Here is a 1076366-nt window from a genome sequence, read left to right on the forward strand (position 1 = left end):
GTCTTGAAGGCTGGCTTGATTTAGAAGGGGGCCAGGGAGGGAGATTCTGGGCAAGAACAGCAGGTGCAGAAACACAGAGACTTCAAGTAGCTTGGAAAACAGATGCAAGGACAGGGTGCTACTTAGGATAAGAGAGAGACAAGGCTGGATAAGTCAGGTGCAGCAGGACTGAAGGAGGCTTACCACACCAGACAAAGCAATCTGGCCTCGATGCAGTTCACAATAGAAAACCTGTAGATTCTTCAACTAGGAGAGTAGCGTGGAGAAAAAGGGGGGAAGGTGTTTTGGGAAAGTCAGTCCAGCAGTAACCAGTTAACAAACATTATTTTTTAGTGTCTTTTCCCGCAGAAAATTCCCCCACTGCAAGGATTCAGAAAAGAAAGAAGAAAAAAAAAAGGGCTTCCCTGGTGGCGCACTGGTTGAGAATCTGCCTGCCAATGCAGGGGACACGGGTTCGAGCCCTGGTCTGGGAGGATCCCACATGCCGCGGAGCAACTGGGCCTGTGAGCCACAACTACTGAGCCTGCGCGTCTGGAGCCTGTGCTCCGCAACAAGAGAGGCCGCGACAGTGAGAGGCCCGCGCACCTCAATGAAGAGTGGCCCCCACTTGCCGTAACTAGAGAAAGCCCTCGCACGAAACGAAGACCCAACACAGCCAAAATAAATTAATTAATTAATTTAAAAAAAAAAAAAAAGGCTTACCACCAAGAAATGATCTACCTGATGGATTGAAGGGGTACAGAAATGTCTAATAGAAATATGATGCATGCGACATATGTACTTTCAATTATTCTAGTAGCCACTTTAAAGATAGAAAAAGGAACAGGTGACATTAATTTTAATAGTACATTTTATTTATTCTAGTGTATCCAAAATACTATCATTTCAACATGTGAGTAATTTAAAAAATTATTAGTGAGATATTTTTACATTCTCTTTTTCCTATTGTCTTCAAAATCCAGTGTGTATTCTACACTTACAGCTCCTTTCAACTTGAACTAGCTGCCCTTCAGGGGTTCAGTGGCCACATGTGGCTGGTGGCTATGTGATTGAACAGCCCTGCTCTAGCTGGTGAGCCCAGAGGCATGAAAAATCTAACTTCAGGTTGATTGCCTTTTACAGATGTAGTAAGAAGAACAGAAAAGAAAAGAAGAGACTGGTACCAAAAACAACTTTGCGTTCACTTATCAACATTTATTAAACAACTTTTATTTAGTTCTCTGATCATCAGACGCTTACAGTCTGTCTAGGGTGAGAGACAAACATGTGAATAGAAGAATGAAGAACCACATTGTAGTCTGCAGCAAATCTGAAGTGCCCTGGAAGCCAAAGGAGCAGAACAGCCGTAGAGGAATTGGAAGAACTGGGGAAGGCTTCACCAAGTACATGAGGCTTAAACTTGGTTTTAACAGATGTAGAAGTTTTCAAGTGAATAGGGGTAGAGAGGAGGAAAGGGGACAGTTCGAAACAAAATATATATGTACTTCTGAAAGTGCACCGTCTGTGCTGGAAGCAGTGGGCCTGGGAGGGACAGGAACCTAGCATGTGAATGCAGGAAACATCAAGGTGAAGAAGATGATCCAGGAGGTTAAGAGCTTTGCAACCAAACGACATAGTTGGAATTTTTCCTTCTGGGCATACAGAGCCTCCAGAGGCATTTACACTGAGACCTGATTAGCTTTGTTTTCTGTAACGACAGTGGCAAGCTGGAGAACGTGGATGGGGGAAAACGTTATCTGGACAACAGATTACAGACCTGGTTGCAAAAACAGTCCAAAGAAGATATGCTGAGCCTATTTTGAGCCAGTAGCATAGAGTTTGGGAGAGACAGAATCAAATGGTGTTTTAAAATTAGAAGCAGCAAGATTTGGGAGCTGTTTGTAGGGGTCGAGAGGAAGGAGGTGAGAAAAACACTGAGGTTTCTAAGTTGGGAGACAGGTACACGGTAATGCCACTAAGCCAGCTCAAAATAGAAGGGACAGTACAGATTTGGGGTCGGAGGAGAAAAGTTATTTGCTTGAGGACGTGTTCAGTTTAAGGTGTCCCTAGGTCTGATGGGACTCCACATAGCTACTTCTAGAGCTCTGTCTAAAGAGAAGCTGGCCCTGGTCATTGGGCGTCATCTGCATTTAAATGGTAGTAGGAGCCATAGGGTAGATGAGATTCCTTGGGAGAAAGAGTGTAGACAAAAGAATTCTGGGACTGCCCTTGTGGAGCAGTGTTTAAGAATCTACGTGCCAATGCAGGGGACACAGGTTCGATCCCTACTCCGGGAAGATCCCACATGCCGCGGAGTAAGTAAGCCTATGCGCCACAACTACTGAGTCTGCGCTCTAGAGCCCGCGAGCCACAACTACTGAGCCCACGAGCCACAACTACTGGAGCCCACGCTCCGCAGCAAGAGAAGCCACCGCAATGAGAAGCCCGCGCACCGCAAGGAAGAGTAGCCCCCGCTCGCCGCAACTGGAGAAAGTCCGCACGCAGCAACGAAGACCCAACACAGCCAAAAATAAATAAATAAAAAATAAATAAATTTATTAAAAAAAAAGAGTCCCAAGGACAAAACGCTGGGGATGGCCAGCTAAATGAGTGGACAGAGAACAGTGAACCGTTGAAGAGAGAGGTGAAGTGTGGCCAGGAAGAGAACCAGAGGCCATCGGAGGAGGGGATTCTGAGAAGTAAGGGTGCACACGAATGCCAGCTGCTCCGGAAAAGTCACTTATTTCAGTTTCAGGCAACACACACAGCATGTAGTCGCAGGTCTGTACCGTTCACTGTTTTCCTGCATAACTGGCCGTTAGCCAGGAACAAGAGAAGAGAAATGGTCTGCTGAGGCTCCCCAGGGGACTGTTTCAACAAACTGTTGAGGTAGGAGTAGAGATGGTTAGAAGGGAAAAGAAAGGAGAAGAAGATGTAGGTACATGGGTAGGAAGCAGTGCTAGCATGAATCGTGGAGGGTGCAGGAAGGGAGGTGTCCGGGCTGCGTGTGGGAGCAGCCGAGTGACCACAGGCTCCTTGGGGCCAGAGGTGATCAGGTGTCCTTAGGAAATGGATGCTGACAGCTGAAGAGGACAGTGTCTATGACAGCTCTCAGGGAGAAGCAGAACTGGTACTGATGGGGTCTAGGATGTCACGGTGTCTGTGGATGCTTGGTGGCTGGGCAGTGAGGTTGAAGGTTTGTTTCTGCAGGTCCTTAGAGAGGGGAGGTCCCTTTCAGCTCTAAAATTCTGTTTCCAGTTGGAGGAAAAAGATGAGGAACAATCTAGAGAGTCTGAACACGATGGAGCCAGTGTTCCACAGTAAAAGAGGGGGAGTGAATCTGGCTGGAGCGACATGGACGAGAGGGAGCCACGTGCGAGGTGCGGGTGGAGTGTCTGCTAAGAGCCGTGAGGATGGGGATAAGAGTAGGAAGAGCCGCTGGGCACCGATAATCCCCACACCAACCCTGGCGGTAAATCTTACCATCTCACTGTTCGTACTGGGAAACGTCAGCCAGGATGGGCGAATTCACGCCGAGCAATAAATAACCCCCAAATCCTAATGACTGCAAACAACATGGTGATGCCACGTGTGACTTGGGTTGGTGGGGACCGTGCTTCTCACTCAGGGACCAGACGACTCTGTCATCTTTCAGGGAAAAGGCAAGACGGCGACTGTCTTACAGGCTTCTCCCCAGGAATGACATGTCTGCTCCCACTCTCAACTCACTGGCCAAAGCAAGTGCGTGACCCCCTCCTAATCCTAGGGGGACCAACAGTGCAAGCCTACCATGCACCTAGAAGAAAAAATGGAATTCTCACCAACCAGCCCAGAAAATGAGGCTCAGAGATGTTGAGTACTTTGTTGAAAGTTGCCTAGCTATTAAGTAGCATAACTGGCATTTGTGTTCCAGTCCTTTCTGGCATTAAGGCCCTGCTCTCTTCATAAGCTGTGCAACCCACTCCCCTACCCGCCCCCCAGGATGGAAACCAGTAGAACAAAGTTAGATCCAGCAACGATGAGAGTTAAAGAGAGGCCAAGTGTACTGAGGCCAGAGGAACACACACACACACACACACACACACACGCACACGCACACACACGGCGATACATAAACAAACACAACATAGACACCCACAAAGAGAGGAAACCCAGGAAAGACCCGCATTTTATTTTTGTTTTCTTTCCAGCGTTACATCAGTTACATCAGCATGTCTGTGGTTCCTGTAATCGCCCACCTGCTGGGTGGCGGTGCACTCTCCATCGACGTGTAGGGGCCAGTGGACTCTCCTCGGTGCGCGGAGTGTGGTCTGTGCTGCAAGTGTGTGACTTCCAGATGCTTCTCCCCACCCGCCTCCAGAAGGGAGTTGTTTCCAAAGGTGCGGGATTGAGCGAGTGTCTATTACACAAGAACCTACAACATCGCACTGCTCAAGGTGGGAAAACACAATTTCCAAATTCTTCTTTTTTTAATTGAAGTGTAGTTGATTTACAATGTTGTGTTAGTTTCAGGTGTACAGCAAAGTGACTCGGTTATACATATATATTGATATATATATATATATATATATATATATTCTTTTTCAGATTCTTTTCCCTTATAGGTTATTACAAGATACTGAGTAGAGTTCCCTGTGCCAGACAGTAGGTCCTTGCTTTTATCTATTTTATGTATAGTAGTGTGTATCTGTTCATCCCAAACTCCTAATTTATCCCACCTAATTTCCCCCTTTGGTAATCATAAGATTAAGAAATATAACTTTTTTTTTAAGTTTTTAAAAAAATATTTTATGTATGTATTTATTTATTTTGGCTGCGCCGGGTCTTAGTTGCAGCACACAGGATCTTTTAGTTACGGCATGCGGGCGCTTAGTTGTGGCACGTATGTGGGATCTAGTTCCCCAACCCGGGATCGAACCCAGACCCCCTACATTGGGAGCTTGCAGTCTTACCCACTGGACCACCAGGGAAGTCCCAAGAAACATAACTTTTTAAGAAACTTGAGAAAAAGGGAATCTGATACACAAAAACATGTCTACATTACTCTTAATTCACTTCCAGCCCTGATCAAGTTTTACTGAGTGTTTTCCCTTTTCCCCACTTAATATTAGATTTTACAGAGTTTCTGCATCTCAACTTAGGAAGAACAATTTTAAGTAATCAGAAATGCATGGTCAACTTCAAGATTTAAAACAATCACAATAACAACAGCAAAGCTGGTCTGGGATGGGCTGTAGTCAGGTACTCTGCTTTCACACACTTGGCCTTGGCAGTAATATAACACAACCCAACCAGGCCTGTTATTTGAGGGAAGACTCAAAGATAAGTGAATAAAGGCAATGTCATCTTGTTAAGCAGGAGACACAAACACAAGTCGAAAGCTGTGTGTTCCGCCTTTGTTAAGGTGTGCTGGGCATTTATTGGTTTTGCCCTCCCAGAATCCAGCCCCACCTCTGCGAGGAGAAGTGCCCCGATTTTCCTTGGGGGAACTATCCCCTTCCGCTATTTGTTTTTAAAATAAATTTATTTATTTTATTTATTTATTTATTTTTGACTGCACTGGGTCTTCAATGCTGCACACGCGCTTTTCTCTAGTTGTGATGAGCGGGGGCTACTCTTCGTTGCGGTACACGGGCTTCTCATTGCGGTAGCTTCTCTTGCGAAGCACGGGCTCTAGGCACATGGGCTTCAGTAGTTGTGGCTCACAGGCTCAGTAGTTGTGGCTCACAGGCTCAGTAGTTGTGGCTCGTGGGCTCTAGAGCGCAGGCTCAGTAGTTGTGGCACACGGGCTCAGTAGTTGTGGCTCGTGGGCTCTAGAGCGCAGGCTCAGTAGTTGTGGCACACGGGCTTAGCTGCTCCGCAGCATGTGGGATCTTCCCGGACCAGGGCTCGAACCCGTGTCCCCTGCATTGGCAGGCGGATTCTTAACCACTGTGCCACCAGGGAAGCCCTCCCCTTCCGCTCCTGAATCCAGTTTTGAAGGAGGGGCTGTCAGCCAAGGTCCCTGTACCTCCCGAGGGCATGTGACCAAATTAGGCCATTCAGATACTTTCCTCTTATAAGCTGAGCTGGAGAGGAGTACCCCAACGATAGAGACAGCTGGGGATGGATCACCCCTGCGGAGGTCTGTTCACCTGTTTGATCCTGCTTCCTGCATCCTCACAGCTGCGGAACCCCTGTCCTTTCTGGAGACTGGCTCTGTAGCTTTCCTGTGGATTCCTTGACTGCCCCAGTAAGTCTGCCAATGCGTTCCTCTTTTGTTTGTTAGATATAAAAAGTCAAACTAAAACTGATTTATGTGGAGCACCAAAATTATTGATAATGAGCCATGTACCATTTGGTGGAAATGGAGGGGGCGTGTCCTTGGAGAACTCAGCTTCTTTTCCTAGCCTTTATTTTTTTTTTTTAATTTTTATTTTATATTGGAGTATACTTGATCAACAATGTTGCGGGGACTTCCCTGGCGGTCCAGTGGCTAAGCCTCCGTGCTCCCAGTGCAGGGGGCCCGGATTTAATCCCTGGTCAGGGAACTAGATCACACATGCCGCAACTAAGTGTTTGCATACTGCAACTAAAGATCCCACACATGGCAACGAAGATCCCCTGTGCTGCAACTAAGACCCAGCGCAGCCAAATAAATAAATATTAAAAAAAAAAAAAAATGTTGTGATAGTTTCAGTGTACAGCAAAGTGATTCATTTATACATATACATGTATCTATTCTTTTTCAAATTCTTTTCCCGTTTAGGTTATTGCAGATTATTGAGCCGAGTTCCCTGTGCTATACAGTAGGTCCTTGTTGGTTACCTATTTTAAATATAGTAGTGTGTATATGTCAATCCCAAACTACTAATCTATCCCTCCCCCACCCCCCAGTCTTTAAAGGAACCCATTCCTTTTCTTCCAGCCCTTTGAGGTTTGGTAACCTTGGTGGAGTGAAACATTTTATACATGAAATTTTCTGTCATTCTCATTTTTTACCTTCTTACCAAAATGATGTGTATAATCTCAGTAATTTAAAACTAAAAGTAGCATCATTTTTTAGGACAAAGGGAAAGGAAATAGGCATAGGTTTATTTTTAATTGTCTTAAAATATTATTTATCCTTTACCACCTTAGGAGAGGCAGAAATTTCTTAGGACACAAGATGCACTGAGCATAAAAGAAAAAAAATTGAAAATCTGAGTTCATTAAAATTTAGAAGTTCTGCTCTTCAAAGACACCATTAAGAAAATGAAAAGGCATTGTACACATTAAACTTACACAATGTTTAAGGTAAACATTGCATGTCGAGTTATATTTCAAAAAGAGCTGGAAAAAAGGAAATATAAAATTTGAAAAATATATTTTAAAAAAGGAAATAAAGAGGCAAGCTATAGATTTGGAGAAATACAAAGAAATACATGAGAAATACACGAGAAATACAAAGAAATACATGATATTCTCTCTTATTTAGAGAATATATAAGAAACTCCTGCAAATCAATAGTAAAATGACAAACAATCCATTAAAAATGGCAGAAGACTTAAAGAGATGTGTCAAAAAGAAGATACATGAATGACCAATAAACATATGAAAAAGTGTTCACATCACTAGTCATTAACGGAATGTAAATAAGTAGGTTGTGAAGCAAGTGGTCCTGTATTGCTGGTGGGAGTATGGGATGTTATAGCCATTTTTTAAAACTATTTGTCAGATAAACATATACTTCTCCTGTGACCCAGCAATTTCACTCCAAGAGAAATGAAAAAATATATTTGCTAAACGACTTTCATAAGAATGTTCATAAAGCTTAATTTATGATACCCACACCTGGAAACAACATACATGTCCCTAAACAAGGGACTGGATAAACAAATAATAGTATATTTATGCAATGGAATACTACTCAGCAATTAAAAGGAACAAACTACTGTGCACAAAACATGGGTGAATCTCAAAAACTGAATGCAGTATAAATGAGCCCGACACAGAGGGTAAAACTGTATGATTCCATTTTTAAAAAAAATAAATTTATTTATTTAATTATTTATTTTTGGCTGCGTTGGGTCTTCGTTGCTGTGCGTGGGCTTTCTCTAGTTGCGGTGAGCGGGGGCTACTCTTGGTTGAGGTGCACGGGCTTCTCATTGCGGTGGCTTCTCTTGTTGCAGAGCACAGGCTCTAGGTGCGCAAGCTCAGTAGTTGTGGCTCACGGGTTTTGTTGCTCCGTGGCATGTGGGATCTTCCCGGACCAGGGCTCGAACCCGTGTCCCCTGCATTGGCAGGCGGATTCTTAACCACTGCGCCACCAGGGAAGTCCCTGTATGATTCCATTTATTTGAAGTTCTAGATCAGACAAAATGAATATAGGGCCATAGAAATCAGAACCATAGTTGTCTGGGGAGGGAGCGGGGTAGGGTGCACAGGTGGAGATTTCTGGGCTGATGTAAATGCTTTGGATCTTAATCAGGTGGTGTATGTAGTTATATACACAGGTGTTGTCAACACTCATTCAACTATATCCCTAAGAGCTCTACATGTCATTATACATAAATTATATCTCAATAGAAAGAATATTGAAAAAAGGGTATTGGGGGACTTTATACCATACGGAGCATAATTTGGTTTCATTTGTTCCCATTATTCTTGATTCTGTGCTGAGAATTTCCCCCTCTCCTTCCTTGAAACTCTGCTCTCAGCACTTCTACTCTGAGGAATTAGCACAAAGGTCCTACCCTGGCTCGTGGCCAGAGCTACAGACCTTGAAAGCCACTCCTGAAGGGCTCAGAGAATTTTCCAGGGTCTCTTTTCCATCACCCTCTTCAAACCTTTCATCTCCTCTGGAGCCCTAGCTTCCATCCAATCAGCTCCCACCCAGAATTTACATCTCGGCCTCACATTTTGCACTGGGAGCTCCTCTGACTGTTTGCTCAGCTCAATAGATGCCAAAACAACCTTTCCTTCTCTCCACGGTGCTGCCTCTCGGGCACCTCCCTGTTCCCCCCCCCACCCCAGGTGCAGGTGTGGGCGAGCTGCCCTACCCCCTCACCCAACCCAGACCCCCCAGACTCTGCAACCCAGCGGCCGTGGCTGGCTTCTCGGAAGAGGGGACCCTCCGTGGACTTCAGGCCTCTCCCACCAGCTGCGTTCTACATCTCCAAGTGCCCACTGACCATGTCCACTGGGAGAGCCTGGCCGCGTGCAGAAATCTGTGTCTTCAAATTCGGGCCCTGCCTTCCGCCTCCCTGCCTCTGAACTGGCATCTCCACGAGCCCAGCCACCTGACTTCAGACCTCAGAGTCCCCTTTGATCCATCCCAGGTAAATGAAATGTCCAATAAATGACCTATGCACTTCATTTCTTTTTAAAAATGTCTCCTGTGATTTGGTTCATCAGCTACTCACACTCAGATGGGCCTCTTCGTTTCCATTCTTTCCCTGATTCACCCAATGCCATTTTCTTAGACTCTGTAGATGTCACATCAAAGGGCAGGGTCATCACCTTTTCATCAGCTCCAGGCAGATAACGTAGCCGAAAAGACCAAAAGTGCCCAAGGTACCAGCAGTACCTGAGCATCCTTTCTTCCATCCATCCATTCATTATTCACTCATTCCACAAAACTATTTTGAGCACGAACTATACACTAGCCACTAGAGACATAGCCCCGAGTAAAAAAGATACGCTTTCTGTTCCTAAGTACCTCACAGTCTAGTGGAGAAGACAGACAGTAATCAAATAATCACACAAATAATGCTATGAAGGAAAGGAGCATAGTGCTATGAGGGCATGAAAAAGGGAGATTTGGCCCCGTCATGTAAATCTCCAAGCAAAGAGAGAACCGAGCTGACAACTAAAAGGTTAATAGGCACACATTCGCAGCAACATGGGTGGACCCAGAGATGATCGTACTCAGTGAAGGAAGTCGAACAGAGAGAGACAAATACCATGCGATGTCACTTATACGTAGAATCTAAAATAGGACACAAATGAACTTATCTATGAAACAGAAAACAGACTCACAGACTAGAGAACAGACTTGCGGTTGCCAAGGGGGAGGGGGTTGTGGGAGGGAGGGACTGGGGGTTTGGGGTTAGCGGATGTAAGCTAGTATCTATAGGATGCACAAACAACAAGGTCCTACTGTAGAGCACAGGGAACTCTATTCAACACCCTGTGATAAACCACAATGGAAAGGAATATTTGAAAAGAGAATGTATGCATGTATAACTGAGTCACTTTGCTGTGCAGCAGAAATCGGCAGATCATTGTAAATCAACTCTACTTGAATAAAATAAATTTTTAGTAAAGATTAATAGGGTGTCTGTGTTGGGGAGGGGTTGGAAACATGTAACAGCCATTGTTCCAGGAAGTAACAAAAGACATGTGGAGAGTATGAGACCATAAGTGGCAGCACGGTGACAGGCAAGGCTGGGGAACCAGCCAGGGAGCCTTGGGGGTGGTCACGAAAGTGCAGGACTCAGGGCTCCGGCCACGGGGGAGCAGAGCTGACTGACGACGTGAGCCGTTGCTCTTCCCGACCCACCACTGTGGTCACCGAGGCCAGGCTTCCCCCGGCTGCTGCCCTGGACAGAGGAGGCGAGGACGCCACTGTGAGCCCCTCTTCCTGCCTGGTCCTCCCTCCTCACCCCGCTCTGTCGGGGGGTTAGCCGCGCACCCCACCTTCCCTATCACCCTCCCCTTTACTCTCCACAGGCATCCTCCCCAGTAAACATCTTTCGCGTCTGATCCCATCTCCGCAGCTGCTTCTTGGAGAGCTCAAATTGACACAGCCTTTCTGGCCGCGACTGTCATCTCAGTCCTCATCCCAAGAGCTATAGGAAGGTATTGGAGTGTTTCAAACCCAGGACTGACGTGATCGGATTTATGCCCGAGAAGCAGCCATTCCTGGCAGCAGGGCAGGGAGCAGCCCGGAGGCAGGGGGGGCCGTCAGGCATCCTTGGCGGAGGTCTGGATGGGACAGTGATGACTGGTGGTTATGGAGATGGTCAGCGGTGGGTGGACTGGGAAGCATTGGGAAGGTGAAACCAACGAGACCTAGCAGCGGACACCAGGGGCAGGAAGGGATCAAGAAGGACCCTGAAGGGAATATGTTCTGGAGATGTAACATGCAACATTATGAGATTCTAGCTAAGGATACTGTGTTGTCTCTTTGAAATTTGCTAAGCGGGTAGAACTTCAATGCCATCAGCACAAAAACGAAAAGAGAGGAAGAGAGAAATTGGGAACTACGTGAGGTGATGGATAGGTTAATTAGATTATGGTGCATATTTCACAATGTATACATATAGCAAATCATCTAGTTGGACCCGTAAGTATATACAGTTTTACATTGTTAATTATATCTCAAAGCTGGGGCGACGGGGAGAATGACCGAGATTTCTGCCTTGTGCAGCTGGATTCATGGTACTGTCCTGAGGAACCTATAACGGTGCCGTAGGTCTAAAGGAGTTCTCACCGGGCATACGACTTGTGCTTCACTCTTGCTACGACCTCTGCCCGAGACTCCTCCCAGCCTTCTGTCTGGCTGAGTTCACCCGTCTTTCAGGCTCTTTCCAGCTGTCACTCGTTCTTTCGTTTTATTCTCTCGGCCTGTAACGCTCCCCCTTCCCCTCCTACAGTCCTACAGCGACATCGAATCCGCATCTGGGTTTCCCCATGAAGCCTCCTTAGGTGGCGCCTGCCTTCATGGTGCTCAGCCCTCAAAGGAGAGGCCTGCAAATGCATTTCGGTCCTAGCCTCTAACCTGAAAAATTAAGGAAGACACATCTGTGAAAACAAGAGGTCAGGGTTCCTGTGCTCTCTTGCCTCAGCCCGTAAAACTGTGTCAGGTCATGTAGCTGAGTGACACTGATGGCGATGGGCCCAATTTCCAGCAGCGAGAAAGACTCGTGTCCCTACACAGCAGACACAAGGTAACGCCATGGTTGGGGAAAGTCGTTTGACAAGCTAGCCGCCAAACAAGTGCTTCTTGGTATGTGATTTTTAAAATAAAAATAGATATGCTCCCAATCAACTTACAGTACCAATTAGTCCCTTGTCAAATCTCATAAATGGCTAGTCGACCTCATTTTAGAAAAGGCCAGCTCTTCTGTGGGAAACTCATGGCAAGAAAAAGACAAAAATAAGTTTACTCCACCAAGCTATTTTCACGCGGGCTCCTGGTGAGATAGCAGGCATCTCAGGGATGCACGCAACATAGAATTTTCTTCAGACGAACCTGAAGCTCTAATCAGCCAGATCCTGTTGTACAGTAAACTAAGCCCAAATACGAGCAGGGCGTTTGCAAAGAGCTTTAACTCTTTCAAGTCTGCTGACCACAAAATAAATTTCCTGGAACAGCCAGTATGGTTAGACTGAGCTGAGTAGAGAGAGAGAGAGAGAGAGAGAGAGAGAGAGAGAGAGAGAGAGAGAAACATTCCTAGTTAGAGCGGTCATTTGGGAAAATCTAAATGTGCTTCCAAATGACCTATTTACATTTAAATAGTTTGGAGGTGACAGAAACAGCTTATTATATCTGTCAGGGACCCTCAGCCTGTTTTCAGCCTGTGTTTCCTCCTGCACTGATTAATTAATTCATCTATCATGCAATACCTGAATCTTTGCCTTTCTTCCCTGCTAAGAAATTCTCAGAACAGAAAATAAGTTCATAAAGGTAATTTCCTGTGAGGTTAGCCTTAGTGTTTTTTCACCTTCCAAGAATAATTTTGTTTTTATGCACAATGGTCTTAGTAACTAAGATTCAAATAGGTCAGTGGGTCACATTTTTCTGTGTCTGTTAAAAAGGGGGGGGGGGGAAGGAGCGACAGGCAGAGAAATGGAATATGATTAAATTTAGCTTAATTTTAGAAATATTTTAATTGCAATGAAATTTAATGAGGAATCTTCAGGTAGTTACATAAAATTACAAAAAAAGTTGAAAACAACCTAAATGCCCCACAATAGGTAAATGGATAAATCACGTGTGACAGAGCAACACAAGGGGCAATCATATAAATATTAAAATGATTTTTATGAAGAATTTATATAACACGTAACTATATGATCACAATTGCATTCTAATTCATTTGCTAGGAAAAAATCTGTAAGAAAACATATCAAAATGATAACAGTAGTAAGCTCTGAAAGAAGGACCTGTGAGTAATCTTTTTCTCTATGTGACAAAATTTTCAAATTTTCAACAAAGAGTATATGCCAATTTTATAATTTGGAAAATTCTACTTTTACAAACAAAAATACATTTTTAAAATTCACATTTTATAGATCATTTACTAAAACTAAATGTAATGACTATAGTACCTAGAAGGCTTTACAGTTTACACCACACTTTTACGTTGATTCTCTGTCATCTACAGCAGCTGAGACCCTAGCACACCACGGATTTCATAGCGAGTCAAGCTAATTGTATTCCACTTTTTACAACATGATATGAAACCCAGCAAACGTTTTGGCAGAAATAAGATAATTCCCAAATGTAATTTTATGACTGGCCGTAAAATGAATAGTATAGCTGTAGTAAAAAAAAAAAAAAAAAAAAACCTTACAGAAATTATCATATTGAAAGTATTTTAAAGCCCTTGGACAAAGTGCTCCATTCCTTTACTGATTCCCCACATGACATTTTAAACCTTTAAAACTCTCCCTGGCGCCAGCACTCAGAATCCACCCTGCTTCTATTCCCCCACGAGCCCCATTTTCTTGCCTCTAACTTTTCAGAAGGAAAAAAAGAAACCAAGTATATGAGGCCTGGACTCCCTCATCATCCCATCCTCATACCCAGGTTCAGCGACATGATTTGTAGGATTCAATACAAAATGAAAATGCAGGGCCCCTAATTTTAGAAAGCAAGAAAAGAAGTGCAGTTACAGGCACTAAAATATAAAGCTTTCTCCTTTAAAAATATTTTATGAATGACAATATATATTAGGAGTAATAGTGACAGGTGAATAAAAACATAAACTTAAATTGAGAAAAATAATATCTTTGGTATCATAATTGTGTATAATACAATACATGACAATATTTTATTAATGTGACTTTCTAATCACAAGATTATTCTGGCTCACTTTTCTACAAGTTCATTTATTAGGCTGGCACAAGTTTTACTTTCAGCAGCTTCATTTTTCTTTTTTTGAATTTTCTTTTATTTTTTATACAGCAGGTTCTTATTAGTCATCCATTTTATACATATCAGTGTATCCATGTCAATCCCAATTGCCCAATTCATCACACCACCACCACCACCCCCCACCGCTTTCCCCCCTTGGTGTCCATACGTTTGTTCTCTACATCTGTGTCTCTGTTTCTGCCCTCAGCAGCTTCATTTTCAATTGATATAATTGAAAGCAACATCAGTTGCTCTTTTCAAATGCAAGACTGCAAATAATTTTTGCTAATTCTTCATTTTGAGAAGGATCCTTCTGCTGATGCAACTATTAGCTCTTAAGAGCATTTTAACAGATGGTCAATAGGCACATGAAAAGATGCTCAACATCACTAATTATTAGAAAAATGCAAAGCAAAACTACAATGAGGTATCACCTCATACCAGTCAGAATGGCCATCATCAAAAAATCTACAAACAACAAATGCTAGAGAGGGTGTGGAGAAAAGGGAACCCTCTTGCGCTGTTGGTGGGAACATAAGTTGATACAGTCACTATGGAGAACAGTATGGAGATTCCTCAGAAAACTAAAAACAGAATTACCATACGATCCAACAATCCCACTCCTGGGCATATATCCAGACAAAACTATAATTAAAAAAGCTACATGCACCCCTATGTTCATAGCAGCACTATTCACAATAGCCAAGACATGGAAACAAGAAGATGTGGTACATATATACAACAGAATACTACTCAGCCTTAAAAAAGAATGAAATAGGGCTTCCCTGGTGGCACAGTGGTTGAGAATCTGCCTGCGAACGCAGGGGACACGGGTTCGAGCCCTGGTCTGGGAAGATCCCACATGCCGCAGAGCAGCTGGGCCCGTGAGCCACAATTACTGAGCCTGCGCGTCTGGAGCCTGTGCTCTGCAACAAGAGAGGCCGCGACAGTGAGAGGCCCGTGCACCGCGATGAAGAGTGGCCCCCGCTCGCCGCAACTAGAGAAAGCCCTCGCACAGAAACGAAGACCTAACACACCCAAAAATAAATAAATTAATTAATTTTTTTAAAAAAGAATGAAATAATGCCATTTGCAGCAACATGGATGGACCTAGGGATTATCATACTAAGTGAAGTAAGTCAGAAAGAGAAAGACAAATACCATATGATATCACTTATAGGTGGAATCTAAAATATGACACAAATGAACTTATCTACAAAACAGAAACAGACTCATGGACATAGAGAACTGACTTGTGGTTGCCAAGGGGGAGGGTGTTGGGGGAGGGATGGATTGGGAGGCTGGGGTGAGCAGATGTGAGCTTTTACATATAGAATGGATAGACAACAAGGTCCTACTGTACAGCACAGGGAACTCTATTCAATATCCTGTGATAAACCATAATGGAAAAGAATATAAAAAAAGAATGTGTGTATATATATATATATATATATATATATATATATATATATATATGTATGTATATATATGACTGAATCACTTTGCTGTACAGCAGTAATTAACACAACATTGTCAATCAACTATACCTCAATTAAAAAAAGAGTATTTTATAAGCTATGACAACATTGAGATAAATTTCTGACAAATTATTTTGAAATGTAAATTTTAGTACATCTAGAGCTGGTGATTCTTGTGGGACAATTTTTCTAAAAAGTTTTAACCCTTCATACAAATCAGTTCTGTGTTAAGTCTGAATTTAATTGTAAATGTAAATTTATACCATGGAAATGTGCTTGGCAGCGCTGCAGTAGTTTTCAAAGCCAGAAATTCCGAACTCTTAGAAATATTCTAATAACTCCCCAATATGCTTTAATGCAAATCAGTGGATTGCTGCTGCCTGTCATGTCTGTGGGCTTGAACTTGAGTGTGTGCACACGGCCGCCAGGCATACCTTCTCTGTTCATGTGCGTGCTTCACGGTCCTGTTGGACTCCACACACGAGACGCAAGTTCAAAGAGAACATTATTAAGAATTTGACTAATGAGAACCTACCGTACAGCACAGGGAACTCTACCCAGTGCTCTGTGGTGACCTAAATGGGAAGGAAATCCAAAAAAAGAGGGGATATATATATACGTATAGCTGATTCACTTTGCTGTACAGCAGAAACTAACACAACATTGTAAAGCAACCATACTCCAGTAGAAATTAATAATAAAAATCAATCAATCAATCAATCCAGCAACGATGTGGTCTAATATTCTGACTTTGGAAAAGCAAAATCTCTTCTCTATTCTCACTACAAATGGCTTTGAAATCAAAATTAAAAATCTGAATATTAATGATTCTTCCAAACATAAAAAAAGAAAATAAAAAAAAAAGAATTTGAAAGTGGACAAGCCTAGGGCTCCTGGAGAGAGTGAGGCTGGCCCCTGCACAGTCGCAGGCCCCGGAAGCTGGCCCTGCTCACACCTCCACGTTTACTGTCTCCGTCCAGCCTTCCTTCCTCCCTAATCCCAGCAGAAGCAACCTGTCTTCTGTCCAGCTCTTCTTCCTCTCTCCCGTTACTGAAAGACTTTCTCCATTAGGCATCTCTTTTCTCTCCAGCACTTTTAAATTTAATTTTTTCAAATATTTAAATTTAATTTAAATAAATTTAAATATTTTAAATTTAAATATTGTTCTTTGCTGAGACCCCCTAGATGCCTGTGAGCATGCTCAAATCTCCCCATCTCCAAACAGCTCTGTGGAGAAATACACGCCCATATTTCTCCTTCTCTGCAGGTACCGGAGCACTGGACCGAGATCGGTGTTTTGGTCTTCTGACCTTTGCCTTGATCTTCTGACCTTTGCCTTGATCTGCCATCAGATTTCTGCACTCACAACTTCACCAAAGTTTGTTGCGACCAAGGCCACCAAATGCTTCTTGACTGCCATAAAAAACCCCTTTAATCTTTCTGATGGACTGAATGTTGTCTCCCACAAATTCTTATGTTCCAGCTGCACCCCCCAACGGGATGGTGTTCAGAGGCGGGGCCTTTGGGAGGTGACTGGGTTTCGATGATGGGGTTAGAGCTCTCCTAAGAAGCAGCAGAGAAACCAGAGCTCGCTTGCACTCTGTCTCTGTCTGTCTCTGCCATGTGAGGACAAATGGAGAAGGCAACTGTTTGCAGGCCAGTAGGAGGTCTCTCATCAGGAACCAAGTCTGCCAGCACCTTGATCTCGGCCTTCCCAGACTCCAGAACGGACAGGACTAGATGTCTGTTGACAAAGCCCCCGGTCCGTGGTGTTAGTTACAGCAGCCTGAGCTGACTGAGATACCCCTGGCCTTATTGATGATCACTCCCCTTCTGGAAGGTCCTCCCCTAATTTCCGAGACACCACCCCACCTTGGTTCTCATCTCCCCTCCAGCCCTCTGACCCCCCAGGGGCTCCTTCCCTCCACACGTCCCTCATCTCACCTGGGAGGGTTTTTCTTCTCCCTTAGGCACTACTGCTGGGCAATCCCAGCACTCAGGCCGGAACAAAGGGGTGTGTGTTCAAGTAACTCCTCAGCCCACACCTCAGCCCAAGCCTCTCTCCAGACCTCCCGACCCATAAAATGCACAACTTCCTGGCCGTCTTCAGCGGGGTGTCCCTGGACCTGGAACAGTCTGCCCGCTAGAAACTCATCGTCCCTGCTCCACGCTTCCCACTCCTGCCCCATCCGCCATCCAAACCCACCCACAGCAGGAAACTGAATCGCCCGGACTCCCCTTTCCCCAGGCTCAATGCTGCACCTAATCGATGCTGTATTTCGCCAGTTTCTTGGCTTTATCTTCTTTTTCTCTGTTTCGCAGGGCCTGCCTTACTCTGGGCCCTGGTCCTCCTTTTGCCCGACCCCTGTTCCAGGTGTGTGTCCTGCCTTCCTTACATTACACTTTGCTGTCAGAGTGATTTTTCCAACACACATCTGCCTACATCTCCCCTACTGACGACCTTTCAAGGACGCCTCATTGCATGCAAAACTCAGTTCACACTCCCTCGCTAATAACAGGAGGCCTTCCATGGTCTGGCCGCTGTGCGTTTCTCCAGCCTCGTCCTGTACATTCTGTGCTCTGGCTGTGTTGAACTCCTAGCGGTCCTCCAAATAGGTCTCTTTATTCTTTCCCACTTTTATCTTCTTTTGCTTAGAAAGCTTCTCCGTGTTCCCTTACACCCTTATTTTCCTCCATACGCTTAGGGCTTATCAAATAGCGTATCACAGACCAACAGGGCATGAGATAGGAAGCCACGCACTTTGGGGCAGTCAGGGAAGATCCGGGGGTGGCCCAGGATGGTAGAGATGGGCAGGTTTTCTAACACATCGGATGTGAGACGTGAGACGGAGAGCAGTCAAGGATGACTTGAGGCTTCTGGCCTGACAACTGGGAAGGTGGAGCCGCCATCAACCCTGGCTGAGGAAGCCTGGATGGTCCGGGATAGGCCAAATCTGAGATGCAATTAGACACTCCAGCGGGATGGGGAGTAGGAAGTTATAGATAAGCTTGGAATTCAGAAGACAGACCTGGGTCCAAGACAAAATCTGGGAGTCAGAAGCATTTGATGCCAAAAGGCTGAATCAGATCACCGAGGGAATGAGTGGAGGTTAAAAAGGAGAAGTTCAAGGCCTGAGCTCTCTGATGTACAGAAGGAACGGCCAGTGAGGTAGAAGAAAATCAGAAAACTCCAACGTCCTGGAAGTCGAGTGAAGACAAGGATGAGATAAGATGAAACCCCTGATAGATGGAGTGAAATGGGGACTGAGAATAAATCATTAGACGTTGCAGGATGGAATTAGTGGGTGGTAAGGGAAGACTGAGTAGAGAGAGCTCCAGAGAAAATGTGAGCAAAGGACTTGGCCGCAGTGAATGCAGGGCAACTCTTTTAAGATTTTTTTTTTTTTTTTTCTACACAGGGAAAGAGAGAAAGCACAGCAGTGGAGGCAGTTGGATAAAAAATGGTGTTTATTAAGATGGGAGGAAGTACAGCATGTATTGTATAATGAAAGAAAAGAAGAGAAGGAAAATGAAAGGCGGGGGCTGACACAGGAGCGGAGTGAGGGCCAGTGAGGGGTTGCAGGGGCCGAGTGAAGGCTGGCCGGGACTCGGGCACCAGAGGAAATAAGCTGAAGCTGGAAGGCGGCGGCTGGAAAGTGGAGGGCTTGAAACGGAAGTTCCGGCGGCGCGGCAGTTTCATGTAAATGTTACCACGTACATGACGACCCCCGGTATCTAGGGTCTGGGGTATCACGGGGGTCAGCGGAGGAAAAGACCGCCGGACCAGAGGAGAGCAAGGACTGGGAGGCCAGAGCCTCGGAAGGGTGCTGGAGTCTCTGCCTTTCGTGGAAGGACTCGCTGGGGACAGCGTGACGGTGACCCGGGCGCTGAAACCTCCCCTCAGAACATCTCTCTCCCACTTTCCCAGGGGATTGTTTCTCAGGCTGGCAGCTCCGCCTCCCGCGTGAGCTCAGCAGGTGGCTCGCTTCTCGCTGCCCCGCGAACAGGAAAGCCGCCTGGAGAGGACCTGCAGGCCCCCGCGCCCCGCGCCGCGCCCTCCGCCCGCCCTTGCGCTGGCACGAAGACCAGCGCGCCGCTCCCCGAGGCAGCCTTTGCACGTGGCGCCGGACCCGCCCTCGCGCTCCCGGCCTCCTCCCCGCCCTACGGCCGCCGCGAACTCCTCCGCTCAGAACTCCAGGCCGTCCTGGCATCACCGCGCCCTCCTCCTCACCGCCACCCTCTCCGCATTCACCCACGCCCGGACTCAACCCAAAAAGTACTGGCCGTGGTCTCATCCACGTGTTCAAACCCAGCCCGCCTAGAACTGAGTCTCCCGGCGGCGTTTGATAGAGCGCATCGCACCCACAGTCTCCAAACACCTTCTTCGCTTGACTTCTGGGATGTACCGCTCCCGTGGGCTTTTCCCCACGGACCCTCTAGACGCAGCCCTTAGACGGCTCCTTTCCGCCATCATCCTCATTTCTGTGGTGACCTCACCTGGTGCATGACTTAAGTATCATCTCTAGGCCTACGACTTGCAAACTTGTACCCCATCTGCCTCCTCCCCTTGGACTGCCTGCTACACATCTCCACTGGGGGTTCTAGTAGACGCCTCAAACTCAGTTATGTCCACAGTGGAACCCTGATTCTCTGCCCCCCAAACCTGCTCATGCTCCAACACCCCCTCGATGGGTAAGTGGCACCTCCATTCACCCAGATGCTCAGGGTCAAACGCCGGACTCATCCTGGATTCCCTTCTTTCTCTCACACCCAGTTTACCAGCAAACCAGGCCAACGTTACCTTGGGAATATATCACGTATCTGACCTTTCCTCAGCACCTTCACCCCGTCACTCCAGACCAGTGCTCTCCAATAGAAAGATAATGCGAGCCTCAGGTATATTTCTACATTTTCTAGCAGTCATATAAAGAAGCTAAAAAAGAAGCAAGTGATCACAAATGTGGAAAACAAACTTATGGTTACCAGGAGGGAAGGGAGAAGGGATAAATTGGGAGATTGGGATTGACATACACACACTGCTATATATAAAATAGATAACTAATAAGAACCTACTGTATAGCACAGGGAAGTCTACTCAATACTCTGTTATGGCCTATATGGAAAAAAATCTAAAATTGGGTGGATATATGTATATGTATGGCTGAGTCACTTTGCTGTACCGCAGAAACTAACACAACATTATAAATCAACTATATGATGACAAAAATTTAAAAGATAAAAAAATAAAAAATGGAAAAGTAGAAAACTCATTTTTGCAATACATATCAACACGATAAAAAAAGAAGCAAATGAAATCAATTTTATTTATATATTTTATTTAACCATACATATCCAAATTTTTATCATTTCAACGCGTAATAAATATAAACATTATGAAAGAGATACTTTACATCATTTTTCAGCTGTCTTCCAGATCGCACATGTATTTTATGCTTAAAGCACATCTCACTTTGGACTAACCATAGTTCAGGCGCTCAGTCGCTACATGTAACGCGTGGCTGCCCTATTGAACGGTGCGTCATCTCCCATCTGGATGCACTGGTTGTATTTTAATTGGTCTCCCAGCTTACATCACGCCTCTCCTCCACTGCCTTCCCACAGGTATTCTCCCCTTATCAGCAACGAGAACGATCCTTTAAAAATGTAAGCAAGGTCACGTCCGTGGCCTGCCGGGAACCCTCCAGTGAGTTCCATCGCACTTAAGAATAACGTCCAAATGCATCATCATTGCTTTAAAGCCCCGCATGATCTGACCTCCTTCCGGGCCCCTCCTTGGGATCTTCTCTCCTACCACAGACCCCTCGTCACTCTTTGCCACCCCGCTGGCCCCCTGACTGTTCTTCAGACATAACCACGCATACTCTCCCCACCCGGGACTTTCACTTGCTGTTCTTCTGCTTGGAATTCTTTTCCCTCAGACCTTTCAGGGTTTACTCCCTCTTTTCATTCAGATCTCTGCTCAGATCAGCCCCAAAGTGGGGCTTCCCCAAAACAGAACCTCTACCACTGGGCCTTCCTCCCTTGATTTAGGTTTCTTCCCGGCACTTGACCCTGATGGTCAGCACGACCTGACCTTGGTTTATGTATTTATTTGTTTGCTTAGTTAAGTCCACACATTAGAATATAATCCCCAGGAGAACACGGACCAGGCTCTATTCGCTACATTCTGACTCGTTTATCTGAATTACAAGTAAGTACTCCATCAATATCTATTGAATGAAGAGTTGAATTGAGAAAGAAAGACACAAAGTGGCACCCTGACATTCAGAGCTCTCCTGACACGGTTGGGCTGTGTTATATTCCAATCAGGCAAAAAGCATCTCAGAGAGCACCAGCCTCAGGCAAGCTTACTCTGAGATCACGATGAAATGGGACAAGTAAGTCCACTTCATAATTTTGTCTAAGGACAGACATAAGCAAGATCAGTGAGCTGCCCCCAAATGCCCCTCTCCTGGACAAAGTGCGTGACTGCTTCTTTACAAATGACAACTTTATCCTCCTTCTAGCCTGCCCTCCTTATAAAGACTTGAGCTACCCAATCACACAACTGTCTTGCTTTCCGACAGGAACCAGTCTAGAGCGAAACCCCTTGTCCCCGTCCTTAGACCGTCCCCCGCATCACTCAACCAAGGCGCTATACATTCTCTCTGACACTCTCTTACTGAGAAACCCCGTGATTCTCCATGGCATATGGCCCCGCTCACTGCCATGAGTCACAAGCTCAACTTATTTCAACTTCAGCTGTGTTCCTGGTGGTCTTTGGTGGTGGGTGTTGACAGAAGGACGGAATGATTGAACCTTTGCATTTGGAAATTATAGATGATCATTATTCTTTTACATTATTCTATTTTTTTCCCTGTATTTTCCAATGTTTCTGTAAAAAAACAAGTAGTATTTTGGAATCAGGAGAATTTGAACACATTCAATTTTAAAATAACAGCTAGTATATCAGAGGCATACCTTCTTAATAGATAGGAGATCTGCTTTTAAAGCCAACTATGACACTTCCTAGCTGAATAAACTTGGGAAATTTATTTAGCCTTTTTGGATCTCACTGCTAAAAGGCAGGAACTATCTTTGAGATCCCTCATGGCTCTAAGAGCTTTAATTAAAATTCTTCCAAAGTAACTGTATTTAACTTGACACGGCGATATTCAGGAGTGAGGCAGTGAGATGAGCGCTAAAATACAATCATGTGCCAGTGTCTTCTACTTACTTTTCTTTGCATGATATTGGACATATTACTATTATTATTATTGTAAAATCTGAGCTTTTTATTTTTTAAAATTAATTAATTAATTAATTTAATTTACTTTTGGCTGCATTGGGTCTTTGTTGCTGCACGGGCTTTCTCTAGTTGCGGCGAGTGGGGGCTACTCTTCGTTGCGGTGCGCAGGCTTTTCATCGCAGTGGCTTCTCTTGTTGTGGAGCACGGACTCTAAGTGCGCCGCGGGCTTCAGTAGTTGTGGCTCGCGGGCTCTAGAGCTCAGACTCAGTAGTTGTGGCGAACGGGCTTAGTCGCTCCGTGGCATGTGGGATCTTCCCGGACCAGGGCTCAAACCCGTGTTCCCTGCATTGGCAGGTGGATTCTTAACCACTGCGCCACCAGGGAAGTCCCTGGACATATTATTTGATCAATATTTTTTGAAGTATAGTTGATTTACAATGTTGTGTTAATTTCTGCTGTACTGCAAAGTGATTCAGTTATACATATATATACATTCTTTTTTTATATTCTTTTCCATTATGGTTTGTCATAGGACATTGAATGTAGTTCCCTGGGCTGTACAGTAGGACCTTGTGGTCTTCTGTACATAAAAGCTCACATCTGCTGAACCCAGCCTCCCGCTCCATCCCTCCCCCACCCCCTCCCCCTTGGCAACCACCAGTTTGTTCTCTCTCTTGGACAAATTATTTTACTAACTCGACTTCTTTATCCTTACCTGTAATGGATAAGTTGTAACGTTCCCCCTTATATGGAGATTTCTGGGTGTCATTTTGTAAATACGTGTGTTTGGTGGAGTATCAGGCATGTTCACGCACCATCTCTGCTCAGCGGCATAGCTATGGGAGCCCAAGATGCTGCAGACACGAAGCTGCCCTTCCCTTAAGAGTCTCAAGCTAGCGGGTGAGCGGGAGATGTCAACGGATGGTTGGAACATTGCATGATGCCCTCACTAAGAGATACACTTCCCAGACACAGGAGACGTTACGTGTTGGGAGTAGGGGGAAAGGTCTTCCAGAAGAAGAGTCACTGAGAATGTGAGGAAGGGTGAGGAAAAGCAGACCTCGCTGGAGGAGGGCGTTCCAAGCATGACAAAACCTTCACCAACATGAAACAGCACGTCGGGTTCAAGGAGACACAAGCCAATTTGTGTTAGTGGAGTGGGGTGAGGGAAGCATTAGGAGGTCAGATTGGAACCCTTAGGTGGTTTAGTCCACATTCCAGCTCAACGCAGGGATTTCTTCTAGACTCTCCGGCTGCACTTTCCAAGGTGGTCCCCTCTACCCTCATAGGACTGTTTACAATTACTTACAACAAAATGATTCAGTCCCTCAGTCACACCAGTCTGTTTCTAGGGCTCTTGCCCCTGTGATAGGGGCTCGGGGCTCGGCAGGATGGACCTAGCACGTTTCCACCCTGCACAAGTCTCCTTCCATTAGAAGGCGCTGCTCCCAGTGCGCCTGACACACGTCCCTTCATCTTTTTTTTTTTTTTTTTTTTTATTTATTTTTGGCTGCGTTGGGTCTCCATTGCTGCGCACGGGCTTTCTCTAGTTGCGGCGAGCAGAGGCTACTCTTTGTTGCAGTGCGCAGGCTTCTCATTGTCATGGCTTCTCTTGCTGCGGAGCACGGGCTCTAGGCGCACAGGCTTCAGTAGTTGTGGCTCACAGGCTCTAGAGTGCAGGCTCAGTAGTTGTGGCGCACGGGCTCAGTAGTTGTGGCTCGCGGGCTGTAGAGCACAGGCTCAGTAGTTGTGGCACACGGGCTTAGTTGCTCCGTGGCATGTGGTATCTTCCCGGACCAGGGCTCGAACCTGTGTCCCCTGCATTGGCAGGAGGATTCTTAACCACTGTGCCACCAGGGAAGCCCCAGATGTCCCTTCATCTTGCACCTCAGTGTTGGGAACCGGCTACTCTCCAAGACAGCACTTTCCATTTTCAGAGAGATCTACTTGCGAAAACATAATTTTAGATAATTTACCCCATAACGTGCCTCCCTCTGATTTCTGCATAGGGACCCTAGTTCTGTGGATGAACAGAACCCAAGTTTACACTTTCTTCCACTTGGTGGCTCCCTGTCTAAGTTCAGACTATTGTCCTGTGTCCCTGTCTTGTTCTCTTCCTCAGGCTAATCCTCCCAGTGTCTTCTGTGCTTCCTCCCGTGGCTGTTTCCAGATTCTTCCTGTTCTGGAGGCCCTCCTCCATATCCCTCCTAGATGGTGTTCCCCCAAATTGAGCTCTTTATCTCGGTGTGGTTTGATCAGCAGAAAACAGAACTACTACTTTCCTGTGCTCCGAGTGCTTTATTTCCATAAATGGAACCTAAGTTTATTTTGCCTTTTGGGTTTTTTTAAGCATCTATCATTCTGTGGTGCGTATTAAGCTCATCAGCCACTAATATCCAGTCCCCGCTTTCTTTTTAACACAAGTTCCTTTTCTAGTAAGTCTTCCTGAGCCTGCATCACAAAAGAAACATCTTTTTTTTTTTTTTTTGAAACATCTCTTTTTAAACTTCTGTTTAATTTATTGTTGCTGATGAAATTCTGTTATAGGAACAGCAGAGAAGTGAGAAAACTCAGAAAGGTCAAAAATAATTAAGACATATCTTATGATTTATTATTCAAGCTGTCTCATAAAAATATTAAATCGGATATAAAAGAAAATATAAAAAAGACAAATGATAACCTTCGGCATAAAATGGTAATAAAATTACCATTTGAAAATGGGCTTTTTCTTTCCACTAAATGACTTTTAGACCGTTCTTAATGCGTGTGCTGAATTATTAAGCAATACCTTTTGCCATACTAATACCTCGGTAATGCATAACAGCTTTGGGTCCTCTTTGGAGACACGGGTGTGTGTGTGTGAGTGCCCACCTGCCAACTGCACGGGAAGGCACACGTGTGTCCCCCTTCCTGCCTCTGAGCGAGGCCCTCGGGAACCAGCCGGGCCGGCTCTGATCCACCCGCAGTCCTTATCTGATGGAGGAAAACTTCCCTTCATTCCTCTCCTTCGGGCTCATGTGTGGAAAGGGCCTTCCCGGCCATTAATCTGGGTTCTGAGTTATTAACATTGCCTTTTGATCCCCACTCATCTTTACCCGCCTTTGAAATGGCAATTTCCCCAAAGCAAGATGGCGTGGGAGGTTTGCCACGACAGCTGTGAGTCTCTGAGGTCACCGTCCTTTCTGTTCCTCTGATCTTAGCCTGAGTGTTTCCGCCCCGCGGCCCTGAAGTCACCTCGCACGTGTCAGGACAGTTTCAGCTTACACACGTCAGTGAGCAGCTGTCCCCACGTGTTCTGAGCCAGCCGGGCCACGGTGGCTATCTTCCTGACTCCAGAAAGCTGACAGCTGAGTATCGGGCTATTCCTTTTTGGGGGTGTTTTCAATGTGACCTACACATCACTGAGTAGTGACGTGATAAATAACCCTTTAGACGTGATCAGTCTCTCCTTATCCATCCCTCACTGGTTCCCTGCAACCCCCAGGAGACCAGTGGGGCAGAAGTAACCGCCCCCCATTCTGTAGGAGGAATCTTAGATTACAGGAGACAAGGTGAATTGCTCAGGATCACACGGAAAGGAAGCGGTCAGCCAGGATTCAAACAGCCTGAAACAAACAGCAAGGGACTTTCTACTCCACCTCGATGCCTTCTCTGCGTTGAGGAAGGGGGCGTTCCTCTAAAACTTTCCCACGGGCTTCAAGATGCTGGCCTTTGCAGACGATTCACTTCATCTTGGAAAGAAATAACCAGACTTACCCTATGGTACATTCTGATATCCAAACCTCTGGCGACAAAATTAAACACGTGGTTTACAAAATACGCAGCAGTACCTAAGTCTCAAATCACATGAACAACCATTTTCTAATGGTCATACCTCAATTCACAGTGGATTCCTGAAGATTCTCTACTGAACGGCGTAATGCATAATGATGATATAATAGAATTTTGGGTCTGGAAGGGATTTTCATCTTTTAAGCCTTTTAAAATGGGCTCTTTTTAATTGAAAAGGTAATACATGCATATACGGTAAGAATTCAAATACAGTAAGAAGGTATATGCCTTCTTATTTACGGGTATACCTGTATACTTTCTTAGCTCATTTGCATTTTCTTACCCTATTTCAATATATGAAAAAAAAACCCCATTTTTAACATCTCCTCCCCTCGAGCTCCGTTCCCCACTCCTCCTCCGCAGAGCAATGACAGACACCCCGCAGCCCACCCCGAGGCCCTCCAGGCACAGACCATGACCGCAGACAGGAGCGAGCGAGCTGCACACACTGTCCTGTGTCCTGCGTTTTTCACTTAACAGTATATCCTGGAGGCTGTCACTTAGCAGGGCATCATCTTCCAGAGCTACACAGTAGTCCACACTACAGTTCATTCAACCAGTCCTAATGACAAAAGTTCGGGGTAGCGGACTATATTCAGCCTTTTGCTATTATACAATAACACAGTCATAACCTTACATACATCTTAAATAAAGGCGGAATTGCTGGGCTAATGTGCATACATTTTCAGTGGACCCTTTTATCATTGTAACGTCACCTTCTTTGTCTAGTTTAATGGTTTTTTTCTAAAAATTCGATCTTGTCTGATAATAGTATTGGGGTCTCTATTTTCTTTTTGTGTGAATTTGTTTGATATATCTTTGACCATTCTTTTACTTTCAAATTGAGTCACTTTTTTAATGTGTGTGTCCTATTCGGTGCTTATTTTTAGGTTTTGCTTTGTAATCTAAATTGATTTTTTTTTTAATTTATTTATTTACTTATTTATTTATTTTTGGCTGTGTTGGGTCTTCGTTGCGGTGCACGGGCTTCTCATTGTGGTGGCTTCTCTTGTTGCGGAGCACCAGCTCTAGGCACGTGGGCTTCAGTAGTTGTGGCTCGCGGGCTCTAGAGCGCAGGTTCAGTAGTTGTGGTGCACGGGCCTAGTTTCCCTGCTGCATGTGGGATCTTCCCAGACCAGGGCTTGAACCCATGTCCCCTGCATTGGCAGGCGGATTCTTAACCACCATGCCACCAGGGAACTCCAAAATTGATATTTTTATCCTTTAATAAGCGAGTCTATCCATTTTACTTTAGTTCTATCATCCAATTTTATTATGTTTTCAGTTTTTACTGCTTCATGTTTTACTTGGTTGCTTCTCAAAAATCTTCTCCCAAAAAGAAACTTAGGAAAGATAACAAGAAACTAATGACATTGATCATAATGATACATGGAACTTGGGTGGGAACAAAGTTGAAAGAATAAGAGAAGGAGCAACACTTTTCTGGGTATAACATGTATAGTTTTTATTCTGGAAACATAAAAGTTTTAAATATTCAAAACTAAAATTACATCAGTAAGGATGTAGATACAACTCTAAAACTGAATATAAACAGAAACAAATTAACCTTGTTGTATTTCAAATCAACATCATAACTTCAGAGAAAAATATAAATGAATCCAGGTAATTTTGAACACAGTCTTTTACCCTCAGTGTAAAAATAAAAAAGAAATGCCAACAGATCTTAAACTCTGTAATTGGTTGGAAATTTCAGTATTTAAAAAATTTTTCACTTTAATAAACACATATTTTTTAAAAACACAGCTTAAGATATAATTCACGACCATACAATTTACCCTTTAATGTAAACAATTAAATGGTGTTCAGTATAGTCACAGAGTTGTACAACCATCATCAGAATTAATTTAGAACATTACCATCGCCCCAAGAAGAGACCCATTAGCAAACACTCCTCATTCTCCCCACCACCCCAATCTCCCTTCTAGCCTTAAACACTGATGTTTGTCTCTGTAGATTTTATTCTGGACATTTCATATAAATGGAACTCTACATGTGACCTTCTGTTACTGGCTTCTTTCTTGTAGGATAGTGTTTTCAGGGCTCATCCATGCTGTAGCAGGTATCAGTATTTCTGTATATACCACAGTATATCTATCCATTCATCAAATTGGACATTTGGGTTGCTACCACTTTTGGGGGCAGTTGTGCCCACTATTTAAATTGTTAAATAGAAGTGGTGAGAGCAGATATCCTTATTTGTTCATGATTTTTCACCATTAATTCTGGGCCAAGTATTGAAGTGGATCCCTGAATCTCAGACCTCCCTACCCATCATGTCAAATGCAGCTCATTTTTTAGTAAGATCTGCTTCATATACAGATCAATAAGAAAAAGACACCTCAACAGAAATAAAATGAAAGACTGGGCAAAAGACATGGAGAAAAAAAACCAAAACAAAACAAAATAAAAAGTGATAAACATAGAAATGCTCTACCTGCCTAGAAATCAGTTAAGAGCAAACCAAAGTGCCATGCTTGCTAGCCTAATTAGCAGAAATCTAAAATATAACAATTATGTTATGAAGAATGCTGCTATGGCTATTTATTTAGAGGTTTTTGTGTGACATGCTTTCATTTCAGTTGCTGGGTCATACGGTAATTATGTTAAACTGTTTACTATTTTGAGGAACATTTTTTCAAAGCAGCTCCACCGTTGTACATTCCTACAGCAGTGTATGAGGGTGGCAATTTCTCCACATCCTCGTCAACACTTGCTATTGTCTACTTTTTATTATAGCCATCACAGTATATGTGAAGTGGCATCTCACTGTGGTTTTGATTTGCATTTCCGTAATGGTCAATGATGTCGAGCATCTCTCTACATCCTCATTGGTCATTTGTATATGTTCTTTGGAGAAATGTGCATTAAGATCCTTTGCCTATTTGTATTTTTATTATTATTATTGTAAATTTTTTTTAACAGTGATTTTTATTTTTTTAAATTAATTAATCTATTTATTTATTATTATTGGCTGCTTTGGGTCTTCATTGCTGCACGTGGGCTTTCTCTAGTTGCATCGAGCGGGGGCTACTCTTCGTTGCGGTGCGTGGGCTTCTCATTGTGGTGGCTTCTCTCGTTGCGGAGCACAGGCTCTAGGCGTGCAGGCTTCAGTAGTTGTGGCACACGGGCTCAGTAGTTGTGGCACACGGGCTTAGTTGCTCCACGGCATGTGTGATCTTCCTAGACCAGGGTTCCCTGTATTTTTATTATTGAGTTAAGTTGTTCTTTATATATTTTGGACATAAGTCCTTTGCTAGGTATATACATTCCGAATATTTTTTCCCATTACTTTCATGATGTTTTACTTTGAAACACAAAAGTTTTAAATTTTGATGAAGTCCAGCTTTTCTTTTCGTGTCATATCTAAGAAACCATTCATTGCCTAACCCAAGGTTGTGAAGATGTACTCCTAGGCTTTATTCTAAGAGCTTAATGGTTTTAGCTCTTACATTTAGGTCTGTGATCAATTTTGAGTTAATTTTTTGTATACATTATAAGGAACAGGTACAACTTTATTCTTTCACATGTGGATATCCAGTCGTCCCAGCACCGTTTCTTGAAAAGATGATTCTTTCTCCACTGAATTGTCTTGCTATCATTGTCAGAAATCAGTTGACCGTGTGAGGGTTATTTCTGAACTCTCAATTCTATCCCTTTGATCTATATGTCTCTCCTTATGCCAGTACCACAGTCTTGATCACTGCAGCTTTTAGTAAGTTTTGAAGTCAGGAAGCATGGATAGTCCAACTTTGTTTTGTCTTATTTTTAGTTGCTTTGGCTTGTCTGGGTCTCTTGCATTTCCACTGGGATTTTGCAATCAGCTTGTCAACTTATTAAAAAAAGACAGTTTGAGAGAGTTTGTATTGAACCTATAGATCAATTTGGGGAGTACTGCCACACTGAAAGCATTAAGTCTTCCAGTGCATGAATGGGGATGTCTTTCCATTTGTTGAGGTCTTTCTTAGTTTCTATCAACAATGTTTTGCAGTTCTCAGAGCAGTTTTCACTTCCTTTCAAAAATTTATTCGTAAGTACTCTATTCTCTTTGATGCTATTGTAAATAAAATTGTTTCCTTGATGTCATTTTGGTTTGTTCATTGCTAAGATAAAAATACAATTGATTTTTGTATATTGATCCTGTAGCCTTCAACCTTGCTGAACTTGTTCATTAGTTCTCATAGTTTTTTAATAGATTCCTTCAGATTTTCCATGTACATGATCATATCATCAGCAAACAGAGGTAACTCTATGTCTTACTTTCCAAGTTGGATGACTTTTATCTCTTTTACTTGCTTAGTTGCCCTGTCTAAAACTTCCAGGGCGATGCAGAATAGAAGGGGCAGAGCTGACATGCTGGTCTTATTCCTGATCTTAGGGGGAAAGCATTCAGTCTTTGACCATGAGTATGATGTTAGCTGCGGGTTTTCAGAGATTAATGCTAAAGTATTAGGGATAACAGGCATCGTATCTGTAATTTACCCTCTCAAAGGGTACAGAAAGTGCAATAGTGATATGTGTGTGTGCGTGCACTTATGGGGAAAGAGAGAGATAGCAGAGAGTGAATATGATAAGGTCACTGTGGTACAATGTTAACACTGGGGAGTTCTAGAGAGCCACTCCTTTCAGTCTGTTTTTCCTGAGCCCTTCTTTCCAAATGAAAGAAATTACTGGGTGCCATTTTATCCATCTAGAGATGTAAACCATGGGTTTGACAGCCATATCCTTGGTCTAATCCTTGCTGCAAACTTAGTACTTCTCTTATTTTCATCTTTTATTATTTGCAGTTGAGTAGCAGCTGCCTCTCTCAATGCTACAAGTTCTGAATTTCTGGATTGTCTATTCCCTTTTCTTCCTGCTTATGAATTAGTCAGTTGTCTCTGAACCCATCTATTTTGTGGTAATTTGTGAAACGTGGCAAATATTAACCAATCCCTTCCCCTAAAATCGCAAGTCCAGAGACACAGCATCTGCCTTCCGAGTTCTCCGAGGCAACAGTGTATTTTGCCACAGCATAACACAGATCACCATTTATCCTCAAAATGTTTCCATCTGGCCAGTGGGAGACCTTTGTTTTGAAGCTGGCTCCTGTGCTCTTCTGTTTATTAGTCTTTGAACACAGCCTTACTTTCTGACAAAACTAGATTTTCCAGGCTCGTCTTGTTCTTTCCCTGTCCCAGCCTATTCCCTAAGAATAATTCCTTGCTCAGGCTTAGAAAAATAACATATAACATACACACACATATATATGAATATATACAACATTTAAAAATCTATCCAAGCTGGCTTGAGAGCATTACATATGCATACATATGTATATTGCTAGTAGGGAGAATTATCATATGGATTCCTTTTTGTAATTCTAAGAAAATGTGTACAAACCAAGTAATAGTAACAGTCTATTTTTATTTTTATAAATTTAGCATATCCTGTTTTCAAGCTAATGTTACCACTCTTACAAACTGAGATTTAATTCTGCTTGGAGTTAATGAATGTGTTGGTTTGGACTGGTAATTTGCTGTTCAAATTTGAGATCCTTCAAAACATATTAACCAACTCTAGTGAAAGCATAGTTTCCAAACTGTGTGCAGAAACAGCAAGGCATTCTTCGTATCAGTTCTGCAGATAAATAAATATGTCAAGCTTTCATTTGGAAAGGGCTATTTCACAATTACAGGAAAAATTCCATAAACTAGAACGCAGGCCAATGTCCGAAAGCCCCCTGGGATGTGCACGGGCCAGCAGCTTCCTGGTGGACAAGTCTTCCCCGCCTGGTAGAGGTCAGCCCTCTGACCTGGCCATGGACCCCTGAGGAAGGACGGCTGAGGGGAGGGAGGCTGCTTTGGTGGGTTGTGCCCCTTTATCCTCTCGCTGGAGGGTGGGAGACCGCCGAGATCCTGGGCTTCCCATGCTCACCCTCTCTGAGCCAGGTGCCAAGTTCTACGATCCTTCTACATCAGGTTACTTAGACAGTCCACCTCGATCAGAAATCTCATCCTCCAAGGACGTGATGAGCCTGGGCTCCTGGCTGCAGGAACCGGAGGGAGGACGCACGTGTCGCGCCCGTTCGCCTTCAGTCACAGCTGCTTCGCAAGCGCCTCTGGGGCGGAGAGCTTCCTGACATCGTCAGGATGAATACAAACGATTTAATCAGCTAACGGTCCTCGTGGGCTTTGGCTGTCTCGGGTGTGTCACGCACGGGCAGGGTCCTGTTCTGAGTTCCGACGAGAGCTGGGTTGCCCCTGGGGAGGGAGGGCAGGCAGCCGCGGGCCGGGCCACAGGGCGAGCTCCCCACCATCCCGCACCTGTGCCGCCCCCTCCAGCCTGCGCCCGGGGCAGCGCGTGGCGCCTGCGACGCGGACGAGGTGGAGGTTCCCGGGGACGTTGAGCACGAGCGCCGAGGGCCTCCGTGCGCGCGCGCCAGGGAGAGTCCGTCCACCTTCACGGTCACCACTTCAGGACGGGCGGCCGTCGTGGGGAAGCTCGAACGTGCTGTCCCAACCGCAGCGTCTCAGGCCACCCCGCGACCCTCCCCAGTCCCGGTCCTTCCTCCCTTGGGATGGCCGCCCCGAGGCTGAAGGGAGGAGTGGAAAGGTTTGCCACCGCTCAGTCACCGTCAAAGTCACCAGGGTGAACGAGGGCTGGTCCTCCACTCTCACCAGCGACCTGTTCTCAAGAATGCGAACCACACGTGGGTTGGCAGCGATGACATTTTCTAAAATTTTTATTGGAGTGCGGTTGCTTTACAATGGTGTGTTAGCTTCTGCTGTATGACAAGGTGGGTGGGCTCTACGTATCCATATGTCCCCTCGTTTTTGGATTTCCTTGCCGTTCAGGTCACCACAGAGCGCTGAGTAGAGTTCCCTGTGCTGTACAGCAGGTTCTCATTAGTTGTCTATTTTATATACAGTCGTGTGTATGTGTCAGTCCCAATTTCCCAGTTCATCCTACCCGCCCCGCCCCCCGCCGCCCCGCTGGGTATCCGTAAGTTTGTTCTCTACATCTGTGTCTCTGTTTCTGCTTCGCAAATAAGTTCATCTGTACCATTTTTTCTAGATTCCACATAAAAGCAATGGCATTTTTTAGAGTGGCTTCATGTGATTTTCACTGAATATTCTGTATACTGACTCTTCACCCTGTTAACAACTTGTTTTGACCTAACAAAATGTAACGAGTACCAGGCTTTTTGTTTTTGTTTTGCTTAGTAGTAATGACAGTTAAATAGATAAAGGAAAATGGATGGTTTCATTAAAAAAATCACCAAAATGTAATTTAGTTTGTATCCATACTTTTAAAACCAAGAAGTAACGGATAAACTAGATGGAAATGACATGTAACTAGGCCACTAGACTGTCGATGCCTGTGCTTCCCGGCATTAGAGTGACACACGCTCCCAGCCTTTCTGAGGGTGATGGGTGTGCGGGGGGTGAATTCAGGCTGACGGCCACCGCTGCTGCTGCAAAGGGCGGCGGAGGTGCTGACAGTGTCACCCAGATGCTGAAGGCCAGGACAGCAGACTCAGGCAGAGAACGCTGTGCTTGAGGGCCTCCCTTTAAAGTCCTCTAAGCAGTTAAGAAAGCAAGTAGGGGCTTCCCTGGTGGTGCAGTGGTTGAGAATCTGCCTGCCAATGCAGGGGACACAGGTTCGAGCCCTGGTCTGGGAGAATCCCACATGCCGCAGAGCAACTGGGCCCGTGAGCCACAGCTACTGAGTCTGCGCGTCTGGAGCCTGTGCTCCGCAACAAGAGAGGCCGCGACAGCGAGAGGCCCGCGCACCGCGATGAAGAGTGGCCCCCCCTTGCCGCAACTGGAGAAAGCCCTCGCACAGAAACGAAGACCCAACACAGCCAAAAATAAATAAATAAATAAATTTTAAAAAAAAAGATGATACATTAATACCCATTTAAAAATAAAAAAGCAAGTAGCTTTCCTGAGAAGTTTGAAATGGAGGTTAGCAACTCATTTCTAAAGTTAAGAAGGTATCTGCTTGACTATCAGTTTCACCTATGCCATGTTTTAATCTTTGAAATGGCTACATGTGGATGAAAAGATTACATTAACGATCTACCATTGACTCTTCCAATAAAACAAATTCAAACCGGACACCTGCTCTTCCAAGTTAGTGACATTTGAAAGTTAGTTTCAAGAGCGGCAATGGGGTTGGGGTGGGAGGAGGTCCTGGGCACCGACTGGGGGGTGAGGACACCTCAGTCCCGGCCCCGGAGCGTGTGAGCAGCGGGGCGACCTCAGCCCGGGCTCTCACTAGGCTCTGCACCTCTGCTGACAAGGCTGCACCCGAGATCAGCTCCGCGCACTTTCCAGATGACAGCCTGTGGTTGGGATCTAACAGCTGTGATTCCAAGATAAGCATCTTACCTTCACCCACACCCTTCCTCAGACCCAGAGTCCCATTCCTAAGAGAGGCCATCTGCGCCTTGCTGGTTCCACCTGCGACAGCAGACTCAAGGCACTGCTCTCAGTTCAACAGAATCCGGCATCGTCCTCTGGTTCCCACCGGCCTCCTTGACATTTTAATAGGTTATGGCTGATAAAGCTTTAGAGGAATGAGTCAGTGAATCAGTCATTTTCCCTGGGCTGCTACAGGTGTAATTCAGGCAATGGATCACAAACACGCACAGCCCTGAAGAAAAATTTCATCTATGTGAAATTTTATAACTATAAAATAGACTTCCTCTTTGTAAAATGATCCTGCATTCAGATGGCTAAAACCGCCTTAATGATTTCTACTAAGGGAAGGTGCAGGGCAGTTTCCTACAGCCATACCTTCTCATTGTTTTAAAGGAAAACTTTTTTAAAGTATTCAATAAATCGAGTGGTTTAGCAATTTTATTGATAACTAGTTGTATTATCAAATATAACTAAAATGCTTTTACATAATATTTTTATGATTTTATAAATATAGTTTGCCCGATGTACCTTATTTCTTGGATTTTTTTTTCCCTCTGTGCCACTGGGTGAAGATGCTTTGATTAGAGAACAGTGTACAGAGGTTTCCATTTTGTCTCTGAGTGGGAGGTTGCTATTTATGCTATTTTAAAAACTGCAGATTTTAGTTTTTAAACTAAGGAAAAATCAGAGGGGTGATATCTCAAATGAACTTGAGCAGAAATGGGGCATTTCTGTGATTTTTATGTAACTGGAAGAAAAAAAATCCAGCCTCCCATATTCTCAACCCCTAGGGGCTGACTCTGAGGAATGTTTTTCTACCCCTCCCCTGCTGCTTTTATAGCGTCTGGCAGGGGAACGGGTTCTTCCTACACGTTTTATATAGGATGTATTAAAGAAAAATGGTCACTGCAACATGTTTTATTACTAAGCCTGCCGACCAGGAGGAGGTGGCACCTTTGACCAGGAAGTGACCTTGGTTTTTTTTGGTCTATGTGTACAGAAGCCATAAAAGTTTCGAACGGCAAAATCAAAGGAGAGTACTCTAAAGGTAGAACACCGGCAACCGTGGTCAGTGAGTGAGAGAATGAAGCACCTGGAGAGAAGCAGCAGCCGGTGGAAGGAAGTGGCGGGAGGTGGGGACGGCCCGGGGAGCGCTGAGAACGCGCCCGTCCAGTGCGAGGGTCCGGACCGCCCCCGGCTCCCCGGCACTCGAGGGCGGCGTCTCCACGTCCCCCCCACCCCGGCCCCCCGCCCCGGAAACGCAAGCACAGCCCTCTCCCGTGGGAGGGTGCAGTGGGGCTGTGCAAGTGTCCTGAGCTGTGTGAGTGTCTAGATGCGCACAGCCTAGGCAGTCGGGCAGAGCCTCTGGTCCTCAGCCGCCTGATGCCCAGGACAGTCCGCGTGCCGCCGGCTCGCCGGGCCTAGTCCAAGGCCGCTGGCTCCTCCTTCGCACCAGGTCGGTACAGGTACCTCGTGCTCTTCTTACGGGTGAAATGTGTTTCCCCAAAATGACACGGTGACGTCCTAACCCCTGGTACCTCAGAATGTGCGCTTATTTGGAAAAAAGGTGTCATCTGTCCAGATGAGGTCGTCCCGGAGGAGGGTGGGCCCCTAATCCAACATGACTGGTGTCCTTACAAGGAGATGGCCTTGTGAAACCAGAGACACACAAGGAGAGCGCTAGGTGACCACGAAGGCAGAGGCTGGAGTCGTGAACCTGCGAGGCAAGGGCCGCCAAGGGCTGCCGGCGTGCCAGCAGCAGCTGGGAAGAGGGTGGCTCTGCTGACACCTGGACTTCAGGCTTCCAGCCTGCATAACTGTGAGAGCATAAATCCTACAGTGTTCCCAGCTTACCCTCCCCCGTCCCCACCCTCATCAAAAAAAAAAAAAAAAATCCTATTGTTGTAAGCCAGTTTGTGCTGCTTGCTGTGGCCGCCCGAGGAGACAAATGCGGCTTTGCAGCCTGTGGGCGCGGTATCCTCCCTGCATCCCCCCGGGAGTTTCCTCCGGCCGCAGCGTGGGGCTGGGCGCGGGGATGTACTAACGGAAGCCAAAGCCTGCGCGCTCCTCCCCTCTCCTTCAGCGGTGGTCGGGTCGAGTGCCCCTCCCAGAGCCGAAAAAGACCCTAAGAACACAATCCTGGCCTCGCCTTACTAGGCTGGCGAGGCCACCACAATGCAGGGAAACCGAAACCTGAGAACAAAGCCCAGCGGATGTGTTCCTGGGCAACGGATGACGTCAGCGTGCCGCCGCTCCCCGTCCCGGGCCCTCCCGACCGCAGCGTCAGGCACCCGCGCCCGCGGGAGAGGCCGGCTCGAGCCGGAGGGCTAAGGTCGCCGAGGAGCAGGAGGTCGGCGCTCCCCGGCCGCGCCCTCAGCGTCCCCCAGGGGGGCGCGGGCGGGCTGCGAGCCACAGCAGCGAGGACGCCTCCGCGCCGAGGGCTCAGCCCCACAGGACGCTGGACACCCGCCCCCTGCCGGGCGCGCCCGCGCGAGAGGGACGCATTCGCTGGGTTACAGTCACATTCCAGGGCAGACGGGGGGCTACCCTGAACGACGCGTGCTGAGGTTTGGAAACGGAGCCTCGCGTAAGGAACACAACAGCCCCAAAGACTTCAACTGCCACTTTCCCAAAGGAAAAGAGATGGAAATATACTACATAATCAAAGAGAACTGGACCCATAATAATGATTTTCCTGAATGTAAGCGATGATGAAACTTTTTAATGTATTTTCTAAAATCTGTGACATCATCGTCCGTGGTCTGTAAGAGCAGGCTATAAAACAGAGAACCAATGGGCTATCATCGCGCTTACAACAGGATGTTTAAACCATGTTACGTCTAAAATAAATATCTTGAAGCGAATATAAGCACAATCTTCCTATACTGCAGGTGAAACAAAACCTTAAAAGAACAAGACCATTTTTTTGGTTTGCAGTCAAGATCAATTGTTTCTTTCTCAGAAAAGATGTATTTAAAAACATCCATCGATTTTTTGCTACCCTAGCCCTGGGCTCGTGCCTCCTTCACACTGATACCCCCGTGTCACCCCCCCAGCTAGACTGCCTGCTCAGCCAGGGACCCATTCTCTGAAATCCTCTGAAACCTGCTTAACTCCTCTATATAAAAACTACACATTCAGTCTGAAGTTGTCTGCCATAAAATATCTCAGATGGGAGAAAAAGTATAAGTGGATAATGAAACAAAATTAATAACTGCTGATAAATATCAATAACTGTTAAACTTGGGCGATGGGTACATGGGGGACACATTGTATTATTCTTTCTACTTTTGTGTATTTTGAAAACTTCCATAATAAGAGCTTAAGCAATAATAACAAAGATGACATGTCTGGTCACTTTCCACAGGGGACTGCTTAATGCCCAGTGGCAATGAATGCGTGAAAAGTAAGTAACACCGGGACTTCCCTGGTGGCGCAGTGGTTAAGAATCCGCCTGCCAATGAAGGTAACATGGGTTCGAGCCCTGGTCCTGGAAGATCCCACATGCAGTGGAGCAACTAAGCCCGTGCGCCACAACTACTGAGCCTGTGCTCTAGAGCCCACAAGCCACAACTACTGAGCCCACATGCCACAACTACTGCAGGCCGTGTGCCTAGAGCCCGTGCTCTGCAACAAGAGAAGCCACCGCAATGAGAAGCCCACGCACTGCAACGAAGAGTAGCCCCCACTCGCTGCAGCTAGAGAAAAGCCCGCGTGCAGCAACGAAGACCCAACACAGCCAAAAATAAATAAGTAAATTTTAAAAAGTAATGAACACCTTCTAATGAGCTACACATGCTAACTCGCCCCTTAATACCTTTAACTGTGACCAGTAAGGACCCTGAGGGCCTTTGGGAGTGACTCGAATGTGAGGAGTATCGGAGAGTGTAGTGGGGAAAGACTGGGGAAAAGCAAATTTCAGGAGAGGGCTTAAATTAAACCATGATATGTAGGTCTTGAACTGGTTCTGAGTGTGCCCTGAAAGATTTATCTAGTATGTCCATTTTGAAGAAAAACGGGAACTATCTTGCATTTCAATGACTGAAACAGCTATGACATTTCACGCCTAAGCATCTTTTTTAGTGACCCGACCCGAGTGGTGACAAGGCCTGCCTGATGCCTGCAGTGGGGCTGGCAGGTGGGGCGGAGGGGCCTGGCAGGCCGTCCTCGGCAGCTCACCCCTCACTGCTGATCATCCAAGCCAGCCTGCTCGGTGCCAGGGGAGGAGCTTCGCTTTGGCAGAGCGTCTGAAAATGTCAACGTTATTCTTGTCTGAAACTCTTCTTGCCTTTTACATTTTAATTACTGTAAATTTTGGAAAGTATCTGAACGTGGTAAAGAGTTTTGTTCTGTTATTTTGGCACTTGCTGAAGCCAATCCCCATTTCTAGTAATTCTCTTTAGATTTCCTCAATAAAGATTAAATGTAAATAATGTGGGCAGTTTAAGTGAATTTAATGGTTCTAAAAAGTACGTGGGGTCAGCCTTACATAGACTGAAGTTCTTGGTTCATTTGCAGAACATGAGGGCAATGCCTTGTGGCTCAGCTTACATCCTTATAAAAATTATGCTAAGACCAGGACCAGTCTCAGACGTTTTGTGACCAAGCTTGTTTCTGGGTTAAAGCCTCCCAGCCCTCCTCCTGTCTCCCCTTGGGCTGCACCCTGGCTCAACCTGCCCCACTTCGTCTTCCTTAACCGCCGCCTACCTTTTCTAATCCCATGCCCCTGCAACCCAAGTGGAACATTTTGCTACATGTCTCTTATCAACATTAGAAACCTCAGAAGATTCCAAATCTTTTAGTATTTTGGGTGGTTTAAAGAAAAATGCATTACTCTTTAATAAATAAATTCCTAAAAGAATTTGGGGCATTTTTATAGCAATTTAAGGTTGATTTAGGATTATTTTATCTCACCTGAGGGACCCAACTAGCCCAATTCTAGAATACCGGGCCAGGAAACTTATTACAGGGGACATTGTGAGAAGGAAACAATCCCAGCTTCTGGGCACTGAATGAGACCAGGCTGCAGGTGTTGAAGGAAGGTCAGTCCAGCAGGCTTGACAATGCACACAAAAATGTCACAATAAATAGGTGTAGTTCACACACATGCGGTCCCACAGGAAAAGAGACTCGCCATAAAGTAGCAGGAGTGGTATCATGTGCAGACAGAACATGGCAAGAGGGAACCTGCGAGCAGGAACTAAACTTAGTTGTCGATCACTAGGGAGGTGGCACAGGGAAGAACGCCTGCAAGGTAGTAGGGCTTCGTTTCTCCTAAGAAAGACAGGGCAACAGCTTGGCAAAGCAGGTCTGAGAGGAATTTTGTGCACAAATAATGAAGACAAGGATCCACTTAATCCAACCGCAAGGTCTTAAAAGCAGCCTAGTCATCGCTCCTGAGAGTCAAGGCCAATGCCCAGTAACAGCAGCTCGAATACTGTTAACAGTTCCCTGTTGCTGCGTGAGACATTACCGCAAACCCCGTGGCTTAAAACAACAAACACTACCCACAGCTTCCTTGGGTCCGGAGTCTGAGTACTGGGTAGCTGGGTCCTCTGTTCAGGGTCTCACCAGGCTGAAATCAAGGTGTCAGCTGGAGCTGGGATCTCATCTGAGGCTCAGAATCTGCTTCCAATCTCATTCATGTGGTTCGCAGAATTCAGAGGCTTGTGGTTTTAAGAAGACTGAGGTTCTTGTTTTCTCGTTGGCTGTCAGCAGGGGACCACTTTCAGCTCCTGAAAGCTGCCTTCAGGACCTAGCCAATGGCACTTTCACAACAGAGCATCTTACTTCTTCAAATCCAGCAGGAGAACCTTCCTCCAGTTGGCCACAGTGGATTCTTACAAAGGTAACTTGAGCCCCAGAATGACTATTCCATCATCGCTGCCATATAATGTAACCTAATCAAGGGAATGACTATCTCATCATATTCACATGCACACCAGGGAGAGGGAATCTCGGGGGCCATTGTGGAGTTCTGCTGGATGATTCAAAACTAAGCCTACGTTTGTTGAGTGTTTATTAAATGCCCAGCACCATGCTGCAATTGGGGGTACAAAACTGAATGAAATAAATCAGGAATATAAGACAGGGAAGCCCACAGACTAATGGAGGACGCAGAATTGAAAATTAATTCTAAAACAAGTTAGTATGTCTGTGATAGTTGAATGTGGAAATGACACAGAAAAGATAGTCAAGGAAGTGAGGTATAGCTTGATAGGTGTTTTCTAGGCAGACAGTAAAGAAGAGGGCATTTCAGGCAGAAGGCATGTTTATCCACCAACACATGGAGGCGATGAAAAGCCTGTCTAAGAGGCTGTGAGTAGTGGGGCTTGACTGGGAAGGAGGGGCCTGAACAGATGTAAAGGGGCAGAACAGGAAGGACACGGAACTTAAGACTTCATCAGGGCAGGAACCACCAAGGAACGTGTGAAGGGATATGAGTACATTAAAGTCACAGAGACCAAGTTATACAAAGATAAAAAATTGACGCCACAAAAATAAGAAAAATTTCAACATAAACAAGCACAAGTGAAAAGCAAAAGTCTCATACAAACTGATAACAAAAGACCAATATCCAACAGAAAATGAGCAAAAGAAAAAGCAATTAATAGAAGATACAAAAGGCTGATAAACAGAGACGAGTGTTTAACATCACTTGTGATTAAGAAAGTGAAGATTCAAATAGTGAAACATCATTTTCACTACGAAATTGTTAGGATAACAGATACAAAAAACATGTATATTTACTTAGATTATTGAAGGACAATACATCAAAGGGTAACAAGCAGGTGTAGAGGTTTTTTTTTTTTTTTAAGGGAAGAGCTGGATCTTATAGCTACTTTATTTATTTATTTATTTGGCTGTGTTGGGTCTTTGTTTCTGCGCAAGGGCTTTCTCCAGTTGTGGCAAGCGGGGGCCACTCTTCATCACGGTGCGCGGGCCTCTCACTATCGCGGCCTCTCCCGTTGCGGAGCACAGGCTCCAGACGCGCAGGCTCAGTAGTTGTGGTGCACGGGCTTAGCTGCTCCGCGGCACATGGGATCTTCCCAGACCAGGGCTCGAACCCGTGTCCCCTGCATTAGCAGGCAGATTCTCAACCACTGTGCCACCAGGGAAGCCCAGGTGTAGAGGTTTTATACACAATTTTTGTTTTCTTCTTTATACTGTTTTCTAAATTTCCCCAGTGAACTTGTACAAATCCTTAAAATAGTACCTAATATATTCATTTATGTCAAGAAAGAGAGCATCTAATGAGAAACCGCAGTGCCTGTCCACCCAACTCGCCTCCAGAGGCAACTCCTTTCAGCTCTTCTGGTATGCACTGCTCCAGGGGGTTTACATGTATTCATTCACTCATTTAATCTTCTCAACTGTCCTATGAGGTGGAACTAGTATTATCTCCAATTTACACATAAGGATACTGAAGCACAGAGAAGTTAAATAACTTACCCAAGGTCACATAAGCTATTAAGTAGTGGAGCTGGGATTTGAACCCAAGTAATCTGGCTCCAGAGTTAAAGATTTTCTGCTGTTACTGTGGCCTTACCAAACTATAATGCATTACTGAACTCACATTTAAAATGTCACTATTACCTAGCACATGGCAATAAAATCATTAAAAAAAAAAGTTGTTTTATTTACATTTGTATCTTATAAGCAACTGATTAACTTAAACTGAAACATGATAAATAAAAGTTTGCAGCTCTAATCATCACTTAAATACCCCAATACATTTAAATTAAAATTAATGTGCTAATATTTCCTCTTTCCTGATTTATAGCAGCATATTTTCTTCCAAAGCTATCATATATATTTTTAAACACATTATAGAAATTAGATGACTTAAAGGATATACAGAAAGAAAATAATCAAAAATAAGTTAATTCAGGTGTACACAATCAGAAAAAGATACTGAAGTTAACGAATATGTGGCTTAAAAATCAATACAGCGTCCTTTTCGTTCCCAATCTCCATATCGGGTAGGTTCTGGGCCCCTGGGTCCACCTCTTTCTTTGGTAACAGGATTAACATCATCTGGAAATTCTGAAGAAAGACAGAGATGTAAAAAAAAGCAGTCAGTGGAGATGGGAAAAGCATTATGGTCAATTCTGCAGATGAGGTTGCAGAGCTGACAGTTAACAGGATGCATGCTACTGAAGAGGCTACTACTATGCAGTCCTTAAACAAACTCTCCCCAGAGAGCGGTTCCTCTCCCCACCCTGAGAAATCACCTTAGCATCCAATCTTCATATCCAATCTACTTTATTTCCGGCATTAGTGACAGAATTCTCAGAGGACTCTCAGGCCCTCATCTGAGGAGTGGCTGGGTTAGAACAGAAGGAAAGGGGTGCAGAGAATACAGAGTACAAATCCATAGGGTTTGGAAGGTTTTGAAACAAGATTACTTTGATTCAATGCCTTATTTTTCTTAACAGCAAAGTGGGGACAACAATCATACCTGCCTTACTATCTTGAGAAATAAAAAAATGCATGTAAAAGGTCTAGCACATAAGAATGCTCAATTAATTTTAGCTATGAGTATTAATTTTCCTCATCATACGGTTTTGGCTTCAGCAACTGGTTCCCTGAAACTGCCATTTATGGGCATAACAGCTGTTATTATTGTTAATAATAACAGTGTATGTATGTTCATAATAGGAATATCTGTTTTGAGTCAGGCCCAATTCTGAGGACTTTATACATATTAATTCATTTAACCCTCATAATAATCCTTTGGGATAGGAACAATTACTGTTTCCATTTTTTTTTTTAATTTATTTATTTATTTTGGCTGTGTTGGGTCTTCGTTTCTGTGTGAGGGCTTTCTCCAGTTGCGGTGAGCGGGGGCCACTCTTCATCGCAGTGCGCGGGCCTCTCACTGTCGCGGCCTCTCCCATTGCAGAGCACAGGCTCCAGACGCGCAGGCTCAGTAGTTGTGGCTCACGGGCTTAGTTGCTCCGCGGCATGTGGGATCTTCCCAGACCAGGGCTCGAACCCGTGTCCCCTGCATTAGCAGGCAGATTCTCAACCACTGCGCCACCAGGGAAGCCCTTGTTTCCATTTTATAGGTGAGGAAGATGAGACTAAGTGATGAAACTGAGTTTGAATTCACACATTCTGGCTGCAGTCTTGCTCTTAGCACATACACTGTACTGATCTGTACACAGGAAGATCAGGAGAGGAACCAGCTATTAGAAAGAATTCCAATTCTTAAACAATGTCTAATCACTCATTCATTTTCTTTGAAGTATAGGTGATTTACAATATTGTATTAGTTTCAGGTGTACAGCATAGTGATTCAGTTATTTTTACAGATTATACTCCAGTAAAAGTTATTACAAGATAAAGGCAATAATTCCCTGGGCTATATATCATTGTTGCCTCTCCAATTTATACACAGTAGTTTGTATCTCTTAATCCCATACCCCTATCTTGGCCCCCCCCTTCCCTCTCCCCACTGGGAACCACTAGTTAGTTTTCTATACTGTGAGTCTGTTACTGTTTTGCTATATACACTGTTTGTTTTATTTTTTAGGTTCCACATGTAAGTGATGAGTATTTGTCTTTCTCTGATTTTTTCACTAAGCATAATATTCTCGAGGTCCATCCACATTGTTGCAAATGGCAGATTTCATTCTTTTTAATGGCTGAGTAATATTCCATTTTGTGTGTGTTTGTGTGTGTGTGTGTATCTTCTTTATCCATTCATCTGCTGGTCACTTGCTTCCATATCTTGGCTATTGTAAACAATACTGCTATGAACGCTGGGGCGCACGTATCTCTTCAAATTAGTGTTTTCATTTTCTTTGGATATATACATAGTAGTGGAATTGCTGGGTCATATGGTAGTTCTATTTTCAGTTTTCTGAGGAACCTCCATAATGTTTTCTATATTAGATGCACCAATTTACACTCCCACCAACAGTGTAGGAGGGTTCCCTTTTCTCCACACCCTCTCTAGCATTTATTATTTGTTGACTTTTTGATGATGGCCATTCTGACCAGTCTGAGGTGGTAACCCATGGTAGTTCTGATTTGAAATTCTCTAATAATTAGTGACGTTGAGCATTTTTTCACGTGCCTGTTGGCCATCTGTATGTCTTCTTTAGAAAAATGTCTATTCAGGTCCTCTGCCCATTTTCTGATTGGATTGTTTTTTTATATTGAGTTGTATGAGCTGTTTATATATTTTGGATATTAACCCTGTGTTGGCCGTATCGTTTGCAAATATTTTCTCTCATTCACAGGTTGTCTTTTCATTTTGTCCACAGTTCCTTAGCTGTGCAAAAGTTTTTAAGTTTAATTAGGTCCCATCTGTTTATTTCTTTTGCCTTAGGAGATAGATCCAAAAAAATATTGCTACAATTTATGTCAAAGAGTGTTCTGCCTATGTTCTCTTCTATGAGTTTTATGGCTTCAGGTCTTACATTTAGATATTTAGTCCATTGAGTTTATTTTTGTATATGGTGTGAGGAAATGTTCTAATCTCATTCTTTTACATGTAGCTGTCCAGTTTTCCCAGCACAGCTTATTGAAGAGATTGTCTTCTTCCATTGTATATTCTTACCTCCTTTGTTGTAGATTAATTGACCAAAGGTTCATGGGTTTATTTCTGGGATCTCTATTCTGTTCCATTAATCTATGTGTATGTTTCTGTGCTGGTACCATGCTGTTTTGATTACTGTAGCTTTGTAGTATAGTCTGAAGTTTGGGTGCTTGACACCTCCAGATTTGTTCTTTTTCCTCCAGACTGTTTTGGCAATTTGGGGCCTTTTGTGGTTCGATATGAATGTTAGGATTATTTGTTCTAGTTTTGTGAAAAATGTCATGAGTATTTTGATAGGGATTGCATTTAATCTGTACATTGCTTTTAGTGGCCATTTTAACAATATTAATTCTTCCAATCCAAGAGCACAGGATATCCTTCCATTTCTTTTATCATCTTCTATTTCCTTCATCATTGTTTCATAGTTTTCAGAGTATAGGTCTTTCACCTTTAAGTTTTAGGTATTGTATTCTTTTTGGTGTGATTTTAATGGGGATTGTTTTTTTTACTTTATCTTTCTGATAGTTCATTATTAGTGTATGTAAAGGAAACATTTCTCTATATTAATCTTGTATTCTGCAATTTTACAGAATTCATTTATTAGTGCTAATAGTTTTTTGGTGGAGACGTTAGGGTTTTCTATATATAGTGTCATGGATCTGCAAATAGTGACAGTTTTACTTCTTCCCTTCACATTTGCATACCTATTTATCTTCCTTGTCTGATTGCTGTGGCTAGAACTTCCAATACTATGTTAAATAGAAGGGGCAAAAAGTGGGCATCCCTGTCTAGTTCCTGAGTTAGAAGAAAGGCTTTCAACTTTTACTGTTGAATATGATGTTAGCTGTGGATTTGTCATAAATTGCCTTTATTATGTTGAGATATGTTCCCTCTATACCCACTTCGGTGAGAGTTTTATAATGAATGGATAATGAATTTTGTCAGATGGTTTTTCTGCATCTATTGAGATGATCACTTGGTTTTTATCCTTCCTTTTGTTAATGTGGTGTATCACATTAATTGATTTGCAAATACTGAACAATCTTTGTGTCCCTGGAATAAATCCAAATTGATCATCGTATATAATCCTTTTAATATATTTTTGGATTCAGTTTGCTAATATTCTGTTGAGGATTTTAGAATCTATATTCATCAATGATATTGACCTGTAATTTTCTTTTTTTATAGTATATTTGTGTGGTTTTGGTATCAGGGTAATTATTGGTGGCCTTGTAAAATGAGTTTGAGAGTGTTCCGTCCTCTTCAATTTTTTGGAATAGTTTGAGACGGTTAGGTATTAGCTCTTTATATGTTTGGTAGAATTCTCCTTTGAAGCTGTCTGGTCCTGGACTTTTGTTTGCTGGGAGTTTTTAAATTACAGATTCAATTTTACTACTAGTGATCAGTCTGTTCAAGTTGTCTACTTCTTCTTGATTCAGTCTTCACAGGTTGTATGTTTCCAGAAATTTATCCATTTCTTCTAGGTTGTCCAATTCATTGACATATAACTGTTAGTAGTGTTCTCTTATGATTTTTTGTATCTCTGTGGTTTCTGTTGTTACTTCTCCTCTTTCATTTCTTATTTTATTTGGGTCTTCTCTCTTTTCTTCTCGGTGATCCTTGCTAAATGTTTACCAATTTTGTGCATCTTTTCAAAAAACCAGCTCTTGGTTTCATTGATCTTTTCTATTGTTTTGTTGATTTCTATTTTATTTCCCCTCTGATCTTTATTTCCTTCCTATCGCTGACTTTGGGCTTTGTTCTTCTTTTTCTAATCCTTCTAAGTGGCAGGTTAGGTTGTTAATTTTTCTTTCTTGAGAAAGGCCTGTACTGCTATAAACTTGCTTCTTAGAACTACTTTTGCTGCACCCCATAGATTTTGGAGTGTTGCATTTCCCTTTTCTTTGGTCTTAAGGTATTTTCTGATTTCCTCTTTGATTTCTTCATTCACCCACTGGTTTTTTAGTAGCATGTTGTTTTAGTCTCTAAGTATTTGTCCTTTTCCCATTTTTCTTTCTGTAATTCATTTCTAGTTTCATACTGCTACGGTCAGAAAAAATGCTTGATATGCTTTCTATCTTCTCACATTTTTTGAGACTTGTTTTACGGCCTAGCATGTGATCTATCCTGGAGAATGTTCCATGTGCACTTGAATATAATGTATATTCTGCTGTTTTTGGATGTAATGTTCTGTACATATCTGTTAAGTCCAAGAGGTCTGTTGTGTCATTTAAGACCAGTGTTGCCTTATTGATTTTCTGTCTGGATGATTTGCCCATTAATGTAAGTGTGGTGTTCAAGTGCCCTACTATTATTGTGAATTTCTCCCTTTTTGTCTGTTAGTATTTGCTTTATATATTTAGGTGCTCCTGTATCAAGTATTTATGTTAATGATAACATCCTCTTCTTGTATTGATCCCTTTATCATTATATAATGCCCTTCTCTGTTTTCTGTTACAGTCTTTGTTTAAAGTCTACTTTATCTGATATGAGTATTGCTACCCCCACTTTCTTGTCATTTCTGTTTGCATGAAATAACTTTTTCCATCTCCTCACTTTGTCTGTGTCTTTAGCTCTGAAGTGAGTCTCTTGTAGGCAGCAAATAGAAGGGCCTCATCACCCTATGTCTTTTGATTCGAATATTTAGTCCTTTGACATTTAAAGTAATTTTTTTTTTAATATGGCCTTTATTATGTTGAGGTAGGTTCCCTCTATGCCCACTTTCTGGAGAGTTTTTATCATAAATCGGTGTTGAATTTTGTCAAAAGCTTTTTCTGCATCAATTGAGATGATCATATGGTTTTTCTTCTTCAATTTGTTAATATGGTGTATCACATTGATTGATTTGCGTATATTGAAGAATCCTTGCATCCCTGGGATAAATCCCACTTGATCATGGTGTATGATCCTTTTAATGTGTTGTTGGATTCTGTTTGCTAGTATTTTGTTGAGGATTTTTGCATCTATATTCATCAGTGATATTGGTCTGTATTTTTCTTTCTTTGTAGTGTCTTTGTCTGCTTTTGGTATCAGGGTGATGGTGGCCTCATAGAATGAGTTTGGGAGTGTTCCTTCCTCTGCAATTCTTTGGAAGAGTTTGAGAAGGATAGGTGTTAGCTCTTCTCTAAATGTTTGATAAAATTCACCTGTGAAGCCATCTAGTCCTGGACTTTTGTTTATTGGAAGATTTTTAATCACAGTTTCAATTTCATTGCTTGTGATTGGTCTGTTCATATTTTCTGTTTCTTCCTGGTTTAGTCTTGGAAGGTTATACCTTTCTAAGAATTTGTCCATTTCTTCCAGGTTGTCCATTTTATTGGCATAAAGTTGCTTGTAGTAGTCTCTTAGGATGCTTTGTATTTCTGCAGTGTCTGTTGTAACTTCTCCTTTTTCATTTCTGATTTTATTGATTTGAGTCCTCTCCCTCTTTTTCTTGATGAGTCTGGCTAATGGCTTATCAATTTTGTTTATCTTCTCAAAGAACCAGCTTTTAGTTTTATTGATCTTTGCTATTGTTTTCTTTGTTTCTATTTCATTTATTTCTGCTCTGATCTTTATGATTTCTTTCCTTCTGCTAACTTTGGGTTTTCTTTGTTCTTCTTTCTCTAGTTTCTTTAGGTGTAAGGTTAGATTGTTTACTTGAGATTTTTCTTGTTTCTTTAGGTAGGCTTGTATAGCTATAAACTTCCCTCTTAGAACTGCTTTTGCTGCATCCCATAGGTTTTGGGTCGTCGTGTTTTCATTGTCATTTGTCTCTAGGTATTTTTTGATTTCCTCTTTGATTTCTTCAGTGATCTCTTGGTTATTTAGTAACGTATTGTTTAGCCTCCATGTGTTTGTCTTTTTTACGTTTTTTTCCCTGTAATTCATTTCTAATCTCATAGCATTGTGGTCAGAAAAGATGCTTGATATGATTTCCATTTTCTTAAATTTACTGAGGCTTGATTTGTGACCCAAGATGTGATCTATCCTGGAGAATGTTCCGTGCGCACTTGAGAAGAACGTGTAATCTGTTGTTTTTGGATGGAATGTCCTATAAATATCAATTAAATCTATCTGGTCTATTGTGTCATTTAAAGCTTCTGTTTCCTTATTTATTTTCATTTTGGATGATCTGTCCATTGGTGTAAGTGAGGTGTTAAAGTCCCCCACTATTATTGTGTTACTGTCGATTTCCTCTTTTATGGCTGTTAGCAGTTGCCTTATGTATTGAGGTGCTCCTATGTTGGGTGCATATATATTTATAATTGTTATATCTTCTTCTTGGATTGATCCCTTGATCATTATGTAGTGTCCTTCTTTGTCTCTTGTAACATTCTTTACTTTAAAGTCTATTTTATCTGATATGAGTATAGCTACTCCAGCTTTCTTTTGATTTCCATTTGCATGGAATATCTTTTTCCATCCCCTCACTTTCAGTCTGTATGTGTCCCTAGGTCTAAAGTGGGTCTCTTGTAGACAGCATATATATGGGTCTTGTTTTTGTATCCATTCAGCAAGCCTGTGTCTTTTGGTTGGAGCATTTAATCCATTCACGTTTAAGGTAATTATCGATATGTATGTTCCTATGACCATTTTCTTAATTGTTTTGGGTTTGTTTTTGTAGGTCCTTTTCTTCTCTTGTGTTTCCCACTTAGAGAAGTTCCTTTAGCATTTGTTGTAGAGCTGGTTTGGTGGTGCTGAATTCTCTTAGCTTTTGCTTGTCTGTAAAGCTTTTGATTTCTCCATCAAATCTAAATGAGATCCTTGCCAGGTAGAGTAATCTTGGTTGTAGGTTCTTCCCTTTCATCACTTTAAGTATATCATGCCACTCCCTTCTGGCTTGTAGAGTTTCTGCTGAGAAATCAGCTGTTAACCTTATGGGAGTTCCCTTGTATGTTATTTGTCGTTTTTCCCTTGCTGCTTTCAATAATTTTTCTTTGTCTTTAATTTTTGCCACTTTGATTACTATGTGTCTCAGCGTGTTTCTCCTTGGGTTTATCCTGTATGGGACTCTCTGCGCTTCCTGGACTTGGGTGGCTATTTCCTTTCCCATGTTAGGGAAGTTTTCGACTATAATCTCTTCAAATATTTTCTCTGGCCCTTTCTCTCTCTCTTCTCCTTCTGGGACCCCTATAATGTGAATGTTGTTGCGTTTAATGTTGTCCCAGAGGTCTCTTAGGCTGTCTTCATTTCTTCTCATTCTTTTTTCTTTAGTCTGTTCCACAGCAGTGAATTCCACCATTCTGTCTTCCAGGTCACTTATCCGTTCTTCTGCCTCAGTTATTCTGCTATTGATTCCTTCTAGTGTAGTTTTCATTTCAGTTATTGTATTGGTCATCTCTGTTTGTTTGTTCTTTAATTCTTCTAGGTCTTTGTTAATCATTTCTTGCATCTTCTCAATCTTTGCCTCCATTCTTATTCCGAGGTCCTGGATCATCTTCACTATCATTATTCTGAATTCTTTTTCTGGAAGGTTGCCTATCTCCACTTCATTTAGTTGTTTTTCTGGGGTTTTTTCTTGTTCCTTCATCTGATATATAGCCCTCTGCCTTTTCATCTTGTCTATCTTTCTGTAACTGTGGGTTTTGGTCCACAGGCTGCAGGATTGTAGTTTTTCTTGCTTCTGCTGTCTGTCCTCTGGTGGTTGAGGCTATCTAAGAGGCTTGATGGGAGGCTCTGGTGGTGGGTAGAGCTGACTGTTGCTGTCTAAAGTAATTATTGATAGGTATGTACTTAATGCCATTTTATTATATGTTTACTGGTTGTTTTTCTAGTTCTTTGTTCATTTCTTCTCTTGTGGTTTGATGATTTTCTTTAGTAGTATGCTTGTATTCTTTTTAGTTTTATCTACTGTAGTTTTGATTTGTGATTACCATGGGATTCATATATGTTGACATTTAACTATATCTACTTGTTTTGAACTGATAGTCGTTTAAGTTCAGATGCATTTGAAAAGATCTACGTTTTTTACGCCCCTCCCCTACATTGTTTTTGATGTCATAGTTTAGATCTTTATGTTTATCTCTTAACTATTTATTGTAGTTATAGTTGCTTCTACGATTTTTTTTTTAAGTTCATCTCTTTCTTTTTAATTCCTTGCCAAATAGTCAGTAATAACCAACAGATACTATTAAGGTTCTGTTTTCCAGCCCTTCCCTTACAGCTACAAGTTCATTAGGTATGTGGGGTCTATGTCCCAGGTCACTGCAGGCAACAGTTAACCAAATGCTTTTACAATTTTTTGTTTTTAATCTTTGTACTGGCTTATTTAAGTGGTTGATCTTCAGTCCTTACTATATATTTGCCTTTCCTATCAGGATTTCCCCGTCCCTACAGCTTACTTCTTTTCCACTCAGAGAAGTCCCTTCAACATTTCTTTTAGGGTAAGTTTAGTATTGATGAACTCTTAGCTTTTGCTTATCTGAGACGCCCTTTATCACTCCTTCTATTTTAACAATAATCTTGCTGAGTAGAGTACCCTAGGTTGCAGGTTTTCCCTTTCGGGACTTTGAATATATCATGCTGCTCCCTTCTGGCCTGTAAAGTGTCTGCAGAGAAATCAGGTGACAGACTTATAGGAATTCCCTTGTGTATGACGCTTTGTTTTTCTCTTGCTGCCTTCAGAATTCTAACTTTTGCCACTTTAATAATGATATGTCTTGGTGTGCATCTGTTTGAGTTCATCTTGTTTGGACGCTCTTCCTGTACCTCGATATCTGTTCCTTTCTTCAGACTGTGGAAGTTTTCAGTCACAATTTCCTCAAATACATTTTCAATTCCCTTCTCTCTCTCTCTCCTCCTTCTGGGCCCCTTATATGATATCCCAGAGATCTCTTAGACTGTTTTCATTTTTAAAAACTGCCTTTCTTTTTGCTGTTCTGATGGGGTGATGTGCATTATTCTATCTTCCAGATCACTTATGTGTTCTTCTGTGTCACTTAGCCGGCTATTCATTCCTTCTAGTGTGTTTTTTACTTCAACTATTGAATTCTTTATTTCTGATTGGGTCTTTTTTATATTTTCTAGTTCCTTGTTAAAAACATTGCTGTGTAGACATTATTTTTTTCCCTAATTCAGTTTACATTCTTATAACCAATGCTTTGAATTCTTTATCTAGTCAACTGTTTCATTAGTAGTTTTTTCAGGGGTTTTCTATGGCTCTTTCAATTGAGAGAAGTTCCTCTGCCTTTTCATTTTGCTTAACTTTTCCTGCCTCTGTGAATTTAGGTGAAAGTTACCTTGAAGGAGTGTTCTTATGTAGGAGTGTCCCTATACAGACCGCGTGTGCCCAATGCCTTTTGTGGCAGAACTGAATTTGACATGGACGCAAATCATGTCTTTGCTCAGTGTGTGTTGATAGCTATCTCCTTGGTAGGAGGTGGGCCTGCTGGTGGAGGGGCTAGAGCTGGAGGCGGGTGTGGGGCAGGACTTCCCCTCTGCCAGGTGGCTGTCACTGCCCTATCAGGGGTGGGGTCTGATCCCAGGTTGCTGGAGCAGAAGCCCTGAGGGTCAGGCATGAGCTGGCTCTGTTCCCTTTAAGTGGGTCTCTTCCTCTCTCCTTGCCCCAGAGCAGGAAGTGCTGAAGTGAGTGGGGCCTATGTGGGCTCTCCGCTCATGTCAGCCTCAGACAGAGGTCTGAGCTGTCTCTGATTCACTGCCTGTTCAGGTGCACATACTTGTTTCCCATGCTCCACTCAGGTGCAGCCTCGGTACAAGTCCACTTTGACCCACTCAGCTGATCACTGCCCCCAGCCCCTGTCACCTCCATCTGGCTGTGGAGCCACACTGCAGAGCTGCAGGGGCCCGTGTGGACTCTCAGCGTGTACCAGGAGTGAGCTGTGGCAGGCCGGCTGCTGTCAGAGGTCTGGGCTGCTTCTGCTGTGCCACTTGAGTTAAGTGCTGACAATGGCTGCCGCTACCCCTCCCAGGCTCCACCCTGGGACTGGGCCACCTCTGCGTCCCACGGCTGAGTCTTCTTCCTGGTAGTGGCTGCCCCAGAATGGAATGAGTGGGACCAGAGAGTTGGCTTGGCTTGGGGCTGGGGTGCATGATGAGGCAGCCGCAGGACTTGGCAGCTGCTGGAGCAGACCTCTCTCTGCACTGCCTTTGGGCCAAGCCTGCGTGCGCCCTCCTCACAAGCGGAGTCCAGGTGTCCCTCTGCCCTCCTGGTAGTCCCAGTTGCCCTCCAACCAGCCAAGGGGGCTCGTCTCCCCTGTGGAGGATGCCAGGACTAGGGCACCCAATCTGTGGTTCTCAGCACTCACTGCCCATGGTGGGTCTCCGCCATGTATTCTCCCTTTTCTTCTGAGTCCCCTCCCAGGGGCACAGGTCCTGATCTGATCACTTTTCTTCCCTTCCTACCCAATTATGTGCGGATATTTTTTACAGTCTTGGTTGTACCAGGGTCTTTCTGCTAGTTTCCAGTGAAATTGTTCCATATGTAGATGTATTTTAATGTGTTTGTGGGGGGAGGTGAGCTCCACATCCTCTTACTCCACCATCTTGATCAATCTCTCCAAACTGCGTCTCTTTAGAAAACTAAACGAACATCACCAAAATCATGTCGGCAAAAGAAAGCAGACACGGAATTTACCTTGAAAAATTTCAAACATTTATTCATTTCAAAATTCTATCTCCACTGTGAATAAACTGTCCCCACCCTCATTATTATTCTGTTTCTAAAGGACTCCTTGCTTTGACTTCCTCTGAAAGCCTCTCTAGCGGAAGCTTTTCTTCTCCCATATCTCTGGGGCTCACTGGTGTCTCAGTCAGCTTGGGCTACCATAACAAAATACCAGAAACTGGGTGGTTTAAACAACAGAAATTAATTTTCTTACAGTTCTGGAGGCTGGGAGTCTGAGATCAGGGTGCCAGCACGGTTGGGCTCTGGTGAGGACTCTTCCTGGCTCGCAGATGGTCCCTTCTCATTGTGTCCTCATGTGGCAGGGAGAAAAAGACAGCAAGGCCTCTGCTGTCCCTTCTTATAAGAGTACTAATTCCATCATGGGGCCCCACCCTCATGACCTCACTTAAACCTAATTATCTCCCAAAGGCCTTCAACTCCAAATACCATCACACTGGGGGTTAAGGCTTCAACATACGGATTTTAGGGGCACAATTCAACCCGCAGCAGGAGGGAAGAAGGAGAGGGTCAAGATGTCCCTGCTGCTCCCAGCCTCTTGTTCTGCCACCGCACCTCTACAGCCCTTCCTCTTCTGAATTCCAAACTTCAACTCTCCAGTGCTTTTCTCCAGTCTCGTAAGAAACTCAAAGACTCTTCTATCGTCTTGGGCAGGTAGTTTCATTTCTCTTCCCATTGTCCTTAATATCAACATCCACATTAAGAACATCACATACTGGGGCCACAAATGTTCTCAATCCTCTTTCCTAGCAATCTTTATCTCCATTTCTGCCATCCATTTGGGTTTTATTATTTCTTGCATATGTTCCTTCTCCAAATCCCACACTCTTGAGCTCTCTTCTTTCTGACCACAACCTCCTATCCATCCCTACATCGTCCTCTTCCTCATGTGTGTTTAACCTAATCTTCACCCTCATTATATCCTGTAGTTTTCTAAAACTTTTTATTCCCACTACTTCAACCCTGAATCATGCTGAGTCTCATTCTAGACAAATGCAATATTTCTAATTCATCTCTGTTTTCTGACTCTCATGGCTCCAGCCTAACCCGCACAGAATGCTGAATTAATATTTCTAAAACAGAATCCCACCTCCATACCCTATTAAGGGAAAGAAGCCAGACACAAATGACTAGGTACTGTATGATTTAATTCAGTTAAAATCCTAAAAAAAGGCAAAACTATAGTGACAGAGAAGAGATCAATGGTTGCCATGGGGATGTGAAAATGAGACTAAATATAAAGAGGCATGGGCTTCCCTGGTGGCACAGTGGTTAAGAATCCGCCTGCCAATGCTGGGGACACGGGTTCAAGCCCTGGTCCGGGAAGATCCCACATGCCACAGAGCAACTAAGCCCGTGTACCACAACTACTGAGCCTGCGCTCTAGAGCCCATGAGCCACAACTACTGAGCCCACGTGCCACAACTACTGAGGCTGCACGCCTAGAGCCCATGCTCCGCAAGAAGAGAAGCCACCGCAATGAGAAGCCCGCGCACCGCAACGAAGAGTAGCCCTTGCTCGCTGCAACTAGAGAAAGCCCGCACACAGCAACGCAGACCCAACGCAGCCAAGAATGAATGAATGAATGAATGCATAAATAAATAAATTAATTAATTTTTAAAAAGAGGCATGGGAAGTCTTTGAGAGATAGAACTGTGTTATACTTTGTGTTGGTTACATGACTGTACTCATTTGTTAAAACTCACTGAACTGTTCACTTAAAATGGGTGAATTTAAAAATGGGTAAATTTTATTACATGCAGATTATACTTTAAGAAAGCCCATTAAACAATCTCCATCTGAGAACTTTCAGTGTTTTCCTCACTGTACACTGCAAAAAGCCCATATACTTCAGGCCCTCTCAGATTTGAAATGAATCTATTTTTCTGGCCTTATTTTCCATTAATCCACTATACACACTTTACGCACTGGCTAAGTCTTGCATGTGTCAAGTTCCCAGCCTCTTTCTTTCTGATCATTTCTTTCTCTCTTTTTTGGAAACATCTCCCCACAACTCCTTATCTACTCATTACAATTTCATTGATCCTTTAAACCCCAACTCAAATGTTCTCTCTTTTGTCTACCTCTCTCTAACCTCTTTCTGTGTATCTCTCACATCATTTACCACACAATGTCCTGTTCATAGTTATGCAGGCATTCCATTTTCCTTTCCTTACTCATCTTTGCATCAAACAGGGTGCTTAGCTGCAAACAAGCACATCATCTTAGTAACAAAAACTACTCTCTGCAAAGGTAACCTATAATTTTTTTCTTAGAATGAAGTATGTAGTAGAGTCAGGGAGACTACATTAGAAGGAAGACAACAAAGAAGAATTACAGACTTGTTAGGAGACCAACAGAACTAGAGACAGCTTGAATTTAGGCTTTATTAATAGGATGGATAAAAGGAGATGAATTTGAGAGATAAGAAGGTAGAACCAACAAGACTTGGTTAGTGATTGGATCCAGGAAACAGGAAGAGGCAGGAGTGAAGGATTATCCCCAGATTTCAGGCTTGGATGACTTGGTAGGTGGGGTAGACTGGGAATTCAAAAGGAAGAGGATTGGGGTAGGGCTGGTGGGAGGGAACAATGAGAAAAGGATGAGTTTAGTTTTAGACGTAATAATTTGAGATGTACCTGGAATATGCAAACAAAGATGTTGCAGTTGTAGATAGGAGCAGCTCAGGAGAGAGGTCTGACTAGAGGTATAAATGTGTGAATCATCAACACATACGTGATATTTCAGATAATCTCAGGAAGATATGAGCTCTCCTAGGAATGCTTAGGGGGCTCAGGACAAAGGCTTGGCATATACATACATTTGAGAGTTGGGCAGATGCAGAGGAGCTTAAAAAAGAGCCCAGGAAGAAATGATTGAAGAAATAGGATGAGAAACTGAAGAAAGCATAACCGAAACCAAAACAGAAGATTTCCAGAAACAGTAGTTAATACTGTCAAAGCCTGTGGATAGTTCAGATAAAATGAGGATTGCAAAGCATCTGCTGGATTTGGTAATGTATCTTCAACAAAAACTTCAGTAACTTGAAAATTAAGATGGATGCCTAGCCTTGTGTCAGATAGATGATTACCTTTTGAAATATGCTTTCCTTTTTCTTTGTATTAAATATATATAATATTTATCATTTTAACCATTTATAAGTGTACAATTCAATGGCATTAAATAGTCACAATGCTGTGTAACCATTACACTATACCCCAAACTTTTTCATCATCTCAAGTGTAAACTCTGTACCCATTAAATAAAAACTTTCCCTTTCCCCTTCCCTCTAGACCTTGATGACCTCTAATCTACCTTCTATCTCTATGAATTTGCCTACTCTGGGTACCTGATATAGGTGGTATCATATAATGTTTCTCCTTCTGTGACTGTCTTATTTCACTAAGCATAATATTTCAAGGTCCATCCATGTTGTAGCATATATCAAAATGCCATTCCTTTTTATGACTGAACAGTACTTCACTGTGTGTACATATCACACTTTGTTTATCCATTCATCCATCAGTTGTTTCTATCTTTTGGTTACTGTGAATAAAGCATGGCTGTGCAGATATCTGTTCAAGTCTCTGATTTCAATTATTTTGGATTTATACCTAGAAGTAGAATTGCTAGGTCACATGGTAGTTCTATATTTTACTTTTTGGGAAATTGCCAAACTGTTTTCCATAGCAGTTGCATCATTTTACATTCCCTCCAGAAACACGTGTGGTTCCAATTCCTCCATGTTGTCACCATCACTTGTTATTTTCCAGTTTTTCTTAAGTTACAGACATTTGAGTTGGTGTGAAGTGGTGTGTCACCATGGTTTTGATTTGTATTTCCTTAATGATTAGTGACATTGAGCATCTTTTCAAATGCCTGTTGGTCGTTTGTATATCTTCTTTGAAGAAATGTCTGAGTCCTTTGCCCATTTTTGAATTGGGTTGTTTTTGTTGTTGTTGAATTGTAGTTCTTTATGTATTCTGGATATTAATTCTTTTCAAATATATGATTTACAAATACCTTCCCCCATTCTGTAGGTTATTTTTCTGATTTTCTTGATAATGTTCTCAGATGAACAAAATTTCTTAATTTTGTTGATGTCTTATTTATCTATTTTTATGTTTGTTGCTTGTGTTTTTGGTGTCATATGCATGAAATCATTGTCAAATCCAGGGACATGAAGAGTCTGCCCAATTTTCTTCTAAGAGTTTTATAGTCTTCCCTCTTAAGTTTAGGTCTTTGACATATTTAGAGTTAGTTTTCGAATATGGTGTAAGGTAAGGGGTCCAATTTCATTCTTTTACATGTGGATATCCAGTTTTCTCAGCACCACTTATTGAAAAGACTGTCCTTTTCCCCATTGAATGGTATTGGCAACCATGTCAAAAATCAATTAAGCATATACGTGAGTGTTTATTTCTGAGACTGCTGCTTTTGTGTGAGACATTTTAAGGAAATATTTCCTCTCAGATTTTTATGCTTAGCTAAAATCTTGGAAGAAAAATTTTACCTCTAGATTCATGGCAACTTTTTAAAAGCCTCCATCACCTTGGCTGGTTGATCTGGTTATTAGATTGGGCTTGGTAGAGTGCTATAATCTGAAATATTTAATGAATGAGCAAAACCCAAAAGCTTTTATATTCTAGGAAGAATTCCAGACACAGGTCCCTGTATCCTCTACTGGTATCTTCTTGCCTAGGATGCTTCACTTCATAGATGGGTTAGTGCTCACGAGACTGGAAAAACCAGACAAGCAGGGCAGCCTTGCCAAAGTTTCAGACTGGTATGTTTACATTTATGCTGTATGAAATGCTATTTTTTGAATAGCTAATATTTGCACATTTTCCACAATCCAAAGGTACAAAAGGATACAGCATGAAAATAAAGTAGTACTTAAAAAAAAAAAGCTTTAAGACATGAACCAAATTTTATATATACTGAATACAAAATAATGTTTAGTCTATCATCTCTCCTCCCCCCACAAAACCTCTTTATTCTCCAAAACGTCCCCTTCTCTTTCCCCAGCCATGTGATTACAGTGAGAACAACCACATTTTCACCTGTGACCCAGGCCACTGGCCACTGGTTGATTTAGCTGTGGACATCTGATCCAAGGTAGGCCAATGAGCTCTCTTCTTAAGGAATTTGAAATCAGGACTAAGAAATTGTATTTTCAATCTTGTTGTTCTCCTGAACTGAGTAGCTGCTGGGAGCAGTTACTTTCTGCCCAGTTGACTCAGAAGGGAGTATGGAGACAGAAAACAATGAAGAGTAGGTACCAAAGACAAGAGAAGGAAGAACACCCTGGTTTCCATACAGTGTTTAGTCCTGAGGTCCCAGTCTTCTTCTAAAGCCCAGCAGCACTACTGTCCTAGGGAGCCTCACTTGTTCCCTGTACCTTAATAACAACATACCCTACCTTCTGCTTAAGTCTGTTCAAGTAGGTTTCTGTTATTTGCATCTGAATTCATATATTTTGCCATGAGAATAATGGGGTGTAATAAATAAATTAATCAAACATAATCAATCACTGCCAGGGGCCTGGAAATCTTTTTTTAACCCATACATATTGATAGTCAATTCAGTAAGTCCCCTACATACGAACCTTCACGCTGCAAACTTTCAAAGATACGAACGTGCATTCCATCAACATCACGCGTGAGTGAAATTGCAGCTTGCCCTCTGTCTCCCATTGCTGACGATCCTTCAGCTCTACCATCTCCCACCTCCTCTCCCTCCTCCAGTCAGTATCTCTTCTTGCCTGTTCACTCGATGCCAGCCCGTGTGCCAGCTGTTGTACTGTACTACTGTACTTTTCAAGGGACCGTACTGTAAGATTAAAAATGTTTTGTTTTTTGTGTTTCTTTGTTTTTTATGTATTATTTGTGCGAAAAGTATTATAAACCTATTACAGTACAGTACGATATAGCCGACTGTGTTAGTTGGGTACCTAGGCTAACTCTGTTGGACTTACAAACAAATTGGACTTACGAATGCGCTCTTGGAACAGAACTTGTTTATATATAGTGGACTTACTGTATGGTAATTTTATTCATTGTTGAAATATTCTTTATTACTGTCAATGAAGAATTATAAACAATAACATGCTTCCGTCCTTTCATTTGCTTCTCAATGACTGAAACACTTTCTTTGAGACCAAAAATTACGAGAGGAGCTTTACTCTACTCACTTGTCAGTGGTTCTTTCTCTAAATTGGAGTCTTCTGGTGCATCAAAACGACCTTCTGGTAACTTTGGCTTCTTAAGGGGTTGTTTGATGGGTTCGGATTTTTCTTCTTGAGAACTTATTTTCCTCAAAGAATGACACAGAATGGGTGATCCTAGCAGAGTGAAGACAGTGAAAAAATAGGAGCTGTTCATTTATTCTACTTCAAAATGTAATACTTTTATTTACTTGTGTTAAGCTTACACATTCACATTTATCAAAATTAAAAAGTACAGAAGGACAAAGTGACAACCCTTCCCTCTGCCCCTATCTTTCAGACGGCCAGTTCTCTTCCCTGGAGGCAACCAATGCTATCAGTTTGAAAAGAAGAGCTTTGAAATGAATTAGTTAACCACTATCAAAATTGCAAAAACAGATATAAAATACGGATTCCTGGGACTTCCCTGGTGGCGCAGTTGTTAAGAATCTGCCTGCTAATGCAGGGGACACAAGTTCAAGACCTGGTCCAGGAAGATCCCACATGCCACAGAACAACTAAGCCCGTGTGCCACAACTACTAAGCCTGCGCTCTACAGACCACGCACCACAACTACTGAGCCCACGCACCACAACTACTGAAGCCTGCGGGCCTAGAGCCTGTGCTCCGCAACAAGAGAAGCCACCACGATGAGAAGCCCATGCACCATAACAAAGAGTAGCCCCCGCTCGCTGCAACAAGAGAAAGCCTGCACACAGCAACGAAGACTCAACGAGGCCAAAAGTAAATAAAATAAATTTATTTTTTAAAATTTAAATAAATTAATTAAATTAAATTAAATACGGATTCCTGTCTGAAGCAATGCCAAAAATACCAGGAATCAGATCATTAAGAGTAACTCAGTAGTAGGAACTTTTCAATGACAATATTTAGTATTTAAATCTCTATAAGTCACAAGGCACTGTATTTAGTATTTTTATATTTAAATCCTAATCATGGCCCTCTTTTTCTGCCAATTAAACATCTTAAAATGTGTTGGGCACCTGCAATGTATAAATGATCTCACTTTCTAGGTTACAATGAGAAAGGTAAGCTTTCAGTATTATGAAAGTTATCCAACCCTTGTTGAGATAATGTTCAATAAGGGCAAAACCACTCTGAAAAATGACCTCAGGGTTGGGGTCTTCAACTTCCTGAAGGAATGGCTTTAGAGGTAGACAGAGGTACGTACCAGTTCTGGTCACACCACTGTGGCAGGCACAGTAATGGCCCCCAAAGAGGGTGAGAACCTAATATCTGGAAACTATGTGCAGGCTAGGTCACATGGTGAAGGAGAATTAGGTAAGAGATGGAACTGAGGTTGCTGATCAGATGACCCTGAACTAGGTAGACTGTCCTGGATTATCTGGGTGGGTCCACTGTCATCACAGGGGTCCTTCAAAGGGGAAGAGAGAACTGGAAGAGAGAACCAGAGAGGTGGCAGTGAGAGACAGACTTGATGATGTTGCTGGCTCTAAAGATGGAGGAAAGGGCCACCAAGTCCAGGAACTTGGGCAGCCTCTGGAAGTTGGAAAAGGGAGGAAACAGATTCTCCCTTAGAGTACCCAGAAGAAACACAACCCTAACACCTTGGTTTCAGCACAAAGAGACCCATTTCAGACTTCTCACCTCCAGAACTGTAAGGATTTTTAAGCCACTAAGTTTGTGGTAATTTGTTACACCAGCAATAAGAAACTAAAACAAATACGTACTAGTTGTTTGACCTTTGTCAAGTTATTTACCCTTTCTAAATCCATTTCTTCCCCTCTAAATTGAATATAACAGTATCTATCTCATGAGGTTACTAAATAGATTAAACAGGACAATTCATGCAAAGCACTTAGCATAGTGACAGACTGTATCTATTATTATTATTATAGAATTATCTGGAAGCTCCTGATAGCATTACATGTAGTTAGAATTTTCTTTCACTACATGTATTTTATTCATATTCCAACAATGACTACATCACCCTACCCCCCCGCTTTAAAAAATTATATATATATATACACACACATGCACATACACACACGCAAATATATATGCACAAGTATTTGTTTGTATGTATATATGTCTCTGTGTATATATATACACCCTCCACAGCCAATTTGGAATTTACATAAGACTTGTTTGTAAGATTACATAAAGTTAACATTACATACAAACTGCATTAACAATTTCAAAATAGTACATCAGGCTGTTAATCTGCACGTCCACTGCATATATCTCCGTGTCTGGCAACATTGCTGATTGTCTGAATGTCCAATTGTAATGCAAATTAGTCTTTGGCCAACAAAATTCAAGGATTAAGAAAATAAATATACAACTGAATGTATTAATAAAGCTACAACGACTTACAGAATTAATATAGACTTCTCCCATCTAAATACTCACTTACATAAAATACTTCACATTTATGATACTAATTGGCTGAGAAGAATCTGTGAATCAATAAAAATTTCTATACATATTAAAATAAAAACACTTACCTAAAGTTTTAATGTATTTATTGAGTTAGACTACAGACCATTTTGCCTTCAAACTTCCACTACAATATTTAAGGGCATATTTTACTTTTAATTATGTCCTCATAATAATACTTAGTTAAGCATTTGCTAAAAATCAAAAGAGAAAAACCTGCAACAATAACATCTTGTAAGGCGGCATTTATTTTTATTAAGAAACTATATGGGGGCTTCCCTGGTGGCGCAGTGGTCAAGAATCCTCCTGCAAATGCTGGGGGCATGGGTTTGAGCACAGAATCAGGAAGATCCCACATGCTGTGGAGCAACTAAGCCCGTGAACCACAGCTACTAAGCCTGTGGTCTAGAGCCCGCGAGCCAAAACTACTGAGCCCGCATGCCTCAACTACTGAAGCCCGAATGCCTAGAGCCCGTGCTCTGCAACAAAAGAAGCCACCGCAATGAGAAGCCCGTACACCGCAACGAAGAGTAGCCCCCGCTCGCAGCAACTAGAGAAAGCCTGCGCGCAGCAACGAAGACCCAACATAGCCAAAAGTAAAAATAAATAAATTTATTAAAAAAAAAATTATATGGGTAACAGAAATATGAGTTTCTGATTGTACTAATATATTTCATATAATAATCTGTTCTTGGTTTTTGTGGTTGACTATTTAGAAAAATATTATATTGAAAATGTTGGTGAATATAAACCATGCACAACTGAAAGACATTCTCGGTCCCAAATCACAGGGTTTGTATCAGTCATTTGCTATCCGAAATACAGGATTCTGTAGAAGTTGACAATATTATATCCCAATTTAGCAACTTCAGCCAGCCTCCACAATAGGAACTTCTATCCATCATATGGTGTCCAACTTTCTATTCATCAACAAATCTATTAGCAATTTGTAAAGTGTTAAAGGTTGTTTGCTAAGTCATGACAGTTTAGTAATAATTAATACAGATATACAGAAAGGAGAATTTAACAAATAGATTCTAAATGTGGACCGATTTTACATCTACTCTGGCTAATGAGTAGTTTCTGCTTTGGTTACTAATTAAATCTATTTTACTGTACTTTAAATAACTTACTTTGGGGCTTCCCTGGTGGCGCAGTGGTTGAGAATCTGCCTGCCGATGCAGGGGACATGGGTTCGAGCCCTGGTCTGGGAAGATCCCACATGCCGCGGAGCAACTAGGCCCGTGAGCCACAACTACTGAGCCTGTGCGTCTGGAGCCTGTGCTCCGCAACAAGAGAGGCCACGATAGTGAGAGGGCCGCGCACCGCAGTGAAGAGTGGCCCCCGCTTGCCGCAACTGGAGAAAGCCCTCGCACAGAAACGAAGACCCAACACAGCCAAAAATAATAAATAAATAAATAACTTACTTTGAAGCCTAAAATTCAGCAAATATTTAATAGATACCAGTAGCCATTGCTACTGTGCACTCAGCCCTGACTCAACACAATTAAATTCGTAATTTTTCTTTTAGGTTTGGCTGTTTTAGCAAGTTAAAAAAAAAAATCCCTGTATTGGAAACTTGAAATGATATTCAGTGTAAAAAGTAACCTTGGTATGTTTCAAATCTGTAGAAATTTGTAAGCATTTATGAAAAATCAGGAAAATGGCACAAAATCCCTGGCTGTCAATTATAATGTAGACAAAATCTGACGCTAAAAATTTTGCTTCTTAACTGATGCAGATATATGAACTGTAAATAAAAAAAGTAATTTTATGTTTTAGTTGCTTCCTGTGTGCCAGGCACTGTGCTAGGGGCTGAAAATATGTCAGCTTATTTAAACCTCACAATAAACTGATGAGATGTGTATAACTGTATTTTACAGTAATTCTGTTCAGTATGAACACAGTCATTTTTGGAAAAGTGACATTAGGCAGATTTGGTAGAGACTGCTAAGTGCCACAAGTAGCCACTTTCCCTTCTTCCACTGAGTTCTAGGACGCCCACTCCTACCTGGCTTGTGATCAAGCTGAGCACCAGGCCACTCGCTTAGAGATCACATTTCCCAGCCTTCCCTGCAGCCACGAAGCCACGTGTCCAAGTTGACCAGTGGGCTGCAGCTACAAATGACGTGTGCAAATTTTAGATCGCCTCAATTTTGCAACAAACCAACTGCCCTAGATTTCTTTTTCCATTCCTTCAGGTTGTAATGTGGACATGGCAGTGACCCAGCTGTAACCTTGTGGATGAGGACAAAACCCAGGGCCAAGTGATACTTAAAATATTTAACAACTTGTATGATATAGACACTGCTCAATTATAATATATGTCCAACCAATCAGAACTGACACAGGCTGAAATAACTAGTAAAACACTACTAGCATGTATGGGTTGACTATTGGTGCTGCTTTACAGATGGTGAAGTAACAAGATGAAAAGATCCTGATTCCTGTCCCATCGGCAGGGCTGTCAGAGCAGCTAGGCCCTCTCCTTAAGTAATACAATGGAGGAGTAGAAAACGCAAACTAAGGGCACTACAGTCACACTTGGGTCCCAGTGCCAGCCATACCACTTAATAGCAATATGATGCAAAGAAGGTTTCTATATCTCACTGAGTGTGTTTTCCAATCTGAAAAATGGGGATATATCTCCTACCTTGTAGAGTAGTTCAGAGAAATGAAGCAATGCATATGTCTTCATGTGCACACATTGAGTGTATTAATAACTTGAGCCTAACTGTGGGACACAGAAGTCAACGTGCACAAGGGTTTTGAGTAAAGAACAGAAACGTGAGTGTACCTTGGGGAAAGAAAGAAGAGTAGCAAAGTATAAGTTTGAGAAACTGGTCCCTCAGTCTGGCTTTGGGCAGTTCTGAAGGAACTTTATCTACATAAAGAAGGGTAACAAGGAAAAGCCGAAAGACCAGTTTTCTCAAAGGACTCTGAGACCATGGAACCATAAACAGAACTATTTTTGTAGTTAGGTAAGCGTGTGCCAAAATGCAGAGGAAAAGAATTTCCCTCATTTCTGCACAGTACAAGATCAGATGGGATGCTGCGCTCCTTTTGAGAAACAGGGAAATGCACCATAAAGCCCATGTCTTCTTTTTCAAGGGGTGGTTTGGCCTTATCCAGAGCCTATTCAGAACTGTGTTTACAAGTACATTATAGGCAAGAAGATGACATTCTAAAAGAACTAATATAAGCAAAGGAAAAAGAGTGAATCACCACTAAAAAATAAAAACAACTTTTCAAAACTTCTGTTGTGGCAATTTGATAGAGATGTCAAAACCCTATAGCCCTAAAACATCTAAAAAGGTAAAAAAAAAAAATATACAAAACACTTCTAAATCAGAGGAAGAACCTTTAAGGAAGTAAATAATGATAAACTGTCAAAGCAGTCCTGTAAGATAAACAAACACTTAAGCTGCTACATAACCTGTGTCTTTCTCCCCTAGAACTTACACTACAGAGCTCTCAGGACAGCAGGGAGAGCACTGTCTTATGAGTCTGAGCAAAACAAAAAGCCTATTAGAGGCCATAACTCAGGGAGGCTCACACACTGAACAAAGAGTGATTTGAAAGATTTTTAAATGTGCACATAAACCACCTGGGGAATATCTTGTTAAAGTACAGATTCTGAGTAGGTCTGGTAGGACCTGAGATTCTGCATTTTAACAAGCTACAAGGTGATGCTCGAGTTGCTGATCCAAAGAGCAAGGAACTAGAAGACAACATCTAGTCAACAAAGAGAAAAGTTAAGGAAGAAAAAGTGTCCATCTCAACCTTCATTCTGACTGGAGATGTAAAAAAGAAAAACCCTTCTGATATTTTGAAGCCACTAGTTGACCACACCTGTGTTTATGCCTGATTACACACTATCCACATGGTCCAAAGACACATGGGAGCATCTCACTATAAAGTGGATCCAAGTCTAAAGTTGAAGTGCTGTCAGACACATGGCAAAAGCAGAAGCAAATCCTCTGAGGACAAATACTCTCTCAACCCATGTCTTATGGAAGTCTTGCAGAGAGAATCCCAGTAAAACATTCAAGGAAACAAGCTACCATAAGCAAGATCATAAAGATCTATATACTGAAATAACTGAAATCAGAAATAACCACTTAATGTGTTTAAGGAAATAAAAAAGCAGCCAAAGAGAAAAAGGAGTAAGAGACTGTGAACACTGACTAGGCCAACATTAAAAAAACACACAAAGAAATTTAGAAAGATAACAATTTAAATTTAAAGCTCAATAAAAGGGCTAAATAGCAGAATACATACAGTTGAGAAGAGAATCTGTGACCTGGAATAAAGTTCTAAAGAAATTATACCTGAAAAAGCATAGAGACAAAGAGATGAAAATAATAAAAAAGATGTCAAAATATTTGGAGGATAAAATGAGATCTAACAAATGTTTTTTTAACCATAGTTCCAGAAGGAGATAATGGAAAGACCAGGAGATGTCCAACAGACAGGAATCTTCGGATGTAGAAAGCACAGAGAATTGCAAGTAAAAAAACAAAAAAAAAAAAACAGAGAAGCAAGAAGAACTACAATTCTGCATCTTGTGGAAGGAAAACCACATAACAGAAGACAGACAAAATGAAAAGGCAGAAGACTTTGTACGAGATGAAGGAACAAGATAAAACCCCAGGAAAACAGCTAAATGAAGGGGAGATAGGTAACCTTCCAGAAAAAGAATTCAGAATAATGATAGTGAAGATGATCCAGGACCTTGGAAAAACAATGGAGGCAAAGATCGAGAAGATGCGAGAAATGTTTAACAAAAACCTAGAAGAATTAAAGAACAAACAAACAGAGATGAACAATACAATAACTGAAATGAAAAATACACTAGAAGGCATCAATAGCAGAATAACTGAGGCAGAAAAACGGATAAGTGACCTGGAAGACAGAATGGTGGAATTCACTGCCACGGAACAGAGTAAAGAAAAAAGAATGAAAAGAAATGAAGACAGCCTAAGAGACCTCTGGGACAATATTAAATGCAACAACATTTGCATTACAGGGGTCCCAGAAGGAGAACAGAGAGAGAAAGGACCCAAGAAAATACCTGAAGAGATTATAGTCAAAAACTTCTCTAACATGGGAAAGGAAATAGCCACCCAAGTCCAGGAAGCACAGAGAGTCCCAGACGTGACAAACCCAAGGAGAAACATGCTGAGACACACAGTACTCAAATTGACAAAAATTAAAGACAAAGAAAAATTATTGAAAGCAACAAGGGAAAAACGACAAATAACATACAAGGGAGTTCCCATAAGGTTAACAGCTGATTTCTCAGCAGAAAGTCTACAAGCCAGAAGGCAGTGGCATGATATATTTAAAGTGATGAAAGGGAAGAACCTACAATCAAGATTACTCTACCCGGCAAGGATCTCATTCAGATTCTACAGAGAAATAAAAAGCTTTACAGACAAGCAAAAGCTAAAAGAATTCAGCATCACCAAACCAGCTCTACAACAAATGCTAAACGAATTTCTCTAAGTGGGAAACACAAGAGAAGAAAAGGACCTACAAAAACAAACCCATAACATTTAAGAAAATGCTAATAGGAACATACATATCGATAATTACCTTAAACATGAATGGATTAAATGCTCCAAACAAAAACACAGGCTTGCTGAATGGATATAAAAACAAGACCCACATATACGCTGTCTACAAGAGACCCACTTCAGATCTAGGGACACATACAGACTGAAAGTGAGGGGATGGAAAAAAATATTCCATGCAAATGGAAATCAAAAGAAAGCTGGAGTAGAAATACTCATAGCAGATAAAATAGACTTTAAAATAAAGAATGTTACAAGAGACAAGGAAGGACACTACATAATGATCAAGGGATCAATCCAAGAAGATACAAAAATTATAAATATATACGCACACAACACAGAACCACCTCAATACATAAGGCAACTGCTAACAGCTCCAAAAGAGGAAATCGACAGTAACACAATAATAGTGGGGGACTTTAACACCTCACCTACACCAATGGACAGATCATCCAGAATGAAAATAAATAAGGAAACACAAGCTTTAAATGACACAATACCAGATATAGATTTAATTGATATTTATAGGACATTCCATCCAAAAACAGCAGATTACACTTTCTTCTAAAGTGCGCACGGAACATTCTCCAGGATAGATCACATCTTGGGTCACAAATCAAGCCTCGGTAAATTTAAGAAAATTGAAATTATGTGAAGCATCTTTTCCGACCACAACACTATGAGATTAGAAATCAATTACAGGGAAAAACACATAAAAAACACAAACACATGGAGGCGAAACAAATATGTTATTAAATAACCAAGAAATCACTAAAGAAATCAAAGAGGAAATCAAAAAATACCTAGAGACAAATGACAACGAAAACACGATGATCCAAAACCTGTGGGGTGCAGCAAAAGCAGTTCTAAGAGGGAAGTTTACAGCAATACAAGCCTACCTCAGGAAACAAGAAACATCTCAAATAAACAATCTAACCTTACAACTAAAGGAACTAGAGAAAGAAGAACAAACAAAACCCAAAGTTAGTAGAAGGAAAGAAATCATAAAGATCAGAGCGGAAATAAATGAAACAGAAGTAAAGAAAACAACAGCAAAGATCAATAAAACTAAAAGCTGGTTCCTTGAGAAGATAAACAAAATTAATAAACCTTTAGACACACTCATCAAGAAAAAAGGGAGAGGACTCAAATCAATAAAATCAGAAATGAAAAAGGAGAAGTTACAACAGACACCGCAGAAATACAAAGCATGCTAAGAGACTATACTACAAGCAACTCTATGCCAATTAAATGGACAACCTGGAAGAAATGGACAAATTCTTAGAAACGTATAACCTTCCAAGACTGAACCAGGAAGAAATACAAAATATGAACAGACAAATCACAAGTAATGAAATTGAAACTGTGATTAAAAATCTTCCAACAAACAAAAGTCCAGGACCAGATGGCTTCCCAGGTGAGTTCTATCAAACATTTAGAGACGAGCTAACACCCAACCTTCTCAAACTCTTCCAAACAAATGCAGAGGAAGGAACACTCCCAAACTCATTCTATGAGGCCACCATCACCCTTATACCAAAAGCAGACAAAGATACTACTAAAAAAGAAAATTACAGACCAATATCACAGATGAATATAGATGCAAAAATCCTAAACAAAATACTAGCAAACAGAATCCAACAACACATTAAAAGGATCATACACCATGATCAAGTGGGATTTATCCCAGGGATACAAGGATTCTTCAATATATACAAATCAATCAATGTGATATACCGTATTAACAAATTGAGAATAAAAACCATATGATCATCTCAATAAATGCAGAAAAACCTTTTGAAAAAATTCAACACCTACTTATGATAAAAAACCCTCCAAAAAGTGGGCATAGAGGGAATCTACCTCAACATAATAAAAGCCATATATGACAAACCCACAGCAAATATCATTCTCAATGGTGAAAAACTGAAAGCATTTCCTCTAAGATCAGGAACAAGACAAGGATTTCCATTCTCGCCACTAATATTCAACATAGTTTTGGAAGTCCTAGCCACGGCAATCAGAGAAGAAAAAGAAATAAAAGGAATACAAACTGGAAAAGAAGAAGTAAAACTGTCACTGTTTACAGATGACATGATACTATACATAGAGAATCCTAAAGATGTCACCAGAAAACTACTAGAGCTAATCAATGAATTTGGTAAAGCTGCAGGATACAAATTTAATGCATAGAAATCTCTTGCATTCCTATACACCAAGAACGAAAGATCAGAAAGAGAAATTAAGGAAACAATCCCAATCACCACTGCAACAAAAAGAATAAAATACCTAGGAATAAACCTACCTAAGGAGGTAAAAGACCTGTACTCAGAAAACTATAAGACAGTGATGAAAGAAATCAAAGTTGACACAGATGGAGAGATATGCCATGTTCTTGGATTGAAAGAATCAATATTGTGAAAATGACTATACTACCCAAGCAATCTACAGATTCAATGCAATCCCTATCAAATTACCAGTGGCATTTTTTACAGAACTGGAACCAAAAATCTTAAAATTTGTATGGAGACACAAAAGACCCCAATAGCCAAAGCAGTCTTGAGGGAAAAAAACTGGAGCTGGAGGAATCAGACTTCCTGACTTCAGACTATACTACAAAGCTACAGTAATCAAGACAATATAGTACTAGCACAAAAACAGAAATATAGATCAATGGAACAGGATAGAAAGCCCAGAGATAAACCTACGCACCTATGGTCAACTAATCTATGACAAAGGGGGCAAGGATATACAATGGAGAAAAGACAGTCTCTTCAATAGTGGTTCTGGGAAAACTGGACAGCCAAATGTAAAGGCATGAAAATAGAACACTCCCCAATACCATACACAAAAATAAACTCAAAATGGATTAAAGACCTAAATGTAAGGTGAGACACTATAAAACTCTTAGAATGGAAGAAAATATTTGCAAATGAATCAACGGACAAAGGATTAATCTCCAAAATATATAAACAGCTCATGCAGTTCAATATTAAAGAAACAAACAACCCAATCAAAAAATGGGCACAAGACCTAAATAGACATTTCTCCAAAGAAGATGTACAGATGGCCAAGAAGCACATGAAAAGCTGCTCAACATCACTAATTATTAGAGAAATGCAAATCAAAACTACAATGAGATATCACCGCACACCAGTTAGAATGGGCATCATCAGAAAATCTACAAACAACAAATGCTGGAGAGGGTGTGGAGAAAAGGGAACCCTCTTGCACTGTTGGTGGGAATGTAAATTGATAGAGCCACTATGGAGAACAGTATGGAGGTTCCTTAAAAAACTAAAAATAGAATTACCATATGACTCAGCAATCCCACTACTGGGCATATACCCAGAGAAAACCATAATTCAAAAAGACACATGCACCCCAATGTTCACTGCAGCACTATTTACAATAGCCAGGTCATGGAAGCAACCTATATGCCCATCGACAGACAAATGGAGAAAGAAGCTGTGGTACATATATACAATGGAATATTACTCAGGCATAAAAGGGAATGAAATTGGGTGATTTGTAGAGACGTGGATGGATCTAGAGACTGTCATACAGAGTGAAGTAAGTCGGAAAGAGAAAAACAAGTATCGTACATTAACGCATATATGTGGAACCTAGAAAAATGGTACAGATGAACCGGTTTGCAGGGCATAGAGACACAGATGTAGAGAACAAACGTATGGACACCAAGGGGGGAAAGTGGCGGGGGTGGTGGTGGTGGTGGGATGAATCGGGAGATTGGGATTGACATATATACACTAATACGTATAAAATAGATAACTAATAAGAACCTGCTGTATCAAAAATAAATAAAATTATATTAAAAAGAAAAACAAAAAAACACGTGGACACAAAGTAAAATGAAGAACCCAATATTAAAGGAAGATCTAAAAAAGCAGTCAGATAAAAGACATATTACTAGTAAAGGAGCAAAAATTAGACAGATGACTTCCCAATAGCTATAATGAAAGCCAGAAGAGATAGAGCTGTGAGAAAATGATGCAGCGATTGAAACCACCTTTCAAGAACAAGAGAGAAATAAAACAAACCATATTTTCAGATTAAAAATAAAATATATATTTTTAAAAAACCACAGAACTTTATCACAAGACTGTCACCAAAGGGAACTTCTAAACAATGTACTTTAAGAAACTGATCCAAGGAATTCCCTGGTGGCGCAGTGGTTGAGAATCCACCTGCCAATGCAGGGGACACAGGTTAGAGCTCTGGTCCGGGAAGATCCCAGATGCCGCAGAGCAACTAAGCCCGTGCGCCACAACTACTGAACCTGCACTCTAGAGCCCATGCGCCTAGAGCCCGTGCTCTGCAACAAGAGAAGCCACCGCAATGAGAAGCCTGGGCACCACAATGAAGAGAAGCCCCCGCTTGATGCAACAAGAGGAAGCCCGCACGCAGCAACGAAGACCCAACACAGCCAAAAATAAATAAATAAATAAATAAATAAATTTTAAAAGTTGTTAAAAGAGTAAATCCTAAGAGTTCTCATCGCAAAGAAAATAAATTTATAAAAAGAAACTGATCAAGAAGTAAAGTGTGAGATAAAATAGACGATAAAAGTTTTACATGTTGACTGTATAAAAGTTTAATAGCAATATTGATTTGTGTTACTACACAATTCCACCCTAACATACACACAAGAAAACACACACACACACACACACACACACACACACACACACACACACACCCTTAAAAGGCTGAATAACAGAGGTGGAGGGTGAGTGAATTGAAAGCATTTTTAAGCTTTGTACTGTTTAGGAGGAGAATAAAGATATTAATTAACTTTCGACTTCCTTAAGCATGCATTTAGATTTCAAGGGTAACCAATAAAAAGCAGTGTGTATCTTCCAAAGCAGTGTGTGTCTTCATTTTTTCCCTTTTTTTTCCAGCAGAAGAAAAAAATGAAAAAAGCAAACACTGAATTCAAAGTATGACAAATAGAAGGTGCGAAAAATAAAGATGGTAGAAATAAAGCCAATTTTATCAGTAACTATAACTGTAAATGGATTGAACTCTCCAGTTAAAAGGTATGCTGTCTGACTTCAAAATATAGCCATATGCTGTTTATATGAAGAGAACCATTACCATGGTTCAAAAAAAAAAAATGGAGCAATGTTACGGATGGAAGGTTTGTGCCCAACAACCCCCCCCCCAAATTCATATGCTGAAATTCTAACCCCTGATGTGGTGATATTAGGAGGTGGGGCCTTTGGAAGGCAAGTAGATCATGAGGGTGGAGCCCTCATGGTGGATTAGTGCCCTTATAAGAAAGGCTATGAGAGCTTGCAGGGGCCGTCTGCTCTCTGCCACATGAGGATACAAGAAGAAGACAGCCACCTGCGAACCAGAAAGCAGGCTCACGCCAGAGACCAGATGTGCTGGCACCTTGATCTTGGACTTTCCAGCCTCCAGATCTGTGAAAAACAAATGTTTGATGTTTAAGCCGCCCAGTCTATGGTACTTTGTTATTGCAGCCTGAGCTAAGACATGTGAGATGCACCATTTCCACATCTTCTGAAAAAAAGAGGAACCCACAGAAAATGGAAAGAAAATAACAACAATAAGAGAAAAAATAATAACATAAATAAAAGACATAAAACTAAGAGGATCAACAAAACCAAAAGTTGGTTCTCTTAAAAGACTAAAACTACTGTGAAGTCTTTGGTAAAGCAAATATGAAAATGACAACAACAAAAACAAAAACACCCAAAAAAACCAAGAGAAGGAAAAATAAATAATAGGAGTAAAAGAGGAGTACATAGCTACATAGAACAAAAGTTTTTTCAAAACCCCAAACCAGGAACTTTATGCCTATATATTTAAAGTATACAAAATGAACAATTTTCTCAAAAAATTTAACTTATCAAAACTGACTTAAGAAGAGAGAATCTGAAAAATACCACAATAATCATTACAAAAATAACCAATAATTTAAAATCTTCCCCAAAGAAAAGGGCAGGTCTAGACAGTTTTGCATGCAAATTGTAGCAAACACTCAAGGAATGGAATATTTCAATCTTAAAAAAAAAAAAATCTAATATAGAAGAGAAAAGGATGAGAAGACTCTTGAATTCAGTAAGAGGCTAGAATAACTTTAATTTCAAAACCAGAAAAGGAAATTGGAAGACAGGAAAATTACAGGCCAACTTCTAAACAAAATATTAGCATACCAAACCCAACATTATATTAATAATATAATCAACCTGATCAATTTGAATATTTTCTAGAAATACAAGAGTGATTCAGCACTAGAAAAATTTATAATTCACCAACCCACCATATTAAAGGAGAAAAATGAATTAACAAACAAGATGAAGAAAAATGAATTAGTAAATTTCAAGATTTATTCTGTCTTAAAAAAACAGACAACTACATAAACAAAAAAACCCCCAAATCCTTCTAGAAATGGCAAGGGACTTCGTTAACCTAATAAAGGGCACATCTACAGCTAATATTACATGATGAAATATGAACATATTCCCTTTACAATTATGAACAAGTATGCCTATCACCACTTCTAGTCAACATGGTACTGGAATCTGAGCAAGGACAGAAAAACAAGAGAAAAGAAAAAGATATAAAGATTGGAAAGGGAGAACTAGACTTTCATTATTTGCAGGCAATATTTGTGTCTACCTAGCACCGGCCCCACCAAAATCTGCAAATAAATTATTTAAATTAATAAAGTAATTTAGCCAGGTTACTGGACACAGAATCAATAAATAAGTCAACTGTGTTTCTATACATAAGCAGCAATCAGAAAATGATAATCTTAAAAAATATCGAGCAGTTGTAACCAAATCCCAACAGGAACTTTTTTTTTTTTTTTAAGAATTTTATATGGAAAGCAGATATCCAACAATAGCCAAGACACTTCTGAAAAACAAGATGAAAGGACTTACCCTACTAAATATCAAGAGTTGTTACAAAGGTATGGTTATTAAGATAGGTGTTACATCACAGGAACAGACAAATAGATCAATGGAACTGAAGAGAGCCAAGAAATAAACCCGCGTGCATATGCATATGTAAACTTGATTTATGACAGCTGCGTTACATCAGGGGGGAAAGGTCCAATATATGGACCTGGGACAACTGGTTATTGACATGGGAAGAAAGTGAAATTGGTTTCCTGCCTCACACCATACATGAAAATCAATTCCTGGTAAAATAAAGGCTTAAATATAAAAAGCCAAACTATAGACATTTGAGGAGAAAATACAGAAGAATATCTCTACGACCTTAGGGTAGGGAAGGCTTTAAGAAAGACCACAGAGCACAGACAATACACAAAAGGATCACGACAAGATTATAATAAAATTATGAATACCTGTTTGTCAAAAGACACCTTTCCTTTGAATCTGTGTGATTGTATAATCAGATCCATTATTTTATTCTGTCTACTGCTGAAGATGATTTTAAAAAAAAAAGACACCATAAGAGTAACAAAAGCAGCCCACAAACTGAGCTTGAGCTTGTATGGCTGTTAGCATAAGTGAGGCCATCTTGGGCCCATATAGGCTTTCTGTTGACCCTACCCAGGACTGTACTGCGAAGTAAATCACTCTCTGTTGTCAAGGGCTTAGCAGTTAATCGACATTGTTTAATAATCATTCGGATCAGGTCGCCTCTATACTCTGTTAGTCCCCAGACAATGAGGAAAATCTTCGCTGACATATTCCGGGTACGCACAAGACCAGTTACCCACTCATAAATCTTAGGAACGCACTTCCTGTTTCCAAGCACATACCTCCATAGTCTAGGTCAACTATAAAACTGTCCCAATGACCCCCTTAGCGGTTTGGAGTGCGGCTGTTAATTCTTCCTGATGGTTGTCTGCCTGCTCTCAGCCTTTACAGGTAAGTTACCCTATGATAAACTGATTCACCGATTGTATGAACCTGCCTGCCGTGTTTTTCAGTCTCAAGATGCCTTCTCAGCTCAGTAAGCACTTTTTATTCCCTCCGTCCTCAGACAGAGCTATTTGCCATTTACATAAGTAAAAAAGGTATAGTGGTCAAATACACGTAAAGAATATAAATAAGAAAGACAACCAACCCAATAAGAAAATGAAGAGATATTTCATCAAAAAAAGCGAAAAACTTTGGAAAAGATGTTTAACTTCTCTAATCAGAGAAATGCAAAATCGTAATGAAATACCATTTCAACACCCTATAGGCAGACAAAAATTAAATTTTCTGATGCTATCCAATGTTGGCAAGTACGTGGAGCAACAGGAACTCTAATACTGCCGGTAGAAGTATAAATTGCCAGTAGGAATGGAAAATGCCTCTACAGCTTGGCACCATATTGTAAAAGTGAACAGGCCTATGCCACGTATTCCAGGAATTCAACCCCTTGTGCAAGTACACCTACAATGTACACAAGATGTGTAGCAGTCAATCCTGGTGCTTCTAGAGTTACACAATGTCCACTGAGAAGGGGAAAGGAAAAACTTATGATACACTCTCACAACTGAATGAATAATTAATTACAGCATCACATACCAACATGGATGAATCTCAAACCTGTTAGCTGAAAAAAGCAAGTAAAATAAATACAAATGGCATGAAGCCCTTTCTATAAAGATCAAAAGCTTGCAGTTACACTACTGCATCAGGAAGCAGGTAGCAGGTAGCCGCTTGGCAATGGAAATATTCTATTTCTTAAACTGGAGAATGGATTCATAAACGTTGGCTTTGCTTCATAACTCACATGTGTTATGTAAATTTTTGGTATGAAACACTTCATTCTTAAGCTTTGAACATTAGTGAAAAAGGGATATTGAATGAACACACAACGGAGCTTTACACAGTTATTACCTCGAGGTTTGGATAGTATGGGACTTTTACTTTATACATTATTCATTTCTGGATCATCTAAAATTTTTACAACTAACAGGTAGTCTGGGGAGAGATGATTACAGAAAGGAAAACAAACTTTATAGGAATCTAGGGCCCATCAGGAGGAGGGGCGGAATTGTCTTCAATTTAACACAATTTCTCCAGGATGTCCTAAATTAAAACTAGGCTTAGCATACTCTGTGGGTTAAGGCTGTAATATTTTGAGAAAATTTTCCAGCAAAAATGGGTTTTACAAAAGATTGGTTTTTACTGAAAGCATGCATACTTTCCCAGGAACAATTCCTGGCTTCACCTAATTTTTATTATACTTATTTGCCTTCGGCCCACTTTTCCAAAATTCTGCACTTTTCCACTTTTAGTACTGTAGACTGGCAGAGATCCTTTTCGCTGTAAATAAACTAAATAAGTAAATGATGACTCCACTGCCGCAGGGCCCGCTTTTCCACACTCTCCACGCGCACCACATGCCGCGCGCCCTGAGAACCCCCCAGGACCCAGGACCCAGGACGCCCGCCCCGCTTCGTGGCCATCGCGGTGGCCGCCGGGAAGCAGGCGTCCGGCCAGCGGGGCCCAGCGACTGTCCAGCTCCGGTCCCGCCCTGAGCTCGGGCGGGAAGGACCTGCCGGGGACGAGCGCGGTGGCCGAGCCGGACACGAAGGCTAGGCAGGCCCGGGGTCCCCGAGCCCGCGACACGCCGCTGCCCCGCCGGACGCGTTTCGCGCGGCACCCGGGCCTTCGCGACCCCGCCCGCGACCTCGGCCCCGGGGCCTGGCGCCTTACTTGCCGCTCTCCACGCTGTGGCCGGTATGTGGCCCAGCAACGAGGCGAAGCCCAGCACGACCATGACGCCACCTCCCGCGGCGTCCGCAACAGCCGCGTCTTCCCGGCACGCCCCGCGGGAGGGGCGGGGCCCTCCGCGGGTGGGCGGGGCCTGTGTGGGGCCTGAGGCGGGGCATCCGCGGGGCGGGCCGGGCATCCGCGGGGCGGGCGGGGCATCCGCGGGGCGGGCGGGGCATCCGCGGGGCGGGCGGGGCCTCCGTAGCCAGCGCTGGGAATCCGCGCTCCCGCACCTGGCTGTCTGCAGGAAAAAGTGGAGCGGCTCGGCCTTCTAATGAAGAACAACCCAAACTACCCTGAACCTCGTGTTGATGAAAACCTCAAATCATGGCTGAAGTCGGATGAGGGAATGCTTCCGTTTGTTCCTCTCAATCTGAGGCGAAGGTCTCTTGGAAGCTCGCTGTTCCAGTCCACAAATAGCGGGCACCTTCTACTCTTCTGCCTGTGCAATAGGCTTCTTTCCCCTCAGTTCCCCGTCTTTATTTTTTTACATTGCTGCTTGTTCAGGGAACTCTGACCCACTGACCGGGTGGCCTGGAAGATGAGGTTTGGGTGCAGCGCAGAGCAGGAGGCTCTCATCTGCTCCAGCTGCTGGGAAGGAGCGCTGCGCGTCCGCCCTCCGGTTCCAGCGGCTCCTGCCGTGCTCGGAGCACGTGTGGCAGGTCAGGAGGCTTCACGGGACCTGTGGAAAGTCTACGCAGAATCACAGTGGAGTACTTCGGGTTTTTGTTTGTTTTCTTCTTCCTTCACTCCTTCCTTTCTTTTTTAGGAAAATTCTTGGCCAGCTCTCGGGCCCTGGTGATGTCTGACCGAGTAATATCAGGTGGCTATACAATTTGAGTTTCTCATCACGAACCGGAGTCATCTGGTCCCCCTAGATAAGGACTCCTTTCACCAGGAGGCAGTGGTATATTCGGAACGCGGCCAGAGCCAAAACCCAAGCAGTTTTCATTAGCAGGTAGCTCGGTAGCTTACATACACACTTTTCACCCTTAGTTCATATCTACAGCTTAGTGATGAGTTCCTTGTGACCAGCTGACAGAGGAAAAACTTCAAAGCTGGATTACAGAGGGCTTTGCTCGATATACTGACCAGCTGCCAAATGACTGCTTTGGCATTTTGAGCTGCATTTAACAGAGGCCCTCGAGGAACAGCAGAGAGAAAAAAGATCCTCCCAGAGGGCAGAACTTTATCTTATACTCTTTGTCTGGAAGGAGATATACCTTGAGATGAAGATCTACATCAGTTCATGGGCACTGAAATCAAGTGGTCAGGGACTGGGAAGATGTAAAGGTTTTGGAATAGGTTTTTTTGGAATTAGGACCTCTCCAAATGACCCCAAAGCATGAGAACACCTGGGTCCCATTGAGTGCTCAAAAGAAGGCTCCCATGGCAAAAGGGCTCTTAATCAGAACAAGATTACTGCACGTTATCTACTGCTGTCTAACATATTATACCAACATTTTGGGGCTTAAAACAATAAACATCTATTCTCTCGCAGTTTTTGTGCGTCCGAAATCCAGGATCCAGGGTGCCTCTGGCTCTAGGTGTTAAATGAGGTTGCAGTCAAGCTGTGAGCCGGGGCTCCTGTCTCGCATGGAGGCTTGACTAGGGGAAGATCAGCTTCCGAGCTCACGCACATGATTATTGGCAGGATTTAATTCCCTGTGGCTTTTGGACTGAAAGCCTCCCTCAGTTCCATGCTGCGTGGGCTTCTCCAAAGGTCATTTCACAACGTGGCAGCTGGGTGTCCACGGAATGAACAAGCAGGAGAACAAGGGAGACTGCTCGAGATGGAAGCCACAGTCCTTCTGTAATCTAACCTCAGAGGTGACAGCCCATCACTTTGGCTGAACTGTGTCATTAGAAGTGAATGAATTAGCAGATCCAGCCCACCTCAACGGGAGGGGGTTACACCGGGGGTGAATGCCAGCAGGTGGGGATCACTGAAGGGCGTTTTAGAGGCTGCTGACCACCATGACCATTCTGCAGGCATCGCTTAGCCTCCTCCCCTCTCCCCAGCTGTGCTTGCTCAGTGCCCCCCCCTAACAAGGGAGCCACGGTGGCATGGAGACGTGCATGTGTTAACACAGTTTCCCCACTGCCAAGACTGATGGGCTAGCACCACTACTGGCAGTGACCAACCCGATCGATCCCTGATACAATATGGAATAGCCTGGTGGCAGCTTTGCTTACAAGGGACTCTACTATAATGAGGGAGATAGCAATTTGTTCTATAGGAATAGACAATTATTCTGGGCTTGGATGGCTTTCCCTGACTTAGGCTTCTTTTAACGCTTCACCTGTGGACTCACTGAACACCTCACATTCCATACACTTTATGTATCATCCAATACAAAACTGTTTCCTGTGGATACGGATGCCTGTGGGATAAACCAGTCTCATCACGTATCCCATCAGATCAGAAGCAGCTGGTCTTGTAGGACAGCCCTGTTAAAGGTTTACTCTTGGAACGAGGTGAGAAAATGCTTTGGGATGCTGCCCTAAAGGATTTGGCATACACTCCAAATGAGTTAACAGTGTTCAGTGATAGCTCTTCTGTTGACAGAATAACAGGCTCCAGAGAGTAACAGAGGGATTGACATCTTGTTGTGACGTCTCACACCCTGCCCGTGTATTTTGCTTTCCATTATGGAGAGAAACAGTCTGCCATGGGTCCCATGCAGATTATTGCTGAGTATCGCAACTGTAACTCATTGCCTGATCCTGGGCAGTTTCTGTAGCTGGTCATATGGGCATCTAAGTAGGTCAAGGCAACCACAGCATTGCTACCATTTAACTGCTGCTCTCCTGGGGGAAAGAACTGGCTTGTGTGCTGCTTGTTCAAAAATGGCTTGGCCCTTGGCTCTGGATTCTTCTCCTGTAATGCAATCCAAACTGCTTGGCCCTGGTCCTGCATCGCGTGTACACGCCTCACTTGGCCCTCGGCATCAGCGTGGGAAATGAGGCTCTAGGAGCTGGTGTGAACGTGCTGACAGCTTGGCCACGACTTTGCTGTAATAAGGTCCCCTGTCTCCACGCGTCCATGAAACCGCAGCACGCGAGACAAGTAGATACAATCTCAGACCCTGCGCTGCTCGCCATCCGTCTGCACGATTCCCGCTTCTGCTGGTATGCTAATTGTTGTACCCAGAGTGGGGTATAAGGGGATAGATAGTGTTTTCTCTGAATTGGAAGTTGGGATTGCCTCCTGGCCATTTGTAGCTCATGTCCCTAGGTAAGGAGTTAGAAAAAGTGGTTAAGGTGCTAGCTGTGGCGATGGGCCCTGATGACCACGGGGGAAAAGGGAGTGGGGAGAGGACTCCTTCTAGAACTTGGGGGACCTCGTCTCCTGGAATAACCTCTCACACCATGTTGAATTGTAAACGTTAAGCAAAGACTATTGCAACCATATAGAGGCAAGGCCACCCAAGCCTCAGATCCTTGGGTCACCCAAAAGGTAAAGAAATCTGATTGGCTGAGGCGCTGGTTGAGCACAATAAAACAGGGAATAAGTGGCACTGGTGACAGGTCATAGCCATCTAGCTTAATGGCCAGTGGCAGAACTCAGGGCTCTATTTACCACAGTTTCGTTTTGGTTTGAAATCAGAGAGCTTTGGGACATGAAACACACTGCTCCCTACATCCTACCCTGGAGATTCTGCTTCAGTTGGTCTGTCCTGGGGCCCTGAAGTTCATCAAGGAAACTTGCAAAGCACTGCTCTAGCTGTAGTTTCTTCCTCACTGGCTCATGCGTGTGCTTATGTAGTTAATAATTTCTTTTCTCTCCTGGTATATTGGCGGGGCGGGTGATGAAGTCACAGTTTTGTCTGTGGGCTGCACACCACTGAGGCAAGATCATTACAAAACCAGATGAGAAATGGACATAACACTGAAATCCTGGACCTGAAACTGGATGGGGGATAATAGCAGTATGTCAGGACGAAGCATTTAAAATATGTGTGAATATGGTTATTTGTGACGTTGGAAAGGCAAAGAGATGGACTGTATTAGACCTCTGATGTGTTTTTCTATTTGGTGCTCAGTCATCAAACCCATTCCACAGGTTTAGTGAATTCTGGCAGGAGAAACAGTCCCATCTTCTGCTGGGGAAGCTGACGAAGTCCGATATACTCACTGTCTTGGGTGCCTGACAGCCTGGGTGCTGGCACGAGACTAAGCCCGTCAGTCGTATGATCTCACCAGACTCTGAATCTGGAATGAGTGATGCAAGTAAGTGGATGTCTGGGATCCAGTTTTCAGAGGCATCCCTGCTGGCAGAAACATACACGAACCTCCAGCTCCCCTGGAGTTGGAACTTGCCTATAATTTTGGTCATAGTCTAGCTTCCTCGGTTTCTACCAGTCTTCCAAGAGTGGTTCTCCAGCCTCTCCGTCAATTCTGTGAGCTACCTATATTCTTCCAATAAATTCTTTTTCTGCTTAAGTTAATCCCAATGGTTTCTGTTGTCTGCAACCCAGAATTCTTACTGGTATACACTTCAGTGAGGTTTATTCTCTAAGAGTCAGTTACGATCACTGCCCCTCTCCCTCAGAATCCCACCCCACCCCTGCACTCTGAATTTGGAGGTGAACAGCATATGACAGTTTCCCTGGTAAATCAGAAGTTAAATCTGTTGGACTTGAAACCATAATCACTGATGTGCTTTTAAAACTATTAAAACAACCAACAACCAATCAACCTACTATGATCATAAGAGCAGTCTTCCCTTAAAAAGAATGATATGATTATGAATAAGAATGAATACTTTGATAAATCTGAAAGATTATTCAAACTTAGAATAAGTTGAACTTCTTTTTTTAGTTAAAAAAAAGAAATAAAAAGAAATAAAAGAAAAAAAGTATTGTATTTCAAACTCAGGACCAAGGAATGTGAAGATGAAAAATGTGTATAGCAAAAATAAAAATATACCTCTAGTATTCTGAAAATAAGCAAGTGTTTTAGCTGTTCCTCCAGATAGTCATTTGTTCATTTATTAGCAGCAGAGGCAACAACACAACGCTAAAAATAAACATGCATCAATTGTACAATACACACTTACAAAAGCCTATCTATCCTTAGTGCATTATTTTTTCACAAGTAAAACAAGAAAGGAAAATAGTGAATTTAATGCTATTCAGCACCTTGAATAAAGTCAAAAGACTTTACATCTCCATATATCAAAACATTTGCATCTGTATCACCAAACATGTAAAGTTAATTATTTTGTTCCATTTGAAACATGAATTATTTTATTTACATTACTCTTTAGTTCAACAAATTTTAACAATATTTAAAAATTATCTAAATTCATAAAAGTAGTTCATAAATTTCAACATTTAATTATTATGTACACACAAGGAAGTCCATGAAAAAAGTTAAAGAAATGTAGTCAGAAAGTTCAAGCAACTTCCAAATTTAGCAAAATTCCAACCAAATCAAGGCAGAGGGCATTCAAACATTCAAAAATCTCTAGATGCTGCTAAAATGAACATGAAAAGTTCCAGTAATAAAAGTCAATATGAGAAATAATGTTGAAATCACCAGTAGAAAATATATTTTAATAGGCATGACATATGTTTACTAGCAACAGTAATAATGATTCTTTTATAGAAAATGTTCATAACGTTGTCATATATGAACTACCCGATTTGAGAGGGCAAAAGAGTTGATTTCAAAAAATATATTTTAGCAGCCACAATTTTATTTCCAGTTAAAACATAGTAAAATGTTAAAAGTAAAATTTATGATTAACTAAATAATACCCCAATACTAGAAAATTTAAAATCCCATGCTATTCTAGCAATAATGGCCTCTAATACGATGTGTCTGATGTGAGGATTGTGGAAAGCCAATAATAAACAATCAGACATACATATGGGCTTAGAGTTTCACTGAAATACTTATGTAGCAAAATATATGAAAAAGTAATAGAAAAGTAAAAAGATAAAATTAAAAAAATATTGCACAGCCACATTACCTAGAAAGTAAAGTTGATGTTTAAAAAGCTCTAAACATGGATGATATAAATTATCTTCCATATAAAAAGGTATAAATATTTCTTAGAACTTATCAGCATCTACAGTTTAATATAATACATTATCTGAATCACTGTTGAATGAGGTAATTGTCAAGTCTCTACCAATGCATTTAATCCTAATGGAAATATTTGAGGGCGGCAACCAGAAAGAATTTCTCTAAAAATATTTCCGAATCCAGAACAGCTATATGTGCAGCTCTCCCAATGAGTGAATCAGCTGTATTCGGCAATGCATTGATGACATTATATCGGACCAAGTTACAATCCTTGCTTTGCAGAACCGGGCGAAGCAAGTTGTGGATCATTTCTGAATAGATCTGTCCTATGGAACAAATAGAAAAAAGGAAAATCGGTTCACAAGAAGAACTGAAAAAAATTCTATGCCAATTTTTATATAATTTATAAAATTTAGTTACATTATTTCCGTTTAAAGCAGAAAATTGTCTTTTAAAAGGTTTTTTTTAAAATATCACTTGAATATCACTTTTGAGACTGTTTTAGAGAAAATATAATCACATTATTTATCTAGTCAAGTAAAATAAATTTATCATACATTATTCTTGCCAACTTGATATTTTTAATTAAAAGCAATGAATATAACAGAGCAAATAGTTTTCTTCAACCTTAAGTCAATTATGACTCATTATGAAAGTAAAGGAGCCATGCTGAGATATTCTGATAAAACAAAATTTAAAACTTGAGTCAAGAGCAAATACTTTAAAAAAGTTTCCATGGCAGCCAACGTTATTCCACATATTTCCAAATTATCTTGAGAAAGAAGAGCAACTTCCCATGAGAAGAACAATGTGAGTTTGGCTCAAAGGTCAAACTGAGATTTTTTTTTTTTTTTTTTTTGCCTGCAGGTTTATTTAATGCTTGGTTTTGCTTTTAATTTCAAAGTTGTGCTCTTCTCTCCCTCTTTTTGGTTAATTCTTACAATGGATTTATTGAGGGCATGCAAAGCATAAAAGGTAAAGGTTACATACATATACACATACAAGCACAAACTGCCTTAAAAGTGGCAAAACAGTTTTTAATGCTCATGCATTACTATATTACTAACAGATGATATGCTAACACATATCCATCAAACGTGAATTTTAGGGAGGCAGGTATTAAATTTCAGGGGAGAGGCAGGATGTAGCCTTGAGGAATGATGAGAAGCGAATAATATACAGAAGCATAATTAGAGAAAGCAGAGAGGTGTTTAAAAGAGGGATCAATATCATTTAGATTTCATAAAAAACGGTTTTTAGAAATTTACTTCTTTTTTTAATTGAAGTATAGTTGATTTACAATATTATATTAGTTTCAGGTGTACAAACATATTGATTCAATATTTTTATAGATTATACTCCATTTAAAGTTATTATAAAATATTGGCTCTATTCCCTGTGCTGTACGATATATCCTTGTAGCTTATTTATTTTACGCATAGTAGTTTGTATCTCTTCTTTTCTTAAAATTTTATTTATTTTTGGCCGCGTTGGGTCTTTGTTGCTGTAAGCGGGCTTTCTCTAGTTGTGGTGAGCAGGGGCTACTCTTCAATGCGGTGCGTGAGCTTCTCATGTTGTGGAGCACAGGCTCTAGGCACGAGGGCTTCAATAGTTGTGGTGCATGGGCTCAGTAGCTGTGGCTTGCGGGCTCTAGAGCACAGGCTTAGTAGTTGTGACACACGGGCTTAGTTGCTCTGCGGCACGCGGGATCTTCCCGGACCAGGGATCGAACCCATGTCCCCTGCATTGGCAGGTGGATTCTTAACCACTGCGCCACCAGGGAAGTGCCAGTAGTTTGTATCCCTTAATCTCCTATCTCTATCTTGCCCCTCCCCCATCCCTCTTCCCACTGGGAACCACTAGTTTGTTCTCTGTATCTGTGAGTCTGTTTCTGTTTCATTATATTTGTTCGTTTGTTTTATTTTTTAGATTCCACCTATAAGGGATATCATACAGTATTTGTCTTTCTCTGTCTGACTTATTTCACTAAGCATAATGCCCTCCAGGTCCATCTATGTTGCTGCAAATGGCAATATTCCATTCTCTTTTATGGCTGAGTAGTATTCCATTATGTAGATACACATCTTTGTCCATTCATCAGTTGATGGACACTCAGGTTGCTCTGATGTCTTGGCTACTATAAACAACGCTGCTATGAATACTGGAGTGCACATAAGTTTTGGAATTAGTATTTTCTTTGGCTATATGCCCAGAAGTGGAATTGCTGGATCATATGGTAGTTCTATAATGTTTAAAATTTTTGGAAACTCCATACTGTTTGCCACAATGGCTGCACCAGTTTACATTCCCACTACAAATGTACGAGGGTTCCCTTTTCTCCACATTCTCACCAGTATCTGTTATTGTGATCTTGATTTGCATTTCCCTGATAATTAGTGATGTTGAGCAGCTTTTCATGTGCCTGCTAGCCTCTGTATGTCTTCTTTAGAAAAATGTCTATTTAGGTCTTCCGCCCATTTTATAATCTGTTTGTTCTTTTTTTGATGTTGAGTTGCATGAACTGTTTACATATTTTGGCTTACTGGTCGTATCATCTGCAAATATTTTCTCCCATTCAGTAGGTTGTCTTTTTGTTTTGTTGATGGTTTCCTCTGCTTTGCTGTGCAAAAGCTTTCACACTGAAAACTTTATTTAGGTCCCATTTGTTTATTTTTGCTTTTGTTTCCATTGCCTGAGGAGCCAGATGCAAATATTCCTATGACTTATGCCAAAGAGTGTTCTGCCTATGTTTTCTTGTAAGAGTTTTATGGCTTCTGGTCTTACATTTAGATCTTTAATACATTTTGAGTCTAATTTTTTTATATGGTGTGAGAAAATGTTCTAATTTCATCTTTTTACATGTAGTTGTCCAGTTTCCCCAGCAGCACTTATTGAAGAGACTATCTTTTCCCCATTGCGTGTTTTTCCCTCTTTTGTCATCGATTAATTGCCCATAGGTGTGTGGGTTTATTTCTGGGGTCTTTATTCTGTTCCATTGATCTATGTGGCTGTTTCTGTGCCAGTACCATGCTGTTTTGATGACTGCAGTTTTATAGTATAGTCTGAAGTCAGGGAGTGTGATTGTCCAGATTTCTTCTTTTTTTCTCAAGATTGCTTTGGCTATTTGGGATCTTTTTTGGTTCCATATAAATTTTAAGATTATTTGTTCTAGTTCTGTGAAAAATGCCATTGGTATATTGATAAGGATTGCTCTGAACCTGTAAATTGCCTTGGGGAGTATGGACATTTTAACAATATTAATTTTTCCAGTCCATGAACATGGATATCTTTTCATTTCTTTGTATCCTCTTCAATTTCCTTCATCAATGTTTCATGGTTTTCAGAGTATAGGTCTTTCACCTCCTTGGTTAAGTTTATTCCCTAGGTATCTTATCGTTTTTGATGCGATTTTAAACAGGATTCTTTTTTTGCTTTCTCTTTATCATAGTTCATTATTAGTACATAGAAAAGCAAATAGTATCATGCCATCTGCAAACAGTGACAGTTTTACTTCTCCCCTTCCAATTTGGATGACTTTTATTTATCTTTCTGTCTGATTGCTGTGGGTAGGACTTCCAATGCTATTTGAATAAAAGTAATGATAGTGCACATCCTTGGTTTGTTCCTGATCTTAGAGGAAATGCTTTCAGCTTTTCACCGTTGAGTATGAAGTTAGCTATGGGTTTGTCATAAATGGCCTTTATTATATTGAGGTAGGTTCCCTCTATACCCACTGTGATGAGAGTTTTTATCATGAATGGATGTTGAATTTTGTCAAATGCTCTTTCGGCATCTATTTTTAAAAAAATATTTATTTTTATTTATTTGGCTGTGCTGGGTCTTAGTTACGGCATGCGGGATCTTCAGTTGCAGCATGTGGGATCTTTAGTTGCAGCATGCAAACTCTTAGTTGTGGCCATGTGGGATCTAGTTCCCTCACCAGGGATCAAACCAGGCCCCCTGCATTGGGAGCGTGGAATCTTAGCCACTGGACCACCTGGGAAGTCCCTTTCAGCATCTATTGAGATGATCATGTGATTTTTATCCTTTGTTTTGTTAGTGTGGTGTATCACATCAACTGATTTGCAGATACTGAACCATCCTTGCATCCCTGGGATAAATCCCACTTTTGGTGTATGATCCCTTTAATGCGTTGTTGAGTTTGGTTTGCTAATATTTTGTTGAGGATTTTTGCTTCTATGTTCATCAATGATACTGGCTTATAATTTTCTTTTTTTGTGGTGCCTTTGTTTGGTTTTGGTATCAGGGTGATGCTGGCATTGTAGAATAATGTAAGTCTTTCATCATCTTCAATTTTTTAGAATAGTTTGAGGATAGCTGTTATCTCTCTTCAAATTTTTGGTAGAATTCACCAGTGAATCTGTGTGGTCCTGCACTTTTGTTTGTTGGGAGGGGTTTTTTTTTTCTGATTAAATTTCATTACTGGTAATCATATGTTCATATTTTCTATTTCTCCCTGATTCAGTCTATGGAGATTTTACATTTCTAGAAATGTATTAATTTCTTCTAGGTTGTCCATTTTATTTATTTATTTATTTATTTGTTTATTTTTCATAATTGACCTTTTATTTTAAAAAATTACAGGGAGCAATTTCCAGAATCTTATTTTATAAAAGTACTGCCTATATCAAACATTTTATATCACTATTAATTCCACTGAAGAGCTGCCTTTTTTTTTAAGGTACTAATTCCAATTGATGGGATACATGCCCTTAAAATAGAAAGTTTCCATTTATTCAAATGTCAAAATTAAGATTATTGAGAAGTTTATTGCTTTATGGCTGGGCAAGATGCTACTAGCACATTTTAGGTAAATAATATTCTTTGTTAAAAACTATGAGGTCATTCTGTTTAAAACTTTCAGGATAATTCACAGAAAATAGATATATTTATTCAAATTATACATTGAAGGGCTGAGATATTAGCTATAGACATTTATATGTGAAGCAGATCTTTAAAGAAGACACACAAACAGGTCTGTCTTGGTATAATATATATAACTGAAATTAATAAAACCTGGAAGACCAATATTATTACACTATGTTCTGTTAAGATCTTAAAAAAAAAATCCCACATTTAGTAGTCCATTTGTGCTTAAAATACTCATAAGCATGAGAAGCTTTAAGGAAAAAAACACCTCTATACATGATGATGAAAAGAAAGTAATCAATGTTTTGAAACTGCACTGTTATTTAAAACACTTTCCTAAATTCAGACCCTCCTTTGCAGCCGGCACAATTTTTCAGGTCTCATTGGCAACCTGGGGAGGCCCCTCTAGTATTCGTGAAGTAAAGAAGGTGGTGATAAAAGACCAAGCTGCTGCCATTAATCCAGGCCTTTAAATTGCACTGGCATCTTCACCTGCATCTTCTCCACTCTCATCTTCAAGCCCATCATCCATAAGAAGCTCCATTTCTTCAAGTTCTAGATTGTTTGCATTCTGCACATCATTGTTGACTTGGGCATTATTGTTGGGAGCCTGTTGCTGACCTCCTTCTTGCCTAAAAGGAAACCATCCAGCTCGGTGTAAATAAACCAGTAGCATGGCTCCCATTACCATGATGAAGCGACTAAAAGAGGAATAGCAGTACACGATGCTAGGGGGCACGGCGGCCCGTGAGGACGTGCACATCCAGCCTAGCCGGTCTCCACTGAAGTCTTCTTCGTTCAGCACTGGACCTCCCTGTGCGTTCCTCTGAACATTCGCATCCATGGGTCGATTTTCTTGGGCCACTAGGTTTGGAGCCGGTGAGGGTTCTTCTCCAGGAACATGTGCCACATTTAGAGGCTGTGAAGCAGCAGGCTGGGCTGGACTGGCATTTGATGTGGCCTGAGCTGAAACTGCGGCTTGATATTGCGTATCATACTGATGCGTATACATCTGTTGCCACCACAGCATCTGCAGTGGACTGAAAGCGGGATACCCTGGGAGTCCAGCCGGAACAGCCTGCCCAGGAAGCTGGTTGTCTACATTTCCTTGCATTACATATGGGAACTGATGACTAGTCATCTCTTATGATACTTGTATTTTTGTGGCATCAGACATTGTAACTATTCCTCTTTCATTTCTTGATGAGTCCGCTTGCTGCCATCTTTGACTAAAAGTAAAGTACAGCCAAACATGCAGCATGACCATTACTGCAACCACCAATCCCAATCAACCAGAGGAAGTTAAAGCATGGATTACTTTTGAGGCAATAAAATGGAGAAGCATTGGTAATTAGATGAAAAAAGGATTTCAAAAGAACAACTACTGTGTCATTGGCCAAAACATCTTACACAGCAAAAGAAAAAGAAAGGAAGAAAAATGGAGGAAGGATAGCTGTTACTATCAGCGGGTGTAAAAGGAAGTCGAAGGAAAGAGAGGACAACAAAAAGAAGGGAGAAGACAACTGCAAGAAAACTTTGGGAGAAACTCATGTGTAGACGTAGCTCTTTGAAATACTTCTAATTTACTTTGTTACCTGACTGTTTGTCCTTTAAAGCTGTCTTGCACATTTCAATGCGGGCAGAATGATAAGGAACGTAGCGATCCTGCAGAGAGCCCACCAGTACAACATTTTTGAAATAGTGAAGCCCTGTGAAGAAAAAATACTGAGTTACAGTGCAATAATTAACCAGATTTGAAATAACTTATTAGCATCATATTAAGTGACCATAAACTTTATTTCCTTGGTAGTACTAAGTTTATGCCTTTTTAAATAACCGATGAATTCTTTCTCCAAATTTCTATACATTCTCTACCAAAATCCCCAGCTTCCTTATATGTAGTTTATGTGCTGATATGAGAAATGTGTGTTTGCACTGAGTGAGAGCAAGGATTGTGGTCTGGGGGTTAGGGGGAGACTGGATATGGTGAGCTAAAAATTCTATAACAAGTGTTTCATGACGCTTTTATTTTCCAAAGGATATTCATCAATATTTAGGATTACTCCCCAAAGAAACATATATTCTTCCAAAAAAACAAACAAAACACCCTATTTAAATCCTTTAAAGCTGACTTTTTACTTTAAGTTTTCATTTGACTCTTGCCTAATATTACTTATATTTTCTCCTTATTTAAGCATGATGTCAAGAGGATAAACACTTTGATTTTTCGTTTTTTTCCAACGAATTTTTGTGATCCATCCAACAGACTTTTGTCAGGTCTATTTTAATTTTTTTTTATTTTTCAGTAAACTACGTGAATTTAGGACTTGTGTCCTTGGGATACTTTGCTAAATAACTTATTTAAGTACTGAAACCACATTCTTGACCTCTTTAATACCAGTAATGTTCTAATTACAGTAATGTACTCTTTGGCTCAGACTAGTATATACAAAATCAAAATTTTATATGATAATTAAATAAGATACAAATCAATAATGGTGACACATTAGAATTGGGTGTGTAGTACAGAGAGTTTTGTTCTGGAATGTTCCAGAATAAAACTTTGATACTTTATGGGCACTGAAATTCAGACTCTTAGAGACAGGCCAATTGTGGGGACTACTGTGAATCCAGAACATAGGAAGCCTTGGTAGAAGCTCCCTGTTTTCCTTGGAACTTAAGGAACCTAATGATGGGAAGAGTTTAGACTGACACACAGCCAGGTGAAACAGTATATACCCTCTGTGTCAAATATAAGGTATCCCTCCTTTTCCCAATGAGAAGATACTACTTTGTGGCCACTTGAATATATAAAATTCTAGAGATATAAGTGAAATAACAGAATGTCTATAACAGGAATTAACTCAGTTGAACAAACATGTTTAAAATATTTTAGAAAGATTAAGAAAAATTGATTTTTTTCCCCTTCATTTTCACATTTCACGGGACAAATTCATCCCCTTTTGGCATCACTTGATGACAGTCTTCATTGGTGCTACTTTGGGAAACGTCCGTGTGTCCTAGAGCAGAGGTCTCTGAACTGGTATACACTTACCCCCGGGGGTAATTTAAGACTCTCCATGGTGTGGATGGGTATTTACAGCTTTAAGAAAATTGATTTCCAGATCCCAACTTCCATAAGAGCACTTTTCTACAAATGACTTTTCCTTCTCCTACTTTACAAGAGAAAGACATTTCTCCAATCTATACCAGATCTTCTTATGGTATATGGCCCTGGGGTATAAAATCTCTGGGAGAACCAAGCAAAATATGAACGAGATGGTCTCGTCCACTGGCCTTCGGGCTAGCGCTTCACTCAGCCCAAGGTGACTCATTCTCGGTTGAAAAGTTACCTCTAACTTGGGAAAGTTAACACGATTTCCCCATCTATAGAATGAGACAGTTTAACTGGAAAAGTTTCTAAATATTTTAGTTATTTTTCAGGATTGCCAAGAAAAAGATTAAAGTAAATGTTCAATATTTTTCTGGACTGCATAATTACATGGCTTACATATGAACGAACATTGTAATGGTAACTTTCACCTTCATTATCTTAGTCTTCCTGATATTTTTGGCTGCTCATTTTTTTTTCTGAAAAATTTGACGAGTTTTAAAGCAGTTCATCTTGACTCATCTCTGGTTACTTTCTGGAACTGGCAAAGAGAGCGGTTCTGAACTGGTGGCTTTGCACGCCAGGGAACACTTAGCAGTGTCTGGAGACAAGGCCGCTTCTCACGAGCAGGGGGCGGGGCGTGTGAGGTGCTGAGGGGTGCGTGCTCCTGGCGTTTGGCGGGTAGAGGCCAGGGACGCCGCTAGATATCCTACAACGCACAGGACAGACCCTGACGACAGAGAACACCCAGCCCAGAACGTCGAAGTGCTGAGGCTGAGAAACCCTGTGCTTTCTAAATGGACATAGTCTACTCAATGTTAAACTGTTCTTATTTTTACTCATTTATTTTAAATACATTTGAAAGAATTTGCTTCCTAAAATAATGTAAGCTGATGCTGATGCTTTCCTACACTTTCAGAAACAAAATACAAATGTTAATTACAAATCAAGTGATACCTATAATTAAACACCTCTGTAATCTGCTGGAAGAAAAGATTATCTTGTACCACAGTAGCACAGCAGGAGACTTCTTTAATTGTTATATTTTGTTTGTCAGAATTCAACAGCTGGTAAAGAGATTCTAAGCAGATGTTTTTAGGAAGATCTTAAAATAAGGATATTTTGTTCTTGAAATTCCAACAATGGGTAGATTGTTCTTTGGCTCTTTTTGAGCCCTCATAGTGGAATACAGGAGAGCCCCTGGGCCTTCTCTCTATGTAATCTTGACTACTCAGCACTGCTGTCACCTCATCTAGATACAGTATACTGTTTACCTTCCACATTGCTCTAGGTTCCTTCATCTTTCTCTCCCTTGATATTCAATGAGGACATGCTAGCATGCTGCAACTATATTGTGTAACTTATTGATACATTTTATCAGCAATCTGTAGGATGCTATAGGTTTTTTAGTTGAAACCTGCTATAAAAGTTAATCATTGTTATCATATGATATTGCTTATATGTGGCATCTAAAAAAAAGGGTACAAATGAACTTATCTACAAAGCAGAAATAGAGTTACAGATGTAGAAAACAAACTTATGGTTACTGGGGGGAAAGGGGAGGAGGGATAAATTGGAAGATTGGGATTGACATATACACACTACTATGTATAAAATAGATAACTAATAAGGACCTACTGTATAGCACAGGGAACACTACTCAATACTCTGTAATGGCCTATATGGGAAAAGAATCTAAAAAAAAGAGTGGATATATGTATATGTGTAACTGATTCACTTTGGTGTACACCTGAAACTAACACAACACTGTAAATCAACTAGACTGCAATAAAAATTTTAAAAAATTTAATCATTGTTTACAATTGTAATGCCTTAATCAAAAAAGATAATTTCCTTTTAAATGTAACATTTCTGTAGCCCTCTACAATATCTATTGTGTTCACAAAACAACAAAGGCAATTCACACTTAATAAATACCTGAATTTTACAAAAAGATAACATTTCTTAATTGCTTTAGAAATCACTCAAATTATTTTAGGCTTTTAAATGCTTCCTTAATTTTAATATAATGAATAGCTTTCGATTAAGGAACGCTATTAACCAATGATATGTTGCAGCGAAAAAGACTGTTTCAAAATGAAGACCCACAGGGGAGGCTTTGCTTAAATAAACAAGGGAAGAGGGTAGAAGGCTGGATTTTGCTTTAGACAGGTGATTTTACGCTTTCTCAAAAGAAGAGGAAATTGGCCATTCAGAAGAAACAGAAGCAATAATTGGATCAGGGCATCAAAGACTTTATAGCTTTAGCAGAGTAAAATATAAAAGAACAGTTATCTCTAGGGCTCCTGATTGTTTAAAAATACCTGAGAATAGCACACTGGCTACGTAAATTGGTTAAGTAAACACTGCTCTATGTTTTCCTGTTTTATTTACTTATGTTTTTGACGTGAACCCATATATTTCTACTTTGTGAATAAAGAATTTTATATATATATACAGGTGTAGCAGTTTCCTAGGAATTGACTACTCATTTCTCATAATTCTTTAGATGATAAAAGAAAAAGAACGGATAAAAACATAGCTCAGAGAGACGTGTTCCAGCTCCCATGACAATATTATAATTTTAAAATCAATTAATGAATATTTGTTAATATTTAAAACTACAATTAGGAAAGCCTTCTCAAGTTCTTGAAAGTACACATCACTGGCTTAACACGACCTGGTCTGACCACGCACGATGGCTGTGGTACTAGTTTCTGGAGTGAGGCGGTGTCCGGCCACTCTGGGCATCTGTGTCCTCACCTGCAAAGTGGGGCAACGGGGCTCCTACTTCATAAGGTTAAACACACCCACATGTATGACATGCCTGGGTGGCACCTGGAATACGGTATGTGCCTTGTGTGTTGACTATTATTTATTTCTATATTTTAGTATTATTTAATGTACTAGTTATTATTAGAAAACACAGTATGCTTTCACGCTATGTTCCATAATAATACTAATTCAATTCAGGTGTATACTAATAAATTCATTTCTTGCTACAAGTAGAAATCTTAAAACACAAAAACAATTTTAGTAAGTCATTTGAACAATTTTTATAGCTAGTAATATTGACAGTTCTGCTAAAAAAAAAAACTCCTAAAATAGATTTATGATGTTAATGTGAAAGCAAATTTCTATAATCTATAATACTAATACTATTTTAGTTCAGGCACCTCTTCATTTAGAGCTATTTTTACCAACTAATATTTACTGAGTTTAGTGCTATTCAGACCATAATCATTTTACATGAATTATCTCATTCAACCTTTAATGGTCTTGTGAGGAAGATACTATTATTCCCATTTTACCAATGAAGAAACGGAATTACTTAATATTTAGATCAAGTAACCTTTGTCAGTGTTTCAGCTAAAACTAGTATCTATGTGTGCCTTCAAAGTTTGTCTCTTAAACAGTGCTACACTGGTACAACCAGGGGGGGAGATGAAAGTCCTGCCACGCATTAAAAGGCAAATAATAAATTAACAACTTGTAAGGAAAAGTTTTAACTAATCCTTAAAAAATAACTCAAGTACAAGAGACCTACTCATATCTACTAATAATTATAAACTTAGTGATACAAGTATCTGTTCAGTTGGGAAATGCCATGAATTACAGAATCTTTACAGTAAAAGTTTATAGTTATGCTTTCTTTAGTGTTTTTATTTTCTTATGTTGCTATTAGCACTACTGCTAACTAAATCTCACTTTGGAAAATGCAGTGTAAATACACAGGCCCCAGGGAGTACTGACATTCGGCTTTGCCTTTCATACATTTCCTATCCTGGCAGCAGCACCGGTACAAACTCCACAGCTACACACAGTGCTACACACGCAGCTACACACGGTGCTACACACGCAGCTACGCACGGTGCTACACACGCAGCTGCGCACGGTGCTACACACGCAGCTACACACGGTGATACACACGCAGCTACGCGCGGTGCTATACACGCAGCTACGCGCGGTGCTATACACGCAGCTACGCGCGGTGCTATACACGCAGCTACACGCGGTGCTATACACGCAGCTACACACGGTGCTACACACGCAGCTACACACAGTGGTTCTAGTCAGGGTCAGTTTCTCTCACATGAGAACTATGTGATGCATTTGATTTTGTAGGAATATCTTGTGGTTTTGTGAATCAAGTATGTATTTCTGTGTACTGTAAATACCTTACTGTTGTCACTTTGTACCCTTAGAAACAAAATCCCAAAACTCCACCTACAAAAGAACTCTTCTTTCACTGATTCTAATAACAGACGACACATGAAATAACCATTCCCCATTCTCTTTCTCATATTGACAGCAGTATTTAAGGCAGAATCTTGAAAAGGTTAAAACAAGACTCAAATGAAGTGGGCTGTATTCAATGACTAAATCTGTCTAGTGTTCGTATCCAATGTTTCAAAAGCAGGATGGAAGACGTGGTGAGAGGAATGAAGATGAAAAACGGATTTAAAAGGCCAGGGCTTAAGTTTACAAGTTCAAGCTTCTTCAGCCTTCACCAAATATATGGGTTTGATTTTCAGCTTACCGTACAATATTTGACCTGCTTTTGGGTACCGAACATAACATTGAAAAGATCACTCATTGATTCAATGGGTTGACAGCGAACACCTACTAGGAAGAACTACGGTAAATGCTGAGGGTACGTGGGAGGGTGGGAAAGGGCTGTCATGACAGATCCCGCTTAAGGAAAAAAGGTTGAGATACATAAAAATGACTGACATGAGATAAGCTATAATGACTATGATAAAAGAGGTTCATATACAATGTTACAGCAGTTCAGAGATGACATTAACAATCTTGGGATGTGGTATGCAAAGAAAAGAAGTGGGGTCAATCAAGGATGACACTGAGGTGTTTCAAACCAAGCAATCTAGAGGACAGAGTAACATTTAGAAAAGGTCAAAAAAAGAGGTAGCAAAAGAAGAAACTATCCACTTTAGACACATTTAGTTTGAAATATAAGCACAGATATGCAGCAGGCAAACGAGGAGGGAAATGCAGTACTGCGGTCAGTCCTGAGACGCGAGATTTGGGATATGAAGGCATGTGCTGGTACTCTGACAGCAGAGGAGCACCGCATCAGACAGGGCATCAGGGAAAGCTCCGGAGAGCAGGTGGTGCTGCAGTGTCATTTTAGAAGACGAAGAGAATCAGTGCTACAAAGACGGGCAGACGCACGGGGAGGAATGGTGGCAGAAGCAGCGTGGTGAAGGCGAGGAAGCACAAACACGTGAGGCGTGGCTACAGCGAAGGATGCCGCGTGCAGAGGAGGATACGGAGCCCGTGAAAGGACCAGGAGCCACGGATTATACAGGATTTGATGCCCTAAGCCTCGGACTCTACACCTCATCCTGAAAACTATAAGGTACTCTGGAGGATGTTTGAACAGGACCAATACGGTCTGATTTAATTTTTAGAAAACCATTTCATCCAATGAGGAAGTGAGACAGAGAAGGGGGCGTACAGGAGGCAGGGTAACCAGTCTGGAGGCCACAGCGATAATGTAAGTGAAAGTGATGAAGGCTGGACTGAGGCAGTCACAGAGGAAGGAAAGGGAGGCTCCACCAGCTGCCAAGCAGGCCGGCGTTTCAGGGCTTGGTAACTCAGCAGATGTGGGGAAAGGGAGAAAGAGGAGTCAAGAAGAACTTCTCAGTTTCTGCCGGGGTAGATGCAGAGAGGTCAATGTGAGGGGAAAGAGGAGGTGTCTGAACACACCGCACTGGAGGCACCCATGAGACATCTACGTAAATATACTCTGCAGGCAGCTGCACACACAGGTCTAGGTGTGCTGATGCTTGTAGGCCAACAGAAGGAAGTAGGAAAGTCCTTGCTTGACGGCCTTGACTTTCGCAGATAGAACAGGAAACAGAGCCATTTGTGGAAGTGCAGGCAGCAGTGGTAGTTTAAGCCTGAGGAAAAGAGGTGGGAAGCTTTGAAGGGAATGAGTAGGAAGCTACTGAGAGGTAACCAGACAGGGAGGCCACGGATCTACAGCAGTAGTGATGTGCACGCCTGTGTGTCCTTTGTGGCAGAGCTCAACAGGCTAGGTGAAGGAGCGGTAGGACAGGTTTGCTAGTTGGCTAGATAGAAAGCAAAGGGTGACAGTGTATGAATGATGAAAGTGATAATTCACAGAGTCTGAGACGGGTCAGGAAGGGATGAAACCCTGAGGCACACAGTCATCTTAAGAAGATGGAGTAGGGATCTTAACTGAGTCTAGAAAGCAGGCGAGAATAAGGGAGTGAGAGAGAAAGGACAGGCTACTACAGTGACAAAGTGGAATACTGGTTGAAATTTCTGGGTGGAGTGTAGCCATGGGTAAGGGTTCACAGTGGAGTGGAATGGAAGGTTACCAGAGTTGAGAAAGGCTCTGTAATGCTTGGTGAATCATCTAAAGGGTCGGCTCATCAAATTACCAAAAAAGACGCCAGGATTAAGTATATTAAGATTCAAGAAAAATATCTTTTCTGGGCTTCCCTGGTGGCGGAGTGGTTAAGAATCCGCCTGCCAATGCAGGGGACGTGGGTTCGAGCCCTGGTCCGGGAAGATCCCACATGCCGCAGAGCAACTAAGCCCGTGTGCCACAACTACTGAGCCTGTGCTCTAGAGCCTGTGAGCCACAACTACTGAGCCCACGTGCCACAACTACTGAAGCCCGTGCACCTAGAGCCCGTGCTCCACAACAAGAGAAGCCACCGCAATGAGAAGCCCACACACCGCAACAAAGAGTAGCCCCTGCTCGCACAACTAGAGAAAGCCTGCGAGCGGCAACGAAGATCCAATGCAGCCAAAAGTAAAATAAATAAAATAAATAAAAAAAAAAATCGTACAATTAAAAAAAAAAAAAGAAATATATCTTTTCCTAAGCATAACTGTGTAATAAATATTTGTCAATGCACTCGTCAAAGTTCTCACTGAAGATGCAAGGAGGGCCCAGGAGAGCATTATGCTGAAGAAGACAAGAAGGCTGCGGCTCAAAGGAAGCAGTCTCACGTGGCGGTGGAGCAGTCACGACCGGGAGGGATGGAAAGCAAGAAGACGGGCTCCCGCTCTAGGTGGGCCTCAGTAACCGAGGAATCTAGAAATCCAGCTGCTTCTATGGCAGGCCTGTGTGGTCTGGACTGCTGCCTTTTGTTTTTTGGTAAATAAAGTTTTTTTGAACTGCAGCCACACTCACTAGCTCATGTGTTGTCTATAGCTGTTTTGGGGCTACAGTGGTATGTTGAGTGGTTACAGCTGAGACCCTATGGCCCACAAGCCAAAATGTTTACTATCCAGCCCTTCAGCAAAAAAGCGTGCCACCCTCCGCTCCACAGCCGGGGGAGCGGGCAGGCAGGGGCGGGCTGGGCACTAGCCCGCTTTCCGTGATGGCTCCACTTTCAGCAGGAAGCGGAGATCACATTCCTCGAGGAAGGTACAGACGAGGGAAGTCTGTTCTCCTCAAGCGGAGACCTCAGAGGACACAGTGGAAAGAATGTGCCGGGAATCTGTGGGTGTGAGGATGAGTCCGGGAGAGCGGAAAGGTCCCAGGTGAGGTCACTTACAGAGCGTGAGACCGAATGGCCAAGGACCAGCTGGGGACTTCCAGGAGTGAAAGCTTAGAATACACATGCAGGATGGGGAATATATTTAATAACTGGTTGAGTAACAAGATCCATCCAGTGGCAAGAATTTGAAGAAGGAATAACTACTAATAGTTTCGTTTCTGACACTTTCCAGAAATGCTTATAATAAGAAAGTAAAACAAAAATGTGGCCGTTTAAAACAAAGGCTGAGGACTGGGGTTGGGGGCAGCTAGAAAGACGGGAGGCCTAGGACATGCAGAGGCCTAGTTCAAAAACTTAACTTAGAGCTGGTATGAATTATAAATGCCAAATTGTTTAGGATAACTTCAAAGTAGCTGTGCAGCTCACAAAAAATAAATACAATCATGTAAAAAGAAATTAAACCATGTTATCAATTGCTTAGTTTTAACTGTGAGTCTATTTCACTATTAAGAAATAACAACCGACTGATAGTTTTTTAATCACCAGAAAGACATGTTGATAACTGATTTGTTAAAGGTTTATTTTAAAAAAGGTTTTCAAGTGAGTGTTTTCAAAACTGTTTCTATATACTTACCGGCTTTATTACTAAGCTTGTATAAGAAAGTCTGGCGAGGGTCTGAATGATCTCGACATGTCAGTTGCAAAAGAGAACCTGATTTTTTCCATTTCTGCATAAACCACAGACCTAGAGAGTTATAAATGGTATGTGATATGTGAGAGTTATAAACCGGAAATATATAGTACCATATGCCAACGTTATTTATTTTAATATATATATTTCACTTCAAAATATATCTCCCAAATTAGCATTTTGTTGGTGAATAAAAAATATATTTGCAAAATATTTCCATTTTCCGATAACAAATATAAACATACAGACACACAGAGGTTAACGATGGGTTAACGGTGGTTGACAGAGGGCTTGTTATTTATTTCTACCTCATTAGGTAATGAAATAGGTAATGGTCTATGAAGAACACATTTGGGAAAATTATACCTTTAGATATACTTGTTCAAATTATAATGAAGCAGAGGGGGAGAAAACTTTAAACACAGTAGTAGATCCACATGCCTGAGCACGGAGCCTTTACAGACAATCACAGGTCAGTCATGGGAGACTAACTGGATAAGGACCAACTCTAAGGATGAGCAACTGGGTAATGTTTTCTAGTAACAGCTGAATATAATTTAAGTGTCATATTTAACTGTATTTCTTTATCTTATCAGTTACCCGTATTTAAATGCATCTTCCCCTTAAGTGAAACCTCAATCACTCTGGAGCTGGTTTTCAAGACTGTAGACTATTCATTTCTACTTTTGTTGATTCTATTACTGAGGTGAACAGGGGAGGAAAAGAGGGAAAAAACCCTTTAACTGATTAAAGCTGCCAACTGGAAGTCTATCTGGGGAAAAGTTTAGTGAAGAAATTCAAAGTACTGCATCCGATTCATACTGGGTTCTATTTTGTACTATTTATGGATCTCATTTTTCTCATGCCCTCTTTTTGAAACTGTAAAAATCTACAACTAGCTAGATTTTGAATACCACCATTTGAAATGGGATACAAAGGAAAATGGTATGGTTTATTTGTCAATGAAAGAAGTAGAAGAGAAAATGGAAATAAGAGTTTCAAGGCTCAATGAAAAAAGTCAGAATGAAATCTAATTCTTACAATGGGAATCAATTGACTAAACTATAAAAGCCATTTTAAAATTCTAAAGGAAAAACAAAGCCAAATAAAGGGCAAATCAAGTATCAGATCCTTCTTAATGAGAATATTTATTCTAATCAAAATTGGGGTCTTAATTTTTACTTTACTTCCTTTTAAAAGTTTAGAATTTATTTTCTCATAATATCCCTTTATCACTATCAAACCAAAATCAGAGTTAACGTTCTATATAAAATATTTTATAACTTTAAAATGTATTAAGCGTATTTATTTGTTATCTGTTCAACTAAGGGAACAACAAAATAGCCTGTTTATAAGACTAACATTTACTGAAAATATTTTAACCGTTTAATGATAAAAAGGGAAAAAAATGCTCTTGTTACTTGACAAATATCTCAGTATGACATCATTTTCTGAAATGAGTTTTGTCAGCTTATTTCATGTGCATGACAAAATAGAAAAATAGATACACCTTTTGTTTCATGAAATTCCAAGTACATGACAAATCTGCTCTAAAATAAACACCAGAAAATATTAAATTTGTATTTAAATCTTCTCTCCACGCCATAATTTTTGTACTGGACAATAAAACTTCTTACCTGTATTAACAAGAGCACTGCTGTTGTAGAGTGTACCAAGGTGAGGTCCAGAGAGCGACAGAAAGGTATGAAGTTTGTCAAGGTAATACTGAAACCGTGGCCTTGTAAGCACTGAACGGATTATTAAATTGCCCAACGAATGTCCAATAAAGCTATAAGAGAAACAAAATGACATTTCCCCTATAGTATTAGTTTTAAAAACAAAATAAAAGCTGCTATCACTATACACAGATGTGAAATATTAAGAATTTAAAATGTTCTAATATGTTTTAAAACTATGGTTTGATACTCTGAAATGACATAGCTTACATTTTGAAGCAAAAAATGTGAGAATGTAGCAGAAAATTCCTATTATTATAGTTTATATACTTGCTCTATAGAAATAAGATATTACTTATCAGAAAATTTTTACTCCTAGTTCATAATTGCTTAGAAAGAAATACATTTTAAAAGCGTTAATATATTGACTAGATGATAAATTTGCATCTTTAGGTACACACACCAATTATTTACCTGTTAAGTCATGATTTAAAACAAAATAATGAAGTTATACGTATAAGCATGATTTAGGAGACATTATATCCCCATTTCTCTTATTCTCTGGTCCACACTCCAAGGTGGGGAATTCTCTAAGTACTTTCAAGCCACAGGAAAAAAAAACGTGCACTTTCTGACTGTAAGTCTAAAATTATACCAAAAGAATAACTAATACTCATAAAGCATTTCACCTTTATTAAAGAATAGTTTAAATCAAAAGAGCCTTTTTGCCTACCATTATTTTACGATAGTATATGAATCCCTCGGGACAATTAACAGTGAAAGAAGAAAGCCTGAAAGCTGTCTTAAAAGTGGTTTACAGATATAACTAGTTTACAGACATAACTAGTTTACAGATATAACTAGTGAGAAGCTGCAAACTTCCTGAAGCTGTGAAGTAAAGTTTGATAACGAACAGTCCTCAATCAACCAAATCAAGCTTTTGGATAATGGTTGATTATAACTGACCATCTAATCTAAAAGAGGGTATACTTTCATGGATGAATAAAAGAACTGAAACAACAGACTTATTTTCTCATCATAAAATAACAAATTAATAAAAGGAATACAAGATGACTACAGAAAATTTAGTAAACTGATGAAGAATCCATAAATGAAGAGAATGACTAGAACAAGAAAACACTCTCTCTCCACCCTCCACATACTTGCATCTCCCACCATATTTTAACAGAAATCTGTTTTTAAACAGGGACTTTAAATGAAAACCTGCTCTCTCTGTTCTTTGTCGCTACTCTGTACTTCGAAGTGGAAGCAAACTCTACAAAAGCCTAGAGTATAAAGAGCCAGCTTCTTCCTCTAACCCAGCTGGGATGTGAAACTCATCAGTTTACTCTACTCTTTTTGAGGCAGGAAGATTAGTTTTGACTTTTTCTTTAATTCTTACCGGACTAGAAGAAACAAATGCTTTTCTCTCCCCCATGTCTATTCACAACATCTGTGATTAAATAATAAGACATATTGATTTGATCATCATCTCCTGCTTGTGGAAAGCTGCAAGAAATTTCACCACCTTAAAAAGAAACCCTACGTTCTTTTTTTTTTAAAATAAATTTATTTATTTATTTATTTTTGGCCACGTTGGGTCTTCGTTGTTGCGCGCAAGCTTTCTCTAGTTGCGGCGAGCGGGGGCTACTCTTTGTTGCGGTGCGCGGGCTTCTCATTGCGGTGGCTTCTCTTGTTGCGGAGCACGGGCTCTAGGCACGCAGGCTTCAGTAGTTGTGGCACGCGGGCTTGATAGTTGTGGCTCGTGGGCTCTAGAGCGCAGGCTCAGTAGTTGTGGTGCACGGGCTTAGCTGCTCCGCGGCATGTGGGATCCTCCCGGACCAGGGTTCGAACCCGTGTCCACTGCATTGGCAGGCGGATTCTTAACCACTGAGCCACCAGGGAAGTCCAACCCTACATTCTTTACCTATCACCGCCCCCCGCACCATCTCCCCTCTCCCCCAGCCCTAAACAGTCACTGATCTACCTCTATCTCTATAATTTTGCCAATTCTGGACAATTTATATAAACAGAATTATATAATATGTGGTCTTTCCCTAAAATCTTTTTATTTTTATTCTCTTTAAATTAGAATTGCGGTATCCTCTATTTCAGAACAGGACAACAAAATTACCAGAAATTCTGTGTGATTTTTCTATAATTCATAAAGATATAAAAACAATTTATGTAATATTATAAAAGTTACCTTATTTTTGAGACTGTTAGACTATATATCTGAATATATTGTATTATCTCGTCCAGAAGGCGATCAGTCATGCTATCAAAATCAGCAAAAGTATCATTCTAAACAAAAGCGAAATCGATACATTATATACTGAATATGTGTAGTTACATAAAACACTGAATATAAACATTATTTTTAATTTAGGTATTGACAATATGGTTAAAGACCAGTGGTTTTTAAAGAAGTTAGTGAATGTAATATTCATTATATTAAAATGAACAAGTAGCGAATTTCTAGGGAAAAAAAAGGCTCACTGTTCTTAACACTTCACTTAGATAATCGTTTAGTCCACTATCAACACTGAACATAAGGTTATTTATAATGGTTTAATTAAAATATTTGCACAGAATGTGAAATTCTAGGAATTTTGCACATGTAAAAAGCTCATAAATCAAACTGTAAATCACTTCTACTTCCTTAGGCTACGCATTAATTGTTAAACTTCATAGAAATCAGAAAAATTATTTCTACTACTACAGGCATTTTGTAGTCAGCATATATTTAGGTAGAAACTGGTAGAAAAATGTGTGCTTCCACTGAAAACACAGCTATCTGTACCTGATTTCTCTCAGACATAAGAAAATCAATTCTTTCCCCAGGCAGTCCAAGTTCAATGTAAGTTTTTACTAACCGGAGATCTGCACTGTTACCTAGAAAATGGAGAAAATGAAAGTTATACCTAAGGGACGAGATAAAGCAAAAGGTACAACGTGCACCCTCATACTCTGTTACGCTTCTTGGGGACAAGCGTAGGCCTATGCCAGCTGTGAAGAGACAAGGCCCTGGGAACCAGAATCCTCAGTGTCTACTTCACAGCGGATTTCCATCAGCTGGCAATGGCCTCCAACAGCCTATCTCTTCAGAGGTCTGGTCGCATTGATGCTCTCTCGCCACCGCCCCCCCACCACCCCAGCAGTGTGTCTGTCTCCCTCCCTATAACATGGGAGAGTGTGTTCCTTGAAGATTTCAAAGAGGAATTTACCAGAGATTCTACTGGGCCAAGAAGCCTTTCTTGGAGGATAATTCTTTGAAAATTTTATTAGTGGGGAGAAAGAGGTTAGTATTAGAGATATTTTATTTCTTAAGAGTCACGGTTTTGTTTTTCTTAAAGAAAAATCTCCAATTTCATAAGCATTTCCTAGCTCAGACCTGTGTTTAGCATTTTTATAATCCATAAAATCTTCTGTCAATTTGTTGCTACAGAATCACCTTATAACACAGTAATACTCTGCTAATCCAGAGATATTTGGTGTCTTCTAACACAGTTCCTAACCAAGAAAAATAGGCTGCTGAGTAACCAAAACAGCTGTCACAAAACCACAGCAGTAAAACAAGGTATTAAGAATTTAAGTTATACCCTGATTAATCAGTGAATCTTTAATTCTTAGGTATTGATTTTTCTTGTCCATAAGGTTTAAAGCAGCAAGCTAAAAGGGAAGCAGAAAGATGATCAAAGGGAGACAAAATGATTGCCATGAGGTGACAGCTGACAAAAATAATAAAAAGAGAGAAGACAGAAGAATCCGAAGTTAAAATAAATAAAATGTTGGCATGTGGATGTCAACTCCATGGAAAATTTACTTTACGAAGAAATCTAATATTATACTCAGCAAAATTAAGCACGTCTCTGTTTTAGAGAGTATTTAAGATTTAATTAATATCAGCAATTTAGAAATCTTTTTTCAGGTCAAAGATTAAATAAAACTAAATGCGATCTACTAGGAAAAGAAAAGATTGAGTCGCTACGGGTTACATGCACAGACGTTACATACCGTCCAGGCCGTGCACACAGACGATGAGATGGACTCCGTGCTCGGAACGGTCCTCCTCCTCCTCCTCCACACAAAAATAGGGTACTGAGGATGCCAGGAGAGGAACATCGCTGTACATGAACCCAGGGAGCTTAAGGTGCTCCAATTCTTCTTTCGCCTGAAGGAAGCTGAAGCAAAAAAGTGTAAAAGACACTCGTTACTAAGTATTATATTCAGTTTTTAGAACCAAAAAGATAATGTGCTGCATTTAGAGAACTGCAGAAGAGGAAACCCAGAAATATTTGATTTTAAAATAATGAAAATATGTGGGCTCACCTAAATGATTTAGAAATCAGAGTAATTTTTTTTTACTATTTTTTAGTACATATTCTGATCAAATACAATGAGTATTTAAAGCCTGACATCACTTAAAATTATTCTTTTAAACTTGAAATCCACTAAGAAAACACTGGGAACGGAGTTATGCTTTCTACTGCATTTTATACTGTATGCATAGAAAGGACGGGAGAAGTACTGCACAGAGGACAGTCTGATGCCGATCCTGTGATCAAATCTTACCCTCTTTGCTCCTTTTTAATCTTACATGAAAGGAAAAGAAGGAGATATTCTACACAGTGTAGCAGTGAGAATGGCAGGTATAGTATGTAGTAGATGAGGTGATTTGTATTTTTCTCTAAAAATACCCATAAGAAGGAGCAGAACTAAGAGGGGGATGTGATTAAGTAAAATTGGTGGCATACACTCATCTACTGATAGAACAAGTGACATATCTAATTAACCTGGGGACTGAGAACACCAAAAATTATTAACTATCGTCACATCAGATCACTTGGACTGATAAAAGTAAAACTCCGAGAAGCAGATGAACACTAAACTGAGCGGCACACACTGGGTGGAGAATACAGACCACTGCCTTCACTAATGACTCAGAAGAGTCTCAGGTGCCCAGGAGGCGGTGCAACCTTCAGCTTCCTAGCACGTTACAAGTCTTCAGTGGGCTGTTCTCACCTTGCTGGGTTCACTAGCTGTAGGCACCACGGATCTTACTTATGTGTATACATCAGAATGATCTGGGAACTTAAAAAACCTACAGTGGATACGCCCAGACATTTTATTCCAGGGATTATAATTCCATCTGGAATAAGGTAGTAGAAAACCAGTGCCATGCTAGTAAACCTATGTCATGCTCAAAATTTTCTGGATTTTTTTTTACTGGTCCACGAAATCCCAATTCTGGAAACACTGACTTAGCTGAGGCAGTCTAAGTCTGGTAGGCTTTAGGAAGTTTCTAGCAATTATCTAATATTGTCCTTATTTGCTAGATATAAAGCCTAACTTTTGTCTGGGAGTTAACCAGGGGAGAGATGAGGTGTTGATGGGAAAAAAAGGGTTTTAACTTCAATTATTCCATACTTCTACCATAAAGCTACCAATGGAAAATTTGTATCAGGCAAGTCGAGCCTACAGAATAGGACAATCACACAGGGAACTGCAGGTCTGTCTGTCAAAGAGCGTACTGAGTTCACTGCTCCATTTCAGACAGCTAATCGAAGAAGCACTTTCTGTATGACAGAAACCAGAGAATGTGAAATAGGTATGTTACCAGAGAAGTATACATATATGTCCTCTCTCTCTCTCTTTAGTAGCACGTGCTATTGTGCTCCATTACTTACGCTTGTATTTGAGGTTTTGGTGAATTTTCATACCAGGACAGTGATGAGGTGAAGTTGTAAGAAGCGCTGCTTGGCTGCTTTGTAATGGCATCACATTTACTCTTAGAAGAATACTTAACACTACAAGGAGACTCTCGTGGTGCAGACGGGAAGGACAGACAGCCGGAAGCACAGACAGTAGGCATAGTTACACCATCCCTCAGAAAGTCACTGCTAATCTTTTCAGATTTGATCAATCTTTCTTCTGCCGGGGCACCTCGGTCTGTACAGTGAGCATCTACTGTCCCATCCAGGGCTGAGTCACCTGTCTCCTCATAATACCCATTTTGAACCATCTGTTGGTCCTGCTCTTCTTCCTCCTCATCTTTACCCTGTTCCTGCTGAACATTACTAATTTCTTTTTCAGAAGTCTCCTTCTGAGGGCTAACTGAATTGCTGTAGCTAACAGCACACGTGTCAGAAGTATCTGTACTGCTTTGACAGCCAAAATAATTTTCCACAAGCCCTTGCTTTACCATATCAGGACTGGCTGAAAAAGGGTCACCTGTACCCAGGTGAGTTTCGTCTTTAACTGTAGGGGCTTCTGAATACATCTGTTTGAGATTTAACGCATCGCTATTTTTTCTTTTCACAGTTCTATCTTCACTGACGTCTGTCCTGGTAGAAATGGAATCTGAAACGACGCAAGGGGTGCCTGAACAAACCAGTCCTGAACTTAACGGAACTGCGGCCCCTGCAGGGTCACTAGATTTATCAGGACTCTGGGAGTCTTTACACACAGTGTCCGAGTTAGGTTTGGAGCTGCAACTACTTTTCACATCACCGGAAGTACCTTCATCTGAAAAAACAAATTGTAAAGGGTCTTTAGTGCTTGAATTTAAGGAATGTATTGCTATCGTTTCATTGTCCAAATGCCCTGAAAACACGACACTCTGCTGTTGCAAGAGAATACTTGACTTTTTCCTATCGTCACATTTTGGCACATCAATCGTTCCTAGATTCAACACGGCTCTGCTATCGCTTAGGTGGCATTCAGGCACAACAGATTTCTTAGGGTTTTCATCAGGTGAAAGCTCATCGTCAGAAGGCAGAGAGTTTATGGACGTTAAGGATGACTGGATCTCACTGAAAGCACTTGTGCTCTCAGTACAGTGGCTGCCTAGTGAAAACTTTACATTATGATCCGGCTTCATCAAAAGCTGAGGAAATAACCTTTCGTTATTGTAAAGACCTTGCCCTTGTACAGTTTCAAAGACTAGGTCAGGGTTTGGATGTGTTGCAACAGAGCTTGGTTCACTTTCCACACCTGAATCTGAGAACCGAGATGAGGCACACGTGGCACTAATATCTGGTAACTTAATTGAGTCTGCACTCACTACAACATGATACTCTCTTGTAGAAGAAGCAGGTTGATTACTTCTTAGCTTAGCTAATGATTCTCCAACAGAAGGACACTTTGCTTCCTGCAAAGCTTCCTTTTCAAGTGTTACTTCTATAGATTTAGATTTACCGTTAGATTCTAAGGACTCAAAGTTGGGCAGTTGTAAACTATCCACAAATATTTCATCTTGTCGAAGCTCTGTCCAAGGTCCTATTTTAACAGTTATTTTCTCTCCACTGAAAGGGTCTTTATTAGAGGGCTTTACTTCAATTGTCCTAACTCCCGAAGTGGGGGCAGTTTGATGATCATGGCAATCATCTGATGAACTTCTGGATGCCACACTGTGTTCCACTTGTGCAATTTCACTATCGTCCTGGGAGATATCAAGTTTACCTGAAATGGACAAATTTGCACAAAGATTTAGGCTGCCAGAGTTCAAAGGATCAAACAGGTCTGGTTGCATATTTTCAATATCTGGAGACTTTTGTTCAGTTCTCTCTGTATTAGCTGGCAAATAGCTAGCTTCCTTTTGACTTGTCTGTCTGATGTAGGTCTTTAGGTCAAAATTATATCCACTTATTGTGGTGTCCAGACCTTCCTTCTGACTATGTGAAGGATTGCCTTCAGAGCTTTTAAAGAGATCATTTGATGCTGTACTTTTCAAACATTTGTAGCCTACCAAAACCACAGAATCCTTAGAGCTCTGTTTTATTAATTTTTTTGTGTTTTCAGGTTTCATTGTTTTCATGAGCTTAGTAACCTTAACCTTGGATTTATTTGATTCTTCACTCTTTCCTTTTAGAGACTTTGTTAGCTGCTTTTCACCTTCTGTAGACCAAAAACTGGAGGCCCCAGCAGGTCTGACTTTCAACTCTGGGCTGGAAAGTCCAGCTAGAGAGCTTTCTTCAGTCTCACATTTATCCATTCTACTGGACTCTGATCTCTGAAGACTCTGAATTCCCATCCAGGGTGCATCTAAGTCTTTTATCCAAAGAAAAAGAAATTCAGGTTTAAAACGAGGTATAAGAACTCATATGATTAAGACTACTTTCTCTGACTATAACTTTCTAATATCCTCAAAAATAAATAAAACTGGAGGGGGGAAGACAGCCCCACATTAAGGAATGGCTTTATGTATATTAGACAGAATGTACTGAAAACGACACACACACAGCTTACATATTTTAGTTAGATTACACTTACCTTCAGTAACTGCATCTAAATACCTGTCTTCAAAGATCACAGGTAACGAATTGAGATCTCCATCTAATTCACTGCACTCAACAGGCAGGGGTGGGAGAGAGCTGCAGAAGGCAGTGTTTTTGAGAGCGGTGCACATCTGGAGGTGACTCTGAGCACTGGAACACACGTCTTACGTCAGACTGCAATCTAGACAACCACACCGATTTCACCGCATCGTCTCTCCGCGACCACCCCTCCTCAAGACACCCTCCTTACGAAAGAGCGCCTTGGTCAGAGATAAAAACTGGTACGATGAAAATTATGGTTTGTGGACAAAAATTACTGACTTATAAAATTACGGTTTACTGATAAATTATTTAATTTCTATTATACTCTTCTATACTTTTAAATGTTATTTCAAAGTGAGTCATCTGTGCTTAATGTCTGAACATCCTAATAAGCTGAGAATAGCATAGAGGAGAAAGACCAAAAGCTCAAATGCCTGCTAACGATTTGATGATAATGTTGAAAAAAAAAGTTAACACGTACTGATGAATACAATTAACAGCTATTTTAAGAAGGGTATATAACTTTCTAATGCAAAATAGTTTTTTTAAAAAAACTTTCTTACGGAAAATTTGAAACAAATCAAAGTACACAGAACAGCACCATAAGCCCCATCAGCAAACGTTTTCCCTTCTTGCTTTGTCCGTACCTCCACTCACTGCCTACCCACACACCCTATGATTATTTACAGTTGTCTGTTGCGGCATATACTTCACATGCACTGAAACAGACAAATCTTGGCTGCACGATTCTGACAAACGGACACGCGATACAGAACATGTTCCACCTGTCCAGAGAGTACTCTCACGTCTTTCCAGGCAAACTCCCAGACCAAGTCGACACCAAGACAACCATTCTTCTGACTTTCTTCACCTTAGTCTTACGTGTTCCAGAACTTCATATAAACAGAGTCGTATATTCTTTACTCTTTTATGTCTGACTTCTTTCACTCAACATAATGTCCTCAAAATATTCTTTAAAGCCAAAGAAAACCAGATCTAAATGTACTCAGTAGGGAAAGTGGAAGGCATCTACTCAGGATATTTGAATTGTAAATCTCCTACATGACAGCAGGAAGTGCCAGTCAGACTCCCTGCGAAAATACGTAATACATAATGATAAATGTAAGAGAGTCTGACCTGTGAAGATAAAAATACAGCAAGATGGCCCAGTGGAAGGCTGGGGCCAGGGACTCCCAGGGGTGGGGCAGGTCTGTGTGGGGAGGGGTAGCGGCGCAGTGCGCTTCTTTATGTAAGGGCGTGGTCTTTAGTGAAGTAATGCGTAAGATTAAATGCAATTTGACTAAACAGGAGCTTTCTAAACGTCAAATTCTCCTAACTTCTTTCATTGCAAATATTGTATATTCTGTCACTGATAAATTCTGAGATGATATCTTAGGTAAAAGGAAGTAGAATCATTTAAATTTTGGATTTATGCTACTCACTGAAGTTCCTGGTATGCAATGGCAGCTTCTCTTGGATGTTCAAAACAAAAGAATGCCTCAGAAAACCTGCGCACCTGGAAAATTCCAAAAGGGAGTATGAATAACATGGCACATTTAAAAAGTCAATCAGGAAATGGGTGGCAGGGAAAGAAACCCCCTGTGAGAAGTACTCTCCCTCCTCAGGGTCGCCAAAGCACTGTATTTTGGTACTTACTGCAAGAGTTAAAAGAAAGAACAGAATGTAGGTAAGAAATTTCGTTTTACGTTATGGATCCACCATTCATCCTCCTTGAAGATGGGGATTCTGTGTGTCCTATTTACCACGACATCCCCACACCAAGAACAGCGCCCAGCGCACAGAAGAATGGTGGGACCAGCTAGCGCTCCCCGCTGCTGGGTGCCAGGCATCCCAGTACGCACCAGCTGAGCTGACGGTGGACCCCCTGGCTCTGTGACCTTCGGCATTTCACCTTGGAGCCCCGATGACTCTTTTTCAATCACACTTAATACTTATTCTTCATAGGGGGTTATTGCAAAGAATAAACAAGATAATGTATTTGATAGCAGTTTTTAATCTGGAAAGTGTCTATAAATATAAGCTATTACAATTACCATTGTAGCATTCACCACGTTTTTTCTTAAAATAACTGTATATGTGAATTGTCCCCCCTCCTAATGTGTAATGTTCTTTAGAGCAGGAACTGTGTTTTGGATGATCTTTGCCATCCCCCCAAAATATGCCTTGGTATGTTACAGAAGCAAGTACTTGGTAAATACTGGTCAAATCTAGTTGAATATTTCTTCCATCATATTTGTATTCTGACCCTTTCATTTCTAACTATGCAGGAAAAGGCTTTGTCAGCTACTGGAGCAACTGAAGCAACAGTAAGGGGATGGAAAAGATATTTTGTTTGAAGGGTACGTGGAGGAGAGAGAAATGATATTACATCTTGGAATTATATTACACCTAAGATTTCTTTCTAAAGGGAAATACAACTTAGGGGTCTTTGGTTTTAAATGTACAATGAGAGGCTTCCCTGGTGGCGCAGTGGTTAAGAATCCACCTGCCAACGCAGGGGACACGGGTTCGAGCCCTGGTCCAGGAAGATCCCACATGCCGTGGAATGGCTAAGCCCTCGCACCACAACTACTGAGCCTGCGCTCTGGAGCCCATGAGCCACAACTACTGAAGCCCACGCCACAACTACTGAAGCCCACACGGCCTAGAGCCCTCGCGCTGCAACTACTGAGCCCACACGCCACAACCACTGAAGTCCTCACGCCTAGAGCCCGTGCTCCACAATAAGAGAAGCCACCGCAATGAGATGCCCGCTCACCGCAACGAAGAGTAGCTCCCGCTCACCACCACTAGAGAAAGCCTGCGGGCAGCAGCAAAGACCTAATGTAGTCCCCCCCAAAAAAATACATATTCAAAAAAAGAGTCAAATGTTTTAAAAGCCAAATGCAGAAAATTATGTATTGTACGCTCCCCCTTTTATTTTAAAAAAGAGAGGAGAGGCTGGTGGTGATGGGGTTCTGGACATGCTACCCCAAATTATGGCACCTTGGCACATAGAATATCTTAAGGTGAAGAAATTTAAGAAAAGGAAGAGCAGGAAAGTTACGCTGACCTCCTCACCAACCCTTCTCCCCTAAAACAGGTCATAAAACCCTCATGTGAGAGGTGCCCTCACTATACCCAGAGGAATGGAACGTCCATTCCTATCTTCCAAAACAAAGGAATGCCAAGAAGACGCCTACAAACAGGCCTTGCTAATAAATTCCCTCGGTTTACTACAATTACTTCATACTCCTTAACCTATCATATTCCTCCATGAACTGTCAACTCTTCATCAAGCCTATCATAAAATACTCAGGTCTGTTTCTTTGGGTCTTCATTTCCTTACGAAGGCTACCTTGTCACATAAAACTTATATTAAACAAATTTGTACACTTCTCAGGGCTTCCCTGGTGGCTCAGTGGTTAAGAATCCGCCTGCCAATGCAGGGGACATGGGTTCCAGCTCTGGTCCGGGAAGACCCCACCTGCTGCGGAGCAACTGAGCCCGTGTGCCACAACTACTGAGCCTGTGCTCTAGCGCCCGCGAGCCACAACTGCTGAGCCCACATGCCACAACTACTGAAGCCCGCGCACCTAGAGCCCGTGCTCCGCAACAAGAGAAGCCACCACAAGGAGAAGCCCGTGCACCGCAACGAAGAGTAGCCCCCACTCACCGCAAATAGAGAAAGCCCGCGTGCAGCAATGAAGACCCAATGCAGCCAAAAAAAAAAAAAAAAAAAAAAAAAAGTACAGTGAATTGGAGAAACGTTTTATAGGTCATCAAGTTATAGCCAGTTGAGTTACTGACTTCCTAAGCTTGTCTCCCTGAGTTGGTGAGACTGGGTCTTCAGAGGGACAAGTTGACAGGTGGCAACAAAACGTCTGTGGGAAGGATGCAACTGTCTTCACCTTCAAATGCTGCTGACGGCCCCTTCTTCCTCTCCAACACTAAGGGAGACATGAGGAAAACTTATCTGCCTGCCTGCCTGTCTGTCTGTCTGTTAGAGGTATTTTCCCCGAGGGCTGTAAAGTGTAAAGAAATGCAGCCTGAAGTCATCCGGATTCCTGCAGCTGCAGCTGGGCCTGCCTCCCCGCCTTCCCTGATCCCTACAATAAGAACCGTCATTTCTGGACAGCAGCCTCCCTACCAGGCTCCGGGCTAAGCACTTTAGTTTCATTCTTTGATTTGAACCATATAAAAACCCTATGAAGTGGATATATGTTCATTTAACAAGTGAGGCAAGACAACATAGCTGGGCCGTGATACACATGGGATTCAAACAAAGACTTGAGAAAAGTGTCAAGACTTGTGCTCCAACCACTGACCCCTTCCCTTCTGCATTAAGACTCCCTGTTATCATAAAGTCTTTCCTTTCCTCTCTGCTCCCAGACGAGGTTCTCTGTCTGAACTTTCTCCTGCCCTGATTTCCGGGCAGTGGCAACCCGTGAGGAAGAAGGCTGGCAACAGCACTGTGAGGCCATAACTAAGGCATCACTGCCACCTGATGGCAGCACAGCTTAATTCTGGGCAAAAGGCATGCATAGAAAAAAATGTCAAATTTACAAATTCAAACTCAGGATATGAGTAACAGATATTAATACTTTGGTATATATATATATATCTGTAAGACAAGTTTTGAGTATGTACCTTAATTTTAAAAAATCCACTTATTTGGCAATATCAACTATTCAAAATTTAACTAGGACGTTAAAAAAAAAAGGCTTTAAGGGTTCAAAATGGGTGTTTATACTGCTTTAAAGAGTTAAATGTTCCTTTATCTATGTTCACCCTAATATGTTGTTTAAATTGCTAAACAATGCTTACTATAATAATTTTAATAAGTCGTCATTAATATAACTAAATTTATTATAATTTAATATATTAATCACATATTATTATAATATTGACTATAATAATTTTATACATGCTCATCCAGGTTACATTCTAATCTGTAGTGCAGAGTCTAAATATGTGATATATTATCTATATTGCCTTGAAGAAAGAAGGCACCTCACAAATGTTCACTGAACAAATGTTTCCTTTTTTGAATTTTTGAATTTTATTTTATTTTTTTATACACCAGCCTCTTATTAGTTATCCGTTTTATACCTATTAGTGTATACATGTCAATCCCAATCTCACAATTCATCCCACACCCCCGCCCCGCCACCTTCCCTGCTTGGTGTACATACATTTGTTCTCTGCACCTGTGTTTCTATTTCTGCCCTGCGAACTGGTTCATCTGTACCATTTTTCTAGATTCCACATATATGTGTTAATGTACGATATTTGTTTTTCTCTTTCTGACTTACTTCACTCTGTATGGCAGTCTCTACATCCATCCACGGCTCTGCAAATGGCACTATTTCATTCCCTTTTATGGCTGGGTAATATTCCATTGTATATATATGTACCACATGTTCTTTATCCATTCGTCTGTCCATGGGCATTTAGCTTGCTTCCATGACCTGGCTATTGTAAATAGTGCTGCAATGAACATTGGGGTGCATGTGTCTTTTTGAATTATGGTTTTCTCTGGGTATATGCCCAGTAGTGGGAATGCTGAGTCATATGGTAATTATATTTTTAGTTTTTTAAAGAACCTCCATATTGTTCTCCATAGTGGCTGTATCAATTTACATTCCCACCAACAGTGCGAGAGGGTTCCTTTGTCTCCACACCCTCTCCAGCATCTGTCGTCTGTAGATTTTCTGATGATGCCCATTCTAACTGGTGTGAGGTGATACCTCATTGTAGTTTTGATTTGCATTTCTCTAATAATTAGTGATGTTGAGCAGCTTTTCATGTGCTTCTTGGCCATCTGTATGTCTTTTTTGGAGAAATGTCTATTTAGGTCTTCTGCCCATTTTTGGACTGGGTTGTTTGGTTTTTTTAATATTGAGCTGCATGAGCCGTTTATATATTCTGGAGATTAATCCTTTGGTGATTTGTTTGCAAATATTTTCTCCCGTTCTGAGGGTTGTCTTTTCGTCTTGTTTGTAGTTTCCTTTGCTTTGTAAAAGTTTTTAAGTTTCATTAGGTCCCATTTGTTTATTTTTGTTTTTACTTCCATTACTCTAGGAGGTGGATCAAAAAAGATCTTGCTGTGATTTATGTTAAAGAGTGTTCTTCCTATGTTTTCCTCTGAGAGTTTAATAGTGTCCAGTCTTACATTTAGGTCTTTAATCCATTTTGAGTTTATTTTTGTGTACGGTGTTAGGGAGTGTTCTAATTTCATTCTTTTACATGTAGCTGTCCAGTGTTCCCAGCACCACTTACTGAAGAGACTGTCTTTTCTCCATTGTATATCCTTGCCTCTTTTGTCATAGATTAGTTGACCATAGGTGCGTGGGTTTATCTCTGGGCTTTCTATCCTGTTCCATTGATCTATATTTCTGTTTTTGTGCCAGTACCAAACTGTCTTGATTACTGAAGCTTTGTAATATAGTCTGAAGTCAGGGAGCCTGATTCCTCCAGCTCCATTTTTCGTTCTCAAGATTGCTTTGGCTATTCGGGGTCTTTTGTGTCTCCATACAAATTGTGAAATTTTTTGTTCTAGTTCTGTGAAAAATGCCAGTGGTAGTTTGATAGGGATTGAATTGAATCTGTAGATTGCTTTGGGTCATAGAGTCATTTTCACAATGTTGATTCTTCCAATCCAAGAACATGGTATACCTCTCCATCTGTTTGTATCATCTTTAATTTCTTTCATCAGTATCTTATAGTTTTCTGCATACAGGTCTTTTGTCTCCCTAGGTAGGTTTCTTCCTAGGTATTTTATTCTTTTTGTTGCAATGGTAAATGGGAGTGTTTCTTTAATTTCTCTTTCAGATTTTTCATCATTAGTGTATAGGAATGTAAGAGATTTCTGTGCATTAATTTTGTATCCTGCAACTTTACCAAATTCAATGATTAGCTCTAGTAGCTTTCTGGTGGCATCTTTAGGATTCTCTATGTATAGTATCATGTCATCTGCAAAGAGCGACAGTTTTACTTCCTCTTTTCCAATTTGTATTCCTTTTATTTCTTTTTCTTCTCTGGTTGCCACGGCTAGGACTCCCAAAACTATGTTGAGTAACAGTGGCGAGAGTGGACATCCCTGTCTTGTTCCTGATCTTAGAGGAAATGCTTTCAGTTTTTCACCATTGAGAATGATGTTTACTGTGGGTTTGTTGTATATGGCCTTTATTATGTTGAGGTAGGTTCCCTCTATGCCCACTTTCTGGAGATTTTTTATCATAAATGGGTGTTGAATTTTGTGAAAAGCTTTTTCTGCTACTACTGAGATGATCATATGGTTTTTATTCTTCACTTTGTTAATATGGTGTATCACATTGATTGATTTGCATATATTGAAGAATCCTTACACCCCTAGGATAAATCCCACTTGATCATGGTGTATGATCCTTTTAATGTGTTGTTGGATTCTGTTTGCTAGTATTTTGCTGAGGATTTTTGCATCTATATTCATCAGTGATATTGGTCTGTAATTTTCTTTTTTTATAGTTATCTTTGTCTGGTTTTGGTATCAGGGTGATGGTGGCCTCATAGAGGCCTCATAGAATGAGTTTGGGAGTGTTCCTCCCTCTGCTATATTTTGGAAGAGTTTGAGAAGGATGGGTGTTAGCTATTCTCTAAATGTTTGATAGAATTCACCTGTGAAGCCATCTGGTCCTGGACTTTTGTTTGTTGGAAGATTTTTAATCACAGTTTCAATTTCATTACTTGTGATTGGTCTGTGCATATTTTCTCTTTCTTCCTGGTTCAGTCTTGGAAGGTTATACCTTTCTAAGAATTTGTCCATTTCTTCTAGGTTGTCCATTTTATTGGCATAGAGTTGTCTGTAGTAGTCTCTTAGGATGCTTTGTATTTCTGCGGTGTCTGTTGTAACTTCTCCTTTTTCATTTCTAATTTTATTAATTTGAGTCCTCTCCCTCTTTTTCTTGATGAGTCTGGCTGATGGTTTATAAATTTTGTTTATCTTCTCAAAGAACCAGCTTTTAGTTTTATCCATCTTTGCTATTGTTTTCTTTGCTTCTATTTCATTTATTTCTGCTCTGATCTTTATGATTTCTTTCCTTCTACTAACTTTGGGTTTTTTTTTGTTCTTCTTTCTCTAGTTCCTTTAGGTGTAAGGTTAGATTGTTTATTTGAGATTTTTCTTGTTTCCTGAGGTAGGCCTGTATTGCTATAAACTTCCCTCTTAGAACTGCTTTTGCTGCATCCCATAGGCTTTGGATCGTCGTGTTTTCGTTGTCATTTGTCTCTAGGTATTGTTTGATTTCCTCAGTGATCTCTTGGTTATTTAGTAATGTATTGTTTAGCCTCCATGTGTTTGTGTTTTTTACGTTTTTTTCTCTGTAATGATTTCTAATCTCATAGCGTTGTGGTCGGAAAAGATGCTTCATATGATTTCAATTTTCTTAAATTTACTGAGGCTTGATTTGTGACCCAAGATGTGATCTATCCTAGAGAATGTTCCATGCGCACTTGAGAAGAATGTGTAATCTGCTGTTTTCGGATGGAATGTCCTATAAATATCAATTAAATCTATCTGGTCTATTGTGTCATTTAAAGCTTCTGTTTCCTTATTTATTTTCATTATGGATGATCTGTCCATTGGTGTAAGTGAGGTGTTAAAGTCCCCCAGTATTATTGTGTTACTGTCGATTTCCTCTTTTAGAGCTGTTAGCAGTTGCCTTATGTATTGAGGTGCTCCTATGTTGGGTGCATATATATTTATAGTTGTTACATCTTCTTCTTGGATTGATCCCTTGATCATTAGGTAGTGTCCTTCCTTGTCTCTTGTAACATTTGTTATTTTAAAGTCTATTTTATCTGATATGAGTATTGCTACTTCAGCTTTCTTTTGATTTCCATTTGCATGGAATATCTTTTTCCATCCCCTCACTTTCAGTCTGTATGTGTCCCTAGGTCTGAAGTGGGTCTCTTGTAGACAGCATATATATGGGTCTTGTTTTTGTATCCATTCAGTGAGCCTGTGTCTTTTGGTTGGGGCATTTAATCCATTTACATTTAAGGTAATTATCAATATGTATGTTCCTATTATCATTTTCTTAATTGTTATGGGTTTGTTTTTGTAGGTCCTTTTCTTCTCCTGTGTTTCCCACTTAGAGAAGTTCCTTAGCATTTGTTGTAGAGCTGGTTTGGTGGTGCTGAATTCTCTTAGCTTTTGCTTCCTCTGTAAAGCTTTTGATTTCTCCATCGAATCTGAATGAGATGCTTGCCGGGTAGAGTAATCTTGGTTGTAGGTTCTTCCCTTTCATCACTTTAAATATATCATGCCACTCCCTTCTGGCTTGTAGAGTTTCTGCTGAGAAATCAGCTGTTAACCTTATGGGAGTTCCCTTGTATGTTATTTGTTGTTTTTCCCTTGTTGCTTTCAATAATTTTTCTTTGTCATTAATTTTTGTCAATTTGATTACTATGTGTCTCAGTGTGTTTCTCCTTGGGTTTATCACGCCTGGGACTCTCTGCGCTTCCTAGACTTGGGTGGCTATTTCCTTTCCCATGTTAGGGAAGTTTTAGACTATAATATCTTCAAGTATTTTCTCAGGTCCTTGCTCTCTCTCTTCTCCTTCTGAGACCCCTATAATGCAAATGTTGTTGCATTTAATGTTGTCCCAGAGGTCTCTTAGGCTGTCTTCATTTCTTTTCATTCTTTTTTCTTTATTCTGTTCCACAGCAGTGAATTCCACCATTCTGTCTTCTGGGTCACTTATCCGTTCTTCTGCCTCAGTTATTCTGCTATTGATTTCTTCTAGTGTATTTTTCATTTCAGTTATTGTATTGTTCATCTCTGTTTGTTTGTCCTTTAATTCTTCTAGGTGTTTGTTCTTTAATTCTTCTAGGTCTTTGTTAAATATTTCTCACATCTTCTTGATCTTTGCCTCCATTCTTTTTCCGAGGTCCTGGATCATCTTCACTATCATTATTCTGAATTCTTTATTTGGAAGGTTGCCTATCTACACTTCATTTAGTTGTTTTTCTGGGGTTTTATTGTTCCTTCATGTGGTACATTGCCCTCTGACTTTTCATCTTGTCTGTCTTTCTGTGAATGTGGTTTTTGTTCCACAGGCTGCAGGATTGTAGTTCTTCTTGCTTCTGCTGTCTGCCCTCTGGTGGATGAGGCTATCTGAACAAATGTTCTTTAAGTTCTTTTTATACAAACCTGATTTATGCTTACTATTAGATACAACTCCTACTGGTTTAAGTTATTTGGTTTCTTAATCCACAGTACATTTTAAAGAGCAAATGAAACCAAGGGAAAAGGAGAATTAGAGTATACATAGCATATATAGGCATTAAATATACATAAGTATACTAGGCAAAGGAAATGAGAACTTGATGCTGAAACAAAAAGGCCCCCCTTAAAGAAAACCTAGACCATTCCCATAAAAAGCAGACAAAATAAGTAAAAAATTAATATAACTTGGGCCTCTCTAATGGAGGATCTACTGTCCAGACATTTTGAGAGCACAGGACACCAGTGTACTATTAAAGCAGAACACATTACACAAGATTCATAATGATAACTAAGTCACTTTGAAAGGGTTAAATTAGGTTCCATATACTCTGCTTCAGAAGGTAAGCAACCATGAAGCACACTAGAAAGTTTTCTTTAATAGACTAAGTTTTTCAGAGCAGTTTTAGGTTTAGAGAAAAATTGATCAGAAAGTATAGGGAGTTCCAATTATACCCCAAGCCCCCAAGTTTCTCCTATTATTTACGTCTTGTATTACTGTGATGCCTTTGTTATAACTGATGAACCAATATTGACACATTATTATTAACTAAAGTCCATCGTTTACATTAAGGTTCACCCTTGTTGTTGTGAATTGTATGGGCTTTGACAAATGTATAGTGACACGTATCCACCATTACGATATCATAGAGAACAGTTTTACTGCCCTAAAAATCTCCTGTGCTCCACCCACTAGACTCTCCCCCAATCCCCCTGAGCCCCTGGCGACCACTGATTATTTATTTATAGTTTTTCCTTTTCCAGAATGTGATAGAATTGGAATCATATAGTAGGTAATTCTTCAGACTGGCTTCTTTCATTTAGCAGTGATATACTTTTAAGGTTTCTCTATGTCTTTTCATGGTTTGATAGCTTATTTCTTTTTATTACTGAAAAATATTCCATTGTGTAAATATACAACAGTTTGTTTAACCACTCACCTGATGAAGGACATCTAAGTTTTGGCAATTATAAAAAAAAGTTGCTATAAATATCTGAGGGCAGGTTTTTGTGTAGACCTAAGTTTTTAACTAATTTGAGTAAATACCAAAGAGCATGTTAGCTGGATTATTATGTAAGAGTATGTTTAGATTTATATGAAACTGTCAAACTGTCTTCCAAAGTGGTTGTATCATTTTGCATTCCCAACAGCAATGAATGAGAATTCCTGTTGCTCCACATCTTCACCAATATTTAGTGCTGTCAGAGTTTTCAGTTTTAGTCATTCTTACAGGTGTGCACGGTATCTCACTGTTGCTTTAACTTGCAAATCCCTAATAATGTATAAGTTGGGTATTTTCCTTCCCCCAAGTGAAAGGCTATATAGAGGGCCTGAGCTGGGTCCCCCAGGTCAGCTGGACTCTAGAAAGACAGTTTCTGAGGAGGAAGGTCTTGTTAAGAAGGACAGAATGCTCTGGATGTATTTACAAATGGCTATTTCCCCCTCTCCCTGCATGAGGGGATTACTCTGATTTGAAGTATGTGAACCTGGTAGGGTTCCTGGAGCTAAAACCCACAGAAGTGTGGGTGTCCCCTAAGACTGGGCCCTCCTGGAGTTATTAACTCAAGCTTGTTCACACTGAGCCTCCAGAAATTCATCAATTACAGTTTAAGTTTTGCTCTCCTGGTACTGGCTCCTGGTGACTTCCGTTCATGGGTTGGTTTCTGCTTTGGTAAGATGTGATTCTCTGTAACTGGCTAGCCATCTCTCCAGTTTGGGGGTCAGGAGTTTATCCTGTGGCCTCAGTTCTCTAATGGACCTAAAAAGATGTGTGGATATTTGGATTGTTCAGCTCTTTTCTTGCTGTTAGAAAGGGAGTGATGAAGTCCAAGCCTCTTAAAGCTGGATCAGAAGCCAGAAGTCTAGCAAGTACTTTCAAGCCACAAGTATAAACTGGCCAATGACTGGGAGAAGCTGGTCGTAACGAATGAAGAGATGAGGAACCTTAGCAGAAAAATGAAACTATCGAAAAAAGAAAAGAACCAAAGGCAAATTTTGTAAGTAAAAAGTATATATCTGAAATGAAAATTTTATGAGACAAGATTTAGAGCAGATTAGACACTATAGAAATGAGTTAGTGAATTCAAAGATGGAACAACAGAAATTATTCACACTGAAGAGCACAGAGAAAAACTACTAAGAAACAAAAGAATATCAAATAGTGTAACATAAGTGAAATCAGAGTGCCAGAGAGAGAGAGTAGAGGGGAAAACTGGGGCAGAAAAATTCTGTAGGTATAATGGCTAAGATTTTGATAAAAATATCACCCTGCAGATCTGAGGATCTCGGCAAATCATGAGATAAATAAACATAAAGATAAATACCAAGAAAATATATAAATATATATTTAGATAAATATAAAGAAAATATATAAACTACAAGCAAGATAAATATAAAGAAAACTACAACAAGGCACATCAGAGTCAAATTGCTGCAAACCAAAGATAAAGAGAAAATTATAACAGCAGCTGGAGGGAAACAACAATATAAATGACAACTGATTTCTCATCTGAGATTATGGAGGATGGATGATAAAGGTATGTCTTTAAAATACTGATACAGGAAAAAAAAGTTAATCCAGTATATTGATTAAACAACAACCGTATCAATCAACTTGACCTAATTTATTTATTTTTGGCTGTGCCATGCACCTTATGGCATCTTAGTTCCCTGACCAGGCACTGAACCCAGGCCACTGCAGTGAAAGCGCCAAGTCCTAACCACTGGACTGCCAGGGAGTTCCCAACTGTAAATATATATGTACCCAACACCGGAACACATGAATATATTAAGCAAATACCAACAGATCTAAAGGGAGAAATAGAAAGCGACACAGTAAGTCCCCTACATACGAATGAGTTCTGTTCCAAGAGTGTGTTCGGAAGGCCAATTTGTTCATAAGTCCAACAAGGTTAGTCTAGGTAACCAACTAACACAATCAGGTATATGGTACTGTACTATAATAGGTTTATAGTACTTTTCACACAAATAATACATAAAAAACAAACACAAAAAATAAAGAAAACATTTTTGATCTTACAGTACAGTACCTTGAAAAGTACAGTAGTACAGTACAACAGCTGGTGCTCCTTAGCAGTACCAGCTACATCACCGCTGCTTTTCCACTTGCTTCCGGACATCCTACGCTTGAAATAAAGATACTATACTACTGTATTCTATACAGTACAGTACAGTAAAATACACAAAAGCACAACCACCTGTAGAGGATGCACGCACGTGACAACGTAGCCAGACATGTGAACTAACTTACGTGATTGGACACGCAAACGTGTGTTCGCATCTTTCAAAGTTCACAACTTGAAGATTCGTACGTAGGGGACTTACTGTACTCATTAAAATGCTCTAACATCACTTTTTTAAAACTTACCCTCAAAGTATGGTGCTCTTGTGCTAGTAATAGTCTTAGCTCTTCATGTAGTGTTATAACTTCCAGAAACTGTCCCCATAAAGCCATTAGAAGTGAGCAAAGTTGTGCGAGATTCATATTTATAAGTTCTGCCAGTTCATCAGGATTCTCTATTTTCTGAAATGACAAGGAAAAAAACCTTTACTGCTCTCTGAGAATTACCATAACACATCTATATATATTACTGAGAATATTAATACAAAGGCAAATTTTTAGTTTTAAGAAGTGTGTGTGTGTGCGCTTGCATGTGTGTGTGTGTGCGCTTGCATGTGTGTGTAGCGAGAGACCAACTGACCCATGGCTTTTTTCTATCTGATAGTTACTACAGCACTTTTCGACCATTTAACCAATATTTCAATACCGGAGGTATCTTGTTACTGAAATAACATCATAGTCTAAAGTTACAAATCAGGATTCTATAGAACATGATCAAATTCAAACACTAAAATACTGGGAATTTTAAACACAATGTACAAATCATGATGAAAGTTATAAAAATTTTGAAAGATGATGAAATATTAAAATCTGATTTTTTTCCCCATCAGCTAAGTAAAGTACTTAAAAGATCCGTAACTCCTCGGAAAGGACTGAGACACTCTCTAAAGTACGGCTTTGCCCTCACACCTGTGCTCCTAGATTTTATTTTGCTTGCGGGAATCCTTTCATAGAGCTGTCGAACACTTCTTTCCTTCTCTTTTCTAACAATTCACTCACCCAGTATTTACTGGGCACATTTTACATGCTAGGGCCTACATTCTACAGACACCAAGATTAATATGAAAAGTTTGCAGTCTAATGAGGAAAGAAAAGTGGGTAAACGATTATAATATATACTATTATGAGTGTTCTAATAGTGGTATTAAATTATCCCATTTATTTAAATATTCACCTAAACTGATGATGGAAGTTAAGAGTACTGAATGAGATGCAGAATATTCTAAAAGGCATTTGGTTTTCTTGAATTGATAAAATAAGAACTTCTAAACAAAGCATAACAAAGGACTATAAATCAGAACGATGTTTCTCTTTGGTCAAGCATTTTTATCACGAGGACAGGCTTTTCTTCAATCCACTGAGGCAACAGTCAGTCTTCAGGGAGGTAGTATCTTGATGCAAAAATCTGTCTTTAATTACTAGTAACACTAAGAAATCTACTTTAAATACATACATGGGTGCTGATCTCATTTTCCTACTGTAAAGACGGAAGAAGTCGTCTGCTCAGATCGAAGCTGAGAGCCATTCCCACCTACACACCAATGATGGCCTCATTTACGGCTCTGGATCACATCTCCCTGAGCTCTAGATCCAGCATCTACTGGATGACTGTACTTGGACAGGTCAATGTGTCCCAAACTGCACTGCACCCTCCCTTTCTAAAAACAAACAAAACCCCCAAATGTTGCTTATCACATATGACCCTCTTTCTCTCAGTTTGTATTGGCTTCTTTTTGAAGTCTTCAATCCAGCAGGCTTTTCTTCCCCAACCCAAACCAAGCTTCCATTTATCTTCTTAACTAAGAGAACACTTAAAACAAAAACTCAGCAACATTAGCAAGAAAGGAAGGGATCGTGTCTTATTCACTTTTGTGACCCTGGTTACCGGTACACAGTAGTCACTCAATAAATACTTACTGGACGAATAAATGAACGAATGAATAAGGAATTACAGGCCTCAGATAAGGAAAAAGCTCCCAGAATACAAGGACAAACTCAGAAAACGCTGACTAATTCCAGAATTCTGGAATGGAAGCTAATAGAGTCAACAGATGATAAGTACTGATTCATCAACATACACAGAAATTCTACAGAGGTGTTCTGCCCCAGGAAATGGTCTATAAATGTTATTAGAAATGAAGCTAACAAGTTTTTCATGTCTCCTAAGGACACACAAAAGACTAAAATGTACTATAAAGAAGCTGTAACCTGCCGTATTGTTTCAAGAATGATTTTAATGGAGTTAGGAAAAGAAGACTAGAATAAGTATTTGACAGTAATTAAATAGCACTACGTAAGGCAAGCAATGCTACACCTAGTATAATCTACACACAAGTAGAACTAATTCTCCTCCAGAGAGCAAGGCTATCTAGATACCTTGTATTTATTAATGGTATTTCTCAGGGATCATGGCACCAAGGTTCTGAGAAAGGACTTTTAGTATTTTCATTATTGGGAAAAGCATCCCTTCAGGTATAAACAAATTACTCTTTTGGTTTATATAACTCTTTACAGTAAGTGTCAAAATATAAATAATAATCATTTCTTTTTTATATTAAAAAGGAAGTCAGAATTAAGTTTGACAAGATCTTTTATATGTATAAATGTAGGAATAATAAGACCTTACATTTATATATTTTTTTCAAATAACATTCATTATTTTGTCCTATTCATAGCATTCACTGACCTTGCTTGATTACAAAATGGTGCTTACTTTAATAGACTTGGAAAATGGGGGAAAGCAAAAAAGAAAAAAATAAAGTTCATTTTAGTTTTTAGTCTTCAATTTTTTTCAGTTATAGAGAGGAAAAAACCAGAATCATATATAGCTTTATGCCATTTTCACTGGATAACACAGTATGAGCATTTCCCTACATCATCAAACATTTGTTGAAAGCAACATTTTTAAGGTTGTACAACTTTTTTAGATTATGAGTGTCCCATGATTTCTTTAACCATTGTCCTACTGTTGGGGATTTATTTAGGTTAATGTTTTACAATATTATAAATTACACTACATATGAATCTCTGATTGTTTATTTGGTGTAAATTGAGAAGAAATACTCTTTTTGGCTTTGGATACATACTGCCAAACTAATCTCTGAGAAAGATCTACGAGGTACGAGAATCTGTATCTCACCGCATCTCAATAAGGATTACGTTGTTATCAAAAAATCACAGCTAGGTTAAAAATGATGTCAGAATATTTAAATTTTTGTTTCTTTGATAATTAAATATTTTTCATATACTTATTAGCAGTTTTTGTAATTCGGTGTCTAACCTATACTAATATGAAAAATGGGGAATAACAGGTTTTCTTATTGATTTGTAAGACCTCTTTAAATATTATTCCACCTCTTGTGTATTCTATCTGCTGTTAAAGTTTACCCTAGTTTACGTTAAATTTTATGATGTCCATTTAAATACTGAAATTAAATACGAGTACATAAAAATTTATTAGTAATATTTGAATACATATGTATTATTTTTTAACACTTAGTACAGATGGATATAGAGTAAAGAATAAAACTTTTCCTTCACAGCCCCATCCTTCATGCTATTGTTTTCTGTATTTTTGTTAACAGTTTGAAATGTATATGTATGTGTGTACATATATCCTTTCAAATATTTTATATGTAATCTAATCACACAAATATGATCAAATACATACAGAGCTTTTTTTAACATATAAAAATCATACTCATATTTTTCCAACTTATTTTTTCTTTTTTCTTTTTTTTCTTTTAAAGATTTTTGACGTGGACCATTTTTTTTAAAGTCTTTATTGAATTTGTTACAACACTGTTTCTGTTTTACATTTTGGTTTTTTGGCCCTGAGGCATGTGGGATCTTAGCTCCCGGATCAGGGATCGAACCCAAACACCCCGTATTGGAAGGCGAAGTCTTAACCACTGGACTGCCAGGGAAGTCCCTATTTTTTCAATTAATATATCCTAGAGAGCGTTTCAGCATGAAAACAGTACCTTGCATCATAGTTGAATATATATATCTTGAATTAAAGAATCCATGTCAATGCATAGAGGCTTGCCTAATCCTTTCAAATGGCTACATGGGAATTGATAATTCTTTATGTCTGTTGAAATGTATTAGCACTTCTGCAGGACAGATTCCTAAATAAAAACTGTTTTGTGGCAGAGCATGTGTTTTTAATAGATGTTTTCAGAATAGACTGATGAAGTGACCTAAAAAAAATGTACCAATTTCTACCCTCACCAACAGCATAGGCAGATACTAGTTTCCCTACACCCTTATCAACAATGCAGATTAGCAGTCACTTTCATTTTTGCAAATTTCATGGTCAAAAACCCTTTTATTGTTTAAATCTGCATTTCCCTGGTTTTCAGTAAGACTTAGTGTCACCTATGTAGCTAAATTGTTCTGCTAAGAACTGCGTTTTGTACATTGCCTCTATGCATATCCCTTTTTCCCAGGGGGTGTTTTGAAACTGATACATAGGACCTCTTTATATATTGTGAGTATTAATCATTTGCCACTTTTAAGTATTGTAAATATTTTCTTCCAGTTTATTGCTTCCTTTCAACCTTATTTATATTTTATTTTGTTTTAAAGAAGTTTCAAATCATCAATACCTTATTTTGTCTTTTACTATTACTCTGAAAAAGTTATTTCATATCCTAAGATCAGATTGTTTATATATACACGAATATGTAAATTTATCTTCCAAATTTTTCCGGACATTTAACTCCTCAAGTTCATTTAGAATTTGCTTCTATAGTATGGTATTTTACCACACCATTTATGTAACCCAATGTTTGCGATATTTTATCATATATTCAATTCTTAAACATATTTAGTGGCTGTTTCAGTGCTATTTAGTTTCATTGATTTGTCTTTCTAGTCTTTTAGAGAAGTCCTACTCTATTTCCATAACTCTAGTTTTATATATATGTATGTTAGCATCCACTTGGGCAAGTCCCTCTATATTATTATTATTCAAAAGTTTTTCTTAGTCATCCTTACCTTTCTTTAAGTGATTTTTAACATAAGTTTAAAGTTTCCAACAGGATTTTGATATAGACACATTAATATTATTAACTTGAGAAAAACTGGATCTTTCAGAGATCATTCACCTTTCCGTCTGGGAGTATCATAATGTTTATTCATCCAAACTTCCTTTAATATGTCAGTGAAACACTGTAGATTTTTTTTTCCATATTAATCGCAAACATCTTATTAAGATTATTTCTAAGCATATATAATTCTTTGGGGCAACTATTATAATGACATTAGTGATTTTTTTAAAGAAAACACTTATCTTACTTGAACCGTGGGGAAAGCCTCTAGGATAGTACACAAAATTGTCTACCCTGCCTATGTATAATTTTACAAGGAGAAGGTAAATACCTTTTTCAAAGGGGTCAAGTCCTCATTTAAATTTACATACAGAAATACAACCCGAAGTCAATATATTTTTGTTTGATTCATGTCTCCGATTTCTTCCATTAACATAGCTAAACAAGAGTAAAATACATAGGGATCCTAAAATAGTCAAAACATTTAGTTCCATGGGGAAGAAAAAGGAAAAATAAAAATCTGTTCAATTTAGTTGCAAGAATGAGCTAGTGGAAAAATGGTCTGAGACAAACTGATCTCTTGAAATAAACTTTCATTTCTAAACAATATCACTTTACAAAAATATGTAAGTTTAAGTAATGCTTAAAAAAATTTTTCCAGAAATTCTTTGAGTGAACTAATAAGAGAAAAAGGACACTTCTGATCAGTTAATTGTCTTTGCTATTTCATTTATATGCACAATAATATACATTTTAAAGATAATTTAACTTCACGTTCAAGTCAAATGTTGTTTGATCAACTAAGTTGTGTTTCTACCTAGATCAACAATTTTATCTTTGCATTTTAGAAAGGATAAAAAATTAATATTTTCTTCAATAAAATACTTAGAAAACAGAATCCACTCAAATAACTTGGTAACGTGAATTTTAAAAATGCAAGTACCTTGACTTCTTCACATAATTCAGTAAGTCGCGCTTCCACATCCATTTCCTCTGAAAGGAGTAAAGAGTAATTGGAGGAAGTATCTCAATGTTAGCTCTGTAAACTGTTTTTGAAATTATAGAAATAAATTAAATTACCTTTAAAAAACCAGAAGGTTGCAAAATATCCGGACTATATTAAATGAATCAAATTTCAATGTTATATATTTTTCTAAACACATTAATCATGCAGGTAATGTGATAATTAGTAAATTCTATGTACTGATTACAGGCATACCTCGAAAATATTGCAGTTCGGTTCCAGACCACTGCAAAAGAGTGAAAACTGCAATAAAGCTAATTACATGAATTTTCTGGTTTCCCAGTGCATATAAAAGTTACATTTACACTATACTGTAGTCTATTAAGTGTGCAATAGCATTATGTCTAAAAAAACCATGTACATATCTTAATTTAAAAATATTTTATTGCTAAAAAAATGCCAACCATCATCTGAGCCTTCAGTGAGCTGTAATCTTTTTGCAATAGTAACATAAAAAATCACTGATCACAGATCACCATAATAAAATAATGATAATAATGAAAAAGCTTGAAATATTGACAGAACTACCAAAATGTGATACAGAGACACAAAGTGAGCAAATGCTGTTGGGAAAAATGCTGCCAACAGACTTGCTTGCCGTAGGGTTGCCATAAATCTTCAATTTGTGGAAAACACAGTATCCGTGAAGCGCAATAAAGTGAGGTATGCCTGTATTAAGTAGCAGGTTTCTGTTCTCATAAGAGGCTAACACTGTCACGGAACTACTGACTATATACCTCAAGTAACTTGCACAACTGCATCACAGAAAAGATAAAACATACAACTAAGGTTTTATTGCATTTCACACATTATAAATTCCAGTGATCTTAGTATTTTGTATTACATATGTACACGCTTCACTTTTTACAAAAGCTTCGCTTTTTACAGTAGCTACAGTTCAAGTCAAAATAATTTTTATAACCAAAACATATATAAAGCATGCCTGGAATATAAGCTGTTTAATGAAAATGAATGACAAAATCCTTTTCGACAAAAAGTAAGTTTATATTTTAGTTTAATAAATTCAGTTTTCTATCAGACAGTCTAAAACCGAGGCAATTTTTTCCCATATAATCCTGACTTATTTAATGTATGCTACAACCATTTACAAAGGGGGGTGCAGATTAATTTACAATCAAAATGGTAATATTTACAAAGGAGTACAGAAACTAACAGAATAGAAGACTTATTAGTTACTTTTTGCAGGGAAGACATTTCGCTAAAGCCTGAAATATCATGTTTAGATATACTCAGTTTTTCTTCAGAAATCAAACTAAAATGAGTTCTCCTAAGAGAACTCTAACAGCATAGGGTCAGCACACAACATTTCATAATCTTGTTGCTGTAAGGGAGTTTAACTGATCATTCTCACACAAAAGCAAGAATACATTCTGTGACATCCCTGAATTCATTCACCAGCTCACTGTCTCGTAAGGTACACTGAATGTTTACTACTTGATAAAAAGAATGATAAGCATTCAAATTTGATAAAATAAGCAGTTACACTGATGTGCTGAACACAACCAAGCTATGATGGGAACAACACTCTGTTGGTAATTAAAACCAGGAGGACACACAAATGTTTTGTAATTCACAAAATATATAAATAACCCACTGATAACTAAAGAAAGCTGCTGAGATTTCAAAAATCATTTCACCGTCAGGTAAATCAGTGGCTTCTAAGGTTAGGTTTTCCAAAAACAAAAGAAAATATCTGGCAGACCCTGTATTAAAATCATAACTTCCATATGCCAACATCTGTTTTCACATCACTCATGATGTTTTCCTTTGATAGAAGAAAATCAGCAAAATTGGTCTTACTGGTTACATATCCTACCTATGAATTTTTAGAAAATGAAAATAAACTTTCTAGAGTTTGATACTCTTTTCTCATCTTTACATACAAGAGCCTAAGTGCAGAAACTGGTCCATTTGCATTATGGTTTGTGAGAGCTACTTCAATGCAAACACCTTCAGGGATGCTTAAATGCAAAACTTAACTTCAAAACCTTTGAGTTGAAATGATTTCAACATCATTTAGGATTTTAACTGAGCTTAATTAATTTTTCTTTTAAAAATGCCTATATATCTATTTATACAATTTTATAGAAATGTATACAGGTTATTTTCTTACAATTTTTCTTTTCGGAAGCGCCATGCGGTGGGATCTCAGTTCCCTAACCAGGGACTGAACCCGGGCCATGGCAGCGAAAGCCTGGAATACTAACCACTAGGCCACCAGGGAACTCCCTACAAACTTTTTTTTAACTTGGCTCCTCCTGCTAATCGAAGGTGGCAGCTTAGAACACATCCTTCCATATTTTCAAATATATACATATATGAGAGCTGGAGTCACTGTTTTACAAAAATGGGTGTATTTTACAAACCTGCTGCAATTTGCTTTTTTTTCTCTCAGCAGTACTCCATGTAAATGGGATATGCAGCCCTAAAGCACTTTTTTCAAATGGCTGCATAATATCCCTTGGTGTGGGTACCTCAAAGTCCATTCTTTGCTGAATGATGGGCATTTATCTTTGTTTTCAGTGTTTTGCCACTAAGAATACTGTGATCAACATGCGTGTACATATACCGTTACATACGAGTACTCCTTTCCGTGCTACAGATGAACAAAAATGGAGTTGCTAGGTCAAAAGGTAAATGTATCTTAAATTTATCTTCTAAATCTATCCACCCTCTCATCTACTCATTCATTCAACAGATATTCATAGTTCAGATAATGCCAATACACTGCTAGGAGTTAAGGATAAAAGATATCTCAAAAAAAGTGTTATTTAACTAACTTCACTATGTTTTAGTTTTGAATCAAGTCTTTTCCCACCCAATCAAATACTGGGCCCTTCTTTATATAGGCCTTATTATATGAGCAGCGTTTTTAAAAATTATTTAGCATGCTCACATCTAAATTGATAGGCTGACAATACAATAGTTAATGAGAAGTATATTTTTATTGCTAAAAAGAACACCAAAACATGTCATAAACGACCATAATTTCACACCATGAATTCTTTAATTTTATAATTAAGTTACTTAATGAGAATACAAAATTATATTCTAAAATAATGATCATAAATAAATCTTCAACCTTTCTTTTTTCCTTCCTGATAAGAAGATAAGTTTCTCGCTTCAGAGTTTTAGTGAAAACTGACCCAATTTAAGTATTTCTGGGCTAGTTTTCATTTGAGAAATGTGGAGAAAGATTTTGGCTCCTTAATTTCCTTTTGTCCATACTTCTGAAAACTGAGAAACAAATGCTGTGATCTAATTTTATTTTTTATTTCTACAGCTTTTCGTAACTTTCAAAAAAAATGTAATAGTGATGGTCTATTCAACGCCAAGTAAAAACTTTCAATATACTTATGGAAAGATAATAAATTAAGTACTATTGCTGTTCAAGAACAAAAGTCTATAACATATAGGGAAATATATCAATAAAATAATGAGATCACAATATTTCCTTTCAAATGTGTAACATATCTGGATAGTGGTGACTTGATATTACTGTATTTTGCTTTTTAAACTTAGAACAATAAAAAATAAATACAAATTGACTCAAAAAACAAAGCCAGATACTAAAGATGCTTCTCTCTTTAATTCTATAATGCATGAAATTAGCTTCGGTTTTTAAACCACATTTTATTATCCTTAGCCCTACCCAAAGACAAACTGACTTTGAACAAATTTAGGCATTACCATTAAACCAACAAATTCTGGCAATGAACATGGTTTCCAAAAAGTGCTCTTTGTAGGAACTCTAAAATGAGTATGTTAAAAGCCAAAGAAATCTTTGCATTTAACATTTCCAGTTTTAAATAAAAACTTCAACATTAAAATTAATTACAAATTAACCAAAGCTTATCTACAAACCAAATTGATTCTAATAGTAAGTTCTTAAATAAGGGTGGTAGGAACATACAATATTAAGAAATACATATTTATGAAATTTGACACTAATTTAAAGCAAAGTTTCCTGCTAATTAAAAGGGATTGTTTACTTAACCTATTTGTAAACATACCTAGACAGGTGTCTTTCTGGGTTGGTGGCTGTTTTCTTCTGAGAAGGCGCTCATAAAGGACCTGCATGTTGGCCTTGGCTAGTTACAAGGATTGCACACAGCACTAGTTACTATACTCCTTTTACAATAAAATTTATTAGAATTTTCCAATTTGTTATTAATAGTTTTAGTATTGATCCGATAGTGCAGTTAGATTAGAACACTAAAGCAAAATCTTTCAGTTAGTTAATTAGCTTATTAGAATTACAAATGATGTACATTCACGTTTATGTTACTTTGTTCTTTTTTCTATTTAAGTGTATGTGCCACTCAACATTTCATAATCCAATATTATTTTTATGTTTTAATTTCTTAAACTCAGAATTTTAGAGTTGGCAGGGGTCTCAGAGGTCAGCGAGGTCAACCCCCTGCCTTTACAAGTGTAGAGACCGGGTCCCCAAAAGGTTACATGACTTGATAAAGCCTAGATTCCAGAATTCCTGACACCCATTTTCAGTAAGAGTTCCTTGCACCAAACCAATATTTAACTGTACGTCATCAAAAAAATGTACATCATTCATCTACGAGAAAAGAAAAAGACACAAGCAGAACAGAATTCAAGGCATTAATTTTAAAAAGGGAATAGAGTTTAGATACACTCCTCACACCATGGTGGAATTTAAGACTTTTAAATATATACATATTTGAAAACTCCAGAAAAGTGCTAAATAGTAGAAGGAAATAGAATACATCCTCTAATCAAGAACTACTTTACAAACTTACTAAAACTGGTGAATATAATGATGTTTAGTCAACAGTGTTTTACAGAAATATTATCTAGTGCCTACAATCTAATTTTGCTAGGATAAAAATAAACAATGTTAATAGTTCAGAATATGCAATAGCTTTATTTTGAATAGTTAATAATATTTTTAGGTGTTTTCCTAGAATATGCATTCAAGAATAAACTAAAATTCACAATAAATAGAAAATATAAATAATGAAAAGTTTAAGAATAACACAAAGTATCACTGATAAATATTTACTGAAGATGAATCTTGAATTTAAAAATCCCTAGGAAACTACTATAAAGTATGTGCTGATGTCTATGTACTTTTCAATTATCAACAAAAACTGTATTGTGCTATTTCATTCATTCATCCATTCAACAAATATGTTTTGAGTAAACACCATGTGTAAGGTACTAATAATTTTATTCTACCACTACTATTTGCTTATTTGAAACTGAAGTCTAGGGGTTTGCTTTAGAATTTTATTTTCTGATAAAATATTTTAAGCAAATAATTTGGAATAAAATTGATATTCATTTAGTAACTGACTCCTGAAATTAAACATAAGGGCTCTTTTAATTATGATATTTTCTACATTATATTCATAAGCCCAAAGTAATATATATGTGCCATAAAAGCCATCCTTACCCCAAAGTAAAAACCTTATAAATAAATGAATTATCATACTGAAGTTAGATAAATTAGCGCTAATACTGTCTAAGCTATTTGAAATAAATCTTTGCCTTTGAAAAGAGATGCTTGTTTCCTTTAAACATTATTTCCTTTTGTACAGAAATATTTTTTTATAAGTTAAAATGTGGTTCAAGTGTTTTTCCATTCGGAAACATTACACGTGAAAACTCTTTGAAAATTCCGTGCACGCAGCATGGACAGGCCCACCTCACACAGGGCTCTCTGTACTAACCCACAAGAACCCCACCCAGCTGTGGGAGTCTCTCCTGTCTCTCTCAGTGCTGAACTGACTCCTTATTAAGGGAACGGGGATGTCAAAGCTCTTGAAAGACCTAGAAGAGGCCTGCTCTTTCCTCAGCACTTTGCTCAGCCCGAAGGAATTCCTCCGTTAACCAGTTTTCCTCGTGGAGCTTCCTCACACCTTCTGCTTTCTGGATGCCCTCCTCTTTCCTTCCTGATGCATTCAGCACATCTGGACCCCTTCAATCCTCCTGCCCTTAGAATGGAAACCAGTTTGCATAAACAGTCCCAGTTACTTACAGGTAGTAAGTGACAGCAATGGTGCACACATGCACATGCAGTCCTGAGCACTACACGATGATGCCTCCACGAATTCAACATCCAAACTACTAACAGATTCTCCTATAGAAATGCTATTACATGTGGTTTCTGTGTCATACCACTACTTCTCAGTAACACGGTATCGCCCTTCATTAACATTATGGTTTAATAGTTTTGTGGTCTGACCACTAAACCTAAATTAACCAAAATTTATCATATAATTCTCCTAAGAAAATGTGTTTGAATCCCAAAGAACCAAATTAAAAAATACATGAAGCATTATTTTTCCATTAATTGAGGATTAGTGATAGCTTAAATTAGTTCTATTCTACAAACAATTCTTTCATTTTCAAAAAAGAACATTTTTAAAAGTTTACATTTGAGGCAGTGGTCTCTTAAAGGATTTTCCTAAGGGAAATGGAAGATTCTAAGTACATGAAACAGCAAGGAAAAAGAATATTCCAGAGAACAGTAATCAAAAGGTTTCCGTACTACCATTTTTGACTTGAGGAAGAATACATGAGCAAAAAAGAACAAACATTTTCCTACTGCTTGTAAAACTGGGGATACATTGGGATCCTTGAATTAAGCATTCTAAATAGTCAACTGAATGATATCTGTTTCTAGTCAAGTCAGGAAAGTGTGCACTGAACTGACTGATAATGAAATTAATCCAACCCGTGGGAGCATCTGCTGACAGGCAGCGGTACAACAGCCAGCCTGTTCTCACAGCTGAACCTCAGTGAGGTACAGATCACTTCCTTACAATTCTTTTGTATCTCAAAATAGGCAGTTATAAAAACGGGCTAATTAGTCTCAAACCCAAGAATTATTTTCAGTAACTTGACTATTTTTGATAGTGCATCAATATTGTTAAAAGACTGAGATCCTTGAGGAACAAAGAAATAAATAAGAACAGTGATTAATTTCAGTAAAATTTAAAAAGTAATTTCTGATTTATTCAAGTATGTAATGATGAAAATAATTTATTCTAAAGAGATAATTAAAATGTGCTTTTTATGATGAGCTTATAAAACTTTTATAAGTAAAAGCTTATAAAACTTTCATAAAATGTCTGAATAAAAACATTTTTGCAAATCTCAATAATTTATCTTCTGTGAAGTGATATATGTATTTTGCAAACTACAAGTGGTATACAAAATCAAGGCAATATGATTTTTTATTATGTATTACAATATACATGCAGATATTAATGTTGGACAAAAACCGAAGACTGGTTTTTTAAAATTATTTTTTAAATTTTCAGAATGTTAAAAGTGAGTAATGTTATTATTTTCTGAAATGAAATAAAAGAAATAAGATCTGATATCACTTAAAACCAAACATATTTAAAAAAACGGTCCCAAGTACCTACAATCTGCTGAGACTGTTAAATATTTGGAAGTATGGATTTAATTTATCTTACCTAATCTATCTAATTTCTCTTCCCTATCTAGTAATTCTATGGATAATTACATTTGTTTTCTAGTAAGCTTTCTGCTTGTATTCTAAGAGAAGTAGTAATACTGACATACTGCTTAAAAAAAATCTATCAAAAGACTCATTTCAAACTTAGCACCAAGAAATTATTTCTCAATATCATACAGTTTTTTTAATTTCAGAAAGTAATTATCAAAGATTGAAAAAGATGGAGTTGAGAGAGAAGTAAAAGTGAAGCACATAAACCTAGTTTTAGTATAGAAACTATGGCCAAGCTGATAACTAGCAATATGAGAATGAAGAGAGTGCCTTGAACTAAAGCAGAGGTCTGACTACTTTCAACATACCCAGTTCTAGTTTCTGACAAGAGGGAAGCTCTTCCGTTACCGTAATGAAGTAGCTGTGCAGCCCCTTGAAGGCCAGCAGGAGGGTGGCGCAGAGGGTGTAATGGAAACGGTAGGCGTGACGCAGGAAGGAGTCTGCAATGACGAAGCTGAAGCCCTAAACAAGGAGTCGATTTGGGACACACTGTTAGTAACCAAGAGTCTAAAAATAGCACACTTGAAGCTTAGAAAAATAAAGGATTTACAAGTCACAGTTAATTCTAAACCGGATAAGAAATCTAGCAACATCTTAGGGAGTTGTTCTCGTTCACACAAGTAATTTAAACACAAGAAACTTCGACTGAGTGGTACTCCACTTTTGTAGTCTGAGCCCCCTTTTCTTTCAGGGGAGTAATGGCTGTACTCATACTGCTGCAAGCTGGGTCTCAACTCTGGCAGTGACTCTTTACAAGCACCTTTGCAATGATTCTACCAGTTGTGTGAAGGGAACAGGGGGAGACAGTAAGTAATAAGTTAAAAAAGGCCCCGGCTGTCAAAGATCTCTATCCATTAAGTCTTGTAAAATCTTGAAGTATCAGGTTCGTTTTCAAAAAAACAACTGGAACCAACCAATCTGTTAAGATCATATTTAATTAGATATGTAAGTTGTTGAGCTCAAATAATTAACAAAAGAACGATCACATTCACAAACATAACAGTTAAAACAAATTTCATTCAAAGTAAGAAAGAAAAGAGGATTTATAAACATATCAGTTCTTACGTCTGGTGATAACTGTTTTGTGTAGTTAATACCAAAGACCACACTTTCAAGAGTAGGAATCACAGAATCTTTGTTTTGTGCTGGTGCATTTCTGTTTAACCAAGTAGTCTTCACAGGGCGAGGAAAGCTGGAGGAACAAGCATCACATTATTACTGTCAAAAGCGTCTATTTATAGTGTTAAGTTAAATGTCTACAAAAGAAAGTCTTAGAGGGACAGAATAAAAAGCAAGGGCTTTGCAAGGCCTTGATTTCTAAACTCTTCTTAAAGTAACTTTACAATTTTTCCTTTAAGAATTTGAGGTGAAGTACTGGCTAACTATAAGAAGGCGAAAGCATTTGACTGGTTGGCAGCCTGGCAAAAGGGAAAAGACAGGAAAGTAAATCAAAGGTACCATAAGCAGAGAGCAGCCTTCATGTGCAAAATGAATTTGCTTTGCAAAAATGAAATATCTAGACCCTGGCAACGAGGGTGTCGCAAGCCATTGGTAAATACCACTTGCTATGAAGTGTTTCTTAAAATTGAGTCAAAGAAGCTGTACCTAAAAAAATCAAATATAAGAAACAAGTTATGCAAAAAACAAGCAAAGAAAAATCCTCACCTCAGTTACTTTAAATAATTGATTTAATGCCTATAGTTGGGTTGATCATAGAAATTGTTTTATATAAATATAATATTTAGGGACTTCCCTGGTGGCGCAGTGGTTAAGAATCTGCCTGCCAATGCAGGGGACACGGGTTCGAGCCCTGGTCTGGGAAGATCGCACATGCCACAGAGCAACTAAGCCCGTGCGCCACAACTACTGAGCCTGCGCTCTAGAGCCCGCGAGCCACAACTACTGAGCCCACGCGCCACAACTACTGAAGCCCGCATGTCTAGAGCCCGTGCTCTGCAACAAGAGAAGCCACCACGATGAGAAGCCCGCTCACCACAATGAAGAGTAGCCCCCGCTCACCACGACTAGAGAAAGCCCGAGCACGGCAACGAAGACCCAACACAGCCAAAAATAAAAATAAATAAATTAAAATAATAATAATTATGTTTAAAAATGTAATACTGTAAACTAAAAATTTTTTTCATTTAGTTTAGAGGACTAAAAAGTCCAGCTATAACAAAACTTCAGGAGAAACCCTGCATTTATAGAAGCATAAACAGTGAGGAACACTACCGTTAACAGGACCCCTCTACCAGCGTGCCACCAGCAAAAAGCTTTCCTTCCCCTTGCCTTGCTTTCCTTCCCAACCCTCTCCTTTACAGGCAAAGAAGGGCACAGCTCTAGCAGCAAGAGAGGGGACATCAGAGCCCAGGGCAGTGACAGAAAGAGCAGCAACCCCAGTTGTCACAGGCGCCTCAGTCTCTTCTCCAATCGCCAACCAGAGCCAACAGCTAGTCCTCTTGGCTTCTGATTCTGAGCCAAAAATGTCCTCTCCTTGCAGTGAACGGTCTCTAGGAGATGAGCCGCCTCTCCCCACCAGTCTGTGCAAGAGCTGCAGTACGGCAGGAGGAATCGCACACTGAGTCACCAGGATGAGCTCTCCGTACTCAGCGATTAGAGAGCGGCACTGATAACCCGTTAACCCGAGCTAACCGCTAGGGACCGTTCGCGCATTTCTTCCGAAAAGAAACAAAGCCATTGTTATAAAGAAAAAGGAATGCTAGAAATAGCTTCGTTAGGGATTCTTAATGAAATCACAAAACTAAGAAATTCGGAAAACTACAGGAATGTATTTTATAAACAGATTAAAAACTTTTAGCATTAAAACCTAACAGGCTATTCATATAAAAGTAATATTGTATACTACTTATTCGAAAGTTATATTTCAAAAAAACATACTTTCCTGTCAAAGAAGTTTCATTGAGTTATTATGCTGTTAAGTATTAATTTATTTAATCAACATCTAAAATTGTTTTGAATAAGTTTATAATAAAATTATATATAATCATAGGAACACTTTCCTGTTTACAAAAGTTATAGCAACTGAGAACAAGCTCTCAAAGGTCTAACAGGAAAGACAAAAATGGCAAAACAAGTAGCTCCAGATCTTACTACAGAATAAGGAAGGCAAAGCAGGCCACCAGGAGAAACAGACGTCTTCCTGGCCCCATGCTCTAAAGACATCACAGGACAACACAGGGGAAGTAGGGCTCACAATTTTTACAGCAACGTAAAGACATGCAACAGGCTGTTACTTGGGGAAAGTATGTTAAATTGTCTTGGTTTTCTACAAACTCTGAAGTAGGTAATTCTACAAAATCACCTACTTAGTTTTCTGATAAGTCAGTTTAACATCATAACCCTTAAGCATCATCCCTAACATCAGTTGCTGGAATAAAATTTGCATCAGAAATCGTAAAGTAGTTCAGAAGTCAAGTCAATTTGGAGCCTTTTCACATAAGTTACTGATTTAAAAGTGTCTATCTGTTACCCATGCCACAAGCATGATGTCTTACTGTAAGAACTAAAGAGCCTGAACTGTATTCTTACATTAATGAAAGACAACCCGTCTCCCCATGGAAATGAGCAGAAAAAACAATTATCCCAATGAATTTATCATGATCCAGAATATTATGTACCTTTAGGCTAACATGATATAGTTTAAAATGGCTTATTTAGTAAAGATCCATAAAATTGGTTAATAACTTAGGAAACAAGAATTACTGTATAGATTTAAGAAGATAAATTAGTCTAGAGAAAAGACAAAAAAACTATGAAAAAATGAATACACTTTCCCAGAGAATGAATAGTTACAGTCAGCATTGCATAAAAACAGAAGTGCAGACTAAACAGTGCTGTATGGTTATTTCCATATTGCATTACTTTTCTTGGTCAGTTTATTTGACAAAGAATGCTCCATATTTTTGTAATAAAAAAGTCATCAATCTAATGTTCCCATGCTCTTATATTTTATTAATACTTTAGTATAAAAATGAAAGTATTTATTAAATAAGTGTGACTTTAGAAATTCCTATTTCAGTTACCTTTATCAAAGTATATGTTTTCATTATAAAAATAAAGGACACTATGTAATTAAGGAGCAGGGAAGTGGTTACACTTACCTTATTAGTGGCTGGTGTAGAGCAACCAATGACGCATGGACTGTCACAGACACAACAGAAAGGTGGAAGTAATCAAACATGACATTGACATGGTGATGGAGGCCTCTTTGGAGGCTAAAGTGCAGCTTCAGTGTTCGGCTGCTTATTAGCTGCAAGGCGTTCAGATCATCTGCCCTGTAAAAAGCAACACATTTGCTTATTAGTACGAAAATTTCGTAAAGGCCAACATTTTGTAGCATAGTTTAAACTATCAAAACCTTTAATTACTTAATTATTTTTTAAAAACAGAATGAGAATAATTTTTAAAGCATCACATTTGCATTAGACAGCAATATGAAATCTAACAATAAGAAAATAACCAGATCTTACTTCTAGTTTTCTAACTGTACTTACAGTTTCCATGTTAATGGACTGTTTTTCACTAATGCCCCTACAAAACGAGTCCTTTTTGATACTTTAGGAAATACTCTCATCTTAAAATTTTACTCCATAGGGAATACTGTTTATAATAAAGTTGCAGTACAGTGTAGGTCAAATCCTATTGTGATAAATCCCAAAAGGTGTTTAAAATTGTTTTTATGGTACAAAATTTTGTTATTAAGTGTTGCTCAAAAATAAGCAAGTATCAATAATTGGTATATATTTTATTACAGATATTTAATCTGTCATTAGATTTACACATACAAAAATTGAAACAATGCCATGAAAATATGTCCAAATATGTATCTATTTTTAACCAATACGTACATTATAATTACCTACAGCTAATTAACTATTTACTCATTTCAGCTTACTCCACTTACAGAATTGACTTGGTTTAAAAAAGAATCCCTCAAGGAATTCCCTGCAATAAACAAGTATCACAGAGGACCAGTAGCCACCACGTAAAACATTCTTATTCCTCCGTGGTAGTAAAGAGGACATCTCACAAGCAGACCTTGAGAAACGTAACTGCTTAGACGTTTATCCCACACGTAGTCTGAATTTATATACAATTTTCAAGAAGTATTTCTACAGGTACATTTGAAATGAAGAAAAATCCCACGAAAGTAAAATAGTAAAATGGATCTCTGATTCTTGTTTTACATGAATACAAGCACAGTTTGTCCCTAAAATGTATGACTGTATGTCCAGATGTGTGGACAAGTTCAGGGTAGCCAGTCCTAAAACTTCTTCATGGACTGTGGAAACAACTGTTAAGTCTAAGAGTCATCAGTCTGGATAACTCTCTGAGTATCAAGAGAGTCCCACCTGAAGGTGGCATCACTCATGCCACCAAGAAAGATAAGCCAGTGATGCACTGGAACAGAGCTCGGTTGTGTTTAAATGCCTTAAGGCAGTGGTATTGTATTAACCGTGCAATTTCTAGAGTCTAGGAAATTGTTTCATGTTTCTTCAAGTCGTCTGACTTTGCTACCTGGAGCTCATGGAATCAGCATGGGCACAAAAAAGTACGCCTAACCATTCCCATGAGACTCTCCCAGAAGGGAGAAGGAGTCCAAAGTAAAGAAGGGGGTAGGCTGGGTTCTAAGAAGAAAATGGGGACTCTAATACAGATAGATAACAGTCATGAGTAACTTAAGATTTTTAATTGTTTGATTAGCCTACTTACGAATAATCTCCATCTGTGAAGTGCAGATCCAAGGATAACAGAAAATTCATTTCCTCAAGGGTTTCTTCAATCTGAAGACAAATTATACTATGAGCTGCCTTTTGAATATTTTATAGAAAGTTAGAAATATGCCTTGAGGCTTTACAAAAAATATTTATCTAAATATATATGAAGAAATGTTTACCTTTTTTTCATCCAACAACATTTTAACCTTGAAGATCATGACGTCATTTAAAACAACTTCCTCATTTTTATATAGAATTTGAAATGTTTTACTGCAAATCAGAGAATCATGAACTGAAGCTGGAAAGGCTAAAGTCATACCTAAAACAGATAAGATATGTAATTGACAGGTAAAAGGAAAAATACAATACAACCATACTTTTACTTTACTATACATTTGATTATATTACTCCAATGCCATTATTTTATATAGCAGTATTAGAACATTTCTGAAAGTTTGTTACTTACTATGATAAAAAATGAATAAATATGGCTTCCCTGGTGGCGCAGGGGTTAAGAATCCGCCTGCCAATGCCGGGGACACAGGCTCGAGCCCTGGTCCGGGAAGATCCCACATGCCGCGGAGCAACTAAGCCCGTGCGCCACAACTACTGAGTCTGCGCTCTAGAGCCCACGAGGCACAACTAATGGGCCCATATGCCACAACTACTGAAGCCTGTGAGCCTAGAGCCCGTGCTCCGCATCAAGGGAAGCCACCACAACGAGAAGCCCGCGCACAGCAACGAAGACCCAATGCAGCCAAAAGTAAATAAATAAACAAATAAATTTTTTAAAAAATTTGTTAAAAAATATGAGTAAATAAGTACCTTATAACCATTACAGAACTCTTATACAACTTAATCTGAGAAGGTAAATGAGAAATCTCAAGGTAGATATTTTCAGAGTGAACAGTTGATCTGTATACCACAGAAGAAAGCAATTTAGTTTTCCATAGCTGCCTAGTGAAGAATCTGGTTGGCTTTTGTCCTGCTTGCTGGGAAGCAACTTCTAAACTCTTGGAATAAAGAATTTGGTTGGCTTTTGTCCCTAATTCCTGAGAGTTAGCCTCTAAATCCTTAGAATTTCCCAATGACAGGAGTGTCTCTGTTATTCATGGTGGCCCAGATAGTTTACGGTAAGGTGACGACTCAGGACGGGGGCTGGCCACACCAGTGAGACCAACCATGTGACTGGAAAGTTGGGGTTTTGAGCCACATGCTGTAAGCCCAACCTTCAGGGCAGGGAAGGGGGCTGGAGACTGAGCCATGTGGGTGATGATTCAATCAATCGCGTCTACGTAATGAAACACCAATAAAAACTCTGGACACTGAAGCTTGGGGTAGCTTCTCTGGTTGGTAATACTCTCTACATTGTCACACATAGATTTTTCTGGGTGGGTAATGCATCCTGACCCCCTGGGGGGATAACAACGGACCTCACAAATCTGGGACCCTCCCAGGCCTGGCGCTGGGCATCTGCTCTTTTGGATGGCTCTGATTTGTATCCCTTTGCTATAATAAAACTTTAATAATAAGTGGAGTGCTCTCCTGGGTTCTGTGAGTTGTTCTCGTGAATTACTGAACCTGAGGGGGTAATGAGTAACTCCCAATTTGTAGCCGTGTGATCAGAAGCAAGGGTAGCCTATGGATCCTCAAGTTGCAGCTGGTGTCTGAGGTGAGAGCGGTATCACGGAAAACTGTGTCCTTTACCTGCAAAGTGTGGTCCACCTCTGGGTTGTTGGGTGTCAGGTCATCCCAACAGCCCACTTGCTGTCTTATTACTCAACCCTCCAGAAATAACATGATGAGAAAAGGAGTCAAAGAACCGGGAGATGTTTAATCTGGAGACAATGCACAGAGGGCCTCTCCGTGGGCAGGGAGCCCACAGTGAGACACCAGAGTCCACCTGGAGTGAGGAGGGCGTCCCTGCTGGGGTGGCCTGAGGTCCGAGCCTGTGCAGGTGCCGAGGGCAATCCAGGCAGAACAAGGTACTGGGAGCCCGAGCAGGATGAGGGGGCAACTGCGTGGGAGAGGACCTTAGGCTGGGGGGGAGGAGGGGGTCCTGGCAGAGGGGCAGCCTGGTACAGGGTGCAGGAGTCCCAAAAGGAGGACAGAAACCCCTCTCGGGGGTGCAGGTGGGTGCGGGCAGCGGAGCCCGAGTGAGGGGAGGAGAACGTCCCTGCAGGAGGAGCTCCTGGCGGGAGGGCTGAGCAAGTCCGGGGTGGGGTGAGGAGGGTGTCACACAGGGACGGGGGCTGCAGGAGGTGCTGAAGCCCGAGAGGTGGACGGGTGCATCATGAGGGAGGGAGGCAGTGACAGGAGCTGCTTATGGAAGGGGCTGATCGAGTGAGAAAACACACCAATGGTCAGGAGGGCCAGGTACCCTACTGAAACCTTTCAGGGAAAGCAGGTCCACAGATGGAAAGGGGATACAAATATAAAACGAGTCCTGCGGTTTTGGACTAAACTGGACTAAAATGAGAAATACTCATGTGAACTCGTGGTTTTTACTGCATGTTTAAATAAAGAAAAACAGGTGTGAAAACAGATGTAAATGTGTTCATGTATGTGTAAGTATATATGTATATACACGTACTCACTAGCTCGGTCCACTCACAGGGCCTGAGAACACAGCCCCCGGTACCGGTTTCTAATACAATGCTCCACGAAGAAGAACCAAGGCTGTGCAGAAATGGTTGACTCCAGAGCTGGGGCACACACAGGACAAGATCCATCTGGACCATCTTTTCATACCAGAAAGCAAGTAAGTGCCAGGAGAACGAGGGGACACATCAAAAGGACAGAGAAGCCAGCTTGAAGAGGTTTCCCTGGTCACAGCGGGGATAAACTGAGCGCCAAAGTAAATGACGACAGAAATGGATTAACATGCACTGAATAATACAGAAATTCATAAATCCACACTGATATAAATACATACATACATACCAGAAGTTTGAAGGGAAAAAGAGTGACTTTACAGTGAAGTCTGACAGAGACTTAAATGATCAAGCTAACATCACATTAATGGGACACACAGAAGTCATGTGCCACCTGGTAAGACATATGAGGTGAGTACAGCATTGCTCCTGAGACAGTCGTGTCACACACCACGAGGAAATCACAGACCAATGAGAACTGAAGGACATTCTACAAACCATCAGGGTTACAGTCTTCGAAGGCGTTACAGTCATGAGACTCAAGGACAGACCGAGGAACTATTCCAGAATGAAGGGGACTGAAGAGGCATAGCACTGATTACGAGGCATGATTCTGAACTGACCATTTGCTGCAAAGGACTCTATGGGGAAAACTAGCAAAACTTCAATGGGTCTGAGGATAAAGCGGCAGTAATGTATCGATGTTAGCTTTCTAATTTGATGATTTCATTGGGTTATGTAGGACAATACACTTGTTTGGAGGAAATACCCACTAAAGTGTTTGGGGATGATGGAGCATCGTGTTGGCAAATTACTCTTAAACAGTCCAGGAAAAAAGTTCTTTGTATCGTACTTACAACTTTTCCCTTCACGCATATATGAAGGGAAATCAAGTATCAGAAACTGAACTTCTGTATATTACAGAGAAGAGGAAGAAATTTTCCTTAATGGAAAGTAAATTTTTAATGCACCCAGATAATGCAAACTTAGAATCTGCCGCCTCAGAGAGCGCCAGTAAGGCTGCAGCTCTTCCGCGGGGCTGCTTCTCTTCCACGCTCCTCCCCCCACCCGGCCCGCAGCTCCTGTGCTGCCCGCGAGTGCCTGCAGACATCCTCCGTGTCTCCTCTCTGCAGCCACCTCCACCACCTTTGAATGCCACGTCGTCACACAGTACCCTTGGCACCTTGCTCGTGTCTGCAGTCCCTACAGAGCCCTGGAAGCCCTTACTTCTTGAAGGCTGTATCTCTCTTTTTTTTTTTTTTTTTAATTTTATTTATTTATTTATTTATGTATTTATTTATTTATGGCTGTGTTGGGTCTTTGTTTCTGTGCGAGGGCTTTCTCTAGTTGCGGCAAGTGGGGGCCACTCTTCATCACGGTGCGCGGGCCTCTCACCATCGTGGCCTCTCTTGTTGCGGAGCACAGGCTCCAGACGCGCAGGCTCAGTAGTTGTGGCTCACGGGCCCAGTTGCTCCGCGGCATGTGGGATCCTCCCAGACCAGGGCTCGAACCCGTGTGTCCTGCATTGGCAGGCAGATTCTCAACCACTGCGCCAGCAGGGAAGCCCCGAAGGCTGTATCTCTTAATTCAAGGTTACTTCCTCCCAAACGACTGCAGTCATCACTGTGGGTGAGAAACCTCCCCGATTCCTTCCCTCCCCGACCTCAGGGCTCTTGCCTTGCAGCCCTCCTGGCTCCCACTCCTGCGTCGTCCCCTAGACTTTTACATGGCCAATGACCGCGATCCCTCTGTAACTTAAATTCCAATCGACATCACCTCACACGCCCGCCTTTCTTTCCAGTTCATTCTCTCTAAGACCACCAGTTCAACAATCCTTTGACCCCACTGGATCCTACTCCCCTTCATCGCCCCCTGCTTCCCCTCAAGTCCCCACTTCCCTCCTTACCCACCTTAACCTCCACGGTTCATGTTATCACTCACCCTTGCACACGTCCTGTTAAGGACACATACTACTCTTGCTTTGTCATATTTGCCCGGAGAAATCTCAACCTTTGTAAACCTAACTCTCTGCCTCATCCATACTTGTGTCCACAAGGTGAATGGAGCTGGGAAGAATACACAGCTCTTCTGATGGACCAGACTTCAAATCCACGATCACTAAGCTTAAACAGGCCCTCAGTGCTGCCGAGCAATCACACTAGGTTTTCTGAATCCATTCCCGCTCCACATTCCTAGATCACTATTTCATAGGTTATTTTCTCTGCTCAAACCTAGCCTTCAGTCTCAACTGAGCAGTTTGGTTCTTATTTCATAAGAAGATAAACATAACCAGGTTACTTGGCTCCCTGCACATCTCACTCTCCTGGCTTTTCCCCCACTGCGCAGGCCATGCCCTTTTAATCATTTTCTTTGCTGTGTTTTTCTTATCCAAGAGGAAGCATACCATAGTACGGTTTTTTTGGTTTTTGTTTTTAAATTTATTTTATTTTTGGCTGCATTTGGTCTTCATTGCTGTGTACGGGCTTTCTCTAGTTGTGGCGAGTGGGGGCTACTCTTCGTTGCAGTGCGCAGGCTTCTCATTGCGGTGGCTTCTCTTGTTGCGGAGCACAGGCTCTAGGCGCGCGGGCTTCAGTAGTTGTGGCATGTGGGCTCAGTAGTTGTGGCGCACGGGCTTAGTTGCTCCGTAGCATGTGGGATCTTCCCGGACCAGGGCTCGAACCCGTGTCCCCTGCACTGGCAGGCAGATTCTTAACCACTGCACCACCAGGGAAGCCCAGCATAGTGGTTAAGGACAGATTCTGGTTGAAATTCAGGCTCTGCCACTTATTAGCCCAAATTCAATCTTTTTGTTTGTTTTTTTTTAAACAGGGTCACAGATTTATTTATTTATTTTTGGCTGCGTTGGGTCTTCGTTGCTGCGTGCGGGCTTTCTCTAGTTGTGGCGAGCGGGGGCTACTCTTCGTTGCGGTGCACGGGATTCTCCTTGTGGTGGCTTCTCTTGTTGTGGAGCGTGGGCGCTAGGTGTGTGGGCTTCAGTAGTTGTGGTGCACGGGCTCAGTAGTTGTTGTGGCTTGTGGGCTCTAGAGTGCAGGCTCAGTAGTTGTGGTGCACAGGCTCAGTAGTTGTGGTGCACAGGCTTAGTTGCTCCGCGGCACGTGGGATCTTCCCGGACCAGGGCTCGAACTTGTGTCTCCTGCATTGGCAGGCAGATTCTTAACCACTGTGCCACCAGGGAAACCCCCAAATTCAATCTTTATTAACCTTTCTGTCTTCTATGCCCCACGTCCAGTCCTTAGCAAATCCCATAAGCTCTACCTACAAACTACGCATACCCAGTATTTACTGACTGAGAGTGATAGAAATGCTCTAACAGAAACAAAGAACACTGCAGTTAGGAGTGCCCAAAACAGGATTCTAAAGCACGTGATAAGAAACTGTTCACAAAACAAATTATCCTAAATTGCTTCGCAAGGACAATAATTAACCTGCTGTGAGAGTCACCTATGCCCTCAATTAACATCAATATTTAAAGCTTTTAAAAAGATGTACCAATGACTTAAAGAAAATAAACTTATCAAGTTTTATTCCAAACCAGAAGCCAAGGGCAAAAGCTGTGCAAGTTCCTCCCAGTCGTTCATTCACTCATCCAGTCAACAAATATTTACTGAATAGCTATTACAACAGCTATTATTATAACAGATAGTCTATAAATAAGCACATCATAGACACTTTCTAGGTGTTAGAGATAAAGAGTAAAATTAAAGAGATAAAAATCTCTGACCTTTTGGAGCTTACATACTAATGGGAAGGGTGATAAAGACAGTAAATAAGAAAAATGATACAGTATGTCTGAAGGTAATAAGTGCTACGGAGAAAGATAAAGAGGAAAGAGGGTGAGAAAGGTAGTGGTTTTAAACAGAAAAGGCAGGCAATGCTTCATTGAGAAGGGGACCTCTCAGCAAGGACCAGATCCCCACGTCCTCTCCCTGCTACAGACCTCCTTCACCTGAGGAGTCTGGAGGTTTGTTCCCCAGAGAGGACAGAACAGAGGCCCTCTGAACGGGAAGTCACTTGGCAAAGCTGAGAGCACGAAGGTATAAGCAGAGGCGTTCTGAACCCTGAACGCCGAGGTGCACAGAGCGCTTCCTCTACTGGGTTCCCAGAAGGCTGGCAGTTAAAGAGTCTTACTCTCCAGGAAGGAAACAGGCTAGAGCCTTCTCTGGCATTTCAAGAACTGCAAGGAGCGTAAGATCTAACCCTATTTGCAAGCCAATAAGCTAGCTGGCCACAGGGTCATGGATGCTGGCAAGAGACACGAGACTCTGGGGTGAGAGTTTCAAGTTCACCTCAGTTGCCCTTGTTCTCACTCGCCCAAGTCACATGGGGTGACACAGGTGGATACCACGCATGCATAGGGTTTGGGTCACAGTTGAAGAACTCTAAGCTTAGGAAACCTTGATCTTTTTTAAGGGGGTATAAGAAAACCTGTCTAACCTTTGAACTGGAGGGAGACCTTATCTCTGTCATACTGGACAGTAAACAAATCACCTTCTGCTCCAGACAGAGACACTACCTACACCTCCCAAAGCTCCTCACTACAGCAACATCCTTAAAAAGATGGTCTGCAACAAAAGCCTTTCAGTGTCCTTGCTCACAAGATGTACGGAAACTGAGAAACCATGGAGAGCTACTTTCAACAACATGTAGGGTAAAATCTCAGCTTCTTCACAGTTCTTGACATAGGGAATCTGACCAGGCCAAAATATCTATAATAGATCTGTTATGTAAATCTATTTTATTAGGTAAGATCTCAGATACCGACTTCACAGATTCCTAGCAATCAGCTCACCAACATCACCATAATGTGACACTCAAAGACACAAGTCCCATGTGTGCTCTCCGAATGTCCAATCAGCCTCCTTTCAGTCACGTGCAGATAACTGAGGACTATCAGACACCTGAAGAAAGCTTCTAACATGCAAGTTAGAAACCAAAACAGAGAAAAAGCAACTTGTAGAGAGAAATAAAACTTAAAAATCTATCAGTATTGTTCTCAGAGAAAAAAAATCTCATTCAAGAAATAAGAAAATGTTGCTATAACTGGGGGGGTGGGGGAAGGATGGATTGGGAGTTTGCAATTAGCGCATGCAAACTAGTATATATAGGATAGATAAACAACAAGGTCCTACTGTATAGCACACGGAACTATATTCAATATCCTGTGATAAACCATAATGGAAAAGAATATAAAAAAGAATGTATATATGTGTATAGCTGAGTCACCTTGCTGTACAGCAGAAATTAACACAACATTGTAAATCAACTATACTTCAATACAATAAATTTTTTAAAGGGGAAATGTTGCTATAACAAAGGAACAGTCACAGAACAAAAGAGCACTTGAATTTTAAAAGAAAAAATGGAATGAGATGGAGTAAGGAAAAGGAGGGGAGAGAGGAAGGAGAAAGAGAGATAGACAAAAAAAGGGAGAAAGAAAAGCAAAAAGCTCAAAAAAGTGGTTACAGCTGAAGAAATAACCTAGTCAATACAGCAAAAAGGCATAAATGGAAAAAAAGGAGAGGAAAAAACTAAAAATTAAGAGAACCAGTGAAGATGGTCCACCATCTAAATGACAGAAGTTCCATAAAGAAAGAACAGAGAAGACAGATGGGAGAAAATGATTAACAAACTAAGAAAATTTCCCAGAACTGAACTGCTTCCAGAGGAAAAGGGCCCAATGAGTACTGAGAGACCAGAGGTACATCATCATGTGCCATTAGGGCAGCCGAAACAAAGAGAAGATTCTACAAGATTCTTGAAAGGGGAAAAGGATCACATATAAAGAACTAGCAACCAGAAAAGCTTTGAAACTCTCAACAGCAATGCTGCAACCCAAAAGCCAATGGAGCAATACTCTCAAAATTCTGAAGGAAAGAGTTCCAACCTAGAATACCATACTTAGCTAAACAAATGTAAGAGCAGAATAAAGACATTTTTAGACACTAAAGGTTTTAGACATATTTATTTCCTACACCACTTTTCCCAACAAGATAATGGAGAATAGGCTCCACCAAAATGAGAGAGTAAACCAAGAGACAAAATAGGTGTTAGGAAACAAGATCTAATGCACAAGGAAGGTAGAGGGAATCCCTAGGAAGACGTGAAGGAAGATTCCAAAGAGGTCCTCTGTCTTAGATACAGAGATGACTGATCAAGATTGGATCAGTGTGCTCAACAGACAGCTATGCTGAGGTCTATCATCTGAAAGATCTGTGCTGCCATGGTGCCATTTTTTAACCTAAGGACAGATTAAAAGCTTGGCCAGATTCCTTTCAGCACGTGATTTGTTTGACGGTGGACTAAGAAAGTTTCTGCCCTAGGGCCTAGATCATATGAGGGCAGTCTTTTCCCCTCACAGAGGTTTTCTGCTTTGCCCTACTCCTAAGAGTTGAAGGAAGGAAAACTGAACAGTAAGTGTAGATGCAAACCAGCCTATTCCACACGTTGGCTATCTAATACTCCACCACGCCGTGACCTTGGCAGGAGCCCTGGATGTGTGAGTTCACACAGTATTCCATCACACTACAACCTTGGCAGGAGCCCTGGATGTGTGAATTCACACAATATTCCATCACACTATGGCCTGGAAGTGTGGATTCACACAAGTCACTCCTGACCTTGCCCATTAACTCCCCTAAGGGATCCTGAACCCTTTCAGTGCACAGAAGCACACCATAACCCAGGGACTGCTCAGCTTTCTCATGGGAGCAGCTTTCCCTCACAGCTGGGCTTGTGCTTGCTACTCAGTTTTCCCAAACTCAACCAGACACCTCCTTGGCATATACTCATAGGTAATGAAACTATAAGCAAAACAAAAGAATGATTAACACAAAAGTCAGGAGGGTTACACAGGGTGCTTTTATGGTACTAATAATATTCCGTCTCTTAAATGAAGGGTTGGGTACCTGGGTGTTTATGTTATCACTTAATAAAATAATGTTTTACATTATCTTCAAAAATGTCTGATACATTTCACAATAAAATTTTAAATGCTTATTGCATTATCTATGTCATGCATTGTTCTAAGCTAAGTAGACCAGACTAAACCAAAACAAACCAAAAAAACACTTTCCTTGCCCTCATCTAATTCTGTAAATTCCATCTGCACTAAGTGTGACAGAGAAGGACAGAGTGCTGTGGCATCTCATAAGATGAGGGTGAACTTCGTCTGCAGAGTCAGGAAAGGCTTTGGTGACAATATAGCATTTGAGTTGAAATACCATGTTAAAGTTAGTCAAAAGAATACAGAAGGGAGGAGAATTTCAGGAGGAAGGAGCAGAAACTTCTTGTTAGCAACTGCTAACAGCTATAAAAGAGGAAATCGACAGTAACACAATAATAGTGGGGGACTTTAACACCTCACTTACACCAATGGACAGATCATCCAAAATGAAAATAAATAACGAAACAGAAGCTTTAAATGACACAATAGACCAGATACATTTAATTGATATTTATAGGACATTCCATCCAAAAACAGCAGATTACACTTTCTTCTCAAGTGTGCATGGAACATTCTCCAGGAAAGATCACATCTTGGGTCACAAATCAAGCCTCAGTAAATTTAAGAAAACTGAAATCTTATCAAGCATCTTTTCTGACCACAACGCTATGAGATTAGAAATGAATTACAGGGAAAAAAACGTAAAAAACACAAACACATGGAAGCTAAACAATACATTACTAAATAACCAAGAGATCACTGAAGAAATCAAAGAGGAAATCAAAAATACCTAGAGGCAAATGACAATGAAAACACGACGATCCAAAACCTATGGGATGCAGCAAAAGCAGTTCCAAGAGGGAAGTTTATAGCTATACAAGCCTACCTCAGGAAACAAGAAAAATCTCAAAAAAACAATCTGACCTTACGCCTAAAGGAACTAGAGAAAGAAGACAAACAAAACCCAAAGTTAGCAGAAGGAAAGAAACCATAAAGATCAGGGCAGAAATAAATGAAATAGAAACAAAGAAAACAATAGCAAAGATCAATAAAACTAAAAGCTGGTTCTTTGAGAAGATAAACAAAATTTATAAACCATCAGCCAGACTCATCAAGAAAAAGAGGGAGAGGACTCAAATCAATAAAATTAGAAATGAAAAAGGAGAAGTTACAACAGACACCGCAGAAATACAAAGCATTCTAAGAGACTACTATAAGCAACTCTATGCCAATAAAATGGACAACCTGGAAGAAATGGACAAATTCTTAGAAGGATATAACCTTCCAAGACTGAACCAGGAAGAAATAGAAAATATGCACAGACCAATCACAAGTAATGAAATTGAAACTGTGATTAAAAATCTTCCAACAAACGAAAGTCCAGGACCAGATGGCTTCACAGGTGAATTCTATCAAACATTTAGAGAAGAGCTAACACCCATCCTTCTCAAACTCTTCCAAAACATTGTGGAGGAAGGAACACTCCCAAACTCATTCTATGAGGCCACCATCACCCTGATACTAAAACCAGATAAAGATACTACAAAAAAAGAAAATTACAGACCAATATCACTTATGAACATAGATGCAAAAATCCTCAACAAAATACTAGCAAACAGAATCCAACAACACATTAAAAGGATCATACACCATGATCAAGTGGGATTTATCCCAGGGATGCAAGGATTCTTCAATATACGCAAATCAATCAATGTGATACACCATATTAATAAAATTGAAGAATAAAAAGCATATGATCATCTCAATAGATGCAGAAAAAGCTTTTGACAAAAGTCAACACCCATTTATGATAAAAACTGTACAGAAAGTGGGCATAGAGGGAACCTACCTCAACATAATAAAGGCCATATATGACAAACCCCCAGCAAACACCATTCTCAACCATGAAAAACTGAAAGCATTTCCTCTAAGATCAGGAACAAGACAGGGATGTCCACTCTTGCCACTATTATTCAACATAGTTTTGGAAGTCCTAGCCATGGCAATCAGAGAAGAAAAAGAAATAAAAGGAATAAAAATTGGAAAAGAAGAAGTAAAACTCACTGTTTGCAGGTGACATGATACAATACATAGAGAATCCTAAAAATGCCACCAGAAAACTACTAGAGCTAATCATTGAATTTGGTAAAGTTGCAGGATACAAAATTAATGCACAGAAATCTCTTGCATTCCTATACACTAATGACGAAAAATCTGAAAGAGAAATTAAGGAAACACTCACATTTACCATTGCAACAAAAAGAATAAAACACCTAGGAAGAAACCTACCTAGGGAGACAAAAGACCTGTATGCAGAAAACTATAAGACACTGATGAAAGAAATTAAAGATGATACAAACAGATGGAGAGATATACCATGTTCTTGGATTGGAAGAATCAATATTGTGAAAATGACTATACTACCCAAAGCAATCTACAGATTCAATGCAATCCCTATCAAATTACCAATGGCATTTTTTACGGAGCTAGAACAAAAAATCTTAAAATTTGTATGGAGACACAAAAGACCCCAAATGGACAAAGCAGTCTTGAGGGAAAAAAATGGAGCGGGAGGAATCAGACTCCCTGACTTCAGACTATATTACAAAGCTACAGTAATCAAGACAATATGGTACTGGCATAAAAACAGAAACATAGATCAATGGAACAAGATAGAAAACCCAGAGATAAACCCACACACTTATGGTCAGCTAATCCATGACAAAGGAGGCAAGGATATACAATGGAGAAAAGACAGTCTCTTCAATAAGTGGTGCTGGGAAAACTGGACAGCTACATGTAAAAGAATGAAATTAGAACACTCCCTAACACCGTACACAAAAATAAACTCAAAATGGATTAGAGACCTAAATGTAAGACTGGACACTATAAGACTCTTAGAGGAAAACATAGGAAGAACACTCTTTGACATAAATCACAGCAAGATCTTTTTTGATCCACCTCCTAGAGTAATGGAAATAAAAACAAAAATAAACAAATGGGACCTAATGAAACTTCAAAGCTTTTGCACAGCAAAGGAAACCATAAACAAGATGAAAAGAAAACCCTCAGAATGGGAGAAAATATTTGCAAATGAATCAACAAAGGATTAATCTCCAAAATGTATAAACAGTTCATGCAGCTCAATATTAAAAATACAAGCAACCCAATCAAAAAATACACAGAAGACCTAAATAGACATTTCTCCAAAGAAGATGTACAGATGGCCAAGAAGCACATGAAAAGCTGCTCAACATCACTAATTATTAGAGAAATGCAAATCAAAACTACAATGAGGTATCACCTCACACCAGTCTGAATGGGCATCATCAGAAAATCTACAGACAACAAATGCTGGAGAGGGTGTGGAGAAAAGGGAACCCTCTTGCACTGCTGGTGGGAATGTAAATTGATACAGCCACTATGGAGAACAATATGGAGTTTCCTTAAAAAACTAAAAATAGAATTACCATATGATCCAGCAATCCCACTACTGGGCATATACCCAGAGAAAACCATAATTCAAAAAGACACATGCACCCCAATTTCATTGCAGCACTGTTTACAATAGCCAGGTCATGGAAGCAACCTAAATGCCCATCAACAGACGAATGGATAAAGAAGACGTGGTACATATACACAATGGAATATTACTCAGCCATAAAAAGGAATGAAATTGGGTCATTTGTTGAGACGTGGATGGATCTAGAGACTGTCATACAGAGTGAAGTAAGTCAGAAAGAGAAAAACAAATATCGTACATTAACGCATGTATGTGGAACCTAGAAAAACGGTACAGATGAACCGGTTTGCAGGGCAGAAGTTGAGACACAGATGTAGAGAACAAATGTATGGACACCAAGGGGGGAAGTGGTGGGGGGTGGTGGTGGGATGAATTGGGCGATTGGGATTGACATGTATACACTGACATGTATAAAATTGATGACTAATAATAACCTGCTGTATAAAAAAATAAATAAAATAAAATTCAAAAATTAAAAAAAAAAAAGAAACTTCATTTATTTTTTACTTCATATGGTATTAGGTACAAGGTCAGCACTTGCGGAGAAACTGGAACTCGTGTGCACCATTGGTGGGAATGTAAAATGATGTAGCTACCATGGAAAGCAGTATGGAGGTTCCTCAAAAAATTAAAAATAGAACTACCATATGATCCAGCAATCCCACGTCTGGGTATTTATACAAAAGATTTGCAAACAGGGTCTTGAAGAGATATATCTGCACTGCACTGTTCATGGAAGCATAAATGTCCATCAACGGATGAATGGATAAAGAAAATGAGATAGAAGATGGAATATTTTCAGCCTTAAAAGAGAAGGAAATCCTGTCATACGCTACCACATGGATGAACCATGAGGACGTACGCTAAGTGCAACAGGCCAGACGAATGCTGCGTGATTCTACCTACACGAGGGATCTCGGATCGCCACTCACGGAAGCGGTAAGTACAAGAGTGGTTGCCAGGGCCCGGGAGCTGCGGTAAATGAGGAGTTCTCGGTACACCGTGTGCAATGTACAGAGTTTGTCAAACAACAATGTGCATACAGTCAGCGATACTTAACACTTAAAAGTTTGTTAACAGGGGAAATTTCATGTTATGTGTTTTTTACCAAAAAAAACCAAAAAACAATGAGTGCTTTACTCTGGAGTGTTAGTAACCCATGGCAATTTACTTAAGAGAGAAGCCTTGAGGTTTTTCGTCCTAAGGTTAACATTAATTTCCTGACATTCTGCACTTGGGCCTGGGGTGCCCAGCTGACCTGATTACAGACCTTTAATTTACCCGTTTTCAGGCCCGCCTCTCACTTTCCTTCATCTGCTATTCCCATCTGCACGCTTGCAGGGAAAGTGTCCCGAAAAGGTAGTTCAGCTCTTACTTCTGTTTTCTGTCCTTCAAAATTCACTGAAATATTTTTGTTATTCCTTCTTACACTCCTCCATTGCTATTACCGAGGAGTCTTGGAAACAAGAAGACCCAGACATATGCGTGTACTCAGTTTATTGTCTTGAGTCGGAAAGCCTCCCTGCTTTTTAACACTTATATGATGATAACCTCCGCCCATGAGGTTAGGAACCACATAAACATGTTTCATTGCTTTGATTTACGAGTGAGGACCGTGTCTTACACACAATAGGCACTCAGCAAGTAGCTATTGAAGAAATGAACTTTCATCTAACTTCTTAATTTAGTGCCCTATTTCCTTGTTGAAATGACTCTATTTTCACTTTGCCTATCAGTCATCTGCTAACCCAAACATCAAACCTACACTTTGAGAGACTTGTGATAGAGGCCTACAAATACTTCCATTAAATCATGATAATTTAGATTTTATTCCTATCACCATCTTTCTGCATTTCCATTTCTTTTGATTAAACAGCTAGCATTGGTATCTCTCATTTATTCTGTGAACAAGTGAGCATTCATTCAACCATAACTTGCCGCTAAAATATCGAGAACTAAGAGATATGAACATAAATAAGAACACTGCCCTTGTTTTCAGAGTTCCCAGTCTAGTTTGGATAGAAACATTCAAGCAAATAATTGCAGTACAATGTGATAATCTCCTAATTCCCTATTTCCGGAGGCCAAAGCAAATGGCACTGTCTCTTCAGCCAGGTAAAAAGACAACAAATGGCAGTGACAGAAGGAAGCCGCTGAATCTAGGGAAAGGAAGTGGAGGCTTGTGATGCCAAATGGACTCAAGTTTCATAATCTATGCAAGAGTTTATTGCAAGAGCTAACTTTCTGGTGAGTTTTCCATTCACAGTTGTTGAAATTATTCAGTTCCTGATAACAGTAATGGATTAGTGACATAATATGAATTGTCTCTAGCTACATATTTCTTTAAACTTTCCTCATTTTTACAGGCAGTTTTCTTTAATGATTCTTGTTGTCTGTTTATATTAGAATTCCACTTCTGAATTGGAAAAAATGTGTTAAGATGCTAAGAGCTGAAAGAAGTCTATAGAAAGCGCTGTGACAACATGGCAGAGGAAACTTCTCAGTGCCTATGGGAGGCATCTACGGGCTAACAAAGGAGACAATGAGGGGAGGAATGTGCACAGAATTGGAGGGAGGTTAGAGCCCAGCGAATTTGTTCCAGAGAATCCACAGGGACAACAGTGGGAGATAAAGTCAGACATGTAGGATGGGGGTCAAGTCATGAAAAATCTTCACAATTCAGAAAAATCTATCACAACATTTCAGTGTCTGTCAAAGGAAGGCCCTGAAAGGTTGGTGTCTGGGCAGAGCTTAAGGAAACAACTAACAGGGGAGAAAGAGATGGTTCTTTTAGCAGCACTGCAAAATACTGACGCTTCTTTACAAGTGGCCAGTTAGCCACTGCCAAGGCAAAGCACCTGGGTCAACTCTTCCTGATACCTAGCCCCGATTTCCAGACTTCCCTTTTTCATTTTGTTTTATTTATTTTTTAATTAATTAATTAATTAATTTTAATTTATGGCTGCATTGGGTCTTCGTTGCTGCATGCAGGCTTTCTCTAGTTGCGGCGAGGGGTAGCTACTCTTCGTTGCGTGCGCGGGCTTCTCATTGCAGTGGCTTCTCTTGTTGCGGAGCACAGGCCCTAGGCATGTGGGCTTCAGCAGTTGTGGCTCACGGGCTCTAGAGCGCAGGCTCAGTAGTTGTGGCACATGGGCTTAGTTGCTCTGCGGCACGTGGGATCTTCCCGGACCAGGGCTTGAACCCGTGTCCCCTGCATTGGCAGGTGGGTTCTTAACCACTGTGCCACCAGGGAAACCCCCTTTTTCTTTTAACCACTACCACCTGTATAAAAGCACTGGGTGGTGGTAGGTAGAAAAAAGAATGCAATACATATATGCACAAGGAATCTTACCCAGAATAGACAGCCTTAGAAAAACCCTGGTCAAACACAAATAACTGGAAATTTCCTTTTGGTTCAACCAGGTTTGATTTCTTATTAGTCCAAATGTTTATCTAGTTGTGAAGCTTTTATCAAAGTGGAGAATATACTTTTTTAGTAATAAGACTTTCCCCGCATATTATTGCTTGAATTTTGGGCAGTTTCTCTTTCTTTCTCCCCATAAACAGCAGTCTTACAGAACTAAACAGATTTTTTTTTTCCAAAGAGGACACTAAAATGGCCAACAGTCACATAAAAAGATGCTCAGCAAGGCTAATCATCAGGGAAATGCAAAACAAACCCACAATTACCTGTCACCTCACACCTGTCAGAATGGCCATCCTCAAGAAGAAAAGAGACAACAGTGCTGGCAAGGATGTGGAGAAAAGGGAACCCTCACACGATGTTGGTGGGAGTGTAAGTTGGTCTGACCACTGTGGAAAACAATATGGAGGTTCCTCAAAAAAGTAGAAATAGATCTGCCATACGATCCAGCAATTCCACTTCTGGGTATATACCCAAAGGCAACGGAAATGGGATTTTGAAGAGATATATGCACTCCGGTGTTTACTGCAGCATCATTCACAATACCCAAAACGTGGAAACAATCTCAATGCCCATCAACAGATGAAAGGATAAAAAAGATGTGGTGTATACATACACAATGGAATACTATTCGGCCACAAGAAAGGAGGACATCCTGCCATTTGTGACAACATGGATGGATCTTGAGCACATTACGCTAAGTGAAGTAAGTTAGAGAAAGACAGTATGTATGATATCATTATATGTGGAATCCTAAAAAAAAGTCAAACTCATAACGAACAGAGAGTAAAATAAGAACAATCTTATCTTCCCACCCCCCCCATCCCCTGGTATGGGGGGGGTGGGAGGATAACACTGATGTAGCTTAAGGGTACGAGTTTGCAATGAGTATAGTATAAATAAGTCATAGAGATCTAATGCATAGCATAATGAATAAAGACAACAATACTGTACTATAATTAGGTAATGTGATAAATATCACTACAATGGCAATCACAGTACAATATACAAATGTATCAAAGCAATACATTGTTCACAATGTTAAATTTATACAGTGTTACATTATTCAATAAAAATGTCAAATTTATTCAATAAAAAAGGAAAAATAGCTGACTTTTAATTACTACTTATCACTTATTTATTGCTTCTCACTACTACTACTAGCTACCATCTATAGAGCACTTACTATGTGCCAGGCATTGAGCTTTACGTATATTGTTATTAATCCTTTAGGCAATCTTATAGGGCAGGGATCAATATATCCATTTTATAGATACCAAGCCTCTGATAACGTAACTAAGTTGTCCAGGAAATAAATGCCACTTCTGTTTGCTGCGAAGCCTGTGCTTGGTCTTCTATGCCACACTGATAAACTAGCTCAAAGACATACCTGCAGTTCACTCTTACACTTACTACAGAGCCCCACACCGGAGGGGGAGAGCTGTCTCACTGAGGAAGAAAGACCCAGAGGAGGCGCTGAAGAGGGCAGACCATATCAATCAGCTCTCCTGTGTACGAGCAAGGCCAACCCTTAAACACGGAGAAGGGAGAGGCACACAAATGGCTCCAGCAGCTCCCTCTTCCGGGACCGCCTCTCCTTACATGAGCAGGTGCTGAGATCCTAGAGGTCACCTTATTCCAGCTCTTTAACATCTGCGGCAGTTAAGATAGAACGGGAAGCCAGGACAAAGTACCCAATATTTACTGAGCGCTACACCGGGCCTCTTGACCCAATTTTCTCATTTAGTTTTCAAAAAACACACTGTAAAACAGGGATTATTTCCATTTCACTGGTTAGGAAAGGCTCAGAGAAACTGAATAATTTGTTTAAGACCATAAAGCTAGCAAACAGCAGAACAAGACTTGAAACTAGTTATGTCTAAATTCAAATACTCTGTGCAGATTAAGCTAGCTTTATACGAATAGAAATGGAAGCCCAGGTCCCCAGCTTTCTGTAATAAGTTATAAAGTCCAGGGACTTTTCTGAGGTCTCTTCCTCCCTTCGGTTTTCCCCTCTTGCCCTTGGTCATCCTGGTTCATGCTTCTTGTCCAAGAAATGGTTTCATTGATTTTTAAAAAAAATTTTAGATTTACTATTAACATGAGATATTATGTGCTTAATTACTATGTTGCATAAAAGAAATTATATAAATCACAGGAAAACATCCAATTAATAATATAAGTTTCAGCTCTTTACAACATTAAATGGTTCACAAATGGCACAGTAAATGAGTCAAACTTGACTGCTTCTTATTCTTTCTTGTATTACTAGAAGCCCAATAACAATATCCTACATGTATACGGCCCTTTACAGTTTGCTGTGAACTTTCACTTATTGTAAAGCAGGTTACGCATTTCACAGATGAGAAACTGAAGCTCGCAGAGGTTACGTGAGTTTTCCAAGGTAACATAAAGGGAAGCTGGTATCCTGATTCCAAGGAACTACTTTGTTAACCACAACAAAGCTGCACCTTTGACTCTACAACTACTGAAATACCTAAGATATACCTATAGCTATCTCGATTTCATAGGTGACCCAGATCAATAACCAAAACGGGAACTAGATTTGCCTTGTCTGGCCAGAAACTTAAGATTCTCCTTCTTTATGTTGAATAGTCATTTCAATTTTATAAACCCTTTCCCTCTTGTGTTACCATGAAAATGTAAATGCTGTTTACTTGTTTTCAACATTTGGAATAAACCCATAGACAAAAACCACAAGATTTAACTACAGTTATAAATCCGAATATGAATGTTAGCAATCTTGATAATATAAAACAAAGGGTATGTCCAACAGGTTGGGAAGTGGAGGGAAAGAAAAAATTTGAAAAAAGAGGTAAGATTGTTTATATCCTTACTTTAGAAAATGAGGGGTCTGTCATATGTGCTGAAATAAGAAACAGAGCTTTAAATATTTCATTTGAAGCTCCGGTAATGATCAAAGAGAAATGTGAGAATAATGGTATCTCTTAAAAAATAGGGGGAGAGGGAGGAAGTGGTGTGACATAAATTGTCACAGGACGTGGAATGTCCATGTAGGGGAAACCATCAGGACTACAGAAACAGTTAAAAGCGGATGCATCCAGAGAAGGAGCTATGGTTTTCACTACTAATCTTTCTGGATTAATGGATCTTTTAACTCTTTGCTGGTATTATTTGCATAAAAATATTTTTTTCACAGAAAAGGGACGGATAGATACAAAAAATCAAATAAAACAGTAAACGCTTCTTTTTAAAAACTACTATCGCTATTAGAAATGGCGAGTTGTTACTTTTTATCAAAATTGTACATAGTCTTCTAACATTTCAAACTGGGGCCAGCTTCCCAGAACCGGCAATGACTTCTCTGTTGTAGAAATCTCTGAATGCACTGTTATTATTTCGTTTTCAACAGCCCCATAAATACTCACTGTCTCTCATGACTGATGTTATTATAAGATGATAGCTATGTCCTGGCTCAAGCCTCTCACTGTCAGCACAATCTTGTGCTGGAAATAATTTAAACATGTTGCAATAAGCTGTATAACACCATCTGATTCCCAAACCATCTAACCTGTCTACTGCAACTGACAGACAAAAATCATCACTTTTTTCTCTTCTTCTTAAAAGTTTTCCAGAAATATACACACAGTGTAGGATATATGGTAAAATATAGAGCTGGAAAGAAAAGGTCTTGAGATGGAAACACAAATCTAAATTAGAAGAAAAATAGGGTATGTAACAAAAAGTAGAGAGAAAATTCAAGCCCTTGGAAGGAAACGTGAACTGTTAAGGAACAGAAGCGAAAAGAGACTTAACCATATTTATGTTGTTAGCAAGGATGAGTCTAGAAATCAGTGATATATATTTATTAAAACAAAGTCAGCCAAATACATAGGAGTAATTTCTGGAGGCAGAAAAATTTTGGAAGGATACTTTTTCCTAACAAATTTACTAATACTAAAAAGGTACACATACTCCAGGAACTCTTAAATATCATTTTAAAATGAAACAAGTCTTGGGGGAGGAAAAACATAAAAAAAGAAAAGAACCAATACCTCTTAGATTGGAATAAACTGGCTGCCTTTCTTTGCTCTTTGTTTTTCAGATTGCTGGTGAGGAAACTCATCTGAACATTATTTTGGATCTACTATACCTGTGAGCCTGTAGTAAGTCATGACGTTCCATCAACCATTATTCTCTATAATTTTCATACAAACTTAAACATTCAACACCATAGGCTATTCTGGGGTATACTGGCAGGAAATACAATTGGGATGCCAGATTTACATTCCCAGGGAGGTTTCAGACGATGGTTCAGAAGCTGTGGAACATGACACACATAAAAGGTAACCAAGCTGGGGATGGTCTTGGGCGGGAAAAGCAGCACATCTCACAGTTCATTCAGGGCCACTGCATTTGTAAAAGTGTTGATATCTTTGTGTACCATAGCTCTGATGAGCACAGATGCAAAAATCCTCAACAAAATACTAGCAAACCAAATTCAAGAGCACATTAAAAGGAGCATACACTATGATCAAGATGATCAAGTGGGATTTATCCCTGGGATGCAAGGATGGTTTGACATATGCAAATCAATAAACGTGATATACCACATTAACGAAATGAAGAAAAATGAAGGATAAAATGAAGGATAAGAATGAAGGATAAAAATCATATGATCATCTCAACAGATGCAGAAAAATAATTTGACAAAACTCAACATACTTTCATGATAAAAACTCTCAATAAATTAGGTACAGAAGGAATGTACCTCAACATAATAAAGGTCATTTATGACAAGCCCACAGCTAACAAATCCTCAGTGGTAAAAAGTTCAAAGTGTTCCTCTCAAGTCAGGAACAAGAAAAGGATGCCCACTCTTACCACTCCTGTTCACCACAGTACTAGAAGTCCTAGCCACAACAAACTGGCAAAAAAAGGAAATTAAAGGCATCCAAATAGGAAGAATTAAAGGAATTTACTTCTTTAGTTAAAGAATTTAAAGGAAGAATTAAAATCATCTCTGTATGCAGATGACATGATCTTATACATAAAAACCCTAAAGTCTCCACCAAAAAGCTGTTAGAATTAATCAATGAACTTAATAAAGTTGCAGGACACAGAATCAACATATAAAAATCAGTTGCATTTCTATACACTAACAATGGACTACCTGAAAGAGAAATCAAGAAGAAAATCCCATTTACAATAGCATCAAAAGCAATAAAATACTTAGGAATAAATTTAACCAGAGGAGATGAAAGACCTGTACACTGAAAACTGTAAGACACTGAGGAAAGAAACTGAAGAAGACACAAATAAATGGAAAGATAACCTGTGTTCTTGGATTGGAAGAATGAATATTGCTAAAATATCCATACTACCTGAAGTGATCTACAAATTTAATATAATCTCTATCAAAATTCCAATGGTATTTTTCACAGAAATAGAAAAAATTATCCTAAAATTTGTATGAGACCACAAAAGTTCCTGAATAGCCAGAGCAATCTTGAGAATGAAAGAACAAAGCTGGAGGCATCACACTTCTTGGTTTCAAACTATATTGCAAGGCTATAGTAATCAAAACAGTATGGTATTGGCATAAAAACAGGCACATAGATCAACGGCACAAAAAAGAGAGCCCAGAAATCAGCCCACCACATATGGTCAACTAATACCTGACAAGGCACCAAGAACACATAATAAGGAGAAGAAAGTCTCTTCGAAAAGTGGTGCTGGGAAAACTGGACATTCACATGCAAAAGATTCAAACTGAACCCCTATTTTATATCACTCACAAAAATTAACTCAAAATGGATTAGACTTAAATTTGAGACCTGAAACCACAAAGCTCCTAGAAGAAAACAAAGGGGAAAAGCTCCTTGACATTGGTCTTGGCAACGATTATTTGGATTTGATACCAAAGCAAAGGCAAAAATAAACAGGTGGGACTACATTAAACTACAAGGCTTCTGCACAGCAGAGGACACCACCAACAAAAGAAAAAGCAACCTACTGACTGGGAGAAAATATTTGCCAATCATATATCTGATAGGGGATAATATCCAAAATATATAAAGAACCAAACAACTCAACAGCAAAAAAACAATCTGATTTTAGAATAGGCAGAGGAACCAAATAGACATTTTTTGGCAAAGAAGACATACAAATGGCCAACGGGTACATGAAACGGTGCTCAACATCACTAATCATCAGGGAAACGCAAATCAAAAGCACAAAGAGATATCACTTCACATCTGTCAGAATAGCTATTATCAAAATGTCAAGAGATAACAAATGTTGGCCAGGATGTGGAAAAAAGGGAACACTTGCGCACTGTTGGGGAGAATGTAAATTGGTGCAGTCACTATGGCAAACAGTATGGAGGAGCCTCAAAAAATTGAAAATAGAACTTCCAAATGATCCAGCAATCCCACTCCTGGATATATATTTGAAAGAAATGAAATCAGTATCTAAAAGAAAATTCTGCACTCCCATTTTCATTGCAGCATCATTCACAATAGCCAAGAAGTGGAAATAACCCAAGTGTCTGTCAGTGGATGAATGGATAAAGAAAATGCAGTGTTTCTTTAATTAATGGAATTACTATTCAGCCATAAAAAAGATGGAAATCCTGTCATTCGCAGCAACATGGATGAACCTGGAGGGCATTAAGCTGCATGAAGTAAGTCAGACACAGAAAGACAAATACTGGATGTTATCACTTACATGTGGAAACAAAACAAAAAAGTCAGTTTCATAGAAACAGACAGTAGAATGGTAGTTGCCAGGGGCTGGGGTGTGGGAGAAATGGGGAGATGTAGGTCAAAGGGTACAAACTTTTAGTTATAAGAAAAATAAGTTCTGCAGATCTAATGCACAGCATGATGACTATAGTTAGTAATAAAGTACTGTATACTTGAAATCTGTTAAGAATAAATCTTAAGACTTCTTTCCCACAAACACACAAAACAACTAACTATGTGAAGTGATAGATGTGCTAATTATCTTGACCATGGCAATTTTTTCACATTGTATCTGTATAACAAATCACATATGTATATGTACTGTACAATGTATGTGTATAACAAATCACATTGTACACTTTAAATATATAAAATGATATTTGTCAATTATTCCTCTATAAAGCTGAAAATATATATAAATAAAAAGGTGGTCCAGAAAAAAGAAGTTTTTCTAGAGTATTTTCCAACTGGCAACTTTAGGAGATACAACAGAGCAGGACATTTAGTCTGCTGATTAAGGAAGGTCAAAAAGGCAGTACCAATCTGTCCTGTAACATTAGTTGTTTTAACCTGTTTCCTAGAAAGTAGACTTACAAAAGACCTATTGACAATAAATGTATACTCCAACATGTACACCAGGCCAAGAAGAAAATTAATTTTGAAAAGAAAAAAGGTACATATTTTTGGTCATAAGCAATAGGCCTCCCTGAGCATTTTGACAGTCTTCAGAAAGAGTAAACTCTCCATTACGTACAATTCATTAAACTTTAACATTAACCAGCATTTTGGTATCCATAGTACGCTAAGAAAGATAATCCTCAACACTTCAAATTCCCAGAATATATTTTTAAATTTCAAAAATGAACTGAACTGTGTTCAACATAGCTTTAATGTTAGGTATACTTATTATTTTATGATGCTTTGAAAACTAGTAATTCATATTAGAAATACATGATAACTCTCTAGTACGTTTCATTAACCATTTCGTTTTCTAACTGCTTAGACTGAAACAGAGTATACTGTATCAGGAAAGCTGAAAAAATGCCCAATGATTATGTCAGGGCCACCAGTTTTGGCTCCAATCCTTTAATGCTGGTGTGTCTCCTCAGAATATGAGTAATAAAAGAGCTGCTATAACATGTCTATTTTATGCTTTCTGGCCCTTTGTTTTCTAATTAGAGTAATCAACCAGAAAAAAAAAAAGTGGTTGAAAAATATTCTCAAAACGCATACTATAAAACTTTATCATAAAACACCTTTGTGATCATATGTCAAATTATGTGTCCACATTCACTGTGTATTTGTTAGAATTATATATTACATGATATAAATGATACCACCCCCACTTATGTTTGGTTTCATGGAAATTTCACATACTTTCTTTTATTCACTCATCGTAAGAAACCTAAGAGGGAGACAAGGAACCTATAATCAAGCCTGTTTTCCTGAGGCCTCAAATATATTTTTTATAAGAGGTATGAGAATGATGCTCTTTGGCATCTTATATTTGTAATTAAAAGATAAAAATAATTATGAAAAGTTATTATTGGTCATTATAATGTTGCTTCACAATTTTTTAAAAAGTTGACAATATTCCTTGGCTTACCTGCTGCATGTAACAAACTAGCTTCTACTCTGTGGGGAACTCTTGGTGGGATTTTCATAGATGCACGAATCTGGTAAAAACTAAAACAAAAGAGACAAAGAAGTCACTTCAAAACATTTAAAAATATGCAATGCTGCAATTTCTATATATCTATATGTATTAAAAAATAAAGTTGGTCTGCTTCTATCAGTCTCCCACAGTATTTACTGCTGGTGGAAAACAGTGTATCAGATCCACACACAGATCAAATACTAGCATGGCATAAAACCCAAAGGGAAACAGGCGTGTGTAAAGACAGACGAGAGAAACAATCTTACTTTAAATGAAAGAATGCATAGCAACCATAGGAGTTACTAACGGTTCTAAGAGTTTCACTGCTTTATTTGATTTATTCATTTTTTTCTTTTAAAAGATAATAAATTATTCTTAAGCATAATTTTGAGAAAATACAGGATTAATAGTAGATGGTTTTTAAAAAATTAGTTTCATACTATAAGATATGTATTTGGTTTAAAGAGTTCAGTATTTTTTCGAGGTCATAACTATTCTGTTTAGTTTATGCACTTTTACTTGCTTATTTATTCTACAAAATTAAGAAAAAATATATATTAAAAAAAATCTACCAGTCATTAACAATATCAGTTTAAACAGAAAAAATTATGAGATAAAAGTATTATAATATGCTTGTGTTTTAACATCATTACACTACTAGTTTGTGTAATGGAGGATACATGTATCTTTGTACACACACACACACACACACACACACATACACACACACACAGGGTTACTAAAAGCTAAATGAAGATTGTAAATCAGGGATGACTTTAGATGGACCCTAGGGAGCTGAATATTTAGTCTTTATTTTTCTTTAATAATTTCCTAGATGATAGTTTAAATATTACATTTGTACATAATACAAAGATTAAAATATATAAATATATTACTATTATTTCTAGGAAGGTGTGGCCTTGAAGAGAACATATGGTCAGATCACAAAGCCCGAATTAAAGAGTGAATGAAACAGTAGCCAATTAAATTTAGAACCTTTAAAATCACAATTTGGCCTTAAAGAGACATGGCAAAACTCCACAGAGATAGATGCTTAGTTGAGATTAGGATGAGGTCACCTTGAAGACGTGAGATGACTGAGAGGAAAAATCAAAGTGGAAACAGTAGGAGCCTTGGGACCAAAGAAGAGCAAAGTTTTAATTTTAATTAAAGATTAAGTGAAATATTGCTATTTTAAAATATTCAGGTATGTGGTATAAGAGCTTAAGAATAAGCAACTGATAGACATTTCATTTTAAACTTCTTAAGCACAGGAACTATGTCCTATTTATAAGTGTACACCCTCAACCCTAATATAATGATTTGCACACATAAATTCAGAGACATTTAAACAACACTCTGCATTTACTGTATACTGTTAGAGTATCCTAATTTAAAATTCCCTGAATTTAAATGTGCATGTGGGACTTCCTTGGTGGCGCAGTGGTTAAGAATCCGCCTGCCAATGCAGGGGACACGGGTTCAATCTCTGGTCTGGGAAGATCCCACATGCCGCGGAGCACCTAAGCCCGTGTGCCACAACTACTGAGCCTGCACTCTAGAGCCCACGAGCCACAACTACTGAGCCCGCATGCCACAACTACTGCAGCCCACGTGCCTAGAGCCTGTGCTCTGCAACAAGAGAAGCCACTGCAATTAGAAGCCCACGCACTGCAACAAAGAGTAGCCCCCGCTTGCTGCAACTAGAGAAAGCCCCTGTGCAGCAACAAAGACCCAATGAAGCCAAAAATAAATAAATGAAAAAAAAAGTGCCTAAAACATACGGTTCAACTCATTAAAAATAAATAAATGTGCGTGTGTATACATACACATACACGTACCATTAATTCACGACTTATTGAGGACCCACCTATGTGTTAGCCACTGGGCTAAGTTCTAGAGATACAGGAAAGACAAACCACTGGAAGTGATTACCTACATTATTTTAAGCGATGTTCACTTTGCATTTATAAAAGCAGTCTATTATGACTGTAAATATATTTTTTAATTAAAATTAATGGTACTTTAAAGGTATAAATCTTCAAAAATGAACGAAACTTTCAAATGTGCATATGTTAACTTTTTTTACGTAAAATATCATATAAGAGATAAAATTTTAAAAGCAAAGGATAAAATATTTCCTTTTCTAAGGGCTGTGGTGAGCTAGGTTATTCAGAACAACTTCTTGCTAAAAAAACAACTAAAACAGCCAAATAAAGTATAAAAATATATCTTTGTAAAATTATTGAAGAGGTAACAAAATAGTATGGAATTATCAAACAAAATCAGTCAGGTAGACAACGCAGTGAAGTTGCTTTTGTCCTGCAGGCATCTGCCGATCCATTCTGACAAACCTTACTTTCGGCTTTAAACGCCTGGGTTATATTCCTAATATATAAAGAGCATCTAAAAATTGAGAAGAAAAAGGCCAATTAACCTAAAAAAATGAAAAAGAAAATTAATAAACAGTTCACCAAAAAAGAACTGCAAATGTCTCTTAAATACATGAAAAAATTTTCAATCTTATAATTTTAAAAACTGCAAATTAAAACTATAATGAGCTATCCTTTCTCATCTGTCACATCGAAAGAAAACCAGCAGTTTGACAAAATACTCTGCTGGTGAGACTCTGGGCAAAAAGGAATTCTTCCGTACTGCTGGTGAGGTAAAATTGTGCAACGCCATATGGAGGGGAATTTAGCAATAAGGAGCAAAAACACATAGACATTTACTCTTCGACCTAGCATCCCACTTTTAAGACTATTTCCCAAAGATACTTTAGCAAAAATATTCAATGAGGTAGCACGAGGCTATTCACTGCAGCCTTAACTGCAACAGGAAAACTCAAGAAAAAAGCAAAATGTCCATCATTAAGGGATTGGCTGAATAAACTACGGTGCAACTATACAATGCAGTACCACATGGCTATAAAAAGTAATCTTTTATATATATATTTTAGTATATCTATATCTACATTTACATATATATATTTAGTATATCTCTACATACTGCAAAGGAGTGATCTCTAAGATACATTTTTTACCAACAAAAGCAAGCATGGAACATGTGTACTATGCTACCTTTGTGTAAGAAGAAAGGATATGATTATATATATTTTTTGCCTTTTAAAAAAAGTAATAAGGGGGCTTCCCTGGTGGTGCAGTGGTTGAGAGTCTGCCTGCCAATGCAGGGAACACGGGTTCAAGCCCTGGTCTGGGAAGATCCCACATGCCGCGGAGCAACTAGGCCCGTGAGCCACAATTACTGAGCCTGCGCATCTGGAGCCTGTGCTCCGTAACAAGAGAGGCCGCGATAGTGAGAGGCCCGCGCACCGCGATGAAGAGTGGTCCCCACTTGCCGCAACTAGAGAAAGCCCTCGCACAGAAACGAAGACCCAACACAGCAATAAATAAATTAAGTAAATAAAAAAAAAAGTAATAAAAGGGAAGGATATACACAAAACTAATAAAAAATAAAATGGTTACCTATACGTGGGGGAATGGGGTCAGGAGAAGGGACAGAGATGAAAACAAGGCCTCTCTCAATGTATGTACTTCAGAGTTTTGATTTTGGAACCACAAAATATTTTTATATAATAACAAAATAAATTAAATTTAAAAAAAGCAATCCCCTAAACCACCCTAAAACAACTGAACTTAATGTGTACCTTCTTAACTGCAATTTCACAAAGTTCTTTCAAGTGATTTTTAAAACATAGTACTTTAAGGGCCTATTCCTCATGGGATATATCCTACAATAAAAGAGAACCCCAAAGAAGTTTTAAACAACATTTATAGTCTTGTTGGTGGTGCTACTATTATTTTGAAATTATCGTAGACATATTTGCACACACATGAATAAAGCAAGTTAAGTAATCATGTTATTAGGAACCAAGATTTTCAGTGTAAATGAAAAGAGATACAAATATAAAATTAAAAAAGTAAAATCCTTGTAATCTAAAATTAGAATAGGAAAATAGTAAAAATTTATCATGTATTTTTCTTTAAAAAAATGTATTTTCTATCTCTGTCAACTGAGAAGGCCTAGAAGCAATGACTCAATAAAAATGTGTATCTTTAACACGTATATTACGATCTCTAAACACTATTTCCTACTAAAAGGAACTAGAGCCCGTTGGCTGATTCCAAATCTAGAGCAGGGAATATACTAGAATCTAGAAAAGCTAGTCACAGTAGGAAACACGGAAGCTCTCAAATACTGCTTGTATCACTCCATGAGAAGTTCACAGAAATCAACCTACAAGGCTCTCTCTGAACATCAAGAAGACTAATGATGCAGAATTACCATCAGATACATTAAAAATCCATGAGTTCATATTGGTATAGGCATAACTTGTTTTTATCACACTTTATTCCAAGGTATTGGGGTGGCCAAAAGGTTCGTTCTGTTTTTTCCCATAAGATGGCTCTAGTAGCCCTTGGTTGTCTTTAACTTCATTCAAAACAATTTTATTAGATTGTATGTGACAGCTGTCATATCAGCATGCATTTAAAAAAAGACTTATCAAAATTGGTGAATTTTTGTGCAGCCTTTTTAATATTGAAGATGGAAGAAAAAAAGCAACATTTTCAGCATATTGTGCTTTATTATTTCAAGAAAGGTAAAAACGCAACTGAAACGCACAAAAAGATTTGTGCAGTGTATGGAGAAGGTGCTGTGACTGATAGAATGTATCAAAAGTGGTTTGAGAAGTTTCGTGCTGGAGATTTCTCGCTGGATGATGCTCCATGATCAGGTAGACCAGTTGAAGTTGATAGCGATCAAATCGAGACATTAATTGAGAACAATCAACATTATACCACGCGGGAGATAGCCGACATACTCAAAATATCCAAATCAATTGTTGAAAATCATTTGCACCAGCGTGGTTATGTTAATCGCTTTGACGTTTGGGTTCCATATAAGTTAAGCGAAAAAAACCTTCTTGACCATATTTCCCCATGCGATTCTCTACTTAAATGTAATGAAAATGTTCCGTTTTTAAAACATATTGTGATGGGCGATGAAAAGTGGATACTGTACAACAATGTGGCATGGAAGAGATCATGGGGCAAGCGAAATGAACCACCACCAATCACACCAAAGGCCAGTCTTCATCCAAAGAAGGTGATGTTGTGTATATGGTGGGATTGGAAGGGGTTCCTTCCGGAAAACCAAACGATTAATTCCAACAAGTGCTGCTCCCAATTAGACCAAGTGAAAGCAGCACTTGATGAAAAGCGTCCAGAATTAGTCAACAGAAAACGCATAATCTTCCATCAGGATAACACAAGACCGCATGTTTCTTTGATGACCAGGCAAAAACTGTTACAGCTTGGCTGGGAAGTTCTGATTCATCCACTGTATTCACCAGACATTGAACCTTCAGATTTCCATTTATTTTGGTCTTTACAGAATTCTCTTAATGGAAAAAATTTCAATTCCCTGGAAGACTGTAAAAGGCATCTAGAACAGTTCTTTGCTCAAAAAGATAAAAAGTTTTGGGAAGATGGAATTATGAAGTTGCCTGATAGATGGCAGAAGAGAGTGGAACAAAACGGTGAATGTGTTGCTCAATAGAGTTCTTGGTGAAAATGAAAAATTTGTCTTTTATTTTTACTTAAAAACCGAAGGCACTTTTTGGCTAACCCGATATTTTGTTTTTTTACAAGTTGAAGGTTTCTAGCAACCCTGTGTCAAGCAAGTCTACTGGCATGATTTTCTCAATAGCATTCGCTCACTTCATGTCTCAGTGTCACATTTTGGTAATTCTCACAGTATTTCAAACTTTTTCATTATTATTACATGCGTTACAGTAATCTGCGATCAGTGATCTTTGATGCTACTCTTGTAATTGTTTTGGGGCGCCACAAACCACTCATATAAGACAGTGAACTTAATAAATGTTGTGTGTGTTCTGACCGCTCTACCGACCAGCCATTCCCCCATCTCTCTCCCTCTCCTCGGGCCTCCCCATTCTCTGAGACACACGATATTGAAATTAGGCCAATTAATAAACCTACAATGGCTTCTGAGTGCTCAAGTTAAAGGAAGAATTGGTTGTTTCTCACTTTAAATCAAAAGCTAGAAACGATTAAGCTTAGTAAGGAAGGCATGTTCAAAGCTGAGGCAGAAAACTAGGCCTCTTGTGCCAAACAGGTAGCCACATCGTGGATGTAAAGGGAAAGCCCTGAAGGAAATTAAAAGTGCTGCTCCAGTGAACACACGAATGATAAGAAAGCAGAACGACCTTATTGCTGATATGGAGAAAGTTTCAACGGTCTGGAGAGAAGATCAAACCAGCCACAACATTCCCTTAAGCCAAAGCCTCATCCAGAGCAAAGCCTAACCTCCCTTCAATTCTCTGAAGGCTGAGAGAGGTGAGGAGGCTGCAGAAGGAATGTCTGAAGCTAGCAGAGGCTGGTCCATGAGGTCGAAGGAAAGGAGCCGTCTCCATAACAACAAAGTGCAAGGTGAAGCAGCAAGTGATGCTGTAGAAGCTGCAGCAAGTTATCCAGAAGATCTAGCTAAGATAATTCATGAAGGTGGCTGCACTGAACAACAGGTTTTCAATGTAGGCAAAATAGTGTTCTATTAGAAGATGCCATCTAGGACTTTCATATCTAGAGAGAAGTCAATGCCGGGCTTCAAAGTTTCAAAGGACAGGATGACTCTCTTGTTAGGGAGGATGCAGCTGGTGACTTAGCTTGAAGCCAATGCTCATTCACCATTCTGAAAATCCAGGGCTAAATCTCCTCTGCCGGTGCTCTCTAAATGGAACAACAAAGCCTGGATGACAGTACATCTGTTTACAACATGGCTTACTGAATATTTTAAGCCCGCTGTTGAGACCTACTGCTCAGGAAAAAAAATTCCTTTGAAAATGTGACTGCTCATTGACAATGCACGTGGTCACCCAAGAGCTCTGCTGGAGATGGACAATGAGATTCATGTTGTTTTCATGCCTGGTAATATAACATCTATTCTGCCGCCCACGGATCAAGGAGTAATTTCCACTCCCAAGTCTTATCATTTAAGAAATACATTTCATAAGGCTATAGCTTCCAGAGACAGTGACTCCTCTGGTCGATCTGGGCACAGTCAATTGAAAACCTTCCAGAAAGAATTCATCATTCTAGATGCCATTAAGAATATTCATGATTCACGGGAAGAGGTCCAAATATCAACATTAAAAGGGGTTCAGAAGAAGTTGACTCCAACCCTCCTGGATGACTTGGAGGGACTCACTCGTCAGTGGAGGAAGTCACTGCAGATGTGGTGGAAACAGCAGGAGAACAAGAACTAGAAGTGGAGCCTGAGATGTGACTGGATTGCAGCAACCTCATGACAAAACTTGAATGGATGAGGAGCTGCTTCTTATGGATGAGCAGAGAAAGTGGTTTCTTGAGATGGACTCTACTGTTGGGGAAGATGCTGTGAAGACTGTTGAAATGACAGCAAAGGATTTAGAATATTAAACTTAGTTGATATAGCAGGGACAGGGTTTGAAAGGATTAACTCCCATTTTGAAAGAAGTTCTACTGTGTATAAAATGATACCAAACAGTGCTGCATGCTACAGAGAAATGGTTCGTGAAAGGAAGAGCCAATCAATGCAGCAAACTTCATTGTCTTATTTTGTCACATTACCACCCCTACCTTCAGCAATCACCGTCCTGATCACTCAGCAGCCATCAACACTGAAGCAAGACCCTCCACCAGCCAAAAGATTACAACTCACTGAAGGCTCACATGATGGTTGGCATTTTTTAGTGATAAAGTATTTTTAAATTAAGGTATGTGCATTTTTTTTTAGACAAAATCCTATTGCAGGGCTTCCCTGGTGGCGCAGTGGTTGGGAGTCTGCCTGTCAATGCAGGGGACACGGGTTCGAGCCCTGGTCTGGGAGGATCCCGCGTGCCGCAGAGCGGCTGGGCCCGTGAGCCACAGCTGCTGGGCCTGTGCGTCTGGAGCCTGTGCTCCGCAACGGGAGAGGCCGCGATAGTGAGAGGCCCGCGCACCGCGATGAGGAGTGGCCCCCGCTTGCCGCAACTGGAGGGGGCCCTCGCACAGAGGCGAAGACCCAACACAGCCAAAAATAAATAAATTAATTAATTAATAAAATCCTATTGCACATTTACTTTTTTAGGTGTAAACATAACTTTTACATGCTCTGGGAAACCAAAAAATTCCTGTGAATTTATTTATTGTGATATTCGCTTTATCGCAATGGTCTGGAACTGAACTCATAATATATCCGAGATATATCTGTACTAAATAAAAACTGATGATATTTGAAAGATGCTAGAGCAACAACACAATATTCTGAAAACTAGTAAATAAGGAAAAGAAGAAAACATTTGCCATGTCTTTCCTGTATAAACTGTATTTCAGAGTAACCAAGTAGTTAATGAGGCAAAATTCTTCTTCACAGAATTATAGCTAATAAATGCAGAAGGAATAATAGAATATCACCATTTTGTAAGCCCTAGTAAAATAAAATAATGACTCTGGACAAAAGTTATGAATAGGTACTATCAACTAAGTGATGGGGAACTTTATAATGGATGCAGCAGATTGACAATACCTGAGTCAATCTCATGAAAAGAGGCAGACATTTTATGTCCCCAAATATAAGGTAACAGGAAGGACACAGCATCAGCTATGAAGGACTCGTCTCAAAAACTATCAGAATTTAATCAAGCTTTTGGATCAAACTAGCAATTACAAATTTAAAAAGAAATCTAAGAGACATAACACCCAAATACAACCTGTAAATTTTGGAGGGATACTGATTCAAACAAACAAACTATAAAAACACATTTATAAGATGACTGAAGAAATGAGAACACTGTTTTATTTGATGCCAAGAAATTATTTTAAACATTTCTTTAAGTGCAATAATGGTTTTGCAGATTTTTAAAAACAAAAGTCTTCCTGTATTAGAGATACTAAAAAAAGATTGGGGAGGAGGGTAATAGGTGAAATAAGGAGAAAAAACTTTGATAATTGTTGGCTAGATTATAGGTATATATGTGTTTACTATACTTTCAAATGTTTTAAACTTTTCTTTAAAGAAACAAAAAGTGGGTCCTGGATTGGTATTTCCCAAAAGGCCAGACACAAGGAAAATCTCTCTCAAAGAATAAACCTGAAGATCTTGGCAGAAATCAGAACATGAAAAAAAAAAAAAAAATAAGAGATGCACAGGGAGAAAAAAAGAAGAGGGTACATAGAAAGCACAAAATATAAGATAATGAATATAAACACAAATATATCAGCAATTACATTAAATATAAATGGACCAAATGCTCCAGTTAAAAGACAAAGAGTGCCCTAGAGAATGAAAAAGATAAATCCCACTGTACGTTGTCTACAATAGAAAAATTGAAAATACAAGGATAGAGAAAGTCTGCAAATAAAAGAATGGTAAAAGGTACACTTTGAAAATTTTAACCAAAAGAAAGCTGATGTCACAATATTAATATTAGACAAAACAGAGTTAAAAGCAAACAGCATTATTAGCATACAGAAGTCTTTTCATAATGATAAAAGCTTCAATTCACCAAATTAGCACTTTTAATTTGTAGGCATCTGTTCTCAAAACATGGGGTATGTCTGTTATAAACAGAAAATTATTGGATTTAAAATCCCAAAGTCTGCCTTTAAACCGGAAAACTTAAAACTATTTGAGTTTTATGGTCACAATAATTTTAAATGTTTGCACTTGTCATCTTGTTCTATATTTTTTGTTTTTGATGTTGCTTACTTTTTCCATTCCTTCATTTGCTATGTCGACTCTGGTTAACTTGCTTTTTTTTTGTAATAACCACATATAATCTCTAATTCCATTAGAAAGCAAATAAGTTTTTCAAAAACATTAGTATATAGGTATAGGTTTTTACAGAAAGACATTTTTTTAAATTTTGCTTTACATTTATGTAAGATGCAGAATTTAACAATTACTTCCCCCACTGTCATTCTCCTTTTCCATATTTTATTAATAAATCTGGAGAATCAACTCACTCATCTGTTTGAAATGAACAGTTTTTAAAAACGCTAAGATTTAATTTTGTAAATATATTTATTTTGACTTATTTCTATCATTTCAATAAGTTTCAAAGCTAATCTCCTATTACAACTTCCTTAATTTAGAGTTCTAAATTTTTACTCCCTTTCCTGTTGTTCAAGAACATATCACAAATAATTTATTCAAAAAGAGTAAGTAAAGAGTATATTTTCTAAGACTCTGTATTTTCTTAGAATATCTTCCTACTGTTACAAAAGACAGACTACTTGGGTCACTACATCTTCCCTGCAAAGCTCCGAAGAGGCTGTGGCGTTATTGTAGGATCATGAGTAATTTTAGGAAAAAAGCTTCAGAGCAGATTCTTATTTCCTTTTAGGGAAAATCTTTTGAAACTGGATACTTAACAGAACTCTTTAATTTTTGAAATATAAACTTTTTACCCCAATATGTTAACTTTTAAAATCCATTCTTTAATTTTGTCAAGAAAACAATGAGCTCACTTGCTGTCTCAAAAAGTCTTTATTAAGATCAGGAAAGATCTATTCTTATTGTTTATTATCTAGCCGAATTTACTGGTTACCTCTTTGAGAGCATCTTGTTATTTACAGGTGGAACTCTCATAAAATCCATACAGATAGTCCCTGGGTTAAGTAATATTTGACCCATAAATAAATTCCTCTTCACGCAAATTGTTCCTTAAATTACATATTTGCATTATTATGGAAACACATTATTGTACACTTTGTTAATGAGTACACAAATTCATAAGTTTCATGTTTCTCTTCCCACTGGTGTTTGCATTGCCTTGAAGTCACGTCATTTATGCTTTGATCTCTTTTCACAGTTCCTAATTTGATTTCTTGTATTTATTTATACTTCAAACACAGATGCGTTCAAGGCCAGTACTGGCTAACTGTTGGTATACTCAGTCAGTATCAGCTCCATCACTGACTGTTATGCTCCATCATTATGATCCTTCAAAGGATGCAGACATCCTATCTCACACAGGCCACAAATGGCAGACCTATACTATGGCATCGATTTCTAAAAATGAGGTAGGACACAATAATGAGAGAAATCCAAAGATTTAGAAGTAGTCTAATAATTGATGTAAATTGCTGTGAGAAAACTAACTTTTCTGACTACAGAGAATGGTTGATTCATTTAAACCTGAGAAAGTGATGAACTTCTTAGATAGTATTCTCAGTTCTTATACCTTACTGAAGAAACAGACAATTTTAGATAGTTTTGAAGGCCTTGAAGAAAACTTGAGGTGGTTTCCTGTGAGTCCAATCAGCACCACTTAATCAGAAGTCCTCAATTTGTGAACTTTATACAACATATACACAACATTATAGACAAGGGATCATTTTTTCCAAGGTTGTAATCAATGTCAATAATCCAAAAAATCAGCATGAAATTTTCTGACTCTGTTGGCTGACAATCATTTTTAAATCAAACTGTCAACTTCCCATGAGTTTAACAACCTGAGAATCATAAATGGAAGGGATTTAAGATTGTTTTGTTCAGAGCCTTTAAAGACTGTGGTATGGAACCTGGTTTCTAGGGTTCTACAGGCCTTTCCTAAGAGGATTTCAGCTCCACGGTTTTGTGATGTTACTGAAACCTAAGAAAACAATTTCTAAGTCCATATCCTTGATCTTCTTTATTTCCAAATCATAATACATTATTCACCTTGCAGTAGTATAGCTTATGACAAGGGAATGGTGCTAGGACTGACTGGGGAAAGCAGTTGTAGCTACAGGTATGTAATTAAACTGTTTTATGGGAAACCACATGCGAAAGAAAATAAAAAATAACAAAGTACTACTATCATCGTTTCAACTTGCACCCCATGGCCGTTTCCCTCATTACTTGTTTTATTATCAGCAGTATGCTGGATTGCTGACTGTCCCAAACACACCTGGAAACAAATCAAACTGATAACATTTCACTTGCTTTACAAAAGAATGTTAAAACATACAACACTTTGCCCAAGTTCCCACACTTTCTAAATATTTGAGAATACCTAACGTTAGTCCATTTGCTTCCTTCTGAAATGAATTAAAACTCAACTCCATTCTAGAAGCCATTCACTGATATTCTAAAGCTGTGTTCTTTAAACTGTGGTACGTACACTGGCGCATCTCTGTGACATGTTACCAACCTGCAGTGAAATAAAGCAAACCGACTCCATCTCAGAACACACTGTTTTAGCTAGTCTTTTTTTTTTTTCTTCCTAGCAAGAGTTTCTCACTGAAGAAAGCAGTGCATTAATCTACATTCTGGCAAAAGTGCCTCACCTCTTCTTGAATTAGTAACAAACTGTATGCAGATGAGTACTCAATAGCAACATCCAGAATTCCAGAAAAAGATGTTCTCATAATTTTGCAATGGTCTCCAAAGAGAGGAAATTTCCCCTCCAGTTTAATACCTAACTGAAATTGCTACAGCTTCGATTTAATACCACTCTCTTATCCTTTATGCTGTTGAGAACATGTGTTTAAATAACATTTTTCCCTGTATATTTAAAAGGCGATCTCTCCTCCCCCTTTGGAGCCCTCTTGATAAACGAATTTTGAATAGAGTCAATTGGGAAGTCCACCAACTTGTAATCATGTACTTCTAGTATAATAAACAACTCAAAACAAGTTAGTTACACTGAGTTCTTATATCTCTCATTTATATAAGACATACGCCCACATACCATTTAATAACATCAAATTTATAATCAATGCTGTAGAGTCTCAATTTTCTTTTCAGAGTTTACAATCTACCATACTTAAAAAAAGACAGAATAGGTTAAAATGAAAATACAGCTAGTTTTTCTTTCGATTGTTAGTATCTGGGCCATTGGTTTACCATTAAGGAAAAACAGTGTAATTATAGTAAAAACAGACCTACTCAGATGCCACATGTTCTCTCTCTTCTGCGCCTGCCGACAGCTTAGGCCCTACCTAGTCGGTTCCTTACCGTGTAACAACAACGGTGGCAAAATTAAACACTACACACTGTGGGCGCGCAGGACAAGGACCATCACCAAATGTGCACGAGAAGCGCTTCCTCAAACTCCACCTCCATTTAGTTCTCGCTGGGCTATGACTCTAGTGCTGTTCAGTAAGATATTTATTGATGTTATTTTAAAAACACTGAAGTAAAATACTGCACAGGACTACAGGCAGACCTCGTTTTATTACACTTCACTTTATTACACCTCGCACATAATGTGTTTCTTTACAAACTGAAGGTCTGTGGCAACCCTGTGCGGAGCAAGCCTATCGGTGCTATTTTCCCCAGCAGCATTTGCTCACTTCGTGTCTCTGCGTCACAGTTTGGTAATTTTTGCAATATTTCATTTTCACTGTTATTATGTTTGCTATGGTGATCTATGATTGGTGCTCTTTGACGTTACGGTTGCATTTTCTAGCATTAAAGTATTTTTTACTTAAGGTATGTACATTGTGTTTTTAGACGTAATGCTATTGCACACTCAACAGACTACAGTTTAGTACAAACATCACTTTTATATGCACTGAGCAACCAAAAACTTCATGTGACTCTACTGCAATACGCACTTTACTGCAGTGGTCAGGAGCTGAACGTGCAGTCTCTCTGCGTTCTGCCTGCATTTCATTACTTGAATTTGTAAGTTTCTCATCTCAGTCTCCTAAAAAGTCATTTCATAAATCAGAAAATAAATTGGAAAAGATACATTCTATTTCCTAACATTTAAATATAAATTTAGATAAATTTATCTGTGTATCTATCAAAGCCGACAGTTATTTAACGTAACAGCCAAACACAAGCTCTAAATTAACTTGCTTATGGCAAAGGTAGTAAAGACCCAACAAGAAGCATAAAGAAAAGGTTTAAAAGGCAGGAACTGATAAATCAGAATAGAAAAGAGTAACTTATATCCTTGAAAATATTCTTACAAATAAACAAGTCAAGCAATATATCTAAAGACAATGAGCCTCTAATTATTAGATTTTAGAAAGATCAGTAACATAACAATATTGTTCAAAAGTCCTCAATGGATGTGGAAACTAGATTGCAGAATAACAGAAAATTAATGAAAGCAGCAATCATAAGTGCTATGTTTACGACGGCTGACAATAAAATGGAACAACAGTTCACTTAGTCCTCATCTCCAGTTCCAAACCTCCAATTATTTATGAACTATCTCCACTTGGTATCTTACCTCAAACTCAACATATGGAAATGAACCAATTCTGAGTCCCACACCATGGCCCCCCTTCAACTTCATTGCTTATTTCAATATCACTAATATTGTCCAAGTCAGTGTGATTCGAAACTTCGGCATTATCTTTTCAAATTTCTTCTCTTTAAAAATTCTAAATTTGCAAAGGTAGAACAGTGCACCCATATCCCACTGCCCATTTTTCACCTGTGAAAAAGATTTTGCCATATTTGATTCACATATTCATTTTTTTCTTTGCTCAGCTATTTCTAGGTAATCCTAGAGATCACGTAAATCCACCCTCCACACACGTATTTTTTATGCTTTTTCTGTCTCTGCACCATCCTCCACACGGAGTCACTCATTAAATCCTACTCTTTATTCCCCAAAATACCTCACAGAATAACAAAAACCAAAAGATGCTAAAGTGTGTGGCAGACTGACTTTAAAATGTCCTCAATTTCTTCCTCCACCCCTGTATCCACACTCTCGCAATGAGACTCCCGTTAAGATGTGGAGTGTAGCTCCCCACCCCTTGAATCCGGGCTGGCCTTATGGCTTGTTTTGGGCTGTACAATGTGGAGGAGATAAGAGTGAGCTAGTTCCAAGCCTAGGTCTTAAAACGTCTTCTTGTACAGTTTCCTTCTCTCTCTTTGGATCCCTGCCTCCTCTATGACAATAAGCTGGAGGATGAGAGATGATAAAGCAGAGCTGGGTGCACCCAGGTGGGGCCATTCTGCACGAGGTAGCACCCTGCCAGCTGACTGTGAATTCGTGAGCCCAGCCAAGATGAAGCAGGCCAGCCCAGATCAGCAGAACCTTTCAGCTGATCCACAGATCTGTGAGCAAAAATAAATGCTTACTGCTGTGATGCACTGAGGCTTTGTGTTTGTCGTCAGCTGCATTACTGTGGCAATAAATAACTAATACGAAAATGGGTACTAACGAAACTTAAAATATGTGGCACTGACTTTGGGACCGAAGTAACGGTTAGCTACAATTACAGAGGCAAGAAAAATAATGCAGAAACTACAGGAGACTGAAAAAACAGTGACCCATGTTTTGTAGTGATAAACTTTTGGTCAGTATGCTTTCAAACAATAACTTAGAAGAAGATAGACACTGTACCTAAGAAACTTTTGGACTCGAGCAAGCTAATTTCCTGGCAGAATGTTGGAAACGTCACCTGGTTGCTCCTAGCAAGGGTAGTAAGGTTTTGCAAGAAAGAGATGAGCTAAAGAAAGACCTGATCATTTCACAAGCAGAATTTAGAGGAACCAAGACTTCCTGGGGAGGAAAATAAAACTGCTTACAAAGATCTAATAAAGGGAGTGGCTGTAAATCCCTTTCTTAGATCTCCAAAGGAGTTAAGGGCAGTGTCTAAGTAGACATTCTCAGCTTGACAAAAAGGCTTTTAGGAAGTTAAAGGGCGTGATCCCACAGAATTCTTACCTCCAAATAGTAGTGATTCATTGAGAGAGTAGTCACGTCTCAAGAAACAATTGTGGGTGTGGGTTTCAGAGCATGGAATGGACTATATCAGACATACAGAATCCCCATAAAGTTTTACACTGAGTTTCACTGGCCAGAGAGCCACCAGCCCAGACCTGGCCTGGCCTTGTAACTTGCTTAGGCAGCAGAATGCAGTGAGGAAACAAGTGTGCCAATACAAGGGATCCTGCCACTTCTGCTCTCTTTCTTGGCCTCCTGCCTCCGTCATGAGAACAAGCCCAGGCTGTCCTGAGAGACCACGTGGAGCAGAGCAGAGCACAGCTGTCTGTTTTTTTCAACAAGATGGCAGAGCCAAGACAGACAGACGAACAACAGAAGATTTCTCTCACCCAACCCCGTCGGTCACAGCCCCACCGCTACCACTGCCAGCACAGGAATTCAGGTTTGTATCTTGAGACATCGTGAGCGCCTCCCCACTGCTCCCTGCGCCTCTATTTCTTCTACACGACCCTCCATCCAATATCACCATGCTCTTCATCATGTCAGTAAGTGCTGATTGTAATAACAGTGACAATTTCATCCCTGCTTGGAAACCATCAATGGCTACCCAAATCCCTCCAGACATCAAAAGCCCTTCACACACATAACCTCTCCTCTCTTTACTATCTTTCCACAACTCTACTAGAGAATATCCAACCTCCTACTACTCTTTAAAATAACCTGTTCATCCCTGTTTCCGAGACTTGATTCATGATGCACTCTCCTACTAAGAGGGTCTTTCACCTTATCCTCTTCCTATCAATCTTATCCATACCTTGATCCTATTCCTCCATTATGCTTTTCCTAATGTACGAGCCCAGAAAGATATCTTCCTCTTCTGATTCCCGGAGCACTTTCTATATATACTTTTTGAGGAGTCAACATTTTGTGTTCCTACAACATTTTGTGTTTTGTGTATATATGTTTTATTTTCCCCACACACTGTTAGCTTTGAAAAAGCAGAAATTAGATCTTAAACATTTTCATTAAAATCCTCTCAATGCTCAGTACAAATTCATAAACACATGTTAAATATACCCAGCATTATCATTAAATCCATGTGAATATACTCAAATATATATTTAGAAATAAAATTTCTGAGAAAATAGTTGAACATAGCTCATTGTTTTCCTTATATATGGTGGAACAAAAATATGTAATTAAATTTAAATGAAAACTGTACAATTTATCTTATGCAAAATATATAATTTTCACATTAAAATACAAACCCTCTCTGAAATAAATCCACATTGTAGAACTTGTTTAGCTCCACGGAGAATTCTACCATTGCTTGAACTTCAGTCATTTTTAATTTATACTCAGAAGACAAATCTGGTAACAGCACCTTGGTTAAAGAAGGGAAAAAAAAAATCATGAGAAGCACAATAAAAATGCCAACTTACAAAATCACTAATATTAAACATATTTCAGAGTATGAAACATAGGCAGGAAATAAAAATGAAGCTAATTAATTCAGTGCTCCTAAGTTAGCCTGACTCAACTATATAGCACCAGAATCTATACTCACTAAACATACTTACTAATGAAATACTTACTAACTAGCACTACTCTAGAAGATACGCCCTGTTAGAATGCATTTTCTAAGATTTGTTTCCCTTCGTGACAACTATGTGATAATAAATAATATAGCAAATTGCTAAAAGTAAGTTCTGACTTTATCATAGATAAAACAGTAACTTTTGAAGAAAATATTAAGCTACCTAATTATTCTCTTCTAGTTCTACATTGCATATAAAGGCAACTTCAGAGTCAAAATAAAAGAATTAACAGTCTTTAATTCCCATTTAAATTCATGAAGCTTTTTCTCTGTCAGGTGAAGTTCTTAACTGACTGTTCATTTTTAAATTCAAAAAAAAATTTTCCCTCATTACAAAAGCCTAAAGTGTTCATTTTCAAGAGGTTAAAAAAAATAGACAAGCAAAATAAATAAATAAATATTCACAATTCTATCCATTGAAATACATACTTTGGTATATATTCTTCATACGTGTGTACATTTGTACAATTTCTATAAAAGTAGGATCAAACTACATGTACATTTTATAACCTGTTTTACTTTTTTGATGAACACCTAGTTAATAACTTTCATACTGTGAATGTTATAATTTAAGCAATCTCCTGCTGTTGGGTATTTCAGTGGTTTCCATCTTCACACTATTTCAAAAAAGCATTATTACAATTATCCTTATCAGTGACACGTGCTTTAAAAAGCAGTTTGGAGTAAGAGAGTGTTGAAAGACAATTCTGAGAGTCTTGTGTTTCTGCATGTCTTGCAAGCAGAGGCACTGACTGCCTTTATTCCGTCCGGACTATTTTTCAAGGACATATGTTTAGCAAACAGTCGTAGGAGTCAGAGACAGTGTCTCACGCTGGAATTAAGGGCAGCTCTGTTTACTGCGCCATGTAATAAAGTCTCCCCTGAGGCACAAGCCAGCAGGCTCATTGCCCGTCATAAAAGATCTGGGTTCCTCGGTTCAGGGGTCCCCTCCATAGCTCAACCTACTCTTACGCAGGGGGCCTCATACTCTAGCCACCGCTATTGCCATGCCTATAAACTATCATTTTCTCTGATCCAGGAATCTCATGTCTCCTGCCCACATCCATGGCGCTGCAGCAGGCTAACTTGTTACTTTGCACGTGGGATAAATTCTCAGACCCTTCAGTTCTTAAAATAGTTCTTCATAGAAATCTGGCAAATATTTTGATCTATTATGAATTAAATGCCATATTCTTACCTCTGCTGATCAAAACTTCATTTTAATATCATTAAATAACCAATGTTGTACTTCCAGTTACTGATTCTTGCTAAAAAAATATTGTTCCCCCTATGAGAAAGAAAAAATAACATCTCAAACAAAATAGCAGACATAAAAATGTCCATTTTCAGGAAACCTATGCTTCGTTAGTTACTTAGTATTTTCAATTTATCTAAAAGATCCATATCCTCCATAAGGCTTAGGAATAAGTTTTAGAGATGTTTTCATTCACAGTTTCACATATAAATATTAACTATTATATCTTTGTTATGATTCACTTGTATATACTTCAAAGTACAATAATAAAGGAGTGCTTTCTGAGTCCAGTGATTCAGAAACAATCTTCATGAATACCCAAAACAGTATAAGCTTATTAATTTTTAAGATGTAAATTCACCATTTTAAATTATGTAATTCCGGAGTAATGTTCCATTGTATATATGTACCACATCTTCTTTATCCATTCCTCTGTCGATGGACATTTAGGTTGCTTCCACGTACTGGCTATTGTAAATAGTGTTGCTATGAACACTGGGGTGCATATATCTTTCTGAATTATGGTTTTCTCTGGGTATATGCCCAGTAGTGGGATTGCTGGGTCATAAAAGGAACAAAATTGGGTCATTTTTAGAGATGTGGATGGAGACTGTCATACAGAGTGAAGTAAGTCAGAAAGAGAAAAACAAATATCGTATATTAATGCATACACGTGGAACCTAGAAAAATGGTATAGATGAACCTATTTGCAAAACAGAAATAGAGACACAGACGTAGAGAACAAATGTATGGACACCAAGGGTAGAAAGGCGGGGGTGGGAGGAATTGGGAGATTGGGATTGACACATATACACTATTGATACTATGTATAAAATAGATAACTAATGAGAACCTACTGTATAGCACAGGGAACTCTTCTTAATGCGCTGTGGTGACCTAAATGGGAAGGAAGTCCGAAAGGGAGGGGATGGATATATATATATATATATATATATATATATATATATATATATATATATATAGTTGATTCATTTTGCTGTACAGTAGAAACTAACACAACATTGTAAAGCAACTATACTCCTATAAAAATTAATTTTAAAAATGTGTATTTCCCTTGGTGGAGTGATTTCTGAAACTTCACACACACACACAGATATGTGAAACGTGTGTGTATATATATATATACACACGTATGCTATGAGCTATTTAAAATATTTTGACGAAAAAGGTTGCCTGGATATGCTATGGATAGTTTTTTCACACTCCAAATATTTATTGCTTAAATTTTAAAAAAGTCTTTCGCCCTTGGTATAATTATTTAGGTACTAAAAATGTTAAAGACCACATTCTCTCTTCTTCATACATTTTTTTTCTTCTTTCCATCATACAGATATAGACTTTACCACGTTCCATAATTGTTATTTTAAACCTTAATAATCACATCAAAAGATTTTTACAGTAACTATTCCTAAGGAGATCAAAACGATACTACCTTTATATAAGATATGCCCCATCTCATGGAAGTAGCCTCTTCTCTAAGACAGCTTCTCCTGTACATATATTCTTGTGTGCAGGGTTCAGATCATGTTCCAGCCCTGTGACTCAAGTTTGCTTAGGTCTCTATGCCTTAACTTACTCAGATATAAAACAGGTATTCATTCATTCAAACATTTATTGAACATTTACTATAAGCTAGGAAATGCAAGAGATCCAGGCATAGCTAAGTTCCCAACACCTCAAAGCGCTCACTAGCCACCAGGAAGAGATAAATATACATAAGTACAGCACAATGGTTAAAACAAGGCTGAGGATCTGAGCCCAGATCCAACATTCTGGTAGTTACCCCTCTAGTGTCTTCATTTCCTTCATGGAATATAGCATCCCTACCACCTAAATTAGTAGGCCTGTTATCTAGGGAAGAAATAAACTTTTTTCTCATTTAAGCCATTTTACTTTTGGATCCCTTTACAGCAGCCTTTTCCTTAACCCAGAAATTAATACCAAAATTAAGAGTACTGCCACAACAAAATCCTAAAATATGTGGCACTGGCTAAGTCACTGGGTAGCAGGCAACAGGGAAACATACTACTAGGATAATGGTGACCTGGTTATAATGGAGCAAAACATTCCATAAACTGTTGCCTACCCTAACTTACAGAACTTGGTGCCCATAAAAAACCCAGAACTTCAGGGAAAGTAGGTGAAAAGAACCACAATATTTGTGTGTGTCAGTGGTTCTTTGCTGCATTTACTCAGGCAAGAACTGGCCAGTTTGCAAGGTAAGATGGAAGGAAATATAGAGATGTGGGTCCTTAGTACCCGCATTATCAGGAGATAAGATTATTAGTACTTTTCTCAAAGACTTCTATTAAGACTTTATTTTTCAAAACAAACAAATTTGTATTGGTGCATAGTTGATTTACAATGTTGTATTAGCTTCAGGTGTACAGCAAAGTGATTCAGTTACATATACATATTCTTTTTCAGACTCTTTTCCGTTATACTTTATTAAAAGACATTGAACATAATAGTTCCCTGTGCTATACAATAGGCCCTTGCTGTTTATCTATTTTATATATAGCAGTTTTTGTATCTCCTAATCCCAACCTCCTAATTTATCCCTCCCCCCTCTTTCCCCTTTGGTAACCATAAATTTGTTTTCTATGTCTGTGAGCCTATTTCTGTTTCGTAAATAAGTTCACTTGTAACATTGCTTTTAGATTCCACATATAAGTGATACCATATGATATTTTTCTTCCTCTGTCTCACTTACTTCATTTAACATGATAATCTCCAGGTCCATCCATGTTGCTGCAAATGGCATTATTTCATTCATTTTTTATGGCTGAGTAGTATTTCATTGTATATACGTACCACATCTTCTTTATCCATTCATCTGTCAATGGATATTTAGGTCATTTCCATATCTTGGCTATTGTAAACAGTGCTACGATGAATATAGGGGTACATGTACCTTTTCAAATGATGGTTTTCTCCAGATATATTCCCAGGAGTGGGACTGCTGGATCATATGGTAATTCTATTTTTAGTTTTCTGAGGAACCTCCATACTGTTTTCCATAGTGGCTGCATCAACTTACATTCCCACCAACAGTTAGGAGGGTTCCCTTTTCTCCACACCCTCTCCAGCATTTGTTATTTGCAGATTTTTAATGATGGTCGTTCTGGCCAGTACAAGGTGGTACCTCATTGAGGTTTTGATTTGCATTTCTCTAATAATTGGCAATGTTGAGCATCTTTTCATGTGTCTATTGGCCATCTGCATGTCTTGTTTGGAGCAATGTCTACTTAGGTCTTCTGCCCATTTTTCGATTGAGTTGTTTGTTTTTCTGTTGTTGAGTTGTATGAGCTGTATATTTTGGAAATTAAGCCCTTGTCAGTTGCATCATTTGGAAATATTTTCTCCCATTTTGTAGGTTGCCTTTTCTTTTTTTTTTTTTTTTATGGTTTCCTTTACTGTGCAGAAACTTGTTAAGTTTGATTAGGTCCCATTTATTTATTTTTGCTTTTATTTCCATTACTCTAGGAGATGGATCCAAAAAAATATTGCTATGATTTATGTCAAAGAGTGTTCTGCCTACGTTTTCCTCTAGGAGTTTTATAGCATTCAGTCTTACATTTAGGTCTTTAATCCTAAATGTATATGGTGTTAGAGAATGTTCCAATTTCATTTTTTTTACATGCAGTTGTCCAGTTTTCACAGCACCACTTATTAAAGAGACTGTCTTTTCTCCCCTGTATATTCTTCCCTCTTTTGTCATAGATGAATTGACCATAAGAGTGTGGGTTTATTTATGGGCTTTCTATCCTGTTCCATCAATCTATGTGTCTGTTTTTGTGCCAATACCATACTGTTTTGATTACTGTAGCTCTGTAGTATAGTATGAAGTCAGGGAGTGTGATTCTTCCAGCTCTGCTCTTCTTTCTCAAGATTGTTTTGGATATTTGGGGTCTTTTGTGTTTCCATACAAGTCTTAAAATTTTTTGTTCTAGAGAACCCTAAAGATGCTACCAGAAAACTATTAGAGCTCATCAATAAATTCGGTAAAGTTGCAGGATACAAAATTAATATACAGAAGTCTGTTGCATTTCTACAGACTAACAATTAACTATCAGAAAGAGAAATTAAGGAAACAATCCCATTTACCATCACTTCAAATAGAATAAAATGCCTAGGAATAAACCTACCTAATTGGCAAAAGATCTGCACTCTGGAAACTATAAGATGCTGACAAAAGAAACTGAAGTCAACACAAACAGATGGAAAGATACACCTTGTTCTTGGATTGGACGAATCAATATTGTCAAAATAACCACACTACCCAAGGCAATCTACAGATTTAATGCAATCCCTATCAAATTACCAATGGCATTTTTCGCAGAACTTTTAAGACTTCTTGATGAAACGAAAGAATCTAGCGCTGTGGCTAAGATTATATTTTAGGCTGCTGCCATCCCACTCCCCCAATGCCTGCTGTTTCAGATGGCTTCAAGACAGTGGCCATTAGAATGAGATAAAGTGGTCAGCACACAGAGAGCAGTAAATAAGGCAGGCTTAAGAACTACACCAGGAAACAATTTTGGTATAGTCACTGGCACCAGAACGGAATGGAGACAAACATAAAAGACTCCTACTATATTTTTGAGAGAACTGTATTTGTCAGAGAAATTATAAGCTAACCTACAAACACCTGTGACCATGTCACTTGCAGGATAGCAAGCCTGCAGTAGCAGGAAACTGACTATGAAAGCTATATACCCTCCAAAGTTGGGAAATTTTCAATACCAACTTCAGATGTGGTCATGGAGGTTAACATAAGGAAGAAACACCCAGACAGCAAAGTCAGGGGTCATAGTGCAATGAATATAGGCATTCTTACCAGAAAGCAGAACTAAGGATAATAGATGCTACACCATTACTGCCCAGCATTACTCTCAACCAGAGACCTCTATGTGTCTCTCATTGTTTACTTACCCAAATGGAAAATTTTATTATTCTTTTCCTGTTTCTGATCCACCATGATATGTTCAGTGTATGTGGGAGGGGTAAGGGAGGAACAAATAACTGTTTTGTCTACAGGTCACTGGACTTGCGGATCTGACAGGAAGTACTGATCCCTTAGTTGGATTAGTGCAACGAGAGGACTGCACCTGGGTTGTCTCCTTTGGGGAAGGGAGCTGGAGTGTTTTCAATAGGTAGGATGAAGGATACACATGGATATTTGGTGCCGAACTGCAAGACTGTGGTCAACTACTTGTCACTTCTGTTTTCCTCTTCCTCACTGCTGAATGGTCACCCAGCCGGAGACTACGTCCCCGAACCACCCTTGAGGCAAGCGTGGCCAATCGATCCTTTCTGTGGACCGCAAACTGAAGTAATATATGCAATGTCTGCCTCATTTGTTTAAAAGGAAATTCTTTGCCCTGGACTTCATTGCTTCCCTTTTTTACAGGCCAGAATACCTTCTTAATAGTGACCCAGTATTGACCACACAGATTAGGACAAAACCTGAAGAATGGTAAACAGAAAGATGGAAAGATTCTGGATTCCTGAATGGTTTCATAGAGCACAGATGTCGAACTTATCTAGGCTGTTCAGACTTTTATGTCTTATAACTCTTTATTACAGCAACTGTACCTAACCTATACCCTAAGTAATACATCCCCCCTCCAGGCTATTTTCAAAGAGGAAGACAGATGATCCTTTATATTATATATTACATATATTAATTAATAGTTATGTTATATAATTATATACAGTAATAATATAAAATGCTATATAATGACATATATTATTTGAAAATAATTCAAATTGTCTCTCTTTGTTCTGATTCAAACCCCCGACGGCTTCCCACCACATTCAGCAGTAGTGCCTTACAATGGATTGTATGACAACCTTATAGAATCTAGATCTTCCATCACTTCTCTGTTCTCATCTCCTACCAGTCTGCCCACTCCAGTCACATGGTTTCCTTGCTATTCCCCACACACACCAAAGAGATTCCTGCTTCAGGGCATTTGCAGTGGTTCCCTGGAACACTCTTCCCTCCAGAATATCCAAATGACTCACTCTACTCCTCCTAGTCTTGATTCAAACGTTAACTTCTCAAATAGGCTTTTCTGAGCCACACCCTCTAAAACAGGACTCTCTCTCCTGACACACCCTATCTCTTTCCTCCTTTATTGTTTCTCCTCAGCACTAATCTCCATTTAACAAACCAAAGATTCTACTTAGTAGTCTTCATTCTTTCTCCCCAGTAAAATGTAAGCTTCATGAAGGCAGGAAATTCTGACTACTCTGTTCACAGCTGTACCCCACTGCCTGCCACACGGCAGGCACTTAATTTAAGCTTTTAAGGAACACTTAATAAATTAGCTTTAAGTATTCCATAAATATTAACTACTAGTATTTTTCTATTTAAACCCAACCGACTTGAAAGGAATCATTACACTGATGTATTGAAAACAGTCTTGCACGAATAAACTTTTATGATAAAATTCCTTTACCAGTATAAGTCCAAGATCTGTTAGCAATTTCCTTCACTTTTCCTCTCACATCCTGCTGTGCTTTTTGTTCTTTTGTTGATGCCTAATTTTCCTCAATTCATCCCTTTTTACTGATTATTCCCTAAGTAGAAACATATGTGTACAGATATATACAGAGTAATACTGATAAATCTATTTTTCATTCCCCCCCAAAAAACAAAAAAGAATTATTTTTATTTTTATATGTTGGTAGAAGAAAAAAATTCAAAGGAGAAGAAACTAAAGGAAAAGAAGAGTAGGCAAAAAAGAAAGGAAAGAAAAATTCAGAGCGCTCTCAGAGTCCAGGAGGATCTGTGGGACCCTCTCCTCATAAACCGCTCTTCCCCATTACAGGGAGTAACTGCTACTAAGGTCCACACAATCCTTGCTGGCCCAGCACCATCAGAGGCTTCTAAATTTCCAAGTAGATATTGAAAATGTTTTCCCTAAAGGTTTTCACCTAAATTTCTCCTAAATTTTAGATGTTGCCAGCTAGTTAAAAAACAAACACAGACAGAACAAAACCTGTGTAGTGAAAATCAAATTCCTCTACAGGAAAAATTCATTCAAAGTTTGCAATGTCTCTGACTTCCACAGATTCTTATGCCACTCAGTTCATGAGGTAAAGAATCTTTCATGAAACAGGGAAATCCTGGCCTGTCCTCTCTCAAGGAGGAAAGAAATTGAAGAGAGGAAGCCTTTCCTTTTACCCAGACGTGCCTGGGAGACTCTCCACTGCCAGGAACTCCCTGCACCACTGGAAGCTGTGAGCTTCACGGCCTCTTGCACAGTCTGCTAGACAGCTCATATCTGTCACTTTCATCTGCGCCTCTGAAGCTATGGGAACCCTGGCTTACCTGAGACTGTCCACTCTGCTCTCCTGGCCTTGGCAAAGTAGCCTAAACAGAATAACTTGAGAGGTCTGTTCAAGAAGAGTCCCTGCCTGGGCCATTTCCTAGGTCCCTAAGAAAGAACTGAGCTGTGTAAACTACAAACCTCAATCCAAAGATGCCACAGGGGAACCTCAAACAGGAACTGCCCCTGACACTAAGTGAGAAACTTACGCAGAAAGGCTCTTAGGTCTGAAGAGGGATTTCTCTGACAGTCAAACCCGACAATCCCCTGTAACATCTCAGGGAAAGGCAGCCCATTCCCAGAGGAACGCGGTCACCTGTCAGACCGGAAGACGGCCTTGGCCCTCAAGAGTCGCTACATCCCACATGGCAGCCAGCAGCCACAATGGCTACTGAACAACAGAAATGCGACTAGTGTGACCAAGAAACTGAATTTAAAATTTTTAGTTCGTTTACATTTACATCCAAACACTGAAGCAGTGTAGACATTTTTTTCATTAAACATAACTTTATTGTTTTCATAGGGCTGTATTTTACTTTAACTGTTAAAGATGAGTGTACTGAGATATACTGTGAATGTAAAGCACACACTGGGTTTCAAAGACTTAGTACAGAAAAAGAATGTAAATATCTCATTAATATGTTTTTTATATTGATCACATCTTGAAATAATATTTTGGATAAATTTTTATTTAATAAATTTTGGATTAAATAAAATATACTATACAAATTAATTTTATCAGTTTGTTTTTATTTTCTTAAATGTAGCTCCTAGGACATGTTTAATTACACGTATCTCACATATTTCTCCTGGATCTTAGTCTAGGAATGCCAAGCCAACTCCTTAATCACTAGAGTGCACAGTAACTGCCCCAGAAACAGTGCTGGGTGCATAAGCACTGTGCCTAGCTTCTAAGACCAGGGATTCTCACACCCATCGGATCAGCTGAGACCTCCGGTATCCGCAAAGAGGAGTCCAGGTGTGGATACCTGGAAAAATGTGGGAAATGCTCCTGTACCACCAATACCCATCCTGAAACAATAGCTAAACATTTTGAGCTCAGTCTGAACTCCTGAGTGTTTCAGAAACCTAAAAGAGGACACAGAAATATCTGAAACTAAGAGGCACAGTTAGTTCAGAGGTTCCTTAAAAAAGACTAGAGACCACAGGCGATGATGAGATCCTTTCTCAGAAATCAAAGAGCTAACAGTCTTGACTCTTGAACTATGAGCCCAAAATAGATGTTCTGAGGATATTCTTTCTCCTAAGGCCGAGGGTAAAGAAGCTGAACAAATTGGAGATTCCAGACACTCCCTTTGTCAACCTAAGAAATAAAGGCACCACTTTTATCAATTATGGCGCCAATGGCTCCAGCTTTTGAATTTCATTCCCAAGTCAGCAGCCATGGGACAAATGGGTTCAGAGCCTGTAATACTGACCGTCCAAATAATGATGCCCAATTGTATGCAGATGTTAGGTACAAAAGATACCACATAAGATAAAAAATACCTATGGACCAACTTACCCTTAGAAAGGCTCCATGTTGGCAATCAGTACATCATTTCTCAATGAATAAAGCACATTCACTTTTTCTTCTAGCTTTAGAAAAAAAAAATCACTGATTCTTCAGATGAACACTAGATAATGTAGTAAACTTGCACTGAGGGGCCATAGTGTACAAAAATCTATACATCTTTAAATGTTCACACTCAATGCAGTGAGATGCTCACATTATGATAGACACTTAGGAAGTGATACCAAATGAAGGAACATCAAATTCAAGCCCAACCAGATGGGGGACTCACTCTATGACAGATATCTGGGGACTGAGACCGACATTTGGGATCTGGGCCCAGTGAAGGGAAGGGCATCAAACACGTACAGTTAAATTCAAGTTTGTTAAATAGGAATACGATGGGAACAAAGAAGTCCTCTAGATCTAGAAGGAGGCTAACTCAATCCATTTAATACTAGTCAATTTTGAGTCCATTTTTTTGGGCCTTCTCCCATGAATACACAGGAAGCCCCAAAGAGGGGCACCCCAAGAAGCCTTCAGAATGCTGTTCTCATAACCTTGCGAATAATACAAGATTCCTGTAACACTCAAGTTCTGTAGCAAACCAAGGAGAGTAGGAAGATGCGTCTCTTGGCGAAAGTACGCTCAGCCGCCACCTTTCCTAAGGACCACTCACCTAGGGCCCAGCAGAACTCCAGTCCGCAAGGGTCCGGCCCTCACAGTCTTTGAGCTAATCTTGACCAAGTCAAACCAGACAGCCATAAACTGAGAACAGCCAGCCAGTGACGTCTGTACTAGTCTTGCACCTCTCACCCTGCTTTCTGGTGTAATTCTGGCCACCTAAGCCGGTTAAGTCTGCATTGCTTGGTTCAGTCTAAATATCTGGCCTATGCTCTTGTTTCTTGATTTACATTCAGGTCCTTTTAGGACTGGCTGAGGCCTCGACACCCTGCCCAGCTCTGGAAGCTCCCTATTTCAGGGGCTAAGCATGCTATGTCCCTGGATTATACCCTACTCTAAAACAGCCAAGCCACCCGGCACTCTCTTGACTCTGAGGATCACCACCACTCAGATGGCGTCTAACCTTCTTTTCGCCTCCACGATTATTTGCACACACAACACCCTTTCATCAGTGACATCTCTCATCTTAAAAGGTGATTATCAACGAAGATGAGCTTAAGAGACTCGCTAGAGTAAAGGGGACACGTAAAGTGAGGGAAATCACCGGTCTAGAACCTTTTGCTGCTACGCATCACTCATCAAATCGAACTCCTGGGCTTCCCTGGTGGCGCAGTGGTTGAGAATCTGCCTACTAATGCAGGGGACACGGGTTCGAGCCCTGGTCTGGGAAGATCCCACATGCTGCGGAGCAACTGGGCCCGTGAGCCACAACTGCTGAGCCTGCGCGTCTGGAGCCTGTGCTCCGCAACAAGAGAGGCCGCGAGAGTGAGAGGCCCGTGCACCGTGATGAAGAGTGGCCCCTGCTTGCCGCAACTAGAGAAAGCCCTCGCATGAAACAAAGACCCAACACAGCTAAAAATAAATAAATAAATAATGTAGCTATTAATTTAAAAAAACGAACTCCTGAGGGCCACATACCGTACTGCACTAATTATAGAAATATTTAAGAAGAGAATAGAGTACTAAGTTCTTCTCTTCTGGGGAGAGGGTAAGAGGGAAATCCTCCAAAGGAAAGATAAGCAGAATAGCTTGATAGACAAATTATATTTTAAAAAGCTATACGTTTCCCTGTTGATACCAAATATAGACCAAATGGCAATATCAAATACAAACCAAATATGAACACTCAAAACTTTTTGGATTACTTACTCTTATACCAGTAGCTTTTATTACTGCAGCTAATTCTCATAAAAATCTGAAAGCACTATTATTACTCCATTTTACAGGTGAAGAAACTAAGGAGCAAAAAGTTTACATAACTTATCCAAGGTCACACAGGTAGAAAATAATGAAAAGAGGACAAATACCTCAAAAGTGTCAAACTTCATGGCCTATATTTAAACTTGTATAATTCTAAAGTCCACACCTTGTTTTAGGAAATAGATTCAGTAGTCATCAAGCCATGAGATAAATATGCCCCTACTACAAGAAAACCTGAAATCAGAACGCAATATTGATGAAAAAATTACACTTGATAAATTAACTATATTCAATTTTCCATGTAATTAACATTATTCCCTAATCATGAAATCTTCAAATTCCTCACATCCACAAATACAAAATCTGAAGTTTAAAGGCATTGCTATCTTCTGATTTCTTAAAAATTTGGGTTTAAACAGTTGTGTCTAATAAAAGAGAAATATATTATTATTACTCATCTTAGAACTGACACTTAGATTAAGAAGCACTCTCAGAACATTGTTAATTTTGGATAACTGTATTAATATGATAGAAAATCCATAGAAAAAATAATTTTTAAACATAATGTAGAAAGAACGTTAGTAACTTCTGAGAGTATTTCGATGATTGACTTACTACATGAATGAAGTAAAGAAACTGAGAAACAACTTTTCTTGCTCATTATGGGACACTTGGTAAAAGATACTTTTGACATTACATGGAAAATCGGATTTAATTTATTAAGAGCAGTTCATATAAACTTTTCAGTTGTATATGCCACAAAACAAACCTGCCAGTAACATAATAGAGAACGCCTTTGAATATATCATGTATATATCTTAAAAATCCCAGAATAGCCCAAAGTACCAAAACTAGTTACTCCTTTTAACATAAAGAGAAATTCAGAAAGAACCACAATCATTATCTATTACCTAGTTCAGGGATCTGCCCAACATTCTGAAAATATTTCATCTTACTAGTTATCTCAACAGAGAACAAAACTCAGAACGAGAACAGAAAGTACAATCCTCTCTCTGAAAAATATTCCAAGAAACTAACAATGTTTTCTTAACAGCTTCTGCTTTCTTGCTTTCTTCAGTATACCGTTAACTTTGGTAACAGATCCAGGTAACCTGGATTCTAATTCAGACTCTCTAAGCCTCAGTTTTCTCAAATGGAAGTAATATTTATAATTCCTAAGTCAAAAGGACCTGACACTTTTATATTTCCATTAAGAAAAAAGAGGTTGTTATTAAATTTAGCACATCACTGATAACCAAGTATGAACCTGTTAAAAGTGGCAATCTTTGAAAATAAAATGGTAAAACTCACTGTGAAGTCGTTTCACTCTATTTCCCTGAAAAATCTAGACCTACCAAACAACTTGTGCTCTCCAATTTTTCTGAAAATCCCCTGGGCCCATTAGAACACTTTTTTCTGTATTACCACTCTGCTTCTTACTCACATTCATTTCTAAACCTTCTTCCTGACAACTCAAGCAAAAAAAAAAAAACGATACACTACTCACTTCAGATCTACATACTCCCATCTCCATCCATTTATTTAAACACACAATGAACATATCACAAAACTCACTTTTAAGCAGTTTTTTCTTACTTACTTTTAAAGCAGTTTTTTGATACTTTGAATCAAAGCAAAGGAAATCCTTGCCCTTTCTATCCCCTAAAGAACCTCCACTCTCAAGGGTCTACATCACAGCAAAGATAAAATATAAGACAACAGAAATTTATGGAAGTAACCAAAATCCTGTTAACTTTACTTTTTCAGTTTATGTAAATGTAACTTTACATTTTCAGCAAACATACTGAATGCCGCAGTGGCTGTTTCACTGCATATGAACATTAAACTAGTCCACAGTTCATGGCACATGCTACTAAACTTTTCACATAAGTCTGAAATCTAAAAAAAACATCTAAGTTGCAGTGATCTGGGATTTAAGCATTCAATTATACTCTTACGACATAGTCTAAAAGAGATAAAAATTAAGAGTCTATATTGCAGTTTTTGCCTGTGGTGGCCCTAAGCATGTTTAAATGATGAGGGCTTACTTTGCTTTTGGAAGATTAGTGGGTAGCCAGCCACCTGTTTACCCACGTATTACAGGGAGACACACCCGAGGTATAGAGGTTAAGCGACTTCTACAGACTAATGCCATGACTCATCATAAGAGTGTAGATCTTCTGATTTCTAGCCCTGTGCCCACTGTCCGCCATGAATCTTTATTTTAATTTCTAAGAGCACAGAATCAACTCACTATAAATACCAACAGGAATTTGTAAGAATTTATTTTAATGAATAGCTACCTAGAAATAGAAAGACTTGCCTTTGAAAGATGGGAAGACTTCCTTCTGAAGCAGCACTTATCTCTATTTGCATTGGAAAAATCATTTCTAAAATCTTAAAAGCTGAGGAGTTTATCACCGCCTACCATACACAATAACTGCTGGTTCTTCCAAAAGAGATGTGGTTTCACCACCTCAGACCCTAAACAGTGTCTCCTTCTACTTTTACCTCTCATACACCTTCAAATAAGGAACGACACATTTTTGTCTTGGTGCTTCCCTTCTGTACAACAGAAACAGAAAAATTTAATTCCTACCTGACATAGACAACGTAAGGAAGAATTTACTGTTTGTGGACTGCTTTGAGATGCCAGAATGAAATACATAATGCAGTTGCTGTTAGGCCCTAGAATAAACGCAAACTTCACTGAGAGTGACTGCTTCCGCAGATGCCTTCAAAATAAGATCCTACAACATCGTTTACACAGAGAGGTTTTTTGTAAGCCAAATCTTGATCACCATGGAGGAAAAAACCTCCACAACTGTTTAGAAAGTTCTTTTACCCAATTCAAAAAGTTAGTACTTCTGTCCCCACATGTTTCTCCTTTAGTAAGGACACTAATTCTGTAAGTTAGTAAAAACTATGCATTTATTACAGAGACCATCACAAAAACGATGCAATCAGTTGCAATAGCAAATGTATAAAATATCAAATTAATAACTAATTTTATTTTTTTTTAATTTGTTAAATTTCATTTAAGACTAGCTCTTGGACAACTGTATTTCCCGGAGGACAATAAAATCTCCAAATGTTAACCTTATGTTTGGAAGTCAGCCTTTATATTTTCATCAGCTCTGTCCTCAAGTGGCTTTTCTTGACATGTCAGGCAAACACAATTCTTAAAAATTAAAGCTTCTATCAGTAAGTGTAACAGGTTATTGCTACTGTCACTCTTTTGATGATACTTCCAGTCAGCGAAGAAAGAAAAGGAAGAGATTTTATTAAATTGTCAACTGAACTAAGTATACTGAGTGGATACCTGCTTTAGGTAGAAAGTAAAAGAGACTAGAACTCTTCAGAGATTTCATAAGAAGTAAAACGGATTGGCATTAAGAGCCTCGACCTATGCAAACAGAAAAAAGAAAAAGTTTTAGAGAAAAAAAAGATCAAGATTAGAGAGTAGAGAGGGGATCAGGATGGAGAAAGACTGGAGGACAGGGGCCGTCAGGCGGAGGCGATGCAGTAGGGACCGAGAGGGAAGGATTCAGGCAGCGAGAGGGGCGTAGAACGAACTCCAGCACGGAGCGATGCCAAAGCCAAACACGCCGTCGGAAACTCACACAAGAGAGAGAAGGTGAAGCACCGAAGGGGGTTAATGGGAAAAGCAGAGAGCCAAGGAGCAATGACAGAGGCGGCGGAGTAGGAAGCCTGGCCGGTGAGGGAAGAGCCGGCCCAGGGATGCACGGGGGGAGGGGGAGAGAGAAGTCCAGGCGCGCAAGGGGTACCCGCCTCCCACGGGGGACCACCGGGGATGAAGAGCGGATCCGCGAGGGGGGCACGGGCGGGAGCGAGGCGCGAGGATGGGCAGAGGGCGAAGGGCAGTTGGGGGCGCAGGGGGGCGGGCAGGAGGAGTGAGGGGCGGGGGCCGAGGCCGGGGGGCCGGGGGCACGGGGTGGGGGGGGGGCAGGAGTGAGGGCACGGGCGACAGCGGCTCCGCACCCCGAGCGCGTCCGCACCGCCGTCCCCGCCGACCTTCAGCCGCCCGGCGCCGGCTCCCACCCGAGCGGCCGGTGAGGGCCGGAGCGGCGAGGGAGGACCGGGCGCAGAGGAGGCCGCTTCCCGCCGGGCCCGCGGGAAGGACAAGGAGGGGGTCGCGGGGGTCGCGAGCTGGGACGGGAGGACGTCGGCGGCTCACCTCTCGCCCGGCTCGGCCTCCGTCGCCGCCCGTCGGACGAAGGAGCCCGTGGTGTCGCTGCAAGAAGGCGGCCCCGCCCGGGTCAGCACCATCCCGCCGCGGGCCCCTCACATCGCCATCGTAGCCCCGCAACCTCCGCCGCGGAGGAGCCGGCTCGTCAACGCCGCCAGACGAGCGGCCCAGCGCGGCCAGCGAGCATGCGCAGTCGCCCGGTCCCGAGGGAGCCCGGCCGGCTGCGCTACCTGGGAGCCACAGGTCCCGCCGCGCGGCCCCGCCCCCGTCCGGCCTCCCCTCTCCAAGCGAGGCTCCGCCCCCCCGGCCTGCGCCCCGCCCCCCGCGCACTCCGAGCGCCCCGGCAGCCGCTCCAGCTCCAGAGCCGACTGAGATTTCGAGAGCTCTGTCCGCCCTATTGGGCTCCCGCTCCCAAGCTCCCGCGAGAACGGGAGGTTTGCGTCAATAAAAAGCGCGAGCGCTTTGGAAGTGCCCGGCTGCGGGTATGAGGAGGGTGAGTGCCTTGGGGTTGGCACTCAGCGGCGGGCGAGGAGAGGGAATGCGGGGACTTGAGTTGTATTTCTCACAGCGTCCTTCGTTCTTCTGTCTTCCTCACCTCCTTCCTGCGGTCCGGGATGAAGAGTCCGGTCCCCGCGCTGCTCACTCTGCGCAGCAGGAAGGGAAGGGACAGCTGCCGTTGGAGAGTCGGTTGCTGCATTTGAGGGGGGGAGGTGTCCGTGTTGCTATGGTTACTGATCGGTTACTGATGCCCAGAAGGGCTGGAGGGCGAAGTGAATGTACCTCTTAGGTTCCATGAACGGAGCCCGTGAAGGATAATCCTTCAGTGATCTACTTCACTCACCCCAGTTTATGAACCTAACCAGAAGAACCTTTTGTGGTGCGGAAAGCTCAGTGTATTACAAAAGCAAAGGTGAAAAGAAGGAAGTTGGGGCTGCGGCGGGTGTTTTACAACTGAGGGGAGTGGATAGTGGTGAGGGTGTATAACAATATGAGTGTGCTTAATAGCGCTGAACTGCACTTTTAAAAGTGCTTAAAATGGGGGCGGGGGAGAGATAAATTAGGAGTTTGGGATTAGCATATACACACTACTATATATATAAAACAGATAAACAATAAGGACCTACTGTATAGCACAGGGAATTATACTCAATATTTTATAATAACCTGTAAAGGAAAAGAATCTGAAAAAGATATATATATAAATCTGAATCACTTTGCTACGCACCTGAAACTAACACAACATTATAAGTCAACCATACTTCAACAAAAAAAATAAAAGTTATTAAAATGGTAAATTTTATGTATACCTTACCACAATAAAAATGAATTGGAAAGAAAATGCTTTGTGCACTGATTTGGGAATAAAACCGATGCCTTGTAGCTTAGACCAGCAGTCCCCAACCTTTTTGGCACCAGGGACCAGTTTCCTGGAAGACAATTTTTCCACGGACGGGGGGGGGATGGTTTCGGGATGATTCAAGTGCATTAAATTTATTGTTCACTTTATTTCTATTATTACATTGTAATATATAATGCAATAATTATACAGCTCACCATAATGCAGAATCAGTGGGAGCCCTGAGCTTGTTTTCCTGCAACTAGATGGTCCCATCTGGGGGTGATGGGGACAGTGACACCCGACGTGTGTTGCTTATGTCCAGTCTACTCCGTAAGATGCAGCTTAATTGTCACTTGCCACTCGCAGATGGGGTTTTGATATGAGTCTGCAAGCAATTGATTTATTATGGTCTCTGCAGTCAGACCTCTCTGCTAATGATAACCTGTATTTGCAGCCACTCCCCAGCGCTAGCATCACCGCCTCAGCTCCACCTCAGATCATCAGGCGTTAGATTCTGATAAGGAGCGTGCATCCTAGATCGCTCGAATGCGCAGTTCACGGTAGGGTTCGAGCTCCTATGAGAATCTAATGCCACCGCTGATCTGACAGGAGGCGGAGCTCAGGCGGTAATGCGAGCCATGGGGAGCGGCTGTAAATACAGACAAAGCTTCACTTGCCGGCCGGCTGCTCACCTCCTGCTGTGCGGCCTGGTTACTAACAGGCCACTGACCGGTGCCAGTCTGTGGCCCAAGAGTTGGGGACCCCTGGCCTAGACCATTTGGGGGACAGGTTTTGAATATAATTTAACCTCTGGTATTTCTTTGTGTTACTATGTCTTGTTAACATGACTGTAAGTGCCTCATTACCCTACAATAACCAGTATATTAACATTTGCATGAATGGCTTGCTTTCCTGGTTCCTAATCTCTGTCTTTTTAAAAAATGGCCAAATAGCATTTTACTATCCTTACACGTAAAGGTTTTTTTGTTTTGCGATTTGAATTGTAGCCTTACAACTGAAGGCCTTTTCCTATTTTTTTTTCTTTTTTTTTTAGCTCTGGCTCTCTTAGGAAAATGTCCTAAATATCCAATAGTTTGCAGTTCCATATCTATGTCTTCCCTAAAATTCACCCTGTGCCAAGATTCCTTCCCTATTAATGTATTCTTTTTGTTCAAATCACATTTTTAAAACATCTATGTGCCACAGAGTATACTAATCTTGGAGGATACCAACATGAATAAAACAGAACTTGGGTGGAGTGTTTACATAACTGCCTTATGATGTGATGTGTGTAGTGCAGAGATGTGTGCACAGGGAACTACTGGAGCTCAGAAGAGGATTAATCCAATTTAGGTTGGGAGAGGTCATGAGTCAAGAAAGACTTCCAGGAGGAAATGATTCCAGAGAGTTAATGCAGTGGAATATATGTGTGTTTGGGGGTGGGGAGAGGGGAGGAGGAATAGAAGGGGAAAAGATCGCTTGAACAAAACCACGCAACGAGAAACTGATCTTTGCACAGAACTAAGACTAAGCAATTTGATGCCACAATTTGAGGGTGTCACGCTAGAGAACCAGGCAAAGATCAGATCATGGTGAGCCTTTGAAGGATTTCAAGGAAAGATCAATTTAGTATTTTTTCATTACCTAATCAATGTATGCCAAGCACTGTGCTAGTTACTAGGGTACAGGAGGTTTAAGAGTCACTCCTAACTCTCAGGGAGTTTACAATCTAGTAAGGGGAGACAGGCACCTCAAAAGTCAAAAAGTTGTACCAAGGAGTTAAAATTGGGGTAGGCAGAAGGTTGGTTGGGAGTCCAGAAAAGGAGCTCCCTTCTAACTAACCTAGAGGTTTAGACAAGACTTCCTGGAAATGATTTGTCAATAGAAGAATACAGAATACTCTCTTAAAATTAGAAAAACTATGATATCTCCTGACATACAGACCATTAGAGTGCAGAATGCGTTGATCTAGGCGTCAGTTTACCTGGTTCAAGTTCTAGATCTGCAGTACACTGTGTAGTCTGAAGAGTCTGTGTAATCTGTGTAATCCTACATTCTCTAGGTCTCACTTTCTCTCATAACAAGAGAATCAGATTATATGGTATCTAAAGTCTTTTAGAAAATTTGTGACTCTAAATTTACTTCCCATTTATCTCCCAAGGTTTTGAGTCAGCCTCTATGCTGCTAATTAACATTTTTGTGTCACACTTAACACACTTAACATTTAAACTAAGTTTTATGTTATATGTGTCATTTTATATCCAAGCCATGCATGCTCAAAGGATGCAAAGTTGGAATCCTTTCTATCCTGTGGTTTACTATCTATGGTTTACATGATTTCACTTTGGCATAGAATGTATTTGAATCTTTACTAAACCCTTCTAACTGTAGTGTTCTCTTAACTGGAGTATTCCTTCTGGGGCAGTCACTCTTGTCTCCATGTAAAATATAGATTTAATCATTTGCAGACATTTGGGAAAGTGCCCACAGTACTCAAGGTAAGTTTTTTAAAGGTTATATAATCTTAACAAATATGAGATGGGGCAAAAAAAAAGTTTCATTACAGGACTTCCTTCATGGTTTAGTAACAACTACAAACCAGAAGGACAAATGTATTACTTCACAACTTAATGTCATAACATTATTTCATGACTTAATAGCCATGGTCTTTCTGGAGGAATCACAATATAAAACTCAATTACCAAGTTTTTCTTCCCTGTAATGTAATAGCAAACCCTCAAAAAAAAAATGTTTTCTTCCTTCCTTTCTTTCTCTCTTTCTTTCTTTCTTTCTTTCTCTCTCTCTCTCTTTCTTTCTTTCTTTCTTTCTTTCTTTCTTTCTTTCTTTCTTTCTCTCTCTCTCCCTTCCTTCCTTCCTTCCTTCCTTCCTTCCTTCCTTCCTTTCTTTCTTTCTTTCTTTCTTTCTTTCTTTCTTTCTTTCTTTCTTTCTTTCTTTCTTTCTTTCTTTCTTTCCTTTCTTTCTTTCTTTCTTTCTTTCTTTCTCTCTTTCTTTTTTAAACTGATAATGTTGGATGCTTCTGAGAGGGAAACTTGGAGAGCTGGGCTTTTGGTGAGGGGAGGGAAAGAAGACTTTATATAGTATATTCTTCTAAGTTCAAAGCTAGCAAATGTATTAAAGAAAAAAATGTTTGAATCTATGTTAAATGATACAGTTTTTTAAATGTACACAGACTTTAATGATGATATTACAGAAAAGAAAACCTTGATAGCTACATAATCGACTAAAATACAAACAAGTGTTTGCTGTACAGTGTGAAAGGGGTAAACAGTGACTCCTTGGTTGGTTGCAGCTCCGATTATCTGGATTTCCTAAAGACAGAGTGTCTGCTTGGATCACTCAGAGAGAATCTGTCAGACAGAAGGTGTTTCCCCCACCACCATCCCACTGAATAATTCCTGTGAAGTATAATTATCTAGCATCATGTGACAGTAATGAAATGATTTCTGAATTATTCTCTTCCTCATATGCTAGAAACGTAACATGATTTTTAAAACGATAATATTTATACTAGTTGCCATTTGATCTGTGATAGCAAACATATTAGGGCAACTACCTCACTCTTCTAATGACTCACACATTTTTATCTCAAGTCCTGATCCTTAACTCCAGTCACAAAACTTCTTTCTGCTTCATATCAGGCCCTGTCACTGAGGTATCCTGTCGACTCCTGTTACTCAACACATCCCAGACTCACCCTGCTCTCCTTTCCCCATCACACACAGCTCCATCTCCCTACCAACCTTCTAGTGTCTGTTAATGACCCTCCTCCCCTCCCATTTACCTAAGCCCGGAACCTCACAGCTGTATTTGCAACTTTATGGATTGAACACATAATCAAAAAATCAAAACAGTTTTCTAATATCTGTGACCTTATACCTTTGCATAACTTTCTTGTCTAGCTTCCTGATCTGTAAGTTGGGTATCATAATAAGAAGCTGCTTCACGAGAATGTTGTGAAATTATTACAAAGATCTTTTACAAAAAAAAAAAAAAAGTATACATTTCTGATTATTCCTGGCACTGGCAGGAATAATGAGAAGTCATGGAAGATTAAGAGATGAATCGAACTTATAATGTGCCCATAATTAGTGTTTAATTTCCTCTTGATAAGCAACAGATACAATTCTAAACTCCTATGTCAATTTGCAGACCATAGAGAATGCAAAATTAACTTCATATGTTTAAAATGTCTTCAGTGGAAAACTCTTCTTTCCACTTCTTAGTTTCTGCATTGGGAACATTGATGGGAACGCAATAGAAAGAAAAAAAAAACTACAATAAAATCATTTTTCTGTATTATAGTTGTCATTATGTTTTATTTTTTTCTTGGGTAACTACCAAATTTATTTATCCTTAGGTTTATTTGAAATGTGTAACAGTTGCCAAATTTGTCTCGGGTATTGAAAATAAAAGCTTCTTTGTATTAGGAAATATGAATTTCATTCATTATTTCCATTGTTTTTAAAAGCTACCACTATTTTCGAATTATTCGGAAAAAAAAGTACTTTAAAGTGATCTGGGAGATGGGAAAATAGTTAGCTTTTGGGTGATTCTATTTGTAGAAACTCCTTTAAGAGAACATATGCCTTTGTACTTACTTTTACAAGTTAAGGAAAAATGTTCTTGGCAGTTGCTTTTCTTTTTTCTTGCTTTATCACCATGTAGAATGTAGGAATTAAAAGCTGACAGAGGATTTTATTGTTACTCCTGTAAAAAATATCTTCTACTAATTTTTCGCTGGTTTAAAATGATCGTATAAATAGTATATTGTCAAGATTGAAATTTGTAGATGAAAATTTTACAAGTGCTAAAGCAAAACTTTATTAGGTTGTAAAAATAGTTTATTGAGATACAGTTGACAAAAACTGCACTTATTTACCATGTACAATTTGGTACGTTGATGCCTGTAAAATCATCACCATAATCAAGATAATGAACATATTCACGAGCATGAAAAGTTTCCCTGAGCCTCTTTGTAACCCTATATCCTGTCCCGTTCCCTACCCACACCTATCCCTAGGCAAGCACCAAACTACTTTATTTCACTATAGGATAGATTTCATTTTCTAGAATTTTATATGAATGGAATCAATCATACAATGCCCACTCTTTTGTCTGACTTCTTTCACTCAGCACAATTATTTTGAGATTCATCCATGTTGTTGCACATACCAATAATTCACTCCTTTTTACCATTCAGTAGTGGTCCGCTGGATTAGTCAGCTCTGGCTGCCATAACAAAACACCATAGACTGGGTGGCTTAGACAACAGAAGTTGAATTCCTACAGTTCTGGAGGCTGGGAAGTCCAAGATCAAGGTGCTGGCCTGTTTAGTTCTTGGTGAGAGCTTTGTTCTTGGCTTGCAGAAGGCTGCCTTCTTGTTGTGTCCTTACATGGTGGAGAGAGAAAGAGGGATTTCTTCCTCTTCATACAAGACCACCAATCCTATTGGATTAGGGTCCCACCCTTTTGACCTCATTTAACCTTAAATACCTCCTAAAAGTCCTGTCTCCAAATACAGTCTTGCTGGGGGTTAAGGGCATCAATGTATGAACTGGTGGTGGTGGTGGTGTGATCCAGTTTTGGACTATTACAAACAAAGCTGCAATGAATGTTTTTACATGTACTTGTATGGACATATATCAATACTTTCATTTCTCTTGGATAATACCCAGGAATGGAATGAATGGGTCATATGGTAGGTGTATGTTTAATTTTTAAAGAAACTGTCAAACTGTTTTCCCACTGATTGTACTAATTTACATTTCCACAAGCAGTGTTTGAAAGTTTCAGTTACTTTACATCCTCCTCAACATGGTATGGTCAATCTTTTTAATGCTAGTATCCTAATAAGTATATAATGATATCTTACTGGTTTTAATGTACATTTCTCTAATAACTAATGTCTGGAGGGAGCATTTTTGTCATGAGTTTTTTTGTCATCATGTAACTTTGGTGAAGTGTTTGTTTAAATCTTTCACACATTATGTTATAGGTTGTTTTCTTGTTATTGATTTCTGAGAGTTCTTTATATACTCTGGATATACTGTACATTCTTTACATTCTTTTTTTTTTTTTTTTTTTTTTGCTAAGCAAGCAAATAGTATGTTTAATGTATTTATGCCAAATCTGAACTCTTGGTTTTATGTATTCATTTTCTTATTACTTTCTAACATATTAATTTCTATCATTATTTTTTAATTAATTAATTTTTAAAACATCTTTATTAGAGTATAATTGCTTTACAATGGTGTGTCAGTTTTACTGGACATTCTTTAACAGACAAGTGATTTGCAAATATTTTCTCTGAGTCTGTGACTTGTCTTTGCATTCTCAACAATATCTTTTGAAGAGCAAAAGCTTTAAGTTTTGACAGCCTATTTTATCAATTTTTTTCTTTTGTGAATTGTGTATTTGGTGTCATAACTAGTAAGTTTTTCTCTGATTCGAGGTCACAAAGATTTTCTCCTATGTTTTGTTATAAAAGTTTTAACATTTAAATCTAAAATCCACTTTGAGTTGTTATATATGGTATGAGATATGGATTGACGTTCTCTTTTTATTTTTTGCATGTAATAATCCATTTGTTCCAGCACCATTTGTTGAAAAGACTATTCTTTTTTTTTGTTCCAATGTTGCATTTTATTTTATTTTATTTTATTTTTTTAAACATCTTTATTGGAGTATAATTGCTTTAAAATGGTGTGTTAGTTTCTGTATAACAAAGTGAATCAGCTATATGTATACATATATTCCCACATGTCCTCCCTCTTGTGTCTCCCTCCCACCCTCCTTATCCCACCCCTCTAGGTCATCACAAAGCACCAAGCTGATCTCCCTGTGTTATGTGGATGCTTCCCACTAGCTATCGATTTTACATTTGGTAGTGTATGTATGACCATGCCACTCTCTCACTTCGTCCCAGCTTACCCTTCCCCCTCCCTGTGTCCTCAAGTCCATTCTCTACATCTGCCTCTTTATTCCTGTCCTGCCCCTAGGTTCTTCTGAACCATTTTTTTTAGATTCCATGTATATATGTTAGCATACAGTATTTGTTTTTCTCTTTCTGACTTACTTCACTCTGTATGACAGTCTCTAGGTCCATCCACCTCACTACAAATAACTCAATTTCGTTTCTTTTTATGGCTGAGTAATATTCCATTGTATATATGTGCCACATTTTCTTTATCCATTCATCTGTCAATGGACACTTAGGTTGTTTCCATGTCCTGGCTATTGTAAATAGAGCTGCAATGAACACTGTGGTACTTGACTTGAAAAGACTATTCTTTATCCATGGAATTGCCTTCACACCTTTGTTGAAAAATTGTGTTGATATATGTATGTCTATTTCTGAACTCTGTTCTTATTCTAGTTTCTTAATTGAAAATGTATAATTTGAGAACTTTTTTTCTTTTCTGTATAGGTGTTTAGTAGTATGATTTTTTCCCCTTAAATACCACCTTAGCTTTTTCCCACAAATTTTGAGCTTGTTTGTTTTCATTTTCATTCTGTTAAAAATACTTTCTAATCTCTCATTTCATTCCATCTTTAACCCATGGGATATTTAGAAGTATAGTATTTAGTTTCAAATATTTGAGGGTATTTTAGAGATATTTCACTTATTTATAATTTTATGCCATTGTGGCCAGAAAACATACTTTGTATGACTTGAATCCTTTTAAATTTATTGATACTTTAAAATGGTCTAGAATATAAACTATTTTAATAAATATTCTGTGGACACCTGAAAAGAATGTGTGTTCTCCTCTTATTGGGTGGACCATACTAGATATGCTATTTATGTTAAGTTAACTGATAGTATTGTTCCAATCTATATCTTACTGGTTTTCTATCCACTTGTTCTATCAATTATTGAGAACTGGGTGTTGAAATTTCTGATTATAATTGTGGGTTTGCTATTTATGCTTGTGGTTTTATCAGCTTTTGCTTAATTCATTTTGAAGCTCTTATTAAGTGCATATGTATTTAGGATCATTAGGTTCTCACAATGAATTTATCCCTTTATCATTAATAAATGGTCCTCAGTTTCCTTGGTGATTTTTTTGCTCTGAAGTCTATTTTGTCTTGTATGAATATAACCACTCCAACTTTTTTTTTTTTTTGGCTGCGTTGGGTCTTCGTTGCTACATGCGGGCTTTCTATAGTTGTGGTGAGCGGGGGCTACTCTTCATTGTGGTGCAAGGACTTCTCATTGTGGTGGCTTCTCTTGTTGTGGAGCAGGGGCTCTAGGCACTTGGGCTTCAGTAGTTGTGGCTCATGGGCTCTAGAGCGCAGGCTCAGTAGTTGTGGCATGTGGGCTTAGTTGTCATGTGGCATGTGGAATCTTCCCAGACCAGGGCTCGAACCCATGTCCCGTGCATTGGCAGGCGGATTCTTAACCACTGCGCTACCAGAGAAGTCCCAACCACTCCAACTTTTTTTTTTTTAAATAGATTTTATTTATTTTATTTATTTATTTACTGGCTGTGTTGGGTCTTCATTGCTGCATGCGGGCTTTCTCTAGTTGTGGTGAGCGGGGGCTACTCTTCGTTGCGGTGTGTGGGCTTCGCATTGCGGTGGCTTCACTTGTTGCAGAGCACAGGCTCTAGGTGCGCAGGCTTCAGTAGTTGTGGCACATGGGCTCAGTAGTTGTGGCTCGCGAGCTCTAGAGCACAGGCTCAGTAGTTGTGGTGCAGGGGCTTAGTTGCTCTGCGGCATGTGAGATCTTCCTGGACCAGGGTTCGAACCCGTGTCCCCTGCATTGGCAGGCGGATTCTTAACCACTGCGCCACCAGGGAATCCCCACTCCAACTTTTAATTCGTGTTACCATGGTATATCATTTTTTATCCTTTTACTTTTTAACATATTTGTGTGTTTATATTTAAAGTGGGTTTCTTGAAGGTATCATTTAGATATGTTTTTGTTTTTTATCCAAACTGACAATCTGCCTTTCAATAAGCGTGTTTAGATCATTTGCATTTTGTGTCAGTACTGATACTGTTAGGTTTAAATCTACCATTTTGCTATTTGTTTTCAATTGTGCCATTTGTTCTTTGTCTCAGTCTTCTTTTTTCTTATTTTGCATTAATTTTTAAAAATAATTCTATTGTACCTCCTTTGTTGGATTAATAGCTGTCACTCTTTGTTCCGGTATTTAGAGGTTACTTTAAGGTTTATCATATACATTTTAAACTTATTACCATCTACTTTCGAGTGATATTACACTATTTATATGTACTATAAAAACTTTACAACAGTATAATTTCTTTCTCCCCTCCCAGCCTTTGTGCTATTGTCACACATGTTACTTCTACATGTTACAAACCTCACAATGTATTGTTATTATTTTTGCTGTATACAGTCAAATATTTTTAAAATAAATTTAAATAGAGACGCTCTTTTGTATTTACTCACAGAGTCATCATGCCTAGTGCTCTTTTTGCCTTTGTACTGATTCAGATTTTCATCTGGTATCATTTTGCTCTTGACTGAGATTCTTCCTTTAACATTCTTTATAGTGCAGGTGTGTTGGTGATGAATACTTTCTGCTTCTGTATGTCTGAAAATGTCTTTACCTCACCTTTTTGTTTTGTTTTGTTTTTAGGTTCACCTTTGTTTTTTAAAGATATTTTCACAGGGTACAGAATTCTAGACTGACATTTTTTTCTGTCAGTGTTTTAAAGACACTGCTCCACTATCTTCTCACTTGCTTCTTTCCAACAAGAAATCTGTGGTTATACTCATCTTTGTTCCTAGCTGTGTAATGTGCCCTTTTTTCTCTGTTTTTGAGATCTTTTCTTCATTCCTTGTTTTAAACAATTTAAACAACAGATGTGTCCTCGTGTGCTTTTCTTCATATTTTTCATGCTTGAGGTTTATTGTGTTCGTGGATCTATGGGTTTATATTTTTCATCATATTTTGGAATACTTTTGGCCTTTATTTATTCAAGCATACCTCTCTATCCTTCTTTCCTTTGGGAGCTACAGTTGCATATATATTAATTAACATAGAGCAGTCCTACAACTTATTTATGCTTTATATAGTCAATTATTTTTAAAATAGTTTTTTCTTTAGTTTTTTTTTTCCTCTCGAGTTTCATTTTGGACAGTTTTTATTGCTGTGTCTTAAAGTTCACTCATACTTCCTTCTGCATGTTTACTCTGTTGTTAATCCTATCCAGTGTAATTTTCTTTTTTTTTTTCTTTTTTTTAAATTTTATTTTATTTTTATTTTTTATCCAGTGTAATTTTCATCTCACATTGTGGTTCCCCCTTTAGAACAGGGGTATCAGACTAAGACTCTGGCATAATCAGCCCATGGCCTTTTATATATAGTCTATGAATTTAGGAATGGTTTTCACATTAAAAAAAAATTTTTTTTAATATATGACAAAAACTTTAAGAGCCCTACAAAGCCAAAATTATTTACTATCTGGCCTCTACCCTGTGACTTCTACCTGCCATAGCGTCCTCAACTCCTGCTCTATCTCCTCAACTCAGTAGCTCACCAGGCTTTGCCTGCATTCCCCTCCCTGATCCACACTCTGGGTACTCTCTCCATGCAGTAAGTTAGAGCAGTACTAGGGCTCATTTCCTTTGTTTCCTGTCTCTCGGGGATTATTGCCTGATATCCTTTTTTTGAAAACCATTATTTCTTTTCTATGAAAAACATTCTTTTAGTTGCTTTATACAGGAAATGGTGGGTGGCCAGAGGAGTAGTAAATCCAGTCCTTGGTACTCCATTCTGGCCTGAGCAGATGTTCATTAGATTTTTCTTAAACACCTTTCACAAGTTAGAACTTACCTACCTTTCCAACTTAGCCTTTATCTTAGCTAAACTGGTCATATTTCAATCTTGGCACTTGGGTTCACTTTCTTACCCCTGCCTGAGATTCCTTCCACCTTTTCTAGATGCTGTACTATACAACTGCTATGGTAGAATGTCTGTGTCCTCTCCAAAATTTATATGTTGAAATCCAACCCCGAAGGTGATGGTATTAGGAGGTGGGGACTTTGGGAGGTGCTTAGATCATGTGGGCTCTGCCCTCATGAATAAGATTAGTGCCCTTATAAAAGTAGCCCAAGAAAGCTCCCTTGTCCCTTCTGCTATGAGAGGGCACAGTGAAAAGATGCCATCAATGAACCAGGAAGTGGGCCCTCACCAGATGTCAAATCTGATGGTGACTTAATCTGGGACTTCCACCGTCTAGAACTACGAGAAATAATTTTATGTTGTTTATAAGTCACCCAGTTTATGGTATTTTGTTATAACAGCACAAACAGACTAAGACAAGGACCTAGGGTTTTCTAGTCTCTTAGTAAAATAAGGGGAACCGGTTTCCCAGGTAATTTTTACTTTAGATTTTCCTTACCATACCATTAACATAGGAAAGTAGAAGGGATTAAAGATTGAAGACACTCTTTCTGAAACTCTTTTTTCCCAAAGATACTTCCATAAAGTAGAAAAGGTTTGAACCAAGGTTTGAGCCAGCCTATGTCTTAATGCAGAAAATATTTACTATTTAGCTTTGTCCAGGGAGGACTGTTCCTCTACCTCTTGATATGGAAGGATGGGAAGACTATTATTGCACTAGTAATCCGGAAAACTGGATTCCAGCTCTCGTGCTGTCACTAATGGTGTGAATCTGGACAAGCCACGTAACCAGCCTGGCCCTGGGTGATCTCTTCGTATTGTGAGCGGGATACTAATATCACAGTCTCCATTGGTCTGCGTTTCTCCTGCAGAAGTAGCCTTGTCAGCTCTATTCAGCTTGGTGCTTCCATTCTTTTTGTTATGCCTTTGATGTTTTCTCGGGATATCTCATTAAGCAGGAGGGCAATTAATAGTTAGATTTGGGACCTATTTTGATCTGCTCCATGATTTACAGGCCCTCACTTTGGAATCTGAATTTTTGGGGGCTAAAGTGATTGTATTTATGGGGTAATCACAAACACTTCATATGTAGTGTCCTGGCACAGGAAGATATTAATCTTCCATTGAGTTTTACCTGACTTAAAATGTTCCTTTAAGGTAGAGAACATGTCTTGTTCTTCTTTCTTTCTGGCACAGTGACTTACACAAAGCAGGCTTCAGTGAATGTTGTGCTTTTTTTTTTTTTAATTTTTAAAAATTAAAAAAAATTTTTTTTTAGTTTTTTGGCCACTCCCCACAGCATGCGGGATCTTAGTTCCCTGATGAGGGATCAAACCAGTGCCCCCTGCATTAGAAGCATGGAGTCTTAACCACTGGATCACCAGGGAAGTCCCATGTTGTGCTTTATATATATGCTATCACATACTTTATCTCATTCATGAAACAACTCATTAAGAAAGCGTACTAGGATAATACTTAATTTAAAATTCTGGGCCTCTGAAAAAATTTGAAATAGAACTCACCTATTTTTTTTTTTTTTAAAGATTTCCATTTATTAGCACTGTGACACACGGTGCAAAGAATCTTCACATGTTGCTTTTTATAGCAAAGGTAGTATATTGTTATTCTTCCAACTCAACAAACAGTATATACTCTTTAGTGAATTATAACTACCTAGAATAGTGGGTGGGCCTCTTCCGGAAGAGCAGGCTACTCTTCTGACAGGAGATCACGAGCCAGGCAGGCTGGGCAAGTGCTCTGCTCCTTAAGCCACTGCTTGAAGCACCCTTTGTGAAACTTGTGCCCACATTTCAGCACATGTACATTTTTGGATTTGAATACTTCTGGGCATATTTCACAGGAATTTGCACCAAACACCCCGACGTGATAAACCTTCTTCGCTCTTTTAACCTTAATGTCTAGGGCGGTCCTCATCTCGAATACTCCATTTCGGGAACCACTTCCTGCCGCGCGTGACCCAAGGGAAAGGAGGGCACCCCGCCCCTCCGTCTGGGGTCCCGCCCTCAGAACTCACCTATTTTTAATCCTTAAAGAGTTAATATTTTATTTTTAGATTTGCTAGACACAGCACAATGCTAGGGCAATAAAGGTAGTCCTGCCTGAAATCAGCTAATGAATCCTTTGTAAACAAATGAATAGTTTGCCTTTCTTACATGTAGGCAGAGAGCATAAAATTTTTAATTGATGATTTATTTTTCTATTTTATTTATGGCTGTGTTGGGTCTTTGTTTCTGTGCGAGGGCTTTCTCCAGTTGCGGCAAGCAGGGGCCACTCTTCATCGCGGTGTGCGGGCCTCTCACTATCGCGGCCTCTCTTGTTGTGGAACACAGGCTCCAGATGCACAGGCTCAGTAATTGTGGCTCACCAGATGCACAGGCTCAGTAATTGTGGCTCACGGGCTTAGTTGCTCCGTGGCATGTGGGATCTTCCCAGACCAGGGCTCGAACCCGTGTCCCCTGCATTGGCAGGCAGATTCTCAACCACTGCGCCACCAGGGAAGCCCTTAGTTGATGATTTTTAAGTTTGATGAAGATACTGTTATTTAGCCCATCTTCTCCTTTATCTCCACAAGGCAAATAAAAGAGCTTTGACATTCCTGAGCTGATATGTTCAAGGTCCCTTGAGTCTTTTGTCTAAAACTGTATTTATTTCACTGATAATCACAAGGCCCCAAACTGGCCCTTCTTCTTTTCCTTCATCTATCTCTTTTTCTTTTTCCTTTTTTCAGTTTACTCTGAACGTCTGCAGCTTTCAGTTGATGCCCCTTCAAGCCATGCTCCACATCCCCCAGTGACTTTTCTAAATGCAAATTTCATTGTTATCAAGCTTGCGATTAAAATTCTTTGGTAGCTCTCCAGGGTCAAGCGCAGATTTCTCAGCAAGGCTTCTAAAGTCTGAATCAGGGGTGGAAATAATACTGGCAGAAGGAGCAAAAGCATGCCTGGGGCAAATGGAGTCAGAGGGAGTGTTTACGTAATGCTGCTTTAGGCGGCTTTTCCAGAGATAAGAATTACCACTTGTCACCCAGTAAAGATCCAGTTGTTGTTTAGACATGAGCTTTGCGTTTGTTTGTTCTTTGTTCTCTTCAGCAGGAAGATTCCTTTATAATGGTGAAAGAACCAAAACAATAGGATGAGGATGGAAGACAAAATTAGTTGTATAGGGCTTCCCTGGTGGCGCAGTGGTTGAGAGTCTGCTTGCCAATGCAGGGGACATGGGTTCGAGCCCTGGTGTGGGAGGATCCCACATGCCGCGGAGCAACTAGGCCCGCAACTAGGCCCGTGAGCCACAACTACTGAGCCTGCGCGTCTGGAGCCTGTGCTCCGCAACAAGAGAGGCTGCGATAGTGAGAGGCCCGCACACCGCGATGAAGAGTGGCCCCCGCTCGCCGCAACTAGAGAAAGCCCTCGCACAGAAACAAAGACCCAACACAGCCAAAAATAAATATAAAAATAAATAAAAAAGGAAACTAATTATAAAAAAAATAAAATAAATAAATCTGGAAAAAAAGTCTGATACTATTTAAAAAAAAATTAGTTGTATATAAGAAGCAGGACCCCTTTTTTATGTAGTGATGTGGGCGTGTGTGTATTTAGGGAAGGAAGACAGGAAGATAATTTATCATTTTTGTTCATAGGTGTCTGGACTCTTAGGCAACATCCTTACCAGACGGAGAAGACCATCACTTGGAGATCCTTGATCCTGAGTTGGATAGAGTGACTGAATGGGATTTTGGACTGTTTCTCTTGTGAAGGGGTAAATAGTCTGTGTGGGAAGAGGAGTGGAAGACTATGTGATGCCCAGGAGGATAGACTCAGGTGAGGCACCACTTCCATAGTAGAAGCAACCATGTGACTAAGTTCTATTAGCAGGATATTAGTGGAAGTGATGGGCACCACTTCCTGACCCAACCCATATCAAAAGTTTCCCATTTGTGATTTTCTCCCTCTCCCTGTCTGCTGGTTGGACGTCAGTTCTCAGGGTAGCCTTAGGGGTCACGTACTAAAGGTGACAGAGGCCCTTAGTGACCACGTGGACAGTACATCACACGTTACCCTCCTTAGGCCACACTCTCCTCATCTCCTTGACACTGCCACTGGCTGGACCTCCTAGGAATAAGGAATAAACATATGTTATTAAACTGCAGAGATTTCAGGGTGTATCTGTTGTAGCCAATAGTGCTCCCTTAACTAATACAATAGAAAATATTTTTTATCAAATTTGAGAAATATCCATCTACTCTTAGTTTACTGTGGGTGTTTAAAAAATCAAGACTTGGTGTTAGATTTATTAGGTACGCTTTTGATGTCTATTTAAGTTTTCTCCTTTGACCTATAGATGCCATGTGTTGTATGTCTAGCCACCTATGTTCAACTTTCCTTCCACTCCATGAGAGTAAAATCTCCTTGGTGGGGCTTGATTTTTCTTTTAATATATTTTTGAGTTTCATTTGGCAGAATTTTATTTAACGTTTTCTCCATCTGTATTGATAAAGGATATTGTGTTGAATATTTTCTCCTTTTTTCTCTCTCTTACTGTCTCCCTTCTTCCTCTGTGCCCCTCCCTCCTTTCCTTTGCATTTCTCATTTATGGGTATCAGGTTTCTACTAAATTTGTAAAATAAATTTAGAAGCCTTTTTAAAAAAGTGTATTATACCACATGGGATTTTAGAAGAATTTATCGCTAAAATAATCTGGCCCTAGAGTCTTTTCATATTTTCCCAGAAAAATTTACTTAAGATAGGCTTTAGCTCACAGCTTTACTTTTTATTATTTTTGATAATGCCTGTGAGCCCAGGCACATGGTCACCCAGGGCATCATCAAGGTGAAAATAATGGCCAGAAGTTCTGCCAGATGGGTAGTGATCTGTCTTTTATAAATATATTTCCATGTAAAATATTTCACACTTATATAAAAATATAGAGAGAAGTACAAAGAATGCCTGAGACTTCACAACCCATCTTTGTCAAATCTGAATCCTTTTTTTTTCCTTTGTGACTTTCAGTGGTTTGGTTTGTGGTTACCATGAGGTTTTTGTATTGCCGTCCATATGTATACGTGATTGTTTTAAATTGCATCTCTCTTTTTTTTTTTAATTAATTAATTAATTAATTTATGGCTGTGTTGGTTCTTCGTTTCTGTGCGAGGGCTTTCTCTAGTTGTGGCAAGCGGGGGCCACCCTTCATCGCGGTGCGCGGGCCTCTATCGTGGCCTCTCTTGTTGCGGAGCACAGGCTCCAGACGCGCAGGCTCAGTAGTTGTGGCTCACGGGCCCAGTTGCTCCGCGGCACGTGGGATCTTCCCAGACCAGGGCTCGAACCCATGTCCCCTGCATTGGCAGGCAGATTCTCAACCACTGCACCACCAGGGAAACCCCTAACTTGCATCTCTTAATTTCAAATGCATTTTAAAAACCCTGCATTTGTACTCTCCTTCCCTCACAATTACTGTTTTTGATATCATATTGTACATCTCATTGTTTTGTGTACCCCTTAACTGCTTATGGTGGATACAGATGATTTTACTACTTATGCCTGTTAACCTCTCTACTAGCTTTGTATGTGGATGATTTCCTACCTTTACTATATGTTTGCCTTTACCGGTGAGCTTTTTCACTTTGTAATTTCCTTGTTTCTAGTTGTAGCCTTTTCTTTTTCACCTAGAGAAGTTCCTTTAACATTTGTTGTAAAGCTGGTTTGGTGGTGCTGAACTCTTTTAGCTTTTGCTTGTCTGTAAAGCTTTTGTTTGAACTGAATCTTGAGGCTGCCTATATTATGAATTTTACCCACATTTTGTTAGTGTTATTTCTCATTGTCATAGAACGTTTACTTTGAAACGTCATTTTGTGATTTTTTTTTAATGGTAAAATTTTTATATCAAAATAAGTTATTATATATATAATACAAATTCATTGTAAGCTTAGATGTGCAGGATACGTGCTAGTCATGTTAGTTTTATTTAATCAGTTACTATACAGGCAATATAATATACTTGTCAGTAGTTCTGGGTCTTAGAAACAAACAAAACTTTGCTTTAAATGTTGGCTCAGCTATGGAACTCTGGGCAAGTCACTGTCCCAAGTTTTTCATCTGTAAAATGGTGAAACGATGGCAACTTTCTGGACGTGTCGTGAGCTTTGTTGGTAGCAAAAGTATGCACGGTGTTTGGTTCAGCACCTACTGCCCAGGAAGTATTGAATACAAAATCAACTCATCGGATTTCAGGAGAACTTTTTCATACAGACGATTAAACTTCCCATATGTCTTTACATTTAGGAAGTTAAGTGCTGTTTATGGTGTTGTACGAATTACGAGCATCCTCAGGTCCCAAGCAGGTGAGCGCTGATTGCATTTGCTCTGATGGCGAAGGGAAGGTGCCCAGTCTGCTGTGCCCCCTCACACCCTCTTCCTCCTTCCTCCCTACAGCTCTTCCTCTGGATCAGGTGTTGTGTCTGGCTGAAGGGAGAGGTGTCCCTGGAGCTGTCTCGCTTGGCACTGTCACACCATATGCTGCCATAAGGAAAACATACCAGGGAGTCTAGTCTTTGCTCGGAGTGGGAAGAAAGGCAGATGCTCCCAGTACTGCCTTTCTTCCAGGCAGAGGAGGAACTTCTCAGGTTTCCGTCCCACTGAATCACAGACTCTCACTTCCCATCCCCACTTCCACACTCCCTAAGTTAAGATGCTGCTCCGTGCTTTATGGTAACGGCTCACAGCCTCATCAGAGCTGAGGTGAACAAATGCTTACTGACCTCTTATCCCAAAGAAGGCAATGTTGTTTAAAAGAAAACAAAAATAATTCTGTTGACAATGCACCTTTCCGTCTGTTAGCCACGGAGCTCGTGTCGAGATGGACAACTTTCCGGGACATTCAGCCTGCAGCCACAGTGCTCAGGAAAGATGACTGGTTTACTGAAATATGAATATAAAAACACCTGACTCACCAAATTACTTCCTGGAATAGTTAGCTGGGTGGAGGCTCACCAAGTTAATAACTAAACCCAACCCTCAAGTCTATTGGCAAAGGGCATGTTTAAGTTTAATGACTCTGTATCCACCCAGAGAGATAAAGGAGACTTTGATATCCTGTGTGGTTGGCTGCGGAGAGGGGCATGACTCATTAGGCACCTGGGACGCTGAAGGAGTGACCTGTACTGGAAATATTTTGAAAGGTGAGTCGACGTACTAGCCCAGTCCTTCAGAGACTGCCCCGCACCAAGCCTGAGGCAGCTGATGATTCAAGAAATAGGACTTAAAAAAAAGAGAAAATCTTGTGCAACAGAAACATAGGGCAGAGCAAATGATCTCTGCGTTATGAACGTGTGAGTAGTCAAAAGTTATGCTGGCTTGCATATGATCCAGCGATCCCACTCCCGAGCATATATCCAGACAAAACTCTAATTCAAAACGATACATGCACCCCAATGTTCATAGCAGCACTTTTATAATAGCCAAGACATGGATGCAACCTAAGTGTCCATCGAGAGATAAATGGATAAAGAAGATGTGGGGTATACACACAATGGACTATTACTCAGCCATAAGAAAGAATGAAATAATGCCATTTGCAGCAGCATGGATGGACTTAGAGATGATCATACTAAGTGAAGTAAGCTAGACAGAGAAAAAACAAATATCATATGATATCACTTATACGTGGAATCTAAAATATGACACAGGGGTTTCCCTGGTGGTGCAGTGGTTAAGAATCGGCCTGCCTATGCAGGGGACACGGGTTTGAGCCCTGGTCTGGGAAGATCCCACACGCTGCAGAGCAACTAAGCCCGTGTGCCACAACCACTGAGTCTGAGCTCTAGAGCCCACGAGCCACAACTACTGAGCCCATGAGCCACAACTACTGAAGCCCACATGCCTAGAGCCTGTGCTCTGCAATAAGAGAAGCCACTGCAATGAGAAGCTTGCACACCACAACGAAGAGTAGCCCCTACTCACCGCAACTAGAGAAAGCCCACATGCAGCAACAAAGACCCAACACAGCCCAAAATAAATAAATAAAAATGAAAATAATTAAATTAAAAAAAAATAAAGTAAAATGTGATATAAATGAACTTATCTACGAAAGTAAAACAGACTCAAACATAGAGAACAGACTGTGGTTGCCAAGGGCAGGGGAGGGATGGATTGGGAGTTTGGTAACAGCAGATGCAAACTAGTATATATAGAATGGATAAACAACACGTCCTACGGTATAGCACAGGGACCTGTATTCAATATCCTGTAATAAGCCATAATGGAAAAGAATATGAAAAAGAATATATATATGTATAACTGAATCACTTTGCTGTACAGCAGAAATTAACACAGCATTGTAAATCAAGTGTACTTCAATAAAATAAAATTTTTAAAAAGTGTTATGCTGGCTTAGAAAAAGAAAACTTCCACAACTTAAAAAATTTCCTATATAACTATACTGTTAAATAACCCAAGGTATGTGAAGCATACAGCCCAGTGTCTGGCTGGCATATAGTGTCACTCAATCTGTTTCTTCCCTTAATCTCTGATCTTTTTTTAATTTTATTTTTTGAAGAGTAAGAGTACTTTAAGATGATATCTATATTGTCTGATGTAAGTTCATATTTATAAGGTATTAATTTGTGTCTAAAGCCTAGCTCTCTCATTGGTTTCACTGTTAATAATAATGAAACATGACTGCAAATTGAGTCATCTGTATCAAAATTTTGCCATATGGTTCAGAAATTATTTGAGAAATCATTTTGGAATGAAGACTGTTAGCTCACTTTGGTATACTTGCTATGGTTTTGCCAAAAAAAAAAAAAAAAACCCAGTTATGTACATATAGCCAGAATATGAATTTGGAAATATCACTGGTAACTCTGGGTAGTTACTCATTTTTGAATATTAAACTACCAGGGTGACATTTTAAATTTGGAACAAATCTTTCTAGTTCTTTCCCTGAGAAAATAAACAATGCTTTGAAGTGTTAGTAAATTAGAGCACCTTTTCAGCTGTTCCACAATAAATTATTCCACAGGCTAGAAAAAAAATGATTCCACAAGTACTATTAAAAGTCACTGTATTCTACAAGGTCCTACTGTATAGCACTCTACTTAATATTTTGTAATAACCTATAAGGGAAAAGAATCTGAAAAAGAAAAAATATATATATACGTATATAACTGAATCACTTTGCTGTACACCTGAAACTAACACAACATTGTAATATCAACTATACTTCAATTAAAAAAAATAAATAAGTGACAAAAAAGTCCCTGTATTCTGAATAGGGTGACAAACACTGTCACACATAAAACCAGACATATACAAGGAATGAGCAATCTGAAATATTTGAATGCCTGTTTTCCAACTCTACCTAGTCACCTACTTCATATTTCTTTAATATATGCCTATAATACTTCTGTGTATTTAAGACTTCATTAAACCTAAGTGTATGAGATAACTTCGAAATAACGTTTTTGTCAATAACATAACATTTAATCATATATCATAATCATGTACCTCTCACTTAGTGATATTTTACTAAAGTCAAGCTTTTCTTTCCTAGAATATGCTAATTTTGTTCTCTTCTAGAACAAAATATCGGGAAAAAAATCACGAGGGTTTCCTTGACTGAGTATATGTAGGATTTTGATGGGCTGGATTCTAACTCTTTTTTGAGAATTCACTTTCCTATTTCAACTCTCCCCTTCCCCACACCCCTCTGCTCCAACACACACCCTCTGGGGCAAGTTTCACTGCAACAGATACAACCTTGTTGGGCCAGTCTGTCTACAGACAGGATGTAACTTGTAGGAAGGAGAAGCACTGGTGTCCCAGAAAGATTAAGGCTGCCAGCTGAGGGGCCAGCCTGCTTCTTCCCTTTGCTTTGCTACCCAGTGTGTGCGTTCTTGCAGAAGTGGACCACTGTCACCCAGGAGCACGAGAAGCTGTGACCCGTGCCAGGCAGTTTGTAAGGAAGAGAGGAGAATCCAGGATGCGGGACAATGCAAGGGCAGGACATGCTTCCACAAGGAGGAGAAAAGAGCCAGAAAGGGCGGTTTGAAGACCTGAGAAATTTGGCAACTTCTTACCTAGGGCCAGTGTGTGTGTGTGTGTGTGTGTGTGTGTGTGTGTGTATACAGGAAGGAACTAGCATTGCAAAATATCCCCAAGTACTACTGGCGAGCCTCCCTCTCTTGAAAAAACAACAATAAAAAACAAACCACTTTGAATCCTTTCATAACAGGAAATAACACACTGGAAACTGGAGAATTGTGATGTGAAAAAATCCAAGAACTTAGAACAATAGAGGTTAAATAATTTATTAAAATAGTTTGTATAATAGAAGTTGAGAATAAATAGAAAGGGAGTTTTGGGCACCCAATTGAGTTTGCTAGGCATCAGATAAAGTAGTGAAAGCAACTGAGAGCCAACCATTTGCCAGGTTTTCAGAAGTACTCATAGATTTTCAGTACTCTCATCTCCAAATATAATTGTAACCTAAATTGCCTTTGCAATGGAACTTTCTTAAATTCAAATAATAGTAGTAAGGAACTGACAAAGGATTGATTGCATAGGTTTCAGAAAAACAAGTGCTGGTAATTAGGAAAACCTAACTAGTAAGGAGGAATGGGTTCCTATAGAATAAAAAAGGCATGTTTCATATTTCACTTTTGTCAAATCAGAGTGAGTTTCTCCCCCGATAATGAGTAGAGATGCCACATATGTGATAAGTTATTGGAGAGCCATTGGTTTTTTGTGATATGATATCCACTTAGAACACAATTCCAAAAATCATTTACACCCACATCTAACCCAGGTGATCAACAGCAAGAGGCTCCCAGAAGTCATCACATGCCACACAAACAGCACCACGGTGTTGAGGACTAAGCATCTTTCCCCATCATTTCTAACTAAGTTATTATCTTCCCAGTCTAGCTCTTTTCAGGACCTGTATTTCCCTTTTCTTCTTCGAGACATACGAACACCTCTGTTGTCTTATCACGAACTCTTTCCCAGCGTGGCCTTTCACTGTTTTTCATTGACCTGATTTGTTTTCAGATACAACGTCAAATAAGGGAGGAAATGAGGAGAAAGGACCTGAAGGGGTGCTTCAGTTTTGGGGTTCTCCCTGGTCGGCAGCCCGCTGCCGCCTCCTGAGCTAGTTAGTGGACGTGGATCTGAAACTGGTGTCCAGAGGCAGCTCTTCCTTCACGTACTCATTGTTGAGAGTTTGTTTATTCTGCAGAATTTGCCTTATAAGTTTGTTAATAAAATGCACCTTACTTTTACTCGCATTAATCCACTTATCGCTAATCTTTATTCTCACTTTTTTTCGTTTCCCTCAGTTTGATTCATTATCCTTCAACAAATTGTCTTAACACCTCATTCACTGACCCATTTCTTTAACATATTTTTTTGTATTGACAACTGACTCCTTGGAAAGAAGGAAAGTAACGGTTCTATTGATTAGGGAGCTTTACTGTCAATCTTATGCCCTAATGTTGTTTTGTGAATGATGTTTAAGGTATTTAATAAATTGTATATTTGAAATGATCATTGAAGAGATTTCCTAATTTCACTCCAACCAATTTACAACAAACTACTGAATGCTGAAGGTGAACGGAAATGAGCTTGTCTGCATAAACAACTTGAAATAATTATTTCTAAGATGTCTTTTTATGCTGTGTAGTGAGCTTTCTGGGAGTTTTAAACCATTCAGGTGTAGGGTCAAAAATCCTCCAGACATTTATACTAAGTATGAAAACCCAGGTATGAGACTGAAGTTTCTATGACTAAGCCTTGTACTTTATATAGCACGTTTTACTATCAGTTTTGGAATCTTTTAGAGTAACCAAAAGGATATTAAAACAATAATCTTTCCTTTCCCAATAACTAGCTTCCATGTTAATCAGCATATTCAAGCTTCCTTCTCATTAGTTTTAAAAAATTCTAGGAAATACTTTTCATTGTATGCTATGAGTGATTTTACTAAATGATTAAAATCCTTTCAATAGACAATAGGAATGTGAGGCAGGATACAGGTATTTTGTATCCTAAGCCAATACTACAGTGCCAGGTAAATCTTGAAATGGACTTCAGTTATTTTATACTTTGTTTTATGGTAAAAGTAGCCATGTAACAAATTTTGCATGCCACATCTTACCTCAAATTCTCCATCCTGGATCTTGTTTCTACATTCAGAACACTGGAAAAATTGCTGAGAAAAAACCTTGGCAAAAAATTTTTTTACTTGCAATACTATAGTTCATACTTTTCATTCCGTATCTGCTGGGTCCTCGATGAGGCTTTTTTTTGTTTGTTTGTTTGTTTTTGAGAAGGGACACCTCTGGCCACCCTCCTGTCATTAACTGATCCTAACCCTCGGTCCTGCACTGACTTCCTGTATTTGGCTACAGGTGGCCTTGCTCTTACTTCATAGACAAAATCGAAGCACCAGATGGGAACTCTCTTCAGCTTTACCAACTACAGTCTACAAACTTATCTGCTCCCACACACATCCTTACAGTTTTCTTTCTCTCTCGTGGGAGGAGTGTCCTCCTTTTGACAGAGGCTAACCATTGATCGGTGCTCCTGAACACAGGCTCTCCAAAGCCCTGGTGGCTTTGCTCCAACTATCCCCCTGGTCCCTTGTCACAGACCTTAGCCCTCTGCCCAGTCCCTAAGTGAGGATATTCAGCAGTTCAACCCTCACCCGCTTCCTTCTCTCCTGTGTGAATCACAAAGGAGATCTTACCCACTCCCCTGGCTTCAAGCTCACACTAAAGATGTCTGCATCTGCCCCCAGCCCTGTCTGCTCTCCTGAGAGCTCCAGGTGCTGCCCGCGGAACAGCTCTGTCCAAAGATGCTTCCATCACAAAATGTTCAAAATGAATCCATAATTGGGGACATTTTTTATAATCTTCTCTTCTGTATTCTCCTTGATAATGAATGGGGCTCTGACTGTCCAGTCTTGAAGCCTAGGAATTACCTTTGTTTCTCCCTTCTCTCTCTGACTCTCCACCTTCAGAAAACAACCAAGCTCAGGGGCTTTCCTGGTGGCGCAGTGGTTGAGAATCTGCCTGCCAATGCAGGGGACACGGGTTCGAGCCCTGGTCTGGGAAGATCCCACATGCCGCGGAGCAACTAGGCCTGTGCGCCACAACTACTGAGCCTGCGCATCTGGAGCCTGTGCTCCGCAACAAGAGAGGCCACGATAGTGAGAGGCCCGCGCACCGCGATGAAGAGTGGCCCCCGCTTGCTGCAACTACAGAAAGCCCTCGCACAGAAACGAAGACCCAACAAAGCCATAAATAAATAAATAAAATTTTTTAAAAACCCCAAAAAACAAATAGAATCAAAAGTAACTTTAAAAAAAAAAAAGAAAGAAAATTACGAAGCTCTGTTGGATTTAGTAATAATTAATAGTGCTTCGTATGGACTGGGCATTTTTCCAAGAGGATGAAGTGCATCATCTCAGTCTTCAGTCTCACTGTGTTATGTGGGTGGCTATTACTATCACCATTTTAAAGGTAAGACAGCTGAGGCACAGAGAGGCTAAATAATTTGTCAGGACATGGGGTAATAGGGTAGGGCTGGGGTCTAACTACAGAGCCAGCCTTTCAACAGCCATGATCTGCTGTCTTCCAACATGTCAGGATCCTCAATATCCTGAATTCATTTCCTCCTATTCTGTCTTGTCTCAGCTGATTTTGTTCATGTGCTTTCTTATTTCTTGCCTGTGTAACTTACTACAACTTCCCTCCCCAAATCCATTTTCTGGGATCTGTCTGATTAATCAGTCCTAGTCAGATTTTCTGGGGTGTTGGCTGAGCTATGTCTTTATAATCTATGGATTTGAATCTTTATTTCAGAAACATTTATTCAGTTATACATTTGATTTTCCCCCCTATATCGTGTGCTCTTTTCTTCTAGGATAGCGATTATTTGTATGTTGTCCCTACTTGCCATCTTCTTTCTTATTTTATCTCTTTGTTCTTTGTCGTTTCATTTTGTGATTTCCTCAAGCCTATTCTCTCTGTACCTGACTATGCCTTTATTCATATCTATTTTACTTTTTGTTGGGTCTAATGGGAGGTTCACATCTGTTAACAGTTTCGTTTTATTCTTCTATTCATTCCTGAGCTCCATAAACTCAATTTTCATCTCCTGTTCTCTCTTCATCTCTTTTTTGATCACCTGTTAGTTTTTCAGGCTCATTTTTTCAGGAAGGGAAACTTGCTTTTAGTTTCTTTGAATATTGGGAGAACTATTCGTTTGAAATTGACCTATTTTGCTAGGAAGGGTCCTGAAATTCTGTATTCTTCATTTGACTTTTGTTTGTTTCTTTCCTCCCGATTTTCCCTCAGTATCTATGTTTCCATCGGGGAAATGGATGTTTCAGAAAGAATGAAGGATAAAAACAGGTGAAAGTTTCTGAAATGAAAAAATAAGTGTATACAACAAACTTTGAGAGAGCATTTTATAAATTGCTCAATCTTTCCCCTTTAACATACCAAGGGCTAAACCAGGATGACCTAGAACACAGATTTCTCATGGAGTTTAAGAAGGATACCCCTTCAGCCAATGGTAGTCAAAACCTTTGTAATATATAAGCGGGAGGCCTGCTTTCCCACAGTAGAAGGAAGATATGATATAGGAAATGTCTGAGAAAAAGTTACCTGTGTTCCAGCAAGGAAAGGAGGAGAGAGAAGCCAGGGAGGGAAGAGATTCAGGAAGCATGTGTCCTAACTTTGCACTGATTACTCGAGGATAACAACGAGGGTGAAGGGGTGGAGGGCTCTCGCTTCTGTTTCCCGCTTGGGATTCTGAGAGGAGCTTACCTCAGACTCTGCTGCAGAAATCTGGGGCACGGCCACAGCAATGCAGATACAGCACAGTCACGTTTTTAGAGGCTCTTAAGTTGTGTTTCCCTGTTGTCTTAGTTTGTGGCCCTTCAGAGGCAGAGCCAAGGAAAGGATTTGGGAACGGGAGGATTTATTTGGGATGTGTTCCCAGGAAACACCAGTAGGTTAGTGGAGAAGTTAAACTTAAAGGAAGAAAGCCAATAAGGGTGCAGTGCTGGAATAACCCACAGTCCTTCTCCTGTGTGTTTCCTTCACTCCTCACAACGAACACTTCACTCTGACACTTCTGGTCACCAAAAGCGTGGGGTCCTTTCCATGCACAAGCAATTCTCCGGGCACCAGCTGGGTGTCTTACAATTTAACTGAATTCTGACGTTGTCTAATGGGGATGGTGTCAGATCCCCCAGTCCCACGAGACTGCCCCCAGCCCTCTTCAGGTGCCAATCACAAGGAGCAGATCCTGGGACTTCCCTGGCGGTCTGGTGGTTAGGATTCCGCGCTTCCACTGCTGGGGGCATGGGTTCAATCCTTGGTCGGGAAACTAAGATCCCACGTGCCACACGGTGTGGCCAAAACAAAACAAAACTAAACAAAACAACTTCCTGGCTCTACCATTTCTGGGCTGTATGACCTTGGGAAAGTTACTTAAGTTCTGTGTGCCTCAGTTGTCTCATTTGTAAGATACAATAATATTACCTACCTCAAAAGATTGTTTTGAGGATTAATTATATATGTTAATTAATACAGGTAAAATATATGATCACACCAGTGCCTGGCAAGAAGGAAGCACTATATAATTTATTTGTATATACGTAATGTTATTTGCTTTTTTATTTGAACTTCCAGCCTCACAGTTTTACCTTCTCCAAGTCACAGTGAGTTTTCCCCATACTAAATATGTGATGTATATATATTTAAAGGTCTGGCGGAATTAGAGGTAATTATAGGTAATCTTTCAAAAAAATAAAACAAGGAGCAGGTCCACCACTTCTTTCTGATGTGGCTGCCAGTCGGGGGATCCCATGACCCCCGCCTCGGGTTCCATTAACTTGCTAGAGCAGCTCACAGAACTGAGGGAACCACGTATGTTTACCAGTTTAAAGGATGCGATAAAAGATACAGGTGAGCAGCCAAATAAAGGGATACTTGGGAGCGTCCCGAGCATAGGACGTCTGTCCCCTTGGAGGTGGGCTGCCTTGCCCACACCCCACTCCGTGGATGTGTTCACCAACCTGCAAGCCCCCCAAACCCCCTACTGTTGGGATTTTTATGGAGGCTTCATCAGGTAGCCATGACCGATCAGCAAGTCCATTTTCAGCCCTTCTCCCTTCTCGAGAGAATGCGGCGATACGGCTGAAATTCCAAGCTTCTGATCATGGCTTGTTCTCTCTGGTGACCAGCCCCCATCCAGGAGCCATCCAGGGGCTCGCTCAGCGTTGCCTCATTGGGACAAAAGACACTCTTGTCACCCAGGAAATTACAAGGGTTTCAGGAGCCCTATGTCACGAACCAGAGTCAAAGACCAAATATTAGAGCAAACAATGCTCCTGGCGCTCTTATCACTTAGGAAATTACGAGGGTTTCAGGAACTCTGTGCCAGGAACCAGGGGCAGAGGCCAATACAGTAAGTCCCCTACAGACGAACCATCGAGTCGCGAACTTTCATAGATGCGAACGTGCAGTTGTGTGTCCAATCGCGAAAGTTAGTTCATGTGTCTGGTGTATATTGTCACGTGCGTGTATCCGCTACAAGTGGTTGTGCTTTTGTGTACTTTACAGTACTGTATAGAGTACAGTAGTACAGTATCTTTATTTCAAGCCCAGGATTTCCGGAAGCAAGCGTAAAAGCAGCAGTGACGGAGCTGGTACTGTACTGTACTTTTCAAGGTACTGTACTGTAAGATTAAAAATGTTTATTTTTTGTGTTTGTCTGTTTCTTGTGTATTATTTGTGTGAAAAGTATTATAAACCTATTACAGTACAGTACTATATAGCTGATTGTGTTAGTTGGGTACCTAAGCTAAATGAGTTGGATTTACGAACAAATTGGACCCATGAACGTGTTCTCAGAACGGAACTCAATCGTATGTAGGGGACGTGCACTACATAGATTTTCTATTATTTCACAGGTGTGCTGTCACACAAGTTGCCACGTGGGCAGTTGGGGTCTAACCCTGCGGGGGACTCTGGAGAGTATGTGAGAGCACATATCTCAGGTGACTCCACACCAGAGGCTAAGGAGCTGGGGTCTTTATCCACTGTCTCCCAGACAGTCAATGGTTTGGGGCTGTTCCCGAAGCACCTTAATTGCCTGGCATTTCCAGCCTGTCATGTGTTCGTGAGTAGCCACTGGTGGCCAGAGAAAGTCTTCAGCCAAGAAACCAAGTTGGCCAGTGGAGTCAGACTGGCGTCCATGGAAAGTGCAAGCGTGAGGGGATGTTGGCTGGACCCTGGTCGCATCTCATACACCTGGTCTTTTCATCCCCAGGTGCAAGGGTGCTGACTCCACGTGACATCCTGATGGTAAGGCTCTGTGACACCTAAGCCAAGGTAGAGAGGGGGCCAAGCGGAGACTGGGGGACCTGCAGCCAGAAGGGACTGAGAGGAGGGCTGTGTCAGCACCGCCTGAGCCACAAAACAGAAGCAGGAACTTCAAAGCCAAGCAGGCTCCCACCAGAGTGCAGTTATGCTGAACATATGTGGTTTCTTTATTTCCATCTATAACAAGTCTGGTCTTATTTGAAGCCTCCAGCTTCTGATTAGTAGGAAAAATATTCCCCTTTCAAGTCTATTACATTTAAAACTTACTCTGGTCCTAAAGCTGAACAGTCCTTTCAGGTAAAGTTCAGTCCACGGAAGATATGCTCTGGCTGCCAGGTCCCTTCCCTCCCCATATCTGCCACCTGCGACGCCTCCACAGGTGAAGTCGGGCACCTGGAGAGAGGGATGCACCTTCCTTGGCCTCTCACGGTGGAAGAGTCAGGGTCCTCAGGTGTGACATCCTCTGTGTGCTCTGGTCTCCAGGTGTCATACTTTACGTCATGTAAGGTTTGGCTCAAATTTCTTTTATTTAGCCACCATCCCACTTATAGTCATTCTTTACATTTTACATCTGTCACCGGCTCGCTGTCTCATCCCTCTTCTCTGGGAAAAAGGCTCCTGTCTGCTACATAAGTGGTCCTGTGAGCCCATCAGTGGGTCTTGCCCGCTGGTCACGGGGATTACCAATCTAAGAAATGGGCTTGCACCCCAGGCTGCCCAGTCATAGCTCTGGTTAGGATTTTTCAGTCTGGAGCTGAGACGTTGGAAGGAAGTGAATCTGGAATTACAGACAACAGTGTCCCTTCCTCAGAGGAGAAGCTGCTCTGGGAGAGCAAGGCTGGCAGTCACTGCGGCGCAGAAATGAGAGCGAGAGGGAAAGTCCTGATGGCATTAAAATTCCCGCTTGCTGTCACACCCAAGACTAACCCTACCTCCGCCCTTTCTATAGACTGGTTATGTGAGCCTTAGTCACTTCTCAGGGTTTGCGTCCAATGCTTGTAACCAAGAGAATCTGCAAGGGAAAGTTACTACTGCTGTGTTGCTTGTAACTGAGTGAGTGGGCATGAAAGGCAAATTCAGACATTTAAGAACGCAAACGTGTACAACCACTTTGGAAAAACAATTTGGCATTATCTGCTCGAATTAAAGATACGAATACCTATGATCTAGGAATTCCACTGCCAGATATTCATTAGTGAGAAATTTGCACAAGGGAAAAAGCATGTCTAAGAATGTTTATAGCATCATTTTTGGTAACAGAAAAAACCCTCAAACTGGAAACAGTCCAAATACCTTTTATATGAATTTAAGAATGAGTACTTTCTGGTATATACTCATAGAATTGAATATAGAACATTGAAAATGAAGTACAGATACATTTGTCAACATGATCAATCTAAAACAATGTAATGCTGAATAAAGAAAATTTCTTGAAGAACGCTGCTACATGACTGCATTTATTTATTGCTTAAAAACATGTCAAACTAAACAACATGCATAATTACATGTACCACATACATGTGGTAAAATCGCAGAGAAAAGCGTGGAGTGATACTCACGAAATTCAAAATAGTGTTTGCCTCTCATGGGGGAGAAAGGGAACAGAGATTTTGATTATGTTCTATTTCATAAGTTGTGTGGTGGGTACTTGGGTGTTTGTTTCATTATTAGTTTTTAAACTGTACATATAAATTGTACTCTCTTGTTTGTATGACATACTTCACTAAAGTAATTCCAGAGAATTAATTTTGAAGTAGCATGTTAATAAGTTAGGTCCATTTTCTGCCTTCAGATATTAAATCACAGGAAATTAAAAACATTTTAAGAATTCAGTTTCGTGGAAGCGGTTGTCACCAACTCTGATACCAAATTGTTTTTAAGTTTTTAAGTATTCTGTAACTTAAAACAGCACACACGGGTACACCATCCAAAGCCGTCTTTTCTAGGTGTCAAAACTGTGCAAATCAATTCAAATAATGAAATGATAAACCACAGCCATTGACTATAATTTCATCCTCTAACGTCTTAGTTAAAGTTTTAGTTTAGTTCCTGGCTAATCACACCTAAAACAAAATAAATGCAGGAATATTTTTTTAGGTGGCAAAATGAAACCTTTGCCCTTGTAAAACTCAGACAATTACTTATCTTCTCCTTTAGGACATACATTATTTCTCCATATTTGGTTGGGAACTATGCAAACTATGGCTGAAAACGTGGTTGGAAGAAGCAAACATGACTATTGTACTATCATCAGCACTAAACTTGTAAGTCCTATGGAATTAGATGGGCTCTATATTTAGTGTTGAATGGGTCCTGGCAACCTCCCATCAAGTACCTTGCAATTAAACATCCCAACACCTCCCGCGTGTGAGTCGTCTGGGCCGGTACACAGACAAATGTTTACACGAACCCGCGGCACAGCTGGATTCTGTAATCTTAGCAGTCACGTGGAAAGGCAACCCAGCACCTATACTAGGAACCTCCGGTACCTCCCTCGGGCTTCTGAAAAATCTTTGAAAAAATTTAGTGTGAAATATAACATATATATACAGAAACAGATAGAACACAAAAAGAGCCTTAAAAGTTTTAAAGGGAACTGCGATGTAACCACCTCCCAGGTCAAGAAATAGAACACGGCCAGCACCCCAGAAGCCCCCGAGTGCCTTTCCTCATGGCAACGCCCTCACCCTGTACTCTTTAGTGGGAACGACTATCCTGGTGTTTTTGTTAATTCCTTGCTTTGCTTTCTAGCTCTGCCTCCTGACCATGCCTTCCCAAGCAATATATTTTGGGTTGTGGCTGTTTTTGTTCAGCATTACTTCCTTTGTTTGACATTATATTCCATGAGCTCCATTCGTGTTATTATACACAGGAGCTCTCTTAAAACTCCTAAATCTTTCTAATATCCTCTATCTGCCGTGCATTGTAATTTGTACAGCACTCTAGTGATGGGAGGGATCAATAATTCTACTCTGGTATGTTTGTAATTGTAATCTCCCTGGCCCTCCCACCACATAATAATATTTTTAAGAATTATAACATTTATTGAGTGTCTACCGTGTGCCAGGACTGCGTGAAGCACTGTTCAAATAATATTGCTATATTCTTGATAATTCTGCATAGTGTGTAGGTTTAACATACTGTTTTTACAGATAAGAAACTGAAATTCAGAAAGATAAGTAAGTTCGGGCCTTTCTGAGATTTTGTTACCAGGAGCACAAATTTTGTTTTTATTTATTTTTAAATTTAATTTAATTTTTCAATTGAAATATATATATACTTTTCATATATATATATATATATATATATACATATATATATATACTTTTTCAGATTCTTTTCCCTTATAGATTATTAAAAAATATTGAGTCTAGTTCCCTGTGCTATACAGTAAGTCTTTGTTGGTTATCTATCTTATATATACTAGTGTGTATATGTTAATCCCAAACTCCTAATTTATCCATCCCCCCCTTTCCACTTTGGTAAGCATAAGTTTGTTTTCTATGTCCGTGAGTCTATTTCTGTTTTGGAAATAAGTTCATTTGTGTCCTATTTTAGATTCCACATATACGTGATATCATATGATATTTGTCTTTCTCTGACTTACTTCACTTAGTATGATAAACTCTAGGTCCATCCATGTTGCTGCAGATGGCATTATTTCATTCTTTTTTATGGCTGAGTAATACTGGAGAGCTACATGTAAAATTATGAAATTAGAACAATCTCTAACACCATATACAAAAATAAACTCAAAATGGATTGTTTTTATTTTTATTTTTTACGAGTTTATTCACGTTGAGTCCGTGAGTGAACTTGCCATTTCAGAGGGCTCTCTGTCTGTCTCACCAAGACCTTGGCACTTGGCCTTAATGTTCTGTTGGTGCCTGCATCATCTGTCCTCCCCTTAAGGTGACAGCCTTTCTCCTGCTATCGTCACAGAGGTAACTTCCTTCTGGTCCACGGCACCCGCAGAGAACTGTCTGTGAATGTCCCTCCTTGGAAGCCCTAGAGAGGTGACTGCCCCTGCCCTGGGGACCTAGGAGGAGGGCAGTCTAGCCAGGCGGGGAGTCGAGGTGAAGGGCCCAGAGCTGAGAGTGAGGCTACATCAGTTCTTCCCTTGGCCGTCGTTAGTCCTCATCCAGGTATGTGACCTCAGGGAAGCCCTTTAACCTCCCTGGGACTCAGGTTCATCACGTGTAAGTGAGGGGGCTTGGTCAGTAAGTTTCACACTGGAGCTCAAGGATCATCCTGAGTTCTGTTTCAGTTGCAGATTTGGGGAACTCAGGAGAACTTTCCGGCTTGGGGATCCATAGGTTGAACAAGCTCCCCATGTGATTCTGTCGCGCACCCAAAGTGGGAGTCAACAAAGGAAGGAATGGCCCAAGTCTCCTCTGATTTTAAAATTCTGGGTTAGAATTTGAACTTTTGGTACCTTAGTATCTTTCCTCAGAGCCGACTGCCTACTTATTTCAAAGAGCTCTGTTTTGCTTTTGTTAATAAAAATAAACACAAAGCCATTAAAATTTAAGGTGCTAAATAAATACCGGCTATCCTGGCTCTGAGTGAACAATAATACACGAGGGTATTTGTCATCAGAACAGCTTGGGACTGTTTGGTGTTCATAAACTGAATAAAAAAATGACTGCCCCAGTGAAACTGTATCCATATCATTAAGAGCGATTAACACAGTGTAGCAGGAAATACAGCTCGCCTCTCTGGAGGACACATCCTCATCGATATGATTGCCGACAAGGAAGATACAGAGTGCCACGCAGTCGTATGAGGAAAACCAAGTAGTTTAGACTTGCAAAACAACTTTCAAGTCAGCTTATTTAATTATAAAATATGCTAAATATATCACCCAACAGATTGGAGACAGGCTGCTGGCTTATTTTCACTTTGATATTGCATTTCTTAGATATTTTTCAAATTTTTGTGTGACTATTTGGGGGAAAAATTTCCTTATTTAATACTTTTGGGGGGTTATTCCTTATATTCTGAGGAACTGGAGTCACCCAGTTAATTGCTCTCATTTGGAGGATTCACTTTTTCACTGGGGATAACCAACCTGAGGTATTGTCAGAGGTCTGCCTTTTCCCACCCCACATGCTCTGCAGTGATTCTCAGACCCACACCTGAGGCAAGTGGTGCATCCATCTGTGAGAAGACTCACAAGCCAGGGATTCTCAGGCAGGGGCGGTAGCCCCCAAGGGAAGTGATAACAGAATCTCTAGGAGTGTGGGTAATTTCAAAAAGCTCCCCATGTATTTTTCTCTAGTGCTTCAATTGCAAAGCTGGGACCAAAACCTGTCATATAGCAATTGTTCACATATTCAGCAGAAAGCTGTAAACCTTGAATCCAGGAGCTGCTATGTTACTGTAAAAACAAGACATTACTGTTTGAAGTAAATAGGAAACTTCAATATCAAAAGCATGTAAAGACATGTTCATGAATGATAGTTGTCAAAAGTGTCTATTTACTGATCTTGACCTTCATAGAGACATTATTATTTATTTCCCTAACCATTTTCCCCTTCTCTTCTTTCTAGCCCACCTGTAAGGTAAAATAGACAAAATTGTTTAGTAATTATTTTCACTTCCTCTTCTTCCTCATTTTTCATAGAAGTCTTGGAGATTAACTTGACCTTGAAGGACAGGTGGGGTTGATTACCTGAGAGAAGGCAGATGGTGAACCAGTCAGCCTAATGGCTTGGCATGTAGAACAGTGAGAAGTCCATCTCGGCTGAAGCAGGTGGGAGGTGGTTATAGGATGGAAAGGATGAGGATGACCTATCCTGGTCAAACATCAAATGTCAGGCTGAAGAGGGTATAAGAAAGAATGAGGAACCACTGAAGTGTTTGTGGGTCTTTTCTGGTGTGCAGAGATAAACTTTATTATTTATTTGTTTACTTTTTATTGAGATACAATTGACATGGAACTTTATATTAGTTTCAGGTGTACAACATCATGATTTGTATATATTGTGAAATGATTATTGCAGTAAGTCAAGTACATCCATCAACTCACATAGTTACAGATTTACGTGTGTGTGATGAGAACTTTTTTTTTTTTAATTAATTAATTTATTTATTTTTTATTTTTTTTTGGCTGTGTTGGGTCTTCGTCTCTGTGCAAGGGCTTTCTCCAGTTACAGCGAGCGGGGGCCACTCTTCATCGCGGTGCACGGGCCTCTCACTATCGTGGCCTCTCTTGTTGCGGAGCACAGGCTCCAGACGCGCAGGCTCAGTAGCTGTGGCTCACGGGCCTAGTTGCTCCGCGGCACGTGGGATCTTCCCAGACCAGGGCTCGAACCCGTGTCCCCTGCATTGGCAGGCGGATTCCTAACCACTGCGCCACCAGGGAAGCCCAGTAAGAACTTTTAAGATCTCTCCCACTGGAGTTTTTTGAATGGACAATCACATGAGGTAACTGACATTCTAGATTAATCTGGCATTCTATTCATTTGACTCTTTCCTCACACTGCCAAATTCTAATTTATATTCTAAATGATCAACTTCTAGGACTTTGCATGTCACCTACAGCAAATCCCAAAGTTACAGCTTTGCCCACACAGCTCTCCTGAACCACAGACCTGTGTTTCCATTGCCTTCTGGACCTCTCCACTTGAATGACTCACAACCATTTCAAAATCAACATGTTCAAAACCGAACTCAATATATCCCCCTCCGGAACCTGCTTGTCCATTTCCCTTCCCTATCTCAGTTAACGATCTTGCTGTCTAATTATTTGACTAAGCTAAAGCTACCCACGCTTCTCTATTAATATTCACGTGTGGTTCGTTTTGTGTTGTCTTGCTGGTTCTGCTTCCATTCTGTACCCATCGCCCTCACCTTTGTTCAGGCCCATGTCCTTTCCTGTGGGGACTCTTCCTCATACATCCCAGTACATCCGATTTCTCTCCTGTCCAGTCTATCCTCCACACCATCACCAGAGACATTTTCTAAAACAGCTGTATATTCCTCTGTATTCCAGTTCTGCTCACAGATAGCTTCCATTCTCCCTGGCCTTAGGAGAGAATCCAAACGTCTCATTACGGCATTTGGGGGATAATCTGACCCCAAACAACTTTTCCAGACAGATCTCAACATGGCTCAAATGCTCAGTCTCTGCTTAGTGGATGTTAAACAACTATGTGAACACAATGCTCCCTTTCCTGCCCCTGTGGTTTTGCATATTTCATTCTTTCAGCTTTCCTCCTGAATTCTTCACCTAGAAAACTCCTATTCTCTCATCAAAGGACAACTCAAATCACCCCACCATTTATGCCGAACTTCTCAGGGCAGCATTGCCAGGGGTTCAGAGTCTGTTCCTCAGTTTAGCAAGACACACAAACCTGAAATTTTCTAAGCATTCAGATTCAAGAGGATTGATTCACATCAGTTAGACTCATGGCATTCACTAAATTGTAACTTTGAACCGATTTATTGATCTACAACGAAAAACATAGCTATCAGGCAAATTGTAAAGTTCATGATCACTAGTGTGGGAACTCTAGTAGTTAGTAAACTATGCATCAGGTTGTTAGTGGAACATGGAATCAGGATAAGGAGATTAAGGTGGGTGATCCTAGCATCTGTTGCCGTCAAGCCAAGAGAGTCTGTTGTATCCCTCTGTGTTATAAGGATGTCTGTGCCCTGCAACGGACTGAATGTGAAAACAGCCAACGTGTTGCTTCTCTGGGATAATTCTAGAGACAGACTACAGAAGCCATTGCTCCCTTTGCTAGACTGCAGAGACACTATGTCCCCTTTGCCCCACATCCTTTCTCCACAGCCATGAACATTGGATAGTTTAGCTGTGATAATAAAGGAGTCACTGTGGTTGCAAAGTCTCTGATAGATCCTCCTGCCTGTCCCCCACTCAGGAACTTCCAAGAACGCTTACTTGGGTTCATGCATAAACACTGGTCACCCCTCTGTGCCATAATCAGCTATAGCCTTCAGACCTTGATGTTCCCAAAGAAGAACAGCTCTAATTTGGAATTCTGCCGCCCATGCGCTGATGGATTGCATATCTCCTACCCAATGACTCTAGCCACCATCCTTTCCTGCCTGAAGTATAACGTCTTCAAGGTCTCCCTTCGTCCAGGCTTGTCCTCCCATAATCTACTTTCCACAGAGCAGCCAGAGTAATTGTCCCAAATCACGTCTGATCACCTCACTCCTTTGCTCAAAACCTTCTACTGGCTTCTCACCTCACTCAGAGAAAGGCTTTGTCTTCTGTTCTCCTCTGCCTGGGCGACTCTGCTCCAGCCATGCTGGCCTCCTGGCTCTGTGGACACAGCGGGCGCACCCCCACCTCGGACATTTACACCTGCTCTTCCCTCGCCTGGTATTTCTCCTTCACTGATGCCCTCTTGGCCCACCCTGATCACTATAAATCAGCAACCCTCTTCCCCATCTCCCTTTCCTGCTCTATTTTTCTTCTTGGCACTAATACCATTGAATCCGTTATGCATTTATTTATTTTTCTATTATGTGTGTCTTGTCACTGGATGATAAACTCTGCAAGGGCTGAGGTTGGGTCTCTTTTGTTCTCTGCTGCATCCCCACGGGAACCTGGACGGTGTAGGGTCTGCTGCGTAGTGGGTGTTCCGTAAACATTTGTTGTGTAAATGAATCCAAAGTCTTCGCCTTCATTCTTTTCATGGAAATGCAGATATTTAAAAGTAATCATAGGACAGGTATTTGTCTTTATGTCTTTTTTTAGCGGGAAAACCTGCTAAGGTAGGAGAGAAAGTGTTTCTCTTTGGTTCTTTTATGTACCTACATATATAAAGCATAGATAAATAAAGAGAGAGAGAGAGAGAGAGAGTTGCAGGAATTGGCTCCTGTGATTGTAGGAGCCGGCAAGTCCAAAGCTGCAGGGTGGGCTGGAAACCCAGGCAAGAGCTGGTGCTGCAGCTTGGGTCTCAAGACAGACTGCAGACAGAATTACGTCTGCTTTTGGGGAACCTCAGTCTGTCTTCTCGTGGCCTTCAACTGGTCACATGAGGCCCACACACAACCAGAGGATAAATGGCTTAACTCTTAAGTCTACTGATTTAAATGTGAATATCAAAAAATACCTTCTCAGCAATGTCCAGACTGGCACCGGACCAAATATCTGGGTGCCACGGCCTAGCCAAATTAGCACATAAAATTAACCATCACAGTTCCTCAGTCCTGGTTTTTCAGGCTCCTGTGTTGATGGGGATCTACTGAGGGACAGAACCATTATTTATGCAGCGAAATGTTGCTGGTAGTTTGTGTTGAACTTTGTGGTTGCTTTTAATTTTCTGTTTCAGCAGGAAAGTTATTAGTTTACTAACTTACTAGTTTATTAATTACTAACTTGTCCCTACCTTAGCTTACCCAATCCTTTCTGATCAGTAGCTCATTCAAGATCCTATAGCAATGAATTCTTAACTCAGAGAGTCTTAAAAACCTATTTTGATACAGATTACTTTTTGAAAGCTTAGACTTTTAAAGTCCACATAAATAAAACTTTAGGTTTAAAAAACACATTTAAAATTATTGCACCAAAAGCTATCTGAGGTTTAAAAACAACAACCAAAAAAGCATTTTGGACATGATTTGAAAGCAAAATTTGATTTTATATTCTGCTATTTGGTTTCTGAGTCTTCAATAATATACTTTTATTTTCTGAAATACTGTTCATCTCATCATTATTTTTGAAAACAGCTTTTATCTGAGCAGTTATTGGTTGATTATCAGCTCTTTTGATTATAGCCTTGAGGATCCCAGGGTCATGGGTTCAGTTCTGACACAGTGCAGTTAGCCAGCCCTACTTGCTTTGGAAGCTGCAGTGCCTCCTAGGTGTCTCTGCCATTGTGCACATGTGTGGTTTGGGGTCCATGGGGCAGTCTAAAAGAACACAGTGTGCAAAGCTGATATTAATAATGAAAAGTCAATTGGAAGTTCATCACCCTATTTACAGTGGTTCAGTGGTGTACACAAAAGCACATCGAATAAAAGAGTACATTTAAAAATTTGGTGTCTTCAATTATTTATTTGTGTTTTCTTCCCCTCAAAAACAGAAAAAAAGAATTCCAAAGGAAATTTCTTTTTATATTTCTCCTCCTAGACATTCTGAAGATTTCCCTAACATTTTGTGTATTTTTTCAGAGTGACCTTTGATTTTCTCATGAAAATCATAATCAGATTTTCCTGCTGAACACCTTCAATAAGGTTGGCAAGATGTCTGTAAGGTACATGGAAAAAGTGTGACTTCATCTTGTGCTTCTAGAACATTTTTAGATTAGCTCATGCTTTTGGAAAACTTTGAGATATCTGACACACAAGTAAGTACATTTCTCACTATTCTTTTTTCTTATCTTTTCTTTTTTAAAAAAAGAATGGTTTGAAATTGTGATTCGTATTCTGATAAATGGTTGGGGAAATTTTTGGTGTAAGGTTAGAAATTTCAGTTATGTATTGAATAACTTCAGGTGGTTTGAAAGGATTAAGTGATGACAAGGTGGATAATGATTTCATATTTGATAACAGTGATGTTTAGAACAGATCATCTGCCATTTGTTGTTTCCTGTTTGTCCACTGCTGACTTACTGCAGTAGGCTTTCAGGGTTTGAAGTGAGGGTTCCTTATCATTACTACCACTGCAGCTAAGCTCTCACCAACTTTCTTTCTTTTTTTTTGAATTTTATTTTATTTTATTTTTATACAGCAGGTTCTTATTAGTTACCCATTTTATACATATTAGTGTATATATGTCAACCACCAACTTTCTGACAGGCACATCTTTTTAGATTTTAACAAGATCAGTGAGAAAGAGCTCAGACAGCCCATCTTTTGTTGAGAACGTAAACTGTCCTGGAACCTAGCATTCTCTATTGATGCGGCTTGCCCATGATACATCTTATTCCTCCCCAATTCAGTGAAACAGTGGACGATGGGGACCTGCAGATGTTTTGCGTCAGAATTTGGTTGCATGGGTATGTTAGCATTTAGTGGCGATTTCCATAGATTACGGGTTGGTAAACAGGGCAGCATCACACCCTTGTCTTTTGCAACTATTTTCACATTAGCACAGTTTATCTTTTTTTATATAATTAATTTATTCATTTATTTTTGGCTGCACTGGGTCTTCGTTGCTGCATGCAGGCTTTCTCTAGTTGCGGCGAGCGGGGTTATTCGCTGCGGTGCATGGGTTTCTCATCATGGTGGCTTCTCTTGTTGCGGAGCAGGGGCTCTAGGCGTGCAGGCTTCAGTAGTTGTGGCACTTGGGCTCAGTAGTTGTGGCTCACGGGCTTAGTTGCTCTGCTGCATGAAGAACAGTTTCTTATGATGTAGTTTTTCCTTCTTTTTTTTTCCTTTTCAAGCCTTTCTTCATATTTTCCTCAAGCAGTTAAAAGTATGTTTAATTATATAAGCAATTCATGCATATACTCTTGTTGTAAAAAACAAACTCAGATGCTATAGCTAAAGCCCAAGTTCCCTCCGACAACTCCTGTCCCCTGAAGGCTTCCCCAGAGGCAATCACTGCTCTCATCGGTGGGTGTGTCTTTTTGCAGCTCTTTCTTTATGAATGTGTATACATATATGTGTAGAATATATAATACTTGGGAATATAGTCTGTGTGGGAATATACAGCTAAAAATACATCATATTCTCCTTGTTTCTATTTTAGATCTTTTGGTGCCCCGAATATTTATTATTTGAGTTTTGCTACACTTGGTGAAATTTATCTGTGGACACACATTGCAGACTTCCTTTTCCTTATCAGGTTCCCACACATTTAGAGTGCTAGCCCTTCACGTTTTCTTCTTATTTTGGCCCCATGATAGAGCAGAACGTGATAACGTGCTTGTAACTCTCATATACAAAATCTTATCACCCAACATATTCTAATCTCAACTAGCAAGTGAGGGCTGGATCAAATCAAGTTGGCCAGAAGAAATGCCTTCTCTTGCGGTTTTTACTGTTAGTTTGGTGGCCGTCACAGAAGTTTTAAGTGGCCTGGAATATCTGTTAGGGTTTCTGAAAAAGGGAGATGTAATTTCTAACCTTCTTCCCTTTCTCAGAGCCACCTAGGGTTTTAGGACGTTGGCGGCCTGAAGCTGTCTTGAAAGAGTCATACTGAGACAGAATTATTGTTTCACTGAAATGGAAAAGACAGGTCAGTTGTCAACAGTATCCCCCCGTGGCCACCCTACAGCCAGGCCTTGCAGTAGATTTGTTCTTAATAAAAGTTAAATAAAGCCCAGTAGATGTAAATGGCATCATATTTTAAATGGAGCAGAGAACTGTCTCAGCCTGGAATTATGGTTGCAAGATACCCACCCAAAGGATTGAACTTCTCAAATTCCGAGTCTGCATGCTCTCTTTTTTTTTTTTTTTTTTGGAAGTGCTCAATGAATATTTATTGAATGAACACATACAAAGCAGGTAAAACAGTATCCAGCGTACAGTAAGTCCTCAATAAATGTTAGCTGCGTTTTGTTTTTTTTTAAACATCTTTATTGGAGTATAATTGCTTTACAATGGTGTGTTAGTTTCTGCTTTATAACAAAGTGAATCAGTTATACATATGCATATGTTCCCATATCTCTTCCCTCTTGTGTCTCCCTCCCTCCCACCCTCCCTATCCCACCCCTCTAGGTGGTCACAAAGCACAGAGCTGATCTCCCTGTGCTATGCGGCTGCTTCCCACTAGCTATCTATTTTACGTTTGGTAGTGTATATATGTCCATGCCACTCTCTCACTTTGTCCCAGCTTACCCTTCCCCCTCCCCGTATCCTCAAGTCCATTCTCTAGTAGGTCTGTGTCTTTATTCCCGTCTTACCCCTAGGTTCTTCATGACCTTTTTTTTTTTTCTTAGAGTCCATATATATGTGTTAGCATACGGTATTTGTTTTTCTCTTTCTGACCACTCTATGACATAAATCACAGCAAGATCCTTTTTGACCCACCTCCTACAGAAATGGAAATAAAAACAAATAAAAACAAATGGGACCTAATGAAACTTAAAAGCTTTTGCACAGCAAAGGAAACCATAAACAAGACAAAAAGACAACCCTCAGAATGGGAGAAAATATTTGCAAACAAAGCAACTGACAAAGGATTAATCTCCAAGATTTACAAGCAGCTCATGCAGCTCAATATCAAAAAAACAAACAAACCAATCCAAAACTGGGCAGAAGACCTAAATAGACATTTCTCCAAAGAAGATATACAGATTGCCAACAAACACATGAAAGAATGCTCAACATCATTAATCATTAGAGAAATACAAATCAAAACTACAATGAGATATCATCTCACACCCGTCAGAATGGCCATCATCAAAAAATCTAGAAACAATAAATGCTGGAGAGGGTGTGGAGAAAAGGGAACCCTCTTGCACTGTTGGTGGGAATGTAAATTGATACAGCCACTATGGAGAACAGTATGGAGGTTCTTAAAAAAACGAAAAATAGAACTACCATACAACCCAGCAATCCCACTACTGGGCATATACCCTGAGAAAACCATAATTCAAAGAGTCATGTACCACAATGTTCATTGCAGCTCTATTTACAATAACCAGGACATGCAAGCAACCTAAGTGTCCATCATTGGATGAATGGATAAAGAAGATGTGGCACATATATACAATGGAATATTACTCAGCCAGAAAAAGAAACGAAATGGAGGTATTTGTAGTGAGGTGGATGGACCTAGAGTCTGTCATACAGAGTGAGGTAAGTCTGCATGCTCTCTTAATTCTGCTTTTCGGTGTGCCACTTTCTCCTGCCTTCATACTGGTCTCACCTCCCCCGCTCCCCAGCCCCACCCTTGCCCCAGCCTGCTACCTCCAGTTTCCACTCCCCTAGAGCTACAGAAGTCACTGGGCTCTGTCTTTGTTCTGTCAACCCTTTGGCCTGCCAATAACTTAGCCAGCCCTGGGCAATCTCGGCCCAATCACCTGCGGTCTTGGGGGAAGGGAATGAAATTACATGGTACAAGCATGGCCATCTAGGCTGGCTCCTTGGGTGGGATTACAGGTAAGATTAGTTTGTAGAGACAAAGGCTGAGGATGGGGTAGGTACCCCCAGACATGTTGGCCACTAGGAGTACACACAGTTATTGAAAGGAAAAGCCCTTCAGTGAATATGGCAAAATAGTTCATTCTTTTCATTTTTCATGGAACAATGTTCTATACCTAGAATCACATGGTGTGATTAGAATTGTTGGAATGCACAATCGGATGTGTGGTGATGGTAACATTCTCCAGAGGAGGAAAGAGAGGAACAGAGTTTTTCTTTAAATTTCAATTCTGTTAAGAAATTTACTTTTTTTTCTCTTGTCTTACAAAAATACAAGTATGAATTATGTTTTACAATTCGAGACTTTGTTTCATGAATGAATAACTCTTTTCTTTCTGTTACCTGTACAGGTGAAACTTCAACAAGATCTTCTGGTTCTACCTCTAAACTATGCCCTGAATCTGACCACTTCTACCATATCCACTGGCCATGCTATTTCTTTGCTTTTAATCCTGTGAGGTACACTCACTGCCATTAGACTGATACCCACACTTCTTACCACAGCTGACAAGAGCCTGCACTACCCCATGGCAACCTATTTCCAGACTTCACCTCCTACCATGCGTTCCCATCTGCTGTGTCCCATCCCCTGAGCCGTCTACATCTTCCTGCAGCCGCTAAGCTTCCTCTCATCTCCATGTGCTTTCACTTGCTTTGTTTGCTCCTTATGCCTGGAGCCCTCTCTTCCCAGATCTTGGCATGGTTGGCACCCTCTCGTCTTTTTTGGCAAATGTCGTCTTCACATAGAGACCTTTTCCGACTCTCTGAGCCAAAGTAGCCCTTCTTCCTTCTAACTCTTCATTTCATCATCCTTTTGAATTTTCTTTAGAGCTTTTTTTCACCATCAGAAATGAGCTTATTTTATTTTTAGTTGCTTGTATTTCTTATCTGTATCTATCCACTGGAAGGAAGGTCCACGAGTGCAGGAATTTTGTATTGTTTATGGATGTATCTTTAGTGCCGGGGATAACATGTAGAGTATAATCGTCACTCTCTGTAAGTATCTGCTGAATGAGTGAATAAAAGGAAGAATAAATGAATAAATTTTGTCATGTTTCACATTCTATTATGTTTCTTATAGTTATATTTGTATTACAGTATTGGTCGGAGCATACATTTTGAACTAAAAAGTTTTATGTGTCCCTGGGCCTCCTCAGTGTTAACCACTATAAATCTAAGTCCTGTCTATATGTCTAGAGACACGTGTATTAAATGTTCATTGGGAAATTTAACACAATCACTGCTATCTCCAAAGGACACAATAAAGAGGCCAGCAAATTGTCCTTGGAGTCAGACAGATCTAGATTTGAATCCAAGTCCAGTAGCTTACTAACTTTGCCACCGTAGGCCAGTGGCTTAACATATGTAAAAATGCCTGGTCCAATGCTCAGTATTGGATGGTAATTGTCCTCATCACATTGTACACCATTTTTTATTGAGTAAGTTCATAAGGCATTTTGTCTGTCATCTGCAGTTGCTACTAGCAGATTGGGGTCAAGTTTGAGAAATAGCGCTTGTAAGAAATAAAAATAAAATTTCAAGCGAACTTAAAGTCAGGTGCTGTTTCAATATAGGTAGTCTTCTAAACAAGTTTCTTTATAGTAACACCTTTCTCAAGAGGCAAAATAAATAGATACAAGTAAGAATTTAGTGAATTTAACAATGTCATGTCTTATACAATTTGAAAATTTTATAATTTGTAAGTAAAATGTGCAAAGTCAAAATGAAGGAAGAGATACATAAATTGGTTTTTGAAAATAGAAAATGGCAAAGATGTTTGTATGTTTATTCATTAATTTGTCAAAAAATTTGAGGGTCTTTTGAGGCTAGGCATGGTGCTATGTTGAAATCACAGGTTCACTTGAAATGTATAAATGAATAACCTTTGTCTGAGCCTCAGTAAAGCATCTGGAGCAATATATCTTAATTTTGCTTTCAAACACATACAAATTATTTAAGATATAATATGTTACTTGGACCAGGACAGTTCAACAATTGGGCAATAATAGTCTCTTCAACAGATGGTGCTGAGACAACGGGATATTCACATGCAAAAGAACGAAGTTGGGCTCATACTTCACACATATAAAAGTTCATTCAAAATGGGTCATCAACTTAATGTAAGACCTACACGACCAAACTCTTAGAGAAAACATAGGAGTAAATCTCTGTGACTTTGAGTTAGACAATGGCCTCTTAGATATGACACCAAAAGCAAAAGTGACAAAAGAAAAAATAGAAAATTAAACCACATTAAAAAAAAAAACTTTTGTGCTGCAACGGGTGCCATTAAGAAAGTGAAAAGACAACCCTCAGTATGGAGAAAATATTTGCAAACTATATAACAGATAAGGGACAAATATCCAGAATATATAAAGAACTGATAGAACTCAATAATAAAAAGGCAAATAATCCGATTACAAATAGGCAAAGAATTTGAATAGAGATTTCTCTAAAGAAAATACATAATTGGCCTATAAACACATGAAAAGATGCTTAACATCATTAGGCACTAGGGGAACACAACAAAAGTCACAACGAAATACCACTTCACAGACTCTGGGATGGCCATAAGCAAACAAACAAACAAACAGCCTCTAGAAAATAGCACTTGGAATATTTGTGTATTGCTAGTGGGAATATAAAACGGTGCAGCCACTGTGGAAAACACTTTGGCATTTCCTCAGAAGGTTAAACGTAGAATTATATAATCCAGGAATTCCACCCCTAGGTATAAACCCCCAAATTTGAAAACATAGACTCAAACAGATAGTTGTATACCAATGTTCATAGCAGCATTATTCAGAAGAGCCAAAAGGTGGAAACAACCCAATGTCCATCAACTGATGAATGGATAAAGAAAATGTGCTATGTATTATTGTTATATAATATTATCAATGCAGTATATAAAATATTTTATATTTTCAGTCATAAATAGAAAAGAATGAAGTTCTGATAGCTGCTACAACATGGATGAACCTTGAAAACATTATGCTACATTTATGAAGCCAGTCTCAAAAGACCACATATTGTGTGATTCCATGTATATGAAATATCCAGAACAGGCAAATCCATGGAAACATGAAGTAGATTCATGCTTGCTGAGTGGGGGATGGCAGAGAGGATGTGTATTGACAGCCCATGGGTACAGGGTTTCTTTTAAGGGAGACAAAATTCTCTTAAATTAGATTATGGTGATGGCTGTGTAACTTTGTGACTATACTGGAAAATATTGAATTATACAGGATAAATGGTTGAATTGTATGGTATGTGAGTTTTATCTAAATAAGCTGTTAAAAAATGTTGTTTGGAGTGAAAATTACCATTGGGATTTATAAATAAGGAGCTACACTTAAAGACATTTAAGTTGTTCAATATGCCACCAGATGGCTTCAATTTAAATTCAACTGATTTACTAATCTGTAAGTGTATGTTCCTAATAGTTGGCAGATATATTTTCATCTGAGTTCATTCCAAAGTGGGTAGAGGGGAGAACCATAGGCTTTAACCTCTGTAGTTCTCGCTTATTGCTATTCTGTTGTAATATTTATCATAGTTAAAAATAGACAAATTTTAGGGGAAATATTTTTCTCTTTCACCACCAATTTTTTTCACTTGTCCTCTGTGTGCCAGATTGTAAAATTCTAGTACTCTAAATGTTCATATGGGAAAACTGAATCCGGTATAAGAAAGACTCCTTATTCATTCCTTGATTCTTTGACCCAAAGTATTATAAACACCTTTTCTCTATGCCTACCATTACTATAGGGAATTTTATTTTTATTTTTGAAGAGGTGATAGAATATTCTTTTATTTTGACTAAATTTAGCCAGTTGGAATTATTTTATTTTATTTTATTTTACACACTATATTTTACTTTTTAATTCAATGGATGTATAACAGTTTTTTTCAAAATATAACTTAAAAGTTAAATTTTTTATTTAAAAAAGCATATGCTTCACTATAGTATGGAAAGTTACAAACTGGTAAATGATAAAAAAATAAAATTCAAATCCCAATCAGAAAATTACAATGAACATTAACCATTAATAAAAGCTACCATTTATTGAGCATTTATTATGTGCCAGGTACTGTGTTAATCTCTTTATCTACATAGGTTAATTTAATTCTTAAAACTGCTTTATGAAGTAGCTATCATTTTCACTTCTAACAGATAAGGAAGCATTCAGAAGTGAATTAAACTTCACATTTGAATCAAAAACTAAAAGTGTATACTCTTCTTATCAAATTTAACTCTATTAGTGGTTTTTTTGTAACATCTTTATTGGAGTATAATTGCTTTACAATGGTGTGTTAGTTTCTGCTTTATAACAAAGTGAATCAGCTATACGTATACATACATCCCCATATCTCCTCCCCCTTGCGTCTCCCTCCCTCCCACCCTCCCTATCCCACCCCTCTAGGTGGTCACAAAGCACCGAGCTGATCTCCCTGTGCTATGTGGCTGCTTCCCACTAGCTATCTATTTTACATTTGGTAGTATATATAAGTCCATGCCACTCTCTCACTTCGTCCCAGCTTATCTTTCCCCCTCCCTGTGTCCTTAAGTCCATTCTCTACATCTGCATCTTTCTTCCTGTCCTGCTCCTAGATTCTTCAGAACCTTTTATTTTTTTTTTTTAGATTCCATATATATGTGTTAGCATACAGTATTTGTTTTTCTCTTTCTGACTTACTTCACTCTGTATGACAGACTCTAGGCCCATCCACCTCACTACAAATACCTCCATTTCGTTTCTTTTTATGGCTGAGTAATATTCCACTGTATATATGTGCCACATCTTCTTTATCCATTCATCTGCTGATGGACACTTAGGTTGCTTCCATGTCCTGGCTATTGTAAATAGTGCTGCAATGAACAATGTGGTACATGACTCTTTTTGAATTATGGTTTTCTCAGGGTATATGCCCAGTAGTGGGATTGCTGGGTCGTATGGTAGTTCTATTTCTTGTTTTTTGAGGAACCTCCACACTGTTCTCCATAGTGGCTGTATCAATTTACATTCCCACCAACAGTGCAAGAGAGTTCCCTTTTCTCCACACCCTCTCCAGCATTTATTCTTTGTAGATTTTTTGATGATGGCCATTCTGATGGGTGTGAGGTGATACCTCATTGTAGTTTTGATTTGCATTTCTCTAATGATTAGTGATGTTGAGCATTGTTTTATGTGCTTGTTGGCAATCTGTATATCTTCTTTGGAGAAATGTCTATTTAGGTCTTCTGCCCAGTTTTGGATTGGTTTGTTTGTTTTTTTGATATTGAGCTGCATGAGCTGCTTGTAAATCTTGGAGATTAATCCTTTGTCAGTTGCTTCATTTGCAAATATTTTCTCCCATTCTGAGGGTTGTCTTTTTGTCTTGTTTATGGTTTCCTTTGCTGTGCAAAAGCTTTTAAGTTTCATTAGGTCCCATTTGTTTATTTTTGTTTTTATTTCCATTTCTGTAGGAGGTGGGTCAAAAAGGATCTTACTGTGATTTATGTCATAGAGTGTTCTGTCTATGTTTTCCTCTAAGAGTTTTATAATATCTGGCCTTACAATTAGGTCTTTAATCCATTTTGAGTTTATTTTTGCGTATGGTGTTAGGGAGTGTTCTAATTTCATTCTTTTACATGTAACTGTCCAGTTTTCCCAGCACCACTTATTGGAGAGGCTGTCTTTTCTCCATTATATATTTTTGTCTCCTTTATCAAAAATAAGGTGACCATATGTGTGTGGGTTTATCTCTGGGTTTTCTATCCTGTTCCATTGATCTATATATTTCTGTTTTTGTGCTAGTACCATACTGTCTTGATTGCTGTGGCTTTGTAGTATAGTCTGAAGTCCAGGAGCCTGGACTTTGATAGTTTGATAGGGATTGCATTGAATCTGCAGATTGCTTTGGGTAGTATAGTCATTTTCACAATGTTGATTCTTCCAATCCAAGAACATGGTATATCTCTCCATCTGTTTGTATCATCTTTAATTTATTTCATCAATGTCTTATAGTTTTTTTGCATACAGGTCTTTGGTCTCCCTAGGTAGGGTCTTTTGTCTCCCTAGGTATTTTATTCTTTTTGTTGCAGTGGTAAATGGGAGTGTTTCCTTAATTTCTCTTTCAGATTTTTCATCATTAGTGTATAGGAATGCAAGAGATTTCTGTGCATTAATTTTGTATCCTGCTACTTTACCAAATTCATTGATTAGCTCTAGAAGTCTTCTGGTAACATCTTTAGGATTCTCTATGTATAGTATCATGTCATCTGCAAACAGTGACAGCTTTACTTCTTCTTTTCCCATGTGGATTCCTTTTATTTCTTTTTCTCCTCAGATTGCTGTGGCTAAAACTTCCAAAACTATGTTGAGTAAGAGTTGTGAGAGTGAACAACCTTGTCTTGTTCCTGATCTTAGAGGACATGTTTTCAGTTTTTCACCATTGAGAACAATGTTGGCTGTGGGTTTGTCATATAAGGCCTTTATTATGTTGAGGTAAGTTCCCTCTATGCCTACTTTCTGGAGGGTTTTTATTGTAAATTGGTGTTGAATTTTGTCGAAAGCTTTTTCTGAATATATTGAGATGATCATACGGTTTTTCTCCTTCAATTTGTTAATATGGTTTATCACAGTGATTGATTTGTGTATATTGAAGATTCCTTGCATCCCTGGGATAAACTCCACTTGATCACGGTGTATGATCCTTTTAATGTGCTGTTGGAGTCTGTTTGCTAGTATTTTGTTGAGGATTTTTGCATCTATGTTCATCAGTGATATTAGCCTGTACTTTTCTTTCTTTGTGACATCTTTGTGTGGTTTTGGTATCAGGGTGATGGTGGCCTCGTAGAATGAGTTTGGGAGTGTTCTTCCTTCTGCTATATTTTGGAAGAGTTTGAGAAAGATAAGTATTAGGTCTCCTCTAAATGTTTGATAGAATTCGCCTGTGAAGCCATCTGGTCCTGGGCTTTTGTTTGTTGGAAGATTTTTAATCACAGTCTCAATTTCAGTGCTTGTGATTGGTCTGTTCATATTTTCTATTTCTTCCTGGTTCAGTCTTGGAAAGTTGTGTTTTTCTAAGAATTTGTCCAATTCTTCCAGGTTGTCCATTTTATTGGCATATAGTTGCTTGTAGTAATCTCTCATGATCCTTTGCATTTCTGCAGTGTCAGTTGTTACTTCTTCTTTTTCATTTCTAATTCTATTGATTTAAGTCTTCTCCCTTTTTTTCTTGATGAGTCTGGCTAATGGTTTATCAATTTTGTTTATCTTCTCAAAGAACCAGCTTTTAGTTTTATTGATCTTTGCTATTGTTTCCTTCATTTCTTTTTCATTTATTTCTATTCTGATCTTTATTATTTGTTTCCTTCTGCTAATTTTTGGGTTTTTTTGTTCTTCTTTCTCTAATTGCTTTAGGTGTAAGTTTAGGTTGTTTATTTGAGACGTTTCTTGTTTCTTGAGGTAGGATTGTATTGCTATAAACGTCCCTCTTAGAACTGCTTTTGCTGCATACCATAGGTTTTGGGTCATCGTGTTTTCATTGTCATTTGTTTCTAGGTATTTTTTGATTTCCTCTTTGATTTCTTCAGTGATCTCTCGGTTATTTAGTAGTGTATTGTTTACCCTCCATGTGTTTGTATTTTTTACAGTTTTTTTTCCTGTAATTGATATTTAGTCTCAGAGTGTTGGGGTCAGAAAAGATACTTGATATGATTTCAATTTTCTTAAATTTACCAAGGCTTGATTTGTGACCCAAGATAGGATCTATCCTGGAGAATGTTCCATGAGCACTTGAGAAGAAAATGTATTCTGTTTTTTTTGGATGGAATGTCCTATAAATATCAATTAAGTCCACCTAGTTTAATGTATCATTTAAAGCTTGTGTTTCCTTATTTATTTTCATTTTGGATGTTCTTTCCATTGGTGAAAGTGGGGTGTTAAAGTCCCCTACGATGATTGTGTTACTCTTGATTTCCCCTTTTATGGCTGTTAGCATTAGCCTTATGTACTGAGGTGCTTCTATGTTGGATGCATAAATTTTTACAATTGTTATATCTTCTTCTTGGATTGATCCCTTGATCATTATGTAGTGTCCTTTGTCTTTTGTAATAGTCTTTCTTTTAAAGTCTATTTTGTCTGATATGAGAATTGCTACTCCAGCTCTCTTTTGATTTCCATTTGCATGGAATATCTTTTTCCATCCCCTCACTTTCAGTTTGTATGTGTCCCTAGGTCCAAAGTGGGTCTCTTGTAGACAGCATATATAGGGGCCTTGTTTTTGTATCCATTCAGCCAGTCTATGTCTTTTGGTTGGAGCATTTAATCCATTTACATTTAAGGTAGTTATCAATATGTATGTTCCTATTACCATTTTCTTAATTGTTTTGGGTTTGTTATTGTAGGTCTTTTCCTTCTCTTGTGTTTCCTGTCTAGACAAGTTCCTTTAGCATTTGTTGTAATGCTGGTTTGGTGTGTGTTGAATTCTCTTAGTTTTTGCTTGTCTGTAAAGGTTTTAATTTCTCCGTTGAATCTGAATGAGATTCTTGCTGGGTAGAGTGCTCTTGGTTGTAGGTATTTCTCTTCTATCACTTTAAATATGTCTTGCCACTCCCTTCTGTCTTGCAGAGTTTCTGCTGAAAGATCAGTTGTTAACCTTATGGGGATTCCCTTGTATGTTATTTGTTGCTTTTCCCTTGCTGCTTTTAATATTTTTTCTTTGTATTTAAATTTTGATAGTTTGAGTAAAAAGTGTCTTGGCGTGTTTCTCCTTGGATTTATCCTCTATGGGACTCTCTGAGCTTCCTGGACTTGATTAACTATTTCCTTTCCCATATTAGGGAAGTTTTCAACTATAATCTCTTCAAATATTTTCTCAGTCCATTTCTTTTTCTCTTCTTCCTTTGGGACCCCTGTAATTCAAATGTTGGTGCATTTAATGTTGTCCCAGAGGTCTCTGAGACTGTCCTCAATTCTTTTCATTCCTTTTTCTTTATTCTGCTCTGCAGTAATTTCCACTATTTTATCTTCCAGGTCACTTATCCATTCTTCTGCTTCAGTTATCCTGCTATTGATTCCTTCTAGAGAATTTTTAATTTCATTTATTGTGTTGTTCATCATTGTTTGTTTGCTCTTTAATTCTTCTAGGTCCTTGTTAAACGTTTCTTGTATTTTCTCCATTCTATTTCCAAGAGTTTGGATTATCTTTGCTATCATTACTCTGAATTCTTTTTCAGGTAGACTGCCTATTTCCTCTTCATTTTTTTTGTCTCATGGGTTTTTACCTTGCTCTTTCATCTGCTGTGTGTTTCTCTGTCTTCTCATTTTGCTTAACTTACTGTGTTTGGGGTCTGCTTTCCGCAGGCTGCCGGTTCGTAGTTCCTGTTGTTTTGGGTGCCTGTACCCAGTGGGTGAGGTTGGGTCAGTGGGTTTTGTAGGCTTCCTGGTGGTGGGAACTGGTGCCTGTGTTCTGGTGGATGAGGCTGGATCTTGTCTTTCTGGTGGGCAGGACCGCATCTGGTGGTGTGTTTTGGGGTGTCTGTGACTTTATTATGATTTTAGGCAGCTCCCTGCTAATGGGTGGGGGCAGTGTTCCTGTGTGGCTAGTTGTTTGGCATAGGGTGTCCAGCACTGTAGCTTGCTGGTCGTTGACTGGAGCTGGGTCTTAGCATTGAGATGGAGATCTCTGGAGAGCTTTCGCCGTTTGATATTATGTGGAGCCGGGAGGTCTCTGGTGGACCAATGTCCTGAACTCAGCTCTCCCACCTCAGAGGCACAGGCCTGACACTTGGCTGGAGCACCAAGGCCCTGTCAGCCACACGGCTCAGAAGAAAAGGGAGAAAAAAATAAATAAAGAAAAAAAAATAAAATAAAGTTATTAAGATAAAAAAATGAAAAAAATTATTAAAAATAAAAAAAGTAAAAAGTAAAACAAAAAACAAATGGGCAGACAGAACCCTTGGACAAATGGTAAAAGGAAAGCTATACAGGTAACATCACACAAAGAAGCATACACATACACACTCAGAAAAAGAGAAAAAGGAAGAAAATATATATATTTTTTGGGAAGTCTGAGGTCTTCTGCCAGCATTCAGTAGGTGTTCTGTAGGAGTTGTTCCACATGTAGATGTATTTCTGATGTATATGTGGGGAGGAAGGTGATCTCCACGTCTTATTCCTCTGCCATCTTGAAGGTCCATCTCTCCCATAGGGTTTTGTGTTTTGTTTTGTTTAAACTGCTTTCAGACCAAAGCTGAGTCTCCAAGTCTCTGCCATCTAGTGACAATATTGAAGAAATACTGGTTTCCTACACAGCTCTGAGTGCACAGACTTTGGTAGATGTCCAAGAACTGTTAAGAACCATCGGCAAACTAATGACTAATCTTTATGTTTACCCTTTAGTTCAAAGTACTGAGCTAATGTTTGCACAAAATTTTTATGACTTTATCAGTCTTTTATTTTTTGATGTTAACTGCCTTCAGTACAAAACCTGGGACTTCAAGACATACTAATTTATTACTAGTTTCTAACCACTTACTTATAATTGAGGCAGACTAAGTTTTACAAAGACATTTCTATTTGCACTGTAAACAGAAGATAATTGAAGAATTTGTTAATTTTTGTCAGTTTTTAACTACGTTCTAGTTAATTTCTTAAGTTCTGATATATATATATACATATTAAATGTGGGTTATGTTCACTATTTTAGATTAAGCTTTAATTGATTGAATATATTTCCCCACATGTGATAGTGATGGATCTCTATATCATGGGTTATTTGTAGGATGTTTGTCAGGTTAAAAGTCAAAAATAGGATGTCTCATTCCTTAGGATATGTAAAATTCAGTGCTGGTAATGTCTTTATTGGCAACATTATAGTGAAGCTTTTAAAAAGCCATTTTATACTAAGTATATTTTATTACTCATGATAAGATATGCTTACTTCAGAGTGGACTGCTCTTATAAAATTGGTGGCATAAAGTTTGATTTAGATCAGCTAATTTTATTCAATGACAGAAAAATACTTCTTTATTAAAAGTGGAAAATGCCCAAGATTAGTTTAAAAAGTAAAATAAAGTACAATTATTTAAAATAGAAATGAGGCAATTTGTTTACACTGTGGACTCATTTTAGTTCATTTCTGGGTAAATGTTAACTTTTTTAAGGAAAATCACGTCAGACATGTAAGTAGCACATTCAGTAATAACCTGGGTAAGGATTTTAATAAATCCTGCTTCCAGATACTCAGCTGTAGCATTTTATATTCAAATGAACTCAAATCTCCTTATTATGGATGAACTTAGAGAGGATAAGCTTAGAACTTAATCCTCAATAGATTTTCCTGTTTGGAACTGACACTGGCATACTGCGAATCTTTCCACCTCTTTAGAAAATAGAACAATTAGCATGTGCGTGTGTTTGTAAATTATAAAGTTGTTCCTTTGTAATGGGGTTGAACAGGGGAGGGGATGCAGAGGCTAGTGAAAACCACATGACTAGTGCATCATTTTTCTGCCCAAATGCCATTGAGTGGTTCGCGATATGTACATGAACCAAAACCCTATTGTCTTGGTTTGTGTACACATTTGCCTGTTCTTTGGGTCTGATTAACCATCATTTTTCTAGTGCTGATGAATTTCCAGCAGAAGTGTGCTGGATATGCATATGGGAAGAAAAACTTTAATTTTCCCTGAAAGCTCTACACAATTTGTCCCTGAAAGACTGAATCTTATACTCTTGTCATTCGAGTGCCAGGGCCAGACAACCAGCTAAATGATTAACTCCAGCCCAGAAATCTATAAATAAAGTTTGTGAAAAGAGAGAGAATGAACAATGCAGGGTGGAGAGAAAACGTAGCATAGGTCTTGTAATGGAAATCTACAAATTCCATTGAGGCTGCTGTTTGAAAATCTGTAAGGCAATGGCTTTCCCCAAGACTGAATATACGAGAAAAGAAGCAGATGTCCTTGAACTGTCTCTTTGAAGATGCTCATTATTAATACAGAAGAAGACGAAATTCAGGAAAGGACTGAGTGTCAACAGAGATGTTATGAAAGAAGCCAGGAGAGGTAGTTGTCTGTGAAGCCAGAGGACAAAGTGGGAAGAGCTGCCAACAGTTCAGAGGAACATGCAGAAGTCAGAGGGGAAAGAACGGATTTTGGGTGACCTTGGATTCCGGTCCAAAGGATGGGGCCGCTGGAGTCAGTACCACTTGGCGACAGGAGGGGGCAGCAGAGGGCCGCAGGGTGGCCTGGTTGAATCAAAGTCAATTCAAGAGCCAGGAATGCAGGGAGAAGCTGGGAGGAGGGCGTGGTAGCTACAGAAGCGCCAGCTGGTCTGGCTAAGTAATGAAGCCTGCAGGGGGCGCTCCTGCACGATCCCCTAGCCCTAGAAGACCTTTCCTTAAGGACCTTTCAAATACCCACTTTCGTGTGGTTGCAAACGCGTAGCCCAGGTCCTAAGAGACGCCAGGCTGTAGTGCTTTGCCTGGAGCCTGTTCGTCACATTTAGCCACATTAGGGGCACAAGGCCAGCAGTGATATTAACTGTGGCTGGTGTGTCACCACGCTTCCCTATGGCCCCTCATGGCTCGGGACTGTCCTCAGGTGTCACACTTGACCTTGATTTCTGCCTGACGGACACTGAACTCCATCTGCCTGATCACAGCTTGATTTCCGTGCTGTTCATTTCAGGACAATGTAAGTACTTCAAGAGCAGTGGAAACCCTGTAACTTCCATGGAGACCGTTTGAAACTTTGTAAGGGGGTGATTTCCCAACTCTATTTTGGCTGACGTTTTGGTCACTCTGGTTCCCGGAGTGTGATGGTCACACCACGGTGGGGACCGAGGTCAAGTTCAAGTTCGTGAGCCAAGGTCAGGAGGAGCCGCTAGTGCTCTTGTGCCAGGAAGGCAGGGTTTAGCCTCTTTCTATTCTTCTAGGAAGCGCAGCACTTGCTAGCGAGATAGATGCACTATTTGACTATCTGCCACGAATGGGCAGCCCTGGCTCAACCACTGACTGAAGCCAAGGAGGTTGGTAGCCCTGCAGGTGGTGGTTGGCTGGCTGTGGATGGATTCAGGAGGGGCTTGTTGAGGTCTACCCGTAGTGCTGTGTTTGAACCAGTTTGTCCTGGCTCCTGAGACCGACTGTCAGCATCTCAGTTACATCCCACTGGTAGCTTGAAACTGCCCATGAAGGGAATAGTCACAACACAGAAGTCGGAAGACTTTGCAGATGAGCCTCCTGCCTTCTCGCCCTGAATGCTGGTGCTTAAACAGTTGTCAGCACCCCACTGCCCAGGCGCCAGACTCAAGGCTGGTCCTCGTGCTGGTCCAGGCAGGGATGATGGGATCGCGGCGCCCCTGTCAGGTCTTCTCTACTTTGTTTCTTATTAGACTCTCCAAAGCTGCTCAGTGTTATAAACCACGGAAGTGAAAGATTACCTTTTTCTCACCTACCCTCTAACCTTGCAGGCACGGATGGTTTTTTCTGAACACCCCAGTGTGAGTGTGAGGCCAAATTGTTTGGATCAGGTCACAGAGCTGTGCTGTGCATCGCAGAGGCAACCTCAAAGCTGGGACCAACAAACAAGGATGCCGTTTAGTTAACCTGGGTTAGACAGATGCCTCCCATCCCCCAGCCCCTGCAAACCTGAGTTTCTTTGCAAAATAAAGAGGCTTGGTCTAGCAAACTCTAATTATCCCTGCTCTTGCATTCTGAATTACAAATCTAATTTTCTTTTGCAATGTCGCAAAAGTATCAATATACTTTGGGTTATCAGTCATCATCTCTAAATTATTTTCCCCAAACCTCTATTTGTACTAAAGCACTTTTCATTCTCCCAAACACGCTGTGTCAGATCTCTGGCCTTTGTATTTAATGTTCTTTCTGGAATGTCCTGCCTTCCTGTCTGTCCACCTGACAGCATCCTGCTCCTCTTTAAAGGGTCAGCTCGTGTGTGCCCACCACTGTAAGGCCCTCCACGGCTCTCAGAACACTTCGGCACCCCGTTTTGCTGTTTCTCAGGGTCCCGACAGCGCTCTCCCTGGCACAGCTGGAGGATGCGTAGGAAACCTGGCGGCAGGTGCGGGTCCTTCAGGGTCTGTCTCTATCGGTCCCTCTCCTGTGTTATCCTCTTGAGTTCATTTGCTCTGTTTAGATTGGCTGAACTTTGGATTCAGCTACTGCTTGATCTTCACCTCTCTGCCCAGCACCCCCCTTCAGATTTGATGGCATCCCTTTTGTTCCTGACCCCAAGGGCCATTTCTGGTATTCCACATCCATACCTTGTTCCAATTCCTGAAATTCCAAGCCTGGCCACAGATCTAATTCCCTGCCCGCCTGAGCAGGGAGCTGTGAGGAGAGCTTGGAAATTCTTTAGGGAAGAAACTGTTCTTTCACTTATGCGTCCTCAGTACCTATCGTCATGTCTGGAACATGGAAGTGCTCAGTGAATGTTTATTGAATGAATACGCGAACGAATACGGTGAGGAGAACTGACCTAGCAGAAGATCCTACTTAGGATGCAGACTTGGTCTCACTTCTTGCATGTCATGTTTGGATTTTGCCCTCTAGACTGGTGGTTCTCAACCTTTTTCAGGGCCTCTAGGAGGATGTGAAAAAACTGGATATCTTTACCAGCAAAATAACGCACAGCATACAAAAGTTAGCACAGAATTTCAGTGCCTTCAAAAATCCCTTTGAAGCCCATCCATGAGTGCCACAAAATAGCCCCTGTAACACACAATGGGGAGGCACTGTAAGTTTTTAGGTCTGGAAAGACGAGATGAAGATGATTCAAGGAAGTGTTCAGGGTGGATAGAAAGCTGGGAACTGGAGAGCTGGAGGGTGTGGGTATAAGGTGAGGAGGGGCTGAGACAGAGTGCGACGCCCTGCGGATGAGGAAGGAGACGCAGGAAAGGAAGAACAGAGGGGCTCTACTATCACTTGTATGGAGAAACCCGATAACAATGATTCTGTGCTCTTGCAAAAAGATCCTTAAAGATGAGATCCCAATTGACACAATAACCATCCCTTGTATTTAAAGAGTGATACTGGCACACGTGAAATAAATTAGTATTTCCAGATCTGTTGACTCATTTGTTGGGAGCAGTAGGTTTGCGTGCCCGATTATCCGCTGACTTGGACACTGTTGGTTTAGGAACTTAGTGGGAGAGAGCAGAAATAGAAGGGAGGGGTATCAGACAACTTTCCAGAATTTTAGAACTGACAACCCTCCCTCCCTCCCTTTCTTCCTGTCTCTTTAATATAAAGGAGAACACACTTTTCTGTAAATTACATTTTTTCCAACCATTTAAAAAAAATGAAATGTACCTTTTTCTTATGTTTGGTGTTCAATTCAAACAGGATGTCTGCCTGTAAAACCTGTGAATAACGGTCTTGTGCTTCCATTGAATCCGGTTGGTAAACTCTCTCCTATCCCTGCAGCTCCCCATCTAAATGTATGATATATTGCTAGTGGCCATGGCGCATGAGTGACCACCCGAAAATTCATGAAGAGCATGTAAGATTTAGAAGACATCAGGCTTAGAGTGAATTAAGACTAGGTATTAAGTGTAGTCTGCAGGGATGAAGCTAAATACATTTAAGTAAGTGAGAGAAGATTAACACAAGCTCAGTCCTTTGGAAATTCCTTATGTGTCTATCAGAAGATGGGAGAAAGTGATCCATTTTGCTATTATTAGGTTTTCTGCAACTTTACTTTCCCTTCTAATTTCTTTGTTTCTTCTCCCATCTCACTTTCCTTTGCTCCAGTCTTTGAGCAAACATTCCTTCCAAGACTTATCTCTTCCTTGGTGTCTTGAATCTCAGTCTTTCATTTCTCTTCATGAAGACTGGTCCCTCCGTTTCCTCCTGTCTTCTTTTTTTTTTTTTTAAATAGATTTTATTTATTTATTTACTTATTTATTGGCTGCATTGAGTCTTCCATTGCTGTGTGCAGGCTTTCTCTAGTTGCGGCGAGCGGGGGCTACTCTTTGTTGCGGTGTGAGGGCTTCCCATTGTGGTGGCTTCTCTTGTTGTGGAGCACAGGCTCTAGGCACGCAGGCTTCAGTAGTTGTGGCACACGGGCTTCAGTAGTTGTGCCTCGCGTGCTCTAGAGCGCAGGCTCAGTAGTTGTGGCACACGGACTTAGTTGCACTGCAGCATGTGGGATCTTCCCAGACCAGGGCTCGAACCCGTGGTCCCCTGTATTGGCAGGCGGATTCTTAACCACTGCACCACCAGGGAAGGCCCCCCTCCTGTCTTCTTTACGTCGCCAGTGTCTCTCTTTCTTGGCTCCTTCTCGCTTGGGTACAAACAAGCTCCAATGGGCTCCAACGGGCTCCAATGGGCTCACTATCTTTTCATGCAGTCACCCTCTCTTTCTCCTTCTTTGTTTGGGTCAGAGGCAGTGTAACCTACTCTTTTTGCCCCACCTCCCAGTCTATCTTTGCATTAATCAGGATGCAGGAGAGGTTATGCTGTGATAACAAATATGTGAGAACTCTCCGTGGCTTTAGCAAAACAGAGATAGGCATCCGTCCACAGCACAGTCTGATGCAGGCTGGGCAGGTGCGTCTCTCCCAGTCTCTCCCGAGTCTAACCCAGAGATCTCAGTTACAACCAGCTCCACGGGGCCGTATTAGTGTCCGGGGCTTTGCTTTCAGCCACAGCCAAGGGAGAGAGCACACGTGTGGAAGAGACCCTTGATTATACCTGTCCAGGCTGGCAGAGACACCTCCATTCTCCTTAGGTTCTGCTGGTGAGAACTCGTCATGGTCCTGATGCACAAGGGCTGGGAAACCTTGAGCAGCACACGGATATTCCATGAGTGCTGACGGGCATGGCGTACCCCCAGTTCCTCAACGCCATGTTTCTGTTACACGTCTTTGAAGGAGAGAAAAAAGCAGATCACAACCTGGGTACATGCCATGACCCTCAGGCTGCACCTGGCAGTGCTTTGGAAGGTGAGGTCGTGAGTACTAAATTGAATATATGATTGAAAATTTATTTTATTGAAGTATAGTAGATTTACAATGTTGTGTTAATTTCTGCTGTACAGCAAAGTGATTCACCTTTGCATATATACACATTTTTCTTCATATTCTTTTCCATTATGGTTTATCACAGGATATTGAATATAGTTCCCTGTCCTATAAGATTTGAACTTTTAAACTGGCCTACACTGGACTGGATGTTTTAATATTCAAAGTCACCAGAAAGCTATGGGTTCTGCCTGAGATGTTATTAAGAGTCAGGAAAGAAAGATTTGACAAAGTATATTTGAAAACAATGACCGGGAAAAAATAAACTGGTTAATGTTTGTACCATACTGGGTTCAAGACTGTCCAATATAAAACCTGTGTTTGGTTTGGAGAATAATGTCATCAGATATAAATAAAACTATGCAATGCTTTATTATTAAATGTGGGCTACATAAAGAAACCAAAAGCTAATAAAGACATTCTTTTGTTTTTGAATAAGCTTAAACAATGACTTTGCATAAGTTTAGATAACAGAAAAGGGAATTTAATCACATTTTAAATTAAATTCAAAGATACATCCTCTAAAAATAATTGAAGTTTGCTGAATGCCTTTCTACAAAGAGTGATGTGACACTCTCATAATTAGATTAATGTGTTTAATTCCCCTGGAGTATTGCAGAGGGTGCGAATCAGCCCTAATCACAAAGTATATCCCATTTAAACAAAGCAAATGCCCTTTAATGTCTTTGCAATGACCTTTGTGTGGAATTTTCAAATTCTCATAAATTCTTGTACATGTTCTTAACTTCTAGGGATTTTGGCATGAATTATGATTCAAAGATAGAGTTTGATTAATAATGTCTATGTCCATGCATAATTAAAAAGATCTCTTCCTTTAGAGAAAAAAGTTCTTGAGTTCTGAAGAAAATGTCTCAGATAATGTTCAGAGGGCTGGGATGTGCCTGACACGTAATCCCAGTCTTCTTGCTTCCTAAGCCATCCCACTGCAACTGCTTTGTCTTTAAAGACCTCCAGAGAAACATGTTAACATCACACAGGTCAACCATCCTCTGGTCACAACTAAACCTGTCCATTATTGATTATACTGAACACTCTTTATTATAAGTTTCTTAAAGCCAAGCCTATTGTGTTCTTACAATTTTGCTTATTACTTATTTGTGTGAATTCTTTATACATGAATATTTTCAAGTCCCTTTGCCTTCTGGAGGACACAGCCTTTATTTGTTATGAAACAATAAATTGTTGGAATATAAAATAATGTTGTGATTGGAAAGATACTTATCACGTGATTTTAAAATTGAAAGAACCCTACCAGGATATCTATGGCACCACCTAATTTTACAGAGTCTAAAGAACTCTGCAAGTTCACTTGGCTAGTGGCAGAGCTGGGACTCAACTGATTTTCAAGCCTGTGCTTTGTGCCTTATGTAATAACTTTCTCATTGTGTATAGCTCTTTATGTACATAGAGGGGGTAGAAAGGCTGATTTAGGGTCTAAGCAAGCAAGATTAATAGCAATAACTAAAAAGTACTATGGACAAATTGCCAACCCTTTTGGCACCAGGGACCAGTTTCATGGAAGACAATTTTTTCACGGGCTGTGGGTGGAGGGATGGTTTTGGGATGATTCAAGCACATTACCTTTATTGTGCACTTTATTTCTATTATTATTATATCAGCTCCACCTCGGATCATCAGGCATTAGATCCCGGGGGTTGGGGCCCCCTGGGAGAGTATAGAAAAATAAAATCCGTATTATTGTTTGTAGTTGTACACTAAGTTATTTGATTATTTAATAATACCTTTCTAACCCACTAAATTGTAAGCACCAAGACAGCAACAATTACATTTTAAATTATATTTTGATGACAGACGTATAGTTGTCCTTTTTAAAAGAGATATTTAATTTGCCAACTTACAATTTCTCTTTAAGTATTTTCTCTAATATTATATGAGCAGTTCTACAGATAATTTCCAAGGTCTGAATTTCATGAATTTTATGAACGTTTCTTTTTCATACAGTCATCCTTTAACGTAATTGCTGAACTTTATATATGTTTCTAAATGTCATCAGAAAAGCCACATTTTAGTGCTCTCTTGAATTTTTGACATTGTTCTGAAGGGTCTTTTCATTGCAATACTTGTTAATTGCATCACTTTAAAGTAGATGAGTGGATCAATGAGACATCTTCCAAACTGAGCGTGAGTACTGATGAAACGGACAGTTGATGTCTTTCATTGATGGTTCGTTCAACCTGCATCTGGTACGCTTCTGAGTCTAAGAGATAACTGAAAGTGTCACTGTAAATAGGCTATAGGGCTTTTTTCCCCCTTGATTTGCTTTTAGTTCATTTAAATAATAAAAATACATTAATATATTCTTAAAGGAAAGTTACATAAAATAGCAGTTACAGAGCAAAAACTGAAGTTCTTCCTTAATAATTGTCTTAGTCAGCTCAGGTTGCCATAACAAAATACCATAGACTTCACAACAGAAGTTTATTTTCTCACAGTTCTGGAGGCTGAAGTTCTGAGATCAGGGTGCCAGCACGGCCGGGTTCTAGTGAGAGCTTTCTTCCTGGCTTGTAGGTGGCCGCCTTCTTGCTTTGTGCTCACAGGCTGGACACAGAGAGCAAGCTCTTTGGTGTCTGTACTTGAAGGACACTAATCCCATCAAGAGGGCCCCACCCTCATGACCTCATCTAAACCCAACTACCTTTGAAGGCCTCATCTCCAAATACTATCACAACAGGGGTTAGGGCCTCAGTGTATGAATTTTGGTGGGGGGGGGTGGGTACACAATTCAGTCCATAGCAATAATATTGATAAACATTGGTGTAGTGCTTGCTAATTTATATAATGTGCCAAGATCTGTCCTGAGCAGCATTTGCACACATATACACATTTTACAGATGAGGAAACTGAGGGATCTAGAGAAAACATGCAGCTAGTAAGTGACAGAGCCAGGACTCGATTTAGGAGATGTGACCAAAAGTTCCATGCCCTTAAACTCTACTTTATAAGATTCTCTCAGCCCTCAATCTTTCCAGATAAACCTTCTTAGAGGTAACACTGCCTGCCAGTGGTGTGAATTCTTCTAAGCCCATTATGGACTGTTTTGGGCTCTGTGTTTTGGTCACTGAGTTCATCAGGAGACTGATACTGTAGCACGTGGCATATAGAACATGACAGGCTGAGCCTGCTGAACCACTCTTCTCCCAGCATCTGCCCATTTCGCGTACCTCACTGACGTATATGAGGCCTGCAGATTCCAACTGAGCAGCTCTCCATCAAGGAAGCCTCCCTAATTTCCCATCCCTTTTATTCTAGAGGAAAGAAACGAGATCCAGAGAGGCAAACTGATTTCCATGAGGCTGCCTAGCTGTTTGGTATCAGAGCTAGGACAGGAATTCATGCCTCTGGATCTTGCTGAGAGCTCTCCTCCAACACACCACTTTGATTTTCTGGAACTCAAACTCACCACCTAAGACCCAGGGGAGAAATTCACAAGAGTACTACTGTCTTGTGATTTTGCTAATTTTGGAGAAGTACATTTTAGATCTTGAATCTTTAAACCAATTCTTCCAAAAAGCAGCAGCAAAATAATAGAGACCATTCTAGCTTTCAGCAAAAGGCACAAAACAAATTTTTGAAATCACTTCTGTGAAAGACAAGGTCATTTAAAATGATTTTTGGAGTTTAAGTTCCTTGAAGGTATGGAGGCACTATACTATTAGAAAAGCAGAGAGGATCATATTCTTTTTTTTTTTTTTTGGATCATATTCTTATAATAAGTTAAATCTGACTGTGTAAGTGAATGTGTATTAGTTGCCTATTATTACCAGCATATTATCACAAACTCAGCAGTTTAAAATAGAACAGAGTTATTATTTTACAGTTACGTAGGTCTGAAGCCTGGAAGGCTCAGCTGGTTTCCCTGCTATGGGTGCCACAGGCTGAAATCGAGGTGCCAGTCAGCCTAGGATGTTACCTGGAGGGAGAATCCACTTCCACACTCATTTGGGTCTTTGGCAGAATTCAGCTCCATGTGGTACAGCACTGAGTTCCTCATTTCCAAGCTGGTTGTTGGCTAATGGTTGTTCTCTGCTCCTGGAGGCTGCCTGCATCCCTGGCTTGTGGCCTCTTTCTCCATCCTTAAAGCAGCAATGTGGTCCAATCTGCATCTCTGGCTAGTGGGCCTCTTTCTCCATCCTTAAAGCAGCAATGGTGGTCCAGGCCTTCTCATACTTATTCCCTGTGACTTCTCCTTTTGCCTCATCTTTCCTGCCTTCTTTTCTGCTGCATCTCTGATTAACTCTTCCATTTTCTTCTCCTACTTTTAAGCATTTTGCTTGATAATATATTGGCCCCAGCTGAATAAACCGGAATACTATGGCTATTTTAATGTCCATAACCAGGATCACACTGACAAAGTGATTATGCCTCCCATTTTGCCACATAGAGTAACATTGTCCTGGGAACACTACAGAGTGTGAACACTACACCCCTACAGAGTGTAACCCCATATCTCTTATCAAGTCACAGATGGGAATAAGAGAGGAGAGATGGAAACTGCAGAGGACCCAGCTCCTGGGAGCCAAAGGAAGAAGTGGGGATGCATCCAGCATCGTATGGACCACCAGTGTCACAGCAACCACAGAGGCGCAGGCTGGAGGCTGGGGGTACTGAGCAGCTACTCAGCATCCTGACAAACCCAGAAAAGCCCTTCTGGTTTGAACCAGGAAGGCAAACTTAGGCAGCCAGGTAGCCCAAGTAGAAAAAAATAATGCCTGTATCTTTAGTCATCACGAACAATTCTGATCAGGAGTCAGACAGTGTGAGAGCAGAGAAATAGGTTGGCTTCACAGCCCAACACTGAACTCTGCTATGTTATGGTAACCCAGTATATTGATTTGTCTCCATGGTAAGGGTCCAGGCATGCTTGTCTCATCTTGCAGACATTCTCACGAGTGTGGGAGTAGGGATGGGTCATAAACCAATAGCATCAAATTCCCTGAAACCATCTACTGGGAGAACTCCTGTTAGGGTGTCCGATAGAAGCTTACCTGGTTAGAACACAGAGCCATAACAGGTAACACCATTTATCAGAGCAACAGTATGGTAGTTGTATATTTATTTTTTCTGCAGTAGACTCATTCATCTGGGTCACATGAATCACACTACCTCTGACCTGGCAGCTCAATAGCCGATATCCACGAGTAACTCATATTAAGATAGGCTCTGGTACTAAAACAAGAGACTTCTTAATCCCGGAAGAGTGTGCAGGAATCTTTTTAAGGACTTTGCCATCTCCATCTGCTTAATTTAAATTACATAGCCAGTGTGATGTTTAAACTGTCTTGTAGTAGAAAATTAATCAAAGAACCTCATTCCTGTCAGTTTGCTTTTCTGTGGCGTTGGCTCCAAGCACAGAAGTGTGATGAGATACCATATTTAGCTTAGCACTTAAATCAAGGCTACAGGCTCTCTTAAGTATATATAGTGACTTTAGTGAGTTAATACTCCTTTCCCTGCCCTGATGGCTTGCTTTCTAAATGGGATTGTTTCCAAATCCCTTACATAGGGGGAAAGAAAAGCAATTTAAAATTTGAAACAAGCCAGAATCAAGTACTTCACACAATGCGTTTAATCATGACACTAAATCTTAAATTAAAAAAAATTTTCCAATTATCAAGAATTTGGACTTGGGCCACAGTAATTACTGAAAGGTTTCTTTTCTTTTTTGTTTTTAGTGGTGAAATAAAGACTGTGGTGTGGTAATCAAGTTATGCAGGTGTGTGTGTGGGAGCTTATTGGCCATTTTTCTTATTTATGTTTTTCTTAAATGATGTAGTCCCTAATACTTATATATGCTTGTACTTACTTTTGGAATACTGTATTTGAACTCCATCCCAGAACACCATTTAGTCTTACGTGGAAGTAACTTTTCTTCACTGGGCCATGATCACCTGAGACAGTGTGGTTTGGGGTTAGGGAGTGGGAGAGACTCTATCTTTTTTGCTTACCTAAATGTATGGCCATTGATTTTTCAGGGGATCTTTCCTCAGATGAGCCCATGCCACCCCCTTCTACTGACCATGTGAATGTTCTCTGTGAATGAGCCTTTGTTTGGGGGTGGAAATTGATGAAAGGGTTGTATTTTCTGTCCAAATTGATGCCTAGTGAAGTAGAGACACATCTGTGGATGCAGGAAGCCGAGGCAGAGGAGGCCTTGGGAATATAGTTACCCCCAAATCAGCAACATCCTGGGGAAGGCTTTGGGCAGAGCAGGGCAGTTTCAGCTGGAACTCAGGGAGTGGAGAGATCCCATTCACCATCTGCATTACTCATGTTAACACAATAAAGTGTTTACATGTCACTGTCAGAATGGTGATCATCAGACCCTGGTGTAAGTTACAAGTTCAGATCAATAGAAGCATCGTGCCTGCGAAAGGACACAGCACAGATGTGATCCTTGTTTCCTGATAGTCAGCTTGAGACGCTATAATCCAATCTGGGAGGACTTGGAAAATCAGACTCACATCATCTTCCTGCTGCCTCTAAATTGAATTCCAACCCCCATACCTTTGTCCTCTTACTCCAATATGTACTTGAAAATTACCCAAAGCCAGATTACCTTGTCTGCCAGAGGCGGAGTCTGAATTACAGCTGACTGCTCATTCAGGGGGCAGCCACGGCCAAGGATAACCACGAGTTGTCATGCCTTTGACATCGCATTGGCAATTTCGCAAACTGTGATTAGTAGAGTACAAAATATTCCAGGAAATCTGCAGTCCCAACACTGAAGGTTTGTTGTGTCTTTAGGATCTGTGAGCACACACATGGGAGCAAGGGGTCTGCTACCTGTTTGCTTTTAGGCAACTGTACGGTCAAAGTCGTCCTAAATATAAAGTTGCTAATTTCTCACTGAAAGAAAGGCTTTTTGCTTCTTGCCCTGACCTACTTAGACTTTACCAAGGAGGCTGCCGGACAAACAAGAACTTTCCTTGTCTGCTGTCGCGATGCCAGAAAAATGATGAGAAGGGCACACCAGGTCCGTTTATAAAGGTAAAACTGTTTTAAGGCACGACTTGCAGCATTCCTACCCAGATTTTCCAGACTTCACATAGTTCTGAAACATTTGAAGAAACGCTTTTTAAAAATGTGTTAACAATTTCTCTAAATTCTTAAATTTTAGCTGTTTTATCATTTGGTACTGTAGTTAAGATATAAATAGAGAGAGTTGACGTGTGTGGGAGTTACTGGTTTATTTGAACATCATGTTAAGAAATCTTTTGAGGTGTGCAAAGTCGTGGCTATAAATATGTTGTTTTTAGAGCTGGGAATGTCATTGATGGGTGCTGCACATCTTGAAATAATTTGAAACAGGATTCCCTGAAGTGATATATTTCTTCTACCTACCTTTCCTGTGCTACCAGGTACTGAAAATAAGGAAAGAGTAACACCATACTAGGAAAGACGAAGGGAATACATATTTTATACATATACATATATATAATAGACATATTATATATAATATAGAATATACATATATAAAATATATAATATAAATATATATAATAAAAATATATATAATATACATTTTTCCTCTGCTAATGAGGCTGCAACTATGAAAAAGAAAAGTTGGCAGACTGTGTTGAGATGAATCTCATGTGTCTTTTGAATCTTGGTGGAATCATTCCAGCTTTAAAGTCTTACATTTGACGATGGACAAATTTGATTTAGCTCCCTGTTATTGGCTCACCCAGTATAAATCATTATAACTTCACCCTGTTTTCTCCAGTATTTTCTACAAGTTATAAAAATCTCTTATTAGAATATGACTTCAATCATAATTGAATAATAACATCTGACACGTATTGAGTGCTTCCATGTGGTGGGCGTGTGCAAAGCACTTTAATGCATTATCTCATTTAATCCTCAGAACAACCCCATGAAGGAGTATTATTAACCCTGTTTTGCAGATGAAATTATTCATGTACTGCGAGGTTAGGTAACTTGACCATAAGGCTAGAAAATTGTCAAATTGTGATATAATAATAACTGTTGGTAATCTCAAACTCCTAATCTCTCTCTCCCTGCCCCCATTCTCTTTGGTAACCGTAAGTTTGCTTTCTATGTCTGTGAGTCTATTTCTGTTTTGTAAATAAGGTCATTTGTATCATTTTTTGGAATGACTTTGGGATTAATATATACACTCTACTATACATAAAATAGATAACCAACAAGGACCTACTGTATAGCACAGGGAACTATACAAAATATCTTGTAATAAGTTATAAGGGAAAATAATCTGAAAAAGAATATGTGTGTGTGTGTGTAACTGAATCACTTTGCTGTACACCTGAAACTAACACAACATTGTAAATCAACTATACTTCAATAAAAATAAACTAAAAGAACGCAGTTGCTAAGATTTATGTAGCATGTCGTGTAACACACTGAATCATCACGTCAACCCAACAATGGGGGAGAGAAAAGTAACAAAATAAATAGTGAAGCCAGAGTTTGAACCTTGTCAGTATGACTCCAACTCGGAATATTAACTATGACTATTAAGATATAAAAGTGTGTTGTCCATTATGGTTGCCACTAGGCACATGTCACAATTCAAATTTAAATTAACATTTTTTTAAAAGTTCAGCTTTGCAGTCATACTAGCCCCATTCAAGTGCCCAATAGCCGTATGTGGCCGCAGCTACCATCCTGGACCGCACTGCTTACAGCTTCCTTCCATCACTGCAGAAAATTCCCTGGAACAGTGCTTCTCTACAGACTGTATACCAGTGTTTTCCTGATGGAATCTGAGTCCAATAACGTGAACTCCAGGAAGAGATTTGGAAAACACTTAAGTTTTACTGCCAACACGTGAGCATATCATCATTTGGGGTAGATTCATTTAATTGATGGATCGTTTAATTAATTTTATGTTTATTCTTTTTATCATAAATTCCATATGGGAAAAATTTCCCATCTTGTCCCTAAATCCTGGAAATTTTGGATCCTTATTTCAGACCTGTGACTCTCTTCCCATGGGCTACATAGCTCCTAATAATTTTCCATTTGGGAATATGAAGTGGTTAAAATATTTTCAAGGAGACAATAGGTGCAAGAGAGTATTAAAATTTCACTCTAAAAATTGGAGTTCTTCCAATAGATAAATTTACAGTTTCCTTTGCAAAGAAGAATGAAGCTGTTTAAATGAACCCTTTTCCCCACACTGCATTCTGCTTAGTCATTTGAAACATACCTTTTCTTTTCTGAATGGTGTACATAGCTCTATTTTAATGCTGCTTCAAGAGTAAAATAATCAAGAAGAAATGTTCTTACTTTGAATATGTTTGAATTTTTATGGATATCCAAGTTGGTTCTTCTCTCTTCATTTTTTGACTTGAAAATGAGACAATGCAGCTTACTGCCTAAATACTGGCTGGGTACCTGTTGGATTTGTTCCAGTTTATAGCAGTGCTCTGAATGATAATTTCAGAATTGACTGGATGCATTTCAGATGGAGACCTGTTTCTATGGCAACATGTGGGATTTACAGACTGAAAGACTATTCCAAATAGCATTAACTAAAATTGCATATGCCTGAGATGTCTCCTCCTTCCCTAGAAAGCTCATTAAAGGAAAAAAAAAAAAAAAAAAAAGATAGAGCAGGCTGAACCCAATTATCCAGTCACCTATAGGTTGTCCATCCTACCCAGCCCTAGAAATAAGCAATTTCGCGGCCAGTATGTGCTCTGTGAGAGGAGAGGGTTCCTTATCAGGGCAGTGCTTGAGTGCCAGTACCAGCGAGGTAAGGAAGCTGTCAGTGGTAGGATACTTGTGGGATCATCTTGCTGGGGGCATGAGCTAGGCACATAAGTCAGAGGTGATTCTAAGAGCTGGGGCTGGGAGACAGTAGTTCAGACACCAGAGCAAAAACAAGGACTAGATTCGATATGGAGAAACCACTGGGGAACAAAAAGAAAAACATGGGACAATTTGGGACTGGGGTGGTGGATGCAGTTTCTGAGGAAGATGGTGCTGTGCTGAGCAGGTAGAAGTAGTGTCTCTGTGTGGAGGAAGGTCAAGTCTGTTTACTCTCCAGTATAATAGGTACGTCTCCCTCCAAGACAAGCTCTGCCAGGCTGACTGCCCATTCTAAAAGATTGGGGCTTCCTAAGCTCTCCTGCAACAAGCTCCACTCCACGTGCAGACATCACCTTGCCTTCACATCCCCTGTGGGAACTGGAGTTCAGGGCCCTGATACAAATGCTGATCCTCTGGCTACAGCTATGAACAGTAAACTGTCCTTTGCCTCTGACCCAGGAATCTCGTGTCTTCTGCCAGCATCTGTGACTACATGGCAGCCTGTCTTGTTAGCTTGCAAGGAGGGTAGAATTTTAGACCCTTGACAGGTCTCAGCAGTCAGTATGGTTTGGAAATGCTCTTCATCATCTTCAGCTTGAGCCCTGAAGTACTTTAAAAGATACTACTGTCACCTAAGGCATCAACAAACAGGGCTTCAGCCTCTCCATGCTCTCCTCACTGTAGGGGCTGCTGGAGGGGAAGAGCCCTTGAGTCTTGGGACTAGGTCTCTGGCATCTCTTGCTGCCCTGTTTCCCAATGTCTCTAGCATAAAGGATGGAGAGATATAATCTCTAGTTGCACACATGTATCAATAACTGGCTTTTGTATTTAATAATGGTGCCTAGTTTTAATCTTTTTTGTCATGTTTGTACATTTATGTGGGATCACTATATAGTCATTTTGTCGTTTTGTTTAGATTGCATAATTTTTGTCATCAGTGGCCACTATCGTCTCACATGGATACTGACACCTACTTAGAATTGGGTTTGAGTTTTTCCAGGTTTCCTTAGATTTGGCTGCTGTGAACTACCATGTCATACATGTTATATGACTTGCCTGGGTGTGACACTTTGTTTGATGAGTCCCTCCTAGGAGATTGCTATGACACAGCTAATATTCAGGATGCGGAGAAGGTATTGGGTTGGCCAAAACGTTTGTTCGGGTTTTTCCATAAGATGTTACGGAAAAACCCGAACAAACGTTTTGGCCAACCCAATATTTATGTGACAACTGAGAAAGACCAGAATTTAAAGTCAAATCTCTCTAAGTAACTGGAAAGAAACATTGTTACATTCTAAAATTATTTCCTGTTTTGTACTCTTGCAGAGGATCAAAAAATAGATGTGACACACAGTTTGCTGCTGGCAGATTATAAGATGCTTTTGGGAATCTTTCAACCTGGTTTTGGCTTGTTTTGCTACTGGTGAGAATTCCGAAACACCTGATCCAGAATTTTTCCAGATCATCTCCCCTACCTCACGTCAGTACAGCTTCACACAATGTCGAGTTTCTGGGGGAAAAAAGATGTGTGTAAAGATTTCTGCAAAATGGAAACTGTAAAAGGCAACTTCCCCACTCAACAATTAGCTTGAGAATTATTTCAGTTCTCTCCACAATTCTAATGGCATTGTCAATTAACTTGTCCATTTGTGCTCAATCTTGCCTTGCTAATGTCTAGTGATTGGTGCAGAAAAGAGCGGAGCATAGGTAAATAGGAAACATGACCTGGAATTTATAATTACACATGTGTACTGGCTTGCACTGAATTTGTATTTGGAAACAGTGTCAAGCTTTTAACCTTTGATTTGAGTTTTTGTGCAAAAGCATTATTTACTTATTTTAGGGGTCTCTCTCTTTTTTTGGCTAAATTTGTAGCACTAATCAGAATGTCCATCTGTTTTTCATGAGTTTAGTGACTAAGCTTGCATGTTACTTTTTTCCCACTGATGATGAAACAGAATATAACCAAAGAAGGAAGTCACCTGCATATTTATCAGGCAATACGATAAATATAAAATTTTCCTCTACATGGTTGGCTGTTAAAAAAATACAACCATTAAACTTTCAGGAGTTTACAGGTATTACAACTATAAAATTTGATTTGCTTTTATTTCAGATTATTCTTTTCCATTTATTCCTCTGATAGTGCAGATGAAGCAGTTATAAGAATTTTTTTTAAAGAAAATCTGGCAACACTATTAGATTATGCTAAATCCATACTGTACCTAATTTAAAGTAAAAGGAACTAAATCTTTTTCTCCCACTCTTGATTCTCTTATGTTCCTCATTAGCTGGTTAAAGAGTTCCCAGCCCGGACTCTTCCCACTCACAAATAGGAAGAGGGAGAAGCGAGAGGGAAGAGATATGGGGATATATGTATACGTATAGCTGATTCACTTTGTTATACAGCAGAAACTAACATACCATTGTAAAGCAACTATACTCCAATAAAGATGTTAAAAAAAAAAAAGATGCTGTGAGAGCCTGTCTTGGTCAGTTTAAACTGCAATAACAAGTTACCACAGACCGGGTGGTTTACAAACAATAGAAATATATTCCTTACCATTCTGGAGGCTGGGAAGTCCAAGGTCAAGGTGCCAGGAGATTCGATGTCTGGTGAGAACCTAATTCCTGCTTCACGGACTGTAGTCTTCTTGCTGTGACCTCACGTGGTGCAAGAGGCCAGGGAGCTCTCTGGTCCTCTCATTCACGGGCACCATCCCTACTGTGAGGGCTCCACGCTCATGACTGATCCCCTCCCAAAGGCCCCACCGCCTAATACCATCACGTCAGGGATTAAGATTTCAACTTGTGAATTGTGGGCGACAGGGGAGGCCCAAAAATTGAGTCCATGGCAGAATCCATTTAATTTACACATGAAGTCTGAAGGGAGCCACCTTTGCTGCCTGCACATCCTACATTAGATTAGAGAGTATCTAATCCAGAGAGGCTACGTTATATCCGTTCTGCTCTATCATGGCCAGTTGGTAAAAGCTTGAAGTACCTGAGTCCATTTTTGATAGAGTATAACATTTTGATGGGCTCTCATTTCCATGCCAACATAAAGGCTCTACAGTGTTTCCTCAGTAAAAGATCTCTTAAAAAATGATCCAAACATACTTATTTATAAAACAGAAATAGACTCATGGACATAGAAAACAAACTTATGGTTACCAAAGGGGAAAGGGGGTGGGAGAGATAAATTAGGAGTTTGGAATTAACAGATACACACTACTATATATAAAATTGATAAAAAACAAGGGGCTACTGTATAACACAGGGCACTATATTCAATATCTTGTATAACCTATAATGGAAAAGAATCTGAAGAAGAATACATACATATAAATGTGTGTGTGTGTATATATATATATTTATTTATCTATAAAACTGAACCACTTTGCTGTATACTTGAAAGTAAGACAACATTGTAAATGAACTACACCTCAAAAAAAAGATCTTTACGGAAAGTGCTGAAATGTGCTATGTTCAAGATTTCTCAGAGAAAAAGATACCCTAAAGATGGATGGAAATGGTATCCTAAAGACATTTTATTAAACTTTTCCAGATGTCAGAGGTGTTTGGTAAACCACAATACTGGAGACTTTGGAAATTATTGAGACCCAGACAATGTTAGGTCTGGTTGCTGATTCTGCCACTTGTAAATTGAGTTGTCTGACCACAGTTAAGAGTATTTTAATTTTTTTAAGCTGCTGGGCAACCTTAAGATGGTATAACATAGGAGCACACATTAAAAGAAATTAATTAAAGATCAGCACCAGAAAGTCTGCCTCTCTGCCATTCTATTGAGAGATTCACATGGGGACCCTGCCATGGGCCATCAGACATCATCGAGACACACTCTCATTATCACTGATGGGTGTCAGCTCCCTTCCTCTACGTGTAGCTACTAGAAGCACATCTCCTTTGGTTTGTGCTTTTCCAAAGATCCATTGTAAGGAGGCAGATAATAGGACTGACATATAGGGAAAATTAGGAGTATAAAGGAATGTCAAGAAAAAGACAGCAGACATGAATTGCTTTAGGAATATCTTTGCAATTATGTTGGTCCAAAAATATGTGCTGATTTACATCAGCACATGTTTAAATATATGCTGAGAACAAATACGCACAACTAAGATGTAAATTATAAATCAGCAGTTTTTTTGCCCCTTTTAGACAGTTCTTATATAGCAACTTTATGATCCTATCCTTCCTTGTAAACATATAGGATAAATTAAAATACAAAAATTTAAGCAACAAATCATATTTGTGCTAGACATTATTATTCACTCTAAGGAGAAATAATCAGGAACAAAATATTTCATACATATGAATAGAAAATCCTTTTTTGCCTAAGGTCATGGTATTTATTTGAATACTTGGGAGGATATTATCAAGAAGCTTATGAATTTGACTTTGGGCGATTTGTAATCCATCAATTAGCTTCGGGTTGTCTTGTTTATGCCTCACATTTGATTGAATTCATAAAGAGTCTGATATTTTGTTTGTCATTTCCACTCTTCCTCCATGTTTTATTTCTTAGTTTTGCTTTAGCTCTTATGAAATCTTCTCTATGTTGTTCTTCAAATGTATTATTGGTGATGGGCTTCTGCCCTACTGGTACCACCAGTGTGGTCTTGGTCAGCTCACTTATTTATCAGAGCCTCTATTTCTTTATATTCTAATATTGGGGTAAGGACAATTATCCTCCACATTGTTGGCAGGATTCCAGATAACACATACAGAGCATGGTGGCAGGTCCCATGTGGCGAGGGGGCGTGGGGAGGGGGCTGGTGGGTCAGTCGACCCTCTTCCGCAGGTACTGCTGACCGTTCTCAGGAGGGAACAGCTGGCCCCAAGGATGGCTCCGACAGCTCAAAGTCCATTCTGGGCTGGATTCTGATTCTGGTTGTTTTTAGGGTAACCAATCATCCTGATCTGCTTAGGATTGGGGTGGGAGGGTGGTTCCCAGGACTCCAGGTTTTCTAAAACCAGGAGAGTCCTGCGCAAACTGGGATGAGTTGGTCACCCTAGATTTTTGGTTTATATATTATTGAGGATGAACTGTGGATTCTTTGCAAAGACAATGTGCGTGTGTGTGACATGAACCTGAGCCTAGAAGTTTCGTAAGACAAAGAGCCACTCACACTGAGGGTCAGGAGAATCGTGTTTCACTGCCCTCTGTGAGTTGCAGGAAAAAAGTTCTTGCCCCTTGAGGAAAGGGTCTCAATCTAATTGCCTAACTTGAAAATGAAACCAACCAGGAATGAACTGAGGAGAGACCACGGCTGCGGCTGTTTGTAGTTAAAACTCTGAAGCACGGTTTCTCGCAGTTTCTGCCCTCTACATTGGGGTTCACTTCTTCAGTTTTCACGAGTAACTGAGAGGTGACAAGTTCTGTTATTTTAAATATGAACAGACTGTATTTAGAGCACCTGAATATTGCTCTATTCCAGACTTGTAAACTAGGGATTGAAGCAAGGAATGGCTCTCCACATCCCAAAGCTTGCATATATCCTGACGTTCAGACCCAGAGTTTTACAATCTCTTTGACTAGATGATTTTTTAAAAGTGCCACGTCTTCTAATTACTTTCAGCAGAATACGCTTCTTTGCTTTCTTGGATCAAAGTCATATTAATATGGAAACATTCCCTCCCAAATGACTTTGCTGTCTCATTAGCAAGTTTAGAGATGTCACATGCAGCTGGTGTAAAGATAACTAGGTCAAATTTCTTGGTTAGTCCCCTGAGCAGCCCTGGAGGTGATGTTTTAGTTTAATATTTCTGTGCATGTTTGTAGTAAAGAAGAGATAATTTGGTGAAGAGCTTTGACTGTCACCTCAGATGTAATCTTATCTTAATTAAAAAGAAACTAGATCTAGAATGTATTTCAAGATCCAATGAGGATACATAGATGTGCAACCACCCCTAAAACTTTTAGGTTTTTGGACTGGCTCTATAGCAGTTGTTCCCAACCTGATTACATGTTAGAATCATTGGGAGTGGGCGTGGAGGATGTGAGGGGATGGGGAGAGGGATTTAAGAAAATACTGATGCCCAGGCAATTAAATCCATCCCAAACAATTAAATCTGAACCTCTGAACAATTAAGTCTGATCTACCCAGATCTGCTTGAGTAGATCCAAGCACCGGAATTTTTAAAAAGGTCTGTAAGTCATTTTAATATACTGTTTCACACAGCTATAATGTCTCTAATGGATCAAAAATTCAGAGGACAAATAGGTCCAGAATTTCAGGCATTGTGTGACAGCTTTTTAAAAAATCCTTTATTTTAATCGAAGTATAGTTGATTTACAATATTGTGTTAATTTCTGCTGTACAGTTAAGTGTTTCAGTTTATATATATATATATATATATATACATTCTTTTTTATCGAGTAGAACCAGCATTCTGTTTAAGGGGGTTCTCTTTTCACTCTTGTCCTGGGACCCCTCTCACCTGCACTTCTGGAAGAAGTGGGAAGCAGATCACACTTACAACCTCCCCATCTTTTGTGAATGTGCTGAACGCAGGTCCACACAGGCCAGTGCATGGATTCAGGCTGATACTTACCTTTCTTCCTCGCCCATGACTGTCTTCTTCCCCGCCAAAGCCCTACAGGACCTGCATTGAACTTGGGAGGAAGTGATCCCCATGAATGGACCTAGGAGTTCAGGCTTCCTCCCTTGAAATTTTAATGTATAACAGTGAGGAAACCAAGGGGAACCGTTTTCATAGGAGGAAGAGAAGCATGAACTTCAGGGATGGGTTGGCTAAGAGGGAAGGAGAAGAAAGAAAGGAATATCAAAATATAGGAAAAATGGCATTTTTGCTTTCTCTTCCCTAGAAAAACAACAATATCAGCAACAACCACAAACTTAAAAAAATCAATACATTGAAGGAAAGTTACGTTAAGATTGAATGTAAAAGACTGCAATTTACTTTATAACTCAGCTTATGAAAATGACAAAGAAACAAAAATGACAGTATGCTCAGATTATTACTCAGATATCTGGGTGATGTTACAGGGGAAAGTTGTGAATCCCCAACATAAGACAGTGAGAGCCAATGGCAGGACATATCTGCCATCTGGCCAGCTGGCCCCAGAAGAAGATGCCTATATCCTAGGTCCTTAAGTAGTGGTGGTGGGAGATGGGATAATGGAAGGGGAAGGAAAAAGAATTAAAGCACATACTAAAGGTACTGAAGAACAGCAACACAGGGTAGTTAGCGTGTGGAAAGCTAAATTTGAGACATTATTAACAAGGGTCTGGGTTTGGTTGGGTTTAATTTTGTTCCCTTTAAAAGCCACACACACACACACACACACACACACACACATGCCTCAGGTGCAGACGGTGGGGGGAAAGGAGAAATAAGGGACCGTTCCTACCCTCAGGATGCTAACTCTTTTATTGGAAAGCTTATTTTTACAGAGAAGACATAAGGACAAATTTAAAGACAATATTAATCACTAATATGATTGTCCATTAAAAATTTATTTATTTATTTATTTATTTTTGGCTTCATTGGGTCTTTGTTGCTGCATGCGGGCTTTTCTCTAGTTGTGGCGAGTGGGGGCTACTCTTCATTGCGGTGTGCGGGCTTCTCATTGCAGTGGCTTCTCCTGTTGCGGAGCACGGGCTCTAGGCGTGCGGGCTTCAGTAGTTGTGGCATGGGAGCTCAGTAGTTGTGGCTCGTGGGCTCTAGAGCGCAGGCTCAGTAGCTGTGGTGCACGGGCTTAGTTGCTCCGCGGCATGTGGGATCTTCCTGGACCAGGGATCGAACCGGTGTCCCCTGCATTGGCAGGTAGATTCTTAAGCACTGCACCACCAGGGAAGCCATGATTGCCCATTTTGGTATGGTTTAGTTTTCTGATTACAAAGATGATAATACCTATGGTAGAGAAGTTAGGAGTTAAAAAATGTGGAAAGGACAATACCGATCATCCCTAATCCCCGAGCAGTCCCTCCTTTGAGCTCAGATAGCATCTTTGCTCTCCGTCTGGGTGCTGGCTCCCTCTTCTCAGCCCACAAATGTGGTCAAACTCTCCTCATCCCTCCAGTGGGCATAACTGCGCCTACCACTCTCGGTTGCTGTGTGATTAAATGAATCACTATAGATGAAATGCTTAGAAGAGTGCCCAGATAAAATTGCTATTTTAAAGTTATGATTTAAAAAAGAAACAAACAAGAAACCTGTCTGGTAGATCCTGTCCTCCGGGAACCAATGTCCCTGTTTTCCCATCCTTGGTTCCCTGACTCTGTCGGCACCATTCTCTTCCCCCCACGGTGATCAGGCTTCTGCTGGAGGTGGTGCGAACTCACCCTTAAGCTTTCCCAGAAGAGCTGAGTCTCCAGGGTCGCCTCCACTCCCACCCCCAGCATCCAGCTGCCTTACTGCAATGGTCGATCCAATGCCACGTCTGGTCCTTTTCACCTTTTCTGGAAGTAGAAACCCAGTATTTGGAAACAGATTTCACACTCTGCCATCTCCTGCAGAGTTTACCCGTGGACATCTAGGCTTAAACCTCTCCATCTGCCTTTCTACACAGACCTAACACATTCCCAGTAAGCTCTTTCTTTGCGGGATTTATCACCATCTGCTTGTACTGACACCATCACTGTTTCTCTGTCCTTCCTGCCAGACAGGTGACAGTGACCCACTGTGTTTACTTTTGGATCTCAAGAGCCTGTTTCATGGATATTTGTCAAATTGAGTGGAAGTCATGGGGTATTGCTTAGGGAACTTACTATCTGCTACTCTGTAAGGGTATGTATGTCTTCACTTCTCTGCTACATTTTAAGGTTTTTGAGAGTTGGGAGTTTGCCTTCTTCAGTTGTGATTACTATGTAAAACTGTGGTCCTGCACATCATAGGTACTCCCTAAATACTTCCGAAACAATAATTACCTTTGTAGGTTACTTGACACTTTATAAAGCTCTCTCACATGGATGAGCTTGGGTCTCACAGTGAACTTCTAAGGGGGTCCCCACTGGACAGAAAAGGAAACCAGCTCGGTGGTTTTAAGACCAGTGAAAGGGACTTCCCAGTAGTTAAGAATTTCCCTGCCAATGCAGGGGACACAGGTTGGAGCCCTGGTCCAGGAAGATCCCACATGCTGTGGAGCAACTAAGCCCCTGCGCCACAACTACTGAGCCTGTGCTCTAGAGCACGCAAGCCATAACTACTGAAGCCTGTGTGCCACAACTACTGAAGCCTGCACACCTAGAGCCTGTGCTCTGCAACAAGAGAAGCCACCACAATGAGAAACCCATACATCGCAATGAAGAGTAGCCCCCACTTGCCGCAGCTAGAGAAAGCCCACACGCAGCAACAAAGACCCAATGCAGCCAAAAATAAATAAATAAATAAATAAAAATAAATTTTAAAAAAGACCAATTAACGACACCACTGGCGGAACAAGGGGGGCTCAAGGCCAAGTCTCCTGATTTTAGATGTCCCTGCCTTCTCCACTATAACCTCCTGCCTGGGGAATGGAATGTGACATCAGTCCATGCAAATAGCTTTCCCCAAGAGCAATCAGAATGCAGAACACAGAAACAACCTAAATGTCCATCAACAGAGGAATGGATAAAGAAGATGTGGTACATATATAGAATGGAATACTACTCAGTCATGAAAAAAGAATGAAATAATGCCATTTGCAGCAACATGGATGCAGCAAGAAATTATCATACTAAGTGAAGTAAGCCAGAAAGAGAAAGACAAATACCATATGATAATACTTATATGTGGAATCTAAAATGTGACACAAATTAACCTATCTATGAAACAGAAACAGAGTCACAGACATAGAGAATAGAATTGTGGTTGCCAAGTGGGGGCGGGTGGGAAGGGATGGATTGGGAATTGGAGTGAGCAGATGTAAACTATTATATATAGAATGGATAAACAATAAGGTCCTACTGTATAGCACTGGCAACTGTGTTCAATATCCTATGATAAACTCTAATGGAAAGGAATATTAAAAAAGAATGTATATATATATGTCTATATATGTATATATGTAAAGCTGAATCATTCTGCTGCAAGCAGAAAGTAACACAATATGGTGAATCAACTATACTTCAATTTAAAAAACCCTCGAGGAGACCTTCAAGATGGTGGAAGAGTAAGACGTGGAGATCACCTTCCTCCCCACAAATACATCAGAAATACACCTACATGTGGAACAACTCCTACAGAACACCTACTGAATGCTGGCAGAAGAACTCAGACCTCCCAAAGGCAAGAAACTCCCCATGTACCTGGGTAGGGCAAAAGAAAAAAGAAAAACCAGAGACAAAAAATAGGGACGGGACCTGCACCAGTGGGAGGAAGCTGTGAAGGAGGAAAGGTGTCCACACACTAGGAGCCCCTTTGTGGGCAGAGACTGCGTGTGGCGGAGGGGGGAAGCTTCGGAGCCACGGAGGAGAGCGCAGCCACAGGGGTGCGGAGGGCAAAGCGGAGAGATTCCTGCACGGAGGCTCGGCGCCGAGCAGCACTCACCAGCCCAAGAGGCTTGTCTGCTCACCCGCCGGGGCGGGCGGGGCTGGGAGCTGAGGCTCGAGCTTCGGTCGGATCGGAGGGAGAGGACTGGGGTTGGCGGCGTGAACACAGCCTGAAGGGGGTTAGAGCACCACAGCTAGCCGGGAGGGAGTCCAGGAAAAAGTCTGGACCTGCCGAAGAGGCAAGAGACTTTTTCTTGCCTCTTTGTTTCGCGGCGCGCAAGGAGAGGGGATTCAGAGCGCCGCCTAAATGAGCTCCAGAGACGGGCGCGAGCCGCGACCATCAGCGCGGACCCCAGAGACGGGCAGAAGACGCTAAGGCTGCTGCTGCCGCCACCAAGAAGCCTGTGTGTGAGCCCAGGTCACTCTCCACACCGCCCCTCCCGGGAGCCTGTGCAGCCCGCCACTGCCAGGGTCCCGTGATCCGGGGACAACTTCCCCGGGAGAACGCATGGCACGCCTCGGGCTGGTGCAACGTCACGACGCCTCTGACGCCACAGGCTCGCCCCGCCTCCTCCGTACCGCTCCCTCCCCCCGGCCTGAGTGAGCCAGAGCCCCCGAATCAGCTGCTCCTTTAACCCCATCCTGTGTGAGCGAAGAACAGACGCCCTCAGGCAACCTACATGCAGAGGCGGGTCCAAATCCAAAGCTGAACTCCGGGAGCTGTGTGAACAAAGAAGAGAAAGGGAAATTTCTCCCAGCAGCCTCAGGAGCAGAGGAGTAAAACTCCACAGTCAGGACTTCCCTGGTGGTCCAGTGGTTAAGACTCCATGCTTCCAATGCAGGGGGCACGGGTTCAATCCCTGGTTGGGGAAGTTCTGCATGCTGCATAGCACGGCCAAAAACAAACAAACAAACAAAAAACAAAACTCCACAATCAACCTGATGTACCCTGCATCTGTGGAATACCTGAATAGACAACGAATCATCCCAAATTGAGGCGGTGGACTTTGGGAGCAACGATATATATATATTTTTCCTTTTTCTCTTTTTCCGTCTGGATGACAGGGTCTTGGTGCTCCGGCCGGATGTCAGGCCTGTGCCTCTGAGGTAGGAGAGCCAAGCTCAGGACATTGGTCCACAAGAGACCTCCCAGTTCCATGTAATATCAAATGGCAAAAATCTCCCAGAGCTCTCCATCTCATGCCAAGACCCAGCTCCACTCAGCAACCACCAAGCTCCAGTGCTGGACACCCTACGCCCAACAACTAGGAAGACAGGAAAACAACCCCACTGACTAGCAGAAAGGCTGCCTAAGATCATAATAAGGTCACAGACACCACAAAACACACCACCAGATACGGAACTGCCCGCCAGAAAGACTAGATCCAGCCTCACCCACCGGAATACAGGCCCTAGTCCCCTCCACAAAGAAGCCTACACAACCCACTGAACCATCCTTATCCACTGGGGGCAGACAACAAAAACAATGGGAACTACGAACCTGCAGCCTGCGAAAAGGAGACTCCAAACACAGTAAGTCAAGCAAAATGAGAAGACAGAGAAACACACACCAGATGAAGGAGCAGGGTTAAAACACACCAGACCTAACAAATGAGGAGGAAATAGGCAGTCTACCTGAAAAAGAATTCAGAGTAATGATAATAAAGATGATCCAAAATCTTGGAAATAGAATGGAGAAAATACAAGAAATGTTTAACAAGGACCTAGAAGAACTAAAGAGCAAACAAACAATGATGAACAACACAATAAATGAAATTAAAAATTCTCTAGAAGGAATCCATAGCAGAATAACTGAGGCAGAAGAACGGATAAGTGACCTAGAAGATAAAATAATGGAAATAAGTACTGCAGAGCAGAATAAAGAAAAAGGAATGAAAAGAATTGAAGACAGTCTCAAAGACCTCTGGGACAACATTAAATGCACCAACATTCGAATTACAGGGGTCCCAGAAGAAAAGAAAAAGAAAGGGACTGAGAAAATATTTGAAGAGATTATAGTTGAAAACTTCCTTAATATGGGAAAGGAAATAGTTAATCAAGTCCAGGAAGCTCAGAGAGTCCCATAGAGGATAAATCCAAGGAGAAACATGCCAAGACACTTTTTAATCAAACTATCAAAATTTAAATACAAAGAAAAAATATTAAAAGCAGCAAGGGAAAAGCAACAAATAACATACAAGGGAATCCCCATAAGGTTAACAGCTGATCTTTCAGCAGAAACTCTGCAAGCCAGAAGGGAGTGGCAAGACATATTTAAAGTGATGAAAGAGAAATACCTACAACCAAGATTACTCTACCCAGCAAGGATCTCATTAAGATTCGATGGAGAAATTAAAACCTTTACAGACAAGCAAAAGCTAAGAGAATTCAACACCACCAAACGAGCTTTACAACAAATGCTAAAGGAACTTGTCTAGGCAGGAAACACAAGAGAAGGAAAAGACCTACAATAACAAACCCAAAACAATTAAGAAAATGGTAATAGGAACATACATATCAACAATTACCTTAAATGTAAATAGATTAAATACTCCAACCAAAAGACATAGACTGGCTGAATGGATACAAAAGCAAGACCCATATATATGCTGTCTACAAGAGACCCACTTCACACCTATGGGCACAAACAGACTGAAAGTGAGGGGATGGAAAAAGATACTCCATGCAAATGGAAATCAAAAGAGAACTGGAGTAGCAATTCTCATATCAGACAAAATAGACTTTAAAACAAAGACTATTACAAGAGACAAAGAAGGACACTACGTAATGATCAAGGGATCAATCCAAGAAGAAGAAATAACAATTGTAAATATTTATGCACCCAACATAGGATTACCTCAATACATAAGACAAATGCTAACAGCCATAAAAGGGGAAATCGACAGTAACACAATCATCGTAGGGAACTTTAACACCCCACTTTCACAGATCATCCAAAATGAAAATAAATAAGGAAACACAAGCTTTAAATGATACATTAAACTAGGTGGACTTAATTGATATTTATAGGACAGTCCATACAAAACCAAGAGAATACACTTTCTTCTCAAGTGCTCATGGAACATTCTCCAGGATAGATCCTATCTTGGGTCACAAATCAAGCCTTGGTAAATTTAAGAAAACTGAAATTGTATAAAGTATCTTTTCCGACCACAATGCTATGAGACTAGATATCAATTACAGGAAAAAAATCTGTAAAAAATACAAACATATGAAGGCTAAACAATACACTACTTAATAACCAAGAGATCACTGAAGAAATCAAAGAGGAAATCAAAAAATACCTAGAAACAAATGACAATGAAAACACAATGACCCAAAACCTATGGTATGCAGCAAAAGCAGTTCTAAGAGGGAAGTTTACAGCAATACAATCCTACCTCAAGAAACAAGAAACATCTCAAATAAACAACCTAAACTTACCTAAAGCAATTAGAGAAAGAAGAACAAAAAACCCCCAAAGTTAGCAGAGGAAAGAAATCATAAAGACCAGATCAGAAATAAATGAAAAATAAATGAAGGAAACAATAGCAAAGATCAATAAAACTAAAACTGGTTCTTTGAGAAGATAAACAAAATTGATAAACCATTAGCCAGACTCACCAAGAATAAAAGGAAGAAGTCTCAAATCAATAGAATTAGTAATGAAAAAGAAGTAACAACTGACACTGCAGAAATACAAAGGATCATGAGAGATAACTACAGGCAACTATATGCCAATAAAATGGACAACCTGGAAGGAATGGACACATTCTTAGAAAAGCACAACCTTCCGAGACTGAACCAGGAAGAAATAGAAAATATAAACAGACCAATCACAAACACTGAAATTGAAACTTTGATTAAAAATCTTCCAACAAACAAAAGCCCAGGACCACATGGCTTCACAGGCGAATCCTATCAAACATTTAGAGAAGACCTGACACTTATCCTTCTCAAACTCTTCCAAAATATAGCAGAGAGAGGAACACTCCCAAACTCATTCTACGAGGCCACCATCACCCTGATACCAAAACCAGGCAAAGATGTCACAAAGAAAGAAAACTACAGGCCAATATCACTGATGAACATAGATGCTAAAATCCTCAACAAAATACTAGCAAACAGACTCCAACAGCACATTAAAAGGATCATACACCATGATCAAGTGGGGTTTATCCCAGGAATGTAAGGATTCTTCAATATATGCAAATCAACCTATGTGATACACCATATTAAAAAATTGAAGGAGAAAAACCATATGATCATCTCAATAGATGCAGAAAAAGCTTTCGACAAAATTCGACACCAGTTTATGATAAAAACCCTCCAGGAAGTAGGCATAGAGGGAACTTACCTCAAAATAATAAAGGCCATATACGACAAACCCACAGTCAACATTGTCCTCAATGGTGAAAAACTGAAACCATTTCCACTAAGATCAGGAAGAAGACAAGTTTGCCCACCCTCACCAGTATTATTCAACATTGTTTTGGAAGTTTTAGCCACAGCAATTAGAGAAGAAAAAGAAATAAAAGGAATCCACATTGAAAAAGAAGAAGTAAAGCTGTTTGCAGATGACATGATACTATACATAGAGAATCCTAAAGATGCTACCAGAAGACTACTAGAGTAATCAATGAATTTGGTAAAGTAGCAGGATACAAAATTAATGCACAGAAATCTCTTGCATCCCTATACACTAATGATGAAAAATCAGAAAGAGAAATTAAGGAAACACTCCCATTTACCACTGCAACAAAAAGAATAAAATACCTAGGAATAAACCTACCTAAGGAGACAAAAGACCTGTATGCAGAAAACTATAAGACACTGATGAAAGAAATTAAAGATGATACAAACAGATGGAGAGATATACCATGTTCTTGGATTGGAAGAATCAACATTGTGAAAATGACTATACTACCCAAAGCAATCTACAGATTCAGTGCAATCCCTATCAAACTACCACTGGCATTTTTCACAGAACTAGAACAAAAAATTTCACAATTTGTATGGAAACACAAAAGACCCCGAATAGCCAAAGCAATCTTGAGAAAGAAAAACAGAGCTGTAGGAATCAGGCTACCGGACTTCAGACTATGCTACAAAACCACAGCAATCAAGACAGTATGGTACTGGCACAAAAACAGAAATATAGATCAATGGAACAGGATAGAAAGACCAGAGATAAAGCCAGACACATATGGTCACCTTATCTTTGATAAAGGAGGCAAGAATATCCAGTGGAGAAAAGACAGCCTCTTCGATAAGTGGTGCTGGGAAAACTGGACAGCTACATGTAAAAGAATGAAATTAGAACACTCCCTAACACCATATACAATAATAAACTGAAAATGGATTAAAGACCTAAATGTAAGGCCAGACACTATAAAACTCTTAGAAGAAAACATAGGCAGATCACTCTATGACATACATCACAGCAAGATCCTTTTTGACCTACCTCCTACAGAAATGGAAATAAAAACAAAAATAAACAAATGGGACCTAATGAAACTTAAAAGCTTTTGCACAGCAAAGGAAACCATAAACAAGACCAAAAGACAACCCTCAGAATGGGAGAAAATATTTGCAAACAAAGCAACTGACAAAGGATTAATCTCCAAAATTTACAAACAGCTCATGCAACTCAATATCAAAAAAACAAACAACCCAATCCAAAAATGGGCAGAAGACCTAAATAGACATTTCTCCAAAGAAGACATACAGATTGCCAACAAACACATGAAAGAATGCTCAACATCATTAATCATTAGAGAAATGCAAATCAAAACTAAAATGAGGTATCACTTCACACCAGTCAGAATGGCCATCATCAAAAAATCTACAAACAATAAATGCTGGAGAGGGTGTGGAGGAAAGGGAACCCTCTTGCACTGTTGGTGGGAATGTAAATTGATACAACCACTATGGAGAACAGTATGGAGGTTCCTTAAAAAACTAAAAATAGAACTACCATACAACCCAGCAATCCCACTACTGGTCATATACCCTGAGAAAAGCATAATTCAAAAAGATTCAGGTACCACAGTGTTCATTGCAGCTCTATTTACAATAGCCAGGACATGGAAGCAACGTACGTGTCCATTGACAGATGAATGGATAAAGAAGATGTGGCACATATATACAGTGGAATATTACTCAGCCATAAAAAGAAACGAAGTTGAGTTATTTGTAATGAGTTGGATGGACCTAGTCTGTCATGCAGAATGAAGTAAGTCAGAAGAGAAAAACAAATACCGTATGATAACACATATATATGGAATCTAAAAAAAAAAAAAGGTTATGATGAACCTGGGGCAGAACGGGAATAAAGACGCAGACCTACTAGAGAATGGACTTGAGGACACGGGAAGGGGGAAGGGTAAGCTGGAACAAAGTGATAGAGTGGCATGGACATATATACACTACCAAATGTAGAATAGATAGCTAGTAGAAAGCAGCCGCATAGCACAGGGAGATCAGCTCAGTGCTTTGTGACCACCTAGAGGGGTTGGATAGGGAGGATGGGAGGCAAGGAGATGCAAGAGGGAAGAGGTATGGGGATATATGTACATGTATAGCTGATTCACTTTGTTATGAAGCAGAAACTAACACACCATTGTAAAGCAATTATACTCCATAAACATTAAAAGAAAAAAAAGATAAAAATAAAAAACCCTCAAAAAAAAAAAAAAGAATGCAGAACACCTGGCTGGAGGTTCAGGGTGGGAGGAGCTTCGTGGAGGGGGTGGGGCTTGCAGGGAAGGGCTGGGAAGGGTGCCGTAGAAGGGCGCTCAGAGGAAGGCTATAGTCCCCGAAGGGAAAAATCTTGTATTAAGATTACTTTCACTATTTCTCATTTGAGAAAACAGTGGTACTTAGGCTTGGCAGGAAACATTTATTTTTAAAGGAAACGCATGAATGGCAAGTATACAAGTTACAGCTGAATTTGTTGCCAGTGTGACTCTGGACACAGAACGATAGAAATGAATATGGTGGGCCTTGTGGGCAACACAGCAAAACCCTGAGGCTTTTTATAATCTTTCAATTTCTTTTAAAAAACCCCTCTTTTTACCGTTATTTATAGTCCAGTGAGGGTCAACTAACTTCGTGGATTTTCTTTTAAAATAACGTCTCACAATAACACACCAAGGATCTATCATTTAGCCTCTGGATATAACATCAAAGTTATTTATATCTTGCCATCTGTGTTTATAGTGTGTATTTATGGACAACTTTATTATGGCACAAATCTATAGCCAAATGACATTTCCCAGTATTGTACCAAGAGACAGATTCCTGTGATTCTTGAATAATGTTTTGCACATTCTTCTGGCTTTCAGCAGTATCCTGTCAGATGACAAAGCTTATAAGAGCATCTACAGTGATGAAAGCCTGGTGGGGCTGCAGTTTCTCCACATCTGCTCCTGAAACCAACGCTCTGTAGCAAGTTCTGCTTGGAGAGGCCAATAATTCTAGGTCATTTATTCTTTTGTTGCTTCTTTATTATTTCGTTCTACTTGACTGAATAGGTTTTAGGAAATCCGCCATGGGCATGCTTATTTCCATTTGGGTTGCTCCGGCTGCACTCTGCCTTTACCCCGTCTCTCGTTTGAGCTTCACTCCAGAGCTTATTTCACCATTCAGAGCACCTTCAATTTCAGATCTTTTCCCTGCACACAGCACATCTCCCGTTCTTGGCTGTGTGCCTTCACTCTTGCAGGCTGAAGCCATCGCTTAGTATGTACCCAGGATTCTTTTGGACTGTTATTTTTGAAAGTAATGTAGATCGTTATTTACTGATTTGCTTTCCCCCAAGGAAATGAAAGCATTGCTAACTGGTTATGCCATCGACCCTTCCTAGTCCCTGACTTAAGGCAGGCTTCGTAGTCTAGTACTGATATTAAAGTGAAAAAATAAGTTGTAATTTAAGTGGTAGCAAATAACTTGTGTGTCCTAGTGAAGACATCATGCCTCCTTTACCCTTGCTCCTGGCATCAGGCACCTGATATTCCTTTTTTCTTGATGAAATTCTCAAACTGAGAAGCCTTTGCAGACAACAAAAAGTTTCTCCTGGAACTGTGCCACCCTACCATTGAAACTCTTACTTCTACCTTTTCCATGGCAGCAAATGGATTGCTGATTTGTTTTCCAGTGACAAAATGTGAATGTGATAGGCAGCCTAACAGAAGACAGTAATAAACATTGTTAGGGACCTTATCTATTTATTTACCAAGTGTGGTTTAATGACTAGTTTTCTCAACCCCTGGGTTCATAATGACACACAAATAATATTTTCAAAAAGTGAAGTCATGCCTTTGACATAATTAAGTACATGCCTCGCATCATGATGCCTCTGGGGTTTTGTTCTCCTTATTCCAACTGCCTTGTCACCCTTTCTGCCCTTCTCTGCCTGTAAAATCTGATTCGTTCCTCAAGGTCATGTTAAAATGTCACTTCCTCTGTGAAATGCTCTTGAATCTTTCTAGACAGTATCAGTTAGTTTTACCTTTCTGTCTCTAGAACACTTTGTGGTTCTATTTATTTTTATTCAGGGGTCCTTTTAGGCCAAAGCGTGCTTCACAGTTTTGGGATGTGTGTGTGTGTGTGTGTGTGTGTGTGTGTATGTGTGTGTGTGCCCTTCTTCCTTGAGGGCCGATAAAGTGTTATTTGGCTCTGAAAACTTCCTTAGTACCCAGCACTGTGCTTTAAATATGGTGTTGCTTGAAGTTCTGAGTGCTGAAGAATATACGAACGCTGGCTGCAGTAGGTCATAAAGGAAGAGAGATTATAAATAATCGAGGTCCCTAACCTGTGAGAGTTTAAAATTTGAGACAAATTTTGATATGAATAGAACCACATGAAAATATAGAAAAGACCTTTACTACTACTTTTTGTAGTTTTTAGCAAAGCACCAGTGATGTAAACCTTTGGTCTCAGCTCACTCAATTAGGGAACCAAGTTGGTGACCTGTACAAGGGCAAATTTTATCAGTTCTTGAAGGAGTTCTTAGCTTGGGGGTTATTTATTCATTTTAAAAATTTCCAATATAGACTATATTTCTACTTTTTAAAATGTGAACAAATGATGGAAACAGGGAAATAATTATACTACCCTGTAAGCTTGGGGGTTTATGAAATTATAGGAAGAACATTGGCTTTGGTGTCAGATAAACCAAACTTAGGTTTGGCGTGCCCTCTGTGTCCCTTAGCAAGTTTTCTAACACCTTTGAGCCTCACTCACCTCCCCTATAAAATGGCAGTGAGTTGTGTAGATTGAAGGGGATGACGTCTTTTTAAAGCATGAAGCAGTTCCTGGCATGGTAGAGGGATCCCTTCTCCCATATCCTCCTTATTTTGCACCTCTAGAAAAAGCCCCGGAAGCCTGGGAGAAGCCCTTGGTCCAGACAGACGGGGATGACACCAGTGGTCCCGATCCTGAACTTCTGTCAGCATCTCTGTACTCCCTGCCCATCAGTCCACTCCTCCTGGTCCATTCTGGGCAGACGGCTGCCTGGAATCACTGTGCTAATGCCAGAGCCCTTTCAGCTTGCGGGGGCTCTAAGGTCAGCCCTTAAGGACAAAGACTCTTTATCACCTGCCCATGTGTCAGTTGCCATTGCTATTCCTGGCATCAGTCATGGCTTCAGGGATATTTGAAATGCAGGAATGGCAGGAGGCATGGCTCCCCTGCGGTGGCCCTGCTGCCTCTGGAATGCCTGCCACACCTCTGCTGCTTTGTGGTTAGTCAGTTGGTTGTGAGTTTATGGTCCCACATGACTTTGGGTGAGAAAAGGAATGTCTTTCTAAAACCATGAGCTGCTGGAAGAATCTGCCCCAGTTACTCAATGGTCTTTTCTGTACAGTTGTTCTTTAGAGGTTACAGCAGTTAGAATTAAAAGGTGTAATCTTGACTGCAGGGCTAACTTCTTACACCTGGGCTTTGCTTTCTATTCTGTACATGTCACATCACTGCATTTAAATTTGGGGAAAGAAAATGCTACGTTCTTTGTGACATGTATTTACAGAGGTTATGAAACTATGTAGAATATGATCACAACTTGCGCATAGAAAAGGAACTGGAAAAAATATCCTAAAATGGTAACAGTGAGTTGTCTCACTGAGTGATTTTTTCTTTTTCTTTCTCTATGTCTATATTTTCTACTTTTCTATAATGATCACATATTACTTCTAAAATGAAGAAACTGATTATATACAGATATAGATATATATGTATATAGTAAGCAGCAGTTTCATTGTTGTATCTGTTCCAGATTCAGTCAATAGACTTGGGTACCTCCATTGTCACCATGAACTTAGGCAGCTCTCTTCCATCATCACCAGGAAAACAGGATGGTCACATCTATCTTGTTGGCTTGTTGTGAGATACAAAGGAGATTATGATGATAGATGTTCTTGAAGAACCACACAGCATTATGAAAGAGAAGGTTTTATTGAAGCTGAACTGAGCTTACAAGGCTTATTAAGGGCAGTTTTGTAGGAGGAAGAATCATAAAAGTGTAGCAAACAGCCAAAGATGTGAGTATGGCAGGGAGGAGGGGGCTTCCGATTGGTTTACTTTGATAGCTGTAGGTGGGTTTTCCAGTAGTTGTATATTGCCTGGGAGTTTTCAGCTTCTAGCACAACCGTACAACCCACACAGGGAAAGCTTTTCTAAGGAGATCTCAATTAGCCACAGCTTGCCCCAGCAGAGTGGGACTGAGTGGGAGAATTATGTTTAAGAGAGTGAGTTACAGTAACAAAAACATTTGTAGCTGAAATTTATTGAGTTCCAGACACCATGTTAAACTCTGGTTTAACCCTTAAAATATACCTATAAGGTGGATGCTTTTATTATTCATATCGACACATGAGGAAACTGAGTCACAGGGAGATTAGCGAACTATTCTGGGTTTCCCAGCTGGAAGGGGGTAGTGCTGAGTTGAACCTAACTAGTTTGGTTTCAGAGCCCATACTCTTAACCTTGGGGATGGCCTGCTTAGTTGTAAGGCTCAGTTTGGTGGTGGTGAGGGAGACAGAGTGGATGGCTTACCTCTTGGGGCAGAGTTAAATTTAATTGTGCATTTAATGTCTTTCTCCTTCAAAAGACTTTCAGAACAATCAGAGTGCATTGTATTTGCGCATTTATTCTGATAGCAACACCCAAATGGAATCAATTATAATACTCCAATATATACATATGGGAATAACCATGAATGGAATATTTGCATAAAATCAAAGTTGTCTACTTAAAGACTGGAAATCAGATTCTAGTCCGATGCCTTAGCTTAGGTTTCAAATTTCAGGATTACACTGCCATCTAGTGCAGACAAAACATTTCCCCAGAGTGTGGAAGCTAGTGAATCCATATAAAATTTCTTGGGATGCAACATTAAACAATGTTTATGTAAGGCTTCTTTCATAAAAGAGAAAGAACAATTCAGAATCAAGGATCTTTCTATATATACTGATAAAGGGTAACATGGAATTCAGGAACGCACTTTCTAGTTTTTGGTTGATAGTTGATAATAGTACAGAAGGGAAGGCTTGGGTTCCTGTACTTCATTTAATTTCAAGTACATTTCTTTAATACATATCCAGTAAGGAAATTAGTACAGTTGGTTTTTTTTTTTCATGATCATGAAAGTTCCTGTAGGTCTTATGAGTTCAACTGATAATTATTTTAAAAATTTATCCTGCAAACACTTATTAAATGCTACAGTCAATAGCAGCTGTAAAAAGGAGGGGTAGCTTAATGGAGCTGAAACCATTACTTTTACGAGCAGCCTTTCTTGACGAGTAGTACCAGCGGCACCCGGGAGCTTGCTAGAAATGTAAATTCTCAGGCCCACCTGAAATCTTCTGAATCAGAAACTCTGGTGGGTGGAGCCCTTGATGTGTTTTTAACAAGCCATCCAGGTGGTTCTGGTGTAGCTTTGGGAACAACTGTTAGAAAAGATTACAGTATGTAGAAAAACATGCTGAGGTACCAGAATGTGGAGTTTCTTGGAAGTAGAAAAAGAGGCTCAGGACACGTATCAGCTGCTACAAACTGAAGATCCACAAGGCAGCAGATGCAGCAATATGTGTTGGAAGCCCACATATGGTGGAGGAGAATTGATTTTTCTCTTTCTTGGGGAAAGGGAAATTCTCATATTTTAGAGAAAACAAAAGTAACACATTGAAAGGCTTGGGGTAGGGATGGGGTTTATGTTAAATAACACATTGTTGTATTAATGGTCTATGGCAAAGACACATTTATCTGTGAGTGATTTCAGAGAGAAATGGCTGTCATCATGGGGCTCTATTTGCTTGCTATATATGATTAGGCTACAAGTATAGAACCAAAATAAGCAGATTCAAACTAGAGCTTTGATTATGGTGAAATTTCTTTACAGTAAAAACTGAACCCAATGCAAAACTGTGGGAGTCCTAGTTTTAGCAACTCTCTGATTGTTAATCAGCCTCTCAGCCAGATTTCTATGATGAATTTCAGGCCCTTGCTGTGTCTGATTTGTGGCATCCTCACACAACTGATATGTGCCCTTAGGCATTTTGGGTCTTTTATTTTTAAAGACAAGAGAGACGGAAGAAAACTTAAGCCTAGATACTATTAGGAAGCTAGTTTTTAAAGTGCCTCTTTGTTTTACTCTATAATGTAATTAATAATGGGAGTCGTGGCATCTTTAATTAATGTTATAAGTTAATGGGAACTTCAAAAGAATACTTTCTAAAAAATATAGTCGTGTTAAAAGCAAGGAACTTGTTCTACCACTCATGAGTTTTATGGGGCATCTCAACTATTGTGCCCCGTACTGGGAAATAAGAAGAAAGCTACCTCTTGCCATTTCTAGTGCAGCTGTATTCTAACCCAATGTTTTTCAAACCATGGGTTGCAACCCATTAGGTGGTCCTGAAATCAATCTATTGAGTTGATCACATCACTAAAAAAATGTAATAGAATAAAACAGAAAACAGAGTGCACCACACTTACATGGGTAAGTACTATTTTCTGAAACTTTCGTTTCAGTTGTATGTATGCATATTTATCAAATCCATTCAATCCATCTTTCCAGAAATGCCAGAACCATCTTTCTGAAGACATCTGAAAAGTCATTCTTGGCCTCAAACTCTTCACTCATTTGCTTAACAGCCAGAATGAAGTCCAAACTCTTTCAAAGATTTTCAAGATCCCCTACTCATCTCCTTCCCCATGGTCCTTCTACCTGTCATTTTAAAAGAATCACCATCTACTCAGTTACTCAAACTTCTACTTCCCCACCAAGTCCTTTTCTAATGTTCTGCCCATCAGTCTTACCTCCTCCTTCTCATCTTGTCTGAGTTAAAATTTACCATCTCAGATAAGCCTTCTCTGACAGCTCAGTCTAGATCAGCCTCTAAACCCACCCCTTCCCTTCCTCTAGCACACTTTACCCTTTTTTGTATTTTTTTAAAATAATAGTTCCAACTGAAATTATCCTGTTTCTTCTTATAAACGTATTTAGTATCTGTCTCCCCAGAAACATGTAAGCTCCATGGGGCAGGGACCTGGTCTTGCTCTGCCATATTTATGTGCTGAGATCCATTCAGGGCTCATGGTAGAAAAGTCACCAATAAGTACTTACCAAGTGAAAGAGTTCCAGAGCTAAACTTATGGTTCCTGAAGTATACTCCTCTACCTTTTTGTCATGGTATCTGTTGTTTCTTCTGCCCCAAATGCACTGTACCTGTTTGTTCTCTTGGTAGGCATCTATTCATCCTTTAAGATTTCACTTCCTTGAGACTTCCTGGTTCAAGATGGTGGTGTAGGGAGATCCTGAGTTCACCTCCTCCATCAGATGCAACAAATCAACAACTATACATGGAATAGTTTCCTCTAAAAAAGACCTGAAGACTGGATGAACAGAGCCTCCACAATAAGGGATAAAAGGGCAGCATGGAGATGGGTAGGAGGAGCAGAGACACAGTGTCTCACACACACACAAAACCCCACTCCAGGAACAGTGATCCAAAATTGAGAAGTATTTAAGAAAACGTGGAATTTTCCCATAAGGAGTGAAGGCTTTGTATTCCACATCAGGAACCCCAACCCTTAGGTCCTGTACAGGAGAGATGAAGCCCCCAAATGCCTGGGTTTGCAAAATAATGGGGATTATGTCCAGGAAAACCATAGTACCGTAGGGGAAGAAGAATCCACTCTTAAAGGGCTCCTGCACAGACTCAGTCACCCTGGGATCCAGAGCAGAAAACACCAGCTTGAAAACTTCCTGGACCATATGTGAGGGAGACCCACTTACTAATCTTAAGGCATGAGCTGGAGAGACAGGGACCTGCTGGGACTCTCCCTGGGACAGACACACAGGTGAGTACCATTTTGTGATCTTATTCTACCTTACTAATGCCAATGCTGGTGGGAGCCACTTTGTAACTCTCCCTCTAATGTGCTAGTGTTGGGAGGTGTACCCTGCTGAGAGCCCCACCCATCCCCATGCCACAGCTGCATGTCACAGCTGAGCTAGATGAGAGCACCCCCCCTTACCCATGCCACAGTAAGTGGGCATGCCCAGACCACACCGGGGATGCCCCTTGGGCACCCAGCTCTGGTGGCCAGGGGAGACTGTGCTTCTGGGCCCCATGGGGCATCTCCTACCCAGGGCCACTCCTTCAAGATTGGGAGAAGTAGCTGATTTGCCTAATACATAAAAACAAGCACAGAGAGTCAGGCAAAATGAGGAGATAGAGGAATAAGTTTTGAATGAAAGAACAAGACAAAACCGCAGAAAAAGATCTTAATAACATGGAGATCAGCAATCCACCTGATAAAGAATTCTAAGTATTGGTCATAGGGATACTCACTGAACTTGGGAGAAGAATCGATGATCATAGTGAGAATTTCAACAAAGAGACAGAAAATATAAGAAAGTACCAAACAGCAGTTACAGAGCAGAAGAATACAAAAACTGAACTGAAAAAATACACTAGAGGGATTCAACAGCAGACTGAATAAAGCAGAAGAATGGACCAGTGAGCTGGAAGACAGAGTAATGGAACTCACTTAGAGCAGCAAAAAGAAAAAAAGAATTTTAAAAAGTAAAGATACCTTAAGGGAACTTTGGGACAACATCAGGCAGAAATAGCATTCACATTTTAGTGGTCCCAAATGGAAAAGAGAAAGAGGGCCATAAAACTTCCTTGAAGAAAAAATGGCTGAAAACCTCCCTAATCTTGGGAAGGAACCAGACATCAAGGCCCCGGAACCCCAGAGATTTCCAAACAAGTTGAACCCACAGAGATCCACACTAAGACACATTATAATGAAAATGATATAAGTTAAAGAGAGAATCTTAAAAGCAGCAAAAGAAAAATACCTTGTTATGTACAAGGGAAACCCCATAAGACTATTATCAGCAGATTTTTCAGCAGAAACTTTGAAGGCCAAAATGGAGTGACATGACATATTCAAAGTGTCCAAAGGAAAAAAAACCTTTAACCAAGAATTCTCTACCTGGCAAGTTATCATTCAGAATTAAAGGAGAGATTAAAAGTTTTCCAGATCAGCAAAAGCTAAAGAAGTTCATCACCACTAAACCGGTCTTACGAAAAATGTTATACATACATATGCACCCAATGTTATGCATATATATGCACCCAATATAGGAACACCAAAATAGATAAAATGAAAATTAATGAACCTAAAGGAAGAAATTGAAAGCACTACAATAATACTAGGGGACTTTAACACCCCACTTACATCAATGAATAGAGATCATCTAGACAGAAAATCAATGAGGAAACTTTTGCCTTAAACAACACATTAAATCAGATGGACTTAATAGGTATACACAGAACATTCCATCCCAAAGCAGCAGAATACACATTCTTCTCAAGTACATATGGACCATTTTCCAGGACAGATCACATGTTAGGTCACAAAAGAAGTCTCAATAAATTCAAGAAAATTGATCAAGCATCTCTTCTGACCACTATGGTATAAAACTAGAAATCAATTACAAGAAGAAAACTGGGGGAAAAAATGTGGAGATTAAACATGTTATTGAATAACCAATGGGTCATTGAAGAAATCAAAGGAGAAATTAAAAAATACCTAGAGGAAAATGAAAACAGAAATATGACATACCAGAATCTATGGGATGCAGCATAAGTGGTTCTAAGAGGGAAGCTCATAGCAATGCAGGCCTATCTCAGGAAACAAGGAAAGATCTCATATAAACAATCTAACTTTACACTTAAAGGATCTAGGAAAAGAACAAATGAAGCCCAAAGTTAGTAGAAGGAAGGAAATAATAAAGATCACAGCAGAAGTAAATGAAATAGAGACTAAAAAGACAGTAGAAAAGGTCAATAAAGCTAAAAGCTGGTTCTTTGAGATGATAAACAAAATTGGCAAACCTTTAGCTAGACAAATTAATAAAAAAGAGAGACTCCTCAAATAAAATCAGAAGTGAAAGATGAGAAGTTACAACTGATACCACAGAAATAGAAAGGAACATAAGAGACTACTATAAACAATTATAAGACAACAAATTGGACAATCTAGAAGAAATGGATAAATTCCTAGAAATGTACAATCTGCCAAGATTGCATCATGAAGAAAAATAAATTGGAATAAACTGATTACTAGTAAGTACATTGAATCAGTAATCAAAAATCTTCCAGTAAACCAAAGTCCAGGACCAAATGTCTTCACTGGTGAATTCTACCAAACATTCAAAGAAGACTTAATACCTATCCTTCTCAAATTCTTCCAAAAAATTGAAGAGGAGAGAATGCTTCCAAACTCATTTTATGAGGTCAGCATTACCCTGATACCAAAACCAGACAAGGATACCACAAAAAAAGAAAATTACAGGCTAATATCCTTGATGAATATAGATGCACATATTGTTGACAAAATATTAGCAAGTCAAATTCAACAATACACTAAAAGGATCATACATCATGATCAAGTGGCATGCAAAGATGGTTCAACATTTGCAAATCAGTCAACATGACATACCATATTAACAAAGCAAGGGATAAAAATCATACTGTCATCTCAGTAGATGCAGAAAAAATATTTGTCAGAATCCTACATCCATTTATGATAAAAACACTCAACAAAGTGGGTATGGAGGGAACATACCTCAACATACAATAAAAGCTATATATTACAAACCCACAGCTAACATGCTCAATGGTGAAAGCTGAAAGCTTTTCCACTAAGATCAAGAACAAGACAAGGATGCATACTCTTGCCACTTTTATTTAACATAGTATCAGTAGCCTTATTTAGGCAAACAAAAAAGCATCCTAACTGGAAAGGAAGAAGTAAAACCATCACTATTTGCAGATGACATGATACTATATATGGAAAATCCTAAATACTTCACTGAAAAACTGTTAGAACTAATAAATGAAGTCAGTAAAATTGCAGGACGCAAAATCAATATACAGAAATCTGTGGAGTTTCTATACACTAATAACAAGGTATCAGAAAAATAAATCAAGAAAGCAATTCCATTTACAGTTCAATCAAAAACAAACAAACAAAAAATACCTAGGGAGAAATTTAACCAAGGAGGTGAAAGACCTACACACTGAAAACTATAGGACTCTGATGAAAGAAATTGAAGAAGACACAAATAAATGGAAATATATTTCATGCCTATGAATTGGAAGAATTTATATTGTGAAAATATCCATACCACCCAAAGCAATCTACAAAGTCAATGCAATCCCCATTAAGATTCCAATGGCATTTTTCACAGGACTAGAACAAATAATTATAAAATTTGTACGGAGCCACAAAAGATCCCCAAAAGCCAAAGCAATCTTGAGAATAAGAATAAAATTGGCGTTATCATGCTCCTTGATTTTAGATTTTACTACACAGATATAGTAATCAAAGAGTATGATATTGGCATTAAATATATGGACACATATATGTACAGTTAATTTATGACAGAGGATCCAAGGACATAAAATGGAGAAAGGACAGTCTCTTAAATAAATGGTGTTGAGAAAACTGGGCAACAACATGCAAAGAATGAAACTGGACCCCTGTCTTACACCACACACAAAAATTACCTCAAAATGGATTAAAGATTTGAATGTAAGACCTGAAACCATAAAATTCCGAGAAGAAGACACAGGTGGTAAGCTCCTTGACATCAGACTTAGTGATGTTTTTGTGGATCTGACTCCAAAAGCAAAGGAAACAAAAGCAAAAGTAAACAAATGGGACTCTGTCAAACAAAAAAGCTTCTGCACAGTGAAGGAATCCATCATCAAAATTAAAAGGTAACTTACTGAATGGAAGAAGATATTTGCAAATCAAATATCTGATAAGGGCTTAATATACAAAATATATCAGGATCTCATAGAACTCAACAATAAAAACCCAAACAACCTGATTAAAAAATAGGCAGAGGATCTGAAGAGACGTTTTTCAAAGAATACATACAAATGGCCAACAGACACATGAACAGATATCCAGCATCACTAATTATTAGGGAGATGCATATCAAAACCACAATGAAATATCACCTCGCACCTGTTAGAATGGCTGTTCTCAAAGACAAGAAGTAACAAGTGTTGGCAAGGATGTGGAGAAACGGGAATCCTCTAATACTGTTGGTGGGACTATAAATTGGTGGAGCCACTAATTCAAAAATATATATGTACCCTTATGTTTGTTGCAGCATTATTTACAATAGTCAAGATATGAAAATAACCCATGGCCATCAATGGATGGATGGATAAAGAAGATGTGATATATATATTCCATTGTATATATATATATATATATATACACACACACACACACACAGAAGGAAAAAGACAAATACTGTACAGTTTTACTCATATGTGGAATCTAAAACAAACAAAGAAACAAACAAATGAACAAAGAAAACAGAACAAAAACGAACTCATAGATACAGAGACCAAATTAGTGGTTACCAACAGGGTAGGGGGTTCGGGGGTCAGCCAAATGGGTGAAGGATCAATTGTGTGGTGACGGATGGTAGCTAGACCTTCAGTGTTGATCATTTTGTAGTGTGTACAGATGCCAAATTATAAAGCTGTGCACCTGAAACTTCTATAATGTTACATGCCAATTTTACTTCAATTAAAAAAAAAAGTTTTTTAAATGAAAAATTTCCCAGTGCTCCTGGACTGAGTTCATACTTGTTTTCAGTGATGCTGCAGCCTCTTTCACTTGCTGTTTTGCAGTCATTTTTGTATGGGATTCCCCACTGGGCCATGAGCTTCCTCAGGGCAACGTTGTGTTTATTCATGCTTTTTGTCTCTTCAAATCCTAGCCCTTGGTAGCAGTGGCATATACTTGGGGTACATAGTGCTTCAAGAAGTGTCTGTTGGATACATGAAAGAATGCTCAACATCATTAATTATTAGAGAAATGCAAATCAAAACTACAATGAGATATCATCTCACACCCGTCAGAATGGCCATCATCAAAAAATCTAGAAACAATAAATGCTGGAGAGGGTGTGGAGGAAAGGGAACACTCTTGCACTGTTGGTGGGAATGTAAATTGATACAGCCACTATGGAGAACAGTATGGAGGTTCCTTAAAAAACTACAAATAGAACTACCATATGACCCAGCAATCCCCCTACTGGGCATATACCCTGAGAAAACCATAGTTCAAAAAGAGTCATGTACCAAAATATTCATTGCAGCTCTATTTACAATAGCCAGGACATGGAAGCAACCTAAATGTCCATCGACAGATGAACGGATAAAGAAGATGTGCCACATATATACAATGGAATATTACTCAGCCATAAAAAGAAATGAAATGGAGGTATTTGTAATGAGGTGGATGGAGTTAGAGTCTGTCATACAGAGTGAAGTAAGTCAGAAAGAGAAAAACAAATACAGTATGCTAACACATATATACGGAATCTAAGGAAAAAAAAAAAAAAAAGGCCATGAAGAACCTAGTGGCAAGACGGGAATAAAGACACAGACCTACTAGAGAATGGACTTGAGGATATGGGGAGGGGGTGGGGTGAGATGTGACAGGGTAAGAGAGTGTCATGGACATATATACACTACCAAATGTAAAATAGATAGCTAGTGGGAAGCAGCCGCATAGCACAGGGAGATCAGCTCGGTGCTTTGTGACCACCTAGAGGGGTGGGATGGGGAGGGTGGTAGGGAGGGAGATGCAAGAGGGAAGAGATATGGGAACATATTGTATATGTATAACTGATTCACTTTGTTATAAAGCAGAAGCTAACACACCATTGTAAGGCAATTATACTTCAATAAAGATGTTAAAAAAAAAAAAAGAAGTGTCTGTTGAATGACTGAGTAAACTGAGTAAAAGAAAGCAGATGATCAAGGCAGCTGATTATTTATGATGATGTTCCCTGATTTAAACTGTAAATAAATAAAATTCTGGGTTTATAGAAAGGAAAATATTAGTGTATATGTATGTTGTGTAGAGGACAGTGTGTCTGGGGTGGGGGAGGGAGTAAAGAAGGGTAAAAACACAGTTACTCTGTATCAAATACTTTTATTTACAAAATGGATCATTTAAAATATCAAGCTGTCAATGCATTGACAGTCTGATATGATTGACCAGATTTCATTTCCACATGGTTTTTCAGGGTCAGAACTGTTAAGTAAGGTGAGGGAACAGAGTTAATGATAAAAAATCTTGTGTGCCTATGATTTTAGGATGCAGCCTGACCCAGACAGGAACAGCTTGGGGTTTGCACTGTTCCCTGTGAGACTCTAATGTCATATTAGGAAATTTGATTAAGAGAAAATGGGGGTGGGAGGAGGAGAAAACCTGTCCTAAATATGTGTGTGAGATAAAAATATCTTGTTTTCTCTGGATTTACATTCTTCCTTAATAGAGTTATTGCTTGCTCTTCACCACCTTAAATAAAACTGCCAAGCTGGAAAGAAGCCAAACTACTTATAAACAAACCCATTTTCTTCTCTGTTCTTTTATTAAAGTCTCCCCCACACTTGTCTTCAGATCCTAGCTGTAGAGGATTCTTCAAAGTGGGAGGAGGGGGGGAAGGCAAAAGCAGAGGTGAGATCTCTAAAACACTTAACAAAAGGATTTCTTGACCACTTAATTCCATAGGGAAATCTGCCTCTTCTTTCCCAGAGTATTAATATTAGAGGATCTGTATTGCGAATAGAGAACTTCAGTGGAGAGGGTCCCTTTGGAAAAGGCCCTTTTCCCTGTGGAGCTAGGGCTGGCTTACCCTGTGTGATTTCAGGTTGTCAGGAGGTCCCCAGCTGCACAATTTCTCCTCTGATGTCCTACCAGTAGAAAGGGTCAGTTCTTTGGGCTAATAAGCTGCTCCATTTATGTAAGCTAAGCCCTGGCTGACTTATAAGAATAAGCTAAGACCCTCTGTAATTCTGTGACTCAGCCACAATTGCTGCCCTAGGAAACTGCAACTTTGATAGATGGAAGAAGAATGACAGGGCCGTGTGGAAAGCCCCAGACAACGTGAGGAAATGGATGTCCCAACGCCGGGGGGGAGACAGGAGTCCAACAGATAGGTCATGAACAGAAAAGCGATGGGGGGCAAATGGACAGTGGAATTTGCCTAGCTCTCAACTTGTCAGGCCAAACCCTCCAGCGAGCTGAGAGAGACAGAAGAGGAAAGGATTTTTTTTTTTCTGGGGTGGGGGGAGCACCAAACAAAACATAAGAAGCAACACTGCTTATTTTGCAGTGAAATAGAAAGTTTAATTAATTTAAAAATTAAAGAAACGTCAAGGAAGCAAAACAACTTCATGCTAGATACCATGGACTTATTAGGATCATTGGATCCTCCGACCCTGAAAGTCCTTTGATTTTGGGCTGGACCATCCTGAGTGGGTGGCATGGGAGCTTGCTCTCAAGCTGCTCAAGTTCTGGGAGAGGGTGGGTATGTGTGACACGGGGCTGATACAAATCTCTTTCTCCAGGTCTCTGCTCCTTGTAACTGGAACTCAACTTGTTTTTAGAGCATAATATGCTGCTGATTTCCAAAGATATTCTGCTCAGCTCTGGTGCTGTAACTATAGAGTTTAAGAAGAAATAAGACCTGGGCTTGATGTTACATTTTATCAAGATTTCCAGCCATCAAGTACAGAGAGCTTGCGTGTATTGAGTAAATTAGCTGTGCAACTTTGAAGTTACAAGTTACTTCATTTTCTGTGCCCCAGTTATCTCATTTCTAGAATAGAGATAATTTTAGTCTTACCTTACAGTGAAATGAGAATTAAATGTTATCAGGCGTCAAGTACTTTCAATAGAGGGGCACACATGGTGAAGTGTTAGCTACAATGGCAATGATTATGGGGAATAAGGATGGTTTTCCAAAGCCAGGTGTGAGGCTCTGCTATTTTGTTTGACTCTTTAACAATTGTTTGGGGTAACTATGTTCAACTTGTATTGCAGTTAAGGCAACTAAGTTACAGACAGATTAACTACTTTGCCTGAGGACAACAGCTGAAGAGCTTCAGAACAAACTGGGATTCAAACCTAGGTTGGCTGGGCCCCAGGGCCCCTGTGAATTCCCACATCCCTGCCTTCCAGGGAGCCCCTCTTTCCCCCTGTCCTCCAAAAGCTTGCAGTGTATTCCTAGAGCAGTTCTCAAAGCTTCCACTGTATTCCTATAGCAGCTTGCCTGGATTTTTCTGGTGAATTTCTCCACATCCTGATTTTTTTTTTTTTTTTATTTTCAGCAAACGTTCCCTTGCTAGTCCCTCCTTCAGTGTAACCTTGTTAGCTTTGTGGACACACCCCTGGCTAGGCCTGGCCTTACAGGGTGGCCTCTTCCCACCCCTTCCCTCTGCTTTGGCTTAAAGTGTCACCAGATGCCTCTGGTTCACTCCCTTTGCTTTAAGCCCTCACAGGGGGCAGGAGGGACCAAGGCTGGCCTGGGGTGGCACTGAAGGGGTCCTGGGGGAGCACTGACTCCCCACAACCCCTTCTTCATTGGGACTGTTGGCAACAAAGGAAAAGCAGTTGGGAAAATGAAGAACTTCTGGTAAGACCTTGACGCAGAAAAGAGTGATGGGGAGACGGGGCTGGGGACCCTTGGAACCCAAGGTCTGTGTTTTTGCAGTGGTGGTAGGAGGGGAGGAGGGGAGGGCAGAGGGGAGAACAGACAGACAGAGAGATAGATGACAGAGTGAGACAGAAAAGAGCAAAAATGAGAGACAGGAGAGAGACAGAGAAAGAGGGAGAAAGAGACAGCAACCCAAATGGAGATGCAGAAAAAGGAAGATAAACGAAAACAGAGACAAGGATATGGGTGTAGAAATAGTGAGACAGGTAGGTATGGAGAGAGTGAGACAGAAATGTGAGAACTCATTAAATCTCTTAATCGGATTTAATAAAGAAAATGGAAAAAGTAAACTAGACTGAGGGCCGGTCACCTGCATTCATCAGGTGTGCCATATTTAAAATAGTGAAGTAGTCCCCACGTGGAGGGACTCCTATTTGAGTCATTTTTCTTCTCTCCTCTTCAGGAAAATCCCAGCTCTCTTCTTTGTATGCAGCTTTGTGGGACCTTGGGCATCCGCAACTGTCAAGCGTCGCCCAAGTAAGGACCACAGTTTCTAGATTTCAAAATGTTCCTCGTTCTGGAAAGGATCAAGCAGGGCTGTGGCTGAGTGAGGCATCCAGGGCCCTTCACACCCTCCTTCTTCACCCCTGCCTTGGCCGTGGGTGTGCTGTATAGCTTGTTTTCCGTGCTCAGTGTTACATATGGAAAAGTGCTGGCTGTGATTGCAGCTGGGCAGGAAACCTAATCTGTATGCTCCAGTGCCTTGCCCAGCGCCTACCTGGCTCAGATGGTGATTGGTAATGATGGATGGATAGATGGATGGAAGCCAATAATCTGGGGTCAGGGGACATATAAAGAGTACGTTTGATGTACTGAAATGGCCAGGCCAAAGCTGTGTAACTGGAATATGCTTTTTCTGAAATCTAGGACGTGTCTGTCACCAGGTGAGGCGCAGCAGGGCACCGGGGTTGGAGAGTTACAAGAAGCCTTCTGTGTTGTTGAAAAAACTGTCCCCCCCTTACAACCTTTCACTTGTGTAAGGAGCACTTCATTCTAGGATGTCTCATCCTTCTTGTGATTGAGGGTTTAATTCTCACAATTCTTTTCTTCTTGTTACTCTTCCTTATTCTAAGATGCTGGTAATAGTCTAGTTGGGATGCTTATTTGATCTCTTAGAATAAATTTATGAAATTAAGTGCATCCTCTATATTTTGTTTAGGGTTAATGAATCCTAAGACATCCTCAACTTGACAAAGATTCTTAAGAACTTCACTTTTCAGAAGTCCCATTGAACTGGCTCTGGATTCTCTTAGGATTTCTAAAATTCGTGGTGTTAAAGGAATATCTTCTAGCCCAAACCACCAGAAGTTTTCCAAACAGTTTTCTGACACTGTGCCGTTCAGAACATCATGCAGCTCTGGTTCCAAAAAGAACAAATTCTGAACTTCCCCAAAGGGAACATTTTCCCAACACAAATTATTAAAGCAACTTTGTGCCTTGCCTCACTTCCAGGATGGGTTGAAGATGAATAAATTATAATCATAGAGTCACACAGTTAAAGCCAAATACACTACTTGTAAGTAAATATAGCATAGTTTAGTATGTTTAGTATAACTTTGTACTTTAAACAGTTGCTCAGCTCATTATTATTGATATATCCCCATGATCCCTGTAGGGGTTGAGGTAGGATGACATGTTATCTCTCTTGCAGGGTTCCCTGTTAATTCAAATTCTAATGGTGAAAATGAACTCTGTCCAAAGGTCAGGATTGGACAAGATGATTTACCAGGTGAGTATCAGTGTATCCTATTGGCAATGCATGTTTTCTATAAACCTACCTGATACATCTTTTATTTGGGAAGGTTGTGGAAAGGAATGAAACCAATCTAATTTTAGACTTTTATTTTGTGTTCTCTTTCTGTAGGGTTTGACTTGATTTCTCAGTTCCAGATAGACAAAGCAGCATCCAGAAGAACTATCCAGAGGGTAGTGGGATCAACTGCATTACAAGTAGCTTACAAACTGGGAGATCAGGTAGACTTCAGGATTCCAACCAGGTAACGTAAAAATAATACTTGATCTAATTATCTGCCTCAAGCGCAACTTAAAAAATGAAAATCTAATCAGTGTTGAGAGTCTTCTCCTGCTCAGTGTTTCTTGGATCATGATTTTATTTAAAGATGAAGGAATTTATTTACCTACCTACCTTTAGTACCTGAATATGTGAATGCTCTTCATGTTTTCAGTGTGTAATTTACTTTCCATTCCAGGAAAAAAGGATCACTGAGACTATTATACATTGATTCAGGACATGTTCTTATTACTTTGCTCTCTGTTTTTCTAAAATTTGTCTGGTTTTGCCTGAAAGGACCCTCTGTGAAAAGTGCCAGAGGTTAAGCATAAATTTTTTTTAAACATCTTTATTGGAGTATAATTGCTTTAGAATGGTGTGTTAGTTTCTGCTTTATAACAAAGTGAATCAGCTATACGTATACATATACCCCCATATCTCCTCGCTCTTGCAGCTCCCCATAAATTTAACTAGAAACCGCTAAGTGGATAAAAGGCTCACGATGGCGCTGTTCAAGCATCCTGGTGCTGAAATAGATCCACACATCTAGTGCTTGGCTCCTGGCAGGGACCAAACAAAAGCAAAACTAGAATAATGATAACAGAAACAATGGTAGTGATAATACTTTAAAAATCCTGCATCTCCTTCTCTGGGACTAAGCCTTTTCTTCTTTAAATTATTATAACTGAGGTGGTTTAGTGCATGTGTAAGTTTTGAATCATGCCATTGTTAGGAATGAGCTTCAGGGTTTTCAGTTTTATATCGCCTAAAAACCTTAAATGTGATGATGGTGATGATGATTGAATGTTTTAGGGCACTGTAAAAAATGTAATTAAGATTCCTTTGGTATATGAATGAGAAAATTAGGGCTTTGATAGAAATTAAGATGTAAAGGTAAATAATGATTTATAAGAGCAGTAAAAGGATATCATGAAATTCTAAATGTTTATAATAATGAAATTTTGTTAAAATTAGAATATTCTGATATAGTGCCAGATTGCAGATAGAAATTCATGTTTTGAACATACTATATTTTATAAAACAAAATAGTGTACTGTATAAGCTCTTTTTATAGATTTACTAATTAACATCTTCATTACAATTTTGTGGTGGGGACATTATTATCCACATTTCATGGAGGAGAAAACTGAGGCCAGAAAGTTTGTTACCTGCATAAGGCCACAGGGTTAGGAGGTGCTGGGAGGATTGAAACCCAGGCAGAATCATTTCCGAAGCTGTGCTTCTAACCACTATCCCATACTGACCCTGGAAACCAGTCACATTTGGAAAGATTAAAAGCATGATAGCAGCCATTGACTTTTTTCTTATATTTTCTTTTCATGTGCTAGATGTGTTCTTAAATAAGCTTTAGAATACTTTGGTTTTTCTTTCTTCAGTAAAATAATTAAACATGACACAAGACCCTCAAGGTTGACCTTTCTTCTCTATAATTTAAGGTACAATCTGGACTGTCATTAACTCTAAGTTCAGAGGTTGATAAACTTGAGGCCATGAAGTCTTCCTACCTCCTGCTCATCTTCGTTGTTGTTTTTCTCTAAGTGCCTAGAGTGATCACGAAATAGTTTTCACAGGTAAAAATGTCACAGGGCATTTTTACCAATGTCCCGTATTTTCTGTCTCCTTGACTCCTTGCTCCCGCAAAGACTAAAGGCTCTTGCTTTACTGGCAAGGCTTATTAAGATATGAAGAAAGAAGGAGGAAGGAATAGAAGAAGAGAGTAGCAGAAAGAAATAAAAAAGGAAGGAGGAGAGCCAGAGGGCTGAGATAGGTGGAGTCCCTTGGGCAAGCTGCTTAGACTGTCTTTGATTCTGTTCCCTCAGTTTAAAATTAGGAATAATAATAATGATGCCATTGGTTTGCCATGAAGAGAAAATGTTAATACACGGAGATGACGAATAGAGCCTGGTACATGGGTATTGGTGAAATGTTTATTGTAAGTAGTGGAGAGCACTGAAGAGAGAAGTGAAGATGGGGGTGTTTTCACCTTAGTGGATTCTTTCTTTTCGAGCTGCCCTCCAAGTCCTATTCACTCAAGAAAGGCAGGGACCAGAACTGCTCTCAAACCATGCATGCAGTAGACTGTCTTGGTTTTTAAGGGAATCTGTGCAGGAGAATATAGGCTCCGAAGGAGTGAAAGAAACTATTAGCAGGATCTTTCTGGGAGGGAGATTATGGCATATGGAGCTAATGTGATAGTCACGATTCATCCTTATTTATGTTTTCAATTTTTAAAAAATATTAGGAGCCACATAATTTTGGTGCTTTATATTCTTTTTTTTAGGCATAAGAGTGCCACAATCTCAACTTGTACTTCAAATATATTGTGTCTGTTTGCAGTAACAACCCTTAGCTTTTCTTTGGGTTAAGGTCATAAACAAATGTTCCAAGGTTGAAAGATTTCTTATCTTTTATTCAAACCCTATGGTTCTCCTTTTAAGGTATTCTGTGCAGATTGTAACATAATGAAATAAATCGTTTATAGATTCAGCTTCTTTTAAATTATGTATCCTGTCAAGTTTACTTATCGATGTGTAGAGCATAGTTGCCAGAAAAGAATCTCAGTTGTTCAAAAAAGAAAATGGGACTGACTGTTCTATAAATTAAACTTATGAGGACTTTTAAATGGCCTTAGGTGTACACAAATAAACAGACACACATGTATATTTTATTAATTTGAACACTAAAAGGAATTTTCTCTTCTCACCATGTTTTTCCTCTTACCATTCTCCTCTTCCCTCTTAGTGCATTAACCTAGTTCGAAAGATTAATAGCATGATAATCCTGATGACATTTGTATAGACACACAAACACATATTATACTCATATATATGGAGAAAGAGAGATGGGTGCTCTTGGCTTCCCCACATGTTTATCATGAATTATTCTTCCAGCAACCTCAACCACCTACCATTTTAAAAAAGTTTTTGGCATTACATGACCAAGTCAGAAGTAAATGAAGACGTTTTGTCATATCCTACCTTCAACATAATCACTTTGTTCACTTAGCAGGAGAGATTGGATGAAGCACAAATTGGGAGAGATCCCTCTGTTAACCTCATAATGTCTTTGCAAAGGAGTCATGAGAAGTTACTGTGACTTCTAGGATCAAAACACCTAGACTTGTTTTTCCTAGAGACTGATGAAATTCTGCAGCCTTGCTCAGTACATCTTTAAACAAATATATAGGTGACACAGATAAGTTTTTTATTTTTTAAATTTTTTAATTATTATTATTTTTTACACAGATAGGTTTTTAAAAGCCTAGAAAATTAATGCTTTAAGGAAGAGAAGATAAAATATTAGGGTTATCTTCCTTCTTGGAAAAACTCACACCTCAACAATAACTATCTTGGGCTCCCCCTAAAACTCTTTAAGTATCTAGTTAAATTCAGGTCATTGATTGGAAAGAATAATCAAAAAATTTATAATTTAAATGGACACTTGCCAAATTTCACCACTGAATAAAACTTTGAAGTTATCTCCTAGCTCCAAATTAATCAAGGTTGGTTAAATGAGATGTATAAACTTCCATAAGGTTTTACAATTACACAGTAGGCAATATCTTTTTTTTCACTGTTTACAATTACTATTTTGTTGAACATTTACATTATTTCCGATTTTTTGTTATTACAAATGATGCAATACATGTTTTGTAAATAAAGCTGTTTCACCATTTTGTGATTACTTTCTTAAGTTTCCAAAATGAAAAGTATTGGATCAAAGGGCATGAATATTTTAAGGATTGTGTATGGATCTAGTATTATCAATACTAACATATCAATATTAATTTAAAGTAGGCAACGTCTTATACTGTCATTAGTGACCCTTAGTTTCTTCTTTAGAAGAACTTCTGGAATAGGTGTAATGTGAGAAATCTAAAGTCAAAGGAAATATGACAAACAGAATCTATATTAAAAACAAATATCAAAATAGATATGCTAGACATCCTTTTTCTGGGAAAATAGGATAGTAAATAGTTCTTGCATACGTTCTTTTCTTCTTTAGTTCCAAACTGAATCTTCTAAAATGTACATATTTAAACCTCCTGTACACTTGACAGACATAAAATATATTTAGCAAATTGAAAGCTTTGCAATAAGAATAATAAACATCACCAGCAATCAGTTAAAAATATGAACTGAAAATTGAATTCACCCAGTGTTATAAATAAGAACTAAAATCATATTAGAAAATAATGGCTAAAGAAGTACTTGGATGATAAAAGAATACTCAGATGAAGCTTTCACATTTTTGTTATTTTTATAAAACTAACAAAGCAATGACATTTGTTGACATAGTTGACAGCTAACTATGACAGCTAAACATTTGGGGCTGAGGAAATTTTTGGTTTAGAACTTTTCGACCCCAACAATATATTTTAATGTAACGGGCACAGTGCATATGCTAATACAATGAATTTTTATGTTATTCATATTAGTTTGTAACAAATTAAACCAGTATCCACTTAGCTATTTCTTCTTGCCTTTTCTTCTTTACACAAGAAGAGGGCTATAAAACAGGAGTTTGACCTGAAGGAAGGTTATTTGGGACTTTGGATCCTGGTCCATAACTGTTCAAACAAAATTAATTGACATCTAGTTTTCCTAGGATTTCTCCTTTGCTTAGGAATTTTTCTATGCTTATAAGGAGGAAGGTAGAAGGAAACGACCTTCAAGCCCTTGAAGGTAAAGATGTAACGGTGATGTTTACATTTACTATGTCCTGATTTTTTAAAGTTCGGTCTTCAGCTTTTAGCCTCTTGGCTTCAACAGAAGACCCAGGTAGCTGGTGCAGCTCCAGATGGCTACCTCCACAGAGATGGGGGATGCAGGAGGGACAATGAAGTCTTATGCAGCCATTTAGAGCAGTAAAGGAAGTTGCCATGATACAGATTTAACTCGCAGATTGGGGAACAACTGGGTTGGAGTGGAGAATTAATAACTGGTCACCTTTCCCTTGTCACATGTCCAGTGACAAGCAACCAGCTGCTACTTTAACACACTCTGAAGTCCTTGGAAAAGACAGACACGCTCAGCGTGAAGGGGCTTCTCATGTCTGCAAGTGACCGATTCTCAAAATACTTATGAGTCTAGGTTATACTTGGGGAGGGGAAAATCCAAGCAATTATGGAAATTACAAAAAATCCTAACATATTACGTTAAAATAAAATGTCAAGAACCTGCTTTAATTAAAGGGTGTCCTAAATTGGTAGAGCTGATTTGGATTCCAAATGATCTCTTCTCTCATTTGTGGAAGAATGTTGCCCAGAACTTTGCAAGAATGTGGTTTTGGTGGAATGTGTATTTTGAGGTGGAATTGCTGAATAGCAGCTCTTTAGGTAGCATAAATAGTAATACTGTTGGGATTATGTGACATTTGGGAACACTCCTTAGCTATGAGGGAGGGTTTTTTTTTAATGTGTATTTTAAGATGAAACATTAATGTACACGAATGAACTTCAGTGAAGGTCTTTATGAACAGTCATGAAAGAACAACTTGTACATGGTTTTTCACACTGGAGCCTTTCTGTAGGTCTAGAATCTAAAACAGCATAATTAGGAATTATGGTAATATGCTTGGGTACAGAAAACAAGGTTTATATTTACTGTCTTAAAATTTTACTCAGGCAATTATATCCCAGTGGGCTGCCTGAAGAATACTCCTTTCTAACCACTTTTCGGATGACTGGAAGCACACTTGAAAAGAACTGGAGCATTTGGCAGATTCAAGATTCCTCGGGGAAGGAGCAAGTTGGCATGAAGATTAATGGCCAAACAAAATCTGTTGTATTTTCATACAAGGGACTGGACGGAAGTCTCCAAACTGTTACCTTTTCGAATTTGCCCTCCTTGTTTGATTCCCAGTGGCATAAGATCATGATTGGCGTGGAAAGGAGCAGTGCAACTCTTTTTGTTGACTGCAACAGGATCGAGTCCTTACCTATAAAGCCAAGAGGCCAAATCGATGTCGATGGCTTTGCTGTGCTGGGAAAACTTGTGGATAATCCTCAAGTTTCTGTTCCGGTAAGTATACAACCGTACACTGTGGGAGATTAAAACAAACCCAGATTGGTAAAAATTAATACCTCAGACATCTTTAAAAATCATCCGAATATCTTAAACAATGGACAGTTATTCATCTTTAAAAGTCATTCAAGCAGTTTTGCAAAACGCCTTCAGTGTCTCTTTTGAGCAGAACACTTGCCAGATGGAATGGGGAATCAGAGCAAGTTGAGTAGATGGTTCCTCATCCTGAGGAGCTTGAGGTCTACTTGGGAGATGCTACATGCCCACCTGGAGCACCCAGAATCCTTTGAGGCAACTTGAAAGAAACCCATACTTGTGTGGTACATATTGCTTATAAATAACCAATGAGCATATTCAAAGTAAGGTTAAGATGAGTGGTGGATTCAGTTAGTCAAGAATTCCATGTTTCTCAGAAGCAATGAAACCTTGAAATGGAAGGATTTGAATCGGTAAAAAGAGGAGAAAGTATATTCTAGCTGAGAGAAAGAGCATTAAAGGAAAAAGAAGTAAGAGAGTAAGTAGGCACATTCAAAGATCTGGAGCCTGGCTGCTTTGGACGAAATGTGTATGTGAAAATGTGAGTGCGTGTGTGTGTGTGGGGGGGGTGAGGGCAGGTGAGAGGCAAGGTTAGGAAGCTGTATGGTATCTAACCCACAAGAATGAAAATCATGTAGACGGCACAATATTTCTTTATTTAGAAGTAGGTCTCGCATGACATATTATGAAAGTAAAGGATTTTAGAGCTCTGTTCGTGATTTTGCTGTAGAGACCCAATGATATAAAGGTAAGGAATTATATGATGACACAATAATTGTGTCAACTAGTACCATATAGTTCTATCATTTTGAATCGTTAAACTTTCACTGAGCTATCCTTTAAAAGGATATTTCATAATATTGTTACGGGAATTTAAAAACTATATCTTACAGGGCAAGTGATCTGTTAGAAAAAACAAAAGAATTTAGAGCTCAATAAATAAACTATTGATTTCCCCCCCCCCACTTCTGTCTCTCGTACAGAGCTGTTAAATTGTAGTCACAGAACTCATATCATGGAGTGTAGCAGAGGTGACACAATGAGTTTGAATGGTTCCTGTGCACTCGTCCAAAGAAAGAAAGGTTATCGGGCATCTCAGTAATGGAATTGTTCAAATAACTTATTTTCAAGGGAAGAAGTGTGGTTAGTGTGAAGGATAGCGTGAAATTTCTATATTCTGTGATGGACAGGAAGCAATTTGTAACTGCCACATTACTGCTCTGACTTGTAGACACTTGAGAAAGTATGTGTCCAAATAATGAGTTATCACACCTCAAGTGGCTGGGTTAGAAAACCAGTGGGACCATCGTTGTGCCATCTTGAAATTTTGTGCAGCAAGATCTTTGCAATGGCACTGGGGTGGCTTTCAGACAACACAACCTCTGCCATGTCTGTGTCACTTCTGGACCATAGGTGAGGGAAGGAGACCTTAGGGTATGTCCTCACTGTGATGAATCTTGGTCAAGTACTTGTATAATGGATTTACTAACTCATTGCTCTTGAAAAACTTTTCAAGTCATTATAATTCTGAATTCTGCATGCTAAGATGTTATTAAGTTGACTGATGGCCAAAGCAGTAAAGTCTCAGTATTACTTCGTTATATTATAGTCTAGCCAATCATGTTACAGCTGACTGTAGGTTGTCTGCCAAGTGTAGTCTCACATCACAGTGGAGACCAGTTGGGACCAGTTATCTTTGATTTTATTCTGCCGTGTGCAGGAATGCAACTAAGGTGCCGGCAGCTGGTGTTACATTTCACTTTTGTTCCACCAAGGAGCTTTTCAAAGTCAGCACACTGTCCATGTTAAAAGTATTTGGAACAGGCATGAATGATTTTTTTCTTTTGTACTGAATTCTGACTCTACCACAAGGAAACACAAAAGAGACTTGAGTCTAACATGTCATTAAAGTTCCGTATTTGATGATGTGGTTGGCAGTGGTAACAATCACTAAAATAGATCAAGGTTATAGGTCCAAAAATATTCCACTTACGTCCAAGGACAGACTGTGACAATGTCAAACTCAAACTTGTCACCAAAACATATTCCTCAATTATTACCCTGTATAAGACAAAGAAGTAGAAAACTCTATGTAATTAAATCCCATTTATGCTTTTTTAGCATCTTAATACCCCTAATATACCAATGTAAAGTTTAAAAAATACTTTTATTCCCATTAACTTACTTTATCCTTTCAACAATTTCATAAGAGAGCAAACACGGATTGGATTATCTCTATTTTTCAGTTGAAGACATGGCTTCACGTAGGTTTCTTGGCTTGTAAGAAGCAGTGTTAGGCATAAAATTTCTAATCTACCTCATTTTGTCTATGCCAACTAACTTTCCTTTGAGAAAAATAGAAACATATGTAATAACCACATATATTTTCTTATAAAGGATCTCATCATTCTCATTTTGGAAGGTATTTGTGATTTGCGTAGATTTTTCAGAATTTACTTTGCAGGACAAATAAAATAAATTTTTTTAAAAGAAGGAAAACTGTGCAGTATAAAACATGTCCTCAGACATTGGTCCTACTTGTTATTCATTTAGTGAGATTTTGTTTTTGTTTTTGTTTTTTATTTACTTTTTGGCTGCACTGCAAGGCACGTGGGATCTTAGTTCCCCAGCCAGGGATCAAACCCGTACCCCCTGCATTGGGAGGGCAGAGTCTTAACCACCAGACAGCCAGGGAAGTCCCTAGTGAGCTTTCAGTTTTTGCCTCTATACTGGGTGTACAGAATTAAACAAGTCACAGTTCCTGGCAGGGTGAGTGGTTGAGATAAGTAAACGATGACAATATAACACGATAAGGACCAGGAAAGTGGAGGGAGGCACAGGGAAAAGGCTCCTCACTCAGATGGGGGCAGGGAGGCATGGGAGTGAAGTCCAAGGAGGTTTCCTGTGGGAGGTGGCCTTTGAGAGGAATCCTAGGGGGAGAGGAGAGTTACCCAGGAGAAGATAAAGTCCAGTGTTCTAGGAAAAGGAACTCTCATGTGGGAATTCCCATGTCTGTGAATTCTTCCCTTTTCTAGCTTTATTAGTTTTCTGACACTGCTCCTTACTTTTCTAGACTAAGAATAGTCAAGTACTCATACAAGTCCCCAGACGAACCCAAATGCCCACGAGTTGTCCCTACGCCTTTGTTTTTATTTCGTGGCCTATGATCTCACTTTGGCTGAAATCTCAAGTTGCCATCAATTACTGAAGTGACTGTCTCTTGGAAGACTTACAGAGTGGTGAACAGTGGAATCTGTGTATTCTGAGTGGTAGAAGACGTATACTGATAGGGCACTTTTCTCTTGATTTGGAGACAGCAAGTATTCAGTATTACTTGTGAGAAATTTTAGATTAAAATGAAATGTGCTGCTAGCATGAAAGCGACAAGTAACAGTGTATTTTTCTATTTTTCTTCATGAAATCAGATTCATTCTAATCTTTGACACTCCACATTAATTAAATACTTTTTTCAGGATCAGCACTTGCTTTTCTTTAGTAAAGCAAACACCCCTTATAAAGGTATAAACAGATGTCAAAAGGTAACCCTAGGAACTGCATAATAAGGATGCAGTGGAAAACAACATTTGATGGCGCACTAACACTAAGAGACTCATTTATATTGTGCTTGTTTGTGATTTCTCCCGATCTAGCTCATCTTTTGTCTCTTTCCCTTTTCTAAATTGGAAAAGGAAACCAATTTCAAGAGGTTTACATAAGACTTGCAGAACAGCTGCTCCCATGTTGTGCAACTCAAACACCTTCACATCATTCGTGGTTATATAGTGGGCTCAGAGTATTTATATTTTCCCCAAAGTACTGCTCTAATACATAGCTTGATTTCAAAGCAATAAATTCCATATTTTCTATTTGCCTTTGTGCCCGTATTTTAGGCTGGTGCCATTTATTCCACAGCAAAGCTCAATTTCTTGGCAGTATACCATAAAAACGTTATTTTATGGCAGGTTCTTTATTGTTTGCTGGCAACGTGGTTGCCCAGGAGAGTTATTTGGTACAGCTCCATTAGAAAACAAAGTTAGCCCTTCCACCTTTTCAGGGATGTACACTAGGGGTTTGGGCTTGTTTGAGGGAGGATGAAAGCATATATGGCTTTACAAATACATGATTCAAGCCCTTTATCTTTTTTTTTACATTTGAATTTTGTTTTATTTTATATTTTTATACAGCAGGTTCTTATTAGTTATCCATTTTATATGTATTAGTGTATACATGTCAATCCCAATCTCCCAATTCATCCCACCACCGCCACCCCCGCTTTCCCCCCTTGATGTCCATACATTTGTTCTCTACATCTGTCTCTATTTCTGCCTTGTAAACTGGTTCATCTGTACCATTTTTCTAGATTCCACATATATGTGTTAATATACGATATTTGTTTTTCTCTTTCTGACTTACTTCACTCTGTATGACAGTCTCTAGGTCCATCCATGTCTCTACAAATGACCCAATTTCATTCCTTTTTATGGCTGAGTAATATTCCATTGTATATATGTACTGCATCTTCTTTATCCGTTTCTCTGTCAATTAGCATTTAGGTTGCTTCCATGTCCTGGCTATTGTAAACAGTGCTGCAATGAACATTGGGGTGCATGTGTCTTTTTGAATTATGGTTTTCTCTGGGTATATGCCCAGTAGTGGGATTGCTGGGTCATACGGTAATTCTATTTTTAGTTTTTTAAGGAACCTCCATACTGTTCTCCACAGTGACTGTATCAATTTACATTCCCACCAACAGTGCAAGAGGAAAACCCTTTATCTTTTTACCTATGCATATTCTGAATAAACCAAGGCAGAACATGATTAATCAGACAGATATAATGCTTTTAAAAATTATATTTCAACTGTGTTGCTCTATGTTATTTTTGTTAAATTCAGAGAAAATGTGAGAGCAAATATTATAGAAAGAACCAGCAAAACCCAGGATGGAGAAGTTATGTCTTTCTCTCTATCCCACAGAATTAAGTCATACTAACTTCCCAGTGTACAAAGAAAGTTTCATGAATGATAACGGGAAAGATAAATTATGAGGTTGTGATTAATATTATTTTGGGTATTTGAGAAATATTATAGGAAAGTTATGTTTTCAGTGATTTAAGAAATGCATATCTACTGTGCAAAATATCTAAACTATTGTTTGCTTATTACGTTGCTTTTGACAAGTGCTTTTTACAAATACTCTTTCACTTGGAAGTATTAAATAAATATGAAAGAAATGGTAGTGTTATCTGTACATATCCATAGAAAATACTTTTTATAACACTTTGGCGTGATCTGATCAGGTTATTTTTGAACGTTGACTGTCAGTCTTTCAGAGATAAAACCCAGCATGCTACATCTGCTGGATCTTGCACTAGGTGGCAATAAAACAAGAAGAGCACAGAAAATAGAGCTGCTCTCACAGGAGGAGCCATGATGGGGGAAGGTGCTAAGGACAACCAGAGTGAAAACTAAATGATGGCCAAACTTGCTTTTAATGGAAAATTGAATGTACGAAAACTTTTATTGGCCTCAGCTGTGCCCAGACTGTTGCAATGGAAAAAAAAAATCATTGTTATTAGTATTCTATTTTTCCTAAAATGTATACAGACTAAGATCATAAAGAAATCTTTGTTTTGTAGACTGGATGACTAGAAAGCAAGAGATTCATTCAGTGGCATTTTTCCTTCTCTTCACGTTAATTTCTGTATGGTTAGTTTCTTTGGTTACAACATGGTGTCCATAGAATCATGGGCTTTCAGAGCTATAGGAACTTACGTCTATGTAGTTCCAACCTCTCAGTTTATACATGAAGAAATTAAAGCCCAGACAGGGGAAGGGGCTTGCCCTAAGTTGTAATCAAACAAGAAGACAAATACTATCAATACTTTCTTCATTATATTTCTTATCCATTTCTATGTATTCATTTATTAACACTCAGTAACTATTTACTAAACATCTGCTAAGTTATAGGCAGAAATTAAAACTGCAATGGGGCTTACATTCCTTCTAGGGAGAGGCGATGGACACAGATGAGTAAATGAATACGTTTATAGTATGCCAGGTGGTCATAACTGCTGTAGAGAAAAAAGAAGACAATTGGAGTGCCTGGAAAGAGAGCCTCCTTGAGAAAAAAAAAACCCAAAAACATGAAGGAGTCGGGGGAATTAGCACGTATATACTATCTGGCGGAGGAGGATTCCACATAGAGAGAGTGAGTTAAAGGGACTGTGTTAGTGTTGTCGGCTGTCTTTGAGGAAAGCATGGAGACCAGTGTAGCTGGGATGAGACGGAGAGAAGCAGGCTCTGAGGCTGGAGAGGGACCATGATGTGAAGGTGAGAGACACTGTCAGCACGCTGGCTTTCCTGCCATGTGTGAGATAGAAAGCTATCAGATAGTTGGGCTAGATAAACAACATGCTCTCTTCTTCTTAAAGCATCTCTTTGGCTGAGTTTTGACAGTATATTGGAGGGAGAGATAAGGACAGAGCATTTAGGAGCATCTTAAGAGGAGATCTTTTTTTTTTTTGGAAGTATAGTTGACTTGCAATATTGCATTAGTTTCAGGTGTACAGTGTAATGATGATTCAGTCTTTTTTCAGATTATATTCCATTATAGGTTATTGTAAGATATTGGGTATAGTTCCCTGTGCTGTACAGTAAATCCTTGTTGCTTATCTATTTTATGCATAGTAGTTTGCATCTGTTAATCCCATACTCCTAATTTGTGCCTCCTTTCCTCCTTCTCCCCTTTGGTAATCATAAGTTTGTTTTCTATGTCTTTGAGTCTGTTTCTGTTCTGTATATAGCTTCATTTGTATTATTTTTTAGATTCCACATAAGAGTTATGTCATATAATATATATTTGTCTGTCTCTGTCTGGCTAACTTCAGTTAGTATGACAATCTCTAGGTCCATCCATGTTGCTGCAAATGGCAAAATTTCATTTTTTTAAAGACTGAGTGATATTCCATTGTATATATGTACCATATCTTCTTTGTCTAGTCATCTGTTGATGGACATTTAGGTTGCTTCCATGTCTTGGCTATTGTAAATAGTGCTGCTAGGAACATTGGGGTGCATGTGTTTTTTCAAATTAGGGTTTTCATTTTTTTCTGGATATATACCCAGGAGTGGGATTGCTGGATCATATGGTAGGTTTTATTTTTGTTTTTTAAAGGAAACTCCATACTGTTTTCCTTAGTGGCTGCATCAGTTTACATTCCCACCAACAGTGTAGGAGGGTTCCCTTTTCTCCACACCCTCTCCAGCATATATTACTTGTAGACTTTTTGATTGGTAGCCATTCTGACCAGTGTGAGGTGATAGCTCATTGTAGTTTTGATTTGCATTTCCTCTAATAATTAGTGATATTGAGCTTCTTTTCATGTGCTTATTGGCCATCTGTATGTCTTCTTTGGAAATATGCCTGTTTAGGTCTTCTGCCCATTTTTCAATTGCATTGTTTGTTTTTTCCATACTGTATTGAGTTATATGAACTGTTTGTATATTTTGGATATCAATCCCTTGTCATTTGCATTCTTTGACAATGTTGTTTCCCATTCTGTAGGTTGTCTTTTTGTTTTGTTGATGGTTTCCTTTGCTATACAAAAGGTTTTAAGTTTGATTAGGTCCCATTTGTTTATTTTTGCTTTTATTTCTTTTGCCTTGGGAGACTGTTCTAAGAAAATAGTGTTATGGTTTATGTCAAAGAATGTTTTGCTTATGTTCTTTTCTAGGAGCTTCATGGTATCATGCCTTATATTTAGGTCTTTAAGCCATTCTGAGTCTATTTTTGTGTATGGTGTGAGGGTGTGTCCTAATTTCACTGATTTACATGTAGCTGTCCAGCTTCCCCGGCACCACTTGTTGAAGAGACTGTCTTTTCTCCACTGCATATTCCTGCTTTCCTTGTCATAGATTAATTGACCATTAATTGGTTTATTTCTGGACTCTCTATCCTGTTCCATTGATCTATGTGTCTTTTTTTGTGCTGATACTGTACCACATTGTTTTGATTACTGTAGCTTTGTAGTATAGTCTGAAGTCTGGACGGGTTATATCTCCAACTTTGTTCTTTTATCTCAAGACTGACTTGGCAATTCTGTGTCTTTTATGGTTCCATATAAATTTTAGGATTATTTGTTTTAGTGCTGTGAAAAACGTGATGGGTATTTTGATAGGGATTGCATTAAATATGTAGATTGCTTTGGGTATTATGACCATTTTAACAATATTAATTCTCCCAATCCAAGATCATGGGATGTCTTTCCATTTCTTTGTATCATCTTCAGTTTCCTTCATCAATGTTTTATAGTTTTCAGAGTATAGATCTTTCACCTTCTTGGTTAAGTTTATTCTTAGGTATTTTATTCTTTCGATGCAATTTTAAACAGGATTTTTTTTCTCTTTCTGATATTTCATTATTAGTGTAAGGAAACACAACAGATTTCTGTATATTAATCTTGTATCCTGCTACATTGCTGAATTCATTTATTAGTTCTAATAGTTTTGTGTAGAGACTTTACGGTTCTCTATACAGAGTATCATGTCCTCTGCAAATAGTGACAGTTTTACCTCTTCCCTTCCAAATTAGATACGCTTTATTTCTTTTTCTTGTTTGATTGCTGTGGCTAGGACTTACAATACTATGTTGAATAAAAGTGGTGAGAGTGGACATCCTTGTCCTGCTCCTGAATTTAGCAGGAAGGCTTTCAGTTTTTCACTGTTGAGTATTATGGTGGCTGTGGTTTGTCATAAATGCCCTTTATTATGTTGAGATATATTCCCTCTATACCCAGCTTGGTGAGCATTTTTATCATGAATGGATGCTGAATTTTGTCAAATGCTTTTTCTGCATCTGTTGAGATGATTGTGTGATTTTTATCCTTTGTTTTCTTAATGTAGTGTATCACATTGATTGATTTGTGTATGTTGAACCATCCTTGTGACACTGGAATGACTCCAACTTGATCATGGTGTCTGATTCTTTTTATGTATTATTGGATTTGGTTTGTTAATATTTTGTTGAGGATTTTTGCATCTATATTCATCAAAGATATTGGCCTGTAATTTTATTTTTTCGTAGTATCTTTGTCTGGTTTTGGTATCAGGGTGATGGTGGCCTCATAGAATGAATTTGGGAGTGTTCCCTCCTCTTCAATTTTTGGGAATATTTTGAGAAGGATAGATATAATTCTTCTTTGTATGTTTGGTAGAATTCCCCAGTGAAGACATCTGGTCCTGGACTTTTGTTTGTAAGGATTTTTAAAAAATTACAGATTCTATTTCACTTCTAGTGATCAGTTTGTTCAAATTATCTGTTTCTTCTTGACCTGGTCTTGTCAGTCTGTATGTTTCTGGAAACTTGTTCATTTATTCTAGGTTCAATTTGTTGGTGTTATTGTCACCTCTTCTCTTCAGAACTCTATCCTTCAACCTCCCCATCTCTGCTTATGAAAACCTTAAATGCCTTCAGGTCCCTCCTTATGTATTCCATGTTATATGATCCCCTTGTTGATGACCTTAGCCAGAAATATATCTTTCTCATCTCAACCACTGTCGTATTTATTTTCAAAAACACTTTTCAGCTTAGATACTGTCCTATACACTAAACATTTTTGTGTCTTCCATACTATCTTTCTTGAAGCACATGAATGTGCTATATAAAGATATGCTGACTTAAAACATGAGTAAATGACTAGTTGCCAGTCTGCTAACTCCAAGTCCACTGCTTTCCCCTTTCACCATTCTGCCTCTGCCTTTGGTGTGATTTGGATGAGTGTTGCCCACTCATATTTAACCACATTCTTAGCACTAAGTCTGGAACTGCATGGCCTAGTCTACACAAAGTTAGGGGAATTTCTGATTTTGTTGCAGCTCAGAGCCTCCTGCTCAGCAACCAGGAAGCTTCACCTAGAGGAGGTCCCTTATGATGGTAGAAAACAACATATCATCATAAACTGAAAAGAAGCATGAGATCTGTGAATTCAAGTATTTCTTTAAATCTTTGTTGCTACAGACTAGACTAAAAGCTTAATGAATCACCTCTCCTATTAAAGAATTTATCTTTGAAGAGCTAGTTTTTAAGCAATGTATATAAAATTTAATCATAATTCAGTTTGCAAAAAATTAAGCCTTGTGCCATTCTCCTTAATATAGAGTCAAGTTCCATAGTTTGTCATTAAAATTCTCTCTCGGAGGAAAAGGTAGTTGTCTGCGATTAGTTTTTGTTTAGTTCTTCTGAATGGCTTAAGTACCTTATTAATATTTGTCAATAACCTAGCAAAGTAAGTAGAAATGTCTAGCCCTATTAAAAGAGTAGAGAGTTGGGGCCAAAATTCCTTGGTTTAATGTGTTGTCAGCTGGACCCTACTCTAGCTTAGGGGATAGAATTATACCTTAGAGTCCTATTGAAAAGAATTGGATAATGATGAATCTAGGCAGATGTAAGACAACTTACACTCACACAACTCAGTTTGCCTTGAAACAATGCAGAGGTATTTTACGTTGAGAAATATGGATTGTCCTAGGGCCTTTTATGTTCTGCTTAACAGATTAAAAAAAACTTTTTAGTTTTTATTTCTCTACTTGTATTTTTTTTTTCGTGTCATATACTGTAAACCCATTATGGGGAGGAGAATATCTGGTTCCTGTAGAATATTTCCTTAGTCCTTGGCTTATATTGGAACTTGAAAAATGTTTGCTGATGGACTAAATTAAAACATTAGTCACATATGTTTTGTCCATGGGTATTCAAAGTGAAGAATGATTCTTTCATCTCTATGAAAATGAGAGATGTGTGGAAATCAGCATTTTAGATGTATAATGAGAGTGACTTTTACCAGGGAACTCTGCCAATCTTCCTTCAAAATAATTAGCATGGAAATTGGAATTCATATTGTAAGCCCCCAAAAGGTTGTTGTATAGATGATTATTAGTGCATAGGTGGTGTTTATGTGGAAGCACAGATGTGTTCAGAAACCTCTGATCTGGGTGACACTCTGTCACAACCCAGCCTGTATTCACAGGTGAATTCCATTCCATTCCCCCTTATCCTGCACCACAACTGCATCGTGCGTACTTACGCAGGTGTTCCCGTTTATCCAGACAGAATTACATTTTTGAGAAAATAGCTTAATGAATTACTTTGCATTTGCAATAAGTAACTTTAATGAACTATCTAAATAAAGGATATAGGTTTCCTGGTTAGCCATATAATTAAAATTTCTCAAGGCGGTTAAGGTATGAATTATTTTTGAGAATCAAAGAATCACCCACATACAATGCATGCCTAGTTTGATATCAATTCACAAATGACTTAGTGAATAACATTGTATGAGTGGTCTCTTTTATTTTGAGAGTTAGGGAGGGGGAGACACTTTTTCTTATTCTGGTAAAACTTTTATCTGGTCATTGAGGAAAAAAAATCACATTTCCTATGTGATATTTTGTCATACACATGAATATGTAACTGCATATAGAAACAGCTGCCAGTTTTGGGAGGAACAGTAGAAATTTTGCTTCTGGATCTGTTTCTATAACAAGCATGCAAGTAGGGTAAGTTTTGAATTCTTATGAAAATGTATTAGTCTAGTTCTGAAGTTTTCTAGTATATGTAGGAAGTAAGTTTATGCAGTTTTAATTTCTAGGTCTGTCTTCTTTTCTATTCATCTTTAATACAAATGTTCAATCACCACATGAGTGGGTTACCTGCTTAGAAAATCATGATTCATTCTGGAGAGATGTTGCGTTCTCCAAGGAGGCTGACTGAGATAGCAGAGAAAGTCCTTATTTTAGAGTCAGGAACATTTGGAATGCCAGCTCTGACGTTTACTAGCTGTGTGACCTGGCAAATGATTTAACCCCTCTGAGCCCCTTTACCCATGTGTGACTGGCCTCCAAGAGATGTTGGGGGCATGCCAGGTATTTAGTAGTCATTAAGGAAAAGGTTGTTCCATTCTTTCATCTTCCTTTTACAATTTCCTCTGCAGGTTGGAACAGAACCAAGATAAAATCCCTCCCAAGCAAACAAGACTATTCTGATGAAAAACAAAGTGTTTGATTAAAGTGATTTCCTTAGCTGCAAGCTATTGTGTGGTTTGGAAAGCAGTTCTTTTGTAGGATGTCAATATGCTGTTGTTAAATAATTCACACCAAGAACACACAGATCAGCATAGTTTTCATACAATTTGTAGATAACTTTCCATCCTAAAATATGTCTTGATTTAGCTGCTCACTTTCTTTTCATCCCACTTAATTCGTTTTTCCAGTGTCCACATTTTCTGGAGAAAAGGCATAGTAGGGTTGAGGGAAACAAGAAAAATGGAGCAAGAGGAGAATTCCAGGGCAGTTAGCATCATGTGAGAAGGGGCACCAATGCAGGAATGTCAAAACTTGATGTCTTATTTTCACCCCTTTATAAAATGTAAAACCTCCTTTTGGTTAACTTTCCCTTCCTCTGTGGGGAGAAGGAAAGGACTTCATCTTTCATTCCTTCCAACTTTGATCTTCCATCCAGTAACTTCAACTCTGGATGCTTCTGTAACAATGGGAAAAATGTGTCTAACTTAATTCTAGATCCAGTAGATGGAGTCATTTTGGCAGGAGGCATGGAGTGCAAATCACCATTGGATGAAAGAAAAGAGATTACCTTATGTTAAGTTACCTTATATTTAAATGACATTATGTTTAGATTTGGGAACTGGACATTTGCATAATGCCAGGAGAATCAACTGATCAAGAAACATGGATCCAAATAGAAATGCCTGGCAAGGAACTTCCCCATTGAAGAGGGGCCAGAGTGGCACGTGGTGGCACACCTTTTTTTTTTTTTTTTTTTAACCTTCTCACCTGAGGCTTTCAGATTCAGACCTGGCCACTCTTCCTTCATTCTATTTCTCTCCTGTTCAGCTCTTCTTTCTCCCTTAACACCTGCTAAAAGGTAAGAAGTTGTCAAGACACACCTGACTTTCAATTGTCTAGGAATATTATATCTCTTCAACCAATGAATTAGTTAAACTGAAATATTTTTTATTATCTTGTTTTTTCCTGAGTCCTAAATTTCTCTCATTCCCTCCACTTCCAGACCTTCCTATTTCCATTTTAAGCTGTGACACTCTGTGGCAAATGTCTAGCACGCATACTCTCCCAGGACCCAATTTTCCTTTCTCTACTTTATTCCTGGTGCCGCCTCTTTTGCCGCCTCTGTTTCTAATCTTTTCCCGTGTGAAGTGTTAGTGCATATGTCCTCTGGGATCCCATCCAGACTCTGACACTTATTGGCTTGTGCCTAGGACAGTTTCCTGTTCTCTCTGAGACTCATTTCAACAGAATCTACCTCTTGAACGTTGTGGTGAGGACAGAGAAAGTCAGTGCCAGTGGTGGGTTTCCTGCCTAGGGCTGTGCTGGAGCAATGCAGAGCTAAAGTCAACTACATCCAATGATAGGAGGAAAGTGGGGAGGGTTTGCAGCCCGTTTCCATTGGAAAAAAATGGTATTCAGGAACAAGAGTCCTGGTCCGCTGAGATCAACCAGTTCAAGCTGGTGACCAGACACTTAACAATTGGACCACACTTACAAACTCATCTCCTTTTTAAACGACCCGCTTCTGTGCTCCAAAAAGACCTGAACTGGCTGCTGTCTTTCCCCAGTTTGAACTTCAGTGGTTGCTGATCCACTGTGACCCGCTGCGACCCAGGAGAGAAACTTGCCACGAGCTGCCAACCAGGGTAACCGTGAGTCCCTGGACCACCTGCAAAGGCCACTTCCACCCAGCGTAGCTCCCGCCACCTCCACAAAATCCCCCCTCCCCACTCTCTTTCCCTAAAGAATCCAGGCTTTGCAGCCCAGACCAGATAGACAGTAAGGAAGCCCCGGTCCCACCCACAGCTGGGCGGGTAGAAACCACCTTGGGGCGGGGGTGTCTGTTTCTACCTTGGGTGGCTTACGACCCACCCCCCCCCCCTCCTCCCCTCGCAAACATCTCCGCAAGAACACTGCCGGTCGCAGCCCTCAGTGGCACGCAGGCCATCGCCTTGGCTCCTAGGACAGCAGGATGCCGCCCTGGGGCGGGAGGGGCGCGGGCAGAACCGGCCTGAGCGGCCGCGGGGAAGGGGTTAAAAGGGACTGTTGTCATTCTATCCGTCCTCCCGGCCCCGCAAGCTCTCCTCCAATCCCCAGGACCCTCTCCGGGGCCACTCGCAAACAGGAGGAACTTACGCCTCTCTGTCTGGGGGCGCTCTTTGTGGGGACAAGGGCCACCGTGCGCGCGTGGAGGGCGGGCCCGGGGATCAGCGGCGCGCGGCGGGGATGGCCTGGACGGCGCGGGCCCGCGGGGCCCTCGGGCTGGGACTGCTGCTGTCGGGGCTCTGCCTGTGCGCGGCTCAAGTAAGTTGCGCGCGGGTTTAGGGGGACGCCTTCCCACTGTCTCCCCATCTTTTCTTCTCCAGCCCAGCCAGATCACCGACCTGGTAAGTCAGGGGGCGCAGCCGTCGGGGGAGCCGCGGGGAAGGTGCCGAGCATCCCGTGGGCTGCCGGGCCCCGCGCATCCTGCGGCGAGCACGGTGGGAGGCGGGGGCCCTAGGTGACCCCTACGGTCCCGGTCCCGGAAAGGGCGCCCCCTCGCCCACCGGGCCCCCATACTGCAGGCTCAGGCGGTGGAGGCCGGCGGAGGCTGGAGGCCGGGGTTTAATTTTCAGCCTGACTGCTCCTCCCTCGTTCCCCTCCCCCCTCCTCCCTTCCCCTCTCCTCCCCTTCCCCTCCCCTTCCCCTCCCCTCCCCCTCCCCTCCCCTCCCCTCTCCCTCCCCTCCCCTCCCCTCTCCTCCCCTTCCCCTCCCCTCCCCCTCCCCTCCCCTCCCCTCTCCTCACCTTCCCCTCCCCTCTCCTCATCTTCCCCTCCCCATTCCCCTCCCCCTCTCCTCCACCTCCCCTCCCCCCTCCTGGCGCGGTCCAGGGCAGCCCGGCGGGAGTAGGCGGGGTTCCAGCAAACTTTGCATCCCTCCCGCTGTGCCCGCGGGTCGGGGTGGACCCGCGGCCCGGACTCGCCTCGAAATTTCGTCAGCTTCCCGAAGGCTCGGCGTCTTCTCCCTCCGCCCAGGACAGGACCCCGCGGGGGCAGGGGAGCCAGAGCCGTTTGAGGTTTCACTTACAAAGACCCCATTGTAACCTGTCTGGTCCCCGGAGTTTAGAAAAACCAAGGTTTCCTTGATGAAAGAAGCTTTTTTCTTTCTTTCTTTTTTCAAATTTAGAAGAGAGAGAGAGAGAGAGAAAAAAAATCTCCCATTCCCTAAGCAAGGTGTGCAAACTATTTCAGAGGCCAGCCTTCCCTCTAACACCATCAAAGCTGAGCTGCTTGCAGCCGATAAAAGGGGTCACCCCCTAGGGTCAGCCTGAAATTTGGGGTGTTTCTGAAGCGAGGTGCCCAGACCTCCTGCAAGAGGATCGCTGCAGGCGGATCTGAAAGGAGGCCAGGCGCTCGCTGGGTCTCACCGCTTCTCCGCCCCATCCTCCCTTGTCTGTCCCTGAGAGGATTCCCCCAGCTTTCTCCTGAGCACAGGAAGGTCTACAGAATGACACTGTGGTTGATCTGGGCGGGCGCGCCTCCGCTCCCACCTGTTCAACTTTGGCCAAAACACTGACCCGCAATCACCGATTAAATCGAGGTGTTTATTCAGTGACCACCATCTTCAAGATCGAGTCCCTCGAGGAAGAGGCCCCCTCTTCCTCACAAGCCCCCTTCGGTTGAGTGCTCTGTAGACGTGAGGACTCCACCCTGGGGGCCTGGGTTGTGCTCTAACCTCACCGTCAGCCTCATTGGGAACCTTGAGGAGGGGAAGAAGTCCCCTTGGAAGTTCGATCCCCGCGTGTTATGCTGGGTTCAAACCCCGGCCTCTGCAGGGCAGTGTCTTTACCGGGCCGCGCCGGGGGCCTCGGGCCCTGGCGCCCAGTTTCGCGTCGTTGCCCCACGTGCTCCACTAACCCGTGTGCGCTCTCTTGTCAGAGGGGCCCCCCGGGTGAGCAAGGTCCTCCGGGGCCGCCGGGCCCCCCTGGAGTCCCGGGCATCGACGGCATCGACGTAAGTGTCACCTTCCCCCAGCGGCTCGGGTGGGTTCTTTGAGAGCGCCCGGAGCCCCCCACCCAAAGGCGGGATGCCTGGGAATTTCGGAGGGAGGAGGTCACGTGTCCTGTGGCCCCGGTTGGTCACGGACCAGCACCGTTTAGCCCGTCCCCGTCCCCGATTCGTGAGGGGTTCTCCCGGAGGGGTCCCCAGCGCCCCCCTCTCACGGACTGCTCTCCCTTTCCTCCCGTCCTCCAGGGTGACCGAGGTCCGAAGGGTCCCCCGGGCCCCCCGGTAAGTGGATCAGCGCCTTGGCCCTCCACTTCCTTCCTTCCTTCCGACGTGGTCTGCAGCCACGTGCGTCAGAAGAGTTTCAACTTTGCCCCCTTTTCTCTCCTTTTTTCTCTCCCTGCCTCGCGCCCTCCCTGCCCAGGGCCCCTCGGGAGAGCCGGGAAAGCCGGGAGCTCCGGGCAAGCCTGGCACGCCGGGCGCAGACGTGAGTAGTGGGAACTGGGGGCGCGCAGCCGGGCCCAAGGCGTGTGTGCGTGTGTGCGTGTAGAGAGGCGCAGGCTGCAGGGGTGGGGGTGGCCGTGGTCCCAGCTGCAGCAGGGCTGTGGCCCTGAACTTGGCCTTGCGCGCGGGCTTGGCACGGACGGACGTGGCCGTTTCTGCGCACGGGTCTGCGGGGGTGGAGGCTCCGCGCAGCTCCCTGGGGAGAGCACGCAGCGCTGGCATTTCCTGCTCTCGGAAAACATAGGTGGGTACCGGTTCCTGCCTCTAACGTCCACTCCCCTGCTCACCCGGTGCCGGGGAGGAGGGATCCGACTGGCCTCTGCAGGGGCTTCCCAGCAAGCCGTCTCTGCCCTTGTCTTCCGGCACCCCCTAAGTGCATTTAGAAAGAGAACCTGCAGGGGAAGGTTCTTGAGGTTCTCCTCCTAAATCCCAAGGAAGAGAGAAGAGAAAGATGCTCTCGAGGGGAGGGTCTGAAGTGGGTGGGGATGGGCGGGAGCAGGGCTGGGGCAGGGAACTGGTCAGTACGCGTGGCACAGGAAATTCGAAACTAGCCCTCTCTCTTTCCACGGGTGTTTTCTTGGCTGACATCACTCCCAGAAATAAGCTGACTAGGGTTGCTTGAAGACCGGGAACCAGCAACCTCTCCCCAACCTACCCACCAGCACACCTGCCTTCCCCCCATCGGAAGGACTCTCAGATGCTGTGTGATAAACCTAACACTAAGTAACATTTCTTCAGAGTAAAAGGACTTCAGGCCTCTCGGCTTCTCTGTCCGTACACTGGACTAATATTTATTGAGGTCTCACTGCAGGCCACTCCTTGACTTTGCCGCTGGATACGAAGTGAAGTAAGATCCAGCACCTGCTCTCAGAGAACAGACAGGGCTGGGTCCCTCAAGTTATCCTTCAAGTTACCATTTCATGTGGTTTCCCCGAACTAAGGACTTTTCTAAATCAAAAAAAGCACCCGAAAACCTATGATTATAGATTCCGAGAACTTTTGACTGGAGTTTAAGACAGAGCCTTCATTTTGAGAAAAAGAAAAACCAAACAGCTAGATGTTAGTGGTTATTAAGATGTGCTTTCTTTATCAAGATTAGCATAATGAAAATATTTGTCTTTGCTATTCATTGCCTTAGGAGATATTGACTTTGTTTTATGCTTCAAGGGCCCTAGTTTGAACTTTCTATGTATGCAAAGTGGCAGTGCATGAGGTTCCCAGGGACTAATATTTGGATAATATGAAGTGAATATCAGCCTAATATTAGTATAATACAAACTGAAATTATATAACTTGTTGGCTATCAAGCTTTTCTTTGAAACTCCGTGAATTACTTATGACACATTATAACAAAAAAGTCTGATAAATACAAGGCCACTAAGTAAACCAGTAGCCCAATATATGTTGGATTTATTTCTGCATTCCTTTGAAACGTGGACCTTGTTTTATGTGAAAAGAAAATTGATGATTAAATGACTATCATTATTATTGATTTTTGTGGTGGTTGAAGCATAAACCAATGACCTGAAGTCTTGTCTCACTATTGAGTTGCCATAATTTCAGACAGAGGACTAGAATTATCTGTGTCCCAATTTCATGGTGCTTTTGTAGCAGGCGCAACAAATTCTTCTTTACCTGTAAAGAAGAGTAAAGACAATGCCTGGTTTTGCTTTAAAGTAATTTCCACACTTAAACAGAAACTTGGGATAAATAAAAGTTCTTCAAAATCTTCAGAAGTACAATGTAAATAACACTTACAAATAGTTTTTTTTTCTTTGTCTATAGTTGCAGTACCACAGTGCAGATTTCCAAATCAGATTTCCAAAGTTAAAAAGTGTAAAATAGTAAGGTTTCTTATATCATAGAACTTTGACCCTGGAAGGTCCTCAGGGAGAAACTGATGAGGGCATTGAATCAATCTTCTGGGATTGCAAAGGAAAGCAAGAGAAAAAGAAAAAGAGAAAGGAAGAAGAGATAAAGTAAGAAATTCGTGTATGTGCCAGTATTTTGGGCATTTTTAGAACTGAGCAAAAAATTAACTATACTAATTTGCATTTGAGTAGAACTTTTTTTTCAAATGCAGTCACAAACATTATTTCCTTTAACTTTACAATAAGCTGGAAAGTAGGTTTGGCTAATATTATTCTTCACAGATAAGGACACTGAATAATTATGAGGACGAGTAGTTTCCCCAGGGGCCCAGAGTTATTCAGTGGCTAAGATGGTGAAAGAAACCACATTTCTTGATTTTTAGAGTCACTTTCTTTCCAGATAGCTTTGCCTCATGCAGATATGAATTGAGGTTCTTAAATAGATGAATATTTGGAGAAAATAGGGAGAAAAAGAATGATAGTGAATTTTTGTTATCTGAATTACCAACCAAGAAATATGATATTAAAAATTCAATGGATAGTGAAAATATTTTGATATTTTATAATTACTTGTAAATATTGGTATAAATTTCATGTTCACCAAATTTTGAAATGGAGCCACATGCAACTTCCAAGATCCTGACCTGAAAAGTTTTTTATTCCACTCTTTTGACACATTTGACATTTTAAACAGACCTTTTACCCTAAATTGAGAATAGACCTTGAGACTAATGAAATACTAGAAACTGGATCAGAGTTTGCTGTTTGTCTCTGGGCTTGAGAGCTAAGTAAGTGGGAAAGCGTAAGTTGTCTTTCTTGGTAGGTGAACCTAAGTGCAGTGGTGGGACCTGAACCCTCCAACCTTGGTTCATTGCAAAGCTGTATTTTTTGGTAATGTTAACAAATGGTTAATCAGATGGTGTTTGGAAGGATCTGAAAGGAACATGGCTTAAAGGTAATTATCCTGAATCAAGTGGATTTTTGACAGAAAATGTAAACGAGTCATGGCAGCTAGTCTTGTAGGGTTATGTGTTGGGTCTCTTGAGCTGAGTGGTTGGAATGTTGGAAGGAAATTACTGTTGATGGCTGGTGTGCTCTGCCAGGCAGTAGCAGGCAATTTCAGAACACAGTTGGCTTTAATATCATCACCCCATATAGAACTTTATCTTCATAAGCATTCATATGAAAGCAATTCTTTCTGCCACTGGCGATATTTTCCTCTAGTCATTTCTTTGACAAATAAGAATGATTGCAAGTTGGAGTTGTATGCGTGCATCTGTAAATGTAAATTGTAGGAGATTTATGTACATACATATAAAATCCCTCCTTTCCTGCTAAGACTTTAGTAAGTTGATTCTTTCCCCTTATAGACATGTAAAATTAAAGAGGTCAGAGCTTGGTTGGAAGCTCTGCTCCCAAAGGACAACTGTGCTGTTATCATTCATCACTTACATTCTTACAGGCACTTTTGCTGTGGCATGCTTAGTGAGCTCTGTAAAGTAGTATTTTGTTTTTCATTCGTATAGCATCCATCTCAGATACAGAGAAGAGGAATTAGCATGAAGTACAGGAATTAGAGTTAAGCCATGCTACTTTTTACAGGAAAGAGGTTAGAACATCCTCTGAATGTATACAACTATCATCCCTGATAGATGTTATATGATTAGGATAGTGAGTCATAAAGAAACTACTCTGAAAGGTCAGTGTAAGTGGAAATAGGCAGCAAAAAAAATGTGAGGGGGGCCGTGAAGCACAGTGCCTGTGGTTAATACGTAGATTTTTTTGCTTGTTTATTTGCAGAACCCCTTCTGAATGAGGTTTTAAGCTCCCAGAGGGCAGGAGACATCACTTCATGTGAACTCTTCATTAGCATCTAGTGTAGTCTGACCACACAATAATGCTGATAATAAGAACAGCTAACATTAACTCAGTGTCTGCTCTGTTGTAAACACTCTGTGTGTAATATCCCGGTGAATGTTCAAAATTACCATATGAGTTAGATATTATTATACCTATTTTACAGATTAGGAAACTGAGGCTGCATACAGTTGAGCAACTTGCCCATGGTTGCACAGGAATTAAGTGCCAGAGTCGGGAGTTGAACCAAAAGTAAAGATGATGTGGAAGGACAGGTGTGAAATCCCTCCACCCAACAGGCTAACCCAAATTAGTTTATTCAGTAGTCGTGTACTGAGTGTGTGTTAGATGTCGGGACAATGTGCTAGGGTTGTAATGGATGCAGTCCTGTCCTCATGGAGCTTATGCTTTTCTACATGGCTAGTTCTTAAAAGACTTCACTGGATCATTGGACACCAGAATGTATTTTCATTAATTCAAAGAGCCTCCTAGTGATTAGACATAGTTTATCATGTCTTATGGAAGACGGTATAAATAAGAAGTGACTGGAAGCAGCCTCCAGGGCATCCAGCCATTCTGCTTCCTTATTATGGAGCTGAAGTTCTACCGTATACAGTAGCTACTGTCCTCCAACCTTGTCAGTTATTTCAATCACTGAGTGAAGATGGTTAGCTGGCTGTGTGTGTGGGAATTGACCAGGATTGGTCTTGGAGGGTATATGCATAGAGTGGACATTAGACGCCCCATTCGTCAGACATGCCCTGAGGTTTATAAAACCCATGTGCCATATGTGTTACCAGAGTACCCCTGCAGGAATGGTTTGTTTGCTGAAATACAAAAGCCAGCGTTCCGTTACCATAGGTGCTCAGCAACTAAGATGCTGGGGCCTGTTCCCAAGTTACAGCGTTACAGTTATACTGGGGAGATTGAAAATCTAAGTCTGTCAGAAACTCTTCCGTGTGTGTTTAATAACTTTATTCTTTGCTAAATTTCCAGTAGTTAACATTTTCAACTCATTCTTTTCTACTTCCTTTGATTCACTCTTTGGAGTTATGAGGGAAATTAATTGATGTAGAGGAATGTAAAAGTGGTGATCAGTGAAATAGTTTTCTATATAAGCTACATGACTGCATTTTCTTGATATTTATGCAGACTATGACAGATTAAATATAGATTTTGGTGATTATTTTTAAGTAGGGCTTTCATATTTTCAAGGAATCCATCCCTCAATTAATATCATTTTAGTCTTTTTCAAAATCTTGATAATGTATAGGTTTTATAAGGTATTTATATTGTATATGCATGCATATATGTATATGTACATATATGTCTGTATATATCTATAGCTACACATACACATATTTGTCTTTAGCAAGGTGTTCCCTTCAAGATTACATTATAAATGACAACATCTGAAAGTAAAGAAAAAATTAAAAAGATAAAAATGCGTCTTTACCTGACGTGGAAATTTGGATGTACATGTAGTGTTATCATGCTTTGACATCTATTAAGTCAATTACTGTGAAACACATTTATAACCATCATATGTAAAGCTAAAGCAGTTATTAAAGCATCACTTCCAAACATTGCCATTTTCCCTACTAATTTTCAGTAACTGACTTAAATTCTGCATAGTGAGTGGCACACGTGAAAATGTATACTTAATAATTAGCTGTTTTACTAAGGCAGATAACCTAGAAACATACATGTTCTCAAGTGATTCATCTTTAAAAGTTAATGTATTCCCTAAGCAGTCGTCTTTGCTAAGATGACTAGAGAGCTTTAGACGGCTCTAAGGCAATAATGAGATTGATTAGTTTTAATTACTATTGAAGGAACATTTTAACTCTCAAGACGTTATTCAGAAGCTACAGAGAGGGCTTCCCTGGTGGCGCAGTGGTTGAGAATCTGCCTGCCAATGCAGGGGACACGGGTTCGAGCCCTGGTCTGGGAAGAGCCCACATGCCGCGGAGCAACTAGGCCCGTGAGCCACAACTACTGAGCCTGCGCGTCTGGAGCCTGTGCTCCGCAACAAGAGAGGCCGCGACAGTGAGAGGCCCGCGCACCGCGATGAAGAGTGGTCCCCCGCTCGCCGCAAATAGAGAGAAAGCTCTCGCACAGAAACGAAGACCCAACACAGCCAAAAATAAATAAATAATAATTAAAAAATAAAAAGCTACAGAGGCATACAGTATTTTTGTTTTATAAACAAAGTAAAGGAGGTACATAAATATGGCTAAATGGCAGAGCCAAGACCTGTTGTCCTATCAGATTTACCTATTAGAACACTGTAACTATTATTTTGCATTTTTCAAAGCAGAGACAAAAGTACTAAATTATTGAACCCTGTGATAAACAATGCGTTTAGCAGGAAGTTAGGAATAGGATAGAATTTATCAACAGAAAGTAACTAACAGGCTGATCTTAAACATTAGCTTTGAGAAAGAATATGCAAAGGTATTTCTTTACAAATATTTGTACCATACATAGGTAACCATCCTGTATATAATTAATAAATTAAGTAAAATTATCCACTTAGTGGTTTGTGTAAGGATGCTGTATTAGTTCTAACACCATCTTGCTTTATTAGGGATTAACAGGACCTAATGGATCTCCTGGCTCTGTTGGACCGAGAGGACAGAAAGTAAGTTAGCCACCTGGTATTAATTGCTGGTATTAATTAAGTGTGGAAGCATAATTTCATTGTGGTGTTTCCAAATCAACTAACAGATTAGTTGTGAAGTAGCTGAAATACACTTGTTCAACTAAAATCGTGTTTCAGTTGAATAAAATTACATCCGAAACACCAGGATGGAGTGTTGTAATGATCTCAATATTTACGCAGTTTGCATACTTACGTATTCATTCTACTAAAAGCTAAGTACAATGGAGCTATTTTTATTTTTAGGGGGAACCTGGCGTGCCGGGACCTCGTGGATTTCCAGTAAGTAAATGTAAAGTGACGTGGTTGATAATCTCCTATCTTTAGGTAAAATTCTGCCACTGTGAAATTTTTCAATGTAGTTTTCTACATAATACACATCACAAAGGAGTTAATGACTTATCTGCTATGATAAGCATTCTGACTATGAGTAGAGCAATTTTAGAGCTATTTGAATGTATGGTGTAAAATACATACATCTGTTTGCAGGTGGCTTTTCCCAATAGACATCTCCCTCTCTGTCCCCACTGATGGAAAATGTTTCTTGCATAACAACAGCAAATCTAAGTATTCAGTGTTTAGACCTGGGCATCACCCCACTTTCTTCACAACTGGTTTTATCTCTAATGAAATATTGGCTGTCAGATATGTCAGATATCATCACCCACCTGGTTCCCTGGCAAGTCTTTTTCTACATTGCACAATCTGGCAGACTTGTGTTATTTCAGTCTACAAGAGAACTGGCTTCTCAGGCTGCTATCTTTTTTTCTATTTTGCTCTTCATTCCTCTTTTGTTCTTGTCATGAATCTGTATTTTTCCTCCTTGTTTTCTATTCTCACTGTTTTCTTTGCCTTATTTCAGTGTCTGTCAACTTTTCCATTGTAAGTCTATTTGCAGAAGTGAATATCTTGCTGGCCTTTCTCCCATATTTTCAGCTCAGAGCTCAACATCTTATAGAGATGCTTTTTTTTTTTAGATTTAGTGAAATTTATCAAACCACTAGTTCTCTGATAATGAAATAACTTATTGATTACTTCGGTATTGCCAAGCAGAACATTTATTCCCCAAATTGATCCACATATTAAAATGTTCAAATAGAAGTAATTTTTCAAAGAATGGCTTAAAAAAGTCCCACTTATCATTGAAACATACTGGTCATGTGAAATTCATGCTTGTTGTGGCTGCCTAAATAATTAGAAATAATAATATCATTATCAGAGGATGTACACTGATTCCACTGGGTGCTTCATATAAGGATATTTTAGAAAAGGAGCTCTGGAAGTATAAGCTATCAGGAATACGGTATCAGAGACAGTTATGAATACAAGGGATTCAAGCCAACAGAGGAGAGGAAACCCAAGGCCGGGAGACTGACCCTGGAAAGCATAGAGAGAATAGGAGCTCTAGGTAGCTGATGCTCAGTTTTATTAGGTTCAACAAGCGTAGAATTAGAGCTTCTTATGTACTAGGCCCTGTGCTTGGAACTGAGGTTGCGAGGCTGCAGAAGGCGTGGTTTCAACCCTTGATTACACGCAGTTCAGCGTTGCTCAAGAGATAGAAAATGTAAAGGAGCGTGAGATGGGGTTACCAGCTCTAAAATAAAATTCAGTATACTAAATTAGGATCCATTGGAGGTTATTTCATGAGTGACACCGTTTCATTTTCAGTATCTCCTGGATTTGGGGTCTGGACATATAGCCCTACCTGTCAAAGGGTGTGTTTCTAAACCCTTTTCTTCTCCCCCGCCTCTCTGTGCTAAAGGGAGAGAACTTTAGGAAGTTCTCTCCTAAATTAGGGAGAGGAAGTTTGGGGAACTTCCAAATATCACATTATAAACTTTAAAGCAGTATTGTATTGCTATTAGTGTAGGTTTCTTATAAAACACGACAAGTGATACCACTTATATGCAGAATTTAAAACATGATACAAGTGAACTCATTTACAGAACAGAAATAGGCCCACAGACATAGAAAACAAACTTATGGTTACTAAAGGGGGAAGAGGGGGAGGGATAAATTAGGAGTTTGGGATTAACGTATACAAACCACTAGATACAAAATAGAAAATCAACAAGGACCTACTGTATAGCACAGGGAACTATATGCATCATCTTGTAATAACCTACAATGGAAAAGAATATGAAAAAGTCTGGTTGTGCCTCTTTGTGAGTAATGGTATTTTGGTTTTCTTTAAAAAAAGTTTGGAGAAAATATTACTGGTTAGCTTAGACATCAAAAGAATATTTGAGGAGCTGAAACAAATTTCTTCCTTTAGAAATAGAGCTGTGTTTGCTTTTCTTTACCCAGTCCTTTCTGTAGAATGAACATCTTATGTTTATTTAGTGATAAACTTTATTGTTTATTTTTGAACTGAGTTATTTCTGCATCCGTATTTACACTAAGTATGGGTCACGTACCGTAACAACTTTTATTTTAATCTTTTAGGGCCGTGGTATTCCTGGACCTCCTGTAAGTATTATCTCTTGGTTTGTTTTACATAGTCTACAAAAATGGCCCATTTCTCAGATCCCAGCCCTAGGCTCCAGCTAACACTGTACCCAGTGGTGTTTATAGTGTCCTACCTGAATGATCTTAGGGGGCTACTATGACAGCACCCCTATTCTGCTAAAAGTATTTTATTAATTTAAGGAATTTCTGTTAATTTAATTAATTTCTATTTAAGTAATTAAAATTTGGTCAAATGGGTCATCTCGTTGGAAACCAAAGCTAGCACAGATACGTAATTCTAAGTCAGTTTATCGTATTTGATATCACTTGTCATAGATTGTAAAAACATCCGTAAATCACCGTGTCTCTTTAATTTGTTGACTGCAGGGTCCTCCTGGGGGAGCAGGGCTCCCCGGAGAGCTTGGCCGTGTTGGACCGATTGTGAGTACACACACACACAGCGCATTGATAGACATTTGCTGATTTAACTGAAGATGTTACTAGGGAAGGCACATTGCCCTAACTGTATGCTTCCCCCTTCAAATCCAGGAAATGGCAGATGAATTTCATTCCAGTTTATAGTATTGACAAGGACCAGGGTAATAATGCTCCCTCGTTTTTGTAGAGTGATTTAAATTTTTTCCCCGAAGTTTTCAGCTAAACTTTTCTTCCCAACTTCTAGAATTAGTGATCAAGTCGAGAAGTGTCACCTTCGTTTTACAGACTCTCAGCCAGGATTGGGGTCCAGTGTCTTTTGTATTAGTCTCTCTGCAGGAAATGAAGTGAACAGTCTAAAATTACTACCAGGTACACTTATGTTAGGATCATGAAATCATAATCGAACTGACAGAACTTAACTTTAGTCAGTAAAGAGCTGAACTTCGTGGAAGAAATTGCTGGTAATGTGTTTGATGTTAATATTCAATAAATATTCAAAAAAAGTTGAATCATTGATGTTATCTGAATGATAGGTAATAGTAAATCCATTGAGAGTCTGTAGGTGCTACTGTTTGAAAAATTTATTTAGTGAATGATGAATGAATATGAAATGATTGTAAAATTGATTGTCAGATGCTTTTGACTTCTTATGATAGAACATTAGGAAGGAAAAGTTGTGCCAGGAGTGAACTCTGGATATTAAGTCTAACTGGAATCCATTTTCATCTGAATGAATGGCATATTTGAATTTAGCCATCTTGATCTTCTGTCCCAATTGCAAGAGTGTGAAGTGACAGACTGAGTGACAGCTTCTGGGTGAAGAGCCCCAGGGGTCGCTGGCCCTGCAGAGGTGACGACCTTCCCTGCTGCAGCTTCAGGCAGGCGCAAGCCTTCCTTGCTGCTGTTAGCGGGACGGCACTAGCAGTATTGGCTGTTCTGGTTCCCCTGAAAATCAACTAGAAAAACACGTAGTGTTTCCAGTTTGTTTGCAGAGTAGATAAAGTGATCATCCTATAGAGAAGAACTGGCTTTTTTCCCCAAGTCTCCCTCTGCCTTGTCTTATTACTTTGGTGAGACCGGAACTCCTTTATTCTTCTGGTTTTGTGGAGGTAATTGGATTGTGGGTCCCCTATCGATTTTGGTGGCAGGTCCATGCAGGCTGAGCTCTGCAGGGCTTCTAGGAATGCCAGTTTCTCATGCCTCACCAGTTTTATGTGCTACGTTTTGACATGTGTATAACCACTGTGTCACAATTTTCAAATAACTTAGGGTGACCCTGGGAGAAGAGGACCACCGGGCCCCCCTGGTCCCCCGGGACCCAGCGTAAGTTATTTGCAGCTTGAATTTCTCTGCGTCTGAGAGTTGGGATTAAAGAAACCTAAGAACCAAAAATGGAAGTACCTTTAAATCAAGTCATTGTCCTAAAATTCCAGAATGACTATGATTTTTTCACTTATTCAGAGCTGGTCTTTTTAGGCCAGAATAGTAGAGAAATCACAAGAATTTAAAAGATGGTTCTCACAGGGAATGGTTTACTCATTGTATTTGAAGTGCTTTGAGGGTTGTGATTTCTCAAATGTTCAAAACTTGGACATATAAAAGGAACGTTTTCAAAGGAACTAGTTTTTACAAAGGATTTACACAGTTAAGTACTTTTTAAAATGCGGTTAATTAGGAGATTATCCTTATTTTTAATTTATGATTTAGAGTTCTCCATATTTTCTATTCTCTCATTTTATTTCCCTTCAATCCCCTGAAAGAAATAATCTACTGCAATTTAGGTTTCTCCAAATAGAATAGGCCAAGTCAAGTTTTTAGAATGTTAACATATTATATGCTATTTATTCCTTATAGGTTATTGAACAAATACATTGACTGTATTTTTGTCCAATGAACTTTCTGTTATTAGTAGTTTGAATGAAAATGTTTCACTATATTCTTAACTTTAGTATTTTCTTTACTTTAGGGAACAATTGGCTTTCATGATGGAGATCCATTGGTAAGACGTTTTCCTTTGAACAAAGTACAGTTTAGGTCAAAGACCAGGAATTCTCTTTAAAAGGTGCATTCTCTTTAAAATGACCTCACTGGAATATGCTGTATTTCTGTCTTTTACTTTACTCAGATAGCAGAGCAGTCGGCCGGACTGGTGACCTGGTCACTTGTGTACACTCAGAAAAACCATTTTTCATTATAGAAATATCTTTTTTTCCATAATCTTTTTACTTTATGACTAAGACATGCTTTTTTTTTTTTTAATTGAGGGGAGAATTTCTTAAATTTATTTATTTATTTATTTTTGGCCGTGTTGGTTCTTCGTTTCTGTGCGAGGGCTTTCTCTAGTTGCGGCAAGTGGGGGCCACTCTTCATCGCGGTGCGCGGGCCTCTCACTGTCGCGGCCTCTCTTGTTGCGGAGCACAGGCTCCAGACGCGCAGGCTCAGTAGTTGTGGCTCATGGGTCTAGTTGCTCCGCAGCGTGTGGGATCCTCCCAGACCAGGGCTCGAACCCATGCCCCCTGCATCAGCAGGCAGATTCTCAACCACTGCACCACCAGGGAAGCCCTAAGACATGTTTTTTTACCAGAGCACTGCAATGTTAGAAGATAGAAGTCAAATAATCCTGAGACTTGTTTTACTTGCAGACTGATATTCAAGCGATGTAGGGAAACTGCACTAAATGCAATTTTGGTCCATTTGTTGGGGGGACGTGACCCTCAGGACAGAGCTGTTGGAGTGGGGGGCAGGTGGGAGGGGACAAAGGTCAGGTCTTGGGACAGTGGCCTGTCTGCAATCATTTTATTTCTTTAACAAGTTAAATCTGAAGTAAATATGGCAATATAGTAACATTCATTAAATCTGGATGGCGGATACATGAGGAAAGGGTTTGTTATGTTCTCTGTACTTTTCTGTAAGCTAGGAATATTTTCGAGTTTAAAAATAAAAGAATAAAAAAGGAAAGGGGGTAGTCAGAGTTATTTAATGAATGTAATTGAATTGGGGTTCTGTAGCTGGAATCCTAAAAGATGTACCCTTTTGTCATAAAGTAGAAGCTCTGGTTTACTGTCTCTCTGTCTCTCTGGCAGTGTCCCCATTCCTGTCCACCGGGTCGCTCTGGATATCCAGGCCTGCCAGGCATGAGGGTAAGAGAATAATTTCCATACTGGATTCTGTTTTCAAGAGTATTATCCACAGGAAAAGTAGAGCCTTTCCTTGAAGCACTGGCCTTTCTGGTGCGGAGTGCCCACTTTGACGGATTAGGCAAGTCTGTGTCGCTTATTCTGTGGTCTTATACAGTCCTGGAGATTCCCGCTGGTACCCTGACAGACACAGATGCTTGATTATTCAGTGCTGTTCAGGGAAGAAATACCAGTGAAATGTATTGGACGGAGGGGCCCTACAACACCAAATGAAGGTTCAGAAGTTTGCTCCAGTGATGAGAGATGCGGGCCAGGGACCGTACACATAATGTACGTGAAACTGTTTTAGTTAAAAAGAATTGGAAAAACTGCAAAATAGAGAAGAAAAGAGACTTTCCAAAAGTGTTTTTCTCTCACTCTGCCATCATAACTACTTCAAAATTGCCCATAAAAATAAGAGAATAAATACCAAAAGCTGGGGTTAAATAGCTTTCTCTCTCTAGTCCAGACCAGGGAAGTTCTGCCAAAGACCTGAAAGGCTCCGAGGCCCTGGGTTTCCCACTGTGGTTTTCGTGGAGGTTAGTTTTGGTGGGTTCCCATAACTGCAGAAGACTTGGGCCTGGCTTGGTGTCTTGTTTTTCACAGAGACTTGCACCCTTGGTACAAGAAAGGTTCTGAGGGCGGAAGCTCTGACAGACTTAATTTCAGAATGTTTATTTGCCTCATGTCCCTGACCCAAAGCACACATATGCTTAGAACAGGTGGCTTGACAGTGAAAGATGGGGATTTCTGTTCATGCTCTGCAACCTTCACAGACTGCTGCTTATAGCTTGTCACCTGCACTTAAACTCTGTACAAGAAGAGGCAGAAAGTCGTGCATCTGGGGAAGCCCTTCTGCTTCCAGGAAGGAGACGGGCACAGAGGAAGCAGAGGGTTTTCAGGGGCGCCTCCAGAGAGCAGGGAGTAGCCCGCTGGGTGGGTCAGCCATCACCTCTGGAGAGCGAGTTACTGATGCTGGAGAAGACTTCATGCCCTTCGCCCAACTGTGGGAGGGAGCTGAGGGGGGAGGGTTAGGGACCAGCTGGCAGTGAGTCATTGCCCAGTGGCTGAACTAGGTAACGGGGTGTTTGCTATTCTCGAAGAGTGTTTGTCTATTAACTGAAACTGATATTTATTATATACTGTGGTCATGTAGCCCACATGGTGTTATCAAGGTCTTCTAAGGCTGTCATTTCTCTGACATCACCTTTCTCTTAGCAGCACATGGACATAGATTTGGGGGGAGCAAGGTCATTTTATGAGCCTTCTGACCACTTTCTGTGCCAAACTCAACATATCTGTTTGTTTGTCTATTTATTTGTTTCTGTACTTACGTACTTTTGCATTTGTTAGGGTCATAAAGGGGCTAAAGGAGAGATTGGTGAACCTGGAAGACAAGGTCACAAGGTAAGGACAATGAATATTTAGTGGGAAAATTGTGATTAGGAGGTTGTGATCACTTTCATTATAAAGAATTATAAGGAATAATCAAAGCATACTATTTTATCCTTCCTTTTCCAGTGATGATTAACAAGTTCTAAGTTGATGCGTCAATATTCTGATTAAGCATCATATTCTAACATTGTTCAGTTACAGAAGAATAGAACAAAGAAAGCGCCATACACTTTCATTCTTTCCTGTATTGCTACCCCTTGCTTTCCTTTTCAAATCAGTCACACTCAGCTCTTTTCCTTGATGGTTTTGATAGTCAAATGTTATTCTAGCCGGTTGTTCCACTCCACTAAACAAAATTTTATGACAGGAGTAAAATTTTATGACAAGTGTTGCTGAGACTAGCAAACCGGGAAGTTGGAAATTGGCTCATAGCTTCTCATCTTAAGTTCTGAAATAATGTATCTGTTTGTTTCTGACCTCATTTCAGTGTAACTTAGATTTTGAGTAATCTGGAAGTTAGCAATTGGCACTTATATTATTTTCTGGGTAGAAACTGAAATCCACAGCACAACTTGCATTGGGGCTGGCATGTCCTGCAGAAAAACCAAGGCTGAAATTTAAAGCAAGGTGACCTATTTGCTTTTTCTTTTCATCCACTAGGATGAAATCGCTTTAGAGTAACTAAGAATTTGACTTCTTGTACGGTAGAATTTTAGTTCCGGTTAACTCCATAATATTTTACAAAGTCAAACTGTTCTTATCAATGCGGGTCTTCTAGACTTTGTTGAATATGTCCTTCTACACCTTTATTGGGTGGCGGAAGTCTTTTTCTTTAGAAGTTAAGAGCTTGAGAGGCAATTTATTAATACCTTCAGGCAGGCATTAATATTCCTTTTTTTTTTGGCCGTGCCGCAGGGCTTGCAGGATCTTATTGCCCCAGCCAGGGATTGAACCTGGGCCCTCGGCAGTGAAAGCACGGAGTCCTAACCACTGGACCGCCAGGGAATTCCCAGGCATTAATATTCTTGAACTCCTTAGGTAAAGCTGTTGAACAATCTCAGATAATGAGGATAAATAAGCCAATTTCCTGTACCTTATTACAGTGTGAAAATTCATTTTGAAAGTCTTTTATTACTTAGGCTCTGAATAGTTAAGGTATTTTATTTATCTGGCATATAACAGCTGGGTTCTTGATGTCAAACTGGAGAAAATAGAAAAAAAAAATTAAGTACTTTGGAAATTTCTCTGTGTGCTCATTCCTCCATTGAATTTTTCAATTTGTAATTTAAAAAAACCAACAAATATTTATTAAGTACCCACTATGTGCCAGAGTTTATTCTAAGCGCTAAGGGCGCAGAAATGAAAAAATGTCCAATATGGCTAAATTAAGTATGACATATCCATATAATAGAATATCATCTAACCACAAAAACAAGTGTGTAGGAATATTAAATCACACCAGATATTCAGGAGGTAATACGTATAATAAAGCAGATTTAGTAGACTTCTGCTATTTTTGATGCCCTGCATCCCTTTCTCTTTTTTTGGGTGACCTCTTTTCTTTGGGGAGCTTCCACTTCCCCATCCCATGGGATTTGGGAATGGACCTGTCATTCAGAGTGTCTCTCCACTCTCCCATGCAACTAGCATTTTTGAGACCTATACAAGTTAGTTATCTGGACTTTCAAATTTGGTTTGGTCTTCATTGGGGAACCTGCAAATTTTTTGGTGTGTTAGGTAACTGGCCAAAATTTTCATTAAAAGTTGTTGAAAATTCCTTTAATTTATTTCACATGTTTATGTCACTTAAAACTTTCAGTGGTGTCTTTGAAAATCGACCTATGAAGATAAGATAGCTCCTTGAACAATGAAACTTGAAAGGGCTAATAGATGCTTTTAACTGTAAACGGAAAGCAGAAAGATGAAGAATTATGAGACTAGGGGCCTGAAGTTTGCTTTCAGATTCACAGTTCTGCCTTGAGTTTACTCTACAAATTAATTAATGAAGATTTAAAAAATTGTTTATAAAGATAAGAATGAATAGTCAAAAATCTTTCAGTAAAACGGTAATAAATTGCTATTCCTAAATTTGTCATTTAGCTTTGTGGTTATTGATTAGTTATTGTGTGCTATTCATCTGCTGGTGAAATATTTCAGTCAAATACATTACTCCAAGGTTTACCAAGAATCTATGGGAAAATACCCCAAAACCTGCTAATGAAAAATTACAATCACTGTTGTTTTGTACTTACATGGGGAAATACAAGTAGTATTTAATCATACACATGTGTTGATTATCCGCTCCAAAGCTAGCTTATTCACTGGCTTTCCTATCAGGACCACCTCCCTCCACTGTCAATCTTATGTTCTGATGGAATGTAATCTGAATGTAATTATGAGACAAAGATCCACTAATAAGACTCTCAGAGTTCATTCAAAAATCAAGTGTAAATTATTTAGGTATAGCCTAGTTCTTTGCATTAGATGCCCAAATGTTCTATATTAATACTTCTACTAAATTTTTTGTATTTCTTTGTGGGTGTGTGTGTATGTGTGTGTTTGTGTGAAAAAATCTCTATGTATAAAGTATAGCATGTGGAGTAAGAAAATGGGTGAATTGAAACATGTAATAAACAATAGAACTGGATTTTAATCTACCATTATGAACAAATATCAAAAACTAAGAATGTTTCTCATGATGAACTTCATAATTTAAGTTATTCATTACCATAGAAGATGTAGAACAGTATATCTATTGTGAAAAGTAAAACCTTTGTCAGAGAGAAAATAACTTTTTTCCCAGAGTCCGTAAAGTAATCTTTCTGTAAGAAACAGTAGTTGGATTTCTGTTTAGAATATCCTAACATTTTAAAGTATATCAGAGATTATAAAATTAATATCGAAAAGTTAAACCAATAATTAGTTAAAAAACATAATGGAAGAAGATTCCATTGGCAATAGCCACCAGGTAGTCAAAATACTTTAGAACAAACTTAAGAAGTATTCAACAAAATGAAAAGAACAAAACTTTATTGCTGGAAAGAAAAAGAAAATGTTTTGACTAAATATGAAGATACACTGAGTTCCGAGATGGAAAGACTCAGTATTGTGAAGATTCTAACTCTCTCTATATAATCTATTAATTTAATGAAGTCCTAATACAAAGCAAGCAGTGTTTTGGTGAAGATCCGCCCAACAATTCCAAAGTTCATGTGGAAGGGTAAACATTTAAGAAAATCTGAAAATAAGAGTAACTATAAATGAAAAATAAAGGTAAAGGAATTCTCCCAACCTGAGATTAAAATGTATTATAGAATTTTGATAATTAAAATGTTGTGGTATTGACAACATCATACAGCAGACCAGTATAGCTGAATAGGAAGGAAGTCCAGAAACAAGTATATTTATCAATTTAACATACATTAAAGATGAATTTTTCAACCTGGATGGAGAGAATCTATTATTCAATAAACGATATTGGATAGAGTGCCAATTATCAGGAAAAAAAAAAGATTTCTACTTTATATTTACATAAAAATAAATTACTGATAATTAAAAATTTCTATGTAAGAAATTATAAAATTACTAGAAGAAAAATATAGATGAATATTTATATATTTTGGAGGGGGCAGAGAAGGCTTTTCTGAGCAACATCAAAGGTAGAAGCCATGGAAGAAAAGACAGATTTAAATTTAAGTACAATTAAAAAAAATAAACTGTACATGGTACAAAAACTGTAATGAAAAAGTTAAAATGAAAATCATAATTAAAAATATTATAGTTTAAGGAAAAGTTTGCATAGTGTGATCACACTTTCTTAATAATACACCCACAACACACATACTTAGAACATGAATGCATACACTCCCTCTCTCTCTCTCTCTCTCTCTCTCCCCCTCTTCCTCTTTCCCTCCCCTCCTCTCTCTCTCTTTAGAAAAGCTTTGAAAGGATAGCATCCAAAATGTTACTGGTGTTTATAGTGGAAAGGTGGGATTTGGGTGACTTTATTTATATACATCTCTGTATTTTCTGAATGTTCTGCAATTAATATGGACTACTCATATAAAATAATTTAAGAAAGTATAGTAGACTAATTCAGGAGATGCCAGATGAACTTACCACGTGCCGAGTTAGACCGAGCCCATTTCAGTGTCCATTTGCTGGAATAGCATTTGATGCCCTTCTCTCTGTGGTTTTTCAGGGTGAAGAAGGAGACCAGGGCGAACTAGGAGAGGTTGGAGCTCAAGGACCTCCGGTGAAGTATTTTTAGAAACATATTTAACTATGTTGCCGGACCCTGGTGGTCTTTGGAGGCTATCATTACTGCTTGCTGAACTTCTGGGGTTTGGGAGAGGATATGCCAAAATATTTCTGTAAAATTCACGGTTTTTCATTTTCTAAATATACAGCATCTGTCAAGGAACGCAAGATTTGTAAAAAGTATGCTTTTTGGAACACTTATGCACGAGCTCGGGAGACAATACGTGTCATTCTCATGTCTCTGCTATTGACACAAATATTTCTGGAATTCTTTTTTGAATTACCTTCAGAGTCAGAAAATAAGCCCCACAAGAATGAGCAGCTTTAATCTGATTTGGCCAGATCTCACTTTGTGTCCTGAGCTGGATCACCCGCCCATGTGTATTTCAGGGATTCCTAACTGATCTACAGAGAACTGGGACTGACCTGGATGCAAAACAAACAGTTGGCCATGGAGATGCCCCCTTTTTCTCCAGTGAGACCACAGGGAAATGACTGGCCTAGAGCTACTTTATCCTAAGCCATTGCGAACAGTCAGCAAGTTGCCCCGAAGTGGCTCCCCCGCTTTCCTGATGGGGCGTCTGCCCACTACTGCTCCCCAGAGGGCATCTCTACAGCATCTGCTTCTGGAGCCCTGCCTCTGTGGGTCCAGACAGTCAAGCATGACAACATTCAGTGTTGAAGGGGGTCCTAGGATCGACACCCTGCACCCTCATTTTGAGGATTACCCACTCCTGTGCCTGAGAAGGGAGGAGATGGGTTCCTCCTGCCCCAGATTGGAATTCAGAATGCCTTTTCTCGTAGAAACGGTGTAACGTAGAGTGATGGCAAGTGAATGACGGAGACCCCAGCTACACTTATAGGAAGGAGCTTTTGTGGGCTGCCTGGGGACCTCTTGCCTTGGATGGCACACACCGGTGGGGAAAGATTAGTCCAAGGTTTAAAATCACGATCATGTGACCCGTAACCAAGTTACAAACCGTGAAGGAGGCAAAAGTGGCAGTGTGTTCTGTGTGAGTTAAAAGTCAAATGCTTTATCGTCATTCTTTGATGCTCATGATACTTACTTTTTTGCCATCAGTCATTGTTCCGATTCCAGATTTGTGTAAGTCTTCAGAATTTTTAAAAAGGGTTTTAACCATCAGAAGAATTCCTTTTGGATTTTTCTTCTAAACCAGGAAAGTTTGTGTGCAATACAATGTCACTTTTTCTCGGTGTTACCTTTGGTTATGATAACATCCTTCTTCTGGATCAGCTTTTGTGAGGACATCAAAGAATGTGTGCTTCAACTAGAAGAATTTACTTCTCTTTTTTTACATTTCCAGGGAGCTCAAGGTTTGAGAGGCATTACTGGCATAGCTGGAGCCAAAGGGGAAAAAGTAAGATCATGATGGTGATGACACACTACCAAACTGCATCAATGTTCAAGTTTTGGGCCACTTCAAATATCTTCTTATGTTTAACAACATCACTTTTTATTTCTTATTGGGTGCTTTGTAGATGTTTGGTTGGGTTCTTACTTTCTGTTATAAACGTAGACGATAGAAATGAGTCATACACAGGACACTTGTTATTGTTATATATTTTAAATTCTTTTGGGTAAATAGGAGTAAGCAGGGCTGTTATGTCTAATCTCTTTCCTTTATCAGTAGTTGACACTGATAACACTGACACAGTACCTGGAGTGCCTGAAAAGGCAGGAGGATGGAGGGGCGGAGCTGAGAAGGATGAGGCATTGCCCTTAGTGGGGAGGGGGAGGGCAGGGCAGGGATTGCTTGTCTGAGTGAATAGAAGAAGCAATAACAACGCAAGCTTGAACGTTCATGATGAGCTCAGAAATATTTTTCTTGCTGTGTGTGTGTGTGTGTGTGTGTGTGTGTGTGTATGTATGAGTGGAGGGGGTGTGTCTAGCTTCTCTCAGATGTTAAGGAAGTGGTCAGCGCTTTTTAGAAAGTTTGTTAGGAAAGCCCATTTGTAGGCTCCAGAAAATTAAAAACGGGGCTCTTTGCCCACCACCCCTCCAGACCCTCGCCTTATCCTCTGCAGAACCTCTGAGGCTAATTCATGTTGTTCTGCACAGAAGCACAGAGTCTTTCATTAGCAACCAGACAGGGATAACGGGCACATTGTAGGTGCTCAGTAAATGAAATTCAACCTTTTAAAAAAAGAGATGCACATTTTTGTGGATCGAAGGAATTGCTTCATGAATAATTCCATCAATTTCATTTTTTTCAGCCGCTTTCTCTGTCTCTCTAGGTTCTCTCACTATGCCTGTCTCCCTCTTCTGTTTCCTATAGAATTCTATGTTTCTTTTCTAAAAACACTGTCTTTTTAAAAACATATTTTGCATTTCTGTATTCATGTTTCCTTAAGTAACATTCTGTGTGTACTCTTCTGTTATTAAATGATAAATCCCATTTATTTTGAAGTTGCTGATACCCAGGCCTTTGCTTTTTCTGGGTTTAAATCACTTCCTGAAATATGTGATCCTCACTTTGAAACCAATTACTGTTCTTGATAGGCTCTTTATTTGAGGCATTTTGCTACTTGGTAGTTTTCAAAATTTCTCATTTCCTCTGATTTTTGTCAAATTGTTTTCAATAAAAAGAAAAAAGCTCTTCTGGTGAATTCAGACCTGCGGAGTGGTTACCTAGTAACAGCAGTTTGGGTCTGAGCTGGTGCTGAACAGCAATGAGAGAGAGAGAGAGAGAGAGAGAAAGGGAGAGAGAGAGGGGGGCAGCAGGCAAGCCATTTCTATAACTCGAAGGCTGGCTCTGCTTCCACCAGGCAACGTGAGTGATGAATTCAAGGGCTTTTTCAGGTCTCCCAAACCTCTTCTTCACTGGTGGACGGAGAATGCCTTCTGCTGTATTCTAGTTGTAGGGATCAAAGACTTTCAAGGCTCTGTGGTGCCTCTGCTTCTTTCTTTGATTCTACCCATGTCTGAACCTTCTAGCAAAGGTTTTCTAATTTTTAATTCTTACTGCAGGCACCGTCCACCTGGTTTTCTTGGCCTGACATCTACCCAATACCCTTTTGACTGTTTTCCATTTCTTTTATCATCTCCTCCTCTCAAGCCTGTTCGTTAGGAGACGGCTTGTTCACTTCAGGTGCCCGTCTGCCTTCTTGTTCACCTGGTAGATGAGAAAAAGTTTTAAACAGGGGGGGTGTGTCTTGTCATGCAGCATATGTAGAGAGCACTAAAAACCCCATATTTTTGTTTTCAAATCACATTTTGATTCTTATAATGAAAATAGGGAGGCGATATGTACAATAGCTAACAAAGACAGAGATAGTTTCATGATGTATAAAGCTCTGTAGTTTTTAGCCGTCATCACTCAGCAGGGTAAATCTGTTGTGGAGAAAATAGATCAATTACTTTACACATACTGAACCTACCATCTATCCAGGATGGAAGAGGGGATGCTTCAATCCTTATTACAATTCGTCCCTCTGAATCACGTGGCTGGACTCCTGATTCTAGGTCTGGGTGGGGATCTCGAGTCCCAGAAATCCCTCCCACTGGTGTGGGGGCTGTGGCGTCCACAGCAGCTACTGTTTGGGTGGCCCCTTGGTCTTCACCATCAATGAATTCCTGTAGAGATCCTGAGAACCCTGGAGTGTGATGACCAAACCTTTTCCAATAGGCTTGCCAAGTTCTCTAAACAGGTAGCTCATATCAGCAATCAGGAACGGACGCAGTGTTTGTTAACTTAAAATATTCAGGGTGGTAGCAAAGATTGGGTGTAGGTACTTTTGGTGGGATGAGAGAATGTAAACCAGTGTTTTAACATCTGAGGTTTCTGATTAAATACTCCTCGGGTTCATTGATGAAGAGAGTATATATTACAAAACACAAAACCTCTTTTTTATCTGGCTATTGAAGTTCTTTAGAAAGACTGGTGTGCCTTTTAGCATACATGGCTGATCTCAAGTTCATTTCTTTGTCTCGTTTATTTCCAGGGCGCTCGGGGCTTAGATGGAGAACCTGGGCCGCAAGGTCTCCCTGGTGCACCTGTGAGTAGTTTTCCTTTCATGGGATCCACTGATAGATTTTTTAGCAATGATCAATGATAGATTTTTTTGCTATATGTATGTGTGTGTGTGCAAGTGTCTTTACATGTGAATAAAGTGGAAAAATGGGCAATAATTTCTATATTTATTTAAAATTTTAAAATTAAGACAAGCATCTCTTTTTTGTATGGAGAAGTGTTCTTCTGACTTGATATGTGTTTTGTTTTTCTCATAAGTATAGTCAAATTGTTAAGTTTTTATGCTTGCTGTGTTTTCCTTTTGCTTTGGTTGCTAGGATGCTTAAAGTCACAGAAACTCTCTCACTTTAAGTTCTTGGGTAGTTCTGTCCTTTTTCTCTCCTATGATTTCTGATCTCATTATTTGATATTCTGACGGCCATGTGCACACGTGTCCTTATTGTGGACTGCCTCACACCTGTTTTGGAAGTAAATAAACCAAAAAGCTGTTCATTAATATCTCTCATACCACATTGAAAAGAAGAAAAGGTATAAGTAAAATAGAATTTCCAACTATCAAGGTCCAGTGGGAAGGACAGAATGTAACTGAAGGATAACATTTTAAGATCAAGCTCCAGAACACGTGGTGGAGGTAATGCACCAAGTGGACCTGAGAGGAAGGAGGGCCTGCAAAGCCGTGCTGGGAGGGAAGGGCAGCGAGCACAGGTGGGGAGGGCAGGGAACACAAGTGGGGAGGGCAGCGAGCACAGGTGGGGAGGGCAGGGAGCACAGGTGGGGAGAAGCCCTGTTGGGGTGATGGGAGTGTGTGCTGCCTTAGGGCTGGCACGGCCTGGGTGGAGAGCTCCTTTTGAGAAGATGAACTTGAATAGATAAGGTAGAAGCACGTTATGGAAAGTGTTTAATGCCCATCTGGGTGATCCGAAGTGATCCAGTGGCAACAGGAAGCCATCTGAGGTTTTAGAGCAGTTAAGCAATTCAACAAAAGCTATATTTTAGGAAGACACCTCTTCTCATCTATTACCACCTGTACCGTATATCAACATTAGCTGGGTAATTCTGACAGAAATCATTATTATTGACTGGGGGAGTAAGTAATATGGAGAAAAGGTTGGCAGCTCATCTAAACCTCAACCCACCATGATAGTCAATGAGGCTAGAGAATGTGTAGACATAGTTACTGATGTCAAGGTTACCTGCAGTGTGGACCTTAATTTTATTATACCTATTCATCCAAAGAGCACAGAAGCATTATGCCTTTACAGTGAAATCAATAGACATGTAAGTCTCAATTATCCTTATGGTAATATCAATTTTTAGGACAATATAATTTTTATAAAAAGATTTCTTGAGGCATCCATGATAGAGCAAAGCCATTGGGATGAAAGAACAATAGTAAGGTAACGTAGATGGTGTTTTATAATTTCAAAAGTCTATCAATAAGTTACTTTTGCTTACATAAACTCAATTTTATTTTCATACAGGGTGATCAAGGGCAGCGAGGACCTCTAGGAGAAACAGGTCCCAAGGGAGACAGAGTGAGTTCGAATTCGTGTTAATCACTGCGAGCATGGAGGTTGTGCTGATCTCTTTGATGTGACCTAAGTACACGTGGTAATTCATTGTGTCTTGTCTGTCTTCTCCCTTCTACCCTGCAGGGGACTCAGGGTTCTCGAGGAATTCCTGGTCTCCCTGGGCCCAAGGGCGACACGGTACGTCCTGAGCTGTAGTCATCAAGCCCATTTTTCAAAGTGATTATTGTAATAAAACTTTAGAAAGTGATGAAGGGAAGAAGCATGTGTTTCTAAGAGACAGTGTGTTTCTTTGTGCGTCTTTAGGGCTTGCCAGGTGTGGATGGCCGGGACGGGATACCTGGAATGCCGGGAGCAAAGGTAGCTGTGTGATTTAGTCTAAAGATGGTGAAGTCGTCCCTGCCAGGGACCCGCCAGGCACAGGGTTTCCATTACTACGTCACTGGGACATTTATTGAGCTGGTTTTGGCTTTTTTTCCTCCTTTTAATTTTTTAATCAAGTGTCAATTCAGGATAATTATTAGAAGTCAGAAAGAGAAAGACAAATACCATATGACATCAATTACAAGTGGAATCTAAAACATGTCACAAATGAACCTATCTGCAAAACGCAAAACAGACTCACAGACATAGAGAACAGACTTGTGGTTGCCAAGGGGGAGGAGTTTGGGGAGGGACGGATTGGGAGGTTGGGATTAGCAAATGCAAACTATTATATATAGGATGGATAAACAACAAGGTCCTACTGTATAGCACAGGGAACTATATTCAATATCCTGGGATAAACCATAATGGAAAAGAATAATGAAAAGAATGTATCTATGCGTATAACTGAGTCACTTTGCTGTACAGCAGAAATTAACACAACATTCTAAATCAACCACACTTCAAAAAAATTTTTTATTAGAATAGAATGTTTGTTTGCTTGGTTTCAGAAAGTCAGTAAAATTGCCCCATTGATGAAAGTAAGCAGAAGGAAATTATGTATTTTGATTGCATTTCTGTCCTAAGTCCTATCCCATCTCCCCGCCCTGAACTGGGTCATGCTATAAAAGTGCACGTAAGGTCAGCTGTGCGGAGAGTCCTTTTGCTTAGAAGGTCTTGGTCTTTCCTTTTCTTAAAAGAAGGACAGCAGTTCATACAGATTCAATGAAAATTTTTTTCAGGGTGAACTAGGGAAACCTGGACCTCCTGGTGAAGCAGGGTTGCAGGGGTTACCTGTAAGTATTTGAATATTTAAATGCTGATTGGTTTATATACATATTTTGAAGATATGCACTTGGGGGAGAAACATGTTTTGTATGTAATTTAATAAGTTCTGGAGAAGAAATGATGCTTTAATTTTTACAGTTTTACATTTACATTTTTGTACTTTTTCTCTGAATACCTAGTTATTTCTCTGATAACCACACTAAGCTTTAACTTTATATTTTGCACCCCTCCTCTCTCTTTCGTTCACTAAATCTTCCTTATATCGTTTCACTAACCCTGAGCTGTGGTCCAGGCTTTATACTTCCTCCTACTTTTAACCAGTTCTGAAGCTCTTGTACCAGGGTTGAGCCATAAGAGGTTGAGAGTATGTTCAGGGAACAATATGAGATAATAAGATTTCATTTTTTGATCGTGTGCTATTTTGAATTATTCAAATTGGTGTTTTCCTGCATTAATGTGGCTGGAAGTTCATGTGGGTTATACCACGTGTATTCTTGGCTCTTTGGAGGCAATTATTTCAAGTTAAAAGGGATACTTGGTAATGATGAGGACTGCCCTTGGTTTATTATGATATCTGACACTTTAAAATAATCAGAGAAATCAGGCCTCCCAGTAGCACCAAATCTTAGACCCAGCATTCTTCTGCCATTCTCTTTTTCTATTTAAGGCTTAGAGTTTTTGATAGGTCCTTGTTTTGTATTCCATACATGAAATCATGCCAGGAAGAGCTCCTGTTGATCTGAAAATAGGATTCTAATTTGGAAGTTCATCCTTGAAAAGTAACTTTAGTTTAGAGCTAGAATTTGCTGTAAGGGTGTTCAGACATAACAAGCCAGTTACAGTAAAGTTGCCTTCTACACTGTGGGTAGGTCTATAACTGTTCAAATTGGGGAACTAGGAAGAATCTCCCTCTAAAGCTTTGAGGTTGTCACGATGTCCCCAGCCCCTCGGCAGTATGCAGTGGGCTTGGCATCTCACGGATTCTCAGAGGAGGTGATTAAACCTAAGTTCTGTGTGCATTCTTTCAGGGGATACCTGGAATTCCTGGCGCAAAGGGTGTTGCCGGTGAAAAGGTAAAAGATGAAAACTTTGTAATTAATATTTTTCTCTATTTCTTTATTATTTACTAATATATTTTATTTATCATTTTATATATTTCCAACCTGCCTTTTATTTTATGTTTGACCTTAAGGAGAAATCAAAAAGGCCTTAAGGCTTCAGAAACTAATCTCTTTCCCAGCTGCAGAAATAGTACTTTGACGAAGTGTTGCTGATCGAACTTCCTTCTTGAAAGAGTCATCCTTTGCCAGTGTAAAACAGAGAAAGTTTTATTGCTCTTCACGATTTACTATGAGGACGATATTAAGCCATAGAAATTGTCAGTGCATATTATTAAGATGATTTACCTTAAACTAAAAGATATTAAGCATTTTGTTCACATAATGATCAGTTTTAAGTGCTTATATTCTAGCACTTAAGAACAATAGTTGAAAGAAAAAATTAAAGGGCTAAAATATAGCTTTACTTTAAATAAAATAGATAAACTGTGAATAATGTAGAAATTGATTACTATTAGATTACATGGCTCCAGCCCTCCGATCATAGTGGCTCATGGAGTCGAGCAGAGATGTTCGCTAGTAAGTGGACCATGGACAACTGATGGTGGGGTGGGATCCCAGACACCTGCTTTCCCTGGAGCTTGCTGGCGCATCCCTTATTTCCTCATGTTGGCATGATCTTTTACAATTTTAATGGTGTCAATGTCAGGTATCAATAAAAAGGCTCAAAGAAGTGTATTGGAGGCGGAAATGATGAAGAAAGACATATATAATTAATACTGTAAAGAAAGAAAAATCCTCTGTTATTCTTGTCTGTCTAAAGACCTTCGTTTTTGGACATCTGACCTTCGCTTTTAAACATTTTTGACATCTTTATTATGCCTCTGGTAGTGACAAAACAGTATCCTAACCTAAATCTAAAGAACTTTGATGTACCCACCAAGAAAGAGAGTTTACATCTCAATGTAAAATCAGGAAAGTAATGCTATTTAAGTGTAAGAAATACCCAGTCTGGGTAAGACAGGTTGATTATTATGCTTATTTACTGCCTGAATTACTCTAAATATTGTATTTTACCTTCAGGGTAACACAGGTGCTCCAGGGAAGCCCGGGCAACTGGGGAATTCAGGCAAACCGGTAAGTTGCCATAGGTTACCTTTTCATACCTTGTAACCTGTTGTAATCACTAAGCAAAGGATTAGGGAGTTTAACTTTTTCTTTACCTGCCTTCCTCATAACAGGGCCGCCAGGGGCCGCCAGGAGAGGTGGGACCCCGAGGACCTCGGGGCCTCCCTGTGAGTATTCCTTTTCTGTAGACCCCTCCCAACGTGCCTTCCCCGGGCTTTGCTGGGTCTTCCTTCCCTCCTCTCCCTCCCTCCCTCCCTCCCTTCTTTCCTTCCTTCCTTCCTTTATTCATTCATCCATTAACTCATCCAGGAATGCCTTCTGATGTTTTAACATGTGATAATCCAGATAAACAATGGAACAGGAATGCTACTTAGATATACAATATGCTTTTTTTCCCCCTAGAAAGTGGAAACAAAAATGAAGTATTTAAAAAAAAAACATGATGACCATTTCTGCTCTCATCCCATGATGAAGGAAATATTTTAGTGTGATTAAAAAAAAAACTCTATTGAGGTATAATTCACATATGATGTAATTCACCCATTTAAAGTATACAATCCACTGAGTTTTAGTACATTTGCAGAATTGTGCAACCATCGCCACAGTCCACTTTAAAACATTTTCATCACCTCAAAAAGAAACTCTAGATCCACTTGCAATTCCCTCTCAAACCTAGGAAACCACTCATCCACTTTCTATAGATTTGCCCATTCTGGAAATTTCATATAAATGGAATCATGCAGTATGTGGATTTTTTAATGATTGGCTTCTCTCGCTTAGCATAATGTTTCAAGGTTCTTCTATGCTGTACCATGTTCCAGTACTTCATTCCTTTTTACTGCCAAATAGTATTCAATTGTATGGACATACCACATTTTATTCATCCATTCATCCATCGATGGGCATGGGGGTTGTTTCCACTTTTTGGCCATTATGATTAATGCTGCTGTGGACATTTTTCTACAAGTTTTTGTGTTGACTTGTTTCATTTCTCTTGAGTACATACCTACGAGGGGAATTGCTGGGTCATGTGATAACTCTATTTTAATCTTTTGAGAACCTGCCAGACTTCTTTTAGTGTGAATTTGTAAATGTGTCTATTTTGCAGCAAATATAGCTATGTATATTTTCTCACTAGATACATTTTAACCCTTAGCGAGAAACTGATTTGGAAACGAAACATGATGCACTCAAATTTAACTTTAAAAAATTCTCCCTGGTCTTGATTTTAAGTTCTTATTTTCAAAGCCTGCTGGGTAACACAAAGAACTCCAAGTGAGAACACAGAAACGTTCCCAAATATTGTTACTTTATAAAGAGCATCTCTTGAGTATGTTGAGTGAGGATTTTCACGCTTCAGAAAAGTGAAATATCCCAGGTATCTTGCTATATGAGAGCGGAGAGTGGAGTTTTTCCACTTCTCACAGATGTTCGTCAGCTGACCTCTACCAGGCGGTGTCCAGACGTTTCTCTGCAGCCAGTGAAACTAGCTGCTCCTCACGCCTCACTTATCCTTTTCTTCTCTCTTGCTGGGAGGCTGTGAATTTCTAATTAAAATACTTTCCCTCCATTGACTGTCAAAGCAGTGAGGTCATAGCTGGATCATATTTCTAAAGCATCAGAAAGACTGAACGGTGTGGAGGAAGGGCGCTGGAGCTTTGAGAAAACTGACTATTTCATCGCGTGCTCACGTTATAGGGCAGAAAGCGGTCCAGTTGTAGGTCCCCCTGCTGATGGCAGGACCACGCACGGAACACAAGCCGCCCGGGTGGACCGGGCTCGGCCCATCCCCAGCTCAGGGCTCGAGGCCGGCCTTCGGAAGCGAGGGCGTGGGGTGGAGGCGGTGTTGCCTTCGCTCACGGGACGGAGGCGGATCCGAGGAAGTTATGCTGCACAGGGTTTTGAGCCTGATTCCGGTTTTGCTTGTTCAGTTTCTGTTAAGCGTCCACATTCTTCCCACTGTTGCCGACATTGCGGAGCACGGGCTCCAGACGCGCAGGCTCAGTAGTTGTGGCTCGCGGGCCTAGTTGCTCTGCGGCATGTGGGATCTTCCCAGACCAGGGCTCGAACCCGTGTCCCCTTCATTGGCAGGCAGGCAGATTCTCAACCACTGCGCCACCACGGAAGCCCCTACCACCTCCTCTTTAAAGCCTCCTGTCTGACTCTTCTTTCTAAGCCCACCTCCACCCCCTGGCTCAGGTGGTTCACTGCCGCTTGATTATTGCAGTCGCTTCCTGATTTGCCTTCCCTGCCCCCATCTTTCCTTCTACTGCGGCTCGCAACAAGGTTCTCTTGGTACTTCGGCTGGGATATCTCTCCGTTCTCCAGGACTCTTGCACATCGCAGGGTGTCCTGCATCTAGAACTCCAGCCGTGTCCCCGCAGTCCTGGTGACAAACGTAAATGCCTGGGGAACGGTAGGGCTCCAAGTCTGCACGTGCCTCCATATTGGTCTTTGCAAAGTACAGCATCCAGCATCATTTCTCTTCTTCATTTAAAAATCTCCAGTGGATTTCCATGGACAATAAAGGAAAGTCTGAAATCCTAAACTGTCTGTTTATCCCCTAGTTTTACTTCCCATTTCTGCCTTGCTCAGAGCCTGTGTTCCAGCCAAGCTAGACTTCATGCTAATTCCCAAACACTCTCTGAACTTCTCAGCCTGCCTGTTTTCTCTGTGATGCCCTGCATCACAGGAGGAGATGGCTTTTTCCTCTATTTCTCTGACTGGGCATCCCATGTGCCCTCCTAGATACAATTGAAGTGTTAATTCTGCAATGGAACCATCTGTGATGACGCCCTACCCCCGGATAGAAGTGATCTCTCCTTATTCTGAACCTGTAACCCTTGGTCCCTTTTTGCCCTGTGGTGTGGAAACTGCAGGAAGTCAGGAACATGTCTGATCCACGTTTGTGTTCCCTACATCTCTTTCCTCGGGGCCTGCCCTAAGGTCGTGCTCAATAAATATTCCTTGAAATGCATTGGATGGGAGGTACAGTAAATCCTTCTGTGCTGCTTCCGTTCATAATTGACTTCTCACTTACTGCAGTAAGGTCATGCTCAATAAATATTCCTTGAAATGCATTGGATGGGAGGTACAGTAAATCTTGCTACGCTGCTTCTGTTCATAATTGAGTTCTCACCTACTATAAATTTTTCAGAAGAGTATCATGAGTGGTTATAAATATTATAGTTCTGGATCAGAGTTTTTACACCAAACGTACTTACTGAAAGATACATTTGTTCTTTCATTTTACATCATTAAATTCATTTTCTTGGTAAATTCACACACTGTCACCTATTCCCCACAAGTTTGATCAGTTTTTCCTGCAAATCTTAAATTGAGAAGCTGAGTAGAAGGAATGAAACCTATTTCTAATGTGTCCTGTGAAAGAATCAAGGTTAACTGAAGTCTGTCTTTGAAATTAAAGTTCTCTTCTCCCCTTTCCTCACCATTGTTCCATCAACTTTCGCCAATGCCACGGCAAAAAATATTGGAGTTTTGGCATATCTAGGGATTACAAATAAGCACGTATCTTTTCCACTTGGCTTGTGCTTCCGGCTTTCTCTGTCACATTCACCTGGGTTTACACATGCGTCTGGGTGACTCCTGGTTTAGAGCCAGCAGGTGGCTGGGGCCTCTGATTGGGTCCTACCTTGTAGTGGCTCCTGGTCCATCTTCCTCTTCCAGGCTTCTCAGAACTTGCCAGGGCTTTTGTTGAGTGGGTTGTGTTTGCTCTGCTCTCGTGATTTCGACTGGGATGAGTGCCACACAGATCTACCCCCAGTTTTCTGAAGACTATACACTCGTGGAGTGTGGAAGCCTGTCTCCTCTCTCTTGAAGTCTTCTACCCTGACCCCATCGCCAACAGCTTCAACACAGAGGTCCACATGGTGTGCTGTTGAGTGACCTAAGCTGCCTTCCTACCCCACCAGACTCTGGAATATTCTCCCTGTCAACACTTCGTGAAGCAGCTGTGATGGTTATAGTGTAAACAGATTGTCCTCTGCTTCTTTGTGAGGGGATATTTAAACCTACGCTGGAGAGAAATACAAAATACACAATGTTGTAAAATTGAATAAATCTTAAAAAATATTTCTGTGGCAAGCCTAAAAATTATCCCTGTAGTAGGACTAATATGATCTGCCAATGTTAATATGAAAATGGGTTTGTAAAAGCAGCAATCTTTAGCAATCATAACTCATCTTCTGGGTTGAACATCCTTTTTGCCAGAAAGAGGCATTTAGTGTGTACTACAGACTGAGTATAGAGATTTATAATTTCCCAGTTCTGAAACTGGCAAGGTACTAAGGATAATGTTCGTTCTTCAGCTACTTAGCATTTTGGGTTATCAGGCAAATACAACAACCATCACAATCTAGAGCACAGTGGAGTAAAATCCATTTTTTTGGTAAAATAATTATGACAACCCAAGTATAATAAAATGCATTTTTTGGTGGTATTTTAGAAGTCTAATAGTTCCATTTTGAAAGGGAGACTTCCATATTGAAGTATATGTATTTATTAAAATGAGTTTTACAAAATAGCTCCTAGAATTTGTTTATAAAAAAGTCTCCTTCTTAGTGATCTGACAGAAACTTGAGAAATGAGGACTAGAGACTTGTTTTTTCCAAGCATAACTCATGCTTTTAAAGAAATTTGGAAGATTTGAAGCGAAAAGAACATTTAATGGAACATTTGATTAAAAACCATCATTTTGACTGATGTCTTTATTCCTTGGATAAACATAAATAACTAGCACATCTGCGGTGCCTACTATGAGCTGGATGTTGTTCTAAGTACTTCATGTATCTATTCAGTCCTCCCAAAAGCCCATTTTACAGATGAGGAGACTGAGGCACAGAGGGGTTGAGTTGCCTGTCTGGAGTCAGCTGGTGCATGGCAGAGCTGGACTTCAGACCTGGCCTTGGGGTTCAGTGTCCAGGTCCCCATCTTTACCCTCTAATGCCTCCAAAGTCAAGGTTCCGCTGGATGTTTTTATTTGAAGTTAGCTTGGCAAATTCTAACAGCACAAAACACATTTAGCAAATTTTAATATTTATGGAGCTTTCGCAGTGAGCATTTAACAAGAATCTAAGTAAAGCTGGTGAAGACAAGAATCTAAGTAAAGCTGGTGATTCTGTAAGTCTTACCCCAGACCTACAGAATCAGGACCTGGGGGAGAGGGGTGGAATGCGGAGGGGAATGGGGAGGTGGGGTGGTGAAGACACCAGTGAAATATATTTCTAAAACCTACTCAGGGGATTCTGATGCACAGCCAGGGTTTGGAATCACTGGTAGAGGGTCTGCATCTTTTCTTTTTTCTTTAAGCCTTGATTGGCTTCTTAGATAGGGATGAATTGGAAGATGTGTCTTAACATGTTGGAGATAAATAAGATGGCACAGAGCACCCAAGAGAAAAATAGAGCATTTTCTTATGGTCTTCACATTTTCAGTGGTAGGATGTTGCCTTTTTTTCTGGTTCCTTCCGATTCTCTTGTTAAAACCCATAACTTCTGTCAAGAAGTTTGTAAATATCAGCCATGGGACAGAAGATCCATTTCCCCACCAGCCTCCCTGGCCCACATCTGAGAATGTGGTTTCACCACAGCTGTTGAAACAGAAGAGATTTATCATTTTTTTAGCACTCTTGTTGTTACCAGGTTAGGGTGAATTGCTCCCTGCAGGATGTATTTAGTTTAACCTGTGTTTTTTTAGAGATTACTATTTATATCTCAATTGCTCATGTTCATCTTAGTTACAGGCGAAATTAAAGAACTTAGAGGAAGAATATGCATGTTTCTAGAACACATAGAAATCATAAGAATGGCCATGAGAAAATCTTGCCCTAACTTTTTTTTTTTTGGTAGCTGTTTGGTCATTGTGAAAATAAACATTACCTTTTTGTACAGTGGGATGATTTCTATAGAAATACCTAAGTTCAGAATAGCCAAGGATTTATAAGCTAGACGTGAAATAAAAATGAGGACCCACACTCTGTCTATTTGTGCAGGGACAGAAAAGTGAATGCCCGTAATTTCACCCATCCCTCCCCTGGTCCTACGTGTGTTGCCCTGTCACGGCTATAGGTCAGCAGAGCAGGCTGGCTAGACTGGGTTCTGAGCCATTCGTAGGTATTACCAAGGGCTGCCGGGGCTTGGAAAAGACTTCTGAACTAAATAATAAGAACTCATGAAAGACAGAGAAAATAAGATTCCAGCAGAGAAAATCTTTGTCTTTGACTGAAAAGATAATTAATCTCTCCAAAAGTAAATGAAAGGTTATACAGTCCTTTCTTTTCATTTAGCCTTTTGGTTTGTGGAAGAGGAAAAGAGTATATTAATCATCTTTGTTTTGGATAAGATGGCATAATGGTTCATTTATTTAGAAATGAATATGTGGAGTTGTATCGAGAACTTTGCTTTCCCCTTCTGACACCATTAATTATGTTCCCCACCAATGACTGTTAATCGTTCTGTGAATTAAAGTCATTTTATCTCAATGACATTTAGGATCTCAGTCAGGATGCAGTTCAGAAATAATTTGAAAATGCCAGCAGAGCAGATGTACTGAAGAAAATCTATCTTGAACTTTGAAGTGCTGGGTCAGTTTAATGGGGTGAAACCCAATCTTTATGTATAGAGACGCATAGAAGAATCTATCGTAGTGGCTGGTTTTCACCTGACTTATCAATATATCCTTCTAACATCCGTCCTCATGGGGCACTGCTTCTGGCTTCCAAGCTGCTCACAAGGGTTACGTACCAATGTATTATTCAAACTCATGCATTAGACAGAACATTTGTATAAAAGTTTCTGAAAAGCATTTAAGAGTATTTTGTTTAAATCACCTATAAGTCATATGAAATAACTGCCATGAAATTATAGCTAGAGACTTGTAATTTGGCATACATTTCTCAGTCCTTTAGAGCAACTGAAAATGCAGAAGGTTTATAGATCTTGACATTTTGTTCTTTTTATAGATGAATGAATAACATATGGGTCAGATCAGGATAATCTTATCAGAAGCACTTATAAATATTAAACATTAATATGAAGTTGTCATGTCATTTTAAGGAAAAACAAACTCAAAAGGCTACCTTCATTTTGTGTACACCATCCAGGAAATGTGATTATTTATCCAGCAACCTCAGTGTTCAGCTTAGTTGAACTTGCGTTAGAAATGAAACAAGCTTTTGTCAGACTGCATACAAGTGTATGAAGTTCTCAGAGAAAGAAATTGAAGAGTTCATGGTGTTTCCTTTTCTCCAAGGGCTTAGAGTTTCAAATAAAAAATTGATATTGGCTCACAAAATGAAATTAGAGTGTTGCTTTTGGTGTATCTACATTATAAATTGTACGTTCCAAAGGCTATTTAATCTTTTAAGACATGCTTAAAATGAGTAGAACAAAGAATTTTCCAGAAACTTTATAAATTTCTACTGTTTATGTCTTTTTGAAGCTACAGTAGTAATTTGAAGGCCAACATCTCTGTCCTGTGTCTTTTTCACTCTCTCGAGGTTCAAGATCATTTGCCAGATACTGCTTTAAAATGTACTGTAGACCTGAAATTTACTCTGTGTGTTACATTACATTTATGTGGAATTCAAAATTTTACTATACCTATACCTCAAGAACATGTAGTCTAAATGAGAGGATAAAGCATGTACACAAGTCACCATAATCTAATTTGGATGGTGAAGTCGATGCTGAAAATTCCTAATTGCCATTTCTTGTAGATGTATCAGGTATGATGTCCATCGAACAGTCTGTATTCACAACAAACAGCATTAGGACTGTTAGAACTCAGGATGAACACTGAGGAGGCTGCAGGCATTTAATATAAAGGTCTCTGCCTTCAGTTGAAGATGGGGAGAATACTTTGGTGACCTTTATATTTAGACAAAAACCTAGTTAGCATGTTACTTCATTGTGATTAAACATTTGCATTTCGGCAAACTGTCTGGTTGACGATCATGTTTGTGTGTTTCTAGGGCAGTAGAGGTGAACAAGGACCAGTAGGACCCCCAGGACTACCAGGTAAACTGGTAAGTAATATTTCTAGTCCCTGGCCATTTATTTGCTTCATACGAAACACAATAAAATTTTTTAAAAGAAGCAAGGAGAGAAAAATAATTTACAAAGGGTAATTGAATCACCCTTACTTGATTTCTATTCCTATGTGAATGTGTGAAAATGTAAATGAGGAATTTCAAATTAAATCTAGGAGACCCTTAAAGGGTATTTTAATCAGCGTGGTTCGTAGCATTTATTGGAAAACTGGGAGAGATACAAAGTGCTACATTTGGCTCCTGGTTGTTCTTGGACTTGGAGAGCAAGTGCGTGAATGCCGCCTTTTACTTCTCCAGCCGTGCTTGTTTACACAGCCAGCGAGGCGGGAACTCAGCTCAAAGAGCCCACTGTTGGGAAGGGGTGCTAGCCTTGGAGCTGGGGACCTCGGAGGTGGGATGGAGTCGGGGGGGGGACTGGCTCTCTTCTCCTGGGAGTTGGGAGAGTGACAAATTTGAGAAGCAGAGTTAAACCAACACAGCACATTTATTCTAGACAGGAGTCCACACGCCCAAGGTTGCGTCTGGCTTATGTGCTTTCAATGTTGCGGTAGCAGTGGCTCTGGGGACTCTGTGTTTGTCTTTCAGGGTTCTCTCGGCAGCCCTGGCCTCCCCGGCTTGCCTGGCCCCCCTGGACTTCCTGGAATGAAAGGTGACAGGGTAAGATACCTAGCTGTCCAGAAAGTTCCTTATTTGGAAGGGTGATTTCTACTATGTTGAGAAACCAAGGTCGCTTTTGGCCCAATGGAGAATTTTTCTAGAAATTACCATAGAGAGCTATCAAGAAAGATATCTTAAATTACTGAGAGTTGAGATTAAGAAACAAAAAAAAAATCTATTAATATAGTAATTTATCAGAAGGGAAAAATAAAAGCTGAGTAAAGTAAAAATTTCAGCTGTAATCACACCTCCTATTTAGTTCTAAACTTCCAGTCCTACTAGTTACATTTGACATGGATGTGATCAGAGGACACTTCAGGTTGCCAGTGATGTTTTTGGACAATTGTCAGTTTCTCCAGGTCTGACCTGACTCTTGCTAGGTGGTGAGGCGATGGGGATTATTCAAACTTGTTCCTATTCACCAGCCCAATAAGGGGAGTTGGTTCGTTTGAAATTATATAGTTAAAAACCTCAAAACACTGAAAAAGTATATTTTATTCATTACAGGGTGTAGTTGGTGAACCTGGTCCAAAGGGTGAACAGGTAGGTGCCACGTGTGAAATGCAGCGCTTAATGTGCATTAATGTGCTTTACCAGCAGGGGGCACTGGCTGATCTGCGGTGTGGGTAAAACGTGGAGGCTCAATGTACTTCATAGTGAGTGAAACGCAGGGTTTAATTTGGTCTGTAGCCTTATCTACCATTTTAATAAGCCGGAGCGAATGATGGCTCTGCCTTCAAGAATACACATGGTCCTTCCTTTGAAGAGAATGGCCCTGTCTCTCTTACGCAACAGATGGGTTTACTCCAGTCTGATGAGGCCTTCCATAGCCGCATCATAATGTTTTGTTTTTTCTTTACCAAGACCTTAGCAAATAAACAATGCATGTGAATTAGAGTTAGTCCTTGCCCTGGTGTGTTTTTTTTGTTTTTGTTTTTTTCAACTGTAAGAGCCCTTTTTAAGTATTACCTAATTATAAAATTGCTGGATATAGTCATTAATCCTTAACTTTAGCAGAAAGTCAACTTCACCTTCTGGCTTTTCTCTGGGCTGTTTTCTGGGTTAGACAAGCCCCTGACAGCTAGATAGGAAAAACCACTGAGATCATTTCGTATTTCTGCATGATCTTGGGGGGCACCGCAGGGACTTTTGAATGCTTCTCAATGTTGACTGGTTAAAATTGAGCCAAGGAACTAAGAATTTTAAAAATGTGACTTTTAATTTTTAGGGTGCCTCTGGTGAAGAGGGAGAACTGGGAGAAAGGGGTGAACTCGTAAGACACTTTTTTTTTCTGGTTATTGATGGAGACTCACTGATTTTGAACTGTATTAGAAACATACGTACTTTTTCTTTTCTCTGACCTTGCTATCCTTGCTGACTTCTTTAAAGGTAATACGTTTCTTACATAAGCTAAAAAACAACCCCCGAGAATCGCACCCAAGATCAAGTAAAGTGGAGGGGAAACACGCCAACATTGATAGACGTGGCCTTAAGTGTTGGGAGGACAAAGCGTTCCTTTTGGAGGGCATGTTTTCTTGTGGTTTTCCATCTAGACATTCAAGGTGATTCTTATATGGCTGTAGACAAGTCTATGAAAAGTGCCCATCACGGAAACAAAATTAAAGCTTTATTATAGTTTGTATTATAGGTTATTGTAGTTAGAGAGTTGAGGGTCCCAGGTTTGACCGTGGGTATTCTCCACGGCCTTTTGGAGTCTAAGACCCTCCAAAGAAGTGATTCCAACTCCAGGGGAGGCTTCTGCTAAATCTCCAGGAAGGCGGGGAGGAGGAGAGCAAGTCATCACCTCCGCAGCACTGCTAGGTCTGCTGGCTTATCCTTATGGTTATGAGACAATCTAACAAGACCTCGTGTGGAAACTTATGCTTGGTCCCTTGGGGGGGGTGTGACAGAATTCTCAGAAAATAGTTTCAGAGAGCTTTTAGTACAGGAGAAAATGCTGATAATGTTTTATTCAGAGTTTTAGGATTTTAGTTAACATCCGAATGAGGCAAAGCTTCCTAACTATTAAGTAAATTAGAAAAAGGGTGATTTCAATTTTATTTTCTGTTGAAACTGTTCATTTTATAAGCTAAGAGGATGTTTTATTTTTTAATTTATTTATTTTTAAATTTTTGTTTCTTTATTTTTGGCCGCACTGCGCAGCTTGTGGGATCTTAGCTCCCCTACAAGGGATCGAACCCGTGCCCCCTGCATTGGAAACGTGGAGTCTTAACCACTGGACCTCCAGGGAGGTCCTTAAGGGGACGTTTTAAGTCATCCTGTTTTGTAGTGGACATGCACTGATGTGCTAAGATGAGCTGAATTCATACCTAGAACTAGTGGTGGGAGATAGTCAAGGTTTTTTTTTAAGCATAAGAGCATGCATATTTGGTTTGATAGACTTTTGGGGATGAGTTTAAAAATATTGTTAGAGTTTCAGAAATGAAGTCATCTGGTTTAAATGTCTATTATGTTTTATAACAGCATGCTAGCTTAATGTCTTTTGACTTGCACATTTCAGTTCTCCACACCTAGCATTTTAAATCTGAATGCAGCCTTGGAGAGCTGTGATTCAACCCTATTATTTAACAGACAAGTTAGCCAAAGGCTGGGAGGTTACCAAGTTTACACTGGGTCCTGAAGTTAAGTAGCAGAGCTGGGACCAGAATCCAAATTGTGAATCTAATTTTTTTCTGTGGTGTCATGGTTCTTCTGTTCATGGTTTTCTATTGAGTTTGGCAGCATGATAACCTTTTTAGAGTTTTTAGTAAACATTGTTCTAATATAATTTTGTTTTATTCATTTAGGGAGATATAGGATTACCTGGCCCAAAGGGATCTGTAAGTATAATGAACAGTAACGGTATAAAAAATAAAAATATGAATAAAGCTATAGAAAATGCAATGCTCTGCTTTATGAAATCATTCTAGAAAATTCAATTCTAAAAGGACTTGCCTTTAAGGGAATTAACATCTACATTTATTCTTTAAGTAGTGGATTAGTCCAAAGAAAAAACCTCACAACATTGTAAATGGATCTGCCTTTTGACCTAATCACTCTAAAGGAAGTTTTGTTTTTTTTTTTTCATATTATAAGTGGCTCACTGAATATACGTCGTAATTTCTTCCACAAATGGGTTATTTTATAAGAACTGACTTGTGCTTTGCAGTGACAAGAACATGAGTGAATTTCATTGTCAGTCATAGCATTGCAAATATTTCAGTAATTTTCTTAATCTTCTGTGTGTTCTCGTTGGGGAAGTAAGATACAGGCACGATACCTAAGAAAATACAGATAATTATTAGAGCGAGAAAATAACCATCTCATTCAATTTATCATTTTACAGAAACTAAACTGCTGTCCTTAGAGATTAGATGTATTCAGAATGATAGAATCAATTAATAGCAAATCTAGAATGGCTTGCTAATCTGAAAGGACCGCACATCTAATAAAATAAGAAATTTAAGATAATACAAGCAGAAAGCAGGAAGCTCAGACTTCAATCTCAAGTGCATCTATCACCAGCTTCCATTAATCTCCAAGTCTTCTTGTTTCTGGAATCCCCGCCCCCGACTTCTCTCTGTCCTGGTCCAACGTGTTATCCTCGTGACAGCCAATGCCATCTAGATGAAAAGATAAACCCCACTATCCATTCCTCCTCTGCTTAAAACCCTTTAAGAATAACATTTTAGAGAATAATTCAGACTCTTAGCAAATGCATACAAAGCCTTCGATGAAGTGGTCCGACCTCTCTGGAAAGTCATCTGTCTGTGGTTCTTTTTACTTGGCATATGCTGATTAATGCCTTGTGGTCTTCTAGTCCAGGACACTCTTTCTCTTTCCTTAGAATAGTACCTCCTACCTAAGCTTTTAGCGCCATCCTCAGCTCAGCTTTTTCCGGGAGGACCCACCCAGCCTTGGTTACACTACCCTGCCCTGGGCTCTTCACGCAGCACTGAGATGGAAACTATTATATTATATTATCTTACCTGTTTACACACTGCCTCTAAACACCACGTGACAGTCTCAAGCTTCAAATAACATCTTTATGCCTAAGAATCTTTGACAGAAATCGTTTAGGATCGAGAACAATGTAAAGAGTAAACCTTGATAGAATTTGGTAATGGAAATCCTCCTTCACTGTCTAGAAATAATCAGTAATGTTCCAAGGTGAGAATTCAAGTTATAAAAGAAAAAAGTGGATGAACAATGCAGGTGTGAAAATGAGTTAATTTCATTTAAATTTGGATATAATACTAGGAATGAGCTCTTGATTCATTACCTCCCTTCCTACCCCTGTCTTTCCTGACATTACCCAAGTAATACAGGTGAAATTGAAGTGCACCGTCCCAGAATCAGGGGAAAAGAGTTACTAACAGAAAAGCTTTTCCTTTTCTCAGTGATTTCAGCAAGACAAAGCTGGTAAGTGGGTGAGGTCTGCACTCTGGTTTCTACATCAGCGTATCCCTCCTCAAGTGAGGAATTCTTTCCCAAAGACCCAGGGCCCTTGTGATGTCCTGGTCACGTTGGCCCTTGATCTCTTCATCAAAAATGCCCTGCTCCTTGTTCTAGCAAAATTTCAGATGTTGCCAGCAAGGTAATACACTCTGATTTGGCCTCCTTTGTTTTCCGCCAGCTCTTTTAGCACATTCTGAATTCATTTTGGCTTCTCCTCCGGGTTTTTTAGAAGTTGCTATGGTCTTGCATACCAGTCACCCAACAGTTCCCCAGCCTTCGTTCCATAACACATCCTTAGCTTTCCCCCTTGACCCTGACTCTGGAAACCTTTTAAGCCATAATTTCTTCATAGAGGCAATTTTGACAGATTGACTTAGATGAATATCAATTTTTTTTTGTATAAAGAGAGATTGGAAGAAACACACTCCGTGAGCTTTCTTTAGATGTGTCTAGTGAAAGCCTTGCATCATCACCTTTATTCCTTCAGTTTAAAACATGTGAGCTTTTGAACAAGTTGGCTTTTCCTAGATAAATGTTGCATATGGAAAAGAAGCAGGATCGAGCTGCTTTATGAACATTCAGATCTTGAGCAGTGGTGTTCCCTCCATGTCTCCTGTGCTTTTATCTTCTCGTTTTTATTCTGAAAACAACAGTCCACTGAAACTACTTTGCCACAAATTCCACCAGAGGTAGTTTAAGAAAAAGTGAATTAATTTAGTCTCTCTTTAAAGCAGTTTTTGTAGATGAGGACTTTAAAGATGCTTTTAGTGGTCTGCTTTCAGAAGAAAAATTTAATTGGTATATGCTTTTGTGCTAAGGAAATAATTGGTTTATTTTTAACATCTTTAATGTTTAGATTTTTAACTTCCTCAATACTTAGATAAATTGTGGACTCACTCTTTTTGTCCTGGCATTTTAAATGCACTGATTAAGTTTTATGTTAGTATTTTATAATTCCTGGATACATCTGGCTTCTTCAAACTCTCCAAAGAATGTTATAAAGGCTAAATAACTTATGTTCTTGGAAATATCTTTATTTTATGCTTTCTGTATTGGTGATGGAGAATGTGACATGTCTTGTGAACTCAGTGGCCTTTTTGTGGCCAGAAAAAGTTAACCTGTTTTATTAAAAATTAACGTGCTCTTAGAAGTGACTTCAAGTGTGAAGAATGTGGTTTTAAAATATATTATTCCCATTAACATTTTGAAATAATAACTATACCCCAAAGAAAGATCTTTAAAACGTTTACTTGAGCTGGAATTCTAAGAGATTGGAGAGCTGCTGTGTGGCATTACGTGCGTTTACCTTGAGGCTTTGTAAGCTCTCAGCAAACACGTCTTGGGAGACAGAGCGTAAGTAAACCCGCAGTTTCATGGCAGCGCTTGTATTAACGTGAAGCAGACGCATTCCTTGCGTCTAGCCTGGACTTACAGCGTGCCCTTGTGTTCCAGGCAGGTAACCCCGGGGAGCCTGGCTTGAGGGGACCCGAAGGAAGCCGGGGGCTTCCTGGGGAGGAAGGACCGCGAGGACCACCTGGCCCGCGAGGCGTGCAGGGAGAACAGGGCGCCACCGGCCTGCCCGGGATCCAGGGCCCTCCCGTGAGTGCTGGGCAGCCCCTGGGGTTTCCCTTTGGAGATGACATCCCACGGCAGGGGGCGCGGGGGTAGGACCAGACCTCAGCGGCTCAGCAGCATGGGGCCAGCTCTTCTGGTTCCAGCCATCTGGTCCCTTGCCCAGCCTGTCGGTTTACCATTGAACAATGTCCCCTTTGTGGTTCCATGTACAAGCTGGCTTTTGTCTCTTCTGTCCCAGGGCAGGGCACCAACGGACCAGCACATTAAGCAGGTCTGCATGAGAGTCATACGAGGTAAATAAATCATCGCCGCTTGGCTTTTTGCGTGTTTTAAAGGCGGGGGATTTTGAATAACAGTAATTTCACGTCTGTTCTAGTTAATCGGTATATGCGTTTGTGCTAAGGAAATAATTGGTTTCTTTTTAACATCTTTAATGTTTAGATTTTTAACTTCCTCAATACTTAGATAAACTATGGACTCAATCTTTTTGTTCTGGCGTTTTAAATGCATTGATTTAGTTTTATGTTAGTATTTTATAATTCCTGGATACATCTGGCTTCTTCAAACTCTCCAAAGAATGTTATAAAGGCTAAATAACTTAGGTTCTTGGAAATATCTTTATTTTATGCTTTCTATATTGGTGATATAGAACGTGACATGTCTTTTGAACTCAGTGGTTCGCCATGTGCAATAGCTTATAGCCTCAAGGAAAAATATTACCTTTCTGGGCTCGCCTGGATTTTTTTTGCCAGTGGGGTTAATTTACGAGAAAGCATGCACACACACACACACACACACAGATACAGACACTTTTTTTCCCCCTTTGGAACACAAATTCTGAGGCTCTTTCCCCTCTTAATATCCTACCACTTGGTGTGTACCTGGCACTGACCTAGGCTCTCTCTATAGATTACATGAGAAGTAACTGGCAGACTTCTGCCCAGAAGAAGCCTGTGGAGATTGCTATTTATTATTTGATTCTGGTTGGAACCAATTCTATCATGAAGAAACACTCATCTTTTGTGTGTTCAGGAGGTAGTATAATTTGTCTAGTAGAATCATAGAGTTTTTCAGAATGAAATGGTCCCCTCTATATTTGAAAATCAATATCGCAGACATCTTATCTTGAAAGGATATTTCCATTTTAAACATTAAGTGTTGAGAAAATTATGACTTTATGTTAACTCTTACTTAAATAAGGTCAACTTAGGATACTTGCATTTGAACAATTTAAAAATCTTGTTGAGAAATGTGTTTCCAATTCATTTTCTCCTTCACACCCTAAATTAAAAAAAAAAATTACACTAAAATATTTCCCCTATTTTAATGGGAAAATGTTCTTGTTCTCCATGGTTTTAGTGGATGTTTCTTAATCTATTTAATGCTTCCTGAAAGAGCCTACACAGTTATGAATTTTTAAGACAGGCAGTGACCATTCCTAAGAAGCAGGCTTTCTTTAATGTCTGGTGTCTCTTCCAAGCACGGAAAAACTTTTGAGAAGGAGAATTAATAGAAAGTCATGAATCCTGAGGGTATTTCATATTACTTAATATCTCCAAGCTAAAAACGTGAGCCTAGGTCTCAAATGGTATCTCAGTACTAATTCTGGACAATGTCCTTGCATTTGAGAAGCTTCTGAATGTCCACTTCTTCCTGTGTTGAGAAACTCACTTCCTTTTCGTCCTGGCTTTTCAAGTAACCAGCCAGGTTCAGGTGACACACTTATCTCTTTGGACACCGCTCAGCCCTGAAGTTTAACGTCTTTGATCCCCTTGTCTCACAGCAGCAGGACCAGATCCATCCAGGCAGGGCTGAACAAAGCAGCACCAGTGAAACTTCCTGGCAGAAAGCCCGTGGAAATGACCCAGCTTTATTCAGGCCTCACCAGCAGTTTTGAAGCTCTGGTGACACATTTAGAAAAAAGGCACTTGAAATAGTTCTTTTTTCGTTCGAATCACTTTCATGTTTCTGACTTCCCTGGACTGTTTTGTTTATTATCTCTTAGAGCATTTTGCTGAGATGGCTGCAAGTCTCAAGCGTCCAGACTCCGGAGCCTCGGGCCTCCCCGGGCGGCCTGGCCCCCCTGGTCCCCCAGGCCCCCCTGGAGAGAACGGTTTCCCAGGCCAGATGGGACTTCGAGGCCTCCCGGGCATGAAGGGCCCCCCCGGGGCTCTTGGTTTGAGGGGAGCGAAAGGTAAGGCATTTTGTTCACATGGAACCAGGAACACACACTGGCTTTTTTCAGATGAATTCACTTGTCCTAAAGGGCCAGGTATCTATGAGACAAGAAGATGGATTGTTCTCTTCTACTGTGGTGATGGTAAAGATTAGAGAACTATCGTTTGATATTTTCTTGACCTTGGTGTGTGACGACAGTAGACCCAATACCAGAATTAAGGTCTCTTGACTTTTGGTACTGATCTTTTACAGTTACACTGCTTTAATCGTAGTTCAAGATAAACTTTACAGGATCTGGTAAAGGATCTTTAAAGTTTTGTTTGTTTGTTTGTTTTTTTTTGAGACCTTAATATCATTGTAGAGCTCTTCTAAGACGGCAACTGGCCCTCGAATGTTTGTATCTGTTACTTCAAGTAACAAAATTTGTTAGGACATCAGAAAAATCACAGCGTGAGTCAAAGCCGCCTCCCTCTTCTTTTAAAGAGTGACACTGGATATCAGTTTTGTTGGTTTTTTAAAAATTTTCGGCTCTGAGGTACAACTTTATTCCTTATTTAACATGTGAGAGGGTGTGAGGGAGTTTGTTTCTTCTCCTTTTATTTAAAGCAAGTTAAGCCCTGGAAACCAGCATTTTGTAGGAAAGCGGGATTGTGAGTGTGTTAGGTATTCTGCAGAATTTGCAGAAGAACTGGCTGCCTCTGATGATGTTTGCTAGATGATGTGAGTATGTCAGCACGGGGGCCGGTGGGCCTGGGATAATCGACAGAAGGGACTAAAAGTGCAGCGTTTCTGCATCATGATGAGCGACTGACAGCTCTCTGCGGGAACTTCAGAAAAACGTGGCATCAGAAACAAGAGAGGGACTTTGGTTTCTTAGGCAGTGGTGCTCCAATTAGGGATAAATATTATGGTGCTAATGGTCAGAGGTCAAGAAAGATGCCTTTCTGGATCTGTAGTGAATGGCTGATGTGTTTGGCTCACGACACCCTCAGCTGGAACAGTGCTGTTAATTACTTTTTTTGTTTGTTTAGGCATGTGCAGAGATGCGTGTTAAAAAAAAACAAAATGAGCCCTAATTGGGGCCTCTTGTAAACCTGGCACGATTTCCATGTTTTTGGAGGCTGGACAGAATCATACGGAGAGAGCTCCAAGTTCACCTTAAAGAGAACTGGACCTCTTCTCTGAAAGAACCCCTCAGCCATTCATTCATCTTGGTCCTGCTTTGAGCTCGCGCTCAGGAATCCATAGCGGAGGTGCTCTCCCCGTGGTCGGGCTCCGCTCGCTCCATAAACCAGTCTAGGGAGCTCCATGCTGTGGGCGGACTGCTGGCTGGGCTAGCCCTGTGCTGCCCCAGCCCACGGATGCCTCCTCTGCCTTGGTGAGTTCACTGAAGTGGAACTGAAGTACAGCGGTTCCGAAAGAGTGGTCCCTGCATCACCAGAGACCCCCTGAGTCAGCAACTCCGGAGAGGGGCCCACAGGGGAAATGCCCAAGTGCAGGGTGGTCCTTACCCGACAGGCAAGCTCCCGCCTTCCCAGGGAAGGACCACCTTGTAGGGCCAAGAGGATCACAGCCCTGTTTTCTCTGGCCAAAAGGAAGTCTCCATATTTGGGGCCGATCTTCACTTTGAGTGAGTAGGAGCCCGCTCCTGAGGCCCCATCTTATTTCCTAAGACAGGAAAACGTCTGTGCACTTGCTCTACCAGGAGAGCCTGCCAAGGGCTGCCTTCTCCAGCCTGGGCTCCGCGCAGGACTGACCCGAGGAGCTTTAAACGCTGCTCGTGTCTGGGTCCCGTTCCCAGAGATTTTGATTGACTTGGTCTAGGCCCCAGGCTTTGAAAATATTCCCCAGGTTATCTGAACAAGCAGTCAGGGCTGAGAAGCTCTGGAAACAAAGGTGACATGATCTGGACACTTTCCGGGAAGCTGGGAATCGCAGCGTGGAATTGTGTCTGGGTTGGGCTGGGTTGGCTCCAGCAGTGAACCTCATTTTGAAGGGAAGAAAAATATATTTCTATATTTGGAACCTGGGAAATGTCTCCGGCACGAAGTTCATTCATCAAGCAGAGTTCGATGTTACAAGGGACTTCCTCCTATTTTTTTCTGCAGTGTTTATGACATAGCCTGTAATCTAGAAGTGAGATAGTTCTTTTCTTTTTGCTAAAGAACTTTCTCGCCCCGCCCTCCTCCATACCTTTCTTGGCATTGGGTTCCTTTAAAGCAGCATCTCCACTGAGTTCTACTTCTTAAGATTTGGGGTGTGGGCAGAAAGGAATAATCAGATTTTCTGTTTCAGTCAATGCTGTCATACATTTGGAGCTGTATGGTTTTAGGTAATTGGACTTGACCTTTCTTGTCCACCACATACATTAGCAGTCCTACTTAGTAGAAAACACATAGTGTTCTACTACCCAAAGGTAGGAAAACAAATTTTCCTTGAGAATAAACACTCCACCATTTGAAACCTAACTGTTCCACCAATCAGAGAAGAGACGTGTTTCATTGTCACCTGTTGCTTTTTTGTTTTCATGCTTAACAAAGAAGGGATGGTGGAAGTCTTGGTTTGCCATAGAGTTGCTTTGAGGGTCTTTTTCCAGAGAAATTCCTATGTAGATAAGTTTTATTAAAACAAATAAGTTTTACTAAAGCTTTTAACAGTTCAGACTATGTCTTAATCAAATCACTGTTTTCTTCCTAAAAAAGTTACTTTGAAAAACACAGTGGAACATTTTTAACAGGAGCTAGTAGAAAAAAGCCTCAGACCGTACTGAAAGCTTCCATCATGTTTGTGTATTTTTTTGGTTTTCATCGACATGTTTTGCACACTTTTACACAAATGCATTAGAGCTGTGTGTTCATTTCATGTGATGCTTGAGCAGAAACACGAGAGGCATCTGACTGGCCCTGGGTCCACTTTACTTAGGATTAAGGCAGTCTTTCATGTCATCAATATTCTTTTTAAATGTCATGGTTTGTTAATTTTAAGTCCCTTTGAGGAGGGCTGTGTGTATTTTTAGATCTTTTAGAGGGGGTCAAGCAGACGTGTCCCTGTGTTAACGAAGGCTTGGGAAGGTACACCGGGCATATCTGAGACTCACCTTTTCCAGTATTAATCTGCTCACCTGGAGGTGAAGCATCAATTATAGCTTCCAAATAGATGAAATCGATAGCAATTTTGGAGCAAAGAGAATTTCTCTAGTTTCCCCAACTCTGTTCGTAAAGGGCTATTTTTTGATTCAAACTGTCTATTTCCTTCATACCTTATGCAAAGCTTATTTTACAAGCTTCTTATATGTCTTTTCTGACAATAGGCTAACAAAGGTGGACTTTAGTTCCCTGAGCCAGGTTTCCTATGTCTTGAAGGAAGACGTGACCAGTGTTTGAAGAAGTAGATTAACCCTGGGGGTTAGCAGAGCCGACACACAGCAGCTACTGCAGGTTGCAGTGTGGCTCTGTCCCGGGGCTCGTCGAAAATGTGTTTTCCCATGACTGACCACCAAAAACCAGTTTCAAAGCTAAGACAGGGGTCTTTTTTTTTAATTTGGAGAAAATGTTATTCTATATATCATACAGTGCTGTTTATTATTGTCACCATGCTGTCTGTATTCCCTTTATTCTGCAGTGTCCAAATATGTTGGCAATCCCATCCAATGAATTTTTACTTTCAGATCTTGTGTTTTTCAGTTCTAGAATTACCATTTTTTTCCTTAAGAGTTTTCATATCTCTCCGGAAATCTCACATCACTTCGCCCATTATTTCCATCTTTTCCTATAAGTTTGGTAACATATATTGATATATAAAATAGTCCTTTTAAAGAGACCGTGGTCTTACTCCTCGCAAACAACATTTTGAAGTTGGTGCGGCTTCACGCTAGAGCGTGCTTAACTGTCACGATCGCTGTGAAAGTTGCATTTTAATTTATAATCTTCATCTCGTGTCTTCAGAAAATGTGGCACATTCTCACTGCCAGCCTCAGAAATTACGAGATGACATATTTAAATTGCTAAGTTAACAAGAGAGCTTAAGCTGTTGTTAGTTTTAAAAATGCTAATTGTCATATCTTCCTAATACAGTAAGGCCATATTGATGGTGAGTGTAAGAAACAATTAGTTTATGTATGAGTTCAAGCTGAGCTGTACATCCTTTCACAGTATTTATAAAATTTAAATTGTTTTCAAAATGTAGTTGATTCACCATAAAAATGTTCACACAAGGACATTCACAGCTAAAGTTCAAGTATGGTAACTTTTAAACATTCATGTCACAATTAGAGACTTTTGACTATTTGACAAATGCGCAGATAGTTGTACAGATGTTCTTCCTATTTTTGTTGTGCACGTGACTTTGTTTTTTAAATGGTAACAAACCTGTCGATATTCAATGAGGTTGGGCGAATATGTGGAAAAAGTGATTATGTATAGAATTTGTTGCAAAATGCTATTGCATCTTGTAACAATGTAGTAAAATAATAATATACTACTATACTAATGGGATGGTAGAACTTGTCTTGTACTAGGAGCAGCATATGTCATTTAGGACCAGTTAACTAAGGTATTAGGTCATCTTGTTAATGAGGCCAAGTTTCTAAGTTTGGTCTCTGCAGGGCCAGGATAATTCATGTAACTTTGTTCTGTGGCTGCCGAATCCCCGAATTCAATCGACCGTCTTGCAAACGCACATGGTTGGTTGCAATCCAGAGTACATTCCCTATAAATAATGAGAAGTGAAATGGAGCCACTGATGACAGCACACTTTAAATTTTGAAGCTTCATTAATTTATTTTTTGTGATACTAAATTTACATTGTTCAAGAAATTAAAATGTCTAAAAAGTTATTTAGTGAAGAGTGTCTCTGCCGCCCCTGTCTCCCATCTGACTGGTTTCCTTTATCCTTCTCATTAGGGAATCGCTATTATTAGTTTCCTACATACCCTTACCAGTAATGCTATAAAGGATCTATGAATATATTTATTTTCCCTACATCCTTTTAACAACAAATCATGCTGTCCTTTAGTAAGTGATCTGGGCCTTGCTTTGTTCACTTAACAATGTCTTGGGGATCATTTCAAAGACCTTCTTGGTTCTTCTTCACCTGTGCATAGTATTCTGCTCTGTGGAAGTACCGTAGTGTATTTAACCCTTTAATGGATATTTAGATTGTTTTCAATCTTCTGTTCAATTTTTTTTTCATGTTGGATTTGCATATTTCTGATTAAACTTATTCCTAGTTATTTAGTAAGTTAGTTGCTATTACAAATGGGATCTGTTTTCATGTTGGATCTGCATATTTCTGATTAAACTTATTTTCCTAGTTATTTGATAATTTCGTTGCTATTACAAGTGGGATCTTTGTTCACTACATCTTATCACTGATTGTTGTTTGTATATATGAAAATGATTGATTTCCATGTATTTTGTACCTTGCTACTTTACTGAATTCTCTTATTGCTTTTAGTAGATTTTGAGTTGATTTTCTAGGGTTTAAGATAAGCAGTCATATCATCTGAAACTAGGGATGGCTCAAACCAAATAATAAATAATAATGATAAAGTGGGCATCTTTGTAATGTTCTGGCTATAATGAAGCTGCTCTTTGTGTCTCCTGTTAAGCATTATGCCAGCTTCAGGGCTGAGATAGATATACTTTATCATGTTAAGGAAATAGCCTGAGTCTTTTTTTATTGACTGTTGTATCAGGGATGCATGTTTAATTGTCAAATATCTTTTCCAGCATCTACATGTATGATCATTTGATTTTTTTCCCCCTTAGATCTCTTAATATAATTAACTTGATTTTTGCCTTGCTACATACTTACTACGACCTACATTGTGGCAACTTCCTACTTTTTGGTTTCTGAATGTAGGCTTTGCTTTAAGTTTAAAAATATGGAACTTTATTTTTATAGACATATAGAACAATAACATTTCTCTAATGAAACGCAGGTGACATGGGGGAAAGAGGTGATCGTGGCCCTCCAGGAAGAGGTCCCAAAGGTTTGCCCGGGGCTTCAGGTCTCCCAGGTAAGAATGGGCAGGATGGGGTGGGACCTTGGTAGCGAGTGGTTGGTCTGAATTGGATCACATTTTACAGATTTGCTCTTCGTTTACCTGTGCTTATTATGTGATGTGCAATAATGGCTGGCGGCCATCTTTCAGGACCAACTTCAATGAAGAGTTAAATAGTCTGTAAATCAAGTCTGTATTCTTTGAGAGAAAATACATGTCAGGGCTTGAAATATTACTTTCTTGAATAAATACTTTAAAAAATAGTGTCAAGGTCCAACCACAATGCACTCGTTATAAAATTCTAAATGAATGGGGTCCTGTCCACTTCTAGCCCAGTTGAGAGTTCCCTCTTTTCTTTTAAACCAAAAAGTCAGAGCAGCAGGAAAACGAGTGCAGGTCTTCAGCGATTCGTGACGCACGGGGAGTAACTGACATTTTATTCTAAAAGCTTCTCCTTCAGGCATGCAGACCCTCCAGAGGCCCACATCCCCAAATAAATAAACCTGAACATTCCTACTCACGAAAGTCATGCCCAAGGACGCATCCCAGCTGGGTCGACCGAGGTGACAAAGTGGCCTCTGTGTGAGAGCCCGGGTCCTCTCACTGGCCGTCTGTTCTCTTTACACACTGGCTGCTCTGTGGCCGGAGTCCAGACTGCCGCACGCTGGGAATGTCTGCCAGGTCGAACCACAGAAGCAGCCTCGCGGGCAGAAAGCCAGTTCAGTTGAAGAGCGTGAATGGCCTGCAGTCTCCCAGCAAACGCTCTGATCACTGCTGGGCCAGGGCTCAGGAAGGGCCCCAAAGCTTCCGGGAGACCAGTCCGGGGAGGGGGGGGGCTTGTGCAGGGGGGTGGCCCACACTCCCACAGTGGATTTGGAAAACTTGGTTGAGGGAAATCTAGCAAAAGAAATGATCGTTTTCTAATTCTGCCGGAGGCTTACATAGCCAATTGTGGCTATAATTGTAGCCTGAAGCATCATTGCTTTCTAATTATCCATTGCATTGCTCCTGGGTTTGGCTTTCTCATTTAAAAGAATTTTTAAAAAATACGAATACATTTGGAGATAGCTCTAACACTGCCTTTCTAAAACGGTGATTCACGGGCTGTCGAGATGTTTTCACAAACTGATGAATTTTTGTGATTGGAAAAGGAAGCCTTTATGATTGGAAAAGGAGAGAAAATCTGGTTGGAGTTCAATGGGACCAAGATGAGAAGATTTTAGTAAACAATAAAGCCTGGATTCATTGATGGATGTTTAGAAGAGAGAAAAGGAAAATAGAATTTACCGAGTGCTCTTCTCCTTTATCAATGGTAGGAATAGGAGGTTTGAAAGCTGATAAAATATCGTCATTACCATTTACTTAGTTATCTATGTATTTATAGGAGAGACTAACAATTTCTCCTTTGAGCATTTGGTTGACAAATAACAGTTCTTGGATCAGCAACTTGCACTATTAGCACGATTTTCCTTTATCAAAAATATATGATCATTTCTGGTGATTCATTTTTAAAAAAATCTGTTGATAAACCCCATTCTGAGTTTAAAAATGGGAAGATTGAGAAAGACCAGCTTGGATTTGTGCAGTGTCCCGGGCTGCCACGAGGGGGCGCGTTATTCCTCATCTCGGGCTTGCCTGGTGCTCCTGGGCCCTTGCTCTGCCCCAGGGGGCTCCACGGGTGGTTTTGCTTTTTAGCACACCTGTCATCTGTGCGGACGAGTGGTAAGGTAGGGCAAGGCATCTCTGGCATCTCTGCCTGGCCCTCATTGCATTTCCCTTATGACAATGGTTCAGTTTGTTGCAGCTGGTCTTGGAATTAACACTTAAATCTGATTTCTTAAAAAGCTTCGTGGGCTTCCCAATTCAGGGCCCTGAAACCTGCCCTTTTCCGTTTCCTTTCTGCCGTTTGCCAGCCCTTGCCCCTCCCTTCCTGGTACCACTTGGAAATTTGGTCTTTCTTTTTCTGTGCTTTTGTTACATTTTCATTGAGAGGATATTTGACATTATTTAGTGAAAAATCGGAGTTACAGATTATTCTTGAAAAAATTAAAGCTAGCTTTCTGAAGCGTGCAATTTCCTCGGTGCTTTACTGCGCAGGCTCAAAGGGTCCATATTTATCAGTCTCCTTGAGGCACCAGCTGACCTGGGGCTTTGGGTCAGCTCACATCCCCTTGTCTACGCCTAAACGTACTCAGATGACAGTTTCCCAAATCCATCAAGTCCCTGAACAAGAGCTTTTAGGGCCATTCCGCCTCTAAAGTGAGTCCTCTGAAAGTGGACTCTTGGGAGTTTGGGTTCCATAAATCAGACATCTGGGCTCAAGTCCTGACTGTCACTTACTAGCTTTATGACATCGGGCAAGTTCTTGACTGCCCAGTGCCTGTTTCCCCACTTACGAAAGAGTGATAATAGTCAATAATCACATCTCCCGGAGAGCCTAATTCTGAGAATTAAAGAAAAATCAATCCATGTAGAGTGCTTAGGACAGTTTCTGGCTCTAGTGGGTGCTCAAGAAATGTTAGTTACTGGTACTATTATTAACGTAACAAATGCACTTTTGCGTTTTGAGGTAGATGAAGGTCCGAGGTGGACCCTAGTTCAGTCCCTGTGGCTTTTCCCCTGGCTCTCAGTAAGAAGGTGTTACTCTTCTGTCAGTCGGCACCACCTCTGACACCTCGGACCTTCCCTCCGTGAAATCTACTTCAACTCCAAATCACAAATGCAAAGTGCTGGGTCACAGTAAATCATGTCATTAGTTCATTATCCACTGAGAGGCTGGGCCATTTTTCATTTCCCCCGTAGAGCTTGGAATGTGATTAGGAATGTGATTTCTGGTCTCTCACAAACATGACCTTACGAGGACTTCAGGACCTGGGGGTCCTTCACCAGGGCTGTGTTCAGGAACTTGTCCGAAACCTTCTAGGTAAATATACGTCTTATGTAAAGGAAGGAGCCTGCAGAACAGGATATTCTGTGACCCCCTTTGTTGTCCCGATTGTTGGATTTGGGATTCGAATCCTCCTGAATGGAAAGAAGATCCTTTGGTCATTCTTGGTGCTAACACATCTGATATCCTTGAAAAAAGGTAATTAATACCTTCATGATCTATCAGTTGTCAGGATTGCTTTATTCTTTCTGGACTGTTTTAGTTCTCGGTCTCCCCTCCTTCTCTCAGCTTGTTCAGTGTTAAGTATTATGTGCCCTTTGGGTTTGTGATGGTACATCGCCTAATACGGACCACGGGTTATTATTATGACCAGGACGTGGACTGTCATTTTGGCCGTAGTGCTCTGTTGTCTAAATGTAGACCTAAATCACCTAGCTTGCTTCTCGCCTGCAGCCAGAAGCAGGCAGGGCAGATGTGTAAGAAGGATGGGCTCCGGAACCGGGCTGCCCTGGGGTAGGCTCTGCTGTGTCTCTCATTCTCAGCTCTGCCACCTCTGTGTGCGTCAGCTTCTCCCCTGCACATGGGGGGTTACACCCCTGCCTGCCCTATGGACTCTTCTAGGAGGGTCTGTGGATGTGTTAATACAGGGAAAGCACTTAGGTTAGTGCCTGGCTTATGGCAAACATTCTGCCATTTTAGCTCATGACTATTATTATTATTTTTCTTCCTTTTGTATTTGAAGAAATACAGACTCACAAAGGTCACAGGCCCTGACAAAGGTCTCCCAGGTAGTAAGTGACAGAGACCATGGTTCACATGTGCAGGTTCACGTCGTGGACAAAATGATGGGCTGGTGGTCCGGGTGTGTGCTGAGTCTATCTCGCCATCCTGGCACCTAACTTCGGCACGATCCCCTTTCTGCCTCTCTCGTGGAGCTGTGGGGACCACATTGAGCGAGACCCCTGGGACCTTAGACCCCCGTCCCTGCCCCTACCTCCCGTCTCCTAGCAGAGGCCTTCGGTGGGTTGTTTGATGCGGCTCTCTCATCACCAGTAACTTTCTGCCTGCCTGGTCCACTGGGGACTAGTTCCTTGGCACTCTGGAGATTTGAAGAAAAGATATTTGCGAGTGGGTCTCGACTTCCTCTTTGTGCATCTCAACGCACTGGGGGAAGGAGGAAGCTAAGTGACGGTCGTGTGTGAATGTGACCCTGAGGTTAGAGCTGACTCATGGTCATCATGCCAGGTTTCTTGTGCAAAATTTGCAGATAGGTGAGATTCACTTGTGAATACTGAGTGGAAAAAGTCCCCAAGCGCGAGGGGCACACCTGTTTTAGGCTTATGTGCAGCAGTAGTCATTTGTCCTCTATTTCCACTGCTGTCCCGTTTCCACTATTTTATTCGGTCGTGGGCATCTTACATAAACAGGCCACTTTACACACCACATCCTTAAACACATGTGCTTTGTCAAGCACCACAAAAGTTAGCTCGGTACGAGGTGAGAAATGTAAGAGATTCCCTATTTAATGCTGAAAACTATTTCCAGGTTTTGTTTTGTTTTTAAAACCTGCCATGTACAGCCCCTTTTATTTCGTAGCAGGTATTATTTATTAGGTCCCAAAGAATGTTCCAGCCAGGATGCGCCTCTGTCAGTGTAACACGACTGCCCTCTCCTGTCAGCTCAGAGAATGGCACAGACATTCATTTTTTAAAAAAAAATCATGAAAAGTTTGGCAATAACATTTTACAGGTCCTTGAAATTTCAGAAAACTGTGTAATCATTAGGCAGTTAGTGTAGCTAACACACGCATGAGGTGGGCAAAGCAGAATGAGAACACTTCAGATCTGTGCTTTCTCTTCCTCATAAGAGTTGAAAAGTGGTTTATAAATATTTGCTAATGCAGCTGCTGGACTTCCTGAATGACTTGGTGTCACCCCCAAATTTGGCTCCCACATAATAGTCTTAGAGAGCCTTGGAGGGTAAATGCCCAGGGTCAGGGCTCACCAGAAACTCATAAGCTGTTATGGGAAGGCTGGTTTTTTTCTCTGGCCATTTTTACAGGGTGAAACCTCAGAAAAATAGCTTTAGTCACTTGTGATAGTTAGAGTTGCAGAAGAATCGTTAGTAATGCTTGGCTATTGTGTCTCTTTCTGCCTCTCAGTCAATTCAGGCTCAGTGAATTAAACCACACACTCACACACACATACACTCATGCATGCACCTTGTCAGAATTAGCAAATCAGTGGGTGTGGAAGCACAGTTAGGATGGAGTAGGGGTCCAGGGCCCGCATTTCTAACTCCAGCGCTTTCTAGCCCCGTGACTGTGTGACTCTGGACGTGATTTCACCTTCATTCTCTCAGTTTACACACCAGGGGAGTGGGATCGCCAGTGAGTGGCACAGGGTAAAGGGAATGCTGGGGGGATGAGGATGACTTACCCAGCGGTCCAAAGGGCAACTTGCTGTGTTTGCCAGAGGAAGACTTGGACTCGACGTGCTTTTCTTAGAATAAATCCAGGGCAGACAGGACGGTTTCATCCACTCTTTCCTTGGAGGATGAGCAGGAATCTGGAATAAACTCAGTCATTGAAAACACCCTCTCCTGGATTGTGTTAAAATGGGGGAACTCAACTTGAAAAAAAGTTTTCCTTCTGCTTTTTCATATTGCTTGTGTAGTAGAAAATAAACTCCCTGAAATTTTAGGTCTTAGGCAGGAGGCTGGCGTTACACGGGTTAAAAAAGTAAATTAGTGGCTAAAAATTGAGAGCTGTTTATTTAAAAACTCAGCTTCTGAGTTGCCCTTGAAATGACCAGAGGTCTGGCAGCCCTGGCCCGTGTTCGCCGTGGCAGCGGGGACATGCTGGCGTCCACTCTCCAGGTCACCGCATGCCTCAGCCCTTCCTGCTGTCTCCATAACCCTGCTGTGTTACAGCTTCCATTACGTCTGTGGTCTCCCGTGAAGACAGAGGGCGAATTTCTTTACTACATCAGGAGTCAGCAAACTTTTTGGGTAAAGGACCATATTTTTTGAGCTCTGCAGGCCAGGTGGCTTCTGTTACCGCCCACACCTGTGCCCTTGTAGTGCCAAAGCAGCTGGGGCAACATGGAAACTAATGGCCATGCTGTGTTCTGATGACACTGCTTACAACACAGGAGCTGGCTCATGGGCTGCGGTTTGCCCATCCCAACCTACACTCCCTGCCCCTGTGGTCACTGCGTGTGCCACCTCTCCTTTGGGCGTTTTCTCCTCCTAATCTTGATTTGATTTTTGTTAAGGCATCCTGGTATGTCTCAGTGGGAGCTCTGCTGATAGGGTGCATGAAAATCAGCTTTTAAATGCATTTATATCTGACCTATCTTTTTAATCCTTAAAAGATCAACTTAACCTTCAACTGTCCCAGCGCCAGGAGATCTGAACAGGCTCTGCTAAAGGCACGGTTCTGCTGAAGCCTTGTTGATGGGTGCTGTGGATTAGGGAGAGACTTTCTCAGGTGCCTTGTCTTGAGAGGGAAACGCAGAATCATCTGCTTCATCACAACTTATTACGGTCAAATGAAAGCTCATGGGATAAATGAAGGGAAATTACATACATCTGCTCGTCTACAGCCTTGAGATGTATAGAACCAAAGATAATTATTCTCTGAAAACTTAGTAATGTTTTGTCCTGTAATGTTGCTTTGTGTAGATCTAATTGTAAATAAAGCAGGAAAAATGAGGTGTTATATCTAAAGCAGGATCTCTAACCTAGTTTCCTTCTAAAAGTATGTGGGCTATATAATAAGACAGCTTAATAAGACCAGATCACTGTAATGAGACCAACAAAAAGCACATGTAATAAGACCACTAAAATAGGAAAAGAAAACTAAAAACCACCAAGAAAGAAGGAAAGGAAGTAAACCTAAGTAAATATATAGTTGAACATATAGATTTGGTTTTCAACTTTTTGGTTGAACAGCCATGTTAAAACAGTTGACACGAATGAGGATCTGTGTAAGACCGTATTATCCTGGCACAGACGGTTCCTTTTAGACGGCTGTCTTATTGCCACCTTTGCAGTAATAGTATGACAGCGCTGCTGGTGTGATGAAGTAAACATTCAGCAGAAATGTCTCTCGGTTACGGGAGCCGTGCCTCACTGGTTCGTGGGTGAACCAAACAACCTCTGGACTTGACGAAAGAAAGCGACGCCCCCAAGAAACCTAGGACACCATGTAGTTCCTGTTGGGGTAAAGCCCCTGATGAGAGGAATTTCCAGGAGCTTTGCGGGGTGCATTGCACAGTCTTCTAAGAGACATGAATCAGTAACATTCTAATAGTCATTTATTGGGTGCATTCAGGCTCGGAATTTAATTATCAGGCAGGCATCATCCGTCCTGTAGAGGAAGAGACGGGGAGGTGAGTGCCTTGCTGATGTCACCTGACTCATAAATGGCAGAGCTAGAACTTCCAGCCACCTGTCTGCATCTTCCCACCACCGAGCTGTACCTCTCCCTGCCTGGAAATTGAGGACCCACTAGAAATAAGGGCAGCTGCTAGCAGAGTGCTATTCAAAGAAACCCAACATGAGCCACATGAGTTGAGTGTATAATTTTAAATCTGCTAGTAGCCACGTTAGAAAAGTCCAAAGAATCAGGTGAAATTCATTTTAATAATATTTAATATGTATATCTATAGTATGATTTAATAATTATTTAACCCACTGTGTCCAAAATATTATAATTTCATCGTGTAATAAGTCCAAAAGTTATTAATGAATTATTAAAAAATCGAAGTCCAGATGTGTTTGGCACTTCCGGTTCATCTCCGATTTGACATGGCCACGTTCCCAGGCTCGGTAGGTGTCTGTGTAGAGAGGCTACCATACTGTGCAGTTCAGCTCCTCTGATGGAAATAGGGGTGAGAGAGGTGAGGTCTCCTAATACTTTTAATTTTGAAGCAACCCAACTGCAATGAGGGAATTTTATGATATCATCATCACCATCATCATCTGCTTTAATGATCCTCTGTCATTTCTAAAAGCGTTTGTTAAGGGCCTCTGTACACGCTGCCGGGCGGTGGGCAGGGTGGAGGGTCCAGTGCCCTCTGCGTCTCTAGCCGTGAGGGGACCCCTGCTCACATGTGCATCTTCTGTGTGTTTCAGGTGACCCAGGTCCCGCCAGCTACGGGAGGAATGGCCGGGATGGTGAGCGAGGCCCCCCAGGGGTGGCAGGCATCCCTGGCGTACCCGGCCCCCCGGGACCTCCTGGCCCTCCTGGTTTCTGCGAGCCAGCCTCCTGCACCTTACAGGCTGGGCAGCGGGCATTGAATAGCAAAGGTCCAGATCAATCAAAGGCTTAGTGCAGCACGGCTGTCTGCACAAACCATGCCTGGCGAAGGGGTTGGAGGAGAAACACCCCCAGAAGCCAGGGCACAGGTGACGGTGCATTACTTTCAATGTTATTCTATTGATAGAAGTCCCACTTGACCATCAGGTTTAGAACAATGGTGCTATTCAATAAATCCTCTTTCCTCTTCCTTGGAGTGAAGCCACAGAGTCAACAATCAAGCAAACAAACAAATAAAACCTTCCCTTGAAGTGAACTGACAATCCCATCCCCAGGATCTTGAACTTCCGTGTGCTATCCGTGTGTGTTATGTCATGGGCCCCTGAGCCAATAAACAAAAACAGCTGTTTGGTTTACCTCAGTTGCAGTAGTTATTTTCATTTTTTATGGCGAGCTTGTTCTCAGATGACAGTTTCAGCTCTGTGATTACCAGACTAGTTGTGAAGAAACCCCACTACCGTCAATAGAGCTGGTGCTCAAAATCCCCATCACTGGGCTCTCGGGAGGGCCGGGGATGCTGGGAGTGGTTTCTGTGGTGCACGTGTGGGTTCTCGCATCAGCTTGAATTTTTGTTGAACTGTACTGTATCCCAAACCCGCTACTATTTCGGGCTCTTCTGTGTGAAAGCAAAGAAGGAATCTTAATATCCTGCCATTCATAAGTTTTATTGATGAGATTATTTATTTTAAAGGTTTGAGGTAATGTCTCTGGTTGTACCAAAGAAGCAATAAATACGGTTTCTTGATCTCTTGCCATGTTTTCTTATAGTCATGTTCAATGAAAAAAAGTCACTGAGATTAGATACTTAAAACTTTCCTCATTTCTGTAGGCGTATGTTTATAATGTTAGTGATTTATTCTACAGAGAAATTAAAAAGCCCTGACTGTTCCCCAGAGGGTGTTGTTTTGTGACAGAGTTCTTTGTATGTATGTGTTTGGTGGGGGACTGGGGGGAGATGGGGAGGGCTTCATGGACCTTTTTGAAATGAAATGAAAACTATGAACCTATACCCCAGAAGAATGCACAAATGCATATACGCAAATCTGTTTGCATGCTATGTCAGAGAGTTCACGGGGCCCCTAAGCCTAGCCTTGTTTGGTTTCTAGGAGTGGAACCACTGACTTCATTTCAATGGTGCATTAGCGCCCTCCTATTTAGAACTTCACTGATGCAAAAATGATTTGTGTTTTGCCGTGTCTCTTATAAAGGCAGCTCAGCTGAAGCACTGTATTCTTATCAATAAGATAGGTATTGCCTGACCACTCAGGCACTTTATTACTCCTTACATAATCACATTGGCCTGCTGTTTTATCAACAACATCTATGTTAACTATTGATCAGACTTAATATATTCATTTTATGTCACAGTGCGTACAACTGACTTGCCCCAGGCCATAGCACTGTGCTCCAAACAGCCAATATCTTTTTAGTTTATGGAACTCAATTCTCTCACGTCAAGGGGAGTGAGCCCCAGTAGGATTTTTGATGCCATTTTTTTTCCTCGGGTGTACTTTCTCTACATTTAAAAACTTTAGCCCGATTCGTTTGGTGAAATCAATCATTATATAGTCTGCACTTGGGATTCTTTAAAACTGCTCACGGCATCTAGTTCTGTGCTTCTGGTATGGACTGTGTTTAAGGGAAATAATTCCAACTTGGCTGCAATAGATCAGGGCCATTTACACCCTGGGAAGGATGGCCTTCCTTCTTGGGGAAGAGAGAATCTTTGGAAACAGAGACACCTGTCATAACTACTTTAAATTGCTTTCATATGAATGGCAAACCTTTTCAGGTACTGTGGCATATAATCAAATAAATGCAAAGAAACTGCCTTGTCTTTTCACCAAGGTGGTTTTATTTTAACTGGAGTAACATAGTCAAATACAACAAAAGAAAAATTAGATAACCAAATAAATACGTTTCTCAGTTCTATACTTTCAGATTCATAAGAAAATTTAAAAAAAATAAAATTTCAAAGAAAAGTTGAATCAACTGTTTTCCAAACTTGATATACAAAAGGCGGTACAGCAAGCTTCACAGATACAGCAAGACTGGAAACAACCACTTACAGGGAGATTGGGCAAAATAAGCACATTCCAAATGGTGGGAAACAATCCACTGTAAATCCAGTTCGGTCAAATAGTTTACAGAAGCAGTAAATACTTGACTGAGAAATTGCAAAGAAAAGCATCTCACAAATCCTCTCCATGAAAAAGTTGATGAATACTGAATTAGACCAAATCTCTCTCTCTAGCAAAACAGAAATCTTCAAAACCTTTGGGATATTTTTCAAAGTTGGATGAAGTGTCAGAGTTGCTGAGAAGAGTGTGTGAATAATTGCAGGTGGTTAGAAAACGGGCATGTCACTTACTCAAGGGCAAATGATTTATTTCCAGTCAGTGCTTCTATGGCATCGTGATCTGATTTTCATCCCAAAGATCTGACAGGTTGGTTAAAAACTATGGACGTCACTTCCCAGGGTGACGGAGCACATCAATTGCCTGGCATAGTTTGGGATAATTGACTTTGTCTAGCAGAAGAGTATGAATGAGTAGTCACATCAGTTTCATGATAGATGTGATTATTTATGGACACTTAATACTTCAAGCTGACTAAACGAATATTGCTATTCTTAAACATCATAAATAAAATCTGATTTACTTGCAGCCTGAAATAAGCTGAATGTAAATCCCTGCTTTAGAAGATCACCTCTGATTGTAGTATTTAATTTTTTGGCTATTACAGCCTCTCTGATATCCAACATGTCTGGGTTTAAAAATAGATCAATATAGGGGGAAGATCACTAGAAATACATAAAATCACACCAAATATCAAGAAAATTGGTTTTAAACATTTTCTGGAGGCCCTGGCAAAAGGTGTGAAAAAGCAATATTAAGGAAAAAAAATACTAGCCAACTAGTAATCCTGCTGTTTACAAACAGGGAATGGACATAAATTATTTAAAATATCTTTTTAGAAGAAGAACATTTGTGTTCAATAAATATAGGTCAAGGCTCTTTGTTTTTTTCCTAGAGTAAAATAGATACTTTTCAGTGGTGTACTGAGTCTTTGTTAGTGAGCTTGTGATCTAGGACATGGCAGTATTCACGCATATGGCTCGGTAAATATTAAATCAAAATTGGTTTACCATAAGAATGTATGACTATAAATACACATGCCCCAATGCTCTTTAAATGATTAACTAGAGGAACTGTAATGTATTTGTTAGATCTGGTTATCAGAAAGAGGATGCTGAGTGATCCTATTTTTAATCGTAATAAATGGGAATCCATGCTAACTTTCCCCTTAACAATGCCTTCACATCTTGCCCTTGACGCCAAGTTTTCTAAGAATACCCAGAGAGAGAACAAATGATGGAAATTGGCTCCAAGAAACTAACTTTTTTTAAGATTTATTTGAAATTGTCTCTGACCTCCAAGTTGAAAATTCTCGTATGAAAAGATTTGAAAATATCTTAGAGATATCTTAGCACACCGTTAATTTATATACTATGTCATAAGGGGACCTGAGGATCAGGACAGTTAAGAACTACATAAATCGTTTCCCAGTCTAGGCGGACATCTAAATCCACTGGCATGTTTTCATGTGATTCATTTCAGTTACGGAAACATGCTGTGTATTTAACCTTTTGTCGCCTATTGGCCTGTCACTCATGATGGAAGAGCTTATGTTTATGAGAAAAGTTAACTGTGACATTTCTTGTCTTGCTCAAGCCCACGTGATTTACTGAGGAGATCACTTTGTGGGACAAAAGTCACAAAGGCCTGGCTACTACTCTCTGACCTTTATTTCTGCTTTTAATTCTCATCCGAAATCATTAGACCAAGCTTTTTATGAGCTGCCCTGGAGATGGACTATAAACTTAATTATTACGACCTAAGCATTGATTCATGTGACAAACATAAGTGTTTGCCACCAGCATGGTGTCGAGCCAAACCCTGCAACAGGCCCATTTGCAGGTTCCTCGGGCATCCGTGTGGCTTACACGGGGCATGTGAGTGCTTCTGCAGCTGCCCTGTGGTTGAGACCCATCAGAATGACGGAAATGTGAGCCTTCAGCCAAAGAAGAGATGCTGTTAACAACGGCACCTCGGAATTCCCCGATTTAGGGTCAAATCCTTTGTTGCTGAGATAAGGGACAAGCTCATTATGCATCATGAACATACAGGACTCTAGGCCTCAAAGCATTCTATCCACGTGGGATCTAGCATAAAACTAGCGCCATTCCACTTCACATCAGTATGTTGAATTAAAGAGATTGATGAGGTAAGACACAGAACAAACAAAGTGGGCAAAGAATGCATCCTAAATCTTATCTTAAAAATAAATAGTTATAAAATATGCCATAAAACAATCTGAATTTAAATACATTAATACACTGAAAAATATTTTTCCCTAAAATGTACTTTAAATAATACAGTCAGATAAAAAGTTGTCATGTAATTAGCATCTTTATACCCATATGCTTATAATCGTCAAGCGACACACACCCTTCTGATAAACTCAAAGCTTACTGAACTACCCCCAAGTTTAGTGAAATCTCCTACTTTATTAGTATTCTCTTTTGACAGATTCATGAAGCAGGTAGGTAACTCTTTGAGCTGTAACCTGTATCACTCACTGCTGGCTCTGAACACGACATTTTTTCCATTTAGGTTTTCTTAGACTTAGCTTGGTTTTATAAGCCTGCCTTATCTTCGAGGTAAATTTTTGCTATTCTGGGTCTGCTTCTCTGGATGAGTTTTCTGTGTTCACCTGGTTCTTCATTCAATTTAACGAGCCTGACCAGTTACCCTGGCATGATTTGGCTGAGTGAAATGTTTGGGTTACAGCTCCAGCTATACCGCACAATAAAACTGAAGTTATCAATTTGTCTTGTTTCCTGAGACTGCTAGTAGTTAAACACATTTAACGTCATTAATGCTACCTTTACCAGGCAACTAATGAATGAATACAATTCAATGGGCTAAGTTGCTTTGAAGTAATAGGCATAAAAGACACAAATTCAATTCTGTCTGCATCTCCCCCTCTTGGAAGGCTGCGTAACCCGTGAGAGAGAGAGAGGGGTATAAAAAGGGGTCTGACCCTCCACACTAGAGTATTGGGAAAGAACACGGGAAGCAGTGACAATAAACACTTGTGTGTCTTAAGAAGGTGGACACGGACAAATGTGAAAAATAATTTAAAAACGAGAGCAATGAACAAACCTGCAAAACTATTCTGAGACTTCACTGGAAAAAACGTAAGCATATAACTTAACCTGGAGGTTCTCAGTATCAGGATATTATTACTAGTGTTAGGAAAATTTAAATGGTATTTTGAAAAATAGTGTTCCTTATCTTACTTTTGTAAATAGTGATACATTTCTAGAAAAATATAATTATACAAATCTAATTATAAAATTTTAAGTACTTTGAACAATATGGAGATTTGGACATTGTCTAATTCTGTAAATGGTCTACTTCTTGTGATAAGCCAAATTCTATTTGCCAAAAGAGACTTTCTATTCTGTTTAGAAGGTAAGATGATTCCTCAAGGGTTTTCATGTTAATCACTAAAACATGAGGGTAGTGTACAAACTAAAGTTACAAATAGTAAATCTGCAAGTTAACTAGGCATATAAATCCCCTGACGAAATAAAATTGAAACAGCCAACAAATCAAGGGTTATTGTGCCTGCTTCATAAAGATACTTAAAATGAAGAAAAATATAAATTAACAAAACAAGATAACAAAACACAAATTAATAAGAAATTATTTACAAAAGTAAAAAAGAATAAGTGCAAAAGCAAAGGTTCTGATTGAGTTGTTGCCCACTAAACTGTTTCTAGATTTGTATTTCTGCAAGTCTGTTCAGTTCTTCTGATACAAATTGCCTTAAACACCATCTTGTGGACAAAAGGAGGTATATCACAGGTTCTTAACAGATGAGAAAGACTGCAGAAAAGCTAAATCTCATTTAACTCCTAAAACATATTCATAAAAAATTATTTTATAACCCAAACATCAAATGGCATCTTTTACAGATAACATATCTTAAGATAATTACTGAAGTTCTATAATAAACGTGACTACAATTTTAAAGTTTCAACAATGTCATGAAACATAGAAATAAGCATATGGGATTATCAATACTTCAAAGTCATTAATTAAATTACTTTGATCATAAGGTGAAAAATTTCAAAGGTTAAGACTGGCTGTGTTTCTGTTATGGTTATGAAAAAATGGTTAATATCTTCAGTAGGAAAGAACAATGAACAAACTCATGAATTATTCTTCCTTTTTCCTTTAGGCTCTAAAGGCCATAAATATTAATTGAAGTCATATCTTGTTCTTTGCATAGAAGGATTTCTATCTGACAGTGTTAACTGATCTTGGTATAAAATGTTAGACTGGAAATCAAACATACTTATATAGGGCAAACACAATTTTAATTTTTAATAGCCATCATGGCCAAAATTATTTTGTACTTAAACACTTATGTTGTCTGGAGTCCAAACAAGAGATAATTCAGGAAATGTGGTCATTCTTCTTCCCTGCTGTGGACATTACTGACGTCTGTGTGAAAGTAAACGAAGGTTTTGGAATGGAAAAAACAAAAACAATACAAGAGAATTGGCAACCACCCAGCCAGTTAGGGGAAATTTTCACACCCGACTTTGGGGCCTTAATTATCCACTTTCTTTTTGTTAGAAGAATCAGGCAACCGCCAAATCTCCGCTTTATTTGGTGTTGTGTTAGCTGGACTCAGGTTTTCTTGCTGCTTTTGGCCGCATCTCGTGTACAGAGATGAGACGGTGGACACACAGGCGGCTGAGCAGAGGCTCCCTCCACGTGACACAGCCTGTTCCCCTGGTTACGCCCCAGGTAGACTGAGTCACGTGTGTCGGTGGTTAAAAAACAGCCTGTGTCGTTGTGACAGCTCTACTTTGTAATATGCACCAACTCCTCAAACCAGCTGAATAAGTCCAGATTCTTGAAACAGGAATAAACCAGCCCGGCCTTAATGGAATTTAGAACAAGAAAGGTTCCTAAATATACCATTTGTAAGAAAGGATACATTACATTTTCTCTGGAATTAAAATAAGCAGAATTGATAAAACAAGAAAGTGAGCCGAGTCTTCTTATGTCTGTGAAGGGATCGACTCAAAGAAAACAAAAATACATTGATCACCACTAGCAAAAAAGTTCATGAAAACAGTAAAATGCTAAAATAAATACTTCCGGATTAGCAAAGAGGCAAAAGGATAACCAAACTATTAACTAATTTGAAAAAATAATCTCTGAAAACATATAAAATGTTGAGCTTTATGACAAATTCAAGTAAATTAATGAGTGGCACAGGAGTTGTAAAGCTTTCAGAAAATTCAACAAATTAAAGTTCCACAAATTAAAAGCTCAAGATATACACATAGCACCAGATTTTAGATCTCTGTACATTTTGGGGGGGTGGAAATAAATGATAATTTTACTAAGAAAATGTGTATGTATATTCTGATTGTGTTAAGTCTAGAACACAGCACCATTGTAGGTATTGCACAGGAACGAAAATGAAGAAGAAAATCAATTTAAAGTTAGCAACACTTGAAATAAATAAAATGACCTTGGAAAAGAAAATAAATAAACTTGGAAGTGAAATATACAGCATCGTTCCACATGAAATAATGAAAAGGTTGCATGTGCGCACGGCCATGTAGACAGTACCTGACCAGCAGTTCATCCGTCTACAGTGAAACCCAGTTCAAACCCTGGGTGCATCTGAACAAAGCCGCCTTCATGTAGCAACGCTCCCCACAAGACCTGGCTCGCAGCTTTTCCCAACTTGCCCCGCGGCCTCGGGATGGGGTGCCTGCAGCGGGAGGGCTCCGGGGGCTTGCTCTCAGCATCCCTGGGACCCACCACTTAGATTCCAGCAATTTCCTCATGCTCGGTGTCCTAGGAAATCCACCGTTTTCAACCAACAGCTTCTCAAAGTAATGTAGAGCCAGGCAATAGAAGAACCGTTTAGCCATGTGGTTGGCAATCACATCTTTTCGTTCCTGGTCAGAGGACGTGGTCTGGGAAGCGCCTGTTTCCCTGAAGTGCGTGGACTCTTTGGTCTCGGCGCTGGTTGCATGTTGGGTCTCGTGGCTTTCCTTCTCTGCCCTGCACCTCCTGCTGCAGCTTCTGAGAAACGTCATTCTCCATCAGAGCTTCTGGGCTTGGCAATATGCATCTGCTGACACCACACATTCATCTCCTAGGTCAAGGGGGTTTCTTTTCCAGTCGCTACGAGTCCCATCCTTTGTTCTGATGGCTGGTTCTTAAACTCTGAGAGTGATGAGGTCAGAAGGATAATGGACACAGGGGCCCAAAGACCTTGCGAGGCCCTTTAAGCTTCGAAAGTACCGAAGACAGCTTGGTGCCTTCACCACCAGATACCTCCTAGGGAAGACAGCTTCCTGTTTCCCAAATGAGAAACTCAGTGAAGGGGCCACAGTGCTGGCTGGGCTTTGACTTCTTTCCTCCCTTCTTATGCAGGACATACTCATGCCGGTGGGATTGCTTTGAATGGAGCTCATTACACAGAATCGACAAAATCATTTCAGCAGTTGGCTATGGTAGGATTTTGGGCTCCCTGATAAAACAGCCGCCTGGGTTTTCTTCCAAAATATAAGTTATGAAGTGAAAGTCTTATGGCCTATCTATTTCTCTGCATAAGTAGAATGGATACAGGATGGTATAAGAATTCTTAAGCTATAAAAAGCAGTCAAAAAACATTCAGCAGGAGCAATGCACTATATCAAAAAAGATGATGAGATTTTTAGCAATGATAGGAAATTTAAACACCAAGAAAACTTCCAGATAAGTCTGAAACTTTAAAATTCAGAAATCAAAGGCCAAATACAAGTCGATGAGATTATAAAACGTACATCACCATCAGTCTGCTAAATCACAAGATGTCATTTCCTCTTGAGGAAGAACTAATGATATGATTTGCTTGCATATTTCATAGAGAATTCTGAATAAAAATCATCATAATGGTGAAACTAGACATATGGAATGAATTTGGAAAAATTCTAAAAAGGCTGATATCACCATTACTATAGGAATAGGATTCCAATTTTTGCTTTTAATGTCTGGCCTACATCAAAAAAAAAAGTCACCCATGAATCATGAGGGTCTGACAGTACTAAGAAAGCTCCAACAGCGAGGAGGGATGGCTGGGAATCAAGTCTTCCTCAGGTATGGTTATTTCCCACCTGTCTGCTGACGGGCGTGAGAGACGGGATGCAGGCAGTCTCCTGGGTTACACCTTCCACTGGGTCCTGGGGGGCCCTGGGGCCCTGGGGCACCTGGTAAGCCTGGCAGGCCCGGAGCTAATGAAATAAAAGACCCCATCAGAACACGGGTCAACACGTGGCTCTTCCTCCCTCCCTCCAAGCAATGTGGGTCACTCAGTGTCACCTGCAGCGATACCTAAGGGCCATCGGGGAGCAGGCATGGCTCCTATTTTGGGAGGTTTGCTCATGTTGTGAAGATAATATCACTATTACCTGAGGTCCCTGGAAGACCTGGGCTCCCTGGAAGCCCCATTCCCGGTTCCCCTCTTTCTCCCTTCTGTCCTCGGTAGCCTAAGTGAGAGATATACAAAAAGAGAGACAAAAAAGTAAGCGTGTTCTCTGGCAACAGACTGATATACATTCAGGAAATATTTTGAGGTGTATATTGAAAATCCACCCAGTGGAATATCTTCACACATTTATATCTGAAAACTATGTTACAGAGGTTCAATACAATCCTAGAACCCAGACAGAACAGTGGAGTGAACGCTAAATAGATACATATTCAAGTTTAAAATATCACCAGGATTTCTTTTATGTAAGTGACTTTCATTTAACAAACGTGAACGGTAAGGAGAAATGTTTGGACTTAGGGTCATTTGAAAGCACACTTTCAAATCTATATTTAAACATTTCTGCAGTAAAATAACATTTACCACCTGAGGTATATTTAATAGTTCAACCCAGCTCCCGCTATTACAGACACCTCGTTAAGGTGGCTCTCAAGTCATCTCAGTGAGGGCTTAAGATCATAGGCTAAAAAAATGAGGAAGAAAGAAAAATAAGTGAAGATACATGAACTTCCGATTAACAAGAGGGTTAACAACACTGAACACAATTCCAAATGAACAACGTAGGTGCTAAAAGCTACATGTTTAAACTCAGTTCTCAGTTTTCAACATAATGCAAAATATATTATTCCACATGGATTTCAGTGCATATGGTATCACAAAACAAGAAACAATAATTTGTGTATTTGTATAATAAGGTAACATTTACACTTCTCCTGTCAAATGTAACAACTTGTTTGTACAAATCTCTCATATCATTAGGTTAATACGGACCCACTATTAACAGATAAAGATGTTGAAGTGCACAAAGCACATGAGAACTTTCTACTCTTAACTTTCCTAATAAGGTCCCAAGCTCATTCCTTATGAAGGCTCCCCAAAAGCCTTAGGGTCTTATTTATTTATTTTTGGCTGTGTTGGGTCTTCGTTGCTGCGCACGGGCTTTCTCTAGTTGCGGCGAGCGGGGGCTACTCTTCATTGCAGTGCGTGGGCTTCTCATTGCGGTGACTTCTCTTGTTGCGGAGCACGGGCTCTAGGTGCGCGGGCTTCAGTAGTTGTGGCACGTGGGCTCAGTAGTTGTGACTCACGGGCTCTAGAGTGCAGACTCAGTAGTTGTGGCACGTGGGCTTCAGTAGTTGTGGCGCATGGGCTTAGCTGCTCCGCGGCATGTGGGATCTTCCTGGACCAGGGATCAAACCCGTGTCCCCTGCACTGGCAGGCGGATTCTTTACCACTGAGCCACCAGGGAAGTCCAGGGTCTTATTATTATTATTTTTTTAACATCTTTATTGGAGTATAATTGCTTTACAATGGTGTGTTAGTTTCTGCTTTATAACAAAGTGAATCAGCTATACATAATTTTTTTCACAGCAATACTTCAGATAGGAATGTTAATAAGGTCAATAACAACTTCTCCATTTTCTAGAATTAAGCTTTTCACCCCCTTAGGGTAGGCCTCTCTTGAAATTTGGAAAAGATTAAAAGGCTGGTCTAGCTTCAAACAGACATGTGTTTTCTTGGCCCCTAGGTGCAGGATGAGAGTTTGATATCAGTGTAACTTATGTAGGAAAAAATACAAAACAACAGCAGTGCCCTAATCCAAAGCATCTAGAGATTCTCATCATTGAAGAACTGTGCTTGCTGGAGTTTTTAAGGTGTTAGACTTTATTTCCATTTCAACACAAGGGATTTACTCCTAAAGTTGTAAATCAGTGCATTTACATGCATGCTGAAAAAATGAGGTCAGAAAAAGAGTGTTACTGGCATTTGGGAGGATGACTTTTCATGTGGGACCTTACAAGCTGTCTGCAAGCCTTCCACATTGTCTGGCCTGCTTGTTCTGGCCCGCTAATTGGCCACTGAACCCTTCACCATACGGACACACATATGCCTCCCATTTCCTAAGGCCCCTACTGCTAACAAATCTGAAGGGTCAAATCTGTATCAGCCACGTCAACTACTCTGTGGGCCACTGGCTTATACATAACAGGTGGTTTCTTCCATTACAAACCAATAACAGCTGAACTTTAGAAGTTCAAAAGTAAGAACCATCATTCCCAATACCACCCCTCCAAAATTGATGTGGGATAGAATGGCTGGATCTGTTTTCTCCTAGTAACCCCACATCCACTTGGTGTGCAGGGTTTTTTCTAAAATGGATAAGGCTTTCAAGTATGGTACCTATTCTTGAGGATTTTCACAGAGGTGGAAAATCAGCACGTGTTTGGAAGAAGTTTAAATCAAGTTCTTTCAAGGTTCCTGATCAAGGTGAACTAGAAAACCCTGAGCTCACCTCTTCCCACGGACACACCAGAACTACAAGTACAAATGAAACAACTATCTCTGAGAATGACCTTAAGATAGCAGAACAGATTTTCCACAGTGGAACATATACAGAAAAGGCTAGATCAAGATGGGTAGGAGGGGCAGAGAAGTGGTCTAGTTAGCACCTACTGCCCTGCCGTGCTGACCCACAGGGGGAGGGATATCACAACTGTGAAGGTCCCCCCGAGGAGCGAGGGGTCCAACAGAGCCCATGTCAGGCTCGCCAGCCTGGGGGACCTGCACTGGGGAGACAAGTCCCCATACATCTGGCTTTGAAAACCAGCAGGGCTTACATCCAGGAGAGCCCGAGGGCTGTGGGAAACCAAGACTCCACTCTTGAGGGGCTCACGCACAAACTCACTTGCTTTGAGTCCCAGCACAGAGGCAGCAGCTTGAAAAGCACCTGGGTTGTCTGAGAAAAGTGATTCATTGGCTAATTTTAGAGCATGTGCCAGAGGGGCAGGATCTAGTGGAAAGTTCTCCGAGTACAGCAGTGCTGGTGGGCGCCATTTTTTCTCTCCTTCCGCCTACTTGGCCAGGTGGTCATGGGCAGCATTCTGTCACTACCCATCCGCCTAGCTAACACGGTGCACCCCACCCCAGCACGCCTCTGGGGAGCTGCCCTGCCCAACCTGCCTGCCCCGGCCAGCACCTCCAAAGTTGCTCCTGTCCCACCCAGTGGGCAGCCCTGGATGGCGCTGGTTTCCCCCAAAGCAACTCCCACTCTTGGGGGCTGGGAATGAAGGACACCAAGGAAAGCGCTCCTCCCAGCGCACAGTGGGAAGGCAATGATCAGAAACCCACAGGATGGTTAAAATCTAAAACTGTCTGGAAATGCTTTTGAATTAAAAAAAAGGCATCAACAATTGCCCTTTGGGGAATTTAGGAAAAATGCAAACGAGGTGACCCAACTCAGAATCATATTGGCATCTATTCTCACTGCAAGAAGATCAGGTGCTGAAGGAGGGTCCACACGTTTCATTATCAGAGTCTTGGTAGGAGCAGTACCTCCCCTTTTCAAGTTGGATTGTTAACTTCTAATACAGGCATACCTGGTTTCATTGCACTTCACAGATACTGAATTTTTTACAAATTGACGGTTTGTAGCAACCCTGTGTCAGGCAAGTCTATTGGTGCCATATTTCAAATTTTTTCACGATTATTATATTTGTTAGGGTTCTATCAAATGGAACAACAAAGGCTGGATAACAGCACATCTGTTTACAACATGGTTTACTGAGTATTTTAAGCGCACTGCTGAGACCTATTGCGCAGAAAAAAAGATTCCTTCCAAACTATTACTGCTCACTGACAACGTGCCTAGTCACCCAAGAGATCTGACAGAAATGTTCAACAAGATTCGTGTTGTTTTCACGCCTGCTAACACTACATCCATTCTGCAGCCCATGGATCAAGGAGTCATTTTGACTTTCAAGTCTTATTATTTAGAAAATACATTCTGTAAGGCTATAGCAGCACTAGGTAGTGATTCATATGATGGATCTAGGAAGAGTCTACTGTAAACCTTCCAGAAAGGATTCACTATCCTAGATGCCAATAAGAACATTCGTGATTCATGGGGAGAGGTCAAAATATCAACGTTAACAGGAGTTTGGAAGAAGTTGATTCCAACCCTCATGGATGACTTGGAGGGGTTCAGACTTCAGTGGGGGAAAGCTTTTCCCCCTGTGGTGGAAACAGCAGGAGAACCAGAACTAGAAGTGGAGGTTAAAGATGTGACTGAATTGCTGCAACCTCACGATAAAACTTTCAACAGATGAGGAGTTGCTTCTTATGGCTGAGCAGGGAAAGTGGTTTCTTGAGACGGAATCCACTCCTGGGGAAGAAGCTGTGAAGATTGTTGAAATGACAACAGAGGACTTAGAATATGACATAAACTTAGATAAAAAAGCAGCAGCAGATTTGAGAGGACTGACTCCAACTTTGAAAGAAATTCTACTGTGGGTAAAACGCTATCGAACAGCATCGCGTGCTACAGAGAAACTGTTTGTGAAAGGAAGAGTCAGTCGGTGCGGCAAACTTCTTTGTTGTCTTATTTTAAGAAATTGCTACAGGCACCCAGCCTTCAGCAGCCAGTACCCTGATGAGTCAGCAGCCCTCAGCATGGAGGCAAGACCTGCAAAAAGATCGCGACGCACTGAAGGCTCAGATGATGGTTAGCAGTTTTCAGCGATGAAGTCATTTTTAATTACATTGTTCTTTTTAGACATAAAACTACTGCATGCTTAACAGACTACAGAATAGCGCAGGCATAACTTTCATATGCACTGAGAAACCAGAAAATTCTCGTGACTCGCTTTACTGCAATGTTTGCTTTATGGCGGTGGCCTGGGACCAACCCCGCAATATCTCCGAGGTGTGCCTGTAGTCTCACGTCGATTTCTCATTGCTCTCTACATGTCTCCTGCTTCTCAGGTAAGCGTAGGAATCTTTATGAAACCCCTTTAAACTTGTGTCCTTCCCTAAAGATTAAGATAATAAAGGACTCATTCCATAGTGCATGTTTCAAACCAAACCACTTCATTTCAAATGAAAATGGATTTCTTTCCTGAAAAATACTGAAAAAAAAAAAGTCCCTTTTAGAAATTTCTGAAGAGCCACCATCAAACAGAACTTGTGAGTGCGCAGAACACACGGCGTCACGTTCAGGGCCCTCATTCCGTTTCCCTTTCTGTGCTGGGCTTCTCACTGCAGCCTTTCCTCAAACTCAGTCACGCTGTGTCAGGAAGAGGACTGATTCAGCCAACAGCGCCTAAGGTTTCATGGTCACTAGGGTAACTGTATGTTTTTAATCATCCCTCATGGAAAGGGTAACAGTTTTATATGCATATTTTTTCCTTTTGGAGAAAACTTTTAAATCGAGCAGAGCAAAGCTTTGAAGTTACATGCATAACTGCATCTTCTGAGCACTTCATATCTGTCTGTCTACCAGAGAAAAACCCTTCAGTTCCTGTCAACTGCTGGCGAGGCACCAAAAATCGACCAGCAGGCCTTTTCTTTTCTACAGTAAGATTTCCTGGTGTCTTTAGACAGGATTATCAATACAGCATGACTACAGGCAAATAGTGCTTAAAAACGAATCCCATATTTCACGAGTTTTATTTTTTGGCTGCATTTCTGGCATGTAACAAATCCTGAAAAGGAGATATGCAAACGTTGAGGAGACACCTGAGTTATAATCAAGATATGTCTGTTGTCAGAACCCTCTGGTGGGACAAGAGTTTTGTTAAGTTTACTAAACGTTCTTTTTAAAAACGTTGGAAATCATATGGGGAAGTCTTTCAAATTATATATACAATGGAATGTTACTCAGCCATAAAAAAGAATGAAATAATGCCATTTGCAGCAACATGGTCAGACCTAGAGATGATCATACTAAGTGAAGTAAGTCAGACAGAGAAAGACAAATACCGTATGATATCACTTATTTGTGGAATCTAAAAAAAAAATGATACAAATGAACTTATTTACAAAACAGAAATAGACTCACAGACATAGAAAACAAACCTATGGTTACCAAAGGGGAAAGGCTGGGGGAGGGATAAATCAGGAGCTTGGGATGAACAAACACACACTACTACATACAAGATAGATAACCAGCAAGGTCCTACTGTATAGCACAGGGAACTCTACTCAATATTCTGTGATAACCTATATGAGAAGGTTTGCTGCGTACTCACTTTGTACACTCAGGTGTACTTACTTTGCTGTACACCTGAAACTAACACAACATTGTAAATCAACTATACTTCAACGTAAAAGAAGAGAGAAAAAACCCCTTAAAAAAAGAACTGGATCCGAAGCCCCGTCAGGAGTGGAAACAGTAGATAAGGTCTCCTCGGCAGCACAGCAGATAAAATCCATAGAAATCTTTTGCGGAAGTGAAGGCCAATGAGTGGTGAACAGAGGTCTTGTTTCCAAAAGCTGCACGAACACTGCTGACCTGGCATGACCTCTGCCCGAGAGCCTTCCAGATGGGCCTTCCGGATGGGCCTTCCCTGCATGGGAGGGAGCCCAAGACAGGGGTTTGTGTGGACAGGTGACTCTAGTTCCAGAAGGACTTTCCTTGCTATCCGGACCATGCATTGCTCTTGCCCCCTTAGATGGCCACTGTGTGAAGCATCTGTCCAAGATCTTTCTCCTACTGGTATTGACAGTCCTGGTTCTTCACATGGTTTAAGGCATCAAACATCTTCAGATGGGCTATCAAGGTCTTCCTTCCCGTCTCCTATACTCTGAATTCACAACAGACCCAACTAGCAGAAGATGGTAATTAACCACCCTTTACACAATGGTACACACACAAGGCTACACCTGATTCTACACTTGCTTCCAATTCCCTGCCAAACCTCTCTGGGATCTAAGAGAAATTAGGTAGAAAAGACAGTTCAGGTAAACTAGAGTGATTCACTGCCGCTGTTTTACACTGTGCTAGCTAAACCAGAAGCCTTGTCAGTCTCAGTGGGAAGTTAGGATCCTAACAAACCCCACGACCGGGGAAAGCTGTGCCTCTTTCAGGGGAGGGAGGACACGGCAATCACCTTCGGGCCCTCCCTACAGAAAATAGAGAAGCCGTAGGAAGGAAAGTGAACTAGTGAAAGGAAAATAACTCTCCGCATATATAGTATTTCCAACTATATTCCTATGTGATATTGGTGTTAACTTTCTCTTTTCTCCTTTATCCATTCATCTGTCGATGGACACTTAGGTTGCTTCCATGTCTTGGCTACTGTAAATAGTGCTGTTATGAACACTGGGGTGCATGCTCTTTCCAAATTAGCATTTCTGTCTTTCTCCTTTACACAAGCTTTTGATTATTCCAAGGAGAGCCCTTGAGTTCCTCTATAATAACACATGAAAAGCAGTGTCTCTGGCCTTACCTCTCACAGTACGTACTCATTGGATCTAATGCTTCCTTGTCAGAGAGGTGAATCTTCCAAACCAGGGTCCCCTTGGCCCCTCTGCTGATTGCCAATCACATTTCTAGAAAATGCTCTTGCCAGTGGAATTTAGCCAAGCTACGTTTAAGATCGTGTGTCTTGTCAAGTTATCATAAGTGGAGCAAATTTTTTTTTGCCAATTTAAGTCTTGCTTTGAAAAATTTAGAAACAATGTGAGAAATTTTTTTTTTTTTTTTAAATTCAGAAGTTACCATCCACAACTTTTGCAGAAGAAGAAAAAGGATTCTAAAATTTCTCAAAAATATATTTCGGACCCAAATCACTAATTATAGTAGCAGGTCTTAAGACTTTTTCCTCAGTTTCTTTAAGATACTAAGATTCTTGTTGTCTACTTACATCAATAGCGAGGCATAAACAACTAGATATTTCCAGATAATAATGATAAATAAGCACATTATTGCTGTTATTATCATAATAAGTATTGTTATTAAATACATTTAGATTAGCAGATAATTATCAGTCAGGTTTAAACTGGAATGAATAATAGTTAAAAATTTATTTCTAGAATATCAAATATTAACAAGATATCCTATTTTAAATCATTATATATGCATATGTATATATAAATTTATAAAATACATACCAAGTATATATATTATATATAATCTAATATACATACTTTTAATGTATATTAATATATATAATTTTTGCCTTAACTGTGATTAGCATGTTATAAATACTGAGAGTTAAAGAGTTGGTAAACAAATATTGTCTTCAAAGACGTACCTTGGGGCCCAGGGTCTCCTGGTGGCCCAGGTAACCCATCCTTTCCTGGTGGACCAGGCCTCCCATGAGCTTGAGCAGCCAGCATTGCTGCTGGTAGCTTGAGCTGGGACAGGAACACAGCCATCCTCTCTTCATTGATGAAAGGGAAAATAACATGCATGTTATGGGAATACTTTTTATGTCAAAAGTTTTCAAATATTTTTACATAAAATTCAACAAAAAAATTACTTGGTTTTCAATTTAAGCACATCTAATTTACCAACTGGTCTGATCGTGGAGAAATTTTTTTGATTGTTCAAGTAAAACAGATTGTACAAAGTTGTTTGAAATATGGATACAGATGAGTTGTGTTGATCAGAGGATTGAGAACCTTCGGTGCTTCAGAGATGTCACCAATCTGGCAGACAATACCCTAGAGCAGGGGTCCATGGCCCGTTAGGAACTGGGCACACAGCAGGAGGTGAGCGGGGGGCGAGCAAGCGAAGCTTCGTCTGTATTTACAGCCACTCCCCATGGCTCGCACTACCGCCTGAGCTCCGCCTCCTGTCAGATCAGTGGGGGCATTAAATTCTCATAGGAGCGCAAACCCTACTGTGAACTGCACATTCCAGCGATCTAGGATGCACGCTCCTTATCAGAATCTAACGCCTGATGATCTGAGGTGGAGCTGAGGCGGTGATGCTGGCGCTGGGGAGTGGCTGCAAATACAATTATCATTAGCAGAGAGGCTTGACTGCACAGAGACCATAATAAATCAACTGCTTGCAGACTCATATCAAAACCCGATCTGCGAGTGGCAAGTGACAATTAAGCTGCATCTTACGGAGTAGACTGGACATAAGCAACACACGTCGGGTGTCACTGTCCCCATCACCCCCAGATGGGACCATCTAGTTGCAGGAAAACAAGCTCAGGGCTCCCACTGATTCTGCATTATGGTGAGCTGTATAATTATTTCATTATATATTACAGTGTAATACTAATAGAAATAAAGTGCACAATAAATGTAATGCACTTGAATCATCCTGAAACAACCCCTGTCCCCAGTCTGTGGAAAAACTGGCTTCCACAAAACCGGTCCCTGGTGCCAAAATGTTTGGGGACCACTGTCCTAGAGCCTAATTAACCTCTGGTAATGACTTGTGGAGAGAATTCAGGTTCATATTAAAAAATGGTTGTTATAATACATTTAAGCCACTTTCCAGCAATGTTGTGAATGTGCGTGTGGTGGTTTAAAATACGTTGACAAGGTCTTTGACACTCCCTTCCAAATGGAATTAGGTGGAGCCTAATCCCGCTATTCTGGAGTGTGGGCTGAACTTCCTTTCACTTCTAATGAATAGAAAAAAGGCAAGTGGGGACACTAAGTCCTAAAAGCCTCGTGGCTTCCTGGCTGCTTTCTCTCTTAGATTCTCATTCTGGGGGAAGCCAGCTGCCACGTCGTGAGGGCATGAAGAGACCCACATGGGGGTGAACTGAAGCCACCAGCCAACAGCCACGTGAGTGAGCCCGGAGGTGGATCCTCCCGCCCCAGCTGAGCCCTCAGAGGACGTCAGCTCTGGCTGACACCCTGAAAGCAACTTCATGACAGATGCCAAGACAGAACCACACAAGTAAGTGACCCTTTAAGTCCCTGACCCACAGAAAACGCACGATAATAAACACTGTTGTTTTAAGCCACTGAAGTTTTGAGATATTTTCTTATGCAGCAATAGATAACTCATATGGTATGTGACACTTTATATCCTTGAACAAAACTGCATTATTGATAGAGAGGTTTATTTATTGAAAAGATGGTCACTGGCTTCATATTCATTATGATTTCATGGCACTGTTTAATTTCTATACTGGGCTAATACTTTGTCAAAAACTAACTTATGCTTTTTAAAGAAAATGTTCTATTATACACCCTCAATATTATTCTTTTTTGGTTTGATTTCCAGTTAGTTCCATCATTCAGCCAAGGTTTTAGTAGGAAGGATGTCTCATTTGGCCAAAGGGACAAACGCAGCATTGGTGCCGAGGAGCACGTGCCCAGGGAATGCCAACTGCAGACCGAGTGAAAGCAGCAAAGTCTCTGTACATTTCTGTGAACCTCAAGAAAACGCTGAAACTAAGAACACACAAGTTACAGGAAGCTGACAAACTATCCAGAACATTTAAAAATCTTTTGTCAGTGTTGAGTGATGTGACCTTTATGAACTGAATACGTCCTAAATCTTCTCAAGGACACATCAATGTCATCTGCCCTTTGTTCATCCACCAGGCTGCCTGGAGCCCAAACCTGTTCATCTGGGTCCTAAAGAGAAAGTCCAGGGAGGGGAGGCGGGACTGTGTAAGAGTGCTACCTCGGGTGAGCTCGGCTGTCTGGCCGTGAGCGTGTCCTACAGGGTATACCAAATGTCAGTGCTTAGGGTCAACAAAAATGTGACTCTACATCGTAGGACATTGGTGCATTAATAACTTATAACATTTAAAGGGTCTGGAAAATGAACACCAAAAAATGTAAATATGAAAATACAAATAAAAATTTCCACACTAAAATTCCTAAACAAGCCATATTATTAACTAAATTAAACATTCTCTATAAGCAGGGCTTTGGGCCTTTAACATTTTCTGCATTAAGTGCTCTTGTTCAGAAATCATGGAGAATTACTCAGCCAAAAGAAGAAACAAAATTGAGTTATTTGTAGTGAGGTGGATGGACCTAGAGTCTGTCACACAGAGTGAAGTAAGTCAGAAAGAGAAAAACAAATATCGTATGCTAACACATATATATGGAATCTAGAAAAAAAAATGGTTCTGGAGAACCTAGAGGCAGGACAGGAATAAAGAGGCAGATGTAAAGAATGGACTTGAGGAAAGGGGGAGGGGGAAGGGTAAGCTGGGACGAACTGAGAGAGTGGCATGGACATATATACACTACCAAATGTAAAATAGATAGCTAGTGGGAAGCAGCCACATAGCACAGGGAGATCAGCTCTGTGCTTTGTGACCACCTAGAGGGGTGGGATAGGGAGGGTGGGAGGGAGGGAGATGCAAGAGGGAAGAGATATGGGAACATATGTATATGTATAACTGATTCACTTTGTTATAAAGCAGAAACTAACACACCATTGTAAAGCAATTATACTCCAATAAAGATGTTAAAAAAAAAAAGAAATCATGGAGAGAGCAGAGAGAGATGATCATTTCAATATTCAATAAGAACTATTATCCATGTTTTTATAAGCGCCGTGCACTATAAAGATTAACTGCCAATAAGCTTTATTTTATGACTAGAAATCTGTTATATAATTATTCTCAGAAGTACTTTTTTGAATAATCAAATCCATGGTTACACTTATTATTGTAGAATTCTTGGCTATTAATCCCACATAGACCATTGTTCAGTTAAATTTCATCTCAAAAGCATTTTCAATATTTTGCCACTATATGGAATTAATTTTGGTAGTCATTAATGCAAATTCACCCAAAGTCCATGATAAATACAATGTATCATTGGATTCTGTATTTAAACTTGCTTGTTTTGTTTATATCTTACAGAGCTCATATTTAACAAATCTAATATATACGTAACTAGATTTAAGATAGAAAACTGGAGGAAGGCATATCCTTGCCATGACAAAAAAAATTAACCACATTTTTTTCCTTTCACATATTTTCTTTAAAAAGCAAATTCAAATGATTTCACTTGTAAAACTAACAATTTTTCAAAGATATAGCTAGTGAGTAGTAAGAAATGACCCTTTCATGTGAAAAATTCAGCATAGGTTTGGTGCAGACAAATCTTCTAGAAAAATGTTTTACTGATTAAATTAGTGTTTATTTTGCAACTAAGAACCAAATGACAGTAACATATTAGAATCTATAGCTGCCAGTTAGAAAAAACAAGGGCCAGATCATATAGACCTTGTAAAGAATTACCTCAATTTTCTCCAGTCTCTTCGCTCAGTTTAATTCATTTAGTTGAACTTTAAAGACACTTTTCGCTTAAACAGGATGTGTGTGCTTTACAAATTTTTGATAAAGAGCAAATGACTACTGAGTAAAACCTATTTTTCAATGGGCTTTCAATAAAAATTTTGTTTAAAAAAACGTAGGTCCCTACACTGTTTAGGAAATAAAACCAAAATTCTTTTCAAATAGAATCATTAAGGGAAAAGCCCCAACGAACGTGGAGTTTAAGCTGTAATTAACACAAGGGTAATCACCCTACACTCACATTCTGAAATCACAAAGCAAGCCGAATGGAAACATGCCAGTACCCACAGGACCAGAATCTCTGATGCGGACTGATTGACAAAGATGATGAAGACCAATGAGGGTCTGATGAGTCATCCCTAAGAGCGACATTAAGTCACCGGCTTTCCAGTAAAACTTCTTATTACCTGACTTTCCACCTGGGGCATGTTTGGTTGATATTAATACATTTGTTCCCAGTAACAACAGATAAATTTGCAATTAATATATATAGTTTTGCAAATCATCACATTGAATCTAGATAGAATATCTTTATATTACATCGTAAACTGGGTGTTTTATAAAAAAATATGAAATTCAGTGATCACAGTCTGAAACTTTGCGTATTATTTGTTGTTTTGCACTTAAAAGATAGATATATATTTCAGTACAATTTTTCTTAATTTGAAGCATACCTCTTTGAATATCTTCAATGTCTAAACACAAATATTCATAGCACTAGTTTTTCCTCTTTAATGTAGGAATTGAATTTATAAGTAATTTGCTTTGGGTGCTTTTAAATATTTTTAGCAAAACAGAAAGTTCTTTTAAATAATTACTTCTAGCTGTAAATTATCTAGCTTTAAGATACACTCAAAAACAGTTATTTAGCACAGCGTAATTACCTCCTCTGAACCATACTCCAATGCTCTATAATTTTAAATAATATGTTTCTGAGCTGGTAAATAAATTGTAAAGACTTGTATTCCTAATTGCATTTCCTCTGTTTTCAGGGATCTTTGGTCAATTAAACTGTTTTTGGCTATGCTTTCTAATGAGGCAGGAAATTGAAGAGTTTGGATAGGAGCTTGCATAAACCAAACTCACATAGGCCATCTGCCAAGGCAAACCCATAGCAGTCATTCTAGCAAATGACACCAATGGCTGGCCTCCCTTGGAGAATGGGCTTGTTAATGTCATGCAGACATTAATATTAATGTGATAAAGTACCTTATATGGAGAAGGAAGGATGTCATCTGGCCCATGTCTACCTTCTATTTCACAGAATTTATAAATATTTTCAAAGAGAGAAATTCACTTTTTTCTCCTAATGTCCATTCAAATGTTTAATTGCCCATTTTCTTGGTATAGTTTCAACTTATTTCCTTTTGTTACACCCTTATGGAAAACAGAGAGTAGTTAATGAGTATTTCCCTTGGGAAATCAGTCATCTACTTGATAATATTGTTACCTCTTAGCCTTCAGGTTAAATAACTTTTACTCATAGGCTTGGTAATCTGTTCTGTAAATCACTTTTTGGTTCCACTGTTCTGGGGTTTTTCCATACATCTCTTAAATGTGGAAGCAAACATTAGATACAGTTATCTCTTAATAGGCAAAAATATTAGAAGAGTAATTTCCTTTCATGTCTTGAGAATGATTTTCTAGTTTCATTTTAACTGTTAATTCAACAGCATCTTTGGTGGCTTCATATTCATTCTGTGGCACATCATGGTCCAAGGGTTGTTATTGCTACATTTAACTCTGGCTCAATTCTTTGTCACCTTTGTTGCTTTGAAATGTTATTATGTGTAAAGATGGTAGATTGAACACATGCATCTGCTTTAACTCTTTCCTGAATCACTGCAAAACAACGGTAAGTTACTTTTAAAGGCATAAAACCACAAGAATGGGAGAATGTGAAAGGAGACGACATTAACCTTTGGAAGCTGAGAACCAGATGGCAGAGTGTGGATGACTTAGCGGACTCAAGAAAACCAAATCTTTACACCAGGAGCTGAGAAACAGCCTGTGTTAAATCACAAAATCCTTAAAACGTTCAGGAGTTACATCTGGAAGTGGGGCTAAAGGAGGGGAACTAAAATAAGGGGGACTGGATGAAAGCCTGTTTAAGAAATGATCTTAGAAATCCCTTTCTCTGCTCTGTGCAGCTGGCTATTTGCCCCTTCCTAATCCCGGCAAAAGGCGGCAGGTTTATTATCTGAAAAGTGTAAATAGACCGTCTCTGCACTGGGGACCCCAGACTGTGTTGAGACTCAGGCTTCCCTACTGAAAACAAGGAGAAGAAATGGGCATTGCCTTCTTGGAGCTGAGGCCACCACTGCCCTATCCTCCTACCTTGCTCCCCAAATGCTGGCAACCTGGCAGGAAATGCAAGTGTTTCCTTTGGGGAATCTGACCAGAATACAAGGAAAGACTTCAAGACAGTGAAGTTGAGGGTCCCTTAATTAAAAACAAACAAACAAAAACAAAAAAACCAGCCAGATTACCCTACAGTAAAGCTCGTGATTGGCAAGGCCACCATTCACTCCTAACTTTCCAGCAGTTTTTTAGAACCCATGCTTTTGTATGAGCAGATGATTGGCACCGAGGAAACCCTCTAAGCTGAATGATAGACCCAAACAAACAGAAAGAAGCAGATTGGAAGAGATAGAGACGATGATGTGGAAACTATTTTTAAAAACTATCTACGTCTCCAATTACGTGTATCTATGAGAAGACTGTACATATACAAATATGTGTATACAAATATATATATAAATTAATATCTTCATTGTAGAGATGTTGCAGCCTGGAAACAAGAGGACAGGATAATATATATTCATACATGTTCACACATATGTGGATGAAATTATGTATGAAAAATGGAGAAAGCATAGGTGAGGGGCTTTCCTGGCCCTGGCAATCTAGAGGCAGAAGCATTGCTCAGGGACACAGCCCCAGTCCCACTGTCCTCCCACAGACGTGGGTATGGCCTTGTCGCTTCCAAGTTTGTCTCAAGAACCCAGAGGGCCAGACGTTTGTCCACATGCCTGCCCAGGTTGGTAAATCCTGCCTGCAGGGTGATATAAATCCCCAAATATGATAGGGTGGTGGGTGTCACAGCAAGAATTAATCTTCTCAGATCTGGCAAGACCCTCATTTGTATGGGCAGCGCCACTGGCAGCTGCAGAGCCCTCATAAAACAGAAAGGGGCTAAGCTGAGACACACAGCTTCTGTCCCCTTTCTGTGTGGCCACCTCGCGTGCACAAGGATTTGACCTCTTGGCCAATCAAATCAAGAATCTAACGCAACTTTAGATTGGGTGTACGTCTGTGCATTGGATCTGCCAGAAACCCAGACCTGGGATGGGTGGAGAGCCATCGTCTTCCACCATGCTGGGTTTGGGACGGGGCGTCAGGATGCTGAAAGAGGGCTCGGTGGCCTGGGGGACAGTCCAAAGTGTGAGATCTGTGGCAGTGCTATGTCAGTGGGGTCACCTGGGAATCCCCAAAGGGGTTGGAAACCTCCATGAGGAGGGCCTGAGCTTTGGGGCCTGGTCTAGGGCTTTGCTAGGGTCTGGATGTGGGGGGTGATGACGCGGGGGAGCAGGACTCCCCTGAGCCCCGCGGACGACCCACGGCTGCTGAGCCGAGAGAACCTCTCTCGAGGCTGAGGACGTGCAGGGCTGAGGGGAGCAGAGGTGATGGGCTGCCACGGCCACAGCTCTCTGTGAAATGGTCCAGCCAGAGAGAGGCAGACAGGGGCTGCTTCACTGGAGCCCTTAACTGTTTTAACATGTGAGAATTCATCTTGGCGTTTACGGAGAAAGCTTTCTGAAAAGAACTGTGACCTTGGAGCTCTAAGATTTGCGAAAATGGAGGACTTTGTTTTTCTTTTTTATAAATGGTGTTGAGGCAATGGAAAAGGTGGCTTTGAAGTGGAAGATGACATGAACTGAACTGAAATAATCTTGGGACAAATGAACTAAAGGTGACATGAACTGAACTGAAATAATCTTGGGACAAATGAACTAAAGCGCCGAATAACTAAATTCTGGGTTCCAGGTACAACTTTGTTCGGGAGAAGACAGTTTTGTAGGGCTGGGGCCAACAGAGATAAAAAGAGGGGGGGGGGAATCCCATTTGGAGTCTCAGAGTCTGGAAGTCTCAGGAAAAAATTTGCTTTGGGGCCACTTGAGAATATTGTCTTGACGCCAAGACATCTGGGGCCTCTGCGGGGGGCACTGACCACTCTACTGGGCCTCACCAGGCTGGGAGCGACTGGGAGAGGGGGTGGGACAGATGGGTGGCGAGTGGCCCAGCTTCCGTGACCTCTGTCCTCAGGAGGCCGACAGCCCTTCCTGGGAGGACCCTCCCGGAGGCCTGAGAGGGCGGTGTGGAGGTGGCCATATCTCCTCCCCTGCTGGGCAGGCCACCAGGGCTCTGCCTTTATCCAGCGTCCCCAGGACTTGCAACACAGATACCTCCTGTATCTCCGCACATCACATTTTTCTGAGAGTGCTTGGCTATATTTTCTGACCTCCTTAACCAGCCTTTAAAACTTAGACTAATTAACTACGGAACTATTTACTCTGTGTTTTTATGTAAAGTATTTTAAGAAACTGAAGCTCAACGTTAAAGCTGCCTGAGATAAGAGATGATAAAAGGAGATTCTAAAATGTAAGGGCAAAATTAAAATTACAAAGAGAAAACTGGTAGCTCAAAAAAAAAAAAAGAGCAGACAATTGTATTAATAAACTATCATGTCAGAGCAAGGTAAAGATACTTCGCAGAGATCAATGTGAAGTGAAATCAACAGCATGAATTCATGACCTTTGAAAAAACATTTTTTTCTATTTTGTCACTGAAGCTACCAAAAGTCCCTGGGCTAATCTGTTCTCTCTCTAGTGCTCACTTGAAATAAGATAATGTGCACTCAAGCACCGAGATTTTGGTCTCTAAATCTAACTACTGCTTAAAATATTCAGGGCTTCCTGGAGAGAGGCTAACTCCATGTTGGAAGTGAAAGATTTAAGAGGAAATTAGGGCATCTTGTAATCTTACTGCTTGCAAAATTCAACAACGCATTTTTAGCTTAGCAAAGGAAGGATGCTTTGCAAAAGAAGCGCGAACCACGAGCCAATGTAGGTTTATTTTCTCAAGACAAATAATTCCCACCTTATAAGCTCACAGTTGAGGGTCGTGATCTTGATTTTAGCAACTCATTTGATTAAATCATGTAATATCCTTGTGACTACATAAAGAAATGTCGAGTGGATTTTAAGACAACTATGTGGATTCAGAACTCGCTAATGCCATAGATTAATAGATGATTTACGAATGAGCAGGAGAAATGCAATGGCATTTAGACCTAACCCTCCTTAGTCAACATTTTGAGCAACAATTAGAATGATGACATGCCTAGGAAATTTAGAGATGACACAAAGTTATGAGGGTCAGACAACCTGCCCTACGAGACAAGATTCCAAAAGATATTTTCAGGTGAGAATGATGTTTGAACACCAATCACTTGAAATTGAATAAGAAGAAACGTAAAACCACACACTTAACGTTGTAAAAATGAACGCAGTGCATAATGAGAAACCCCTGATTTTTAAAAGTTCGTATAAGGAACATAGAGGGTTGTTAGTTAATTGAAAACTCAAAATGAATCAACAGTGTGATATGGAGACTTTTTTTTTAAGGAATGCTATCTTAGGCTGCATTATTAAAGTATCTACATCAGGCGTTAGAAAACTCTCTCTGCAAAGGGTCACATAGTAAATATTTAAGGATTTACAGGCTATACGGTCCCTGTCACATACTCAATCCTCCTGTGCAGCATGAAAGCAACCAGAGAAAATACATAAAGGAAGGAGTAGGACTGCACTCCAACGAAACTTTATTTGTGGACACAGATTTGAACTTCTGACCATTTCATGTGTCATGCAATATTATTTTGATTTTAAAAAAACATTTAGAAATGAATCCTCTCCCCTCACCTTGCCCCCACAAAAAGGAAAAATGATTCTTAGCTTGTAGGATATACAAAATCAGAGGGCAGGTAGACCGGGCTGGTGGCTATGGTCCGCTGGCCCTGGTCTAGATCAAAAGATGCTGTCTTCTGCCCTGGTCACAATACTCGTGGGGAAGGAAGGCCGTTCATAAATGAAGTGTTTCTCCAGGGCGATGAGGTGGGGGAGCTGGGCACACTCACTCCACAGAGGAGAAAACTAAGGAGGGGTACTGTGGATGCGGAACAACATGAAGGGCTGTCATGTGAACGAGGAGGACGCCTGCCTTGTGCTGGTCAGCAGACCAGGAACGAAGAGAGAAGTCACAGGGGGGCAAACTTAGGTTCGTGTGAGCAAGAAGCTTCTATGTGAGCTGCCCCATCACATAGCTGGTCACTTCCTAAGGCTGCAGCTGCACTACCATCTTTGGAGAACATTGCTGGAGGAACTCCCTACAGCTGAGGGGAGGGGGGAAGCGGGGAAAACTTCAGAAATGTGTATTAAGCAAATCTCACCTTCAAAAATCCTCAGAACCTCTTGATTAATATACTTCTTTATTTCTTCAAATGAAACCACATCAGCCTAAAGAGGGAAAAAAAGGCCTGTTAATGCAGAACCTAGCACAAGTGAATAAAGAACAGAAATGTTGGGTTGGCGTGCATGCTTGAAACATCTGTAGAGATCCATCAATCAAGCAAAATACTTTTGGCAATTGACCCCGTTAGGCAATAAATATCTTTTGTTTTGATCAAATGCTGGGAAGAAGTGCATAACTACAGTGCTTTAAAAGCTGTGGGCCAGCACCATAACCAGTGATGTGAACATACTTCCTGTTAGATTTCACATGATTAGGAAAGACATTTCCTATTACTTCATTTTCTGAAGTAATTTGAACCAGTGTTATGATGGGACCACTCCAGGCACATTTTTAACCTGTAACTAATCCGTGGACACTGGTAAAGTCAATATCTAACTGATTTTATTATGTATCTTTAAAGGAACAGAACTCCAAGTATGCTGAGAGATTCTTTAACATGTTTTGTTCATGGGATAAAACTTACTAAGTTTTACCCATTTCATGGTTAAGTTTATTTGTAATCTGCGCATTGTAAGCATACTTGTATTAAGCAATTTTCTTTCCTTAATAGAAAATGCTGCGGGATCTGGTAAAGCGGAGTAGGTAAATGACGCCAGTTGAATTTTTAACCCCTTGACAAATAAATCTACATGAATTCGACAAAGAACCTAACATTTATAATGGTATCTCACATTTATAGCAGTAACGTTTTACTATAATACCTTGACATTTTTAAAAGGGAGCTATTATTTTTCATGATGGTTAGGGTTTCAAAGTATGCTGTTACTCTTCTTTGTATTTGGTGGTTACTATCTGGGGGTTATATGTGTGGCATTAAAGACAATATGATGGGTTCATAAAGTGATGACTTCTGTGGGACAGAACAGTTCCAGTTTCAGTATTTTATGTTCACTGTTTATGGGGCAAATGAACTTGAATGAATGCATCTAATACCACATACTGACACAGCACTGAGAGTTCACTGTACAGGATTTATTCAAGCAGAGTGTAGGAAGAGTGGGTAAACTAAAGAATATGGTGGGAATGCCCAATTCGGCCCAGTCTCTGGAATTGGCTGATTATCTGAGGACGGCACGTCCTTAACCCCCTGGCCTCACGCTAGGACTTCCCTTTCTTCCTGATGTGGATATTTTCAGATTCAGTTCCTCTGTGGAATGGCCATCCACCAGCCTCCTGAGGATGTTCATAAAGACATGGGCTTCCTTAGCCAAACACTCTTTCTTGGCCTAACAGGTTTCCACGTCAAAGCACCATACAGGGCAGATTTGTTGTTCTGATAGTCAACAAAATGGAGTGTTAACACGAAGCAGACGTGTGTTTTCTGTGTAGTGTAAGGGGACATTATGGATAGTATTGAAGAGTGTGGCCTTGGAGTCGGTCAGGCCTGGGTCTGACCCACTAGATAACTGTGACGTTGGACAGGTCCGCACTCGGCTTCTGCATTCGTCAAGGCAGATGGACAGGCCACCTGTCGTCCCAGGTTAGTTGTGAGGATCTATTGAGGGATGTTTAGTGAGTACGAAGCGGGGGAGCCCACACATAACTTGAAATAAATGACAGCTATTGCCACCCTTGTAGAAGCCAGCTTAGGTTCATTATATTAATCTTGAAAGGTTTAAGACTGCTCTTGTTGTAAAAGGGACACGTGGTCAGTCCCAGTCACAAGTTCTCGGCCCACTTACCGGGGAGCCGGGGAGGCCGGGGTGGCCTGGAAGGCCTTGGTGCCCCGGGGATCCAGGGGAGCCCTTATTTCCTGGGGGCCCCATAGGGCCTATGTCCCCCTTTATGCCTGGAAGGCCGGGTTTTCCACGTTCACCTTGTGGGCCTCGGTCTCCTGGAATTCCCTGATCACCCTGTTAAGGAAAAAAATGAGTAAGAATGATCTCTTCTAGAACCACGTTAGCTGTGGTTAAAAGCAGAGGTTCTGGATTCATACCGGCACGTGCTAGGTGTGAGGCCTGGGGTAAGGGAATCGAACCCGCTCCACCCTGCTTCCTCTCCCTAAAGTGGGGTTACTAGGAGAATCCACTGAATAGGCGATGCTAAGAAGTGAGTTAACTCAGGTAAAGTGCCTAGAACAAGCCGACACGTGGAAAGCACTCAGTACAAAGTTAGTGACGATGTGACTTGTACCCGGGTGCCAGTCTAGAACGATGACACTTTTGAAAGTCAACAGCGGCTGTCACTTCAGGCCTGGGTCTCCTTTTCAATAACGAAGGAAGATGGTTAAGAAGATTTCATCACTGAAAGTTTTCACTCGGAGAAGCTTCAGGACACTCAAAATCTCTCCTAAATCATGTGTTTTTCCTTTTTTCTGCTTCTTCCTGTGTGTTTGATCTTTAATAGTTTCTATGAGTTGGTTTCTGTGCTCGTGTTTTACATGCACACACGTGTATGTGTGTGTGTGAATGTGTGCGTGCACAGTGGGTCTTAAAGACTCAGGAAGGTGAGAAAGGGAGCCTTTGGGAAGGTTCAAAGTAGGTGACTGGGGTGAAGAGTCATCACTGAGGTCATTTATTCAATAATGTAAATAAACTATAAGAGAATTCATTGATTACGATGCCATAATAAATTAGATGTGCCTGAATCTGAGAAGAAGTTTCTTTAATGTAGACTTTGATCCTGCAAGGTGTCTACTACTGTATGTGTTTGTGCATGAGAGTATGAAAGAGGGATGCGGGGGAGAGAGAGAGAGAGGGAGGGAGAATATGAATGAAAGAATACGTGTGTGCGTCTTAGCAGGTGTTTCAGTACCATATTTCAAATATTCATTTCCACAGTTCCAGGAGTTGATGACCACACTGAATATGAAAGAATGGTGCATGGACCTGCCCGGTATTTCACTGTATTATTCTTTTATTTGTGACTATTCTGCAGAAGTCCAGACTCTATTTCTCCTGATTTAAAAAATAATAAAAATGAATGAACAATTACAAAGATCTATTTGACCATAAATGAAGAGATATAGAAAGAAGCCATGCAGAAAGAAGAAAAACAGCTGGACCTAATTTCAATTCTACTGTCTTGGTTATAAAAATATGTCTCATACAAGTATATCAACCCAGCTTGCATTTGCAGAAATATCAGAGATGACTGAGATTTAAAAAAAAAAGAAATAAAAGAACTACTAGCACACTTTGAGCATGTGCAAAATAAACACGATTAAAATTATTTATAGTTTAGGCACACGGATGTTCATTATAGTAAGGTTTTTTATCATGAAAATTAGAAAGAACCTAAATACCCAGGAAAAGGGGGCAGGGTATTTTCCAAATACCTTGGAAAAGGTATATCCAAACAGTGGAATAACATATAGCCACTAAAATGTCCATGTGGATCTAGATTTACTGACATGGAAAGATGGTCGTCATATATTAGGTGTAAGAATTCACTTACGAAACAGTACGAACCAATTTTTTGAAAAGTATATATTCACTTGTACTGATGCATTAAGCAAACGTGTATATGATGTATAACAGTGAGATGGAAATACGTCCAAAATATCAATAGTGCTTATCTCTGTGTAGTGGGATAGGGTAGACTTTTTTTTCGTTTTTCTTTATATTATCTCTATTTTTGTGTTTCCTTCAGTTAGCATGGATTATTTGGGTAATAATAAGTAAACTAGGCACCAGGACACAAGAACGTGTGTGCACATGCACACACACACACACACACACACATACACACACAGACAAGCCCTCGCTAGGACCCCTCTGAATAACAATGCTCAGGGAACCTGTTGCCATGGAATGGATCCAATTCTAGCAGAAAATGCTAAGGTTCCTTAGAGAAAAGAATGGGAAGCTGCAACAATGACATCAACAACCAAAACAATGAAAATAAAAGCATACGCCATAACCGGCATTACTAGTAGCTCTACATGTTCATTTCCCCTTTGTCCTTCTCTTCCTCCTCGCCACCCCCCTTACTCAGCCTAGTATTATTCCCCCAGCTCAGGGGGTCTTGACAACACCTCTGCTCCCAGGGAGGCATTTGGAGTTGCAAGGAGACATTTCTGGAGGGAGGTTGGTTGTACAGGGTCTAGTGGGTAGAGGCCAGGGATGCTGTTAAACATCCTACAAAGCACAGGACAGGCACCTGTGACAAAGAATTATCTGCCCCAGATAGTAAGAGTGCGGAGGTGGAGAAACCCTACTTCAGGTAAAGAACACACGGGTGACGGTTACAGTAGGGACATGTGTCTGAGACAGGAGGCTGATAGAAGCTTTCCAAACTGGAACAGCAAACCAGACTTAGTTGTGAATAAAGGCAAACCAGGTAGGGGTATTTGCCATACGTCCTGCTGCTGTTTCCCTGAATGGTCCCATTTTACGCCTGGCAGAGACCTTGGATCACATACACCCTAGCCTTTTCATATGCAGAGATTTCGAGGGTGTCTACAAACGTAACTGTGTAACTCAAATGAGGGGGCAGTTGTGGAGACAGACTTAAATAACAATCACAGTAGAAATGTACATACCCGTTCTCCTTTGGGGCCTCTCTCTCCAGGCTTACCCATGATGCCCTGAAAAACAAATGTCAGCACTAAAAATCACTGTGTGCCAAGATTTTTCATCAAGCTGCTGGATCAGGAACTCTGGCAGGTAATCTGGATGTAGTTTTGCATTAGAACATTTATTTTCAATAGTATTTTCCATACCTGCACACCTGGTAATCCATCTTTCCCATTTATTCCCTGTAAAGATAAAAAATGATCAATAGTTCTCATTCTGCATTAACAGACATAATTAAATGCAACAAAAGGGTAAAGTTTCAAGGACTTTATCATATTTCTACTGAGATTTTGGTGAGGCAGTGTGGTGAAATGGAAAACAAAATCGATAGAGTCAGCCCCAAGTTTAAATTCTGACTCTGTCACTTGCAAGTTCCATTTACTTCAGGCAATTTACTTAACCTTAATAGCGTCAGCTTCTCCACTTATAAAGTCAGGATAAAATAATGGCGTTCAAACTAAGGATTTAGGGAAATAACAGAAAATGCCTAGCTCACTGTAAATAGTCAACAGAGTTATTTTCCTTACTGATTCCATTAGGTACATTCTGAGAAATAAGAAGGTTCCCCATGGCACTGGTTGGCTGGTGTATGGTATTTATTGTTCCCGTCTAACAATTTTCCTACCAAAGAGAGTCATTCTCAGTAAATGGTCTCCGTTGCTGCTTGAGAAATCTCATAACATGGCCAGAGCCAGATGCCACTATGAAATAGACTGTCAGCCAGAGAACGATTGTTATTTTTCAGTTAGAAAATATGAAAGGATAGTGAGAAATCTGTAATCATGTTTTCTGAGAGTATTAAGTAGTGGCTTTTTCTTAGTAAATTGGAAGTTTCCCGAACTTTACAAGGCAGTTCTGGAGGTGGGAATAAAGCCCAGTTCTGCTTGCAGATTTATAAGCCTGGGAGAACCACTGACCGGGAGGTGTAAGAAGGGAAAGCACCTGGGGTCACATCAAATACTGAGAGTGAGACAGCAGGTACGTCTCTGAGATTTGATTTGAAGAGGGAGATCAAGGTGAGGAAATGATTTCTTAGCCAGCAGGCAGGTGCATGGACTTGCTCCTCTGAAAAGCCTGGGAGACTCTGATTGTGCTGGAGTGCAGTCCGCAAGGATGGATCTGCAGAAAAGCCTGTGTTTTCACTGCTGTAAATCACACTAACACCTGCCACAGTTGGGAACCCAACCAGAGTCCCCCGGCCTTCCTGAACAGCCTGGGAATTATCTAGAGCACTTTAACTAAGACCACGTTGCCCAAAGCATCAGGTTCAAAGGATTTATGTCATCCAGAAACACAAGCAAAAAAAGGATAAAGCTGATGAAGGAGAGGATGTGAAAGAAACAACTGTGTTACTTGAATAAAAGAGGATAAATCTGGTGTAAAAATATAATTCGTGTTTTTGGTAACAATACAAGAAAACGAATAAACCTATAGATAATTTTTTGTCCCTTGTAATTCATCAGTGACTCTCATGTGTGTTCTCTTTTCTAGGAAGGTGTTACTAACTTGTTCTCCATGGCAGGGGGTGGGGGGTGAGTTCTGCTTTCAGAATTTTTTACAAAAGCCTCAGTGGATTTACCTCTATCCCCCTCGTCTCACTTATCTGCAAGAACCCTATGCTTTTTTCTAACTCAGAAAGTATGACCAGCTTTCCCTTTGCAGCACACCTGCGTCTGAGCAGCTGACTGTGGGTGAAGAAGAAGGGTTACCCTCGCTCAGGCGTTCTGATCTACACGTATGGCAGCAGCTCCCAAGCAGCCCCTCTGCATCACCAGCCATCCTTCTGTATTTCCTGACTTGACTCCTTCTTTCCAGAAGTATTTGCACATATTTTCCTGTCTCACGAAACCTCCAGCATCACCACCCCACTCCTCATGGTCAACTGATGACTTCCGTGCTTCACTGAGAAAATGACAGCAGAGGACCCGCTCACATCCCCGCCGCCAGAGCCACGCACCTGTGCGCATGCGTACATCCCCGCCGCCAGAGCCACGCACCTGTGCGCATGCGTACTCGGACTTCCGCCCGCCCCCTCCCCGTGAGAAGGATGCTCTGCCCTGTTCCTTGTTAACACCAGTTTCCACTTGGGAGTCTTCTCTCCTTACTCTAAGTCCACTCTCTTGTATCTTCAAATGTCCCCTCTCAACGGGGTCATTCTTATCAAGATCCTACCGTGATGTACTCTCCCCGCAATGAGGTCCACATTTCCAAACCTGGGGGAGGATTGTCAGCTCCTTTGTTACTTTACTGTATGTTTTCCTCTTGTTTCTCTTAAATACTTACCTCCCTCCACATCCAGGAAACCGCCTTCGCCTGGTTTTCTTCACATCTCACTGGCTGCAGCTTCTCAGTCTTTCTGCCATATCCTCTCCTAACAGCCCTGTTCTCTTCCCAATTCTCGGTGACCCCGCTGCATCCAGGCTCAGGTTGAAATACCCGCATCAGTCTCTCCAGCCCTGGCCTCTCCATTAATTCCAGATGCACACGTACACTGCTTACTTGACTAGAAATCCACTTGGATGTCGACTAGTGCTTCAACATGAAGCTTTACAACAGAGAACTCAAGTTTTTCCTCCCAAACCCACCCGTCTCACCAAACATACCACCCTGACCCAGTTGCTCAGACCCCAAACCACAGCTTTGACTGGTCTCTTCCTCACACTCTACATCTGTCTGGTCCATCAGCAAGTGTTGCTGGCTCCCCCTTCAGCGCATGTCCTAAATCTCCTCTTCCCACCATCTGTATTGCTCATGGGGATCACGGCGACGCTTCAAAGTTCTGCTCCCCACGCTCTGCCCTCCGCGCAGCACCCAGAGTATTCCTTAAGATGCAGTCATTTTCCTTCCCTGCTACAGATGCTCCAGTGGGTCTCCATCGGACTTCACATGAAACCCACCCTCCATTCCTGGCTTAGAAGTTCCTCGTGGTCTGCCACTGCCTGCCTCTCCCTCCGTATCTTTGCCACTCTCCTTTAGCTCAGCTCACTCCTGCCTTCATGCCTTCTTCCCTTCCTTCAACACAGCAGGCTCTACTAGCCATTCCTTTTTCTTGGAACAAGGTCCCCCTGCCCCCCGCCCTCCTGATCTCCCCATGGCTTGAGCTCTCCCGTCATGCAGGGTTTGCTCAAGGGGTGGGCCTTTATGGACGGCCCTATTTAAGTTCTACTCTAGGGCTTCACCCTGCTCAGATCATCTTCTCCCTGAAATTGTGTGTGTCTATTTGTTTGTTGTCTGTATCCCTGTACTAGAATGTAAATCCGATGAGCTGAAAGCTCCCAGTGCTTGGCAAGTAGTAGGCGCTCAAGAAGTATTTGCTCAATGAACAGACTGCTCTTTGCATAATCCCCTGGGAACTGGATGGCAAGCATTTGTGAGTGGCTTACAGGGGCTGGGATAGGGAGCTGGTAAAAAGGAGGGAGGGGAGGTAGGGAATGAGACCAATATTAATGGGGCGTCTCCCACGGCAGGCACTGGACGTCTTACCATATGTCACGTTGCTTAAGTGACTCACAAACCCTTTGAGTCGTAACTCAAACCCAGATCTTCCTGACTCTAAGTTGCATACACGTCCCGTGTGTTCATGTTGCCTTCTCTGGGGAGGCTGTGGCCAGGGAATGCCCTTACCCTGTGGCTTCACAGATTCTGAGCAGCCTCCTGAACTCTGCACCGCGCGGTCACCTTCAGCCCCCCTTCTCCTAACAGCGTCCCCTTCCCACCCACCCCACGGCGCAGAAACAAGCAAAAGGAGCAGAGACTTCTATAAGAAGCACACCCGAGAGTGAGGTATGTCTATTCCTCTTTATATCCCCTCCCTCGGGGCCCAGCACATCCTTAGCAAACGGCAGGGATGACCTGAGAATATGTGGAATTGAACTGAATTAGTAGGAATGGTTGTTACAGTGTCACATCAGTATTATATATCAGTAGCCAAGAGCTCTTTTAGGACAGGAGGGGATGATGTATTTGACAGCAGTGATTTATGACCGTGTAAGAACAAGGCCCACAGGTAAAGGAGGGGATCTGATACAAGAGCTTCTTTCCTCTCTAGCTTAACACACAGGTGTTACATCTGCGAGTCTTCATATTTCAGGATGTGACAGGCCATTTCATGTTTTAGCTCTGCTGAGAACATTAGACCTGAGAAATAATGAGTCTAATTTCCTGACATTTAAAACAAAAGACCTCACTGTTCTCACTGTGGTTTAAGACATAGAGATACTCACAGGGAGCTGGGCCCTCAGTGAGAACCACACGCCCAAAGCCATTTGCAGACCTGCTCTTACTTACTTGGAAACTACTTATTCCAATCTCAGACTTCCCGAAGAGAGAGGTAAGGAGGCAACGCTTAGAACATTTCTTAAACTGGCAAACAACAGATAAAGGACTTACGGGCTTTCCTGCGGGTCCTTCTGGTCCAGGGAATCCTATGTCTCCAACAGGCCCTCTCTCACCCTGTAGACGTGGCCACAGACAAACGTTAGCTGCCAAGAAGAGCTTCAAAACTGCACGCAGTACAACACAAGGAAAACAGCTAAGTAAGGAATGGGCAACTGACCTGTTCTCCTGGGATTCCTGGAGGGCCTGGGGCTCCGGGTTTCCCCTGGGAAGTCAAGCCAAGGGGAGATGTTAGGAGCCAGATTACTGAATAAGGCCATGCGCTTCCCTACCCCACCTGAGCGTTTACCACCCATGCTGCAGGTGTGGCTCTACACCGACCTGGCATCCCTACCGGCCAGAGTCCCGGGGACCACACTACGCTGGGCAGATGGGAGGGCGGTCCCTCAGTGCACATATGGGTGTGTGGTACGGCAGGGAGGATAAGCATTTTGAAAATATTAAGCAGTGTATCTTCATTTCTGGAAATCCCTCTTGATGGGCAGATCTTCTTTACTTTAGGGGGAAGGAGGGCATGGTGGGTCAAAGAAGTCCTTCCTAGATTGGGATTTTCACAAGAAGGTTTTTCAGTTCATAGGGAGATAGCCTGAAAAGAAGCATGGTTGATTTGAAAGGCCGTTTTGTTGAAAGGAGGGGACAAGGTTAGTGTGACCCAGCCTACCACAGCCTGGAGGACTGCGGACAGAGAAACCGTGGGCGAGAGAGACCACAGGAGGGATGAGAGAGGAAGACAGACCAGCAGAGACGGCAGTGGATATGAGCCCAGGCGTCCAGGCCAGGCCTAAGGATCCTGCCTTTGAGAAGGAGCCGCCGCCTGCACCTTGAACCTCATGCGGCTGGAGATGCAGGTGTGGGACTGAGACCATGGAAGTCCCGGTAGGTTGCAAGGGAATGGAGAGGGAGGCCCTTTCCCCCACTTGCCGCATGGAACTCTGGGAGCAGACCGCCTGGCAGGCCAGCTACAGCTGAGGACCGAAGCGAGGCAGACACAAGGCCCCGGGATGGCATCCGGGCTCCCACCGCCCGCGTGCAGCAGGAGCGCCTGGAATCCCACGGACCTGAGTTGGGGGATGTGTTAGGGCTGAGAAAGCCAGTGTCCCAAAGGGTCTTGGCATGGACTCGGGTGCAGGGTGCTTGGGCCTGGAGCTCCAGACGAAGATCCCGAAGGCCGGGCGGTGCTGGCAGGGACCTCGGAGGCCCTGGGGAGGGCATGCTGCCCTCTCTGCCCACACGCCGTCCTGGGAGGGAGGGGAGGAAGAGCCCTGGGGAAGGCCCTGGAGGGCCCGAGTACACTAGGGAGGAAACAGACAGCTCTGTTCCAGGAAGAGCAGGACCGGGCCGCTGGGCTCTCAGCAGAGGCCTGTGATGTGCTCAGCAGGTAGACACATCCCTGCTTCAACCAGAACCATCACCTTAGAAGTTTTTTATTGTGGTGAAACATACATAACGTGAAATCTACCATTTTAAGCATTTTATGTGTACAATTCAGTGGCATGAAGTACACTCACACTGCTGTGTAACTGTCACTATTTCCAGAATCTTTGAACTATTTCATTTTCCGAGCCACAGTAAGGTCCAGTTATAAAAAAGAGAGTTGCACTTTTAACTACCCAGTTGTATAGTTGCAGCGTGCAAAATTTTTACCCTTCCCTATTTCTGTCATTGTCAGTTAATCTTCTTAATGATGAGATAGGAAAGCTGCTTTCTGGGAAATGTATTACATCTTAGACATCCCAACAAGTGGCAGGTTAGCCTCTAATTTCAATCATGCTGCATCCTTCAAAATCTCCTTGGAATTCTTCATTTGGATCGTCTTTTGATCCTGTCACTTGTTTTTTCAATACTTTCAATGGTTGCTAGTATTTTTTCTTTGAAGGTAGACTCAGTTTAGGGTAACGGCTGAAAGTAATTTATAGTCCTGCCAGAGTGAGCGCTGTGGGGCATTACACTTCATTATAAGGTGGAAACAAAAACAGGCTGTGAAGGCACCCTGAGAGGCAGGTTGCAGGGGACTCAGGGCAATTCCACAAACAGCTGCAAGTATGTTGCTAGGAGCGGTAGTGAGCAGGGGAAGGCGGGGAGGAGGGGGATAAGCGTGAGACAGTTTTCAAGAAGAACGCTTTCGTGTACCAAAAATTCTGCAGTGCTTGCTAAAGAAAATATTTTCATGTTACTTTTACAGTCACACTAATACTTCACTTGATCTAAAGCAGCGAATTAAGGGGATATCCTTCATACAGGATGCTTTGCTATGGAGTGTGGATGGGTTTTTATTTTTTGTTGTTAGATTTAGCAACTAAATAGAGTCAAGTAGAGGGGCTACCCTCCTTCTGAAGGATGGGGGTGCTGGGGGGTGGTAGGAGGGTCTGGATGGTGCTGGGGGAGATGGTAGGGCCCTTTCTTACCTTCCTCACGTTCCTGTGGCTGAAGCACACGGTTTCCGTTGACTTTCCTACCCTGGCCCACCCCGCAGGGGCACCTAGCGAGGATAAGTGGGCTTTTATTCATCAAGCCTGACCACAAAGTTTTAATTAGAGCCTCATGAATGAAGATCAGAATGATCCCTAGGGCTCAGAGAAATGATTTTAACCTTTCCTGGAGCACTTCCTATTCATGTGGAAAGACCTTGATGAGATTAAAACATTGACATCAGAGAGCAACAAAAATGATTGAGAGGCTGGAAGGGCTAGTTTACGAGGAAACATTAGCAGCAATAAAGCTCTGCTAATAACACCTGGCTGAGGGAAAACTCAGGCAGATGGCAGCTTAATAAGAAGGTCCTGAAGCACATGCCTGAGGATGAGAACTTTGCCTTTTGAGGATCAAGAAACCTTGAACTATGACAGGAATAGAGAAACCCAATAAGCTTCTCAGAGCTGTGCTATCTTAATGCATCGACACAGGTAACTGGGCTTCCCCTTCCCATGTGAAAGTGAGTTGAGGAGAAAAAAACGAAAAAAATTTAAAAGATGAAAATAAAGAAAGGAGCATTCTTGAGGTGGGAGAGGGACGGATGGTTCTGCTTTTTAAACCGGAGGCTTAAGGAGTCACTGCGCGCTCTCAGCCCTTCTGACGGTCGGTGCCCGTGAAACCAACGTGAGAGAATCTGGACTCACCGAGATTCCCGCCACTCCAGGGGGACCTGCCGGGCCTCGATCTCCCTGGAAAAAATGTACTATTTATAATGATATCTATAAAATCTCCACCGATGAAATTAATGCTCAAATAATAATTTGGATTTGGTAAAGCTTCTCTTTGGAACTTATAAATGTTACCCGTATCAGCTGGGTGAAGCTAGAGGCCAGATGGGAAAAGAACAAAATGAAAACTGCAGCCAATGGAACCTACTAAAGTTCTCTCTCTCTCTCTTTCTCTTTTTTTTCCCCCATAAAACCAAAGCAAATAACAATCTTAATGAAAACGAGCATTCATGGTATCATTTCTGTGACCTATTCTTTGAAACAGAACCCCATACATACTTACAGGTAAAATCAGTCAATAGTTTTATTCCACATATTCAAAAGTAATTCATTACCAATACTTAAAAGCTAAGCACACTGAATGCCTTCTAAAAAGCTTTCGCTGTACTTGTCTCATTGGATGTAGGTTAGAATAAATGTGTTTGGAACTGGGGATTTTGTAGCTTCTCCTCTTTAGGCCAATAAGAAGAGCCCTGGAATTGCTCTGAACAGTGGACTGACTCAACCCTTTTTCCAAAGGCAATGTAGTATTTTAGATAAAGCCGACAAAGATAAAAATACTTCTGATTATATATGGGGTAATAAAATGGCAATTTTTGTTGAGCAGAATCTACATTGAAAAACTTCCTAAGTTCCCTAAGGGACATAAAAGAAGACTTGATTAAATGGAGACAGATGTTTTGTTCTTGGAGGGCATGACAGTGCTATAAAGGTGTCATTGCCACCCAAACTAATATATAAATTAATGCAATTTTTACAAATTGCAGCTTGATCAAATGATATTAAAGTTCACTTGGGATAATAAATATATTCGAGGATAAGAGAAAAAATAAAAGAATAATAAAGAGGTTAGCAATATCATATTTCAACATACAATAAAGCTATAATAATTGAAATAATGGAATACTGGCCCACGATTAAGCAGTATATCAATGCAATATAACAGAAACCTCAGAAACAAATTGACATTTATAATAGAATTTTAGTAAAGAAAGGGTTGTATTATTCAACAAATAGTGCTAATAATTGAATAATTTCATTGAAAAAGTCTGATTCCCTTCTTTGCATTATACTCCATATAAATTCCATATAGACTATATAAAAATAAAATGAATTAATAAGAACTAGAAGAAAATCAAATCATATTATCTGATTTTGCTTGAGAATGAGAACGAAAGTCATTTCGTGCATAAAAGCAAAATAAGAAATCATAAAGGAAAACAGTTTCACATTTGACCACATAAAAGTTATATTTACATATAGAATAAGATTAAACATAAAAAAGAAAGACAAGGACCAACCAGGATAAAGCCTCCACCATATAAGATAGAAGTAGTATCTTTAATATATAAAGTATAGCTACAGTCAAAAAAAAAAAATAGTAGAAAAATGGGTAAAGGATGTAAACAGGGAATCCTTGTCAGTTCCACTCTGCACTTTTTTAATTACAGGATTTTTACCCTGGAAATGAATATAATGGAGTTTTTCATTCAATGGAAACATTTGGATATCTGATAAAGGTGAATGTTAAGACGGCTCCTCTCTGATAAGGTGGTCCTTCCAACAATCGGGTCTCACAGTTCTTTGAACCACTCTCCCCTAGTGGAATAGCCTCTTATTTCCATAGTTATACCTGAGACCTTGTCAAAAACAATAACTATATCCCTCCATAACCTCCACTGCATGCATTCCAACCTTGGACCACCATCTTCCATCATTCTAAATCACTCCCTTGAGTACCTTGAACCCCCAAAACTTTTGATGTCACCAAGACCTCTAATCCATCCATGATACAAATTTTTCATTATCCTTCATTGCCTAGATGGCCCCTCCTCCTTATTTATCTAGTTTAAATTCCACGGTCACTTGTTATAATCACTCCCTTGTGTATACTATTGGCTTCCTGGCTCATTCTTGCTTCTTGCACTCACTTGTCAAAACCGGAGCCTTGTTTAAATCCAGCTCCCCTCCTGTTCTGTGCCTTTGCCTGAGCGTATGAACATGGTACATAATCTCACTTTTCATGACCATGAACCTCTAGGGCAGCGGTCCCCAACCTTTTTGGCACCAGGGACCGGTTTCGTGGAAGACAATTTTTCCACAGACCGGGGTGGGGGAAGGGGGATGGTTTCGGGATGATTTGAGTGTGTTACATTTATTGTGCACTTTATTTCTATTATTATTACATTGTAATATATAATGAAATAATTATACAGCTCACCATAATGCAGACAGGAGGCGGAGCTCAGGCGGTACTACGAGCCATGGGGAGCGGCTGTAAATACAGACGAAGCTTCACTCGCTCGCCTGCCGCTCACCTCCTGCTGTGCGGCCCAGTTCCTAACAGGCCACGGACCAGCCGAGGCCCGGGGGTTGGGGACCCCTGCTCTAGGAGGTTCTGCTCAGCCATCACACTCTGTGGTCCCTGGATTTTCCCTCTCTCTGAGAAGACCTTCTCCTTAAATCTCCAACCTCTTCTCCCTACCACACTCTCAGATGATGACCTTGACTCCTCCATCTCTGAGAAAACTGAAGCAATCAGAAAAGAACCTCTATAGACTCCAACCAATTCATGTGCCCACATACCAGCATCTGTACCCCTATTCTCTGATTTCCCAACGGTTACCATAGATGAACTATCCATGCTTCTCTCTGAAGACAAACCCTGCATTTATGCTCTAGGTCCCCTTCCCTCTTAGCTATTTAAGGATGTCATTCCAGCAATTCTCCCCTCTCCTCCTATCTCGTCATCCTCCTTCCCTTTCTTCAGCACAGTAACAGTCTGCTACTTCTGTGGTCTTAAAGTTCATTTTAGCAAACCTTGCCTATCTCCTCCAGCAGCTGCTGGCCCATTTCTTTACTTTCCTTTGCAGCAAAACTCCTTAAGCACTGTTTAAACTGTATTTGCTGTCTCTAAATCTTTCTTTGTCTTAAACCCATTCAAGTCCAGCAATTGCTCCTACCAGCACAGTGAAACAGTAATCATTCCTCTGGTAATACATGACCTCTATATTGCTGAATCCAATGTCAGTACTTCGCTGTCCTACTTGACCCAATCCTACTTGACCTATCTGTAGGATTTGAGACAGATTTTCACTCTCTCTTCTTGCTACGTGACCTTTGCTTGATTTCCAGGAAGCCAACATTTCCTCCATTTCCCTGGTCACTCCTCCTCAGTCTCCCTTGCTCATTCTCCCTTTTCTTCCTGATCTTAATGTTGGAGGGCCTCGGGGCTCAGTCCTTGACCCTCTTCCATTTTTTTGAGTGACTAAACAACATTCTTTTTGTTTTTAAATTTTTGTTTTTTAAATTAATTTTTATTGGAGTATAGTTGATTGATCCTCTTCTCTTTTAAAAAAATCTACTGTCATTCTCTTGGTGATCTTATCCAGCCTTCCGACTTTCAGATAGCATCTATATGCTTAGACAAGCAATCTGTATCTCCACTTAGACTCTTTTTTAAAAAATTTTATTTATTTATTTATTTATTTATTTATTTATTTATTTATTTATTTTTGGCTGTGTTGGGTCCTCGTTTCTGTGTGAAGGCTTTCTCTAGTTGCGGCAAGCGGGGGCCACTCTTCATCGCGGTGCGCGGGCCTCTCACTATGGCGGCCTCTCTTGTTGCGGAGCACAGGCTCCAGATGTGCAGGCTCAGCAATTGTGGCTCACGGGCCTAGTTGCTCCGCAGCATGTGGGATCTTCACAGGCCAGGGCTCGAACCCGTGTCCCCTGCATTGGCAGGCAGATTCTCAACCACTGCGCCACCAGGGAAGCCCTAGACTCTTTATTATTATTATTATTATTTTTTATTTTTTGGCTGCACCATGCAGCATGCAGGATCTTAGTTCCCCGACCAGGGATCGAACCCATGCCCTCTGCAGTGGAAGTGTGGATTCGTAACCACTGGACTGCCAGGGAATTCCCTTAGACTCTTTTTTAAACTCCATACTTTTATATTGTACCGCCTACTCAATACCCCCACTTTGCTGTCTAATAGATATTCCCAAACTCAGTCCCATGTCCAAAATCATACTCCGGATCACTGTGTATCTGTAGCTGTCCTCATTTCTGTTGATGACGCCCTGCCATGCCAGTTGCTCAGGTCAACACCATGGAGCCGCCCTTGACTCTTCTCTCAGACCCACATCCCATCAGCCCTGTCGCATTGCCTTCGCAGCACGTCCATAACCTATCTGCTCCTCACGACCGCCACCGTTTCTGCTCTCATCTGAGCCGACATCACTCCCCCATCTACAGGAATAGTGTCTTCCCTGCCCCATCCTCACTCAACAGCTGCGGGCCCCATCACTCTACTACTCAGAAACCACCGCTGGCTCCGTATTCACTCAGAGTGAAGGGTAAAGTCCTTACGATGGCTGGTGAGCCTCCTTATTAATTAGTGCTTCTCAAACTACCTGTGGGGAAGGGGCAGTTTATTTACTTATTTATTTTCTAATGCGTCATGAGCCAAGGTGAGTCTACTGGTCGCATGTTTGGATATCATGACCACGTCAAAAGTCAGGTTGCCAGACAAGTTGTTTAAATGCTTGGTCTCCATCTCTGTGCTTACCTTGCCCCGGAACCCATAACGAGTGCAGACTGGCACTGGTCCTCCACTGGCCAGTGACAAGCACTGACCTCAACATGGCAGGGCTGCTCCTAACCGCCACCTCACCTCTCTGACCTCATTGCCTACCATACCCTCTCGCTCACTCCCCGGGTCTCCTTGGATGTACCAGGAATGCTCTGTCTCAGGGCATTTAGACCTGCTGCTTTTTCTTCTTTTAAAAAATTTTTTTTTAGTTGTATATATTTAAGGTGTACAACATGATGATTTGATATACGTATACATTGTGAAATGATCACCGCAATCAAACTAATTCACATCCCCATCACCTCACACAGGTCACTGTGTGTGTGTGTGTGTGTGTGTGTGTGTGGTGAAAACGCTTAACAAATTTCAAGCGTACAGTTTAGCACGGTTACCTAGTGTCACCTTGCTATACACTACATCTCTAGAACTTACTCATCTTGCCTGGAACATTCTTCGTTCTGGCTTGGCTAACTGCCCCCCACCTCTTCCAAGTCTTTGCTCAGTTCTTGCTTTCTCAGACCACCCGATTTAAAATGATACCCTTCCCTTCCACACTCCTGATGCCCTTAACCTGCCTCTACTTTTTCATTCCACAGCACTTACCAACGGTATTATTTAGTTATTTGTGTTTATTCTCTTAGTTTCTGTATCCCCTTCTTAGAACATAATTTTTGTCTCTTTTGTTCCCTTATACATCCCCAAACCTAAAACAGTTCCTGGTCCAACAGTAGGTGCTCCATAAACATTTTTGAATGTTCAATCAGTGATCACACGTCTAACCCTGCACTTACCTTTATACCAGGAAATCCTTCTAATCCTGGCAACCCCATCGCACCAGGTTCTCCCTGTTAAATATGAACATAAGAACACAGAAGCAACGGTCAAAAGGTTTCTTAAGCATTGATTTCAAAAGCAAAGATATTTTTTGCCTAAAAAATACTCCCTCAAACATCAATTGGTAATTTAGCAAGTAAATAGTATGCTCTATTTTCAAGCATCTGTATTCTTGCATTTGATATCTGGAAACAGTTTGAAAATAAAGCTATTCCCTGAAGAAGTATGAGTATCTTTTCTAATTGATTGTTTTTATCCTGATGAAGAATCTGCTCTGAATGAATCCCTCTAGTCAGTGATAACTCCAATTTCAATAAGAATTAGAAGGAAAGACTGGGTTTTAATAAACTTTGCCAATTTATAAGGTACCTAAGCCCTCTAGATTATCAGAAAACAAGACTAAAGTCTTTAAGAGTGCATGAAGATGGAGCTCTCAAAGCAAAGTTTATCATCCCTCAATATGTCCTGGAGCTGGACATGAACTGTGGATGCTTCAGAGGACAGCCCAGGAGCAGTTATTTATGATGGCTCACTGAGAGGAGACAGATAAGCATTTCTGCTAAAAAAAAAATCTGTTACATATGCTGGTGTCTGGTCCCAGCTGACTGGAGCCTGTAGGTCCTCAAGGAACCCCTTTAGAAAGGTCAGGGTGAAGGAAGCTGCCAACTTTGAACAATAAACATTAGGGGTTTTAAATTAAGAGAAATAAAGTGGGTAGTTTTTGATACCTCCTTGTTAATGAATTAATGTTAACTGCAAATATTTTCTTAAGACACTGGATGTTTTCAACATAATCACATAGAAAAGGTAGCTTCCCAAGGTCATTCCCTGTAAATGTATTTTTGCATGCCTCATTCTAATCTGCTTCAAAAGTATTACCAACACTCTAACTTCCATTATGATTTATGATATTGTCCTTATCATGGGATGCTTAATGAGGAAGCATATCATTTGAGACTTTCTTTGCTTCAAAAGCCTTTTTAAACAACTACCAATATGTAACCTGTCAATCAGAAAAAAAAGATGTTCAGATTCTATTCTGCATGAAGCTCTGTAATAGAGGCTCTGGGTTATCGACAAAGGAAATAAGCTCTTTGATTCTCTTTGTTTATATTCTCAACTAACCTTAGGACAGAGGAATTGGCTGGACAGTGCTCAGCCAATCAATCAATATTTGTTTGAAAGTAGCTAATAATAAATATTTAATTGAAAGCCAATTATAAATTGAATACCAAGGGAATGAAATGGAGTGCCTCAGAAGATAATAAATTCAATTAAGGGTAATTTTTATCTGTAAAGTTTCACTGAGAAGATTAGAAACAGTGGTGCAGATCTGGTGTCCTGGGATTTGAAGGATGCTGGAAGAGTATATCTCCGCCACACCTACCCTGATGGGACTTTTCCATTTTCTGCTCTGTGACCTGTGACTCCACCATTCCTGGCTTATCTATCTCTATGCTATGAGGTAGTATTTCTCTATTCGGGGCAACTGGTAGGAAATGAGCTGCCCGGTGGTGGTGACATGGAGCCCAAAGGAATAATCTAAAGTTTTATCTAAGATAAACCTGAAGGTTTACTCGGTAGTTAATTTCATGATTCCACATTTCTGTTTTTGTGCTTCACCCACTTAATTCATGTCTCTAAAAGCAAGGAACGTCGTCCACTTAGTTTTTATACTTTATTCTTTGTTGCAGCTAAAAAACTTTGAAGCCTAATCTCTCCAAATTCTACTCAATGCTGTCTACATTTCTGTTGCCACGCACTTTCCAATCCAAGTGAATTATAATTTATCCTTTATTATAATACTTTTTAAAAAGGTTTCTCGCCTTAATCTACAGTTACTAACTTAAAAACTTGGGTGTTCCAGAAAAGTCGGTGAGAAGCCTATGTGTCCCTGAATGATTCAGAGGGGATGTTTGTTTGTGTGAGTATGAGAAGGAAAGACCAGGAGGAAATTTTTATCAATAAGATGAAAGAAGATTGAAATTGGAATGAAGGATATGCGGGTGGAGGTGAAAGCATTAAAAAACGTTACAGATAAAGGAAGCACAGCATGAGTAATGAAACAACGGAAACTTCTAAATGACATATTTGGGGTTCGGAAAATGCTACAAACTGGGCATTTCATAGGGGAAAACAAATTGGCTTTTAATATATATTGCCCAATAACAAAAAATAAGCTCTTTCATGCATCTCCTTTGAACACCTATTTAGACGTAAAAAGATTGCTTTTTATGGCTCTTCTTTTGCTTGTTTAAAATTTATTCATCTAGTTTTACCAAACTCCACTGTAATGAAAGGGCCTGCAATTTCTTCCCACGGCAATGGAAGGTGGTTTGAAAGTTTATTTCATTTTCAGCTACATCTGAGTTTCAAGTATATACCCAAAGGTTAAAGGACACAGAAATGAAATAGGAAGGACAGGACACATGCCTGAAAAGGACATGACAGGAAAATCTGCCAAGGAATAAAGGGAATCGAATTGCATCTGGCAGAACTTTTACAGTGCCGCTCCATGGCTGAGAAGGATGCTTAACAATCCTCATCCTTCGGAAGAGGCTGGAGCACAGGATCTCTTCCCAGGCTGAGGGTGAACCTCCTGAAACATCGCTCCTAATAAGCAGGGTTCTGACAGCGCACCACATCGCCTCCAGAACAACCGCCTAAGACAGTCAAAGCAAATAAACCGTCCCTGTCTTGTTGTAGTTGTCGGTGGGGGAGATGGCAGACCTATTAAGGAATTTCTTTCCAATAAATAGTTTTCTCCCATGATCTACTTAACATGGAATCAATCATCAAAATAGTCCTATTGGAAGAAAGTGTCCTATTTCTCAGGAGCTTTATATGCACCTTCCTCCAGCCCAGGGTGATTTTTAAAATCGCACTGACGGAAGAGCGTCAAGGGCAGGGACACATCAGGACCGAGGCATCCTGAAATGAGGAGGTGCCCACTTCCTCCATTTAACCAATGGACATCTCAGAAGGCAGGCATATCTCCTGAAGGTCTTCTTTCAAACGCGAATAAAGATTTATTTTCTAAATGACACAAAACATGGGAATATACATACCACCGGGCCAGGATCACCTTTGGGGCCCTGTAAGAAAAATATGAGAAATCATCTTGAAAATAACGACCAAAGCAAAATTATAAACTATGAAGAATTTTTATCCAATTTGCTTTAATACACATAAAAATATCTGCAACGTTTGTTTTGCTATGGTTTGGGTTTGAAGCATAATAAGATGAGGAAATATAACTTGATGGAAATCCCATGACGGTGATTGCTTGGACATTGATTTAGTTCTCAGATTTCCAAAAAGTGACACCACTCCACAGAATGCTGTTTTCCTTTATTTTGACTGTGTACATTTCCCCAATGTTATTAGAATTGGTTTATTTCCTCCTGCAGAAAATTTTGTTTATATTTGTAACACGTACTTTTCAGTGAACTTAGGAGGTCTTTGTGTGTGTGTGTGTGAGGCTGCTCAGCTAAAATACGCTTGGTGATAAACAACTGTACTCACAGGGGGGCCAGGTGGCCCTGGGTAACTGGGAGCATTCACACCTCCCTTCAAAAGAAAAAGACAAAGGTGAGAAGAATTTGTAGTAACCCATAACCGGAAAGTGATTTGACGTAATTAGAAAAATAGATACCTGGATTTTATATAAACTGCTCATTCCGTTTCCTTCATTGAATGGTACACCCTTAGAAAAGAAATGACACATGGAGTTATCCTTTGAAGTTAACAGTGAGCATCTCTACCTTTTGTTGTTTCACCAAATGATATTTTTCCTACTCTGCTATAGAAACTGAGTTTCATGTTATTGGTAAAAATTATAATGTTCCCATTTTTGGTTTTTCTAAAGCAAATGTAGAAGAAAAAACCAGAAGGCATCTGAGCTCCACCTGGAGCACACGCACACACTTTTGGCGGGGCTGGGATGAATGTGCCGGCTTGACAGATGAGACACTAATGCATTCAGAGGAAAGTATTATTTGCTCATTAAAATTCAGTTTCTGAATTGCCAACTTATGCTAACTGTTTACAGCCTGCTGACCTGCAGGCCATAACACAGGAGTGCTGATGAAGATGTGAATAGGGAACAATTTGGCTACTGAAAGGTAATTTTTTTCCACACTCTCTTCATACTAAATAGAAAATTAAGGGAAATGGGGGAGATGATGTCACTCACAACCCTGTGTGGATGTTTCTACAAAAACATATTCTTTAGAACAAGAGGGAACGGGAACTTCCTAATAAATTGACCTGTGAATGCAAAGCCCCAGAGTAACTAACACTTAAAGAGAACTAATCTGAGAGGCTTTCAAAATCATACATTTTGGCATTCAGGAAAAATTTGCATATGAAAATTTTAGTTAGGATCTTCTAGCCTTCTTTTTAAAAATTCCCATAGAATCATAACCTGCGTTTTCCTTTATTGTGATTTCCACGTTTCAGCTGCAAAACTGAAGAGCCATCATTGCCGTTTTTGGACCACGGTGGTCAGTGGTGCTCAGGGCGCGTGATCTGCGTGCATCTTCCAAACACTTGTGAAGGAAGGAAAAATGCTCTGTTCATGTATTCCTTCAGTATTGCACTCGTTCATTTGACAACTGCTGAATGTCTACTGTATTTAGTCCTGGAGGGGGAAGGATACTTTTGTCTGAGATTTCCAGGGCCGCAGCGGGGTGCTTCACAGAAAAGACAACACTTAACTTGTTTTGAAGAATAAACAGTTTTGGAGAACCGGGGTGGGGGGCAAGGGAGATTTCTTAAGTCCATCGTAAAACAGAGGTCCCTTTTGGGAGCTCATGTTGTATTTTGCTGTTCTGTCCACTGGGGAGGGAGGGTATTTTAGTGGTTGAGCCTCAGATGCTGCCTGCCCTGCTTCCTTGCCAAGGGAGAAGGTAAGTAAAACAAAACCGAAGAGCATGTTCAGGGAAACAGGGTGCCAGTGTATTCACTGATGTGCACACACGTGCGATCGCACGCAGACTAGCGATGTATCTTTGTTGTCTTTAGCATCTCAGGAAACTCTCATCAGTGAAGAAAGCTGCGATGTGAAACTGCATAGCAGCCATACCCTTCCTTTCTCTTGTTTTTAGGTGAGGATGGTACTTAAGGTGAGGACTTGGGCCATTTCAGGGCGTTACTCAGTTTTCCTGGATGTCTCCCTTGCATATAGGAAGCACACATGTTGTTAAACTTCTGATTGTTTTTCTCCGAAAAAAACAAAGTCACGGATGAATTCTGCCCCTTGCGGGGGAGTCTGGCTTCTTCACCTCTCCCTCTGAGGCAGGTGGGAAAGAACGCTTGGCTGGGCGGACGCTGTGATGCTGTTTGAGCGAGACCCCACTGGAGGGCAGACTTGCTCCGGAGAGACGCCCTTGTCCTCCCCAGGCTCCCGACAAGGTGCACGTCTGTCTCAATCCCTAGCACGAAAGCAGCGGCGGCCCTTGTACGTTTCATTCACTAGGTGCCATATAAATAGAATTTCCTTTTGCATCTCGGGCATCATGGATGGTAATGAATACACACAGCACAACACAATTTTTCTACCAGCTCACATTGCCGGAAGGGATGTCTTTTTACAGCCCCTCTCTTTTCTGTGAATGAGGCTCACTGAGGTTAAATGACTTTCCCAGGGTCCCCCAGGCAGGAAGTGGAGAGTAGGGGTGCACACCTACCCGAACTGAGTCCACAGCAGGGAGGCCCACAGTCTGCAAATCCGAGCAGTGTGCCTCAGGGCTGAGCTAATGCGGGAATCAGGGCTCCCCTAAGCCACCCTGGCTGTCATTCGCATGTATACATAAAACTCAGATGACTTTTATCCTTGAGAATATCTAAATGTAGTCTGACCTCTGAGTCATAAAAGCTTTTTTTTGATTTCAACTATAGGACATTCTGAAAAAGCCAGACATATAGAGATAGTAAAAAGACCAACAGTTTCTAGCGGCTTGAGGGACGGGGAGGTGAGCAATAGACAAGTGTATCACAGGACATTTTTAGGGCAGTGAAACTGTTCTGTATGGTACCGTAATGGTGGATACATGAGATTATGCACTTATCAAAACTAATGGACCATACAACTGAAAAAGTAAACCCCAAGGTCAACTATACAGTTTAGTTAATAATAATGTATCAATATCAGTTTCTCAACTGTAAAAAATTCTACTCTAAGAAAGAAATTATATTACCTGGATAGTTAATGTGACAAATAATATTTCTCAACATATACATCATAATAATAAGTTTGTTATACATGCCACTGAAAAATCATTATATCAGAGTTAGAAGGATCTTTATACATATATTTTTGGTTTTTAAGCTGAGATAGAATTCACATACTATAAAGTTTATACTTTTAATAAGAGTACAATTCCACACTAATGTAAGATATTAATGATGAGGGAAACTGCGTGTGTGTGGCAGGACCATATGGGAACTCTTTGTATTTTCTGTGAAATTTTCCTGCAAACATAAAAAATCATCCAAAAAAAAAATAAAGCCTATTTAAAAAAACAACAATAAAAAAACAAACATAAAAAGTAAAATCCTTTTTTTTTTTTCTTTTCCATTATGGTTTATTACAGGATTGGGACTATAATTCCCTGTGCTATACAATAGGACCTTGTTGTTTACACAAGTCTTAAGTAGATGCATGAATTTATGTTTTAAACCTGAAACAACTCACAGGTGGTCCAGGTGGTCCGGGTCTCCCAGGGGGTCCCTCGCTGCCCTGCAAGGGGGTACACAGACCAACATCAATGGCTTAGACATTTCTGCTCCAGGTTTGTGAACCCAACCGCGCTTGCTCAGAGAGCCACATTCTGAAGTCAATATGACTTGTCATTTTGTTCACCCTTGCAAAGTCTTATTCAGCGGGGCTTTTCCCTTCCCCTGGGGAATTAACATTACTAGACCACGGGAAAGGTAAATGCCTTTTCCCACAGGCATTCGGATCCTCACGCTGTGAGCGCCAGGGATGAAGCTTATTTTTAGACGTAACCAGACAAGCAGCTGACCAGGTCCTGGACTTCGAGTGCAGCTGGGGGAACTCTCCCCACATGGAAGTGCAGAGCACACTTCCTGAAGGCTGGGGCAGCTCAGGAACACGGCTCTTTGGGTCAGACCCTCGCTCCTAGCCTCACCTCCACCACCTTCATCTTCTGGGAACCAGAGAGGGCATCCACATGCTTTGACTAAAGTAGAAAATCACAACCTGTGTGTGTCTGCAGGAGGAAAACCTTCTTTCACATCCTAAGTGAATATCAGGCATGCCCCACTGAGCAGAGGTGACCGTGGTACAACACTGTATGAGGGAAATGTTCTTTACAATGTAAACAGCCTCAGACATTCTGCTTCCAGGCAAAGCATACTGAAAATGAAATGTGTGAGAAATGCATTCAAGTTGAAACTTGAAAAATGGGATTTCATCTATATTTTGATAAAACATAGGATGCTTATTGGTCCATGATAAACAGAGGTATGATACTCCTTTTGGTGCCTTTAACCAGTTTTTCCTGTAACTGCTTTTTTTTTTTTTTAGAATAATAGCCTCATAAAATCTTTTGAGTCCCTCAATATCAGGGGCGATGGCAAGAAATGGTTAATTAAAAAAGAATCCAGAGAGAGTAAAATTCCTACTTTAAAATGCCCAAGAATTTTGAGGGATTTTAGTCTATTTTCATAAATTTGATGAAGGATTTCATTCCAATCTCCCCATTTTTTCAGTAACCAAAGAATCATAGAAACCTTTTGATTGTATCTTTATCAATAAAAACCAACTGTAAAAAAACAAACAAAACAAAACAAACAAACAAAAAAAAGCCAACTGTAAAGTTTTTCTTGCAATGTATTTGCCTGAGAAGGAGTGACCATGAGTATACTGTATCTTTTCCCAAACTGCTCTGATGGCGGCTCTCTCTCTAAGACACATGGGGCTCTGCTGGCAGTGTCCTTCAGAGAATTATGTCATGGTTCTCATAAACTGTGAGAGGACAACAAACAAGGAAAATATGCACCTACTGAAAGGACTTTTTTTTTTCTGGCACAATTAATAGTCATATTTTCATTCTTGATTGTGCCCCAAAGCTCATCTCAGTGTGGAATTCCCATTAACTTCAAAAGGCAAATCTCTGACTGAATAATTTCCATCGAGAACAGATCAAAAAGGCTGGTGGAGTTGGGCAAGCTCCCCGGGATGCTATCAGAAAAACTGTGCTGAGACTGTCCAGAATAAGCACGTTGTTGCCTTTCAGTTTGGGGGGATCCCTTTGCTCCTCGATGCCATTATGCCCCATTGTGGTCATTTTGGGGTAGAAGCCACTTGAGTGGCTCACATGGACTCCGGATTCTTAAATTTCTCTCATCCAAAGAGTTAGTCCGTGTGACTCATGTGCTGGCTCTATCACACTGTGGGTGACACTTTAGATCCTAAATTGGGTAACTGTGTGATCTTCCTGCTGGGACTCCTCTTTTGCTGGTTCTCCCTGCTGACCACAGCAACCCAGCTGTCCTGTCAACCGGACTCCCCAGGAAGCAAGCTGTGCTGGTTCTTTCGCGGATCTCCCCTACGACCCTCTAAGGACAGAACTTGCAGATTTTCTCAGCAAGCACGTCATTTACTGGAATCCTGGTTCTGAGAGCTAGCCTGCTGTCGGGAGCCTTGGCACCTGCAGCTGGACTTCCAGATACAAACTACCTTCCTGCGCCTCATCAGGAGGTGACCCTCACCCATCCTTCCCCACGGTGGATGCCCAGGACCCTGAGTTCAGCTTGGACGTTTGCTGTGTGGCACCCATGTGCTATCCATCCTCTTCCCTGGGAACATATCTCTTGTCTTCAGACCAATTTGGGGACCTATGTCTTTCCAAGCCCACTTCCCTGACATCACTCCTATAATACTTTGAGGCTTTGCTTGATTTTATGGATTTCTCTGTAAGTAGGCTCAACTTGCCCCTACCCCAAGCCCCAATTTGGACAGTAAGTGAGGCTTTCCCTCTGTACCTTGTCACCCTTTGTTCCCGAGGGACCAGGATGTCCCGTTCTTCCCAACAAGCCCTGTAAAACACAAAACTAAGTTTGTTACAGAAACAACAACTAAACTGCCAAGGGTACTGGAAGTTGGTTGCTCAAATTGATACATTTTGAAGGTCATTTGATCCTAACTAAATCAGTCTTATAAGCTTATATTTCTTCAGGCTGATACAGCAGCTGTATCCTGCTGATAAGCCCTTGGAAGGATAAAATTTGTATTTGTGGTCGCTTTTTCACCTTGGCCAACCACATTTAATGACCTTAACTGGAACCTTTTAATACATTTAAGAATTTAGCCTTGCTGTTTAAATGGCAATTTACATAGCATTATGCCTTCCTAAATGAGCTATAATTTTGGTAGTGATCAACATTTTAAATACTTCACAGAGCAGAATTAACAAGGTGAGTTATGCGATCTGCATTTTACCAATGGAAAATAAAATTTAGTTTAAGATCTTCTTTGAGAATAGAGTTAGCTATCATTTCCATGGCTCCTTTCACAACTCTTTCTCTTAACTTTTAATTTTAGTGTACAATTTAGAGCCAGGTTTGTTCTATATAACTGTGGTGAAAGCATAAAGGGTAAAATTTTCATTATGGCAAACCCATGATTCAAAACATGAAAGAACACGATTACATTCCTACATACCATTTGCCTAGGCACTCTAAGAAGGAAAGAGTTGGAAAAATTGAGGCTTGAGTAGGGTTGCTAGATTTAGCAAATAAAAATACAATATTTGGGACAAACATGCTATGAAAGTATTTATTTACATGAAATTCAAATTGAGCCTCATATCCTGTATTTTAACTGGCAACCCTAGATTTGAGTTCTGCTTTAATGAGCAGCTGGGTTTAGCAGGTGGGAAAGAAAAAAGATTGTTTTAAGCAAACAGGGTAACTGAAGACAAAAAGGCCCTGATGCTGTGTTTGAGAGAGACAGCAGAAAAAAGTGCCGACTAAAGTAGAGCGTATTTTAAGTCAGAAACAGGAATAAAAGTAAATTGAACCTGATAATCCTTGACCCGTTTTTTTTTTTTCTGTCTAGAGAATAAATTCTTAGTTTATGGTGCTTAAAAATGTAAGGGTGTAACCATCTGAATATCTCTCCCTAAGGTTAATGTCAGAAAAATTATAGCTAAAAAAGATAACGCTCCTCTACATCCAACGTCTATTCAAATAGACTTGCTTCATCACAGACTGCTTTCTGGTCTGGTAGAATTTTCATGACAAGTCTCCACAACCCCGAGCAGCCTTAAGGAATACTAACAAAAATCTGAGATGTTGGATGCTACTTTCCCCAGCAATAGCTGCATAATCCACACAGAGGAACAGAGAACAAAAAGCAATAAAGAATGTTAGTTCACTTTGCATCATACCAGCAGATATGAAGTGTGAGTGAAACCATTTTAGCAAATACTTACAGGGGGTCCAGTCGGGCCAGGAGCACCTGGAAGGCCCGGAACGCCTTGAAGACCCTAAAAGAGATAGTTCCTACCGTAAAATCTGTTATATCATTGGAAACAAAGCATTTTAGTTCATCAAATATTTTGACGATTGAAAACTACCCATCTTTGTTGGCTAATCAAGAAACACATTTGTCATCTGCAAACACCCGTTTTCTAAGAGTAAGGATGGCGGGCTAAAATGCCACGACATGGAATTTGTTACAAACATAATTTAATGTGTTGGTGATTCATAGAACACTTCTGATCTCACAGAGCCCCTCCATCGACAATAGCATCTTTGAGAAGCCGGCACTGCTAAAGCATGAAAATACAAATTTCAGATGAGCAGAATGCCATCGAAGAAATACACGGTTACACTAATGCTTCTTTCAGCTGGTGGGAACAACGGCCTCTGTTTTATGATACAGTATTTAATTCAGTCGGCCAGTTCATTATAAGAAATACCGCTCATCGGCGAAGTGAAATTTAGAACCCTTTAATGGCTTAAGCGTAAAAGTAAAGGGATAGCCTCTCAGGCCCCGCCTAAGATTTGTAGCGTCATGCTAATTATACTGGATACATTTATATATTCAAGGAAGAATTGGTAAGGTTAACTGATAACTCGTGTAATTAATTTGTTCCTTTACCAAGTAAGTCAGCAACAGAATATTAGCTAAATAAGTTACATAAAATCCATAATATGTTTTGCAACTGTTAAAATCATGTTTCAAAAGCTATTGAATAACAAAGAAAAGGAAACGTTACAAAATGTTACATAGAGTAGGGTCCAAATTATTAAAAAATTAGAAAATGCACTTCATAAAATATGAGACTGATAGAGGCTCATAATGCCTTATCTGGAAACTTTAGTGCCAGGTGTGTTTCAGGGTTCTGAAGTTTCATATTTGTTTCAAAGGGAACACAGTCTCATATTGGATACTACATAACACTCCCATGTCACCTGAGGCAGCACCTGCTAATAAACACACAAATATTTCTATAGCAAAACACATGATAGTCTCACCAAGTGGGATAAATAGACTAGCTCCATATGACTTCAGGTCACATTTTGCTGCCAAATAAATTTGCTGCAAACTTGGGAAAAATTTCCCGGGTTTTCAGAGGCATTTGAACTTTGGAATTGTGGATGAGGGGTTGTGGACAATAATATGACTTTTACCAACAGTGGGAGAAGTACAAATAGGAATAACTTTTGTCTTTTTAGTGCTTTTGTGTATTTCTCAAATTTTCTATAAGGAACTCAGATGACTTCTACAATGGGAAAAATATACTTTTAAATACCCATTTATTATTTAAGATAACCATATGACGTGTCAAGTTCTATTTTGAACAGTTCCACTTTTTCAGGATTGAAATTTCTTTACTGAGTAATCCTTTTATAGTGCCAAAGCATTCATCGTTATAATAAATTCCTTTACCCTTTACTGAGATGAAATATGCATTTTATACATATTATAAATATCAGGTGAAGTGACCATGGTAAAATTGCTACATAGTTATCTATGGGAGCTCTAGAGGATCAAAGTTCTACAGGATCAAGATTCTTTGCATCAATGGGATTAAGGACCAAGCTCTGCCAGGTCTGTCCATCTAATGCCTAATGGGATCATATATTCCTTAAGGTTTTTCCATGTGACGGGAGGTGAAGAAATGCTGGAAAGGCTCTCCTTGAATGTGCCGAAATTCCTCATGTAACAAGAGCCTTGGGTAAAATCTTATGTATACTTGTGTTAATGTGGACATATACTTTCTTCAAGATGGTATCATCCTCACTGGCAATGCTCAGTGTGTGTGTGCATGCACGCATGTGCCCATGTGCAGTTGTGGGCGGTACACATTGGCATGTTGTATTGACTCTTTTTATTCCCCCACCATTAACTTGTTTACGGGGTTATAAGTGGAAAGGAAACAAATTTCCTTTGGGAATGGATCTCTAAATGTCTGGAGATTATAAATGCTATGCCACAAATTGCTTTATCTCAAAACACCCACATTTCCATAAAATTCTCTCTGTATGTACGTGTATAAGATATGTGTGTTCATATGTATTCTTTTTTTTTTTTGCTACTTTTAGTCTCAACACTGAATCAGTCTAGAGATGCTGAGTGAGTCTTTAGGTAGTCCAGTTTATAAGCTTGGGACTCATTAACCTTTGATGACCACATTAAACTTTAAAGTAAACCTCAGTCCATAAATAAAAAAAAAAATTATTCTCAGCCATCTTTCTCTGAACAAGCTGAAATTCTGTAGTAAGGGTAAAAGTTACTATGGATGTATAAAGGGCAAGCAGGTAATTTTACAAGACAAGAAGGTCATTAAAGAAGACAAATACATATTAAAGAGTAGAACAGTCAATTTAGCATATTGTACCAAACTAAAATACAAATTAAAATTTACTGCATAGTCAAGGATCATTAGAGCTCAGTTCTTTCCCTATTCTGATATTTTGATTTTGCAAGTCCTACCTCAGTTGCTACCAAGAATATTTATTTTTCCATTGCTACAACTTATGGCTGACAATATTTTTCATGTCCTGTTTATCAATTATTGTTCTAAAATATTGTAGAAAGACCTGTATTCCAAGCAAGAATTCCCTCTGACTATGAGAGGTAAGTCTGTGTTCTATCAGCATCTGCTAATTTGCTACCTTGCGTTGTGAAATAACATCTGCAAAAACCGTTGAGGATAATGTCACTTTTGTAAGAGCAATAAACCGAAAGGCAACTCCTCTCTTTAAGTTCCCAAATGGATTAAATCGACCATTGGATAATTACTAAATAATAATTGGGAATTCCTCAAAGAGACAGGGTGTCCTTCTGCATCTTTTCCACTAAGGGTAGAACAGACATCTTAGATTTTGTATGATTAGATATTATATGCATATTAAAATAGTATAGTTTATTGGCCAGCTGGAAATACCTATGTTCTTGGGCAAAGTTTCATTCACTTAAACAAATTAACAAATTAAAATTTCAGGGAGTATCTGAGTCCAAGTAGAAGACAAGATAATATTCAATATTTCCCACCTGCCTGAGAGGGACAAGCTGCATTGCCCCGTTACCCAACAAAGGCCCAACTGAGCTAGTATGTTACTTCAGGTTTATTCATACTATTCATGTGATGTGAAGAAACAGTGAAGAATCTCCTTCTGAACCAGCTGGAATTGTCTATCTAAGTGTCTTGTGCAAAGTCTGTGTACGCTGTGTTAAAGAGTCAACAAGGTGTACTTAAGGAAAAGCACACTAAAATAGTGAAGGAATTAAGGAGGGATTTCAGTTCACCAGGAGTGCTAAGGATTCTGAAGAATCAATAAAAGTTAACTTCTAATAAATTTAATTTAGAGTCACTTATGAAAAAACCTGAATTCCAATTATTTCCTGATCTTTTTGTTATTACATTCTCAATTGCCTTTAAAGCCTACTTCTTGAGTCTAGGCAGTTAAAAGCTGTTAGACTATTAAAATCAGACACCGTGCTTGTACTTTAGTGCAACCTTCTGTGGCGCATGAAGATGCAAAAGCTCAATAACTCTTCCTGATTTAGAAAATAAGATGCCTTTACTGTTTTATTTACAGATGAAAATAAATGTTGTATTTCTTTGCTCTTCAATTTTTAACTTGGAAAAAAACCAAGCCAGTCCTCACAGTTTTCTTGAATAGAATCCATGTTAATTAAAAACAATAACACGATGATAATTTATAATGTGAAATATATAACTCCAACTCAAAAAACAGATCTACTTTACATCCTTTTGATTTTCTGCACTAACATCAAGGTTAATATATGCCAGATGGCTTACTTACTTTCATTAAGGATTATTAGTATCAAAACTGTTTAACAAGAATTCATCATCCTAATTGCTTTTCCTAAGCGTTAGTGTAAATTATGCAGGAAAGAATGCTATCCTGAGCATCAGTGCGGCTGAGAGTCAGAAAATTATGCCACCGTCTCAAGAGCACATTTGACTTTGAACCTTAGTGGGAGGGTGGGCAGCTGATTTGAACCAGTCCAAGCAGACCCGTTTGAGAGTTTTTTTTTTTTCTTCCTCCCAAGAGTTTGAAAGTTGAGCAGAGATACAAACAAACCAAGGTCACTGAAACTGAGTCACGTTACAGCGGCGGCCCAGGGAAGTTCTGCTGAGCTCTGGAGCTGCCCTATCCCTAGGCTGGCTGCTGACTATCCCTTCAATTCTATGAGCTACTTTGGGACTCTTTTCAGTACATCTCCTTTTCCTCTTTCTCCTTGCTTTTATCTTGAGAGAGCTGGACTTGTTACCTGCTATGAGAAAACAGAAACGTAGTAACTGATATGTTAACTTTGCATTTGAATTCCCTTGTCTCAAAAACTGGATCCCTGGGGATAAGCATCCACGTATTATTTAAAATGTGTTAACGTTTGGAAAAAACCTGTCTTCGTTTCTATTTGTTTAGCATCAAACAGGAGATATAGGAAAACTGATGTCCTTTTGTTGTGTCACATGGAAAGAATCAACAGTAGGGCTGCGTGATCAGAGAAGAGCCTTTTACCTCATTGCCTTTCTCCCCAGGTATCCCGGGGTAGCCTCGTTCTCCTTTGCTCCCCTAGAGACACAATACGTTTAGTTAGTACACTCAGTCATTTTGTCATCTTTTGGGAAAATGAACGTATCTCTTCTCAGGACACTTGGGGCATGTCATTTGGACAGAATCGGGGGAAAAAAATAAATGACATCTGCAAATGGCTTTTACACCACTTTTCCAAAATATTTTTAGAAAAAGGACTGTATTTTAAAATGTATTTCTTTTTTTTTACCCTGAATTAAAGGTTGCACAGAGGAGAGACTTCCTTACCTTTGGTCCCTCTCTGCCTGGGACTCCTGGAGGACCCCGTGGCCCTACATCGCCCTAGAGGACAGAGCAGTCACAGCTGAGAGAAGGCACCATGTGTCACGTCCAGGGTCCACCAACACTTAGCCCCCTTCTTACCTTCCGGGCTACAGAATCAAACTGTCCAGGCTCACCAGTGCCTGCTTCTTCTCCTTTGTTGCTTTTCAGCCCAGGGACACTGGCTTGGCAGTTGCCACAGAAGTTCTAATGAAGATAGAGATAAGGTCACTGGAGATTCATTATTCATTGATTGGATTTGAACTTCTATTTGAACTTTTGTGAGAGTTGAGTGATAGCCATGGCTATGTCACTCTACTTTCAGAAACTTAATTTATTCAATTTGAAAGACTACTTTTGGGGAGGCAAAAACTATTTTAAAAGATAAACTCATAAGTCAAGAACACAGAGTTTCAATTGCTTAGCAGCATGTTTAAAAAGGGAGGTGGCAATAAAGTTTGGAATAACCAGCAAGATTACAGAGCTCATAAAACCAATAGCATAAATCATAAGAAAGAAAGAAAGAAAGAAAGAAAGAAAGAAAGAAAGAAAGAAAGAAAGAAAGAAAGAAAGAAAGAAAGAAAGGAAGAAAGAAAGAAAGCTGTGAAGAAAGGATTTCCCCTTTTGAGAGCCCAATCAGTTGGAGAACCCTAAACACAGCTTACTAACCTTTTATTTGTTAGGGGAAATACTCATGTGGGAAACAATTATTTGAGTGACTGGGACTTGACTTCTAAGTCAAATCCAAGTGCAGATAGGAAATATAAGTGGAATCACCTTTCCATCGCCTTCTCTGTAATCTTTAGCTGATCTGCAAAGGCTTCAATTTAGGTATCTGAGCTCACAAGATAAACTTCCTATCACATAAAGCCTACAGAGGCTTATTTTTAAATAAACTGTTATAAAAATATGATCAGGAAAGGCATAAAATAGGGATGACTGAGTGGGGGAGACAGCTTAAATTTAACAATTGACCAAAGGTAGGACAATCTAAGCCTCAATTCTTCCATCCTTTTAACCAAAGGGAAGAATCTTTAAACATGAAGAGGGACAGGAAGCTTGCATTGATGGGAAGCTGGCAAGAAAGCCCATGAAGCTCAATATTTTTGACCCAGTGTATATCAGCACAAGTTTGATTTCCAAACATATGCTCAATGGAAGACTAATTTTGTATGATATTGAAAAGGTTCTGAGGCAATTTGCCTAAAAAATACTGGGTCGGAACAGTTCTCTTTATGGTTGCCCTTCTTAGAGCTGGAATACATGAGAAGGAGTTGGAATGTGCAAAGTTTCCCAAACTAATTTTACCACTAGGATCATTACACTGAGCTAATGTGCTGGTACAGGGGTTAAGAAACACATACATAATTGTAGAACCACCCCTACTAAATCTGAAAAACTGTGAAGGTAGAGACGCTTGAGGACTTCAGAGAAACAAAACGCTTTCCATATTTCAAAAAGTATAAAGAATGTCTACTGTATCTGTAGATGTTATAACATGGCATATCAATATATAGTAACATTTTAGAATGGATTATTCAATTGATTGTTTTTTTTACTGAAGTATAGTTGATTCACAATGTTGTGTTAATTTTAGGTAAATGGCAAAGTGATTCAGTTATACATATATATATATCTTTTTTTCAGATCCTTTTCCCTTATAGGTTATTGCAAAATATTGAGCATAGTTCCCTGTGCTACAGTAGGTCTTTGTTGGTTATCTATTGCATACAGTAGTGTTCATATGTTAATCCCAAACTCCTAATTTATCCCTTCCCCCATTTCCCCTTTGGTTAGCATAAGTTTGTTTTCCATGTCTGTGGGTCTATTTCTACTTTGTATATAAGTAACATTTTAGGATGGATTATTCAATTGATTTTTATTGAAGTATAGTTGATTTACAATGTTGTGGTAGTTTCATGATTGTTTTAATAAAACATAAAAAATGGAAATAACTACAAGTCAATAGGATTTTCTAGAGTCATTTCAAACTGACCTCATCTTCTTTAGGTTAGGGTTACTAGAATGGTAAATGAAGGAAAAGTGGATTTCATTAAGGTTCTTAAAAAATATCTTTTAAGATTTTTCTCACGGAGAGGATAAAGACGCATCAATTATTAGCTAATGCACAGTCTCGTTCAAAGAAGGACTGATACACAGATTAACCTGGAGGAAGGTCTTTGAAGGTATACATCATTCGGGCTGGGAAATACGTCAGTTCTTTTCAACACTTTATTCAAACACAGTTTTTGAAAACAGAAAGCAGGACGATCAAGTCCGCTAAAGACTTTAAGACAGAGTGGGGCAGTTAATGTATTGGGTGACAGGATTAGGATTAAAGTTCCCATATGCTTTGGGGAACTACATGCTTCTCTTCTATTGAATACAGCTTGCTGGGACTGTCAGTCAAGGGTCCTGCCCACCTCTTGCCAACTGGCTCCCCTGAGACTCAGAACCTCCATGAGGTGATGCTGGGTCTGGACCGCGGCACGGGCATTTATTAAGGGAATGCTGCCCTGGTGAAACTGTTGACTACCATGTCTGAGGCCATCAGAGCCCTGGTTCTTTCCCCTGTCAGAGCTTGTTTACAGTCTTTTTGTCTGTAGTGGGAGCTGCCCCACATCCTATCAGGATAGTCAATAAATTTTTTTGATCCTTAAAGAATCCTAACTGTTCCGGAATGATATAACTCCTACAGTCCTGCCATTTCCAACATCACTGCCCTCGTAAAGAACATGAGACTGACTGTCTGAGGACCTGCACTCCTGTGTTAATGTCGCACTTACTGGCTGTGTGACTCTGAGCAAGGTACTTAAATTAACTCCTCAGAATTTAGGTCTCTCGTGTACAGAATGGGAAACTCCACAGCCTGAACTCATAGGATTCTTGTGCAGATTAAGTGAGATGATATAAGTAAAGCAGTGTGTTGCCTGGCATGTAATCATAACTCAATAAACGTAAGATCCTCCTGAAGCCCCCATAAATACTATTTTCTGACTTATGAGAAAATGTTGGCTTTTGAAAGTCTTAAAACCCCCCTCTATATATTTATATTTATATCTACATTTACATTTATATTCATATACTATTCTCAAAACCTTTATCACCTGACAAATATATTTACTAGAACTCTAGCCTTGTGAATTCAATTCAACAAATATTCCTGCCTGCCTACTATTGAGTAAGTCGTTGCAGGAACCATTGGGCTAAATGCTGGGAATATAAAATAGATCACATATATACACACACATAGCTCGTGTGTGTGTGTGTACAAACATACTGTCCATTCATACACTGACAGATACGACACATGAGGTGTGAGTGGAATATAAAGGGACAGACTTTCATTTGGGTTCAGTCTCAGCATTCCACAAAGAAACATGCAAATACACAACCTCCAGGTGTCCCATTATCAACCTCCCTCCATCTGTTTTTACAAATAAAATAGAGGAAAGTATTAGAGAAAAAAAATGGTAGCAAGATGAATTCCCTGTGAGGTGGATAATAGGTAGAGATCACTTTTATTTAACAGCGTCACAGGTGTTAGGGCCATTGTCAGCTATGGAATTTTGTAACTCACTTTGTAAAATCCCACGACATGAAAACTCAGCCTTGCAAGCTAGCTGTTTATTGAGCAGTATTGCTTTCCACCCTGGACTGGCCAGGGCAGATACCGTGAGAAGGATTGGGTTTCACAGTGATGAGCCTGGGTGGGTAAACACCATTAAGAGAAAGCTATCGCTCCAGAGAGAGAACGTCTGCGCACGGGTGTTAATGACACCATTCCTCTCCCGCAGCTCATCCCGGAACTACCACCCTCCTCCCCTGCTCCCCCTGCCCCTCCACACCCAAAATCAGAGGCTGGTAAAGAAGAGAGTGGGGAATGAGTATAAGGGGCACTAGACATATACAGACACGTGTTCTTTTTTCTGTCTGAAAGATGTTCTGCCATTAAGAAATTGAATTTTAATTCAGGCTAAGCAATTAACTCAAATTCTGGTAAAGATTTCCTTTCTGATTTTTCCCGGAAATTAACACATAATTTCTTACATAGCCAGAGTACCTTGAACAAGGCCCCAATGTCTCCCAAGAGAGGAAGTGCAATCTGTGGATAAGGAGAAAAAAAATTCAAAATACGTGTATTTATACATATACAGGCACACAATACAATACAAACATAATAAATGTAGATATTTTCCCTCAAAACACCAGGCCAGCTGAGATTTGTCACCATGGTGACAAATGGTGGGGCTTAGAAGAGCCTCACCATCAGGATGGTTGGCCAACATGATGTTTCCTATCCAGAAACAGACAAAGGACTCGGGCAGTGCTTTGGCCTCTGTCTTAAAGCGTCCTTTCAGAGAGACACCGTAAACCCCAGTAATGCTTTAAAGGTTCCCAGTCAATACACATACACACATGATTCACTCAGCGAGGGAGTTAAAAGGCCAAGATATGCCTCTGCATGTAACTTATAATGGCACATGAGGCTCAAACGGTGTAGGAGGATTTGTGAGACTCAGAACCGAGAGGCCAGATTTGGGTTTTATTTTACAAAATTCTTAATACAATGTCATATACCATATGGCTTCTTAAATTATAACTGCCGATTTGGAGGCTATTTAAAGGGATTTCACTGTCACTCAAAGCAAGGTTTAACCTAAAATAAAACTTTGGAACACCCATTTAGTGCCTAAACCTGTTCTGAAAAGCCTACTCAAGCCAGTTTTGTAATTTAACCATTTCAGCATTCTTAAAGCCACAGAATCAATAGATATGTATCATATTGTGGGAAACGTACCTGCAAGCTTTCATTTAGAAAAATGAAGTTCATTTAGTCACTAGCATTAGAAAGAATAGAATCTGTGGCTATGTATTTTAACTCAATTTTCCATGGGATTGAGACATTATACACCAAGGTTCAGCTTGGGGCAAAAATTATACAACTGAATTATACCCTCAGGAAATAAGTATTCATCACACACACAAAAATGCTGATGTAGCTTGAATTTTTTTCCCCCTCTACAAAAAAATGGGGATAAACAAAATCACTAAGCAGTCACTGAGCATTCTAATTAGTTTGGACAGCAAAACTTGCTTGGTAGGCTGTTTGGCTTCTGGGTGCATTAAGGATACATAAATCAGGCACAGTCTGTCAACATACCGGGTCACCTGGGGGGCCTGGCAGACCCGGCTTTCCATCCCTCCCAGGAGCTCCCTGAAAACAGAAGCAGCATGTTCAAATCTTTGCACCTCGGCACAGGTTCAGATTAAAACAGGTGCGGGGGAGAGGGGAAGTAGGTAAAAACTGTCCTTACATCATTCCCTGGGGTCCCTGGAGCTCCTGGCAATCCAGGGAGACCTCGAGGACCCTGGAAAAGGGGGAAAATAGTTACTTATAAGGATAGTCTTTTAGTAATTGCCCCCATTCCCCCCGCCCCAGTCAGCAAGATGGATTTGCTGTGCCAGATAACTTGGTTAAGTAGCTTACCTGAATCCCTGGCTCTCCAGCTGGGCCTTGGGAGCCCTGCATAGAAGGAGATTCAGCGATCAGAATTCTGCTGGGAATGTCCATAGTTTACCCAAGTGGGATAAAGGGCCAAGTACTGTAATTTACATAGTGGGCAACAGGGCTTGCCACCCTGCACACACTGAAAGCTCTCTGCAAAGCTGGCCAAGAGTTCTGGGTGGCAGGTGAACGCCTGACCAGACGCAGTGCTGGAAGCGCCACCGTAACTGTGTTCAGACGCCTGGGCCGCCCCCGAGCCCGCCATCGGTCCCTGCCCACTCACGGGCGCACAAACAACACGCCCAAGTTCTGTCTGCTAGACGCTGGCCGGCCACAGGGTAACCGGCTTGGGGCTTCCTTTCCTTCCTGCTTTTTACTGGGAGTCATTTCTCTGAAGAAATTGCCAGAACCAGTGTTCAGTGATGGGAACTGGAAATAAAACTTCAGTTATTCTTTTCTATGTTAAAAAACTGGAATTTGGGGTAACTAAAATGAGGCTGGGAGATTATCAGTGAACCTAATGATGACAGATCCATCCCTATCTCATGACCATGGACCCCTGGATGAGGAACTGACTGACCACCTGGGTGAGTGAAGAGCTGGGGTCTCAGCACCTGACTTCACTACCTGCCTTTTCCCTTCTTACTTTTAAATAAATATTCATATTGTCAAAGCTACCTTTTTGCTTCCTTTCTATTTATACGGTGCCCTTAAGTTATTTTTGGTTTGTTGGTTTATTTTTCGCTTCAACCTCCTTCACTCCCCTAATAATTTCCTGACCTACTTTTTTACTTTGTTTAATCTCCCATCTCCAGTGGTCTTTATATTCTCACCCTGGAAAATCAAACACCACACACAATATAACCATTCACTATTTACATCTTCTTTTACCTCTCACGATAATTTCATTTCAAGGCAAATCCCCAAATTAATGTCTTTAGGATACCCATCTATTTCACTTTTCTTGTCCCAAAATCTTCTATCTTTTTTCATAGTAAATAAAAAGTTTTATCTCTTGCTGCTATTTAGTCCACAAGTACGCATACAATGGTCATTATTATCATTATTACCCTTATAGCTAAAACACGTCAAAAAACTTTCTATTATTTGTCTTAACTATCAAAAACTATCTCTATTCTCTCTTCTCTAAGATATTACATAGAGATTTTTGATATCATCTCATTTACAGGCACTCCATTCACTTTAAAAGTAAGTTTTCATTTTATTCTAATTAAAAACAAACAGTAATATATAATAACCTAATATTGGGCATTCTCATAATCTTACATTCATTTGTACTTTTAAATGTATAGAATGGAGGAATAAAGTGTTAAATAACTTATTCTAATTCAAAATCAGTGTATGTGTGATTAGCATCTGTAAGTCAATAAGCAGTGGGTACCTTCTGTGCTTAGGATATAACCACAATGCCCATTAATTCTTGCTCTCTGACTAGCATTTTCTGTATCTCCTCTGACCATTTCACTCTTTTCTCCGTATTCAAATTTGTTGCTGGATTTTATCTCACAACATTGGGTCAACAGGGTTTCAAAAACTTGATCGAATTTCACTTACAGTTCGGCCAGGAATTCCTATCCCTGGGGGGCCTTTGTCACCCGGGGAGCCGTGGATACCTGGCAGCCCTCTTTCTCCCTGTGCAATTAGATGTTTCTGTTAGTGTGAGGCTCAAGGGACATGGATTTTCCAGTTATATTTCGTTAATTAGTAATTCTTTAAAAATTATCTATGATATGTTTACCTTTGGCCCTCGAGGACCAGGTGCTCCAGGATTTCCATCTGATCCCTAAAAGAAAAAAGAAGAGAAAAGGAAGTGAATACATTTCTTTTCCTAAAAAGTTTAATTACATCTTAGAAGTCATAACTCAAAAATATTTCATTGCTCTTCATCTTTTTTGAATAAACCTTTTCTGTAAAACAGTAAGGAAGAGGGAACACAAATTTCACTAGGCTATAGATTTTGTATAGCTACTTTAAAATATGAGATGTTTTCATCTTTAAAATGAGGCATCTGATATTGAGAACTATTTATTACTATTCATATAAAAGGTCAAAGGGGATGAGAAAAAAAGGCAGATGAAACAGGCATATGGGTTGGATTTTCCAGCTATCCAGTTTTCTATGTCCTGGGATTAGCCCAGGCCACAAGGACATTTTTTAAAGATGACCACCTATGGCTATATATGCAGAGCCTCTAGAAGGGAAATTTCAGGCAGTTCTTCTGTTTTAAGATATTGTCCAAGGAAGGTTTATGGTTTAAAACTAGCATACCTTACTAGGCTTCATAGATCCCTAAATGTCCCTGCAGAAGCTTCAGGGGCGCCTATGAATCTCCCAAAATTGTATGAAAAATGGTGCGTGTATGTGCATTTTCTTCAGATGAGAGCCCTTTGCTTGCATCAAATTTCCAAAAAGATTAGACCTCTGATCTAAAGAATAAGATGAATACTTCTTTTTCTGCAGACCTAAACATTCCTATGCCTGTGATCTGAAACTGGGAACACACAAACAGTAATTAATCAACTTTCAAAGGAAATATTAGTAAAAGGATTGGTACTTACTGGTTCCCCTGGCAGGCTTTTTCCTGGAGGACCAGCCTCACCTTTTGGACCTGGAAGTCCAGGAGGGCCTATCATCCCACCTGGGTCTCCCTGAGGAAACAAGGTAAGATTCTCACTTCATCACTCAGGTTCATGGTGGGACGTGTAGAGGCAGCAGTTTCCATAGTATTAAGTTGTCATCAGAGCCAGTCACACTGCATTCTCTCACCCATTCACTCACTCATTCCACGATATGTACTGAGCGTCCAATCCACACGGACCCTATTCTGTTACCTTAAGTGCACCTAGATCTTGTGGTGAGCTATGTTACAGCAGGTTTACAGTATCGTGAAATGTATGTATGTGTATAAATAGATATGCGAAAAATATACAAATCTATTCATATAGTTCTTTAGATGACCTTTATGTTTTCTTTAAGCTAGTCCCAAGTAATGGTTCAGTACTAAATAAAATACTATTTCCATGTAGACATCAAGAAACAGGTCCTGAGAGATTGAGACTTCTTAGGTCTATACCTGAGTTGTGAGCTGAGCCTGAAACAGGTTTTTTGAGTCCTGAGATCTTCATCTCTAAGGCAGTTCATTTTGTCACATTGCATTTTCAGTGCTGGAACCCGGGCTGCCACAGTGTCCAGGGATGCCACTCATGCCATAGTTTATGCAAACATCAATCCCCTGCACAATCCCAGCTGCCCTGTCCTGTCCTTTCACTCCCTCAGTGTCCTTATGACCCTCTGTCTCTTCCTCCTACCCAGCTACTTAATATACAAAGTGAGTGAAACGGAAGCTATACCTTTTCTCCCTTAATGCCTTGTTTTCCTGGGATACCGTGTTCTCCTGGCAATCCCTAGAAAATTCAGAATAAAAGGGAGAGAGCAATTAGAAAATCTCTTATTGTAATAACATTTCTATCTGTGAGTCTTTGTCAGGAGAACAGAATTGTAACCTGTAAACTACATGGGAATATGTTGATTTTGGTCTGCTGGAGAGAGAAAAACCTTAATGAAAATATGTGGCTTGTTGTTTCAAGTGAGGTAACCTGAATGTAATGAGAAAGAAACTAAATAAGGGAGACCTGAACTAAATGCCCCATCCATATTACTGCCAAAAGGCATGGAAGAATGGCTGTTGGTGGCATCACACTATGACTCAGAAAGACAATGGGGTAAATAGAAAATATGCTTTTACTATGATTTGGCAAGAAAGGCTCTTTTATTTTATTCTCTATTTTAGCTCTAGCCACTATCACTTAACGTCATTTCTTGGGCATCTTGTGGCTCCACCTGTGCCACCAGCATTTTGTTTCTTTTTGTAAGATCTCTCCATTAGGTACACCTGCAATGGTTCACTAAATGGCTTGGGGGTGTAACAAAAAGACTTGCTTCATGAACTGAATGTTCAAAGTACCAAGTGACCAAACGTGCTGAAAGATGAACCCCTGGAGGCTCAGTCAGGGAGCATGGAGAACAGAGCAAGATGTCATGGGGCTGCTCCCAAGGTGATGGGAAAAGGAGAGATTCTAACAGTTGCATGGAGGGTACTCAAATCATGGCCAGATAGAGATCAGTGTCAAGAAGTGATGGTCAAGCATTTTTCTCATTTTGCTCAAGTGAAGATTCATAGTGAGGTTTTGGCTCCCAAGATGTCAGAAGTCTAGGGAGATTGTCCAAGGGACACAAAGCTGACATGGGGGAATGGATAGGAAAGGGCATTTATTCAATCAAAAAACAGAAGATTACACATTCTTTTCAAGTGCACATGGAACGTTCTCCAGGATAGACCACATGCTAGGCCACAAAACAAGTCTCAACAAATATAAGAGAACAGAAATTATATCAAGCATTTTTTTCCAACCAAAATGGTATGAAAGTAGAAATCAATTACAGGAAATAAAATTGGATAAACACAAAATTGTGGAGATTAAACAACATGTTACTAAAAAAACCAATGTGTAAATGAAGAAATCAAGAAGAAATCAGAAACAACCTCAAGACAAATGAAAATGGAAACACAACTTTCCAAAATCTATGGGATACAGCAAAAGCAGTTCTAAGTTTATGGTGGTATAGGCCTAACTCAACAAACAAGAAAAAATCTCAAATAAACAACCTACCCTCCCATGTAAAGGAATTAGAAAAAGAAGAACAAACAAAACTGAAAGTCTGAAGAAGGAAGGAAATGACAAAGATCAGAGAGGAAATATTAAATAAAATGAAGACCTCAAACCCCCCAAACAATAGATAAGATCAATGAAACAAAGAGCTATGTTTTTTGAAAAGATAAACAAAATTGATAAGCCTTTAGTGAGAGCTCATCAAGAAAAAAAGAGAGAGGACACACATAAACCAAATAAGAGATGAAAGAGGAAAAATGACAACCATTACCACAGAGATATAAAAAATCATAAAAGAATACTACAGTTATATGCCAAAAAATTGGACAACGTAGAAGAAGTGGACAAATTTCTAGAAACATAAAACCTTCCAACACTGAATCAGAAAGTAATAGACAATCTGAACAGGCTGGTGACTAGTAGTGAAATTAAATTTGCAATTAAAAAAAAACCTACAGCAAGCAAAAGTCCAGGACTGGAGAGCTTCACAGGTGAATTCTACCAAACATATAATGAAGAGCTAATGCCTTTCCTCCTCAAACTATTCCAAAAAGTTGAAGAGAAGGGAACACGCCCGAATTCATTCTATAGGACCACCATTACTCTGATACCAAAACCAGACAAAGGCATTACAAAAAAAGAAAATTACAGGCCAATATCTCTGATGAATATAGATGCAAAAATCCTCAACAAAATGTTAGCAAACCGAATTCAAGAATTTATAAAAGGGATCATACACCACAATCAAGTGGTATTTATTCCAGGGAGGTAAGGATGGTTCAATATCTGCGAATCAATCTATGTGATGCACCACATTTACAAAAGGAGGGGTAAAAATTATGATAATGTCAACACATGCAGAAAAAGCACTTCACAAACTTAAACATCCACTCATGATAAATACTCATCCAAGTTGGTACAGAGAGAACATATCTCAACATCATAAACACCATTTATGACAAACTCAAAGCTAACATCATACTCAGTGGTAAAAAGCTGAAAGCCTTTCCTCTAAAATCAGGAAGAAAATGTGTATGCCCACTCTCACCAGTTCTATTTAACATAGTATTGGAAGTCCTAGCCACAGCAACCAGATAAGAGAAAGAAATAAAAGGCATCCAAATTGGAAGGAAAGAAGTAAAACTGTCACTATTTGCAGATGCCATGATACTATATATAGAAAGCTGTAAAGTCTCCACTAAAAAACTATTAGATGTAATAAATGAATTCAGTAAAGTTGCAGGGTATGAGATTAATATACAGGAATCTGTTGCTTTCCTATACACTAATAATGAAACTATCCAAAAGAGAAAGCAAAAAAATAATCCCATATAAAATTGAATGAAAAATAATAAAATACCTAGGAATAAACTTAACCAACGAGGTGAAAAATCTATAGTCTAAAAACTATAAAACACTGATGAAGGAAATTGAAGAAGATATAAAGAAATGGAAAGATACCCTGTGTTCATGGATTGAAAGGATTAATACTGTTAAAATGTCCATACAACCCAAAGCAATCTAAAGATTTAATGCATTGCCCAAGACATTTTTCACAGAACTAGGATAAATAATCCTAAAATTTATATGGGACCACAAAAGACATCACATTGCCAAAGCAATCTTGAGAAAAAAGAACAAAGCTGGAGATATCACACTCTCCGACTTCAGATTATATTACAAAGCTACAGTAATCAAAACAGTATGGTACTGGCACAAAAACAGAGACATAGCTCAATGGAACCGAATAGATAGCTCAGAAATAAACCAATTATCGGTCAATTAACCTACGGCAAAGAAAGCAAGAATATACAGTGGAGAAAAGACAATCTCTTCAATAAGTGGTGCTGGGAAAACTAGACAGCTACATGCAAAACAATAAGTTAGAACATTTTCTCACACCATATACAAAAAATAAACTCAAACTGAATTAAAGACCTAAAGGTATGACCTGAAACCATAAAACTCCTAAAAGAAAAAATAGGCAGAACACTCTTTGACATAAACTGTAGCAATATATTTGGATCTGTTTCCTAAGGCAAAGGGAACAAAAGCAAAAATAAACAAATGGGGCCTAATTAAACTTAAAAGCTTTTGCACAGCAAGGGAAACCATTGACAAAATGAAAAGACAATCTACTGGATAGGAGGAAATATTTGCAAATGATATGACTGATAAAGAATTAATATCAAAAACATATAAACAGCTCATAAAACTCAATATTAAGAAAAACAAACAACCTGATTTAAGAAATGGGCAGAAGACCTGAATAGACATTTTCCCAAAGACATACAGATGGCCAACAAGCACATGAAAAGATGCTCAACATCGTTAATCATCAGGGAAATGCAAATTGAAACCACAATGAGGTATCACCTCACACCTGTCGGAATGGCTATCATCAAAAATTCTACAAATAACAAGTGTTGGAAAGGATGTGGCAAAAAAGGAACCCTAGTGCACTGTTGGTGGGAATGTAAGTTGTTGCAGCCACTAGAGAAATCATTATGGAGGTTCCTCAAAAAACTAAAAATAGAGTTACCTAGTGATCCAGCAATCCCATGCTTGGTTATATGTTCAAAGGAAATGAAAACAGTAATTCAAAAAGATACATGCACCCTAATGTTCTTAGCAGCATTATTTATAGTTGCCAAGATATGGAAGCAACCTAAGTGTCCATCAATAGATGAATGGATAAAGAAGATGTCATATACATACACAATGGAATGCTACTCAGCCATAAGAAGGAATGAAATTCTGCCATTTGCAACAGTGTGGATGGACCTAGAGGGTACTGTGTTTTATGAAATATGACAGATGGAGAAAGACAAATATTGTATGTTATCACATATATGTGGAATCTAAAAAATAAAACAAATGATTGAATATAACAATATATAACAGACACACAGATATAGAGAACAAACTAGTGGTTACCAGTGGGGGAAAGGGAAGCGGGGAGGAGATAGGGGTAAGGGAATTAAGAAGTGCAAACTACTGCGTACAGAATAAATAAGCAAGTAGGATACATTGTACAACACAGGAAAAATAGCCATTATTTTGTAATAACTTTAAATGGTATATAATCTATAAAAATATTGAATTACCATAATGTACACCTGAAACTAATATAATATTGTAAATCAACTACTTCAATTAAAAAAAGAAAAAAGTACATTTAAACGGTGTGAGGGTGTGTGTTTGTGTGTGTGTGTGTGTGTGTGTGTGTGTGTGAGAGAGAGAGAGAGAAAGAGAATTGTGAGCCCAGTAAAGCTAGATTTAATGCAACCTGAGGACCTTTCTCCAATTGCATTATATAAGTATTTTCAGCCAAAAGACTTGCCCTTTTTGGAGAATGTTGCAAGAATACAACAACAGAAGCTTTGGAAGTATCTTACTCGGATGGAGAATTGAACCAAAAGCCATGTATAATGATGTATAATGGAAATGCTAACTTGGGTTTCAAAGACTGATTTGTTAGGCTAATATTCAAAAGGCCCTTGCACGACTATATGAAGATACTAATATTCTCAGTAGCCCCTGACATTAGGTGTGCTCAGTTTTGTTGGGAGAGATGACCCATGCCTTTGGAAAATGTAGTATAACTCAGTCACACGAACAGATGCTGATGTTCTTTAAAACATGTTTTAGTCTCAATTTAATTTCCAAATATCAAAGACACATGCATCTACTATACATACAGTATCTCCTGGTGGTCCTCTGGGTCCCATAGGGCCTGCGGGTCCTTGCTGACCCTAAATAGAAGGTGATATGTACTTTAATTTGATAAAAATTGGATTGTACCTGAATACATGTAAAACATGGTGTGACCTTTATCTATAGAAAGATCGACTTTCCACCATCCAGCCTCCTCTATATAACACTGAAATGTGCTTTGGGCCTACAAAGATAGTTTCAAGATGTTGTCATTTAAATGAGTCCGTTCTCACCAGTAGGTGAGGCCTGGATAACTTGCCTTACCCACTGGTGGGGGCATATCACACGGATCTCTCCAGCACCTCCCAACAGCTGGTCTTCTTTGGGACGCTCCTGTAGAGTCCTGCATGGGCAACTCAAACACTTCTGGGCTGCATAATTTTGGCTTAGGAAATTGAATCCTGAATCCTGTTCTCTTTGAGAATACAGCTCAGAGTCATAGATGTGGCTCACACTGTTTACTCTTAAAGCTTTTAGGATGCTATTGTGAATATGGTCTGAAAAGAGCTTAAAAATCCCATTGTGATCCATAAGGCACAGTTACCATGTATGTAATAAATGCGGCCCGTGTGGGGATTGGGGACATCACCATGGAAACATGATAAAGTCTCTGAGCACATTTGTGACGAAAATGAGTGGTCCATCAGAGTTCCTTGTTTTATACAGAAATGGCTATAACTGCAAAATAATATCCTCATTCGTCTCAGTTATTTCTTATATACCTTTAGTCCTGGGCTTCCTATTACACCAGGGGGACTAGAATCTCCAGGCTCGCCCTAAACATATGGGTGGGAAGGAAAGTGAAATGGTTACTTTAATTTTTCACAATCTCATTATGCTGGAGATGCAAGAGAAGGGTGTCAGGGGATTACCTTTATTCCCTGTGATCCTGTTATTCCGGGTTCTCCCTGTAAATGAAATAAGGACCATATGTGTAATGTTTAAATACGGATGGAGAAGAGCATCTCTAATGCTGCAATTCATCTACTTCCCCACTAGCTGACATACAATAAAGGGGAAAATTATGGAAGTCATGATGAAGTCAAGGAGGGTTCATTCTAAAATATGATTTAAAATAATTATTGCTAATACGTAAACAATAATTTCCTATTTTTCTTTCTTCTCAGTAACAGTTTTTTCCCCAATGTCACTTTTGACACTTTAACCATCATGGTCCATTAGCGGTCACAGAGTTCCCTACTTAGCTGACATTGTTATAATTTGCCACCCGTTCATCTTGTATCTCAGCGAACTAAAACTGCAGATGAGGGCGAAAAAGAAAGAGTAGAGTTTAAGTTGATATGTCATGGAGATTCTACTTTCAGGTGTATATTTAATGGAACAAAAAAACACACAAAAATTAAGGTTACACAAAAGAGGACAATATTAGCTACAATGAGTTCGCTTTTCTTATTTTCCATGACTTATCATTAATCCTTTCTTGTTTGAGAAATCCAATTTGTATCATTAACAAAATTTTTGGAAAAAATCTGGATCTTACATATTAATTTTGTATTTTAAATATCCTTAGTGTATACCTTTCATCACGTTCATGTCCAGTCACAAATAGTAATGGGTTAAAGAAAATATACACCACCCAAAGCCAATGTTGAAGTGTCATCACATGATAACACTTAACAAGGTTTAAAATTTCTCATTTATCAAAATAAAAGAGTCAAAATTCACAGAGGAAAAAGTAAAATGCTCAGGGAGCTGACCTTATCAAATGTATTAGACTCCAAAGTAAACATACTAGAAATCAGAGAGAAAGAAATCAATGAAGTAGAAAACCCAAGACAGTGATAAAACATCTACTTACTCTATCTCCCTTTTCACCTTTTGTAAAGGGTTCCCCCTAGGAAAATGGGTGGAAAACAGAATCATTTATAAACACTTGTAGAAATAATCTCTCCAAACCTGGATGTGGGTAAATCCTGAAGGCCAAACTCAGACTCCATTGCAAACATGCAGTGATACAGAATGTCACATTGTCTGCCTATGCAGCTTAGAAGGACCATATGAAAATGAATTAAAAACCTTTCATATTTCCAAATGAACAGTAAGTTAATCATTTCAATGTTATTTTGAGAATCCTGAGTGGTTGACAAATTACAATGCTGTCCAAGGCCAAAGCTTCCTCTTGCATGGTTCACATAGAAGATGGTCTCTCTCTCACACACACACACACACACACACACACACACACAAACACACACACACATCCAATCAGAGGCAGAATGAAGGTGAAGATGCCAGAGTGATCAGTGGAAGGACATTCATTTGAATTTTTCCAGTTACTTAAGTTGGTGCTTAAAAATACAGAGTTTAAATTAGTGTTTAAAAATGCAAAATCATTATTTTAAAAATACTTTACTAAATTTCATTTTTCTTTTAATGAAAATGGCTTGAAGCAGTTAATTACTGGGTGAATAACAGTACACGTCTGTGGAACTGATACTAGCTCTTGTTGGGTCTAGGTATGAAGGTCTGGGGAGAGACAGAAGCTTTGAAGGAATGCCCCTTATTCAGTAACACTCTCTCTGTTGTCACTGTGTTATTAACACCACAACCCATCCTTAACACACACACACACACACACACACAGGGAGGCTTCCCCTTATTAACTTCTGTTCTTGAAGGTACGTATCATGGTGTCATTTAACCTTCACTACAGGGCTGTGAGGGAGGTATTGTCCCATTTCAGGAATGAGGAAAGAGATTCAGAAAGTTTCTGAGTAACTGAGTTACTTCCCCTAAAACAGCATTCACCCATTGTATGTTCCCTTGTTTATCTTGCTTATAAACTCTGTGAATGTAGAGATATAATTCATCTTGACTATCATAGCATCTCTGGGGTACACTATTGGTGTCAAACAAAAGTTTATTAAATTAGGGAATTTAAAGTTTTACAGGTATAACAACAATAGCTGACATTTATTGAATAAAACACTTCCACCTGTGTTAATCACTTTATATACGTTAACACAGTTAACCTCTTGTGTCAACAGGGCAGGTACTATGAGTACACTCATTTACAGAGGGGGCATCTGAGGCCCAGAGAAATTAAGTCATTTCCCCAAGGTCACATAATCAGTGAGAGGTCATTGAGGATTTAAACCCAGGCAGCCTGACTTCAATCCCAGGCTCTGCTTGTTCAGTCTGTTTGATTTTATTTGAAATGTAATTGATTTATCATTTGAATGGAGTGAATGGGCAATAAGATGGATACCATACATTTTTAGTAATTTAGTAATTTTAGTAATTTTCTTTTGCATCTGAAAGTCAAGGGCAAGTGTGAGAACCACTATGGTAGGTAGTGCTGTTCTCAAAGGTCCTCTTAGGGACTTGACCTTCAGGTCACTATCGGGAGGGGAGTGGTTACTGAGCAAGCCTCGTGTCCCATGGCCTGGGGACTGTGGGCCCCCATCCTCTCCCTGGTGTTTCCAAGCTCCCTGCAGTCACGTGAGGCCAGGCTGCTAGTCCTGACCACGAAATGTGTGCAGAAGTGATGCGTGTCCCCTGAAGGAGCCCATTCATCGTCCCCCAGTCCCGCTTCCCTGGCAGTGGTGGCTGAGAAGGTTGCATCTATCAGATGGCGTAGCTCCCGGGTGCTAATCAGCCTGGTGACGGGTTACTGAGGGTCGTGTGCAGCAGGACACCCACTCCTCCCAACCACGCTGGGCAGGCAGCCTGAGCAAGAGAGAACCTTTCTTGGGTTAAAACCATAGATATTTCAGGGCTAATTTGTTACGTGGCATAACCTACCTACTCTGACTAATATGACCCATATCTATCCAACATCATTACGTCTCTTATTATTGGATAATTTCTATATATTAGATTAGGGCTTTATATTTTTGCTTTTAGGCTTAATTCTAAAAATCAATTTGATTTTTAAGATAGGAGATGAAGTTAATTAGATGTGAGCAATGGGCAACATTGCTTTTGTAACTGCTTGTTTCTGATTATAGCACATTGCTTATCTAGAACCTCTGTCAAGCCACACTGACTAAAGTAACTGCTTGTAAAAGAAAAAAGAACCAAAATCAGGAGCCTGGTTATCTAGAGACCTGATATTTCATCCTAGTTCCAATGGCTACTATCTGGGGCAAGTCACTGACATTTTAGAGCCTCTTTTTCCTTATCTATAAAATCCTGGGGTTCAACTAGACGATATTTTAGCTCTGCTGTCTAACCTAGTCATGTTCTAAATTTCCTGTAACGGGGAACAAACTGCCATTTTAAAGTACCATTCAGGCTCCAAATTCGGATTTGGATGAAGACTATTCTTCTGTTTGGGCCTTCTGGTTATTATGCAAAGGTAAGTCCAGATCCTGTTCTGTATTAGAAAGGTTGAGATCACAAAGAGCTAAACTGCTTGGCTAATAATGTAAAATTTGTGTTTTTTCCTGTGGGGGGGTGAGGAGAAAGGCAGGCAAAGATGTGTAAGGGGTGTGGGATAATTCAGGGATTAAGAGGGAACTGACAAGGAGAAGAACTGAGAGGAAAAGAAGCTGGTTTCTCCTGGGTAAGGTAGATGGGGCTAAAGGTAGTCTCAGGGGGTTGGGTCTTGGTGGCAGGATGGAGAACCACAGGGAAACCCTTAGGAACTGTGACATCCTCCAGCGCTTGCTACTCAAAGCATGGTCTAGGGACCCACAGCAGGAGCATGGCCTGGGACTTTGAGAAATACAGCCACTCAGGCTGAAAGCAGCTCTTTTGTCCCTTTCCTGTTTGCCCATCTCTGTTCCCTTCTAAACTTAAAAGAACCTAAATATAAAAATGAGATCACTAAGCAGTTGAAACTAACTCCTGACTTGTGCTCTCCTGAATGCACCCCATGCCTTGTCTAACCTGTTGATTCTTTTCGTAGATGAAAAGAAGTAAGAATGAAGAATTAAGCAGTTAAAAAATGACTAACCCTCTACCTCCAACAGCCCCCTTAGCAATCCTGCAGGCAGATCACGCGGGCAAGATAACATCTGAAGAAAGAGTCAGCCAGTCTGCATGCAATGGAGAAAGATGCAGAACCCAACCTCCTGCCTCAATGATTCACTGAGGTTCTTCCCCCATTTTTCCCTCTAAAAACAGTCATGGCTGAGCAGAATCTTTGGAGTTGGTCTCTTGACACAAGTCCACCATCTTCCCAGATGGCTGGCTTTTCTGATTAAAGCATCTTTCCTTTCTACTGACATTTGCCTCTCGAATTATTGGCCTTATGAGCCATCAGCAGCTGAATGTGGGTTCGGTAAAAAGCCCCAGCCAGACCTGCTGAACTAGGATTAGCATTTCAAAATGATCTTCAGGTAATTTAAGTTCACACTTAGTATGAGAAGCACTGCTCTAACCCATTCAGATTTCTCTCTTCTGCTCTACAAGTCCCAGCTATCCCAGTAGAACTGTAGTAAATCTTAGGGACTGGTCTGTTATGGGTCACGTGGCAATTAGGAGAAGGTGAGTGTCAGTGTTCCAGCACGGAGGGGAGACAGTGGGGACCCAGAGAGGTAGGTAAGAGGTGGAAGATGTGCCCGCAAGTGTGGTGTATCACGAGTGAGTGGGCAGATGGACGGGGCAGCAGACACCGGGCTGGATTTGTGGGACACGTGGACACATGAGATTTCCCAGAGAGTCCCAGGAAGGGCTGTTACTGGCCTGGATGGAATACTAAGGGCAAGCATGATTCCTGAAGTAGGAGAACTTCGGGGTACATGAGTGACAGCACTGATTCTAAAGCTGTCTGAAAAATGACTGTCATTGCCAAAGATGCTTCATTTTTAAAAAAATTAATTATTTTTGGCTGCCATTGGGTCTTCGTTGTTGCGCACGGGCTTTCTCTAGTTGCGGCGAGTGGGGGCTACTCTTAGTTGTGGTGCACGGGCCTCTCGTTGCAGTGGCCTCTCTTGTTGCGGAGCACGGGCTCTAGGTGCACGGGCTCAGTAGTTGTGGCACGTGGGCTTCAGTAGTTGTGGCTCACGGGCTCTAGAGCGCAGGCTCAGTAGTTGTGGCGCATGGGCTTAGTTGCTCTGTGGCATGTGGGATCTTTCTGGACCAGGGCTCGAACCCATATCCCCTGCATTGGCAGGTGGATTCTTAACCACTGTGCCACCCGGGAAGCCCAAAGATGCTTTTATTATTCATTTTAGCTATTATGTTTAGTTATAGCATGGCAGCTTAGTGATTTTTAAACCCTGGGTTCTGGAATCTGCCTACCTAGGAGTGATTCATGGTTTCAATACTTCCTAGCTGTGTGAACTTACAGAAGTTACTTAACCTCTGTGCCTCAGTTTCCTCATCTGAAGAATGGGGGTGATTTTTTAAAAAATGAACTGTGAGGTAATAAATGTAAAAAACTTAGTACCTTGACTAAAGTACATGCTCAAATATCTGATCTATTGTTCCCTATGGCAGGGGCAACCAAGGTGCATGGAATTGGGGCTGATTAAGAAATATATTTTTAATTCTATCTTTTGGATATTCTTCCTCTGCTCTCAAAGCTAAAATACTTACAGATTCTCCTTTTTCACCTTTAGGGCCAATAGAGCCTGGAAATCCTGGTGGTCCAATTTCACCCTTTCAAGAAAAAGCAGAAGAAAGTTTTTGCAGGAGGCCAGGTGAGTCCTGTTGTGACTGTCAGGGTCAGAGCATTGCCTGTGCCCTTTCTAACCACGGAAATTATCTATTATCCCCCTAGAGGCAATGTGAAGTTCTGAATCCAGTTAGGCTATTCGCATAATAATGTGTTTGTCAGTGCTCCACGATGCCTTTAGGTCTTTTAGAAGTCCATAATATTCATTAGGATCTTTAAAATTAATGTGAAACCAAAGTCAATTATCTTTCAAGGAAAGAACACTTAGAGGGAAAAAATTATAATTTCACTCTACTGTATTTTGTTTTTGCAAAAAACAAAAAAAGAATTTTTTGTGGTTTTAAAAACATGAGATAATTTAACTGACACAATAATCCAGACTCATTTTATTTCAGACACTTCTTTCTTTTTTCAGGTTGGGGGAGGTGGAGGGGTGAGGAGTCACAGGAAGAAAAAGGCATCTCTCCACTGTTTCCAGCACTTATATCACCACTTAAATGGACAAAGAAGGCATTCTTGTTGATGTGGGGACGTAGCAACTTAGAAATGCCTAAGTGGTTCTGGTCAAGAATCTTGAGAAGGGATTTGTATGTGACATATAAAGGGAATTTTGAGAAAATAAAATTTTAGAAATAATACTTGTGGCAAGGAAACATATCGTTAATTAGATTTCAGGGATGTCCCAGCATTGTGCTTCCATTTAAGTGTTAACCAACATTCCCGAATACCAGACAGTTGTTAAATTAAATGCAGCCACTAGAAGTTATGTAATGTTGGTTATTTTCCAATCTCAGGAGCATTTTTGCAAAACAGTGTTCACCATTGCATTTCCAAGTATATGCCTTTTTTACCCATCTTGTCTTTTCTTTTATTTTGAAAAAAATACAAAACACATGAAGTTGAATATGTCAAACCTCCATGGACCACACACCCAAGATGGAAGAAAGAAAAAAAATTTATAATAGAAGAAGTTTCAAATTCTCTCTCTCTTCCTGTCCCAGAGAGAGTCACTGTCACGAATTTAGTACTTATGTTTTCAGTCTATATTTTTGCACTTTTACTGCATATGTGGAACCATAAATAATATGTTATTTTGGATATTTAAAAAATATTCTATAGAAGCCATTGTTTGATCTTGTATATAATATTGTGACTTTTTTCCCCACTCAATGTGGTTTTTAATATCCATCCTCTATTAATAGATATATTTAGATCTAGCTCATTCATTGAACCCTCAGATAGCGTTCTATTGTGTTAATGTATCGGGGTTCATCTAAGCCCTACTGATGGGTATTTGGTTGCCTCTAGCTTTTCTCTATTATAAACAAGGCTGCAATGAACATCTTTTTACCTGTCCTCTCTGTGGATATGTTTATGTGTTTATTTTGAATCCTCAAACAACAATCTACCCAAAGGATTTCAAGTACTAGTTTATTACAGCCCTAAAACATTGTTTTATTTCTACATTTCTATCCTAATCAGTATCTTGTGATTTTAGACTAGAGGAAGAGGGAGCCTGTCATATATAACGGACAGACAAAGCCATGTTTTTATTAAGGAGGTGTCTAGATTTGTGGAATATATTTTGTAAATGTAATCTTGATTTTGTTAATACAAGTATTTTCCTTTATAGTGTACCATCCAAACATATAATGTGCCATCAGTTTTGCACTTACCATATTGAAGGAGAAGCCATTTTTTTCTACAGATATTGAATTCTATCCATAGTACAAAGAGGAAGAAATTGGTGGAAACATTTAAGGGGCTGATTGATGTTGGTTTGAAAGAATACATAAATAATTGGCCTTGTACAAGTGTTAGGCTGTACAGGGTGACCTTCCTATTACCCATTTGATAGGTGCTAAAAGCCCCAGTGCATAGGTGTGATAGGAAAACCTATGCCTAGTAGGTTGCACAAAGTAAATGTAGAAATCAAGGAAAGGGTCTAGAAATTACTGTAAAAGTCACATCTGCTCAACACCAAAGGTAAGGGGAGGGGAATATACTTGGAGGAAGAGTAACTATGTTCACAGCTGCTAAGTATTTGAACCAATGTATACAGGTCTCCATTGAAATGCAGAGGAAGGACCCAACAGAGGCTTTGGTCCACCTCTGATTGGTATGAAGGGGTGTCCGGGCTTGGAGGAAATCTTAGGGATCAGTTCCCTTACATAAAATTCTACAGACAAAAGCATTTCACACTTGAAGCACAGACACGTATGTTGTTTTTCATAGTTAGAATGGGTGTTCAGTGATTTATCACTGTGGCTATGAGCTGAAAGACAAGTGACGAATTTACTTAGCTTCAGGAAAGGCTGTCATTTAATTTGACACCTTGGATGCTATTTGAAAGGTCTGGTGGTGTTGAGCCTCCATCTTTTCCCTCTGACAACTGCCCTAAAAGACACCGCTAATTTCTCAGGAGTCCTTAGATATTCTGTCACCTATTCCACCGTCTCTATAAGGGAGCAGTTCTCCCCGACTGACCTGCAAACACAGCACCATCCATCCCCTCACCAGATCCCATCAGTCTCAGGTCGTCATTTCAGTCCTGGTAGACTGGTCACTTGGATATCATGGTCTCCATCGCCATTTATCATTAAAAGCCGGTAGTGTTCCTTGGTGTTTCTTCCTGTATCCCAGTGTTCTTGATACAGGATTTGGCTGCTAACCTAGGAGTGATTTGTGTGTTCATCCTACTGCTGTTTGCATCTGTTCTGGTGCTTCACTGGAAGGCAGGGTTCCAAATGGTAGGCTGGTTTTGTGATTCTACTCTGCCAGCCAGTGTGTTGAGAAGTGATGTATGATACAGCAATAAGTCAGTTATGGGTTGAAATTGTACTTCTGGTTCAATCTTTTATTCTACAAGATAAATTGAGTCTCAGCATTATGGCGGGAGAAGCAAAGATGATCAAGACCGGGTGTTAAGGATGGTAACAACTAAGTATTAATATCAAAAAGAGACAAACGATACCTTATGAGAATAAAGAAAGTTTGGAGTGGATGGATAGGAAAGAGCAAAGCATTAGTGAGGGCTTAATATGTGTCAGGTATTGTGCTTTGGGCAAGTTCATCTCATCTCATTTGATTTCAATCCTGCCATCAATTCTCTGTGTAGATGTGACTGTGTCCATTTCACAAATGAGAAAACTGACGCTCAGAGAAATAAAGTGTCTTTCCCAAGGAGACAGAGTTGTTAATGGCACAATCAACTTTTGATACCAAAGCCCAGGATCTTTTTAGCACTCAATGGTTCTCCACCCTGGCTGCCAGGTAGAATCACCTGAAGCTCTTTTAAATAATAGCAATATGGACCACCACCAACGCCCCCCGCCCCCAACTCCACTGCCGCCCCAGATCAACCATATACATGGGCTCTGCCCCACACCAGAGTCTCTGGAGATGGAACCTGAGCACTTGTACTATCTAAAAGCCCTCAGGGGATTCCAACGTGCAGCCGGAGCTCTGAACCACCAGCGTCCACCACAGGTTCAAGCAAAGATCTGAAAGAGCAGCTTGAAGGGGCTTTAAATTCTCACTACAGTGACCCATGAGCAGCATTATAATTTTAAGAACAAAAGCATAGATTCAGCCCAGGTACTAAGTGAGTGTGTATAGGTAGAGGTGATTCTACTCTTCTAGCAAATGTGGTGCTTATGTTTCTGAGTTTATCCTATGCATTATTTACTGGCAGAGTCTTTCTCCTTTTAATTAGAATTCTTACAAATCATTTCCTATGGGCATTTATATCAGGTTCTCTGTAGACTCTTCTAGGTTATTTCTTTGGGCAGGAAGAGGGAACAGTCATGCCACTGGCTTTTTCTAATTCCACTTAAGATTCTGAAGCAATTAGAAAAGATTTTGAGCCATAGAAAGGGTCTTTAGAGTTTGAAATACACCTGTTTGACAGAATCAAATTTCTCATCATTGAGGTCTTAAGAATTCCTAAGTAACATATGTTTCCTAATGAACATAGCAAAACTGGGGCCAGCTGTTTTGTTTCAAGAAATGAATCATCATTTAAATACTTTAAAAGTGCCACAACTCTCTTTGCTCAGCTGTCCTAAGTGACAAGCTTTGTGGCTTTCTTTTTTTTTCTCCTTAGTCTGCATGTGTCCAGCAGTAATTGCTTAAAATATAATGTGTTCCTTATGGTGGTGTAGGAATTCCATAAGCTATCTGGTTACAGGAAATAATGCTAATGTACTAGCAGTACAATCCAAGACACATAAATGACATTATTGCTGTATAATCAATTTCTGGGATGCCTTTTTAAGAATGTCAAGGTTTTATTTGTTTACTTATCTGCAGGAAATTTCATTTTCAATGGTCAATCTATAAGAAGCCCCTACTTTCTGTTGAGACTATCTTTTAGCAGTTTTTTCTGGTGACGGAGGTATGATCTTGTGAATAGATTGGCTGCACTGATTTATAAGGCACAGAAGTCATATTTTCTTGGATTCATGTCGAAATACCCTGCCCTCAATCATGAGAATTTTTACTGGGTGAATGAATGAAGAGAGAACCCCCAGGCCATGTTCCCGCAGAGTATTTCCAACCTACTTGCCTCTGTCTGTGGATTTAGTGTGCATTTTTTCCCCTCTTTTTTAATTGAAGTATAGTTGACTTACAATGTTGTTAGTTTCAGGTGTACAGCAAAGTGATTAGATTTTACATACATATATATCTATTTTTTCCGATTCTTTTCCCTTATAGGTTATTACAAAATATTGAGTATCATTCCTGCATTTTTTTTTCTTGACAATGGCACGTTCCCACTGAATCCAAGGTCATCCCAACTGCAGGATCGAACAGGAGTGAAACATCTTTTCGACCAGGCAAGGGCATTTGTCATTTTCACAGCTAATATAATTAAACCCGTGAATGACGATGATGAGAAGGCAGTGCGAATTCGTCAGTATTTTAATTGTAAAGCTGTTTTGAAATAATTATTTGGTTAAACCGAGCCTGTACGTGATAAAACCCCACCCAAAAATGCTCCCATGACAGCTTATGTTTGGACACTTAAGAAAACACAAAAATAGTGAGCCTCAGGCATCGTGTCAAAGGGTCTTTCAGATTGTTTTTGCTGTCTGCATGGATCCGTGAAACATCTAATTAAAAACCGAAACGTGTGTCCTAATTTCATTTACCTGTGACAGCTATTTCCCCTCGATGTGGACGTGTTTGGTCCCTTCCTGTAGGCAGCTACTCAGGGCCTTCTCTTGGAGGCCAGGGAGGCTCGTGCCCACCGCAGGCTGACTTGGAGCCCGCGGGGCAGTGGGGCTGCCCTGACGTGTGAATGGGTGAGTTGGTGTAAGATGTTTTTACTCACTTCGCAAATTTGATTACCTTCTCTCCTTTCGGGCCACCAGCTCCATGCTCACCAAGGTTTCCCTAGGTAAACATAAAACAAATAAAAAGACAAAAATCCACTTATTTTTAATACATTCAGTCCCTAATTAAACATAGAAATAGTGAGATAACAGCACAGTAACAGCTTTTTATGGATATCAATTTAATCCCGTTTGCCTCTCTCACGTTCTGTCAAATATTCCTGAAAAGCTCTAACTATTGAGACCCTACCTATCCTTGTTGTGACATCCCCCCAGGAGGTGACGCTGGAGAAATACAAGTCTCCAGGGGTGAATTAGCAACACTTCAAATTAACGCCCAGCAGCCTCACTCGGTGCCCATCCACTCCACCGATAGGACTGTCTAACGCTAGCAGTGATATCCTTGTTGCTCAGTGTAATGGACATTCCATTCACTGCCCTCTTGGCTGCACTTGGCACGTCGTGACTTGTATCCCACACATTCTCCTGTTTCCTCCTGTCTTCTGACCTCTCCTCCCACACCATCTCCTAAATGGTCAAGGTTGGACCTCCTCAGGACTGGGTCCAGCTCTCTTGTTGTGACTCAACGTTTTGTCCCAGGTGCTCTTATCTACCCCACGGCTTAGGCATCATCTACACCAAGAAAGACAAATTTGTAAACCCAGCACACATCTCCCTTCTGGGTTTTGGCCCCTATATCTAATTTTCTACTTGCCATATCACTTGTGAATTCTAGAAGAGATTTATATTCGACAAGTTCAAAACTGAATTAAAAAATACAACAAATACAGGCAATATAAGTGAGAAAGATGAGAATAGCACATTGTTAACATTTGTTAGTCCAGAAGGGGGAGAATGATAATTAACTTCTTCCTAATATATCTCTGCAGTTTGACTTGTTAAAATGAGTGGTAGTTTCATTTTATAATTGAAAAAAATCAAGGAAAGAAAGTCTGAATTCATCCTCTCCCGTCTGTAGAGCTCTTTCTTCTTCCATCTGGGTGTCGTTGTTAACTCTGCCCTCCTCTATTCCTGGAGGACAATGTCATCCGGTCTGGTCGCCTCTGTCCCCAAATCTCTTCTCTCCACTCTACTCGCCTTCACTGGGAAGGCCACCATCAAATCTCACCAGGATCATTGCAATGGCTCCCTCATTGGCCCTATAATCCACTCTTGCTCTCCTCCCCACCATACGTTCTCTATAGAAGGTCGGAGAGTGATCTTTAAATGATATTCTGACCTCCTTCCTTCAAAACCTTAGCAGAGTCATATTAAGGTCTTCTCTCAGCTCTTCAAATGGACCGAGATCCTTCCCGTCCCTCCCTGTAGTTCCCCAACCTGTCCTCACCTCTTTGTCTGGTTAGAAACCTCTCAACCCTCAGGGCTCAGCTATTGAGATAAAATGCTTCCTGTGGGTCTCCAGCCAGGTTCCCCTCATACCTTCCCACTGGACATGGTGTTTCTCCTTCATAATACTGACATTTAAAATGTTGTGTTTGTTTAAAAATTCTTGCACCTCTTGCATTGGCATGTAAGGTCCATGATGGCCTGGAACGGAATGGCCGCCCCATGCCTAGTGCCCTACCTAACGTATAGGAAGCACTCAACAAGTATTTGTTGAATAAATAAGCCAATGATTCTGACTTACATGTTTTTTTCCCATTAACATTTTTTTTTAAATTAAAAATACATATGTTGGTAGAGAAAATTCAAAGTACAGAAATGTTTAAACAACAAAAATACACAGAGGCACTGGTTCAGATCACTGTTGCTACAGTTTAACATTTTAAATGTGCCTCCATGTTACTCATGCTACTCCAATTAAAAATAAATAGTTTATAACTGCTGTTATTACTGGTCTTGTGATATTCTCTCATTTTTCCTACTTAACTTTGATCCGAGATGTCTAACTTGAAAATAAAAATGGTCGTCTCAAAATCCCGAGCTATAAATTATTACAGGGACATATTTGAAAATGAGGTATAACACTCCAAGACTGCTCATTGCAAGAATGAGTAGTAGAAAATGGTAGGTTGTTTGAAAGCAATCTGCACAGAAACACAGAAACTCTAGGAATTTCCTGAAAATACTACCACCTGGGCCTGGAGCCAATGACTGTGCACAACCCGTCAGAGTCTCTGCCTAGCTCTGCTTATGCTGTGACGTGTGGGGAAGATGGAACGTGCTTGGTAGGAAACACAAGTTGTCCAGAGGTGGTCTTTGGATTGGGAGGCCCCATGCTCTTGGCTTGCAGAGCAGAAGAGCACCCAAAGTACATTTGTTGAGAGCATCTCGCAGTGTAGCACCTTGGTTTAGGTTCCCCTCCTCCTCTGAACCCTGGCAATCTAAAGGGCATCAGAGATGCTTCAGGGATGAAGAAATGCCTCTGCAGCACCGAGTCATATTATTCTATCCATATGCTCTATTGTTCTAAAATCTTGATTTTTCTGGAGGCTTTCCGATCCAGAGAAACAACATGGTATTTACTGCCTAGCAGAGTGCCATATGTTTGCTTCACTCCATAGCTAGGTCAGGAAACTCATCTAATCAAGGACCCACAGTGGCCTCTGTAGGTGTTCTCCACTCTTGGGCTAACAGTACTCAACGCAGAGGCAAACTGGAACTTCAGCTGCATTTATTTGTTGACAGGTGAGATTCTCCTTTCTGCTTTCTCCAAGTTAATTGTACCAGATAATTGCTTGGCTCTACAGATATAATGAGACATCGTCCTTGTGTTTCTGGAACCCACGGTTCTGCCTCAGATGTTATTCTAATTTTAAGAGGTCATTTTGTGCCTTGCTGCCATGTTATTTGAATGGTTCTCGTAAACCTTTTGAGTAGCTATAACAGTTGTACCCTCTTGAGTGTGTTTGTTGAAGAGCTTCTGTGGTGCAGTGGTGAGGGTTGTTGTGTGTACTACTCAGCCTGCACATTTCAGGAATTCCGGGGAGATCAAGGTGGCAGAGTAGGAGGATGCTGAGCTCACCTCCCCCCACGAACACACTGGTAATACATCCACGTGTGGAGCAACTCTCACTGAAAACAAACTGGAGACTGACAGCGAGACTCTTATACAATCAAGGCTGTAAGAAGGATCCACACGAAATCTGGTAGGAAGGGAAGAGAAGCGATCAGGTGGGGACTTGCGCCCAGAGCGGGGGACACAGAAGAGAAGGGGGATTACACGGCCTCAGAGACCCTCCCTGGGAAGCAAGTGGTTTGAACCACATTTTGGGTGCCCCAGCCCTGGGGTCTGACATCAGGAGGAAGAGTCCCCTTAGCTGGTTTGCAAACCAGTGGCCCTGACAGCGGGCCTGTAAGAAACCTAGAGTCTGCTTGTGAAGCGTGTGCACACACCCGCTTACTCCCAAAACAAGGCGGAGGAAGCAGATGAGAACTACCCAGGACTCTGGCTGGTGACCTGCGGCCATGCCTGCAGGTTCCCCAGCCCAAGCTGAGCACCTGGACCAGCCCGCTGGCTCTGTGGTGCAGCTCCACACTAGAGCAAGGACTGCCACAGCCAAGGGGGGTGCACAGTTGTGGGGCGATGGAGCTGCCTTAGATCTGGCACAGCATCTGAGTGGGGGGACAGTGGCCATTGCTGTCACCCCTGGAGGCAACAGACTGGGGGCTGCCCAGAACTCTAATGGTGCCAGGAACACCACAGCCCGCACCTCGACCCACACTGAGCAACCACTCCAGGCCCTCTTGCTCCAACACTGCTCCCCTCTGGGGCAAGGGTGGTGGTGGTGGAAGAGGGGAAAGCACACTCTTAGAGGGAACAGAGCCGTCTCAGACCTGACCCTCGCGGCTTCTGCTCCAGCAACCGGGAAACTGCCCCCACTCCCCAGTGGGGCGGTGATGGTCACTAAGCAGAGGAGAAGCCCCGAATCACACCTGGCTCTAGCTCTAGACCCTCCATCTCCAGCCCCACTTCCTACCAAGGTGGGAGCGGCCAGCACACCCTGGAGGAAGACGTGCCTCAGGCTCAGGTTGGATCCAGCTCTCCCCGCAAAGCCACTGGGCACATGCAGACTGTAGAGGGAAGCTCCCACAAAAGGACACCCCTTCAAGACCATATAGGTAACTGGTTCACCTAACAGAGAAAGTTAGCAAAATGAGAAGACAGAGGACTTTGGTTCAAATGAAACAAAAGAAAACCCCTGAAAAGACAAGTAATTAAATAGAAATAAGTAATTTATCAGCTAAAGAGTTCAAAGCATTAGTAATAAGAATAATAACTGAATTAGAGAAAAGAATAGATGAACACAGTGAGAATTTTAACAAGGAACTAGAAAATATAAAAAAGAATGAGTCAGAACTGAAGAATACAATAAATGAGTAAAAAAGAAACACACTAGAAAGAATGAACAGCAGACTAGGTGATACAGAAGAACATATAAGTAATCTGGAAGACAGACTATGAAAATCATCTAATCAGAGCAGCAAAAAGAAAAATAAATTCTAAAAAGTGAGAACAGTTTAAGGGACCTCTGAGACAACATCAAGCATACCAACATTCATATTATAGGGAACACAGAAGGAAAAGAGAGAGAGAAAGTAGTAAAAAAATGTATTTGATGAAATTATGGCTGAAAAATTCCCAAACATGAAGAAGGAAAAAATATCCAGATACAGGAAGCATAGAGGGTCCCAAACAGGGTGAACCCAAATAGACACACACCAAGACATATCATAATTAAAATGGCAAAAGTTAAAGAGAGAATTCTAAAGGTAGCAAGAGAAAAACAAAGAATCATATACAAGGCAACCCCCATAAGGCTATCAACTGATTTTACTGCAGAAACTTTGCAGGCCAAAAGGGAAAGTGCTGAAAGTGAAAAACCTATAATCTAGAATAATCTACCCAGCAAGGTTATCATTTAGAATTGAAGGAGAGATAAAGAACTTCTCAGATAAGAAAAAATTTTAAAAGTTCATCAATACTAAACTTACCCTAAAAGAAATGTTAAAGGGTCATCTCTAGGTGGAAAGGAAAAGGCTACAGTAAGAAGGAAGAATCTACAGGAAAGGAAAAATCCCACCAGTAAAGATAAATATATAGTAATGGCTGTGAATCAACAACTTAAATAAGCTAGTACAAAGATTAAAAGAAAAGAATTGTAAAATCAACTACAATAAACAGTGAAGGGATAAACATGAAGATGGAAAATATGACCTTAAAAACACAAAATGTGGGGGGAGAATAAAAAATGTAGATCTTTTAGAATGTGACTGAACTTAAATGACTCTCAGTTTAAAACAAGTAGAAATAGTTATCGGTCAACATATATGTAACAACAAATCAAAAACCTAAAATAGATACACAAAAAACTAGAGAGAAAGGAACACAAGCATACCACTAAAGAAAATAATCAAACCACAAGGGAAGAAACTACAATAACAAAAGAACAGAGAAGAATTACAAAAACAACCAGAAAACAAGTAACAAAACAGCAGTAAGTACATACCTGTTAGTTCACTTTAAATGTCAATGGACTAAATGTTCCAATAAGAAGAAATAGGGTGGCTGATTGGATAAATAAAACAAGACCCATCTATATAATGTTTACAAGAGACTCACTTCAAACTGAAAGTGAGGGGATGGAAAAAGATATTTCATGCACATAGAAGTGACAAGAAAGTGGGGGTAGCAATACTCCTACTAGACAAAATAGACTTTAAAACAAAGTCAATAACAAAAGACAAAGAAGGGCATTATATAATGATGAATGGATCAATGCAAGAAGAGGATACTATACTCGTTAACATATATGCACCCAATACAGAAGCACCTAAACATATAAAGCAAATATTAACAGATAGGAAGGGAGAAAATGACAGTACAGTAAGTCCCCTACATATGAATGAGTTCTGTTCCAAGAGCATATTTGTAAATCCAGTTTGTTTGTAAGTCCAACAAAGTTAGCCTAGGTGCCCAACTAGCACAATCGGCTATATACCACTGCTTTTACGCTTGTTTCCGGACATGCTGGGCTTGAAATAAAGATACTGTACTATTGTACCCTATACAATACTGAACAGTAAAGTACACAAAAGCTCAACCACTCGTAGAGGATGCATGCACATGACAACGTATGCCAGACATGTGAACTAACTTACCTGATCAGACATGCGAAGGCACGTTTGCATCTTTGAAAGTGCACAACTTGAAGGTTCGTATATAGGGGACTTGCTGTACAGTAATAGTAGGGGACTTTAACACCCCACTTACTTCAATGGACAGATCATCCAGAAAGGAAATCAATAAGGAAACAGTAGTCTTGAATGACACACTAGACTAGTTGGACTTAATAGATATCTATAAGACATTCCATCCAAAAAGAGCAAAAGAAACATTCTTTTCAAGTGCACATGGAATGTTCTTTGGGATAGATCACATGCTAGGCCACAAAACAAGTTTGAGTAAATTTAACAGGATAGAAAATATATCAAGCATTTATTCCAACCACAATGGTATGAGACTAGAATCAATTATAGGAAGAAAAATGGGAAAAACACAAACGTGTGGAGACTAAACAACATGTTACTAAAAAATCAATGCATCAATGCTGAAATCAAAGAGGAAATCAGAAAATTCCTTGAGACAAAAAAATAAATAAAATAAAAACACAACTTTCCAAAATCTATAGGATGTAGTAAAAGCAGTCCTAAGAGGGAAGTTCATAGTGATACAGGCTTACCTCAAGAAACAAACAAACAAAAAAACTTCAAATAAAAAACCTAACTTCTCATCTAAAGGAATGATAAAAAGAAAAACAGCAGAAGGGAGGAAATAATAAATATCATAGAGGAAATAAATAAATAGAGACAAAAAATAGAAAAGATCAATGAAACCAAGAGCTGGTTGTTTTAAAAGATAAACAAAGTTGATAAGCCTTTAGTGAGGCTCATCAAGAAAAAAAGAGAGAGGACCCAAATAAAATAAGAAATGAAAGAGGAGAAATAAAAACTGATACCACAGAGATACAAAACATTTTACGATAATACTACAAACAGTTATAGGCCAACAAATTGGACAACCTAGAAGAGATGGACAAATTTCTAGTAAAATACAATCTTCCAAGACTGAATAAGGAAGAAATAGACAAAATGAACAGATCAATCACTAGTAGCAAAACTGAATTTGTAATTAAAAAAAAAAGCTCCAAGCAAACAAAAGTCCAGGACCAGATAGATTCACAGGGGAATTCTACCAAACATATTAAGAAGAGCTAATACCTATCCTTCTCAAACTATTCCAAAAATTTGAAGAGGAGGGGACACTCCCAAATTCATTCTACAAGGTCACCATTACTCTGATGCCAAAACCAGATGAAGAAACTACAAAAAAAGAAAATATCTCTGATGGACATAGATGCAAAAATCCTCAACAAAATATCAGTAAACTGAATTCAACAATATATAAAAGGGATCACACACTATGATCAAGTGGGATTTATTCCAGGGATGTAAGGATGGTTCAATACCTACAAATCAACCAATGTGATACACCACACTAACAAAAGGAAGGATAAAAATCACAGGGTAATCTCAATAGACACAGAAAAAGCATTTGACAAAATTCAACATCCATTCATGATAAAAATTCTCATCAAAGTTGGTGTAGAGGAAACATATCTCGACATAATAAATGACATTTATGACAAACCTATAGCTAACATCTCATTCATCAGTGAAAACCTGAAAGCCTTTCCTCTAAAATCAGGAAGAAAACGTGTATGCCCGTTTTTGCACTTCTATTTAATATAGTATTGGAAGTCCTAGCCACAGTAATCAGATATGAAAAAAGAAATAAAAGGCACCCAAATGGGAAGGAAAGAAGTAAAACTGTCACTTTTGGCAGATGACTTGATACTATATATAGAAAATCTCAAAGTCTCCATCAAAAAACTATTAGAACTAATAAACAAATTCAGTAAAGTTGCAGGATGTGAGATAAACATACAAAAATCTGTTGCTCTTCTATACACTAATAATGAACTATCTGAAAGAGAAAGCAAGAAAACAATCCCATTTAAAGTCAAATCAAAAAGAATAAAATACCTAGGTATAAACTTAACTGAGAAGGTGAAGGATCCATGCTCTGAAAACTCTAAAACAATAATTCAGGAAATGAAGATGATACACAGAAATGGAAAGATATCCCATATTCATGGACTGGAAGAATTAATATTGTTAAAATGGCCACACAACCCAAAGCAATCTACAGATTTAATGCAACCTCTATCAAAATATCGATTACAGTTTTTCACAGAACTAGAACAGATAATCCTAAAATTTACATGGAACCATGAAAGACTCTGAATAGCCAAAGTCATTTTGAGAAAGAAGAACAAAGCTGGAGGTACTACAAGCCAAGGAGCCACCAGGAGCTGGGAGTGAGGCCTGGAATACACCCCTCCCGGCAGCTCCAGAGACAGCGTGGCCCTGTCAACACCTCCGGAGCTGTGAGATAACACATTTCTGGGGGTTAAGCCACTCAGTTTGCTTCAATACAGTAGCCCTAGTCAGTTAAATAGAACATGTGGCCTAAGAGGGCTGTGCTCACTTGGAAAGGAGGCCCAAGGCTGGCACTAAGTCCAGCTTCTCAGGTCCTCGCAGGAACACATCTCACCAGCTCCGAGTGTGGTGGGCCACAGAGGGGAGGGGCCGGGCCCAGGTGAGTTTCAGTTTCTCTGCAATACTGCTAAAATCCAAAAATCCGTACGTCTGTGCCTAAATCCATGATGTTTTCCAAAGCTAGTGGATCCTGGGGCACTGGGAGGGGGAGATAGGAAGTTAGGACTTAAATTTTATTTCTAAATCTTCCAGGCCCAGAAGGGTTGCCTCCAGTGTTTCCAAGGAGGCCTTCACTTTCTGTGCTATCTTTGGGTTCAACTCACTGCTTGGAAAGACCTTGAGTATTTGATTCTGGAGAAATGTTTTCTGTCCTTTCTAGTCTGTGCGTATGAAAATGAAGTTGTGGTTTGATACCTGAAAGGAAAAACAGATGATTTTGCTAGCAAATTGGTTTTTTTGGATCAACAGTTTGGAGAAGTGAACACTGGAATTGGTTGCAGGGAGACACAGCATCAATCTCCAACAGATGAGACTGATTTCTCTGCAAATTGCACGGAGGGTGGTGATGTTAAGATAACCAACTACACATTTTCCATGTGGATCTTTAAAAACCAATATAGAATGTAAAACCTGCAAGTACCTGGCCTCCACAGAGAATGCATTTTCTTTTTCCCTTTCCCATCTAGATTGTTGTAAGGAGCTCTGGATCTGACGGCTTTAGCAGGTGACAGAACCTATCAAATTTTTATTAAAATCCCCAGAGCTGGAGACAATGCAGAGCAGGTTGCTGGATCGTGAGCAGATTTTCCTTGAGGGGAAGAATATGCTCAGCCTTGCTGCTTCTTTGCAACCAGTCTTGCAGAATGGGAGCAGCGCTGTGCAAATTATTTGTGTGATGGAGAGGGGAATCTACCTTTCATTCTTTGCATCCTCGAGTGGGCGTGCAAAATACGTAGAAACATACTTATATAACTGTCTTGACCTCCCTCCTTAGTCTCTCTTTTCCTCACTTCCTTTTTTTTCTTCCCCAATTCTCTTTTTGATTTGTGCTGTGAGAGGAGAGGGCTTCTTAGGCCTGAGCTTCTTCCTCTGATGACAAGGAAAATTGTAGGTGAAAACAATCAACTCTTGTACAGGGGCCAAAGGCAATTCCTTTGCCTTTGAGGATTCCTGGGATGAGGGAATGAGCCAGGAGCTCTTTCAGGCGAGGAAGGGGAGGGGAGGTGTATGAGTGGTCGGCCACTCATTCTCCCAGGCGCGGCTGCTTCCGTAGAACCCAGGCTGCGGGACGGCTGAGCTGCTGCGAGCTGAGGTGCTGAGGCCCAGGACTCAAGTGCAGACATTACATAAATCAATGCCAGTTTAAACGGGGAGATTATTTTAACCTTGGAATGTCACTTTGTATGTTTCAATACATGGTCCATTATTTACTCTCCAGGAAAGTCTCACTCAGGGCCTCCCTTCGCTCTGTGCTTATTCGCGACAGCCAGACATGTTCATCAGGCATGCGATGAACTGCAAATTGAAACAAGCTCAGTATCCCAAAGCGGTGGGGGTGGCCTGCTGGGGACATGGCCAAGTGCAAACAGGCATCTTGTTCACCATGGCACACTTGGCCCTTTCTTTTGTGAAGCCGAGGGTGAAGAGGTGGCGGTTACAACCCAGAAAGGTGCTCAGTGTAGGTGCTGAGAAGGTGGGCCCTACCTCCATCCGTCCATCCTGGTGGGACCTCCCTGGAACAGCCCTAACTATTCTCAGAAGGAAACAGAGTCAAGTATTTGGAAAGTTACCTTCCATTAATTCCCAGGCGGGTCTAAAGCCTTCTGATGTTAACTGGTAACGGTGTTTCATTTGGGGAAGAGACGCTATGGTCGCCCCTCTTTACCCAGCTGTGCTCCAATTCTGAAGTCACCTTCTGAGCACAGGTGGACTAAACACCTGTGAGCCTCAGCCCTGTAGTAACAATGGTAGTAACAATAGCTGGAGTTCTTTTAGGTGAGTCAACAGCTAAATTCAGAGAACTGGTTTGCTGTTAGCAAGACTCTCCACTCACCTTCTCCGGTCAGCCTCATTTTGGGGGAAATAAAACCTTAAAGGAAAAAATTTATGTTCTCAACCTCAGATTCTAAAATATAAATGCGCTATATATCTTCATTTAAGGGAAAACTGACTCGTTGGCAAGATAAACTATATACAGAAGTAGCGTTGAGAGACTTGTAAAGAGATGAGCATGAAACGTTTTGCAAAGGATGCAAATATCTAAGTAGCTGAGTAGCGACTTGGTAAATTTTATACCAAGGGTGGTAGTAATACACAGTGTTCTTTAAGTTTTTTTTAGCTGACACTGTTATATCAGAGCCAACTCATTCTCATTATTTTGAAGCATTTATAGGAGATCCTATTTTGTACCAGTAGATGTCATTACAGAAATGCAGTGTATTTTAATTGAGTAATTTTAGATATGCTTCTCTTACTTTTTTTCATGTGGGCCAAGCCTTATGGTTGTGAAAAAGCTAGTACAGAGAGATCTATACAGAAAATGTTTACTAAAGGATCATAAAATATACCTCATACATTCCTGCTAATACAATATTCCATGGAAATTCTAAGGAAATGAGAAAAGTTAAGATAGGATTATGCAGGAAGTGGAAGAGACTTTCCACACTTTTGATTTTAAATTTATCAGCCACAAACGATCCACGTCTTCATGCTGAACTTAATCTGATGGAAGAATTGGGATTTCGAATTAATTAGCTTGTCATTTTCTGTGCACCTGCTGCCTTCAAGGCCTCTGCTGGCACAGGCACAGGGTGTTTCTTTGGGTTTTTAAACAGAGGAAAAACAGTAGCCAGAGGAATCTACAGAAAGGGAGACCAAGAACACAGGACAGACATAAAGGGGAGTTTCTCCAAATTTGCAGCTTATCAGTGATAAACTATGATGTAATAAGGGATCCGAGTCAGTGGCCAGAATGCCCCCCACAAAGCGATCAGACCCCAAATATGTGCTGAATGGTGAGCCAACCAATGGTCTCACTTAGGTCTCTGAGTCACACTCGGTTGCCCACACCCATTCTTCTCTGTCTTCTGTGCTTCCTTGTAGAATTGGGGGCAAAACTGTCTTGCCTTTTGGCTGTCAGATCTTTCCATGTCATATTCCATCCAACCCAATGGTAATTAAAAATCTTGGTGAAGTTAAAGTGGCTCCTTCCTGAAAGGTGGGAGACTTCAGTCTTGACCCATAGTATGTAAACCTTTGCTTGAGATTTAAGTGTAGCAACTGTTAGTTTGGTAAGAAATCTATCACCTGTTGCACTACCCAGAGCTCTAAGGTAGCAAATCATCTCTTTCTGCCCTCAGGGAAACCACATATATGACGCTATCAATGGTGAAACATGTCTTTTACGTTAATTTTTTGCATGAAATTTTGCAAACTTTGAAATAAACTTTTTAAAAGTAAAGATAGGGACCTCCCTGGTGGCACAGTGCTTAAGCATCCACCTGCCAAAGCAGGGGACACGGGTTCGAGCCCTGGTCCGGGAGGATCCCACATGCCACGGAGCAACTAAGCCCGTGCGCTACAACTACTGAGCCTGCACGCCTAGAGCCCGTGCTCCGCAACAAGAGAAGCCACCACAATGAGAAGCCCGTGCACCGCAACAAAGAGAAGCCCCCGCTCGCCACAACTAGAGAAAGCCCGTGCTCAGCAACGAAGACCCAACCCAGCCAAAAATAAATAAAGATAAAATCCTGGTTTTGTAAAAAGATGCTGATCAAAATAGTTTTTTGGAAACATATTTTCATTACGGAAAGATGTTAAGTATATGTGATTATGTTTCAAAGTCTGAGCAATTAGCAATTAAGTTTATTTTATTTTTCAAAAACACCATCACATAAAATCTCTGTCTACATGATGTGAGTGAAAGAAGCCATACCTTGTGATAATATCCATCAGGAGTCTGTTGCATTCCTTGTATTCCAGGAGGTCCCTGTATTAGAAACAAATCAAAGACATACGTAAACGTTTACCAAAACAATGTGTATTTAAATAATGTATCTAAGAACTCTTAAAATCTCACAGGTAAGAAGAAGGGAGTGTCTGTTCGGTCAAGTATTCTAATTAACAGAGAATCACATGGACATTAACTTATCTGGTTCTTAAACGTATTTCTAGGTTAAATCCTGCATGGATCCAAAGAAAGGTCCTAACTGGGAACACGTAACATTTTACTAAAAGGTCGGCCATCAGCATATTCCTTATTAAAAGGAATCTTACCCATAAAACTCCTCAAGGGAAGAGGCTGAAGAGCTTCAGTTTATGTTTGACACTTCTTATAGGGCTTTTATCAATGAATTATGGAAATGTATGCCCACGTGTTATTACCTTAAAAAATAAGGGAAAAATATTTTTTTGCTATTGCTTTACTTTTTTGAATTAGTTGGGTGAAAATGGGCTTCCCACGGACTTTCAGGCCAGAAAAAGATATCTGCTATATAACCTTGGGCTTAAGACATTTAAATACATGTAGTTTTCAGATGATGTGGAAATATTCATGAAGCACTACGCTGAGCTTTGGGTGGGTAGGAAGGAAGTAAAGACATTTGTCTGTCCCTAAAACTTCCAGGAAGAGAGGAAGAGAAGCGTTCTCTGAGTTTTTCAGGGATTAAATTTTGGGGAAAGGGGTGTAAGAAAATGCAAAGATTAACATGATTTTAATTTAGGTAGTTCAGGCCAAAATAGATTCAGCTATCTCAGAAAAGAGACTGCATATTTCATCCGCACCTCTAAAGCTCCTAGGAAGAGAGAAATGTTACAGAAGCAAAGTTCTCAGAAGATAAGACACTGAAAGATCATGATTCAGCCAACCAAAGTCACTATTATACAAAGATTATTATTTTTAAAAGGGAACGAAAGCTTTGGAAAGTGAAGAAACATTTTAAGGAACATCTGCTAGCTGCACTCACTGACATAGGTAACACCTTAGGTTATCCTGAAAAGATTAATGTTGGTCAACATTTATGACGGGTGTTTCTTAGAACGGCCTGTGACAGAAGATCTGACATGAAGGCTTTACTTTGTGCCATTAAATGTTGAGGACAGCAAGATGTAGTGATGGATGATGGAAGGAGGCTGACATAACTCGTGAGAAAATAATAGGCCTTGTGAGGAACGGAGCTGGCTGTGGTTGGAAAGACAAACGACGCTGTTACCTTGCTGGAATCAAAACAGAGCTAATGTCAGAAAAGAATTCTCAAGGCGCTATGTATTTTTCAGGTTCTTTTTCCATCAGCCAGCTTTGTGTGACGTATTCCAGGTCAGGTAGTTGAAGCGAAGAGGAAAGCAATTACTGAGTTGGGGGTTGTTTCACAAAGTTTCCGGCCAAGAAGGTGCAAGTTAGGAGCTCATTCTTGAAACTCAGGAGACATGAGACTCCATACACATTGATCCTTCTGCAACTATTTTTAACAAGGCAAGGAGAAATCTTAGATACCGTATGTAGTAGCGTCAAAGGTAGCTTAGGGGTATCTGCATAGCAGGCATTGGGTGAATGGTGAATGTGTATTGATCATAAGGTCAATTAGATCAAAGACTAGTGATGTGGTAGGTACATTTAGCTTCAGACACATTTGTCTTAGCTAAAAGGGAAAGGCTTAACAAGTGGGGCTCCTGAATACAGCAGATCAATTAACAACGTCTGTCAACTAGAGCAGAAGGATCCATCAAATAACCATGGCACACATATAGGTAGTGTGTATTGTGAGCCAGGCATTACACCGAGGGTTTCAAATAGACTAACTCATTTCATCTCTACGATGACACCATGAGGTATGTACCATCATTATTTCCAATTCAAAGATACAGAAAAATGAGCGTTTGAAATGGTTAACTGGCCCAAGGTCACACCCCTGGTAAGCGGCAGGGCTAATATTTAATGAAGGCAGCCTGGCCCCAAACTCACTTCTTATTTGCTCAACTCTTGTAACTTAAAAGCAGATTCTCAGCCTAAAATAACTTTTGCAGGAATTTTTAAAATTATGCTTATGGAAAGGAAAACTGTCCCAGTATCCTGCTCCTGTTAGTGACAGATACCACGGCTTTGCCCTATTTGTGTTGGATAGGGAGACACAGGATGCCCGAGTTAACGGGATAAGTAGACAATTACACAACAGCTTTAAAATGCTCATGAGCTCCCGGGAGACACACCTGTTCATAACCCAACTGTGCTCGCGTGTAATTACTGGAGTGGTCCATCAGCCTGGCGTGGGGAGAGACCCTGATGTAGTTTCCTACTGCAAACAACCATGCCTGGTGTGATGAAGGGAATTATTAAAGATACATTCAACTTGGGAACATATATGCTCGGTAATAGTTTAAAGCATTTAAAAAGGGGTTTTTTTTGTTGGTTTTTTTTTTTTTTGGCTAAAATCTTGCTAGAGGTGGAAGACAGAGAAATATCCTGTCTGCCACAAGCGTCATCAGATGCTAGTGTGAAAATGATCAACTGTTTGCATTATCAGCTCCTTAGATTTCAGTTTGGGCTACAGATTCCCAACGTTTAAAGGATGGGAAGAGTTCTGTGTTAAAGCTTCTTCGGTCCTGGTCTTGGCCGCACTTTCACTTTTCAGCCAGTTCATGCAGCATGCGGAGCTCAAAGAATCCACTTTTGCCTTTTTTCCCTTCCCTGGTCTTTGCTGCGAACTCCCTGTGCCCGTCAGGGCTGGGCCTTTGGGTCAGCTTTAGCACACCCTTGACGTTCTGAATCAAGGTCTCCATGGCTCCTCAGCCACTCTGCTCCCTCTCTGGCCCTCCCTCCTGAACTGTCTTCCTTCCTCCCTCTTCTCTGACAGCATCCTTCAGCTCTCCATAACTGCTGACTGAGCCTCCGTGCGCCATTTGGGTACCACTCATCTCCACGCACCAACACTCTTCATTAGGAGCTCTCTCATTAGGGGCTCCTTTCAGGACTCACAAATACATATTTTCAGGTTGTACTCAACTGCCTCTGGCCCCGTGGGTTTCCAATTAACTTTGCTAACCACCTTTGAAATACCACAAACCTCTATGAAGAAAGTTGCACTAATCAACTTTTTCCAAAACATGCTAAAAAACAGCTTTGCTATAAGAAGAGATAGAAAGTTTGTTATTGAAAAGTCATTTGGGCTAATTTTCAAGAAATATTTCTAACTTTCTAATGGCTAGTAGAAAAGGCAAAGATCGGTAATTATTTTTCTGATATTAAAAAAATTATTAGGAAGCCTAACCTCATTCATAGGAATGGTAAGATGAGGCATATTTCAATAGTACAGTACTTGCTGGGAAGGTTAATGTAAGAATGAGTTTTTCTCTTATACATATATTCTATCTATAACATTATATATAAATTAGTGAAGCACATTTATACTGATTTATGGTGGTTTGAGTACACGTCTACCTTTCCAGTTGGAATGAAAACTCCTTGAAGACAGGAGTTTCAATCTTTTTTATCTTATCATAACATATAGTACCCCCATCCCAGTATTTGCTGAATTCAATAGAATCTTTTGCAAGAAAAATTTTGAGGGTATAGCCAATTTCTTGCTTGTTCGTTTTGATTTCAGTTAGGAATGGTAGCAAACTGAGCAGGGGTCTTGCTGCTTCCAAACTCACAGAAGACAGGGCCAACAGATGTAGATTAATCTAAGAATCTGGCTAACTAACTGAAAACAAAGCTGCAGTGAGCTCCAGCTAAGTAGAAAAGAGCTTATGGATGGATTTTTGACCAGAATTACAACATGGAAAGTTGTCTCCAATTCTGAGAGAAAAATCAATAAGTACTCTTTAGAAAATATTGGGGAAATCAATTTCTTTTTCTTTTAAACACAGATCCTTTTATTTATCTTAAATATTGGCTGTAAATGAATTTTTTCATTGTCTCTTGAGATTTAATTAACTTAAACAGTTGTAATTTTAGAATAGATTGTTTTTCAGAGAATGTTTCTGCTACAAATTTTTAGTGGCTAAGGAGATACCAGCACTCCAACCTCTCCCCCCCAAAATTGCTGAAAACTCTCAAATTGCAAAATATGATTTCTGAAGCAAGGAGGGGATTCATTAAGTGTTTATACTATGGTTATATTTCAACACAGAGAGCTCAAGTTCTCCTTTACGGGATTACAGTGGGGATGTGGGCCAGATAGCACATATTAGGTGAAATTTAAGGTTCCTGGGAAGGGGCTCTTATTTCTGAAAATGTCTCACCCACCTTCTGGTTTATGCCTGCCTAAAACTTCATAAAGAAAGACTGGTTTATTTGGTGTTGGGTTTTATCACCAGCTCGAAAGCAAGTGTTCTTGGGAGATGTAATACTAATGTTTCATATTCATACAGCTCAGCATAATTCTAAATACGTTTTCACTTATATTTTCTTAGATGGCAGGGTAATGTGACTGCAAAACACATCATCTTATTTGATTCTCATAAAGACTATGTGAGATGGGTATGATTATGTTCTCCATCTGACAGGGAAAAACTGATAGATTTACCCCCAAATCATGCAATAAACAAATGGTAGAACCAAGTATAAGAGTTGTTCCACTTGAATATATTCTTATGGACCATTCAGTAAGTATTTCCTGAGAGCAAGTTGGATGGGACAAAAAAGGGGAGGAGTAATGGGATGTTATATGGCAGGTGGGACAGGAGAAGACAGCACCGAGGGAGGAGAGGGTACAGAAAAGGGGGGAGTGCAGATCCTGAAGACTGTGGCTTCGCAGCCCCCCAGGCCTTTGGCACTCACTTTCTGGCATGAGGCTCTGAGAAGTGTAGTTAAGTCTTAAGATGAACTTTGATTGTAAAAAGTGGGACTCAGAGGAAAAAGCTATAGGACGATGCTAATCAAAGAACTTGGAAAGGTATCAACACTTTTGCTTTAGAAATGGGAGGTTCTGGATTAAATCCTGGGAAAGAAAATAAAACATAATGAGCAGGTGGCAGAGAATGATAAAACGGGGTAATGATAATAATATTAATAAATAACAATAGTAACACTTGGAACGTAGTAACCGTGTGGCAGGTACATATGTTATTGCATTTTACTTTTACAGCAACCCAGTGAGGTAGGCATTATCCTTATGTTACTTATAACAAAAAGTTTACTATCTTACTCAAGGTCATACAACCAGCAGACAACAGCTAGATTTCAATCCAAGTTGGCCTGACGCTATAGCTTTGATATTTTAACTCTTTCCTTTATCTGCCTCACAGTGAGAGGGATGACAGATAGAGAAGAAAAAAAAAAAAATCAATCATCTTAGAGCTGTTTAAAAACACCAAGTAGGGCATTCAAGGGTAAAAGATGGCAGATCTATTAATGAGAGACAAAATCTACAAGGGCCGAGCACAGGGAGCTCTGGGACACAGTGTAGATGCACTTTTTCAAAGACTGGGCAAGAAGAGATCAAGAGGAAAGTGACCAGAATGGGAGGAGGGTGAGGATAAGAGAGAGGAACCACAGGCAGATACAAGAAATGTGAAAATCAAGGAGGGCTTGGATTAGAGAGAGGTGAGAGGGAGACTTCTGATAGGGAAAAGGAAAGAAGTTGGCAATCTTGATCAGCATCTTAAGTAACTTTTGAAGTTCAAATGGTAACAAATGAGGGATAGAGTCTTGGCATTTATGAGATGGTAGAAGAAAAACAAACACAAAAATGGTCAGAGTTGGTGGGAAAAAGACTAGAAACAAGAGAGTAAGATTGCTTAGGGATCATTTTGATAGGCTGAAATTCCTACGAGCATGAAATTGCAGTGGATGAACAGTCATGGGAAAGTAGTCACACTTAGTAAGAAGATGAAATACCCTTCAAACAAAACTACAGTTGTGCCATTGTGTTCTTGTGGAAGAGAGATTTGTGTATTGCCATGTGGGATCTGAAGGATTTAAGTGATACAGCAATACACTGGTTCAAGCATTGGTCAAGGGCATCTTCTGGGGACTTCCCCTAAAAAAGGTAAGAGCAGTTTCGTTAGAAGCCAGCAGCCAACGTTTATTCTTGGTGAATCTCTGGAAATTCTGAGAGCAGCAGTGATCTTCTCTTGTCTCAGCCAGGTCCCCCTTGCCCCACCCCAGTGGCATATACCTGCACTATACTTTGAAAGATCAGTAGCTCCTAAGTGTCTCCGTCTGAGATATTGCCAGCAACCCTGGTTCAGAAGTTCAGAAGCAGCGCGATTAACAGGTGAAGGATTGCAGCGAAGGCAGCTTCTGGGTCCTGAATGAGAATTTTTCACATCTGCCACTTTGGACATTTTTCAAATGCATCCCTCTGTGTATTCCAGAAGTGCTCACTTGAGCTGGGCTTGTCTCTTCTGGCCTGCACACTGAGCTGTGTAATTGAGGGAACTCAAGCAGAGGCAGTTTATGGTTGTATGAATAAGCAAAATACTCAATATGTGACCTGATTGTTTTGCAAAATTCCACAGCGCCCGGTTTCACTTGTCATTTTGGAACAGGAGTGGGAGGGTGAGGCTGTGACAGCGAATGCATTCAATGGGTGTAATTAATCCATTTCATAAAAGCAGACTTTCTAAATTATGCTGTGAAGCTCAGAAGTTTTTAACACTTTACTTTCCAAGGGAGAAAAAAAAAATCATTTTTAAAGGAGCTTATTTTCCCTGATACCATGAAACAAATCCATCTAATTGGTGATAAAGCCCATTGCATTCTTGACAGAGTGCCTTGCTGGGACACTGATGACTGATTTCCATGGTATGAGAGTTAGAAAGAAATGATCCCTCCCCTAATGCTGTGATTCTGCGTATCCATCCATAAAATGTTTCATACTCATTTCCCCTCAGTATGTCCTGCAAAAGCAAAAACGTTATGTGTCAGTTTCCTGTAACATAAGGAGCAACAGGAATCTCAAGAGGGGCTTGCCTCCCCACAGAAGCCACATCACTGACGCTGCGTGAGGCAATTAAAGCCACCGGGGCATGAGAACCAGTAAGGATGGAGATGGTGAAACAAAGGATCTGTATCCAGCGGCATCGCCCAAAGTTCACCATCAACAGAAACCATACCTGGGGAACAGCTGAGCCTGCACCCCCCTGTCTGACCTCAGGAATCTCTCAATACACCTCTCAAACCTGAAGGGAGGCTGGCTTACACAGCCTGCAGCTATCAATGCTTTGAGATTCCACTTATGTAACTGATAATATTCACTCTCTTTAAAAGTGTTGGTACATGTCAATCCCAAACTCCCTAACTATCCTTTCCCCCCGCCATTTCCGCCGCCCACCCCTGTAACCACAAATTCTTCTCTACGTCTGTGCTCAACAGGATGTAACAACCTAAATGGGAAAAGAATCTGAAAAAGAATAGATACATGTATGTGTATAACTGAATCACTTTGCTGTACACCTGAAACTAACACAACATTGTTAATCAACTATGCTCCAATATAAAATAAGAACGTTTAGAAAAACAAGTGTTGGTAGGATGACAGCGCTTCCTATGCACAGAAAATGTGATTCCCAGGCAAACCGCAGAGACTTCAGACAGCCAGGCTGATGGCACTGGCTTACACGCTGCCAAGTTACGTAGAGGCCAAGGGCATGCGCACAACTCGAATGGCTGGGGACATTCTGGACAGCTCTGGACAAAAGCAAAGTGAGGTTTTCTTTTGTGGTGATTGGAGCCTCCACTTTCCACTCAAACGTCTGACATCAAGGTTTCTTTCTGATCTGTAGGTCATACTCATGATAAATCTGCAAATGACATTTCTTGGCTCAACTGAACCGCACGGTTACAGAGGGTACACTCAGGGAAGTTCTGGAAAAAAACACTGAATGATTTCATTTTTAAAACACTTTGCCCCATTCTACAAAGGATTTCAGGCAAAAGAGAAGACGCTGACGCTCTAGGCCAGTGAAGAAGTAATTAGTGATATTAACCTCAGCCCATCCCACAGGATGCTTTTCCTGTTTTGTCAAAGAAATCTGGAATATTTCAAGCATGCTGGAAAGTATAGAATATAATATGATAAATCCCCATGAATCCGCAATCCAACGCTGTCAAGTCCTAACCTTCGGCCATATTTACTTTAGATCTCTTTACTTTTTACTGAAATTACAGATATAACTGAAGCTCCTTTGAGTCTCACTTTCTACAGAATTTCCTCTCATGTTTCAGGTCCCCCGGATCACCCGGATCATGCTGAAAACTTGTTGCTTCTCTACTCACATAACTTCTTTTAGTCTCTCCTTTGATGGAAACAATTTCCTACCAGGTTGTAGCTGCTGTGAAGAGAAAACTGACTGAATAGATTTAGCTAAGCCCCTTACTTCTGGAGGCCCAGACTTTTCTTATTTTTAAAATGGAGATAATCTTTTCTTGCCTGTTTCACAGAGTTATACCGCGGTAAAATGAAATGCCGTATGGAGATACTTTTGTAAACGATATCATCAAATACAAATTATACGATTATTTAGGAAACAAGTCTCCCTTTTTGAATATTTCTCAAAGGCCGATCAGATTTATCAAAACCTTACTGTTTACCTCCCACAAAGAAACAGTATTTAATCTATGCACTGGCCCAATAACAAGTTTGGTGACCATATATCAAGGATTTCAAATATTCTGTCCCATCGTTGCTATACACAACGTCTGTCATTCAGAAGTCTTAATAGTTGGTTTCAATAACATGACCCAAAATGAAGAAAAGGAGTCAATGGCTGTAAGAACATAAAATCCTTTTCTTCCCAAGTGTATCTATAATTAGTAAAAAAACTCAGGCATTCAGAAAGTGGCTAATAATGTCTCACTGCTGCTGCTCATTGGGAGAAAAAAGAGAGAAGTAATTAGGGAGTGGAACCCAAGTGCTGGTTTTCACATTCTCCACCTGAGACCCCAGCTGCCTCACATGCATGTCTACGGATTCTGTGGCCACACAAGGTGACACTGGAATGTTACTAATGTTGGCAACAGCTGTTTTGTCTGGGACCATGGCCCCAGTGGGGGACGAGTGGCAATAAAAATGATTAACTGGCCAGGCCTCTATTTTATAGGTCTTAGGTATCTTTATTTTTAACTCTGAGGAAGTCATCTTATTTTTATTATGAATAAAATTACTATTCCCATTGACACAGATAAATGGTTAGGTTCTTTTCCTCCAAAGATATCAGTACAGTACATGGCCTTTATCCGTTAATAGACCAAAGAGACTAAAGTTCTTTGCTGAAAGGAAAACTGAGAAACAGAAAACCCTGATCAAGTCAAGGCTTGTAGACGGATGTTCAGACTATGAACTGGATTCCCACTGAGACATGATGGTCCTCAAAATGCATATAGTCACACAGAGTATTTTAGCAAGAAGTCAAATGTTTTAATTGGACATTTTTGTCATCCACTTTATTGAGCAGTCCAAAATGTGTCTGGGGGACTAACTTCCCTTAGGGGTGGGCCTTGCTAACATTAACTTTGCACCGTGGGTCCTCAGTGCAGAGGAAATAAGGCTGGAGATGAAGACGGAAAAGGTGGGGATAGTGATGGATAACAGGGCACAGATGTGGGAAGGCATTAGTTCCACGGTGTTTCCAGAGCATAGACTTTCATGGTTATAACTGCTCATCTCAACCTGCAGCCTATCAGAAAGGAAGCCTCAGGTGTAGCTGTGGGGAAGAGAGAATGACTTGTATGTGATGAGATTCTCCATCTCCAAGGAAAAACATGGTGTCCCCTGGATTCAGGCTGGGCTGAAGTGAAATGGGCAACTGTCAAAGCTTTGTCTGTTTCCTTGTTTTCTCAGCAAACAAGTCTGTTTCCTGTCCATGCAAAGACTAGAAATGATATGCTACAACGATGTTGCCTTCAGAATTATCATTAGGAATAATCATCTCATCACATCAAAATAAAAATCTAACCACTTGAGATAAAAACACAGACAAAGACCTAGAAAAGGGAGATGTGACCAGTTGATTATTTTCCTTGCCACTTATTCTCCCCCCCGGCTCCCCAATTCCACTCTCATAAGGCTAAGCCACTCAGCTCCAAAGCCTCCTCTGGCACTGTTCTTCTCCTAGCTCCTTTCTGTTTACTGAACCCAGCAACCTCTCTCCCACCTCAGGCCCTTTGCAGTTCCTGATCTTTCTGGTTGGAAAGTTCTTGCTCTGGGCCTCACATGGCTGGCTCCTTCTCAAGTAACGTCACCTAGATGCTCAGAGATGCCACCTGGACCACCTTAACTAGGGCAACAACTCTTCCTCCCAAACCACTCTCACGCTACCCAGTTTATTCCCCTGCAGCACTGCATATTAAGCTGAAATTGTTTTGTCTGCCTATGGAATTGCCTCTTCACCATCGGTCCCTCACCCCACACACACACGATAGAGTGTAAGTTACTGAAGGTAGAGACCTTAGCTTTAATTTGTCTGTTTGTTTGTTTTTTTTTTTATAAACCACTGTATACTCAAGGCTTGTAATAGTCATTAACACATGCTAGGTGATCGAGGTAAGTATGTGTTGGATAAATGAATTCAATTTCACATCCTAAATTCACTCTTTTAACCATGTACCCTGCTCTGTAACCATAACCTTCAGGACTGAGCAATGACATGCATTAAAGGTGAAAGAAGTTCTACACTGAAATTAAAATGAAAATGGAAACAACACGTTTGTGTATGTTTTAAATCTTATGGTTGCTTTAGAAAAGAAGCGTAAATTCCATCAGAGTCAGCTCCCACAAAAACTCACGCTGCAGAGTTTTATCAGCGTGTTACAATAAGTCAGCATTTTAGAGGAAGCTAAGGGCTTTCACTTCTAGAGGGCAGCCAATTGACATTGAAATTGACTATTGATGAGCTAGTATTTGTATTTAAAATACAGGATAAGCATAAGATGCAACAAAATACTGAAAATAAACGTTGAAAATCATGTAGATTTATAATTAAGCCTCAAACACTGAACAATCTCCAGACCCTGGACAGCCTCCCGAGGGCTGAAGAGTGTCATTCTTCTCCTAGAGCTTTTCCAGTGGGAACAGTAGAGGGAGCTCCTGCTCCACATTACAAATTAGGTGAATTTCTGTGACACATGTGAGCCCACTGCCCGATTCTCTTACTGCAGTAATGAAACAGTGCACAAAAACAATGCCAGAGGAAAAAAAAAAAAAGAAAGGAAATCAAGGGCCCTGCCTGCAACAGAAAGGAATAATAACACATTTTCCAATTAATGTGGTTTTTAATAAACACGTTTACAGTGATGATGAATGAGAAGTGAAGCAAGTGTCAAACGGGTGGGCGAAGACATGCCGCCTTTAATGGCTCATTAGTTAAACTCTCCTGTTCCGCCTCATTGCCAGCTGCTCTGCTCTCCCTTCTAAAGGAATGAAAACCTGGAATACTCTGAAATAAACTAAGGCATTTCAAGTCTCGAGACTCTCGAAGCCTCATCATCCTAACACAAGGCCACTATTTTCCATTCCTTTATGCCACTCAGATAACTGGAAGGCTTGAAAGACAAAGAAATTTTTACTGGAGAGTGAGTGAGAGAATAAAGGTGGGTTTAGCGGTCCGTTCCTGGGTCTCAAGTCTACAACCCCTACTTATACTTGTGTGATCTTGGGCAAGTTACTCGACGTTTCTAAGCATCCTTTACCCTATTATAAAATGAGCATCATTTCTACTTCTCATGATAGTTGTGAGGATTACATAATGCGCTGGCAGTGGAGCACCGAACACAGAGCTAGTGCTGTAATCATCTCTCCCGGTCCATTTCTCTCTCTTTGGAATCTGTTTCCTCAGGAGTTACTGCTATTTCCTTCCCCAGGGAGAGGCTTAATGCTCTCGTGCTTCCTCTCTGAAAACTGCTCTCAATCATAATCTTAGGGGCTTCCCTGGTGGCGCAGTGGTTAAGAATCTGCCTGCCAATGCAGGGGACACAGGTTTGAGCCCTGGTCGGGGAAGATCCCACATGCCGTGGAGCAACTAAGCCCGTGTGCCACAACTACTGAGCCTGCACTCTAGAGACCACGAGCCACAACTACTGAGCCCGTGAGCCACAACTGCTGAGCCCGTGTGCCTAAAGCCCATGCTCTGCAATGAGAAGCCACTGCAATGAGAAGCCCATGCACCACAACGAAGTGTAGCCCCTGCTCACTGCAACTAGAGAAAGCCCGCGTGCAGCAATGAAGACCCAACGCAGCCAAAAATAAATAAATAAATAAATAATTTAAAAAATCATAATCTTAGTGTATTTGCAGGTATCATCAGTCCAAGACATTGTTACCTAATGGTTTCCCTCCAATGAAGAATATTCATTCAAAACAAGATGACAGAAGTTACTTGGGGGAATTTGGGAGCTTTTCCCTTTGTATAGGTAAGATCAGCTCTGCTTATTAACAGGAAATTGGACCAATAGTTTATAAAAAGTGCGTTCATCATGAAGGGTTGTGGTCAGCTCTGTGGACCAGTTAGTTGCCCCTCAATTACCAGCATCTCAATAAGAATAATCTTATGTATGCAGATTACATGTGTCTAAGTTTCAACTAAACCTTCCTCAAAGAGAGGAAAAATTGCTATTAAGTTTGGGAAGCTAAATTGGAGTAATATATATGACTTTGATGAAACATTAATTCATAAAGAAAATCTAATAACATTAGTTCAAAGATCTACTTTTAGTAAATATTCCTTTATTAGAGTCTTTCCCCTAGAGAATGTACTCTCTCAGGGTGAAAAAGATTGTCCTTCCACACACACAAAGTTGTGGGAAATTATTCTTTGTAAACAACTAATCTTTTTGGTACAAATGTTTCTTAAGAAAGTGAGGAAAGACAAATTTGGCTTCAGGACAAACAATCACAAATAGAATGGTTGGTTAAAATGTTTTAATTATTTGAGTTGCTTCAGGCCATTAAAGATTTCTTTCTTCTATTTTTTTAAAATCGTCACTGACACTCCCCTGAAGAACAATACTACTTTTGATGTAGGGAACATCTCTGAAGCCCTGAAGGGGAGAACATTTTCTTGAAGAAACTGAGCAAAGTATGCTGTTATCAAAGGATCCATGCATCCTAAAAACTCCTATTCCTTGGTTCTTTTCAGACAATCCCACCAGTCAGAGTAAATCAATAAAAAAATTTTCCCTTAGCTTTTCTGAAGGCTAATTGCTCAAACATAATATAATAAAATTATATGCTATACTATTCACTCATTTGAGGGACGTTATGTATTATTTAATTATTGCTTGATAAGAGAGAAAATTACTATTTTTTTATAGTTCACACTGTCATAAGACATTCTAACACATGCTTTAGGAATCTCAGGCGCCAGCCAGTAGGGTGAGTCAGACACCTTCTCCCAATCTCAGTCGGAAGGATCTTGGTGCCTACCAACCTTTCCTTCTTTCTCTTGTTACCTTCCTTCCTGTTGTGAAGGGGGGAGGGCTCATCTCACATAAGGTACAAAGTGGAAGAAGACAAATAAAAAACAACAACATTTTGATCTAAAAATGCCCACAAGTAAAGGGGGACGCCTCTTAAGCTCTACGTCAGTTGTAATAAAATACAAATGACTAGTAAATACTATGATAGCTGTAATGGATCTCACTCTCTCTCAGCAATCCAACTACTGTGCCACTAGAGAGACCTATCAGGAAATCTGGCCCTGGGACTCTCCACTCAGAGCTCTTCACAGATTGTCCTGGCTTCTCGGGACATGTGGAGCTCACAGCAGTTCTGCCAGGGTGCTGCCCGGGCTGGACCCGACGTGTCAGTGCTGTGGTCAGAGCTGTCTGGCCGCCGCCTGCCCTACTCCCCGGGGCTCAGCACTCATGCTTTTGTTCAGGCTGCTTTCCTCTGTCAGCAGCTCCTAGCTTGCTCTCTCCTTCCCCTCTATTTGCTTTACTGGACAGACCTTCTCAAATTTTACAGAAACAGCTTTATTGAGGTATAAGGGAGACACAAAGAACTGCACGTATTTAATGTGTACAATGTGATGAGTTTGGACAGATGCAAACACCTGTGATCTCATCACCACAACCAAGGTAACTGACATACCCAGCACCTCCCAGACTTTCCTTGTGTCCCTTAGTGTGTGTGTGGGGGGGGGGGGGGGGGGGTAAGAACACCTAACATGAAATCTACCCTCTTAACAGGTTTTGAAATGCACAATACTGTATGGTTACCTACAGGTACGATGTTGTAGGGCAGATCTCTGGGGTGTAATCATCCTGCCTAACTGAAACTTTATACCCGTGGAATAACACTCCCCAGTACTCCCGTCCCTATGTGTTCTCTGCTTCCATAAGTCTGACCATTTTAGAAATCTCATAAAGTGGAGACATGCAGTCTTTGTCTTTCGGTGAACTGGCTTATTTCACTCAGCATAACGTCCTCCGGGCTCAGCCACGTGTCATGAGGAGCAGGAATTCCTCCTTGTTTCTAAGGCTCAAACTTTATGCTTCAGTTGTCAATTCCAGAAGAAAACCACCCTGGCATTATCTTTTCTAAGTATTCTTCCTCTTCCAGAAAATTCACATTTTCTGTGAGTTAAACTTAAATACTTGAAGGGCAAGGGCCACATCGTATTCATTTTTGCAAGTCTAGCTCCCAACACTGTTAGGCACATAGTAGGCCTTAAATAAATGTTTAATCGTTTGTGAAACTATTAAATGATGTGAATTAGGAGCAGGCTGATTTTTGTATAAGCTCATTTTCTTAAAATGTTAGTTAACATGATCTTGAAAGGACTGACTTTGAAGAACTCTGTTCATTTCTAACCATTTGGGAAATAACAGTCCTCTTGCTAAAGTACATTATGTTTAGGGAAATTAAACATGAAGGTGGCATAGAAGAATGTGGGGAGCCAGGTATTTCACCTTTCTTTTCAATGCTTCCCTTAACTAACTCCTGTAAGAATGACAAGGACTTTTTGCAGTATGGTGGTATGCATGTCATCTATTATGTGAATAACTTAAAAAAATACAAAAGCTGATGAAAAATGTACCCCAAGATAGAGTTTTGATAATACTTGTATCAGACAAAAGATATTTAATCCACTAGAGGAGTTATCCCAGAATCAAAAAGACAATGAGTTTCTGTAAACCACAATTCTTATACAAAAATGAGCTGATGATATAGTCTAATACTTCTTTTTAAACAAGAGCTGACCTATGAATAAAAACCTTTTCTTTTTTGCATAGAATTTCCCCCTTTTTTGTGTAGTCTAACAAATTGGTATTTTATTATATTACAAAATAAACCACTTTTCTTTTAAATACCGTGTACTCAGGATTTAATGAACACTGTGTATCAGACCCATAGCTGAGTTTAAATTCTAAATCTAATACTTGAAATAAAATAAGTACCTCTCTCCCCCAAACACTCTGGCAATCCAAACCTGTGGAATTGAATATTATAAACTCTTTCATATGGTCGCATATTTCTTAATCTTCTAAATTCTTCAGTAAACTCATTTGATCTATAGCTGAGGACTCATTCCAGGATGGGGTGTAATCCTCTTCTCTCCCAGACATTTGGCAAGCCTGTCATAAAGGCCTTCATCATTCAAATTCCTCCTCTGAGACAACAATTATCTTGTCTTGAAAGCAGCATCATGCATTTAGAAAACTATGTGAAAGTCTAATCTTGCCTGTTAGCTTGTACCAGCTTTTCTTGTTTATAGCACGAGACAGTTACCAAAAATCCTACAATGAGTTCTCTCTTTTGCCAGAAAATTTGGGATAAAAATCAACAGAGCTGATTCCTTTAAAGACTGGATTCCGGGATGCCCAATTTATGCCATTTCCCCCCCAGTTGTTTCATAACCAGTATCAACTGACACCAGTACATTGCTAAGAGAACAATTTACTTGAACGGCTAAATGGATGAAATGAAATCATTGACAGAGCAGCAATCTTGTTCACCATTGGCATGTGGCCACACCCTAAGTGATTCCTAAGGGGCTCAGTCTAGAGCCCTCTAGTGGTGGTGCAGGTGGCTCTGGCCTTTAAAAAGTCACTTATTTTCCCGTCTTCATTTTCTCATCTCTGAAGTATATTCATCTGTTGACTCATTCATTAAATAATTAATAATTACATGCTACATGCCAGAAACTGTGCTAGACAATGATGATAAAATAGAGGTTCAAAAAATATTCACAGGGCAGTGGTCAGAAAGACAAGGAAAATAAGAGTCACAAAACAATGTGCTGTGTCTGCAGGAGGCATAAGCTCACAGGATTGCGGAGAATGACACCTCTCGTGCTGTGCTGAGAGCACCGGCAAGGGCTTCGTGGGAGACTTGGGGTCTGCGCTGCGTCCTGCAGGTGCGGGAGCTCACCTGGGCCTTGGGGAGAACATTTGCAACGTGCGGCATTTTGAGATCGTAACGGAAGATGACACTACAGGTTGCAAAAGAAGAAAGGGCACAGAGGATAGACAAAGACAGGAAAAGGACAAACTTTGAAGGGACTAGAATGGCTGTAGAAGATATGAAATCCATATGGAAGGAAAGGGAAGTTATTAAAGAGTTTTCAACCAAAGAGCTACATGATCAGAGTTATGATTTAGAAATATTACCCCACTTGTAGAAGGTAGAGGCAATGAGACAGCTGGGAGAAGGCTACAAAAATATAGATACAAATTGACAAGGGCCTAAATAAGGTGGTGGCATGAGGAATGAGAGCTAATGGGAAGTAGAATTGACATGATTTAGGAACTATTTGGATGTGGAGGATGAGAGAGAGGGAAAAAAAAATCTAGGATCATTTTTAGAGTTTAGTTTTGGACAGGCTATGTTTGTAGTACACATGAGACCTCCAAGTGGAGATACTGAGCAGGCCGTGGGGTGTAGGAGCCTGGAACTCAGGAGGAATGTCTGGGTGGAAAGAGATGACTGGGATTCTTTAAACCATACAACGTATAAATAAGGGAAGGGGGAACTGCTTTACGGAAGGAGACAAAAAGGATGGCCTCAAAGGTAGGAGAAAACGATCAGCATTAATGAACCAAGAGAATAGAGAGTTTCCAGGATAGAACAGTCAACAGCGTCAGTTCCTATACAGCAGTTAAATAAGGTGAAGCCTGAAAGGCACTCAGGGAATCTCGTGACTCAGAGATATTGGTGATCATAGAGAATGCAGGGCCGGCGGAGTAGCTTGGACATAAACCAGACTCTAGTGGGTTGAAGAGTTAGCACAACCACCAGAAATGGCACACTTCCTCTAGAAGCCTGGGATAAAGGATGAGATCAGCTACTTGGCTACACGACCTTTACGGCTCTCTTTAGCAACACTATTCTATGAAATTCTACTAGCAAAATAGCTGTGTCAAGAAAAGGAGGCATGCTTCCCCGGATGTCTGACTGACCACCAGCCTGGATGTTAAGAAATTGAGGAGATGGGGCTCAGGTGGGTTCAGCACAGGATTCGCTGATCTGGGACTCGGGTTGGGGCGCCCATGCAGGCAGTACACTTGCTCCTGTCCAGGAATGAAGGGGGCAGGAGGGGGAGCCGGCCACCAGCCTCCCTGATCTCTTGGTTGGTGGTGGTGGGAGGTGTAGGGAGAACAACCATGTTAAACAGTGGAAAGATGGAAATGATTATCTACAGGGGATTCAGATAACCTTTAGATGAACACGCAGCAGTACAGAGGGACTCTGATGAAATACCCTACTGTTTACTCACAGGCGGTCCTGGAGGCCCTGGTTTTCCTGGAGGCCCTGGTTTTCCTCGTCTTCCCTAGAAACCAAAGAGAAACAGACAATAGCTACTGTGATTACATTTTATTTTAAGATGAGACAACATTAAATGGCGATTTTAAAGACTAAAAATTAACGAAAAGTTAAAAAACAATTCCAAGTCCACATGACCTTTAAAGACCTGTGAAGTCTAAAAGCTATGAGACAATTTTTAGCAGCCAAGATGAGAAAAATAGTGCCTGGAATGAACAAACTGTGACTCTTATTAGCAGCCCTTTAAAGGCTGTCTACTTTGGTACTCTAGCGAAGTGATATAAAGTATCTGAAAGATGGGCTAAGATGGGCATTTTATCTGATAATTCAGTGGGTTCAGGTGCAATAATAAATGCATTTATCATCTTAAATTGGTATTTCTCAAAGAGTGATCTGAATTCCAATTTTATAGGAGTTTCCTGAGAGTGCTATCAGGTATTAAAAATACATTTTTCTGGGCTCCATCCTGGACTTTACTGGTTTAGAATCTCTGGGGAAGGGATCCATGAATCCACATTTTAAAAACCCCTTCAGGTAACACTCATACTCACTAAAGTTTGCAAAGCACTTCCGTAAGCCATATTATAATTATATATGTTGTGAAAAGCACATTAACTAGCTCTTTTCTTCCCTCTGGATGATTAAGCTGTTTTATAAGTGAACTAAAATGTTCACTCCTTGCTTATTAATCTTCATTATTGTAAGTGAATGTTAACTCCCCAAGTTCACAACTAGCTAAATTCCAATTGCAAGAGCCAGAATGACATTTCTAAGTACCTGTGTATCTGTATCATTTAAAAAACATTTATTTATTATACATTTATTTTCTTAATTATTTTTTTCCTTTATCATAGAAGGAAGCAAGCCTAGGTACGGATAGCACACATTTTGAATGAGAAGCATTTCTGAGCAGGTTTTCTAATTCTATTTCATTGTTACTAATAACTTTATTTTATTACCATATTGGTAGTATGTTAATACATATTAAGGCTAGTTGTTACTTAAAAAGTAAAAGTATTAGGTTGATCTTTCAACTCTTTTTGGGGAGAATTGTAAGCATAAACACGGAAAGGCCCATTTCACTGACGGATTTTCTTGCTCTGAAAGAGTCAGGCAATTTTCGCTTGATCTTTCTGGTCTTCATCTAGGCTTGGAGTGGGGTAGGAAATACAATACCCACTGAAGCAGCAGAGTAAGGTTTGGAAGGTAGGTAAGCAAATGCGACACTGTGATTGGGTGGGAAATGCTTCCATTAATTGCTGAAGGCAAGTTAAGTACATACTATCAAGGACTCTATATAAAAATAGCAGCTGTATTCATAAAATATCCTGGCTAACATCTACAGAACAGATTTTTTTTTAATTTCATTAAAACCAGAAATATAATTAGTAGTATTTTCATGTACCTTGTGTTTTAGAGATCTGAACATTGGATTTCCTTTGGGGGGTTGTAAGATTGGAATGAATATATAATTTAATATTCTGTATACTGAATAAAAGTTACACACATGGACATAATTTTCTTGTTTTGCAGTTTACACATTCTGAAAATCAATATATTGGGTCTTTTAGTAAATGCAAGTCAATCGGCCCCTGAGGATTAATCAATGATAAAACGTTTACTTGCAAAGTGGAAGCACCGTGATTTATTCATTTACAAGAGCACAAAGAAACAAAATCAGTGACATTGGAGCAGGTGATTGGTTCTTTCTTTTAGGTTGAGGTAAGTTAAAACCATAGGATAAACTTTGTGTGCAGTCTCCTTTCCTTAAAGGAGACGTATATATTGATTTGGGCAGGAAGTGGAGAAAATGAGGTTATTCATCAACTTTTATCACAAGAGTTAATGTTTAAGATAAACTAAGTCTCAGATATTGTAACATAACATTGTCATGTCTTAACGTGAGGAGAAGAAGCATTCATGATTCAGTGTGGTACGGGCAAGCTTCCAAATTCTTGCACATCAGTGCTGACTTACATCATCGTTCAAAGCCTTGCGACTGTCAAGAGTGTACGGATGTGTCTCTGGAAGAGCACAGGGGAACGCTGATTGTCTTTATGCCTCCTTGCTAACAGTAGACATGCAGGTAGGATGTTTCTGAGGATCGTCAAATTATTGGAACATACTGTACACAGATTAACTTCAGCCAGCACGTATTTTCAGTTTAAATGTGTTTTCTAGGCTTGAATTTCTAGTAACATCCTGAAGCAGATTTGAATACTTTTTTCTTTCTCAGCTTTATTGAGATATAATTGGCATGTAATATTGTGTAAGTTTCATGTCTGACAAGTGATGCCTTCATACACTTATATGTTAGGAATAAAGTTAGTGAATACCTCCATCAGCCTACATAATTACCATTTGTGTGTGTGTGTGTTGAGAACATTTAAACTCTACTCTCTCAGCAACTTTCAAGTATAAACACAATATTGTTAACTACAGTCACCATTAGATCCCCAAACTTATTCATCTTCTAACTGGAAGTCTGTGCACTTTGACCGGCATCTCCTCATTTCCCGCTTCCTCAGCCTTTGGCAGCCAACATTGTCTCTGCTTCGATGAATTAGGCTTTTTTAGATTCCATATTCTGGGGCTGGGGCTGTGCCTGAGAGGGCCATGGAATACCCTCCTGACGTCGATACAGGGACTGTTTTTGCGTGTTTGTTTCCACTTCTGTCTCCTCTTATTTCAGGCCCTTCATTCTAGACCCACTGTAAAGTGAAAGAAAAAGTGGGCACTCGGATGTGGGTTGGGATGAAAATCCCAGCAAATAACAGATAAATGCTGAGCTGGGTGCGGCCTTCCTGGCTAGGATGCCTGGTCCCAGGTGGCCGTTTGTTCAGAAGCAGCTCTGATCAGTTGGAGTCTGGCTGAACCTCCAAATGGATGGTTTCAGCAGCATTACAATTGGGCTAATCCAATACTTTTCTGAAAATTGGAGTATGAAGCCTAAAATGCAGGTTTACCGTATCAGGTTGCCCTGGAAACCTCAAAGTGCTCAACATGTACGTTTCCTGTCTGGCAACAGTGTAAAGGTTATCAGACAGCAGTTTAGGTATTTGTCTAATGATTTAAGCCCAGTGGTGCTCTAACCCGATCACACATCAGCATCCTCGGGAGACCTAGCTGAAACAGACTGCTGTCTCCACTTCCAGAGTTTCTGACTCAGCAGGTCCGGGGTGGGACCTGAGAACTCACATTTATAACAAGTTCCCAGCAATACTAATGCTACTGGCCTTGAGACCACACTGTGAGAACTCCTGTTCTAAACCTCAACCTCTTATTTCATATTTAAAGTCAGGCAATCTTGCATAGCCCTTTATCTTGTAAACCTTGTAGCTCAGAACAAAAGATCTGGGTTGGTTTTGTGACTGCGTGGAACTTTAATAATAAAAACCCCATTGTCAACTTCAGGACCACCTGGATCAGAATCCCAGCCTTTTCTTTTATGGAAGGTTCTTGTGTCAAGATGTCCTTGCTGTAAAATTGGTACCTACACTTTGAAGCCTGTTTGTTAAGAATTAAAAAAGAGATCATGTGTAAAATTCCTACCACGCACACACCCATTAGGATGGCTAGTTTCAAAAAACAAAATAAGCGTTGGTGAGGATCTGGAGAAACTGGAATGCTTGAGCACTGCTGGCGAGATTGTAAAATGGAGCAACTGCTATGGAAAACACTGCACAGATTTTTAAAAGAATGAAAAGTAGAACTACCATGTGATCCAGAAATCCCACTTCTGGGTCTATATCCGAAGGAATTGAAAACAGGGTCGTGAAGAGATATCTGCACACCTAGGTTCATAAGCAGCACTATTCAGAATAGCCAAGAGGTAGAACCAATCCAAACGTCCATTAACAGATGAGTGGATAAACAAAATGTGGTACATACAATGAAATATTATTCAGTTTTGAAAAGGAAGGACATTCTGATACATGCTACAACATGGATAAACCTTGATGACATCATGCTAATTGAAATAGGCACAGTGAAATAAGTCAGTAGAAGACAAATACCGTATGATTTCACTTATATGAGGTACTTAGAGGAGCCAAATTTATAGAAACAGAAGGTAGAATGGTGGTGGCCAGGGGCTGGGGGGCGGGGGATAGGGGAAGTTATTTAATGGGAACAGAGTTTTAGTTTTACAAGATGAAAAAGTTCTGGAGATCTTTTCACAACAATGCGACTATACTTAACACTAACGAACTGTACACTTGAAAATGGTTAAGATGGTAAATTTTATGCTATGTGTTTTTCTCCACAATTAAAAACAACAACAACACTCCTACTATAATTTCTGACACAGTGGGAAAATAAATGTTAGTTCCTTTTCTCCCTGCCCTTCTACCATCCTTTATCCAATTATCCATTTAAAAATGTTTGATAATATATCAAGAAAACCTTCTAAAATCTGTGTTGTGCATCAGTTAAAAAAGCGTAACCAACTGTCAACCTTGCAGAGGGGATTTTTTCATCTAAAGCAACAATCAAGATGCCCATTAAGAGTAGAAATAGAAAAAGTAAATTGTAGATTACAGTGGGATACTATATAACAATGGAAATGAATGGAATACAACTACATGCAACAATATGGTTAAATTGTGTAAACACAACGTTGATCAGTTTATATAAGGAATAAAAGCAGGCACTACTAAGCTAAGCTGTTAGACGTTGCAATAGGTCACCGATGTGGGAGTGGGGAGCGACGGAGAGCATCAGACTAAGATGCTGATGTTCTGTTTCTTGAACTGTGTGCAGGTTACAAGGGTGTTCTTGATTTGTGAAAAATCAACAAGTGGCCTCCTTAGGATACATACATTTTTCTGAATGTTTGTTATACTTCAATAAAAATTTAAAAAAAAAATGAAACCAGGAGATTTCCACAATGGAATGATTTTATTTGAATTATCAAATGACTTCATCCATCTGCATTTGCTGTGTACAAGACCACAGAGGGTCAATACTGTCAGGAAGGAAAAAAAAAAACAAAACCCAGGCCTATTTAAATAAATGACATCTACAAATTTTCAACAGTAAAAATAACCTGATGCTTCCAGGATGACTTGCAGTATGAGAGCACATGTATCTTAAATTAGCCACTTGATTTATAAACACTTGACCATCCAGGAGCATTAAGAAGGGAAGAATGCAAATAATGGACGACTGGTACTTATCTGACAGATGGTTTTTGTTGTTGATGAGGATGAGGATGAGGAGGACAAGTTACAGTAGTAATCGGACTGAAATAAAGGGTGGTATGCAGACCCCAAGCCCACAGAGGAGACACGTGTGTAAGTAATCTCTCTAAACTGCCAGGTCTTCTAATGCAGCTGGCTCCTCTCCAGAATTCCCCTGTTCCCATGTGTGTATTTAGCACAGTCTTAGGCATCAACTCAGCCTGAACAAGGTACCGAGGAAATGCTGAGGAAGAGGAGACAGGGCCTTGACGGGCACCCACAACTGTGAAGTAGGTGTTAATTACACAGGAAAACATTACAGACCATCTGGGAAGTTTAGTTTTCTTTTTTTACATTGTGAACGGAAATAAGATTAATGACTGATGTAAAAAGGTAGCACATTTTGAAATCAACGATATGTGAAAAAACGGGAATGGAATACTTACATGAGGAATGCATAACGTCTTAAGTGAATTTTATTTCTTAACATCTTTAAAAATACATCTAAGACAGCAATGAGGCTAGTCATGATGGTCTCCTTATTTCAGGGATCAGACAAGTGGCTCTTGTAAGGACACGGGAAGAGGATGCAATTCAGCATGAACAAAGAATGTGAAATAGGTTTAGAGCTAAGGAAAGATGAATCCATATTGGACGCTATTTCCAATATTGCTTTTCTCATTTAGGTTGGGATCTTAAAATTTCTAAATCATGTCACAATTTCCCCATCTCTCTGTTCCCTTCCTTTTTTTCCCTTTGGATGGACGCTACCAGTAACTAATGAGGCTTTTCAAAACAAGTTAGAAATGTGACAATATTAACTAAACCCCCTCAGCTATAATTGAATAAATGATAATCTGAATAAATGATAAAACTTCATCGAAACATTGGACTGGGCCAGATGGTCTGGTCTGTGATCAGCATGGTCTACTGTCACTGTTTAGCATTCCTATGAAGTTACCATGGTGGCACCAATTTGGTCATGAAGATAAGTATAGTTAAGGTCTGACCTCTTAAGTCCCTTCTTATTGGATGAACCCCAAATCAAATTTTCCTTGTGTGCCCCAAGCCGTGCATGTACCAAGAAACATAAAAGTCTATGACAAATGATTATTAAAATGGTTACCATTGATCAAATGCTTGCCACGGGCCAAGCACTGAGTGCTAAGCATGGACTTACATTATTTCATTTAATCTGCTCAAAACTACTGTGAGTGAGTGATACTGTTCCCATTTTACAGAGAACGAAAGATTAAACATCTAGCTCCAAATCACTCTGCTCTTAATTGGTGGGGCTAAAATTTAAACCCTAGTGTGTCTGATCTTAAAACCCATAATCCTCAGGATTAAGGTTTCCTTGGGGGGGGCATATCCTGGTCATTCACGATTTCAGTTACTTTGCTGCTCTAATTGTTGAGTTTCTCTTGTTTTCTCACCACCAGGCCAGATTTTTAAATGTCCCATCACCTTACGACTTTGTCCTTGGGAATTCAGGTCTTCCTAGTTCTCACCTGCTCCCCTGATGGCTGCTTGCCTTTGCCTTGTGTCAGCAGGACAACCACAACCTTCCACTTAGACTGGACTCCTGACTGTCTTGCCAAACCAATTCTCTCTGTCCCAATCGCGGGCTCCAATTTCTACGCCTGCCATTGCCGATCTCAGCCAAGGCACTTGGCTTATCTCGGCTCACGGGTGGGGCACGGTAGGGCGTGGCTTAGCTGCTTCCTGACCATCTGTGATACATTTTAACATCTTTGTGCGGCAGCGAGAGGGTGGATGTTCCCTCCGTATTTGGAAGTTCGCAGCGGGACGCTTGCAGGCTGGAGGAGGAGAATCGGGCTTGGACTCTGCCTTCCTTGTCCGAGAACTATGCCCATGCCCTGGGGTCCCCATCTCCAAGCACTCCTAAGGCCTCAAGCATCTTTCATTTTTATTAAGGAAACTGTTACACTTTTAGACTTAGAGAGTAGATGAAATCAACACGTAGAGGGACAAATAATGCACATAAACTGCTCGTGTCTTATTTAAAAGAAATGTTAACATGAAAACAATGTGATGAGGCTCCTCAACAAATTTCAGACGGGTCGGAGCCTGAGCCAGTGTAGAAGAAGGGGTTCAGCCTTACCAGTCAGCACTGGAGCAAAGAAATCATTAATGACATTTCATATCCTGATTTCAATGAAGGTAAATTTATAGAAGTGCATTTTCAGCATTTTTGAGCCACGTACTTTAACATATGAAATGTACCCTCAAGGGGTGGAATTTTGGAACTGCAGTTTCACTGAGAAGGACTGAATTGAGCAGCACCAAATAAATTCATAGGAACACATTTTGCAGCTATTCAGTAACTGCCCGTAAACAAAGAGAATTCCCAAGGATCCGGAAGATGCAAGTATGAAGGTCACCCAATTTTGATACAGAAGAATTTTCAGGGCATAATTCTCAATCCAACAACTTAAATTTAATGGATTAAATTGCATTTGGATATTTAAATGCCAACTTCAAACCCTATCAAAGAAATGAGTAAATTTATTCGGCAGAAATGTACTGTCTGTGTTTTACATACTGTTCTAGGGGAAAATATATGAACGACTAAGGCCTGGATCTTGCTTTCAGGGCAGAAGAGGAGGGACAGCTATTCACAACAGCTATTTGGAGAGTGCTGTTCATTTGGCTGCAGGTAAATCAGGAGTTCCGGGGAGGGAAGGTGAGAATTAAGTTGCTTCCCAAACCTTTCAATAACTCTCTCAGCCTTTCATTTGACAGGGGAAGTGGTGGGGAGTTGGTCACCGGGATGGGATGGGAGGGAAATGTGGGTGGAGAAAGCCATCTGCACCCCCTTGGCAATGAGATGGGGTGCTAGACCCTGAAGAGTCCCCTCAAACAGGGACAGCTTCCCTTGACACTTGTGCCCCCATACACATGTGTGTCCTCTTTGGTCCTTTTGTCCTCTGATACTTATTGCCAACCTTTCAAGCAACTGGGCTTGGAAGGCATTTCCCAGCCTGCCACTCCTTGTGCTTTCATGATGGACTTAAGTATTGGGACTCTGTATTGATGACCTTCAAAAACTGAATGCTTGTGGACATGCCATTATGTAAATACTGGGTATGTTTTTTCTTGACTTGAATACTCTTTTCATTTCCTTAAACCTGACACCCAAGGTCACTTGCCAGTGTGACTGGGTAAGAGGAACTCTTTGAGTCTGAACTCTTCCAGCTGCTTTCCCACAGTCTCTTTCTCCTTCAGCTCCGACCTTTTCCCAGAATAAGGTTAGGGTGTCTTGGGAAAGCTGGTACCTCAGTTGGCCCTGCCAGCCCCAGCTGTGGGTCATTTGCTGGATTCTTTTTATGTTCTCCTTTGACTTCTCAGTCCACTTTAGAGAAGTATCCTTCAGGCAGAAACCGCAGCTACATCTTATCCCGAGCATCCTGCTACATAGTACGTACATCCATCCATCCATATACAGATATCCATAAAGCCTAACCAACACCTACTCACAGGACTGACCTTCCTACGTACTTGCCCCAGGCCCCAGCGAGTGACTGTCCTTGTCAAAGGGGTGGTGAGGGGCCTGGGTCCCTCTGCTGGTTTCCCTGGTAACCGATGAGCCCACCTGACGTCAACTCCCCTATAACTGGCAACCGCTCCAGGACCTTGCTTCAGACGTGTAAGCACCCCCGTCCATGAAACCACTGATGTCTTCTGTTGCTGACTCCGGGCTCTTTCTTCGGTCTTAAAGCTGGGCAAGTGCAGGCCTTCTCGGCCTGCAGCCCAACAACCTACCATCTCTTCACTGTGTTTTTGTAGAATATATTTCCCATTCTCAGCTGGCATGTGCCCAGATTCCTTCATTAATTCATTCAACAAACATTTAATGAGTCCTTACTGTGGGCCAGATCCTTCTCTGTGCTCTGGAAATACCTTGAATCCATTCTGTCCTCATAGAGCTTATATTCTAGTGGGGACACTGATAGTAATAGAAAACACCTGGTCCCTTCTCTCTGCCAGACACCGTTCAAAGCAATTTACATCTATGTATTCATTATATCTTCAAAGTCCTCGTAATATCTTTGCAGTATCTCTGTTTTACAGATGAGTCAACTGAGTAATGGAGCAGCTTGCCTGAGGTCACACGTCCAGTTAAGCAGCAGAGCTGGGACTTGAATTCAGGTAACTTGGCTATGTCATCCCTGATCATCCCCACCCTGTTATACTGAGTGCGTATCTGATAACTACACGAGTAGAGATATAAATTCTGGATAGCAAAAAGAATCATAAAAAGTAAAGCAGGGTAAAGGGATACAGAGTTAGATAGGGTGGTGTGCCGTTTCAGATAGAAAAATCAGGGGAGGTCTCAGCAGACACCTGAACCAAGTGAGTCCGTGGGCCATGCAAGGGCTGAGAAAGGGCATCCAGCAGAGGGAACAGTGAGAACAAAGCCCTGGGTGGCTGGAGAAGAGCAAGCCGTGGATGGGCGGCAGGCAGGGCAGATTAGCTGAGCCTTGAAGACTGTGGTGAGGGCTCTGCGTTTTCTTCCTTTGATTGTGCTGGGAAACCACTGGGAGTTGTCGTAAAGGGGCCACATCATGAGGTTGACCTAAACACTTGCCTGTGTAGATTAACAGCCACTAGGGTAAAACTGCTACAAACTGATCATGTAATTCAGAGGCTCAACAGAACTGACTGTAGGTTATCTGATTTAGGTCGCTTACGGGAACATTTCCTTCCATTTGTGCAGATAACCAGGAGTTGATTATCTGTATAGCATCTTGTGATGGTTAAGTTTATGTGGCGCCCAGATATTTGGCCAAACAGTTTTCTGAGTGTTTCTGTAAAGGTGGTTTTTGGATGAGATTAGCATTTAGATGGTGGGCTCTGAGCGAAGCAGGCTGCCCTCGATAAGGTGTGTGGGTCTCACCAATCGGTCCAAGGCCTGAATGGAACAAAGATTGACCTCCCCAAGGCAAGAAGGAACTCTGCCAGCAGACGGCCTTTGGACTTGAACTGCAACTCTTCACTGGGTCTCCAGCCTGCCAGACTACTCTACAGATTTTGGATTTACTGAGACTCTACAACTGTGTGAGCCAATTCTCTCTGTCTCTGTCTCTGTCTCTCTGTATATACATCCTGATGCTTTCATTTCATTTTTCTGGAGAACCCTGACTAATACCCATTTCCATTTACAAGTACGAAGTATTTTTTACCTTCCTTTAACATCTTATGTTACTGAACATAATATCTATTATTCTCTGATATTTACCCAGTCCACTGTTTTCGACTGAAAAAAAGATATAAGGAAATGAGATCTATTTCATCCTTCACTGTGAACAATGGTTTTCAAATAGAGAATGCTGCATTGTTTAAATAATCCTGCAAGACTTATATAAAGATATTAATAATTTAATGAACTTGTACTCAAGGGAAAAAAATGTTCTTGAAACATGTCAGGATGAATTTTCAAGGGAAAAACCTAATTAGCAGTGTCTGAAGTGTATGTCATCACATTTAGAAAACAAGGACTGTAGACAGAATGGTGAGTTAGACTTTAAAGATTTAACTACTCCCGTTAATATGTATGATTAATGAGCAGTCTGTCAGTTGGTTGGCCTCACTAAAGCAAAAGACCTTGCAGGGGGAAAAAAAGGATGTTTAAATTAATGTACACAGAAATATGCAAATGCAGTTTATAATCTTTTTTATATTATGATTAATTAATAACTTTAGAGTCTTTACTGCAAAAGGATGCCATAGCTTGAACATCTTTTAAAATATAGAATCAAAGCTATAAAGATGTCTGAAAGTAACAGATGGCCACAGGTCCCAGTGACTTTACAAATGAGAACTCTGGGAAGCTAATGAAAGCAAAAACACTCTCAATGTTAGATCATGGCTGACAAATCAAAAGCTGGGGAAAAAAGTATAAATTGAAGTAGTTATGTCATTATCTTTTCCTTACATATAATAAAGTATTTTTACCTGATGATTATTTGGAGAAAATCATATTGAAGAAACAAGAGTTAAGTCCATTTAAAGGAGAGAACATAGGAGGTGGGGTCTATTTGATGTCAAGATCTTCAGAGGCAAAGAGAAAATCCAATCATGTGTGTAAATGATTCTAAACATAAAATTATTTGGTAATAGTTGCACGTTCATTTGGATGTGTGGGTTTCTGAAGACAGAACATTAATTTAAATCCTTCAGAAACACTGGTAACTAAAACTACAAGAGCTAATGTTGAAAGCAATCAAAATTACAGATCTGTTTGGTACCAAAATGAGAAATCAACTTCCAGAAGAACATAAATGAGTGGGAAATGCAGTAAACAGATAACCTTGCATCAATGATAAGCATTGCTGCATTTATTAAGTGCTTACTATATGCTGAATATTGGAGATTAAAGAGAAAATTAGACACAGATCCTACCTTTGAAGGTTTGGGGGGCTTTTAGTCTAGTATTAATTTCTCTTCTTTCCTCTCTACCAGATTTTCTCCACACAGAAAATTAAGGCTGCTTAAAGACATTCAAGAAAAGAGAACAGTAGCTCATAACTATTTTCAAGAGCTGGAGGTTGCATTAAACTTGGCCAAAACTGATATTTCTATTTTGGCATACTTTAATTATGTGGTGTACTTGCCCATGGTCATGCTTTTTCTATACAAAGGTAGAGGTGAATATAGATTTTAACTCATATATTTATGACAAAATAATTGATCATTGATTAACAATAAAAACAGAATGGAAAAGTGCGCTGTACTAAGAAGGGAGAGACCTGGCCATTAGTACTGTCTCTTGTATTTATCAGCTAAGCAAACCTGAGCCAGTTATATCATCTCTCAGCCTTAACCATTTATATATATATTTTAAAAAAGTACTAAAAACATACCTGCCTAAAAACAATGGGCTGGAATATATGAGCACCTGAGAAATATTTACTTTAAGAGAAATACCAAAGTTTGAAAAGAGCTTTCTATAATCTTTCCCCATAAACTTTCTTGAAGGCAGAGGGATGGTGCCTGGCATCAAGCAAGTTCTCCATCGGTGCCCACCCGTCCTTCTGGACAGAAGGTTCCAAGTTTTCCCGGAGAGGTTACACTGCATGGGGACACGGGGAAGGTGGTCCAACACATTCAGATATAGAGCTAGTGGATCAATTACATTTTTGGCAAATACCAAGGAAAAATATATCCCAAATACTCATTTTGAAATGTAGTACTTTGAGGCTACCCTTCTGGCCTAAACCAAAACTTTACGTAGAATGTGCTGTCTGATACTAATATTTCAGCCTGGCTGACTCATGGGTAAGATATGTCTGCAGAAATGTTTTTCAAATAGTAATAATATTCAGCCATCAGCTAGCCTGTTCTCTTCTCTGAACATTGGTCAGAATTGGCAGGATGGCCAGTAGGGTTAGAACTGAAATTTTCAAATGTAAATAATATTTTGCCTAAAAATGTGGTATCCATAGCTTTGGCCTCAGTCTTTGAATGAAATTAATATTCTAGACTTTACAAAGGACAAACTAGGGCCCTTACTAAGAGCAAAAGCCCAGCTCCTCGCCACGGCCTGCAGGGCTCTGCTACACATCCGCTGCTCTCACACCCATCCAGCCACACAGCTTCCTGCAGCTCCTTGGACTTTCCACCTCAGGCCTTGGCACTGTCTGCTTCCCCCAGATTTCCACAGAGCTGGTCCGTCACCTCTTAGATCTTTGCTCCCAGGTCATCCTTGCAACATGGCTTTCTCTGACCTCCTCACAACACTCCCTAACCCCTTCCCCTGCCTTCTTATTCTCAGTTGCATGTATCACCGCCAACCATTCTAAGACATTTATTTTGTTACTGTCTGTCTTTGTAATAGATTGTAAGCACCATGAGGGTAGAGGTTTTTGTCTATTGCAGGGGTTGGCCAAGTTTTCCTGTAAAGGGTAAAAGAGTAAATATTTCAGTCTGGCAAAATACTCTGTTGTTGGAGAATAGTCATAGACAATATGTAAGCAAATGAGAATGGATGTGATGCAATAAAACTTTATTTACAAAAACACATGGACCAGATTTGGCCTAAGGGCCATCATTTGCTGAGTCCCAGTCTATTGTTTTCATTGGCTATCTCCAGTGGCTACAATAATGCCTGGCAAATCGTAGGTGCTCAAGAAATATTTGTTCTGATTTTTGGCCTGAGCTAACAATTAAAATGGAATTAAGTGTAACGCTTTGAAAAGGTACCAGGCAAATGAACAGCCTGTACTAATGAGGAAAACAGTGTGATCTCATTCATTACTGTACTTTTAGACAAGGATCAACACCAAAACTGTGGGATTAATTATGTCTTAAAAGTCTTTAGGATCTGGTGATGTTTTTAATCGTTATTTTTGTTAGTGTTGTTGTAGAGAACACAAGACAAAAATTTCATTAGTACTTTGAAATTATTTTGCTGAAAAATTTTTTCAAATGCAGGTCTATAAAAAGAGTAACATAACAAATCATTATTTTCCCACAGCACAGAATTAACAACTGGTAGTATTTTGCAATATTTTCTTCAAGTCTTTTTAAAAGTAAATAAAATGTTACAGATTAAATGGGAGTCCTTTCTTCTAGGCTTGTTTCCCTCACTCCTCCTGAGGTGTAACTACTCTCATGAATTGGATGTCACCCTTCTGGTTCATGTACTCAATAAACACACACACACACACACACACACACACACACACACATATACACATACACATATACACACATATATTTACATATATGAATAACTAAGTACTGCCCAGTATTTTGAAAGTTGTAAAAATTATTTTTTGTATGCATCCTTTAACAAATTTTTCTGTACTCAATATTATGTTTTTAAGATCTATCCTTGTCGGGAATGTTTGAGTGTGTGTGTGTGTGTGTGTGTGTGTGTGTGTGTGTGTAGATAACATTTCCAAATAAAAATATTTCCAAAGTAGCAAAATACAGAAGTACAAAAAATGTAATGCTATTTATTTTATTATAAGGCATTCTCCATTGCTCTTTTCAGGTTTTCTGTATTGGGCTTTAGTGTTGCTGAAGTCTTTCACCCAAGAAAAGAACCAATGGCCCAAGGAATCCAGGAATTTAGCACCATTTCATTTTTCTCTCGTGGAAAACCTTTATCCTGTAAAATGTCAATTCAGTTATTAACATATGATCAGTGTTTCGATAGCGTAACTCACTTCCAATATTTCAATTTATGCAGCTAAATTTTAAAACACCTAGTTGGGGATAAAAGACTTCTGGTTACACAAAACATTACTGGTCTCTGTAACAACACGATAATGGCAAATATTTTTAAAATGGAGTTTAACATGTAAACTGAGCAAGCCGAAATTAAATCTGGGTCTACTGATCCCAGGTATCAGTTTCTTAGAGCTTTGAAACAGAGTATCCATTTTCAATAACCTAGATATATGGTGACCTTAAAAAAGCCTTCTGTCATATTTCATAACATTAGGGAATGGGAGGAGAAAGAATGAAGAATCCTTTTGAAACATCTGCAGTCCATAAAGCACTTCAAAAAATACTCTGTTGACCTATGTTATAAATAGTTTAGCCCTGCTATGCTGCTTGGTAGTATGGCGTCTGTATAACAAAGAACCTCTCACAACTGTTCTAGAATACCAAATATTTGGGGGGACCCATTATAGTGAAAATGTATTCATCTAGCACTTTATTAAATGGAAAAGTCTACTGAATGGCACTTCTAGCTCCCACACAATAGTGCTGACTTTGATGACCCAGAAGATGGGCCATCAGTGGCTGATCCAGTGCTTTTGTGCAAATGAGAAAAAGGCACCCTTCCTCCTGGTGGCTGCAGCCCTACACTGGACACACAGTTGGTTAGTGGGTCACAGGCTGGATTTCAGCCCCTAAACACCTGGTGACTGGTTGCCTTTCTTCAGGGCAAAACTATGCTAGGTGACAAATCCACAAAAGTCTCTGGGATTCTAAAAGAACCACTAATTGGTTTCCGTGGCTTTAGTGCTAGTGGATTTTGTTATGCTCAAAGACTTGGAAATTAATATCGTAAGTATGATATCATAAAGAGTGGTCATTGGGCCCTTGTTGTGTGATAGGCCCTGAACTGGTTGTTTACACATATATTTTTCTAATCATCATTTTGGGATAGACATCATTAGCATCATTTCTGTTGTGTAACTGAAGAGACAGAGGCTCAGAGAAGGTGGGTAGCATTCCCTGGGTCACAGAGCCAGGGTTTACCCAGGAATCTGCATCACTCCAGAACTTGTGACCTCCAAGGGATTTCACTGATGGGGTGATGCAGAGTTTAACATTTTATTAATACAACGTTCAAGGAACCAGATCCCCATACGAGACATTAACCAATCAAATGATAAATGGCCCTCCTGCCATTGGCTGGGTTTGTGGGTGGCCTTGACTACCACCACCCAGGCCACTCTACAGCAGGAGAAGCATCTCCCCCACCAGCTAACATTCACGTGCACGAGTTGTAGTCAGGGAGAGCAGGAAAGGTGAAGGGGTTGGGAGGGAGTGAATCAAGGCAGCCGCAGACTGAGGAGGGCTGGGCAGAGAAAACAGGCAGAATAGCTTCTGACATCACCCATTTTCCTCAAGATTGGTTAAACTGTTTTGTATATTCTGTTGTATTTGTCTAATTCTTAAAAAAAACAAAAACAAAAACTGATTGTGATCCATTAAGCCAATTTCTGACCTGCTAACGGATCAAGACACAAAGTCTGAAACACGGCTATTGTGGGACCAGGGTTTGGCAACAGACTTCTGTTAGGACCTGACTCTAAAAATTTTTTGCTCTGTGATCCTGAACAAATCACTTTAACTTCTTTAAGCCTCATGTCCTCATCTGAAAAGTGGAGAGAATAATCCTTAATACAGGAGGATGCTGTGAGTAACCGGGGTAATACAGAGTTACCATACATATTATTTTTATTGCTACAATAGTGCATATATTATTGTTATCACTATAATATAGCACCAACAACTGATGAGATGGTCCCAAGCCTGGCAGTTTTGTGATCAAGTCAGCTTTAGCCATGTCAAAATTAGGCATCATCTTACCCAAAGAAAGTTGGTCAGCGTGAGCCTAATCTGGGCATGAAAGTTAGTTCTCTTCACAGACCCTTACTGGGCTACCTTCAACTGTATCTTCTTGTTTGCCTATCTATACACCTATATCCATCATATTGTGTAAAATGGATGTTCAGATCTTAAAAAGGTAAGTCAGACTATTGGTCACACTTTACCCATTAACTTCCATGTTATCTTCCTCCCTGGGAGAAAACCAAGAGTGAGAGAGGAAGGCACTTTCCTCTTAGAATGGCTTCTCAGAGACTCCATTTACAAAAAGACTCCATTTACAAAGTCACTTTTCCCCCCACTAGTTGTCTTGACCTGCACAGAGATTCCAGGAGGACTAATTTAGGCATCAGGAATAAAGCAGAGCAGGCGGTAAAACACATTACCCTTCCGTACTTTATATACAATACAGCTGCTAGCATAACTGCATAGCTGAGAACTCAATGCATATTTTCATAGTTAATTCCTAGAGTTGACCTGGCTAAATGCACATTTCTCGTAATTATTACAAGGCTAAACTATTTTTACAAGCTTAATTAGCATTACTTAAATAAAATAAATACTCTCTGCTGGTAACAAAGTGTTTGTTATTATAGTTTTCGCCTGTAGTCAGTGTAACTCACTAAGTCACTGGTTCTCTAACTCCGTGGTGGAGGACTGGTTTTTAAATTTTCAATTTGTTGTAGACTGGTACTTTTATAAACTACAATAAAACTGAATTACTAGGAAAAAAGAGATAAGACCATACAGAGTATAAGTCCTAATGTTTACTATTGGATTCAATAGACATAAAATTACACTTTAATAAATATCAAACTAACAATGGAGGGGAAAAGGAACAAAGTACAAAACTGTACAAACTGTTGAAAGTGAGTATATATGCTGATAAAAAAAGATTCACTGTTATACTTGGAACTTTTTGTTGTTTTGCAGTTATAATAAAACAAAAAGTTATGAGTGAAATAGTGATTCCACATATTAAATGTCTATATACACTCTCTGAACAAATAAACACTATTATATCAGTATTTAAAGTTTTTAATGTAAAAAAATGAGCTTGCTTCTTGCTTGTTAACATATCTAACCTAGGTTGAATTGACAACAATGCTACTTATGTAAGTCACCCCTTTTCCCACAGGATCTTTGACACTGAAGAATTGTAATAGGGAAGGGCAAATCTGACTCCATATTGGCTTTGTCTCTTTTTCTTTAACCTTTGTATTCTATTGCTTTGGCTACAAATTAAGAATGTTGCCTACATAGCCTGCAATATACAGGATAGCCCAATCTCAAGGCTCTGACCTTTAAAGGTTGCAGATCAGAGAATAACATTTGTCTTGTTGGAGGTTTATGGGAACACTATGACCAGACTTCCGTGGGCAGCTACAAGAACAAAGAATTCTTGCACCAAGAAGTTTACAGCAACCAACCATACCTCTCCACCCCTTTAATTATGAAAAAAAGCCTGAATTCTAACTTGGGGAAGATGGTTCTTTGGGACATTAGTCCACCATCCTCTCAGTCTGCTGGCTTTCTGAATAAAGTCTCTATTCTTTGCCCCAACAACTCGTCTCTCGATTTACTGGCCTGTTGTGCAGTGAGCAGTGTGGGCTTGGGCTCAGTAACACTTGTTGTGCACAACTTTTATCTATACTGCTTCATTTTTTGTTTGAATGACTTTCAGTATAGAAATCAGTTTAACACAGGTATGTTGAAAGGAATGGACTAAGACCTTTCAAACTGGCTTCAGCAAACTCAGAAGAAAATCAAAATCATAACTTCTTTGATAATTGTTGTCAAACTATGGGAATATATTGTAACAATCTGTAGAAACTTCAGTTTTTACTCTTCAAATTTTTTTGGCCATTGGAAAACAAATTGCATTCTTTCTTTACATGGAAGTATTGATATTATTAAAAATACTGAAGATATGAGACAAAAAACACATCTGTCTGTCAAACTGTCCAAATTACATTTTTAAAAAGGTGAGAAGAAACTGGTTTCTTTTTTTTTTTTTTCTCCCAATTTCCCCCATCTCACAGTCCCTGGTAATCACCATTCTAGTCTCTGTTTCTATGAGTGTGACTGTTTTAAATTCCACATATAAGTGATATATGGTATTTGTCTTTCTCTCTCTGACTTATTTCACTTAGCATAATACCCTTAAGCCCATCCATGTTCCCAAACAGCAGAATTTCCTTCTTTCTCAAGGCTGAATAATATTCTATTGTATGTGTGATATATCTATATCTATAAAATATCTTCTTCATGCATTAATTCATTGAAGGACACTTGGATTATTTCCAAGTCTTGGCTATTGTGAATAGTGCTGCAGAAACATGGGGTGCGTATATCTCTTTGAGATCCTGTTTTCATTTCCTTTGGATATATATCCAGAAGTGGAATTGCTGGATCATAGGGCACTTTTACTTTTAATTCTTTTTGAGGAACCTCCATTCTGTTCTCCATAGCGGCTGCACCACTTTACATTCCCACCACAAGTGAACCAGGGTTTCCATTTCTCCACATCCCTTCCAACACTTGTTATCCCCTGTCTTTTGATAATAGCCATTCTAACAGGTGTGATGTGATATATCATTTTGGTTTTGGTTTTGATTTGCATTTCCCTGGTAATTAGTGATTAGTTTCTTAACTTGCAGAAACAGTGATTTGATTCCCTAATTTTAACATTCCTAAGTTTTTCTCCTTGATAACCATCAAAGTACCTCACTATGCAATAATTGTTGTTTTGACCATTTTCCACATTATCTCAAAAATTTTAAATCTCACATTTGGCGTATTAATCTTTACAAATTCACAATTTTTACCGTGTCATTAAGCCTATTGTGTAGTTCAGTTGACATTCCTTTGCTAGCAAGACTTTCTCGATGAAGGAAGCAGAGTGTTGGTTTACATTCTGGTGTAAGCTCCCTAATCTGGAAAACTGCTCCAGAATGGTTCCCTACCGTTGCAGCTTCACCATCAGAACATATTCCTGTACAAAAATTGAACTCCAAACCATGTTTGTTGACAATGTTTTCGCATAGTTCAATGACTATGTTCATAGGTTTGTTTTTTTTTTAACAGCTCACTGTTAGCTATATTTGTGGGCAAAGAAGCAGAAGAAAAAAATTCTTCCTAATATTACTATCATCTACAATTGCACATTCACCAAAAGAATTGCAACACGGGCATTACCTGTGCATTTGTCAAGAGGCAGCAAAAATGTTTTGCTAGTTTTGTTTGCTCTTTGAGTTGGTATTAGCTTGGTTTTCAAATATGTCAAGCAATGGAATCACTGCCACATATTCATTCAGTATTTCCAAGCAAGTATGTTTGATGTCATCTTTCACTAGTGCCTTCGTAATTGCATGTTTATTTTCCAGCCTCAGAAATCTAAAGTAGTACTTTAAAAGACATCTCCAAAACACTAAGGTTTAAATATGAGTTACTGAACTTTGCTTCCGTTGCCTTTTAAGTCAGTGTTCATGCTTTCAAAATTGTTTTGGTTTTGAATTTATTTATGTTTCCTGTGTAAATGTTGCTTATGTCTTGATGATTTCACTGCTTCATTAGCCAGTCCACGTCTGCACAGAACATGCAGTGATTTAATACTTCACCTTCAATTAGCTGAACTCAGTATATCAGTGATCATACTTCCTAGTAAAACTAGTATCAATCCTTTTGGTCTTCGTTTATTTGCAATCACTTCCATGGACATCAGGTAGTTTGTTTCTACTGAAAACATATGTCCAAAAAATCCCATGAAGCTTGTTTTGCCATTAGTTCATTAGGGTTAAAAAGGAATAATATAAATTTTACTTCCCTAACTTAATTTAAAGTTAAAATAATAAAGACTTATAATAGAAAGCAAATGATTTGGGTTTCTCAGATTTTTGTGGATTATAATTGACGAGCTAACCTTAAAATGCCTCGTCTTGTAGGGTGACCCTACTGTGCATGACTTGTAGGCAGCTAGCACCCTTATGACTCTGTGTGTTTGTTCAACACACCAACTCATCCATAGCCTGCTCTACTGGATAAGTCCAACAATCACATGCTTGTTAAATTGTTATAAAAGTTTCTAAACACATATTTTCAATTTCTGTGCTTATCATGGTCCAGTAACACTTTGAGCACCACATTTGAGTAGCATCGTATTACACAGCATTCATGGTTTATTAATGGTTATCTCTTTTATAAGGACAACTTTTTCAATTCTTCTACTTTCTTTTAGGTCCTTTTAACTAGGTGGACAGTAGTCTATGCTTTAAAAGAAAGCAAACACAAGGCTAGTTTTGAGGAAAATACAGATAAGGTAGGGTCTATTTTATCTAACTTTGTCTCTTTTCCTCCTTCTCTATCACACAGGTCTCCCAGGGATGCTGTAGGCACATGGTCCATGACAGTCTTTGTTTCATTGGCTGACTCTTCCCCACCTAATTAATCATCTGTCTTAGTGTTGGTTTAGCTCATTACAGCGTCTCTAGAAAGTGATGATGCTGACATTTTTGTAACAGAATCAAATTGAGGTTGATTAAGTGAAACAATTCTAAGTCACAGAATATTTTCCAAGAGTGTTCTAATTTGGTTTTTCAGGGGAAGACTTTCAAAATCTGAACATGAATGGTAATAAGATCTGAGAAAGTTTCATAGATTTGTTCAACTTTGTAATTATGCTATTGCTAGAAAATGTGTCTAATTGTTGGAAATGATGTGGCAGAAAAAGAAAGCAAATAAACTGTTTTTGAGAAAACTCATTATAGGTAATTAGATTTAAAATTGAATAGCAAGATATAAAGAAGGAGTATGGAGGTGAAGCATAAGGAAGATAATTAGGAATGTTGTAAGTCTTAAGAAGAAAAGATTTAAAATAAAGCCTCATCTCACTAAATGATGTGGGGGAATTCACCTATTTCATTTTTTTTGGTTTGTTTTAGTTTTTCTTATACAGACATTATCTAATAAAAGTATATTAGACACACTCCTGTCATGCAATTTTGACAAAATAAAAGAGAAAGGGAGTAGGGCACCATTTTCAATATTAAATTAGAAGCATAACTTCTTTTGAATTAGTAATTTTTATGCCATCTCTTGTTTTACCTTGGAGAGGTTTTATCACTATGGCAACAACTGCAGAGAAATACACCATATTCATTTTCATCAGCTCCGAATGAAAAAGATTTTAAGCCCATAGAAAGTTAGCAGGATAGTATACAAAAATTTATAGGTATAACCACAGGATTTATTGATAAAAAGACACAGGCAGAACTACTTATATGGTAAACCATACCCTTGACATTTCCTAGATTGGGAATTATACTTAATTAGCATGCTTCAGAAATTTTATATCATTTGCAAAAAAAAAAAGAATGGCAGTTTCCAGAATGTGTCCAGAGATATAAAAAGTGAAAATTGCCAAAAGCAATAAAAATAAGAACAATTTAATTTTGGCAATATTTTACTCTGACATCATTTACCTTATATCAATAAAACAAAGTTTTCCAAGAAGTTAGGATTGTATTCTAGCAAAATGGATTTATAAAACAAAATAAATGAATTCAGACAAATAGCTGATAACAGAAATGTTCTCTTAAGATACCACTGGTAATTTACAAAGGAAAAGAGGCATGGATAGGAGTAAAACGAGGTGCCTGCATTTCACCAGCTGCTTGAGGGATCCAGCAAAACTCTGAAATTACAATAGACCTTTTTTTCTCCTAATGCCCTGCCCACCCGGCACCTATTTTAGTTCGGCTTCCTCTAACTTCTATATTTCTCTCTGCTTTTACTTGACTGAATTGGGCTTGCTGTTCATGGAAGAAGGAAGTAGTAGGTGTAAATCTCTGTGGCCTGAAAACAATGAACAGTCTTGAGACCCTTGCCTCTTATACACAGCAGAAGTCTCATGAAATTATATCTACACTGGAAAATCCTTTCTGTAAGAGACACATAATGCCTTGATTCCTACTTGGCCCACAAAGTGAGTGTCCACGCCCCTCCTCTCTTCCCATATGTTCTCATCTTGTGTCTTATCTTTCAACCTCCTCTGGTACTTCTGGATTGCTTATTACTATAAGTAATAATCTATGTTGCTTGCAACTTCAGTTTCTCCCTATTTATTGACTTCCTTGCCTCAGTTTGCAAATGTACTCAATTAAAAAAAATCTTTTTCTTGACCTCTCCAAATGTGATCTTACACCATCTCTCTTTACAGCTCAGCTGCTGAAAAGAATAGTCCCTAATCCTGTGGACAAAGAAAGTCATCTCTATTGCAATAAACAACAAATGTTGCCCTCCATCAAGCAATCAGCCACTGTAGCCCTGAGGGGAATTCAGGATAGAGAAAAACAGGAAACATTCTGTATTGGATACTGGCCATAGGTAGTTAAGATGCATACCTTAAAAGTAATTTCAATGAGCCCAGATTTTTGCATCTTCCTATACACAGAAAAGCCCTAAAATCATTAGCTTGAGATGTCTGTTTTTTGTAATTAGCAGTAATCTTTTGATGTTGGACTACATTATTTTTTTCAGCAAAAACTCCTACATAGCTTGATTCCTCCCTTACCTCTTTGGAGCAGATCCTCAGAGCTATCTGAGAGGCTGTGTCCCAGGCTGTAGTCCTTAGTAAGGTCACCCCAAAAAACATAACTCGCAAGTTTTAGGTTGTGTGTTTTTTTCAGTCGACACCTCCCCACCCTGACTTTCTCAATACCTACTACACTCCCAAGACCTGTGAAAAGTCATGCCTATGTTTTCACAGCACAGCCAGTCTTAGAAACCAGCCTCATCCAAGGGCACCAATGGCTTTTCCTCAGCCCTCATCCGCCCTGATGCGTTGGAAGCAGTTCCCATCAGGTGACCATCTCCAGTCTCCTTCAAGACTTTCCTTTAGTTCTATTTCTCTTATACTTTTAACTCTCTCATTCACCTAACCACCTGTTCTTACATATAGGCTTACCCTAATTTCAAAGTCTACCCTCAGTTCTTTCCTCCCTACAGTCTCCCCCTTGGTCATCCTACCCACTCTGATGGCTTCATTTATCACCCACACATTGATGACTTTCTAACAGTAAACTTTGTCCTTTTTCTTATGATCTTGATTCAAGTTTTAACGGGCTGGTGCATTTCCATTTTCAGAGCCTTTCTGCAGCTCTAATGTTTTAGGCTTCAAACTGACTCATCTCCAAAAGAACGTTTTCCTCCAGCGTTTTCTACTTTGGTCTACCACCATTTCAGATTTGGTACTTCAGTAAACACTTTGATGCATAAATCCATTGACTTGTTTTTTGCTCATTCTCTCTCCTTGATGTCTGTCCCACCTGGTCATATTACTTGTTTTTACAAGCATGATCTGAGTTTAGCCTTTTATTACTTATTGATTAGACTAAAAGAATAGTTCTATCCTCTTCTCAGAATTGCTGGTTTTGATATTATGTTTATGTGCAGATGATTTCCTACCTATATTTTATGTGTGCCTTTACTAGTGAGCTTTTCCATTCGTAATTTTCTTGTTTCTAGTAGTGGCCTTTTCTTTTCCACTTAGAGAAGTTCCTTTAGCATTTGCTGCAAAGCTGGTCTGGTGGCGCTGAATTCTCTTAGCTCTTGCTTGTCTGTAAAGCTTTGGATTTCTCCATCAAATCTGAATGAGAGCCTTGCTGGGTAGAGTATTCTTGGTTGTAGGTTCTTCCCTCTCACCACTTTAAATATATCATGCCACTCCCTTCTGGCCTGCAGTTTCTGCTGAGAAATCAGCTGATAATCTTATGGGAGTTCCCTTGTATGTTAGGGTTAGGGTTAGGGTTAGGGCTAGGGCTAGGGCTAGGGTTAGGGTTAGGGTTGTTACTTTTCCCTTGTTGCTTTTAATACTTTGTCTTTAATTTTTGTCAGTTTGATTACTATGTGTCTCGGCACATTCCTCCTTGGGTTTATCCTGCCTAGGACTCTCAGTGCTTCCTGGACTTGGGTGACGGTTTCCTTTCCCATGTTAGGTAAGTTTTCAGCTATTATCTCTTCAAATATTTTCTCAGGTCCTTTCTCTCTCTTTTCTCCTTCTGGGACCCCTATAATGCAAATGTTGTTGTGTTTAATGTTGTCCCAGAGGTCTCTTAGACTGTCTTCATTTCTTTTCATTCTTTTTTTCTTTATTCTGTTCCACAGCAGTGAATTCCACCATTCTGTCTTCCAGGTCACTTATCCGTTCTTCTGCTTAGTTACTCTGCTATTGATTCCTTCTAGTGTATTTTTTATTTCCGCTATTGTATTGTTCATCTCTGTTCATTTGATCTTTAGTTCTTCTCGGTCTTTGTTAAACATTTCTTGCATCTTCTTGATCTGTGCCTCCATTCTTTTTCTGAGATCTTGGATCATCTTCACTATCATTATTCTGAATTCTTTTTCAGGTAGGTTGCCTATCTCCACTTCACTTAGTTGTTCTTCTGGGGTTTTATCTTGTTCCTTCATTTGGAACATATTCCTCTGCTGTCTCATTTTGTCTAACTTTCTGTGATTGCAGTTTTCATTCCACGGGCTGCAGGATTGTAGTTCTTCTTGCTTCTGCTGTCTGCCCTCTGGTGGATGAGGCTATCTAAGAGGCTTGTGCAGGCTTCCTGGTGGGAGGGATGTGTTCCTGCACAATGGTGGGTGGAGCTGGGTCCTGTCTCTGTGGTGGGCAGGGCCATGCTCAGGAAGACTTTAAGCAGCCTGTCTGCTGGTGGGTGGGCTGTGTTCCTGTCCTGTTGGTTGTTTGGCCTGAGGTGACCCAGCACTGGAGCCTATGGGCTGTTGGGTGGGGCCAGGTCTTGTGGAGGAAATGGTAGCCTCCAGGAGGGCTCATGCCAACGAGTCCTCCTCAGAATTACCACCACCAGTGTCTTTGTCCCCACAGTGAGCCACAGCCACCCCCTGCCTCTGCAGGAGACCCTCCAATACTAAGTCTGGCCCAGTCTCTTATGAGGTCACTGCTTTTTCCCCTGGGTCTTGGTACACACAGGACCTTGTGTACACCCTCCAAGAGTAGAGTTGCTTTTCCCCCCATCCTGTGGAATTCCTGCAATCAAACCCAGCTGGCCTTCAAAGCTAGATTCTCTGGGGGCTGCTCCTCCCATTGCTAGACTCCCAGGCTGGGAAGCCTGATGTGGGACTCAGAACTTTCACTCCTGTGGGAGAACTTCTGTGGTATAATTATTTTCCAGTTTGTGGGTTGCCCACTGGTGGGTACAGGATTTGATTTTATCGTGGGTATGCCCCTCCTACTGTCTCACTGTGGCTTCTTCTTTGTCTTTGGAAGTAGGGTATCTTTTTTGGTTGGTTCCAGTGTGGGGTTTTTTTGTCGATGGTTGTTCAGCAGTTAGTTGTGATTCTGGTGTTTTTGTAAGAAGGGGTGAGCTCATATCCTTCTACTCTGCCATCTTGCTAGCCAATCCCAAGACAGTTCTTTATGAAACATTAGGCATGTCCTTTTCTGCCCCTTTTCCTTCGTGCTTCATCTAGTTTCATTTGCTCTTAAGGTGTAGCGTAGAGGCCTTGCACATGGTGCTTCAGACCAGAGTTCCTAGTGCAAAATGGTGGTGCCTGGCACCTCAGCTCAGCCTAAAGGAACAGTTCTATCATCTGTTTCAACATAAAACACACACTCTCTCTCTGTCTCCAGGTCTCTGTCTCTCTCACTCTAGTGGTAGGTCACTATTACAAAAGTTTTCATCATGTCTTCATTTCTGCTTGAAAGCCCTTGAGGACTCTGCACTGGTGATGAGTATGGTCTTTTATTTCACCTCTGGTGCAGGTGCTGTTGGAGTCAGGCTTGGTGTCCAGCTGCCATGGGTGTCAGCTGCTAATGGCTTCTGCCTGTGCCTTTCCTAGAGGTTTGCTTCACTCTATAGAAGCTGACTTGCCTGGAGATACCTGAGAAGTTACTGCCCATTTCCCCACCTTGTGTGGTTGGTGGGTATCAAAACATGGCCCCTAACCCCAGCATAGGACAGATTCTGTGGTGCTCCAGAGTGCCTCGTGAGATAATGCTGAGACTAGACTTGTGAAACCCCATTTTTGCCTTCACTTTTCCTTTTCCTGCTTTCCTCACTCTCTTATAGATTTCTTCTGAAAATCACATGCACAGGAATCCCATCTTAGATGCTGCTTTTGGGGAAACCTGACCTAAGCCACCTTCCATGGTACCTCAACACAAAACAGGCACTCAGACGTTTCCTGAGTAAATAAATAGACTCTCAGGTCTCTCAGGTTTTTGTTCAAGTGTAGCTGCTTCCCTCAATATAGGTCTTTCCCCTTATTTTCATCTTTTTCCTACTTTTTATTAATTATCTCTTGTCTTCTCCTCTTAGTGTACAGATTTTGGTTTGATTGGATTTTTAAGACCCTCAAATTCTTCTGAAGATAAACTATGAACACAATTGAATAAGTGCACAATTGAAATGTTTAATTTAAATTTAAACACAATTTAAATGTATGCTATTGAAATGTTTCTGCAAAAAATTTGGAACATTGTAGAAACACATGGTCAATGGGGAGTTGAAGTGACAACCTTCAGTATGGCAGAAAAGTGTAAATGTTTCCTTCAATGGCATTTAGCTCTTTTCATTATATTTCTAGGGTTAGTTTTATTAAGATATTATTATTATTGAATAAAAATATATTATCATTATTATTGAATGTGTATAAATTATATGTTTATAATATCAAATTGTATGTACAATCAAGGCACTAAATATATTTTTAGATATTCTTTTTCATTATCTCATAGACACACTGTAAACATCTCTGATGATACAAATACAAATAACAATCCTTGTTCAAGGTGTGCACTGTTTAGTGATTTTAGAACCGCAAGTCACAAAGAACACAGTATAGCGGTCCCAGCATATGTTGTATGTAGTTATGAATTTGAAAAGCACAATGATAACACCTACATAGATATATACACATAATGTATGTATATGTTTGTGCTGAACATATTAAAAGTGTCAAATGTATCTACAACAATTCATGAAAAAATCCAATTAAAAGTTTACTGCTTTTAAAAGTAGGGTCTAAGCTATTTCTGCAGAGTTCAAGAGCTACTCTGAATACAACTGTTTCAAGAAATTTAGAAATGAGTACTGTGTAGTCTACTTACATCCCATAAAAGAGAAATTTCCAACTTTTCTTAGGACTGTTACACCACATTTATTTTGCTATAGCTCTGCTCTCCCCCGAGAATTGAAATATAACATATTGAAAAAAACTAAAGTGCCATAAAGTTAAACTTACTTTGAGAATTCCGTACTATCATCTAAGATAACTGAAAATACTACGGAATTTTACAAAGATGAGGTCTTGTATTATTTATTAGGAACATAATTTGCTGACTTTCAAGTCATTAGGCCATAAAAATGTTTCATGTTCCAAATGTTTTGCATTTTTGAAAACGCGTAAGTTTGTATTTCCCAAATTAATTAATAACTTGTGATTAATTCTTGGTTTTGGCCGCCACCCACATATATATTCACTGTGTCTCAAATGGATAATTTACTTTGTACTTGACATTTCCAATGGTAAATGTACCAAATAGCTGCTAAGGGGTTCAGTGTGATGTTCTGAAGAAAGATACTGATGCGGGAGCATTAGCATGTCGCCACCCTGGCAGAAAGTGCCTCCTCCTTTTCCATTCTCTTTGAGTGTTTCTGTGGCTGAGCAGGTAATACTTATAAGACTCCTTCAGAGAACACTGGTCGCCAGAGTCCATTCAAAGTTCTTCTGGCTTAATCCTATAATATAACTGAGGGCTAAATTGTGATGAAACAGATTAGAATCTTGAGTGATTTGCCTGCAGTCACAAATTAATCTGACCCTACAGCTGGAAAAGAGCAACTGTGACTTCACTGACCAGGCAGTGCAGGTTCCCAATTCCTGCTGCAAGATAAGCAGGACTCAAGGGCAGAATGTGCAGGTTTTACAATGTGTGGAGACCACGAAAGGACCAACTATACCTATCTACATTTGTCCCTCATTACGTGTGGCCTTAACTAGAGAAATAAAGTGGTTTTGGTTAAATTCTCAACATGCAAATCTGGATTTTGGCATGAGGCCACCAAACCAACAGTGGGTGCTTCTTACACAGAATAGTTAAAGAGGTTAATAGCCCTGCAGACTTGGAGAACTGCTAAATATTTCTGACCCTCAGTTTCCTTAACTGGTGGACTGGAATATCACAACGGCCTCCTTTCAGCTCTAAAATGTGACAATTTGATGTCCCTGAAATGGGCCCGCTCCCCAGACCCATTCATCTGAAGTGGCTCCCAGTCTCTCTGGAACTCAGTTTCTGAGTGCCTCCACAGTTTGGAGAAGTCCCCATGAGATGGTGATCTTCTTCCACAGCAGAGACCAGCTCTTGGGTGTAATCGCATAAATAAATAAGCCTTTTAGAGCAGGATCCTTTTTGGAACATATAAAACATTTCCTCTTTACTAATCCAAATAACAGAGGTAGCTTATAAAGCCATGTTGCTACAATACAAATAGTGTCATTTGATCCTTCATTTAAACGAATAAGAACCTCAGCTCGCTGTGGTTTAATGATCTATGTATGTATTACTGGAACAAAACCACTGCTTACAATCTCGTTCTTGCTGCAGGCTCCCCAGGGCACTTGTGTCTTCTGCTTCAAGGGCACTGCAGGGACTCCCTAATTAGAGTGAAGTTCACCACAGTGGACCACAGGCTCACTGTCATTAACCAGCTGTGATATTTAACTTTATCTAAGGGGTGGCCTGGTCTCACTAAGACAGGGTTACGTCTCTGCTGTGTCTCTTTTTTACCTGATTCTAATTAGACTGAGCTACAAGTTGTCTCCCAACAGCTTGTTCCGCTGATTTATCTTTCCTACCAGTCCTAGTATGAGGCAAAAGTGGGGGATTCTTTTCCTGGCCACACAACTATTCCCTTGGAGACATCTGCTTGACATTAATATATATTAGCCTCTTTTCCTTCTTCCTGCCTACTCCATTGCTGCAGCAACTCTATTTGAGGCTGTTTTGGAGACACCCAGCTAGAGTGGGCAGGAGTACCTGGGTGGCAGGATACTAGGAGAAAACGGTGAAGTACAAATTTTCAGATAAAACAGGCCAATGTCATTCCTTAAAATCTTTCTCAAAGTTCTCTGAAATTCTGATTCTATATCTTGAAGAACATCTAACGGACAAGAACTCCAAAATGTTATTAAGAAATCTCACAAATGTTAAGTCATACCTTATTATGTGAAGGAGTTGATAGTGAAGTCACGTGCTTAATAAGAAATCACATGCTGTTGGGGGCCTCATCAGTTACGACAAGCACAAGAAGTTAATATGCAAAGTATTGAATGATATACTATTGCTCCGAGAAATGTATCACATGACAAAGGGACGAAGACTATGCAATTTTTACATTCTATGCTGATTTCTCACCTAATCTCTGAAATAGGGACTAATGTGATGGAAGACATAACTGACTTTATATTTACTTATTTATACACATATACAACATATAGCGCCCAGAGCACATAAGAACTGAATAAAGTCAGATGACAAATGTGCGTGATTCATATATGTGATATATAATATCACAGATACTTACAATGTTTGAAAGCTTTATATTCCTAGTAGAAATGGTACCTCATATGACGAGAGTAAGAATGCAAAATAAACTGTCACTGGGGAGGAGATCAAGATGGCAGAGTAGGAAGACATAGAACTCACCTCCCCCGACAGACACATCAAAAATACATCTACATGTGGAATAATTCTCACTGAAAACTAACTGGAAACTGGCAGAAAGACTCCTGTACAACCAAGGCTGTGAGAAAGAGCCACACAGAATTGGTCAGGAATGGAAGAGAAGTGTTCAGGTCGGGATCTGTGCCCGGAGGGGTGACACAGAAGAGGACGGGGATTACACAGCTGGAGACCCTCCCTGGGGAGTGAGTGGTGAGAGCTGTAGACCGACTGCCCCAGTCTTGGTGTCCCACGAAGGGGAGACAAGTCCCCTTGGCTGGCTGGAGGGCAGTGGGAAGCCCGGACTCTGCTCAGGAGGAGTGCATACATGCCTGCTTGCTCCCGAAGCAGGGTGCAGAGGGTGAATTGAAAACGCATGGGTGGCTGCCCAGTTTCCCATGACTGCCCCAGCTTGCATGCCCAGAGAGAGCCAAGTGAAAGCTCCAGCCCCACGTGCTTCATGACACAGATCCACACCAGTGTGAGGGCTTGGCTGTGAGGCACAGAAGTGGCTCAGACCCGAAGTGACCTCTGAGTGGGACAGAGGCCACCATCATCAAGCACCTGCACCAGCAGGGCATCAGAAGTAGTCTGGGTCTCTGACCACGGGGGGACCACCAAAGACCCCACCACGACCCATGCTGAGTGCCCACCCCAGGCCCTCTTGCTCCAACACCGCTCCCCTCTGGGGTGGGGATGCCAGTGCTGGGGCGGGAGAGCACACACTTGAAGGGAACAGAGCCAACTCAGACCCAAACCTCAGGGCTTCTGCTCCAGCAACTTGAGACCTGACCCACCCCTGTAGGGCAGCGATGGCCACTGAGCAGAGTGGAAGCACAGGCTCAAATCTGGTTCTGGCTCCAGCCCCTCCAGCTCTAGTGCCTCGTCCTACCAATCTGATGGCTGTCAGCACACCCTCAGGAAAGATGTGACTTCTGTTCACATCAATCCAGCAATCCCACCAAAGCCACAAAGTACATGAAGATTGTATAGGGACACTCTCACATAAGGGCATCCCTTCAAGACCACCATAGGTAACTGTTTCATCTAATTTCATAGAGACAGACAAAGTTAAGCAAAATGAGAAGATAGAGGAATTTGTCTCAATTGAACGAGGAAGAGAAGACTCCTAAAAAAAAGAAATAATGAAACAGAAATAAAAAACTTACCAGATAAAGAATTAAAAGAATTAGTAGTAAAAATGCTAACTGAATTAGAGAAAATAAGGGGTGAACACAGTTAAAATTTTAACAAGGAACTAGAAAATATAATAAAGAATCAGACAGAAGCAAATAATTCAATAACTGAAATGAAAAACACACTAGAAGGAATGAATAGCAGATTAGGTGATGTGGAAGAGCACGTAAGTGATCTAGAAGACAGAATAATGAACATCACCCAAATAGAAGAGCAAAAAGAAACAAGAATTTTAAAAAGAACAGTTTAAGAGAGCTATGGGACAATATCAAGCATACTAACATTCACATTATAGGGGTCCCAGAAGAAGAGAGAGAGAAAAGGGGGTCAAAAATATATTTGCTGACATGATAGCTGAAAACTTCCCAAAGCTGAAGAAGGAACAGAGATTTTTAGGCACAGGAAGCACAGAGAGGCCCTAACAAGATGAATCCAGAGACCCACACCAAGGTATACAATTAAAATGGCAAAAGTTAAAGATAAAGAGAATTTTAAAGGCAACAAGAAAGAAACAAAGAGTCACAGGGAACAACCATAAGGCTATCAGTTGATTTTTCTGCAGAAACTTTTCAGACAAGAAGGGAGTTTCATGATATACTTAAAGTTCTGAAACAGAAAAACCTACAATCTAGGATACCCTACCCAGCAAGGTTATTATTCAGAATTAAATGAGAGATAAAGAACTTCTCAGACGAGCAAAAAAATCTAAAAAAGTTCATCAATACTAAACTGACCCTACAAGAAATGTTAAAGGGTCTGCTCTAAGTGGAAAAGAAAAGACTACAACAAAAAGTGAGAATTTAGAAGAAAGGAAAAATTTCACTAGTAAAGACAAATATATGGTAAAGGCTATGGATCAACCACTTAAATAAACAAGTATGAAGATTAAAAGACAAAAATTGTAAAATCAACTGTAGCTAACAAACAGTTAAGGGATAGACATTAAGATGTAAAATATGACACAAAAAACACAAAACATGGGAAAGAGGAGTAAAAAATGTCATTAGAATGTGTTTAAACTTAAATGTTTATCAGTTTAAAATAAGGAGATACAGTTATAGGTCAACATATGTGAACCACATGGTGACCACAAATCAAGAACCTACAACATATAATTTCAATATATTCTATGGAATTATATAGTATAGGCAATATTTTAAAATACTTGAAATAGTAATTAGGGTAATTTTTGTAAAACGAACCTTTAGCAGTTTATTGCACAAGTATATGCATGCAAACTGTCAGAATCAGAAGTGTGTCTACAGTTTTATCATTAAATTTTTTTCATGCCTCCAAAAGTCCATTTTGCAAGTGTGTTAACACTGGGTATGTTGTGGCATATGTTAAATAATGTTGATATATAAATTAATAAAGGAAAAAGCTTATAATTAAAAAAAAAAAGAACCTACAACAGACCCATGCTCTGAGCCCTGCAGCCTGCACCCTGCGCCCTGTGCCAGGCCCAAGCCCCCCACCTGCCACCATTTCTTTGTCTGTACCCACCGCAGCTCTGGGGAGGCAAACCCCAGATCCCCAGAGCACCCGCTTTCCCACCCTCATATCCTAACGAGGACCGGGATGGGGAGGAAGGTGCAAGGGAAACCCTCATCATCTCTACCCTGGGTGAGAAATCCTTTGAAACCAGCTAGGAGGAGCTGCCCACAGCTAAGTCAAGGGAGCATCCTCTCTGCCCTCCTTGCCCTCCAACCCTCCAGGGAAGACCCGGGGTGAGGAATCCCTGGGGAAAACACTGAAAGGCGCTGCCTACAGCAACTGAACTTTGGGAAGGACCATCCCTACTCTCCCTTTTCCTCCAGGGAAAGACTGAGGGTTAAAAATCCCATGAAACAAACAAACCAAAAAAAGGGACCTACAATAGATACACAAAAACTAGAAAGAAAGGAACACAAGCATACCACTAAAGAAAATTATCAAACCACAACAGAAAAAACTAAAAGAAGAAGAAAAGAACAGAGAGAACTACAAAAACAACGAGAAAACAAATAACAGAATGGCAATAAGTACATACCTATCAATAGGCACTTTAAATGTCAATGCACTAAATGATCCAGTAAAGTCATAGGGTGGCTGGTTAGATGAAAAACAAGACCCATCTATATGGTGCTTACAAGAGACTTACTTCAGAGCTAAAAACATACAGACTGAAAATGAGGTGATGGAAAAAGATATTTCATGAAAATGGAAATGACAAGAAAGTGAGGATAGCAATACTCATATCAGATAAAATAGACTTTAAAGCAAAGTCTATAACAAAAGACAATAAGGATATTATATAATGATAAATGGACCAATACAAGAAGAGGATATCACATTTGTTAATGTATAGGCAACCAAAACAGGAGCACTTAAATATATAAAGCAAATATTAACTGACATAAAGGGAGACATTGACAAAAATACAATAATAGTAAAGGACTTTAATACCCTACTTATATCAATGGACAGATCATCCAGACAGAAAGTCAATAAGGCAGCCATGGTCCACAACAGACCAAATGGATTTATAGATATCTAGAGGACATCCCATCCAAAATCAGAAGAGTACACATTCTTCTCAAGTGCACATGAAACTTCTCTAGGATAGATCACATGCTAGGCTACAAAACAAATCTAAATACATTTAAAGGACAGAAATTATGACAAGCATATTTTTGTGACCACAATGGTGTGAAACTAGAAATCAATTACAGGAAGAAAAATTGGAGAAGCACAAACAAGTGGAGACTAAACAACATGCTACTAAGAAAAACCAGTGGGTCAATGAAGAAATCAAAAAGGAAATCAGAAAATACCTCAAGGCAAATGAAAATGGAAACACAACACTCCAAAATCTATGGGATGAAATACAGGCCTACCTCAAGAAATAAGGAAAGCCTCAAATAAACAACCTAATCCACCATCTAAAGGAATTAGAAAAAGAAGAACAAACTTCTTCCCAAAGTCAGAAGAAGGATGGAAATAATAAAGATCAAACAGGAAATAAATAAAATAGAGACCAACAATCAATAGAAAAGATCTAAGAGACCAAGAGCTGTTTTTTTTCTTTTAAAATAAGCAAAATTAATAAAACTTTAACAAGGCTCATCAAAAAGAAAGAGAGAAGACTCAAATAAATGAAATAAGAAATAAAAGAAGAGAAATAACAACTGATATCATAGAGACACAAAAAATCTTGAGAATACTACAAACAGTTATGTGCCAACAAATTGGTCAACCTAGAAGAAATGGACAAATCTCTAGAAACATATAACCTTCAAAGACTGAATAAGGAAGAAATAGACAATGTGAACAGACTGATCACTAGTAGTGAGATTGAATTTGTAATACAAAAATCTCCCAGCAAACAGAAGTCCAGGACTGGATGGCTTCACATGGGAATTCTACCAAACATACAAAGAAGAGCTAATACCTACCTTTCTCCAACTATTGCAAAAAACTGAAGAGGAGGGAACACTCCCAGATTCATTCTATGAGCCCACCATTACTCTGATATCAAAACCAGACAAAGACACTACAAAAAAAGAAAATAACATGCCAATATCTGTGATGACTATAGATGCAAAAATCCTGAACAAAATATTAGCAAACCAATTCCACAATATATAAAAAGAATCACTATGAATACTATACACTATGCTCAAGTGTGATTTATTCTAAGGGAGCAAGGATAGTTCAATACCCACAAATCAATGTGATACACCACATTAACAAATTGAAGAATAAAAATCACATGTTGGTTTCAATAGATGCAGGGAAAGATACCAAGAAATGGAAAGATATTCCATGTTCTTTAACTGGAAGAATTAATACTGTTTAAATGTCCATACTACCCAAAACAATCTACAGATTTAATGTGATCCCTATCAAAATATCAAAAATGTGACATTTTCCACAGAATTAGAACAAATAATCCTAAACTTTATATGGACCCACAAAAGACCCCTAATTGACAAAGCAATTTTGAGGAAAAAGAACAAAGCTGGAGGTACCACACTCCCTGACTTCACTCTCTACTATAAAGCTACAGTCATCAAAACAGTATGGTACTGGCACAAAAACAAACACATAGATCAATGGAACAGAATAGAGAGCCCAGAAATAAACCCCACACACTTATGGTCAATTAATCAATGACAATGGAGGCAAGACTATGCAATGGATAAAAGACTGTCTTTCCAATAAGTGTTGCTGGGAAAACTGGACAGCTACATGTAAAAGAATGACATCAGAACATTTTCTCATACCATACACAAAATTAAGCTCAAAATGTTATTAAAGACCTAAATGTAAGCCTGGAGACCATAAAACTTCTGGAAGAGAACAGCAGAATACTCTTTTGACATCAATTATAGCAATATTTTCTGGATCTATCTCCTAAGGCAAAGGAAACAAAAGCAAAAATAAACAAATTGGACCTAATTAAACTTAAAAGCTTTTGCACATCAAATAAAACCATCGACAAAACAAAAAGACAACCTACTGAATGGGAGAAAATATTTGCAAATGATATGACTGATAAGGGGTTAATATCCAAAATATAAATACAGCTCATACAACTAAATATCAAAAAAATCCAAACAACCTGAATAGATATTTTTCTAAACAAGGCATATGGATGGCCAACAGGCACATGAAAAGATGCTCAACATTATAGTCATTGCAGAAATGCAAATCAAATAAATATCACCTCACACCTGTGAGAATAGTTATCATCTAAAAGATCACAAATAATAAATGTTGGTGAGGATGTGGAGAAAAGGGAGCCCTTGTACACTGTTGGTGGAAATGTAGATTGGTGCAGCCACTGTGGAAAATAGTATGGAGGTTCCTCAAAAAACCAAAAATAGAACTACCATGTGATCCTACAATTCCATTCCTGGGTATACATCCAAAGAAAATGAAAACACTAATTTGAAGAGATACATGCACCCCAATGTTCATAGCAGCATTATCTACAATAATCGAGATATGGAAGCAACCTAAGCGTCCATCAACAGATGAATAGATAAAGAAGGTGTGGTATATATATACATTGGAATTACCGAGGAATAAAAATGAATGAAATTCTGCCATTTGCAGCAACATAGATGGGCCTAGAGATTATTATGCTTAGTGAAATAAGTCGGACAGAGAAAGACAAATATTGTATGTTACCACTCATATGTGGAATCTAAAAAATAAAACAAATGAACGAATATAACAAAACAGAAATAGACTCACAGGTATAGAGAACAAACTAGTGGTTACCAGTGGGGAGAGGGATGGAGGCACCACAAGATTGGGGTAGGGGATTAAGGGATACAAACTATAATGTATAAAATAATAAGCAACAAGGATATGTTGTACAGCACAGGGGAATATAGCCATATTTTGTAATAACTTAAATGGAGTACAATCTATAAAAATATCAAATCACTATATCGTACACCTGAAACTGATATAATATTGTAAATCAACTACACTTCAATAAAAAAAAAACCAACATATGATTATATCATAGAAATTATACCACAGTATACTTTTCTCACTAAGTGGTTAATTTAACTCAGTGTTTTCTCAATTATGTAATATTGACCTTTTATAAGTGTTATTTTTAATAGTCTTATAGATAAACTGTGGATAACTAGATAATCCTAAATGATAAGTGAGTTTCTAGAAAGAAAGCCAAATAAAGGCAAAGCTGGCAATATCAGGTACTGAAAAAATAGTAACAGTTCCCCAAAGTCAGGTACAGTACTCTGCATACAGGAGTCAGGTATGGAGATTTGATGATTTCTGTCCTCTGAGTCTCATGTTGGTTTTGCACATTCATGAAAGGCGCTGGGGGAAAGCAGCATAGCTCTCTGGACCTGAACAGGGTACACACTTTCCCAGTTTCCCATCTAAATGGCAGATGGTGCTAAAGATGGATGGTATCTCTCCGAAACTCTCTAATCCTTAAGAAGAAATCCTCAGGAAATATCACAGGAAGTAAGTGGAAAAAGATGTCATCTGAATGCCAGGGAGTTTAAGACGTGCAATAAACACAAACCACTAGTTACAGAATGCAAAACCTCTAAGTTGCTATTTACAACATGTGTGTTTACATATTTATACATGGAGCCCAAGCAAAAAAGATGCTTTCCCTCCATATTTATGTTCTACATGGGACCAGGGTTAAAACTATTATTTAAAATAATGTGTCGACTTTTTTCTCTTAGCAATACTAATCCTTGGTACAAGGATACCAGGCATTGATTTGGGGACTGAGCAGAATTATGGATACACTCACTATGCATTCTAAAGGGCACTGTTGGTTTCAACACATAAAGATAAGAAGACAATCTTATATTCTCCTCTCACCTTAATGTGCAACTAACCAAATTACGTCCTGAAACTGAAAGTTCATCATTATCCATTCTTTATAAGTCTCCTCTCCCATGTTCAAGCACATGTAAAATAGTGGAATTACAACTACAGAAAACCATAGTGGTTTCTACCAGGCCCTGAACTCACTTCATTGAAACTCTGAGGTCATTCTACAGCTCTGAAGTCAGCACCCTCCAAGTAAGAAGAGATGCTTGTTTTTACCACACTGCGAGGCAGTTCTGACCTGCTTTACTGGCTTTGTGTGTGTTCTATTTAAGCTGCCACTGGTCATGGTGAGGCCATAATGGCATAATTTCACTTGAAAAATACGTCAAGCCCCATAAAAACAATTCAGCTTAAGGAAAATTTTACTTGGATGAGTCCTGTGGTGTGTGTTGATTTCACAGAAGCAGTGATTTTGACGTCCTTTTTCCTAAGGAGATGGATGTAACTCACTAATTATGAGAACATAATTTATGTTACTTGTGTTGCCTTAGGTAATGCATATAAACCAGCTCAGAAACAAACAAGCCAAAAGAAGAACAAGTTGTTTTTCCATGAATGCCTTAGTGAATTTATACATGATCAGCACAAATTTGTTCACAAAACAAACACTAAGGTCTTAGGTACTCCACAATGAGGACACTCATCTCTGCTTCTTCAAGGAAAACGACTTAATCTACTCAACATTTCCAAACTTGTTAATATACTTAAGTTTATTGTGAAACTGGATAAACATTGGGCTTCATAAAGCTTCTGGGGCATTAGAACATGAGCATGGACATCCAGATAAAGTAAGAATTCAAGTAACAGTTAAATAAAATGAGTTCAACGGAGTGGTAGTTAAAGCAGTCATTTTACTTTCAGTACTTTTTCTTGACCAATTAGACATTCTCTTTAATCAAGTCCTAATACTCTGAGTTCACATACTTACTTTCCCGTCTGCACACAGCTTCAGATCAGCAGGCTGCAGGTAAGAATCATGACAACAGCTAACCCCTACCTGGCACGCTCCTTACAACAACTCTGCCAGGTAGGTAGGGGTTATTAGAATCTCCATCTTCTAAGTGAGGAAACTGAGGGGCAGAGAGGCTGAGGAACTTGCCCAAGATCACAAAGCTAAGAGGTGGTGAGGCTGGGGTTTAAATCCAGGTGATCTGAATTGCCTCCATATTATCCCCTATGTTGCTTATACACTGAGAAGCCAGCAGACACATGGCCTGCCCTGTCCTCTGTGCCTTTGCAGGACTGACCATCAGACTCCCCCCTCGTGAAGGAAATATGACTCAGTTCCTTTGCCATCAAGTCTGGGCTGGTGTGAAGGACACACCCTGATGGGACACACCCTAAGTAGGGTGAGTTCTCCATGCTGTTTAGGACACAAGGAACCCTGACCCCAGACGCAGGCTTCAGGGTGGCTTGGAGCAAGCACTTCAAGGGAGAGTAAAAAAAGTAGAATCTGCACAAAAATGTTAAAATGAGGCAATTAAATGGATGGCTGCTTGGAAGGAATAAAAATGAAAAAAAAAAAAGGACAAGCACAGGCAGAGAAGCTAAACTGACATAGCAGCACTATTTACAATAGCCAGTACATGGAAGCAACCTAAATATTCATCAACAGAGGAATGGATAAAGAAGATGTGGCACATATATACAATGGAATATTACTCAACCATTAAAAGGAATGAAATTGCATCATTTGTAGAGACGTGAATGGACCTAGAGAGTGTCATACAGAGTGAAGTAAGTCAGAAAGAGAAAGACAAGTATTGTATTTAAAGGCATACATGTGGTATCTAGAAAAATGGTATACATGAACTTATTTGCAAAGCAGAAATAAAGACACAGACATAGAGAAAAAAATGTACGGATACCAAGGGGGAGGTGGGAGGAATTGGGAGATCGGGATTGACACATATACACTATTGATACTATGTATAAAATAGATAACTAATGATAACATACTGTATAGCACAGGGAACTCTACTTAATGCACTGTGGTGACCTAAATGGGAAGGAAATCCAAAAAGGAGGGGATATATGTATATGTATAGCTGATTCATTTTGCTGTACAGCAGAAACTAACACAACATTGTAAAGCAACTATACTCCAATAAAAATTAATTAAAATAAAAGACACGGGGTGGCTTGTAAGGCATTTAAAACATAAAATTTCTATTCAGGATCAAAATTAGGGTCCAGCAACAAAGAATGCAAGAGTGTGGTGTCATCTTGGTCCAGCCTAACAAACTTCTGTTCGGGGCAGTCACTAGCTGATTCACCAATAAATGTTCTTTCAGAGACCCAGAGGGACTTTAACAAAAGGCCCTGAGATTGTTCAGACATGCACTTTAATGTGACTATAAAGGAGAAATCCAAGGTTACATTAAAATGATACTTATTTTTTATGTTTTGGGTATTAGGGATATTAGGAAATCCTATAAGGAATCTACATCTTCGAGGGGATTTTTATAAATGCCAGTTCTTTTGAGATGTTTCATGTAAACTTCCACGAACATGGTCAGCCGTCTGAAATACTCCACTTTTCATTAAGACACCTTCTTGGGCTCACATCCAATTCCCGTCCTTCTCTTTCTCCCAGATTCCCCATTGCTGCCTCTCCTTCCTCACAATTCACCCCCTAATTCCCTCACATCTTTTCTTGCAATTTTTGTTTCTAATGCTCTCCCATTTATTTATTCAACTAAAACTTCTCTCTCAGCTGGTACCAATTCCAGCCACCTCTCCTTTTATCCAGTATCTCTCCTCCAAATTTGTTCCAAATTTTAATGCTGTTGAACCCTCCATGCATCTTGGAACGCTCTTCTGTTGACTTCCTGGCCCTGCAGTATACCGGTCCTCCTCCTGGTCCTCCTCTGCCATCATGGGCTGGACATCCTCTTGGTGTCCAGGCAGGTGGTCCCCATGCTGCTTTCCCTTACTGCTCCCTGACACACTCTCACCTGCGGCTCAGGGTCAATATTCAACATTAGCTGAATTTTTAAAATTGTGTTAATCTATAAAGGATGTGAGATCCCAAAATATGCCAGTCAAATGTTTCACTTGTAGGACTTCCAAAAGATAACAAATGGAAAAAACAATGGCATATAAGAGATTCAAATAAGAAATAAGGAGGTTAAGAAAAAAAAAAGGCCACAAATCTCAGATATATATCACCACAAAACATTGTTATGGCTAACAGCAGCTTTTAAGTACAAGAAGCATACTACTACTATGTTTTATTAAATGAACACTTATCTAAAATTTAGTAGCTTACAAGACAATAAAGAGAATAAAGTCAACTAATGAAAATTTCAAACAGAATTTTGGTGTGGTACTTGGGAAAAAATAATGTTCTTATCGTGCTTATAGAAAACTCTACACAAAGGGTTAAAGAGAAAATTTTTTTATATTTATATTTATTTAAGCCTTAATACAAGAACAGTGGTATTATTAGTAGTATTATTAACATTTTCTATAATGTTTGGTATGCTTACATTTGACAATTATGTTTGAAACTCACTGTAATTGAGAGATATTAGTAGAATACAGGCTAGCCTCTATTTAATCATTGAGGAAAACCAACAAATCAATGATTTCTTCTACTTTCCTTAAAGACATTATGCCTAGGAGTAAGGTGCATAAACTTGCACATATTTTATATTTCATTTCAATAAACTTAGTGATAGTCAATTCATTCCTGATCAAACACATGTAATCAAAATATGAGTTTTCTTGACAATGGGTCAATAGAAAAGAATTTTAAATTCCTAGATTTTTCTGTTGTTTTCTATTGCAAAGTTCAGTGAAATGAAAAGTTACAGGTCTTAGCTTTCAGTGTGTGTTGTCTGTGTGTATGCACACACACACATGCATATACATGTACATTTGCATGTCCAAAAGAGCTGAGTGCTGCCTAACTCTTGAGCAGAGAAGAAATGGTGGCACTAAGATGGGTCTAAATGTAAATATGTAAGAATGTTTTTTTCTTTAATCTGCTTCACTTTTAAGTAACTGAAAAAGCAGAATAAATCTCTGAGTACATTTGGAAATAATCATTTGTAAATATGTATAACATCAATAATACCTGATCTAAATGCTCTCCTCTATAAATATGGCATTTGTGAAAGAGCAGTAGTAATAATGATAAACCTTGCCTAACATTATCTACAAAATTCTATTACATTCCTTAGTTTCTGACACTGTTACTCGTTGATAAGTTAGAATAAAAGTAATATAAAATTATCTGAACTATACATATTTATAAATGGAGTAAATTTGCATAATATAGCGGTTGAACTTTACAATTTGAATACGTTCCTCCAAAATTATCATGAAGACTACATAAGTTTAATTTATTCTTTAATTCACCTTCTTCTGAAATGTAAGCTTCGCTAGGGTACAATTTCAATTTGAAGCATTACTATTTTCAAAGAGCCTCATCTGAATATTCTTCATTTCATCTAGTCTGACAAAGACTCTCATAATTATCTTACAAGCCAAATTAAGAAATGTGGGTTGGAAGGAGGGAGAGTTCGAATGTATTTGTACATGACTTGTATCATGTCACACGAATATCAATGGTAGACAAGATGGCAGCTTTGCTGGTGTTACTCAGAGTTTTCAGGCCCTGTTCTGCTCAGGATTTATTAGTGATATGAATGAAGACTCAGCGGGTAGGCTTATCAAAATTTAAGGTGATGTAAATCTGGGAGCTATTTAACTGGAAAAAAACACAATAGAATGGTATTAGAAACTAAAATCCAGAAGATGAAATTTAACTATCACAAGGGTCAATTCCTACTCTGTGATAAAGAAAGGCAACTGCACAATCGCAGGATGGATGAAGATCTGACTGGGAAGAAGTTTTCATTAAAATAAAGGAGGAGGCACCTTGAATTGACCACATGTCAGTACAAGTCAGAAGTACAAGTTCCTTGTATGCTTAAAATTTCTTAAGGGAGATGATCTCATGTTAAACGTTCTTACCACACAAAATTAAAAAAAAAAAAAAGCTCTGCCACAGGGGGAAGAATTCAAACATACTGCCTAGCTTCACCCACCTGACTCCATAATTTCCATCTCAAACCACCTAGGGTTATTTTTGGAGTTGAAATTAAAAATCTATTTATCATTGTACTTTACTGAGTTATTGTTGACAATTAAAATTTTATATATTTAAGGTATACAACTTGATCTGATATACTTACGCATTGTGAAAGTCACTACAGTCAAGCTAATTAACATATCCATCCCCTCACAAATAGTTACTTTTTTTGTGGTGGAAACACTTAAGATCTACCCTTTTAGCCAATTTCAAGTATACAACACAATATTAACTACAGTCTCATTGTTGTACATTAAGTCCCCAGAACTTATCCATCTTGTATAACTAAAAATCGTATCCCCTGACTGACATCTTCTCTTACCCCCTTCTCTACCCAGCCTCCAGTAACCACCAGTCTACTCTCTGTGTCTATGGATTTTACATTCTCAGATTCCACATGCAAAGGCGTATTTGTATTTCTGTGTCTGGCTTCTTTTGTGTAGCATAAAGTCCTCCAGGTTCCTCCATGTTATCGCAAGTGGCAAGATCTCCTTCTTTATTAAGGCTGAATAATATTCTACTGTGTGTGTGTGTGTGTGTGTGTATGTGTGTGTGTGTGTGTGTAATCACATTTTCTTTATCCATTCATCTGTCAATAGACCTTTAGGTTGTTTCCATATCATGGGAGTATGCATATCTCTTCGAAATACTGATTTCCTCCCTCTAGATATACACCCAGAAGTGGGATTGCTGGGTCGTAAGGTAGTTCTATTTTTACTTTTTTGGAAGAACCTCCATACTCTTTTCCACACTGGCTGTACCAGTTTACATTCCCACCAACAGTGCACGAGGGTTCCCTATTCCCCACACCCTGGCCAACACTTCGTAACTCTTGTCTTTCTGATACTAGCCATTCTAGCTGGTGTGAGGTGATAGCTCACTGTGGTTTTGATTTGCATTTCCTTGATGATTAGCTACCTTTTCATATACCTGTTGTCCATGTGTATGTCTTCTTTTGAGAAGTGTCTATTCAGCTCCTTTGCCCATTTTTAAATGGGGTTATTGGTTTGTTTTGCTATTGAGTTGCATGAGTTCCTTATATATTTTGGATATTAACTAGGGAGTATAATTTATCACTCAGTTTCCAGGAAGGGATAGTTACTAGAAGGAAAATGTTCCCTGGATGCTGCAGACAGAAATTAATTCAGAAACATGGTCCTAGATACAACAGACATCTTGGTCATTACTGTGAGAAAATAGAATAAGAAGCTTGGAAATTAACTTCACATGATCATTTCGTCTAGTCCTCTGCCCCCAGTGGGTGAAAACGCTTAAGGCAGCCTCAAAAACACAGATCTAGGGAAGTAATCGTCTATGGTTCCCCAAGACTATTTAAAACATTGATCACGTGGATTAATGAACACTTGGATAGAGAGGGGCTGGAAAGGTAAAAGGGGAAACTATAATTGTACACATAGGTGTTGAGACTAGAACCCAAATGTGACTATTTTGTAAATACTTTTAAAATATCAGCATAGTCCACTTACTAGCAAAGTGTTCGAGCTCAGTTTTCTCTGTGAGGGCTATCGTAGAACCTACTTCACAGAGCTATTGTGAGAAATAAATGAAATATGAATCATTTAGCACATGTAGGTAGCTGATAAATGTTAGCTATTATTCACAAGATTTTCCCTTTTATTTTCTTAGCCATCAAAACTTATTAAGCCTTTTTTTGTTCACTGAAATAGCCACTGGGGATAAAAACTGGACATAGAAGTGTTCTAACTGAGAAAACTTAGACATCATCTAGTCTAGTGGGCAGAACTGGGAATAATAAATTTAAATGACTGAAAAGAGATTTGGGGTCAATAGACTGGGACAGTAAAAGAGAACATGAGATCCAAAGCCAGAAGCCCCAAATTCAAGTCCTGGCTCGACTTTTTAGTAGTTCTATGACTTTAGGCAAGTCATCTACACTCTGTGAGTCACAGAACTCTCATCCATAAGGTAACAAAAGTTCAAAATACTACTCATATAAGAAAGCACACATAAAATGTTTGGAGACTTCAACATGATTTGAAAACAGTTAATAACAACTAACGACAAGAATGGGGTGCCCCCTTGCAGAAAGTGTTCATGCAGAGCTGACCAATTATCTGTCACTGCAGGGGGTCCTTTTAGGGGGAGCCAGTAAGCCTAACTGCCCTGGAAGGTGATTGCTATACTCCCACGGCAAGTACAAAGTACCCACATACTACATACTTTATCTCAAAGGCAGGAAAGTAACTACAAAGAGTCACGAATGTCAGCAATTTAATTTGGCTAAAGAATGTAGTTGATATCCACAGTCTTTACAGAATTCATGAACAGGCTAGAACTCCACAAATATAACCCATCAAACTTAACTCTGCAAAGATGAGCTTAACTCAAAAACCCCAAAATAGGACCAACGTGCTCCAGATCAAATTATGGTTAATTCATTTCACCCAAATTATATCTCCACATTTGTGCTGCCAATCTGGAAACTATATAGAATTTTCTGGATTGTAAAAGCGCTGTCAAAATCTCAAATCTCAAATTTCGGCTTTCAGGTAGTTGATATTCTCCTCGTGCCCATCTGCTTGCTGTATTTTGATTTTATTTTTATAAGTGTTCAGAAATAAGTAACCCCTGAGTTAGTAATGCATGCCAGTTGTTCTGTGTTTACTTACCCTCTGACCCTCTTTTCCAGGTGGACCTTGGGGGCCTTGGATCCCCAGGGAGCCCTAGGAGGAAAAAGAACACATATTAATTGATTGTTTCAAGTATACCTGCTTTGCAGAGAATGTTGTGAAAATTAATACCTATTTTATTGATTATAGAAAACTTTTAAAGTGATTCGAACTCTTCCAAGCCTAGGCTACCTAATACATTAATAATGATGAACTGTCCTTCGACTGGTTTATCTTTGGAGTTAACACCAGAAAAGAAAAAAAAGGTGATTCCTAACCACGTGTGAGGCTCAGTGTTCACCCCCAGTGGCGACTCCCATATGATTGGAACCATGTTTTATCAAACTGCCATCAATAAATGGTAACAATATTTGCAGGCAGAAAGAAATGCTGCTTCATATATTTAAACTCTATAAATGCAATGGTATTTTTGGTTGAGAGTGGCTCTGTGACTATCCGCTAAGAGAACACCTAGTTATGACGTTGGCTTCAACATTCATCTACTCCTAACATTTAATTTTTAGCATCATAGACATTATTTAATACTTACCCATAACATTGTCAAGTGGTAGAAAAAATAACCTTTTTTTTTTTCAATTATACAAAAGGCCCAGGATATCCCAGGTGCACGAATCTGAAAGTCAGTCTCCTGGTTCTCACAGACAGTTACTATTACACAGGAATTCTCACTCAGCATGAAAATCAAAATGATGACACTGCTGATTTTAAAGTCTCCGTCATTGACTGCTAGTTGTTACCTCTCTGAAAGCTTCTTAGTCTCCCCTGCTGCTTCCTCTTTCCCTATTCAACCTTTCAGTCTGAGGGTTTAGGCCCGTTTCTTCCCAGTCTATACTCTCCCACCATGGTCTCATGTACCATCAACTTTGGATTCTCCAGGCCAATGATGCCAAGATTTATAACTCAGTTTATCTCTGAGTTGCAGGTCCACACATCCAACTGCCTGCCTGACACGCCCACTCCGCTCTCTCACCAGCACTTGAATTTAGCACAGTGACACCACATCTAGGACCCTCCCACCAAAACCGGGTCCTCTTCCAGCACCCCCCAACTCCGTAAACCCACGCACCATCCTGCTAGGGCTCCTGCCAGGAATCTATAACTAGTCCTCCATGCCTGCCTCTCTCACTTCTCTTTCACATCCAGTCCCCAAGTCCAATTGCTGTAGCTCCACAGTAGATTTGGATCCATCTATTATCTCACTTCATCCTTCAGCTCCATCACCCTTCTTGCTTGCTCATCTATGAGAGTCTCCTTGGTGACACTAGACATGGCCCCCTCCATCCTACACAGAACAGCCAAACCTGAAAACCCAGCCTGACCTCCTCCGGTTGTCCACGTGAAGAGATGAATGCCTTGTTTCATCAGTCGTAGGGTGCCTTGTACTTGTTCTTTAAAGTACTTATCATAAGTCTATTTAAAAGATTATTCAGGTAATGATTCACTAGGCTCTAAGGACAACAGGTAGAATCAGTGTCTTATTCAACACTAGATGCCTGTTAATGTCTGAGTGAAAAAAAAATCATAATGGGAAATCAATTCACTGTAAAAAAAAAAAAAAAAAAAAGCTTTTTGGTAAAGCCAGTACTGTTCAAAGGGTTTTAAAAATATGTATGGTTCAAGATGGTGGAAGAGTAAGACATGGAGATCACCTTCCGCCCCACAGATACATCAGAACTACATCTACATGTGGAACAACTCCTACAGAACACCTACTGAACGCTGGTAGAAGACGGCAGATCTCCCAAAAGTCAAGAAGCTACCCACGTACCTGCGTAGGGCAGAAGAAAAAAGAAAAAACAGAGACAGAAGAATAGGAACGGGACCTGCACCAGTGGGACGGAGATGTGAAGGAGGAAAGGTTTCCACACACTAGGAAGCCCCTAAGCGAGCGGAGACTGCGGGTGGAGGAGGGGGGAAGCTTCGGAGCCACGGAGGAGAGTGCAGCCACGGGGGTGCGGAGGGCAAAGCAGAGAGATTCCCGCACGGAGGCTCGGCGCCGACCAGCACTCACCAGCCCGAGAGGCTTGTCTGCTCACCCGCCGGGGCGGGCGAGGGCTGGGAGCTGAGGCTCGGGCTTCGGTCGGATCCCAGGGAGAGGAATGGGGTTGGCTGCGTAAACACAGCCTGAAGGGACTAGCGCACCACAGCTAGCTGGGAGGGAGTACGGGGAAAAGTCAGGAGGTGCCTAAGAGGCAAGAGACTTTTACTCCCCTCTTTGTTTCCTGGGGCGTGAGGAGAGGAGATTAAGACCGCCGCTTAAAGGAGCTCCAGAGACGGGCGTGAGCCGCGGCTATCAGCGCGGACCCCAGAGATGGGCATGAGACGCTAAGGCTGCTGCTGCCGCCACCAAGAAGCCTGTATGTGAGCACAGGTCACTCTCCACACCGCCCCTCCCGGGAGCCTGTGCAGCCCGCCATGGCCAGGCTCCCGTGATCCGGGGACAACTTACCCGGGAGAACGCACAGCGCGCCTCGGGCTGGTGCAACGTCACGATGCCTCTGCCGCCACAGGCTCGTCCCGCATCCGTACCCCTCCCTCCCCCCGTCCTGAGTGAGCCAGAGCCCCCGAAGCAGCTGCTCCTTTAACCCCGTCCTGTCTGAGCAAAGGACAGACGCCCTCAGGCAACCTACACGCAGAGGCGGGTCCAGATACAAAGCTGAACTCTGGGAGCTGTGTGAACAAAGAAGAGAAAGGGAAATTTCTCCCAGCAGTCTCAGGAGCAGCGGATTAAATCTCCACAGTCAACCTGACGTACCTGCATCTGTGGAATACCTGAACAGACAACGAATCATCCCAAATTGAGGAGGTGGACTTTGGGAGCAATGATACATATATTTTTTTCCCTTTTTCTATTTTTGTGTGTATGTGTATGCTTCTCTGTGTGATTTGTCTGTATAGCTTTGCTTTTACCATTTGTCCTCGGGTTCTGTCTGTCCCTTTGTTTTTGTTTTTTTTTAGTATACTTATTAGTGCTTGTTATCATAGGTGGATTTGTCTTTTGGTTTGGTTGCACTCTTCTTTCTTTTTTTATTACTTAAAAATTTTTTTTAATAATTATTTTTTATTTTCTATTTCAATAAATATTTTATTCTATTTTCTTCTTTCTTTCTTTTTTTTCTCCCTTTTATTCTGAGCCGTGTGGATGACAAGCTCTTGGTACTTCAGCCAGGCGTAAGGGCTGTGCCTCTGAGGTGGGAGAGCCAAGTTGAGGACATTGGTCCACAAGAGACCTCCCAGCTCCACGTAATATCAAATGGCAAAAATCTCCCAGAGCTCTCCATCTCAACGCCAAGACCCAGCTCCACTCAACGACCACCAAGCTCCAGTGCTGGACACCCTATACCAAACAACTAGCAAGACAGGAACACAACCCCACCGATTAGCACAGAGGCTGCCAAAAATCATAATAAGGTCACAGACACCCCAAAACACACCACCAGACGTGGACCTGCCCACCAGAAAGACAAGATCCAGCCTCATCCACCAGAACACAGGCACTAATCCCCTCCACCAGGAAGCCTACACAACTCACTGAACCAATCTTAGTCACTGGGGGCAGACACCAAAAACAACGGGAACTATGAACCTGCAGCCTGCGAAAAGGAGACCCCAAAAACAGTAAGTTAAGCAAAATGAGAAGACAGAGAAACACACACCAGATGAAGAAGCAAGGTAAAAACTCACCAGACCTAACAAATGAAGAGGAAATAGGCAGTCTATCTGAAAAAGTATTCAGAATAATGATAGTAAAGATGATGCAAAATCTTGGAAATAGAATGGAGAAAATAAAAGAAACATTTAACAAGGACCTAGGAGAACGTAAGAGCAAACAAACAGTGATGAACAACACAATAAATGAAATTTAAAATTCTCTAGAAGGGGTCAATAGCAGAATAACTGAGGCAGAAGAACGGATAAGTGACCTGGAAGATAAAATAGTGAAAATAACCACGGCAGAGTAGAATAAAGGAAAAAAATGAAAAGAATTGAGGACAGTCTCAGAGACCTCTGGGACAACATTAAATGCACAAACATTCGAATTATAGGGGTCCTAGAAGAAGAAGAGAAAAAGAAAGGGACTGAGAAAATATTTGAAGAGATTATGATTGAAAACTTCCCTAATATGGAAAAGGAAATAGTTAATCAAGTTCAGGAAGCACAGAAAGTCCCATACAGGATAAATCCAAGGAGAAACATGCCAAGACACATATTAGACAAACTATCAAAAATTAAATACAAAGAAAAAATATTAAAAGCAGCAAGGGAAAAACAACAAATAACGTACAAGGGACTCCCCATAAGGTTAACAGCTGATCTTTCAGCAGAAACTCTGCAAGCCAGAAGGGAGTGGCAGGACATATTTAAAGTGATGAAGGGGAAAAACCTATAACCAAGATTACTCTACACAGCAAGGATCTCATTCAGATGTGACGGAGAAATTAAAACCTTTATAGACAAGCAAAAGCTAAGAGAATTCAGCACCACCAAACCACCTTTACAACAAATGCTAAAGGAACTTCTCTAGGCAGGAAACACAAGAGAAGGAAAAGACCTACAATAACAAACCCAAAACAATTAAGAAGATGGTAATAGGAACATACATATCAATAATTACCTTAAATGTAAATGGATTAAATGCTCCAACCAAAAGATATAAACTGGCTGAATGGATACAAAAACAAGACCCGTATATATGCTGTCTACAAGACACCCACTTCAGACCTAGGAACACATACAGACTGAAAGTAAGGGGATGGAAAAAGATATTCCATGCAAATGGAAATCAAAAGAAAGCTGGAGTAGCAATTCTCATATCAGACACAATAGACTTTAAAACAAAGACTATTACAAGAGACAAAGAAGGACACTACATAATGATCAAGGGATCAATCCAAGAAGATATAACAATTGTAAATATTTATGGACCCAACACAGGAGCACCTTAATACGTAAGGCAAATGCTAACAGCCATAAAGGGGAAATTGACAGTGACACCATCATAGTAGGGGACTTTAACACCCCACTTTCACCAATGGACAGATCATCCAAAATGAAAATAAATAAGGAAACACAAGCTTTAAATGACACATTAAACAAGATAGACTTGATATTTATAGGACATTCCATCCAAAAACAACAGAATACACTTTCTTCTCAAGTGCTCATGGAACATTCTCCAGGATAGATCATATCTTGGATCACAAATCAAGCCTTGGTAAATCTAAGAAAATTGAAATCATACCAAGTATCTTTTCCAACCACAACACTATGAGACTAGATATCAATTACAGGAAAAAATCTGTAAAAAATACAAACACATGGAAGCTAAACAATAAACTACTTACTAACCAGGAGATCACTGAAGAAATCAAAGAGGAAATCAAAAAATACCTAGAAACAAATGACAATGAAAACACAACGACTCAAAACCTGTGGGATGCAGCAAAAGAAGTTCTAAGAGCGAAGTTTATAGCAATACAATCCTACCTTAAGAAACAAGAAACATCTCAAATAAACAACCTAACCTTACATCTAAAGCAATTAGATAAAGAAGAACAAAAAAACCCCAAAGTTACCAGAAGGAAAGAAATCATAAAGATCACATCAGAAATAAATGAAAAAGAAATGAAGGAAACGATAGCAAAGATCAATAAAACTAAAAATTGGTTCTTTGAGAAGATAAACAAAATTGATAAACCACTAGCCAGACTCATCAAGAAAAAAAGGGAGAAGACTCAAATCCATAGAATTAGAAATGAAAAAGGAGAAGTGACAACTGACACTGCAGAAATACAAAGGATCATAGGAGATTACTACAAGCAACTATATGCCAATAAATTGGACAACCTGAAAGAAATGGACAAATTCTTAGAAATGCACAACCTTCTGAGACTGAACCAGGAAGAAACAGAAAATATGAACAGAACAATCACAAGCACTGAAATTGAAACTGTGATTAAAAATCTTCCAACAAACAAAAGCCCAGGACCAGATGGCTTCACAGGCGAATTCTATCAAACATTTAGAGAAGGGCTAACACCTATCCTTCTCAAACTCTTCCAAAACATAGCAGAGGGAGGAACACTCCCAAACTCCTTCTACGAGGCCACCATCACCCTGATACCAAAACCAGACAAAGATACTACAAGAAAAGAAAATTACAGGCCAATATCACTGATGAACATAGATGCAAAAATCCTCAACAAAATACTAGCAAACAGAATCCAACAGCACATTAAAAGGATCATACACCATGATCAAGTGGAGTTTACCCCAGGAGTGCAAGGATTCTTCAATATACGCAAATCAAACAATGTGATACACCATATTAACAAATTGAAGGAGAAAAACCATATGATCATCTCAATAGATGCAGAGAAAGCTTTCAACAAAATTCAACACCCATTTATGATAAAAACCCTCCTGAAAGTAGGCACAGAGGGAACTTACCTCAACATAATAATGGTCATATATGACAAACCCACAGCCAACATCATTCTCAATGGTGAAAAACTGAAACCATTTCCTCTAACATCAGGAACAAGACAAGGTTGTCCATTCTCACCACTATTATTCAACATAGTTTTGGAAGCTTTAGCAACAGCAATCAGAGAAGAAAAAGAAATAAAAGGAATCCAAATCGGAAAAGAAGAAGTAAAGCTGTCACTGTTTGCAGATGACATGATACTATACATAGAGAATCCTAAAGATGCCACCAGAAAACTACTAGAGCTAATCAATGAATTTGGTAAAGTAGCAGGATACAAAATTAATGCACAGAAATCTCTTGCATTCCTATACACTAATGATGAAAAATCTGAAAGTGAAATTAAGAAAACACTCCCATTTACCACTGCAACAAAAAGAATAAAACATCTAGGAATAAACCAACCTAAGGAGAAAAAAGACCTGTATGCAGAAAATTATAAGACACTGAGGAGAGAAATTAAAGATGATACAAATAGGTGGAGAAATATACCATGTTTCTGGATTGGAAGAATCAACATTGTGAAAATGACTATACTACCCAAAGCAATCTGCAGATTCAATGCAATCCCTATCAAACTACCACTGGCATTTTTCACAGAACTAGAACAAAAAATTTGAAATTTGTATGGAAACACAAAAGACCCCGAAGAGCCAAAGCAATCTTGAGAAAGAAAAACGGAGCTGGAGCAATCAGGCTCCTGGACTTCAGACTATACTACAAAGCTACAGTAATCAAGACAGTATGGTACTGGCACAAAAACAGAAATATAGATCAATGGGACAGGATAGAAAGCCCAGAGATAAACCCACGCACATATGGTTCCCTTATATTTGATAAGGGAGGCAAGAATATACAGTGGAGAAGAGACAGCCTCTTCAATAAGTGGTGCTGGGAAAACGGGACAGCTACATGTAAAAGAATGAAATCAGAACACTCCCTAACACCATACGCAAAAATAATCTCAAAATGGATTAAAGACCTAAATGAAAGGCAGACACTATTAAACTCTTAGAGGAAAACATAGGCACTCCATGACATAAATCACAGCAAGATCCTTTTTGACCCACCTCCTAGAGAAATGGAAATAAAAACAAAAATAAACAAATGGGACCTAATGAAACTTAAAAACATTTGTACAGCAAAGGAAACCATAAACAAGACGAAAAGACAACCCTCAGAATGGGAGAAAATATTTGCAAATGAAGCAACTGGCAAAGGATTAATCTCCAGAATTTACAAGCAGCTCATGCAGCTCAATATCAAAAAACAAACAACCCAATCCAAAAATGGGCAGAAGACCTAAATAGACATTTCTCCAAAGAAGATATACAGATTGCCAACAAACACATGAAAGAATGCTCAACATCATTTATCATTAGAGAAATGCAAATCAGAACTACAATGAGATATCATCTCACACCCATCAGAATGGCCATCATCAAAAAATGTAGAAACAATAAATGCTAGAGAGGGTGTGGAGAAAAGGGAACACTCTTGCACTTTTGGTTGGAATGTAAATTGATACAGCCACTATGGAGAACAGTATGGAGGTTCCTTAAAAAACTAAAAGTAGAACTACCATACGACCCAGCAATCCCACTACTGGGCATATACCCTGAGAAAACCATAATTCACAAAGAGTCATGTACCACAATGTTCATTGCAGCTCTATTTACAATAGTCAGGACATGGAATCAACCTAAGTGTCCACCGACAGATGAATGGATAAAGAAGATGTGGCACATATATACAATGGAATATTACTCAGCCATAAAAAGAAACGAAACGGAGGTATTTGTAGTGAGGTGGATGGACCTAGAGTCTGTCATACAGCGTGAATTAAGTCAGAAAGAGAAAAACAAATACTGTATGCTAACACATATATATGGAATCTAAAAAAAAAAAAAAAAAGTCATGAACAACCTAGGGGCAAGACAGGAATAAAGCCGCAGACCTACTAGAGAATGGACTTGAGGATATGGGGAGGGGGAAGGGTAAACTGGGACAAAGTGAGAGAGTGGCATGGACATATATACACTACCAAATGTAAAATAGATAGCTAGTGGGAAGTAGCCGCATAACACAGGGAGATCAGCTCGGTGCTTTGTGACCACCTAGAGGGGTGGGATAGGGAGGATGGGAGGGAGGGAGACACAAGAGGGAAGAGATATGGGGATATATGTATATGTATAACTGATTCACTTTGTTATAAAGCAGAAACTAACACACCATTGTAAAGCAATTATACTCCAATAAAGATGTTAAAAAAAACATGTATGGTTAACCTATTATATATTAAATGCCTTAAACGCTTTGGAATATGAGAAATCTATTCAAACATATCTGAATTCACCTTCATTCCAGGAGAAACATTCTCTTATTATCTAATTTTTAAAAATTAGGATTCATTTTTATAATGTGACTGTTTCCTTTAAAGTCATGACTACCTTTAAACTAAAACACCAGGTGTGCTTGTGATGACCTATAATTATTTATTATGTATACATTTTTTGGTGTTTTATAGAAACTAAATTTTCATAAATGTCATAACATTAAGTTCACTATCTAATTTTATTTAGAATAGATTAAAAGGTTATAGATATATTTTAATTTTTCACTCAGATAGCTTTCCTTTGATTATAATTGTCAGAATTTAGTGTAAATTACTATAAGTAATTTTGAAAAAGCATTAGTACAAAAAATCCTGGATGTATCACCCATCCTCAGTGTTCCCCAAATCTTTCTGAGTCTTCCTCCACAAAATATTCATAAAATATATGTATTTATTAATTTCTTTTACCTATTTTTGGAACACTTTAATGTTATAGGGGCATGTAGAACCTATGTTTTATTGATTTAAGCAGGAATAAAAACCAGGGAATGAAAAAGGTGATCAGTTATGTTTGTTTTTACCAAAAACACCCAGCAAATGGTATATAACCAAGGAAAGTTGGCTAATTAGGCCAACTTTAGGATGGTAAATTCCTAACGTGTATAAGAAAATCAAATTTTGAAATCCAAATACACCAAATATCAATTACAAGGTAATTACAGGGAGTTGTGTCATTTCTTATAAGATTGACACAATCTTGGCTCCAGATAAAACTCTTCCGCTTTACCCTTAGGAAACTATTTTCATTTCATGAATAGTCAAACTTATACGTAACATTTATGATATCCATCCAAATGTTGACAGCTCTTTCAGTGTTTTTAATCATGAGCTACTAAAACATACACACACCAAACATTCATCAAGGGAGTACAATTAATTCTGAGCCACATGTAATCAAAATTCCATTCCCTTTACTAGTTGGCGAAATTATATAGCAAAAGCCTACATAAGACGATAATATTAAACTTGATTTGGAATGTATTTGATGGATTCAAAAAAATTTATGAGAACCTTTTGTGTGAAAAGTCCAAAAGTAAGATACGATACACTCACACACATAAACCCACTAATATGCCTCCTGTACGGTCATGATTCTGAATAATTCTCCCCCACCCCTTACTTTTGCTAAGTCTGGGACCCAGAAAGGAATTTGATGAAAAAGTGGGATTAGAGTCTGCCTGCCAATGCAGGCGACACGGGTTCGTGCCCCGGTCCGGGAGGATCCCACATGCCGCGGAGCGGCTAGGCCCCTGAGCCACAACTACTGAGCCTGCGCATCTGGAGCCTGTGCTCCGCAACGGGAGAGGCCGTGACAGTGAGAGGCCCACGCACCGCGATGAAGAGTGGCCCCCACTCGCCGCAACTGGAGAAAGCCCTTGCACAGAGACGAAGACCCAACGCAGCCAAAAATAAATAAATAAAGTAATTAATTAATTAAAAAAAAAACTGGGATTATTCTTAATCTCCAATGGATTATTCACTATTTGAATTATCCATGACCAGGTTTTAATCCTAGCTATATTACATTAATATTCAGAATATTTTTGATCTGACTTTATTGAATATTACTAGTTGACATTTACAAAGAACAATGATATCAATATTGTCATTAGTAAAACATAGGTCATCCAACTGTGGAAAAATCATATTTTTTCCCAGAAATAAGAAATTAAAATTTGGGGATGATACATTATTTACAATTCTCCAGCTAACTACTCCTTGCATTTAGTAAAGTCAAACAATGGATTAACCTACCACTTAGCATAAAAATTGTAGATATACCTAGGCTGATGCTCCTCAAATTAAACTTGGGTAGAGCCCAGCATTTGTGTCAGAACTCTTCCCGTAATTCCTTCCTACTCTGACCTTGTAAATGCCATGTTTGTGCTTTACTCATCCTCTCAGTTGATTATGAGTTCTAGAGAACAAAGAATCATTTTTTCCTATCCTTTACCACACTTACGGAAGAGACTCAATAAGTACTTACAAAGCTGGATCATAAGGAACTAAACGGAGATAGAATAACACTGAGCGGTGGTAGTGGTAGGAAAAGGTTTCTGGTCTACATGTGATTATATTTATTTTCAATACTTGGCCTTGGACTTAAATACCACATTGGAGGACTTTCAATTTTGTCTGTATTTCTCATCTAAAGTGATCATTCCACTCTCTGATTTCTAAGAGTAAAATTGCCTTACAGTTCATTGAAGAATTAATCATCTACTCTTATTGTAATACAGAAGAGTTTGTTCTGATTCTTGATCTGGATTTTGGTATCATGGTTGTGTTCAATTGCTCTGATTCTTGATCTATATGTTGGTAAAGTGGATATATTCAATTTGTAAAAACTCCTTTGAACTACAAATTGTGATACATACTTTTCTGTATATATGTTATATTTCAATAAAGAAAAAAATCCTAAAGCCTGTGAAAGCTCAAATTAAAAACAATCATCTACCATTTTTGACATCATCTCCATTATGGAACCTATTTAAATCTTTGACAATTATTTGATGTTTTACAGGTTTATACCATTTTTCTAGTTGGAGAATCATATTTAAGTATCTTTGTGCACATGACATCTTTGCATAATCTGTGCATTATTTTCTTCTTCAGTTTAATGTGGTGAAGAACAATGCCTATCCATTTTTTTCTTCTTTTTCCATCTACTTAGGCTGCTATGAAAATTACTCTAAATTGTTTTATTACTAAAATTTCACAAACATGAAGATTTATTGCTTTTCTGAAAGAGAAGCTTAAGAATGTACTTAGGATATTCACGATGTAAACATCTGCATACGTCTATACAAGCATTCATTTTTGAATCCTGGACATTAAAAACGTTGACAAGGAAAGGAATTCCTAAGGCTGTTACCCCTTTTAGCTAGGATTAAAATATGCAAAAAGTAGTCCCAGCCAGCTAAACCATTTTAAGTCCCAGTGGATCGCTATTACAGTGTGTTACACTGCACATAGCTCTCTCTGGACAATCTGCTGATTGTTTAAGACAGGCGAGAGCTTATCATCATGGAAGCCCATGTAAATATTTAACTGAGACATTACTTAGAATTAACTGGTTCAGAGCAAAGTTTTGAAGTGTCTAACCAATACAGCAGATGTTTATAGAGTTAATAGGGTAGATTAATTGCATTTGAACACATTTTCATTTGTGAAATGAAGGCAAGATATATTCATAACTTCTCAGTCAAAGAAAGGAGCTGAAGTAAAAGATGGAAGTTTCATTTTAAAGTATCCTTTGTACTCCCTTGCCAGGAATATTGCAGAACATATGATCCCTAAAACCCACTTCAGCAAAAATGTTATGCAAGTAAGTGTATTTTAAGTGTTATGATTATTGCTTTAGAATATGCTTCATAGGCTTGAAACATAAGATTAAGCAGAATCTGCATAAATTCTTAGAATACCACTAGAGCATTTTCTGTGTTTCAAATAGCGTGTAGAAAATTAAGACGGAAAACAGAGTTTTTCTGTCTTTATAGAAAATTTCATGCATTTAACATGAGAACAATTCGAACAAATTTTATAAGTTGGAGGTATCAGAACAAAATACAAAAAACAAATAAGTAAAAATATCACATATAGTCCACAGTCATGGGAAGTGATTTTCATGTTAGCTCTGAGAAGCGGCATTTAAGAATATTTATGATGAGAAATTAAAGGAGTGACCAGTTTTATGCTATTTCACAGAATTGTCAGGATGCAAGAAATAATTTCCCTTAGGATGTGTAAGTATTTGGAAAAGAAATTCTATGTTATACATAAAAAGCCTATCATTTTATCATAAGCAGTTGTCATTACACACTAAGAAATAGATGTTTTTGAAATAAAAAACAGTAGAATCTCTTCTATACACTAAAAAAGCCCTTGCAAACCTTTGCAGTAACACTGACAAGAGAAGGATAAGAAGAGCTGTCACCAGAAAGAAAACTCTATGAAATATTTGTGTAGACAGGAATGTTTCAATCATTCTCAGTTACAGTAAACAAGTTCCATAATTGGATGGACAATTTTATCTTACTTTCAACAATTTAAAAAATAGAGGTCATTCGTATTGCTTTCAAAACTTAACAATTTCATTCAAAAGCTCTGGCAGTATTTTAGACATGAGACATAATGAATTATGATTGTTCCTTGTGGTTGCAGGGATAAATTTTAATACTAATCTTTTTCTATGTTTTCTGAACTCCGAAATCACATTTCTTTTTATTATATAGATTCTGAAATAACGTGTTCTCAGTCACCACTGATTTAACCAATAAAACTAGAAATATTATAAATTAAATAATGGAACACAGTCTGTGACTCTAGAATGCTGTGGGACATCCGTAAGTCCCACAGTTTCCTCTAACAATGACTTTTCCTCCTATGATGAGGCATTCCACTTCACAAATTATATATATCCTCAGTTTTGTTCCTCTTTGCATCTTATATAGCAAAATGGACTGCATTTAGTAGGTGTTGAATGGACGAATGGCTGCTAAGATTCTGATTCTTTACACTTCTCCTGGTACTTCTGCTGTAGTGAGAATATTAATTGCCATAGCTACAGAAATTCCAGTTTAGAAACCTATATTCTTCATCCACAAATCCCACTTGATACCAAAATAATCCAAGTTATTTAAAATTCTTATGTGGTAGTACTGCAGAATAGATGCTACACTTCTATCTGGAGGAGTCTGCCCTTCATCAGAAGAAGAAATATAAGCTTCTGTCTTTAACTTATCTCACACTGTTGAGGATTAAGTACTTACTTTTTTAAAAAAACAACATGAACTGCAGTGGTTAAAGTATCTATGTAAACCATTAATTACAAAGAAATAGATCCAATCAAATTATTTAAAATGCTTATATCACCTAAAAAATGTAGTTTCTTATTTGGCAATTATTCTTGACTCATTTTCATTTATTTGTCATAAGTAATTTCATATTTGCAATTATTCTTGACTATGAAAATCTTTACGTAGATTTGCTTTATGTTGGCCCTAACTTAATAAATGAAATAGTTTGATTTCAGTTAACTCAAGGCTCTGTTGACAAGTAAAGAATCTTTGGGCCACGGTCTGTCAAATCCATTTGTATCATCTCTCTTAATGATTTATGTGAGGGAGAATATGATTGTTTCAGTTTTAATGATTAGTCTGATCATCATAACAATCTGTATTTTGGATTGGCTTTGCCATAGGTCAGTGGAATATGGTTCCACTGCAGAAAGAGGGATAATCTATACATAGGTTGTCTTTATACCTCTTCCACTGTCTTCTGAATGACAGAGGTGTAATTCCAAATGTAACAGCATCAATAATGTTTGCATTTGGGCTATGCAACATAAATAACCAGACTGAAGAAAACAAGCTAGTAAACTTAGGATTAAAATGTAAATCGGTACAGAGATATTCACACACCACATGAGAGACCTAGGTATTTAATCAGATAACTGAAGATGGTTTATACAATATCATGTTAAGTGAGTGGCAATTGAGTAAGGTGGTGAAAACCAAACTTCCAAGAGGGGAAAATGCTCCATATGGTAATAAAGAATTTTTTTTAAATATTAAAAATATATATTGAAGACTTTTCACTTTTTAACCTCTTTCTACTGGCCTCTTTCTACGTCAGAAGTATCCATTTTCCTCAGGAAGATTAAGATAATAATAGCAAAAGTGTAAAGAAAATGGAAGAGTCAACACAGACACAGACAGGGGGCTGGAAATTAGGCTCTGTTAACAGAAGAGTGTTTCTAAATGTCAAATACCTTATCACCGTATATTGGGAGATGTTCCCATAGATCATAAAGTTTAACTATGAATCACATGGCACAGAGGAAGGAGTAAATGCAAGGATAATTCTAACCCAACCGGAAAGGGAATGGAAAAAACGTTCCTCCCCTCTGTTTCCCTGAATGAAGAATTTCGGGAGAAGAATGGTGAATTAATCAGATACTAGAATTCTTGCTTTCTCTAGAATTCATAAGGCATTAGATTTCTCAGGAGCAACACTGATGCTAAAAGACAATGATGCGAAACCATCATAATTCTGATGGAAAGAGTTTTGAACCTAGAATTCTATACCAAGACAAGCTACCAATCAAGTGTGAGAGTAGAATAGAAACATTTTTGTATTTATTTATTTATTTTATTTTTTATTTTTTTGTTGGAAAGGAACCCTTGCTTTGTTTTGGATGCTGGCAACCAGGGATGGGGGTGGAGGTGGCGGATGCCTGTCCAAAGGGCAACTCCCCCCCCCCATCCCACTCCTGTGACAATCCGGGGATAAGAGCTTTTATAGGTGAAGGGAGGGGGCTACATGCAGAACAGCACAGTCAGCTCTGACAGTCACCTTGAAATTGGTCATCAGCGGTCTGACTAGTGTCATCTTGATTGTTATAAGTACAATTAATCTTCAGTTCCAGGGTTGGTTTGTTTCCATTGAATTTTATTTTATTTATTTTTTATACAGCAGGTTCTCATTAGTTATCTATTTTATACATATTAGTGTATAGATGTCAATCCCAATCTCCCAGTTCATCCCGACACCAACATCCCCCTCCCCGCCACTTTCCCCCTTGGTGTCCATACATTTGTTCTCTATATCTGTGTCTCTATTTCTGCCCTGCAAACCGATTCATCTGTACCTTTTTTCTAGGTTCCATATATATGCGTTAATATGCGATATTTGTTTTTCTCTTTCTTACTTCACTCTATGACAGTCTCTAGATCCATCCACGTCTCTACAAATGACCCAATTCTGTTCCTTTTTATGGCTGAGTAATATTCCATTGTATATATGTACCACCTCTTCTTTACCCATTCGTCTGTCGATGGGCATTTAGGTTGCTTCCATGACCTGGCTATTGTAAATACTGCTGCAATGAACATTGCGGTGCATGTGTCTTTTTAAATTATGGTTTTCTCTGGGTATATGCCCAGTAGTGGGATTGCTGAGTCATATGGTAATTCTATTTTTAGTTTTATAAGGAACCTCCATACTGTTCTCCATAGTGGCTGTATCAATTTACATTCCCACCAACAGTGCAAGAGGGTTCCCTTCTCTCCACACCCTCTCCAATATTTGTTGTTTGTAGATTTTCTGATGATGCTCATTCTAACTGGTGTGAGGTGATACCTCATTGTAGTTTTGATTTGCATTTCTCTAATAATTAGTGATGTTGAGCATCTTTTCACGTGCTTCGTGGCCGTCTGTATGTCTTCTTTGGAGAAATGTCTATTTAGGTCTGCCCATTTTTGGATTGGGTTGTTTGTTTTTTTAATATTGAGCTGCATGAGCTGCTTGTAGATCTGGGAGATTAATCCTTTGTCAGTTGCTTCATTTGCAAATATTTTCTCCCATTCTGAGGGTTGTCTTTTCGTCTTGTTTGTAGTTTCCTTTGCTTTGCAAAAACTTTTAAGTTTCATTAGGTCCCATTTGTTTATTTTTGTTTTTATTTCCATTACTCTAGGGGTGGATCTAAAAAAATCTTGCTGTGATTTATGTCAAAGAGTGTTCTTCCTATGTTTTCCTCTAAGAGTTTTATAGTGTCCAGTCTTACATTTAGGCCTCCAATCCATTTTGAGTTTATTTTTGTGTATGGTGTTGGGGAGTGTTCTAATTTCATTGTTTTACATGTAGCTGTCCAGTTTTCCCAGCACCACTTATTGAAGAGACTGTCTTTTCTCCATTGTGTATACTTGCCTTAGTTGACCATAGGTGTGTGGGTTTATCTCTGGGCTTTCTATTCTGTTCCATTGATCTATATTTCTGTTTTTGTGCCAGTACCATATTGTCTTGATTACTGTACCTTTGCAGTATAGTCTGAAGTCAGGGAGTCTGATTCCGCCAGCTCTGTTTTTTTCCCTCAAGACTGCTTTGGCTATACAGGGTCTTTTATGTCTCCATACAAATTTTAAGATTTTTTTGCTCTAGTTCTGTAAAAAATGCCACTAGTAATTTAATAGGGATTGCATTGAATCTGTAGATTGCTTTGGGTAGTATACTCATTTTCACAATATTGATTCTTCCAATCCAAGAACATGGTATATCTCTCTATCTGTTTGTGTCATCTTTGATTTCTGTCATCAGTGTCTTATAGTTTTCTGAGTACAGGTCTTTTACCTCCTTAGGTAGGTTTATTCCTAGGTATTTTATACTTTTTGTTGCAATTGTGAATGGGATTGCTTCCTTAGCTTCTTTTTCTGATCTTTCATTGTTACTGTATAGGAATGCAAGAGATTTCTGTGCATTAATTTTGTATCCTGCTACTTTACCAAATTCATTGATTAGATCTAGTAGTTTTCTGGTGGCATCTTTAGGATTCTCTGTGTATTGTATCATGTCATCTGCAAACAGTGACAGTTTTACTTCTTCTTTTCCAATTTATATTCCTTTTATTTCTTTTTCTTCTCTGATGGCCGTGGCTAGGACTTCCAAAACTATGTTGAATAATAGTGGTGAGAGTGGACATCCTTGTCTTGTTCCTGATCTTAGAGGAAATGCTATAAGTTTTTCACCATTGAGAATGATGTTTGCTGTGGGTTTGTCATATATGGCCTTTATTATGTTGAGGTGGTTCCCTCTATGCCCACTTTCTGGAGAGTTTTTATCATACATGGGTGTTGAATTTCGTCAAAAGCTTTTTCTGCATCTATTGAGATGATCATATGGTTTTTATTCTTCAGTTTAATATGGTGTATCACATTGATTGATTTGCATATATTGAAGAATCCTTGCATCCCTGGGATAAATCCCACTTGATTATGGTGTATGAGCCTTTTAATGTGTTGTTGGATTCTGTTTGCTAGTATTTTGTTGAGGATTTTTGCATCTATATTCATCAGTGAAATTGGTTTCTAATTTTCTTTTACGTAGTATCTTTGTCTGGTTTTGGTATCAGGGTGATGGTGGCCTCAAAGAATGAGTTTGGGAGTGCTCCTTCCTCTGCAATTTTTTGGAAGAGTTTGAGAAGAATGGGTGTTAGCTCTTCTCTAAGTGTTTGATATAATTCACCTGTGAAGCCATCTGGTCCTGGACTTTTGTTTGTTGGAAGATTTTTAATCACAGTTTCAATTTCATTACTTGTGATTGGCCAGTTCATATTTTCTATTTCTTCCTGGTTCAGTCTAGGAAGGTTACACCTTTCTAAGAATTTGTCCATTTCTTCCAGGTTGTCCATTTTATTGGCATAGAGTTGCTTGCACTGGTCTCTTAGGTTGCTTTGTATTTCTGCGGTGTCCATTGTATCTTCTCCTTTTTCATTTCTAATTTTATTGATTTGAGTCCTCTCCTTCTTTTTCTTGATGAGTCTGGCTAATGGTTTATCAATTTTGTTTATCTTCCCAAAGAATCAGCTTTTAGTTTTATTGATCTTTGCTATTGCTTTCTTTGTTTTTATTTCATTTATTTCTGCTCTGATCTTTATGATTTCCTTCCTTCTACTAACTTAGGGTTTTGTTTGTTCTCCTTTTTCTAGTCCCTTTAGGTGTAAAATTAGATTGAGATTTTTCTTTTTTCTTGAGGTAGGCTTGTACTGCTATAAACTTCCCTCTTAGAACTGCTTTTGCTGCATCCCATAGGTTTTGGATCGTCGTGTTTCCATTGTCATTTGTCTCTAGGTATTTTTTGATTTCCTCTTTGATTTCTTCAGTGATCTCTTGGTTATTTAGTAACGTATTGTTTAGCCTCCATGTGTTTGTGCTTTTTATGTTTTTTCCCCCGTAATTCATTTCTAATCTCATAGCGTTGTGGTGAGAAAAGATGCTTGATATGATTTCAATTTTCTTAAATTTACTGAGGCTTGATTTGTGACCCAAGATGTGATCTATCCTGGAGAATGTTCCATGCGCACTTGAGAAGAAAGTGTAATCTGCTGTTTTTGGATGGAATGTCCTATAAATATCAATTAAATCTATCTGGTCTATTGTGTCATTTAAAGCTTCTGTTTCCTTATTAATTTTCTGTTTGGATGATCTGTCCATTGGTGTAAGTGAGGTGTTAAAGTCCCCCACTATTATTGTGTTACTGTCGATTTCCTCTTTTATAGCTGTTAGCAGTTGCCTTATGTATTGAGGTGCTCCTATGTTGGGTGCATATATATTTATAATTGTTATATCTTCTTCTTGGATTGATCCCTTGATCAATATGTAGTGTTCTTCCTTGTCTCTTGTAACATTCTTTATTTTAAAGTCATTTTATCTGATATGAGTATAGCTACTCCAGCTTTCTTTTGATTTCCATTTGCATGGAATATCTTTTTCCATCCCCTCACTTTCAGTCTGTATGTGTCCCTAGGTCTGAAGTGGGTCTCTTGTAGACAGCATATATATGGGTCTTGTTTTTGTATCCATTCAGCAAGCCTGTGTCTTTTGGTTGGAGCATTTAATCCATTTACGTTTAAGGTAATTATTGATATGTATGTTCCTACGACCATTTTCTTAATTGTTTTGGGTTTGTTTTTGTAGGTCCTTTTCTTCTCTTGTGTTTCCCACTTAGAGAAGTTCCTTTAGCATTTGTTGTAGAGCTGGTTTGGTGGTGCTGAATTCTCTTAGCTTTTGCTTGTCTCTAAAGCTTTTGATTTCTCCGTCAAATCTGAATGAGATCCTTGCTGGGTAGAGTAATCTTGGTTGTAGGTTCTTCCCTTTCATCACTTTAAGTATATCATGCCACTCCCTTCTGGCTTGTAGAGTTTCTGCTGAGAAATCAGCTGTTACCCTTATGGGAGTTCCCTTGTATGTTATTTGTTGTTTTTCCCTTGCTACTTTCAATAAGTTTTCTTTGTCTTTAATTTTTGCCAATTTGATTACTATGTGTCTCGGCGTGTTTCTCCTTGCATTTATCCTGTATGGGACTCACTGCGCTTCCTGGACTTGGGTGGCTATTTCCTTTCCCATGTTAGGGAAGTTTTCGACTATAATCTCTTCAAATATTTTCTCTGGTCCTTTCTCTCTCTCTTCTCCTTCTGGGACCCCTATAATGCGAATGTTGTTGCATTTAATGTCATCCCAGAGGTGTCTTAGGCTGTCTTCATTTCTTTTCATTCTTTTTTCTTTAGTCTGTTCTGCAGCAGTGAACTCCACCATTCTGTCTTCCAGGTCACTTATCCGTTCTTCTGCCTCAGTTATTCTGCTATTGATTCCTTCTAGTGTAGTTTTCATTTCAGTTATTGTATTGTTCATCTCTGTTTGTTTGTTCTTTAATTCTTCTAGGTCTTTGTTAAACATTTCTTGCATCTTCTCGATCTTTTCCTCCATTCTTATTCCGAGGTCCTGGATCATCTTCATTATCATTATTCTGAATTCTTTTTCTGGAAGGTTGCCTATCTCCACTTCATTTAATTGTTTTTCTGGGGTTTTATCTTGTTCCTTCATCTGGTATATAGCCCTCTGCCTTTTCATCTTGTCTTTCTGTGAATGTGGTTTTTGTTCCACAGGCTGCAGGATTGTAGTTTTTCTTGCTTCTGCTGTCTGCTCTCTGGCGGTTGAGGCTATCTAAGAGGCTTGATGGGAGGCTCTGGTGGTGGGCAGAGCTGACTGTTGCTGTGGTGGTCAGAGCTCAGTAAAACTTTAATCCACTTGACTGTTGATGGGTGGGGCTGGGTTCCCTCCCTGTTGGCTGTTTTGCCTGAGGCAACCCAACACTGGAGCCTACCTGGGCTCTTTGGTGGGGCTAATAACAGACTCTGGGAGGGTTCATGCCAAGGAGTACTTCCCAGAACTTCTGCTGCCAGTGTCCTTGTCCCCAGGGTGAAACAGAGCCACCCCCCGCCTCTGCAGGAGACCTTCCAACACTAGCAGGTAGGTCTGGTTCAGTCTCCCCTGGGGTCACTGCTCCTTCCCCTGGGTCCTGATGCACACACTATTTTGTGTGCACCCTCCAAGAGTGGGGTCTCTGTTTCCCTCAGTCCTGTCGAAGTCCTGCAATCAATTCCCACTTGGCTTCAAAGTCTGATTCTCTATGAATTCCTCCTCCCATTGCCGGACCCCCAGGTTGGGAAGCCTGACATGGGGCTCAGAACCTTCACTCCAGTGGGTGGACTTCTGTGGTATAAGTGTTCGCCAGTCTGTGAGTCACCCACCCACCAGTTATGGGATTTGATTTTACTCTGATTGCGCCCCTCCCACCATCTCATTGTGGCTTCTCCTTTGTCTTTGGATGTGGGGTATCTTTTTTGGTGCGTTCCAGTGTCTTCCTGTCGATGATTGTCCAGCAGCTAGTTGTGATTCTGGTGTTCTCGCAAGAGGGAGTGAGAGCACGTCCTTCCACTCCGCCATCTTGGTTCCTCTCTACCACTATTTTTTTTGTGGTAAGAATTTTTAACATGAGGTCTACCTTCTTAACAAATTTTTAATTGCACAATATAGTATTGTTAACTGTAAGCATAAAGTTTTCCAGCAGACCTTTAGACCTTATTAATCCTTTATAACAGAAACTTTATAGTTTTTACAACAGCTCCCTAATTTCCCCTACCCCCAGCTCCTGGCAATCACTATTCTACTTTCTGTTTCTATAAGCTTGACTATTTTAGATACAAGTGGAATCATGCAGTATTTGTTCTTTTGTGACTGGCTTATCTGACCTAGTTAATGTCCTTCAGGTTCATTCATGTTGTTGCATAGGGCAGAGTTTCCTTCTTTTTTTAAGGCTGAATAATATTCCATTTTATAAATACACCACATTTTTTATCCATGTATCCATCAATGGACATTTAGGTTGTTTTCATATCTTGATAATTTTGTCACAGACATATGAAAAGATCCTTAACATCATCAATCATCAGGGAAATGCAGGTCAAAACCACAATGAGATATCACCTCATACCTGTTAGAATGACTACTGTTTAAAAAAAATAACAAGTGTTAGCAAAAATGTAGAAAAATTGGAACCCTTGTACACTGTTGGTGGGAATGTAAAATGGTGCAGCTGCTATGAAAAACAGTATAAAGGTTACTAGAAAAATTAGAAATAGAATTATCATACGATCCAGAAATCCTGCTACTGAGTATATATCCAAAAGAATTGAGAGCATTGTCAATCTTGCAAGTGAAAACTAGTATCTCAGAGCCATTTTAGTTTACATTTATTATAAGTGAATTTACATGTCTTTTAATATGTTTAAGAGTGGTCTTATTCTTTCTTTTCTATGAACTCTGTTCACATCCTTTCTTTAATCATCACTTTGTCTTTAGATTCAACTTTGTACTTATTGATGGCAAAACAAAGGAGTGGCCTTTACAGATTAAACAAGCCTTGTTATTTCTGCAGAACACTTGAAAAATACCAGGGTGGTTGCTTTAATATTGAATGGTTAATTCTTAATTCGCAAAATCAGTGAGAACTCCCTGGGAATTAAGAATTAACTATATGGTGCATTTTAGTAATTTGTGCACTAATGGGTAAAGTAGTTGCATTGTCTGTTTATCGGTTTTTTTGTGAATGTTAAGTGACAAAATGTGTGCTAGCAGTTTTTATATTGACAAAAAAGACTTATCCTTGAAAAATATTAGAATCCTGAGACTTATTTAAATACATTTGAGAGCTAACTGTTTCTGTGGAAATTATACTGCAATTCAATGGACGAATCAGTCTATATATAAATACTGTTTAAAACACAACCTTTTGGAAACGGGGTCCAACACTTACCTTACTTAATCACATTTATTTTATAGCCTGAATTAATTAAGGCTGTGTCAGTGTAACTCCAATTCAGTGTAAGCCACATCGAGATTAGTTGTGATGTGTCACATAAACCCCCCAGGATGTTGTTCCCGTGCCACTTTTTAATCTTCTGGGTTAGTAACATGATGTGTCTTCTAAATAACCAGATTGTGATGCTATCAAAGCCAGGAACAAACCCCTTAATTTACAAGCTACCAATCAAACACTAGAAAGTTGGCATGAAAGTTAATTATAATTAATGTTTTCTTAATATTTCAATGAAATGGAGCACGCAAAAAGTTATTTTCAAGCTTCTGATAAAGAGTAACTAGTGTATCAAGTGAACAAATCAAGATAATTTTAGAGTCAATTCACTAATATAAAGCTGTAACAAGCCAACAATAGTAAGTAAAAGGACAAGGTGAACAGGATAGAAAAAGACTCTCCTGTTTGCACAGAACCAAAAGGCAGATGCACTAGTGCAACATTTCAGCATCATTTCAACAAACCCTTCGATGACCTCCACACACTCACAATCATAAATTAGGAAGAGTACCTGCTACTGCACCAGGAATTCCACTAGCCACTTTAAGTGATTTTATTTAATTCTAACAACTCTAAGAAATATAATTTCGCCCTTTTATAGATGAGAAAAACAAACTTCCTAGAGATAACACTGCAAATAAGTGAGGGACCTGAGCTCTAAACTTAAGTACGTCTGACCCCAAAACCCTATTCTACTTCGAATATATTCTACTTCTACTTCCAAAGAATTATTTGGAGCATAAGATTTATTTGAATACACATAATCTTAATCCATGAATTGTGTTTCAGGTCAATCGTATCATATTTAAGACCCGCAACATTTTTGATATATGAAGATATTAAACTTTCCAGAATATATTATACTGGGAAACTGAGAGTGGTTGTGAAACAGGATGGCATGCTATTAAAAAACGGAATGAAAAGCCAACAGCACAGACTGAAGGGAAGTTAAGAACAGCAAAGCCCCAAAAGGCATCTGAGGATTAGAACTGGTCAGAAACTGGAGGAGGCAGCTGTACAGTTAGCAGTGCTGTGGTAAATAAAAGAGCAATCATCTGCCAGGACTTGTCTAAAAAGAGATGCAATACACCAGGGCTGGTTGTTGGAGAAAACTCTCCATGAAGCTTGCGCATTTCTGCTTGTGTTGTGAGTGAGGCGCTAACCACTCTGTGTTCTGAACTACCTTTTCACCCTTCGGAAAGTGACCTAGAGAATTCACATTTAATTCTGGCTCAGCTACCTAGATACTCTTGTTGGCTTGATGTGGCTCTAGATCAGAAAGATAATGGCCACTTGGTTTAGGACACTGATCACTCAGCACCCTTATGACAGCCCACCCAGCTAAAGTGACACACACAATGGGTCTCTGTAAGTTTTATTAAAAATGTGTGTGTCCTGACTGATGTACCAGGATTGATCCTTCAAGTCAAGGGGAAAGGTCAGTTCAGAAACTTGGGAACATCATCTGGTCTCCTAAGATAGACTTGGATGCTTCAGAGGATTTGCTAAGCTGGTTGGGTGTGGGATTCTGGGGAACATGGTTGAGATCAACACTACAGGTTGGCCTCATCTACTTGCTTGGAGTCCTGTTAATAGTAGCCCTTGTTAAATGCTACCTGAGACAGATTGAAAGTTTGGTCCCAGCCTCTTTTGGTGAGGCCAATCCGAGAGGTTGATTGAGTGGCACACTCATAGGAAATTTGCCAGAAGCTCAGACAGTAGAGCAAGAGGGGTGGCTGTTTTTGGGAGACTATGGGTCTTCCCATGGGTCTTGCATGTTTCTGTGTATCTTGTGAGGGAAGTACTAATTGCCCTTTCATTCTGAACTATCTTTTTAAGGATGTTTGTATAGGAAAGCCCTTCCTCTGGGGCAAAGGGCCAGTTTTCTTGCAGTCCATTACAGAGGATTTGGATTCCCTAAGCTTGAGTTCTCCATTGTGACAGAAACCCGCTGCATGTGCAGCACCTACTCCTGAGGCCTGGCTGCAAGGACAGCCCACGCAAACACGAAGCTTATGCTGCCTGATGCCATGAGCGATGATACCTTTGTCTCTGACCCAGGAGTCTCATTTCTACTGCCAGGACCCATGAAACTGTTACCTTGCAAGTAGGGTAAAATTTCATACCTTTCATAGTTCTTGAGACTGGCAAGTCAAACCCTTTCTCCACACTGAGGATATATCTGATTTAACTAAACTACTCTTCATATTTAGCCTGTATCCTTTTAAAATAATGTGACAAAATAGGATTTAAAGAAAAACATTATTAAAGGGATAGATAGTAGATCACATGTAGCTAAACAAATGAGAATCCCTTAGGAAATGTAAAAGAGGACATAATAGAATTCTGGAGTGGGAAATGACCTTTAAAATCCCTAAATATTAGTAAGTGACATGTCCAAGGTAAAATAAACAAACAAGTAAATAATTAAACAAAAATAGTTGCACCTTTCAGGATAGATTAGGGTTTCTAGGTCCCACATCCCGTGTTTCTTTACTTCTCAAAAGCTGACTTTAATAATGGATTAGAATATATAAAGCTTCTGTTCATGTCTGCAGTATAGTAAACAGAAGGTAGGATTCTTCAACTAAGGCGATAATTCCAGTTGCCCACAAACAACGTGTTTCTCAAACTGAATTAAAAAAAAAAAAAAATCAGGGACAATAAGTGATATCAGAACCGCCATTCTGAAATTGAAAAATTTCAGCATGGGAGAAGGAGAATCCCTGCCCTAAAGTAATTAGCTTCGGCTGGAAAGAGAGAATCTACTCTCTTCATTACGATGTTCAAGTTGGTGATTTTATATTTTCCTATAGATATTTTAACTGTAGGATTTGGTGGTATTTTGTTTTCATAATATGTCTGTCAATGAAAAATATTTGTTTCCTCTACCTATGAAGAGGAAATATTTATTGGGTCCCTACACTGCACCAAGTACTTTTAGTCTCTGGGGCTACAGCTGTATATAAGTTAGACAAGGCTCTGTCCTCATGGAGGTTATACTAGAGGTAAAAAAGAAAATAGTTCAATTCAGTTTACATTTACTAGTTTTACTAGTTTTCTCAAGATGAAAGAATTCTACCCATAAAGACGAATATACAAAAGTTCTCTCTGAACATTTCTCAGCAAGTACTTCATAAAGGCCTCATTCCCATTGATGTTCATTCCTATCGATATTTTTGCAACTGAATAGTAATATAATAGCGATAAGAATACCTGCTAAAAGTTAAATAGTACTTACTGAGAGCCAGTCATTATTCAAAAGATTTTACATGTACCATTTAATCTAATCATCACTACAGCACTATGCAACAAGAAATATTATCTCATTTTTAGAGGATGAAACTAGGGCACAGAAAATTCAAGTAACATGGTGAGGTTCAAAGCCACTGAGTCTGGATCCAGGGTCTGCATAACTCTTAAGCTATCATGGATTTTTGGTTTGCTAAAACCAATGGAATGGTTAATTGTAATGACTATAACTCAAATCCTTTTAGAGAACAATCATCTTAAAATACCACTTTATAGATCAATATAAGGTTTCTACCAAATTTTTTTTTTTAATGTTTAAACAGAGTAGAATTGAATTAAACTAATTTCTGTGTAGATTTATGACTTAAGTACGTTTTTCTGCATATAATTTTTCAAGTCTTACCCATTTTATAATTTTCTAATGGCATTTGAGATACATTTTAAGGTATTTTTCTAGGTTGCTGAGCATCTCAACTTGAAATAAAATAGCTCTTTCCTAACAGTCCTAAATTGCCAGTGTATAGCACTTTTAGGAAAGAAAGTTTTACTGTTGAGTTTTAAAATGCATAATTTAGAATTTTGGTGAAAACAACTTGAAATGTCTTTTGAAACAGAAGCAAACTATAAACAGAAGGGCAGAAGGAGCTATTCTCAAACCATTCATCTAATGAAAAATACATAAATCACCTCCTTGTCAAATGAGCTGATGGTAGGTTTTTCCAAAACATAAATCTTCTCTGAGGCTAAACATAAATCTTTCTAGGGCCTTAAGCATCAACTCCCCTACATTTCTGCACAGAGTCAATAAAAATGGATTTATAGTATAGAAACACCCTCTATTTTAATCAACTAATTTATTTATGTAAGTCTTTTGCCTACAAATTTAAAAAAGCATTAATTTAAAAAAATATTTCAACTGCCTTCTTTCTACTGATCCACTAGTACCCTAAAAATCCCAATATTGTCCTGGAGCACCAGTTTCAGAAAGTTAACAAGAATTAAATATGAATTATGTAACTTTACTAGATTAATATTATTAATTCAAATTCAGGCAATCCATAGAAAGACCATATAAATAACAGATTTTGAAATGTAAGGAATTCAAAATAATCTTAAATTGAATTGCCTGTCAATTACTATGCTACAGTACATATTTTAATAGGTAAATATAAATATGTATAATTCATAAATGCTATAGAACATGTATTTATTCTGATAAGAACAGAAAGAGAAATTATGTTCTATGGGCATTTAACAAGAATTTTTCTACTTCATTCACCTAAAAAGAAATAGTTATAGTTCCTTAGCAATTTTAATAAGAAAGCATCATTTAGTAGTTGAGGCTGTGATTTAAATGTATTCAAAGTAAATAACTGTTTAAATTACAGCATGAGAATTCTAGTAAAAAAATGATTTTCTCTGAAATAATGTTTTTGTGTAGGGCCAACAGAACTACTGTTCTGTTGTGTACCAATACTTGTACACTATTTGTATATTAATTGCAAACGATCAGTTTATAAAATGATCAGCTTTAACCATCTGGTTGCTTTTTCTTAAACCAAATAGGTCCCAAGAAGGCAGTGACAATGAGTATTTCTGTGTCCCCAGATATCTAGTGTCTGATAAATAATTAGCATTCGAATAAGTAAAAGTAGGTAAAAGGGAAGGAGAAGCTAGGGAAGGGACCATGTCATCTACTGAACTGATTTTGTATCTTGTACACACTAATTTAGAAAAAAGCCTTATTTCAACACTCCTCTTAGGTGAATACTATATGATCTCTTGTGCATTAGGGCCATCTGTTAATTTGTATCATTTGATCTATAAATGACCAGCTGAGATTGTCTCTCAGTTACTTTTGGTATTTAAGGTAGTTTTTATAGGGTGAAGTCTGTGCCCCCACCCCCGTCTGTGCCTATAACTCACATAAGCTGGATTTATCTGGGCCCCAGGACTGCACTTAAAGTATCATTTAGTGAGCATGCCTAAGACACTTCTGCTGTTGATTGACTTAACCTTTGGCTTCTGTGTAAACATTTGGTGCCATCTGGGTGAGAATTTAATGACTCTCCAAAGAGACATGGCCAGGGCCACACAGGCATTTTCCTGGGAACTAAAATAAGTGGATACATTGAAGTAGCACTGTTGCACCTTCCTTCACCTGTCGCTTCTGACATGAGGTGCAAAGGCCAGAAGAGCAAAGAAGGAAGGAGACAGAGGTGTCAGCTGACTGCCTCATTTCAGTAACAGTCGCTGCCTTGCTTCTGGAGCTTCAGCAAAACTTTACTGAAAAAACAGTAGTATATTATCTAGTGGAGGAGAAGTTGGTAATAGTAAGAATATAAAACATACACAACAATTTTAGAAAGTTATATATAAAGACGTACTACATTTACACAAAATTAAGATTTTAACAACAAATGACAAAGAATAAAGACAATGTACTTATTATACCTGCATATTTAAATGTAAGGGTTTATATCTAATATTTAAATGTAAAGAAAATGCTAATGTAAAATGTCATAATTCAAATAACGTGAATAAACCATAAAATACCTACCTTTAATAGAGGATTATTAGGTCAAAATCTTGGTGATTTCAGAATAATTTATCAGAATCTATTTTTAACATAAATTTGCATTATGCTCTTAGAATAAACTGTATTTTGATCAAACAAGTTTGGATGTTATTATAATAAGTTTTCCTTATTCAGTGTTGGTTTTAACTCACATAAATACATATCTTCTTTGTAAGTTATAAATACCAACAGAAGAGACATTACAAATTCATCAGTAACTCACTTTTTTCCCCAGATTTATTGGGATATAATTGACATATCACATTGTGTAAGTTTAAGGTGCACAACTTGATGATTTGAGATGCGTATATATAGTGAAATGATTACCGCAATAAGGTTAGTTAATAGCTCCATCATCTCACATAGACACACTTCTTTTGCACGTGTGGTGATAACATTTAAGATCTAGTCTTTTACCAACTTTCAGGTATATAATACAGCACTGTTAACTAGAGTCACCATGCTGTATATTAGATCTCCAGAACTTATTCATCATAAAACTAGAAGTTTGTACATTTTGACCAGCATTTCCCTATTTCCCCCACCCTCCACCCCTCCCAACCACTATTCTACTATCTGTTCCTATGAATTCAGCTTTTTTATCTTCTGCATACAAGTGGGAACACGTAGTATTTGTCCTTCTGACTTATTTCATTTAGTATGATGCCCTGAAGGACCATCCATACTGTCACAAGTGACAGGATTTCCTTCTTTTTATGGCTGAATAATTGTGTGTGTGTGTGTGTGTGTGTGTGTGTGTGTGTGTGTGTGTGTGTATCTCCATGTTCTTTATCCATTCATCCCTTGATGGACACTTGTTAGGTTGTTTCCATGTCCTGGCTATTGTGAATAGTGCTGCAATGAGCATGGAAATGCAGATATTCCTTTGAAATACAGATGACCCTTTAACAACACAGGGGTTAGGAGTGCAGTCAAATATCTGTGTATAACTTTACAGCCGACCCTCAGTATCCATGGTTCCATATCCTTGGATTCTACCAACCATGGCTCGTATAGTAAATTCACATATAAATGGGAATTCATGCAATTCAAACCTGGGGTTATTCAAGGGTCAACTGTACTGACTGCATTTCTTTGGGATATATACTCAGAATTTGGATTGCTAAATCATATGGTAGTCTTATTTTTAATTTTTTAAGGATCCTCCATACTGTTTTCCATAGAGGCTGCACCAATTTACATTCCAACCAACAGGGCACAGGGCTCCCTTTTCTCCACATCCTCACCAACACTTATCTCTTGTCTTTTTGATAATAGTCCTTCTGACAGGGGTGAGGTGATATCTCATTGTGGTTTTGATTTGCATTTCCCTGATGACTGGTAATGTTGAACATCTTTTCATGTACCTGTAGGCCAAATGAATGTCTTCTTTGGGAAAATATCTATTCAGGTCCTTTGCTCATTTCAAAATGTGATGAATTTGGGCTTTTTGCTGTTGAGTTAAATGAGTTCCTAATATATTTTGTATATTAACCCTTTGTCAGATATACAGTTGTAAATACTTCTCCCATTCCATAGTTGCCTTTTCATTTTGTCGACTGTTTCTGTTGCTGTACAGAAACTTTCGAGTTTGATGTAGTCCCACATTTTTATTTTTGCTTTTGTTGCTGTACTTATGGAGTCATAGCTAAAAATTCATTGCCAAGACCAATGTCAAGTAGATTTTCCTTATGTTTTCTTCAAGGAGTTTTAGTTTCAGCTCTTACATTTAAGTCTTTAAATCATTTCAAGTTAATTTTTGTGAGTGGTGTAAGATAGGGGTTCAATTCAGTCTTTGGCATGTGATTATCCAGTTTTCCTCCAAATCATTTATTGAAGAGACTGTATTTCTCCAATGAGTGTTGTTGGCTCCCTCATCAAATATTAGTTGACTGTATATGCATGGATTTATTTCTGGGCTCCCAGTTATGTTCCAGCGGTGTATGTGTCTATTTTTGTGACAGTACCATACTGTTTTGATTAATACAACTTTGTAATATAGTTAGAGGTCAAGAAGAGTGATGCCTCCAGCTTTGTTCTTCCTTATCAGGATTGCTTTGGCTCTTTAGGGTCTTTCATGATTTCGTAAGAATGTTAGGATTTTTTTTCTATTTCTGTAAAAAAATGCCATTAGAATCTTGATAGGGATTGCACTGAATCTATAGATGGCTTTGGGTAGTATGAACATTTTAACAATATTATTTCTTCCAATCCATGAACACAGCATATATTTCTATTTGTTTGTGTTTTCTTCCAGGTCTTTCACCAAAGTCTTGTAGTTTTCACTGCACATATCTTCTTCCTTCCTTGGTTAAATGTATTCCTAAAATGTTATTGTTGTTGTTGATGCTATTGTGAATGGGATTGATTTCTTTATTTCTTTTTCAGGTATTTTGTTAGTGTATAGAAATGAAACTGATTTCTGTGTGTTGATTTTGTATCCTGCAGCTTTACTGAATTTGTTGATTATTCCTAACAGTTTTTTGGTGGAGTCTTTAAAATTTTCTATATGTAAGATCTTGACATCTGCAAATAAAGACAATTTTACTTTTTCCTTTCTGATTTGAATGCATTTTATTTCTTTTTTCTTCCCTAATTTCTCTGGTTAAGACTTCCAGTACTATGTTGAATAAGAGTGGGAAGAGTGGGCACACTTGTCTTGTTCCTGATCTTAGAGGAAAAGCTTTCAACCTTCCACTGTTGAGTATGATGTTTGCTCTGGGCTTGTCATACATGTCCTTTATTATGTTGAGGTATGTTCATTCTATAGCCAATTTGTTGAGAGTTTTTATCATGAAAGGTTGTTGAATTGTATCAAATGCTTTTTCTGTATCTATTGAGATGATCATATGATTTTTATCTTTCATTTTATTAATGTGGTATATCACACTATTTGATTTTTGTATGTTGAAACATTCTTGCATTTCAGGGATCACAGTGTATAATCCTTTTAATATGATGTTGAATTCGATTTGCTAGTATTTTTTTGAAATTTTTTTCATTTATAATCATCCGGGATATTGGTCTGGAGTTTTCTTATAGTGTCCCTATCTGGCTTTGGTATCAGGGTAATGCTTGCTTCATGTTATGAGTTTGGAAGTGTTTCCTCCTCTTAAATTTTTTGGAACAGTTTGAGAAAGAGTGGCATTAAATCTTTAAATGTCTGGTATAATTCACCAGTGAAATATCTGGTCCTGGACTTTTCTTTATTGAGAGGTTTTTTTTATTACTGATACAATTTTTTCACTCATTATTAGTCCATTCAAATTTTCTATTTCTTCATGATTCAGTTTTGGTAGGAATTTATCCATTTCTTCTAGGCTGTCTGATTTGTTGGTGTATAATTATTCATAGTAGTCTCTTATGATCCTTTGTATTTCTATTATTTGTAATGTCTCCTCTTTTATTTCTGATTTTATTTATTTAGTCTTTTCTCTTTTTTCTTAGTTAGTCTAGCTAAAAGTTTGTCAAAACCAGCTCTTAGTTTAATTGATCTTTTATATTGTTTTTCTGGTCTCCATTTCATTTATCCCTGCTCTGATCATTGTTATTTTTTTGATTCTGCTAACTTTGGACCTTGTTTGTTCTTCCTTTCCTAGTACATTTAGGTGTAAAGTTAGGTTGTTTATTTGAGATCTTTCTTTTTTCTTAATGTAGGCATTTATAGCTATAAACATCCCTCTTAGAATTGCCTTTGCTGCATCCCATAAGTTTTGGTATGTTTTGTTTACATTTTCATTTGTTTTAAGATATCTTATTTCCCTTTTAAGTTTTGACCCATGGCTGTTCAGGAGTGTGATGCTTAATTTCCACATATTTTTTAATTTTCCAGCTTTTCTATTTTTATTGATTTTAGTTTCAGACTGTTTTTTCTCCATTGTATATTCTTGCCTCCTTTGTTGTAGATTGACTGTAGGTGTGTGGTTTTATTTCTGGGTTCTTTATTCTATTCCATTTGCCTATATGTCTGCTTTTGTGCCAATACCACGATGTTTTGATTACTGAAGCTTTGTAGTATTATCTGAAGTCTGGGAGGCTTATGCCTCCAGTTTTATTATTTTTCCTCAGGATTGCTTTGGCAATTCTGGGTCTTTTGTGGCTCCATGAAAAATGTCATGGGTAATTTGATAGGGATTGCATTAAATTCGTATATTGCTTTGGGTACTATGGCCATCTTAACAATACTAATTCATTCAATCCAAGAGAAATGGATATCTTTCCATTTCTTTGAATCATCTTCAATTTCCTTTATCAGTGTCTTATAGCTTTCACTGTATAGGTCTTTCACCTCCTTAGTTAGGTTTATATCTAAATATTTTATTTTATTTTTTTGATGTGATTTTAAATGGGATTTTTTTTTTTACTTTTTCTGGTATTTCATTGTTAGCGTAAAGAAATGCAATATATTTCTGTATATTAATCTTGTATCCTGCAACCTTGCTGAATTCTTTTATTAATTCTAACAGTTTTTGTGTGAAGTCTTTAGGGTTTTCTATATAGAGTATCATGTCATCTGCATATAATGACAATTTAATCTCTTCCCTTCCAACTTGGATACCTTTATTTCTTTTTCTTGTCTGACTGCTGTGGCTAAGTCTTCCAATTCTATGTTGAATAGAAGTAGTAAGAGTGGGCATCCTTGCTTGTTCCAGAAATCAACAGGAAGGGTTTCAGCTTTTCACCAATAAGTATTAAGTTGGCTATGGGTTTGTCATAAATGGCTCTTATTATGTTGAGATATGTTCCCTCTATACCCACTTTGGTGAGAGTTTTTATCATGAATGAATGTTGAATTTTATCAAATGCTTTTTCTGTGTCTATTGAGATGATCATGTGGTTTTTGTCTTCTCTTTTGTTGATGTGATGTAATGCACTGGTTGATTTGAGTATGTTGAACCATCCTTGTGACCCTGGAATGAATCCAACTTGATCATGGTGTATGATCCTTTTCATGTACTGTTAGATTCAGTTTGCTAATATTCTGTTGAGGATTTTTGCATCTATATTCATCAAGGATATTCCTCTATAATTTTCGTTTTTTGCAGTGTCTTTCTCTAATTTTGGTTTCAGGGTGATAATGGCTTCATAGAATGACTTTGGGAGTGGTCCCTCATCTTCATTCTTTTGGAATAGTTTATGAAGCATAGATATAAATTCTTATTTGTATATTTGATAGAATTCCCCAGTGAGCCATCTGGTCCTGGGCTTTTGTTTACAGGGAGGTTTTTTGTTTTGTTTTTTTAATTACAGATTCTATTTCACTTCTAGTAATCAGTCTGTTCAAATGATCTGTTTCTTCTTGACTCAGTTTTGACAGGCTATATGTTTCTAGAAACTTGTTCATTTCTTCCAGGTTGTCTACAATGTTGGCATACAACTGTTCATAGTATTCTCTTATGATGTTTTGTATTTCTGTGGTATTGGTAGTTATCCCTCCTCTTTCATTTCTCATTTTGTTTACTTGGGTCCTCTCTCTTTCCTTCTTGGTGAACCTGGCTAGAGGTTTGTCGATTTTATTTATCCTTTCAAAAAACCAGCTCTTGGTTTTATTGATCTTTTCTATTGTTTTTTATCTCAATTTTATTTATTTCCCCTCTGATCTTTATTATTTCCTTCCTTCTGCTGATTTTGGGTTTTCTTTGTTCTTCTTTTTCTAATTCTTTTAGGTGATAAGTTAGGTTGTTTATTTGATGTTTTTCTTGTTTCTTGAAGAGGGCCTGTATCACTATGAACTTCCCTATTAGAACTGCCTTTGCTGCATCCCATAGATTTTTTTTTTAACATCTTTATTGGAGTATAATTGCTTTACAATGGTGTGTTAGTTTCTGCTTTATAACAAAGTGAATCAGTTATACATATACATTTGTCCCCATCCCATAGATTTTAGTAAGGCTACGTTTTCATTGTTGTTTGTCTCAAAGTATTTTCTGATTTCCTCTTTGATTTTATCATTGACCCACTGGTTTTTTAATAGCATGATTCATTAGTCTCCATGCCGTGTTTTTTTTTCCTGTTTTTCTTTCTGTGGTTGATTTCTAGTTTCTTACCATTGTGGTGAGAAAAGATGCTTGAAATAACTTCTATCCTCTTAAATGTGTTGAGGCTTGTTTTGTGTCTTAGTATGTGGTCTATCCTAGAGAATGTTCCATGCGCGTTTGAAAAGAATGTGTATTCTGGGGTTTTTGGATGTAGTTTCCTGTAGATATCAATTAAGTCCAACTGTTCTATTGTGTCATTTAGGATCTCTGTTGCCTTACTGATTTCCTGTATGGAAGATTGGTCCATTGATGTCAGTGTGGTGTTAAAGTATCCCACTATTATTGTATTCCTGTCAATTTCTCCTTTTATGTCTGTTAGTATTTGTTTTATACATTTAGATGCTCCTATATTGGGTGCATATATGTTAATGAGTATAATATCTTCTTCTTGTATTGACCCCCTTATCAATATCTAATGCCATTCTTTGTCCTTTGTTATAGACTTTGTTTTAAAGTCTATTTTGTCTGATATGAGTATTGCTACCCCTGCTTTTTTGTTGTTTTCATTTGCATGAAATACCTTTTTCCACCCCCTGGCTTTCAATCTATGTGTGTCTTTCACCCTAAAGTGAGTCTTTTGTAGCAGCATATTATAGATTCTTGTGTTTTTTTAATCCAATCTGCCACTCAATGTCTTTTAATTGGAGCATTTAGTCCATTGAAATTTAAAGCAATTATTGATAAGATGTATTTATTACCATTTTAAACCTTATTTTCCAGCTGATTTTGTAGTTCTTCTTTGTTCCTTTCTTTTTGGTTTTCCTTTTGTGGTTTGATGGTTTTCTTTTGTATTATGCTTGAGTTCCTTTCTTTTTGGTTTTTGTGAATCTGTTGTATGTTTTTGATTTGTGGTTACTCTGGTTTTCAAGTATTTTAACCCAGAACTCTATCTACTTGCTTTAGACGGATAGTCATGTAAGTTCAGACACATTCTAAAAAATATACACATTTTTTTTACTCCCCTCTTCTGCATTTTGTGATTTTGATGTCCTATTTCACATCTTCATATTGAGTTTTTTGCTGTTAACTGTAGTTATAATTGCTTTAACAACACTTTTTTATTGTTTTTTAATCTTTGCACTGGCTTATTTAAGTGATGTTTAATCATTTTATATATTGGCTTTTCCTACTGTGTTTTTCCCTTTCCTATAGATTCTTGCTTCTTTTCTATTTAGAGTAGATCTTTCAATATTTCTTTTAGGTTAGCTTTAGTATTTCTGTATTCTTTTAGTTTCTGTCGGAGAAATTATTTGTTTCTCCTTCTATTTTAAATGATAATATTGCTGGGTAGAGTATCCTAGGTTGCAGGTTTTCCCCTTTCAGGACTTTGAATATATATTGCCACTCCCTTCTGGCCTGCAAAGTTTCTGTGGAGAAATCAGCCTATGAGGGTTCCCTTGTAACTGACTCTTTGTTTTTCTCTTGCTGACTTTAGAATCCTCTCTTTAACTTTTGCCATTTTAATTATGATATGTCTTGATGTGGGTCTGTTTGGGTTTATCTTGTTCAGAACCCTCTGTGCTCCCTGTACCTGAATGTCTCTTTCTTTATTTAGGTTTGGGAAGTGTTCAGCCATAATTTCTTAAAATACATTTTTGATCCCTTTCTCTCTTTTTTTTTTCCTTCTGGAACTCTTATTATGTGTAGGTTAGCACACTTTATATAATCCCATAGATCTCGTATGTTTCTTTCATTTTTAAAATATTTATTTATTTATTTTTGGCTGCATTGGGTATTCGTTGCTGTGCGTGGGCTTTCTCTAGTTGCGGTGAGTGGGGGCTACTCTTCATTGTGGTGTGTGGGCTTCTCATTGCAGTGGCTTCTCTTGTTGTGGAGCACGGGCTCTAGGCACACGGGTTTCAGTAGTTGTGGCATGTGGGCTCAGTAGTTGTGCCTTGTGGGCTCTAGAGCACAGGCTCAGTAGTTGTGGCGCAGGGGCTTAGCTGCTCCACAGCATGTAGGATCTTCCCGGACCAGGGCTCGAGCCCATGTCCCCTGCATTGGCAGGTGGATTCTGAACCACTGCGCCACCAGGGAAGCCTTCATTTGTTTTTTCATTTGTCTTTCTGTCTGCTGTTCTGATTGGGTGATTTCCATTATTCTATCTTCCAAATCACTAATTTGTTCTTCTGCATTATTCAGTCTGCTTTTAGCTCATTTTTTATCTCAGCAATTGAGTTGTCTAATTTTGATTGTTTCTTCTTTATAGTTTCTAGTTCCTTGTTACAGTGATCTGCATTTCTATTGAAAATCTTTCTTAATTCCTTTAGCATTTTAATTACCTCCTTTTTGAACTCAGGGGTCTAGTAGACTAAAGAGGTATGTTTCATTAATTGTTTTTTAGGGGATTTCACTTGTTCTTTTTATTGAGAGTAGTTCCTCTGTTTCTTCATTTTACTTATATTTCTCTGACTCTATGAAGTTAGGAGAAACAGTTATCTACTGTGGTCTTGGAGGGCTGTTTTTATGTGGGAGCATCCCTTTGTAGACTATGTAAGTCTAATATTTTTGCTGTGAGAGCTGTTTTCATAATGGATGCCTGCCACATCTTTCCTCAGAGTGTGCTGGCTGTTATCCCCTTGATAGAGGGTATGACTGGTGTTGTGGTGTCCAGTTCCTGCCCTGCATGTTGGGCGGGGCCTCCTCTTTGCTCCGTGGCTGTCACAACCCTGTTGAGGGTGGGGTCTGCTCCCCAGTTGTTTCAGTAGAAGCCCTGAAGGTTGGGTTTGATAAGGCTCTGTTGCCCTTAAGTGTGTGCTCTGTCCCAAGGAGGTGAGTGCTGAAGCAAGAGAGGCCCATGTGGTCACAGTGAACCTATGCACCACCTACTCAGGCGTCCACGGTTCTGCTCAGAAGCAGCCCAAGGTCACATCCCTTTCTCTGTTGTGTTTGTCCCTGACCTAGTGTAAGGCTGGCCCTGGGGATCAGGGCATTGTAGCTGCAGGAACTGAAGTGGTGTGCTGCCACCTGAGACCTAGGCCTCCTCTGTGGTAAGGCTCTCCCAGGGCCTCTCCCCCTAGATGCCAGCTCCAAGCTTTGTGTGAGGTGGGTGGAACTGGAGCACCCCTGCTGGGAAAGGAACCTCTGCACACTTCTCACCAGGGCCTGTCCGCTGGAGATGTGCGATTCTGTGGACATTGCCCCCCACTGGTGTGCACACCAATGAAGTCTGCTTCTGCAGGACCCACCTCCCACCTGCCCCCACTGTGGGAGTGCTGATTATGGGCTCAGGTGTCAGCGCCTGCCCCACAGTGTGTGCACGCACAAAGCCCACCAATGGAGCAGTGTCCCACATGGGCATGCTAATAGTGGGGTCCCTATGGTGGGCCCACACCCTACCATGTGTGCACTAACAACAGGCTCTGAGGTTAGGCCTGGACTGCACTCCAGGCCCTGGGGGCTGTCTACGCATAGCTAGACCGAGTCCTCTCCCAGGGTTCGTCCACAGAAGCCCAAGTTTCAGCTCCCACCTACTCTGTGTACTGGCAGCCCCACCCAAAGTGCGTTTCAGGCTGGGAAGTGGGTGAGGTGGCAGCCATCAGTGCCAGTCTCTCTGTGCCCTGAGTGCTAACAAGCCAGCACACACACACTCTTCGTGGGCAGAGTGCAGGCCCCTCCGGCTCCTCTATCTGTCCCGGTGGACCTCCCAGCTAGTGAAGGCTTTCCAAGGGCGAGGGGCTGCCCATGCGGGCCTTTCCTCTTCCACAACTCCCTCCCAGGGGCACCGGTCCTGTCCCAATGCCTTTCTTTTTTTGTCCTACCCAGTTATGCGGGAATCTTTCTTTCAGCTTTGGCTGTATAAGAGATCTTCCGCTAGCTTTCAGTTGGTTTTCTGTGAGGACTGTTCCACATGTAGATGTATTTTTGATGTGTTTGTGGGGAGAGGTGAGCTCCACGTCCTCCTAATCTGCCATCTTGACCTCCTACTTTAGCGTCTCGCTCATATCTTTAGATAAGTGTAAAAATCAGCTTGTACTCCTTTGGTGTCTGCCAGCTGAATATTGTAAACAGACATCTACAAGGTGCTACCTGGCAGAAAGATGTCAGCTGTCACTAAAAATCCACAAGATAGATATAGTCCAATATAATATTCTGGCTGAGGGGTCAAATTTGCTTATCGGGTGAAATGATACAGATAGAGATTGCATTTTGGTCTTCAAACACAAGTTGAAAACGACTAGGTAATCAGATAACTACGTGGAATGATTGAGCACATAACTCAGTTGAAGAAAAGCAAGCATGTGATTTAAATAAAATGAGCAGGCTTAACTCGAAATCACTGCCAAATAATTTAAGAAATAAACTCCACAAATTATAAAAAATTGAATAATAAGCATTTAAAGTCTTCTCTCAAATAAATAGTTTTTATTTCCGTCTTGAAAATCAAAGCTTCAAGCAGAGAATTCCACTGTAAATTGAACGTGGATAGTCCTAAGAAAGTCATTTGTTTGGTTCCTTAGATTTTCCATTTATGAAGAAATATTTGCCCTTCAGGTGAGCATTGCAAAGATTATCTGTGTAAGACATTATTAACATAGTGTTCAGAATGACATTTTCAAGTACAAAGATAAATAGGAATGTTATCAAAGTCACACAGCCTTTGAGAGTCCTGTGCTGCTCCGCTGGAAGACCCCCATCCAGATGCTAGAAGACTTCTTTATACCTAACCTATGATCACGACAGGTTTCGGAAAACTGATGATTTAAATTCTTAATTTATGTCATTAGATGATAGCAACATAAAATTCAAGAGACCTCAGGCTACACATGATCTTATGTAAAAGCCTTTCCTCTTTTCCATTAGGCTTAGTGTCATTCTCAGACCAAATCTTTAAGTTAAATGAGAAACCCTAATGGACGACGAAGAAAATCAGTAACAGCAAATTGTATCCAAATATAAAAGCATTACATACTTATGATTAAATGTTTAATAAATGATGAACCATTTAATTGAGAACAATCCCATTATGCACACATTATAAACTTTTCTCATAAATCTGTTTCTGTAATACTGCCATTTTATCATGTGCAAATCTTAGAAGCAACTCACATAGGAAAAAACAAGAGTCTTGAACAGGTTTTGGAGAATGTAACAGTTTAAATAGGTAGCTATATTTATACATTGGGTGATTATAATTTTGTTCTTTTACAGTTTTTAGAGTAAATAGAACTGTCTCTGCTTCCATTAACTTTAAATGTCATGTTAAGGATGTATAATCAAACTTTTAAGGGGCAAAATTATGAACCATATGGAGGGTGGAGAAAATTGCTTAGGTTAGGTACTGCTTCCAGGCTTTTCTAGAACTACTCGCATGACCTCGGGTTAAGCCCTTCAGTGTTGTGGGCAGATGTCCCATCTTTAAAATCTGGAGGTTTGCCTAGATCTACTCAAGTCACTTTCAGTTCTCAAAATATCCAGTGGCTTAAATTCTGGTTTAATCATGATGTAATGTGAATAATAAACAGGATAACGTATTTCAGTTTTGAATTTTGACTTCAAGAACACTTACAGTTAAGGCTGGCGGTCCTGGAGGTCCCATATCTCCCTAAAATAGATGAAAGAAAAGCTGCAATTACCAATAGTCCCTTTTTGCTCATGTTATTTATAAATTTTCTGAATGGATCGAAGCAATATCTAGATAAATCTGGAAGAAAAGTAGAATTTTACCTTGATAAAGGTCTCTGCACAATGAAAAACTGATCATGTGCTTTTAGTTCTCATGATATAAATATCGCCTTGTGCATCCCCATGCTTTCTGCAGTGGCAGAACTTGTTTTGAAAAGCTAAAATAATCTAGTTTCCATCCTTTTGTCTACTAATCCAAAATTAGAAAGAATATCTCTTCAAATATGGTTGCTTGCCAATGGAGCAGCTGGGAATTGTCACAACGACAGATTATACTTCTGACAAAGTTAGCATGGGGATCTGCAGAAATAATAAGTGGGTCTCCCCACTTCATGCCTTCCAGCTGCAAGCAGCAGTCCCACTGCCTCTTTTAAAGCTTTGCTGAACTGGCCTTGCACTTGCCAACAACTGTATGAGGCTTTGCCTATATTCACGTGTTTTTAAATACTAACATTGCTTTGCTGACCTATGTGAATACAAATTACCAGGTGGATATATTGACAAACTATTCAAAGTCTAAAAAATACGGTTAATCTAAAAGTTTATCATTTTCCAATTTATAAATATGTCACCTATATGCTTTATTGTATCAGCATCCCTATTTATTTCATGAGAACTCTTAGTTATTAAGATCAAGCATCACTGGGAAAAGCAAGATAGGGGTAAAGGATTAAGAAGTACAAACTACTATGCATGAAATAAATAAGCTACAAGGATATACTCTTCAGCACAGGGAATATAGCCAATATTTTACAATAACTTTAAATGGAGTATAATCTATAAAAATTTTGAATCACTATGCTGTACACCTGAAACTAATATAATATTGTAAATTAACTATACCTCAATAAAAAAATTTAAGGTTTTTTAAAAGGTAAGTCTTAGAATGTTAAATTTGACAGACTCTTAGGGACCCTCCATCTTATCAAAACCCCTCATTTTGCAGACAAATAAATCGAATCCCAGAGTGCCGTTGGTGAATTGAATAAAGTCATTGCTTAAAAAAAAGTCAAGCATCACTGCCATAATCCCCCTTCAAATGGACATTGTGGAACCAACACCATGTGGCATGGGGCACTGGCACGCTGTATTCTCGTGTTGGGAGTATCTCTATGACGTTCTCTTTTTGCATCTAACATAATCACCTCAAAAGTGAGGACTTAGCCTTGTGTAATCATTATTTTGGGAACAACTGAATAAAAATAACCGATAGCTGTTAAAGAACATTGAGGTAGCTTAAATCAGTCATTGGGGACCAATTTGCAAAGTCAATTTTAATGTAGAGGTAAATATTGAAGATAGACAAAGATTTCTAAATGTGTTGAGAATGGAGAACAAAATACAGTGCAAACCATCTACACGTACAACTGTCATCAAACGAGTATCATCCAAGGACCTTACTCAAAACAACTTTTGCTTTCACTATCTCATAATTTTCTTTTCAAGGTCGCTGCCAATAGGCCACTATAAAATGACATATGAGAAAAGGTGTTAGGAAATGGGGCATTTAGATTAAGACTGAGATGCACAGTCAGTCTCCTTCCCCCCAAAGGCCGCCTGCTTCACCATCGTGGTAGCAGCTCAGTGCTACTGGCAAAGGTCCCCAGTACAGGACATGGCTGCTAATTTGGTGACGCAATACTTAATGCAGTTAAGCAAGGGAGAGAAAAGGGAAATCTTATAAAAACAGATTAATGTCGATTAGCAATTGTGCATTTAGTCTCCTCAAACTAATTAAATGAACCAAAAGGCTTTTCTTCTTGTTCAGATGCTTTTAACATAACAGCCTTTGGTTAATTTTAACAAAATTAACTTATGGCAGTTAAACAGTATCAATGAAAAGTCACTTCATAGGTTCTCAGGGTTTGCTTAAGAAAAGATTGGCACTTTCCTGGGTGAATACGGTACCTTTTCTCCTTTTGGGCCAGGTGGACCATGACGACCCACGTCACCTTTCAAACCCTGCGCAAAGAACACAGCTAATGTGATTTCTATATACAGTTCACAGAAAGCTTCAATTTCTAACAAGTCATTAGTTGCAAAATAAATCATAATTTACTGAACTCCCAAATCCCATTCTTCAGTGTGTAGTACAGAAAAACTGGCTCTAAAATGATATACAACATCTGTGCTGTGGTGGGTACAGATACATTAAATCAGTGTGAGGCCGCAATACTGCATATTTGTGCAACTTTGCTTCCTGCTAAAATCACATTAATTCACCATCTGGGGGAACATGATTTAGATCTATATGAGCTTCTAAGTATCCACTTCGGCTTAAATTTGTAGATGTTATAAATACCGCTGATTTAGCATTGATTTGGCCTTTATAAAGCTTGCCCCCAAAATTCAAGATTTAAATCAAAAACATTTTTTCGTCTCTATCGAGAAATCTAATTGTGGGGGTAAAAGGGATGAAGGATGTATTCTTTTCCCATCCCTCACAAAGCTGGAGCTAAAATGCAATCTCTCTCCTGTTTTAAAGTCTGGTTTAGTTCTCTAACTCCTATTTCTTTTTTTACCTGGATTTATAAAGCTATCAAATAAAACTACATAAGACATAGACAGCATATCAGATAAATATATTCATGAGTCTTCTGGACTCTTGGGTGTTTTAGTAGGTATTTGGTTGATCCGATTCAGAAATGACAGCTGTCAGGAACACCACAATAGATTTCACTGGAGGAGATCAGTGCTACAGCTGAATGTATTCACAGTGTAAACAGAAGGAAAGTTAGATAGACACATCCCGACTGTATGGTAAATAGGAAAAAATATCTTTTCTCATCCTTAATTTAACACATTGGGTGAGGGAAGAACAATAATGGAAAAAAGAAATATTCTGAAGCCACAGAATGCACAGTAAATCCGAGCATCTTACTGTTCCTAGCTGAGGCATCCCACTCTTACTACTCTGACATTTTGTAGTGAATAAACAATGCCAAATGCCATCACTTGTAGCTACTCAATGTAGAAGCTGAGGCTGAATTTAAAGGAACAAAAGTAAACGAGATATTTAAAATAATCTTGTTACAAAGGATATGTGAAAACTGTAGCCTTATACTTTAAGAAAAAAAATTTAATGGGTGAAAACATCTATTCAATCATTGGTTAAAATAAACACCTTTGTGGTGCATAAACAACTTCGTGGATAAAATTCATAGCTATGTTTCTTCCATCATTACCTCCAGGTATTTATAGAACAAGGATGAGTGAAAAATTAAATCATATTTGAGATGTGATATTCTCTTTATTATTTGAAATACCCATTCTTTCCCAAATCAAGCAACACATACTCTATTTATACATGCCTCTGGAGTAAAACTTGGCATCAACATATTCTAAACACTTGTGGAAAGAAAACGGCTATTTCTGTGATTACGGTTTATTCTTAGTTCGCTCATGCATTTATTCAGTAGACATTTACTGGATACCCTCTGTGCAGTCACCCCTACAGTTGTCAGATCTGTACTGCCCGATAGGTGGCCCTGGGCCTCATGTAGCTTTTCACCCTTGAAACGTGGCTAGTCTGAATGGAAATGTGCCGTGAGTGTGCAATATCATCGGGTTTTCGATATTTGGTACAAAAAAGAATGTACAGTAGCTCATTAATAATTTTTCTGTTGATTATATATTGAAAAGATAACATTGTGGATATGGGATTAAATAAGATATATTATTAAAATTAGTTTCACCTGTTTCTTTTTACTTTTTAAAATGTGGCTATAAGAAAGTATAGTATATTTACCTTTGTCTTGAAATTGTAATATTAAATTTTAAAATATAATATATTATACTTTATTTGTATTAGAGAGTGTTATTGAGAGACACAAAAAAGAACAGCAAGTTGACAAAGACTCCCTCCTTAACGAAACTTGAGCCAGGCCTCAACTTCAGGCCCATCCTGTCTGTCCTTGGCTTGTTTGGCCCAGTTTTAGCAAGAATCTTGTTAAGTCACTTTAGAAAGAATTCCCCAGCCTTGATATCTGATCAAGTCCCTCATCCCCCTCTTTGATGCATAAGTCTTTGGTGTGCCTTTCGCAAGAAGCCTGTTAAGGCAGTTTAGAAAAAATCCCCCAGCCTTGATGTCTGCTCTTAGTAATATTCCATTTGCTGACCACATCGCTCTACTCCTTTGCTACAAATCCCCACTAATCCTTGTTGTATTCAGAGTCGAGCCCAATCTCTCCTCCCTATTTCAATACTCATATTGCAATAATCTTGAATAAAAAATCTTCTTTACCATTTTAACAAGTATCATAATAATTTTTTCGATAACGAAGTCAGGATTCCTGTCCCAATGGAATTCACGTTATAGAGGAGGGTGACTGACGATGAACAGGTCCACGGGCTGAATGCGATGAGTGCGGGGCAGAGGCTGCTATTTCAGTGGGGGTAGTGGCTGGAAACGGCCTCGGGGTGGAGGGGATGTTTGTTTCACAGGATCCAGTCATGCAGTGATCCTGGAAAAAAGTGTTGGGGCAGGCGGAGGGACGGATGGGTGAGGCAACAGCAAGCACAAAAGCCCTCCAGGTGGAAGGAGTGTCATGAGCAGGTAAGGAGGTAAAGAGCAGGCGATGAGGTCAAGGTTAGTCCAGGGTCACAGCACATAGAAAACTGCAGGCCATGGAGAGAAGGGTGGGTTTTGTTCTAAGTGCAAGGGGAAGTCACTTAGGGTTTTAGCCTAGAAATGGCATGATTTGACTGTGTTTCCAAAAAAAGATAGTTTTGGCTACAACATGAAAGTAGATTGTACACAGCAAGAGCAGAAGCAGAAAAGGAGTTCTCACAGCTTTTCAGGCAAGAGAGCAAGAAGGCTGAGGGTGGGGATGGACTTGCAAAAACGCTGGAGGTAGGGCCAGGGAAACGGAGGTACCAAGGCTGATGTGTACTTGGCTTAAGTGACTGGCTATTCCACTCACTAACCACATCTTTCTATTCTTTGGCCATAAGTCCCCACTCACCCTTGTATTCAGAGTTCAGCCAAATCTCTCTTCCCTATTGCAATAATCATATTGTGATAATCTTCAATTAAAAGCCTTCTTTACCATTTTAAAAAACCCTCAGAACAGGAGAAAATATTTGCAAATGAAGCAGCTGACAAAGGATTAATCTCCAAAATTTACAAGCAGCTCATGCAACTCAATATCAAAAAAACAAACAACCCAATCAAAAAATGGGCAGAAGACCTAAATAGACATTTCTCCAAAGAAGATATACAGATTGCCAACAAACACATGAAAGGATGCTCAACATCACTAATTATTAGAGAAATGCAAATCAAAACTACAGTGAGGTATCACCTCACACCAGTCAGAATGGCCATCATCAAAAAATCTACAAACAATAAATGCTGCAGAGGGTGTGGAGAAAAGGGAACCCTCTTGCACTGTTGGTGGGAATGTAAACTGATACAGCCATTATGGAGAACAGTATGGAGGTTCCTTAAAAAACTAAAAACAGAACTACCATACAACCCAGCAATCCCACTCCTGGGCATATACTCTGAGAAAACCATACTTCAAAAGGAGTCATGTACCACAATGTTCATTGCAGCTCTATTGACAATAGCCAGGACATGGAAGCAACCTAAGTGTCCACCAACAGATGAAAGGATAAAGAAGATGTGGCACATATATACAATGGAATATTACTCAGCCATAAAAAGAAACGAAACTGAGTTATTTGTAGTGAGGTGGATGGACCTAGAGTCTGTCACACAGAGCGAAGTCAGAAAGAGGAAAACAAATACCATATGCTAACACATATATACGGAATCTAAAAAAAAAAAAAAAAAGGTTCTGAAGAACATAGGGGCAGGACAGGAATAAAGACGCAAACGTAGAGAATGGAATTGAGGACACGGGGAGGGGGAAGGGTAAGCTGGGACCGAAGTGAGAGAGTGGCATGGACATATATACACTGCCAAATGTAAAGTAGATAGCTAGTGGGAAGCAGCCACATAGCACAGGGAGATCAGCTCACTGCTTTGTGACCACCTAGAGGGGTGGGATAGGGAGGGTGGGAGGGAGACGCAAGAGGGAGGAGATATGGGGATATGTGTATATTTATAGCTGATTCACTTTGTTATAAAGCAGAAACTAACACACCATTGTAAAGCAATTATACTCCAATAAAGATATTAAAAACAAAAAGCCTTCTTTACCATTTTAACAACTGTCAGAGTGCCATTTACTGCTGAGAAATTTACTAAAAAGGGGTATTTGCTCTTCTTGCTGGTAGAACATCATCCAGAGAAAAAACAAACATGAAGAAAGAAATGGCGGAGAAAGACACCAACTTTCTATTTACGCAACAAATATTATGGAACATCTACATACATGCAAGACTGAACCCGGTACTCCTACGAACAGATAAGTAGGAAGTCATTGTTTTATTTATTTATTTATTTACTTTTTGAATTTTTGAATTTTATTTTTTTATACACATCAGTGTATACATGTCAATCCCAATTTGCCAATTCATCCCACCACCAGCCCCCCCTCCCCACTTTCCCCCCTTGGTATCCATACGTTTGTTCTCTACATCTGTGTCTCAATTTCTGCTCTGAAAACCGGTTCATCTGTACCACTTTTCTAGGTTCCACATATATGCGCTAATATACGATATTTGTTCTTCTCTTTCTGACTTACTTTACTCTGTATGACAGCCTCTAGATCCATCCACGTCTCAACAAATGACCCAATTTCGTCCCTTTTTATGGCAGAGTAATATTCCATTGTATACATGTACCACATCTTCTTTATCCATTCATCTGTCAATGGGCATTTAGGTTGCTTCCATGACCTGGCTATTGTAAATAGTGCTGCAATGAACATTGTGGTACATGACTCCTTTTGAATTATGGTTTTCTCTGGGTATATGCCCAGGAGTGGGATTGCTGGATCATATGATAATTTTATTTTTAGTTTTTTAAGGAACCTCCATACTGTTCTCCATAGTGGCTGTATCAATGTACATTCCCACCAACAGTGCAAGAGGGTTCCCTTTTCTCCACACCCTCTCCAGCATTTGTTGTTTGTAGATTTTTTAATGATGGCCATTCTGACTGGTGTGAAGTGATACCTCATTGTAGTTTTGATTTGCATTTCTCTAATAATTAGTGATGTTGAGCAGCTTTTCATGTGCTTCTTGGCCATCTGTATGTCTTCTTCGGAGAAATGTCTATTTAGGTCTTCTGCCCAGTTTTGGATTGCGTTGTTTGTTTTTTTTAATATTGAGGTGCATGAGCTGTTTATATATTTTGGAGATTAATCCTTTGTCCGTTGATTCATCTGCAAATATTTTCTCCCATTCTGAGGGTTGTCTTTTCATCTTGTTTATGGTTTACTTCGCTGTGCAAAAGCTTTGAAGTTTCATTAGGTCCCATTTACTTTTGTTTTTATTTCCATTACTCTAGGAGGTGGATCAAAAAATATCTTGCTGTGATTTATGTCAAAGAGCGTTCTTCCTATGTTTTCCTCTAAGAGTTTTATAGTGTCCGGTCTTACATTTAGGTCTCTAATCCATTTTGAGTCTATTTTTGTGTATGGTGTTAGGGAGTGTTCTAATTTAATTGTTTTACATGTAGCTGTCCAGTTTCCCCAGCACCACTTATTGAAGAGACTGTCTTTTCTCCATTGTATATCCTTGCCTCCTTTGTCATAGATTAGCTGACCATAGGTATGTGGGTTTATCTCTGGGCTTTCTATCTTGTTCCATTGACCTATATTTCTGTTTTTGTGCCAGTACCTTATTGTCTTGATTACTGTAGCTTTGTAGTATAGTCTGAAGTCAGGGAGTCTGATTCCTCCAGCTCCACTTTTTTCCCTCAAGACAGCTTTGGCTATCTGGGGTCTTTTGTGTTTCCATACAAATTTTTAGATTTTTTATTGTAGCTCTGTAAAAAATGCCATTGGTAAATTGACAGGGATTGCACTGAAACTGTAGATTGCTTTGGGTAGTATAGTCATTTTCACAATATTGATTCTTCCAATCGAAGAACATGGTATATCTCTCCATCCATTGGTATCATCTTTAATTTCTTTCATCGGTGTCTTATAATTTTCTGCATACAGGTCTTTTGTCTCCCTAGGTAGGTTTATTCTAGGTATTTTATTCTTTTTATTGCAATGGTAAATGGTAGTGTTTCCTTAATTTCTCTTTCAGATTTTTCATCATTAGTATATAGGAATGCAAGAGATTTCTGTGCATTAATGTTATATCCTGTAACTTTACCAAATTCATTGATTAGCTCTAGTAGTTTTTTGGTGGCATCTTTAGGATTCTCTATGTAGAGTATCATGTCATCTGCAAACAGTGACAGTTTTACTTCTTCTTTTCCAATTTGTATTCCTTTTATTTCTTTTTCTTCTCTGATTGCCATGGCTAGGACTTCCAAAACTATGTTGAATAATAGTGGTGAGAGTGGACATCCTTGTCTTGTTCCTGATCTTTGAGGAAATGCTTTCAGCTTTTCACCATTGAGAATGATGTTTGCTATGGGTTTGCTATGGCCTTTATTATGTTGAGGTAGGTTCCCTCTATGCCCACTTTCTGCAGAGTTTTTATCATAAATGGATGTTGAATTTTGTCAGAAGCTTTTTCTGCATCTATTGAGATGATCATATGGTTTTTCTTCTTCAGTTTGTTAATATGCTTTATCACATTGATTGATTTACGTATATTGAAGAATCCTTGCATCCCTGGGATAAATCCCACTTGATCATGGTGTATGATCCTTTTAATGTGTTGTTGGATTCTGTTTGCTAGTATTTTGTTGAGGACTTTTGCATCTATATTCATGAGTGATATTGGCCTGTAATTTTCTTTTTTTGTAGTATCTTTGTCTGGTTTTGGTATCAGGGTAATGGTGGCCTCACAGAATGAGTTTGGGAGTGTTCCTTCCTCCCCAGTTTTTTGGAAGCGTTTGAGAAGGATGGGTGTTAGCTCTTCTCTAAATGGTTGATAGAATACACCTGTGTAGCCATCTGGTCCTGGACCTTTGTTTGTTGGAAGATTTTTAATCACAGTTTCAATTTCATTATTTGTGATTGGTCTGTTCATATTTTCTATTTCTCCTGGTTCAATCTTGGAAGGTTATACCTTTCTACAAATTTGTCCATTTCTTCCAGGTTGTCCATTTTATTGGCATAGAGTTGCTTGTAGTAGTCTCTTAGGATGCTCTGCATTTCTGCGGTGTCTGTTGTAACTTCTCTGTTTTCATTTCTAATTTTATTGATTTGAGTCCTCTCCCTCTTTTTCTTGATGAGTCTAGCTAAAGGTTTATCAATATTATCTTCTCAAAAAACCAGTTTTTAGTTTTATTGACCTTTGCTATTGTCTTCTTTGTTTCTATTTCATTTACTTCTGCTCTGATCTTTATGATTCTTTTCCTTCTGCTAACTTTGGGTTTTGTTTGTTCTACTTTCTCTAGTTCCTTTAGGTGTAAGGTTAGATTGTTTATTTGAGATTTTTCCTGTTTCTTGAGGTAGGCTTGTATAGCTATAAACTTCCCTCTTAGAACTGCTTTTGCTGCATCCCATAGGTTTTGGATCGTCGTGTTTTCATTGTCATTTGTCTCTAGGTATTTTCTGATTTCCTCTTTGATTTCTTCAGTGATCTCTTGGTTATTTAGTAACGTAGTGTTTAGCCTCCATGTGTTTGTGTTTTTTACGTTTTTTTCCCTGTAATTGATTTCTAATCTCATAGTGTTGTGGTCGGAAAAGATGCTTGATATAATTTCAATTTTCTTAAATTTACTGAGGCTCGATTTGTGACCCAAGATGTGATCTATCCTGGAGAATGTTCTGTGTGCACTTGAGAAGAAAGTGTAATCTGCTGTTTTTGGATGGAATGTCCTATAAATATCAATTAAACATACCTGGTCTACTGTGTCATTTAAAGCTTGTGTTTCCTCATTTTCATTATGGATGATCTGTCCATTGGTGTGAGGTGTTAAAGTCCCCCACTATTATTGTGTTACTGTCGATTTCCTCTTTTATAGCTGTTAGCAGTTGCCTTATGTATTGAGGTGCTCCTATGTCGTGTGCATATATATTTATAATTGTTATATCTTCTTCTTGGATTGATCCTTTGATCATTCTGTAGTGTCCTTCCTTGTCTCTTGTAACATTCTTTATTTTAAAGTCTATTTTATCTGATATGAGTGTAGCTGCGCCAGCTTTCTTTTGATTTCCATTTGCATGGAATATCTTTTTCCATCCCCTCACTTTCAGTCTGTATGTGTCCCTAGTTCTGAAGTGGGTCTCCTGTAGACAGCATATATATGGGTCTTGTTTTTGAGTCCATTCAGCAAGCCTGTGTCTTTTGGTTGGAGCATTTAATCCATTCACGTTTACGGCAATTATCGATATGTATGTTCCTGTGACCATTTTCTTAATTGTTTTGGGTTTGTTTTTGTAGGTCCTTTTCTTCTCTTGTGTTTCCTACTTAGAGAAGTTTCTTTGGCATTTGTTGTAGAGCTGGTTTGGTGGTGCTGAATTCTCTTAGCTTTTGCTTGTCTGTAAAGCTTTTGATTTCTCCATTGAATATGAATGAGATCCTTGTCGGGTAGAGTAATCTTGGTTGTAGGGTCTTCCCTTTCATCACTTTAAGTATATCATGCCACTCCCTTCTGGCTTGTAGAGTTTCTGCTGAGAAATCAGCTGTTAACCTTATGGGAGTTCCCTTGTATGTTATTTGTTGTTTTTCCCTTTCTGCTTTCAATAATTCTTCTTTGTCTTTAATTTTTGCCAATTTGATTACTATGTGTCTCGGCATGTTTCTCCTTGGGTTTATCGTGTATGGGACTCTCTATGCTTCCTGGACTTGGGTGGCTATTTCCTTTCCCATGTTAGGGAAGTTTTCGAATATAACCTCTTCAAATATTTTCTCTGGTTCTTTCTCTCTCTCATCTCCTTCTGGGACCCCTATAATGCGAATGTTGCTGCGTTTAATGTTGTCCCAGAGGTGTCTTAGGCTGTCTTCATTTCTTTTCATTCTTTTTTCTTTATTCTGTTCAGCAGCAGTGAATTTCACCATTCTGTCTTCCAGGTCACTTATCCGTTCTTCTGCCTCAGTTATTCTGCTATTGATTCCTTCTAGTGTATTTTTCATTTCAGTTATTGTATTGTTCATCTCTGTTTGTTTGTTCCTTAATTCTTCTAGGTTTTTGTTAAACATTTCTTTCATCTTCTTGATCTTTGTCTCCATTTTTTTCCCGAGGTCCTGGATCATCTTCACTATCATTATTCTTTATTCTTTTTCTGTAAGATTCCCTATCTTCACTTCATTTAGTTGTTTTTCTGGGGTTTTATCTTGTTCCTTTATCTGGTACATAGCCCTGTGACTTTTCATTTTGTCTATCTTTCTGTGAATGTGGCTTTTGTTCCACAGGCTGCAGGACTGTAGTTCTTCTTGCTTCTACTGTCTGCCCTCTGGTGGATGAGGCTAAGAGGCTTCTGCAAGTTTCCTGATGTGAGGGACTAGTGGTGGGTAGAGCTGGCTGTTGCTCTGGTGGGTAGCGCTCAGTAAAACTTTAATCCGCTTGACTGCTGATGGGTGGGGCTGGGTTCCCTCCCTATTGGTTGTTTGGCCTGAGGCAACCCAACACTGGAGCCTACCTGGGCTCTTTGGTGGGGCTAATGACAGACTCTGGGAGGGCTCACGCCAAGGAGTACTTCCCAGAACTTCTGCTGCCAGTGTCCTTGTCCCCATGGTGAGCCACAGCCACCCCCCGCCTCTGCAGGAGATCCTCCAACACTAGCAGGTAGGTCTGGTTCAGTCTCCCCTGGGGTCACTGCTCCTTCCCCTGGGTCCTGATGCATACACTACTTTGTGTGTGCCCTCCAAGAGTGGAGTCTCTGTTTCCCCCAGTCCTGTCAAAGTCCTGCAATCAAATCCCACTAGCCTTCCATCTCTGGGAATTCCTCCTCCCATTGCCAGGCCCCCAGGTTGGGAAGCCTGATGTGGGGCTCAGAACATTCACTTCAGTGGGTGGACTTCTGTCGTATAAGTGTTCTCCAGTCTGTGAGTCACCCACCCAGCAGTTATGGGATTTGATTTTATTGTAATTGCGCCCCTCCTACCGTCTCATTGTGGCTTCTCCTTTGTCTTTGGACGTGGGGTATCTGTTTTGGTGAGTTCCAGTGTCTTCCTGTCAATGACTGTTCAGCAGTTAGTTGTGATTCTGGTGTTCTCAGAAGAGGGAGTGAGAGCATGTCCTTCTACTCCACCATCTTGGTTCAGGCTCAGTAATCGGAAGTCATTGTTTTTAATAATGGCAGGGACCGTGAAACACAACATTTGGGAAAATGGTTAACTCTACAGTGCGCATGGCGTTAGGTTGAGCTCTGGGTAGATCGGTGTTCCAGTTACTTCTATAATTCATAATCATCATATATGTGACATGCCACGAAAATATTATTTGAAGCATAAAATAATACATTAAAAACTTTAACCTTCCTGCCTGACAAACTAACCCTAACTGCACCTTCTGGAGTAGGGACTTACTTGCTGTTGTGTCAGCTAACTATCCCTGGTTTAATCAACTGTTCGGGGAGGAGGTGGTGTAATAAAGCAACCAGCTGCAGGCATGACGGGAGCAGTGAGGACTATGATAGACATGTGCACAGCAGGCATGACAGAAGCAGGTCTCGGAAACGCCTCATTCTCCTGGATGTGCTCAGGACCTCAGACACGTGGAGTTCAGGACAGTCAGGAAAGGACTTGTGCATTATCATGGGTGCGTTATTTAAGCTTCCCTATACAATAGGTATAAATAATAGTTGTCTTAATGGAAACAACCTAAATGTCCATCAACAGAGGTATGGATAAAGAAGATGTGGTACATGTATACAATGGGATATTACTCAGCCATAAAAAAGAATGAAATAATGCCATCTGCAGCTACATGGATGGACCTAGAGATTATCATACTAGGTGAAGTAAACCAGACAAAGACAAACATCATATGATAGTGCTCCTATGTGGAATCTAAAATATGATGCAAATGAACCTATCTATGAAACAGAATCACGGACACAGAGAACAGACTGGTGGTTGTCAATGGGGAGGGGTTTGGGGCAGGGAGGGAATGGGAGGTTGGGGTTAGCAGATGTAAGCTTTTATATATAGAACAGATAAAAAACAAGGTCGTACTGTATAGCACAGGGAACTATATTCAATACCCTATGATAAACCATATGGAAAAGAATATATATAAAAAAGATTGTGTGTATATATATATATATATGTATAACTGAATCAATTTGTTGTATAGCAGTAATTAACACAACATTGTAAATCAACTATACTTCAACAAAAGAAGAAAGTAATAGCTGTCTTGAAGAGTTGTTCTGAGATTCATATGTTGTAAAATTACTTAGCACAGAGTAGACACTTAATAAATGTTGCTTTTACTTTTCAAGCCCAAGTCTAAGGGATAGTTAATTGTTCTGTCCAGTTCTGTACTCAGTTTGATGGATATGTAACAACTGTGCTTTAACTCACATACAATAAAATGCAATTGGGAAGTACTGCACTCATCGAGCTTCTACTTTTATTGGCCATTGACATGGGACAATGGAGCTCATGTCCTCCTGTGATCAAGTACTATGTTGTTAAGGCCATGGCAACATAATAGGCTCCGAGAAGTAGATCAGTAATGCTTTCCTCAAGTGCAATTTTTCTCCTCGTGTGACATTAGTGTTGCTATCAATGGATATTGAGTACTGGGGAGAAAAAGACACAGCACTCACCATAAGTGAGTGAGAATAAAATGGAACAGACTCTGAATTTAATACTGAATAAGATGGGCATCTATTATTAAGGTTCTTAATAAAATTTGTGTATATAAAGATGCTCAAAAGCACAGAAGTGGGCTCTGTATGTTATGAGAGACAGGCACTCTTTATCCAAATGCAAAATGAACTTATTTACAAACCAGAAACAGACTCACAGCCATAGAAAACAAACTTACAGTTACCAAAGGGCAAGGGGGGAAGTGATAAATTAGAAGTTTGGGATTAAAATATACCCCCACTAAATATGAAATAGATAGCCAACAAGGACCTACTGTATAGCACAGGAAACTATACTCAATATCTTGTAATAACCTATAATGGAAATGAATCTAGAAAAGAATATATATATATATATATATATATATATATATATATTTATGGCTCACTTTGCTGTACACCTAAAACTAACACAACATTGTAAATCAACTATATCTCAATAAAAATTTTTAAAAATGCAAGCTGAAAGCTGAAGGACAGTATCACAACTAAAATTATAAAAGCAGGTAGACCATGAATTAATTTTTATTGGATGACCTACTTACTGGTGGTATGTAGCATCTTTAAACATCATTTGATACAAGGTAATGTTATTTGTTAAAATTTTTAACCCAACTATTCATTATTTTCCCCATCTTCCACCCACTGCATCTTGTTCCCTAGCAATGGCACCAGCTGTCGCCAGCCGATATCGCACCTTTGTGATTCCAGTATTTTTGTATTCAGTATACAGATTGCATTGGTGTAAGGAGATTAACGTGACCATTTTAGAAACATCAGATGCTGTAATTCTGATAAGAGTTGTTTGAAAGACAATAACAAAGATGCAAAGAGAAGACTAAACTAAATAATTGAAATCTACTTTTCCAAGATTACATAACCCCACAAAAAATAAATAAAAAGATCTATCTATCTACCTATCTCTATATTAGAGAAAATGTGCTTTATTTAAGTTTCTAATAATAGCAAATGTTTATATAGCTCTTACTGTATGCAAGGCACCGATCTAAATGCTTTATGTATGATGACCCCTTTAATCATAAAAAAAAAAGACTATGAGTTAGTGCTACTAATATTATCATCCTATTGTGCAGATGAAGAAACAGGCACGGAGACAATAAATAATGTACTAATTAGTACGCCAGCTGGGTAGTGGCAGAGCTGGGATTTGAGCCCAGGTGGTCTGGCTTTGAAGATCATGTTAACAACTTTCTAAGATTCCCCCTCAAGTCTGTTTTAAGGTGCCATTGTTGAATGCATCTCACAGTAGGTCACAGTCAAAATCACTTAATTACAAACTAGAATATGTGAAGCTGAGGTCTTATATTTCGAAGGCTAAATTCTAGTAACTCAAAGTTTTGAAAATTTCAATATATATTTGTTACGCATTATTTAAACTATTAGGGAAATACGAGCATGTATAGTCCAATACCCCAGTACCTTGAAGATCAATCAAAGTTTACACACACACACACACACACACGGATGCACTTAGAAAGATATCAGAACATTTTTTTTTTTGTCCTAATGACGAAGAGCTGCTACTGGTGATTAGTTGGTGAGCCTCAAGGACACTATGCATTCTGCTCTTGCACGATAGTCCCACGTGGCAAAGAACCATCATGACCAAAATGCCAAGAGTGTCCCATTAAGAAAGCTGAACTGGCATACTTCCCTTTAAAGGAGGTTTACATTGTCTGAAGTGAGCTTGTCCACTTTGCGGGAAAGCTGGCACAGATGAAATTATTAAAAGATACATTTACATCAAGATATATTTAATATACAAGAATAAAGACTATAAAAAGGCTTTGAATCTGTTTCACAGGAATATTAAATTCTTCCAATTTTCTCTGACTTGGAAAGTAGCTGTCATGACCTGGCCCACTAAGGTTATTCACTTTGCATTCCAACAGAATGTTCCTGAAGTTAAAATGTCCATCATGGCTTGACTTCAATGCAAACTGAGATAGCTATTATAATGCCCTTCATTCCCTAAGAATGTGTACCTGTTCTTATTGAAAGGCAGAGCAAACTGTCATAAATGCTGAATGATTTTGGTTCGTGGAGTCAGTTTATTTTACCATTGAAAAATAGACAATGAGAAATGCGGCATGACTTAGTGGGAAAATTAAGAGACTTTTCAGTCAAACAAGGGATAAAGGCTGATTTTACCATTTTCTAAAAGAAAATTTCTTAATTTCATAAGCTCTTATTTCTTGCCTCTAAAAATAGGGATGCTATCACCCCTTGCACCTTCTACCCCATAAAGTTGGGGTAAAGACTGAATTTCAAATTCCTCATGAAAACAGTTTTTTGGACTATGGCACAATATTAAAACTACCACCGATGGAATAAATAACAGAGCATGTGATTCTTTACCCCTAGTAAGAGTAGAGGGGTAAAAAGAGAACTTTCATTACTTTTTCTTATTTCTCCTTAGTCATGACCTCTGAATACCTTTGGCAAAATTAAGGGAAGGAATATTAATTAAGTAACCAAATGAGAAAACTTAATGTGCTTTGTCACGCTTTATAATGTACCTAATGAGCTATACGAGACAGTGATGGTGCTAAAGGAATAACACACCCGTGGATGGGGGGGTGTGAAGGACTCTTCCCAGACCCTTGTCAAAGAGGAAAGGTCACACTACCCACTAGGCTGGGGGCTTTCTCAGCAAGATGGTCTTTAGATCTGGGCAAGTAGAAGGCACTCATATCTATGTGTGTACAACTGATTAATTCTAAAAAGCCAAATCGCCTTACTTTAAGATACCGTAAGAAAAGTTTTCAAATCTTTAAGTTAATGTGACTATATTTCAGGTTCCAACCCCTCAAATCTCCTTCCAGTTTTATTCGAGTGTTTGGATAAATCCTTTCTCTATTTCAATTCTAACACTATCTTAATGAACTTCTAAAAATCCTTGTTTTGGGACTTCCCTGGTGGTCCAGTGGTTGAGAATCCGTGCTTCCACTGCAGGGGGCACGGGTTCGATCCCTGGTTGGGGAACTAGGATCCCGCATGCCGCGAGGCGTGGCCAATAAAATAAAATAAAATAAAAATCCCTGTTTTGCTCCTGTATCTCGGGGAGCGGCATACATGCAGCTTGGTTATCTTTTGCAACGCTGTAGTTGATCTCTCTCAACACTCCTACATTTATCATGAGATAATATCCTTCCTGTAATGAATGGTCAAAACCTTGGGCTATTTTTGAGTTTTCACTGCAATCAAGCACCAAATTGCATGTATTTTACCTCTGCAATATCACTGTGCACTCCCTTTCACCTCTGTTTTCCTAGTTTAGGTTCTAATTACTTATATTTTAGACTATTATAATAATCTCTCAAGTTTTAACATGAAAATTTAGCAACTAATTATTGAGAACTTACTCCAAACATCTACTAAGTACTAGCAACTGCAAGAAATGGTCTTTGCTCTCATAAAGAGTATGATAGGAAGAACAAAAGCACAGGCAAAGGCCTCAATTCTGTGCATTTTGCAGAACATGCTGTGAAAGGACTCTTCCTTTAAACACAACACAAACCGCATCACCCCACACCCCCAGCCAGAGGAGGAAAGGCGAACACTTTCACACAGAGCACTGACCATGCCTGGGCTCCAGCTGTATCCCCATCGTGTTTTCCCTACATTGCCTTACATGCAGCTGAAAGTACAAACACCTGAATGAATGCTTCAAGTTTCATCATGCTTTTCAAGACTGTAATCCTAATTAATCTTAGTAATCTCTTTGTATTAAATGATAGGGCATTGCAGTGATGGGGACTTTAGAATCTATTCTAAGGCTGTCACCTTACAGACTCTGAGAAGTGATTTTCTCAACTAGTGACAGAACTGGGACATACACTGGGCTCTGACTTCCCACGACACCAGGATCTCCCGTGACAGGGTCGGGGGAGGGGGGGGGAATTAGATGCTCTATTAAGTGTACGGGCCAATGGTTAGGACATTCAGCATCCTGATGTACTGTAAGGAGGCAAGAAAATGCAGAGACTCCCTTAGCTCCAACCACTGGTGCTAGCTCCCGGTCTCTGGTGGAGAAAAATCCCTTCGAAGAAGACAGAAACAAGAAGGATGCCATATTAAAGATGTGAATGGGGCTTCTTAGGAAGTAAGAGAGTAAAGCTGCGGGGGGCTAGAGCCTCAAGCCCACGGTAATTAGTAGAGTTAACTCCTGGGATGTTTCTCTCCCGCTCCCAGTATCCCTCTTATTTGTCCACAGGCCCCAGGGACAGTTCAGCCTCCCTTCCCACTGTGTGCAACCATCTACTGCAGACCAGATGGATTTCATAGCACCTCTAGGGCATTAGGGAACTGGATCTAGCTTCCTTATTCTTTTATCCAGAAAGTAAGTAGTATGGTCCTTCAGAACCTTTCTGAAACACTTTTATGCAAATGAATAAGGGAACTGTGAGAAAAAATAATTTTCATTGTGGATACCTGCCTTAGTAAAGTTAGTATATCTACAGTAAATGGTGCATCTGATGTCCTGAAGGGGGAGTAATCTACATTTAGAGGGAAGCCCAGATTTGGTCTGTCCTCCGAACTCCATCATAAGAACCCAAGTGAAGCTCCGGGGGGACAGCTGTCCTGGGTGGGGGGCGGGGGTAGGGTGCAGGGGAGGACTCAGGGATGTTCCCTGGGACAGAGAGAGGAGCCCTGAGGTTGGGGAATAGGTGCAATGGAGGGGAGCGACACAGATACACATGGTTCCCTCCCTTCTTCCCTTCTCATCACTGAGATCAACCTCTGCAGACCCCTCAGGAGATGGAGATTGGGGGTAAGATGAAAAGTAACCTGGGTAAGAACACAGGTCACAGCAGAACACAGGCAAGAAGAAAAAAGACAGAGAAAGGAAGATAGAAGAAATGCAAGCCAGAAATAGCAAGGAAGAAAGGGCTGTGAAGGATGAGTACACGTAAGAGGCATCTAAAGCCAGGGAACTACCTGGTCGTTACGAGACTAAAAATACTGGCGCCGCATGTGTCCTTCAGCCGTTTCCTAAGAAGGTCCTCATTTTTCTTTAGCACCAGAAGCTGGCCAAGGACCACATAGCTCCCCCTACCCGGTCTGTTTCATGCTCTTTGGCCCTCTTTTGGGCAGGATAGTCACTGTCTCTGTAAAGCTTTTTAAATCAATAAAGTCAGTGGCCTTTAAAAAAAAAAAATACTGGGGCTCCACTGAGCCACGTAAAAAACGACCTTGATTCTTGACTTCGCAATGACTGTGGCTAGTTCTTCCAAGCATAGTCAAGTCTCAATAGCATTAGATAGTTAGCATATTTCAGCAGCAAAATGTTAACACAATGTTAGAAAAAAGAAAGTTAGGCTTACATCTTGCCCATTAACTCCGGCCAAACCTGGATCTCCTTTTTCTCCTTGTGCACCCTAGAAAGAAACAATTTATACAATGAAAAATGTTACATCTGAAAACCTTTACTAAGAAAAAACAAGGGAATTGCTGTTGTTTGGGTATTTATAATGACATGATTACTTCGCTAATCCCTTGAAGGAAACATTTATTAAAAAACAATTCTGAGTCCTAAAACTGAAGAGAAGTTTAAAGGTTCAAAAAAAGCTGCATGGAAATGATAATGATTAAAGAGTATAAATAGAACAAGGATTATTTATTTTTTTCTATAAGCAACAAAGAATTTCCTGGAGGGCAATTTGGCAATATATATCAAGGGTCTTAAATCTGCTCATGTCATTGGGCCCAGTGATTTTGCTGCTAAGAATGTATCCTAAGGAAATAATAAGAGATGAAAAGTTTTAGGCAGTAAGATGTAGAGTGCAATGCTATTTATAGTAGTAAAAAGAGAAACATACTAAATGTCTAATAATAGGGAACTGGGTAGATAAATTATGGTATATAGATACAGTGGAATAAGCTGCAACCATTAAAATCATGTTTATGAATTTTATTTTATACTATAGGAAAGCTCTCACAATATAAAAAAGATACAAGTATTTGATTACCAAATTTAGTGAATAAATGTTAATATCTATTTTTATTACTGTAAAGTTATAAATGTTCAAAATGGCCACTAATACCATTGTTGATGACACATCTCATAGCTGCATATATTTTTGTCTGATTACTATCTGAAAGGTATATACTTTTATTGGTACACCCTGCATAGCTATAGTATAATTCAAAAAATTTTTTAAAAATGCTTGTCTACCTGAACATCCACCTACCTACCTGTGTATAAACCTACCTATGGGTCTTAGAAACGCTATTGGAAGAAAACAAATCAGAAAAATAAAAATAAATAATCTATGCATGCTGTGACTATGGATGATTTTATTTCCTTCAGTATACTCTTCAGTGTTTTTCAATTTTTAAACAATAAACATGTATTATTTGTATAATTTGTAAAGTGTTTAAATATAAAAGAATATATTATGTGTAGAAAGAACTCATTCAAGTTCCAAGTGCATCACACATCACTCTGCGTGTGTATAGTAGTAATAGTAGTGGTAGTAGTTATCTCTGCTTTGTGCCACTAGGGTGATTTTATTCCCTTCTTTATATATTCCTTTGCTCTTCATTTTTTAAGGCAATAAACATTAATATTTTTATTTGCAAAAAAGGAAAAGCAAGCACCTCCTGGGCCAAGATGGTGGAGTAGGAACCTGAGCTCACCTCCTCTCCTGGGTACAACAAATTTACAACTATTTATAGAGCACCTACCAATGAAGACTAGCAGAAGGGATCTTATACAACTAAAGAGATAAAGAAGGAACCACAACAAGACAGGTAGGAGGGGTGGGGACCCAGACCCATACCCCTGGGTAAGTGACCCACAAATGGGAGAATAATTACAATTGCAGAGATTCTCCCCAAGGAGCAAGGGGTCTGGGCCCCACATTGGGGTCCCCAGCCTGGTGGTCCTGCACTGGGAAGACGAGCCCCAGAACATTTGGCTTTGAAGGCCAGTGGGGATCACTTTGGGGAGAGCCATGGGGGCTGTGGGAAATAGAGACTCCACCCTTAAAAGGTGCACACAAAATCTCACATGATCTGGGACCCAGGACAGAAGCAGTAACTTGAAAGGACCCTGGGTCAGACCCACCTGCTGATCTTGAAGAGTCTCCCAGAGGAGAAGGAGGCAAGTGGAGCTCACCCTGGGGACACAGACACCGGCAGCAGCCATTTGCGGGAGCTCATTCTACCGTGTTGACACTGGCACTGGGAAGCCCAATTGTGGAATCCTCCTTCTAGCTTATCAGCCCCAGGACCCAGACCCACACTGGCTCAACAGCCTGTAGGTGCCAGTGCTGGGACGTCTCAGGACAAGCAACTAACTGGGTGGGGGCAAAGCTCACCAGCAAGCAGGCTGCCTTAAGACCCCCTGAGTCCACAGCTGCCCCTGGACACATCCCTGCCCACCAGAGGGCTGAAGATCCAGCTCCACACACCAGTGTGCAGGCACTAGACCTGGGACTCCCAGGGCCCTGAAGCCAGAGACGTGGGGCCTGGCCCCGCCTACCAGCCAGCCTGCTCTAGCTTCAGGACCAGCCTCACTCACCAGTGGGCAGACACCAGTTACAGGACACCCTGGGATCCAACCCCACTCACCAGCAGGCCAACGCCAGCTGTGAGACACCATGGGCCACTCAGCCAGCTGCCCCAGGATCTGACCCCACTCACCAGCAGGCTGAAACAAGCTTCAGGACACCCCAGACCCTAAAGCCAGCTGTGTCAGGAATTGGCCCACTCTGGGACGCCTGGGCTCTGCACCTAGAGACCCCAAGACCTGGCTCTGCCTGCCAGTGGGCAAGACAAGGGTCTGGGATTAAGAGATACAAACTACTATGGGTAAAATAGAAAAGCAACAAGAATATAGTGTACAGTACAGGGAAATATAGCTATTGTTTTGTAATAACTTTAAGGAGAATATAATCTGTAAAAATACTGAATCACTATGTTGTACACCTGAAACTAATATAATATTGTAAATCAACTATACTTCAATTAACAAAAAGGAAAGCTGGGGTGGCAATAATTTTTCAGACAAAATAGACTTCAAAGCTATAAACAAGAGACAAAGAAGGACATTACTTAATGATCAAGGGATCAATCAAAGAAGATATAACAATTGTAAATATATATGAACTCAACATAGGAACACCTATACACATAAAACAAATATTAACAGACACAAAGGGAGAATTGTAACTAACACAATAATAGTAGGGGACATTAACACCCACTTACATCCATGGGCAGATCACCCAGACAGAAAATCAATGAGGAAACATGGGTCTTAAATGACACATTAGATCAGATGAATTAAACAGATATATACAGGACATTCCATTCACCAAAAAAATGAATACACATTATTTTCAAGTGCACATAGAACATTCTACAGAATAAATCACATTCTAGGCCACAAGTCTCAATAATTTTAAGAAGATTGAAATTATATCAAGCATCTTTTCTGACGACAATAGTCTGAGACTAGAAATTAACTACAAGAAAAAAATACAAAGAAACCACAGACATGTAGAAGCGAAACAATATGCTACTAAACAACCAATGAATCACTGAAGAAATCAAAGAAGAAATGAAAAGATATATGGCGACAAATGAAAATGAAAACACAACAATCCAAAAATCTATGGGATGCAGCAAAAGCAGTTCTAATGGGGAAGTTTATAGTGATACAAGCGTACCTCAAGAAACAAGAAAAAGCTTAAATAAACAACCTAACCTTATACCTAAAGGAACTGGAAAAAGAAAAATGACCAAAATCCAAAATTAGTAGAAGGAAATAAATCATAAAGATCAGAGGAGAAATAAATGAAATAGAAACTAAAAAACAATAGAAAATATCAATGAAATAAGAGCTGGATCTTTGAAAAGATAAACAAAATTGATAAACCTTTGGCCAGACTCATAAAAAAAAAAAAAAAGAGGGAGGGTCTAAATCAATAAAATCAGAAATGGAAAAGGAGAAGTTACAACCAACACCACAGAAATACAAAGGATCATAAAAGATTACTATGAACAACTATATGCCAATAAAATGGAAAACCTAGAAGAAATGGACAAATTCCAAGAAATGTATAATCTCCCAAGACTGAACCTGGAAGAAATAGAAAATATGAACAGACCAATTACCAGTAATGTAATTGAATCAGTAACAAAACAAAACAAAACTCAAGTCCAGGACCAAATGTCTTCACAGGTGAATGCTACCAAGCATTTAGAGAAGAGTTAACATCTATCCTTCTCAAACTATTCCAAAAACTTGTAGAGGAAGGAATGCTTCCGAACTCATTCTATAAAGCTAGCATCACCAGATAAAGATATCACAAAAAAGAAAGAAAACTACAGGCCAAAATCACTAATGCAAAAATCCTCAACAAAATATTAGCAAACTGAATCCAACCATAGATCAAAAGGATCATACATCATGATCAAGTGGGATTTATCCCAGATGCATGGATGGCTCAGTATTTGCAAACCAGTGTGACACACCACATTAACAAATTGAAGAACAGAAATCATATAATCATCTCAATAGATGCAGAAAAAACTTTTCAAATTCAACATCCATTTATGACAAAAACTCTCCACAGAGTGGGAATAGAGGGAACGTACCTCAACATAATGAAGGCCATATATAATAGGCCCACAGCTCAAATCATACTCAACAGTGAAAAGTTGAAAACATTTCCTCTAAGATCAGGAAAAAGCCAAGGATGTCTTCTATCACGACGTTTATTCAAGTAGTATCGGAAGTCCTACCCACAGCAATCAAGACAGAAAAAGAAATAAAATCATCCGAATTGGAAAGGAAGAAGTAAAACTGTCACTGTTTGCACATGACCTGATACTATACGTAGAAAACCCTAAAGACACCACCAAAAAACTACTAGATCTCATCAATGAATTCAGTAAAATTTCAGGATACAAAATTAATACACAGAAATCTGTTGCATGTCTATACACTAACAATGAACTATCAGAAAAAGAAATTAAGGAAACAATCTCATTTACAGTTGCATCAGAAAGACTAGAATACCTAGGAATAAATATAACTAAGGAGGTAAAAGACCTGTACTCTGAAAACTATAAGACACTGATGAAAGAAATTGAAGATGACACAAAGAGATGGAAAGATATACCATGTTCATGGATTGGTAAAGTTAATATTGTTAAAATGACCATACTACCCCAGACAATCTACAGATTCAATGCAATCCCTATCAAAATACCCAGGATATTTTTCACAGAACTAGAACACCTAACCCCCAAATTCATATGGAATTAGAAAAGACCCCAAATTGCCAAAGAAAGCTTCCAAAAAAAAAAAAAAGCTACACATATCACATTCCCTGACTTCAGGCTATACTACAAAGCTACAGTAATCAAAACAGCATGGCAATGGCACAAAAACAGACACATAGATCAATGGAACAGGACAAAAATCCCAGAAACAAACCCACTAACCTATAGTCAATTTATCTATGACAAAGGAGGCAGGAATATACAATGGAGAAAAAACAGTCTTTTCAATAAGTGGTGCTGGGAAACCTGGACAGTTATTGTATGTGTAAAAGAATAAAGTTAGAACATTTTCTCACACCGTATAGAAAAATAAACTCAAAATGGATTAAAGACCTAAATGTAAGTCCGGAAACCATAGAACTCCTAGAAGAAAACATAGGCAGATCACTGACATAAATAATAGCAATATCTGTATGGATCTGTCTCCTAAGGCAAAGGAAACAAAAGCAAGAGTAAACTAATTGGAACTAATTAAACTTAAAAACTTTTACACAGCAACAAAAACAAAAAAACAACATAATGAGTGGGAGAAAATATTTGCAAATGATATGACTGATAAGGAGTTAATATCCAAAATACAAAAACAGTTCATATAACTCAATATCAAATAAAAAAACAACCCAATTAAAAAATGGACAGAAGACCTGAATAGACATTTTTCCAAAGAAGACATACAGATGGCTGACAGGCAATGAAAAGATGTTCAACACTGTAATCATTAGAGAAATGCAAATCAAAACCACAATGAGATATCACCTCACACCTGTGAGAAGAGCTATCATCAGAAAGACCACAAATAATAAATGTTGGCGAGGATGTGGAGAGAAGGGAGCCCTTGTACACTGTTGTTGGGAATGTAAATTGGTGCAGCCACTGTGAAAAACAGTGGCTGTATGTAGGTTCCTCAAAAAACTGAAAATAGAACTACCATATGACCCAGCAATTCCACTCCTGGGCATATATCTAAAGAAAACAAAAACACTAATTTGAAAAGATGCATGCACCCCAATGTTCACAGCATTATTTGCAATAGCTGAGATATGGAAGCAACCTAAGTGTCCATGAACAGATGAACAGATATAGAAGATGTGGTGTACACACACACACACACACACACACACACACACACACACAGGAATACTACTCAGCCATAAAAAAGAATGTCATTTTGCCATTTGCAGCAATATGGAGAGGTCTGGAGGGCATTATACTTAGTTAAATAAGTCAGATGAAAGACAAATACTCTATGTTATCACCTATATGTGGAATATAAAAATATAAAACGAATGAATATAACAAAACAGAACTAGAAAACAAACTAGTGGTTATCAGTGGAGAGAGAGAAGAAGTTAGGGCACCATAGGGCTATGGGACTAAGAGGTACCAACTGCTATGTATAGAACAAATTAACTACAAAGATATATTATACAGCACAGGGATATATAGCCATTATTTTGTAATAACTTTAAATGGAGTATAATCTATAAAACTATTGAATCACTTTGCTGTACACCTGAAACTAACATAATACTATAAATCAATTATACTTCAATAAAAAGAAAAAAAGAAAAGCAAGCACCTGATTTTAAGAGATAATATTTTAAATATTTTACAAGTAGAAATACACATGTACAGTCCCAATTAAATGCCAGCAGCACAAACCACCCCAAAATGTGCCACTTTGGCATGTGGACTGCATTGAACTAAAGGCAATTAAGCCCCATAAGACACAGGAACAGCTTTTTTCCCTCTCCCTTAACTGCCTAAAAGAATTTAATAGGGGGCTTGGCCCAGAAACAGAACCATTACCAGAGATAACGTTGTATCTAAAGAATTGTCTACATGACAGGCAAACATCTGATTACCACACATATGCCCTTCTCATCCTTCCGTGAGTGGTCTTCCTCCCCTTCCAAGCCTGGCCCATCCCACTCCTTAGGTCCGATGGCAGATAAGCCTCAACTGCCGGACTGCCTTTGGGTGTCATATATTTATGGGGCTCTGGTACTAAAACTTTCTTTTTCTCCTGTTAGTCTATCGTATGTCAATTTAATTATTAGACCAGTCAAAGAACCTAGAAGGGAAGAAGGGAAGAAAAGTTTTCTACCCTTACGCAATCATCTAAGAGTATGCATTATTACCATATTGAAAACACAGGAAATGAAGTAAAAATAATTTGATTACTTGCAATACAAGAAATACATATAATGTATAGGATAAACAAAAGGCCACACAAACACATTCAGTGCAACACATTCAAGACATAATGAGACTGAAGACGTTAAACTGGAAACGGAGGGTAAGGAGATGCTGCAGAGCTGGGCTCTCCAGGCTCGTAGCCGCTGGCCACACATGGCTATTTAATAAAATTTAAAATTCAGTTTTTCAGTTTCCCTAGCCACATTTCAAGTGCTCAGTAGTGCCGACTATACTGGACTGTGTAGGATGGAATATTTACATCACCACAGAAAATTCCACTGGAATGTACTAATCCAGAGAGGGGCATATATGACAGAAAGCAAAATAGAAATTAAGAGGTTCAGAAATACCCAGAAGAAAATATCTAGTAAGGGGATCCAAAACAACACAGTGTCTAGATATCTATATAAAATGTATTCCGCACAAGTTAATAGAATAAACTGAATTTTTTGACACAAGAAGACAAATATAATTCCATAGATATCATCATTGACTTTCAGAATGTAACTAAAAATGAATACAGTCTTTATTCAAAATTAATGGTTCTCATAGAAAGCATAAGCAACTCTAAATATTAAAGAGATATGTGCCTACAAGGAAACCTGCAACTTGTCGGTTATAAAAGTTAAATAATAGTTAACAACAATAATATAGAGAACAGAGCTGATGGTCTGATGGGGTTTATGCGGCATGGCAAGGGCACAAGAAATGTGGCAGATGGCTAAAGAAGAAACATGCCGCTTCAAATTGATCAGTGGCAAAAATCTGCAATCAATTTTAAAAAGTATTACTTTTAATATAAGAAGTAGGGGCCATGGTGATCAAATAAGGTTCATTAAAAAAAAGTCATTTACTTTATTATTAACACTGTCACCAACCCTTCTATAATGTTTACTATGTGCCAAGCACTGCTTTAAGCATCCTGCAATTCTCTGACAATCTGGGGTAAAGATACGATTATTACCCTCATTTTACAGATAAGGGGACTGAAGACAGAGAGGTTAAGTAACTTGCCCAATGTCACACAACTTAAAGGGGGCAGGATCCTGATTCAACCCAGGCACTATGGCTCCACAATCTGTGCTCTAAAACTATTAAGCTCATTTGTTTTTAAAACAGACTGGGGATAAGCAAAAATACAATGTAGAAATCTGGTTTTCTGCAAATCAGGAGGCAAAGTCTCTGACAATGCCCCTCAGGGTAGGAAACAAGTATCAGCCAGGTACTATCACTATTGATGAGCCTGTAACTGGCATAGGACCTCTCAATCAATATCTCTCTCTCTCTTTCTCTCTCTCTCTCCCTCTCTCCTCTCTCCGATCAAGATCTCTTACTCTTGGCATCATTGACAATTCTTCCTTGCAAGGGCTCTCCTGTACATTATAGGATGTTTAGCATCATCCTGGCCTCTATTCACTAAAGGCCAGTAGCCAGCCTCTCTTGCACCCTACCTACCTGCAGTCTTAACAAATAAAATATCTCCAGATATTAAAATATCTCCAGATATTGCCCAACTTCCCATAGAGGGCAAAACTGTCTTCAGCTGAGAGCCACTGATATATATTATGAACATTTCATTTCATATTCATGATATGAAATGTTAGACTGAAACAATATGCTATATAAACACCATGGACTTTATTAGGAGTAAGTGCAATCTTGCATTAAAGTGAATTCTGGATGGGTTAGATAGCCCACTTAAAACTAAAAATGTTAAAGGAGCAGAAGAAAATATAAGTGAAACATAGCTTAGAACTCATGGTGAGTAAGGTGTCTCTAAGTACAGAAACAAAAAAGAGAAATTCATAAAAAATAATATATTTGACAAAATACTAATTATAAACTTGTAAGGCAAAAATATAAACTAAACTAAAGGGCAAGTGACAAAATGGGAAAAAAAGCATCATATGGTGGCTTAATGGTTAACATCATTAATACACAGAGGTTTTATCATTCGTAAGAAAAAGAATAATATACTAACTGGTAATTGAGCAAAGGACACATCAGGCAATTACCCACAAGGAATACAAAAGAAATGCTAGATGACAATTACTAATATTTTAACTAGTATTAATTCATCAGGTTATATACTGGGACAAGGTGAGCTCTAAAGCTTTGTTATTGTAAATTCTATCATTCTTTGAAAGCAGTGGGAGTTCTATATCCAGACAGAAAAAAAAAAGATATTCAAGCATTGCATACTTAATAAATCTCAAACAAAAGAAAGCTGACAATAGTAACCAGTTGTTCCTTTTTTCTCCATTGAGAAGAAAATGAGTGAAAACAAAACTACAGCATTAATAAGCCAGAATTAAAGAAAATTTATTTGACATCAGAAGTTGTTAGAGTGTAGCTGCATTTAGATTGTTTCTCAGTGTTTGGATAAATTCAAATGCAGAAGATTCAAAAACAAAACCAGTAAAACATCTCTGGAGATTTCTTTGAAAATACAGTCATTCTAGTCTGACAAAACTTAAATGCAATCCCAACCAAAGGAAAGAGGATAAATGGAAATCAGATTACATTTAACATTTTTCCCATACCCATTCTTTGATGAAGCTATTTTCAAAACTACACCAAAATTTATGAAATAATGCCATTTGCAGCAACATGGATGGACCTAGATTATCATATTAAGTGAAGTAAGTCAGACAGAGAAAGACAAATATCATATGGTATCACTTATACGTGGAATTTTAAAAAATGATACAAATGAACTTATTTATAAAACAGAAACAGACTTACAGACATAGAAAACAAACTTACGGTTACCAGAGGGGATAGCAGGGGTGGGTACGGGGAATAGATAAATTAGGAGTTTGGGATTAACATATACACACTATTATGCATAAAACAGATAAACAACAGGGACCTACTGTATAGCACAGGGAACTATATTCAATGTCTTGTAATAACCTATGATGGAAAAGAATCTGAAAAAGAATGTATATGTAACTGAATCACTTTACTGTACACCTGAAGCTAACACAATACTGTAAATTAACTATACTTCATTAAAAAATGGTTTAAAAAAACCATACCAAAATTTAATATCCTTCAAAACAAAATCACAGTGCCTTGGTATGCAAAATATTGTGTTCAGGTAAGTAGTGGAACTCTTTTACAGAGTTTGGATTAATCTATTATTATCCACAATGCAGGTAGTTATTAACATTACTGATATTTCAATAGATAGTAGCAATAATACACTGGCTTCTATTCTGTGTGCTTTACTATAGGCCAGGCTCTGTGCCGAGCACTTTACATAGAAAGGGCTCCTGTTACTTGTAGCAGTAACTCTGCAAGTTGCATGTTCTCATCCCCTTTTACTGATGATAAATCAGTAGCTCAGAGGACATATGTAACTTTCACACAACCAAAGAACTCCTCCTACTATCCCAAGTTATTTGCTGTTACTTTGACCTCATAGGGACTTTCCTTCACTTGGTGTAATTTACCTTGTACCACATGCCCTAGGCTCAACTCTCAAGCTGAAGCTGTGTTCAGTTCCTAAGGACTCTTAGACACTGTCAACATCTAAGGGGGTGGGGGGAATTTAAGAGCCCTTGAAGCAGCCCTCCACCAAAGGGTAACTGGAGTTGGATTAATGTGCCAGCCTCCTGTCCTGTAGAGAGACAACTGTAAAGCACATTCTACAGGGTTCCTCAGGGATCCCCAGCACGTCTCAGCCTCAGCTGCCTACAATGATAAGCAGCTAAAAATGTGCCTTTTTTAATTAGCTTTTCCCCATCCCCTTACTCCTGCTTCTTGAGACCCCTGTTAAATAAACCACCTGCTTCTAAGTCAGGAGAACCCAAGTGAAAAAAGTGTCCATCAGACCCCAGTGTCTTCGTTTCTGTCTGCATTCTTACTTCATCCACTCTTTCACCACTACTCTGAACACACTTGTTCTTCTGTCTCTCTGACGGAGCCAACCTCAAGGAGTCCAACTGTCCACCTCTTATTCCTCAGCTGCTGACCAGTCCTAGAGAAAGTCACACAACTGGGCCGATAAGTGCCATTATAGAATCGCGATCACTAACCTCATTCTAGGTCCTTACACTACCCTGTTTCCTTCAAACCCTCGGTATTAAGACTGCTGCTCTTACCCTCGGGTGAGCATGGTTCCCACGGAGAAAACAGATGCTGTCACACAAACCTTCCCTTAATGCCTTGAAATCTCCGAATTCACTTACATCGATACCGTCCTTTCCTCTATTGTAAAGCATGGAAGAATTGTTTCATCCTCTGTTCCATCCCCCTGCTCCTGCTGAAAGAGGTTGTTGAATCTTCTACTAAAACAAAACCTCTCACTTTCCTCTCCTGTTGGTCTCTGCTTCATCTGCTCCTTCCATTTTCAGATAAGCTTTGGAAACAGGCTCTGATACTTCTTGTCTGCATTCTGTTACTTCTCACTCACTTTGCAGGCCACTCCAGATTGACTTGGACCCTCCCTGTTGCTCAAAAACCGCTCATGCCAAGGTCTCAGGTGACCATCAGATGCCGTACAGTCTTTTTTCTCCTTTGACCCATCGGTAGCATTTGATATCTTTTTGACCAAACCCTCCTAGAAATAACTGCTTGCTGAGACACTATATTTGTTTGGTTTTTATTCTACCTCAGTAGCCACATTTCCTCATTTTCTTTTTTTGCTGCATCGTCTAAATGTTGCTCTTCCACAGGGATCTGCAGAAAACAGCTTCTTCTGTCTTCCTTTTCAGCAGACTTTCCCGGTATCATCTCTACTTTTATAGCTAGAGTCACCATCTATATGCTGATGAGCCCCAAATTTCTACTTCCAACCTAAGTATCTTCTTAACAGATTTATTAAGGTATAATTTATACACCATAATATTGACATGTTCAGTTCACTGAATTTTAGTAAACTTATATAGTTGTGCCATCACCACCACAATTCAGGATTAAGATACCCTCACCTGGAAAAGTTCCCTTGTATCCATTTGTAGTCAGTTGCCCATCACAGCTACAGCCCAGACAACCACTGATGTGCTTTTTGTCTATATTTTTGCTTCTTTTCTAGAAATTTCATATAAATAGAATACAATATGCAGGTTTTTTATTTTTTGGTGTGGCTTCTTTGACACAGCATAATTCTGTTGCTACATGGATAAGTAGCTCATTTCTTATTTCTGAGTAGTGTTCTTTGTATGCATATATCTCATTTTGTTTATCCACTCAGCAGTTTCCCATTGTTAGCTATTCTAAATAATTCTGCTATGGACAATGGCATAAACATCTTTGTGTGGACACGGTTTTTATTTCTCTTGGGTAAATACCTAGAAGTGTAATAGCCAGGTCACATGGTTAAGTGTATGTGTAACTGTTTAGGAAACTTCCAAACCAATTTCCAAAGTGCCTGTATCATTTGCCATTCCCAGCCTCACTGTAAAGGTGTCAAATTACTACTACTCCTCACCAGTAGTTGGTATTGTCAGTCTTTTTAATTACAGCCATTCTAGTCAGTGCATAGAGTTATCTCATTGTGGTTTTCACTTGCATTATCTTAATAATTAATGATTTTTTTATGTGCTAATTAGCCATTCACATATCTTCTTCAATGAAGTATCCATTCAAATATTTTGCCCATTTTTAATGTTTGCCTGTCTTGTTACTGCGTTTTAAAAGTTCTTTGACTGTTACACATGCAAGTCATTTATCAGATACAATTCGCAAATACTTGCTCCCAGGATGTGGTTTGGCTTTTTATTTTTGTCAAGGCATTTTTAAATTTAAAAAATTTTAACACCTTTATTGAGGTATAATTAACATACTGCACATATTTAATGTGTGCAATCTGATAAGTTTTGACGTATGTATACAGCCATGAAACCATCACAACAATTAACATACATTTGTATGGTCTTTTAAAACCTGTTTTTTGTTTTTGCATTTCGTTAGTGACTATGTTGAGCATTCTTTCATGTGTTTATTTGTGATCCTTATTTTTTGAGTGGTCTATTCAAATCATTTATTCATTCTAAAATTTGGATTGTTTAGTGTTATTTATATTTTTTGGATAAAAGCCCTTTATCTTATATGTAATTTGCAAAGATTTTCTCCAGTGTGTGGCTTGTCTTTTCATTCTCTGAGCAGAGTCTAAGAGACAGTTTTAATTTTGATAAACTCTAATGTAACAACTTTATCTCTTAGGGATTGGACTTACAGTGTCATATCCAAGAAATTATAAATAAACTTATTTATAAATAAATGGATAAATATAACAGATAACATGGAAGATATGGATTGAAATTCTTCCTTTTTGACATGAATATCTAATTGTTCCAAAAGTTTTGATGAAAAAACTATCCATTATCTGCTGAATTGTTTTTGTACCTGTGTTGAAAATAAGTTGTACATATATATGTGGGGTTATTTTTGGATTCTGTACTTTTCCATTGGTCTATTTGTTGGTCATTACACTAACATTACACTTTCTTAATTATTTTATCATAAATGTTGAAACCAGGTAGTTTTAGCCATTCAGGTTTTTTTTTTTTTTCCATTGGCTATACCAGTCATTTGTATTTCTGTATGACTTTTAGATCATGTTTAATGTAATTATCAATAATTACATCCTTCTACCCTGTACATGTATTTTATGTTTCATATAACATAACCTTGAACAGCACAGGTTTGAACTGCCTGGGTCCACTTATACGCAATTTTTTTTCAATTGTAAATATGTACAATACTACAAAATCTGTGGTTGGTTGAATCTGTGATTGAGGAACTGCAGATACAGAAGGCTGACTATAAATTTATACCAGAATTTTCAACTGCACAGAGAGTCGGCACCCTTAACCCCTAGAGTTGTTCAAGGGTCAACTCTGTGTGTGTATCAGTGTAAACCTTTAATAAAATAAACTTAATATGGGGACTCTCTGATTTGTGTTATTATCTGCTCTATTGAAATGGAGATAAATCTACTCAATATAGGAGATCAGAAACAATTAAAACACACTTCTTTTGTGAATTGTTAAGGCTCAAAGGTTTCAAATAAATGTTCAATATAATTAATTTTTCAGTTATTTAAACCGTTAAAATATCTTGTTTTCCATTCACTAGTAAGAATCAATAAGTTAAGAAATACCATTTTAAGCAAAACCCCTTTGCCTAAATGTTGTAAATTTGAAAATTAAAAGAATACACCTGTAGTATTCACTTGACTCTTGAACAACGAGGGGGTTAGGGGCACTGATCCTCTGAGCAGTGGGAAATCCACGTATAACTTCGAGTTGGCTCCCCATATTTGCTGTTCCTCCATATCTAAGTTTCCGCCTCCATGGATTCAACCAACCACAGATGGCGTAGTACTGTAGTATTTACTGTTGAAAAACTCCGCAAGTAAGTGGACCCACACAGTTCAAGGGTCAACTGCACTACTAACTTACATATATATGGATTAGTTAATGAAAGGCAGTTACAAAAAAGAACTTTTCTTTTCCAAATAAGAAATTCTTTTCTAACTTAAAGCTATTTGTGACTTACCGTCTTAATATAGCTTACAATCAGTACTAATTTAGTGCTTTGTTATTAGGGAAAATGAGAATGATAAAGATGTGACTGATTATGTCTCTAGCAGCTAAATATATACTAAGAAACGTGATAGATTCTCAGAAACTGCCAAGCCAGAGCTTAATGTTCCAATTGTGATCTAGTGAAGTGAGTCTGGTGCTAGGAAACAGGAGGCCTGAGTCTAATTACACGTGTCTCTACAGCTGTGTAAAGTCTTTACCATTATTGGCTTTTGGATTTTTAACTAGGAAAAGCAAATAACTTCTAAACCTACCTGAATACTACTGTTTCAATGCTGAGATGAAAGAATGTATATGTAAAGTGTTACATTATGAATTACATTCCCAAGATTCTTTTAAAATAATGACTTCCTGAGGCTCTAAGAATGAATAGAGATAAAGGCTGAGACAACTTCGCATTCAGAGACAAGTGCCCCTGCTTTTCAAAGTCTCAAAAAGAGTCTGTCTTGATAAACTTATTTGTTACGCCACAAATTGTTCAAAAGTCTTTTATCTAAATGGATAGGAGCCAAGATTACTCACCTAACTGCATGTGTCACATAAACCTAATTATGTTATCTCTCCAAGGAGGAGAAAGAACTTAATCTAACAAAATAACTTTTATAAAATCAGCTTATATCAATATCCTTTAATAACTAAAAATGCAGATCTATTGATAATTATATTGTAAATTTAATTTGGTTCATATTTCATATAAGAAGAGCAAATCCTCTTTCAAGAAACACTCTCACTGATGTATCACAAACCATTTCCAAGGTCTAGTTGACGGTCCACTACTTCAAATAATTTTAAACACAAAATGTTAATATAATTAAAGAATCTAGATGGTCCTTGGAGTTCAAAATAGCAAGAAGTGGTCTATGCTTTGATTTACTAACAAAACAATGGCATAATTCTGGTTAAACAAACACATGGTTTTACACAAGCTTAAGTCATCCATTATTAAGTTTCCTTAGCTGTGGCTGCCCAGTTAACTGGCTAATTGCTATGGTAGGAAAGTCACCCAACTGACATTTGTATGAGGTCTAAATTCAAGACTCTCTTCTTGAAAGCTGTATCTTTGGAAAATCCACTATTAGGCAGTGGTGTTTTATGTTTGCTAATGTAGCCTCTGAACTTCCAAGTTTCTTAGAAATGGATTCTGTGGTACAGGGACAAAGGAAGCATTCAAAGAACTGTTGTCGTGACTTCTACAGATACTAACATATGATAGTAAACTAAAGCATCTGTAGAAATGGTCCCAGTGTACCATGATGACAAGATGGTATGCCACAGCCCACCCTTCCCACTGTGCCTAAAATTGTGGTGACTACATTAGGAATGACCATTAAGAAGACACAAGTTACTCTCATATTGACTGATGGGGGTTGAGGGGGAGGGGAAGGGGGAATATGAATGAATTTGATTATAAAGAGGAGAGAGGCACATACCTCCCTCCCTTGGTGATGTGACATACCAAGAGGTGCATCCTTGGGGAAGCCAGGCATGAGGTGATGTGTGAGCAGGTGGATAGAGCATGGGCAGGACATGAGGATGGGTGGGATGGGAGACGGGCTCAAACTGAACGGCCTTGTCGCAGATGCCCATGGGCGGAGGCACACAGTGGGTCTCCCACAAATGTCTCCCAAATGAAGTATCATCAGGAAGAACTCTGAGTAAAATAATGGCATTTTAAATGACAGTCTCTAAAACTGATTTGGAATTCAAGTAGAATGAATTCTCAAAACTGCCACATCATCTGTGTGTTAGCATGAAAATTTCCAAATTACAGCAATGTCTGCAATAATGTTACAGGCCTTTTCAAAATTCTACATTTCATTTCATTTTGCTGATGAAGAAAAGAGTTGAAACTTTACACTCATCTGGGAGAGACAGCTCAGTCCATTGCAGCTGCTTCCTGAGAATCCAGTGAGAATGACAGATCTACAAGGAAACACTCTACAGTCATCACAGGCAAATCTCAACCAGACCAATGAATCACTGCTCCCATGGCTGTCTCTAACCTGCTCTTGGTCTGACTAGGATACAACCCTTCTTTGCTTGTTTTGGAAGTAGATCTTCTATAAACTTTTCTAGGAAGTCTCACTTAACTGGAGTTAGCAAGACATAAAGAGCAAAGAACTAAACATCAGCAAAATTATAACCTTTCTGAGCTTGTTTCCTTATCAACAAACAGCCAAATAATATCTTCTGTCTCTTGGCATGATGTTGAGCTGCTGCCTGCAAAAGGTGCTTACAAACTGCCAGTAAATGTTACTTAGTTTTCTTAAAATCTAAACATATAATAAATTAATGTAAACTTATGAAACTGATACTTATACTGTTGTTATATAAGAGAATATCCCTATTCTTAGAAAATACACAAGCAAATATTTAGAGTTAAGAGGCCATGATTTAAGTAACGTATTCTCAAATCATATGAAAAAAGTTATATGTAAATATTATATAATATAAATATGTATAATATACAAATATGTATGTAATGTATAAATATATAATATAAAACACATAATCTATTACCTATATATTATATGTAATGTATTATGTATATTATTATGTAATATAATATATATGCTATTAAATATGATGTTATATATATTTTATAGAGATATATATTATATGTATATTTTATAGATAGGTAGGTAGGTAGATAGATATGAAGAGAGAGAGAGAGAGAGGAAGAGAACACAAATGATCTACCATTTCAGGTGAAAGATATATGGGTGTTTTCTGTACTATTTTTTTTATAATTTTGCTGATATTTTATAAAGTTTGTGGTTTAATTTTACTCATTGAATCTTGACTGAAGAAAGCACATCCAATAATACACACAAGATCAGAAAACTACTTGATTCTCAAATCCCACAGTACGCAAGATTATTCCCATTAAATTCTTGAAGGGTTACATAACTTTAAGTCTACTTAAAAAAAGCAACATTACGTAATCAAACAAATTGACTTCATCAGGTCCTATGCAAGGCCTTCTTCCAAGCACTGGGGATGTGAAGACTGAACGCTGCCGTCTGGGGAAACCAGCCTCTGATGACTGGCAAAGACCCTACAACTTTGAGGCTACAGGGCTTCAGTGGTGAGGTGAGTGCTGTAAGCAGATGTGGGCAGGAAGCCTTCAGGCTGGAGGTAAAAACTAAGGCCCTGCAGCATGGTTAGGACTTAAGTCATACGCAGGAGCATGGAACATGTTATCCATGGAAGCTGTCAAAGATGCCTGATTCACATCAGAGGGAATAGGAGGCTAACTGGAGAGGTTCCTACTGACCACGAAGAGGACAATTTGAGAAGCAATAAGGGTAACTACAATGGAAGAAAAACAGGTTCACAAAACTGACAAAAAACAAACAAAATAAAACATAAGTGGTAACCACTGTAAGATACTAGAGAATCAACTCATTATTTTGAAAACTGGTATATAAATGGAAAGAATCAAGCATTTAGCAGGACTTTCCTATGTGAACCATACCACTGAGTAATCAGAGAGCAGATGAGGGGAGGTTCTTCCCTATAGAAATATTCCAGCCAATAAATGTAGAGGGGATGAGGAAATTAAAATATTACCATTTTGCAACCCTAAATGAATTAATGGGCGTAGGTACTATCAATGGCTGCTATCATCACAAAAAGAGAGATTTCTGGACATTAGGTCCCTTCTGATAGACGAATACCACACCACTTATGAAGTGATCGTGCCCAGAACGGCATACCTAAGGCTTATCTAACTCCCCATTTGAAGGGAACACAGAGGAGAGAGGAACATATTAAATTACACCACGAAGATGTAATCAAATCCACACTGGCAAACCCTTCGGTACAAACAGCCCTACTTCCTTAACAAATAATATAATGAAATCAAACAAAATAACAGAGAGATAGAGGGGAAATTACAGATGAACACACCTAAAAGCACAGCAACCAACTGTGAATGTGTGAGCCTTTATTTGGATCCTGACTAAAGCAAAATGTTAAAAAAAAAAGTTCCGATTGTTATACCATTCTTGAAATCTGAACACCATATGATTACCTAATGACGTCAAGAAGTTATTGTTTAACATTTTAAGTGTGCAATTAGTATAGTGGTTACGTTTTTAAAAAGTTCTTCTTATTTGGAGACACGTACTGAACTGTTCATAGATGAAGCATAGGGATCACTCCCACAATAACACGGACGAGGTCGAGTGGAGACAAGATCGGCTGGGCGTCAAAGCCAGCTATGCACACGTAGGGATTCACAAGCCTCCTTTATTGACGTTTGTGTTTGTTTGAAATTGTCCTTAATAATTCCTTTAATATGCCTGAGTACTAGTTCTTTATTTTACCTGAAGATAAGTGAAGTGTATTTTTCATGCCCACAATTATAGAGATAAGTTATATACACATATTCATTATTAAACTTTCTGATACCTATATAAGAATTTGCTTAAAGGGTAAAGCCCTAGAAATGAAGAAAACAGTTACTCATTCACAATCGGTGTCTAGCATTTATATAACATCTTACATGCATGAGACACTATTCTCAGAGCCTTAACTTCAAGTAAATAAACTTCACCACAGCACCATGCGTTAGATACTATTGTTTTCCCCATTTTCTAGATGAGGAAACTGAGGTAGAGAAAGAGTATCTTGACACACCAATAAGTGGGAGAGCCAGGGTTTGAACCCCAGCAGTTTCATTCCAGGGCTCAGGCTCTTCAACTTTAGTCTGTATTTAACTCTGTCCCTAATTCCTGGGCAAGTTCTCATGTTTTAGGCACAGTCTAGATCAAAAGAAATGAGGGGAGGCTATTCCAGAACAAGGAAAAGGTAGAAGTAAAGGCACAAATCTGAAGGACCAGCAAGTTACTTGGTTTCAGTGAAGCACAGGATTCTGCACAAGAGCAATGCTATGAAAAGAAGTCGGCCGACAGGGAGGATTAAGTGTGAAGGACCCTGATGGGTAAGTTAGGGAGCGAGGACGCCCTCATGTAGCCATGGCGGAGGCACTGGCTCCTTTTGAGCAGAAGATGGGCACTGGACTTTTTGGAGATGAACGGAGCGAGGCCTGTAGGACACATTTTGGGGAGGGGAGAGGTTAGAGGTAGGATTCAGTTAGGAGGCTATACCAGCAGTCTAGCAAGAGCGAGGAGGGCTGGAACTCGGGACAACGGCACGGGAATGAACAAGCAGGGCAGCTACAAGAACTGAGATACAACCGAAGCAAGAGTAATAAGAGTTAACAAAAACTACAGGTTTGGGCCTACGCAAAGCTCGGGAGGATGGTGAGGTCATCACCACACGCAGAAAAGAGCAAGTGCAGGAAGAGGAGGAGACGGCAGAGGAAAGAGGGAAGGGGATGGGTTTCATTTGAGACACTGACATCCAGGAGGACAGGTCTCGGGGAGTTTGGAAAGTGAAGCAAACTCCAGGAGAGAACTCAGGTGCAGGACACAGGTTTGGGAACCATCCTCCCGAGGGGTGATGGCTGAACTGACGACAAATTGAGTCTGCTGAGGGGGAGAGGAGGTAGGCTGGTTTGAATCTCCAGCAGTGTTGTGAGTCTCTTAACACATGGGTTTTTTTCCTTCAGTTGTTTTTATTGAATGCATCTTTAAATTATATAGTGTTTTACAATTTTCAGAAGTTTCACACATATGATATCATATAATTCCATGATAATAATTTTTCCTCCCCCTATCGTGCCCCTCCACCTTTCCCTCTCCCCACTGGTAACCACTAGTTTGTTCTCTACATCTGTGAGTCTGCTTCTTTTTTGTTTTATTCACTAGTTTGTTGTATTTTTTAGATTCCATATAAGTGAAATCATACAGTATTTGTCTTTCTCTGTCTGATAATACCCTCCAAGTCCATCCATGTTGCTGCAAATGGCAAAATTTCATTGTTTTTTATGGCTGAAACCATTCCATTGTGTGTGTGTGTGTTTGTGTGTGTGTGTGTGTGTGTGTATTAATTACATCTTCTTTATCCATTCATCTATTGAGGGACACTGAGATTGTCTCCATAACACATATATTTTAAAAAATTCCTCCAAAACATCTAGCACAGAACTAAGCAAACTCTCTTGTCTGATTCATGAGGAGATATAAGAGGTGCTAGGAGTCTTCTCATAATCAGAGTTCTGATCTCCCAAATGATCCCAGTACAGCATTTATTTATCGGTAGTGAGGATGGTTTTTTCCTTACTGTCTCATCTGGGAACAAACTAACAGGGAAAGGCCAAATCCCAAAAGCAAACTTGTAGTGGAGGACTAGGAAGCCTTTCCAAATCATTCAGACAACACAACTCTACTCTAGACTGAGGATCTAGATCTTTATCTTCCGGCCTTTATTACTCAAAAACTGATCATGTCAGGATTCACTATTGAATTGTCAGTCAAGTCCAGCTAGTGGGAAAAGTAGATGAAGTGATGTACGTTTTCACCTGTCTCTAATGTAACAAATCACTCACAAATAAGACTGCAGTTAGTTGAGAAGGAAACTACAGGAATGAGGAGAGAAAACTGTAAGAACTCTATACTTTTGCACAATTAAATCATTTCTAATTTAAGTTTAAAACACTAAAAACTAAAATAAAGACCTGTTTCTAACAGCAAGGCCAACAGCATACCACTTCTGAGTGTTTCCCAGAACCTATATGAGTCAAATAATTTAGTTTAAAGCTTTAAAGATCCAAATAATTATCCTTTTTTTCTTTTACTTATTCAGTTTATTCTTCCCATGTCAGAACTTGATGTTCATACTTAATTTCAAACTTTTCACATTTTCCATTTACTGCAACCTTGGGCTAAGAAAGCCCACGACTTCATAAGATTTTATAGGGCACTTTTATGGTATTAATAACTCTATTCCGGTAGGGCTTCTCTACAGGGGAACGAAGAGTATTAGTCAGAGGGCTCCTAAGTAAGCACAGCTGGGAATCCTTCTCCACAATCAAGAACCAACCCCCACCCGCCCCCCCAGGCCATTAAGCACAGCCAGGAGGCATTCTGCTCCATCCAAGTCCTGGAAGCCTATGAACTGAAGAGCTTTGATACCAATGGTGGTGCTTAGGACTCTAACTTTTAGAAAACTTCTCAAGCACATAAGCACCTCTAGATGATTCTATGTGTTACAACCACTTTGCTGTGAGTGAAACCAGTAACCAGGCAAACCTTTTAAGGACTTTAAGCCATTAGTGTAAGATTCGTTTCGAATTTATTTCAACCATCAGAGTTGATACTTCTCGGTAGCAAATGAAGAATTTTCCTTCAGTGTAGCCTTGTAGCTGGGGCACAGATAAATGCAATTTTCAGTGGCTCGAGAGGCTATTGTTTGTACTTCTAAAAGAAGAGAAAACAGTGAAAAAATTCAGAGATAGGGTTATTCGTTATTAATATAGTTCCGTTTTTGAGGAAGACAACGAGACAACACGACAGAGGGTTTTGTTTCGTTGTGTTTTTGGTGTTGGTGGGTCCAGTGTTGTGCTGTAGGTGAGGGTCGGTTACCATCACTGAGCATCCCTAGGCCCTGAGTGGGTGGTGCCTTTAGATTTTGAACAGTCAACATGATACGTATTCCTTGAAGAACGTTTAAGGAGTTATAGCATACACTGCGCGGTCCGAGTGTACACCCAGGCAGCAGGGTTCAGTCTAGATAGGATTCCAGGATTTGATTACGTTATAGGTTTATAGATGAAAATTACTACTGCTCTTAAATTTTTCTTGGTGTGCAAGAATCCGTGAGGGAGCTGATTAAAATGCAAAAACCTAGGGTGGAACTCAGAAGCAGGCATTTTAAGCACCTAGGAGATTCTGATGTAGGTGGTTTGCAGATCACATTCTGAAAAACATTGGATATAATTTACACTCAGTGCTTTTCATTAAATATATCTGTTGATAACTAACAATTAATAATCTCAGCTTAACCAGAAACACATATACCTTCACATTTCTGACACAAAAAAGGAAGATTTTTTATACACAGTAATTTGTAAGTCATTAAAAACTTTTACTGGCAGCTATTATTCTTAACTGACACTTTTCTCTGTATGTGATTTGAAACTAAAAACAATTCAATTAATTGCAAAATTTGCTTTCTTCCTGACTTAGTAGACTGTCTCACTGAAAAAAACTGACTTTTCGATTTTTATTTTTAACTAAGCAAGACAAGCACATTCAAGCTCTAGGTTACTAGAGCAAATTCCCTAAGTAGAATATGACACCAAGAGAATATATGTTTTAACAAGACCCTGAACTATGTTTTCCAAAGACCCTAATGGTCCCACTGTAGTTGTTACAATCTATTAAATTCAATTTATGTAAGTGGAAGCTCCTTAAATATGCATTTTACGATAATATGTGTTTTAAGATGTCCCCTGATATATATTATACACACTGCTAGACCATAATGGCTATTAACTCAGTAAAATTAATAATATGCATTTTTTAAATAGCCTGAACTTTCAAAGACTCCCAGAAGAGACTTTTTTGAGCAAAGTTTTTGAAATAAGGTAAATTTTTACAATTTTGTGGACAAAGAAACGTTTCAGGAACTTCTGAAGATGTTCCGTGGTGGTGAAGGGAATGCAGGCTCCAGGGCCCCTGTCTCCACTCTCCACTGTCTGCACTCACTTACCAGTGGTCCAGGTTTTTCCGATTAAGCTCTCTCTCCACCCGACCTAATTGCAAAGTCTCTGTGTCTCCTCTCATCCTCCTTTTCTAATGGTGCTGAACTCACACTGGACCACGGAACCATGGGTATCTGGAAGGGTGTTTCTACTCAGAGGAAGGAGTAAAGCAGTGATTGTCATGCCTCTGCATTTGGCTTTAGTCCTTCTCCACTGATTCACTTGGAGGCTCTTCCACTGAAAGCCAGAACCTGGCTACAAGTGGAATCAGTAAGCTAAAGATTCCAAGACCATCCCACACAGCAAAACTCAGGTTAAATATATCTTTTAACCTTGTACTATCAAAATTTTAATAGTGAGGAGTTTTTTTTCAAGTATTATAATGCCCAGGGAAAAAGATATCTTCCCTAAAAGACATGTCTGAGGTATACTTTATGTTCTGACCCCAACTCCTCAGGTAGGGAGACTTTTTGTACTTAGCCGAATTAAATCTAAAAAAATCAATTTCCCTCAAATGCTACCAGCTCTTAAATGAAGCCCTTAAATTATACATTTGATTATTGTATTTGCATTAACTCCTTCTTTAAAGTGAAGAAAATTATCAACCTCCTACAAAAGGTTTTAAGCTGGTCGCACATAACTCCACGGCAGCATTCAAAATTCAATGTTAGTAGCAATGGCTAAAATGTCTCCCAAGGAAACAAAGTGTCCCAAGAACTATAAACCCAACTAAATTGTCATTAAACTATAAAGTAAAAGAAAATCTGTGGTGATTGCCACATACTCCACATGTTTTTTTCATAAACTTTTTGAGAAGGAACTACTAGAAGACAGACATCACCCAACCGAAAGAATACAGAAGCTGTAGGTAAAGGACTAACAATGAACACAGATTCCATTTAGCTGCAGGACTGAAATAAAAAAGAAAAATCACAAATTGTGATTAAAGAACAACATGTAATTACTATAAATACATGTTGAAAAATGTTGAAATTGTACATCTAACAAAAATTAGAAGATAGAAAGAGAATGGTAACATGGGTGTAATAATTCCTTTACCTTTTGTGATGAGGTAATAAAAATTGTCTTTAAAGTTAAAAAATTAACAGAGATAAGCAAATCAATAATACCAATGTAAAAACTAAGAAAAATAATAATTCACTGAAGTCAGACAGTGGCAGGGATGGAAGTGGAAATATATTAATTCTGCCATTCCAGAGAAGGAAATCAATAGATACTGAGTGGAAAAATAGATATCATAGTTTACGAACATAACCACTGGAACAAAAGTTTTCCAAATTTTGAGGAGACGTGCAAAACAAAGCAATTAAGTAATACAAAATAACTAAACCCATAATTTAAAATATTTCACAAAGAAACCTCCAGATCCTGTTGGCTTTTCTGGTGAATTCTTAGAAACATTTAGGAAGAATTAACACAAATAGTATACATACTCCTTCAGAGAACACAAATAGAGATCACAGTTTTCAGCTCATTTTATGAACCCAGCATAACTCTAATACCAAAATCTGACAGGGAAATTACAAGGAAAAAACTCTCAAGTTTTCATAAACACTGCTTCGAAAATCCTAAAAAAGATATTAGTTAATTGAATCCAGTGATATACAAAAAGGGATAATATATCATGAGCAAATGAGTTTTATTCTAGGAATCCAAGTCTGGCTTAACATTTAAAAATCAATCAGTGCAGAAAAGAAAGAAATAGAAAAGAAGGGAAATCATAGTATCATCTCACCAGCTGCTGAAAAAACATTCTAAAAATTAACTATCTGAATGGGTATTCAGGAATAAGCTCAGAAAACTATATTCTTGATATACTTATTATGATAAAGGGTCTCTACAAAAACCTAAAGCATACTTAATGATAAAGTATTGAATTCTTTCCCCATGCATTCAGAAAAAAAGACAAGGATGTCCACTATAACCACTTCTATTCAATAGTGTACTAAAAGTCCTAGCCAGTACAATATGACAAGAAAAAGAAATCCAAGTGATAAGAACTGGAATGGAAGAAACAGAACTATTTATTCACATACAATATAATAATCTACAAACTAATAGAATTTAAATTAGTTAATTAAGCAAGGTTGCTGGTTACAAGGTCAATAAACAAAACTCAGGGTATTTCAATACTCTAGCAAATATCAGTTGGAAGTTAAAAATCGAAAATTATCAAAAATAGTATTAAAAACATCAAATACCTAGTGATAACAAAAATTATGTAAGAAGCCTACAGTGAAAATTAATCACTACAAGATGATTTGAAAAACCTAAATAAACAGATATACTATAGATTTGATGACTCTATTATTAAAAGGCAAACTCCTCCCAAACAATCTATAGATTGAAAGAAAACTAATTCAAAACCTCAGCAGGTTGTATGTATGTGAGTGTGTAAATTGACATGTCGATTTAAAAATTAATAAGAAGATGCCAAGGTCCTAGGTTACACAGGACAATCTTTTTTTTAACATCTTTATTGGAGTATAACTGCTTTACAATGTTGTGTTAGTTTCTGCTGTATAACCAAGAGAATCAGCTATATGTATACATATATCCCCATATCCCCTCCCTTTTGCCTCTCCCTCCCACCCTCTCTATCCCACCCCTGTAGGTGGACACAAAGCACCGAGCTGATCTCCCTGTGCTATGTGGCTGCTTCCCACTAGCTATCTATTTTACGTTTGTTAGTGTATATATGTCCATGCCACTCTCTCACTTCGGTCCCAGCTTACCCTTCCCCCTCCCCGTGTCCTCAAGTCCATTCTCTACGTCTGCGCCCAAGACAATCTTAATAAGCAAGTTGAAGGACTCACACTACTGGTGCTTTCAGTGCAATACTTACTATAAAATGTCAGTAATTTAGGCAGTGTTGTACTGGTACAAGGGTAGACAAACAAACGAACGGATCAGAAGAGAATCCCTCCTCCCTTCCCCCACTCTTCTTTCTTCGTGTATTTTCGTTTTTATTCTTGTTAAATTGCCCCTGTTCTGCCTGATCCTGCCATTACCATTATCATAATCCTAGTTCAATCTCATTTATGTATTATTGTAACAGTTAGCTAGATGTTTTTCATTCTTCAATCCATCTCTCTTGTACTTGTTTCTCAAATTAAAAAATCACCTAAAACTTACAGAAATTTTACATAAATTCCTAAACATGATCACATAAAATATATATTATAGTAGATTTTTAATGTTGTCTTATAAAATATTTGATACATGCTCAAGAATATATGTATCTGTGGATTTATATAGTATATGAATATATTTATACATATATCTTATGAATGTAAAATTTATGAATATGATATATTAAATTCATAAATATATTTCATAGATAGAAAATTTTTTTAATATAAATATATATATATAATGTAAGTAATGAAGCATAACAATAAATCATACACTTCTTCCCATACTTTTTTATTTGTTTTTACCCCTTCTCTGAATGCCAGACCTTTGTTTTCAACTCTGTAGGTATCCTTCCAATTTTTTTCTCCAAACTCATATAATCATTGCTGGATACACACACACACACACACACAGAGTCACACACACACTATGGATTTCGTTTTTTTTATTTTTTTTTGCATTAAAAATTGGTTATATTATAGTCTTAAGTCAGGGAGCCTGATTCCCCCAGCTCCATTTTTCTTTCTCAAGATTGCTTTGGCTATTCAGGGTCTTCTGTATTTCCATACAAATTGTGAAATTTTTTGTTCTAGTTCTGTGAAAAAATGTCAGTGGTAGTTTGATAGGGATTGCACTGAATCTGTAGATTGCTCTGGGTAGTATAGCCATTTTCACAATGTTGATTCTTCCAATCCAAGAACATGGTATATCGCTCCATCTATTTGTATCATCTTTAATTTCTTTCATCAGTGTTTTATAATTTTCTGCATACAGGTCTTTTGTCTCCTTAGGTAGGTTTATTCCTAGATATTTTATTCTTTTTGTTGCAGTGGTAAATGGGAGTGTTTTCTTAATTTCACTTTCAGATTTTTCATCATTAGTGTATAGGAACACAAGAGATTTCTATGCATTAATTTTGTATCCTGCTACTTTACCAAATTCATTGATGATCTCTAGTAGTTTTCTGGTAGCATCTTTAGGATTCTCTATGTATAGTATCATGTCATCTGCAAAGAGTGACAGCTTTACTTATTCTTTTCCAATTTGGATTCCTTTTATTTCTTTTTCTTCTCTGATTGCTGTGGCTAAAACTTCCAAAACTATGTTGAATAATAGTGGTGAGAGAGGGCAATCTTGTCTTGTTCCTGATCTTAGTGGAAATGGTTTCAGTTTTTCACCACTGAGGATGATGTTGGCTGCTATAGTAATCAAGACAGTATGGTACTGGCACAAAAACAGAAATATAGATCAGTGGAACAGGATAGAAAGCCCAGAGATAAACCCACGCACATATGGTCACCTTATCTTTGATAAAGGAGGCAAGAATATACAGTGGAGAAAAGACAGCCTCTTCAATAAGTGGTGCTGGGAAAACGGGACAGCTACATGTAAAAGAATGAAATTAGAACACTTCCTAACACCATACACAAAAATAAACACAAAATGGATTAAAGACCTAAATGTAAGGCCAGACACCATCAAACTCTTAGAGGAAAACATAGGCAGAACACTCTATGACATACATCACAGCAAGATCCTTTTTGACCCACCTCCTAGAGAAATGGAAAGAAAAACAAAAATAAACAAATGGGACCTAATGAAACTTCAAAGCTTTTGCACAGCAAAGGAAACCATAAACAAGACCAAAAGACAACCCTCAGAATGGGAGAAAATATTTGCAAATGAAGCAACTGACAAAGGATTAATCTCCAAAACATACAAGCAACTCATGCAGCTCAATGTCAAAAAAACAAACAACCCAATCCAAAAATGGGCAGAAGACCTAAATAGACATTTCTCCAAAGAAGATATACAGATTGCCAACAAACACATGAAAGAATGCTCAACATCATTAATCATCAGACAAATGCAAATCAAAACTACAATGAGATATCATCTCGCACCGGTCAGAATGGCCATCATCAAAAAATCTAGAAACAATAAATGCTGGAGAGGGTGTGGAGAAAAGGGGACCCTCTTGCACTGTCGGTGGGAATGTAAATTGATACAGCCACTATGAAGAACAGTATGGAGGTTCCTTAAAAAACTAAAAATAGAACTATCATACGACCCAGCAATCCTACTACTGGGCATATACACTGAGAAAACCATAGGTCAAAAAGAGTCATGTACCAAAATGTTCATTGCAGCTCAATTTACAATAGCCAGGACATGGAAGCAACCTAAGTGTCCATCGACAGATGAATGGATAAAGAAGATGTGGCACATATATACAATGGAATATTACTCAGCCATAAAAAGAAACAAAACTGAGTTATCTGTAGTGAGGTGGATGGACCTAGAAACTGTCATACAGAGTGAAGTAAGTCAGAAAGAGAAAAACAAATACCGTATGCTAACACATATATAAGGAATCTAAAAAAAAAAAGAAAAAAAATTGTCAGAAGAACCTAGGGGCAAGACAGGAAAAAAGATGCAGACCTACTAGAGAATGGACTTGAGGATACAGGGAGGGGGAAGGGTAAGCTGGGACAAAGTGAGAGAGTGGCATGGACATATATACACTACCAAACGTCAAATAGATAGCTAGTGGGAAGCAGCCGAATAGCACAGGGAGATCAGCTCGGTGCTTTGTGACCACCTAGAGGGGTGGGATAGGGAGGTTGTGAGGGAGGGAGATGCAAGAGGGAAGAGATATGGGGATATATGTATATGTATAACTGAGTCACTTTGTTATAAAGCAGACACTAACACACCATTGTAAAGCAATTATACTCCAATAAAGATGTTAAAAAAGAAAAGAAAAGGATGTTACAAAGGAAAAAAAAATTGGTTATATTATATACATTTTTATGCATTTTTATTTTCTCCCCCCAACATTACTTTCCATAAACCAATTTAGATTACCCAGTATAGTCCTAATTTATTCTCTTCAATAGTTCCATAATATTCTATAGCATAGATGTACCATAATTTGTTCAAGTGTTTTTCTGTTAAGGACTATTCTCTGTTTCCACTTTTCTACAAATTATGCTGCAATAAACATCATGCATGCAATCTACTTTACATAGATCAGAGTCTTAAGATTATGCATTAAAATTTTTTAAAAAATAGATGTTGCCAAATTGCTTTCCACAAGAGTCTGTAGCTCTAAACATCCCACCAGCAATGTATGGGAATGCTTTGTCCTTGAATCACATCCAGCAACAGCTGTCAGGCTGATGGTGTAAAGTCATAATTCATAATTGCTTTAAATTACATATCACTGCCTACTGGTGAATCTGAGCCTTTTGTATGTTTGTTAGTATTCTGAGTTTTCTCTTTACTAAACAACCTGTTCATACATTTTGTTCACTTTTAAAAATTAAACTGTTCATCTTTTCTTGTCCATTTTTAAAAACTCTCTGAAAAGTACAAATGTTAACTGGCTGCCTGCTAATTACATTATAATATTACCAGAACCATCATTTTCTAATTGATTTTGACTACAGTCCTTCACCATTGAAATGTTTAATCTTTATGTCTAATATATTTGCCTTTTACTTTATAGCTTCTGGGTTTAAAATCTTGGTTAGATATACCCTTGTCCCTAGGCTGTACAAACACAAAATATTTATTGTTTTGTTTTGATTTTTACATAAATCCTTTGTCCATCTGGGATTTATTTTTGTATAGGGTATAGGGTATTTTTCATATGTATAGAGTCAGTGGTACCAGAACATCAATGGAATAATCCATCCCTTTCCACTGAATTCAAATATAATATTTATTAAATTCTCATAAATTCAGGGGTCAATTTCTAGATTCTCAGTTTTGTTCTACCTATCTTTATACTACATGTTATAACATTTATATTATTATGGTTACTTTAGAGGATGGTATAATGTCTGGCAAAGCAAGTCAACCCTTACTATTGTTCTTGAAACATTTTTGACTCTTTTCAGGTATTTATTTGGCCCTATAAATTTTAAGCAATCTTATCCAACTCCAAAACAAATTTTAAAACAGCTCAGCATTTTTATTTTTATTGCATTAAATTTACATATTGACCTTGAATTACTGAACTTTTAATATTGAAACTTTTAAGGAAATTGTTTGTATATTCATTTAGATCTTATTCATATGCTTTGATTTTCTTTGTATACACCATATTCCTTTCTTATTCAAAAATTCCCCAATTCTTATTGCTTTTATAACTTACATTCAATATTAATAGAATATTTCCTATTTACCTTTCCAGATGTTTATGGCTAAGATAAAGAAAATCTATTGTTCAATACATCTCTGATATCTAACCCAATTCCTCAAATCTCTTAGAAACTGAACATTTTTTCCTACCAAAGTCTCTTAGGCTTTCTACATATGCAATCCAATAAAAAGGTATAGGTTTATCTCTTTTTTCCAATTCATACAAGTTATTTAATTTTCTTGTGATGCAATGGTGATGGCAATTTTACCTCCTTAGGTCTTAATTTTGCTTATTTAACAATTTCTAACATAGTTTTGCCTTTTTTAAGAATAATATTTGCTGTTGGATTTTAGTAAAAATATTCCATCAATTACTGTTTTCCTCGGAGATTTGATTATGAATGATCATTGCATTATCGTGTATTATCAAAAGCTTCTGCATCTATCTAGATGATCACAAAAACTTTACACTTCCCATGGTTGATGTCATGTAGTATGCTGATAAAATCCCTTAACTTGAATCATCCTTGACTTCCTAGTATTGAACTTCCTTTTGCTGAACTGTTGAATTCTATATGCTAATATTTTGTTTTTAAAATATATCTATATTCATAAACAAAATTCAGTTACAGTTTTCTTTTTGTTTTGTATTAGACTTGGCATTAAAACTGTGCTGACGTCTTAGAAGCTGTCCATCTTTTCTTTGGTCTAAAATACTTTAAATAACATGAGCTACGTAAACCCTGCTGAGAAAACACTTAGTCCTTGTCCTTTATTCAGTGGCAGACCTTGAATCATCTCTTCAGTTTCTTCCACATAATTAGTGAAGTCATATTTTCCAACGATTCTTTGTTTATTTTTTACATTTTTGGGAGGAAATCATCCATCTTTCTAGGTCATCAAAATCCTTTCTTTAGAATCACACATAGTAGTCTCTCGGAATCTTTTAGCCCACACACTATCTGTGGTCAAATTTATGTTTATAAATTTCTTTCTTCTTTCCAATTTGTCTCATTTCTAATTTTTATTTTCTGTTTCCTTAACTGAATTTTATTTATTTTATTGGCCATTTTATTAAACCAGATTTTGGACTTGTTTATCCTTTTAACAATTAAAAAAAAAAATTCTGTTGGAATGAAATTCTGCCATTTGCAGCAGTGGGGACGGTCCTAGAGGATATTATACATCGTGAAATAAGTCAGAGAAAGACAAATACTTTATGGTATCACTTATATGTGGAATCTAAAATATAATATAAATGAATGTATACAGCAAAACAGAAGACTAACAGACACAGAGAGCAAACTAGTGGTTACCAGTGGGGAGAGGGCAGGGGGAAGGGGCCAGTTAGGGGTATGGGATAAAGAGATAAAAATTACTATGTATAAATTAGATAAGCAACAATGATATATTATATATATAGCACAGGGAAATATAGCCATTGTCCTGTAATAACTTTTAATGGCATATAACCTGTAAAAATACTGAACCAATAGGCTGTACACCTGAAACTAATGTAATATTGTAAGTCAACTATACATCAATAAAAAAATTGTTTAACAATTTTAGTGATTATACTTATTAATTCTCTACTATTTTATTTTGGTTTATTTGTTGCTCTATTATTGTATGAGATAAAAACTTATTCCCTTTCTTTTTATATTTTCTCCTTTATACTTAAACATGTTTTGCACTGTATATTTTCACCCACAGTATAGCTTTTTCATGCTCCATTTATTTTGATATAAAGTATTTTCTTGTTCATTAATTTCTATGAATTCCTCTTTTATTTACTCTTTGGCTCAAGGGTTATATTTAAGAGTATTTTTCTTCATTTCTTGATTTCTTTATTATTGTTTATATCCAGGAATGTGTCTTGCAAAAGGTCTGCTTTTTAAACTTATTTTTTTCCCAAGGAATCATAATTTTTTCTAAATATTCTATGAACAAACAAAATAACTGTCTATTGGATAACTGATTCTCCCCCTCTTTCTCTCTGTCTGTCTGTCTCTGTCTCTGACTCTCTCTTTATAGATATATAGATACCAGCAATCAACCTAAGTGAATGGAGATACAGCAAAACCTGCAGGTGCCGGCTCAAATTAGACCTGAAATTTCTTCCTCTTCTTCTTCTCAAGAACCAAAAGAGGGAATGGCAGCAGCAAGGCCTACTGCTGACACACACACTGATCAGAGGTAACACACACAGAATCCCTGAGAATTCTTGTGACAACTTGAGGAGGGAGATTACAAGAAAAGACTCAACATCTGGCTAGTAATTATTGGAATCCAGATCAGTAAATTGGGTTCTTCTATAAATATGACCACGGCTATTTATTACCACATAAAGCCAGGAATTCACCCCTTAGACTTTATGATCAAATGCTAAATCTCATTTGACTCATAAAAGAGGTGGCTATATCTCATGCTCTTTTCTTTCTTTAATTGAATAAAGGATAAACTAATTTAGATGAACTAGCCTTAGGACAGCAACTAGCAGAATAAAGCAAGACTACAGCTCAAATCCACTTTCCCTCTTAGGCTAAAACTTTCAGTTTCTATAAACTGCAAGAATAAAGAAAATAGAGAGCTTCAGAAATTCCTAGTAAACGCCAAGCAAAAGGCTGAACTAAAGTCTTATTTAAGCCAGCCTGAGTCTTTCATAGGAACACTGGCCTTCAGATGGGTTTTCTTGTGGGATGATTCTTCCAGAATATCAAGGTTCTCCACCTTACTGACTGCTTGCTTGGGGGTCAGGTGGTGCCCCTACGAGGGGAGAGCGAGCTGAACTGGCCGCTCAGAGGGAACCTCTTGATATTCTTTCCTGGCAACTCTCCTGAAGGGTGCTCTGCCTGAAGCTGTACTTTAGTCAGTTTTTTCAAAGTTCTTTCCTTCTTTTTCCCTCTGGTGGTCCCTGCTTTTCATTTTGTTGTACAATACACTCCATCTGGTTCCCCGTACAGCTCATACTTGTCCCACGCTGTGCCTTTATAAGTGGACTCTTCCATTTGCCTCTCCCTTGTTCTGGAGAACTCCTACTTATGCTTCAAGACTCACTAAGGAGCCCTTTCCCAGCTCACTTCCCTCTGCCAGGCAGAGTTTTCACTCCCTCCTCTTCCTTCCCACAGCATCCTTTACAAACCATCCAACACTTCACACATGCTGTCTGAAAGAATATTTTCTCTTTCATCTCTGTTACACTAGCGCTGCACAGTGTCTGGTACAGAGTAGACAGTAAATGATCAAGTAAATGGTTGCTTGAACGAGCGTGTTCTAAAACCTAGCATGTGTTCAGAAGGAAACTTCAGTATCAAGTTGGGTTCTAGTTGGCATCAAACTGCTTTGAAAATAAATTCAAGGCTTTTTAATTCATTGATTCTAGTTAACTACCCTTGAGACCAAGACAGACATTAAGATAGGAGAGGACAGATTAAGCACAGATAACTAAGAGCTCATGGAAATTAGCCACTAACATGAATTTCTGAGAATCTCGGAGAAGAAAAGGCCTAGATCCAACAATGTTTCCTCATTTAAAGAATACACATGAGTAACGAGTACGTTGAATATTGATCCTTGGCAAAATTCTACAATTAGTTATTAAGCAAAGTGGTTTTACGCTCTTTGTTATATCAAGAAGGTACATCATGCCAAAAAACAAAGATCATTCAAACGTTATGAGATTGGTTTATTTCATTCAGTAAGACATTTAACAAAATTTCTTAGCATGTGTTAGATAAATGTGGGTTAAACTGCAGTGAAGTAAGTGGTTAAATATGCTAATTTTATATCCATTTATGTTTAGCTGTCATAGAAAGATTTCTCCAAGGGTGTGCCACAGAGCTGTGCTCTAGGCCTTGTCTTATTCAATATTTATATCAGTTACTCAAAGACTCAGAATTTATGTATACAAACTTTGTGGCTGTTAGGAAGCTAAAAAGTGACTGTTGTAATAGACGTCAGAGTCAAGGGTTAAAGTTTCCAAGTAGAAACACCAGGGGAAAACCCCACAATAAAAGCTGGCACATATAAATGTCAATGCTTACATTCTGATTCAAGGAAACAACTGCCTGACAATAGTACAGACCTTTCATACTTTGAGATTCATTCCAGCTCTGAACATTTGTGCTTCCAGAGGTAATCTAGCCTTGCCCTCTCCTTTTACAGATGGAGATTCTGAAACAGCAGTGCCATCAGCTAAGCTGGAGCCAGGATTAGGGCTCAGCCCCACTAAACCCTCCCTCACTCTATTATATCGCCTGTATTATCCCCTCCTCAAACACACCAGAAGATCTTGTCCACCTGTGAGCATCACACTGACAGTACCCTGATAAGCTGTAGCATCACAAGATGAAGTCTGTGAGGACCAGGAGGGGCCTCTGCATCCATGAGGCACAACAGAAAAGCCGGAGATCCTAACGTGCAAATGTTCAGGAGAAGACATCTGCCATGGCCAACTCTCCAAAAGCTTGTCAGTCACTTGGAGAAGGAACAAGCCGGGAATGTATTCTTCCCAAGGGGATAAACTGGTCACACTGTGATAAACTGGTCAAAATAACAGGGAATAGATTTTGACTTAAAATGAAGAACTTAGAATTGTCTGTTATTAGCATTAGTGAGCAGAGCCTGGAAGCTGTCAAAATCCAAGTAACAGATGAGGGTCAACGGAGATGACCTCCTGAGTTCCCCTCTGAAAGGAAAGAGGCCTTCATTTAACCTCTGTCTCCTGGGTGCTCCTGTGTGACTCAGCCCTCGATTTTCACCAGGACGTCAACGCCATGAATCATCTGTACACACAAGTAAACCTTAAGTGGGAGGAAGGGCCACTGCCAGTGAGCCCTGGAACACAGACAGCAGGTGACGCCATCTGCATCGCCACACTCCGCCCCAGGGCTGGACAAGTGCGGGGACTTAAAATAACATCCCACAAAATGTCTGCCCAAAGCATTTGTGTTTTACCATTTTGTCATTATTTTGGATCTCATGGTATGATGATCTCATGATCATGAAGAACATCAAGGAGGAATGCAGGAAAGACAAAGCCAATATTAATTGCTTTCTGTGTCTTGCCTCATTCATCCTCTGTTGCTATCACAACAGGTGATGGGAGTTACTCTTATGGCCTAAAGAAGATTGTGAAGATTAGCAAGCAAAATAAGACCCAAAAATAAATTCTTTAAGATATTAAACGAAGAAGCAATAGACGATCCTAAGTCCAGACAATAACTTGTCACACAGGCGGTTGTTTGTACAACGTCCACTGGGACAGCAGCTGCATCACACCTCTGCTTTCTGAGCAGTGGAATTTTGCTATGTAAGTCTGGCGGGACACTTGTTCAGCAATGACTATACAGTGAATTGCTTTTACATTGACTGTGAAGGAAGCTCACATGCCACTGCGCTCTAAATAAAAATGATGCACCTGTCATCTAATATTTGGTGACCATGAATTAATGATGCCCCTACCATCTGGAATCACCTCCAACAAAGAGATGCGGTTATGTGAGGTATATGTATTAACTGAGATTAAGTGAAAACAGTGAGATACAATGAATATTTGATGATTATACGAAGCAGAAGCAATTGCCAGATAAATTTTTAAGTCCATTTCTTTTTTCAATTTTTAAAAACCACATCTTTTTCATACACTAAAATCTCTGTCACCAAATGTGAGGGTTGTCTTCACCTTCCTCTTAATTTACAATCCAGTCTGATTCAGGAATGCTCTCGTATGAGAGGGGAACTGCATAACAGATCTCTTCCTTGTTATTGAGTCCACAAAATACTCAAGTCACTTGCTCAGGAATTTTTATGTTTATATTAAAATTTATCTTTCCTTCTCAGAGCTACCTGAAATAAAAATGGAAGGAAAGTAACTCGAAAAGGGAACCAGGCTTGGATGGGATGAAAGCAAAATAGCTGGGAAAGAAAGCCGTAGGGGCGGCAGGATTACCAAGAGGCTGTGGAAAAAGGAGCCCGGGGAAAGTGGAGGAGACTAAGTCTATAGCAGAGGGTGACCCTGAGCAAGGCGGAGGGGACTAAAGCACAGGAGTGGGCACCTGAGACAGCGCCGGCACCTGGAATGAAGAAATAGGGTAACTGGAATAAAGGTCAAAATAAGAGCAAAATTCAGACAAACTGTAAACCACCCTTTGAGAATACTCAGCCCCTACTAAAGAGAAAAACTATCCAAAGTCAAGTTGTCTTAATCATCATGTGAATGAGGATCGTGACTTTTCTACTTATCTCTCATTATGTGCCCCAAATTTCCATATTTCTTTGTCCTTAAATTACATAAAATAGTTACTGAATAAATTTCCATGCAAAACCAACCTAAGGTTACTGCTGTCAATAGTTCCAAAAATTCCACTGTAATTGCAACTAAAAATTATGACAAAAGACTCAATAGACGACCCTTAACACTACCACAAAGTTAAAAAGACACTGTGTAATATCTGGTATTAAAAGAACTGTATTATTTTGTTTTTTAGAGTAAGGAACTGAATAGTGGCTTGCCAAAGGCAAGGTCCTTCACAAGTAATGAAAAATGGAACTATGTCAACCGATTACTTCTCTGCACATTTTCGTATACTATTATAGTTTACTATTAAATATGTTTTATATACTGTCTTTTTTTGAAACAAAATTTATTTTTTAAAATTTATTTTATTGAAGTATAGTTGATTTACAATGTTGTGTTAGCTTCTGGTGTACAGCAAACTGATTCAGTTATATATATATACACACACATTCTTTTCCATATTCTTTTCCTTTATGGTTTATCACAGGATATTGACTACAGTTCTCTGTGCTATACAGTAGGAGCTTGTTGTTTATCCATTCTATATATTATAGTTTGCATCTGCTAATCCCAAACTCCCAATCTATACCTTCCCCTACCCACTGCCTTGGCAACCACAAGTCTGTTCTCTATGTCTGTGAGTCTGTTCCTATTTCATAGATAAGTTCATTTGTGTCATATTTTAGATTCCACATATAAGTGATATCTTTTAAAGACAAATACCATATGAAACAGAATTTCAAGGATCATACGTGTGAAACTAATTTTGATCTCTCACTCCACCTCACAAATTCAATAGCCGGAATCTGAAAAAGCAGGGTTGATACTGAGTTGAATAAATCAAAATAACAATTATTGAATACTTCAGAAGGTTGAAAAGAAACACTAAGCCTTGTCTACACTAATCTCCTTCAGCATTGAATTAACCAATTGAATTCTTCTATGTGCTCAGCATTATGTTGGTTGTCTGAGATAAAGACGTAAACAGATATGGTCCCTGCTCTTATGAAGCTACTGTTCTACTGGGGGAAATAGAAAAAAAAAAAAAAACCCAAAAAACCCATGTCAGTAAATTTATAATTATAAATTGTGATAAGTGGTATAAAGGTGAAGTGTAGTATTAAAGGTACAATGAGAAATTTTAAAAAAGGAACGGAATTTGATTGGAGTATCAAGAAAGCCTCCCCTGAGAAAACGACTTTGAAGATGTAGATAGAGGTTAGCCAACGGAAGGGAAAGGGTGTTCCAAACAGAACCAACGGACAGTTCTGAGGCAGAAGACAGGCTGGCGAGTTCAGGGAACTGCGGCAGGAGCAGAGGAGAGAAGGGGAGTGAATGAGAGATGAGAGGCAACTACAGGGATTGGGGATTTTCACTTAATGGGAAGCAACTAAATGCTTCAAGCACAAAGAGCCCATGAGTAGTTTTGTAAAGATCCATCTCTATAATTGGAGGATGGATGAGAAAAGAGAGAGAGTGAAAACAGGAAGATTAGTCAGGAGTTGATAATAAATGATTACAGCTTGGTGGTATTGGGGGCTATGGAGAGAAACAGATAGATGCAAACTATAATTTGGAAGTAAAATTGACACTGGCCGGAAATTTCAGAACACTGTTAAATAATAATGGTGATACCTTTGTCTTGTTCTTGATTTTAATGGGAATTTCTTAAATATTACATTATCATTGGCATAAGTCTGACATACCTTATGCAATGTTAGACATTTGCAGCTCTCTGTGTAAGTGAGCTTGGTCTGTACTATTCTTTGGGGTTCTATCTTAATCAAGAAGATTTTGCTCTCAAGGACTCAAGCTTGCTTTGGATGTTGGTGCATTAAAGTTTCTTCTTCTACAATCCACGCCCCTCGGCTATTGCTGTGCCCCCTCACCCCTCACAGATGGTTCCTGAGAGGGTCATCTGCATGCTCTCTTTACTTGTCCGTCACTCTTCAACACACTGCACTTGATGTCTACCCTTATTATTCCACCAAAATGACCTTTGCCAAAGTCACCAGTGACCCATAGCAACAATTTTACTTGCTCATCTAGGGAGGCAGTGAGTTAGAGCTCTGGTGTTCCTTCTTAATTTTTCACCTTCTGCCCCTGTTTCCTCATCTACAGAGTGGGGATAATAACAGCAGAGAGTTGCTGGGAGGATGAAATGAGGTAATTCATATGAAGCTCATAGAAGAAAAATGGCTGAGCATAGTGAACGTTCAACAAATATTAGCTACTGATATTGTGATCTGATTTGACTGCTAAGTACATTTTGAACGTTTAAACACTCACTTTCTTCTACTTGGCAACACATTCTACTGATTTTCCCTGTACTTCTCCAGATGCATCTTCTCTAGGTTCTTCTTCCTCTACTCAACTTCTGAATGTTTAAGTTCCTCAGCTCACAGGCACAGGCCTTCTCCTACTTCCAACCCCTCTCCTTATGCAGTCTCGCCCACTCCCATTGCTATGTGCTGACCACCCCTCACTTGTAACTGGAGTACAGACTTTTTTTTCTGAACTCCAGGCTCAGACCTAATTAGATGCCTCACACACACCTCAAACTCATGGTATAAACCCCTACCCAAATTTGTTCCTCTTCCAATGTACAATGGCCAGAATGTGACAGTTATCTCTTATCACCACCTTCTCTCTTACACCTACATCACTAAAATCAGTTGGTGCTATCTCCAAGTTATATCTGAAATCTATCCACTTCTCTCGACCTCCAGGAAAATTACAAGCTGCAATCATCTCTTGCTTGACTACTGCAGAGTCTTGTAGTAGTCACCCTACAGCAAGACATGAAACATGAAGGGAGCTAAAACAATTGGAATGAAGAAGCCAGAATGCACATTTCCTATGACACTGTCACATACAGCCCATTGCTTTCAATGGAAAAACTAACAGAATTAATAAAATTAGGAACTAGATTCAAGAAAAGAATTGGGTAAAGTGACTAGATACTAAATAGAGATACAAAAATCTAGAGCTTTCCCATATATCAGCAATACTCACAGACTTATGGCTGCTTTTTTTTTTTTCTCACCCCATACCCCTTCTTATAAATCCCATGCACTCTCTGTAAGTCAGCTGAGTTGGCTGCAGGGCTTTCCAGACTCAAGTGATGGAACCAGAGGTGAGTCAACTAGATTCTCTATACTTGGAATGTGGGTATGACACCTGGTGATGGCAGTGTGTTACTGGTCTTGGGATTATGAAGGTGTGCAAGCTGGGGACAAGGCTGCCACTCTGGTGTGGCCATCTAATACTAAGTTTACCAATGAGCAAGCAGAGTCAAGATGTAACATGAGAGAACAGAGCGGTTTCACAGAAAAGAGAGATCACGTAGCCAGAGAAGCAAAGAGAGGATGCAGAGGCGTCCGAGTTCCTGACTCCACTCCTCCGAGGCTCAGCCACACTCTGCTCCATCCCAAAGCCATGTGTAGAGTTAACATAACACCAATTGGTAGTTGTACCAACAGTAATATCGATACTTTGGAACTAGGAGAACTAAACTAAATTCATAAAGAAGACAAAAATAAAAGCAAACACTTTTTCAACATCTTACTCTATGCCAGGCACTGGTTTGGATCCTTTGATGACATCATTTAAGTTTGACACAAACCCAATAAAATCAGTATCATTATTATTCTCGGTTCAAGGATGAGGAAATCAAAGAGTGGGTAACCATCCAAATTTAAACATGTAGCAAGTAGCACTATAAGTGGGTAAAAGTATGCAAGAAATCATTTTAAAAGAAGAGTAATGAGACTGTGTTTCCAGTGCTAGATGTTAAAATGTATTATAAGAGTTAAAATAATTAAAATAATGTGGCATATTACTCAGCCATAAAAAGAAATGAAATGGAGGTATTTGTAGTGAGGTGGATGGAGTTAGAGTCTGTCATACAGAGTGAAGTAAGTCAGTAAGAGAAAAACAAATACAGTATGCTAACACATATATATGGAATCTAAGGGGAAAAAAAAAAAGGTCATGAAGAACCTAGTGGCAAGATGGGAATAAAGACACAGACCTACTAGAGAATGGACTTGAGGATATGGGGAGGGGGAGGGGTGAGATGTGACAGGGTGAGAGAGTGGCATGGACATATATACACTACCAAATGTAAAACAGATAGCTAGTGGGAAGCAGCCACATAGCACAGGGAGATCAGCTCGGTGCTTTGTGACCACCTAGAGGGGTGGGATAGGGAGGGTGGGAGGGAGGGAGATGCAAGAGGGAAGAGATATGGGAACATATGTATATGTATAACTGATTCACTTTGTTATGAAGCAGAAACTAACACACCACTGTAAAGCAATTATACTCCAATAAAGATGTTTGAAAAAGAAAAAAAAAAGAAAAAAAAATAATGTGGTAGCAATACAGTAATCAATAGACAGAATACATACCCCTAAAATAATCTTAGTATTTAAGAATTAGTATATGATAAAGAAAGCATCATGAACAAACTTGTAAGGAAATTATTATCAGATACGGTTTTGAAGGAAAAGTCAAGTTTCATCTTCATCTCTAACAGTCACCAAAATACATTTAGGTGGAAGAAAGTGTTACAATGTGTAAAAGTAAAACTAGAAGAAAATGTGAGTGAATATTTAACTGATTTCTTGAAAGCACAGGATATCAAAATACAGAAGGAATTAAGGAAATCATTAAAGAAACACCAACTGTCAACAAAGAAATTTAGAATTTCTGTATATCAATTCACAGTAAACATTAAAGACAAACCTTAAGATGAAAATAATATTTATAATATATATGACAGAATTGTGTGTATAAATGTTTAATGTGATGTAGTTAAAGAAATACAAGAAATAAAGAAATAAAATTTTAAAGGGAAATAATGTTTATTGATTAAAAATTGTAAACATTTGAAAAACTTAATACTTAAAGCTAGTGGTGAGGGTGGAATAAGGATGCAACCACTACATATGAATGTGTAAACTGATTGAAAAAAAACTTTGGAGAAAGTAATTTGAGTATATGTGTCAAGAATCTTAAAACTTTCAATACTCATCAACCCAATAATTCTAATTCCAGAAATCTAGTTTAAAGGAAGAACAAGACATATATTTAAAGATGCTTATCAAAGTATGCTGAGTCTGCATTACATGTACTAGTGAAAACATTTAAAAAAACAGAAACAAAAACAAATAAGGACTTAAATTTCCAACAAGGGAATGGTCAAATAAAATATTATATATCCATACAGTGAAATATTAAGCAATTATTAAAAATAATACTTTAAAAGACTAATATTCATGAAATAGTACAGCCCTTGATGGTTATTCTCCTCTTTTTCATGTCTCTTTTTTTGACATTTCACTTTTTCTATAACCACTATTAAAAGATGTAGCAACATATTTCACATAATCTAGAGTTATTCACTAGCCCCGTAAAGAATGAAGGAAACGACACACAATCAGTGAAGACTAACGTTAAGCCTCCAGCTTGGCTGTGGGATTACCATTACACTTCCCCACTGCCTGCTACCATGGCTAATTGAAAGTTCGCATGGTTGCTCCCATACCAATTGGCATTGGCCACAGATAAATTGCTGTGTATTTTGAAATCATAGTTATTATTCTACTCCATCTGTTCTCTTCATTTTTCAAGTCAACTGTCAAATTAAACAAGTAAGCCCTTCCTAAAAGTTGCAGAAGTGTTACATGTTACCAGGGTAAATGAAACAATTGTCCAACATGCTGATATTCAGCAAATTCTACAAGGGGAACCAAGAGAGAATTCACAGGAAGTGAGGTGACATGTCAACAGTTGTTTTAAAGCGATGATGGGAAAGTGCTATATTTATAATAACAGTATTTAACATTCTTGCATTCATTCTGAATGCTAAGCATTAACTGCCAAGAAAGCTTTAATAGTGAAATCCTAAAAATACATTTCAACTCTGACCTGCTTTTCCCAGTTGTTCTGGTCTCAGTATTACTTTAGCTAAAATTAATAAGCACATGGGACTATGTAAAAGTACTGAGTCATTCCTTGGTTTAGCTATTTGACACCTTGTATCTCTCCCTTCCCATTCTAATTGAGAATTTCATCTTTCTATAATATTTTCCTATTATACATAAAGCATCTCTACTATTTCAAATATGGAAATATCTTTTGACACAGTCTCTGAGTCCCACTATATAAACATAACTTTAACGATTACTGTGCAAGTCATGGGAGAAGGAGAAGGGAAATGAAGTTGCTAAATCTATTCACCCTTTTTGCTCTGAAGTAGAGTTCAACTGTTATACTAAAATAAAGACATTTTATCTCATTTGTGTTCAATTTATTACAAAAATGGCCCCATTTTTCACCCCTCTATGTAGCCATACCCCTTGCAATGCGACTTTGTCACTATCAAGAGGTGGCATCTGTTTTCCCACCCCTTGAATCTGGGCTGGGGTTGGGACTTGCTTTGGCCAACACAATGTGGCAGAGTTGATGGCATGCTGGCTCTGAACCAGGGGCCTCGAGAGGCCTTATGTGCTTCTGCCTGCTCTCTTTGGACCCCTGCCGTTACCTTGAGAACAGGACCAGGATAATCATTGGAGGATGGGAGACAATCTGAGTAGACATGCCGTCCATCAGAGCCCGACCTAGACCAGCCACCCTCAGCCAACCCACCAGCTGAGCACAGATACACAGCAAACCTAGGCAAGATCAGTTGGGAGTAAAGTCACTGAGCTAATAAGCCCAGTCTAAACTGCTACACCACAGGAGAACGAGCTAAACAAATGAATGTGTTAAGCCACTGAAGTTTGGGGTGATTTGTTACACACCAGTAGCTAACTAATATATCCTCTTGTCTTTTGCGTCCTTATTTAGAAGTAAAATTAGGACATAATACTAGGCAAATAAAAAATTAGACATAGTAATTATATCAAATCTATTTTCCTCAAAATATCAATATTTACATTTTTTTCACATTTTGGCTGTTGGGGATATTAACATTTACTGAGCACCTTTTAGTTACTAGGCACTTGTTTTACTCCTACAAAAATCCCATAAGTATGAATTATCTTTATCTTATAGAAAAGGAGAGTAAGGTAAAGACAGCAAGGAACATGTCCAGGTTCACACAGCTGGCATGGCAGAGCTGGATTAGAACAGGGGACACAGGAATGTGAATCCATTTATCCTACGATAGGTCACCATCAGTTCCACAATGAACTGTTAAGTCTAGGCTCTCCCTGGAGTGGTTCTTCAGAAACTAGGAATGCATGTTCCCTGCCAAATGACCTAGATGCTACCCCAGAAGGTTCTGAAGCATAATTTATGCATATTATATAGGCATATTCACTTAGACTTTTTCTCATTCTCCAATAAAATTTTAAATGGCAAAAATACCACAGCTATGCCTTCAAATTCTCAACTCAAGTTCTATGTGCAATTACCATAACAACAATTGGATGGAAAATTGACTAATGAAAAGTGAAAATATCTTCCAGTATAAAAGGTCTTGATTTATTTGAAGCCATAATTGTTGTTTCTAGTAGCAGATGATTACTATTGACTGCCTTATTGACTATAATCTCATGATATTTAATGCTAGAAGGCAAAAGGCTGCACATCATTCATAAAATCAACACTAAGCCTAAATGTATATTTCATTCTAGGATGGCCAATGAAAATTTGAGTTATGTCATCTGAAAATTAAGAAATACAAATGATCGGATGCATGCCTTAATTATAAATAACCGAGATAGTTTTGGATTAGTAAAGCATACTTGTACTTAACCATACATTACAATAGACATTTTAATAATTTTATTCATTTGAATATCACATTTTCTACAAAATTATATTACATATTATACTCTTATATTGCAGTAATATAATACAATAATACGTGGTTAAATAAACCAACTAAAATAGGCATCAGTTAGATGTTTTTCCAGTGGATTCTGTCAGGTAAAATACTTGCAACAGCTATAAAACCAGAGTAATAAATATTTAAATATAATTTTCTGATTTAAATAAATATATGGCATTTCAGGACCTAGACAACACTCTGGTAAGAAGACAGTAAAAATCACAAGTCACTGGAAATTTATAGCAACCAGTTTTCCAAAGTTTTCAGAGATAAATTAAAGCAGGAATCATATGCATTTGTGACTGTTATGGTTATGGTTATTGTCATTAGTTTAACTCAGGGCGAAAGAAAAGATCATTGATCAAGATGATGAAAGTAGGTAATGCCCGTTAAGTCAGAAACTGTTGAACCATTAACACTCTAGGCTATAGAACATGTCAACTGTTGCACACTGTCCACATCTCCTGGACCCACATGGTTCATGACAAAAAGCAATTGGGTTGTTCTCTTTTCTTTTCATTAAACTTATGAGATCTTGAAGAGATCAGATAATCTCAATATCAAATGGAAAAGTTTTACACTTGCTGAAACATCTTAGATCCCTGTAAAGATTTGCTGCCGTGTGTGCCCATATTATCTTAAATGTCACTCTTGAATGAACCAAAATCGACAACATTTTAGCTAGAAAATGTCAGGAACACTGTGGCGAGAGTAACAGTTGCCACTGGATGTTTCTCTCTCACAATTAAATGATATGTTAACAGTAAAGTGCAGCAGAATCAAGTTTAATGCTGAAGAAATTAGTTTTTAAACTTTAAGTCAGTTAGGGTTTGACTGACAACATACAAGAATGAGAATTTTAAAAGCAAACTAAATTACATGATCTGAAGCAATTACTTAAAATATTGAATTCTATTATGAAGCAGATGTTTACATTTGCTTTTCTATTTGCTCCTTTTCATAAATGCAACCAAGTAATATTCCTATTTTCACAAAGATCTAAAGTAAAGATCTGGGCTCAGCGTTTAGGAATGATGATCACTTCATTGAACCCCTGCCAGATGGCCTTTTTCTAAAGTGATATTCAGAGCCTAGCTCTTGCATCTACCTTTGTCGTATAACAAGAGTTGGTTTGACTATGTCATTACGAGGAAGGCTGACAGTGGGGATAACTGTCATCAAGAGTGGACTCTTCACCACCTCACACCAGTCAGAAAGACCAACATTAAAAAATCTACAAATAATAAATGCTGAAGAGGGTGTGGAGAAAAGGGAACCCTCCTACACTGTTGGTGGGAATGTAAATTGGTGCAGCCACTAGGGAAAACATAATGGAGGTTCCTCGAAAAATTAAACATAGAACTACCCTATGATCCAGCAATCCCACTCCTGGGCATATATCTGGACAAAACTATGATTCTTAAAGACACATGCACCCCAATGTTCATAGCAGCACTATGTACAATAGCCAAGACATGGAAGCAACCTAAATGTCCATCGACAGATGAATGGATAAAGAAGATGTGGTACATATATACAATGGAATACTACTCAGCCATAAAAAAAGAATGAAATAATGCCATTTGCAGCAATATGGATGGACCTAGAGATTATCATACTAAGTGAAGTAAGTCAGATAGAGAAAGACAAATATCATATATCACTTATATGTGGAATCTAAAATATGACAGAAATGAACTTATCTACAAAACAGAAACAGACTCACAAACATAGAGAACAGATTTGTGGTTGCCAAGGTTGGGGAGAGGGATGGAGTAGGAGTTTGGGGTTAGCAGATGCAAACTATTATATATAGGATGGATAAACAACAAGGTCCTACTGTATAGCACAGGGAACTATATTCAACATCCTGTAATAAACCATAATGGAAAAGAATATGAAAAAGATTGTATATATATGTATAATTGAATCACTTTGCTATACAGCAAAAACTAACACAACATTGTAAATCAACTATACTTCCATAAAATAAATTTTTAAAAAAAGAAGAGTGAACGCTTCATTTTGTTTACTGCTAGTAGTAGCCATATAACATCTACAGTAATACTGAAGGAACCTAAGGAAAATCCCCCGAAGAAGGGATCTTTAAGACCACTCATAGAAACAGAGAAATCGGAATGTAGACCTCAGTTGGCGGTCTATTCCTCAGCCAAAATACAGACATCCCCTCTCCTGCCGCACGGGCTATGCTGTCAGGGATCCAGGGATCCTTGAACAATGCTCCAGCCAGTAACAGGTCAGTGGGGCGAGGTCATTCCTAAGATAAACCAGAACGTGGCAAACCTGAAGACAGCTGTCCTCTGGGAGAGTCTTGCCAGCATCAGAAACTAATCTTTGAGAGAAAGAACCACCCCTTCAAATAATTTTCACTTCAGGACTGACTTGGCTGAACTGTGTTTGCTTAGGTAATGAGGTGTGAGTTTCTGCCCTGTTATAAGTTGCTATAGACAGACTCAGGAATATGCTTTCAGATGAGGTCCTCTATACTCGCTCAAGTTCCATGGGTTCTTTTCTGGACTGAGGGAAGCATCTTCAATACACTGAGGAACGCCGTGATAGTCTGTCTTGGGTTAAGCTGGCCTGAAAGCTAGTTTTCTAGCCATAAAGAAAAGCAGCAGATTCCTCTATGTGGTTTATACTGGATTACAGAAATATCACCTGAAAACCATCATATGGTATTTTCTCTTTGATAGTTGATAAACTTCCTTTTTTGGTCAGTAGCCACGTGGCTTCGGTAGATATGATATCTCTGAACAACAGCAACTTCCTGAATTATTTCATTTTGCAACTAGTGAATTTTGTCATTTATAACAGTCAAATTTTAAACACAGTAGAGGCCACATTAAGGTAATTAAAGAAGAAAGGTGAGTCTTATTTTCACTATATATTCAGTTTTCCACAAAGAATTGAAATTCAAATCAGATTGTCCTTATTCAGAAAACGAATTGTGTTGCAAGCAGTCCAAGAATCTCATTCTGGTGTCACACAGAAATGAGTGCCTCACATACTTTTCTTGTTTAATCTAGAAACAAAAAGTTTCTAATCTAGAAACGAATACTTGGATATCAACTATTTCTCTTATGGAAAAATATGTGTGGTCATGTATCATAATACACAGCATGTAACACTGAAGAAACTCAAACATCCCATATATGGTAAATAAAAACCAAAGCAGAACATATTTTTAACATAAGCGTTGTTATGTGAATCTTACATTTGACTATAAACCATTTAAGTTGTAATTCTCATTCAAGACATTGTCTTTTCTACTTGGTGCTTTATTTCTTCCTGATAACTCAATCATATTCTCCATAAATATTTTCACCTCTTGGTGACATGGACTATTTGAAGGCAACAGTTAACAGATATGAGGAATTAGAAGGGAAATCTTTGAAGCCAGATGTACTGTTTTTCAATACCTCATAGCCTGTGAGAATCTATTTATTACTAAGCAATACCAACCGTGTATCTAAAATATCAAAATAGCCACTAAGATTTTAGTGAGATGGCGACTTTAAATTACAGAGAATATGTCTGTTTTCCTTGCTTATTCTTACTTATTCCTACAGGTAAAGTCCCGTTAATAAAACAGGAATATGTAAAGCATTTATTTAAAGCCATGGTCTTGCAAAGACGGTTATTCTAAAGCAAAAATATTCAAGAGATTCCTAAGAAGAAGGATCCACTTAAAAAACAGTCATCACTCAATGGACTTCTCTTCAATTATACGATAATTATATGGCTATCCTTCCTTCCCCCTCACTGTTCTGTGAGGAAAAGTAATTAGCAAGTAGCTTACAACATGTGTAATTTGTCTTATAATTATAATAGACGCTCATTCTGTCTATAAATACTTACTGAAGAAGCAAATAACTGATAACTGCTCAGAAAACTCAACACAGGCCACACAATCTAATTTGAGATTATCTCTTCCCCTTTCCAGCCTCCCTCTGGCTGTCCAATTACATGGCAGTTTATGACACAAAGGAATGGTGCTGTTTTTGTTCTATTTGAAAATAAAACTAGACATATGAAATGCAGAAGAATGCAAATGACTGTGTGAAGGGAAATTTTGGATGACTAAGACACTTTGAGTACAAAGCTGTGAATGTGTGAAACGATTGCTTGAATGGGGGGGTTAACAGCTTCTCTCAGCTGCAATCTGCAGCCCTCTCCACATGGCTTTCTTTACCTCTGAGTCTGGTAACCAGTAACCTGGCAGGGTTTAAGGAGTTCCCTATAACCCAGGCTGGAATATTGCACAATCCTTATGGTTTTCCTAAATGTTGTCCCTGCCTTTTAAACATTCCCTTTATTCAACTCTTCCACACTATTCTATTTTGAATGTGCCATCCCTTTTCTGTTGGACCTTGACTATTACAATTAGTTCTACTTATTTATTTCCTCAGGAAAAATTCCACTGATAAACTAGGTGTACATATAAACAAAGCATTTATTTAGACTTGGACATTTCATGAGCACATCAATGATGTTACAGCACAAAAATATAATGCTTAATAAATGTTTGAATTATTTATGTATCAATGGAATGATTTAACTAGAAATACGTGGAAATAACTACCACCTAAACAAGTGTAGAAAGATTTATGACAGGCATCGATATGGTAAGTCTACCTTAAGTGAAGCACATATTTTAAATTATTTCTATAAAAATCACTGAATTGCTTTTATGGAAAGCACAAAAACAAGTTAAATATTCTAGTTCAAAATATTTTCAAGAACACAATTTATTTTTACAAATGAGTATGAAAAGTGATCTTTACCTTTTCACCAATTTCTCCTTTGCTACCTTCAAAACCTTGCTCTCCCTGTAGAAGAGGAATATGATGTGTATAATAACAGGCACACTACTTTTAACACGAGTAATAATAATAATAATAGTTTCTAATATTGAAAAATCAATAATTATATATATTAAAACCATTTCTAAAATGTAAGCTCGAAGCCAATATTAACTTATACAAAATGTAAACACTCCTAAACACTGAAGGAATAATTTTCTAGGGTAAAACCTATAGCTTCACTACTTGCAATGCAATTTAATCTCCATGAACCGGAATTTCTGCAACCAAAGTACCTTTCTCATAGCTGTTTTGAGAACTGAATGCATCAAATAGTGTACCTGGCACAGACTCATTTAGCCATTACTGTTGTTATTACTACCACTATTTATTCCACCAGATCCAGTAGAAACATCCTTCTCAAACTGACTTCCATGGAAGACCGTCCCAGGGAGGGGTGTGTGACGAACGAGGCCAGGGTTCGGGTTCTGGCTCTGACACCGGCGCCAGGCTCTTTCCCACCCAGATGGCCGGCCTCTCCAGCACAGAACGGGCGTGGGATCTCACTCACCATGTTGATTCTGAGAGGTATAAACCCCCTGTTCTTCAGGTAAAACCTCTCTGATCTGACAAGCTTATTTTCCCACTTAACTCTGCACAGATATTTAGAGTACTGATGTTTCATTCATATGATCAACAAATATTCATTGAACGGCAAATATACATCAGGCACTCACAACAGCGTAGCCAGCAAGGGAATGCTGGGGGGTGGGTCATACCCACCCCTCCACCCACAGGAAGCGCTCAGTAAACCGAGACGAGGGATGGAGGGTTTCTTATCTCCAGTTTTTATCTGCAGTGCTTCAAACAAGGTGACACTTAATGTAATTAAAATTTGTATGTAAGAAAAGGAATGCCTGCTTTTTACTATGTGTACATTATACATACACTCATACACCCGATCACACACACACACACACACACACACACACACACGATTAAATCATTATTTCTGGGGCTTCTGGTGGCGCAGTGGTTACGAATCCTCCTGCCCATGCAGGGGACACGGGTTCGAGCCCTGGTCCAGGAAGATCCCACATGCCGCGGAGCAACTAAGCCCGTGAGCCACAACTACTGAAGCCCGCGCGCCTAGAGCCCATGCTCCGCAACAAGAGAAGCCACCGCAATGAGAAGCCCGCGCACCACAATGAAGAGTAGCCCCCATTTGCCGCAGCTAGAGAAAGCCCGCGCGAAGCAATGAAGACCCAACACAGCAAAAATAAATAAATAAAATTTAAAATAATAATAATAATAATAATTACTTCTGCTTTATCTACCTTCAAAACAGGTACAGGAAAGAAAGTAAGTTAGTATTTGAGTATATCTGCCACTGAATGTGTGGTCTATCTTGTTCCGACCATGTTTCCTAAAATGTAGACTTTAACTTGATGTGCTGATGCAAGCTGCCACAACGCTGCTGAGCACCACCGTACGTCGGCCACGATGCCAGCGTGACGCAGCCACCAGAAACAGCTGCTGGAAGGGCCTAAACTGCTTCCCGGAAGATAAAGCTACACACCCCTTGGCTGGCAACTCGACTCACAGATGCAGCACCCGCTGTACCAGTGGGTTTTGTCTAGAACTGCTGTGAAGAAATGCAGAAGCTTGCCATTTCATCACTGCCAGTTCAATCTTAGTATCTTCAGCAAGCAAGTAAAGAAAGATTTTTCAAAAGCTGTAACTATAAATACGTGCATATCTTTTTAATGGTAATTTTTAAGCTACAGAGCAAAACCTAGATGCGATAGTAACTTCTGACTTCCTGTTGCTAAGATCTGTAAAACTTCTCCAGCGCATAGAAATGATATGCTTGGCTTTGGTGGGCATCTAATATTGCACCAATAATGCTCTCCCCTGTGGCGGGATTATCTGGGTGGTATCATGACAGCTGGCGGCACCTGAAGGGGCTCCCCATCCCTTCAGGAAACCGGAATAAACCAGTCTCTGTGTTTCCAATAATGTTGGTCACATACAATCATATTTCTTCCCAGGAGGAAAAATCAGCCCATGGACAATAAAGGGGTGAAATGAAGTTTACCTTGGTAAGGAGAAAGATTCTAGGCCCAGAAAGAAGCACCCTAGCCAATGCAAAAATCCCTACTGATTATGAATTTATCATTCTGAAAGAATTTTTTGAAGAGATTAGTTGTAGCATCTTTGTAATATTTAATGTTTTATATCATTGTAACCATTACGTTTAGCTCAATCTGGGAAATACAAAACGGAAAAGAAGTAACCACACACTGTCAAAGGTAGTAAAGCCTGTTCCAGTCTTCATTTTAGACTCAACAGTGAAAACATTCCCAGAGCAGCTGTGCTCACTCCCCGGGCCCCCATGAAGTATCACTGCCCACTCCTCCAGAGAAGCATGTGGCTAAACCTCTCTGATAAAGCTCCCTCCTAAAGTAGGTCCTTTGAGAAGGGATCGTTTCCATGGGTTCTCTTTGGAAAGAAAGTTCAAGTGGTGGTTGACTCAGGGAATACAATTTCATTAAACACGTTTTCTAAATCTTCACTATATTATGTGTACATTCAACTTTCAAGATGTTAAAGTTCTTAACTAATATGAAACATTAAAAATCTCTTTACCTTTTGACCAGGTAAGCCTGGAGTTCCATGTAAACCATTTTCGCCCTAAAAGAAATACACAGAATATATTTTGTTAGCCATAAAAAACAAGTGAATAAAGAAATGTTTGTGTTTTTTAACAACTTGTTCTAGGGTTGCGGGGAAAGGCAGCCTAATGCTGAACGTGTATCAAGTACAGGGGGCTTTGCACCCATCCCTCATCTCCCAACTCCAGGACTAGTACTTGCATTCAGAAAATAAGAAAACGGAGGCTCTGAGTGGTTCGGTCGCATGCTCAAGGTGACCAACTGGGAGCATCACCTAAGATTTGAATCGAAGTCTCTCAGACTCTACAGCCCATGCTTTCCCACGTGCTACTTAGTGCCCTTTATTTTATTTTCTCTCTTTTAAACCTCTGGGCATAATATTAAAGTCTGACACAGGCTGTCTATGGGCCAGGCACTGTTGTCACAACAAATCTATCAGATAGGTACGACTATTATGACCATCTTCTTACAGATGATTACACAATCAGGATATAGACCCGGAATTCAAGTTCACCTACTTCGTCTCTGCGCACCTAATCACCCACCTGCACTGTCTCATGGAAAAGATCTCATTCTGGCTTGTAAGTGACCTCTTATCTAAAAACTAAATATTTATTTATTTATTTATTTATTTATTTATTAATTATCTTTTTAGGGCTTCCCTGGTGGTGCAGTGGTTGAGAATCTGCCTGCCAATGCAGGAGACACGGTTTCGAGCCCTGGTCTGGGAAGATCCCACATGCCATGGAGCAAATGGGCCTGTGAGCCACAACTACTGAGCCTGTGCATCTGGAGCCTGTGCTCCGCAACAAGAGAGGCCACGATAGTGAGAGGCCCGCGCACCGTGATGAAGAGTGGCCCCCGCTTGCCACAACTAGAGAAAGCCCTCACACAGAAACGAAGATCCAACACAGCCATTAATAAATAAATAAAGCACACCTAGTATAGTGTAATTAAAAAAAAAATTTGATTTAAAAAAAAGTCTTTTTATACATGTAAAGCATATCTACTTTCTTTCTCATTCCCATTGATAGCCTTTAAATCAGTTTTGAAGACATGCCCAATGCCGTTCTAATTGAAACAGTTACTTGGGAGAATTTTGAGTTCTGTCCATCCATCTGGTTCCTGTGTTGGGTACCAAGGTTTTCAGCAGATGCCTATCAGTTTCCATTACTGGAATTCATGGGCCATCTCTTTGATTGACAAGTCCGGTTTGCAAATGGCACACAAGCTAGAATGAGATACTTCTGGGAGGATGTGCACATTCCCAGTGGAGCCTCAGGAATGCTGCTGCTTCAAGGATGTGACTTGGGCTCCCAAGTTTCCAGGTTTAGAAAGCTCAAAATAAACTAACAATTCTACTGACCCGCTTTATTTCTAGCAAACATTTATGAAACAGTGTTTTTTTAAGTATTACCTAAAATGAAGTTAGATATCACTTCTTAGAGTTTTTAAAATAAAATTCAAATATATGAAGAAAAAAATCATATCTTCAAATTTTAAAATAGCAATAATATGTTCTGTTTAAGCCTAAAGAGATCGTTATCGTTTCATCAATTAATACGTTTTTGGAAAGGCTTAGTCATCTTTACCAGCAGTGTACTGCCATATACACAACATATTTTAAAGACTAAGGCTTTTCTTTGACTAGATTAAATTATCTGTGCTGCACAGTGTAGCTATTATCATCACAGAATATACTAAACACTAAAGGCAAAACTTTGTGGCCAAGTGTTGAAGCATCAATAAAATACAATGTACTTATCTATGTAATAAATATATTTCTATCATTTAAAAAGTTGTTATAGTTCTAGACCTGAGGCATTCCACAGATATATTAGAAACTTCCCATTTCACTTAATAAAGTGACAGTCAAAGCACATTAAGTTTTTGACACCAGGGAACATTCCATGGAAACGGAGCTGATACTCATCACAGAAGTATGTCCACTTGTCCATGAGGAGCAGAATTATTTTCATTGGTTGATCCAATATAATGTTTTACATCATATTACAAGTTACACACGATAACAAGATATGGTTTGTAATCCGGTAAGGTACATTGACACAGTCTACACTGCCAAAAATACTTTTTGGGAAAAAAAAAGCAATGTCAGTAGCTCCTTCCCTTTTTCTTTGCTCACAGCTCACTCCTATGTGTCATGTGCTCCAAAGACTGGCACGTAAAGGCCCACCTCTGGCACATGTCAGGTCAGGGTCACACCCAGATGCACTGTCAACTGGGTACCATTCTTCCTTGACAGGAAGAATGCTTCTCTCTTTAATGGACACTGGTTTTACGATTGTTGCAATTAAAATGTTTTCCTATGGCCAGTGTTAATTGGTCTCGGCTCTTTCCTGACCAAAAATTTGTTATGTAAACATAATTCTAAGCTCCATGATAGCCCAATGGACACCACTGATCACTCTTCCCAGGAAATGAGTGGGCTTTATGTGACACAGCAACATGTGAAAGATTTTGAGATACTGGAAAACTTTTGAAGCTTCAAGTCTGTAACTTTGGTATTCAGAAACCAATTTATTTTCTTCTCACAGATTTTCTCAAAGTTACCAGAGATGTCTGACATAGAAACTTATAATCATGTAAAATCATTTGTCATTTTTCCAGTCCCTGAGGGATAAATTAGCATATTCGTTTCTGACTATAGCTCAAAAAAAAAAAAAAATAAAACTACTAAGGAGCATAACAACTAAAGAAGAAAATAGTCTTAAAGAGCAAAATTTTGTTTAACAGATTAACAGACTATGTTTCTCCTGTCAGGACTTTATCTAAAACCTAATTTATGTCAACAGAATGAGCCCTTCTTTACTCTGAATCACAGTTTCAAAGCTCTGGTGCCCATGCAGCTTGGGGTCAAATTGAATTCTATCCAACAAATAAATGCCTGCCTAAAATTACTGGATGAGCAGACATTAGCTGTTTTTTCTAAACTCTTGCTGTCCCTCGGTGCTCCCAGTCTCAGCACAGGAGGAAATAAGAAGCTTCTTTTTTGGCTTCCCATCAATACTTTAGCCCATTATTGAAAGAAGATTATAATCAATGTTTCCTGTATCTACTATAACTTTCAAAATTTGTTTCTCCGGCATATACTTTCTATTACAGGTTTTTCCATCAAAGGGCCTGCGTCCCTTTCGTATCACAAATTCAAGCTCCAGACGGGCAATGTATGAATACGTGTAATATAAAGCAGGGCAGAATCTAACATTGCTGCTGATAGCATCGATGCCATGTTATTAGTGTAATACAGAGCGTGTCTTCAACTTCACAGAGCAACCCAAAAAACCCTTTCCAGAATTCAGAGTAACCTCTTTGGAAAGCTTTGGAAAAAAACTTAGGTGTGATTTAGGAGCAACTGGTGGCTTTCTGAAAAGCTGATCAAAGGATTTCATTTTACCTCCTTTTTATCACTGCTCATTTCCCGGAAGTAAGCACAGCTAGGCATACAAGATAAATTATTAGTTTTCCTGATTTCTTTGACATTGGAATCAATGTCTTTTCTTATGCAGGAAATACATGTTCTCTGAAAGACATTTAATAAAGAATCACACTCCCTAGGGCTGTAGTTTGCAAACCTAGTACCAATGAGACCAAGCAAAGAAAGGCACATTAAGCAGGTAAACGAAAATTCCCTTATAACTAGACCTAAGCCTGGAAAATAGAAAGTTATATACTATGTTTTGGTGATTTTTTTCTTTAAAAAGTTAGGCATTCAGACTTTGATTATAAAGTCTGAGATCCTGCAGATGTAGAGAATGGACTTGAGGATACGGGGAGGGTAAGCTGGGACAAAGTGAGAGAGTGGCATGGACATATATACACTACCAAATGCAAAATAGATAGCTAGTGGGAAGCAGCCTCATAGCACAGGGAGATCAGCTCGGTGCTTTGTGACCACCTAGAGGGGTGGGATAGGGAGGGTGGGAGGGAGACGCAAGAGAAAGGAGATATGGGGATATATGTATATGCATAGCTGATTCAGTGTTATAAAGCAGAAACTAACACACCACTGTAAAGCAATTATACTCCAATAAAGATGTTAAAAAAAAGTCTGAGATCCTATTTATAACACTGTTTCCATATTTAAAAATGTAATTTGACCTATCATTTTACTCAGAGCAAGTTTCCCAGGAACACAATCTTCTGTTTGAATTTACTGTATACTCGGAAGTATATCAATATTTTCCCACTAATTAATTCATATTCATTAAGAGTAAATTTACTTAAATTGAGTTTTGAGTGCAACAGCTGTAACAAATATCTGAAGTGGAATGCCAGAATCCTAGCATGAAAACCAATAAAGGAAGCAGCCAAAAGTAAATCTGATTATGATTTTGTGTATCACTAACTTGACCTCTACAATCCCAACAACAGTCCTGCTGTACTCAGGCCATAATCTTTCGAGATTTAATTTTTATATGGTTCTAAATTCCTGCCACTCAACTAAATATCTCAGGAAATAAAACATGTATCTCCTATATTTTTTCCGCTATCTCATCCAATCAGAGTCCTTTTATTTCAGGGAAGAGTATTTTTTCCTTCTATATTCTGGGACTTCTTTCCAAGAAATAAATTGTTAAGTAAAAAAACTATGTACTTCATAGGGTTTAAAACTTCAAACTTTTTGAATTCTTTGTATTTGTTGGATCCTTCATGCAGCTAACACATGGGGATATATTATCACATGAATGCTCAGAATAAGGCAAATTTAAAACATTCTTAAACAAAAACGAATGAGACCCTATTATTACTTATTCTTATGGTCATTTCAAAGAAGAGAAAGCCAGCCCACCATCGGTAATACATGGTCAATACATGTTTTAATCATAGTAATATAAATGTGGGGAGTTAGTAGCAGCTGAACCCAACATCTACTTTCTCAAAAACTATTAACCTGAGTGTATCTGTGTGCACACAAGTACATGCAAGGGCACACACCTAGAAAACAAGCAGGGTGGGTATTCTTAAATACAGGGACAGGTGTAAATTTATACATTTGTATCACCAGCTCCACCAAAGAATCTGCTAAGGTACTGACCCTATTGAAAGCTTCTTAAAGTCAGGCTAGTTTGCTGTTTAATTTGCATTGTGGAGAGCAAAACAAAACAATTTGATGTATGGATATTGAAACAATGCCTTCTGAACGCAAATTAACCTTTCCCAAATTTCTGCCCATTGGTCTTATTTCACACAGGACAAATATCACATGGGACTTATACATGACATCCCTTTGTGTCACCATCAAGCCTATTCAGTAATCCAATCATTTTTCAAATGATAGTTTGGAGTCCCTTAATATTATAGTAACTGTTGCCTGGGCACACGCTGTCCTTTAAAAAGTGGCACTGAGAATTCAGCACATCACTCCAGACATGGTCTCAACCACACAGAGATTAGGACTGGCATACACGCACATACACACACACACCTTGTTCTGGATACTATACAATACCTGCATTACTACAACTTGCTTTTTTAAAGCTAAATTGCTTGTGCATATATTGAACTTGTAGTCAACTAAAACCATTACGTTTTCCTTTCAAAGAGGATATTTTTACAATCCTTTTTTCAAATTACTGGAGTGCAAATTACGCTGACTTATTCAAATAGAAAACAGGTAATTTTGAAATGGTTTGGAGACGTAAACGTTTCTTTCCACTTACAGCAAAGTTAGGGAATTGAGCCTTGGCCAATGTTGTAAGACCCCATTACAAAAGCTAGGCTCCTATGTCATCGGTATGGTTTTCTTAAAGTGGATCTGTTAAGAATGAGTGTGTGGGCTTTTCACTTTCTTGTGAGACTAGCGGGAAGGCAGTCTTGAAGTAAACTTGAAGCTTCACAAAAGTACCAGGGAAACAGAGGACATTTAGTGTAAATCATCCACTGAACTACCTAGAGTGGAGTAAGTGACATCTGAATCAAGTGTTCTAACACGAGATAACTGAAGATATACAGAGAAGCATAGTGTCATCAGTAAGCTCCTGCTTGGAGACAGTGAGACACCAGTAACTGCAGGCTATTTCTGGTCCAAAGTAGTCCTCATGCTGAGTAATTTAGAGTTCTACTCTGTATCAATTATTTCTACTGGAGCTTCAATGCACTGAAGGCACTGGTTACTTATCTTCAGGCCTGAGATAAATGGCTGTGAAAGTCTGGAGGAAGAACATGCCTTAGCAACGTTGTAAGAAAGTCAGGAGATTTCCAAACCTAGTACGGAGGACAAGGCAGCAGAATTGCCTAGAGATTTATGCTGGAGAGAGGAGGGAGACATGTTGTCTCCAAGGGAAATGGGAAGCCAGTTCTGGGGCTGCACACTCTTCCGTCTCTTTCTGTTTCACCCCCGGAAGCACCCCTGTCAGCTTCACCAGACATGGGAGAGTCTCTGGCCCTCCTATTCCCTGAAGTGTGCTTCTGCAGATAGCACAGGAGATTTGGAGCGAAGCCTCGCGGCCTCTGGGGGCCTTTCCAATCCTCCCTTGGCATGGTTTTCTAGCAATCACCCTCTGTTTCTCTTCTCTATTGACTTGAGCTCTGAACCGCTCAACAAACATTATGCAGAACCAAGGAGGTGCCACGCGCTGGGCCAGGGGCTGGGGTGACAGGTGTGAGAGGGACCCCTAGCCCTTGTTCTCCAGGAGCTCACAGTGGGGACTAAGACACACAGACTATGTGGGTAATGTAAACAAAGTGCTACACGAGCAGAGTGCAGGGCTGCTAAGTCTGCCTGGTGGCCAAGGAGAATTCATGAAATAGATGCAACTTTTCCTGAGCTGTGAAGTCAGTGATCTGTGAAAATGCAGTGATGGTGGGAGGAGAGAAAGATACTGACTGTGGTCATCCTCTCGAATCTTCTTCTCTTACCCAACAAGTTCATGCATGACCTTCCACAGGCTATGACAACCCTGACTACACTGCAAAAAGCTCCTTTAGACACAGCCACATTAAGAATATTCTATTATCTGAACCTGTAGACAAAAAGTTCCTTTAGACACAGCCACATTAAGAAAATTCTATTATCTGAACCTGTAGACGTCTATATAAAATAACAATTCCATCTCTAAATTCCCTACTGAGTATCTCAGTAATCTACACCAGAAATAAAATAATTAGGACAAAACTATAATTAGAAAAGATACATGCACCCATATTTTCACAGCAGCACTATTCACAATAGCGCCAAGGCATGGAAGCAACCTAGATGTCCATCAACAGATGAATGGATAAAGAAGATGTGGTATGTGTGTGTGTGTACACACCACACACACACACACACACACACACACAATGGAATATTACTCAGCCATAAAAGAGAATGAAATAATGCCATTTGCAGCAACATGGATGGACCTAGAGATTATCATACTAAGTGAAGTAAGTCAGAAAGAGAAAGATAAATATCATATAATATCACTTATATGTGGAATCTAAAAAAATGATACAAATGAATTTACATACAAAACAGACACTGATCCACAGACATAGAAAACAGACTTGTGGTTGCCAAGGGGGAGGGAGGGGGAAGGAGGGGGAGGGAGGGAAGGATTGGGAGGTTGGGATTAGCAGACGCAAACTATTGTACATAGGATGGATAAACAACAAGGTCCTACTGTAGAGCACAGGGAACTATACTCAATATCCTGTGATAAACCATAATGGAAAAGAATATGAAAAAGAATGTATATATATGTATAATTGAATCACTTTGCTGTACAGCAGAAAGTAACACAACATTGTAAATCAACTCTACTGGAATAAAAATTTTTTTAAAAAGATTAAAATAATTAGCCACTAAACTATGCAGAGAAACAGAGACTGTGTGATCTTTTTTATGGCAATATTTTAATATCTGTGTGCTAGATTCTCACAGTGCATTAAACCAAATAGGAACATTAGCAGACTAGCTTGTTAAAATCTGACTAACCGTTTAGCAAATAAAAGTCGAGTGCCGGGGTGCAGATCCACTGCATGTGTTGAGCCTGTCACCCACCTGCTCTGTTCTCTGCCAACTGCTCCACTTGGGGTGCGAGTGGAAGGCATTAGGAGGCAATAAGAAACCACTAAGAAATAAAATCAGCTGCAGAGTGAGCAAGTCTCTTTTTCTTTTTCCTATCCTTCTATTACTTCTGTCCTGCTCAGGTTTCTGCTTATTTTAGTGCTATCTTGTATCAATATACTGCCCAGAGATAAGACAATTAAATGAGACTTACTCCAGGTAAAGGCAGTCATTTTTCACTGATAATTCAAGTATCATTCTTGTAACTTTAGTAAGTGAGGTCAAGAAGCAGGCTGACAAAACTGTTTTCTCTGTGGTCATTTTTACCATGAATAGAAATTGGTTATGATAAAAAGTTCAATCCTATGTCCAGATTTGACTATACCTTTATTCACTGCAGGATTTTCTGAAATACGGGAGTATGTGTGTGATTCTCTGTTTAAGAGGTATTTTCTCCTAACATGGAGCTCATACTTGTTTTATAAACCTTGACAATTTCACAGAAAGGAAATATCCCATTTTTAGAATAAAGCTGTGTTGTACATTTTTTTCTCCTCATTTAGTGTTGCGATTTGGACAATAAATTGTCACATACTAATAGATATTTTAACTTTTTTTATCTTGGGAGGAACTCTGAAATTAATCTTAATTCTGAATTTCACTGGCAAACTGGATGAAACTAGATAATGCAGGGAGAAAGCCAAATGACAAAAAAAAATTCTTTAGCTTTCTCAATAAATGCCTGTAAGTTTCAGAGTATCTGAGGCATTAATGCTACATCTGGACCAGGGCTGTTGCAGAGTTCATTATAATTCACAACAGCTACCGGCCTTGTCTGCGCTTGCATAAACTGTAACAGCATCTGCCTTTATTTCCTGAAGCTGCAGTCTTTTCATAAAATGTCTTTTTAAGGGAAAACCAAGATTCAAAGATCACAGTCATTTCATTTTCCAACAGAAAAGAAATATAAAGACAGTTAGGGAACAATGGATCTGTCCAGTTTGGTCTCACCCTCCTGCAAAGAGCTGGGGCTTCCGAGTTGATGGTGAAAAGCCCTGGTACACAAAGCAACTCTTAATGAGGACAGTTAGCCCAGCTATTTTTAAGACATGCAACTTGGCAATTCTCTCACCACGCTATCAGATACACTTCTTAAGCGCCTTAATGCATATGGCTTTTTACCTCTACAAGTTTGATTTTTTTTAAAAAAGAACATCACGGTACTAGGTGAAACACTTGTATTTTTGATCAAATAAATATACAATTTATAGATATATTTGATCGAATGAATATAAAATTCACACACACATATATATATATATATATATATATATATATATATATATATAAAATATCAAAAGCATATTTGGAGAAGAGCATAAATAGAGAAGTTTCTAGATTAGACACTGAGGTAAGGTTTATCTGGACAGTGTGGCCATGATGGGCCTGCCTGGAGGTCAGACAGGATCTCCAGAGAGTCAGGTTTGGGAAGTTTTGAAGCATATTTTAAATATAATTTGGAATTTGGAAACCAGACAAAATAAAACTGCATTGTTTTCATAATACTTATTTCAGAAAGTAAAGCGAGACACAATCCTTTCATTTGGTGAAAAACATATGATGATGATTTTCAAGAGATGGACACAATTTTCTGAGGCTGGGAGAGTTATCTCTAAGGATAGGCAGACTTTAAAAGGGTCCATAGATTTCAAGGCAAGGGACACAGCTCTCCCTGGAGCAGGAAGGAAGGAAGTCCCCTGTGCAGTTCCCTCTCTGGCCTGCAGATAAATGAATTTAAGATCTAATTCAGAACTTTCTGCAAAGGAAATGTGAGCACTTGCGGGACGCTTCCGACGAGGTAATATGGTAAAGGTGCCAGAGCCATGGATTCACATGGGTAGAGATTCAAATCCTGACTTCACTAGTAGTTAGTGATAAAACTTTGGGGAAGTTTCCCCATCTGTGAAACAGTGATAATAAATCGTACCTCACAGAGATACTGTGGGGAATGAATGAAATAATGTAAAGAAGTCTCTTGATAGTATTTAGCACATAATAATTATAAAGTAAATGGCCACTATTATTATTATTGTAAAAGTTTGTACTCATATTTTTTGGTTAGGTTGAAAATTCATTAGATTCCTAATATCCAGTTTGTTTTAAGAAGTCAAAGTTTTCTAAGATATATGACTTTTAACTTTTCCACTCAATATATTTTGAATAAATAATATAAATTCCCTCAAATGAGTTCTAGTTTAGTCTCTTAGTAACCTAGAGTTTAGAATAATAGAATCATTAAACTGTTTTCTTTTAAAATTATATCTATTGTTTACCAAATATTTATTTATCAGGCACTGAGCTGGCAATCTCATGAATTATTTCATCTAATCTTTAAGATAAAACTATAAGTAGGTACAATATAATTCCCATTTCATAAAAAGAAAACTTAGAAGCTGTAAGAGACATGTCCCAAATTACACAGAGCAAGGATTTGAGCTGGGATTCAAACCCAAGATGTTTATAACTCTGGATATTTAATAATTGAATGATAGAACAATGAGGGCTATCACTTACTGCACACCTACCCCACGAAAAATGAAATAAATGTATCGAAAGTTTTCCCACTAAAATAAACACTTTAGGACAAATTCTAGGTAATTCAGCAGATAGAAAATTGGTTTTAGCATAAATTAGGCTCTATATTTATTTAATTTTTTACTATCACGTTATTAGGATTAAGATTATTGGAAGATAGTTATTCCTATTTTAAAAAACTATCCCTACTTCTCAAAAAACATATCTGATACATGACATACACAAGTGAAATAGGGAGTGAGGCAATGTTTTGTTTGTTTGCAATATTCAAGGAGCAAATGCAAGCATGCTTTGAGTGTGAAGTCTGGAAGTAGGACAGTGGGCAGGATTTGCTCCAGTGGCCCAATCTCATTTTCCCACTGCATATCATGAGGAAGTGAGTTGTGAGCACATGTGTGTGTGTGTGTGTGTGTATGACATGTGTGCATGCCCTTGTGTGATCTCATGCATTAAGCCACTCAGTTCTCTTGGAAACTGAACCATCCAATTTACTTGTTTTGACTGACAGTGGCTTCTGTCCAACCAAGCTGACCAGAAGTCACCAGTGACTAATATCTAAGAACCCTTGCTACATAGAGTAGATTTTCTTATTTGCACCCAGAACAGAAAACTTACCAAATATCTTAGGCAAAATCCTAGCTGTGCTAAGTAAACGTAAAGGGGACAGATATTTTTCTGTGGTGTGTTGGCAGTAAGGCTATATATCTATCAGGTTAGAAGGCCTATGCAAGTCTGTACAAGGTGATGCGTATTATAATTACAAAAGAGCATAATTAAATGCTATAGTTCTTCATCTTCAAAGTCTCCATGATTCCATATTACATAAAGTCTCCTGGGCCTCAGAAGAAAAATGCCACCTCAAGAAACTAATACTTTGCTCAGGGCCTTGACTTAAAAAAATTTATTGCTATCACCTCACCAAACTTCAAAGTGTAGGTTTATTTTAGGATAATGGGATTTATATGCAAATCACTTCATTTACTACTGTATCACATTGTATGTAAGTATAAAGTGCAGTTAATATGCAAATTCTACTCTACGCTGCTCAGAATAGGCTTCCCTCCATTCATATAAACCAGTTTTCTAGTTTAAATATTAAACCTTAAAAAGAAACTTCACTTTGAGAATATTATACCTGAGATATAGGGTCTATGGCACTTTGCATATGTTCTTGCTCCAAGTGAGCAAATTCATCTCTTTTTATTTTGCCTTTTAACAGAACTCTTAAGCACTTCTAATTCTAAGAAAAGAACCCCAAAGAATCACAACTCTTGAGAAGCAGAATCCAGGCCACGCTCGGGGACGCTGTATGCATACTCTGGGAGATGCATTAAGACCCTGTGGGAGACATGGCTCTGAGGATACGTAACACTTTAAGAATAATTTTTCTTTGGAAACTTAGAAAAACCAATCAAGTTATTTGCATCACAAAATAACGGAAGTACTGTACCCCAAACCTAAGTGCCCATCTTTACAATTATAATTTAAAATTTCTGAAATTTAAAAAATAAAAAAAAATTGATGTATTTTCATTGGAGTCAAATATTTAAAACTTATAAAGCATGCCATCAGATAACATAGTAGCTTTCTTGTTATTTTCATTTTGTGTATATTCATTAGAGATATTCTAAATAAATGGTAACCTGTGGATTATAGAAGTGAGAAAAGCACTCTTGAGGTGACATTTCTTCACTGATGAGTGTTATATACCTTTAACAGCTAAATGAAGTGACAAGTTAGAAGTAGACCTGGCACCACCAGTGACTGTGCCCTTGAAGAGAGGATATGGTCAAAGACTTGGTGATTCTACAGATATTGGGAAGGTCCCTGAAGATGCCTGAAACCAGGACCCAAGGGCTAAGTGCAGCCTCATACCATGGTTAGCACCACAGGAAGCTGCACAAATTCTCTGATTGTCTGTGAGGCTCTCTGAGAGCAACTCAAGTAAATTAAACTCGTGGAGACTGCTTGGGGAAACATGAGAGAGAGTTTGCCAGGACAGTATGCATTGGTTTTAGAGTACCATGGATACGGCCTCTCCTTCACTACGTTAGCTTTTTTTTTTTTTAACATCTTTATTGGAGTATAGTTGCTTTACAATGGTGTGTTAGTTTCTGCTGTATAACAAAGTGAATCAGCTATATGTATACATATAGCCCCATATCCCCTCCCTCTTGCGTCTCCCTCCCACCCTCCCTATCCCATCCCTCTAGGTGGTCACAAAGCACCGAGCTGATCTCCCTGTGCTATGCGGCTGCTTCCCACTAGCTATCTATTTTACATTTGGTAGCGTATATATGTCCATGACACTCTCTCACTTTGTCCCAGCTTATCCTTCCCCCTCCCTGTGTCCACAAGTCCATTCTCTACATCTGTGTCTTTATTCCTGTCCTGCCCCTAGTTTCATCAGAACCATTTTTTTTTTTTACATTCCATATATATGTGTTAGCATATAGTATTTGTTTTTCTCTTTCTGACTTCCTTCACTCTGTATGACAGGCTCTAAGTCCATCCACCTCACTACAAATAACTCAATTTCATTTCTTTTTATGGCTGAGTAATAGTCCATTGCATATATGTGCCACTTCTTCTTTATCCATTCATCTGTCGATGGACACTTCAGCTTTTAAGTTCCCTGGAGACAGCATCTTCACACAGATCTTGTGAGACTCACTCTTGTCACCAGTTTGACCAAATGGTCCCAAAGGGCTGAGGCTTTCGAGTCCCAGAATTACTACGTCCAAATGATTCATTGCTAGCTAGTATATTCCCTTATACCTACTGCAGTTTTACTTTAAGTGGAGTGTTGGATGAATCATCTCATGAAATTCTTTCTACAGATCTGGGCTTCTAGGAAAAGCAACAGCGTCTTTAATTCTGAATTGTGTTTGCCTGGAACACCACATCTTGCTCCAGCTCCTTCACTCAGCCCAAAATGCCCTTGCTTTTCTAAGAAACTCAGTTTTTTTCTGGAGAATTTCTTGGCCTGCATGCTTAACTTCCCAGGCTGCTGCTTTCTTACTCTCACGGTCCTTGATGAAGATTGATTTGATCAACTTCTGCAGCGGTTGAGCCTCTTGATTACTCTCTAGCTCCTGTACTGCATCCTGCCTGCTGAGAACTCCTTTTTGGAGCTGAGAGCCTCCTCCACAGCCAGTCGGTAGCACCTTATGCCTGGTTCTGCAAATAGGATCCAAGAGATGTCACCTTGTTGCACCAAATTCAATTAACAGTATTTTTTTTTAGACTTATTTTATTTATTTATTTATTTATTTGGCTGCGTTGGGTCTTTGTTGCTGCGCGCGGGCTTTCGCTAGTTGCGGCGAGCGGGGGCTACTCTTCGTTGTGGTGCTCCAGCTTCTCATTACAGTGGCTTCTCTTATTGAAGAGCAGGGGCTCTAGGTGCACGGGCTTCAGTAGTTGTGGCATGCAGGCTCAGTAGTTGTGGCTCGTGGGCTCTAGAGTGCAGGCTCAGTAGCTGTGGCACATGGGCTTAGTTGCTCTGCAGCATGTGGGAGCAACTTCCCGGACCAGGGCTCGAATCCATGTCTCCTGCATTGGCAGGTGGATTCTTAACCACTTCGCCACCAGGGAAGTGTCAGTTAACAGTATTTTATACCAATCTTAGTAAATTCTGTTTTAAAATATAACAGGGGAATTTTATCCTCTTGCCCTTTATTCATTGTGTAAACCCAATTAAATCTTATTTTACACCCCACAATAAAGAAGTCTAGACCAGAGGACAGACAGCAGAAGCAAGAAGAAATACAATCCTGTAGCCCGTGGAACAAAAACGACATTCACAGAAAGACAGACAACATGAAAAGGCAGAGGGCTATGTACCAGATGAAGGAACAAGATAAAAGCCCAGAAAAACAACTAAATGAAGTGGAGATAGGCAACCTTCCAAAAAAAAATTCAGAGCGACCTTCCAGAAAAAGAATTCAGAATAATGATAGTGAAGATAATCCAGGACCTTGGAAAAAGAATGGAGGCAAAGATTGAGAAGATGCAAGAAATGTTTAACAAAGACCTAGAAGAATTAAAGAACAAACAGAGATGAACAATACAATAACTGAAATGAAAACTACACTAGAAGGAATCAGTAGCAGAATAACTAAGGCAGAAGAACAGGTAAGTGACCTGGAAGACAGAATGGTGGAATTCACTGCTGCGGAACAGAATAGAGAAAAAAGAATAAAAAGAATTGAAGACAGCCTAACACACCTCTGGGACAACATTAAACACAACAACATTCACATTATAGGGGTCCCAGAAAGAGAAGAGAGAGAGAAAGGACCAGAGAAAATATTTGAAGAGATTATAGTAGAAAACTTCCCTAACATGGGAAAGGAAACAGCCACCCAAGTCCAGGAAGCGCAGCAAGTCCCATACAGGATAAACCCAAGGAGAAACACGCCGAGACACATAGTAATCAAACTGGCAAAAATTAAAGACAAAGAAAAATTATTGAAAGCAGCAAGGGAAAAACGACAAATAACATACAAGGGATCTCCCATAAGGGTAACAGCTGATTTCTCAGCAGAAACTCTACAAGCCAGAAGGGAGTGGCATGATATACTTAAAGTGATGAAAGGGAAGAACCTACAAACAAGATTACTCTACCCAGCAAGGATCTCATTCAGATTCAATGGAGAAATCAAAAGCTTTACAGACAAGCAAAAGCTAAGAGAATTCAGCACCACCAAACCAGATCCACAGCAAATGCTAAAAGAACTTCTCTAAGTGGGAAACACAAGGGGAGAAAAGGACCTACAAAAACAAACCCAAAACAATTAAGAAAATGGTCATAGGAACATACATATTGATAATTACCTTAAACATGAATGGATTAAATGCTCCAACCAAAAGACACAGGCTTGCTGAATGGACACAAAAACAAGACCCATATATATGCTGTCTACAAGAGACCCACTTCAGACCTAGGGACACATACAGACTGAAAGTGAAGGGATGGAAAAAGATATTCCATGCAAATGGAAATTCAAAGAAAGCTGAAGTAGCAATACTCATATCAGACAAAATAGACTTTAAAATAAAGAATGTTACAAGACACAAAGGAAAGACACTACATAATGATCAAGGGATCAATCCTAGAAGAAGATATAACAATTATAAATATATATGCACCCAACACCAGAGCACCTCAGTACATAAGGCAACTGCTAACAGCTATAAAAGAGGAAATCGACAGTAACACAATAATAGTGGGGGACTTTAACACCTCATTTGCACCAATGGACAGATCATCCAAAATGAAAATAAATAAAGAAACAGAAGCTTTAAATGACACAATAGACCAGAGAGATTTAATTGATATTTATAGGACATTCCATCCAAAAACAGCAGATTACACTTTCTTCTCAAGTGCACACGGAACATTCTCCAGGATACATCACATCTTGGGCCACAAATCAAGCCACAGTAAATTTAAGAAAATTGAAATCATATCAAGCACCTTTTCTGACCACAACGCTATGAGGTTAGAAATCAATTACAGGGAAAAAAACGTAAAAAATACAAACACATGGAGGCTAAACAATACGTTACTAAATAACCAAGAGATCACTGAAGAAATCAAACAGGAAATCAAAAAACACCTAGAGACAAATGACAATGAAAACATGACGATCCAAAACCTATGGGATGCAGCAAAAGCAGTTCTAAGAGGGAAGTTTATAGCTAAACAAGCCTACCTCAAGAAACAAGAAAAATCTCAAATAAACAATCTCACCTTACACCTAAAAGAACTAGAGAAAGTAGAACAAACAAAACCCAAAGTTAGCAGAAGGAAAGAAATCATATAAATCAGAGCAGAAATAAATGAAATAGAAACAAAGAAAACAGTAGCAAAGATCAATAAAACTAAAAGCTGGTTCTTTGAGAAGACAAACAAAATTGATAAACCATTAGCCAGAGTCACCAAGAAAAAGAGGGAGAGGACTCAAATCAATAAAATTAGAAATGAAAAAGAAGTTACAACAGACACCGCAGAAATACAAAGCATCCTAAGAGACTACTACAAGCAACTCTAGGCCAAAAAAATAGACAACCTGGAAGAAATGGACAAGTTCTTAGAAAGGTATAACCTTCCAAGACTGAACCCGGAAGAAATAGAAAATATGAACAGACCAATCACAAGTAATGAAATTGAAACTGTGATTGAAAATCTTCCAACAAACAAAAGTCCAGGACCAGATGGCTTCACAGGTGAATTCTATCAAACATTTAGAGAAGAGCTAACACCCATCCTTCTCAAACCTTCCAAAAAATTGCAGAGGAAGGAGCACTCCCAAACTCATTCTATGAGGCCACCATCACCCTGATACCAAAACCAGACAAAGATACTACAAAAAAAGAAAATTGCAGACCAGTATCACTCATGAATATAGATGCAAAAATCCTCAACAAAATACAAGCAAACAGAATCCAACAACACATTAAAAGGATCATATACCATGATCAAGTGGGATTTATCCCAGGGATGCAAGGATTCTTCAGTATATGCAAATCAATCAATGTGATACACCACACTAACAAACTGAAGAAGAAAAACCATACAATCATCTCAATCGATGTAGAAAAAGCTTTTGACAAAATTCAACACCCATTTATGATAAAAACTCTCCAGAAAAGTGGGCATAGAGGGAACCTGCCTCAACATGATAAAGGCCATATACGACAAACTCACAGCAAACATCATGCTCAATGGAGAAAAACTGAAAGCATTTCCTCTAAGATCAGGAACAAGACAAGGATGTCCACTCTCACCACTATTATTCAACATAGTTTTGGAAGTCCTAGCCACGGCAATCAGAGAAGAAAAAGAAATAAAAGGAAGACAAATTGGAAAAGAAGAAGTAAAACTGTCACTGTTTGCAGATGACATGATACTATACATAGAGAATCCTAAAGATGCCACCAGAAAACTACTAGAGCTAATCAATGAATTTGGTAAAGTAGCAGGATACAAATTGAATGCACAGAAATCTCTTGCATTCCTATACACTAATGATGAAAAATCTGAATGAGAAATTATGGAAACACTCCCATTTACCATTGCAACAAAAAGAATAAAATACCTAGGAATAAACCTACCTAGGGAGAAAAAAGACCTGTATGCAGAAAACTATAAGACACTGATGAAAGAAATTAAAGATGATACCAACAGATGGAGAGATATACCATGTTCTTGGATTGGAAGAATCAATATTGTGAAAATGATGATACTACCCAAAGCAATCTACAGATTCAATGCAATCCCTATCAAACTACCAATGGCATTTTTTACGGAAGTAGAACAAAAAATCTTAAAATTTGTATGGAGACACAAAAGACTCCGAATAGCCAAAGCAGTCTTGAGGGAAAAAAACGGAGCTGGAGGAATCAGACTCCCTGACTTCAGACTATTTTACAAAGCTACAGTAATCAAGACAATATGGTACTGGCACAAAAACAGAAATATAGATCAATGGAACAAGATAGAAAGCCCAGAGATAAACCCACGCACCTATGGTCAACTACATGTATACGTGTGTACGTGTGTATACACGTACACATGTAAATGTATACAATGGAATATTACTCAGCCATAAAAAGGAATGAAATTGGGTCATTTGTAGAGACGTGGATGTATCTAGAGACTGTCATACAGAGTGAAATAAGTCAGAAAGAGAAAAACAAATATCGTATATTAATGCATATATGTGGAACGTAGAAAAATGGTACAGATGAACCGGTTTTCAGGGCAGAAGTTGAGACACAGATGTAGAGAACAAACGTATGGACACCAAAGGGGGAAAGCGGCAGGGGGTGGTGGTGGTGGTGTGATGAATTGGGCGATTGGGATTGACATGTCTACACTAATGTGTATAAAATGGATGACTAATAAGAACCTGCTGTATAAAAAAATATATATATATTTGTTCATATGGTGGTATAAGTAATCCCTCTCTTTTATGTACAAGAAAGGGATTACTTATTAAAGACTTAATTTGTCTTTTCTAGTTTGCCTGGCATTTTACTGTTTCTATAATCATATGTATGATTTGATTTAAAAAAAAAAGTAGCATAATTCAGCTATAAGATGTGCAAAAAAAAAAAAGAAGTCTAATAATCTATTTTATAGTCCAAGTTCTCCAGTGATTCTGTACTTGGCAAAAAAAAAAAGAGTTCCCATATTCAAGTAATTTTTAAAATCCCAATGATCTGAAATCTAAACAATCTGAAAAATATATTTTAGGAAGAGATTGGTGAAATGGGTATATAAAGAAAATTTGGACTGGGCAATCTCTTCAAGAGTTAGGTGATTAAGTAGTATTCTCTTGGGGAAACGGCATTTTGAAGGAATCAGACCTTTAAACAAGTGTCTGAAGGAACTTTTACTTATTGAAGTGTCTTCGTTTAATGTCATCAGAAAGATTAAGCAAGCAGACAGCAGCCCAAATAATCATTAGCTTGCAGCAAGGTATCATTGTTTACAAAGTTTGTTGGGTTTTACTGAGTCTAACATTTACAGGAGTGAAGAATTTGCATATCAGGCTGAATAATTTCTAAAAGAAACAAAGTAACATCAGTGAAGCAGTCAGATATCAGAGACACGTGTAAGAAGGACTCAGAAAATAAGTTCTGAACCTCCTACCACTTCAGCTTCAGTTCCCCTCGTGACAATGATAGCTTCATAACCCCAGGGATCATGACCCTCTAGATAATGAGGCAAAATGGACTCACTTGATAATTAGTGCAGCTAGAACAGCTACGGAAATTTACGTTAAATTTATTTTAGTGAAGAAGAGAATTTTCTTAGCATCAACATGTGAAACTCTAATAATTCAGCAATTTGAGTGAAAAATAAGACAAGGTAATTGCAGTTTAATTTACAAATATAACAATTTTTTTTAAGTTTCCTGAATAAGTATGCTAACCTCTTGTGAGTGGATTCATTATTTAGAATCATCTTTACAGTATTAGAGAAGACAATGCGAAAATCATTTTATTGATGGATTGAAATATATTTCTTGTATTTTTATTTATCATATTTCATGTGGTACTATATTTTTAAGTGTTTATTTATGTCTGCAGTGAAATACATATTAAAAGATCCTATATCATATGGTCGCTTATTTGTGGAATCTAAAAAATGATACAAATGAACTTATTTACAAAACAGAAACAGACTCACAGACATAGAAACCAGACTTACGGTTACCAAAGGGGAAAGGGGGGGAGGGATAAATTAGGAGCTTGGGATTAACAGATACACACTACTATACATAAAATGGGTAAACAACAAGGGCCTACTGTGTAACACAGGGAACTATATTCAATATCTTGTAATAAACTATAAGGGAAAAGAACCTGAGATAGAATAGATTTATATATATATATATATATATATATATATATATATATATATATATATATATATATATATAGCTGAATCACTTTGCTGTACACCTGAAACTAACACAACCTTGTAAATCAACTAGATGTCAATTTAAAAAGAAAGAGAGAAAAGATAAAACATATCAATAAGTAACCCTCCCCCCCAAAAAAGATACTATACCAAACATAAAATAGTGAAACTAAGAAGCCTTGGGTCTCTTAGAATAATGACTAATGTTCTGAAGCAAGTGTTTTCTGCAAAGGGCCAGACAGTAAATGTTTTAGAATCTCTGCCACAATTACCAGACACTGCTGTGTAGCACAAAAGCAGCCTTAGCCATTATGAAGACACATGAGCATTGCTGTGTTCCAGTAAAACCTGATTTACTAAATCATACAGCAGGACTTTTTGGCAGCCCTCCTGCAGGGCTACAGTTTGCTGACTGCCCCCCGGCCCCCGAGATACCAGACTTGTTCCGTGTATTTTCCCTTCCTATCTGATACAACCTGGTAAAATAGCTACAAAGCTTAATCAAGGGTCAGATCCACATACCTTTTCCCCAGGAATTCCAGGAGCACCCAATTCACCTTTAAGACCAACTGCACCCTGAAATATAGAAATGCTCATTAGGAGTTTTTTCAAAGGTGTATTAATTGCTAAGGGTGTCATAGATGAGTTGCTTTTTCTTGCGCCAAAGTGTGTGCCGTTAAGTTCTTTTTTCCTATTATTCACAAGTCACTAAACTACACTTTTGACAATTAATAAATTATCAGAAAGTTAATAATAAATATCAGAGTGCTAATCAAAACTCAAACTAGACATTCTCCATGCAGACATATGCAGTACAGCTTTCTCATTTCTTTTATATTTATCAAAGGTTAAGGAATGATTCTATTGCTGTTACTTCAACTAGTACCTGGTACTTTCAATTCAAATAAGTCATGAAATTTCAGACTCCAAGGTACCCATACTTTTATATTTATTGTGCCTGACCTTCCATTACATCCTCCAGGAAAACACTCTGAAGCTGGGTCAATCCTTTTGTCAGTTTCCTTGCTCATCCACGTAACTGGAAAAATCTGCTCAGTGAAGCTGATGGGCTACCCTGATGGGCTATCTGCCTTGATGGCTCTTTCACAAATTCAGTCTAATAAATTTATCCTTGAGACAGTGGACAATAATGTAAACTTCCTGAATGAATTTCTCTATCACTAATGCTTGGTAGAGATTAATAAACACATTAGAATTCTATGAGTATATAATACCATTATTACCCTGATATTACATGTTAATTTCAGATTGAAGGCATACAAATAAATGTCAACTTCAAGTTCCTACAGATTAGATGAGATTATATCAGATGGAGTAAAATTACAAAAACAAAAAAGGACCTGTCAATTAATCCAATATGCTCAATATTGGATTAGAAAGGATGAAGAAATATTCTTTATTTCTCATATTGACATAGATAAAAATTCAAAACCATAAATATTAAATCTTGCTTCTTTGAGGTTATTACTAAGGGAAAAATATTTCTTCTTTTAAAAAATTATGAACATATTTTGATTCAATTATTTTTTATTGGTGTGGTGTGTCTTCAGAATGGGCACATGAGTAATGTCAGATTGGAAACAAAATAAAGGGAAATTCACTAGTAATCTCTGGGTTAACACACTAGACCACTCAAAATGGAAACTTCCATACAGTGAGATTAGAGAGTAGGGGTAGTAGAAAAAAAACAATACCAAAGTTTTTGACTATAGAGTCAAGTAAGTTAACATTTCATCTTAAATTATTCTGATTTTCTCTAAAAGTATACCTACAAAGCAATCATTTCATAAAGCCTACACTTTTTGGGAAATTAACTTGATATGGAAGGTAATAATACAAAAATAAACTGGAAAATCATTCCCCAAATAGACCTCAGATCATACTCCTCCTTAGGTTCAGGAACACTGAAATTGAGCTGCTATTTTATAAAACTGAGGGAATTTCAACTCTGAAGTGGGTGAAGGTATTAGCAAGGGTATTAAAGAACTGAGAAAGTAATGTGGTTGCTAAGTAATTAGGCTGCTAACCACATTTGCTAAGAAAAGGGAATTAAAAGATTCAGAAAATTATAATAATAATTGAGTCTAAATGAAAGAAAAGTATTAATTATTATTTCAAATAATGTCATCCAGAGTTTAGTCTTGGACAGAGGGCATGGTTAGGATGGTCTGATTGGGTGGCCTGATACAGAATATTCCTCACAGCTATGTGTTTATAAGCAGTGGTTGAATCTCAAACTATCTTTCTCCATGAGAGGGGGTCATAAGCTTTCTGAAGAAAAAAGAAGCAGTAAATCAGTGTGGATGAGAAAATAGGCAAATAAACACTAAGTCATGCCAAAACTTGTGGCTTTTCTCCAAATATTTCTGATTCACCATTAACTAGTGGGTAACATCAAGCTAAAACTAATCAGGTCACTATGTAAAATTTTTTTTAAATGCTTTTGTTTGTAAAGGAAAAAGTGTAGTAGAACGTTAGTGAATAATACAACAGTTCTTAATGATTTAGCTTATCTAGCTCTTTCTCTGCAGACTGACTCTTCGCCCTGCTTGGCAAGGTCCACTGGGCAACTGGGGCATAGAATTCACAGGTTCTAGAAACAGCTGAGTTGATGATTTAGACTTTCCTTGTGGTAGAATGTTCATTCATTCAATGTATTTTTAGCTCCTATTATGTGCTGTTCTATGTATGGTGCTCACAGAACTCATATTCTAGTAGGGGAATAAATAGAGGTATAATGATAACATGTCAAGTGACAATACAAGTGCCAAGAAAAGAAAGAAGATAGAGGTGGAATGAAGATGTCAGAAGAGGCCTTTCTACTTTCAAGTGATTTATGAGAGAGAGCCTAAATGATGTGAAGGAAAGAGAAATGTGAATATCTGGAAGAACATTCCAGGTATATGTAGCCTGGTGCAGAGACCTTGGAACAGACATGAACAAGGGGAGAGTGTAGGAGCCACACTATAGGGAGGGGTAGTGGGGTAGGGAGAGCTCTACACATTATGGGAAACCTTGTGGCCCGTGGTTAGAGCTTCAGTGTTACCGTGAGGGAAACAGGAAACCATTGGTGGGTTTTGATCCAGGTGGGACAAGATTCACTTACAGGATTATTCAGAACAGTTGTCTAACTCATAGTGCACAGGCATAAATAAAGTAAAATTTGCTCTTTGTAAAGCTGCCACAGATGACAGTAAGGATTCTCAAAACGTAAGACCTTCAGCAATATTGTAATGGGCAATACATAATTTGGAAAGAGACTTGGGAACTGTATTCTCTAAACTTTTCTCATTTTATCTCGTTGGGCCAAAAGTAAAATGAGAAAAAGGAGAATGAGAAAAATTAAATTGCAAAAAGTAGCACACTATATCTAAAAACAGTCTTGCCAAATAAGATTGGGAACAAAAGACACAGATTTGAATGTAATACTTAAATCACTGAGTGATCTTTTGAAGAAATGACTATCATTAAATTATTAATATTTACTATAAGTGGCATATAACAACTCAAGGTTTTTATAAACTAAAACATTTAATCAATTGAAAATTCTAAGGAATTATTTCACAAAATGAAGATGTGTTTGGTTTTGATCAAACCACATATGAAACTAAACTCAATCTAAAAGGATTACCTCTACCTCTCCTTCAACACGTGAACAATTACACTGTGTATAGAAAAGTAGAGGAAACATACATTTGCTAAGTATCTACTGTGTGCCAGTTCCTGGTACTAAGTATTCCTTCTTCACAATAAGCTGTTGACTCAGTGTTATTAAGCATCATTTTCAAAGCAAGTAAGAGGTGGACAGGATTCAATCCCAAGTGATTCAGCCTCCAAAGTCATACTCCTTCTAATATACTGTCCTACAGCCCCTAAATATACTCTCTTGGTCTTACACACCAAAAGAAAAACCTTGAGAACAACATCTGGTTGCCTTAGTAACACTGCACTTCTGATCATTTCACAAAATCAACTATTCAATATGCCTTAGAGCAAAAATGACTTTTGATCTTCAAACTATGCAGGCACTATTTTGTGCACCTGCCCTAATAATGAAACTTATATACAAGACTCAAACACAGATGGAAGGCCCTCTTTATTTACTGCCCATTAAAGTTGCAGGATCACGTAGTACAATAAGAACAGAAATGTACTCATCAACTCCTCAAAAGGAAAAATACATCCATGTTTATTAAAAAAAGCTGATCACATTCATGGCCATGGTCATCTGAAGTCGTATTTGCACGTCAAGGATTATGCTGATTTAATTAAATGCTGGTGCATGTACTGAAACCATAAAGGAAGTATAGTGAGATTATTTGCCTTCTTTTGTAGATTATCAATTCATTTTATCCCAGCTGTCATTGCCTTGCCACTGAAATCTCTTGCCATTACGAATTTTGTGTAGCCTGGAAGTTAACACAAATGTTATCATTTTTTAAATGTATCACAAATGGGAAATCATGTAATACATTATAACTGTAAGATACATTTTGCACATTTTATAGATTTGGCATACAATAAATTTGCTAATAATTATGATCTTTCGTATCTCTGGGGTATCAGTTGCACCATGCCCTCTTTCATTTTTTATTGTTTATTTGAGTCCTCTCTTTTTTTTCTTGGTGAGTCTAGCTAGCTATAGGCTTGTCAATTTGTTTCTCTCTTCAGAAAACCAGCTCTTAGTTTCATTGATCTTCTCCATTATATTTTTAGTCTCTATTTCATTTATTTCTGCTCTAATTTTTATTTCCTTCCTTCTACTAACTTTGGACTTCATTTGTTCTTCTTTTGCTAGTTCGTTAAGGTGTAAAGTTAGGTTGTTTATTCCAGCCTCTGCTTCTTTCTTGAGATGGGCACTTATCTCTATGAATTCCTCTCTTAGAACCGCTTTTGTTGCATCCCACAAATTTTGGTACGTTATATTTCCATTTTCATTTGTCTCAAGGTAATTTTTAATTTCTTTTTTGATTTCTTCTTTCACCCATTGGTTGCCCAGTAGCATGTTGTTTAATCTCTACATTTGAGAATTTTCCAGTTCCTTCGTGTAATTAATTTCTAGTTTCATACCGCTGTGGTCAGAAAAATATGCTTGATATAATTTCAATCCTTTTAAATTCTTTAAGAGTTGTTTCATGGCCTAAAATACGATCTGTTCTAGAAAATGTTCCATATATATTTGAGAAGAATACATTCTATTGCTTTCAGAGGGAATGTTCAGTATATATCAGTTCAGTATATATCTCTTAAGTTCATCTGTCATTTAAGGCTAGTGTTTCCTTATTGATTTTCTGTCTGGATGATGTACCCATTGATGTAGAGGGGTATTAAAGTTTCCTACTATTATTGTATTACTGACCACTTTTCCCTTTAGGAGTGTTAATATTTGCTTTATATATTTAGGCACTTCTGGGTTAAGTGCATAAATATTTACAAACGTTACATCCTCTTGTTGGATTGACCCCTTTATCATTATATAAAACCCACCTTTGGCTCTTATTACATTCCTTGTTTAAAGTCTATTTTGTCTGATATAAGTATAGCTACTCAGCTTTCTTTTGATTTCCATTTGCATGGAATATCTTTTCCAATCCCTTCACTTTCAGTTAGTGTGTGCCCTTACATATAAAGTGAGTGTTTTATAGGTAGCATATAGACGGATCTTCTTTTCAAACTATATTATAAAGTTATAGTAATTAAAAGTGTGGTATTGGCATAAAAACAGACACATAGATCAATGGAACAGAACAGAGGGCCCAAAAATAAACCCACATATATATGGTCAATTAATTTATGACAAAGGAGTCACAAATATAGAGTGGGGAAAGGATAGTCTCTTCAATAAATAGTGCTGGCTATTTACAATAGCCAAGACATGGAAGCCACCTAAATGTCCATCAACAGATGAATGGATAAAGAAGATGCTGTATATATACAGAATAGAATAATACCCATAAAAAAAGAATGAAATGATGCCACTTGAAGCAACATGGATGGACCTAGAGATTATCATGCTAAATGAAGTAAGCCCTACAGAGAATGACAAATATCACATGATATTGCTTATACATGGAATCTAAAAAAGAATGATACAAATGAACTTATATGCAAAACAGAAATAGACCCACAGACATAGAAAACAAACTTATGTTACCAAAGGGGAAAGGAGGGAGTGATAAATTAAGAGTTTGGGATTAATATATACACCCTACTATATATAAAACAGATAACCAACAAGGACCTACTGTATAGCATGTAGAACTATACTCAATATTTTGTAATAATCTATAAGGGAAAATAATCTGAAAAAGAATATATATAGATAACTGAATCACTTTGCTGTATACCTGAAACAAACACAACACTGTAAATCAACTATACTTCAATAAAAAATAGATAAAAATTTTAAAATAAATAAATAGTGCTGAGAAAACTGCAGAGCCACATGCAAAGAAGAATGAAACTTGACCACTATCTTATACCATACAAAAAAAGTAATCCAAAATGGATTAAAGACTTGCACGTAAGATCTGAAACCATAGAACTCCTAGAAGAAAACATAGGCAGTAAGCCCCTCAACATACATCTTGGTGATAATTTTTTTGAATATGTCTCCAAAAGCAAAAGTAACAAAAGCAAAAATAAACAAGTGTGATCTCAAGGGCAAAAATAAATGCCCATCCCAACACCAAGCATTTCTTCTCAAGCACTTGCTTAGGTGCCAGAAGTTCCCATGGAAGGTACAATGGTGGACTCCCCTTTGGGAGTCAAAAGACCAAGGATGGCTTGGCTGAAGCTTGCTGTGCAACTTTGAGGCATCAGTCATTTCACAAAATTCAGTCTCTTACCTTTTAAAATAAGGAGTCCATGAAGATTATATAAATAATTTAGAACCATGGACTTCCAAGTTAAGGCATGAAAAGAATTTAAATCTGTTCTACCTTGGAAAGATAGTAAGAACATAATCAACTCCTAATCTTAGCAGAAATTAATCTACCTAGTTAGCTAACAAAAGACGTGACTCATAGAAAACAAACTTATGGTTACCAGAGGGAGATGGAGGGGGAGACAAATTAGGAGTTTGGGATTAACATATACACACTACTACATATAAAATAGATAGCCAACGAGGACCTACTGTATAGCACAGGGAACTATACTCAATGTCTTGTAATAATCTATAATTGAAAAGAATCTGAAAAAGAATATACTTATATATTCTGTAAGATTATAGATATATAATTCAGTTATAGATTCAGTTATATATATATATATATATCACTGAATAACTTTGCTGTACTCCTGAAGCTAACACAACATTGTAAATTAACTATACCTCAATTTAAAAAATGGTTAATAAAAAGACCTGACTCAAAGAGTGGGGAATAGACAGTTTCGTTTCGAGAAGGACAGGGAGAAAGGAAAGGCAAGTCTCTAAGTATGGATCCTGGCTAGAACCAGATCTGCACAGGTCCAGCTCACCCACCATCTCCTCCAGCAAACTCTCTCCCCAGTCTCCCCAAGACTGTTACCTCAGGGCCCCTGCAACCCTCCTATAGCCCCTAACTGGTGTGGCCTTGTAAGGTCTTCTATCTCCTTCCAGATGTAAAATCCCAGAACATAGCCTATCCCTTCTATCCGCTCTAACACCCAGCACTAGGCCTTACGCAGAGCAGGTGCTCAACAAAGGTGAGCTGTATGAATAAAGGGTGGGGAAGAATCTTCAGTGGAGACCTATCAGCAGACAGAGAAACAGGAGTTCGTCAGGTATCTGGAGAAGAAAATGCTAGAGAAGGCTAGAGCCCAACTAAAAAACAGACTTTCTTGCTTCACAATTTTGCTTGTGGTTTACAGGTACATTTTAGGCCAGCCTTCCAGTAGGAATGCAAAAGTAGACTTACATGCCAATACAGCCTTCCTTATTTCAGTGACCAGCACTTAACTACAGCCCTCGATAGCCTTTCACAGAAATGTGCATTTGTATGGGACACAGAAAAATGAGTTGGACACAACTGTGAAGTCACTTTTGGACAAATCCTCTTTTGTCCCGACAGCGTTGGCTGGTGTCTTACCTGCTCTCCTTTGTCCCCTTTCTGTCCAGGTGAGCCTGGAACTCCCAGCAATCCTGCTTCTCCCTGAGCAGAAATGAATTTTGTGTTATCAAATATTCTGTCACATTGAACTAAAAACACATAGTTTACAAATAAGAAGCTGACAGTAGTAAGACAAAGCTTTGCTTTCCTGGAGGCTGACACAGGTCCCTCCGCTGGGAGGCCCTTCTCCCCTCATCATAAGCCTCGCTACCCCCTATTCCAAATGCCTGCCAGCATCATCTCCTCCCCGAGACCGTCCACAGGCTGGAACATGTGCTCTCCTCCACGTCCGCTGCACCTCGTACTTGCCTTTTGCACAGAGCTTCCTGTGCAGTGCTCTTCACTTGAGGACATGTAAGCTCCCTCTAAACTTCCACCTCTCCCTCCTCCCCACTACTCCAGCCAGGAAGGGAAGTGGCACAGGGTGCTCTAAGCCGAAGCACACATCAAGTCATGTGCCAGGGACCTTCTGCTCCAGAAGCTGGGGCAAGTTTCCCTTCTCTTTGTACTGGTGTAGAGGAAAGCCGTCCAGAGATCACTCAGGCCTCTGAGTGCCATTAACATCCACAAAAGACGTTCGTGCAGCCCAATGGGCCCAGGCTTCCTGACCAGGAAGGGGCAAGCAAAACAAATTCTTTGGGCAATAACAGAGCTCCTCTGCACTTCCTGTACAACTCACTGCAGAAAGGAGAGCTGGGTGGATATTTGGGATACTGGACAGACACGGTCTCCACACTACGTAGAGTATCTTTGGGTATGTGTTGAAGGGCAGGCACTGCGTTTCCTTCATCTGTGAATTCGCAGAATTGAAGCCTATTCCTGGCATGTGTTATGTCCTTGTGCTTAGCTGTGGTACAGGTGGTTCCTCTCTTTATTTTCTTCTACTTCCTACCCAGGAAAGAAGGTCAGATGGCCTCAGAACTATCCAGATCGAAATCCAGGAGATCCTATCCCCAGCCCCGTTCTCTTAACCCACCCAGCGACTGAGAGGCCCAGGCACCTGATTCAACCAGCACTAGAGGGCAAGACCAGGGCCACACCCGCAGGGCCTGGCTCCCTGTGTGGCGTGGCTTTTCCGTGGGCATAGGTGAAAGGCAGCATACCTTGTGTGGAATGCACTGGCACTGGTCTGTAAGTTCCTGCTTTGCTGGCAGAAATGCAGACATTCTACTGGCATGAGCGGGTACCAATGATGCTTCAGTACTTCCAAAGCCTTGCTGCTCTGGGCACTAAAATCCAGAAAGAGGCTTTAGGATATGGGGTCAATTCCAAACATTGTGACATTCCCAACACTGACTCTCACCAAACTAGACATGACTGGAGTTTCTTGCAAGAACTTCCTTCTAATAACTAAAGGTTGACACCAACCTGTGAAACTCCGTAATGACTTTGCCCTTTCACTAGCCCCCTACGTTTTTATTACTCTGACAACACACTAGAAATGCATTAAATTGTTGGTTTTGGTGAGAAATTCTAAAGCTATTATAGGTGACTTTACGACAAGTACAGTAATATCAAACGTTTACAAGAATTACAATTGTTACAATAAAATACTTTATACAAATAACATTGGTGCATGTGCTTTGGGAACAAATTTTAAAATAAAAGAACGTAATTTGAACCTTTAAAACATCGTTTACTTCAAGAAGATGATTATAAAGGCATGTAAAAGTAGAAAATAAACTCTTTTTATGCTCTAAGGTAGTATGTATTTAATCAAAGTATGTATATCTTATTCCAGTCCATTGTTCTTTATTCAAGTCTCCACTGTAACAGACAAGTGATGACTTTTATAACTTATCCAGCGTGTTCAGAACATGTGGGGACAGCCACATGAAGTGAAATTTGGTTACAAAGCAATGAACTTTTTTTCTGTCAAAAAATAAATCCAGATGGCCGTCTGAAGAAGATAAATGCATCCTTTCCTCTCAGCATCATTTACCGGAGTCCTTACCACGGTTTGTAACTCTGAATTTGCAGTTTCACGGATTTGCAATTTCATATCTCTGAATTTGCATTTTAGGGGGAAGCGTTCACACATTACTTTATATACTGCAAATTATATATGCCTGGAAAAATACTGTCCGGATACAAAATTAAAATATTGTCTGTGGTTATTTATTGTGATGAGATCATGGTTGATATTTATTTTCTTCTATGAAGTTGGCTGTATTTTCCAAATTTTATATAGTAAACATACATAACTTTTCAAACAAAATAGTATTTTGAAAAAGTGTGTAGCATTCTAATGCTTGTGAGCACAGTAAACACGGTAAGAGAAATAGCTCCCCAAAAAACTGGGACTAGTTTCCTGTCTTTACCACTAGTTCTATCACATTTACTCTCTGCAGATTTAATGATTAGCTGTTTAGTTATCGTCATACGTTTCCAAGTCCACAAGTCTAAAAATTACATTAGAATGAAACACACAAGATTATCCCCAAAACGATCCACTTATCTCATATGATTTGATATGGTTTTCCAGCCAGTTCCTGCCCCATGCCCCATGGGTTCAGTTAGATAATCAGGACCTATTCCGAGCTCACAGTTTTGCTCTGGGTAACTGATTCACTACTTTAAGACTTTAAAAGTATGTCTCAGGCTTCACTATAAAACTGCCCATACTTTCCAAAAAGTGCCTACAGGGAACATAAGATGTACAAGTAAGGACCCCCTGCTTCATAAAACCTCTGGTTTTGATATGACACATATTTAGTTAATTAGCCCTCAAAATTTTAATCATCTTTCTCATTTATTTTCAACAAATGTTGTTGATTTTCTCCTCTCTTCCTATTTATTCTTCATTCTCTCTGTCTAGGTCTGTAGTCATGAAATCTGACTGCTTCAGAAAGAGAAACCCTAATTAATAGCAGCAAAGAAGTATATTTATAGATTATCCTGAATAAATTTCACTTTTGAAATATGCTATAAAATATTATTAACAGAAAGGATGTCTGATTTGAAATTACAGGACAAAATTAGATTTTTAAGCAAGTACATTAAAATTTGTTGAGTTCAAGTATTTTTCAAAAAATATAGTTGATGCCAAAATTATAGCAGATGCACTTAAGTATCTTTTATATAACTATTTACCTTCCAAAATATATATTTCCATTAAATGTAATTATAGCACATATCCGTTTCCTGCTAACGGTTAACAGAATGGTGATGTCCGCCCCCAAATACTTATCAGCAGGAAAATAAGCAGTCTTTTGTTATTTTTTTCCAAGGTTGGAGACGATTTCCTACCTTATTTTCTACTCTTTAAAACCAAATCTTTTTCAAACATGATTTAAAATTTTTTTTCATGATGTGTGGGGTCATGTCACCGCTTTTAATTATCAAGCCACTCCATTGAATCCATCACCTATTTCCTTAAACAGTTTTCTCATAATTCAAGTTGGAGTGACTACTGGTCAAGAGTATAATATTTAGGTACCTCAAAACATCATTAAGTAACTTTTCAATCAGGGAAAATTCGTATTTTAAAAGCTCTCACATAAAAGAAGCATAATTAATTAAAGAAAAACTTCTGGAGAATTCACATCTTCACGATTTAAATGTGTGCCTCCAGGAAGTCTAGGTATTTCAAGTCTGTAGATTGGCATTCTAAATTACCTTTCCAGATATTTATAGAAAGATATTTGGCTGGCTTTCCTTGCAATGAGAGCCATAAACTGGGTTGGAGATATGGTTTGTAAAACCAAGTTACGTTAGCAAAACATATAATTTTTACAGACTTAGCTATGCTTTGAGTCAGTTGATCACATTATTATTCTACTACCCAAAGTGAGTGATAGAAGTTAAAAATATTTTTGAACTACTAAACTATGAATAAATCTTACAATTGTCAATGGTAAGCTTAGAACTTCTGACCCAAAGAATAACATTTTCACCTTTTACTTTTACTTTTCATATGTTCTTTCTGTAAGACTTTTCAGAATTAATCCCTTTCAAACACCAGTCAACAAGTCAAGAAACAATGTTTTGACATCTTTTACAAACAAAGCACTAATCATAAAAGAAGGGTACAAAAGTATAATTCCCTTCAATGAGTTTAAAAGGTAGCTGAATAAATTAAAAACAAATACAACTATATCTAATAATATAAGACACACACATGGCCATTGCAATAAGAGATACAGAAAGTACTGAATTTAGTGGGGTTTTTTTAATGGAAGGTTGGTACAAGAAAGTAATAGTTGTAGAGTTAGGTTGAGAATATTAAGAATGAGAGACTAAGAAACTGAATTTCTAATTTGTTGCAAACAGGGAGTAACCAAAGGCTTTGAGGGTGAGATGAACAGAGGACCGGGAATGTGCCTTATTCATGTCAGCCAGCCTTGTTCCTTAGCACAGTGTCTAGAAGATCAGTGTTATTGAATAACAGATGTTTAGTGAAAGAAGGTAAATGAACCTACAAAGCAGTGATGCAGAGACTTATTCTGGCTATGTGGGGACAGAGAAGGCGGATGACACAATAATGAGACGATCTGGGCACGAGGTAAAGGTGGACCACGGCGGTAACAGGAGAGGGGAAGATGCAGGTGAAAAATCTCTCACAAAGGAAAACTGGCCAGGAAGGGTGACGGCCAGGAGAGGGAAGTGAGTGAGAATAACGTACGATCACAGACCTAAAACCCCTGTAACTGGAAAATGCTGATGCTACCGTCAGAGCATGGTTTAGCGAGAAAGGCATAAATTCTCTTTTACTCATGTGGAGTCCAAAGTGAGGCCATATCTTTCCTGAAGTTCAAGATGAAGCACTGGGATTAAAATTGTGACAACAGATGATGGGACAGCCCCATGAGGGGTCTCTTGCTTGGAACTGTTTGCTCGCCTGGCTTCAAGAGAAGACATTCAGTGCTGCCCTACACGTGACTCTACAGCCCAGGCAACTGGCCTTCTACAGTCTTCACACACCAAAAACTGAGCTTACCTTAGGGTCTGATATCTCACAACACGTTTCTTGAGCTACGATGCTCGAGTTACAGTAGATTTGAAGTTGGTGAATTTCAACCTATTAAAAAATTAGTAATAAGATATATCATTAGTTTTTTTCTTTTTGAAAATCACATTTAGGCATTTGAGAACGATGGTAATTTAACTGGAAAGAAAAATAGAAGCTAATAGTTATACAAATAAATCACCGGCAGATATTTTGGTTTTTACTTAATTTAGGATTCATGATTTTATGGACCATTTGAGAAACAGAAATGGATTTGGCTGTTGAGATAGATCTATATGTAAAGGAAATCAAGTAATAGAGCAATTGCAGATCTTTGCTCCTTGTTTCAAACCATCAAAAAGAAGTATTTAATTAAAGAGAGGTAATGCACTACGATAAGAAGAAAAAAAAAAGGTATTTAGTTTTTATCTATTTTTCATGGATACTGTCTAATACCTATGGATTTTATGTTACATGGCATACTCCTGAGCAAGACTCACAGTATTTTTACAAAAATAATTGATTCTTCTATTTGCTCAGCAAATTCACATTTGTTGGCATTTGGACATGAAATTAAAAGTAGTTTCAGGAAAGTACAATCATGTCTTCAAGTGCAAGATCAAACAGCCACATCAGAGAAAGTAAATGGTACAGACTACTGACAAAATTTCAATATGACAGATGCACAGAGAGGCTGCTTCAAATTAGTTTGTGGTTGTAAATTTAATAATTTAATTAATAATCAATCTTATGATGATTTGACATATAACATAGGTCAGGAACAACCTCTTTCCTCCCCCTCCTTCTCCTCCCCACCTTTCTCTCTCTTTCTCTCTCTCTCCTCTTTCCCCATCTTTCTCTGTCTCCTAATGTAACAGAAGTAGATTGTGTATTTCTTTGAGGTCAGTAAGTACTTTCTATAGTAAGACCCAACTATAATAATATAATAATCCTATGATAATAGAAAGCAGATATCTGAGGTTAGCTCTGAATCGCTAACCCAACACCAAAAAAGCAAGAAAGGAGGGGAAAAGCTGTAACTATTACTCTACACTGAGATGAACAAAATCAATTCAGCTCATAGAAAGCATTAAGAATTCCAGACATCTTTTGGATTCATGAGCAGCCTAAGATTTGCAGCCAATGCAAAATTCTGAGATGAAATGAAACTTAATGATTTCTCTTCTAAAACTGTTTGCAAGGTTACTGAAGTAAACTTTTATTTATAAAGTTTAAATACACTGTCTTATATAGTCTAATGAAATACCAGGCAGTAACATACCCATTATGTAGCATGAAGAATGTAGAGACTCCAATTAATTAATATTCTCCTTAACTAAAACTAATTTATCATCAACACTGTTATCTAAATAGTCAATAAATACTGAAATTCTATTATGTATCACCCACTGTGCTAGGGCCTTCATATGAATTATTTTACTTAACTGAAGATAGATGATCAATTTTTCATGGATTAGAACCTAATAAAGTACCCATGACACTGAAACTACAGTCAGCCTAGTTTAATTATGCTTTTTTAATTCATTAGTTGCTTTAGAATCCTTCACTGACATAGTGCTTTAGAATGAGAATGCACTGACCCTGTCACACAGAATTTTTTTGTTAAAAAAAAAAATCCTTTTATCAGTTTTGTCACCTATTTCTCTGCACGAAAGCACACGAGTAGTATATGTAAAATAAAACCTAATCATTAGAAGTTTTTTCTGATAACTTACGTTCTGAATAAACAAAACATTTGCACATTACAGCACATCTTATAAATCACAGAGCTTGTATGGAGATGATAAAAAAATTAGTTCACTTAGAGTTTTAGTAGGACCAAGAATCTTTAAAAACTAAAAAATGTATTTTATTTGTTTGTTTAACTTAAACAGTGACTCTCTCCTCTAAAAGCTCCATCATCGTGACATGGCTTTAATATTATTTCTTAAGTGAACTAAGATTCCACATTAAACTATGAAAGTGTTGTAAGACTATAATTTTCCCATTGTGGCTTTTCATCAGGACACACAGTGATATTCTTCAGCCTCAGGTTGTTCCCTTGAGTAAAAAGTTAATTAGACACAGGACACAACACTCAACCTTCAGAGGGGAGTTTGGAGCCAGGACCCCACTCTTGGAATAACTTGCTCCTCTCTCATTGTCATCTCTCCCTCAAAGGTTATGAATTTATATCCCAATCCTAATGTTCTCTGGTTCTTGCCATTCCCCACTTTGCCCTCGCTAGTCCTGCAGGAGATCAGATTCCCGTCAACACCAGCGCTCCAGCAAGGGCTACCGCCACCCCTACTACTGTTACTAGAACTCCCTGAAGATCACTTCCCGTCTACCTACACTCCACCCACTGCTGGAAGTCACACCTCTGAGGTTTAGCTGCTGGACTCCACTTCCTCCCTGACCCTGGAGAGACCTTTCTGAAAGGTCTGTCTAGGACTGTTGTCATTACAATTAACACTGTGATTATTATTGGCAGTTACCATTGCCTGACACAGACTTGATCCATCGTTCTGACACAGACTGAGCCTTTAAGATCTTTGAGAGAATAGCAGATTTTGCTGTTGTTGTTTTCCACTCTTTTATGCCAGGGTTGAACGGCATGTCTGGCCCTAAATAAATAAATGAATACACAGAAAACTGACCACATACTATGCACTATGGCACATACGCTATGCAATTATAATGAGGGAGTCTACCAATATTATTTTATAATTTAGGATACCGAGACTCAGATAAATTAAGAGTGAGCAAGATAAATGAGCAGATCATGAGAGTTAAGTGGATGAGCTAGGATTTACAATCACATCTGTCTGATCCCCAAGCAAGCTCACTCTCCCTGATGCCATGATGTCTTATGTCCAGAATTGGCTTCTCCTGCTCTGGGGTATTTTGATAATCATCACTGAACCCTAGTTATGACATTCTCACTGATTTGTTCATTGTGTCTGAGAGAAGACAGTTTAAAAATAATATTTTATTGGAGATATATATATATATATATATATATACACACACATATATAATATCTATCTAGATATATCCATCTGTCATCTTTCTCTGATGCCTTCCACAGGGGCCTTTAGAAAGAATATGCTGGCCAAACATGTATGTGCACAGAACCGTACTTTGGAAACAAAAGCGAACTGTTAAGGGCTTTGCGTTAACAATTCCTATTGGTGACCTGCATTCAGATTATTTTTATGGGTTTTCCCATCATTCCACCCATAAGAAAATGTGAACTCATCAAATTTAGATATATCCCCCTTTTTAAAGATTATAGGCCTTTGGAAAATTAATAATAAATCTGTATCATGTGAGCATCAAATATAGTTTTTAAGGAAACTTTTCATCTGAAAAGGTGTTACTAGACAGTTGTTCTCATCCAAATGACCTACTGTTGTGTTTCAGTCCAACAGAACTCTAAAAAAACATTATAAGCTAATGAAAAATAGTCTGCGATACAAACACTTGTGATTCTGAGGATGAATAAATAACCTATTATTCTCGAATGAAAACACCAGATAATCTGGAACCATTTAATTTAAATTTCATCTTTTTCCAGTCCTTTCTATTCAAGACATAGGAACTTAGACCAAGCTTACTTTTGTATATTTTCAATTTTTACTAACATTTAATTTTAATAACCTTATTTTTTAAGGCATAACCTAGTTCTTTTAAATTCACAGGCTAGAGAAAAATGGGTGAAAATAGATAAAAATAATATATGTAAAAATATAGTTGGAAATACATAGCTATGCTTCACACATCTGATAGCAAATTAATTTAAACAGTGTTGAGAAGGGAATATCTTATACAGTTATTAAAGGAAAAAGGTTTTAATAAGGTATTTTATTTTAATTTATAAATGTTACTAGTTCACAACTCACGTCCACAGGCTTGCCATCTGAAGCTCGGGTCGCAATAACAGTCCTTCCGTGGAAGTCCACAGCGCCCTTCCCATCAATATGCCGGCTTGCAACTAAGTTACAGTCCGTATAGACCGAGATGGCCCGGGATTGTATACTGAAGCCAAGTTTATGCCACTGACGATCAAACAAAGGACGGAGTTCTCGATTTTTAAAAATGTAGTTCAACACATCTCCCTCCACAGCTCGGAACATAAATTCCACCACCTTCTTTCCACCATCAACTACTATAGAAACCTGCAAAAATGCAAATGATCTTTAAATGTTTGAAATTCAGTTTTTAAAATTATTAAAGCACACAAATCAAAACTCAAGGTGCTACCATATGACCCAGCAATCCCACTACTGGGCATATACCCTGAGAAAAGCATAATTCAAAAAGACACATGCACCACAATGTTCACTGCAGCACTATTTACAATAGCCAGGACATGGAAGCAACCTAAGTGCCCATCGACAGATGAATGGATAGAAAAGATGTGGTACATGTATACAATGGAATATTACTCATCCATAAAAAGGAACAAAATTGGGTCATTTGTAGTGATGTGGATGAACCTAAAGTCTGTCATACAGAGTGAAGTAAGTCAGAAAGAGAAAAACAAATACCGAATATTAACGCATATATATGGAATCTAGAAAAATGGTACAGATGAACCTATTTGCAGGGCAGGAAAAGAGACGCAGACAGGGAGAACAAACTTGTGGACACAGGGCGGAAGTGGAGGGTGGGACGAATTGAGAGAGTACCATTGACATATATACACTACCATGTGTCAAGTAGATAGCTAGTGAGAAGCAGCCACATAGCACAGGGAGATCAGCTTGGTGCTTTGTGACCACCTAGAGGGGTGGGATAGGGAGGGTGGGAGGGAGGCTCAAGAGGAAGGAGATATGGGGATATATGTACACATATAGCTGATTCACTTTGTTGTACAGCAGAAACTAACACAGCACTGTAAAGCAATTATACTCCAAAAAAAAATAAAATAATTGAAAAAAAACCTCAAGCTGCATGTTAGTAGAACTGAGGCACTCAGTAAAATGTTTTAGATGATACTTGTGTCCGTCGGATTTGTTAACATATAAGAACAGCAAACATCCAGCTACAAAAATGGTTTAAATATGGGATATCTGGTGAATGTAATATGCTCCTTTCTTGAGAGGACATCTAGGAGTGTGTGTGTGTGTGTGTGTGTGTGTGTGTGTGTGTGTGTATCTAAGTATATACATAATTCTGAATGAGTGATTCAAGAATTAAATGTTACTAATTTTAAAACAATAAGAAATGATCACTTCTCTTAGCATGGAAACTGAGATCAACTTCTTCAACCTTTGATGATTTGCATGGTGCCAAGAAAATACATTTTCATAGAGGACATATTCTTTCTGTTCAAGTCATATTTCCATCTTAATATTGTGACTATATAATAACATATTAAAAAACCAGTGAAATGAAAAACATTTCAATGGATATGTACGGAAATAAACACAGATGGATGGTGCCCATAAGTAATTGTGATGTTTACCTCCCCTCCCTGGAGCACCTGCGTCCCCTCCTTTCTGCCCAAATGCCACATCTCCCACAAGTATTCCTAGATCCCTGCTCTTCTCGTGTCCCATCTGGGGGAGCCGTCCTTTCCATGCTCGCACAGTCCCCACCCAACTCCCAGCTGTCCTCGGCCACCACACTTGTCACCCTGTGGTCATGCTCCAATAGGCTGTTCTCATACGTGGCACCCCCAGACCTACGTGCTCCCTGAGAAAAGGAATCATGCTTTGCCAGTCTCTTATCTTTGTCACTAACTAGCATCTAGCATGTGTTCAATTATTTTCATTGATGCAATCAATATTTATATTGCCTCTCTTAATTCACTAAGGATTTTCAGAGGAAACAATGAACAGCTTTAAAATAATGTATAATATCAGAAATAATAGGAAATGAAGAAGTCGTTAGTGAGGTGGTCTCGGGGTCGATGAAGCAGTTGTAAAGGAAGGGTAGTTAGAGTGTCTTCAGACAAAAATAGGAACCTAGTAGAAAAAAACAAACAGAAAAACAAAACAAAAACAGAAAACAAACTAATCTTGCCTCACCCACCAGGCTCTCCCATTACAAATCTCAGCAAGATCCTTCTAACTCTGAGAATACTTGCATTTCCCTGTGGATGATTCCTCTAAAAGACAGAATATCCGTGCATGAGGTCTGTTCCCAAATTTATGCCCACAGTTCCAAGATTCACCTGGCCTAATCCCATCAGAGGACACAGATCTGTACATCTCTCTGGTTCCTTACCTGTGGCATATTCTGCTGGTTTAAAACCTGCCACAGAAACCACCGTTCCTTTTTGGTGCTTCTTCGTACCCGAAACACGGCTGCTATGGCGAACTCCTCAGGAAGGCCTTTGGGAAACACCTTACTGTGGGAGAAAAACAAAGAACCATTGTGGGAAAACTGAAGGCAAGGACAGAAAATCTCGGTATGAAGGTCTCTGCAACACAACATCTCAGTCACTTTTTCTCAATGAGTTTAGAATTCATTATGCATGTTTATAGCATTCTACCAAATGCATACATGGACGCATCCACACCTACTTTTACCTATGGAATTTGTATCCTTGTTCTTTCCCTTTTAAAAAATTTCCCGGGAAGCTGTTGTTAAAGCTTGAGGTGTGTAAAAGCGAGTGACTACACTATAGTACTATGGGGCAATATTCATTTACTGAACAAGATGTTCCAACAGAATCTCAGAATTCACTGCAGTCTGGCAAACAGTAGACATTTAGAGAGGAAATAAATACTACCCCTAGACTTTATCGGTAGAGAGAAGTACAGAGCATTTCAAAGAACACTGCTGGCAATTAAATGTATACTTCCAAAGAACTTTTGTCATATTAAACCCTTGCAAAATGAACTCCTAATTCTGATTTCCTAGTAGGTATCAATTTAGGACTGAAACTAAATATAATAAAGACATTTTAGCTTATTTTTTATTCTTACAGAAAATAAGTAAATTATTTCTAGGTAGCAGAGAGAAGCCTAAAGACAGTCCAAATATGCTTCTGCCTCAACCTTGTTTCAAAATACTGGTCTCACTGGATCCATGAAGAAACTTGGGGGAAAAAAATTCACCATGAACATAAATCATATTTAGGCTTTCATTGGAAAACACGGAGAGATACATTCCTCCAAGTTGACTTTTAAAGTTATCTGCATTGTATGTAAAAACTCTGCAAGGCAGGAATCTTGCTTTTCTTTCAAGAAATCATGAGGAGTAGTAGGTAAGAATTCTCTTAAGGATTAACACAGCCAGAAGTTGTTTATATAAATAAAACATCATACATTGAGATGGTAACTACTCACTGGGAATATCACACCAAGGTCCACTGAAACTGACAACCAAACTCACGGAGAATTCTGAAACTTTGGTTTTACACTTTGTGTTAGAGAAAAAGTCACAAGTGGTAGGGAAATCAGGAACAAATATGAATAAAAAAAAAAGCTATGCTGGCCTAAAGTTCTTAGTTGGTTAAACTCACGCACGTGCGCACGCACACACACACACACACACACACACACACACACACACTTACGTATCTAGTGTATGAATTTAGGTATATGTACATAAGCATACCTCAGGGATATTGCAGGTTTGGGGCCAGCTTACTGGAATAAAGTGAATATCACAATAAAGTCAGTCACACGAATTTTCTGGTTTTCCAGTGTGTGTAAAAGTTGTGTTTACACTATGCTGTACTCTATTCCATGTGCAACCGCATTATATCTAAAAACGTACATACCTTAATTTTTAAAATGCTTTACTGCTAAAAAGAAATATGCTAACCATCATCTGACAACCCAGGGTTGCGACAAACCTTCAATTTGTAAAAAATCCAGTATCTATGAAGTGCAATAAAGTGAAACACAATAAAAGGAGGTCGGCCTCTAAATATATATAAACTCTAGTTTTACCTTCTTCACTAACCTGCTTACCCCCAGTCCGGAGGCTTTCTGGCTCTCAGCGCTTGTCTGGCTGGCTGAAGAAAGAGGCGGCAACCCGGGGCCTCATTTTCATCACACACACACACACACCCCTCTCCAGCCTCCACAGAGGCTGGCTGGTGCCTCCCCGGGATGAGTCTCTCCCGTACCCTGGGAGGTACCCCAGCCCACGTGCCAGCAGCACCCCGCCCTGCGGTTCCGAGGTTCTAACTTCCTCCTCTCTGCTGCCTGTGACCCCACTGCTTCCCGTCTTCTAAGAATGTATTATGTCTGTCTCTGTGGCTTCATTTCCCACTCTACAGTCATTTCTGCACTTTAGAGGATAAAACTCCATCTCCTATCTCTCCCTCACCGACGCCCTTCTTATCTCGGTTTACAAATGTATGCATATCTTCACCCTCTCCCCTGCTGTAAAACAGACAAAACTCCCTCCATCCTCGCTACAGCATTATATTACCCTTCCAGGTATCCACCAAGTTTCTTAAATGAAGACTCAGAATGTCACACTGTCACAGCCCTCCGCCCTGAGCCGTCCTGCATTCTAAAAGCAGTCCCGTGGGCTCTCGCGAGGATGCTCGCCGTGCGCCCCTGTTCCCGAGGCGGGCCGTCACGTGAGCGCTCTCACCCAATCGGCGAGGGGGCCTGGGGCGGGGGGTGGGGGAGACGCGCTTCCCGCCAGAAAGGAGCGCGCTGCTTCGGGCCGGAGGGGGAACCGTAGCGGCCGCCCGAGGGGAGCTCGAGACGCCACAGGGCTATGTTGAAGGAGCCCGGGCAGCGGCCACAGCCACAATGGCAAAAACAGCCTAGCTTACCCAGTCAAGAAGTTAATACAAGAACCGGATGGGCTTATCTCCAAATGGGATTTCCACCCATAATGAATAACTGCGGGATTTGTACTGGGGATGGCGAGCGGATCAGAAAATGTGTCCTTCGGGATTCAGGCAATATCCCTGCTGTGGAAGCTTGTCAGTTTTTTTGGCTTTTGCTTTTAATTAGGATGTTGGAAAATAATGAAAAGGTAACCCCTTTTTAAACTTAAGGAATTCCCCCCTCCCCCTCCGCCAAGCACTGCAAGGTCGATCATTTCTGGAGCATCTGGAATGTTGAAGTACCGACGGTTGCTCTTCACCCTCGCCCTAAAAAGACGGCCTCCCCCTCTTTCGGTTTCCGCCCTTCACGCGCCTGAATCTCATCCCGAGGGAGAAAACCCATGACACTAGGGGCTCTCAGAGCGCGCCTGCGTGGAGACAAGTCCCCGAGTTCGGAACCCCTTTGGACCACTTGGAGGAAAATTGTCATGTGGGTTCCGACCTAGATTTTAGGCCGAAACTTGGTGACGGGAAGGGCCCCTTGGGTACTTGAAGAAGGAGGCGAGTGGAAACCGCTATGGGCCAGGCCGTGGGCATCATCGCCTGGACGGAGGGCTCGAGTGACCCACCAGGCGACACGGTGGCTACAGTGAACTGAATTCTGCAGGAGGATGTAACCGGGTCACAGAAGAGGCCGGAGGAGACAGGGCAGCTGGAGGCCGGTCCGAAGGCTGAGCTGGTGAGTCCTGGGGAGGCCCTTTCGGACGCTCTGCGCCGAACGAGGAGGGGGCGCTGAGCCCGGGCCGCAGACAGGCGTGGACGTGCGGGGGCTGCCCGGGCTGACGGGGGCGGAGACCGCGCTCGCGGGGGACAGGCCTCAGCGGGGCCGGCATCCTGTCCAAGGGACGGTGCCCACGGTCGCCCTGCAGGATCTCCTGGGGCCAAACCCAGGCCCGTCTCCTCCCGCCACACCTTCGGGCCAGGCCGGAACATCCGAAAGTGGGACACAGGGTCCAGCCCCAGAGGACTGTGTCCCGGGCCACTGTCCCCAGAGTCCAGCCCCAGAGGGCTGTGTCCCGGGCCACTGTCCCCGGAGTCCAGCCCCAGAGGGCTGTGTCCTGGGCCACTCGTCTCCAGAGTCCAGCCCCAGAGGGCTGTGTCCCGGGCCACTGTCCCCAGTGTCCAGCCCCAGAGGGCTGTGTCCCGGGCCACTGTCCCCAGAGTACAGCCCCAGAGGACTGTGTCCCGGGCCACTGTCTCCGAGCTCCTCCTCCCCCACCCGTGCTCCCGTATGGCCCCTCCCACCTCCATGCCATCCCAGGGGGAGTATCTCCCCAGAACCAGCGCTGCTGGAATCCAGAGGCCTCTGGGTCTGGCCCTTCACTCCTCATCCAGGGACACCATCACCCAGATGGCTAATGGCGAGTGAGTTGGGCTGCGGGCCAGGTCCTGTGACTTCCGATGCAGAATTCTTTCCAATATGGAAAGCCGTTGGGGTATTCAGTCCCGCGTACCCTGTGATTTGCCGGTGGTTCCGTGAAGTTCCGGTGTGTCACTGCCGCCCTGGTAGGCTTGTTCACGCCTCCTTAACAGTGCTGGTCACCTTAGCCACGTAGTGACTATTGGGTGTCAGTGGGCGGCTGGAACCCTTGGGTCAGCTCCCTGCCCACCTCCTGTTCCAACAGACACTCCAGGGACGTCGCTGGTAAGCAGTCAGTAAGGTTGGTGAAGAGACCCCCAGACAGTGGGAAGAATAAAAGGGGGCACTCTGTAGGGTCAGCTCTGGTCAGCATAGCCGCCAGACTTAAAAACCTCACCCAGAGTGAGGAGGACAGGAGAGACCTGGCACCATGTTTAAGAACCCAGAAGGGTGACTTTGGAAATGTCTGTTTTTGTTATTGGCTTCTCATCAGCACAATGACAGATGTCTCTGTGCTCATCTGTTATTAAGGTCCTGTGGGTAAAACTGATAAAAGCAGTCAAAATAAAATAAAGTAAAATGAAATGAAATAATATAAAAGGTAAAGTAAAATAAAATAAAAGTATTCCCAATCACCTAATCCCCTGGCCTCTTCTAAATCCTCACTCCCCTTGGTCCTTCTGAAGTTTTTAACACTGAAGACATCCTGTCTTCATTGATATAAACCAAGAGTCACAACCACATGGCTCTAGGGCCCAGCCAGGAAACTGGAATGTAAGCTTCCTAAGGTTCTTTGTCTATCCTGTTCACCAGCATCTAGAGCAGTGCCTGCACAAGGTAGGCACTCAATAAATAGTATTAAAGGAATCAATTAATGCCCTGAATTCAGTTGCAAAAAATCTGTAAACCAAAAGAAAAATAACATATGGCCCCCTCTAAGTCTAGCTTTAGTTTTTCTGTCTTGGATAGAAATGTGCATGTAAGAAATTTTCACTTTCCTCTTAAGAGTTCTATAGTAAAAACAAATAGAGCAAGTGAGTTAATAACAGCACTGTTACCCATTCTCACGTAGAGGACACACACGTAGACTAAGGGAAATGCAGAGTCCAGCCCATCTACAGGGGCAGCTGCTAATTAGCTCCAGCCAACTCTTACCATATGGGGAAGTGGGTCCAGGGTTGCCAGTTCATCCCATTTTTCAAGACAAGCCAAATACCCAGATTTTTATCTGAGAAGTTTAGAGTTTTAATTTTGGCAACTGTTTCAGAGTTTTCATAAACACTGTCCAGACCAACATTGTGCAAAACCAAACAAATCAGTGACTGCTAGTTAGCAAAGCTGGATCTACACAAATGTTTGCTGAATCCCCACAGAGGCTTACAAAGATGGAAAAAGGAAGATTCCTGCCCTAATCAGTTCTTAAAATCAGTTAGGAGAGGAAAATTAGAACTCAAGGTTATGAACGGAAAACCTAGTACTAGGAATGGGACTGCTTTTAAAATCCTATAACAGCAGGAAAGTTTCAGTCCTTTTAAATTTATTGAGACTTGCTTTATGACATAACATATGGCCTACCCTGGAGAATGTTCCACATGCAGTTGAGAAGAATGTGTATTCTGCTGTTGTTAGGTGGAATGTTCTACAGTCTGTTAGGTCTAAATAGCCTGTGGATTTGTGCAAGTCTTCTATTCCCTTACTGGTCTTCTGTCTAATGTTCTATCTATTTTGAAAATGGGGTATTGAAGTCTCCAACTATTACTGTTGAATTGTCTACTTCTCCCTTCAATTCTGTGAGTTTTTGCTTCATGAATTTGGGGGCTTTGTTTTGGGGTACATATTTGTGATTGCTCTATTGTCTTGATGTATTGACACTCTTTTTAAATTTTTTTAATTGAAGTATAGTTGATGTACAATATTATATGTTACAGCTGTACAATATAGTGATTCACAATTTTTAAAGGTTATACTTCTTTTATAGTTATTGTAAAGTATTGGTTATATTCCCCATGTTGTGCTTAGCCTTGTAACCTTTTTTTCCATTGCCATCTTTATTTTTTTTAATTTTATTGAAGTATACTTGATTTACAATGTGTTAATTTCTTCTGTACAGCAAAGTTATTCAGTTATACATATATGTGTGTGTGTGTGTGTGTGTGTGTGTGTGTGTGTGTATATATATATATATATATATATATATATATATATATATATATATATTCTTTTTCATAGTCTTTTCCATTATGGTTTGTCACAGGATATTGAATGTAGTTCCCTGTGCTATACAATAGGACCTTGTTGTTTATCCATCCTATATATAATAGTTTGCATCTGCTAGTCTCAGTCTCCCAATCCTTCCCTCCCCTACCACCCATTCCCCTTGGCAACCACAAATCTGTTCTCTATATCTGTGAGTCTATTTATATATCATAGATATATTGATTTGTGTCATATTTTAGATTCCACATATAAGTGATATCATATGGTATTTGTCTTTCTCTTTCTGACTTCAATTAGTATGATAATCTCTAGGTCCATCCATGTTGCTGCAAATGGCATTATTTCATTCTGTTTGATGGCTCAGTAATATTCCATTGTACATATATATACCACATCTTCTTTATCCATTCATCTGTTGATGAACATTTAGGTTGTTTCTATGTCTTGGCTATTGTAAATAGGACTGCTATGAACATAGGGGTGCATGTATCCTTTTGAATTATAGTTTTGTCTGGGTGGGATTGTTGGATTATATTGCAACTCTATTTTTAGTTTTTTGAGGAACCTCCATACTGTTCTCCATAGTGGCTGCATCAATTTACATTCCCACCAATAGTGTAAGAGGGTTCCCTTTTCTCCACCCCCTCTCCAGCATTTGTTACTTGTAGACTTTTAATGATGGCCATTCTGCCTGGTATGGGGTGGTACCTCACTGTAGTTTTGATTTGCAATTCTCTAATAATTAGCAATGTTGAGCATCTTTTCGCGTGCCTATTGGCCATCTGTATATCTTCTTTGGAAAATCTCTGTTTAGGTCTTCTGCCCATTTTTTGATTGGGTTGTTTGCTTTTTTGTTATTGAGTTGTATGAGCTGTTTGTATATTTTAGAAATTAAGCCCTTGACAGTCACATCATTTGCAGATAATTTCTCCCAGTCTGTAGGTTGTCTTTGCATTTTGTTTATGGTTTCCTTTGCTGTGCAAAAGCTTATAAGTTTGATTAGGTCCCATTTGTTTATTTTTGCTTTTATTTCCATTGCCTTGGGAGACTGACCTAAGAAAACATTGGTATGATTTATGTCAGAGAATGTTTTGCCTATGTTCTTTTCTAGGATTTTTATGGTGTCTTGTCTTATATTTAGGCCTTTAAGCCATTTTGAGTTTACTTTTGTGTATAGTGTGAGGGTGTGTCCTAACTTCATTGATTTACATGTGGCTGTCCAGCTTTCCCAACACCACTTGCTGAAGAGACTTTCTTTTCTCCATTGTATATTTGTGCCTCCTTTGTCAAAGATTAGTTGACAGTAGGTGTGTGGGTTTATTTCTGGACTCTCTATTCAGTCCCATTGATCCATATGTCTGTTTTTGTGCCTGTACCATGCTGTTTTGATTACTGTAGCCTTGTAGTATTGTCTGAAGTCTGGGAAGGTTATGCCTCCTGCTTTGTTCTTTTTCTTCAGGATTGCTTTGGTAATTCTGGGTCTTTTATGGTTCCATATAAATTTTAGGATAATTTTTCTATTTCTGTGAAACATGTCATGGGTAATTTAATAGGGATCGCACTAAATCTGTAGATTGCTTCGGATAGTATGGCCATTTTACCAATATTCATTCTTCCAATCCAAGAGCATGGGATATCTTTCCATTTCTTTGAGTCATCTGTAATTTCCTTTATTAATGTTTTGTAGTTCTCAGCATATAAGTCTTTCACCTCCTTGGTGAGGTTTATTTCTAAGTATTTTATTTTGGGGGGGTGCGATTTTAAAAGGTAATGCTTTGTTACTTTCCCTTTCTTATATTTCATTGTTAGTGTAAAGAAATGCAACCAAATTCTGTATGTTAATCTTGCTACCTTGCTGAATTCATTTATCAGTTCTAATAGTTTTTGTGTGGAGTCTTTAGGGTTTTCTATATATATTATTATATCATCTGCATATAGTGACAATTTTACCTCCTCCCTACCAATTTGAATACCTTTTATTTCTTTTTCTTGTCTGATTGCTGTGGCTAGGACTTCCAATACTATGCTGAGAAGTAGTGAGAGTGGGCATCCTTGTCTTGTTCCAGATTTTATCAGGAAGGCTTTCAGCTTTTCACCATTGATTATTATATTGGCTGTGGGTTTATTGTAAATAGCTTTTATTATGCTTAGATACGTTACCTCTATACTCACTTTCATACCGATTTTTATCATGAATGGATGTTGAATTTTATCAAATGCTTTTTCTGCATCTATTGAGATGATCTTGTGGCTTTCATACTCTCATTTGTTAATGTGGTGTATCCCATTGATTGATTTGCATATGTTGAACCATCCTTGTGACCCTTGGATGAATCCAACTTGGTCATGGTGTATGAACTTTTTTATGTGTTGTTTGATTCAGTTTGCTAATATTCTGTTGAGAATTTTTCAGTCTATAATCATCAAAGATATTGGCCTGTAATTTTCTTTTCTGGTAGTGTTTTTGTCTGGTTTTGGTATCAGGGTGATGGTGGCTTCATAGAATGTCTTTGGGAGTGTTCCTTCCTCTTCAGTCTTTCGGAAGAGTTTGAGAAGGATCAGTATAAGTTCTCCTTTGTATGTTTGGTAGAATTCCCCAGTGAAGCCATCGGGTGCTGGACTTTTGTTTTTAGGGAGTTTTTTTTATTACAGATACTATTTCATTTCTAGTGATTTGTCTGTTCAAGTTATCTATTTCTTCTTGATTCAGTTTTGGTGGGCTGTATGTTTCTAGAAAGTTTTCCATTCTTCTAGGTTGTCAAATTTGTTGGCATAGAGTTGTTCATAGTATTCCCTTATGGTTTTTTGTATTTCCGCAGTATCAGTTGTGATTTCTCCTCTTTCATTTCTTATTTTGTTTATTTGGGTCTTGTCTCTTTTTTCTTGGTGAGCCTGGCCAGAGATCTGTCAATTTTACTTACGCTTTCAAAGAACCACCTCTTGATTTTATTGACTTTTCCTAATTTTTAAATCTCTACTTTATTTATTTCCTATCTGATCTTTATTACCTCCTTCCTTCTGCAGACTTTAGGTTTTGTTTGTTTTTCTTTTTCTGATTTTTTTAAGTGGTAGTTTAGGTTGTTTATTTGAGATTTTTCTTGTTTCTTAAAGAAGGCCTATATCACTATGAAATTCCCTCTAAGAACTGCTTTTGCTGCATGCCATAGAATTTGTATGGTTGTGTTTTCATTGTCATTTGCCTCAAGGTATATTTTAATTTCTTCTTTGATTTCATCACTGACCCATTGGTTTTTTAATAGCATGTTGTTTAGTCTCCAGGTAATTGTTTTTTTCTTGTTTCTTTTTCTGTGGTTGATTTCTTGTCATGCCGTTGTGGTCAGAAAAGATGCTTGAAATAATTTCTATACTCTTAAATTTGTTCAGGCTTGTTTTGTGCCCTAGTATATGGTCAATCCTAGAGAATGTTTCATGTGTACTTGAAAAGAATGTGTATTCTGCTTTTTTTGGATGTAATGTCCTGAAGATATCAATTAAGTCTAACTATTCTACTGTATCATTTAGGATCTTTGTTGCCTTATTGATTTTCTGTCTTGAAGATCTGTCCATTGATGTGAGAGTGGTGTTAAAGTCTTCTACTGTTATTGTGTTCCTGTCAGTTTCTCCCTTTATGTCTTAGTATTTGTTTTATGTATCTGGGTGCTCCTATATTGGGTGCATATATGTTGACAAGTGTAATATCCTCTCCTTGTATTGATCCTTTTAGCATTATATAGTGTTCTTCTTTATCTTTCTTTATTGCCTTTGTTTTAAAGTCTGTTTTGCCTGCTATGAGTATTGCAACCCCCGTTTATCGTCATTTCCATGTGCGTGAAATATCTTTTTCCATCCCCTCACTTTTAACCTATATGTGCCCTTTGCCCTAAAGTGGGTCTCTTGTAGGCAGCATGTTGTAGGCTTTTGTTTTTTTATCCAATCTGCCACTCTGTGTCTTTTGATTGGAGCATTTAGTCCATTGACATTTAAGGTAATTATCGATAAATATGCATTTATTTCCATTTTAAACCTTGTTTTGCCATTTATTTTATATTTCTTCTTTGTCCTTTTCTTTTTCTTTTTGTTTTTCCTTGTGTGGTTTGATGATTTTCTTTCGTATTATGCTTATGTTCTCTTCTTTTTGTTTTTTGTGACTCTATTGTATGTTTTTGATTTGCGGTTGCCCTGTTTTTCACGTATGTCAACCCCTTCCTATATCGACTTGCTTTAGAGTGGTAGTCGTATAGGCTCAAACACATTCTAGAACAAAAATCTACATTTTTTTTACTCTCCTCCCCCACATTTTATGATTTTGATGTCCTCTTTTGCATCTACATGTTCACCTTTTTGCTGTTCACTGTAGTTACCACTTTTCCATAAATTTTTTGTTTTCCATTTTTTTTTTAATCTGTGTACTGGTTTATTTAAGTGATTTGGTTTCCAACTGTGATTTTCTCTTTCCTATAGATTCTTACTTCTTTTCTATTTAGAGAAGACCTTTCAATATTTCCTTTAGGGTAGGTTTAGTATTGCTGTATTCTTTTAGTTTTTGCTTGTCTGAGAAATTCTTTATCTCTCCTTCTATTCTAAATGATAATCTTGCTGGGTAGAGTATCCTAGGTTGCAGATTTTTCCCTTTCAGGACTTTGAATATATCTTGCCACTCCCTTCTGGCCTGCATCATTTTTGTATAGAAAACAGCTGATAGCCTTACGAGGGGTTCCCCTGTAATTAACTCTTTGTTTTTCTCTTGCTGCCTTTAGAATCCTCTCTTTAACTTTTGCCATTTTTAGTATAATATGTCTTGGTGAAAGTCTGTTTCGATTTATCTTGTTTGGGATCCTCTGTGTTTTCTGTATCTGAATATCTGTTTCCTTTTTTAGGTTTGGGAAGTTTTCAGCCATAATTTCTTCAAATACATTTTCAATCCCCTTTTCTCTTTCTTCTCCTTCTGGTATCCCTATTATGTATAGATTGGCACACTTTATATTATCCCATAGGCCTCATATTGCTTTCATTTTTTTTTTAATTTGGCTTTCTGTCTGCTATTTTAATTGGGTGACTTCTATTATTCTATCTTCTAGATGACTTATTCGTTCTTCTGCATTATTCATTCCACTATTCATAGCCTTTAGTTAAGCTTTCATCTCTTCAAATGAATTCTCTAATTTTTCTTGGCTCCTCCTTATAGTTTCTACTTCCTTTTTACAGTAATCTGCATTTCTATTGATAATTTTTTAATTCCTTCAGCATTTTCATTACCTCCTTTTCGAACTCAGTGTCTATTAGACTGAAGAGGTCTGTGTCATTGTTTGTTCTTTCAGGGGAATTCTCTCGATCTTTTAATTGGGAGTGGTTCCTCTGCTGCTTAATTTAACTTATATTTCTCTTACTTTGTGAGTTTAGGAGAAACAATTATCTACTGTGGTCTTGGAGAGCTATTTATATGTGGGAACATCCCTGTGTAGCCTGTGTGGGTTTAATATTTTTTGGGTGCTAGGGCTGTTTTTAGTATGGATGCCTGGCAACTCTTTCCTCAGTATATGCTGGCCGTTATCCCCTTGATAGGTGAGACTGATGTTGTGGAGACCAGAGCCTACACTGGATATTGAGCAGGACCTCCTCTTTGCTCTGTGGTTGTCACTACCCCATCAGGTACAGGGTCTGCTCCTTAGTTGTTGGAGTAGAAGCCCCCAGATCCATTTCTGAGCTGCTTTTCTGATCTGCAGTGTTGGGATTAGAGCACTCCCACTGGGAGAGGAGCCACTGAGTATTCCTCTGCTGAAGCTGTGAGTGTGCTCTGTTGTGTCACCTTTCACCCATTATGTGGACTAGCTCATGTTACATATAATAGTTTGTACCTCTTAATCCCCTACCCCAAAGTTGCCCCTTCTCCCTTCCCTCTTCCCACTGGTAACCACTAGTTTGTTCTCTATATCTGTGAGACTGCTTCTTTTCTATTTTATCACTAGTTTGTTGTATTTCTTAGATTCCACATACAAGTGATATCATACAGTATTTGTCTTTCTCTGTCTGACTTACTTCACTTAGCAAAATACCCTCCAAGTCAATCCATGATATTTTTTTTTTTTTAGTATTCCATTGTATATATACACCACATCTTCTTTATCCATTTATCTGTTGATGGACACCTAGGTTGTGTCCATACCTTGGCAATTGTAAATAATGCTGCTATGAACACTGGGGTGCATGTATCTTTTTGAATTAATGTTTTTTGTTTTTTTGGATATATACCCAGAAGTGGAATTGCTGGATCATATGGTAGTTTTATTTTTAGTTTTTTGAGAAGCCTCCACACTGTTTTCCACAGGGACTGCACCAATTTACATTCCCACCAACAGTGTACAAGGGTTCCCTTTTCTCCACATCCTTGCCAGCACTTGTTATTTGTGTTCTTTTTGAGGTTGGCCATTCTGGCATGTGTAAGGTGACACATCATTATCAAAATGCCCTTCCTTGTCTCTTCTAATAGCTTCTCCTTAATTCCATTTTTTCTGATATTAGTGCTATGGACTGTATTATGTCTCCCATAAATTCAAATGTTGAAGCCCTAACCCCCAATGTGATGGTATTTGGAGATGGGGCCTTGGGGAAGTAATAGGTTCACATGAGGTCATGAGGGTGTGGTCCTCATGATGGGATTAGTGCCCTTATAAGAAGAAACTAGAGAGCTCCCCCTCACCCTCTTTCTCTCTCTCTTTCTCTCTCTATCATGTGAAGACACAGAGAGAAGACAGCTACAGCAAGCCAGAAAGTGAGTCCTTACCAGTACCATGCTGGTACCCTGATCTTGAACTTCTGGCCTTCAGAACTGTGAGAAATAAATTTCTATTGTTTAAATTACCCAGTCCATGGTATCTTGTTATGGCAGCCCAAGCTAAGATAATTAGTGTAGCCACTCAAGGGTCTTTCAATTTCTGTTTTCATGATATACCTTTTCCCCTTTACTTTTAATGAATCCTTTTTACTTTCACTTTGAATCTAACGTGTATCTTCTTCTTTGACAGCACATAGTTAAATTCTGTTTTCTGTTTTAATCCATTCTGCAAACCTTTGCCTTTTAATTTAAGTGTTTAATATTTATATTTAATACAATTACTGCTAAAGTAGGATTTGTGTTTGTTATTTTCCTATTTGTTTTCTCCGTATTTCATCTTTTTTTTTTAGTTTCTTTGTTCCTCTATTACCGCCTTCTTTTGTGTATAATATGTATTTTCCAGTGTGCCATTTTTATTCCCTTGTTTTGTTTACTGTGTTTTTTGAGGTATTTCCCCAGTGGTTGCCCTGAGAATTACAATTAACATCTTAAATTTACAACAGTCTAGTTCAGATTGATACCAATTTAATTTCAATAGTATACAAAAATACTGCTCCTAAAAAGTGGTTTCCTCTTCCTTCCTTTGTGTTATTATTGTCTACAAACTGTGTCTTTAGACTTTATATGCCCATCAACTTAGATTTATAATTACTGCTGTATTTGTTTGTTTTTATGCAACTGTATTTTAAATCTGATAAGAGAATGAAAAAGTTACAAACAAAATACATTTATTCTGTTTTTTATATCTATCTATGTAATTAACTTTACCAGTGCTCTTTATTTCTTTGTGTGAATTTGAGTTTCTGTATAGTTTCCCTTCATTCAGCCTGAAGTAATTCCTTTAATATTTCTTGTAGGGAATATTTCCAAGTGATGAAGTGATAAATTCTCTCAGTTTTTATCTAAAAATATCTTAATTTCATATTCATTTATGAAGGATAGTTTTGCTGGATATAAAATTCTTTACTGGCATCCTTTTTCCTTTAGAACTTTGACTGTCATCCCACTGCCTTCGGGCTTCCATGATTTCTGATGAGAAATCAGGTTCTTTTATTGAGAACATCTTGTTGATCTCATGATGAACCATTTCTCTCTTGATCCTATTAAGATTCTCCCTTTGTCTTTTGGCAGTGACCAGGTGTTGATCTCTTTGAGTTTATCCTAGTTGGAATCCTTGACTTTCTTGAATGTGTAGATTAATGGTTTTCATCAAATTTGGGAAGTTTTCAGCCATTATTTCTTCAGATAGTCTTTCTGTCCTTTTTGTTTTCTCCTCTCCTTCTGAGATTTCTATTATGCGTATGTTGGTATGCATGATGCTGTCACACAGGTCTCTGAGGATCTGTTCATTTTTCTTCATTTTTTTTTCTCTTTTTCCTTCCAGACCATCTCATTTGACTTATCTTCAAGTTCTTTCTTTCTTCTGCCACCTCATATCTGCTCTCAAGCCCTCTTAAAAATTTCTTATTTCTGTTACTGCAGTTTTCAACTCCAAAATTTTGTTTTGCTTCTTCCTAATAATTCCTATCTATTTATTGGTATTCTTCCTAATAATTCTTATCTATTTATTGGTATTTTATTGAGTTAACATTGGTTTATAAAATTATATAAGCCTCATTTATACACTATTATATTTCTACCTCTGTATACACTACAGCATGCTCACAACCAAAAATTTACTTTCCATCCGTCACCATACAGTTGATCCCCTTTACTCATTTTGCCCTCCCCCCTGCCCTTTCTCCTCTAGTAACCACTACTCTGTTCCTTGTATTTACATGTTTGTTTTTGCTTGGTTTGGTTTGTTCATTTATTTTGTTTGTTTTTTATACTCCACATATGAGTGAAATCATACAGTATTTGTCTTTCTCTGTCTGACTTATTTCACTTAGCATAATACCATCTAGATCCATACATGTTGTTGCAAGATGGCAAGATTTCATCTTTTTATGGCTGAGTAGTATTCCATTGTATTTATATAAATATGAACCACATCTTCTTTATCCATTGATGGGTACTTAGGTTGTTTCCCTATCTTGGCTATTGTAAATAATGTTGTGAGATAAACATAGGGGTACATATATCTTCTTGAATTAGTGTTTTGTCTTTTCTTTGGATAAAACTGAAAAGTGGAGTAGCTGGGCCATATGATAGTTCAACTCTTAACTTTTTTAAGGAATCTTCATACTGTTTTCCACAGTGGCTGCACCAAGTTATATTCCTACCAACAGTGTATGAAGATTCTCTTTTCTCCACATCCTCACCAACACTTCTTATTTCGTACCTTTTTGATAATAGCCATTCTAACAGGCATAACTGATACTTCATTGTGGTTTTGATTTGCATTTTTTAAATAATTAGTGATGTTGAACATCTTTTAATGTGCCTGTTGGCCAACTGAATGTCTTCTTTGGAAAACTGTCTATTCATCTTCTCTGCCCATTTTTTTAACCAGGCTATTTGTTTTTAGTTGTTGTTGAATTGTATGAGTTCTTTATATATTTTGAATATTAACCCTTTATTGGATATATGATTTGCAAATGTCTTCTCCAATTTGGTAGGTTGTCTTTTTGTTTTGTTGGTCGTTTCCTTTGCTGTGCATAAGACTTTTCATTTGATGCAATCCCATTTGCTTATTTTTTTTTATCATCTTTATTGGAGTATAAGTCCTTTACATTGTTGTGTTAGTTACTGCTGTATAACAAAGTGAATCAGCTATACATATACATATATCCCCATATCCCCTCCCTCTTGCGTCTCCCTCCCTCCCACCCTCCCTATCCCACCCCTCTAGGTGGTCACAAAGCACTGAGCTGATCTCCCTGTGCTATGCGGCTGCTTCCCACTAGCTATCTGTTCTACATTTGGTAGTGTATATATGTCAATGCCACTCTCTCACTTCGTCTCAGGTTACCCTTCCCCCTTCCTGTGTCCTCAAGTCCATTCTCTATGTCTGCGTCTTTATTCCTGTCCTGCCCCTACCCTACGTTCTTCAGAGCCCTTTTTTTTTTTTTAGATTCCAAATATATGTGTTAGCATACGGTATTTGTTTTTCTCTTTCTGACTTACTTCACTCTGTATGACAGTCTCTAGGTCCATCCACCTCACTACACATAACTCAATTTTGTTTCTTTTTATGGCTGAGTAATATTCCATTGTATATATGAAGCACATTTCTTTATCCATTCATCTGTCGATGGACACTTAGGTTGCTTCCATGTCCTGGCTATTGTAAATAGTGCTGCACTGAACATTGTGGTACATGACTCTTTTTGAATTATGGTTTTCTCAAGGTATATGACCAGTAGTGGGATTGCTGGGTCATATAGTAGTTCTATTTTTAGTTTTTTAAGGAACCTCCATACTGTTCTCCATAGTGGCCGTATCAATTTACATTCCCACCAACAGTGCAAGAGGGGTCCCTTTTCTCCACACCCTCTCCAGCATTTATTGTTTGTAGATTTTTTGATGATGGCCATTCTGACCAGTGTGAGGTGATACCTCGTTGTAGTTTTGATTGCATTTCTCTAGTGATTAGTGATGTTGATCATCCTTTCATGTGTTTGTTGGCAATCAAACTGGACAGATACATGTAAAAGAATGAAATTAGAACACTCCCTAACACCATACACAAAAATAAAATCAAAATGGATTAAAGACCTAAATGTAAGGCCAGGCACTATAAAACTCTTAGAGGAAAACATAGGCAGAACACTCTATGACATAAATCACAGCAAGATCCTTTTTGACCCACCTCCTAGAGAAATGGAAAGAAAGACAAAAATAAACAAATGGGACCTCATGAAACTTAAAAGCTTTTGCACAGTAAAGGAAACCATAAACAAGATGAAAAGACAACCCTCAGAATGGGAGAAAATATTTGCAAACGAAGCAACTGACAAAGGATTAATCTCCAAAATATACAAGCAGCTCATGCAGCTCAATACCAAAAAAACAAACAACCCAATCCAAAAATGGGCAGAAGGCCTAAACAGACATTTCTCCAAAGAAGATACACAGATTGCCATTTGTTTATTTTTATTTTTGTTCCCCTTCCCTGAAGAAGCACAACCAGAAAGTTATTGCTAAGACTGATGGCAAAGAACATACTGCCTGTGTTTTCTTCCAGAAATGTTATGGTTTCAGGTCTCATATTCAAGTCTTTAATCCACTTTGAGTTGATTTTTGTGTATGTAGTGAGGTAGTGGTCATTTCATTCTTTGGCACATGGCTGTCCAGTTTTCTCAACACTAATTATTGAAGGGATTATCCTTCTCCTTTGCTCCTTTAGGTGAGACTCCATTTTTATAATTTCCTTTAGTTCATTAGACAGCTTCCTTTTGTTATTTGAACAGAATTTAAATAGCTGATTTAAAGTCTTTACCTAGTGAGTCCAATAACTAGATTTCCTCAGTAACAGTTTCTATTAACTGCTCTTTTCTCTGTGTGTGGGCCATACTTTGTTTCTTTGCATATCTTGTAATTTTTTGATTGAAAAGTAGAAATTTTAGATAATATAATGTGGCAACTCTGGGAATCAGATTATTCTCCACCCATCAGTGGTTTGCTGTTGTTGCTGTTTGTTATTTTTATCATAATTGTTGCTGCCATTGTTTGTTTCCTTAGTCACTTTCCTGAACTAATTTTGTAAAGTGTGCTTTCTTTGTCATGTGTGACCACTGGAGTCTCTGCTCAGTTAGTTTAGTGGTCAGCTAATGATTGAACAGTTAAGTGCCTTTGACCTATAAGCATCCAAGCCTCTGCTGAGACACTATGTGCATGTTGGAGAATGGCTTCAATGCTCAGGCAGGCAGTTTACAACTCTCCTTAGCCTTCTCTTTTTGCTTGTGCAGAGTTTCAAAGTTGGCCAGGGCAATGAGCGTAGGGCCTTTTTGGAGGTTTCCTGGGTTTCCACAAATCCCTGTGCCTACACATAGGTGTAGATAGCACAAATACGCTGGAGGTTTCTAATGCTTTCTATGGACATCTCCTCCCCCAACTTTTCCTTTTAAATGTTTTTGGTCATCTTCTCATTTGTCCCAATTGTAATTGCTGTCTTGGGTAGCTGCAATGTTAAACAATTACTATTGATTATTTTCAACAAATGCCAGGGGAAGAAGGCTGTACTTATTGAGTGAGCTGAGTCAGGTCAAATAAAGACAAGCCCTGTGAGTTGGGGTTTCCAGAGAACTACCAGTCAGGTAAAATAATGACAGCTTTCTAGAAATAGGGTTTTTGTTGACCTCTAAACCCATTCTCCTCCCTTCAATGGCTGCTAGGCTGCTAGTTTGCACTTGTGATTATAGAGCTGTTGGTTTTCAAGTCAACCATTGTGGGAGAGAGAGGGATGTGAATAGGACAAGTTTAAAATGCCACAAAGCTAGCTATTCTTACCAAGAGTCAGTCTTTTTCTTGAATAAACACCCATTAATTGTTGCAAGCCCTTGGTTAATTTCCAGAGTTCTGAAATACTGATTTTGACCATTTATCCTGTGTTCTTACTGTTTTTATGGATAGGTACATTTTCTGGGCTTCTTACTTTGCCATTCCTTCTGACATCATCAGTAATATCTTCTTGGATCTTCCAGTTCAGCCTGACTGCAAGCTTAATGCAGCTCAGTGACCTGAGTGAACATCTCATGAAGCAGAACCATGTGGATAAATCCTGTGCCTTTTTCTAACTCAGAAAATCATGAGAAATAATAAATTGTTGTTTTAAGCCACTAAGTTTTGCAGTGGTTTGTTACAAAGCAAAAAATAATGAAAACACCTTTTTCCTCACTTTCTACTTAGGATTATAGTCATATAGGTACCTGTCACATTTCATCATGAGATTGCAAGCTCTTTGAAGGCAAAGACAACATTTAATCTATCTTTGTATCACCCACAAAGCCTAAGTACAGTGCCAACAGGGCAGTCTATAACTATTTGTTAAATGAGTGGAGTGAGCGATCCAGCAAATGAAACATTTTGATATGATTCTTTAATACTTCATAAATAAAACTAAATATAATTATTTTTAAAAATTAAAAATGTAACTCAAAAATTGAAAATATTTTATATTCCATGAAAGGTTTCTTCTGTGACAAAAATAATAAAACAAAATAATGTTATTAATATTAATAATGTTTATAATAAACATAGTCTTAAAATAATACATTGAAATAAATTTAGTTATGTTTAAAGAAAAATTATTTTTTCTTAGTCTAAGTTTATAATGGAAGAAAATCCTTATAATTACTATATTTCCCTTTCAGAAATTGATATTCTGCTTTCGAGGCCAAAAATGATTTTGCTTGCCTAGACTGTAATTTCTGAAGAAAAAGTTTTGTATTTTAAAAATAATACATTACAAAATATATCTACTCTTACAGACTATGTTTTTTGTTTATATCACACAAGCACAAACACTTAACGTGACACAGAATAATTTCTCTGCAGCTTGCCAGAGTTTCTATTATAAAAGACGCCATATTGGATTACTGGTCTGTTACCAGAGAGATATAATGACAGCTTGCAGTGTCTAAGATATCCATGCTTGAGTATTTTTGAATGGAGTGTAATTTCCTATAAGAAATTCTATCCATTGCTTATTCCGTGATACTCCCATTAAGAAAAATACTGTTGAGACTTACTTGCCAAAGTCATTCATAGGTATATTGGGCTAGAAATTCTCAATGGGATATTTTCTACCATCCCTCCATTTTATACACATTGTACCTAGTTCAAGGCTGTAAATGAGAAGTTCATCCACAGAAATTAATATTAACCTACATTTGAAGAGCTCAAAGTTTAGTGAAATATAAGTATAGTTAATCCTTTATTTCCCATTGTCTACTTTTCTTCACATTAATAAAAGTCACCTAAATATTCATGGACAGGTGAGAGCAGAGGTATGCCAAAGTAACAAAATGTTCAATCTAAAATCAATTTTTACAAGATATGACTAAGTAAAAGTCATAGAGAGCCAAAATAAAGTCATTCCAAATTACCCACAGGAGCCCAAGAAACTTACTGCCTCTGTAGTCCTCCTTACACTAGCCCCCTGAGAGTTCTAGATATAATCTGGAGTGTCTCTGAAGCCTTGTAATTCACATATTTTAGACTCTTTTGAACCTGTAATTTACTTCAATGTTAAGAAAAATCTAAAATTTAGTTTTCAACTGCTCTCTGATATTCTCTATGTATAGCAGCCCTCAGTTCAATCGTAAAGTAGAAGGAAATGCTATAAAACTATAGAGGAAGTGGTGGAGAATCAAAAGTGGGGCTCCTTATAATGATCAGCTATGGAAGAATGCCCAGATCTGAGACTTTGACCTCAATACAAAATTTCATAAAGATCTTTACATTACAGTGCTTCCCTCTTGGTATTAAAATTAAAAGGTTTTTATGCAATCAGCATAAATTGTAAGAGTGATTTTTTTTTTTTTTTGAAAGCACTACTATTTTCAGTTTAGGAAAAAATAATCCTAACTTTTAAAACAACCTATAAATTAACCTTATATTCTTCAAGGACAGAGATGAGGGAGAATTAACACTAAAAACATTATTTTTGCTACTATGGGAGGTTAAAAATAAGTCACAAAATCTACAAGTCCCAGCCTATAGCCTTCATAATAAGTCACTGAACTGTTAAGATGAGAAACTTCAAATAAAAATACACTTTTTCCAATACTTTCTCCACATGCTTCAAACAGAATATTTAATTACAAAGTACTAGTAACTATATTTGTGGAGTCAGATAAAAATTAACGTCTTATTAACCATAAGGGATTTACTGTATAGGACTCTAAGAATGGATTGTATTTGTCTAAATAGCATAATAACTACATTCTCTAGATCTTTTTTCCCACTTGACTAACGAAAAATACTTTCCTGGTCGGAATTTATTTAAAATCATTAGAAAATACAAGGATTTCCCTGGTGGTCCAGTGGTTAAGAATCCACACTTCCACTGCAGGGGGCATGGGTTCAATCCCTGGTCAAGGAACTAAGATCCCACATGCCACGTGGTACAGCCAAAAAACAAATAAATAAATAAAAGCAATAGAAAATACAAATAAAATGATGATGTCTATAAGGCATCTATATTACAGGAAAGATCTTGGCCTACGATGAAGTATTTAATCACTCTGTGTGTGTATACTTGTTATTAAATATTCAATGGAACTCTGCATCTACTGTCTTTTGTATATGCAGTATGGACTCAGAGATACTCACATTCTCCCTAACTATGAAGTACTTTCACTGACAAGCCAAAACACTTACTACTCTACTATGAGAGAGCTTTCTTCCTCTCTGGAAAATGCATTTTATAAACACAAGCTGTGTTACCATTAAAATAGTCCCTAGAAACCAGTCACGCATTACTAACAAATTGTCTAATAATTAATTCTCTCCTTGGAAAGCAAAGAACAGGGAATCTATGGGGATTGTTGTAAAGCATGGAAGTTTAAATGGGGAAGACACAGGGAAGGGGGAATAAGTCCAGAGCAGGAAGCACCCCTAAGTCAGCCAGACCAAGATGAGATGCCACGGTTGTGAGCCCTGGGCAGCAAACGTGTCCCGTGAAGGCACTTAAAGTTTGGGAGGAAGGTTCCAAAAAGAAGGAGGGGGAAAGGGGAGAGGCAACCAATATAAACCTTGACTATTCCCCTTACCTGTACTGTGGACTCTCACACCTAAATTCCTACTTGTCATCTCTACTTGGATGTTAAAGGCATGTCTCAATAAATAACTGAAATTGAACTTTTTGCTTCCTACCAAACACATCCCTTTACAAGGATTCCACATCTCAGTAAAAGACATGACCATTCACCCAGGTGCTCCAGCCGTCATACCTGATTCTTGCGTTTCCTTTATGAACTCCAATCCCATCCAACTCATCGGCAAGTCTTACTGTTTCTACCACCGAATGGATCCCGACTCTGTCCACTTCTCTCCAGCTCCACCTTCACTCCCCCTCCCAAGCTGCCACGTCTCGCCCCAGACTCTTGTTACACGCCCTGGTCGCTCTCCCTCTTTTCCCTCCCTTGAAGTATAGCCTGCACACAGCGGTTAGAATGAGCTTTTTAAGTGAAAATCAGACCAGGTGCCTCCCTTAGTTATCACCTTCCTACAGGGCCCCGCGGCTCCTAGAATGAAACGCACGTCACTGATCGTGGCTCACAAGGCCTAGTGCTCTGACCCCTGCCTTAGTCTGCCACATCGTGTCCTATTCCAGTCTCTGTGTGGCACCCCCGCTCCAGTGGCAGTGACCTGAATTTTGTTCCTTGAACACCTCATTCTACTGAGGTCTTGGGCCTTTGTACTTCCTGATTCCTTCCTGGGAAGGTTGTTCCCAGGAGTCGTCACGTGGACGCTTCTCCTCACTATTCAGGTCTCAGCTCTAATGCCCCTTCTCTGAAAGGTCGATAGTAATACAACACCTGCTCTGTTTTATTTCCTTCATAGGTTTATAAAAGCCCAACTTTTTTAAAAAATGTATTCGTTTACACACGTATTGCCTGTTCCCAACCACTAGAATGTGATTTCCGTGACAACAGGGGCTCTGCCAGACCTGTTGCTCTAAATCAAGCATCTAGACCAGTCCCTGGCATATAGGAGGTGCTCATAAAAATGTGTTCCAGTCATGGAAAATCCATGATGATGCCTATGACCGGTCCTGGTAGATATCAAACACTTGTGTTCAGTATGAAGTCTGTGTCACTCTGCACAATGCCTTAAAAGTCAAGGCCTTATGAGACTGGGCTATATCACATTCATCATGAAAAAAGCAGAAGGAAAAACCAAGCCCTATGCAAGTCTGAAGCAGGTTAATCAAAACGTTTGACACAAAACAATTCCAGGAACAAATACAATCAGTATTCTTACTTTCAAAAGGACGTTTAAAATCTCTACAGACTGTAGCAAAACAGAATCTCTGCTCCAAGAAGATTTCTCCAAAAGTGTCTTTGAGCAGAAGTCTTCCCATCCTTGGAAATGTTTCCGTTATAAGAAACCACACATGACAATCTCCTGTAGTCCTACACTCCTAAAGCTGAAGGGGAACTTAACAGTGATTTAGAGCAGCCATCTCCCTGGGTAAATGAGAAATTAAAGCCACAGAAGTTAAATAACTGCCTCTGTTAAATAACAGAGGTCAGGATGGGACTTGAACTCGGGACTCTTAGTTCCGAGGTCAGATTTTTCCAGTATATCAAGTTGCTTGTGTCCTCTGGGCTAAAGATAAAGTTTCCCTCATCATTACTGACCTGACTTAAAAGTAACACTTTGGGACTGTAAGGGAGAAAAAACTGTTTTCTGAGTACTGCGTGGGGCAGGGTCGGTGTAAATAAATATAAAATATTAACGTCAAGAAATGAAAAAATAATTAAAATGTTTAACATCATACTATAATATTAACAACAACAGTAAATCACATTTTGGGCTCCGAGCAAAGGATTCATGATGACATTTGCACATCCTAGGTGACTAGTAGCCCTGAGGGGTAGATTATTACAGTTCCTTCTTCTAATGATATTTTGAGCACAGATCAGGAAGTATCACAAACCACATAGTAATATCTTTAAAATGGGGATAGTGTCTGTTGGGTTTTAGGAAAGAAATGTATGCTATAGAAGGTGATAACCAATCAGGAATATTTGCCCTGTATTCCTTAGAGATCACTTATTAGAGAAAAAAAAAATAGGATTTTTCACCAAACATTTCCTTTAAAATGAGTACAATTTGGGGAATGTAGTGAAAAATATGAGAACAGTGTATATACTAATAACTATGTAATGTGAAGAAAAGTATGAAGTGTTCTGATAAAAACTGCCTCCGTTTTTATCCTACTGGCGAGAAGTTATATGTTGGGATTTTAATGCCTAAGGAAGAACATCAATAGAATGGTTACCTAACTAAAAAGACAGGTAATTCCCTGAGATGTGAAAATAATGATCATAAATGTGACTCTTTCAAGTGATTACGGAAAGAAAGAGAACTCTTAGCACTGACCCTGGCCCAGGGGTCAGTGGAAGCTTCCATCCCATTCACCCCCTGAGCTGTGGAATCCATGACTAACATAGCTATACACAAAGTTACCTTAATGAAGGGGAGGTGTCTAGTCTCTCGGGGACAGAATAATGTCAACTGAACAAATAATGGACATTCCTGGCTGTCCAATTAATGAGAAACCAATAAGCACTGCCTTAAGAGGATAAACTTTGCTTTTCCACACTCCCTTCCAGATAGGGAGCACGGCAAGCATGGCAAAGCCAGGGAAAGTCATAAAACTTAAAAATAATGCACTCTTGGACTTCCCTGGTGGCTCAGTGATTAAGAATCCCCCTGCCAATGCAGGGGACACGGGTTCGAACCCTGGTCTAGGAAGATCCCACATACCATGAAGCAACTAAGCCCATGCGCCACAACTACTGAGCCTGCAAGCCACAACTATTGAGCCCACGTGCCACAACTACTGAAGCCGCGTGCCTGGAGCACGTGCTCCGCAACAAGAGAAGCCACTGCAATAAGAAGCCTGCACACAGCAACAAAGACCCAACGCAGCCAAAAAAATAAATTAATTAATTTAAAAAAATAATAGTAATGCACTCTTTTAAAGTAAGTACATGCAAGTATTTATTGCTAAAGTTGTTTTATGGGGAGATGGAATTAGGGAGTGGATCTCATTTTTTCCCCACTGTGCCCTAGTAGTGTGTCAAGAAAAATAAAGACCATAATGAAGCTCATAAATTTGTTTACTCCTTAGTATATTAAGCAATTGGCAACTTCATTGTACAACAAGTTCAATTTGATGTATTTGTTCAGTGTTCCTAAAAGAACCTTAGTGTGTCATGTGGCAAGTAATATCTCTGTTTCATGTATAGAAAAGTAAAGAACAAAACCAAACTACAGACTAAGAGAGGATTAGAAAGAAAAACCCATGACTACCAGTTTCTTTTCTGTTCTTTTACCTAACTAAATAATAAGGAATGTGAGGCAAGCAGTGCAATGTCAAAAGGAAAAAACAAAGATGAACAAACTTTCACTATTACAGTACTTAGAGACTGAAAAACAAGATGACACAATTATTCTGGAGAAAGTTCCTTTTGTAAGTGGTGTTCCAAAAACCAAGTGTGATATACACTTAGAGAACAAAATGTTTAAGAAGTTTAGTTACTAATTACAATGATTCCAGGGCTAATTCCACCAGCTCATAGCGCAAGCCTTGAAGCAAAGCCCTTTTTTTAAAAGTCTATTTTGGTAGAGCCGAAGTGAGTTTTCCAGATCATATTTAGCAAGACCAACCTTTATTTTTCTGCTTTAACGGCTAAATGGAAAAAAATCTATTTTTAAATATCAAGAACTGGCTTCCAAATTAATTCTTCCATTCTAAATAAGCGTGAGGCAGGCTTTATGAAGAACTTCCGTATTTACAAGTATCAGTGGGGCCTCTGACTTGCTGAATATCTTCCAGGAAGAGAAATCTGATACAAGTTACATTTCCTGAGAGTGAAGTGAGAGATGCTTGGAGTTTATAGTAAGTCATTTCTTGCCCAGCTGACATTCACCATCACCTGTCACGTTACAAGCAGTTTGGCTCGCAGGGCCTGAAGGGTTTGTCTGAAATGCCTTCACCCCGCCGTGGGGGGCTGGGGGAATGATGTCTGAGTTCCACAGTCACAGAGACTCTGAAATCTTAGCCTTTCTGTGTTTGTCGGGGGATTCAGCCCCCGTAGGTTGCTAATGGGAAAACAAAGCTTGGATGGCTCTCTAATAATCTTATGCCTGTTACGATTAACATTTGTTCATTGTGACGTTGTAAATGACTTCCCCTAGAAAATGAGCCCTCCTACTAGATGACATTCTGATCACAAAAATCGAGGGTGGACCAGAGAAGCTGCTCTCCAGAAAGGTTTTTTCACTGTCCCCCACCCCCCAAAAAAGATAAAACAAATCCCGGGTCAAACCCCGCTCCACCCCCAAGAAGTCCTCTGAATTGTGAAGTGTCCTTCTGAGTCTGGGGGCTTGGCTTCTGCTTCAGGGTCAGCCCGGGAATCCCAGGTCGCTACCCAAAGCTGTGATTGTCCCAATGGCATATACTCAGCTTTTTTTGTTGTTGTTTCTAGAATGGAACGTTACTGCTCCCACACCTTCACGCTTTTGAACATGGCTTTCTTGTGGTATATCTGATACACTCGGGTTTCTCTTCGGAGCCCAGAAATCTTTCACCTTTTACTTTCCGTTTTTACATGAATAAAGTTCTAACCCCTTAGCCTGGCACGTAAGGCCTTTCAGAACAGCACCTCAGCTGCCCCTTCAGCTTCCTTCACCACCAGACAGTCTCTCCCCTCTGTTTACTAACCCCACGGGATTTCTCACCAGTCTGCAAATTACGCTGACCTTGAAAACCACCATGATGCCCCCTCCAGCTACCACCTGGCAAATTTGTGCTTATCCTTCAAGCCTTTTTTCACATCCCCTATGAAGCTTTTCCAGATTCCTGGAAGGGTTCATCCGTTCTTCCAGAGTTCATCAGACCTCATATCTAAAGATTGCTACAAATTCCATAATTCCCAGACAGAAATAACTAGGACGCTGTCTTTATTTATTCTTAAATCCTCAGTGCCTGACACATAGTGAGTATTCAATGCCATTTGGGAATTGAGTGAAATACTTTGTTAGAATTTCTTCTTTCATTGGCATCAAAGCTGAACTTAGAAATAATGGTGACTATATCATGAAATATTTTTTCCTACATAGCTCTCCTAAGCAAAGGGAATTTTATTTTCTTCTCATGGGTAAATTAGAAGAGAGCCATTGTCTGTGAAGATAGTAGAGAGGATTGCCTAGTATCCGTATCGACGAGCTTTAGAGCCCCACAGAGGAAGGCGTGCCAAAAGTTAGTTGTTAAATACACTGTGAGAGGGAATTCCCTGGCGGTCCAGTGGTTAGGACTCAGCACTTTCACTGCCGTGGCCTGGGTTCAATCCCTAGTTGGGAAACTAAGATCTTGCAAGCCGCATGGCACGGTCAAAAAAAAAAAAAAAAAAAAAAAATTACACTGTGAGGCTCTGTACCCAAGCAGCACTGCTTTGGAATCCACGGGATAGCTAGAGGGTCACTGAACCCATGCCACCACCCTCCAAATCACACACACACAGAGCAACTTTGGCCTTGAAGGCTGAGGATAAGCCGCCTTGAGCAGAGGTTGGCTGGGTCTCATGGAGGGGACCCACAGCAAAGGCCGGGGTGACATGCACTGACAAGATTAGGACACAAGAGCAGAGGCAAACTAAGTGAAATAAGCCAGACACAGAAGGACAAGAATTGTATGATTCCACTGATACGAGGTCCCTAGAAGAGTCAAATCACACAGACAGAAGGCAGAAGGGTGGTTGTCAGGGGCTGGTTGTAGTGTTGACCAAAACGAGGCAATGAACAAGGCACTACCGAGCTGATGTGAGTGAGTCACATACAATAACATAAGCAGCTTTATGGCTACCATGCTTATTTTCTGATTAGCCTTGATGGCTAAGTTGAAATGATAATAAATTAATGATTTATTAGCTGACACTATTCTTCTTGGATTCACAGACATTTCAGAGTTTGTCAGTGAAATCATAATTGCATCTTCCTATCTGATTCTGTGTCTGAGAATGAGAATTAGACTATCCAATGCTATTTTATGAAACATGGAGTCCTGTCAATCCACAACAAAATCTGTAGAGTTGTTATAAAGCTATTCTTACGCACTAGTATAACACAACATCATCTATTACTACAGTCGATGCTCTGGTTAATTCATAAATTTAAGGTCATGCTTAAATTTGGGTTTACAACCATTATAAAAGCAGCACATTTGCCCCCACTGAAGGTTAATAGCTAATTAATCCTCATAGCATTTTTATGGGGCAAATAAGATTAAAGATGACTGAAGTATGCGGTTCCATGCTTTCTTTCTTTTGTATATTCTGGAAACCTGCAGTGCACATTCCACAGATACATACATATAACCCGCACCCAAGCAAAAGCTCTGCTGTCTCTTATAAGATTTGATTCATAGGATAAAAAGACAAGAGAGAAAAAAATGTAATATATAATCCAACCACAGAAGTAGATTCATTAATGCCTGTCAAGCTGGCCTGAGTAATTACCAAAATAGGACACCTTAATTTTATTACTTTATGATGACATCTGCATTATTATGACTCCTAAGTAGGAGACTTAACTGGTACTTCACTTCTCTCAAGGTAAATGACATCAGGACATTTTAAGATAAGATAATTTACATGTAATTAGCCATAATAAAAAAGAGATCGGCTGTATAACATTGAACTTATAGTCAGCAATGACATATTATTCACTTAAACATTTGTTAAGATGGTAGGTATGTTGAGCGATGTTTCCAAAATAAAATAAAACAAAATAACATAGATATGAATGTTGTAGAATCTATATACATAAGATCAATTACTGATACTTTTTACTTCTCCCTCCAAAATACTGAATTATATGAAATCTGAAGGAGGAAAATCACAACTTATTTAAAATTGTTGATAATATTAAATGTTTCCAAAACTGTTAAATGAAACTACTGAACTGGTAATATTTCATATTATGTTACATTTTAGAAGTATTGGAGGAGGTCATTGATAGGATTTGCCCACCAATTGACCTGTGAACTGGACCCGGGCAACCAGAGGTTCCATACCCCCTCCCCTGTCCTTGGGATGTACTTTCTGCCCACCATTCCCACTTTAGGAGTTGTTTCAAGGATGCAGCCTTGAGAGAGTAATGTGTAGCTGAGACCATCTGGACAGTGTACATGACTGACCCCCATTAAGGCCTCTACATAAACTTCTATGATTCCGGCGTGTGGGTGCAGAGATTTACTGCTCTCGCCATGCCCAAGACAAGCCTTGTATGTATGTTCCCTTGCTCAGTAAACCTGCCACCTACCAATCTGGGGGGGCTCTGTCTCTTTCTTCGGTCTCTCCTTGCCCTCTGTGTACAGGGGCCAATTTCAGGTTTTACCAGGGGAACTCCCGTGGTTATGAACAAACAAGTAGCCATTTCAACCTAAAGCAATTTATTATTGGAACATATTAACATCTCTTAATTTTCTAGAAAAATATAAAAGAGGTTCTTGTGATAGAGAAGTAAATATTTCCGTGCATTCTTAAAACTGCATAATACTCTTAAAATTATTTTCTATCTAATATATAAAATTTGGCTAAATTGAATTAAAAAGAATGAAATGATGCCATTTGCAGCAACATGGATGGACCTAGACATTATCATACTAAATGAAATCAGAAAAAGAAAGACAAATACCATATGATATCACTTATATGTGGAATCTAAAATATGACACAAATGAACTTATCTACAAAAGAGAAACAGACTCACAGACATAGAGAACAGACTTGTGGTTGCCAAGGGGGAGGAGGGGGGAGGGAGGGATGGATTGGGAGTTTGCGGTGAGCAGATGCAAACTATTATATGTAGAATAGATAAACAACAAGATCCTTCTGTATAGCACAGGGAACAATATTCAATATCCTGTGATAAACCATAATGGAAAAGGATATGAAAAAGAATGTATGTATGTATAATTGAATCACTCTGCTGTACAGCAGAAGTTAACACAACATTGTAAATCAACTATACTTCAATAAAATAAATGTTAAAAAATAAAAATAAAATAAAACTTGGCTAAATTGTATGATTTTAAAATTTTAGGGCTTCCCTGGTGGTGCAGTGGTTAAGAATCCGCCTGCCAATGCAGGGGACATGGGTTCAAGCCCTGGTCCGGGAGGATCCCACATGCCGCGGAGCAGCTAAGCCCGTGGGCCACAACTACTGAGCCCGTGCTCTAGAGCCTGCGAGCCACAACTACTGAGCCTGTGTGCTCAGAAAGTGTAGCTTTTCTGAGAGGAGCTGTGGGCTTTGAGTCCTGTAGCCTATGCTCGAATGATAGGCGGGACACAGCTCAGTTTCTTCTTGGGTCCAGGCAAGAGCAAAGTGTAGCTTTTCCTTGCACTGTGTATCTCTCCAGCAAGCTTCAGGAAGGCAAGATGAGACCTACACTTTTCCACCAGTGCAATCCCAGAGCTTAATAAAGTTCTCAGTCCATAGTAAGCTCAGTAAATGTTGAATAGAAGGGTGAGCTCTGGACTAGACTGAATTCATTTCAGTGACTTATTGAATGCTACCTCTTATTCACCCTAAGTGGAACAGAAAATTCCGGGAACCCCTAAAATACTTATATAGTAAGCCACAACTTTTATTTGTAATTGTTACAAGTTTTCAGTTAAAAACACAAAACTTAATAACAAAATTTTTAAGTATAATATCCAATGCTACTAAAGAAGTTGGGTAATATGCAGAAGAGATGGATAAAACAATGATGGAACATAATCAGAAGTATATTACCAAGATGTCTAAAAATGAACTTGTAATTCTACTTTGAAAAAATCAATCTTACAAATTTTTTTGGCTCAACAAATGTTTACTGAATGAAGGGACACGTGAAAAATAAACAAAGGAGGTGATGAGTAAGTGATGAGTCTTAACTGGTCTCTCTAGCCAGAAAAACAGAGGGAACAACTTTCCTGTATGTGGTAGTGTTATTTATAATAATAAAAAGCTGACGGTAGTGTGAAGGTCCATGTAGAAAAGACATGCCCACGGGGTGAATCATTCAACAGGAGCAAAGACCAGGGCTGATAATGCTGTGATACACACAACAGCTTTCCCCATATTTAGGAATATTTCCAAGGGAACTGTTAAGGTCCAGAGAACTTTTAAATCTCCTAAAAAATGCTATACATCTTCTAAATATTTAGAAAGATTGCTGAGGTTTATTATGTATTACAAAACACAAATGAAAAGGGCTTCTACCAGCTCTTTTCTTCCATGTAAAGCCATGAAACTAAAGAGCCCTTTGCTTCCAGAAAGCAACCACCAATTTAATGAAAGGGACAGAGAGACGACTCCTCTTCAATGGAGATTTATTTGTTTGTAACAAAAGAAAAGGGGACCATATCTATCAGCTATGCCACTGTTTCTAGCTACACTATCCAAGCTCATAAAATCTTAGTAATCTGTGTTGATTATTTTTTCGCACATAGTCTCATTTCCCCCCATTCTTGGGAACTGCTTCAGCTGCAAAAGCCACCCACTCACACGTGTCATCCTAAATCAGAGACGCTACAGACTAGACTACAGACTACAGCCCTCCCTTCCCCCCTCTTTTCACGAATGGGCTGCGAATGGGCCATAGCACGCCAATCTGCTGAACTCAACAGGGCCTCAGAAGCCTTCTCAACACAATATTCCAGATAGACATAGAACCTGAGAGATAAGGCTCTTTACCATCCTTGAATTCAATAATAAATCAGGAATTCACTTTTCTGTGACATTTTAAATTTATTTATTCAACTACTAACACACTTTTATTTAAAAACCTGTTTATATACAAGCAACCAGTGAAACATAAGAATTATGTTATACCAAGAAAATAAGGTGCTCCATACCATATGCATGTTCTGTGTATGTTTTCTCTCAAAACTTCACCATTTTGCCCTGATCATTGCCAAAAGACAATTTAAAGATAATCAGAGTATGATCATCTGGGATATTGCTCTCAATCTGTAGAGAAATAATTTCTTTCACATAACCAGAGATACTTGTAGATACAAGAAGCTGAGAAAATTTCCTCTAAAAAGATGCTAATTCTAGAAAACTGGTTAGCATGCCACCCAGAATCTTTTAAAGCACCCAAATACTTACCATTTGCTATCCTAAGGAATACTAAAGAATGGACATGAAAAGAAAAGAAAACCAAACATAGAAACCTTGTCAGATGTTCCCCGAGCCTGTGCCATCTTTTTGGGTACAACAGTGTTGATCTGAAGGACCCTTGCAAGAGCTGCCTTTGGGTCCTCACATTAAGCCAGGCTCAAGGCACTAAGTGTGCCCAGTGGGTACCTGACCAACAACTCATGAGATCTCTCCCCTCGTAAACCTCACCTGGAAGGTGCCAGAACAATAAAAACAAGCTCAGGCACAGAAAGAGTCCCAATTTCCATATAAACTAGCATCTGCCTTCTCCCATGCTGATTCTGCAAGATGGCTCATTTACAAATATATAAATAGCTGCAACTTTACTCCAGTCTCATTGAAAAATCAGAATGGCATCATGTGAGAGAAGCATCCTAGCATCCTTGGCTCACGGAGCGAAATGTAAGTGGAGCTGGGCCAAGCTACTTGACACTTGCTAGTCAGCTTAACCAGATCCCCTCCAGTTTCCTGCAGTGGAGGGACCGGGTTCTGCTGACAGAGCCTGAGACTTCATGCACATCAGTTGCCCGGCAGTCGCACCGTGATTTAGAGCCAGAGGTCGGAAAGTAAATTTCAAGTAGTACCTAATATTTATTATCACACGTATTCAAAAGAGAATGGCAATGTCTAACTGTGGCAGGAAATTTTCCAATGTAGCTACTTAAAATTCGCTGCGTCTTCTTATACACAGGCTCAATGAATTTTCAAAGATTGTCTCTCCAGTACTCTGGCCACCTGGCCAGACTTAGAGGGGTTTAAATCATCAGGAAAAGGGCGAGAGAGAAAATGCATTTTAATTTTTGGAAGGGAATTTATTGCCTTGCTTAAACTCATTAATTAAAGTTATCTACTTGTAGTTAAGAAACATCTAAACCAATATAGATGAAATATAGATGAGATACATGTTGACTTTTCTTTGCTGCATATGAATACCCAAATAGGAAGCTGTCAAGCCCTGAGGGTTTAATGCCTGCATGTGAAGCCACCTTCAGGCTTAAGACGCCCACAGTAGCATAGGTCTGTACAGTGACATCTGCTGAAGTTCTCCACCAGACAAATCGCCCATTACATCCCCTGGTATCAAATTACCCTCTTCCTTAGCCCTCTGATTTCTTAACAATTACTGAGCAGTTTACTTTTAAGGAACCATATCATTAAACTAAAAGTATCTAAAGTATCACAAAATAGAAAGTTTAAAAGAAACTTTGCTCAGGGAGTTAGGAACTTGGTTTATACAGTGCATCTGAGGATAGGCAACGAGATAATTAATGCTATTTCCCTTTGAGAATTTCAATGCTGAGATTTCTCAACAACCCTGTCTGGTAACTTAAATATTAGAATACCCATCAGGAAGTGAAAACATCCATGTATGTTTTCACACAAAAACATCTGTGTTGCATATTAAACCAAACAGAATTTGATGCTTTATTCATTGCAGTGTATCCATACCCTGGAATGTTCATCTTGGGCTCAAAGGCTGACTATCAGGACCATATACGCTGTATTTGCCTCCCTGATGACTCAAGCTTTCTGAATTACTATTGATCCATCCTCCAATTACATATAGCCAACCATATGGGGAATTATTATTGCCTTGTATAATTGCTGACAAATTGTCAGTATTTAAGTGGCAAGTCATTCTTCTTAATCTCATATTTATCAGAAGAAATAGTATAGTAAAGATAACAAACCAACAATAAAAAAAAAAACCTTCAGTAAATTCATTTTGAAATGAAATGAGTAACAAGACCAAAAACAAAGCTTTTCTTTACTATATACTCTACACAATATATAAAATGAATATACAATAAGGGCTAAGTTCTTTTATTTTAATTTACCATGGAGCTTATCTATATGCATGAAGCATGTGGAAATACATATAATAAATATCACTCTTTTGTCTCTAAGTCTACATTGTGTCTTATGTTTAAAATTCACATTTTAAAATCTAATTTTGGTTATGTCTATTTAAACATAAATAATATTTCTTCAAAAACAAATTTAATCACTATTCTGTAAAGATTATGCCTCTATCTATACATGTAAATTTACGCTATAGAACAAGATCAGTTTGTAAAGATTACTAAAAACCACAAAGAATCAAACAACACATTTACCACAGCATTCAAGTGATTGTGTTACTGTCAACAAGACTTTTTATTTTTAAACAAATTATTTGGAATCTCTTTAGAAAGTAGTTTATGTTGTATTATTAAAATGTAAAGAAAGGGCTTCCCTGGTGGCGCAGTGGTTAAGAATCCACCTGCCAATGCAGGGGACATGGGTTTGATCCCTGGCCCAGGAAGATCTCACATGCCACGGAGCAACTAAGACCGTGCGCCACCACTACTGAGCCCACGAGCCACAACTACTGAAGCCCACGCACCTAGAGCCCGTGCTCCGCAACAAGAGAAGCCACCGCATTGAGAAGTCCTTGCAACGCAACGAAGAGTAGACCTCTCTCGCCGCAACTAGAGAAAGCCCGCACGCAGCAACGAAGACCCAACGCAGCCAAAAATAAATAAATTAAATAAAAATAAATAAATTTTTTAAAAATGTAGAGAAAAATTATTATTTTACTTACATGGTGTCTCTAATAAGAAGTGAACTTCCCAATTTGAAGCAAGTTTTATCACCTTCACAAAACACACGTCTCAGAGAAAAGCGCTCTCCTAGGTCAAAACCTGAGAAATGTGACAAATGACTTAATCCAGCAGTTTTATTAAATTTAGTAAATTCACAGAGATACCGACTTTTAAATAGGATTTTTTGTAGTCCTTATCTGTAGACTGACTTATTTCAAGTTAAATCTGCTCTTTATGATCAGCAACATTTCTTGATTTCTTTTTCCTCTGTTTAGGATATAGGAGGATGAAATATATGTCAAAAGATTCAAGTATTAATTTTCTTTGGCCTAGGAATTATTCTAAATAAGTAATCAGAGTAGTTTATTGTAGCAGCTCTGATAGCTAAAGACAGAGAATTAGTTAAGTAAAAAATACTACAGCCATTCAATTGAAATCTAAGCAGCCTTTTAAAAGAAATCGTGCTTTAGAAAAATATATGTTGATGTGGGGAAATGCTCAGATTTCAAATGCAGTATATGTTTTAGGATTACGTGTGCGTATGTGGGTGGGGGAAGGGTGGGAGAGAAAACGGGGGATGAAAGGAAAAAAGAGAAAGAGAAAGATAAGAATGTTGCAAAAAGGGAATCATGACTGTATTTGGGTAGTGAGATCTTCTTTCTCATACATTTTCTCTTCTTTTTTTCAAATTTTCTACAATGGATACAAGTTCTAAAATTTTAAATAACTTTTGTTCTCCAAGAGGTTGAGTTGTTGGTGGTCCTAGATTAAATGATGTAGAATTCTGCGCTCAGAAATTTTTGTACATCATTTGACTTCTTTGCTTTTAATTTTTTAGTATTGGTGTTATCTTAAATTACAATGTGAAGGAGTCACCTACAATACACTACGTGTTTGGTGATAATTTTACACAAAAATGTTTCTTTGTGAAGAACTGTAATGCTTACCTGAAACTTCAACTTTATCTCTGTAGTCTGGTGTAAACTGGTGTCCCTCTTTCCTCAGTATAGGACATTGTTTTTCTATTAAAAAAAAAAAAGGTATTGAGAATTTTCACTACATTGTCTATCATTTTTTTCAAATAAGTTTGAATCATACGATACAATCAGAAATGTAAGATAAAATGGAAAGAAATTAAACCGCTTTATTAAATTTCTTTTAAATAAGGATAAGAGTATTACCCACCTCACAGTGTGTTCGTCAGGAATACACGTGGTTATGTATGTGAAGTCCCTGGTACACAGGGAACGCTTGTCAGTGTTAGCTACTGTTTGCTCTCATGTTCTAATTGTCGCTCTGTACTTGACATTAGGAAATTTGCTAGCTTTAATATCGTTAAATTTTCATATTCAAATTATATCCTAATGTTAGAAGAAATGACCTACTACTATTTTCACACACCTTGGATTCAGGTTTAGGTATTAGTGATATTAAACTCTAGAGTAGAAGGAGACTGCACTGGACTAAATGTATCCCTCCCTAAATGCATATGCCGAGGTCTTAATCCCCAGTGTGGTGGTATCTGGGGACGGGGCTTTTGGGAGGGAATCAGGTTTGGATGAGGCCATAGGGACGGAGCCCTGGTGATGGGATGGATGTCCTTACAAAAGGGTGGAGGAACAGGAGCTCTTTCTCTCTCTCTGCCTTGTGAGGAAACCAGGAGGAGGGTTCTCATCAGAACTTGGTCAGGCTGGCAGCCTGATCTCGGACTTCTAAGCCTCCAGAACTGTGAGACATAAACGTCTGTAGTTTAAGCCTCCAAGCCTATGGTATTCTTGTTAGAGCAGCCTGAACTAAGTTATTAAAATAAAACTAAAGAGCAAAAGCAAAGACCTCTGCCATACCAAAGTGGCCTATAATGAAAAATAAATGAGTTAAAAATCATTGAGAAAGTATTAATTATATGCTAAGGCAATTAACGATGTTCAAAGAAATAAAAGATAAAGTTTGCCTCCACTTACAGCGAATTTACATATTCACTGCACCACGACACAGTAAAATAGTAATGTACATACATACACTAATTTCTTATTATCTGGGGTTTGTTTAAATTTAATTCAGCCTAGATTCTAGGAAATTAATAGCCAATCCAGACAAAATTGCAGCTAGTTTTTATAATATGCCAATTGTACAACTGGACAGTTCTTAAGCTAAATTGATGAACTATTTTGGCATCATGCGATCACAACCTTAATTTTCTAAAGTGTCTAAAATTCATGTTTGGGTATAATGACCTGAAAGTTTTTATGACAGAGAGGAGATAAACTGCTGAAAACCAAACTGATCTCCTGCTCTATGGAAAGTGGAAACTATCAGTTCTCCTGGTCAAATGCTCAGCCTCTCAGCCCTTCATTTAACAAATGTGTCAAAGACTTCAAGGGTGGTGACAGGGCATCAGCTTAATATATTTAACCAGGAGAATAAATCGGATTATAAATAGTGCTACCACTTAGATTTAAAAGCTGCAATCCACACAATTAAAATATATGGCACTGAATATTTTAGAGATTACTTAGTTACTTTGGAAATTCCTGTCTCAGAGATCTTAACATGATTGCATGTCCTAAATAATACTAAAATTGGGTCTTTTGTAAACACTACCCATTTTTTGAGAAAATTGAAATCATACCAATTTTTTATCTGAGTTCATCATCATCTTTATAAAAACCAAGCATCTCATCAAGATCTCTGCACTGAAAACTAGAGAATGTTGCAGAGAGAAATTAAAGTCCTAAAGGACTGAGTGGATTAACCAAGTATTTAGACTGGAAGACTCGGTATTGTTAAGATGTCAATTCTCAATTTTATATCTAGACGTAGTGCAATAACAATTAAAATCCCAACAGGTTGTGTGTGTGTGTGTCTGTGCCTGTGAAAACTGACAAGCTGATTCTCAAATTTAAGGTGAACTCCAAAAAAACTAGAACAGCTAAGGCAAAACTGAAGAACAAGCCTGAGAACATGTACTATTGGACACCAGGGGTTTTTATAACGTGATCTTGGTGCACATATAAATAGATTAATGGGACAGAGAGTCCAAACACAGACCTGTGCACATGTGGTCTCCTTATTTACCACAAAAGGGCCACTGCAATTCGATGGGAAAAGGATGGTCTTTTCAGTCAGTGATTCTGGATCAACTGAATGTCCATGTTGAAAAACACTGGGGGCTTCCCTTCCCCGGTGGCGCAGTGGTTGAGAATCTGCCTGCCAATGCAGGGGACACGGGTTCGAGCCCTGGTCTGGGAAGATCCCACGTGCCGCGGAGCAACTAGGCCCGTGAGCCACAACTACTGAGCCTGCGCGTCTGGAGCCTGTGCTCCGCAACAAGAGAGGCCATGATAGTGAGAGGCCCACGCACCGCGATGAAGAGTGGCCCCGGCTTGCCGCAACTAGAGAAAGCCCTCGCACAGAAACGAAGACCCAACACAGCCAAAAATAAATAAATAAACAAATACTTAAAAAAAGGAAAAACACTGGACTGTAGCCCCTACCTCAAACCATGCACAGAAATTAATCAGAGATGATCTTAGACCTGAACACGAAAGGTAAAACAATAACGAACTACAGGAAAACATAAAATCTTCATGAACTGAGGGGAGCAAATATTTCTTGATAGGGACACAGAAAACATGAAAGGTTGATAAACTGGACTTCATTAAAATCTTAATAATCACAAGACAACATTAAAAGAGTGAAAAGGCTAGCCACAGACCATTACAATACGTATATGCAAGAAAGCATCACATCCAGAACATACAAAGAATTCTCACCAATCAATGAGGAGAAGATTGAAAACCCTATTTTGAAAATGTGCCTAAAAACTAAGCACTTCACAAAAGAGAATATCCAAAATGCCAACCCGCATATGAAATAGTGCTTAACATCATCAGTGATCAGGGAAATGCAAAGTGAAACCACAATGATATACCGCTAAATGGCCAAAAATGAAAGAACTGACAGCCTCAAATACTGATGAGGACGTGGAACAAAAGGAAGACTCCTCTACGTTGCTCGTGGGAGTGAAAATCAGTACAACCATTTTAGAAAATTGTTTGGCAGCATCTCCTAAAGCTAAATATTCATGAACTCTATGACCTGGAAATTCAATGACCCAAGAGAAATGAGTACAAAAATGGTGTAAATGGCTCTTTTAGAAGAGAATATTCCTCGCAGCATAACTCATAATAATCTAAAACTGGAAACAACCCAAATGTCCATTGACGAGAGGGTAAATGAACAAATTGTGGTAAATACAATGAAAAAGTATAGAAAAAAGAATGAACTACTGCTACATGCAATGACCTGGATGAACCTCAGAGACACAATGTTAAGTGGAAAAAAATACCATTCCCCAAAGAACACAAGCTGCAGAATTCCATTTATATGAAGTTCAAGAGATTGCATGACTGATCTATGTCAGAGTACTGATTAGCTTGGTGGGGTGTCAACTGGGAGTAGTTACAGGAAAGCCTTCTGGGGTTATGGAAAGTTCTATATTTGGATCTGAGTGGCAGTTTCACAGATGTGTAGATACATATGCAAAAATGCATTACACTGTGCACCTAAGATTTGTGGACCTCGGTGTGTGTCATACAAAACAGCATGTCTGTGAGAAAACACTTTAAGCTAAAAATAATTTTTGCAAAACAAAACACCAAAATTCTGATCAAATTTTTACAATGACTTTGAATGACTATATGACTGTAGAAAATGAGGTTAACTTTAAATTCTTCACAACATATGTAGGGAAACCCCAGTAGATGATTGGCAAAGCAAATATCCAGACTGCGGAAGGAACTTCCTACTGTGACACTTCGGTAATGAGTGGAAGCTATGTTAGCTTATTGCCAAGTTGGAAACAGTATATATCTTATTTAAATTCTTCTGAGGATCTAATGAATATATGATGATGTCAAAGTAATAAACCTGTCACTTTGAAGTGAAGAAAATTGAACATTTCCAGCAATATTTATGAAAGTATTTCTTCACTAAAGTATTTAGTTTATGAAAATCAAATACAGCTTTATAGCTCTAGAATATGTGCTCTGTTATGAAAAGCTGAACAAAACAAATGAAAACTAAATGTTAATTTAAGTGAAGTAAGTCAGACAAAGACAAATATCATGATATCACTTTATATGTGGAATCTAAAAAATGATACAAATGAACTTATTTACAAAACAGAAATAGACTCACAGACATAGAGAACGAACTTATGGCTACCAACGGGGAAACGGGGGGAGGGATAAATTAGAAGTTTGGGATTAACATATGCACACTACTATATATATAATAGGTAAACAGCAAGGACCTACTGTACAGAACAGGGAGCTATACTCAATATCTTGTAATAACCTATAATGGAAAAGAATCTGAAAAAGAATATATATATATTCAATTTTAACTCAATTTTATTCAACTTCAACTTAAAGTTTAAAAAAACAACTAAATGTTAATTCTTTGGGGTAAGACTCAAGGCACAATAAGCTGAATGCATGAGTCTCATGGTCCATTGCATAAAAATGGCAACACAGTAGAAGTGGCTATTAAAAGATGGATATGTTAATTTCTTTAAGCATTGACACTTGCATTTTAATATAAAGTAAAGCATACTTTTTGCGTAAATGTGCGTGTTATCTTGAAGAACTACTGATAAGACCCAAATATCCAAGCATCCTGTCAGGTAGACAGGAGAATCCCGGCAGCAGTGTCATTTCAAAGGCTCTTGGGAACCTTTCAAAAGTAATTATTAAAACTTCACCACAAAAGATGCACTACTTAGGGGCCCTTAATCAACAGACCTTTTGAAACATAAATGCAGAAGTTTTTGACAAATTCATGCTAAGATGCTGTCAGTGATTTTCAGACCCACTTTCCTCCTGACTTAGCTTGAAGGATCTGGTCAGCTTATAGGGTTGGAAGGATATTGAAAGGGGTTAAAGGAACCAGAAAAGAAGACAACTAGGTCAGATTTGGGGAAGATTATCTAGATTTTATCTAGATTATCTACAAAAAATTACATACATTTTACAAATGTGTGTAATTACATACATTTTACCAATGTATGTAATTACATACATTTTACCCTTCTCTCCCTCTAAAAATTAGAAACCTGAGGACCTAAGAACAGATCATTCAAGAGAACTTATGTGATTTTCCCCCAGATCACATAGTAACTCAATGGCAAAGCTGAAATAAGACTCATTTCCCATAGTCCAGCTTTTTTCTCTATACTGAACATCCTTCTCAAAAACATGTTCTAAACAAAATAATAGAGTACCTATGATACTCTCCTCATTCTTTAGTGGAAATATACTTTGTCCTCACTCTCAGTTTGAAACACGTGCTTTAAAAAAATCACTTGTTCCCTTAATCTCTAAATGCTTATGCTTGTTTTCACCTGCTGACTGGGCCTCCTTTTATATTGTTAAGCATTCTAGTCTGGAGATTAGATCACGTGTCTTTTAAAACATATTTTTCCCATCATTGTTCTGGTCTTTCTATACCCACTCATATATAAAAGTCTTCAGTTTAATCACGGAAGGCATGTTCAATTCCTTCTTTCTCCTCTCAAATAGCTAAAAAGCCCAGAACAGTTAAATCCATTCTTTTAATTTTCCATTTTTTTCCCCGCTGATTGAATACCTAAAAGATGTGTGTATTTTGCTGATGCTCATACAGAAAACGGACCAGTCACTTCTCTGTGGCCCCAGAGGCCTCTGGCCTTAGGAAAAACCAGGAGTGAAGTCATTCCTTGCACACCACAAAGACAAGGGGAAAAGTCAAAATGAGAGGCATCCTGAAAAATAAATGTATACATGTTCTATTACACCTTTACAATTTGTAGAGGGTTCTTAGCATTACTTAAGCTATTAATATACCACTTTACTGATTGCAAAGAAAGGAAATATATCATTTGCCTAGTGGATATATAATTTATATTTTAACTTTGCTAAGTGCACATGTTTCCACACATTTGTACTTAAATGTATCATGAATAACTCAGTATTACAGTATTAAACTACCTGTGAATTAAGGCTTGTTGAGAGGTCTTTAGGGAAGATATGTGACTGAAAGACATAAATTCAGAAGCCTTCCCGCTGGTAGTCCTAGAGGGCAAGGTTTTAGCATCTCCCAAGAGGTCTCAAAGGGCAGCGTCTACTGCCCTGGTGAAGTTTACCAGAGTCCAAGGTCTAGCCTTTGAGCTTGCAGGCTCAGAAATCAGATGGTGACAACACATAAAGCACAGTTGCATTTCTGAGGAGCTCGTGCCCCCTCTCCTCCTCCTCCTCACTCGCTGGACTCCAGTCTCCCGCTCTTTCTCGCTGTTCCTCCTACACGCTGAGCACGCCCCTTCCTCGGGGCCTTGGCGTGTGCTGCTTTCCAGGTGATCACGTGCTTCACTCTCTCACTACCTTCCTGTCTCTGCTTAACTGCCCCCCCATGAGGTCAGCCTTCCCTGACCGCCCTCTAAATAATGAAACAGCCTCTCCTCCCTTCATACCATGTAGGATTGCCAAATACAGCAAATGAAAACACAGGTGCCCAATGAAATCTGAATGTCAGATAAAGAACAAAAATATTTTTAGTATATGTATTTCTGATACAATATATGGAGCATACTTATACTAAAATGTTTTCATTATTTGTCCCACTTCAGACTTAACTGGGTGGCCGGTATTTCATCTGGCAACCTCACCCACATGTTCATTCTCTTGGAGGCCAGATAGGGTGATAACTTAAAGAGGTGACACTGAAGGTGGACAAGGGGGAAGGAACTGAGACACAAGAATGAACAGGACGGGGACTTTGCTGGTGGCGCAGTGGTTAAGAATCCACCTGCCAATGCAGGGGACATGGGTTTGAGCCCTGGTCCAGGAAGATCCCACATGCTGTGGAGCAGCTAAGCCCGTGCGCCACAACTACTGATCCTGTGCTCTAGAGCCCGTGAGCCACAACTACTGAAGCCCGCGTGCCACAACTACTGAGCCCGTGTGCCTAGAGCCTGTGTTCCGCAACAAGAGGGGCCACTGCAATGAGAGGCCCGTGCACCGCAACAAAGAGTAGCCCCCACTCGCCACAACTAGAGAAAGCCCGTGCGCAGCAACGAAGACCCAGTGCAGCCAAAAATAAATAAATAAAATAAATTTTAAAAAAATTTCTTGTAAAAAAAAAAAGAATCAACAGGACGTGATAACAGACTGAACGTAGGGAGGAGGGGGAGCTGCCTGGCTCAACTGGGTAACAGGTGAGTTTACTGAAATGAATCAGTAAGAGGAAGAAAAGGAGATTGGACGAGGAGTGAATTCAGCTGCGGGGGAAAAGAGACAGAAATGTCAAGGTCAAGATGCCATTAGGAAATACCGGTATGGAACGCAAAAGAGGGGCGGGCTGTGAGGTAAATTTGGGAGTGATTGACATACAAACCATACTTAAAGCCACAGGGATGGATGGCGTTACACAGGAGGTAAGGCCTGAAGGGAAGAAGGGCAACAGCTATCTCCTGAGAAATTGCAATATTTCCTCTCTCTTGTCCATTTCACCTGCTTTATTTTTTCTATTTCTTCATAGCCTCTGGAGTCCACATAACATATTATGGAATTATTATTACCTGTAAAATCACAGTTAAATCTGCCCAGTTTCACAGGCTTTCTGTTTATCACTCTTTTTTTTATCGAGGTATATTTGATGTACAATATAATATGTTTCAGGTGTACAACATGGTGATTCAAAAATTTTAAAGGTTATACTCCATTTATAGTTATTATAAAATATTGGCTGTATTCCCCATATTGTACAGTATATCCTTGTGGTTTACTTATTTTATACATAATAATTTGTATCTCTTAATCCCCTACCCCTATCCTGCCCCTCCCCTTCCCTCTCCCCACTGGTATCCACTAGTTTGTTCTCTACATCTGTGAGTCTGTTTCTTTTTTGTTATATTCACTAGCTTATTTTATTTTTTAGTTCCACATATAAGCGATAACCTGCAGTATTTTTCTTTCTCTGACTTATTTCACACAGAATAACACCCTCCAAGTCTGTCCATGTTGCTGCAAATGGCAAAATTTCGTTCTTTTTTATGGCTGAGTAATTTTCCATTGTATATATACACATCTTCTTTGTCCATTCATCTGTTGATGGACATTTAGGTTGCTTCCATATCTTGGCTATTGTAAATAGTGCTGCTGTGAACACTGGGGTGCATTTATTTTTTCAGATTAGTGTTTTTGTTTCTTTCGGGATATATATCCAGGAGTGAGATTGCTGGGTCATGTAGTAGTTCTATTTTTAGTTTTTTGAGGAACCTCCATACTGTTCTCCACAGTGACTGCACCAATTTACATTCCCATCAATAGTGCACGAGGTTCCCTTTTCTCCGCATCCTCTCCAGCATTTGTTATTTGTGGTCTTTTTGATGATGGCCACTCTGACAGGTATCTATCTTGTTTTCTAACATGCATTAGGAAAATTGTTCTCTTTACCTTTAGTGACAAAACTCATGACACAACATTTGTCTCAAGATCAGGTTTGGGGAAGTTGAAGAGCAGTAATTTACCACAGACTTAGAACTTGTTTGTTTTCTTTTCATAAATGGATCCAAATAACAGCCTTTAGGTGTTTTGCTTTTTTTTTTTTTTAAAGGCTGAGAGACTTCCCATTGACAGAGGCCTTTCATTTAATTGTTACTAGTTGCCCTAGGGACCCCTGTACACTTCATACTTTGCTAATACGTCTGATGAAGGATTACAGAGTATCCTAGGTTGGGAGAAAAACAATGGTTAACAATAAGAGGTTAGCACATTGGACCAGAATATAACAAAAAAATATGGAAAAGTGACCAAACGAGAAAAAAATGGGAACACAGCTATTTTAACAAAGGGGTAACGAGGGGTCACAGAACCTTCACTGCTAATTTTTTATCCAAAACCGTTCCCCCAGAGGAGTATACCAGGTTAGGAGCTATAATCTTTATTTAATAATTGTGAAGCTTTCCTGCACTTTAAAAATTTAGGAGTTACAAAGTACATTTGTCAGCAGTAGGACTCTTACCCGGTACCATACTGAACATGAGGAATTCTTCAAAACACAAAATAAAATTCTCTATATAATAGCATACTTCTACTCTGAGTTTAAGAGTGCAGCGTGTGTCAATTAGTAAAAGCCAAATTTCAGAAGAATCGTTTTTCCTTATAATCAATAGAAAACTAGTTTAAAAGGGTGTATGTGTATAGTTTGGGGCCTAAGTTTATAATCAATTCCATCAAGACACTTAACCTGAAGTTTTACCGTAAGTGAAAGGGATGGCGTTCTATTATCTCTTTATTGAGTCTGGCTTTTTTTGCTGCTCTTTCTTACCTTATTTTCTGTTTTTATTACTTTTGATGGTAACTCAGTACTTTTGCCTTAGAACAGATAAAGGGAAATGCAGGAGAAAGAGGAACCATTATGAGACATAAGCTTCTATCATAGAGAAAAGTTTTAAGAAAGTAATTAAAGCAAGTTTTGAGATGATCTCTGTGATGTATATTTATTAATACAACTCTCTTCCCCACCCTCTTTTGACAACTAAACTGAAACGGCCACATTCAAATTGTTTATCTGCAGTGTGAAAATATGCAAACATGCCTTATGTCATAATCTCAACATAATAGTAAAACTGACGAAAGAATATGGAATAGCTAATTCTGAATAGCTTCAAGATTTTAATATTAAAGGTGTTATCGAATCCCTCCATATTACTCTTGAATTCCATCCCAACTGGGCCAATATTGCAAGCAATCGTTAGGCACACCATTGGGTTAAGTAAAGCAATTAAAAGACTCGATTTATCCTTCGTGTATTTAAGTTTAACAGCAGATTGTTGACCACTTCACAGACTCCAGAGCTGAAACCCTAGCCTCTCCCTCAGATTTGTTATATTTTATTTTTAGGCTGTAATCACTTCCCTCCGGTAAATGGTTAGTGACCACAGGCGCAGGTCTGCACATGAGGAAACTAAAAAGGGAACTTTGTGCTGTGAATCAGACACACAAGACATGAGAAGAGTCCCTGTCAGGCCAGGCCCGAAATGTTATACTCTTCAATAATCCTCATGACAGCGCTGTGCTGACATTTTCAATGAACGCAAACGATACTTGCAGTTAAGCAATTTCCATGGCACGTTTAGTGTGGGCTGTTTCACAAGCATCTCCTACCAAATGCCCCGATAAAAAACAACTCTTCATTGTTTTTCTTTAGGAATTTCCCTTAGTGCTTCAGGTTACGTGAATCTTACTAGAGTTCCAATTAATTTGGAATTCTCACTCTTGGGAAAATCTTTCAGAAAGATTAATTTGGTAGGGTAAATTGGGCCAGAATATATGCATTTCAGTCTTCCCACATAACAATATAACCTGATTAAAGAATTGAGATAGCCAAGCTACAAGAGCAAAACATTCAGGGGAATCCCAAGATGGAGAAGTTTCAGTTACGCAAGGTGATCAGTACTGTTCACAAGATCTATAGCGAACAGTACTGTATACCTAGAAATTTGTTACCAGAGAGGAGCTCATGCTAAGTGCTCTTACCCCTCCCAAAAAAGTTATTAAAGTCTAAATAAATAAATAAATGCAACCTGGTAGTGTAAGGTGAAAGACAACCAGCTAAGAAAAAAATAATAATAATAAAAAGAAATAGGGCTTCCCTGGTGGCGCAGTGGTTGAGAATCTGCCTGCCAATGCAGGGGACACGGGTTCGAGCCCTGGTCTGGGAAGATCCCACATGCCGTGGAGCAACTAGGCCCGTGAGCCACAACTACTGAGCCTGCGCATCTGGAGCCTGTGCCCCTCAACAAGAGAGGCCGCGATAGTGAGAAGCCCGCGCACCGTGATGAAGAGTGGCCCCCACTTGCCACAACTAGAGAAAGCCCTCGCACAGAAACGAAGACCCAACACAGCCAAAAATAAAAATAAATAAATAAATAAATAAATAAGCTCATTTGTATCATTAAAAAAAAAAAAAAAGAAATAGTTAATCATCCCAAAGGTGAGTGTTCCTCTGTTTTCCACAAACATACGGCATTAGATTCACCTGGGGAGCTGGTTAAAGATGTAAATTACTGAATCCCACCCCAGGCTGTCCCTCATCATAGGAATCTCTGGGAGTGGGACTCTGGAATCAGTACCCCAGATGATTCGTGCTCACACTAAAATTGGAAAACCATTTATGGAGATCCTTCAAATCATTATCATCAGGAACATTTATTTATTACACACTAGCATGTGCCTAGAAACTGATTCATTCTCCTTTCGAACCAAAAAAGTCCTATTCCCTCTGATTAAGTAGCAAATTGCATTTCCTGCTATGTCTCTTAAAAGGAAGAGATGTAAAAAAGATTCAGAAGAGGGACTTCCCTGGTGGTCCAGTGGGTAAGACTCTGCGCTCCCAATACAGGGGGCCTGGGGCTCGATCCCTGGTCAGGGAACTAGATCCCTCATGCATGCTGCTACTAAGAAGTCTGCATGCCACAACTAAGAGCCCGCATGCTGCAACTAAGAACTGGCATAGCCAAAATAAATAAATGTATATTTTTTTAATTCAGAAGAGTAGCAACATTATCAGAATAAACTCCCTACCCTATGGACTTCTTTTTGCCATGAGTCACGCCCGATTTTTCTGAAAAAAGAGTTTCCCCCAAAAAAGTATGATAGCCACAGGATGTCATTTGTACAGTGTTAGAATATTCAAACTTTCATGTAGATTATTTTATGAAATGTACCTCCTGCCAAATTAGTAAAAAATCATAAAGACTTACAAAACACTCTGAGAGACTCAGATGTGTTATATCTTTATAAGAGATTGTTTTTATTTTATGAGTGCTTCAAACTCAAAAGTCTCTACTAGGGTATGTTTATACCTGTTTAGCAAAAATTCTGAAAGAAACATTCAAAAGAATAAGTACAATAAGACTCATAGTCTCAGGACACATCATCATATGTGACCATGGTCAGAATATATCGTATGTGATCCTTTGCATAGAAGGTGAGTTGAAGTTTCTCTTTGCTCAGCAAATGGCTTTTCAATGTGTCTAGTTCAACTTTGTAATATGAAGTACATCAAGGTCAGTAACTTACGCATACTCAATGTTCAAGAAAAGCCTTCCAAATTAGCCACCGGATCATTTTTAAAAATCAGAGGTGGAAGTGAATGTTTCAAATTGCCTTCAAGTCCTTTGGAAATATTTATGAGGTTGATAACTGAACAGTTGCAAATAAATGTTATCTATTTAGTTCAAAAAGTGCTCTCACGACTGTTAATCTTTTTTTCGCCTCATCTGAGATACTACAAAATTGATATATAATTAAACTACATTTCCTTTTCTATTTCTTATTCTATTTTTCACTTTTCCCTAATTAACATTAGCTATGTCCTTGGTTAATCCTAACTGGGGATGGGTTTCCGTACTTACAATTTGAATAACTTGAAAAACTTCATTTAAAGGGGAAAGGGAAAAATAGACACACACAGAGATGTACATACATATTTATATTTGTAAATATCAGTGAGAGAAAGAAAAGGCTATTTAGACTAATATAATATGCATATAAAAATGTAATTTTAGACATTCTCAATGTGCAATGTGAAGGTCAATGGGGAAAACAATAAATTACTATCTATTTTGTGCTAGTAGATTTATCTATGGCCTCTTCAACCCTAATAAGATTTATTTTTAATAATTCTTTAAAATAAAGACTGTAAATAACATTTGGAGACTGGACAAGAGGTGGCCTGGATACCTGGCTTGTCCCTGCTCACCACGGAAGCGGAAGCAGGAAGCAGGAGCATAGCTGCCCAGAACCAAAGCTTCCAAGAGCCAGCGGGTGTCATGGCGCCTCAAAACCATGGGATCCAGTGGCCACAGACCTGCAACAGAACAAAATATCTGAATTGAGCTTATTGCATACAGTTCCCTTCATCATTATCTCCAGAAAATCCTCGTCACCAAAGAGAACACAATAGATTTTTACAATATATATAATTATATAATTGGATATCTGATTATATATGTAATTAGACATTATATATTAATATATACCTTATTATGCATGAAAGCCTCTGAAAATGTTTTCAGATTAGTTCCTAATTAATTATCAATATCCATACAGCCTCTTATAACTTAAATTTCTCTTCTTCTAAATTTTTGTAAAGCCACGCTACTTACGATGATTTGTATATATCTTTATTTTTAATCCTGGTAAAATACGCATAACAAAGTTTACCATCTTAACCATTTTGAAGTGTACAGTTCAGTGGCATTCAGTACCTTCACGCTGTATAATCACCACCACCACCCGTCACTTTTCATCCTGCAAAACTGAAACTCTGTATCTATTAAACAGTAACTCCCCATTTCTCCCACCCCAGCCCCTGGCAACCACCATTCTTGTTTTCTGTCTCTACAAATTTGACTGCTCTAGGTCACGTGCATGTGGAATCACGCTGTATTTATCCTCTTGTGACTTTATTCACCTGGCATAATGTCCTCGAGGTTCAACCATCTTGTAGCATGTGTCAGTGTTTTCTTTCTTTTTAAGACTGAATGGCATTCCACTGTACGTAATACCACATTCTGTCCGTCCATTCCTCCCCCATTGATGGACGCTGGGTGCTCCCACCTTGTGGCTATTGTGAATAATGATGCTATGAACATGAATGTACAAAAATCCGTTCAAGTCCCTGCTTTCAATGCTTTCCAGAAATGGAATTGCTGGATCATATGCTAATTCTACTTTTAATTTTCTGAGGAACCGCCATACTGTTGTCCGTAGCAGCTGCAACATTTTACATTCCCACCAACAATGCACCATGGTTCCAATTTCTCCAATCCTTGTCAAGATCCTTTATTCTATTCTGATTTTTTGTTTTGTTTCATTTTTTTTGTTTTTTTTTTAACAGCAGCCATCCTAATGGGTGTAAGATGGTATCTCATTGTGGTTTTGATTTTCGTTTCCCTAAGGATTAGTGATGTTGAGCATCTTTTATTAACTATTTGTATATCTTCTTTGGACAAATGTCTATCAAAATGCTTTGCCCATTTTTTTTTTTTTTTTTTTGGCCTCACGGCATGTGGGATCTTAGCTCCCTGACCAGGGATCGAACCCATGCCCCCTGCATTGGCAGCATGGAGTCTTAACCACTGGACCACCAGAGAGGTCCCCTTATTTTGCCCATTATTTTAAGCTGGTTGTTTGTTTTGTTTTTGTTGCACTGTAGGAATTCTTTATATATTTTGGATATTAACCCCTTATCAGACATAATGATTTGCAAACATTTTTTTTCATGTTGTGGGTTGTTTTTTCACTCTGTTAATTGTGTCCTTTGCTACACAGAAGTTTTTTATTTTTATGTAGTTTAATTTATCTGTTTTTTTTTCTTTTGTTGCCCGTTCTTTTGGTCATATAAAATGATTTGTATTTTTAAAATAGAATTATAGTATTCACAATTCTATTTTCTCTTCTGAATATTAGTGTTACATATTTTGGCTTAATTTATATCATTACATTTTCTATAAGCCTAACTATGTTTGTTACTGGATTGAATAGTCACTGCTACTGGAGTGATTACTGCACACATGAAAAGTAATCTTTCCTTCTATTTAAAGAAAAAAATGGATATATGCAATGCCTACCTCATCTGACCCTGCCATTGGCATCATTTTTAACTTTAGTTTGTTACCTCCCATAATTATTTGTCTTTCTGAATGTAGATTACTACTTTGCAGGTATTATAATAAAAGATTCATTAAAAAGAATCCCTGTAATGAAAAACTTAAACATTACTTAAATTAATTTTTTATATTGAAGTAACTAACATGGAAACAAACTGCAAGTAAAAATATAATGGCCCTCTCAGTGTATTTAACAATTTCAGTATTATTAGAATAGCTATTGTAAGAGTATTAAATATACAAATAATGTTATATTATTTTTTGCCATAATTCAAAGTTTATTCAAGTCAGATATGAAAGAATGCATCACACCAAAGCCTAGATGTTGTCAATAGACACTCTTTAGAAAAAACTAAAGCCACTATCTTTGATATTCTGTATGTGCCAAATACCCTAAGATCAGCATTTTTAAATTAATTCAAGATTTAGATATTTATGGATGAATAGCTAGAAGCAGAAATTACAATATTAAAACCACATGTGTGGTTCTAAAAATCAAACAGCTGGTTTTATGCCTTATTTCTTTTGAACTCTCTCATCCAGCTACGGTCGTAATCCTCATGTGACTTTGGAAACTTTTCCTAGCTATTATTTCAAGGCAGTTGGTAACTGTTAAAGTAATTAATTCTATTTCAAATAAATGAACTCACAAATATGGATCAACTTTCAGAGAGATCCTTGATTGTTTGCATTTTTAACCAAACTGATTTTTTATGAGTTGATAAGTTAGCAGTATAGCACAGTGCTTAAAACTTCATGCCTAGATTCCACCACTTATGAATGAGTTACATGATTTCACCAAGACTTCATTTATTCATCTGAAAACTGGGAATAATACTAGCAATAAATTGTTTAATACCTGGAAAGTGTATAGCACAGGGCATTGAATACAGTAAGTGTTCAAAAAAAGTATCTGCTATTATAATTGTTTGCTCCACATATTCATAAAAAATAATTAGTAAAAATTTAGTTATATTTATCTATTCATCCTGAGATTGATAATGATGTTTGAACAGTGGAGAAATGCCAAAGCATCCTAAAAATTTATGTTCATTGAAGCTTTGGTCCCTGTTTCAGCAACAAAGAACCAGAGAGCTATATAGCCATAAGCATATGAATTCAAACTTGAGGTTTCCCAACTATTTCTTTGAGTCACTTAGAGGATAAAAGTACTTAACTTCACACTCATTTCCTCAAAATGTTTGAAGAATTGATGTTATGGTTAGTTGCCTAAATGTTCTAGTTACAAAAGAATTGCCATTCCACCACTCTACTGAAATGTCTCCAGCCAAGTTCAGCCAAACTTGAAAGAAGGATCCTTTTCTCTTTGCATCTAATTCAACTCTCCGTGGCATTTCCAACAGCTGATCACTCCCTCCTTCTTGAAACCCTCACTCTCATTGGCCTCCCTGCCCTCACACTCTCCGGTATTTCCTTCTAATTCCCCTTCTTAGATCTTTTTTCTACCTGATTTCTTAATGGTGGGATCTATGGGTCCTCCTCTCCTCTCTCCTTATAATGTCTCTTAGGTAATCTTACCAATCCTCTCTCGGCTTTAAGCAGTATCTGTCAGATGATGGGTCTAAAATTTACCTCTCCAGTCTAATCCTGGTCTCCGAACTTTAGACTTTGCATCCAGCGGCCTACTCACTATTCCCTCTCAGACATCACAGAGACATCTATAACTTCGTACAAATCGAATGCTTGGTTCTTAACCACACCTTGTTCCTGTCGTGCTCTTCCCAGCCTCCATGATTAGCCCCCATCAAAGTGCTCCAACTAGACACCCAAGCATCACGTGGATTCTTCCGCCTTCCGTACCACCATCTCACACATCCCCACCAACAAGTCGCATCACATCTCAAACCCACTAACCATTGCTCTCCACTCCTCTGCCACTAGCCTAGCTCAGGTTGCCCTGGTGTAGACTCCTCCAAAGCTTCCTAACTGATTCTCCATCCACGATGGGCTCCTGACCAAGTTCACTCTCTACATAGCACTAGACAGCTTTCCTTAAAGTCAAGGTTGGATCACGTCACCCCCTATTTCTAACCCTTGAATGGTTTCCCACTGAACTTCGAATATAATCCAAAAGCCTTTCTATGGCCTAGAAGCCCTGAGTAAACTGGCTCCTACCCACCTCTCCTGCTGATGTCCTATTCCTCAAATTCCCTGACTCTTTCCAGCCTCAGGGCTTTTGCACATGCTGTTTCCTCATCCAGGAACATGCTGGGTCCTGTTCATCCTGCATCTTTCCATGTAAATGTTACTCTGTGGAAGAGCCCTTCTCTGACCAATAGATGCCCTGGCCCCGCTCTTCTCTAGCTCAGACTTTTCTGTCTGTACATATGTTTATGGCCTTCACTCATCTCTAAGCTCCTGAGGGCAGGGACTAGGTGTCTTGTCCATCACTGTATCCTGGTGTCTGGCATAGTACCTGGAAAAGCAGGACTCAGTAAATATTCTTTGAATTGAAAAGGAGGAAACTGCCAATTTTTAAATCTTGAGACACAGTGAATTATACTTATGTTTGAATCTGTAGTGACAATAGTTTAATCTTTCAGAATTCTTAAGGCATTTCAGAATCTTATAATATTTTAAGGGTCATTGTAATGTACGTCCTTTCTTTTTGTATGTTTTGAAAAACGTGTTTGCTATTGGAGGTTTCTGTTGTTTCGATCCTGATTAGACATGTACGCAGCTACGAACGTCTGAAAAAACTGTTTACGGGGTCTCAAAATGAAGCCTTGTTTGTGTTTAAAAAAAAAAAAAAGACACCTTTCCTAGATATTTTCCCTGTGCCACCGGCAATTTCAGGGTTGACCCCAACAAAAGTGTCAAGGACAAAACTTCCCTTGAGGTCTTCCTGGACCTCTCTCCCAGATCCTTCCCACAGCCCCCAGACACCTGCTGTCCTCAGGCTGCATCTTTCTGTTCTCCACCCACCTCTGGTGCCCTCCCTGGATTTCTCAATTCTGGGCTTTGTCCACCATCCAAAAATCTCCTTCCTCACTGAAACTTGCCTGTTTTCTCTCCTGTCCCCTCAGATCCCAGCTCGTGACTATCAAGATAGTTTTACAAATGAATCCAAGCCAATGTTATCACAGTGTAATGGGTTGTTCTTTCCAGGTAAGATTTCAACATTAACCTTCAATACTTTACCAACTGAGTGACTGATGGAGAACCTCGGGATAATATATGTAGATGCTGAGGTTTCTTAGGGCCCCCAAATCACTTTTTTCCAGACTTATACAAAGATGGCTCTTGATGCATTTTAAGAAGGATATGGAGATTTCTGGCAACATACTTGGTCTCATTTTCTGAAGCAGAATTTCTTTTATATATGATATCTTATTTAATATTCATAATAAGTTGAGAGGCAGGCATGCCTGCTCCTAACGTTAGCAGAGTACAGGGCAAGAGATCCGCATTCCGTATGTCTAAATATTTAGAAGTTAAAAATAAAGCTAATAAAACTGATAAGAAGTATATATTTTCTCCTTTCATCTTGACAAATAAACTTTCACAAAGACCTAAAAGCCAAGGTCACGTTTAAAATTGAACAGAGCAGGCTGCAAGGGATGCAGTGGCTTCTGGCCTAGGCGAAGCTCCTCCCTTACTGTTTCCCATTCCTGGCTCCATCTGCACCATGAGGGGCCTCACTCACGCATGTGGGAACATGCCAGTAAGCCCAAGCTTTGTCCACAGCACCTGCAAACATCTCTCCTTGACCACCCCTTGGGCTTAGGATTGTTCACACCAGTGGCTTGGTCCGTCCCTGGGAAGATGGACCCAAGGAAGAGGTGTCCAGATCCTGCAAGATGACTAAAGGTCATTTGGTCAGGGAATGTCAGGACCGTGGATTCCCACAGCCTAGTTTAGAAGCTCTGGCTTTGTGTGGGCAGGTCCCCTTACCTCTGTGGACCCTTACCGCTGAAAGCAGGTGCACAGACAGAGCAAGACCTTCTAAAGTGTAGAGCCCAGAGCAGGGACCTTCTTGCCTGGTACAGACATGAAGCATTAAAGCTCATAGAGAGGATCCCAGAGCCTGGGGTTCAAGTTTAGGTCTGCTTGACTAAAAATCCTCTGCTGTTACCCCATGATGTTTACTATCAGGATATGGGACAGACCTATCACATCCCTATAAGCTTCCTTTTCAAATTTCAGCTAAACTCCATCAAGATTCGAGCCAGACCCTCCACAGTTCCTCCAGGCACACTCACGAAAGTCACCATCGTGAGTGTGCCTGGCACTGGCCGTCTTGAACAGACAACACTCCTGGGGACCAGGAACCCTCTAAGGTCATCCAGACAGCCCTGCCTACAGCTGGATTCTCATTGTCTTAACAGCAAAGAGAAGTCAGCTGCCTGAAGGCTGGCCTCTGACCTCTACCGCAACCCATTATTCTCACCATCCTTTGCCAACCAGAATATCTGTGGAGGCTGGTTGGGCTTAGGGAATTTTAAAGAGCCCCTGTCCTTTAAACTTCTTTAACCCAGTTCTTGAAATCTTAGATGGCAACTATAAAAACTGAGAATATTTGAATTAGGACATAGATTTTTAAAATTTTCTTATTAATGTATATTTGTGTACAGAGACCACAAAGAGGACAGAAAGGAATATTGGGAAATCTTAATCTTTCATCCCATCGACAGGATGTGGTCCTACTATGTGCACTGTGGACACCAAAGCAGTGAGCCAAACAGTCCCTGGGTCACTCTGGTCAGGGAGATGGCGAACAAACAGACACATACGTCATCTTTTAGAGACAGACACTAGGAAGCAAAGGAATGCAGAATCAGCAGACAGAATGACGGAATGGGGGCTGCCTAGATAAGATGCTCGGGGGCCATCTCAAAGGAAACCAAGCCAGGGCTTCCCTGGTGGCACAGTGGTTGAGAATCTGCCTGCCAATGCAGAGGATACGGGTTCGAGCCCTGGTCTGGGAAGATCCCACATGCCGCGGAGCAACTGGGCCCGTGAGCCACAATTACTGAGCCTGCGCGTCTGGAGCCTGTGCTCCGCGACAAGAGAGGCCACGATAATGAGAGGCCCGCGCACCGCGATGAAGAATGGCCCCCGCTTGCCGCAACTAGAGAAAGCCCTCACACAGAAACGAAGACCCAACACAGCCATAAAAATAAATAAATAAATAAACCCAAAGTTTAAAAAAAAAAAAATTAAAAAAAAAAAAGGAAACCAAGCCAAATCTGCCTACAGAACATGAATAATTTGACTCTATGCCATCAAATAGTTAATAATGCTCATTCTGCATCTCTGAAATTTGGTCTTAGGTAAAGGGGCAGAGCATTAGATCTAATACCAAATAGAAAATAACATGTGAAAGATAAGTGAAAGGAGAAAATAGAAAGGCAACATTGATTCGCTTTACGTAAGCTGTTAAACGAGCAACACATGTCAACTTTATAAAATAGGCTTGAGTTGTTAAACGGCTGAAAGAACCCATGTTTTCAGAACATTCATTATAAAAAGAAATGCCATGTGAGTGGGTAGAAGGTTGATTTTTAAATCAAACCTCCTTGACTACCCTCCAATGTGCCTGTACATAACTCCACCAAGGAAATCTGGCCATACTGTTATGAAGTGACACATCTTGTAAATAAGCAAAAGCAACAGGTGTTACACATCTGTTCTTTTACCAATCTTTAGAATCTATCTTTAGTGAAGCTATAATAGAGTCTATAAACTATTGTAAAAAATTGGCTGGAAAGTCATGCCTATGCAGTTAAAAATCCAAGCCCACAACAGGAAAAAAATATCTTCAAGAGCTTAGGACTCCATCTAGCATTATTTCATAATTTTGCTATTGACTGTAGTCATGAAGTTGAAGTTATTCTGCAAGGTCTTTTGCAGCTTCAGCAATGTTTCTGCCCTTCTTATATTCTACAGAAACCTCTTGATTTTTATCTTTTAATTACAGGCATCATCTTTAACTTAGGAATCCAGGCTAGAAATTTCAAAATCATCTTGAATTCATTCTTCATCCCCCCTATAAAATCTCTTTCAAAATCTATCAAATCTACTTTTGAAATGTTTTTTGAATCCATACCAACTTCCCCATCCTCACAAAAGCTGCCTTAGTTCACCTCCCTACAATTTTGAATCTGGAAAAGTACAATTGACTCCAATAATCTCCTCTCCTCCAAGACTGTTCCCTGGAGCTCCATCTCCCTACTGCCCAGGAATTCTATTTCTAAAGCAAAGACCTGGCTTTCGTGTTCTGCCTTCTCAAAGCCTCCTGGTGCTTTCCATGCCCACTCCTCAGGGCAGCAGACACTCAAGGCTGTGTTATATCAGGGCCTCCACTCATCCGACCAGGCTATGTCCAAACAAACTCTACTCCATCAAACTATTCCCAAGCCCCAAAATGTGCCAGCCTTCTGTGCATGCTGGAATGTTCTTCCAGCTCTCTTCCATCTAATCTGCCCTCCACATGTAGTTCAAATGCTGTGTCCTCTGTGAAGTCTGCAAGCCCCATCTCAGAATTCATTACTCACTGCCTTGTGATCTCCCAGCGCTCAGGATCCAGCCCTGCTTCAGCTTGGTCTACACTGCATTGTAGTAACTTGTGTGCATTCTGTGTCCTCTCTATACTGAATATCTTGGCGAAAACAGGTTGTATCTGATATTTGCATTTTGTTTCAACTTGGCATTTAATAGATCCTCATTTGATCAGTTTGTAGGATGAATATAGTCTAAGGCAATCCTATTTGGACTAAAATTAAGCAAATGAATGGTTGAAACCAAGTAATATATTCTGGTAGGGACTTAACAATTACAAAAAATATGGATGAAGTGAAGAGTTATAGAGAAATAGAGGAAAAACTACTGAAAGAAGGTTCAGGGAACATAATTTCAGTTATTTAGTGAGACCAAAAAAATACTATTGAACTTTTCTTCTTTTACCGAAAACATACTTCCTGGTTCTTAATGTTTCTAGTTCTCTAAAACTGATCAACTCTATCACGTTTCCTCAAAGTTCTGTTATTTCTCCTGTCACTTCAAAACTAGTGCTGACTTCCCAGGGGGTCACCAGGCTTAGGTTCCCTTTTAGCAGGTTTAACCAACTCTCTCCACCCTCAACAACCTGTTTCTTTCATTGACTCACTTCTCTAAAAGACAGCTGTCACCATCAACTTTCTGGATACTATTCTCAGTTTCAACCATCATGACCGACCTATATTTTGTCAGATTTTAATTCTCTAGCTCTGCCTCCACAGGTATTTCTATATCAATGACCCAATGCCGCTTCAAATTTTAAATAAATATTGTATCTTTTTGCCTAATCTATCAACTTTTCCTGATGTTCCCATTCAGAAGCCTCTACTAATGTTCTGATCGAATAACCTTGCAATCTCAGTATTATCTTTGCTTTCTCTCTGAGAGGGATCAGAGGCGCTTTGGGCCTCACAACCTCTGCATGGATAAGAGAGGCCTATTGTTCCACTCTTTTTTTTTTTTTTTTTTTGATACCACACTTGAATTTCCCATCTTTCTATCATTTCCAAATTCGATGTGCAACTTCCTCACCTGGTTATCTCACTCGTGGCCTGCAGAGTCACACCCTTTCGAGCCCCTGGCCCTTCAGCTCTCCTCTCCAATCTTTCCTGAGCAGGTGCTATCTGATCTCCTCATCTCTGGTTTCACCCCAGCTAGGATTCTCCAACTTACCAGGCACATGACGGCTCACGCCCGCCTCTAAGCCTCCACACGTGCCTTTCCTTCTGGCTGGAAGGTCCTGTCTCCTGCTCTGTTCTGCTAAGCCTCCTTATTCTCTGCCTCTTTAAGATCTACTCCTCAACGTGGCCCACCTCAAATATTTTTTCCAGCATCCTCTCCAGGTTATATATTGCATCTCTCTAGCTCTGCTAGTTCATATTCCTGCTAATTTTTCACTCTTCACTTGAATTTGTATTTATGATGCCAATTGGCCAGACAACCATGGTCTCTATCTGCGTATCTTCTCCTGCCTTTAAACCATCCATTCTGTGTACCCACCGGGCATTGCTGTCTGCTGGGGGGAAAAAAATGAACTAAAATTGCAGCAGGAGAGATTAAACTGAAGGACCAGAAAGTAGATGGGAACTTTCTATTTCAGGAGAATACCACGGGTTTCCATCTGTTTTAGGTGGTTTCCTTGGATGATGATGATTCAGGCACAGAGACAACGTCCCAACTATGAGGATGAATAATCACACTTGGTTTTCTGTCATCTTTTTGCTCTTTCTCTGACCTTTTCTTATCAGGTTCAGGCTCTCTCCCCTGCTCTATCGCCCACCTTCTCCCTCCTTTCTCAGGAAACCCCACTTAGGTTCCTGACCAGTTCTAGAGAGCAGGCTGGACAACACCTCATGAAGCACCTGCCTGTAACTTTCTCCATTTTCTATCCCCCAGGGAGAGAATGAACTTGCCACCCTGGGCATCACCGTCCTCTTTTCCATCCTCAAGAGCTGTTCCTCAGGAAGGGGTTTTAGGGACGTGTTGCACCATCTGGAGACCTAAACATCTCTGCTCCCCTTCTGCAGGCACACGTCAAAGATCTCTACTTAGAGAGGGTCCCACCGTTTCTTCCCCACGGACCAGAAGCAGATGCTGAAAGACTGTCACTCAGTTGAAGAGGTTTATTATTAAATCCCTTAAAGAATGACAGTGGCACTTGTTTGGGGGCAGAAGAAGCACCATTGCTCTCTCCCTCTGTTTTTTTTTGTCGGGATGGGTGGGAAGGGGGCTGTTGGAGAGGTTTTATCTCCTCCGCTCCATTATCAGGCAGATATAAAACCCTTTTGCGCGTCCGAACCATCCTCCCATCTGCTTTCTCCTCGGCCTCCTCCTCCAAGCAGAAGATGGAACCAAGTAGTCTTGGAACCGAGGGTAGGGGGAGGCAGCTCAATGATTTCCTTTAGGCTCCCATTTCCCAGCCTCCAGCTGTGGCTCAGGTCACCCAGCTGCTACAGTTCCGGGATGGTTCGATTAAAACTATGCATTCGCGGGAATCTGGGCCCTCGTCTTCTTACCCCCAGCCTGCTGGCCCCTGAGGCTGGCTGACCTGCGTTCTGGAACTCCGCTCCTCCCCACCCTCTGCCAATCCGCGTCTCTGCGCCTCTGAGGCTGCTGCAGCCCTGCCTGCCCACCGGCTCGCCTCGCTTTTCTCCCCCTCCCTCCGTAACCGACTTGAGGCAGCTTTCGCTGCCACGCCGCGCGCCCCGGAGGAGCTGGAGAGCCCGCGGCCGCGGCAGGCTTGATTCCGGGCCAACAAACTTCTCCGGGACCCTGCAGTGCCCGCCTCCTCCCCGCGGCCGCGGCGGATCTGGCGGCTGCAGGGCACGGCGGGGACCCCGGCGCTCGGCCCGGCCTCGCGGCGCCGGCTGCGGGACGATCAGGGCGCAGGGCCGGGCGCGCCGGGGCGAGCGGGGCCGGGGAGGCCGAGTCCCGGGACCCCCGCTGGCGCCGCACCCCCGGGAGCCGCGCTCGGAGAAGCAGCCTCGGGTCAGAACGGGTAGGGGAGGAGGCGCCGCAACCCCGCGTCTCCCAATTTATGTCCCGTAACTGTCTGCTCGCTTCTAGACAGAGACCAAAAAATACGCTCTAACGGCCAGAGTGGGTTTGTTTTGCGCATTCCACCCCAGAGATCTTTGTTTCCTCTGTGTTCGGTGCCTGTTCTCACCGCATCAGCAGGGGTCCTGGTTCTGCGCTACAGACACACAGAGCCGGCAGAACCACCTAGAACTAAAGTATAGAGCCCGCAGCCTGCATTATGGGAACACAGGAACACGACCTACGGTGTACGCAGCGTGCTCCAGTGGCCGGACCGTGCCAAACGTTGCCGTTCCCAGGGTTAAGCTACCTATGGGAATGCGTAATTGCAGGTGTGCGTTATTTATCCGCCCAAACCCACCTACGAGGTTAGCGCCGTTTTCAGATTTTCTGGGAAAGCGGATGCACGCGAAGGAGCCCGAACGCGAGCGGCGACCCGGAGCCGCGCGCGTGCGAGGGAGCGGGCGACGGGCAGGGTCGCGGCGCCGCGCACTTACCTTGACCGCGCGCGGGGCCCTCGGAGGCGCAGCGGAGACCGCGCGCGGCTGCAGCACCGCCAGCACTGAGCGCCCTGCGAGTGGGGACGGGGGACGCCTCGCTGCCCTTATTAGTCTCTCCCCGTGTGACCCTCCCCCTCGGCGAGGACCGAGGACTCCGCCAACTCAGGCCCAGGTTTTCCTGCATTACAGCCACGTCGCCCTACACCCGGGAGTTGTGCCTTTCGGGTTTCTGTTTTATTCGCTGGTTCCCAGATAGAAGGACGGGTGGATGCAAAGGCTTCAGAGTTTCTCACTCCTGATTACGAAGTGTCATCAAAGTATTGCATGCGGCGAGCACGCACAGGTAGAGAATTGGCTTTTTAACAGTTGAGCTACAGAAGGGCATCGCTTACGTTTCAGTTTGTGCTTTTCCGTCAGTTTAGATGAATTTGGTCAGCAGAGCCCGCCAGCCTTTAATCAGGCTCATGTGCACAGGCTTGCGTGACACGGTTTTGTCTCAGAGTACACAAAACTATTTTGTGATTTTAAATATTATATCTTTCTATGGATTGGTACTGCAGATCCTGGGTTTTGAACGCTTTGGGATCCCTTAGAACCTGTGAAGGTGACATTTTTCTGCAGATCAGTGTGTGGGGATGTGTGTGTAGAGAAAGTATATATGACGGTATGTATGTATACTTGTAGGTATATATACATATTGCATAGACATATAGATATATAGATATATAGATATTTGAAAGAAAAGTAGGACCATTATAGAATTCAGAAAAGTAAGTCAGGCATTAGAAAACAGATAACTTGGTTTAACATTCAGTATTGACACAGTTGGCGAAATTGGATAAATTATAATATTGATCCATACTGGTGGAAATCATTAAGCTTAAAAGTTATCTTAAACCATAGCAATAGGCTTCACAAACGTCTGGGCTCACAGATCAGGAAATAAAATCAGGCTGGCAAAAAATTTTAAATGTTAAAACAAATTGTTAGAAGACAGCTCATTTCCACTTCACTGAAGTGAAACTGTGAAAGAGTCGACTGGTAGTTTTTAAACCTGTCTTTCATCCTGATCAAAATCCCTGTGGTTTTAGAGTCTTGCATCCATAGTGATGCAAACCGTGTTTACAGGTCAGGACTTAAAACCTCCTGATGTGTTTTCTTCTCCTGTGATTTTCATCACTGGTTTTTGGTTGACTGTGGAAAGAGGCCAAGGAGGGAGGATGTTACATGAGTCACACTGCTCAGATGGCCATTGAAAACCAGGGTTCCCATACCTGCATCAGACTTGTGGTGACCTTTCCCTACTTTTTAAAATAGTATTACCCCTCTTTGAATATTTTTTCCTCTCAAAGCAATTGTACTTTACCTTTTAATTGAAATGAAAGCATCCAGGTTTTATTTCTCCCATAGACAATTAACTTTACGTTGACATTTAATTAGTACTATTTAAAATAAGCCTTTAAAACTACCTAACAGGAAGCCTGAAATTTTGCTTCTAATTTGTGCTTTAATACAAGTAAATCATCTTCATGTTAGCGTTATTTTCATAAATATTTTAATAATTTCATAATCTTTAAGAGGTTTTGGAACCAGCCAAACACTGTAATATTTTTGTTTCTCCGGAATTGCTCATTTTCCTACTCAAAGTATTGAACTAGATAAGAGTTTGGAAGAAAGTGAAAAATAAAGAAATACAATTAAAAATTATTATCTACTGCTTCCTTTGCCCCTAGATACACCAGTATCTCTAGATCAGTAAATCCTCCTGTGTTTTGCTTTCAGGAAAGCGTCTGAATGTGGGCTGGCTTCATGATCACGAACTATCAGATCCCTGCGATTTGGTCCTTTATCCAATTCCTTTCACTGAATTTTAAAGTGACTTCAAGTAGCGAGATCTCCTAACCAAGCACATTTTATTTATCTAACCCCAGTACTGTTATAAACTATGCATTTTACCACTTGCTTCTGAAGCTACTGCTGGTGAAGGAACATCTGAAAATTACAGGGGAATGTGACAGGACTTTGAATTCTGGCAAACAGCTCGGAGGGCTTCTAACGCCCAGTTTAGCTGTACGCATGTGTGACAAAAAAAAAAATTTTAAGATTTCAAAAACAAACAGTTTTCAACATTTATGGCCCATGGGAGACATGCTTAACCAGTATTTTTTATGCCTTAAGAGGGCTAAATTCCATTTGAAATGCAGTTTTAAAAAACTGTTCCATATTTTTAATGCCCCACCTACATAATTTAAACATTTAAATTAACACTGAACCATATTTTGATAATTGCCCCATAATAAATTTAAAGAATGCGTGTTTTCTAAGCCTCGCTTCTCAATCGCTTCTGTTTTAACATGGCCATTTCTTTTTCCTTTTCTTCGTTTTTGTGTACTTCTGTACTCCCAGCCATGTTGCTTTACTTTTTGCCTTTTGTAATTTCTTTCACTTCCCCCCCCACTTCATAGTTTCCATTTTCCAAGAAGAAAGAATTTCAGCATTGCCCCCAGCTAACTTCTTAGTTAACAAGCCATAAGAGTGCCCATTCTTTACTGAATGGAGGGGTACAGGCGTACATGACTCCTATACAGACCCCATGGAAATTCTTCAATGCATCCATAGAGGAGGAACAGACGTCACTGTCAGCTGTAATTACCAACTCTGACTTGTCATCAAGAGCACGTACTTCCCTTTCTATTCCTTTTTAGGCTGGTCCTGTGTCTCGTATTCGTATCATACAAGTAAGGGTAAAAAGAAAGTAGTCTTATTAGTTCAAAATGTTTAGTAATTGGCGAAAGTAAGTTAGGGCACTTTAAATTTTTAAATGCTATTTTTACCATTGTTTCAAAAAATAATTGTCCTCATAGAGAAAATAATATTCCACTGGTGGTTGCTATGTTTGCTTCCGTTCCTGGAAGACGTCTAGCTCCTGACATTGACTCAGCTTAGAAATGAGAGGAAGAGGTGATCATGGATCTGACTTTCACTTAGGTTATTAGACCCTTTTCCTAGGGATCGGTGACGCTGAAAGGAAATATGTTAAAAGACAAATGCCTGACTGGAGAAAATGTTTATTACTACACACCCAGCTCTCAAAAATCATTTTCTAAAAAAGGAGAGAGATATGTATCCCAATTTTAAAAAAATAAGCAAAAATGTAAAGAGGCAATTCACAAAGGAAATACAAATGGTCAGTGAACACATGAAAAAATATTCAACTAAATTACTATGCAAAGAAGTGCAGATTGATAAAGGGGTGATTTTTCCTCCACCCATTTTGACAGGATTAATATTCTCGACATCAAAAGAAGGGGCACCAAATAGTTGCCCTTTCTAAAGGGCAAATTGGCCAAGTGTATTAAACACTATAAAAAAAATGCATGTTGAATCACTAATCATTAGAGAAATGCAAATTAAAATCATGAGGTATCACCTCACACCAGTCAGAATGGCCATCATTAAAAAATCTACAAACAATAAATGCTGGAGAGGGTGTGAAGAAAAGGGAAGCCTCTTGCACTGTTGGTGGGAATGTAAATTGATACAGCCACTATGGAGGACAGTATGGAGGTTCCTTACAAAACTAAAGATAGAACTACTATACGACCCAGCAATCCCACTACTGGGCATATACCCTGAGAAAACCATAATTCAAAAAGACTCATGTACCACAATGTTCGTTGCAGCTCTACTTACAATAGCCAGGACATGGAAGCAACCTAAGTGTCCATCGACAGATGAATGGATAAAGAAGATGTGGCACATATATACAATGGAATATTACTCAGCCATAAAAGGAAACAAAATTGAGTTATTTGTAGTGAGGTGGATGGACCTAGAGACTGTCATACAGAGTGAAGTAAGTCAGAAAGAGAAAAATAAATACCGTATGCTAACACGTATATATGGAATCTAAAAAAAAAAAAAAAAGGTTCTTAAGAACCTAGGGGCAGGACAGGAATAAAGACACAGACGTAGAGAATGGACTTGAGGACACGGGGAGGGGGAAGGGTAAGCTGGGACTAAGTGAGAGAGTGGCATGGACTTATATATACTACCCAATGTCAAATAGATAGCTAGTGGGAAGCAGCTGCATAGCACAGGGAGGTCAGCTAGGTGCTCTGTGACCACCTAGAGGGGTGGGAGAGGGAGGGTGGGACGGAGACGCAAGAGGGAGGGGATGTGGGGATATATGTATATGTATAACTGATTCACTTTGTTATAAAGCAGAAACTAACACACCATTGTAAAGCAATTATACTCCAATAAAGATGTTAAAAAAAAAAACAAAAAACAAAAAAACCCAAAAAAACAAAACAAAACAAAAAAATGCATGTTGAGTCCGCTTCATAAACTCCTCTGAAACGGTAGCTGTGGTTACTTCTGAGTTAGGATATGGGAGATTCTGATTTCTTCCTTTTGCTTGTCTGTAATGTATAAATTTTCTACAGTGAACATGTATTGCTGTTGTAATAAAAAGTACAACAAACGTGAGCAAGTGTGGTGTTTTATGTATCGCCAACAAATTAACAAAGCAGTGGGTTTAAGAGAACTGAGAAATTGGCCTTTCAGGTACCCCTTTCAATGATTACCAGCAGGAATCTTCCAGATAAAAATTAGGATGCAACTTAAAACATTTGAACTTAGCCTAGCAATTTCACTAGGAAGCAAATACTAATTAAACCATTTATTCATTCAATATGAATTTTTGAATGCTTCTTAAACTAAACACTGTAGGGAATACAAAGATAGGTTAGACATGGGCCCCACCTCCTGCGGTTTAACATTTGGTAAGAAAGAGATGTATATGTGTATAATGACGATCTGAAATAAAAATACAGAATGTAATAAGCAAAGTAGATATAAAATACTGGGGGAGTTCAAAAGAGGGGGAAACTGTATTCATATGTGAAAGCATCAGGTTCAAAAGATTTCAGTGAACAAACTTCAGTTGACCCTTGAACAGCATGGCTTGGAACTGTGTAGGTCCAATTGTACATGGATTTTTTTCCACTAAATACGTACTACAGTACTACAAAATCCCATAGTTGGTGAATCCATGGTTGCAGAACCACAGAGAGCTGACTGTAAAGTTATACTCTGATTTTCCACAGTGTAGAGGTTCAGCGCCCCTAAGTCCCTCACACCCCAACACACACATGGTTCAAGGGTCCATTTTTTGTCGTCTCAGTAAATACATTTACAAATCATCAGAGCATCCTAGTGGGCACTTTCACTAAATAATTACACGTGAAATGATGAGTTTACTATTTCTGTAATAAAGATTTGTTGAAAGAATCAACAGGGAACAAGCTCACTTCTCCCCTTGTTCAGACGAGGAAAGTGAATTGTCTTGTTTCCTACTGAACTAAATCCTTTCCCTGGAATTCGAGGCCCTAAACCGTGTAACCTCCACCTCCTCACCTCAGTTCCCTTAAATGCACATGATGCCATAACCAGGGTAATGACCTGCGACCACAGAATGAACAGCCAATGCTTTCTCACACTCTCTTGTTGTAGCCGCCAACTGAAATGCCAGATGGCTCTTGAAATCCTGCTTATTTGAGGTGTTTTCTATCACACAGTTCCTTCCCTGGCCTCTTCCCACCTAACAGACCCTCCCTGCCTCTGTACAGTGGAGCGCAATTTGCACTTTTTAATGACAGTCTACTTGACACCTTGTTTCACACACATTTCTGTATTGGGCCCTGACTTGATTGTAAACTCCTTGAGGGCTGGAACTGTGTCTTTTCCTTTTTTAAGAATGCCCGGAGCATCTAAGACAATAAATTATTTTTCCTTAGTATAATCTTCAAGTATTTCTTGAAATGAGGCCATGGGGGGTTAAGTAACTAAGGACATACAATTTTCTAATGACATCATATAGACTGAATCTCAGAGTTGGTACGGAAAAACGGTAGGTCCGTTTGGTATTTATGTCTAAGGGAATTAAATTACCATATTGCCAAAATAATCACAGGATAACTTGTTCTCATCTGTAAAAGACCCCAGCGCAGAGGCTCTGAGGACAGCAACACATCAAGACAACAGATTCTTATTAGTTGAAAATGTCCTCATCCTATGTCCTCTTCACTCTTTTTCCAAACCTAAGGGAAATTTTCATTACTGAAAATGAGAACACAACTCTGTTTAATCTCTTATTATTCTTAGAACAAGAATCTCTAATTATTCTCTAATTAAACTTCGTACTAACTCCTGATTGTTTTTAAAGAACCAATCTTATATACATCTAAAAAAATAAAAATTCAGTGCTGGAACATCGTAAATGATAGCTTGCCTAGAACATTATGTCAGATTTATGTCTATAAAATTGTGATTCTTTTCATTGTAACCTCTTTCTAGAATGTTTATTTTCAATTTAGAATTTATTTAACTTATGATTCTCATGGAATCACTTAAAAAAATCACCATGTGGGCTTCCCTGGTGGCGCAGTGGTTAAGAATCTGCCTGCCAATACAGGGGACACGGGTTCGATCCCTGGTCCAGGAAGATCCCACATGCCGCGGAGCAGCTAAGCCCGTGCGCCACAACTACTGAGCCTACACTCTAGAGCCCGCAAGCCACAACTACTGAGCCCGTGCGCCAAAACTACTGAGCCCGCGCGCCTAGAGCCCATGCTCTGAAACAAGAGAAGCCACCGCAATGAGAAGCCCGTGCACCGCAACGAAGAGTAGCCCCCGCTCACCACAGCTAGAGAAAGCCCGCGCACAGCAACAAAGACCCAATGCAGCCAAAAATAAAATAAATTAAAAAAAAAAAATCACCATGTGTGGGACTTCCCTGGTGGTCTAGTGGGTAAGACTCCACGCTCCCAATGCAGGGGGCCCGGGTTCAATCCCTGATCAGGGAACTAGATCCCGCATGCATGCCGCAACTAAGAAGTCCGCATGCTGCAACTAAGAATCCCGCATGCCTCAGTGAAGATCCTGTGAGCCACAATTAAGACCCAGCACAGCGAAAATTAATTAATTAATTAATTTTAAAAATCATCATGTGCTAGGAACGGTACTAAGTACTTTACATGTTTTATCTTTTTAAAATCATTCAACCCTATTGCCCTCTTTTTACAGCTTAGGACTAAGGCTCTGAACCAATCCCTGACAGAGCCAGTATTTGCACCCAAATACTGTCTGATTCCACAGCCCAGGCTCTCAGCCACTCTGCTCTGGCAACTTTTCTTCTGCAAACACCTGTTTGCAGCCCTACATCACCCAATAGACAGGATAAAGGGGAACTCAAGACAAAGCAGGATCCTCAAAGGTACATGGTGACAACATAATCCCCTTACAAGACAATGTGAAATAAACCTACAAGTCTCTGCTGTAAGACCGGAATCAATTTTAATTAAGAGAAAACCATGAACTAAATTGGTTGGTCTTAAAACCACTTTATTTATTCAGATGCTGTGTTGCAACACGCTTTGGTCTATGCTGACTTAAAAAGAATTCCAAGATAGTGAACTAGGCAAAGTAATAGTCAACGAAGACAAGGTAAGATGAATTTGACTAGATTCTGTTTCCTATCAAAGGTGACAGATTTACCTGCTTTTCTGATACTCAAGGACATTCTTGCTGTCAAATTATTTTACTATAAACCCATTTGTATCCATCTTTTTTTTTTTTAACATCTTTGCTGGAGTATAATTTTATCCATCTTAAATGTAAACTCTTATGTTTATAAAGCCCCTTTCAAGTAATTATGAGAAGTCATAAAACATAACTAGTGAAGGAAATAATGATAGTTCATAAATCTACACTTATTTTTAAGCACGTCAGGTGTTAACCAAACTCTACAGAATATTTTTTTTCTTTTCCTATACAGAAGAGTTCTTTATTTTTATAAAAGCCTCACAATAACTTTTAACGTTTTGATAGTCATATTAAAACCCACTCTCTTGTATCTAAAGACTTGCTTGCATGGGCTGCCAGACAGACGCTCTGTGCTGATCCTCTCCCTAACCGAGGTCACTGCTCAGCTGGTTCTGCTGTGGTGCTACCACCCAGTTTTGGCCCCAGCCTGGGGATGCTTGTTCCGTCAGGAGACAGGGACTATCTGAAGCCAAGGAAGGGTCTGTTTTCTCCATCAAGGTCAGTCTCATGTCAGTGGTTTCTGTCAGAATGGCAATCTCACGGTAGGTGACACAAATGGTCACGGGCGGCATTCAGCTTCTTTACTCCACGTATCTTTAGCTATAATAACGGATCCCAAAACTCAGTAGCTGGAAGCATAACCAATTTTTATTGCTCACGGGTCTGCTGATTGAAGTTCATTTGTCTGGGCTCGGTGTGACTGCTCTCAGCTGGGCTCTCCCCTGTGTCTGTCATCAGCTGGTGGGTCGGAGGAAGATTGGCTGGTGGTAGGTGTTTCAGCTGGGACAGGTCATCTCTCCTCTATGTGCACCCTCCAACAGGCTGGCCTGATCCAGGAGGTCACAGGGGTTCGGGACCCAGTGGAAGCTGCAAGGCCTCTTGAGCTTAAACCCAGAACTGGCCTCCATCATTTCTACCATATTCTATTGGCCAAAACAAGTCACAAAGCCAGATAAGAGTCAAGGTTCCATCCCTTGATGGGAGAAGCTTCCAAGTCACATTTCCAAGAGCACCGACATAAGAGGGTGAAGCACGTGAGTCACCGGTAGTTTTCCGTGGTTAGGAGGATGCACAAAGGGCATCTTCACTCACTCAGCCCCACCAGGGCAACATCCCACATCCTCCCCTGGATCTTTGTTGCCTCTAGAACTGCCGCTAACCAGCTACCCATGCAGCTCTGCAGACCCTGTCCCTCACTCAGCCAACCCAGCCCCTCTCACTTGGGATCTTCTTCAGAAAGTCTCACCACACCTCCAGGGAGATCGACCCAGCACCCCAAAAAGGTGAGGGGGAACAATTTGGTAGCTCTTTGCTCTCTTTCTTGCAGAGGAAGCCCTCTTTCTTCTGTAGCTCCCATGGCTTTGCTGGTGACACACTGTCAAGCCAGGTGAGCCTTCTTCAAACTGAGAAGGACCTGGGAAGCTAAGGGACCAGGGCCTTTATCCTTTTGCACCTGGCCTTGGGAATTTGGCATCTTTTTTTTTTTTTTTTTAACTGTTTGCTCTCTCTATAATAATGCGGAGGTAATGTGATAAAAAAAATTACTAGGCGAGAGTGCAAAAGACAACTATAGGTGGGATAGCCCTAGAAAGCATCTCTAAGGGGTGATATTAGAGCTGAGACGTGAATGCCAGCTGCGCAAAGATCAGAGACAGGAGAAGCCAGTGCAGAGGCTCTGGGTGGGCAGAGCTGGGCCTGTTCATGAACTTAAAAAGGCCTTCTTGCCTGGAACGGGTGGCAAAAGAGGGTGTGGTCAGAGATGCTGGGGTCCAGGGTCAAGTCCTGCAGGACCTCTTAGGCCCCAGTAAAAAGGGTGTGAGCATGGGAATGATATGAACTGATTTTTGTTTTGCAAAGACCACTCTGGCTTCCCCGTGCAGAATGGGAGAGTAGAAATGAAGACACCAGTTCCGAGGCTGTGGTATCCAGGCAAAGGATGACAGTGGCTATGATGAGGGTGGTGGTTGTAAAAGGAAAGAAGTAAACAAATTCAAGGCACATTTTAGAGGTGAACTTGACAAGACTTGCTGAAGGGTTGGATGTAGGGACTGAGGTAAACAGAGAAGCAGAGAACAAGCCTGTATTTCAGGAACACAAGAGACCTTAAACATCGCTTGGACCAATCATGTTTCTATATTCATTTTAATCAATACAATTAAATGCAAAGTTGCTTTGTTTTCAAAAGCTCATCCTTTAGGCAAAAGGGGGAAAGGGAGAACTACATAATAAATGACAGACAAGCCCTGTGTGTTGCAGTTTGTGTTTGAGTGCGGAGAAGGGGCATAAGCCCTCCTAAGCGATCCCCTGTCACATTGCTGGGGAGAAGGGGGCCAGGGGCGGGAGGAGGTGACCGAGAATCACGTGAGCTTCTCCAAGATTCAACAGATTGAAACAGCAAGTTCTGCACATGAAGACAGATTTTCCCCACAGAAGGTAACACATTAGCAGCTGTTTTGGTCCTTGAACCTGGACGGGAGTTGCTCTAGACCTGGATGACCAACCAACCACCTTGGAGAAATTGAGGGAAAAAGGAGAGAAAGAGGCAGTGGGGAAGAAGAGGGGGTGCCAGAGAGAGAGAGAGCCCAGAAACAGACTGCTTTCTTTTCATGAACCCTGATTATCATTGTGCAGCAGAGACACTTGCAGACATGCAGAAGTGAAAGGGAAAATTAAACACTGTATTTTATGGACTTGGTGAAATAAATCAAACTTAAAAATTCTGTGTTGAGCTAGTGTTTAGGTTTCCTTGCATAAGACTTGGCAGAACACTATTTTAATAATCCAGTGATTTAAATCTTGACTCTGGTTTTTTAGCTATGTAAATGGCTACGTGTGCTCACATAATTCCCTAATAAAGCGGGGAAGTTAAGTATGTGAGTGGCTGAGGGCAGGCTACTGCTCAACACAGCACCCTTGGTCATCTTAGAAGGACAGGAACCCCTACCATGTCATGTTGTGGTCAGTGGGAAAAAAATAGTAGGACGCGATTTCCTAACATTTCCTCCTTTATTTAATGATCCTTCAATATTTTGGAGGATTTATTTTGGGGAGAAAAAAGGAAATAATAACCCTGTTATGAAAAACTGGTATTCATGTAATTTTTTTTTTTAATATTGGAGTCCCATTAGGTTCATATGAGCAAGATCGAATTTAAAGTAAAAATTATTCATATTTTAATATAATTTATATATGCACATGAAAACATAATTTTGAAATGATTGACAAACAGCAAGATGTATTCTTTAAATGATCAAAAGTAAATCAATTCTTAGGCTTTTCTGTTCATCTTAATGAATCTCTTCAAGGGTATGGTCTGCAAAGAAGACTCAGATAGATACTGCCTATGACAAGGAATCTTTTCACTTTACACAGATGGGTTTGAATAGGATGACCAGATCATTTCTTTCCAAGCAGGCACATTTTCAAGAGTGAAAGGAGGCTCTATGACTATTATAACAGGACAATGGGTATAAATGCCTGTGAGACAGCCCCATATTTAGCGCATACAGTAAACAAGCAAAGTGTCGATAGAAGGACAGGACTTTACATATAGATCCTTTATATTTAGGATTGATTTCTAGGAATCAGACTGGGACTGATGTAACTATGGCCCAGTGAAAGCCCTGATCACTGTTGCAACACTGTAAGCTTTCCTAAGAGCAGTGTTAATTGGCCACCTTATCTTCAGGGCCTGAGGCTCCCTCAGTGCCTGAGCTGTGTATCTTCTCGTTCTAAAATAACTCTCCGGATGCTTGTAGGAGTTAATGTGCTTCTCTAAGCACCTTTAACCAGAACGTGACTTGTGCTGTGTTCTAAGCAAAACTGAGTCTCCTGTTTCAACATCTGTTTATTACATATTTAAGGTAAGGTTATAGCTCCTAGTACTGTTGTCCAATTTCTTCGTGGTTTTATATTGGTCCCCATATAAGTGAATTAATTAGTATCACAGGTATCTTTTTATAAATAAAATAGAAAACTTCAATCCTATAATATGTAGCCTCATGCTGTGTAAACATAATGGAATTTTAAAATGAATATGTGTATGTGTGTGTGTGTGTGTGTGTGCGTGTGTGTGAGCTTCAGAGAATGTTGAAAGCATTGTTGGGCCTTAGGAGTCCTCGTGAAGATAGATTAAATAATGGATGCATGACCTAGAGAGATCAAGTGCTATATAACACTAAGGAGAACACATGCCCAAATTGACTTCTTATAAAAAGGGGCATTTGTAAGTTGCAGCTGGCTTCGGTTAATACCTTAGTAATTTACAAGGTTGGAGCATTTGGCTTTGTGTTTTATTTGAAGATGCAAGAGAAAATAGAATCTTTCTTCATCAAATAATCAAGAGATTCTGAAGACCTAGAGCTTTATACACTGTAGGATAATACATAATATATATATATAAACACACACATATATATATTCTAATAAATATATTTTTTAATACAAAAAATATTTATTGAGCCCCTCACACTGTTTTTACTTCTTGGGATACAACCATTAACAAGACAGATAAGATTCCATGTTCCTTACATGAATTGTGATGGAAAAGTTAATTGAGATGGAGATAGCTCCAAATATTTCCATCAATACTTCTGGATTAACCAGTTGCAGATATGTTTAAGGATTCTTCTAGATGAGATGAGATGAATGCATAGCAATTTTTCATGTGCCAGTGCTATGTTCTAACTGCAAGATTAGATTTAATTTCTGTGAATAATTATCTCCTAATGGCTTAGCTGGATTGAAAACCTTCTGAAAATTCTTCACAAAATATTGTGTATTCAATATTCATTGATTCAACAAATACTTATAGAGTGCTACCACGTCTGAGGCACTGTCAAGATACAAGTGAACAAAATGAATTCTCTTCTCTCATAGGATTTATATCCCAAGGGAAGTGATGGATAGTTACTTCAGAAATTAGTGACTAATACATGTCAGATGGTGACACATGGGATGGAAGAAAATAAAGCTAGGAAGGAGATATTGCCAGGGTGGGTGCTGAGGCTAAGGCAGGGCCTGTGTTACTCTTTCATAAAGAGAGGTCAGAGGCCTCACTGGAATGGTAACATTTGAACAGAAACCTGAAAGAAGGAAGGGAGTGAATTATGGAGACACAGCAGGTAGACTGGAGACATTCAGGCAGAAGGAAAAGTTCGTGCAAGAGTCCTGAGTTAGGAATGTGCTTAATGTATTCAAGAAAACCACAATTGCCAGAGATGCTGAGGACGAGGAGGGAGATGGGGGCTGGGGTCTGAGAGCTGAGCTGCCTCTAATTGCTGCGTGTAGCCAACCTAGACAGGAGACGCTGGCAATAGAAAGGTGCTCATTGGGAGAACAGTGGACACGTTAGAAGCAACTGCTCAACTCTCCTTTAGTCTGTTTATCCTATTAAATTCTTTCTAGGCTTTTCCTTTCTCATCCTTGTGATAAAAAATATGTCAGCTTCAGGGTTACGGGCATAAAATGAGATTTCTGAAATAACTTTGCTCTCCTGAGGGCATTTTTTTGGCAAACAATACAGCATGCACTCACTGAAGTGTCATTCAAAAAATAATTTATGAAAACTAATGCAAGAACATTTATTCCCAATTCTGGAAATCAATGGTCTGTTAAGTTACTAGACAAATGAAAGATTTTCTGGCCTATCTTCTGTATGTGTAGCTGTGTATATGTAATATGTATATTTGTATTTTTAAAAATCTATTTCTAGTACATGAAGAACCTAGCCCTAACTCAAATTGTATAAAATCTTTAAATACTCTCATTGGCAGGTGGGTTATGGATTGGTGGGGAAGATATTGGATACTTTCTTACAAGTTTAGAAAAAGTATCAATACCAAAGAAGAGGAAAAAAATAAAACCTCCAGAAGCAAGGAATAGTTCTCTCTTTTAGGTATGTTAATATATATCTTCATCTATCTATCTATGTCTATATAACTAGGTTCATATATTTTTAATTGCCTATGAAAAGACATTTTTTCTGTCCTTATGCTTTTTATGTCCCTATGATGCTTGGGCATCATAGTGTAATGATTAAAGGCTTTGGGGTCAGACATACCTGAGTCTGGATTCCATCTTTGCCACGTTCAGGTAGGGAACATAATCTCACTCTAAATGCCTGCCTCACAGAGAAACTGTACGTGTTATCTGACATAATATGTATGGAACATTCAGAACAGTATCTAACATGCAGGAATTGCTCAGTTGAGTGTAGGGATTCTCACTTCTTAACTCCTCCCTCTTCTTTCGGTTCCTATGTTCAGTCAATCACCATTTTTCACCCTTCAAGGGAAAGGCTGAGTTTTATCACTTTATCTGTATTTCTTTTTTTTTTAATTAAAAAAAAATTTATTGAAGTATAGTTGACTTACAATGTTGTGTTAATTTCTGCTGTACAGCAAAGTGACTCAGTGAACATATATATATTCTTTTTCATATTCTTTTCCATTATGGTTTATCACAGGATACTGAATATAGTTCCCTGTGCTATACAGTAGGACCTTGTTGTTTATCCATCCTATATGTAAGAGTTTGCATCTGCTAATCCCAACCTCCCAATCCATCCCTCCCCCACCCCCCTCCCCCTTGGCAACCACAAGTCTGTTCTCTATGTCTGTGAGTCTGTTTCTGTTTCATAGATAGGTTCACTTGTGTCATACTTTAGATTCCACATGTAAGTCTTTTGTCTGTATTTCTAATACAATTAACTCAATCACTCATTTAATCATCCAACCAGTACTTATTGAGTGCTCCAGGCACTGTACTGGGAAACAAAGAGAGCACTGAAAAAGACAGAGAATTGTCATAAGACTTTCAGTCTAAATAGTACTGCCTTGAGTACTAAATTCAGATCAAATATCCCCTCAGTATCTAGCACAGTGCCAAACATGAGAGCATTCCAAAATAACCCTAGACTTAGTCTTGCAGAATTAGAGAAGTACCTAGAGATAATCCTGTATAAACCCCTTACTTTTAAATAAAAGTTTGTGGCTAAGCACAGCTTAATATTGTAAGGTGACTCTTCAAGGAGTATGAACAAAGTAGTTTTGTTTATCACATTAACAGACCTCTTTATTTAGTAGATGAGAAACAGTGACATTAGGACTTCATATTTTCAATGCTAGAAACGTTGTTAGAATCAGAGGTGGGACTGGCAGACACTGTTAAACACATGAACTTTAATTTAACTATGAATAACATGGCCAAGAAATTAAATGAAAAGATGGAGAATTTTTAACAAAAACTTAATTTAATGAAAAAGAATCAAGTGGAAATTCTAGCTGTTAAAAAAAACACAATATAATTTAAGTAAATAAATGGGTATAACAGTAAATTGGACACAGTAGAAGAAAAGGTTGGTGAAACTGGAACAAAAGTCAGTAGAAATAACTAGCTGGAAGTATGAAGACCAATGAGTAGAAAATAGCCAGAAGATCATCTGGACAAAGTGAAATATCTACATGTGTGTAATTAGAGTCCCTGAAGGAGAGGATGTAGACAATAGGTTGACAGTACATTTGAAGAGATAATGGTCAATATTTTCCCCAAGATTGATGAAAGACATGAAGCTACAAATTCAAGAAGTGCTATAAATCTAAATGGGATAAATGCAAAGAAAACAACATCTATGAACATAATACTAAAGCTGCAGAAAATTAGTAGCATTTGGAGAAAAAAAGAGACATTTTCAAAGGAGCAGCATAAGATTTACAGCTTAATTCTCAAAAGAAATAATGCAAGACAGAGGCAATGAAATGAAGCCTTTAAAGTATTAAAAAGAAATAACTGCCAATCTAAAATTTCAGACCCCAAAATTATCTTTAAAGCAAAGAGAAAATAAAAGCATATCCAGATAACAAAAGTAAGCTATTTCATCACCAACACGTCCTAAAAGAAAACACTAAATGTAGTTTTTCAGACAAAAGTAAAATAATTCTAAATGTCAGCACAAAATTTCAAGAAAAAAGGGAAATCAAAGGAAAGGATAAACAAATGGATAAAGCAAAACAGATTTTGACTGACAAAACCAAATGTAATGAATTTTTGAATTTAAATTATATGTACAATTATATATATATTTATCATGGAAATAAATGCTTGATTAATCTGAAGAAGGCAAGAATAAAGGACATAAGGTTTAGAAAGAAAATGTAGAACTCTCATGTTTCATAGATAATGTGTCGAATAATAGAAAATTAAAAAGGGGCTTCCCTGGTGGCTCAGTGGTTGAGAGTATGCCTGCCAATGCAGGGGACGTGGGTTCGCGCCCTGGTCTGGGAGGATCCCATATGCCGCGGAACAACTGGTCCCGTGAGCCACAACTACTGAGCCTGCGTGTCTGGAGCCTGTGCCTCGCAACAAGGGAGGCCGCGACGGTGAAAGGCCCGCGCACCGTGATGAAGAGTGGCCCCGCTTGCTGCAACTAGAGAAAGCCCTCACACAGAAACGAAGACCCAACACAGCCAGAAATAAATAAATAAATAAAATGCTAGCTTAACTCCTAGAGAGTTTCATTATATAAAAAAAAAAGAATTTTAATACTACTAGAATTAGTAAGAGAATTCAGCAATGTTATAGATCAGTATATAAATATTATCTCTATTTCTTTACTAGCAATGTTTAATTAGAAAATGAAATTTTCTTTTTTAAAAAACCATTTACAACAGCAATAAAAACAAAATAAAAGGAATAATTTTAATAAGGTTGTGTGACTTCTACACAGAAAAGTATAAAATGTTATAGAGGTCATTTTAAATAACTAAATAAGTGGATGCATTTACTATGTTTGTGATTTGGTAAATTTGCTATTGTAAAGTTACCAGTTTCCCACAGATTAATCCATTTCAATGCTATACCAATCAAAATATCAGAAGTTATTTTTAAAGTATGTATCAATCAACAAGTAGATTCCAAAATTTTTCAATTTATTTTCAATAAATAATGCAAAGGTGCATGTCCTACATGACACCATATTTTTAAAAAAACTCAATTCCAACTGGATTACTGATGTAAAAGTAAACATAAAAGCACAACTTTACAATATAATATAGCAAAGTATACTCACTAACTGATGATAAAAAACATTTTAAAATAGAACCCCAAAAATATGCTAATCATAAAATGAGTGAATTTGCTTTATATTTAATGTAACTTTTCATTAAAAATTTTTTCTCTCAAATTAGTTTCTCTATATTTTTTACTACACAGTGCTTTACACAAAATATATATTGTTGAAAATCTTGTTGAGTGTTGATTATTTAATCTTATGCTTTTGTTTAGTGACTCTTTTTTCTATAACTTTTCCATAACTCATGAAATATTTTAAGCATGTAAAAACTTTTAAAATGCATTATTTATATTCTTTTTTATAAGCTCCCCTGCTGGATAGTAATGCTCCATTTCCATATCATAATGGCAACAATATTTTGAAAGAAATCTGAAACTAACTATCTTTTTACGCTCATTATCTATAAACTGTAGATCACAGAATTTTAGAGTTTGAAAGACTGGAATAAAGGGATTGCATTGGATAACGTCTGCAGTGAAGAAAACTAGAGTCCAGAGATGTTCAGATCCATCAGCAACACAATTACTGTCACAGCCAAGAGAGTAGGCAGGGTTTTTCTCACCCAGAATGATGTTTTCTTTCTTTATACATTTTAGCCATTAGTAAAAATTCCTAACTACATAGTGGGTATTTGGAAAACAGAAAAATAATGCCTGAGACTCCTACTATTCTGACGTAAGCATATTTTAGATATATACTTGTTATTAGATATAATAATAACATACCTAAAATCTTTAAGTGGATTTTATTCTTTAAGCATGAAGACAAACATTTTGTTTTGGTTCTAATAACCTATATTCACAATGCCTGCATAATATTCAGATGATTATGATTAGATGTAATTAATCATTCTCCCACTTTGGAATGTTTAGGTGGTTTCACCTTTTTTAGGGCTAAAAACCATGATGAACATGTTTATGAATCTAGAGTTTTCTACATTTGAGGTTATGTATTTTCTTAGGTTATTTGTTCACAAATTTCTACCTTCTCATGACTCTTGATATATACTGCAAAATTACAAAAAAGCTTACAAAATCACCAGCAATATATAACATGCTGTTTCAATAGTGAGAAAGGGTCCTTTTTTTATTTATACAAATCATTTATATGATTTGTCTTCACTGAAAATAAACATTTTCCACATATTTCTTTTTGTTTTTCCTTTTTTGTAAATTTTCTGTCCCTATCATTTTCCTTTGTAAATATGTACTTTAGAGTTTTTTGTGCCCCATGTATTACCTACCTATTGATCAATTGATCAATCGATCAATCTATCTTCTATAAATAGGATATTAATTCTGTATCTGTTATATTTGCTAAGAATTTTTTCTACTTTCTTCTTTAACCTCTACTACTATTTCCATTACAAAATAATCGGGTTATTTAAAAAATTATAAGCTTTCCTAAATCTACCGAGAAGAAAGGGTAACTAATCACTCGTATGGCTAGTAGATTTTCCTTCTTTTTCTTACGTTAGACAATGATCTGAAGGTGTTTTTGAGTGCTCCTTTTCATTATGAAGGTATCATTCTTCAATTGGGTCATAGTAGGGTTTATGAGGCTCAAGTTTAGCCTTCTATGGCTTTAACATCACACAGAGTTCCCAGGCAAATGTCCATGGGGATATTAACTGGTCCGAAAACTAATTCTTTTTTTGTGCATCAGGATTGCAAATTTATATATTCCACAATTTGGATGTGCATATAAATGTAACTCCATTTCTCTGCAACTGATCTAATCTTCATGACCCTACCTACTCACTCACTAGGAAGAAGGATTGAAATACCAAATTTATCCCCATCTGACTCAAATATTAGGGCATCCAATGATCTGGACAGATTATTAGCATAATCCTAAAGTAACCCTGCAACAATGCCTCATTCTCCATCCCCTGTTTCTCTTCAAGGTGGCATTTGGATGTGTAGGAGGGAAGTGTAAATCACTGCATGGCATTGGGGGAGGGGGAGGGCCAGCCTCAGGGCCAGCCTCATGCTGGTCCTGTGATATGCACTAACTGGCCAACCACGAACATTTGATTGTCATTTATTGATTGTGATACTAAAAACTTTTTTAAAACCGGCACGACAAGGACACCTAAGAAAACAGACGCTGGCTATAAACAACAAGTACAGTCATACTACGCATGCTGGATGAATCACAGCTCTGCACCTGCTGTGTCTGATGCTAATAAACCCCTGTCTATCCCCTCTCAGCTCAGTCAGGATCCTTTGGCTTCTTGCAGCTGACTAGGTCTCTCCAGTCTGGTACTAGAGATCGCTGTCCTGCCTTTGACTCCCCAGTTCCCCGCACAGCCCTGGACAAAGGGGCAGGCTTCCACTACATACTAACCTCTTCCTTCCAGAGAAGGCCTCTCCCTTCCTCTATCTCTTTGCCTGGAGCTATGATGGTGACCTTCATGTTGGGAGAGAAAACCAGCTTACCAATAAGGAAAAAACTCAGGAATTTGTTTTAAAAATAGGTTATACTTGTATCATATGCAATGACAAAACAAGAAAAGGGTTTTATAGAAATACTACAATAATAGAGCTTAAGGTATGCTTTAAAATAATGGATTAAGGTACTTAAAATCCTTGCTTCCTTCACGTTGACCCGAAGCAAGAGATAATTCCTTGTAAGCTTGCTTCCAGATGCTCTATCTGTCCTTCATTCTGATACCATAAAAATCAAGATGAACACACAGTCTCACTGTTAGTCATTTCAAACTCAAATCAAGTATCATATTAGGAAAAGACAATGAGTCAGCAGAAGTCATCAAGCAGTAAGTGGACCAAAAAGCCCTACATTTGAGAGTATGATAGACATTTATTGTTTTTTCCTATTTAGCATCTTTCTTTGGTAATATTGTATGGTTTTCCTCCTAGGAGCCACCTCTTGCTCATGGACAGTCTATGTGGCTTGGCTGAAACTGACAGCTTTGTGACCTCCCTGGACACAATGAGAGTATTTCTCCTCCCTTGCTTCAAGGATGTGTGCATGGTCCAAGTCACCCCAGGATACCTAGAGCTCGACTTTTATTGGAACTACTGAGGAAAGAACTCTAGTTCTAACAGTGAACCTAGAGCTTCTGGAGGCCACCTTATGTCGATGACTTGCTTGAAGATTATAACCAACACAACGCAAATGATAGCTGGGAAATGAGTGGGAGATCTCTTGAGCATCTTAATTTAGCAGTCCCCAAAGTAGAACCTAACCCGCAAGTTTTCCATGATGTTAGTCAATGAATTCCCTTTTCTGTTTTAGTCGATTTGAATTTAAATTTATATTACTCATAAACAAACAAACAAAAAAACCTGCTGAATAATGTAGAACTGCAATGCTTCTACTTTATACCACACCATTGCCAAGAATTTATCTGCCTCTCTTATAGTTTAAGTTCTTTCCAGAGGACTAAATTTAGATTTATAAGGAAATGTTTTATATGCCGTTGCTCCACGTAAGAGAAATAGAGTTTCTGTTTACTGTCTCTCAAGAGATATCATTGTAATTTGGTAAAGAATAGTGCCTTGCAAACTGTGCATGTATAACAATTAAAAACAAACAAAGAAAAAAGCAAGCAGTAACAATTTGACCAGAAATTACATATTAACCTCTTCCAGCCATGTCATTTCAAGTGCCAAAAGGCAATTCTTTTGCTACTTCAAATGTAAATGAAAGTCTAGGGAGAGAAATTCCAACATTACCAGGAATAATTAACTACAATATTTTAAATATGATGGTAAAATGTAAATTATATCTAAAATATGTGATTGCAGACTGATGGATGACTTGAAAGCCTTTAGTAATATTTTGCTGACAAATTATTTTAAATATTATTCTAGGGCATTTTTGTATATTCCTAGAAGACTATGGACCAAACTTATCAACTTTTAACAGCAGAAACAACTTTTAACTATTATAAAAATGGCCTTTGTCTATATTAGAGTTTCTACAGATTCTGCAAAAGTCAAGATTTTCATTTTCAATAATACCATCATAAAGACATGTGGGTCCTCCAGATCATAGACATAACTACAAGCAAAATGTTAGGGTTCTGGAGTATCTCAGAAATAATTATATTTCTCTTAAAAATAGACCATGCTTTCTACCTTTGGGGTTTGTTTTTTGTCAGAGTGGGTTGGGGAGATAGTGTATCATTACCAAAAATTTTTTCGCATTCACCATGTAATTGTAACATGTACATTATGTATTGAACCACGTACACTCTGCTTTGAAAATTAGATATGCTTGACCTTTTCAAAGTCAGCTTTGTGCAAAACAATTCTGAGTAGTCTCATTAGGAACAAAAAAGAAATTTTCATAGCTCCTTATTGCTATTTATATTATTGAAATTAACCAAAGAAATCAAAGTTTTAATAAAATGGAGACTGAGTATGCTATCATCAAAATTTTAATATGAGAAAGCTAGTAGCTTTATAAAAATAAACCAAGTTTGAAACTCAGTCTTTTATTATTTCAAGAACTATATATATAAACTTGGACTAAACACTGAATGTCTGAATTCATTAAGAAAGAAACACACTGCTTTCTTTTTACTCCATGTAATTCAGTTGGCAATTTATGATCAACAATAGCCTTGTATCTTTCTTTAATAAAAATTAACTGTCAGAGTTGGAACTTTCTTTTCATGAATAATTGACATAAACCACTTTGTGACTTACAAGTTATATTCTATTGATGCAGCACAATAAATACTACCTCAAATTTTAAGCTTTCTTTAAAAGGAAAACATTTAGAAGACACAATAAAATATAGCATTTTTATTTGTATGGGTTTTTTTGTGTGTGTTTTAAACACTATGCTGAAACTTTTAATAAAAATAAATCTACCCGATTGGTTTATATCCAAGTCAAAATGTTAAATGAAACAAAACATTTCAAACAAAACTTGTTTCTTTGGCTGCACTTTTAGCAAAAGTGTAAAGTGAGGATCTTTATCTATTTGTCTAAGATGTTGTTGACAGCATTTTTTTTTTTTTAGTCTACAGAAATTTTCCTGATGTCACCCAAACCTCTTTGACTTACAGGAAGCTCTCTATCAATGCATAAAGAGCAGGGATCTGGGGATACCCCCTCACTGACACGACTGCTCTCTTCCCTATGTACCCTCTTGGTATTATGTTTACTTTCTTTTGTAATGTTATTGCATCCTTTTTATTTATTTTTTTAAATTAATTTTTATTTTATATTGGGGTATAGTTCATTTACAATGTTGTCCTAGTTTCAGGTGTACAGCAAAGTGATTCAGTTATACATGTACACATATTCACTCTTTTTCAGATTCTTTTCCCTTATAGGTTATTACAGAATATTGAGTAGAGTTCCCTGTGCTATACAGTAGGAACTTGTTGATTATCTATTTTATATACAGTAGTGTGCACATGTCAATCCCAAACTACTAATTTATCCCTCCTTCCCATGTTTCCCCTTTAATAACCATAAGTTTGTTTTCCAAGTCTGTGAGTCTGTTTCTGTTTTGTAAATAAGTTCATTTATATCATCTTTTTAGATTCCACATATAAGTGATATCATATGATATTTGGCTTTCTCTGACTTACTTCAATTAGTATGATAATCTCTAGATCCATCAATATTGTTGCAAAAGCATTATTTCATTCTTTTTTATGGTTGAGTAGTATTCCATTGTATATATGTATCACATCTTCTTTAACCATTCCTCTCTTGATGGACATTTAGGATGTTCCATGTCTTGGCTATTGCAAATAGTGCTGCAATAAACATTGGGGTGCATATATCCTATCAAACCATGTTTTCCTCTGGATATATGCCCAGGACTGGGATTGTTGGATCATATGCTAGCTCTATTCTTAGTTTTTTAAGGAACCTTCATACTGTTCTTCATAGTGGTTGTACCAATTTACATTCCCACCAAGAGTGTAGGAGGGTTCCCTTTTCTTCACACCCTCTCCAGCATTTATTGTTTGTAGATTTTTTCATGATGGCCATTCTGACTAGTGTGAGGTGATACCTCATTACAGTTTTGATTCACATTTTGCTAATAATTAGTAATGTTGAGCATCTTTTCATGTGCCTGTTGGCCATCTGTATATCTTCTTTGGAGAAATGTCAATTTAGGTCTTCTGCCCATTTTTTGAATGTGTTGCTTGTTTATTTGATATTGAGCTGCATGAGCTGTTTGTATATGTTGGAGATTCATCTTTTGTCAGTTGCTTAGTTTGCAAATATTTTCTCCCATTCTGTGGGTTGTCTTTTCATTTTCTTTATGGTTTACTTTGCTGTGCAAAAGCTTTTAAGTTTAATTAGGTATGATTTGTTTACTTTTGTTTTTATTTTCATTAATCAAGGAGGTGGATCCAAAAAGATATTGCTGCAGTTTATGTCACAGAGTTTTCTGCCTATGTTTTCCTCTAAGAGTTTTATAGTATCCGGTCTTACATTTAGGTTTTTAATCCATTTTGAGTTTATTTTTGTGTATGGTGTTAGAGAATGTTCTAATTTCATTCTTTTACATGTAGCTGTCCAGGTTTCCCAGAACTGTTTATTGAAGAGACTGTCTTTTCTCCATTGTATATTCTTGCCTCCTTTGTTGTAGATTAATTGACCATAGGTGTGTGGTTTTATTTCTGGGTTTCTATACTGTTCCATTGATCTATATTTCTGTTTTTGTGCCAGTACCATATTGTCTTGATTACTGCAACTTTTTAGTTTAGTTTGAAGTCAAGGAGCCTGTTTCCTCCAACTCTGTTTTTCTTTCTCAGGATTGTTTTGGCTCTTCAGGGTCTTTTGTGTCTCCATACAAAGTTAAAAATTTTTTGCTCTTGTTCTGTGAAAAATGCCATTGGTAATTTGATATGGATTGCATTGAATCTGTAGATTGCCTTGGGCAGTATAGTCATTTTGACAGTATTGATTCTTCCAATATAAGAACATGGTTTATCTTTCCATCTGTTTGTGTCATCTTTGATTTCTTTCATCCACATCTTATAGTTTTCAGAGTACAGGTATTTTGCATCTTTAGGTAGGTTTAACCCTAAGTATGTTATTTTTTTATTGCGATGGTGAATGGGAGTGTTTTCTTAATTTCTCTTTCTGATCTTTCATTGTTAGTGTATGGAAATAGATTTCTGAGTATTTATCTTTTATCCTGCTACCTTACCAAATTCTTTAATGAGCTCTAGTAGTTTTCAGGTAGCATCTTTAGGATTTTCTATGTATAGTATTATGTCATCTGCAAACAGTGACAATTTTACTTCTTTTTTACCAATGTGGATTCCTTTTATTTCGTTTTCTTCTCTGATTGCTGTAGCTAGGACTTCCAAAACTATGTTGAATAAAAGTGGTGAGAGTGGACATCCTTGTCTTGTTCCTGATCTTAGAGGAAATGCTTTCAGCTTTTAACAGTTGAGTATGATGTTAGTTGTGGGTTTGTCATATATGACCTTCATTATGTTGAGGTAGGTTTCCTCCATGCCTACTTTCTGGAGAGTTTTTATGATAAATGAGTGTTGAATGCATCTATTGAAGTGATCATATGGTTTTTAACTTCAATTTGTTAATGTGGTGAATCACACTGATTGATTTGCAGATATTGAAAAATCCTTGCATCCTTGGGATAAATCCCACTTGATCATGGTGTATGATCCTTTTAATATATTGTTTGTTTTCATTTGTTAATATTTCCTTGAGGATTTTTGCATCTATGTTCATCTGTGATATTGGCCCGTAATTTTCTCTTTTTGTGGTATCTTTGTCTGGCTTAGGTATCAGGGTGATGGTGGCCTCATAGAATGAGTTTGGGAGTGTTCCTTCCTCTGCAGTTTTTGGAATAGTTTCAGAAGGATGGGTGTTAACTCTTCTATAAATGTTTGATAGAATTTACCTGTGAAGCCGTTTGGTCCCGGATTTTGTTTGCTGGAAGTTTTTTAATCACAGTTTTAATTTCAGTACTTGTGATTGGTCTGTTCATATTTGCTATTTTTTCCTGGTTCTGTCTTGGAAGATTGTAACTATCTAAGAATTTGTCCATTTCTTCCAGGTTGTCAGTCTTATTTGCATATAGTTCCTTTTAGTTGTCTCTTATGATTCTTTGTATTTCTGTGGTGTCAGTTGTAACTTCTCCTTTTTCATTTCTAATTTTATTGATTTGAGCTCTTTTGCTTTTTTTCTTGATGAGCCTGAAAAAAGTTTATCAATTTTGTTTATCTTTTTGAAAAACCAGCTTTTAATTTCATTGATCATTTCTATTGTTTTCTTCATCTCTATTTCATTGATTTCTGCTCTGATCTTTATGATCTCTTTCATTCTACTAACTTTGGGTTTTGTTTGTTCTTCTTTCTCTAGTTGCTTTCAGTGTAAGGTTAGGTTTTTTATTTGAGATTTTTCTTGTTTCCTGTGTAAGATTGTAGTGCTATAAACTTCCCTCTTAGAGCAGCTTTTACTGCATCCCAAAGGTTTTGGACCATCATGTTTTCATTTTCATTTGTCTCTAGGTATTTTTTAATTTCCTCTTTGATTTCCTCAATGATCCATTTGTTGATTGGTAGCATATTGTTTAGCCATCAATTGTTTGTGTTTTTTACAGTTTTTTCCTTTTATTTCCAGTTTCTCTTGATTTCTAATTTCATAGTGTTTTGGTCGAAAAAGATGCTTGATATGATTTCAGTTTTCTTAAATTTACAGAGGTTTGCTTTGTGGCACAGCATGTGATCTATTCTGAAGAATGCTCCATATGCACTTGAGAAGAATGTGTATTCTGCTGCTTTCAGATAGAATGTTCTATAAATATCAATTAAGTTCATCTGGTCTAGTGTGTCATCTAAGGCCTGTATTTCCTTATTGATTTTCTGTCTGGATGATCTGTCCATTGATGTAAGTGGGGTGTTAAAGTCCCTCACTATTATTGTGTTACTGTCGATTTCTCTTTTTATGGCTCTTAGCATTTGTTATATATTGAGGTGTTCTTATGTTGGGTGCACATATATTTACACTTGTTATATCTTTTCTTAGATTGATCCCTTGATCATTATGTAGTGTCCTTCTTTGTCTCTTGTAACAGTCTTTATTTTAAAGTCTATTTTGTCTAATGTAAGTATTGCTACTCCAGCTTTCTTTTGATTTCCATTTGCATGGAATACCTTTTTTCATCCCCTCACTTTCAGTCTGTATGTGTACCTAGATCTGAAGTGGGTCTCTTGTAGACAACATATGTATGGGTTTTGTTTTTGTATCCATTCAGCCAGTCTATGTCTTTTGGTTGGAGTATTTAATCTATTTACATTTAAGATAATTATTGATATGTATGTTCTTATTGATAGTTTGTTAATTGTTTAGGATTTGTTTTTGTTGGTCTTTTTTCTTCTCTTCATCTTTGTTCTCTTGTCTTGTGATTTGATGACTAACTGTAGAGCTGTGTTTGAATTGCTTTTTCTTTTTGTGTGTGTGTATCTATTGTAGATTTTTGGTTTGCAGTTACCATGAGGTTTTAACATAGCAGTCTATATATATATAATATATATGTATATTATATATATATATATATATATGATTGTTTTAAGTTGCTGGGCTTTTAATTTCAAATGCATTTCCAATATCCTGCATTTGTACTCTCCTCTTCTCATGATTGCTGGTTTTGATATCATATTTGTGAGTGGATGATTTCCTACCTTTACTGTATGTGCCTTTACTGGTGAGCTCTCCCATTTGTAAGTTTCTTGTTTCTAGTTGTGGTCTTTTCTTTTCTGCCTAGAGAAGTTCCTTTAGCATTCATTGTAAAGCTGGTTTGGTGGTGTTGAATTCTCTTAGCTTTTGCTTTTCTCTAAATCTTTTGATTTCTCCATTGAATTTGAACAAGAACCTTGCTTGGTACAGTATTCTTGGTTGTAGGTTTTTCCCTTTCATGAGTTTAAGTATATTGTGTCATTCCTTTCTAGCCTGCAGAATTTCTGCTGAAAAATCAGCTGATAACCTTATGGGGATTCCCTTGTATGTTATTTATTGCTTTTCCTTTGTTGCTTTTGATATTTTCTCTCTGTCTTTAATTTTTGTCAGTTTGATTACTATGTGTCTTTGCATGTTCCTCCTTGGGTTTATCCTGTATGGGACTCTCTTTGCTTCCTGCACTTGGGTAACTGTTTCCTTTCCCATGTTAGGGAAGTTTTCAGCTATAATCTCCTCAAATATTTTCTCAGTCTCTTTCTCTCTCTCTTCTCTTTTTGGGACCACTATAATGCAAATGTTTGTGTTTTAGTGTTGTCCCCAAAGTCTCTAAGACGGTCCTCATTTTTTTTCAGTCGTTTTTCTTTATTATGTTCTGCAGCAGTGATTTCTATCAGTCTGTCTTCCAGCTCACTTATTCATTCTTCCACCTCATTTACTCTGCTATTGATTCCTTCTAGTGTATTTTTCATTTCAGTTATGGTATTGTTCATCTCTGTTTGTTTATTCTTTAAATCTTCTAGCTCTTTATTAAACAATTCTTGTATCTTCTCAGTCTGTGCCTCCATTCTTTTTTCAAGATCTTGGATCACCTTTACTACCATTACTCTGAATTCTCTTTCATGCAGATTGCCTACGTCCACTTCACTTAGTTGTTCCTTTAGGATTGTTTCTTGTTCCTTCATCTGGAATATATTTCTCTGTCATCTCATTTTGTCTAAATTTCTGTGTTTGTGGTTGTCATTTCTCAGTCTGTAGGTTTTTAGTTTCTCTTGCTTCTGGTGTCTGGCCCCTGGTGACTGAGGTTGGCCCAGGGGCTGTGCAGGCTTCCTGGTGGGAGGAACTGGTGCCTGCCCACTGGTGGGTGGGGTGGGTCTTGTCCCTCTGGTGGGCAGGGCCATGTTAAGGGGTGTGTTTAGAGGCAGCTATGCACTCAGGATGACGTTAGGCAGCCTGTTTGCTGATGAATGGGGCTGTGTTCTCACCCTGTTCGTTGTTTGGGCTGAGGCATCCCAGCACTGGAGGCTGCAGGGTGCTGGGTGGGGCCAGGTCTTGATGCCAAAGTGGTGACCTCCAGGAGAGCTCACATCAATGAATATTCCCTGGGTCCTCCATCACCTGTGTCCTTGCCCACACAGTGAGCCACAGTTAACCCCTGCTTCCGCAGGAGACCCTCCACTATCTGCAGGTAGGTCTGTCCCAGTGTCCTATGGAGTCACTGCTTTTCCCTGGTCACAGTATGTGTGAAATCTTGTGTGCGCCCTCCAAGAGTGGAGTCTCTGTTTCCTCCAGTCCCGTTGAGCTCCTGCACTCAAGTTCCACTGGCTTTCAAAACCAAATACTCTAGGGACTCCTCATCCCGATGCCAGACCCCCAGGTTGGGGAGCCTGACGTGGGGCTCGGAACTCTCACTCCTGTGGGAGAAACTCTGTGATATAATTAGTTTCCAGATTGTGGGTCACCCACCCAGAGGGCATGCAATTTTATTGTATCACGAATGTGCCCCTCTTACCATTTCACTGTGGCATCTTAGTATGTATGTAGAATATCTTTTTTAGCAGCTTCCAGTCTTTTTTGGTTGTTCAGCAGTTAGCTGTGATTTTAGTGTTTTCATTAGAAGAGGTGAGCTCAAGTCCTTCTATTCCACCATCATCTCCCTCTCCAGATTTGTTTTAATTTCACAATTCAATATTAATTTTCAAGTTGAACTGACTGGGCAGACATGCATGGCACAGACTAAGGACAGAAGTGTCCTGTAAATGTCTGGAACTGTCAACCCAGAGGCAACATGTCCAGTCTCACCAACCACTTCTGAGCAGGTTTCTCCTGCCTCTTTCCCAGTTGGCCACCTCCACCCTCGCCTCTATCCCATCCTTTTTAGTTTGTTGCACAAGAACCAATTTGAGAACAAAAAATAGTTTATTTACTTTGCATTCCCAATATTTTGTATTCCAATGTCTATTTTAATATTTGTAAAAGGAATGAATAGGTAACAAAGGTTAGAAATAGAAATAGAAATAGAAAGGGGAACAAAAATGTAGAGTCCAGGTTTACACTCTTCCCTCTGTCATTTACATGTCACCAACATTGGATAAAGCATTTCAGCTCTCTGGGTCTCAGTTTCCTAAATGGTAAAGTGATAGAGTTGGACTAGATAATATCTGAGCTTTTCCTGACCTAAAAGTTCTATGAACCTCTGAGAGGGCTACTGTCTAGACACCTTTGGGACAAACATTCCTAAATGTATACCCTATTCTAATGTCTTATAGCTATAAGAAGATAAAACTCCCTGAACTTAATATCTTTTCTGTCCTGTTTAAAATCTATCAATATCCTCTATATCTTTTTTCCACATCTATGTGATGCCAGTAATAAATAAATTTAATATCATTGTGAGCTCTGGAAAGGCAGATTTCATTCAGGTTTTTATATCCTCCTTAGTGATTGCAAATAATATGGACTCAACACCTGTTTATTGAGTAAGTTGTTAAAGAATGTGATCTTTACTTATTTTTTAATGTTTTAATCTTTTTCCATTTTCCCTTTTCCACTGATTCCAACTATACAAGGGTCCTGCATGCTGAATCTATATCTTTATCAGTAATATAAAATTTAAAAATTTTAATCCAGATAAATATTGACTCATGAGCCTTGTAAATAATCATTATCTACTTTCCTAAATCAAGTATACCAACATAGGGTGAGTAATTATATTTTGGTACCTAATTCTTGCTTTAGCATAACTGAGCCTACCCACATCTGCTACTCACAGATGAAAATATAGAAAATGATTAAAAATAAGAGTGAGGAAATCAAGAAAAAACAATCTGAGAAGAAATTCAAGCAAGAGAATTAAGACAGCGTTGGCAGTTTTCTTTTAAGATTGAAAGGCATAAAAAGACACATATAGTAAAGAGAGAAAGACACTACAGAAAAAAATTGACTCTGTGAGAAAGGATATGATAAAAATGTTTCTCAGGTCCAACCCTAGAAATCTAGGTAGATATTTCTATTGGAAATACTTGCCTTAGTCCAATTTTTTCTACATTTCTTTTCATGTATCAAAGCAATCAGAGGATGTGAAAATGTTTTGGATTAATTAGTAGCCAATGATTTTGAAATGCCTCTAAACACAGGTTCTTTTTTAAAAATTATTTATTTATTTATTTATTTATTTATTTATTTTTGGCTGTGTTGGGTCTTCGTTTCTGTGCGAGGGCTTTCTCTAGTTGCGGCAAGCGGGGGCCACTCTTCATCGCGGTGCGCGGTCCTCTCACTATCGCGGCCTCTCTTGTTGCGGAGCACAGGCTCCAGACGCGCAAGCTCAGTAGTTGTGGCTTACGGGCCCAGTTGCTCTGCGGCATGTGGGATCTTCCCAGATCAGGGCTCGAACCCGTGTCCCCTGCATTGGCAGGCAGATTCTCAACCACTGCTCCACTAGGGAAGCCCTAAACACAGGTTCTTAATTAGAATGGAAAAAACGTACTAGGACGTCCTGTTAATGGAACTACTGACTAATTGAGAAAAAAAGTGAGCTAGAAGACTAAGACTAGGAGCTTTCAGGGTATATGGAGAAGTTCAAAGTACATGACCTCAAAGTCAAGGATGTGGAAGGATAAGAATGCTTTGGACATATTTAGAAAACTGAGATTGGAGAGGAGGTAGTTCTGTGAATAGCAGGTTGAAATATAAGTAATTCAGAGCCTGGCTTATGCAAGAGAGAGAGAGAAAGAGAGAGAACGACAGATTGGATGTGGCAGCCTGCTTACATTATGGAAATAGAACAAACACACAGAAGAAACAAGGAAGAATTCATCCTAGTAAAAATAGGTGGCAATGTAATAGAGAGTTTTCAAGCACAGTATCACCAAAATGACCTTGTGGAAAGATCTTAGCTCTCATGGGAATTCAGAGGGCCTGGTTTTGAAGTCTCAGCCCCAAACCAAAATAGCTGAGTGACTACAGGCAAGGTATTTCTTATCTAGGATCATTCAGTGGTATACACTTCAGCTTGCATTGACTCAGTTCTGAGCCAGGCACAGCCAGGAGTGGGAGGGGCACGGCTGTGAGTGAGGTCTGACTTTGCCCTCAGGGAGCTTAGATTCTAGAGGAGTAGACAAACATGATAAGGGCTTTCTGGTTCAGAAGAGAAAGATCGAGTGTTAACTAACACATTGTGAGTCTTGAGAAAAGAAACAATTAATTCTCCCTTTGGGGAGCAGAAGAGAAATATTTAAAACTGGCTTAAAATACAGCATAAGCAAAGGCTGAATGTCATTTCAGGGCTCATGAGCAGACTGACGTCAACTGGAGTGTGGGTTGTAGTGCAGATGAGTCTGGAAAGTTGTTAGAGATTGGGCCTTGCAAGAAATGTCATGTTTTCATCTTTTGGCAACTGACTGCAACTACAACTTTTTTTCAACATGTATAATCTGATCTAACCATTAATCTCAAAAATATTTTTCAAAATTGGCTATTTCAACAGCTAAATGTGTGTCACTAACTATTTCAAAGGCCATTAAATAATTGTGTGGCCATTTGCAAATTGAAAGTTAATATAGCACATTGTTTAAGGACAAACTCCAGAGTTAGACACTTGGGTTCACATCTCACATCTGCCACTTATTAGCTGTACGAATTGGGCGTGTTACTTAATCCCTCTGTGTCTCAGTTTCTTCACCTATAAGATACATGTGCATGGCATATAGCAATCATTCCACAACCGTAGGCTGTATGAAAGGAAAGACAATGACCATCACAATGATATGAAAGAGAGAAGGAATAATGAAGGTCATATGCAAGTGAAAAAACCCACTGGGATTAACCAATGAATTCTGTAACGTTGCAGGATATAAAAATCAACATATAGAAATAAGTTGTGCTTCTATACACTAACAATGAAATATCTGAGAAGAAATTTTTAAAAATCTCATTCACAACAGCTTCAAAAATAATAAAATACTTAAGGACAAGTTTAACAAAGGAAATGAAAGATTTGTACAATGAAAACTAGAGGACTTTAGTGAAAGAAATTGAAGAAGACATGAACAAATGTAAAGATATCCTGTGTTCATGAATTGGAAAAAGTAATATTGTTAAAATTTGGTCTACCCAAAGCCATCTCTAGATTCAATGCAAACCCTATCAAAATTGAAATTATATTTTTCACAGAAATAGAAAAAAAAATCCTAAAATTTATATGGAACCACAAAAGACTTTGAATAGCCAAAGCAATTCTGAGAAAGATGAATAAAGTCAGAGGCACCACACTTGCTGATTTCAAAGTACAAATCTCTAGTAATTAAAACAGTATGATACTGGCAGAAAAACAGACACGTAGACCAATGGAACAGAATAAAAGGCCCAGAAATAAACTCCTACATATATGGTGAACTAAAACTTGACAAGAGAGCCAAGGACACTCAATGGGGAAAGGATATTCTCTCTAACAAATGGCGTTGGAAAAACTGGATAACCATATGCAGAAAAATGAAATTGGACCCCTTTCTTACACCACTCAGAAAAATTAACTTGAAATGGATTAAAGGCTTAAACGTAAGCCCTGATACTGTAAAACTTCTAGACGAAAATATAAAGAAGCAGCTGCTTGACATTGGTCTCGGCAATGATTTTTTTGGATATGACACCAAAAGCACAAGCAACAAAAGCAAAAAATCTATAAATAGGACTACATCAAACTGAAAAGCTACAGCAAAAGAAATAATCCATAAAATGAAAAGACAGTGTACAGAATGGGAGAAAATATTTACAAAGTGTATATCCAACAAGTGGTTAATGTTCAAAATATATAAAAAACTCATACAACTCAATAGCAAAAACAAACAAGCAAACAAACATTTAAAATGGACAGAGGAACTGTATAGACATTTTTCCAAAGAAAAAGATCCACAGGTCCAAATGGCCCACAAGCACATGAAAAGATGGTCACTATCACTAATCACTGGGGAAGTGTGAATCAAGACCACAATGAGATATCATCATTAATTGTTTTTCTATCGCTTTTAGCATCTTGATTTCTCGTCAAGAAAAGCAAAAAATCAAGAATTTAAATATATATTTTTCGGATATATATATATATTTTTTGATCAAGAGCAAACAAGTAAATAAATAGCCCTTTTTGCATGTATGAAAGCAGTGATTCTTGACACGTGGTCCCCAAAGCAGCAGCTATAAAATCACCTGGGCCTTGTTAGAGATGTAAATTCTCTTGCCTCACCTCAGACTTATGAATCAGAAGCTCTGGGGTGTGGGTCCAGTACTAGGTGGTTTAGCAAGCTCTCTGGGTGATCCTGGTACACACTGGCATTTGAAAACCACTAGGAGCTAAGGTTTTGCTCTAACTTGTAAGGAGCCTCTAGGGGTACTCAGGGAGAGGAATCCTTTCCCCTTCACTGCAAAAGTTTATGCAACCCTAAGTAACTGGAGTAAGCAGAACTTGCTGATCTGAGAACCATTTGAGAACCCACCTTTTGTCCCAGGGAGGAGACACCATACCAATCTGGTAGTTATGTCACGTATATTTGCCTATCATCTTCCCTAGGAGACAGGGCAATTTTTCAAATGTGAACATACTTTTAATCATGTATGTTCTTTTTAAGTTCTCGGCTAAGTTCCTTAGAGTGCCAAAGAGAACTTGAGATTTGTGCTGGGGATGAGAAAATGTTAATGCAAAATAAATCCATGAAGAGGATAAATAAACGAAATATTAAACGACCATGATGGAAAAAACCTCTAAAAGTCAGCAAAAGCAAGCAACTTTTAAAATCTCTCTTGCCTTTTAAATCTTAAAACACAAGTGGAATTTACCAGCTAGAAGATACTGAAGCAAATAGTTTCGTGAGAGTGAAAAAACGGTAACACATTTATTTAGCTAAGAATAGAAATAGCAGTTACAGTACCCTAGATAAAATTACAAGGACTGTAAATCTTTATCCTTTAGGGTATACTGCTGGGATTAGGAAGAAAATCTACTTATGATTTATACTTTTAATAGTTCTGAGATTTCTAAGGGTCTTTTCTTTTTACTCCTTATATCTGCTTTGCCCAACCTTCTACAGCATTTGGAGGATACTTTCTATAGTGCAAATACACTGTATAAGCATGATCTGTGGTCAGTGTCTCAGTAACAACGACATCTTATTAATGCCTATTGTCAAGATACAGTGTCTTGTCGAAAAAGTTTTGAGTCCAAATTCTAAGTATTTCAGAGCAAATAGCGTCAGGAAATGGAAGAAAATGCAGTCAGCTGTGAATTTGGACTGAAGGGTTTCACCAGCCTGGTGAGACTTGGTGGGCTCAGCTGGGAGTTCCTAAACACAATAGCCAAGCAACCTCTGTGTCCTCGGCTTATGTACAGACAAAGCACAGCATAGGTATTCCAAGAATACAGTGAGAAAAAGGGACACTTTCTCTGAGACTGTTTATTAAGAGCCTTGAAGCTCCATCCACAGAGAAACTCAGTGCTGAATAAAGACAAGGATCTGGATAGACTGAGCAATAACAGTTTAATTTTTTGAAGTTATTTTATCCTTTATTATCTACTTTGTTTATATTGATCAGATTCACCAGGTAATCACCCAATTCCCCAGACAGCTTTGAGTTATAAATGGACAGAAGCTGTTTACCCAGGGCAAAAATAAATGAGTTTTCCACTGTGAGACCCACCTAATAATTCGTAATGGAGTCGATCAGAACTAAATATCCTAAAAAACTTGATGCAAAAGTATTGTCAAAAGTTGCAGCGACACACGAGTGTTTTTGGAGATGATGCGAAAAACATCTAACATAAAGAGAAAAATGAATCTCTTGGTGAAACTTTAAAATTTACGGAATTGAGTGGAAAAAAAGTTTTTTCTTTAAGTTTCACTATAAGCCTCTTGAATTTCCAAGTAGGCAACTTGTAAAGCCAATCTTGATGAGAAGGTGATAATTTAAAAACAAAGACAGGAGTAGAGTAGAATAAAAATGATATGGAATGGACCTATGACCTACGATTATTTATGTTTCCTGCCCTTAACTTTCTGATCTTGATTTCTTAACCACCTAGAGGAAATTCCAAATAGGAAGGTGGTAAATGCAGGGAAAGCTACTGAGGGCACATATTCTCTGTTGAATACATAGCCTTATACTCACACTTTTACCTGGCTGGGACACGCCTCACCAATACAATATATGCACACTTCCTTTCTGACCCTGAATTTCTCAGCTCTCCTGAGGAGAAGATAGCTTTGATTCCTTACAAAGAGCCATGATATATTTTATCCTATTAAATCCTAAAACCTCTGTGAGATGCCAAAGAGGTCATCAAACCCGTTGTGCTCTACAAAGAGAGTCAGCAGAGTTCAGCCCGAGTTTGCAGCCAGGTTCTGTCCCTTAGTAGCTGTGGGAATTTGAGAAGTCACTTACCCTCTCTGTGCCTCAGTTTATTCATCTGTGAAATGGGGACAAAAATAGTACCTCCCTCAAAGGGTTGTTGTGAGGTTAAAATTAGTTAATATTTACATGTAAAGTGCTTAGAGTCCCACCTGGCACGCAATAGGTGCTAAACACACATGAGCTATTTGTACTCGATTTAGAGTCAGGCCTAATTGTGAATCCCAGTTTCATGGGACCCACTGGCTGTGTACCCTGGGAAAAGTCCCTTTATTCATCTGATCCTTGATTTCCTCGTGGGTAGTTTGGAGGTTACAAACTAAAGTAAAATCTCACAGAGGTGTTGTGAAGATTTAAGGGGATAAAATGTGTCACAGCTCTTAGTAATCCGTAAGACTAAAAACTGACCAGGACAGTTGAGGAGTTTTGGTGTCAGAAATCAAATGTCCACACGTGATGCTGACCAAACTAGACAGCCTGTTTGCAGACTCTCACTTCGGGAATGCAGTCCAGACGGGGCTGGTAATACACGAATGTAAAATTGATCCCAATCCATCAGGCTATCAAAGCCGCACCTACCATAGGAAATGAAAATAGTAAAAATTTCACCTCTTACACGATGACCATAGCTTTTCATTTCCGTGTGAGCGCCATTCCCACTTACAAGACAAATGTGTAATCAAACAATTTGTGTAATCAAATGTTGAGAAAAGCTAATGAAATACTACAAAATGTCAACTGTAAAATTAATTTTAGTGGGTCAAATTTGAGAATTAGAAAAGGGAAGTTGGTTGGGAGTAAGGTCATCCTGATAATTAGCCAACAGAAAAAGTCTCACTGAGCATGACTGAGGTCGTATTGAGGTTAGCTGCTAAGCTTCTGAATTATCATGAATCAGAAAGTGAATAGTAATCAGAAATCAGTGGAGAAATTAAAGACTTTTTCAGCTATGCAATATAAACAATAAAGGTTTACACTTTGACGATAAACACTTTCTTCAAGTCTCCAAATACAAGGCAATCGTGACAAGCCAGGCAGAAGTGGGTGAAAGATTGAGGAGGGAAGGAACACAGCTTGCCATCTGGTGAAGGGGCCATTTTAAGGGTCCCTATACAGATATGGGTTTCCTCTAAACCAGGCAGGAAATGAAAGTCTCATCCCAAGGCCAATGACATTTCTTCCACATGGTAAGTGATTTCCCCAGAATTGTGTCCAGACAAATGCATCCATGACTGGGTGTGGGGCTACCTGGTGGGTCCTGTCCCGCAGTCCTCTTGGTCAGGGGCTCTGACCGCCTGCAGTACTTATTTTGGATGTAGCTGTCAGTAAATAAATGTGTAATGAATAAATCTTTATATATGTTTTACCCAGTAATTTATTAAGAACATAAGGGAAGAAATCATGTCTTCTATTTATATTCTTTATAGTGTATTTGGCATAATTAAACATAATTGTAGGCAATTGTTAAAATTTAATTGAAGACCAGCAAGGACCTACTGTAGAGCACAAGGAACTATACTCAATATTTTGTAATAAACTAAAAAGGAAAAGAATCTTAAAAAGAATATATATATGTGTGTGTGTGTGTAACTGAATCACTCTTCTGTACACCTGAAGTGGAAACTAACACAACATTATGAATCAACTATACTTCAATTAAAACAAAGAAAAACAATTTAATGAAGAGTCCTATTTGTATTCTTCGGGAATTACTTTATGGTCATAAAAACGTTATTGATTGCTCATTGACTAGCAAAACTGTGAAACAAGATAGTTTATGGAAATTATATGAAATAAAGCAAACAGCAAAAATATATGACTTGAGCATTTTCATGTACTTAAGTTTTATCTTAAAACAGAAATTAATTATCAGAGGACTTATATTCTTATCTGGCATTGCCACTGACTGGCGATCTGAACTTGGAAATTTCACTTTCTATTCATAGTGCAACAGAGTTGGCTATTATATTAAATGAGATAATAGATAGGATTGTACATTGCACGGTATTGACCTGGAAGTGTGGCACACTCACTGTAGACAGAGTCTAGAAAAGAGACAATTACCAGTTTTCTTGGATGCCTTAATTACAGTTGTAGAAAACCCCATTGATAATCCTTGATCTGCCATTTATTGACCTTGGGGAGTTGTTCACCCGAGCGCCAGATTCCTCATACGTAAAGGAGAGATCATTCATTCACACTTCCTCTGATTGCTTCAAAAAATAGGTACGGAAACACATGTCAAGAGCTTAGCTCATTGCCTGGCACACAGAATACACTTCTCTGTGAGCTTTTCATAGTCCTTCTCTCTTCCTCTTCCTTCTGCCGCTTCTACAGCAGATCCTCAGGGTGGAGGACAGGGGACACTGAGGTTATTCAGGACGGGAGTCAAAACTACTGTGATGGGGAGTTCCCTGGTGGCGCAGTGGTTAAGAATCCGCCTGCCAATGCAGGGGACACGGGTTCGAGCCCTGGTCCGGGAAGATCCCACATGCCACAGAGCAACTAAGCCCGTGCTCCACAACTACTGAGCCTGCGCTCTAGAGCCCACGAGCCACAACTACTGAGACCACGTGCCACAACTACTGAAGCCCGTGTGCCTAGAGCCCATGCTCCGCAACAAGAGAAGCCACTGCAATGAGAAGCCCGCGCACAATAATGAAGACCCAACGCAGCCAAAAATAAATAAATAAATAAATAAATAAATAAATAAATTTATTAAAAAAAAAAAAAACACTACTGTGATGATGGAAGAAACAACAGCAACCAGGTCTCACCCTGGCTTTTCTAACTCCTTCCCATAAATGAATTCAGTCTTCCTGCCCATACTTTCTCTTCTGGTTAGGGAGGTGGCTAGTCTTGATACTGCAAAGGCAAGAACATTAATTCTAGCCAAGAGTTTGGCTAGCCGTGCAACGCAAATTTTTCCCTTAAATATTACTGTAGGACTTAATTTCTTTATCAATATGTCTGATGATTTTACAGGTGTTAGTAAGGACTAAGAAGTGGGGCACAGAATCACTAAGGCAATAAACAGAGGGAAGGCATGTCTCATACTCCCTAAAAAAAGTCTATAGAGGGAAATATACTCAATATTTTGTAATAACCTATAAGGGAAAATAATCTGAAAAAAATTTGATGTATATGTATGTGTAACTGAATCACTTTGCTGTGCACCTGAAACTAACACCACATCGTAAATCAACTACACTTCAATAAAAAATTAAAAACAAAGTTTAAAAAGTCTATAGAGGAAGAATAGGAGATGGTCAAACCTGAAACTCATCCTTAATTAAGTCATAAAATACATCCTTAATTAAAACCCTTGATTCCAATGACAGTAAACCTCTGGAAATTGACTTGAAGCACTGATAATTGTAGAGCGCCATCTAGTTTTGGCTACTAGAACTGCAACTGAGTCTTCTGATTCCCTAAAGCATGTTTTAATAAATTTTCTGGGGGGTGGGGACAGAGAAACATTTTCGTGTCTTGAATTTTTTAATTATTAAAATTCTAAATTATATCCATTGATTCCCTATCAGCTCAGAAAAATAAGCATGCTTTGCAACAGCTGTTTGTTGACATACTAGAGTTTCTAAGGAAAAAATAAATGATCCATAGGTAAATCTACCAACAGATCATAATATCAAAGATTTATGTATATTTTAGACAATGTCAGTGCTTCCAATATGAACTTTTTTCCCTCCACAGCTTATGGATCAGCTGCATAAATTTACAGTGAGTGTAATCTAGTGTATAATGAACTCAAGCATATTTTAGAAGCAGTCAAATTTTTAATAAAATCAATATTTTATAAAAAGAACAAGATTTCACTTAACTCAGCAGTTTTGGTTTCAAAAGTATATTTTAATCTTGAATGAAAAGTTAAGTTATGGTTCTCTGAAAATATTTTAAAACAGAGAATGCTCTTGCTGTCTTCATTTTTCCTTGGCTTAGAGATTACATTTTTCATTTTGGCTAATAATATATATTACCCTTTAAGATCAACTTAAACACTCCTCAGTTGGTTTTATTTTTGAGGAAACAATTATTTTTATTGAAAAATGTGAAAGTGAAATATATTTATTGTATTTATTTAACATCTTTATTGGAGTATAATTGCTTTACAATGTTGTGTTAGTTTCTGCTGTATAACAAAGTGAATCAGCTATACGTATACATATATCCCCATATCCCCTCCCTCTTGCGCCTCCCTCATTTGGGTTTATTGTGCATATGTAACTAGTTGGAAATAATTTAAAGAAATGGAATGACATTTTAAAAATGTCATTTTAAAAGAAGGATTTTTAAAAGAAGAAATCCTTTTAAAAGAAGGAATTTTTTTTAAAGAATCAGAATACAGGTCGATTTAACTAAGATGAATTCCATTTATAAAAAATGCCCTTTGTATTGGCAACTCACCATGGCATTCATGTTATATTTCTATGTAAGCTTTAAAAATATCCATTAGCTACAATGAGGTTAATCATCTATAGTCTGACAAAAATCTTTCAAAAAGAAAGATTACTATAGGAAAAAATATGACAATCAGTGCTTCAAAACCATAATAATTTGGATTTATATAGCATTGTGGTATCTTAAAACAATATTTAGGAGCTTCCCTGGTGGCACCAGTGATTAAGAATCTGCCTGCCAATGCAGGGGACATGGGTTTGATCTCTGGTCCAGGAAGATCCCACATGCCGCAGAGCAACTAAGCCCGTGCCCCACAACTACTGAACCTGCACTCTAGAGCCCACGAGCCACAACTACTGAGCCAGTGCACCACAACTACTGAAGCCCATGTGCCTAGAGCCCATGCTCCTCAACAAGAGAAGCCACGGCAATGAGAATCCCGCGCAACACAATGAAGAGTAGCCCCCGCTCGCTGCAATTAGAGAAAGCCCGTGCACAGCAACAAAGACCCAATGCAGCCAAAAATAAAATAAATTTAGAAATAAATTAATTAATTAATTAAAAAAACAATATTTAATAAATCACTCATCAAAGAGGAAGGATTGTTTCTCTGACAGAACAATATGCTTTATGTGAGAGACCACTTTAACCTTTATATTTTCTATTCTTCAGTTATTCTATATACAATTAATGAAACTTCTGGATGGCATTTTTTTGTTATTGGAGTTAAAAATGTGTTTGTTACTCCAGGAAAATATTTAACGACCTGGTGCTGGGGTTCAGTGGATGTTGGGAGAAGTGAGGTCCCAGTGTTCAAGTTATGCAGCTTTGAAGCTTCTCAGAAGCTGAAACAACCAGGTAAAACTGATCCTGATGAGAGGCAAAATGAATCCCCCTCAGTGTAGTAGCTTCTACCGTCCCCATGAATTGGTTCCCCACCTCCTGATCCAAGCACGCAGTGCGCTAAAGAGGATTCAACACTTCGGTCAGTTTTTCTTAAATAATCACCTTTATTTAAGGCCAACCCTTCAAGATAGTATCATATTTTTAGTTTCCGTGGAAATCATATTTCCCATCTTCTCCCAAATATTGCTTAGGGTTCTAACCCAAAGCAAGTATTACTGAGTCAGTTTCGGGTAAAAAAAATTATACATAACGATGATCAGGAAGTAAATTCAGGGGGACAGGTAAGAGGAAAATGGTCAAATCTCTGGCTTTCCAAATAGGACAAAACTCTAGTTCTAGAGAGGGACAAACTGTGGAGTGGTCAAGTTTGTCAAAATAAAATCAGAATGTTTTGGACCTCTGAATGAAATTTGCAGATATAGTTACATTTTAATTTTCAAGTTAGTTTTTGTTACTCAAAGCAAATATTTGAAATGTCAAGGACTAAAAGTATTTGTAACCAATTTACAATCATGAACATATATCTTACTTTTGCAAAGAATTGTCCAATTTTTGAAAATATAATTTAATTTGTAAATATTCTTCTCTCCAAAATAGAATTGCTCTATTCTTATGCTTTCCTGCAATTCAGGAACTATCTTTGAACACATAACTACCTTTTTAAAAATTATTATTTAAAATTTTTATTCATATAGATAGAAAATTCAAAAATGATACTTGGATCTATACTAGAGTCCACCCATGTAATAAGTTCTCCGAAAGAGTGTATTTCTCAGAATCAGTAGAAATACAAAACTTTTTAAGTCTTCTCTAAGAAATTTGGGAAAAAATTCTCATCTTTCTGGAAGGACTGCAGCAGCTGGCAATAAGACAATAAAGATCAATCGTTAGAACCAAATGCACAAAGGCGTGGGCTTTGATCAGTTATCTAAGATTGATTCTCTTGGGATCTTGACGAGTAAGCTTATGTCATCTGACCAGAAAGAATCCTAAAACAAGTATTATATTTTAGGAACTTCTTCCTCTTGCTTTGTATTTGTAAGTTGGATCACATCCCTGGTTATTGCTGTAAGGAGCTTTTCTCTAATCCAAAATTTCCCTGGGGATAGCAAGATTCTATTAATAAAAATGTCAATTAATTGCCAATGGTATCTTGAAACTAAGCAGGTTCCATGATAAATGTGTGAATTTTATAACAATATCACCAGTCAAGTCTTCAGTTATATGGAATCTTGTCATTTAGTGTTGACTTGCTATCAGAAAGCGACCAGACAGTGGAAAGAGGAAGAGGTGAAATCGGGAAGGAAGTAATAGTTAGAGTTGTATGCGACACAGTGGCCAACCTGAGCGGCAGGGCAGGGCTGACAGAACGGGTAGAGTGCTGGCTTGGCAGGAGGTGACACGCCTCTCACATCTCTTGAGAAATACAACAGCCCCATAGTTGTAGTATCAGTTTCCCATTGGCTCTATTTTTTTCCCTTCACCTGTAATACAGATGGCTAAGAGGCAGGTGAAAATATGTTCAACATTGCTAGTTATTAGAGAAATGCAAATCAAAACTACAATGATATATCACCTCACACCAGTCAGAATGGCCATCCTCAAAAAATCTACAAACAATAAATGCTGGAGCGGATGTGGAGAAAAGGAAACCCTCCTACACTGTTGGTAGGAATGTAAATTGATACAGTCACTATGGAGAACAGTATGGAGGTCCCTTAAAAAAACTAAAAATAGAGCTACCATATGATTCAGCAATCCCACTCTTGGGCATATATCTGGAGAAAAACTTGGTTCAAAAGTATACATGCACCCCAATGTTCACAGCAACATTCTTTACAATAACCAAGACATGGAAGTGACCTAAATGTCCATAAACAGAGGAATGGATAAAGAAGATGTGGTGCATATATACAATGGAATATTGCTCAGACATTAAAAAGAATGAAATAATGCCATTTGCGGCAACATGGATGGACCTAGAGATTATCATAACTAAGTGAAGTAAGTCAGACAGAGAAAGCCAAATATCATATGATATCACTTATATGCGGAATTTGTATCAAAGATACAAATGAACTTATCTAGAATAGAGCTGTAGTATTTGATCAAACATTTTCCCTATTATATTTATATTTGTCATGAAAATAAGTTCAATCAAACATAAAAAATAGTCCCAAAACATTAACGTTAATGGAAAAATTCAAATCTATCAAGTGAAATTTAATCCTTCCTTGATTTATATTCCTCTTGTAACAATTGGAATGTTCAGTGGTTCCAGAATTTAGGGTGACCTAACAATGATGAAAAGATTGATCAAATTGCCACATCATCTCTACGATATTTTTGATCCATTCCTCTGTCGTTTTAAAGCTAGTTAGAGACCACATTTTCTCATTTTGTTCTGTTATAAATTTATACAACAAATGGAGTTTTCCATTAATTATAAGATATAAATAATTCAAAATTAATATACATACTAACGTATACTCTTAAAGACTGTAGACCTATTACAGTTTCTTTTGTCTGCCACAGTATAAGCTGAAGATAATGTTGTGGACATTTTTATTCTCTTTGGCCGTCCAACACGTGAATTCCTTTTCCATGTTTGGGGAATTCCCACCACACAAGGCTGAACTCCTCCCACTGTAAAAGCTGAAAATATGAGATAGTCTCTCTCCCAGCTAAGTGCACAATGAAGGAAGCAGTGGTGTTTTCACCAGACTATTTCTGTGCTGTGATTAGTCATCTTTCCTTGTTGTATAGCCATGAAGAAGTTGGGTGAGTTACCCTGTATCTGTTTAACAAGACCATTTTCTGCTTCCATCAAGCCGAGTTAGTTTCATTTGCTGAAGGACAGAGTGAATGAGGAGACATGGTTGCAGACCACGATCCATCATGGGAATAGGAGGGCCTGGCTGGAATTGAGAGCAGTGAAAACCTAGCTTATATTAATTGATGGAGCCTCAGGAACTCAGAACATCAAATTATTTACTAGGTTATTGAGATGAAATACCCACCGAAGACAAGGCTTTGGGGAATTAAGGGGCCAGTCTTCTGGAGCAGAATGAAGGGCGTAAAGAATTAAAGGGCTATGGAAGGGACAGTTATTTCTAACAGCACCATAAAGTTTTTACATAAAGAGAATGACAAGGTCAAAGCAGATAGCCAAGGATAATTCTGCTCCTTATTTATGGAGCAAATTTACGCATTGGCCTGACTTTGTTCCCTGGACATGTATATCCTTCAAGGAAATTCACAGTGGGATGGGTACCTGATAAAGCACTAACTCCTTTCACAAGATCTTTAACATGAATTTTGCATTATGTTTCCCTATATTGGAAAGTTAACTGATACCATGAAATGATAATTAAATCAAACATAGGAGAGGAAGTAAGAACACATGTAACCTTTACCTGTGTTCAAATATCTAGGTCCAGATAAGTGAAGTAAATCATTTATTAGGTGGGTTAAGGTAGAAGGCAGGTTTCAGTCCCTGAAAATGCAGGGTGGGACAGAGCAGTTAGGAAGAAGGAGTGAGTAGGAAGCTGAATTTGAGTATTCAAGATCTGAACACTGGAGGAAGCCAAGCTGACCACCAAGATTAGCCCCAGGGAGAGGAATAAGTGCTCAAAGTTGGCCCCGGCAAGGCTCCAGCCAGCGTTGACACAGAAGATTTAATTTCAGAGGCAGGGTAAAGTAGCAGGGGAATCTGGTTAGTTGTCCAATTCAGAAGTAAGCAGAATCTGCACCCCTTGACATTCCCTAGGGAAGGAGGGCTTACAGTAATTAGCTGTGTTCAAGCTGATGTCTCAAGAGGCTGTATTAGTTAAGAAAACAAGAGAACTAAAATAACTAAGGGTTAATATACAAGATATGAAGGTGGGAACCCAGCCTGGTAATCCAGACCTGTACAGAAGCTGAGCGGGGAATATAAAGATTTAATATTACCACAGGTAACTGATAACACAGTCTCAGAACAGCACAGGAGTTATGGCAGTGCAATCAGATTCCTGATACAGAAAGCAAGGCTATTTTCAAAGCCCCAAATGACAAAATTCCCTGCCTCAGCTGTAAAAATGGACTCTTCAGGAGGTAGATTGATACTGATTTTTAAAATTGTGTGGCATCAAGATGACTGAAGAAAACAAAACAAGACAAGGTTTGAAAAACTACCTGAGAGATAAAGCTTGGAGATTTTGTCATCGTGTTTTAGAGATCACAGGAAACGGGAGTGCTGCAGAAGAACAGAGGTGAGTAAGTACAGCCTCAATTTCCAGAAAAGAAAAATAGATAAATCACTTAAAATTTTTTAAAGTAGATTTTAAAATAGAGGCATCAAGAGAATGAAAAGACAAGCCACATGTTGGGAGAAAATATTTGTAAAAGACACATCTCATAAAGAACTGTAATTCAAAATACACAACTCTTAAAGTTTGACAATAAGAAGACAAACAGCCTAATTAAAAAATGGTCAAAGTCCTCAACAGACACCTCACCACAAAAGATATACAGAAGACAAGTGAGCATATGGAAATATGCTTCACATCATACGTCACCAGGGAAATGCAAATTAAAACAACCATGGATACCACTACACACCTATTAGAATGACTAAAATTCAGAATACTGACAACACCAAGTGTTGACAAGGATGTGGGGCAACAGGAACTCTCATTCATTGCTGGTAAGAATGCAAAATGGTGCAGCCACTTTGAAAGACAGTTTGGCAGAGTCTTACGAAACTAAATATACTCTTACAATGTGCAATCCAGGAATTGTGCCCCTTTGGAATTTACCCAAAGGAGCTGAAAATTTTGTCCACCCAAAAACCTGCTTTATTCATAATTGTCAAAACTTTATTCATAATTGTCAAAACAAGATGTCCTTCGGAAGGTGAATGGATAAACTATGGTCCATCTAGACAATGGAATAGTATCCAGATAGAAGGAAATGAGCTCTCAAGCCATGAAAAGACATGGAAGAACCTTAAATATATATGACTAAGTGAAAGAAACCAATCTGAAAAGGCTACATACTGTATGATTCCAACTATCTGACATTTTGGAAAAGGCAAAAGTATAGAGACAGTAAAAATATCAGGATTTGGGGGTTGGGGGAAGGATGAATAGGTAGAGCACAGAGGATTTTTAGGGCAGTGAAAATTCTCTGTATGGTACCATAATAATGGGTACATGTCATTATAGCTTTGTCCAAATCTATAAGATGTACAACATCAAAAGTGAACTCTTGGGCTTCCCTGGTGGTGCAGTGGTTGAGAGTCTGCCTGCCAATGCAGGGGACACGGGTTCGAGCCCTGGTCTGGGAAGATCCCATATGCTGCGGAGCAACTGGGCCCGTGAGCCATAACTACTGACCCTGAGCGTCTGGAGCCTGTACTCCGCAACACGAGAGGCCGCGATAGTGAGAGGCCCGCGCACCGCGATGAAGAGTGGCCCCTGCTTGCCACAACTAGAGAAAGCCCTCGCACAGAAACAAAGACCCAACACAGCCATAAATAAAATGAATGAATGAATGAATGAATGAATGAATTTTTTAAAAAAGTGAACTCTAATGTAAACTATGGACTTTGAGTGATAATGATGTATCAGTATAGGTTCCTCATTGTAAAACTGTGAAATTGTAACATCTGCTGGGAGATGTTGATAATGGGGGATGCTATACACATGGGGACAGGAAGTTTATGGGAAATCTCTGTACTTTCCCCTCAATTTTGCTGTGAACCTAAAAATCCAAAAAAAAAAAAAAAAGTTGTAATAAGAAAGATGTTTAAAGTAAATCTTGAAAAAAAAAATAGAGGTAGACCTTGCTGCCTGGGGAAAAAAAGTTCATTTGGTTCATTAAATAGAGGAATTATGAACTTTGGGAAAGTTGTGTAGTAAATACTAAATGAATTAATGAGTCACTTAGATAAGATATACCAAGAGAATATCATTTCCTTTAAAAAAAAAATAGGGTTTCTAGACTGGTGGTAAATAAAGAACCAAATGTACAGTGTACCTTGAACTGAGCCGAAGTATTTGATTTAAACCTTTCTTGATAGGCCCATAGAAAAGATAATGACATGTCAACTGGGTAATAGTGTAAATATTTACAGCGTAACTTGTTTGGAAAGATGCTACACATTGGCTATGAAGTTGAAACATTTTTTCTGACTATAAAGTGTCCTCAGATATTAAGGATATTAATTTTTAAATTTTTTATGGAAATATAACTTAGGTCAGAAGGCCTAAGATGGAGTTAATGCAATGAGTTTAAAAGTATATATAATCATCAAATAATGCCATATTTTCCCATTTTTTCACAATTTTCACATCTTCATCACAGTTAGTTCTGTCAAGTAGGCTTTGATGGGGGAGAATCAGATGGAATTGAGGTTTTTATCTTGCCTTGACCTGCATTTCATGGCACCCTGTTTTCTCCTTGTTAGATGCGATGTAATGGATAACAGTTTTTCCAACATCATGAAATTCCTCCTCTGAAAACAGGACCACCTGGGGATATCTGCTTTCTCTTTTTACAGGTTCTGATAAGAATGAACCTTGACGGCACCTTCTCTATTTGTGTAGATGGTTTGTGACCCAGTTGCTCCTCTTGCTTTGATGTGTGGACATTCATCTTGAGAAGTGAATCTGGAATACAGAATCTTTGGTGCGTGGGGCTTTCTGAAACTTTTGTTACTCTTGCTTTCCAATCTCCTAAAAGGTGGGCCTGCCCCCAGGAACTATCCTTTGGTCTCATTATTCCTACTGGCCAACCCTCTGCTTTGATGGTCTTGTCTAATCTCCTGTTTCCTACCATCTCCTCTGTGAGAATGAATCTCACCTCCCTTTTCTAGCCCTGACCTCTCCTAATCTCCAAATTTACAGTGTGAATGCCTGAGTAGCTTTACAGAATATCCAACTTAACATTTCCAAAAATTATTCTTTACTCCCATACTTTTATTTCTCAGAAAAAAAAAATTTTGCTTTTACAATGAAAAAAATGTTAGAAGTGCCATCACTAATACTATATTCCCATGCATTAATCATGAAAGCTCAGGTCTTTTTTTTAACTTCTTTGTTGTAGACTATGTTGCCTACAATAATACATTTTACTTTAATAATTTTGTATATATATATATATATATCTGCCTCCTCATGTTTATCCTAAAGCTACTCTGTAGTTCATGCTCATTTTGCTTAGACTATTGCAATAGTTTTCCGCTGGATTCCCACCTAGAAGGCATGCTATATATTGTTGCAACATGGATTCTTAAAGCGTAGGGATATGCAAATCAAAACTACAATGAGGTATCACCTCATACTAGTCAGAATGGCCATCATCAAAATATCTATAAACAAAAAGCGCTGGAGAGGGTGTGGAGAAAAGGGAACGCTCCTGCACTGTTGGTGGGGACGTAAATTGGTGCAGCCACTATGGAGAACAGTATGGAAGTTCTTTAAAAAACTAAAAATAGAACTACCATATGACCCAGCAATCCAACTACTGGGCATATACCCAGAGAAAACCATAATTCAAAAAGACACATGCACCCCAATGTTCATTGCAGCACTATTTACAATAGCCAGGACATGGAAGCAACCTAAGTGTCCATCGACAGATGAATGGATAAAGAAGATGTGGTACATATATACAATGGAATATTACCCAGCCATAAAAAGGAATGAAACTGGGTCATTTGCAGAGACACAGATGGACCTAGAGACTGTCATACAGAATAAAGTAAGTCAGAAAGAGAAAAACAAATATCATATATTAACACATATATGTGGAATCTAGAAAAATGGTACAGATGAACCTATTTGCAAAGCAGAAATAGAGACATAGACGTAGAGAACAAATGTATGGACACCAAGGCAGGAAACGGGGGTTAGAATGAATTGGGAGATTGGGATGGACATATATACACTATTGATTCTATGTATAAAATAGATAACTAATGAGAACCTACTGTATAGCACAGGGAACTCTACTCAGTGCTCTGTGGTGACCTAAATGGGAAGGAAATCCAAAAAAAAGGGGATATATGTGTAAGTATAGCTGATTCACTTTGATGTACAGCAGAAACTAACACAACATTGTAAAGCAACTATACTCCAATAAAAATTAATTTTAAAAAATCACAATATTAAAGATAAGGGGCTTCCCTAGTGGTGCAGTGAACCCGCCTGCCAATGCAGGGAACACGGGTCGAGCCCTGGTCTGGGAAGATCCCACATGCCGCAGAGCAACTAAGCCCGTGCACCACAACTACTGAGCCCACATGCTACAACTACTGAAGCCCGCGTGCCTAGAGCCTGTGCTGTGCAACGAGAGAAGCCACCACGATAAGGAGCCTGTGCACCACAACAAAGAGTAGCCCCCGCTCACCGCAACTAGAGAAAGCCTGCGCATGGCAACGAAGACCCAACCCAACCAAAAATAAATAAATAAATTAATTAATTAAAGAAATAACCTTTAAAAAAAAAAGATAAGGAAGCTGAACAAATGTACTCTTCTTCACCTATTATAGTTACCTCTGGTGCCTTCATCTGACACACCAAACCAAAAAATAAAAAACATAAAAAAATAAATTTAAAAAAAGCATAGGGATAATCATGTCACTTTCCTACTTATAACTCTGAATGTCTCCTCATAGTTTACAAATTCAACATAAAGTCATCTGACATCTTGACAGCCCCCCTAATCCTACCGTTTAAAAAAATTCTTTTAAACTTTTTATACAAGTTTTAAAGGTTACTTTCCATTTACAGTTATTACAAAATATTAGCTATATTTCCCATGTACAGTATATCCTTGTAGCTTATTTTACACCTAATGGTTTGTACCTCTTGCTCCCTTACCCCTATTTGACCCCTTCCCCCCATTCCCACTGGTAACCACTAGTTTGTTCTCTATATCTGTAAGTCTGCTCCATTTTTGCTATATTCACTGGTTTGTTGTATTTTTTGGAATCCACATATGAGTGATATCATACAGTATTTGTCTTTCTCTGTCTGACTTATTTCACTTAGCAAAATACTCTACAGGTCCATCCGTGTTGCTGCAAATGGCAAAATTTCATTCTTTTTTATGGCTGAGTAATATTCCCTTCCCTTAATATACTTAAATAATATACCACATCTTCTTTATCCATTTAGCTGTCAATAGACACTTAGGTTGTGTCCATGTCTTGGCTATTGTAAATAGTGCTGCAATGAACATTGGGGTACGTGTATCTTTTCAAACTAGTGTTTTGCTTTTTTCGGGTCCCCTCATCCTGACTTTTGACTTCATCTTCCACCATTCATCCCAGAGATGAGTGACGATGTCTCTGTAGCACTTGCATTCGAATCCCTGGATGTTTTGTCAAAATTTGTATTTCTGGGGCCCAGTCTACTTACGGAAGCTAAATCTCTAGGGGTACAGGCCTGGAGTTTTCAGGTTTAAAAATTTGTTACATATTCTAAAGTTTTAGAACCATTGTCCAAAATTCAGACTAAATTAACTCTTTGCATTGACTGTGCATTTGTGCCTCTTTCTCTTGTTCATGCTCCTCCCTCTTTCCGAATGCCCTCTTCCTTCCAAACTCTACCTATTAAATCTTACCCATTCTTTGAGAAGTACACATACCACATGCCAGGCTCAGGGTAGGGGAGTAGGTCAACAGATATATTTACTATAGGTCAACAAATACGTGACTTTCCTTCTTGGCAAGTTCCTCAACTTCTCTAAGTCACAATTGCTTCAGTGTCAAGAAGAATGCGTTTAACAAAATGACCCCTAAAGTAATGGTAACCCTCTAAATTATCGTTCCTATTTTTACATTTCTTTTGATGCTTATCATAATCTGTCTAATGTTATTTTTTTACTTGTCTTTTCACCTTTATACTATAAAGGTCTTAAGAATACAAACTCCATTTGTTCTTATCCATGCCCTGCACTGCTTTGCAATATTCTTGCCACACAGGTGACATTCAAAAAATAACAGATTCATTGCATTGCATTTCAAGGAGGTAAATAGATATTTAAACTTTTGCTATGCTTTTGTATCCTGGGTTTTCCTGCCTTGACTATAATAATTAAGGCATATATACTTGATTTATAGCAAGAATGAATCTGAATTCCTTCCAAAAATTAAATTATTTAGTATTTATTAAACACTGCAGTGTTAATGGCATTTACTGTTGTATTAACATAAAAGACTATGAACTGTGAGACATGGAAATCAATATTCCATTAGAAGAAGTGACATTTTTTAAGTTCCCTTCAGAAGCGTTTTGATAGTTCCATGTGTTTATGATTCTAGTGGTTCCTTAATATGCATAATAAATAAAGGGCAATGCAATGTCAGCAAAGAAAAGGCTTGATTTGAAAGAAGTTAACACATATAAGTTAATTACATTGAGTTCTGCAGTGCGAGAATGCCAAAAGAGATCATGTTTTACATCAAAGTATTTTAAGAACTGTGTCTGAAGTTTAGCCTGCAGATAGGAGGCTGTCAAGGGATTTGACAATTTCTGGAAATATGCAGATGTATGCAGATACATCCTCTGATAATGAGTAAAGATTTCCACTGGAGTAATTCAAGAAAGAATTAAGTAAGCTTCAGCAGGAAGACTGATGGTTAGATATCAGGCAGAACTTGGGAGCACGCTGAAGTCTATAAAGTCCTAGCAATAGTATTAGAAAAAGGAAACATGGAGGCTCTCCCTAGAAGATGAAAAGATCACTATCTTTTCAATCTGGTTTATGCAAAGCGGTCACAAACACACACCACCCAAGCCATGTGTACAGACATAAAATAGGGCTTATTAGGGGGAAACGTACCGATAAAGAAATAGCAGAGAGCGCACACCACCGAGCCCTGCTTATCCCGAGGCCTGGGCTGGGCGCAGGTTGCAGGCACCAGGCCCAACAGTCCAGATGAGACCCTCCTGCGTGGCTTTGTGCACATTGAATAAGGTAGGGGTCAGGGGACCTCTCCGTGATCACGTAACCGTGGAGGCTCCTGTTTGAACAAGTGACCTTGGTAGAACGGGGTGACCTTGGAGCCCGGGGGTTGGTATGGGCTGCACCCGCTCTCCCTGCAGACCCTGCTGTCTGATGCGCCGCTGAAGGGGGAGGTGGTCAGCCTCCAGGACCAGTCATTGCTGCTCCTCTTCAGCCAACGCCCTGGCTCTCGGGGGCCATTAACCCTGCACACCTCCCTCAGCTCCCGAAGGCTCTGGGTGTGGTGTTTGCACAGTGGCCTTGGGAGCGTGGGTTCTGTGTCACAGGCTGGAGGGAGGCACCCTTTCGGACCCTGTGCCAGACACCATTGCCGGCCAGATGGAGCAGCCGCCGCTCGCATCTCTCATGAATTAGAACCAAGCACTGGACAAAATATTACAGAAACTACCTCAATACTGAACGGCCAGCAGATTGGGGAAGAAAGACAAAATCTGAAGAATGGCTGGGATAGTGAAGGTAAGTGTTCTGGTTTTCTTCTTCCTCCCTCCCTCCCTTCCTCTCTCTCTCTCTCTCTCTCTCTCTCTTTCTTTCCTCCTTTATCTCCTGGTGTTGATCCTGGGACGGGCAGAATCAAGTGAAAGCAAAACTAAAAACTTCAAAAGAAACCGTCCTTCTACCCGAAGGGCCAGCAAAGTCTCCTGAGACCAGCGCTAGTTGCAGAACTGAATTGCCATTACTAAGGAACCCATGACAGTGAAGAACTTCCTGTCACTGTGAAGTGACACGCCTGTGCTCATGGCGGGTCCCACGCACCCTGAGAATCTGGATAGAGGAGCTGGGTGAAGGGCAGGAAAGCCACCTGTTGTACAAAGAATAGAGGGTGAACATCCTGGTTATTTTCCTTTCTCTGTTCCCTTGAAACCTCGCGCCAAGGGTACACACAGATCGCACAACAGCATGGGGGACTAAACCTCTGAGAGAATCCAAATTTTTTGGCCAGAAAAACCAGGGATGTCTGGGAGCCAGAGAGCAAGGGACAAATTCCAGAGAGGAGAGAGCTAACTAATGTCATTTGCAGGTTCCCCCAAACTGAGCTTGTACAGAACACAGCCAAAGAAGTGTAACAAGAGCTTTAAGAACTAAATTATGAGCTAAGCCAACATTCACGTCCCAGACTAGCCTCTGAGTGGCTCAGATGTGGGGCAGAGCTTTGCAACTGAACCTACATTGCATCCGTGTTGGTTCACAACCTCAGGAGCCTCCTGGTGAAATCTGAAACTGGTCCCTGTACACAGAAGGCAAGGAGAGACCAAAGAAAGAGGCCGACCACCCCGGATGGGTAGGTGGCAGGTTTACTGAGCAAGGGAACTTACTTCCAAGGCTTGTCTTGGGCGGCTGTAGGACCAGTAGACCTCTGCACTCACCCGCCTGAATCGCAGAACTTTATATAGAGGCCTTAGCGGGGTCAGTCACGTATATCATCCAGGGAGTCTCAACACCACATTTCTGTCCCAAGGCTGCATCCTTGAAACGGCTCCTAATACGGGAATGGTGGGTGGAATGCACATCCTAAGGATGGGGGAGGGGTGAGGAGCCTCTGATCACCTGGGTCCAACTCAAGGGTCAACCACTGATCACGCCCTCTCAGTGACCTCCTCCAACAATACAGAAGATGAGCTGGAACTTTGATCACCTGTGAAAACAACAAACAAACAAAATCAACATTCTTCAGAGAATTTTAAGAGGATCCAGAATTTCAAACTTAATGTTAAAAATGTCCAGGATAAAGTAAAAAATTACTTGACATACCAAAAATATGATGCACTTTCAAGGGAAAAGACAATCAACAGATGGAAACTCCAAGATGATCTAAATGTTGGAATCATCAGGCAAAACCTTGCAGTAGCAGCTAGAACCCTCTTCACTGAGGTAAAGCTGAACATCTCTTGAGATGAATGGAAAGCTATAAGTTCTCTGAAGACACAGTTTTGTGAATGTTCCCTATGTGTTTAGAAAGAAACATATTTGTGTTTGTTGGTCATCATGTTCTGTATGTGTCCATTTGCTCAAGTGTGTTTCCTACATTCTTTAAACTTCTCTATCCTTATTGATTTTCTGCCTGCATTTTATAAGAATTTCTTAGAGAGATTTGATGATTTATTTAGATACTATTTATAGCTTCTTGCGATTCTGCCAATTTTGACTTATAAATTTTAAGCTCTATGAAGTGTATAAAAATTTAATATTTGATATCTTGTTTAGATATTAAACATTTACCATTATGAAGTTACTCTCCTTATCCTCAGTAAATATTTTAGAATTAATGTCTTTTATATTAATATACAATATTAATTATATTAAATATATTATATATAAGCATATATTTTACATATTAAATTTACAGTATTACTATCTCTCTTTCATTTAGATTGTGCCTGTTGATGGATTTTTTCCTTCATTTTTCACTTTAAACCTATCTGCACCTTTAGTTTTTATATATGTCTGATGTAAAGAGCATATAATTAGAATTTTAAAAACACAATCTGGGAATTCCATGGTGGTCCAGTGGTTAGGACTTGGCACTTTCACAATTGTGGTCCCGGGTTCAATCTCTGGTGGGAGAACCAAGATCTCACAAACCACACAGCACACACACACACACACAAAATCCAATCTGACAACATTTGTCTTTTACTGAAGCATTTGGCCTATGTACAAAAAAGAATAGTTGGACTTTAATCCTCCATCTTATTTTCTGCTTTTTTTTGTAGCCTGGTCCATGTTTCTTTCCTCTTGTTCTTTTGAATTATTTTTAGCATTTCATTTTTTCTTACTACTAGTTTGAAAATTGTATACTCTGTTTTTTCCTTTTCAAGATTATCCTAGAAATTACAATTATGTATTACTTCTCAAAGTGTTCATGAATATTTTTATTCTCTTCACAAATAATACAGGTAATACCAAGATTTACAACTCTTTATATTTATCTGATATTTGACACTTTTTCTAACATAACTGGTAATGTTACTTATGTGTTCACATAGTTGTTTGTAAGTATTACTTCAGTAGACACTATGTCTTTTTTAAACTATTAATATTTTTTATAATTATGAAATATATCAGACATAAGTGAGTATGTGTATTGTCTAAGTACATTTTAAAGAATGATAATAAAATGAGCACTCCAACATCCCTAAGCCTATGAAATCAAGCTTTGAAACTCTGTTGAAGCTTCCTGTGTGCCACCCCGCACAACAGTTTTCTTTTTCCACAACAAAGGAAACCACTGTTTTTATATTTACCATGCCTTGGCTTTCTTGGCAGCTTTACCACATTTGTAACCCTAAAGAATATATTGCATAATTTTACCCATTTTAAAGTATTATAATGACAGAATTATACTGTATGTATTCTCTGATAACTTGCTTTTTTGCCTAACATAAATTGAGATCTTTTCAAAGTGACGCATGACCGTAGTTTACATTCATTACCACAGGTATTATTTCATTGTGTAAATGTTCTACAACGTATCTATGTGAGGGGAGAAAGATTGGGTTGTTTCCATCAAATGTTATTATAATTAATGTTGTTATTATTTTTTAAATGCTGCTAAAACATTCTGGACTGTGCCTTCCATGATCACATGCAGGAAAATCTCTCAGATATAAATCTCAAAGTTACAGTGCTGGGTTGTATCATATGTGCATGTTTACCTTTATATAATAATGGCATTTTATTTTCCAAGATGGTCATATTTCCCAAGATACCTGTAAAACAGCTTTCACTGCTTCATGTCCCTGCCACCACTTCACTCTTCAGCCTTTAAGATGCTTCCCATTGGGTGATGTGAATAGTTTCTCAATTGTGGGTTTAATTTGTATTTCCCTGATTACTAAAGAGTCTGAGCATCCTTTCATATGTTACTGGCCATATTTACTCTGTGGGACTTCATATAATAAGGTCAAAAATAGGCAAGATTAATCTGTGGTGACAGAGGTTAGATTAATAATGACCATAGTGATGAGGAGATGGGTGGTTGCTGATTGGTAGAGACCATGGAAGCTTTTTTTTTAAACATCTTTATTGAAGTATAATTGCTTTACAATGGTGTGTTAGTTTCTGCTTTATAACAAAGTGAATCAGTTATACATATACATATGTTCCCATATCTCTTCTCTCTTGCTTCTCCCTCCCTCCCACCCTCCCCATCCCACCCCTCTAGGTGGTCACAAAGCACCAAGCTGATCTCCCTGTGCTATGCGGCTGCTTCCCACTAGCTATCTATTTTACGTTTGGTAGTGTATATATGTCCATGACACTATCTCATCCTGTCACATCTCACCCCTCCCCCTCCCCATATCCTCAAGTCCATTCTCTAGTAGGTCTGTGTCTTTATTCCCATCTTGCCACTAGGTTCTTCATGGCCTTTTTTTTTTTTTCCTTAGATTCCATATATATGTGTTAGCATACTGTATTTGTTTTTCTCTTTCTGACTTATTTCACTCTGTATGACAGACTCTAACTCCATCCACCTCATTACAAATACCTCCATTTCATTTCTTTTTATGGCTGAGTAATATTCCATTGTATATATGTGCCACATTTTCTGTATCCATTCATCCGATGATGGACACTTAGGTTGCTTCCATGTCCTGGCTATTGTAAATAGAGCTGCAATGAACATTTTGGTACATGACTCTTTTTGAACTATGGTTTTCTCAGGGTATATGCCCAGTAGTGGGATTGCTGCGTCATATGATAGTTCTATTTTTAGTTTTTTAAGGAACCTCCATACTGTTCTCCATAGTGGCTGTATCAATTTACATTCATGGAAGCTTTTTGAGGCACCATATACATTCTACAGCATAATCTGGGTGGTGGTTACAAGGGGTCTTCTTAAGTAAAAAATCATCAACATATAAACTTAAAATTTGTGCACTGTACTATGGATATTATATAGCAATAAAAATGAAAACATCTCCGATGAAAGGGGAAATGTACATGTAATTACAGAATTTCTAAAACAATAATAAAAGTATTACATAAAAGAATCTTTAAGGTACAATTAAAATAGCAGTTTGAGGCAAAGATTATAACCTTAAAGTATATCATAGAAAAATAAACAATAAAGATAAAAGCAGACTGAGCTCTGACTGCCACAGCAACAGTCAGCTCTACCCACCACCAGAGCCTCCCATCAAGCCTCTTAGATAGCCTCAACCACCAGAGGGCAGACAGCAGAAGCAAGAAAAACTACAATCCTGCAGTCTGTGGAGCAAAAACCACATTCACAGAAAGATAGACAAGATGAAAAGGCAGAGGGCTATGTACCAGATGAAGGAACAAGAAAAAACCCCAGAAAAACAACTAAATGAAGTGGAGATAGGCAACCTTCCAGAAAAAGAATTCCGAATAATGATAGTGAAGATGATCCAGGACCTCGGAATAAGAATGGAGGCAAAGATTGAGAAGATGCAAGAAATGATTAACAAAGACCTAGAAGAATTAAAGAACAAACAAACAGAGATGACCAATACAATAACTGAAATGAAAACTACACTAGAAGGAATCAATAGCAGAATAACTGAGGCAGAAGAACGGATAAGTGACCTGGAAGACAGAATGGTGGAATTCACTGCTGCGGAACAGACTAAAGAAAAAAGAATGAAAAGAAATGAAGACAGCCTAAGAGACCTCTGGGACAACATTAAACGCAACAACATTCGCATTATAGGGGTCCCAGAAGGAGAAGAGAGAGAGAAAGGACCAGAGAAAATATTTGAAGAGATTATAGTCGACAACTTCCCTAACATGGGAAAGGAAATAGCCACCCAAGTCCAGGAAGCGCAGAGTCCCATACAGAATAAACCCAAGGAGAAACACGCCGAGACACATAGTAATCAAAGTGGCAAAAATTAAAGACAAAGAAAAATTATTGAAAGCAGCAAGGGAAAAACGACAAATAACATACAAGGGAACTCCCATAAGGTTAACAGCTGATTTCTCAGCAGAAACTCTGCAAGCCAGAAGGGAGTGGCATGATATACTTAAAGTGATGAAAGGGAAGAACCTACAACCAAGAGTACTCTACCCGGCAAGGATCTCATTTAGATTTGATGGAGAAATGAAAAGCTTTACAGACAAGCAAAAGCTAAGAGAATTCAGCACCACCAAACCAGCTCTACAACAAATGCTAAAGGAACTTCTCTAAGTGGGAAACACAAGAGAAGAAAAGGACCTACAAAAACAAACCCAAAACAATTAAGAAAATGGTCATAGGAACATACATATCGATAATTACCTTAAACGTGAATGGATTAAATGCCCCAACCAAAAGACATAGACTGGCTGAATGGATACAAAAACAAGACCCATATATATGCTGTCTACAAGAGACCCACTTTAGACCTAGGGACACATACAGACTGAAAGTGAGGGGATGGAAAAAGATATTCCATGCAAATGGAAATCAAAAGAAAGCTGGAGTAGCTATACTCATATCAGATAAAATAGACTTTAAAATAAAGAATGTTAAAAGAGACAAAGAAGGACACTACATAATGATCCAGGGATCAATCCATGAAGAAGATATAACAATTATAAATATATATGCACCCAACATAGGAGCACCTCAATACATAAGGCAACTGCTAACAGCTATAAAAGAGGAAATCGACAGTAACACAATAATAGTGGGGGACTTTAACACTTCACTTACACCAATGGACAGATCATCCAAAATGAAAATAAATAAGGAAACAGAAGCTTTAAATGACACAATAGACCAGATAGATTTAATTGATATATATAGGACATTCCATCCAAAAACAGCAGATTACACGTTCTTCTCAAGTGCGCACGGAACATTCTCCAGGATAGATCACATCTTGGGTCACAAATCAAGCCTCAGTAAATTTAAGAAAATTGAAATCATATCAAGCATCTTTTCTGACCACAACGCTATGAGATTAGAAATGAATTACAGGGAAAAAAACGTAAAAAAGACAAACACATGGAGGCTAAACAATACGTTACTAAATAACCAAGAGATCACTGAAGAAATCAAAGAGGAAATCAAAAAATACCTAGAGACAAATGACAATGAAAACACGACGACCCAAAACCTATGGGATGCAGCAAAAGCGGTTCTAAGAGGGAAGTTTATAGCTATACAAGCCTACCTAAAGAAACAAGAAAAATCTCAAGTAAACAATCTAACCTTACACCTAAAGAAACTAGAGAAAGAAGAACAAACAAAACCCAAAGTTAGCAGAAGGAAAGAAATCATAAAGATGAGAGTGGAAATAAATGAAATAGAAACAAAGAAAACAATAGCAAAGATCAATAAAACTAAAAGTTGGTTCTTTGAGAAGATAAACAAAATTGATAAGCCATTAGCCAGACTCATCAAGAAAAAGAGGGAGAGGACTCAAATCAATAAAATCAGAAATGAAAAAGGAGAAGTTACAACAGACACTGCAGAAATACAAAGCATCCTAAGAGACTACTACAAGCAACTTTATGCCAATAAAATGGACAACCTGGAAGAAATGGACAAATTCTTAGAAAGGTATAACCTTCCAAGACTGAACCAGGAAGAAACAGAAAATATGAACAGACCAATCACAAGTAATGAAATTGAAACTGTGATTAAAAATCTTCCAACAAACAAAAGTCCAGGACCAGACGGCTTCACAGGTGAATTCTATCAAACATTTAGAGAAGAGCTAACACCCATCCTTCTCAAACTCTTCCAAAAAATTGCAGAGGAAGGAACACTCCCAAACTCATTCTATGAGGCCACCATCACCTGATACCAAAACCAGACAAAGACACTACAAAAAAAGAAAATTACAGACCAATATCACTCATGAATATAGATGCAAAAGTCCTCAACAAAATACTAGCAAACAGAATCCAACAACACATTAAAACAATCATACACCACGATCAAGTGGGATTTATCCCAGGGATGCAAGGATTCTTCAATATACGCAAATCAATCAATGTGATACACCATATTAACAAACTGAAGAATAAAAACCATATGATCATCTCAATAGATGCAGAAAAAGCTTTTGACAAAATTCAACACCCATTTCTGATAAAAACTCTCCAGAAAGTGGGCATAGAGGGAACCTACCTCAACATAATAAAGGCCATATATGACAAACCCACAGCAAACATCATTCTCAATGGTGAAAAACTGAAAGCATTTCCTCTAAGATCAGGAACGAGACAAGGATGTCCACTCTCACCACTATTATTCAACATAGTTCTGGAAGTCCTAGCCACGGCAATCAGAGAAGAAAAAGAAATAAAAGGAATACAAATTGGAAAAGAAGAAGTAAAACTGTCACTGTTTGCGGATGACATGATACTATACATAGAGAATCCTAAAACTGCCACCAGAAAACTGCTAGAGCTAATTAATGAATATGGTAAAGTTGCAGGATACAAAATTAATGCACAGAAATCTCTTGCATTCCTATACACTAATGATGAAAAATCTGAAAGAGAAATTATGGAAACACTCCCATTTACCATTGCAACAAAAAGAATAAAATACCTAGGAATAAACCTACCTAGGGAGACAAAAGACCTGTATGCAGAAAACTATAAGACACTGATGAAAGAAATTAAAGATGATACCAACAGATGGAGAGATATACCATGTTCTTGGATTGGAAGAATCAACATTGTGAAAATGAGTATACTACCCAAAGCAATCTACAGATTCAATGCAATCCCTATCAAATTACCAATGGCATTTTTTACGGAGCTAGAACAAATCATCTTAAAATTTGTATGGAGACACAAAAGACCCCGAATAGCCAAAGCAGTCTTGAGGCAAAAAAATGGAGCTGGAGGAATCAGACTCCCAGACTTCAGACTATACTACAAAGCTACAGTAATCAAGACAATATGGTACTGGCACAAAAACAGAAACATAGATCAATGGAACAAGGTAGAAAGCCCAGAGATTAACCCATGCACCTATGGTCAACTAATCTATGACAAAGGAGGCAAAGATATACAATGCAGAAAAGACAGTCTCTTCAATAAGTGGTGCTGGGATAACTGGACAGCTACATGTAAAAAATGAAATTAGAATACTCCCTAACACCATACACAAAAATAAACTCAAAATGGATTAGAGACCTAAATATAAGACTGGACACTATAAAACTCTTAGAGGAAAACATAGGAAGAACACTCTTTGACATAAATCACAGCAAGATCTTTTTTGATCCACCTCCTAGAGTAATGGAAATAAAAACAAAAATAAACAAGTGGGACCTAATGAAACTTCAAAGCTTTTGCACAGCAAAGGAAACCATAAACAAGACGAAAAGACAACCCTTAGAATGGGAGAAAATATTTGCAAATGAATCAACGGACAAAGGATTAATCTCCAAAATATATAAACAGCTCATTCAGCTCAATATCAAAGAAACAAACACCCCAATCCAAAAATGGGCAGAAGACCTAAATAGACATTTCTCCAAAGAAGACATACAGACGGCCACGAAGCACATGAAAAGATGCTCAACATCACTAATTATTAGAGAAATGCAAATCAAAACTACAATGAGGTATCACCTCACTCCTGTTAGAATGGGCATCATCAGAAAATCTACAAACAACAAATGCTGGAGAGGGTGTGGAGAAAAGGGAACCCTCTTGCACTGTTGGTGGGAATGTAAATTGATACAGCCACTATGGAGAACAATATAGAGGTTCCTTAAAAAACTAAAAATAGAATTATCGTATGACCCAGCAATCCCACTACTGGGCATATACCCAGAGAAAACTGTAATTCAAAAAGACACATGCACCCGAATGTTCATTGCAGCACTATTTACAATAGCCAGGTCATGCAAGCAACCTAAATGCCCATCAACAGATGAATGGATAAAGAAGATGTGTTACATATATACAATGGAATATTACTCAGCCATAAAAAGGAACAAAATTGAGTCATTTGTTGAGACGTGGATGGATCTAGAGACTGTCATACAGAGTGAAGTAAGTCAGAAAGAGAAAAACAAATATCGTATATTAATGCATGTATGTGGAACCTAGAAAAATGGTACAGATGAGCTAGTTTGCAGGGCAGAAGTTGAGACACAGATGTAGAGAATGGACATATGGACACCAAGGGGGGAAAACTGCGGTGAGGTGGGGATGGTGGTGTTCTGAATTGGGCGATTGGGATTGACATGTATACACTGATGTGTATAAAATTGATGCCTAATAAGAACCTGCAGTATAAAAAAACAAACAAAACAACTAATACTAAACTTTCATTGGGTTATTTGTATGGAAATATGTTAATATAAATGTTTCAGACATTACATGAAATTTCTAAAAATCTTATATTTGTATTTGTATGGAAATATGTATGGAAATATGTTAATATAAATGTTTCAGACATTACATGAAATTTCTAAAAATCTTATATTTGTATTTGTATGGAAATATGTATGGAAATATGTTAATATAAATGTTTCAGACATTGCAAAAAAAAAAAAAAGATAAAAGCAGAAATTAATGAAATGGAAGAACAATGAAACTAATAAATCAATCAAAATATTGGTTCTTTACATAGTATGACATAAATCACAGCAAGATCCATTTTGACCCACCTCCTAGAGAAATGGAAAGAAAAACAAAAGTAAACAAATGGGACCTCATGAAACGTAAAAGCTTTTGCACAGCAAAGGAAACCATAAACAAGATAAAAAGACAACCCTCAGAATGGGAGAAAATATTTGCAAACAAAGCAACTGACAAAGGATTAATCTCCAAAATATACCAGCAGCTCATGCAGCTCAATATCAAAAAAACAACAACCCAACCCAAAAATGGGCAGAAGACCTAAATAGACATTTCTCCAAAGAAGGTATACAGATTGCCAACAAACACATGAAAGGATGCTCACCATCACTAATCATTAGAGAAATGCAAATCAAAACTACAGTGAGATATCACCTCACACCAGTCAGAATGGCCATCATCAAAAAGTCTACAAACAATAAATGCTGGAGAAGGTGTGGAGAAAAGGAAACCCTCTTGCACTGTTGGTGGGAATGTAAATTGATACAGCCACTATGGAGAACAGTATGGAGGTTCCTTAAAAGACTAAAACTAGAACTACCATATGACCCAGCACTCCCACTCCTGGGCATATACCCTGAGAAAACCATAATTCAAAAACTGTCACGTGGGGGCTTCCCTGGTGGCGCAGTGGTTGAGAATCTGCCTGCTAATGCAGGGGACATGGGTTCGAGCCCTGGTCTGGGAAGATCCCACATGCCGCGGAGCAACTAGGCCCATGAGCCACAGTTACTGAACCTGCACAGCTGGGGCCTGTGCTCCGCAACAAGAGAGGCCGCGATAGTGAGAGGCCCGCTCACCGCGATGAAGAGTGGCCCCCACTTGCCGCAACTAGAGAAAGCCCTTGCACAGAAACGAAGACCCAACACAGCCATAAATAAATAAAAATAAATAAATAAATAATAAAAAAGTCTTTAAAAAAAAAAAAAGAGTCATGTACCACAATGTTCACTGCAGCACTATTTACAATAGCCAGGACATGGGAGCAACCTAAGTGTCCATCGACAGATGAATGGATAAAGAAGATGTGGCACATATATACAATGGAATATTACTCATCCATAAAAAGAAATGAAATTGAGTTATTTGTAGTGAGGTAGATGGACATAGAGTCTGTCATACAGAGTGAAGTAAGTCAGAAAGAGAAAAACAAATACCGTATGCTAACACATATATATGGAATCTAAAAAAAAAATGGTTCTGATGAAACTAGGTTCAGGACAGGAATAAAGACACAGACAGAGAATGGACCTGAGGACACAGGGAAGGGGAAGTGTAAGCTGGGACGGAGAGAGTGGCATGGACATATATACACTACCAAATGTAAAAGAAATAGCTAGTGGGAAGCAGCCGCATAGCATAGGGAGATCAGCTCGGTGCTTTGTGACCACCTAGAGGGGTGGGATAGGGAGGGTGGGAAGGAGACGCAAGAGGGAGGGGGTATGGGGATATATGTATATGTATAGCTGATCCACTTTGTTATACAGCAGAAACTAACACAACATTGTAAAGCAATCATACTCCAATAAAGATGTTAAAAAAAAAAAGAATATTGGTTCTTTAAAAATCAGCAAAATAGGGAATTCCATGGCAGTCCAGTGGTTTGGACTTGGTGCTTTCACTGCTGGGGTCCCAGGTTACAAAGATCCTGCAAGCTGAGCAGCAAGCCCCCCAAAAAAAAAAAAAAAAAAAATCAGCAAAATAGACAAATATCAAGCATACAAAATAAAAATAGCTAGGAGAAAATAACCACTGAAAGAGAGGTATTTTTTTAAAAAATAAGACTACTTTGCACATAACTTTTCAAATAATTTTTAAAATATGGATTAAGTGGATTATTTTCAAGGCAAATGCAAATGACCAGCATTGACAACAGTTTATATAGAAAGCTTTAACATGCTATTTTCCATGGCATAGACAAGTTGTTTTAGCTGTCTCTACTAAAGGTAGACATAATGTACCATGAGATCAAGTTCTTGTTAAAAAAAAAAACTACCACAAAAAATAAAGTATTCTTTTCATAAGGCAATTCTACAAAATTTTTGAAGTAATAATTGAGGGATATTTATTTTAGAACTTAGAAAAAAATAGAGAAAACTTTCAAATTATTTTTAATGAAGCAGCTATAAAATTAAGAAATAGCCTTAAAATGCACACACAATAACCAGTTAGAATATATAATGTAAGAGAAAATCCAAATTACAATCAAGACAAAAAAGATAAAAATACTGAGACGTAAACTCAACAAGAAATATGAGAAACTTTAAACATTCCTAGAATGTTGAGTAGACTTGAAAGTTGAACACACAGAAATGTTGTATATCTATATAATTACCAACAAGTTTTATTTTCTGAAGTCAATTTTAAGTTCTCAATTTTAAAATTTATATAGAAAATTAAATATGCAAGAATATCTAGAATAATCCTGCAGAAGGAGGTCAATGAGGGCTGTATTTGTTTGCTAGGACTACTGTAACAAAGTACCACAAACTGGATGGCTTACAAAATAGAAATGTATTGTCTCAGGTCTGGAGGCTAGAAGTCCAAAATCAAGATGATTTCTTTCTGATGGCTGCAAGGAAGGATCTGTCGCAGGCTCTTTCCTTGGCTTGTAGATGACCGTCTTCTCTTCATTGTCTTCCCCTGTGCATGCCTCTGTGGCCAAATTTCTTGTTTCCATAAAGACACTAGTTATATTGGATTAGGACTGATGCTAATGACTTCATTTTAACTTGATATCTCTGTAAAGTCCCTATATCCCTATAAGGTCATACTCTGAGGCCCTGGGGATTAGGACTTCAACATAAGAATCTTGGGAAGACACAGTTCAACCCATAACAAGTGGGAACTACCATTGCTGCTTTCATTACATGTTACACACATTACATATGATGCTGATCAGAATAGACTGACCTGTACAACAGAATAGTAAGTACAGAAATAGACCCAGGTATGCAAGAAAATTTAATATATGATAAAAGGTGGCATCTCAAGTCACAAAGGGAACAATGGTCTTTTTAATAATTGATATTGGACAGCTGATAGCCATGGAAAAAGGTAAAACTGAACTTATATCTCACACCATATACCAGAATAAACTACAAAGGGATCTGAGATGTAAATGTAAAAGCCAAAACTGTACCAATAATAGGGGAAAATATGGGGGAATTATTTTATAACCAGAGTGTGCCGAAACCCTTTTAATTCTGACTTTCTTAAAAAAAAAAAAGACTGATAATGCAACTCTATAATATTTTGTAAAATTTACTTGGCAAAAAAGCACAATAAGCAAGGTCAAAAGGAAAAAAAAAAAACCCCAACAGACATGGAGAACAGAAAAGTATTACATATATTACAGTTTGGCCAATATCCTAAATATCAAATCATTATGTTGTACTCCTAAAATTAATACAATTTTATATGTCAATTATATATCAATTTAAAAAATCAGTGGGGATACAATGGAATATTACTCAGCCGTTAAAAAGAATGAAATAATGCCATTTGCAGCAACGTGGATGGGCCTGGAGATTATCATCCTAAGTGAAGTAAGTCAGACAGAGAAAGGCAAATATCATGATATCGCTTATATGTAGAATCAAAAAAAACAAAGATACAAATGAACTTATTTACAAAACAGAAACAGACTCACAGACTTAGAGAATGAATTTATGGTTACCAGTGGGAAGTGTGGGGGAAGGGATAGATTGGGAGTTTGTGATTATCATGTACACACTGCTATACTTAATATAGATAACCAACAAGGACTTACTATATAGCACAGGGAACTCTACTCAATATTCTGTAATAACCTAAATGGGAAAAGAATAGATACATGTTTGCTATACACCTGAAAGTAACACAACATTGTTAGTCAATTATACTCCAATGTAAAATAAAAATTTAGGGACTTCCCTGGCGGTCCAGTGGTTAAGACTCCATACTTCCACAGCATAGGGAGAAGGTTCGATCCCTGGCCAGGATCTAAGATCCTGCATGCTACATGGTGTAGCCAAAAAATATAAATAAATAAAGAAAAGAAAAGAAAAGAAAAATCAACAGGGAAAAAAGACCAAAATCAATAGAAAATGGGTACCAATCAAAACCAAACAAAACCCAAATAGATCTCAGAGAAATTATAATGGCTCTAAACATATAGAAAGAAGGCTCAATTTCAGTCATACTAAGGGAAATGCTAATGACAGTTGTATTGATATATTTCTTACTTAGATTTGTAAGCATTCAAAGAAGCTTGACTACTCATTCTGTTGATAAAGCACTCTCATTGCTGGTGGGTGTGCAAAATGGTAAATTCCCTGTGGAGAGAAATTTGTTATTATTTAAGGAAAAGTGCATATGGATGAGACGTAAACTCAACAAGAAATATGAGAAACTTTAAACATTAAAGTTTTTCAAAAAATAAATATATTTTTTGACCCCAAAAGTTCCACTTTTGGAATTTACTGTGAAGATTAATTAACTCCTACAAATATATAACAACATATGTACAAGGTTATTCATCATAGCATTATTTGTGAATGAATGAATAATAATGCCATTAACTCATTGAGAATAAGGAGCAGATTTCTGAGGGAAGATGATGAGTTCAGATTCAAATTCAAATATGTAATCTTGAGATGGAGATGCTCCAAAGAGAATATCCACAGTATATATCTTTTCTTATTTTTATTTTTGGCCACACTTTGCAGCGTGTGTGATCTTAGTTCCCCAACCAGGGATCAACCAGGGATCCCCGTGCCCCCTGCATTGGAAGGAGGATTCTTAACCACTGGACCACGGGGGAGGTCCCTCCACAGATTATGTCTAGAACATCATAGAAACTTTTGAGGAGACTGGCACCAGCTGCCACAGTGCTTGGTGCCTTGCACTGAACTTGAGAGTGTAAGAAATACAGCCGCTATTTCACTTCTGCCCTCCAAATCTTATGCAAACTGTCTTCTGTGGCCGACACTAGCTGAAACTCTGAAGGTTAGGGGATTCTAGGAGGTGTAATTCCAGTCTAACAAAGGCAACACAGTACAAGACCACAAATGGTAAACTGAGCCTCTGAAGGTTTTAGTTTTGTATGCAAGAGCTCGCTGCAAGTGGGCTTATGCTATTCGATTCCAAAGCTGGTGTTCTTTCTGGTGTGTTATACTCAAATTTTTACCCAGGGCTGGCTATACACAGGTGGGGGGAAAAGGACCTGTACATGGAGGCCCTTTCTTTGTGTATAATCATGCCCACACACAGTGGAATGCATACCTTGCTTGTGTGGGTAGACACGTAGCAGAATAGATGAGATGTGATTGGAAATGCTGGCAAGGAAGATGCTGGAGAACCAGCTGCTGCTCTCACGGGAGAGATACCTGCGCCCTCTCTGCTCTTTGTTCCTGGAGCCACCACTGAGATGCGAGGGTGCCCAGGCTGCTATAACAAATACCACCGACTGAGTGGCTTATAAACAATAAGCATTTATTTCCTGAAGATCTGGAGGCTGGACGTCCCAGATCAGGGTGCTAGCATGGTCAGGTGAGTGTCCCCTTCTGGGTGGAAGACTTCTTGTTGTACCCTCACAGGGCGGAAGGGGCTAGGGGGCTCTGTGGGATCTCTTCTGTGTGTAAAGTCTTTCGATTTTTTTCCCCACGTTTACTGAGCAATATTTCACATACATCACTGTATAAGTTTAAGGCATACAGTATGATGGTTTGACTTACATGTGTTGTGAAATAATTATTGCGATAGGTTTAGCGAAAGAGGAAAAGAAAAAGAATACAAATGTTCTTCTTGTGATGAGAACTCTTAGGGTCTACTCCCTTCACAGCTTTCCTATATATCATACAGCACTGTTAACTACAGTCATCATGTTGTACATTACAACCTTAGTACTTATTTATCTTATACCTGGAAATTTGTATCTTTTAACAACTCCCTTCAGTTCTCCCTCCCCCCACCCTTTGCCTCTGGTAATAAGATGTCTGATTTCTTTTTCTATTTGTTTTTAAGATTCCACATATAAATGAGATTATACCATATTTGTCTTTTTCTGTCTTAACATAATGCCTTCAAGTTCCATCCATGTAGTCACAAATTGTAGGGATTCCTCATTTTTTATGGCTGAATAACAGTCCCTTATTCCATTTTGTGTGTGTGTGTGTGTAAAATCTCACAACTTCTTTACCCCTTCATCCACTGATGGACATTTAGATTGCTTCCATGTCTTGGCTATTGTAAATAGTGCTGCTATGAACATGGGGGTGCAGATACCTTTCTGAGTTACTGTTTTTGTTTCCTTTGGATATATTCCCAGAAGTGGAATTGCTGGATCATATGGGACTTCGATATTTATTTTTTGGGGGAGGCATCCTCTGTACTGTTTTCCATAGAGGCTGCACCAATTTATAATCCCACCAATAGTGCACAAGGGTTCTTTCTGTGGGATCTCTTTCATAAGGTCACTTATTCCATTCTTGAGAGCTCCACCATCATGACCTAATCACCTCCCAAAGGCAACCACCTCCTAACACTACCGCATTGGGCATTGAGTTTCCAATATGTGCATTGTGGGGGGACCAGCCCTTCAGACCATAGCAGGCAGAAAGTGGAATGATCCCCAAACACTACTGGCAAAGAGAGGCCATTCATGGAGCTACCGACTTGTCCTTGGACTTGTGTTTGGATGGACAGGATTCCCAGAGGACAACAACATATTTTATCTGTTAATCTGCTTTGATAGAGAGAGACTTGTAACTTCTGCCAGGTGGATGAATGGACAAGCAAAATGCTGCTAAAAGGTATAGTCAGGGTCAGCTTCATGGGAATGTAATCATATGGACGACGCCATGCTTGGTCTAATGACCTATTGTCAGTATTCTGTAATTATTAATACTTATATTTTTAATTTGTTTGAAGCTCGATTCAAAAACTGTACTTTTGTATTTTTAAAGTGATGTCCAATGGGGAAGTGGAGCGTATGCTTTAGGAGAGGAGAGAAGTGGAGGAAACAAAATCCTTTCTATTTTAGTGTCTTTAAAGGCACTTTTTCCTGCTTTTAGAATAAAGAGCCCCTCATTTTTATTTTTCTCTGGGTCCTGCAAATTATGCAGCCAGTCCAGAGTATAGTGGTAATAGGAAACTTGCTCCCTCCAAAATGAATGAAATAGGCATTTTAAGTATGCGTTATAACTGACATCAATAATTAGGAGTTGAGGGGTGTGGCCCAGATGGCAGAGTAGGAAGACCCTCTACCTGGACCTGGGATGACTTTAAACGCTGGATAAACCATTAAACTTAGCATTACCTTCATGATGTGAAACACTTATTTTATTTTATTTATTTTCACTCCTCCCTCAGGCATACCAAATTTACAGCTAATTACAGAGCAGCTCTCAGTGAGAATGACCTGAAGATTAGCAGAAAAGATTTTTCACAATTCAAGACATAAAGAAGGAGACAGGTAAGAGGGGCAGAGACATGGTGTAGTCAGGACCAACACCCCTGGGGTTGGGGAACCACAAAGAGGAGGAACATCACAAATGCAGAGGTTCTCCCCAAGCCAGGGAGGGGTGTGAGCGCCACATCAAGCTCCTCAACCCAAGGGTCCTGCACTGGGAGATGACCCCCTAGAATGTCAGGCTTTGAAAAACAGCAGGGCTTGCTTTCAGGAGAGCCAAAGAGCTCTAGGAAACAGAGACGCTACTCTTGAAGGGCACATGCAAAATCTCACGAGCTCCAGGTCCCAGTGCAGAGGCAGTAATTTGAAAGGACCTTGGGTCAGACCCACTTGCTGATCTTAGAGACCCTCCTGGTGAGGCAGAAGGCAACTGGGACTTCCTCTGGGGACAGAGACCTGGCAGCATTCATTTTGGGGAGCGTTACCACAATAACACCAGTGCTGGCAAGCACTATTTTGGAATTCTCACTCTAACCTAATAACACCAGGGCTTACCCACCCACTACTGGGACAGCACCAGCCAATTCAGGAAGCTGTGTGGAGACCGGGGTCCATCCACCAGCAGTCAGGCACCAGCCCCACAGACCCCCAGCCCGTGCAGCCAGCCATGCCAGGATTGAGTCCAACCCTCCAGCAGACCCAAAGTCACAGAAGGAGGCACAGCCTTATAGGCAACCAAGCCAGAGGCCAGCCCCACCTATCACCTACTACCTACAGTAGTCAGCCCTGCCACAACAGAAGGGGGCACACAGCCCACATAGGGGGCACCCTGAGAACCTATTGATCTGGTAACCAGAGGGGAGTGTGCTGCTGGGCCCCATGGGACATCTCCTACATAAGGCCACTTCTTCAAGATTGGGAAATGGAACCAACCTACCTAATGCATAGAAGTAAACAGAGAAAGTTAAGCAAAAATGAGGAGATAGAGGAAAATGTTCCAAATGAAGGAACAAGACAAAACCTCTGAAAAAATAAACAAGTGGACATAAGCAATCTACCTCATGAAGAGTTCAAGGTAAGGACCACTGTGAGTTCCTTGGTGGTCCAGTGGTTAGGACTCGGCGCTTTCACTGCTGTGGGCCGGGTTCAATCCCTGGTCAGGGAACTAAGATCCCAAAGCCTCGAAGCACAGCCAAAAAAAAAAAGATAATGACCATAAAGATGATCAACAAACACATGAGAAGAATGAACGAACACAGTGAGAATTTCAACAAAGAGTTAGAAAATATAAAGAAGAGTCAAACAGAGCTGAAAAATACAATGACTAAAATAAAAGCTACATGAGGAGGAATTGAGAGTAGATTAGATAATAGCAGAGTAACAGATCAGTGAACCAGAAGACAGAGTAGCAGAAAGTACCCAAGCTGAACAGAAAAAAAGAAAATAGAACAAAAAGAACTGAAAATAATTTAAGAAATCACTGGGACAACATCAACAATACTAACATTCCCATATAGGCATCCCAGAAAGAGGAGAGAGAGAGAATGGGTCAGAGAATTTATTTGAAGAAATAATAGCTGAAAACTTCCCTAACCTGGAAAAGGAAAAAAAAAATTCACGAATCACAGAGAGTCTCAAAAAAGATGAACTCAAAGAGGTACACAACAAAACACATTATAACTAATGGCAAAAATTAAAGAGAAACTCTTAAAAGTAGGAAGAGAAAAGCAACTAGTTACATATAAAGGAACTCCCACAAGACTATAATATGACAGGACTTCCCTGGTGGCGCAGTGGTTAAGAATCCACCTCAAAATGCAGGGGATGTGGGTTCGATCCCTGGTCAGGGAACTAGATTCCACATGCATGCCACAACTAAGGAGCCTGTGAGCCACAACTAAGGAGCATGCATGCCGCAACTAAGATCCAGTGCAAAATAAATAAATAAATAAATAAATAAATAAATAAATAAATAAAGACTATCAGATGACTTCTCAGCAGAAAATTTTCAGTACAGAAGGGATGGCATGATATATTCAAAGGAATAAAAGGAAAACAGCTACAACTAAGAATATTATACTCATCAAGGTTATCATTCATATGTGAAGGAAAGAAAGAGTTTTACAGAAAAGCAAAAGCTAGAAGAATTCAGCACCACTAAACCAGTTTTACGCAAAATGTTAAAGGGACTTCTCTAAGCAGAAAAGAAAAGACCACAATTAGAAACATGAAAATTATGAGAGAAAAAAATCTCGCTGGCAAAGGCAAACATAAAGTTAAGGTAGATCAAATATGTATAAAGCTAATAGAAAGGTTAAAAGACAAAAGTAGTAAAATCATCTACAACCACAGTAAGTAGTTAAGGGATACACAAAACAAAAAGATGTAAGATATGATATCAACAACATTAAACATTGGAGAGGGAGTAAAATGTAGAATTGTTAGAATGCATTCAAACTTAAGAGGTCATCAACTTAAAATTATCACATGCATATAGCTGTCCCTAGGGAACACGCGGGTATTGGTTCCAGGACCCACTGCATTACCGAGATCCACAGATACTCAAGTCCCTTACAGTTGATCCTCTGTATCTGCAGGTTCTACACCAGCAGATACAGATGGTCGACTGTATGTTTATTGAGAAAAATCCATGTGTAAGTGGACCTGTGTAGTTCAAACCCATGTTGTTCAAGGGTCAACTGTTCATAGGTTGTTATATAAGAACATCATGATAATTTCAAACCAAAAACCTATAAAAGATACACACACAAAAAGAGAAATGAATACAAATTTACCACTAAATATAGTCACCAAATAAAAAAGGGAAGAATGCAAAACAAGAAAGGAACAACAACAAAAAAATTACAGGTCAATATCACTGATGAACATAGATGCAAAAATCCTCTGCAAAATATTAGCAAACCAAATTCAACAGTACATTAAAAGAATCATACTCCATGATCAAGTGGCATTTATCCCAGCGATGTATGGATGGTTCAGTATCTGCAAATCAATATAATACACATGTTAACGTACTGAAGAATGAAAATCATATGATCATCTCAATAGATGCAGAAAAAGCATTTGACAAAATTCAATATTCATTTATAATAAAAACTCTCAGAAAAGTGGGTGTAGAGAGAACATACCTCAACACAATAAAGGCTATATTTGACAAGCCCATAGTCACATCATATTCAATGGTGAAAAGCTGAAAGCATTTCCTCTAAGATCAGGAACAAGACAAGGATGCCCATTCCTGCCACTTTTATTCAACATAGTTTTGGAAGTCCCAGCCACAGCAATCAGAGAAGAAAAAGAAATAAAAGGAGTCCACACTGGAAAGGAAGACGTAGTACTGTCACTGTTTGCAAATGACATGATAATATACATATAAAATCCTAAAGATGCCACCAAAACTATTAGAACTAATAAATGAATTCAGTTAAGTTGCAGGATACAAAATTAGTATACAGAAATCTGTGACGTTTCTATACACTAAAAAAAAAAAAACTATCTGAAAGAGAAATTAAGAAAGCAAACCCATTTACAATTTCATCAAAAAGACTAAAAATACCTAGGAATAAATCCAACCAAGGGGGCAAAAGACTTGTACTCTGAAAACTATAAGACACTGATGAAAGAAATTAAACATGATACCAACAGATGGAGAGATATACCATGTTCTTGGATTGGAAGAATCAATATTGTGAAAATGCCTAAACGACCCAAAGCAATCTACAGATTCAATGCAATCCTTATCAAATTACCAATGGCAGTTTTTATGGAACTAGAACAAAAAATCTTAAAATTTGTATGGAGACACAAAAGACCCCGAATAGCCAAAGCAGTCTTGAGGGAAAAAAACGGAGCTGGAGGAATCAGACGCCCTGGCTTCAGACTATACTACAAAGCTACAGTAATCAGGACAATGTGGTACTGGCACAAAAACAGAAATATAGATCAATGGAACAGGATAGAAAGCCCAGAGATAAACCCACACACCTATGGTCAACTAATCTATGACAAAGGAGGCAAGGATATACAATGGAGAAAAGGCAATCTCTTCAATAAGTGGTGCTGGGAAAACTGGACAGCTACATGTAAAAGAATGAAATTAGAACACTTCCTAACACCATACACAAAAATAAACTCAAAATGGATTAGAGACCTAAATGTAAGACTGGACACTATAAAACTCTTAGAGGAAAACATAGGAAGAACACTCTTTGAGATAAATCACAGCAAGATCTTTTTTGATTCACCTCCTAGAGTAATGGAAATAAAAACAAAAATAAACAAATGGGACCTCATGAAACTTCAAAGCTTTGGCACAGCCAAGGAAACCATAAACAAGATGAAAAGGTAACCCTCAGAATGGGAGAAAATATTTGCAAACAAATCAACAGACAAAGGATTAATCTCCAAAATATATAAACAGCTCATGCAGCTCAATATTAAAAATTTTTTAAATATTAATATTTTTTATTAATATTAAAAAAAAGAACCCAATCCAAAAATGGACAGAAGACCTAAATAGACATTTCTCCACAGAAGACATACAGATAGCCAAGAAGCACATGAAAAGCTGCTCAACATCACTAATTATTAGAGAAATGCAAATCAAAACTACAATGAGGTATCACCTCACACCAGTTAGAATGGCCATCATCAGAAAATCTACAAACAACAAATGCTGGAGAGGGTGTGGAGAAAAGGGAACCCTCTTGCATTGTTGGTGGGAATGTAAATTGATACAGCCACTATGGAGAACAGTATGGAGGTTCCTTAAAAAACTAAAAATAGAATTACCATATGACCCAGAAATCCCACTACTGGGCATATACCCAGAGAAAACCATAATTCAAAATGACACATGCACTCCAATGTTCATTGCAGCACTATTTACAATAGCCAGGTCATGCAAGCAACCTAAATGCCCATCAACAGATGAACGGATAAAGAAGATGTGGTACATATATACAATGGAATATTACTCAGCCATATAGGAACGAAATTGGGTCATTTGTTGAGATGTGGATGGATCTAGAGACTGTCGTACAGAGTGAGGTAAGTCAGAAAGAGAAAAACAAATATCATATATTAAAGCATATATGTGGAACCTAGAAAAATGGTACAGATGAACTGGTTTGCAGGGCAGAAATTGAGACACAGATGTAGAGAACAAACATATGGACACCAAGGGGGGAAAGCCACAGGGGGTGGTGGTGGTGGTGTGATGAATTGGGAGATTGGGATTGACATGTATACACTGATGTGTATAAAATTGATGACTAATAAGAACCTGCTGTATAAAAAATAAATAAAATTAAATTAAAATATTAAAAAAAAAGAAATTGAAGATGACCCAAATACATGGAAAGATATACTGTGCTCATGGATTGGAAGAATTAATATTGTTAAATTTCTCTTACTACCCAAGGCAATGTACATTCAACACAATTCCTATCAAAATACCTATGGCAGGACTTCCCTGGTAGCGCAGTGGTTAAGAATCTGCCTGCCAATGCAGGGGACACGGGTTCGAGCCATGGTCCGGGAAGATCCCATATGCCGCAGAGCAGCTAAGCCCGTGCACCACAACTACCGAGCCTGTGCACCTAGAGCCTGTGCTCTGCAACAAGATTAGCCACTGCAATGAGAAGCCCGCGCGCCGCAACAAAGAGTAGCCCCTGCTCGCTGCAACTAGAGAAAGCCCGTGTGCAGCAACGAAGATCCAACGTAGCCAAAAATAAATAAATTAATTAATTAATAATAATTAAAAAAAAATACCTATGACATTTTTTCACAGAACTAGAACAAATTATTCTAAAATTTGTATGGAAACACAAAAGCCCTGAATAGCCAAAACACTCTTGAGAGAGAAGAAGGAAGCTGAAGGTATCATGGCCACTGATTTCAAACTATACTACGAATCTACAGTAAACAAAATAGTATGGTATTGGCACAAAAACAGACACATATATCAATGGAACAAAATAGAGAACCCAGAGGTAAACCCACCCTATCATGGTCAATTAATCTATGACAAAGGAGGCAAGAATGTACAATGTGGAAAAAGATAGGCTCTTCAATAAATAGTGCTGGGAAAACTGGACAGTTATATGCAAAAGAATCAAAGTGGACTACTTTCTCACACCATATACAAAAATAGACTCAAAATGGATTAAAAACTTAAATGCAAGACCTGAAACCATAAAACTCCTAAAAGAAAACAGGCAGTACACTCTTTGACATGGGTCTTAGCAATATTTTTTGGTCATGTCTTCTCAGGCAAGGGCAACAAAAGTAAAAATAAACAAATGGGACTACATCAAACTAAAAAGCTTTTGCACAGTGAATGAAACTATCAACAAAATGAAAAGGCAGCCTAATGAATGGGAGAAGATATTTGCAAATGATATATCCAATAAGGGGTTAATACCCAAAACATACAAAGAGCTCACACAACTCAACATCAAAAAAGCAAACAACCCACTTAAAAAAAAGGTCAGAGGACCGGAATAGACATTTTTCTAAAGAAGACATACAGATGGTCAACAGACACATGAAAAGATGCTCAACATCCCTAATCATCAGGGAAATGCAAATCAAAACCACAATGATATACTACCTCACACCTGTCAGAATGACTATTGTCAAAAAAAGTAAGAAAAATAGGTGTTGGCAATTATGTGGAGAAAAGGGAACACACATGCACCGTTGGGAAGATTGTAACTTGGTGCAGCCACTATGGAGAACAGTATGGCTGTTCCTCAAAATATGAAAAATAAAACTGCCATATGATCCAGCAGTTCCACTTCTGGGTATTTACCTGAAGTAAAGAAAAACACCAATCTGAGAGGATATATGCACCCCAATGTTCATAGCAGCATTGTTTACAATAGCCAAGATATGTAAACATCATGTGTCCATCATCAGATGAATGGATAAAGAAGATGTGGTGTATATAGGCAATGGAACTATAAAAAGGATGAAATCTTGTCATTAGCAACAACATGGATGAACCTAGAAGGTATTATTCTAAGTGAAATAAGTCCGCCAGAGAAAGACAAATATCTCACTTATATATGGAATTTAAAAAACAAACAAACAAAAAAACAAACAAAACAAAATGAAAATAGACTCATAAATACAGAGAACAAATGGGTAGTTGCCAGAGGGGAGGGGTGTGGGCATTGCGTGAAATAGGTTAAGGGGATTGAAATAAATAAGCCACGGGGATGTAATACACAGCAAAAAGAATATGGTCAATTATATTGTAATAACTTTGTATGGGGACAGATGGATACTAGACTTATGGTGGTGATCATTTCATAATGTATGTAAATGCCAAATCATTATGTAGCACACCTGAACTAACATAATATTGTACGTCATCGATTTTTCAATGAAAATAGTTAGGCGTCAGTGAAGAGACCATGCTGTCATGAAGCAGGAGGTGCTTTTCATTCAGAAAAAAATGGCTTTATTCACAGGATTGAACTACAGAATATTAATTTTTTTAGATTGGTTTCTGTTTAACAATCTCTAAAATGTACTGTTAAATCCAACGTTAAGGTTACTTAGTAAAATTAAATCTCTCCTTGGCGAAAAGCACACAGCACTTTGATTTCAAATATAATCTGAGAAGCCCAGAAATGAGGCAAATGGAATCCCACGATGAAAAAGAATAGATGCTGGAGTCGGGAGAGGAACCCTATTATTAGAAAGAGGAGAAACGTATGCTACAAATGAAAAAATACATGCTTCCTTTGTTAAAATTATTGACAGTGCTATGGATCATTTTTAAATGTCATAAATTTAAAATCAGTTTTTATTGTAATTTCCACTCATAAACTGACTTTGACATGACTTTATGTTTAAGTTGTATAACTAAATTTATTTTTTATACCTTAACGTACATAAACACCAGGATTGGGAATTGACACAATGAAAAACACTTGAAGGTATTGATATTACATGATATTTTAACATGTCTAGACTATGAATAAATCATTTCTTGCATCGCCAGAAGAAAAATCTTAAGAAGAAAACTAACTTGGGTCACCAGTTCACGTGAGAATGTTTGTTCCATTAGGAGAAGTACACAAACGGTATCCATTAAGAGTTTATAATTGCAGAAATATGGAAATGCGAATTTCACAATTCACATTATGATACTGTGTGCAGTCTAATTTTAGGATGAGAAATTGGAAAATTGCCTCTGTGTCCACAAATCAAAAACACTCAGATATTAACATTTCAGTGTCATTTTCGTGTTTGGCAGTTTTCTACACAGTGAAATAGGTGAACCACGTTTTTGAGTATAACATATACTTTGGGACTCAAAAAAAAAGCTCTTTTGATTTTAAATGAAGAAACGGAGAGCATAGACATTTAATTTTTCGTGGATTGGCTCTTGTGCAAAAACCTCTGGCCCCCCCTGGTTTACATACAAATGAGCAAATGTTCTAGCAGAACCAAACGGGCTCTCAACCATAGGTGCCAATTACCTTATAAACATATTGTAAGCACTTCCACAAAGAAAAGAACTTCTCAGGGTCGTGATGACCAATTCAGCTGGATGAGAGTAGAAGGGGATTACTAGCATTGGGAGGAAAAGGCTTGATCAAACTTCCTCAGGTCCACGGAAACGGTCCCCCTGGATCATTGTTAAATCCTTTGGACGGAAGATTACGTGTAGGCACAACACGGAACACAGCAGAGAGATAAATTCCAAATCAGCACGCAATGCAGCAGGACAGACATGTGCAAAGTCACTGGGATCTGAGGCCAGAAACGCTTAACTGTATCCTGACTGTAGGTATTAAAATAGCTAGAAAAGTATTTGTCAGTCAGAAAAAGGATTATCTGTTAGCGAGAGGGACAGAAAATATGACAAGAAGACAAATTTTGCGGGTTTTCAAGAGCCTTATTTGGAAGGACAGTCTGATATTTTAAATTTCCAGCAAGGTGATAAAAATTTTTTCAGGGATGTGTAAAAAGCAGCTATTTTTGAAACACAACATGTTAAAATCCAGTGGTGTAATACACACAGTTAATCTGGATACAGAACTGGATTTCGCTGTGGTCTAAATGTAATTTCAGGGTGCAAAACCATAGCAACCTGTACAGTTACCATTATGTGGGTAGGTTGACTCTGTTTGCTGGGCCTAAGGTCTGCAGTCATTGCGATGGGGCTCTTTTAGATTGCTGACCCCTCCACGGCCCCTGACCCTCATGTGTTTCTGACACATTCACCCTTCTACTCTCCAGTTCTAGGCCAAGTTAAGCCTCTATATCCTACTTTTTTTCTTTCTGTCCCATTGGCATAAATTTTCCTTCTAGCCTGTTCTTCTTTCCTTTTAATGAAAACTTTCAATTTTCTTTTCTTCTTTCTACCGATTCCTATGTAAGATTATTTTTATAAATTCTACCTCACAGTACATGTTTTTTTGTTTTGTTTTGTTTTTACCATTACATTTATTTTTTAAATTGAGGTATAGTTAATTTACAATGTTGTGTTAGTTTCTGGTGTACAGTAAAGTGATTCAGTAATACATATATCCATATATCCATATATATCCATATATATATATCCTTTTTCAGATTCTTTTCTGCTATGGTTTATTACAGGATATTGACTATAGTTCCCTGTGCTATACAGTAGGACCTTGTTGATCACGGCACTTGTCACTTGATCGTAATCCTATCTTTCGTTTTCCAAAAGGACCTTGTAAAGGGAATGAATGAGAAACCATTCTTATGCCTCCTGTTTCCCACACCCGCCCCCCACCCCCCAGCTGGAGGAGGGGAGCCTCTTGAGTGCCGTTGGGATTGGGCTGAGAGGAGTGATGGTTTGTGCTCATGAGCTCTTTTGTTGAGAGTTTTGGCGTCTATGTTCACTGTAGTTTTCTTCTTTCCTTCTGTCTTTGTCTGGTTTTGGTGTCAAGATAAACTTTCTATAGGCTGTCACGGCCTGGTCTGGTTTCTCACTTGGGCCACTCCACCAACTTCCTGCTGTCCACGGGTTCCTGTCTTGCCAAGAGAATTCTCTGGAAGGCCTCCACCAGGGGAGGTCGTTGCAGCCCTCCTTAGCCTTCCACACAAATAAGCACGTGGGAAAGGGTAGTTCTCAGGGGCGTCCACCAAAGCCTTCAGGGTGAGTTGAATGAGCTAGTCTGGTGGGGGGCGGGTGGATGGGAAGGAGCTCACCCACACCCTTTCTGCACCAAGATGCCCCTCAGCAAGCTCTTTATGCCAGCTCAGCACCAGGCACCTCTGAGCCAGCCACCCTCCGCACCTGCAGTGATGCTGGGCCTCTCCCAAAATTCAGGTCACACCCTTCAACCTGATGGGTGATTCTCTTGTGTAACCTCGTCCCACTGGCTTTAGGAAAAGACTATTCAAAATCTGAGAGACAGAGGAACGAGGGGGAGGAGAATTGCTCCCTTGCACACATTGCCTTCCTCCAAGGGCCTCTAGCCCTCTTCATATGGTCAAGGGGCTCTAGGTTTTGATAGGCCTATGTTTTCCTGCGACATCTCCTCTTACTAAACCCCTTGGGAGTGAGGAGCTACACATGGCCATTTCTTTGACCTTAAAATGGAACAGCATCCACAGAAATCCTGGTACCTTCCCATGACTGGTTGGGTGTGGGGTACGGCAAGGGCTTCTACAGTCATTCCAAGTGTCTTAGTCCATTTGGGCTGCTTTAACAAAAATACCATAAACTGGGTGGCTTAGAGACAGCAGACATTTTTTCCTACAGTGCTGGAGGCTGGAAAGATCAGAGTGGTGACAGATTCAGTGTTTGGCTGGGGCTATGTTCTCGTTTAACTTCACATAGCAGAAGGGGCTAAAGACCTCTCTGGCGTTGGGCACTGACCATTCCTGAGGGCTTCACCCTCCTGACATAAGCACCTCCTACAGGCCCTACCTCCAAATAGCATCACCTTGAGTCTTAGAATTTAATATATGGATGTGGGGCAGGGGAGCACATATTCAAATATTCAATCTATAGCATCAGGGGAGCAGGAAAGGACTGTCTATTGGGTTTTTACATCCTCATGGAGTATATTACAATGTGCACACAAAAAGCCTTGAAACTCTTAAAGGCAAGTATCTTGGGGTGAGGAAGATTGTGTTCCTTTATGAGGAGCTTTTCACTTTCTAAATTATTCATGTTTGGAAATTTTATTAATGATCATGTATTCCTTTTGTAATCATCAACAACCAATGAAGATGGTTATTATTTTTAAAGAACTCTGGTCTGTAATGGAAGGCTTCCTAGGTTTAAGAACATCATTTAGGAGAGTGAGTTCAGTCCTCGCTGGTCTGGTCATACGGTGAAGGAATAGTACATCCCGACCGGGTGGAAGAATGGAGAGATGGGCTGACGTGCCCTTTTCTACCTGTTCAGGTGTGTCACTTTCTCTTTTCCCTTTCTCGCAATCTTCCTGATTCAAACCACTACTATCCTTGTAACTAGTCACTCTCTCATCAGCAACACAGGTTTACAAGCCTTTACCAACTTGAAAGTCAAGCTACTGCCCAATGCTACCCCAATACTTAGGTGTTCAGAGTCAGCAAAAGAGTGAACCCAGTTTATTAAATAAGCTTAATTCAATGGAAGGTATTGGGTTGGCCAAAAAGTGCCTTCAGTTTTTAAGTAAAAATAAAAGACACGTTTTTTATTTTCACCAAGAACTTTATTGAACATTATAGTCACCCTTTTGTTCCACTACCTTCTGCCATTTTTCATGCAACTTCATAATTCCATCTTCCGAAAACTTTTTATCTTTTTGAGCAAAGAACTGTTCCAGGTGCCTTTTACAGTCTTTCAGGGAATTGAAATTTTTTCCATTAAGAGAATTTTGTAAAGACTGAGATAAATGGAAATCTGAAGGTGCAATGTCTGGTGAATATGGTGGATGAATCAGAACTTCCCAGCCAAGCTATAACAGTTTTTGCCTGGTCATCAAAGAAACATGTGGTCTTGTGCTTTCCTGATGGAAGATTATACGTTTTCTGTTGACTAAATCTGGACGCTTTTCGTCGAGTGCTGCTTTCAGTTGGTCTAATTGGGAGCAGTACTTGTTGGAATGAATCGTTTGGTTTTCCAGGAGGAGCTCATAATAGAGGACTCCCTTCCAATCCCACCCTATACACAACATCACCTTCTTTGGATGAAGGCCGGCCTTTGGTGTGGTTTGTGGTGGTTCATTTCACTTGCCCCATGATCTCTTCCGTTCCCCACTATTGTACAATATCCACTTTTCATCTCTCATCACAATTTGTTTTAAAAACGGAAACTTTTCATTACGTTTCAGTAGAGAATCGCATGCGGAAATATGGCCAAGAAGGTTTTTTTCGCTTAACTTATATGGAACCCAAACGTCAAAGTGATTAACATAACCACGCTGGTGCAAATGGTTTTCAACAATTGATTTGTGTGTTTTGAGTATGTCGGCTGTCTCCCGCGTGGTATAATGTTGATTGTTCTCAATTAATGTCTCGATTTGATCGCTGTCAACTTCAACTGGTCTACCCGACCTTGGAGCATCGTCCAGTGAGAAATCTCCAGCACGAAACTTCTCAAACCACATTTGACATGTTCGATCAGTCACAGCACCTTCTCCGTACAGTGCAAAAATTGTTTTTTGCGTTTCAGTTGCGTTTTTACCTTTCTTGAAATAATAAAGCCTAATATGCCAAAAATGTTGCTTTTTTCTTCCATATTCAATATTAAAATGGCTACACAAAAATTCACCAATTTTGATGTCTTTTTTTTAAATGCACGCTGATGTGACAGCTGTCACATACAATCTAATAAAATTGTTTCGAATGAAGTTAAAGACAACTAAGTGCTACTAGAGCCATCTTCTGGAAAAAACTGAACAAATCTTTTGGCCAACCTAGTACATCAGCTATTAAAAATGGTTCATTCTAGTCTTGAAAAAAAATCACCAACTTCACATAAAATTTAAAGTGGTAGGGAGATTATGATCTTTAATTCTTTAACTCCCCTCCTAACCATAAATTCTCCTTCACATACAGAGTTAAAAAGGGATGTAAGAGGAGTTTAAATTCTTGGCCCTTCAGCCAAATAAAATAGTAGTAAATGGACTGGAGGGGGAGAAGAGAAATTGAAGAGATTTCTTCTCTGAGAATTGGTGCTGGTCTATGAATTCCCACCTCTAACACCAAGAAGTGTGTGTGGAAGGCAGAGGTGACATGTTGCCATCTAATCCCTAGCCTAGTAAGGGAGGCCTCGAGGGAGCTACTTGGGAAATCTGACATATGGTCCTTGCATCTGAGAGAGGGCTGGTACCCAACTCAGGCATGGGAGAACTTCAGCCGACTCTGGAGTTCGGCTGACTCCCTCTGGGATATCCAAGAAGGGCTGATAGCATTAATATTAGAACTAGGACAAGGTAGCTACATTGGGAATGGCCTGCGCCCTCAAAGGTTATTGGCGCAAGCCATACGGATCATGTGGTGTACAGGGGATTTGGGTGGTGTTGGAGAAGGGGGAAAACTGGCCTGCCGTTGTCTTAAATCTCTCCTCCAAGCCAGCAGGCCTTCAGGAGAGGATTAGGAGACCTTAGCAGGAAGAGGCAGAAGTTTAAGTGACCACAGTATGCCCTGCAGCAGGTGAGGGAATTCTAAGTGGCTAGCTGGAGGAGAGATGTCTCTATTCACTTTGAGGAAACTATAGGAGAGAGGCCTCCCCAGAGGTGAATGGCCCACAGGAGAAAAAGTCACATTCAAACACTCGCAAGTTCAGGGAGCAGGAAACCACCTTGGATGGTACAATTCACAGTAACACTCTCTTCTTGATTTTCTTCTTCCCTCCTCATTTTGCCCTTCCCTTCAGCAGGATTCTAGCCCGAAACAGGTCGGGGGTAACATAACCACATAATGCATTGTCAAGAGATGTGGGATTCATCCATAAAGTTGTGTTGTGACTACAAATACGTTTGTTCATTTCAGTGGTTAACAATGTACCCACGCTCCATGGACCCAGGCAAGCCATCCCGGAACCATTCCATGGGCTTCACTATGGGCCTATGGCGGTACCTTGCTCACTTATTTATGCACATCACGAGAAGCTGAGATTTCATTCTGATATGCTCACAAAGTCAAGTACCTTTAGGGTATAAAGTCATCATGGAAATTTACAGGCATGTAGAGATCTAAATATAAAGGCCATAACATCACATGATAAGGCAGCGTCCAGCCCAGCAGCTACTCAGGCTGGGCACCGGTGCCAGCAAATCAGAAGGTCATTTGGGCAGCTGGGAAACGTTCCCTTCATAGACCGCCATGCCTGCAACCTGGGGAGGACTTCTGCCTAGGACATTAGGGAGCCTCTTCCTTTACAGCGGCAGTGAAGCCCCCAAGGCGGCCGAGCTCTGCAGAAACAACAGCTGCAGCGCGCGTGGGCTCCTAGCTTTTCCGGTTCAGCAGCCAGGACCTAATTAAGTATTCCACAGAGGTGACGTGGTAGGGAGACCACGCCCCTTCAGAGCCCCTCCCCGCCGCCGGCAGCGCGTGACGTCACGGCGTCCCGGACGCGCCCCGCCCCCGGCCGCTCGTCGCCAGGGGCCGCTCGCGGGCCCGGTCTCCTAGGCAACCAGGCGCTCCGCCCCTCCGCCCCTTTAACCTTTAGGGTGCGCGGGGCCGCGTCCTGCGCTCGCTCCCTTCTCCCCTCCCCTCACCCCCTTCGCCGGGGCTGTCCCGGCCGGAAGCGAAGATGGCGGCGGCGGCGGGCGCGGCGTCAGCCGAGCTGGTGATCGGCTGGTGCATCTTCGGCCTCCTGCTCCTGGTAGGGGAGACGCTTGGAGTTCCCCAGGGCCTGGACGGGGGAGGGGGCAGCCCCGCCGTTGGCCTCCGGGGCCGGGACCCTCCTCGCCCCGCCTGCTCCTGCGGGGGCTGCGGGGGCCCTGGGCGGGGGCGGGGCCGCGGGGAGGGGCGCGTCGGCCCCTCGTTGCCCGCGCGGGGTGGTCCCCCCGGCTGCTGGCTGCGTCCTGACCCGGACTCCGCGCGGGCGCACCTGGGTATGGGGTCCGGGGAGAGGAGGGGCCCTGGGAGCCGGGAGCGCCCGCCTGCGCGAGTCCCGTGGGCGCCACGTCGTCGCCCCGTGGGGGGGGTTCTCTGCCCCTCTGAGTGGTCCACCTTGCCCCTTCTCTTAGGACGGGGGGTCTGCAGCCTTCTCTCCCCATTGTGCGACCCTGCCTTGGTGACGTGCGGTGTTCGTTCTGACGCCGGGTGTCGCGTTCTTTCCCGGTCTCTGATGGCCGAAAACCTGCGCAGGGCGGAGCTGGGGCCCCGGTCACTGCCAGTGTCAGGGTCTGTGTACCCACCTGTCTGACTTCAGGTGCCTCCTTCCCAGCCTCCTGGTTCCTGCTTTCCCAGTGAGCAGAACGTGGGCCTTAATGGGCCAAATGGCCTAGGTTGTACTTCCCTAACCCATATTAAAACGCTTTTATGTGGGAATTCAGTTTATTTCTCTTCGTACCCTTCCCCAGTCTCACTCTTCCCTCGTGGTCTCCAGCCCATCCTGTCGTTGCTTCAACAGGACAACTATCCGCCCCAAAGTATTTTGCCACTTTGCATTAGGAAAACAACAAAATCAAACCAAAAAACTGTTTACTTCACTTGTTGAGATCAGACTTGTTTCATTTTACTTTACTTTCTTGATTCCACTACCGTGTCTGCAACCTCTGTGTTATAGTCTGTTTTTCCAGTAGGTGTTGCAGCGGAAACTACCCTCCCCTCCAAAGTGCGAAAACGTGAAAAGGCTTCTCTTGTTGCCTTTACTCCTCGCCCGTAAAGTAATAATGCCTTTACCCTGGAACACACTTTATCCTGCTTGGAGAAAAGTGGAAACCGTGAAGGTTGGCTGTGGTTTCCAAAGCCTGTACTTGGAGAGTTCACTGGCTTTTCCATACCCTCGTATTCACTTGACTTTGTAGGGGAGCAAAATTTGGCGCCCCAAAGTGGCTCCCTGGCTTGATGGTTAGTTCAGGCTGATTATATGTAAGAAACAGAAGACTCGGGAAATCTTTCTTTTTTACCTCTGTCTTAGCTGCTGGGAGAATTTAGGTAAGGGGCTTGTTCCCCAAATAGAGTCATCACCTGAGATGTCTGCAGAGGATGTGGGCTAGGCGTGATGGTGGTGGTGGTACTCCGCTGGGCCTAGAGATCCGAGTCCCTCTGTCCTGTTGTCTCTGCCTGGCCCAGCAAAAGTGTATTTGCCAACCTTTTGCTTTCTGTCTGCATGTGAATTGCCTTCCTCCCTGTTGAAGTCCCAAACCACCCCCGGCCAGGATCCTCTGTCTATAGCTGAAAATGGTATTTAAGGTGAGGGCTTTGGCCATTTTGGCGAGTTTTCTTGGGTATCTCCCCTGTATACATGTTCTCAAGCGTTTGTTTGATTTTCTCCTGTTGCTCTATCTCATGTCAATTTAATTGTTAGACCAGTCAGAAGAACTGAAGAACGAAAGGTACATTTCTTCCTCCCTGACAGTTAGAGGAAAACAAAGGAGCATGTAACCTGTATCAAAGTCCAGGGGGGAATCTCTTGGCAGTTATCAGTGAAAAACTTGTAAGGTACAGCAGTTGTGCTGTAAATTGTAGGAGGATGCAAACGAAACATAGTGTGGCCTTTAGGAGGGCCTGAAGATAGGTGGGAAAACAAAAATCCTTGTAACAGGTTATTTTAAGTACTGAAAACCAAAGTATGGTTTTATGAATTAAATAGGACTTCAGAGAATAGAGAACAGTATTGGGAGAAAGTGGAATTGAGGCAAACTTTGGATAGATAATGAAGGGAAGGCATTTAAGTTGGTGATACTACAGTGGGAACAAGATAAAATGAGAAGGGAATTAAAGGTCTGAAATTAGATGTTGGAATAGAAAGAAATTAGTAATGAGGGCCATTGTTTAATTTTCTGCAAGTCTCTTTAGTTCCTGGATTATTAGAAGAGAGCTGAATTCTCATGTCTGCTTCTGCATTCAGCCTTTTCAGAGATTATTTTGGTTGAAGTATATGAAGTTTTAGTGATATGTAGTTGGAAGCAGAGTATCTTTTAGGTCATTGTGGACCTTGTTCTGTAATACTACACCCAAACTCAGTTAAGTAGAAGCTTCTTAATATGAAATATGGATTCTGAAACCCTATCAATGAACTTTTGTTCAGTTTTATTAAAGTCCACGTTGTACTTTGAATGGCTCTTTCCCCATGCGTGGTTTTATAATGTGATGCATTTGATCATTTAGAAAATACTGGTTCACTGAGTTATGCAGATCTTCCAAATGTGGATACCTTTCATTATATAAATCAAAATATCCTATTCATCAGTATCACGACTGATCTTGTCAGAAGAAATGTCTCAGAAATAAGTATTGAGAATTGTCAAGCTCACAGTCGTGGATACAGGTTTTCCAAAATTCTGGTTTTCATTTGAAAGCTTGAATTTTATCACTGGTAACAAATACTCTCAGTTGTTTTTCTTGAACTGATCGGCTTCCTTTGTTCATTTAGACAAAATCTGCCAAATATGCAAGTCTGAATAACCATAGTTAGTCACTTGTGCTTTCAAGTGAAAACGACGTTTCTTGGAAATAGTGCCTAGTTTGGCTTTTGACTCTTAAATGCTGAGGTGCTTTTCCTGGGGACAGCCAGCCATCGCAGGTTGAGTACATACTTCCAGTATGCGTTTCCCCAAGGAGTATTAAAAGAGTCAAGTGTTGACGTTTAATAAAGTTAACATTTACTGCTTTGTCAACTATAGTTTTAAGTTAAATAGTCTTTAAAAAAATTTTTTTTTCCCCCTTCTGTGAGTGTGGTGTGGTGTGGTGGTAAAGAATAAGATTACTACTGGCACGTTTGGTGCCATTGTCTTGATTCATGCTTAAATCGCCAGCAGTTTTCCCCACCATGGCTTTTGCACCATCAGTGCATATATCAACATAGTGACAAAGGCGGATGACGTCTTAGTATTATTATGGGGTTAGTTTCTATTTGCAAATCCCCAGAAAGGGTTGTGGGGCTGCCAGGGGTCTGGGGACTTAACACTTTGAGAACTGCTGCCGGTCATCTTCTAAAGAATCAGAACACTGAGATTGACTACTTTTGTAACCTTGGGCAAACAGGATGGACTTCATTTTCTTCTGCCACATAAGGAAAGGTGAGACTTGGCTCCTCCAAAGCCTATAATCTAACTGTCTACGTTTACTGGATCAATCTGAGCTCCTCTACCTAACCCCTCCCCCTGCAAGATGCTCAGTAATTTGGTTTACACCATCTCTCAAGTTGCAGTTCCCGTTACTGTACAAGATTGAGTCTCCGTTTCTGTAAAGTAAGTTTACTCTGGTTACTCAAAGTGAGGGGATCATCTGGGAACTTGTTAGAAGTACAAAACATAAGACCCCCAGCCCCACCGAATCAGAATCTGCAGTTCGACAAGATCCCAGGCAGTATGTGTGTGCGTTCATTTAACAAACGTTTATCTGTTCTCATGCCTGCCTCTGCCCAGGTGCTTCTCCACCTTGACTGCTCATTAAAGCCACCTGGGGAGTATTAAAAGCCCTAATGCCCAGACAGGTTAAATCACAATCTCTTGGGAGGGGTTGGGGACTGCTCTAAACCTTTCCTTATAATTGTTAGCAAAATTATGTATTGGTTTCTTTTATGAAATCCTCTAAGATGTTATTTCATATGACATTTAATAATAATTGGTGCTGTTTGTGGCACTGTGCTGAACTCTTCATTCAGTTTTTATAACCTGCTATGAAAGAAGTATTCTTATTTCTGTCTTACAGTTGAGGACATTTGGTTTACTTTATAATGTAGTAACTATTGATAGATTTGTTACCGAGTCCAAGCTTGCTCTGCTCGCCGCACGACAGGCCAGTGAACCCGAGACGAGGTGTCGGGGCGAGGAATACGACTTTACTCGGAAAGCCGTCAGACTGAGAAGGTGGCAGACTAGTGTCTCTGAAAAACCATCTTGTCGGGGTCTGGATGCCAGTTTCTTTTACAGAATCGGAGAGGGAGTGGCCTTGAGGAAGTAAAGTAAAAGGGCCATCAGTCTTGCAAAACACTTCCTGGAATGACCAGCCTCGGAGAGGGGATGTGTTAGTTTCTTATTTCTTGTAGCCATTCACAGGTGGGCGGGTTCCCTGAGGCAGGCCATTAGGTATGGTTATAATAACAAAAGCAACGAAAAGCAAAGGTTAAAGTCAAAGAAACAGATCCCACTTGGAGTCCGATTTAGCTCTTCCCTGTTACCGATTTAACCTGTAAACGACTGTTTGGGGTTCTGTTTTAAAACTGTAAAGGGATCTTGAGACCAAAAAGTTTGGGAACCTCTGGCTTAACTATTTTGCCTGCGTTGCCCTTTCCCTGCCTGTTATTGGCAAACTCCTTTCTTTGCAGTAATACCTGTCACGCTGAACTTTGTAAAAGTGCAGATCTCTTTGAAGTCCAACAAAAAGTTTATTGAGCACTTTGTGTCAGGTACTGCTAAAGATAGAAAGAAAAGGCTCATCTTCCAGTGACTTCCAAAATAATTGGGGAATGTTTTAAATATCTGTCAATTAATTTAGAAACAAACCCATTAAATATTAATATGAGTAACATTTTATGAAAGAATATTTTCCAGAACAAAGAAATTAGTAAGTTGTTAAGCCGGAATTTGAATGAAGCTCTTCTTTCTCTCTCCCTTTCTTTCTTCCTTTCTTTCTTTCTCTCTCTCTCCCCCTCCCTCCCTTCCTTCCTTTCTTTCTTTTTCTTTCTCTCTCTCTCCCCCTCTTCCTTCCTCCCTCTCTCCCTCTCTCTCTCCTTCTTTCTTTCTTTCTCCCTTCGAAGCTTGCTTGCTTTCTTTCTCTCTCCCTTCCTTCCTTCCTTTCTTTCTTTTTCTTTCTTTCTCTCTCTCTCCCCCCCCTTCCTCCCTCCCTCCCTCTCTCTCTCTCCTTCTTTCGTTCTTTCTCCCTTCGAAGCTTGCTTGCTTTCTTTCTCTCCCTTCCTTCCTTCCTTTCTTTCTTTCTTTATCTTTCTCCCTCTCTCCCTCCCTCCCTCCCTCCTTCCCTCCCTTCCTTCCCTCCTTCTTTCCTTCCTTCCTCCCTCCCTCCCTCTCTCCCTCTCTCCCTCCCTCCCTCCCTCCCTCTCTCCCTCTCTCTCTGTCTTTCTTTCTCCCTTCCTTCCTTCCTTTCCTCCTTTGTTTCTTTCTCTCCAACAACCAGGTTCCGAGGAGCACATTTTCTTTTTCACCTTATTTTTTCCTGCTATTCTGATACCAACTGAAATGTTAATAATGTAAAGGAATTACATGCAACAATTTGGATGGATTTCAGATTCATTATGCTAAGTGAAAGAAGCCAGACTCAAAAGACATACTATATAAGGACATGATGACATTCTAGAAAAAGCAGAAGGTATGGGGACAGATAACAGATAGTGGTTGTCGAGGGCTGGGGAGTAGAGAGACGGGTTAACTCTGGAGGGGCATAGGGGATTTTTCTGCGGTGATGGAACTGTTCTTAGATCTTGACTGTGGTTGGAGAATTTGGAAACTGAAACTAGTTAGGTGGTGCTTAGGTTAGTTAGGTGGTGCTTAGGTTAGTTAGGTGGTGCTTAGTTCAGTTCTGGCTCCTGAACTAGAAGGGAAGTTACATGAAAAACTGGGTTCACCTGTTGATGGGTGTTGAACCAAATGACACAACCACGCCACAGAGCAGGAGTAGGGAGAACACCGGGGATCTTTCCCAAAGCAGTGTCTCCTCAGCAGCAAGACTGGGGAAGCTTTAAGCTAAGGGTGTGTGCATGTTCCTGAAGGGGCTTGAGCGGAGGAATAGAATTGGGGCACAGGTCCACAGAGCTAGCTTTAATTGATTGAAGTCACTAGGGTCAGAAAAGGTCAACATCATCACCCCTTAGGTTCTAGTTGGTCTAGTGGTTGAGCGCCCGAGGCGGGGTTAAATTCTGCAAAACAGCTCGAGAAAGTGCTTCAGGCTAATCTTTACCACCATTGAAACAGAATTGGGAGTTTACAACTGATTTATTATCTTTACTGTTGGTACTTCTCTTGCCTGATAAGTCTTTTGTTCCTTTAAGGTCTTTAATTACTGAGACCCATTCAAGGATGTGCGCTGTGGCCAGGCTTAGATCACTAAATGGCTTGGGCCAAGAGTGGCTTCTCTTATGTCAGGAAGGCCATGCCTGGTTCTCTTTCTCTAGGGAATCCCTGCCCTATCTGCTTATAGTGAAAGTTAAATCTGTTGAAAACCATGAAATGCCAAAACCAAGCTTGTGTCCCAGGGCTTTGATAGAGCTTAGTGAACACCCTGGTTTTCAGGCTCGCCTCAGATTGGAATCCTCAGGCACTGGAAGTGCAGATGCCGGAGGAGCCTCGCTTGCTGATTGAAGTGGTGTGCGGGGTGGGTGTGCAGGTATGTAAGTGTTTACCCAGGGGATTCTGACACAGCCAGGGCGGAGGATCCCTGATTCAGGATCTGTCTGCTTCCCCTAGGATTAGGGCGGGGGTTCTCGAAGTGTGGTCCTTGGACCAGCAGCAGCCTCACCTGGGAACTTGTGACAAACGCAGGTTTTCTGGACCTTCTCCAGACCCGTTGGATCTGGAGCTCTGTGCTTTAGCAGCCCTGCAGGGGATTCTGATGCTGGAATCTGAAGTTAGAGGATTGCGAGAGTACAGTCCTATACCCTCTGTTAGTTTCCAGGAAGATGTTGATGACTGTTGAGAGTACCTGGTGGAGATGTCAACCTCAGTACCTCTGAGTGTGCTTTTTCCCTGAAGAGTTCCTTGCGATGCACGGGCATCCATTTTCAGTGTTCACTTTTCTCCGTTTAATGCCCTTTGAAATGTGAATTATAGTATCATGTGTCAATTGCGTGGTGATTATTGGCAGTTAATCTTTAGTTGAATGGTACTCTTGAACTGTAATAATGGGACAGAAGTTAATTTCAATTCAAGTGGTATTCTGTGATGCTTCAGCAGTAAGAATAGGATAGAACAACTTCTAGTTATGTCTTCGATCTATAGGGAAAAGTATTCAGAGCTAGTTAGAACTGTAATGTTGTGTGAAACCATGAATGGTTATACTGTGTTCAGTGAGGAAATATGTAACTGAGCACTGTTATTGATAACTTTTGCTTGTTTTTTCTGGTGTCTTGGCACCCAAGTGAAGTTGTACTGCTTTCATGAACTCGGCTTTGAAAGTTATAAATCTTGAATAAGTTTATAAGGGGTAGTGGATGTTGCTTGCACATCCGGAAGAATCGCTACTTGACATAATGTTTCCCATTGGGAACTTCCACAGACTAAAATCAGTTTTAGAGAATACATAGGGCAGTAACAAAACATTTCTTTCTGTTCTATTTCAGGCTATTTTGGCATTCTGCTGGGTATATGTTCGTAAATATCAAAGTCAGCGGGAAAGTGAAGTTGTCTCCACCATAACAGCGATCTTTTCTCTGGCGATTGCTCTTATCACATCAGCACTTCTACCAGTGGATATATTTTTGGTTTCCTACATGAAAAACCAAAATGGTACATTTAAGGTAATTATCGTCATACTATGGGAATTTTTCCTTTCATATTCTTGGCAATTAAGTATTTACTGAAATGTTTAGCAGTGCAGTGTATGTTGTGTTTTATTGTCGTCTCTGGGGATAAGCGAGAATGAAAATGCACATAGAGGCCGAGTATGTGACAACTACATGGAACAGACTGTTCGCTGACTTACAACCATCCAAGTGTGAAGACTGCATTTTGTTAATCGGAAAATGTGCCAAGTAATCATAATAGGGTTATTTTTGTGCCTCTTGCAGCTCCCTTGAAGTCTGTTTAACTTGATCTGCATCAATGCAGTACATAGATAATTTAGAAGGGATTTTGTTAGTGGCAGATTAGGGTCTTCATCTCTATGTCATATTGAGTACTCTGAGTCACTGTGATGTAGGCTGCGGATTATCAGACCTGAGTTCTAATCTTGATTCTCACTGTCTGACTTGTGTCTTTGGCCAAACTGAACTTTTCTGGACTTGAAGTTCCTCATTTTTAAAATGCATGGTGTTGGACTGGAAAATTTCTGAGTTCCTTTTCAATTATGCAAGTTACTTTTACATTTCTTATTAGTGTAAACTTCTATGAGGCCGGAACTGTGTCTTGTTTGTTTCTGTATGCCCAGTGTCTGACAAGCAGTAGGTACTTAAATATTTGAATGAAATATTATTTCAGTTATCTCAATAATGCATGGTTCCAAAGTAAATTCCTGAATTGGGCCAACTGGGCTGAAATAATTTGATAATTTTTTGTAGTTAGGTTTGGATAGATTCTGATTGCTGTGAAAACTACAGTTATTGTCTGTAGGTCAGTCATTCATTTAGCGAGTATCAATTGACCACTTAGTATGTGCCGAACACTGTACAGAGATAGTAACTAACGTTTGTTGAGTATTTACTATGTGTCAGACCCTTTCCTAAATGGTTTACATGTCTTCACGCCATTAATGTCCCAACAACCCTATGAGGTAGATAGTGTTATCCATGTTTTTATGGGCAGGAAGCCAGGGTTCAGAGAGGTGACATGACCCATCTCAGGTCTTGGGGATTGTAAGTGCTGTTTGCTGGGATTTGAAGCTCTGCCGTCTAGCACCGAAGCTCTTTGCTCACTGGGATCTGGATCTGTACCTCTGTCTATATCTATCCATCTGATACAGTGGAAGTAGTGTTATCCCTTGTATAACTGTTGTTTGAGTAGGAGATTTTTTAAGTTTTAAATTTAGAATATTTGATTTGTTTAGATTTTGTGGGATTATGTTTTCATCTTGAAATTTCTAAAGTAAATATTTTCATGAAATTATGAGCTTCCCCTTAGATGATGTAGTTGTTCTGGAACCATGCTTAATTTAGTAGTCACTTTCTGGGTACTAGTTTTTTGTTTTACTTTTGTTTTTTTTAATCCGTGAGATTGTATTTATACTTGTTTAAACAAGACTTCAGGAATTCACCCACCTAAAGAAGCAAAAGTATTACCCATAAAAACTTAGGGCATTTATTTTATTAATAATATGCCCCAAAAGAGAAGAAAATGTATAACTGTAGTTAATGTGCTTATTTTATGGTTGTTAAATCTGAATGTGCACCAATAATGAGAAGGGACAAATTCCATGTTAGTGTTTTTTTTCCCCCAATTAAAAAAAAAAATGTTTTCTTTCATTATTGAGGGATTATTTATTTAGCAATTGTATGTTCTTTTTTTTTCCTACTGTTCATTTACTTAGTTGTCTCTGTTTAGTTCTGTTTGTTTTTAGCTAACTCAGCTTAATGTACCAGTTTTTTTTTCCCAATACTTTGGTGCCTTTCTTGATATTTTAAACATTCTTTGTTTCCCTTTCTGCTTTTTTCTGGGAGGGCTGGATGGGAGACTAGTGAAATTCATAAGAGTTGTCATTTGAAGCTGGCATGTGCTAACACTCAAAGGAGAACTGAAAAGACTTTCAAAGGACACTTTCCCAGTAAACCGTAGAGAGTATTTTCTCCAAACTGTTATTAATGAATTCTCTTGAGGTGCTTAGTGAAAGACAAGAGTGAGTATTTAAGAATTAGTTTTCAGACTTCATGCCGCAGCTGTAAATTTAGCTGTCTTCGGGTAGAAGTGTCCACACTGTCTTTAATCTCTTCCGTCCTTATTAGTCAGGATGAATGTGCAAGTTGACGTTGTTTTCCATGATGCATTATGTCGTATCCTAAGTTTTGCAATGTGCGTTTCTTATTCCTAAATGAATATAAGTATCGTCTAACTTTCTCCATTTGCACCTCAAATATTGAAGCCTCTAAACCGATTAGGGACCTGCTTATAAGGTGTAATTGTTTGGAAACTCGAGATGTCAAGGACTGCTAACATTTGACTTAGGAACTGAAGGTGCCGGACAGGCGGTCAACACACTTTCTCTGTTTTGTCTTATTTGCCTTCCTAGCTGTTTCTGCCTTCTTTTGGCCAAGGGTATATTGTAATAATGTCTGAACTGTTTCCATTCACCTTTTTTTAAACACATGGCACTATGAATAATTTCAGCCAGATAATTTATTTGTTTCTAGTTTTTGTGAAATAATTAACTTTATAGATTAAAGGAAAAAAAAACCTTAAAGTATAGCCGAAGTGTTCTATTATGGTGTCTAGTTGATCAATAACTTTAGCTAGTGATATACACAAAGTATGCCAATCAAAGAAATCAGAAATGGCCACTAACGTGAACAAATATTCTTTATTTTATACAGTGTGTAAAATTAAAATAAAATCAGTAGTTAAGGTATGGCATCGCAACATTTGTTTTGGTAGCTAAAATGTTCATCTCCTCCTTCCCTCCATCAATGATTAGTCTCTCTATGGCCCATAATTATGAGATGTCTGGGTTGAACTCTGCTACTGCCTCATTCCTACTCTCTGATGCTGGTGATTTTATCTTAGAGCTCTGTACTCGTCACTACACCTTAAGTATATTCATGCACTTCATACTTACTGAGTGTGTAATGTGTACCTGACAGAGACATGGATGCTAGAGGTTAACGATTACAGCCATGAGGCCGCTGCTCTCAGGGAGCTCACGTTCTGTGAGAGCAGACCAGCAGCCAGCAGACAAAACAGGCTAGCTTCCTAGTACTCCCTGCTGTGAGGACGCGGAACAGAGGGACGGGAGGGTCCGCCCGGTGGTGGGCGAGGCAGGAGAACGGCTGAGGAGGACCGGGCTGCCGGCGGTCCTGCAGGTGAGAACCGAGCAAGGGCCGCCTAGGGAGAAGCAGCGGCAGGTACAGGGGCCCTCAGGCAGACGTGCTCTTGGTCCGTTTGGCTGAGGTGTGGCACTGGGGGCCGTGCTTTGGTACGAGCTGAGATGAAGAGGAAGGTGGGAACAGATTGTTTGTGACTTTTAGGCCATGTTAATGGGTTTAGATTTTCTTCCAAGGGCAATGGGAAGTTAGTGAAGGTAAAAAATAAAGGTGATGTGGATTAGAAGGGTACTAGTGGAGAGAAGTGATTAAAAGCGGTATGGATTTTGGAGCTAGAACTGCTTGGATCGGCTGATGGATTAGATATGGGGGTGGAAGGAAAATGAAAACTAGAGATAAACGAAGCACTGAAGCCTAGTACACCTTCGAGAAATAGGGCAGCCTGGGGGAATAATTAGACCTGTGTGTGCACACGGGGAAGTGAGGGATGTAGAAAAAGAGCTTGTATTTTGGACAAGTTACCTTCAAGGTGCCTATCATACCAAGTGCGGTGTCGAGCAGGGAGTTGAAGCTCCAGGGAAACCTTAGGGTTGGAGAGGGGTATCTGGAAGTCATCAGCACGTGGATGGTATTTAGAGCTATGCACTGTCCAGCAGCTGGGGAGACCGAGTGGTCAGAGAGGGCTTGGCATGGGCCATGGATTCGAGAGCTGCGTTAGTTACCTGGAGGCCGGCCCAGGGGGAGGGGCTGCAGCCTGGGAGGTGGGAAGGAAAACGACAGAGGGGCCTTCTCAGGAGAAGAACGTGTTTCAGGAAGCGTGATGCTGAGAGATGGAGGGCGAGAGGGAGGGGAGTGACCGTGGCTTTGGTGAAGAGCCGTTTCTGTGGAGCCCCGGGGCAGCTAGGTGGGAGTGGCTGAGTGTGCGACGGAAGGTGAGGGAGCAGGGGCAGGGGATGCCCACAGCGTTTCAGGAAGCTCTGTCCTCCAGGGCAGTAGGAGGTTGGGCAGGGTGTGCTTATCTGTGGTGGTGGCGTGTCCTTTCATGGAAACTACTAGAGCGTGTGCGCTTTAGGGTTCAGTAGAGTGGGAGAGGTGTCTGGGAGGAGAGAAAGGATATCGCCGCAGGTGCAGTGTCCTTGCGAAGGCAGAGGGGTGGGGACCCAAAGGGAAAGGGTTGGCTGTAAATAGCGCGGGCGCTCGGCAGAAGGAAGGGCTGGCATTCGAGTACAGATGGCGGTCGGTTCTAGATTTGGGAGTGAATTGAGTAGCTGTTTTTTGTCCTCAGGTTATTTGAGAGACCTGTAAGTCAGTGCTTGTCAACCATTGGCTTCTGTGCTGGGTGACCCTTGTGAGGGCTGCCCTGTGCATTGCAGGTGTTTAGCAGGTCCTGGCCTCCGCCACTCGATGCCGCTAGCGTACAGAGCCCGCCGCCACCCTCCAGCGTCTCCAGGACATTGCCAGGTGTCCATGGGGGACGGAGTCACCCCTGCGTGAGAACCATTGGTCTAAGGTGAGGTTATCTGGTGAAATTAAGGGGAGTCAAGTGTGGTTTGGGGTTGGACCGAGCATTTCGGAAAGTCATCTTGAAGAATGGGAGAGGGAGTTTTACATACACGAACCGCTCCCTCTTTGTTCTGTGGACTTTATATCCTTTTCCTTTCTTCTAAAATGTTCTTCTTTCGTATTCTTTACTTAGTATTAGTTCTTGTTTGTACCACATTCCTTTGGGTCTTCTGAAGTTCCTTTTGGTCTCTACTTTGGGAGGCAGTAGCTTGTGGAATGTATCAAGGGTACAGCATTTCTCAAAATGTAGAAGAAGGAAGTTTCATAAACTAAGCTCTTTTGACAGTACATCAGATACCTTGGAGGCAAGACTGTATATAAAAGCCAAATACACAAATAGTACTTGAGTGATGTTGTATATTTTACACATATTTTTGCTTTAAAATAGTAACAGTAATGCTCTCTAACTGCCACAAGATTTGGTTAAAGTAAAGAACGTTGGAGGGTAAAAGATACTAAATTTCAATGAACCTTTGGCTTTAATTACCTTCAGACTTTCTACATTTAATCTTTTTCTGAGGTTGGGGCCTTCTTCAATTTTGAAGTTTAACTTTTATGTGATTCTCAGTGGGTACGTTAATACCTCGTGGGGTTGTCTTGGAAATTGGTAAGGAGCTTGCGTAAGGATAGATGTAATTATCCTCTGTTTCAAAAAATCTTCAAGTTTGAAAAATCTTTTAAAATGTCTGTTTTGATGTTTAAACAATCACTAAAGAAACGCAGCTTTTGGGAGTAGAAGCTTTGGTTGTGTGTATATTCATTTGGATACTTGAGTCGTTGATGAAGAAATTTCCAGTCATTGGCGAGAATTCTCCCCAGTGCTTTTCCAGTCCTGTGTGGTAAGCACTGCTTAACGTTCTTTCCATTTTTCTGTAGTATATGTACAGTGTTTCTTTCATTACATTTTTTAGACAAAGATTGTGTATGTTGTTAAAACTATTGGTTGCAACTTGTTCTGTTTACCCGCACTCAAAAGTACTTTATGGATATCCATATACGCCTGTATGTTTTGCACATGACTTTTAGAATCAGCATGGCAAAACACTCTACCCACTATTGGGATTTTGATAGGCAATATATAGTTTTTATAGATTAATTTGGAGGGATTTGGTATTTACAGTCTTTTCATGTGGGAACGTGTGACTTTTCATTTATTTGGATCTTTTTTATATTCTGTATAGTTAACATAATTTTAAAATTGAGGCCATTAAGTTTTTCTTTTTTTAAAAAATTTATTTGTTTTTTATTTATTTTTGGCTGCGTTGGGTCTTCGTTCCTGTGTGCAGGCTTTCTCTAGTTGTGGCGAGCAGGGGCCACTCTTCGTTGCAGTGCACGGGCCTCTCATTGTGGTGGCTTCTCTTGTTGCGGAGCACGGGCTCTAGGCGCGCGGGCTTCAGTATTTGTTGCGCATGGGCTCAGTAGTTGTGGCTCACGGGCTGTAGAGTGCAGGCTCAGTAATTCTCGTGCTCCGCGGCATGTGGGATCTTCCTGGACCAGAGATCAAACCCTCGTCCCCTGCATTGGCAGGCGGACTCTTAACCACTGCACCACCAGGGAAGTCCTCTTAAGTTTTTCATAGTCTTAATTGCTATTGGAAAAATGCTATTTTTATTGTGCGCCGTGTGTCAAGGTTTGCATTTGTAGTGCTAAATTTGGGGTTTCCACATTTTTGTTCTGTTAAGCATTTGTCAATTAGAAATTCATAGATATTCATTGCTAGAGGTGTTTGTAGGTGAAAAAGGAAAAAAAAGAAAAACCTAAATTATTTTAGGAGAGTTAAATGTTTCCACTCTTTGTTAAGAGACCTTGTAAGTGGGATGTTGATACTAACTTGAGCTCTTAAAGTATTGATAGAACAAAATTGACCTGGCTACTAATTTGAGCCTTGGTGCTTAATCGCAATGACCAGTCACATTGGCGCTCCAGGCTTAATTTTCATATGCATACAATTAGGATAGTCAAAAAGACTTGCTATTATACCCCAGTTCTATTTTGTTAATGTATAGATGTTTTTATTTGAAAAGATTAATTAGAATTAATTTTCTAAGTTAAAGTACTAAATTTAAATGACTAATTTTAAGAAAATGTGGGTTGAATGCAAAGAAGTTTATGTTGACTGTTCTTTTAGGTATTTTAAAATATCTTGTTTCTAAAATACAAATCATACCTGTTGCTCTGCACAAAGTTGCATCACTGTTTTCCGTTGCCTTTAGGACAGAGGCCAGAATACCTAGCGTGACTCACGGTCCCTCAAACCTAATGCCTTTCCCTCCCTCACTCCACCTGCTTTCTCTCCCCTTTCCAAAAGCTCTAGTGAATCTATAGTTTGCTTCCTGCAGGTTTTTCAAAGTCTCCATGTATGTTCCTTTATTCTCTTCCCTCCTTCCCACTGTGTTATTCCGGCCCCAGTTTAGTGGCCCTGGCCCGTAGCTGCCTCTCCTTCACGTGCTTCCCCAGGACCATGTCGTCACGTCAGCTCAGCATTCACCTGCTGAAATTGCCTGTTTACTTGTCTGTCTGTCACTTCTTGAGGGCACAGACCATACCTGTCAGAGTCGATGATACATTTATAAGTGATATCCAATCATATTAAAATTTAAGTATAATTGTTAAGCAAATGGCTGTTTCATTAATATTTCTATTGTTTCCTTTTGATCCTAGGACTGGGCCAACGCTAATGTCAGCAGACGGATCGAGGACACCGTATTGTACGGTTACTACAGTAAGTATATTTCCGTTTCATTGCCTGTCTGGGCTGCTCGCCAAAATGTAGAATAAAGCTACATATAGACTTTTTTTTTTTAATTGGAGTATAGTTGCTTTACAATGTTGTGTTAGTTTCTGCTGTACAGCAAAGTGAATCAGCTATATGTATACATATGTCCCCTCTTTTTTGGATTTCCTTCCCATTTAGGTCACCACAGAGTACTGAGTAGAGTTCCCTGTGCTATACAGTAGGTTCTCATCAGTTATCTGTTTTATACATTTTATTGTGTATGTGTCAATCCCATTCTCCCAGTTCATCCCAAGCCCCCTTTCCCGCCTTGGAATCCATACGTTTGTTCTCTACTTCTGTGTCTCTATTTCTGCTTTGCAAATAGGTTCATCTGTACCATTTTTCTAGATTCCACATATATGTGTTAATATACGATATTTGTTTTTCTCTTTCTGACTTACTTCACTCTGTATGACAGTCTCTAGGTCCATCCACATCTCTACAAATGACCCTATTTTGTTCCTTTTTATGGCTGAGTAATATTCCATTATATATACGTACCACATCTTCTTTATCCATTCATCTGTCGATGGGCGTTTAGGTTGCTACCATGGCTATTGTAAATAGTGCTGCAGTGAACATTGGGGTGCATGTATCCTTCGGAATTATGGTTTTCTCTGGGTATATGCCCAATAGTGGGATTGCTGGGTCATAATGTAGTTCTATTTTTAGTTTTTTAAGGAACCTCCATACTGTTCTCTGTAGTGGCTGTACCAGTTTATGTTCCCACAGTGTAGGAGGGTTCCCTTTTCTCCACACCCTCTACAACATTTTTTTTTAAAACTTTTATTTATTTATTTATTTATTTATGGCTGTGTTGGGTCTTCGTTTCTGTGCGAGGGCTTTCTCTAGTTGCGGCGAGCGGGGGCCACTCTTCATCGCGGTGCACGGGCCTCTCACTGTCATGGCCTCTCTTGTTGCAGAACACAGGCTCCAGACGCGCAGGCTCAGTAGTTGTGGCTCACGGGCCCAGTTGCTCCGCGGCATGTGGGATCTTCCCAGACCAGGGCTCGAACCCGTGTCCCCTGCATTGGCAGGCAGATTCTCAACCACTGCGCCACCAGGGAAGCCCTCCAGCATTTATTGTTTGTAGATTTTTTGATGATGGTCATTCTGACTGGTGTGCAGTGGTATGTCGTTGTAGTTTTGATTTGCATTTCTCTAATAATTAGTGAAGTTGAGCATCTCTTCATGTGCCTCTTGGTCATTTGTATGTCTTCTTTGGAGAAATGTCTGTTTAGGTCTTCCACCCATTTTTGGATTGGGTTGTTTGTTTTTTTGATATTGAGCTGCATGAGCTGTTTGTATATTTGGGAGGTTAATCCCTTGTCAGTTGCTTCGTTTGCAAATATTTTCTCCCATTCTGAGGGTTGTCTTTTTGTCTTGTTTATGGCTTCCTTTTAATTCTGATATCACATTTGAGATGACTGTTTCAGCACCATGAATAAGTAGTGTAGAACTCATCTGGTCACCTGAAACTTCCGTTACATACTTTGTTTCACTTAGGTTCACTTTCAGCCCTTCTTTGTAGAGGTTCAGTCAAGTTCCGTTAAATCTCCACTCTCTTCCTCTGATACCATTGTTTGGTAACTTTTGTTACCACTTTCCCACTTGCACTCTTGATTTTGAAAATCTCAGTTTTCTAGAAATTTCTTCTAAGTATTGGCACTAGTACAGTGTACTGTCTGGGAGTTTGCAGCATCAGCCAGTTTAACCTGGGGGTCGTGGTGGATTGGTGTGTTTTGTACTTTACAGAACCAATTAATCCGGGGGTGGTGGTGGATTGGCCCCTCCTTCCCTCCTTTCCTCTCTCTTCCTCCCCTAGTGTTGGATTAGAGAAGCTATTTATAATAACCACCTAAATGTTTTCGAAATTGTCTCTTTGAATACATATGACTTGTGCTTTTATAAAAATGTGTAAGTGCTGAGTTAGGAAAGGGGTGTCTTTTTTTTTTTTTCCAGCAGTGAATCAGGAGGTTGAATAAAATTTCAGTAGGACACTGAAAAAAAAATCTATAGAAGTTTCTGTTGATGGGGTAAGTTTTTCAGGGGTTTCATTGGATTTTAACTTAGCTGCTTTGGCTCTAACTTTTGTCTCTTTTCTCCTGATCTGAAATCTACAGGACCTATGAAATTCCATTTCTTTGGTATAGATTTCAGAAATATTTTTATGGTATTTTAATATAGAATTTATTATTTCTAATGAATAAATTTAATATATATCATAAAATCTAGATTTGACCTGTTAAGTTAAAACTTTTGAAATGGTGGTATATTAAGCAGAATACAAACTTATTGGCAGGATATAAATCACTTCTTCAAAAACAGTTTTGTGAGGTGGGGCCTGTCTCCTATGTAACACTACAGTGTATTTATGCTGTAGAACATGTGACAAGATAAGCCAGCTTTTATCTTAGTGCAATCCAGGTTTATGAACCGTATCTTATCAATGAACCTAGAGGCTAGTGGATTGATCCATTGTAACCAAGGTTACAGAGACTTCTACACTGGAATGTTAATTCAGCAGTCTTTCCAGTTGGTTTCATAGCGAGAATTAAGCTTACAGGAAGTGATCTGTGATTATTTTTCTTAATCCTCCCAAGGATAGTGTGTTTCTAGTATCATTTTAAATGCATGGGAGAAAATTAATCATTATAAACAAGATGACTTAGGGATTTAGGGTTTGGTCCTCTGTATAACTTGGGTTGTAGTGAGAAATAATAACTGCCTTGGGATAAGATAGTTGAGTCACTGATCTAGGGAAGAAATCTGCATGAGAAGCCAAACCATGAATAGAAGATTTCTTGATGACCACGGAATTGAAGCAAGAAGATTTAATTCAATAATATTAGTGGTTGTTGTCATAAAGTTAGTTACATCCGTTTTAGCTACGGCGGGTGGGCCTTTGGGTTTAACTCAGATCATGCCCTACTGCTAGGAGCCGTAGCCTCTGAGATGGTCATTGTCCTCCAGCCCAGCCGTTTCCCAGAAATGCTGGGTGTTATCTGATTACATATTATTACATCTCTGATTCTGCATGCTGAGGACTAAGCAGACTCCAGAGAATCTGGAGCACCATTTTTATCCATTCGCTTCTGTGAGGTTCTGTAGTTCATCTAGTCTCTCCTAACATATCAACACATTTTCGTTGTCTGACCTTCCCAGGCACTGTGCAGGGCTTTCATATTCAACACTTTCTTTGGTCTTCATGAACGTCGTTTTGTGGAGGTATTTTCTACATTTTACAGGTGACGAAATTGGACCTAGAGATGTTAAAGATCACCTTGTTAGTGAGTGATGTAGCCCAGAGTGGATATTATTTCCTAAGCTGGAGCTGCTTACCGTGAAGTCAGCTGCCTTTTAATAAATTGTTCTGGGAATGTTTGTTACCTCTGGGAATGCTTAGCCAGCCCTGAACCCCTGGGGCCGCTTCAGACATCATCTCGAGACCTTTTAAATAGTACGGAATGTAGATTACATCCGCAGAGATTCTGATTTACTTTGGCATTCAGTTAATATCACCACTATTCTTATCAGAGAAGTGTTTATGCATTGGAAGGATGTAAGACTCAGGGTGCTGGATTCAAGTTTTCCAAAAATTACGGTTTTCTCTTGAGACCTCAGTTTTTATCATTAGTAACGAATACTGTTACTTATTTTCTTTAAAGTGACTGACAGACTCACTTTATTCATTTTTGAGAGAATCTGCCTAATACTCCAGTCTGGATAGCTATAGTTTTTCTGTCCGTGTTCTTTCAAGTGAAAATGATATTCTTTGAAAAAAAGTGCCTAGTATAGCTCGCAACTGAAATAGCACAGGTGCTTCTCACAAGTACACTGTATGTGTACGTCCCCAAACACAGAACACTAAAAAGACGTGCACTCAAGGGTGGACATCTCAGAATTATTTCTTCTTAGAGGGACTTTGCTGAATAAAAGTGCCCCCCGCTGGTGTGCGCTTGGAGGGTGAAGAGTATAGTAACTGCTAGTGGAAAGGGAAACAGCATCTTAACATTGTCATGAAAATAATTTCACATTGCGGATACCCTGCAAGGACCTTGCTGATCCTAAGGTCTCAAAACGACATTTTTAAGAAACTTCTGTTACGTTAATGGAACTTTGGGTGTTTCTTCTGGAAAGTTTGTGGAAGTGAGGCCTGCTGCTTCTACCCACTGGATATCCCCAGCTGTTGATCGGTTATTACCAGTCTTCATTAACTGAAGCTGCCTACAAAGGTACAGTTTCCTGGAGCTCGTGGAAGGCTGAGAGGGTAGAGTTTGTTTCTGCCCCTTTGCCCGGTACTCATGGGGACCCTGCACGCAGGAGGAGACTTCCTTATCTGAGGATGTTGTGCCCACCCCAGAAACACTAAGGACTTGTTCTTTTTTCTCGTTCTGAAAGTTTTTGTTTGTTTCTTCATCTGTGTCTTCAAATTTCTTTGATATTTTCTTTGAAAAAGCATCTCTTGTCTGATGTTCTGGCTCTCAGTTCTGTTTTAATCTCATATTTGGACCTCTTATGAAATCTTTTATCTCTTCTGTATATGCTTAGCCTTTTATCTGAGCTCTATTTTTTTTTTTAATTTTTATTTATTTATTTATTTATTTATTTATTCATGGCTGTGCTGGGTCTTCGTTTCTGTGCGAGGGCTTTCTCCAGTTGCGGCAAGTGGGGGCCACTCTTCATCACGGTGCGCGGGCCTTTCACTATCGCGGCCTCTCTTGTTGCGGAGCACAGGCTTTAGACGTGCAGGCTCAGCAGTTGTGGCTCACGGCATAGTCGCTTCGCGGCATGTGGGATCTTCCCAGACCAGGGCCCGAACCCGTGTCCCCCGCATTGGCAGGCAGATTCTCAACCACTGCGCCACCAGGGAAGCCCCCGAGCTTTATTTTTGATTTCGAATTTATTTTTATCTTTAAATTCTTTCCTTTTATTTATTGTAATCTATTGTAAATGTTTAATCTGTTTTCTCTGACTATTCTTGAAATTTTTAGTTTTAATTCTTTCACCATCTACTTTAATTTCTTTTAAGTGAATTTTCCTTTTATTTAATCATTTTTCCTAACCCTTGTTTTGATTTTGTAGTGAGTGCAGGGGTTGTAGAGATGGGGAGCGCCCAAACCAAGAGCAGGGATTGTTCAAGGCTGTCGTGCTGGCTTGTCTGTAGTTGTCCTGTCACTTTCTTCCAGAGACCCTTTCTCCTCTTGATGCTGATTTTTCGGGCTGTCATTTTTCGTCTACATATAAATTGAGTCATATGCTATGTATTGTTTTCTGTTTGGCCTCTTTAGTGCTCAGCATTACATTTGAGACTTATCGGTGTTGTTGAGGGTAACAGTACTTTGTCGATTCTCATTACTGTGTAATATTCCATTGTAACAGCATACCATTGTTTATCCGTCCTCGTATTGATGATCAGTTGGGTTGTTCAGCTTTTGGCTATTTCAAATACTGCTGCTGTGAGGCTCTTGTATATATGTGTGTGGTGTGTGTATGTGTCTATGTATACATATAGATAGACACATACACATATATATATAATATATACACTGCATTGTTTTCCATCGTATGGATACTCTTTTTCAAATAATCGCAGATAATTAGATATTTAGTACGTTGTTAACTTTTTGCTGTTAAGCAATTCTATAGTGAAAATAGAAGACTTTGCCAAAGTGTGTGCATATTTAGATGAGTTACGTTATGGAACTGAGGAAGAATAAGATGGACCAAGAAGGTTTCAAGCTCCTCTTTCTATGCCAGGCATTTTAGAGCACCTAAGAGAGTTTTTAGGAAGTTTCTCCTCACTCCCTATTGGTTAATTGCTGAAAAATTGTACAGTCATTTTGAAGTTAGTATCTAATTTGTGAAGAGTGCCGTGGGACCTTGAGGTCAGCTTAACTTCCCTCTGACGTCTCCACCTGTGAGATGATACTGGAGTAGCGCCTCTTTGTCGCAGCAAGAGTGTGAGAAGTGTTAGTGCTGAGTAGGTGTTACTGCCGGGCAGACCTCTCTCGAACTTCATGTCCCTGTGTCCAGTGGTCCATTTGTCAATTTCTGCCAAGAAGTTAACATCTCAAACTTAACATTTCTAGAACAGCTGATGCTCAATCTGTTATACTCTGTAAATTTCCTGGTTTCAGTGCAGGGCAACTGGAAGAATAGAGTTGCTCAGGCCAGAAACCTTGGAGTCATCCTTGACTCTGTTTTTTCACACTGTATCACACATGGCAGTACATTCTCTTGTGTTTGACTTTCAGAATTTATCCATATCTGGGAGTTCCCTGGTGGCCTGGTGGTTAGGATTTTGGGCTTTCACTGCTGTGGCCCCGGGTTCGATCCCTGGTTGGGGAACTGAGATCCTGCAAGCCATGCAGCATGGCAAAACAAAAACAAAAACAAAATTCATCCAGAATCTGACCACTTCTCACTGCTGTCTTAGTCAGTTGGGGCTGCTGTAACAAAAGCATCGTAGACTAGCTGGTTTCAGCAGCAAACATTTATTTCTCTGAGTTCTGGAGGCTGAGAAGTCCAGGATCAAGGTGCTGACGATCTGGTGTCTGGTGAGGACCTGCTTCCTGGTTTGCAGATGGCCGTCTTCTTGTTGTGTCCTGACATGGCAGAGAGAGAGAGAGAGCAAGCTCTCGTGTCCCTTCTTACAAGCACTACTCCCGTTCATGAGGGCTCCACTCTCGTGACCTAATTACCTCCCACCTTGAAACCCCAGCTCATTGGAGATTAGACTTCAGTGTATGAATTTTGGGGAAACACAGTTAGTCCATAACGCTGTATAAATGTGAAGGATAATGGGTACTTCCATGTTGTTAAGGTTGCATGATCTGGGGTGTGACTTCACACATGGCCAAGTAAGAAGGTTGGCGGAGCCTCTCCCCAAAAAGCAATACAGAACTGACAGAAGAACAACTTCAGTGCTTTGGAAATCAACCAAATACAAGACTCTTTGTACTTGCAAACTGGTAAGGACAGTGGTAGTGTGTAATGTTTTAGACTGGGTCTGTTGCCTCCCCTCTAACCAGCTCTCCCCTCTTCAGCCTGGTTATGTTCTGAACTGAATGAAGATAAAAATACAACATATCAAAATTTATGAAGTGCGGCTAAAGAAGTGCTCAGGGGATGACTTGCAGCTTTAAATTTCTCTTGAGAAAAGAAGTCTCAGTTGGGACTTCCCTGGTGGCGCAGTGGATAAGACTTCACACTCCCAATGCAGGGGGCCCGGGTTCGATCCCTGGTCAGGGAACTAGATCCTACACGCCACGGAGCAGCTAAGAGTTCGCATGCTGCAACTAAGGATCCTGCCTGCCGCAGCTAAGACCTGGTGCAACCAAATAAAAAACAACAAAAAAAAGTCATCTCAGTTGCCTAAACTGCTGCCTTATGAACTAGAGAAAGAAAAGCCAACTGAACTCTAAGCGAGCACAAGAAAGAAAATAAAGGTTAGAGGGAAATCAATGAAATAGAAATCATATATTATACACTGTGACAAAGTGGGATTCATCCCAAGAATGCAAGCAAGGTTGGTTTAATATCCCAAAATCAAGTCATGTAACATACCTTATTAATGGAATAAAGGACAAAACCCACAATAGATACAAAATCTGAATACATATGAAAAAAAGCATGAATTTTACAAAATCCAGTATCCATTGCTGATAGCAGCTCTCAGCTGTCTGGTTACGGAAGGGAGCTTCCTCAACCTGGTAAAGGGCATCTATGGATAACCTACTCCTGACAGGTGGAAGACTGAATGCTTTTCCTCTAAGATTAGGGACAAGGCAAGAATGTGTGCTCTCACCAGTGCTGCTCCTGGGGATTCTAGCCAGTGTAATAAGTCCATATATAAATAGATAAATTAAGGCATCCACACTGGAGAGGAAGAATTAAGACTCTTATTTTCTCAGCTGACATGAGATCCGATAGGTGCAAAATCTCAAGGAATTATATAAAGTCAAATAGAACCAATAAACAAGTTTAGCAGGGCTACAGGATGCAAGATTAATATGAAAACTAGAAATCTACGATTCAAATGAAATGAAGGAAACAATTCCATTCACAAAACATCAGAAGGAAAAAAAAAAAACCTGAGAACACATTTAACGAAAGAAGTGTAAAACTTACACACTGAAAACTACAAAAAATTGTTGATAGAAATTAAAGATCTAAATAAATAGACATTTGTTATTAATGGATTTGAAAACATAATATTGTAAGGATGGCAGTTATAGCAATTTTCCCTCAAATTGACAGTGTTTTTCTTTTTTTTCTTTTTCTTTTTTTTTAGAAATTGACAAATGGTTCCGGAAATTTACGTGGAAATGCAAAGGACCTAGAGCAGCTAGAAACAATTTTGAAAAAGGATAATGTTAGAGAATTATACTATGAGATTTCAAAACTTACCATACAACACAATAAACAAGACAGTGTGATATTGAAGAGGGATAGGTACATAGAGCCATAGAATTCAGAGACCAGAGAAAAACCCTTACATGCATGATCAATTGATTCTAAACAGCTGTGGCAATTCAGTTTAATTCTTTTCAGTTTCAATAATTGTCGGGTGAATTGGATAACCACACGCCACAATAACAGCAGCAACATTGAGCCTTACCTGACATATACAAAAATTAACTCGGAAGTCGGAGACCTAAACTATACAAGTTTTTCTTTTTTTTTTTTTTTTTAAACTGTAAAAGTTGAAAACTTCTAGAAGAAATTCAAGGACATACGTTCATGATGGGTTAGACAGAGTTCTTAGATATGACACAAAAGCTTTATTCATAAGAGAAACCTTGATAAATTCTACTTTATCAAAATTAAAAGCTTTGTCCTTCAAAAGACATAATTTAAAAAATGAAGGTAAGCCACAGACAAGGAGAAAATATTTACAAATCATGTATCTCATAAAGAGCTTGTATTCAGAATGGATAAACAGTTCTTACCAGTCACTAAGTATACAAACAGTTAAAAAATGAGCAAAAAAAAAAAAAAAAAATGAGCAAAATATTTGAGCATAACTTCATCAATAACGATCTCTAGGGACTTCCCTGGTGGCACGGTGGTTAAGAATCCGCCTGCCAATGCAGGGGACATGGGTTCGAGCCGTGGTCCGGGAAGATCCCACATGCCACGGAGCAACTAAGCCCGTGCTCTGCAACTACTGAGCCTGCGCTCTAGAGCCCGCGAGCCACAACTACTGAGCCCATGTGCCACAAGTACTGAAGCCCACGCGCCTAGATAGCCTGTGCTCCGCAGCAAGAGAAGCCACCGCAATGAGAAGCATGCGCACCGCAACTAGAGAAAGCCCACGTGCAGCAACAAAGACCCAACGCAGCCAAAAATAAATAAATAAATTTATTTTAAAAGAATAACGATCTCTAAATTGCTTGTAAGCACGTAAAAAGATGTACAACATTGTTAATTAGGGAAATGCAGATTAAATCCCCAGTGAGATGCTACTACACAGCCGCCAGAATGGCTGTGTCAGCTTAGGCGGCTCTAACAGAATGCCGCAGACTGGGTGACTTAAACAGCAGACACACGTATTTCTCGTGGTCGTAGAGACTGGGAAGTGTAAGATCAAGGTGCCAGCAGATTCAGTTCCTCTCTTGGCTTGCAGAGGACTGCCTTCTTGCTGTGTCCTCACGTGGCAGAGGGAGGGGGAGAGAGAGAGATCTGGCCTCTCTTCCCTTTATCCTGAGGACCCGAATCACGTCATGGGGGTCCCACTCATGACTTCATCTAAACCTAATTACCTACCTAAGGTCCCACCTCCAAATACCATCACACTGGAGGTTAGGGCTCTAACCTGTACATTTTGGGGTGAACAAACATTCAGTCCAATGGCTGTAATAAAAACCAGACACTATCCAAGTATTGACAGATCTGGAGAAACTGGAAAATTCAAACGCTGCCATTGGGAATGTAAGATGGTGCATTGCGTTGGAAAGCAGTTTTCAGCTTTGCTAAAAAGTTAAACTTACTGTATGATCCAGCTGAACATAATGTCCACATGAAGATGTATGCAAATTCCACAGCAGCTTTTTTCGTAATAGCACAGAACTGGAAAGAATCCACATGTTCGACAACTGATGAATATTTAAGTGAAATGTGTTCTGTCCATACAATGGGATGCGTGTTCAGCAGTCTGAGTCAGAGATCAGCAAATTGTGGCTTGGCCCATGGGCCCCTAAATCTAGGTACCTATTTGTTTACCTGTTGTCTGTGGCTACTTTCATGCTCTAACATCAGAGTTGAGTGGTTGTGACAGAGATGTATAGGCTGCAAAGCTGAAAATATGATCTGACCCTTTACAGAAAAAAATCTCCCAACCCCTGTGCTTAGTGAAAGAAGCCGGAGATGAAAGACTGCATCTTGTATAATTACATCTCTATGAAATGTCCAGAAAAGGCAAATCTCTAGAGACAGAAAGCAGATCAGTGGTTGCCTCAAACTGGGGGTTGGAGTGGGATTAATTGCAAATTGGCACAGAGCAGCTTGTCTGAGGTAATGGAAATGTTCTAAAAATGAATCATGGTGACAGTTACCCAACTGTATACATTTATTACAAATCATTGAATTGTAGACCTACAATTCGTGCATCTTGTGATATGTAAATTGTATTACAAAGTTGTTGGGAAAAACATTTAATGGGCAAACATAAGTCAAGAGTGTAGCACAGAGCTGGATATATGACAGGCTGTCAGCACAGGATAGCTGCTAGTATTATGACTGAAAACTTGAGGGGACTTGCATTATTATGATTTCTTTTTATTTTCTAGAGTTGGAATCTTATCCTAATTTACAGATGGAAAAAAAATGAGGCTGAAAAGTTATGAAGTACTAAGGTTTATAAATTGGAATGTGATTCTTTGTATATCACACAACATGGCTTCCAAGAATAGTCAGGTAGTAATGCTAATTTGCATTATGTCTTTTTTATGTACTGTTATTTCAACTAATATTTCTATGTATAGCTTTGGAGTCAACAGTTAATGATAACAGTCTAGTTATCATTAATTGCCACACAACTGTGAGTTACACTATAAATTGCTCAGCCTCTTCTCTGACCATGTAGTTTAACAATTTCTTGTTATAAAAATGGCATTGCAGCGTAAACCTTGAAATAAATACCATAGAGAGAGGAAACAACCAACGAAAATAGTCCTTAAGGTAAACGACTGTTCTTCAGACGACATATTCTAAATTAAAACCTGTAAACGATTTTATTCTCCAAATTCTATACTGTCAGATCATGCACCAGAATGTTTTAATCACTTTGCTCTACCATCAGCAATGGTACTAGTTTTCTATTGTCACGTAATAAATTACCCCCAAATTTAGCAGTTTAAAACAACAAACATTGTGTCACTGTTTCTGTGGGTCAGGAGTCCAGAAGCAGTGTCTCAAGGCTCCGCTAGGGGGGACCTGGCTCCCGAGCTCCCCCTCGTGGGCATGGGCGGCCTCAGGTCTCGTCTGTGTGTCCTCAGCAGTGTCAGTTCCTGGCCACGTGCACCTTCCATAGAGCAGTTCACAACAGGCCTGCGAGCAAGCTGGAAACCAGTCTTGCAGTAACTTGTTCCCCCACTTTTGTCGTACTGTCCTGTCAGCAGTGATGTACTGGTCCAGCCCACACTGAAAGGCAGGGCGTGAACATTGGAAGTGCTGGGCTCATCAGGAGCGTTTTAGAGGCTGCCCACCACAGCTGTCTTGCAAGTGTTGACAATTTTGATATTTACTCAACACAAAGTACTTTTATACTTGCAAAGTATTTATTAAGCATGCAAAGTTTGAGGTTTGACGTCAGCATTTTGAAGTTCCCTGTGCGCCTTTCCCTGACGCCATCTCCTCCCCAACCCCCTTAGAAATAACCACTACTTAAATTGTCTGTGTTAATTCCTTGCTTGCCTTATAGTGTTACCATCCTGTGTCCTTAGTTTTACATTTTCTGAACTTTATATGAAATGACTTGCTTGTTTTCATTCGACCACATGTTCGGGGGATTCAAACGTGTTATTGCGTAAAGGGTAGTTTATTTTCATCGTGTATGACTATATACTGCATGTTGGTCAGTCTGGACATTTGGATTTTTTGCTATTAAAAATTGTGCAATGAACATGTTTGTACACGTTTCTTGTTGCATGTGTGCAAGATATATACATATAATGGCGTCGATGGGTCGTAAGTTATGTTCATCCTCAACATTCTAAATAATGACAGATCATTTTTCTAAATGTACCAGTTTAAGTCTTGTTAGGAGGTCATAGCCTTCTAGTTGCTCTATACCCTAAACTTTGACATCGCCATGTAGTTTTAGTTCTTGCCAGTCTGGCGAGTGTGAAATGATCATTCACCAATCTGCATTTCACTTATTTGGAAATGAAGTTGCATGCCTTTTAAGATTTATTGGCTTTTCCAGTTTTCTGCTTCAAGTGCCTTTTTGCAGTTGGGTTGTGTTTTTCTTACTGATATAAGAAATTTTTCAATGTACTCTGAGTAGTTCCTACAGTGATTCTAAATATTCTCTCTTTTTCCCACTAGAATTAAGTGATGTGAGAGTAGGGAACTTCTGAGTTTTGATTTAACCATGTCTGTGACCCCTAGAATGATGCCTGGCAAGTACTCAGTAGATGTTTGTTGGATTGAATACATTTGTCAGGGGAGATAATCATATGAAGTTTTTTGGTTTTAGTTCCTCCAAGTGATGTGTTACATGGATAAATTGCTCTTAAACCAACTTTGCATTCCTAGGATAAACCCAGATTGGTCATAACGGTGGCTTTTTGGGTTTCTTTTTAAATCTTCTGCTGGACTTGATTGCTGCTGTCTTGTTTAGGATTCCTTTAAAAATTGATTCAGAGGTGAAACTGGTCTGTAATTTTCCTTGATCTTATTCTCATCAGGTTTGAGTATCAAGACTCTGCTAGCTTCCCAAAATGAATTGAGAAGTGCTCTTTCTGTGTGTTAGAGAATGCTGTGAATCACTGAGCGCTACCATATGGTTCTTTTCTCCCGTAATCTGTTTGCGACCGGTGTGACCGGTGACTAAGGGGTAGAAGTGAGCATGGCAGTTTGGACTAGTATTCCTAATGAACCATTCACAAAATTGTTGCTTTTCACCTTGCAGCTGAGTTCCTCTGTTTTAGAATTCTTACCAGCCATATGGGAGTACATCCAGCAGGGATGAAACAATGATTTCATTGAATTAGGAGGTGTGATTTCTACCTGACCATTTTGGTCTCCTTATTCCACTGAGTGAACAGGCCGTAATAGTTACTGTATCAGCTGGAGGGACTGGTGCTGATTATTAGGGGAAGGAGGGAAGGAGAAGTATGTCTTGAACCCAGGGGACTCTGTGGCACCTCATGATGCTGTCATGTGCAGTGGCAAAAACAAATGGAGATCTGTTCCACTCACCCCTCACAGCACCACCAGGGACTCTGGATGGCTCAGGAGTGAATGTTTGGGGTCCCCCATTTCTCCTACAAAATTCTATCTCAGGAATTACACCTGGCTGCTGTGAACAGATTGGAAACGCATGGCTTAAATAGTATAGTGGTTTTTCAGTCTTACTTAAAGTAAGTCTGGAGAGAGGCTATCCAAGGCTGGTAAGGCAGCATCAGGAGGGGCCTAAGCTCCTTTGCTCTCTGCTCTCCATCCTTAGTACCTGATTTCTACTTGAAGGTCACCACAAAGTCCAAGAGAGTAGCTGGAGTTTAAGCTATCATGTGTCCATTTCAGGCAGAAAGTCGAAGGAAGGGAGAAAGACAAAAAAGGGAGTGGGAGCTGAAAGGAAAATGAATATTGTGTATGCAGCTAGCAGCCTTGACTCCAGATTGTTTCAGCTGGGACAATGGGATAATTTTAGACGGCTTTTAGGTTCCCAGAATATCTTTATACTTTGACCCTCTAAAGCAAAATGCTTTGTAATGATTAACTATACTATTACAATATTGACTAAGTTATTCTTTGTTTTAGTGTTTTCACTGGTAGTTGGGAGGGATAAAGAATGTCTAAAAATTCAGAAGTCTAATTTATCCAAGGTAATTCTTATGTGAGTACTAATTAATGATGCAGTTTTGAAAAGGTAGATTGTTTGCTTTGCATATATTTAAAAAATCATAAGAATTACCATGTATTCTTTGCTATAGTTTTTGTCTATGGCCTTTTGAGAGTTGATGGCTTTCTGTTCACTTGTTTTTTTTAGTTTCGTTTTAAACAAAGAACTCGTTTTATGAGTTTAATTTTTGCCAATTTCTCTGGGCATGAGGTTTTTTAAACTTATTTATTTTTCTTTGGGTTTTTTTGTGTTTCTTTGTTTCTTTTTTCTTTTTTTTTTCCCTTTCTTTTGGACATCAGGTTTAAAATTTTTTTCTTAGTCTGTTTTCTTTGATGTTAGTGGGACTATTAAACCAAGTAGTCTGTTTAACTTTTACTTGCTGGTAGCAGTCTTTTAACAAAAACATTTACAAGTAAATATAAAGACGTCAGGATATAAGAGTGTCATCCCTGTTGGAGTTAAGAATAATTTTACTTTGAAAATAGCTATCAGTTTGAAGTAGAATTTTATTATTTTTATTTATTTTTTTGGCATGGAACAGTGTTTTTCTTTTTTTAACATCTTTATTGGACTATAATTGCTTTACATTGTTGTGTTAGTTTCTGCTGTATAACAAAGTGAATCAGCTACAAGTATACATATATCTCCATATCCCCTCCCTCTTGTGTCTCGCTCCCTCCCATCCTCCCTATCCCACCCCTCTAGGTGGTCACAAAGCACCGAGCTGATGTCCCTGTGCTATGCGGCTGCTTCCCACTAGCTATCTGTTTTACATGTGGTAGTGTATATATGTCCATGCCACTCTCTCGCTTTGTCCCAGCTTACCCTTCCCCCTCCCTGTGTCCTCAAGTCCATTCTCTATGTCTGCGTCTTTATTCCTGTCCTGCCCCTAGGTTCTTCAGAGCCATTTTCCTTTTTTTAGATTCCATATGTATGTGTTAGCATATGGTATTTGTTTTTCTCTTTCTGACTTACTTCACTCTGTATGACGGACTCTAGGTCCATCCACCTCACTATAAATAACTCAATTTCGTTTCTTTTTATGGATGAGTAATATTCCATCGTATATATGTGCCACATCTTCTTTATCCATTCATCTGTCGATGGACATTTAGGTTGCTTCCATGTCCTGGCTATTGTAAATAATGCTGCAATGAACATTGTGGTACATGTCTCTTTGTGAATTATGGTTTTCTCAGGGTATATGCCCAGTAATGGGATTGCTGGGTCATATGGTAGTTCTATTTTCAGTTTTTTAAGGAACCTCCATACTGTTTTCCATAGTGGCTGTATCAATTTACAGTCCCACCAACAGTGCAAGAGGGTTCCCTTTTCTCCACACCCTCTCCAGTATTTATTGTTTGTAGTTTTTTTGATAATGACCATTCTGACCGGTGTGAGGTGATACCTCGTAGTTTTGATTTGCATTTCTCTAATACTTAGTGATGTTGAGCATCTTTTCATGTGCGTCTTGGCCATCTGTATGTCTTTGGTGAAATGTCTATTTAGGTCTTCCACCCATTGTTTAATTGGGTTGTTTGTGTTTTTGATATTGAGCTCTGTGAGCTCTTTGTATATTTTGGAGATTAATCCTTTGTCCGTTGCTTCATTTGCAAATATTCTCTCCCATTCTGAGGGTTGTCTTTTCGTCTAGTTTATGGTTTCCTTTGCTGTGCAAAAGCTTTTAAGTTTCCTTAGGTCCCACTTGTTTATTTTTGTTTTTATTTTCATTTCTCTAGGAGGTGGGTCAAAAAGGATCTTGCTGTGATTTATGTCATAGAGTGTTCTGCCTGTGTTTTCCTCTAAGAGTTTGATGGTATCTGGCCTTACATTTAGGTCTTTAATCCATTTTGTGTTTATTTTTGTGTATGGTGTTAGGGAGTGTTCTAATTTCATTCTTTTACATGTAGCTGTCCAGTTTTCCTAGCACCACTTATTGAAGTGGCTGTCTTTTCTCCATTGTATATGCTTGCCTCCTTTATCAAAGATAAGGTGACCATATGTGCGTGGGTTTATCTCTGGGCTTTCTATCCTGTTCCACTGATATATATTTCTGTTTTTGTGCCAGTACCATACTCTCTTGCTTACTGTAGCTTTGTAGTATAGTCTGAAGTCAGGGAGCCTGATTCCTCCTGCTCTGTTTTTCTTTCTCAAGATTGCTTTGGCTATTCGGGGTCTTTTGTGTTTCCATACAATTTGTGAAATTTTTTGTTGTAGTTCTGTGAAAAATGCCATTGGTAGTTTGATAGGGACTGCATTGAATCTGTAGACTGCTTTGGGTAGTATAGTCATTTTCACAATGTTGATTCTTCCAATTCAAGAACATGGTATATCTCTCCATCTGTTGGTATCATGTTTAATTTCTTTCATCAGTGTCTTATAGTTTTTTGCATACAGGTCTTTTGTCTCCTTAGGTAGGTTTATTCCTAGGTATTTTATTCTTTTTGTTGCAGTGGTAACTGGGACTGCTTCCTTAATTTCTCTTTCAGATTTTTCATCATGAGTGTATAGGAATGCAAGAGATTTCTGTGCATTAATTTTGTATCTTGCTACTTTACCTAATTCATTGATTAGTCCTAGTAGTTCTCTGGTAGCATCTTTAGGATTTTCTCCGAATACTATCATGTCATCTGCAAACAGTGACAGCTTTACTTCTTCTTTTCTGATTTGGATTCCTTTTATTTCCTTTTCTTCTCTGATTGCTGTGGCTAAAACTTCCAAAACTATGTTCAGTAATAATGATGAGAGTGGGCAACCTTGTCTTGTTCCTGATCTTAGTGGAAATGGTTTCAGTGTTTCACCATTGAGAACGATGTTGGCTGTGGGTTTGTCATATGTGGCCTTCATTATGTTGAGGTAAGTTCCCTCTATGCCTACTTTCTGGAGAGTTTTTATCATCAATGGGTGTTGAATTTTGTCAAAAGCTTTTTCTGCATCTATTGAGATTATCATATGGTTTTTATACTTCATTTTGTTAATGTGGTGTATCACATTGATTGATTTTAGTATATTGAAGAATCCTTGCATTCCTGGGATAAACCCCACTTGATCATGGTGTATGATCCTTTTAATGTGCTGTTGGATTCTGTTTGCTAGTATTTTGTTCAGGATTTTTGGCATCTACGTTCATCAGTGATATTGGCCTGGAGTTTTCATTTTTTGTGACATCTTTGTATGGTTTTAATATCAGGGTGATGGTGGCCTCGTAGAATGAGTTTGGGAGTGTTCCTCCCTCTGCTATATTTTGGAAGAGTTTGAGAAGGATAGGTGTTAGCTCTTCTCTAAATGTTTGATAGAATTCGCCTGTGAAGCCATCTGGTCCTGGGCTTTTGTTTGTTGGAGGATTTTTAATCACAGCTTCAATTTCAGTGCTTGTGATTGGTCTGTTCATATTTTCTATTTCTTCCTGGTTCAGTGTCAGAAGGTTGTGCATTTCTAAGAATCTGTCCATTTCTTCCAGGTTGTCCACTTTATTGGCATAGAGTTGCTTGTAGTAATCTCTCATGATCCTTTGTATTTCTGCAGTGTCAGTTGTTACTTCTCCTTTTTCATTTCTAATTCTATTGATTTGCGTCTTCTCCCTTTTTTTCTTGATGAGTCTGGCTAATGGTTTATCAATTTTGTTTATCTTCTCAGACAACTGGCTTTTAGTTTTATTGATATTTGCTATAGTTTCCTTCATTTATTTTTCATTTATTTCTGATCTGATCTTTATGATTTCTTTCCTTCTGCTAACTTTGGAGTTTTTTTGTTCTTCTTTCTCTAATTGCTTTAGGTCTAAGTTTAGGTTGTTTATTTGAGATGTTTCTTGTTTCTTGAGGTAGGATTGTATTGTTATAAACTTCCCTCTTAGAACTGCTTTTTTGCTACATCCCATAGGTTTTAGGTTGTCGTGTTTTCATTGTCATTTGTTTCTAGGTATTTTTTTATTTCCTCTTTGAGTTCTTCAGTGATCTCTTGGTTATTTAGTATTGTTTAGCCTCCATGTGTTTGTATTTTTTACAGATTTTTTCCTGTAATTGATATCTAGTCTCAAAGCGTTGTGGTTGGAAAAGATACTTGGTATGATTTCAATTTTGTTAAATTTTCCAAGGCTTGATTTGTGACCCAAGATATGATCTGTCCTGGAGAAATGTTCCATGAGCACTTGAGCAGAAAGTGTATTGTGTTGTTTTTGGATGGAATGTCCTATAAATATCAACTAGGTCCATCTTGTTTAATGTGTCATTTAAAGCTTGTGTTTCCTTATTTATTTTCATTTTGGTTGATCTGTCCATTGGTGAAAGTGGGGCGTTAAAGTCCCCTACTATGATTGTGTTACTGTCGGTTTCCCCTTTTATGGCTGTTAGCATTTGCCTTATGTATTGAGGTGCTCCTATGTTGGGTTCATAAGTATTTTCAATTGTTATATCTTCTTGGATTGATCCCTTGATCATTATGTAGTGTCCTTCTTTGTCTCTTGTAATGGTCTTTGTTTTAAAGTCTATTCTGTCTGATATGAGAATTGCTACTCCAGCTTTCTTTTGATTTCCATTTGCATGGAATATCTTTTTCTATCCCCTCACTTTCAGTCTCTGTGTGTCCCTAGTTCTGAAGTGGGTCTCTTGTAGACAGCATATATATGGGTCTTGTTTTTGTATCCATTCAGCCAGTCTGTGTCTTTTGGTTGGATCATTTTATCCACTTACATTTAAGGTAATTATCGATATGTATGTTTCCATTACCATTTTCTTAATTGTTTTGGGTTTGTTTTTGTAAGTCTTTCCCTTCTCTTGTGTTTCTTGCCTAGAGAAGTTCCTTTAGCATTTGTTGTAAAGATGGTTTGGTGGTGCTGAATTCTCTTAGCTTTTGCTTGTCTGTAAAGGTTTTAATTTCTCTGTCAAATCTGAATGATATCCTTGCTGGGTCTAGTAATCTTGGTTGTAGGTTTTTCCCTTTCATCACTTTAAATATGTCCTGCCAGTCCCTTCTGGCTTGCAGAGTTTCTGCTGAAAGATCAGCTGTTAACCTTATGGGTTATGTTATTTGTTTTTTTTCCCTTGCTGCTTTTAATATTTTTTCTTTGTATTTTATGCTTGATAGTTTGATTAATATATGTCTTGGCATGTTTCTCCTTGGATTTATCCTGTGTGGGACTCTCTGTGCTTCCTGGACTTGATTGACTGTTTCCTTTCCCATATTAGGGAAGTCTTCCAATATAATCTCTTAAAATATTTTCTCAGTCCCTTTTTTTTTTCTCTTCTTCCTCTGGGACCCCTTTAATTCAAAAGTTGGTGCGTTTAATGTTGTCCCAGAGGTCTCTGAGACTCTACTTAATTCATTTCATTCTTTATTCTTCTCTGCGGTAGTTATTTCCACTATTTTTTCTTCCAGGTCACTTATCCATTGTTTTGCCTCAGTTATTCTGCTATTGATTCCTTCTAGAGAATTTTAAATTTCATTTATTGTGCTGTTCATCATTGTTTGTTTGCTCTTTAGGTTTTCTAGGTCCTTGTTCAACGTTTCTTGTATTTTCTCCATTCTCTTTCCAAGATTTTGGATCATCTTTATTATCATTACTCTGAATTCTTTTTCAGGTAGGCTACCTATTTCCTCTTCATTTGTTAGGTCTGGTGTGTTTTCTCCTTGCTCCTTCATCTGCTGTGTGTTTTTCTGTCTTCTCATTTTGCTTATCTTACTGTGTTTGGTGTCTCCTTTTCACAGGCTGCAGGTTCGTAGTTTCTGCTGTTTTTGGTGTCTGTCCCCAGTGGGTAAGGTTGGTTCAGTGGGTTGTGTAGGCTTCTTGGTGGAGGGGAGTGGTGCCCGTATTCTCATGGATGAGGCTGGATCTTGTCTTTCTGGTGGGCAGGACCACGTCTGGTGGATTGTTTTGGGGTGTCTGTGAACTTAGTATGATTTTAGGCAGCCTCTCTGCTAATGGGTGGGGTTGTGTTCCTGTCTTGCTAGCTGTTTGGCATAGGGTGTACAGTACTGGAGCTTGCTGGTCGTTGAGTGGAGCTGGGTCTTAGCGTTGAGATGGAGATCTCTGGGAGAGCTCTCGCCGATTGATATCACGTGGGGCCAGGAGGTCTCTAGTGGTCCAATGTTGTGGACTCAGCTTTCCCACCTCGGAGCCTCAGACCTGACACCTAGCCGGAGCACCGAGACCCTGTCAGCCACATGGTAGTTCTGTGATCTTGGACCAGGCAGTGTACCTCTCTGTGGCTCAGATTTCCTTTCGTGTAGCACCTCCTCACCCCAGAGGCCCAGTCAGGTGCGAGGGGAGGGCTGTCGCTCCCAGGCTCTGCAGGGAGGAAGCCCATGAGGCTGAAGTAGAGCTTTAAACGAAGCAGTTTCTCTGTTTGATGATAGTGGTAGCAGCATTTTTTTTTTTTCCATTTACAGATATATTGATGTAAGTCCAACTTGGCATTAGAACTGATCCGAAACACATAAAAATGTTAATTTAATTCCTTCTTTACAGTTTAACATTTACAGGCTAAAGGAAGAAATCTTTTTGAAGGACACTGAGAGAGAACAGTCTGATAACCAGAAGGTAGCTTAGAATGTGGTGTCAGGGAAACAAAGACTTAGAGCAGTGCCAGACTGAGGGGATGTTAAGAGTCTCTTCAGAATTGTGTCTTCCCCATTTCCTTCCTCCAGGAGTTGGTTCCTAGAAATTGTCTTTTCTGGATATTCCTACCAGCAACATATGAGATTTTTGGTTGCTGTACATCCTCATGTCTCTTTATAGTCAGTAGCTGCCCCAACTACTTTTTTGGTTTGGGTCGTAATAAACCGGTTTTGCTAGTTCTTGAACTTCCTTAAGTTCAACTGTAGAAGATGTATTCTTGTGTCTGTGCTGCTTTTATTCAGTTTAAGGTCTGTGAGGTTCATCCTCATCACATGTGTTCATAGTTTATTCTTTCTTATTGCTGTACAGTAGTCATTTGTATGACTGTACCACTCAGCGTACCCGTTCACCTGTTGATGGACATTTGGATCGATTCCAGTTTTTGATCACTGTTAGTAATGTTGCTGTCAACTTTCTTGTTGTGACTCAGACCCGATATTGTTTAATTCTCACGTATCTGTAGGAGGACCTGCTGGTGTGGCTGACACTGGACCAATACTGGGAATCTGGCCCTTGGATGTTCCCTAATGTTAGTCATTGCTGAACGGTTCTGTACAGCTGCGTACGGCCTGGAACCACACAGTCCAACCTGTTCAGCCTGTTTGTGTGGGTGATTTATGGTGAATACTTGCTTTCCTTCTCGGGGTCTGTATTTGGTCATCATAGCTGGTCACTCAGGCAAATGTGCCTATATCCTAAGTCCCCAGTAAGAGCCCTGGACTCAGCAACTCAGGCAGGCTTCTCTGGTCAGAAAGACTTTGCATATGTCGCTGCACTTCATTGCTGGGGGAATAGAATTGTTCAGTCATATGGTAGATATATGTTTAACTTGGTAAGAAACTACTGAACAGTCTTCTACAGTGTTGTGCTGTTTTACACTCCCTCTAGCAAAGTATGGGAATGTCTGTTGTTCTGCATTCTTGGCCACACTTGGTATTGTCAGTTTAATTTTAGCCATCCTAGTGGGTCTGTAGTATCTCATTACAGGTTTAGTTTGCGTCTTCCTGATGACCAGTGATGATGAGCACCTGTTAAAAGTGCTTATTGGCCATTTTGTATATCTTCTGTGATGAAGTATCTGTTTGTCTTTTGTCTATTTTTAAAAGTGGGTTATTTGTATTTTATTTATAGGAGTTAATTTTATACCTTGTTATGCTAAATGAGTATAATGGTGACTTAGGCATTTACAAGGTCGTTGATCACACAAGTTCAGGAATACCAGGAATGCTTATGAAATAGTCATTAGGCTCTTTGGCTGTGTGAAGGCCTAGGCCACCAAGTAGTAGACACAAATGGTGTGCTGAGGCTGAAGCCAAACCTTACTGCGTCTGTCAGTTTATCAGAGTTTTTGGCATGTGGCTGTCAGCCCACTATACTCTGTTGTCCTAATTTAGGGTTTTTCTTCTTCTGTACAGATTATTTGATTATTTCAATCATAATATTGGTATGGTGTTTAGGGTGATTTATAGTACTTTCCCTTTATGTTTAATTTTTTGAAGCTTTTAGAATACTTAATTTTGGTTACTTTTTTTTTTATTAATTAATTTATTTATTTATGGCTGTGTTGGGTCTTCGTTTCTGTGCAAGGACTTTCTCTAGTTGCAGCAAGCGGGGGCCACTCTTCATTGCGGTGCACGGGCCTCTCACTGTCGCGGCCTCTCTTGTTGCGGAGCACAGGCTCCAGACGCACAGGCTCAGTAGTTGTGGCTCACGGGCCCAGTTGCTCCGCAGCATGTGGGATCTTCCCAGACCAGGGCTCAAACCCGTGTCCCCTGCATTGGCAGGCAGATTCTCAACCACTGCGCCACCAGGGAAGCCCTTGGTTACTTTTTTGAGTACTTGTTTATTTCCACTGGCTCTTAGATTTGTAATAGAAATGTTAATACTGACTACTCTCTGGTTTGTAATAGAAATACCAATATTCATTACCCTAAAGATTTACTGTCATTATTAGTTTCTCATAATATTAAAAGATTGGATAAATTTCACTGAATATCTGTAGTGCCAAAATTCAGTATGCTGACAGTCATTTTGTGATTGGTCAGTATAAATTAACTGATTTTTCTGTCAGTTATTTAGGGCCCTGTTCTGAGTTTTTTTTTTAACTATGTTGCAGTTAGTGGGGGCTGCTTCATAAGTGGCCTCCAAATAAATGAGATGGTGCTAGCAGGTATTTAGATCATGTTTAAAACCTCTGTAACTCATACAGTCGTTCCTTCCAAGAGAATAAGTAATTTGGGGTTTATTATACATTACTAACGAATACTTTTTTTTAAATAAAGGCATATAATGATTATCATCCTGTGGTTGCTTTGTATAATTATGTCATCACTATTTTCCATGAACTTATGTATATGCAAATAAATGTAAATACACAGAAGGTTTTAAGGCCAGGTTTCTTAGGTAGATTTGTTAAGTCTCAAAAAGCTGTTTATGTTGTTTTTATTTTAAATACTGTATCTTTTGCTGTTCAAATTTTAAGTTCTGTATTAAATTAAAAGAAATATTTTGATTGACTGGCCACTGGTTGAAAGTATTTCAAATCTAACGTTATTTTAAAGCAGATAAATAGAAATTCATGTTAGTTAACTTTGAATCTGGTTTTACTGTTCTTACTTTTTCTCTATCTTGATTTGTTATAAGATCAGTTTCATAACACTGCATATTTTAAACTTAGATTAGGGAAATGATTTGTATCAGAAATGCAGTATCAATTATAGTTGTTTCTTTAACTTGAGTGACTGGCAAATGTGTCAGCTGTACTCAGTATTAAGGTGGAAGGAAGACAAAAGTTAAAGTTTATTTAAATGAGATGGTTCACAGAAAGTTCTTAGCACTGGTGAGTACATAGTGAGACCTGAGATGTTAGCTGCCACAATTTATTGGCACAGTTACTATCATGATTATTGCTAAAAATTGCCCCGTAGTTAACTTGAATTATGATTTGTTATGTAATAGTGGTGTTGATTTCTTGGAATGGGGGTCAGAAAAGGCTGATTTTGGATATTACATATACGTATAGAGTTACGGTTCTAGGGATCGGATGGGGAGTGTGTGTGTGTGTGTGTGTGTGTGTGTGTGTGTGTGTACATATATGTATGAAACAGCTATTCAGTCCATGTGTTTTATTTTAACTCAGCTTATTATTTCTTCCCGCAGCCTTATATTCTGTCATATTATTCTGTGTGTTCTTATGGATCCCTTTTGTCTACTTCTACTATGAAGAAAAGGATGACGATGACACTGGGAAATGCACTGTGAGTAGCTTTAATTCACAGGTCTCAGTTTAGGGGGAAAAAGATTATTTCCTTCTTTTTCAGAGAGTGATGTGACTTTGAATTTATTCTAGAGCAGTGTTGTCTAATAGAACTATAATGTAATCCACATGTGAAATTTAAAATTTTCTAGTAGCCACATTAAAATAAGTAGAAAGAGCAGTTGAAATTATTTTTCATGACACATTGTATTTAATGTAATATGTTGCAAGCATTATTATTTAAAATAGTCAAAAACATGTTAGTAATGAGACATTACATTTTGTCACACTCTGAAATTTAGAGTGCATTTTACACCTACAGCACACGCCAGTTCCACCCAGCCATATCCCAGGTGCTCAGGAACCACATGGGACTTGAGACTGTTGTTTCAGAGCAGTTCTAGAGCAGGGGTCAGCAGGCTTGTTTCTGTAAAAGGTCAGGTTGTAAATATCTTAGGCTTCGTAGGCCTTACAGACTCTGTCTCGGCCGCTCAGCTCTGTGGTCGTAGTGTGAAAGTAGCCAGAGACAGGACTCAGCGAGTGTGTTGTGGAGTAGGAGGGGGCTGCGTGTGGCCCACAGGATGTGGTTTGCTGACCCCTGTTCTAGGGCATAAAGGAGGAACATTTGCAGACTGGTCTTACTAGTCCGTGGTAACACTGATACAGAAACCTGATTAGTAGAGCACAGGTGCACGCCCAAAACTGCAGATCAAGGTCACTTAAGTCTTGGTATAAAAATCTTCACTAAAACATTAGCAGATAGAATTCAGGAGCATCTTAAAAGTACATTAATGCAGTATAACTGAGTTGGGCCTATCTCTAGATTGCATTGGTGGTTTAGAATCAGCACATCTGTTAATAAATAGTAATTTAATAGGTCCTCGAAGAAATTGTATGTTGAAGGGTATTTGTGAAAATCAAACACTTTATTTCTGATTTCAGGGGAAAAACGCAGCAGAAAAGGAATAAATTTCTTTTGTCTTTTTATTGAGTTATAGGAATTTGTTTTATACCTTGTTTTTGTTTTGTATTTAAATACAGAAATATATTCACTCAAAAGCCAGCATTATGCATAGCCGTGTTTATTAAAACCTTAAAGCATTTGCATTAAGATCCATGAGCAAAGTACTTCAACAGTATTTTAAATGATTCCCAGAGTGGTAATCAGTGCAATTTGTTAGAGAAAAAAAATAGTATGCTGAAATATTTATAAAGAAAGTCGAATTATTGTTTGCAGATACTATGTAACTCTACATTTGAAAACCCACGGTATGTAAGGTAAAGTGGCTGGTCACCAGTTTACTGTTGAAAACTGAATGAGATAAATGCTTTCTCTTCTCTTCTCTTCACTTCTTCTAAAGCACATCTTCCCCATCCCTTTTGGTTGACCCTCCTTACCTTTACTTTAGGTATTTGTGAATAAGAATTCATCATATAAAGCATAAAGTTAATTTCTTTTTTTTTTTAATGATACCATCATCCGTCTCGTGACACTTATTTGTTTATTTATTTATTTATTATTTTTTGGCCATGCCTCGTGGCATGTGGGATCTTATATAATAAGTATATATAAATATATGCTTTATATATGATATATACAAACATATGTAAATTAAATATTTATTGTAATTATTAATTATTACTTAACCCATTTTGGTGAATTGGGGTAGGGGCATTGTGGATTCTGAATGCTCCCTGTTTTGAGAAATATTTTATTAAATATTGTGGTAATTTTACTAAAGTAAATTAATTACTATTAATTCTCCCATTGGAGAGTTAATTATGCTTTAGGTGTTCTGCTTTTCACAAGGTCTAACCATTGAAAAGATTTAAAAAATCTAGTGTAGTTTGATAGATACTTAAGATGTGGTATATACGTTGTTTTCTTTAAATTTTAAGATTTGCTTTTCAACAAGGGGAGCTTTACACAGTTGAATATAAATGTGCATAGGATATGAAAGTGCTGTTACACTATAGCTGAGAATATTTTATATTTTAAAAGTCTTACTAAATGGAATATTTTTTCTCCCTTGACATCTAGCAAATTAAAACGGCATTCAAGTATACTTTCGGATTTGTTGTGATTTGTGCACTACTTCTTTTAGTTGGGTAAGTCTTGATTTTTGTTTTCCTGAAAATGGAAATAGCATTATTTTAACAATAATAATAATAATAATAAAGACTCATTCATAAAAGTCTAGGAAAGAAAATTAAGAAAATCTAAAAAAGAAGAACAAAGTACTACCTTTTATATCACCAACAAATAATAACCATAATTAACCTTTTTTTCTACAATGCTCTTTCTAGACATTTTTTATGTGCTCAAATACATGCGGAAAGCCCCTTCTCCCACATAACCTTCCATGTTGTAATTTTACACAAATGTGATTATGTTTTATGGGATTCTTGGTAATCCACTGGTTGACAGCTCTTCAGTATAGTGAGTGTATATCCATCAATTTTGTCTGTATTGCATTTCCTTCTTAGGATACAACAACTTATTTGATCTTCTAGTGATGACTACTTTGATTCTTACGATGTTAGCAGTTTTTCCATTTTTATAAACAACACTTTGATAAAAAATCCTTGTCTGGATATCTTTTCAGATTTGATGCATCAGTCTTTAAATCTTTGAATTAAACTTTGTCAATGAGTTCGTTCTTAATTCTTCTTCCTTAAGTTTTTATAAAGTAATGGCAATAAAATTTTGCACATTTTTTATACATTTAAAGTTTTCTTTTTGGAAAACATTTGTCCCTGTTAATGGAAGACATTTATCTTTGTTAAAATAGATCTTGATAATTTTGTTTTTTATGTTAGGAAATATATGAGGTGCTAATAAGTTTTTTAAAGTTTCTGCTTGTAATTTGGTCTCAGAATTTTCAATAAATAAAAAAAATTTTTCAAATACAATTTGTGGTGGGAATAAAATTGGTCAATAACTTTTTGTAGTTCTAGGAGTTCTTAGAATGCATATGTTCTATAGTCAAAGTATATTTTTAGGTCCCTTTCCTCCCTTGATATGTCATGAAAAAGAGTACTTGCTGAAAGGACACATTTTAGTGGTTTTGCTATTTATTTTAGCTCTCAAATATATTTTTTAAAGTCTTTTTTGGCTTTTTAAGTTAAGCCATATATAGTTAGGTGAATTTGCTTTGTCAGTGTTCAGGTCCCTTATCTGTAAATCTAAATAGAGATCAGCAAACTTTTCTTAAAGAGTAGATAGTAAATATTTCAGGTTAGGGGTCCATGTGGCACTGCTCAACTCTCTTCCTGTAGCTCTAATCACAGACAATACGTAAACCAAAGGACATGACTGAGTGCCAGTAAAACTTTACAAACACGGGCAGTCAGTAGTTGGCCAGCTCCTGATTTAGAACATGACTGAGAACCGTCAGTAAAACCACAAATCTTTACAACAGCCAGGATATCTTTCCCAGACAAAAGGGTTCCTGAGGTTTCTTCTGAAATTTTTTGGTTCTTTGCATGGAAAGTCATCTTCAGTCCTAGAGAGTTTACATTTTGTATGATTTTAATAAGCTTTAACTGATTATCTACATAATATTTATTTATTTAGAAGCAGTGCATTAAAAGTGAAGCAAACAGCTCCTTGCAAATCCACTAATAACGAGAAGTGACGGTTTGACCAGATATTTTGAACAATAAAATATTCACTTATTTTCCAAATACTTACTGTGTTCCTGATGTGTTCCAGATACTGTACAAGGCGCTGGGGAAACAGCGATTAATAGAAAAGACAGTTCCTTCTTCTCACGGAGTGTACGTTCAGTAGGGGTTAGGGGAGCGGATGAAGAAAATAGTTTGTGTTGGGGGCGTGACATTTTCGGGGAAGGCACTGCTGAGGAGGTAGGGTGAGAAGACACTTGAAGGAGGTGCAGGAGCCGTGAACACATGTGGAGGGAAGAGCGTTGCAGTCAGAGCAAAAGCAGGTAGACAGCCCCGAAGCAGGAGAGCGTCTGGCACGTTCAAGACAAAGTGAGGAAAGCAGGGCGGCTGGAGTGGAGGGGCGGAGGCGGGAGTAGCTGAAGGTGCGGTTAGAGGGGCCGGAGCTGCCGAACCGAGCGGGGCATCAGGGGCCGTTGCCAGGACTCTGGCCTTTATTCTCCAGGAGTGGGAAGCTGTGCTGGGGGTCTGGTCTTGGAGTGACATGATGGACATTTTGCAGAGATCTCCGGGTGGTGTTTTGAGGGTTGACTTTGCGGGGTGTAAGGCAGGAGACATGAGGTCTGTTCAGTAACCCAGGCAAGACAGGATGGCAGCGGCAGTGACTGGATCCTGCCTGTCTTTTGGGGAGAGAGCCGGCAGGATCTTCTGGTAGGTCAGGTACGGGGGGTACGAGAGAGAAAGGCGTGGAGGACACACCTGGAGTTAGCCCAGCTGCGGAGTCTGAGGGGCACTTCTCTCACTTTTGAAACCAACCGCAAGCTTTGGGGGGTTCCTAAAACCACCCTCTGCTTTGATAATTCTCTAGAAGGATTCACAGAACTCACCAGAAGCAGTTATATACCATCTATTACAGGTAAAGAATACAGACTAAAATCAACCTTTTAAGAGATGCACAGGACAGAGTCTGGGAAGATTGCAGATGTGAAGCGTGTGTTGTCCTCGGGACGCATTCCCCTTCTGGCTTCCATGTCTGACAACGTGCGTGGAGTACAGGTTTCCCCTGCCATCCAAAAGTAGACGGTTCCTATGAAACCTTTCCTGAGCTGAGAAGGCGTAAAGGGAAGAAGCAGTGACCTTAGGACACATCTTGCTCACGGACGCGCAAGATAAATGGGGTAAAGCACAGATGCCCACAAAGGTCAGAGCTGTGGTGGCTGATGGCTGAGATGCAGAGCGTGGTCCCCGGGAAGGAGCCTGGTGGGGCCGCACGCTCTGCTCTGGGCGCAACGCACGCCGCCTCTGCAGCAGCTCACTCCGGAACCAGCACTGACGTCACGTCGTCTCTGCTTTTTGTCTTTTTCGTAAAAGTGACGATCCTTCAGATTTCTTTTGGTTAGTGAAAATAGGTGCTAATGTAGGTCTTTAGTAAAAGTGAAGTGGTATAAAGCGAACGTTCAAAAAGCTGGGGGGATACTTGTATTGCCAGCCAGGGAGGCTCGCGTGAGACCTGGTGCCTGGTGTTTTTATTGAGACCCTCTCACGCAGGCGTGTCTAAGTGACTGACTGCCCGCCTGGTTCTATCAGCCCCCGCTGATGCCACTGGCCCAAAGCCCCACCCTAACCACATGTTGGTCTTTCTGGCCACCACCTAAGGTTGGGTGTGGCCACCCGCTGTCCTAAACACAGACACTCCTATCAGGTCTGACACAGATGACATCCCGGAATCACGGGCAAAAGTCAGACCTCGTTTGGGGGCAAGGCCGAATTCTTTACCACGCAGGAAGGGTGAAGTTGTCATCCACGGGCACGTCGGAAGGAGGAGCCGCTTTGGAGAGGGGGCGTCAGAAGCTCAGCTTGCTTCACGGTGAAGCCTTAGGAACGCTCAGGAGAAGGTTTGGGGCAAGCCGCCAGATCAGGCGTTAGGACACTCGAGTTTTAGTCTCTGCTCTGTTCCAGTAGCAGCACCCAGTGAAGAAAATGAGCTTTATCCTGTGTAAAGTGTGGGCAGTAAGCTGAATGACTGCTGTGCGGTACTCCTGCCTTTCTTAGAACCGGGACCCTGCTTTGGTGGAGTTGGTGGCGTTGGCTGTCGGGGGTGTAACAGGAGAGCAGGAGGGGCGTCCAAAGCACTCAGGCAGTGGGAGGCTCCGGTCGGGGGGAAGGACGGTCAGGGGGGAAGGACGTTTCCTCCGTGGTTCTGAGAGGGATAAGAATGAAAAGAATTCCAGGTAGGTGCATAGGTTTGGTGGGCAAATGAAGGAGTTCCTCTCTGATCGCCTTTATTTTCTCCTCCGTATTTGAGGTGAAGGCATCTGCCCAGGACACTGAGGTAGGGGAGGGTGTGTGGACTCCTCTGTTTCACAAGCCAGAAGTTTGTGACTAAAAGACAAGCAGTGTTTGGTTATCTAGGGCAGTGTTGTTCTCATTACCGTGTGTGAGTATTTGAATGAGGTACATTTAGCTTAAGTGATTGACTGCGTTTCCTGAAACTTTTTTGGAGGTGACACGCTTGTAGTTTTTGTTAAGTGATGTATTTTTTTTCTGATAAAACAGTAGGTAATTTTATGGCAAAAACGTGGTCTAGGTTTAACCAATTCACGCAGCTAACGCTTGGAACTCCTGCGGGTTGGGTAGTCTTGGGAATAAGGTTGGAGGGTCGTGATGTTTGTCCTCAAGGTTCACATGGGGAGAGATGCAAATAGATAACCTGAGTTACAATACTTGAGGGCTCTAATAAGAGATGGACGCCAGGTTTTGATGGTGGAGTAGCAGGTTCTGCCTTGCGGAATCAGGTAAGACATAAGAGGAAGTAATCTCGGAATCAAAATTTGATGGAGTGGAAGTTGGGCAGCAGACTAGGAAAAAGGTGAACAGCAGGTGTAATGTACGCTTCACCCCTGAACACATGGGCTTGACCTGTGCAGGTCCACTTACACGTGGGTGTTTCTCAGTAGTAAACCCTACAGTACTGCGTGATTGGTGGAGCTGTGGGTGCTGAGGAACTGTGGACGTGGTGGGACCAGGTCTGGGGGGCCAAGTGTAAGTCGACGCTCAGAGTTTTGACTGCGTGGAGGGTTGGTGCCACTAAGCCCCGGATTGTTCAAGGGTCACCTGTATTAGTCTGCTCACGCTGCCGTGAACAGCAGGCGTTTATCTTCTCACAGTTGTAGAGGCTTGACGTCCTGGTTAGGGTGTGGGCAAGTCTGGTTTCTGGCGAGGACTCTCCTCCTGGCTCAGGGACGGTGTCGTTCTCACCGCGTCCTCACCTGGTCTTTCCTGTGTGCTTCACGGGGGAGAGAGTATCTCCAGGGTCGCCTCTTCTTCTTGTAGGGACGCCAGTCCCGTTGGCCTAGGGTCCCACCGTTACGACCTCATTCAACTTTAATTACCTCCCTGAAGGCCCTGTATCCAAATACCATCCTGTTGGGGGTTAGGGCATCAGCATGAATTTTGTGAGGACAAGTTCAGTCTGTACTCTGTTCTCTGGCCCCCCAAAATTCATGTTCTTCTCACACACAAAATGCATTTACTTCATCCCAACAAGCCCCCAAAGTCTTAACCCAGCATCCAGTCTGAGTCCTAAGTCTCATCTAAACATCATCTAGATCAGGTGTGGGTGAGACTGATTCCTCCTGAGTCAGAATTCTTCCCCAGCAGTGAATCTGTGCGACTGGACAAGTTATGTGCTTCCAAGATACAAGGTGGGACAGGCATAGGATAGGCATTTCCATTCTAAAAGGGAGAAATTGGAAAGAAAAAGTGATGGGAGCCAAGCAGGTTCAAAACCTAGCAAGGCAAATTCCCTTAGACCTTAAGCCTCAAGAGTAAGCATCTTGGATGGATGCTCTGCCCTGCAGGCCCCCGAGGGGCAGGTCACTGCCATGGCCCTAGGCAGCGGCCCCGCCCCCTTGATTCTGGGTGTGGGTCCTGCCCCCTTGACTCTGCAGCAGCTCCCTCGCAGCTAAAGCTGAGCAGAGGGCAGGGGGTACCCTATCCTCTGAAATTGAGGAGGAAACAGCCTTGCCCCCTTGGGGCAGTAGAAGTGGCACCCCTGGTGATAACTGAATTGCCTTTGGGGTCATTCTTGGGTTTTCTTGAAGGATAAAGCATGTTCTCAGCGAAATAAGTATCACCCTGTCCTGTAGAATCCCCAGAGTCTCATAGCCTCCCTTTATTTTGTCTCATCTCTGTTCCCTTAGTTCCAGCTGGCCGTGTCTCTGCTAGTGTCACTCTGTCTCTCCTCCTGTCTTCTGCTGAGATAGCTGATGAAATCCATGGTTTCCACCCACACTGATCTCCTTGCCAGATGGTGGTTCAGCCACACTCTTGGAACACCCTTTCCCATTTTTTGCAGTGTGGATAGGCTGCTTCCTTTCTGCTTAACCTACCTCTCTGCTCTCTCCCTTTACTATAAATGGTAAGGAGAAACCACCCAGCTTCTTCCAGCACTTTGCTTACAATTCTCCTCAGCTAAATATCCCATTTTATCTCTTACAGGTTCTGCCTTCCATAAAACACTACAAAACAATTCATCCAAGCTCTCTGTCGCTTTCTAATAAGGATCTCCTTTCTTTCAGTTTCCATTAACATGTTCCGCATTTCCAGCTTTGAGCTCCCCAGAATGACCTTTAGTGTGCATATTTCTACGAGCATTCCATTCATGGTGATGTATGTCTTCTCCAGGATGGTAGAGGTGTTCTCTATAGCGCTCCTCTTTTCTTGCTGAGTCCTCAACAGAATTGCCGTTAACATTCACATTTTTATCAATAGCCCCTTCAAGGCAGCTTAGGCTTTTTCTGGCATGCAACCTCAAAACTCTTTAGGCCTCTCCCTATCACTGGGTACCAAAGTCACATGCACATTTTTTAGGTATTTGTTACAAAGTAGCAACCCGCTTCAGGGTACCAAAATCTGTATTAGTCTACTTGTGCTACCTTAACAAAATACCGCAGGCTGGCTAGCTTAAACAGTGGACACTTGTTTTCTCACAGTTCTGGAGGCTAGAAGTCTACAGTCAAGGTGTCAGTGAGTTTGGTTTCTGGTGGGAGCTCTCTCCTTGGCTTGTGGACGGTCACCTTCTCACGGTGTCCTCACACGGCCTGTCCTCTCTGCTGGCGGTGGGGAGAGAGAGCCCTGGTGTCTCTTCCTCTTCTTACAAGGACACCAATCCCATCGGATCAGAGCCTCACCCTTAGGGCCTTATTCAACCTTAATTACCTTACGAAGGCCCTGTATCCAAGTACCGTTCCCATTGGGGGTTAGCGCTTCAACATAGTAGTTTTGGGGGGAGGGGACACGGTTGAGTCTATAACATGGTAACTGAGAGACTGAAGTTAGCATGGAATAGTTAAAGAATGATATAAAAAGTACAATGTAAATTTAATCCTCCCTCCCTCGGTACAAAAAAAAAAAAGTGAGATGTGACATTGCAAGTGTTTGCGGCGGCCAGTGACAGACCATGACCTTAGCCACAAAGGTGGACTCTGGGTCTTACTTAGAGTGTTTAAGACGTTGTGTTTTATCCTGCTGCGCAACTGAAAGGCAGGGCAGATGTGTATGTGTTGGTGTGTGAATGCGGGAAAGCAAATACGTGTGAATTGGTCGTAGCACTGAAGGACGCGTCAGAAGGGGCATTTGGGAGTTGGTCAGGGAGCGAGATATAAATGGTAGCTGGGAAGGCCATTCAGTGACCACTGTTGTAGTTCAGGTGAAAGGTGAGGGCCTGAACTAGAGTAGTTACGGAGAGCAGAGGGGAAGGCACAGGCTATTTGGAAGATAAATAGGACTTGGCATTTGAGTGTAGGAGGTGAAAATCTTATTTTCAGTTCTGCTGAATTCATCATTTCAATTCCATATCCACTGAAATTCATTAGCCTTTCCTTTGTCTCTTCCTGAAGAGATAATCTGTATTAAGCTAATGCACTCAGTCAGATGGGATGTAAAATATTTTTTCTAAGCAGTTTTACTATTGTTAAGAGCCTAAGGGAAATTTATAATCTCACGAGATTCCGGTTCTTATCTTGATCTAGCATTGTGTGTCTTTGAAAGCTGAGGTTCTCTGTATCCAGTTTTTTGAGAGGGACTGAGATGAAGAAAGTATCTGTACCTTTCTACCACACAACTCCCATTACACTCTCGGTTACTTGAGGACCGTCACCATTTGGTAAAGGCCTGAGAATCGTATAACTGCTGCCTCCCCTTCAAAATGCCTCTGGCTGTGGTCCAGGCTCGTCTGGCTGAAGCGGCCTCTGCATCTGTTAGCAGGTGCTCCCGGCAGGTCTTTGTCTTCGGGGCTGGCATTTGGCCCTGAACATTGCTTGGGCCCTTCTGGTTGTTAAAAGGTTGAAATGCTCCACCTTCCTGAGTCTCTTACCTCACCCTCACCCTCAGCCCGGTCAAAGGGTAAAGCCCGGGTTAGCAGGGTCTTCAGGACCAAGGCCAGCGCCCGTTGATTGGTTAGTGCCTTTGCCACATTGGTTGTTAGATGTTTTGAGTATTATTGCCCAGGACGTACAGACATCTTTAGTTGTAACTCGTTTGAATTCTGCTTATGGATGTTACTCTTAGCTTATGAGAAGGCATTTTGTGTCTGTTTCTTGGATTCGACAGCGCTGGTGGCCAGGGGGCTGAGGAAGCTGCTTTGGGTTTGTGCTTTTGCCGCTCTAGCTGTACCTAAAATAACAGTGCTGAGATGTCAGCACTCTGCTGATTGCTTCAGAATAAGTATTTTCCCGATGTCGTTCTGGCCGTAGTTTGGGCCATTTAACCTTTTATTATTATTATTATTATTTTTTTTTTTAAATTTTTTGGTCAAGTCAAGTTTCCTCTGGTGTTATTCTTCATTAAATATTTGAACTGCTCAAGAGCCCTGCTCAGCCGCTAGAACATGAAAGTGTCAAGATCGAGAGAGCTAATTGCTTTTCTTCTACCACTGGACAGAACATCTGATTACCTAAAACTAACATAGATACTGAATGTTCTAAGTAGGAATGCTATTTTTAGGTATTTGTGACACGTATTTCTATTTTAATAGACTTTAGATGATATTTTATACAACATAGAAGTTTTTCCCCATATTCACAGAAGTGGTTATTCCAACTAACAAGTTCAAAATATACTTTTCAAAAAAAAAATATATATATATATCTGGAAAAAACTGTTCAAATAAAATAGAGGGATATTACATAGGTAGTTTTTTCTTGCTTGATTTATATTTTTGTTTAAATGCTAATATATAAGTTAATATCATTATAGAAGTACAATATGCAAGAGTTTGTTTTTTGATTCCACCCTCTGCTTTTATTTAATTGTTTTTGATTTTATAACCAGGGCAGCAGATAATGAGCTCTTTACATTTATTGCTCTATCCCTGTGAGTAATCACTTTTCTTTCTAAAAGTAATGAGAAGTAAATCTCCAAGATTGAGAAGAGTGTAGTAAACTGATGTCAGTGCAAATAGTTAGAAATTTAAATAACCTCATGACATGTCTGATAATTCATCTTTTTATAAGAATAAAAAGTATCAGTAGTACCAAGGAGTAAAGGTTTTTGAAATTTTAAAAAATTAGAATAATTACTTTGTTTTACTTGCTTACATTATCAGGGCAGGTACTTTAATATATTGTTGAACTCATGCAGTATTTCTTCATCACAAAAAAAGGATAGATGTTACTGCTTTGCTTACAATTAAAATTAGGTTGGAAAGGAGGTAGTATTAGAGTTACTTCTTACATTCCTGTTTGATTCTCCATATACACAATCTAAGGGATACTGAGCCCTCTACTTTAATCTCTTGTCTTCTTGCTTCTGAGCTAGATAATAAAGTGCCTTTCTGTCTGTCTGTCTGTCTCTCTCTTTCCCTCAGCTGTTGATTGAAAAATAGAAACTACTTACTTTCATTATGTATATTAGGTAGAATCTTGAAGGATACAGAAAAATACTAAGAAGAAAGTAAAAAGCACCCCTGATTCTACAATGAGATATTTACTGCTAATTCTGGTGTATTTCCTTCCTGTTCTTTTTTATGCATATAAATATACTGAAATCATTACTTAATATTATATTCTGTTCTCCTGATTTAACAAAGGAATTCTTAACCTCTTTTGTGCTGTGGACCTTTTTGACCATCTTCAGCCTATGGCTCCTTCTCAAAATAGTTTTAAATGCAAAAAATAAAATACACAGCATTACAGAGGAAACTAATTATACTGAATACAGTAATTAAACCATTAAAACAAATTTGTGATATGGTAAACACATAGATAAGCAACTTCTCACACCTCTCTGTACTTGGTGCAGATTTGATTTGCTAATTCTTTTGGGGGGAAAGTTGATCTTGTTTAAAAAATTACTAAAAATTGAGTTTCAGGTCATTTCCTTTTATTTGACCTTTTGTCCTTAAAACCATTAAAGAGTTATTTTCTCCTTTATAGTGCTTTTGTTCCATTGAATCTTCCCGATAACAAAAATTCTACAGAGTGGGAAAAGGTGAAGTTCCTGTTTGAAGAACTTGGAAGTAGTCGTAAGTATTCTTTTAAAAAATAAAGTCCGTAATAATTCATATTTCATGACTCTTGCAACTTTTTTCATAAGTAGTCTATTTTTACACTGTTAAAAATTTAACTTCATAGTTCTTTTAACCTGTGGTTAAAAGGATGTTAGACAAATTAGGAACTTTGTGTTACTGAGACTTCTAGCCGTCTAGCTGTTCTATAGCCCAGTCTCTTGACTTCTTCATAAAATTACCATGTTGAAAAGACAGTGTAATCTTCAAAGTATTTTAGCGGTAAAGGTCTTATAATTTCTATGTGGTCTTTAATTCACTTAGGATAATATAGAATAATATGTTAAAGAAATGTGCTAGATATATTGGTGTTTATTTTTAATTTTTAAATGAGAGAACCCTATTTTGCTATTTGATCATGATTAAGTAATCTTTGTGGAATATAAATTACAGAGGTTTTATGTGGATGAAATAATAGTTTGTTATAAATTTACCTCACCAGAAGATCTAAGTTTTCCTCCTTTTAATCAACATGACCTTGGTTTTTAGAGAGGAACTAAAAAGCAGGTTTAGGAAGTTAGCTTAAGAAAGTTGCCTAATCATTGAAAAATATAGTTGGTGTTAGAAACTGATATCAAATAAGAATATGTATTTTATTACTTAGAATTTCATGTGCCTTTGAACTATTTTCAAAGAAAGCTAGAGAACTTATTTTATAAACATTATGCTGAAAATTCGTATTGCTTTTGTATTTATTCTTTTTATTAGGTACTGTACATTCTTTGAACAGCACTTTCTCTTTACCCAGATACAATATTAAATGATGGTTAAATTAGGTCTTGGAGTCTTTGCTGTACAACTTCTTAATTTTTTTGCTTTCCACTTAAGATTTCATCTTGTAAATTGTGGTCCATTAATCTTGCTGATACCAGCAAGAATACGGATAGCGGGTCTGGCATATACTGATACTGCATGTCAGGATTTATGTACCTGAGCCTGTTGCTGAGAAATAAATTGCTTCTTTTCCTGCAGTTAACTCCTTCAGGTCTCTTTAGTAACTACTCTTCTGCCCTAAACATTATTCTATCAGTTTTGCTAGTCTTTGAGGGTTAGCATAACTTGAATCAGTGATTATAATAGGTAGCATTACTGTACTTGCTGTAATCTCCTTAGTCTTAACATTTAAAAAACCTCACATCTTAAACACCATATTTTAGAGTACATTTTGCTTATCACTATTAGTAATATCAACTTTTTGATTAGCCAGATATCTTAGCAGAACACTCCACTTTATCAATTCTCAGATGCATATTTTTATACATTTTCATATCTCTGATTTTGTGATGTATTTTATAAGTGGAGGTACCTTAAAATTGCTATCAGCCAAATGCCAGACCTCTCCTAGTTGTATGAATACTTTCTGTTGATACTTCTAGTAAGATCAAGAAAGTAACAGCACCAATGGTCTTTGATTTAATAAAATGTAGTATTACAGTTAAAAAAATTAAGGCTTAAAAATTTGTCTTGAATAGTTTCTGAACTTGTTAATAATATGCTTTCTCTAAGTGTTATATGTTAAAACTGAGATGTGAGTTTTAATAAGATGGGTCATTCTATTATTATTTAATATTGATACATGAAATTACTTTAAAAATTATATTTGGTTCCACAGTACCTGCATTTAAACTAGATCAATACAGGTCCAATAGAACCTGTATTAAAACTAGAACAATTAGTATTACTCCATTAAGAATAGTCAAATTTGCATATTTCATTGTATTATCGGGTATGTTTATTTGAAAGCGTCACTCTCACTACTCACTCATTGGCCTTCCTTTAAAAAGTTTCCTAAATCTAACTTGTTAGCATAGTATTCCTGTTTTGGTATTACGTTTGAATCTATTTTCTGTTTGTTTGCTTCTCACTAAGGGAGCATGCTAGCTCCTTTCAAATTAAAGAGGGAAGTAAACTCTTTACGATTTTAGTTCTAGGCTGTGTTTTAAAAACTTACTTGAAATTTAAGAACAGAGGAACCTAGGAGTTTGAGTGGAGGGGGAAGACAGGGTCAAGGTCACTGGCATTCCTATCATGTTATTTCTCGAGGGCTGCCTTTGAGCAAGGCCAGGGCATTTTTTTGGCCAACTTTTGAGCATCTGGTATTTTGCTGATTTCCTTTTAGGCTCAATAATTTGGCAGTAATTTCCCTCTTTAATTTTAAGAGGTGAAAGAAAGAAAGTCTTAGCCTGAAAGATCTTTAACAAATCCATTTATGAAGAGCTATTTAAAAACTCCTTTCCACTTGGAGTTAGCACTTCAAGAATGGGGTAATGCATATTGGGTTTATTCCTTTGGAATGTGTAAGAAACCCAATTTTTATATTCCTGTTGATTTGTTGAATATAAACATTTGAAAAGCTGTATATTTTTAACAATGTTTTTCTTCTTTTGCAGATGGTTTAGCTGCCTTGTCGTTTTCCATTAGTTCTCTGACCTTGATTGGAATGTTGGCAGCTATAATCTACACAGTAAGTATAATGGTAATAATTGAGTTAAAATTAAAGAATCACTTTATGATGCAATTTTGTTACCTTATTGGTATATTCAATTTAGCTCTGTTTTCCTTTTTAATATCTAGTACTTTCTTCATTTTTCTTGAGAGGAGGGTAGATTTTTAACTACTTGGTCATAATCATTTTATCCGTATTTGTGAAATTTAATATTCAGAAACAAACTTTATAACTTGTGAACCTTGAAGTGGTTATATACTATGCAATAATAGACTTAGTGATTTATAAGCATATTAGAACTCTGAACCATAGATCAGTACCTGTTATGGATTCAGTAGATTTATCCTATATGGGGATATAGGGCTTTTAAAATCAGATATTTTACATCACTTGATATATCTCTAGTATAAAGAATCTAATCTTATACTCTCAGAGACTTTGATTTTTTTTTTTCTGGTCTCTCTGGGAATGGTACGATATGACTTATAATAGCCTGACAAACTTGCATGCAGAGTGCTTTTTGAGTTTTTTGCTCAAATTATAGAGGAAAAGCCAGTAAAAATGCTTCTTACTTGCCTCCCAAAAGAGAGTTGTGCAGGAAGCTTTAAATTATATGGAACCTTTTTCAGATTAATGGAGTTTATGTTTAGAGCATTCTTGATTGATGCAAAGATGAAAAATGCTGGTTATAAAGAAAAAATTTTGGGTATTGTTCCAGTGTCTCCCTTTAAACATAAAAGAAATGGGCTATTAGTGTGATAGCAGAATCTGGTTTTGTTGCATAATCATTCAAGTGTCATAATGTATAATAAAAGAAGTCTAAAATCATGCATTTTAGTATCTTTCAGGTGCTTGAGTATTCAGTTTTATTATTCATTGCCATTTTTGCTTTTTTCATGTATTACTACACAAGGAATGTATCGGTGGGTAACTATCTTCCCATCTCAGAGAATATGTATACTACATGTGAATTGTCTTTCAGGAAACATTCACAAGTTAATAACACATTAGGAGTTAGAGCTGGACTCTAATTGCTATTCTGTGACTGATTTGTTACGCTGATCTTGGGTTTGTCTTTTTACCCTTCCTGGGTCAGTGTTTTCCCCATTAGATGGGAATAAAAAAATGCCTCTTAGGGATTTTTGAAGGTCAAACGATACTTTTTGTAAAAGTGCTTCGAGAAGTATAGGGAGATGAGGATATAACAGTCAATGAAAGGTGAGTCAGGAGAAAGGAACAGAAAAAGGGGAAACCAACATGTAAGGTCATCCTCAGGAGCCAGGAAGAGTCTGCGATTTTACCCTGCTTGTAGCTTGTAGTCTGCTACAGTTCCGTGGATGTTGGTCAAAGGTGCGAGACTTCTGGTCAGAGAAGAACTTTGTGTTGCGCGGCAATGGCAGCAGCCACGGGAGCGCGTTGTCTTGCGCCCGTTTGCTGAGTCCCGACTCCCGTGGGGCGACGTGAAGAGCACCCATGGGGACTGTCACAGAGCTGAGGACCCTCGAGCGTAGGGAAGCTGAGTCTTTATTAACGGACAGGAAACGTGCCTGCTCTCGCTCCAGAGGAATACTGTCTTTGTCTTCCCAGGCTATTTGCTGCACAAACATTCTTGAAAGGATAGTACAGGAAAAAAAGGGCAGTTAGTGCCTGGCTTGCAAGATGTGCAGAAATGAGAGACCCACGGAGAGCTGTCTTCTGACGGCCGAGTGGCGCTCGCACAGCGCCGTGTAGGGGACAGACGGTAGTGGCAGGTCGGGAGTAGCTTCTCTGACCTTGGAGCAGAGACCCGAGTGAGGGGGAAGGACAGCCAGCCACGAGGGCAGGCGAGGGCAGAAGGCCTGGGGTGGGCACCCGGCGCTGTGCTCAGACAGTCAGCAGGAGGCAGAGCTGGCGTGTGGGAGCTCAGGCAACTGGGGAGCCTGGCGAGCCTGGGTGGGAGGCAGCCACGGGGCGTGTTCTGTAGCGCCTCATGGGCCCTCGTTAGGGTTTGGAATTCATTCGGACTGAGATTAGAAGCTACTGGAGGGTTCTAAATGGAAAGTAATAGGATCTGACTGGCATTTTAACAGTATTACTCTGGTGGGTCTGAATTCAGTAAGCTCTGGGGCTGATGAGTGGGAGTGGGAAAAATGTGTGAAGTTGTTAAAACTCTTTGAAAGAGAGCTTCCCTGTAGGAGCGATATTGTAAAGAAATATTTCAAACTAATATAGTGTATATTCAAATGGAAACTGAAAATTATCATTTATGCAATGAAACCAAATATAATAATCATACTGACTTAGTTAAGATAGCCTTAGAAAAGCTTTACTTTTTCTAGAATGCAGAGGGCTGGGCTGAAGGCCATTGTTAAAACAATCAGAGGACCTGATGGCGGGAACCAGAAAGACACGATGCTGAGTAGGTAGGAGGGGCCGCCAAAGGCCTGAGCCCAAGGGGGAGGGTCCAGTGTCATAGGCACCAGGTGAGACTGCCTAGGGGTTACCTACCTAGGAGTTACCGTGTACGTTTTCTTTAAGTAGCATAAGCAGTACCGTTATGATCCTTGGGGGAGAGGCTTAAATGTGGGTCCCTTTTAAGTCCATGGGTCTCTTGAACTACTTTCCCATCTAAACTGGGAGTAATATTTAATAAGGTTGTGAGGATTTAATTAAACAATTCATCAAGTCTTGGAATCTGTTGGCCACTCAATCAGTAGTCACTAGGAGCTCAAACTGTTGAATATTCAGTTTCATGTGGTTCAAGCTATAGATTCCACCGCTTTCCTCTCACAGTGAAAGTAAACCAGGTGTTAACAACAGTTGTGTCATGGTCAGTGAGAATGTGGATTATGGAAAGGTAAGTAAGTCCAAGAGACATCCACAGTCGGATGGTGGGTTCTCTTGGGGGTGTGGATAGACAGGTAAACATCATCTAAATAGCACTACAAAATGTGCTCAGAACTGGGCGGAAGAATGTTTTGCTACCAAACCGTAGTCGCGCCAGTTTTACTACCTAGGTGGGATAGAGAAGACCCCGGTTAAGGGGGAGCGTGGTATGCACAGCTGAAGACTAGCCATGAGTGTGAGTCTTTATGTAAAATGCAATTTCTGAATCCTAGCTTCCCCATATGAAAAATGGGCCAATAATACTTATTCAGACTTTATTAAAAACTAGTTGAAAATCAACTGTTTACTGATAAGTGGTTTTATTATTGGTAGGTGGCTAATGGTACTAATTATCATATTTGCTTGTGAAAGCAAAGTTTTCTCCTAAGTAGTTAGGGAAAACTCAAGAATTGGAGCAGAACATGAATGAGGGTATAATAGATATGCATGGGGAATAGAAGAGGTTTAATTTTAATATGTACCAAAAGTGGGAAGTTAATGCTTAGAGTACTTTGACCCTGAGTACAAGGAATTAATTATTAAAGGTAAGATTATGTCTGTTATTGAATCTGTAGCTATTAGTATTGAGACTACAGAAGTTTTTGTAACGTATGTGTCAGTTGAATGTGAATTTCTTAGGTATGCATTGTTGTTTAGTTTAGAAACTAGTTGATTATTTAAATTTTACCAAGATTATATCCACTGTACCACATCTCAAGGAATAGCCAAATAATTGGGCACTCAGTTTTAGGAGAAGAATGTCAAATGTCATGTTATCTTGCCTGTTGTTTTCAGCTTAAATTGAAAGGGAATCTACTACTTTTTAAATTAAAAACAAGCAAACAAAAAAACCTCTAGACACAAATATTTATGCAGACATTTTAATTTTTTGGTGCCACCAAGTGGGGAAATGTTGAATAGTGCTATTTTCATACAAAATGTATCTTACAGACCACTGAAGTGCCTATAAAGACAGCGACTGCTGAACTTTTTATTATGTACACTTATCAGTAAAAAAGTTGAACATGTCTTCCAGGAGTTTATGAATTATATATATATTTATGCTAATCAATATAAATTTACTATAAATGTAGACCAATGTATTAAAGAAAACCAGAGTGCTAAATTAAGGATTTGAAAATAGAAATAAATAGAGCAGTGGTTCTCAATAATCTTTGAAGACAGAACTCCACTTTAAAAATTAAATTTCTCGGCCTTCTATGTGATAGTATGCTTCATTGAGTCTGTGACCTGATTTGCAAGATGCTCCTTGTGTACCACTGTAAGGAAAAGGCCCTGCCCATGCTCCCTAATCATTCATAGTTTTTGTTTTATGTTAATGAGAGAAGTGTTTTAGCCTTACCTACATAAAAAAAAAAAGTCATATCACTCTTCTGCATACAAGATAAGGAAAATATAAGTGCAATAAGTTGTAAAGGTATTCCTAAAACTTCACATTTGGAATGTGAGTCTTCTGAATCACTTTTTTGAATAGGCTGTTCATGTCCGTGTTTCACTCTACAGGGTTGTGTTATGCGATCAAGAGAACTGAGGCTATCGGCTCTTCTTGGGTGCCCCATTCTTGTCTCTGGGATTTTCTTTGAAGCTGCTAACACACCTGTTGTGTAAATTTAAGCTGTTTTTGTTGTTGTTTTGTTGTTGTTTCTTCTTTTGCTACCTAAGTAGCAACGTACAGAATGTCTTCTACTTTGGGCATCTTCCTTTCTTAAGCTTACAAAGCCTTTGACTGTTGCTTTGCAAGAAAATACAGAATCATGCTCATTGTTCCGGTTAACTTTTGCTTCACTGCTTGCTCCTTTCTTCTGTCTTTCCTTACACATTAACTTTTTGCCTCGATGTCAAATCGTAGTACTGTCTTATAAGACGTGGTAAGTGGCAGTTAAACTCAAGAGTTGTACGAAGAACGCAGGTCACTCCACTGGAGAGGTAACTATAATGTAACCAGCTGTGACCAAGTTTGTGAATGTGCAGGTAATGACAACTACGTCATGACTTCTGCCTAGCCAGTGTTTGTAAGATGCATCCGAATTTCACTGATGTTAAATGTGAAAAAATATATGTATATTTTAGAATCAATGAACATTTAAAAGGGAAATCTTCATTGAATACATGTTAAGTGAGTTGTTTCATTAGTCATGACAGCATCCGTGTCCTTGAATAATAGGTGTTATAAGTATATGCAGGACATATATTCAGTTTACAGGCAGTGCTTGGCGTTGACCTTTCTAATCCAAGGCTAATAGGTTGGAAACTCATCCTTCACAGAAGAGAGAGGTGCAGGGAAAAGTGGTGTTCTTATAGGGGCAAGAAGGTATTAGAAGTGTCTGTAGTTTGTATATATTCTTTCAAAACATTTGGCTTTTAAAATACAGGTAGTGATTTACTCTTGGAACTTGAAACAAATAAAATTGGAAGCAATTATGGCTGACCTGGAAGCATTTTAAATGATATGATCTCTTTAGCCTTGTTGATTTTCTGGTAATTCACTAGAGGGCAGTAGTAAGCAATAAAAGTTTTGTGTTTCTGAAAAATGATAGCCTTCATACATGTTTTTCAAAGAAATCTGAGGTTAAATTCAAAAGATTGTTGTTTAAAGATCTTAAAGTTGTAGTGATTAAATATTTTGTATACTGTGTTATGTCAAGTTTATCTTAATATAAATATTATACTTAAATTTCCTGATAATCATTGAAATTTAAGCATGCAATCCAAAAATAAGCTAAAAGCTAGGTAACCAAAACAATGATTACTTTCTTTTATTTGTTCTCTTCAGACAATTAATAATTCACAAAAAGATGTTGTATTCTGGTCCCATGTTACCACAGGGTGGTACCAAGGACATATTTTTATTTTCTAAAATTTTTACTTTAAGCTATTTATTTAGGCTATAGGAATTCAGTTTAACTCTTCGAATAAATGTGTAAATTCCATGTAAGGAAATAAGTTCATGTGAATAAAGGGCACTGAAAAAATTTTTTTTGTTTGAATATTATTTTCTTAGAGAAGTTGTTTTATTAATTGAACACATGTTTGTTCTTGGAATAAAGGTAGGTAAAAGAAGAATTGAGACCTAGTCCTCACATACCAAACAGTCTACTGCAGTTATTACTAGTCTGGCTGAGAAATCTATATTGTTACGAACTTTCCACATGATTCTGATTAGCTAAGTTTGGCAGATCTAGTGATAAAACAGACATGCAGACAAATAATGTTAATGTCCAGTGTTCTGTACTATAATTGAGTTATAAGCAAGGCACATTTACAAATCAAGGAAGGTTTCTCAGATGCGGTGTAATTAAGCTGAGACCCGAAGGGCACTGGGCTGGGCTACTGAGGTCGGGTGAGAGGTGGGCGTTCCAGGTGAGGCAGTGCATATACGCAGGTGTGGATGCGGAAACTGCAGTGACTGAGGAGCAGTGAACCGCTCGGAGGCATGAGGTTGGGTGGCAGGGATCAGGTCACGAAGGGCTTCGCAGGCCAGGATTAGATAGTGGCGTCTATTCACAAGACCAGTAATCGTACCTCTCACTGGAAAAAAAAAATTGTAAAGCGACATTTTCAAACAGTCGTCCGTGAAATTCTGATACATACAAAAAGAGGTGGACAGAGTAGTGTGGCTCTGGCCAAAGCAGCAGCAGACCGACCCTCCCTGGCCCCCTGCCTTCTTGTCTCCTGTGTGGTCCTGACGGCCCCGAGGCAGAGTCCTGGGGACTCCCGCCAGAGCGCTTGGTCCTGGGGAATCTCAGCGGATGCGAATCAGAGGAATGGCATAATCTGACATGAGGGTTAGAGCAAGATCACTTCGGAAACAGTGTAAAGGATGGACTTGTAGAAAGTGAGACCAGCGGACCAGTGAGGAGAATTTAGATGGCCTTGTCTTTGACAGTAAACTCTAAGTAGCGGCCACGTTTTTAGAACTGACTGGAGTACAGATTCCTTGGGAAATAATTGGGTTGGCCAAAGAGTTCGTTCAGGTTTTTCCATAACGTCGTATGGAAAAACCCGAACGAACTCTTTGGCCAACCCAATAGTATTGAGTTCTGAGGTTAGTATATTTAGAGACCCAGATCCATCAAGCAGAATAGCAAGATTTGGGATTAAATAAGCCTAGTTCGGAGGTGGTTGGAAAGACAGGAAAATATACTTGGGCATAAACTCGGTTTAGCAAAATAATTTTGCCTCGGCAGTTGGTTGTAAAAAGCAACGTGGACTTGTGGTAAAATGACGTGAGTGTGGAGAATCGGTGAATAATCATCATGTAATACTGTATACTCATCAGAGTCTTAAAGTGCTGTGTTACTTTGTTTCATTACCGTTTAAAAGGTGTGGAACTACTAGAACAACAGATAGGTCAGAGTGATAATAGGGATAGGACACTCCTGCAAGGGAAGGGTAACCATCTCTGGGACACCTTGGCTTCCATATGCTTTTTTCTTTACATTTTCAGTATTTTGAGGATATAAAATTTACTGTTAAAAAAATAAACCTGATTATGTTTTTCCTTTTTATATTTTACCCAAGGTCATTAGGAGTATAAATTGGATAAGAATTTAGTTAGTTAGAAGAAAATTATTCTGCTCTGTCCAAATTATATTTTCTTCTAATACAAATAGACCCTTTCCCCAACCTCTCCTTGTTTTTGTTTTCGGATGATGGGAAAATCGTGAGAACATTAACTTATGTTTTAACAATATTTAAAATGCAACATTTTAAGTATCTCGCCTTTAGAAAATGCAAGGATTTGCATATTGGGTAATAATTTCAGCTAGTTAATTATCTAAATACAATGTGCTATATAGAGTTGGTACTACCTGATAGAACTGGTTGAGTTCTGGGATTTCCTTTTAATCATGTTCTTTGTTCCTATTTTTCCTTAATTAAAAAACAACCCTGATGTGTCAGAATTTATGCCTCCGTATATGAATTGTGGTTTAATCAATATTTAATCAATGTCTAAAGGAGGCTCAGTGAGAATACTGAAGTGATTAAAATCGACACTAAACACATTTGAGGTCATCCTGGGAGTTGACAGCCTGGTAGCCGAGAGCATGAGAGAAAATATGCAGGATTACTCAGGATATTTTAGAGTTCGGGGTTAAGCCTAAGAGGTAGCGTTTGTCACTTCTGCCCACATTCATTGCTTGAACTCAATCTCATGGCCCTACCTAACTTCAGGGAGGCTGGCTGAAGTAGTTTGGCCGTGTTTTCAGGAAGAAAATGGAAAGATTTAAATACGTGATGTTGTATCTACTTTAGAGCCCATTGCTGCAGCCAAGAGGTGATAGTTGTCAGTTTTGCTTCTAAGGATTTAAGGTCAGTAACGATTTTGAATAATGGTCACATGGCAGTTGCCATTAAGTGTTTTTAATAGTTACAATAAAATTTCACATTTGGGACTGGCTAATATAGAATTGGGTAATATAAAATAATATGTTGGGCTTCCCTGGTGGCGCAGTGGTTGAGAGTCTGCCTGCCAATGCAGGGGACACGGGTTCGAGCCCTGGTCTGGGAGGATCCCACATGCCGCGGAGCAACTAGGTCCGTGAGCCACATTTACTGAGCCTGCGCGTCTGGAGCCTGTGCTCCGCAACAAGAGAGGCCATGATAGTGAGAGGCCCGCGCACCGCGATGAAGAGTGGCCCCCGCTTGCCACAACTAGAGAAAGCCCTCGCACAGAAACGAAGACCCAACACAGCCATAAATAAATAAATAAATATTTAAAAAAAAATAAAATAATATGTTTATTTTTAATGCTGATTAATATTTTAAAATTTCTTATAAGAATTATATTTAAAATACTTAGCGAAAAGACTAAATATTTAGAACTTACAAATAAACTACATACAGATCATTGGTATGCTAATCAAATAACATGTATATTAAAATACATTTTATTAAGGGTTTACTATATACACTTGGATAAAATTGGTTTTTTCCATAGAAAATAATTTTATAAATTATTTCTACTGATTCATACTGTCTTAACCCCTGATTAGCCTGAAATTATGACTTATTACTTTGATAAAGTATTATGTTTACATTAATTTTGTAACTTGTCTTTTGAAAAATAGGTATTATCTATTCTAGGAATAGTATTACAGATGTAACTCTATGTAACTAAACATGAAATAAACAGAATTATGAGGCAATATAATCATGATTCACTCCCATATACCCTGTTCTTCAGTGACTGTCCCCTTCACAACTGCTTACTCATTTTGTTATTACTTAAAAGGACATTTTTTACCTGAAAATTCTGTATAATATGTTTAAAATAGCATTACTAGGGAATTCCATGGTGGTTCAGTGGATAGGACTTGGCGCTCTCACTGCCAGGGGACCAGGTTTGATCCCTGGTTGGGGAATGAAGGTCCCGCACGCCGCATGGCGCAGCCAAAAAATAAAGAAATAAAATAAAATAGTATTACTACAACGTGTTTTACTTTTCTTTCTTTCAGGCCTATGGCATGTCGGCATTACCTTTAAATCTGATAAAAGGCACTAGAAGCGCTGCTTACGAACGTCTAGAAAACACTGAAGACATTGAAGAAGTGGAGCAGCACATCCAAGCGATTAAATCAAAGGTGAGTTGATACTTTATTGTGATCAGGGAGCGTAAAAGTACTTTGTCTTTGAGCTGCTCCGTGTTGTGACTTAGACATTGGTAAGCCCATATTTTGACATTGTTTGAGTTTTTGTTCAACGTATCCTTAAAGAACCATATTTTTAAAAAATTGTCTTCTGTGAAATGTAGGACACTGACAGTATGAGAATTTTTATCAGTGTTCTAACAACTAAAACACAAAAGTTCTACTTACGTATGATGAAGACCTTGCAATTTCCCAGGTATGCTGATTCCATGTGTAGTATCAGATTTCACTGTATCACTTACGTTAAAGTTTTATGTACTAGTTGAATAAGATAAGATTACGTGTAACCACTTGCCAATTAAATGACTTCTAAAAACACAATAAAGTTTTTCTTCCTTTGTCACCTTCAAGTAACAGATAAATCTTATTTATAGAACATAGGAAAAAATGGAAAGTTTTCTGAATCATTCTATTAAACTGTCATAATCCTGAGACAGAAACCAGATGGTAATAGCACACCAAAAAGAAAACTGTTTACTGGGCTCTCTTATGAAAGTACAGGCAAATAATTTAATATAAATAAAAATGTTAGCAATTCAAAAACTATGCTGTAATAAGAGAATATTTCATAATTATAAGATTAGGTTTATCCCAGGAATGCAAGAATGATATGTTAGAAAATAAAGTAGTTTAATATATTGAGAATAAATGAGAAACATAAACATCTTAATAGATGCCAAAGAGTATTTGGTAAGAGTCAATTTGTAGTTAACAACGTTTAGAGAAAACTCTTACCGAATTGGAAGAAAAGAAGTTGTTTAGCAAAGGAAGCCTACCGTGAGCATCGTACCTAATGAAAGAAACATTCTCACTAAAGGCACGTAGACGACAGGGATGTTCGTATCCTATTCCTAGTCAGATAGAAAAGAACGTAGGGGTAACTGTGGAAGGGAGAGGAGAGAAAAGGGGAAGTAACTTCTGTTATTTGCAGATAGCCTCTACCAAGAAAATCTAAAAGAACCAACTGGCAAATTAATAGACCTAAGAAGAGTTCATCAAGGTGTCCAGATACAAGTGTACAGGATCGTTCACCAGGTGGAGGATGTAATAGAAAATGACCTCATTTCCAATAACTGTGAACTATAAAATAATAAGAAATGTCAGCATCTTCCTGGTGGAAATTACAAACTTTATTGAAATACATAATAGAAGACTGAAGTAAATGGAGAACTTCATCCGTTCCTACTTGGGAAGATTCAATATTGTAGAGACGACAGTTTTCATACGTTTAGGTGGAAATTCAATACAGTCTATAAAAGATAAAAAATGAAATCTTCATAAACCTCCTACCATATACTAAACAAATTCAGAATTTAAATCCAATATAACATTTACAAAACATTAGGAGAAAGTGAAAATAAAATTTTATTTTGGTATGTGGAAGACCTTTCTAAATAAGACTCAGAACTCGAGTGCAAATTGAGAAATTGGTGAGCTTTACATTTTTATGTTTTTAAATTTATGTACCAAAAAAAGTGGCAGCAAAAAGGAATTTAAAGAACCAACAATAATATGAGAGGAAATAATCTGCAATATAGCTGATATATACTGAGCATCTTTAAGTCAAGAAGAAAAAAAGACAAGAAATATGTAGAAATAATGAACAAAAGACCTAAATAGACAGTTTACTGAAGGAGAAATTAAACTCTTCAGTGAAAATATGAAATGATGCTTCAGCTCATTAGTAATGAGTAGGTTGACTAAGATCCCAGTGTGTGTGGGACCTGAGGAGTTTTCCAGAACATGCTGGGACTTTAACTGCTAAAACCAGGATGACTGGTAATTAGAGCAACTCAGTATTTTTTAATCCTTTAGAAGTCTTTAAAATTTTTACCTTCGTCAGGGGTTGATAAGAATTTGGGGATAGGAATACTGTTTGAGGGAATATAAAATATATAGCTTTTTAAAGAAAACTAAATGTTGTCACATGCGTCTGCACACAGAAACGCACAAACAACGTACCTTTTAATAATTAAATTTTAATCCAACAGATGCCTAGGAACTTATCTTACTGGATTGTATGTATGTGCTTGTGCCCAGGTGAATAAGGATGTTCATGTCCCTGCCCCCTCAAAAAAGAAAATAATCTAAATGTTCAAAAATAAGGTATTTGTTAAATTAAAATATCATGGTATAATGTGCTGTGCAATGATGAAAAGGAATGAGGTAGATTTATATAGCTTAGAGAACGTATCTTATGAAATTAAATTAGACTTTCTCAGTTTAAATTCTGGCTCTCCTGATTATGCAGGTAATATCTGTGGGCCTTATTTTCCTCATCTAATAAATGAATAAAATGCTGTTATCAACCTCAAAGTTTTATTCTGAAGATTTAAGGAGAATAAGGCACAGGAAATGTTAGCTATTATGTAAAACAAAAACCGTTAAGTATGTTTACACAGAGGGACACATGCAGACACACAGATATACATGGTCTCTGTGACAGCGATAACCACAGAAGAGGGGGTGGTCACTGGGGACCATGGGAAGGGCAGCTTTCACGTGTTACTGTTTTTCCAACACAGGATATTGTTTATGTGCTATGTAACTTCATTTTTTTTTTTTTTCCAAATGAAATAATTGGGTGACTGCTGGGTGTCTCTCCTGGTGTCTGTCTGACCACAGTTCTTCTTATGTTGGTTTAGACAGTTGCTACAGCAGAGTGGGCCTCCATTCATCCCACTGATCCTTCAGCAAATGGGCAGATAATCTGAGCGTGTTTTCAGTGGTCCCTTAAATCAGCTTACGAAAAAATTTCTTTCCTGAAATAGGGAACGCCAGCAGTGAAATAAATCTACCTTGTTGGTATCCTTTTGATATTAGAATGGCAGTTTTGAGAAAAATTGTGTAGTTAAGATATAAAGTACCACACGCTTGAAGCATCGTGGCCTGGATCTGTCTTCTGGAGGGAGGTGTCTTATTCCTCTGGTCTTCAGAAAATACCCTTCTGTAAGGTTCCTTTTTGGGGGATACAATTTGATAATAACCAGTGTACTTAAAGCAGTGAAGATAGTTAAATAATAGTAATAGCCCCACGTATGCGAAGTGTGGTCTCTGGTTGGGGGATACAGTTTGATAATAACCAGTGTACTTAAAGCAGTGAAGACAGTTAAATAATAGTAATAGCCCCACGTATGCAAAGTGTGGTCTCTGGTTGGGGGATACAGTTTGATAATAACCAGTGTACTTAAAGCAGTGAAGACAGTTAAATAGTAGTAATAGTCCCACGTATGCAAAGTGTGGTCTCTGCACCAGCGGCATCGGCATCTCCTGGGGATTTGGCAGAAATGCAAATTCCGGGCCCCACCCGAGGCCTAACTAAGTCATGTTCTCTTGGGGTGGGGTCTAGAAACCTGTGTTGAACGGACTGTCCTGTTGACTGTTATGCGTGTGAAGCTTGGGAAGCAACACGATCAGGAAGAGGATGGCTGGTGCCAGAAGAGCATGGCAGCGCCACTGTGTGAAGAGATCGTTGTGACCCCGTACCTCCCCTTATGAGAGGCCATGCGGGCTGTTTGCGTGTGCCCGTCATTTCACGTTGATGCTGCTCTGGGCCGAGCTGCAGAGCACTGGCCGCTCTGCCCCCCAGCGTCCTATTTAACCTTGATAGGGGTTTTAACACTCTAATTACCTAACGCTTTTGCAGTTTAAAAATGTCCCGGGAATTCCCTGGCAGTAGGACTGCCAGGGAATTAGGACTCAACGCTTTCACTGCTGAGGGCGTGGGGGTTCAATCCCTGGTCGGGAAACTAAGATCCCACAAGCTGCGTGGCGTGGCCAAAAACTTAAAAAAAAAAAAAAAGAAAAGTGTTGTCCCATGTAAATATTTTCTTGGTCCTTCCAATAAAAGCAAACAAATTTATATTTCACCTTTTTAGTATTTAGCAGTTGTCTTGTCATTGTGGTTTATTATCGTACCGAGTTGAAGACACTTAGGGGCAGAGGGGAGTTCAAGTGGGAAAGTGTCACTCAGACACCACAGAAAGGTACTACTCATGGTTACGGTAAATATCGTATGAAAATAGATGAGAATTATCTGTCAGATAGGTCAGCCAAAGAAAACATGACTCATTTGCAGATGTAAATGGAGAATAAGAAAGTGCTGGTTCTTAGCAATTGTTATAAAAGCCTGTGCACACCACGTACTAGTACTGCATCACGCTGCTGGTGTTTGAATCAGGGACTGAAAAGCATCAGCTCGGATACACTGTAACACAATCACTTGACCAGAAGGAGAGAGAGCAGAGGACCGAATATGTTAAGATAAGGGATAGGATGAGGAATTTGGAGGTGAAGGAGAATAATTGAGCAAAGAACATAAAGTGCCTCATAAAAAGGGTGTTTTAAAAAATATTTATCTGTCTCCGCATAACTTTACCGTGTACGGTATTTGGAAAATAGGGATCAAGAGGAAGTTCAGCATTAAATGTACACACATTCACATCACATTTTGACACTGATCTTGGTTCAGAGATGTGTATTGTCACATAGAAGTTGTTGGGTTCTTTTTTTTTTTTCCCCCCAATTTGTAAATTTGCCAAAGGAGTCAAATCGAACCTAAAAAAGTTTTTGTTGCCTGATCTGCTAAATCTGATGGGTACTTTATAAAGACCTTAATGGTAAAAAAACTGTTTTATTTTGTTCTCTTCTTTGCAGAGCAAAGATGGTCGACCTTTGCCAGCAAGGGATAAACGCGCCTTAAAACAATTTGAAGAAAGGTTACGAACACTTAGGAAAAGAGAGAGGCACTTAGAATTCATTGAAAATAGCTGGTGGACTAAATTCTGTGGTGCCCTGCGTCCCCTGAAGGTAAGTGGAGTTTTACAAAATTATGTTGTCACTCTTCCTCTCAGAGAGGTTGAGTTCTCCTAGTGAGGCATTGCAGCATGGAACTTTAAGGGCGTGGGTTTCGCAGTTAAAATAATCTGGTTTTAAATCACAGCTCTGATATTTGGTAGTTGGGGCAAGGTACGTAACCTCTCTGAGCTTCATTTACTCATGTGTAATGTAAGTATTATAACAGGTTTTGGGGAATTTAAATTAAAATATAGGTAAGTAATGTGGTATTCTCCTGGTTTTACAAGGTTGTACTTTTCTGTAGGAGATCTGGGACCCATATTAGACCTTTCTCAGATAGACAGATTTCAATATTCAGATTGAAAATTTCAATAGAATTTGCTTCATTGTGAGGTGGCATGTTTCTGAAAGTATGTAAAAAGGTATTATTTAAGATGGAAAACCATTAATTTCCTTTTTTTTTTTTTTGAAACCATCATTAGCTAGCCTTGAATTCTTCAGACTGTGGTCTTCCTCTTATAATTCAAAAGGAAATGAGGAAATGCACTGACTGCTTACCCTAAAAAGCTTCTCTTTTGAAAGACTGCTTCAAAAACATACCATAATCAGTTAGATCTACGTGTGTATCACTTTTAAACCTTTCTTAAGACTTACCTCAGTCCCTTTTCCCAAGGTGATTGTCTTCATAGCACCAAAGGTATGAAGAAACCCTGCTCACCCTTAACTTAATTCTAAATTGTTTCTATAGCTTCCTTATAAATATTTATAACTTGGTCGCTAACATTAGCTGCCTTGTTTTAAAAGTGCTTTGTGCCGTTTCACTGTACCTGTGTTTAGAGGGACTTTCAAATCAACTTTATTAAGTGTGCAGATTGATTTCGCCAAATGTAGGTATGTAGGTATAGAAGATCTACATCACTACAGAAAGCTACTTTATGTCTTCCCCTGCGCCACTGGGCTCAGACCCCGACCACCCACTGATGTCCTTCTGTCATTGAGGTTTACTTTTGTGTGTTCTGTGGAGTCATGGCATATATAGGCTTTGGTCTGGCTTTTTTGGCTCAGCATGGTGCTTTTGAGATTTCGTCCATGTTACTGCATTTCTTTTCAGTGGTTCAATCTGTTTTCTTGCTGAGTAACATTCCATTGTGTCTGTTTCACAATTTGTTTATCCACTCACCTGTTAGTGGGGATTCGAGTTGTTTCCAGTTTGAGGCTATTATGATTAATGCTGATGTGAACATGGTGTACAAATCTTTGTGTAGACATCTACACATTCATTCATTTTTCTTGAGTAAATACCTAGGAGTAGAATTGCTGGGTCTAATGTTTAATATACATTTCACTTTATAATAAGTGAAGTATTTTTCACAGTGGTTGCACCATTCTGCATTCCCACAGCAGCATGAGATTTCCGGTTGCTTCACATCCTTGTCAACTCATATTGTAACTGTTTGTGATAGGTGTTCTAATGGGTGTATAATCTTACCTCATGGTTTTGATTTGCATTTCCCTGGTGACTAATGATATTAAGCATCTTTTTGTATTCTTATTGGCCATTTGTTTATCTTTTCTCAAAGGCCTGTTTAAATCTTTGGCCACTTTAAAAGTTAGGTTTTTGTTTTATGAGTGAGTTATGAGGCTTCTTTGTATATTCTGAATCAAGTACTTTGTCAAATTTGTGTATTCTTAATGTTGCCCTCTAATTTATGCCTTGCTTTTATGTTGTCTCAACCCTGTCCTTCAAAGAGACGTTTCTTAAGTTTTTATAGAGAGCATTTTCTCCTGAGTGTCTTCTAGATGATAGTGTTAGTTCTTATATTTTAGGTTTGTGGTCCATTTTAAGTTAATTTTGTGGAATGATGTGACTTAGGGGTCAAAGTTTATTTTATTTTCCGTATGGATAGCTGGTTGTTTCAGCACCTTTTTTTTTTTTTTTTTTTGACAAGACTATCCTTTGCTCTTTGAATTTCCTTGGTACTTTTGTCAAATCGATTGTATATATGTGTGGGGTCTGTTTCTGGACTCTCTTCTGTTCCGTTGATCTGTATGTTCTTATGCTGAAACTTGATTACTAGAGCTTTATAATCAGTCATGAAATCAAGCAGTGTCAGTTCTTCAGTTTTGTTTTCCTTTTTCAATATTGTTTCAGCTCTGCTAGATCCTTTGCATTTCCATATAAATTTAGAATTGACTCGTAACTCCACAAAACACCCAGTGGAATTTCTATGGGGATTACTTTGAATCAGTAGGTAAATTTGGGGAGAATTGTTATCTTAATATTGAATCTTCTAATCCATGAACGTGATATCTTTCCATTTATTTATGTTATTGTAAATTTCTCTCAGCAGTGTTTTGTAGTTCTCAGTATAGAGGTCTTGCAGGTATTTTGATAAATTTATCTATAAGTATATCTTCGTTTATAATATTATGCATTATTTTGTTTAATTTCAGTTCTCAATTATTTGTTGCTAGTATGTAGAAATTCATTTCTGTACATTGGCCTTGTATCATGCAACCTGGCTAAATTATTAGTTCTAGTAGCTTTATTATAGATTCGCAAGGAATTTTTATATACATGATTATGTCAGTGCTAGAAGACAGTTTTACTTCTTCCTTTCAAATATAAGATTTCCGATTTTTTTTCTCCTTATTGCATGGGCTAAAACTTCCAGTACCGTCAGTTTACCATTTATTCCTTTGTTATATAAATAAACCAGTATTCTCGAATACTGATTGGAATTCTTACCTATCTTTCTATTATCTGGTTTTAAGTTAGGAATAATAGGAAACACTTAGGATTAGTTAGTAGTAGTCATGCCTGATGGAAAAATCTGAGGATGCAAACTTATTGTTATGTAATTGAGGCTTTAAGATGAATTTTTCTCACGTGAAGTATGAAAATGATTTGTTACACAGATACAGCTCAGAAAATGGGAAGCCGCGCTGTTCGTGCTTCTCATACTTCAGCATCCGGTGGTCCTAGTGGGAACAGGCAGGCAGGGCCGCGCCCCGCTCTGCGCTGCTCAGCCGTGCTGGACGTCGTTTAACACCTCTGAGAAGCTCCTGGTGCAGAATTTCTTTAAAGTTATGTCTGTCTCAAAATTTGGTGGTAGTGTTCGGTGCTGTGTATAACCCATGTTTGCTTTATTATAAAGTGTATTAAATTACACTGAATTTGCCATTTTTTATAAGAAAATTTTATAATTATTTTTCATAAGAGTAGCTCCCCCCTTGCCCCCCCCGAGATGCGATTGGTCTTGTGATTTCACACGTCCATGATTGCCTAGCATATGTGTATCTCATGTCAGAGGCACGGGGGTTCCGAGCATGGCTTTTCTGTCACATACATCTAGTGTTGAGTCCTTGCTCTCCTCCTCACCAGCCGTATAGATTCTTGTTGCTTCACCTTGCTACACCTCATTTTTCTCATTCATGTAATGGGGTTATGTACTTTTTTTTGTTATGGGAATTAAATGAAATAATCTGTGCTGTGCCTTTTGATGTAAGCAGCTCAGAAAATTGCCGCTGCTATTGTTACAGTTCTATATATAGGATTTTTCAACTTCTTGAATACTGCCATGGAACTCAAGGAAGAAAATTAGTTTTGAGTTGAAGGCACTTATAAAAATAAGCATCTAATTAGAATAAGTTAATGGGTTCTTAAAACAGCGTTTATATATAATACCGAGCACATTTCTAAGCGTACAGTCTAATCTTCGTTAGACACTTGATTAAACTTGCCTCTGACAGATGGGCATTCTTTGAGTGTGTACGACTAATTGGCCTGGGTAACCTACAGATCCATTAGGTTTTAAATAAAACTTGAGATTTTACTATAGATACACCTGTTATTGTATATATATTTATACCTCTTATATTTATAAAGAGAGATATAAATTCATGTCCATAATTATATCACGTATTTTTTCAGACTTTTTTTTTTATTGTGGTAAAACATACATAACATACAGTTTACCATTTAAGCTATTTGTTGGTGTGGCATTACTTACATTCACAGTGTTGTGCAACTGTCACCACTCTCCATTTCCAGAACCTTTCATCGTCCCAAACAGAACATTCAACAGTAACTCTCCATTCTGCACCTCCACCCCCCATACCCTGCAACCACACAACTCAGACTGGGACTTGAACCCACTGTCTTTTAGTTGAGATCACACACCTGGTCTCAGGACTTAATGAAGCTCAGGTTCTTGATGTCTCGTCGCAGAAAGAATTCAGTGAGAGACAAAGTGATAGGTAAGAAGTGCATTTATTTAGAGAGATACACAGTCTATAGACAGAATGCGGTCCATCTTAAAAGGCGAGCATGGCCCTGGGAGAAGCACCCTCCACAGACAGAGTGTGGGCCATCTCAGAAGGCGAGAGGCCCTGAAATACGGCATGGTTAGTTTTTATGGACTGGGTAATTTCATAAGGAAAGGAGTGGGAGGATTATTCCAACTATCTTGGAGAAGGGGCAGAGATTTCCAGGAATTGGGCCCCCGCCCACTTGTTGACCATTTTTTGGTCAGCCCCAGAACTATCATGGCACCTGTGGATATGTCATTTAGCTAATGTATTACGTTGAGCATATAATGAGGCTTAATGTCCACTGGAACTTGAATCTTCCTCCATCTTGAACCTAGTTGGTTCTAACCAGGTTATGTCATATCCAACAGCTCTGTCATTCTTTTAAAGGTTGTGCCCTGCCCCGTTCCCTCCTGTTTCACCCCTGCCCAGCTCACATCCCCTAATGACCTCTATTCTCTTTTCCGTCTCTGAATTTTTCTATTCTAGTTACCTCATATAAGTGAATTATATGTACTTTTGTGTCTGGCTTATTTGACTTCACATAATGCCTTCAAAGTTCATCCATATTTTTGATGTATCAAAATTTCATTCCTTTTTAAGGCTGAATAATATCAATTTTGTTTTTCCATTCATCTTTTTGTTTATCCATCCATCTGTTGGTGGACATTTGGGTTATTTCCAACTTTCGGCTATTGTGAATAATGCTTCCAAGGTAATTGGTATACAAGTATCTGTTTGAGTCCCTGCTTTCAGTTCTTTTGAGTATATACCTAGAAATGGAATTGCAAGATCTTGTGTCAGTTCTGGTATCACTTTTTGAAGAACCTACAAATTGTTTTCCACAGTGGGTGCACCATTTTACATGCCCACCAATAAGGCACAGGGTTCCAGTTTATCCATATCATTGTCAATACTTATTTTCCTTTGTTTTGATAATAGCCAACCTTATTGTTGTGAAGTGATATCTCATTTTGGTTTTTATTTTCATTTCCTTAATGATTAGTGACATTGAGCATCTTTTCACTTGATTGTTGGCTTTGTATCTTTACTTTGGAGAAATGTTTATTCGGGGTTTTTTTGTTTGTTTGTTTGTTTTTAATATTCTTGTTGCCAAAATATTGGCCCTCTGTGCTCTGGTGCTGACTAGAAATTCAGAGACAGAGTTTTGACAGGCAAAGAGGGAACACAGGAGACTAGCGCTAGTGCCCCCCTCCCTGGGGAATAGGGAGAGGTCTTACAGTCAGGGCTCCTGCTTGGGGGTAGGTGATAAGGATCAAGGCAGTGATGGGCTTGCATTCTTCTGATGGGTTGGTGGTGAGGGAAGCAGGAGTCAGCATCATCAGCCTTCAGGTTCCAGCTGGTCTGGGGTCTGCATGGTTGTGGGCATCGTACCATCATTAATCATTAACTTCTTCCACCTGGAGGGGGTTTCAGTATCTGCAGAACAGCTCAAAGATACCTTTGTGTGTATCCATTGATTGGGACACCAGGACCTTGCCCCAAGGCTGCACTATTGTTTCTCTTGACTGTTTGTTTCTCCGTTGTCTCCCATCCCCTCTCTTCCCTAATTACCAACTGCTTGAATCTGCCCATTGGAAGTCGGGGAAGGTCATGGAGGCTGAATGAAGCCTATTTCCTGTAATCAGAGGAATGGAGGACACAGAAAGGCTTTGTTCCCTGGAACCCCACAGGGCCTTGCTCAGTATCATTCTGAATGTTACTCCTTATCAGATACATGATTTGTAAATATTCTCCTATTCTTGGCTTGTCTTTTCATTCTGTTGATAATGTCCTTTGATACACAAAGTTTTTTTAATTTTGATGATGCCAGTTCATTTTTTCTTTTGTTACCTGTGTTTTTTGTGTCATGTACAAAAAATAATTGCCAAATCCAATGCCATGAAGATTTTTTCCCTAAGAGTTTAATAGTTTTAGCTCTTACATTTAGATCTTTGATCTATTTTGAGTTAATTTTTATATATAGTGAAGGACAAGGGTCTGATTTCATTCTTTATGTCTGTCTCTAGGCCAGTACCATACTGTTTTTTTTTTTATATATATATATATACATTTATTTATTTTATTTATTAATTTTTGGCTGTGTTGAATCTTCATTGCTGCGCATGGGCTTTCTCTAGTTGCAGCGAGCGGGGGCTACTCTTCATTGTGGTGTGAGTGCTTCTTATTGCGGTGGCTTCTCTTGTTGCAGAGCATGGGCTCTAGGTGCGTGGGCTTCAGTAGTTGTGGCTCACAGGCTTAGTTGCTCTGTGGCATGTGGGATCTTCCCGGACCAGGGCTTGAACCCATGTCCCCTGCATTGAAGGCAGATTCTTAACCACTGCACCACCAGGGAAGCCCACCATACTGTTTTGATCGCTGTGGCTTTGTAGTAAATTTTGAAATAAGGAAGTGTGAGTCCTGTAACTTTGTACTTCTTTTTCAAGATTGTTTTGGCTATTCAGGGTTCCTTGAAATTCCACATGAATTTCATGATGGATTTTCTTGTTTCTGCAAAGAACATCATTGTGATTTTCGTTGGGATTGCATTGAATCTGTAGATCATTTTCAGTAGTATTGTCATTTTTAACGTATTAAGTCTTTCAAACCATAAATGTGGGATGTCTTTCCATTTATTTATGTCTCCTTTAATTTCTGTCAGCAGTGTTTTGTAGTTTTCAGTTGTAGGAGAGGAAAAAATTTTCTTCTACCCTTCTGGGTTCTTCTGTCTGGTCTAAGAATTAAATTGACATGAGACAGATTAACAGGAGAAATTCAAACAAAAGTTTGATAACATGTACATATGGGAGAGACCCAGGAGAACTGAATAACTAGCCCAAACAGCGGAAACCGGCTCCTTAAATACCACCTTCAGCTAAAGACAAAGGAGGATGTTGGGGGTAGTGGTTTGAGACTTCAAAGGGGAGGAAGGCAACTCACATGGAGATGGAAAAGCAAATGTTTGGTAGACAAGTGTTTGCTAGACCAGCAGAGACAAAGGAACACAGAGTGGACCCTGAGCTCTAGGCCCTACCAAGTTTCCCCCCACACCTGGCCCTTATTCCTTGCAGACATCTCTGGTGACAACTCTATTCTGGGAACAGGCCCTTTATCTAAATTCTTTAGGCAGCTGGGGGGTGGGGTGGGCGTGGTTTTAATAAGAAAGGCTTTGAGTCTTCTGTTTCCTAAAAATAATCAGCCGAGATTAATTCTCATGCCAGAGGGACACATTTTCTGGTGGTAAAATTTCCCCCCCAGTACTGTATCTAAGTAGAGTATATCAGTCATTTGCCTCCTTGTTTAAATTTCTCCCTAAGTGTTTTATTCTTCTAGATACTTGTTTACAGGATGAGATTTAAGTAGTTGCCTTCTGCATTGATAAGAGTTTCTAAAGATTTGGTCATCACCCTCTTCCACCTTTACAAATGGACCTTTCCCTTATAAATGTAAATATCTCTTAAAAAAGAGTAACTGTCAGTTTTCAGAGCTTCTGTTTCTGCTGTTTCTTAAAAAATAGCTTAAAATAATTCTTAAGCCACAGAGGCATATTTTAGGGTGGAGAATTCTGCTCCTCTTTACCAATAACATTATGGTATGGATATTGAAGTTCATGTAAGGGTAAACCCACTTGTAAATGACCTAACCCATCTTTACACTGGCATAGCAGTAAGCCTCAAGTGCGTAGAAAAGCTTGGACTGGGTCTTGGATATCAGTGACTGATCAATACATAACCTTGTTTGTTATGTGTTTGTGTTTAAGAACCACTGACACAGTGTCGATTCATCAACATTGAACTTGGGACCAACAGCAGTATAACTCATACCTGAACAAAACTAGCACATGTGTTTTCTCAGGAATCGTAGCCTTCTCAGTCTTAGGAAACAAACGCACATGTGTTTTCTCAGTAATCGTAGCCTTCTCAGTCTTAGGAACCAAAAGCACGTGTGTTTTCTCAGGAATCGTAGCCTTCTCAGTCTTAGGAACCAAAAGCACGTGTGTTTTCTCAGGAATCGTAGCCTTCTCAGTCTTAGGAACCAAACGCACGTGTGTTTTCTCAGGAATCGTAGCCTTCTCAGTCTTAGGAACCAAACGCACGTGTGTTTTCTCAGGAATCGTAGCCTTCTCAGTCTTAGGAACCAAACGCACGTGTGTTTTCTCAGTAATCGTAGCCTTCTCAGTCTTAGGAACCAAAAGCACGTGTGTTTTCTCAGGAATCGTAGCCTTCTCAGTCTTAGGAACCAAAAGCACGTGTGTTTTCTCAGGAATCGTAGCCTTCTCAGTCTTAGGAACCAAACGCACGTGTGTTTTCTCAGGAATCGTAGCCTTCTCAGTCTTAGGAACCAAACGCACGTGTGTTTTCTCAGGAATCGTAGCCTTCTCAGTCTTAGGAACCAAACGCACGTGTGTTTTCTCAGGAATCGTAGCCTTCTCAGTCTTAGGAACCAAACAGCACTTCAGCACTGTGCTTGGGGGCCATTTTAAACAACAAAGTTACCAACAAAAAGCACAAAAAAATGCAAAGAATGTAGCAGTCAGTAGACCACTTACAGGGTACTTGTTTGCAGTGTGAGAGCTGAAACAAGAAAGCAGAGCGTGGCCTGGTTCAGCCTCAGCTGGGAACTTGCGCATCAGGTGACTTGGAATTTTTACCTCTCTGCATGTATCCGCAAAAGACTGCCAAGGGCCACATGTATTGATTTTAAGGTCATAAATAAATTTTAGTGAGCAGAGAGCTTGCAAATGCCAGATCTGCAAACGAGAATCAACCGTACTTATAAGTAAAAACAACAACAAAAATCCCCAAATCCACCAAGTTTTCTCTCCAGCTCTTACTGCAAAACTTTGTGTTAAGCAAAGACAATCTGGGAAAAATTGCATGGTAGAGAGAAGAGAAGATTTGGAGGTGGGCCTAAGATGGATCTTAAACCGCCCAAAATGAGGTGAAATAAGCCAGTCACAAAAAGACAAATACTGTATATGAGGTACCTAGAGCAGTCAGATTCGTAGAGACAGAAAGTAGAATGGTGGTCTCCAGGGATTGGGGGCAGGAGGTGTGGGGAGTTGTTTAATGGGTACAGAGTTTCAGTTTTGCAAGATGAAGATAATTCTGGAGATGGGTTGCACAACAGCGTGAATGTATTTAACACAACTAAACTGTACACTTAAAAATGGTTGAGATGGTAACTTTATGTTATTTGTATTTTACCACTATTTAAAAAACCAGAACCAGAAATGGCCAAAAAGCAGGTAGAAATGAAGAGAGTTGAACTCAGAGGGGAAAATGGGAGGAAAATACGCTTAATTTCAGAAATGAAAACAAAATTACAAGGTGTCCAAAGGAGAATAGAATCAAATAAAATTTAGTAAGGGGAGGCTTTGAAGAAAGCCAGAAAGATAACCAAGAGAAGGAAAACAAGATGAAGTAAAAAGGATCAGAAAAAGAGTGTTGAAAGAGAAAGAAAAACTACCTGTGTGTAGTGGTTTCCATGCAGTAGCAAAACAAAACAAATTAGCAGACTATTGAAAGGCGTAATCTCCCCCAAAACACCGAAAAATAAATAGACCTGAATCCACGTGTCATGGATATTCTGTCGTGGTCCGAACGCGGGTTGGAAAAGAATTTCCAGACCCAAGGCAGAATGTAAAGAAGACAGGATTTATTAGAGGGAATTTCCAGACCCAAGGCAGAATGTAAAGAAGACAGGATTTATTTATTATTTATTTATTTATTAATGTAAAGAAGACAGGATTTATTAGCGGGCCGAATTCCTAGTAGTCCTGGAGAGTAGAGCCCGAACATGTGCTATTGATTAGTTTTTATAGCCAGAAAACAAAGGAATGGTCCGAAGTAAAAATTTCGTTTACAGATTGGTCAAGGCATATATACCTTCCTTCTATAGGGTGGGAGTGGGGCAGGGCAGATGCCTTTCCTTATTTGGGACAGGTCCTGTTGCCCAGGTGGGCGTCGCCCAGGTGGGCTCAGGAATTTCATAACCATGGCAACATGGGGCAGAGGGCGAGTAAGAGTCCAGTAGGGTGTGGAATGCTGACACTTTTTCAGGCAGGGTCATCCTTTGTCCTTGAGGCACCATTGTCCTTGGAGCACCACATATTCTATTTCATGAATAGACATGAAATAGACACTTTGTACCTGGGAAAGTTTATGTGCAATTTCCTAGTAAAACTGACTTCAAAATTAAAGAAAAATCCTCAAGATTTCTAAGAAAAAAAAATCAACTCACAAGGGCAACATTGTTAGACTTTTTAAAAAAACATGCAAAGCAAGGCAGGAATGGAGGAACATTAAAAACAAACAAAAAGCCTCAATGAAAATGTATGAACTGTCGACTGAAAAAAAAAAAAAACACACACAACGTGAGAGTTGTGAGTTAAGTTTTATTTGGGGCAAAATGCGGACTATAGCCCCGGAGACAGCATCTCAGGTGGCTCTTAGAAACTGCTCGCAAGAGGTGGGGGGAAGAGCAGTATTCTATACGGTTTTAGTGAAGGGGGTACCTGTAGTCAAGCACACATTTAGGCAGAGGCTCGCTGCTAGTCGTCAGGAGCAGACATCACCATTGATGACTTTAGTGCTTTTCTAGATACGAGGAGATGCAAGAATCGGGCTCATAACATTGTCTCCCGAAAATATCTAACCATCTGAAGACCTGTTCTGCCCGTTTTTCCCAGAGCACAGAGGGCCTCCCTCCTGATCTCCACCCTGAACTCCTTTCAGGGGGTGTTGAAGGTCAGCGGCTGCAGCGGTTTGTGACTTAGTCCTTGTAGAGGCAGATGGCAAGTGCCAGTTTTTAGTTGGCAGAACCAAGGAATTGATCTTTAGCCAAAATAGCCTTTAGAAAAACAGTTATGGAATTCTGTACCCATGAGCTCTTTTGAGAAATCCACTCGTTGCCAAGCTTTGACCAATTAAGAGGTGAGAACATAAACATCAGCGAAGGGAAAAATGGTGAACATGTAATATTGTAGGTCTGTGGAGAGAAGGTGTGGGCTAGGGCAGAGAATAAGGCACAAACATACGTGCTGATGAATAGAAATAATGTAATTAAGAAGGGGGAGAAGGAAAAGTAGAATTTCTCATAATTATTGTGTAGGCAGTAGGTAGGAGTTGGACACGTAAAAACTAATGAATTGTTTAGTAAAGGAATTAAAAAGGAAATGGGGGCTAAGGGTGCTTGAAAGTTTAAGTACACTAGAACAAAAATATAAACCCTCTTAACAAAAGAACTAAAAATCAAAGAGCAAGGAATTCACATTAACTGGAGAAAGAAACACGGGAAATATACACACAGTTATCAAGCAACAAGATATTTTTGAGACGAAATGTGTTAGTCATATCAATAAATGTGAATGGACCTAACTCACTATTAAAAGAAAAATTTTTAATTTTCCTCAGAAAGCAGGATATAACTATATCCTAAAACAGTGATTCACAAAGGCTAAAAATGTGTATTGAAAGATATACTGAGCAAATGGAAACAATAAGAAAGCAGGTAATGATCGTGCTATTAGACAAAGTAGGATTCATGCCAAAAAACGTTAAATCCAACAAAGAATCACTATCACTTTTTGTGATAGACAGAATGCCTCTCTCTTCCCCCAGTGATGTCCACGCCCTAATCCCTGAAACCTGTGAGTATAATATACACGAAATGTCAAAAGGGACTTTGCAGATGCAGTTAATGTTATAGACTTTAAAATATGGAGCTGATCCTGGATTATCCTGATGGGCCCAATCTAGTAGCACAAGTCCTTAAAAGCGAGAACTTCCATGGTTAGAGTCAGAGAGATGTGCTAAAGTAAAGTGTAAGAAAGAGACATTCAGAATGTAAGACTTGAGCTGCCATTACTGATTTGAGGATGGAGGGGATGTGAAAAGGAATGCAGGAACTGAATGCCCTCAAAGAACTGAGAGGCTCCCAGCTGATAGCCAGCAAAGAGATGAAGACCTCAGTCCTATGACCTCAAGGAGCTGTATTCTGTTACTCAGACTTGATCATCTCAGTCGATTTATCTTCAAGTTTAATGATTCTTTTCTCCTGGCTGATCAAATCTGCTGAACTTTTCACTTTGATTCTAGTGAGCTTTTTGTTTCAGTTTTTATATTTTTCATCTTGAGAATTTCAATTCACTTCTTTTTTTATAATTTCTATTTCTTTGTTGATATTCTGTATTTGGTGAGAAATTGTTCTCATAATTTGTTTTAGTTCTTAAGACATGCTTTTCTTTAGTTCCTTGAACATATTTAAAATAGTGGCTTTAAAGTGTTTGTCAGGTAAGTTCAGCATCCTCAAGGACTTCCTCAAGGACAGCGCCTATTGATTTTTTTCTTCTATTAGTCACACTTTCTTGCTGCTCTGCATGTCTCTTTAATTTTTTTTTTTTTTTTGGTTAAAACCTGGGAAATTTTAAATAATATAATGTGGTAACTCTGGAGATCAGAGTCTCCCCTGGATTTGCTGTTATTACTCTTTGTTGTTGTTTGTTTAGTGACTTTTGTGAATTAATTCTGTAAAGTCTGTATTCTTTTTATTTATTTATTTATTTATTTATTTATTTATTTATTTATTTATGGCTCTGTTGGGTCTTCGTTGCTGTGCGAGGGCTTTCTCTAGTTGCAGCGAGCGGGGGCCACTCTTCATCGCGGTGCGCGGGCCTCTCACTATTGCGGCCTCTCTTGTTGTGGAGCACAGGCTCCAGACGCGCAGGCTCAGTAGTTGTGGCTCACGGGCTTAGTTGCTCCACGGCATGTGGGATCTTCCCAGACCAGGGCTCGAACCCATGTCCCCTGCATTGGCAGGCAGATTCTCAACCACTGCGCCACCAAGGAAGCCCCTGTATTCTTTGTTGTGTGTAGTCACCGAAGTTTCTGCTTGGTTACTTTAGTTAATAACTTGGCGAAGATTTAAACACCTAGAACCAGTAAGTCTCCCAGTCTGTGCTGAGGGGCTGAGTGTGAGTGGAGACATGACTTCAGCACCCAGGCTGACTTACAGTGCTGCCTTCGCCTGCACTTCCTGCTCCTGCAGACAGAGCTTCAGGGTCAACCACAAGTGGACATTTAGGCCTCTCCTGTCTCTCCTGAGCATGCACAGGGCCTTCTTCATTCCCAGGAATATGTGGAAACTTTTCAGAGCACCTGTGGACATCTCATTCCCTGGGTTTCCATTTTAATCTCTTTAGTTAGTTTATTTTTTTGCCTGACATTGACTAGCTCTTGTGTCCATGAAGTTCATTGGTTGCCTGTAATTTTTTGACAGGCACTCCTGCGGAAAAGGAATTTTTGCACTGTGAACTCCAGTTCAGGCCAAACATAGACAGTCTTGCAAATGGGATCTTCCACGGAATTACCAGGCGGGTCGAGTAATGGCAGTTCTCTGGGAAGGAGACTGTGAAAGAACTGCAGCCCCTTTCTTACAGGCCATCTACCGTGCACGAGAGAGGAGGGATTGGTACTAGAGCAAGTCGGAATGCCACAGTGCTCTGTGCTGTTACTGAGGTTCAGCCGTTTTTCTTGAATAAATGCTCCTAGATTGTTGCATGCCTCTGGTTAATTTCCATAGCATTGAAAAAGTTGATTCTGACCATTTATGCCAGTTTTCTCATTGCTTTTAGGGGGGAAAGGATTTTCGGAGGTTCTTATTCTGTTACCTTTGCTGATGTCATCTCTTTGGCTTAATTTTTATTTTAAAACTGACACTATAGCTAGTGTGGAATATGTAGCATTTAGGTCAGCCCAGGGTGGTCACCCCTGACATTCTGGAAGTAGTAACTTAAGTCCTTATATATAAATATATACAGTTTCCTTGGTCTTTGTAAAACATTTATCTTTTTAATACTTTTTCTTTGTTTTGTAAGTAGCTGTGATTAAACAGTCTAACTCTGGGTCATTCATCTCAACAGACTGGGAAGATACTTAAGGATTTTCTTTTCTTTTCCTCCCCCAAAACGGAGATCAGGGGAGGGGAATGTTAATTTCTCCTGCTATCTCTGGGTGATGTTCCTCCTCTGCTCATTGGTAGTTGGCAGCTGTACTACCTCATGCTACAAGCTATTTCTTATCAACAGGCTACTGGGAAGTAATATGTTTCCTCAGTGTAAGGATATTGTCTCCAGTTCACTTAGGCATCAAGTGCCGTGCTCAAACCTAGTAGAAAAAGATTGTGTATGCTACTAATAAACTTATGTTACTATAAAGGAGTCACTTCAAACTTATTTAGCAATGAAACTTTTTTAAAATAAATGAATGCTCACGTGAAACCCAGTATGTAAAATGGATACATGCAGGGGTTTTTATTTCAAATGATGCCTATAGTCGTTTTTTGTTTTTTTTTTAAACAAATTTATTTATTTATTTGTTTATTTTTGGTTGCATTGGGTCTTCGTTACTGCGCGCGGGCTTTCTCTGGTTGCAGCGAGCAGGGGCTACTCTTTGTTGTGGTGTGCGGGCTCTAGGCACATGGGCTTCAGTAGTTGTGGCACGTGGGCTCAGTAGTTGTGGCTCGCGGGCTCTAGAAAACAGGCTCAGTAATTGTGGCTCACGGGCCCAGTTGCTCCGCAGCATGCGGGGTCTTCCCGGACCAGGGCTCGAACCCGTGTCCCCTGCATTGGCAGGCAGATTCTCAACCACTGCGCCACCAGGAAGCCTAGTGTTTTTGGTCCTCTCTTGCCAAGCTGCCTCTTCCAGTGAGCTCTAAAGGCACTCTTTCAGAACTGAAGAGTTCCCTAGAACAAGTCCTAAAATTTATTTCCAGATTCATCTTTATATGCTGGGTAGGATAATGGGTTGTTATTCTACTTTTTTTATCCTGTCAGCATTCTAAAATGTACTCAACGATCATGTGAAGTAAGATGAAAAATCTCCTTAACATTCATGATGTTTTCCATCTATTCCTATCAATTCCAGACGAAGGAGAAACCAAAACACTTAACTGTACTTAATAGGAATCTTCCTTTTGGCTCTCGCCAAACATAGACTTCATCCCTTTTTTATTCTGAAATTTTATTCCTTAGAGACCCAGTTCCAATCATTGTTTTCCTTGTTTTCTGTGGTCCTACTACTATAAAGTTCATATGCTATCCTTTTATACTTCATACATATCCTTTCATACTAGAAAGTTCATACTTGAGTACAAGGGAGTGTACAGTGCTTATTACCACATTCTTCCACAGAGAGAGTTCTACATGACAGTTCCTTCAGTGCCGTTAGTACTCTATTTCAAGAATATTATCAGTTATATAGACTTTTCTAGGCTGTGGTATAATTTTTTTTTTAAACAGATGTAACTTTATTTATTTATTTATTTATTTATTTTTTTGGGTGTGTTGGGTCTTCGTTTCTGTGCGAGGGCTTTCTCTAGTTGCGGTGAGCGGGGGCCACTCTTCATCGCGGTGCGCGGGCCTCTCACTATCGCGGCCTCTCTTGTTGCGGAGCACAGGCTCCAGACGCGCAGGCTCAGTAGTTGTGGCTCATGGGCCCATTTGCTCCGTGGCATGTGGGATCTTCCCAGACCAGGGCTCGAACCCGTGTCCCCTGCATTGGCAGGCAGATTCTCAACCACTGCGCCACCAGGGAAGCCCTGTGGTATAATTTATTTATAAGATATACACAGCTGACCCAGCATGGTTTGAACTGCTCAGATACACTTACACATGGATAATTTTCAGTAGTACATATTACAGCACCATGCCATCCACAGTAGGTTGAATCTGTGGATATCGCAGTGGGCCGACTGTAAGTTCTATGCAGATTTTTGACTGGGCAGAGGGTCAGTGCCTCTAACCCCTGCGTTGTCCAAGGGTCAGCTATATAGTATCTCATTACTTCTGTGAGAAAATGTTCCAAGTTCTCTGTTTTAACAACAGGTTAACATAACCTGATGAGTTTCTTGGTTTTGGTTTTTTGTGTATGTGTATTAATCTTAATGTAGTTTTCAGCTAACTTTTTATATTTGAGTATAACTGAATATAAACCTTTTGTGGAACCTAGCAAAGAGCCTCATTTGTTTATTTACCAATGAAAACTTTCAAATGCATTGTCTCTTTTGTGTTTTTGTTCTCAAATAGTCTCATAATGAAAATTTAGATGACGGTGTGCCTAGGATTATATACTAAATGATTACATATTAAATTAAAATGTATCTTAGGTCATTTTTTTTAGATCATTGTCATATACTAGTAACTCATATTGAGCATGATGGTTTTGTGCTTTTAATATCAACTTCAGAAGTATATTTTAATGATTTTTTTTTTTTTTTTGCTTTTAGATCATTTGGGGAATATTTTTCATCTTAGTTGCATTGCTGTTTATAATTTCTCTCTTCCTGTCCAAGTAAGTACAGTAGACACATTTTCTAAAGCACTTACACACATCCTATGATATTATACATTTTCCACGCTGAATTCCATTAGTGTAGCCTATTCATCTTAAGTAGCTATTTTACTTGAAGTGTTCTATAGCATTAACTCAAAGAATGACTAAAAAGCCCCAATAATAGACAGTATTTCTTTATTCTGTATCAATTGAACAATATCTGTAAGATATTTAAGTGAGGTTTAATTTGTTATCTATGGTTTTCTTTGACTCCATTGAGTCTGCATGCTTAAGTTATGATGATATTCTTTCTAAAGTAACTGAAAATGTGGTGCAATATATAAATTCACTCTTTATACATTTTTTTGTTACAGTTTGGATAAAGCTCTTCATTCAGCTGGAATAGATTCTGGTTTCATAATTTTTGGAGCTAACCTGAGTAATCCACTGAATATGCTTTTGCCTGTACTACAAACAGTAAGTAAAAAAATCATCCATTTTATACTCTAGCAAACATTGTCACACTCTGTCAAATTATTATGTTGACAAACCTATTAGTACTTGGAAGTATATGCCTGTGCCCTCTGCTGATTTGGCTTTTTATTTACATATAACTTCTATGTTGATATGTTGCTTTAAAAATTATTGCATTGATGTATTACTGAACTCTTATGTTATACATAACTTGATTTGGGGATACATTATAAGACTTGGGGTGAACTTTTCCAAGCACTTACTGTTTTTACTTTTTAACGAAGTCCTTTATTCCATATATAAATGTAATTTTTAGTTTAATTTGTTATAGGATTTTTCTTAGGATAATGATACTGAACAATTTGGTAATAGTTTGGTAGTTTGGTAATTGTTTCTTGGAGGGTTTTTTTTTTTTTTTTTGCATTATCAAAGTAACCTGATCAGGGTTGATATTTTAAACATTGCCAAATATGAACAATGAATTTTCAGTTAATTTTACATGACTTCTAAAGCCCTTATTGTTTGTGCATTAAGTTTAATTTTATCTTTTTTCAGGTGTTTCCTCTTGATTATGTTCTTATAACAATTATTATTATGTACTTTATTTTTACTTCAATGGCGGGGATTCGAAATATTGGCATATGGTTCTTTTGGATTAGAGTGAGTATATGTTACAATATCATTTTGATTTTTCCATCATTTTGTGCATAATCTCCATTATTGCAAATTATGTTAGATTTATAATATAGAAGTTGTAAATATCTTGATAGCAAAAATGGAAATACTGGCTTTTTCACTTCATGTTAACATAAAAGTGCTCTTCGTCTACAGGGACGATTTTGCCCTCCTGGATACATTTGGCAAAGTCTGGAGATGTTTTCAGTTGTTACAGCTAGGAGGCGCTACTGGCATCTGTTGGTTAGAGTACAGGGATTCAGTTAAACATCTTGCATTGCACAGGGCAGCCTCCCACAGCAAAGACTTATCCAGCCGAAAACATCAGTAGTGGCGAGGTTGAGAAGCCCTGGGCTAGAAGTTCTATTGTTTTCCTTAGTGTTAGGCTGCATGGAAACACACTGAAGCACAACTGGATGCATGGTAGCTCAAAAGATGGCCCTTACTCCTGGGAGTGAAAGATTACTGTATGTTTGGAGAAAGGGTTATTTTCTTCTTAGAGTCACCTTGATATAAATTAAGAATTTTAGAACGAGATACATCATCTTCATACTTCCAGCTGTGGGTAAAATCCAGTTAAATAGTGGCTTGAACTAATGAAAGACTTCTTGCTGTGGAAAATTTTTAAAATCTAGCATTGCTTCAGTAGCTCAAAAATCAAGTCTAATATCTCTGGATTCCTCTTGGCTTCTCCCTCATGATTGTGATGTGGCTGCTTCAGCCCCATTTATTCTGTCCATGTTCCGTAAGGAACAGGTAGCTAGGAGAAGTGGTGACACCTATATCAAAAAGCAAGGCTTTCCCAGAAATCCCCAGCAGACTGCTTTCCTTTTGACGTTTAATGTTTTATCACTACCAGCCACTACTAGGCGTAGGGAAGCTGGGAAATGTACATTTTTAGGTGATCATATCCCATCCAGTATCGGAGTCCTATTACTCTATACTGTACTACAATCTAGTAATAAAACAGGGAGGTGCTATTTTAGTTGCTAGAATAAAAGTGTGCTCTGCCGTTGAAATGAAGCCCGTCACCAGGCTCCTTCTATCTGTTACCACATGTTTTAGTTTCCCTCCTGTATGGATACATGTGAAGGTAGCTGTAGTCAGATGAACATAAATTACCATAAACTATATTATAGTTTTATAGTAGAGTATAATATGAGGATATCGTATTTCATAGAAATAAGTATTTAAAACATGTGACATGTCTGTCCTTGGGAAGTAATATTATATAAAGCTCAAATATATTACTAATACTTACAGTTGAAACTCCTCTAATCTTTAGATAGAATTAGAAGTAGTTCTCAGTTCTTCTTAGCTCTAGGAACTTCTAACAGATGCTCTTACATAATAAGTTTAGAAGATTTTTCTGAAACAGACCGTGTGAATACAAATATATTCTCTAGGATTTGAGTTTTTAAAATAAACATGGATCTGAACCTAAAAGCTTTACAGGGAAAGCTTTGTTATTCTTTGTTATTCTTATAAGTATCTGGAAAGATTAAGAACGCTTAGCATTTATTTTGGGAAAAAGACATGGTGGATTGAACTGTGTTCATTACGCCCTAACAAAGGAGTGGGACTGAGGCCCTTCACATGAAACGTGTTGCTGAAGTATCGTCGCTGTGCTCTTTCGTTGCAGCTGTATAAGATCAGAAGGGGTAGAACCAGGCCCCAGGCGCTCCTGTTTCTCTGCATGATACTACTGCTTATCGTCCTTCACACTAGCTACATGATTTACAGCCTCGCTCCCCAGTACGTTATGTACGGAAGCCAAAACTACCTAATAGAGGTAAGTGCACACTTTAAAAAAAGTCATTATTTTGATATTTTAAGCATAGTGAAATCTAAAATCAAATTCTAATTTGTGAAAGCTAACATAAAAAATTAGCTCATCAGGTTAAACTGAATACTGCTAAAACTAGTTTTTCATTCCATTTGTCAGCATGTGTATATTTGTTTCATACAAGTTCTTTTTAAAAATAACACTGAATTTCATTACCGTAGTTCCTTAAATGGATCCCATGGTGCCAAGCTACTGAGCTGTATCTCAGCACTTTGCTAAAACTCATAATATTTACTCTAAAATAATATTTTAAGTAAGTTTATTAATATGGCTCCCCAAAAAGTTTTGGTGTGCAGAAAAATACGTCTGCTCATTGGTACCATGAATCCCATAGGAGAGGCTTTATAACTATTTTATTTGTACGTAACTGTGCTTTCTCTTAACGTGACAGGGATCCTCTTAACCTGTTACAATGATTCCTTGGTGTTGATCTTTCAAAAGCCAGCTCTGATACCTAGTTGTACCTGGAGAGCTAGTTTGAATATCTTGACAGCTTAAAATATTTTGACCATATCTAATTCAGCCTTTGTTTAGTTTCCTTTTCCTAAAATATCTCTTGCTCTACCTTCTAACAAGTCAAATCAAATCCATGTTTCAGGGCCCAGTTCAAGCCTTACTTTAATGGAGTTTTTCATTATTAATCCAGTCTGCCCAGGTCACTCCTTTATCCTGTACTTCCTCCATTCTTTCTTTAATATGTAATTAGGAACAAACAAACAAAATCTAGTAAGCACATCAGACCTTTAATACCATCCATAATATTGCTAAGGATTGAGAAGTTAGTCCATTGAAAAATATTAAGTAACAATGCCAGTGGATCAAGGATAAGGCACGATCATAATGGAGGTAATGAATGACACAAGTTTGGGAAACAATGCTAGAAGGTCACCTTAGTCATTTTTTTCATTTCTTATACCTTTTATTCTCTTCTTGCCTTATCTCCTGCACCTGGTTCACTAGGTCATGCTTATAAAACATTCTTCTATGAATGAATGAAATAACGTCATGCTTTTGCATGGATGAATGATATTCTTTTCTTGTTCCACAGTGGAAAAATAAGTAGGCTCTTTCTCTGGGCAGAAGCTCTGTTGTTCAACACAGGGCCTAAAGATTGTTGTAGGAAAGCCCTAATGTTAAATTTACCCTAAATCTTTTTCTTCTAGTTGCAATTTTATGTAATTTACCTTTTAGAATATTAGCTAGATGTAGTTTAATAGAAAACAGTATAAAGTTCATAAAGTGATTTCTTTTTAATCAAAATATATTTATTAATATACTATTTATATTTTAACTATATTTTCATCTTTCAGAGCAATATAACTTATGATGCCCATAAAGGCAATTCAACCCTTTCTGTGCCAAAGAGATGTGATGCAGATGCCCCTGAAGGTAAAGTAGCTTTTATCACCCATCTTAGAATTTATAGCTCTGTGAGAAAAGATGTGTCTTGCATCTTGGTGTCTTAATCATTTGATGCAGTTGTTTTAATATGTGGTGACAAAGGAACTTCCAGCAAGAAGACCTTGGTCTCTTCAGTAGAATATCTTGGTAATTTAATGATTTCCATTAGGGAAAGTATCATTACAAAGTAGTTACTTTTGAAGAACAAAGCGTAGTTATTATTTATCACGTGTACTAGTATAATGAGAAACATTCTAAATGTCTTTTTTCATTGTTCTTAAAAATTTCAGGAGAGTTTTGGTGGTATCTGCAATTTTTAGGACTGAGACCGAAAGTACCTATGACCTAGAACGACTTTTGATCCATCCAACTCTCGTTACTTTAGTTAATAATAATAATGTTAATGATGACAGTGATGAACTATTAAGAACATGTAATTGTGTTTCAGACACTGTGCTAAGTATTTCGTGTGTATTCTGACAAAAGCTCTGAGATCCTGTGCTGTTAACCTCTGTGAATTTTGAGACAGTCTTTTTTTTCTGTTTTCTGTGTGCTAAGATGAGGGTTTTTTTCCCTTTGAATATTATAGTATGCTGTCCTGATTAAGGATTCTAAATTGATTCTTTCAGGATTCGCAAAAAATTTTTTCTACTTTTGTCTTCAAAATGCTTTTATTTCAGGGTAAAGTAATATGTCAAATATAGTATATTTCTTGATAAATCATTCAGGGGTACCGTTATGGAAAAGATAAATTTGGAGCTTTTTACCAGGGTCAACTCTGGAATGTGGTAGAGTAACAGGAATAGGTACAGAGTCCAGGGTAGCCCAGCGGAAGAAGTAAGGAGCTCTCCGTGGAGATCACTGGGGGGGGGGGGGGGGTGGTGTTCAGAAAAGGGAGAGCAGAGCTGCCTCTCAAGGTGTGAATGAAGAATTTACCTGGTCTGTGCATCAAGGGGAGGCTGTTCTAGGCAGAGGAACAAAATGCTCAAACGAAATTCGCTTAAACTGTAAAGTTTTGTGTTCCTGCGAACGTAAGGCACTGTTATTGTTTTGTTGTTTTAATTCTGGAGTGGTGTGGATTAGAGGGAGGGAGAAAATGGGATTGCAGAGTTAGAACTCAAGCCCCGGAAGGCCTTGGAAGAGTTCTAAGCAAGGAAGTTGAAACTGTGGTCTGGTTTGTTTTCAGTAACTTTATTATAACAGAGAGAACGGGTTGGAGAGGTTGAGAGCAGAGCGTAGAAATCGGCTGGGAGAGGCTGCCGGCAGGGGCTGTGTGCAGTCATGCGGGCGAGATGGTGAGAGCCTGGAGTAAACAGTGGTCTGGAGGGTGTGAGATGAAGAGAGAAGCAAGAGGATTTCTGCTTGCTTGGGTCTGAAGCAGTGGCAAGGCAACAGAATATTCTAGAATGGCCCTCCAGTTACTGAGTAATGGGGTAAATTTTGGTATCACCAAGCTGACTTAAAAATGGATACTAAGATTAGAGAAGAAATGTAAGAAATGATTAGTTGACTTGAGATGTCTCACAGACCTTGAGGTGGAGATTTCGTGGGCACTTGGATATTTTATGTAATGAACTCAGAAGGGTAGAGAGTGAGGAACATGGAGACCGGGGCTTGGAGGAGGATGGCTATCCAGGGGCAGGCGGGTGAAGGAGGTGTGGGGAAGGGGACTGCACAGAGGCGGTGGCGGCGAGAGCTAAGTGCAGTGAATAAAAAGAGATATAAAGCCGTGACTGAGTTTATATTCTTCACAGAAATTATTTGTGGAGGTTGAGAGGGATTGGATGGAAACTAGAGAAGGCGTGCAGGGTCAGGAGAGAATCTTTCTGTTTTTCTTTTTAAATGAGGAGAGACTTCAGGGATGATGGAATGGAATTAATGGAGCAGGAAAAGTTGAAGAAAAATATCAGAAGGGATGAATGATGAGCCAGTACCGTCCAGTTCTGGAGGAGACGGTATTTAGAACATCAAAGACTGAATGCTTTAGATAGAAGGAGGGATACCTCTTTCCCTAGAACAAGGAAGGAAGCAACAATATGGACTCAGATAGTAATTTCTTAGGGTGAACAGGAAGTTCTATATGATCGCCTCATTTTGCTGTGAAGTTTGAGTTCGGTCATCTGCTGAGAATTGTGTGGGCCATTGGGCACCAAACTGAAGAAAGTGGCAAAAGTTTTGATCGGTGAACAGAAGAAGGATCTGACTGAAGATAAGTTCGTGATAGATAAATATGTCAGGGGCCAGAGATGAAATTATCTGTCTGTATTTTTGTTGAACAAATCGGTACAGCTGGTACCATTCTCCATCATTGCCTAGGCTGTCTGGGAAGGTGGGTGGAAGGAATGAAGTAGAATGGAAAGCCAAGGACAAGCTGAGAGCGAGAGAATGAGGAGACCTACCGCAGAGTCCAGGGTGTAAGGGAAAGAAGGGAAGAGACTAAACCTGGGAGAAAAGAATAAATCAAGAGATGAGATGGGAAAACAGACATGAAGAAGAAATAGTAATAAAAGGTTTCTATTTTTTTTAACATCTTTATTGGAGTATAATTGCTTTACATTGTTGTGTTAGTTGCTGCTGTATAACAAAGTGAATCAGCTATATGTATACATACATCCCCATATCTCCTCCCTCTGGTGTCTCCCTCCCACCCTCCCTATCCCACCCCTCTAGGTGGTCACAAAGCACTGAGCTGATTTCCCTGTGTTATGCGGCTGCTTCCCACTAGCTATCTGTTTTACCTTTGGTAGTGTATATATGTCCATGCCACTCTGTCACTTTGTCCCAGCTTACCCTTCCCCCTCCCTGTGTCCTCAAGTCCATTCTCCATGTCTGCATCTTTATTCCTGTCCTGCCCCTAGGTTCTTCAGAACCATTTTTTCTTTAGATTTTATTATAGGTTTCTATTATAAATAAATATGACTTGATTTTCCAGCTCTACTTTTGTAATGAGTTTAGTCCCAGATTTTTTCCTTTGAAGTGTACATACACACGTCACAGTAGGGTTGATAGTTGAAATGCTTTGGGTTGTCGTTTTTAGCTCAGTGAAAGTAGAATGAAAAATTACTGTTGAGTTGATTTGTAATTTTTTTTTAAGAGGGCACTGATCTTGAAGATCTAAAATAGGTTCTGTTTCTTAAATTGTTATAGTAGTATTGAAACCTTAGCAGAAAAGCATTAAAATTTCAAAATTAAGTTGCACTGGTAAAGGGCTTTAAAATGCCCTTATATTGCTGAACTGAGTGAATTTTTATGTTATAGATCAGTAAGTTTAGTTAAATCATACCCTTGGCCATAACTTTTTTATGAATCACATTCAGTATTTTTCTTTTTCAGTCAAACCTAATTTATAGTGGCTTAAATCAGGGGTCCCTAGCCCCCAGGCCACGGACTGGCACCGGTCAGTGGCCTGTTAGTAACCAGGCCGCACAGCAGGAGGTGAGCAGCGGGCCGGCAAGTGAAGCTTTGTCTGTATTTACAGCCGCTCCCCATGGCTCGCATTACCGCCTGAGCGCCGCCTCCTGTCAGATCGGCGGTGGCATTAGATTCTCATAGGAGCGCGAACCCTACTGTGAACTGCGCATGCGAGGGATCTAGGTTGCACGCTCCTTATCAGAATCTAATGCCTGGTGATCTGAGGTGGAGCTGAGGCGGTGATGCTGGCGCTGGGGAGTGGCTGCAGATACAGATTATCATCAGCAGAGAGGTGTGACTGCACGGAGACCATCATAAATCAGTTACTTGCAGACTCATATCAAAACCCCATCAGTGAGTGGCAAGTGACAATTAAGCTGCATCTGGTGGCAGGCTTTAAGTCAGAATCCGACACTTATTTTAGTCTGTGCCTGGCCTGCCCATTATTTTATTTACCACTTCCATCCATGCCTCTTTCCTGCACTGCGCCCTTGTCTCAGTCACAGTTTTTGGTAAGCCCACAAGATAACCCTAGGCAAAATGAGTAAAAAACAAACGTCGCTGGAGAGCTTCTTTGAAAAGGGGGAAAGACCCAATGATGAGACAGAAGACTCTTAAGACTGCCAACAAAAAGAAAGCTGCATTTAAAAGAAAATACCAAGAGTCCTACTTAAGTTACGGGTTCATTGCAACAGGTGATTCACATTCTCCAAGCCCACTTTGTATAACATGTGGTGACCGGCTATCCAACAAAGCCATGAAACCTTCAAAACTGCTTTGCCACATGGAGACCAAGCACCCTGCATTAAAAGACAAGCCTTTGGGGTTTTTCTAAAGAAAAAAGGTGAACATGAAGAACAGAAGCAGTTATTGAAGGCCACCACTTCATCACATGTGTCTGCACTGAGAGCGTCATTCTTAGTGGCTAACCGCATTGCTAAAGCTAAGAAGCCCTTTACTATTGGTGAAGAGTTGACCCTGCCTGCTGCTAAGGACATTTGTCGTGAACTTCTGGAGAGGCTGCAGTTTAAAAGGTGGCACGTGTTTCTCTTTCGGCTAGCACCATAACTAGACGAATTGATGAAATAGCAGAGGATAGTGAGGCACAGTTGTTAGAGAGGATTAATGAGTCACCGTGGTACACAGTCCAGGTTGACGAGTCCACCGATGTTGACAACAAGGCAACAGTGCTTGTTTTTGTGCCATATATTTTTCAGGAGGATGTGAATGAGGGTGTGTTATGTGCACTTTTGTTGCCAACCAACACCACAGCTGCAGAACTAGTCAAGTCTTTGAATGATTACATATCAGGAAAACTGAATTGGTCATTTTGTGTCCGTATATGCACGGACGGAGCGGCTGCTATGACTGTACGGCTTTCTGGTTTCACTACTTGGGTCAAAGAGGTCGCTTCTGAATGTGGGTCCACGCACTGTGTCATCCAGAGAGAAATGCTGGCTAGCCGAAAAATGTCACCTGAACTTAACGTTTTGCGGGATGTGATTAGAATTATCAACCACATTAAAGTACATGCCCTTAACTCACGTCTGTTCGCGCAGCTCTGTGAGGAGGTGGACGCAGAGCACTCACGTCTTCTCTGATACACAGACGTGAGATGGCTTTCTAAAGGTAGATCACTGGCCAGAGTTTTTGAGTTATGAGAGCCGCTCCAGAGAATTCTTTTAGAAAAACAGTCACCACTGGCAGCACATTTCAGTGACACAGAATGGGTTGCAAAACTTGCTTACTTGTGTGGCATATATTCAACCTGCTCAACGAACTCAATCTGTCACTTCAGGGTAGAACAACCACTGTGTTCAAGTTGGCAGATAAAGTGGCTTCATTCAAAGCCAAACTGGAATTGTGGGGGGCGACAAGTGAACATTGGGATTTTTGACATGTTTCCAACATTAGCAGAGATTTTGAAAGAGACGGAGCCAGGGCCTTCTTTCTCCCAGCTGGTGCATGATCACCATCTCAGCTTTCAGAAGAGTTTGAGCATCACTTCCCAACCACAAAGGACCCCCGAACTGGGAAGGAGTGGATCCATTACCCATTTGTGAATAAGCAGGTGAATCGACTTTGTCTGTATTAGAAGAGGATCCACTGCTTGAGATGGCAAATGACGGTGGCCTTAAAAGTATGTGTGAGACAACTTCAAATCTCCATGCGTTCTGGAGTAAAGTCAAGGCGGAATATCCTGAGATGGCCACAAAAGCACTGAAAAGCCTGCTTCCATTTCCAACATCCCATCTTTGTGAAGCAGAGTTTTCTGCAACGACAGCAACCAAAACGAGATTATGGAGTAGACTGGACAAAAGCAACACACGTCGGGGGTCACTGTCTCCCATCCCCCCCAGATGGGACCATCTAGTTGCAGGAAAACAAGCTCAGGGCTCCCACTGATTCTGCGTTATGGTGCGTTGTATAAGTATTTCATTATATATTATAATGTAGTAATAGAAATAAAGTGCACAATAAATGTAATGCGCTTGAATCACCCCCAAACCATCCCCCGCACCCCCTGTCCATGGAAAAATTTTCTTCCACGAAACCAGTCCTTGGTGCCAAAAAGGTTGGGAACCACTGGTTAAAATGACCTCCTTTGAACTGTCGAATATTTTTGTAAAACATTTTAGTTGACTTATTCTTTGAAATGTTACTTTGCAGTACAAAAACATACCCTTTAGGTTTATGGCTTTATTTTTCCCAGTATTTTTTTGGTTCTCCAGCTAATCTCTAAAGTCAAATTTGCCTGTGTATACTTGGAAGAGGATGGTAGAAATATGACCATTGAATTTGGGGTGGCAGGGTAGATTTTTTAAGAGAATACTTTAAATAAAAATGATGAGGGGCTCTAAGAGAACTCTCCTCCCCCAGATTCAAAATTAAGATGGCTTTGGGGACTGCTGCTCATAAAGAAAATATTAATCCTACTAATTCATATATAAGGAGATGAAAATTATTGAGTTTTAAATGTTAAAAGTTTTCTGAAATGACGGAGAAAGATGAAGGAGCAGGTTAGAACGTGAGATTTGACGCATAGGGATGGGGATGGGGTGGTAAGTGTGGTGACAGAGCGATGGTGCAGAATCCACTTACTGCACGCTAGGAAATGTCAGCATGCAGAGAAGAGACGCAACACTATTACTTGTGATGTTTTAGTGGGCACGTTGACTAGAGTAGATAATACTGTAATATAAATACCCCGTAAGGTACTTGATGTCACCTTCGTTATGTACCTTTTGCAAGTAACAGAATTTTGGAGAATGATTTTTAGATTATGAAACAAAAATTATAATTTAGAGTGTTATACTTAAAATTATTTTTGAGGAAAGGTAATCTCCTTAAAAGATGTTAAAGCAGTGATTTCTAAAAATACATATATTGATCTCTTACCATTATTAAGTGCATTTTATAGACTTGTTTTTCTTAAGTAATCTTGCATTCATATATGTGGTGGTCTGGCATTTATTAAATGTTATAATGTTTGAGAGTCATCTAATACTTAACTATTTGTTAAGGTTAAGTCATCTAATACTTAACTATTTGTTAAGGTTTTTTGTGTTTAAAATGATCCCTTAAACAATAGGATGATTTAGCAGATTTATAAAGAATGCCTATCATACTATGTTCACAAAGTTACCTTAAAACAACAATATTACTTAATTTATCCTTACAGGTAATGCATTGTTTATAAGTCCAAAGTGAGTCAGCTGAGCAAATTAGAAATCAAGTTTTAAATTTTATATGCTAATATGACAAAAGGACTTTTATTTACATTCTTAGTTTCACGTTCTTTAGTTGCTGCTTAATCTAATAAGCATTAGTACACAGACAACTTATATGTTAGTGTGAATAAAATAGTTAAAACAGACACAGAATTATGAAGAGCAACATAAATATACAGAAATATTTGAGCCCAAATAGGAAGATGAATGATCCGTGTCCCTTTGTGGACAAACAGAAGAGAGTACTGGGGTAGATTCTGGGAAGGAGAGAAGGCATCAGAGGAGACACATATACCACAGCCTTTGGAAAGCAAACAGCCTAATGGATTTGGATATGAAAATAAATAATTGTAATAGAAAAGTAAATGGCAAGCTATAATGAAATTACAGACAAAATGCTATGGGAAGGCAAAAGGGGCTAATGGTTTTCTCTGCAGTGTAACTTTTTAACTGGGCCCCAAAGCATAAGTTAAATCCAAATGAACAAACAAAAAAACTGGAGGCTATTCCAAGCAGAGAAGGAACCCGCATTAACAAGGCGTAAAAACAAATCTACTTGGCATCTTACAGAAAAAATAAATTGTGGCAGGAGCATTGAGTATTTGGGGAGTACAGTGAGGGATGAAGCAAGATAATATATTTCCAAATGATCATTTTTAAAAATCTATGAACCCAAAGTCTTATTTCTGCCATCCTATTTATTACTTTATCATTCCTTGGAGTAAACTTGTGTTGTCTTATTTGGACATTAAAGCAACTGGAAATGGGATGATCTGTATAAATCAAACTGGATTTTTGTGGATTATTCTGGTTAAGTATATTTGTTAATATACATAGCCAGCCTTAAAAAATCATTGAACAATCTATGGCTTTAGATTTTAGCTTTAGGATATAATTTTACTAGGACAAATGGTTAAGATGACTCAAGTTAGCTGATGATACTAAAATAGAAACTGATGTGTTAAACTTTAAACTACGTGAATTACAAAAAACTGATTTAAAATTAAAGGGCTAAAGCAGGGTTAAAATTATACTAAGTACAAAGGGAAAAGTAAGAATTATTTTGAATAACTAAAGATAATGTTAGAGTAAAATTAATAAAGTAAAATGTGCATTGATATCTTACTTTAGAAAGTAGTTGAACACTAAGTTCTGGAGTAAACAAGCCCATTATCAAGGAGTGACTCAAAATACATTCTCTATAAATAAAACGTGTTTACCAAGCAGTTTTGCTTTTGCCAATGATAAAAGTGGGTTGACTTGTTTTCTCAGAACCTCAAGTACCTGTCCTTCTGCAAACTTTTATCTAAGATATTATGTCAGTTAGAGATAGAGAATCTTTTCCCCCTCATTTTCTGTATTAGAAGTATAGAAATGGACATACAGGCTACAAAGAGACACTTAAGTTGTAAACAATTTTAAAAATATAAACTAGAATGTTAAAGCAAAAAAAGGGAACTTTAGTGAAGCCATCTAACTGGTTTAATACCCCTTTTCTGCAGATACAGATACTAAGGCCCTAAGAGATAAGTTAAAAGTTGATAGTATGAGACTTGGGACTATAATGCAAGTGTCTGGATTCCAAGTCTCTTTTTTCTACATTTCACATTTTTGTGTTTTGTTTGCATCATCTGTCCTTTAATTTTAAAAACAAAAGGGTGTTACTGCTTTTTTAGTATAATGGAGACAGTCATTTGAAGTCACGAGGAAATCAAAGTCACAGACAATATAAAAGAAAATCAGAGGTCAAAGAGCTTAAACCTAGGTTATTTGAGAAGGAAACATGAGTCTGGACAATGAGAGATGAACAGAATACTAAAGCATTACAGGATCCAAGGTACTGCTGTGTGCAGAGATCATTCGTGTGGATGCTTCAGAGAGATATTCACCAACTAGCCAATCTTAAACCTTTGAGAATGCAGTTTCAGTTAGGGTAGTATGGGCTGAAGTATTAGAGAATTAAGTGAAAAGATTTATCTGTGAAGAAAATTCCTTTCTGAATTTGTTTTTTGTTTGGGATTTTTACCATGCTTTCTAAATAGCCTTAACAGTCCCACATATAAGTGGCACGCGGACTGAAAGCATGAGGGTATTGCTGAAAGTTGTATATGAATCTAAGTTTTAATATGATACCATACCGGAAGTACATTCAGGAGCTTGCTGTTGGGCTGATGCCTCTTGACTCTTTTTGCAAAGTGAATATATTCTTAATTCCACAGATCTGTTTCCCTCATTCATGCAGTGAGGGAGAACATGGGGTTCTGGTTTGAGTATTTTGGGTTGAGTCCTTTGTTGAACATCCAAGTACAGATCTTGAGTTGGCAGTTGAGTCGGGTCTGGAGATCTGGAGAAGTTTATGCCGGGTTGGCTGGGGCAGGTGGGAAGGAAAGCTGTGAGGTTGGATGTGAGATCACCTAGAGGGTGAACTCAAACAGAGAAAAGGTGCGAGGGTGGAGCTCTGTGGCCGTCCCGTTGAAAGAAGAGCAACCAGCAACGGAGAACTAAGAAGAAGGAAGATTAGGTGACAGTAGTTTCCTGTAAGCCAAGGGAAGAGTGATCAACCATTTCAAGCAATCAAAAGGAGAGCCATATTTAAACAGATTATTACAGTAGGAAGAGGGGATGCTGCAGAAAGAGGAGCTGACCGTGAGATACTTGCAGGCGTTTCAGACGCCAGGCAGGAGAGGGCTTTTCTTTTCTAGGGAGGAGTAAGCAAGGCTAGAAGGAACCAGCTGGAAGAGTGGGATGACCATGGGATGTTTTTCCTGAGGTCAGCCAGGAGGGCTTGCTTAGGAGGGGCTGTCTGCTGGCTCAGGCTGAGGGTAGGGCAGAAGGAGGCTCTTTGGGGGCCTGGCGAAGGAGGGAAATCTAACTAAAGGTTACTCAGGTCAAATCAACAAGCCTCTTGTTCTGATTGATCAGTGGGAACAAACAGCTTAGCAGATCTTTCGTGAAGGAGAGACAGAGCATAGAGGGCTGCTGTCTGGCTTCATCCCAGGTAAACAAGGGAGGTGTCCAAGAGCCTTCTCTGTGTCATACATTATATCCTTTTTCATACTAAGTCCTCAAAACCTGGTGTGTGTTTTATACTTACGGAACATCTTAATTCAAACACTATAAATTTTCATTATCTAAATGAGAACGTTTATTGGTTAAAGTGAAGTATAGTTCTACCAAAGCACTAAAGTTGTTTAATGAAAAAATATTTTACACTGCTTCAGTTTTTAGTTTAAATTAATTAAAATTAAATACGATTAGAAATTCAGTTCCCTAGTTTCAGTCTCAGCCATGTTACCAGTGGCTATTATATTCGACAACGCAGGTCTAGGGCCCACGTGAGTGGCTGGCATCTCAGGAAATGCAGCCTCTTACAAAGCTAAGCCCCTCCCTCTCCCAAGGATGGCATCATCGTGTGAGGGTGAACCACAAAGAAAGTTAAACATGTTACTTGCAGAAAACCGAAAGCAAAGTTGGCCTTAGTGCCAAGAACAGGAAGGAAGGAATCACATTCCTAAGAAATTGTAGCCGCAGACTAGCTCTTTGCAGATTTGCAGGCCAAATACACATCACCAGAGTGAATTTGTTTCATTGCAATTTCTGGCAGTGCGGTAGGCACATGGTGCAAGTAAATTTAATCCTCCCTAGAGGAAAGTACCATAATTCTTGGCTTCACGGAATTCCCCACAGAGGAGTGCAAGTGAAGACATCAGAGTCAAATATACAAGCACACAAGGAATCAAAACACCATGTAAGAGAGCTAGAAGAAATAGCAGACAGCAGAAAGAGACTTGTAAAGCCCTGATATTGGAATTACCAACACAGATTATGGAACAGCTAACTGTGATGAAAGGAATAAGACCAGATCAAAATATCAGCAGGGAACAACAAAGTATTAAAAAAGAATGAATGAAACCCTAGCAGATTTGTAAATGAACCAAATACAGTGTTTAAAAATGAAGCTACAGTAATTGAAATTAAACTCAGTTTAGAAAACTGCAGATTAAAACCAGAATGAGGCGTCTCCACTTACCGTTTGTTAGCTGTAAGAGGAAAAGTAGTAGCTGTCATAGCACATCTCAGAGGAAGATGGGCACACGCCGTCCTGGGTGAACAAAATTAACATCATCCAGGGGCAGCGCAGCCTGTGCCTCAGGATGTGACACCCTGGGAAGAACGGGGAACAAGAATCAGATCCCGAGGAAACAGGAGACAAACCCAGACTGACGACTGACAAACATGGTATAAAGGAACTGGCCGTGTGCTTCAGAACTGTCAGTGTCGTCAGAGACCAGAGGCTGAGGAATTCACAGATTCAGGGTAGTAAAGGGACACCAGAACGCAATGTGATACGTGGTCCTGGATTGGATCTTGCACTAGAGGGTAAATGCACTGCGAAAAATACACTGGGATAAATGACATGTCGAAGAATGGACTGTAGAGCACATTTTAAAAAATAGAATCATAATTAAAATTCCTAAATTTAATAGCTGTTCTCTGGTTATGTAAGAGAACATCCGGCTATTAAAAAGTGCTCTGTTGTTAAGAGGTTAAATCACATGATATATGGTTCAGAAAACATAAGTGTATATATTTTGAGAAAATGATAAAAGGGAGGGGAAAAAAACACATGAGAACCACTGTACACCACCAGATGGCTACTATTTTAAAAACTGACAGTTCCAAGTGCAGGCCACAATATGGAATTGCTAAAGATAACCACTTCTAATTACCATTTTGGGGGTATTATAATTACATTATTTATATAATTATATATTACTTATTTCCTTTTAAAAATTTACACTTCTATATATTATTTTTCTTAAATTCCAAAAAATTTAAATTGATAGGCCCAGTGGTTCAACAAGATGAATTTTGCCCCACAAAATGACAGAACATATTTTGAACATAAGAATTAGTGAATACAGTGTATGCTATCTGGTAATTCCCTAAGCAATTTAGATTAAAAAGTATACCTTCTTGTGCAAGTGAGTTGATCTTTTGTGTTTACTTTCAGTTTTGAATCTGCTACAAAATAATTTATCTCTCACATTTTCCTGTCATTTCTTGTATAAATTTCTAGCATCAAATAAACCTTGGTTTAACTATAGGAATATTCAGCTGTGGAAAATGAGTCATTCTTTGACTAGGTTTACAGAATCTACTCCTTTTGAGGCTCTGCAAAAGGACAGTTTAAATCCACAAAGAACATAATAAAAACTCTTCAGAAATTAAACCTCTAAAGGCACATAATACTTGAAAACTTGTTGAAGAATTTTTTCATATATTTAAATAACCCACCAATTTAAATGCAAAGATGGTATTCTATGTTTGGTTATATAATCCAGCTTACTTAAACAATTTAAGATATTTCTGTAAATTTCTCACCTATTTTTAAAGATAGAGCAATTTTTACACTCTCTTATGTTAAGCATTTGCTCAGAAAGCTGTGAGCGAAACAGGAGGATTTTCTAGTCAAAGTCACTTCTTATGATAGTGTCAGAAACCTAGTGCCTTCTTTCTGGATATTTTCCATATGTACTCCAACTCTAGCATCTTATCCATTCCAGGGCACTCTCTTGTTAACAATTCATAGTAGACTAAAGTCTAAACCATTCCCAAATGCTGCTCTGTAAGTTTTAAAAGCTTTTTAATCCCATAAGATGTGGGGAACTGACACCAACATTGTGTTGCTAATGCTCAACAATTCTGGGCGCAGACGCATTTCCCTGCCCCTGTGTTAAGTACCACCGAGGACAAACACAAGTGGTTGACAACTCCTACTGTGAAACAACTCCAATAGCTTACTTACCAAGATTAATTGCCCAAGAAGATTTGCTTCGGGATTTCTCATTTCACTGCGTCCACCAACCCAAAACCTATGTCATAAACGTAGCCCAATTCTAGCCTGTTCCCCACTGTGTCTAAGCCCTTGATTAAAGTGGTCCAACCCAGCCCCTTAAACCTTATAAATACTCTTTGCCCTCCTTGATCTCCCTCACTGCAGTTAGTCTAATAAATGTAGCTTTACTAGATCAATGAGGTTTTCTAAGTCATGTTTTGGAGACTTGACAGTTGACAATAAATAAGCCTAGTTATGCTGGATAATTTAAGGGGTATTAATAATTTAATCAATAAATTCAGAATCTTAGATTTCCATTCCTATCTTCTAACCACTATCTGGTTTATCTATACCAAAATGAATGTCCTGCCAACCCCTTAAACCTCAATTCCAAGGTTGAACTCCTTTCCTTCCCTCTTCCACTTAGTTTCCATCTGTCATCCTCATCTCATAGGGTAGCAGGAGTTGTCCTCTGCCTTTTGTGTGCCCTAAACTGTTTACTCAGAGGGAAATCTTGAAATCATATTTGCATTTTCTTGCTCCTCCAATACTAACCAGTTTCCACATCCCACCAAGGTTAGATAAGAAATAGCAAACAAAAAGAAACAACTTGGGTATTTACCCATCAATGAGGATACTTGAAATAACGTTACATACAATGTAATGATACAGCTTTATATGTTTTGACAGAAAAATATTCATATTTTTAATGATAGATGGAAGAATGTATATATTATCTCATGTTTTATGCTTTTGTGCATAAACAGTGTAAAAGTCAGGCTGCAGGTTCACAAGGATGGTTCAGCATACTTAGAGCAATCAATGTGATACACCACATAAACAAAAGATGAAACTACATGAACATCTCAGTAGATGCAGGAAAAGAAATTCAGCATCCATTCATGGTAAAAACTCTTACCAAAGTGGGTATAGAGGGAACATATCTCAACCTAATAAAAACTATTTATGACAAACTCACAGCCAAAATAATGCTCAACAGTGAAAAGCTGAAAGCCTTCCCACTAAAATTGGCACAAGACCAGTATGCCCACTCTCACCTCTTCTATTCAACATAGTATTGGAAGTCCTAGCCACAGCAATCATACAAGAAAAAGAAAAGTATTCCACATTGGTAGGTAAGAGGTAAAGTTGTCATTGTATGCAGATGACGCGATACTATATTTAGAAAACCCTAGAGACTCCACACAAAAACAACTAGAACTGACAAATGAATTTAGCAAGGTAGCAGGATACAATATTAACATACAGAAATAGGTTGCATTTCTTTACACTAACAATGAAATATCAGAAAGGGAATGTAAAAAAACAATACCTTAAAAATCACATCCAAAAAAATAAAATACTTAGGAAGACCTGACCAAGGAGGTAAAAGACTTATGTGCTGAAAACCATAAAACATTAATAAAGGAAACTGCAGATGATTCAAAGAAATGGAAAGATATCCCATGCTGTTGGATTGGCAGAATTAATAATGTTAAAATGGACATACTACCCAAAGAAATCTACAGATTTAATGCAATCCCTATCAAATTACCCATGACATTTTTCACATAACTAAAACAAATAATCCTAAAATTTATATGGAACCATAAAAGACCCAGAATTGCCAAAGCAATCCTGAAGAGAAGGAACAAAGCAGGAGGTGTAACCCTCCCAGACTTCAGACAATACTACAAAGCTACAATAATCAAAATGACGTGGTATTGGCACAAAAACAATATGGATCATTGGAGCAGAATAGAGAGCGCAGAAATAAACCCACCACACCTACAATCAGTTAGTCTTTAGCAGGAACATACAATGGAGAAAAGACGGTCTGTTCAGCAAGTGGTGTCAGGAAAGCTGGACAGCTGCATGTAAATCAGTGAAGTTAGAACATTCCCTCATGTCACACACAAACTCAAAATGGCTTAAATACTTGAACATAAGACATGACACCATGTAACTCCTAGAAGAGATCATAGGCAAAACATTCTCTGGCATAAATTGTACCAGTGTTTTCTTAGGTCAGTCTCCTAAGGCAGTAGAAATAAAAACAAAAATAAACAAATGGGACCTAATCAAACTTACAAGCTTTTGCTCAGCAAAGGAAACCATAGACAAAACGAAAAGACAACCTGCAGAATGGGAGAAAATATTTGCAAATGATGTGACCAACAAGAGATTAATTTCCAACATATACAAACAGCTCATAGAATTCAACAACAACAACAAAAAACAGCCCAATTGAAAAATGGGCAGAAGACCTAAACAGACATTTCTCCAAAGAAGACATACCAGCCATGAAAAGATGCTCAGTGTTGCTAATTACTAGAGAAATGCAAATCAAAACTACAAGGAGGTTCCACCTCACATGGGTCAGAATGACCATCATTAAAAAGTCTACAAATAACAAATGCTGGAGGGCATGTGGAGAAAAGGGAACCCTCCTACACTGTTGGTGGGAATGTAAACTGGTGCAGCCACTGTGGAAAGCAGTATGGAGGTTCCTCAGAAAACTAAAACTAGAATTACCATATGATCCAGCAATCCCACTCCTGGGCATATATTCAGATAAAACTATAATTTAGAAAGATACATGCACCCCTATGTTCATAGCAGCACTATGTACAATAGCCAAGACATGGAAACAATCTAAATGTCCATCGACAGATGAATGGATAAAGAAGATGTGGTACATATATACAATGGGATATTACTCAGCCATAAAAAAAGAATGAAATAATGCCATTTGCAGCAACATGAATGGACCTAGAGATTATCATACCATGTGAGGATAAGTCAGAAATAGCAAGACAAATACCATATGATATCACTTAGATGTGGAATCTAAACTATGACACAAATGAACTTATCTATGAAACAGAAACAGACTAGAGAACAGACCTGTGGTTGCCAAGGGGAGGGGGTTGTGGGAGGGATGGAGTGGGAGTTTGGGGTGAGCAGATGCGAACTATTACGCAGAGGATGGCTAAACAACAAGGTCCTACTGTACAGCACAGGGAACTACATTCAAAAACCTGTGATAAACCATAATAGAAAAGAATGTAAGAAAAGAATGTATATATATGCATAACTGAATCACTTTGCTGTACAGCAGTAATTAACACAACTTTGTGAATCAACTCTACTTCAATAAGAAAAAAATGTGTATATATATGTATATATAAAGTCGGGCTGTACCTCCGGGAAACAAGATGTGGAATAAAGAAATAAATATTCACTGTTTTTTGTTGTTGTTGATAAATAGCTTTTATTCTGTAACTAAAGAAAAAACACCGTTAAGCCTTTTTAAAGAATGAAAACAGTGAGAGACCAGATAGTGGCATGCGTCTGCCCAGTAGCTATGGATTATAGAGAAGACTTATTTCCTTCCAGTTTGTTGAAAGGTAGCAGTGGGGAGGGTAGTTACTGAGACTTTGAAAAAATGTATTTCTTTTTTTTTCTTTTGGCCATGCCGCACGGCTTTGTGGGATCTTAGTTCCCCAACCAGGGAGTGAACCTGCACCCTCAGCAGCGAAAGCGCGGAGCCCTAACCACTAGACCGCCAGGGAATTCCCTGAAAAAATGTAATTCTCGAATTCTTGGTAACATCTTTTTCCCAGAATATGAAATGTTTCTTTCTACTTGAACTTCTGAGCTTCCAGGAGATTTTATAAGTCAAGGTAACTAAGCAGTGGTGCTCAAGTACTTACATAATCACTAACAATGGATTCAGGTGATTGTTTTTTTTAACCTACCAATACTTTCGCCTGTAAGCAAAATTAAAAAATAAAAGATAAAATTAAAAAATTTTTTTTAAATTGAAAAATGTATTTTGCAGGAGAGACTTCTGTTTAAAACTAGTTTTATTAAAGGAGTTACTCCACTAGTTTACACTTGATGTTTGGTATACAGTTATAAATAAAAAGCTCATTTTAAGGAAAGCCAATTTTAAGAGGCTGAAAATGAAGCTGGTCAAGGGATTTCGTTAGAAACTTAGCTGTATGGCCTGAGGTTAAAAAGGGACACTGATGCTTTGTGATGACAGTATTTGTTAATGTCTCCTGTGGTGCTGTGTGCCCAAGTGGGTGGTCCATAAATGTAATTTGAAATGAAAATGGTACCAGACTCTTTCTGTGTGGATTTAAAAGACAGGTTTGAATATGGACTTTAAATTTAATACCTCCTACCCCATGTTAAGTGAAGCTAATTAATTTTAGCTTTCTGGAATTTTGTAACAAGAAGATCCACTTCAGGAGAATATATGTAATCCTTTCCCTCAGACTCAAGCACATGGGGCCTTTAAAAAAAACACTATATGGTCTTTTTGTCTTATACTCTGCAAATTTGGAGGTGGGGATGGGAAAGTTAAGGACAGTTAGGTTTAGTCTAAAGATGAGGAGAAAGGTCACCTAGAATTGTGATAATTTTGATAGCCTTATTTAGAAAGTTATCCTATTTATTTGAGGAATGCAACAATAATAACAGCCTTTGCAATTTGAACACCTTTGGAAGATATTGACATATCATTTTTTCTAGTACTGAGAATCAAAGCCTGTGTGTCTTGAAATTCTAAAATAAATTTATAAATGTCTTAATTTCCAGGATTCCATATGATCATTTAGTTTTTCTTATCTATTCTTCCTTGCTTTTTCATGTAACAAATGTTTATATTGATATCTAGTATGTGCCAGGCACTATTCCAGGTACTAGTGACACAACAGTGAACAAAGCTCAAATGTTCCTGTCCCCATGGAGCTTACTTAGTAGAAGGAGATAAATAAGTATGTCAGGCGGTAAGCATTATGGAGAAAAATAAAGTGACAAAGGAGGGTAAGCGGTGCACAGAAGGAGGGACGGTTTGAAATGCTGAGTAGAGTAGAGTAGAAAGGAAATCCTTACTGAGAAGCTGACATCTGGGCAAAACGACCTTCAGGAAGTGAGATTCCTGGGGAGAAGCCCTGCAGACCAAGGTGACAGCAGGTGCAGAGTGGGGAGGGGGAGGGGAGCCTGGAAGAGTAAGAGGAAGGGCAAATCATCAAGGTAAAGGACTTCAGGTTTTACGCTCATATGGAAAGTCTAGAAGGTTGTGAGCAGATGACTTGATGTGATATGTAGACCAGGGCCTGGCAACCTTTTTCTCTAAAGGACTGGATAGTCAATATTTTAGGCTCTGTGGGACCTACAGTAGGGTCCACGCTGCTTAGCTCTGCCACTGCAGCACAGAAGCTGCAGTACACGGTACGTCACGGATGCCGTGGCCGTGTTCCAGCAAAACTTGCAAAAACAAGGAACAGTCTAAATGTATTCTTTTGGGGTAAAGTTTACCAGCCCCTGAGATAGACTGTAATAAACCAAGGGCAAAGGGAAGTTGAGAGAACTTTTGCAGGAATCCAAGGCAGAGCTGATGGTGGTAGTGGAAGTGGCAGGAAGTAGTCAGATTCTGGATAGATTTTGAAGGTAGAGCCAGTGGGATTTGCTGAGGAGTCGAGTATAGCATATCAGAGAGAAAGGGGTTATGTCTGTGTTTTTAGAGTTTTAATTAGAAAACATTGCTTAATATTTTATATTCTGTATTTGATAATATCTAGAATAATTGTCTTTTAAAATCTATGCAACTTTCAAGGCTGTCCTTTTTTTTCCTTTGAACCTGTTTGACTGTTTGTTTTGTTCTTGGTATTCCATCATAAACTGAGAACTAATAAGAAACCTAATAACTTCTCAGTCTACCGTTGGTTACCGCACATTTTTTCATTAGGTTTCCCTTACGGCTGAAAGCACGTGTGTAGTTGCGGTGTGGTGTGCAGGGTCAAGGAAGAAAGCGAAATTAAGATGTTAGTGTGTTAGCTTAATCTATGGGTAGTCCTAAATGAGACTTATCAACCATATGAAAATAATATACAGAGCCTTCTTATTTTGGTAATGTGCTTTTATAAAAATGTTTAAAATGAATAATTATTGGGGAAGTACAAACTATCAGATAAGGTCTTGGACCGTACGTCCTGACTTCACTATTTCTTTTACTACCATCATTCTTCAATGCACAGTTCTCTTCATTCACTTTCTCTTCAGCTAATCAGTTGCTAAGGGATGCAGAGTCTGTTGCCATAGTGACCCTCACATCTCACCTAAATGACATGTCAGATGAATTGCTGAGCCTTTTAACTAGTGCTCCACTCTGATCCACACTACACAGTGCTGGTAGCCTAATTGTTCTGAAACAGGGGTTATCGAAGTTTCGTGTGCATCAGAATCACTTGGAAGGCTTGCGAAATACATCGCAAAATTTCTGATTCAGTGGATCTGAGGAGGGACCCTAGAATTTTCTGACGGTTTTGGTCTGGAAACCACACTGTGGAAACCACTGTTCTAAAGTCCTCTGACAATGTCATTCCTCCACCAGGAACCTTAAGTGCTGCCCTGTACCATCTGATAAATTCAGCCGAGGACTGAAGGATTCCACTCTCTAACCTGTCCTGCATGTTTCCAGCCTTTTTTCATACACTTCCTGAACGTGGCCATCTTTTCCGTTTTTGCTTTTCAACTGTTTGTTCTTGGAATGTCACAGCCAATTTCTACCCATCTCCTCCCATCTTTGTCAGTCAGAATCCTGGCCATCTTACAAGGTTTCTTTCAAACCTGACCTTCTTTTTTGAATCTCCAAACACGTGTGCCGTTTCTCTTTTTTTCATTTGAATCCCCATAGCATTTATACTTCTGATGACATGACCTCACTCTGTCTTAATCTATCGTCATTTATGTGTCTTATCTCTGTCCTACCCTTTTATAGGAACGTGTAAGCTCCTTGAGGATAAGAAAACATATAGATATATATGAGTATATTTTTCTGCCTTGTTCAACCAGCATTTGTAGAATTGAACCACTTTTAAAATTTGTTCCTTTTTTTCTTTCTCTTGTTAAAAAATGTTCTTAAAGTAACATAAGATTGATATCTACCTAGTGTCTTGTTGCTTCTTGCTCACTTTATCTGTTGGAGGAAACCCATTGTATTTACTTCCTTCTAAGTACCTACTGACCCCTTTTCTTTGGATTAATTGCTTTCTAATTGTGGTGTTCAGCTCTAATGTTATAATTTCTGTTCATTGGACTTCTGATGCATTAGAAACCATATCTTCTTTCTTGATTTCCTTCCCAAAGCTCTTAGTTTACCTAGAGTTAAAGAAAAGAAATGCTTTGTGCAAAATGTATATCTGAAAAGTATTATATCCTCACAATTGATAGAATTGATGGGTTTGTGCTTAGAATTCTATGGAAGACTTCATTTCTTTTAGAACTTTAAAGGCATTGCACCATCTGTGTTTCATTTTTTACTGGTGAGAAATCCAGCGCCAGTCTATTTCTTCTTTTGAAGTTAACTTGATAGTTTCTGTTTTCTCCATTTTCCCCTTGGGGAGCTCTTGTTCATTAGTTGCTGGATATCTTCAATTCATCATCTGTCTCCTCTCGTATTTCGTATTTTCAGCCTACCATTTTGCTCTAGATTCTTGGATATGTATTCAGCTTTATCTTCAAACTATACCCTGAATTTTTTATTTCATGTAACAAATTTGTACTTTCCTTGAGGTACTTTATGTGTCCCATTTTTCTTTTTCAAGCATCTTTGTTTTATGGATGTAATATCTTCACCAATATGTGAAGATACTAAACATTTTTCTCATTCGTTTTCTTTAAGTCAATTACAGTTCAGTTCATCTTGGAGCATTTCTCTTTATCTTGTTCTTTCCCCTCGTGCTGATCGTTTTCTGTATATATCTGATGATTCATTCATATTTATGCTAGTTTGTATTCAAGTATCAGGAACCTGGGAAGCCTCATCACTGGGGACTGTATGACTGGGGTTTCTTGATCCTTAAGTTATATTTTAAAGTGAATGAGAAGGAAACCAGCTGTTTTACTGGAGACCTTTCAAATGTGGCTTCATCTTCCAGAATACTGCTGAGGTCTCCCATCACCGGGTGGCCTGCCCCCCATTCTCTTCACTGTTAAAGTTTGCTCCTGGCTTTATTCCTGCTCCATAACTTTCATGAGGTCCTGGGAAACAGCACAGGGAACAAATGACTGTGCTCAGTCTGCCCTCTTGAACCAGAAGGCTTTGTGTTCAACAAGTTAAAATAGTCCTTCATGGTTAAGTACTGTAAACTTATCATCTTTCGCTTGACAAATAATAACTGTGTTGATAGCCTCATTCGATTTAATTCTACCCATCAAATGGGCAGAGCAATATTGAAGTTAGAGTGATGAGATAGAATTATTATTTAAGAATCCTGCTTGATCTCCAACATCTGTATTTCGCTCCAGATAAGTGGAGAGGAAACTAATGTTTTAGCCAGATGGCAGTTTATTAATATACCATAGGAAGTATAACCATTAAAGAAACTAGAGGCTCAGGGCTAGTGAATTCTCAATGGAGGAAGGAATCTGGAAAGCCAAGTTTATAGTCACATAGTTTCTCGGTGGGCCTGGAGTCAGAAGAGGGCCTCACTGACATGGGCTGGTATTGTGTCCGTTGTCCAGTGAGGCGGCCGTGCAGACCAGAACATTAAGTATTGATCAGAGCATGTTTTTCTTGGGTTTTGCTTGAGATCCAGAAAGTCTCTTACTGTCGAAGTTCTTTTTCGAGGCGACATTTTGATTGTGTTGATAAAAGTTCAGCTAGGACAGTACACTGAAGTTAACTAGGTGTAAGGTTTCTCAGTTCTTTGGAATCCACTCTGAAGCCAGCCCAGGTGATTTTGTAAAACTTCTCAGCCACTTTTTACAGATCCTTGCTTAAGGATGCTGTCTCCTAAAACATCAACCTTTTTTTTTTTTTTAAGCACATGTAGAATTCTCTCTAATTTAATTCTCAGAAGTTCAGTTTATCTTATCACTATCCATCAGAAGTAGATATTATCTCAGTGACACTTAGAAAGAAACTGCTACTTAGAAGTTAAATGATTCCAGAATCTCACAGTAAATACAAGTGGCAGACTCAAGAACCAAATCTCAATTTTCTACCTCTAATATTTTCTGCTGTACCCCTTAAATTACTATCATTTTATGAAAAAGATAAAGTAATAGAAAGCAGTTGTTTTATATTTTACTATCTTGGACAATTAAGAGTAATAGTAAATCTAATTAATTTAGAGTTTACTAATACAGTTTAAGATTGTGTCTACATGTTATGCTAATGCTTACCTTTGTAACTCTCTTTTATAAGTTGTGTATGGCCAATTATTTTTATATGGTCAAGACAAATGAAATTAGGTTCATTCTTTCTTAAAGGAGCAATACATATTTTAGCATCTTTGAAATACATTAAACTTAAATAAATGTAATCAGAGCTCAACACAGATGATACTGGTTCTTAAAACAGTCACTATAGGGCTTCCCTGGTGGCGCAGTGGTTGAGAGTCTGCCTGCCAATGCAGGGGACACGGGTTCGAGCCCTGGTCCGGGAAGATCCCACATGCCGCGGAGCAACTGGGCCCGTGAGCCACAATTGCTGAGCCTGCGCGTCTGGAGCCTGTGCTCCGCAACAAGAGAGGCTGCCATAGTGAGAGGCCCGCGCGCTGTGATGAAGAGTGGCCCCCACTTGCCGCAACTGGAGAAGGCCCTCGCGCAGAAACGAAGACCCAACACAGCCATAAATAAATTAAATAAAAAAAAAAAAAAAAAAAACAGTCACTATAAAAAGTTACTCTTTAGTACGAAACATGTGACAAATGCTATCTTTATTAGCCTGGTACAATTTATATATCCATAAAATATAATAAATCAATTTCCTTTAGAATTTCTATGATTTTTGATGTTCACCAATTCTTTCTTTCCCTTTTACCCACAGCTCCTGCAGTGAGACTTAACAAAACATTACTAAACTGTATGCCATTTGTTAAGTTTCAGATGAGCATACAATTTTGGTTTTTATTACATATTTAAATTTTTTCTGCCCTCCCTTATTTGGATATATGTTGCTAGTTGCTCACATCTTTTTGTGCGTATATATTTCACATGCTGTAAATCCATTTGACAGTAGTTACTCACTGGCATTTTACTCCTCAGAACCTCAGATCCAGCCTTCCTTTCATCCCGACAGCTCGTGTTTTCACTTGGGTTGTTTCCTGGTTTGATGAACCTCTTCCTACTCTCAGTTCCCTCTGCCAGCCTGCAGTGCACTCATGTTATCCCCTTTGTTAAAACCATTTGATAAATAATTCCTAATCATATCACAATAAAGCCTGAGATCCTCAGCCTGTTTACAGTTAAGATTTGTATGTCTGTTGTATTCAGTAGTAGCAAGACCCTAATCAGAAACCAAAGTTAGCGTGATCACGGGCAACCATGAGAAAGGAAGTGGTGTTCTCAATAGTCCAATCTTCTCCCAGTTTTTTTGTCACTAGTCAAACAAAGAAATTGCTTTAAAATTCTCTGTGGTACATGAATTTTCCCACATGCCCTCTCTCTGAATGCACATGTTAACATAAGGATTTGTTTTATAAGTAAAGTACAAATATAGAGTTAATTAACTCTAAGCTGATTTCAAGTGAAGGTGTAACATGGTGATGACATCATGGTGGCTTAAATCGGCGCCAAGTATTGTTTTTCAAAATCTATTTAAAGTAGAAGGTGCTGTTTATTATAGTTAATGAGCAAAGTTATGTTAGTGGCAGTCAGCATACATTAACAATGACATAACCAGTGGTCTAAAAGGACACAATAAATAAGTAGTATAAAATCTATCAGGTATATTTATAAAGGCAGCTGTTCCATGAGAGGCAGAGGTTTAATTGCGCTTTCTGTTGGTTACTCATCTAGTTTGATGATAAGTGAGAACAGATAGGGGGAGGGTGGTAGAAGCAGGACTTTCATTCTGTTCATATGCTCTAGGTGCTCTCTCTTGGCTCTTTTAATCTTGATCTTTACTGTATGGCCACTTTGTCTGAAGAAAAAATTTTGTCTGAACCCCTATTTTTAGTTTTTCGTTGTAAACATGCACTCTTTGGTGTAATTGGAAGTTTATGTGTCCCTGTGAGGAATAACAGCCAGAAGTCTCCTGAACAATTCCGGTTTTAGAATGCACTCCCTAAATTGAGGAATTCACATTTACTTTGAAGGCCAAACCAAGTTCGAAATACTTACTGTAGTTTTTTAGATAGCAGTAGAAACACCTCTCTAGATCTCCTAGATATCTGTGATTCAGGTGGGCAGCTGGGAGGTGGCAGATGGTGTATTCAGTGTGAAGTTACCGCTCGAACATAAAATATATGCATGGGGATTATTAACTAAAATTCCTCTGTGGACATATGCCACTTCATACACATATAAATATAATGACATATACATATAAACATAACTATAAAAGCTGTTACATACTTTTTCAACAACAAAGCAGAACACTAACAATGTACATTTTTTTCTTATTTTAGAAGGCTTGCATCAAATCTCCAGCCTTTGAAAGTGGTAAACATGTAAAATAATGTGATAGGAAAAATATTTAAGATACGTTTTTTTGTGGTGGGGAAAATAATCAGCAGGTATAGCCAATTTAAAATGTCACTCAGTGGATTATTAGACCCCCTGGGAAAAGTGATTTGATTCTACCTGCTTTTGCCAGCTCAGCCTCTGTCTTGTAATCCCTGTTCTGGCCTTGAAATTTCTAGTTCACTCAAGTTCTGACCCCCCAAATACCTTTAGGTATGGAAATGAGTAATAGAACTTTTTATTTTTTAAGTTTAGAGCATTAGCAGTGTTGAGAAGGTTGAATAACTTTTTAAAAACAGGTTTGTGGGCTTCCCTGGTGGCGCAGTGCTTAAGAATCTGCCTGCCAATGCAGGGGACGCGGGTTCGAGCCCTGCTCTGGGAAGATCCCACACGCCGCAGAGCAGCTAAGCCCGCGCGCCACAACTACTGAGCCTGCGCTCTAGAGCCCGGGAGCCACAACTACTGAGCCCGCACACGCCACAACTGCTGAAGCCCACACGCCTAGAGCCCATGCTCTGCATCAAGAGAAGCCACTGCAATGAGAAGCCCACGCATGGCAACGAAGAGTAGCCCCTGCTCACCGCAACTAGAGAAAGCCCGCGCGCAGCAACGAAGACCCAGCACAGCCAAAAATAAATAAATAAATAAATTTATTTAAAAAAAAAAAAACAGGTTTGTACTTGTACAGTAGAGCTCATGTATTGCTTACGCCATGAAAGATACTGTTGATGTTTTTAAAATAACTGTGAACAGGCATTTTTTACAGCCCATTCCGTTCTTCATTTCAAATTGGTTATTTTTATTTAAAGGTATATTACTGTGCAGCAGGTATCCTTTTACTGAATTATACACATTTAAATTTCACCAAATTCATTTGTATCTGTTTTGACTGTAGAGACAGAAGAATAATGAACATGTACAGAGTAGTCGTGATACTAATACCTAAGCGAGTATTTTCCTCACTACTAGCGTGCACATAATCTTCTAAAATCTTAAGATGAGTTTTTATTGGCACCATTTGAGCAGCTCTTGAAAGTTGTATTCTTTATCATGGTCTTGGTATATCTTGAAGAAGAAAATGGACATTAACTGCCCCTTTGCAACCCTCGTTTGGTCTTCAGGATGACCCTATCAGGAAGTGTGGTGACAAGCAGAGTCTCGTGCTTCAGACTTGCCTGTTCACACGGCAGAGAAGTGACCAAATGATACCTGACGCCAAGTCCGTCAAGACCAGGGCCTGGACTTGCTTTGCCGTGCTGGACATTTAAGTTATACTTTCATTTTCGAGGCATATTCAGAGCATCTTGTTTTGACATCCTTGGAATCTTCTCAGATTTTAGTCAAAAGAAATTAGAAAATGTATTATTTAGCAATATGATTTTAAAGTAAAATACCCCCTTTTTAAAAAGTTTAGTTTTTCAGCAGTCATACTGAATATGAATGCCAGGTATCCTGATGGGTACTGTGGAATATTCAGGCCAATCCAGTGGAAAAAGTGGCAAATTGAGTATGTGATATAACTGTGAAGCACCTTCTGTGATAGAGGGGAGAATTCGCTGTGGGGCAGAGTGGCTGACCAGTGGCTTTCCTGCAGGGAGGCGTCTCTGCTGCCTGAGCTCTGGTGCCTGGTGTGAGGCCGTGATCTGGGGGGGCCGTGACCTGGGGGGCCATGATCTGGTGTGAGGCCGTGATCTTGGGGGGAGCGTGATCTGGGGGGCCGTGATCTGGGGGGAGGGCGTGATCTGGGGGGGTATGGTCTGGGGGGCCATGATCTGGTGTGAGGCCGTGACCTGGGGGGCCGTGATCTGGTGTGAGGCTATGACCTGGAGGGCCGTGATCTGGCTGGGGGGCGTGATCTGGGGGGCCAGGGACTGTAGGACAGGAGAGAAACATTTGTCCCTCCCCTGCTGCTCGATACCTTTCTGGTTTTCCTTAGGAAGCTTGGAATATTCCTCTTAGCCTTTTGTGCTGAGAAAGAGAACGAGGAGTACGAAGGGGGCCCGTGGGGATCAGAGGATCCGCATTAAATTGCTGTCCTGCTTGCGAGGGGAAGGTGCTTCCCTGTGAAATGGCATGTTTTCCTGCCAGAAGCAGAGGCTGTCTGTCCAACTGGGCATTGAGCCATCCGGAAGGACATGCTGAACTGTAGGGGAAGGGAGGGGAGGGTTGGGATAAAATAGAACCTAATGCTGCTTTTCAGAAATCCATGGGACAGTGGTTTTCATAAACAAGTATTTCCTTAGACTTCCTTTACTAGATATATGTATAAAGGACTTTGTAAAATAATGGAAACAATGTATCTGGATAAAATAGTACGGAGTCTCACACAAATATCAAGTAACCAGTCTACCAGTTTCTCTTTAAATGTTACTTTTTTTTTTTTGAAGGAGAAAAGTAAGTGATTTCTTTTTAAATTCAAGCTATAATGCTGTCTAAAATTCATACAGTAAGCAATTCAGTAAATAATGATTTTTCTGTGTTCCTTTATAAGCAGTGGCCATTTTTTCGATAGCATTCTTAAAAAGAAAAAAAATCTCAAAAAAATCTCTCAGTTGGATTCTTAGAAAAGAATGCTAACCACATCTGATTACTTTCTTCATTTCTTTTCTTCATTCTTCATCAGGAAAACTTTGTTTTGTTTTAGGATGTGTCTGGCATTCCAGGTTAAAATGCTTTTTCTATTTCAATTACACTGAACTAGCCAATATAATTTTTTATACCTAAGAGCTGGGGTTACATTGGTGGCATTCACTTTTAAAAATATGTCATATTAGTTGATAATTTAAACTATATTAAGGTGGTTGAAAGAGTGGGCTTTGGAGATAGGACTAAATTTCAATCCTGTCTCTAACACTGATAATTAGTCTTGGTTAATAACCTTTTAGGTCAAGTATTAATAGTCTATTTCAAGAGAAACTACCTCACCCTAGTCCTTTATTTGCTTTTATAGATCAGTGTACTGTCACCCGGACCTACCTGTTCCTTCACAAGTTCTGGTTCTTTAGTGCCGCCTACTACTTTGGTAACTGGGCCTTTCTTGGGGTAAGTACAGGTGTCCCAGGGATGCTGTGACCATTAGTGGCCTGTTTGTGTCACAGCAATGCTATTGGGTTTTAAATTCGGTGCTTTCTGGACGACTTCAGGTTTGAGAAATAACATACAGCTTGTTTACATTTGCAGGTGTTTGTGATTGGGTTGATTGTCTCCTGCTGTAAAGGGAAGAAGTCGGTCATTGAAGGGGTAGATGAGGATGACTCAGACCTGAGTGATGAGGAGCCGTCTGTCTACTCTGTCTGACGGCCTCTGTTGTACAGGTTTACTAAGCTGACTCTGCATCTCTTGTGCATTTGTAAAGTGTCAAACTAACATTAGGATGAACTGACTAGCTTTCATCAAAAATGGGAGCATGGCTATTCAAAAAAAAAAACTATATTTTTTATGTGTTCTGAAGTAACATTATTGTATCATAGATTAACATTTTAAATTGCTATAATAATACTATGTAAATATAAAAGTACCGGCCTTGTGAGGGAATGTTTGTGGAAATTTTTTTTTCCTCTAGTGTATAATAGTGTTGAATTGATTAAAAATCCTCCAGAATTGATATTCCCTTTGGTCACTTTTTAAAAACATAATAAATCACTTGTATCTGTGCCTTTGGGTCTCTAGAGTACTGTGGAATTTTCAGGTGTCTATATCTGATTGTTGAAAAATAATATTCACAGTATAGCTGATAAATAAATGTTATTCCGCTATGCAGCTTGTTTTCTATTTTCTACATTAAATCACTAGCACCATTGAAATAGATTTCATGAACAGATTTCAGGCTGCTTGGTGTGCCAAGATGTATTATATTGTTCAGACATTAGTCCATTAGATATCTTATCACCTCTACAGTATTTAAGGCATATACATTGTTGTAAATAACCTCAAAAGTTGTATTCCAACGTAAATGGGAATATTGTCAAGAATAAGTAATCCTGAAAAAAATCAGTGTACTGATCGGTTTAAGATATATGACATCATATTTTAGCTTTAAAGATATTTTCTCATTCTAAAGATTCAGAATTTGCAAAAGATACAGGGAAAGCTATATACTATCGATAGGGTATTTTGAAGCCATTCCGGATACTGAGATCCTAGTTTACTAACACAAGGAAATTAGAACTCAAGAAAAGCACATATTATGATCCTTGAAGTAGAATACCATTAAGTTTCTGAAAAAGACTTAGGACTTAACAACCATCTCCCATTCAGTTCGTCTCTCTCTTAATTTTTGTGTCACTTTGCTCTCATTCTTTGTCTCTCTAGATAGACCTCCACACCCTTCACGTTTGGCACCTTTGATGTTATTCACCAAGATTCCATTCCCTTCTGTTTTTTCTTCACATTTTCTTTTTGGACAATATACCCTCAGTTTCCAAACTTTTACTTAACCTGTTAACTAGAAATTACTACTTCAATTGCAGCATGTTGATAATTGAACTCCTCGTTTTTCTGGTCATACCAAGCCTCCTTCTTTATTCATTTTTTTGACAGATGGCACCAGCACATTCCTGGTTGCCAAAACCAAAACTCAAGCAGACCTCCTTATCTCCTATGTGTACCTGGCCCATCACTAATCAGGCCATGTTGATCTCTGCTTAGCTGTCCTTCCATTTTCCCTCTTCTCCATTCTCACTATGTTACGGACTGAGTTGTGTTCCCCCCTGCCGCCACAGAAAAATTTCCGTATTGAAGTCCTAACCCGTAGTAACTGAGACTCTGACTGTATCTGGAGATTGGGCCTTTAAAGAGGTAATTAGCTGGCGCCCTAATCCAGTATGACGGGTGCCCTTATAAGAAGAGGAGGAGACATCGGGGATGTGTGTGCATAGAGAAAAGGCCACGTGAGGACCTGCCGGCCAAGGAGAGAGGCCTCTGGAGAACCTGACCCTGCCGGCACCTTGATCGTGGACTTCCAGCCTCCAGAACTGTGAGAAAGTAGGTTTCAGTTGTTTATGCGCCCCCAGCCTGTGGTATTTTGTTATAGCAGCCCAAGCCTTCTAACACACACTGCTTCTTAATTTCCTCACTGGGCTTTCTGCCGAGTCCCAGCTCCTTTCAATCTTTCCTCGACAGTGAAAACACAAATCAGATGATGACATTTCTTTGCTGTGAAAAGCTTTCCGTTATTTCAGAATGAAATTCATAGCTTTCATGTGACATCTAAGACCGTTCTGGTGTGTGTCCTGCCTACCTATCTAGTTTTCACTGCCATCCCCACAGATGTCTCACCATTATCCAAATGGCTCTGATTTCTCACCTCCCCACTCTGCTGAACTGCCCCTTCTGCCTATGACACACTTCCCCTCCTCTTGTCTCCTGAGAGAATCCTTACTCCTCAGATCTCAGCCGTGACGTTATCTGGTCAGGTACCACCCCCGAGTCTCCTAGGCACAGTTAGGTGCTGTCTTTTCCCTGCTCACAGGGCTCCCTGTACAGTGTGTTGTGACTGTTACCTTCAGGGTAACTGCTTCCTCTGGGCTGCAAATCCTTGAACACATATCTGGTCGTTCAACTTTGACCCTGGTGCCAGAGCAGCTCCCTGCACTTGGAAAGCACTCAGTTGGCAGGCGAATTTGCTAATTCAAAGCTTTATGGGAGAAGAATCAAGGTGCTGGAATAGAAGGACGTGGAGTTCACCTCCTCCCACAAATACATCAAAGATACTCATACATGTGGACAATTCTCACAGAATACCTACTGAACGGCGGCAGAATATCTCAGACACCCAAAATTGCAAGAAAGATCTCCACATAACTGGGTAGGACAAAAGAAAAAAGAAATTGGGATGGGACCTGCGCCCCTAGGAGGGAGCTGTGAAAGAGCAGAAGTTCCCACATCCTGGGAAGCCCCTTCACTGGCAGAGAGTTCAGCCAGGACAGAAAGGGAGCTTCAGAGGCTTGGAGGAGAGCGCAACAGCAAGTTGGCAGCAGGCAGAACAGAAAGAGAGCTGCATAGATGGTCCATGCCATTGCCCTGCACACGCCAGCCTGAGACGTGTTCGCTGTTGCGTGTGGGTCCGGGTGCTAAACTCGGACTTTAGAGGACAGACCCAGGGAGAGGGCTGGTGTTGGCTGTGCGGAGACAGCTTGAAGGGGCTGGAGGGTGGTATGGCGGCAACCAGGGGTGTACATGGAAGAGGCCTGGGTCTGCCACAGAAGTGAAGTGCCTTCATTAAGTGGTGCATGAAGGGAGAGGCTGGGCCTCCACAGCAGCCTCACTCTGTGTGTGTGCTCACAGTGGTCCTGGTGCTGCCATTGAAACCCCACTGTTAACATGCAAGAGGGAAGGGAGGGGCGGGGCCTCCACAGCAGCCTCTTTCTTGGTGCACTCTCAACTGGCTCGGTGCCACCTCTACAAGCTCTGGGAGCTCGTAAGTGCCAGCAGATTGCCCATGCGCAGAGGCGGGGTTGCAATGAGAGCTGATCCCCAGGGGCCACATGACTTAGGAAACAGGGATGATATCTGAGCCCTCCCCTCACAGCCGTGTGGTCTGCAGATTTACGCCACCACCACCAGCTTTGTAAGCCCAGTGCCTACAGGACTTCCAGGTGGACGATGGGTACTCCCGCAGCTGGGTCAGGTCTGGCCTTAGCAGCTGTGGGCTCTGTCGGCACATGCACGCAGAGGCAGGGCCGGGGTCTGTGCTGCCTCCATAGTTCTCTTGGTGGGTCCAAGTGCATGATTGCTGCGGTCCTGGTACCTGACTTCAGTGGATCTGCACTGGTGGCTTTGTGAACAGAGCACCTAAGGGACACCAGGGACGATTACTTCAGTGGATCTGCACTGGTGGCTTTGTGAACAGAGCACCTGAGGGACACCAGGGACGATTGCCAGCATTCCCACGGTTGAGCCAGGGCCGAGGGTAGTGCCAACAATAGCATACTTGGGAGCCCTCACAACGGGTTTCAGGTGACACCACAGAGCGCACTCCCTGGTGGACAGCTCCAGCAGAGGAATACTCAGTGGCTCATCTCCCAGTAGGCATGCTCCAGTCCCACCTATTCACTCCACAGCTCAGAAACGGATCTGGTGGCTTCTACTCCAACAACTAGGGAGCAGACCCTGCCCCACAATAGGGCAGTGACAGCCACAGAGCAAAGAGGAGGCCCCGCTCAACATCCAGTGCAGGCTCTGGTCACCACACCACCAGTCACACCCCCTATTGAGGGGATAACAGCCAGCACACACTGAAGAAAGACATGGCAGGCATCCATACAAAAAACAGCCCCCACACCAAAAATATTAAAACCACACAGGCTACAAAGGGATGTTCCCTCATAAAAACAACCCTCCAAGAACACAGTAGATAACTGTTTCTCCTAAACTCATAGAATCAGAGAAATATAAGTAAAATGAAGAAGCAGAGGAACCACTCCCAAGTAAAAGATCAAGAGAATTTCCCTGAAAGAACAAAAAATGAAACAGACCTCTTCAGACACCAAGTTTAAAAAAGATAATGAAAATACAGAAGGAATTAAAGTTTATTGAGGGAATTCCCTGGCAGTCCAGTGGTTAGGACTCTGCATGCTTTCACTGCTGAGGGCCCAGGTTCAATTCAGGGATCTAAGATCCCATAACCCACGTGGTGCGGCCACAAAAACAAAAAAAGATTATTGATAGAAATGCAAATTACTGTAAAAAGGAACTAGAAACTATAAAGAGGAGCCTAGAAAAATTAGAAAACTCATTTCTGACACAAAAGCTGAGCTAAAGGCAATGAATAGCAGATTGAATAATGCAGAAGAATGAATAAGTGATCTGGAAGATAGAATAATGGAAATCATCCAATCAAAATAACAAAAAGAAAGACAAATGGAAAAAAAAAATGAAAGCAATATAAGAGACCTATGGGATAATATAAAGTGAGCCAATCTACACATAATAGGGATCACAGAAGGAGAAGAAAGACAAAAGGGGTTCAAAAATGTATTTGAAGACATTATGGCTGAAAACTTCCCAAACCTAAAGAAGGAAACATGTCCAAGTACAAGGCGTACAGAGGGTCCCAAACACCAAGACATACTGTAATCAAAATGGCAAAAGTTTAAAGATGAAGAGAGGATTCTAAAGGCAGAAAGAGAAAAACAGAGTTAATTGCAAGGGAACCCCTATAAGGCTACCAGCTGATTTCTCTACAGAAACTTTGCAGGCCAGAAGGGAGTGGCATGATATATTCAGAGTCCTGAAAGGGAAAAATCTGCAACCTAGGATACTCTACCCAGCAAGATTATCATTTAGAATAGAAGAAGAGACAAAGAATTTCTCAGACAAGCAAAAACTAAAAGAATACAGCAATACTAAACCTATCCTAAAAAAAATCTTGAAAGGTCTTTTCTAAATAAAAAAGAAGCAAGAATCTATAGCAAAGAGAAAAATCACAATTGGAAAGTAAATCACTTAAATAAACCAATACACAGATTAAAAAATAAAAAATCAAAACATTTTTGCGAAAGTGATGGTAACTGCAATGAACAGCAGAAGGATAAACATGAAAATGTAAAAGAGGACATCTGAATCATAAAATGTGGGGGAGGAGAGTAAGAACATGTAGGTTTTTTTTAGAATGTGTTTGAGCCTATATGACTACCAGTCTAAAGCAAGTAGATATAAGAAGGGCTTGACATACTTGAAAAACAGTAATCAGAAATCAAAGGCATACAATAGAATCACAAAAATCAAAAAGAAGAAAACAAGCATAATACAAAAGAAAATCATCAAACCACAATAGGAATAACAAAAAGAGAAAGAAAGGAAGAAGAAATACAAAGTCAACTGGAAAACAAGGTTTAAAATGGCAATAAATACATATACAATAAATACAATAATTACTTTAAATGTCAGTGGACTAAATGTTCCAATCAAAAGTCAGAGTGACAGATTAAAAAACAAGAGCCTACAATATGCTGCCTACGTGAGACCCACTTTAGGGCAAAGGATACACATAGGTTGAAAGTATCAGAATAGAAAAAGATCTTTCATGGAAATGGAAATGACAAGAAAGCAGGGGTCACAATACTCATATCAGACAAAATAGACGTTAAAACAAAAGCCATAAAGATAAAGAAGGACAATATATAATGATAACAGGATCAATAGAAGAAGAGGATATTACACTCATTAATATATATGCACCCAAATACATAAAACAAACACTAACAGACATAAAGAAATTGACGGGAATACAATAATAGTAGGAGACTTTAACACCCCACTCACATCAATTGACAGATCTTCTAGAGAGAAAATCAATAAAGCAACAGAGATCCTAAATTATCTAATAGAACAGCTAGACTTAATTGATATTTTCAGCACATTACATCCCCCCAAAACAGAATACACATTCTCAAGTGTACATAGAACATTCTCTAAGATTGACCACATAACAGAGCACAAAACAAGCCTCAACAAATTTAAGAGGATAGAAATTATTTCAGGCATCTTTTCTGACCACAGTTGCATAAAACTAGAAATAAATGACAGAGAAAGAAATGAGAAAAAAACAATTACAAGGAGTCTAAACAATATGCTACCAAAAAACCAATGGGTAAATGATGAAATCAAAGAGGAAATTTAGAAATACCTTGAGACTAATGGCAATGAAAACGACCATACAAAATCTATGGGATGCAGCAAAAGCAGTTCTTAGAAGGAAGTTCATAGCCATACAGGCCTTTTTTCAAGAAACAAGAAAAACCTCAAATAAACTAACCTACCACCTAAAAGAATTAGAAAAAGAAGAACAAACAAAACCTAAAATCAGAAGGAAGGAAATAATAAAAATCAGAGAAGAAGTAAATAGAGATTTATTTAAATAGAAAAAAACAGTAAAATCCAGATCTGGTCCTTTGAAAGGGTAAACAAAATCGACAACCTCTGGCCAGGCTCACCAAGAGAAAAGAGACAAGACCCAAATAAAATAAGAATGAAAGAGGAGAAATAACAATCGATACTACAAAAATACCAAAAACCAAAAGAGAATACTATGAACAATTATATGCCAACAAATTAGACAACCTAGAAGAAATGGACAAGTTTCTAGAAACATATGCTCCACCAAAACTGAATAAAGAAAAAAAAAAGTAATTTGAACAGACCAATAACTAGAAGTGAAATAGAATCTGTAAAAAAAAAACCCAAAAAACAAAACCAAACAAACAAAAAATTAAATGCCTACAAACAAAAGTCCAGAACCATATAGCTTCACAGACCAATTCTACCAAAAATACAAAGAAGAAATTATACCAATCCTTCTCAAACTCTTCCAAAAGATTGAGGAGGAACACTCCCAAAGACATTCTATGAAGCCACCATCACCCTGATACCAAAACCAGACAAAAACACTACCAAAAAAGAAAATTACAGACCAATATCTTTGATGAATGTAGATGCAAAAATTCTCAACAAAATATTAGTAAACTGAATCCAATAACACATAAAAGAGATCATATACCACGAGCAAGTTGGATTCATCCCAGGGTCACAAGGATGGTTCAACATATGCAATTCAATAATGTGATACACCACAAAAACAAAAGAAAAGACAAAAACCACATGATCATCTCAATAGATGCAGAAAAAGTATTTGATAAAACTCAACATCCATTCATTATAGAAACTCTTACCAAAGTAGGCATAGAGGGAACATATCTCAACATAATAAAAGCTACTTATGACAAACCCAGAGCCAACATAATACTCAGTGGTGAAAAGCTGAAAGCCTTCTTGCTAAAATCTGGAACAAGACAGGATGCCCACACTCACTACTTTTATTCAACATAGTTTTGGAAGTCCTAGCCACAGCAATCAGACAAGAAAAAGAAATAAAAGGAATCCAAATTGGAAAAGAAGAAATAAAACTGTCACTGTTTGCAGATGATGTGATGCAATACATAGAAAATCCTAAAGACACCACCAGATAAATACTAGAGCTCATCAATGAACTTGTTAAAGTTACTGGATACAAAATTAATATACAGAAGTCTGTGGCATTTGTATAAACTGCCAATTTCTGTTATCAGAAAGAGAAATTCAGGAAAAAATCCCATTTACAATCTCATGAAAAAGAATAAAATAACTAGTAATAAACCTACCTAATGAGGCAAAAGACCTGTACTCCAAAAACTATAAGACACTGATGAAAGAATTTGAAGATGACACAGTTGGTTTGATATACCATGTTCTTGGATTAGAAGAATCAATATTATTAAGATGACTATAATACCCAAGGCAGTCTACAGATTCAATGCAATCCCCATCAAATTACCAATGGCATTTTTCACAGAACAAGAACAAAAAATTTTTTCATTTGTATGGATACACAAAAGACCCCAAATCACCAAAACAATCTTGAGAAAGAAGAACAGAGCTGGAGGAATCATGCTTGCTGACTTTGGACTACAGTATAAAGCTACAGTCATCAAAACTGTATGGTACTGGCACAAACAGTCACATAGATAATGGAACAGGATGGGAAGCCCAGAAATAAACCCATGCACTTATGGTCAATTAATCTATGACAAAGGAGGCAAGAATATACAATGGAGAAAAGACAGTCTCTTCAGTAATGGTGCTGGGAAAACTGGACAGCTTCATGTAAAAACATGAAATTACAACATTCTCTAACACCATACAGAAAAATAAACACAACATGGATTAAAGACTTAACGTTTGTAAGACTGGATACTGTAAAACTGCTAGAGGCAGAACACTCTTTGACATAAATTGCAACAATTTTTTTCTGGATCCGTCTCCTAGAGTAATGAAAATAAAAGCAAAAATAAAGAAATGGGACCTAATTAAACCTAAAAGCTTTTGCACAGCAAAGGAAACCATAAACAAAACAAAACGACAACCCACAGAATGGGAGAAGATATTTGCAAATCATGCTACAAACAAGGTATTAATTTCCAATATATATATAAATAGCTCATACAGCTTAATATCAAAAAAACAAACAACCCAATCAAAAAATGGACAGAAGGCCTAAATATACATTTCTCCAAAGAATACACACTGATGGCCAACAGGCACATGAAAAGATGCTCAATATCATTTACTATTAGAGAAATGCAAATCAAAACTACCATGAGGTATCACCTCACACCAGTCAGAATGGCCATCTTTAAAAAATATGGAAATAATAAATGCTGCAGAGGATGTGGAGAAAAAGGAACTCTACCACACTGTTGGTGGGACTGTAAATTGGTGCAGCCATTATGGAGAATGGTATAGAAGTTACTTAAGAAAAAACTAAAAATAGAGTTACCCTATGATCCAGCACTCTCACTCCTGGGCATATTCTGGAGAAAACTCTAATTTGAAAAGATACAGGCACCCCAGTGTTCATAGCAGCATTATTTACAATATCCAAGACATGGAAGCAACCCAAATGTCCATAGACAGATGAATGGATTAAGAAGATGTGGTACGTATATACAATGGAATATTATTCAGCCCTAAAAAAGAATAAAATAATGCAATTTGCAGCAACATGGATGGACTTAGAGATTATCATATTAAGTGAAGTAAATCAGGCAAAGACAAATATCATATGATCTAACATATGTGGAATCTTAAAAAAATGATACAAATGAACAAATTTATAAAACAGAAATATTATCACAGACATAGAAAGCAAACTTATGGTTACCAAAGCAGATAGCGAGAGGGGGAGGAGATAAATTAGGAGTTTGGGATTAACAGATACACACTACTATATATAATATAGGTAAACAACAAAGTCCTACTATATAGCACAGGGAGCTATATTCAGTATCTTGTAATAACCTATAATGGAAAAGAATCCGAAAAAATACATGCATATGTTTAACTGAATTACTTTGCTGTACACCTGAAACTAACACAACATTGTAAGTCAACTATATACTTCAATTTAAAAAAATCATTTTGCTAAAGGTAGTTTTACTAAACAAAGAAAGGTTGGCAAATGACATAAAATTTATAAAACTACTAAAGGGGGACTGGTAAACTATGTGAAAAATAATTTTCTTCAAATGCTTTTAGCATGTTGTTTCATAGTTTTTTCATGATTAAACATAACTTTTATTTTCAGTTTAAAGGTGATATGAACTTGTAAAAGAATTCAAGCAATTCAGAGGTTGTAACTGACCTAGAGAAATAATAAATACAATATGCAGTGATCTCTGAATTTATTTGATCAAGGATTTGTTTGTCCTGTATCTTCTCATATGGAGCCCAGTGGGAGAAATTGTGGACAAAATTATGTCTACGCTGCCTTCCACTTCCAATATTTGTGTCCTATTTCTCTCTTTTGGTCAAAGAGAATTACAAATGTGACTCCAGAGTTGAAAATTGTGAATACAATTGTCCCTTGGTATCTGCATGGGATTGGATCCAGGACACCCCCAGTGGATACCAAAATTTATGGATGTTCAAGTCCCATGTGTAAAATGGTGGAGTGTTTGCATATAACCTACCCACATCCTTCCATTTCCTTTAAATCATCTCTGGATTACTTATAATACCTAATACAATGTAAATGCTATGTAAACAGTTGCTAGTGCATTGGAAACTCAAGTTTTGCTTTTTTGGAACTTTCTGGAATATTTTCTTTCTGAATATTTTTAACCCCTGGTTGGTTGAATCTGTGGATGTGAGACCCTTGGATACGGAGGGCCAACTCTACTACTGATTATTCCTCTCTGTGTCATAGTTTCCTCATTTGTAAAATTGGAATAATAATATTATCCCCTTCATGGGATTACCAGAGACACAAAATCAGTATAAAATGCTTAGTTTAGTGTCTGTTAGGTGATAAATTCTCAATATTTATTAGCTATTTTTGTTGTTATTTCTAAGGTGCTTTCCTTTATTTAATAATGCTCTTTAACAATCAGGGCTCCAAAAACTTTATATTTAAGAAATATTCTTGTAATCCCACCTCTAGTTTAAGTGCCTAGTAAATTCAAAAACAAACATTTAACCGTATTATGAGAGCTCAGAGTGTAAGAAACCCTAGAGGAAATATCCTTGAGATGTAAACTTTTGTAATGTAAATCATGGCTATTAATGTCTTTGTTTTTTCTGTTTAGAGACTTCATTTTCTCAAATTGTATTTCAAAACTCCAAATAATGAAATGCAAGAGTGAAACATCCCAATTACTTCAAGCAAAGGAGCAGTGAGTTATAGTCAGAGCACTAATTATGAAGCACAGCCATTGTGTTTCTCCTTCCTCACAGGCTCCCTTGCTGGGTGGCTAGGAAAAGACTACAGTACACTCTTTGTCTTCTAGGTTTTTGTGTTTCTGTTTACTTAAATGTACAGAGTGGAGAATTTCTCTTCAGTTCCTCCTGGGAACATTGTGAATTCAAAAAATAACATTTGTAAAGCTTTTTTCTCTTTCAGAGTGAATAAAAATTGTACACGTACCATCATTGTGGAGCTCAAAAACAAAGTAAAATTAAGTGAAACATTTGTCACTTTAGAGGCTAGAATTTGCAATTTATTACCTGAGCTTCTGTTTCCTCATACACCTCCACCAAGCTTGCTTCCATCAGCAGTGTGATAAAAGTAAAAAGAGAAGAAAGACCTAGATCAAAATCTGACCTGAGGTGCTTAGTAGCTGGGTGAATTTAGGCAAGTTAATTTTACTTCTGTAAGCCTATTTCTTCATCTGTAAAATGGGCTCACATTGCCTACCCTGTTATCAAAGCACTCAGAACATAGTAGGCACTCAGCCAATTATCACCAAGGACCAGTCTACATACATACAAGCCTTAGGAAGGCACATGGTTTCAAACCAAAATGGATTTGAGTGCTTTGGGTGGGGTGTATATTCTCCAGGTGACCACACTTCCAATCCAATAGCGTCACGCATTTGCAAATACATGCTCCAAGAAGGCTTCTGAGTTTGGCCCTCGGCAGTGGATTCTGTCCCTAGAGTTCAAATGGATAAGCTTCCCAAAGGAGTAAACTGAAAACACAGGTTTCTCTCCCCATTCATTTCACAACTGTTGCTGTGGGCTGACTGAGCAGAAGTGGAGACCTACAAAGATGTATAAAGCATAGCTCCTGTTGGGGCCCAGGGCAGGCTGCCCTAAAATGTGCCTCAATGGTATATTGATTATTTTGAATTAAATTTACTTAAGAAATGGCCAATGCAAAAAGGACACTGACTCTCCGTTTGTCTCCCTGAAAACAGGAAATACATCTCTCATGTGAAAAGTATGCTTCCTGCATCTGAAAGTAGAGGGACACTCGTCACCAGGGACCGGGAATTTGGGCTGAGAAGCCTGTGTAAAGAAACCTCGCTGCTTCAATTTAGTACCCCAAGCCCACACTCTGTTTAGATTCTTTACTAATTAAGCACCCAAAGCCTAAGTTTCTTTATCCTGTCAATTCCTCCCAAGTTTATTGTTTCTTTGTCTAAAAAGTATAAAAGCTGCCTGCTTTTGGTCAGTCTCTGAGCGTCATTTTATGATCTCCCATGCACACAAAATTAAATTGTTTTTTCTCCTGTTAATCTGTCTTGTGTCAATTTTATTCTTAGTCCAGCCATAAGAATTTAAGAGAGGTAGAGGGGGAAATTTCCCCCTCCTGACACTCCTATCCAAGGAACTTTTCCATTCGATGATTTTTTAAAAATAGTTGGAATTAAAATTACATAGTATATTATGATCAGGGCAAGTTCGTATGGCAAAATTTAAAGGCATATAACTACCAGAATTTAATGAATTAATTTTCTATTTTACCTTTAACTCTTCTCAGCCTTACGTCTTTCTCCTAAAGCTTTAAAAATGGAACCTCTAATTTTTCAGCTATACTACTTCAGGTGCCAATTTTTAGTGTAAAATACAGTTTCACACTGTCAAAGACAAATGACCCCCAGGAGCCCTTCTAAACGTGGTAGCTGTCTGTTACCTCAGCCTCTCCCTATTTAGTTGTTGAAGTAATTTCCTCAGAGATTTGTGCATTTCTCTCTTTCAAAGCTATCTTTCTCTTCCCTTTGGTTTGACAGAAAAAGAAGAAATCTTGACCATGGAGGCTCCACATTTCCCAGCATGACTCCACTTTTCTACTCAGTAAAAGCAATTTCTCACTTTTTTCTAAGTCCCAGTCAATCCTCTTCTCCTGAATTTCTTTGTAGCTGTTGCACATTCTTCCCTGATCCAAGTTGTTCACATGCAAAAGAGCCAGACTTTCCTCCAACATATATTAAAACAATATTGAAAACGCATCTCAACAATTCAGCACGTTTTAAACCTAGACGTGAACGTGTCTCCCTACCATACATTTTTTAAATGAAGTAATCAAAAACCAAACAAAAGCCAAGCTTTGCTCTCACTCCATAAAAATCACAGCAACTTCAAACTTACATTTTTGTCCTGACTGCCCTTTGGAAATAGAGATATAAATATCATATATTTATAAGAGTAAGCACTTTTAGAATCATTAGAGAAAAGAAAAATAAATTAAACTCTATAGAAATTTCCAGAAGACCCCATAAAAGAAAGAGTGGCATCAAGGGGGCAGGCCCTGGCTGTAGCCTCAGTACCTCCCCCTCCAGGACTTCCCAGGTGTGTGTGGCCATTTACACAACAACCCAAAGAGCTCAACTAAGTGCCTAGGGTGACACCTGGCTTGTAGTAGACATTCAGTGAAAGGTAGTTGCTTCTACTTTGTACACTGGTGTTCCTGCCAACAGAACTGTCTTCCAACCATCTCTCTGTCTTCGTAGTTGGGATAATGGCTTGCTACTTGATTTCATCCAGCCACGTCCCCTCACCTCCCTGGATAAAATCATCACTGTTGGGAATGTCTAGGCATTAAGGCACAGCAGACGTTTTCTGTGAAAAGAAACTTTTGCAATTGTTTTAAGTGTTATATAATTTCTGAGAGTGTAGGGACCTTTTACTTAGGCAGTCTCTCACTCAACCTGCAATTAAGAGATACTGAGGAGGTAATCTAGCTGTGGCTACGTTAACATTTCAAGATAAATCTCTCTTTACATTTATAGCGGCATTCCTTTGACATTATTTGCCTGAGAGCAGCAATTATTATGAGTCATGGTGACTTAACAAACGCAGCGCGCTTTCAATCAGAAACATGTTGTGAACGTTTACCGCGTGCCAGACTCCAGGAGATGCTGAGATTACAAAGACAAATACAGCCTGCAAGACAGAATCTTCTCACACCTTCGAGGAAGTCTCATTTCATAAATGGGCTTACTCAGGAGCTTTCAGAAAAGCAGATTGTACGACTCCGACAGAGTGTGTGAGGCCAAAAATATCAACAGCCCTCATCACCAAGGCTCCCGTCCACCTTGGGTTGGTGGCTGTAAACATTGTTTCCAAAATCCTCGGGCCACTTCTCCATACATAATTTATGACCTTTGCTCCAAAAAATTTCTTTACCTGCTTGTGAGTCACTGGATGGCATTTTCTAGCAATCAACAGGCATTCTAGAACCCACCTTGGGAAGCACGTGTGTAGATCTCTCTTTTTACTCTCAGCCGTACCCAACAAGCTGGTAATTGGTACTCCTGATCTTTTTTTTTTTTTTTCTGGGCAGAATATCAACTGTAGCTATTCCACTTCACTGATAATGAAGCATGGAGGAAATCAGGATTTTTACAAATAAATTGAAGGTGTGAGGATCCTTTTAAGTACAAAAGCTTTAGGTAAACACCCTGTCAAAAGTAAAGGATTAGGAAATATTAACGCTGGGCTTTGATTTATGATGTTAGGATCTTGGAAATAAATATTTACAGACAACAAATGGATTGTTTCATACCAGAGACGAGCAAGCTGCTCTGTCCTTTACCTGTAGAACTTACAAACAGTGCTGGGACCTCCGTGTTTCTCTCTCTCTTGTTCCTCAAGCCCCAGGTCTTTGTGATTTGGGTTCAGCATCGTTTGTGCTTTATTACAAATAAAGCCCAAAGTACTACTCAAATTCACTTTTCAAAAACATACTTTTTACTTAAGTGTTCAATCTTATATTTTCATTCTTATTAAGACTTGGAAACAACAGTTTTGAAAGGAAAGCATCTCCAGTTCAAAGTGAAAAGGGTCATTGGGGAAAATATATCTTAGTTTTCAGACATTCACTATAGACACGAGTCTTTGAAAGTTTGTTTTAAGCTGTTCAGGGAGATATGCCTGGTGGACATATCGGCGTCAGGTTGTGTGTTTGACTTAAAAAGTAATAGAATCTTGCCCGCTTGGATAATAGTCTTTCATGTCGGATTTCTTGTACTATGTTCTCCCTTTTGGAAAAAGTGTAAGGTCTGGTTGGTATGGTGAAATTAGTTATGATTTTACTCGATTTAAAAATCTTTAAACCTTTACTTTTTACATATGGATTTTTTGTGAAGTTTCTGTTATGAGAACTGAGTTAGGTGGACAAGGCAGAAGAGCAGCTTTGTGGCAGCTTTTGGGGACTCTGGCTCCTCCAGATTCATGCTCCTTAACGTTTGGCCCCCAGACCAGAGAAGCAGCGTCACAGGAGAAGTGACGGAGAAGGGAACTCCGGTGGAGATGGTTTACCCCCATGGCGCCTGAGCCGTCTTCCCCTTTGTCCCTCTGTCCCCTCCGGCTCTCTGGGTTTTTCCTCTGTATTCTGCACCATTTTTTATTTTCCAGGTTGGTAACCCTGTTCTCAGCTGTGACCATCTTCTTTTTTTAGTTTGTCCATTGAAATTTTAACTACTTATTATACATATGTGTTACATAATAATTATATGATTTTAATTAAATGATCATAGGGCAAATATATTAAAATCATTTAATTAAATTATGTACACGCATTTTTTCCAGAAAGTCTATTTTTGTGCTATAATGTCATCTCTTTAAGATTTATTTTTAATTCTTTTGTGTCTTCACTTTTTCCTCAAAGGGAATGTTCTGCACCACAGGATCCATTCGGCCTTCCTTTTTCGGGTGACATGCCCCCTTAAGTGTATTCTGATTTTGCTTTACTTGCTTGCTCATGTTACGTCCCCTCGACGTTCAGGTTGTTTTGGACTCTCCATCCTTGTCAGCAGTATCTGTCCTTGTGGGTTAGTGGTGAATGAGCTGACCAATCACCGCCAGTTCTGGGAGAGAGGGACTCTCTACCAGCAGGGGAGGAAAGGGGGCCGTTAAGCCCACCATGCAGTTCCTGCCCTTAGCTCCCCCTCAGCCGAGGCTGTTATGATCCAACAAGCCCTCATAAGACCAGAGGTAGCAAGCAAGCAAATTCAGCCCCGCACTGCATCCTGTGCCCGCTCTGAGAACCACAGGAACTCTGGCCTGCCTGAGTCCCGGAGGAAGGTATGGAGCAGGACCCTTCAGGCCTCGCGGGACAGACCCTCCCCCCATATCCACTGCTTTAGCTCCTCCCTGAAGTACCCAGATAACAGTGTCTGATACACATTCCTGAGCTGTTTTACAGACCCCCACTAAGCAGAAGAAATTAACTACTCGATGACCATGAGCACGTAGCCCCCAGGCCTACTGGAGCCTGAGGATTGGTAACGTTAACCCCTGTGACACCACCCTGTTGCCACCATCAACCAACCAGAGGACTGTGCACAAACTGATCGCACACCCTGGGACGCCCCTCCCTCACCTGGCCTTTAAAAAGGGCTTCCCTGAAACCCATCGGGGAGTTCAGGCTTTTTGAGCATTAGCTTCGCTGGACTCCTTGTCTGGTGCCCTACAAGAAACGCTGCACTTTCCTTCACCACAACCCGGGGTCAGCAGATTGGCTTTACTGCACGTGGGTCAGTGGACCCAAGTTTTGGTTTCATAACAGGAAGACAAGGCCTCAAACCACCTCTTGTACCTCAGCTGTCTTAAGCATCAAGATAACAATTCCTTATTAGAGCAAATGTGAATCAAAGCTACAATGAGGGGGCTTCCCTGGAGGCGCAGTGGTTGAGAATCTGCCTGCCAATGCAGGGGACACGGCTTCGAGCCCTGGTCTGGGAGGATCCCACATGCCGCGGAGCAACTGGGCCCGTGAGCCACAATTACTGAGCCTGCGCATCTGGAGCTTGTGCTCCGCGATAAGAGAGGCCGCGACAGTGAGAGGCCCGCGCACCACGATGAAGAGTGGCCCCCGCTCTCTGCAACTGGAGAAAGCCCTCGCACAGAAACAAAAACCCAACACAGCCATAAATAAATAAATAAATAAAAATTAAAAAAAAAAAAAACTGCAATGAGGTGTCACCTCATTCCAGTCAGAGTGGCCATCGTCAAAAAGTCTAGAAATAACAAATGCTGGAGAGGGTGTGGAGAAAAGGGAACCCTCTTGCACTGTTGGTGGGAATGTAAATTGGTGCAGCCACTATGGAGAACAGTATGGAGGTTCCTTAAAAAACTAAAAATAAAGTTGTCATATGATCCAGCAATCCCACTCCTGAGCATATAACTGGAAAAGAGAAAAACTCTTATTGGAAAAGACACATGCACCCCAATGGGTGCAGCACCATTGCAGCACTATTTACAATAGTCAAGACATGGAAGCAACCTAAATGTCCATCAACAGAGGGATGGATAAAGAAGATGTGGTGCATATACACAATGGAATATTACTCAGCCATAAAAAAGATGAAATTTGCAAAAACATGAATAGACCTAGAGATTATACTAAGTGAAGTAAGTCAGACAGAGAAAGACAAATACCATGTGATATCATTTATATGTAGAATCTAAAACAGGACACAAATGAACTTACCAGAAATAGACTCACAGATGTAGAAAACAAACTTATGGTTACCAAAGGGGTAGTCGGGGAGAGGGATAAATTAGGAGTTTGGGGTTAGCTGATACACACTACTATATATAAAACAGATAAACAACAAAGCCCTGCTGTATAGCACAGGGAACTATACTCAATATCCTGCAATAAACGATAATGGAAAAGAACACGAAAAAGGATATGTATATATGTGTGTAACTGAATCACTCTGCTGTACGGCAGAAACTAACACAACCTTGTACATCAGCTCGACTTCAGTCTAAAGAAAGATAGCAATCCCTGTGCCTGCTCCATTGGGGATCATGCCACATTGGATGCACCTGCCACCTCGACCGGTTTGACTGCCCTGCCTGATCGAGGCCGCCAGAGAAGAAATGGGAGGGAGAGGTGCTCAGATCACTAGGAGAGCCTTATACGTTAGATGAATTCTCTAATTCTAATAGTTCTTCTAGCAGATTATTTTATATTTCCTACGTATGCAGAAGTATACTCTACATGTAATATGTTTATTCCTTTTTTATGAACAAAGGCTGAGTCTTTCATTTTATTACTTTTCCAAAACAACCATGGCTTTACATGCAGAATCTAAAATATGACACAAGTGAACCTATCTATAAAACAGAAATAGAATCACAGACATAGAGAACAGACTGGTGGTTGCCAAGGGGGAGGGGGTTGGGGGAGGGATGGAGTGGGAGTTTGGGGTTAGCAGATGTAAGCTTTTTATATATAGAATAGGTAAACAAGTTCCTACTGTATAGCACAGAGAACTATATTCAATATCTTATGATAAACCATAATGGAAAAGAATATTTTTAAAAAAGAATGTATATATATGTATAACTGAATCACTTTGCTGCAATAAATCAACTATTACTTCAATTAAAAAAATAAACAAAACAACTGTGGCTATTGATTCTATACAAACTACCTTAAACTCAAGCTTTGAATCCAACTTAACCTCATCATTTCACTATGAAGAAAATGGAGACATTTTATTGTATTTCTGGGTAGGCATCATATTTAGGCCTAAGAATCAGAAAAGCTTAAGATATATTTTAGGAGATTTAGATCCAATTCAGAAGGCATAAATAAAATTTTAAATACCTCATTGTTAGGTAAGAAACAAATACTTTCCACTAGGAGTCTCTTCCTACTAAAAATTTATTGGATTGGATCATTATAGAAGTAATGGCTCCTTATTTTATTTCATTTCTTTTTTTTCTAGGTCTTTAAATTTTTTTTTAAACATGTATACAACTATATGAAGTTCTGCTGCCTTATATAACCACTCATGTGAAATGTTCCTCCTTGGGGTGGGCTCTGTAGCAGCCCCGTCCATGTATAGTAAATGCAAACATGTGATCATACGAATGTACTGATCTCAAGTTAGTGAATTCTCAAGAGTTTCTCTCCCTCTTGCTCTCTCTCTTTCTGGATTCTCTCTCCTCTTTCATCTCTTTCTTATACCTTTCCCTACCTCTGCAATCTGTGAACCATATAATTACTCACCACATTAAAAACCTGATAACCCGGTACACTCCTGTATTTTTCCAAGCTTATATAATCATATGTTTATACCACATTTAAATAATTATATGAATCTACAGGATTTTTTAAAACCTTTGCTTCACAAGAGATAGTATACATCTGTTTCTATGTCTTGCTTTCCTTATGTCCTTATTTGTTGTACAGATCTCAGCAAATCATCTGACATATCTCTGATTTATTTCCTTTTTAAACAACTTTTTCTTTGTTTATTCTTAAGTTTATAATTATTTTAAAAATAAAACGTTCATTCTGTGAAATGCACCAAACTTAAGCGTATAATTTAATGACTTGATAAATATACACACTCCTGTAACCAACACCCCAATTAAGACATGAAACATTTCCATCTCCTTGGAAAGTTCCTAGTGGTGCCTTCATGTCTGGTTTTTGCCTATCATTGATAAGACCGCTAGGAACATTTGCGTACAAGTCTTTGTGTGGGTAAGCGGATTCATTTGACTTGGACGTATGTGGCCATTTCATTCAGTTCCAGCTGGTGGTGGAATGGCAGGGTCATTCGGTAGTGTCTTTAACTTTTTAAGAGCAGTCAACCTGTTTTCCAAAGTGGCTGCACCACTTTCATTCTCACGGGCGGCACAGGACAGCTCCAGTTGCTTCTGCTTTCTCACCAGCACTTGGTGTGGTCAGTCTTTTCCAGTTTTAGCTATTTTTAATACTTAGATGGTGATTTTCATTTTTTTTCCCTAATGACTAATGATGCAACTTTTTATGTCTTTATTTGCCATCTGAGAGTTCTTTACATATTCTAGATATGTGTCCTTTATGTAATTGACAAATATTTTCCCCCAGGCTGTGGCTTGACTTTTCATTTTCTTATCAGTGTCTTGTAATCAGCAGTACTTCTTAATTTTGGTGAAATCTCATTTATAGGACTGTTCTTTTATGTTTTGTGTCATATCTAAGAAATCTTTGTCTAAACAAATTTCACAAGATTTCTCCTACGTTTTCTTATAAGGGTTTTATGACTTGAGATGTTACATTCAAGTTTATGATCCGTTTCCAGTTAATTTTAATATATGGTACAAGGTATGGATTGAGGTCCCTTATTTTGCACATGGATATTCAATTGTTCCAGCACCATTTGTTAAAAAGGTTATCCTATTGCCACAAACTTGCCTTTGCATCTTTGCAAAAGATCAGTTGTCCTTTGAATGCTTGGATGTATTTCTGTATTCTCTATTTTTTTCTATTGAACTATTTCTCCATTTTTTGCCAAAACTACCCTGTCTTAATTACTCTATAATAATCTTGAAGTAAGGTACTGTAAGTTCTTCACTTTGATCCTCTTTTAAAAACATTTTTGGTCCTTTGTTTTTCCATAAATATTTTATAATTGACATCAATTTCTACAAAAATATCTGCTGGGATTTTGATGAGCTTGTACTGAATCTACAGATTAATTTGAGGTCAATTGCTATCTTAAAAATACTGGGTCTTCTAAACCATGAACCCAGTAATCTCTCTCCATTTATTTAGGTCTTTAATTTTTCTCAGCGATGTTTTGTAGTTTTCAGAGTACAAGTCTTATACATCTCCTGACACGTTTATCCCTAAATATTTCATATGTTCATGCTATTGTAAATGGTATTTTTTTTGTTTAATTGCAGTTTCTAATGGTTCATTGCTATACAACTGATGTTTTATATTGGCCTTCAATTCTTCAACCTTATTTAACCCACTTAATTGTTCCAAGATATTTTTTTGTAGCTTCCATCTGCAAAGACAGTTTTATTTCTTCTCTTCCAATATGAATGTCTTTACTTTCTTTTTATTGCCTTTGGGGTTTCCTGTATGCAAATGCAACTTAGAGGTCAGCCAGTGATTTAAAAGAAGCTTCTTTTTTTTTTTTTCCCCACAGATTTTGGGGCTTCTCCCAGTGAATGACTCCCTCTTTTCAGGGCTTTTCCTCTCAGTGTCCAGCCACTATGACAGCCCCAAATTCTGTCCTTTGACACCTCAAGCCAATAAGATGTTTTCTGCCTGAGGTTTAGTGGCTCTGCTTCTTGTGGGCTGAAGAGGGCCTCAGGGCAAAAGCTATCTGAAAGTGGGTCCCCCATGGACATCCGTTCTTCCAAGGCTTGATTTCCTTCCAATTTTTGCCGGTTTTTGGTCACTCTCTACTGCCTTTAAATAGTTTTTTAAAAAAATATTTACAATTTTGTACAGAATTTATAATTTTTATATGCAGGAGGGTGTTGAAGGGCATGTTTCTACACATTGTATGGCAGCTTTTGTCCCAATCTTTATACTGATGTTTGAATAGAAAAACACCTTGGAATATAGAGATAGGTGCTCTGTTGTGCCATGAGAAATAAAGGCCTTTGTTTTTGTCCTGGGGGTCTGGTTTCTTGTGTCAGCATGTGTGAAACTGTGATAGACTAACTTGTTAGCTTCAAGCAGAGTAAAATCTCAGATTCTCCCCAGCCCTTGACAGAGGGCTACTCCAGTTACCTGTTAGTCCACTATTATAAGAACCTGGACCAGTTTTATAAGCAAATCTATTCCATGATGTGTAAATACATTTATTCAATTATTCTCAGATTGATGGGAATTATTTTTTTCTCTCTCTTTCCCTCTGCCAGTACAAACACATACACCCTTGTAAAAAAACCCATTCTGTTCAGGGGCTCTTTTTTTTGCAGTTTGATAGATAGCCACGAATATGATGGCTTTGTCCTTATTCCAGTTCTATTGTTTGCCTATTGACTATGTTTATGATCTCTTTGCCATCCAAAGCATTTAAGGTTTATGTAGTCAATGAAATCTATCTGTGCCAGTTATTAAACATTTTGTTTTTAAGCTCCAAAGTCATTCCAAATGCTAGAGCTGAGACTCTGTAAATTTCTTTTCTCCTTGCAGCTAGCTTCATGTAGGGTCTGTGACCCAGGCTCGTAGGCCCCCTGAGCTCCTAGGCTTTATAACCCCAACCTTTTCTCTCTGTTCTCCCAGCCTTGGAGTAGGTGTGTGTGTGTGTGTGTTCATGCTGCTTCTGCAGTTACTATCTCTGGGTAATCTCAGCGTCTTCTTCTTGCCCACTAAGCTCTCCAACAACGTGTACCAAATTTTTATACTAAATTCCCTCTGCTGAAACAATTAATGTATTTCTTGCTTTCCTAACTGGATCCTGACTTATACACAATTTCATAAAAACTTCTAGACCCTGATTTTAAAATATATTCCCTAAACACTAGTTTGTACATATCTTATATTTTCTGTTGATACTTAATTTTCTGTACATTGAAATCTTTAATATATTTGAAATTTAGTTTTGGATTCTTGTATAAGAGAAAGATTAAATTTTTATTTTATTCCAAGTGAATACTCAGAATAGCAGCAGCTTATTAACTAATTCATTGTTTTCCCACTAAGTTATAATCTAAAATTATCATGTTAATTATCATATACACTAAGATATATTTCTGGAACCCAATCAATTTTAGATTACCTCTACTCATTCCATATTGCAATATTATAGTAGATTTATAGCTTGATATATTTTAAAATTTCCTGTTTCTATTTCTAGACACTTGTGTCTAGAAATTTTAAAAAGTTATTGATCTTTTTAATGTTTACCTAGTATTCAGCTTTTAAAATTAAATTCTTATTAATTCTAGAATATTTTTTCTAGAATCTCTTTAGTTGATGGGCTTATGATATATAAAGTTTAATTTGTATGAAAATAACACATGTTAACATTGTTAAAACAAACTTTTTTGAAATTTATTTCATCTAATATTAATTAATTTGGATTTATAAACTTTTTTAATTGGTAATTTTCTAGTATGTCTTTTTTATTCATTTACTTCACACATTCTCTGTCCTTTATAATCTGCATGTGGCTGGATTTTTAGCTTATTTCTTAATATTGTCTGACAATATGTCTCTTTTAATTGAAATTTCAGTTCATTTAAATATACCCAATTATTCATAATATGGATTTTTCCTGCATATTTTATAGAGGTTTTTATTTAACCTGATTTTTTGCTGTTATTTCTTTTTTCTTCATCCCTCCCTTCACTCTTTCTCTCCTTTCTTTCCTTCTTTTGGCTTAGTCAGGCTCTATTGCATTGGGAATTATAATCTCTATTTCAATTATTTTAGTTCATATTCTGGGAATTTAAAGTCTAAATATAGTCAATATCCTTATGCTTCGCTTCAACCAGGGATTGGTAAACTTTTTTTTATAAAGAATCAGACAGTAAATATCTTAACCTTCGGGGTTTTTTGCAAATACAACTCTGTCATTGTAGCATAAAACAGCCATAGACAATACATAAAGAAATAGATGTAGCAGTGTTCCAAGAAAACTTTGTAAAAATTGATGCTGAGTTGTCACCAAGGGTCCAGAGTGGGGGGATGGGGCTCCTCCAATGCCAAGGGCTCAGAGGGTGGAATATTAAGCCATAGACTGTTGTGAGTTGAACTTTGTCCCACAAAAAGGTATGATGAAGTCCTAACTCCTGGTATCTGTGAATATGACTTTATTTGGAAATAGTCTTTGCAGATGTAATCAAGTTAAGATGAAGTCATACTGGACTAGATCCTGGGGTTAGTGCCAGACTGCAGTCAGGCAGAGCTGGTTCCTGAATGTATACATATAACCAAATCACTTTGCTGTACACCTGAAACTAACACAAAAATCAAATGACTGTTGTCCCTGTTAGCAGGCCAAGAAGACACAAGCAGGTCCACAGAGGGAAGATGACCACATGAAGACAGAGGCAGAAATTGGACTGATGCAGCTACAAACCAAGGAACACCAAGAATTGCTGGCAATCGTCAGAATCTAAGAAGAGACAAGAAAGAATACTTCCCTAGAAACTTCAGAGGAAATGGGGCCCTGCCAACTCCTTGATTTTGGATTTCTAGCCTCCAAAATGGAGAGAATAAATTTCTATTTTCCAAAATAAAAGAAAATAGGAGGCAAATGAGTTTTCAGCCAAAGGACGTCGTTTGTCAACCTCTGTCATAAACATCAAGTACCTTAGAATGCTTCAGCTCTAGTTGCCCCATCTGTAGGTTACATTCAAACGTTGACAGGCAATCTAGCTATATCCTTTTAAAAAAATTCTACAAAGTGGATATTATTTTATTGTTTTTTATTATTGTTATTTACTATTTATTGTTTTATATTAATATGTATTTAGATTTATCCATATGTTTATCATTTTTCTTTACCCATTTTTTTTCTGTCTCTGATCTCTTTTAAAAAAAATTTTTTTTAAATTGAAGTATAGATGATTTACAATGTTGTGTTAGTTTCAGATGTACAGCAAAGCGATTTGGTTATATGTATGCATTCAGGAACCAGCTCTGCCTGACTGCAGTCTGGCATTAACCCCAGGATCTAGCTGCACATGCCAGTGGTGGGCAACAGCCCCAGCATCTTCAGGACCATGATGCTGCCCACTAGTGAACCAGCAGTAGCCACGGGGATCCCCTAGGATTCCGCAACCAGCTACCTTGTGACCAGGCCCCACTAAACAGCAGCATCTGCACCAGGCAGGGCCTGGCAACCAACTGGGCTAGGGACAAACCAAGCTGACAAGACTGCCCATGTAGCCCGCCACAATAGAAGGACACATGTAGCCCTCTTAGGGGGAACCCCTAGAGCCCTAGAGCCTCGGGTGATGAGAGGGGAGTGCACTGCCAGGGCAACAGGATGCCTCCTACAGACAGCCACTTCTCCAAAGGTCAGGAACACAACTAACCTACCACATACATAAAAGTACCAAAAAAAAAAAACCAACCCCAAAAAACTTAGACTAAATGAGGCATCAGAGGAATATGTTACAGAAAAAGGAACCAGATAAAACCTGAGGGGCTTCCCTGGTGGCGCAGTGTTTGAGAGTCTACTTACCAATGCAGGGGACACGGGTTTGAGCTCTGGTCTGGGAAGATCCCACATGCCGCAGAGCAACTGGGCCTGTGAGCCACAACTACTGAGCCTGCGCGTCTGGAGCCTGTGCTCCGCAACAAGAGAGGCCGCGATAGTGAGAGGCCCACGAACCGCGATGAAGAGTGGCCCCCACTTGCCACAACTAGAGAAAGCCCTCACACAGAAACGAAGACCCAACGCAGCCAAAAATAAATAAATAAATTAATTAATTAAAAAAAAAAACCAAAAAAACCTGAGGGGGGGGGGGAAAAAAAACCTGAGAAACAAACTAAGTGATGTGGAGATACGTCATCTAACTGAGAAAGAGTTCGGAGCAATTTTTGTAAAGATGTTCAAAGGTGGAGGATGGATGCACAGAGCAAGAAGTTAGATGTTGTAAACAAAGAGTTAGAAAATATAAAGAACAAACAAATAGAAATGAAGAATGTAATAACCAAAAAGAAAAATACACTAGAAGGAATCAATAGTAGACAAATTGAGGCAGAAGAACAGATCAGTGAGCTGGAAGACAGAGTAGTGGAAATCACTCCTGCTAAACAGAAAAAATAAATAAATAAAAAGAAATGAGGACAGTTTAAGAGACCTCTGGGACAACATCTATTGCACTAATATTTGCATTATAGGGGTCCAGAAAGGAGAAAAGAAAGAGAAAGGGCCTGAGAAAATATTTGCAGAGTTAATAGCTGAAAACTCCCAAAACCTGGGAAAGAAAACCATCACTCAAGTCCAGGAAAGGCAGAGTCCCATGCAGGATTAGCCCAAAGAAGAACACACCAAGATACATTGTAATCAAAATGACAAAATTTAAATAAGAGAGAATACTAAAAGCAGCAAGTGAAGAGCAAAAAATAATGTACAAAGGAACTCCCATAAGGCTGTCAGCTATTTTCTGGACCTGCCATAAGGCTATCAATTATTTTTTCAGCAGAAACTCTGTAGGCCAGAAGGGAGTGGCATGATATATTTAAAGTGATGAAAGAGAAAAAACTACAACCAAGAATACTCTACCCAGCAAGGCTCTTGTTCACATTTAATGGAGAAATCAAAAGTTTTAGAGACAAGCAAAAGCTAAAAGAATTCAGCACCACCAACCAGCTTTACAACAAGTGCTAAAGGAATATCTCTGGACAAAAAAGAAAAGACCACAACTAGAAATTTAAAAATTACGAAATGGAAAAGCTCACCAGTAAAGGCAAATACACAATAAAGGTAGGAAATCATCCATACACAAAACTAGTAGAGAGGATAAAAGATGAAAGTAGTAAAATCATCTGTATCTACAATAAGCAGTTAAGGGATACACAAAACAATAAGATGTAAAAAATGATATCATGAGGGGAAGAGAGTATAAATGCAGGATATCTAAAATGCATTTAAAATTAAGAGATCAGGGTAATTCCCTGGCAGTCCAGTGCTTAGGACTCTGCGCTTTCACTGCTGGGGGCCCGGGTTCAATCCCTGGTCAGGAAAATAAGATCCCACAAGCCACATGGCACAGCCATAAATAAATAAATAAATAAATAAATAAATAAATAAATAAATAAATAAAATTAAGAATGAATAGATCAGCCTCTTAAAATAATTACATATATGTATAGACTGCTATACAAAAAACTCAGTCAACCGAAACCAAAAATCGATATTAGATATATACACAGAAAGAAAAAGGAATCCAAACATAACACTACAGATAGTCATCAAGTCACAAGAGAAGAGAACAAAAGAAGAAAAGGAAAAAAAAGACCTACAAAAACGAATCCAAAACAATTAACAAAATAGCAATAAGAACATACATGTGGATAATTACCTTAAATGTAAATGGACTAAATTCTCCAAGCGGAAGACACAGACCAGTTGAATGGATAAAAAAACAAGACCTGTATATATGCTGCCTACAAGAGACCCACTTCAGATCTAGAGACACATACAGACTGAAAGTGAGGGGATGGAAAAAGATATTCCATGCAAATGTAAATCAAAAGAAGACTGGAGTAGCAATACTCATATCAGAAAAAATAGACTTTAAATTAAAAACTGTTACAAGAGACAAAGAAGGAAACTACATAATGATCATGGGATCAATCCAAGAAGATACAACAATTGTAAATATATATGCACCCAACATAGGAGCACCTCAATACATAAGGCAAATGCTAACAGCCATAGAAGGAGAAATCAACAGTAACACAATTATAGTGGGGGACTTTAACACCCCACTTACATCAATGGACAGATCATCCATTCAGAAAATAAATAAGGAAACACAGGTCTTAAGTGACACATTAGACCAAATGGACTTAATTAACATATAGAGAGAGCATTCCATCTGAAAACAGCAGAATACACATTCTTTTCAAGTGCACATGGAACATTCTCCAGGATAGATCATATGCTGGGCCACAAAGTGAGCCTCAGTAAATTCAAGAAAACTGAAATCATATCAAGCATCTTTTCTGACCATAACACTATGAGACTAAAAACCAACTATAAGAAAAAAACTGCAAAAAACACAAACGTGTGGAGGCTAAACAATATGCTACTAAGCAACCAATGGATCTCTGAAATAATCAAAGAGGAAATCAAAAAATACCTAGCAATCAATGAAAATGGAAACAGGACAATCCAAAACCTACGGGATGCAGCAAAAGCAGTTCTAAGAAGGAATTTTATAGCCATACAATCTACCTCAGGAAATAAGAAAAATCTCAAACAACCTAACCTTACACCTAAAGCAACTGGAGAAAGAAGAATAAATGAAACCCAAAGTTAATAGAAGGAAAGAAATCATAAAGATCAGATCAGAAATAAATGAAACAGAGACAAAGAAAAGATCAATGAAACTAAAAGAAACTTGGTTTTTTGAAAAGATAAAAGAAGAAAATAAAAAGAATGAAATAATGCAATTTGCAGCAACATGGATGGACCTAGAGATTATCAGACTAAGTGAAGTAAGTCAGGAAGAGAAAGACAAATACCACATGACATTGCTTATATGTGGAATCTAAAATATGACACAAATGAACTTATTTACAAAACAGAAAGAGACTCACAGACATAGAAAATAACCTTATGGTTACCAAAGGGGAAAGGATGGGGGTGTAAATTAGAAGTTTGGGATTAGCAGATACAAACTACTATATATAAAATAAACAGCAAGAACCTACAGTATAGCACAGAGAACTATCTTCAATATCTTGTAATAACCTATAACGGAAAAGAATCTGAAAAAACATATATATATATATGTGTGTATATATATATATATATATTATATATATATGTGTATATATATATAATATATATATGTGTATATATATATATATATAATATATATATATCTGAATCACTTTGCTGTACACCTGCAACATTGTAAATCAAATATACTTGAATAAAAATTTTAAAAAAGATGTTCTATTTTCCCACCCATTTGTTCTATCTCTCCCTGCTCCCAACTCTTATTAGATGAGACCTTTACAACATCTTAACTTTCTTCCTCTCTTGTCTGTCTACCTCACTCCCAACTACATGAGACATCTAGAAAATTTTTACTTTCCTGTGTCCTTTCCACTGTATGAATTCTTAGGTTTTGCTGAATTAATTTAGTATTTTAGTTCTAGATCATAATTAAAATTTCCATTGAATTTCCTTTTCAGAAATGACTTTGTTTTAGGGTACTTATTTAACATTTAAATAACCTTAACATTAATAATAATATTATATGATTTAATGTCATATGTACAACATATAATATACTAACATGACATATTTAAAAGCATTTTTGGGCTTCCCTGGTGGCGCAGTGGTTAAGAATCTGTCTGTCAACACAGGGGACACGGATTTGAGCCCTGGTCTGGGAAGATCCCACATGCCACGGAGCAACTAAGCCCATGCGCCACAACTACTGTGCCTGCGCTCTAGAGCCTGCAAGCCACAACTACTGAGCCCCTGTGCTACAACTACTGAAGCCCACGTGCCTAGAGCCCATGCTCCACAACAAGGGAAGCCACCACAATGAGAAGCCCGCGCACCGCAACGAAGAGTAGCCCCCGCTCGCCGCAACTAGAGAAAGCCCATGCACAACAACGAAGACCCAACACAGCCAAAAATAATAAATTAAAAAAAAAAAGTGCTGTCAAATTTTAATAAATAAATAAATAAATAAAAATAAAAGCATTTTTTCAGAAGGTCTAAGAGATAAAGCCATTCAGACTTATCCATGTTCTCCGTTATTTCTTTCTTCCTCAGGGACACCCATTTTGAGGGCTCTGTTTTGCTCCGTTTTTTACTTTGCATAAAGTCCTTTCTAGAGTATTTCTCTCAGTTGGGGTATGTGATATGCTCTCTAAAGTTTTGCATATATATAAGTATCTTGCTGGCTTGCTGGTGAATCATTTTTGGCTGGGTATAGGATTCTTGGATTGCAATACTTTTCTCCCATTAGTCTCCCATAGTTTATCTGGGAAAAATAAGTCTCAGTTTATCGTTAGATTTTCATCAGCAACACTGGTGACAGGAAAGGTGTGGGCTCTCAGAGTCTAGATTTATTCCACTGCGTTCTTCTATGACCAGTGTTATATATGAGAAGTCCAATATTAACCTGTCTTCTATTTTTTTTTTTTAAATTAATTAATTTATTTATTTTGGCTGTGTTGGGTCTTCGTTTCTGTGCGAGGGCTTTCTGTAGTTGCGGCGAGCAGGGGCCATTCTTCATTGTGGTGCGTGTGCCTCCCACTGTTGCGGCCTCTCTTGTTGCAGAGCACAGGCTCCAGACGCGCAAGCTCAGTAGTTGTGGCTCACGGGCTTAGTTGCTCCGCGGCATGTGGGATCTTCCCAGACCAGGGCCCGAGCCCATGTCCCCTGCATTGGCAGGCGGATTCTCAACCACTGTGCCACCAGGGAAGCCCCTGAGTCTTCTTTTATCTAAATAACTTGCCATTTTGTTTAAAGGTTTGATTTTTTCCCTTTGTCCTAAGAGCTTAAAAATTATACCAGAGAATGCCTAGATGTCTCTTTTCCCACTAATCCTGCCTGAACTCATGAAGTCATTTAAAGCTCCAGGTTCAAGATTTCTTCACTTTAGGTAATTCTTTTCCTAGTACATGTTTAAGCAAATGTTTATGCTCCATGTGTTCTTTTTTCTCTTACTGGAAATGACTGTGATTTTCAGGTGACGTATCCTGGCTCTATCATCCAACTCTTATTTTTTCCATCATTCTACTTGGGGTACTCTGGACAATGTCACCCCTCAAAGATGTCCACCTCCTAATCCCTGGAACCTGTGGGTATGTTACCTTGCAGATATAATTAAGGATCTCAACATCGGGAGATTATCCTGGATGATCCTGGTGGGCCGAGGTAACCACAAGGGTCCTTTTATAGGGCTTTTCCTTTTTACATGGAAGCAGGATGTCAGAGCGGAGAGAGGAAGCTCGGCTGCTGACTTCGACGGCAGAGCAAGGGGCCATGAGCCAAGGAGTGCACGTGACTCTAGAATCTGGAAAAGGAAGGAAACCCACCCCCCAGAGCCTCCTGAAGAAAAGCAGCGCCAAGGACCTAGTTTAGGCTTGTGATGTCTGGAAACGCAAGATAATGAATCTGTGTTGTTTTAAGCCACTGGGTATGTGGTAATTTGTTCGAGCAGCAATAGGAAATCAATACACCATCTTCTTTTATTTTAAACTGTGGTTTGAGATATTTCTTGCATTGATTGTCCATGCCTGTAATTCAAGTATCACAACTATTAGCCTCTCTTTCAGTTCTCCTACTAAAATATTTAGTTGAAAAAAATGTGGTTTCTCGGTAACTCCAGAAACTATTCCTTGCACTCTTGAGTATCCTTACGTGAGTCTATTATTGTTTTATTCATTTTGTCATGTGCCTCCTTTGCTGTTGAGCATTCTGTCCTGACTGATCTATTTCTCATTCTGGCTGCTGGGCCCTATGTGATGTTATTTTTCTTTGCTAGCTCTCTGGGAATTCCTCTGGTGGTGGGGCATACATCTGTCTCCACCTGGTCCAACTGTGCAGAAGCAGACAGGCTGTCAGTCTCTTAACCGAGACACCTGGAGGAAGCCTCCCTGCTTTCTGGTCTCTTTCTTCTCTCCCAGGCTGCAGGCCAAGGAGCACCTGACCATTATTCCAGCTCCTTCTTGGTCTCCTCAGGGGCAAGATGTCTACACATGCTCACTCCTTTCCCCCTGAGATTCATAACAGCCTGGCTGTGATCCTCAGCCTGGGCTTCCCGGTGCTGGTCTCCAGGTGCTGATCCAGTCCCAGGGGGTTAACCTCACCTTATGTCTTTCACGGAGCCCACGGCTTTACTTGGATTTGGTTTCCTGTCAGCACCAACAGTGATTTGGCTCAAATGGGCCAGAATGATTGAAATTGACGCTGGAAAAGACGGTCGTTATCTTCCTGGAATCCCAGGGTCCTGAGTATTTTTTAATCCTTTGGAATATACTTCATATGTTCCATTTTTCCATTAAATTTAACATATATCAGCACTAATTTTAAGTTTTTTAATGGTGTCATCTCTATTCAAAAATTTATTTTCATATCTAGTGTTCTGGAGTAGGTCTTCATCTGACTCCTCTAAAAAGGTTAATATATTTGCATATCTGGGAATGTCATTTTGGTGACTTTCCACACAAGCAACACCTTGATTCATTCTTTTTGACTCTTTATAAGAGAGATTTCTTCAGATGTAACTCTTTTGTCCTGGCTTGGGTTCATCCAGAGGGGGAAAATATTTCTCTGAATTTTTATTTTCTATCCCTTTAGTATAACAGTTTTCAAACTGCATGCTTGCAAAATTACTATTATTTTTTACAGTTTTTTTCTTTTTTTTTTAGCCTCACTGTGTGGCATGTGGGATCTTAGTTCCCCGACCAGGGATCGAACCTGTGCCCCCTGCAGCAGAAGCACGGATTCTTAACTGCTGGACTGCCAGGGAAGTCCCTGCAAAATTATTTTTACATGTAGCCAATTATTATTTAAAACCTGAGGCATGGTGATGCCTATTCCTAAGCTTAATTACTATTTTACTTATGTTTGGAACTTCTTCTTAATTTACATTTTTTAAATACCAATGTCCACATGCATTCATCCTGTGTTCTTCTTTGGAAAATGCTGTCATCGGTAGGTTAGATCTATTATCCCTGATTGTCATCTTTTTGCAGATGTTTTAATATTAACATTTATACCTTTGGTGACCAGGATATGGTTGTCACTTTCATTGTCTAGCTTGCTGATTCAGCATTTTGTCATGAGGTCTGCTTTGCTATGATTTTAGGTAAAATTAACATGTATGAACTGCCTACCATGTGCTAGGAATAGATGCAGTGACATTTTTTTATTGCAGACATTTAGCATGCTGTAATATGTAAGTCCAGGGGCACCGTTTACATTATATTCCCCAGGGTTGTAAATGGGATGTTTCTGACTAGCCTAGAATGTACCGTTAACCTCATTTTACATATGAAGAAACTTTTGCTCAGAGAGGGTGAGTGATTTTCTCATGATCACATAGTGAGTAAATCACCAAAGATGTTTTAATCCCAGATCCTCAGACTCCAAACCTCACACTCTTTCCATCACACAGCAGCTTCCCATAATAACGAGCTCTTGTCTGCTTCCAGCAGTGATTTTATTTGGTCTATTGCAGATTTCATTTTGTTTTTTATTTTATTCTGGACTGTCCTTCTTTAATAGATGTCCTGTCCTTTTTTATCTCTTTGAGAATAGATTTTATCTCTTTTCTAAAATCTTCTTGCAGCACATCTAATTTGGGGTTATGTTTATCTCTGAGCTCTCACAGTTTTGTTCCATTTTAGTGCTACAAAATTTTTCAGTGATCCAGATTATTTTTCTTCTGTTTACTCACCCTATCTTGAATTTAACCTGTGGGGCTTTGTGTTTCTGCTGGAAATGATCTATGTGTGAACTATTTCATAAACAAACAAACAAACAAACAGAAACCTCATGAAATAGAGTCTGGAGACCAGCAGGGGTTGCTCTCACACCCTGTGAAGATGGCAGAGCCCAAAAGGAAGGAGAAAGACTCCTCTTCTTTCCTGGCAAGGACTCAGCCAGTGAAACGCCGTGGACTCTTTGTTTATTCCAGCCCTCCCACCTTCCTTTCCCTCTATAAAGGTATTCTTTTTCCCTTGCCATGAGGGGACTTGCAAGTGGCTCACCATGGTTGCAGACCCTGAATTGCAATTCTTGCTGATCCCAAATAAACCCATCTTTGCTGGAGAAATATCTGGCAGTTTATTTGTTTTATATATATATACATATACATATGAATTGAGATGTAGCTATCTATAGTTTTTGCTTGTTTGCTTGCTTATTTGCCTTTGAGAAATACACACCGGCATAACATGACAAATCTGTGAGCTTATATTAACAGTCCAATGTGTTTGAAAGGGATATTTGCTCCTTGAAGAAACAATACTGTATTCTTTTTGTTGCCTATCCCTCAAATTGCCCAGCTTCTCATAAGGTAGGGCCACTTTCCCACATCACAATTAGCATCCTGTGATTTCCAACAAGTTCTATTTTTATTATTATTACTTTAATTCTACATTCTAAAACTCCTCTTCAAAATATGGGGATTAACTTATTTTGGAAACTAGATTTTCTCAGTAGATGTTCTCAAGTTACCATGAATAAAAACTGCTCAGAACCTGCAAAATATCCACTTACCTGACATCTCTTCAAAGCAGATATGGGTTTATTTTATTAGATTTCCTGCTTGTCTGATAACACTTGAGGAATATTCCATTTGTTCATTAAAACTACGCTGTTTTGAAGTGTTTAGCTTGGAGCTAAAAAGAAACTAAATTAATCAGGGTTCCTTGTTCCTGTCCAGTGACTTATGTGAAATGAGATTAATGATCTGGTCTTCGTTCTTGCTATGAAAATAAACTCCACATGTGAAAATTCACTTTGGCTAAATATATAAAGAAAAGAAAATATTTATCTACTGTTCCCAATCATGGTTGGTTTATAACGTAGCTTAGGCCCTACCTTCTGCTGTCAAACCATTCTGATAAAAATAGTTCAGCGTAGTTCAAAATGACATCTTTGCTGTTTGCATTTATAATCTCTTAGGTATACTTCAACGATGAATAAAGGGATCAAACCTTCAAAGTGAGCAATTTTCAACAAAGTAATTCAAAGGTTATCAAGCCCTTTTTAGTTATGTTTGTACTTATAAACAACATTCCAATAATTCATTTAAATAAGTTTTTAACCAAGATCCAATTTTGGTATTTAGATTCCTCTCTCCTTCCTTCCAGAAAGATTATATAAGCAGTGAAATACAGGTTCACCAAATCTACTAAGCTCCACTACCTGCTAAGAACAAAAAGCAGATCACCTAGTTGGGCAGGCATGACAGGCATGTGATGGGATGAAAAGCAAGGGAAAAATAGCAAGAAAGGTCTGAAGAGCTGAGTAATGAAGAGTGACAAACCTCTGAATGGGAAGGAAGTGATTGATAGCCTGTTCATCAATAACAATGTCTAGAGAGGCTCTCCTGTCTCAACCCCAGGGGAGCTTGTCTTGCGAGTCACTGCATTAGGCCCAAGCAAATGGGCCCCATTGAAATTGATGTGCACAATATCACAGACATCAAGTGTCAACAAGTTATTAAGAAACCTCTGGCACTTAAGTACACTGAAGAGGGCAGCTTAGATGGGATGGCAAGACTACACAAACCTGAGGAATCCTTAAACACGGAATTAATGGGGAAGAAGGTCTGTTAGAGGAAGTTTGACCTTATAATTTATAAGGAGCTAAAAATTACCTTCCTCACAGGAGTGGGTTTTCCTATACAAAATTCCAGTATGTGCAGCTTCCTTAAATTATGCCCTTTCTTTAACAGTATTGGCTGTTGTTCATCACACTTTGGGAATGAATTGAAAAAGAGGAATGAAAATTTGTGAATAGAAAATGGAAGTGAAGCAAAGGGCAGAGAGGAAAAAAGACTTCTCGAACAAAGTCTTGGCAAAAGAAAGGAAACTGGAGGTCCTATTAGGACTGAGTTGAGATTTAACAGCACTGGTAGGTCATCATAATGGAGACAGCTAAGATACATACCTATGTGGTTTGGAGAGGACCCCTGAGAAATAACTCCCAAAATATCCCAAACATATAAAAAGTTACCCCAATCATCTGCGGCTTGTCCATTGCCCAGAGGTACCATACATGTGACCACTAGAACAAGCCCTCTCCACCCCCTAAAGATGTCAGTAAATGAATCAGTGCCTGTAACAGAAATCTCACAGGCCCTTTTAGCCCTTGACCACTTGCTTTTGCTTTCAAATCACCGTTTCCAGTTTCTGAGCTCATTAAGATTTGGCCAACCATTTTCAGTTTTTGCAACATCTTTATTTCTCTTGACCAGAGTTATAGCCTGAAATCTCCCCTCTTCCTGGTCAGTTGGAAGTCACTGCATTTCCGCATCTCTGCATCCTGGATACTGAGTTTGGAGACAGGAGAAGTGAATTCACAGCTGAGACATCTAATCAGAAAGGCACTGCAGATTTGGATATAGGACTAGACACAGAAAAAAATCTCTCTCAGGATGCATCTTCTCTCAAATTTGGATTCTGACCTATCTTAGATCCAAAAATTTTTTTAAAAGATGAAAAACATATGAGTTGTAGGGTTTTCTCTGCCTTCAAAATGCCCAAAGCCCTATATTAAACTCTCAGGACCATGGAGTGATACTCTTGGGGGAAACCATTGCTCTTGTCCTCCAAATCCGCATCATCAGTCTGGTCTATAAGAAGCTAGAAACAATATCTTTGCTGCCTTTGAAAAAAGCACTGATTCTTCCTACCCAGAGTCCTCAGGATCTCCCTTGGATCACTCCCCTTAGCTGGGTTCTTCCGAGGGGGATTTCTTCCACTAACCTCCTGTGTAAAATTGATGGCAGGACTTCACTGGTGGCACAGCAGTTAAGAATTCACCTGCCAATGCAGGGGACACAGGCTCAATCCCTGGTCTGGGAAGATCCCACATGTCGCAAAGCAACTAAGCCCGTGCACCACAACTACTGAGCCTGCCCTCTAGAGGTCGTGAGCGACAATTACTGAGCCCGCGTGCCGCAACTACTGAGCCCATGTGTCACAACTACTGAAGCCCGTGAGCCTAGACCCTGTGCTCTGCAACAAGAGAAGCCACCGCAATGAGAAGCCTGCGCACCACAACTAGAGAAAGCCCGCGCGCAGCAACAAAGACCCAACGCAGCCAGAAAGAAACAAAGCAAAACAAAAAACTGGTGGCAGGAGAACCTCAGACTTTTCTTATAGACTTGATAGCTACTATAGAATTAGAAAACCCTGGGTGATTTTGCTCCTCCCCACTTCTCCCACTTCATTCCTTACCATCGTTTTCTTTCCTTTCCTTGAAAACGTCATTCCTTCCTGGTCTTTGTACTTGCAATCCCTTTTGCTTGAAATGCTCTCTCTCCAGTTCTTCTCACAACTAGGTCCCTCCCATCAGGTAGGATTCAAAGAGGCCTCTCTGACCAGCCTATTGAAAGTAGCATCCCTTCACCCAGCAGGTGCTCTCTCTACCACTATACTGATTTATTGTCTTCAGAGCAGTTATCACAGTTATTATGTTGGCTTGATTATTTTTTGTTTCTGCCCACTAAATTGTAAGCTTCATGAGAGTAGGGCCCCAATCTATCCTGTTTACGGCTGCATCTCCAGCACCTGTCACAATGCCTAGCACATAGTAAGTGCTCAGTAAATATTTTTGAATGAATAAATGAATAAGTGAACAAATGGAAACACCTTATACAGGGCAAGGCATTATGCCTCCAGGGACCCAAATGACTCTGACAGTCCAGCGACCCTTTGGTGAACACAAGTTTGAATCTTTGGTGCCATGCCTCCATATCATGCCCCATAAATGATAAGTAGAAAGGGAAATCAGCAGTTGGCATGCTTATTGAAAGGTACCTGTAACTGTCCAGGTTTCTGCAGGAACCTGATGAGAATGGTTTAATAAAGGGACTCTTTACAAAGTGGGGGCAGAAGAGAAGGGAAGAAACAAGGGATGGAGAAGTGTCTTGGGGACTGATAAACACGTGAAGCATTACCACCCTTAGACGTGAAGACACAGAGGAAGATGCAGTCAGTGGGCAGTGACCTGGCAAGGAGGTTGGATGTGGGACAGTTCCTTACCTTCTTCTACTGCCCTCGGATCACCTGCTGGTACCTCTCCTGGTGAACCCAGGCTGGACCAGGGCAGCAGGGGAGTCTGCAGAGGCATAAAGCAAGGTGAGGTGGATCTGGAGGAGCTAAGAAAGGTCTAGCACAGCACCACTTACTCAAGTTACCAGTGAAAGCCAGGAACTCTCAGATGACCGGTATCTGGCAAAAGCTAGAGAAGCAAAGTATCCTGATTAAAAGCCTGGGCCCTGGAGCTGGACAACTGGGGCTGAATGCTGGTTCCTTCACTTACTATTTGTGTAATTGAATGTATCAATTGCCTTACAGGTAAAATGGGATCAGAGAGATTTGTCATGAGGATTAAATAACTTAAATAAGCTAATGTGTAAAATGCTCAGAAGAATGCCTGACATTCAGTAAGTGTTGGGTTTTATGATAAGCTTCCTCTTTATTTCAGTGTCCTGACATGACATAGACTCTAAGCTCTCAGAACTAGCCTAAAATGATATAAAATATTGGTTGGCTGGGTCAGTGACTACAGTTATAGGACTTTAAGCTGAACATATCCTAAGTCTTTGATTCTGAGGTCCTGGTTTGAGGTGTCTTTTTTCTTATTAATGTCCTCCTGCATAACACTGGCTGCAAGACCACCTTTAATTATCTATCATTAATGGATTGGGCTCCATCTTTTCAGAATCGAAGCTCATTTCTTGTTGTTAACTTTCTAATGCCCTGCAAATTTTGCTTGAGGCCCAACAGAATGGACATCTGTCATGGGACAAATCCAAGGAAGTCCAGTGCCTTGAGGAGAGAATTTTCAGGCTCTTCCAAGATCCTGATGAGGATGATGATGTCATCTAAGTTAAGTAGAACTCCCAGGAAACTCATGTCCATGGTCTCTTTTTCCATCCACAGCTGGAAGGAGCAGGGCCTTCTGGAGCATTCTTCCATATTCCCCGCAGGGAGATGGAAGCTGTCTTTTCTTTGTCTCCTTTACTTAGGCGTTTGCAAATGCTACTCATCAAGCATAGCACTAAATCCACTAGCTTTCTAGCAGTCTAGGAGCCATTGTAGAATGTTATTCCCAGAGATCAGTGATGCACACTGACCTGGGTTTTATCCAGTTTTTTCTCAATCATAAAAGCATATCAACTAAAAAAAAAATGCCAACAGGTTCTGATATGTGTGGGTGTGTATATACGTCCACACTGCAGCAGCTGCCTAAAATACCTTTTGACTTAACATCTCACCGAAAGAATAGAAGATCAGGATCCAACAATAGATGGTAAATGAAATGTCAATGGTATAGAACTATTGTTAATTTGTGTAAAATGTCTGTTTTGCCTTTTTAGTTGACATAAGCGTTTAGAGGGTTTTCCTGAATTCACTTCCAGCATCAGTCTCCTGAACTCTAATGTCTTAAACTTCCCTATCCTCTAAGTTTGGGTTTTTCAGGAATCTATTCAGGGACTAGAGTATTGTGCTTTCACTGGATAAACCCAAGAAACCACCCGGCATAAATTGATGGCAATAGGTAAAATGGTCAACGAGGGCTGTAACCACCAAGGCCAAGAAATATGTGTGCTCACGTAGGAGAGGAAAGAGGATTAAACAAGCCTTGAAGTCAGAGAATGAAAGGAAAAACCAAAATAAATGAATGACCTACAAATGGAATTAATTCTATCAATATTGAAAACACCTGAACTTCCAAACTAGGACCAAATGTTGATTTAGTCAAGGTATCAAATATAATCTAAAGTGGGTAAATTGAGAAATTTTAGGAAACCAAAAAATGTGAAATACAAATGAAACTTTGGTGTAAACATGCTCAGTATTTATTATATCTACAGAAATGAAAATGTGTGTGGCACTTTTTTTTTGACACACAGATACATTTCCTGCCCCCAGTACAATAGCTCAATAAATACAAAAGTACCTGTTACTCCACTTGCAATTTGTATATAATACATATTTTAAAATGTCAGCCTACAGTTTGACTCAATTTTCTTTGTAAAATTTGCAATTATGCAAACAGTAAGTACTTTTAATTCTGTATAATTACAGTGAAAAAACTATCTCCAGAAAAATACAAAATTCATTTTTATTATATAGGACACATTTTTTTTACTTTAGATTTAAAATGTAAGACCATGGTTCCTTAATAAAAATAACAGGTTCCAATATGAAAAGTTATTCTGTTGTCTAGAGGTAAGAGTTTCCCATTTAATGAGCTGTGTGACAGTCAAGTTTTAATACTTTTCTGAAAGCTTCAAAAAGCTACTCTCTTATAATCTAAGACAAAGTCTTATTTTGATATATTCTGAACAAAAAAGAGGATAGAGATTAAAAGCTTAGTATCACATTGTTTCCTCTATACTCAAGTTTTACCATTTGCCAAGCAGCTGCTGTCTGATTTTGATAACAATTTAGAGAAAACTACATTTTTCCTTATGTCTCTTTTCATCATAAGGCTCTTATCTGCTTTTCTGAGTCATTAGCATTTTTCATTTTCCATCGGGGTTTTATTTTCTATTGTGTATTAGTACATGCACACACAGCCACCCTTTCCTCTAGAATAGACTCATTTGCCGGCTGGTAGCTTCAGCTGGGCTTTAGAGTGGTGACTTAGGACAGAGTTTATTGTTATCTAATTACTCAGCTGCAGATGAAAGTGTATATTTGGGTAGTCTTGCTTGGCCTTACTATACTTTGCCTATAAAGAGAGAATTCATTAATTTTCCTCTTTGAACATAGGGTCTGGTCATTTTCAGCAGGGGCAATTCTTTTCATGTGTGTAGTTTGCTTAAAAAATGCAAGTGTGGACCAATTTAATGTATCTTTTATTCTAATTGCTAAACATGGGTGCATCCAAAGTGGTGAGCCTCTATAAAATTAGTCAGAAAGAGTCTGAGCCTAGAGGTGTTACTAGAGAGGGGGAAAAGCCAAGTTGACATTTATATCACCTTTTGAGGGGTTAGGGGTTTAAGATTTGAGTTGGTAGTTAGTGCATGCCTGCTTCATGCTGCCACCAAAACAAAGAAGCTAAAACAGGAGCACTGCCACCTATTTGGAGTTAGGAGTCAGCACAGAGAAGAAGTGAGTGGCTTTGGGCGTAGAAAACCAATCTGTTCTGGGCAACATTTTCCAAAGTGTGCTTGCTTTTGAGTTAATTGGGGTTCAGAGGGAAAGATGATTTCACATCAATATAATGACCTTGGGACCTGGGCAACTTGCTTGTCTTCTCTAAGCCTCAATTTCCTGATCTCTAACTGGAGATAATCATCACCTGTGGCACTAGATTGTTCTGAGGATCATGTAAGATCATTTAAGGAGCTCAGCGTGGGCCTCACGCAGTGTTAGCTCGATCAACGGGAGGAATTTCAGGACCCTTTGTATTCCCATGTGTACTCTGATCTTTCAATAGAGTGATGTAAAATTTTCAACCTTTCTTGATTGCAGTTGACAACGGCATCACTTCTTTTTCTTTTCTTTAACTTTTTATTTTATACTGGAGTATATTTGATTAACAATGTTGTGTTTGTTTCAGGTGTACAGCAAAGTGATTCAGGTATACATATACATGTATCTATTCTTTTTCAAACTCTATTCCCATTTAGGTTGTTACAGAATACTGAGCAGAGTTCCCTGTGCTCTACAGTAGGTCCTTGTTGGTTATCCATTTTAAATACAGCAATGGGTACATGTCAATCCTAAACTCCCAATCTATCCCTTCTCCCCACCCTTCCCTCCTGGTAACCATAAGTTTGTTTTCTAAGTCTGTAGCATCACTTATTTCTCATTATGCAGCCATGGGATTATCATTTTGAGGAAACATCTTTAGAAGACACATCTCAAGGGACAGTGTTTTATGTAATTTAGAGAAAGCAGCTAAGATGGTGGAGTAGAAAGACCCTGATCTCACCTCCTCTCAGGAACACACCAAAATCACAACTATTTGCAGAACAACCATCCATGAAAAAAACTGGAACCTACCAGAAAAGATCTTCTACAGCTAAAGATGTAAAAAAGGAACCAAAATGAGACAGGTAGGAGGAGCAGACTCACAATATAATCAGATCCCATATCCCCCAGTGGGCAACCCACACACTGGAGAATAATTATATTGCAAAGGTTCTCTGATAAGAGTGAGAATTCTGAGCCCCATATCAGCCTCCCCAGCCTGGGGTTCTGGCACTGGGAAGACAAGACCCCAGAACAGCTGGCTTTGAAGGCCAGCAGAGCTTAATGGCAGGAGCCCTACAGGACTGGGGGAAATAGAGACTTCACTCTTAAAGGGCACATACAAAAATCTCATGCACACCAAGACCCAGGGCAAAAGCAGTAATTTGATAGGAGCCTGGACCAGACCTACCTGCTCGTCTTGGAGAGTCTCCTGGAGAAGTGGGGGCAGCTGTGGCTCACCCTTGGGACACAGACACTGGTGACAGCAATATTTGGGAACATTCAAACACATGAACGCTGCTGCTGGCGGCTACCATCTTGGCTCATTAACGCCAAGACCTGGTTCCACCCAAAAGTCTGAAACTCCACTGCTGGGATGCCTCAGGCCAAACAACTAACCGGATGGGACACATTCCAACCCATCAGCAGATAAGCTGCCTAAAGACTTCATGAACCCACAGCCAACTCTAGACACGTCCTTACACATGGCCCTGCCCCCAGAGGGACAAGACTCAGCTTCATCCACCAGGGGGCAGAAACCAAAAGCCAGAAAACTATGATCCCACATCCTGTGGACAGAGTCCAGCAACAGCCAACCAGACCTTACCCTGGGACTAGCTAGGTCCAGGCCCTACCACTAGCAGGCAAATGTAAGGTTTGGGACACTGCGGACCTCATACCCAACTGTGTCAGGAATCGACTCCTCCCACCAATGATCTGAAATGAGCTCTGGGATCCCTGGTCCCTGCAGCCAGACTCCAGGAATGAGTTCTGCCTGCGAGGATCTGGCTTCTGCCCGCCAGTGGGCAGGCAAGAACTCTGGAGTCTTTGGGACCCTGACTCCACCCACTAGTGAGCCAGCACTAGCCCCAGGACCACATACGATTCTGCAACCAGCTGCCTTGTGATCAGGCCACACTAAAAAGCAGCCAGCAGCATCTGCACAAGTTAGGGCCTGGCAACCAACCAGATTAGGGGCCAACCAAGCCTACCAAACCCTCTACATAGTCAGCCCAGCAAAATAGAAGGACCCACATGGCCCTCTTAGGGGGAACCCCTAGAGCATATAGCTTGGGTGACGACGGTGGGGGGGGGGGTACACTGCTGGGATGCATAGGATGCCTCCTACAGAGAGCCACTTCTCCAAGCTCGAGAAATGTAACTAACCTACCACATATGTAAAAATACAGGGCTTCCCTGGTGGCGCAGTGGTTAAGAATCCGCCTGCCAATGCAGGGGACACGGGTTCGAGCCCTGGTCCGGGAAGATCCCACATGCCGCGGAGCAACTAAGCCCGTGCACCACAACTACTGAGCCTGCACTCTAGAGCCCATGAGCCACAACTACTGAGCCTGTGTGCCACAACTACTGAAGCCCACATGCCTAGAGCCCACGCTCCGCAACAAGAGAAACCACCGCAGTGAGAAGCCCGTGCACTGCAACGAAAAGTAGCCCCCACTCACCGCAACTAGAGAAAGCCCATGTGCAGCAATGAAGACCCAATGCAGCCAAAATAAACAAATAAAAATAAATTGAAAAAAAAAATACAAATAGCAACTTAGACAAAATGAGGCAACAGAGCAATATGTTTCAGACAAAGGAACAAGATAAAACCCCAGAAGAAGAACTAAGTGATGTGGAGAGAGGCAATCTACCCGAGAAAGAGTTCAGAATAATGTTTGTAAAGATGATAAAAGAACTTGGGAGGAGAATGGATGCACAGAGTGAGAAGTTAGAAGTTTTTAGCAAAGAGTTAGAAAACATAAAGAACAAACAAACAGAAATGAAGAATACAATAGCTGAAACAAAAAATACACTATAAGGAATCAAAGTAGTCTAAACAATACAGAAAAAAGGATCAGTGAGCTGGAAGACAGAGTAGTTCATACTGCCACTGAACACAAAAAAGAAAAAAGAGTAAAAAGAAATGAAGACAATTTAAGAAACCTCTGGGACAACATCAAACACATGGATAATTGTATTATAAGGGTCCCGGAAGGAGAAGGGAGAGAGAAAGGGCCTGAGAAAATACTTAAACAGATAATAGCTGAAAATTTCTCAAATCTGGGAAAGGAAAGAGTCACCCAAGTTCATGAAGCACAGGGTCCCAAACAGGATTAACCCAAAGAGGAACACAACAAGACACATTATAATCAAAATGACAAATTAAAGATAAAGAGAGAACACTAAAAGCAGCAGGGGAAAAGCAACAAATAACATACAAGGGAACTCCCATAAGGCTATCAGCTGGTTTTTCAGCAGAAACTCTGAAGGCCAGAAGGGAATGGCATGATATATTTAAAGTGAAGCAAAGGGAAAACCTGCAACCAAGAATACTCTACCCAGCAAGGCTTTCTTTCAGATTTGATAGAGAAATCAAAAGCTTTACAGAGAAGCAAAAGCTTAAAGAATTGAGCACCACCAAACCAGCTTTACAACACAGGTTAAAGGAACTCTTCTAGGCAAAAAAGAAAAGGCCACATTTAGGTGAAATAGAAAAGACCACAACTAGAAACAAGAAAATTATGAAATGAAAAATCACCAGCAAAGGTAAACATACAGAAATGTAGGAAATCATCCACACACAAAGATAGGAGGGAGGTTAAAAGACAAAAGTAGTAAAATCATCTGTATCCACAATAAGCAATTAAGGGATATACAAAACAATTAGATGCAAAATATGATATCATAAACAGTAATCATGAGGGGAGGAAGGTACAGATGCAGGGTATTTAAAATGCACATGAAATGAAGAGATCAGCAACTTAAAATAGGCATGTGTATATATAGACTGTTATACAAAAACCTCATGATAACCACAAACCAAAAAATCTATAATAGTTATACACACAAAAAAGAATCCAAACATAACACTACAGATAGTCATCAAATCACAGAGAAGAGAACAAAAGAATAAGGGGGGAAAAAAGACAAAAAACAAATTCAAAACAAGTAACAAAATGGCAATAAGAGCACACACCTATAATTACCTTAAATGTAAATGGATTAAATGTACCAGCCAAAAGACACAGAGTGGCTGAATGGATAAAAAAACAAGACCTGTATACATGCTGCCTACAAGAAACCCACTTCAGATCTAGAGACACATACAGACTGAAAGTGAGGGGATGAAAAAATGTATTCCATGCAAATGGAAATCAAAAGAAAGCTGGAGTAACAATACTTATATCAGATGAAATAGACTTTAAAATAAAGACTGTTACAAGGGACAAAGAAGGACACTATATAATGATCAAGGGATCAATCCAAGAAGAAGATATAACAATTGTAAATATATATGCACCCAGCATAGGAGTGTCTCGATATATAAGGCAAATATTAACCTATATAAAAGGAGAAATCAACAGTAACACAGTAATAGTGGGGGGCTTTAACACCACGCTTACATCAAAGGACAGACAATTCAGACAGAAAATCAATAAGGAAACACAGGTCTTAAGTGACCCATTAGACCAAATGGACTTAACTTATATATTTATATAGCATTCCATCCAAAAGCAGCAGAATACACATTCTTTTCAAGTGCACATGGAACATTCTCCAGGACTGACCACATGCTGGGCCACAAAGCGAGCCTTGGTAAATTTAGGAAAACTGAAATCATACTAAGAATCTTTTACGAAAATTATGCCATGAGAGTAGAAATCAACTACAAGAAAATAACTGTGAAAAACACAAATATGGGAGGAGCTTCAAGATGACAGAAGAGTAAGACATGGAGATCACCTTCCTCCCCACAAATACATCAGAAATACATCTACTTGTGGAACAACTCCTACAGAACACCCACTGAACGCTGGCAGAAGACCTCAGACCTCCCAAAAGGCAAGAAACTCCCCACGTACCTGCGTAGGGTAAAAGAAAAAAGAAAAAACAGAGACAAAAGAATAGGGACAGGACCTGCACCTCTGGGAGGGAGCCATGAAGGAGGAAAGGTTTCCACACACTAGAAGCCCCTTCACTGGTGGAGACGGGGGGTGGAGGGGGGAAGCTTCGGAGCCACGGAGGAGAGCACAGCCACAGGGGTGCGGAGGGCAAAGCGGAGAGACTCCTGCACAGAGGATCGGCGCCGAGCAGCGCTCACCAGCCCGAGAGGCTTGTCTGCTCAGCTGCCGGGGCGGGCGGGGCTGGGAGCTGAGGCTCGGGCTTCGGTCGGATCGCAGGGAGAGGACTGGGGTTGGCAGCATGAACACAGCCTGAAGGGGTTAGTGCGCCACAGCTAGCCGGGAGGGAGTCCGGGAAAAGGTCTGGAGCTGCCGAAGAGGCAAGAGACTTTTTCTTGCCTCTGTTTCCTGGTGCGCAAGGAGAGGGGATTCAGAGCACCGCCTAAACGAGCTCCAGAGACGGGCGCGAGCCGCGGCGATCAGTGCGGACCCCAGAGACAGGCATGAGACGCTAAGGTTGCTGCTGCTGCCACCAAGAAGCCTGTGTGCGAGCACAGGTCACTCTCCACACCGCCCCTCCCAGGAGCCTGTGCAGCCCGCCACTGCCAGTCTCCCGTGATCCGGGGACAACTTCCCCGGGAGAACGCACGGCGTGCCTCACGCTGCTGTGACGTCACGCCGGCCTCTGCCGCTGCAGGCTCACCCAGCATCCGTATCCCTCCCTCCCCCGGCCTGAGTGAGACAGAGCCCCCGAAGCAGCTGCTCCTTTAACCCCGTCCTGTCTGAGCGAAGAACAGATGCCCTCAGGCGACCTACACGCAGAGGCAGTGCCAAAGCCAAAGCTGAACCCCAGGAGGTGTGCGAACAAAGAAGAGAAAGGGAAATCTCTCCCAGCAGCCTCAGGAGCAGCGGATTAAATCTCCGCAATCAACTTGATGTACCCTGCATTTGTGGAATATCTGAATAGACAACGAGTTATCCCAAATTGAGGAGGTGGACTTTGGGAACAATGATATATATATATTTTTCCCTTTTTCTCTTTCTGTGAATGTGCATGTGTATGCTTCTGTGTGTGATTTTTGTCTGTATAGCTTTGCTTTTACCATTTGTCCTAGGGTTCGGTCTGTCCGTCTTTTTTTTTTTTTTTTTAGTATAGTTTTTAGCGCTTGTTATCATTGGTGGATTTGTTTTTTGGTTTGGTTGCTCTCTTCTTTCTTTTTTTTTTAACTATTAAAAAATTTTTTTTTAATAATTATTTTTTATTTTACTAACTTTTATTTTATTTTATCCTCTTTCTTTCTCCCTTTCTTTCTTCCTTCCTTTCTTTCTTTCTTTCTTTCTTTCTTTCTTTCTTTCTTTCTTTCTTTCTTTCTTTCTTTCTTTCTTTCTTTCTTTCTTTTCTCTCTTTTATTCTGAGCTGTGTGGATGACAAGTTCTTGGTGCTTGAGCCAGGCGTCAGGGCTTTGCCTCTGAGGTGGGAGAGCCAAGTTCAGGACATTGGTCCACAAGGGACCTCCCAGCTCCATGTAACATCAAACGGCGAAAATGTCCCAGAGATCTCCATCTCAATGCCAAGACCCAGCTCCACTCAACGACCAGCAAGCTACAGTGCTGGACACCCTAAGCCAAACAACTAGGAAGACAGGAACACACCCCACCCATTAGCAGAGAGGCTGCCTAAAATCATAATAAGGCCACAGACACCCCAAAACACCCACAAGACGTGGACCTGCCTACCAGAAAGACAAGATCCAGCCTCATCCACCAGAACACAGGCACTAGTCCCCTCCACCAGGAAGCCCACACAACCCACTGAACCAACCTTAGCCACTGGGGACAGATACCAAAAACAACGGGAACTACGAACCTGCAGCCTGCAAAGAGGAGACCCCAAAGACAGTAAGTTAAGCAAAATGAGAAGACAAAGAAACACACAGCAGATGAAGGAGCAAGGTAAAAACCCACCAGACCTAACAAATGAAGAGGAAATAGGCAGTCTACCTGAAAAAGAATTCAGAATAATGACAGTAAAGATGATCCAAAATCTTGGAAATAGAATGGAGAAAATACAAGAAACGTTTAACAAGGACCTAGAAGAACTAAAGAGCAAACAAACAGTGAGGAACAATACAATAAATAAAATTAAAAATTCTCTAGAAGGGATCAATAGCAGAATAACTGAGACAGAAGAACGGATAAGTGACCTGGAAGATAAAATGGTGGAAATAACTACTGCAGAGCAGAATAAAGAAAAAAGAATGAAAAGAATTGAGGAAAGTCTCAGAGACCTCTGGGAAAACATTAAATGCACCAGCATTCAAATTATAGGGGTCCCAGAAGAAGAAGAGAAAAAGAAAGGGCTTGAGAAAATATTTGAAGAGATTATAGTTGAAAACTTCCCTAATATGGGAAAGGAAATAGTTAATCAAGTCCAGGAAGCACAGAGAGTCCCATACAGGATAAATCCAAGGAGAAACATGCCAAGACACATATTAATCTAACTATCAAAAATTAAATACAAAGAAACAATTTTAAAAGCTGCAAGGGAAAAACAACAAATAACATACAAGGGAATCGCATAAGGTTAACAGCTGATCTTTCTGCAGAAACTCTGCAAGCCAGAAAGGAGTGGCAGGACATACTTAAAGTGATGAAGGGGAAAAACCTACAACCAAGATTACTCTACCCAGCAAGGATCTCATTCAGATTTGACAGAGAAATTAAAACTTTTACAGAGAAGCAAAAGCTAAGAGAATTCAGCACAAACAAACCAGCTTTACAACAAATGCTAAAGGAACTTCTGTAGGCAGGAAACACAAGAGAAGGAAAAGACCTACAATAACAAACCAAAAACAATTAAGAAAATGTTAATAAGAACATACATATCGATAATTACCTTAAATGTAAATGGATTAAATGCTCCAACCAAAAGACATAGACTGGCTGAATGGATACAAAAACAAGACCCATATATATGCTGTCTACGGGAGACCCACTTCAGACGTAGGGACACATACAGACTGAAAGTAAGGGGATGGAAAAAGATATTCCATGCAAATGGAAATCAAAAGAAAGCTGGAGTAGCAATTCTCATATCAGACAAAATAGACTTTAAAATAAAGACTATTACAAGAGACAAAGAAGGACACTACATAATGACCAAGGGATCAACCCAAGAAGAAGATATAACAATTGTAAATATTTATGCATCCAACATAGGAGCACCGCAATACATAAGGCAAATGCTAACAGCCATAAAAGGGGATATCGACAGTAACACAATCATTGTAGGGGAGTTTAACACCACACTTTCACCAATGGACAGATCATCCAAAATGAAAATAAATAAGGAAACACAAGCTTTAAATGATACATTAAACAAGATGGACTTAATTGATATTTATAGGACATTCCATCCAAAAACAACAGAATACACTTTGTTCTCAAGTGCTCATGGAACATTCTCCAGGATAGATCATATCTTGGGTCACAAATCAAGCCTTGGTAAATTTAAGAAAATTGAAATTGTATCAAGTATCTTTTCCAACCACAACACTATGAGACTAGATAACAATTACAGGAAAAAATCTGTAACAAATACAAACACATGGAGGCTAAACAATACACTACTTAATAACCAAGAGATCACTGAAGAAATCAAAAAGGAAATCAAAAATTACCTAGAAACAAATGACAATGAAAACACGATGACCCAAAACCTATGAGATGCAGCAAAAGCAGTTCTAAGAGGGAAATTTATAGCAATACAATCCTACCTTAAGAAATAAGAAACATCTCAAATAAACAACCTAACCTTACATCTAAAGCAATTAGAGAAAGAAGAACAAAAAAATCCCAAAGTTAGCAGAAGAAAAGAAGTCATAAAAATCAGATCAGAAGCAGCTCATGCAGCTCAATATCAAAAAAACAAACAGCCCAATCCAAAAATGGGCAGAAGACCTGAATAGACATTTCTCCAAAGAAGATATACAGATTGCCAACAAACACATGAAAGAATGCTCAATGTCATTAATCATTAGAGAAATGCCAATCAAAACTACAGTGAGATATCATCTAACACCAGTCAGAATGGCCATCATCAAAAAATCTACAAACAATAAATGCTGCAGAGGGTGTGGGGAAAAGGGAACCCTCTTGCACTGTTGGTGGGAATGTAAATTGATACAGCCACTATGGAGAACAGTATAGAGGTTCCTTAAAAAACTAAAACTAGAACTACCATACGACCCAGCAATCCCACTACTGGGCACATACCCTGAGAAAACCATAATTCAATAAGAGTCATGTAGTACAATGTTCATTGCAGCTCTATTTACAATAGCCAGGACATGGAAGCAACCTAAGTGTCCATTGACAGATGAATGGATAAAGAAGATGTGGAACATATATACAATGGAATATTACTCTGTCATAAAAAGAAATGAAATTGAGTTATCTGTAGTGAGGTGGATGGACCTAGAGTCTGTCATACAGAGTGAAGTAAGTCAGAAAGAGAAAAACAAATACCGTATGCTAACACATATATTTGGAATCTAAAAAACAAACAAAAAATGGTCATGAAGGACCTAGGGGCAAGATGGGAATAAAGATACAGACCTACTAGAGAATGGAGTTGAGGATATGGGTAGGGGGAAGGGTAAGATGGGACAAAGAGAGAGAGTGGCATGGACATATATACACTACCAAATGTAAAATAGATAGCTAGTGGGAAGCAGCCGCATAGCACAGGGAGATCAGCTCAGTGCTTTGTGACCAACTAGAGGGGTAGGATAGGGAGGGTGGAAGGGAGTCAGATGTAAGAGGGAAGAGATATGGGGATATATGTATATGTATAACTGATTCACTTTGTTATAAAGCAGAAACTAACACACCATTGTAAAGCAGTTATACTCCAATAAAGATGTTAAAAAACACACACACACACACAAATATGTGGAGGCAAAACAATGTGTTATTAAACAGCCAGTGGATCACTGAAGAAATCAAAGAGGAAATAGAAAATACTAGAGACAAATGAAAGCAAAAACACAATGAACCAAAACCTATGGGATGTGGCAAAAGCAGTTCTAAGAGCGATGTTTATAGTGATACAAGTTTACTTCAGGAAACAAGAAAAATCTCAAATAGACAATCTAAGCTTATGCCTAAAGGAACTAAAGAAAGAAGAACAAAGAAAATCCAAAGTTAGCAGAAGGAAAGAAATCATAAAGATCAGAGCAGAAATAAATGAAATAGCGACTTATAAAAACAATAGAAAAGATCAACAAAGCTAAAAGCTGGTTCTTTGAAATGATAAACAAAATTGATAAACCTTTAGCCAGACTCATCAAGAAAAAAAAGGGAGAGGGCCCAAATCAATAAATTAGAAATGAAAAAGAAGAAACAACCAACACCACAGAAATACAAAGGATCATAAGAGACTACTATGAGCAAGTATATGCCAAAAAAGTGTACAAACTAGAAGAAATGGACAAATTCTTAGAAAGGTATAACCTTCCAAGACTGAACCAGAAAGAAAGAAAATATGAACAGACCAATTACCAATATTGAAATTGAATCAGTAATAAAAAACACTCCCACCAAACAAAGGTCCAGGATCAGTTGCTTCACAGGTGAATTCTACTAAACATTTAGAGAAGAGTTAACACTTAACCTTCTGAAACTATTCTAAAAATTTGTGGAGGACAAAACACTTCTGAACTCATTTTCATGAAGCCAGCATCACCCTGATACCAAAACCAGGAAGAGATATCACAAGAAAAGAAAATTACAGGCCAAATAACACTGATGAACATAGATACAAAAATCCTCAACCAAATACTAGCAAACTGAATCCAACAATATATTAAAAGGATCATAGACCATGATCAAGTGGGATTTATCCCAGGGATGCAAGAATTTTTTGATATCTGAAATCAATCAATATGATACACCAAGTTAGCAAACTGAAGAATTAAAACCATATGATCACCTCAATAGATGCAGAAAAAGCTTTTGACAATATCCAACATCCATTTATGATAAGAACTCTCTAGAAAGTGGGCATAGAGGAAACATACCTCAACAAAATTAAGGCCATATATGACAAACCCATAACTAACATCATACTCAGCAGTGAAAAGCTGAAAGCATTTCCTCTAAGATCAGGAATAAGACAAGGATGTCCACTCTCACCACTTTTATTTAACATAGTTTTGGAAGTCCTAGCTACAGCAATCAGAGAAGAAAAAGAAATAAAAGGAATCAATATATGAAAGGAAGAAGTAAAACTCTCACTCTTTGCAGATGACATGATACTATACACAGAAAATCCTAAAGTCACCACCAAAAAACTGTTAGAGCTCAATGAATTTGGTAAAATTGCAGGATACAAAATTAATATACAGAAATCTGTTGCATTTGTATAAACTAACAATGAACTATCAGAAAGAGAAATTAAGGAAACAACCCCATTTACTATTGCATTGAAAAGAATAAAATCCCTAGGAATAAACCTACCTAAGGACACAAAAGACCTGTAATCCAAAAACTATAAGATGTTGATGAACGAAATTGAAGACAACATGAAGAGATGGAAAGATATACCATTTTCTTGGATTGGAAGAATCAATATTATTAAAATGAACATACTACCGAAGGCAATCTACAGATTCAATGCAATCCCTGTCAAATTACCAATGGCATTCTTCACTAGAACAAATAATTTTAAAATTTGTATGGAAACACAAAAGACTCCAAATCACCAAAACAATCTTGAGAAAGAAGAATGGAGCTGGAGGAATCAGGTTCCCTGGCTTCAGACTATACTATTACAAAGCTAGAGTAATAAAGAGAGTATGGTACTGGCACAAAAACAGACACGTAGATCAATGGAACAGGATAGAAAGCCCAGAAATATACCCATGCACTTATGGTCAAATAATCTATGACAAAGGAGTCAAGATTATACGATGGAGAAAAGAAAATCTCTTCAATAAGTGGTGCTGGGAAAACTGGACACCTACATATAAAAGAATAAACTAAGGCATTCTCTAACACCATATACAAAAGTAAACTCAAATGGATTAAAGACCTAAATGTAAGACCAGATACTGTAAAATTCCTAGAGGAAAACCTAGGCAGAACACTCTTTGATGTAAATCACAGCAATATCTTTTTGGATCCACCTCCTACAGTAATGGAAACAAAAACAAAAATAAACAAATGAGACCTAATTAAATTTAAAAGCTTTGTACAACAAAGGAAACCATCAAAAAATGAAAAAGCAACCTACAGAATGGGAGAAAATATTTGCAAACAATGCTACCGACAAGGAATTAATTTCCAAAATATACAAAGAGCTCATACTGTTCAATATCAAAAAAAAAAAAATCAACCTATCAAAAAATGGGCAGAAGATCAAAGTAGAGATTTCTCTAAAGAAGACATATAGTAATAACAGGCACATGAAAAGATGCTCAACATCGGTAATTATTAGAGAAATGCAAATCAAACCTATAATGAGGTAACACCTCATACCTCTCAGAAAGGCCATCATCAAAAAGTCTACAAATAATAAATGCTGGAGAGGGTGTGGAGAAAAGGGAACCCTCCTATGCTGTTGGTGGGAATATAAATTGGTGCATGCACTATGGAGAACAGTATGGATGTTCCTTAAAAAACTAAAAATAGAATTACCATATGATCCAGCAACCCCATTCCTGAGCATATATCCAGAAAAGATGAAAACTAATTCAAAAAGATACATGCACCCCAATGTTCATGGCAGCACTGTTTACAATAGCCAAGACATGGAAGAAATCTAAATGCCCATTGACAGATGAATGGAATATATATATACATATATGGAATACACACACACACACACACACAATGGAATATTACTCATCCATAAAAAAGAATGAAATAATGCCATTTGAATCAACACGGGTGGACCTAGAGACTAACATAGTAAGTGAGGTAAGTCAGACAGAGAAAGACAATTTCATATGATAGCCCTTATATGTGGAATCTAAAAAATTGATCCAAATGAACTTATTTACAAAACAGACTCACAGGCAATAGAAAACAAACTTTGGTTACCAAAGGGAAAAGGAGGGGGGTATAAATTAGGAGTTTCCGATTAACAGATACACAGTACTATACATAAAATAGGTAACCAGCAACGTCCTACTGTATAGCACAGAGATCTATATTCAATATCTTGTAATAAACTATAATGGAAAAAGTCTGAAAAAGAATATATATAACTGAATCACTTTGCTGTACACCTAAAACTAAGATAACATTGTAAATCAACTATACTTCAGTCAAAAAAAGTAATTTCACATAAATAAAACAAAAGCAAGTTAATTAAAAAATACAAGCAATAAATTTGGCAATAATGTCAACCTTCTTAAGCCAATTCACAATTGTTTTAAATACTTAGAGAACAGCCACTTAAATCATTAACATTGCTTTACCAAGTCACTAGCCAATTCCTCCTTGCTTCCGAGAGCCCCAGCCACCGTCATGCACTGGCTTTCCTTCTTGGCCACTTTTAGAATTGACTAAGGGCTTCCTCTTCCACTGCAAATGTAGGCTTTTTGACATTATCTCCATGGTCATACAAAAAGTAGTTCTGATTTATATGTGTTTATTAAAAGCACTAATTTTTCATACAGAAAACTTTTACATATACTCTGTTTTGGTATTTTTCCATTTTGTAATATTCCAGAACATGGAGGTGGGGGAATGAAGTGCTCAAGTCTCTCCACCCCAAGCGACTTTGTCTGTGCTTCTGTTGATTGTGTGTGTTCCTCGAGTGTACTCCGCCCTGACCTCACCTCATCACACATCCTTCTAAACAGAACGCTGGTGGGGACTCCATCATCCTCCCGAGCCCTGGGGCTCAATAGCGGTCCTTTCCCCGCAATTACTCACCTTTGTGCCAGGTTGTCAAACACTGTAGAGTCAGTCCTTATACCTGCTGACCCATCCACACTGCTACAGTCATCAGGCTAAGTTAGGATCATTTTCATCCCTTACCTGGAAATAACTTCCTACCTTTTCTCTCTCTCTCTCTCTTTTATATATTTGCTTATATAAGATGCTTATAGTTGAGAAGATTTATACACACACACACATCAGTTAACTATATCAAATATATAGAGATATAAAATGCCAAGTAAAAATATATTTACATATATAAATGGACAATGTATACTCACACACACATAAACCTTCTCAGCTATAAGCATCTGAAAGGTGAGCCTTTGTCTAAATCATTTTTGGTCTCGTCCACAGTGCATAATAGGGAGAATAATGATTTATATTAAGGAGGAAGGCAGGATGGACAGGTAAGGGAGAAAGCTAACTAGAGTGCTATATGACATAACATACGTTACACATGAACATATTAACGTTATGTTCACAGAAACGTATTTAACATGACCTTCCCAATGCTGTCAATTTAGACAATCACAAAGCAGAGAAAACGCACATGTTTTGCTTCTTACATTGTATGGTTTTTCACAAATCTCTTTTTAATGACTCATTCTCTGGAGACCCCAAATCTGGTTGTGAGTATCTTGTGCAAACAAATGAAATGCTTCCTATGTCAAAGCTGGAAGCAATATTTCTGTTTTAGGCAAAGATTCCGAAGGTACAAACTGGGTTGAGTCAACTCCTTCACTGGAGGGGACTTGGAACCTTTCAAAACTTCTCATTTTACAGGTGAGGAAATGACGTGCTGAGAGCTAACTAACCCAGGGCCATGCAGCTATTTAATTATCATTGGATTTAGGATTAGTATTCAAGGTCAATACGTCATACTTCCATGGTTCTTCTCGATGGGTTACGATAGAAGCCATCTGCTTTGGTTTTGCCTAGGCTTGTCCTTGGTCTGCAATACTTATTCTGGTACTCGTGTATCTGCTGTGGTGTAATATTGACCATGCACTGGAATGTTGTGTTATTTACTTAAAGTAAGTCTCCTCTGCCTCTTGACTGGGTAAAATTGTATTTCTTCTTCTTCTTTTAGATTGAAATGGGTTTATATTTCGATATAAGAGGTTGAGGCGAGGTAAGAAACTATAACAAAGCAGAACAGAAGAAATAATAGTAGGTTCCAACCAAAGCACCAAAGAAAAATGACAGAAACTAAACCAAAAGCGTTTTATTTTAGCTCCATGAGGAAAGGAAGATTATTCAGTCTACGTGATAACTGGCCAAATCTGCTTAAATTATGAATTTTGAATCACCTTCTATGCCAATCCAACCTCTGATTTATGAACAAAATGGTACTAAAATGAATTTGCCCATATCAAACATTGTTAATGAGATTTCTTGATATAAAAAGATATTATTGGTATCACCCTCCGAGGAGTTTAAAGAATATCTTGAAGTCATATGAGAAGTAGCAATTTTCCATTTTTTGTTTGTTAAAAAAAAAATTGCTTTGGTTTCTTTTTGATATTCCTTTATTTACAATGTATTAAGCTCCTACTATGTATCGGCTACCCTTTAAAAAAGAACCCATCACCTTTATTCTCAAAACTATTACTGAAAAACTGCATTTCATCTGACATTTGTCATCTACACATGTACAACTAAAAACAGTCATGTCATTTCAAAGCTGATTTCTCTCCTGTGTCTCCAGCAGTGACAAAAGTAAGACCGCATCTTTCCTCTTTTTTCATCCTGGCTTCTTTTCATGGTCCTGGTCCGCTGTGTTTTCTCTTTCTCCCTTGTCTCTTTTTGTTCCAGACCCTTCTTTCTTAAGACAGAGCTCCTGAATCACTCCTAATGGCAGGGAGCCAGGCTCACGCAGAATAGTCAGAGGCAGAGTATCAGCAACTTGGGCTTTCTAATTTAAAGGCTGACTAGCTTCCCCTGTAGCAGAGAGGTGTGGTTTTTGGTTTTGTTTGTTTTGTGGTTTTCTTTTCATAGGTTCACAATAGGAGGTCGACAGGGTGGTTCTCGGAAAGAAAAAGAAGAGGAAATCTCAGCAGTCATACGCCCACGGCCCAGATAATAACAACCCTGCCTGAAGAAGTGCACCCCACCTGAGCCCAGGGGTTAGGCTTCTCTTTCTTGGATGTCTGGCAAGCCTCTGTCTGCAGGCATGAACTGCGGCCACAAAGGTGTGCAGAATTGCCTCCAGCCCTCAGGGTCTGTGTGGGACCCAGGGCTCCACCCTTCCCATTTCCGGCCTTCTTTCTGCTCCCAGGAGCTCAGGCTGGGCGTGAATTCTTCCTCAGCAAGGACTCAATCAACCCTCTTCCTTCCAAAGATGCCTCATGTGCAACATTGGAAAAGGAGAGCTCTCTGGGGCCTGAAGGGGCATTGCCCTCAAGCCTGCCCAGGCCCAGGAGCTGGAGACTGGGTGGTGGACCTGTATGGGAATAAAGGAAAGAAGGAGGGTGTTGAAGAGGGGAAGCATGAACAAAGTGGGGGATGGGTAGGGGGGCAGGTATGGAAGGTAAAACCTTCTGCATTATTTAGCATAGTGGTAACTGCTATAACAGATAAACCCACAAATTTCAGTCGCTAAATCCAAGAGAAATTTATTTCTTGTTCATAGGAAGTCTAAAACAAGTGTTTCTGATTGGCAAGCAGCTGTTTTCCTAAGCTACGATTCCAGGATCCAGATTCCTTCCATTCTGTGACTCTACCATCTTTCATGTGTGGCTTCTAAGTGACTGTACATGAAGCTAGAGGCAACAAGAACCTAAGGGATCAAGTGGTAAACTGGTCCAGGCCTAGGGGTGTCACACAGCTCTTTCTTCCAATTCCATTGGCTAGAACTCAGTCACATGACATGCCTAAGGGCAAGGGAGTCTGGAAATTGTAGTCCAGCTGAGTGCCCAGGAAGAAGAATGGCTGAACAGCTAGCCAGTTTAACCCATTTAATTTTGCAAAAGGGAAACCCTGACAAAAAGCCAAAAGGATAGGTCTGTAGATTGGAGTTATCATATTCCTGCAGTTAGAGGACTTCTCAGAGGTTGCATAAAACCTGGAGAACATTTAGATTGTGAATGCTGTCATCTGTGTCTTTTGATCATCTTGATGAAGTATGCCAAAATATTTTGGCTTCAACTTCTGGTCATTAAAACACTGAAGAATCAAAGGCCTGAACCTATTATATTAACTGAAAATTGACTCTTCTTTGCTAAGAGGGCCAAACAGTATGTTTAATTATGAGTGACAATGCTTTTTAAATATTTCCCCTTTATAACAAACCATCACATATCTCTACAAGATTTTTACCTATACCATATCATTCCACCTCCAGAGAGTCATATATATATGTTACCAATAGATTAGAAAATGTAAAAATCTTAGTGAAATCATTTTAAAGAGGATAAAAAGTTTTAATTAGGAAAACTAATATAGCATCAGATTTAAAGATGTGCCCCATTATGTATCAGAAACTGGAACCTACCAGAAAAGATCTTACCCTTGTATTATATATGACATACAGGGGTTTTTAGTTATACTTAGAGGGGGAATAGGGAAAAGTTTATTTACTCCTTCTTCCCAGAAGTAGAAGTCCAATTTTCATGCAGTTATTTATTTATTTATTTATTTATTTATAGTTTTTTTTTTAACATCTTTACTGGAGTATAATTGCTTTACAATGGTGTGTTAGTTTCTGCTGTATGAAAAAGTGAATCAGCTATACATATACATATATCCCCATATCTCCTCCCTCTTGCGTCTCCCTCCCACCCTCCCTATCCCACCTCTCTAGGTGGTCACAGAGCACCAAGCTGATCCCCTTGTGCTATGCAGCTGCTTCCCAGTAGCTATCTATTTTACATTTGGTAGTGTATATATGTCTATGCCACTCTCTCACTTAGTCCCAGCTTACCCTTCCCCCTCCCTGTGTCCTCAAGTCCATTCTCTACATCTTTATTCCTGTCCTGCCCCTAGGTTCTTCAGAACCACTCTTTTTTTTGTCTTTTTTTTTTTAGATTCCATATATATGTGTTAGCATACAGTATTTGTTTTTCTCTTTCTGACTTACTTCACTCTGTATGACAGACTCTATGTCCATCCACCTCACTACAAATAACTCAATTTCGTTTCTTTTTATGGCAGAGTAATATTCCATTGTATATATGTGCCACATCTTCTTTATCCATTCATCTGTCAATGGACACTTAGGTTGCTTCCATGTCCTGGCTAGTGAAAATAGAGGTGGAATGAGCATTTTGGTACATGCCTCTTTTTGAATTATGGTTTTGTCAGGGTATATGCCCAGGAGTGGGATTGCTGGGTCGTATGGTAGTTCTATTTTTAGTTTTTTAAGAAACCTCCATACTGTTCTCCACAGTGGCTGTATCAATTTACATTCCTACCAACAGTGTAGGAGGGTTCCCTTTTCTCCACACCCTCTCCAGCAGTTGTTTGTAGATTTTCCGATGATGGTCATTCTGACTGGTGTGAGGTGATACCTCATTGTTGTTTTGATTTGCATTTCTCTAGTGATTAGTGATGTTGAGCATCCTTTCATGTGTTTGTTGGCAATCTGTATATCTTCTTTGCAGAAATGTCTATTTAGGTCTTCTGCCCATTTTTGGATTGGGCTGTTTGTTTTTTTGATATTGAGTTGCAAGAGCTGCTTGTATATTTTGGAGATTAATCCTTTGTCAGCTGCTTCATTTGCAAATATTTTCTCCCATTCTGAGGGTTGCCTTTTTGTCTTGTTTATGGTTTCCTTTGCTGTGCAAAAGCTTTGAAGTTTCATTAGGTCCCATTTGTTTATTTTTGTTTTTCTTTCCATTTCTCTAGGAGGTGGGTCAAAAAGGATCTTGCTGTGATTTATGTCATAGAGTGTTCTGCCTATGTTTTCCTCTAAGAGTTTTATAGTGTCTGGCCTTACATTTAGGTCTTTAATCCATTTTGAGTTTATTTTTGTGTATGGTGTTAGGGAGTGTTCTAATTTCATTCTTTTACATGTAGCTGTCCAGTTTTCCCAGTGCCACTTATTGAAGAGGCTGTCTTTTCTCCATTGTATATCCTTGCCTCCGTTATCAAAGATAAGGTGACCATATGTGTGTGGGTTTATCTCTGGGCTTTCTATCCTGTTCCATTGATCTATATTTCTGTTTTTGTGCCAGTACCATACTGTTTGTTGCCTATTCAGGTATTCCACAGATGCAGGGTACATCAAGTTGATTGTGGCGATTTAATCCGCTGCTCCTGAGGCTGCTGGGAGAAATTTCCCTTTCTCTTCTTTGTTTGCACAGCTCCCGGGGTTCAGTTTGTGATTTGGCCCTGCCTCTGCGTGTAGGTCGCCTGAGGGTGTCTGTCCTCTGCTCAGACAGGACGGGGTTAAAGGAGCAGCTGATTGGGGGGCTCTGGCTCACCCAGGCGGCGGGGAGGGAGGGGTACGGATGTGTGGCGAGCCTGCGGCAGCAGAGGCCAGCGTGATGTTGCAGCAGCCTGAGGCGCGCAGTGCGTTCTCCCGGGGAAGTTGTCCCTGGATCGCGGGGCCCTGGCAGTGGCGGGCTGCACCGGCTCCCGGGAGGGGAGGTGTGGAGAGTGACTTGTGCTCGCACACAGGCTTCTTGGTGGTGGCAGCAGCAGCCTTAGCGTCTCATGCCCGTCTCTGGGGTCCGCGCTGATAGCCACGGCTCGCGCCCTTCTCTGGAGCTCGTTTAGGCAGCGCTCTGAATCCCCTCTCCTTGCGCGCTGCGAAACAATGGTCTCTTGCCTCTTAAGCAGGTCCAGAGTTTTTCCTGGACTCCCTCCCGGCTAGCTGTGGTGCACTAGCCCCCTTCAGGCTGTGTTCACGCAGCCAACCCCAGTCCTCTCCCTGCGATCCGACCGAAGCCCGAGCCTCAGCTCCCAGCCCCGCCCGCCCAGGCGGGGGAGCAGACAAGCCTCTCGGGCTGGTGAGTGCTGCTTGGCACCCATCCTCCGTGCGGGAACCTCTCCGCTTTGCCCTCCGCACCCCTGTGGCTGCGCTCTCCTCCGTGGCTCCGAAGCTCCCCCCCTCCGCCCCCCGCAGTCTCTGCCCGCGAAGGGGCTCCTAGTGTGTGGAAACCTTCCCTTCTTCACAGCTGCCTCCCACTGGTGCAGGTCCCGTCCCTATTCTTTGCCTCTGTTTTCTTTTGCCCTACCCAAGTACGTGGGGAGTTTCTTGCCTTTTGGGAAGTTGAGGTCTTCTGCCAGCGTTCAGTAGGTGTTCTGTAGGAGTTGTTCCACATGTAGATGTATTTCTGATGTATTTGTGGGGAGGAAGGTGATCTCTGCATCTTATTCCTCCACCATCTTGAAGGCGTCGTCTCTTCATGCAGTTTTTAAACATGATAATATTTATGTTAAAAAGGAACAGTGTGGGTCTGGAACACAGTGAAACCTGGTAGATACCTATCAAGACTCAGAGCTACACGCTATTATATAAAAAATAGATAACTAATAAGGACCTACTGTGTAGCACAGGGAACTCTTCTCAATACTCTGTAATGGCCTGTATAGAAAAGAATCTAAAAAAGAGTCGATATATGTATATGTATAACTTTGCTGTACACCTGAAACTAACAGCATTGTAAATCAACTCTACTCCAATAAAAATTAATTTTAAAAAAGTCTCAGAGCTAGGTTGTGAGGGTAGGAAAGAGAAAAGAGGGACAGAAAAGATGGGAGTAAGAGAAAAATCAAATGGAAGACCAGGACCACACCTATTTGAGGCGTGCTCTGGATAGATGCCTAGAACTCGAGTGTCTCTTCTCTTTGACCCCCCAACCCTCTACAACAGTGGGGAGCTAGGGTGAAGACAACTGAAAAAGTCCTTATAATGATGTTGTAAAAACAAAAAGAGTACTAGTTAATAAAAATGCAACAGTTAAAAAAAAGCAATCTTGCAGACTAGACCTTCCCCGAGTTGACTTTCAGTGAATTAATTTACAACTGCTTCATGTGAGCCAGACAGTGAGGTGTAGTAGCTACGGACTTTAGGAAAACCCAGCAAATGATTCATGAGAGTCTTTCTTATGTCATTCCTAAGTGAAAGCTGACAATTTAACTCTAAAATCTGACTCAGTGAAAGCGATTTAGAAATTATACTGAGATGGTAGTTCTATTTTTAGTTTTTTAAGGAAACTCCATATTGTTCTCCATAGCGGCTGTATCAATTTACATTCCCACCAACAGTGTAGGAGGGTTCCCATTTCTCTACACCCTCTCCAGCATTTATTGTTTGTAGATTTTTTTAATGATGGTCATTCTGACTGGTGTGAGGTGATACCTCATTGCAGTTTTGATTTGCATTTCTCTAATGATTAGTGATGTTGAGCAGCTTTTCATGTGTTTGTTGGCACTCTGTATATCTTCTTTGGAGAAATATCTATTTAGGTCTTCTGCCCATTTTTGGATTGGTTTGTTTGTTTTTTTGATATTGAGCTTCATGAGCTGTTTGTATATTTTGGAGATTAATCCCTTGTCAGTTGCTTCATTGGCAAATATTTTCTCCCATTCTGGGGGTTGTCTTTTTGTCTTGTTTATTGTTTCCTTTTCTGTGCAAAAGCTTTTGTTTCATTAGGTCCCATTTGTTTATTTTTGTTTTTATTTCCATTTCTCTAGGAGGTGGGTCAAAAAGGATCTTGCTGTGATTTATGTCAAAGAGTGTTCTTCCTACATTTTCCTCTAAAAGTTTTTTTGTGTCTGGTCTTACATTTAGGTCTTTAATCCATTTTGAGTTTATTTTTGTGTACGGTTTTAGGGAGTGTTCTAATTTCATTCTTTTACATGTAGCTGTCCAGTTTTCCCAGCCCCACTTATTGAAGAGACTTTTCTCCATTTAGTGCATATATGTGGAATCTAGAAAAATGATACAGGTGAACCTATTTGCAAAGCAGAAATAGAGACACAGACCTAGAGAACAAACGTATGGACACCAAAGAGGGGAAAAGGGGGGTGGGATGAATTGGGAGATTAGGATTGATATATACACACTACTATATATAAAATAGATAACTAATGAGAACCTGCTGTAGAGCACAGGGAACTCTACTCAGTGCTCTGTGGTGACCTAAATGGGAAGGAAATTCAAAACAGAGCGGATATATGTATACATATAGCTGATTCACTTTGCTGTACAGCAGAAACTATCACAACATTGTAAAGCAACTATACCTCAATAAAAAAATAATAAAATAATAAAAATTATACTGATAAATAACCATATACTAACATTCATCAATCACTTAATATGTTCAGCTACTGATGTGTATTCCTTTCCATTATTGGATACAATTCATTGACAGCAGTGGTTTAGGACCTTTTCTGGATCACTGACTCCTTTGAGAATCTGAGGAAAGTTACAGAAACAATCAATATATAAACAGAAAAACTTATAAACAGAGAAAACATATAAACAGAGTGGCTATTCAGATGAGCTACACTGTGACCACATACTGGCTGGCAACTATTTGGTCAAGGATATACTCCTATCAGTGGTGCCTGAACCACACTGGTTCTTAAATATTTTAAATGTCAGCCCTGCATTATTAGTACCCAATTTTGTATAACATGTCAGGAGGTTCCTGAGCTCTCCCCAGATATATTCCTGAGCCACTCAGACACTGTGGACCTCAAGGTAAGAACCCCTGATCCAGATAAGTGTGGGCTGCTTATCTTTCAAAATATTTTCCATTAGTATCAGTTCTCTGACCCAGGTTTCTATTATTTATTTCTGTTACTTATCTCAAACAAGGGTTATATATAATTAGAGATGACTTCAGTACATTCTCCATCACTATTTAATTAAATTTTGGCTATATTCCCGGCTTTAGGCATGATTCACTTACCCTGATTCTCAAGATCCTTCTGAGAGCTGGGTCACTGGCATTTAGCAGCTTCTCTTGGTATCAAGCCTTGCACAACATCTCTTACGTGGATTGCTTTACTCTAGTCCCTTGCTTCTTAAATAGTGGTATATGGGCCAGCAACATTGGATCTGTTAGAACTGCAGAATTCATCCCTATTGAACCAGAATCTGCATTTTAACAAGATTCCCTGGTGATCTGTGTACTCAACATTTGAGAAACAACTCTCTTTCTCTGAAGAAAGATTTATTTCTTTAGCAAAATTGTTCATTCGTTTTCGTCCTTTTTGTTTGTTTGTTTGTTTTGGCTGCTTGGCTTGTGGGATCTTAGTTCCCTGACCAGGGATTGAACCCGGGCCCTTGGCAGTGAGAGCATGGAGTCCTAACCACTGGACTGCCAGGGAATTCCCTAGGAAGATTGTGGTTGCCCCAAGATACAGAGGAACGTTAGTAACACACTTTGTATAGGACGGCAAGTTACCCAACAATGGATTTAACTCTTTCCTAGTGAATCTACTATGAAACCAACAAAGCTGCTCTGAGGATTTTGCTTCTCAGGTGAAAATTTGTTCTTGAGATTGAGTTCGAAAGAATGTATGCAGTTGGCTATCTCTTAACAATGATTCCCTTGAGGCATTGCACCAGACTCTTGCAATTTTCCATTCAGCAAGAATAGGACCAACCAAAATAATGTAGAAATACTCATCTCCTTTGAAAGTTTCAGAAACTTTATTGCTGATGATGGGGAGGGCCCGGGTTGCCAGATAAAATACAGGACACCCAGTTAAATTTGAAAATCAGATGAACAAGAAATGCCTTTTCAACATAAGTGTGTCCCAAATATTGCATGAGACATACTTATATTAAATATTCATGGGACATGATTATACTAAAAAAAAAGTTGTTTATCCAAAGTTCAAATTTAACTGAGTGTCTTATATTTTTATTTGCTAAGTCTGGCAGCCATAGGGAGGGCAAAACTTGAAAGAGGCAAATTAATGGGGAATCAGAAGACAGTATTTGAATATCAATGTTTATATTTTGACATAAAACATAAAGGCACCCTTTGAGCCTCCAGAGATCACTCTCTTGGTATCGGGACAGCCAAATTTATTCCTACCAAATTGGTGAATAAAGCAAATGGAAAAGACTTTGATTTTGTATTAATCTGGGTCTTGCTTTTAAGAATGAGTATACCCTTGATGTAACACATCAAGCACCAGTCCAAATCTCAAATCAATTGCTATGATGTGAGAAAACCAGGTATGCTACCAGGCAATTAGCTCTTGACAGCTGCTAAGTTCAGTAGAGATTTCTGCAGCTATATCCTTTGAGATGTTAAATTCTGGTAGCCTTGACTGCACAGCTGCAGAGAGTAGGATTCCACCAACATATTACAATCAACTGTCCTGTAGAAGACACACCTGTGGCTCTTTAGGCACAAGAAGTAGGAAAATGCTTGTTAATTCTGCCTTACAACTCAATCTAAATTAAATTTGACAAGTATTCCAAAATTACATAATTTTCCAGGTAACCAGTTTCTTCAGCAGCTTAGACGATATGAAGAAGTCATAAATTGGTTGGTAATTAATTCCTTGGGTAACTTATTCCTATGAAATTAACTTAGGCTATGAAATGCTCCTGGGTAATTGTAAAGTGAATTATGCCAGAGCAGTGTTTCACATCAGCAGTTTTTTTTTTTATATATATATATATAAAAAATTAAATGCTGCAAGCAAACTGTTAAAGAGTCTAATTCATTTCAGAGTACCATATTTTGCATCATCTAAAGATGGGAAAGTTTTGTCTGTGGTAAATGACAGAGTTGAACACTAGATTTAGAAATCCATACTTTAGGATGGATTTCCCCTTATGAATTCTTTTGTTTGTTATTTCACCATCATTATTTTTACTGAAAAAAATTTACTCATGTTTATAACAACTCCTTAGTATGAAAAATATCAAACAATCACAAAAGCAGAGAATATTATAATGAACTCTCAGGTACCCAGAGCCCATCAGCACAATGTTCACTCTTTCTCTTAATATCTTCTCTCCACGTGGGATTACTTGGAAGTAAATCCCAGACATCGTCTCTCACCTGTGTGTATTTCAGAATGTATCTGAAAGGCAAGGACTTCCCTTTTAAAATATAGCCACTGTATTATCATTACATGTTCCCCCCAAATAAACAGTAATTCTTTAATGTCACCTATCTAGTGGTCATTCTCCACCTATTGTTCTGTAAATGTTAATTTTGTTTTTGTTTCTTTGTTTGACTTGGTATCAAAACAAAGTCTTGTTTCATCTATAGGCGTCTCATCCTTTTTTTCTTCTCTTGCTGATTTTTTGTTGTTAATAAACTAGGTATTTGTCCTGTAAAAATTGCTGATTGCATTCCTTTACCGTGTTCTTCTGTCCCTTATTTACTATAAATTGGTATTTAGAGCTAGAGGTTTCATCGGCATTCTATTTCATTTTTTTGGCAAAATTACTTCATAGGTGGTGGTGTGTACTTCCATCAGGAGGTACATAAAGTCTGGTTGTTTATGTTTCTGCCATGATATCTGTAAAACAGTGCTGTGAAAATTCATTTAATAGCTGGAATAGTTATGTAGGGAGATACTTCCCCTCATTAACTATTTGCTTATGCTGAAGCATAGTACATATAGAGGAAGCAGAAAAATGTTAGATTCTTTCACTTTATTTACCAGTTTTCAAAATTATGCTTTGGTTTCTTGTATACTACAAAGGTGATCAATGGGATTTTTTAAAAAATTTATCATTATGTACTCATAGACTTAAACATATTTTATATGTTTTAATCTACTGCCGTTAGTATCCTTTTTGATGCTCAAATTGTTCTGCAGGAGCCTATTCAAATTGACTCCTGAGTACTTCTGACATGACCCTAGTAGTCTTTGGTAACCTCATTTTGTTTTGTTTTGTTTTCTGGAATACCAAGATGCTCCAGGATCATTCTAACATACTTCTTGCCCAGACCTGGAAGAAGCCACTTCTCCAAGGAGCCCTGGTTCCTTTTAGTGGGAAATGGTATTTAGACACAACAATCCAGGTGTTAGAGTTATTCTTTGCTACCATGCAGGATCCTGTTTCTAGGCGTTTTAAGAACTATGAAGGTTTTGAGATTTTTACCTATTTGTAATTTGCCTTCCAAAGTTTCATGAATATTGGTGGAAGACAAGAGATTCCTGGGTCAAAGATGAAGAAAAGTTTATTACTCAATTCAGCAGAAGTAGCTAGAGTATCAGCATTTTTACTTCAGTATCTCCCATTTCCCCATTTCCCACACAGTGGGCCAGGTGATACTGCACAGGAACTGAGTGTATTGTGCTGAGTTTAGGAAACCTGGATATTTTCTCAAGGGCAATAAGAATTTTTGCCCTGTGCTCTGGAGGAAAACTCTGTTTCCATCTTCCAAAGCTGTTCTCTATAGAAACATCCTTGAAATGATAGTGGAAACAAAGGGCAGTCAGTAGCTCTGCTCATAAGATGTGCAGAACTATGAGACATCCATGGATTATTGTATCCTAACAGGTGTTTTGAGTGGACATTTGAAATGAAACAATGAATCCACTTAGACATTTCCAATTCAAATTTGGGACAATAAGGATCTGTTGATGTTACATTTGTATTTTCTTTACCACATGCCCCATATCCCAGTTCTCATGAACACCAACATAATTATCCATTTTCCTTGTCTAACTCAAGGAAATAATACTCAGAATAAAAATACCAACACTAGCACTGAAAATATAAATAATATGATTCCTATAACAGTTAAATTTTTTTTTGCATTTTGTTCTTACGGGTATATATACAAGAATATACAGTCAATTTACAGAACAGAAACAGAATCATAGACATGGAACACAATCTTATGGTTACCAAAGGGGAAAGGAGGGGAGGGATAAATTAGGAGTTTGGGATTAACAGATACGTACTACTATATATAAAATAGATAAACACAAGGACCTACTGGGAACTATATTCAGAGGGAGCTATATTCAATATCTTGTAATAACCTATAATGGAAAAGAATCTGAAAAAGAATATATATATTTAACTGAATCATTTTGCTGTATACCTGACAACAAAACGTTGTAAAATTAACTATACTTCAATTTAAAAAAAATTAAAAAAAGAAAATACAGTCAAATTTCTATGCCTTAAAGTCATTTGAATTAGTTGCCTTTGTATGGTTATTACATCAACTGGATACACAATATATCTTTTATGTTACTTTCAGTTTTTAGGAATTGCTGTTTTAAATTTAACTTGAACTTCTAAATATATAAAGTATTTGCAAGGCTTCAAAATAAAATATATGAAACAAGATAAATTCAGAGATGTCTAGCTTCTATTCCTGGTTCCTCCATGACAAATAGTACTAAAATATAAACCCCTGTGGATTTATCTTTACATATTTTGGCCAGTCTAACTTTGGGACAGACAGAAGTGGGAACCCTGGATCAAAGGGTAGATGCATACACAAAGTGTTCCACAAGCTCAGTGTATTTTAAGGTTTAACAATGTCAGAAATATAAATGTTAAAAACTTACAAAAACTTATCACTTGATGGCTCAATTATTTAAATTTCATTTACATACTTAATCTTGTCAGTTGGAAAAATAATTTTCTAATTTTAATTTTTCAATCAATGTTTGTGTCATCTATGAGAGAGCCTGAAAAGTAAATAAAAATTATTACTTAAAATTCACAACAGTAAGTGAGTATATAAGAATATAAATAAACATTCAAATTACTTTTTGTAGGCTATAGCATTTATTGTTCCTAAGTTAATAAAGCTTAAAAATGCTCTAAGGCTTTTGGGATACCCTTACAATGCTGTTAGATAGTGTGTTAGTTTGCTAGGTTTGCCATAGCAAATTTTCACAGATTGGTTGGTTTAAACAGTAGAAATTTATTTTCTCACAGTTTGGAAGCTGAAACTCCAAGATCAAGGCGTCTGCAGGTTCGGTTTCTCCTGAGGCCTCTCTCCTTGGCTTGCAGGTGGCCGCCTTCCAGCTGTGTTCTCACACGGTCTCTCTTCTGTGCAGCTACTTTTCTGTGTCCAAATTTCCTCTTCTTTTAAGGGCATCAGTCAGATTAGATTAGGGTGCACTCTAATGGCCTCATTTTAACTTAGTCATCCTTTTGAAGGCTCTATTTCTAAACACAGTTATGTTCTGAGGTACTGGGGCTTGGAGCTCTAGCATGTGAATTTTGAGAGGCTACAGTTCAGCCCATAACAGCATCAAAGTCTCCTCTGTGGGGTGATGACATGTAGCATTCCCATGAGCACTGCCTGCAGAGTCCTTTCCTTCACAACCTCACCATCAGAGTACATTGTGCATCTTTTGAATTTCTAACAAACGGGTGGGTGAGGTATGATGTCTCAGTGTAGTTGTTTCTGTAACTTATCTTGTTGAAGTATGATATGCATGCAGTAAAGCACACAAATGTAAAGTAAGGGCTCCATTAATTTCTTCAGAGTGAACAAGCACATATATTCACTGCCCAAACCAAGACAGGAAACTGCCATTAACCCAGAAACCTGTCTCAAGCCCCCTTCAGTCATTCTCCCCCTAAGGTGACACTCATCTGACTTCTATCACCCCAGATTCTGTGGGCCTATTTTTTGAACTTTATATAAATGATATCTTAGTCTTCTGTGTCTGGCTCATTTTGTTCATTTCTGTGAGATTCATCCATATGCTTATACAGCAATAAAATACCCTCTTTCGTTGTATAACATCCCATTATGTGAACATACCAACATTTATTTATTCATTCTATTTATTGATGGCATTTGGGTTGTTTCTAGTTTGGTGCTACAGAATAACTATATTCAGCTTTAATCGACAGCAATTAATTTTCCAAAGTAGCTGTGCCAGTAACCTCCCCAGCAGCTGTGATTACAATTTCTTTGGTACACGTCCCACCAACACTTAGTGCTGTTAGTTTTTAAAATTATAACCATGCAGATGTGTGTGAGGTGGTTTCTTATTATAGTCTTAATTTACCTTCTCTTGATGACTAATGATGTTGAGCACATTTTTATATACTTACTGGCAATTTGCATATTCTATTTTGTGAAATACCTACTCAATTCACTTGACCATTTTTATTTTTCCTCATCAATTTGCCTTTTTCTTTATATATTCTGTATACAAGTTTGTTCTTTATGTTTTCTATATGTAAGTCATTTCCTGAATATAAGTATTACAAATATTTGTCCCATTCTATGGTGCAAATTACTTTAAAGGTGAATTTTATTTTAGAACAGTTTTAGATTGACAGAAAAATCATGAAGATAGTACACAGAATTCCTGTATATCCCATACCCAGTTCCCTCTATTATTAAATCCTACATTAGTATGGTTCATTTGTTAAAATTAATGAACCAATATTGATACATAAATATTAACTAAATTTCATATTTTATTCAGATTTACTTAGTTTTTTACTAACATCCTTTTTCTGTTCCAGGATCCCATCTGGGTTATCACACTACGTTTAGTTGTCATGTCTCCTTAGGTTCCTCTTGGTTGTGACAGTTTGTTAGACTTTTCCTTGTTTTTGATTTCCTTGAGAGTCCTGAAGAGTACTGGTCAGATAAATTGTATAATACCCCTCTACTGGAGTGTGTCCGATGTTTTTCTTATTTTGCATTTTGTACTTAAGGGTATACATAGAAGAAGATACAGTCAATTTACAAAACAGAAACACATTCACAGACATGGAAAACATCTTATGTTTACCAAAGGGGAAGGGTGGGGAGGGATAAATTAGGAGTTTGGGATTAACAGATTAAACTGGCACCATGGGCTTTGCGGAGGAACATCAGAGAGGTAAAGTGGCCTTTTCATCACATCATATCAAGAATGCATGACTTATTGCTGGCGGTGATAATCTGATCAGCTGGCTGAGGTGGTGTTCACTAGGTTCCTCCTCAGTTAAGTGTTTTCTCCTTTTGGGGGGAATTCACTGTGTGCAGCCCACCCTTCAGGATTGGGAAGTTAAGTTGCTATGCTCCTTATCCTTGAGAGCGGAGTATCTACAGAAATTATCTAGAAATCTTCCACATGGGAGATTTGTCTCTTCTCCTCCATTTATTAACTTACTTCATTTATATCAATATGAACTCAAAGATATTTGTTTTATATTTTGGGTTATAATCTAAAACCATTTTATTTTGTTGCTCAAATTGTTCCAGCTCTGGCCATTGGGAGCTCTTTCAATTGGCTCCTGTGTCCCTTTGATGTACCCCCAATATTGTGGGCTATTTTTTTGGGAGCACTTCCTTATTTTCTGGCTCTACAGAGATGCTCAGGTGTCATCTTACGTATTTTCTGTTCAAGTTCTAGAATCAGCCATTTCTTCAAGGATCCCTGATTCCTTTTATTAGAGGGAGGGCACTAGGTGGGATCATTGCTACTGGAGAGTCACTGCTTCTACGCCCTTTCAGCTGATAGAGCAAGACTGTATATGTGCATATACTAACGTGTGTATATGCACACATTTATAAATGTTTCTGCGTGTAAACGTTGCTATCTGCATTAGCTAAATGAGTTCATTACTGATGAGTTCATGCTCAGCTAAATGAGTTTATACACAGTGTCTAATCCATCACCACATGGTTCATTCCAGCATCTTCCACTTGCTTCTCAATAACCTCCGACTCCAACAGTGAGAAACCTGGATCCCACTTCCCACCACCCATCCATTTAATTGTTCAGTTCTGGTACACAAGGGTAGTGGTATCAGAATTGTTCATCCATGACTCAACTTTACATAGAGTACAGTTTCTTTTGCCTTTAGTCTTATACAGATGAAACTCATTTGCAAAGTTATTTAGTTTAACACCCACCTCCTTCACTGAGGTTGTTTCATAAATATGTAATACAATTAGATTGCTTTGTCACACTCTACATTCCATCAATTTGCTAAAATCACTATTTAAGTGTTGCTGCAAGTTTATGGCTCCAGTGACTTCTGCTCAGGGTAAGCTGATCTCAGTCACTATATTGTTCAGCGTGTGCCTGTTTCTTCACATTATGGTTTTTTTTGAATTTTTGAATTTTATTTTATAATTTTTATACAGCAGGTTCTTATTAGTTATCCATTTTATACATATTAGTGTATATATGTCAATCCCAATGTCCCAGTTCATCACACACATTCTTCACATTTTGAAGTCACTGTTTGCCCTGCAATCCCATTCCTCTGATGGATTAAGCAAACTTGTTTATATTCAGTTTGTTTATGTTTTTCTTGTTTAAGGGTGGAGATGATGACTTCCAAGCCCTTTATATGTTGGAGTTTTGGTTTGATTTTTTACACTCTTAATGATGTCTTTTGATGAATTGAGATGCTTTTTAATGAAGTCTGAATTTTTACCTTTTTTGGGTATTACTTTTTCCTTCTCGCTTAAGAAATCTTTGTTTTTCCAAGTTTGTGAAGCCATTTTTCTATGTTCTTATCTAACAACTTTGTTGTTTTATCATTCACATTTTGATCTATGATCCATCTGAGATTGATTTTTATGTGTGGTAGAGGTGGAATTAAGATTCATTTTTTTTCCCCATGTGGATTTCCAACTGATTTAGCACCACTTGCTGAAAAGTCCTTCCTTTCCCTACTGCATTGCATTGGCACCCTTATTGAAAATTAGGTGATGATTTATTTAGACTCTTTCTAGACTCTTAATTTTGTTCCAATGGTCTATTTGTTTATCCTTGTATCAACATCACAGTGTTTAATTACTAAATCTTTACAATAGGTCTTGATATTTGGTAATGTAATGTCTTAATATTTAGTAGTAGAAGTCTTTTAATTTTATTTTTCATCAAGATGGTCTTCTCTATCCTTGCTCCTTTCAATTTCTGTAAAAAATTTAGAATCAGTTCAACAATTTTCACAAAAATGTCTGCTGAAATTTTGAATGGGATTGCATTGAATCTATAGAGAAAATGGAGAAAAATTAATATCTTAAAAATATTGACTCTTCCAATCCATGAATATGGTATATCCCTCCATTTATTTTGGCCTTCTTAAATTTGTTTTTAGTTTTTTTCTGTAGTGGTTTTACATCTCTCTCAGTAAATTAATTCCCAGGTAGTTGATATTTTTGACTTATTGTAAATTATTTTTAAAGTTAATTTTCTATTTGTTTTTGTCTAGTACATAGGATAACAATTAATTTTTATGTTGTCCTTATAGTTAGTTACCTTGTTAATTTAACTTAAGTCTAATAGTTTTTCATAGATCCTTTAAATTTTTCCATGTACATAATCTTATTATCTATGAATAATGACAGTCATATTTCTTCCTTTCCAGTCCTTGTAACTTTTCTTTGTTTTTCTTTTTGCAGTAATGAGGACTTCTCTTATGTTGCTGAATAAAGTCATGATAGCAGGCTTTCTTATTTTATTCTCTATGTCAGAGGGTAAAACTTACACTCTTTCAACTTTAAGTAAGACATTTGCTGTGTAGTCTTTTTTTAGGTAATATCATTGATTACATTATACTAATCAATGATAAGTAATAAGTAACAAGAAGTTTCCTTTTCATTCCTAATTTAATAAAATTATATATATATTTTTTGTATCTACACTTATAATGAGTTTTACATTTTTATCAAATGTTTTTCTGTTGGTTTTTCTCCTTATTTTGTTAATATGGTTAATTACATTAATTAATTTAATATTTAAAAAACTTACATTCATGGATTAAATCCAACTTGATCACAATATTTATATATTACAGAGTTGATTTACTAACTTTTGTAGGTGTTTCACATCTGTGTTGTAGGAGAAATCTCACTGCAATGTTCCTTTCTTGCAATATTCTTGCCAAGTATTGATATCAAGGCTATGCCAACCTCACAAAATACTTAGAAAGTGTACACTCTTCTATAAATCTCTGGAAGAGTTTGCAAAAGCTTGGTGTTAAATATTTGTAAGAATTCACTAATGAAGTCATCTGGTTCTGGCGATTTCTTTGTGAAAAGCTTTTAAATTATAGACTATAGTAGATTATAGCTGTAGGAACATTTAGATTTTGTTTTTTATTGTGCCAGTTTTGGCAAATTGGATTTTTAAAGGATTTTGCTCATTCAGTCTAATTATCTTTTTAATATCTGTAGGATCTCTAGTGAAGTCCTTTGTTTACTTCTTAAAATTGGCAATTTATGTCTTCTCTCTTTTTCATCTTGATCAATTTTTCCAGAGATTTATTGATTTGATTAGCTTTTCCAAGAATCAATTTTTGGCTTTTAAAAATTCCTAATTTTTTGTTTTATATTTTATTTATTTCTGCTTTTTTTTCTTTCTCAAGTCCTCCCTTCTACCTTTTTGAATTTTAACTTTCTCTTTTTCTTCTTCCCTTCCTTCCTCCCTCCCGCCCTCCCCCTCCTTTCTTTCTTTCCTTCTTTCTCCCCTTCCTTCCTTCCTTCTGTACTTCTTTCTTTCTTCCTCTTTTTTCTTCTGTTTAACTTCCTGATTTAGGTTGACAAACAACCTTTTGTACATTATCAGGGACCTAGTTGGTAATGGCCCAATGAATCACTTCTGAAATCAAGCATTAAGCCCAACTGTCTTAGGATCATAGTGGTGGTTACCTATAGAATATTGTCATTAAAACAACCTCAAAAATATTAGGATTCATAATCATAATCAAATGAATTATTTATCAGAATTCACAAGTGTTCATTTTTTTTGTTTAATAATATGCTGTGAATATTTTTTCACAACACACTAATTTTTATAACACAATTTTTGATGGCTGCATAGTGTTCTAGTGTAAGAACAAAGCATACTTTATTGTTACATTTAATAAACAATTTTATATTGTTGGATATGTAAGGTGTTTCTAATTTTTACTACTGATTTACTTATTGTGCTCTAATTTAGTTAGTAGATATACTCCTGAAAATTATGTAGAATCTAATTTTTTGTGAATTAATGGTTATTGTGGAGAGAACAAGCATGGTAATTCATTGTGTTAAAAGGAATAATTTGTTTTCTAAAATATTTGTTCCAAACATCTAAATGTTTACATAAAATTTGATTTAAAATTGGCTGACAGCTGTGATATCATGCTCTTCACTGAATGTAATATTTTTTTTTCCTCTCTCTCTCTAACACAACCATACACACTAATTCATATTTTCAGATTTGGCCCATTGACTTTGTACAACAATAGATTGTTAGACTAAAGAGAACTTGAATTATTTTCTTGAATTTATAAAAATGAGCACTTAGACATAGGAAGATGATGTCATCTATAGTAAGAAGGAAGAAAGGGAAACAGAAGAGGAAGCTTTGCCTTTCATTGTGCTTATTGCCACCACCTTTGGCACCTGTGTGGTGACTGACAGCTACTTCATGTGGAACCTGCTGGCTTCTTGCTTCCCTGTGCTCTGGAAAGCACCTAACTTCACCCTTTGTGGGATGTCTTCCCAGCATTATCCCAAGGGGTATGAAATCGTCATCCTATTACGTGATACACCAAGGCTGGGACCACTGAAGGGTTAAGTAGAGATTATTTATAAAGCACTTCAGAAATGAAAAATGTTCTACAAATGCCAAGATTATTAAGGCACTTGGCAGCATTTCAGAAAATGGAAATTTTTCTGCTGACTTTTAGGTTTTGCTTAATCTTTAAAATGAAGGTGTCAAACCCTCAAATTTCAATTTAATTCAACAAACATTTATTGAGTATATATGATTTTCAAAGTTTGTAGACAAAAATGAATAAAACTTGTTCATCCCCTTAAGAGATTTACTGTTTAGTGCCTGGATAGACAGATGCACAGCTCCTTATAATACACGGAAAATCCCAAAAGTTCCTCAAAGAGGTATAAGGTGATCACTGTAGTTGTCAGAGCCAGTGGGCACTTCCAACCGGAGTTAACCAGAGATTGAGTTGTGGAGGAGGAGACGTCTGACCTGGGCCTTGAAGGGTGTTAAAATTTTAACAGAGCAGATCCTGGGAAAAGGGCATTTTAAGCAGAGGAAACTAGGCATTTAGAGGTGGAGAAGGCATTTCATGGAAAATGGAAGAGTCTCAACTCTGTGCATCCTGAGCAAAGATTGGGCTGAGAAAGTAGGATGGGGTCAGATTATAGAAGACCTTTATTACTGGGCTAAGGAGGCAGTAGAGCGCTGCTGAAGGCCTTTGAGAAGGGCAAGTGAGGATACAGGGCATGATTGGACACAAAAAGTAGACACTCAATTGTTTATGGAGTCATCCAATGCATTACATTTTCTTAGGAACATTCTAATGCCAACAGCAGTTTTCTTAGATAAATTCCTCTTTCCGTTCAAGGCAATGGGTCGAGTTTCTACTAAATCCAGGTTGTGTTTTAAGTATATCTGTCCTCTTCCTTTGGCAGAAGTGCTTCTCTTTACCTTGTCTTCACCGTCCCATCTTGGTCTCCTCCCAGCCTTGCTCATCAGTCCCCCCATCCCCTTGAAGGCAAAGTCACTTCCCTGTTCACTCCTGTGCTGGCATCTCTGGTCGGGTTACTTTCCTTTTCTTACTGATTCTAGGTTCTATTTTTTCCCTTCAGATAATGGAGAGCTAGGTGTACCCATGAACTTCTGTGATTCTTTTTTTTTTTTTTTTTTCTTTTTTAAGTTTTCAGTGCTTAGCATGAATCACTGTAGAGAAAAGTGAAAAGTGCTAGTGAACAAAAACAAAGCCCTGACGGAAGAGAGAGCAGAAGAGAGATCTTTAAAGCATTTTTAAAAACTAGCTATTAAGCAAGATAATATCTCTGCCTCAGCTTCTTCATGTGCCACAAGGAGGATGATAGTGTCTACTGCATGTGTTGTTAAAAGAATTAAATGAGTTCCTATTTTGAGCAAAATGGTTAGCCAACCAACTTGTACATGGTTACCACGCGGTAAAAGTTCCCTTAAACAGAAGGATGAGCATTCAATAGATATCATAAAATAATTTTATCATGGAAAAACAAGTTTGCTTTTTCTACTATCCTTATTCTACTTTTCCTCCATCTTGCTCCAGATTTCTTAAGTATTTGTAACCTTGAGAAAACATAACATAACCTCTGTGTAGAGATCCTCCTCTCTTCCAGAAACCAGCTAGTAGAAGGAAGGTCAAGTAGCAGCTGAAGAGACAACCACCTAAACTAAATTTGTATTGAAATCTTTCTTGCTTAACTCCAAATTTCATTGGTTACTTCTTATAAGTGAAGAATGGGATATCACTTGTAAAAAACTAACTAGAGTCAGGACGCCAGCAGGGGGTGCTCTCACACCCTGTGATGATGGCAGAGCCCAGTGGGGAGAAGAAAGACTCCTCTTCTTTCCTGTCAAGGACTCAGCCAATGAAAGCTGTAGATGCTTTGTTTACTCCAGCGCTCCCAGCTTCCTTTCCCCTCTATGAAAGACCTCTATTTTTGCTGGGGACTTGGACGGTCACTCGCCATGGTTGCAGAGCCCAAACTGCAATTCTCTGCTGATCCCGAATAAAACCAGTTTTGCTAGAGGAATATCTGGCAGTATATTTGTTTTAGGTCAACATTCTGCACATATTTTATCTGATAAAGCTCCCATATTTTACTCAGTCAATTTCAGTCATAATAGCTAGGATCAGTGATTCTCAACCAAGGGCACTTTTTTCTCCCAGGGAATAGTTGGCAATGTCTGGAGACACTTTTATCACATCTGGGGGTTGCTGCTCATGGGTAGAGGCCAGAGATGCAGCTGAACAGCCTACAGGACACAGGATGGCCCTCCACACACACACACGAGCATTACTCAGGATCAAATGTTAATAGTGCCAAGGCTGAGAAGCTCTGGATCATATTGAGAGGGTCTACGCTTCAGTGCCAGCTGAGAGTGAGGCTTTGAGGAGATGGTGCTAGAGGATGAGCGGGTGGAAAGTCAAGCTGACTACCTGGCATACCTGAGCGGAGGAGTCTGGACCAGGGCAGGTAGGAGGAGGATCCTGGGATCCAGGGAGAATTTCTGGCAATTGGGGTCTGAAACAAGTTTTGCTTATTTGTCAACTTGGTCAAGGCAATAGGAACAGGATATTCAGGGAATCACATGGCTGTAGAGAAAGGCTTGCTGTCATGTTTCTTCTGATGGAGACCCTCCCAAAAGGTACAAATGGTGACCTGGGCTAGGTTGATGAGCTCAGCATTTGTGGGCACATTGCAATAAAGTCAAGATAGCAGGAAGAAAACATGACCCAGAGCCAGAATCATTTAGAATATTTGCAATGAGATAGATATAAGTGGTGGGTTCAAAATATGTGCAAAATTCCTCGATATTCCCTTCAAAGGGGGAGCCTAATTCTCTTCCCTTTGAGTTTGGGTTGGGCTTAGTGATTAAGGTCTAATGATGGGCTAAAAAAGAAGTAATGGAACATGACCTCCATGGCTAGGTTACAAGATTCATGGCCTCTGCCTTCCTCTCTCTTTTTGGATCACTTTCTCTGGGGGAAGCCAGCGGTAGTGTCATGAGGACACTCAGGTAGACTCATGAAGACATATGAGGTAAGAAACTGAGGCCAACAGCCATGTGAGTGAACCATCATGAAGCAGGTCCTCGGCCCTGGTGGAATGCTCAGATGACTGCTTGAGGACACATGGAGACCCTGAGCCAGAACTCCCAGCTGAGCCGCTCTCGTATTCCTGACCCTCAGAAACCGTGTGATAATACGTTCTTGGTGTTTTAAGGTGGCAAATTTTGAGGTAGTTTGTTAAACAGCAATATATAACTAACACATAAATATTCAGGAGTGAGTTTTTTTCATTAAGGACTGTTATAGATAGTATGCAGGAGGTTTAGGTGTAACTTTTAAGGAGTAGAGGTGTCATTGCCTCTTCATTGTAAGAGATAGAATTTTGATTCAGAATTGTGTCGTTAGGAATATGGACTTGTGAACAGACTGCCAGGATTCCAATGCTGATTCCCACTTACTAGCTTTGTGACCCTGGGCAACTTAACCTCTCAGGATTCAATTTGCTCATTTTTAAAGGAAAGATAAGGATTAATAGTTGTAAAGTGTTTATAAGAGTGTCTGGAACATAGTAAGCATGAAATAAACATTAGCTGTTATTATTATTTCTGTAGTTGTATCACCTTACACTCAGAAGGTGATTCACATTTGTAAAATACTCTGCGTATGTTATTGGAAAGCTTGGAGCCTGGGTCAGAATGGGCCCAATGAATGAATTCTCAAATTTAGCATAAAGGGCTATCTTTATGTGGGACCCTGTCGCACACAGTTTTCAGGCTGGCCTGGAGGCAGCAGCACTTAATGCCAACTGTGTGGTGGTTGCTTGTTAACTATTGTCATAAGAACAACCTCAAATACATTTGTGTGAGAGGCAAATAAAATGGTCATAAAATGTTCATATTTTTTGACAGCTTGGCTCTTAATGAATACACTTTCCCCTGAACTCTTAAAGAAAATTTATCTAATTTTAGTGCCAGGTACATTAACTTTTCAAAGAAGGAGATTTGATCTCAAATGTCATGTGCCCTTACATGCAATACATTTTTACCCACTGGTTAAGGTTGATAATGATGTTATATGGATTTCAAGTAATTGGCACAAATCTGGAACTTGAAATATAAAATTTCAAAATAAAATTTAAATTTACCAAAACTCTTCTCAAAACTACCTTTCTGTTTAAATGAGGAGTATCAGCCCTGCTCCTGGCCATTTGCTATCTCTGTTATTTGCACCTGTGAGCTTTCAGAATAAACCCATTGTCATACACTGAATGCTTGTGTCCCCTCCAAAATTCACAGTTGAAAACCTACCCCCCAATTAATGGTATAAAGAGGTGGAGTCTTTGGGAGGTAATTAGTATTAGGTGGGCTTGCTTCTGAGGATACAATGAGAAGTCAGCTATCTGCAGCTCACAAGAGGGTCCTCACCAGAACACGACTTTGGGGCACCCTGATCTGGGATTTCCAACAGCCAGAACAGTGAGAAATGAATTTCTGTTGTCAATAAGCCATTCAGCTTATGGTATTTGTTATGCAGCCTCAGCTGACACCAGGCATATTTACTAGACAGCATCACACTCAAGTCAGTTGTGTGTCTAAGGGGAGAGTAAGGCAGAACAATGGATCACTTTGGATTTTTTTCTTTTTTCTTTTTTCCCTAACCTTGAAATAGCACAATAAATGGAGAGAAATTTTAGAAAATTTTGCTGGGAAAATAAAATATGAGAAAATATACCAAGAGTGTGCTTAGAAATGGAAATGGCAGATTTCCATCATGTTTATCAGAAAGAAGGAAGAATAAAATCAAAGCATTTGAACTGCATGTGCTTTTAAAATGTAGAAAGAGCCGTACTGTTCAAGAGACATAGTAAATCAAAAAAAGACAACTTGGCACATTTTATTGTGTGGGGAGGAAACTTACCTTCGCTAAAACTGACACTATTTAGAAAATCACAATACCACCTCTAATCACGGTGTATCTGTATGGGTCTAACCTGTTTGCTTCACAGATTTTACTGAAATCAGTCTGACTTTGTTTTGTCATTTTTACTAGGATAAATCCGTAAGCAACTGCATTTCAAATTCTTTCTTGATATAAACTGTAGAAGTGATAGAAAGAAGAGAGAAAACTACTTGGGGAAAAAAGTTCTCCTTTTTGTATGAAGAAAAAAATTTTGAAATAAATAACTATATTTTGTTTTTCTATAAATAGGGATAATAATATTTTCAACGTTATAGGGTTGTTATCAAAATGACTTATCATTATGAGTTAATATTAATAAAGAATTTAGAACAGTGCCTTGTTCATAATGCATGTTATATCAGAGTTAGTTAAGTGCATAAATAAGAGAATTTTTAGGATGCAATTGTTTAGGGTAGAAATAAGTGTTAGTGATAGTGTGGCATGAGGTAGGTCACCAGAGGTGTAATAGGAGGGTAACAGGCACCTAAACGTTCATTTGTGTGATGACTTCTGTTTGTTTCCTAGCAAACGAAGTTGACCGAAACCATTCAGACAGGTCTGCAGAGGTCTTCTGAGCAGACAAGGACAAGAGATGGGTTGCTTGAGTGCTGAAAATTCTTTGCTCTTCTTTCCTTTGTTAGGGCTTCACCCCTCCTTGCTTGGTTCTAGGAGAGGCTTTCGGATTTTCTTTAAGGCCTTTTTGTTAAATTATTTTCATCAGAATGTTCCCTAGCCTTATTATCTTGCTTACTGAATTAGAAGAGTACAATTTTAACATGGTGTATCGCCCCGAAACATGTGCTCACCCACTCATGCACTCACAGGAATATCCCTTGGCATGAATGCTGGACAAGTTTCAACTAAAGTTTGGATTTCTTTTTTGTCAGAATTCACTTATCCTCCAGGGCAATTATTCAGTTAAGGGAAAGAGGGGCTGGGTACTCTGATTCTCTCTGAAGTAGGCTTACACTTTCTGTGATAATATCAACAACTCACATTTGCTTCTGGCTTTACAATTAAAAAATACTTTCTGGAAATTATCTCATTTGATTCTCATAACAATCCCATAAAATATTAATAATATTCACTTTTATCTGAAGGGAAAACTGAGTCTCAGAGATTAAATTACCTACGCCAATACCACCACTATATGTAGAGCTAAGAGTTTCCAGACCTAAACTTTCTTCCCAACTTGCTTTCAGTTTATCACTCAGGGTTTTATTTTTAAAACCAGAATCAAGGCAAAAAATTCAATATGGTTAGCAGTTATGTTTGTTTATTATTTTACTTTCCTCTCTCTCTCTTTTTATGTTTCACCCTCTCTCCATATTTGCTTAAAAGAACAAGTTTGAATATCAATTAGCCAACATTAATGCCTTTAGCTTGAGTTTTTTAGACCTTGTGGGAGGAAAAATTCCAAAGCTGTCTCCTATGATTCCCATTCCCTAGTTATCCCATCAAATAGTTGTCTACATACTGCTGGACAGAGACTCTGCAGTTGTAATTACGGTTACTAATCAGTTGACTTTAAAATAGGGAGATTATCTTGGATTTTCTGAGTGAAACCATTGTGACACACGAGCCCTTTGAAAGCTGGAGAGGAAATAGAAAAGAAAAAGCCAGAGGAATTCAAAGCATGTTGATTCCATATTTTGTTGCTGGCTTGAAGGAGGAGGAGGCCAGAGAGGAATTCTGCCAACCACTAGTGAGCTTGGGTTAAGATGCTGAGCCCCAGGTGAGAACTGCAGCCCTGCCTGGTACCTTGGTTCCAGTCTGGTGAGACCCTGGACAGAGAATCCCATCACACTGTGCTGGACTTTTGGCCTACAGAACTGTGAGATAATAAATGAGTACTGTTTTAATATGCTAACTATGTGATAATTTGTTATGCAACATTAGAAAACCAACACAGATCTGTACATTTAAGTCTAATAATTCTAAAGAGAATATGTGAAATTTTTATTTACCACATTCTTGGCCTCACTGGACACTGAGATGAGAGAGTGATAACAATCTCCATTCATCATTGTCAAAAAACACATGGCTCCAGGGGATTCTAAATAGCTTCTAAATTGAAGGGAATTCTACTACTCTCTAAGCAGCAGTAACATTGCTTTACCTGGTAAATAAAAGGAGTTTGAGTCACTTCAAGAGGTTGTGCATTTGGGTGATTCCAATAGTGATGATGTTGTCTGCCAAGATGCCTACATGCTATTTCACCTACCTACACTGGCCAGGGCCACACACTTCTCACCATAGGGACTCTGTGGTCTTTTTTTTTTCTTTTGTGTGACTCTAACTGACCCCACGGCAATGAACCAAAGATCCCAGCCTCCTTTGTAAGAGTAGGAAAAAACACAGCCAGCGCCTAAGTCCCATCAATTGGGCATTTTGTTTGGACCATGAGTTCTATTCCCAGAGATTATAGGCTGAATTGTGTCCCTCAAAAATTCATACGCTGAAGCCCTAAACCCCTATTACCTTTTCTGGATTAGGGTCATGGCAGTGGTAATAAATTAAAATGAGATCATGCTGGAGTAAGGTAGAACCCCACAGTCCAATTTTACTGGTATCCTTATATCAATAAATAGGGAAAATTTAGACACAGATATACACACACAGGGAGAATGCCATGTGGAAATAAAGGCAGATATTGGGGTGATGCAGCAAAAGCCAAAGAACACCAAACATGTCAGAAAACCACCAAAAGCTAGGAGAGAGGCCTGGAACAGATCTTTCCTCACTGCCCTTAGAAGGAACCAACACTTCCAACACCTTGATCTTGGACTTCTAGCCTGCAGAACTGTGAGACTATACATTTCTGTTCTGTAAGCTACTCAGTTTGCGGTACTTTGTTATGGCAGCCCTAGCAAACCAATACACTAGGTGATATAGAAACTATTCCCAGACCAGCTCTCATTATAGTTAAAGAATGATGGGGTAACCTGTCCCACAGGCTTGTGTCAATCTAGTTGTAATTTCGACCTCGATGGCAAAATTTTTCTGACACAACCAAGGTGTTCAGCAATCTGATGTCATCTCTAAACCTTTTCCAGATCAAGTCTGCCGATACGATCCTATATTCATCAGTTACCCTGAAGCCCCACATGGAGGTGACAGCACCTAAGATAAGCACATGACTCATTGATTTGAGATGGGCCAAATTCTGAGAAATATTTCATTGCTTGTCATAAAAATGTGTTAAGTAAGACCACAAAAATTATTTTCAAAGAACTAGCATAGTTTCATGAACAATCAAGGCAATGGGTTTTCTGAAGTTAACAATATCGACTTATTGGTCCTTTACATCAATATAAAATTTTAGAATAGGGAAAATACTCAGCACTAAGCTTTTACTAATTCTAATAGCTTCTTGTATCAAACGCAAAGAATGCCAAGTATGTTTGACAACACTTGTCTGTAAAATAGAACATACATTTAGGAACAAAATGTTGTTTTTCTTATCTATGTATATAGCAACCTTGAAAGTTAGGGTTAGATGACAGAGAGAAAAAGGAAAAATCTAAGATTTGGGAAACAAATGTTCCATGTCCAGTTTCTGATATTAGGCACAGTTTGGGGCCATCGTTGTAACCTTCCTCTGTCTGGTTCTTCATCTGTGAAATGGAAGTGGGTGGGCTGCCATGATATTCTTCCTCAGAATGTTATGATGAGATAACTGTGGAAGTTCTTCAAGTTCTTTGAAAAATATATCCAGTATGTATTTTCCCAAGGAAATATGAAAACTATTTCTGTACATGTGTGTGTGAAAACTCATCTGTTACTGTGGCTTCTAAGTCACCAGCTTATTGGAATCGTTTTCTATAAAGATTTGGTTGAAAAGAGAGGAAAGTGAGCAGGGCATAGAGGCTACAAGGTAGCAGTGGATGCAGCCTGTGTCAGGGCACCAAGGCGGGAAGGAGACCAGGAGGGACAGCTTGACTGTTACGAGGGTCTACATTTAGTACTAATACTGATATTATCAATGCCTATGACATTTTGCAAAAATGCTGAGGTTGGGATGATTGGTAAGCTGGGATGAAGTGAGAGAGTGGCATGGACTTATATATACTACCAAATGTAAAATAGATAGCTAGTGGGAAGCAGCTGCATAGCACAGGGAGATCAGCTCGGTGCTCTGTGACCACCTAGAGGGGTGGGATAGGGAGGGTGGGAGGGAGACGTAAGAGGGAGGAGATATGGGAACATATATATATGTATAGCTGATTCACTTTGCTATAAAGCAGAAACTAACACAACATTGTAAAGCAATTATACTCCAATAAAGATGTTAAATAAATAAAAAAATAAAAAATAAAAATAAAAACCATTTCCAGGTTTACCTCCCCCCACTATGTGACCCTTGCAAAAAAGCTTTAGTCTGCTGTAAACTGGTAATCCCTTAATACATGGATACCCTAGTGGGGAAAATAAAATCGGATTGTATACCTTAAAAAAAAAAATGCTGAGGTTGGGATGATTTTATATATGTACGTATATGCACACACACACACACACACACACTCTGAAGCTTCATGTAATGAGGCCATATATAACAAGCACTTTATGTAAAGACTAAAGCAATATGGAAAGACACACATAAGGCTTTCTAGTTTTGAAAGGTTTATCTCGCAGCCTTCACCCTGACATCGATTCACCTGCATTCACAGATTCAGAGCGGTAAGAAACCCCTGGATTACAGGGTTGTGTGTACAAGAAATTCAAGCGGGGTAACTGGGGCAGATTGATCCAAAACAGCTCCTTATAAAACCATACTCATTCTTCCAGGCTCAGTCACTTTTTTCCATGGAGTGTTTCTGACCTCCCACTTCCCATTCTGATACCCCCTGAACAGAACTGATTCATTTCACACCTGTAAACTTATCACGTGGTATTAGCTCAGAAATCGCTTTCCCTTCCTCTCGCACAAGCTTTTGCTGCTGAGGTCACAGCAGCGAGTGGTAGGGCAGACCCTGGCAGGGACTGGATCTCCGCCCCTCCTCGATGCCACGCAGAATGTCTGGAGCTCAGGGGCAGGCGATGGACCTATTTGATTCCGTGAATGCCGTGTGTTTATTCGGGACATAGACCTGTGCCTGTCTTCAGTCAAGTTCTCGCTTCTGCCTCTAATCACTTGTCCTGCCTTTTTTTCCCCTCCCTTCCTATTTTTCTGAGTTAAACTATTATCAAGATCCCTACCTAAGGCCTGGCGGTCGTGTCTATAACTGTTCGCTGAATGAGCGAACGGACTTCTACACAATTCGATGCTGTGCAGTGTCACAGAGCTCGGGCTCTATGATCAGATTTGTACTGAAACCCTATCTTGGCCACTAATTAGCTTTGCGATTGCAGGCAAGTCCCTCAACTTCTGTAAGGCTCATCTGTAATATGCAGGTAACAGTATTTACCTTACAGGGTTATTTGAAGACAGAATCTCATATATAATTAATTATCCTTATGATTTTTTTATGTCTTTTTTTGTTCATGTCTACTATTTACAGGGACCATCTTTATTCGCATTTATATCTTCAGAACCTAGTGCAAGGCACCCTGACCTGGCAGTGGGTAACTTAGTGTTGGATAAATGGTAGGATCCTGGCAGGTCACTGGAATTTTTGCAGAGACTTTTGTAGAGCAGTTTTAGGTTCACAGCAAAATGGAGAGGAAGGCGCAGAGATTTGTGATATGCCTGCACCCCAAAATGCATAGCTTCCCCCATTATCAACATCCTCCCCATTGATGAACCCATACTGATGAACATCATAATATGATTTTACATAAAAATATAGTTGGGGATAGAGGAAGAGTCTGCCATGCAGGGAGGCCACTTTTGGACTCATATCCTAGAGAAAACATGTTTGGTTCTACTGATTTATTCAAATAAGAAGCAAGGGTCACAGAGATCTGGTCTCATGGGTGTTTCCTGCCAGGACACGAGCTCTTGACACTGGGTGAAGAATATTTCACATCCTCACCTTAGGTCAGGCCACGCTGACTGTCAGCTACCAGTGAGACATGTGCTACCAGCCTAAGGTCCACATCTGCCTCACTTGAGATAAAAGCGTCTTTAACTTTCTTCCTCTCAGGGAAAAGGGCATCAGCAGTCTGTGAAATTGCTTCTTGAAAATCAGATATAGGTTTTGCTCTTTGGGCAAACTCAGTGCTCCTCAAAATTTACTGAATTCTTGAAAAGAATATTTCTTAATGGACAATTTCACTTTGCTATGATATTGAAAGTAGCTTATGAAATTCTCACATGCAAAAATTTAACACTTTCATATAATTACAAAATAATATATACATATTGTATGAAAGTCAGAAAATACATCAAAGAGCTGAGAGGATAACAAGAATCAAGATAAATATGCTGGATTTCTGGATATACATATACACACGTATCTATGTGCATATATGCATATATTGAGTTATTCTAAGTATTTGAATGTATTTTGTCATTTAATTTTCATGATACCTCAGTGAGTTAAGTACAATTACTCTTTCCATTTCACAGATGAGGAAAATGAGGCTTAAAGAGACTAAATGACTTGACTGAATTCATACAGATAATTGTGGAATCTGAATTTTAACTCAGATGCTGTGATTTGCATTTCTGTTTTTCAATCTCTATGGTGTGTGTGTGTGTGCACACACATATGTACAAAACATTTACGGTCATATTGTATATACTCTGTGGAAACCTGTTTTTCAATTGGTTATAAATATTTCCGATGTCATTAATATTTTTCTATGACATAATTTTGGGTTATGGCATAGTTATCCATTGTAAAGCAGGATTTGTTTATTTAAAAACACATCGTTAGACATTAGAGACATTCTCTGACGAATATCAGTACTCATAAGTATAATGGTGTCTACAGAATGCATTCCTAGAAGGAAATTGCTGGGTCAAATGATATGCAAATTTTAAGGCTTTCAACATATATTGAACAAAGTGTTCTAAGAATTGTTGCAACTTCTTCCTCTAAAACAGAGGTCTGTCTTACCAGATCTGGCCCAATGCCTGTATTTGCAAATAAAGTTTTATCAGAACACATCCATGTCCATTTGTCTATGGTTGCACTTGTGATAGCAGAACAAACAGAGACCACGTGACCCACAAAGCTGGAAATATTTACTATCGGGCCTGTTACAGAAAAGATTTACAATCCCCTCTCTACATAGTAGATTATAAAAAGTATAAGTTTCCTTGCATTCCTGCCCATCTTGGATATAAACAGGTAGATGGACAGGTATATATATATATATATATATATATAGTCACAAATTTGGTAGGCTAGATTAGTATTTCAAAGTAGAAAAGAAAATCTCTTACATTTACTGTCCAGTTGCCTTTCTTCTTTTGTGTCCATTATCCTTTTTTTAGTGTTTTTATTCTCTTTATTTGCCATTTTGTTTGTTGAGTTCTTTATAAATTAAAGATGTCTACAAATTTCCCAATAGATGATGTATTTCCCTTCGAGTCATCTGTCTTTCATGTTATTTACAATGGCTTTTGTTATATAGGAGGTTTGGATTGTTTTGTAGTGAAATCTGCCACTACAGTGAAATTTTTATTTAGGATTCCTTCCTTCAATTAAATTTTACTTAGGAAACCCTGTTTTCCCTTGTGCTTTGTGCAATTCACATGTATTTTCACTTGGCTCTTTTATAATATACTTATTTATTTTTGTATTCATTTATTACTGTTATTTCTTTAATTCATCTGGACTATATTTTGAATGAGGCTGTAAAGTGAGGAACTAGTTTAAAATATCTAGACAGGCAATTATCCGGCCTTACTGATGGGACAATCTTTCCCCACTGATTCACAATTCCACTGTTATCACCTGCTAAATTCTAGTTCACATGAGTGTCTGCTTCTGACTTCTGTGATAGTTCACTCATTATGTCTGTTCTCAGGTTATCCACTAAATTCGTACTCAGTTTTAATTGATGAACAAAATCCCCTCAATACTTTTTTATAATTTTTTTTACATCTTCTATCCTGTTTATTCTTTCAACTGAATGAACTTTTGAATCACTTTTTCATTTTTAAAAAAATTAATCAGGATTTAAGTTGAAATTCATTGGAACAATTATTTGAAAGGGATTGAAATCTACCATGTTTTCTTTCCATTGAGTCAGATTCTGTTATGTTTCTGAGAAATATTCAGTAGTTTATGCAGTATAGATCCTGCACACATTTTCAAATATTTATTCCTACATAAATCAAATTCTCTTGCGCTCATAAACTTTCATCCATTACGTTTTCTAAATGGATGTTCTTGGTTTTTAAAAAAAGCTATTATTTTTCTAACAGGTTACTTTTGTGTCTTCTCTTAATACTTTAGTTTTTCCTCAGTTGATTCGTTTGGGTTTTCTAGGTAGAGAATCTTTTAAAATATTATACTTCTGATTTAAGGTTTTCATTGTGTCAGTCAGAAATTTTAGATAGTGTCAAGCCCTAGGAGCAGCTGTGTGCATCTTATCTGGGCATCGTTCCTCACTTTAAAGTAATTCCTTGAATGTTTCTCAGTTATACCTGGGGTTGGCTACTGGGTTAATATACACTTTCTATGTCATGTTAAGGAAGTATTCTGCTATTCCTATCTTATTAGGGAGTTAGTTGTTTAAAAATAAGTGTTTGCTGAAATTTAGCAAATGGCTTTAGATATCTGTCAATGCAATTTGTTAGTCTGCGCTTTTCTTTTTGATCTGTGAATAGGAAATGTTATATGAATAAGTCCCTAATGTTAAACCATCTTCACTTTCATGGAATAAGTCCTACTTGCCATGGGGTATCATTTTTTTATACAGTGTTGAGTTTGCTATAATAGCATTTTGTTTATTATTTTTAAAACTATATTCATGAAGATGATGAACTGTAGTTTTAGTTTTATCTTTTTTTAGGTGTTGTTATTACGTTTTTACCAGTTTGGTAACATAAACTCAGGTGACTGCATGCTTTCTGTTGTGGTGGTAAGAACATTTAACACTAGATCTAACTTCTTAATAAAATTTGAAGTGAACAATACAGTATTGTTAACTATAGGGATGACGTCATACAGCGGATCTCTAGAACTTCTTCGTTTTGCGTAACTGAAACTTTATACCCATTGGATAGCAACCCCGACTTCTCCCTGCCCCCAACCCCTGGCAAATACCGTTCTCTGCTTCTCTGAGTTTGCCTATTTTAGAGAGTTCATATAAGTGGAATCATGCAGTGTTCGTCCACTTGTCCTTCTGTGACTGGCTCATTTCATTTAGCATAGTGTCCAGTTTCATCCATCTTGTCATATATGACAGGATTTTCTTTTTTTTAAAGGCTAAATAGTATTCCATTGTGTGTATATACCACATTTGATTCAGTCATTCATCCATCAGTGGACACTTTGGTTGTTTCCATGTCTTGGCTATTGTGAAGAGAGCTGCAGTGAACATGGGGGTGCAAATCTCTCTTCAAGATCCTGATTTCAATTCCTTGGGATAAATACCCAGAAAAGGGATTGCTGGATCATGTGGTGGCTCTATTTTTAGTTTTCTGGGAAACCTCCATATCAGCTGTGCCATTTTACGTTCCCACAAACAGTGTACAGGGGTTCTCCATGTCCTCCCCAACACTTACCTTTTTTATTTTTTTAGGACAGTCATCCTGATAGGTGTGAGGTGGTATCTCACTGTGGTTTTGATTTGCACTTCCTTGATGATTAGTAAAGTTGAGCATCTTTTTATCTACGTCTTGGCCATTTGTATGTCTTCTTTGGAGAAATTTTTATTCAAGGTCTTTGCTCATTTTTAAATAAACATTCTGGAACAGTTTATGTAGCATGACAGTTATTAAAATTTAACAAAACTTACTAGCAAATTCTGTGGACCTAGGGACTTTTATAAGGTTGCCAGTAACGTTTTAAATTGGCTTCTCTCTGGCTAGTGATTTCTTCCAATATTTTTAAAGTTTTGGATGAATTTAAGAAGTATGCCCAATCAGAATATGATGAACGGTCCTGGGTACACAGCTTGAAGAAGACAGGACCTGTATGCAAGTAAACTTTTATAAATCACTTGTTTTCAGTAACATCTTCCTGCTCTCAAAGTCCCTGGAGTCTGCCAGCCCAGACACACTCTGCATTACCATCTCTAGAGGGATAAACCTCTGGTCTTCAGTGAGGTGGGAGAGAAGCAGTTGGTGGGCTGCAATTGGGGAAGGGATTCTTTTGTTTTTAATCTCATCCTCAGAGGCAGCTGGTACTGCCAATGGCTGAGTCTTTGGAGGGATTCTGTAGGGTAAACTGGCTGGCTGTACCCACCACTGGCTTCAGATTCAGCTCTTTGGATCTGTTAAGTTAATTACTACTCATTCATCTGCTTCCCAGTTTCCCAAGGTCTGTTACTCCTGCTCGTCTCTTTGTCCTTGTGGATTTATACTGTTTAAAAGTCAATTTTAGTGGAATTTTGTGGCAGCTAATGAAGCTACCTGAATTATTTACTTCCATATGTTTGGTTGTCTTCTTTTTTTTTTTTTTTTTAACTTTTTACATTAAAAAAATTTCAAGTCTATGGAAAGTTTCAAGAACATTTCCCTTAGATGTATCAATTGTTAACATTTTTACCACGCTTGCTTTATCTCTCTACATATCTTTGATGTATTATTATTATTTTTATAAACAACTGGAGAATAGATTGCAGATGTCATGATCCTTTATTCCTAAAAGCTTCAGCATCTATTTCCTAAAAGCAGGATGTTTTCTTACCTAGTCATAACACAATGAAAATATTTAGGAAATTTGGCACTGTTGCAACACTGATGCAATATTTTATCTAAAAGGCAGCCTGCATTCAGACTTTGCAAGTGTTCCCAGCAGTGTCTCTACAGCAACTTGGGTTCTTACACTGCATCTAGTCGTTCTGTTGCTTTGGTCTCCTTGATGTGGAACAGTTCCTTTCATTTGAAAAGCTTCCTCAGCCTTTCTTCAATTTTCATGACATTGACAGTTTTGAAGAGTACCAGTCAGTTGTTTGTACAATGTTCCTCATTTTTATCTATCTGACTGACTCCTCATGATCAATTCTGGTTAACATTTCTGGCGAGAATGCTACTAAGTGATGTTGTGTCCTTCTAGTTGTCACATCAGGAGTCACATGTTGTCAATTTCTCCCATCATTGGTGATGTTAAATTTCACCACATTTACAGACTGAATCATGTCCCTCCCCAACTCATATGTTGAGCCTTTAACCCCCAATAAGACTGCATTGGAAGATTGGGCCTTTATATGGAGGTAATTAAGGTTAAATGAAGTCAGAAGAGTGGGGCCCTGACTCTATAGGACTGATGTCCTTATAAAAGGAGGAAGGGACACCAGGAGCATGTGTGCACAGAGGGAAGGCCATGTGAGGACACAGCAAGAAGGTGGCTGTCTGAAAGCCAAGAAGAGAGACCTCATTATAAACCAACCCTGCTGGCACTTTGATCTGGGACCTCCAGCCTCCAGAAATGTGAGAAAATAAATGCCTGTTTCTCAAGCCACGCAGTCTGTGGTATTCCATTATAGCAACACGAGCAAGTTAATAAAACTACTTAGTTAAGGTTCTGTCTGCAAGAGTTCTCCATTTTATTTTAAAGGAAGTTTTATCTCCCTTTGTAATCAACAGAATATTTCAGGAGATACTTTGAGGTTGTGTAGATATCTTATTACTCAACAAACTTTCCCTAAAGATTTGTTTCATTAACATTCATTGTACCATATGACCCAGCGATCCCACTACTGGGCATATACCCAGAGAAAACCATAATTCAAAAGGACACATGCACCCCAGTGTTCATTGCAGCACTATTTACAATAGCCAGGTCACGGAAGCAACCTAAGTGCCGATCGACAGACAAATGGATAAAGAAGATGTGGTACATATATACAATGGAATATTAATTACTCAGCCATAAAAAGGAATGAAACTGGGTCATTTGCAGAGATGTGGATGGACCTAGAGACTGTCATACAGAGTGAAGTAAGTCAGAAAGAGAAAAACAAATATCATATATTAACACATATATGTGGAATCTAGAAAAATGGTACAGATGAACCAATTTGCAGGGCAGGAAGAGAGACACAGATGTAGAGAATAAACGTATGTACACCAAGGGGGGAAAGCAGGGGTGGAGGGTGGTGGTGGGATGAATTGGGAGATTGGGATTGACATATATACACTAATATGTATAAAATAGATAACTAATAAGAACTTGCTGTATAAAAAAATTAAATTAAATTAAATTAAAAAAATACATTCATTGATGTTTCTTCCTTGAAACAGTTACTGACAAGGTGGTTTGCAAATGGTGATTTATAACTCTATCATTCCTTCTACTTTTAGTAACTGGCAATCTTCTATTTATTTATTTATCTTATCTATTTATTTATCTATTTATTCAGCATGATCTCCTGGATAATTTATCTTAATCCAATGTGTAGTACTTTTTACTGCCATTATTCTTTTGGATGATCAAAATGTCCCAGATCCAGCCAATGTCACCTCCTTCAGGCTGACTTCTTATTTTCTGGCACAAGGTGTTCTTTCCTACTCCACCTCCTATTTCCTTCCTACATCACACCTGGAACTGGCCATTTCTCCAAGGAACCCAGGTTCCTTTTACTGGGGCACATGGATGCACATTGCTCCTGAGATGTGTCATTGTTTCTATATCCTTTCAGAAAACAGAGCCAGGAAAAAATTTTTTTAAGGAATCACTTCATACCAATACCTGAAATTCCATAAAGTTTTTTCTCATCTTCCTTTATTCTAATTCATATTTGATTTCCCTTTTTATGGCTTTTATTTGCTAATAAACTAACAAATGATGTCAAGTTCAGCTGAGCTCATGGAAATGAAAGAAATAGTTGGAGTTTTGAGGAAAAAGGAGATGCATTATCAGAGAGTAAACTGATTACAAGAATATAGTAGGATTATGAGGTATCCTTGAGGGCCTGCTTAAGGTTTGGAGGAATAAAGTGGATCTAATCTGTACACATGTGTGTTGTTTGTAAGCCAATGTCTACAGCTCAAGAACAAGCCTGGAGTAAAGAGAGAACTGAGTTTAATCAAGTTCAGATTTTGCCGACCTACATGATGAAGTCCAGGAAGTTGTGAGTAAATGCAAGAGGAGGATTGAAATGATCATGGAATCTAACTTGATAAGCAGGTGAGGGGGGAGATGAACAGTGGAAAAGTGGTAGGATAAATAGACAGGACAGAGGGAGAGAGTCCAAGGAAGTTGGCTGGAGAGATGAGTGGTGGTGATCGGAAAGGCAGATCCCTGTGATGGGCGGTCAGGAACTGCTGCTGATGTTGTCAGTGTTGACGTTTGACCACGGGATGTGTGGTGGAGTGGACCATGCAACAAGACCACTGGAGGAGACAAAATAAGGAAATTGAGAGGCCAGTGTTTGGATGGGACCATTCACGTTGATATTGAAATAATGAAGAGTCACCATAGGAGTAGTGGTAACAGTGAAATGGAGCAGGGCCCTATGGTCCTTCCCCCCCAGGTCCTCCCCCTGCCTTTTGTCTGTAGAAAAACTTTAGCCAAAGAATAAGTTTAATCAGAGAAATGAGAAAATGCAGAAGCAAAGGAAAGCAGTCAAATAAGACCAAATAATAATATAGTCATTAATCAAAGTCAAGGACATTTAATTCCTCCTCAAGGGTTATAGACAATATTCTGAGCCATGTCTTTTGAGCTCTTTTGTAGATACTGAAACCTTCACCAGGTGGAAGAAGTTAAGTGCATGATGACCAGACTATAACCATGACATAAGCTGCCACAGTTCAGAGAACTGGCCTCAAAGAAATGGGAACAAATCAACCCTGTAACTGAAAACGAATGTATTTAAAACAATCAAGATGACACTGATCCGACCAGGGCATGACCAATTTCAAGATGACTGTCAGAGCTGCCTGTGCTCTTTCTGCATGTAGCCCCCTCCCTCTGCCTGTGCACCCCTGAAACTCCCCTTTAAAAGCTCTTGTCCATTTGCAGCGACATGGATGGATCCAGAGATTGCAGTACTGAGTGGAATAAGTCAGACAGAGAAACACAAATATCATATTATATCATTTACATGTGGAATCTAAAAAAATGGTACGAATGAACTTATTTACAAAACAAAAAATGGAGTCACAGATGTAGAAAACAGACTTACACTTACCAAAGGGGGAAAGGGGAGGGGGGAGGGATAAACTGGGAGATTGAGACTGACATATACACACTACTATATATAAGATAACTAATAAGGACCTACTGTATAGCAAAGAAAACTCTACTCAGTACTCTGTAATGATGGGAAAATAATCTAAAAGAAGTCGATATATGTATAACAGATTTGCTTTGCTTTACAGCAGAAAATAACACAACATTGTAAATCAACTATGCTCCAATAAAAATTAATTTAAATAAAAAATTAAAATAATAAAATAAAATAAAATCTCTTGCCCGCCGACTGGCAGGGGGAAGTCGGCCTTTGGATATAAGTCTGCCCTCTCGCCCGGTTGCCGGCCTCTGAAATAAAACAAGCTTTCTTTTCCACTAACCTTGCCTCTTGAGTATTGGCTTTCAAGCAGCAAGCAGCTGACCTGACTTTCAGTAACAACTAGGAAAGTCACAAACAAGGTGCTAACACCTGGAAGAGGGTTGACTAGAGTCTCAGGAGACAGCTCCCACAGGTGACATGTGCTTCAATGGGGTAGAGATTTATGAGAAAAGAGGCAAGAAAATTGTCTGAAGGTGTCCACAGGGAACAAGGAGGACCCACCCTACCTCCAGACCCTGAAGTATATGCAACATTGGAGGAAAAAGGTCCTACTGGAGCAGCTACTGGCATAGTCCTCAGGGTGGGGTCAGATTTCAGTTCCAGCAGAGAGTAAAGCAAAGGCTCTGTTGTGAGTTTGAGGGTGAAGGATATTTTGCTGATATTAAGCTATAAGTTACAGAATTCCCAGCTTAGAAGGTCTCAGAGGGGTTAGAGCGTGGATAGGATTAGGGGATCTACAGAGCTGTGTATGATGATTCCAGGTTATAAAAGATAACCCGAAAGTCTGGGACTGAGGCCAACAAGGACATAAAGCAGAGGATTAATACCAATTTTTTTTCTTTTTTGGAGGTGGGGAAACTGAATGAAGCTTACCTTTGTATCTGAATGTCTTTAAAATGAGAAAATCATGTATTTAACTTACTGGGCGTAAAGAAAGATAGTGATAAATGAGATCGAGAACTTGAAAATGAAACTGACTTTTGATAACATGGGATAAATGTCGACCTCACACATTTGTGAACAAAATCATACAAGTATCATACATACTCTCAAACACTGAGCACTAAGCAGGTACAACAGAAGTAATTTGAAATCATCTTTACAAAATAGATATTCTCTGACATGAAATGGAAGTCTTTGTTATCAGCTATTAATTATTATTTGAAAATGCTGCCCATTGAATTATTTCATTCAAAATAATTTGCTGAAGTAAAATAGGAGAACTGATATTTTGTAAAATCAGATTATCAAGACAAAATGAAAGAATAATAGAAAAAACAAAATCAAATCAGGAAACCATAGGTTTAACATTTTATTTATGGATTTGAAGAAGAATCAGAATTAACATTTAGAAGCAATTTGCATTTATTCACTTCGCTTTTTTTTTTTTTTTCTGTTAGGGAAACACACTTTTTCTACGTCTCATGCTTTCTTTCTGATCCCAAAGTCTGATATTTTTTGTGTTTGGTAACATACTGTCCCTCCAGCCTGCATTGTGGGCTGAGGTTATGTCATTGGGGCTGAGGACAAGTGAGAGGAAAGTGACACGGTGAAGATGCAGCCTCACCACCTGTTACATTTAGGAACCCAGCCCTTCGCTGATAATCCTTTATGCTATAATTAGACTTACAGGAATCTGGTTGTCACCTGTGAATGCCAAGTATGCTTCCACGTCGTGTTTCACGTTTTATCTGCAGAGACAGTACACCCAGGAAATAACCAGCTTAAAGAATGTGCAAATTCACACCCCTGAACTGCTGAGAAATTCTTTAGTCTAACTTCGTAGCTGTCAGAGGGAGCTATATTTGCTCTCCCTGACTGACATGTAACAGGAGTTCAAAAAGTCACTTATTTTTCCTTCCATTATTACAAATGTGACTGAACATAGAAGTAGAGTGCAAGGGTTTTGCTCCAAAGTTGAAAAAGAATCACCGTGAGTAGCACCTGCTACACAGAGCATGGTGACCAGCGTGGAGACCCCTGCCAGCCCTTCCTGGACCACTGAGGGCACCCAACAGACTGGAGGCTGTGATTTCCTCTGAGCAGGAAGGCCTGTGACGCAGTGCTTTCCTTGAGCGAGGAGGACTCACGGCCTATGTGGGTGTCCTGGATAATTTCATTAGGAGAGGCCACTCTTCTGCACAATCTTAATGCAGTCAGTCTCCAAAATATTTCTCCTGGTATTGACATTTCCTGGGAGTAATTTGAAAAAGTGGAGGCATAGTCAAGACAATGAAATATTTCTATTTCTCCACTAACTTTAGAACTGTGGAGGGGATAAATGCCAAGGCTGAAACCTTGCAGGAAGGCTGACTGTTCCCAGAAGACAGGTGGCTGCCGCTTGATGAGAACAAGAGGGAGAGACTGAGGAAAATGTCATCTACCAGAGACAGAGCACGAACTTGAGCCCGAGGTTAGGTATGTCGTGGGCCTCAGCACATGACGTCTACCTTGAGTTTAGATTTATTTCTTGGCATGCGGTGTGGCAAGAAGTTAGTCTAGGATCTAGGTGGATGTGTTTGGAAACAGCTGGATCCTACAAGAATACTCTTTTTAATTTTATGACTGAGTATGTTGACAGCTCACGTCAGACAAGCAGACTGCAGCCTAAGCAATGGTGGGTGAAAGAGCTTGCAAAGCGGAGGTGAAAAGGGCATGAGGAAAGCCAGTGTTACCTCTGAAATAAATGAGGACTTTTCAGGGCAGTTATATGGAATTTCAGCTGCTGGATTACTCCAACAAAGAACACTTAAAACATTGCCTTCCCTCCCTTCCTTCCTTCCTTCCTCCCTCCCTCCCTCCCTCCCTTCTTTCCTTCCTTCCTCCCTCCCTCCCTTCCTCCCTTCCTTCCTTCCTTCCTTCCTTCCTTCCTTCCTTCCTTCCTTCCTTCCTTCTCTCTTCTGTCCTCCTTCTCTTTTCTCTTTCTCTGCTTTTGTTTCTTTCTCTCTTCCTTCCTTCCTTCCCTCCTTTCTTCCTTCCTTCCTTGTCAGACAAGCCATGATTTTTACTGCTTCAGTGCTATGCAGTGATGGGTGTGGGTTTATCTTTGGTATGGTATTAAATTAGAGTCGGGTTAGTTTCACTTTGCTGATGAAGGATGTGAGTGTAAGATCATTTTCCATTCTTTCTACTCTGTCCCCTTCCGGATGCAAAATGGTCTTTGACTTTCTTTACTTCTCACCTCATCCACAAGCTTGTTCATTTTATTATCCATAGTGATACTGTTATCTAAATCAATCTCTCTAGAGCAGTGCTTTTCAAACTGACCTATACAGGGTCTTGAAATTAATTTAGTGGGTTGTAACCAGAGTTTAAAAAATGAAGTAGAGGGGAATATATGATATTGGAATGCCTTGCACATTGGAAGAGTCTTGTTTTAATGAAACAGGTTTCATTTATATGTATGGCCATAATAGAACACTATAAGAAATATATCCCTTCATGTGGACGCAGATAAGAAAGATTGAAAACCACTGCTGAGGGACGGTGGGGATTCACTGGTGGCTGCTGAGGGGCCCCAGAGGGCAGTGGCTACAGTGGCCCACAGACATGCCATCTGGATTACCTGAGGTGGCGTCTTGTGCAGATATTGTTCTTCTGTTTTCTGAGCTCTTGGAGTTGCATTAGTTTCCATTTTCCAAGCCTTGTCTTTTAGACAGTTCTATAAGCTCTCACTATCCTTCTGGCAAATTATTTTGCAGCTTAAGTGAACCAGAGTTGAACCAGAGTAGCTTGAAAAGGTCTCTGAATTATGCCCTATGTGGAAGAGTTAAATGTTAACCCACCTGATACTGATGCTGCAAGAGTTCGCACATGGGGAAGGTCAGCTGTAACTCGGGTCACAAATCCACAATTAATGTGGTTTACTCCCTTTCCCTTTTTTTCTGCCAGGAAATACAAAGAAAGTCAAGTTGATTTTCACTAATTAGGGTCAAACAGATCCTCCAATGAAGCAGTATTCTGAGTATTGGTGATGTCATTTAGAATTTTAATTAAGTTTAATATGCCACATCACTCTTTTTTTTTTTCTTGAACACCTTTTTTTATTGAATGAAAGATTCTTTAAATTTTATAGTTCTTTACAATTTTCAAAAGTTTCACACACATGATTTCATATAATCCCGTAATAACCCCTTTTTTTAAATCTCCCACTCCTGTCTTCCCCCTCCCCCTTCTCTCTCTCCACTAGTAACCACTAGTTCTCTATATCTGTTCTCTATATCTGTTAGTGTGCTTCTTTTTTGTTTTATTCACTAGTTTGTAGTATTTTTTAGATTCCACATATAAGTGACATTATACAGTATTTGTCTTTCTCTGTCTGACTTATTTCACTTAGCATAATACCTTCCAAATCCATCCATGTTGCTGCAGATGGCAAAATTTCATTCTTTCTATGGCTGAGTAGTATTCCATTATATATATATATATATATATATATATATATATATATATATATTCTTTATCCATTCATCTGTTGATGGACACTTAGGTTGTTTCCATACCTTGGCAATTGTAAATAACACTGCTATGAACATTGGGGTGCATGTATCTTTTTGAATTAGAGTTTTCATCTTTTCTGGATATATGCCCAGGAGTGGGATTCCTGGACCATATGGTAATTCTATTTTTAGTTTTTTGAAAAATCTCCATACTGTTTTCCTCAGTGACTGCACCAACTTACATTCCCACCAACAGTGTAGGAGGGTTCCCTTTTCTCCACATCCTCACCAACATTTGTTATTTGTGTTCTTTTTGATGATAGCCATTTTGAAGGTGTGAGGTTGATATCTCATTGTGGTTTTGATTTGCATTTCCTTGATGATTAGCAACATGGAGCATCTTTTCATGTGCCTGTTGGCCATCTGCATTTCCTCTTTGGCAAGATATCTATTCAGTTCTTCTGCCCATTTTTAAATCAGGTTGTTTGTTTTTTTGATGTTGAGTTGTATGAGCTGTTTATATATGCTGGATATTAACCCTTTATCAGTCATATCATTTACAAATATCTTCTCCCATTCATTGTTGTCTTTTCATTTTGCTAAGCCACTTTTTTTAAATATCTTTATTGGAGTATAATTGCTTTACAATGTTGTGTCAGTGTCTGCTGTACAACAAAGTAAATCAGCTATATGTATACATATATCCCCATATCCCCTCCCTCTTGAGCCTCCCTCCCACCCTCCCTATACCATCCCTCTAGGTGGTCACAAAGCATAAAGCTGATCTCCCTGTGTTATGCAGCAGCTTCTCACTAGCCATCCATTTTACATTTGGTAGTGTATATATGTCAGTGCTTCTCTCTCACTTCGTCCCAGCTTCCCCTTCCACCCTGTGTTCTCAAGTCCGTTCTCTAAAACTGCATCTTTATTCCTGCTCTGCCACTAGGTTCAACCTCACACCTATTTGTTTTTCTCTTTCTGACTTACTTCATTCTGTATGACAGACTCTAGATCCATCCACCTCATTACAAATAACTCAATTTCGTTTCTTTTTATGGCTAAGTAATATTCCATTGTATATATGTGCCACACCTTCTTTATCCATTCGTCTGTCAATGGACATTTAGGTCGCTTCCATGTCCTGGCTATTGTATATAGGGCTGCAATGAACATTGGGGTACACGTATCTTTTTGAATTATGGTTTTCTCATGGTATATGCTCAGTACTGGGATTGCTGGGTCATATGAAGTTCATTTTTAGTTTTTTAAGGAATCTCCATACTATTCTCCATAGTGGCTGTATCAATTTACATTCCCACCAACAGTGCAAGAGGGTTCCCTTTTCTCCACACCCTCTCCAGCATTTATTGTTTGTAGATTTTTTGATGATGGCCATTCTGACCAATGTGAGGTGATACCTCATTGTGGTTTTGATTTGCATTTCTCTAATGATTAGTGATGTTGAGCGTCCTTTCATGTGCTTCTTGGCCATCTGGATGTCTTCTCTGGAGAAATGTCTATTTAGGTCTTCTGCCCATTTTTGGATTGGCCACATCACTCTTAAGTAATGTCCACTGAGAGCCTATTGTTATACTTGGCAGTTAGAGTTGGAAAGGATTGTAAAAGGTAAAATCACCAGATGAAATTGTTTAAAGTAGGAAAATTTGTGTCTGTGCTAAGAATGCAACCAAATATTAAACACTTATAAGGTTTAGGATCTAGGTGGATTCCTAAGCTGTAAGTAATATATATATAGAGAGAGCACTTCCTTTGTTCATAGTTGTACAAGATGAGACATAATCTAAACACTCATCAATAGGGAATTTTAAAAATTAATTGGATATTTATACAATTGACTATCATGTAATGAAAAAAGAAAGTTTTCTTTATGTACTGACATGAAACAATCTCTGAAAAAAATTAATTTAAAAAAGCAAGGTGGAGGGTAATGCATATAGTAAACCCCATTTGGTTAAAAAAAGGGAATATTACATGTTTGTTTGCTTAGGCATAGAAACACCTGTGGAAAGAGCCAGAAGAAACTGATGCCTTTGGCAAAAGAACCTGGAGGACAGGGAAGGCTACTTTCCTATTATCTTCTGGACATTTTGAATCTTGCATTAAAAAAAAAAAATCAGTAAATTAAAAATGAAAAACATCTTCTACATGCTGATCTTTGATCCGTTTTCTGAGTTTAAGCTTCGTTTGCTCTTTTTACCCTAGCCTTGGCGTGATGAAAATAATAGACTCTCAGAATTCCCCATTTGGGAGAATGTGGAATTGAGATGAATAATTAGCCTTGATGAATCCTGAAATACTGGGGACCCAGCAGCACATGACTTTCCAAGGGTGAAATTTGGCCCTTGTCACTTGGACCAAGTGTGTTTTGGCATGTTCGAGAGAGAGCAGCATCTGTTTTATTATTTTGTATTGAATATGATCACTTGTAAGTGTTTCTACAAACGGCAGGTATTTAAAGCATAACACCAAATGTGCACAAATAAAAATATCCCCAGTGATGAGGACTTGATTGCTGTCATAACTCATCAGTGCTTCTGAAATTGACTATTTTGTGACACCCAGGATTATCATTTGCTACGACTAAACCCTTGGTACTGTCCACTTCTTATCAAGGCATTTCTATGAATGTATTTGATGAACATAATTGTATTTTATATTTATGAAACAGATGAAAAAGTCTGATGCAATATACTGGTATTTAAAAAGACACTGTGGCCTACAGCATCAAGAATAACACTTGGACCATAGTCTTCTAAAGAACCCAAGAGAAAGGAAAATAATTAGATAACTTTTAATAGAATGCTTATCTGTGCATTTGTTTAATAGTTTAAACATCTATGCTTCCTATAATCTATATTTTTCCATGTTCTTTGAATTTTTCTAGTACCCAGAATGAAATAAACCCAACATGCCTCTCTATTTTTCCCTTTGAGCCCTCATTTAGATATTAGCATATTTGATCAATAAAAAATATATGTTGTCATATCCATAGTATATTTCAAGAACTTGGCCTAAATTTCTTGACACATATTGGCTAAGTGGGTGCACTAATACTATTCAATATTCTATGAAGTTTTATTAGTAGAGGTATAATAATAAGATAAAAACAGTTTAAACTTTCAGGTTCAACTCCATAATACCTAATTCATTGTATGCATTTTAAAAGGTGTCATATTTTCCACGGGTACAGCTTGCATACCATCTGTTCGGTGAGGGGATATTTGGAGTCATGTCAGTTGGCAGCAAAAGCTAGTTGAAGCTTAAATTTGGCACTTAATACCCTCCTTCTTATCCCTACCACTTATCCATTCATCCACCAATAAATTTACCTGAGCTAAGTGGATAGGTTTAAACAATTCAACCATCCACAGAGTTTTTCTTTCTCTCAGACACAAAGTGATCCTGGTAGAGTCTGCAGTAAAGATGATTATCCCTTCCAATGCTGCCTGTGAATTTTGGAATAGAAAATGTTTTATCTATCTATCTGGCTGGCTATCTCTATGTGTATATCTATATATAGATTAAGATTTCCCCCTATGGAGTGAGGCTCCACAACATAAAGCAGAAGTATCAGGAATGATGAGAATTCTTGGTTGAAAGAAACTGATGATTCTGGAAAAGATGAGGGGGAAGGAGGAGAGAGTCCATTTGCAGAGTAGCAGATGTCTTAAAATGGAAATAGATCTTGGGTTTCGCAAGAATTCGTAAAAGCTTCAGAGATAACCTCTGCTACCAAAGTTGACATTACCTTTCTTTGTCCAGCAATCAGTTAACTTCAATAACACCAGCACTTTGGACCAACAATCTGGCAGAGAAGCTGATTTAACTCAGAATAAAGATATTAACGTTTAAACAGAAACACCCTTAGGTTTTATGTGGTTATAAAATTGTTTTAAATAATGCAAACAAATGAAAAATTCAAATTAGATATTGCAAATGTTATTATAATTTCAGTTTCTTCTTGGTAATAATACATGCCTAGTGGTGCCTTTGCTACTTGGCCTCTGGCTTCCTAAAAAACTGTGCTGCATAGGACAGAGCAATATTCAACCAGAAATGCATTTAGTCCTTTCCCATGGATATATCTACATTTGTTTTTCCATTTTTGCTTCCAAAACATAAACTCTCACATGGATTTTGCTGAATTATTTCACTAGGAAACTGGTAAGTATATGTCCTTGTACTGATTAGGTATAATGACCTTATTTTGACACTAGACATAGAGAAACATTGTATCAATTTATTAAGTACATGCATGAAACCATCTTTTTCAGCTTTGCTTTTGATAGTGACACACTCTTACTGCTATACTGTGTATCTATATAGTGAAACACATCGACGTCCAGAGAGTGGGGCTTTAGGATTAAAAGCATGGGCTTTGGAGTAACGTAAGTTTTGACGTCAGATCTCAGCTCGCCAGTTATTGGCTATAGGACTTTGGCAGAACTTCTTAATCTGAGTGTCAGTTTTCATTTGTAAGATGGGGAAAGTAATTATACCTACATCAAAGATAGAATTAAATGAATTGTGTGTGATGACTATTTTTCTTCTGTGGTCAGTTAGTTTCCTTTCTTGGCTTTTTGTCTAACATCTTATTGTTTTACTTATTGATAATCATGTTTTGTATATAATGCTAATAACTTATTATTATATTTGTGGTGAGCAATCATTCCCAATTCATAGCCTTGCATTTTGTTTACGATATTTTAAATGTGCAGGTTTAGAATTTTGCTGTTGGCAAAATTGCCTTGTCCTCTCTAGATTATTTCTTCCATTGTGCTTTACAGTAAGAAAGTCTTTCCTTACCTAGAGATCAGGTCCTCCTAGATATACAAACAGTTGATCTTTGAACAACGCCAGGGTAAGGGACGTCGACCAACCTCAGATCATGTAGTACTATCGTACGTATTTATCAAAGAAATCTGTGTATAAGTGGACCCGTGGAGTTCATACACACACACACACACACACACACACACACATACACGGTCATCCCTCAGTATTCACAGGGGATGTCAGGACCCACCCATGGGTACCAAAATCCATGGATACTCAAGTCCCATAGTTACCTTATCTGCTGAGTCTGCATCCACAGATAAGGAGAGCCAACTGTATATGTATTTCTTGTTTTTATGCTTCACTTTAACATCTATTTCTTCAATTTATTTATAATATATTTAGCGTATGATGCCAGATGACAACTTGAATGAATGTTCTTCCAAACAATTAGTCAATTTACCCAAAGGCAAAAATCTTCCCACATCTTCATGTATTTAAAATAATACATTAAGTTCTTATTTTGCTAGGATTGACTTCTAAGCTTTACTATTATTATTTTTTTCCCCCTGTTACACTGGTCTCTCTGTTAATTCTTCACTGCTTAAATTTTTCTGTTTATAGCAGGCATTACCATCTGGTATGGTCAGTCTTCCTTCATTAGACATTATCAGAACTTTGGGCTTTTTTCCTCCTGTTTTTCCAGATGTGTTGTAGACTTTGTGTAATGTTTTTATAATTTTAATTTTTATATTTTGAAAATGTAGTAGCTGCACAAGCAATAGAGCAGAGAGTAGATATTCTTATCAACCCTGACTCCTACATTTTCTTCCCCTTGCAGTTGCTGTGTGTAAGAACTTAGACATGTTACTTAATCTCTCTGCCTCAGTTTCCTCACCTGGAAAATGGGGATAATAATTGTACCTAACACACTGAACTTCTTTGATGATTAAATTATATAACTAAATTGTTTAGAACAATGCCTGGCCTACTGTAAGTGCTCTGTAAAACTTAGCTGTTTTTATCAGTAGCAACGTTTCTTGTAAATCCTTCTAGAGATAGTCTATGCTGATGAAACGTGCTTTATCACTTTACACAAACAAATGGAAGCAAAATGTGTACATTCTTCTGCACTTCTTTTTTTAAAAAATTTAATAGATCATGGGACTCATTCTCTATCAGTATATATGTATTATATATATATATATATAATACATATATACCTATCTTTTCTTTTTAATTACTTCATAATATATTATTGTATAAATATATTTTTTATTTTAAAAATCTATTGCTAATGAATATTTCGATTGCTTCCAGTCTTTTGCTACTGTAAATAGTGTGGCAATGAATGATTTCATCTTAAGCACATGTGTAAGTATATTTGTTGATCAATTCATAGAGGTAAAATTGTGGATCAAAGTGTATGTTCATATTAAATAGTAATAAATCTTTTTGATTTGACCTCCATAGATATTATATTAACTTGTGCAGACATCGGTGATGTGTGATAGATTCTGTGTCAATACTGTATTACTAACACAAAAGATTATCAAGCTTGGTCTTTGTTAGTGTGAGAGGTGAAAAATGTTGTCTCATGGTTTTAATTTACATTTGTTTAACTATGATTAAGGTTGATTTCCTCTGATATGCTTTAAAAATTATATTTATTTTTATTTGAGCAGTGAATACATGTCTTTTGCCCATTTTTAAAATTAGAGTTTTGCTCTTTTTTATATTGATCTATAAGAACTTTTGGAATATTAAGAATATTTGGTCTTTGACATGTATGTGGCAAATATATCTCTTCCATCTCTTCACTTGTCTCCCATAGTTTATGAATTTTTTTGAGGTGTAGAAATCTAAAGTTGCTCTGTGTGTCAAGTTAACCAATATTTCTTTCTGTGACTTCTGGGTTTTGACTTCTCTTTTGTGTCATGGTCTTGGTAGTAGGTCACATCTGTTGTTCCCTACATTTTCTGGGTGCTATTCAGGAATGAACTCAGGAGAATTAAGGGTTAGGAATAAGATGTTCACGTTCTGATGGTGATCCAGCCCAATTCAATGGGTTTTAAGGCATGCCACCAGAAGATTAAAGTAATGGAGTCAGAGCAAGGCAATCATCGTCATGTCCATCTGTCATGAGAATGAGCTTAGTGTCTTCCTCCCTAGATAAGGACTGCTTGCTGGTGAACTGCCAACCCACAGGTCATAAGATATAAGCTCTCATTTTCTCCCATTTGGTGACTTCTTTTCTTTGGGCAAGTTACTAAAAGTGGAATTTTAGACCCAAGAATAGGGATATTCTTAAGGCCTTTGACACCTATTCATATACTATCCTCCATAATTTGTAGAAATTGGTACCAACAATGGATGAGAGTTCCCTTTACTAGAGCCCTTGTTAAATTTTAAAAATCTCTCCCAATTTGTAGGCAAAATATAAAATTCTATTAATTGTGTAATTTGTTTTTTTTTAAATTGCTAGTGAGGCCAAAATGTTTTTGCTTATTGTTTTTATGCTTTTAGAAATGATTATGTACTTAAATAATTTCAAAATTTTATGGTGTTTGACTTCTTATTATTGATTTATAAGTGCTCATTATATATTAAGGTTATTAATCCTTTAACTGTCATCTAGTGTACTGATTATTCAACAATCCAAATGTTCTCCTGGGTTCTGTTAAAATATATGTATATCATATATTTAATATGTGTATATCATATACTTAATTTTTACATATCATTTTACCATTTTTCTCTCTTACATATAAATACCTATAAAAGATAAATGTTTATATAAATATAAATAAATGCCTATAAATATGCATTATTTATTTTTAGATTTTAGATAACAATTTGACTATAAAAGACATTCATTTACTGTGGCATATTGTTTTGAAATTTGTTTTAAAAATAGTGTAACTATAAGTCTCTTTGTTAAAATTTTAGTGTAAGTTTTAGAAGTTCTACCCTTCTAACCTTGTGTTGAGTGTTAAGGACATTTTGCCTCTGTAATGTTGCTCCAGATGCTTTCTTTTATTAAGAACTCACTTACAGGAGGAGTGACATCAGCATCATGGTGGTGTGAGAAGCTGTCTTATTCCCTTCAATTTACAAACAGTAAAACATCCATAACTCAACAAAGTTTCCTCTGTCCAACACACTAGGCCACCAGAGAATTCCACACATCCATACTTCCGAAGGTGGGTGGATTGGAATATATGGAGGAGGAACAGCTGAGGAGAGCCCACAACCCAGGTAACCCTAGACACAGCAGAGGCACCCACTGTCCTGGTGCCCCAGGTGGTGACACCAGTGACAGCAGTGATACTGGCAGCAACAAGGCACCAGCAACCGTGGAAGCTCAGGTACAACAAGGGCACCAGGTGACATTTCTGGCAGAGGCGATGGAGGGTAGAAAGTGCAGATGAGGAAGCCTAAGTAAGAGAAACCAAAAACTTGTGCTATAGCGCCACCTACTGAAAAATAAAGACATCTAGTTATCAAGCTGTTGAATTGTTAGAATCAAGTGAAAAAAAACAAAAACAAAACAAAACAAAACAAACCCCTCTGAATAAGGAAGAAAGGTGTTCACTACTTCAAATGCACCAAAAGAGGAACAACTTATCAAGCACATGATAAAACATGGTATCACAGTATCACAAAAAGAAAATGATAATTCTCCAGAAGCCAAACTTAAATTTACAGAATATTGTGATCTAACTGATAGAGAATTCAAAATAGCTGTCATGAAGAGATTCAATGAGCTATAAGAAAAGTCAGAAAGAAAGTTTAGTGAGCTCAGGAATAAAGTTAATGAACAGAAGGAGTACTTACCAAAGAGATGGAAACACTAAAAAGAACCAAACAAAAATTCTGGAGCTGAAGAGCTCAATAAATGAGATAAAGAATGCATTAGAAAGCACTGGAAACAGAGCAGATCATATGAAAGAGAGAATTAGTGAACTCAATGATAGAAATGATACAGGAGAAAAGGAGATAGAACTAAGATTTAAAAAATGAAGAAATTCTATGAGAACTATCCAATTTCATTGGGAAGTTCAGCATAAAGATAATGGGTATCCCAGAGGGAGAAGGGAGCAGAGACTTTATTTAAAGAAATAATAGCTGAGAACTTCCCAAACCTGGGAAGGAACTGGGTATGCAAGTCCAGGAAGCTAAGAGAACACCTAATTACCACAATGCACAAAGAGCATTTCTAAGACACATTATATTAAAACTGTCAAAAGTCAATGGTGAAGAAAGAGTTTTAAAGCAGCCAGGGAACAAATGATGGCTTTCTCAGCAGAAACTCTATAGACCAGGAGAGAGTGGAATGACATACTCAAAATATTGAAAGTAAAAATGGTCAACCAAGAATACTCTATCCAGGAAAGTTATCCTTTAGATATGAAGGAGAAATAAAGGCTTTCCCAGGCAAACAAAAGCTGAGGGAGTTCATCATCACCAGACCTGCCTTACAGGGTATTTGAAAGGAGCTCTTCTCCTTTAAATGAAAGGGCAAAAGTACAGAAAACTTTAAGTAAGGTGATAAATAGAGAGACAGAATCAGAAAATTGCAACTCTATATCAGAAGAGGTTGTTAAACAGTTAATTATAGCATATAGATTAAAGGGAGAAAAAGCAGTAAAAATAACAATAGTTACTTCAATTTGATAACAAACTCCCAACATAAAAAGAGATTATTTGAGACAATAAAAACATAAAAGAGGAAGAGAAAATGGATGGAACTTGTATAGGCAAATAAAGATAAATTTTTATCAGCAGAAAAAGCACTATTTTTATCTATGATGATTTTTTTGCATAAAGGACTATTTTTTATATAAAAGGACTATTTTATACAAACCTCATGGTAACCACAAAACACAAATCTAGAGCAGAGACAGGAAACATAGAAAAGAGGGGAACCTGAAAAAAATTATAGAAAACCACCAAACTAAAATGGCAAACAGGAACACAAGGACAAAGAAAAAATGGAGATACAGAGCAACCAGAACACAAAAGACAAAATGGCACAACTAAGTCCTCATCTATCAATAATCATCTGAATTGTAAATGGATTTCATTCACCAGTCAGAAGACACAGAGTGGCTGGGTGGATTAAAAAACAAGATCCAAGTATATACCTCCTCCAGGAAACACACCTCAGCTCTAAAGACAAACAGAAGCTCAAAAAAGAAGGGATGGAAGATGATACTAGAAGCAGATGGCAGCCAAAAGAAACCAGGTATAACCATTCTCATATCAGACAAATTAGACTTCAAGCCAAAAGAAGTAACAAGAGACAAAGATGGACACTTTATGATAAAGGGGATAATGCATCAAGAAAGTATAACAGTTATTAATATATATGCACCTAACATAGGAACATCAAAATATATAAAGCAATTATTGCCAGACCTAAAGGAAGAAATGGACACCACACAATAATACTGGGGGACTGTAACACCCTACTTATATCAATGGATAGATCATCTGCACAGAAAGTCAACAAGGAAACAGCAGCCTTAAATGAAAGATTAGAACAGATAGACTTAATAGATTTATATACAACACTCCATCCAAATGCAGCAGAATACACATTCTTCTCAAATGTGCATGGAACATTCTCAAGGATAGAACATATGTTGGACACAAAACAAGTCTCAGTAAATTTAAGAAGATTGAAAGCATATCCAACATCCTTTCTGTCTTCAGTGGTATAAAACTAGAAATCAACTGCAAGAAGAAAGCTGGGAAAATCACAAATATGTGGAGACTGAACAACATGCTACAGAAAAACTATTGGGTTAATGAGAAATGAAAAGAGAAGTAAAAAAATGACTAAAGAAAAATGAAAATGAAAATAAAATATATCAATATTCTATAGAATGCAGCAAAAGTGATACTGAGAGGGAATTTTATAGCAGTTCAGGCCTATGAAACTCAAACAATCTAACATTACACCTAAAGGAAGTAGGTAAAGAATTAAAAAACAGAGACCAAAGTCAGTATAAGGAAGGAATTAATAAAGATCAGAGCAGAAATAAATAAAATGGAGACCAAAAAAAAAAAAAACCACACATGAAAGATCAATGAAACTATGAGTTGGTTCTTTGGAAAGATAAACAAAATGGACAAACCTTTAGCTAAACTCACAAAGATAAAAAGAGAGAAAACTCAGATAAATAAAATCAGAAATGAAAGAGGAGAAATTACAACAGATACCACAGAAATACAAAGGATTATAAGAGAATATTATGACTAGCTATCCACCAACAAATTGGTCACCGTGGAAGAAATCAATAAATCCTTAGACTCATACAACCTTTCAAGACTGAATCATAAAGAAATAGAAAATCTAAGTAGAAACAATTACTAGTAAGGAGATTGAGATGGTAATTTAAAAAGCCTCTCAAAAAACAAATATCCAGGACTGGGTACCTTCCAGGTGAATTCTACCAAACATTCAAAGAAGATTTAATACCTATTCTTTTCAAATTCTTCCAAAAAAATTGAAGAGGAGGGAATGTTTCCTAACTCACTTTGCATGGTTAACAACACCCTGATATCAATACCAGACAAGGACACCACACACACAAAAAATTACAGGTCAATATCTCTGATGAGCATAGATGCAGATATCTCCACATATTAGCAAACCAAATACAATACATTATAGGATCATACACCATGATCAAGAGGGATTTATTCCAGGGATGTAGGATGGTTCAGATCTGCAAATTAATTAACATGACATGCCACATTAACAAAATGAAGTATAAAAATAAAATGATCATCTCAATAGATGCAGAAAAAGCATTTGATGAGATTCAATACCCATTTATGATAAAAACTCTCAACAAGGTGAGTATATAAGGAAAGTACCCCAACATAAAAAAGGCCATATACAAGAAATCCACATTTAACGTCATACTCAATGGTGAATAACTGAAAGGTATCTCTCTAAGATCTGGAACAAGACAAGGACGCTCACTCTTGCCACTCTTGTTCAACATAGTCTTAGCCACAGCAATTAGGCAAGGGAAAAGAAAGGCATCCAAACTGGGGAGGAAGAAAAAATGTCATCATTTGCAGATAACATGATTTTATATGTATAAAACCCTAAAGACGCCACCAAAAGAACCATTAGAAATGTTAAATGAATACTGTAAAGTTCCAGCGTAGAAAATCAATATGAAAATCTGTTGAATTTCTATGCACTAATAACAAACTAGCAGAATGAAAAATTAAGAAAAGAATCTCTATGTCTTCTTTGGAGAAATGTCTATTTTGGTCTTCTGCCCAGTTTTTGATTGAGTTGTTTGTTTTTTGATATTGAGCTGTATGAGCTGTTGTATATTTTGGAAATTATGCCCTTGTTGGTTGCAACATTTGCAAATATTTTCTCCCATTCTGTAGGTTGTCTTTTCATTTTCTTTATGGTGTCCTTTTCTGTGCAAAAGCTTGTAAGTTTGACCAGGTTCCACTTGTTTATTTTTGCTTTTATTTCCTTTGCCTCAGGAGACTGATCTAAGAAAGTATTGCTAGGATTTATGTCAGAGAATGTTTTGTCTATGTTATCTTTTAGGAGTTTTATGTGTCATGTTTATATTAACGTCTTGAAGCCATTTTGAGTTTATTTTTGTGTATGGTGTGAGGGTGTGTTCTGACTTCACTGATTTACATTCAGCTGTCCAGCTTTCCCAACACCTCTTGCTGAAGAGATTATCTTTTCCCCATTGTATATTCTTTTTTTTAAAAACTATTTTATATTGGAGTATAGCTGATTAACAATGTTGTGATAGTTTCAGGTGAACAGCAAGGTGACTCTGCCATACATATACATGTATCCATTCTCCACAAACTCCTCTCCTTTCTAGGCTGCCACATAGCATTGAGCAGAGTTCCCTCTGCTATGCAGTAGGTCCTTGTTGGTTGCCTCCTTTGTTGAAGATTAATTGACTGTAGGTGTGTGGGTTTACTTCTGGGCTCTTTATTCCATTCCATTGATCCATATGTCTGTTTTGTGTCAATACCATACTGTTTTGATTACTGTAACTTTGTAGTAGTGTCTAAAGTCTGGGAAGGTTGTGCCTTCAGCTTTGTTCTTTTTCCTCAGGATTTCTTTGGCATACAGATGGCCAACAGACAAATGAAAAGATGCTCGACATCATTAATTATTAAAGAAATGCAAATCAAAACTACAATGAGGTACCACCTCACACCAGTCAGAATGGCCATCATCAAGAAGTCTACAAATAATAAATGCTGGAGAGGGTGTGGAGAAAAGGAACCCTCCTACACTGTTGGGAATGTAAGTTGGTGCAGCCACTATGGAGAACAGTATGGAGGTTCCTTAAAGACTAAAAATAGAACTACAATATGATCCAGCAATCCCACTCCTGGGTATATACTCAGACGAAACTATAATTCTAAAAGATACATGCACCCCAATGTTCATTGCAGCACTATTTGCAATAGCCAAGACATGGAAACAACCTAAGTGTTCATCAACAGAGGAATGGTTAAAGAGATGCAGTCTATATATACAATAGAATATTACTCAGCCATAAAAAAAGAATGAAATAATGCTATTTGAAGCAACCTAGAGATAATGACACTACGTAAGTCAGACAGAGAAAGACAAATATCACATGATATCACTTATATGTGGAATCTAAAAAAAATGATACAAATGAACTTATTTACAAAACAGAAACAGATTCACAGACACAGAAACAAACACATGGTTACCAAAGAAGAAAGGGGTGGGGAGAATAAATTAGGAGTTTGGGATTAACAGATACACATTACTATATATAAAATAAATAAACAACAAGGACCTACTGTCTAGCACAGGGAACTATATTCAATATCTTGTAATAACCTATAGTGAAAAAGAATCTGAAGAAGAATATATATATTCTTTATACATATATATATAAATCTGAATACAGATAATATACAAACATGTATATATATGTATATCTAAATCACTGTGTCATACACCTGAAACTAGCACAACATTGTAAATCAACTATACTTCAATAAAAAAAAAATTCTCATTTACAAACTCAAAAAAATAATAAAATACCAGGAATAAATTTAAACACTGAAAATTGTACACTAAGAACGATAAGATATTGTTGAAAGAAATTGAAGAAGACAGAAAGAAATGGAAAAATATTCTGTGCTTATGGATTGGAAGGATTAAATTGTTAAAATGTCCACATTACTTACAGCAATCTACAGATCAATGCAATCCCTATTAAAATCCAAGTGATATTTTTCACAGAAATAGAACAGAAAACTTAAAATCTGTGTAGAATCACAAAAGACAGCAAATAGCCAAAGCAATCCTGAGGAAAAAGAACAAAGCTAGAGGTATCACACGCTCTGATTTTAAATTATACTGCAAAGCTGTATTAACCAAAACAGCATGATATTGGCAGAAAACAGACACACAGATCAATGGAACAGAATAGAGAGCTCAGAAATAAACCCATATAGATACCAACAACTAATTTACAACAAAGGAGCAAAGAATATACAATGGAGAAAGATAGTCTCTTCAGTAAACAATGTTGGGAAAACAGGACTGCCACACATCAAAAGAAAGAAACTAAATTACTACCTTACACCACACACAAAAATTAACACAGAATACATTAAAGACTTGAATGTAAGACCCGAAACCATAAAACTCTTAGAAGAAAACATAGGCAATACATTCTTTGTAATTTGTCTTAGCAGTATCTTTCTGGATTTGTCTTTTCAGGCAAGGGAAACAAACAAAAATAAATAAATGGGACTGCATAAAAAAAAAAAAAGCTTCTGCACAGAAAAAGACACCATCAACAAAATGAAAAGACAGCCTACCAAATGGGA

The 1076366-nt window shown here is 39.2% G+C and overlaps 6 protein-coding genes, 4 long non-coding RNA genes and 1 pseudogene across 38 annotated transcripts; 4 read left to right on the forward strand and 7 right to left on the reverse strand.

The window, feature by feature from the left end:
* Window positions 1–42682: 42682 nt before the first annotated feature.
* On the reverse strand, window positions 42683–78239 carry SDHAF4 (succinate dehydrogenase complex assembly factor 4). The gene is made up of 3 exons (XM_082474306.1): window positions 78119–78239; window positions 60433–60582; window positions 42683–43113 (listed from the first exon to the last, which is right to left on the reverse strand). The coding sequence occupies exons 1-3, from the start codon at window positions 78180–78182 to the stop codon at window positions 43004–43006; spliced, it is 324 nt and encodes a 107-aa protein (XP_082330432.1). The 5' UTR covers window positions 78183–78239; the 3' UTR covers window positions 42683–43003.
* A 4895-nt stretch (window positions 78240–83134) lies between these two features.
* Window positions 83135–203036, reverse strand: FAM135A (family with sequence similarity 135 member A). Of its 22 annotated transcripts, none has more exons than XM_082474078.1 (24): window positions 201607–203024; window positions 186594–186683; window positions 185067–185182; window positions 175365–175559; window positions 168066–168145; window positions 143346–143485; window positions 143162–143232; window positions 141550–141723; window positions 138494–138620; window positions 137737–137890; window positions 133926–134003; window positions 129811–129860; window positions 124060–124215; window positions 111846–111919; window positions 110357–110511; window positions 109283–110134; window positions 107773–108610; window positions 106100–106266; window positions 104886–104977; window positions 104289–104386; window positions 102044–102195; window positions 100350–100460; window positions 90697–90810; window positions 83135–84537 (listed from the first exon to the last, which is right to left on the reverse strand). In XM_082474078.1, exons 3-24 carry the CDS (start codon window positions 185141–185143, stop codon window positions 84332–84334), a joined length of 4161 nt encoding a protein of 1386 aa, XP_082330204.1. In that variant the 5' UTR covers window positions 185144–185182; window positions 186594–186683; window positions 201607–203024; the 3' UTR covers window positions 83135–84331. The 22 variants fall into 22 exon arrangements, with proteins under 22 accessions (XP_082330204.1, XP_082330208.1, XP_082330209.1 ...); XM_082474082.1 differs by having other exon boundaries at window positions 109283–109546; window positions 201607–203016; XM_082474083.1 differs by adding an exon at window positions 195537–195610 and having other exon boundaries at window positions 107773–110134; window positions 201607–201717.
* Window positions 88982–90689, reverse strand: LOC309666632 (homocysteine-responsive endoplasmic reticulum-resident ubiquitin-like domain member 2 protein pseudogene; annotated as a pseudogene). The gene has a single exon. The product of its transcript is annotated as a homocysteine-responsive endoplasmic reticulum-resident ubiquitin-like domain member 2 protein pseudogene (transcript).
* Window positions 200824–220203, forward strand: LOC309666671. Its single transcript, XR_014267226.1, has 3 exons — window positions 200824–201126; window positions 217514–217694; window positions 220152–220203. It is a non-coding gene; the product is annotated as an uncharacterized lncRNA (long non-coding RNA).
* Window positions 218043–229698, reverse strand: LOC309666670. Its single transcript, XR_014267225.1, has 2 exons — window positions 220628–229698; window positions 218043–220385 (listed from the first exon to the last, which is right to left on the reverse strand). It is a non-coding gene; the product is annotated as an uncharacterized lncRNA (long non-coding RNA).
* Window positions 229699–302986: 73288 nt separating this feature from the next.
* COL9A1 (collagen type IX alpha 1 chain) lies at window positions 302987–389364 on the forward strand. Of its 2 annotated transcripts, XM_082474204.1 has the most exons (38): window positions 302987–305697; window positions 306182–306255; window positions 307430–307507; window positions 307643–307775; window positions 313437–313833; window positions 327519–327602; window positions 328317–328337; window positions 329868–329942; window positions 330183–330218; window positions 330358–330420; window positions 336756–336809; window positions 337074–337109; window positions 339273–339296; window positions 339663–339716; window positions 340983–341036; window positions 341680–341712; window positions 342797–342853; window positions 344243–344296; window positions 348486–348539; window positions 349870–349923; window positions 352508–352561; window positions 354018–354071; window positions 354192–354245; window positions 354372–354425; window positions 355232–355285; window positions 356306–356350; window positions 357419–357472; window positions 357577–357630; window positions 365454–365507; window positions 366117–366188; window positions 366696–366731; window positions 367417–367461; window positions 368996–369028; window positions 372099–372245; window positions 372460–372514; window positions 374227–374415; window positions 380341–380418; window positions 388430–389364. In XM_082474204.1, exons 1-38 carry the CDS (start codon window positions 305684–305686, stop codon window positions 388624–388626), a joined length of 2778 nt encoding a protein of 925 aa, XP_082330330.1. In that variant the 5' UTR covers window positions 302987–305683; the 3' UTR covers window positions 388627–389364. The 2 variants fall into 2 exon arrangements, with proteins under 2 accessions (XP_082330330.1, XP_082330329.1); XM_082474203.1 differs by lacking the exons at window positions 302987–305697; window positions 306182–306255; window positions 307430–307507; ... (2 more) ...; window positions 327519–327602; window positions 328317–328337 and adding an exon at window positions 328047–328254.
* Window positions 389365–389446: 82 nt separating this feature from the next.
* On the reverse strand, window positions 389447–788302 carry COL19A1 (collagen type XIX alpha 1 chain). Of its 3 annotated transcripts, XM_082474164.1 has the most exons (52): window positions 762290–788302; window positions 750307–750433; window positions 737470–737544; window positions 736522–736621; window positions 702123–702246; window positions 699791–700066; window positions 695877–695957; window positions 692041–692166; window positions 690917–690979; window positions 683346–683399; window positions 662756–662800; window positions 660089–660133; window positions 610497–610550; window positions 593255–593308; window positions 591231–591266; window positions 551241–551294; window positions 505846–505899; window positions 488126–488179; window positions 475625–475669; window positions 470194–470256; window positions 465506–465541; window positions 464559–464594; window positions 464409–464462; window positions 463671–463724; window positions 458650–458703; window positions 457858–457947; window positions 457038–457082; window positions 456854–456931; window positions 455261–455296; window positions 455088–455141; window positions 454934–454987; window positions 453833–453874; window positions 449872–449976; window positions 449737–449790; window positions 449434–449487; window positions 444864–444917; window positions 443413–443466; window positions 441098–441142; window positions 438056–438106; window positions 437926–437970; window positions 437469–437495; window positions 434358–434411; window positions 428886–428930; window positions 425930–425974; window positions 425764–425826; window positions 421521–421556; window positions 421341–421385; window positions 418540–418710; window positions 416775–416841; window positions 406280–406408; window positions 398170–398247; window positions 389447–397992 (listed from the first exon to the last, which is right to left on the reverse strand). In XM_082474164.1, the coding sequence occupies exons 2-52, from the start codon at window positions 750395–750397 to the stop codon at window positions 397865–397867; spliced, it is 3477 nt and encodes a 1158-aa protein (XP_082330290.1). In that variant the 5' UTR covers window positions 750398–750433; window positions 762290–788302; the 3' UTR covers window positions 389447–397864. The 3 variants fall into 3 exon arrangements, with proteins under 3 accessions (XP_082330290.1, XP_082330291.1, XP_082330292.1); XM_082474165.1 differs by lacking the exon at window positions 660089–660133; XM_082474166.1 differs by lacking the exon at window positions 610497–610550.
* Window positions 406827–408823, forward strand: LOC309666695. Its single transcript, XR_014267251.1, has 2 exons — window positions 406827–407892; window positions 408223–408823. It is a non-coding gene; the product is annotated as an uncharacterized lncRNA (long non-coding RNA).
* On the reverse strand, window positions 704499–824386 carry LOC309666628 (uncharacterized protein). Its single transcript, XM_082474276.1, has 2 exons — window positions 824366–824386; window positions 704499–719001 (listed from the first exon to the last, which is right to left on the reverse strand). Exon 2 carries the CDS (start codon window positions 705946–705948, stop codon window positions 705124–705126), a length of 825 nt encoding a protein of 274 aa, XP_082330402.1. The 5' UTR covers window positions 705949–719001; window positions 824366–824386; the 3' UTR covers window positions 704499–705123.
* Window positions 824387–846149: 21763 nt separating this feature from the next.
* LMBRD1 (LMBR1 domain containing 1) lies at window positions 846150–963853 on the forward strand. Of its 3 annotated transcripts, XM_082474211.1 has the most exons (17): window positions 846153–846420; window positions 854002–854178; window positions 861571–861631; window positions 885529–885626; window positions 887667–887734; window positions 897685–897773; window positions 900206–900279; window positions 909606–909731; window positions 914454–914606; window positions 917514–917681; window positions 931191–931255; window positions 931612–931714; window positions 932267–932371; window positions 934029–934178; window positions 935543–935621; window positions 963049–963140; window positions 963279–963853. In XM_082474211.1, the coding sequence occupies exons 1-17, from the start codon at window positions 846349–846351 to the stop codon at window positions 963393–963395; spliced, it is 1797 nt and encodes a 598-aa protein (XP_082330337.1). In that variant the 5' UTR covers window positions 846153–846348; the 3' UTR covers window positions 963396–963853. The 3 variants fall into 3 exon arrangements, with proteins under 3 accessions (XP_082330339.1, XP_082330337.1, XP_082330338.1); XM_082474213.1 differs by lacking the exon at window positions 963049–963140 and having other exon boundaries at window positions 846150–846420; XM_082474212.1 differs by lacking the exon at window positions 917514–917681 and having other exon boundaries at window positions 846155–846420.
* On the reverse strand, window positions 944136–1008757 carry LOC309666666. Of its 2 annotated transcripts, XR_014267220.1 has the most exons (3): window positions 1004906–1008757; window positions 959757–959865; window positions 944136–946939 (listed from the first exon to the last, which is right to left on the reverse strand). It is a non-coding gene; the product is annotated as an uncharacterized lncRNA (long non-coding RNA). The 2 variants fall into 2 exon arrangements; XR_014267219.1 differs by lacking the exon at window positions 959757–959865.
* Window positions 1008758–1076366: the final 67609 nt, after the last annotated feature.

Source organism: Balaenoptera physalus (genome assembly GCF_965194825.1).
Source record: "Balaenoptera physalus genome assembly, chromosome: 9".
NCBI classification, from domain to species: Eukaryota; Metazoa; Chordata; class Mammalia; order Artiodactyla; family Balaenopteridae; genus Balaenoptera; species Balaenoptera physalus.

Excerpts from the sequence above, each read along its gene's own strand:
- SDHAF4 (XM_082474306.1), bottom strand. The coding sequence starts at position 78,182 with ATGGTCGTGCTGGGCTTCGCCTCGTTGCTGGGCCACATACCGGCCACA. Across the intron at positions 60,583-78,118 it reads CACAGCGTGGAGAGCGGCAA|GATCACCCATTCTGTGTCAT; the intron begins GTAAGGCGCCAG and ends TCACTCTGCTAG. Across the intron at positions 43,114-60,432 it reads AGAGAAAGAACCACTGACAA|AATTTCCAGATGATGTTAAT; the intron begins GTGAGTAGAGTA and ends GTCTTTCTTCAG.
- FAM135A (XM_082474088.1), bottom strand. The coding sequence starts at position 185,143 with ATGACTGAAGTTCAAGCAATGGTAGAATTCTCCGTGGAGCTAAACAAG. Across the intron at positions 129,861-133,925 it reads CCAGAAAGACACCTGTCTAG|AGGAAATGGATGTGGAAGCG; the intron begins GTATGTTTACAA and ends TACTCCTTTCAG. Across the intron at positions 104,387-104,885 it reads TTATGTCTGAGAGAAATCAG|AATGATACTTTTGCTGATTT; the intron begins GTACAGATAGCT and ends GCTTTTGTTTAG.
- COL9A1 (XM_082474204.1), top strand. Across the intron at positions 330,219-330,357 it reads AGGGTCCCCCGGGCCCCCCG|GGCCCCTCGGGAGAGCCGGG; the intron begins GTAAGTGGATCA and ends CTCCCTGCCCAG. Across the intron at positions 372,515-374,226 it reads CTGCATGAGAGTCATACGAG|AGCATTTTGCTGAGATGGCT; the intron begins GTAAATAAATCA and ends ATTATCTCTTAG.
- LOC309666628 (XM_082474276.1), bottom strand. The coding sequence starts at position 705,948 with ATGGAGGTGGGAGGGGCCATACGGGAGCACGGGTGGGGGAGGAGGAGC.
- COL19A1 (XM_082474164.1), bottom strand. The coding sequence starts at position 750,397 with ATGACACCCGCTGGCTCTTGGAAGCTTTGGTTCTGGGCAGCTATGCTC. Across the intron at positions 737,545-750,306 it reads GGTGAGCAGGGACAAGCCAG|AAAAACAATGTCCTATACTG; the intron begins GTATCCAGGCCA and ends TTTTTTTAATAG. Across the intron at positions 418,711-421,340 it reads GAGGCCCCAAAGGAGAACGG|GGTGATCAGGGAATTCCAGG; the intron begins GTATGTACATTT and ends TTTCCTTAACAG.
- LMBRD1 (XM_082474211.1), top strand. The coding sequence starts at position 846,349 with ATGGCGGCGGCGGCGGGCGCGGCGTCAGCCGAGCTGGTGATCGGCTGG. Across the intron at positions 854,179-861,570 it reads ACCAAAATGGTACATTTAAG|GACTGGGCCAACGCTAATGT; the intron begins GTAATTATCGTC and ends TTTTGATCCTAG. Across the intron at positions 934,179-935,542 it reads GCCAAAACTACCTAATAGAG|AGCAATATAACTTATGATGC; the intron begins GTAAGTGCACAC and ends TTCATCTTTCAG.